The 1153433-nt window shown below is 36.4% G+C and overlaps 1 protein-coding gene and 2 long non-coding RNA genes across 14 annotated transcripts in view; 1 reads left to right on the top strand and 2 right to left on the bottom strand.

The window, feature by feature from the left end:
• TENM2 (teneurin transmembrane protein 2) overlaps positions 1–410414 on the bottom strand; it is a 1291685-nt gene extending 881271 nt beyond the window's left edge. For 6 of the 9 annotated variants that reach the window (XM_060634958.3, XM_078446587.2, XM_078446588.2 and 3 more), the window contains exons 1-3: positions 357980–358472; positions 265089–265202; positions 60870–61169 (exon numbers count right to left, since the gene is read on the bottom strand). In XM_060634958.3, coding sequence (XP_060490941.2) covers positions 60870–61095 — 226 coding nt within the window. In that variant the 5' untranslated portion in view covers positions 61096–61169; positions 265089–265202; positions 357980–358472. Of the gene's footprint in view, positions 1–60869; positions 61170–265088; positions 265203–357979; positions 358473–410274 lie in introns of those variants that run through there. The other 3 variants (XM_078446599.2, XM_078446603.2, XM_060634955.3) reach the window with 2 other exon arrangements.
• LOC132680968 (uncharacterized) lies at positions 15302–62612 on the top strand. Of its 3 annotated transcripts, XR_009610783.2 has the most exons (6): positions 15302–15522; positions 17655–17803; positions 24072–24181; positions 34074–34225; positions 44151–44189; positions 61773–62612. It is a non-coding gene; the product is annotated as an uncharacterized LOC132680968 (long non-coding RNA). The 3 variants fall into 3 exon arrangements; XR_009610782.2 differs by lacking the exon at positions 17655–17803 and having other exon boundaries at positions 15306–15522; XR_009610784.2 differs by lacking the exons at positions 17655–17803; positions 34074–34225 and having other exon boundaries at positions 15310–15522.
• Positions 410415–433788: 23374 nt separating the features above from the next.
• On the bottom strand, positions 433789–1075594 carry LOC144615049 (uncharacterized). 2 transcript variants are annotated; one of them, XR_013553410.2, is made up of 5 exons: positions 1075517–1075594; positions 1037876–1037918; positions 680034–680099; positions 535601–535647; positions 433789–433940 (listed from the first exon to the last, which is right to left on the bottom strand). It is a non-coding gene; the product is annotated as an uncharacterized LOC144615049 (long non-coding RNA). The 2 variants fall into 2 exon arrangements; XR_013553418.2 differs by lacking the exon at positions 1075517–1075594 and adding an exon at positions 1075417–1075503.
• Positions 1075595–1153433: the final 77839 nt, after the last annotated feature.

Here is a 1153433-nt window from a genome sequence, read left to right as displayed (position 1 = left end):
TTAAGGAGAGAGGAGAGGAGATGAAGCTGCCATCTAAGAAGCAAGAGACAAGGCACAGATCAGACAGTATGTACAACTGCAGAGCAGAATTAAGGTACCACCTGAAATTTAATAAACTTCGAAAACTTCGGGAGCAAATTTATTACAGTGCACATGTAACAATGAACTCATCATTCACTAGGGCTGCTTTGATTCATATAAAAAATTAAATTATGGTGACTATATTCAGTCCTTAAAAATGAGAAAATATTAAATGCAATGTAAAAACACTGTTCTTAAAATGAATGGTTCTTACGTGAGGGGGAAAAGTAAAGCAATTAGGGTGATGTGTTATATGCGGACCATATTATCCCTTAAAGGGTAAGTGGTAACTATAAATTCTGAATCCACAGAAATTAATTCATATTATATTGCAAACTTCTACTTTTCATCAGATGGTTGTACCTTTTTTTCTGACAAGAAATCTTTCTCTCAAAACATTGAAATTCACTTTTTTAGATCCATGAATGAATGTAACAAAAAGGCATGTTAATTTCAAACGACCCAGGGCCAGCTTATATAGTAGGCACAGTAGACACAGTCACTAGAGGCCATAATACCTTTAGGGGCCAAAAAAATTGTTTAATTTCTTTTAAAATCAGAAAAAAACAACCTTTAGCTTGCAGAAAATGTTCTTATCTTTAACAGTAATATGTTGGTTTTTATATTACGTAGTTGTAAACTACAATATTAAATATTTTTCAGGGAGGAAGAGGCCAACAAAGGCAGAAATACACAAGGCCCAAGAAAGCCATGGTGCAGCCCTGCCCCCTCCATGAAATCCTTACACATAGGGAAGGCCAATATCACAATGAACCAAAACACCGACCTCCTTAAAGGATTTTAAAAAGAAATGTGGATTGTGCTCTAATAGCGTTATCCTGAAACGCACAAAGAACATCTTCCCGTGCACAGACATCAAATGCTCTGGCCACTTGGCTGTTTTAGAGCCACAGAAAAAGTGCCTGGTCTTCATTTTCAGGTGTTCTGGCAAAGATACACCCAGAGTTAATATCATCCTGCCTCTTGTAATTAGTGGAACAACTGTTTAGCCATTACTGACAATTTCCTTGGCGATCCTCATTTTCCCAAGATGTGTCCCAGAATCCAGTGACTGTACCACGTCTCTCTTCTATTTGGTATTCAGAGAGCACGTTTATTGAAGATTTTCAAAGCTAACTGCCTTAGGATTCCACATCATCCGTGGTAAGTTTGCAAGAATTACCTCCCCTGAGCAGCAGAAAAGCAGGGAGGTTCCTGAGCTTTCCAGAAATCACAAAGTGTATCTCTGACAGAGCCGAAAACTGAGATGCATCTGTCTTGCCTCTCCCTGCCTTTTTGTTTTTTGTTTTTTAAATCAGGGGTCACTCCTGGTAGACTGCTTCCTTTTTACAAAGTCAACTTTTCCCAGCAAAACTGCTACTTCTCTGGAATGATGGGCAATGAAATCCAAAGGGACACTTAATTGTCCTCTATTGAGATGTTTCTCTTTGCTGAGGTTTTTCCAGGTGCTTTATGAAAAACATTTGCACTACCTGGCACTTTGTGAGCCTTCATCTGAAAAAGAACCTTTCCCTTATTAAGACAGCTTCACTTTCAAAGGGGACATCCGTTTTGTTTGCTTGCTCACAGGCCGTGAACAGGCCACCAGGGAAACTGCCGCTTCTCTGGTGGAAGTCCCACATGCCTATGTCACAAGGGGTTAGGAGCCTCATTAATTCCTGGGCTCTCATTTCAGGTTGTTTAGGGATCAGCAGCAGATTATTATTTCAAACACTTATTTCTTGCTTCAATTTCCTCTCTCTTAGAATTGGCTCCAAATCATTTTCTCTTGTGTACAGTGTGCTCAATCTCCATTCGGATAAGAAAATCAAAATAGTCCTTTCAGAAAACCTATCCATCAGCATTATCAGGAACACACCCCACAAAGGCTTTGGTTGACGTGCCTGCATATCTGGCAGGTTTTATGCTTCTTGGTACTTCAGTCTCCCTCAGAATCATTGTCATTATGTGGCTCACACAGACCCAAGGGCACCCAGCGTTTGTGTTTCAAACTGATTAGTTCAATTCAGTTCCACAAAGAGATAAAAGGGTATGCTAGGGACCAACCAAAGATAGAGAGACAGAAAAGCTGTGTCCCTGCTTTTGGGGGATCTCCAATAGGCTAACAAGTAAGACACACACACAATTACAGTATCCTGTTGTGTTCCTGGTAAATTTATTTTTTACTCTACCTACATTGGTGGGTGTGGGAAGGCAGATGCAGCGGGGGAAGTAACTATTTCTTTTTTCTCCAGAAAACCTGATTCTGAGTGGCAAACATATAATCTTGGGTAAGCCCCTTAATCCCTTGACTCCTCAGGTTTTCTTTGAAAATAAAAGGATGGGATCAGAAGGGTTGGCATCCTTCATTCAGTCACTCAACAAACATTTATGGCTTAATATTTACCAAGTGTGTAGTTGGTATTAAGACTGGTTATAAACACATTACATATAAAATCTCATATAATCCTCAGAACAAAGCTAGGAGGAAGGTATTAGGCTCAAAGAAAGAAATAACATTTCTAACTAAGGCCATGTGATGATGAGGTAGAAAAGCCCTGATTTATGCATTTCTATTTTTGGCTCCAAAGCCTGGGTGCTCTCTTACATGTCATGCTTTCTAGTTGAATCTAAAGACTTTCAGCCTTAAATTTCTTTGATGAGGGGCACCTGGGTGGCTCAGTCGGTTGAGCATCTGACTTCAGCTCAGGTCATGATCTCATGGTTCATGTTCCTGAGCTCACTGCTGTCAGTGTGGAGCCCGTTTCATATCCTCTGCACCTCTCTCTCTCTCTCTCTCTCTCTCTCTCTCTCTCTCTCTGCCTCTACCCTGCTCACTCTCTCTCTCAAAAATAAATAAGCATTTAAAGAATTTCTTTGATTATGTAGTATTTCTAGTGAAAGTCTAGTCATCAGTCACTTTTCCAAATTAGGATACTAAGAGGTGGGGAGTGGGAGATGGGGCTCCTGGAAGAATCTGTAGAAAAAAGGCAAAACAGGAAAGTAATTATTTTATAAGAGAATGGCTTATGAATTCCTACAGTTTATGTTCACCCAACTGTTCAGATCAATGAAATACTATATAGATTATAAAAGTGAATTATTTCTTTTAACCCCATTTTGTTGGAAATATATGAGACAGAAGTACAGACATAAGGGATCCAGTGTAAGGAAGTAGAGAATTGAGCATCCCTTGGTCATAGTGAGTGACTGATATGTGACAATAACATTGGCTTGTTGACTTGTCAGCCTCGCTCAACACACCAGATCCTCCTCAGCAACATTGGCTGATGCTTACTACCACAAAGCCAGGATGTAGTGTATTAGCTGCTCAACGAACATTTGTTGAGTTAATGAATTAAATGAAGTTAGAGAGATAAAAGACAGAGAAAATGTACCAGTGTCATTCATTAAGAATGTATATTTTATCTGCAAAAAGTGAAAGCTTGACCTCATCTTTGCCAATTTTGATGCCTTTGATTTCCTTTTTTGTCTGATTGCTGATGCTGGAACTTCCAACACCATGCTGAACAACAGCGGTGAGAGTGGACATCCCTGTCGTATTCCTGATCTCTGGGGGAAAGCTCTCAGTTTTTCCCCACTGAGGATGATATTAGCTGTGGGCTTTTTATAAATGGCTTTTATGATGTTTAAGTATGTTCCTTCTATCCCGACCTTCTTGAGGGTTTTTATTAAGAAAGGATGCTGAATTTTGTCAAATACTTTTTCTGCATCGATTGATAGGATCATATGGTTCTTTTCTTTCATTAATGTGATGTATCACATTGATTGGTTTGCAAATGTTGAACCAGCCCTGCATCCCAGGAATGAATCCCACTTGATCATGGTGATCTTGTACCCCAATGTTTATAGCAGCACTTTCAACAATAGCCAAATTATGGAAAGAGCCTAAATGTCCATCAACTGATGAATAAAGAAATTGTGGTTTATATACACAATAGAATACTACATGGCAATGAGAAAGAATGAAATATGGCCTTTTGTAGCAACGTGGATGGAACTGGAGAGTGTTAGCTAAGTGCAACAAGTCATACAGAGAAAGACAGATACCATGTGTTTTCACTTACGTGGATCCTGAGAATCTTAACAGAAGACCATGGGGGAGGGGAAGGAAAAAAAAAGTTAGAGAGGGAGGGAGCAAAACCATAAGAAACTCTTAAAAACTGAGAATAAACTGAGGGTTGATGGGGGGTGGGAAGGAGGGGAGGGTGGGTAATGGTCACTGAGGAGGGCATCTGTTAGCATGAGAACTGGGTGTTGTATAGAAACCAATTTGACAATAAATTTCATATTTTTTAAAAAAATGTATATTTTATCTTATTCTGTGCACCCCTTTCTTCACTGTCCCTGACATTTCTACCTATTTTATAAATCTTAAAATACATATGGAGCACTAACACAGATAAAATATGTAAAACAGCTTTCTGTTTAATGCTTTCAACATCTTGGCAGTGCTATGTTTATAATCGTTCTGAGAATTATATCTTTATATATATATATAATTATATCTTTATATAAATAAATATATATATACATATGTATATATATATTTACATATATAAACAAAACAACCTAGTCACTGCCATCATGTGGTCACTTAGCCCCAAAGCCTTAGACCTTCTGAGACGTCTATGTAAATATTTGTGTATTTTTATTTCTCTGCATTCTACCAGGTTTTATTTCAAGCAAGAAATTATCCACCCCTCCCTTATTTTTGCACATCACAGAGCCAAGTTTCCTGTGTTACACCGATTTCAAAATGTTCAGCACCATTTATCCCTTTTTTATAGTTCATATAAAGACATGGCTCCAAGACCTCAAATAACAAAAAGTTTATTTATGTATTTATTTTTGCATGGCATGCGCTGATGAGCTAGTCTGCTCAGCAAGCATTTCACAGATTAGACGCATGAGTATGGTTTCAGGCAAGGCTCCCTCATGTTTCTGCGCATTGGCTGATAAACACTTCAAAGTAAACCGCTCATAAATATGAAATGAAAAGCCGAGGAGTCGTTATGCACAGCTTTGAGATACAAATCTCTTTATTCCCTTCTGAAGTGGGGTTTGATTGACATAATGAGTCATAGATCCTGTCCAGGGACACACTGCCTTTTCCCCTTTTCTCTGGAGACAGGGAGACTTTAAAGAAATCCACTTTAGAACTTGGTGATAGACAGCTTACTTGAAAAAATAATAAAGTTGAATCCTATATTAAATAACTTATTATTTTGTGTTAATGCTGACTTTGACAACCATGACATATGTCAAAGTTTCACTACACATCAGAAAGACATTATTAGCTACAACTCTTAAGAAAAAGATTGCCAAATTTGAAAAAAAAAAAAAAAAAAAAAGAAGAAGAAGGAGTGCCATTATGTCTTTTGTCATATATATTGTTGCTATACAGACTCTTTCTCTGGTAAGAGAAAATCACTACTTAAATTAATTCAGAGAAGAAATCTAAAATCCTGTAAGCCGAAAGGCTATGGGGAGTAATGAAGGGGGATAATTATTGTGGAAAATTCATCTTATAAATAAATATCTTCCAAAAAGGAAAGGATCACGCAGTGTAACTTGCTATGAAAAATAGGTTGAAGAACAATTGGAAGTGGAGATTCAATTTAATCTTGCCCACAAGTTCTTAATAATTATCTGTTTGCCTGAAAAAGATAAAAATTTCAACAAGGTCGTACAATTTTCCACTAGATCGTATTTTGTAAATTCAAATGACTTACAGAAGCTAGGTAGTTAACATAAAGGAGCTAAGTCAGCTTATTGGTAAAGGCCAATAAGGAGCAGTGGGGGCCTGCAGAAAAAGAAAGAGGGTTTTGATAAGGTAGCTGTTATTCAGCTCCAGTAGATATCTGCCATTCAAAAAGATAGAACTAATGTTGCCCAATTTTGCATTGTTTTTAGAAAAGCCTGAAATCTAGACTCTATATGATATTTATTTATTTATTTATTTATTTATTTATTTATTTATAAATAATGGCCACAACATGTAATTAAAAAAAAAAAAGTACAATTCAAATAAAGTAGGTCTTGGGCTGCTAGACTTTAGTTTCTGCTCTAGACTTTCTATACTGATTAAAGAAGATTTTATTAAGAAATAAAAGAGGAGGGAAAGAGAATAAAAACCTTAAATCAGAGAATGTTGAGACAGGAAGGGATTCTGAACTAATCTACACCAGTGGTTTTCATCTACCTGTCTAGGATCCCTAGGGATTCTGTTGAGAGCCTGCAGTGAGTGAGAAGGACCTGTTTAGAGCTGTCCCTTCCCCCAAACCCCTTCGAACAGAGCAGTTGAGCTTTTTTATTTAAACCATGATGTGGGCCAGAAAATTTTTGAAAACAGCTAATGGGACCATGCCCTCATTTGAGAGTTACCAAGTTACCTACTATCATTCCCCTACCAACATCTAATTGGCTCAGGGTTCAAGATTCCATTAAGTTTCAGGGTCAGATCTCCTTTAATTATTTGCCTAGAGATTTAGTTTGAGAGTCATAGATTTAGTTTGAGAGTCTACTAAAATTAGGAGACAGTTTTCTTTTTTTTTTTAATTTTTTTTTTTAACGTTTATTTATTGTTGAGACAGAGAGAGACAGAGCATGAACGGGGGAGGATCAGAGAGAGAGGGAGACACAGAATCTGAAATAGACTCCAGGCTCTGAGCTGTCAGCACAGAGCCCGACGCAGGGCTCGAACTCACGGACCGCGAGATCATGACCTGAGCTGAAGTCGGCCGCTTAACCGACTGAGCCACCCAGGCGCCCCGACAGTTTTCTTTTTATGGTAAAGAACCAGATTCTAGAAGGTGGTCGTCCAGCCAGGAACTATCACTGGGCTCCCATGGCATCTAGGTCAGACCATATCTAGTTCTTGTCAACCAAGTGAAGCAGAAGTGATGTGTGTCATTTAACCCTGGAGTTTAAAAAGCAAATGATCCTCCTCCATGTCTTCTTTCCCGTATGATGCAGAAGATCTAGCAATTATAGATTCAAGATGGTAGTGCCACTGATGAAAGACACCTTGTCCCCACAGTCATCACCTGGAGGAGATGAGCCCAGTCATCAGCATTACTGATTTCTGGCTTCACAGGAATGAAAAATAAATTTTGATTGTGGCTAATCCTTTATATACATTTGAATTTCCTTGTCCAAAAATCTATAGATTTAACCAAAATAATGCAGTCAATATTGAATTGTTTGATGTTGTGTTTTATGGGAAACATCCACAACTATGAGATCCAAAAGATAAAATAGCCACTTTCTCATGGGAACTTGTTAATAACAATAAACTACTATTTAGTCAGACCTATTTTGTAGGAGCAGGAAAATGATATGACCTGTTAAAGGACATGGATTTGGGCAGTAGAAAAGCAGGAACTCAGATTCAGATTTTGGCAGTTCACAAAGCTCTCACAGCCCTACCTATGGTAATTTCTGTTGCAATGTCATGAGTTGGTGACTAAGATTTTATTAAAATCCTTACCAGTCCAACATAATAAAATTTAACATCATTCTTACATGTCAGATGTTAAATCTCTAATTATTTGTATTATAAATTTAAAAATAAAACAACTTTGACTAATGTACCTCCAAGTAAACATTTGGAAATAAAGAAATACCTCATCAATATGTAACATTATACTGTATTTCAATACTAGCAATTTATCTTTCAATAACAGCAAAATGTTTCATGAGATGTTTTCATACATATGAGAAAAGGGATAATACAATAACTTTTTAATAGAAAGAAAACAACAATTACATAAGTTAGCATTTTAAAACTGTCAGATATTAAACCCTAATACAAGCCAAAATAAAAAAGGAGATATGCTATACCTATATGTGTACATGTACATATACAGTACATATAGTCATACAAATAATAAGGCAGTTGAGAAATTGGAAACGTTAATATACACATCCACAAGAATAACAAGAATCCTCTTTGATTCATCTCCAACTTCTATTAAGACCCACAACCAGATCATTCTCAAACTAAGAGTGATCATGCAACATAGTGCAAAGGGGCTTTGGAGTCAGACTAAATGAAGTTCAAATCCTCCAGATTTGTAGCTCTGGGACCCTGGGTCAATTTCCTGGCTTCCCTAAATCTATATTTCCTCGTTCATAAAATGAGGATGATAATATCTATCTGTCTTCAAAAATACAGACTAATGCCCACATCTAAGGAAACTAAACCTAGACCTTCAGATGATGAACATAAACCATTATAAAGTTAGATGAAAACTAAACCATTGCTTCCTGGGACTGGAGTGGAGAACAAAAATCCTTTGGAGTTGACAGAAATATTCTAAAGTTGTATTGTGGTGATGGGAGTACAACTGTGTTAATTTACTGAAATTCATGCAACTGTACACTTGAAATGGGAGCATTTGTGATTTGTAAATTATACCTCAATAAAGCTGTTAAAAATTAAACCAGTTGCATGCAAGTATTTCTATGTGTGTAGCTGAAGGTTGCACCTGTCAGACCCAGAAAATAACAATAGAGTCAACACTTGAGATTTACAGAATGTGGAAAGAACTATTTGAAGCTAATCTACTACTCTCATGTGAATTGAAAGGAGGTAGGATCTCTGGCTATGCAAAGAAAGCAAAATTATTGTAACAGGGTGACTTCTATTTTGATTCCATCACAAATTTTAGTGGCTAAAATATTCCTAGAATAATAGTTTACTCATTAACTTTGCTTTGAAAATCATGAAGGCACAGGTCTCCTGAGAGTCAAACACCATGCTAACCGTGAGGGGAAAAGAATAGCCTTCCTAAGAATAAATCTATACCAGAATACTTTTCCATCTTGAGATGTTTTAATCCTCTAGACTGAAAATAGTTTGATTAAAACAGGCTGCACTGGGATCATGCATTCTGTCTCAGTCCAGGAAGAAACAGCTGTCAGTCACATCTCTGTCCTCCTCCTCTAGTCCCTGGAGGACAACGTAAGCAAGCTGTCTCCAGGATAAGCGCTCCTCTGAGAATTGGCAGCTCCTCATGGCCTGCAGCTGAAAAGCAGCCATTCTGCTCATTCGTTCTATTAGCCCTTTGACTTCCCTCCTTCATGCACAAATATAAATATAATGCTTAAGTGAATGATTACTACTGTCCCCAAAGAAATTTCAATTAAACACTTGGAATCCCTAGGAATGGTACCTAGGGAGATTCCCCAAAAGAGCTGCAATTTGTTATGTATTATTAAGTCTGGCTTCGGATTATAAATCTTCTATTTTTTCTTTTCATGTTAGCTGGGGCTTCCAAAGAACCACCTCCCATATGATTTGAACAATTTTCCCCAAACTCTAAGCAGGACAAGCATAATGGAGTTATTCCTGAATAATAAACTCCTGGTCTGTTAAAAAGTTTAAAAGGTGGATGGGAGGATTTCTTTGTCTGCTACTGGAGTATGGGATGAGATAATCTTTCTTCTCTTCTCAAAAAGAGTGGAGGACATTAGGAAATGCATGGTGAGTATTGGGGTGGATTCTTTCAGGGAGTGTTCAGTGTTTCAACCCACTACAATCCTACAGTATTGTATGCATGGGAGCTGATTACTAGAATTTAAGTTCCATGAAGGGAGTATTTTGTGTAAATGACTTTGGTGTTCTCAGTACCTACAACAGTGCTGGCTATACAGACAGATTTTCTACACATAAATCTAAGTGGAAGGAAGGGAGGAGTGGAGGAGGGGAGGAGGGGAGGAAGGGCAGACTTGAATAGAAGTCCCTTGATAACTAGGACAGATGTTTCTGTTCCACGTCTGGCAAAATTTCATAAAACATTCCCTTGGGCCACATTTACTATTGTATTATTTTGGAAGAATTTACCTAAGAACCAGATATTTGATAAAACTTATGTTATGCTATCCTTTTTCTGATTGTTTGTTGTGTTTTATTTACTGTGTTTTGTTCAGCTGAATTAAATGATCAGAGCTAATTAGACTATACTCAGAAGAAAAAATTCGTTTTCCAAAAACAAAAAACAAAAACAAAAACAAACAAAACAAAACTCAACAGAGTCAGTGGATTGTCAAATAACATTCTCTCCTATGATGACATTCTATGATTCATCTTCTTTTGGTGTGTCCAAATACAGTTTCTAAAGAAATCAAGAATATTAGTTCCTTTCCAGTACCGTAGCTTATATCAATTTTTTAAAGTAATATTAAAAAAAATGAGAGGCCACTGAAAAACCTTATTTCTACCAAAGGCAATGTCTGTATTAATATCTCTCTTCAAGTCTTCATTCTCCTACTAAAGAAGCAGTTTCAAATCTTCAGCAAATAATGATTAAAAAAACTTCAGTTGAGACAAAATGTAAATAAATTTTCTCATTTTAATTCCAATTTTCTGTTATCTGCAATTGTTCCTGGTCTCCCAACTCAACATAATGAATACATAAATAATAAATGATTGAAGGTGAGCTTTTTGACATTGTGACTACACTTTTGTCCCCTAACAATGAAAGCTATGTGCTCCCAGCACTTGGTCATGGGCTAACTGATATGTGCAGCCACCAAAGCTGGAAGGGAGGGAGGGTCTGTGAACATTGGTTTCTCACCTAGTAGTGATATCAACACGTGCTACCCTGCAAGCAGACTCTTTACTCAACTCATGGAACCCTTAGTGATGCCTGCTTTTGAACAACTGACTCTAAAGCTAAGAGAAACATCTCTTAGGAATCAAGTTTCTGTGTCCTCTGTAAAATACTCATCAGTAATGTAGCAAGAAAATGCTTAAGATAGCTGAAATTCTCTTTTTACCATCAAAGGAGGCAGATTTCTAGCCCTTCTGTCTCATGGCCTGGGACACCAGGAGGACAAAGGAGACGTGTGACAGGCTGATTTTAGTTCAAAATGGGCATTGTTTACCTACCTTGCACCCTGATATAAAGGCTGCAATGTTCCTTTTCTTTCTTCTAGCTCAGGATTGAGGATTATTACTCCAAGAAATTAGAAAGCAGACATGACATCTTAATCCCCTCCAAGTTTCTGCTGGGCCCAACCTTCCAGGATGTTTTTCCTTGTCACCAATGCCGAAAATCAGCAAGAGGGAAGAGGAAGGAATGAGACACTGAGTTATGAGAGCCAAAGTTCCTGGGCAATTGCCAGGAAGGTTAAGGCAACACAATCATATTAATGACTTTCTTTGGGAAACCTCTATTTTCATTTTTAGTATCACTTGAATGGATATATTCTTGGTGATTCATCCAAAGCTGTGGATTTTATTTTCCTCTAAATAAAGGAATAATCAATCAATAATAAATAATTTCCCTTTGTACATTTGAGTTCCAAGCAGAGATGGATTTCTTTTCAAAATTTCTTGATTCTACCCAGTGAGTCTTAGATTAAAAATAGCAAATGTGGGGCGCCTGGTTGGCTCAGTCAGTTGAGCGACCGACTTGGGGTCAGGTCACGATCTCACGGTCCATGAGTTCAAGCCCCGTGTCGGGCTCTGTGCTGACAGCTCAGAGTCTGGAACCTCCTTCAGATTCTGTGTCTCTCTCTCTCTCTCTGCCCATTCCCTGCTCATGCTCTGTCTCTCTGTCGCTCTGTCTCAAAAATAAATAATAAAACATTATTTTTTTTTTAAATAGCAAATGTAATTTGGATGGCCATGCCCTCAGCCACCAAAATGCTTTACTAAATCAAAGTTTCTTCTCTCTGCAGTTGTATATATACATACATGTATGGTGCGTGTGTGTGTGTGTGTGTGTGTGTGTATATACATACACATATATACATATATACATACACATATATACATATATACATACACATATATTCTTGAAGTAGTTGAATTCTGGTTCTAGTTTTGCAGCTACATAAATAAATAAGGTCAGATAAGTCACTTTACTCAATATTAAGATGATGAACTTAAATAATAGTTTTTAAGATTCCTTTCAGGCCTAAAATTAATATATTTTATGATGAACGTAATTATTACAATAAATATTTGCCTCAGTGATACTGCCATCCCATGCACTCTGCAATATGACATTTCTTACAAAGATCTGCCAAAAGGCAGATCACTGTGACACAAAGTTTAAGAAAAATGAAACCAAAATACAATTATCTCAGACAATTTAATTAATAATGATCTTATTAAGGAACAAATTCCTTTATTAATTCATTTTCTAATTCAACAAATGCATTTAGTTATCAATTCTAGTTTGATTTCTATTTTCCTTACACCCAAGTAAACTGAAAAAGAAGGATTCCTTCTCCTGAACTACAACAGAAGCACAGATTTGTCATAGTTAAATAACTCCAATTCTAGAGGTCCTAGTAGGTAAAGCCAAACATCTGGAAGCAACATATAAAATTCATATAGTTAATAAATGAGAATGAAACAAAGTATGGCATTTCCTTATTGTGTGGAAGAAACATCAAGTTCTCAATGGCCAACCAATACTGTAGCTAAATTAAAACACAGAATGGAGGACTTCAAATCATATCTAGATTTTGCTTTCTAATACTGTTCTCAAACAAACAAAACTAACAATTCCCTTTGCAGAAATGGCTGACTCCAAGGCTGGAGCAGAAAATACACAAAAGCCTGGAGTATCCTGTAATATCAGAAAGTGAGAAAATGCTGAAAACAAAATAAAAACCCACAATGGTGGGTGTATGTCCCAGGGACTCAAGAGCCAACTAAGAACTCTCAGGGGCCAAACTGGAACACTATGGTCAACAAAGTAAATCAAGTAGTACTGACTTATAACCTAAAGTATAAAGTAAGTACCCAGGAGTCTGTATTGACATAAATGAAAAATGAATAAATAAATAAATAAATAAATAAATATAAAGAGAAACAACTCTCTCAAAACAGAAGGATTCCAAGTCATTTATGTGGACACTCTGCACTCAATGAAGTGGAATAGAACTTCTCACTCCCTAAGTGTAAGGTACTTTCTTTGAAACACTTCAAAAGAAATTCGTGTGTAGTACCCTTCTTTTAAAATGTACATTATAGAAAGGAAGACAAAAACAATAATTTTATAGTGAAGTACTTTTAAAAACACTAACTCGGTCAAATAATGATCAGGGTTAATATTAACAGTGATAAGTCATGTTGAAAGAATATGCTCTTGGGGCACCTTGGTGGCTCAGTCTGTTGAGTGTCTGATTTTGGCTCAGCCCATGATCTCACGGTCCATGGGTTCAAGGCCCGCTTCAGTGCTGACAGCTCAGAGCCTGCTTTAGATTCTGTGTCTCCCTCTCTCTCTGCTCCTCCCCTGCTCGTGCTCTCTCTTTCTCTCTCTCAAAAATAAATAAACATGAAAAAAAAGAAAGAATGTGCTTTTGATATGAGATGATGAGAAAGGCACTTTTACCTCTATATCCCTCCTACTAAAATACATTACCACACTCTAATGAGGAGAAAAATATCGGACAAATCTCAACCAGGGCTGTTCTATAAAATACCTGACCAAAACTCCTTAGAACTGCCAAGGTCATCAAACATAAGGAAAGTCTGGAAACTGTCACAACCAAAAGAAGCTAAAGAAGATAGGACTACTAAATATGATGTGGTATTTTGCATAGGATCCTGGACCAGAAAAAGGACATTAGGGGAGAATGGAGAAAATCTGAATTAAGTATGAACTTTAGTTAAAAATAATGTATCAGTATTGGTCCGTTAATTGTAACAATGTGCCATACTACTGCAAGATTTTAATAATAGGAAAAATTAAGTATGGGGTATACAGGAACTCTCTGTACTATCTTTGCAATAATTCTATAAAATAAACATTTTAAAAGCTTAAATCATTTTAAAATAGAAAAGTTTATTTAAACATTTTGCTCCAAATGTGTTCTACTATGTCATTCTATCCAGAAAAAAAAAAAAAAAAAAGAGAGAGACAAATAAAAGTGATAGAAAAGTGGAAAATTATCAGTATTTAGGGAGATGAAGTGGAGATACTATTTGGTTAAACATAAATTTTACTTTGTTTCTTTCATTCTTTCTTTCTTTTTTTAAACCACAGGTAAATTAGCCAAATAATGTCTCAACTGTAACTTAGCCCCCAATCACAGGTGCCACTCTTTGGTTAAGAATAAGAGATCTATAGGTTATCTTAAACAATTACATGATTACTCCTTCATGAAATTTAGGACAGAATGTTCCTTCAATAATCTGAAATGTGAAATACTTCATAAAAGTTCATGTACTATCTTCATATGAATCATTTAACAGGGTAGTAGTAACCAGATGACTGAAATGTTCACAGAAAATTCAAGAAACAACAAAAAAAAGCAGTTAAATTTATTCTTTGCTGAAAGAGGTACATGGTTCAGTTTAAAAATATCAAATAAATAAATCTAGTGATATCGTGACATTTTGAGGGGAAAAAAATACTTCAGCAGGAGCAAGAAAGGAAAGATAATTTACTCTTAGGACAAACCAACAGACTAATTGTTTGACTAATAGATACTGAGCTAAAATGAAATAAAATCCTATTTCTAATTTTAAAACATAAAAATGGAAGGAAAAAAAAAAAAAAAACAAACCATGCAATTAAATTAGAACAACTCAAGGAGGAGCTTGCCATGACCTGTTCAAGAAGAAATGGCACACACCTATCACTTATCTAAAGTTAGACCCAAACAAGATTAGCAGAGACCCAGGAAGCTCACTGACAATATCTTCAGGGATGGCCTCATACTGAATAAGAATCTGTAGTGTGTCAGCAGAACTGCCTCCATTTTGCAAACAGAGAGGGAACAGAGGAAAGATGAGGAGTGACAGATGAGCAGGTTCCCATTTCTACATCCTTCTTACTTGCCTTTTTTAGAACCTTGTTGAAATAATCTTTTTTTCTTAAAAAAGCCTATTCAGGAATATTTTAGGTTATAAATCTTGACAGTATTTACTAACAATTTTTAGAGCACATAAGTTTAATAATTTGCCAATATAATTAATATGGCTTATGCCATTGTAGCACCAATCCACCAACATGCACTACATTATTTCGACAGTGTCATTCTCAAAGTCTATATTCAGTCAAACTTTATCAAAAAATATACTATGTGCTATAGACTGAATTGTGTCCTCCCTCTCAAATTCATATGTTTAAGCCTGGATCCTCCATGGGCTTAAATTAGACACAGGGCATTGAAAGGGATGGCTAAGTTAACATGAGGTCATAAAGGTATGGTCCTGATGCAATAGAACTGGTACCCTTAGAATAAGATGAGACACCAGTGGTCTCTCTCTGCTATGTAAGTACACAGCGAGAAGGTAGCTATCAGAAAGGTGGAAACAAAAGCTCTGAACCAGAACCCAACTCTGCTGGAATGCTTATCTTAGCTTCTGGCCTCCAAAGTCCAAGAAAATAAACAAGTTTCTGCTGTTTAAGCTACCCAATCTATGGCATTTTGTTATGACCATTTAAGGTAACTAATATTATATAGGCAACTTAGAGTGGTCTCTATGTAAGTGGGGTTTTCTTCCTTCTTTTCTGGGGGGGAGGTGGGTTCTCTTCCTTCAAGGTATATGGTAAAATTGTACTTCCTAAACCTCTCTTACAAATAGGAAAAAACACCTGATATATTTCAACCAGTGAAATGTCATCATGACTGACATTTGTTAATTTCAGTGAGCATCTTTAGTAAGAAATCAAGCATGATTATCCATTTTTTTTTTTTTTTGCCTCTGCAAATGCAGTGTTCCAGATGTTCAAGTCTTTATCAGCTATATGAGTGAGGACCATGAGAAGCAAAGTCCCTAGTCAACCCACAATGGACACAGTGTGATTTAGAAATAAACTTGTGGGTTTGTTTTTATGTTTATTTATTTTGAGAGAGTGACAGAGAGTGTGCAAGTGGGGGAGAGGCATGAAGAGGGAGAGAGACAGGGAGAGGGCGAGGGAGAGGGAGAGGGAATCCCAAGAGGCTCTGCACTGTCAGTGCAGAGCCTGATGTGGGGCTTGAACTCACGAACCATGAGCTCATGACCTGAGCCAAAATCAAGAGTCAGATGCTTAACCGACTGAGCCACCCAGACACCCTTAAACATGTGTTGTTTTAAGTCACTGACACGTTCCATTGCTAACTGAAAGCAAACTTAGTTCTGCAGGGGAAAAAAAGTAAAGAAAACAAGCAAGCAAACAAACAAAAAAAACTTAGCCCTATAGGAGGGAAAAAAGAAAAGCAAACAAGGAACTTTGTAATTCTCTCTTGTAGCTCATGGAATAACCACTGCAAGCATATATATTACAGATACAATACTAAATACAAATGATTAACCTTTGTAACAACCTAAAGTGTTTCTAACTATCAACTGATATGATAACCTACTGGGAAAGCACAAAATGTTATTTTTGCATTAACATTTTATTAAAAATATCTATCCAGATCCAAGATAATTTTGGAATAGCATTTCAATTTCATCTCATCTTGTTGAACATTATTTGCAAAGTCTTTATTATTTATAAAGGTAAACAGAAGATTAATCTTACTTGATTTATGATAAAACATCCTGACACGTATTGAGATTGACATTCAAATTGGTCATATTTGGGGGTGCCTGGGTGGTTCAGTTGGGTTCAGCATCCAACTCTTGATTTGGGCTCAAGTCATGATCTCACGGTTTGTGAGTCTGAGCCCTTCATCAAACTTTGCACTGACAGTGGGAAACCTGCTTGGGATTCTATCTCCCTCTCTCTTTATGCCCCTCTCCTGCTTGCACTCTTTCTCTCTCTCTCTCAAAATAAATAAATAAACTTAAAAGAAAAATAAATTGGTCGTATTTTGGTGTGAACCTTTTATATTCCCAAGGTTAACTTAGTCTCCTTCCTCATTGCCACTTTCTGACATCACCTCACCATTGTGAACAACCTACGTCACCCTCAGTGGCCACATTATTTTGTGACATCAATTCTTTACACACTGAGCTTCCTCTGCCTTGAAGTTTTTGTATCCCCCCATTCACAACTGGATGATGACTATTCATTCTATAAGATTCACCCTGCATGTCAACTGCTCTGAAAAATCTTGATCAAAATCTCCACCAAAAATTACCTCTTTCTTTACATTCCCAAATCACTTTGTGGCTACCTTTATTATAGCATGTATTCCCCTTAATTATAATTTACCTGTTAATGTGTCTGTTCATTTTATTTTTAAATTCTAAGTGAGCTGAAAACATCTCTCACTTACTGAATTAATGTAGCTACAATATACTTGTGGAATGATTGGGTGAAAGTGTAAAATTAGAAATTGTTTCTGCCTGAAAATGTTGGATACTGAATAAAGTATACTCATGTTCATAATATTTAGTTTAGTTTCTTTTTTTTCCTTAATTGTCAAAGGGAAACAGGTTGCAAGCTCACCTGCTTTTATTTTTCTTGTTTCTGTTCTGTTATACATGCTTTTATAACACAGGAAGTTTAGGTATACTAGCATTTTAATTTGCTGGACTATGCTTTGTAATCACTGATTAGAAAGAATACAAGGAGACTTAGAAGTCTCTACGGTTCTGTCCAAATTCCCCTTTGCAAACTTCTGATATGATTTATATTCCTCAGGTAATAAAGGAGCTTTCCTCAACTTTCTTCACAGCCAGGCTACTGAACCTCTTCATTCTCCATCTGTACCACTCCTGTGGGCAAAAACAAAAGCAGAAAAAAAAAAAAAGCTGGGGAATAGAGATGCCTTTTCATGCTCTTAATCAAAGGTCTGTAGCTGCCTGAACTTGGCCTACACTCCAACCAGCTCTCCCAAGTAGGGACGGTCCAGATCAGCTGGCTACAGTGGCCAGCAAAAACAGAGGAACTACAAATTACTGCACCCACTCTATATCCTAGTTCTCCACTCTGACAAAACAACAACAACAATGACAACAACAAAAAACAAAAACACACACACAAATCAAAAGGACTGACATCAGATGAGAGGGTGGAGAGACTATTGTGGGTGCAAGTACAAGTTTACATCTGTTGCAGTTTGGGAGTGGGGAGAAATGTATTGAAAACTCTTTAGGGGGCAGCACTGCACAGGTGTTGGCATTGGTAAGATGGGGGTTAAAATTAAACTCCATCACTTGTGAATGTCAAGAAGTTACTTCACCTGATAAGCCTTCATTTCTTCATTTCTGAAGGTGAAGGGATCGTGATAGCTCCCCAGTTATGCTTGAGTTGACTCAGAGAGGTGTTGAACACAGCATGTGGCACACGGATCACACCTCACTCCCATTGAGGTGTATATGTGTTATTTGGCCCCTTAGATGAATATACAGGATCAGAGCCTTTGTTATTAATAACCATTGGCATTAAACTAGCGACTAATAATAGTTTCATTGGTTTGATTTGTAGGGATAATATAGGAAAATAGCTGGGATAGAATTTGGAAGAGGAGAATTTGAGGCATGACTTAACCTCTAAGTAGCTGTATTATGATTCACAAGTCTGTCTTCTAGTTTCAATTTCCTCATCTTTACACTAAAGGGGTTAAAGCAATTGGTCTCATGTATAGCACTAATGTTTGACTCTCTTGGATAAGCCAGATTCTCTTACGTTGCATGCAAAATGAAATAGTGAGAATAATGGAGGTGGAAGGGAGAGGGCATGTTCACAAACAGGTGTCACACAGCAGAAGGGTGCTGGTCAACCAAGTTAAAATAGGCAAGCAGTGTTCACAATAACTTGAGAGGCTCTAATTTGGCAACACACAAGTTGAATTTCTATTCAACAATAGATTTTGTCACCTTTCTCTTCTGTTACATTTTTAACCTCTAAGCCCTGCACAAATTTTGATTTCAAAAGACAAAGAGGGCTTTGGTGACAACTGCAAAATGCTTGCAAATCATTGCAATTCAATTCAGTGCCTTTTTTAAGATATCAGCAGAGATTTCCACTACAAATAACATGCCCATGTATCATAAGAGGAGCCGTTACTATGAAAATGAAATGTACCGACAGCATGTTAACACAGAGTTACAGGGCTAAAAGAGATTATAAGCACAACGGAAGAAAGGAATCAAAAAAAAAAAAAAAAAAAAAAAGGGAAGGGAAGAGGAAAAGGAAAGAAAAAGGAGAGAAGGAAAAGAAAGGAGAGGACAAGTCATTACTGAATGGGAATTCCTAGAACAGTAAATGAATTGTCTGTTTGGCCAAGTCTAAAAAGTGGCACTTAACTCCAACTTTCAGAGAGAGATGGGGCTCACGCATATGCTACTTATTAATTTTATACCATGAAATGTATGTGAAAATAAATTGATTTTATTTTCAAAAGACAAACTTTTAATATTAACATTGAAGGCATATTTTAAAGTTCCTCAAGTACCTTTAAGGAATTTTAAGAAAGTTTCACTGTTCTTAAATAATTCAAATGGTGGCTATTGGTATGTTTAAGGTTAGTTGATGTTTTTAAGTTTGGTTAAGATCATGGGGCCAGAATGTAACTTCTTGGGCTATAATGCAACTCCATTATTTTGTTTGTTTAATTCCAGTAAAGTTAAAATATAGTGCTATATTAGGTTCAGGTGTGCAATAAAGTGAGTCAACAATTCCATACAACATGCAGTGCTCATCACTTAAAATGTACTCTTAATCCCCTTCACCTATCTCTCCTATTCCCCTACTTGCCTCTTCTCTGATAACCACCAGTTGCTCTCTATAATTAATAGTCTGTTTTATTGGTCTCTTTTATTTTTTCATTTGTTTTGTTTGTTAAATTTGACACATGAGTAGAATCATATGGTATTTGTCTTTCTCTGACTTTTTTCATTTAGCATTTTACCCTCTAGATTCAACCATGCTGTTACAAATGGCAAGATTTAATTCTTTTTTATTACCGAGTAATATTCCAAGGTGTGTATGTGTGCGTGCGTGTACACACACACACACACACACACACACACACTACATGTTTTTATCCACTCATCTGTCGATGGACACTTGGGTTACTTCCATATTTTGGCTATTGTAAATAAAGCTGCAGTATACATAGGGGTCCATGTATCTTTTCAAGTTAGTGTTTTCATATTCTTTGGGTAAATACCCAGTAGTGGAATTACCAGACCATATGGTAATTCTATTTTTAATTTTTGAGAAAGATCTACACTGTTTTCCATAGCCAACTCTGCTCTTTTCTGACTGTGCGAACTTCAGCAAGCTTCATCTTAGCTTTCTCATTGTCAAATGGAGATAATCAAAGTATTCCATTCACAGGTTTTGGTGAAGTAATAAATAAAACAATTCATAAAAGCACTTGACATAGTAGGCACATAGTACGTAGTCAATAAATATAAGCTGTAATTATTAGTAGAGCTCAAAACACTTTAAAATGCTATATATTTTGTGATAAAATATGTATGCACATCAACTCATAATCAGATTCAGAAAAGATAAAGTATATCACTGACTTAATAACTTTATTATAACTCCATTGAAACTATTTACTCCAACACAGCCACCATATAGAGTAAAGCCAAGGTAACCATTGGACTACTAAGTCTAGAAGGTGAGGTGTGACACAGATTTTCTAAAGCTCCTTGATTTTTGAAGGGACCAAGTTTATTCCAGCCTTGCTCTTCTGAGTCTTACCTTTTTAAAAAAGTTTATTTATCTGAGTGATACAGTGAGCATGCCCATGTGTGAGCTGGTAGGGGCAGAAGAGGGAAAAAGAGGATCCCAAGCAGGCTCAGCACTATCAGCACAGAGCCTGATATGGGGCTCCAACTCACAAACCTTGAGATCATGACCTGAGCCAAAATCAAGAGTCAGACACTTAACCAAGTGACATCCCCAGGTGCCCCTAGAGTCTAACTTTTAAAGACATTATCTTCCCCACCATGCAAGTGTATCTACATCCCCCACCATGGAGCAAAGGGGCAATAATATCAAATATATCCACACAACCACAAACTAGAAACAGTCTCCCATCTCTTTCCAACCCCACTGGAAGTAGTCTATCCAGTGCTAGCACCACGAAGCAGCCCTGAAAGAATGTGCCTTATATTACCTGGTCCAAGGACACAGAAAATAGTGATAACTCCCAAACTCTTTGCAGTTATTTTTTAGTTAAAAGAATCAAAGAGGTTGGGAGAAAGGATCTCTGGTAAAAAATGTCTAAAATATTTATTTTTCTAATAAAAATAATGATCTTTATATTAATAATAACAACAACAGCTACCACTTAAAATATATACTAGGTATGGGGTGCTTGGGTGGCTCAGTCCATTAAGCTTCTGACTTGGCTCAGGTCATGATCTCACCACTCGTGAGTTTGAGCCTCACGTTGGGCTCTGTGCTGATAGCTTAGAGCCTAGAACCTACTTCAGATTCTGTGTCTTCCTCTGTCTCTGCCCCCAGGTTGCTGTCTGTCTCTCAAAAATAAATCAACATTAAAAAAATTTTTGGGGGGCGCCTGGGTGGCTCAGTTGGTTAAGCGACTGACTTAGGCTCAGGTCATGATCTCACGGTTCGTGAGTTCGAGCCCCACGTCAGGCTCTGTGCTGACAGCTCAGAACCTGGAGCCTGCTTTGATTCTGTGTCTCCTCTCTCTGCCCCTCTGCCTCTGGAGCTCTGTCTCTGTCTCTCTCTCAAAAATAAACATAAATTTTTTTTTCAAGTTAAAAAAAAAACTAGGTGTTTCTTTTAATTTTTTTTTAACGTTTATTTATTTTTGAGACAGAGAGAGACAGAGCATGAACGGGGGAGGGTCAGAGAGAGGGAGACACAGAATCCGAAACAGGCTCCCGGCTCTGAGCTGTCAGCACAGAGCCCGACGCGGGGCTTGAACTCACGGACCGCGAGATCATGACCTGAGCCAAAGTCGGCCGCCCAACCGACTGAGCCACCCAGGCGCCCCAAACTAGGTGTTTCTTTAATGAATTTATCTAAAGGTTACATCATTAAACAACCTTACAGTGCTTGTAGGGGTCCCACAGCTAGAAATTGATGATACCATAGCCCTGAAGCCACTAGGATGTTCCCTGTCCCATTTTCTTTGATTTGCCCTAATAATCCATTAGGAATTCAGCCTAGTTTTCTTGTTCCTCAGCAAAGGCTTTATCCAATTACTTTTCATCTCCTCGTCCATTTTACTTACTGCCTCTATCACTGATACAAGAACTGCCTCTATCACTGATACAAGATTTCTTTTATCTTTGTTAATGACCTATTGCTTCATTTTGGAGTTTCTATTGCATGCACAATTATTTCTGGAGTTTAAATTCACATCCATTTCGTCCAGAGTGTCACATTGCCTTAAAAAAAAATCCTCACCTGGTTTTACACTTGTATTTGCACATAATTCAGAAGATGAGTTTGTCTCCTCAATTTGGGACTCAGCCATGCCTATATGCAGTACCTTCTATTCCTGGCTTCCTTGATAAGTGTGTCTCTATAGAATATTATTATTTTACTGCAATGTGTAGGACATGAAATATACAAGATAACTAACTGAATCAACAACGCTGAAAGACTATTCATAACTACTCAGATGTTCAGTGCTTCCATTTTCACTGTTGAGCTAATTAGTTTTTTGTGTGTGTGTGTGTGATTAGTGTTTATGAACTCAACCCAGTACAAGCAAATAAAATACTGCACAGGATATTTCTGAAGTGATAGGTCACATTAAGAATCCTATGGAATGAATGCAAGCTACTCATGGGGATGGAACTGGGGCAAAGCCAAACGTCCCGTGCCAGATAAAATTCTCCTCTCCCGACCATCTCCCCTGCAATACTGAAGCCTCCGGTTCAGTTGTCACAAAGCTGTTCTCCAGGGAACAAAGCCTGTTTCTGTTGAGGCAGGTGCAGCTACCAGCAACGGAGCCCTCACCATGATTCAAGTGCAGTTTAGACGTGCTAGAGGCAAAGGAAGCAATTTTCACAAAGAATAGCAGGAGCTATCTATACAAATGTAGAACAACATAAAAAAGCATAAAAGGTATTGATAATTAATTTAAAATACCATAAGGAAACCATAGCTAGAGTGAGGGGAAAAATAGAGCCTCAACAAAGACAAACAGAACTGCTGAAGCCATGAAAGAAAGTGCCCCAACACTCTGGACTGCAATTGCAACGCCCAAATTTTTTCCTGTAATTATGGTTCTACTTATCCCATCTTAGATTCATAGAAAAACTTGAGTGGATAGGGAATTATGTCATGCTGGGAATATAGAAATAAGTTTGAACAAATTGCCCATTTGTGATTATTTAAATAAAACATCATAATTGGAATATGTTGGTCGATAAAGGCAATTTTTTTTCCTTCTTTCTCTTTTGTATAAGAACAATACACTAAATGCTATCTTGATTTTTTTTAACTGCATTTCTGTAAATACAGTATTTAATGCCAGGTGCCCCCTCAACTTTACATTGTGATAGGCTACATAAAAGGAGGAGTAAATGCACTCCAAGTTGTTTTCCACACCACTTGGGCTCTGACAAGTCATTAAGAACATTCTCTGCTTGTGTATTGTCTTCCATGATAATTATATGCAGCTTGACTCAGTGGTACTCACATATAATGGGTCTCACTTTTACCACTTTTATTTCAACTATGGTTCACTTGTTACTTATGTTTATATTCGCTGCTTTCACAGACTCTTTAAAAATATATCTCCCAAATGGAAGAGGTTCTCCTTCTCTTTTACCCCAAAACAAATTATACTCCCTTTTGCTCCCAACAAAGAAAAGATAGTTTTTGGTTATCGAATAATGATAGAACTTTCTGTACTGAGTTTTTTCTCAGATGTGCCTAAAGAGGTGTAGATGCCCTGCATCATCACTTCTGCAGGCACACACATGCATCCAGGAAGGTTAAAAGGGCTTGGTCTTATATCCTTAGGCACCATCTGTCTTTCAATCCTGAAAAAGTCCCTAGTTGACAGGATTTTGCAGCTTTTAGATAGATATTTTTGAAATAATTTCTTATTTCAACTAGCATTTGGTAGAATCAAATGAGTTATTTTCTTTTCATAATATCCTTCAACAGATAATAAATGGAAAGCATGATGTAAATGCCCACTGTGAGCAAAGTTTGGGTCTACACACTGGAGGAGACCTGAAGAAGAATGCAGTCGAAACCCTGCCCTCAAAATTAAGGTGAAGACATAGATAAAAACATATGAATGTTAAAAGTGCCAGAAAGATGCTGTGGAGCCTAAATGTTATAGAAACGGTGAGAAAGCAGAAATGATGGTGGGTAGGGGAAACACACGCCACAGCTGACCCTTTGTTCTCAGATTTAGACAGGAGCATGAAGGAATTAAACCACCTAAGCCAGCTACTATTTTAGGTCTTAGATCTTGTTGGCCAATGCTTGGTGAGTGGAAGCAATAGATGTCCATAGATGCCCAGCTTCTGCTTGAATCTCTCCTGTGACAGGGAGATCACTCTGTCACAAACTCTACTTCTCTGCATTTTGAAAGCTATTTCCTATGTGGCATTGGAACTATGTGAATATTCTACTTCTACCCCAGAGGTTACACAGTTTATACCTATGTGGCCAAGAGCATGAGATCTGCAGTAAGAGATAATGGGTTCAAATGCAGACCTTGAAGACAACTCTCTGGTGTCCTCTTTCCATGATGTTCTTGTATACCATAAGGTAATAATAATGTTTAGAGAAGTGACATGCTCAAGATCTCATATCTCATTAATGACAGAAATACAGTAAGAACTGAGATATCTGAAAAATCTGGTGACTTTGTCATTATGAAACAATTCAGGAAAATTCTAAGCTTTTAGCCAGGAAGATAACATGTGTTGTTCCCCCTCCGCCATAACAAGTAGTACCACAGGATTTAAGGTAGATTTTAATATTCCTAATGATTAACTGACTCAAATTCTTGGTTAGAAATTAGGGATATGAAAAACTAAACAAATTGTCTTAATGAGAAAGCAGCTCATTCAAACCAACAGTGATCACTACTCTAAGTAAGAACCCATGATTTCCATTCTCCATATTTATTTTTCTTCTTTCCATTTCCATTTTCAAAACTGAAGTTTGGCCATTGGATATACACCTTCTAGATGGTTTAATTCAGTAATTTCCTGGTAGATTCTTCCTAATTCCAAAGTCTACTCACTCCTACTTCCTCCTTCACACCATTCATCAAACTGTTAACATAAAACACAGAATAGAGTATGATACCTCCCTTCTCATGAACCCCAATTATCTATAGGACCATGTCTAAACCTGTTGGCAAGCTACTCAAGATTTTTTCGAGTAGGCTCAAATCTACTTACCCAAATCCTGCCTCAACTCACACTGAGAGGGGCTATTGTTGCACAAAGTCAATGAACACTTACTCCTTATATTCCAAATGGTCAATGAAGTTTAGCTATCATAACATTTATCCTGGAAGGCAAAAGTTCTTCCACAACAATTGTCATTTATTTATTTAGTCAACCAATGTGCATTGATCATTATTATAGACACTAGGGATATGCTAACAAAAAAATAAAAATAAAAACAGACCTAGTTCTCAATGAATTTCTCTTTTAATGGGGAAACAAACAAATAATAAATAAATAAATAAATAAATAAATAAATAAAATATATACTTTGTTAGATACTGAGAGATACTAAGAAGAAAAATAAAGCAGAAAGAGAAGATACAGTATACTGGAAAGGAGGGTTTGAATATTTAGGTTGACAACTTACCAGATGATCAACCAGGGAAGATCTCAGTGTGAAGGTGATATTTGAGCCAAAAGCCAAAGAAGGTGAAAGACTGCTTCAATTGTTTTTCAAGGGAATTCCAGGTATAGGAAGGGATAGCAAAGGCAAACGCATTGCTGTGTTTTGTATTGTGGAAAGCCAGTATAACTAGTTCAGATTAAGAGGGGAAGACACTAGTAAGAAAATGAGTCCCAGATTCACATCTCTGTGAAGAGCATTTAGGGGTTTGTAGATCATATTGAGGATTTTACGCTTTTCATTGAATGATGTGGAGGACTATTGGAAGGTTTTGAGCAGAAGAATATGTCTGATTTATTTAAAAAAACAGGGTTACACTTGATGCTGAGACAAGAACAACTCCGTTTTTACTTTGAACCTTGGCAGAAAGAAAATATGTCATCCCACTACATCTAGAGACTGTATCTGGAAAACCTTCGGATGCATCCATTTTTATCTATCTACACCCTCACTAGCTTAGCCTAAGCCACCATCATTTTTTATCTAATTTAAAACAGTATCATCATAAATGGTTTTCCATCATTAGCTCTTGTCCCCACTTAATCAATTCATTTTGCAGAAATTAAGATGATCAGTTTAATATATGAGGCCCTGCAATGACTTACCTATTGATTTAGAATATAACTTAATTCCTCATGGCCTGAAATGGCATATTGAATTGCTCTATTTCACCATGTTCTCCCTCTCTAATATCATCTCTGTGGCATTCTGAGGTATTCTAGAATTCTTTCCCATCTCTAGACCTTCACACAGTTGTCCCTCAACCTAGAGACTCCCCTTCCCCTCAGTCTTTTGAAATGATAATGCCTTCACTTTGTCCTAATGAAGTTGAAATGATAGTGTGTCAGGGAGGCTTTTTCTGAACATGCTATCTAAAGTATGTCACTCTGAGGACACCTGGGTGGCTTAGTCAGTTAAACGTCTGACTCTTGATTTCAGCTCAGGTCATGATCTCAGTGTTCTTGGGATCGAACCCCATGGTGAGCTGTGTGCTGACAGAATGGAGCCTGCTTGGGATTCTTTGTCTCCCCTTCTCTTCCTCTCTCCTTTCTCAAATAAACTTAAAAAAAATTAAAGTGTGTCACTCCCTACTGTTCTGTTATAAACCATTCATTCATTCATTCATTCATTCATTCATTCATTCAATTGATATTTATTAAGTGCCTATGTACCAAATACTATCTTATGTACCATTCTTTTCTCTTCATTGCTTTATTCTAATCTGTGACTATATTTCATATTCAATTCCTGCCTTCCCAACTGGACCCCAAACTCCATAAATGTAGGAGCCATGTGTGTTTTGTTCACCATGGCATTTTTTTTGTGATATGTGACAAGTAATCAAAAATATTTGTAGAATACATGAATAATGTTATTCAGAATTTGTTGGTTTCTCCTTTAGGCTTCTGCAGTAGAAATTAATTCATTAAAATTTCATATCTCAGGTAATTATCAATAGCTCTTTCTTCAGTAGGATGTAGCTAATCTGAGATATAAACGATTTCTTTATCATTACTGTTTCTTTCAAAAAGCCTAGCTTAGTAGTTTCATAAGTATAAACACTTCTTGAATTGAAATGATGACTGAGTAGAGCTTTGAGGTTTTCCCCAGTATCTCAACTTGACTTTATTCTGTTTTAAAAGGGTATGTATAAAATTACTAAGATTATTGGTCAGTTCCAGAAGTATAACAACAAACCAGATGCACTTTCCATGCTTCAAGTCTAAGGGCTTCCCATTATAATTTCAAAAAGTACTGAACTATGGCCTCTAAAAGCCTATAAAATATATCCGGCTTTCTTCACCAAATTCATCTCGTAGGATAATTTTCCTCCCTCATTCACAAAGGTCCAGCCACATTGGTCTTTCTCTAATCATGAACTACGCTGAACACCTTCCCTCCTCAGGCTGGTCCACTGACCATTCCTCTACCCAGAATGCTCTTCACCCCGATCTCCACTGCACAGGCTTCTGCTTCTCCTCCAAGTTTCAGTTCAAATGTTACCTTTTCAGACAGGTCTTTGCAGAAAGCTCAGTCCTTTACTTACTCCTCACCATAGTGCTGTTTCTCTATTATTTTTTTTTCCTTAATACCACTGAGATTATCTTATTTATTTGTAAATTCATGGTTGATGTCTCCACCATAGAATATAATGTTCAATGCAGCACAAATCTTGGTTTGTTCACTGTTACTTACCAACTTCTGTGTCTAGATCAATGCCTGGCACATAGTTGAATGTACACAACAAGTATTTGTGGAATGAATGAATTCGTGCATGCATAATGAGCATACTCCATTAGCATTTATTATAAATAGTTGGCCAATGTATAGCTCTTGAACTGTGTGTAAGCCAAAATCCACAAGACATAATTAAGAACAGGAGTAGAACAATTCTCAACTCTAATCTGGAAGTCATATAAGTGTTCCTGGATGAGATGTTACTTAAGGAAGAGTGGAGATTTCCTGAAGTAAAGGATGATGGACTCTAATCTGGGCAATTAGTTACTAGATTTGAAGAATTGGGCTTTTCTCCTCTCTAGGTCTCTAAGAACTAGCACACTTCCTGGCTCAAAGAAAATCTACAATAGATGCTTGTTGAATTGATCTGAAATTAGAACAAAAACCTGCACTAGGACATTTGCTGCTATAAACTCCGGCATCACTCAAACTATATTTAAACCATGTTTACTTATTTATAAGTATCATTTAAATAGATGAATATAAATTCTTGTCAGCTAATTTCCAGTGATTTACTGAAATGCTCTATTTCAAAATGTCAAGTGGCCATTAGCAGTAAACCTCCAAGAATTTATCTGCCATAATATTCCTACTTAAACATTGTCATTGCATTACTTCATTTTATCAGTTTATTTTAAAAAATCTTTCTGAAATCATTGAAAGTTTCTAATAGCAATTCATTTTCAATTTAAGGTGATTAAAATACATAGAGCAGAAATGGAAGGGAAACCCTCTACAGGGATACTAAACATCATTATACCTAATTGCCAGTAGGGGCTGCTAAAGCCAGGCATGTACTTGAATTCATAAGAGTGAAAGGCACAATTTTTGAAATTTGATATCTTATGCCAAATTAGGGAAATTCAGTCCATCTCAACCCTTCTGGAGAGTTAGAGAGAAGTTATTTGGCACCTCACTAAATTCATCTTATTTCCTTTACTCAGTAACTTATTTCAATCATCTTTCTTAAGATATATTTACCTTGTCATTCCAATATGATTAATATCTCAAAGCATTACATATAAAACGACAAACACAGTCATATTTATTATCTTTCTCTTTTATGTTTATTTATATAATTTTCTTTGGTTCTATCCAAACACAGCGTGAGCCAAATAACTGTTAATTCTCCTATTTAGGTCTTTTTAAATGAGCAGATAAAGAAGGATGGAATCCTATACACTCCCATATCTGCAGTTCACACTTTTATGATTAAATTAGAGTTCTCCTGGGAGAATCTCATGTCCGTGATTACGAGCTCAAAATGTATAGGTTAGAGTATTGAGAGAAAATACCTATCCTTCTTTAAGTAGAGACTTAATTGGCAAAGAAGAATCACTGCTTCTGAGGAGTACAGATTGTGAGATAGAAAGTAATCACATATGTGTCTCTGTACTGCTATTTGTAAATTTTAAATCTTAACAACAGTGTGCTCCTCTCCTAGAATGCATACAGCTCTATCACTCAAAACTAAGTTGTACAATTGAAAGGTGAATGAAAGCTACAAAGGACTCATATAATGGCTAACATTGAGTTCCTACCATGGACCAATCACTGTTTTCAGTACTTTCCATAGTCTATGTCTAATCTCCACAACAACACTTCCATGTAAATATTATCTTCACTTCACCATGAAAACCTGGACTTACAGTTGGGTGACCAACTTACTCAAGGTCACAATCTAATAGTATCATAGCTAAGAAGAATTCAAACTTAGATCTCTCAGACCATTATACAAAATGTTCTCTAACTTGATCTTGCATCAGAATAGTCAAGTGGGCCTGTTAAGACCCAAAACACTGGATCTTATCTCCATAGTTTCTGATCAGTTGGCCTTGGGTGGGGCCTGATGATGTGTACTTCTTTCAAGTTCAAAAGTAATGATGTTGCTGATCCCAGACCACATTTGGGGAATTATTGTCCTACATCATGCTCTTGGTTAGAATGTCAAGTCCTGGTAGTAAGATTAACTAAATACTGGTCTTATTCCAGAGTTTTGTATATAGTTAACAGGAAATTTAAAATACATCAACATAACATTTATCAAAATATTTATAGATGTTATTTCTGGAATTTCAGTGAGTTTTAGCTTCGTTATACTCTTGTAAATTATTTGACTTTTAAAAATTGAGCACATATAATTTTTATTATTGGCAAATAGAAATCTGATTGCATTTTGGAAAAAAATAAAACAAACAAACAAAACCCTCAAAAGTGTGACATTTACAGAGGTGGTAGGATCTCAGCACCTTTCCTAGGGAGAATATACATACACACAGACACACATAGTATATACATACACACAATACATACACAAGTAGGAGCGTGCACATGCGCGCGCGCACGCACACACACACCCTAATCTACAAAAAAAAAAAAGATAAAACCTTCAGTTTTCAGCCCAACCTGCTTAGTTGTCCCCAATAAATTCACTGTTTTAAATCTTACTTTCCTTATCTGTAGATTCAGAAGATTGGGCTAGAATCATAGTTAAAGGACTTTTAAAAGACTGGATAGTCTCAAAAGTTTAGTCCAGCTCTATATGCTATACTAATGTAAATCCTCCTTTCAGAATGTGAAGGAGAAAAAGGCCAAATATAAGTCACTTTTCTATGTGAGGGTCATTTAGATGAGACCAGAACAAACTGAAGGGTGTTGGACAAGGTGCTTAAAGTTGCGGGGCCACTTGGTCAAAATGCTTCCGCTACAGTTTTACATTTTTAAATGATATCATATTACATAATGATAGCACATGGCCATTTCTATTCTGCAAATTATGCCAGCTAAAGGAAATACCCTGGTATTTATGAGATGCTTAGTGCATCTGTCACCATGACCTTATGGCCCAAATCAAAGTGATCGGAGCTATTAAAATGATTTCCCTATTTGGCTGAATTTTAAAGACTATAGTTTTGAAGTCAGTGGCAGATGACCTACTAATGGTATTTAATGGTTCTCTCAACAAATTGTGAAGTACCTTAAATGACCCACTAGTTAAGTACATAAAAGGAAAATTCCAGCTTGAAACATCAAATCTTTCATTCCCTCCTGTTTTTCTTTTGGACAACAGCATTTTATTTTCCACCTTCAAGGAGGAATGGGGAGAGTAACAAAGGGAGTAAAAAGGGAATTAAAATTTCTTGAGCACTGATCTAAACATGTAATATGAACCATGGTATCTGATCTTCACAAAACCACAAAAGAAGAAAATTTTATCTTCATTTTGCAAATGAGGAAAAGGTGAAGAGAATTTACATAACTGAGGTCACATAGCCAGAGAGTACTGCTGTGAAATTTGAATGGCATCTATCTGAATCTAGAGTCCAAGTGTTTTCATGATGCTTCCCAGAAAGAGACAAATGCTGACATTATGCCTCCATGATGTAGGTGGGTAAAAGGGACAAGACGGGACCCGGAATCTGCTAAAGCTGGGATGTAACACGTGGTGAGCCCTTTAGACATGCTCTTCGGGTTTCATGTTTGTGTTAGTTTATTTGTTTTTTACAAATGTTTTTCAGCACTTAAATAAATGAGCTCATGAACAAGTAAATCAAAGAGGATCGAGAAGTTATAAAAGCCAAGGCAAGAGATTCAATGTCCAGGCAGACTTTAAGGGGAAATAAACAAATAAAGGGTTAAACAGGAAATGCCACCTTGAGCTGAAATACAAGAAAACCATAACACAAAGAAGGCACAGATAACAGAATAAATTGCCCAAACTAGCCTTAGCTGCCTTTATTTCCTCTACCTTAGCAAACAACCTAATCATGGGCCTGGAAAGGAACAAGCAGTTGTCTGAGGAACCAAAGTCAAGGAAAGTTAGAGCAGACAAATTCCTGCCAAAGAATTTTGTCACCCTGGGAGTTGTGATAAGTCCTACAAGGCTCATGTCTGCAGAAGGGGAAAAAATGTCCCCACTCTACATAACATTAACTTCAGTATAACTTCTGGGTGATCCCTGCCTATCAGCCTCCACATAGAAAACAGGAAAAAGGCAAGAGAGAGAGACAGAGAGAGACAGAGACAGAGAGACAGAGAAGCTTGAAGAATAACTCCCATTTCTTTTCCCATCCTGGTGTGAATGTCCCTAAAATGCCCTATTATTTTTTTTTTTGGCCTGTTTTGATACATTGACCAAATAAATGAGCTTCCATTTTATTGTTGAATTAAATATTTTTCATTTTGTGAATATGGATCACAGCTAGAACTGTAATATAATTTCTGGTGAAGAGCATCAATTTTTTAAAATACAAGTCTTTTTGACTTATATAGCAATTTTCTAGTCTCTTCTCACTTGCAAGAAAGTTCCTTTGAAAATGGAGAATTTATTTCAGAGGACCTAAATAATCAGGAAGTAGGAACTGTTTACCCTAAGGAGGAGAGTTTAAAGAACAAAACAGGGAATCAGCATTGCAGATGGGTTTCAGATGTGTTTTTGTCATTATAGGAAGAGGTCCCTCTGAATATAAAAGGGATACTTGAAAATGAAGGTCTGAACAAACCCCAAAAGAAGTTCTTCCTATAGTGCTACACCCTGAGTGATCTGCCTCTGAGTCCACCCAAAGACAAGGCAAGAACTGGGATGTGTTTTAAGACGGGATTCATCTTCATATTTAAGAATCTGTTGATCCAGGTTTTTTTCCTGAATGAAGTCCGTTTCCTTTTTTGAATCCTAACTATATTTTGATGTTTTGGTTTTTGTACTGCCTAGAGCAGTTTTAATGCATCATTTTTTTCATACATATTTTAGTTCCATTTGACTATAAGCCTATCCATTCAACAAACATTTTATTGAGTATCACCTATGTGCCAGAAGACAAACACTATTAAGATAGAATGAAGACTTGTATCTTACTTGATTTTGATTTTTCTTCATATGATTTATCTTCACATGATAAAAAGAAAATAACTTCTATTTCCTAGAGCTTCTGTTCGAATCAAATTAGATAATACAAGCTTATGGCCTGAAATATAGTAGTGTACAACACATTTTAACTATCATTTTTGCTAGCGGAGAGCCTACATATAATTCTAAATTATTTTCATAGTAAGATTCTGTAAGGCCTTTAAAACATGCAGATGGGTAAGTTGAGTCTGCTTTCGGTTTTCCCTCCATGACTTTCCTAGGCTGTATGGGTAAATGTAAATAACATAATTACATTTATGTAATGATCAATAATGATCATTGCTAACATGGCCTAAGGACTCCTAAATGCCAGGCAACAAGTGCCTCTGCATGTGGTTTTTTCATTTGACACTAACAACAGGCCAATATAAAGTACAGATGGTCCCTGACTTACAAGGGCTTGACTTAATAATTTTTCCACTTTCTGATGGTGAGAAAGCATTCAGTAGAAACCATACTTGAAATTTTGAATTTGGATCTTCTCCAGAGACAGTGACCACGAGGGGTAAAGTGCCAACACACTTATAACCATTCTGTACCCACACAACCACTCTGGTTTTCACTTTCAGTACAGCATTTGAAAAACTGAATGAGAAAGTCAACATTTTATTATACAATAGGCTTTGTGCTAGACGATAGTGCCCCAAACTGTGGGCTAATGTAAGTATTCTGAGGATGTTTAAGGTAGGTTAGGTTAGGCAACGATGGTCAGTGTATTAAGTACATTAAATGTATTTTCAACTTAGTGATATTTTCAACCTAATACGGGTTTATCAGGATGCACCCCCATGGCATCTCCATCCCGTGAGGGAGATCTGTATTATTAATATCTCCATAAAAACAAAAATAAACTGTAACTTATGGAAATTTTCTAACTTGCCTATAGTCTTACAGCTAAAAAGCAAAACTAGGAGATGTGACCTCATGGTAAATACACTTACTACATCATCTTTTACAACAGTGAAACAAAATTCTGCCTGTCCCACAGAAATACTCTAGGTCTAAATCTCCTTTCACTGATTGCTCCTTAATGAAGTCACCACTCTAAATTCACCAACTGTATACAAATTGATAAATACCTATTTTTAAATGTCTAAATGTGTATGGGTTGGCTAGTATGCATGAGTGCACATATGTGTTCCCCACAGGGAGCTGCAGTGTGGGAACTGACATGGATGTGGGAACTGACCTTAATGGACAAGATGACTTTACAAGGCATAGCTAATCATTCTACTGAGAAAATACTTTTTCATTCATTCTCCAGTTGCTCTTTTCTTTTTCAACTTCATGGAAGACAACTGTAAGTAGTCTCAAAAATGCAATTTACAATTTAAAAAAAATTCACTTTCTAAATAAGTCTCACATGTACAGGTCTCACTTGTTAGATTTCAGTCACTTGTTAGAAAGCAGTTGATAAGTTGAGGACACACAGAAGAACACGGGATATCACAAATAGCCAAGGACCTAATTTTCTCAACTGGCGAGTGAGGCTGTGTGGGGAGAGAAGGCGAATGTTCCTTGAAATGAGAAGCCTGTAAACATGATTTCTAAATAGAAATTATTCTTTTAGGTTCAGCTGCCATTGGAAAAATAGTTAGGCCCTATTCTAACAATACATCCGCAGAGGCCTTAAAGTTAATTACAGCCTTATATTTACTCTGGCTCTATTATACAGATGAAAAGAAGATGGTTTAATCACTGAGGAGGTTTTAACGTGCATTTATCTCATTTTCTTCTTGCTGTGGGGAAAAAACATACATTTGTATTTTATAAAAATAATGAACTATTTCATCTACTCTTCAATTATATGGCATACATTAAATGAATCCAAGTTATTATAGTCACCTAATATATGCAGTAAAGCAGTTTTTTGTTTCTCTAATGTGTAACATACCTAAGACTTCTCCATTCTGAAATGGTTAATTTCAAAGTTTCCCAAGGTACTCTCCTCTGAGCCCCATTACCAACATATGATTGTCACTGCAACATGGCTTTACTGACACATTGGTGTTAAAAGGCAGTGACAGAGCCAACAGGAGAGAACCGAAGCCATTTATATATACTGTAGAACTACTCTGACAATCCAAAGGAACACGCCATCTGCATTCTGTGTTGCTGCAACCTACTGAACTGTGGGTTTGCAATTTCAGAATTCAGAATGTCATGCCTGGCTCCACTTTAGGGAGCTCCCACAGCTGCTACTTTTGCTTCCCTGCCTTCAGAATTCTGATGCTGAAGTTAATATGTGAGGACATCCTTGTGTAGTGATGGAGACATGGCAGTAGGGCATGCTAGAGTACCATATATTTTTATGTATTTATTTATTCAAGCTGTGTGGCCTTTTCTTCCCCCCTTTCCCTTTGCAACTTATCAACCTGAGCCCTCAGACGCTCACACCCACACAATGATCTCAGCAGGCAAGAAGCAAAAGCAAAAGCAAATGCACTTTAGGAAAGAACAGGAAACCGACACTGAAATGGCCATTACTGGGCATTTCAATTTTACCTGTGGTTTCAGCTTCTGCTCAAAGTGCATGCAATGAATGTGGCCTGATTACCTTAATTCAGTGATATCGGCAATAATCACAATGACAGGCAGTGCCTAAGAGATTGCCCTTGACAGCAGAGTCACAGAAATGGAGATATGGAAAATTTCCGTTGAGCACAACACACAAAAGGAATAATGGAGAGATGCTCAGGGATCCATTTCCTGGTAGAAGGGTAGATGGTGACAGAGCTGAATTCACTTTGTGATTAACAGTAGGGTTGATGAGTGGATCTTTCACTGGTATCTTCTAGCATTTTCATTCTCAATTCTATGGGAGGATAAAGGAAGAGCTGAGATATAAAACGACCACAGAGACAGTTTTACTGCTGATTTGGCTTAGCATGGGAAAAAGAAACTTCTAAAAAATGAGTAAGAATCAAATACGAAAATAAAATCAACTGATTTTAAAGGCAAAATACCAAGGACTGTTCCTGGAATAAGAATCATGAGCCAAGGGAAAGGATCTTTTCAGGTTACATTGTTGACCACTAAGAGGAAGGAGATTTTCTGCCCTTGATGACCATGCCATTTTAAATTAAGGAAGCCTAGGGATGACTGGGTGCCTCAGTCGGTTAAACCTCTGACTTCCACTCAGGTCATGATTTCAAGGTTTGTGGGTTCGAGGCCCACATCAGACTCTGTGCGGACAATTCAGAGCCGGGAGCCTGCTTTGGATTCTGTGTCCCCATCTCTCTCTGCTCCTCCCCCACTTGCACTCTCTCTCTCTTTCTCTCTCAAAAATAATAAACACTATTTTTTTTTTTAATTAGGGAAATCTACTGAGCTAAGGGGTTTATAGATGAGATAAAAGTCAAGGGTTAAAGATATCCCAAGTCATTGACGTAATGGGAAGAATGGCCTAAAAAAATCACCAATGGATCATGAGAAGACAGATATAAGAAGACATTGATAGTAAGGAGTGTGAAGAAGAAAGGGGGAGGGGATGCATCACCAGATGGCACTCTTTGTTTTAATTGATTAATTTACTGTGGCATTCTCAGAAAGGCATCATTTGCCACAATGAAGCACAACAATTTATAGGCTGCTTTACCTCTGGCCTACACAGGTATGACACATCAGAATTCAGAGTGTGATTAGCACATCAGAATTCAGACTGGATGAAATCCATTTGTTCCAGGCTTTGCTTCATTGCAATATCTCAAAAAATTCTTAAAAAAACTTTTAAAAGATAGGAAACTATTAGCTGAGATTAACTAACTCCACTTAACCTGATACCCCTACAGAACTGACTAGAGTTAACTTAAATAATACACGCAGGAGTGTACATGTGTGTGAGTAGGTGTAAATGTGGAGATATACTTGTAGCTATGTGTATTCATAGACATATACATAAATATATGTGAAGGTGTGTGTATATCCATCTCTAACAGAAAATAATACACAGTGAGAGGTTCTCCAATGTACCTCTGATCCCTTCACAGAAAGAAATGAAGAGACACCTAGTTGTGACTCAGGATCCAATCTTATCTTCCGTTTCATTGGTTGCCTTTAGTCTGCATCATTTGCTGCAGGGTCTTGGTCCTAATACTGCAACTCCTTGTCTGTGACTCTCTACTGGAATGGCCATTTATTTGTATCAGATTTGATATGTCAACTAGAGTTTGGGCAATTCCTCCATCTGTGATTTTCCACAATTCATTCATTCATTCATTCATTCATTCATTCATTCATTCCTTCACTCAGCAAGTATTTATGAAGCCTGCAATAGGTGACAGGCACTGTTCTATCAGGCCCTATGGGCGGAGCAGTGATTAAGAGATAAAAACAAAAACAAAAACAAAATACAACCCCCCACCAAAACCAACAAACAAAACAGAACTGTGCCCTTATGGAGTTTATATTCCTGTGGTATTTTTACAAGTAAAAAGCATGAAGCCTGATAAAGGGGTACAGGGGGTGAGTGGCAAGGGGATCCCATGCAGTTTTTCAGTTTTAAGGAGTAGGCAGGTCTGTACCCAGGGATGGTCTGTTCACTTCAGCTGTGCCCTCTATTTGTTAGGCTCTTTGTCTTTCTCTGTTTTTCCCTCCTCTTTGCTTGGGAACAGGAGGTATCGTATAGCTTGTGCAATACTAATAGGAAGGGTCCATTTTTAAGTTTATTAGTACTTGAAAAAACATCATCCCCACTCTGCCGGTTACTGACTTTGTAACAGTTCTCTAAACAGTTCTGCATTACTCTTAAATGTTCCTTTCAATAGCATATTCATCCCGTGAGGACCTTCATCTGAGCTAAACTTAATCTCAATTCTGTGAAGATCTCAAAAATCTGCTAACAGAAAATTACGGCATCATATGCTGGTCACCTTACACGTTACCACTTGTCAAAGAATGAGACATAGAAAGCCAAATTAATGGAGAAAAATGGTCATGTTCTTTAACTACCTATGAAATTATTGGGGCAGACTGGTTAAAAATAAGTTAACAACCATATGGTACCATCTTACCTATTAATTTTGCAAAAATTATAAAATTGTGATGTAATCTGATGTGGCTCAGCTTGTAGTTGAATTACAACGGTACCTAAATTACGGGTGGTAGTGTAAAATCATAAAAGCCATTTGATCATTCTCTTTCACACATTAATCCATTTCTGGAAACTCATTCTAAATACATATGCAGTTGTTTATTGAATATTATCTATTTTAGTACAAAATGACAATGGTCTAATTACTTACTATGCAATGAATGGTTAAGTAAAATTTCATACATCAATTCAGTGTGTGGCAGTTGGTGATTAAAAAGGAAATCGTTGAGGGTATATAAGTCTGATGGATAATTGGAAAAAAGGATGCAAAAGTATAACTATTCTATGTAAAGATGTACCCACATGGATGAGATGAGACCTAAAATAAAAATGGAAAACTAAAAATTTGATTTGGCAAGATGGGTAATATACAAATGTATATGTTATTAATGTATATTAATATTATACATATAATGTACATAATAATAATTTATGTACCAAAATAATTTCAGGTACTAAAATATTATTATTGCTCTAATATTATCACTACTATTAAAAATATAATTTTAGTGCTTGATGCAAGAAAATTATTGACCAAGCCTATGAAATTGTATTAGATGGCAAATGTCCCACTTTTTGCTAAGTGTGTCATGTCATCTTTAAGATGACATCTATCTCATCTTATGTAAAGATTCCAGGGCTTCTAACTATATTAAATCACATATTAAACATATTTTCTCATTTCTCCAAATTCAAGATTTTAATTCTCTTTAATGCCCTATTTTAATTGGAATGTTGCTAAATCCGTTGACAGTCTTACCAACCATTTTAACAGCCTTTTAATTTGTCGTCTAGAAAATTATAACTCTTCATTAACTTTGGGAGACACAGCATTGCAGTTGTGATATATCATTCCTCATTTTATTAACAATCTACTTAATGAAATTCAGGCTTCGAGCAGATGATGGTGATAATGTAAGCACTTGCCCTGGATTTTTTTTTTCCTTTAACAAAATTAAGAATTTACCGATAAGCATAATAGGAGAACAAACATTCAATTCCTCAGGAGTGCAAGAAGTAAAATCCTAAAGACAGAGATTTTTGAGTCCTCATATGTATAATTAATATCCACAAATTGTTTTCTAAAATGTTCAATGTCTTTACAACGCCCTTTGCCACTGTAAGGTAATACTGAAAGGTTATGTCAGTCCCTCAATATTTATAAACATAAGTCACTTGGCTCAAAAATGGGGGATGACATAATCTGGTAGAGGATCTTAGTGAGCATGAAAATGACAATGAGGGCAGAAAGAAAGTGGAGAAGAAAGGACATTCCTTTGAGGATAAGTCTGGAGGTCTTTACTCTGAATAGCATTCACCTGCCATTGTACACTTAAATATAGTTGTAGTTCTCACTCAACAGATTTCACAAACTGTGGTATTAGTAACGTGAAATTAAAGACTAGATGTATTCAAAGATCTAACAAGTCAAGTGAAGAGCTGGGACTGAGTCCAGTCAGAAGCAGAGATAGACAGGGAGAGTGATCTGAGAGGGATCTTATCTTAACGATCAATGGTCCCTTCCTTGGCCTCATTTTAGGAGAAAACGGAGGCTTACACAGGGTAATTGACATGTCAAGGTGACAAAGTAAATTAGTGTCAGAGTCCAAGTTAGGGTCAAGGCTTCATGAGGACAGTGTTGGCCTCTCACCAGGGTCCTGTCCGGTAGCATATATGCTCATGGCTTAGCTGCTGAACCCTCCACAAATGTCATGCTTTATCCTGCATCACCTTGGCAGCGTCATCCAAAAACTAGAGATGGTTATGAAAGATAGTTTCAGAGGGAAAAAGCATCTCTCATGAGTTTTTTTTTTTTCCTTTTGTTCAGGTTTATGTAGCAAACATTGTAACACACTGAGATTAATTTTCACATAAGACCTATTTTTCCCATGGGAATCAGACATCATTTCATTTTTTGTTCCTTTCTCATATCATGACACTGCCCTCCCTAGGGATGATTTGTTGTATAGGTGGAAAGCTGCCCACAGACACATTCAAAATGAGACAGAAAAATCGAGCAAGTCTTGCCTTTGTCTCTTGACTCCATCTTTTCTGTTCTGGGCATTTGTGTATTTTGGACCGAAATTCAGGAGCTCCTTTTGAAATAAGTCTAAACAATACCTTACAGTTAAGGTAAATGGAGACTAATAGTACAGCAGATTACTAGATGGCCTACAGTATTTATTGTTCATTGTTCTAATAGTCATTTGATTAAAATACACCACAACCAGTCCCAACCAAATCACTTAACTCTATGCACAAACTCTTTAAATAATTTAATGCACATTTAGCATACGTGATTTTTGTATATGTTCATGAACATAAATATATAAACTTATTTATGTATTTATAAATTTATAAATATATAATTTTTATTATTTTTAATATATGCACTTTGTTCTGTGATTTATATAACATACATATTTAATATGTGTATATTTATGCACATATGCATATGTATATAACTACATACATGTGTATGGTCAAGTGAAAAAATTAAGAGTATATTCATGCTACCATTTCAATTATTGTAGGATTTAGTAATTATGATGCCATTGCAAAAAACGTGAAGTCTAAGAGATAGTCATTTGACCTTTTAATCCCTTTTAATTGGACTTTAGAGAAATGAGACATAGGATCCCTACAATCATAACGTTTAAAATTGGTTTAACAAAACATCATTGTAACAATATGGTACACTATATAGCATATGATGTTGGGATAAGATTTGTAAGGGGAATTTTATTTTAAGAAGTATTTGATTTCTGATGCATGCCTAAAACATTTAAAATTGTATTAAATTACAGTTTGTTATTTTTTCTCTTGACATTAGCATAATTTACAAGACTCACAAACTTATTCTGGGGACATTAGTGTCATGCACAAAAATTTATGTAGAATGATGGTTAGTGAAGCACCATAATAACCAAAAATACACAAAAACTAAAATTCTACTGGAAAAAAAAGATTCAGAGGAAAGGATAGTGTGGATATATCCCCGTGACAATGACATACAGTTAATGAAATCTTATTCCAGAAGAATATTTCAAGAAAAAAAGAAAACATTCGTCATGTGATAAGTAAAAAGAACAGAGTACTAAAAGTACACATAATTCCAATTTTGAAAACACATTACATATATGCACAAGGAGTTGAAAGGCCAGAAAATAAACACACTAAAATGATAATAACAACTGCTGTCGAGACATAAGATGATACGTTGTTATAATTTTCTTCTTTATATATTTGTCATTCTCAAATTCTTTACAATAGAAATGAATTGTTTTTATAATAAAAAAGAATGCAATCCGAGTAATTTAAAAAGGCTCTTAAAGGCTGACTCCCAAATTATCCAAAAGCCCAAGTAGCAGCCTGAGCCCTATTCCCCTTCTAAATGAAGCTTGATTATATCACTGTATTCAAAAGTCCAGGGTTCCCCAAAGGCTGGGCCAAACCAGGCACTAATGAATTTGCTATTTTCTAAAAATATAGTGAAATGAAGACAGACTCTAGTAGTGAGCACTATATGTTAAATACTCTAATCATTAACAATACAATTAATTCAATTAAAAGGATACTTAATAAAATAAGAATAAATGGGGTTTAAACTAAGTCCCTCTCTGTCTAAGGTTCATTCAGGTGTCAGAGTAACAATTATTTACATTTAGTTTAAACTAATTTACTGTTATTATCATTTTTATTAATGTCATCAATTTCTCTGATTCACTTTCACACATTCAAGGGGAATCAACAACACTAATTTTCCAGCCTATAATTTGTAAGTAACAACCAAGCCTGGTGTACATCTCTCATATGAATTTAATTTTCTTCTTTTTTTAGTTGTTTTGAGTTCAGTCCTGATCAAATGAAATTCAGAATGCTATTTATTTTTTTCCTAAAACACAAAACCTCCTACTCAAGGGTCACTGCAACTGTATCAAAGGAGAAACTAATTAATGTGTTTATTAAGTTTACTCGGAAATAAACACATGTATGCAAAAGTGAAAATGCTTCTTTCTCTTTTTCTTTTTTTCAAACAAGTGCCAGGTGATAGCAACTATATACACAAACACTGCATACTCTAAGGAGGACTTTCTACAAATATTTTTAAAGGCTCCTTTTGGCTCTGAATAAAGTAATATACTGGGACTGCCACAGGAGCATGAGTCGGGCTGTGAGAAGCCATAATCCGAGTATGCTAAGAAAATGTAAGCAAAAAATTGCAAATAAAACTGCTTATATTCATGTAACTTGTTTGGCGACAGCCATATAGCATAAGGAAAGCTGCTATAACTCATAACAGCATCTTGTAATAAAACAGCTCTATGCATCCCTCTCAAACTGTTCAGTGCTCAGAACTCATCAGATGGCTGAGTAAGCATTACACTTTGGGACAGTAAATCTGTTTCCAATATGGTGTACATTCACAGATAGGCGCTTTAGTATTCATCCTAAGACACTTCCAGCTAAGTACTCATAAAGAAAGGGTAATCATATATTTAAATATCGGGATGCTATTTTCTCTGTCTATTTTAGTAATCTAGTTCACACTAGAGCAAACCTAAATGGATCTTAGGAAACCTTTAGCAAACTCAACCCTGACTCACAGCATAGAATCTCTACCTATAATGGTCTCCAGGAAACCTTCCCTTCTGCTCCCATAATATTCTGTGCTTCTGTGTGCCATGGTAGTTTCTGTGTGCTACTAGCATTATATGGCTGTTTTATCTCTGTGGATTTCCTGAGTGCATGAACTGTACCTTTTCCATGTCTGTATTTCTAGCTCCTAAACAAAACCAGAGACAAAGCCAGACATAGGTAAGGGTTTGATGATTGACTCAGTGATTCCCCATGGTTTAAAGTGACTAGTCTGGTTTGAGGTCCTGAATCCTTTCCACAGTCCGAAGGTTTGCATAGCAGTCAGAATAAAGCAAACAGCACATGAGGTTTTCAAGCTGTTCACAGATGTTCATTTTTCTGAGGGATACATCCTGGTTTGAGCTTTGGAAGAGACTGCTTCTCTTCTGCTATCAGAGATAGGGAGAGTGGCTGTCTTACGTGCCTCAGGTAAGAGACACAAAATGGGAAACTTATTAGGGGAGACAGCAACATTCGCTCAGAAAACTGATTTTTTAATTTAAACCTCCTCCCATACAGATAAAGATTTAAGCCCTACACAGTTAGATCCTTTAGAACTCCAGGCAATTCTAAAGGTAAATTTATTGAGTGGTTAGGTCGATGTCAGATGAGCGTGAGCTCTGTTTAAGCAGGAACGTACACACCTCCCTGCCCCCACTCTCACCTCCATGGTGGTTTCCCTTGATTTTACTTTTGCATGTCTGCTCCCAGGTTGGGAACTGAGAACACTGTGATCTCAACGTTAAGTCTACTCCATGGAAGATTTCTGTCTTAGAAAAGGAACACTGCAGGCAGAGCCTCCTGATGGCATATTTACATGTGGGACTCTGGGAGATGTGGGCCACAGAAAATGCTGCTTTACCATCCAGTGGTAACTGGAATTCAAAGGGGAAGGCATTAACCTTGGATGCACAGAGAATGGCTCCAGTGAAGTGTGAGGAGAGAGGAGACTGGGTGTGCCCTGGTACCTGGAAGATCTCACGGTTTGGAAACTCCTGGGCTCAGTCTCCTGGGCTGGACCATCCCCCAGGAGCTCCCTGTTAACAAATGAATGTGTGTGAGCACATGGCATTGTGAAAGAGAGTTGTGGAGTTTACAAAGTAATTTGTCATAGGTATTTCAGCCACCATGACAGTTTGGTGGTAAGAAATACTGCTTACAAAAATTTTCCTCATTATAAACTTCACCCCACAAATCAAACTTTGGAGTAGGTACTAGAATGCGGACTGTACCCAAGAGTGTACTTCATCCCAGGGGGTCTTGTCTAAGACCTGCCCAGAATCACATGGCTCATCTGTCCAGCAAAGGCTTGAAGCCGTGTCTCCCTGCTTCAAGTTCTGTCCTGAATTGCTGAGCGGTTGGAAAATCTGAGTTGCTGAAAATCTGTGTGAGGGAACAAGGGAAGCAGGAGGCAGGAGGTGAAGAGATGGGTACTTGGCTTTCTCCAGAGGCAGGGAATCTGACTTACCCTGATTCACCCTATCTATTCACACAGGAAACAGCAGGAGAGAAACACAAGGATGAAGAACTTGAGGTAAGGATGGGTGAGGACTTATCAAGGAGGCTGCAGCAGTCAGAGAATGGTCCCGCCCATCACTTAACAGGGGTGAAGAGGTGAGAGCTATCTCCTCTGGGTTCAGAAAAAGGAAAGAAAATAGTAAAAGAGAAAAAAAAAGTGAGGAAGTGAGGAGAGCTAAAACCACGGTTTTGGTGTTTAAATAATACTTGCATGAATACTGCAGAGCAAAGGACAGAGTTTCCACCTCATGTCTTCTACTTTACCCTTGGTAAATATAAACAGACGCTTTGCTCAGTGTAAACTCAACTTCGTGACTTTAGGGGAAAGAACAATTAACTTAACCAGCAGCTGATTTAGCTGGATGTATTCTGAACCAGAATCCTAACTCTAAACCTAGAAGCTTATGTGACCTTGGTGACCTCAGAGGCTCTCTAAGCCTGAGTTTCTTTATCTGTTAAATGAGTGGTTTGAAACAGATGGTCCCTACAGGTCTGTCTGGTTCTGATATTCTATGTTCACAGCACTTTTGAGAGACTTACCATACCCTCATCATCTATGGTTTCCAGAGAAATAGCATCTGTCACATCAATGACACAGCATTTGTATCCCTCCCTTTATTTTTCTTCTGCTAAGGTGTTTTAATCCTGACAGTATAATAGAATAAATCACAGCCATCAGAGATGGGAGTGACACTGGCCACACACATTCGAGATAAACAGTCAAAAATCACTCACCCATGTCTTCCCCTTTGCCCACAGCCTCTGCTGTCTGACAACACTAAGGTTGAACTATGATTTCCATCTGGCTGCTCACATCTGAACACCGAAATAACCCTCTGCATTGTCTTAATAGCTGTAATGATACTCTGCTTTCCAGCAGCCTGTCCAGACCATCTCAATATTTGGATTTGATTTCTTCCCTCCAGCAAGTGTTGAAGGAAGTATGGTTGTTATAGAGTCAATCAACAAACATTACTTAGCACCTACAAATAGCAGCACTAAAGGTAGACTGCTTAGGTTTGATTTTCTTTCCACCACTTATGTACAAGCTGACTGCCCATGGGAAGGGTAACTAACCCTTCAAAACCTTGACTGTCCTTAAGCATAGTGATGACTTTTATTTATGAACCTCATAGGTATGAGACACATAGTAATCGTTCAGTAACTTTAGCGATTAACATTACTGTCACAAGTCCTTTGTCTCTATCTTAGACAAGACAAGGACATTATTACAGTGGTACAGAACTGCAGAAACAGATGAAGGTGATAAAGAGCTTCAAAAAGACAGAGTTCTCAGAATAATTGGCCTGGGGGCTAATAAGTCACATCAATGGATGATTTTCAAAATGAACTCTTACCCCTTCTTTGCTTTGTTTTCACAATATTTAACTTTGGCTGGCATTCCTGCTTCTATCTGGGAAAGCTATCTGTGAATGAGAAGCTATGATAGTCCATACAACCAGCGATAGGTATGTTTGTGTAAGACAGAGGGTATTTTGGTCTTGAAAAAAAATATATTTTTCCCTCTTAAGAAAAAAGGACTGTGACACACCTGAATCAAACCACCTTTAAAAAGCCAAGGAATCACTGTCCATTAAGGATGACTGAAGAGCAAGAAGTCAATAATACTCACTGTGCCTTCCAAGGGAAGTGGCATGGGGTAGGAAGCTAGTGGAGGGTACATGGTCTAAGATAATGGAGAAAAGGATTGGACCCACTGTTCTGGTCGGAAAAGCAAGACTTAAGGATAAGGGCCATGATCTGACTGAAACGTGCTTTCTTCGTGCTCCGCAAGACATCCATTGCTCATATCTGTAACTCTCAGCAAATTCAGTTCAAGGAGTGAGCTTATTGCCTTCAGTGTATAAATGAACTCAGAGACTCCAAGTTTCTGTCAGACACACTTGAACCACCTCTAGGAAGTGGAAGGCTGTTTCCCCTTAAAGTATTCCTGGAGGGCTTTTACCTGTTCTTCCTGCTTACACTCTTCCTTAGGACTTGTTTCTGAGAAGTCAGGGACTTCTTTGTACCTTAGTAACATTCTATTGCTCTCCAGCTGAAAAATCCTCAAATGAATTCCCACTGTCCCCTTAGCTCTGATTATCATGATCTTTGTATTTCAGTCTTTCCATTTTTAAAATGGGGTGATAGTGAATTGATACATCTAAGGTCACTGAAGAATACCCAGTGTTTCAAAAGTATGCAATGAGGGGTGCCTGGGTGGCTCAGTTGGTTAAGTGTCTACTTTTGGCTCAGGTCATGATCTCACAGTTTGTGGGTTCACACCCCACATCGGGTTCTGTGCTGATGGCTTGGAGCCTGGAGCCTGCTTCAGATTTTGTATCTTCCACTCTCTCTCCCTCTGCCCCTCCCCTACTCATGCTCGCTCAGTCTCTCTCTCTCTCTCTCTCTCTCAAAAATAAACATTAAAAAAGTATGCAATGAGAAGTATTATCATTTAAAAAAAAACAACAAAACTCTATGAAAGAAGATTCCTTCTGTTCATTTCATCTCTGACCCAGCCCTTTATAAAATATGCTGAATCCCTGCCTTAGCATGCTGAATCCTTCTAATTCTGTTAAAGACTAAAAGCAAGTAGCTTACAGTATTAAGCTACTACATAATTAAACATTCTATGACAAATCATTTTCTTAAGATGTAAACTGAGGTTGAACAAAAGCAAGTTGTTCACACAGATATTAATTCTAGTTCTTACAGCTTTGAGATCAAGCCATTTGAGTTTCCTGGAAAGGGTTAATAAAAGACTTTATAAAGGTCTCTGAAATCTGAAGCTGAAATTACAGCATGTGCTATTATTACTGTTTTTGTTAGTCACCCAGAAAACAAGTAAGATATGTGCTTAGAGGATATAAAAAAGAAACAAAATGCATGTTGGCTTTCACTCAGAGTTTGGCTAAAAATACATTCTGACATGCAGTGCACAGGCATGTCCTAGAAAGCTCTCATGGTACCGGGGGCGGCCAAGAGGCAGCTCTGGCTTTGTTTGGCAACAAAGATCACTTGATCATGCAGAGAGAGTAGGGGGTCTGGCAAAGTCAGCTTTGAGTATAAAAACTTGCCTTCCAGTGCTCCTTCCCAATCTACTGTAGCCAAACTGAAATAACACAGATGCCCTATGAGGAGGTGGAAAGGGGGTAGGAAAGGGTGTGGGAGAAATTTTGGACCAGATATGATCCCTCCAGATTCTAGTGTATGATGGGAACCTCTGATCAACAAACATGTATTAAATGTCTCTGTGAATGGCACTGTAGCTGGTACAAAAGGGGAAGGAAAGATGAATGAGGCACTGTGTTCATCCTCGAGGAACTTAAAGGGCATATTTACAGCTTGCTATTCTGCACAGAGATCTAATGTGATGGCTTCCAAGGGGGAGAAACCAATATCATGTTTCCTAGGCATGTAGTGAGAAATTGCACATGAACTAAAAGCAACAACAACAAAAACAACCAACCATGGAACTCAATATTTTTGCAACTTTCAGAGAAATCTAAAAGTATTCTAAAATTAAAAGTTTATTAATTAAAAAAAAAACTAACCAGCCAAACAGAAATCATAATGTTTCTTATGTAAAACAAAATAAAAAGCAAATCACAAACATTCTAAAATTTAGTAAATTTAGTAAATCTGTAATGCAAGCTCAGCACCTTCTTGTTAAATCAACCATTTCCCAGTGAAGATGTCCTATGCTGGCAGTTTTGGGAGCTACATCTCCCAGATAGACAGTCTTGATTTGGCCTACATAGTGTACCTCAAAATTATTTAGCTGCCAAAGGTCTTAACACACTGTGCCCTGAGAGCAAAGGCTGAGAAGAATTCTTGTGAATACATACTGTATTTAGGAAGTGATTCAAAAGAGAAGTAAGGGACGGGGTGAAAACAGGACAGGAGGGAGAGCCAATATAAGGAAGAGTGATAGACTTGTCCACCGCTGTGGGTACCTGGTATTGATGGTGCTGGAACCTTCCAAGGAGCCTTCGGCTGTGTTTCTCAGGATGAAGGAGAGAAGCATATATCATCAGCTTCCTATCCATTGACTTCTGAACCCACTGATCAAGGTGGCTCTATGGGTGCTAATTCTGGGATTGCTTATACTTGACTGTCTTCATCCTCAAGGGCATTCAGCAACTTACTGTCAGAAAATTCCAGGGTGAGGAAAAAAGCCAGCATGCTGTGTAGAGCTTACTTAACATGCTCCAAGAGTACATTACAACATTTAAAACCTGAGGATTTTATGGAGAAAAAGATCCAGATTTCTCATTTTCTTGAAAAGTTGTGACATCTAGAACACTAGACTTGAATTCTCCAAAAGCACCAAACTTCCACAGCTGAAAGGCACTGCCTGAACACACACAATCCAAATTGGGACAGTATCCCCCATGATACACAGTTGAAAACACAGCTTGCTTCATTCCTTAACCTTACTGGTGTTCTCTTATGAATGTTGGACTTTTCACACTTACTTGAACTATTCCTAGACTTAACAAATATTCACAGTGAAAAGCAAGTAGGGACCCCCCATTAACATGGTCTTTCCTCACTGGCTTCACTTTCAAAATAAACATACTTTGATGGTGTTTCTTCCAATAGGCTTCAAATCACCATTACTGCTTTGATGGTGAAGATGTTAGATCCATTGATATAATTAATTGATTACATGCTACATGCCAAGCCAGATGCTCGAATTAAATCCTCACTTTTAATGTTTAACCAAATGTCAGATAAGAAGTAGGAAGGCTAGGGGCACCTGGGTGGCTCAGCTGGTTAAGTGTCCGACTTCGGCTCATGTTATGATCTCAATGTTTGTGAGTTCGAGCCCCACATCAGGCTCTGTGCTGACAGCTCAGAACCTGGAGCCTGCTTTGGATTCTGTGTCTCCCTCTCTCTCTGCCTCTTCCCCACTCATGTTCTCTCTCTGTCTCTCAAAAATAAATAAATGTTAAAAAAATTAAAAAAAAAAGAAGTAGGAAGGCTAAAAGAATTGGTCCACTTGCTTCTTCTGACTCAGAACAAAGAGGTGGATGCTGGCAACCGAGGATGTGCAATACTTGGGACACAGTGAGCAGATGCCTGCTCATTCCTGGTTTGGAAATCCTGTGTAATGAGCTCCTCATTACATGGCATTTACTAAGCAAAACCCTCTAAGAATTAGGAAGCTTGACTGAAACTAGAATTATGGGCTTTTGAGTAAAAAGTGAGATTCCAAGTCACTATGCTAAGCATGAGTCCCTGTATGTTTGAAATGCGATCAGTTACCAAGGAAATGGTTATACTCTATATAGAGTTTGTCCAGTTACACTCAATCCCTTGAGATGTTTATATAAAAATATTGATACCCGAGTACAACACCCCAGTGATTCATATTTAATTAGTCCTGGGAAGGGCTTGAGCATGGGAACTTTTCAGAACTCCCCAGAAGCATCTAATGAGGTTCCCCTGATTCAGAGACAGAAATGGCAGGGTGCTGTGGCCACATTCACTGTCCCCTCACTGCTCAGCTAAGACAACTCAGCACTTTGCTGTAGGCTCCCTGCTGTTCAGTCTCTGGGTTTGTGAAGCAGAAAGTGTTAAGTGGGTCATCTCCAGGCAGGGCTTTTGCATCACATACAAATGGGGGTCAGAATATAAACATTCACCGAATTGTCACTGTAAACTAAGAAGAACTTGAACCCAAGGCTGTCAGGTGAACAGAGGTATTTTTAAAGTTGGTAGTGTCACCTGAATTTGCAGTCATTTTGAGAAGACTTTGTTTTGGCTATGGATATTCATCCTGAAGTTGACTGGATTTTTTTTTTTTTTTTGAGGACATTAGAAGTAGTATTTCTCCTTTCTATCAATGTTCCAGCAAACAGATCCATAGAAATATATTTAATCCACTGGAATTACTCTCTAAATAAATTCAACATTTTAGTTCAAAGTGCTACAAGTAAATTCTGTGCTTTAATTCCCATACGTGAAATGGACTTTAACTGTACAAGGACGAACTGAGAAACATGTATTATACAGTCAAGGTGGCTGTAGACGTGGAGGGATTTAAAAGGAAGTGTTTCAAACTATTTTTAAAATAAAATGCATCCCACTGGGATAGCAACTGCCCAATGCCTACTATTCATAAATCAGGGTGAACAAAGAGAAGCTTCACATTTTGTGGTTCTGGCCAAAGAAAAAGACCTAAAAAGGAAGGAGGATAACAGGTTCAGCTGGGAATACAACAGAGCCCATCTGATTTGTTCTCTTTTTTTTTTTTTTTTTTTTTTCTTATTCCCAAAAAGACCATTCTATCTTGGAAAAAAATGCATTAAAGATAATGCTCATTGTAATGTTGGGAAAATACTCCAAATATTATAAAAGACTGTTGGACATTATTAAATAAGTCTGTGTTGCACTTATTTTTAATATCTATGTGCACACTCAGTATTTGTTCTGATGGCTCCCAGCAGAGATTTATTACTAAAGTAGATCTGACTTGAGGTTGAGTGGAAAGGAAAGCAGTCAGTGCAGGAGGAATATTGAGTATCTTGGTACAAGGGAGTTTGGCTGCAGCAGAGAGAGAGAAAGAGGGCTTGTGAGATATGCATGCCAATTAAGGTGCTCAAGAAATGAACACAAATTCATTTTGGGTACACACCAGCCTCCTCCTCTTCATACGTCCCTGGGGATGCTTCTGGAATTGCCAGAGCTGAAAATTAAATTATAAACCTAAAACATGACACTGAAAATGTAATGTCTCCTTTGATAATATCAGTGGGATGATTCATCAGTGGGTGGGGCAGCACCACTCCCAGACCCAGACTGTAAGGCATAGTGAGTCCGACTTTGGCAATTACTCCATTTCTCCCAGCAGTTTCTCTAAAGCTTCCAGTTGGAATTACATCCTGTCACAGATCACACTGCACCAAAGGCCTCCTACACATATGACACAGTAGGTCTCCACAGAGGCATAACCGCAGTATGTGGCACCAGCGTGGAAAATCTGATAGTATTACCGTGATACTCACAAAAAGCAAATGTTCACGCAATTCAATATGTGAGCGTCAGAGTGCATTGCAGAAAACTCTTGCAAGCTGGCATTTCACAATGTGGGATTGGATACTGTCATGATGGACAGACACACAACCCACATGTTTAAGTTCCTTTTCTGAACTGTGCTTTAAATTCTTTTTCTTGGAACAGGAAACAAGCCACTAATAAGAATAAATTCTCTTGTAGTTTCATCCATGAGTCACTGCACAAAACTGCAGAGCACTTTGTTTATCTCTCTAGTCACAGGAGTCAGAAATCCATGGGCTGGGTATGCTGAGTCACCCATACAGAGGATAGTAGTAATAATAACAGCTTGTGAAGGGCCACCAGAGATCAGATGGCAGAGGTTTCACCGAAGAAGTGGTCTATACATTAAGCCTTGTGTGAAGAAAATATTTGGAATGGGCAGATATGTATTCTACAAAGAAGAAATGGACATAGGAAGTACACACTATATTTGCTATCATTAGAGCCTTTGGGGGTCGGGTATGTAAAGTCAATGACTAAAAGGGAGAACTGGTATAAGACAAAAGGCAAGATATGTGGCCTGTGGCAAAGAGGAATGTGAATAGACTGGCTACAGGCACTGGATTCAAAATTTTTAAGGCAATTTATAAGCCCAGCTAAGTATATCTAGGGGCTAAGTATGCCTGTGTGCATTAACTTTGTGATCTCTGATTTAGGGGTTCAAAAGGAGGCCAACTCTGAGTAGGGGAGTGGGAAATAAAACTAGTACTGTTTTATTTATTTATGCCTGGAAGAGTCGGTCAAGTTCAGACTGAGTAGAGGATGCAAAGTAAGTCCCCCCCTCCCCACTCTGTTTGGATGATCTTCTTCTTTTTCCTGTCCATTGATCAGCTGTGCTCCTATGTGGGCTTCTTCTTTCTTTCCTTGCACATTTTTCCTGGATGATCACACTGAGTCCCATGAACATTATTAGCTGTCAACTCCTGAATCTCTATCCAGCACAAATCTCTCAGCAGAATTTAGAACTGTACATTCAACTGCCTATTAAGCATCTACATGTGCATGGCCTAAGGGCACCTCCAACTCAAAAGGTCCACAGTTGCACATACTAACTTTACCCACACATCAGCTCATCCCCTGTTTCAAAACCCCAGTGATTAGTACTAACATTTGGACAGTTGCCATAACCAGAAACTTCAGTCCTTGAATCTTCTTCTCTCCCTCACCTTGCTTGTCTCATCAGTTGCCAGAAAGTTTTGATCCCACATTCTAAACATCCTCAGCTTGGCTAGTCAAGTTATCAATCGGCAGAAATAAAATACACACTCACTTGTACACACACACATATGCCCCCACACACATGCTATGAGCTTTTTTTATTTATTTAGCCAAAGACAGAGAACAAACAAGGTATTGTGATCATGTGGAAAGGAGGTGGGTAGAGCATGATGCTTTTTTTTTTCCTGTATTTTACTTGCCCTGTATCCATAGGAGGTAGTCTGCTGCTGATGCTACTCTTTGCATAAGCAGGCACCTAAAAATGTTGAGGGGAAAAAAAAATCCAAATTCTTGTAACAATGTTACATTTTTATGCTTAGGCTTATGTAACCATTGCAGGAGAATTTGAACTAACAATCTATGCACTTACATCTAAGGGCTTATTTACAGGCCTATGTAACCATTCCAGGAGAATTTGAACTAACAATCTATGCACTTACATTTAAGGGCTTATTTACAAACATTGACCTTTCCTGTATCTTTAAGTAAACTCAACATCAAAAAGGTAATATTCTCTTTGCAGGAGAAGAAAGCAGTCAATGCCCAAGAGTCCCAAAACAATATAGCTGCCTCTAATTTTACAGTGTCCTAAAAAGTCAACAATCTTTGTAGCACAACATTTTTCAAACCATCTCCATTATTCCAGTTCAGACTATTAAACTCTCTTGCCTCAATGAAACACACTCTCCTAATCTACCTCACTGAGCATCTTGTCTCTCTGTAATATGTTCTGGAAACAGAAGCCAGAATTATCTCCTCAAAAAGCCTTCATGACCTGGTTTTACGCTACCACTCTAGCTCATTTGTCCCCACTTCACGTTCAGCTAACCTGAACTTTTAGATTCTTGGAATGACCAAGTTCTGCCATCTTTGGACCTTTGCATATGCCTTATCTTTTGCCTGAAAACTCCTTCTTGCCACTCTGAGCATCCAACTCCTTATCCTTCAAGTGTATGAAAGGACGTCACAATTTCTGAGATTCCTGATGCACAATTCTGAGTTAGATGCCACTTCAGAACCAGACGCTATTTTCTTTTGTGGTGTTTATCAGAAGTACCTAGGTACATGTCTATTATATCTTTCTTCTCCAAGATTGCCAAGCTTTGTGTGCTTACAGACCATGTTTGCATTATTCGTTACTATATTCCATAACCTAACACAGTTGCCTCATGGGTACCACAAAATATATTTAATTAAGGTAAAGGGGCAAAAACAGGGTGATGTTTTAGAAATGCAATACTATCTATGATACAAAAAAAAAAGTATCAGAGAAAGGACTAAGGGAAGGAGGCAATTTAAATGTTGAAGTAGTTTTCCAGTCTTGAAATGCTGGACGCTTAACATGGAATGAGGAAATTAGACAAAAAGATAAGAAAGAATAACCATCATAATCTGGTGAATATCAATATAAAGGAAAAAAAAAAGATAGAGTCTTCTTGGAAGACCAAAATGTAAGAGTTGTGAAACTAGTTACCAAAAGCTAGGATATAAAAATGGAAACAGACTTTGAGGAAAAGACAATTAAGTTTCTTACTGGACTATTTCAAAAGACATACTCCAGGAGCAGTTAGAAAAGTCTAAATGGACCTTGGGAAGACCATTTATCTTAGACTTGAGCATTAGCAGGGTAGGGAGCATTTGTTATGAGGCCAGTTAGTATTCCTTACCCACTCCTGATATCAGAACCCGACTTTCCTATTTGGAATTCATTCCACCAGCTTTAGGAGGCACTTACCACAGCTATCTCCAAGCACAAAGTAGGCTTAAGTCTAAAACATGACCAGGTAAAATCCGAGTGACACATGCCCCATTTCTCTGAATCTGACTCTTTCCAGTGATGTTACAGAGGGCAGAGAATATGGGAGTGGGGTTATCATCAGACATCTTCAAATACATATCTCCAAGGAATAAAGACAATTATAGAGAATGAGAAATAAGAGATGGTATGTGTAAGCATTGTTAGATTCTCCAGTGATATAAGACAAAGCATCATATTTTTTGCATAAGCTCATTTCAGCAGGAATATTGTCTTACATTCACTTGTAACTGAAAAAGCCTTGCAGAGTGGAAACAGTGAATGTTGAAGTTATATGAACTAGAGTGTTACAGAGAAAGTGCCGTGGAAAAGAAAAAGCGGAGGGATAAGGGTGAAAGTGGAGAATTACCACAGAAAAAGAGCAGAAAAAGAAATACAATTGAAAAAAGTTAGATCTACAGTTGAACGCAGAGTTGACAATAGAGAACTGTTTAAAGGACAATAATTGGGCAAACATAAAGAGCAGAGTTTGAAAAATATATATTTAATCCTAGAAGAGCAATAACTACAATAAAGAAAATCCAGAGGAGACTGAATCACTAGGTGACAAGGACATAGAGTGATGACAATGGATTACTTTTCTCTAGAGTTTATATGGATAAAGTCTTCTCTTAATTAAACCCAGCCCTAAAATTCACGTTTATATGCCATAAAATGAACATCATTAAAAAAAAGCTTGTATCCAATGACACTGCCTTAGAGCATCTTTCTTTCTTTCACTTGTAAAATTGTCTGACTAGCAACTCTCTTACAGTATGTTGAAATCAGCTGACAGTTGTTAGATGGTATCTTTCCTTCCTTTCTAAAAATAAGAAAATAATGTATGACTTATGTTCATCTTTGGTAGCAAAAGTTATGGCACATAGGGAGTCAAACACGCTCTATCAATGACTGGAAGAAAACTTCTGGATTTGAAGATGTCAGAGTTTTTACAAGTCATAAGAAACAAATCTGAGGCAAAAAATATTTCTCTTGCATGAAATATTATGAGAGGCGGAGACCAGATGATGACCACTTTTGTTGGCAACAGGCTTAAAATGACAATCATGATAACCACCAGCATTTATTCAGTGCCTATTAAAACACTGGCAGCATCCAAAGAATGATGAATGCATAATCATAATGATCCCAATAACTATAATGGTGGGAACTTTCACGGAGGGGGAAAATAGGATTTAGAGAGTCTATGTTCTAGAAGTGGATCAAGCTCACACTAATGGAACCCATCAGTACTGGAATACAGTTTAGCTGTGGGTCTGCATTCTTAACTGCTCTCCCCTATGCCTATCAAAGGAAGCTAAAAGGATTCAAGTTAGTCAGCAAGGAGACAATGGATCATATTACACTGAACGGTTATAGATTCTCTTTTCCTAAAAAGAAAAAAAAAAAAACAAAAAAACAAAAAACAACTCAACAACACAGCCAAAAAATAAGAAGCAGCATTTTATTCTCAGCTGAGTTTATGAAAAGAAGTTCTGCCTAGATGTGGGAGAATAAATGAATAAATTAAAAGCAATCTTTTCAAGGTACTTTTTAGCCTTCCAAATACTCACCTGACAAACTTTTGAACTTCACTAAAACTTAAAACATGTTCTTTGTAGGTAAAGGTCTAGGGTTTTCAAAACAGAATCTTTCTAACTGTTGCTTTGGGTGCAGTGGAAAAATAACTACTTTAAGACAATGATACAGGCAGAAATGCTCACAGGTTTCCCGAGTATTTCAACAACTCTTCTATACACTGATTGAATGAATTCAGATAACACTTTAGCTTACTAGTGAGTTTTTAACTCATTAACACAGGTTAAATTTATGCTATGCCAAATTACACAGAGTAAAACATATTGCCCGAATTATTTTAAAGACCACAAGAAAGAAAATTGGCTTATAAACTACCAAAACCAAACTTAGCCTAAAATGTATGTGTTTATGTCTTTATGGATTTTTTCAGTGCATCAAAGGGTAGGTGAAAGTGATTTCTGTGCTAGAACCGATTGAGAGAACTGATGGAAGCATATTTTCAAAAATCCAATCTTCCCCCAATTCTTTCTTCAACCTTGACCCAAAGAGACAGCCCGAAATGCAGAGAAAGAATTCAATCTTGGCCCCCTCTCGAGAGACTTGAGAGCTACTAACTGGAAAGAAAGGCTTTTTGAGCCATGAGAAGCCTGGCTGAACTCTCTGGCCCACTGGGCCTTGCCTAGCATAGAAACCAGTCAGTTCTGCTTACCTGAGCAATATCATTTAGATAGCAACACCTTTCTTGGTTAGTGTTCCAGGTTGAGAGGTTGTGCAAAGAGGTGATGACTATAGGCGAGGGCCAAGAATCGGTGCAGACAGCCTAGCACACATTCTGACAGCAGGAACTTTTTCCTACAGCAGTGGTGGAGAGCTAGTATAAGTGGGCAGGCTCGCAGGGAGTCTGGGACAGCCATGGAAATGGAGGCAAATGGGTGAGAATAGGAATATACATCATCAGAGCTGGTGGTCTTGTTCATTGTACATTCAATCAACGTTAGCAGCTGTAGTTCCTATAGTCAGAAATGTTTAAAGGTGTCGATATTTAAAAATTTTATAAACTGAACACCATAGCTTTTGACTTAGGCTTTAATGTCTTATTTTTGTTTATTTATTTACTTATTTGGGAGGTGATCAAACACAGTGGCTCAAGTTCCAAACATAGCTCTTGAATCCAACTTCCTGGATTTAAATGCTATCTTCATCAATTCCTACATTTATGACCTTGGGATGATTTATTTAACCTCTCCATGCCTCAGCTTCCTTATCCATGAAAAAGGGGATACTAATAAAATCCACTTCACAATATTGTTTTGAACATTATCTGAATCAATATAAGCAAAATTCTCATACTGACATCTAACATATAAAAAGTGCTCAGTGAACATCAGCCATTATTCTTTTGTTGTTCTTGTTAATCATGTTTAATACACCTGAAAATGGTGAGACATAGAGTGTGGACCAGAGTCACAGGCACATAAATATGCAAAGCAGAGCTCAGCTCTAACTTTAGGCTCCCAAGCCATGGGAAAATGTCTTGTGTGTCGTGCTGCTCTACACCCTAACGTCAGGGTCCCAAAGAACAAGCTCAGACAATCTGCCTGGGCACTTGGCTGACCTTCATTATTTAAAGTGGCATCTATTTCACAGGTTATCCTGGGGCTAGGTCTAACCAGAGATCAGACCACTGGTCAGTTTTGTCAGGTGCATTAACTCTCAGACTACTAGGGTGCTATTCAGTGCAGAATTAGTCATTTACTAATTACTAATTACTCCAATGGCCATAGACCTAAGGTCAGCATTTTTCACCCTTCACACCAGGAGGATCCAGAATAATAGAGGCCAGACAGGTAATTTGCATTGTCTCTCCTTAGCAGCAGAGGCTGATTCTGTGCTGAAAGCAAGCAAAGAAGATATAATTTGATGAGAGCTTCCATAAGCTTCTCATGGGAACATCTAGCCTATCTCTCCTGCTGGGATCTGGCAGCTTCTTGCCTTTGATACTTGCAGATACTTGCAGGGGAACTGGACAGGGTCTGACCCTGGCCCCACATCACTTTTACTAGCTGGCAATTCTTTTCCACTCTGAGCAACGGAAGAGTCATCCAACTGTGTTTGCCAAACTTGCTTGAATGTGAGAAGCATGTTTGTTTTATGATCAGTGTCTTGGGTTTTAAATAAGAATACCACAGGAGATGATCCCACCATGATCCTTGCTAATGTATCTCTAGGCTAATAAGTTCTGAAATGATCCTGCTCTTTGATTTCATGAATAAGAAAATAAAATGAGAAATGCATGACATTTAAAAATTATTGTTATTGCTGAGAGTAAAATTTATTTTAACCCTCTCTGTAGTAGCTAAGTTTCACGTTGAATGTGATGCTCACCAGATTGTATCTCCTGTTCTTCCTCTCTTTAAATATGTGCTTATTTACTTCCTGAGTTCAATTTTAGAACCCATCAAAGTAGATCCACTCAGACTCTGACTACACTTTCATGCATAAATTCATAGATGTCTTCAGAAGGAATTGCACTTGCATATGCAAATACTTTCCAATGCCTTTTCATTTCTACTTTTGGCCTGCACAGTTTTTAATTCATGCAAACACATTACACAAACAAATATGGGCTCAATAACAACACACGGCATGTGTGAATTGTTAATTGCAAAGCTATGAGTTTGATATGGCCAAGCAACTTCCATTATTATCAATGGAGAGGAACAAGATTAAACAGGAAGAATAAAGGTATATTTGAACATAAAATCCCAAGCATTTGATTTCATTTTATGTAAATATTAATAAGGGAAAAGGTGACAGGACAATCCACAATTCAACAATAATCTAGGATCTACAGCTCACTGCACAATGATCCAGAAACCAGGATGCACCTTTAATGAGACTAAGGAAAAAGGGTCTACATTTCAGCACAGAATCATAAGAAACAAGAGTGTATGCAGTAACACTATAAATAAAACCAAAAATACAGCAGAAAATGAAAGGCTTTCAACCATGCTGAATGTGCATCACCTTTCAGAATATTTGTGTTTTGTATTAGAGATGCTCTTGGAAATAACAAATAAGGGTCCTATTATTCTATACTGGAAATTTGAACACTCCCTTAATTAATTAAGCTGTGATTTTTCATATTTTCCCCCAATTCCCACTCATGCACTTTGGGGTCAGGAGACAACTCAGTGAAATAAAACATTTGTTGAAGTTACTCACAGATCAAAGACATGTGATACAGAGCAATTTTCAAGTAACCCACCCCTTGTTTGAAGTGTGCTTTATTTACATGAAGATAACTCAGAAAATGAGAGTGTAGATTAAATAAAAATTGTATCCTGCAAAGTCTACAATTGCAGTGAAAATACAATTTTAACTGTTTCTATGCTGAATTTTTAAATATTCTGTTAAATATAAAAACTGGAGGTAGGCTATGGGAGCATAGGAGAACATGTGTTTTAGAATAACCACTGGGTTAGGTGTGTGTGTGTGCGCACGCATGCATGTGTGTATGTATGTGTATTTGTGTGATGGTATGTGTGTAACAGAGAGAAAATACACATGCATGGTGTTTTCTACCAGGAATAGAATTTCAAAGCTGCTATGACTAAATGTTTGTGACACACACCCCTTCCAAATTCTTATATTGAAACCTAATCCCCAGTGGTATTTGGAGGTGGGGTTTTGGGGAGGTGATTGAGTCATGAAGATAGACCTTTATGAATGCGTTTAGTGCCCTTATAAAAGATGACCCAGAAAACTCCCCCTGCCCTCTTCAGCTATGTGAAGACACAGGAAAAGACAGCTGTCAATGAACCAGGAAGCTAGCTCTCACCAGACAATTAAATATGCTAGCACATTGGACTTCCTATCCTCCATATACAAAATAAATTTCTATTGTTTATAATCTACCAGTTTATGATCTTTTGTTACAGCAGTCCTAAAGAACTAAGACACAAGTTGAAGTATCTCATGAAGTATCTCATTAGCTGTTATAGTCACTAACAGAACATGAAACAAGAAATAAAGAATCAATGTGATAAACAATGATGCTATAATCTAGCAGGCAGGGCCTCCACCCTTGGTACTGGTCAAGTGAACCTTCCCAGCTCATTCACTGTGTTTTTGTGTATTCACTTGTGATTTTGCTAAGCTGTTAATGTAAATCACACACGACAAGGCTGGTACACAAAGCAAAAGACATGGAGCTAGTGAGTCAACGTAGCCATACTGCCTCTCAGCACTGTTTATGCTTTAGTCTATATATCCATACATTTACAGCAACCCCTGACAAGTGATGACAAACTTCCACATGGATATTGGATATGAAGAGAATGCCAACTGTTAGCACTTGAGAAAAATATTCTCCTCCCTTAAGAAATCAAAATACTGTAAGACAAATAAGATTTGGTGTAAGTAGCAGGGAGAATTATATATGTGGAATTGGTTAAATAACATACATCGGTTCACCTATGCTCTGAAACACCAAAAGACAAATGCATAACTCAAGATTAACACCACATATGAGGTGGAAAGAAATTATATATTACACAGGACAGGGGAGGTTTGAATATGTTATAATCAATTTACCATTTGTTCAAACAGAATCTGAGAAGCTCACCGTGTAAAACAGTAGAAATTTGAACTCTTGGAAGTTTGTATGGGGGCGGGTTCAAGGGAAAGGAAAAAAAAAAAAACAGTTTAAAAACCACAGCTAATTTTCTGTTCCTGAGGACAGGGATTCAGAATGAACTCAGGACTACTCCTTATGGAGCCCAGACTTTGCTGTACCTTATTTCATCTATCAAAACCTGCTACTGTGGGGCTCCAAAGTAACCACCAAATTGTCAAGGGATACAGTGTCCAGGACAAAAAAGGCACTTCTATAATTCCCACAGGATTCTGATACAGGTCAATGAAAGAATTGTTCTCTTACACTAAACTCTAATGGGGAGATGATGCCAGCAGGCTGTGCTTCGGTTTTTACCAACCTCAGTGATCGACGCACAACTGTACAAGTCAAAAATGTAAGGCAGCTCAGAGCAACTCAGTGAAGTCAGCTCTACATACCTTGTCTTGGAAACTCATCTGACTCCCGGTGAACGAGGTCTGTGACTCGGTTTCCATAGTGCATCCTGCTGTCGTGGTCATAGGCCTTCAGAGTCTCACTGGAGCTATAGGACTTTTGCGTGGGCACACGGCAGTCTTCGCTGTCCAGGGAGGAACTTGTGTAGCGGCACTCTTTGCCACACCGTCCCCTGGTCAGAGAGCGATGTCGCCTGTCCTTTACGTCCATTATCCCAGATCTGACAGAGAGCCGATGCTTTCAGAAAAGGGAGGCCAAAGTTTTGGTACTTTTCACTTGGCCACCTAAAAACATCAAAGGAAAACAACAAGACTGTGATTATAAGAAATGCTGCCTTCAGTTTTGACTCATGCTCTGACTCAGATAAAAACATAAAAAGGAAATGTGTTCAGAGCACACAATCTCTTTTTGCAACTTAATATATATTGAAATAATCAGCCTAAATAGAATGACTTGATACAGTAAGTTAATTATTTTGCTGTTTAATAGATTTTGAGAAAAAAGAGTAGTGAAATAATTCATGTTTTGATTTCCCTATGTGAATACAGATGACATGATAAGTCTGTCACTACTGCAAGATTTTACTATGAAGCAGTTCAAAGCAAAACTGATTTTACCCATCTTTAATTATATTCTCTTTTTGCTAGAGAGGGTTTGGGGTAAAGCAAATATCAACATTAAATAAATAGAAGTGAAAGAAAGGTGTATAAGGCATAAATACATGCTACTGAAGCTTTGTGATGGTACCAAGTCATATTTGACTAATATGCAATTACCTAGTTGGGTCTGAAAAAAAGTAACATAAGCCATTCTTCACAGGCAAACAATACTCTTCTGATTTCTTTAATGAACCTTCAGCAAATTCTAATCAGTTTTTTTCTTTGCAGAACTGTGTCTTAAACACACCCGGTCCCTCCCTTCCTTAGTCACCTACCAACAGAGATCATGCTCACAAGAAGTCTAACTGGTACCACCACCCGATCATCAACCTACGCCTGCACATGCTGTTCTCTTCATTGCTGGGATATCTGCTGCTAAGAAGAAAAATGGGGAAGAGCACTGAATGCAATAGATAAGCTGATGAGAAGGAACCTCTTTAACATATGAACTGGCAACCAGAGAGCCCTTCAGTCTGTCACTTGACACCCTTAGCCTGAAAGTGTATGCCAAACATCCTCAGAAAACACTAGCCTTCTGCCTAGCAAATATGACAAAATAGCTTAGATGCCTCTAAGTTTCAAATGATAGGCTCTTACTGATTTCATTGGCCATGCAAAAGAGCATGGACCATAGGGCGAGGGCCTGGACAGAATGGACATACACAAAATTTAATTAAAATGGGAAATACAACCCAGACCCAGCATAATGATTTTTCTCCAGGCTACTGTTGCTCACTACCTCTTCAATACATTAGAAAATATTAGGTGAACAGATTTGTAGCTTAGAACCCTCTGCTCTTCTTTGGCTATTCACCACATTGTAATGGGATGCCTATTTATACCAAAGAAATAGCCTGTATGCATAGTAATGTGCATGGAATCTGTCCCAGGACAGCAGAAGCCAAGTTATCCCTCTCTTGTCTTTATACAGTAAGAGTCCCTTCTGGATCTCATAAACGCTCCTACTTTATATTATTTATATACTTTAGCAAATACTGCCTGTTATTATGGACAATTTTGTTTGAAAATCGGCAATTAAAAAGAGAGTACACCTGCTCTGAACACCAAGCACAGTGGTGTTGCTGCCACAATCACTCATAGGAGAGCGAATCCTTAGTTTCCTGGAGCCTATAGTTCCTGACCCAGGAAGCTGAGAAACATCTTTGAGAGTCACCTATCAAGACCCCAGGACCTGCTTGAAGGACACAAATACTCAATGTTGGAATGGAAGTTTTTGCTGCTATGTAGCCAACCCAAGTACCTTAACATTAATGCAATTTCTAGATGCCAAAAATCACCTTCCCTAGTTTAAAACATGTGATCTCAACACCTTGGAATTCATATTACAGACTGGTTAAGAGCATGACCACTGAAGTCTTGACTGGATGAAAATCTTATCATGGTGACTGATTAGCCAGAGCTTTTATAAAATTACTCATAAACTTTTAAGTTCAATTTCTCAACCAGTTAATATGGAAAATAACAGAATCTGTTTCCTAAAGTTGTCATAAAAATTAAAATAAATACTGTGGTAAACCTAATACACTAACACATGGTAGGGACTCTATAAGAAGTAGTTATTTTTTTCCCCTCTGAATAATTATTTTTTTCTTAGCCAAGTAGTTATAGACTTGCATAAGACAGAGGGTGGCAATAATAATATAAATGCCTAAAATTCAAAGTTCTCATTATAAATATCAATACTTGAACTGCACACAGATTAAAGAAGACCCTCAGCACCTATTAAAAGTATACAAGACTGTGCCTACCAACACTGTGGAGCCAGTGTTTCTTTGGGAAATTGGCTGTTTTGAGTAAATTTTATGATTTCTCTTCTGCTTCACTGTAAATTTTTTCTTTTTACTTTTTAATGTTTTTGGTGTTCCTGACTCAGGAAATCCTATCTCCTCTAATTTGTATTGTGTTTTGGAAAGTGGGCTGACTTTCTATATGTGGTTATGTGATTTTATTTTATATATTAAAAAAAATCATGTTCTAAGTGGAAGCCTAAATGCTTATTATCTATTCATAATGTACAAGAATTTCAGTGGGTGGACATTTTGACATTCGGTTGTCCAGTGATCTTTTCCTGATAAATTCCTCTTTCTTGGGTATTCCCTTGATAGTTAAGTTTGTGAGCAATGCCATCTCTGGACAAATGAAATTTACATATGAGGTAAAAAATCGCAAATCTTAGTGAGAGAAAGTTAATTTCTTAATGAACTGAGCAGAGTACACAGACTGTTGGCCAACAGACATTTTGCACTCAGCCTGCCTGTTATTTAAAATTTTTTTAAATTTTTTGTTTATTTTTGAGAGAGAGACAGAGACAGGGACAGAGTGTGAGCAGAAAGAGGCAGAGAGAAAGGGAGACAGAATCTGAAGTAGATTCCAGGCTCTGATCTCTCAGCACAGTCTTATGTGGGGCTTGAACCCATGAGCTGCGAGATCATGACCTAAAGTCATACATTTAACCAAATGAGCCACCCATGTGCCCTGAGCCTACCTGTTATTTAAAAATTAGTTTTCAAGATTTAAAAAGACAACACAGGAGAATTTATACTAAACTTGGATCTCCTGCTTATCATGAAAATTTGGCAGTCTAGAAATTTCTGCTTCCAGAAAGTTGTAATAAACATATTTTATCTATTCTTCCCACTAGGTACATTGAAAACCCCTGGATATAATATATAAAACAAATATAAGAAGAATATGAGAGGAAAAAGAGAAGGCAGACCAACTAGGGCCTTCAGAACTCATGAATAATACTGTGGCAAGTTCCTGAAATTTCTTTTTGCCCTGTATATCCCAGACTTGGAGCTAAAGATACTGGCAACCCAGAAACATCAATAGGCACAGACAACAAAAGCTCCAACAAAAGCAGGTTGCCTCTCACCAAAGGATTAACAAAGAAAAGTCCAACAAGAAAGAAAATGTTGAGATAGTAACCACTTGCCTCTAGCCAAACAACATGGCAAACACAGTGGTCTGAATCCCACTTTCACCAGCAAAAGCCAGAGAAAGAGCCTAGATTTCCACAATGCTGAGGTGACGAGGCATCCTCATCTCAAACAGTGCTTTCAGAGACAGCTAAGAAGGCAGCCAGGATTTTCATCTCTTCCAAAAAATAATGAGGCCATCCTCTCCTCCTAGGGAGCTTGGCCTTCCATCCCCACTGAGAGTAGTAAGATGCCACTCTCCTCTGCTGGAGTGGCATAGGAGGAGGCCTAGTGGAGAGTTAGGACCTTCACTTTCTCTAGCAGTAATGAGTCCTTCTGCCTCTTGTTGGTAGTTGTTAGTGTCACTTGATATTGGTAACAGTGGGAATAATAAGGAATAATGAGGCACTCCTAACCCTAACACCAAGGGTAGTATCAGTGGGAGCCAGAACTCCTCCACTGCCTCCCCACCCAACAGCTTCTAATAAGGAGCTCCCTGCCCTTGGGTATTGGCAGAGACTGAGTGAGGAACCTGGACTTTTATTCCAATCTAGCAGTAATGAGGTGGGATCTCTCTTCTGACAGAACAGTGTCAGAGGAAACCAACAAAAACAGAAAACTTAAGTAAGACATAGAATCTCATAACATGATGACACCAAATGTGTAGGCTTCAACAAAAAGAAGAAAAAAAATATACCAAGAACTAAAACGATCTTAAGCTGAAGGAAAAAGCAATCAATAGATGCCAACACTGAGATGACAAGACATCGGACTTATTAGACATAGATTTTAAAATAGCCATCATAAAACTCTTCAGTGAGCAATTACAGACACACTTAAATGAAAAATATAGAGACTCATAAAAAAGACAAGAAGTCTCAGGAAATGAATAGAAGATATAAAGAAGACTCTAAAAGAAATTTTTAGAACTAAACAATTCTAAATTGTTTAGAATTATTATTAATTATTATTATTAAATTATCTAAATATATACAGTAGATGGGTTCAAGAGCAGAATGGAGGGATGAAAGAAAGAATGAGGAAATTTGAAAATTGGACAATGGAAATTACTCAAACTATACCACAGATTAAAAAATAGCCTAGGGAAAAAATGCAAAGAGCCTTAGGGAGCTGTAGACCTAATATTTATGTCAGTCTCATTATGAAAGGGGAAAGAGAGAAGGCTGAGAAAGTGCTGAAATAGCAGATAAATACACACAAATTTGCAAAAGACATAAAGCTACACATTCAAGAGGCTGAACAAACACCAAAGAGAATAAATCCAAATGCATCCGTATCAAGACATATCATGGTTAAACTTCAGAAAAGTTAAGACAGAGATAATTTTGAAAGCAGTGAAAGAAAAATTACCTTAATACAGAGCATAGCAATTTGAATGAAAATGGTTTTCTCATCAGAAACCATAAAAATCAGAAAGAAATAGCACAATGTTTTTCAAATGCTGAAAAAAATTGGAAGTTTCAATCCAGAATCTTATAACCAGTAAAGATATCCTTCCAGAATGAAGGATAAAACATGGCATCACAAATAAAGAAAAAAACTAAGATAATTTATCAATATCAAAAATAGACACACAGATCAATAGAAGAGAATAGAAAACCCAGACATAAACTCATAATTACATGGTAAATTAAACTTTGACAAATAAGGCAGGAATATGCACGAGAAAAAGACAGTTTCTTTCTCAACAAACAGTGTTGAGAAAACTAGACAGCTACACACTGGACCACTTTCTTACCCCATATACAAAAATAAACTCAAAATGGATTAAGGAGCTAAATGTGAGACATGAAGCCATAAATATCCTAGAAGAGAGCATAGGCAGTAATTTCTCTGACATTGGCCCCAAAACATCTTTCTAGATATGTCTCCTAAAACAAGGAAAACAAAAGCAAAAATAACATATTGGACTGCATCAAGATAAAAAGCTTCCATACAGCAAAGGAAACAATCAACAAAACTAAAAGACAACCTACAGAATTAAAGAAGATATTTACAACTGACATATTTGACAAATGGTTAGTATCCAAAGTATATAAAAACAGAGACAACTCAACACCAAAAAAGCAAACAATCCAATTAAACATGGGAAGAAGACATGAACAGACATTTCTCCAAAGAAGACATATAGATAGCCAACACAAATGAAAAATGCTCAACATCACTCATCATCAGGGAAATGCAAATCAAAACTACAATGAGATATCATCTCACACCTACCAGAATGGCTAAAATCAAAAACATAAGAAACAAGTGTGGCAAGAATGTGGAGAAAAAGGAATACTCGTGCGCTGTTGGTGAGAATGCAAACTGGTGCAGCCACTGTGGAAAGCAGCATAAAAGTTCTTCAAAAAATTAAAAATAGAACTACCCCAGTAATCCCACTACTGTATATTTACCCAAAGAACACAAAAACACTAATTCAAAGTGATACATGCACCCCATGTTTATTTCAGCATTATCTACAGTAGCCAAATTATGGAAGCAACCTAAGTATCTATTGATAGATTAATGTATAAAGAATATGTGGTATATAGGTATGTATGTATACATATACATATATGTATATACATATACGTATATACATGTATACATGTATACATATATACATGTATGTATACATGTATACATATATACATGTATACATATATGTATATGTACATATACATATATATGTATATATACACATATACATATATATGTACATATACATATATGTGTATATATATATAATGGAATATTATTCAGCCACAACAAGAATGAAATCTTGCCATTCGCAACTATGTGGATGGAACTAGAGGGTATTATACTAAGCGAAATTAGTCAGAGAAAGACAAATATCATAGCATTTCACTTACATGTGGAATTTTAGAAACGAAACAATGATCAAAGGAGACAGAGAGACAGAGAGACAGAGAGAGAGAGAGAGAGAGAGAGAGAGAGAGAGAAAGAGAAAGAAACTGAAAAACAGATTCCTAACTATAGAGAAAAAACAGATGGTTACCAGAGGATAAGTGGGAGGAGCGAAATAGGTCAAAGGGATTAAGAGTACCCTTATCTTGAAGAGTACTAATATATGAAATTGTTGAATCACTATCTTGCACACCTGAAAGGAATTTAATACTACATGTTAACTACATTGGAACTCAAATGAATGAATGGATATATTTTTTTAATTAAATGCCTGGAGAGAAAGACAGATACCATATGTTTTCACTCATGTGGATCCTGAGAAACTTAACAGAAGACCATGGGGGAGGGGAAGTGGGAAAAAAAAAGTTACAGAGAAGGAGTGAGGCAAACTGTAAGAGACTCTTAAATACTAAGAACAATCTGAGGATTGATGGGGGTGCAGGAAAGGGAAAGTGGGTAATGGGCATTGAGAAAGGCACCTGTTGCTATGACTAATGGGTATTGTATGGAAACCAATTTAACAATATATTTAATAAAAAAATAAATGCCTGGAAACATTTAAAAAAAACTAAGATAATTTACCACCAGCAGACTTAATTCTAAAGGAATAAACAGTTCTCTAAAACAGAAAGGAAACAATGAAAAGAGAAATTTTAGAAATAATAAAAGGAGAAATCAGAAAGGAAAAAAAGACATGGTAAGCAAAACTATGAGTAAACCCTGTACATTTTCTACTTTGGAGTGTTCCAAATTATTTTCAAAGGTTAAAGTAAAAATTATAACACTGTATGATGAGGTTCTAAATGCATACAGAGAACATATTTATGAAATTATATGATAAATGGGGACGGTAAAGTGACATAAAGGGAGGAAGGGTTTCCACAATTCACTCAAACTGGTAAAATGATGAAGGTCATTAACTGTGATAAAATATGTAAGTATAATGTAAAAACTAAAAAAGTTATACAAAGAGATGTACTCAAAAACACTTTAGATAAGTCAATATGGAGTTTTAAAAAACATTCAATACTCACAGGAAAGTAGGAAGAAGAGAGAAGTAAAAAATAAAACAAAAGAATAAATAGAAAACAAAACATAAAATGGCACACTTATTCATGAAATAGCAATAATTACATTAAATGGTAAGTAGTCTAAATATACAAATTAAGAGACAGAGATCTGCAGACTAAATTAAAAAAATACGACCTAACTCTATGCTGTCAACAAGGTCACTTTAAATATAATGGTGTAGGCATGTTGAAAGAAAAACTACAGCAAAGATACATAATACAAACATTAAAGAAAACAAGAGGGTTTATATTAATATTATTTAAAGCAGACTTTACAGAAAGGAAAATCAGCGGAGAGAGAAAACAAAATTATGTAATGATGAAAGGACAAATCCTCCAGGAAGAAACAGCAACTCTAAATAGGTATGTACCAAAAACCGAATTGTAAAATATGTGAAGTAAAACATGATAGAACTGAAAAAAAAAATAAATGAATATACAATTACAGTTGGAGATTTCAACACTGGAGTCCCACTGATGGATAAAGCAACTAGACAGAAAATCAAGAAGGAGACAGAAGAATTCCCCATGGCACAAAAAAAGACACTCAGATAAATGGAACAGAATAGAGAACCCAGAAATGGACCCACAAACGTATGGCCAACTAATCTGTGGCAAAGCAAGAAAGAATATCCAATGGAATAAAGACAGTCTCTTCAGCAAGTGGTGCTGGGAAAACTGGACAGCAACACGCAGAAAAATGAACCTGGATCACTTTCTTACATCATACACAAAAGTAAACTCAAAATGGATGGGTGAAACACATAAATGTAAGACAGGAAGCCATCAGAATCCTTGAGGAGAAAGCAGGCAAAAATCTCTTTGATCTTGGCCGCAGCAACTTCTTACTCAACATGTCTCCAGAGGCAAGGGAAACAAAAGCAAAAATGAACTACTGGGACCACATGGAAATAAAAAGCTTCTGCACAGCGAAGGATACAATCAGCAAAACTAAAAGGCAACCAATGGAATGGAAGAAGATATTTGAAAACGACATATCAGATAAAGGGTAGGTATCCAAAATCTATACAAAGAACTTATCAAACTCAACACCCAAAAAACAAATAATCCAGTGAAGAAATGGGCAAAAGACATAAATAGACACCTCTCCAAAGAAGACATCCAGATGGCCAACTGACACATGAAAAAATGTTCAACATCACTCATTATCAGAGAAATACAAATCAAAACCACAATGAGATACCACCTTACACCTGTCAGAATGGCTACCATTAACAACTCGGGCAACAAAAGATGTTGGCAAGGATGTAGAGAAAGAGGATCTCTTTTGCACTGCTGGTGGGAATGCAAACTGGTGCAGCCACTCTGGAAAACAGTATGGAGGTTCCTGAAAAAATTAAAAACAGAACTACCCTATGACCCAGCAATTGCACTACTAGGTATTTATCCAAGGGATAGAGGTATGCTGTTTCAAAGGGGCATATGCACCCCAATGTTTATAGCAGCACTATTAATAACAGCCAAAGTATGGAAAGAGCCCAAATGTCCATCGATGGATGAATGGATAAAGAAGATGTGGTATATACACAATGGAGTATTACTCGGCAATCAAAAAGAATGAAATCTTGCTAGTTCCAACTATGTGGATGGAACTAGAGGGTATTATCCTAAGCGAAATTAGTCAGAGAAAGACAAATATTATATGACCTTACTCATATGAAGACTTTAAGACACAGCACAGATCAGCACAAGGGAAGGGAAGCAAAAATAATATAAAAACAGGGAGAGGAACAAAACATAAGAGACTCTTAAATAGAGAAAACAAGCAGAGGGTTATTAGAGGGATTGTGGGAGGGGGGATGGCATAAAAGAATCTACTCCTAAAGTCATTGTTACACTATATGCTAACTAACTTGGATGTAAATTAAAAAATTAAAATAAAATTAAAAAAAAGAAAAATCCCCCAAAACATTATCAATCAACAGGGTCTACTCAACATTTATGGAATATTCCTTTCAATAACAGCAGAGTATATACCCTTTTAAGTGTCTCTGGAATATGTATCAAGAGAGAACACAGCCTGGGCCATAAACAAAAATTAAAAATTTTAAAAGAATTGAAATCATACAGAGTATGTTCTCTTAGCATAATGGAATCAAACCTGAATCAATAAAAAGAAGAAAATCTCCAAACACTTGAAAGCTAAAAAAACACTTTCCTAAATAATTCATGGGTGAAAGAAAGATCTCAGGTGAGATCAAAACATACATTAAAGTGGAGGAAAATGAAAATATAACATAACAAAACTTGTTAGAAACTGCACAAGCAGCGCTGAGAGGGAAATTTACAGAACTAAACACATCCACTGGAAAACAAGGAAATCCTCAAATCAATAATCTAAGCTTCCATGTCGAGAATCTAAAGAAGAAAAAAATAGACCCAAAATAAGGAGATAATAAAAAGCCACATTCAATGGAATTGAAAACACAAAAACAATACAGAAAAGCAATGAAACAGGTTTGATCATTGAAAAAATCAATAAAATTGGCAAACTTCTTGCAAGACTGACAAAGAAGACACAAATTACCAATATCAGGAATGAAACGGGAGATCACTAGAGACCCTGATGACATGAACAAGATTCTTAAAGAATACCACAAAGAAATCTACAAAAATAAATTTCACAACTAAGATGAAATGGACCAACTCCTCAAATAACTAAGTATCCCAACTCACCCAATATGAAATACATCATTTGAATAACCTTGTAACTAGTAAAGATATTTAATTGTATGGTATATTATGTGTGTGTGTATATATATATATATATATATGGTATAATATATACACCATAAAAAAACAGGGTTTATTTTGGGGATGCAAGGATGGCTCTGTATTTTAAAAACAATAAATGCAATCCACCGTATAAACATATTTCATAAAATGAGATACATCATTTGAATAACCTTGTAACTAGTAAAGATATTTAATTATATGGTATATTATGTGTGTGTATATATATATGGTATATATATATATATATATATATATATATATATCATAACAAAACAGGGTTTATTCTGGGGATGCAAGGATGGCTCAGTATTTTAAAAACAATAAATGCAATCCACTGTATAAACAGGCTAAAGAAGAAAAATCACACAATAATATCAGTTAACGTAGAAAAAGCATAGGGCAAAAATCCATATCTACTAATGATAAAAACTCTCAGAAAAACAGGAATAGAGAAAACTTCTTCAAGTTGACAGAGTTAACAACAAAAAAACCTACAGATAATGTTACACTTAATGGTGAAACACTAAAGTCCTTCCCCTACGAATGAGAACAAGGAAAGAATGTCTGCTCTTATCACGTATTCAAAATAGTGCTGGAACTTCTAGCCAGTGCAATAACTTAGGAAAAAGAAATAAAAGGCATATAGAGCAGACAGAAGGTATATAACTGTCCCTGTTTATAGATGGCATGGTTGCCTATGCAGAAAATCCTAAGAAAACTCCTAAAATAAATTAATTCAGTGAGATAATAGGATATAAGATAAACATACAAAAAAAAAATCAATTGCATTTCAGTTTACTAGCAATGAACACACGGGTACCAGAATGTAAAATATGATACTATCTTTTTTTAAAAAAGAGAGAAATCCTTAGATGTAAGTCTAACAACACATATATAGAAATTAAAGGGTAAAAACAGCACAACAGTGATGAAAGAAATTAAAGATGTAAATAAATGGAGAAACATATTATGTTTATGGATTGGAAGAATCAACATAGCAAAAAAACAAAAAAACAAAAAAACAAAAAAACAATTTTCCTCAAATTGACATACAAACTGAATGTAATTCCTATCAACTCCCAGAAAAAATTTTTGTAAATAGAGACAAGATTATTCTAAAGTTTATATAGAAAGGAAGAAGAACTAGAATGACTAAAAGTTTTGTTTTTTGTTTTTTTTTTTAATAAGAAGAAAGTAGGAGGAATCAGTCTACCCAATTTTAAAACTTTCATACCTGCAGTAATCAATCCTGTGTGACACTGGCAGAGGGACAAACACATAAATTAAAGAGAACACCATAGAGAACCTTGATACAGACCCACCAATAATACACCCAATTGATTCTTTTTTTTTTTTTAATGCAAAAGCAATTCAACAGACATAAGATAACGTTTTCAATAAATGGTGCTGAAATAGTTGGACATCAGTAAGCAAACCCAAAAACAAACAAAGAAAAGAGCCTTGACTTATTTTCCTACTTACAACAAAGATTAACTCAAAGAGGCACCTGGGTGGCTCACTCTGTTAAGTGTCTGACTCAGGTCATGATCCACTCAGGTCATGATCAAGCCCCATGTCAAGCTGCATGCTGGGCGTGGAGCCTGCTTGAAATTCTTTCACTCCTTCTCCCTCTGCCCCTCCCTCACTTGCTCTCTAAAAATAAATAAATAAATTAATTAATTAATTAATAAAAACTCAAAATGGATCTAGTTACTTAGATATAAAGCATAAAACTTTTAGGAAAGGCTTAGAAAAAACTATAAAACTTTGGAAGTAGAAAGGAGGAAATCTTTAGACTTGACACCAAATGCATTATCTATGAAATGAAAAATTAATAAATTGAACTTTATCAAAATGAAACACTTGCTCTGAAAAAGATCCTGTTAAGAGTATTAAAAGACAGTCTACAGACTAAGAGAACCTACATACAAATCATAAAACTGGTAAGAGGTTAAGTATTGAGAATACGTATGTATTTCTCAAAACTGAACTGTAAAAAATCCAGACAATCCAATTAGAAAATAGGCAAAAGACAAGAAGCAACATTTCACCAAATAGGACACACAAATGATAAATAAACACATAAAAGGTGTTCATCATCATTAGCCATTAGAGAAATCCAAGTTAAAGCCACAATGAGATATTACTACAGCCTTGTCAGAATGGCTAAACATTTCTTTCAAATATAAAGTAAATAAAAATAGTGACAACACAAAGTACTGACAAGGATATAGAAAAACTGGATCTTCATGCACTGCTGCCCTAATGTAAAATGGCACAGCCACTTTGGAAAACAATTTAGCTATTTGTTTATTCTCCTATGTGTGTGCACACATCTTCATCCATTCACCTACTGATGGACATTTAGTTTGCTTCCTTATCTTGGCTACTGTATATAATGCTGTGAGAAGCAAGGGTGTGCCTAGGTCTTTTGGAATTAATGTTTTCATTTTGGTGAAGAGATAAACAACTAGAAATGGAATTGATGGATTGTGTGATAGTTCTATTTTTAACTTTTGAGGAACCTCCATATTGCTTTTTGTAGTGGACACACCAATACAATGGTGAATAAGGGTTCCCTTTTCCCCACATCCTTGCCAACACTTGTTACTTCTTGTCTTTTTGATAACAGTCATTCTGACCAGTGTGAGATGATATCTGATCATGGTTTTGATTTTTCTCTGATCGTTAGTGATGATGAGTATTTTTTCATGTGGCTACATGTCTTATTTGGAAAAGTACAGTTTTTAAGAAACACTGAATGTGCAATTGCTATAAAACCCAGCAATTGTCCTGCTGGGCATTTATCACAGAGAAATAAAAATTTGTGTTCACATAAAAACTTGTCCACAAATTTTTATGGAATAATGTTTATTCTTGATAGTCCCAAAGTAGAAGCGACCCAGACGCCTTTCAATGGGAGACTGGTTAAACAAACTCTGGTATATCCATGATATGAAATCTTTCTCTGCAATAAAAAGGAATGAACTATTAATATACATAAAAATGAGGGTGAACCTACAGAGAGTAATGCTGAGTGAAAAAGCCAATCCCAAAGGTTATATACTATATGCTCCATTTATATAACATCCTTGAAATGACAACATTATAGAAATGAGAAGACATCAATGGTCTTCAGGGTTAAAGAGGGTGCCAGGGTGTGAGAGAAGTGGGTGTGGCTATAAACAGATAATAGGAGGAATCCTCTGGTGATGGAAATGTTCTGTGTCTTGCCCTGCCTTAATGGAGTCAATATCCTGGTTGTGATATGGTACTACAATTTGGCAAGATGTTGCTAGTGTTGGAAATTGACTAAAAGGTACTAGGGGATGTCTCTGTACCACTTCTTGAAATTGCACATGATTCTACAGTTGTATCAAACTAAAAAGCTTAATTTCTTAAATTTTAATCAGGCAATTGGGAAAACTTGGGCTCACACTCCATATCATGGAAACAAGTACCTAATCTGTGAGGTTACTCATTATTAGTATTATTAGTACTATTAGTATTATCATTTTACCACTCCTTTTGATTTTATCACCATTGTGCTTCACTTATTTGAACCCCCCCCCCTTTCCTGGAAAATACAGGTTGTTATGTTTACGACTTTTAGTATAAAGAAACACCGTTGTAGCCACTAGGAAGGACCACAAAGAGCCAGTTACACTGTGAGACGAAGCATTTGCTGACATATATTTCTTCTTAACACATTTCTAAAGTAATAGAATATCGGTTTTAATCCAAATATGGCTATATATCCATCCTTTATCTAATAAAATGCATGTATTTCCTACTGTGGACAAGCACTCTGTGTATAGCTGTCCTTGAAAGTGAAGGTCAACAATTCATGTGGGGGAATGCAAGTTTAGAGACTGATTTTAAAAAGTAATTAAAATTGCCTTGAAGCAGTAGGAAAGATGGTAACCAAAATTATAAATCTTTTCCCCAAGCCTCTGCTTTTTCCGGCACTGACAAATGGCAATCATTGGATGGCAATGCCTTTGCCAGCTCGTTACTGCTATGCTGAGGTTTTATTCCGTTACATTCCACATTTCCTCCCTTGAAGAGTGTTCACACTGCTTTTTTCATCAGTTGCCTAAGTGGGTTCCATCACTTTCACAGAACAGACTACAGAGATCTTGCCTGCAAGCCTTTGTCTAATTAACTAATCCTATGAGCTGTAACACAGTTCACTATGAACTTTTCAGATTATCCTTCTACGTAAAAAGGTTGACTTGTTAATCACTGACAGACCATTTGAGATGTGTGCGTGTGGATGTTATTGTATTTGTGTGTGTACCTGTGTATGTATGTATGTATATGTGTGCATGAATGATGGATGCAAAGGTGAATTTTAAGCATGTCCAATGGAGAGCTACTGTGTCCCTGTTATAACTAATACTGTAGGCAGTTGATTAAACTTGCCTCACCCTCATCATCATTGGTCTTGGATCACACCCTGGGCATTGTTTCACTGTGCTTAAACATTTGTATCTCATGAAGTGACTGGAGACCTTTGAGAGGTGTGGTACCAGGAAATGTCCACATGATTTGGAACTCTGTCAATTCTGAATACAGATTAATGTGACCACCTTTCTTTCTCATTTCAAGTTATGATACATCATTGAATAAGTTTGTCTAGGAGGGAGTGGGGGAGTCAGTACATGAACATCAAATAGTCTTGTTTCCTAATTTGAGCTGGTGTCACAGGTATATTAGAAATCCAATAAAAAGTTTCATTATGTGAGCATGTTTGTACTTTAAAAATATATTTTTTAAAAGCCCAATCAGAAAACTCCTGTAGAATGTCTTTCTTCCTTCCGATAACATGTTAATTGGACTGACTACTTGTTTCTTAAATATTGTAGGAGCCATGTTTCTATGTTTAAAAAGATATAATGGATAATGCATGATCCTTTTATCCTTAACTCCTTTGCCAGTTTTGCCTATTACCCAAATCAGAAATGCTAAGTCAACGTAAAAACAGTGCATTCACAGATTACTTTCCTGTGTATTAGAACTCCTTTGTGAAAGTGGTTTATTTTAAAATCTTTAAGGCACCAAATGCAATGTAATATAGAACCTCAAAGATAAAAGAGAGAGAGGCTGACACAGGGGAGGGAGTTAGAGACCCGCTCACTAACCCACACCACCACCCCCAAATAGAACTCCCATGGGCAGAATGTAAAAACCAGAGTGTGTACTCAAATATTTACAGTCTCTGCTCCTAGAAACATTTAAAAACAAGTCTGAACATAGGCATACTCCAACAGTTCTAGAGACAGAATATCCCTGTGACCTCTGGGTGGACTACAGAATATCTAGTTTAAAATCTACAAAAGTAGAAGACAGTGCCCTAGTAATTTAATGCACTAGTAAATAAGAGGTCAAAAGCAATTTGCTTTGTGTTCCCCTGTGCTGTTATATTGATATGTCTGGGGATAAAAAGCCAACTCTGGTTAATGTCCAGAGCAAGAAAGGATAAGCAAATTCACAATTGTGTTTTGCTCTCTAGCTTCAGAGCTACATGTTGCTGCTTTTAGAATCTGTTGGGGTGTCTGGAATCATGTGCACAGGAGATGGTAAGAGAAGTACCAAGATTATCTTCTGTCTATGAATTTTATAAATTGTGAAATGCAAAGACATCGTGGGAGCCAGCATACCCCATGAACAAAAACCATAAAAGGGCAAAAACATACCCTTACAAGTCTAGAGATTTGCCATCATAGCACAAGCTCATGTGTTTATATTCTTACTTGAATAGCAATGAAAAATCAAAAATCTATGTCAGATTGGTATTTAGTCTAATTCCGTGCCTTTTCCCCCTCTCCCCTCCAAACTGTTTAACATTCAAGAAAGTCAGCACAGTTATACCTCCTGCTAAAATTTCAATATGAAATGTGCAAGTTTAGTGAAGTCTTTGCCTCCTCAGCTCCACCTTCCCCACATGCAGACCCCTCTGCTCTCTTCCCATTTTCCTATGTGCCTCCTGAGATCAGAAGTCGAACAGATGGCTGTACCTTAGGCACTGGCTAAGTTACCGTAACCGGAAAGACAGTCCCTCCCCTCTACTCCTCCCTACCATGCAGACAGAGCTCAGAAAGGCAGTAGAGCAGACACATGAGCCTGCAGACTCAAAACCTAATGAAGGAAAGAATTGAACACACTCTTCTCATCCCGTTGAGTGTGCTCTTCTCATGCATGAGACTGAAAGCAGCACCAGATAATCAGAGGGTGCAAAGGATGTTGGGCTGCAGGTTTCTAGGCAAAACACTGAAGTAAAAACATTGTCAACTCACGATCTTATTTAATGAATGCCTACAAAGTGTTAGGGCTTGAGTTAGCTTCCTTATGTAAGTTAGCAATAATTGCACAATCCTGCCATATAGGTTTCCTTATGTGTGTTTTACAGGAGAAATGGGGACTCAGGAGGTTAAGTGACTTGCTGACTCCATTTATCTAATAAGTGTTCATGCTGAGATGGGGGCTGAGAGCTGTCTGACTCTGAGGCCTACCTTCATTAAAAAAATAATAACTCAGAGAAAAGGGCAGTCTTGGGACATTCTGCCATGTCCCTTTTAGATATTGGATTTGTAGTTGTCTGAGAATGCAACGTAATTGTCTCATGAAGGTCACTAAGCATATCATAGTCCTGATGTACTCAATAAGGAAAACATCTGATCAACTGACCAGTATGTTCTTCTATACGATGAGCAATGGAAACAAAGGAGAGAGACATTATGGGAAATCTCATGACAAGCTGTAAGGGACAGACCTCAGTTTCCACATCTGGAAAAGGAAAATAGCATGGCTACTTGGAAGTGTTAATGTGAAAATGTCAAATCGGCACATGTGAATCCCCTAATGAGAGATGCTCAAATTGTGACAGACTTCACCACTGTCACCATCATCCTTACCACTACCCTCGAGCATCAATATTATCTAGCCACTAAAAATTATAGTAACTGTTACTTAGTGATCCCCAAAGTACAAATTAAGTACTACTATTCCAAACAACATCTGTTAGGGTTAGTATCATAGCACTTTCTGAGGACAGACATATAGATACTAATAATCCCATTTGGTAAGCAATCTTTGCTGCATGAAATAGTTTCACTAACACTGAAAATGTGAAACTAAGATGGTCTATTACTACCACCCATTCTTTAGCAAATAAATGCACTTTGCCCCATATTTAATTTTAAATTTAATTTTAATTTTTTAAGGTTTATTTTTGAGAGAGAGAGAGAAAGACAGAGACAGAGACAGAGCATGAGTGGGGGAGGGGCAGAGAGAGAGGGAGACAACAGAATTTGAAGCAGGCTCCAGGCTCTGTGCTGATAGGGCTTGAACTCAGGAACGGTGAGATCATGACCTGAGGTGAAGTTGAATGCTCAACTGACTGAGCCACCCAGGCGCCCCTGCCCCATATTTTAAATAGACCACATTAAGTTCATCACCAAAATGATAATACATATAAGGGGAAAAGGACACACAAAGGACTAGTTGTTTATAATGAACTCATTAGCTGTCCAGAAAAGTAGATTCTGGTAACTGGGAATGTTGTCTGCAAGAACTAAATGTTGGACATAGAGATAGAGGCTCTGAGGAATTGGGATAAGTCTAAAGTATTCTGCCTAATAAAGAGAGATCCAGAAAGTTCTTAAGGGAGTACGTAAGTGCAGGAACTGGACGCAGAGAAATCTAGACATCATGTGAGGAAGGATGTAAAAGAGGCATATTCAGAGAGGGAGAGGAGGATGTGATTCTCCTCTGGGGACTCTCAGAGTAGAATGCTGGGTAACATTAACCCTTTGTGCCCTATGCCCGCACCTAAAAAAAAAAAAGATTAGGGGGAGGGCATTCACAGCACAATCTATAATCACCATTTTTGTTATAAATTTGATTGCACATGTGTGTGAGGATGAAGTCAGTACTTTCTATTATTTTACTATTATGAAGAAGCAGATAGCATTCATTGAGGATTTACTTCAATTACATGGTATGAGAAATGAGGTAAGAAATCCAGAAAAGGATTATAACAAGAACAGTATTTTGGTCTGTATCTGAGATGCTTACTCCTTGAGGGCAAGGACCTTGGCTCCTACCTGTAATCTATCTCCAGGAGCTGGCAGAGAACCACTGTCAAAGAACACTCAAAAAAGCTCTGTTAAAAATAGCTATGCATTTACATAGTATTGGATATAAATAAAAAAAATAGGATAAGTGTTTAAAAGGGCTTTGGCCATTTTGGTCTTTCTTAGTGTTTAAGTGTCCTTAACATATTTTTCAAGTCTATTGTTAATTTGCATGATTTACATGAGAATTTTCATATGAATTTTGTGACATATTCCCTTCTGCTTCATCAAACAAATACAATGTAAGTGTTCTCTTTCAAGATAGCCTCTACTTCCTTAACTAGGAAACAAAATACAAATACTGCTTTGAAAATTTTAAAATAGTACTCAAAGAATAGGAACTAGCCCTATTATGCAGAGAAGTCAGAATCAATGGTCTACCTTTGAAACATTTTTTCTGATTTGGAAAGTATGTGCAGAGTCCTAGCATGACTCTATGTCAGGAGTCAACAAACATTTTCTGTAAAGATCAAAATAGTAAATTATTTTCCTCATCACAGGGTCTGTCACAACTAGTCACTACCACTGTAGCACAAAGGCAGCCTGAGAAAATTCTTAATAGGCATGTTTGTGTTCCAATAAAACTTTATTTCAAAAAACACCCAGTGAGCCTGATTTGACCTTCAGACTGCAGTATGCCAACCCTTGCTAGGTAAACAGAGAGTAACCAAAAGAAAGAAGTCTGGAATTCTGGCCAATTATCAGCTTGAACCTAACCATGTTCACCAAGGATGTCTCAGATGAGGAAGATTTCCTTACCAGAAACTTCCCAACAATGTTGAAATAACAGAACAAGATATTCCTGGTGTGGCAGCAATAACCACTACAATATACCTAGAGAAAAGTGATTTTATTTAGGTTGCTGATTTGAAATTGATACAGCGTCTTAGGCCACAAGCCAAAGCTGGGCATCTCTTGAGAAGATAGTCTTGTAGTTAACTGCTCTCATGACAGAAGTCTGAAATTTGACCTTTTTGCATATGTGTTTAGATCTTGCTTGACTACTCTGGCCAATTATTATTTTGCCAATTATTTTGTGGCATTTAGATTTGTCAGTGAATATGAGACACAGTGAAGATGATATTAAATTATTTCTTATATTACTCTTCCTCTTGTTTTATTGGCCTCTCTTATTCTGCATGTACGAGACGAGACAGAAGATGATAATCAATTTACCAAACGGCCAAAAATACTGAATGTTGAAGTTTCAAGATCCCAAAGAATACAAATCCCCAAAAGAAGCTCATGTTCATTCTGGCTGAAAAGAATATTTATTAAGAAGTAAGGAATGAGAATTTGGGTAATAGCTTAAAAGTTCATTTATACAAACCTCAACTGAAAGGACTCTTTGTAGCCTGTGCTTACTATTGTAGTTGGTTTGTAAATCAATAGGTGACTTGATACAGAAGATTAGAAAATGCAGAGCCCAATATAAAATTTTGTGCAAATTTAAAAATAACTCAGTAACATCAATCTCAAAATTATGTACTTGCATTCCTGCATTTCCTAATGATCCCTCAAGGTATACGATTATATTTTTACAGCCATTAGCACTGCCATTCACCAGAACCATAATGGTATAATCACTCAGAGGTTCAAGGAAATGAAAGTCTCTCACATTTGCCTACTACCCTCTGTTGTCTAATATAGTATCAAATGTTACAACAGTGTAAACTCTTCAATACATGCAGATAAAAGCCTCTGTGGGAGACAGCCGTGATGAACTGCCTAAAATATTGAGGTAGCTTCTGATTTTTGAGAGGTGAATGTTCCCTCCCAAAGCAATTACCAACATCCCTTGTGCTATAAAATGTTTGTGTTCTACTACAACTGCCTAGAAAGTGAGTCTAGCTTCTTCCAGGCCTTTCATTATAAAACTGGAGGGTCAATCTTTTGGAGGAAAGAATAAAGGCACAAAAAAGTCATCGAAACCCCTAGAAAGACATACATTCTTTAAGTCCTGGTAATGAAAAAGAAACCCATGCTTGGTAAGTTAGTATTGGTCCTCAGTGGAGATTATGAGAAACCCTAAGTAGTCAGGATTGTAGGGAACAGCAGCTAAGGACCCAAAGCACAAATGGAAGTGTAAAAAAAAAAAAAAAAAAAAAAGAAGGGCACACACCAGAACTGAATGTCAACAGATTCTATCAAATGCTTTCCTGGATTCACCAGCAGCATGATAAGCTACTTCCTATGGAAACTCAAATACAACTTTCTAAGACTTTATGGAAACAGTAAGATTTTAAAAAGTACCAGGTTGATTTGGCCAACAGGACCATTTGATGACAGAGAGCAGAGACAACTCAAAATAGAGTTAAAGAGGAACAAATACAGCACCATGCATCCTATAAAAACTCAACTGAAGTGACTGCAAATGGGATTAGACTATCCCTACTTATAAAAGGTGACACATGTATCAGGGCACATTCACATTTTTGATTTAACATGAGTTTCGTACCAAATTATCCTTAACCTATGTACCCAGATATCTGAGACCTTTTATTTACAAAAATGAAAATGTCCAAATTACTGCACCATGCTAGGGACTCCATATCCTCTATGTCTTCAAAAACCACAACAACCATTTTATTTAGGTACTCCTATCTTCATTTTATAGATAAGGAATAAAACAAGAACATTAGCTTAAGATTATAGAGCAGAGGCCAGATATGAATCCATTTACTTGGTTTTAAACACAGATTTCACCAACAAATGCCAGATCCTTTTGTTTCTCTTTCATGTATTCCACTATTTTTTTTTTTTTTTTTTGCACCAGGTTAAACTTCTACAATGTGAAAAATGACCCCAAATTTCAAGAACTTAGAAAGTACTACACTGTATACACCTACCTCTCATTCTTATCTAAACTTTGGAAAATTAAATTTTATCTCCAGTAGGAAGACACTTCAAAAATAAATGAATGATTTTCTAACTCTTAATCAAGGTTAAATTCCATGACCTCTCTTTCTATGTTAGCCCCCTTTCCTTTATACCCAAGTGTTTTGTGTGATTTGATAAAAAATTAAATGTGAATTAAAATTCACTCCAGGGGAATTTTGCACCTCTCCTTCAGGTGATTAGTGACAATTTGCAATCTCACAATCATGATAAAGGATCATTGTAATAAGGAGAGCTGAAAGGAGAGGGTCAATTGGTTCAAGCAGGAAAAGAGTCAGACATTCGATAACTGGGACTTCATTTAGTCTCTATGCTTTTTCCTTAGCAAGTACTTACCTGCTCCAAAAATGTATGAACTTTACTGAATGTTGTGGATAAAAAACAAGTAAGAGATGGGCTGTTGCAAGGATCTCACCCACTCTTCAGAAGCCAGGCCCAAGCACAGATCATGGATATAAGTTCCTTGCGACGTCAGTGCCATAGAAAGATAACATAAGGACCACATTATGCAATCCCCATATCTGAAGTTTGACTGGAACAAAAGTGACCATATCGCTCAAACTAGGCTAATCAGAATAGACTATCTTCTCCAGGAATACAGAAATATTTCGAGATAAAGGAGACACTGATTAAAATGGGATGGCTTCAAGTAGTTGTATCTGCAATGTACATACTTAGAAAATGTGAGATCAGAAACCCCTACTCATAAACAGATAAGCAGTTGCAGAAAAAAAAAACAGTTTGCAGAGTGAGAGAAGAATAAAGACGCTTTACAGAGATGTAGGACGGAGAGTCTGCACAATTTTCCAATTCCTTGTTCTAGTATCTTCCAGGCCTGGGTATAATTCTTCACTTGGATTCTCAGAGACATCTGTATACTCTTAGAATAAATCTCCCATTTCAGCTTAAACCAACTTGAATTAGTTTCATTTATTGGGACCCAGAAAATTCAGTTTAAGAAACCAACACCTGGCGGTGCCTGGGTGGCTCAGTTGGTTAAGCATGCAACTTCTGCTCAGTTCATGATCTCAAAGTTCATGGGTTGGTGCCCCATGTAGGGCTCTGTGCTGACAGCTCAGAGCCTGGAGCCTGTTTCGGATTTTGTGTCTCCATCTCTCTGCCTCTCCCCCCACTCATGTTCTGTCTCTCTCTCTCAATAATAAATAAACCTTAATTTTTTTAAAGAAGCCATCACCTGTACTTACATAAAGTAAAATTTTTTGATAATACCATAACACAACTTTCATCTCCAATATGCTAGCACCTTACTAGCAAAAAACATTTAAAATGGCCATGATGCTCACCCTTCCCTTTGTTTATCCATACTCTGTCTTCATCTTGTTGGGAAAGTTTTCACCATCTTCCATTGTACTTGGCTCACATACGAGTTAGCTGTTTGAGATAATAAAATCTTAGGCTGCAAAAGCTATTTAACCCATTTGCTATCTGACCCTGCACATATCTTGGGCATCCAGATGCCTCAGTACAATTTGATGATGCTAACAAGTCTGTCTGCCAGTTTCACTTGCTAAGCAAATGTCAACAACATTAAATGTTCACACTATGTATACCGCTAACGAAATAATATTCAGATGGAAAACAATACATGGCAACACTCTGAATAGGGGAAGACATATAGGAAACATACAGGTAAAAACATCTTGACTTAGTGCTTGTTTGTATCCTTCATAAGGAAGATCCTACAGTGTGGCAATTCCCTACCCAAGACCCCAGTGAGGGCTTGTGTTCCTTTGCAGCTGTTGGGGGAATTGGAGGATGTGACACACAGTCCATGGGAAAACAGCCCAGAGTTTAGGAAAAAACACACACTACTCAACTGTCACATTTCCTAAATCACTCATGAATATATTTCCATATGCACTAACAGTGAGATTATTTCAAGGATGCCCCATCTTGTCTATCACATCAAGATTTACAAAAAAAGAGAAGCTGAGAATGTGGGTGGAGGTGGGAGAGAATGTGTCCCCTGGGCCAGTAGCATGGGTTCACAAGCCTACCATGTTCATGCTAGCCCTAAAGCCAAGGATCAATCTTTCCATTCCTTCTGCAAAAGAAACAACAATATCTAAAATATAAAAACACAGTCTCTTTATTTTCAGACCAATCCTTCAGCAAAATAAGCCTTTGGGAGAACATGAGACCTTCAATTTTGAATCTAAAATAGACATTCAGGCTACTAGGAATTCTGTGTTTGACCTAGTCCCAGCCACCACAGATACAGTACAGACTAAGAAAATAATTTTTATTCTTTACTGCAAAATAATTCCCTAGCATTTCTGAAGTTTTGATAAATCAGGAGAGCAGATACCAGAATGGTGAAGGCTGACACATAAGAGGGTGTTATAGAAATATTCAAGAATTGGTAATATACAATTGATGGAAAATTTACTATTTTATCATATGGGGAATCACCAGAATATATATTAAAATCTAAGTAGGATGTGTAAAAATTGGTGGGTGGGTAGAATCTACAGAATTCTACTCTGAGGTAGAAACACTGAATTGTTTACTTCAATCTGCTCATTTTCCTCCAAGATAATATGCAAGAGTTGAGACTCTGACTCCATACACATGGATTTGAATTCCAGTTTGAATTTCCTTTGTTATCTGTGACCGCTGAGCAAAATTCTTAGTCTGTCTTAGTCTCTCTTTCCTGTTCTGTGAAAAGAGGATGATAATCCTCACTTGACTAGGTAGTATTATAAGGACTTACAGAGACTGTTGCACAAAATACTATACAGTGCCTAACACAGAGTAAGCACTCATACATTCTAGCAAGTCTACATTAATTTGTTCATGTTCTTAAAATGGAAGAGGGAAGTGAAGTGATTTGCCCAAAGTCACAACAGGACTGTGACAGACATTAGCATAATACTATTCAGGAAATCTATAGCCTTGTATTATACTCAGAAATGTCCCCAGAGTATCTTTCATAGTGTATATATGAGACTAGGAAATATATCTCCTTTAACCCCTTTTTTTCACCAACGTTTGCTAAGCAACTATTGTGTCTGCAGCAATTCTGCCCCTTGATCCTCCACCCCTTATCTCTCCTATGCTATCCTTTTCTATTCTCACCCACTACCAGGGTATACACATTTTATCATCTAGGAAAAACAATGGAAAGAGTTGGCATTTACACACCGTTGCCTCTATGGCCTGCCTTGCTGAGTTGCACCATTTTGGAATCTCACAAACCCATGAACAGCACGCTTCTTGAACTCACTGGGTGCCAAAAGAAAGGGGAAACGATGAAAAAAAAAAAGAAAAAAAGAATCATTATTGACAGCTTCTTATCTCTCAGACAATGAGATAGGAGCTTCTTTTGGATTACTTCTTTTTTTAATTTTTATTTATTTATTATTATTATTATTATTATTATTATCATTATTATTATTATTATTTTGGATTCCTTCTTCCAATAACCTCAACAATCCCATCCAAAGATGCCCCTATTTTGAATTTGGAAATTAAATTAAACATCCCAATAATATTTTCTTAAACTTGATTCCATTTTAAAGTTGATGAACCTTGGGCCCCTGGTCCAAAGTCAAACAGCTCATGAGTGGTGGAAACTGGTTTTGAATCCAGTCTAACTCCAGAATAGGAGCTGTTCAACTCTCCCAATGGAGAACATTAAAGAAATTGGAGGTCCAGGGGACTTGGTTGTTTACCCAGGTTGTTTATTCTTGGTTGTTGTGTGTCTTTCAAATTGGAGCAATTACAGGGTAACATTTTAAAAAAAATGAGAATTTATTCAGGACAGGCTATATCCATACATGTTCCAGGAAAGTATACATGCACACACACACACACACATACTCCATGGGGAAGATTAATCAGACAAAGTTTTTGAAGGATATAAATATTGAGGCTTTAATATTTCCATTCATTATTTGTGATCCGCATCTGCCACAAAAGAGAAATCTTCCACCTAGGAAAACTATCTACTCCTTCCTCCTGGACTTAATTCAGGCCGTCTCTCTACCTGAATGGGGATGTCAATGATAACAGTGAAGACAGTGACGGCAATCACTGTAACAAAAGCTACCATTTACTGAAAGCTTACTTTGCATCAGAACCTATGCTAAGAGTTTTATGTGTATGATCTCATGTAATGCTCAATAGCAATGAGGAGTAATAACAACTGTTCTCCCCAGTTTACAGATGACAAATCTGAGATTTAAATAGGATAAGTAACATATTTAAGGCCACACATGCAATAAGGGGCAAAGATAGGACCAACTGCCAGGAATAAAAACCTCTATGTATTGTACGCCACACACTTCACTGTCCTTATCACCCTTTTCACCTAATGCTGGTGTTCTTCAACCTTAGTGAATATCAGAATCACCCAGGCAGCTTGTCAAAACAGACGGCTGTCCCATTCTCCATTTTTCAGTAAGTTTGGGATAGGGAGAGCACAAGAATCTGTATTTCTAACAAGTTCCCAGGAGATGTTGATACTGCTGGTCCTAGGATAATACTTTAAGAACGACTGACCTAATAAAATCTTTTGTCCTTGTACCTATCAATGGGACAATACCAGTACCAAACTCATAGAGATCCCAGGAGGATTTAAGACTTAGTGTATGGAAGGCTCTTAGAGCTAGTGTCCCAGGCAGAGTAAATGATACACACATTATGATGTTGGTCTTTATTGTTGTTTTTATTGTTCAAGGCTAAAGACAAATTTTCTAAACAATCTAATCAGAATAATTTTCCTTTCTATATCTTAATATTGCCTTTGTGCCATTGCACATCAGTGATTATATTTTATTGTATGTTGCATGTATAGATATTTAACTTTGATGATATATTGTCAACACTACAAGTCAGCAAATATGCCAATTTAGACTGTTTTCCTGTCCTCCATAGTGCCTAGCACAGTGCTCCACAAGCATACATTAAATTGTTTGTGGCTTAATAATGAAATAATTCAAAAGCAGAGAGTGAATCTAGAAGCGATTTAAATTATACTATTAGAATCAATTTAGCAGAAGATTTAGTAAGATCCCTTAGGTCTCCTGATTCAGAGTCTAATGCCAGCCCTTAGTTTGTTGCACAGACCTAGATATAGCCATGGAAGAGGAGATAAACAGCCAATGTAATTACAGTGACATAATGGTTACACTTTTATAGCTGAGGGGAGCAGCAAATAGGATTTTAAAAATCAAATTAAAACTGTCATTCCACAACATTAAGTTTCCAGAATTTTCATTTTTTAATATTAATGATTTTTTTCTTCAAAAAGGAACAAACAATGCTAATTCTACTGCTACAATACTGTTAATGAAGAAATAAAGAATAATTTATCATTGCATAATTAACACAGTACAGTTAAGCATGTTTTAATGATTTTGTATAATGGCCTCTCATAACTAGATGATACTTGTTAGTCATAGTGGGGAAGGAAAACTATCCAAGGAATCATTAATGAAGATGGATAAACTGACCAGGTTTTTATTTTACTCTTTTATATAAAGTGTTTACAAGATTTCTTGGTGTATTTTGGCACTGTTTTATTCCTGAGCCTGTAGGTGACCAGATGGTTAATAAAATATTTTAACTGATTCAAGAAATGAAAGGCTAAGGAATAAAAGGCTAAGAATGCAACCCATGCAAGTCAACAGGCTTTCTTCTTTGCTTCCAAATGGTACCAACTCTTAACTTTGCAGGTGCATGAGACTTTGAAGATAGCAGAATACTGTTATCTTTAGCCATCTGTAATACCTTAAAATTATCAGAATTAATGACGAAATTTATCGGAATTTTCTGTTTAAACCATTTTGGGAGTCAGGAAGTATGAAGAGAGGAAAAAATCAAAACATGAGTTAAAGGTGATAATACACATGATCTTATAGCTACTTTCTTTTAATAGTGTTCCCAAAAATAGACTTTTGAGTTATTGACGGTTGTATCTATAGGAAACGCTGCAAAAATTTCAATACCTACAACAAACACCTTTCAACATTCAATCAAAGCAGGTGCATATTCAGGTTTGACTTATTATGTGGTAGGGGATAAATAGTTGTGGTGGACAGTTACCTTTTGCCCATTGGAGAGGTTTTCAATAAGTGATCTACATGGCCACATCCAGCCTGAAGATACATTTATTTGACTCACATATTACTGAAATTCTATTTTAGTGTTCAACATATGCAATTTGAGAAATTACACTTATAAAATATATATTTCCAGCTGCTCTTTAGAAATCAGTTCATTGAGCAACATTGAACCCATTACATACAATCTACAGAGTAGTGTTGAGGGCTGTCCCCTTTCAGCAGGGACTTGTGTCTCCAGATCTCTAGATTTACATATTTTCTGTTGTATGACACTCGACCCTATTTCATCATTTATATTACTGCTTGACCCCTATTGACATTTATATTTGTTATCCTGATCTACTATATCTCTAGCACAGTGGTTCTTATGGTCCCCAAACCAGTGGCATCAGCATCACCTGTGCATTTGTTAGAAATACAAATTCTCAGCTGTATATCAGACCTACTGAATCAGAAACTCTGGAGATAGGATCTACCACTCTGTGTTTAACAAGCCCTTCAGGTGATTCTGAAGTCCATTTAAGTTTGAGAATCATCTCTTGCATATCCAAGCCTTAAGATGCGTATTTATTCTTGGCTTGCTTTCATTTCCAGAAACCCGTGAAGGTTCAAAAATAGTGGGGACATTATTTTTGTTGTTATCATTTGTAGCAAAAATTTCATTGCACAAATTGAAAGAGAGGAACAGAGTCATCTCATGAGTAAAGCCATAGCCTTCTAATGCTTAGGTTTTCTGTATTCTAGCTGAAGTGTGTGTTTTTTTTTTTTTTTAATGTTTATTTACTTTTGAGAGAGAGAGGGAAAGAGGCATTGAGAGAGGGAAACACAGAATCCAAAGCAGGCTCCAGGTTTGAGCTGTCAGCATAGAGTCAGATGCAGGGCTTGACTTATGAACGGTGAGATCATGACCTCAGCCAAAGATGGATGCTTACCAGAATAAGCCACCGAAGCATTCCCAGTTGAAGTTTTATAGAGAGTTAGGAATATCAAGTTTCATCCATGTCTATACATATTCCTAAAAATCTTTTTAATGTTTATTTTTTGAGAGAGAGACAGACTGAGAGCAGGGGAAGGGCAGAGAGAGAGGAATACACAGAATCTGAAGCAGCTCCACACTCCGAGCTGTTAGCACAGAGCCCAATGCGGGGCTCGAACTCACAAACTGCGAGATCATGACCTGAGCCGAAGTCGGCCATTCGGCCATTTGTGCCACCCAGGTGCCCCTATACATATTTCTAAACAGCAAGGTGTTTTTCATGATAGAGAGAAGCTAAGGGAGGAAGGAAGAGCCTGGTTTTGATACCATGCAATTCTAAACTGCAAAGTTCAAGACCAAAATATTTTGTAAAACTTACACCTCACTTCCTCTACCTCCTCAAAAGCTAAGCACAGACCCAAGGGCAGAGGATGACAAAAGAGTATGGACAGCAAAAGGGTGGTTTATTTGGTAGATAGTAATGCAACAGACTACTACAGTATCTGACCACATCTCTGAGCAGCTCAACTGACATCAGCAGCCACTTTTCTCTGGACTTTTTGTTTTATTAGAAAATTTAACCTATATTTTTTAAGGGCCTTTCATTTGAATTTTATTTGCAGCTTAACACATTCCTAACTGGTATGGATACCCCATCCACCATACACATAAAAAAAGATAAAAAACATTCCATACAAAAACATATAAAACATACTCTCTTCAAATTATGGTTAGTAGAAGACTATGGAATTTCTGCCTTTTTTTCTTAAAATTATCAGTATTAAATTTTCAATAGTGTTCTTTGTCTTTTGCTTTATGAAATATGGAAAACAAATGGGTGTGTATCTCCCTTCACCTTAGATTACAATTTCATTAATTTTGACCACATAAGCTCTCAGTTTTCATTTTTCAAAATGTGACAGTATAATCTTGGGAATCCATATAAAAACTTATTCTCTGTTAGCCAACTTGACAATAAATTATATTAAAAATAAATTAATTAAAAATTAAAAATTTAAAAGATTAAAATAAAAAAAACTATTCTCATGGATCTTAACTCTTTCTCTCTCTGGATCTTTTCTAGCTCCTTTTTGTCATTCTTGACAAGTTTTAATTACTACATTACTTTGTACTTCTCTGTATTATATATATTTTCTATTTTAGTTATGACACATTTATATCACACTAGTCCATTTAACTACGGTATAAACTTCAGGAAAGAGGTAATGATTGAGAACCCTTCTTTGACTCATTTTCTAATGTTTTTATGAGTTTTCTTTGCTTAATTTTCATATTTTTCTATAATGAAACTTTTCACTTATTTTAGTTGTGATTTCTTTGCTTTGCCTCAATTAATTTGGCATTTCATCCCCAGAAAATATTAGATACTTACAATTTGATTCTTTTCTTTCCAAATAATTTATTCCTCACCAATTCTTGTCCTAGCAAAACAAATTAGGATATAACCAAGTCTTAGCTACAGAAATAGGTGTTGCAATACTGTTTTTTAATAACCAAATGTTTGGAAACAATCTGCTATCCAAAAATGGGAGAATGAATTAATCAACTGTAGTACCTCAAACAATGCAATATTTTGTAACCTTCAAATGGAATGGAATGATATGTATCTGTATATAAATATAGCTAGTGGAAAAAGCAGGGTACAAGGCATTACATAGGGTCTGATTTTATTTTATGGTGAGGTAATAAAGGAAAGTTGTATTATCTTTTTTGCATATTCTATTTTATCTGTATAACCTAATTTATTGATATAGTGCCTTAAGCTCTTCCATCAAAATCTTGATCTATATGTCTGTCAAATAGAAAGATCCCATCTCAGCATGGTGATATATGAGAAAGAAGCACAATTTTTAACTCTGAGAGTATTGAAGAAAAATGTAGATATCTTTACGGAAATGTTTTCAAAATATATGGAAGGATTAATGGAAAATTGCATGTTACAATATTCAGCAAACTTCCTTATCTTCTCACACAGTAAAACTCCCTAAAAGTTGTTTTACCACTTGATCTCCCCCAAATCTCACACCACATGGTAGCTACTCCACTTCTCTCTTCTTTCTCCTAGAGCCCTCCAAAATGTCTCTCCCTATCTCTGTATTAGTTTTTCTTTTCCTAATGCCCCCTCCCCTTCCTAGCTACTTTTTCACTAAGTAAATCAATCTAAAGATAGTATTCTCTTTCTGTTTTGTGTACTACTATCTCTACAAATTTTGGTACAGAAGCAGTCAAACAAAAGACCTCTCTTAACAATGTGGCAGGAAGGGGATTGGAGAACAAAGAATAAATTGAATTGGTTCTTTAACACCTGTATTATACTTTACTAATGGTCCTTATGTTACATTTTACTTTGAGGTTAATACAGTATTTTCAGACCAAATTACAACTTCTATAAGCATCTATTACCTTTATAATCAGTATTAAAAACAAAACAAAAAAGCAAAAGATAAATGCCAAGAGAAATTACCTACCAGTTTCCATTATTCCCCCTGTTCTATTAAGAGAAGTACTCATCGTCTCCACCCTTTGTTTCTTTGCTTTGGGTGAGTCACTCACAACATAACATGCTTGACCAATAGATTTTATTTCTCAACAACTGGAGACTTGTTTTAACTCTGCAAAGTTTTCAACTCACCCATTGTCAAGGGTCACTGACCCCGAATGCCTATTACATTTGTAGCCAGGGACTACGAGAATACAGAAACCATATACATAGTATCTTGCTCATTCACTTGCATCGCATGCAGTGCAAGTGGGCCTGCTCCAGAAAACATACCCAAAGGCACTTCATCATATACAAGGTGGGCACCACTTAGTGCAGGATCACATCCAAAAACTGAAAACCAAAGCCAAAGCTAAAGCCAAAAGAATGCATAATGCATGGGAATAAAGAGCATTTAACAAAACAGCAATCACAAGCCTCATCAAGTTTCCCAAGACATTTTAGGAACTGCCATCAAAAACTCATTGTTTCTAAACATGTCTTTAATAATCTTGAGTTCGAAATAATTCTGCAGAGAAACAAAATTGTGATAGCATGTGTCCCAATGGCATCACCATATATCTAATGAAGAACAAACAAAGCACAAAGTAAAAATAAAACTTAAATCACACCAAATTTCAACTTTTGAACACATGTACCTCAGAGCTACTATTTCATTTAAATCAACACGACATATTTGCTAGTAGGAGGTTTTATACCTTAACTGAAAGAGCCTATAGTTTCTTGTTCTCTCAAAAAGACATTTACTTCTTGTAAGTGGACAAACATCAAACAAATATAGCTCTAAACATCACAGCACCCAACAATTGAAATCTATTTGAAATAGAAAGAATTTATAAGTGCCAATGGTTTGCATAAAACTCATAGAAAAATATACCAAGAAGAAAAGGGGGGCAGGACTTTATAGTCAGCTTGTCATTCCCAATTAGCACCAATTCCCTTAACCATTTCATTCATTCTTACAAAGATAAGTGCTTTTAAATGGAAAACATGCCCTAAAGAAAGAACATGGCTTTTAGCAATCACCCTTTGGAAATAGGACCTTTATAATGGTGTAATTTTTGATACATTAAATAAAAGTCCTCATTACAATCATCTAGAAATTCTACAGTTATTCTAAATGTGGAAAAGATTACAAAGAAATAAAGTTTGCCATTCGAGAGTTTGCAATTTGCAAGTGTCAATAAGTATTATTAAAATTCTTTTAATGATTCTCCATTTCTTCTGCAATGACAGACTTAGGAACTACAATTTTGAGTGCAGAGCTCAAGACAGCGGAAAAAGAACTTTCCAAAGCACAGAATATTTAACCACATTGAATGAACACAAATAAATAAATTCTTAGTAGGTGCAAATGATTTCTTATCACACAGGAAAAAATCTAAACTCCCTTGTTCCCATTGCCTGGGAGGAACTACTTCATCTGACGTCTGTTCTCGCACCATCAGCCGTACTGGCTCCACTCTGGACACAAGAGTCTTCTTTCTATTCCTTGAACCAGCCAAGGGTATCTTCACACATGTGTATTAGCACTTGCTGCTCCCTCTTTCTAAAGGGGTCTGGACTTAGAGCTGTGTATGGCAAACTGTGACTCCTCACCATTCAGGTCTCAGCTCACATGGCCTCTACACAAAAGGACCTTCCTGGGTTGCCTTATCTGAATTCAACACTCATTCATTACTTCCTTTCAAATAGCCTTTTTTAAAATTATTATTACTTCATCATCAGTAGTCATTACTCTCCCTAATAATCGACCTATTTGTCTTCTATTTATTGTTGAGACCCTCCTTTTCTTTGTAATGTGACTTCCATGAGAGACAGAGACTTACATTTCTTAAGTCCAGTAAATACTTGAAGACTGCACGAGAGAAGGTAGAGAAATTCAAGACAAGGGCTGGTTAAGCAGCTGACCCAGATAGAATCTGTACCCTATCCTGGAAGTAGGATAGCTGGATGAAGGAAAGACTTTGACACAAATGCATAATAGAGAGCTTCCATTTCATCTCCATGTGGAGCACAGCAGGAAGGAGAGCCCTTTCTCTATGCATTCAGCACTAAACATGGTTCTAACACAATTGGCTTTCTTCCTGAGCGTTGTTTGAAGACTTTGAATGAGGCAACTCTTAGGTGGGAAAGATCTGAAGAAGCATATGTTCCTGAAACTGCCCTTTCTCTCTTGTCACCCTTTCTCTCCCTGCTTCTGCACACTTTTACTGTGATCCTTGGAAGCTCCGAAGTTCATGGTCACCATGCCAGCTGATCTCTAGGAGTGTATACCGTTCTCCGGTTAATCCATACTGAAGTGTAGAGCATGTCTTTTCTGTTCCCTATGCGTCAATCAAGCAACTTGTACTAAACATCTCAGAGAAAGGAAAAGCAGGAGATAAAATAATTTGCCAACTTCATTTTAAATTGATTTGGCAGGCAAGCTTTAAATGTGCCTATCATTTTCCCCTTCCAAGTTCCTTTGCCTTGTATATAATCCCATCTGAGGTAGAAAAAGTACACATCATGGTCACAGCAGAAGCTTCAAAATTTTAGCTTGTAATAAATTTAGATTGTTCTTAATTCCAGAATATTGATTTGAGGTCAGGCATTCAACAAGCATTTAAAGAGCACCAATTAACTATGCACTGAATGTGGCCCTAGATACTTCATGATTGGCAGAATTGGGGGGGAGGATATAACTGACTATTAATATATTAATCATCATAATGAGTAGATAAGAAACTATTACTGTCTTCATAAATGCTAAAATATCATTTAAGAAAACTCAATCTCTACTCTTGGTTTAAAAATATATATTATTTGAGAAGTAAGTATCAACAACTATTTCGGCATGAAAAAATTGCTAGGATTTTAACTTTATTGCTTCTACATTTAAAAATAATTTGATTCTCTTGACAATTTTAGGAAGGAGGGTTTTCATTTAGGTTTTTTTTTTGTCATTAAAATGTCAAATCTAAGCCTCAAAGAGGTTAAGACAGTTACCCAGGCATACAAAATTATGAGCCAAGAATAAGAACCCAAACTCACGTTTATCTAATTCCCAAAGACATGGTTTTTGCATTCATCATGTTGCCTCATGGTCACAGTATGAATAAGATTATGTAATACTATAGAGAACTGAACTTCTTCCCAGAGAGCTATGTGAGGTCAGGTTAAGCATCAAACTGAACATTTGTAAAATGCTTGGTAAAAACTGGAATGTTACAAGTGTTGACTTGGCATGACGTATTGTGTTAACTCTACTCCAGCGTGATCTAAAGGCAACAATGAGATTGTGCTGAGGGTCCAAAGAATCTATGCTCAGTTGAATGAATCTAGCAGGGATCACTAGTTGCTGGCCTTTGCCCGAGTTCTCCTTTTCTGCCTCAGTGCACATCTAGATTATCTTTCACAGTCTCCTTTATAATCAGAGGTGACTATATAATTGAGATCTACCAATGGAAAGGAAGCAGAAGTGATGTTGACCATTTCCAGGCAGAAACCACAAAAATCTCTTAGATGCTCCCTTCCCTATATAGATGGACTAAATGGAAGTGATCTTGGAAGATATATATTGAAAATGGTAGAGTTTCTATCAGCCTGGGTCCCGTTGTACCCCAAAACAGTGAGAAAGAAAGCCACCCACTGCTATTCACCTGCCTACTACTGTTACTGAGGAATAAATGATTTCTTTGAGCTATTTTACAAGAGTAGTTGGCCCATCTTCGTAAAAAGAACTAGATTCCATCATACTTGTTGAACTATACTGAAGGCTAATATTTACCCAAGTTTTGGGCTCAGCATTTCCTCCTCCTCAGTACTTTTCTTTATTACCTTTGGCACTTCTATTCTTATAGCTTTCTTAGTTTCTGCAAAGTTTTCCCTAACCTCAAAGAGGATATTTCATAGCCCTCTAAAATTTCCTCCCTTGTGTTTCAGAAGCGGAGAACAAATTAACCTTGTTAACTCTTACTTGAGCAGGTGCCAGGAGAATTCCATATACCAGGTCCCCAGAAAAGACCTGACCTTGGCCCTGGATACATTTTTCTGCCTTGTTTAGTTTTCCTGAGCAATCTAAGCATTTTTTCTGTATTTAAAGTGAGTATAATGCTTTATCTCTTATGATAGTAAACTGATACTTACCTTGGCACATAGTAGGCATTCAAATATTCATCAGATATTATTTATCATTTATGACTTTAAGAAGATTGAGATAAAATTCCAATGTTATAGCTCTGTACATCAAGACAACATCATACTCAAAGTAAAGCTAACAAACAAAATCTCAAAAATCTACACAATGGACAAACTCACTGAACTATGGTCCAAATCAATGTGATTTTCTTAATCAAACTGAAAAATCTCACACTGAGGTCACTGAGGTGTCCTCCACCCTTTACCAAGATGAGATAGGCCCAGACACTTGGCCATGTTTTGGCATCTTTGGGGAATACAAACCAGATATCATAAATTTGCCCAAATTGGTTAATCTGAAAGCACTGAGACAGCCTTACCTCATGTCACTTCCTCACTAGGAAAAACCAAACAAAAAAACTACTCCTTGGTCCCTCCTAATTTCACATGAATGAAGGACAGAATGAAACCATAAAAACATTATCTAAAAGTACAGCAGATAAATAGCATTAGACATTAGCATGCATTTTAATTGTTTTAACCCCATATTATTACTGTTAGTCTTTAGGTTTGTAGATTTCCCTATAGAATAGTGTTATTGCATTGCTTTGTTTTTGTAGCTTTGTGTGCTATCACATTTTGCTAATTTAGTTATTTGTTATTTATTTGAAACCAAAGAGACCCCTCAGCCAAAATCAATTGCAAATACACAGCCAGTTCTCTTGCTTCTATTTGCTCTATAGGCACACACAGCTGGACCTTGGGATTAACTTTTACAACACATTCCCTTTCCTTCCAGATGCCACAATCCTTCTGAATGTATTCAGAATACAGTTTCTAATCATCAGTACTGCTTCCTATTCAAGGATTTAAACACCTATAAGCTAAAGTTGTATCCCTAGAGAATGGTCCCATACTCTACTTCCATTTCTCATAGTTTATTCTTTCTCCGAAGAGAGAACCAATTTGCCTCAGTATATCACCACTTGGTCAAATCAACTCAAAACTGTCCAATCAACATAACCTCTCAAGCAAACAAACTAGGAATTGGGCTCATGAAAGAAATACAGTTAGCATTTACATCCATCACCACACTACTCAGAAGCTGTTCACTACATCTATTCACTCAGCAGCATTCTTAGATGCTACAATTTTTGTATTGAGATGCACAATACGACAATCCCAGAACAGGTCAACACAGTAAGCTTTTACAATGCAATAGCTTTTCAGCAAGACAGACATTTCTCTCTGTATAGGGACTTGCCACAGTTTAGGCAGAAGTGGGATGGAAGGGTCTCCTATTTCAGACTAGAGAGCAAAAGTGTGTAATGCATGTCAGACTCCCATCACGTAATACTTCCATGGAATAGAACCATCTGGATGGTTTACTATGTATCAGTGCTGTGCAAGAGAGTATAATGGGGCACAAATGCAAGTCACACATGTAATGTTACATTTTCTGGTAGCCACATTCAAAATGTAAAAAAAAAGAAACAGGTGAAATTAATTTTAACGACCTATTTGAATTTACCCAACATATCAAAAATACAATAATTCCAACATGTAATCAATATTTTAAAATTTATCAATAAGTTATTTTAGATCACCTGCATGGGTCAGTTGGTTAAGCACCCGACTCTTGGTTTCAGCTCACCGTTCATGGAATTGAGCCCCACGTTGCGCTCTGTACTATAAGTGCACAGCCTGCTTAGGGTTCTGTCTCTCCTCCCTCTCTGCCTCTCCCCTAGTCACATGCATTCTCTCTTTCTCTCTCTCTCTCTCAACATAAATAGACATTAAAAAATAAGTTATTATACATTTTTTATTTATACTGTCTTTAAAACCTGTTGTTTATTTTATAGTTACAGTGTATCTCAACTTGGATGAGCCATATTCCAAATGATAAATAGCCACATGTGGCTACCATATTGGACAACCAGCTTTATGTTTGGGCACAACATCATGTGTTGGGCACAATATCATTTCCTGGAACAATCCCCTGTACCACTTAACTCTCCAGTTAGCTAGCCCTATTCACACTCAAAGCTCAGAATTATTCAACACATATTTATTAAGTGTGTACAATATTCCAGGCAGAGCTCTAGGGTCAAAGGATAAGGAATGGACAAGACAAAGTCTCTGTCTTTCAAAGCATAGCAAGTACAAACATTCACCCAGAGAAGCTTGGTCTGATTCCTTGATAGAATAGGAGAGGACCTGTCGCTCTGTTAAATGCTTTTATAGTACATACTCTTCCTTCAGAGGATGCTTCCTAATTTAAATCATTTGCCAAATATCTACCTTAATAGACTGCAAAGATTCATAAAAGTAAAAATAATATCTCATTCATTGCTGCACCCCAAAGCCTACCCAGCAGTCTGTGCCTGGCACAGAGCAGATGTACAAAATACTAGTTGAACATAAGAAAGGAAGGAGAGAGGAAAGAAGAGAGGAAGGAAGAGAGTGAGGGAGGAAGGAAGAGAGTGAGGGAGGAAGGAAGAGAGTGAGGGAGGGAGGAAAGAGGAGGGAGGCAGGGAAGGTGGGAGGAGGAAAAAGAGGGAGGAAGGTGGGTAGAGAAATATGCAAAGATAGAAGTGAGGCAACTCTAAATATCAGTGAGGTTCATTAGCTAAATGGCATAGCTAGCTGCCTTAATTTACCATTATCTACCTCTTTTATACTGAGCCCTTTCTGAACCCTCCCAAGCTTCATACAATCAGCACTACATACCTTGAATTTCATATACTATTTTCCTGGATTTACTTCAACAATGTTTCAATTCTGGACATGTCCTAAAAATATGTATGAAGGGGCTATATATTTTATAGCCACTCCAGTACATTTTGAAAACTTTTTATCCAGTTTATATTATATCATATGCATTCAAAAGAAGCTGGCTGGCTTTTATCACTGTCATCTTGCCAAGGATCAAAAGAATAGTTGTAAGCTGCCCACACCTAGCTCTAATTACAGAGATTCGCAGATATTTCCTTGTGATGGCCTATTAACTCTTCACCGACTTAGTCAATCACAAGAATTTCTTTTTCAGGCAGTGATTTTTTTTGTTAAAGCTTTTTAGTTTTTGCTAGAGCATACCATATATGCATATTAGACACTTTCAAATTTATGTTTCAGTCAAAACTTCAAAATGTTTTATGACATCTGTTGGGTTTTTTAATCTCTTTACTCTAAATCCATATTTTAATCATTGTCTCATTTATTTCATCTACCTATAGATTCAGCTAAGTTGGTCGACACAGAAACTCTTTGCAGCCCTCCATCCCCACCCTTCCACCAACACACACAGCATCAATTCAGAGTATATTAACGCTGATATTCATGAAGATCCATGGAAGCAATAGGCAAAGATTTGGATCCTCCTTCTCTACGAAGGTAAGTGTGGTCCAAGTACCAGCAGCACAGACATCACCTGGGAACTTGTTAGAAATACATACCTTCAGGCATCTCCCAGGCATACCAAATCAGAGAATCTGGGGATGGGACCCAGCAATCTGTTGTATTATGGAGCCCTGTAGGGGAGTCTCGTGTACAATCTGATGCAGAGTTGAAAAACCCTGCTCTCAGTCAACCTCTTGTTCTGTGCTAGGGTGCAACATTGAGACAAGAGTGAATTATCCCACTGTGGACTTGCTTTTGGAAATGAAATGGGGTACCATGATAGAGAAACATATTTAGAGAGCATATTTAAACTTTGGAATGATAAAAAAAATAAAACTATAAACTTAAATTTACAAAGAATGGCACAAGTATTGGGAAAAAAAACACATACAACCAACTCTTAAATTGAAAATCCATCAAATTTCATTGTAAAGGGGAAAAGAAGTCACTGGGACTATTTTCAAATCTACAACATTTCTGAAGTCAGATTCCAAGTTGTCTTTCAGTTTTTGTTTATAGTATTTTTAGATCTCTCTCTGCATGCTATGTTTTCCTTTAGACACACTGCCAACTTTTTGTATCTGTCATCTGGTTTTGAAAATGAGGTTTCTCATCATTTTTTAAGCATTTCACCATTTCAATTGTCACACTAATGCTTGGTACATCTGGAAGTTCCTATGATAGGATGGATTTAGAATCTACATTTAAAAGCGTGTCAAATAATTACCAATATTTAATTTCATGTTCCTTCAGAAAAAAGAAAAATCCATTAGAGGTTCTACAGTTCTTCTTCCGTGCCATCTCCTAAATTAAACTTCATATTAAAAAAAACTAGATTCTAGGATTTCTCAGGCTTCACATTTTCAAATTTAAATTCAAAAAAGCAGAAAGAAATGATATGGAATGAAGTGATTTATCCTAGGGGTTTGTTCTTTTTAAGTATAAGATAAACCGAGAATCGCAAGGGGAAGAGGAGGGGAGCAATCACATGAGCCGGGCTGGCATCCTCATGTTATTTCTGTATGTGATTACATATTGCTTTGGGGTTTCTATTTCAAGAACTAGTCATTTATTTTTTCCTCCAATACAAATGTATTCTTGATGACTAGGATATCGTTTTAATTATTTTTAATAAAAATCATTTGGCATCTGTGACCTTTTATAGTGTTTCTGCAAAAGGTTCAAAGTATTAAACAAAAGTATCCTTCCATCCCCAAACTGTAATATGACTTCAGAAAGTTAATTAATGTCACATCCTGAAGGATTAGGCTGTGAATGTTGTTTGGGATGGTAGCAAAGAGTATAAACTTGGGAATCAAATTGCACAGGTATGAATTTAGATTTGCCACTTACTTGCTAGATGACCTTGAGCAATTCCTTAAACTCTGCATTTAAAATTTATCATCTAGGGGCTCCCGGGTGGCTCAGTCAGTGATAGGTCAAACTCCTGATGTCAGGTCAGGTCATGATCTCATGATTCCTGAGATCAAGCCCCATATCAGGCTCCATGATGAGCGTGGAACCTACTTGGGATTCTCTCTGTCTCTGTCTCTCTCTCTCTCTTTCTCCCCTTCCCCTCTAATGCACTCTCTCTCAAAATAAATAAATAAACATTAAATAAATAAAATTTATGTATAACAAGTGAATGGAAATGTATTTAGCTCTTGAATTGTTGTTAGCAAAGATCAATAAATCAGCACATGTAAAGGGTCTATCACAATGTCTAATACATAGTTTCAAATATTTATGGACATATTTTACTGATAAAATTTAATAAGACTCTTTGAAAGTATGCTTTGATAAGAAGTTCTTTCAGTTAGGGACAAGTTTATTAATTATTAATACCTTCTGTCCTGGTATTAGCTGATTTTCCATCAATTTGTCAAAATGAATGATGGATAAGTAACTGCACAATTAGTGGGTGTGTCCAAGAAGATCAGATTAAGGGAGCTTTCTTGGGAAATTGGTGATAAGATGTGCCACATTCCCTGTAATCATTCCTTCCTATCCATAGGTGCCATCCACCTGTTCCTCTATTCCATACCCCACATCTCCAACACAAAACTACTGTCCATCATATACACATGAGGAAGCAGAAAGGTTCCCACTGCTCAAGAATCTGTGGGCCACATGCAGTTCTCTCCTGACTACTCTCTCCACCTAATGGACAAACGGTGTCTTGTTATACCACAAAGAATGCTTGCCTTTGCTTGTTTGAAAACATCCCAGAGTTTGAGGCCATGACATGTACCAGTTCAACTTAGTCATTCCACCTTTTACTTTTCTTCTTAAATATATAGATATTTAGATATATGTATTTAATATCATAATATGAAAACAATAAAATATAATATAGTATAAAGGAATACTGACAGCCTTCAACTGATGATGGTTCAACTTACACATTTTTTGACTTTACGACAATGAGAAAGCATTATGTAAGTGTACTTTGAAATTAGATTTTTTTTTCCTGGGCTAGCACTATGCAGTAGGATACTTTCTCCACACGGTGGACAGTAGCAGCAAGCAGCAGCTCCCAATCACACACGCAATCCCCAGGATAAACCACCTATACTCGTACAACCATTCACATTTTACTTTCAGTATAGTATTCAATAGCTGACAAGAAATCTTCAACACTTAGTTATAAAATAGGCTTGGTGCTAGATGACTGTGCCCAAATCTATGGTAATGTAGGTGGTCTGAGTAAATGTGAGTGGGTGAGGTTAAACTATGATGGTGGGTAGGTTAGGGGTATTAAATGTATATATATTCCATAAAACAATGAACACTCATTTTAGAAAACACTGTGCATGAGTATATGGATATTTCCAGCCATTACATATAAATACACACACACAAAATTTTGGTAACCCACGGATATATATTTATTACAGTTTACAGAAGTAGCAATAACAATATTCTCTTCTCCTGAGTCCTAAACAAGACAATTAAGCAGCAGTTAAAAGATGCAGAACAGTAAATGTGAAAGCCTCTGTCCCTACTCCTTTTTAGTCATAGAAAAGAAGAAACTTCTATATCCCAGATAGGAAAGGCATCTGGCTCCAGGAACCAGTGTCACCCCTTCCCAATCCCTTGGTTCCTTGTCCTTAGGAGAGTAAGAGGAACTCATCTAATTGGTGAAAATGGGAAAAGGAAGTAAACAAGGGATCTCTGTTTCCAGTCATGGCTGGGAGGTCTGGCATTGTTCGGGTCTACCTGTGACTGAGTGCTTGGCTTCCATTGGCACAGGGGAAGTTCGACGGATGACAAAGAGTATTATGAAGCTGCTGTTTTGAGCCCCATCATCTGGCTCTTTCTTTGCTGGTTTCTACCTCAGGGAATAGAATGGAGTTATTCTTCGGTCCTTTATATGTCCTTTGTAAGATCCAAATTACTATTCTACAATATGCCTGTCTCTTAATGAGTTGAGAACATTTTCCCCTGTCATTAAATATTCTTTCTTCTATAACACCATCTTTAATTGCTATTCAGCATTTTTATTCTATGATGCTTTATATCTTATTGAGCTAGTCTCCTATTATTAGATAATTGAGATTTAAAAAAATAAAATAAAATAAGTTGCTGTAATTAAGTTTGTAAATAATACAAACATACAGTATTCTTTCTATACCAGTCTGTTCATTTACTGAGAATAAATTCTTAAAAGGACATTGGGTAGGTCAACATAGATGACTATTTGAAATATTTTTTAATGTGCAGTGCAAAGTTATCATCTAGAAAGTTTGGGTCATTTTATGTTTCCCCTACAAGTAAATGAGAATACTTATTTCCTTGAATACTTACTAGTGTTAAGGAATGGGATTAAAACAATATGTCAAATTTCACTTCCTGAGATTTCATATGCTTTAGGTAGTGGAAAAAAGCCAGGGTGCATCCTTTGTTTGGAAGGCACTGTTTAACTACAGTTTGCCCAAGTGTGAAATGCCAGATTTCCTTAAATCAAGTTACCTAATCTCTTGACATTAACAAATATTAGCATTTTAAGACCTGTTTTGAAATTAAGACAAAAGCAAACATCATTGCTAATGTACATCTGAGAGAGGAAGGAGAAAGAAACCATGGAAACCAGCAGAGGAATTAAAATGGCAACTAAGAATTAGACACCAGAATAGAACCAGCAATAGGCCAGATGAGGATTTTAATTAGAACCGATTTGACAAGAATTATAAGGTGTTCCTTTGCAGTTTTCTTTCTTTTTTTTTTTTTTTTTTTCTCTTTTCGTCATGCTTTTTAGGAAGCTTTGATAAATCTTACCTCCACTGTACTTTTGCTTCTCATAAAACTCCTTAAAAATACCACAGGCATTTACTACACACAAACACAGCTCAGTTTTTAGGCCACAGGATGGCACTCTGGGTGCATATAAATGATGAAGTGCCACTCTTCCCCCTGGAAAAAAGGCTCTCTGTCCCTAGGGAGGTTCTGACAGACATGACTCCTGGTCTTAACTCTAAGTCCAGCACCTATCCATGGGAGGAGTTTATAGTGACTAAGATTTCTCCAGAGAAGCCCAAGACTTCTCTCAGGTGTTTGTCTCCATACGTCCAACACTGGCAAAGCACTTTCAAGAACACCTAACCTGTTAGCCTTCTCATTTCCTTGAAGGTTACACTTACAGGGAGAGAATTTTCTTCACAGAAAGCAGCTATATCCCCGAGATGAACACCTCAGGAAATGTAACCACTTCAATGCGTATGGATCACATGGTTAAAATGCATTTCCATATGGTTGACAGTTCCAAGCACCAAAAATAGCAGTGTTGTTTCTCTTTAAATATAATTAATATTCTGTTGTGTGGGAGTGAGGTTAACATGTGTTAAATGCAGTTGCAGGTAAAACATACAGAAATTTTTACCCATATTTGGACAAATGAAGTTGTCCTTATTATTATAGTTATCATCCTTATTATTGTTTATCATTAAAATGTGATGTAAAAAGAAAAGTATCCTTAAGCTTTAAATGTTGGCCTCTGATATAGTCATCAGAACATTAAAAGACATAAAAGATGACATAAGTCCTTGGAAGACAAAGTGCATTTAACCAAATCTTTAGTAAACTATAAATAACGGTAAAAAGATTTAGATTGAAATTACAATAATGATTTACACTGATGGCAAGAAAAAGGAAGGAGTTGCCAGGCAAGCCATGGGACTGGTGAGTGGATGACAAGGAGATACTGTGGGTACAAAGTGAACTCCAGTCAAGGAGTTATCACAAAATAATTCAAAATTTAAAATAAGACAAAATGACAAGAAGCTTTGAAAGCCAAGCTAAGGTTTCTTTAAGACATGATTCAGACACAGAATGGAGGGACATTGTGTGATGGAGATACTGTTTTAAGATCAAGCAGGTATCTGTGCAGAAAAAATTGAATTAGGAAAAAAAAGGTAAAGCATAGAGACTGAAGGCATGGAGGTGTGTTAGAAGGATACTGCAGTTGACTAATGTAACAAGAACTCAGGCAACAGTGGGTCAGAGGAAATGGAGAAAAATCTGCAGGTTAGAGAGATACTGGGAGAAATATGGACTGTCCAGACTAGGTGACTAAGTGACACTGGCAATGCAGCCTTCAAAATCGCAACTTCAGATATCCCAGCATCTGAATGAACATAACCTCCAATCCTGTCAGCCCAGTACAATAATTATCTGAGCTGATCTCCAAGGACTCATTTTTCTTCTTCTGTAGTCCCCTCCAGGCTTCATTCCTTTTCCTGCTCCACCAGAACAATATCCTCAGAAATATCCTCAGTTCCTTTGCCCCTCAATTTAGTTGGCAAAACCCTGGATGAACCCACCAGCCATCAGGTTTTTCCCACCCCTACTGCATCCATGCAGATTGATAATGATGGGTCTTTCCCAATGAGACAGGAGGATATAGGTATAAATCCATGAGACATGGCCTTAAATTATGCAGAAATTTTACTTTGCTATGTTCCACCTCCACCCTCAGCAGCTATGGTAAGCATTTTCACACACCCCTCCTTACTTTCATCTGATAATCTTGCTTCACTCCCTTTAAGAATCTCTGGAAACTGTGAGATGGGAAGTTCATCTCAAATCTAGATATTAACTGGGTCTACACCCATTTTTTTCCTGCTCTTTCATTACGATGGGGAAAATTTTCTTCCTCTCATTAAATGATATAACTACCACATGTGCACAGGATCTGAGTCCTGTTCCTTCTGAAAGATTTCTCTTTTGTATTTTTGGTCTCATATTCTATAACTGATAGTTCTCATTCACACATAAACATAATTTAGAATATCACTCATTTAATTGTCAAAGTTTTTATGAGTATCTACTACGTGTCAGGTGTTCTATGAGTCAGGAATAGATCAATTAAAAAAAAAAAAAAAGACCAAAAGAATTGCATGAAGTTCTAGACTTTGCTAATGCTAATTTGAGTTTCATCTCAAAACAAATAAAACAAAACATAAAAATAAAACAATCTAAGTCCCATTACTACACAGTCATCTTCAGTGACCATTACTCTGTTCCATTTCTAGAAAAACTTCTTCAGAGCTGTGTATATATAATGTCCCCACTTTTTCACTTTGCAATCACTAGCAAACCACTCCAATCTTGCTCCTGTTCCCATCAGTCCACTAAAACTACTCCAGCTGAGGTCTGAAAAGATATCGTGTTGTCAAATCCAACCATTGCTTTTCAGTCCTCATCTCATTTGACCCCTTGGCAGCATTTAATTGTGCCGTCAATGCTTTGTTCTCAAAGTATGCATCTTTTGACTTCTGTTATACCGTACTCTTGCTGGGATTCTTCCAGCTCCTTAATTATGACACTGTATATAATTCTCTCTGTGTGAGCAATGATCATCTTTCTCTTAGTCTGCCTATATGCCTCCACTCTTCAGGACTCAGCTTACATATCACTTCTTCCAAGAAGTCTTTTCTATCCACTGGATAATGTGAACTTCAATTTTTATTTCATGTTACCCTATTTTTTCCTTCCAGAACCTTTGTCACAAATTTGTATATAAGCAAATTATTTACTGTTTGTAAGGGACAAAACTGTAAAAAAAAAAAAATTTAGCATTATATGCCAATCTTATATTGCCAATCTAATAATGGCACTGTATACAATTATATACCTAGTGCCTGATATACAGTAAATAGTAGCAGAATAAATGGACTAGGTACTTTGCTCCCTTTGTATTGAACCATGCTTGAAATTGAATGAGACAGAGTCAAAAGTAACTTCTTGTCTTTTAGAGTGGATAATAATGAAAAGTTAGATGAAGTTCATAGTGCAGGAGAATTTCAAAGTGGACTAGTTCTAGGAGGAAATAATGTGATCCACTGGGGGACATGTTGAAGTTATCATTGGAACATCTAAAGGAAAGATATAGCACACTGATGGAGACACATGACTTCTTCATATCCATTCGACCCCTTTCCCATTGTATAGAAGCCATAATACTTAGTGGTTTGACCTCTCCTCAAGCAGTAAGCAACTTATGTTACTTTCATTCTCCCTTATCAGGGATTTGTTTGTGAGTCCAGATCTAAGCCAATTGGTACAATACATTCAGTGACAATAGGGATTGGTTCAGGAATGAACATGAGGCCCAACCAATATAGAAAGACATGAAGAGGTTTCTTACAATATATGGGAACAGTTTTCTTGTTCAGGGAAAGTAAGAAGAGATGTGTCCTTTATCCCATTGAGCATAAAGGAGGAAGTATGTGGCTCTAACTGCTACTATTGATTATTCCACGTACAGCCAAAGGAAAGCCATGCTTGGGAAAAAGCCAACGTATGGATAGCAAAGCAAAAGATAGAGAAAAACTGGCTTCCTGATTACACCATGAATGGCTGGGTCAACAAACCCAGAAGCTTCCTAGCTCTGCTATTTCCTATTATGACCCCATAAAAGTATGGATAAATTATATACATAATTCTTTATCTTTTTTGGGAGTGAAAACTTCTTACCTGATACACATAAAACAAGGGCTTTGGAAAATGAGTAAGAGTCAACCTAAGAAAATGGACAAGTTCACTGAAAGAGCAACATCACTGTAAAAAAAAAAAAAAAAGGGAGGAATGAAGCAACAAATGTATTATTTGTATTATCTATAAAGAAATGATTAATAATTAGAAAAAATAGTATAAATGTGGACAAATAGGGTAAAAAACAAAAGCCACCTATCAAAGTCACTTAGTTATCTTATCCTGTTCCTTACAGGAGTATTGTTGGTCATATTAATCATATCAGTACAATAATATGTAAGAGAAGCCCCAGTGTCAGGTTTGTGAAAATGTATTTTTAGAGAGAAACTTCAATAAAATTCTAAAAAGGAATATTACAAATGAGTTCATTAATTTACCCCTTAATAAATATGATATAACTTTGCATACAGTTCTCAACTGTTGTACCAGGATCTTCCTAGTACTGGGTCTAAGCAACACATCTGACCTCACATTACTCACAGACTTCTAGTAGAGGAAACAGACTAACAAAAAGTACACCACAGTCTGGTTAATCCTGTTAAATGGAGGCAGGGGTACTGTCACTATGGCAACTACACTACCCAATGTTAATGGAGGTGGGCTAGATGAGGCAACGGCAACGTAGGGAAAGAATGCCTGAACCTTATGTCTAAGGAAGAGTAAGAGTAATCAGGCAAAGGAGAAAGCAAATTCTTGGCAGAAGGAACAAACCTAGAGGATTGAGAAATGCATCATGACATAGCTCTTGAGGATGAAGTGTGACTCTTGCATCCTGACCTGAATTGTACCTCTCTGGTTGAAAACGGTGCTCTTACATAGTGTCCCCTCAGTCTATAAGAGGCCAATCAGCCCATTCCAAATTGGAAAATAAATGGAAAGTGTCTATTAGCCATGATGTTGTACACTACCATTTACAGTTAGATAAATGAACACAAGATACCCTGAAGATACCAGATCTGTTTGTTTTCATTTTGAAAGGCAATGACTCAGATACCACTTTCTCTGGGATTTATCTCATCTGCTTATAGGAAAACCTATAGACTCAGGCGCATAAGGCCATTGCTCTGTTTATGAACCAAGTATGCAAATACTGCTATCTAATTACATTGTATACAACTCAATACAATGTACAATGGGCCCCCAGAAAGGTTTCTCTCAGAATATCTAATCATAAGTAAATAGCAGTCTCTTATTTTCTAAAATAGAAACTGAGCAACAGAAAAGCAACTTTTATCTGTGATCAAGAACATCTTTTCCTGATCAGTGGAGTGAGAATCCAAACAAGTTGACTATTTTGAATTCTTCACAGGCTTCTGATATGTTGATTAAGACAATCTGCTATCCTGATTCTTATTATTTCAGTTGCTCTCTTTCTTGTGCCTAGGGAATCAGGAGGGAAGGCCAGTTTGCCTAGTCGTTTCATGGAAGGAAGTGTCCACTTTACAAAGGTAGCTGTACTATGCATGTAAACATAAGCAGATCCTGGCCATCAGTGGCACAGGAAAAAAATCTCCCTTGCAAATCACAGAGGCTGAATAATTCACAATCTCCCTCAATAGCTAATTCTTGTCTTCAGAGTATTCCAATTTTGGAGAAACTCTCCTTCACGTCTAATCCAAGTCTATCTTCATGGAAAATAACTTCCTATGGTATCAGGGAAGCTAAAGAAAATATTCTGTGTGGTGAGATTCAAGGGCGGGTAACTGAGTTCTTGTTCCCAAAATATCTCTCCTTACTAATAGGACCTCAAATCTATGGATTGTAAGATATACTATTACTTTGCAAATGACTAATAAAAAATGTTGGCAATCAAACTACGGACAAATGCCTTATCATTTAATTTATTAACTTATTGAAAGAGCTCTTAAGACTTATGTAGACATAGATTTTGATTATTATTATTTTGTGGAAAATATAAAACAAATTCCTAACGCTTCTTTATATATGGAATCTCACGCTTCAAATTTTTTTTTTTCTTTTTTTGGTTAGAGTTAAAAATATCTGTGTTTTATCACATGTAGGTATTCTCTATGCTGGAAAGCTGATGATTCAGCATTTCCTAAAACAAAGTTCCACATAGTCTTTGTGATTTTCCTCTAAACTGTTGACAACTATTCTCTAAGTTTTATTGTTGATGCTTTCTTGATCTTAGGTTTAAATGGGAGGTTATTAGGGCTGCCTGGGTGGCTCAGTTGGTTAAGCATCTGACTCTGGATTTAAGTTCAGGTTATGATCTCACGGGTTCATGAGATAGAGCCCCACATCAGACTGCACTGACAGTGCAGAGCCTGCTTGGGATTCTTTCTCTCTGCCCCTCTCTCACTCGTGCTTTCTCTCTTTTTCTCAAAATAAATAAATAAACTTTAAGAAAATGGACTCCATTAAAAAATAGATGAAATAAATGGGAGATTATTAAACAACTAAGACAAATCTTTTTTAAAATGTTCACTAAATGTCAAGTTGCTGCTTTTAAAATACAGATAGCAATTAAACTCAATCTATATTACTGATAATGCACATGACCTGACTGAATTTTGCTCATAATTCAGGTTTATTTAAATTACAGTTAAGAACTTGTAGCATAATATTAGTTTCAGGTGTACAAGACCTGATCGAAGTTTTTACTATGTGTATGCAATGACATTTCCATTATTATGGTCTCTTGCCAAGAGTGACTGAATGCAGTTATCAACTGTTTCAGGGATATTAAAATGCAAAAAATATAAACTTCTTAAAATTGATGAAATACGGACCTCCCAATGGAAGCTATTTATTCATTTATCTATTCACTCAGTCATTAAAAATTATATTTATTGAGCATCTACCATGTGACAGGCACGTGGATAAGGGTCACAAAATGAGGAAGTGAATGGACTGGTTTCTCTAATCAGAAACTGAGAAAATAATGGATCTAAAATTATATACTGTTAGAGTTTATGACCTAATCATAAATGGGAGTTCCTAGTTTCTCACAAGGTATTTGTTAATGAAGAGAAATCCTGGGAATTACAAGAGAAACTTTTGCTATCCTGCCAAGATGCAATTTAACCCTAATGGGAGAAACAATAGATATGTTTCTGGAAATAAATAGATATATTAATCTTAGATAATGTTTACTTAGGGCAGAGAAAGATAAGACCAGACAAAACTAAGTAGGCCAAGGCATTTCTGCACTTGGATTGAGAAAAAGAGTATAAAAGTAGAGGTAGGCTGGGGGAGAGACATGTTAATACCACCCATCTGGGGCTATGGGAAGGGACTGAGGGCATCTTCACTTCTCTCTGGACATTCTTAAAACTTTTGGGGCACCTGGGTGGCTCGGTCGGTTAAGCGTCTGACTTTGGCTCAGGTCATGATCTCACAGTCCGTGAGTTCGAGCCCTGCGTCGGGCTCTGTGCTGACAGCTCAGAGCCTGGAGCCTGTTTCAGATTCTGTGTCTCCCTCTCTCTCTGCCCCTCCCCTATTCATGCTCTGTCTCTGTCTCAAAAATAAATAAACGTTAAAAAAAATTAAAAAAAAAAAAACTTTTGTGAGCTTCCCAAATTCTATAAATTTCTTGCCTAGATATCATATATGGACACTCAATCCCTATCTCATACATATCCCTGGATTTGGCACATCTGCCTGCTTCATGCTGTATTATACTATCACCAAGAATCATCAAATGGAACTCCTCAAAGAATTCTAAAGTGTAATCCAAACATCAGATTGTTTTAGAAATAGGGAAACCAGGGCCCAGAGACAGAATGCAAATAGAAAAAAAAAAAATAGTCCACTGTATTCCTGTCATATATTCTTTTCTGACAACGGAGATATTCAATTTTTACACCTCCAGCATCTTCCAGCCACTGATTCAATGACATCTCTGTGTCAGATTTCTAAGAATGATAGTAAGTTCCCATAGAAGACATAACTTCCACAATTTGTGGTTCAATGAGTTAAACAGCTGAAAATACATACACACTCACATGTGCATACACACATATATCATTCCTATATGTTAAGTACTGCCTTGGAATTAGATGTATGAAAGACATAATAATGATATTCTTCTTCCTCTTACAGATTCCATTCTCCAGAGAGAGAGAAGAACATGCCAAAAGTCCATGTAATCATTACAGTGTGATAAGGTACCATTCAGAGATGATCTCAGAAATTCAGAGATGATCTTAGAGAGGAGGAGATGCCTGAGCAAAGATAATTAAGAGTTTATTCTATAAGAGGGAGAAAGGTTGGTGCAATGAATATCTTGATTTGGCCTAGTGGCCCTTCCTCCTGCATCTGAAACAGCAATTTCAATTTCCTAAGAGACCTCACCACTCCCTCACTTGTATTGCATGTGATTCACCCCACCCTTGATTTGGAGCCACACATATGACCCAGGTTTCACCCATCAGAGTGAGGTCCCAATCAGGTCATTGACTTGACCAGAAGATTGGTTTAGTAATGGATGAAGACTTTAGTCATACAAATGAGACCTGAATCTGGGACTTTTACTAAAATAAGTGAGACTAAAAGCAATCTCTCTTTCAGCTGGTGTTACCAATAGAATAGACTATAATTTGGAGCAGATGGCAGCCATCTTGTAATCATGAGGAAGAGCTTCTCTGAGAATGGAACCATTACAAAGGAAAGCAGAACTGACAGATGGAGAGTGAAGTCAACACCTGATAAAAATTATTACAGTATCTGGATACAGCTGTACTATGTCTGCCTCAAATTTTTCAGCTGTGTGAGTTGTTTCCCTCTCTTACTAAAGCCAGACTGAGTTGCACTCTGTTTTCTGCATACAAAGGACTCCTAATGGTGGGTGTGGGTAGGCAATGCTCTTAAGAAGAGATGGATTTTGGGGGCCAGAGTGTAGAGTGTTATGGGCTGAATTATTTCCCTCAAAATTCATATGTTGAAATCTTAGCTCCCAGTACTTCAGAGTGTGACTATATTTGGAGACAGCGTGTTTAGCTTGGAGATTAAACTTAAATGAAGTCATTGGAGTGGACCCTAATCCAACATGACTGGTGTCTTTATAAGAAGAGGAGATGACGACACAGACATGCACACAGAGAAGGCCATAAAAAGACACAGGGAGAAAGTGGTATCTCTCAGCCAAGGACAGAGGCCCTCCAAGGAAACCAACCATATTGTCACCTTGGACTTCTAGCCTCCAGACTGTGAGGAAATCAATTTCTGTTGTTTAAGCCCCCCAGTATGGAGTACTTTGTTAATGGCACCCTAGCAAACTAATAGAGGCCGGCTCCTGGGAAGAAAGAATGTCAAAGATAAAGGACACGGATTGTCAAAATGGGTACATTTAGAAAGACTGAGGTAGAGAGGAAATAATGTAAAGTATGTCCAAGTGGACACAAAGAGTGAAAGGGGCATATGTCAGCTTCATCACGATTTTGTTCTGTCTCATTCTCTCTTCTTTCACATATAATCTCTTTGTCCATGATGGAGAACAAGCCACACTGCTTAGTCTTTAGACATTGTGACTCAAGTCTTCAAACAGTTAGTTGTTTTGAAATGTTTCATGACCCACTTCTGCTAAATATAATCAGTCCTTCCTGCTAAGTTTATGGAATAAGCCCCTTTCACAAGGCCCCGCGATTGTGATGTGCAGTCTGATAGAAGTCTGGCATTTTCAAGTTGGTCTCTTCAAGTAGCCTGGCTTCTAAGAATTGGGTTATTGTTGATTTTTGCTAAAATGGTTTGTGGCTCTATTTTGTCTGTGCACAACAGAGTACTGATGAAACAAAGTATAGTGTGGCCTTTAAACAATGATGACAAAAAAGCCTCAGTTTTTGAACTTTCAAAAACCTCCCAGCCTCAAAAACATGTTCTTCACTGTTACCATAATGAAGTCCTCTAGCTCCGGGAGTTAGAAGAAGAGTAAAAGTGAAGGGTGATCCAAAAGCTAGAGGAAGAGAAAGAAGAAACTTCCGTTCAAAACAGATTTTTAAAAATTGTATTTGTTTGCCCTTAGCCTGGGTGTGAGGACTCATTATGGACTAAATTCCTCATGTTTCATCTGGATACACAGAGACAGAGCTAGGGCTGTAGCTCGAGGGAACCAGTCTCCTGTGTTATTTCCAGCTCTCCACTTGTTAAAGTTAGGCCAATGCTATTTTCTCGGCACCGAGTTCTATCAGAGACGTTTAAAGTGCTCTTTACTAGCTTGATAGAAAGCATCTGGGCATTCTTGAGTGTTTTCATGGATTTTTACCCATGCTCATAAAAAAACCATAAGGTTCTTTAAAAAAAAACCACCATTTCACTTCCTGATATAATTGTTTATTAATTTTCAGATCACTCTATAAATCATGTCCTTCATATGAGGCTGTCATGCACATTCAAACTTCTACATAGTAAACAAAAACAAAAACAAAATTCCCCCCCCAAAAAAAAACAACTTAGAAATTATGTTTCTGTCTCATAGTCATTGATGCTAGCTTTCAATTTTGCCAGAGATATTTTCTTCTGAGTCACTATAAAAACAACTCCCTCTAAATGCTTTTTATACTTAGGAAAAAATGAAATCAAGTGCGTTCTTATCATAATAAGTGAATGCATTATATGTTAATAAGCATTTTCTCATTTTTATAATGGAAAAAATTGTTAAGCACTATTTCACTCTCCTTAATTGTAATCAAGAAGATTTGCTTTCAGACTGACATACAATAAACTCCCCAGTTAACAGCAGTCAACCCAAGGTGAGGTTGAAATCCCTGGGAACATGCTGACCCTCTCTTCATAAGTGCCTGTCATTCTATAGATAGGTCAGGGCTTTATGGCCTCCCTAAAATATATATTTCCAACTGGTTTCCTGCTTGATAGTTTCAGACACTGAACTATAAATGGAAAAAGAAGAAGAAAGAAGAACAAGAAGGAGGAGGAAGACAACGACGATGAGGGGGACGAGGAAGGGGGGGACATTATTTTGGTAAAATCCACAGTTGCACATACAATGATACAACCTTCTATTTATAAATAAAGTTTCAGTAAATTTGCAGGAGCATGCAGCCAGCTGCAGCTATACCGACTTTTAGAAAAATATTTATCTAATTCCTACACAAACAGCAAGGTCAGGCTTTTTTTTTTCTCTTTCTTTCTTTCTTTTTTTCTTTTCTTTTTTTTTTTTTTTTTTTTTTTTTTTTATGTTCCACCTTCTCTATCAGGCTTCTAACCTCAGAGCCAGCCAATGATGGTCTCTCTCCCCAAGTTCCTGGAGTATTTATTCTTGCCACCACTGGTTGGCACTTAGCATATGCTAACAAACTTTGTTAATTATCTTTTTTACATACATGGCCTGTTTGTCCAAATAGCGGACTCTCCTTGACCGTAAAGGCAGTATCTTAGAATGTTTTCCATCTCCAACACACAGCAACGTGTTTTGCTAGAGTAGTTTCAACATACGTTTTTGGATGATGGTGGTGATGGTGCAGTCAAGGAGAGGCATTATGCAATGTGCCCTGTGACACGAAGACATCTTGAAAATTGCTATAATCTACCATCCAGCTCGGTATGTTGTAGGAAGTTAGCACATGTTTGGTAAATTTTAAGCAATTTTTCTTCAGTCCAGTTAAGTTGGTATTCAGCTATCGAACTAATTCACATTGTATTTCTGTGTAATTTTATTCTTCTAGGATGTTCTTACTCTTTAAACGCTTCTTAGTGGCTCTCCATCCTGGCTTCATATCTGCATTTGCCTCCAAAGCTTTTTAAAATAAAGGTGGCAGAGCCCCACCCAAGATCCAATATACCGAAACAGATGGAGATGGAGATGGGATTCAAAATCTGCATTTAGAAAATACCTCTGCTGATCATTTCGATGTGCAACCAGGTTTGAAAACCATTGAAAAACCCAAACACTATTTCCTTGCCAATATTTGGCCTCTCCTTCCTTTTCTAAACTTTTTTTTTCAGACTTTACACATCAATTAAATCATACATGAAATAATGGTTAATGCAAAAAGAGATTAAATGGCTATAATTTCTATGTGAATAAAATATTTAATTAAATATTTAAATCATTAAATGTGAACGAAGCAATAAAATATGTTAATGCAATATTCCTGCATTTCTCACACTGTTTTACAAAAAGATTTAAGGCAGCTTTCAAAACAATTTAGAATAAAACAAACTTTGAGGGAACTGAAGCTGAAGGAATATAAGGGCAGAAAATAAGCATCTACAGAAAGAAGTGAGGGTAATGTTTGCAAACTGAAATGCATAGTGTCCTGTCAAAGGCATAAGGTAGTCCATAAATTCACTTAAGTCTGTGTTTCCTAGAATCTAAAACAAAGAGAGAAACACAGGTTCTGTATAATCTCCATGAAATAAAAGCAGTTCATTTTTCCAGACACTGACGGATCCCTATCAAAAATGAGAACACTTGTAGCTGTGATTGCACCTCCCACTGAGTCATTCCTACAGACAATAGTGTTTTTTCTCCCACAATTTATTTTTTCAATTTTTAAATGTTTATTTGAGAGAGACAGAGAGAGAGAGAAAGGGGGGCAGAGAGAGTGAGAGAGAATCCAAAGCAGGCTCCACACTGTCAGCCCAAATGCTGACGTGGGGCTTGAACCCACGGACCGTGAGATCATAACCTTGTGACTGTGTTTTTGATATTGATTCATAAAAGTTTAAGACTCTCTTTAAACATGGAGCCTGTTGTGTCAATATTCTCTATGTTTAAGGACATTCACTTGATCATCATCTCTGTAGAGGGATAATTCTGTTCTTTTTATGAAAAATAAAAATTGGGGGCTCCTGAGTGGCTCAGTCAGTTAAGCCTCTCGCTCAGGTCATGATCTTACAGTTTGTGAGTGTGAGCCCTGCATTGGGCTCTGTGCTGACAGCTCAGAGCCTGGAGCCTGTTTCACATTCTGTGTCTCCCTCTCTCTCTGCCCCTCCCTCGCTTGCACTTTGTCTCTGTCTCTCAAAAATGAATAAACGTTAAAGAAATTTTTAAAAAACTAAAACACAAATTGAGACACATGCTGGAGATGCTGAAACTCCATCTCTAGTGGTAATAGGAAAAGAAGTTTCCCTTTGAGTGGGCTAAACTTTTCCTCAGAAAACAGTTCTCAGTCAGCTTTCACACTGGAATAGTGCTTACTGTATAACCTAAAATGCCCTAGAGTTGAGCTATGCACTGCATTTTCCCTTAGATATGAGATTTCAATAAATATTCTACTCTGTTTCCTCTCCTTACTGGCTTTCCAGATAGAAATCTAGAGGTGATGGTCACCTGAAACTAACCTACAATACCTAGTCATGTTGTATATGTCTTTCTTTTTTTTTTTTTAATGTTTATTTTTGAGAAAGAGAGAGAGCACGAGCAGGGGAAGGGCAGAGAGGGAGACACAGAATCCGAAGCAGGTTTCAGGCTCTGAGCTGTCAGCACAGAGCGTGACACGGGGCTCGAACTCACAAACTGCAAGACGATGACCTGAACCAAAGTCGCATGATCAACTGACAGAGCCACCCGGGCGCCCTTGTATATGTCTTTCTTTAGTGAGTACATTTAACTGAGAGATTAATCCAAAATTATAGGATCTGGATACAGAAATGTGAGCAGCTATAGAGCTGAAGATTCCTGAGGAACTGAAGTTCTGCCTCCCACTACGCAATGGTCGCACGGCCTTGAGCAAATCCATTCCTCCCATACGATGTTAGCGTTTAACTCTATTTCACCATTTTTCTTGGCATTGTTGCTAAAATTAAATGTGAGGATGTCATTAAACATTTTTTGTAATGTATAAAATGCTTGCTAATTACAGGTATTAATTTTTCTTTGGATTCTTTATAAACAACACTAGCACAGAGGCTGAAGAGGAAAACCTGATCTGAATCAATGGACAGCAGCCACCTATAAGGTTACACACACACACACACACACACACACACACACACACACACACACACACACGAGACCTGATTTTCTCCTCTTTCCTCAGTTTTGCACATGAGTGCCATGTGGTTCTATTTTCATAGTCCTCATGTTACTAGCTCAGTCCTAGGCCTAAAGTATGAAATATATCACTAACTCCAAAACATTCTTTTCATGGCTTTTCATTTGCGATATCTGGACATTTATTGTGTGCTTATGATTTGCCACATTGCTCACAGGCACTAACCTTCACATTTGACTTCCCACATAGACAGTAAGTCCCAGGAAGACAGAAGTCACCTATGGGGAGTAACTGCCTCCCCAAACCCTTGCAGAGTGTGGGACACAAAGTAGGCATTCAATAAGGAGATGTAACAGGGTTTCTCATGCATTTGTTCATATAACATTAGTATTATCATCATCCCCATCCTTTAGGTGAAGAAATTGAGGCTCCGCGAGCTGGTGTAATTTGGACAAGGTAATGAGGCTAATGTGGCAGAGTTCAGATTTGAACCCACTTCTACAGAGCTCTCATGACCCTATTATGTATTACTTGCCCCTATATGATGTAAACCCTCCAAGAACTCAGGGGCCCCTTATGCAGCTAGGGTTTCATGTGTTATGCATCAATTCTTATTTGTGATGAGATAATCTAGTTGGATTTATATGTATGAGCAGTAAGTAAAATAACCTTATAAAGTGTACAGTCTTTAAAAGAAAAATTTTGTATTGCCTACTGTGTTCTTGTACATATTAGCTGAAATGTTCACAAATCGGCTCTTCACTCCCTTGTTACTAAAAGAAAGAATCTAAAAAAAAAAAAAAAGAAAAAAGAAAAAGCAGGGGGGTGCCTGGGTGGCTCAGTCAGTTAAGCATCTGATTCTGGACTTAGGCTCAGGTCATGATTTCACAGTATGTGAGTTCAAGCCCGGCATTGGGCTCTGCATTGACAGTGCAGAGCCTGGCTGGGATTCTCTTTCTTTTCTCTCTCTGCTCCTCCCCTGCTCTCTCACACACATGTGTGGTGCATGCGCTCTCTCTCTCTCTCTCTCTGTCAAAATAAACTTAAAAAATGGAAAATAAAAGAATCTAACACTATTGGCTATAGGAATTATAGTGTCTATGAGCCACTAAAAATTTACAAACTGAAAGAAAAAACCTTTAGATTTTTAAAAGAAGCATTCATTTTTCAATAGTAAAAATTGAGAGTCTTTTCTCCATGAACTTTACTAAAGAGATATCATCCAAGAGCTCTTCTGTAGCACTGATTTTTGGGGAAACAAACATTGGAGTAAGTGCCAGGATAGTTTGAAGGCCTCAGTAAACTTGTATTTGACCCAAACCCTTGCATTGCAAAGGTCTGGCTTGATTTAGAGGTACAGTTCTCCTCGTATATGCTCAAATCATATCTCCTTTGTGTGGAAAAATAAGATTTCATGCACAATCAAGTTTATCTACCTCAAATCAATAAAAGCATTAAAACAGATATAAAAGAAATACAGTTAACCAATTTAAATATTATTGAAAGTCTTGTAGAACTACAGATATGCTGAATGTGAAATTTCCTAGTTGAAAGGTGTGTTGAAAGCGTTTCAGGCAACACTAGAATGCTTTCAAATGATGCGCAGCCACTTATGAAAACTATTCAGGTGCTTTCCCTAATCTGAAAGGGAGTGCTTTTTCATAGCATTAGTTTTATAATGAGCCTTTTCAGGCAAATTTCAAAGGGTGCATGGTTCACATACTTTAAACTAAATTCACTCATAATTTAGCATCCGACAAAAGCTAATGCTTAATTGTCTCTAAAGAGGCTATAGAAGGAAAACATTTTCCTTATTCACAAACACAGAGCCAAACAGTGGGGCTCCCTCGCATGACCACCCCTCCCTAATTTTCATAGGAACAATGGCACTGTAAAGAGCTGGCCATGAGGAGACAGGGAACACAGATGCCAGGGCGACTCAGGAGGCTGAGACTCACTGGCTTTGCACAATATTGCCTGCCACCCCTGGTCTGAACACCCTTGGGGATAAAGACTTTGGCCTGGAGAGGGGAGGGATCGAGATGTGTAATTTATGTAACATGGGATATCTAACAGTTTACTATTGGCTGACACCTTGAGATAAGTCATTTAAATTTGCTGAGCTCCACCCAGCATCCTGGCTGCAAAATGAGTAGGCTGTGCTTGACAGATGGTCTCAATTATCACAGTGCTTAATAGCACAGACAGACATGAAAGCCAGAGGCTGAGCTTCAGAGTTCTTGCTCTGCCACTCCCTAAGTGACTTTGGACAAGTAAATACAACTTTCTTTGCCTTGACTGCCTCATCTATGAAATAGGATAACAGTACAATCCTCCAAGGCTACAGTGAGTATTAAATGAGTTCATGGACATAAAGAACTCAGAACAATATCTGGTTTGGGTAAGGAAATGCTCTATGCATACATGTTAACTATTATTATTACATTCCTACCACTTTTATATTCTGAGTCTCTTGGAAAAGCAACAAGCCATTCTCTCACTTCTATTCATTTATTTTTCTTTCTCTCTTGTGGGTCTTTGGATTAGTGGCACCCCTTGGTAAAACCTCTGGATGTCCTGTTTTTCCCTTTGTACTAGAACTTTTAGTTTAATATACAAATGCCTTTTGAGGTATAGGGTGCTGGGGAGAGGGAGTTCTTTTAAATGACTGCAGTAAGGAAGATGGCAGCTCCCTTGGAACACGATATGTCAAAATATAATGATTTGACAAAGCCTTCTGTGGAAAAAAAAAAAAAAGCAGCTTTTGAACCTGTCTACTCCTGAGATAACTGTAGAATAAAGCAAATGGGAAAAAAAGTATAAGACAGAAAACATAATATCGCTTTTGTAAATCTTTAAGATCTGGAGTAATTTTCATAATTGTGACACTTGGTACAGTTTGATAGTATCTTATATTGATTCTCAGGTTTTAAGACAATAATCATTACATTATTATCTGCAGCCTAAGCAGTGTAGCATAACCTCCTAATTAGGATAAAAAACAGAGCCAGGAGCGGCCACAGCAAGTCACAACAAGTCAATATTTTTAATAAGGATTAATTAAAAAAAAACTCTACAAGGTTGTATTAGAGGCAGTTCTGGCATGTCTATTGATTAACAGTTGGCATTACATCTCATAAAGGGCTCATTATGTAAAGCATCAATCTAAGTGTGATGTCCCCCCCACCCCTTAAATACTATTGATTTGTTTTGATGTGTCTTTTAAAGCACTGTTTGGGAACCGAGAAGATGGAGAACGGGGTCCTGGATTCACATTGTCCATCACATTGCAAGACACCCAAAAGAAACGGCAAAGGGGATTAATGTCTTCTGTTTCTCCCCTGTAGCCAGCTTCTACGGACTTCTCAGGCTGGCAGAGAAAATCTGCTTCACCACACTGTCAACCAAAGGGATCCAGATTCGAAATAGGCACCATCAACTCCTGAGAAGGTTGTCTGTTAAGGGTGGCATTCTCCTGAAAGAGGATGGAGTTTTTTTCCTCTCCCCATGCCAGAATAATTTTATGTGTTTGTTACCCACTCCCCAATATTTCCTTTATATATTTATTTATATGCAAATAAACAATGGTGCCATTTGGAAACAACCTCCAGTGCTTCTAAAGACAGCAGCACTAGGAATCCACAGGAAGACAGTAGCCACAGGTGCCTGCAACTCATGAATATGCAGCTATGACATTTGAAACTCTTCAGCAGATTTCTCAACTCCTTTCTTCATTGACACCAATTCACTCCCAATCACAAGGGTTTTCAAGTAAACAACATTGGTTGGAAGCTGCTGCAAATACTCCCAGAAGTAATCTCAGTCCCTGCTTCTTAAAAAAAACAAACAAAAAAAAAAACCACCTTTGTGGTTGATGCTAGGTGGCAGTGCTGTGTAATTAAAACTCACAAAGATTCCACTAGACTCGTGAGTCAGGGCACCTCCCCTCTAAACACAATCATAAGGTATAATTATGAGTAAAATACATTAGGAACTCATAGTTCTTTCTTAGAAACTCATTAAGAAGTCATAACAAAGCCTTTGCCACATGAAGGTCAGTATTTTTCAAAAACAACTTAAAACAGGATTAATCTAAGTGTATATGTTATACATTTTTAAAATGACCAAACTAATACCAATAACTTACCACAAAATGTATTATTTAGATAAAACAAACTATATTTTTCTGTTACCTGTGATATCATGCATGTTATTTGAGGAATCTTCCACCAGTAATCTTTTAATGATGGAAAAATCTAGAATACCTGCTGTCTAAATGTCATACTGTAGCATCACTAGGAATCCTTCATTCATTTGTTCCAAAGATTTATCAAGACCTATTATGTAGGCTAAGTATAGCAATAGGCATGATGAAGAAAACAAATATGTATAATTCATGGTCCTCACACTCAAGGATATTACACTCTAAAATGAGAAAACTAAATAGCAGTTCGACAAAGTAGAATATAAGTGAGGCTTGCAAGAGGGCATATAGCAGCTTTGACAAAATGACTCAATAGGCTAGGATAAACCGTTAGTGGAGGTTACAAGACTTTGAGACTTGCCTCTATTCCTTCTTCCTCCCAGTGAAATCCTTTCCCCATAAATGATCTGCAGGGGGGAAACAAATCTATTTACTTTTTGTCTAGACTGAATCCTCTCCCACACAGTGTGGGAAAGGAACACTGGATTAGCTCTGGTTTTGAATGGAGCTTTGGAATATGATCACTTTAGTTTTTCATTCCGGCTCTACCTTTAACTAGACACATGACATTGAGCAAATTGCTTAACCTTTCATGTCTTAGTCCCATCATTAAGCAAAATTATACTAGACTTATCTCCTATGACTGTTATGAGGGTTAATGGGATACCAGTTTTCTTTCTGAGGTGATAAAAACTGTTCTAAAATTAGATTATGATGATTATGCCACTCTATAGATATAACCCATAGATATCACTGGATCATATACTTTTAACAGGTGAAGTTTGTGATAAATTTTCTATTAACAAAGGTGTCAAAAAAAAGATTAAACTATGGTATATCTATACCATAGAATACTACTAAGTAATAAAAAGGAAAGAAGCGTTGATGTATGAAACAAAAACTTAACACATATAAAATGGTTTTGCAAAACCAGTGTATCCATTTAAAAAATATTAACTCATCTTTTGGCCCTACAACCATAGGTCACATGCTCTTGGGAAAGTCATGTAGGACACTGGGAAAACCTCTTGATGCTTCAATCTCTTTCTTTTTAAAGTGAGGCATTGGACTGTATTTCCCTATAAGAAGTTTTAGCTCCAAGATTATTGTAGATCAAGGAAATGGTTTCTGAGTTTTCTCAAGTTCTTATGCCAATGATTTTCCCTTCTCACAGGTAAGGCTCTGTATTATTGCTTCCCAGAAAGTGTCTGCAATCTTCCACTGAATGTATAGATTTTTTTTCCACCTAAAAAAAATCCTTACTTTTATACAGATTTTGGAAGCTGGACTGCTCCAGGAAGAAGCAGAAGGAAGAGGAGGAGGAGGAGGAGGAGGAGGAAGAGGAGGAAGAGGAGGAAGAGGAGGAAGAGGAGGAGGAGGAGGAGGAGGAGGAGGAGGAGGAGGAGGAGAAGGGAGGATAGTATACTGTAGAATAGTTCTCAACTCTGACTACATATTAGGGTCACCACTTTTTAGAAAGCTTTTTAGAAGGTATTTTTAGAAAACATACCTACCACTACCCACACCACACCTTATGCCAATTAATTCTGAATTTTTGGTGGCTCCTAAACAATGATTGTTTTTCAAAAACTCAAGTGATGTCCATGTACAAGGAAGGTTGTGAACCATTGCTAAGTAAGTCTAGAGCAGGGATGAAATTTTGTTCACCTAGAGTGATCATGAAAGAGAAGGCACCATTTGATCTGTGTCCTCAAGGCTGGTAAGAGATAGATGTGGAGATGGGATGCAGGAAGGGAATTTCTAAGGAAGGCAGACCACCCTGTTGCATCTTATTCTAGAAGATGAAGCATTCTTAGAGGTGAACAAATAATCTAAGAAAGAAGCAGAAAGAAATATATTCTGAAGGTCTAATAGGCAGTCGAAATCCAGATCAGGATACTGGCAAGGAAAGGGACTTAAAAAGAAAGGAAGAAGAAAATGGACTCTGTGGTCAGAGAACAGGACGGTATGGAGAAAGCCTCCCAGCTAAGAACTATGTTTGCATGATAAGGTAAATCTGTCTGCTGCTAGCCAACTTCAGGGAATCCATCTTATTTAGTCAATGGGCCCCTTAGTCTTCTTGTGCTGGCTGTGACACCATACCTAATGTCAATCTCCAATTCAACCACCATCATTGCTACTCAAATCAGAATGTCAAATCTATTTAATCGGAAGGCCCATACACAATTTTCTTCTGTTCTTAAAGGAATAAGATAGCTAGAGAATACTGGTTACCTATCCAAAGAGAACACTGTGGCAGAGATACTGATGTATAGACAAAGAACAAAGCAGGCCATAAAGGGAAAATGGGGTTCTATTTTGTGCCTCTGAAATATGAGAAATGGGGGAAGAGTTCTGAATCACAATTTTGCGGTAGCCCACAAAAGGGTTAATTTGTCTCTGGATAATTGAGGATTGACTGTACAGTTTTCTCATGCATCTAGGCCCCTTCAGACACTGGATCGATCTGTTGCAGCCAACTAGAACCAGCTCAGAAATGGTGACTGTTACATTTTCAGGGATTGGGTGACCTAACTGATGTCAGGTTGGTGTCCTGAAGCTGATCATTCTGGGAATATGTGCATGATAAGAATTAGCAAATGCCACAAATCAGGGCTTCCTCACTCCTAGAATCTGTTGCTAAACATTTACCAGCACACCACTGCTTGAGGGCACAGCTCTGTCTAGCATGCCATCTACATAGACTCCAATGTGAACATCTCCCCTTGAAACTACCATGTGAATTTTCCTCCTGAGGTAATCACCATGATGACCTTGCATCCCTTTATTCTGATGTTTCTTTGCTAGAAAAGTAGGCTTATTATTCTATTTCTGTCCAAATAATTAATCCTTGTAAAAATGGCCTACAGTGGCCAACTTGGCAAGACATCGGTTACTAGCTTTGCAGTGGTTTTCAAACTCTACTGCACTAGTAGGTCACTTTTATTCAAACTGCAATTTCTGAAGACCCCATATAATTCAAAACTGGCACAATTTGAGGTAAATTTCCCCATAGGAATATAGATCTGCAACCATTAGTAGCATAATTGGGTTTATTTCCACTTTTAATATTCTCAATATTGCTTCTAATATTCTATGGAGGCCACTATTCCAAATTAATAATATAGGGTTTTAGTGGTTGTTAGATCTTTTTTAAAAAATATCTCTTCTAACTCCGTTTTCAAAATGTGTGCTTAGCGTTTTTAAACATGAGAGCATAAACATTTAATGAATACCTGGATGGCATGATTATAATATAAAAGATACAAAGCGACAGTGAATATGGCAATGATATAGCAGAAATTGCCAACATTATTTGAATGAAAGAAACAATGTGGTTGAACGATACAAAAAAATAGGTATTTGAAATTACCAACTAAACTAGCATTGCTGATGGTAGTTTATAATTCATCTGATCTGCAAGCTTTAAAATTGCAAATCTCAACTGTAATTTTTTATAATTTGAAAGAAACCCATTGTTTCAAATTTTGCCTACAATATGCATTTTGTTTTATTATGTTAAAATCATACTATTTCAAATTCACACAAAATGTGGCATACTAGTCACAAGAATAAACTGGGATACTTGTTAAAAATGGAGATTCCTTGTTTCTACCCCAATGTATATATGGGATAGAGTATATTTTTTGTCAAGCAGCTCAGATAACGTTAGAAAATTCTGGTGTGGGTGGTATAGGTGGTCCAATGAAACACTGATGTAATTCTTCTACTTTTTGAAAATCTAAGCAGAAAAAGCCTTAAATGAAAGGCTTCTGCTTATATAAAATGAAGTAGATTTATTTTTATACAGTTCTTCAAGTTTAACTTTGTATAAAGCAAATATACTTGAAATGCACTTCATCATCTGGGGAATGGTTCAATAAGCCATGGTACATCTATGAGCCAAAGGCCAGCTACCACTTTGTACCTTATCAGTCTTAAAAAGCTCTACAGGGAAAGCATTGTATCTGAAAGATTCATGCCACACCTCATTTTAATCATGGACACAATAACCCCCATCTCTTCAAAGTCATTTAGCTGTGAATTTTCAAGAATACATCAAGAAGATTTTCTATGGGCCCATCTGTGCGGCACATTTATTTTCTGTGACTGTTTTGCTGAGCACAATGAAAACCTTGACTACTAATGAACGAGGGACCCAGAGAATGGCAGGGCTGCTGCCGCCTCTGCGGCTCTTGGTGAGAGAAGAATCCGTTTCACCTGGAGCGGCAGCTGTAGGTTGATCTGTGGAAGCTGTTCAAGGAAAGCCTTTTAGTTGAGATGCTTCTCTTCTCTCTCTTCTACTCTCTGAAGGAATAATTTCTAGATGTTCTTCCAGGCCATAATGCCAAAAAGCTAAAAGCAATCTTCTCTACTGTGTTCATGTCAACAAAACTTGGGGTTCAATGAGACATCAACCTCTGAAACTATTAGAGAGAAGGGAACTGGTGGGTAAGCACTATACATTTAGAAGAATTTGGAATTTGGAGACATATCTTCTATAACCTGCACAGATTTACTGTCTGTAAAAGGAGACTAATAAAATTTACCTTATGGGATTGTTGTGGAGAAAAGGAGATAAAGCATGCACAGTTCTTAGCAAAGTAATGACAACTGAAAAGCATACAATCAGTTAATATATCATATATATGATATACAATATTTGTAATATATATGAATCTGATGTTAATGATCATCAGTATTACTAAGAACAGAAGCAAACTATAATATCAAAACATCACAGCTAGTCAGCCTATGCATAGGACAGCCAATAATAATCTTCTTTCAAGGTACTAAATATGAAACACCCACTGCTCCTGGGATTATAGTCTTGGGGACGTGGGATAATTTATCAGGTTAGCATTGGATGAAAGAAATAGTTACTATTATGTTATCATCCTGCTGAAAGAGTGAGGAAAACACATTCCTGAGCCAATAACACTTCAATACAGCATTGTGAATAATAAATATATTTCTAAGGAAACTCATATTATAGTATGGGCTCCGGCATCTGATATGCCCAACTGCATTAAAAATGATTATTCTCTGAGTCCACATGGATATCTCAATGATAGATGATGATCAAACTATATAATTACATCAACTCTTAGATAAATGTTTATAGTATTTTATAGAATTTTATTCTGAGTTAGACCAATATAGAATTCATAACCCATCACACAAATTTTATCCAGTTGGTTGAAATATAATTTTTAAAATATTCATAAAATCTTAGTAGATTGATTATAGTTCCAATTTAGACACAACAGTTGTTATTTATTTATTTTTTTTTTCAGAAGGGCCTAGGAAACTGGTTTAACCAAAAGCAGAACTGTGAGATAATTTTTTTGAGGAAGACATTAATCAGGGGACAAGAAAATATTTCAAAAGACTGAAATGGAACCTTAAAGTCCTTCAAAGCTCCCAAAGCTTCCGTGGACCTCCCCCAAGTTTGTCCCCTTCACAGAGTTCCCCCAGGTATTTGTGAGTCCAGTAATTACCAGGCTACTTTGTTTTATCATTATTTGCTTATCTGGGTTTATTAGATTGCAATATCCTGAAGGGAAGGTAATACATTCTCATTTCTGTATTTTCTCCCATATTGCCTAATATACAATTTCACTGGTGTTTTCTCCATATACTGTCACAAAACTGAATTGAAGTGTGAACTCTACTGCTCAAGCTTCATAGAAAAACTTGTAAAGGCAGGCATTTAAAAAGGCAATGGAAGTGCAAACAGATTTGGCAGTTCAAGAATGAGTATTAGTTTAAGAAAAGGGAAATTTATTTCTTTTTAGGTTGGATAAATATTTTAATATTCAGAATTGCTTTCTAGAATATGATTACTTCCTTTCATGCATGCGTTCACTAATCTCACCTATCAGGAAGAAGCATAGCAGGCTGAGTAGAAATGGACTCTGCTCTAAATTGTTAGAGTTTCAGCCTTGTGTCAACCACTATTGGCTACTTGATTTCTATTAAGTTATATCACTAAACCGCAGTTTCCTACTATGTAAAATAGGAATAACACCTACAATAATACCTACCTCATGGAGTTCTCATGTGAGATTCATGAAATAATCCATGCAATGCACTAAATAAATTTAGCCATCAATTTTACTTGAACCTATTATATTTATAGCACTGTGCTATTCAATGCATGAAGTTTAAGACATTAAGGCATGATCTACTCCTAGAAGTTTGCAATATACCTGATAAGCAAGGCACAAAGGGACAAGTTTATTGCATATGGCTAATTGTCATATCAATTCAGTGGCCACTGAGAGTTGGTATAGCTGAATAAGGGAAGAAAAGCATATACTTATTGAGCTTTATTAGTATCAGACATTATCCAGAAAACCAGACCTTGCTTTCTCTCTCTCTCTTTCTTTAGCAGTTGGGCTACTTCTGGACCCTGAGAAATGTGTGATTTCAAATTCTGGCACTTCAACAGAATTGAGTGAATTATGTGAGGGAAAAAAGTGGTTTTACAAAAAGCAGGAAATACTATAAAAATAAATCATTAGCTCCCTTAAATTAGAAACCTTAATCGCTCAGTCAATACAACTTAAGGAATAACAATATTACTAAAAATAACTAACACTTAATTGAGTTCTTTCCATATGCCAGGGAAGCTCAAGTGCTTTTCATATGCATTCTCTCATTTATCCCTTATAATAGTGCCATGAAGTAGGTACGATTCTTACTCTCATTTTACAAATAAGAAAAAGGAAACTTGAAGAACTTAAGCAATTTACCCAAAGTGCCAAGATAGTGTGACTGCCTGCCAAGACCCAGCAAGAGAAACATGAGTAGTTCTGAAGCAAGTTGTGTGCAAGGGGCAGAGCTTTCTAATTCTTCCGGTTGACTCCCCTTAGGAAGCTAGAAGCTGCTGTGTTCACTGCTCCCTCCTACCCCAGGCTGAAAGAAATCTCTTCAGAACAACTTTGTTTCCATTCTGACTACAGACTTGAATAGAACAAAAACCAAAGACAAATGGCTTCCAAAATGTAAACTAGAGGTAACATGTTTCAATAGTGTTAGTGTGATCTGAGGTTCATTTATTTGGATATCAGGAGCAACGTTTATGGGGCCCAAAGATCTCACAAGAACATGAACAAACCAAGACATGGAAAAACATAAAGGTCTTCATTAACTTAGCTTAAATTACACTGGTCTTATCAAGAGGAGGAACAGGTAAGTGAGGCTAAGTAAAATCCCTGTACCTTTCCATCTTTTAGAAATGAAAGCCTTTAAAAGAGCTTTAATCCATGCCAATACACCAAAATAAAGCGACTTGCAGTCGAAATCTTAAGGTAATGTACACATTCTCTATGCCTTAAAAAAAACATTAATTATGGGGCTCCTGGGTGGCTCAGTCGGTTGGGCGTCCGACTTGGGCTCAGGTCATGATCTCGCGGTCTGTGAGTTCAAGCCCCGCATCGGGCTCTGGGCTGACAGCTCAGAGCCTGGAGCCTGTTTCGGATTCTGTGTCTCCCTCTCTCTCTGACCCTCCCCTGCTCATGCTCTCTGTCTCAAAACTAAATAAATGTTAAAAAAAACAAACAACAAACAGTAATTATGTCCATGTGGTTCTAGAGTTCTCTGGTACATGCCTGAGTTACTTATGACACTTCTCACTTCCAAGTTAGCAGTTCAAATTTATGAGACCATTCAACTGCTTTCTGCCCAGGATGTGGTACCTCAAAGGGTTTTCCTCTAAATTTCTAAAGGCTCAGTCATCTACTATTAGCTCAGAATGATTAAAAAAAGACATTAAGCTGTGTCAGTTTATCTTAATAATATAATTGCAAAGAATGAATGTTTACTTGTCATAAATATCAGAGACAATATTAAATGTCTAGCGAGAACCAACTAAAAATTTGTATACTGTTCCTCTCTCTCCCCGTTCCTCTCTTCTCTCTTCCTGTCTCTCTCTCTCTCTCTCTCTCTCTCTCTCACACACACACACACACACACACACACACACACACACAGATGCACACACACAAATTTTTCCAATAATGCACATCTTTCTCATGAGTTGATTTCAATTAAAAAAAATTGTATTAGCTATTTGGGGCACCTGGGTAGCTCAGTCAGTTAAACGTCCAACTCTTGATTTCTGCTCAGGTCATGATCTTATGGTTCGTGAGTTCAAGCCCCTCGTTGGGCTCTGGGCTGACAGTGCAGAGGCTACTTGGGATTCTCTCTCTCAATCTCTCTCTCTCTCTCTCCTCCCCTGCTTGCATTCTCTCTCTCAAAATTAATAAATATAAAAATGATAAAAGGTAAAAGAATATTACTTCCTTCCTGAAAGACTTAAATAAGAATATCCCTCTGTAGTACTCATGTAGCCTTTTACACTTTAGAAAGCATGCTTATGTATGCTGTCACATCTTGCTATAAGGAAAGTGAAGCCCCAGGAAGTTGGGTGGCCAGAGTCTGAGAACACATGGCACAGACTGAGCTCTAAGTAACCGCTGGCTCCTATGTGCCTCCAATAGTCTGACCCTACAGTTGACTATAAACTCAAAGCCCATAGGCCTCAATTGACTTACTGATATGTTTTACATGGTCCAAACATAATTTTTAAGTTGACTTCCTTGCCAATATTTAAAAACAGTTCTTTTGTAACATAAATAAAATCTTTATCTCTGGTTAACTTTAAAATCAGAAGATCCAACACCTCTAAGCCAGTATCACTCAAGAGGACAGTGGGCAGGTGCTCAGTCGCTCTGCCTAAGTGTTTTCTGCCTTGCTTTGGCTTTGGCCCATTCATCTGTGTAGCCTTATTGAGGCATCTGAATTTAGACCCTGCTCCTATCATGTGTACTACAGCAAAGATTCCTAATCCATGGAGAAATGTCACTGATGTCCCATCAAGAGAGAATGGAAACAGACTGAAATTTAGGAATCAGAATTTTAGAACTGGAATCAACTTTTATTCAGTCTCAAATTTCACCATCAAGTGTTGTAAGGCTCTGGGGCAATCTTAGAAGACAATTCCTTGAGTTTTTCTAATATTAAAATCTAATTACCCATGCACTAAATTGGCTTCATTTTTCTAACATAAAGTTATCTTATTTAAAACTTGATTCTAATGCTCTTTTTTATATCTTACATCTTCTTTCAAGATGCTCTTCTTTTATGCATTTTTTGATGTAGCAATAATTATTTCAAGTCACAGTAACTAACATTAGTTGAAGTCACTGGTAATCAAATGTTTCAATGATATGTACCTTAAGGTAACATATGATTTTGACAGATAAACATGGGGGGAAATTTATTTACTACTAAATATAATATGGTATTAAAAATATTTCTAAACCTGGGTCTACTGGGAGATTAAAGAGAGAGAGAGAGAAATCTTTGATTAGTGAAAAGATTGGGAAATATCAATTTTTAATACCTTATTTATGGAATACAGAAGAGACAGTTGTAGCCAAAATAAATCAAGGGACTAGATAAGATTACATAATGGCCAAAGCTTAGAACTAAAATTTTAAGTTACATGATCTGCCCAAATTATTTTCCATGAGATTTGGGACATGTTTAATTCTCTCTAGTATAGATTAAAACATTCACTCCCCTAGCATTGTATCAGATACTGTGGCAGGCTTTGGGAATCCCAAAACTAATAGCTCACACTTCCTCTTTCATGGGACCTTTTCCAGTGATGAAGGCAAGCAGAGAAATAATAAAATAAGGTGTCATAGGTAACATGACAAAAAGGGGCAGAAGAAAAAGACAGCACAAACATTTTTGTCCATGTTAGGAATGGTCATGAGTTCAGTATTAAGTGGGATAAAGTCTGAGGGGACTGAAATGTAGTAGGCAGGGCAGGTGGGTATCTGAGTATGGTATGCAGAGTTCTTCTCTCCATCACCCTTAACTACTGGTGTCATATCAATAAATATATTCCACAGCAGAAGGGACTTGGGAGATGTAATTAAGGTTGCTAATTATTTAACCTAGGGAAATTATCTGGGATTACCCCAGGTGGTTCCAATGTAATCACATGAGACTTAGAAGAGCTTTCTTTTGGCTGAGAGAGTAAAAGAAGTCAAAGTAGTGGTAGGAGAGTTGGAAATCTTCCAAGAATGAGAAAGATTCAAGACACCATTGCTGGCTTGAGATGAAGTGAGCCACATGTCAAGGAACTGGGAGGTTCACTCTTAAACCACAAGGAACTAAATTCCCCCAATCACTTGGATGAGCGTGGAAGTAGATTCCTCCTCAGAGTTCCAGAAAGGAATGCAGACTTGCTGACATCTTGATTTCAGCCTTGTGAGACTTTAAACAGAGAACCTTACTTAGATACACTGTGCCCAGACCTCTGACCCATGTACACAGTAAGATAATAAATAAGCATTGTTGGGGCGCCTGGGTGGCTCAGTCGCTTGAGTGTCCGACTTCAGCTCAGGTCATCATGTCGCGGTTTGTGAGTTCGAGCCCCACATCGGGCTCTGTGCTGGCAGCTCAGACCCTGGAGCCTGCTTCATTCTGTGTCTCCCTCTCCCTCTGTCCTTCCCCCTGCTCACGCTCTAACTCTGTCTTTCAATAATAAACGTTAAAAAAAATTTGTTTAAAAATAAGCATTGTTTTCATTTACTAAGTTTAAATTGTTAAGCAGCAGCAGAATACTAATATGGTATCTTAACTAACATTTGGGAGATAATGTAAAGGAAAAAATTCTTCCTCATCCTCTAGCATCTTGCAGTTCAAAAGGATAGTTATCTACATGTAAATCTGATCTTTCAGCTGAAGATTTACATTATTTAAAGTGGGGGTGGATGTTAGAAAGAAAAAGAACTGGTATCAAAGGAAAACAAACATTTAGTGGAAAGAGTCCCTTTACACTTAGTGGGAAGCATCCCCTAAGGTGCTTTGCATTGTTGTTTAATCTTCATACAAAAGTGGTGGAAGGATATATTATTCCTCCCATTTTACAGATGAGAAGACTGGGGTTGATAGGTATGAGTAACAGATCAAAGACCAAGAGCTAATCAGCGGGCAAGTCAGGATAGGATTTCAGATAAATTGGGTCTTCTTGATGAGGAAGCTCTCATGGTTCATTTGTAACATATGCATGAGGTCTGTCTGTTATTCAGACCACAGTTGTGTGTATTTACATGTATACAGCAAAAAGGGTCACTTTAAAAGCCCTGCTTGAAACAATAATTCCTGAGCTTTTGAAGAAAGCTTTTGGCAAATAGGCCTCTAATCTGCAGGAGACGTAGTTCTCCCTGAGTAATTATTTCATTTTCTCTGCCATAATGTCCTCAGACAAGGACACCAGGCTCCCCTGGACCTGGCATCATAGTAAATTTGGCCACTGCAGCATATGGTGCCTGGTGCTAGAAATGTGGCCCCCTCAATTCCAGAATTAAGATTAGCAATCCTAAATGGGATTTCACTGAGGATGTGTATGCATTTCTAATTCCTGTGTTGAGGGGCAAGAATCTTCTGGCATCTGCTTCAGGAAATCTGTGCATGCATTTCATCTGGAAAGCTGAAGGGATTTTCTCACACTCCGGTCCATCTTGCTCCACTGTGGTTTGTCCACATTAATCTTCTCGCTGATTTATCTCTTCTCATTCTGAACAGCTTGGATGCTATTGCTTCAATTGCTTTCTTTGGGAAATTATTCTGTTGTCTAATTGACCTACTATTAATTTTATTTTCTATTATCTAATTTATTCCACCCTCCTCTTTCCCTCCACCCCATAGTTTCAGGCCATTACTTCTTATTTCTTTCAGTTCCATTCAGTTGCCATTTTTTTCTTTCCCAGGCCTTATAATCATCTCTAACATTAGCAAATACTTAACGGGGAACAGAGAACATCAACAGCGAAGACAACACAGAGACGCAAAAACTTTACATTATCCACTCACTCCTTCCACTGTGAATATTAACCTCTCCTCATTATTATTTAAACATGGCAGATTTTCTTCTCCTGGACATTATAACTCCCCACATTTTTATAGCGTTCAAATTATCTCTTCTTTTTCTTCCTTCCAACCCTCCTTTTTTAACTTTCCATTCATTCTGCTTCCTTCTCTCTCTTTTAACTCTCTTTCTGTCTTCCTTTCTTTCCCTCTTTATGAAAGGTGCACTATTCTCATGTGGCCTGCAGAAGCAAAATGTGTATTTGATATATTTTAGAAAATACAAGAAAGTGTAAAAAATAAAATTTGAAAAAAATCCATAATCATAAAGACCAAGATAACAGCCAATAAAATTTTACTAGAGTCCTGTTACAAGTGCATGTCTTATTCTAATCCACTGAGGGCTCTACCAAAATCAATGCTCTCTAACCTTTTGTAAAGAAGAGTCTGTACTGTCCACTGTCTTCAAATGCAGAGGACTTTCCTTCCTACCCAGCCAGAAAGTTATAAATTTCTACAATAGTTCTAGGCAGAAAATTATTGTTTCAGTCTGGAGAGATGAGGGCCTGCTTCAGGAAAGTGGTGATAGGTAAGTGCTACTATCAAGAGGGCGTATGGGGTCAGTTCTTGAACTGTCATTGCAGGTAGGGAATAGGAAAGGTATTTTAGAGAGAAACTGTGGTGTGAGAAACAGAGGGACAGATTTTGACCAGGAGAAACCATATCTAAAGAAAACTGAGTAGCCCTTCCTACGTGGGCAGAAAAAGTAACAGAAGGGATCCAGTGGAAATCTAGACGAGCAACTTCATTAGCCAGAAAGTATAAGGGTGGTGAACGTCAAGGAAACAATGTAGGGAACAGAGAGCCCTTGAATATTTCAAGCAGAGTCAAGACTCCACTATGCAAAATTATTCAATTAGCAGTGAGAAGTGATATTGTATGGTAAAAGGAGTATGTGTTCTGAATCGTACTGGGGCAGGTTCCAATCCCAATTTCTCCCTTGATAAGATGTGTGTGGCATTTGGCAAACTGAATGTAATCACTATACCACATCCCTCATCCATAAGATATGAATAATATCCATAAGATATGAATAATAATACCATACAGAACTTGGTTTGAGTTCCCTGGAAGCAGAGCCTGAGAGGAAGAGTCATGTGTAAGTGACTTATTAAGGAAACTTTTCCAGTAGAGATTTCTCAGGACATCAGAGAGAGGGAAAGGGAACACACCAAGCAAAGTTTCAGACTAAGGCCATAGAGATTAGCTTCAACCTCCTTCTCCCAGGTGATGCTATAATACAAGTTACACCTCAGATATATCCTGACCCAAAGCAAGGGAGCTGTTTTTTGTTTGTTTGTTTGTTTTTTTGCTTTTCTACTCCTAAGTGCCACACCAGTGACCAGGAGAATGGGAAAGTCATTCACTGAAATATGCTTGTCAAGGGGCAGAATTGTGAGGAGGAAAGCAAGGCGATAAATCTCACTGTGGATGTGATTACACAAGCCAGCAAATGAAGAAGATACATTGCTTTCTTCTAAAGGATACCTAAGCATAACTATGTAGTTAATTTTAGCGTGATAAGAAATACAACTGACCATTATTGGTTATTTAAATGCTTTCCACTCCTCCTGCAGAGAAGAATGAATCCTGAGGAAGGTAAGCTCTTTGCTGAGCAAGATGAGGGGGTGGGGATGCAGTATGGATATATTCAGAGAGAGGTAGGCAGACAGAAGAGGTAGGGAACGGCAGATCTAAAGGGAAAAAGTGAGAGATGCTACAGAAAGATCTAGAGGAAGAACCCAAAAGGATAGGAGATATTCTAAGAAAGTCATGACCACCGCATTGAGAAAGGAAATTCGGGGAACCCAAGAAATCTTTACCAGAATGTTCATAGAGTTTTGCTACATGGTATTTCTTCCCATAAAAAGTCAACAAAACTGGGGTGCCTGGGTGGCTCAGTCGGTTAAGCGCCCAACTTCGGCTCAGGTCATGATCTCACAGTTTGTGAGTTTGAGACCCACATCGGGCTCTATGCTGACAGCCTGGAGCCTGCTTCAGATTTTGTGTCTCCCTCTCTCTCTGCCACTCCCCTGCTCGTGCTCTCTCTGTGTCTCTCAGTATCTCACAGAAATAAATAACAATTAAAAAAAAAGTTAACATACATCTTCAACTGGCATCTTTAGGAGTAACTATTGGGGCGTGCATGAATGGGTGTATTGGAGGGAACAATTGGAGGGAACATTGGGTTCCACCTGAGACCTGGGGACCCCTCTTTGTGCTTCTCACAACTGCCTGCCTTGAAGTCAATTATATTTGGGTTATGCAAGAAACCAGTTCACTATAAGAAAATGCTAAACAGCAGCTCTCAAAGCATGGTCTCCAGGCAGTCAGAAACAACCCAGAACAGAGCAGAGAGTGGAAACAGTGGGGAGAGAAAGGAAACTGCATCTGAACTCAATTATATCAGCCAGCCAATCAGTTCTTCAAGGCACTGCATATTATTCCGAGTAAAAGTTAAAACAAAAAAGAAAATAGAGACTAATCATAAAAAAGCCTAATCATGAAAATAGAGCACACGCATCTCTAAACAAAGAGCTCTTAGAGCCAATCACAAGCCCAAAATGAAGAGATATACAGTACAGTTGTAAACTGGCTGAAGCATCAAGAAAAAATCTCAAGTTAATCAGAAGGCATTCTTTCTATACAGTAAGCTCATACCCATTACAATCCAGTGTGTTAATGACCATTACTCAAAATGACAACATCGTAACTAAAATCACCATTTGTTCAAGTTAATTTCTTAAAAATCTCTGATTTTCCTCCATTACATTTAATATTTATGAATCCTAAGTCACTGGAACTTCTCTATTTTCTGCTTATTACCATCATTTTCAGGATGTAAAATGAAGGTCATTAAAGTTGGACTTCTCCTTTTCTTTCTCATTTACCTAGCAGTGCGTCTTTAAAAGGCAATATAATTCCAATCAAGGGTTTGGCATACAATAACAGTTTTACCTTTGCTTGAATATTATGTTATTGGGAACAAAATTCAGGTCCCATTACCTTAATCAGCTACAAACAAATATTTCTCACTTTAAGCACAACCACTTTCTAACAAATCTGGCTAGAAAGTGAATACTTGAGTTAGGTAAATCCTGATTCCACTCTAACTTCTTTCATAACAGAGGGAAAAAATACTCAAAAGAAATTGAAACCCACTGGGGAAGAAGAAATGAAGTTGGTAGGAAGGTTAATGGCATGCTAGACATAATATTCTGTGGTTTTCTTCCTTATCCTTTCCTCTTTCCCTGGAATTTCTCATTGGTATCAGGATTCCTTTGAGATAGAATGTGTTTGGTTCTTGGAAGTCAGGGCCTCCCCACGTTTTCTGGGCATTTAATGTGTAAATGAAGTAGGTTCAATATGCCAATGGGTTCCACAATCAAAGAAGATACTTTACAAATTTAATTTTAATTTTACAAGTCCTAGGATTCTAAAAAGGAAATGTATACCCTACGACAGAAATTACCTAATGGAAAAATCTCCAAAATTTAATCCTGTTGCACTTAAGATTGCCCCATGCACTCATTCACATGCTATTCCTCTCATGGCTTGGCATCACTGGGGAGACAAGTTTTAATTAAACACATTAAATAAAAAGGGAGATTTAAATCTCCATAAGATCCTATATATTGGGGGAAGACTTATTCTTAGACCTTGGTTCTGTGTAACAACTCTCCACTCCCACTCCTTATCCAAATTTAGAAAACACTTTTTGCAGGGAGAAAATTCCAGAAAAGTTTCTCTGGCATTGCCTTTGGACCCCTCCTGTACATAGTTGAGAGAGAGAGAGAGAGAGAGAGAGAGAGAGAGAGAGAGAGAGAGAGAAAAGGAGAGAGGAAGAGGTGGGGGAGAGAAGAGAAGGAGAACTTAATGCAATAAAATGGTGACAAAAATAAGGGCTAACTGAAAAGTAAAAGGCTCCACTCAGACTGAACTAATATGGAATGGTCTCTCACGCTGGGAAAATGAGTTGAAAAGAGCCCATACCGCGAATCAACTCCCACCATCACTGTAAAAAATAAATATGAAAAACAACAACAACAACCAAATGTTTAATGCCAGTTTTTAGTTTCAAACTAAATGCTCTGCCTTTGGAGAATTCACATAGAAGAAAAAAAAAGTTGGGGGGTGGGCTGTTGGAAGGAATTTCCACTTTAAATTAGGGAAAAGAGTCAACCTTTTTCCATGGTTGGCTCATTATCATAGGAGGCAGTGGGTGGTGAGGAAAATAGAGCCTGGTGCACACCAACCTTGCAAAAAAAGTACCTCAAAGTACCAGCACCTTCCAGACCAGTAGTCTATGCCCCTTCCTCCTCAGCCATGTATAAAGGAAACAAAGTTATACCTCAGCCCAAGGACAATTTATATACCAAGGACAAAGTAGGGTGGGGCTATCTCTTGGGCGCCTAAAAGAAATTCCACTGACATTTGAAACAATAAACAGACAAGAAAGAAAAATGCAGTCTCTTTCTCTAGGAGCTCATATTATAATTTAGGGACTTGACAGCCAGTTGAGAATCATGTCAAAGGGAAGTAAGGTAATGCTACCAACCTCAATGAGTTTATTTCACAGCAGGGAGAAGATGCGAAGAGAAAGGATGCAACTTAGAAGGGTCAAGCCAACAGAAATAATAGCAGATACTGAGAAAGATGACACAGAGAAAACCGGAGCTCACTGCTTTCCTGAAAACGGCAGAGTCTCCCGTCAGTTACTGCCATGGCAATGGAAGGCAGATTTGATGCATGGGAGGGGATGGAGGGATATGGCATTAAAAGACTCTTTAAGTGCTGGGCCTGGGAAACTCAATAGATGGTGGTAACTCAAACAGTGGCCCAGAAGTTGATCGTGAATTTGATCCTTCCCTCCAGGGAAAAGATGAGAATGCCAGCTATAAGAAGGTATAAATTGTACCACCAGATAGCAGGCCGATTAAAGCAGAAACATATTACTCTTCGTGCAACTGAAAGTATTCACATGTCTTTATGTTCACAGTCCTTTAAACACAGAGCAACTCAATAAATTCTTATTTATGTGATGCCATCAGCAGCAGTAGTGCCTAGAGAGTCTCCTTCTTTGTTTATAGGCAGAAGGGGACACAATGCAGGGGATTTTTTTTTCCTTTCATATCAGCCAGCCACTGCCCTCCAAGTTGCAACTGTAAGATGGGGATCGAAAGATTTTGACAGTTTTACCATACATCTTTCTATTCACAAAGACTTCTAATCTTGAAACTGGTCCTTTGTTTTAAATCAGGCATCTATTGATTAACCGGGAGACCCAGCGCAGCTCACCAGGGGCTGAGGTGGGGTATACACTATGGAATTAGGACAGTTAAACACTGAAATCGATCCTGCCTTTCTCCTGCCGCTGTTGCTGTAGCAAGCAGTTTCTCTAAGCTATTAATTTTATTATTAGCACACCTGGAGGCATTGCTTCCCTCAGGGAAAAGCAATTCAACTGTGTGTGCTACACGGCTAGTGGCGGATGATCAATGGCATAGCTGGGATGGGACAGGGAGTTGCGTCCTGTCCCCACCTATGTGAAATGTGGGGGTGATCTTTCTTGCAAAGCCGGGGACACAGAATGAGATGTTGTTTCTGATCTCCTGACTCCACTCTTTCAGCAAACTCCGGTTACCCAAAAAAATGTGCTTTGTGTTTGTGAAAAAAGAAAATGTGGAAAGAGAAGTCCTCTAAATTTTAGCTCCAACCCTGCCATTTCACCGTGTGGCTTCCTACAAGCCATTTCCTATCTAGTCTTTATGTAAAATAAAGAACTGGGAGGGATGTGTGTGTGTGTCCCACCCAGATCTGAGTCTGCAAACTGGCAGCTCACAGGCTTAACTGTCTTTTCCAGGGCAATTCTTTTGGCCAGTGTAATGTTGGTCCCCTAAACTGTGTAAAATTTTATGCAATTTTTGAAAACATAAATTACTTACTTTCAGAAAGCAGGATATTTCCTATGAGCATCTGGATATTTGGTTTCTCATTAAAAAATTGGATACATGCACAACACTGGACCTCCGTGGCCTATTGTGCAGAGGAGTAGCTGTCCCTTTTAGAGAATGCATGTGCTCTCTGGTTCCATGTCTTCATTCAGCCCACACCACCCCATAAGGGTATACGTTCAGCCCCTGTACAGTTGAGATTGCCATCTCTTGTGGAGATTACCTCTCTAATAATTTAAATCACCTGAGAATATTCCAATACAAGCAACTTCCTTCTCAGACTATTTCGAGTCTCTGTCTTCTCTCATTCTTTCCTTTTCCCCCTTTCTTTCTCCCTCCCTGCTTTTCTCCCAACCCCTCATAGTCCTTAACACAGGTGCTTAACAAGAGTTCCTTTTATAATAGATAATATAGCGTGGGACTTAGGGTATGTCCAAGCCAATATCACTGTTTTAAAGATATCTAGGTGATTGGGTTGAGGTTTCCTGGTTCATAATCATACGGAGAGATAGTTATTATATGTTCCCATATAATAGTGTACACAGTACTGAACCAAGTGACCAGAGAAAACCCAAAGCACAGTATATTCATTTTTCTTGTCCATGTCCTGGTGTTCTGCACTGGCTGGGGACGTAGAAGTGCACCTTACAATGAGGAGAAGGTTTTGCTCCCAAAGACTCTATCTACTGAATTCTGACAGTACCAGGCAAAAATACGAAGAGCGTCACTGACCCTTGCAATCCAATTTCTGTATCCTCTAAAGACCACGCCTCTCTTTCTTTTAACTGTTTTTTGAGCAAATACTACATGCTGGGTTCTGTTCCAGCAACAAGTAATGTGGATTAGGTGAGATCCCTGCCTGGTTTACCACCACCAGAACTCATGGGAATCCACCTATGGCTTCTAGCAAACCCTGTTGTACACTGTAAAAAGCCCATGCTTTGGAATGAGACAGATGTGAGTCTGAAGCCTGGTCTTGCCACTTATTAATTGTCCCTGTCAGGTCACTTAATTTCTCTGAGCTTACATACTTTGGTTCTTACACAGAACACTAATGGAATTGGTCAAATGATACTCGTCTCTATTAAACAGTAGAAAAAGAAATAAGTGCCCCATTCTTTGGTGAGTCCAGATGGGATCTCACTGAATTTACTGTCCATCTTGGCATTCAGGATCTCAAATCAGGGAACAACTTCATAGGGTGCATGGTAAAACATGTTATAAACATCGGAGTAGTGTGATTACTGTTAAATACAGTCAGAATTTCAGTCAAGAGTTTTGCATCTATATATATGTACATAGTGTATATATGTATATCCATAAAATAAATGACAACAATAAAAGTGTGGAAGGAACGGGTACAAAATGGAGCTATAGATGATATGGTAGAATACTGATAATTATTGAAGTTAAATGATGGGTATACAGAGGTTCATTATTCTATTCAGTTTATTTTGAATTTAAACTTTTTTAATATTAAACTATCCATTATCTTACAAAATGAATATAACAATATCACTAATAACAGCTATCATTTATCAAAAATTTAGTACAGCCTAACTCTGTAACTAATGCATTATCAGAACACATCATTCCTTTATATATTGTCTGTAGCTACTTTCATGCCCCAAATGCAGAGTTGAGTAGTTGTAATAGACATTGTATTGCCCACAAAGCCTACAATATTTGACCTTTTACATAAATAATTTGCCTTTATTCCTGCCATAATATATGCTCATTAAAAGCTTCCACCTTTTCTGTATGAAAGACCAGTTCCCTCAGGTCTCTTGTAGGTGACTGAGAACTAATTGGACACATTAATTTAAGCTATTAATGGCTGATAATGGTTTAATATGTCACCACTCCCAGATAAGACACGAAAAGCCCCCCTTAAAATGCAAATGCTAGCACAAGGACACAGCTAATAAATCAATTCCAGGAAGTGAGATTACAGAGCCCTTTTGTGGTAGTGCACTTTTTTCCCCACTGAGATTGTCTTTACTGACTTCCTCCAATACATCCCACCAGCTGCTCTTGGTGTTTATTCTATTTTTATAATTTCACAGATCAGCATAAATATATCATAAGCCCACATAGGCTAGCTGGAATTCGCTACAAGAGTTAAACCCTTTTAGGAAACAAGCGAAGGGAAGTAGTATAGTTGTTAAGAGCATGATGTTTAGCAACTGACAGACTTCACTCCCTGCTCTGTTAGTAAATAGCTGTATAGCTATTCCCATCTCCAATGTCCGGATGAGGACAGCATTCATCTTCAGGGGCTTTGTAAGGATTAATAGGAAATTGCGAAGGAAGTGCTTATCACAGCTAACATTTATGGAGCATTACTATTTTTACACCTTGTGTTGCAAATGTCAGTACCTCCCAGGGATAATGATCCCTGCTAAATTGGGTTTGTCCAGGGACCAAAAGTTAGTGTGCGTGACCTTCAAGGGCTGCTCCCTGTCCATCCCCCCGTTCTTTCTCACCTTTATGAGTCCTTGACTCAAAACCCAATTTCAGAAGAAGGGGAACAGCTTTCATAAAGTCACAGGTGCCTCACATGGAAATCTCTTCCAAATTTATAATTCAGTTACTCTGCATGCTATCTTAATAGTCTACAGTTCCAGTAATAAAGATAGGTTAATTTTGCATTAGATGAGCTTTAATGTACATTTAGAAATCAGAAACTAGCTTATGTGTTCATTAGTGGAAATCTTGCTTAAAGTGGGTCATGCTGAACTAGAGGAAATTCAGAGGGTTTGGGAAGAGGGAAGGTGTTTTCCTTCATGTGTCATCTTCCATTATTTATGATAAATGGAATGGTTGTGAATCAGAGGAGCCTAATATGTGTCCCAATATGTATCACTGGTGCATAATGGTGTGAGAGATCACCAGGGAAGCAGCGCTTCCCATGACTTGGGTATCCTGTGCCCAACTTCAGCAAAGGGTGTGTGGGGGCTGCTATGGTTTCACCTCCAGTGAGGTAATGCTTGGTAAAACCTTCCCACTTGACACAAAAGCAGTGAGGCATCCTTAGCAGTGATTTGGTCCTATCTGGAGATGTCGTGCAAAGAACTTAGCCTTGAGATAAAACAGATCTGTAGCCGGTTCCTGGCTTCACCAGGAGTAATCTTGGGCAAAGTGCCTCACCTTTGGAAGTCTCAGTTTCCTCATCCAAAAAGACAGAAATAATGTTTGCTAGGACAAAGAATGGTACCTGTAGAGCACAGTGCACAATTTCTGTGAAATAAGCTATAAATAAGCTTATTATGTGTGAAGGTCCTTGAAGAGTACTTCAATACAGTAAACACTCAGTAAAGGGCAGTTAGCATCATCCTCACCACCTTCATTGTCACTGTCGTCATCAAAAGCTGACCGACAAGATCAAAAATTACTTTTATAGACCTCATAGTCTATCACACCTCAAATAGAAACAGTAATAGGCTCAAATGACAGTATGAACTTCACAAGTTAAACCCACACCTACAAATAGCTATTCCTCCCCTGGGTCTATGACTGACTAAGGTTAGAGGGAGTTGCATGTGAAAATGGAGAAGCCCTTCCTAAATGTTGAGAAGAATGTTTTTGTTTTGATTTCCCCCCACCACCTTTTGTCTGATATGACTTGTGCAGTAGAGAGATTTCCCAGGCTGTATACAAAGGAAAGAATTCACAGGCTCCAGTTAAAGTGAGCCAAAACACAAGAAAACAAAGATTTCTTCTGCCTAAGTTTCCCAGGTGTACATAGGGAATCAGATTCACACTTCCACTTAACAGTCACAGGACTTGCACACCTACAGTGATTTCCCAGGGGCTCAATGCTGAAAATGTACCCCAAGGTGTCAGGAACAAATGTGTACAATGACGTCTGTCTTTCCTGACTACAACCGCAGTGTACGAGTCTTAATGGATTTAAAAGAAATGGGAACTGACACTAAAATGACACTTTTTGTGAACAAGATATATTACATGTTCATTCCACACTCCTCCCCCCATAGGCGGCATTTTCTCCTTTGAGAGATAAATGCTCAGTCTGTGCCTTAATACTGTGGTAGCAGCACAGATTCAAATGTGGGTGTTTTCCATTACTGATCTCAACTTTGCCTGAAAGGGAAACTGGATACCACACATAAAACTTCTGTGCTGCCTCCCCCCTCATGTCCACTGCATGTACTTATGTCCTACCATACTGTTTTTCTTTCTTTCTTCAACCTCCCGTAACGTCAGACAGGTGCAAAGAGCATCAGCGCCCATCACCTTCCTGAATAAAACTCCACGTTTGTAAAACTCACAGTGTCAGAAGCCCTCAGTCTTTATCCCACCTCAGCAAAGTGTTCATGTGCTTTGATTTCCCAGCCCTGGTGGCAATGGTCAAAACCAACAGAAGATAACCGGGTTCCTTCTTCATTATCCTCCCTCACTGATGCAGTGAAAGACCACACTTTTCATGTGGTTTGTTCTGACTAGTGTAAGTTGTGTCAGAAGTCTGGAAAGTCCGTTGTCACTCCTGGGTCTGCTGTGGTTAACTGCAGGCATGTGGGGGGACTTCCAAATCTTACCCAGACCTCACTGTCTTCCCACATAGAGTAAGTGGGGATGAGAATTTCTTTTCGTAAAGTTTTCACGTCTTTTACCGACACCAATGCACTGAAAGTCACTGTTTGGATAGCTGTGTCAAATGATGGGTTCCAGGATTGCAACCTGGAACTCAGCAGAAATGCCCTCAAGGTTGAGGGGTATTGCCTGCGCTTAGATGGGGGAAAAGAGGGGGAGCAGAGAGCATCAGCTTTGCTGTACCTAGGTTATACCTGAATGATATATAAACAAAACTTACCATCCAACTTCAGCACCGAGGGCTACTAAAGAATTTCTTGAGAATAAATCATCACTTTCAATCCTGGGAAGCCATGTATGGATGTTACTAATGGATCTGGTAATGTGTCAGCATGTCAACAAGACCACTTCTCTGTCTCTAACACAAAGTCATGTTATTTTTATGCAAAAGAATCAGAATTCAACTATTAAGAGGTAGAATAGTTTTTCACGATTGCTGGGTCTCACCTACTTCAAACCTTTATAAGCACACCTAAACACATTGCCCATTTGATCTCATTGCAAGTGCATTTTTAAGTCCTTAAAATAATTATATTACTTTCATAGTGGCATATATTTCATTTTATATATATATATATATATATATATATATATATATATATATATATGCATATGTAAATGTCATAGACAAATATGCTATGTCTTGCTCTTTGCCTCCTTGCCTACACCATATAGACTTCAGCTACACCCATCTCCCCATTTTCAAAATGACAATTTCCTATTACTAATATGCATTTTCCTCTGTGCAAAGGGGACAATAAAATTAATATGTTGGTGCCCATAATCAAAACCTTATCCTCAAATATTAGTTACTATTAAAAAAATACTGACACAAGAATTCTATTTGAATAAAAAGGTTCCTTTTACTGGACTTCTACCATCCTGTGTGTGGTCTTTGACCCTTCTAAGTACAAAACCCATTAAATTTAGCAAGGAACATTTATGAGTTGGTTCCAGGTATTTGACTGTAATTTTTTATCAAGAAATCACTCAAAGGAGAATGAGGAATGACAACTGTATTAGTTTTCTATGATTGTGTAACAAATTACCACAACTATGGCAGCTTAAAACAAAACATTTACTATTTCACAGTTTCTATGGGGCAAGAGTCTCGGCATCATCACCTGGGTACTCTGCTCAGGGTTTCACAAGGCTAGGGTCAAGGTGATGACTGGACCTGAACTGTCATCCAAGGCTTGAGGTCCTCTCCAAGCTCATAGGTTACTGGCGGCATTCAGTCCCTCGCGGTTGTAGGATTGACGCCCTCAGCTCCTGAAGGCTACCTGCCGTATCTTTCATCCAACCTTTTCCACACCATGACACTTATTCCTTCAAGGCAACAGGAGGATATCTGTTTGCTCTCCTTCTTCCACAAGTTTCACCTAATTAGGTCAGGCCCTCCCTTAAATTTAAAGTTAACATATTAGGGATTTTAATTATGTCTGAAAAAATTCCTCACATTTGCCATAGAAGGTAACTTAAACAAGGGAGTGTAATCCCATTTTATTCACAGGCCCCACTCACACTCAAGGGGAGGGGATTACATAGAATGTGGATACAAGAGGGCAGGAATCTTGGGGACTATCTTAGAAATGTATCTACTCCAAGTATATGCGGAAGCACATGAATTGTCATTCACAGGAAGAAATGGAACAGTAAACAAAGAATTCCAGGAATGACCAGAAATAGAGTTTTCAACATGCAACCAATCTTATTCACAAAATTATATATGTATATTTATTACCTATAAGTATCATATATGTGCATGCATGCATCATGTTATGTATTCCTGGCACCATTTATTCATGTACTAATGAGCCCAAAATACAAAACAAAGGAAAACAGAAAAATAATTACTAGTTATACAATAAAAAAGCAGAGAAGAATTTAAACACATCTATACATGTATAGATTTTAAAAACTGAAGCACAACAAATATTGCATAAATAAATCATATAGAAAGATTCAAGCTTCTAATAATACAAAAGAGACAGTGTTGCCTACTTGTTTAATAAGGAATTTTTTAAAATTCTTTTTAATGTTTACTTATTTTTGAGACAGAGAGAGAAACAGAGCTCGAGTAGGGGCAGAGAGAGAGAGAGAGACACAGAATCTGAAGCAGACTCAAGGCTCCAAGCTGTCAGCAAAGAGCCCAAGGTGGGGCTTGAACTCACGACCCATGAGATAATGACCTGAGCCGAAGTCGGACATTAACCAACTGAGCCACCCAAGAGCCCTTAATTAGCTATTTTTAACAATGAGCCTGCACGGGTCTATATGAGTGGCTGAAATGGGCCCCCCTCAAACACTGATGCTGAGCGTGTAGCAAAAAGGAAGCAAGTGGGCCTTAAAAATATTTATAACCTTTGGGGCACCTGGGTGGCTCAGTTGGCTGAGCATCCGACTTTGGCTCAGGTCATGATCTCACAGTCGTGAGTTCAAGCCCTGTGTCAGGCTCTGTGTTGACAGCTCAGAGCCTGGAGCCTGCTTCAGATTCTGTGTCTCCCTCTCTCTCTGACCCTCCCCGGTTCATGCTCTGTCTCTGTCTCAAAAATAAATAAAAAAACATTTAAAAAAATTTAAAAAAACATTTGTAACCTTTAACAGATGATCATAGGGGAAGGGAAGGAAAAATAAGATAAAAACAGAGAGGGAGGCAAACAATAAGAGACTCTTAAATACAGAAAATAAACTGAGGGTTGCATGGGGCTGGGGTAAATGGGTGATGGGCATTAAGGAGGACACTTGTTGGGATGCGCACGGGGTGTCATATGTAAGTTATGAATCACTGGGTTCTACTCCTGAAGCCAAGACTACACTGTATGTTAACTAACCTGAGAATAAAAAAAACATAAAGCTTTTGACCTAGAAACTGTATTAGGCTATCTGGTTCCTTCTTCCTCTGATGCCATTGTCCTTAGAAACCTGGGGTAAAAGATTAAGGGGAAAAATTTACCTAGATAAATCCTTAAGAGATTTTATTGGGCACACGGCTTAAGTCACACCATGAGCATCAAGCAAAATGCAGATTCCAGCCTGGCCCCACGATAAAGACTTCGGCAAAAACAACAACAAAACAAAGCAAGCAAACAAAACTGCCAAATTTCCAAAAATATATGATTTCTAGAATTAAAAAAAAAACACAGACATAAGAAATAATATTCAGAGCAAGTGTACACTTGGCTTTTCCACCTAAAGATCCCTTCCGGCTGTGCTGAATTATTTTCATCACAAGCAATTGTTTCAAGGCATACAGAACTGGTCATATTGCTTGTCAAAAATTAAAAACCTTGTCAAACTCTTCCCTTTGTAGCATTATAAACAGTCAGTTGTCAAAAGTGAGCTGTTTGCAAAAGCACCATAAAAAGGGGGAAATAATGGTCTATTTCCCTTTTATACTAAGTGAAGGGTTTGCTATAATTTTTAGCAGTCATTAAGATTTACTAATGAAGACTTGAGATGGAGTCTAAAAAAGGAAATATAAAGTTAAGTGGCTCATTTTGTGTTTTGAGAGGTAAAATATTAAGAGGAAAAAGAAGTGCTATCTCATCAATCACAAACCACATAAAGCTGGTAAAGTAATGCGGCCCTTTCCAGCAGTAGCCTCCGCTGAAGAACACCATGGGCCTAGGGAGACTACCTTCTAATAGGTGAGAGGCTATTTCAATCTCCATACCCATTTAATCACAGGGCTGTTTGAGCACCGACTGCCAATTATCCTGAATTATGTGTCATATAGTAGGTTTGTGATCCGAGCTACAGTGCATTAGGGACCCAGCAGAGACCACCATGTTGATTTGACAAGGTTCTTAGAGCCAGGATGAATAAATTAACGCAACAGAATGATTCTGATGAACAGAAGATTGGAGCCAAGCTCCCAGAGATGGAAGATTAGTGACTAATCAGCTCTAACACCTGGTTTCCATAACACTCTAATAACAACTCCTTGCGCTGCTGTAACAAAACACAACAGCCTCTGCCAGGGGGAGAAACGTGAAATAGCCTCAAAAGTTATGGCTTGGGGTGTTTTATTCATGATGGGATGTATTTCACCTGTTCTTGGAAATTAAGAGCAGCAGTAATCCCTCCCCCACCCCACCCCTGCCCTCTTTACAATGGGATGGAGGGCAGGGATGGCTGTGAATTCCAAACAACCAGGTTCCCAGGAGAACAGATTGGATGAGAAATCCACTGCCACTAACTTTTCAATTCAACTTACATCAGCTAAAGGGGGGGAGGTGGAGGGAGAAGGAAAGGAGGGGGGAAGAAGGTGGATGAAGTATTAGGAGAAAGAATCCTAATAGCTAATGCTGATAGGACTGTAGAGTCACATCCTACATTGAAGAGAGACCCCAGGTAACAATCCGGTCTGGCTTCTTACCTTTAAGGTTCAGGGTAAACAGATGCAAAAGCCCCCAGACCAGTACTTTGGTTAATCTGGAGAAAATGCCAAGCTCCTAACATCTGTCATGTATAGCGAAGATGGAAGACAACGGCCAGACATCTCATATAAAAGCAAGCTAAGATCTTCAAATATACTTGGCATTGTTGTTCCTCACCAAACACGTGAGGGAGTGTTGTTTCGGCCAGTGCTGGTAATCAACATCAGAGAAGGCGGACCTCCAAGACCAGGTCGACCCACTGTCAGTCATCCTTTTGGCCACCCCTTTCACTTCTTGAAAGGCAAGTCACTAATTCTGACATGTTTTGTTAAATGGGAAAGCACTTAACCGAGAATAGTTGATTCTCACAGAACATCCAAAATGTATGCTGAAATAGCATTTTGACATCTAGCAGATTTGAGATATCAAAGCATTAGCATGATTCTCTCACGACTGCTTCAAAATTTGTTGGTGCGTCTCTGTACTAACCTCACCGACAAATCTACGAAACTAAGAGAACCCGATTAAATGACAACTACGTGTCTGAAGGCACAGCTGAGGGTGAGGAAACGTAATTCACATTGCAGAAGAAACAAAATATGTTTAGCAGAAGACACATCATTTATTCTCCTCGAATTTTTCAAACACGATTTGCTGCACAAGAAGGAGATCGACACTCAGCCTCTCCAAGAAACGAGGCAGGTCAGACCGCCTTTGTACCTGCCATTCACAACTACAATTTCTATCCACACAACTGGACTTTCTAGTCAGAATCTGTTTAATTCTGTAACTTAATCTCTAGCCAGGGGTCGGAGCATCAATTTAGATTTCGTGTTTCTTTTTTTATTCAGGTTATTTCCTCGCATAGGACACGACGCTGTGCCCCACATTTGGCTTGTCAGCGTGTGAAGACCCACGCTTTTTGCCGTGACTGACAAGAGAAGCCAACCGCACATTGTCCCAAGGGCTGTTTCCAAATTTGGCCTCCCAAAGGGAAGCTCGCTAAACTCCTCTAGGCTTGCTTTAATACCGACCCATATTCACAGCTTCATTTGTTCTAACACCTGATTCCTTCTTTGCCTCAGCAAGCCTCACTGAAGGCGGACTGGAGGAAAGCAGCTGTTGTTTAATCTGTGCTGCGCTAGAAATCATTTCCTTCACCTCTTCTCCAGTTTTTCACCCCTGAACTCGAATTCCAGCCTAAATGTCAAAGGGGAGAGACACCTCCCTCAAATAAAGTGTGTAGCAACCAACCTGTAAGAATTCATAGGTAATATTCTTTTAACTGTTTTATTTTCTTTGTTGAAATATTTCAGTGAGTATTGTTAAATGAAGTAAAGCTTCCTCTTGAAGCAGACGTTCAAAGAGAAACTCGGGGTGGGGAGAAAAAGGAATCTTTAAAAGGGCTGATTGAACTTGTAATCATAAAAGCCACACTATGGGACATTTGCTGAATGCCAGTCTGTTAAATGTTCCATCGTCTTCCCCCAAATTATAAATGCCCTAAACCAGAAAGTAGAAAAAAGGCAGATGTCACCAATGTTCTGCTGAGGAGTTACCCCTGCCACCACCAAAGGGGACCGAAGATATATTCACAGGAGCCAGGGAAGCTTCAGTGGGAATAGTGGGGAGCTATGTCATGCATACAAAGCATAGGTGAGGACACAGGTCTTAGGATAGCAAAATCCTCAAACTCTGAAGAGAGGCCTTGTCCGTGCCCCTAAAAGACACACTGGAGCTCTCTGAGGGGTATGAAAAGAGCATGGAGGTTTGTGGCTAATCTGAAAACATGCCATTTTTCTAAGCAACTGAAGCTCACAAATGATCTTCAAGAGATGGAACCAAATGCTATTCCAGTCTTGTCTTTTATGCAGTTCTACATCATAAAGTTTATGCCACACTGAACAGGCAGGAATTCCATATAAGGGCTTGAAACCTGAGACAGTGACTGCTGGTGGGTCGTGGAGCTTTTGAGAATGTGGAGAAACATATAAAAACCTCACTCCAGAAAATTTCAAGTATTCGCAGACACATAACCATGCATATACTGCTTCAGGGTTTTTGCCAAAGACAAGACTCACCGTAGAAGATAAAAATATATAATTTATTTTGGTCATTTACAATGTCTTAGAAGCACACTAAAATCCCCAAATCAACTGAGTTCTTAGCTTCAAGATGCAGGAGGGAAAATGGTATGTTTGATGGGTTATGGTACACACAAAAAGGAGCCCTAATTATCACCCCTCTCCGCCCAAAGCTTCAATCGTGAAACACTGAAAGGGGAAGGGCAGGGAAGGAGAGAAGTTGCAAAGTGGAATCTATTGCTTTGCTCAATTTGCTATCATAAGAAGGAAGTCAAAGAAATGCTTTCTGATTGTGATCCCTGTATCTGAAAGTTTAAATGATCAATGGGGGCAAAAACATTAAGGCAAGGAGATGCCAAAGGAGGTACCTTTTCCATGGGCACTAGATGGTACTTCATAAAATGGGGAAGATGCAATTCTTTACTTATAAAATCAGCATGTTGAGTGTACCTAACAGGTAGATATGGAAGATTAAATGAGTTAATGTGTCCAAAAAATATTTGCAGACTTTTAGGTACTATACAAATGTCAGCTATTATTTTTACCAAAGGGCTGCAAACTTATAATAATAATCAGATTGGACAAAAACACAGAAGGTGCTGGAATCCCTTCTGCTTGCTCCTACATTAGTCTAATGACCCGCCAGCAGAATATGTGCTCTGAACTCTGGTTAGAGTGCTAAAGAAGTAGACAGTTATTTACCCCAACAAAATTAGTGAAGCGGCCGAAGTTAGGAGTTCAGCCTACAGCCATGTTAAACTAGTAATAACTATGTCACTTACACCTTGGATTTTCCAAATTATTTAAAAGAGGGATCTCCAAAGGAGATGGTGTGCTTCAAGTTTGGTCGTAAGAAAATCATTGGGGTGGAGGGAAGAATATATGAAAACTACTATTCACTTATAATTCTTTCTCTTGTTTTTGAGAAAAATAATCATTTTTATTTAATAATATGCAGAATATATTAGTACAGTTACATACATATTTAATTTGTATATGAATATATATATATATAGATACATACATACACATTAGAGAGTCTGGTTCATTATTCTACTGCTTGGTGTGATGCTCAAAAATTTTTAATATACAAGTTCTTTTACATATGCCACAGTATTTCATCTCCTGGATGTATTAGATCATTATTCCCACTATAGAGTCAAGGAAACCAAGTGTAGGAAAAGTGATTTCTACATCATCTTATCTAGCAACACCAAGATAAAATTCCAGGTTTTAGCTCTAAGACCTACACTTCAGATCTTTACAACTAGACTGCACTCTTCTGAATTCAACTTTTGGCAGAAGTCAACAGATTGGAGCCAGAGGACTGTGAAACAGAGTGGTGTTCTATCAGCATGCAGTGCTCTCCAATCAGTGCAAAATGATCACAACTACTATTACCATGGATAATCCTTTAAGTGCTCCAGATACTCAAATATGGAAAAAGGAGACTTCTCTCAAATCCCTCAACCAAAAAAAAAAAAAAAAAAAAAATTTAAAGAAAATGAAAAAAAAAAAAAACACAAAAGAAACAAAACAAAAAACAAAAGTGAAACAAAAAACCCAAAAACTTGTTACCATCACTATGTTTACGTGTTATTTATAAATGGCATTTTCAGTCTTTCTTGCACTTTCTTATCTTAGTGTAAGGTGCTATATAAATGCTAACTATTGTTTGTATTTAACAAGCCTCATCCAGAGGAAAAATGTATACCTTGATTTCTACAGTAAGGACAAAAAAAAAAAAAAAAAAAAAAAAAAGCTGAAAGGAAATTGCCTATTCTGGGTTACAACACATAAACTTGACTTTCTCAACCTTGCATTCTCCTCCCTGCTTTCTGGTTCAACACTGTTCAGAGCCAAAAATTCATTTTCTTGGATATCTTCAAAAGGTATGTTTCAACAACAGGAACTAGTATAATTCTTGAAAACACCGAGTAATCTGGGTTTTTTTTTTAGTAAGTTTTGTGAGCACAGGTTGAGTGGCCAGAAATGGGTCTAAAAATACCCTATTTTCCTGAACGTGGAGATTTCAAAGGCATATGTGCTTCTGGGAAAAATAAACGTGAGAAAGCTTTGTCCTTTTAGAAGTCAAAAAGAAAATGCAAAATCACCTTTAATGTAAAATGAGATGGGTACTTAATAATTAATTTACTATATTAGTTGTAGTAAATTAATTATATTGGTACATTTCCATTTCTGAAACCTGTGTCTGAAATATGTCTTAAAAATTCAATAACTGGCCATTTTTTGCTTTATGGTTCAGATGGCTCATATTGCTGATTCTGCAACTTAGCGTGCTTGGATATGAGCCACTTACATATAAAATACATATATTACAAAATCATAGAATCTGAAGGCTGGCAAAATCTTTAAAATAAGCTACTGATCCCTTATATTTTGAGAGTAAAGAATGTCCCTTAACTGGAAAACCAAACAGCTGGGTCTATAAATAACAAGAAACCTAAAACGGTGTATTTAATCAACAAATAATTGCTGAGTAAGAAGCACTGGTTTGAGTCTGGGTATAGAGTTGTATTCAAAAACAATAAGACCACATTAATGATCAAAATTAAGAAAGACATTAATTGACAAGGAAGATGTTTAACAACATGTTATTAGGTCTTTACTATGTAAATAAATATTCTCCAAAAGGGCAACTTCAATTTAAACACCTGTTTACTAACAAAAATTATACCTATCAGATTTGCATGCCAGGAAATTGAAGGGAGATGATTTCCTAAAAACTGTATATCAAGTAAGAGGTAGAGTCAGGACCACGATAAATATCAGTTATATGGAGCTGAATGCATCATCAAAACAGCATCATTTTCATGCTTGACCTTTCATACCATCACCTCTAATCATGTGTATGAATGTGAGGTATCAAATAGACAACAATGAGGGATGATTTATAGCACATCACAGTGAAAAATGCCATAATGGGCCTTTAAATGCAACCTTGCCTAAGTTGTATAAATAATGTTAGTTCTCCTTGCTTGAATTTCCAGTAAAGAAAAAAAAGGACAGAAATGAAGACCTAATGGGAGATAAGTTAAAAAAAAAAGGGGGGGGGGGACATTTTGCCATCAGAATCTCTTCCTGAGTTTAAACAAAATGTTAATATTGTCAAAATTAGGTATAAATATTTTAAATGCATCCATATTAATGGAAATACACACATTTCATAATATCTCCCTCAAATAATTTTGACCTCAAAATAGCATAAGGCTGTCATTATTATTATTAAATTTGGGGATGATTTCCTTGTAAAAGCAACAGAGGAAAAATGGAATCATAGATTACCATGTGTCTGAAATATTATGAACATAGGAAATGGGTAGACTTGTATGAAAACTCCTTTTATTTGCATACCTCCACTTAAAAATATAAGAAGATACTTCTCTGACAATTTATTTGGTGACAGAGTAAAAAAGCAAATGGAAAATTAGAAGTTCTGCATTCTTTTAAATTTAGGAATGTTCTAAAGTTGTAAAAACAATAAAGAACATAAAAGTTTAGAAAATATTTTAGAAAGATTTCTAAAGTCTTTTTGTAAAGAACAGGTTTTTTTATTCACTGTTACAAAATAGTGTAGTAGAAAATGGAAGGAAAAAATCAGAATGAAGCTCAAAATTAAAATACAACACAATTCAAAGAGCACTTTTAAAAAGCAACAAGAGTCTTTCAAGAAAATAAGAAAGATTTATGTAATGTTTAATGGATGCATTGAACTGCTGTAGCAGCCTATTTGGAGAATAATTTCACATTCACTCAAATGAATTTAGAAAAAAAAAATCATTATAAATATAGAGATATTAGAAGAATTTTCTCCCATGCAGGAATTCTTTTTTTTTTTTTCCCCAATTTAAATCAACATCACAAGCAATGCTGTTTTCTGGATGGAAAATCTAAGCATCCAAATAGCAAATGCTATAATAATGTTTAACTGAAATGTTTTGCTACTTTATTTAAATTTTGTTAAGAAAGCAAATTGCACCTACATACTAAATTTGATAGGGGTTATTAGTTATCAGAAATTACAGAATCTTCCTTAATTTAACTCACATTAGGAGTGAAATCTCAAGATGTGCTACTTAAAATAACCTTTTTTTTTTTTGGAGAAATATACAGACTACCCATACATAGTACCTAGACATGAAGAGTAAAGAGAAGTGTTTTAATTCTAAGTCCCTTCTAAAGAAATCTAAGATTTCAGGCAAAATGCAGCACTATAGATTTTCTGAATGCATAACAAGACAAAAAACTGCAAGAGATGAAAATTATTATATGTTATATGTTGCTGGTTTGCAATGAAAAATTACTCAGTGTGTTTGTCCATCACTCCACCAAAACCAATGTATCTCACAACTTTTACTATATATAGAATTGACTATATAGGATTTTAATGTTTCCATTAACATATTCATATGCAAAATTAGGAAGGCATTTATATATTTTGTCCCATACAGTAATATTTCTTTCACCCATGTTGAGCCAAAGACACACACAGACCTTTTCTGCTTCACAATATTATATCAGTTACCTATGTTAACCTGAAGGTAGGATATGTGGAACACACACACACACACACACACACACACACACACACATACACTCACACACTTGCACACACACATGCACACATGCACACACAAATTAGCTGCTCCCTAGAAAACCCAGAGAATCGAGAAAAATCAAAGATTTAAAAATACAAATGTCCCTGCTGTTTTGAAAGAAAGAATGAAAGGAAGGAAGGAAAAGGGGAAATTAGGAGGGAGGAAGGAAAATTCATTATGATAAGGAACAGAGAAGAGTAAAGGGCTAACAATAGAGTTGTTTCTAATAACATTGACGGTCTCATGTTAATGAGGGAAAATCAGGCCAACTGGTTAAGCATTTTTAATGTCATAGGTTCTAAAATACTATTGCTGTTGTCCGCAAACTTCCTACAAAATCTTCTAGGAAAACCATTGCTCACATACAGCCCGTGGTTATTTCCAGCCACTCTCTCTGCCGATCTGCTTGAAGACTCTCCTCACGCATCTAAGAAATCCAAAGGTTGAGGAAATGAAACACGTGCTGACAGCAACACTCAACCAGCCTGCAGGTAACTGGGCATGTCGGACTTAGGCGAGTTATTTCTCCAGAGGCCATGAAGAGGAGCCAAGGAAAGGAAGGCGCAGAGGATTTGTAGATAAGCATTTAATCTGAGAAGAGCCACGGAAGAGGGAAAGGTGGGGAGAAACAGTGAAAGCATCCTGTCAAATGGTACCAAAGTTGACAGCATTCTCAACCCTGCCATCTATGAGAATCCCTCACGTCTGCTCTGTTGTCTTGTCCTTCACTCCTGTTCTCCCATCTGGGAAGAATATCATCTTCATTATTTGAAAAACTTCTTCATGAAGCTGCTATCAGGGCATTCAAGCTTCAACTCCGTGCCCCAACCATAGGGGAACCAACTCTCCTGGTCTGTCTGCGACACTGGAGCTGCCTGGCACCTGGGACTCTCAGTGCTGAAGCCAGAAGCGTCATGGAAAAACTGGGTGGCAGGGTGGTCAGCCTACTTAACCATTCATTTCTTCTCTTGTGCTCAGGTCCCAACAGTCACACAGACATTCTTAACTAAATCAGGGCAAGAAGTAAGAAGGAATCAAAAGTGACGTTCTAAGTATATAACCAGAAGTTCAGGGAGGCCTCGGGAAGCCTATGCCATCAATAAGCCTTATTTACTAAAGGGAAAAAAAAAAAAATGCCTGCAGCGTTTAAATCCTATGGTAACTGTTAATCCTCTCCAGAAAAAATAAATAAATAAAATAAAAAAGAATGCAGCTGATAAATTACTTAACCGAAAACGTAATGCTCAAAGCAGTAACCACAATGCAATAATTATTGGACTTGATTAAACATAAAAATAAATCTGTCTTTTACTTCTCTCTCATCCCATTAGTACGTACAATGAAAAGAAAAGCCTTTTTAAAAGGTACCTCATGGCCAATTTTTCCCCTTTAATTCTGCATTGTAACAAACAAAGGTAAAATCAAAAATCATGCAAGCAAAGTATAAGCTTTTCCCCATTATCCTTAGAAAGGTGACAGTGCCGATTGAAAACATGTTCCCATGAAGCTCTCAGCATATGCTTTTTTTTTAACTCCTTGATAGTGGAATGCCTTATTAAGAGAAAAGAATCACAAAGTATATGGCTTATAAATCATCAATATTTCTGGCAAACTCAATCTATTGGTCTCATTTGAAATGTACAGAACCTCTCCCAACCTCATTGACATAATGTTGCCTGTTCAAATGCCTGAGACTAAAATAACCATTTAATATCTAAAAATGAATGCCCACAGCATTGCTTTTCTAAAAGCAACAAGAAAAAGTTAGATTATTCAACAAAACATAGTCAAATTTGAGTTATTTCTGCTCTAAATGGAAAACTGTGGCCATATTTTATACGCATGTGTGCAAGTCTCAATGTGACTTTTTTTCCCTCTGTTGAGATACTTGACTTTGATTTTATTTTTATCATTTACGCTCTGAAATGCCAACACCACGCCATTCCTACAAAACACACTTTTATCCATTTTTTTTTTAAGTCTGCGTTCAAGTTAGAAAGTAAGTCATATCTCCAGATCTCGTTTTGTAAAGGTTGTACTCGCCACAGGCTTAACACAACGGTTGGAGACAGTGTGGAAGGGATCGATAAAGTAGTATTACCCTTTGTGATGGTGAGTCTCTGCAGGACATTCCGGCTTAACTCTGCTGTCTGCGCTAACACTCCATCCTTACCCACTGGGAGAGTGCACTAAAGCACAGCTACGGACCAAGGGCTCCAACGAGGATGAGAAACTCACTTCCTTCCCCTTGTTCTGGAGCTACTTTAATAAAGCTGGAGAAAATCTGGATGCCATAAGAAAGAGTTTCAAATTTGAAAGACAAATGTATAAACACCCTGAAGTCTGAGGGCATAGGCCTTGACATTCAGACAGGTATATGCATCATTCAGGAAGTTTCACTTTGGCAGGAGGCCTATCAATGCAGCAATTCTTCAACCTCAACATGTCACTTGTGATTTGAAAAAGCTAACTACTGTGGTTGCAGGGAGGCAACAGTGCGATGTAATGAGCTTATATTAATTGCCTCCTTCACTTGCCAAGTGGACTTAGGGAAAAATATATTAAATTTTCCTCCAAATGAAATGTTTATAATTTTTCATTTGTCACTGTAAGAGTGAAATTACAACTCTATGGTTATGAATGCTGTAAGGTGTAAGGATATGATCACACTCTTCCCATTCATGTTAACAAAGAGTAGCTACCGCTCTGCAGGCTGGAGACTTGGAGGCTTTCATGCTGTACAACGTAGATCTGCTATAGTTCTTTTTTATTTTTATTTTTTTCCCCTAATAAGTGTTCTGAGAGTTTCATTTAATTCAATAGACCTCACTTTTTTATTCTGGCAAAGTGAGTGATAAGTAATACAAATTCACACGTATGGCCTTGTGACGCTACAACTAACCTCAATCCTTTTCTGTGCCCCAGTGATCTTTCAGGCAACATTTTAACTATTTTCTCTGATACAAATATGGGCAGCTGCCTGTCACGTGTATTCCCTCACATCAAGTACTCCTCCCATCAGACATGAACTGTTCTCTGAGCCTTGATATCCATCCTAGTTCCTAAGATAAAAACCAAGTCTCTTCTCAATCTATTGTACATTTTCATAACTGACCCAAACAATGACAGACACCGTACTCTAGAATGAATGCAAGTGAGTAAAGGAAGTTCTGCAGAGAACTTTACTTCCTGCCTCCTTAAGTAAATTAACTTCAAGGGATTTAAAACCAGCTTAAATATGACATTTTCAAAACCAAACAACTGGAGGAACCCTTCTCCATTCTAGAAGGAGAGAGGTAGGTTTTAGATTTTGGTATAATTACCTATTTCCCGTACTAGTTGGTAGTGGCTCCCTTGTGTTCTAATATTTGATAACTTATATTTACACTTTTCTCAAATGATACTATGATAGATAACTACCAACCATTCAGCATAAAATCCATTCATTAAATCTTATAGGCTGCCAGATGAAAAAAAAAAAAAAACAACAGAGAAAAGAGATCTTTGACTTCATCATGCGGAACAAATTTATTTCCCCTTTGTCTCAACTTCTCCTGCCTGGACTACACCTGGCTGTTACTTTTATAACTTAAAGTGCCATTAACATGATTAATGAGAGAAACAGCTGCCCCGAGCCAACACCCTCAGCAATACTGAGAACTTGCAAAAGCTTGCACACTGCAGTTTCTCTTTACCATGTCCCAGATAAAATTGTGAGGTTGAGCTACCTACAGTCTCCAAAAGTGACAGGGGAAGTATTAAAAATATATTCCCCCTCCAGATCATGCCACAGGGATCACACAGAGACTACTTCCTTTTTCCATTCTGATAGCTATTATTCTCCCCAACTTATTAAATTGATATCTTTTGTATGATTTTCGGAAAATATAAAACTATGTGTAAGGCACCTTACATAGAAGATACAATTGTAAGAGTAAGGCTTGCCCTCAAAGAACATAAAATCTGACGGAGAAGAGAAGTCACACATACGAATGATTATAATTGGTAACTTCAGAGAACAGAGGTTTTGAAGTCAGATAAGCATGGTAACCTGTGCTATTTTGGAAGCATAGGGCTAACTTGGATTTCTGAGTGACAGTGTACTTACCTTTCAAAGCTGGTTGAGGAATAAACGAAATCCAACTGTAAACCCTCTGATCCAGTGCTCCAAAATAATATATATTTAACAAATAGTCCCTATTTTAATAAAGTTATTACAATGCACAGGCCAGTGAGGTAGAATACTAAAATGATAGAAAAAATTTCAAAGATGTTGGGAGGTAGAGGATGGCCCTACCTGGCTGGTAGCTCCAGGAAGATAACACAGAAGGTAAAGGGCTATGTTTAGTCATAAACACATTTGGTAAATAGAATGGGGTGGGGAGAGTCTCAGGGGAGAAAAATAGGCACATTAAAAAATACATGCTTTAGGGGCTCCTGGGTGGCTCAGTCAGTTCAGTGTCCGACTTCGGCCTTGGCCATGATCTCACCGTTCCCGAGTTCAAGCCCTGTGTTGGGCTCTGTGCTGACAGCTCAGAGCCTGGAGCCTGCTTCGGATTCTGTCTGCCTCTCTCTCTGCCCCTCTCTGGCTCATGCTCTGTGTGTCTGTCTCTCTCTCTCACTCTCAAAAATAAATAAACATTAAAAAATTTAAAAATACAATTGCTTTAGGGGCGTCTGGGTGGCTCACGGGGTTAAGCGTATGACTCTTGATTTCTGCTTAGGTCATGATCTCATGGTTCATTTGTTCAAGATCTGTACCAGGCTCTGTGCTGACAGCGTGGAACCTGCTTGGGATTTTCTGTCTCCCTTTCTCTGCCCCTCCCCCACTTGTGATCTCTCTCTCTCTCTTCCCCTCTCTCAAAAAATAAATAAATCTAAAAAAAAAAGTATATTATTCTACATTCTACATCCATGTTGCTTATTTATTTATTTATTTATTTTGAGAGAGAGAGAAACAGAAAGGGAGAATCTTAAACAGATTTTCTGTCTCCCTTTCTCTGCCCCTCCCCCACTTGTGATCTCTCTCTCTCTCTCTCTCTCTCTCTCTCTCTCTCCCCTCCTCCTCTCTCAAAACATAAATTAAAAAAAAAACTATATTATTCTATGTTCTACATCTATGTTGTTTGTTTGTTTATTTATTTATTTATTTTTGAGAGAGAGAGAGAGAGAGAGAGAGAGAGAGAGAAAGAGAAACAGAGAAAGGGAGAATCTTAAACAGATTCCATGCTCCAGTGCAAGGCTTGATCTCACAACCCTAAGATCATGACCTGATCTGAAATCAAGAGTCTGACACTCAACCTACTGAGCTACCCAGGCACCCCTCTACATTTTAGGTTAATGTCAAGTACCCACAAAGAACGTTCTAGAAGATCAGCTTGGGAAAATAGGAGAAAGCCTCATTTAGGGGATATCACTGAAGATTTACTCTTTATTTGAATGAGGATCTCTGAATATTTTAGATATTTACCAGATCTTTAGAAAGTAATATGGTAACTTTGTGCACGAGTTTTGAATTGGGAAAGACCTCAAACAAGGAGGTAGGACCCCAGTGATAGTTTAAGCTTGAGGAAACAGGGGCCTTTAATCAGAATAATGACAGAATAATAAAAAAAAAATGACAGGAGAAACACTTAAGTTGTAGAAAACAAAGGACTTGGCAATTAACTGGATGTGGGATAAAACAGAGGGAAGGAAAATAAAAAGTACATGCATTTCAAGAGGGGACATCTGAGAATGTGACAAAACGTTAAACAGAAAAGAGTCATCAGTGTTGGAGATGTTATTAGCTTTCGGATCACATAGGTTAGCTTTGCTCTCAGGAATTTTGTTACATTGTTGAAAATTTGAAAAGCAAATTATCCTACCACTGGCCCTCTGAAAATTAAATTACTGATAATATGAACTTCCAAATAAGTATAATATCTTTGATAATACGCTTCAGGGTATCTTTAGAATCTAAGACACAGGGAACTATTTTTTAAAAAAATAAACAAAAAAAACCCCCACTTTTTTTTAATTTAAAAAGGATGAATGCATTTATCCTTAAACCCATCTTAAAACAAAGCAACAGGGCATCTGCAATATTTATACTGGGTACAAAATGAAACCTTGTCACATGTTAAGTTTTATTTACTAACCATTTTTCATCAGGATTTCATGAAACAAGGTCTGGATTTAACAGTACTAACAATGTGTCAAAACAGCAGTGTGGGAAGTGAGGGCACTAGGGAGTACCCCAAAACAAATCCACCCGATAAGAGGAAGCATTTGCTTCATGTGACAGAGAAAATTAAATCTTCATGCCTACATAAGTACATAAGAATAAGCCCAAGTTGAAGGTGGCATTAATCTCAATCACTGTTTATTTGTGGGTGTTTAGACATATTACATGCAGGGTATGTTTCCATTATTGTTGTTTTGAATGGAGCATGCAACATTTCATTGTGAGGAAACCAGGGAAAGAATTTTCTCAGTTGCAGAACTCTAGTAACAAAGGAAAGAAAAAAAAAAAAAAAAACCTACAAAACTCAGTTCACTTTATAGCCTTGCATGCTTAGCTCTGTATTTATTTCAAAGGATGGAGAAAAGAAATCAAGAATAAACCATTCCCTCAAAATGTTACTAATAACAGAATTTCTTTACCTTATTATACATTTTATGTTTTAAAAAATCACACATGGATCATTAAAAAAGATTAAGATATGTCTGAAAAGAATTTCAGTGAAAAAGTGGCTAACATTTATCATAGTTTTTCAAAACAAAATTGAATTCTACTTTATCTGAAAACTTTCCAATGCAATATTACTTTTTCTTACATATACAGCCTGCAACTTACCTAGGGCACTATTTATCATTTGGACAACTTAAGTACGCCGCGCACACACACACACACACACACACACACACACACTCACAATCACCTTGAGACAAACGACAAATTCTCTCTTGGGAAACTCAAAACTGTATTAAAATGATAAGTAGAAAGTCTTCACTCTTCCTTCACTAACTTAGGCAGACAAGTGTGATATACACACACCAAAAAAATCAAGGTTCCAACATGCTCCTGGTCATAATAATCATCTTTGCTTCCTCCATTCCACAAAGTTTGTTCATTTTTACAAAGATATTATAAGCTGTGATGGAAAAATCAGTACCCAGAGGAGTCTTCCAATTATCCACACAGGTAGCCTAGCCCATGTGGAACCCCCAATTGGTATGGGTCAGGATTTAAGGATTCAAAATAATCATTGCAAAGGAAGTGCTTGAATGAGTAATTTCTCTTCGGTATTCTATCCACCTATGGTAGTAAACCAGAGAGAAAGGAAGCAGAAATTTGGGTCTTACAAATGTAGCAATAACACTGTAAGTGATAAAATTCAGGTTTGTCAATTGTTTTATGTAGGTGGTACACAGATTCTACAAAAACACTTTCCAAACTACCAGCAATCACACCTCACAAGTATCTCTGTCAAAACAGTATATGTGCCACCTGCTATAAATATTCACACTTCTGAAATCTGGGCCCCACATCATAGACAATAAGCCAAAAAGAAATCTATTTCCATAGGTAACATGTATACTTTAGGTGCCTTTTGTATACAGAGATTGAGGCAAGGGATGTGGTCAGAAGGAGAAATACATCATATCTTTAGATTCTGCTCTAGATTTTGGTTGAATCCAGGAATGAATCCACAAACTATCCATAAGATAAAATCATACAGGAAATGAAAAGAGACTTTCTTAGAAAGAAAGGATTTATCTTAAAAATATCCAAAATTAAAAACTGAAGGCTAGAAACATTAGTAGTTTCTGCCCTCAAACCACCACTGTCCTATCTAGGAGGCAGTCCGAGTTTTAACATTAGTCACGAACTAGTAACTGCACTGTCAGCCCCAGTCTAGGTGTGAGTCCTAGTTCCACTACAGCTAGATGAGTGGTCTTAAGCAAAATTACCCTTCACTGAGCCTCAGGATCCAAACCCGTGAATGCAAAAACAAGGAGTATTGTTGTTAGAAGTTTAAATGAAATACTCTACATTGAACTTAGCACAACCTATATTACATAACATCACATAAATTCCTAGATATAAGGTGCACTTTTCTCAAATGTTCTTAGAAAACATCTCCCCTTTTAATATTTATGTTCTGGTATCTTTTATCAATGCTCTAGATTGGACTATATATTCCAGTATGGTATACTGTTCTCAATTGTTGAGCTACTATGATATTTGAGTGCCTGTTTTGTAATGTTGTTAAATATTTTGAATATCACTCCTGTTGTCTGGAGAAGATATGCTAGCTTGTGACTTCACCCAATGTTCATTTGGATGCTGTGGAGGTTAACTTGTCAAAATGGAGATGACAACATTTAATGATGATTTTGTAATAATTCCCTGGGGTATGACATTACAATTCTAAGTGCTAAATGAAACATGCCCTCTTAAAGATCCTCTGCTAGTTTATCTTTGCTTGTTCCCCATATCCATCTTCTACTTTTCCCTGCTCTGATTTGGAGGCTAGGAAAATAAACTCTAGAACTGCCTACTCCTACCTTATTGATTCAGCCAATGGGAGGCAAGAGTAAGATTTCAGAGGGAAGCCCAGGGTATTATTTCTTCCCATTCTGCCTTCCCTCTCTGTGCTTCCCTTAAGTCTTCATGGTCCTGAAATTGGCTGTGTTCTTCTTCAGCTACACTTCTACTGAGTAGCCCCTCCTTCATAGCTCCAGCTTATAGAGAGGTTCAGATAGCATGGTTTCCCTCACTTGTTCCATGCCTGGGGTAGCAATGACTGCCCCCATAGTTGCACTCCACTGGGTGCTTTACCATTCTGTACCAATTCCCTTAAGCCCACCTAAACCTTCATACATACTTCCTTTATGAACTTTTCCTTACTGAAACCTTTAGAGTGTGCCATCTGTTTCCTATTAGGCTCCTACCTGACAAAATTACTTTAAAAAGCATTAGAGTGACTAGGTATGTTGTGGAGATCATATACATAGGCAGGCCATCGAGGTTCCACTGAGAAAATGACAACTGAGGCTTGAAGGAGGCAAGAGTGAGCCATGCAGCTACTAGAGAGAATAATTGTACAGTAAAACGATGGATTGCAAGTAACTTGTTCTGCAAGTAGTTCACAAGACGAGCAACCATTTCTAATAAAATTTAACTTGATAAACAAGTGATGTCTTGCAATGCATGTAGTACATGATGCCAAATGTCACATGATCACAGCTGTGCCAATGGTTCTTGAAATTTGCTTTGATATGCAAGTGCTTTGGATTACAAGCATGTATCCGGAACAAATTATGCTCTCCAACCAAGGTTTTCCTGTACAGTGATAGTGAATAGCAAGTTCAAACGTTTGGAATTTTCAAGGCAGGGAAGGAAACTGGTGTAACTAGGACAGAGTTGAAGGGGCAACGGCTCTTGGCATGTAAAGAATTAGACACATGGGCTGGCATGAGATCACCCAGATATGGAATGTTAGAAAAAGAAGATAGGAGGGCTCAGGAAGGAGCTACAGAGCTGTAGAGGGGAAGAAATTGACCAGCAACCAGCAAAGGATACTGAGAAGGAGAAACCAAGGTGGTCTAAGTAGAACAAGAAAGAAGAGTATCCAAGAAGTCAAATGAAAAATGAATTTTAAGGAGGTTTAAGTAATTGTATGAAATCCTGGAGTAGATCAAGTAAAATGAGAAGAGACTACTAGGTTTAGCCATTTGGTTCATTGTTGACCTTGACAAAGGCTGCTTTGGGGAAGTGGTTGGAAACACAAATCAAACTGAAGTGGCTCAAAAGAAAACAAAGGAGAGATATGGGTCAATTCTTTGGAGAATAAATTCAAAACGAACAACCAAAAATGGGCCTCATATTATGCCAATGGATTTCTGTGTCTTGGCTTAACATTCCCAGTTAGAGTATCCTATAAAAGCTTAAACACCCTGTGTCTCAACAACTAAGATAGCAAGTAACTTGCCATGCAAAACTGTTAGATACTGAATTTAATCAATATATTAAATATTATAAGGTATATCATTATTCTATAAAGTTTATACACTCAATTTGGCCAAAACAACTGGTTTTGTTGTAAGAAATTTCTCATACACACACTAACACAGAAGTGTGCGTGCATGCGTGCATGCGCGCGCGTGTGCGCGCGCGCACACACACACACACACACACACACACACACACACACAATTATGCCTGGGTAGCATTTATGTAGTAGGGTGCCATGTTGCATCTGAGATTCAAACCAAATTCTATTTTGCAACTGACCTGCAAACCAATGAAACTTTACTAGGTTAAAAGAGTACTAACAACTAGATTGTACATCTTTCCCCTGAGAAGGAATTGAAAAGAATCATATTTGTTAATCCTCCTACAAGGACTTCTACAGTGTCTTTATCCCTCCTTAAAAACAATACAGGCTATTCTCTAGGAAGGGAAAATCAGATTCTATATAAATATTTCAGTCAATATGTACACTCTTTGGATGTGAGCCTCAAGCAAAAGTGCGTGTGAGCCCTGTCATAGGTAGGTGGCATGCACACTGGAGGAGGCATCAAGACCAAGCACACGTAGTGTGGGTCAGCAGTGTCCTGCTGCATTTCCACATACTTTCCATGGTGACAGATGTCCAAATCTACCAAGAACTGTGCTAAGCATCAGATACATATAAGTCACTTAGGCAAGGCTACCCCTTTCAGGGAGTTCATTCCTACAGGTACACAACAGCACAAAACAAACACATGAAGCAACAAATACTTTTCATATTAAGTCTAACACCAGCCCATGTTCCTTTTACTCCGTGGCACCAATAGACAGGAATATGAATCAAAATAGGATTTTCTTTTTGGAAAAATAATGTTTTATTGTATAGAGAATAACATTTCCTCCATAAAAATGTCTGTATGGGCAAGTGAAATTTTTAATTAGCATAGCTGTTACTGTGAACAACAGCAGCTAGTATTTATTGACTATTTAGTATGGTCTATGCACTGAGTATACAAGTGTAATCTGATTTATTACATAGGAGAGTACTTCCTACCCTTTTGTATTTTACAGAGAGAGAAACAGAGGCTCACGGGTTAATATTCATAAGTGGCAGAGTAGGGATGTGAGCACTGGCAGACTGACCTTAGTGTCTACAAGATATAATATCACTAAAATACTGGCTCGTATTTAATGGATACTTACTATGAAGGATAACCTTGACATGGGTTTTATTTCCATATTTTCCTTTCTACAGCTACTATCATCCCATTTTACAGATGAGAAACTTAAGCCATAAAGAGTCAAAGTAGGTTTCCCTGGCTTACAATGCCAACAAGGGAACAGAACTGCAGTTTAAACCCAATTCTTCTGGCTCCAAAGAAAGCACCATATCCCACTGCACAGACACTTCCACTCCAAAGTTTAATTTAATATTATTATGAAACACAAGCATCAGGTTCAACATCAGGAAACATTTACAGCACACTTATTATTGCCAAGGCCTGTGCAAGCTACTACAATTGAATGCAAAGAATTTTGGTTCCATCTATCATTAATTCTTTTTAATTTTTTTTTAATGTTTATTTATTTTTGAGACAGAGAGAGACAGAGCATGAACAGGGGAGGGACAGAGAGAGAGGGAGACACAGAATCTGAAATGGGCTCCAGGCTCCGAGCTGTCAGCACAGAGCCCGACGCGGGGCTCGAACTCACAGACCGTGAGATCATGACCTGAGCCGAAGTCGGACGCCTAACCGACTGAGCCACCCAGGCGCCCCTCATTAATTCTTTTTAATGTTTATTATTTTTTTTTTTTTAATTTATTTTTGGGACAGAGAGAGACAGAGCATGAATGGGGGAAGGGCAGAGAGAGAGGGAGACACAGAATCGGAAACAGGCTCCAGGCTCCGAGCCATCAGCCCAGAGCCTGACGCGGGGCTCGAACTCACGGACCGCAAGATCATGACCTGGCTGAAGTCGGACGCTTAACCGACTGCGCCACCCAGGCGCCCCTAATGTTTATTATTTTTGAAAGAGAAAGAGAGTGTGAACTGGGGCGGGGGGGAGGGGGCACAGAGAGAGGGAGACACAGAATCTGAAGCAGATTCCAGGCTGTCAGCATAGGGCCTGACACAGGCCCACGAACCACAAGATTCGTTGTGACACAGGCCCACGAACCACAAGAACCTGAGCTGAGATCAAATGTTCAACTAACTGAGCCACCGAGGTGCCCTCCCCACCCCATCTGTCATTAATCATAAAATAAAGATAAGAAAACAAAGCACAAAAGCTCATGAAAATATAAGATACATTAAACATGATTCATAATATATTCAAAACATATCAGAAGTAAGCATGTTATTATTTGAATGGAGAAGAAAATTCAGAGGATGAAGCTATCACTGGGGACTTGTACTGCAATTTTCCAAAATGAAGCTTTAATCAATCTTAAAGAAGAGAGATGCACTTTCAAAAATGGACAGGAACAGAATATGGAGAAAGACATGTGGACAGTTTTAGCAAAGACAGCTGGCAAATACGGAGGTACTCAGTGCAAACTCAAGAAGAGTTCAAATGTCAGTGGAGTATGGACCGTATCCCGTAAATGAAGAGATGTCTAACCTCAGGCATGAAATGATATGAAACACCACTTGGAGAAAATAAATTTTCTGTTCTAGGTAAGTACAAACAATTCAAACATATACATAAAAAGTAAAAGAAACTACAACTAACTTGAGGGTTGATGTAAGATTTTTCAGAACACCTAGATGGCATCCCCTGTCAGCATGTTTATGCTTACACTGAAAAACAGGCAGATTGATTTTCCCTGATTAAGGCTGCTTCAGTCTGGTCTGATGAGTAAATACCCAAAGCAGCCACATGCTTAGCTGCCCTCCCTCTGCAATTACCACAAATTTCCTTCCCTCCACCCCATCCGTACTCAAGGTGTGGATCTAAATTTATAATTCTTAATTTTTTCAGAGTAGGCACACATATCTGTCACCTGATGTTGTAATTTCCCTGCTCCTAATAAGAGGGACACTCTTTCATTCGTTCATTGTTTACCAAATACCTACAAAGTACCAGGCCAGGTGGTAGGCTTTAAGAGATGCAAAAATAAAATATCATCTTGGTCTTTAAAGAGCTCACAATTTGCTTGAGGGAAACAAAGAAGTGAGCAGTCACAATATGTTGGCTGAAGTGCTGTAACAGTCCTGCATACAGGGTGCTATCTGATCACACATAAGAAAGCCTTAACTCTGCCTCGTGTGTTCTGGCATGTCTTCCAGAGAAAGAAATTTTTAACTGAGGTGTGAAGAATAAGTAGCCATTCTCCAGGTGGCTTAGAAGGGAAAAGATATTTCTAACAGAAAGTGAAGACTGTCCAAATGCCTAGGAATCTGGGTAACTATCAGAAAGAATGCTCCAGAGCTGAGTTTGAGGTAGGGGAGTGATCAAGAGGGACTTAGATAGCACAGGGTGTTTGAATTTGACTTAGTGGTTACATGTGAGTTTACAAAAATACATGGAAGGAGACCTAAAGAGTGGAGGGAGAGGAAGTGACCAGAATAAAATTCGTGTGCACCTTAAAGTTACGATTAAAAAGATAATCTAATTTTATCATGCGATGTTCTCCCTAGTCCTAAAAAATTGAAGATACCACACCTTGTCAGAATTTGGACATAAAACTTGTTGATTAAAATACAGATAGACAGATAGATAGATAGATAGATAGATATAGATAGATCTATCTCTTTGTATTTCCCAGCTCTAAGTCAATAATGTCAGCTAGAGAACTGCCATTACGCCTCCCTAGGTGTTAACTCTGACAACTTGTCAGCAAAGAATGTTTCTTAAATAGTCATCCAGGTGGCCACAGGTGGAAAATGAAGAAATGATAAGAAAGGTTTGGTCTTGCCAATTTATTGGAATTTTAGGTCAGATTCGTGACCTGGCTTTGTTTAATCTAGACCCTGGGACAGGCTTTTAAACATAAGTCTTGGAGTGCCGGGTGGCTCAGTTCAGTTAATGGTCTGACTCTTTACTTCAGATCATGTCATGATCTCACAGCTTCATGGGTTCAAGCCCTGTATCGGACTCTGCACTGGCAGTGCAAAGCCTGCTTGGGATTCTCTCTCTCTCCCTGTCTTTCTGCCCTTCCCCACTTGCAGTGTCACTGTCTCTCTCAAAATAAATCAATAAACTTTAAAACAACAACAACAACAACAACAACAAAATCCCCACAAGTTTTTGCTGATCCTAGGCTCTGAGGACTGGCCAAACTAAATTTGACACTATTGAGAAATGTGTACTCCTGGACTCCGACTCTCTATGCTCTGCACCTCCAGAAAAATGTCAAATTATTAGAAAGGAACATTATAAGATCATTGAGAACAGGCAACTTGGGTATTTAATGACCAGAAATAAGAAGGTTAACAAAAATAATGTATACTGGATACTGAATACCTTCTCTAGATTTGCTGCTTTAATGTGTTATTTAAAGCAGACTCCATTTTGGCAAAAAATTTATATGGAGGTGTGATTTAAATAACTTTTCATAGCGATGACCAAAATTAACTAGGAAAAGACTTGGAACCTAAAACGGTCAAAATAACAGTAAACCTCCCTTCCACATGTATATTTCTTTACATTTATAGGACATAATCACAAACTTAATTCTGCCTGAATCTCTCAACAATGAGGCAGAAAGGATAGATTTTTCACATCCAGCCTACCTGAGCAGACACAGATAATGGACGGTACTTTCCAAGGACAGGCTGTAACATTGGTACAGGTGCAAAAATTATCACTAATCAGGAAATCAAATATGTAGGCATCTAATGTCAGCTGCATTCTGAGGACCAAAAAAAAAAAAAAAAAAAAAAAAAAAGAACATCTGATTCTTCCCCTCCCATCTGAAAGTGTGTGTGTATGTGTGTAACAAAGTTTTGTCAACATAATTGCTACCTATAACCATGAAATTAAAATAATAACGATAATAAGAAGAGCAACAAGTTTAATTTGATGTATGAGTGACGATTTCCAAAATATTTCTCTATTCACTACCTAATACAAACCTCATTTTCATAACATGAAACATGTAGGCATCATGATGTTTACTTTACAGACCAAAAACGTGAGATTCAGAAATTTCATTCAGGATTTTGCAGCAAGCAAATGCAGAGGCAGCTGGAGTTGTGTAATTGAATCTGCAACCCAATATCAGTAGTATTACAAGAAAATTTCCCAGTTCTCCTAAATTGTTAGAAGTGATCCCTTCCCTAATCTCCCTTAAACTGTATTCATACCCCTCCACAGGCAAAGCTATAGTCTACCTTTTATTAACAGTATGATTATTTCCACACCTTACTTTTCTTATTCTCTACACTAATACCACAGGAAAAGAAAAGAAAACAAAACAAAACAAAAAACTTCTGTTAGGCCCAGTGTAAAGCTTTCATGTATTGTGTTCACCAAACCCCTTTAATTGACTTCAATTTGGTGTCTAAGTCTTGTGGAAGGGACAGTTAATGATCATCAGTATCTGTGTCCTGTCTTCTTGATGGTCACTCAGCCAGACCACCTACTCTTCTTCTCCTGAAGTTCATGTCAGAGATCTAGCCAATGGAAATTGAGTGGAAACGAGGCCTACCATTTCCAGGTTGAGCTAATTAAGAAAACCCCCCATCTATAATCTTCAGTTCTTTTTCTCAGCCACTCATTAAATAAAGAAGACCCCCAATACCTAGAAAGACTGAAACCACAATACAGAAAGAGCTTGGGTCCCTGAATAACATGATGGACACAGTCCATTCCTCTGGCGTCCCCCACTCCATCCCCTGCTTCCACCAACCTGTAGTGGACTGTGTGATGTGAGCAATAAGTAAACTCTTATGATGTTAAGCCAATGAGTTCTGGAGGTTATTTATTATACAGCTGTTAGCCTACCCAGACTAATACAACTCTCCATTATAAAAAGCTAATATCTACAAAGAACTAATATTCAACAGATCCAAAAGAGCATACATTGTGAAGAGATTTTAATAAGCTATTTCATATTGCTGACTGTGAGAATACATTTTTTGGGGGAAGAGGAAGCCCCACAATGCTACCCTTTCAAATAAAAACCTTCCAAATAATCATGACTTTTATGATCAAATTTTCTTATCATAAAAATCTTTAGGTCATGTTACATAAATGCTATGAAGCACACATTGTATTATAAGACTAGTATCAAGATATTCAAGACATACTAATAAGCAAAGCATGGATGGACAAATCTAATTTAAGGCAGTCCTGCTGAGTCATTTGAGATATCTATCTACCCAAAATGAACATAATCCATTAGCATCAAAATAACAAATTCCCCCAAATGCAAAGGGGTCTAGTTCTGTTCATGACTTTTATCAGCACAACATGTGGCTAATATTCATTTATCAAACAGTAAGGGCAGTGTTTTGCACTCAAATAATTATCAGTTAATGAAGCTTAAAAAAAAAGAGTCCCTTACATCTAGATTGAATTATTCTTTCTATGATGCTTACCCTCATATTCCTAAATACTTAAAATGTTCCCATAGCAAACGAGGACAGCTTATGTAAGCTAAAGAGCAATAGAATATTTTAGCCTCAGTGCATAATAGCAAGAATATGAGAACACATTCATTCAATTCCAAAATGGAGTCTATTATTCCATACTTGGGTACATGTCTTTTACGGTTACAAATATAGTGAAGGTACATCATAAAAATACAATCTCTAATGTCCTCATAGAATAAAATTTGAAGGCCCAACAATCCTACTCAATAGAAAAGATAACAAAGAGATAATGTGGTTCACCCAAAGCCACACAAGAACCTCTTCCTGAACTAAGGAAGACATCTTCTGAATCCCATTGTGGTGTCTGTTTGTCCCTGTGCCTTTTTATTCCCACCCTGCTCCAATGACAATTGAGATGACAGTTCTTATTGTAAGCTACGATACTTGCCATACTAGGACACACAGTTTTCTGGTTTGGCAAAAGGGGGGTTACTGTTTCTAGCACTCTTATTGTGACCGCACTTGCACACTAAGGCAAAGGGTGCTGGATGCATAATTGCAAGGAACCCCAAAAGTTGGCAATAGGTTGGAAAGCTCAAGGAGGAAGGCTATGATATGACCATTCCTTTCACAGAGGATTTGGAGTCATAGCTTCCTCTCATATTTCTTTACCTCCAGGTCTCCAGAGGACTTGGCTATGGAGGCTATGTCTACCAAAATCTTTAAATAAAATCAATGTACAGAAATCAGTTGCATTCTTATACACTAACGATGAAGCAACAGAAAGACAAATAAATAAAGAAACTGATCCCATTCACAATTGCACCAAGAAGCATAAAATACCTAGGAATAAATCTAACCAAAGATGTAAAAGATCTGTATGCTGAAAACTATAGAAAGCTTATGAAGGAAATTGAAGAAGATATAAAGAAATGGAAAAACATTCCATGCTCATGGATTGGAAGAATAAATATAGTCAAAATGTCAATACTACCCAAAGCTATCTACACATTCAATGCAATCCCAATCAAAATTGCACCAGCATTCTTCTCGAAACTAGAACAAGCAATCCTAAAATTCATATGGAACCACAAAAGGCCCTGAATAGCCAAAGTAATTTTGAAGAAGAAGACCAAAGCAGGAGGCATCACAATCCCAGACTTTAGCCTCTACTGCAAAGCTGTCATCATCAAGACAGCATGGTATTGGCACAAAAACAGACACATAAACCAATGGAATAGAATAGAAACCCCAGAACTAGACCCACAAACGTATGGTCAACTCATCTTTGACAAAGCAGGAAAGAACATCCAATGGAAAAAAGACTGTCTCTTTAACAAATCGTGCTGGGAGAACTGGACAGCAACATGCAGAAGATTGAAACTAGACCACTTTCTCACACCACTCACAAAAATAAACTCAAAATGGATAAAGGACCTGTATGTGAGACAGGAAACCATCAAAACCCGAGAGGAGAAAGCAGGAAAAGACCTCTCTGACCTCAGTCGTAGTAATTTCTTACTTGACACATCCCCAAAGACAAGGGAATTAAAAGCAAAAATGAACTACTGGGACCTTATGAAGATAAAAAGCTTCTGCACAGCAAAGGAAACAACCAACAAAACTAAAAGGCAACCAACGGAATGGGAAAAGATATTTGCAAATGACATATCGGACAAAGGGCTAGTATCCAAAATCTATAAAGAGCTCACCAAACTCCACACCCGAAAAACAAATAACCCAGTGAAGAGATTGGCAGAAAACATGAATAGACACTTCTCTAAAGAAGACATCCGGATGGCCAACAGGCACATGAAAAGATGCTCAACGTCGCTCCTCATCAGGGAAATACAAATCAAAACCACACTCAGATATCACCTCACGTCAGTCAGAGTGGCCAAAATGAACAAATCAGGAGACTATAGATGCTGGAGAGGATGTAGAGAAACGGGAACCCTCTTGCACTGTTGGTGGGAATGCAAATTGGTGCAGCCGCTCTGGAAAACAGTGTGGAGGTTCCTCAGAAAATTAAAAATAGATCTACCCTATGACCCAGCAATAGCACTGCTAGGAATTTACCCAAGGGATACAGGGGTACTGAGGCATAGGGGCACTTGTACCCCAATGTTTATAGCAGTACTCTCAACAATAGCCAAATTATGGAAGGAGCCTAAATGTGCATCAACTGATGAATAAAGAAATTGTGGTTTATATACACAATGGAGTACTACAGGACAATGAGAAAGAATGAAATATGGCCCTTTGTAGCAAGGTGGATGGAACTGGAGAGTGTGATGCTAAGTGAAATAAGCCATACAGAGAAAGACAGATACCATATGGTTTCACTCTTATGTGGATCCTGAGAAACTTAACAGAAACCCATGGGGGAGGGGAAGGAAAAAGAAAAAGAGGTTAGAGTGGGAGAGAGCCAAAGCATAAGAGACTCTTAAAAACTGAAAACAAACTGAGGGTTGATGGGGGGTGGGAGGGAGGGGAAGGTGGGTAATGGGTATTGAGGAGGGCACCTTTTGGGATGAGCACTGGGTGTGTATGGAAACCAATTTGACAATAAATTTCATATATTGGGAAAAAAAAATTAAAAAAACCAAAAAAAATAGCATTGTCTTATTATAGACACATTAAAATATTCCAGAGACAAGGGACTTGCTGGGAAGCAACAACCAGCTGGAATGAATGAAATAGCCAAATCTTCCTGGTAATGTTGTAGTAGGGAGCATCAGTAGCATAGCCTGTGGTTACCATAATCAGAAATCCCCATGGAAGAGCTGATTTAAAGGAGCTTTCCAAGTTACTAGTGAAACTGTTAAAATCCAATACAGTGGCATTTAACAGGTAAAATAGAAGAGTCCAGATCATTCACAAATAAATTATCTTTTATTTCTTCATCATTACAATTCTCAAGTTTTCTTTTTCTGGAAGAACTTTTTTTAAGTCATGCACATTTCCAGCATGATTTCATTACTAACAGAGGTGTGTGTATTCATATTAGAAGGGCTACCAAAAGTCAATTGTCTTTCATTTGGTGGTCCCACCGAACAAGGGCTATCATTTTTCAAATCCATGTGGGCACCTCTACTTTCAAACTTCCCTCAAGTCTGTGCCCCATGACTAGAAAAGGCCTTTGTAGCATATCGTGCCCATTCAATTGGCAGGCAAGTTCAGCCAGCTTTAGATGAAAACACTTCACTGTAGCTATTATTTTTAAAAATCTTGCCTATCACTCTATGCTGATAGTGTGACGCCTGGAGTCTGCTTCAGATTCTGTCTCCATCTCTTTGCCCCTCCCCTGCTCATGAGCTCTCTCTCTAATATGAAATAAAAAAATTAAAAATCATGCCTATCAACAGATCGTACTATGGCACTGGCAAGATGTAGCTAAAAGCTCTTTTCTCCTCATATAGTTCCACCTGTTTTTTTGAAAGGTGCTCTGCTTTCTTTATGATGAAACTGGTCATGAGTGTCAGTTTCTGGAAATAAACTTTTTTTCCTTCAATTAAAAAAGAAAAAAACATTACTTGCTTTGTTTTGGGCTTGGGGTCCCATCCCCCAGTCGCAGGGAAATATTTCTCATAAAGAAGTAAATGGACTTTCGAGACGTATGAAAGACTCTATTTAAAATTCCAAATAGTGCTATGACTCATCCACCTAGCTCTTGCAAGACTGACCATATGTGAAATTTGAACGTAGATTACAGTATTTAAATTTAACAAGATTAAGGTGTGATTACATTGGTTATTTTGTAATTTCATACTTTCTCCATTAAAGGAAGTCAGCATTTAAGTTCCTCTCAGTCATTTTTAATAGCACGCTGAAGTGAGGAAAAAATGCTTACCATTTTAAGTTACGAGCCACTTAGTTTTTATCTTTTAATCAGTTATTTCTTAAAATACACCTATTTCACATCTTCTTCGCAAATTACAAGCCACTCTACTTTCTTCAATTTCTACTTTCTAATCTTGTTTTCTTAAGATAAATCTCCCCAATATTCACAGTGGAAAAAAAGAGCTGGAAGCCAGAAAAAAAATTAAAAAATATATTGGAATATCTATATTCAATTGATGATAGAAATTTCTATTTAACCATTTCTTAGGGAGGAATAGTATATAATAGAGTGAGTCCCATCCTGGCTTTTGCTGAATACGAGTATCCCACAAGATATTAGTTTAATTCAAAGAAGTAAATCATGGCCGAACCCTAGTGAGAAATGCTGAATACCTGATCAGTTTCTTGGAGAGTCATGATGCATATTTGCATACTAAAGTCTCTTGGATGTCCTCCAGGAAAGAAATATATTGAATTTTCTTTAAATAATTATATCATATCCCAATATATTTGAACGTATATCTTTTTTTTTTTATTCTTGAAGCATCTATTAAGATTTATCAGAACACTAGTGTTTAAGGAACACAGTTTGAAAAACAAATTACAGTTGGAAAAACCATAGGTTTTTGCCTGTGTTTCAAATCTCTAGCCTTGATACATCCAAGCTGTGTGACTCTGGACTTGTTACTAACCCTCTCTAACACTCTTTTCAGTTTTACAGTATTTTTTGAGTATCTATGGTGTTCGGGGGGCCTGAGCTTTCTAGGCACAGAGAACACCACAGTAAACAAAACAGACATACCCCACCCTCAAGGTAATTTGGGGTCACGTAGAAGAGATAGATGTTAAACAAATACATGTATAATTAAGAGTGTTGATAAGTGCCAGAAAGGGGAAAAAAAAAAAAAGTAACTGGAGGAAATAATTACAGGGAAAAGCTAATGTAGATTGAGTGGGCAGGGAAGTTCTGTGAGGAAGTGACAATTAAGTTGAGTCCTGAAAGAGATGTTAAGATCTGGCAGTAAAATGTTTCAGAGAGAGAGAAAAGCAAATGTAAAGGCCTCGAGACTAGTGTTGAATGCTTGCATGCTGACTTTCCTTAAGAGAGAAAATAAACCTACCAAGCCAGAGCTTCCTTAATTTCATTAGGTGAGCTTGTTGTATGTGAGGAGTAGCAAGAAGGCTAGTATGGCTGGGGCCCAGTGCTGGGGGCAGTAGTGGGGGAGCAGTAGGGGCAGTTAGGGGCACTAAAATACACCAGGGTCCGACTTAGGTCCTGTTGATCAGTACTCACATGAAAGAGTGTTAGTTTTACTCTAAGTGCAAAGGACACTGGAGTGGTTTCATCTGATCTAAGTTTTTTAAAAGGTTGTACATGGAAACAAGGATATCTGTTAGAAGATTGTTTCTTGAAAATAATTTCAGCTTCCTCAACAAAATGAGGGTATTAACTCTTAAGTCATATTGTTGTGGGAAAGAATTAAACCCTATCCAAAAGCTTGGCATAGAAAAGGTGCCAAAATAGAGCTTCCTGCTCACATTTCTCTCCTGAGACATGGAGCCAAACCCATCTAGAGACTTCCATAGACTGCATTGACCTGCTCACTCCCAACCCTGTGCATTCCATCCAGCTTTCTGAATTAGAGCCTCCTGAGACTGTGTGCATTTCGAATGGGCCACAAAGAATGCCTTCTCTACTCTCCCACCTCTTCCCAGTGACAGGTGGGAGACAGCAGCATCGACTTTTCCTTATGAATTCAGAATCCCATCATTGGGGAGGGTGTCACCATGGCTATTTGGGGGTTCAAATGTGCTTTACTGTTGAAGCAGAACTAAAATGCAGGGTGTGAGGTAGAGAAAACACCAGAAACGAATCACAAAGCACCTCCTAGAAAATCCCTACGCTGGCCATTTGGATGCTTTGCCTTTTTAAGGTAAAAACTACTGCTTTAAAAACAAATGACCCACTTTTTTTAACAAATAAATTGCAAGGGCAATAAAGGGATTCAGGGAGAAAATATGTATTTAAGAGACTTAAAAACAGTCCCCAGGCAGACAAATCTAAACCCTAGCATCTAGGAATACATCTCTGTATGGTCATGAAAAGCAAGAAAGTGAAAATATAAAGTCAGATTAGTGGTTACTTTCGAGGAATGCCAGGGATTTATGATGTGATGGTATGTCATGTGTAAGACTCAGGTAGGAGTGGCGGGGTGCAGGCCAAATTCTATTTCTTGACCTGAATGGTAGTTACAAGGGTGCTGCCTCTTATTAACTTATTAAGTTATGTATTTGTTTTATTCATTTCTGTATCTGTGTTTTTACCTTAAATGATTAACAAGTGGAGAAGAAATTAAGAGCAAACAAATAATAAATTTTACATGTCACTTATTTCAGTCAAAGCCATGACACATATTTTCAAAGTCAAAAGGAAAACAGAGCCTGAGTTTCACAAAATGACTTGATTTTTCCTGCAATAGGGGGAAAAAAATGAGAGTAATGATAGTGTCATATTTTCTGCAGAATTCTCTCTTTTCTGACTGTACATCATAAATCACTAATTAAACAGTTATTTCATTACAAAGTTTAATTTATATGTCACTTAGCTGCCCCCATATCTTGGTATTGTAAGACACAAGTAAATAATTAAATGAGCAACAGGAAAGCATTCCTGTTGATAAAACTTTTGAGATAGATTATAAAAAATCTTACCTTGCAAACTGGAAGATTATTTTCATAATTCCTCATTTTAATTTCTAAATAGTAATTCTACATTAGAGTTGACAGGCTTTAATATGACAATAAGTAACAACTTTAGCCTTTCAAGTATATATATGACATATCATATATATGTAAAATATATGTACATATATATGATATACATATATATCATATATATGTAAAATAAAAAAAAATAAAAAGGTTTAGAAATACCTCTCTAAACTACCTTTTCCCATCCCAGACATCAAAAGGGAACATATAGAATTGTAAAAGTCCCTAGTGATTGTGAAAGACATTTTACTTGTGGAAAATTTCCAGATTCTTTGATCATGTCATCTTTGGTTATTTGAGCACAAATTCTCTTCATACCCTCATGATATAGCAATTTGGTAGAAATTGGGATGTCTCATATTTGAGTACTCTGTGAACAATATAAATCATTACCTGCTAAGCAGGTAACAGAGCTCACTCTAAATGAGTGGCTTATCAATAAACAAACCACCCTCATTTCACTTTGATTTACTCTATTTTGGAATAGGTGTTATCTTGTTGTCTTCAACAAGGAGAGGACTTTCAAGACCTAAACACTAGAGAACAATAGACGAGGGAAGGCATTCTTTGTACAAGGTAAATGGAACTACTGAGGCTACTGTATAAGATATTTTTCCTACTATAAGTGACTGCCAAATTATCACAGCATCAACAGTATGTGAGTCTACAAAACTGCTTTATTAACTCAGAATGCTGGGATATTATGAATCACACCTGCATGAAAACAAATGGCAATGCTTAGTTCATAAAAAAATATATATATGGAATTTCAGAAGTTAGAAATACTACAGTATTAATATATAAGCAACAGGTTACCCTATTTTACCATTTCTTTTCCCTTCAGTTTTAAACCCCCTTACAATACTACAAACACGCGAACTTAAATATTTCAAAGACAGCAAGAGATGCCAAGTCTAGCCATTCGTACAGAAAATGCTCATAGACCAAGGAATTTTTAGAGTCATTTTACTCTGGATAAGGGCTTGACAGAGCCAGGTGTACAGCCAGGAAAGCATATTTTGCACTCTGAGTCTCTCAGCATGGAAGAGAGATCTGGCATGTGCTCATTTGCATGCCAGTACCCACAATGCTTTTCTAGTCACTTCCCCTCTCTGCATGCCCACCCCCTGCAGTGTGAGGGCCCAACCTCATGTTGTAGTGAAGGGTTTGGATGCACCAGTCACTGAGGGCTACTCTCTGACTTGAAAATCAACAAAGATTGTGATGAGAAATACGATGAGAAATAAAAAGCAGGAAAATTCTCATGGCTTTCCCAGAAAAACTCCATGGGTTAATTTACATTACAGAATAACCACTGGTTAGGACAAATGTTAAAAAAAAAAAAAAAAAAAAAAGTTTGCCTCTTTCCTTCCATCCTATTTGGTTAAAGTGACAATAGTTCAAAATTTGGGAGTCCCATATACAATTCAGTATTTGTAATACCAAAAATGAGGTGAATGGAAGAGCCTTTGCCAGATGTCATTTCTATAATGGCCATCAAACAACCAGGCCTGAAGCTTACCTGAAGTGTATGAGCAGTATTTGTGCATGCTACCTAAACAGTGTGGAGCGGGGGCTATCAATAAATCATTTTATTTGAAAAATCTCAGGTATGTCCAAAACATATGCATATTTTTCTCTGCAGGCACCTCCTTCAGAAATTTATAAATAGATTGTCAGCGAAGTAATAAAGGCACTTGTTATTTTTATTCCTTAGCAACTAGACAAAACCCACTTGTCCCATCACTTCATTTGCCCACTAACAAGACAGCTGAAAGTCATAAAATTAAAGTGCTTTGCTATAGCCATACCCAACAACGCAAGAGTGACAACAGAAGCAGTTAGTAAAATGCAGGGCCCAGGGAATCATTTAGAAAGGAAAGAGCCTGAGAAGTCCAGTGCTGCTCAGACATACTGTCATTTTCCACACATGCTGCGTGACCACAGAAGTGCAGCAAAAGCCCTGTCAGCTTCCCAAAGCTTCCCGCTTCGCACTCGAGGAGTAAATGCAATGAAATGTAAATTAATAACAGTGCCAGAGTTACAGAGATATCTGTGAGTTGGCTCTTTTTATTCTTTTTTTTTTTTTTTTTTTTGTAAATCATTCTAAAATTTCAATCCTTAATTGAGGAAACTTCGTGGTGCAGAACACTGCCAAGGCACAGTGAAATCACTGATGAAGACCTGCATTGAGCCTCTGGTCTGGTCATGGTCATGGTCATGGTCATGGTCATGGTCATGGATTTAGAGTAGCACTTCCCAAATCGTTTTGTTCACTGTCTCAAGCTCAAGATGCTCTCTCCACAGGTTCCCTTCAAAATAGGCTTTGGGGGGAAGTTTGAAAACTGCTACCTCTCCTTCTTGAATTATCTCAGGGCACACTAGCACATTAAAAGGCTCTGAGAATCCTTGAACAACAGGAACTTGCTTAATCCACTTTCTCAACATTATTTGACCATGGGACTCTTGGGGTGGAGGGACTTCTTATTACATTTGGACACAGTATACTATAGAGGATAGTTTGGAAAATGTGGCTCTATAAAGCATGATGATATTTTAGCATGACACGACAGGGTAGGTTCCAAAATAACTAAACATTTTTTGGTTTCATTTCTTATGATAGTCTTCTTGATGGAGCAAAACCTATGTACATTTTCATGAATTCCTAATGTTGGAGGCACAAAATGGACCCTGTTACACAACTGATTCCATCTTTACCACTTCATTAGCAATATCAAAGAAATGATAGGCAAGGGAGGAGCTCTGAGGGGCTGCCGACAAAGGCCTGCCATGCTTGGACAAGTACTCCTTTATAATCGAGGTGGTTATGATGTGATAGGTTCCTCAAATAAGAAACCATGAAAGATTACAAGGCAACATTCATGACCTTTATGCTGTTGTAAGGCAAACAGGATTGGGATATTTAGTAAAAATAGCTTATATCTATTTAGCACTTTCGAGGTGCCCCAAACTCTTATTACATTATATGTAGTATTTCATCTGTCCGTAAGTGGAAAAATGCAAATTAGATTCTAATTTTCCCCCATTTTACAAATAAGGCAATCCAGGAACTGAGAGGTCACACAGCTAGTGAATACCACAATGGAAAAAAGATAATGCGGGACTAGTTGGAACATGGTTATGGATTTGAATTTGCAAGCATTTTAAATCCTAAAGAAATTTCTCTATTTTAGTTTAAGAATCTTCTGTTCTTTCTGGAAGACATCATCTGATTCTGTCATTGTTTTATCAGAGTGAAACATTTTTACTATCAGCTGAGATAATTTCCCAGCTATGTTTTATTGTAATTTTTTTAATTTGTATTTTTCAATAATGGAAACACTGGAATCCTTCATGCTTTCACATGTATTTCCTTCATTCACATGCTCAGATTCATACCAGACTGCATAACTTACCAAGGCAATGGAGAGGTACTGTCTATTCTATAATTACCTGTGTGGTTCATGACCTGCCAGTAAAGTACAAAAATATAAATATTTTCAGCCCATGGAAAGTGCTTGCAAGTTTTTAAATACATGTTCCAAACAAAATCTGTCATTGGTTCATTTGCTTCAATAAGCGTAATTTTCACATACAAAACAAAGGCCCTATTCATCAGCACATAGACACAAGAACAGATCCATTTGTCATCTTTATCATTTAGCTTTAGATCAATTGATTATTGGCAGGCTATCTCTGGTGTGAACAATATAAACAGAAATATTCATCTCTAGAAGAAACTCAGCACTCAGTCTCATTTCATGCACAAAGAGACCTTGCCCTTGTATTTCACTGAGCTGAAAGCAGCTTTTATTGATTTCACGTTGGACTGAATTTGTTACACTTTCTACAGCAATGGCAGAAACACTATTTGGTGATATTATGAACTTAAAAGTGAAACTTAGATTTTAAAACAGAAAGGATGAAAATTAGAAAATGCTATAAATTTCTGGGAAGTCTGATAATTGCATTAATTTCAACAAAGTTCTTTTTTTTCTTAGATCTTTTACAAAAAGGGAAAGAGGATTAAACATTTATTTCATTACCTGATAAATGTCTAATAAACATCAACAAGTAAACCCATCCATCTTCATTCGTGTGTGCCATATATATATATATATATATATATATATATATATATATATAGGCACTTCCAAGTCTGGATACATCAAAATTTGCAATATATATATAATGCAGGTAAAAGGAATATTTGTATGCATTTACTGTGATGTTCATATGATCCAAAATAATTACACTCCAATGTAGTCCAAGTCACTAAATATCCCCAAGAGAAAGCAAACTAAATCTCTGGTAACTAGGACACATTATTTGTGTTGGGGCTTTTTCAGACATGTCTAGAAATGTCTGACACACACATCCTTAACATGGACTATATTTGAGAGCTTTCTCTTCAGTTAAACACTGTATGAACAGCTGAGAAAATTCTGGACTTGAATTAAAACTGTACCCCTGTTTTAAACCTGTAAAACTGAACACTGAAATATGCTTCCCACTTTGAGAGGCAAGAAACTCCCTCTTACTAGCTTTCACATTACTTTTACATAAAGTCTTTCATACCACAAATCTCTGGACAAATTCATAAGCAAGTCTGAACCACACGTGTGTAAATGTACATAAAATTATTATTATAATGACATTTGAAGTTCAGGTAGGCTGTTGCCAAGCCTTTACTTCTTCAGGTCCTTAAAAGTGAATAAACTTCATAATAAAATTTCTGTGCCATTCCATGTAAGTTTCCTTGGAATAAATGAAAAAAAAAATAGAGTGCATGGTACATAAATAAGTAGAAGAAATCAGAACAGCTTGAAAGCATGTATAGTGTCTTGCTTTTCCAATGTGATTATTTCCTCGATAAAAAGTAGCAAATGTTGTATACAAGTGCCTCTGCCCGTGGTTCAAAATTGAGCCCCACACACTACACTGGCTTAACTATTAGGCATCTAAATGGAGCATGCGAAAAAGCCATAGTGCGTGCAATGCCTGGATGGCCGAGGTGTCTTTCTCTTTTACTTGGAGCTGCTGAATGCAAAGAGAGTCAACAGGGATTTATTGACCTCCCACAGAGTGGAAAACCGTGTATTACCAAAGGGTTTGAGGTACATTTTTGAAGAAAAAGAAAAGAGCTGGCTCTTTAGCTATCAGCATGGAGGGTTCTAAGCTAGTGCTACCAAGATGTGAAGATGATCGTTAGGTAGCAGCTTCCACACAAGTGCTCCTCCACTGTTACCCGAATTATCCTCAGAAGTCATAAATGCCAAATGTTGTTGTGCCATTGTGATATATAAAAAGAAATTTATATTTGGTCTTTGTCCTCAGTTCCTGGCAAAGAGCTTTAAAACCCTTGGAATTTCACAAGTGGTAACAGTGAGAGGAGTATCTTTTGCTCATCATAGCAAGCCCTTGCAACCACCAGGGAGTTTATGTTAATGAGGTGATTTTTGGAAAGTCTTTAAGGACTAGGTGGGGCTGGCTGCCAGAGGAGCCAACCACAGGATTCCAGCCCTGTTCTGAACTGGAAGGGAGAAGGGCTGGAAACTGGAGTTCAATCACGTGGTCAGTAATTTAATCAATTGTGTATTTGTAATGGGACCTCCAAACAAACCTTCAACAATAGGGTTTGGAGCACGTCCAGGCTGGCGAAAACACCAAAGTGCTGGGGCAGTGACCACTTGGAAGCTCTGCACCCTCACCCACATACTTGTGCTATACATTTCCTCCATTGGGCTGTTCGTGAGTTGCATCCTTTTTAATAGGCCAGTGATCATAACTGTTTTCCCGAGTTCTTTGAACTATTCTATCAAATTGTCAATCCCAAGGAGGGGGCTGTATGAATCTGTGAATCTCCTAATTAATCACTTGTCAGTCAGAAGTATGGAAGACCCAGAATAGCCCTTGGTGTCTGAAGTGAGGGACAAGCTTGTGGGACTAAAACCTTAACCTATGGGGTCTGTGCTAACTCTAGATGGTTGGTGTCAGAGTTGAATTAAGTTGCAAGACCTCCATTGGCATCCACAGAGAATCAGAGAACAGCCTGGTGTGGAAAACCTACTATTTGGTGACAAAAGTGCTGTGTAGCTAAAAACTAGACTTTAAGAACTAAAGAGTATTACAAGGTCAACTAATTATTTATCTACTTTTACCTTACTTTACTCAAAGGACACCTTGTTGAAAGCATTGTCATAAAACTTCCCTAAATGAAAAATAAAATAATGTTCAGAAATTCCCCTATAGTCCATTTTTAATCGATTCCCTTACTTTCCATTTTAAATGATCCCAAGATTTCCTTTATCATTTCCTGTCTTCTCAGTCTGCTTTCTAGGAATAGACATCTTCCAATACGGAGTAATCCCTGTTGGAGAAGAGGTTCACTAAAATAAACTTTAAATCCACAAATTAGTAAAATAAGCTAGGAAAAACTCCAAGGATATATGTGTTATAGTCCTGGATCAACCACCTGATGTACCTTGAGTTACTCTGACATGAGTTTTGGGGAAGATCATCACCAATCTGCTAAGACTGTTCTGATAATTACATTAAATAATGCAATTTTGTGGCCAGGTTCACCCATCATTTTCTTGAAAATGAAAGTTTAATCATACTATATTGGCTTATTATATTACACATAATTTTACTTACAAACATTGCATTGCCATGAAAGAACTTTTACATTGTCCTGACTGAAGAATAAATTCCTATGAGAGGTGTGTATAGGGTTAGCCTGAAATCAAAGCTGCCCGAGTTAGAATTTTAACAAAAACTCAGATAATACATAGGACCATGGACAAATCATGTAAACTCTATATGCCTCGGTTTCCTCATCTAAAAAAGACAGAAATTATATTTAATTGGGTTGCTGTGACAATTAAATTAGTGGATCATGTTAAGCACTTAGAAGAATTGCCGGCATAGTAAACATTATATAAGAATTGGCTAGGATTGTGAGAGCTTAAAGCAGTCAATTTGTAAAAACTTTCAATTCTAGGACCAGTACACTGTTCTGGTCCTAAGATATGTTTTGAAAACAAGATGATAAGCTAATTAAATTTAATTGATCCCAGGCTTGAATTTTTAAGCTTGTTACAAAGCAATAATTCTTCCCCCCCCATAATGATTATCTTTCTCTGAACTGTCAGAAACAAGCTTATAACAATTCTAATACTAGCAGAAATTAAAACTGCACCACTAGTTTAACAATATAGGTGACCATTAAAGTGCACTGCAATTTTATGGTGAAGGTTGCCCAAGGAAAAGGGGAACAGACACAATCAGAAATGAGCAGGACAAAGAGAAGATAGAAGGAAATAGTGTATTTCATAAAATAATCATAACACCTATAAATAATTTTTTAATCCTATATTTGGTTCCCTCCCTTTTCTAATTTCTAGCTGTTTCCAGTGGAGACTTCTTTATAATAGTCATTGCAGAGTTTTCTTTGAGTGTTTTCTCTTTCTCTCTCCCTTCCTTCCCTTTGCTTCCCATCCTTTCCCCCTCCCTCCCCTCTTCCTTCCTCTCTTCCATATAATAGCTGCCTTGTGCCACACTCCAGTAGGTATTGGAGCTACAGCAGTCAATCAAACACAAACCTGTCTGCAAGATACTCACATTTCTAAGTGGAAGAGATTGGCACACAAGCAGATCATCACAGTCAATGCAATTAGTACACAGATAATCACAGATGGAAGCAAAAAATGTGGAAAGAGTAGAGTGAGGAGGGTTGGAAAGAGAGGTAAGGCAAGTTTTCTGAATGAGGAATTGATCAAGTTGAGCCTTCAAGAATTAGTAGAAAATGACTTGTGGGCACAGAAGAAAAGGAATCAGCATGGTAGATGATCCACACAGAAGGGAAACCTGAAAAAGGCAAGGAGCCATGTGACCTGGGTAGGAAACTGAAAATCAGGTCTATGTTGTTGGACTATCTATACTGTGTGAATGTGTACAAGATTTTATGTAACATGTACTGTCCTTTAAAATTTCCCACACAATATAATATAGAAGTAGGATCTTTATCTAGTCTTCTTGACCATGTACATTTTTCAGAAACACACTAGGTCATATTTCTGATTAAAAAACCTACTAGATAAACAATAAAGACCTAACTTGTGCCAGACTGTTCTGGGCACTAGATATGGGAGTAAACGGGACAGGATTGATGGAGCATATAACCTAGAAGGGGAGAGGGAAAATAAATAGATACAATTCAAATTGTATCTATTTTGTATTTTAAAATAATGAACTTCTTCTAATTTAAACTATCAAGGGGAATTCATGAATTCGCTTAATATTTATCAGGGTCTAAGTTCCTACCTAAGCTTAGTGGTAAGTTTTACTGTTCAGATTTAGTTCAGCTATTCATTCAATCCACCCGTATTCATTGAGCACTTATTATGGTACAGAATATTCAATTAATTAAGCTGCTTGGACTAGATCCACAAACAAATGGGCAAAGAAAAACTTTGAATTCCTTTTTTTCCTCCTTTCGTTCCTCTGACAGTAGCAGCAGAAAAACAATCTTTGATTCCTGTCTCATCATAAAGATTTCATGAATCTAGAAATGTGCGTGAGTATCAGGAAAATAATTGATTAGAAAGCAAGAACGGCAGCAGTTGGGTCATATTCATGATTATTTCTCTTAATAAAATCTACCGGTATTGCATTTTTTTAATGCTTCATTTAAACTATCTAAATAATAATAAAAAAATACATCAATGTGTCTATGTAAACACTTACAGCCCAGTGGCATTTTTAAAGAAATACATAATTCCAACATGGGATCCTTAATGGACACAGAAGTCATGAAACCACAATAAGAAATGTAATGCCAACCACAAGTTATCTAATATTTCAGAGATAACAACATCCTGTAATGTTGTACAATAATTTTAAGGCAGATTGAACATAGTTGCGCAATTATCATAGGGGGAAAAAAAGTCTGCACATTTTTGCGATTTTTCTTTTTTGACACATTAATTGCTCCTCCATACACAAGGAGAACAAAAGCAGCAGCATGCCATATTTATTCAATGAAGGGTGAGCCACAGGGGTTGGGGAACATTTTTTCTCCAACACTAGCCAAATTATCTCAGTGCCCAACTTGTAAGAGGCTGCAATAATACTCGATCATTTCAGAGTGCTGGTAGGGTTATGCATCATTTTAACAGCACGATGGCAGATTGTGATCATCTTCATGTTATAGGAATCTAGGGATAAGTGGCAGGCATGGTGAGTCATTTTCATACATCCTCATTCTGCATGGAAACCTTAAAGAGATAGTCAGAAATTGTTCTCTTCTGGCATGCCATGCTCATTAACTCCAAGAGTAAGGAGGCTTGTGTATACCTGAAGGGTCACTGGCGAAATAATCAAGCCTTTTGGTATTCATTTTAAAGAACAACCCAAGGGAGACCGTATAGTCATTCAATTGATAATGTGTTATCTAGTAAAAATAGGTTTCAGAACAAGGAAACTGAAATAAAATGGATAGGAAGCTCCATCAGGGCAGGAGTAATGTCAGTTGCCTTTAGGGATTTGTAATATTTAGCACCTGGCATGGTACTAGAAACATGTAGGTGTTTAGTAAATATTGTTTACTGGATGGATGAATGAACAAACGGATATATTATAAATGTTCAGTGTGTATGTTAGTGTTAGCTTTGCTCATGGAAACTATTCTCTTTAAGTCTGAGAAGTTGGCTATTTGGCCACTAAAATACATCTTAAAAAGAATTTTTTTTTTACTTGTCATCATAATATATTTGTATGCACTGAACAGCTACTGCTTAACCACTTGAATAAAAAAGATATTCAGCATGTTTATGCCAATTCAACTGCCATCAACATCCGAATACCCACAAAAAATCATCATCAGAGATAATCAGTTCTTTTGGTAAAGGCACAAAGCAGTTTGGAAAAACTTAATTGAAAACTGGACACAACTGGATGATGATTGATGATGAATGCAATGGTGATGAATTAATTTATTTCTTAATGAGCAGGCTCAGCTCCTTCATTTCCTCTAAGAGATTAGCATATTTAAATACAATATGTTATGTTTCCCCTATAAGATCTAATCTTTTAAGCACTAAAGTACTATGCGTAGTTCAAAGACTGTTTTAATAAAAAAGAAAGGGATAAAAATAATGCCGTGTACAAGGAGAGCTGTGGAGGCACATGTTTTAGGAAAAGGTGTGTCTGTAAATAGGTTCTATATTTGAAATACAGATGTTAGATTAGGTTCTGTCAAGCAACTAAATCCAAACATTCAAACTAAAATGATGTATTACTGAAAAGGGGTTCCTCCATTCCCTCTAATGCCACAAACATACCATCTAGCGTCCTAAAAACAATACTCTATATTTTATATTAAATGATGAGCATTCTATTTTTCTGTTTATCTCTTCATTGTGTCTTTTTTTTTTTAACTTTAATTTCTTTTAGGTTTAATTAGTTTCCTTTCTTTTCAGTGTTCTGTGGAGGCATCTTAAAAGCAGAGATGAGGGATTTGATTTAAAATCGGTGTGACACAAAAGTTAGTGAAGGATATCAGAGAATAAAGGAGTCACTTCACTGGAATGGCATTTGAGTCCATTTTCAGGCTTGAGGCAGTCTAGCTGTACTTGGCTGATATTTATTTCTCTATCATCTGCTTTGGTAAATATAGATTTGGGTTGGATTGTTCCCTTATTCAATTATAAGCACTTTACAGAGAGAGCCCAAGTCTTCCATTTCATTTCCACGCCCCACAGTACATGGTAAACTATGTCCATGTTACACTCAGAAGACAGGCCATGCCCAAACTTAAAAACCAAGTCTGCATTACACAGAAGCCACAGAAACTAAAGTTATCAAGAGATCTCCCAAGTCTGGACAGAAAAGAATATTGAAATAGAACTTTCCCCACGGATCTCATCAACTCACTTGGGGCACCAAGGGATCACCTGAGGCGATGTGAATTAACTCTTAGTTAATGGAATTTTTGACCAACCAGAACTCCTGTTGCCTTACCATTCAAGATAGCAAAGCTTTCATTGTAATAGTGGCATTCATAACAAGACAAGTTAGCCCATATTGTCAGCTCCATAAATAATTGGGTCCCAGAAGGACTGGCAGAGAGCTTTGGTGATATATAGCTACCAAGCACACTGACAAATTGTGATCAGGCTGCCTTTGTTCGAAAAGCAGCCCGTCTCAATATAAACTCAGAATGGCAGGGGAATTGTGCAGCATAAAGCAGTCCGATAAATGAAGCTCCCATCTGTCACAGGGAGTTCCACCCCAGGACAGAGGTCACTGGATAATAATAATAATGATGAGAGCAATAATGTGAATAATGACATCATCATAATAATAGGTGAACGAGCTGTAAAGAGTACAAGGGGTGCCTATTGTCAACTCAGTGGCACTGAAGGGGAACTTTGACTGTCTTCCCAGAAGATGGGCAAATCAAATTCAAATGGCTATTGTTCTCAACAGGGGCAGAATCAGTCATAGGATTTTCAGTGCCATTGGCATCCTGTGACACAAGGCAGCTGGGTGACAGAAAGAATCTGTCAAAAATCACTAGTGTGCTTGACCCAGTACTGGGAGGTGCAGTGAGAAAATGCCCTGGTTCATAGTAATACTAACAAAATAAGAATGTCTTAAACCCCCTATGTGCATTAATACTTATGCCTTAAACCCCCTATGGACATTAATATTCTCTAACTATCCAGTGCACTGAAGGAACAATAAAAGACTAGCCATTTCTATTGACTGATAACTTCACCTGGTAGAACCTGTGGAATTTTTCATTCCTTCTCCATTTTGTTCTCAAAAGTGAGGGGGTGAATTAAATTTGTGAAACACCTGCTACATATACCCTCTTGTTTTACATAATCTATGGAGTTGGCAGTATTGACCCATTTTAGGGGTGAGAAACTGGGAGAATTAATAACTTTCCCAAGGATATGTGATAGCAACTGGCCAAGTTAGAATTCACATCCAGATCCAACTCCCTCCAAAGTTCATACTCTGTAGTAAGTAGGCTGGATAATGGTCTCCTGAAAATGTACATTGTCTGAATCGCCCGCACTGTGAATATGCTACATGATAAAAGGACCTTGCAGATATAATTAAGGATCACAAAATAGAGAGAATACCATGGATTATCCCGGTGGGCTCATTATCACAGGAGTCCTTTTAAGAGAGAGGCAGAGGGTGATTCTTGGAAGAGGCAAAATTGTGGCAGAAGCATGGGTGAGAGTGAGGCGGCAAGAGGCAAAGAATGCCCATATCACTTAGAAGTTGAAGAACCAAGGAAGAGATTCTCCCTTGGAAACTCCAGAAGGAAAGAGCCCTGGTGACACGTCAGTTTTGTTTTTTGTTTGTTTTGTTTTTATATTTATTTATTTATTTAGAGAGAGAACAAACAGGAGAAGGACATAGAAAGAGGGACACAGAATCACAAGTAGGGTCCCCGCTGTCAGCAATGAGCCCTAGGCAGGGCTCAAACCCACCAACTGTGAGATGATGACCTGAGGTGAAATCAAGAGCCTGACAGGTAACCGAGCCAGTCAGGCGCCCCCCGCTGGTGACACTTTGAATTGAATTCCCTAAAGACTCTTTGGGCTTCTAACCTCCAGAAATGAAACAGAATTCATTTGTGTTATTTAAATCCACTAAGCTTGTGAAGATTTGTTATAGCAGCAGGAGAAAAGGAATACCCCAAGTAGCAATGCCTTTTTAATAAATGACTGGGCAAATGGACTGCTCTTGCATTAAGACACACAAGTCATCTCTATCTTTTTTCTTTTTTTGAAAAGTTTATTTATTTTGAGAGACAGTGAATGAGTGGGGGAGAGGCAGAGAGAGAGAATCCCAAGCAGACTCTTTATTGTATAGACCAACAAGGGTTGAACTCACCAACCATGAGATGATGACCTGAGCTGAAGTCTGACGCTTAACTGACTGAGCCACCCAGGCACCCCCATCTTCAGTTAACTAATAGCATATAGCTGGGTGGGTGGGCCACTAATAAGCTATTTCCTCACAAAAGTAGAGGGAAAGAGATGAGGTCCTAATGGATCCCGTTGATTTCTTGGTCTATGGAATCTGAGTCACCCTCCTGGGAGTGTCAGCAGTTTCGTAAATCATGGACAGCACATAACTCTAATGAATGGAGGAGAGAAATAAAAATAAATAAATAAATAAATAAATAAATAAATAAATAAATAACTTCAGAGAAAGGAAACTTTCTAGACTTGCCCTTTTTTAGACTAAGCTTGTTGTACTTTGTAACTCAAAGAAAATGAGGAAGGGCGAGAACAAAGCACCTGGGGTTCCTGAGTAGTTTACCTAATTAAAGTTATCAGACAGCTGGAATGTGCACGCCATGTTTCTGAATCTCCTGCCACCTACAGCATGGAGCTTTAGCCCTCAGACTCATGTTTGTAGCAAAAGTACACTCCACGCTAGTGACGAAGTTTAGACGGCTCCCGCAAGCCCACACACAAATGCCAGCCACTGCCACCGCCAGTGTAGTCACTGTCATTTAAATATTTTTTTTCCAAATTAAAAATATTTAATGAGATGTTTACGTCACACCCATTTGGGGAAACTAAGCTTTTATTTTAAGTATGAATAATACAGCTGCGTGGGTTTTAAAAATCTCCTAATTTCAATGTGAATACAGCACAGCTGCCTTGATGAGTGATCACAGAAGGGTGGCGGTGCCATTGGTTCAAAGTTGGAATATGTAATGACGTCTTATCATCAATGGCTCCTTTTTTAAAAATAAACGCTAATCTGCCAGCACTGCATTGGTCCACAAAGGTGTCGGTCAACTGTGGCTCATATATAAGCCAGGCAAAGCAAAGCATGTGCGAAATGTGAAGTGTTGAATATATATGTGGATATATTTGGTTCTTTTAAAAGCACAGTGGTCATCCTTCCTCATATGGCTTTGTAAGAATCGGCTTCGTTAGCATCAGCTGCACAAGTTACTCTTGCATGATGTAAAGCTCCCATCATCTGACATTTTGTTCTAAAAACTATTTTCAAAATGTCAGCAAGTCTCCAGACTTCAACTCACTGGTTAAGGCCTACTCAAAATCTGCTACTAGCAACCACTTCGTGGTCGGTGTGGGTTTTTTTTTCCCCCCTCAGTGAATATTCATACAGGAAAGAGTTCACTGTTAAGACACCAAATGAAGTGAATTTTTTTTTCCTTCCTTTTAATCCCACAACATATAAGATACTGATTTCTAGCTCCAGAAAATATTCACAAAGGCAAATCAGACTGAATGAAATTATAACGGAGGAGATAAAATATGGGCATTCCGACAAATGGCAGTAAAGCATATAAAAACCATTAATGATTTCCCACTACTGCTAATTTTGAATTCTAGGTAAAAGCAAACACAATTAGGAAAATCCATAAATTGTGTTTCTGTTTGCACGTTATTGCCAAGCAAATCATTTTAGAGCCATTGTCTCAATTACCCACATCCATGTCATATCTGAGCCTCATCATATTCATCAGGAAATAAAAGTTCATTCAATGCCTATAAGCACCACAGGACTATACTAATTTGGATTTCCCTAATTCACAATTTGAGGCTAGTTGATACAGATAACAAAGTTTACAATGACAGCAAGCAAACTGATAAAATGGACCATGCTTAAAGGAATAAGTTTCTGGGCTTCTGCCTCTTACACTTGAAATCACACATTGCTGCAGTGTGGGCCACTTAGATTTGCTAGCTTAAAAGTACGGAGAAGAGTTAAGAACAGGACACTCAGAAAGTGTCAGGACATTAAGTAAAATCGAGCAAAAGGTCCTCAGAATGGTGGGTGACTAGTCCTAATGACTTGAACGCAACACACACAGAAAAGGAGGAAGGGCCATTTTCATAGCATAACAGTGAGGGTACACATAGATAGGGCTAGGTGTCTGGGCAGGAGTGACAGCTTAATGAGCAAGGGGGCAAGAGTCCTCCCCCAAAAAGGTCCTACCAAGCTTAGAATGCATGGAAAAAAATCTTTTAGAAACACGTGTATCTATACACCCACAGCAACATTCTCACACGGTTTTCAGTGCTTTTATACTAAGTCTGCTCATGGAGTTCAAATGTGCTAATATATAAGGAACTGTAGGCAGTGTTAACATTGCTTCATTTTTTCCCCCCAGTTTGCCACTTCATGAAGATATTTTAACTACTTGTCATTGATCATGATTACACACAAGTGAGTACTCCTCATTAAAAACCTGGCACTAATACACAAATAATTATTGACACAATTAAGCTTTGACACCGTGCCCGTCAAATTCCTTTTGTCCTCACTATGCATCAGTCCCACACTATTCTTTTTTAAAAAGAAGAAAATTATCTGTTTTAATCAGAGCTAAACTCTCTCAAGTTTGTTCACAGTATAAATATAAGGAAATGCTGAATTACTAAAAATAGCCAGTGCTCTATCCAGTATATTATTAGCATTCATAAAGGGGAAATGAAAAAGCAATGTTCAGACAATGAAGGACAGACATCTAACACAATAAAAAAGAATAATTCAGTATGAGAGTCCCCAAATAAGAGAAGTCTGTCATTGCCAATGACTGCAAAGGCAGTGTGGTGATGGTTATTTAAACAGGCTATATGACTATATGAACGTATAACCGAATATATTATCCACAACCTGTTTAATTTAATTTCCCAACTTCTTAAAGTTGACAGAGTTACATGTTTGCTAATATAGTCAGTGCATAATTACTCTGGTCAGTATGAATATTTAACAAGTGTTGCAAAAGAATGATAACCATTCTTCTTTCTAAAATAAAAAAAAAATGGTGAAAAAATTGTAAAGCCCTACACAATCATTCCCATCAAGAAACATAATACCATCTCCTCTCTTCCAAATATTGTTTAGGCCACATCTGCTTCGAGAGAGCTTGAAATATTATCATAGAAATGTTTGGATAATTAGCAATTAATTTCCGTTGACTGATATACAATAAAAATAGAGCTGTGTATGCATGAAGCAAATCGCAGCGTGTGGTTTCCCTTCCCTCCTGATCACATTTCCACATGGGAAGAATCTGGTAGATACAAATTCTAAAGCCAGTCTGAGTCAACCGAATGGAAAAAATCTACCAACTACATTACACTGAAACTGAAGGAGGCAGAAAACAAAATAGATGTTCCGATATAAATATGGAAGAGGGTACTGCTGCCAAGCTCTACACCCCAGTCCTGCCCTGATGCACTCTGCAATCCACCTGGTTTTAATGGCAGGCAGAGAATAAAGCTTGAACGCTGATTTAAGTGTTTGTCTTTATTCTGCATTAAGCCATTGATAACAAGCATTTTAAAAGAATCCCTATTGCCCATATGTATACTGATCCCATCTGGTGTCACTCTGCCCTTCAGTCACCTGATACCTAAAGAATCAGAGGGCGCCTGGCTGACAAATCAGAAGGCAGAGCCAGAGACACTCACTGTGATTTACAAGCGCCCAACAGCAGTTCTGTCAGCACGCATACCACATACCGCAAGCTATGTAAGATTCCATAAAAAGGGATTTTTTTTTTATTACAAAGCTCCTTAATATTCTCCAATTAATACTATCTGGCATTTATGTCTCAGGCAAAATCTGAGTATTTATTAATATGAAATATTTAGTGCCAGCTTCTAAGAACATACAACTACCTGAGGTAACCATGGTGGTGAGGAGCAAGTATTAGCTATGGAGTGAAGACGGCAAATAAAGAACGAATTAAGAGTAATCAGATATTGTGCAAAGTAGTGTGTGTCAAATGTCAAAGCAGCATTGGAATTAGCATTGTATTCAATTTAGAATTTTGCCACTTTTTAGCTGAGAAACTTGGGGCAAGCCATTCAACCTTTATGAAAATAAATCTCATCACCTGCGAAAAAGAGTGAAATCCTTTTTATGATGTTAGTGTGGTAATGAAATGTAAAAATGTATGTTAAAGTGACAAGCATCTTTCTTTCTAACCAATAATAAAGCTGTGCAGAACCAAGTGTCATGAAAGCAATTAATGGCATTTCCGAGATCATTACAATCTCTGGTTTTGACTTTTCAGTCTTATTTACATTTCTCTCATCCTGAATCTTTTTTTTTTTCATATCTGTATCTTCTGTTGTGTACGTTCAATATGTCAGTTTCATGAAATCTTTTATAGTTTATGTAAAGGATAGACAAATTGTACATAAAGAATTACATTGGGCATTGTAATAAAGTTCTCTGTATGACAAAATAATTTACTAACATTAGCTGGTGATTGACTTCACTCAGGGAAAAGTGTTTCTCATATAAAACTATATATGTCAGAAAGCCTCCTAAAATTTATTTTACCAAGATCATTACAGATAAATAAAGAAGAGCTTATGTCCAGAAGTTTATGAATTTGTTTGAAGTTCAGTGCTTTATGTCCTAAACTCTTTTTGACATTTGGTTATACACCCAAGATGCAAATCTATATAGCATACAATTTGAAGGTTTACAGATCACAGAAAAATAGATTTTCCTTCTTTCAAAACAACTACCATATAGGAAAACTATTTTAATTCTTATTGTCTTCCTCTTTGTATCGGCTGTGGAAATGTTGACACTTAAAGGTAGATCACATAAAGCAGAAGTGATAAAAGGAAAATAGATGTGCACAATAGATCACAGCAACTTGGCCATACAAGTACAGTCATAGATGAAAAAACTGAGGCTCAGCCAGGTTCAATGCCTTGACCAAAATCAGAGTTTGCAAGTGGCAGATGCGATTTATAAGACATTGGTCTACTACTACCTCAAGGTTCTTGCAACCAACCAAGTTGTCCCCTACATAAACATCAAATCATTTCTGGGAAGTCGCTGAACTCCCTGTCCCTCACGCCAGCCCTGGGTCATGGCGGAGCTTCATTAAGAAATGTGTTCTGAGTCAATTTAAAAAAAAAAAAAAAAGATTTTTTTTTCATTATCTTTCAAGTACTATATCTTGCTCTTAGAAACACAAGATATGCCATTTTACCTACAGCCAGATGTCTCTTTGATTCTTTTTTAGGTAAACATTTCTTTGATTCTTTTCTAAATCTTTGGAAGCAAACATTAGAGATCCGAGCAGACAGTAATGAGGCTGATTCTGCTGCTGCTTCCCTATGTCTAACTTTCAAGCAACATTGGCTAAATCACTTTATAATATTACTCTTGAAGTAGTTATTTCAGAATTGATAATATAAATATTTTAAGCTATTAATATGAATAGACTTTTATTTTCTTGATTCTTAGTCTTAGAAAATGGATTAGATGAATTTTCTGGTCAGTTTGCTACCCCATCAAGAATGCAATGGCATCAAATTTTGAAATGTGAAAATGGCTGATTGGTCTTTAATGAAAGACTCTAATTTATACCAGTTTCTTTGAAAACACATGACTAGTTTCTGTTAATAGCCTAAATGATCACAGTTCCACCAATTAAACTTAACAAGCCAGTAGTCATTACAGCTCATATCAAGAAACAAATATATATTACTCACAACTATAAATATGGACTCACAAAGGAAAAGTGATGGAATTAAAATGAATCACAATTCTTCATCTCCCTTACTCTAGATAAGTTCTAAACTAGATTAGGGTCTCTTGTATAGTCATACAGAAATCTCATGGCTTGAGTCAACTATCAAGCTGTAACAGTAACCAAACATCTGGGACACCTGGGGCAATTCCTAAATTTAGAACCTGCACATGTTTTATTTATTCACTAGTGTTCTTCAAGTACAGGATGTAATAGGGTTCATATCTTTTTTTTTTCTGCATAGTTTTATACTTATGAATTCACTTTTTACTTATGACAAATGATACTGATCTACTTATAGTACTAGCATAAAATTTCCTTTTAAAAAGATTTTAAATAAAAAGAAACGAGTCCAATTTTAGTAAAAACACTAAGTAACGTTGAAAAGGAGGGGAGGAGATGGGGTACCTGGGTGGCTCGGTTGGTTAAGCGTCCGACTTCAGCTCAGGTCATGATTTTGTGGTTTGTGAGTTCAAGGCCCACATCGGGCTCTCTGCTGACTGCTCAGAGCCAGGAGTCTGCTTCGGATTCTGTATCCCCTCTCTATCTGCCTCTCTTCCACGGTGTGCTCGCTCTCTCTCTCTCTCTCTCTCTCTCTTTCTCAAAAATAAACAAAAAAATAAAAAGAAATAAAAAAAAAGAAAAGGGTGAAGGAGAGATCAAAGAAAATAGAGGAGGTCTGTTGGTGCTATAGACTGAATTGTGTTCCTCTTCCCAAATTCATATGTTAAAGTCCCAATCTCCAATGCGATGGTATTTGGGGGCAAACCTTTAAGAGGTAATTAGGGTTAGATGAGATCATGAGGGTAGCACCCTCATGATGGAATGGGTGGCTTTATAAGTAGAGGAAGAGAAAGATCCTTTTTGTCTACTATATGTGGGCACAAGTGAGAAGGTGGGAAGGCAGAAGGAGGACCCTCACCAAGAGCCAAATAACCTAGCACCTTGATCTTGCATTTTCCAGCCTCCAAGACTGTCAGAAGTATTTGCTGTTTAACCTACTCCATCTGTAGTATTTTGTCATAGCAGCCTGACAAGACTAATACAGTCATAGAATTTAGAGAAATATATAGACTAGAAACACAACCAGCACTCTGGGATGAAGGACACAATATGAGGAAGAGAATTGCCCACCATGAGGCTGGGATGAGCCACAGATTCAAATGAAATCAAATAGAAGGACTCCCCGAGGCTGCACTGAGCATGTACCACTTTTGGCCATCTTAGTAACAGGACCTATCCCCTTTACAATGTGAAAAAAATAACATAGGAAGGAAGAAAAATAGAAGTGGCACAACATTCTATCTTAATTAGCTCCATCCCAAAGGTAGGTCTGGAGAAATCTGGACAGGTATAAGCAAAAACAAAAGCAAAACAATGAGCAAAAGATTTAACATGGCTACATTCCCAAGAGTTTCTGAACCATCGTGTTCCCCTGTTATTTCATCCACTGGTTTATTCACAACCAGTACCAAGAAACCAACCTAGTGACACTTCTATTGCTTTTCATCCATTCTATTAGTGTCAATACCTAGGAGGGAATTGGGGCTCGCTCTCCTGAGGACCGAGGCTGCGGACTGGAGCAATGACAGCAGTGTGTTGATTAGTTCAACCAGAAAGAGTCAGACCACAGTGAGGAGGAATGAGATAAACCACACGTCAAATAATAAAAGCTCAGTTGGATTGATATGCAGATATGGGAAATATTTAAAGCAATACCTTAAGGGACTAAATTTAGAAAATATTGGTTTAATGGCAAGCTTTTAAAACATAAAATATAATAAATACATTTAAAAGTTAATCACCTTCTTTCATCAAATATAGAGGTCAGAAGTTGTCCATATTTGTGTAATATATTAATAAGTGGGGTGGGACATGAAGTTGGAAGCTACTTTGTAACCTGTCTCATTAAAAATTGAAAATCCGTGGGGCACCTAGCTAACTCAATTGATAGAGCATGCTACTCTTGATCTCAGGGTTGTAAGTTTGAGCCCCACATTAGGTGTAGAGATTACTTAAAAATATTTTTTTTAAAAAGGAAAATCATTATGTACTAACATAATACTAGAAATAAAATTAATTTTTCCTTTTTTTACTTTATGCTTTATACTACTCTCAATGAACCAGGATAAATAACTAAGTTCATTATATACTTCTGTAAGAACTGTGAAAATACATGCCATTTGTTTATCTTTTAAGAACCAAGGATATAAGGATTTACCTAACAGAAGGAAAGAAGGAAGGAAGGAAGGAAGGAACGGAGGAAGGAAAGAAGGAAGGAAGGCAGGCAGAAAACTTCGATACATAAGACAGAATGAAATTTTCTATTTATTGGCAAACATTTGTTCTCAGTGGACCTATAACTCTATGCCAAATTTAAGGAAGTCTGTTAATAGCTTAAAAGTGTATGAGGGTTCTACTCACTTAAAGGTGAAGTGTAGTACTTAAATTATTTGATGAAATAAATTCATATATTGTTCCTGTTTTGAAAGTGTTACAAAATGAGGATCAGTTGTGACAGTCATAGAATGAGATTAATAAATAACAACAATAATAAAAACCAAGCTCTAAACCCCAGAAAACCAATTTTGAAACAATTACAGACAACTATTATGGGGTGCCTCTAAACAGTTTTTGCTAAATTCCCTCAGCACAGCTCTGATGACAATAATGTGCACTGTGTATGCAATTCACTGCACACACTTGAAAATGTACTCTGCTGTATTTTGTATTAATGAATAAAGCTACCAGCTTAATATACCATCGTTAACAATAGAATCGTTCACAAGTGTGAGGGTACAATAATGTTTTTCCTTTGTGACTTCACATCCAGGAGAGAGGTAATTTTTTGTGTGGGTGTTTTAAAGTCATTACTGAGGCCTCTGTGGCTACTGGAGTTACACCATTATGCTTAAATTCAAGCTACCAAAAGCCTAGAATCGGGAGGGGAAATATGTACTTAGAAGATAGTACTTTCTATATCCAAGATGGTAATGGTCCTTGGCAATGAAATCTGTGTTTGGCTACTAAAACAGTAAGAAAGGGGGTCAGAGACAGGTGAATAATGGTAGGTCTCTAACGTCTAAGTCAAAGAAATACTCAGCCTCAGTCAGGTCAGGCTCAGAATCTAATTCTGCTTTGACAGGCATTTTGTAAACTCTCCACTTGCTGAATGAAATCAACATTCGCAACAGAGTCCTCAGAAAAATAAAACAAGTAGAATGTAACAAGTGTAAGTTGTAAAATATCTACTGCTAATAATGAATGCTAGGAACAGTCACCTAGTTAGAGAAGGCATTCACCTTCACTAATTTTTATCATTTCTCCTTTCAATGTTTCATTGGATTTTGTACACATATGCCAAAAAAATCAAAATTCATTAGAAAAAGTGATGTCACCAAGATAATAGTTAGTGAAAAAGCTGTCCAATATCTGTCTATTAATGAGTCTTTGACCACATCAACTGACAGTTTCTTTTTAAGTTTCATATTAAAATGTTTCTGCTGTTAAAGCAATTATTTTTTTCCAAATCAATAACCATTTCTTCTCTTGACTTTCAAGAATCCCAGCTTTGCTGTTATTGTTTATTTTCAAACATGTTATTTAAAATAGCAAAGTTGTCACTATATTTTGTTAAATAGCACTATTATATTTGATAACTATTCGATGGATAAATATTCTGCAAACCACATTTCTGTATAGGATCATGGCTTTCTATCTCTATGGTCTTGTAGTAAACATCCTCAGAGGTTTGGAAGCTCTCAAATGGATATCACAATTTAAAACTTCTGAAATTAAAAAAGCAAAAAAAAAAAAAAGATCTTTGGTTTTAATTAAGTCTTAACTTTTACTGGTTTTGTGGCTTTGGGAAAATACCTAATTTCTGGGCCTTCATTTCTCTTTCTGGAAAATGTGAATAATAGCATGGCTTCCACTGATTATTAGGGGAATTAAATGAAACAACCTATATGTTGAGACTACGGGGGGGGGGGGGGGGGAGGAAGGTCTTTTGGAGGTGACAGGGAAGATAAAACTGAAGTCCTGCAAACCAAATACAACAGAAAAGCTGAAGTGGCTAGCCAGCCAGGTTTATTTTTTGTTTTTATCTCCTTTGTTTTTCCATTTGAGTGCCTTTAAACAATGCACCCACCTTCAAGTTTACACAATCCCTTGCATTTGCAATAAATAATAGTTGGCAGGCTTACCATAATTCTGTCTGCCTTGCCTCCACAGGTATTTGAGTTTCAACTTTGGGCAGCAAGTCCTGCTTGAAAGGATCAGGATTCTCATCCCTTCTCTTCTATGGAGTGGTCAGATATGATTACCAGGTATACATAGGCTAAGCTGCCAGGTAACAAGAGTGAGCACCACCTTTCTGCAAACAAATCCCATGCAGCATACCTCAGTCAGAAGGCACCCCTGGCAGAGCTGGGCAGGGCTGTGTGGCATGGCTCCCTGGATCACAACAGCAGGAGACAGACAAGGATGCATGTGTTTGCCTCAGCTCTGACCTTCAAGTCCTTCGCCCTCCCTTGTTACCTTAGCCATTCACTGTCTTCAGACTTTATGTTCTCTCTCTCATCCTTCCTTTTCCTTCCTTCTTTCCTGGCCAGTGCTCAGCTTACCCACTTGGGGCTGTGCTGTGTATCTGCCTCCTGAACCACATGATTCTCTGATGACTATCTCTCCCTAATGCTGAATCCCTCTCTTCCCTGCATTTCAATCTGCTAGAATTGCCAAGTTCATGCCAGTGCTTTGCTAAAGGTTTCACACTCAGTGTCCTAGGAGAGCTTCTAGACTGTTTCCACTGAAGTTACCCTAGGCAAAGGAATGAACATATACCCCTGGGGGACCTGAGGGCTTAGCCCAAAGCAGCCCAAAGCAAGCCTAAAAGATCTTTAAAGTATTATGTTTTGTTTTAAAAATTCATGTGAATTTTATATTCTGTTCCATAAATATCTCCATATTTGTGTTACTATTAAAATAATACATCTCCCCAATTTGTTGAGTAAAACTGATGCTCCTGGAAGATGTGTTATGTTAATCCTACGATATTTTGTACATATTGTTATAGCATCATCTACCCTCTAGAGATTTACATATCCAAGTATGGGTGCACTTCTTCAGTCTTGGTATTTCTTTCCACATGAAGGGTGATCTATTAACATAATTTCCCTGGCAACTCTGAGTATACCTCCCTCCCCCAGTATCTTCCAACGGGAGGCCAGAAGATTTAGTCTGCTTGGTAAATTTGAAAGGAAGAACTACTCAGCCATCACCCAGTCCCTTTCTCTCTCTTCTACTCACTGTCTGTCTCTCTCCTTCCCTCCCTCCTTCTCCTCCTCTCCCTTTCCCCCTCCATAGGAAGCTTCTCACAAGATACACAATGCTACTTTGTTTCTCTAGATTTTTTTTTTTTTTTTTTTAGCGTTTACTTATTTTTTGAGAGACAGAGCGCAAGTGGGAGAGGGGCAGAGAGAGAAGGAGTCACAGAATCTGAAGTAGGCTCCAGGATCTGAGCTGTCAGCACAGATCCCAACGTGGAGCTCGAACTCATGAACTATGATATCATGACCTGAGCCGAAGTTGGACACAACCAACTGAGCCACCCAGGCACTCCTAGATCATGTTTGAAAGGACCTGTCCAAACTCTACATATGATGATAAAGGTCAGAACAGGGCTTACCTTCAGGAGGGAACCTTCTGGGATGCTGGGCAGTTGCTATATCTAGGTGGTGGCTACACATGTACATACACATCCAAAATATTATCAAGCTGTAGAAGACTTTTTACTTTTTGTAAGTTGTATAACACTGCAAAATTTAAAATTGCAGTAACAACAACAAAAACCTAATTTTTAAAAAAACGAGGGGTTTGATGGGGCGCCAGGGTGGCCCAGCCAGTTAAGCATCCGATTCTGGCTCAGGTCATGATCTCACGGTTCATGAGCTGGAGCCCCACATCAGATTCTGTGCTGACAGCTCAGAGCCTGGAGTCCGTTTCAGATTCTGTCTCCCTCTTTCTCTGCCCCTCCCCTCTACCCCTGTCTCTCTCTCAAAAATAAATAAACATTTTAAAAAAATTTTAAAAAGGGGGGGGGGGTTTGGTACTTCGTCTCCCTGAGGCATTTTTATGAAATTCCAAATTCTGTCTATGTCTAGCAGAGCATGTTTTTCCATTTCTGTTTTCTAATATCAGTTTTATCAGTAAAAAGGGTATTATTTTGATCTAATATTCTCTACCTTTTTATTTGTCTGTTGATTCAGAACTCTGAAATACTGTTAATCAGTGCTACTCTAAAGGGTTTCAGTAACTAGGATGGAGATCCCTTAAGGAAAGAGCTGGCTGGCCCGTACCCTTCCCTATAGTGCAGGGTATGTGAGTTTGTGGCCTAGGACTCACAGTGGTATCTGAGACAAAGCCCAAGTCAGAGCTATATGCTCTGTCATAGGTGCTAGGACACAGGCTCTCAATAAGGACTGTCACCACCAGATAGGTAGGAATTCGATTACCCCGCTCTAAAGTCAGGAAAACAATTAGCCCAAACACAGCTTAGCATGTAGTAGGTATTTCAAGAAGTGTCATTCTCTTCACCTTCTATTCCTTGATTTGAGCTTTTGTATCCCTACGGAAAATAAGTAACCAATGTATTATATAAAAACTACATTTTCAAGAAAAAATAAAAATATCTGCAACATGGTAAGAGAATTTCTAGATATCTAACCCTTCATCAATGTTTTAACCTAACCACACTGAGATATTGCTAAGCCAGGAAGCATTTTGTTCTATGCCATTTTCACAGAGAATATCAACAGAAATTTGGTGACAGCCTACAAAACTACATGCAGACATGGTCAGAGTTCAAGTTATGCTTAATTACGGGCTGTCAGTTACCAAGTGGGAAGTTCAAAATGCAACAGTTAACCAACATACGTGCTAACCTATTCCACAAGAAGAAAAACATTTTTTAAACAGCATTTAACATTTGCTACAAAGCCCTGGAAAGAAGCCAGAGGAAAATAAACAATTAAAAGATCGTTTCAAGTGACAAATCTACTTGTCTGAGCAAATAAAAGGATGGGACTAGCATTTGGAATGTGTGGGTATCCCAGGGAAAGTGGTGATAAACACTCACCACAGAATTTGCTGAATCACTGTCACTATGTGGTGGGAGACAAACAGGGCTGGGTGGTCCCACCCAGCTAACCCAGGCTGTGCTGACAGGATGCAGGCAGAACTTTTCAGATTGGAAACAGAGATTGAAACTGCCAATGACATTTGGCTGAGAGCATAACCTTGGAAGCCATATTGCCCTGGGGTCACACGGGACCTTGTGAATGATCCAACCGCTCTGTGCCTCAGTTACCTCATCCACAAATTAAGAATCATCCCAGTACTACCTCATGCTGTTGTGAGCATTACATGGCTTAATAAATGTAAATGCACTTAGAACTAGGCCTGACACATAGTCATCACCATCTGTGTTAGCTACTATTATTTTTGTCTGCCCAAACTAAGATGTTTAGGAAATCTCTTCATTAGTAGCACCATCTGCAGATTATAAACACACACACATATACACATAATGATCTATATTTCTATGTCTATATAAACCCATTAAAATTCCTGTGTCTTTCTTTGCATGGCCTGACTTGTTGTACACTGGGTTCAAATAACTCAATTATTAACTGTGCCCTAGCCATCTAATTGAATCTACACTCTTTAACCTTAAAAGATAAATGCCTATACCAATATGCTATAATACACAATGAACCTTACATGTAAGAACATTCTACTAAGCTCCCAGATCCTTCCTTTTGTTTCCCATATTTCAACTAATCGTTAAATCTCAGCTCCCCAACTACCGCACAGCTATGGATTATAAATGTTGTCCAAGTTGTCCAACACTGGCCACTATGTTTTATGAACTCCAACCACATTAAAATCTGCACTGGATTATTTCATTGGTAATAAACACTAGACAACCTAGAATGAAAGGATTCTGGGAGTGTGGTCAGCTTTTCCTACCCAACTATTCTCTAAACTCTTTGTGGATAAAGAACAACATCACATACCTTTTGTGTACAGGACATGGCCTGAGCCCAGTAAGCACTGTCAGTTTATCACAAGTACCTCACAGACTTCTATATCTTGCAGACTTTCCATATTCCAAGCACCATGCTAAGTTACAGTTGTCATTTCATTTAATACTTATACTAGTATACTATTTCAATTTTACAGATAAGGAAAACAAGACTCAGGAAGTTAAAGTACAAGATCTGTGGAAAATCAAGCACAAGTCACCCTCATCCCAGAGCCTGAGGCTCAATATTCCTAACTGGTGAATTTAGAGATTCGCTTTCCCATGATTCCTCTCCCAATCAACCTCTCTGCCTTGCTCTTGCACTATCACTTAATTGGGGGTTTCATCCTATCTTGCCTGAGCTATGGTAGTAGCTCTCTAACTGTACTCTCTATATGGCTTGAACAGTTGGTGGAAAGTGGGACCCTGGAAGATATTTGGAAAGGGTCCCAGGAAAGGAGTGGAGAGCTGGGGCTACCAGTGAAGGGTTCGGTCAGCTTCCCAGACTAGGCTGTCCTGGCCTGAAGCGTCCTCTCTCAATATTCCATCATTCCACACACATTTCCCTAAAGTCTCCTGTGTTCCAGCCACTTCACCAGGTTCTGGGGGCAATGAGATCAACAAGGCACAGTTGCAGCCCTAGCAAAACTAATCAAAATGAGGGAGAAAAGAACAAAACTTCTGAAAAATGAGTACCTAGGGGAAGGAATGCCTATTCTAGCAAGTTAGGGAAAGTTGTGTGACTTTAAAAATATGTACTAGCCCAGGGTCTAAAATGACAGATCAGGACTATCAGGCTTGATAAATAACAGCATTTCTGAAGAACAAAACTAGTCTTACAAAGGCAAGAGAATATAAGCCAAGGGCACAAGGTGTAGGTTTCATTTAGGCAATGTTTAGTTAGTAGCTACCATGTAGCAGGTAGCACATATGACCCAAAAAATACAAAGATGAATTTGACATAGTCTCTGCCCTTGGCAAGAGTGCATCATCCAGGTGGCTAGATGAACATGCAACACACAGACTGAATAATTACAATGCAAGGTGATGAGTGCCATAAAAGTGAATGGGAAAAACAGGTACAAAAGTACAAAGCACAGAGCAGCCAATCTCAGCTGGAGGAATTAACAAAGACACAGATGTGATATCTGTGAACAGGATCTTGGTGTCAACTTTCCAGGTGATAGAATGAGGAGTGGCATTTCCTAGAAATGGTAGACTAGACAAGTGGTTCTCAAAATATGGTCCACAAGCCAGAAATATCAATGTCACCTGTGAACTTGTTAGAAGTATACACTTTTGAGCAGCCCCATCATCACATCTCCTGACTCAGAGAGTCTGATTTTGGGGTCCAGCAGTCTGTATTTAATAAGCATTCCAGGAAATCTGTGATGCACACTCAAGTCTAAGACTCTTCTGGGCCAAAACATAAAGAAGCAAGAGATGAAAAGGAAACGGCAAGAAATAACCGTCTATAGTAAACTGGGGCCAGTTCACAGTGAACCTTGTAAGTCGTTCTGGGAAATATCATTCTTAACCTAATCAGAGTCCCCCTTTTCTTATTAAAGATGTCACATGTCAAGGTTTTGCCTAGGTTCTTTTCATTCATGCTTCAAAGTAACTCCTTATACTAGTGCTACGTTTTTGCTCATTTAACATATACGACCTTGGAGGCACAGGAAGGCCATGGAATTTGTTCCAGATTGCGAAAGTAATGTTTACTTAGCATCATACACTGCAGACTTCAGTATTTGCTGCTTTGCTAAAATGCCTTCTCTGGAGAAAGGGCCTGTGCATTGGGTCTCAGGTGAGGGAACTAAGATGCTAGAGTGTTTGAAGTAGATCCATGGTCCTATTAGTGTTTTAGGAAGCTCCTCCAGAAGGATCCTGGATAGCTTAAGTATTTTGATGACAAGGTCAATTGCCAAAGGGGCTCCTCATGGAGGAGTTTAGGATACACCATTGCTTTGTTGTATAAAAAAAACAGCAAAAATGAATATTTTAATGTGTTCACACCATCCAATATTTTATAGCATTAATGCAAGTGAATGCGAGTGGCTCGGAGACCAGAAGCTCATTACAGTAATTATTCATTAGTGGCTTTTTCTTTTTCCTTTTTTTCTTTCTTTTTTCTTAAACTTGGACTCTAAAGGCAGGCCTTTCTTTTTCAAGATCATTCCTTTTCAACCCATTTAATGCTTCCTTGTAGGGTCACAATGTTAATTTTAAGCTTATGTTTTAATGGCTTTCTAAATGACACTTTCATTGTAGTAAAATGAATGCATCAAGTCACTTTTGCCGGTAGAGATGTACTATCAACTCATAGAAGGGTATGAACATTTCTAAACTATTAATTTGAAAATGTATTAATAACCTGCATATTTAAAGAAACAGAATAAAAGCAGTGCTGTTTTCACTAGAGCTATTTAGTATAGGGAAAGGTGCATACAAATTGCTTTTTGAATCCCCTATAGACGATTGCTTTTGCTCATTTTGAAAACCCCTAATTCTCATTGAGAGCTTAGTTTTTAAAAGGGACCTTTCATTCATATAGAAGGTATAAATTTGGGAAATATTTCCGCTTCTGCTAAACTAACCAAGTTCTTATTCTCAGCCTGAATCAAAATTATGAACCTTATTTGGACAAAAATGCCTTCCTGGTAGCTCCATGTCACCCTGCTTGGGAAGCTTCAGGCCATAGGGCAGTTTTCAATTAAATGTTAAGGCAGGTAAAGAAAATCCACCTGTGAATTCATTGCTCTATCTAGTGAATTTATGGTTCCACTATAAATGCACTGATTTAGAGATTATAAAAATAACTACGCATGAAAATGTAAATTCAAATATTAATACACCATTCTGGGCCATACCCATTCACAGAATTTGATCTTACACAATTACCTTAGTACGTTAGAAACTCCATGGAGACTTAGCTGCCTAAAACTTTCCTTCACCACACAACTGAAATTTAAAGTAACAATCTTTAGGGTTTTCCTTAATGCACTGGTTAAGGTTAAATAATATAGATATGTTTTAGCTTAGAAATTAAACCAAAAATATTATAATTTGCAAAGCATTCAAAGCAGTTCCATAAGGTAACATCATTACCATTTAATTTGGTTTTATTATTAATTATTAGGCCATCAGCATTCTTACTCTTAGGAATAAACGAGTTTCCTTTTGTTATTTTCTAGTTTATAACTCTTCTATCTTTAGTTGATAAAGAGGAATTAGCACTTGGGACAATATATACACTGTGTGTTTTTCTAATTTTATTTTTTTAAAGATTGTATTTTTAAGTAATCTCTACACTCAGTGTGGGGCTTGAACTCCCAACCTTGAGATCAAGAGTCACATGCTCTATGCACTGAGCTAGCCAGGCACCCCTCTAATTCTATTTATATAACTTAACATAAAGATAAAATTAATATCAATTAATAACAAAGAGAGGGAGGAAATAATAATAGGGCACGTTGAGGGAAATATGTGAAAATAGAGAGGACACCCTAACCATTTGCCAAGAAATGGAGAAACATTTGGAAGTTGGAGACGGAAGATGTAGGATACATTTTTGCCAGCTGGTAGAGACACCTCCTTCTTCCCCAATGGCTGTGGCCCTGAAATATGCCCGATCATCTATTTATATTGCTCCTCTCCCCAAACCCACGCTCATATCCTCATATCTATGTCCTGGTTTGCCATTTTTCAGAAATGGCTCAAGTTCTATATCTGTAGAAGTTAAAATTCCCAGCTTCTCTGAATGTGCATATGATGTTTTTTGAGGCTTTATGAGGTTGCTTCAGGGGCGCCGGGGTGGCTCCATCGGTTGAGCGTCTGACTTCGACTCAGGTCATGATCTCACAGCTCCTGAGTTCGAGCCCTGCATTGGGCTCTGTGCTGACAGCTCAGAGCCTGGAGCCTGCTTCAGATTCTGTGTCTCCCTCTCTCTCTGCCCCTAACCCACTCGCATTCTGTCTCTCTCTCAAAAATAAATAAACATTAAAAAAAATTATTGAGGTTGCTTCAAATCCAATGAACGATAGCACCTGATATCTTTTCTTCAAGTCATGATAAGTCTGAGACAGGAAAATTACAGGTCAGGAGAAAATACAAATTCATGAGACATGGCTTCCCTTTCTGTGTGCATACTTCCAATTAGAAACATATTCCATCCCATGCATTCTTCACGTAGTGGTTGAAAGAGAGAAATCTAGAACAAGACCACCTGATGGAACCCTGCTATATTACTTACTAGCTATGTGACCTGGGACAGCTGATTTAATCTCACCAAGCCATTTAACTTACCATAAATTGAGTCAACAAGTCCTACTTGAAGAAATGTTGCGAAGGTTAATTTAAAAGTTGTGTGTAGGGGCACCCGGGTGGCTCAGTCAGCTAAGCATACGACTCCTGATTTTGGCTTAGGTCATGATCTCGCAGTTCGTGGGTTCAAGCCCCACAGCAGGCTCCACATTGACAGCTCACAGCCTGAGGCCTGCTTGGGATTCTGTCTCCCTCTCTCTATCCTGCGCCCCGCCCCACTAGCTCTGTCCCTCTCTCGGTCTCTAAAACACATAAACATTAAAAAAAAAAAAAAAAAATTAAACACAGCTGTGTGTAAAGGGGCACCTCGGTGGTTCCATTGGTTAAGTTTGTAACTCTTGATTTCAGCTCAGGTCCCGATCTCACAGTTCATGGAATAGAGCCACACGTTGGGCTCTGTGCTGACAGTGCAGAACCTGTTTGGGACTCTCTATCTCTGTTCCTCCCCTGATTCTGACTGTGTTCCCTCTCTCCCTCTCCCTCTCAAATTAAATAAATAAACATAAGAAAAATAGAAGTTGTGTATAAAGGACCTAGGGCAGGGCCTAGTACACAGTTGGTACCTAACACATATTGTCTGCAAATAGTACAAAGCCAAGTTATGTACTGGATATCATAGCCATCAGTGAATATTTCCATATATATGTGTATCTATACATACCTGTGTAAATAATTATTCGATCAGTTTATGAAAAACCATTCAGAATATGGCCGCTAACTCCAAGAAAAACACAAAATACAGGGAAAAGAACTATACAAAACCATTTTGTTAAACAGACCCCATAACTAATTCTAAGCCGCCTCATAGGATCAAAGGCACAAACTCTGCTCAAACCATTCCTTAGTGGAATGAGTAAAAGTTATACTCCTCAATTCTTCCTGGTCCAGGCCAGATTACACGGGCTCTTTGAGTTCGCAGCATGCATCCGAATTTGTGATTGCATACTTATCTTAGTGATTACTTGCTTTGTCACTAGGCTGCAAACTCGGTGAGAGCAGGGGTTATGAAATTCCTCTCCTTTTAACCCATTTTTCATTTGGCATCTCACTTTCAGATGTTCCTCCTCAAGTAAATCTACCAAGTCTCTACAGACATTCTGGAAAGATGGCTTTCATACTTTAGAGCACATCGGAATCACCCAGAGGACTTCTTTGAACACTGACTGCTGAACTCCACTCCCAGTTTCTGATTCCACTCGGTAAGAAGTTGCATTTCTATTAAGTTTCTAGGTGATGGTGTTAATTACTGTTCTAGAAACCACACTGTACATATACTTGAAGTGGTACAGCTATTTCCTTCCACTGTGAGGAAGTGCCATACAGTTTTCAAAGCACCACCAACCAGTTTTAACCAAATCCAGACACCTATGATGAGGACAAATCAGCACTATCTAATCACTCTAGCATATTCATGTTGTTTTTCACATTTGATTATCTTAGGTTCTATAGAGAATCTTAGGTACTACAAACTGTACTTGCAGCCAATGAAGATACCAGCTGTCATTTATGAAACACTGGCTATTTCTAGGCATTGTGAAGGCCCCTGACACTATTGACTCCCTCATTTGCAGGTTTTCATGTACTACCACTGGATTATGAACTTTCTGGGGTAGGAGATGGGATCTTTATAACCTTCCCAACATCTAGCACGGTGATCTGTTCATAGCAGATGTTCAGGAAAGTTTTACCAAAGGAAGTAGTAAATGCCATATCATAAAAATAAAGCAATGATGCCCGTTTCTATAAGCCACACAAGAACATTATGTGGGAGGTAACCTTCCAGGAGAGATGTGAGTATTGAATGCCTATCAGGGGCAAAGTTTTATGTAAAGTCATATTTTATATCAATTTTCACTTGAAATCTAGGAGGGGAAGGCAAACATATAAATAATTATATCCTAAGATGGTTATAAAATAAAACAATATAGACAAATTGCTATGGGAGTCACAACCTAATATTAGGAAGATGGACCCAGGATGGTACATCACCAAATCTCTTTCTGTCCTTATGGAAACATTTATGTTTTTTGCTTTTATTTCTTGGAATCCTAGAATTTTATTGATGAGAGGCACCCTCAAAATAAACTTTGTATTTAAAAAAATGTTTAATGTTTATTTTTGAGAGAGAGACAGAGAGACAGAGCAAGAGCGAGCACGTGAGTGGTGGAGGGGCAGAGAAAGACACTGAATCTGAAGCAGGCTCCAGGTTCTGAGCTGTCAGCACAGAGCCCGATGCAGGTGTCAAACTCATAAACTGTGAGATCACGACCTGAGCCGAAGTCGGACACTCAATCAACTGAACCACCCAGGAGGACTCAAATAAACTTTTACCAAACCATTTGGTTTATGGATGAGCAATTTGAGGTCCTGTGAAAAGTAAAAAATCACAGATCACAAGGCGAATATTCTTAAACAAATCACGTTGCTTGAATCCTAGACCAGTGTTATTCCTAACCAGATGAAAGTGGTGGCATATGAAACTATTCTCCATACATACACTACTGGTCTAAATTATAGCAGTCCAAGAGATACAGTATTTACATCATTTAAAATTAAAATAAAATCCCTTTAGTAACTCAGGGCTCAAACCAGATTTATTCAGAATAATATGATCTAACAAATCTACTTTTCTCAATAAAATTAGAAAATGCACTGCTGATATCAAAATCTCTGGAATATGGCCTAACTTGTTCTGGATATAAATATAATTTTTCTTTTTCTGTACTTTTGGCAGAATCATTTCCTTTCTGCATATACCTGCATATACCTTTATATAGAAAGCAGATTTAAACTTCATTTATCTTCCTTTAAAGAAGAAAACATTGCACAGGGAGATTATGAAATTCAATATTTTGAGAGCTTAGTTAAATAGATATACTTTTAAAATAGAATGTGAGGTATCCCATTAGGATGAGTTTTCTTATACACATACAATCCTGGATGTGTATATACCAGGGAATATAATGATAAAAAATCTAAAGGTCCATTTATTCTGGACTCATCCCTTATATGTTATATCCCTGGTTTACTGCAACTTGAAATAGTCTTTAAGATCCTGGGTCAATGAGATGAAAGAATGACCAGAATCTGGTCTGTTCATAGAAAGAATATGGTAGGACACAAAAGACGCATTAACAGCACAGTTAGCTTCTAAGAAGTGGAGGAGTAAAGGATTCTGCAGAAGATAATTATATTCTTCCTAAAGTTCACTTCTTCTCTAGATATTACTTTGCAAATCAATATAAAGTTCTGATAATTTGTTGAGAAACATTCTAGGTACAGCTCACACCTTTCTATATCCACATCAGAAAAACCATTTGAGGTTCATGAAATTCTGTATAATGAGACCCACCTTTTAGGAGGAGAGCTGGCTCTGGGAATAGGCCTATCTTGATTATCTGAGGGGGCACACAGAGTCCTTGACTTCCCCCAAATGTATTACTTTCAATTAGCTACAACGCTGACCTCCAAATCTACTTGGCTTCCTAATTCTGCCATTAGTCATCCCTTTGAGTTAGGTATTAACCATCAAAGGTCACCATTAAAGTGTATACATGCTATGCTGAAGGGGAGTGTGGGCCATTAACATCCATTTACACATTTGCCTGGATTTATTAAGCTCATAAGCTGTCACTTGAGAGCACAGCCTATAAGGAACAGAATGCACAGAACAGGGAAATCAGCCTGGGGAGGGGAAGAGTAGGGGAGAGAGGGAGGGAAGGAAAAGGACAATGCAATTAATGATATATATGCAAATTCCAAATGGGGCAGCCTGAAACTTTGACCACTATAAACCCTAGCAGAAAATATTTGGGAACAAGTTGCCCAATAAAATAAATTCAGCAGGCTCAGCACATTGCTCAAGCACACGAATCTTAAAAGATTCACTTCATTGTATTTGTTACTCATAATTAGTAAGGTGAATTTATAAGTCAGGACCTTAGGACTACAAAATCAAAGAGTCTAATGCTTTACCACATTTGGATTTCAACCACAAATTTATTTATAAATTAAGGTGTGTAGAATATACCCGTTAGGTTGAATGCAAGACTATGGAAAGAAATCTGAAATCAAATAATTTAATCTTTCTGCCTCATTTTATCCATCTGAAAAAAAATAGCTATAGCTATTTCCTACCAATTCTCACAGGGTTGGTACAAGATTTAAATGAGCTTCACAATCTTTTTTGAGATTCTGTAGAAGCTGCTTGCAATATATCAAAGTATTTAAACAGTGTTCCCCATTGTATAAATTCAAAGTACTTGTCAGCACCCCATGAATGTTTTACTAAGGTCACCTGAAGGAAACACATTTATTCCAGGTTTCTATTTTCCACTCTAATCTATATAGAGCAAAGTTTTTGATCTTATCAGCTGTTTGATCTTGGCAGTTATAATCAAGGAGTTTCCTATAAAAAGAAAGAAAGGGCTATGCACTCATAGAGACTTTCAAAAACACTGCACTAAGAAACTGGAGACCTACAGTCTAGCCCCTCACTTTTCAACTGCTGGGGCCACTGAGCAGGACCCTAAGACTCCCATCCCCAAAAGATGGTGGTACGTAATCTGGCCCCTGCGTAACTCTCCCGTCTTCGCAGGTACTACTGTCCCACTCACTCACTGTGCCCTGGCCCTGCAGGCCTTCTTTCTGTTCCTCAAACACTCAAGCTACTTTCAGCTTTAGTGTCTTTGCACCTGCTATCTATACCACCTGGTGTATCCCTCTGTCAGATCTTGGCCTCACTGGCTCTTTCTTCTCATTCATGTCTCAGCTAAAAAGTCCTCTTTTCTAAAGCAATTTTCCTGACTGGCTACCCACTGCCATGTTTTATTTGTTTCATGTCACCACACCCAGGCTTTTATTGTTTCCATAATCTTCAACAGCCATCTGATATTATCTTCCTTATTCATTTATTTATTATCCGCCTCCCACTGGAAGATGGGACCATGAAAGCAGGGACCTGGTCTGCATTGCTAAAGGCGGAAAATCAAGCACTAAAAACAAAAACACAAGAAAAAGTGATCTGGGCCCAGTCATCCTTGGCAAATATTTACTGAAGAAATGAAAGAAGTATCTTGGCACTGGGAGCCACGTGACCCGGTTTTCCCTGCAGCTATCTTCCTAACTAAATCCGTGACCTTTGTCAAATCCATTAACACTAAGAGCCCGGATTCTTTATCCAAGAAATGGATACATGAAGCATATGTGCTTCTGCTCCGCCCTGCTGCACCCATGATGGGCATCTTTAGTTGATCTTGTCACTTTTCCACCAAACCATATGGGCCTCACATTCTTTGTCAACACAGCACTCCAAGCAGCCACTATTAAGACTTTGCTGATGGCATGTGAGATAAAAAGTTTTCACCAGATGATCTCCAATGATTCTTTCAGGCTCTGTACAGATATCTACGATTTAAGAAAAGGGCCAAAGAAAATCATACATTAAAGTCCCTTCCCCTTCTGTGTCTAAGTCCAAAGTCATATGTAAAAATTCTCTCAAGTCAAATCAAAAGTGCCAAAAAATTAGGGCCACACACCAGGACTTAGAAAGAGGACGGCAAGAGCTACCAATAAGAAACCTAAGTTCACAATATTATACGATGGCATGAATGTCTCAGAAAGACAACTCCCGATAACAACTAATTATGTATTTTCCTTCTCTTCTAAAGGTCTGAAAAGGCCCCATAAGAGTTTTCAATATTATGAGAAATAGTAATTTCACTTTGATGCTTTTTTCTCAATTCAAATCCCATTCTGGGATAACAGTCAGGATGACTTTGGAGTTTTACTAGGAACTGTTTACCTATCGGTCTCTACTTTCTCACCTCTCTTAAAGCAATGAGGTTCAAGCCTCATCTCTCACCAGAGCTTTACTGATTTGGGCCTTTTCTGGTCTGGCCTTCCCCCAGCCCCTCTCTTCCACATAGCACAAGACTGCAATTTATCAAATAAAACCCTTGCCTCTCTGACCCCATCACTTCCCAACTGAAAATGTTTTGATGTCTTCCTTTCTCTTCCATGGTGATGCCTACACTCTTTACCAACCCCCCCCCCCAAGCCCTTCCCTATGTAGGCATGCCTCAGCACTAAACTCCTTCCCCACTTGCCTCCTCACCATGCTCCAAACCTCACTTATCTCTGCTTGTTCAGAGAGAACCTAACCAGTCTGACTCAGCCAAAAGGACCAGACTCACAGGTTGCTTCCCCTTCAGGTCTTCTCCATCCTCCACCCCATCCTCAGGCAGAGATAGCAGTCTTGCTGTGAAATCATATTAAACTGTGTCTATGCTTATCACTTATCCCATTAACTTACAATTATATTTCATTTTCCCTCCTCCACCAGACAGAGTTCTTAGAGAACAGAAATGTTGACCATTACCTCTGTCTCCTCTGTGGCTAGCACAGTGGCCTTCCTGAAGCACATTTTTTAATTTTAGTTAATTTCTAAAATGTGACCAATTCCCTGCTTTCGAGGTTTGCCTTTCTTTGAAGTTTTTTTTTCTTTTTTGTTGTATTCGCTGAGTATTATACATTGTTATGAATTTTAAACATATTATTTTCATGTAATAAACACAAAATTATCTACCAGGCAAATTTCTACATACTTTTAGGACATTCACTAATTCGATCTGCATTTGGGTGAGGTACAACTAATATCCTCATTTTACAGATGAGAAAACTGAGACAAAGAGACACCAAGTAATTGGCCCAGGTGATACAGTGAAAAGGCAGTGAAGCAGGATGTGACCCAGGTGGCTCTTGGAATGGACGCATGCGTTATATATAGGAATAAAGCAAGGCGGAGTCTTCAGATTACTGTACCAGGCACAACCGATGATCAGAACTAGGCAAGTCCTTGTCAGTTCTTTCTACCTCTACATTCAAAAAGCCTTTCTCAAAATACTCTATCTTCAAGACCTTCTCCAGAATAAAGAGTGAAGGATGAGAGCTCTTTGAGAAAGGCTGAAAGAAGAAAAAGCAAAATACACAGAACTCTGTACTCCCTTGCTAGGCAACATCTGCTCCCTCCCTTCCCTTTCACTTGTGATATATTGGCACATAAGCAGCATTGATACTCATGAGAAAAATTACAGTCATCAAGGTTATCTCCCCAAGAAGCAACTCTCTTTCTTTATTAATATGCTTCAGATTGTTGCAACACTACAAAGCCAAAAATAAGTTTTCTTTGATCAATAAATTGTAGGCTGAGAAAGAAAATACTAATTTTCCATTGAGACCCAGCACTAACATATAACAGAGCTTTCCAAAAGGGTTCACAGAAATCTGATATAGAATTATCTGAAATTACACTCGACCATTCCTACAAGATCAGTCTGTTCTCTGCCACTTTAGAGAGGTGTCTTCTGGACTTGGCGGGCATTTTTTTAAAATAAATCTTTGTGTAAAGATACATTTTTTTTTATTCCAGTGTAAGCTTGGCAAAGAAAACATAATACATTTCCAAGTCAATCCCTGAGAGAACGATTGTTGAACTCTCTCTCCCCTGTCAATTCTGGACTTCAAAACATGCCCCTTTCACCTCCAGAAGGAACTTCATTTTTAATCCAGTACAGAAGGAAATATCAAGCCTTGCCTTTCATGCAATAAAAATGTGTATAACAGCAAACAGCCTACAAAGTGGATGGATGCTATGAATAAATATGAATAGTCATGATGAAATAACAGCAACTATGTTGGAGGCACATTTAATCATATATTGAATCAGAGAAGTGGTGTCAGAGAGTAGAAAAAAGAAGTGGATGGACACTTAGTCCTAGGATTAGAGTTATAGTACTAGTTTGGCCAATCTTTGAAAACAGCCGAGCTCAGCTAGGGAAGATTTTTGTCCCCCAGGGGACATTTAGCAATGCTGGATACGTTTCTAGTGTCACAACTGGAGAACAGGGGGAGGGATGCTACTGGCATCTCAGGGGCAGAGGCCAGGGATGCTGCTAAACATCCTACAAGCCATGGGTGGCTCTCCACAATGAAGAATTATCTGGACCACTTTGGGAAAACCTGCTCTAAAATCAAATAGGATTAAATGAGTTCCAAAGATTCTATCACCTTTGTGATTCTAAGAGGTATGGTCCAAATACCAGGCCCATTCCTTTCTCATTTCCACCAGCATCACAAATTTGGGTTTTCATCATGTTTCCTTCTTTGCTTTTATGTTTGGGTCCTTAATCTCTGTGGAGGAAAAGTCACAGAGATAAACCTAAAAAAAGCAAGACGTTAACTGATTCAGTGAATCACTCAACAGATCTTTATTGAGAACTTGCTGTGTTCGGATCATTTGGTGAGGCCCCATGATACAGTTGTGAACAACTGATGCATCACTTAACAGTATTCCTGAGTCCCAATCTACAATACCTTTAAAACAAGTTTCTGGATCCAGTGGGTTACATTTTTCAGGTTCTATAAGCTGTATATTGAATAGTGAAGGCCAATTCACTATCACACATACTTAAAATAGTTATCAAATAAGACACTGTGGTGGTAAACCTTAAATTCTTAATAATTTCAAAGATAAGAGAGTCTACTTGTTTCCACAGACACATGTTTTCATTTGGAATTAATTATAATAAAGTCTTACAAAGGCTAATCGAAAGGCCAGACTTGAGAAATAAATTTTTGAATTATAAGATATCTAAAGGAATAGTTTTGCGCTATTTTACATTCCCAAAGCGTATTTTGTTAAAAAAAAAAAAAAAAAAAAAAAAAGCTTCTACATGTACTATCTCACATCTTTAAATCCGTCTTGAAATAAGTGTATAATACTTTTTATTTTACCCATTCCATAGGTGATAAAACTGAGGTCCAGAGACAGAGTACCCTGAACCAATGCTGCCAGACAACTGGAGTGACGGGATGCCTTAATCAATCAGTACTAATGATTTATAGCTATGGTACGAAAGTATCGGCTCAAGCATATCTCTGTGGCAATCACAGAAATTAAACACTCACATCTCCTCCTGCAGGTCCCTACATCGCCGGCTATCTCTCTGGATCCACTACCACATTCACAAAGAGCCCTTGCTTCTTTCAGAATGTTCCCTGCCAATGACTGCACAAGCTCACTCAAGTGGGATGAGACTCCTCCAGCAGATGACTTCGCCTCAAGTACTCTGTATCAACCTGTCCCAAGCTTTCTTGGAACTGTGCAGTAGTCTGAGACTTTTTCTACTCAATCTGCCTTCCTTCTTCCCCTTCTTTCATAGGTGTCAGACCTACATTATGGTCTGAAACCTTCCCCTGCTACTCCTGCTTCCTCCCCTTCATCCTTCACAGATGTTCCCCTCAATAAATCTCCTGCATGAATAATCTCCATCTCAGCATCTGTCTCTCCAAGGATCTAAGCTAACACAGGCCTTTTCTGCTACATACATGAACAAGCATTGTCAGAAGGCTTTCTGTGTGCCATGCCATTTGTTAACTGGTTTATAAGTATGTCACTTAATTTTCAAAACAATAATAATGTATTATTATTCCAAGTTTACAAATGAATAACTTTCCTGAGTTCTCCCAGTGATTTACTGACAAGGTTAGGCTTCAGTCTAGGCAGTATGACACAATAGACCCAAGTTCTCTTCACCACTGTTCCATCCCTTTTTCCCACACTTTCCCATCCCATTTTATTTATTATAGGTAAACATTACTATTAAAGCATGGTTAATTCATCCCCTAATCAAAATTCTTTTTTCAACATTGCCTGTGCTATTTTTTCTTGCACTATAATTTGTTTTCTATTTTTAAACTTATTTTTAGATTTCCAAATACATGAATGTGTTCTTATTCTAGCAGAATCAAACAATACAGAGACAAAAATACTGTTTATAACCAATTAACTACTGACCATGGCTTTCGAAAAGGTAAATTTCAACAAGAAGTTCCCTATCTGAATTATTCTTCATTCCAAGAAAGTCAGGTGCAGTGATACCTGAACTTACAGTTTGAATCCTGTGTTCAGCTGTAAATAAATGGTGGGCCATGGGTGCCTTAAATTTTAAGAGAATCAAGGGGGAAATGCAGCCCTTATTAATAAAAATAAATACATATGACTGCAGTGAGGAGTCCATCTTTTAAAGGAGATAAATGTCTATGTAGGTGTTCTCAGATTTTTTTTTTTTAAAGCCGAAGTGTAAGTTGCTCACCTCTCAGAAATCATTTTTATAGACTCTGAGACTAGCCCAGCCTCCTGAGTTAGACTCCCAGAACCAGTCCAGGTAGCCTGACTCCTTCAGTCTCCTTTCTGTGATCTCTCCTTTATTGTGCAAATTCAACTTTGGTCACCCACACACTCTTCTTTAACAAAAGTTACTTATTTTTAAGCCTGTGATCTTGGATCTCAGCTTCAAGGTCTTCCTGGAGTTTAGCCGTATGACTTTGTTATTTGCAAATGCAGGTTGACTCTTGTACTCTCACTTGATGCTAATGCCCTTTACTTCTCATTCAAAGTTTCAGACTATCTTCTCTCAGCAAACAGAGAAGCCACGGATAAGGCAGCATTCCCTTCTCCAGTGCCACATTTCAACTTGATCTTTTCACTCTTTCTGTCAAATTCAAATGTCACTCACTATTCATGTGCATGGGGAGGATTCTAATATACACCTCTTTCAAAATTGCTTCAATTTCTTCAAGTCAAAGGCCTTTTCAACCTTTGGAAATTATCTATGGAATCCATTAACATGACTTAGTGTAAAATACAGATGCTGTTGAGGGTTCAAGAGAAAAGAGAGAAGGTAAAATTAAAAAAAAAAGTAAATAAAGATTTAATTTAAAAAAGCAAAAATAAAATTAGAAACATTTAGATGTGGAATTTTTTCATGAAGAATTTTAACTTATTTGAGTGACCTCTGAATATTGGTTCGTTCCTTCTAGAGGTAAACTGTCACAGTAAAGATCATTTTTTTTTAACGTTTATTTATTTTTGAGAGATAGAGCAAACGAGAGAGGTACAGAGAAAGAACGGGGGTAGAGAATTTGAAGTCGTTCTGTTCCACGCTCACAGCAGAGCCCGACAGAGGGCTCGAACTCACAAACTGATATCATGACTGAGCTAAAGTCAGACGCTCAACCAACTGACTCATCCAGGCGCCCAGTCATGGTCAATTTTAACACGTGTCTTTGCTAGCAAACATTAGTGATTATTTTCCTAATAATACAAATGGAAAGTTCAGTAAATTTAGCCCTCACAACTTGGTAACTGAGTTTTAGATATGAGAATTTTCTAAATTAACTCCTGATTTTTTCCAAGTAAATAAAAATGGAACTGGGTCTACCCATTCCTTTGGAATGGAATGGGTCTACCATTGCCTTTGCAAAATTAACCTAATAATTTAAAATCATGTTTTTGAAGAGTCTTCCCATATTGATGTGGGAAAAACTCAAAGTATTAAATGAATGAAAAGGGCAGAATCCTTTACTGTGTATATACTGTCAGCTCAAACTTGTCAATATGGATGAATGGAAAATAGAATTAAAAAGTTTGACAGAAATATGAAATAAATAAAATGGTCTTTCTGTGAACTGATGTGGCTCTTTCAGTGGTGGTTTAGGGAGGGGGAGAGTCATGAGGTTTTAAGATTGGGGATCATTTTCGGGGGCTAACAAAAGATACAGATCATCATGCCCCTGGTCACATCCCTCTGAGGAGTAGAATGGGGATACAAGTTTGCTCAGATGTATCCTTTGTCTACACTGATTTTCAGAACTCTATTTATGTCTCATAAAGCTTGTAAATAAAACTGGATAGTTGTCTATGAGTTTTATTCCCACCATCTTTCTGCTCATTCCCAGTTTTCCAGGACCAGGTATAAGACAGTTAACCATGGTTATCTTTGGATGGGAAGGGGAAAAAAAAAAAAATATATATATATATAGATATATATATATGTGTGTGTGTGTATACACATACACACCAAATATATATATATATCTATATATATACATACCAAATATATATATATATACCAAATATATATATATATATACCAAATATATATATATATATACACACCAAATATTCCATTATAAGTTTTATAAATTTTCAACAATGAGTATGTATTATTAAAATTAAAATGTCATAAAGTAAGATAAAAGATGACATGAATTTTACATTAGATTCAAGGAAGCTGACACTTCCTATATATTTAACTTCTTAAATGGGTCAATACTCTAAACCTTCATGGCAATCCTAGAGACCGACATGAAATAATGGACCCTGACACTGCCACTGTCTATGTATGTGAGCACCTTTGTGACTCACCCTCTTCTCCCAAATAATTGGATTATACACCATCAAGTTCCCATCTTTGTTAATTCTCCATCCCAATTAAGCCTGAAGGTCCCTGATCAATATTTATCTTCCAGGTAATGGCATGTTTGCCTCGTTGTTTCCCACTCTCTTTGACTCTCATGCACCCTTACCTGAAACTGCGTATTTTGACAATTTATCTAATGCTGCTTCCAAACCCCTCAATGCACATCACTTTCAGAACATGATATGGAGACCATGGAATTAAAATTTTTAAATTTATACTGTTTTCCAAACAGCAACATCTCTCTTTCTTCTACTCCTATTACCATGTGCTAATTTGACTATGTGCATTTGGAAAGAGGCCATTGTCATGATGTTATATCAATTTGGCCCATATCTCTTGAAGCCACACCTCTGCTCTAATTGCTCCATTCATACTGTGAATTTCCCAATCTTCCCTTAGGAAAGCTCCCTGGAATTTCAGAAGAGCAGCATGATGCCAGATTGTATAGATTGGAACATTTTCAATTCGTGAGATTCAACTGGCAATATTAAAGAATTAATTATAATGAAAATGCACAGAAACAGAGTCTTCAGTGAATTCCATCTGGGAACAGTCTTTTCTTAGGCCTCATATAATTTTTTGAACCGACTTAGCCTCCGATTTTCTCTTTGCTTCATGAAATGTGAACTATGGAATCTATGAGATATTGGACCTAAAATTTTGATTGAGGCTATCATCAGATTCCAACTTCTTCTCAAAACAACTTATTACCCCCCCCCCAAGATGTATCTACATTTCTAGCCTAAATTCTGAATGTACATGAACATTTTTTTCCCCAAGGACCTGACTTCTATCTTAACTACTCTGAGATGTTATTACAGACACATAAAAGGACTGAATATGACTCAATAGGAAACTGCCAATGATTTACACATCTTTTATTGAGTTAAAACAGCTATTAATCTAAGTGGGAACAATCTATTTCCATTTACCACAGTGAAGTGAGAAAGAGAAAGACTATGGTATTCATGCCCTGCCAAACAAAATTCTTTGCTTTTTACCTGAATGATTTTTTAGGTACATTGGCTCATCTCTCATGTTTAGAAACAATGATGAAGTTGTTGCCAGGAAAACAGCTTCTGTGTGTCATATATGGATTAGCCTCCTCCTTGCCCTGCAAGTTCACTGTCAATCATTTTAATGTCCCGGCCTAACATACATTTTGCAGTGTGTATTTTGGTGTCAACTCACAATATGGCAGAATAAAGAAAAAAGTGACAAGGGAATTGATATCCAGTTCATGTCAAGGCATCCAAACATATGGCCAAGTGAACAAATCAATAAATCTAATGCAGAAATAAGGGAACACATTACTTACATTAATAATTTGGATAAGGCATAATAAAGGGAACAAAAACAGTAACAAAGGACATGATACAGATAAGTTAACTCAATAATTATATTGTACTAGTGAATAAAACATTCTCATAAAATTATCACACCTCATCCATTTAAATACATTATATTTGAGCATTAAGGTTTACTCAAAATGCCTATGTCTTGTGATTTCTTGACATGAGAAAGAAACTAAAGTATCCAAATCTACATTTGTTGTTTAGAGTGCAGACTGGATATCCATGTTAATACAAACAATAATAAACATGGATACAAAACATAGGCTAGATGACAACCTTGAGCTCAGAGAAAGGACTTAGGGAATCTTTTGTCCATACAAAACAGCTATGAACTCCTACTTGTTTTCTTAGTTCAGTAAGCCCTCACTCTCCACAACACTGATTTTTAAATGAGCTGATGACATGATGTCACTTTGGTTTCTTTTTGCTCTTTGCAACTTAATGAATATGCCAGATTTTTATGTTAATAATAATTATACCTAGAAAGTAAAGAGTTATACCTTGATACAGATTTTAACACAACTACTTACTCATTAGTTAAAACTGGCATCTCTGATACCTTGCTCAAGGTCCAGTGTGTTGTATTTTTCTCTTCTGAGTTATCAAAGAACTACAGGACACAAATTAGTGATACTGTTTATAAATGAGAACAGTGCATATAATTATACCTAAATAAATCAAAATATAGGGGGGATGTTTGTAGAAACATTTCTGCAAAGTTATTTAAAATAATATAATGCATTTTTAAAATTAAATTTAATTTGTTTATTTGAAAAAGAGAGAGAGAGCAAGAAAGGGTCAGAGGGAGAGAGAATCTTAAGCTTAGCAAGGAGACCAATGTGGGGTTCCATCCCATGACCCTGTGATCATGACAGGAGCAAAATTAAGAATCGGGCACTCAACTAACCGAGCCATCCAGGTACCACATAAAATAATATAATTCATTTAAAACATTCTTTGAAAACGTAAGTTCAGAATTTTTGTCAGCCAAATGCTTTGTTTGCTTCCATCTCCCCAAAGAAGGCTATTCAAGGTGTTACTCCTTTTGAGAGACAGAGAGAGTAAGAATATGAAAGAGAGAACTGAGAAAAATCTATGCTAGGACAAAACAACCAATCAAAGGAAAGAATTCATTTGCCTGTCACATTTCTGTCTTTCCTGCGATATTTGTTTTTCTTACAATGAATCCAAGTACACATTCTCAAATACAGGAAAACAGGTGCATGAGAAATGCTTGTACACACATTTTCCTTTGAGTAGAGGTACCTTACCTTTTTCTGAGCCTCTAAAAGCTTTAGTTAAAATCAAATAAGATAGTATAGTTTCAGCTCATAAAAACCTAGATTTAGAAAGTGAAGATCCCAAGCAAGAGAAACATATTAAAGAATGTCCGAGGTAATGAAGCTGGTAAGTAGAACAGGTGGAGCCAAGATCTTCTTCCAATTTATTCTGGAAACTTCATAGATTTGATGTACTGAACTGACCAGTCAATTAACCAGATAATCTAGAAATATATATATTGAAGGCCCACAGTATGTATGTTAGGTCATACTATAATTAAACTGAATGAATTCTAGAACTGATAAAGAATGAGCAGTAAACTCAAAGGGAAGGGGTACTTTTCAAATTGATTCTTTCATTTTCTACTATGGAGTCTCTCAAAATGGGATGGCTTTGATTGGTTAATCACATGTACCTTGGTTATTTTTTTGTTGTTGTTTTTTATTTTTGTTTGTTTGTTTGTTTGTTTGTTTTCTTTATAGCCAAAAATGGATTTAGACTCGTTTGGTGCAAGGAATGTGCCTCAGGTCCTTTCACACTGCCACCTCCCCCCCTCCCCCTGCCTCGCCCCCAGTAAACATGATTAAAGATGAAAAAAGCAAGGAAAGACTGTTTTAGCTTTTCTGATATATCAACTCTAAAATTTGGGATGTTTCAGATTTGTTGCCAGATTCAGTGGTGGGCAATAGGACATATAAAAATACTAGCCAGGGGCGGCTGGGTGGTTCAGTCAGTTAAGCATCTGACTCTTGACTTTGGCTAAGGGTCATGGGATTGAGCTCTGTGTCAAGCTCTATAATGAGAGTAGAGGCTTTTTGAGATTCTCTCTCTCTCTCTCTCTCTCTCTCTCTCTTTCATTCTCCCTCTGCCCCTCTCCCTCCCCCATGCATCCTCTCTCCCTCAAATAAAAAAATTAATTAATTAATTAAAATAAATTACAAAAACTTCTAGCCACAGGGTAACTAGGCTGGATAACAAACTATCTCTCCTTTAGGGGCCTTCAGCTTCCTCACCTCTACCCCTTGGTCCTGCCATACAGTGGTTAGTTATCCAGGTAAAATAAAAGAAGTTGGTGGGAGACAAGTTAGAAAGTTCTTCTAATTCCAGAGTTTATAAAAATTCTTTATTCAAACTGCTTTGAAAGACAAGAAATAAGATTTTTTTCCCAACACTGTGAATGAAGGTATACCATATAGCCAATAAAACTGTCTAATAATCTGCCAGCCAAAAGACTTTGGTCTTCATTTCCTTTGCTCTAAGGCCCTAAGGAACTTACGTGTGGTAGGGTTGGGAACGTAATAGTTACTAACATTTCCAGGGCAAAGTTTGGGAATGCTGGTACCAAAATTAAATATTGAAAAACCAAAGAATGTACGTTCCACTCACTTTAACCATCCGGGTTAAAGTGAGATATTAATTGTATCTAAAGAGTTTAGAAGACTTAGATTGGGCAAACCAACATTCTTAAGTAATACCTATTTTCTGTTGCTCAATGCTCAGGATTGTTCTTTATAGTTTTCTTACAAAATGTCCACTTTTTTTGGTTAATGTACACTAATATGGGGGAACAAATAATAGTTTCAAGAATCTTTTAAGCTGAGTCAAAATTACTGTTTCTTGGTGAACATTTCATTACTCTGCATCCATTTTATCAAATGGGAGCTGTTTAGTTATAATTAGTCCTTGGGGGTTCTGTCCTCTTTACTTAAAAAAAAAAAAAATAAAAGCCTTTAAAAGTGTTCTATTTGCCCACAAGGTTTAGCTGTATTAAATAGATAGTGCCTTACCATTTTCTAATATACAGTAAAAATACCATAAAGTTTTGCTATTAGTTAAAAAGTCAAAAACTCAGCAAGAAGTCCAGTTTTTCCTCTGAACTATCCATTAATGAAGGTTTCAACGTTAATTGCCTTTTCATTAAAAATTCTTTAAAGCCCTTTCTTAACATTCCATACAAAATCAAATTAGCTACTAAGCTTTGGGACAATCTCTGTAATTCTGTTGTGGACTCCTCTGTTCATTATTTGGATTGGTAAGATTAAGGAACAAACGTGTGCCTTTCAGATACTCTAGAAGACTGATTTTAATTTTTTTTTTTTTTTGCATTATTACCAAGCTTCCTTATTCAAGCTTTCCCTGAAATGAGTCATATTAGGCAGAATCCTATTACCATGGACACTGATAAAAAAAAAAAAAAAAAAAAAGAAAGAAAAAGGAAAAAAAAACCCTGCCATATAATGGAACTATACTCATGCCCCCAAAATATTGCCTATGAAAACTGCTTTAGTTATTTGTTCTCACAAAGATGAGAGCCTACTATGTGGAAGGCACTAGTCACCAAGCACTCTTCTTGCTTCGACAGATGTTCATATCCTCATGTATGACTCAATTCTGCGAGTCCTTGGGCATGTTTCTGATTGAGCTACATATTTCTCTTCTAAAAATGGAGATACTTATAGTATAACTTCATTGGATTACAAATGAGGCAACAGAAGTAGAGCACTTAGCACAGCGTAAGGCCCTGTGCTAACTATTGTAGGCAAGGCAAAGATAATGCTTGCATCCAAAATGCCTATAGGCAAGTAGGAATGAAATTATGTGTAGCAATGTCTACAATGAAGGTACAGAAAATGATGGGTTTTAAGATATCCAGAAGGGGCACTAAAAGGCTTAAAAGAGAGAAGAGGATAAGGGTGAAAAGAGAACAGAAATAAATATTGATTGGATGCCTTCTGTAGGTCAAGTCTTCTGCTGGGTAGTTGTGAATAAATTCCCCATCAAATTAGAGATTAGAGTTACTATTATTATAATTACCATATATTATTTATAGCATTTTATTACTGAAGTATATATTTTCTTTTTTTATCTTTTTAAAAATGTTTATTTTGTGAGACAGAAAGAGAGTGAGCGAGTAGATGAGGGGCAGAGAGAGGAAGAGAGAGAGAGAGAGAGACAGAGAGAGACAGAGAGAGAGAATGCCAAGCAAGCTCCACACTGTCAGTGCAGGTCCCTATGCAGAGCTCAGTCTCACAAACCTTGAGATCATGACCTGAGCCTAAATCAAAAGTCAGATGCTTAACCAACTGAGCCACCCAGGCACCCTTGAAGTATACATTTCCATCCAAACAATTATAATGATTTTTTCAGATTCATATAAAAGCAATTTTTAAGTGTATAGCAAATTATTATATTAAAATAAATTTACGTTATCCATGAAAGCCTGATAAGCATCACCAATGAGAACGGGGTAAATTAAAGATGAATCACACTTGAACACTTCCTAATGGGTGTAGTTTATGGACTGTGGAGATAAATAAGGATTAGATTCTTGTTCTACAGGGGGAAATTAATTTCACCTCTCCAGCTTCAGGTTCTTCACTGGTAAAGAGGAATGTTAATACTATGTCTCCAGTTTTCTCCAAGTTTTTTTTTAATTAACTGAGATAACTCATGAGCCTGAGCCTGGCACATTCTCAGGAACTGTTACCTAGTAAAACTGAGAGGAACATCAGGGAGTTGGGCCTTCAAATTTAACTTTCATTCGATACATTACTTTGAATATTAATTGACATTCTCAAAGGCATTTAATTCATATGTCATAGCAATTATAAAAACAAATACAACAATAACATTCCAAATTTTCAATCCTCCTTCCAGCCTCTTTCAGACACAGGATCCATATTTACAACACATCTGTCTATTGATCCTCCAGACATACCCCATGTATTCAAAACCAAATCTACCTGTTTCACCCACATCAATTTATTGTTTTGCTTCTGTTTTGTTTGCATTCTCTATACCAATGGCTTCTTTTCCCATGCAGCTTTGCAGTTATTCCCAAATTCTCCCATACCTGTCTACCACACATGTCCTCCCCTTGAAGAGACCTGAAAAATGTCTCTTAAATCTCTCTTCCACTTTCTTCATCTCTTTTGCCACAGCCCCAGTCGGGCTTTCACTGTCTCTCACCAGGAGTATAGCAGTGATAAACACCCTTTCTGCCCACTAGATTCTTCCCTGCCCTAATCCCTTTCACATGATCAAAGCTAATTTTCTAAAATAGAAGTTGAGTCATGTCAGCCACCTGATTCAGTAGCTTCTTTGTAACCCTAGAATTAAGTCAAAATTCCTTAGCATGTAAGGTACTTTATGACTCCAAATTACTGTTCTAGCCTCATTTTCCAGTAAATTAAGCCCTCTCCCTAGCAATACAGGTTATTGTCAATATACCCAACATGTCACCTACATTTATCATTTCCATGCGATTTCTATCTTCTTATTTCCTTATTTTTCAGGATATAGTTCAGGACAGTCCCTCTCACCCAGCAGTAGAGACTGGTCCCTCTTTTGAGTCCATCACTATACAACCTTCTGAAATTTAGCTTACTTTTCCACAAAATGGAAATAAATGAGTCCCACCCAGAAAAAAGAACAGTTTGAACAATGTTTATTTAATACTGAGAAACTATAAATCAATATAGAAATAGTGCCAGGCATAGAACCAAGAACTTTATAGACATTACCTCATCCAATCCTTAAAGATTAAGCAGATACCACAAGTAAGGAAGTATATTCTCATTAAAACACACACACACGAGAAAAATTTACATCATCACTCATCTATATTATAATGCTTCCCTCTCCTCAAAGCTGCTTCCACACCTATTACTTCTTTGATCAATTCTCCAAAAATTTTATTTTTCCCTACGTTAACAACACTTAATTACTTGACTTTAACTTGTCCACTGTATAGCACCACAAGCTGTTAACCAGAGATCTAAAATTATGTTAAACTAGGTGAGGTGTTACAGTCACGTTTGAAGGGTTAAACTGCATTAATTAATTATGTAAGTTAAGATTTCTCAGGAGCCTTGGGGCAAAGCACCAATTCACAGAGCAGGAGGAGAATGAAACAAAAGAACCTAATTAGGCATGTAATTAACTCTTTCAGTGATATGGTGATAACATGATACAATAAAAGTGTTATGAATATGCTTAAGGACCAGCAGGGTATGCCTGTTTTCAAGAATATAACCAACACTGGGATGAGAACTTAGCCCCTTCAGCCAAAACTTACAGATACATTTAAAGTACATCAATATGTTACCAACATTTACTGACTCTCCACAACTGAACCTCCTTTTTTCTGTAATTAAATATATTTTATCTATATACCTGGAAACACAGTGTCTGACAAAACACATTTTCTCCATAGTTTCTGATAGGCAGCAAATCTAAAAGAATTCAAAGGCAAAATGTGCTTTGTGCAAGTAGCTTATTTCATTTTGAAGACTAAATGCATTTGCAGAAAGGATTACATTTTGTTTGGCAATTTATTTTATTGACAAAACATACTTCATCACATATTCCATCACATTCAGTAGACAAATGCATGTTGTCAAATACCCTATTTCCTGCCTTTGATGAAAAACACATTTTTTTTTAGAATCCATATTTTTTAAATGGTAGAGTTCTACAGATAAGCTCCATTTGCTCTAAATTGGCCAAAGGGTGTCTAGATTTGGATTCTATCCTAAGTATATGGCTTCTTCTTTAAATATAATGCAAATTAACCTCAGAGGGAATATTAATGTCCATCTTCACCACAGAAACATCAAAATTCAGTTTACATTGTAACCATTATGATAGGTTCCTATTGTCTAAACATAAAACTCAAATGGTTCCCATACACTCACCAGATGCTAAAATGCAATTACCCTTTACAAGGTAATGCACATACAAAGTAAATATTTAACCTAACCTATTTGTATATCTGTTTAATGCTGATAATTCATTTATTGTCTTCCTTTTCATATTTGCCCTCATATCTGATATACACATTAAATTATAAATAAGTTCTTGGAGGTCAAGAAGAAGATCTGTATAATTTGTTCTGAGAAGCTCTCAGCACAGTGCTTTATGAAAATAGGTGTTTAATCAGTCCATGGCTCTGACACAATGGTAATGACGTTCCTGGCCAAAAAATCATTTATTACCAAAACACTTTGCTTTTTTTCATGTCAACAATCATTTAGTGAACACCTACAATGTGCCATGCACTATATAAAACTTTCAAGGCTGGGCGGGGGGTGGGGGGGGCGTGCACCTGGGTGGCTAAGTCAGTTAAGAGTCCAACTATTGATTTGCGCTCAGGTCATGATCCTATGGTTCCTAGGACTGAGTCCGCGTGGAGCTCTGCGCGGACAGCATGAAGCCTGCTTGGGATTCTCTCTCTCTTCCCCTCCCCTGAGTGTGCAAGAGAACAAGCACACATGCTCTTTCTCTCCGTCACACACAAAATAAGTAAACATGTTTAAAAATTGCAAGGGATGCAGAGATTGATAATCATGGTCCTTACTTTCAAGCGTTTACAATCTAGGAAGCAGGGTAGGCATGAAGATAAATACAGTACAGGCTGACACAAGCCAAGTGGAGTGTGTGCTGGGTCCAAGCATAGTATAACAGCAGGAAGCTAGTAAATGGTTAAATTGGAGAAAAGCAGGGTGTGTTTGACAAGCCGACATGAGTAGATTTTAACACTGAACAGAAGTTTTCCAGTGGATAACTCCAGCAGAATGAAGAAAGGCATTCCAAGTGCTACAGTACAGGGAAAAGAAGTGTGTGTGTGTGTGTGTGTGTGTGTGTGTGTGTGTGTACGCGCGCATGTTTAAACCCATCATTCTATCAATATTACTGTAGTGTAAAGTATGAGGGGGACCTACCAGAGAAGACAATGAAGTGGTTGACAGGGTCTTGAGGGGACTTCTATGCCAAAGAGCTTGGAAAATCTTATATAAATCTTGGGAAAACCACTGATAATTCAACTGAAGTCAGATTCGCACAGAGAATGGATGGCACAGGTGTGCAGAGCTAATACAGCACAAGTTCAAAGCCTTCTGAGTTACTCCAAGAAACATGGAGAGAGTATAAGCAGAAGTATTAATAATAAGAATGAGAATGCAAAGATTCTAGATATAATTAGGAAGTGAAATGAACTGGGTTCACATAAAGGGTTAAGAAGTAAAGTGTCACCTGGGCTTTTGCTCTTAGTAACCAAAATCCAAAAAATAGATACAGCTTTTTAAAGTCTTGGAACTTCATCTGTAGATGGAATGAGTTCACAAAACCTCCTCACACCTTACTCACTTTTTCATTTACCCACTCATCCAAGTCCACTTATATAATGAGGAATTGTATAAGGCTGATCCTCTAAGTCAGAAACAACATACTGTGAAAGTACAGAATACTGAGAAATATTCATGCTCCAGAGCATCTCCAAATAAAAACAATACCTACCCAAGTCCAAAATCTTTCCAAAAAGGCAGTTTTTGTTTTAAATGGAAAATAACAGTGGACTATACGCCAGAGCACCTGGTCCCAAGACGAGGTCCCATCTATCATGGGGTGTTGAAGCAGGAATTGAACCTCTGTGATACTTAGTTACATCCTCTGCACACGGGATCACCACCTGTCCTACATCTCATAGTCTTGTAGTGAGTATCAAATATGACAGTTGCGGGGCGCCTGGGTGGCGCAGTCAGTTAAGCGTCCGACTTCAGCCAGGTCACGATCTCGCGGTCCGTGAGTTCGAGCCCCGCGTCAGGCTCTGGGCTGATGGCTCGGAGCCTGGAGCCTGTTTCTGATTCTGTGTCTCCCTCTCTCTCTGCCCCTCCCCCGTTCATGCTCTGTCTCTCTCTGTCCCAAAAATAAATAAAAAACGTTGAAAAAATTAAAAAAAAAATATGACAGTTGCATATCACATATAGAAAAGTGAAGAGTCTTCTAGATAGAAGATGATATAAAGTATTATGATATTATTGTGTAAGATTTTTCAACTCTGCAAAAACTGCTCGAGTTTCAAAATTCTAACACTGATGCCTTTACTGGTCTTCAGTAGCATTACTTCTGGCAATATTTGAATGTAAGAGATTTTTTTGTGACACTTCTGACCTCACTGGCTAGAAATTATTGTTGCCACATTCTATTCTTTCAACCCTTATATTCAATCTGTTATTAAGCTGTACCATTGATTTTTTTGAAATTTCTCTAAATTTGCCCTTCATCTTCAATACCACCACCATCTACCTATTCCTGTCTTGGACTAATTAAATAGCATCTGAGCTGTTCTTTTGTCTTTTGGTTGCCCACCCCCTTCAGGTTTGCCTAGTCTCTAAACTGTTATTAGACTAACTTCGTAATGAAGTATTCATCTAGACATGCTCCTCCCAGGTCAAATGCCCCAGATGCTTGCATCTCTCAAGGAGCTATCCAACATCCTATACTATACTTCTTCCCAGCTTCTCTTATTACCTGTTACTCTCCATCTATGCACTCCTGAATTCCTTTCTCACTTCTATCTGTGTTCCCATGGTTACTTCCACATTAAATGCCTGTCTCTCCTCTCCTACTCAGCTTATCTAAACCTTACACACCTGACCAAGCTCTGTATAAATTTTATCTCTTCACAAAACCTCACAAAGTTTAAAACCAGCCCATCTCTGAGTGATAGAATCTTTGAACTCATGCACCAGTGCCAGACTGTACCATATTTAGCCCTTAGATATACCATCTATCCAAGCCGTTAAGCACAAAGGCTTCACATCCTCTTCCTTCACTTACTATGTGAATGTGTTATTTCACCTCCCTGTGCCTTAGTTCCACCATCCAGAAAACGGGAAGTGCAAGAACACCAAATCCAGGATCCATGTGAAGATTATATAAGCATCAGGTCACAAGATCTGGGACACAATAATGAATAGGAACTTTCAGTAGCTGATTATTATTATCAGGCATATCAGTAGCATCTCTTTTATCTATCTCCATTTTGCTCAATACTCTATCATTAGAAATTGGCATAAGTCAGTCAACCTTAGTGGTATAAAAACAACATCAGGTTCTGTGAGTCAAGATTTTAGGCAAGGCACAAGTGATTGGATCACCTCTGTTCCACAATGTCTGGGAAGACTGAAAAATCTGGGGTCTGAAACTATCTTCATATACATCTAATTTGTGGGTAGAGGTGACCCAATGGCTGTAGTCAGAGTACCTTCAGAGGGCCCTTTCATGTGGTCTTATGTCTTACAGTATGGTAGCCAGGGTCCAGGATGCATTCCCTGAGAGGGAGTGTCTGGCAGGCAAGTGTTCCAAAATTTCCAGGTAAAAGTTGCCTGACCTTTTCTGACATAGCCTCAGAAGTCCATTGGTTGTAAGTGCATCCCTAAGACCAGCCCAAATCAAGGTGGTCGAAATATACCCCACCTCTTGAACAGGAAGTGGGCAGGCCATATCACCAAAGAGCACAGGGGAAGGGAGATATTACTAGTGCCTTTATCTTTGGAAAAGACAGTCTCTCACAAGTGACAGTTGTATAAAACTCATTACTTCCTCTACATTCATTTTGTTCATGAATAGTAGTAGTGCCCTGCCTGGAATGTACTTGGTATTCCCTAAGTAATTACTGCATAAGCAAACAATTTCACCTTAGTTTCATATTAGTCCTCTCCTCAGAACTAGAGTCTTCTTGAAGGCAGGAATTATACCATAGAGTCTCTAAACAAAGTCAATAGAAGTTATTAGAATTCAGGTAGATCAATTAGAACACTGTTGATTATTATGGGGACGTAAGAGAAATCATGAATTCATCAACCATAGAACAAGGACATTCAAAACTTTAAGCAAGGAGAGAGAAACTCTGATTTTGGTTACAGGGTCCATAAATTTTAGTTATTTTTATATTCCTGGGACTATATATTTGAGAAATGATGCAAGTGATACCTAAACATATATCCCTAGAACCACAGCATTACTTCTCTCAATATAAACTAATTAAAGATGAATAACTGCAATTACTGCCTTTTTAATCCTTTCCCACTCGTGTTGAATTTGTGTCACCTTGTAGTATTTAGATCGCGTTCTATTTGCTCTGATTCAGATTCTGAGTCATCAAAATGTTGGAAATAGGTCTGAAAATAGCCTGAATTAATTCTCTGGATTGCTGTTTATAAGAGATATACAAGGGAAGCATTTTATAAATGTAAAGGAAAACTTATTTTGTTGCCAAAAAAAGTTGAGAAGTTTCTTCTCAGGCCCTAGGTATGTTAAAATAACATGGCAGAAGCAAAAGAAATGGCAAGACAGAAAGTTGATTTGCATGGGAAAGGGGGAAAATAGTCAACTATTAAAGCAAAAGGATCAGAGCCTTCAATGCATTTATCAAGAGCCATTTGGAGGGCCCTCTCAGTCTTCCAAAGCATGGCCTCAAGAAAAATGAATGTGGTCTAGCAGCAAGGAGAACAATAGAGAAAAATGGTGTCCTTGGAGGCAGTCACAACCAAATTGCAGTAAGCACAGACACAGTGGCCAGTGTGCTCCAAGTAGTCACAGCAGGTCTCCTGGGACCAGAAGAGAAACAGCATCACCAACTCACATCACCCAGGTGCCACTGGCATTGGAACAGCAGGAATCATTCACACACCATCTCCATCTGTGCCTTCCCCCTTTCAAGTGTTTGCTACATGACCAGAGGAAAAACACTGTCATTTGCTCAGACTGTCTGTCTAATAGCTGTAATTAAAGCCCTCTAATCGCCAAAAACCCAGTGTGTGGGAACTTGGCTGAAAATGTACACAGTGAAAGCACAAGGCCATCTTTACAGGGGAAAAGGTGAAGGGCACATTTTACCTTGCCAGAACCGGACAGCCTTCAGTCTGCAGGTGTGAGGGGGTGGAAGGCTGCTCACAGGTTCTGGCCATGGCCACTCTCAAAGGTAAAGTCAATGGAAGATTCAGGGCAGGAAATCTGCCACATCATTCCACCAATGAACAATACAGCAGGGCTTACTCCATGCTGGTCATCCAGCTCTTGAGGCAGCCTTTTACAGGCTATATCCTAGAAGATCTTTCCTGAAAGCCACTGAAAGGAAATGCCGACTGCACAAAACTCATTTGCTTTTATTGTGATTTTTTAAAGTTACTTTTGAGAGAGAGCTACAAAGCTTGGAATATCTTTTTTTTTTTTTCATTTCTTTTAATGCTTATTTTTCAGAGTGAGAGAGACAGGGTACGAGTCAGGGAGGGGCAGAGAGACAGGGAGACACAGAATCTGAAGCAGCTCCCGGCTCTGAGCTGTCAACACAGAGCCCAACATGGGGCTCAGACTCACTAACTGCAAGATCATGACCTGAGCCGAAGTTGGACACTTAACCGACTGAACCACCCAGGTGCCCCAGAAATATCTCTTTTTTAAAGTTTATTTATTTCCAGAAAGAGAGAGTGAGAGAGTGTGTGCGTGCCAGTGGGAGAGGAAGAGAGAGAATCCTAACCAGACTCCACACTGTCAATGTAAAGCCCTACGTGGGTCTTGATCCCACAACATGTGAAATCGTGACCTGAGCTGATTTTAAGTCAGATGCTCAAATGACTGAGCCACCCAAGTGCCCCCAAAGATTGAGATTTCTATGTTTCCAAAATATATGAAGATTTTGGTATTGTTTTACAAGTCTGTCACAAATAAGCTTCCATGTAATGTTTTTACTATTATTGATAAAATGTTAACACCTATACCAGTACAATAATTATAATTAACATTTAACAGCACATTTGATATTTGCCAAGCACTGTGCAAACTGCTTCACGGGTATTGTCTCAAAGTCCCAAAACAACTGGAAGTGATGATACGATTATATCTCCCATTTACAGATGAGAAAATGAGGGGTCAGGTAACCGGACCAAGGTCACATACTCAGTGAGCTGACGGTACAAAGCCAGCTGGTCAGGTTCCACATCCCACACTCTTACAGTTTTACATTAATAAAGTCAAAAGATACCTATTTCTGGCAAAGAAATTTCTCATGCAGAAATTTTAGAAAAGTTGGTGTGAGCCTGGAAGTCTGTAATGTAACAAGCACCCCCCGGCGATGTTAATGCAGAGGGACTACACAGACATGGCTAGAGAATTAGTTAGAGTTTGCTTAGTTGACACAAAATGAAAAAAGTCATGCTTACCAACCCAGTGTTGTTTTCAATTAATTTGCATCACTTTGGTTCATATCTATTGATACAAAAACCTCCCCAAGCATGAAAACTGGGTCTTAGAAACAATTTATTTTAGACAAAATGCTTCCAAAAACTGACCATGCCCTCCTTAAGGGGCTCCCCTTTTCTCAGTGTGTTTTCAAGTTTTCTGTTTTCATCTCAAATAAAGTCTCAGTTGGGTCCTAATATGCATTTAACAGCTGCTAATCTCTTCTTTAATAAGAAAGCAGGCAGAAACAACAGGGATGGCAAGCCCTGAGAAGATGAGAGCAAGGCTGGAGTAATCAATGGAGGCAGGAACCCCAGCTGATGGGCTGCCGGGGGTGTGGTTCACTCTGCAGCCTCAAATCTCAAATTTAAATGCTTTCTTATAAATATTAAGTTTAAAGGCGTGCCTGAGGGACTCACTCGGTTAAGTGTCCGACTTTGGCTCAGGTCATGATCTCCCAGTTCACCAGTTTGAGCCCTGCATCGGGTTCTGTGCTGACAGCTCAGAGCCTGGAGCCTGCTTCAGATTCTGTGTCTTCCTCTCTCTCTGCTCCCCCCAAACCCCGCCCCCCAACCTCCTCCAATTCACTCTCTCTCTCTCTCTCCCTCTCAGAAATGAATAAACATTAAAAAAACTAAGTGAATAAATGTTAAGTTTAAAGAGGCTTAGCTAAGACTTACTGACCATTCAAAACCAGCTCTCCTTTATTATCAGCACATACGTGGAACACAAGAAGCAAAGGAATGAGGATTGTATGGTCAGAACCATTCTCTTCCGTTAACATGTCGTTTGTGTGGTTTGCACTTAAATGCCATAGGGTTCATCAGATCAAATACTCCTACTTCCTTATGTTACTCCTCATGATTCTTGTTAAGTGTTTTAAAAATAATGCATTGGAGCAGAAATAATAGCATAAGCTACCTCTCTATTCATTTCCCAGACGATAACCATATAAAAGTACTATGTTTCAGCATAATTCATTGGCATGGAATATAATTCTAAGACTGAGGGAATTTTTGAAAGGGGGAAAATAGAGGAAAACTTTTGGCATGATATTTTTATAAGTAACATCAGTCAAATAACAACAATGAAAATTACAAAGGATTTGCACAAAGGCTCTCAGAAAAAAAAAGGAATCATCTAGAAAAGCAAGAAAATAGGAGGAATAGTCATGGGCTGCATTTATTGAGCACTTGTTATGTACAGACTCTTTTCTAAGTTTGTTATGTGAGAAACATAAAAAAAACACACCATGAAAAATAACTTTAAGAGTCTTTCCCCACTACCCCCCACCTCTGCCCAGAGATGCAAAAGATAGGAGTTGCATTAGAAATAAATTCAACTCCACTTTAAAGTCAATGTATAAATCTTCAACATTGTTGTGTTGCTGCCAAAAAGCACCATCTAATTCACTGATGTTGGATCTTAAACACATGGAAATGCAAACAACGGACTGTGACTAATGCATCAAAATACACAAAATGGATCATAATAACCACCATTTCTTGTGTATGGTACTTGTAGGTGAATGCCAAAAGATGGTACACTGCTTCCATATCTGACTATCCCTACACTGGTAATTACATTCCAAGAGCAAAGTGAGGCAGCAAGGATTGTACACCTTCATTATCCATTAACAGCATGCTACATTAACCTTTGAATATTTACCTTGATGCCAATTAAATATTTGTGATGGCAGCATCAATAAGGAAGAAAATCTTGGCCAAGGCCCCATTTTCCCTCGGTTTCTCTGCAATTCTTTGTAAATAGCATCCTGAAGTTTTAACCCATCAACCCACACAGACATACTACATTAAATCATTTTTAAAATAAATAAATCCTGAGGATCCATTACCTCAGTAGGCCAAGGGAACAGTGCAGGCAAATACCCACCATTGACAAGCCAATGCCTTGAGCGTTTTACTTTCTAGAAAGAAGGCATTAGTTAGCATTTAGATGGATGACAAGGCAGCAGAGAGTGAAGTCTGAATCCAGCAGAAAGGCATCCAGCGTTCTCTGGAGTGTGTAAGCCTTCATGACTCGCTGACTAGATTGCGGACAAAAACGACTCACAGTGCAAGATAAAGAAAAAAACCAAACCATTTCAGCAGTTTTACAAAACTAAGGCTGCAGTGTGTCTGGACCAAGTCTACACATGTTGCATAAGACTTTCCCTTTAACAATTACAAAGCTGCACTGAGACAGAATTTACCTGCCTTTCCCCTCTATGTTATCATCATTATTATTTTCTCTAAATTATTTACTATATTTATTCCCATTGCAGCCATCTCTTTTTCTATACCCTTCTACTAGATAGTATAAATAAAAACTCAATATGGAATAGCTGAGGAACTTCCTCCGTGTTCAGAGAACACAAACCAGTCTGGAATGGATTAATTATAGGCTTCAGGCTTTATGAAAAGTGAGGATTTGAGCTGAGGCTTATGCCTTACTCGAGTTTAGTCAGGTAGAGACCAAAATCTCACTAGGAAGTGACCTTGAAAATAAAGTACCCAAGAATGCTTGAAAGAGAGTGATCAGAACAGAAGGCCTGTGGCCCATAGGAGCCAGAAACAAAACAAAACAAAACAAACAAACAAACAAACAAAAATGGCGACCCTTAAAAAGCATTACAATTATGGAGAGGAAAATATAGTCAGGTAACAATACGGAGGTGAACCTTCTACCAGAGTTCTCAGTGTTAATCTTTTAAAAAAACAAATCAGGGGTCACCTGGGTATTTAGTCGGTCAAGTGTCCAACTTGGCTCAGGTCATGATCTCACAGTTCATAGGTTGGAGCTCGGGATCAGGCTTTGCACTGATAGCTCAGAGCCTGGAGCCTGCTTCGGATTCTGTGTTTCCCTCTCTCTCTCTGCCCCTCCCTGGCTTGTGCTCTGTCTCTCTGTCTCAAAAATAAATAAACAAACATTAAAAAATAAAAATAAAAGCATACCTGAAAAGGCAACAAGGGAACTTCTCCAAAATTGAATTAAATGTCTTGTATCTCAATAGGGATGGTGGTTATCAGGTAAGTTGAGTTTAACTATCAAAACTCAGTCTGAACACGTAAGATCTGCTCATTTTATTGTATGAATAGGATTTATTTTATTGTGTTACCTTGAACTCACTTATAAAATAAAAATTTAAAGATAGGGGGAAAAACAGGTATTCTCTCCTTTAAATTCCTCGAGGGGCTCCCTGGTTCACCTAATAAAAATTGAAAAACCCAGATCTTGCCCATGGCTGCTAAAGCCCTACAGGATCTCCCCTGCCTATGTCTTCACCTTGACTTCAAGTCACTCTTCACTGATTCACCCCCTCCAGACAAATCCTTCTTCTTCATGTCCAGCTAATCGAGAAGGCCCTGCCCCACAGCAGTCTTTGTGCTTGCAATTCTCCATGCCTCCCCAAACGTTCTTGCCCCAACTCTCCTGCTCCTCAGCGAAACTGTTCATGATTTCTTTCTATAAAATGGCCTTCCTAAATTACTACCCCGTCACCCTGCTTTTTTTCTGTTATAAAATTCCTATAATCTAAAGTAATCCTGTTCACTTATGAGCTTACTTATCAGTTATCTCTTCCACGGGAAATCAAGTTCTGAGATTGAAGGAAAGGAGCCATTTCCACAGGGTCTAACTCAAGACCTGGCATATAATAGATGCTCAGTAAGTAGCTGTTTGTAAATTAACATATACACCTTTTGTAACCATGTACCCTTATTACACTAGAAGTCTCTCCAGATCTGGGACCATCTATTTGTCATCTCTGTATCTCTGCTACCAAGTTCAATACGTGGCACGTATCAGAAGCCCATGAAATATTTGCTAATTTATAAATGTTTAAATTTAGATTTAACATACCTTGCCCAACAAATTCCAAGAATATCTCATTTTGTAAGGAAATTCATTTGTCCCTAAAAATGTACGGACTTAGCTAATTTTATTTTTTATTTATTTAATGTTTATTTATATTTGAGAGAGAGACAGTGCATGAGCCAGGGAGGGGCAGAGAGAGACAGAGACAGAATCTGAAGTGGGCTCCAGATTCTGAGATGTCAGCACAGAGCCTGACGCAGGACTCGAACTCACAAGCTATAAGATCATGACCTGAGCTGAAGTCGGACGCTTAACTGACTTAAGCCACTCAGACGCCCCTCGCTTAGCTAATTTTAAATCACAGCAGCTGAGGTTTACAGAGACTTTCCCCACCTGTGGATTAGATTTGGTTTCCTGACTTAAAAGGATAAGAAAATCAACCTGCAGTGAATTCACTCAGGTTCCTTCCAGGTGACCTATGCAAGGAGTATAATGCTTACTCAAACCATTTCAAATGATCAGTTTTGGAGGAGTTTTTTCATTCAGTCTCAGTGGACTGTATAAATATATTGAAAAAAATAGTGTTAGATTTTAGATAGTGACAAGTGATGTAGCTACCTATTCCCTTTCTTCTGTGAGCATTATGAAGAGCAATGAAAAAGTATGAACTACTGATTCACACAACATTGTAGGCCAAACTCCTCACACAAGAATCCAAATCACACATCCCCCAAAATAGTATATAATGATGGATGATTCCATTCATATAAAATTCTAGAAAATCCATATATATATATATATATATATATACATATATATGGTATATATTGTGTATATGTTTGTATATATACAGTGATAGAAAGCACAACAGTGGTTTCCTGTGAATGGAGGTAGAGGTGGGATGCACAAAGAAAGTTTGAAGCTAATGTAATTGCTTATGGTGAAGGTTTCATGGGAATATACATATGTCAAAACTCATCAAATTGTACACTTTAAATTGTATAATTTATTATCCCTCAATAAAGCTGTATTATATATAAAATTGAAACCGGAAGTCTCCACTTGGAATTTTTTTTAAAACTTTAAATATGCTATCAAATTAGCAGCACTTTAATTTTTGTAATTACTGGCTTTTTGCCAAAATCCTGCTGCAATGCATTATTACCTCCTTTTTGTGTCCTGAATATTTATATTTACCATCTGAAACTCAGCTGAGGCATCACCATTCTCTACTCTTACAAGATGTCATAGGGCATTTCTCATCATCCATGGGGTCAGTAAGCAATTCCTTGACTGTGCTTTCCAAGAAACACTGCCCAGAGATAACACAGCAGTTTGAGGACTATGGATCAATCTCTCCTGTGAGCAAGGACTAGGAAAATCATCTTTTATTCCAGGCTTTCACCAAATATACTGATAAATACACTTCCATTTTGTCTACATGATATCCAAACCCTTTTCCTCCCACTATGGAAACGGAAGGAGTCCACCTGGCCCTTCCTTCTTATACCTGGCTAGTAAGATGAGGCACTTAGTCTATAACTTGGGCAATTCACTATTCCCATCCATGACTGTAAATTTCTACAAAAGACACAAAGGTGAAGGGAGAGGTCAAGAATTGATCAAGGTGGCCACACTCAATAGCATTAATACTAGTGACATTGTCCCAGTTAGCCCAATTCTTTGGTAAGGTCAACCTTATGCCTCTTGTTGCTAAATCTGCTGTTCTTACCTCCTTTATCAACCTTGTTCTCCTGGCTTCCTGATGATTCTAGAAACTACCTGACGTTCTTCCAATATATTCCTTATCTACTTAGATTTCTTAAAATTAGAATCCTAGCTCATACAAAGTCTGGCACAAAAGACAGAACCAGAAAAAGGGGTTAAGTAAAGAAGTGGCCTACAGCCTTTAGAACCTCCCCCATGAGTGCTTGCTTCCGTGGAATCCTGGGTTGTAAGAGTGAATCTGGCTTAAGTGACTTTCCCAGTACCACAGAATCATGTCCCAGATGACCAGTTAAGAGGACCACTCTTTCTCCTCGTCGTAACAACGTTTTGATTTTCCCAGTGAATTCTCTTTCGTAGAAAAGTCCACTAGAGTAACACAGTTCTCCCAATCTTGTGGTAGCCACACAATTATGCTCCAGCCAGCGGAAATGCCAGAATGGTGGCCTGAAGGTTGTGTTTCAGAAACTCTGGAGACCCTGCCAAATCATTAACCATAATTTGTGGGGAAAGGAAATCCAAATCTCGGGTTTCAAGTCCGAAAACCACATAGAGCTTCAATCATTTCACTCACCTCCCTCCCTAAATTAACAGCTATCTAAGAAAGAATTTGTATTTCTTTGTTAAGGAAATGTCTGCTCATTTCCTTTGTGGTTGTCCCCCCCCCCCCCAAAGAAGTGCTTATTTTTTTGGCATTCATCTGTAAGGGATCCTAATTTTAGAGATGACTATAATGCCTTTGTTAAAATATGACTTTTGCCCTCAGACAAACCTAGTTCCAAATCCTAGCTACCTCACATCTTGTTTGTGTGGCTATGTGCAAGCCTTTCCTTTAGGTTTGTTTTCTCATCCATTAAATGGGAATGATTGCAGTATCCACCTGGCAGAGCCGGTGTATAAATTCAGGGGGAAGAGCCACACAAAATATTTAGCACACTCCCTGGGGAAACCAGGTTCTTATAAAATGTTAACTGCATTTATTAGCCGTTAGAACATGTTTTATTAGTCACATTTTGTTGGATTCACTCTGATGCTATAACCTAAATCTAGAGCAGATATCAGCAAACATTTTCTTGAAAGGGCCACAAAATCACTATTTTAGGTTCTGTACCCCCAAGCATTTCTGCCACAACTACTCTGTGGCTGGAGCAAAAGAGAAGCCACATCCTATATGTATACAAGTGGGTGTGCTTTGTCCCAATAAAACCCCACAGAATATTAATTCTGTATAATTTTCACATTTTACAAACTATTTTTCTTCTTTTGATTTTTCCCCCAATGATTGAAAAATATGTAAAAAAATTAATTCTCAGTTCACAGACTGTTTAAAACCAGACAGTGGGTCAAATGTGGTCCATAGGCCACAGCTTCCTAATCTCTCATCTGGAGAAAGAGGTAAGTGCTGTCCATGGCCATTGTGTGAGGCAAATATTCATTTCAAGGCCTCCACCTGCTGTTAAGTGACATGCTGATAGACAATATGCTACAACTTGATCAACAAAGCCAGTACTGTAACTTTGAGATCCTCCAGAGTATGTTATAAATGCTACATCAAGTGCCAAGATTTTCTTTACACTGAATTTTTTAAACTTTTGATAAAAAGTCACCAACAGCTAGTCAAGTCTATTTCTACTTGGTTGTTGGGAAAATTCTTTCTACTTTCATTATATTAAAGGCATCTTGAAAGGAAATTAACAGTTTGTCACCTTAACAGTGCAAAATTATGCAGATGAATACTGTAATTTATACAAGAGAATGTCTTTTATTCATTTATATTCACAAGCATTTACTAGAAATATCTGTATTTAGAGGATTTTTAAAGAAAATACTTCACAAATGATAAAAATATCCCAAAACTAAAAAGATTTGCTTAACTATGTCTACATTTTTATTCCAAGATCTTACCCAATTTCCAACCACCAATGCCTTAATTACTTGTATGATGTACCAAACTATATATACCTACAGTTTGACATGAAATAAATGTCATTGTGAGGTTAAAACCATGTTTTAGTTTCTGTTTCTTATCTGTACTATAAGTACACCACACATCCGCCAATAGAAGCAAAATTTGTATTCATGTTTCTACTAAAATTGATATACATTTAATATCCAGTATACTTTCCTTGATAGTTATCCATGCATATGTAAATTTTATAAACATCCAAATTTTGAAACAAGATTCAGCATTTTTTATACTCTCATTTGTAATCCTCCCTCCCCAACCCCCTTTAAGAAACTAAAATAGGCTTATGGGGCCAATAACACGATGAGCTATTCCACATCTGGTTATCGGAGGCATATTTCCTGATTAAAAAAAAAAATCACAAAAAGCTGTTTTTATACGCTTGGTTTCTCCTTCTGTTATTACCCATTTAACAGTAGTTTCACATACAGCCAGGCATGTGCCAAACACAGGGCCAATAATGAAAAATACTGACTTAATATAATTTGCTTCCTTGGCTGCTGGGAAAGCAGAAAGCGTTGACAAACTGTTTTGTGTTTATTAGCGAAGCTATTGTAGAGGGTGATTGGGGTTTCATTATAAGGGGCCTGCAAACAGTTTTAGCACAAATGCCAATATACATTTTAGAATCGAGAGCAATTTTAAGTATTTTCACTCAAATGGTTTTGCAGAATCTACAACCCAAATAAAAAGTATATTGTGTTTTAACACCACCACCGACTACTATACTATTTGTCGCATTGATCTCCATTGTGAATGCTTCAAACCTTTCTACTTTCATGAAATGTAATGGGCAAATACATTCTCTAGAATCACGAGTTATGATTAGTTACTAAGCAATCAGAAAAATCACAGCAAGGCATACTTCTGAAAGAAATCAGAAAGAGTAAAGATCACTTCTCTATGTGCGTTACATAGTGAATCACACAATACCTCATCGATGGTACTGTATATATTAGCTAACCACCATGGGATAGCTGGAAGCTCATACATCAATGAAAAGATCTTTGTCAATTGCTGTATGCCTCATTATCTCACTAAGATTTCTTGGCAACAATTAACAGTTACCCAATTCATAGAAATTGCCTTTATTATTTTTGAAGCAGCTACTTTCTTTGGCTTTAATGACTAAGAGAATAGAGACAGATGTCTCTGTTGCTACGGAGACTGAATTAAAAAAAAAAAAAAAAAAAACCTTTGAAATGAAGTAAATAAGCAACTACCATCTTTTTTTAAAAAGGAGAATTCTGTTGGTTTTGAATTAACTATTTGTTTTAAAAACAAACCAGCAGTAGCTCCACTTTTTAAAGGAAATACATTAGAATGGTTTATTACCGTTCTTCTCTGACAGTAATAAATCATTAAAAAAAAAAAGAAAAATAGGCCCACCTGTGCACTCAATATCAATTGAGGCTGATTATCAGGAACTGGTACTTTCTTTGTACTGGTACCTGAATTCAACAGGAATTGCCTTTTTATATAATCTGTCAATCCTCTATGACTAAAGAGAAAGCAGCCCCTCCCCTGAGTTAGAAACACAGGGGCTTTGCAGACAAGCTCCTGTGTGGAGTTGAGACAGCTCATGCCTTCTCTTCACCTAGCTCCAATCTCACCTGCAGACCCTTGGCCAGCTGTCCAGACACTGGAAAACAACTGATCCAAACCAAGGTAGTTGGCCACTGGACCTAACCCAAGAAAATTTTTTTCTTTTAAAATCCTTTCCATGTTCATCCCTCCTCCTCTATCTTCAATGTCTGATGCTCCACAATACACCAAATGTACTTCCATTTCCATATGCCCTGGACACGCACATCCTGTTCAAACCCTCCCATAATCTCACTTGTTCTATCACAATGCTTGAAGAGGAATGATACCTTCACACAGAAAGAAAAAAAATAATCCAGTTTGAAATGAAATCACATGTAATAAAAGTAATTGCAATCCACCTAAATTCTTTGAAAGAATCCCTAATCTCCTTTGGCATCCATCTAAAATCACCCAAACATCTTTTTTTACTGTCTCTAATTAAATGATTAACCAGGAATCAGCATTCAATTTAAGTATTAGCTAAAAATTGAGCACTTTTTGAGCCTTTCTTGGTAGTAATATTTTGCTTAAATATTAGCATAACATTAAAACATAGGCAAATTCTTAATGTACTTTTTAAATGTTACATGCTATTGCCATAATTAAAAACCACCCTTGGGGCGCCTGGGTGGCTCAGTCTGTTGGGCATCCAACTTCGGCTCAGGTCATGATATCATGAGTCACAGGTTCAAGCCCCCTGTCAGGCTCTGTGCTGGCAGCTCAGAGTCTGGAGTCTGCTTTGTGGATTCTGTCTCCCTCTCTCCCTGTCCCTGCCCAGCTCATACTCTCTCTCTCTCTCAAAAATAAACAGAAAACATTAAAAAAAAACTTTAATCACCCTTAATATATAAAACAATGTGCGAGATAAAAGTACTTTCTTTTTCTTAAGAAAATATTCCAAGTTTTACAAAGTTTGGACTCAGTGGCCTGGTGATGTCTCCTAACACTCTTCCTTTGTGAAAACCTATTTTGAGCTGCAAATGCTGGACTTCAAAAAATAGAAAGTTTATAAGAATTTGTAATCTGAAATCTTTCTGTACTTTCTATTGAAATTCTAACTTAGTAAAATGCAATTTGTATTGAAGACAGACCATCATCAAGGTCACAAATTGAGCAGTGCAGCATTTTAGGTGACTGTAACAGCTTTGGGGTCCATGATTCTGGGTTCAAATTACATTTCAACCACTTAAATGGGATGAGACTTCTGTGAATTGCTTGGCTTTCCTAAGTCTCAGTTTTGTTGGTGGTAAATTGTGGGTATTAATCACCTCCTAAGTTTGTTGTGAGAGTTAAAATTGTATCACAAATATAAATATGTAGTCCAATGCCCAGCACTGAGATGCACTCAATAAATACTAGAAGTTATCTATTATTATCATCATTAACTGCTTCTCACTTTTCTCAGCATATTAATTAAAATCAAGATACAGCTTTCAAAGTTTTCATGAGAACTAGGGACACTGCAGGCTCTCCACCAGTTATGATAATATCATTTAGAAATATTTGCATTAGATATCAATTGTGATCTATTTCCAAATATTGTGTTCAGTTTGGATGATTATATCAGATCATGAGATCAAGCTAATTTTAATCATCACTTGTTCATCCTTGCCAAGGTAACAAGCTTGCTGTATTCTGAGACGACTTCCTTCAGCATCTAAGAGAGATTATTCCCCTTACAAAGAGCAGCCTTCCAACATCTTGTCAGGACCACTCTCTTTATTTGAAATCCATGCAGAACCTTACCTCAGCCGTTAACATTTCCTGATGAACTTCAACTACCTTACAGCACTGCCTTATAGCAGAGATTCTCAGCTTCATGTACCACACACAGACCATTCATTTAACAAATGTTTACTGGGTGCGAGGTACTATTCTAGGTACCATAAATACAATACTGAACTGAAGGCAGAGAAAGTCCCTGCTCTCTTGGTCCCTACCTTTCAATGATTCAAGATTGATTAAATTAATTAATTAAATAAACAAGTTGGTTTCCTTTAGTAACTTGGAAAGGAAAAAATAAACAAAACCAGTTGATTTGAGAGAAATTGGAGAAAATATTGATAGGAAAGATGGTGCCCCTGTTTATGGCCACTGTCATTCAGCAATGCACAGTTACAGAAAGTCTGCTCATATAGATTCCAAAACAATGACATGGAAGCTGAGAGCTAAATGGCACAAATGAAGTGGCCATGCAAAGATCTAGGTAATGAGCATTTCTGTAGAAGGGAAAAGATACAACAAAGGTTATCAAGAAGGAATGAGCTTTGTATGCTCAAACAGAAAGCAGAACAGTTGACTACAACAAAGGAGTATGGAGGCAGATACCCAGAGATGACCTGGGAAAGGCAGGCCTTGAGATGGTTCTAGGCCCAGTTACATAATATTGCCTGCATAGCTTCTGCCAAATATCAGTATGTAGGTCACACCCCCAACCAATTAAATCACCATCACTAGTGGTAGATACCAGGCTGAGTGTGTGTGTTTCAAAGTTTCCTAGAGGATATGAAAGTATAGCCGGTATTAAAAGCCAATGATAAAGAGTGTTGCAATCCCTGATATGGAGTTAATGTTTTTGGTTACTTTTTAGTACCTCATCTCCCCATTTAAAGTTGTGTTCCAGGCATTTCTGATCATTATATCTTTGCAAAATGCCAAATAGAGAACTATGCATGCAGGAAATGCACAATACAAGGCTGTGATTGTCTTCTGTGTGCCGAAATCTGCTTAGAGTGCACTACAGAAACAGACTCATGGTTCTAGGCATATTCCCAATTACATTTTAAAAAATAAACAAACAGGTGCATGCAAACACCAGCACTTAGCAGCTGGCTCCCATACATTTCCTTCAGGGAAACGAAGATACTGGCTAGAAATCCCTTAAGTATCTGAAAAGGAAACAAAAGAAGGTGTTTTTCTTTGTTTGTTTTGTTTTTGGTTAAAAAGTGAACAATACCAGTACCTGAGGGGCCATAAGGCAGAGGGTCAATGTTCCCAAATGTTAACCAACAATACCTACATAGTAATTTTGCCAGAGTCTCAGCGATTTCTCTAAAAGGAAATAATTCTTCTCCACAATTATTAGAAATTAGAAATTAGAGTAACTGAGGAAAGAACTAGATGATGAAGGTCACATGGAAAGCAAGGGGAAAAGCATAAGCAAAAAATTGTTGTGTTTGAAAATGACTGTTGGCACACAGAGAATTCCAGAGAGTCATTCCAGGATTGTTTGAGGGAGGTCTAGCTGTGACATCTGTCACCACAATGGCAGCCAGGGTTGGTTTTGATAAATGTCTGCTTCATATGTTCAGTTTAAGAGGAAGGCACCGCCTAACTAGAAGAGAATCATCCTCCACTTGTGGCTGATAGAAATTGCCAGACCCAGAAAGACTTCTGGGTAATATGTAATAGGAAAAAAAGTTACCCTCTTGGTAGTTGATTCCTGGAATTATCAAAATGGGGCACACAAGTAATGACAGCTGTGAGTACTCCAGACTCATGCCAGTAGTCTTTCTACCTATATCATCCAAACATTGACCTGTAGGTTTGGCCAGTCATAAACAGAGCTTCTAACATCATAATATTGACATAATGCTTTGTTATGCAGAGTCTAGTTATTTATGGTGGGGTTTGTGAGTTTGAACCTTGGTTTGACTCTTAGATCAGCTACTTGCTACTTATTAGCTGTGTGACCTAGGCAAACCACTAGACAGCAAGCTCCATGAGGATGTTCTTGTTTATCTGTTTTTCAGAGAGAGGGAATATGCACAAGTGGGGAAAAAGAGCAGAGAAAGAGAGAGAGAGAGAGAATGAATCTCCAGCAGGCTCCATACTCAGCCCCAAGCCTGACACAGGGCTCAATCCCACAATCCTGGAATCATGAACTGAGCTGAAATCAAGAGTCAGTGCCCAAGTGACTATTTACCTCATTTTTTCTAAGGAAACCTAACTGAAAAGAAAAAAAAAAAAAAAAAAAAAGATTCAAATCAGATCCAAACCAAAAGTCAAAAGACAGTTTGTTTCACTTGCCTTAGTTTCCACATCTTTAAAATGGGAATGATTATAGTATCTACCACATAGATTTTTTGTATGTATTAAAAGAAATAATGGATGTAACGCACTTTGCACGTTGCATAGGATTAATAAATATTCCAAATGTTTGTTAAAGAAAGGCCAGTGTGAGTATAATGCTTTTTAGCACTATAGTGATATTAACAAGATAACTTTCTAATTACTTACAAATATTGTAACAATAGAATGGGGCTTTCTCAGGCTACTTAACAATAATTATCTTGAGTATCTGATCCCAAGCATGGGTTCAAAATTTCAAGCGAAGCACCATATTTCTAATAAGAGCTACATATTGTATCCAGGTTTTTGGTCCACCTATTTCAGCATCTTTCCTTTGAAAACTCCTCCCCTTTCATTCTGAGCTCAGTCTAGGAAAGAATAAGATCACCATGGTGACAACTACTCCCTCTTTGGAGTGCACTCAAATTTATGTTGAGCTTTTCTTAAATGCTGTTGTGTCTTGTCTTTAAATTGTCTCCTGAAGTCACTCCAAGGTCAGGGAAATGTCTTCATCACTTAAGGTCTCCTTCAATAATACAAAAGAGCAATTGGGAGTTCATGATCTAGAATTGATAAATTTTATAATAAATAAATGTATCATATTTGAGTCAGGCAAATTATCTACTAGGGCCTTTACGTTAAAGAAGTTGTAGGTGATGTGACTAACAGCCCATAAAATAAAAGTGTATGTGTAATACCTTTTTTTCCTCTATAATGTCCTATCAAGACATTCATTGAGTATCACTTATTCAGAAAGTTGCCATACACAATATGGAATATAAGCCTGGGTTCTGATACTGACACAAATTTGGGTCTTTCTGTTTTATACTAAAAATAATGCTACCATGAATTATACTGTGAAATAAGTGCTATTTCAGGACTGGGTCCACCTTCATCAGGAGACGGAAACTGAGGAAAAAATCTAGTTAAGTCTGATTGGTTAAGAAAAGTTTTAGGGAGTACAGAAGGTTTCAGTCTGGAATGTTCCATGCAGTGTTGTGTGAATCAAATGAGATATGTATATGTAATCCTTATCAGAGCTGGCCCATGATATTACGTGGTTGCCATATGTTAGCTATTATTAAGTTTCAGAATTTATTACTACTATTGTTGCTATTACTGAATTTTAACATCTGATCTACAATATATCTACATTTTGGGAACAGTCTCAATCTGTTTTGTATACATAAAGACCTAAAATGGCTCTCTGAAGCAATCCCACAACAGGAGAGCGTATGGGTAGACAGAGGCAAAATCCTGGATGTCACACAAATATACTTCCAAAATATTACTCAGTATAGGCAGAGGGATTTTGTTTGACCAAGTAGTCATGGCAGTTGAAACCTACCACTGTGCAAAGAATTTGGTTAAGTGTGATGTGGCATCTTTCATCACAAAGTATCTATAACCTTCCTCTCCCCCTACAAAAATTCACTACCATTTCTTATACCTGGATTAGGAAACACACCAAAAGCAGAATTACCCTACAAATGGCTAATTTTATATGTCCTTATCTAAATTGATGATCCTTAGTATGTGATTTATGTAAGAGGAAGCTCTAGAGGGATGGACTAGAGCACGGAGGTAACTTTTCTGAAAGAATTTCCCTTGACAGCCTTGACTTGGAACACACATACACATAGTACAAAATTGTTTCGTGAATCATCCTGCTTTGAGTTTTGTTAAAGTAGCACTGTCACCATGTGGGAGCATCATCTTTTTGCTCTCCATTACCCTATTGACATGTTTTTCCACCCCAGTGCTGTTAATCCATGAAAGTTCTTGATGATTAAAACTGATGTGGTCCTTTAAGGAAATTCAGTGGTCAGTAACATTTCCTCTCCCAAAGCCCCTTATATGTCATGCCAGGAGTGACAACTATGTGTGCTTTAGGCCTCTTGAATCGATTTAATATTTCAATTTGTGCTACTGATGTTTCATCTGACAGTGGCAGGTCTCCAAAACACTTCTACAGTGCCACTACTGACCTCACTGAAGGTCAAATAGCAATTAAATTTTGAATTAATTCACTTTTTCTCTCTACACCAATCCCAAAGTTCTTAGATATAGTCACACAAACAAAATGAACTTGGTAAAAGACCCTCAGTGGATAGAATTTACTCAATAACTCAGAAAATATTTCTTGGACACCTATAGCATCCCAAGCAGTTCTTTAGACACTGAGGATTTAAGTAAAAGGAATTCAGACACAGCTGCTGCCCTCCAGGAGATTAGATTCATAATGTGGAAAGCCTGAATAAAATTGGCTATTCCAAAAAGATGTCTTCAATGTAAGTCACAAAGGGAAGTGGTCACTTAGAGCCCTCACATGAGGGCTGTGGTTTAGAAGAGAATCCCCCATGATAGCCTGCAGACCAGTGCTGCCTCATGGACAGCACTCCATAGTGAAATGTTTTTCACATAGTGAAATGAGAAAAATGAGAGCTTTACCAACCTTCTGCCCCACTAATTCCCTATGTAAACCCTCCATTCTGATTACAGTGGTTCCTCCCTGGACTCTGCTCACTCCAGTTTGCCAGCTTCCTATAGAGTAGAATTTTCCACCCTATTTCCATCATTACCTTCCCAATGGCCACCATCTCATACCATTGTCATTATTTCTTAGTATTTTTATTTATCTTAGTGAATTTTAGTTTCCTACACACATTATCTTAAAAGTCAATTATAAAAACCTTAAATACAACAACCCACATATGATTTGCTATGATTAGAGCGTAGCTGTCAAATAAATCTAATTTTTCAAATGCTCCTAATTTCAAACTAGATACTATTAGCTAATGAAAGCTCTGAGTATGAGTTGCCATCTTTTTCCTAGAATAGGGAAATTAGCAAATGTAAAAGAGTGGTTAAGGCCAGAGTAGACATAAACTGAGATGCTCTCCTTGAAGTAATGGATATATGTCAGATAAAGTTGACATGGGAGTAACCTCTCAGTTTTGTTTCACTAGTTATTGAAATGTCCTCCTGTACCACTGGTAATACTCATTTTTGTTTTTTGCCGGGGGGGGGGGGGGGGGTTGGTAACAAAGCTACAATAATAACATAAATAATGATGACAGTGTTGCTGTTGCTGCTGCTAATAATAATCATCTAAAAAGTAGTCATCAAGTACTTACTGTATGCTTGGCCCTGTTTTAAGCACTTTTACACATAACAAGTAATTGAATCTTCCCAAGAGCCCCTGAAGAAAGCACTTTTGCACATGGGATCCCATAGCCCTAAAAAGTTTAGTAACATGCTCAAGCTCATAGAGCATGTTTAAGAGCAGTCACTGATCAAACCTCAGCTCTAACTGAAATCAACCTTGTTCCCAGCACCACCATTTACTTTGCAACCCTGGGAAAGCCACTTTAACACCATTTTTGCAGAAGAAACCAACACTTTGTGATGTCACCACTGAATAACATTCTATGCCTGTCACAAGGACTCCATGAGGAGAAGGAAGAGAAGGGAGGGTAGAGGGAGGAGGGGCAGGAAGAGAATGGTAATTGAATCCTTCCGCCATCATTCTTTAGCTATTTAACCTTAGAAAGGTTGTTTAGTATCTCTGAGTCTTACTTTCCTTCATCTGTAAAATGAGATGATATCAGCTCCTGGATAACACTGTGGTAAATGTTTTGAAGTGGCTACAGTGAAAGTCTAGCTCAGTAGTTGGTATGTAATAGGCCCTCAATAAGTAGTCCGTGTTATTATTCTGCAGTGAGCTTATCAAATCCCTAGCCATTATTCACGGCTCATTCTATGCCATCCATTCTCCGATGCTTTCCCTTATGCGCTCTGCCCACAATGATAACTACAATGATAAGTCTTTCCTCTGAATTTCATATCGCTTATTTCACTTTTTTTTTAAAAAAGCCAGCTTGTTCTTCCAAAGTAATTGAGGCTTTTATAAAACAAGACTTACAAACTTCTTTTTAACACGTACTATTTAATACATCATACTCCCCTAAAATGTAGACCAAAAAGATTTAGTAATTTTTAAAATTAATTTATATGAAACGAGAAATGTTTCATCAACAGAATCTGAAAAGGTAATCTAAATAGTAGTGGAAAAAATAGTGTTTTTTGTTTCTCACGGTAGTTTTCCTCTTCATGTTGACTGTCCATAATTAATGTAAATAGCACCATCTTCCTCTGGAGGATATTAAATCCTCATAAACAATAAGATATTCAAATTTTGAGGGGGTGCCTGGGTGGCTCAGTTGGTTAAGCCTCTGACTCTTGATTTCAGCTCAGGTTATGATCTCATGGTTCATGGATTCAAACCCTGCCTTAGGCTCTGCACTGACATTGCTGAGCCTGCTTGCAGTTCTGTCTCCCTAGCTCTCTGCCCCTCCCCCACTCATTTGTGCATGCACACACACACTCTCTCCCCCCCCTCTCAAAATAAATAAATAAACTTAAAAAAAAGGTATTCACATTTTTGGTAAGAAAAAGATGGCTTAATATCCAAGACAAGCATCTCAATCTGGCCAAAAAAGTATCACATTCTAATTTGCTCAGCTGTTTTCTTCCTTTACTTTCATTGTAAAAGTAATATAAGAGGCACCTGGGTGGCTCAGTTGGTTAAGCACCCACTTCGGCTCAGGTCATGATCTCATGGTTCATGAGTTCGACTCACGAGTCAGGATCTGTGCTGACAGCTCAGAGCCTGAAGCCTGCTTTGGATTCTGTGTCTCCCTCTATCTCTGCCCCTCCCCCACGCATGCTCTGTCTCTCTGTCTCAAAAATAAATAAATATTAAAAAAAATTTAAGTAATATAAAATTATAGTAGAATGTTAGAAAACTATGGAAAAAAAATAAGAAAACACAAATGTTTTGTTATCTGTTTCCCCAGAACTAGTCCCTATTAACATATCCTTGTATGTCACTCTCACCTTTTCCTTAATGTTCTGTGGTACATTAAAAAAAAAAAAATCGGGGCACCTGGGTGGCTCACTTGGTTAGGTATCAGACTCTTGGTCTTGGCTCAGGTCATCATATCCTTGTTCATGAGTTTGAGCCCTACACTGGGCTCTGCACTGACAGCATGGAGCCTGCCTGAGATTCAGTCTCCTCCCCTGTCTCTCCCCCTGACTTGCTCTCTGTATCTTTGTCAAAATAAAATAAGTAAATAAGGCTATATGTACTTTTGAAAAATATTTCCATATTCTTATATGTTCTTTAAAAAGATACAATTTTTAGGGCTATTACTTCAACATTTTGATGTTATTAAACTCTTAAAGGTAAATGACTATTTTCAAATTGCCCTTATTTTAAACGATTCCTTAGATAATATCCTTTGAAATATATCTGGCTGTCCAATGATAATTCTTAGCATAAAATGTTAAATGGGTAAGAAGAGGTTTCGAAGTTTTAAGTCTCTTCAGTTCCTCAGCACTATGCATTCCCATAAGTCAGTGATTGGTGAACCCCTCCCCCACACCACACACTTACCAATACCAAGGAAATGAATGTTTTAAAACCTTTCATAATTTTCCTAGAAGACAAATGCTGGTATAATACACTTTATGGACTTTTAAAAATATCCTGCTTAATTCTGAACAGACAATACCAGTGCTCTAGACATTCTAGTTTCTGCTCAGCTTACAAAAATGACTTCCAAATCAAAAACACTGCACTTGTGGAATAAGGAGGTGCTAAATTCATTACATTAATTAAATAAGTGCTAAATTAATTAAGGAAGACATTTGACTGACATGGCTCTAATGCTATGGTGACTGACATAAGCAAACCAAAGTCAGCCTGTAAATAACTCAACACTACGAAATCAAAATGCTAAGGACAACCAATCACCAACAGCTGATTAGGCTTTCAGCTGTAGCCAATCAATCATTTCCTGACCTTGCTTTAGGCTTTTGTCTGTGAAAGTCTCTCCCTGAACTCCAGCCTATAAAGTTCTCCTAACCACTTCCACTTTGGCACTGCCAATTTAAGTTGATTTTTACTCAAACTCTTACGCCTCAGTTTATTTTTTTAAAGTTCTGATGTCAAAGACAGAATTGAAGGAGACCCCCAACAATCCCCAGGAGCAACAAGAAACGAGAGGTAAGCTACCTGTTCAGCCTCTTGAGTTTGCTGATTTCTCGCTGCTTCGGGCACCTACAGAGGTGATAAGAACATCCCTCTCAGATCCTCCATCTGCAGCTTCTACACTCGGAGCCTCAGGACTTCATTTGGGCATTTCTTCCCCTACGGTGACCCATTGCATTACTTCTGGAAATCAGACCTAATAGACAAGCCCCAACTTAGAAACGCCCAGCAATCCCAGGTCTGACTGGGTCTGACTTAAAAACGGGATTGGGTCTGGGGTTGGGCTGGGGGCGGGACCAGTGGGAGGGCTCAGGTGAATAAAATTTTGTTTTAAAGCTGGACAAGTAGGTAACCTTACCAAAGATAATCTTCAATTACGGTGGCTTCAGTGGAGAATTTTTAACCACCTTAGATAGGATTATCCATTTACGAACTGCCCTAGAGAAAAGGTGGTCTCAGCCAAGCACTCACTATAAAGAAGAGACAGAAAAAAAATTTTTCCTCCTCTGTACTTTCTGGGGACCAGGATGAGAACTCACTGGGGCACCCCACCTGGAACCTGCAGATGACGTTCTGGGAAAACCGGTAGTCTGCAAAGGATAAGAATAAAAAACAAACTCAGCTCTCCCAGATTTCTACTTGTGGTACCCAGTAGAGAGAAGGTAAAATTTCATGTCTCTTCCTTTCCAAATTCAGATTGGCAGGAAAATATTGATTATTGATCATTTCTTGCCCAGGAATAGCTACTGCCTCATTTGTCTAATTTTGTGTCCCAGGAGCTTGGCTTAACAACCAACCATGATGTTGGGGTGGGGGTCCCAAAAATACATCTAGATGGAGATGTGGGTTGCACTACATTTGTAGCTGGGGTCCTAACAAGTGTTGCCAGCTCTCAGGGGAATTGTCTAAGTATTTCTTTTGGTTATCTTTGGAAGTGGCTCTGCATATTGGGAAGGTAGTACCTTCTGCACCTTCTCTGGGTCACCGTAGGGGTGACCTTTCTTAGGTCTTCATGGGGTTGATCAATACAACTAGGAATATTTACTGTTGCTCCTGGCTGGCACCTAACAAGATATTTGAAAGGATTTTTTTTTTCTTTTTTTCTTTTTTTTTTAAGTAGCTCTACAATCAGAAGTGGGCCAGATTGGAAGCTGATATTAAGATCCTGATAGGAACTATTTTTTAGGACTTTTCCTCAAAGCTAAAATGAAAGAAAGTATGTACCCAGAGGAAAAGAAAAACATTCTGAATTCATTGTAGAAGGATTTACCAAACCATTCTGAAGAAACACAGCTCTAAATGTAGAATATAGGGATCTTTTGATTTCAATCTTAGTTGAAGATCTTCTTCTTGATATAAAGAAGCAAAATGAGGATAATGTAGTTTGATAGCTGGGCCAGCTTCTGGATATCATTCCAGTTGCAACCCAGTTCTTTGAGGACTTAAAAAATGTACTTGTCTTACAAATTGAGTCTTTTTAAGAACAGAAATGTGGCTCTAGAAACAATTCAAACACCACCTATCCCTTTTGCCAATCCCCAAACCTCCCCTATTCATCTCAAAAGGTTTGCACATATTGTGAAAGATCTGGATTAAAGAAACAAAAGCCTTTCTTGGAGAAATTTGCATACTTTCCCTGTGCCTTTGAGATAAAAATATTCTACCTGGTCTTCTCTAGGAACCCAGAGCATTCTCTTGATACGCAAACTTCAAGGAGACAATTCTTAGTGTGTGTGATGGGGGGGGGGGGGGGGGGGTAGGGGGAATAAAAAGAGAAAAAGAAAGAAAATAAAGCTATATGGAAATTAGGGGAATAAAAAATTTAAAAGCCTTTCCACAAACATTAGTAAAAGCTTTAGCCATCTGAGCAGGTAACTTTAACTTATTCTATTCGCCAGAAACACAATTTGGATTCAACTCTCCTTTTATAAACTAGTGAGTTTTCCACTATCATACTTTTCTCATTGCTAGTACTTTATTTTTTTTTAATGTTTATTTTTGAGAGAGACAGAGAGGCAGAGCACGAGCAGGGGGAGGGGCAGAGAGAGAGGGAGAGACAGAATCCGAAGCAGGCTCCAGGCTCTGAGCTGTCCGCACAGAGCTGGACGTGGGGCTCAAACTCACGAACCCAAACCATGAGATCGTGACCTGAGCTGAAGTCAGATGCTTAACCTACTGAGCCATCCAGGTGCCCCTCTCATTGCTAGAATTTTAAAATGAAAGCTTTAAGATCTCTGCATGTGTCTATGTTACATGCATCTATGTATGTGTGTTATAGATTTGTGATATTTTTCTACCTCCAGATGGCATTGCCATAATTGATTTGTAAAGACAAACAAGCATTTATATAAATCAAGTATACTCTCATAAATATAGAAACTAACCCAAATGATTTTCAAGTTCGTGTGATCTAGGATAACGTTTGGTAAATAAACGCTGATTTAAGTTTGTTGGCTTAAGTAAAACAGGCATGTCTTTAGAGTTATCAGCATTGGATATAATAATACTCTTATTCTACCTAGATTTACTGAAAGTCAGTCTTATGCTGTCTCAGTTACAGAATTTGTCAACAAGAAAAATAACAGATAACAAGATGAAGGTTAGACATTCAATATCATAAAATTTTCATAAATAATCTAAACATAATTGTTAACAAGTAAGGTATGTAAGTAATGAAAAAGTTTATAAACCTACTTTTCAATAATATTTATGCTTATGGTATGTCTACTTAAAAGTAGTTTCCAAAATCTTTTTGGTAACTGAAAACTTAAAAGTATACTGAGTTAGGTTAAATATTGGATATTCATTGAATATCTAGATTTCCAAATAAGATAAAATACTGAAATATTAATTACTGAACATAGGTTTATCTACTTTTGGCTTCCTTTATTGGTGACTCCTGGTACTTTTACAGTCACACACAAAGCAGTGAAAATTTTGAGTTGCCCAGTACACATGTTCCGGGCTGAGATGTAACAAGGCAATGCCGTGCCTTCTTTTTTCAGTGCTCATATTATAAACAAGTCCTTTTCATGGTCTATTTGGTGCCACACCTTTTACATTTTTGTGGTTTTTTCTTGCTGATTTTGCTGTTTTAAATGACCACCCCAAGCACATAGTTAAGTGCTACCTGGTAATCCCAAGTCTAAGAAGGCTGTTATGTGTCTTATGGAGAGAATACATGTGCTAGGTAAGCTTTGGTCAGGCAGGAGTTACAGTGCTGTCGGCCATGAGTTCAATGTTAATGAATCAACAACATATATTAAATAAGATGTCCTTAAACAGAAACACACATAAAACAAGGTTACATATTGATCTGTTGATTGGCTGATGAAAATGTTGGGACTTGAGGCTTGCACTTATCTAATCCTGTACTTCCCCTAGAGGCAATGGTTCTGTACTTGCTAATTCAGTGTTCCCAGCAACTTCACAGAACATGACTGCCACAAATAAGGAGAATCAACTGTTATAGTTATTTATTTCCCCATGTTCTTGATATTTTATTCTTTGTATGATTATGGCCCTATATTCTTACATTCTTTATTAGGATGCCTACATTTTTTTTTTAAGTTTTTTAAATCTTTATTTTTGAGAGACAGAGAGACAGAGTGCGAGCAGGGGAGGAACAGGGAGAGAGAGAGACACAGAATCCGAAGCAGGATCCAGGCTCTGAGCTGTCAGCACAGAGCCCGATGCGGGGCTTGATACCACAAACCATGAGATCATGACCTGAACCAAAGTCAGACACTTAACTGACTGAGCCATCCAGGTGCCCCTAGGATGCCTACATTTATAACCCATTTTCTATGGAGTTGAATATGGTATGTAGGTACACAACACACACACACACACACACACACACACACACACACACACAAGCAAATATCCATTAAAATACCTCACCTATAATATTTTGACTTATTTAAAATTGATATTATGTATGATGATATTTATATTAAATTGACCTTTTCACAATGTATTTTTAATCTGTTGGTTTTTCAGTCAAATGGGACTCATCATATTATTACTTCCCTTATACAGGGATACCTCATTTTATTGTGCTTCATTTTACTGCACTTCACAGACAATGCATTTTTACGAATTCAAGGTTCATGGCAACCCTGCATTTAGCAAGTCTACTGATGCCATTTTTTCCAGTAGCATTTGTTCATTTCATGTCTCTGTCAAATTGTGGTAATTCTTGCAATATTTCAAACTTTTTCATTATTATTATATTTGAACTGTTTCAGTCTCATGATAAAACTTTAATGGATGATGAGTTGCTTCTTGTGGAGGAGCTAAGAGGCTGGTTTCTTGAGACGGAGTCTACTCCTTGTGAAAATGCTGTAAAGATTGTTGACATGACAAAAAAGCATTGAGATTATTGTATCATTAACTTAGTTGATAAAGTAGTGGTAGTGGTAAGGTTTGAGGGAATTGACTCCAAGTTTGAAAAAAGTTCTACTGGGGGTAAAATGCTGTCAGAGTCACAAGCCACAGAGAAATTGCTCAGGAAAGAAAGAGCGCAGCAAACGGCCTTGTCTTATTTTAAGAAATTGCCACAGCTACCCAACCTTCAGCAACCACCACCTTGATCAGTCAGCAGATATTAACATCAAGGCAAGACCTTCCACCAGCAAAAAGATTATGACCCACTGAAAGCTCAGATGATGGTTAGCATATTTTTTTCGCAATAAAGTATTTTTAAATTAAGATACGTCCTTTTTTTAGACATAAGGCTATTGTACTTTTAATAGACTACTGTATAGTGTAAACATAAAATTTATACGTACTGGGAGCCCAGTAAATTCATTTGACTTGCTTTATTGTTGTATTTACTTTATTGGGGTGGTCTGGAACTAACCCTACAATATCTCCATATTTTCTTAACACCTCATTAAAGTGCTTGTTCTATTTGTTCATCCTGGCTTACATAGTTCTAATGATACAAAAAAACCTCTGCAGACCACTTTTATTATTTTTTTTGTAACTGTTTTGTAATAGTAAACTAAGCTATTCAAAGATATTCCCACTCAATTTTCCAAATGAGCTACTCAAAAATTTAAATAGCATTTTATAATTACTTTTCTTATTCTACGTTACAAATATCTCATTGATTTATGTACTCCAGGACTCGAACACCAAAATCTACATCCAATGATAGTTGGCAAACATTGGTAAGCATGCTATTCACACTTCAGTATAAGTGACAACAGGATTTAACAAAAGTTTCATAATTTAAAATTGATGTAATTAATTTACTAGATCATAGCTTATCATATCATATTCTTCATAATAAAACTTAGACTTTCTCTAGAATAATCCCATACTTTTACTTGTTCAAAATATTTCAATTAGTGGATCAGTATCTGGAATAACAGACTGGACTAAAAATTAAGGCTTGTCTCCTTTTTAGCTATGCAAAGATGAGCAACCTCTTGGGACCTCAGATTTCAGGATTAAGAGGACTTTAGTTTTATGTTAAATAAAATAATTTACATTGAGAAAAAATTTTAAATGTAGTACATGACATGTATTTAATAACTGTTCCTATCTACATTTTTAACCCTTCATAACTGTTTTACTAAAACACCACACACACATTATATATTTGTTCTGGTTACATAAGCTCTATTTTAGTCTTTAAATTTTCAAGGAAATATTTTGTGAAATATATAATGTTGCATGACTATATATTGGAGAATTTGGAATATTTAAAGAAAACCTGTTGTAAATCTCACAACGTTAACAGGCATCTCAGGTATATAGTGTCGAAAACAAATATCTCAAAATGCTCTCATCTTAAAGGTTAGATGTTAAGTATTAAAATCTGTTTCTATGCTGGCAAAAAAGGAAAAGAAAAAAAAAAGCTCTGTGTATTACTTTCATCATAGTGCTAATAGTTTCAGTGCTTACACAGAAGTGCATTTTAAACTAGAGGGGAAAAAAAAGTTAATCTTATTTTTAAAGAGACTAGGTCACTTATATATTCAGTACATACTGATTATTACAAAACCTTTAAATGGGAAGGAAAGTGAAAAATGTCAACTTGTATTCCACTGATAGGGAATTAAATCCACACGTCACCCACTGCAGGATATGTTGCTAAAAACACAGCCTTCGTGTAGATCTGTTAATTATCCCAAAATTTCTACCTAAAGTAGGGTTTCAATTTATTACTATCAAAAACTGAATAACATTGGTTCTACCTAGCCCTTACCAATGGCATTCTTTCAAAAGATCAGGGTTTTTCTCATGATTTTTAAGTTCTTTTATCTTCATTTTGTAAATAGTGAAAAATAGCCAAAAACCCCATATTTTTAGTGACAACAGAATCACATCTTGTATCTCATCCTAGCCTGGTTGAAAGCATATATGAGTGTCTATGAGAACTATGAGAATCTACATTTAAATCTAATGTTTTCTATGAATTCAATAGGGGGTAAAACCATTTTATACACTAATTCCAGTTAAGCAAAAGAAGTTGCATAGAAATTTTTAAGGTACTGATCTACTAACTGAAATATATTGATCAAGCAAAAATATGGCATTATTCTTAAGAAAGCCTATGCTTTAGTATGAAGAATATGATCTCATAAGCTATGATCTAGTAGTTAATTACATTATAATAAATATATGTATTGCCTCTTATGAGGAAGGAGAGTAGTATTTAAAATTTCAGTAATAAGCCTGAGTGAAAAGAAAAAAATTTTAAAAAGCCAGAGAAAGTATGGATGGGAACTAAAAACTTGGGCAAACACTGGTTTATGCTTACAAAGCCCATTGCCTAGTTAGGCTACTCTCATTTATTCTATTAGGGCTGGACATGACACTTTAAATTGAACAGCAGATGGCAGAAGTCTTATGAAGTTCTTTGCTAAGTAGGTAGGTATTTCTTGAAAACAGGTTCAATAGAATGTAAACTACAGTGCCAGACAGTTAGGATGAAGGACTTGAGAAAGTTGACAGCAGTTTTCTGCAAGCCAAGCCCTGTCTCATAGACTGGATTATTTAGCCAGAATTCAAAACATTTGTGGTTGCAAGAGTCAATTATCTTTTTTTTTTTTTAGTTTTTATTAATGTTTTATTTATTTTTGAGAGAGAGAGAGAGAGAGAGAAACAGAGCGGGAGCGGGGGGAAGGGCAGAGAGAAAGAGGAAGACCCAGAATCTGAAGCAGGCTCCAGGCTCCGAGCTGACAGCACAGAGCCCAATGCGGGGCTCAAACTCACGAACTGTGAGATCATGACCTGAACCGAAGTCGATGCTTAACCGACTGAACCACCCAGGCGCCCCAGCAAGAGTCAATTATCTTAACTAAATGATGGCCAGACCTAATGAGAGCACTGAGAAAACTCAATGAGTTTCCAGGCCAGCATGCTAGGCAAATCACTTACATCCTAAGATTTGCTTTTATTATCAACATGGTTCCTAAAATCATGTAGCCTTTTCTCTCTTCCTACATTGATACAATAGTCCTCATTTTCCATTTCCCTGACAACCATGTACCAAAGACCCATCATTTCCAGGAAACTGAGTCAGAATTATATTAGATGATAAGATTAGGAGGATGAGCAAGAAAGAGAAAAAGAGGGAATGATCATTGAATCTAACAAGGTCAAGAAAACCCTCTAGGAACCTGAAATATGGGCCTTACTCTTCATGGTAGGCTCTATTCTTCCAGGTCTGGCTCCATCTAACCTACCTGCAGTGTTCCAATCTATGACTTGCTCTGGAAGAGGATAAATGGGTTACATAGGATATATCAGTCTTAGGTCTGTTTCACCATACCCCTTCCCATTTCTGCCAAAATTGACAACTCTACATATAGAATGGATTTCCTAAGTACTCAGTGATGTCTCCTTAAGAACCAAAACAATGATGGACCCACGTTTCCAAGAAAAAAAGTGGTACTAGGGGATATTTCTAGAAATGGATAGCACCTAATCTATGTGCTAGGGTCCTTAAAGTCAGAGATGTACTCTAATAAATTCAAGCCTTCCTTACACAACCCAGTTTGGATCTGACCTCCAAGACACTAGGAACAATTATGCTTCAGAGATAGTTAAAGTGTGCTGAGCATTGTCCCACTGAGTGCCTTTCTCGCAATCTAAAAATAGTGTAATCCAAAAAGAAGTCACCACTACCCCAATAGAAGATTCCCTCAGCTCAAACCACATAACCAAGAAAACATGTGGGGACAGCAAGAAAAAAATGTGGAAAACTAGTCGTGGTAGAAAGGTAGGTTTCAGACAAATTGCTTGGACTTCAGTTTCTTTACCATCAAAATGGAGCCAAAACTGCAGATAACATTCATTTATCTCTGACTATGTGTCTAAGTACCATGCTAAGTACCTAACTGCATCATCTACTTTACTTCTCACTACAGCCTCATGAGATTCCCATCCAGGCATAATATTATATGCTCTGTAAGTACTTTCCAAACTCACTGTTCCAGCCAGGCTGTCTGATTATTGCATTATGCACATCCTCTTCATCAAAGTATCCACATCATCAACCTTGCCCGTAAACACATTCTCACTTACTTCGCCACCTAAGAACTTCCCTTTACTTTCTGCCTCATTTTCACAGGAAAAAGAAAACTAAACAAAACAAAACAAAACAAAAAACACAAACAATATCTGCTAGAAATAAAAAAAAAAAAAGGATAGAAAGGGAAGAAAGAAGAAGAAGAAAAAAATTAATCCAGATACCTTTTCCTTTTATCCATCTAGTCACTCATAAGTCTCTATCTTAACTGTTCCCCTATCTTATCCTTGGCTATAATATCTGCATGAATACTCAAATTACTAAAATTATTCTATAACTGAGGTTTTAGCTAAGTCAGATGATCCATCTCCAAATTAGAGTTGCAAAATGTATTTTTAATTTTCCCCATAGAACCCTTTAATTTTCTCACCCCCAAAGTGCACTGTCTTGCTGAGGTGTGACCTGTAAAAATATAAAAAGCAAGATCTGAAAAGCAAAAGACTGGAGAAAAATGTATGCAGAATGCCTAAGAAAAAGCCTTAGGAAGCCCTTTGATATATGGTGCTAGATGCTGTAGAAATATATTGAGAATACCAGTTAAGGAGCAATAAAAACACAGAGGATTTTACTAGGAACATCAGAAAGGCTTGCTGGTTTCCTTTTTGCTTGTTGTCTTATTGCATGTATAGATTAACAACATTAAACAGATCAAGGGGGCCAAGTTTTTCTTTCAATGCAATGCTATGTGGCCCAACTGACCACAAACATCACCTTTTATTTCCATGTGTACATAGCAAATATGAAAAGTTTGATGACCAAATTATTTGTAGAAGCCAGGGGATAAGGAGGGGGTACCAGAGGGGACACATCCAGGTAGACAAGAGGCAGATACATGACTGAAGAATTGTAGTCATTCAATTGGGTTGGAAGAGAGAGACAGACAATAGCAGATTTCAGAGAAAGAAAATGACAGGACAAATTACTTTTGTCCCTAAGGAAAAAAAGGAAAAAAAAAAAAAAAAAAAAAAGAAGCCAGGTTTTCTACACGGAGCTGGAAAAGCCCTATTTTGTGCTCTGTATCAAAGCACTTTGGTCAACAATACAAACAACATGAGGCAGAGCAAAACACAAAATTGTAGCTATGATTCCACTCACCAAAAGGGTAGATCTTCAATGTGCAATTCAGCTGGCTTTACAGGACTGCTCCACAGCAAAGCCAAGCAACGAAGCAAGCCCCAGTCTTCTTAGGCAATAAAAAGCTGGATGTAACTGTTAAAAAAAAAAAAAAAAAAAAAAAAAAAAAAAAGAGAGAAAGAAAATAGATAAGTTTCAAATGAGCACATAAAAAAAAGAATAAAAATGCAAATAAATACTATATCTCCTCAAAATGTAGGAAAGTTGGAATTAGGAGATAAATAAGCTAAATTGTACACCTTACCCTTGAGAATATCTTTCAACAGGGAAGTGTAAAATATGGTTATAAAACCTATTAATTAAATCAGTCATTTTGACTATGGCACACCATTATCGTTAAGACAAAATTACCACAATACTATACCCATTCGTTATCCTTTAAATCTGATGCTGTTTATAATATAAACACTGAAATATATAGTATTACAATGGGAGAATAAGCACATCTTTCTAGCAATATACAGATTTGAAGCTTGTTCTTTACATTTACAAATGAATTATTTCATCTTTAAATATACAGTTTACTCATCCATACAATCTAAGCATTATTTTGCCAACCTTTAAATTCAAATACTTGCTAATTAGTACCATGGTCAATAGAATGCAGGAGTAATATTATATCACAGGAAAGTCCCCTGACTCCAATATAACTTGCTTTGGGCAAATAACCTAAGCTTTCATCATCTAAAATGGGGATATAATAGCACCTATTTCATACAAATGTTGTGATGATTAAACATAAAGATCCATCAAAAGCACTTAGTACAGTGCTTGGCACATAGTACCATTTTAATACACATCACCTGTCACTATTGTCATTGTTGTTACCAACACTCCAATGTTATACCTGGAATGTCACCAACAGAGATTTTGAGCTCGCCTTCTAATGATGAACTCTTTTGAAAAATACAAACATGTCCTCTTCCCCCCAAAAAGTCCACATAATTAAATGAATGCACACTAAGATGTTTGCTTTTCATTATGTTCTCTTCTCCCCTGGCCAGTAGAACTGGGGCCATGAGGGAGGCAAAGAGTGATTTCCTAAGTTCACAAAGGGATTGGTGTTAGTGCAAAAAAGAAAGAGAGGTCAACAAAGAAGGAATGACAACAATGGAAAACAAATAGCTTTAATCACTTAGTTTTGCTCAAGTCATTCTGATCTTGGACACTAAATGTGTATCTCTAACTGTAAAACAAAGGAGTCCTTCCTAAACCAGCATTTCTAAGGCAGGGTATTAGATCCTCTGGTGAGCTGGAGCTTCAGTCTGGCTGAGCCTATCTCCAGCTCCCATATAAGGCCACAGCCGGATAACACACTCCTGGACACCCTCCTCACAAGAGCAAACAATACTTTCAGGCTGATGACTCTATCCTTCCTGACCACTCTGAAAATCCTCCTTGTCCTCCTCAAAGACTCTTGGAAATATAGAATCAACATTAGGTGCTACCATACTGATCTTGCAGACAGTTAAGAGGGCTTGTCACAGTATAGTGGAGAGTATGGAATTTAAATCACAGCAGACCTGAGTTTGAACTGTGACTCTGTCACTAATCAATCTCATACCAGGTTCTTCAGACCCCCTGAGCCTCAGTCTTCTTAACTGTAAGATGGGAGCAGAGGAAGAACACCTATTAAATTGAGTAATAAGGAAAGAAAATATTTCTGGCACACAGTAGGCATACAACAAATGTTAATCACAATTTCTGCTTTCCTTGTTGTGCTATCTTCCTTATTTTGGTAGCTTTATAACCTGATTATAAGGGAATGATATAGAATATGTCTAATCAAGACTATGTCTTTAAAAGACAAACTGACAAGACCAGACAGAATTGTAAGACCTTATGTAAACTTGTTTTGTTTTTATTTTCTTTTCTTTTTTCAAGTTTCAATTTGGCAATCAGAGCCCAGCAAAGCAATATGGTTCTTTGATTTCTTTCTTAGAAACTCTACAGCCTTTATTGTCTTTGTATCATACAACTTTAGCACTTAATTATATCCTACCTTGTAATAACTAGGTGTCCTTATAATCAAGTCTGTTTACTCACTTGTGTAGTTCTGATCCTTTAATCTCTCCAGAATATTAGTTTTTAATGGTATAAAAAGCCACAATTTAACAATTTTATTACTAAATAAAATTGTAAGAATATTTTGAAGAAGATTCACCAATGGGTTGAATCTAAAAATTACTTTCATAATTAGGAATGGCACAAAATCATACAAGTAAGCCTCAAAAGTACAAAGGAAGCTTCCATGCCTTTCCATTGACTAGCTGTGCAGCCTTGGGCAAGTCACTGAGCTTCATCTTTGGACCTGTAGATGAACCTACCCTTGAGTCAGATACTTGTCTTAGCTAGCTTAGAAATTTACTGAAGAATTCTCTATAATAACAAGACTATAATAACAGCTATATATTTTAGGCAAGAGATCTGGTAGTTGCTTTGTTATTTTATATCATATTAATTATAAATTCAAAAGCCTGCTGCTGGAAGGTAAAATAAAAACAGGTATAGTCAGTATACATAGTATATTCAGTACAGAGTAATGATAAACTTTCTAGGCTCAACAGTTAAACTGCTTGTGTTTAACTTGTGACGAAAACACTGAATGGCCATGCGGCCCAAGACAAGTTTTAATCTTCTGCATTCTTTAGAGTCTTAGGGATAATAATAATATCTAACTCATAGAGTTATTATAAAGATTACATACATAATTCACTTAATGAATATTCCATACTAAATGTTAGCTATTATTATTATTATTTATTTTTATTTGTAAAATAGAATTATATCAAAATCCACTAATTCGTAACATATGAAACTCACCCCCTATTTTGTTATATGTATTATGGATATTTGTCAAATGGATAAATGGAAATTATTTTTTGATCAGTGTATGCCATTCATCAAATATTCAGTAAAAAATGATGCATGCTTTAAGGCATACATTTATTGCCAATGTTACTATTTATTAGGCTTTCATCTGTATTACAATAGATCTGATAAGACATGTATTGATTGAACTTAAATATGTTATTAAATTATAATAAAACTAACAAACCTAAACTTAATTTTTTCTGAAATGTATATTTCTGTTTGACTTTAAACATGGGATTTTACATAACTACAATGAATCCTATATTTTCAAATATTTTTTTGTTGTATCATTGTAAAAAAATTTGTATAGTTAAATAAAAACAAACAGAAAAATCATTTGAAAGTACACTAGCCAGTGATAACTGCTGCTTACATATTGGTGGCCATCATTCTAGATATCTCTCTATAAATAAATTCACCTGGAATAGACAAAACTATGCATAAATAGGACAATGCCAGCCATCTTTTTTTATGCCAAGCCCTTTCCTACATGAGAAATGCACCTTCTAGATTACTGAGGCAGTTAATCTGTGTCTCCTTTTGATTCAATCAAATCATTTTAACTTTTCATTTAATGTTTATCAAAAATTTGAGAATTTAAAGTGAGCTATTTAAATTAACTAAATGTTCCTGACATCTGAGAAATAATTTAGGAACATCTTACTTTGCATCTTTTAGATGGACTTTTCTATCATTAAACATACATGTCAGAAAAATTAAGCAAATATCAGTCTCCCTATTCCATACAATAGGAAGTGCCACAAAATGAAATGATATAGACAAACCTATAAAAACCAGACAATAGGAATAAAAATTGCAAGATGTTGTTATTTTCATTCAAAGTACCAGTTCTCTTAATGGAAATTAAGTTTATAGGCTTAAAAGAAATGTTAACAATCTTCCCCTTAGATATAAAGAGAGTGATGGTACTGTGTGAGAAATGGGAGATTAGTAAATGCGAATGAACTGACTTCTTTCTAATGAATAAAAATAAAGATTTCAGAGACATAAAAATATGAGCATGTGAGTTCCATTCCACAAAGCAGGAAATGAAATGAGTTAGACCGAATGACTTACAGTATGCTCAAGCCACTCTGATTTTTCTACTGTTCTTGTAACTGCTTAGGAACTGAAGCCTTATTCAAAAAAAGGAATATTCTAAGTCCAAATAAAAGATCTCTCTATTCCTTAATTAGGAAATTTGATAATGGGACATTTAGACCAACAATAAGATAATTTTATAGCACTGAAAATTATGGATTGATCTGGATATACTAAAACCAGTCAGCTAGTATCATTTGCTTATTTATTTGACCAGTATTTAATTGAGTGGTTCCCAAATATCAGAAACTACATCAACCCCTGGGTTTATACTGTCAAATAGGGTAGCCACCAGTTATGTGGCCATTGGCTATTGAGCACTTAAAATGTGGATAGTCTGCCACTAACAATGTGTAAATGTAAAATATGTATGTGATTTCACAGATCTAATATAAAAAAGTAAACTATCCCAGTAATATTTATATATTGGGGTACACACTGAAAAATACTATTTGATATATTGAGTTTAATTAAATATATTAAGAAAATTGAGTTCACCAGCTTCTTTTGACTACTTTTAATGTGCCTACTAGCAAATTTCAAATAACACATGTGGTTTGCATTATATTTCTGTTGGCCCTTCTCTAGCTGATAACAATGGTTAATGAGGAAAACAAGTCTTTGTATTCATGTTTGTATGCTTATAGTCGGGTAATAATTCTGTTCAAGGACCCATGTCACATGCTGAGGAAGGTGCATTAAAGTATAAGGTGCATGCCAACCCCTGAAATTTTGCTATCTAATAACATGTATCAGAAAGACATGAAATGTTACATAATCGCAAAGTTATTAAATCCACTAACCTAAAATATAACACTGCTTTATGCAGAGAAATCTTTCTAATAAAGTTATGGTTGTTCAGTACATCTCATTCCTTTTATCACGAGGGGAGCATTAGGCTGATCTGCTGTTCCAAACCTACTGCTGGGGTTGTGGATGTGTTCCTCGGGCTTCAGGAGAGCAACGAGGAGCTCATATTTTATTTGCTTTTAATGGCAAATTTGTATAGTGGATCAAGAGAGCGGCCTCATCACAAATGCTATTTGAAATTCACTGATATCCCCAAGCTAGCTAAGTTGGATCTTAGGAGGGAGCCAGGAGAAAACATTTCAAAACATCCGGAGGTCCCCAAAGCCTCCCTAAGGATCTGAAGGCCCACTGTGGTTGTGACAAATAGATTACAGAACTGTCAAATATATGTTAGGGATTAATTAGCAGAGTATTATCTTTGGTGGCTCTGACCAACATCACAAAGAAATTATCAGCAGCCATATAGTAACAACAAGGTGTGCTTAGAATAAATTTAAAATAACTTATCTCTCTTTTTACGGTATGTTTTATACCCGCCAAAGCCATTCCAGGCCAAAGAAGTCTTCTTTTCTCACTATACGGAATCTTTGAGTATTCACTCTTTAGGATAACATTTGAATTAATTTAAAACATTGTATCTCTCACACAGAGATTCCCACAATAATCTGTCAAATCCAGGCATAATTTTGCTCAAAATAAATGGTTTCTATCATAGAGATGCACTACACCAATCAAAACACAATCATATTTTCAACATTCAAATGCAGGGTCTGTGGTCCAAAGCTTATGTTTGAAGGTTTCAATAAAAGGAAAAAAATATATAGAAATTTAAAAAGATACTCCATGTAATACCAATTCATTAAGCAATTTTGAAAGGGTCAAATCTTATTTTTCTTAAGGGTTATCTGATACAGAAATTACTGGGGTTTTATAAAATATGCACTCTGTCCCTGCTCATTTTCTGAATGAATAAATATGAGGCCAATTTTATACAGAATCACTTCAACTTGAACTAATAATTGTGTATTACAGCCTAGCATGTTTCAGAGGGAGACATATAAAAAGGAAGGCAAAAGAAAATATTAAATCGGTCACTAATTATAATTAATTCATAGTTGAGGTTTATTTGCTTTGCCTAAAGTAAATAATAGAACTCATATGGAAGCCCAGAGTACAAGCGAAAGAGTACCATATCATATAACGGCTGTTTTTATTTGTTGAATAGCTTTTAGGATACAATAGACTGTTTTCCAGGATAAATTGGTGTAAGCAGAAACTTGTAGATCTCACCAGAAACTGTGAATCTCTTGCTGATTATTTCCTTTACTTTGAGGAATGTACATGGGTCCTTTTGAGAAAAATTTCAACTCATTAAGGAAAAATAAAAACTTGCCGAAAGACATTGCTTGAGATTTGATTTATACTGAAACATTCTGGGACATTGGATTTGCATGGAAACATATAAGGAGATTTGTGAAATTATCGTCATCTCATTTTAGTTATGGAGAGATGGAGAGCTAACCCATGGAATAAGAATGCTTTTGAAATCATAAAGAAGAGTCTGACCTTGGTATATGGTAGCCATCTCTTAACTGACGCTCCAACCTACTCAGTCAGTTTTGTGATATAGTAATTATCATATCTGATCTCTGTTCATGAGTAAACTGTTTAATTGTTCATATCAACTATCACCCACAATACCCTCCAATGGTTACTTGGTTATTCATCCTACTCACTCCCTGCTATGGGGACAGTGGAACCTCTTCCTGCTCACTCATGGTCCTACATCCTCACCACTCAGGGAGGATTACTCAAGGTAGCACATAAACAAGTGATCAAGTGAGCCAAGCACCTAAAACTTTGTATCAACAGTCATCACCGGTGAGAGCATGGTCTGGAATGCTGAATAACCATAGAATACAAATAGCCATAGCATTCCACCAAAAGCTATAAAACTACAAAAGGAACCAAAGGAAAAATCTTGGGGTGTTCGGTTTATAAGGAATTTGGTTGCCAAATACATGGACAATGACCAGTGCTGGTCTATGATAAATTTTCACAGTAAAGACAAGTAGGAATTTGTTTTGCAAGAATCAATACAGCAATCCATCCCACTGGCATACAAACACTTTTGAAGCACTTTATCAGCACTCAGTTTGAAATGATCAGTTTACTAAAACTTATAACTGATTTATATATTTCTATTAAGAATAACTGCCAGTGGACTTCTATTTGTCATCACATTATCAGCCATCACTATCTTTTACTTGGGGTTGGCTGAAAATAAGGAAATTGCATTTCTTTAAAAAATAGTTCATATTTATCCTCTCCACTAACAGTACTTATACAGAGGTGTGTACATATGCACCCTTGTGCACACATACGTACGTACACATCAACTCAGTACAGGTCATTAGAATTGGAAGAGATTTATTCCATATTCAGCACTTCAGAATCAGAGAATGCAAAAGGAGGGAGAGAAACAAGGAAATAACATGTGTTTGCAATATTTTGAAAATTAAAGATCCCATATACCAAAGGTCATACAGAAACAATTGTACTTTTGGATTTCCTAAAAGTACAATCATTAAATAGATGAAGCTGTTAGAATATTAAAATAAAAGGTTATGTGCTAAATTTTTAATACAAGTAATTTTAAATACAAGTAATGCTTGTTTTAATCATAGTGCTGTCAGATCTAATGGCATCAATAAAAATTGAGGATGCATATTATTCACAATCAAGTTCAGAGGTGAAATACTCATTGTATAAGGTGGTAGTAGAATCAATGCCTCTCTTGAGAAAGAAGAAACAAACAAAAAAACCAAAACAAAACAAAAACCAGGTTATTTACCGTGTTAGTATCACCAACCTGAACTCTGCCCGTGAAAATATAATTTTTCCATTAAGTGTAAATATAAACACCCTCCAAACAACAAATCAGCATGATTACTACATTAAAAAACATAGATTTTCCCCAAATAGTTATATTAAGTAGCAAACAAATGTTTTATCCCTTGGCGTTAGCCTCCCCCAATTAATTAAAGATTGGCACAGTCTAAGAACTAAATTTATTTTCAATTAAAATAAGAAGTCCGTATGTCATGATAATTTTTTGTTACTATTTCTAATGTGCAAAACAAAGGTTTGCTGTTAGCATTGAACATAGTAATCAAAACAAATCCTTTAATTTTCAATAACTGTAAGGATACTTGAAGAGTCGTTCTCCTCGCAAGGTACTACCTCAATGGTTAATCCTATTAAGAACTGAGCCATGCACCGCGACTAAATCCTCTGGGGAATTTGAGGCATCAAAGGCTTACTGCACACTTAGAAGGCAAGGACTTTTGTAAAGGGCTCTATTATATGAGGAACAAAAGAATACCACTTGTGTACTTAAATATCATCTGCTTTTCCTTCCAAAATACTCCATTTTTAAGTAAAGATATGTGATTTAAATGTATTTAGAGTTTAGCTTTTGGCACTACTCTCGTTTCTGAGTAGAAGTGCCATCTGTGGGCCCCATGGCTCACGCATAATGATATGCTTACAAGCTGCTTCCCTTTTCTGCACAATGTACCCTTTTCACTTTAACATACATTTTCCATAAATTTTTGAATAACAAATTGGGCTGAGGAAGTTTGTTGAAACGGGACAAGGGAAATGCCTGTAGGCTAGAAAGCGGTGATTTTACTCAAGAAACTGGTGCTATGGAAAATATCTACTCCACCTGCCCCCACCCCGAAACATCTATCTTGAGCTGTGATCCTCTAAAATTGCAAATTAAAAACTTCTCCCCTCGAAATATTAGGTCTGTACATTAACTTGGGCAAAGAGCCCACATGCCTGCCATCCATTACACCTGCTGGGTGACAAACAGATGAGAGTCATCACGCAGACTCCCAACGTTTGATCTCCTGATATCGCCAGATGTCCCCCATTTACATTCAAACATAACCACAGTCAGTAATGCAAGTAGCCCGGCTGGCATTTAATAGGGGGGAAAAGTGAAATTCTAATCTGAAATCCTAACTATCCAAATCTTTCAGTGTGTGAACATATACACTATTAAATATGCTTCAATGTGTCTAACTTACTGGCTATTGAGAGAACTGATCTCATTGTAGGCAGGTGAGCTGGTATGGATGGGCAGATTTTGTACCATGTTTCAAGAGAAGGCCCGCATCTTGCCCCATTTGGCTCCCGAATTTTTAATTTAAACAACAAAATTTACCTTCACATTATCTGCTAAATTCTTAAATGCAGTAAGAAAAATCTTGCTTGTTTGGCTACATTTAGATACACCACTCACTAAAAGGCAAATTAGTAAATTAGGGTAAACAGACAACAAAAGTCAAGGAAGCCATGGAAAGAGTAAATCTTCATTTCTTCCTTGCCTCCTTCCCTAGTCTAATAGTACTAGTGAAACAACTTACTGCTAAAATTCAACTGGAGAAAGTAAAACAAAAATATCATAGGCACAGATGTCATGATACATCTTCTGAATGAGTCTCCAAGGTTGAGACCCAGAAATTTTAATTTTTTTTTAATGTTCACTTTATTTTTGATAGAGAGAGAGAAAGAGAGAGAACAGGAGTGAGGAAGGGGCAGGGAGAGAGGGAGACACAGAATCCGAAGCAGGCTCCAGGCTCTAAGCTGTCAGCACAGAGCCCAATGCGGGGCTCGAACTCACAAACTGCGAGATCATGACCTGAGCCGAAGTCGAACGCTTAACCAACTGAGCCAACCAGGTGCCCCAAGACTCAGGAATTTTAAAACACACTTGCTAATTTTCTTGAAATCCGTTCTAGACCTTCATCATGGTAAATCCTGCCAGTATATTTAGGAACTATTCATGAAAACATGACTTAACAGCTTAACTTTTTGAGACTTTCTTTCCATTCTTTGTTTCACACAGAAAATATTTATAGTGTGTCTACCCTGTGCCTGGCACTGGACATTTGGTGTACAAAGAATCTGTAAGGGACAAGGTTTTGTCTCAGCAGTGTTGATACATGGCTCTAGTACAGACAGCAGGCTCTCTAATATGAGGGCAGAGAGATTCTTACATAGGAACCAAAAGGAATGAAAGAACCCAGGGACACTTTACAGAAAGGTACAACGTGCCCACCGATTGTACACTTCAGGCAGATCTGGGGAGGAAGAAACCACTAGACCTCCTACAAAAGATGTCAGCATCTATGCCCAGGAGGGGTTCTGACTCTTTTTAGGGGAAGGAGTTTGAATTTAAGCATTAAGGAGAAAGCTAGGAAGATTGTAACTTCTTTTTGCATCTTCTCCCTTCTTCTAGCTTCCTCTTCCCCTGTGATGAAAATATTCTGTTCAGCAAGGATGTCATTGAACAGTTGCTTTGGACCCCCGGCACTCTCCCCGGCTCTCTGTTCCATCTTCCCCATCTCCCTTATTGCTATGTGAAATTATTGTGTCCATTTGTTTATCCATCTCTTATCTGTCTCCCTACCTCCATGCAGAGGCCTTGCTTATCATTCACCTGTCCCCAGGACCTAGAGCAACACCCAGCATGAAGTGGGTATCCAAATATGTGTCAAATGAAAGAATTAATGAATAAGATATAGTTATACTTTAAATTTCTTGATCCCTCTGTCACCAGACATGAATTGTTTTTCGATGTATGTTCTTGGATTTATAGTATTAGTGATTTTTTTCATTTGACATCCAACTTGATTCTCTTCTAAGATTATTTTGACCTATCTGCTATCCAGCTTTATTCATTGAGGATGTTTACACTTGGACTCAGTTCAGCAGCAACCCATTTTTATACAAACCTAATACATCTTCAGCCCATCTCTCCTATAATTTATAAAATATCCTATTGCCCCTTAGCAGGGACAGAATTCCAACCCTTATTCAAATCTTACACTACATACTAAAGAAGCACAACCAAAAAAAAAAAAAAAAAAAAAAAATCCCCTCAAAGGAAAAGTACCTGAGGAATTTCTGTCTCAAGGTCAAGGCAATAGAGGATAAACACAGGCCATCAATTCAGAATAAGAGGAATTAAACATTGAAATCATTGATTTAAGGCTTTTGATAACAATGGCAAAATATTAAATCGGGCTTAAAATTACTAAGTACTATTGGGTCGCTTTTACTTTAGTTTTTTCTTGAGCTGCTCAGCACATGTCTGCAATTTCACGGCACCTACTAATAGAAAGTGAGCTCAGAGTCTATTGACAGTTTCATGACAAGTCATACTTCACCTTCCATTGTCCAGTCTTCTTAGCTGTTCATTATCTTGACTGCTGTGCCTACGAGATAATGATACACTCTGCTTCTACCCCTGACTGGAACACATTTTTGCTCCAGGGTTCCTTTTAATTGAAACACACTGTCGGTATTACTGTTTTTGGTGCAAAAGTAAACACATTTAACACAAGAATTCAGTTTGTATTTGCTTCACCAATAGAAACTGTGTAAAAAGTCACCTGCCTCTAGAAAAGTGACTGAGTGATTCTTTGGAGACATTAATATTTTTACTCACTTCTTTTACTTTCATTACCATTTGTCACTCCTGGGGATGTGATAATCAATTATCCCTGCGAGAAAAAATATTATGACCATCCTTACCATTTCTCTGAGTGTCCCAAACCCATCTAGGAAGTATTGAGTAATGTTTCATCAACCCTTAAGCATAAAATTGACTGAAAATGCTTTAACTCTAAAAAAGGGGGTATAATAAATTGTGCCTGTTAAATTATCTGTGTCCATTGTAAATCCCATTAGGTAGCCGCCAACTGACTAGAACAGAATGGCCCAACTTCAGGAGTAGTAGCAGCTGAGCACGGCCAAGATGCTGCTCTTGCTAGCAGACATTCTGGGAATTTGAACTCTTTTGAGAAAACAAATGAATTCTTTCTACCAACCGATACATTTCCAACAATAACTACATGTATAAAGAGGATTAGGGTTTATTTTCTCACCATATGGCATCAAAAAAAGAAAAAAAGGATGACACACTAACCATATAAGAACCATGCCACATTAAACACTGTGCACGTCTTCATTTTTTCCCATTCAACTCCTACAATCATATGTCTGGTGTTAGAACTCTCACCATTCCTACTTCACAGATGGGAACATCTAGGCACAGAATTACTAACCATACTGTCCAAGGACATACCATACAACTGGCCCTTGAATGTGGATCTCATACCAAACCCCAGGTTCTCAGATACCACCGTTCTATAATGCCTATTCTCTCTGAGTTCTCTGTAGTTAAAATATGGAAGCACTCCCAATGAAGTCGTCTAATGACTGTTGTGTATTCTTATATTCAAATTATATGGATTTACATTTTGAAAATATAAAATGGATTCACAAACTACTCAAAATTCAGGTTGACCTAAGATATGTTTGTTAGTATTCCTTCCATTTATACATTGTTACATGACTTGCCTTTTCTTATCACTGTGGTCAACACACTTTTTTTTTTCTTTTTTGCCTCCACATATTTGAGAAGGGGGAGAAGAAAGAAAGAGTATTTACTCTCTCTCCCAGGAGATTAACACAAATGTGTGTGTGTGTGACAGGGGAGGGGTCTCGGCATGTAAGAGAACATGGAAAGGGATTGATAATTTACCACTCTTAGAAGTAAAATGGTTCTCAGGGTGCCTGGGTAGTTCAGTTGGTTAAGCTTCTGACTCTTGGTTTCAGATCAGGTTATGATCTCCCGTTTTTGAGTTTGAGCCCGCATTTGGCTCTGCGCTGGCAGCACGGAGCATGCTTGGGATTGTTTCTCTCTCCCTCTGTCTCTGCCCCTCCCCTGCTTGAGCTCTTTCTCTCTCTCAAAATAAATAAATAAATAAATAAATAAATAAATAAACATTAAAAATTTTGCTTTAAAAAGAAGTAAAATGGTTCAAATATGTTAAAATGCAAATGAATCTGCTGGGAAAATTTAGAATTCTAGATCACGAGGCTCTCCCTAAGAGATTCTGATTCAATAACCATAAGTTAGGTCTAGGGATGTCTGGGTGACTCAGTTTAGTGTCTGACTTCAGCTCAGGTCATGATCTCGCAGTTTGTGAGTTTGAGCACTGTGTTGGGCTCTGTGCTGATAGCTTGGAGCCCAGAGCCTGCTTCGGATCCTGTGTCTCCCTCTCTCTCTGTTCCTTCCCTGGTTGCAGTCTCTCTCAAAAATAAAATAAACATTAAAGAAAATTTTTAAAAAACCCAAAAAACTGTGAGGTAGGTCCAGAAACTGAATTATTAACAAGCAGCGACAAGTGATTCTATTAGATATTTCATACCTATGCTGTCCAATATGGTAGCCATTAAGCTTTCAAAATGCAGCTAGTCCAAAATGATGGGTACTGAATGTAAAAAAAATACACACTGAATTTCAGAGACTCAGTATGAAAACTAAGATATAAAATACTTTATTAATAATTTTTATGTTGATTACATGTTAAATTATAATGTTTTAGATATATTATTTTAATGCAATATATTACTTACAATATTTTACTTGCAATATATTACTTGCAATATTTTAATGCAATAATATTAATATATTAATATATAAGTTTAATGCAATATATTACTAAAATTGATCTCATGTATTTCTTTTTATCCTTTTTTAAAGTGTGGGTACTATACAATTTTAAATTATATACGTAGCCCATATTGATATTTCTTTCAGACATTATATTTCTATGTGGACTTATTTTTCTTTTGGGCAACATTGGTTGATACATTTATTCCCAGGAAAAGGTCATAAAATAATTCTAAGTTAAAACAAGGACCAATGTGCATATGATAAAAATTTTAGTATGTAAGATTTCTTTGAATACTTTTAGAAATCTGATAAACATAATATGCATCAGTCATTCATGAATTTATATATCAAATTTATGTTCTTTGTGAAAAAAATAAACAACAACAACAAAGACACAAAGCGTTCACTACCTTCAACCAGCATTCAACGATTATCAAATCCCATGTGTAGCCAGTGTTTGCTTTCAGTTATCAACTTCCTCAGAGCATGATATATTTATGTTTGTGTATTTGTATGTATGGACACTGTTTATATAGCCCACCACAAAGCATGACCTTTCATTTTCTGCCTCATCTGGCAGTAAAATTGTTAAATATAATCCAGTATTATTGTAACTGGCAATAACTGTATAAAGAGACAAATATATTTGTATGGGTGCGTGGCAACATAATAGTCCTTGTTCAATATTATCTCTATTGACCAACGTATTACTAATTCTAAAGAGCTGACATAAAGTTTCTGAAGTCAACATCTGATGAATTACTACCTATACTCCTAAATTATCCATTATTATTCTACTAAGGTGAGGTCCATATATTTATTCCCACAGCATTTTATATGTTTTAATTATGATAAGCAAATTCCAGTCTTGACTTTCCTGACTGATATGCCATATACTTGTATTCTGATGATAGATTATAGCAGAGGTCCCCAAACATTCTTAGTTCATGGTACCCTTAGTGTCTTGATAATAATTTTATGGTGCCCCTAGGACAAGAGAATTATGTAACAATTTCAGTTATTCAGTAGTTAGGCCCAAACAGCTTAATAGTAGTAGTTTAAGCAGACATTACTGGCTTTCCTTTAAATATTTATAATATCTCATAGTTCCCAAATAAATGTGCTGAAGTTCACACAGTTACCTCAGCCCAGTTTGAAAAGTGTAGGACTACATAGTCTTAAACGGTCTAGAAGGTAAAAGGCAAAATTTTGTACCTTCTAAGGGAAAGAATACACGTAATACTAATAGCTATTTAGAGCTGTGCTTCTTTTAACACATTTTTAATGTTTATTTATTTTGAGAGACAGCATGCTAGAGAGAGAGCGAGCATCAGCAGGGGAGGGGCAGAAAGAGAGGAAGAGAGAGAATCCAAACAGGTTCTGTACTGTCAGTGCAGAGCCAGATGTGGAGTTTGATTTTACAACTGTGAAATCATGACCCAAGCTGAAATCAAAATTTGGACTGAGCCACCCAGGGGCCCCATAACACATTTTAATTACTAGAGTTTATAGAAAAAAATTATGTATTGTACCACTGGATAAGTGACATTTAACATAGGCATTTATCAGTCAATCAGTTGATCAGTCAATAAGTATTTATAGAATACCTATCACATATCTAACTCTTTACTCTCAAATAGCTTACATCCCGTAATGCATCTATAGCTTTGTGTCAAGGTCATGGTTCTCCATATTTTTTAGAAACTGTCCATATGACTCAAATAAAAATCTCAAATGACTAGTATCAACTAAATTCTTGTATTTATTATATTTATTGTGATTATTATTCATTAACCTGTTATTAAAATTACTTGTGATAGCTAAGAAGTTCTATGAAATTCTGAAAATACAATACTTTCAACAAAATATTTCTCTCATTTTAAGAGCACGGATAGAAGTCATATCTCAAACAATGATAGCCTCAACAAAAATTAAAAATTGATTTTCAACTTCCAGTTTCCTTTCTGGTATGTAAGTTCTTTAAAAGTAACCACTCCATTCTAACATCAAGTAAAAATCTGAACAAACTGAAAGAAAGATCACATCTCTTCTTGCATATATCAGAGAGTGAGGTCAAAGGTCAAACCACTGTCCTCAAAAATTAGAAAAACAGACAAGCAGATAAAGAGAATCACAACTTACCAGACCAGAAACCCACAATAAGAAATTTCATGGGAACCAGTGCCAGGATTAGAATATCTGACTGCAATCAACAAATTCCTCAGTGTGGATAAGTCTCAGAGTTGAAAATTTCAGGGCACTCAATCATAAAGAGCCTCACACACCTTTGTGAGGCTTATCTCTAGGAGCTCTATCAGTTCTCACAGTGAATTTAGGAGAAAAATGTCTTTGGCTTCTACCAAGGGAAAATAAAAGGAACCATTTTGAAATATTGCAGGGCATTCTGTACTTCTTAACAAGGCCTGACCTCAAGAGAAAGTATTTTACCAAAGCTTAACCTGGCAGGGGTCTATCAGAGCCAAATTTATCTGTGGGAAGGGAAACAAACCAATTTTAGTCTCCTCTAGCCTCCCATGTAGGGAAAGAGAAATACCCAACTCCAGCCCTCACAGGCTTCCATGTGAACAGAAGGAAATACACACCTCCAGCCCTCTCTAGCCATCCTGTTCCACCTAAGATGGGAAACCTGAGAAGCACTGGTGAAATTCACAGCCTGAGTTTACAAAGACCTAATCACAGAACCATAGAACACTCCCTCTCCCCTAAAACTCTACTACTACACTAGTAAAGATCTATTTACCACAGTCCCTTTTATCCAGTACCTTATGTCTCCCTTCAAAAAAAAAAGACATACTAAAAGGTTAGAAGATATTCAAGAGATTAAATAGACATCAGAACCAGAGTTAGACATGGCAACAATGTTAGAATTATTAAACCACAACTTTTTAAAATTATGACTGACATGCTAAAATTTTTCATGGAAAACATAGACAATATGCAAAAATACATGAATCAGGTATGCAAAAAGGTGGGCATTCTAAGAGAATTAGAATGCAATGTTAGAAATCAAAAACACTAACATAAATGAAGAATGCTATTGACTAGCTCATTAGCACACTGGACCCAACTGAGGAAAGAATTTCTAAACTTGAGGATATGACAATTGAAACTTGAAGATTAAAAAGCACAAAGATAAAAGACTAGGAAAAATGATAAATAAATAAAATAATATCTAAGAACTGGGGGACAATTAAAAAGGCATAACATACGTGTAATGGGAATAACAGAAAAAAAGAGAAAAGAAGAAATACTTGAAGAAACAATAATTAAGAATTTCCCCAAATTAATGTCACATACCAAACCACAGATTCAAGAAACTCAGAAAACACCAAACAGAATAAATGTCCAAAAAACTGCACTTAGACATATAATGTTCAAACTTCAGAAAATCAAAGATAAAGAAAAAATCTTGAAAGAGGATAGAGGGAAGGAAAAAAAAAAAACACTCTATCTATACAGGAGCAATAAGGATTTCATCCAACATCCCCACAGAAACCATTAAAGGATGAATTAGAGTGAAATACTTGATGTTTGAGAAGAAACAAAAAACAATATAGAATTTCATAATCAGCAAAATTATCCTTCAAATATGAAGGAGAACTAAAAACTTTGTCAAACAAAAAGTGAGAGAATTTGCCACCAGTAGACCTGCCTTGTAAGAAATGTTAAAAGAGAGAAACAAATGTTTCAGAGAGAAACAAAAAGATATAGGTTAGACACATGGATCTACATAAGAAGAAAAGAATTAAAGAATGAATAAACGAAAATAAAGTAAAAATTTAATATCCTTATTCTAAATTGATCAATAACAGTTTTTTCAAAATAATAATAGCAAAAATGTACTTATGTATACTTTTATGTATATATGTATATATGTATGTAGATTGTTCCTTATGTATATATACATATATATATACATATGTATGTATTTTGTTCCTTATGTAAGCTTATGTATAAGTAAATGAATGACAACAGTGACATAAGGAACTGGATGAAGGAATTAGAAATCTATATTTTTAAGGTTCTCACAATACTAATAAAAGGACATGGAGTTAATTAAAAGTGGACTTGGATTTTGTAAATGTATACTGCAAACTCTAGGGCAACCACTAAAAAAAATAATGTGAAAAGAAAGTCACAATTAATATGGTAAGAAAGGAAAGGAAAGGAAACTATACATATGTTCAATTAAAACTACAAAATGCAGAAAAATGTGGAAGACAATAATAGAAATAAAGAACAATAGCAACAAATAGAAAATAACAAATAGAATATATATTAATCTGACTATAGTAATTGTTACCTTAAAAGTAATTGGTCTGAATACACAAATTAAAAGACAGAAATGGTCAGAGTGAATCAAAAAATAAAAGCCAACTATATGGTTTTTACAATATGCATATTAAAAATAAACATGTGGAAAGATATACCATGTTAATATGCTAATCACAACAAATTCCCGATAGTAATATGAATTTCAGACAGAGGAAGAGAAGAAACCTCAGAGCAAGGAAGTTGCCAGGGATAAAGAAGGGTATTACATACTAATAAAAGGATCAACATGTGAAGTGTAGAGCAAGAGAGCATCAAAATACATGACAAAAACTGGTTAGAGCTGCAAGGAGATTAATCCACTATTATAGTTGGAGGTTTAACATCCTTCAGAAATGGACAGATCTAGCAGGCAAAAAATCAGCAGGGATATAGTTCAACTCAACAGCACTATCAATCAACTATATATAATGGACATCTATAGACTACTTCACTTAACAGGAGCAGATTACACCTTGCTCTCAAGCTCACATGGAACATTCACAAAGACCACATACTGGGTCACCAGCTAACAAATTTAAAAGAAGAGAAAACATACAATGTCTTTCCCCATACCAAAATAGAATTAAACTTGAAATCAGAACAGAAAGATATCTGGAAAATCCCAAAATACACGGATATTAAATAAGACACTTCTAAATAACACCTGGGTCAAAGAAAAAATATTAAGAGAAATTGAAAAGTACGGTGATCCTTGGACACCACACAGTTAGGGGCACTGGCTCCTCACCCAGTTGAAAATCATTATATAAGTTTTTATACCTTGAAAACTTAACTACTAATAGCCAACTGTTAACTGGAAGCATAACATAACATAACATAACATAACATAACATAACATAACATAACATCATAACATAATGTAATGTAACATAACATAACATAAACAGTTGGTTAACACATACTTTCTGTATTATATCTATTATAATCTGTATTCTTACAATAAAGTAAGCTAGAGAAAATAAAGTGTTATTAAGAAAATCATAAGAAAAAACACATTTGCAATATTGTACTGTATCTGTCAAAAAAACAAAATATCCACATATAAGTGGACCTATGTAGTTCAAACCTGTGTTGTTCCAGGGTCAACTTGATTTTGAATTACATGAAAATGAAAATGCCACTTATCAAAATTTCCAAGGGCAGCAAAAAAATGTTTAAACTAAAATTTGTAACACTGAATGTATATATTAGAAAAGAAGAAAGATCTAAAACCAATAATCTAAGCTTCCTTAGGAAACTATAAAAAGAAGAGCAAATAAAATTATAAGTAAACAGAAATAAATAAATAAAATTAGAGCTTAAATAAATACTGAAAATAGGAAATCAGTAGAGAAAATTGACTAAACCAAAAGCCTGTTTTTTTAAAAAATCAGTAATGTCAGTAAGTCTCTAGCCATGCTAGCTAAGAAAATAAGAGAGAAGACCCAAACTACTAACATTAGAAATGAAAGGGGATATCATTACAGATCCTATGGACATTGAAAAGATAAATAAAGCAATAATATAAATAACAATATGCCCCCAAATATGATAACCTATATGAAATGAACCAATCCTTTGACAGGCACAATCTACCAAAACTCAGACACATATGAAAAATATACAGTCTGAATAGATCTATATTAAAGAAACTGAGTCCATAATTAACAGCCTTCCAACAGAAAACTCCAGGCCCTAATAGATTCACTGTTGAATTCATTAAAACATTTATGAAAGACATTATACTAATTCTCCACAATCTTTTACAGAAAATGTAAGTAGAGTAAGTACTTCCTCACTTACTCTATGAGGCCAATATTACCCCAATACAAATATCAGACAAAGACGTTACAAAAAAGAAAAGTACAGTCCGATATTGCTCATGAGCATAGATGCAAAAATATTCAACAAAATATTGGCAAAATGAATCCACAATATATAAAAAGAATAGTATACCACATGAAATGGGATTCATCCAGGTATGCAAGGATGGTTCAATATTCAAAACCCCATTAGTTTAATCTCTCACACTGATGGATTAAAGAAAAAAAATCACATGATCGTATCAATAAATGCAGATAATGCATTTGACAAAATCCAACATTCATTCATCATAAAATCAGCAAACTAGGAATAAAGGAGAATTTCTTCTACTTGACAAAGAATATCTACAAAAACCCTACAACTAATATCATAATAATGGTGAGAAACTTGAAGCATTCCCACTAAGATCAGGAACAAAGCAAGAACATCCCTTCTGACCATTCCTTTGGAACATCATACTAGAAGTCAGATAATTCAGTAAGACAAGAAAAAAAAAAAGTTCTATAGTTTGGAAAGGAAGAAATAAAACTTTGTTCACTGATGACATGATCATCTATGCAGAAAATACAAATGAATCAACAAAAAAATCCCTAGGACCAATAAATGATTATAGCTAGGTTGCAGAATATAAGATTAATATACAGAAGTCCATCATTTTACTAAATACCAGCAAATAATAACTGAAATTTGCAGTTATTTCAGTGGTATTCAATGGTATTTAATACCATTTACGTTATCACCCCCCAAAAGTTAAATACCATTTTACGTTATCACCATTTACGTTATCACCCCCCAAAAGTTAAATACCATTTTACGTTATCACCATTTACGTTATCACCCCCCAAAAGTTAAATATTTAAGTATAAAGCTAACAAAATATGTATAAGAGCTATATGAGAAAAATTACAAAGTTCTAATTAAAATATATCAGAGAAGACCTAAATGAATGAGGAGATATTCAATGTTCATGGGTAGGAAGACTCAATGCTGTCAAGATGCCATTTCTTCCCAACTTGTTCTAGAGAATCAATGGAATTTCAACCAAAATATTATCTCTAAGTTAAAGTAATCAGAGCACTGTGGCATTGGTGAAAGAACCGACAAACAGATCAGTGGAACAGAATAGAAAACCCAGAAATAGACTCATATAAAATAGCTAATTAATTTTTAACAATGGAGCAAAGACCATCTTTTCAACAAATGGTACTAGAAAAACTGTACCTCACATGCAGTAAAAGAACCTAGACATGGATCTTACTCCCTTCAAAGTTAAATCAAAATGATCATAGAGCTAATGGGAAAACATAAAACTATAAAACTCCTAGGCTTACATAGTATAAACCTAGAAGTACTTAGGTATGGATGTGACTTTTCACATACAACACCAAAGGCGTGATCCATGAAAGAAATAATTAATAAACAGGACTTTATTAAAATTAAAGACATACTCTATGAAAGGCAATGTCAAGAGAATGATTAGACAAGTTACAGACTGGGAAGAAGTATGTGCAAATGACACACCTGATAAAAGACTATTATGCAAAGTATCCAAAGAACTCCTAAAACTCAAGAATAAGAAAATAAACCACTTTATTTTTAAAAAATGGGGAAGGACCTAAACAGACACCTCTCCAAAGAATATATACAGATGGCAAGTAAGTATATGAAAAAATGTTCAACAGCATATGTCATTAGAGAACTGCAAATTAAAACATTGAGTCACTACTACACACCTATTAGAATGGCCAAAATCTAAAACTGTGACACTACCAAACGCTGGTGAGAATATGGAACAATAGGAAATCTAATTCATGGCTGGTGTGAATGTAAAATGGTACAGCCACTTTGGAAGACAGTTTATCAGTTTCTTGCAAAACTAAACATGTACTCACCATACCATCACAACCTGACATTCACACTCCTTCATGTTTACCCCAATGAAACAAAAGCTATGTCCACACAAAAACCTGAAATGAATGTTTACATGAGCTTTAGGTATCATTGTCAAAACTTGGAAGCAACCAAGATGTTCTTCAGTTGGTAAGTGAATAAATGGTGGTTCATCCAGACAATGGAATCTTATTCAGTACTAAAAAGAAAGAAGCTATCAAACCATGGAAAGACATAGAAGAATGTTAAATGGCTAAGTGAAAGAATGCATTCCAGAAAGAATCTGGAAAAGCTTCACACTACATTCTGGAAGAGGCCAAACTATGGAGACAGTAAAAAGATCAGTGATTGTCAGGGATTGGAGAGAGAAGGATGAATAGGCAGGGCACAGAGGATTTTCAGGGCAGTGAAACTATTCTGCATGATGATATTATGGTGGATAAATGTCATTACACATTTGTCAAGACCCGTAGAATGTCTAACACCAAGAGTGAACTCTAATGTGACTTACAGACTTTGTGTGGTAATAGGTCAATCTAGGTTCGTGGGGTTTTAACACATACACTCCTCTGCTGTGGGAAGTTGACAGCAAAGGAGACTATGTATATGTGGGGAGTTTATGGGCTCTCGCTCTGCTGTATACTCAATTTTGTGGTGAACCTGAAATTGCTCTTAAAAATATAGTTAATTAACAACAACAACAAACAACAACAACACTGACTCTCAAAATAAAGTGCTATACTTGGGAATACCTGTGTTACTCATACAACCCTACTCAATGAGGAGGTGGTTAGCATAAAAGTTAAATGTCCTGTTGTTTAAAGTGGATGGAGAAAATTGATACTTCCAACCAATTAGGAATTCCTAATGGTGGATGAGTTCATGGATAGACATGGGTGGTAGTTTACAGCTGATATTTTTGAGGTTATAACCAGTTTAAACTGAGACATTAAGTAAAATGTATTTGAAGGAAGAGGGGTGTGACCATTCAGTCACTCCTAACACATACAAACACCTCCTCCAAAAGTGAATCTATTCATTCTACAAGCATTGACTTAAGTAGCTACTATGTACAAGATACTGTACAAGAGCATCCGGGGATGAGTGAGATGTAGAATCTTTGTGGAAGTCACTAGGGAGTTGTCATGTGTATAAGGAAAAAAAAACACATCTTATAAGTCTAAATGTAAAGGAAAATAAAGTATATGGAAAAGGAAGCCAATGCTGGAAAAAAAAACTGTCTGGGAAAGAGGTAGCATATGGACCAAGTCTTGAAAGATGAAAAAATCACCAGGTGGAAATGGGAGGAGAGGGAGAATTCTACCAGAGGGAACAGCATGAAGCAAAGGGAGTGAGAAAGGGTCCTGTTCGAAGGACTGGAGTTTGGCTGGGATGTAAGGTATGCAAATGAAAGTAGGTAGAAGCCAGACTGCAGAATTGTAAATGACAGTTTAGACTAGATTCAGTCAACACTGGGAAAGGAGGTTTTGAACAATTTTAAACAGAGGAGGATAACATGATTCTCAATGAGCTTTAAAAAGATCTAATCAACAGGATTCTGATGAGATAAAAGAAGAGGGAAGGGGGTGATAAAAACTATCTCCAAGGGTGCCCTGGAGAATTAATAATGCTTACTTAGAAAAAAAGTCAAAAAACTCATGTCTGGACTTAAAATGTATACATTACATACACAGTAACATTAACGTAGCTGCGATTCTGAGAGGAATGAATATTTCAAAGCCTGATAATCTAGTAAGCTAGTATTTTAAATCACCTTAAGTGAATTATAAGGATTTATTTTCTGTAACCGAAATGAGCTACAATTTAAGCAATTCATCATTTCCCAAAGTGTCTTTTAAATGCAGCGTATGTGGTGTATCGTATAGTACAATGCTCTTTCAAAGGAACTTTTTCAAATAAAGCACCACCGACTCCTCTGTATGTGGAGCATTGTTAAATTCCAGCCCTGCTTTGAGCATAATTAAGTACCCATAACACCATAAAACTTTTATTAAATTACAGTGTTGGGAATGAAATGTAAATTTGTCTTCCAATATGATGTTGGCATTTCAACCTTTTTTTTTTTTTTCAGCCTGAATATCATTAATAGTGAAAGTTCAGGGAGTAAGTAAAACTGAAGTATTGGGTGAAATTCAAGGTGTCACATGATCATAAATGTTACTGTAATTCTATTCTTGGGGTATTCTCCATCTCTCATACTCTACTGATTTTCTAAATAACCATCATTGATGCGGTTTATGATTATGAAAGAAACAGTAAGAGTGGGTTAAAATGCAAACATCACCTATAAATGAGTTTTCTCTTTTGTCATAATATATGGAGAACATAAATTGCTTTACCTGTCAATTGTTTATGTGCAAATTATAAGAAAAAATGCAAATATTATGAGCAGAAGATATCCATTCAAGCTCAAAACCACAAAGGAAATGCTCCAAAGAGAATAAGATTTCTATTAACACACAGAGAGAATAGAGTAATTTATTTATGCTTAAAATGAAGTGAAAAAAATAAAAATATTTTTATCTACAATATGGAAGGGACATGGAAAAAAATCAGGGAATTCCACTACATGTAGGGTACAGCTGACTACACTGAGTTAAAAAATAATTGATTTGAGAATGTCCTACCCGAAAGAGATATCTCTCCCTTTTAGAAAAGGGAAAACTGCTTTCATTTCATAAAATCCTCATTGCCCCAGTATAAAAAGGTGCCAATGCAAATATGTTCAGGGACAATATCTGTCTAGAATATGTCATCAGTAAGCAGAAATTCTCTCACCTTCCCTAGGTCCCCTAGAGATTTGATCCAAAGAGAATGTGGATGGAGTTTTCCATTTTGTCTCACATCAGGGTCTCCTGAGAAGCAAAGGCCTGGAAAACTATAGCCACAATATCCAAAGCATGATTCAAGCTGATGTCTTAGTAAAGGAAATGTGTACTCCCAAGACTTTGTTTTTTTTCAACCCACCATTCACTTCAAATGATAAAATCACAGCCTCAAGGAAAATCACACCTTAAAAAAATTGTTTGTGTTGGCTGTTGTTTTAGAGAAGTTGAGTTTTCCTGGAAAGTTAGCATTCCTTGTCAGAGAGCAAATAAAAATAAATGTGGCACAGGCAAAGATGACATTTGAATCCAAACAAAAGTGTGCCTTTTGCTTTTTTATTTTTTTCCCCTTTTTCTCCCGATCATACACTGATGTTGCTAAAGAAAACAGTCCCAATATAGCTTCCCATAAGCCCTTCAGAGTGGTTCACATATACAGTCTCTCCAAGGGGGGTTCACTTGCAAACCTTTGTCAACAAAAGAACAAATATGCCATGTGAAAACTCTGGTTGGTTAGAGGAAATGGATCAACACTGAGACCACAGGGGAAAAAGTGCCAGTGACTTATTTATTGAATGATTCAATGTTTTAGACAAGGAAAGATTGAAGTATGTCTCATGAGCTGAAACCACCTTCAGGCTGACAAACTTCCACCTACAGAACTTATGAACATTCCTGTAGGATACATTACATTCAGGGTCCAATTATAAGCATCTTTGCTAAACCCTGGCCAATTAACAGTTCCAGACTGGTTATTCCAGGGCCACTGGTCTATATCCTTTCTTGCATTTATACTGCACCTAGACAAATGTAGAATATTCACTACAGGCAGTGACACGAAACACTTCAGAATAAAGAACTACATGGACAGAATATCAGAGAAGCCACCAATATCCTAAGTGCCAAATTCTGGGCAACATCACCTTTCCCCAGGATTCCTGCAGTGACCTTAATAATACGTCTTCCAAATGGATGTATTGTCTTATTCTCATGCATTGTCCACATTGTCCACTTCTCCTTCTAGAAGCTTAGATTCTCTAATGATTTTTCAACGACCACAGGATGAAATCAAAACTGCCTACCAGAAAGTTGTTCAAGGCATGGTGTGTGTCTCTGGAGTCTTCTCTCCACAAGCTGACACCCTCAAAACTCAAGTCCCAGACATGGAGGCTTCAAATTTCCCATGCCATTTCACTTTTGTCTCTGGGTATTGGTACCTTGATAACCCCTCAGACTAAACATTCTCCTCCTCCATCACAACCTCACCTTTCCTCTCATGACTATATAACTTTAATTCACTCCCATTTCATCCTATGCTTGCTATTATTTTTATACCGCAGACTGAAGTAACTTGTCACTCTTCTCTCTCATTATAAAAACTAATAGTTGCTAACGACTACTGACTACAGTATCTGGCTCACAGAGAGACTGAAAAAATACTGTGAATGAATAAATGACTGAAAAACAACTCATCTCACTTCTTGGTTAAAATCAAATTGTCACAAATTCAGTATGTTGAAATCTGAATTTGTGTGAACATGAAAAAATTTGGGGTAATTATCATGTCTGAGGGCTTAATAAACATTCAATAAGTGTTAGTAGCCAACATCTATGGTTTAGAAAATTCTTCACAACTATTATTTCTTTTCTACAGCCATTCCATATAGATTATCACTTAAAACTTATTAAAATAAATGTTGTTTGATATATGTACATGTCTTGCCAAAGCAACTTTATTTAAATGAAGGAAACTTGTAAGGACAAGAGGACTCCAAGTTAACAAACCATATGGTTACATACTATTGTAACAACAACAAAAAAATAATTATCATTAAAAGCAGCTCACCTATACCTCTATTTCTGTAGCGAATAGGGAATTTTAGGACAAAAAGCAGCAATGAAATCCCCCAAATGTTCCACAAATAACTTAATGTTAGAAATATACATGCATGTGGTTTATATGTCATTTTAATAAAAGTGCCTAGAGGGCACTGATTTGCCACATTTTTCTGGATCTGTATAGCAAGCGCTGTACATGTGTGGGTATTACTTGTGGGTAAGCACTATTTACTCTACAAATAAATTACTATGTAGCTTACATTGTTAGGGTCGCATGATAGCCCTATAGCTTAAAAGACTGAAATAACCATGCATTTATCTTGTCACTACAGGTACTTACAGTGTAATTACAAGGTCAACAGTTACTATGTAATTACGTAGTTTCAACATTGTGGTTCTTAAAAAAAAAAGTACACTGTTCTCCCAGTACCTGCTGAGAACCCCTATCTCTGCTCCACCATCTTCACTTGCAAATTTTAAATAGCCACAAACAACATTTTAAAAGGAAAACAAATCCACGCATCTTTATTGGAATAACGGGTGTCTTAGAATTATTATACAATGATAGCACTAAGACCTCAGACATCTTCTGGTCCAATGCACTCATTTTCTTGGAAGGATTGTTTTTTTAATTGCTTATAGTTCCTTGTCCTAATTTAGAAAGTAATTCAAGATAAAAAGTACCACAAATGGTAATTTTTGTTCAGCAGCACCATGTTATAATGGTTGCTTGCATATATATAGTAATGACATGTGGCACACTTTCAAAAGGGTCGATTTCCTGGTTTAAACTTAATCAAAAGAAAATAGCACTGAATCTTAACTTACAATAGAACCCTCCTAAAATTTCATGCTTCTGCAGTTTGGATCCTAAGTTCATTTCTGTGGTCTGATTAATACTGGTATCACATTTGTATATAATTTTGTGGTTGGTCCTGTATATGTGCACTGTGCATAAGCCTCTTAGATGTTTCTTTTCCAATGTATGGTAACTCTAAAGTCATGGGTTTCATTAAAGCTTTAAAAAAAACCTTCAAATTCACTCCCCCCTTTATTCATAGAAGCAGAAGGACACTGCTTTGATAGTCAATATTTGAACAACTCATTCCAAATTTATTATAGGTTACTATCATACAGAGAATAATAAAGAATTTTTTTAATTACTTTAGCTCATAAGAATGGGCTGATAGATATTCCATCAATGTTATGATTCCCTTGGATGGAGAAAAGCTAAATGCTAACCCAAACAGATTTTAAAACCATAATTACTTGGTAAACAAGGGAATTATAGCCAAATAATTATTCATGATTACAGATTAAATTCATCTATATTTAAAAAAAAAAATCTTATTGAATTCTTTTAAAATTATTTTATTTTTTATTATTTTTTTAATGTTTATATTTATTTTTGAGACAGAGAGAGACACAGCATGAGCAGGAAAGGGGCAGAGAGAGAGGGAGACACAGAATGTGAAGTAGGCTCCAGGCTCTGAGCTGTCAGCACAGAGCCTGATGCGGGGCTCGAACTCACGAACTGTGAGATCATGACCTGAGCCGAAGTCGGATGCTTAACCGACTGAGCCACCCAGGCGCCCCTCTTATTGAATTCTTCTATCTGTGGCAAAGCCACAGAGCATAGCACCATCCACGTTGTATTGCTTCTTCAATAGGTTCTACACAAAAGGAGCAAACTGTATACAGGTTTTGCTATAGTGTCTTTCTTCTTTCTCTCTCCAGGGATGAAGCACACATGAGTTATCCAACATTAGTGTGTGTGCATCATATTAAAAGGATGCTTGTTGCCTGATACAGTGGCTCATTGGAAAGTAAACTCCAGGCAATCAGGTAAGGAACATCACCCCACAATTAGTTCTTACAACTAAAGTTCTTACAACTAGTTCTTACTATGATGAGAAATCACAAGGAAGGAAATCACACTCTATACAGACAAATGGGGAAAAGTCCTGTTCAACAGAGAATCTCAGGATAGGTGATGGTCAGGATCTCAAGAGAAAATAGAAACTAACCTTTCTCTTACCATCTAATAAAACCAAGAAGTTCATTTAAATAGTTGCAGGATTTACCTTCCTAATACCGACTAATAATTGATTTGTCTATGAAAAGTTTCTTCTTTTCAATAGTTCCCAAACTAATTTGGACACTTCTTTGTAAGTTTCACCTTATAAATTAAGAATGCAAAATACACCATCTCTAGGATACATCAGAGGTTAAAAAATGCAAAGTATGAATGGTTACCTGCAGGAGGATGTTTTTATGCTAAGAACCAAAATGATTACATATATACCAAACTAAGTAGAGAAGCTGACAGAAGACTCGGATGGGGGATGAAGGTCAAAAATGACTTTAGTCTCATCTATGATGTTCCAATATTACTTACAAAAAGAACAGGCTGATATTAAATATATAAATTAAGAATATAAAAGAGAGTAAAGCAAATCAGAATATAGCATTCATAAAGAAAAACAGAGTATTTCTCCATTAGTCTAGAACACAGTTTTCTGCTTTGGTGGCAAGAGGTCTACCAACACAGTTTGTTAGAAATCAAAGGGCAGACAGAGGGGGTATTTTTCAGACTGCTTGGTATAGAGATGCATGGAGAAAACCATAAACAAGGACACTTGGACTGACCTTGTAGTTGCTAGAAGTGAGAAAAATGTATATTATTAGTAGCATACTGACCCATAGGATCTGACCAAGAAATGATTCACACTGTATTTATTCCACACTTTAAGTAAGTATGCATTGCAAAGACTGCTCTCATTCCATTTTTGGTAGTTATTTTCAGTAAGTAAGAAGCACTGTACCTTTAAGTTTTAAATATAAAAAATGACACTGATTAACCTTTAAAATGGTGCCATTTAATCAAAGCAAGTAGATCTTTAATGGGTTTTAAATGGACTAATAAATCACAAGATTTTTTTTTTACCATGGAAATAAACGAAATATTTGAGAAAAAAAAATCTCATTATGCCTCTTGGAGTGTTTGTGTGTGAGAGAACGGGCAAGAGGAGAGGTGACAGGAGTCCACACATGGGTATTTTCCAAGTGATGATGATTTGGAAGGTGACTGCCTTGCCTTATTTCTAGTGAGTTCTGTATTTGTTACCATTTTGCTCTGTGTGCTCATGCACAAGACTTTGAAAGGCTATACTGATATGTTCCAAGGAACTTTGTTAAATTTTGAGACTGGGACTAAGAAAGGTAGGTGAGCATCATGTTGAAGACAATTGATCTTTCACTTTAGAAGAAGCTAATTGAAGAAGATGAGTATGTTTTACTTCTCCCACTCGTTCCCTGCTCTCATGCCCATCACTAATTCTCCTCAGGCACAAGTGAAAAACCAAGCAACCATCAGTCTCAGAAAGTACAGACTGGCCTCCTTATGTCCCATTGGTTTTCCTGCTGATGCAGCATTCTGTATGTTCCCCATGGATGCGCAGGTCTGTCTTAGCACTGCAATATATCTTCACCTGGCTCAGAGTGGTTTAATGCAAATGAGTTGAATGAATGAAGTGGATAAGAAGTGACAGCTTGATAATGATAGACTAGCTGTGCTTTCCCTTTGAACCAGGTACAAACTTAGGTATAGAAGAGCAAGATGCCATTCATAATAAATTGATGTTCAACTCTAAACAGCCAGCAAAGGATCAGCTAAAGCAAGTGCCAGTGTCGGGCCACAAGTTGGAGGATGGAACAAGGGAATGGAGAGAAGTTGCACCTGCAGGAGGATTTTAAAAATCAGACAGAGTGTAGGAATAAAAGCCAGCCTTAATGATAGCCACCACTTTTAAGCACTTATAATGTGTTAGGTACTGAGCTGAAAATTTATAGGCATTATCTCATTTAATTCATATAACTCAATAAGGTCTAGATAATTAATGCCGCAATTTTACAGATGAGAAAACTGAAGATCAGAGAGATAATAAAACTTGCCCAAGGACACACCTGACAAGGCAAGTCAGGATTTATATTCAGAATAATGCAGTTTTGGAGGCTTCCCCCATGTCACTTCTTTCCCATCAAGCAAGTCTGTATCCACACTCTGTCTCTGGGGTCTGAAAGTGTATCTCTGCTTTTCCTTATCCAAGGCAGCTTTCCACCTGTGCCACTGAACACATGGCATCCAAGAATATTCTCCTGTAACTTGTCCCATCACCTATAAGTTGAGTCTCCCCCATCCTTTTATCTTCTTCCCCATCAGTCTCTAAAACTACTCAGATCTGTCTCTTGACCACAACCTCATTCCTTGACCCCTGCATTTTCTCTGAACATCGCCACTTTGTGATGGAATAATTGTCTGAGCTTGTTCTGCCCTTCTCCTCCCTTCCTCTGGTATAGATCTCTGCTGCACCATGCCAGGAACTGCTTCTGCTGAAGGCACTGATACTCTACCCATAGACAAGACAAATGGATACCTCACCATGACCTGAGGCTTCTGGGTCTAATGACTGCTCCTTGAAACATTAATGACCTTCTCTTCTGAACTATCAGCCTGCTGGCTCTCCATTCCTGAGAAGGCTTTTCCACCAGTGGTTCTTCCTTTAAATTTCTTAGAAATGGTGGTGGCATTCCAAGTTCCTTCTTTTCTGCTACTTTCCTAGCAGTGTCTGGATGCTCACAAGCTCTCACAGACTTACACAACATTCCTTCACCTGACTTCTTCACCTATCCCACCAACTGGTATTTCTCATCTGAAAACCAGAGCTGTGAATCCCATTGGGTGTTAGCCACAATGACTTCCCAAATGCATGCAGTAGCCTTAAAGTCAACATACTCAAAACTGAGCTCACTGGGTCCTTACCACACTTCCTCACCCTACAGTTAAACTTTTCATCTTTATTACATTCAAAGAAGCCAAAATCATGGATAACGTATTTGACACTTTAATCTTCATGACACCCTTTTTCCCCCTTCAAAATAGTTCCTCGGTCTACCAAATTCTCTCTCATAAACCATCTCATTTTGTTGTTATTCAGGCCTTGGTCACTCTTGCCTGAGCCAAAGAGATGGCCTGCCTCCTTGAACTCCAGTCCCACTCCTGCCTTGCCCCGTTTAGCCAGTCCTCCTCACTGTCCTTAGAACAGTATTCTAAAACACAAATCAGATAATGCTTTGTATCTGCACAGGATTTGCACCTGTGTAGGATATGGCTGCTGTCTCCCTGTTCAGCCCCATCTCCTATCACAAGCACCACTCCTCCCATATCTTTTGTACAACTGAGTGTTTTGAGTATGCTGTAACTTTTCACATCCCTGGATATTTGCACACTCAGTTTTTTCTTTGTCCACCTTTAATGACCTTATTTTTGCCAGAAAAACACGTATTTTCTCTTCACTATTCAAATAGACAAGAATTACCTTCTTGAAACAGTCTGTGATCTTTCCTAGAGGTAAGCACCCCTTCCCTTGAATGCAGGCACAAATGGCAAAAAGCATCTATCACTGACACTTTATGTTGCTAATTTTATTTTTACCAGAGTCTGTCTACTTCACTAGACTTTAAGATCTGAAGCTACCTTTTCAATCATTTTGGTATTTCCAGTGCCTAGCACAAGGCCTGCCACACACTAGATGCTTAGTAAATGACTATGGAACTCGACTTGACATGTGATGGCCTAAGACCTTCAGTCTCAAACTGAAACAAATAAACAGGCAACCCCAATTGTTTTAAAAAGAATCAATATGCCTTAGAAGCAATTTGGCCATTGAACAAATGAGATTTACTTTGGAAATCAGTAAATTGGAAGTCCAAAACGTATAGCTCCAGAGCCTATCATGTGAGTGGATAAGTAAGTGTAAGTCCTTGGACAACGCAACAAACAAAGCTTAAACTGCTTTGTTTAAGCATTCCACCTGTAAAGTGAGGTGAACAGGATACTTTCTAAAATTTCTATAGCTCTCAAGTATCTATTTTGTTATATGAGGTCATAACCAATCACATAGGGCCAACATTCAAAGAAAAGGACTGAACTGATATTAGAAAACAAAAAAAACAAAACTGCTTGTTGTAAACAACCAAAGATATGTGTTGACTAAAAAGACATAACAAATTACTTCAAATCATCTTCTCAAAAGTACGCATATAACTGAATTTTTTCATACTTAGCTCCAAAAAATCCCCATAAAAATGTCCTGGAAAACAGTCATTTGGCCGGGAAATGTAGGTCTTAATAGATGCATCAAAGGCTTCTTTCTCTCTTTTTCCTCATATTTTCAAATCAAATACACAATCCTATTATCATTTGCAGCTCTAAGTTTCCCCCCAAAATATCAAAATTGTCTTTGATTCCACAGATCCTGAATATTTATATGCCTTTCAAGTCAGTACAGTTTACTGAGGAAAGAACATAGCTCCGTCACATCTATTAAATATTAAGTATTTTGCTGCAAAAGCAGATACAGGTACACAGATGTGTGATCACAGCCTCTAGAGATACAAACATGATGCTTTTCCCCCCATTTGGTTGCAAATGAGGGAAAAAAAAACTGTGCTGAAAGAAAACTTGCTTAAGTAACATGGTGAGCAATAATGTGGTATTAAACTAAAATGTGTTTGAAGTTGCATATTACATCCAAAGGAACACCACCATAATTCATAGTGATTAATGTTAATGTCAAAAATATTAAAGAAAGTAATAATGATTTGTATCTTCATGTAATGGGCTATCCTTTCTTTGATCTTTTATTCCCTTTGATCAATGAAATTAACGGACAATAAATTTCAAACCAATAAAAAGAAATTCATCTTCGCCCAGCACATCGGTCAGCCTGTGGGAATAACTGCCACATGAGGTCAGAGAGACAAATGCGAAGGCTGGTGTTAAAAAAAGATCAGATAATTTTATGACCATTAATAACATTTGTCGTGCTGCAAGCTCACATGAAGATAAGAGTAATCCAGTCCTCCTTTTGGGCTCAGACTAATTACCTCTGGGTCACAAAGACACTGCTGGACCAGCACACAGCCTGGGTCATTTGTGCACTTTCAGAGGGGACTTTACTTCCATTTCAGTGGAGAACACAGTCACATGAAGACCTCTGAAAGGCCCTCAAACCTGAAAAGATTATGGTACTTGCTCCTCAATTTGTAATTAAAAACAAAAACAAAAACAAACCTAAGCCAAAAAACCCTTAATTTCATGCATGTGCTGAAATTAAAGTGTTTTTGGTATTTTTTCCCCCAGGTTCCTTTGGTTGAAAAGTTCAAGTTAAGTGTTTTTGTTTGTTTGTTTGTTTGTTTTTCCAAGCTGAATTGTTTAGAGTATTTTGGTGTCCCTCGCATCCTAGGACCCTGAGCATTTGCCTGTTAGGTAATTGAACACTTGGTGGGCAAAGCAAAGATAAATTATGCTCACAACCAAAAATATCAAAATATATGTGGCTCTCTTTTTCAAAAGCAAAGTATCAGAATCTATTTCAGGAATTCTGCTCCTCTATGCATTTGTGGTGGTTGTGGATTATTAAGACCTTTAGTTAGGGCTGCTTATACAAATTATGGCCTGTTGGAGGTATCTTGCCAACCAAGGTATTCCTTCAGACATCCCATATGTATTATTTCCATACCTCTAATGAGATCCCTATCTGCACTTACATTAGTGCTCAGTGCCAGATAAATGTTGAATACACCCAGGGAATGCATGCAGTCAAGGCTGTCTTATCACAACTTCAATGTCAATTGCTAAGGAAATGCAAAATGGTTACATGGTTCACTATCTACTTGCATGTAGTTATTTGTTTCTTGTGCTCTGCTCCCATTTCACTAGATCCCTGGTGTATCATGGAAAAGAAAAGGTGTCTTATTGGTATCTAATAACCTAAGGGTTACTGAAAACTGACCACCATGTTGCTAAATCATTCCACCCACAGCTCTCAACAGCAGGAAATCATGATTCTCCTAATAGACTTATAATATACAGACACAATTTACTTTCATAAAACTGCAGGGGAATAGCTCTAGTTGGCTTTCATGTGAGAAAATTCATGATCATCAATAATTTATTTCAAAGATTCATTAAAACTCAATGTATTTATAGCCCTCTAACTACAGTAAAGCAGGATTAGAAACTGTCAGTGGGGGAAATATTATTCATATCATTTAACATGTATTAAAATACATTGTATAGAAATCTATTTTTTTTCCTTCAGAGTGTAGGTCATTTAGTCCTCTCCAAGGGAAAAAAATTGATAGAGAAGAAGAAATTTTCAGAACTGAACACAGACATGAAGATTATAAGTTATGGATAAATAAGGTCTTAAATATTCCCCTTAGTTACCCGCTAGTGTTTCTTCTCACAGAACTCAGTTATCTCACTTTGATTCTAACAACTCTTTTATTGGCTTCTGTGTTCCTGACCCTAATTTCATAAATTGACTGCTGTTTACTCTTTTAGTTTAGTGTTTAGGCTTATGAAACCATGTATCTGACCTGGGGACTTCAACTCCAGCCTTGAACCAGCACACTTCTAGATTGCCTAAATTATCAATCTCAGCTTGAAGGTTCATGTCAAGGCCTACCACCCAGGAACCATTACCGATCCTGACTTTGGCAAGAGAGAGATCTGAGATGGTAATATAAATTAGCTCTGATTACCATTTAAAACTATAAGAAAACTTGAGATCACTCCACTAGTGAGTTCAAGAAAGAATGGTAGAAGATGGTATAACATGAGTATAGACTGTTCTTAGAAAGTTCTTCCATAAAGCAGACAAATGAGGGGTGGGTAGCAAGATAGGAATGTGAGACACAGAGTGTTTTGGTTTTTTTAAATATATTAAAATAACAGCATGTTTGCAGGTTTGAAAGTACTTATGGATGAATGAATGAATCCTGTAAGTCCTATTTATGCTTCCAGAGAGAAGGCACAGCCTTCAGAAGATTATTAGAGTCTCAATTTGAGGACTAATTCCCTAAAGAGACATGAAAAATTCAACTATGACTTCAAACATGACTGCCCTCAGGATGTATGTTGGTGGAGCATTAACTGAGGAGGTAAGCATTTGTGCTTTATTTTTGTCTTTTATGGTAATGAAATATTAACTTCTTTATGTAGAAAATTCATTTCAGAACCTTTAGTTATTCTGATTTCAGATATGCTTACAACTTTGGGGCGGCGGGGGGGGGAGTGTTTAAAGTGAAACCTATCATGACATTGACCTAAAACTTTACACATTATACATACACAGATAGTTTTGGTAGCACCAATCAAAATGTGATGTTGCTTCCACCTTCTATTTTTGTAATTGACATTATATTCAATTTATGTTTTGTTTCCACTTGCTACCACAACCAGAAAAAAAAAAATCTGGCTGTACAACTGTGATTAGGGCAGTAGCCATATATTGGTCTTGAGTGAACACACATGTTGCTGCCAATACTATTCCTGTAAGCACAGATTCCTAACCTGCAAATTATAGGGTTATCTGCAGAGCAATGATAGTTTGAGGTTCCCAGCCAGTGCCTCTTCCATTCACCTTATCAACACCTAAAATCTCAGCATTGGTAAGGAAGCCCCTGGTATGAAATTCAAGATTCTTCCCGATGCAGGGGTCCTCTCCACCACCCTTTGGATATAGCTAGTTAGTATCTGCTTCACATATCTAAAGATAGTAGCTCGTTCTTATAGGAACGCCTAGTTTCAGTATTTAAAAACAGTTCTGAATATTTCAAAATTGTAATTCACATTAGCATATAATCTCTCCCCCTAAAATGCCCCTAGTTTGATTCTGTGAAGACATACAGAATTAGAGTCCTTCAGCCATGACATATGAAGACACATACCAAATTCCCTTTACATCTTTCATTTTTTACAGGCTAAATACATGCCTTGCCCGCTATATCTGTTTTTCAGATGGCAAGGATCTCAGATCCTTTATCATCCTGTTACTTTCTCTTGATATTTACATTTCCTACTGAACTTCTCCACAACCAGATTTGGGTTTCATTTCCACAGCAAAAGAGACAAAAAGTAGACACCAAATAAAGCCTGAGAATGCCAACTCCAAGGAGATTCCAAGCTGTTTTGCCGAGAGCAAGTCTCATCACTTATAGTGTCCGTGATCTCTAAAAGCAAAAAAGTAAATGTTAGGGTGAAAGACTAGAACTACACCAGGTAAAGGTGGAAGAATACTATTCTTGACCTCCATCTCTATTCCCATCCATTCTTATGTGGATGGCATTTCTCTCCCCTTAAGGATTACCTACCCAGACCCCACAACTTTTCTCAGACAATGAAAGTCCTTAAGTGACTCTTAGTTAACAAAAATGCTCTTCTTCCATAACTAAAATGGCCAGTCTAAGACACTAGTTAAAACTAATTCATTTAAAGTTCATTTAATCATTACCTTTGTCCTCCCTGTCAGCCCTGCTTTGAGCCCAAACTCCATGTTTGTGGGGAAGAGCTATGGTGCCCTAGATTTCTGTTTACTGCTTTGTATTTCTCCTCACTCCTAGCTCCTCTGCCTTGATTTCTGACCTTTCCAAATTTGTAGCAGAAAAGCCAAGAAGGGGCAAAAGGTATAGGGTACAAAAGAGCTTATTGGACTAGCACTGATATAACCTGGCCTTGGAGTCCTTTGGTCATGAAAGATGTTTGATGCCTGACTGCTCAAGGATTTTCTCCCACACCTGCTGCCATTCTGAGGACAACCAGACCCCTCAGGGAGGTAAATGTCTCCATTGGCTGCTACTAGGCATGCCCCTTAGTCTTCATCTCCCAGTGCATCTTCAGTCTCTTTTTCCTGTGTCTGTCTTGTCTTCCAAGAGGCTTCCTTTGGGAAAGTTTCTCCCACAAAGCCTATGGGGAACACTTACACATCTTTTCCTTCAGTAGAATCTGGGAGCATAGGCCATTCTCAAAGCAGTCCCTCTCCTTGCTCCCAAATCTTAGCCTTCCATGTTCTCTCATTTCCTCCTCCCCAGGAATAGATGCACCAGCATACACTGTGCTTAGGAGATAGGAGGGGATGTGGGTCAATAATTCTCTGAAGACTATCTCTGTTGACTTGAGGGGAGAGACCTACTCCTCACCCTTTCACAAGACCCTGCAACCCCCTCCATAAACTCTCACCCTCTATGCCCAGCTCCTCCTTCAGGTTCTGCAGTCACTTTGATAGAAAGGATGGTGGTCATGTCTGGGTGGCATGTCTGAGTTCCTAGACACCTCTTTTGCAAGTTTGTTTGCTTGAGCTAGTACCATATGTTGCAGTGGAAGTAACTGGGGCCCGAGATGGAACAGGGACAGCCAGAGTCCTGATGTACTTCCCTGCTACACTTACAAACTGCAAATAATCACCAGTGAAGCCTCAAAACATTGTTCTTATTTTAAATACATTAAAAAAGTGTCCAAATGAAGACCTTAAAAACAAAAAAGCTTCAAATCATAACATTTAGTAAAACAATGGTAATAAATACAAGTGATTTATAGAACCTGAGATCAGTCAACAAAATTTTTCTCCTAAAATGATCACTTAAGTGTCTCAAGAAATCAAATTATCAAAACATCACTCAAAAGCTTGAAAGCAATAGTATTGATGGGTTGCTTTTCTAAAGAGAGGAAAATGGCAAAATCTGCAAAATGGTTAGCTAAAATGTTCCTCAAAATGCAATGCAAAAATGTCCTTGCAAGAAATGAAGAAAACAATAAGTCTTTAAATGTATTCTTTCACTGATTTTTTTTTTTTTTTTTTTTTTTTTTTGGAAAATAGAAACTAAGGATTCATACAATCTGGTTTCCAAACCAGATTCAGATCAGGGGAGAGATATTTTGTTGAAATGCAATTGAGGATCCCAAAGCAAAATAGAATTTAAATGGCAAAGTATATTCAGTGTGGGAGGGCCTGCCAGGTCTCACTTAACATCTTCATTAATGGTCCAGACCAGAGAAATAAACAGCAAGTTAATTAAACCTACAGGTAGTCTTAAATCAGTATGAGGGGAAAATACTGGTGAGAGATAATAAGGAGGCTTTAGAGGTTACAAACAGAGCAGCAAATAAAAAAAGAATTTGAGAAAGTGCATATATTTAACAGAATAAGGCCCCTGGAAAACAGGACGGCTTAAACCATATTCAACTGATTATGCAAACAATTAAATAAATCCTAGATTCACTGCCTCAGGAAAATAATCACCAACCTTATTTGGCATTCCCACTCAGAGATATAAAAGAATAGATAGGGGGAGAAAAACTTTATAGAAAGATACCTCAATTCTGGAAAAAAAAAACTGTTTATGTCTAAATGTAATATAAGAATTCAAAACACGGATGCTTCATTGATATAATTTGAGAACCCATGATACAACTTAAATAGAGAAGAAATTAATATTACCATTTGAATGTAATAATTATTTTATTGGTCTACAGAGTAGAAAAATTAAGATTTTGAAGGGTATAATTTGTTTATAAATAAACTATCTTGTTAATGCTTAACAATTATTCAAAACAAAGCAAATGAGTCACAATAAACATGAAATAAAGCCGGGTGTAGTCCAAACTCCATGTACTTGTTGAGCTTTCTCTCTTTCCAGCCTTATTTGTGTGACCTTACAACAACCTCCAGGCTTGGCTCTGCCTGTGGCCTTGTGCTTGCTCTTCCCTCTCCCTACAACACTCCACCTCTCAGACCTTCCCCTAGCTGGTGTCAGGTGAGATGTTCCCTCCTCAGAGATCCTTTTCTGACCATCACACTTAAAGCTGATCTTCTACCAAGTCAGTATCGCATTTTCACCTTGCTTAAGTTTCTTGGCAGGACATACCACTTTTTAAAACTATCCTATAAGCAGTTCATTATTTGCTTGCTTACTTTCTATCTCCCCTTTTCCTCCCCTTGAATATAAACCCTGTGATGGCAATCTCTTCGTCTCCTTCACTACTGTGCCCTCAAAAATAGCTCCTTCCATATATGATCACTGAATAAATGAACATATATAACCAGGCTGATAGGTCATAGATTGCAAAAATATTACCAAGAGTAGAAGAAGTGGATGCAACATAGAAAATGGTGGTAGATGATATGATTATCCATGTGTCCCAGCAAGGAGTCTGAATTTAGATTAAAGTTTTAAAGAGGCAGATGCATTAAAACAAATTCTCCAGCATGGTTAAATTGCCAACTCTATAATTATGCATTTGGTGATATTAGGCCTCAAATAATGAAATTTTGAGGATCACTCATCTGATAGCATCAAACCAGTGTGTATATTTACTCATGAAAATTCACATGAAGTTAACTACCATGTAGTGACTTCCAGTTTTCTTTTTTTTCCAATAGAGTGGAATTAATGTGTGCAACCTAATGAAATATGCTGCAATTAAAGAACTACTATGCATAGTAATATCTCTGCATGTATATGTTTCAAATAAAGTAGAGTCTGTGGTGACATTTCAGGAAAGGAAAGAATGAAAAACAAAATTAAATTGCTATTAGACTTCAAATTACAGCTAGGCACTTGAACGCAAAGTCAATCTATGAAAAGCTGATTGTTTAACATGCCCCACCCATCCTAAAACATTATAATATGGATGTAGGTTTGTTGTATATTCATTAGGAAATATAACTTGGTCCATAAACCAAGAAATGTAAAAGCACTTTCACTTATAACAGAAAATCACCCACACAAAGGTTTTTAACTTACTCTAGAAGAGTATTTTCCCTTTTGAGGAGGAATTTTGGAGCCTTAGAAGAGAGTACTAATTCCTGCTGCAGCAAGGGTCCCTGTGACCCTACGATGTGACTAGAGTAGTCAACCTCAAATCAAATGAAGTAGATTAAATAACCAACCCCTGGCTTTCAGCCTCAAAGGGATTTGGAAATTAATCAACACAGTTCAAGAGCATTTTGGAACAAATACTGGAGGAAAATAATAATAATTCAAATGCATTTTTCTTGACCACTGGTGTAAAACAATTTAACTCTGAAAATAATATCACACCTGCCTCTCTCTTCACTGTTTTTCTTCCTTACTGTCAGAGTAAGTTCCATATTAGGGTATCCATCCAGGATGATCAATTGTCCCATCATCTAATTATTTTTTTAAGTTTATTTATTTATTTTGAGAGAGAGAGAGAGACAGAGAGATAAAGAGTGGGGAAGAGGCAGAGAGAAGGAAAGAGAGAATTGCAAGCAGGCTCTGCACTAACAGCTTGACTTGGGTCTTGAATCCACAAACCGTGAGATCATGACCTGAGTCGATATCAAGAATCAGACGCTTAACCGACAGCCACCCAGCACACCCCCTCCCCATCACCTAATTCTAACATATCTAAGTGAAATGAACCTCTGAAAGAATGAACTAGTTTTTGCTGCTGAACCCTCAAGATTGAGTGAGGCAGCAAGAGTCATTGATTTGGGGGCATGAGGGTTGGTCTGGGGAATAGGAAACCACATAGAAATAGCCAACATTATTTTCCCATTTCCTGGTATGGTCAAAAACTTCTCTAGTCTTCCCCATGGAGTTCAGAGAAGGTTTCCCTCATTTCCCTGTACTTTCTCCCAAGATTCATAAAGCTTCTACCTATGGTACCCAACTCCAGTATTGTATTTTATCAAGGGGCTACTCTCAGACAATGGCAAGTATCTATTTTCATGATAATTGTGAGGATTTAGGAAAGTTAAGGTACATGTATATTCAGAAAGACATGCATATGAACTTAATGAATACACATGAAAAACTGATTCATCCAAGAGATCTTCCTCTTGTTTCTTTCAGTCTTTGTTTTATTTAAAGTGGAAAAAATCATTAAAGAAAACTATAAGTTCTACAACATGATATAAAAACTTTATGTTGTAGCACATTTATTATGTCTAAAAAAACCCAAACCTCATAGCCAACCCCCAAAAATGTATGGAGTTACAAATGTTGAATGACAGTTAGGTGTTTGCTAAAAACAAAAATGTTTCTTGTAATGAGTATCAATGTTACCCAGAATAATATGGTTAAGTTACTTATGTTCCTATGCTTACCTTCTTTCGAATGATGCAATTTTAAAAGTTTCACTGTCATCTCTTTTTAGTATTAGGAAGAAAAGGTCTGTAATATATTTTCATATAAAAGACAGGAATAAAACCTATAAAAATCACCATGAAATAAACTAAAACTGACTAGCTGGCTTTCACTTTTTAAACTGTACCTTCAACAAAAACAAATATCAAGTAAAATTGCAAGCATCTTTCAAAGGTTAGTCATCAGTGTTGAAGACAACAATCAGCTTGTCATAATTAACTTTATAACTAGGAAAGGTGAACACTAGAGACAACGCGATGTCCGCATCTACAGCTTAAAAGATAAAACTCAAGTGGATGAAAATTGAACATGGGCCAACCTGCATTATTCTATTCACCTTGTATAAATCAAGTACGCAGAATGCCTGTACATCAGCAGTGTTGTGTATTAGTTCTGTTTTATTGGACTGAATGCATTATTTCATGAAGTGAACTTTCTCAAAAAATAGCAAGTATAAAGAGATGTGAATTATATATGTGCTTCAGCACAATATACTATTGACTTTAAGTTTAATGCTGTTCCTGCAAATATTACTAACCTGCATCCCAGCCCTTTGATCTAATACTTGTCAGTCAGGAATGTGACACTGAGAAAATTATTCCAGCAAGCAAGCCTAGATGCTTTCTACTTTTAACTTCTGTATCTCACTGAAGTTTTCCCATTGCCTTGCCTACACAGCCCTACTTGCTATGGCTTCCAATAATTACACCTCAATTTTTTTAGCTCAAAAATAAAGGAATTCAGGTGAGAACTTTATCTGTAAGAGCCTTGTATTCACCATGGAGAAACTTTAAAAAAAAAATAGACATAAGATGGAATGATATAAAGGTGACAAAATCCTTCAGCTGAGTTCAAAATAAAGTATGTAAATAGCTCTGTAACACCCCACAATTTCTACAAATATGAAATACAAAAGGGAAAACAAGAATAAAATAACCACAGGTTCAATGAAGATAGACCATGCAGCCCTGGAGTGAGGGGGGAGGAGGTGGATGGGGAGAGGAATCCGATTCAACTTTTTTTCCCCCACAATTCAGGAATAGTTCTCTTGGCCACGTATTTATTAAAACTCCTTACCCAGTCTGCTTATAAACAATTTGAGAACTCATACACTACAATATTCATAGCCATGTTCAAGAAGTGACCTTCTGAGCTGACTTTATTATGAGCTATAAAAAGTGCTAGCTAATAAAACACAAGGGCATTTAGTTGATTTCCAAGACTTTACTTTCTAGGCTTCTCACCCCCTTCACAAAAGCTCTCCCACTAATGATCAGAGCTGTTTTGTGAACCACCCTTGACAATACAGAAACCCAAAAGCAAAGGCAGCAAAAATACATCCCACTGAATCCTAAAGACATTATTCAACCTGAATTCTAATGTGAGACTTACAAATTGTACCACTAAGCATCTCTATTGTGCCTTACTTGTTGTTCAATTACGTTCATGCAGGTTTTTTTTATTTTTTTGGTGGTTTTACCCTTGGGTTTGTATTCTACAAAAGCTCATAAAATTCTTGAAATTAGCTATACCTGTAATCTTATAATATTCCCCAGACTGTGAATGAAATTGTACTTATTCACTTAAAATTAATATCCTTTTCTTGATTCTCCGTGGAATTCTGACAAAACATGGAATTTAACGTTCACGTACCTAGCTGTTTTAATGCAACAGTCATGGCTATCTATCGCCTAACTGTGGCAAAGTAAGATTAGAAAACGTCCTACTGCTCACAGCGTGAACCTGTACGCAGGTCATTTTAGCAGGAAGAGAAACTGAACAATTCACAAGCTTTTCAAGAATTCAAAACAGGAATAAAAAGAAAAAGGGGGAGGAAGAAACCTTTCCAATCCTATGAAAATAAAATCCATTCATTTTATTCTTAAGTTTGATTATACATATCTTTGAGATTGTCCTATTTTGGAACCAACTACTGACTCAAGTACTCAGATGACTGCATGTTTACCAACTGAAGTCATGTCATGTGGGAACGCAGTGCTGCCATTTCTCGAGGAAAGACAAAATAGCTAGAATTTTTTTTTTTTTAATATGAAACTTCTAACATTAAAATTCTCTTTACATTTGGCTTAAATGAAAGCTAGCCTCAATTGCATTATTAAACTGGAAAACAAATAGTCTCTGGTACTTGTGATGAATATTTATAGAGAGAAGAGATCTTGCATCCTGGCCATAAGCACGATTGAGTAGAATTTTGCCCTTTGATTGGGTCTCAGTCTTCCTACCTTCAAAGTGAAGCTTTTATTAGACTCTGGACCAGCCACTCGAAAGACCTGGAAACCACATGTTCTCAGGTCCCATTCCAGTTCTACAGAATCAAAATTGCCAGAAGTAATATTTAAGGAAGCTCCTTAAGCGAGGCCGGGAACTGGTTAGGCAGACTTCGAGGTGACCTTGGATTAAAGCCCTTCAGCTCTAAGGAACAATAACATTGTAAGGAACATCTGCAGAAAGTTACTTCCTGGCCAACAGGAATGAGTGTGGGGGAGGAGTGGTCAATAAAGTGTGTCTGGCAGGCATCAACACTGTTTAAACATAGGATAAGGTTGCCACCAATTTGTGCAGAGAATCTCCCTTCCCTTCTCAAGAGTCTTCTACCCCCTGCTGGTACTACCCAGAATTTTTCACTTCCCTGCTATGTTCCTGTTACTATAGAGACAGAAGCCAGTAGAAGCAGCAATGGTGCAAACACCAGAGCTGGCTCCTGAGAGTGAGGAAAGAAGGAGAAAGGTCAGAACAAAGAGGCCAGCAAATGGGAGTTAAGAGGAAAACAACAAATCCTCATAGGGCAGAGTCCATAAACACATATGACTACAGGGGCTAAGCAAGTAATAAAAATGAAGCTGGGTAAATGGAAAAAAGGGTGTGGGACAGGAGCATGTGACCCATCTAAGAGGGTTACCAGTCAATTGCATTTATGTGGGAATAACAGCCCAGGGCTGCCATATCTACCCATTTTATCAAGAAAAGCCAGAAATCTCAATTTTATCTGAAATTCTTAACATTTAAGTTTTTATAACTAATTAAGATAATTTTTAAAATCCACCAGCCAAACTCATCCTTGGCCTGCATCACTACCCAAGGAGATATGTGAACCGTGAGAAGGCAACCAGTGGAGAGGCAAAGAGCCCAGGAAGGAAAAACATGATGTACAACAGCTGAAAAGGAATTACCCAACAAAGGACCAGGGGATTTTAAAGATTATCCAGGATGTTTGATCGACTCCTGACAATTGGAGATTTGACATGTTTGTTTTTAAGAAGTCACTAACTCTTTTTGCCCGAATCAGAGGAACATCCATGTGGCTGTTAGTCATTCTGAACTTGGTGAGGACCTGAAGCACAGGCTGAAGGGTAAGTCCCAGGTATCAGTGACTGAGGTATTTAGCAAGGTCCAGCAGGACTCTAACAGCACCCACTGCACCTTCCTTATAAGTGGGAACTATTATGTGACCGAATTATATGTTTCATTTTTTTCACCTGTGGAAGATGGTTGTGAAGATAATAAAGTAACATTCACTGAGTACCAAGTGTTGAGTCTGCAAGGGTTGTGAGCAGTGGATAAATGTCAGCCATTATGAACATCTCAATCATCCCTGACAAGTCCAGGAGGAAGGAATTAATGTAATCTTGATTTTAGAGATGAGGAAAGAGATTTAGAGAGATTACTAAATGACTTGCCCATGTACCTAGGAAGCAGTGAATCAGGTTTGGAGGCTTCTAATCACTAGTCTACACTACGAGCACCAAGTGTAGAATGCAGTAGAGAAAGGGCTAGCGTCCAACACACTGGAGTAGGTAAGCTACTTCTCTTCTACTCTTCCAAAATGTTTCAGATAAACCAAATCATTGATTATAGTGTATCTACTGACTCACTGGAGCACAAAAGAGACTGTTTAAAAATTCTAGTAGCTCTTTATTATATTTTATGAAGAAAATGATATCCTTGCTGTATTTATGACTGTTAGAATTCGCAAGGCCAAGGGTCTGTACTATTAGATGGGAAATCAGGGAAGAACAAAGTATTTCAGTTCAGCATCCTACTCTTGGAAGTGACAATGCAACAAAGAGATGTATTCATTGGGGAGCTCATCCTATGATTGCAAATATAAGCCATACAATTAAAATGACCTGGCTGGCTTGGGTACAATGACTAAAATGAAACACAACTCTGCTTAACTGATGAAATTAGACTGCTGAGTTACAATTTTTCATGTCCTGCTATTTAAAAAATCAAGTAATATTTTTCAAAGCTTCGATGGTAACATGGAAAAACCCAATACAATGCAAACAGAGATTCAAAGAATTTTAGACCTGAAAGGGTCCTTATAAATAATTTCATATAATTCTTTCATCTAGTAAGTTAGGAAATTTAGATCTATAAAGTATGACAATATAAGCCTCAAATCACATTGCCTCATTGGTTGTAGAACTTAGCTTGGGAGAGATGCTATTGACTAACTCATAGATAAGATCAACTTAGAGTCTTCTGTTACTTTAATAAGGGGGCCCGCTAAATTTGATTTCATTTGCTAAGGAAAAAAAATACATGAAAGAAAAAGTTAATAAATATGATGACTTCCTACATGTATTTGCTATTTATACATTTATATTATTTGACAGATATACTATATTGAGTTCTCAGACATAAGAAAAATGAAACATCTGCCTACAAAAGTTGGCAAAAGAAATTTAGAAAAGAAACAATAGCAAAACACATGAAACCAAAGGGATACATTTTTTCACTTAGATTGGCAAAGAGTAAAAACATGATAAAAACATTTTTGGTGAAGACACAGGTCAATTGACACAAAACAGACTGTTGACAATTCTGTGGAGAGAATTTTCACAATGTGTTTCAAAATATATAATGTGTATGCATACCCTCAGATTGATTAGGTCTAATACTAGGGATTTATTTTTAAGAAAACAATTTGAGAGTTGATCAAAAGTATGTGAACAAGGATTTTCATTTTAATGTGTCTCATAAAAAATTAGAAACAACTGAAATGTCATATTAGTAAAATAAGTTATAGTATATTTAGCTTATGACATTATTATACCAGCATATTGCTCTGTATTCATGGGCATGATGGTTAAGTTCTTATAACTGAGAGGGCAAAAAAAAAAAAGTTTAAAATATAAATACATGATGACTTTTATGTAAAATTTTACAGGTATGAATAACAAGATGTCTGGGACAATATGTACCAATTAATATTGATAATTTTTGGATATAAGATTTTGGATGATTTGTATATTCTTCTCTATGTCTTACTGAATTATTTAAGTCAAATTTAAATGACAACGCATTATAGTCAGGAAATAAAAAAACAATAAATATATTTTGATTTTGATTTTTTTCTAAAGTAAAAGTACTTAAAACACACACACACACACACACGCGCATACACACACACAAAACAAAAAAGGGCACAAGATGATCTATACCATTACCATAGACTTTCCAAGTAACTTCTAACATTTACCATTTTTGAAAAAGCAAGCAGAATTATCTGTGATCCTAACATAATTCTGCACCTAAAGTAAATGCTAATAGAGACCTAAGTACCTCCAGGACTTTACAGAGAGGATATTTGAATTCAAATAGAGATTTTATTACTATCTAGCTAGGTAAACCAGACTCAGCCAGTGAACATTCCCTAGACCTCATTTTCTAAAACATTAAATGAAAAATGTGAACCTGATGACCCCTGAAGGTATTTACACCAATAATAATAATAATAATAATAATAATAATCCCCAAAACTTGAAAATACAAAATAATTTCTTAGTAGTAATTCATATCCCCTGAAAACGTCCCCCAACCCCTGTCTGAATGCAACTCTTGATTATAGAAGATAAAGTCATATTTCAAAGTTCTTAAGTGGAGCTATGGACATTATTTGAAATTCTTCCAGAAGTCCTTGAAGAGACCCTTAAGAACTAAACAACATATAAACTCCTACTTGGATGGTCTCATGCCAATGATAAAGATTAAAAAGTGATATCTGTTCTTCTGCTTCCTGAGGGCTTTGCTAGGATCGTAGATATAATCACACTGTCACAAAAATGTTGACTAATCTAAAAAAACCAGCAATGGGCTCTGCTTCAAGTAGCTCATTCACTATGTTACTGCCATTCTCCAAAAAATCTCGTTTAGAACTGATGAGAACAGAGCTTGCACTTTAAGCTTGAAGATCACTTGGTGTAGGGTTTTCCTGAAAGTGGAAGCTTTTTGCCTACACACATTTGTAGGGCAAAAGACACACATTTCAGGATACCCACATATCTTGTTTCAAACACAGCACTCAGGTCCTACCTCCAAAAGTCTATATAGTAAGCATTGGGAATCGGAAGAAAGTGACCTAACATCTGTGTATAATAATGACCCTAGCTGCTTTTGGAGGGCCAGGAAGTGTGTGGCATTGAAGAGAGCAGATTTAACATTGAAAGAGATCAGAAGTCATAAATTCATTAGCATACTTTTGGCCACAGAGATCATGGTAACAGTTATAATAAAATTGCAAGTACAAGAGTGATGATAAACAGTAACTGACATTCAGCTTCAGAGTCAGAAACACAAGAGAGCACAGCAGAAACTGGATACCTGAGGAATACATGTTGGCTAAAGGGGAAAGCTTCAACTTGACACTGAAGATTATCTATCATCAGGTGGAAATGCAAGCCTTGTGTTATCCACAGTTTTTTTTTTTTTTCTTTTCTTTTTTTTCATGAGAAGCTGCAAATGTAATTGTTCTGAACAAGTCTAATTGATTCTTACATGCCAACAACCAATTTTTAAATACTATACAGACCAACACTGCTTTGGAAAAAAATAAAACAGTGTTGTGGGTGAGATTTGGCCTGTGGGCTACTACCAGAGAATAACCACTCAGATAAAGAATACACAATCTGGTGGGAAATTATATTCAAAACAGCAACAAAAGTAAAATATCTTCAAATATATACATATATATACATATACATATGATGTATATGTATATATATATCACAACTTGTTTGGTTGGCTTCATGGGCAAGATGACAGTGGAGAAAAAGAAGGAAAAATAGGATAAGGATGAAACTAATTTAGAGGAAAAGGTAAACATAACCAAAGGTTATGAAAGCCTTTGCCTTTTTTATTATTATTTTAATATAAAGATTCAACTGAGCTGAAGGATTATCTTACAGCAGGTACTGTTCTCGGTATTTTATCTATGTTTTCATATTTAATTCTAATGATAATGTGGTAACAATACTATTCTTCCTTTATAGATGTGGAAATGAGGATAGCAGACATTAATCAATCTATAATCCCACAACACATGGCTGCAATTGAAGCCCATTAATGTCTGACTACAAAACCAAATTTTCTACCCAGGACTATGTCAGGCTAGAAAGTAAGTAAGCTGGACTCATAGTCTATAGCTTCCCTGTCCAAGAAGGTAGTCACTAGCCACATATGTCTGCGGAGCACATAAAATACAGCTAATGTGACTAAGGAACTTAGCTGCCAATTTCATTCAAGTTTAATTAGCTTATAACTAATGTTTTTAAAAATGAAACTGAATTCAGTTATTAAAAAAAAAAAAAACCTTTTAAGTATGTGATGAACAAAGTGGGTTTGGCAATCTACCTTTTTAACCATAAGCTTTATAAACAGCAAATATAACTCAAGTATTTCTGATGAACATTTGCCATCAGAATCAAGATATACTCTAAGTGGAAAATAGAACTGGACATAGGATGTAAAAAGAAATTTGACATATTTTTTAATTTTTGTATTGACTACATATTGCAATGGGGATACCTTGGACATACAGGGTTAAACAAATATATTATTAAAATTAACTTTATCTGGTTTGTTTTGTTTTGTTTTAGCTTGTTTATAATGTGGCCACTAGAATATATGTGGCTTATATTATAATTCTGTTGGACTGCACAGACCAAATCAATGTTTCTCAACCTTGGCTGTATATTAGAATCCACTATAAGCTGGATATGAATATCAATGTCCAGTCTGATTGGATTAGTTTAGAGTGGGACCTGAGCACTCACATTTTTAAACATGCCCAGTGCTTCTAATGTGCCTCCAGGATTGAGGTGCCATACTGAAGTGATCAAACTTCACTGTGTAGATCGGGCGGTGGTGGGGGCCGGGGGAGGAGAGGCTGAAAGCTTTTCAAAGAGGAAGTAGTGGAATGATTTCAGCTATTATAGAAAGGTGAATTTGGGAGTCCTGGATGGAAGAGTGTATGCATGGATGTCCCTGCATGGTATAGTCCCTTACCTGTCAGCCTCATCTTCACCATTGTCCCTCTGGCTCACTAGCATCCAGTCACAATGATTTCTTACAGCCCCTTGAGATAGCCACACTAGTACCACCTTACAATTTTTATATTTGCTGTTGCTCTGCCTACAAAGCTCATAGCACAGATCCTTATGTGGATAGCTCTGGTCTGTTGCCCATGTTTTCCTGCCCAAACCTGACTCTATAATATCCAGTAGTCTGGCCAGCCCTGACGCTTACTCTCACTCCCATCTCTGTTTTATTTTCTTCATGACTCCTGACACCTTCTGACAACCTCTTGTTTATTATTTACCTTAGGTATCTCCTACTAGAATGGGAGCTCCAGAAGAGACTTGTGTCTTTGAGCCACTCTCCCATCCAGCAAATAGGGGGACCTCAGTAACTATTCAATGAATAAAAGAATACACATATAGTATTTAACAACAAATTATAACCATGGAGGTTTAATTTTCAAGTAGTCTACCAAGTTTTTAAGATACCTTTTTTCAAAATCTTACAGCTAATGACTAAAACTGAGGGGAAATAATTAGAATACTGATTAATATTCAATTCTGGTAAATCTCTGTTCTTAAGGCTAATTTGATTGCTGGTTCATTTATTTGAATAACCTATTACCTCAGTTAGAAATGTGGATATATTAAAGTTTAAATTAAATGTGCTTTCCTTGAGTGAAATGCAGGACTTGTGAATTTTTTTTTTAAATTCCAATACATAAATATGTATTTGTTTGCTAACGGTATTTCCCATTAGCAAGCCTTCATGAGTAATTTGCTTTTAGAATTGTTGACCAGAGGATAATTCACTAAGGGAATTATGTTTTCCATCCCAAAAGAAGAACAGAAAAATGCAGCTAAGGCTACACTTGTAGACATATGCTAATATGTGGCTCATTTGCTTCCTGATAATAATTTGAAGACCTCTGTGTTGCAATTTCTATTTTGGACGTATAAGGTGCATTCTCATTCTCTTGGGGTGCATAACAGTGAAAAGATAACAGTGGGTGGCTTTCAAAAGAGACTTTTTTAATTCATTAACTCTGATTCTATTGTCATTCTGGTCAACAGTGTAAGAGTAAATAGCCATCCTATAGGGATATAGGGGGAAAATAACATTTTTATTGGATGCATGTTACCTTTAAAAATCATCTACACTTTTACACTCACACAGTTCATAGTACTAACATCACATCTAATTTCTCTGAATCTCAAGAGATATTCAAAGAACGCTGTGATGGTTTGTGTCCTCAAAAACCAATAAAAGAATTACATTCATCCAGGTATGTGCCTTTCTCATCTGTGACAGGTATATGTGAGTAATACTCTTCACATATATAACCAAGCATAATTCAAAATATTACTAATGTAAGTTAATACCCTCCATTTCATTTTAACTACTTCAGAATGCCATGCATTAAAACACAGTAAGCTGAAAATTGCTAATAAAGTTTAGTTGCAAGGTGGTGTAAGAATTCCTGTCATTGTCCTTGGATTGAACCCAGTAGTGAAGAATGTTAGGATTATTATTACTCATCTATCAGTGGCCAGAGTCTCAGAGGCTAAAATTCTCTGAAGGGAGATGGAACATTTAAGAGGGCCAGTATGTAGAAAGTCTTAGAGGATGTGATAAGTATATCATAATTCCAAGGAAAATGCTTTCCTGTGGCTACATGATGTCTTGGAATAGTATCGACAAATATTAGAGTAAACAAATTTGTACTTTTGTCTTTACTAATTTAATGCACTTTTGAATCTTCATTAAAAACCTTCATACTGAAATGAACAAAATATATTAATACTCCAAATGCCTATGTAGCCACTAGAGTGAGGATTCCAAAGCCAAAGCCCTCCAGGAGAGTCATGTAAATTAGGGAAGAGGGGACAGAAGAGAACAATGAGTAATGGACAGGATTGAGGCTACTGGATGGTACATGTCTCAGGTGACGGGAGGAGAAGGTAAGTATTCAGCCTGTTATTGCCACCAAGGTCCAGTTTTACCAAATCTAATTTTTCAGAAGACTTTGAGAATTTACATTTTTTTCTTTCAAATTTTAGAAGCGACTAATACCGACTTTCATAAAGACACAATGTGAATTGAATAGCCAGATTTCTCAAATAAATGTACAAGACATTCAATCTTTTTGAATTCCAGATAAACAATGAATCTTTTGGCATAAGAATGTCCTGAGGATCACGAGGCATAGTTATACCAAAAATGATTGGTTGTTTACTCTAATATTCAAATTTACTGTGCATCCTCTATTGTGTCTGGCAATCACATGTGTGAAGCAAATTTGCAAGACAGATTCATCACTTGGGCCACACCAAAGTTGCAAAATAAATCCTGCCTTGTTGAAAGGCAATGGCCACTTCATTTGGGTATTCAATTCAAACCACCTCGTTGGAGTCTGTTATTCAATTGCTGTGTTTCTGTTTCTTTGGGGTCTTATTTTAACAAATGGGTATCAAGGTTCCTCAAATGCAAGGAACTCCCCTTCATTCTGAAAATAGATCCACAGAGTTAAGTACACTAAGTACGTGCTATGTATCAGGTCTTGTTCTAAGTGTTTTATACACATTAAGTTACTTCACTCTCTCATTTCTATGAATTGTTGGTACTCTGATTATTCTCGTTTTCCAGATGAACTACTGAGGCACAGAGAAGTTAAGTATCTTGCACAGGGTCATGAAGCTAGTAGATGGCAGAATCAGAATTCTAATCCAGATGTTCTGGCCCTAGAGCCTGAGTATCTACTCCATAATCTTTCAAGAAAAAAAAAATCAATGGACAGGAACCTCTGAAAGATAGGCAACTCTAGGAAAAATAGCCATCAGCTTAATAGAAGCTGAGGCAGAGAAATTTGATTCAGGTGTATATTCATGAACAAAGATTTCCCAGACCCCAAAGAGCAACATATGGTATAATCTGTGCTACCACTTGTATGTGAAGACAAAAAAAAATGTTCTTTCTTTCAAAAAAAATACTTTTTTTTAAAAAAAGTAGAACAACATGAAGGTGAGACTATAGCCTCACAGAGGAGTAAAGTATGGCACTGGCTTTATGAGTCGTTCTGTGAATTTTATGTTCTGTGCATTCCACAAAGTAACGGGAAATTAAATTAACACAGTTCTTTATAGCATTTTAAATTTTTACCACAATTAATTTCCTGTACTACTGTATTTTCATTCTGCAGCAATCATTTGAGTAAATTTAACTGAGAGATATAATCCCTTCCCCCAAATCAAAGAAAAAGTCATTCTTTCCTGACTCCCACATGAAAACTCACCTGCCTACCTTATTTTATGTGAAAGGTTATGGGGCATAGTCCACTTTTGCACTTTAAAGTAGAAGTTTAGGTATTCTTTTAAGGGTGCTCTCTATCCCTTTAATACCTCTTTCAAAAAAGACCTCTTTATGCAGCGAATAAGATATACAGCAGACATGAAATATATATAAACTTTCATCTTTTTCTTGGGTGCTTCCCTAGAAGTCAGCCATTAGAAAACGTTGGTAAACAGGGAAGCAATTCACCTTGCCTCAAACTTAAACCAACAAACACCCACATCTCCAAAACGAAGACTCAATCACTTCCTAAAGAGGGCTCTTACAACCCATCTGGTCTACACTCCTTGTTTTTCAGGTAATAAATTGAGGTCCAAAGGAATTAAATGACTGATATAACTTGTTTCTCCCATTTTGGAAAGGTTCCTTAAGATTTCCTTTCTTCTACCTAGTGGGCACCCTTTGCTCATAGTCCTACAACAGGGACAGCTTGGGCAGACCAAGCACAGATATACACAGGTCCTGCACATTTTCAAATCTCTTTCCTCGGCTACAGAATGAGAGAAGAGGAAAAAGTATTGACAAGTTTCATTCTAGCTTTCTTACTACTCTGTAACTTCCAAAATGATTTCCAGTCACTTGAGGCATCAGGCATATAGAATGTTGACTTCTAAAAGGTGCCTTGGGCATGGAGCACAGTTTTTCCTACACCCAATGTTGACTACCTACTCACAGATACATTATGTTCCAGAGTGTTTGTGAGTAAAATCTTACTTGGAATAATTTTCCCATAGAGGATGTATTATATGTGGTTACATGACAGAAGGTGCCAGAAGATAAAGAACTTTAATACTAGGTGACTATTCCTCATTCAGAGTACAGGGCCAAATCTAGGTAAAGTTTAGAAATAGGGAAAATCTTTTTATACTCTCCCATATTTGATTTTTCTTCCTCCATTTCTCATCATTCACTCCCCAGCCCCTCCCCTGACCTATGCCATCTCCCATCTTCAAAGCTCTAGAATTCAGTAAATTACCTACTAGCTCTTGGCCTTACACACAATTCTTTTTTCGTTTTCTTTTTCTTTTTTCCTTAAGAAGAAGCCTTGTTAAATTAGTTTACTCTGGATTTGAGGACTTGAGAACTACAAAATCATCATGCAAGTAGTCTAAATTTGTCGAACCTGTGCTATTTGTTTCTTCCACAAAAAAGCCCAAATTGCTCGGCAGGATCTTTCACAATCTCTCCACAACCAAACATACCTGCCCATTTTGATACACACTCAGTGATCTAACCAAAGCAAATAGCTAGCCAGTCATGTTCTTCTTTGACCTCACCTACATTGATTTCTCCACAAGGCCCTTTCCCATCAGAAAAACATCCATCAGGACTGTTGAATCACCACTACTTTTTGGAGACTCACCCCAACCCCACTAAGTGGCAGAAAATGAATGTTGAGTGAATAAGTGGATGGGTGGATGGATGGATGAATGGATGAATACATAAGAGAGAATACCCCTTAATCTAACCCTGTGATTCATGGAACTTAGGCAAGGTAAATCAAAGGGAAGAGAAAAACAGGAAGAAAATAGTAAGGCAGAACTTGCAGTTAATGTACTGACTAGGCTTCAGAAGGATCTACTTTGGAGAAGCTTTTTAAACCCTTCGTTTCCATACAACCACATTAGATTACAAAACATTTTCATTTGTATTATCTCATTTGATTTTAACAAGCCTCTGAGGCAGCCAGGAAAGGTATTATTTGTCTTATTTTACACACGTGAGGATTGAAGCTACAAGAATGCATTAATTTTTTTCTCAAGAGCAACTAAGTTGTGCATAATCTCCCAGACTTCTATCTCATGGTTGCCCTCTTTAAAACTTCACATCATCCGTAAAGTTTCTTTCACTTTTCTTTGCCTTAGACACTCTATTTTCCCCAAAGTATTTCCACAGCAATGAGTGTGAATAGAGACACAGAGATTAGATTGATGCAGAAATCTCATGTCCTCACATGTTATTTGCAATATTATACATGTAGACACACAAATGAGTGTTTACTGGCATGCTTCCCTATGATGAAAGTCTTTATTTCACATGAATTACTGTTCTTGGTAGAGGCAGAGATACATCAAATACATTATGATGATAATGAACTTTCATTAATTTCTTCATGCAGTGACTCAAAAACGATGTCTGGTTTGTGTTATATATTATTTTAAATGTATTTTTCTTACTTTTATATTAAATATATATATATATATATATATATATATATATATATATATATATTTAAGTGGGATTTAAAAAAATACAGGTGAGATGGCTTTTCAGGTATCAAGTTCTCTGATAATTAGCTTTATTGTTGTCTGTAGTGCTAGGTTGAGCACCTCCTCTTTGTTTTGGGTAGAACGCTGACCCACTTAAATGAAACACTAAAATGAATTTATCTTACTCTTGGAGTAACAAGAATTGTAATATATTATTTCAGTGGAAATTGACTGAACAAGCCTTCTTATATGCAGTGTAGCTCATTTAATGTTAATGAAGGTGATTGAGTGGTTTTTATACCTTTAATCTACTCGCACTTTTTAAAATTAAGAATGTGTTATGAAGAAGATTAAGAAACTTAAAAGACTATTCGATGTTATTTTCTATGAACAATTTTGCTTTTTGTAAAAGATAAACACCGGATAATCATATGTTGATTAACTGTTAAAGGTCTCTCCCACATTTTTGATTTTCCTCGGCCCTTTATCCTACTTTTATTGACATTGACTTGTTGCCATGTTCAACAGGTTAGCATGCCAGTTAAGACAGGAACGTTACTTTCACAAGTTCAACAGATTCCAGGGGAAAAGGCTTCTAGACTGCTGTAGTAACCCAAAATACCACAAATTTTCTGCATGTACTCATATGATTGAAAATAAATTTTAAAATTTTACACTAGGAAATTCACAATATAAAGTTTTAGCAATTATGAAGTTTAATCTCTCTTAGATCTTTGCTCAAATATAGAAATTCAGCTAATATAAACATTTCTGATTAAAAATATATATTAAAATTGCTGCTAATATATAAAATCAGAAACTTGCAACTTTAGAGTTGGGCCTCTAATTCAGGGGTTGGCAAAACAGAATCCACAGGCTATCACCTGTTATTGTAAGGGAAGTTTTCTGGAACATTCCCATTCATTTATATGTCATCTGTGGCTGCTTTCATACTATCTTGGCAGAGTTGAGTAGTTAACTGTGATAAAGACCTCATGGTCCATAAAGCCTAAAATATTTGTTTACTCTCTTTGTGTGTATAGGGAAACTGAGGCCAGGAAAGAATGACTTCCCTGAGGTTGCACAGACTATTTTTGAAGTTTTATTAGAAATATATTCTCAAAAAAAATAAGCCCTGATATTCATCACAAAAGACTGTATAGAAGCCTGGACTTCTGAAATGAAACAGAACTGATTTTAAGTTTAGGGACCACTAGTAAGTAGCTATAAGGCCTTAAGTATTACCTAATCCCTCTGTAGTAAACAGTCATTTTTACCCAGAATCCATTCACACTTTCCTTCTTCTTCTTGGAATCCCAGTTGTGTTCACTTATCACCTTCCCATTGTAATCAAAGAAAGGGGAAAGGAGAGCTGACTCCACCTCCAAGTTCAGGCATGAACTCTGATTTGTATAAACTTATCATAGTAACCCCTTCCCTTTTACCAGTGATTGGTACAGGAATGAGCATGAGACTTGGAACGGCCAATGTGATTTGAATGAAGGCTTGCTATAGAGGTTTCATGGAGAATTCTTCCCTTCTCCAGAGACTAAAAAGGAGCTAGTTGCTCTTTCTACCTCTGGACATAAACAAGAAAGTTATTTTGCTTCAGTCAGTCTTGGCAGCTCTTTTCTAAGCATTAGGGAAAATAGTCCAAGGTTAATGCTGATGCAGAGATTAGGACAGATTGAGAATGACAAAAAAAGTAAGATAGAACTCTAACCAGAACCTGCCTGAGTCTGCTATATCTGGTCAATTACCAGTTACATAAGACAAAATGTCCTTAATGCTTTTACCAATTTCAATCATACCATTCCTTACAGCCAGAAGCATCGCTCCTCTACATTTCAGAATAAGAATATATCTATCTCACAGTGCTGCCCTGAGGATTACATGAAATAATATATCAAGTATCTGGCATACAGTAAGTATTCAATCAATGTTAGTTACTATTATTGATATCCATGAATATTGATTTCCATGGGACAAAATGTCTAGAAAATGAACATAGTTACTAATATTTTATAAAATATGGGCTATGAATCCAGTGTTTATAAATACAGTATACATAATATACATATAGTACATATAGTAATAGAGTAAACAGTATATAACTTCCCTAATGCAATATAAATAATTATATTGCAGGGTTTCCAGATAAGTAACTCATATTTCCCTTGGTGTTCTTCAGCTTTATGGCCAAAGGAGCACAAGAATACTGGATTAGAAATTTGTCATAATTAACCTAGTTGGAATATATTTTTTTCATCTCAGTAGACAGGACAAATCCCACAAGTATAATATTCAAGATGAAGAATTTTTGCTTGTAATAAGACCAGAAGGGAAAGATACCTACCACTCAATCAAATATCTGAAGGAAATACTCATAACGTATATATTTGCTACCTCACAGGGTCAAGGTTGGTGGAGGAGAGAGTGACAAGAAGCTGGGGGACTTCAGTTTGGGGCATGAGTAGGTATCTGGATCTGAGGCATCACTGTCAGGCAGCTAACTGATATCCTGAATAAATATCCATGACAAATAATCTCTTGGAATTGTGGTATCACCAAATGCTATTTTCTCATTAGGTAGTAATCGGGTACGCTTTGGAGTCAATAAAAGTGTCTTGCTCTCATAGGGGTAATCTATTGTGACCTCATTAGGATAAGTGATGATATTACTAAGAATTGAAACCTCTTCCTTTTCCCATCTTCCCAGAACAGTTACAATAACCAGGAGACAGTATATAGCCATAGCAAGTGAATTCACTCGGGTTTCAGGGCATAAGTTTCATCAGACAAGAATTGGCTCAGGTTTATCAATATTTCATTCAACCCAACATTTAGAATAAAAACTATTCTTGCCAGTATAAACTCAATTTAGGTGATTTTTACTTTATCTAAATCATCAAAAATTGTTTTTTTAAAAATGTTGGTCCCATCTCCTTTATAACACACTCAAAAACAGAAATAAAACAGACTATCATGAGACATGGCATTGGTCAATGGACTAACAGAGTGTACTAATGATTCTACACAGAAAGAAAGTAGGCAGGAGGTTTCCATCCCTTCCCTCGCTGGAGCTCTCCTCGCTTTGTATGCCTCCGAGGATTATTCAGGGCAGAAAACAGAAAAGCAAATTGGTACAAGAGACAGAAAAAGAAATGCCTTTAGTATGTTTGGAGTCAATACCATGATGACTCTACATTACAGACTAGTAAATTAATGATAGTCTATTTAAATCCAAGGTAGGTGAGGTGGGGCGGGGGACTTACATCTTTTCCTTCTAGCATAATTACTTGATTTAGCCACTTGGACCATTCTTACCATGAACAGTCCTTGTGAAATGAAAAGATGCCGAACAAATGAACAGACAACAATTTGTAAATACTTTATAGAAGTCATGTATTGTCTTATGAACTAACAAATGTACAAGAGATGGGTAACAATTTTTTCTATTTCATTTTATAAATAATTCAGGACCGTCCAGTATTCCTGGGAAGTATATGAATATATAGTAAAACGTACCACAAAATATATTCTTATGCTCTGATAATGAAGTTCCATATGCTCTTTGCACAAATGCCTATGTTTAAAAAGTGATTTCCAGGCTGGAACCTCAGCCAAACACCTGCATGCTAAAATATCACTGTGCAAATAATTTTTACTATACCTACTTAAATCTAAAAATGATCGTAAATGTTCCCCTCTGCGAACACAGAACTAGAAAGAGTTACTGCATTCCCCATACTTCCATCACATTTTAGAAGAGCATAGTATTTTGAGGGAAAAAAATCATTTTTATTTCAGCCACTGAAATAACCAAAAATATTTAGATTTTTCAAAATATTAACAGGAAACCAGTAAGATAAATGAATCCATTCATTCTTACATTCACTAATTAAAGATATTTATTGAGAGCCTAGTATGTGCTAGAAAAGCATTTAAACCACCTACACTCTTTATATATAAACAGTAAACTATACCCAGGAAAGCCTTGCATTAAAGCTAGAGAAGAGGTTTGTATAACGATGGTTTATATAAAATTTTAAACCCTTACAGTAGACAGCTAAATCATAAAGCAAAGCTACAACAGTTTTTATGTACCCTTTCTAAAAGGGATTAATTTAGGTAGACCCAGCAGAAACTACCCACATTTACAAATGCATTTATTTAGGGGAAAAGGTGAAATGTCACATCTGGGATTGATAATGTTTGGTTTCACCCTGGTCTTCAATGATAACTCTTAGACTCCAAGCAGCACTGTATCTGGAAAGAAGAGTGGGTGTAAGGATACTCAGCGTAATGAAATGGGCCAGGTTTAATTCCCTTAATCGCTTGGTCAGGGCAACTGAATTAACCAGCCACATCTGTTCACTTTGGAGTACCCAGTCTGGGTTCTTTCTCTTTATGTAACAGAGTTCTGTAGGGTTATTACACTCTTTAGTGTATTTGGACTATTTGTACCTTACCTCTCCTCACCAAGCAGGGTGTGAGAGGAGATGGGGATACATTAAAATTCAGGACACAGGCCTGCCCATATTATCACTTTCCCTGAGATAATGTGAATAGGGAACTGATCCTTAAATAGACTCTTAGTGGGCCAGATCTTTTACAATATATTAAGGAAAGGGGAAAGGCGGAGTGAAAGAGTTAAAACCCACTGACTTGAGCTGTTTTTATTCCATTTCCTTCCTCCAAAGCTAAGAGCAGATCACTAAACTCTTCCTTTCTCTTGTTAAACCTAAAGTACTTCATGCCTTATTTTATCTGTCTCCAAAAAACAGCATTAAACACAAATTCTGTGACACTCTGAAACATTAAGTTCCAAAATATCTATGAGAGTCTTACTCTTATAAAGCTCATAATCATTGTAGGGGAAACGATTGGTCATCTTAGATGGCATCAAATGCCAGTAAATAATCCCCAGGTCCTATAGTGTAATACTTGATTTTCACAAAATAAACCTATATAATGCACTTCAATCCTAATTCTTTTAGGTAATTACAATGTACTTGCTCTTGAGATTTCACTAAAGATTTCATGGAATCAGTGTTTCACAATCCCAGGTTCATCACTTTGCCAACCTGCTGTGTTTTCATGAGAAACTTGTCAACATTCCCTTATGAGTGTAATCATATTGGAAAACTTTATCATATACAAGTTATAATTATACCTTATATTAATAATCTTATAATCCAATTCTACCCAGAGTTGGCAATAAAGCACTGAGATTATAGTCAAATCCACCTTTTCCCCACAGACTTGTTTGTACTTTTTAATGTGGATTGGCTTTCCTGAAAACAAATGGCATTCATACATTTCCTTCATTTCCATCAATTTGGAATATCACTGTCAAACAAATGAGCTGTGTGCACAGGCTATAGATGGGAAAGACGGAAAATGCATGCTTTCTGAATATAGAATTCTTATATTTTTATTTTTTTGTCATGAGCCACTGCAAGATTCTAGTCTTGGCCTATTTTGATTATCAGAAGAGGAGACAAGGCCATTGGATAGAATATTGCTCCAGTAAGTTTTCTGTCCTGGTAAGGTTCTCTCTTCCACTTTACATGTCACAGTAATCTTTTTAAAACATAGTTACTATGTTATGGGATATGTTATCATATCCTGGAATAAGTCCTTCCAATAGCCTCTGTGTACTTAGAATACCATCCAAACCCCTTACAAAAGTGCATGTTCTGGTTCCTACCTGCCTCTCTAACTTCACCTTCCACCACTCTATTCTCATTACTTCCTACACTCTACTCCAGCCTTACCTGCTAACAGGCCAACCTTACACACCTAATTAACTCAAGTCCACACTAGCCTATGAAACCATCTACACTAAAAACAAACAAACAACGCACAAAACTCCTGGTGGAAATAATCTCCTTAGGTACTTAGCTTAGCAAAAAGAACAGCTTTTGCGGTTTAAACAAACAAACAAAAACCCCACTAATCTCTGGGAAGATTCAGCCCCATACCTGATAGTATGTTATGTAAGAGAAGCATAAGATTTCAGGCCCTCCTTCTCCCCTTGGCTAGGTGCCTTTGTGCAGTGCACACACTACATAACTTCCCATGGCAGCAGCTTGGAAGCTCTTCCTCCAAATTTCTCACACCTGGTTCCTTCTCATCACTCAAATCTCATGTCAAATATCACCTCCTCTGAGAGTCTCCCCTGACTACAAAAACCTTTTAGCCATCCCGACCATCTCTATGCACACTATGCTTTATTACCTCTGTAGCCTTACTACTATCTGAAGTTATCTTGCTTCCTGGTTGTTTATATGTTGTTATCTGTCTTCCCCTCACTAGAATATGAGCTCCAAGTGCAAGGGGATATGGTTAGTCTAAGTCACTGTGTCTCCAGAACCCATGGCATGCTTGACATGCTGAAAGCATTTGATAAATACATGCTGAAATGATGGTTGGATGCAGGGACTAGAGTTTAATGTGGAAGGAAAATGAGATCAATGGACGGGAAAATTCACAAGTTTAGAGATAATCTTTGTGAATGCTTTTCATTCTGGGTGTGTTTGATCTGGGACAATACAAGACTTCTATAAAGTAAGGAATGGTAAACAGCCAATAAAACCTGTTAAGAAACTGAAAGCCAAATTGTTTTTGTCTTCTTTATTCTGGTTTTTATGGTTACTGAGAGGCCACAACTCCATGAGGAGAAGGATCCTGAGAGCAACAGAGCTATCAGTCAGAAGACAAGACTAAGCTGAAAGATTTCATGGCCATCAACTGCCATGAAAATAAACCTTGGGTAATTCACAGCCAATAGAACACTGCACTTTTACAAGTCCATAACCTTGATCTCCACAACAAAGACATAAGTAATCTAACAAATCACATCCTGTGACATAAGTCTATACGACTAACATTACTTTCCTGAATAGGAAGTGAAATCATAATCTATGTCACCTGCCAAGTGAGTTCACCAAAATAATCAACTCACTGTCTGGCCTCAAATTCTCCCACTAGCAAGGAGAAGAGGGACTCCCAAACCTTGGCTGCCAAGGCAAGTATATACAACAAACAAGAATGACCCCCTCTCACCTGTGCCCTAGCTCCCACTTAGGCTCCTCAAGGGCAAGTTTCGCACCCTCTCTCATTAAGTGACCAAAGAACCCAGAGACTTACTAGTATTTATATGTAAGACTTAATTTTTAAATTCACAGTTTATACCTCTCCATAAATGCTGAAACTGCACTTGTCCATGCTCAGAATAAAACCCAAACATTTAATCATTCACACTGGGAATTGTAGATATTATGACCCATAGCTAGGCTTAAGTTCACCTTTCTGTGATGAAGACAGGGTTTATTAAAAAGAAATAATAGTACAAATTACTACAGACTGTATAATTCCTTACTTAGAAGTTAATGGACTTCACCATTTATTTTTAGTTACAATGGCTCCTGCTCAGGATGAATGCTGTTAACTATTTCCTTGCACAAGAAAAGTGGAGAAAGTAGTGATGAGCAGTTAGAGTTACTACAGGAACCAAAAAGCATTAACTTTCCTTTCCCAAGAATTTATATTTCAGAAGGTCCTAAACTTCTGAACAGGTAATTTAACCTGTTTTTTTTTCCTTAATATCTATAAAATGGATAATTATACTATCTGGTGCACATGGGTGCTTTGAGGAACAAACATTATGATGTTTTATAAAGGGCTGGGCAAAATACCAGTCACATATTCATACCTCACATTTGTTCATCATTTGCTATTGTATAATTTTACTATCATTCATCCAAAAAGCTGTGTCCCTCGTTGTTGTCATATTAAAAAAATAACTCTAGGGGTGACTGGGTGGCTTAGTCGGTTGAGCATCCGACTCCAGCTCAGGTCACGATCTTGCATTTGTGGGTTTGAGCCCTGTGTCGGGCTCTGTGCTGACAGCTCACAGCCTGGAGCCTGCTTCAGATTCTGTGTCTCCCTCTCTCTCTCCCCCTCCCCCGCTCATGCTCTGTTTCTCAAAATAAATAATTAAAAAAATTTAAAACAATAACTTTAGTTTCATAAAAGTGTGCCACACAAAAACAAAAAAAGTCCCACGAAATAGACTAAAAATACATATTCCCATTGAAAACAAACAGAGTGTTTTGGGGAGGGATATAAATTACCATGGTGAAATTTTTAAAGTAAAAACTATTAGCTATAATGAAATAGTAGTTTTGCCCAAATAGCCATAAAGTGGCAGAATAGCTAACTCTATCAGGTACCCAAGCAGGAGATTTTTTTATTCACCTTATGAAAAAATGAATCATTTGCCAAAATGTATCACTCCATATATTCTCACCTAGCACTGCCATCGTCATTCACATATCTACCAAGCTGTCCATTAAAATGCCAAATGGGCAGTATCTTCAGGCAAATGGTTTGACTTCTTTTTTTTTTTTTTTTTTTTTTTTTGGTTTGACTTCTTAAAAGATCTAGTTTCTTTGTAAAATTTTATTGCTGTTCTGACGCCAACTTGCACCACATATTTTACTTCCTATGCTTCATATCCAAACTGAACTAAGAACTGTATCCTAAAACCAATAAAAAATTCAATTACATTTTGGGATAAATTCCAGTGATATCTTTAATACTAACTTACCCATTTAAGAAGTATAGTAGAAGTCTCTATGAAAAATGCTCTTAATTCAGATACTTTTCTGGCTGACATTACCAGCAACCTAAAAACCAGTGTGATGGATGGAAAAAGTTAAAAATATTTCACTATGTGGTTCTAACATTTCAGAAGCACAAGTGCTGGGAACTAGATTTAAGCTTTAATTAGGAAACGTATATATCACAGGCTTGCTCCTTTCCTACGATGCGGGGAAAAAGCGTTTTTATGTGCGTGAATTGAAATGTAGAGATCAATAAAAATCAAGTTTGACAACACCAAGACCAAAGAAGCTTTGAGGAATTTGGAGATTGAAAAGATTACCTCCATAAATGTGGGACCACACCACTTAATTATTCTATCATTGGGGCTACAAACTAGAAACAGAAATCCTTAACTTAAATATTAGTAGACATTTTAACACTTTATTCTAAAGACAAAGGGTACTTCACAAAACATCTGTTAATTATATAGCCATTTATTTGTTTTGAACATTATATATCTTTATACTTCTAATTATTGAAAGTAAGAAGAAAGGCACAGTCATACAGAAAGATTAACGAATGGGTTGGAAAGGAAAGGAAAGGTGAACAGCGCAAGGGAGCAAGAAGTGTAGGAAAGAATGTTTCTATTTCTTTGCTCAGATTAGCCACAGGAGAGAATGGGATAGAGTGGGATGGGTGGGTGGGCATGTGTGCGTGTGTGTGTGTGTGTGTGTGCATGTGAGCACCTGATCATTTAATCAATATAAGCCATCACAACAGACAATTCAAGCCTAAAATTTAACTTTGGAGCTCACGTCTCTTTTGAAGGGTGTAAATGAGTTGATCTGAATGGCACAATGGAGTTGATCCTCTCACGTTTTCTGGTGGAAGCTCATTTTCTTACAAGTGCTTGATAACCACACACTTGAACAGCCAGGCCTCTGATCCGTTTCCTGTCATGTCTCGATGTGAAGCACAAAGCTGGAAGTGGGACAGCCTGCAGGACCGATGCTAAAAGCTTTGTTGTGGGAATTCCTAAAGCGTATTCCTATAAATAGGACGGTCTGCATTTACTCGAGTTGTGCACAATGACCCAAATAGGGATGATGCATATGATTCACAAATGTGTACGTCAATACGCTGGGAATCGAAGGGGCAGGCACCGTTCCCAAACGTGGATGTTTCCTTAGAAACATCCTCCGTATTTTGATCTTCTAAATGAATTTTGAGACAAAGTCTAAACAAATAGCTACAAGAAAATAGTTTTAACATATATGTATACAAAGAGTTAAGATATCCCAATACAAACATATCCTGAAAATTGTTAGGAAAAAGGTAGCACACCAAATATGAAATATACTGCCAATTCACAAAGATAATGCAAATGGAAAAACAGAGCACTACAAACAAAACCCACATATGAGAGCAAGCCCGACTTCTCTAGTAATCACGTAAGCGGAAATTATAACAAAAACCATTTCAGACTAATTAGATTAGGGGCAATTTTTAAAAACTGTTAATACTCAGTGTGATTAAGGGTATAGGAAAAGGGTACAGGCAGGCACACTCATCCGTTGCTGGAAGGAGTATGAATTACTGCCAACATTTTTATGTGTTTTCTTCTGGCTCTATTTTTTTTTAAGCTTATTTATTTATTTTGAGAGAGACAGAAAGAGAACAAGCTGAGGAGGGGCAGAGGGAGAGGGGGACAAGAGGACCTGAAGTGGGCTCTGTGCTAATGGCAGAGAGCCCGATGCAGGGCTCAAACCCACAAACTGTGAGATTATGAACTGAGCCAAAGTCAAATGCCTAAGCAACTGAGCTACCCAGGGACCCCTCTTCTGTATCTGTCTATTAAAATTTAAAAGCGACAACAGCTCAATGTTAGGAAGCTTCTATCCTACAGCAACAACAAAAGCAGCAAAAACAGCTGCATGTCAGGATGTTTATAGAAGTTTGAAAATTGAAGGAAAGGTTGCAAAAGCCAAAACTATAAATTAGTTAAATGTCCATTAACATGGAAGAAATCATAATGCACACTAGATGTCTCAGATTGAATTCCCTAGAAACAGACCCTGAAACGGGATTCATGTAAACTGACTTATCTGGATGTGCTTTAGGAAAAGCAGGTAAGGAAGGGGGACACAGAAGGAAGGGAGGCCAGTGTGCAGTCTCAAGCAGTGACCCATAGTAGCTAACTGGCTGAGTTATACAAACAGATTATGGAGGCCACTGGGGTCATCGTCAGCCTAGACAGACCCCTGCACCTGTCAGTTCCAGGCTCCACCAATGGGATATAAATCAGATTCTGGCATCTGGAGCCAAGTCCTTCAGAGAGCAGATGTTGGCTGGTGGGAGTGAAAGTGCACCAGGAGCCAGTGGGCATAAAATAGAAAGATTGAACCTTACCTGCTACTCATGGGTATTATGTGCTATAAAAAAGAATGAATTAGAGACATACATTTAACTATAGAGTTGACCATGATATATGAGTAGAGTAGGGGAGAATGTATAATACGAATAAGACACCAGATTTTCTTTTCTGCAAGTGGGAAGCCTTATTTAATTCTTTATTTATATAAGACTATTGTAGAGTATGAAATGATAAGCATCAAGATATTAAAATAAAAGCTACTATGGGATGGTGGGGAAAGAGTAGACTGAAGGAATAGCAAACAAAACTAGCACTTATCTATCTTTCTGTCTATCCGCTTTTATACTTTTGTTTTGCCTTTGCATGAATTGCGTCCATAAATTAACAGACAAATAAGGTAAAAGATCAAACATGCTGCATCAAAATTAACTTCTATAAGCTCTTTTCCTTTAATTGAAAAATTCTCAGATTAAAATATTTTCTCAGAGTTAATAGGCTTGCCCTTTTAACTGCATGCTGAGAAATGCCTTTGGGATTTAAGTCTACATATGCGATCCTGAAATTAACAGACAAGTACACACAGTCATTCTGGGCAATGGGGGAATAAGGCAGAAAGAAATGGAAATATGTATGTTAAAGCATTGCAATAATATTCAAAATGCAAGCATCTCCATTAATTATAAAGCTCTAAGGAATCAATAGCAGGAGAACGGGTAAACGAATGAAAATGCATTAAACAGAATCATGTACTACGCAGGCATTAAATTATGTTTTTGAAGAATTTTTACTGGCTTAAAAAACATGATATAATGTGAGGTTTAAAAAAGGAATGTGTAGTACTGTATAAATGATTCTTATTACGTACTTAAATGTATCAGATACCTGATACATTTCTGTAGTACACATATACATACATGTAAATAAGAATGCATTTCTTTAGAAGAACACATACCATCTACATTTTAATAGTGGTTTTACTTAGGTTATGGGAATATGGCTGATTTTAGAAGTTTTTCTTTCTTTAATTTTTGCATTTTCTTTCAATGTCATGCTTTATTAGCATTTTCAAATAAAACCAAATCAAGTGATAAAACAACTTGCTTCTTTAAAAAAAAAAAAACTTGGAGTGATTTTTTTTAAGCTTTATTTTATGTATTTTGAGAGAGAGACAGTGAGAGAGACAGAGAGTGCACCTGAGTGGGGGGAGGGGCAGAGAGTGAGGAGAGAGAATCCCAAGCAGGCTCCACACTGTCAGCACAGAGCCTGATGAGGGGCTTGAACTCACCAACTGTGAGATCATGACCTGAGCCGAAATCAAGATTTGGACATTTAACAAACTGAGCCACCCAGGTGCTCCAAAACAACTTGTTTATTAAAAACTACTTACTGTAAAGAAATAAGTTCCCATATACTTAGCAATTTTAACAGATCAATAGTGGAAAAGGGGTGTATGCATATCCTCTTCTCTTGTTGAACTGACCAAAAACTCCCTAAAAAATATCTGGTGTCTGGCCATTCTTATATTTTACAAACCTCATGGTAAACATAGTAATATGGTTGGCTAACCACAGAGTACTTGGGATCTGAGTGCACAATTTCAGGACTCCTAGGTTGGCTTCAAATAAGTGGGAGGGAACCTCCAAACTGCAGGTCCTTAAGAATGAGGAACGCTAACCTAGACTCAAAGGGCTGTATTTGCCGCCTCTCTATTATGTCCTATTACAATTAAATTAGACTTCAGCAGTTAGAACAAAAATGAGCATTGACTATCCATAAGTACATCTACATATATCAAAAGAAGTGAAGATTCCTTAAAAAATTAAACATATTGGAAACATGCCATGGAGTTAAAAGTTTGGTATAGTACATATTGTTTATGGCAAGAGATCATCTTGTCTTCTGCACTCTTAGAAGGCAAGGAAGCCATTTTTAAAAGTCTAAAATGGTGGGAAAAGAGCAGCCTTCTATCATTATTATTAAATACCATGGTGTTCTTAAAGAATGTTCTGCAGGTTTCAATCAGAAACTGACATTCTGTTGACTGACACACTAATGAAATGCATATACCTGATACCCAGGGAGAGGTGACAAATCTTTACATCTTTTAAATGTTCCTACCCCCCAACAGACTATTTGTAACATTCAAGAGATCTTCCTGGGGGCACCTGGGTGGCTCAGTGGGTTAAGCATCAGCTCAGGTCATGATCTTAAGGTGTGTGAGTGAGTCCTGCGTGGGCTCTGTGCTAACAGCTGAGAGCTTGGAGCCTGCTTCGGATTCTATGTCTCCCTCTCTCTCAGCCCCCACCCCGCTCGTTCTGTCTCTGTCTCTCAAAAATAAGCAAACATTGAAAAAAAATAAAAATAAAAAGATCTTCCTGTAAATTTATACATACGACATGCAGAAACATAAACGCCACTACAGAAGAAAGCCCTTGAATCCATCCCTACCGCATCACCTTGGAAACAGTGAGGCAGCACATAGACTCACGGAATTCCAATAAAAAGAAAAACCAAACCAAAACAGATTCCTTCCCAGACTTTGTTTTTTAAAAAATTCCCTGATAAAATGGTTCTTAATAACTTGCATTGTAGAAGTTTTCTGGACCTTTTAAATTTTGTAAATGGATGGCTGAATTAATTTATTTTTCCTAACTCAGCATTCCAATCATATTAGGAAAACAGCTGGAAAGAAAGGTCAGTTCCAAAGTGAGGTCTAGGTGAATAATATGATTTGACTAAGTTCTTTTTACTTAATTTTAAAGTACATCTGCCAGGCTTCCTTTCCACATTCCTATCACTCAAGCAGGCTGCATGGTAGAAGGAAAGTGCTTCTTTGACATTCAATAGTGAAGGCCTGCTAACCCAGGGGAGCACAGAGCCTAAAATGAACACATACCACCAACTGGAAAACTATTTAAAATATTTTTACGATATCAAGTTTTATTTCCCTACTAATGTACCTACTCATAACAAAACAATAAGCCACATACTAATTCAAAGAGTAATAATATTTCCCATCTTTGATTTTAAACATGATGATGTCTTAAAACGCAAATCCAAAGGATCTGGCAAAATACAGTATAGAATATTCTTGTTACTATCTTCTTTTCAGCTGTTCTTTTTCCTGCTTAAAATAAAAAAAAAAGGACCAGATTACATAATACTGCCACAAATAAATAACTTTTATAAGTGATGGCTTCTCTATATACTAGAGAATATACTGTAAAATGATACTTTATTCAAGGGCAGCAAATAGCCAGCTTAAGGTAAACATGGTATAGTTTATATGAAACATGATTTTTGTTACAGATAAAAAAAAAAGAAGCCGAACTTTTCTTTTGCCAAGATATAACAGGATTTCTCATTTTTCAAATGAGACACAAAACCAAGTATTTTCTTCATCAGTAAAAACTAGAATTAAATGTGTTCTTGAAATATCTTTCAGTGACTAAGTTTTAAATCATCCTTCAATACATCAAACTCAATCTATCCTAATGGAGAAATACAGCACTGTGAATTACCCGTTATGTTGGAGAATCCAGAAGTCGTTTTAATTGGTTTTGAATGAAAGCATTATTCTGCATTTCTAATCATGTTTCTACCCCTAAGGCTAATATTAAAAATGAATTACAATTCCTGAGCAAAGGAACTGACTCGGAATCATGGCTGGGATTAACATTTTGTTGCAGATAATCCATAAACTAGAGAGTCCAAAAGCCTGTAACTGAAAGTTGAGTGTATTTTCTAAGTAAGAAGCTAACACGCTCATTAGACACACTCCTTGTTAATAATGAACAATCTGAAAATGTAAAGTGCTGTACATTCTATTGTACAATACGGGTCTCTCTTCCAAGATTACCAGTCTAAGTATTTATTCACTGAATTTTCTATTTCTAAAAAGGAGACACTTACAGGGTTAACTGTCTTGCCCTGAAATGATGTAGATCTTCAAAATGCCTTTATGATTTCAAGATATAAAACAAGTTCTACCTTACCAACCACGCAACAAATGGTGATTGTCAATCACAAATACACATTATAGAGAGTTTAAAGTAAATTTGAACTTGTGGTCACAGTGAATTAAATTATGCTATAAGACAGAAGCTTATCATTTGTGTCATGAAGTGATTTCAACTAAAACTTCAAATATTTATGAGGAATGATATACTGACCTATTCACTGACAATTAAGCAACTCTGAGGTGAGCACTAGAACGTATTTGCGTAATGAAAATACCCTTCCCCCAATTATCCAAATTACAGTTTAAAAGGAAAAGAACACTCTAGAAGAGGTTTTTTGTTTGTAGGAACATTTTAATGAGGTGATAGGTATCTTAATAAGTGTTCTTGGGTGAAGACACCTGGATTATTAAACGGCAGTTCTTCTGTATCCTATATTAATTCATAGAAAGATTCTATCATGTCTGTTTAATTTATTAGAGACTTGAAGTACTTAGTATCACTTGCATGGTTTAAAGTAAACCAATTTAAACAAAAGATGAAATAAATGGTAAGTTTGGATGATTTGGATTTTTCTGCTCTTTTTTTCTTTTAGTTTAACAATAATTCACTACAACTACAAATCAGGATGATCTGCATGAAATTAACTTCAAAGCAGCTTTGCAAATGAGTCCTAGAGGGTTTTATGAAAAAATGTCACCAGGCAAAAAGAATTTTAAATATATTAATTATATTTAATTATATTTTATGTGGAGGATCTTTAAATTAAAGGGAAAAATCCATATCACTGCAAAATGACCTCTTGAGTATCTATTACTTTTTAAGAAGAAACCCTTACCTAATTAAATAAATAATTAGGGATAATTAAAAGACTATTATCATTATTATATTATCATTATTTACTGATTAACAAATTTTGAATGCTTATAAATTATTTTACTCTAGACTGCTTTAACTGATAGTTATAATTCTTTTCTCAAGATGAGATTTTAAATATAGTGTTAATCTTTTATTTTAAAGATAAAGAACTAGCATGCAATTTAATATCTTATGATTACTTTCATTTAGACAGTACAACAAGTTTTACAGATGTTTTTACAAGTTGTTTCCTTGCTTTTTGGTCCAAATTTACCCTTTTAGGAGGTTAAACTAAATGTTCTCCTAAGTGATTTACAGATCCAAAATGCCTCTGCTCTTCCAGTGATATTTTTCCGAAAAAGATCGTTCTTTCATAGTTCTTTTTCATACGAACTACAGAGTCTGTCCAAAAATATCCCTTGTCATTTTACTGTTACAGGAAGGGAAAAATATTATTGTGAATAGAATCAATTTGATTTAAATGCAAAAAGAATTTTTATGATGAATTAAATGAACCTGAGCAAGTAACTCTTTCCGTAAGAAACTCACTGAATACGTAACAAGCAAGAGCAACATAAAGCAAAATAAAATAAGCAATTGGAGACTCCAAAGACATTTGTCTATTAAAAAAGAGATGGGGGGCAGGGGGAGAGAACTGGAAGGGTAGTCAAATTCCAGCTATCAACAAGTTTGTACTATGTGCTTTTCTGTATGAAACAATCACTGTCACCCATACAGTGATTATTATTTCTTTTGATCCAATGGGCTGTTCTCATAGATATGGTAGAAAGCAACATTTGCAAAAAATGTGACAAGGCAGGTTTTTGCAGCCAGCTTTGGAGAGCATGAAATTTGATTGAATCTAATAGTCAAGGACCATGCAAAAGTAAGAGACATTTAACTTGCATTTGTTATTATTGTTACTGTTCAGATTTTTGGTTTTTATTCCACTTTGGATAGGTCTTGTTGGACAGTGCTCTTTTCATGAGATGAAGTATAACGGCAGATGTCCACGCATACCATAACTTCTCCAACCCCATAAATCAGGTTAGTACTGGTGTATAGAGAAAGAAATCAAGATTCAAGATATAAGATTACTGCCTACACTCTGGAGAATAAGAAACGTGAAATATGAATGCCTTGAGAATGGTTTTTCCATAAGCCTGAAGAAAATGAGAGTAACTCATGATGCTGTTAGTGTTAGGAGATGATTTCCTTTCCATTATCTAACTTCAGTACCTTTAACCAAGGCTTATGCGTGAAGGTTATAAGGCCAAACTTTTTCCTTGAAACTGTAAACCTATAAAGTGAAAACTTGAGTTTCTTATCAAATCAAAACAATGTCTTAATTTGGAAATGTGGAACTTTTGGATTTAGACCAATTTCAGGTAGTTTTCACACCAGCCTACATTTTCATCTCCAAATCTCCACGTGACAAGCTGATTAACTAATTGGCTAATGGACTAAACTGTCATTTTGTATCAAGCAAAGTAGAAATCCAGGAAATAACAGCAACAACACAAATAAAATTTTAATACACATGATAATCAGCTTACTTTTCCTCAAGAAGGTCTGAGGATTAGAGAGCTTTTACCTGAGTAAATTGTAAAATATTTTAAAACCACCTAATTAGGGGCACCTGGATGGCTCACTCAGTTAAGCATCCAACTTTGGCCCAGGTCATCATCTCCCAGTGAGTTCGAGCCCCACATTAGGCTCTGTGCTGACAGCTCAGAGCTTGGAGCCTGCTTTGGATTCTGGGTCTCCCTCTCTCTCTGTGCCCCTCCCCAACTTGTGTGTGCACTCTTTCTACCTCTCTCAAAAATAAAAATAAAACATTGAAAACAAAAACACCCAATTAAATTTCGGAAGGAAAATATTTCTATGAAGAAAGCAAGAGAGTTCCAACAAGCCTATCTAGACACACAACCATTTATTTATACATTTACTTATAGCATTTATAATAAATTTAACCATTTATTCATTCCAAAAACTAGTTCTATGTAAGATACTGGGATATCATGATTAAATTTTAAAAATATAAAATTTAAAAAACAGGATATTAAAAAATATCCTGTTTTTAAAATTTTCCAATCTATTTTCTCTGTTCTATTCAATAAGTGGTCCCTAATCAAGCATCAGACCAAGTGCATAATGATATACCCCAAAAATCTATAACATGACTCAAACATCTATTATTTTTGGCAAAGAGAATTATTTATCAGCTACATTTTTGGTGGACTTTTCTTTAAGCAACAAATACACAAATGAATTTAGTAGTTAGAGATTACTTTGGAATTATAAAAGTCTGCCTGCAGATTGATTTCCAATATGTTTCCAATCACAAACTTGTAAATGTAATTTACAAAATAAAATCCTCATCTGAACCATCCAATGTCATAAAGAAAATTAAAATAAATTTCCTGATTATTAATGGTGATAGAGGAAATGTCTAACGATTCAGATAGGTTTTGGCATCTATAACTTGATACTTGATAGAAATGTTTCCTTTCTTTTTGATCTTCCTGATCTCTATTTGGTTTTCACTTAAATTTTGGCTGGTTTAGGTCTGAAGTCTCATTAACTGACTGACCCAACGTAGCCCTGCCTTCCACTGCCTGTGATTTTTGCTAAAATTTAACAGTGGCTTCTTCATGACCAAGTCCAATGATACTTTCCAATCCAAATCTTACAGACCCCACTATCATGCATGATGCCAACTGTAGTGTCCTGTTTCTTGAAACTCTTTTCCACCTCGGTGTACATTACTCTCTCAGAGTCCTGCTCTTGTATCACTTTTCAATCTGGTATGCCTCAGCTGGAAGTATTGGTGCTTCCCAGACCTCTGCTCTCCTCTTCTTTTAAATATGTGAGCCATTCTGCTCACACTGACACTACCAGAGGGCTCTTGTCCATATTTCTCCTTTGAGCTTCAGGCCTTCATGTCTAACCATACAGGACATCCCTATTAAAGGCATCTCAAAATCAGGTGGCCAAAACTGGGCTTCTAACTTTTTCCTACAAAACTTGTTTCTGCCCTAATTAAAACTGCTCACCACCTACCATATGCTCACCACCAACCTGAAAGCACTGTAAGATTTCCCTCTCCCTTCCTTCCTACCTCCAGCGAAGTCATATTGATTCCTCTTCCTAAATATGTTACAGATCCCTTGCCTTCTCTCCATTCTGACTTCTATTACTTCAGTCAATGCACTCAGCATTGCTCACCTGAATCACCACAGGGGCCTCCCACTTCAGACTCCCTGACTCTAAGCTTCAACCCCCTAATCTGTTCTTACTCCTAACACCAATCTGTCTTTGGGGGACCCCCATTATTTTCAGGTGTGGTTTTGGCATGTGTCCCCCAAAAGATGTTCTTTTTATGTAAATGGGGCAGCCATTTACTCAATGCCCAAACCAGAACCCTACATGTCGTCCTTGGTTCTCACCATTTCCTTTCTTTTTGCACCCAATTCAACAGCAAAAGTTGTCAACTCCACCTTGGAAATACACCCCATACCTGTCTGTATCTTACTCCAGATACCACTTTCACCTATGTTAATCATTGCTTGGCTGGAAAACTGAGTTTCAGAACAAAGTTAGAGGTGTGCTGGGTATATCCCCATCATGTCCATTTAAATGTATTCCTCTTTCCTTCTCTTTCCTATAAACGAATTATTGGAACTACACGTTTAACTATTTTCAAGTCAGATGTACTGAAGCATAATTTAGGTACAGTAACACTCAGGAAGGGTGATTTTTCTTTAAAAAATATATGAATATGATCACAGCACTCCTTTGCTTAAAATCATCCAATAAATTCTTATTTCAGAGAGAATAAAATCTGAAGATTCCTCACCATGGCTACAGAATCCTTCACAGTCTAGTCACTGACCATCTTTCTGATCTCACCATGGAGCACTCTCTTCCTCCTTAACCTTGTTGTAACCACATCTGGTCTCTTCATCTTGCCAACGCTCCCCTTTCATTTCTACCTCAGGGCCTTGGCATTTACTGTTCCTTTTACCTGAAAGAATCCCACACTTATTCAAATGCCTGATTCCTTCCTGCTAGTGAAGTCTCAGCTCAAATACCATGCCTTCAGAGAAGCCCACTCTGTCCACCTTTTCTATTAACTGGTTCATGTGGCACATACATGTATGTTTATGTACATAAATAGCACTCCCTCTTGTCTTCCAAGTCATTATCATTTTCTAAAATTATTTTGACCTTTATTTGTTTACTTATTTTTTTTTTCTATCTTATCCCAATAGACCATAGAATACATGTGTATTTACCACCCTGGTGCTGAAATATGTGCCTGGTACTTAACATAATCTCAATAAGTGTTTGCCGAACAAATCAATGATTCATGAATTATCTGACTCCTACAATTTCTAGCACTCTCCTTCACTAATGCTGTAATTCAGATCAAGTGAATGAAGACATCTGTTATCCCCAAATCCATCACTTTCTCTCTGGGCTCCACACCTTGGTATGTGATTTCTGGTGTGCCTTCTTTTGTCTTGATTTTTCTGCCTTGCTCACTCAGACTCATTCATTGTGTTTTAGTTAAAAACAAAAAGCCAGGGACACCTGGATTGTTGGTTGAGCATCCAACTCTTGACTTCAGTTCAGGTCATTATCTCAGGGCCATGAGATTGAGCCCTACATAGGACTCTGTGCTGAGTGTGGATCCTGTTTAAGATTCCGTCTCTCTCTCCCTCTGCCCCTCCCCCACTGCTCTCCTGCTCTTTCTCTTAAAAAAAAAAAAGCTTATTCATTGATGGCACATCCTGTATATATAAAATATGGTGTTTGAACTTCAGGGAGAGCCCTGCAGAATAGTGATCTAGAGTAAGGTTCTGGAATAACATGGCCTAGAGTCTAATCTCTACTCCATCACTGAAGTATTCAGGTGGATTCCATAAAATCTTTTTGCCTCAATTTCTTTCTTTTACAAAGAATGGGACTCTTTTGAGGATTACATTATATATATAAAGTGCTTAGAACATCTGATCAATAAATAGCATCTGTTTTTAAATAGCTATTATGTACTTTATTTAACATTTCATACTAAAATAATTTGTCTCTGCTTATTACTACTGGCAGGTCTTCGACGGCATGTTGAGACAGACTTCTCTCTCTTTCCCTCCCTTCCTTTCCATCTTTCACTCTTCCTTCCTTCCATCCTTCCTTCCTCCCTCCTTCCTTCCCTTCCTTTTTTTTCTTTCTTTCTTCTGATCCTGGGGCTAGGCACAAGTCCTGACACATCATAATACTACTCTATATACTTCTTAAATGACAGTAAGTTCATCTGGTGTAGAGGTGAGGTCCAAATGCATGTGAATAAAAACCAGTAATACATGCCCCCAGTAATTGTACAGATAAAAAACAAAGCAGCCAGGAATAACTGCTGTGTGGGTGTGTAAAGATGGGGATCAAACTGGCTTGAAAAGGATCATCAACACGAAAGAATAGAAAGTTCAAATTTTGGGGTAAAGCCTTGTCCTTTGAACACATCTCTTCCTTATCTCACAGGGAAATATTGTCTATTCTGTTCTAAAACCGGGAGCTAACATTAGAAATAGCATCATTTTATTCAGGCACAAAATCTTCCTTTGGCTCACATATTCAATCACCTATCAACTCAAAAATCCCAAAGCAGGTCAAACCCAATAATATATATGAACCCATAGAAAAAGAGCGCCAGTTTTGTTGCACTGCCTTTGAAGCACTGCCAACCAACATTAGATAAGGGCCAGCAAACTTTTTCTGTGAAGGGACACATAGTACACAGTTAGGCCTGTGGGCCATACTAATCAACGCTGTTATAGTACAAAAGCAGTCATCAAAAACATGCAGTCGAATGGGCATGGCTGTGTCCTAATAAAACTTTATCTACGGACATAGACATTTTAATTTGATATCATTTTAAGTACCCTTAAAATTATTCCCCTTTTCATTTTTTTCAACCTCTTGACAATATAAAAACAATTCTTGGCTTATGGGTATATAAAAGCAGGGACTTGGTCAAAATTAACCCATAATTTATAGTTTGCTGAGCCCTATGTTATAGTGATTACATTAGCTCTTTTCTTAACTTCAAGCAAAACGTGATGTAACTGGCTTTTCTTCATATACTGGAAGTAGTAATGGTGCATCTTCTCGTGCCAGAAAAGATGACTACTTTTGTAACTCCTATATAGTAACCCCTATAGCATGTTTTAATTAACAGGAAGGATAAAAAGAAAAAAAAATGATTTAAAATACCTTCATATTAATCATTTGATGGACAGCTAATTCAAGATGCTATTCATCCTAATTGTGCCACAAACTTATTGTTCAATACGTTAATATGCCCTTCATTCTTATTTGTGTCAATTTCTGTACTGATAAGAGAAAAGAAAGTATAATGATAAAACATTATTATATATCCATGAGACCAAGATAACTCATTCAGCCAGTCATTGTTAAACAGAAAAAAAAAATCACATAGTACATTCTTCCCATATTTTCAAAGGAAAAGAAATCGACATTGCTTTGTTGCTTTTACTCAACAGATATTTATCGAGAACATACTATGTGTAAGGCGATGTGAAATACAGCAACCTCTCTGGCATGTGTACAAGAATGATTCAGCTTTTTGTGCATTCACATGTAAGTGTCTGAAACAGTTAAATGAAAAATGTCATCATTCTTTTGCTAAACCTCAGAAGAAATGCAAGCACTTTCACTCAAGGATCAATATGACCCAGGGCCTTCGAGACCCCAGGTTCTCCAGAGAGTGCTACAGATTGACAGGATCGTCTCTTAGTGCTTGATTTGACATGAGATACAGTGAAAGACACGTAAACCCTGAGGTGAAGAGCCTCATCTCAGACAGTTCCATATTGGCCAGACAGGCATGGGGGCTCAAGAAGGCAGCCTACCTCTTCCATAAGTCACTTGTGAATTACTTTCTCTAAATTGGCTCCACAGCTGTGATTTCCAGTGCCTAGAGTACCCTCCAAATAGCTGGTTATGGGGACAAAATAAAAGCCTGCTTTTTCCTCAAACACACACCTTTTGGCAATCTGCCATTCCAACTCATGAAGGACATGCAGATCTGAAAAGGGACACTTCTGAAAATGGTAGATCAAAAGTTTGGCAGAAGGGCTGCTGTCAGGGACTCAAACACATAGCTTATTCCAGTTTTGGAGACCTACAGAGTAGATCTAGGAGTGAAACTTGGCTCAAAGGGAGACTCAATTCCTCAGACCCAAACATGTGACAATGAGGGAAACTGTACCAAACTCTTGTTTCTTTTCAAAGGAAACGAGAAAAGTTTAAAAAAGGAAACCAGAGGGGTATCTAGGTGGTTCAGTTGGTTTAGCATCCAACTATTGATCTTAGTTCAGGGCATGATCTAACAGTTCATGAGATCTAGCCCCTCCTAGGGTTCTGGGCTGACAGGGCAGAACCTGCATGGGCTTCTCTGTCTCCGTCTCTCTCTGTCCCTCCCCTGCTCCTGCGTGCTCTCTCTCAAAATAAATAAATAAACATTAAAAAAAAGTAAAATAGAAGAAAAGCTAAAACCACTACCTACAGTATTAACCCTTTCTGGGAATCTGTAGGAAACTCACAATCTGGCTAGAGACGTGAGTTACAAAAACTGAGTTTCCCTGTCTTTCAGACAGTAGATATTCTGCTTTGATCTAACCAGCTGCTTGTGGTGGAGAGTTAGGAGATCTGAAAGTGATTGACAAATGTACATGAAAGCTGGTATTTCAAGGTACACCAGCAACCTGGGCTTAATGTACCACCTCTGTGTAGGGAAGTTATTTGTACACACACACATACACACACACACATCATATCACATCACATACGTACTGAAAGAGGTACAAAGGAAGGAGAAGAATAATGAGGAAAAGATTATCTTTCACAAACATACCTTTTATACATAAATACACACACATACAGAAACAGTGAACAGAGAACCAACTTATCTCTCATGGAAAAGTGATTCAAGTCTTTTCAATCCTTCGAAAGCATGCTTTCTTTGAGCCTGGATTATGAGATAATTCCTGCATTACTATTTTCCACAGGTATCCTTCTGAAACTGTGTCAGCCATTTAATCTGCAGGTTAAATTAGACGCCTTTATCACCTGGCATAACTTTCAAACCCTGCAACTGTCTTACAGCCCTTCTGGTTTCATGGAAAGTTCACCAGGTTGACATTTAGTTACATGACTGAATTCTAAATAGGGATTAATAAAATGATTAATTTACTCTTCTCTTCTCCTCTCTCTCTCTCTCTGGTTTCCCCCATGAGTCATGGTTGGCCATCTACAAGAACACAATATCTAACTGAGGAAAACTGTCTTCCAACCGCAGCATCTGTCTCCCTGGCAAGCTCTGCTGACAGTTGGGCCCTGGCTGTGGAACTGTTCAAGAATCTTTTTCGGGCTGAGCTATTAGTGGGCTCTCATCCTTCTAGGTGCGGCTTCCTACTGATTCCACTCAATTTGAAAGATGGATTTGTATATATTTATCCTTCTGAGAATCTGCTATTGTGCAAATACCTCAAATTGAGACCCCCCATGGGAGGCCATGAATGACACAGGAGTACTTGGTGTTCCTTTTCCTGCAAAACATCTATAAAATAGTTCGGTGGTTCCCAAGGGTCTGCTTCTGGGTATTATATAAGCAGCTTCTCCTTCAGAAAAGGGAAAGGGATGCTTCAAGACACAGAAATAAAAATGCTCACATTTCTCTAAGGGAATTTCAAAATAGCAAGTTGCTTAAATACCAAGGAAAGCACCTGGTTTCTCTCCAAGCCTAAAGATAGCCTTTGATAGTTTAAGAAATGGAAGCAGGGGTGGGGGAAAGGAGAGGCGAGTGAGGAGGTCATGAACAGCACCGGAGAGATTGTAGAACACACAGATCATCTGGCAGTGCGCATCTGAGTAAGTTCTGTCATTTTTGCAATTCTATAAAAAGAACTTAGTTAAGAAGTTTAGTGTTTTGTTTTTTGAAAAGTGGTTAAGGTGGAGGCATATTTTGTGGACACAATATTCCAGTAACAGCACATCTGTCTTGTTCTAATTCAGAGCCTAAAATACTGCTGTCAGGCTCTCCCTTTCTTTCTTAAAAATTTCTTCCCAAATCTACTTTATCTACTTTTTTTTTTCAAATAATTACTCAACCCTGAGACCCCCTGGAGGCTTCTGATTTTTAAAAGAATTAGAAAAGGTCTACAGTTATTATTAGATTCCATTTTAGAGAAGAAAGCAGAAAGTGAGCAAGATAGGCACGCCTTTATGTTGCCTGAGTTACTTTTGAAATTTGCTTCATTCAAAGGCCAGGATAGCATGGAGCACCTTCAAACTATAAAGTAAGAATTCCACTGGACCAATTATTTGTAACCTCTCACTGGAAGTAAAAATGATTTAACACCCCCCCCCCCATCAAAGACCTAAAGGCCTTTAAGAGAATCCAAGAAGCTTCATACATTTAATATTTTCTAAGAATAAGTATGGAGAAAAAGATTAAGCCTTCACATATCCAACTTACGTAAGTCTGACAACAAGAAAAAAATACACAGTGGAAAGGATTAATCTCAAACAAAACTCAGAAAAGAGGTTTTTGCAGAGTAGTAGTCCACTGGCTAGATCTCTTTTGTTTACAATATGAAGTAAAATTTGGACCTATTATATATTCTTTCTTATGGTCCCCCTTGTGAATTGAGGTTGTTAAAGTAACATTGTAATTATCTTTTATCTATAGCATGATTTGTTTATAATATGAAACTCCCTTTTACATTTTTAGATTCTTAATACGTGAAGGCTCTCCTCAACAGTCAGAAAAAAAACTAACATTGACGTATGAAACAAATATTTATTTCACCATCCATTTTTTTTCCGGAAAATTACGAATGGGACTCCCATAAAAACACTGCTACACATCTCGTTTTAAACATTTAAAAATGTTTTTCAGTTTTAAAGGTCATATTTAGAACTGAACCAACTATGAATATGAATAAGTTGTAAGCCCTGCCTAACACGGGTGTCTTTTCAAGTAAAAGACAAGACTTACTAATAGTCCCATTTGTTGTCCATTAAAAATCTACTCATTGTGTTCACAGCAATCCACACGCCACTCTGAGAGCCTGCTTGGACAAAGCCTTTGCTTTGTGTGTATCAGATGCAAAATTTACTTAAATTCCAGATAATTGCACGTACATCTGCTAGGCTTTGTCACTGGTCTATATGAACATTTCCACAGTGTATACAAAGAGCAATTATCTAACAACTAAAGAAAAAGAAACAGTCATTTCGGCAAATTACAGCCAGCTCCTTTATCAAGGAGTAAGTTTGCTAAAAGAATGCTACCCCAAAACACTTTTTAAAAATAAAATGTATTCACTCACACCACATACATTAACTACACAGAACAAAAAAAAGAGCTTTTTCAACTGTCAAATTACTAGGTCTGAAACAAGGATAACTGCAATTTCAATAAAATCATCTCACAGAACACTGAAGTTCCCCTCTGGAGAAGAGATTAAAAAAAACAAAACAAAAAAACCCCAAAAAACAAAAAACCCTCACACCCAATTTAAACCAATTTGATGCACTGGTATAAATTCCTATTGTGTATTCATAACAAAATATTTCAATAATAGTCACTTACCCTGTTTATCATCTCAGTTCACTAATTTGAGACAGAAGAGCCAGAATCAAGATCACGAAGGAAAGTCAAAACAAGGAATATTAAAAAAACAAAAAAACAAACAAAAACAAAAAAAACCTTGAGACAAAAATCTTAATTAACAAGTTTTCACTTCAATCCTTAGTTGATTGCAAACAGCCCTAAGGCTCTCCAGTGGGGCTATTTGGTCAATGTTTCTCCTCTCTTTCACTGTCCCCCCCCCACCCCCCCACCACTTTTCCCTCTCTTTTGTTTTTTTTCTTTTTTTTTAACTTCGTGAACAATCCTATTTCAAACTGTCACACTCAACATGGCCAACCTTCCTTCAAAGCCCAATCCAATTTTCAGACCTTAACACCTCATGCCAACTAAACAACATCAGCGGTTTTCCACTTCCATGGCCTAATAGGGTAAATCTGTTCTTTTAACAAATTCTCAAACTATCTGCAATGATCACAGTGGTATCATTAGAATAGAGAAAAAAACTATGTAATACAAAGACTAAAAAATTTTGTGACATTTGACCTGTTTGAAATCTATCAATTCAGTGGCCATTTATTTCTTGCTTCACTTTCATTTAAATATCTTCATTATCATTTTGTAAAATGCATTATAGTACCAGCCAAAGCTATTAGAAAAAAAAAAAAAAATCAGCCTATTCCCCAAACTGGAGAACCATCATTATCATTAATATTTCATGGAACTGCATTAAATGAGACAATATTCAATATTTAACTATCTAATCCTATAGTAATTTATATTAGAAAATACCAACCATGTGAGAATTCAGCCAGTTGGATTATTTTATTGGATGAACCTTTGTCATTATTAATAACACTTCAGTATCTCATATTTTTTCAGCACAGAATGTAACATCCAAGGGCTAAAAGTGATTTTGTTTCTAATTAATTCTCAAAATCCTTGGGAGACAGTGATGGGAGGATAAATATTAATTTGGAATTGAAGAATAAAAGACTGAGCCTTTAGATGCCAAAGTTTTACTAGAGATGTGGATTACTTGCCTGGGCCATATATGTCACTAGGTTTACTAATAATTTAGTGAGGAAGACCTATTTAAGCCTTGGAAAGTCTAAATTATGGTGGGGGGGTCGGGAGGATGCAGTTTTACTTCTTTCAAGTACCACAATTATTACCAATTTATAAGTAGAAAGTTGGTCTGATCTATTCTCCAGAATTCCTATTAATTTGCTTACAAGTAATCACACAGACATCCAGATGTTCTCCATATGTACTTCAAGAAAATCCCATTTACCTATTTCTCAGACCATTGGTCAACTTTACATATTTATACATAGGCAAACCAGCTCATTTGAGGTAAATTATCTTTAACTTCATCAGGAGCAGAATTCAAATGGATAACTGTTTAATATGAGGCTTGGTGATAAAGCTCTACGTAACAAGCATTTGAAATTGGTGTATGCCAAAATCTAAAGAGTTATGCTTAATACTAAACAGAAATGTCCACCAATTGATTTTAAGCAAGAGAGAAGTTCTCACTGCTAGTCGTCTTTCAAGTTTATACACCAAGCCACTTGTCATCCCTCCCTTAAAACCCTAAAGTCACTCATGGGATAATGGTAAATATTTGCTGGGGGCTCTTCATTTATCTGTTTTGTTGACAGCTCCCCCTCCTGGTTGGTTATTGATTGATTGATTGATTGATTGATTGTTTTTATTTTGAGGAAATTCCACTTATATCTTGCTGGAAATCGAAATCTTCTTATCTCATTATAGAACATGAAAGGGTCAGAGTATGGATTTCCCAGACTTCCTAGTTACAGGGGTATGAAGACTTTATCAAGATGCAGCCAATTGAAGGGATGCACCAGCCCAGAACTTTGAAACGAGAGCTAGGGACTCCCAAAAGAAAGGACAGGGGTTCCTTCCAGGCCTGGTATCAACAGCCATATCCAGGGCAGTAGTGCTGGTTGATACTAATGGCAGTGGCAGAGCCCAGTGTCAGGGATGTGGAGGGCTCCAGCTGGGCACCCAGTATGCAGTGGCAGAAGAAGTGCCAGGTTCCACATCTTTCCTGGTGATTGCATAATTCCCAATATCCTAATGTTCCTTTTCTGTTTACATTAACCAGAATTAGTCTGTGCAGATTACAAGCAAGACTATAACCTGATCCCACAATCAAAAATAATAATTCCAATTGTGCTCTTATTCTGTGTTGGTTAATTTTATAAACTGCTGAAAAATAAATTAAGAGCTCCTGCAATATTGTGAGTTGTAAAGAACATTCGTTTTCACAGAGACTAGGAAGCCTCCCATCCAGAAGGACCCCAGCAGCAAATGGTAAGTGATCTCATAAATCCTTGGAAATTCATGTACCCAACAGGAAGAGTCAACAATCAAAGTTTAAATGAGGAATACATCAGTGAAGACCCTTCCTATTTTTCTCAGCCATGGCTTCTCTGATTCAGATCAACAAGGAACAGAAGATGGAAAAGAAATTTTGATGTATCTATGATTTGCTGGAAATGAGATATGCACATCTTGAAAATCACAGAAAAAAATGAGCATTAATCAAGAGCCTGACCAGTGATATCAAAAGTCAGAGCTGACTGCCTGAAGTCTGGAAGCTATTACCTAGGGCTGTGGAAAGGGTCAGTGTCTCTACGTACTCCTCCGATGCCTTCTACTTTCAGAGCTATTCACCTGGTACTTTTCAAGACTATTACCCTTCCCACAAATGACTGATAAAAGATGAATCTAAGAGAGTGAACAAGTTTTGAAAATTAACTCTCTGAACCTCCATATTCACTATGCTTTCAAGTTCAACAGGGAAAATATTCCGTTAGAGAGCATTTTTCATCTACGGTATTTTGGGAACACTTGAAAATTTTCTTTCCGTCCCAATTCCTATAATCTTCCAAAAGTCACTCATAAAAGAAAGGTATATGATAAATTGATTCATTGGTCATGAAGAATATAAATTGACGGCTGTGGGGTATGGAGTCATTCAGGCATTCACTGGCTGAATTTACACAGGTAACAGGCACATCCTAAAAATGACCAGCATCAAAATTTGTCCTTAACTCTCAAACCTAGATGTTAACCATGATCTGATTCCTCGTGGCAAAGATCCATATTTTAATACTTGTCCTTTGGTTTTACTCTTTATTTAAATATGTCTGTTATTAGATATCCAAAGAAAAATAAAAATAAAAACAAAAACAAAAAATGAAAGAAAGAAAAGAAAGCTCAGAAGTTATGTCCCTAACCTCACCTGAAGCTATGCTTTCCTCAAAGTAAATACATTTGGAGTTCAAAGGCAATGCTAGTCAAAACAAAACAAAACAAAACAAAAGAAAAGGCAAGAAAAAAACCAACTTCTGTAATTAAAATGTTACTTTACACACACACACACGCACGCACGCACGCACACACGCATCACGGTACTTTTGCCTATATAATGTAAGCTTCTAGACCAGAGATCAATCATATACACACACAACACCTAAACTGTGTACGACTCTGCATACACCCCATGGGGGATTAATAAACAGTTATGAATTGACTGACAAGAGAAAAACCAAGAAATGACAACCTTCAGGGTAGCCGTAACACAATTTTAACTTGAAAATTGCCCAGGAATAGACTTCACAATCTATGGGAACATACACAAATCATATAAAAAGAAGTGCGGCCCCTCATATACCTAGAGTGGCCTTAGGGAATAGCTTAGTGAAAAATCACTGTTGCAGAAAGTGGAGTTCAGTCTCTCTAGCTACTGTTTGGCTTCTGCAGTGAATCCAGGTGAGAGCAACTTTTATTCTGTAATAAATCTATTACAGAATAACTTTTAAAACATAGATTAGAATAGATGCAAAATTTAGCTCACCTCTAGAATTTTCTTGCTATGTCAACAGGTATAAAACTCCCTCTCCCTCTCAATTCTCAAGACTCAACGTGCCAATTTAATTTCTCTGCATTCAAATGTGACAAAAGCATCATCTACAATGCTTAAATAGTTTCTTCAACAGAAGCAGCCCCAAATAAATGTTAATTAACAATAAATCATAATTTACTCATTGTCTTCTTTAAATGATACATTAATGGCGTGCTGTAATTCTTAAAACACAATTCATTCAGTATCGCCTTGCAGACAATCTCCAAATGCCGCAAGTTCAAAAGTGGCTTATTTTCTTCCTTTTAAGTTTGTATACACGTTCTACCTTGGGGGTGTGGATAGGACAGATTTATAAAAATTCAGAGGTCTCTGAAATTGAAGAATTACAGAAATAAGATGATACTTCTGTTAACAATTAGGCTTGCCACATTTACTTGAAATAATGGCTATTGCAGTTGCTATCTATTTTAAAAAGCTACTTCCACAATGATAAATTTCCAAAAATGTATTATGAGAGCAAGTGGGGAAAAAATAAGACATAAGCTGTGAAGATCGATCCTCTTAAAAGTAGAGGGGGGTTAAAAAAAAAAGAGAGAGAGAGAGAAGAAAACCAGATTGGATTGAGGTAAGGAATTCTTTTAAACAAAAACATAAGAGATAAAGATAAAAGTCTGTGTATGTTTTTACCATCAAAGACCAAACACAAAATCTATTTTAACTCACTGCCTTAGGAGTGCTGTCTTAGCATTCCCTCGGTAGAGTAGCATGTACTGGTCAATAACTTTGCAAACACCACCCTGCCTATCACCTTATCCGATCCCAGCCCACCATACTTCCTCAGATTCCCACGCTCCGTCACACAGCCAACGCGTGGGCTCGGTCATCTGCCTTGTCGAATCATTCAAGCCAGATTTCCAACACACACCTTGGAACATCTAAATCATTATTTGTTTCAAAGTGTTACAGAACTCCTTACTTTTCTTTCTAACATTATCATCAAGTGGTTCGGAAAAAGTCTGCTAGTGATAACTCCCAATGTTTTACAGATTTTCCTATGTCAGGCCAAATACATTTGGGGGTGACTCTTCTCAGTTTTAGTTCCCTACATTGAAGCAATGAGAAAGGATAGTTTTTTATGCTGTGTTTTTTTTTTTTTTTTTTTTTTTTTTTTTTTTTTTTTCTTGTTTTGTTGGCAGTCTCCTCTGGACTGTGGAAGTGATGATTGATCATTTTTCCACACTCATCCACAGCCCTCTCTGTGGCCACATGTAAATTCGCCAATGGATAATTAAGCAACAGATACATCCAATAAATATAATAAATAAATTTGATTTCCCCCCCTTAGTAATTGGTTTCATCTGACTGAGTCTGATTATGTGTGGGGATATATAAACAGGATTAGAGAGGAGAAAAATTAGATGCTGGGTCACACAAATTGCAGAGTCCTAACCACTGTGAAATGTTTTTGTAATAATTACATTATTATTCCTAGGGTTAAAATATAGAGAAGCAGTTTGTGTCTTCTCAAGAAGTTAGGTCAGGCTAAAAATAAAACTGATGGCATGATTATTACCATGAGGAAATAGTAGCCACCTACAGAATACATTTCCCCCTGGTCTGCATTCCCTTCCCGCCATTCACATTGCCCTTCCCCACACTTCCATCAAATCCATGCACGTAGTGCTAAACTTGAACTCGCATCTCCAATTTCAGGCGTCATACCACACCAAACTACATGAGTGAAAATGAGCTGGGCATAGATGGTGGAGAATGAGCAGATGTTTGTATACAATTATTGCCTGAACAAATCCTAAGGCAAAATTAAATTAAGTCACCTTTCTGATATATTCTTGAGGATTACAAAGAACAAAGTTTTATCTTGTAGTTTAAAATAAGCACGCTCCCCTATATCCATTTACTTTCTTAGACATACTTTTGGCATCAAATTACTCTTACCATAAGATTTAGCTCTTATATGAGCACAGTACCTGACCTGTCTTAGGAATCCAAAAATGGTTTATTGAAAGAAAAAAAAAAAAAGACTGAAAGACTGAAATACTTTCCTGCAGCTTTAATTTGCCCATGTTCTTTGTAAGTAATATCTACTGAAATGTGTAGTATATAACCATATACTCTTACATTTGAAATGGTTCAGAAAAATTATCACAGCTAAGATCACAAAGTCTGTTGCAATGAGTTCTCCAATAATAACTATGATTTTAGCTATGTAGATGTCTACTATTTAGCCATATGCATGGACATAACTATCTTCTCTAATAGTTCAGTTTCATTCTTAGAAATCATCTAAGAACCCAACTTGACTATTTCTAACATTCAAAATGCAATTTTCAAGTGGCACTTTAAAAAAAATGTGTCACAAATATAGCAAGCAGCTTATACAAATTTGTAAAATGGTTATTTTACATTATGGGATTTTTTTTAACCTTTGCCAAAATCATTTCTACTTAATGATATATTTCTTTTCTCCACAGATACCCTTATTCCTGTAATTAAAGTAGGAGAAATGTCAAAACACTGAGTATCAGTTAAATCCTAAGCAATAATAAAAATGACATTTAAACATAAGCTTTTCCCAAAAGAATCCTCTGTAGAACTGTCCTCTCTAAAGATTTAAAATCAGTATGTTATTGTTAGTATCGGTCTGATCTTCATCATATGAATTCTATTCTCCAATGTTAACCCTTGCCTCCTTCAATGGAAGTTTGGGGGAACCTAAATAAACAAAAGAAATGATTTATTCTTTTGAACCAAATTCATAAATAAGTCCTTTATTTTACAGAGTCCACAACTCCCTTTTATAGAAGTTAAAAACAAGCACTTTACCAAAGCCATATGAACAGAAATGGATCATAGAAAATTTCTAATATTTTTTTTTTTTAACAGGCTTGAGCCTATCTAGTCAAATCATTTAGTCATCAGAACAATTAAGCAGAATGTCTTCTGGAAAACCGAGTTCCAAACTTTTACATATCTGCATCACATTTCAGAAATCACCAACTAATACAATAATAAGGACAGCCAAACTGAGAAATCTAGCATCCTGTTTGTATTACAATAACCCGCGGCTGAACTACATTAATGAAAGGGGGAGCTGGGGGGGGGGGGCGGGTAGTCTTCACAGGTGATCTAAATAAATAGCAAGAAGCACAAAGCCTCCTCCAGAAGGACTGCAGCCAAGGCCCGAGAAGTGGCAACTTTTAAAGAAATCACCTCTCTCCTCCCAAACCAAGCACTCACACTTTCCCCAGACAGATGCGGTATCGTTAGCACCCATCACCAATATTCTGGTGGGAGCCACAGAGCAGTGATGAGATGAGGAACACAGGAAAACTGTTCCACCAGAGTCAAAGGTCAATTCATATTGTCCGGGGAGAGGCGTGGGGAGTCTTTACTTGGGAAAATAGATTTCATTTTAACATACAACTGTATTATTCACTCTCTAGATCTATTCACTAAACTTACATGAAAAGAGTTGAAACGCCTGCTCTCTTTTCATGCACACTGCTGCCGAACAGCACAGAACTGTACTTTTTTTTTTTTTTTCCCCCTGATAATCCTTTCGGTCTAAAAGGCTTCTAATTCTACATTTAGGGGAGGTGGGCCAATTAAAGTCCTTCAGCAAAAATGAAGGAACTTTATTTACAAACTATTTCTCAAGGTGTGCCATTTTTTTCTTAATTAGAATTCAGAAGAAAAGGTTGCAATATTTCAAGTGCAAAATCACACTGTAGTACATAGTATACTAAATAGACTGGGGCACTGAGTAACATGAATTTTATAGAAAAGATTTTATACCTCTTCAACTTTATGAAATCTTTCAGAAACAAGAGTAGGGTACTCTTAACACAGCTAAAATTATTACCTTAAGTCAAAAAAAAAAAGTATTTTATCTTAGTTAGGTAGAGAAAATAATCCAAATGAATTTAAAAAAATATGTTACCAATACAACAAAGTCTTGAACAATGTGAATGTTCCTTTTATAAAGCAAAATAGGAACGTAGCACAAAGAGATACTTTGAAACAGCTACTATTTGCTCTCACCACAAAAGACTTCTAAGATTTCTGTTGGGTTCACAAATTTTAAATGAGGTATTATCTAATTAGATACTATAGCACATTTTATGAAACACTGCTATGTCCCTTTCTATTTGGAACATATCAAAAGACACCCACCTGCCTCCTAACCCCCTGCAAAAAAAAAAAAAAAACAAAAAACAAAAACAAAAAACAAAAAAACGTTCTTGCCATCTCCCCTGAAGGTTGTCAATTTGGTGTGTGCACTGTAAGGGCAGAATGGAGGTTTCTGACCGTGAGTAGATCAGCACTACTAACAACAAAACTTTTGCTTTACCCAAAGTGATGAGAGACAAAACATATACTTTTTCACATAGCCCCATTTGAGGTAGTAGCTTGATGTAAGTTTTGTCTCTTTAAATCTGACTTTGAATTTAAGTTTGAGTTCTTAAGTAGGGAGGGATAAAGGCCCTTGCCAATGACCTTGACCATATTTCACCAAAAATCACTTCTCAAAATTAGTCTACAGAGAATAGAAAACAAAGGAAAAGCGTGCCAATACAGGTTTTCCTTAAGAACACACAAGTAGTTCAAAGTTCCATTCAATTACACAATGAAAAGGATAGCAATTACTTTTAAGAAACATTCAGTAGCTCTAGCATAATAAACACCTCATACATGCAGAGAAACCTCCACTCTTATCAAAATGAAAATAGGAACCCTCATAATAGAGGCAAATGTGACTGTCAAGTTCCATAAGCCAACAGTCTCTTTCTATATATAGCCTTCTCCCCCAAACTAAGTTACCTTCTCTCCATGATGTTTGGAAATGCAGAAATTCAACACAAACACCAACTGAAAGTAAACTCGCTCATTTATCAACAAGCATGATAAAAATATGGAATTACTTTGATACATAACCTGAGATCAATACAAGGCACAGAAAATTAAAATGAGCTTAGTTAAGATTCAATGGAAAAATGTAATACTACTAATAATAAAACCACTGACAGGCCACAAACACTATACCACACAGACCCATAGAAGAGTAATTACAAATCCCACTGGTTGAACAGTCATCTAACCAGGCACTACACCCAAAATGTAGGTATGTTTAATATTTTAACATAAATTCTCCAAGCTTTTCAGAAGTTGCCAGGAAACTGGAAGCACAAAGAGGGGTGGGTGGGTAAAAACCCACCTCAGTAGGAAAGAGTATGTTCCTTAAATCCATGAACTCTCTCGGTCTTCACAGCTAGTGAAGATGCTGGTACTGAAGCTAACTGTGATGTTTCCTAAGTGGATTCATGCTCTGAATACATTACATAACAATTAGAAATCTTGCCCCATAGGCTGCATAAAATGAGTCCTTAGCCTGGGCAGTTAGGTGTTTGTGCCCATGTGTGTAGAATATGCCAAAGAAATAATACAGCTGCTCATCATGGGGTAAACTGCTCTCTGGTTTGGGTCCTAGAATGAGAAAATCATGATGCTTTAGAAGACTTGGCTTCTCAGGATCATAGTTTACTATATGTATTCATTTTTCTTTGGTACCCAGACAAAACAAATGCTCACTCAAAGACAGCTGTGATCCTAATTAATGGAAGTTGAGTCCTACCCCCTCTTCCCCAAACTTGATCAAAATGGTAAATTCAAGCGAGGGTCCTTGAAAATATTTTAGAACAGCAATTTTGCCATCTCAAAGGACCTATGAGTAAGCTGAGCTTTCATTCTAAATAAAATGCCTTATTACCATCAGCAAACTACAAAAGTAGAAATAAGCTTCAGATCTCAGGAATCCTGTCCACAGTTTCAAGAAAAGCCTTTGTCAACACAGGCAACCCAGAACAGGTGAATTTGCATGGTGTCTTGGATTTCCTCTATGAAAAAGAGGGTCTGACCAGTTGAGTGAATTTACAGTTTGTTTCAGTCCTGAACAGGCTGCATGCACTGTTTTATGCTGTTCTTCCAACAGCAGCTAAGTTTACATTAAAACAAAGTTTAACAGTATTACTGCAAACATATTCTTTGTACACAGGTAACCCGCTGTTCCGTGATGTGGCAACCACAAAGCAAAAACAGGCTTCCTTAAATAACAGTACTTTCCCTTTATAAAATCTGTGAGCCTCAGAGTACCCCTGAACTGGATATTCTCATCTCAGTCTAGAGTTCAGAGCTCCTCAAGATAATAATATACATATCAAAAATACAACCTGGTCTATCCCAGACTTCCCTCCCTACATTTATGTTGTCATTATTGTAGCTCATTTTCCCATGGCTTAGCAGAAATTTTACAACTATAAACTGATTTCTTTTTAAACTGCTGATTTGCCTTTACTTACTGACCCATCAGTTTCTCTACTGAACTGCAACTGAAAACTTAGGGGGGGAAAGAGCAAAACAAATTAAACATGGTAACAGCTAAGAACCCTCCAAAGAACTTAAATGATAGCAACACATTAAAGAACTGTTGTATATTAATTTTTAAATAATACTTAAAACAGATCCTGGAAGCAAGAGTTACAGAGTCAGTTCTATTTTTCAGAAAAGAGTTAGAGTTCAATTTGCATGCATTATGCTGGCTATTTTAAATAATTTTACTCCATGTGTATGGTAGAAACTGCCCTTCCCCTCCCCAATTGACATGATGCCACTTCAAGTAAGATCTAAGAGAGGGCTGGTTTGGCGTTAGATACTGCTATACACATCTCACAATTTTGAATAAAACCATACCAGCAATCTCTCTTCTTCTCCACAGCCCTAAATTTATTATTAAGTAAATTTCGCAATAGCTCAATCACTGGAGAACAGGACAGTATGTGATACACTAAACCACTTACATGTTTATTATCTTCGCAAGCAACATTAAGTAGTGGTGTCTATTATATTGCCTCCTGCAAATCTGCACCAATGTGATGCAAACCAGCATTTTTAAGAAATTCTCTTTTGGAATGCAAATGATCCTTCCCCCAATTTTGAATATTTTAGCCAGCATGTACCATACAGTAGTCCTGGAATCACTGGCATCTGTCATGCTGTCAAAACTGAGTCAAAATGCATTGTAATCCTGAAGAAGGATAACCTTAAACATCAATGCAACGTTAAAATGCATCCTAAAAAAAAAAAATCCCTATAATTGCGATGAACATTAGAGAGAAACCGGCAGTCCTTCTGCAGAGAAATAACAGTCTGCTCTACCAATCTTTCCCCTCCCCCCTGAAACTCATGCAACTAATGATGACCTCCCGAAGTGCCGATTTTAAATGTTCCAGCATTCATCTGAGGATGAAGGAGAAAAAAAAATACACAGAAAACCACGAAACAAGTTGCAAACTGCACAAACGTAAGGAGAGAGGGAAAAGAGAACTGCAGCTGATTCAGGAGCGATTGCAGAATGAGGAGCAACAGAAAGGAAACAAGGAAGAAAGAAAAGGGGGGGAAAAAAGCCTTCAGCATTAAAGAGTAAGAAGTGAAAAACATTTACCAGCGGCTCGGTCAGTAGCTTCGCTCCCTGACACCATCTACATAGAGAGATAACTTAGCCTAGAGTCTTCGGTCCCAGCTCGCTTTGGAACAAAATTCCTTCACTTCGAGGGGGCAACACACACCCTCAGGAAAGAGGGAAAGAAGGGGAAAAATAATCCCAAAGACCAAGACAGGCTTTCCCCCTCCTCCCTCTTACCCGCCCCCCGGACTCCCCAAACGGTGCTCGCTTCTGCACAGTTCTTCCCGCTGTGCAGCTAAGCTGCTGCTGCCGCTGCCGCCTCGGCTGCTGCTGCTGCTGCTGCTGCTGCTGGTGCTGCTACTTCGGAAACGATTAGGAGGAGGACGCCCAAGCACGACCTGAGCCTGCGAGCCACCCAGGACCAATGTGCAACCTGCTCTGGAATCAAACCCATAACACACGCACGCACACCCAGTGGCTCCTGCACGCGAGTCCTTGCGCGCACACACGAGCCCGCCCGCGCGCCGCACAGACACACGCGCACACACACATGCACACACGCACGCGCGCGCGCACCGTCGCCCCCCACCCCCCTGCCTCTACACACACAAACACACACACGGAGCCGCCGCTCACCGCCCGCCAGCCAGCCAGCGCAGCCCCCGAATGGGGGGTGTGAGCCATTCCCCGGGCCCCGAGTGCGCGCACAGGCCGCGGCCGCCGGGGCTGTAGCTGCTGGGGCTGCGGAGCCCAGGACCAGGGAGGGGTTCACGCCTACGAGAGAGGGGCGTTGGGGCACGTGCACCCCTTTGTCTGCAGAGAGAACCCCGACCGGGCGTTTCCGAGACCAGACACTGAGTGCGCAAACCCCGGGCGGTGCAGAGTTCAGCTCCGCTCTGGGGTTGGCCAGGAGCGGCTCGGTTCCCTGCCTGCACGCACCAAGGATTCAGTTCTTCGAAACCTGACGCACCGAAGCTGCACCCGGGTCCCTGCACTCAGGGGGGAATAGCAAGCCGGCGCGTCCTGCGGACGACCCAAGCCAGCCTTGACTTGCGAGCATGCCCAGTGCTGGGCTGGAACCCAGAACACGCCTTCCAGGGTTAGGAGCGCGGAGAGGGGGCAGAGCCAAGTTGGGCGGCTTCTTGAGAAAAAAAGCGGAGGTTCCAGTGCCTTTAGTCCCTGCTAACCTGCCTCACCTGGACTGCTCCGTGGCCCTGAACCTGCCCGAGAGGGCGTGGCGCTGGGAAGCTAGGCATACAGACCTCAGAGAGGATTTGCTTTTCTTCCCCTCATAAAGGAAATTCCAAAAGGAAGTAATTCCCGGCCCAGGAAAAGCTCATTCAGTTACAAGGTAGTTGCCAGAAAATCCAGAGGGCCTGTCAGTGGTAATAGTAACGGCTAACACATACTGGTTACTTATCCTGTGCAGGCTCTGTGCTACCTGATGCTCATGAAATACCTGATTTTATCCTTCCCAAACACTATATGAGCAACCCTAGGCGGAAACTGAGGTCCCAGTATATTTTACCAACTGCCAGTGAATGACAACCAGTGGATCCGGGAATCCAAACCTGGTGCTCTGACTCAGACACTAGAGACGGAACACAGTGCACTGATGAGCTGTAGACACTTCCAGCAAGAGAAACGGCCCGGTGGATGTTTGGGTGATAACACCCTCTGGCTTTCAAGCTGTACCTGGCCTGTCTTCAGCAACCTACAAATCTTTGAAAAGCTGCATGCCTGCAATTTGCCATTGTCCAACACAATGGCAAACCCTTTTATTAGGTGTTACATACTTACCAGTATAATCTTTAAAATAACCTTGTAGGGGTGGCTGGGTGACTCAATAGGTTAAGCATTGGACTCTTGGTTTCTGCTCAGGTCATGATCTCAGGGTTGATGGGTTTGAGCCCAGTATTGGGCTCTGCACTGACAATGCAGAGCCTGCTTAGGATTCTCTCTCTCCTCCTCTCTGTCTCTACCCCTCCCCCACTCACGTGCATGCTCTCTCTCTCTCAAAATAAATAAGTAAACTTCAAAATAACCCTGTAAAGAAGCTATGCTTATTCTCATTTTACAGGAGGAGACGGAAACAGAGATGTCCTGTTACTTCCCCAAGGTGAAAGGGTCTGAATGATGGGGTGTAGTTTGTTTGACTCCAAGCTACATGTTGTCTTTACTAAATTATGTGTCTTCCTTAACTGCAATCCAAATAAAGCCATGAGATGAGGGCATAGCAGTTACTTTTTATTTCATTCAACAAACATGTATTGATTTCCTACTAACATCCACTCGTTCAACAAATATTTATATTTACTAAGCATTTACTTCCTTCAAGGCGCTGTCTTAGAGGTGACAGAAGATGACAAAGACACATGCCAGTACTCTGAGTTTAGAGTCTAGCAAGATGATGCTCATATGCTAATGATGCTGAGTGAGAGCTTCCCAGGAAGATAGCTTCCTTCCACATTCATCTAACAAACTCCTACTTGTCCTTCAGCTTTCTGTTCCACTGTCACCTCTTCAGGGAAGCCATCTGTGACCTTTCTGGTTGAGTCAAATCCCCCTTACCATGGGCTTTCATGGCATCATGGCATCATATAACTCTTTTTTTTTTCCTTTTCTGCTAGGATTTTGATAGTATATGTCTCCTCAGTGCAGTCAACCCCCTAGACTGTAACCTCCAAGAGGACGGAAATTTGTCTATTGTAATTTCCCATCAACCTTATAGAGCCTGGCAGATGCTAAACTTTCTCTTGATCCATCTCCTTCTTTCACACACATATGTACATGCACACACACACACACACACACACACACACACACACACACAAACTACTCTTGGAATAGGAATAATCATTCTTAGGGTAGGAACTGTTTTCCTTTCCATTTAACAGACGAGTCAAAATGAGGCTGACAGAGGTTAAGTAGCTTGCCCAAGGTCACACATCTGGATAAGTGGCAGAGAAGGACTCCAACACAGGTCTGTCTGACTGAAGCCCACAGCCCAGACCTCAGGCTCTACTGCTTGTCTAGTGTTATCCAGCAGCCACAGACCACATGAAAGCAGCTCATGGGAAATAAAGTAGACAGATTGCTGGGGATGGCATGAAGGAAGATACAGACAATTCAAAATTGCAAAAACAGAGAAGGCATACACTAGGATTTCATAACCTACTACTGAGCACCCCCCCTCCATATGTCAGGCACCTTGCTCAGAACTTTTCTTATGTTAACTTTAACAACACTTACTCTGGCAAAGTGTTGTTATTCCCATTTTTCAGATAAGGAAACTAAGCCAATAAAAACAAATCCACCTGACTGTAAACTACAGGGACAAAGTTATATACCCATTTTTTATTTTACATTTTATTCAATAGTACCTGTCAGACATTAAACTCCCTCTCTCTTCCACACACATACACACAAGCAACTTGCGCTATGTTTTATGGCTAGAAAGTCACAGAGCTAGGATTTTCACCTAGGTTGACTTAAGAAATTCAGGGGAAATTAGGATTGGGGTGGTCACTGGGGGATTCACAGTTGAGCCATGCTACAGTGCTGGAAGCTTTATCTGGAACTGTCCAAGGGAGAGCCACTGCTGTGCCTTTTCTATCTCTCATCAAATATTACAAGGATTATGAGATTCAGAGACTGAAAGTTACTTGCTCAAGGTCACAGCCAGTGTCATAATGCAGAGGTAGATTTTAAACCCAGGACTTCCTCACTGCAAACTCATGGTATAGAATGTCATGAGTGGCAGACAAGAGTATCCAAGATCTTCAGAGGTTTCTGGCTGGGAGGACCAGGGAAGTCCTCACTCAGCAAGGAGCAGCTTCAGTGAAACCAGCAAAGCTTATGGCGCCACCCTTCCTACCTGTTACCATTCCTCTGGGCTCCACCTCCCTTCAGGCCCCTGTTCCTCTGCCTGTACAGGCCTCATCTTGAACCCAATGCCTCAGCCTGCCTGCCTGCTAATTTTCAGCAGCAGCAGTGGTTACAAACCAGAGCAAAGTAAAAACTGCATTTTGTACAATTCTGCTTTCAGACTACTGGGCATGCTCAGTGACAAGGAGAGACTTTGATTACAAACAGGAAGCTTTTGTTAACTATTTTTCCATTTTGGAGTATTACTGCAAAATGGGATATCTATAGGTAGCCTTCTGCAGAGATTCCCAGCCTATGAGAATTCTTAGTAGTCTAGAAGAATGAGATGCTTAGATATGGAAAAATATCTCAATTCCATGCATTTTCTACCCTGTTTCTAGTATTCATCTCTCTGTTCTGTCCTCTCTGTAGGTGCACACAAAAAACATCCAGAAATTGTACTCATCTATTTACATACCTGGCAGCTATAGACACATACACCAGCTGTAACTACACACCAGTCCTTGACTATGGATTTGTCTCCTGTATTTGTTTGGCTATTAACTTGCCCTGCACTGAAATCTGATGAATAAAATGAGTGAGGGATTGTTAAGAAGATGTTAAATACTACCCCCTCCTTCCTTCACTCTAAGAATAAATTTATTCCCTAGAGAATGTTTCAGGAGGCAGAAAGCTCTCTGGGATTCTCCGTAACCCCTTCCTACATATACATTAGTTTGATTTTTCTCATGAGAGCAGCAGAATCTTTAACTCGTGATGAGAATAACCCATTAAGAAAGTCATGAAGGGCAATCTTCAAGGAAAACTGTGCTGAAAACTTGGAATGTTGGCGGACATTCTACTCTGGCCCTGGGATGTGAACTTGAAAGCTTTTTGAGAAGTCCCCTAATAATTGAAATGTTGACTGCTTTCATGGAGATTGCTGCTGTTATCGCCCATCGCAATTCTCTGAAGAAGGTACAGTCATGATTCCCATTTTATGGATGAAGAAACAGAAGCTCTTGAAAGGCAAGCCACTTACGGCAAAGGCATACAACCAGGGAGTAATAGGGCTAGGGTGCAAGTCCAGGTCTGTCTGATGCCAAAACCTGTGTGGTGAACTCTACGTTCTGCTGCCTTGAACTTCTGACATTCCTCTGCACATGGAACTGGAAGTGGGGAGAGGTGGGGTGAGGGAGGAGGCTTCTTTGCACTTGGTGTGCACAACACTCTGTGTATAGTGATACTGCTATCCTCCTAGGAAACTAAACTCATGTAAGACAGCCTTTCTAAAGGAACATGATTTAGTTTATTCTGCAAATTGGAAAAGTGATGCATATGGAGCCTAGTGGGAGGAACCCATCCAAAAGGGTGTCATTGGAGCTATGGATTCTGCATCTCCTTTGATATGCCTTATTCCTTTTGCCGGTAAGTAGCACTGCAAGGAACTTGTCAACCATTTCCCAGATCATTCTCTCTCGACAGATATTCCCTTCGATTTCCTAGAAACCTTTACAGGGTATACACTTTGGAAGATTCTTACTTTCTTAAAGATGGGAAACTTAGAAGGAGAGACAAAACGCGCATTTTAAAGTCACTGCAGTTTGCCATGTTTGTTTCCAGGATCTGTCAACATCCTTTTGAAGATTCAGTCGAAGCTATGATTTTCTGCTTTTAAGAGAGGACAGGAAAGACCCTTCAAAATGTGATCTCAACCAGCTAGATTAAGCTCGTGCCGAGTAGTTCACACATGTGCCAGCATTTGCATTTTTGCATAAGATCTTCTATAGAAAAGGATAAGGAATGGTAGTCTTGGTTCTGTAACTTAAGTGTGGAGATTGCATCTTGTAGAGTAATCATTCATCTTTCCAGAAATCAGTCAGATAAAAAGAAATGATGTCTGAACAGCTCACATAGATGGAATAGCATTGGAATTTCAATCCTGAAAACCCCTCACACAGTTGCTCAGAGCCGATGTGCTTGAGTTTTATGTAGTATTCTAACAGGTCTGGATTTACAAACCCATAGAGAATCAGAAAATAACAGGCAAGCTGCTCTTGTTAGAAAATAATAACGTGAAGCAGAAACTGATAACCAGATAATTAAAAAACAGGAGACAAAATGTGAATTTTATACAAAATATGTTGAAGTCTTAATTTAATACATGGGTAAGTCTCCAAATACCCACATTTCAACAGAACTTCGAGTATCTTCAGAGGACAATAATGTAGACCAGCAAATGTTATTAATGATGTTGATTCTGAATCCATGCTTGATTATTATCTGATGCCGAAAAAGTAAAGGCTAGAGTTTTCAGTTTATCAGTTTCAAATCTCCATGTTGTGGGGGCTCCTGGGTGGCTCAGTCACTTGAGTGTCCGACTCTTGGTTCGGCTCAGGTAATGACCCCACTGGGTTCATTAGGTCCTGGGTTTGAACCTCATGTCCCACTCTGTGCTAGCAGTGTGGAGCCTGCTTGGGATTCTCTCTCTCCCTCTCTCTGCCCCTCCCCACCAGTAGTCTCTATCTCTCAAAATAAATAAACATTAAAAAAGAAGAGAAAAGAAAAGATTAAAAAAGAAGAGAAAAGAAAAGAAAAGAAAAGAAAAGAAAAGAAAAGAAAAGAACGGCTCTCCATGTTGTGGTTCAGAAGTGGCATGTGTTTTTCCTCTCCTGAACGAATGCATTTTGATTCATTTGATTAGCAGTGACTACTGGACGGGGTCTCAAGAGGGCTTTGGAGGCCACATCCACAGGATCTACATTATGCTGAGTGCTGAGATTGATTAATAATGGCTATTGCTGATGGAGACACAATAGAGTGCTGTACATGCCATGCATTTTCCAAACAGAGCCAAACCTCACTTCCCAGATTACGCCCTCTAACATTCTCCCAGCACCTCAGCTCTAAGTCAAAATCAGTGACTCCCATCCAAGTAGATTTTCCTTTCTCCATGGTTTCCCTTCTTAGTTTCATTCTGTCTGGAACAATACCTCCTCCTTCCTCATTTCCATAGGCCAGTTCCTCTTTCAGACCCCCATCAGGTGTCACCTCCTTCCAAAATTCCTCCCTGAATGCCCCAGCCAGAACTCTTCTCCCATCTTTCTAAAGGAACCTCGTTGAAGGTGTACATCGTGTCCCCCTTATATTAAGATTATTTATGTTCTTGCCTTATTTTTCCTGCTGGACAACAAACTCCTTGAATGCAATAACCCTGTCTGGATCATCTTTGAATCCATCACCATGATTCACACAAAGACTTGCAATGAAAAAGTGTATGCTATAGGAATATATAAATAAATGAATGTCAGATGCTCAATATCTGCTGAATTAATGAACATAAGATTATTATTACTACTCTCCTGCTATGTCACAAAGAGATTAAGTTACATTTTGTAGGCTAGAGAATAGGGCTAAGGTTGGGGAAGCACTAACAGTAGCTAGACTCTAAGAATATGGCAACAAAGTTGCAGCTTTTAGGGGGCTCCCAGGTGGGGGGGGGGGAGGGAAGACAGGAAAATACAAAGATGTAATAGGTCACGTTGATACTTGACACTCAACAGAAATTCTAGTCTTGACTTTACTGTCAGGTCAATAAAAAGCTGGTCAGCAGAGTAGATTAAAGAATCTTATATAATATTTTAATGTGTTTAATGTCAAGGGGTTTGGTTCTAAAAGAAAATTTTGTGTCTGTGTGTATGTTCCCATGCTCATGCTTTCTGGGATGCGAAGAGGGAGATAATTGTGCAGAGATTCTGCAAAATCTCCTGAAATGTCTCTCTCTCAGAAAGAAAAGAAAGAAAGAAAGAAAGAAAGAAAGAAAGAAAGAAAGAAAGAAAAGCTGAAGAGATAACATCATTGAATAAATAATACTTTTTAAGAGGCTTAAAAACATTGTAAGGAGCGTTTTCACTGATTGGTAGAAATTCTTTTTGATTAATTAATTAGTTAATGTTTTCAAAGCACTTTCAAGATGAGAAACATTTGGTGAGGGCTACATAATTGTTATTTTTCCTTGTCCCTCAGTTTTCCACATTACCAGGTTTGTTATTCTCCCAGGTTGCTCAGCAGCTCACGTGCCCTCACAGAGACATGGTGTGGGGACTATTTTTAGAGAAAAAAGAGAGACAGGATGCCACTAAGCATGGAATAAGAAACAAAGTCCCTGAAAACAAATATAAAATTATATTTTAAACATAATCATACAAGAGAGGGGCATCATGATGAAAATTAGTGATATCTTCTACCGGGGAAATTCCATTTGCTTCGTAGCAAAGGACCCTGAGCTCCTTGCAACAGGTCTAGATTGACGCCTATTGGTTTGAGGAATAACACGGACTTTCACTAAGAGCTTGCTATAGTCTAGGTATTGTGAAACTACTTTGTACACATTAAGTCATTTTCTCCTCAAAACAACTGTTTGAGAGACCATTGCTATAAACACTTTGTAAAGAAACTAAAGTCTGGAAAGGTTAAATGACCACCCAAGGTCATTAGACAGCTTGTAATTGACGCTGTCTAATTTGGCCATGATGCTGGGAGCAAGGATAGGGGGAAAGAGCAAAGAGGACAATAAGGGGAAGTAAGAGAGAGAAATTCCAGCTAAATCTTACCCTTATATGTCTGGTAACTCTCTAATAGATTAATAAGTAGAAAGCAAATGAGCCAACATGTCCTATTGGTTAAACTAATTCACATAGCAAGGGTGATTTAGTTTCATTTCCAAAGTGAAGATCTATATTTAATACTCACAGGATCACCTGACATTCTGTCCACAGACCCAGGCCCCTAAAATCCTCATTACTATCAAATGACATGGCACCATTGTGAGAATGAAGTCCTGGGTCATGAACCTCCAATTTCCCTTTGGCTAAAAGCAACTGTCATATTATTTCTTTAAAAGCCTCTTGATAGAATGAAAGAGCAAGGGCTTCAGATGATAGTTTCAGATCATGTCAGCCCCTTACTAACTGTGTGACCTTGGTCCTTATTATTTAACATCTCTGAACCTCAATCGTTGAATTTATCAAATGGGGGCAAAGAAAAAAATCTCTTCGAGATTTGCTGTGAGCATTATTTGTAACCATACATAGAAGACAACTAACAGTACCCAGAATATAGTAGGTGCTTCATTAAAAAAAATCAAATATTCTTTCTTCTTCCTTCTCTTTCTTCTCTTCTTCCTCTCTCTCAAAGTTACATATCCCAGCCTGTTGAAAGCCATGTCAAAAAATTCCCAAGTAGCAGGTTCCTGATTGCCAAACATCATGGGTGGAGCAAAGTAATGCCATTGAAACTCACTGCATGCTTCAGCTGTGTCCCCTCCCCCACCCAGTAATTAAAATGTCAATGAGATAAACGAAATGTGTAGTTTCTGAAATGGGCAAGCTTATTCTGAGAATAGGTATCTGGTACAGGGATTAGAATCCAGTTAGGCAGGTGTACACAGTTTATTGTGTTCCTTGGGTGTCTGGGTGACTCAGTCCATTGAGTAGCTGACTTTGGCTCAGATCATGATCTCAAAGTTCATGAGTTCTAGCCTGATGTGAGGCTCTTTGCTGTCAGTGCAGAGCCCACTTTGGATCCTTGGTCCTCCTCTCTCTCTGCCTCTCCCCTAGTTTCTCCCTCCGTCTCTCAAAAATAAACATTAAAGAAATAAAATAAAATAAAAAATGAAAAAAAAAATTATTGTCTTCCTGGTTGCAGGTTTCTCAGTAGTGCTGATATAATTAAAATAAGTAAGTAAGTAAGTAAATAAATAAATAAGTAAATACTCCTTGCAAATAGGAGCTACAAGGATGCCAAAGTCACAGAGACAAGGGAGGAATGCAGAAGAGCATATCTGACCCTCCCCATCCACTGACTCAGTGATTTCAGGCAAGTTATGGGACCTCCTTAAGCCTCAGTTTTTCCTCAAAGAAATGGCACTAACACTTCATCAGGGTTGTTGTGACAGGAAATGAACTAACCCATGGAAAGGGCATGCATCAGGACCTAAGTGCTACCAGTGGTTTCCAAGGTGGTTTAAGCGTCCGCCCTCTCCAGCAGAAAAGATGGTGCTTAAAGTAAGCTGTTCATGGTGGAGTTGGGAGGAGGGAAGAAGGAGTAGAGGGATGGCAGCAGTATCACGAAAGATCTTTCTCAAGGTGTGCAATTCTGTTAAGGAGCAGCAAAAAGGTTCAGAAGTTGCTCTCATTTGTACGTGCTTTCAAGAGGCCTCAGGAACCTTCGCTGCCGTGGTCCCCTCACACACTCCATGTTCTGAGAGGCAGAATGTACAGTGAGCCGGCTCAAATAGAAGGTAGTAAATGGGTTGGAATTCAGCTTTCTATTTTTCTTTGTTTTTCTTCCGCGAAGACTTTGAACAGTTCACAGCCATCAACAAACATGCTCAGAGAAGTAACAGGTTAAGAGCAGGTTAGTGCTTCACCCAGAAACCTGTGAGGATGTGAGTTATAAAAAGAATGGAGGGCTCACTACATTTCCCCAACAGTATTTCTCTGGTAAGGAGACAACCTCCACCATCGGGCTTCCAAAAGCACTCGGAAGTTCCATGTGATTATGTTATAGTGACTGAGAGGGTCAGAATGCCTTCCATGGTGCAACGAAGTTTAAGAAATAAGGTAGTCAGAAGAGAGATTAAAAGGCCTGTGTCCTTTCCTGCCAGCCTAAATTCCACCCCCCACCCGCAACCAGGAACACTTCAAAGATATTCTAATAGGAAAGGTTGCCAACTAATTGTCAGAGAGGATTAGTATTATCAGTGAGCCTTTGGTCTTCTGGCAAGCCAGGTGGAGAGAGGAGCCAGTTCCACAAAGCAGTTTCTATGGAAAACAGAGAAGTAGCCTTTATCCTAGGGTACGCAGACTTAGGCAACATTTAACACCCGCTATGAGCAGACCACCTATTCTTAGAACAGACCAGACATAGGGTACATGGCCCTCACTTCCATTTTATGAAAAAGACCAAACAGTCAAGGTAAGGGCAAGTAATAAACAAAGTAGCCGTTAAAGGATTTAGATTAGGAAATGTAATTATCCCATTCCTCCCCCAAACTCAGATCAAATGGGTTGCAAACCTTTATGGAGAGCTCTGACAGCCCAGGACAGAGCCGTTGGTCATTGGAAGAAAAAAGAGAAGAGGGGAAGAAAGCCTATAATATATTCCAATCCACATTTCAGCTAGAGAGAAGGTATTGAGGAAGAAATATGACAGTGGCTCTTACAAGGAAGCTTGTGTCACTCCATTCCCCGAATGTTAAGGGAAATGGTAAGAGACTGCAGCACAAATTGATTTGATAACCTAGCAGGGGGAAAAACAGAAGAAGTAGGAGACTACTGGAAAATTCTTGTTGAGAACATTTCCTCACAAGGATATCCTTAAGACAAGTGTTTCTTCCTGATAAGACAAAATTGCATCCATGAACTTATTTCTTAAACTCTCTTTACCTTATAAATTTTCTCATGCCATCTCTTTCTTAAAAACCTTTAGTTGCTGCTTCCTCTTGCATGAAAAATGAGGTTTAAACCAAACAGGGCATACCTTGCTCTTGACCATCTATTTTTAATCTACTATCAGGTACTATCTTCCTCCTCTTCCCAACCATGGACCCCCAAGTTTGATCACACAGACTATCTTTTTAAAAATGAATCATGTTCTGTACCTTTGCATGTCTTTTTTTCATTCACTTTCAATATTCTCTTTCTTCTCCACATCTGGTGAACTATTTATCCTTCCAACTTTTGCATAATAGAAAAACACTGTTCTAAAATATTCTTACACTCCACCAGGAAGAATTCAGCATGGTCTCTTAGTGCTTCTTTACCAGTTCTTAAGTTTAACAATTCTTTTACTATGTAATTTCTGATATCCTTGCTAGGATGTTGACTTATTTCAGGGTTTAAGCCCAGGTTATATTCTTACTTATACTGGGAATGTCTGCCAACAATGAAGCAATCCATTAGTTTGTTTTCCACAAATGAAAAAAGGCTTAGGTTTTCATGGTTTGAATATCAGTTCACCTAATTTGTAAGTGGCTGATCATGTGATCATGACTAAAGCAAACACCACCATCTAGTGGCAGCATACACAAATTGCAGTATCAAGTCTTAAGACACGGATATATTTTTGAAGTTTCTACCTGCAAGCTTGAATTTAAAAATATGACTACACAAAGAGTTACCACCATATGATCATTTAAGTAATATATTCTTAATTTATTATTAATAGATAACTTCAAAGATACTTGTAATGCATTTGATTATTCAGTTTCTCCAGTTATTTTCAATTTAAAGTCTATTTATATACTTTAAATGTATGCAGTTGATTTTACATAAATTATATCTTTATAAAGTTGATTTTTAAAAGTCTATTCATAACACAGTATCTTTTCATGCCAAGTCTGCATTTGTTCCTTTGACAAATGAACCAACTACATGTAAAGTAATAGATACTACGTAATGAAAAGTTTTCTCTTACATTAAAAGATTATAATGCATGTGCCCAGGACTTGGAAAACCAATGATTTTTTTTTCTATAAGTTAGTTCATTTATATGTAAAAAAATGATCACTGACCCTTTTAATGGTGATCCTTAGACACTAGTTGCTATTGACCCCAAAGAGTCTCATAATCATCAACCACAAAATTTACATACAATATACTCAGGATTAAGTATTTTCAGCTGGTGTAACATTTAAGATACTTTCCCAATAATTCTTTTTTTTTTTAATGTTTATTTAGTTTTGAGAGAGAGAGAGAGAGAGAGAGAAAGCCAAGAAGGGGCAGAGAGAGAGAGGGAGGCACAGAATCTGAAGCAGGCTCCAGGCTCTGAGCTGTCAGCACAGAGCCCGATGCAGAGCTTGAACCCAAGAACTGAGGGGTCATTGCCTGAGCCGAAGTCTGGCGCTTAACCGACTGAGCCGCCCTGGCGCCCCTCCCAAGAATTCTTAGTAACCCTCCTCAGTCAGAATAGTTTATCAAATACAATAAATACTCTGTTTCATGATCACATAGAAAATTGATGGTACAATAGTTATCATACTGTTGCTGAGCAAACATCCATGTCTTTTTTGTACCACTGGAATTCTGTTCTTTTTCCTCTATAGTCCTCTAATATTGGGGGGTGGTGTGTATTATGAAAGAAATAACAAAGGTGTTCTAAACACACTGGTTGCCACTCAGAGTAAGATGTAGCTTATATCTCTATTCAAATACATAATGTAGCTCCAAAGTCAGGCTGCTAGAGGAGATAAGAATTCTTCAAGGTAAAACAATGTGTTTTGAAGATAAGAACTTGCCTACTGAATTGCACCCTGGTCTCAGTTTCACTCTTTGTATATTTGGGAATTGAGAATTCACATGGAGGCCTGAGTACCTGTTCACCTCCGGCCTTGTCCCTCTTCCTAATCTGTCTTGCAAATCATCACCAGATTATTATCCTAAACCATCCATGCACACATCACTTTAATTTGGAAGTTTTACAACTTCCAACCATCTACAGAACAAATTTTAACTGCTTATGTTAGCAATCAAAGCACCTGGCTGTTTTGGCCTCCACTTTGTCACATCTCCCCAACAAATGCACTATACTCTCTACTCCATCTATTGACCCTTGCTTGGTACAATCGGCCAATCCCTAAATATGTTGTATGGTTCCCCCTATTTTTCTATGCCAGTGCTTTTCAAACTATAATGTACATACCAATTGCCTGGGCATGCATATTCTGATTCATGGGAAAGCCTGAGTCTGGGAAAGCCTCAGATGCCACATTTCTAACACGGGTGGTGCCAATGCTACTGGTCCCAGACCACGTTTTGCACAACAAGGATATATTCCATATCACAACATATTTATCCAGTCCCATTTGCACTCCTGACATTTCCAAATTTTAAAATAGTTACTTGTGTTTTAGCAAATCAACTCTGAACCCCTCCTCTTTCTAACATTTTCCCTAGTCCCTCTAGTCCAGGGTTTTCAAATTGGCTGCACATTAGAATCACCTGGGGAATTCAAAAAATTCAGCTGCACAAGCACATGCCAGGTCAATTAAGTGAGGGTCTCTGGGGTTGGGGCCCAGGCATCAGTATTTTTTTTTTAATCCTTAGGTGATTGCAACCTGCAGCCAAAGTTGAAAACTACTGCTTTTGGGTGGAAGGGACGTTTTTCTTTCAATATCTGTGACTTTGTACTTGTTTTTGTATTTGAATTAGCTGTGAACTGTTCTGTATAAATGTCCTACTTCCCTTACCAGCATACAGACTTCTTGAGGACAGAATGTTTACCATCTTTTGGCAGGCTGAATATCTTACCACCTAAGCAAAGGCTGTTGAAACAGTCCTTCAGTTCAATTTCCAGATCTATCACGTACCATCTTGAGATTATGTTTAAGCTCTTCTTGTCTCACTTTTCTTCTCCATAATAATAAGAGCAGCTGTATTGTCAGGTATTTTTTTAATAAGTGAGATAAAACATATGAAGCACTAAGTGAGTGCTTGCTCACAGTATCTACTAAACAAAAGCTAGCCATTATTATTAATTAGCCTTCTTTGCCTCACATTGTATAACATAGCAGTAAGCATTCAATAATCATTTGCTGGATGAATAAGTCAATAAATGATGGAGAATAAATCATATGTAATTGCTCTAAAATAAACCCACAGCACCAGCCTTCTACTAAAAGTTCAAGTTAATGAATGTTAACTTTTCACTGCCTGTGACTATGCTGCCATTGGCCTGGTGACTTCTGATCTAAGAAAAGGTGTATGGTCTCTTCATAATGGAAGAGACTGGACAAAAGATAGGATAAAAATAACTTCACCTTTTTAAAAACATCATCAGTATTTGCCCACTAAAATTCACTAGACTTATTAACATAAATTAATACGTTCAACTGAAAACATTGTTTTTTGCAGGACACCTTTGAAACCCAATCCAAATCTCACCAAGCACCCAATTTCAAAACCTTTAACATATGTGAATTATTTGTCCTTTTGTAATGAACAGTCTTTCACCCTCAATTGGAAGGACCACGTCTTGGCCACCAGGAGTGTAAACAGCCCAGCTTTGTAATAATTCTTATGCCAACAGAGCATGTCACCATCATTGAGCAGTAAAGTACGTAGGTGACTGAAGACACTAGACATAATACATAATGTGATGGAACAAGTAAAGTCTGTCTATTACCCGTGTGAATAGAGTCCTTTTGTTGGAATCCATCCTGGTGGAATGAATAGCCTCTGCTATGTTTATTGATTACACCCTAACTATTGAGGCAGAGGTGGCTAGAGCTGCCCAGAAAAATAGTCAGATGCCATTGTCCGCCTTTCATTTTGGCAGGACCAGATAATCAGTCAGAAATTCACTTTTAAAGTCTAAACAAAATGTTCAATATTCTTACATCCCACAAGAAAAAAAAATCAAGCAGAAAAAGAAATGTCTTAAGTAACTCGTACCTGAGCAATTTTCACTATCTCTGTGGTGGCCATGCAGATCCACCACACCATGACCTTTGCCTATCTGGTCTCCTGCGTCCACTTTCTTCCTACACAGTCAATATAATATTAAAAACCCTATCTGACCCCGGCACTGTCCCACCCTCCAATGTCAAACCCTCTAATGACCGCCAGTCGTACTTCAAATACACTTTCGATTCCTTGATGGTCATACTAGACCTCAGATGGTCTAACCTTGCCTATTCGTCTGACCTCCTCCCATTCTGTGGGAGTCACCACACCGTAGCTGCACAGGCTGTCTTCTGCCCCGAGTGACCTCAAAGTCACTCCTCTTATCTGCTTACCTTTTCCTTTTGCACATAACTGAAGCTCTCTTCCCTTGGATTTTACAGACCTTTTCCCTTATTTAGTCCCCGCTCAAATGCTCACTATCCCATTACCCTCTTTTATTTTCTTCATAGCAGTTATCACCATCTGCAAGCACTTTATTAATTTGTTTACTTGTTTAGCATCTGTTTTCACAGAAGCTTGTTCACCATTAAAGACCCTTGGCCTCAAGTAGCACTTGGCACATTGTAGGGGTTTAATACATAGCTGTGCTTAAACAAATGAATGAGCTTAGCAACCTTTTTACTTTCATAAAAATTATTTTTGTACATAACATCCAGTAATATTGCTGTCTTGCCCAAATTCATTGACATCTCCCCTGCAATGAAAAAAACTTGTTTTCAGAGAAAACTTCTCTGAAAACTTCACAGGAAATTTCTGAAATTGAAATGACTTTTTTTTTCCTTTTGTAACATTATTAAATATTATTCATGGTATCTTCTGGGTACTGAGAAACAGTGACTTGTAATTGACAAAAAAAGTTGAAAACACAGAAGCGTTATGTCTATCCTTCATTATTATACATTTGGTAAATCAATATGGAATCATATGATATGTGGTCTTTTGTGACTGGCTTTTTCATTTACCATAACGTTTTCAAGATTAATCTGTGTTATCACATGTATTAATATTTCACTTTTTATTGCCAAATAATATTCCACTGAATGGATATACCACATTTTATTTATACATCCATCAGTTGATGGATATTTGTATTGTTTATACTCTTTGGCTATTATCAGTAATGCTGTGATAAACATGCACACATGAGTTTTGTACATTTACATATAAGATTTGTGTAGATGTATGTTTCTACTCATCTTGGCTATACAACTTGGGTCATATAATAACTCTATGTTTATCTTTTTGAAGAACTGGCAAACTGTTTTATAAAGAGAGTACACAAATTAGATTCCCACCAGCAATGTACAAGAGTTCTAATTTGTCAACATCCTCCTTAGTATTTATTGTCTGTCTTTTTAAATATATCCATGCTAGAAGGTATGAAGTGGTAATTCATTGTGGTTTTGATTTGCATTACCCTAGTTACTACTGATGTTGAGTATCTTTAATGCACCTACTGGCCATTTGTCCATATTATTTAAATAAATATCTATTATGATCCTTTGCCCAACCTATAATGGGATTGTTTTTATTTTTATTGAATTTTAAAAGTTCCTTATATATTCTGGATATAAGTCACTAGGTATATGATTCACAAATATGTCTCCTACTCAATGGGTTTTTTTTTTCACTTCCTCACTTGTGTCTTCTGAGGCACAAATTTTTAAAATTTTGATGATGTCTAATTTGTTTACTTGCTATTGTTTATCAAACCTTAAAAAAAAAAAAAAAAAAACAAAAAAAAGGCCTAACCCAAGGTCACAAAGATTTACTTCTACATTTCTCCTAGAAATGTTTACAATTTGTCTTACTTCTAGGTTTATTATTCGGTTTAATTTCTGCATATGCTTTGTGGTAGGGGCTTAACTTGATTCTCTTGCATGAGGATATCCCATTGTTCTAGCACCACTTTTTAAAAAGACCACTCTTCCCCCATAAAACTGGCTTGCTCCCCTTATAGAAAATCAACTAACTATAAATGTAAGGGTTATTTCTGGAAATGCAATTCTATTCCATTGATCTATATGTCTGGCCTCATGCCAGTACCACACTGTTTTGAGTATTAGACTTTTGTGTTAAGCTTTGAAATCAGGAAGTGTGAATTTTTTGATTTTGTTCTTTTACAAAATTGTTTTGTATATTTCTGGGTCCCTTGCAGGTCCAGATGAATTTTTGGATCAGTTTGTCGATTTCTGCAAAAAAGAGTAGCCACGATTTGACAGGATTTGTGTCGAATCTATAGATCAATTTGAGGATTATTGCCATCTTAACAATATTAGTTCTTCTGATCCATGATAATTGAGTGCCTCTCTGTTTATTTAGATCTTCTTTAACTTCTTTCAACAATTTTGTGGTTTTTACTGTACACATTTTATACTTCCTTTGATATGTTTATTCCTAACTATTTTATTTTTCTTGATGCTCTGATAAGTGGAGCTGTTCTTAGTTTCATTTTCATAGATATATACAAAATGTAACGCATTAAATATAAATGACTTAGGCAACTGTCTTGCAAGGAAACATGTCACATAGCTGATTTAGTGCAAATTTGTATAACGCCAAGGACAGTTTTCATTTTTAACTTCTACCACTGTACTCCTGTTGCGATATAAGAAAATTAGGCAACAACAACTGAAGAAGTTAAATTAGGAATATTTCTCCCATAGGCAGTAAAATGCCAAATGTTTAAAGATGCTGCTAAAAATGATCAGGGTTAAATGCTCTTCTCCTTTTTTTTTTTTTTTTTTTTTTTTAGGGACATCTATCTCTCAAAGCAAGCTCTTCTATTAGGTCTTGACCTGCCTAATTTTACTTATAGGATTTCTGAATTAGAAAAGGAAAGAAATATTTAAAATGGGAGAAAATACTATAAAATGCAAAAATAAATTTAACCTTGGAGTATAAATCAAGGCAGATCTATGGACAGCATATTTTGAAATACAACACATTATTATTCATACTATGTTCAGTGACATTATTCATTATAATAGTTGTGTTTAATAGCCTTATTTCCCAGAAATGTATTTTACATATTTTACTGACTGAAGTAATATACCCCTATAGCCTTAAAAGATTACAACAATCAACTCAAGATTTTTATTTTCCATTTTAATTGACAATTTAGCCTTAACACTTTTTTGGGGGGAGAGAAGGAGTGGATTCATTTTATTTATTTTTGGTTCAGGGTAGCCTTAATGCTCTATAACATTCAAGTGAAAATATCCGTGAAAACGAGGCTTCTGGCAGTGGTCTGCCCTTTCTGGTCATTGCTTCACACCTTTCTTCCTTACGTTATGAAAGGAGAGCCAGGTGTGTTGGGGATATACAGCTGTGTTATTTCTTGAAACAGCTGGTGCCAACTTGTCAAAGGAAAAGCTTTCCTTTCCAAATATGTGGAAACCCTGTGTAAGTAGATATAATGTAAGCTGCATCCCCACCATTATTGATTCTACTCATTGACAGCTGAGGTGTTTAATATATCCATCCTCTTTGTAATGTCATCTTAAAACTCTTTGAGGATTAGTAAGTTTGTTTGTCTCAAAGGTATTCCTCAGAGAGCAAAGGCCAACTAGCCCTGTAGTCATGAGGGCTCTGAAAGAAACCTAAGTGAGGAAAATGGAGCAGAGAAGCCAGCAGATATGTTCCAACCTGCCACAAATAATGATTTTTAAAAAGCCCCAGAAGAATGCGCTTTGCTACTTTACATAATGCTATAATGCATTAACTCATGTAATATGACTAGTGAAAGTTTATTTATTCATTTATTTCTGCCTCAGGCAAATACTGGATAAATGCTTACAATAGCAGGTTAGCAGGTGTTTCAGCTACAGCCATTAGTACCTCCTTGATGTACAGTAACTGTTCGACTGCTTGCTTCGTTCTAGCCCACGTGGAAATTGTCAAAGCCTTTAGTGATTTGCAGGAAAGAAAATAAGATTTTTAAGCTGTAGTATTTAGATCAGTAGAGGATTTGGTACATTCATGCTTGGATAATTCATTTCCCATAGATTATACCATATGCATAGTATATGTAATCTATATGTCAAGACCTTCTTAATCATTTTCACTACCCACTCATCTTCTCATTTATTTGTTTGGAAAAATAATCTGAGATGATGCTCAACGGCCTCACTAACTGCACCCTATGCTAATAAATTTTAGATACTTCTTCAGCAGTTCATTTTTATTATTTTGTATAATATACCTTCAGGCTACTGAGTGCATCTATAGGTTTCCTTCCCTCCATGATATGTCCTCCGGAGTGCTTAGCAGATCACTGAACTGAACTGATGTAAATGAGGCTTGAAATGTTAAACACAACTTGTAATATCAAAGGTTTTCATATCAAATAATTTTGTTCCTAGAGAATCCTAGGGAGATTAAGGATGCACATGGTGTCTAAAATGTCCACCAGTTACATGAAATATCCCAGCAGTAGATGCATAATTACCAGCTCACACTAGGAATACAAAGAAAACACAGCCAGTTTATCCAGCCCGTGTAAACAGACTGGGGAGTTTTTCTGGGAATTAGGTCCATATAAAACTTATTGAATCCAGAACCAAAAATAACTGCAGACATCTGTCTGATAGAAGCTTTTATGATCGGGCCTTGAGGTGGTATTTTCCTTACAACTACAGTCGCAACAATTTTCTAAGCCCAGCTGAGAAGCAAAATGTGTAAGGCTGAGCTTTCAAACTAGCCTCTGTCAACTTATCTCAAAACCCCGTGAAATAAGTTTTTCATAACCTGTAATGCTAAACTGATTTTCAGGGTATGTTTATACTGCTGTTTTGCACTCAGTGTGGAAGAATTCCTGACTTGAGGTTATTGGGGGGAGGTAGTGGGGCAATATGTCATCTAAACAGACTTGAAAAGAAGGTTTCCTAAACCAGGACACTGGGGTTTCCCAGTTAATGAGAATCAAACGGAAACAATGCACTTGAAGTTCATTGCCACAGGAGGCGCTGTGGAGAAATAGGTAGAGTTAAGATACAGAATAAGAATGGCTAGCCACTGGCAAATCCAGAACAATGGTTCTGAACTGGGGGCATTTTTGCTCCTCAGAAAAGATCTGGCAATGTCTGGAGATATTTTTGCTTGTCACAGCTTGGGGTTGTTGGTGAGTGGGTCAGTGGCACCTGGCAGACTGAAGCCAAGCACGCTGCTGAATATCCTTCAATACACAGGACAGCTCCAACAACCAAGAGTTTTCCAGGCCTGTCAATATTGCTAAGTTTGAAAAACCTTGATACAGAATATTGAGGCAACTACCTCAGTGACTCAGAATAAGTGGAGCTTTAAGGATTGAATTGTTGAAATAATTATCTTAAAGTCTCTACTTGGCTATGTCAGTGGGGGACTGGTCTGTGACCAGAAATAAAGACACCTTTGTTTGAGCTAATCAAAATAAACATTCAAAGTCTATGGAGGCTCCTCAAGAGTGCAGGCCAAGATGGGCCAATCAGTTGTATCTGGTGTTAATCCATCACAAGAGGCAATCATTCCCACAGGAACAGACACAGTGAGGTGACATTTCTGAGAACTAAAGTTACACCAAAGGCCATGATAATTCATTGCTGTTGTAACCTCATTCTGGCAAGTACCATTATTTAGTTAAGGTGTATGAAGTGTTGTGAGGACAGAAAATGCTATATAAATGCTAAGGATCATCATTACTGTTATCATCTTTCTGAGGAACTGCTTCTGTGAGTGATGTTACAGCACAAAAACACACACAGACATCACTTCATACCCATTTGTAGTTGTGAGGAGAGGTTACTATAATGAGTAATTCACATTGTGTCATCTCCTTTGCACTCCGAGTTAAAACAAATTAAATAAAGCTCAATTAGACAGTGTTTTATGCACTACAAAAATGCAGCTGATTTATATTCTGAGTAAATACAGGTTAGTTACTGGAGAAAGAACACTGAATAGGCTCCAGAATTATAAAATCAAAACTGAATTTCCATCACATTAAACACATGGATGTAAAGGATAAAATCCTTCTATATATTTAAATTTTTTCAATTGGTTTTTTTTTTTGGTATTGCATTTAAAACATAATAAATTTTAACATGTCTCCATTTTAGTGAATGGCTGTCATCTTATTATTTTCATGTTGCTAGAATTTCTTTTTAATTTTAATTGTGCAGAGAAGGATCTCTTAACACACTGTGGGAAAAAAATAAAAGAACAGCCGATAACGGAAGAAAAACCTTCTTAAAAAGGCCTAATAAAATCTAATTGTAAATCAATTGCTTATTTTGTAACTGCTGATATATTTGTAAATTGTTCTTAGGTCTAATTTTGCCATGGTAGTTACTTTCTAAAATGGCAAACTTGTCTTAGGATTTTGATTCAGGTGGAAACTGTCAAACTGTCAATGGATATCGTAGTAACATTTTGACTGTCATGCCCAAGGCAGTGTGGAAGGTACCTATACACTGTGGCACTGCTAATGATTCAATCATTGTGAGAACACAGGCAGACATGGTTTATGCTTGCACGTGTACACTGATTGTGTTTTTCTATTAGTTTTTTTCATTTTTTATAGGACGATGGAGGAACACCAGGTTGATCAACTGAATAAATTCCTGCTACTTTTTGCCCACGTTAAGTCAAACTCTTTGACCTACTCGCTCATGATTGCTTAAGGCACCTTTTCCACTGCTAGAGACAGGGAGATTTAAGTAAGGAATTTATGGCAGAAGCAAATTAATTTCTAAAAAGAAAGAAAATGTCTTCTATGTAAATGCTAAAAACACAGCATAGTTACACTCTTGTATTTCTATACATGCTGATTTTTCTACTCAGAGCCAACGTGCTCAGCATCTGCCTTCTCCTACTTTCCATGCTGGGTCACCCAACAGGCAGACGGAATATTACTTAGGGTACTGGCATCATTGCAGAGTACGCCATCTGAGTGGGGGGAAAAAAGTGGTGGGAGAAGAGGAGAGAGAAGGCAGTTCTGATGAACTTATATAGAGTTTTGCAATCGAAAAAGCTGGAAAGCTATTTTAATTTCCACCTACATGTAAGTTCCGAGTTTAGGTTTTGTTTTCTCTTATTTTGAATTATGTATAGCTGTTGGCAACATAGTCGTTCCCTGATTAGAACCACTAAGGTCTGAATCTGTTCCTGCCTCCATCTTCCAACACTCAAACATGACCAAGGAAAAAATAGAGACCAAGTGACAGGTAGGGATGGAGATCAAAACTGAAGTGGATGATCAAGTCAGGAAGACCTGGAAACAATGAACTACAATTCTTCAGCATTCACATTGGCCCATTATTTAATTGCTATACCTAACCCGAAAATTCCGAAGTCCTTGGAGAGGGTCCCATCTTTCCAAAGAAGAGATCTAGAAAAGGAATGTTTGGAGCTAGTGTGGACCTGTACACTTTTTGACCTATATTTGAAAACATGTAATGTTTGCTTATATTTACTAATTTGGTTGTACCTACCTACCTATCTAAACATGTACCTAAAGATTACATGTTTTAAAATAGTTTATTTAGGTATATTTGCATACTGTATCATTCACCTTTTTACAATGTATAATGAATGGTTTTTAGTATATTCAGAATTTCAGTAAGAAACTTGCGGCCTTTGGCTATCGCCTCTACTGCCCATCACCACCTCTAGCCCCAGGCAATAGGTTTTCTGTCCCTATAGATTACCCTGTTCTGGTTATTTTACATGCATAGAATCATACACTATGTGGTCTTTTGTGACTGGTTTATTGCACCTAGCATGACATTTTCAAAGTTCAGCTATATTAATAGTACTCTGTTCCTTTTTACGGCTTAGTAACATTCCATTGTATGGATATGGCACTTTTGATTATCCGTTACTCAGTTGATGGACATTTGTATTGTTTCCACCTTCTTGCTATTACGCATACTGCTGTTTAAACATTCATGTAAAGTTTTTGTGTGAACACATACCTACAATTAGATATTTTTTTAAAATATTAATTTAGTAATTTTCCATACTTTGACATTTCCTGAAACATCCTCATTCAGTTCTTTCCAAGTATCTTCAACAGTAATAAAGTCACCTTTGGACTTGCTTAACAGTTTTCCAGAACCCACTGTTTTTGCTTCATTCTAATCTCTTGGAAATTAAGAGCTTTTATGTATAATGCTTTTTGTATAATGTATCTTATATAATGATCTCGGTAATTTTATTGCAGTCCACAAGAGCTCTTTCACATAACTTCTTTGCTTGTTTTCCCATTCATACAGAAAGGTCATATATATGATCTCCAAGATGTAGCCATTTACTCTATTGCTGTTGAAAGGAAATTTAAAAGATTCACTTACAATGGAATGTAACACAGGTGTGAGGCCAGACCACAAGATTACTAATTTTGCGTTAAATTATTATTTCATTATTTCCCTGGTCTCCTCTTTGATTTCTGTAAGAATCTGAAAGTTCCTTTGATTGAGATCATACCTGGAGAGTGTGTTTTACATTTCCTTTTTACACTTGCTGTTTTTCTGACTGTGGTGCTTAATATCTCCAGATATCCACATGGTTGGATCCCTCACTCACTGAACTTTCATTTTATTTTACAGAGGTCATCACATCTAAAATTGTAACTACATACTTCTTAAAATAAAATAAAATAAAATAAAATAAAATAAAATAAAATAAAATAAATCTTGTTTTTCTTTTTCTAAATTCTTTTTTAAGTAATCTCTACACCCAAAATCGGGTTCAAACTCATGATCCTGAGATCAAGAGTCACCTGTTCTCCAACTGAGCTGAGCCAGACAGAAGACTCTGCTGTTTCTGTTTTATTTTTATCCTTAGAATTTGTGATAATCTAGCTGATATATTTTCTGATTTGGTTTAGTTATTATTTATCTTGACCACCAGACTATAAGCTCCTTGAGAAGCAAAGATTTTTAGATTGTGTTCATGGCTAAAACACAACATCTAGAAATTATGCCTTGCACTTAATAGGCACTCAATATTAGCTGAATGAATAAAATAGTTGTTGAGTAAATTATCCTACTGCTCAAAAATTAACTGATAGAGACAGCTACCCATGATGTGAGAGTATAACAAATCAGATTTGTTGATTCCCTCTTTGGTAATAATTTGGGGGGATAATATGCCCTTTTTAATTTGGCATATATTAGTTTTTAAAGTGTATCATCTTATTTAACCTTTTATTACTGTAAAATATTCACCTTTGGACAACAAAATAAAAATATAAAGCTCAGTGATCCATCACAAAGTGAATACTGATAGAACTGTCTCCCTGGTGAAGCAATACTACATTTCCTGGAAGGCCCCCTATGCTTTCTTTCAATCATATGCCCTTCCTCCCGGTTCAAAGATAATCAATCTCCAGACATTTTTAGTACTCATATCCTTGCTTTCATTTATGGTTTTCCCACCAATCATTCTCTGAGCACTATGATTTTGCCTCTTTTAATTTTTTATTAGTGAAATAATAAAGAATGCATTCTTTTATATCCATCTTACTCTGTGTAGCTGTAGTGCATTTATTTTCATTACTGTATTATACCACATTGGGAGAATTTACCACTATTTATCCACTCTACTGCTGTTTGACATTTTTGTCACTTTCAGTCTGGAACCATTACAAATAATACTGCTATGAACCTTCTTATACATCTTTTCTATGTATATCTGTATTCATTTCAGCTGGGTATGTCAACTTGGATATTTCTGATCGGATCATATAAAATTGCCATGTGTAAGGAATTATTGTCAATTTTATGTGGTTTAAGCTAATATCTAAGAGTGACATTTCAAGCAGTCCGTGTTTCCAACTCTAGTTTCTCAAAGGTGTGCTAACCTATGTATGTGCAGCACACCTATGTGTAGGGAAGCCATACATGGCCGTGTATGAGAAGTTCCAGGTGCTACACATCCTCACCAGTACTTGGTATCCTCAGCCTTTTATTTTTAGGCATTATGCTGGGTGTGTAGTCATATCACTTTGTGGTTTTCATTTGTATAACCCTGATAACTAAGGATCCTGTATGCAATTTACATATGCGTATTAGGCATTTGGTTGTCTTTTTGTGTGTGTGTGTGAAGTGACTGTTCAAGTACTTATCTTTTGTTTTTCTATTGTATTATCTCTCTTTTCCCATTTGTAGGAATTCTTTGTATATGCCACTCTGTGGCTTCAGTTTTCACAGGTTTAATTCTGTGATTTAATATACCAGTGTTCCTAATGTACATGCTATCTAATTACCGATGTTCTTCATATTTATGCCTAGAGTGTCTCTTAAATTCTTTTTTTCCCTACACCAAATTTTATATTCTAGAAACATTATTGTTTTGTCTTTCTTTTTTATTGTTTTATCTTTCATAATTGAAGCTGCAATTCATCTGGGATTACTTTCTGTGTATGATATGATGTGGGGTCACTTTTTCGTTTTCTTATGTGCATTTCCAATCGAGTCAGCAACATTTATTGAAAGACTGTACATATCCCACTCTGCAGTACCAATCTTGTCATAGATCAGAAATTATGGGTGAAACTGTGGAATTTGTGTTTCATGTCTCAGTTTGATTATGTTTACAGAAACACCGTTCTGTCTTAATTATTATGTCTTTATAATAAAGTCTTGATATTGGGTGGAGTAAATACTCCAGATTTTTCTTTTCCAAATTGTACTGGTTATTCTTGGCCCCCAGCTTTTCCACATGCATTTACTATCAATATGTAAAGTTGCACCATCTGCAAAAGAAAAATTTTAAAACCTCCATTCATTTATTTAGGTCATCTCTAACTTCTCTCAATAATATTTTAGTTTCATTTGTAGGGTTATGCACAGCTTTCATCAGTTTTATTCTTAGGTGGTTTGCTTTTCTGATACATTCATAAATGGTGTGATTCTATAAAATTCATTGTCCAATTTCCTGTTTAATATAATTGATAGTTAATTTTATATTGACCTTATCAATTCTAGCATTTTCAATGCAACTCTTTTGCACTTCTCATATAGATAATCATATTGTCTGCAAATAGTTTTATTTCTTGGTTCCTCGGCATTACTTCATTCTCTTTCTTTTTTTCCTGGATTTATTATATTAGCTATAACCTTCAGTGCAAAATTGAACAGAAGTTATTTTATTAGGCATACTTGTCTTGCACTCAATCTCAAAGGGAAACCATGTAATATTTTACATTAAAAGTGATGTTGGGGGGCACCTGGGTGGCTCAGTCGGTTAAGCATCTGGACTTTGGCTCGGCTCATGATCTCGCAGTTTGTGGATTCAAGCCCCATGGCTCCGTGCTGACAGCTCAGATCCTGGAGCCTGTTTCAGATTTTGTGTCTCCCTCTCTCTCTGCCCCTTCCCTGCTCTCACTCTGTCTCTCTCTGTCTCAAAAATAAATAAACGTTTAAAAAAATGATGATGGTTGTGATTTATTTTATTTTTTGGGGAGTAACTTTTAGAAAATCAGGGAAATCCTTTTTTTCTTCCTAGTTTGCTTATCTTTTTATCAATAAAGAATAGTATATTTTATGAAAATTTTTCAGCATCTTTAGGAAAATTACATAATAGTTTTCCTTTTTTCTGTTAGTATGTTGTATTACACTAATTTTCAAATATCAAACAAATCCTGCATTTATGGCATAAGCCTATTTAGGATGCATTATTAGTTTTTAAATTCTGGGATTTGGTTTATTAATAATATGGTTTGGATATTTTCATCTAAGTTCGTAAGTTATATTGGCCATTAATTTTTTCTTATAATGATATTTTCAGGTTTTTGGTTTCAAGATTATTTGTGCTGGACACATAAAATTGCTCCTTTTTTAGGAAAGATTTTGTGTTAGACTGGCATCATTTCTTTTTGCAATGTTTGCTAGAACTTCCTGGGCCTGATGTTGTATTTTTTGGCAAGGTTTTAATTTATGAATTGATTTTTTTTTTTTTTTTACTAATTACAGGTATGCTTAGATTTTTAATTTATTCTTATGTAATTCTTTTGTGGATTTGTCTAATCTAAACATTTATATTTATTGGCATAAAATTATCGTAATCTCTAGTTATCTTCTCAATATCTGTAGCTATGCAGTATTGACTCAGGTTTTTTTTCTCCTGAAATTGTTTATTTGTGTGTCTTTTTTGTCTTTTTTTTTTCTTTTTAGTTAGTCCAAGAAGTTTATCAATTTTATGACTCCTTCCAAAGATAGAGCTTTCAGCATTGTTTATTTTCTATTTAATTTGATTTTATTCTTTTTTCCCCCTCATTGTCCTATTGTATAGTCAATTTGTTGTTACTTTTTAAATCCTGGGAAAGCTCTTTTCAGCATGTTTTCTTTTCTAATAAATACACTTAATGGCACAAATTACCATCTAAGAATGGTCTTTGCTGCAGTTTATACATTTTTTTAAATAGAATTTTCGTTATCAGTCAATTCAAAATATCTTAATTCTGTTACTGATTTCTTCTTTGACCCAAATAGATTGTCATAAGGATATATTTAAAACTTCCAACTTATGTGAACATTTTTCTAGTTGAATTTTTGCAATCTTTTATAGCTAATTTCTTCATGGTCAAAGAACACATTCTGCATGATTTCAGTTGTTTTGTTGAGATTTTCTTGGTGACCCAGCAAACAGTCCATTTGTAAATGTTTGACATGCATTGAAAAGAACATACAGTAGTAGTATACTACTGGGAGTAGTATACTATATATATATATATATATATATATATATATATATATATATATATACTTATTAGATCATTTGCTCATCATGTTCTTCAAACTTTTTATATTCCTATTGATTTTTAATATCCACCTTCAATATTTAGGTTTAAATATAAAATTATGTTAAGTATTTTGTTCTACTATTTTATTCTCATGTGTCCTTTTTTTCCTGGCTCGTTTTCAATTTATTGGAAATTTTGGATTATTTCATTCCATTCTATTATTTGTGAAACTATATACCCTTTTATAATTCTTTTACTGGTTACCCTAGAAACTGTAACTTCTATGTTTCATTTACCAAAGTCTAAAATTAATCACTTGTTGCCTTATTCTTTAACTCCATTTATTGTTTAACACCATTTCATTTTATGTGTATGTATGTGTTTAAACACAATGAGACATGACATATTACTATTATTTTATTATTTTTAGTCTTTGGTGTTTTATTATTAAGTAGCATTATTATTATTATATAGTCAGTATACATTAACCTTTACCCTCGTATTTGTCATTCTATTGCTCTTATTTTTTCTACATATTGGGGGGGGATCATTTTTATTTGGAGTTACTTTTACTTGGCATGAAGAATACCCTGTAAGATTTCCTTTAGCATGGGAATGTTGGTGACAAATTCCCTCAATTTTCATTTGTCTGAAAATATCTATTTCTGTTATATAATCTTGAAGGATATTTTTTTTTCTTTCTATAGAACTCTAGTTTGATAATTATTTTCTCTTGACACTTTATAGTATATCTTCTAGCCATACCATAATGTTGAAAAGTCAGATGTGAGTCTTATTTGCTTCTCTGAAGGGGATCTGTCTTTTTTATGTGGCTGCTTTACTCTTTTTCTTTGTTTTTAGTTTGCAACAGTTTTATGTTATGTGCCTAGGCATGGATTAGTTTTTGTGTATTTTTCTTGACATTCATAGAAATTTTTAAATCTGAGGCTTGATGTCTTTCATCAATTTTGAAAATTTCTCATTATCTCCTTACATACATACTATTTCTCTGCTAATCCTTTGTTTCTTTTCTTGTTGGGACTCAAACTGCATGCATTCATGTTAGGCCTTCACATCATATCCTCTATCTTTGACACTTCCTTGTAATTCTCCAAACTCTTCTCTGTTTGTGGCTTACTCTGGACATTTTCTTATACATTCTTAGTTGATTAAGTCTCTTTTTGTCTGTGTCTAATCTGCTGATAAACTTACCCAATGAGTACTTAATAATCGTTATTGTATTTTTAAAGTATCATTTTTTCTTCATTTCCATAATTTTAGCATTTTTAAAAAATTTATTCATCACAGAAAAAAGGTTAATTTAAATCTACATCACATAACTTCAGTCTCTGCAGTTGCAATGAAACTGTTTTTATTATCTTTGTGTTGACTGTTATTAATATTTTAAGTTATTTATGCTAGTTTTATTTATGTTATCTTATAACTTTGTGTGCCATTTTTAAACACATATACTGAATGAGGGCCTGGTGGCTCGGTCGGTTCAGCGTCAGAGTCTTGGTTACGGCTCAGGTCATAATCTCCTGATACATGAATTTAGCAAAGTTGCAGGATACAAAATCAATGTACAGAAATCAGTTGCATTCTTATACACTAGCAATGAAGCAACAGAAAGACAAATAAAGAAACTGATCCCATTCACAATTGCACCAAGAAGCATAAAATACCTAGGAATAAATCTAACCAAAGATGTAAAAGATCTGTATGCTGAAAACTATAGAAAGCTTATGAAGGAAATTGAAGAAGATATAAAGAAATGGAAAGACATTCCCTGCTCATGGATTGGAAGAATAAATGTTGTCAAAATGTCAATACTACCCAAAGCTATCTACACATTCAATGCAATCCCAATCAAAATTGCACCAGCATTCTTCTCAAAACTAGAACAAGCAATCCTAAAATTCATATGGAACCACAAAAGGCCCCGAATAGCCAAAGTAATTTTGAAGAAGACCAAGCAGGAGGCATCACAATCCCAGACTTTAGCCTCTACTACAAAGCTGTCATCATGAAGACAGCATGGTATTGGCACAAAAACAGACACATAGACCAATGGAATAGAATAGAAACCCCAGAACTAGATCCACAAATGTATGGTCAACTAATCTTTGACAAAGCAGGAAAGAATATCCAAGGGAAAAAAGACAGTCTGTTTAACAAATGGTGCTGGGAGAACTGGACAGCAACATGCAGAAGGTTGAAACTAGACCACTTTCTCACACCATTCACAAAAATAAACTCAAAATGGATAAAGGACCTGAATGTGAGACAGGAAACCATCAAAACCCTAGAGGAGAAAGCAGGAAAAGACCTCTCTGACCTCAGCTGTAGCAATTTCTTACTTGACACATCCCCAAAGGCAAGGGAATTAAAAGCAAAAATGAACTACTGGGACCTTATGAAGATAAAAGCTTCTGCACAGCAAAGGAAACAACCAACAAAACTAAAAGGCAACCAACGGAATGGGAAAAGATATTTGCAAATGACATATCGGACAAAGGGCTAGTATCCAAAATCTATAAAGAGCTCACCAAACTCCACACCCGAAAAACAAATAACCCAGTGAAGAAATGGGCAGAAAACATGAATAGACACTTCTCTAAAGAAGACATCCGGATGGCCAACAGGCACATGAAAAGATGTTCAACGTCGCTCCTCATCAGGGAAATACAAATCAAAACCACATTCAAATATCACCTCACGCCAGTCAGAGTGGCCAAAATGAACAAATCAGGAGACTATAGATGCTGGCGAGGATGTGGAGAAACGGGAACCCTCTTGCATTGTTGGTAGGAATGCAAATTGGTGCAGCCACTCTGGAAAACAGTGTGGAGGTTCCTCAAAAAATTAAAAATAGACCTACCCTATGACCGAGCAATAGCACTGCTAGGAATTTACCCAAGGGATACAGGAGTACTGATGCATAGGGGCAATTGTACCCCAATGTTTATAGCAGCACTCTCAACAATAGCCAAATCATGGAAAGAGCCTAAATGTCCATCAACTGATGAATGGATAAAAAAATTGTGGTTTATATACACAATGGAGTACTACATGGCAATGAGAAAGAATGAAATATGGCCCTTTGTAGCAACAAGGATGGAACTGGAGAGTGTGATGCTAAGTGAAATAAGCCATACAGAGAAAGACAGATACCATATGGTTTCACTTTTATGTGGATCCTAAGAAACTTAACAGAAACCCATGGGGGAGGGGAAGGGGAAAAAAAAAAGAGGTTAGAGTGGGAGAGAGCCAAAGCATAAGAGACTCTTAAAAACTGAAAACAAACTGAGGGTTGATGGGGGGTGGGAGGGAGGGGAGGGTGGGTGATGGGTATTGAGGAGGGCACCTTTTGGGATGAGCACTGGGTGTTGTATGGAAACCAATTTGACAATAAACTTCATATATTGAAAAAAACTGATTAAATAGCTAATCTTAGCAGTTAGGCAAGACAGAAAAGCAGTATGGTTCATATGTCTGCTGATTAAGAAAATACATACACAGAGACACACATACATCACATATATACATATAAAATACATATACTTGAAATCAAATAAGATTTTTGTTTTGTAACATGTAATACTATATATTTTCCTATTAAATTTTATTATTTAATTACAAATTTACAAGCAGATGCTGAAAGGTGCATAAATCATGCACAGTATTGATTGCATTTTCAGTGCTTTTTTCTCTTCTGTTGTATTAAACCAGAAAGCAGTTTATTACTTCTATCCACAATTAAAATGTAATTATCTTTTGGGTAACTGGCAATAAAGCTATATACTCATTTGCTAAAAGATAAAATTCTAGCAGATATTTTTGCATTTCCCCCCTTTTTCCAGTGACCCAACCTAATCCTCCCAAATATTACTAAAAACTTGCATTATTTTCAAGCCTCTTATTCAAAACCTCATAAAACAGTGGGAAATGGAATTGAGGCAGGGGTGGAATGATGTACGGTAAAATTCAGGTATCATAAGTATTGCTTTATGGTGGTAACAATAGACAATCAAGTTTAAAATTAATTTAAGCATATATAATTTATCTGGATTGAAATAAACCTATAGAAGGAGGTCTTCCAAAGAGCTTTATGAGGCTGAGAGAAATCAGTGCATCTTTAAAGCTTTGACAGGGACCTATTTTTCCCTTTTATTACTTTTTAGCTATGTAACCTGTTAGAAGCTACTCATTTCTTTGTCTGTCTGTAAAGTAATGATAATAACAATTCTACTTCTCGGTGTTGTTATCTGAGGATTGACTCACAACATATAAAAGCTTAGAAGAGCAAAGAGAACATAGTACATGCTGAGTAATGTTGCATAGCATCACCATCATCACTAAAATGCAGACAACATGAAGATTTCACCATGGCTTCAGAAAGCCTGAGAAGATCAGAAACATCAGAGGACTCTGTTTTATATGAATATTATACTATATATAAAATAATGGATATCAAAAGTCTCCTTCCTGCTATCCATTGTGAAGAAGTCATTTTTGTGATCTCTACAGAATTCCTTTGAAACAAGGTAGACATGTTACACTGCTCACTCCCAGTGAGTCTGCTGGCTTCATGGGGATGAAATACTCTACAGGATTTGTTTTGATCTTCTCTAAGTAACTTCAGGATCCACAGAAGTTCTTGAAAGATGAAGGAGGATAATGCTTTAAATATTCATTGTCTGGCCTATAAACACAATTTGTACTATATTGTAGGTTAGTAAGTCATATTATGAGTTAATGAATATGACTCAGTGAGGAGTAAGTGACTTACAAATGAATTTTGTATCATATCTTACTCAGAAATTAGGTACTCCCCATATAAGTATAAATTTAAATTTACTTCTTTTTCATATTTGGTTGCCTCCTTTTTGCCTACATGAATGTAGTCTGACTTGTGTCAGGGACTCAACATGTCACTTTTAATAGAAAAATAATTGACAAATGTTTTCTATAAAGAGTCAGATAATGAACATGTTCACTTTTATGGGCCAGAGGATCTCTGCCAAAACTATTCAAGTCTAATCTTGAGGCACAAAAGTGGTTATAGATAATATGTAAACAAATAGGCACGTCAATGTTACAATAAATCCTTACTTATGAAAACAGGTGGGTGCCTAGATTTGACCCAAGGACCATAGTTTGCCAACCCCTGAAAAGAAACATAAGGTCAAGCTTTTCTAGCATGGCCTAGAAACTTCTTTGGCTTTAATATTGTTCTGATTTACAGCAGTGATTTGGGAAAAATGAAAATTTCTTTAGTTTATATAATGGGAGGCCTGTATCTCAGTCACTCCTACAAAGGGAATGCCTTCCTTTCGATTAACCATAGTTTGAAGCCTTCATGTGGGTTTCTTTTATGGCTAGCACTGTGAGATATTTATTATTTATTTAAAGAATGCAATCTTGTGACTAAAGAATGTATGCATTATTCAAACTGTAATAATTTTTTTTAAGTCTCTGGTATATAAAGATACCTTGAGTGTAAGTGTATTTGAAAAGAATTCTTTCTCTCACATTGTTATGCAGACATCCTTGAGCTGTAACACGATTTGCACATCTGATTCTTTTCAGTATTTTCTCACCAACGCTTTTATGAAAAATACTCTGTTATTTTACAGATAATTTGAAAACTACCATACTTCATATTGTAGGGACTACAGTGTGACATTATCAGGACTATAAAGCAATTTTATCAAGAGGGATAAAGGAAAAGAACTACTCTGTTTTTTTTCTTTCTTTCCCTTTACTTTTTTTCCCCCCAATAGCAAAGCAGAGAGGAAATTCTGAAAAAATGAAATTATCCTTTCAACTTTGGCTCTTGAGCTTAATTTTTTTTTTCTTTCTCTTGAAAGACATGATTTCATACCATTTGATAATACTGAGATACGTATGTTTTACTTAATAATGGGGACAAAGGACTGAAGCTCAAATCCTACGCATAATTTAAATTTTGACATTGACTTTCCATCTGGACTGGGAAAAAAATTAGCTTCTCCCTTAACTTGTACTTACCTATCTTGTTACAATATAATGAAAAGTAATTAGTCAGTGTAAGCAAAACACTTGGAAGATGAGAATGCCTTGTAAGTGCTAGATAATATTAAAGATGTCACTGTTGGAATGAGTGACTCCTGCCAAAATACTTTTAGGAAGAATATTACCTTGTATTTAAAGCCCTAATTTAATTTTCACTAAAATGTTATTGCTTTTTTTGTTAAATAGATTGAATAACCATAAAGTCTTTGATCAAATTAACGCTACCATGGATGGATTATTATCACATTTTGGTTGGAACATACACTATGTATTGATCTTAGTGATGTTTTATTCATGTTAGAATTTATGTCAATACAAGCCATTTGGACAGATGGCGAGTCATATACTTAACTACAGAATTTAACTACCTGTCCTTGTTTCCTTAATTTCTGCATTTCATTAAAGAACCTTTTTTATTAGTAAATCTAAGAATTAATGAGCTTGATGCTCACTTACATCACTGGGCTTTCCAGTGACACTTTCTATATCACCTGCAGATTAGCCTTCTGGGCACACAGAGTCATTCTCCTCTCCCCAGAATCTTTACATGAAACGTGCTTTGACATTAGTCATAGCAGACCAGAATTTAATGATTTTCAAGTACTGGTAAATAAAACTGCATAGATTGGCTCAAATTTGTGAATAGTGCAAAAACAAACATTAATATAATTAATGGTGAGTAGTTTTTCTACCTTTCTTGCAGATAAATCCTGCCTCATATCTGTTTAAAATAAAGATATGTTAATTGGTATGTTGTAACTGACTTTCACTTCTTTTAATATGCAGTGATATAACAAACTCTCTATGAACTTAACTATCTGTAGGTTGGGTTTTGTGTTTCTTCAATCATCTAAAAATTAGTGGATAAAATCAAGAATATGCCCCCTCACCCCCTAATGAAGTATAGAGAATATAAATAGCTTCTTTGGGTCTGGTAGCATTCAGTATATACTGTTTTTTAAATGCTGCCTTAATCCAATTGTGAGGCTGGCTAGAGACCTGGCAATTCTTCTTGAGCAGCTAGGTTCATACCCCAGCTGCCTCCCTTATCAGGCTCTCACAGCCTTGGCCATTATACATCCACCCAGAACCAGGTACCCGATAACCACAGACAACCCTTACATGCTGGACCTCGCTGAAATTATTCAAATTAGCCAATCAAAGTCCTGCTTACCCTGCTGTGTCATTCTTTGCCCTGGAAACCACAGTAAAGATGCTTGCCCACAGTTCCTCCTTCCTCTGTCTGTAACGGAACCCAGGGATCCTCTGTCTGCCACCTACCACCCACAGGTGTGGCCTGTATGCTCAACCTTGGGAACTATGAGTAGAATTAACTACCTTTTCAATGGCAGTCATTTCCTGATCTATGTATGAGCCTTGCCATTCCTACATAATAAGCCTATTAAAACAAACTGGAATTATTTTGTTTTGCTTTTTCATTGTATCTTTCTCTCTCTCCATCCTTCTCTCCTTCCTTCCTCCCTCCCTCTTTTCCTGTTCCTTTCTATTTCTCTCCCTCTCTCCATCCCTTCATTCTTCCTTTCCTTCTTCCCTCCCTACCATTCTTCCTTCCAACAAGTACACATCTGTGCTCTCTGACTTAAAGATGCTTTCTTATAATTTGTACTTGACAACTCTGATATTTGCTACATTTTAAAACTAAGACCAGAGTAATAACAGAAATATCAAGCAGTAGGCCACATGGAGGATTCATCAGGCATTTTTATGATACCAAGAATAGGGCCATGTAGAAGAGATATTTCATCTAAGTAGGCAGTGAAGGGCTGGCCAGCCCACTGAAGCCAACTCAAGTAGATTCATGAATGTTGTTGATGACCTGCCTTCTGTTTTCAAGGTGCTTCCTGATGCCTCCCATGCCACCATGCCCCTGGCTCCCAGTCACTCCTGTCATGGAGCACACAAACTGTAATTATGTCATTGTGATAAGTGGGTCTCATTCATGCAAAATGAGAAAATAGATAAGATGCTAATGTTACAAAAGGAATTCAGTTTATGGAGGTAGACTCGGCCTTTAGTGCTTATCTTAGTTGTTATTTTCTCTGAAAGACCTTCCCCAACTTCTCCTGCTGTTATGTATAGAATAGACTGAGTAGATTATTAGAGATTGCTGTTAATGGTTTTGGGGGAAGAGCCACCGAGCAAAGCACCATTTTGATTAGATCATACCAATGATGGCTTATCACTGGTGATACTGAATTTGATCACCTGGCTGAAGTAGGATTTGCTAGGTTTCTCTACTGTGAAATTGCTCTTATTTTCCTTCTTTCCAGACTGTATTCTTTGGAAAGAAGTCACTATACAGAGTCTACACGTTAGGAACAGGGAGTTATGGTCCAATGCCTTGAGAGTGGAATATCGACATAAATTGTTTATAATTATTATGAATGAGAGATTTGTCTCTTTTCCCCATTTATTTATTTATTCAATAACTTATATCAGCACAAACTTATGTAAATTTACGGATATTTTATACTTTAGGTCAGATTCTAATTTATGCTTTATCTTATCTTATTACTCAAATAGTTTCAGCTTTGGCCACTGAATGTTATTTCATTTGACTGCTATGTCCCTTTAATGTACCTCCTTCATTGTGGGAGCTGTTTTGTTTTGGTTTTATTTTCAGTTTGGTTTTTAGCACTATCTTACCATCTTACATCACAGGGTGCTCCAAGCTCATCTTGTACATTTTTTGACCCAGTCCTAGAATCAGTCTTTCTCCATGGAGGCCTCATTCTTTTTACTGGAGAATAGTATTTGAAATCAAGACCTTGATACTAGTGTGTTCATTGCTACTGAGGTGTCATTGCTTCTAAGCTTGACAAAACAATGAAGTATATGTGAGTATACTAACAAGAGTATATAGACATATTTATAAGTATTTCCATATTTAACCATCTGTAATTATATTAACCTAAACATAAATTCATATTAATATCTCCAAGTGTAATCCATTACTATCTAGGTCATTTTAGACTTCTCGCTTTGCTTATCTGTAACTTCCCATTTCAACAGTGAGAAACCTGACTCTCACCATTTGCCATCCACTTTCTCAATTGTTCCATTTCAGGATTCATGGGTAATAGCTTCAGAATCACTGAGTCATAAATCTGAGGGAATCAAGCTTACCAACTAGAGTACAGTGCTTATGTAGTTCATTTTGACATTAATCTTACAGACTCCACTCATTCCCAGTGTTACTTAGGTCAGCACCTTTTCTCCCACAGTCTTCAGTGAGATTATTTTATAGGCTTGTAAATACACTTACATTGTTTTATCACATTTTGATTTCCACCCTGGAATCCCTTGCACACCTAAATGATTTTTTTAAAAAACTGCGAATGTGCCACTCCTCAGGCTATTATGTTCTATGAGTTTTGACTGATGCGGTGTCATATATATATAGAGAGAGTATCTTATAGATACCATACTTAGAGTATCATACTGTCCTAAAAATTCCCTTGTGCTTCACCTATTCAACAAACCCCCACACCTTGAGTCTCTAGCAATCGCAGACCTTTGTACCATTGCTCTAGTTTTATCTTTTTCAGAATGTCATACAGTTAGGACCATGTAATTTGTAGAATTTTCAGATTGTCTTCTTTCACTTAGAACCATTAAAAATGAAAATAACCAATAAAAATAAAATAACAGTCTTCTTTTCTTTATTAGATCCAAGCTTCTTACCTTTAATATTTTCCTTCTGCCTGAAAAAAAAAAAAAAAAAAAAAAAAACTTCTTTTAAGATTTCCTACAGAGCAAGTCTGTTAGAGATGGATTCTCTCAATTTTTGTTTGTCCAAGAAAGTGTTTACCCTTTACTTTTGAAGGACAATTTTGTTGGATATAAAATTCCAGATTGGTGGTTTCTTTCTTTTAATACTTTAAATATTTCACTCTATTGTCTCTTTCTTTGCATGCTTCTAATGAGAAGTCTATTAAATCCTCTGTAGGTAAATTATCTGTAAGATACTTAGCCTCCCCTGGCATCCTTCAAAATTGTCTCCTTTTTCTCTTTGTCTTTGGTTTTCTGAAATTTGAATATAATATTCCTAAATGTAAATGTCTGGGTATTTATTCTGCTTGATTTGTGAGCTTCCTTCATCTGTGCTTTGGTGTCTTGCATTGATTTTGGAAAATTCTTAACCATAATTTCTTCAAATACTTCTTCTGTTCTGTTCTCTCTTCTCCCTGGTATTCCAACTATATGTATGCTCATCTTGTGAAGTTTTCCAACAGTTCTTGGACTCCTGTTTTATTTTTTATTATTATTATTTTTCTCTTTCCATTTGAAAACTTTCTTATTTATCTTCAAACTTATGGATTGTTTCCCTGATCATGTGTAGTCCACTGATGAGACATGTTTTTACATGTTGTCTACTTTTCCATTAGAGTTATTAATATATTGATCATAGCTACTTTAAATTCTCTGTCTGATAATATCAAAATTTTTATCATATCTGAGTTTTGTTCTCATGTTTTGTCTCTTCAGACTGTGTTTTTTCTTACCTTTTAGCATACCTTTTAAGTAATTGGAATTGAGATAAATATATTCTTACTGTTAGGTTTTATATTAATCTGAATAGGAGTTGGCCTGTGCTTTATGTTTGTTGCAACTATAGGTGCCAGAGGCTTTAAATTTCTCTGGAGGACTTGTCTTTCACTCCCATGTTGTCTTTGGATTTCCCTAAGAACTTTTCCTTGGATAAAGTCTGTGTCCTACAGCTCTTTCAGCTTTAATTCACTGTTATTACCCTGGAGCTTTGTTCATGTGGTGATAAGGTATAGGAGAAGGGAAGCATTCCATAATTTATGAATCTCAATTTTCTAATGGTCATGTGTCCCTGGGCTGTGACCTTCACAAAGTATTTTTAGATCCCTAACTCAACCCCTCCAGGGGTTTGATTTGGAGAAGTGTTATTCCCTACTTTGGATAAGGTTCTAGTAAAGTATTTTCTCTGGATGGTAGACCTTTATTATGGAGAATGATCTGGGTATATTTCCCAATGGATACTCTTCCCTTTCCCAGCCAGACTCATGAGGGAATCTTTCTTGGCTCTTCAACATGAGAACCTGGTGGGGTTCCTGGAGATAAAGCCCATGAATGAGTGGAGAGTCTCTGAATGTGGCCTCCAGGATTTTCTCACTGTCAAGTGCATCCATGCTTAGCCTCCAAAAGTTTCTTACAATTACCATTTAAGAATTCTTGCTAGTTTATGGATCCAGCAGCTTCTGCTCCAGTTATAGATCCTGGTTATGACTTTAGGGATTTTCCTTTCTTTGTATATATTGCCATGGGGGTTTGCCTTGGAACCTCAGTTCTAATGGATACAAGAAAAAACAATGGTTTACAGTTTATTCAGCTTTTCTTTTTTGTTTGTTTTAATAATGGCAGTGATAACTTCCAAGGTCTTTACATGTCACAGCTAGAACTTGAATTTGAATAATATTTTTATGATATACTGTTAAGTGAAAGAGAAGCATGTTATGAAACATGATATAAAGTGTAAGTTTTTAGTATTTACATGCATGCATATATAATGAAAAAAAAAACACCAAAATATTAACAATTCTTATTTCAGAATTTGGGGAAGAAAGGTTATTTTATGTTATTTTCATCTCCTTCTTTCACTGAGTTATCTCAAGTTTCTACAACAAATTATATCATTTTGACAACATATTATTTTTATCTTTTTATTATGAAATATTTTAAACATTATAAAGAAAGTAATAGACAGCTAATTATCCTTTTTTTTAACGTTTATTTATTTTTGAGACAGAGACAGAGCATGAGCGGGGGAGGGGTAGAGACAGAGGGAGACACAGAATCCAAAGGAGGCTCCAGGCTCTGAGCTGTCAGCACCAGAGCTCGACACGGGGCTCGAACTCACAGACTGTGAGATCATGACCTGAGCTGAAGTCGGATGCTTAACCAACTGAGCCACCCAGGTGCCCCTAATTATCCTTCTTTAGAGGAAGTGTTTGTCCTGGTTTGTGTTTTAAAAATTTACAAATATGGTATTTAGTATATGTATTGTTCTACAACTCACAAATTCCAGTTTAAGATCTGGATCCCTATGATCCAGGAATTTCTCTTCTACATATTCTTGAGCTATTCCCCTATGATAATAAAGCAGGTTTAAAAATAAAATTTATTTTGTAGTATAACAGGGCAAAAAATAAAAATTGAAAACAGCCTAAATTTCCACCAATTAGAGAATAGGGAACAAATTAGCACATTCATACAAATTCTGTAGAAAAATTCTGTAGAAAAATTAAAATAGATGCATTAGATCTACATGTTATCAACATAACTAAATCTCCCATAACATTATAGTGAATAAACAATTTATAAATATTAAAATGAAAATAGCATTCACTCTTCACCCTGTTTCCTAAATTAATAGTAATATTCTCTTGCTAATAGTTGAACAGCTGTCCTGGAGATCTTCCATTTCACCTATTCCATCCTCCTCAGCTGCTCCAATTCCAACATTTATACTTAAGATATCATCCAGTACTACTTGGATTTCACATGACTCTTCTACATTTTAATGATCATTTTCACTCATTTTGCACATCTTTAAACACTTTTTTATTTTATCCTGAACGAAGGAGTGTCTAAGATGTCATTCTCCGAAATTCGAGAGTACCATCACCTTCTTTCTTTCGTTTTTCCTGTCAATGCAGTCTTGCTGAAAATGTTCCTTTGTCCTCATGAAAATCTTCATATCTTCAGCTTTTCACTATTTCCTCATTTCATGAGATTTTTGTAGGTATCCCTTGTCTCTTCCCAGCCTTGATAACAGATTAAGCTATTTCACTGACACTCTCATTAATGCCATAGATTCATGGCTTCCTTTTTTTTTTTTTTTTTTAATTTTAGAATTCTGTCAATTTTCAACACTGAGTCTGTCCTTCCTCCAACTTGAGGTCCATTTTCTCTATTCCTTGGCTTCTGAATGTTGCTGGGGGAAGTTACAAAATCCATACCACATAAAACTCACTAATTTCTAACACAATTAGATTTATAGAGCTGCTTGGTAACAACTATCTACATACTGTTTTTTTATTATGTACATGAGGAGGTTTCATATCTTCTCTGGTCTCCTCAAAATCTTTGATTATTTTACTGGCTGGAAATAATCTTGATATCTATCCCATTGTCTTCACTTCTGACAATGTTAAGTTTGTTTAAGTTCCTTTATCTTTCTCTTCCGTATCTCAATATTGTTGTGTATGTTGAGCCAGTATTTCCTGCCTCCTTCTGCTTGTAGAAGAGATATGACTCTTTCCTGTCAAAACTGAGAGCTACCTGTATGCTTTTGTTTTGACATCCTACACATGTCATGATGATTTTACTCTTTTACCTTTCCACTTGTATTGTCTATTTCTTCTTTCTTTAGGGCCCCTTCTCTCCTGCTTACAAATATACTTAGACCTCCTGAATCCCAACAGAATTTTATATTTTTCTTGCTGTTACCTTAGGTTATCATCCAATCTCTCTTTTAATCTCTCTTTTACTCTTACTTGCCAAAATGTTACTTTCATATTTAAAATTTACAATTCCATGAAAGACTACCACAATATCAAAGTCTACCACAATTGAGGTTACGTATGTATTAATATTTATCATACTTACTTAAAAATATTTTTAACAGAAACTAATAAAACATAACTCTAAAAGCACTACTATCTAAGCCCTTCCCCAAAGGCCGTCACTCCCTTGAAGCAGACATTGCCATTCCCATGCATTGTTTGTATTTTGTATTTTTTACATTCTCTATATACAAAACACCTGCACTATTATTTTTTGTCTTTAAAAAGTTCACAAAGGGTTACATTCTTCAATTTGTTTTCACCTCACTTTAGGCTTTTTGTTTTTAATGTTTGTTTGTTTGTTTGTTTATATTTTGGCGGGGAGGGGACAAATGTGATTGAAGGAAGGGCAGAGACAGAGGGAGACAGAAAATACCAAGCAGGCTCTGCACTGTTAGCACAGAGCCCAACACAGGGCTTGAACTCATGAACCATGAGATCATGACTAGAGGGGAAATCAAGAGTGGGACACTTAACTGACTGAGCTGCCTAGGCACTCCTCACCCCACATTAGGTTTTAAAAATTAATGTCAATACATATAATTCTGTTTTATTAATTTTAACAATTGTATAAATGTGCACTGTATGAATAAACCACAATTTATTTATCTCTTTTCCTTTTGAAGGATTTATATCATTTTCCTTTCTCTACTATTACAAGCAGCATTGCCAATATCTCCTTGTCCATGTGGCAGAGTGTATTTGGAGAATGCTGTGAGAAGAGGAGATGCTGGGTTGAAGAGTATGAATAATTTTATTCAGCATTATTAAACTGAACTTCAAGGGGCACCTGGGTGTCTCAGTCAGTTAAGTCTCAGACTTTGGTTCAGATCATGATTTCATAGCTCGTGAGTTCGAACCCCATGTGGGGATCTGTGCTGACAGCTCAGAACCTGGAGCCTGCTTTGGATTCTTTGTCCCCCCCGCCCCTCTCTGCCCCATCCCTGCTTGTGCTCTATCTCTCTCTGTCTTTCAGAGATGAATTAGCATTTAAAAAAATCTAAATTGAACTTTAAAATGATTGTTCAAATTTACATTCAAACAACACTTTGTATTACTGCTTGTTTCCACAAACCTTCACCCACACTTTTTATTATAAGACTTACTTTGTTTTGCCAGTGAGATGAAAATAAAATTTTATCTTTGTGTAGTTTTTCATTTTATTGATTATTACAGCACAGAGCTGCTTTTCCTATGGGTATTGTTCATTTGAGTGTTCTTCTCAATGAATTGGCCATTTAGTAGACTTTCCCACTTTTTATTTTTATTTTTTATTATTGATTCACATTCACTTATTTATTTAACAACTACTTAGTAAACATCCACTGTTATAGGCACTCTTTTAGGAGCAGGAGAAACTTCAATGAACAAAACAAAATGGCTGCCCTTGTGGAGCTGACATTTCTGAAGGAGTGTAGATAAAGAATGGAATGAAATTAGTAAAATATATAGTCTGATGCAAGGTGACAGGCAAAATGAAAATAAAAATGATGCACAGTGAAGGGAACTGTGCAGGTTACATTGTGAAGTACTGTGATCGGGGTAGTGCTTACCGAGGGGAGATTCAAGCAGACTGGATATTGGTAAGGGAGTTAGCCAAATAGTTTCTCACAGAAAAAGGCATTTCAGACAAAGGAACCAGCTAGGCCAAAGTCTGTAAGGTAGATGCATGCCTGTCATGTCTTAAGATCAGAAAGGAGACTAGCCTGTGGCTGGACCAGAGTGATTAAGGGAGGAAGAAGTTGCAGGGGAGATGAGAAAGCCACTGTAGTGTTCTGAGCAGAAATCTGCTCTAAGGTTTTAACTGATCATGTGGGTTCTGTGTAGGAATACAATAGCAGCAGAGAGACCAGTGAGGAGGCAATTGTAACACTGGCAAAAGATGATGACGGCTTGAACCAGAATGGTAGTAACATACATGATGTAAAGTGCACAGATTCTGGATATACTTTGAAAATAAACAGGGACAGGATGTGAATTGTGTGTGTGAGAAAAGAGGTGTCAAGAACTGCTCCAGGAGCGGCACCTGGGTGGCTCAGTAGGTTAAGCATTGGACTTAGGCTCAGGTCATGATCTCCTGATTCATGAGTTTGAGCCCCCCATTGGGCTCTGTGCTGGAGCCTGCTTCAGATTCTGTCTTCCTCTTTCTCTGTCCCTCCCCCACTCACTGTCTCTCTCTGTCCCTCGAAAATGAATACATGTTAAAAAACTGAAGAAAAAAAAATAAACAACTGCTCCAGGCTAGAGTTTGTCTTGCAACACTGGAAGGAGGGTGGTGCATCAATTGAGGTGGGAAGGCTGGGGGTGGATCACAGTTTGAGATGCCTATTAGTCATCAAAAGCAGAACTGAGTCTGGATGGGTAAAATCAGCAAGGGTGTAAGTTAGAAAGAGAAGAGTACCAAGGATTGGGATCTATGGTAGTCTAACTTTAAAGTACTGTATGAGTTCTTGATATAATACATAGGTAATTACATGGGCAGCAAAATTCTCTCAGTCTGAGACTTCTCCCTTATGTTCATGGCATATACTTTAATACTTAAGTTTTAAAATTTAATGTAATTAAATTTATGACTATCATCTGAGTTTTGAGTGCTTTATGTTTTTTTCATAAAATTTAAGCTTTTATTATATTTATTCCTAAGTATCTCACTGGTTTAAATGGTATCTTCTCCAGAGTTATGTTCCTAATTGTTATGTTGTAGGTGCATAGGATATTATTAGATTTTGTACATAGCTCTTTTAAGTTCTAATAATTTGCTTTTGATGTTTTTAGGAATAATGAATGTACTTTTTTTCTTTTCCGCTCCCTATACACAATTTTTTCTTTCTTTTTTTAAAAATATATTGTCACGTTAGCTAATATACAGTGTATAGAGTGCACTCTTGGCTTCAGGGATAGATTCCTGTGATTCATCACATACATACAATACCCAGTGCTCATCCCAGCAAGCACCCTCCTCAATGCTCATCACCCTATGCACATTTTTTAAAAATCTTTTTCCATTACTTAAGACCATTATACAATGTAGAACAGAAAAGACAACAAAAGACATTGTTGACTTTTTCCTGACTTTGGAATGAATATTTTGGTTTCAGCTAATGCTATAGTGGTAATCATATTGCAGTACATAAGTGTAGTAAATCATCACAGTGGGGACCTTAAGTTTACACAATATTGTATGTCAATTATATGCCAATTTAAGAAAATCTAATGTAAAAAAATATTTCTACCTTTTAACATTAAGATGATGGCTTTAAATTTTTGGTATATACCCTCATCATATTATGGATGTCTTTCTTCTTAGATTTCCTGAACCTAACATTTTTAATGAGGAAAGGGTGTTTAATTTTGTCATATTATTTTTTTTGTATCCTTTATGATAACCATGTAACCATGTAATCCTTCCTCCTTTAATCTGTTGGAATATTTAATTACATTAGTAGTTTTTCTAATGCTAAACCACCCATGAATTCAGGAAGGAAATCCTTTCTGGTCACGAAGTATTTGTTATACTTTTCTTTATTGGGCATGCTAATAATAGTCTACCTAGTATTTTTGCATATAGAATTTTAATTGATATAGGCTATATATATATATATATATATATATATATATATATATTACTTTCCTTGTTTTGCTTCAGTATCAAGGTTATACTACCTTTAAATTAAATTTGCAAACTATTCTCCCGTTTTATCTCTTGTTGAACAGTATGTAAAACCAAAGATTTCATGCTTGTGGAAGATTTGCTTAAAGTCACCTTTAAAACAATCAGGACCCATCAGGTCCATTCTATTCACATATATTTTATATTTTTACTGCATACGTGCTGAACACCTATAGGAGCCTCTAATTGCTCTCTTAACATCCTACATTGCTAGGATGATCTTTGTAAACTTTAAATCAGATCAAGTCACTTTCTAATGGTTTCTTATGGCCCATAAGGCCCTGAGTGATCTGGCCTTGACTGCCTTTCTGACCTCATCCACTGCCATTCTCTCCCTAACCGGATATGTTTCAAGATTAGCAGCCCTTGTTCTGTTCTTCAAACTCACCAAGCTCATTCCCACTCAAGGGACCTTGCACTATGTTGTGGCCTCTGCTTGGAATGTTCTTTCCTTAGATCTAAGTTTGGCTGGCTTAATTGCATCATTCATATCTCAGTTCAAAAGTACCTTTCACAAAGGCTTCACCTGGTTTCTCTATTTAAGACATTAATCCCTCCTCCAGTCTCTCTCTACCCATTACCTTGTTCGGTTTTTGTCTGGTTGGTTGGTTTACTAACAGTTACCAATAACTGTAACTTATCTTTTTCTAACACAAACCAATATCTGAAGTTAATGTTTTTATTGTTTTTTGTTTGTTTTTATCCCTCCTAACATAATGTAAGCTCCTACAACATAATGTAGGAATTATTTCTCTATTATCCATTAAAATGTCTCCATGTCCTAGAACAGTGTGAAAACCTAGCAAACAGGTTCTCAAAAATATGTACTGAATGCCTAAATTAGTGAATGAATAAAAGGATCAATCTCATTCTTCACAAATATTAAAGGCCATAAGTCCTAATCCTCACTAACCATTCATTCAGCATATATTTATGAATCATCTACTTTGTGTTGGATACTGCGAGACTCTTGATAGACAGTGGTGAACAAAACAAGCCCCCTGCTCTCACTGAACTTATACACTGGTAGTGGACAGCAGTAAAAATGAAAACAAGTAAAATGTATTTATTATACCTTATGGTATTCTGGTAAACCAACTCTCTAAAAAATAAAAGCTCTGATTCATAGAATTTTGCCAATTTCCATGGTGTAAATACTCCCATCAGAGTCAGTTGCAAGCGTTCAATGTTTTAATGATTGTCAAAATACTTTCAGTGTTTTAACAATATTTTAACAAAAATTAACAAGACCTAACAAAACTTTTGAAAATTTAATAATTGGCTCTCATGAACATGTATTGTTGACTATGTCAGACAGCATTAAGTGATATGGAGAAATATAAAACCTGGATGGATATGAGGGAATTTTGAGAAAAGCAATGTTAGTCTGTAGAGAATGGCGAAGTGACATTTGATCTGAGACCTGAAGGAACTGGGGGACCAATCTTGCAAGCATTTGAAGGAAAGGCATTTGAGACAGAAGAAACAGAAAATACAAAAAGGCCTGAGGGCAGGAGCATGCATGGAACAACAGGAAGGGTGGTATGGTTGTGGCAGAATGAGCAAGTGGAGAGGAGGGGTGAGATCAGAGGGCCTTAGAGCCCACTTCAAGGACTTCCATTTTTATTGTGAATGAGATGGGACAGAACTTTTGGATTGTAGCAGAGGAATAACAACATTAACAATACATAGTCATTTTAAATTATTAAGAAATGTTGTCATATTCTGCCTCCAAATTAAATAAGAAACCCAACAATATAGTATAGACATCCTACTTAAGTCATTATCAACTCAAGAGTGTATGTAGCAAAATCTTTTCATAAATCTGAAGAGGGATTTTACCCTTACAAATGTAGGTTACAGATATGTGAGCAGCAAATTTCTTGTGGATAACTTGAATCACTTGTTTATAGTTCTGTCAATAACATGTAAATCTGGCAAACACAAATGAATGTTTGGCAATTGTTGGCCTTACTTAGGGTAAACATTATTCCATTATGTCATACTACAAATTTCCTTGGGAGATTATTTTATGATAGTCATTTTGGTTTTTAAGGGGACATCCCTGCATTGGCTTAGTAACACATGAAGGATATTCACAGATTTTTATAAAACACTGATTTTTAATGCTAAGACTAGTTTTGATGTGAGTGACTTTTGTGCTAATAGCTTTTTAAAGTGCCACTTAACTGAATATTATAGCTAAAGAAGAATGTGAGTAACACTGCAAGAAATAATTTTTCATTTTGTATCCATAAAACTTTGGTCTTGGTTTGTGAATTGCACTAATGAGGTCTATATAGTTAATACCCACTCGGCCTTCTTACAAATGCATACCCTGACAAGAAGAGGGCTGTGTAAGAGAGTGTGAATGGTTCTGCACAAACTCATAAGAAGCATCAGGGGGAAAAAATGAAATAGTTGCCTCTTATTGAGCACTTACTATTTGCCCAGCATAATGCTAAGCTCTTTGCTTATATTATTTTCATAATTTCTTTTGAGCTAAGTACTATTTATAGGTCAGGTTCAAAGAATTTAAGTGAGTCATATAAAGTCATGTAAGTTGCTAAGTGTCAGGGTTAGGACTTGACCCAACAGCTTGTGTTCCCACCTGCCAGGATTTTTCATGTACAGTTAAAGGGTCAGAAGTAACACCACCACATATAAAAAGACTATATTATGCCAAAAATGTTTCTCCTTTAAAAAATATTATAAATTAAGTCCTTAGAGGTTATGAAAGCTTTATCTACACATAGGAACTTTACTTTTCTACCTATCATGAACCACTTAAATTTCTTTAGTTGACATTCCCAAAATATATTCCATAGACAACTAATTCCATGGGCTTTTTATGGTGTCATAAGTTAAATTATTAAATTATAGTGGCCAAATTAGTTTGAGATATACTGGGTGAACAAAGCTATAGAGGTTATTGTTGTTGCTATTGTTTGTTTTTTAGGACTTCTTTGATTCTTTAATAATGGTCTTTGTGAATTTCTAAGAGATCAGAAAATTCACTTTATTTCCTAAATATATTTGATTAAGGAATATTTTCTTCTCACATGGTAATCCATGGATTAAGTGCTTTGCAAGAGCATTATTTTGGGCAGTCTCTAACTTATCCTTATGTTCAAGTTTATAATACAAATTGAAGCATCATATCTTAGAAGAGCGTCTATCCAAGAGTATTTCAGTATTATGTCTGAAAAGAATCAGAGCCACACACTGTTTGTTTCTGTTTTAAAGACTCTGGCACTTGTTCAGCTTCTGACAGAGATGTGTAGATCTCGCTAAAATCAAAGAACAAAATTGTATTCCTTGAAGATAACTCTTATCACATTCTTAGACACCACAGGGGTATTTTCTTTGTAACTGGTAAGATATTGAACATCACCCAAAAACAAGCTTGCTTGGTTATAGACACTGACTGGAGGCGAAGCCTAGATGCTTTTGTGTTTCATATGGCTATTTCCCATTTACAGTGTGTGTGTGCATGTGTGTGTGTGTGTGTGTGTGCACATACGTGCATGCATGCACACATGTGTGTGAGTGTCTGTTTCTGGGAAACACCTTTGGGCAGGTTTTCCTTTTATCAAAATAACATAATTATCAGACTTTAGTCATCTAATCAGCCTGATTTTGCCAGGAGATAAAGCAAATTGTTCCCCAGAACCAGAAAACAGAAGGGGAGGGAATCTTCTAACTAACTGAAAACTTTGCTTCACTGGGTGTGTTTCTTTTTTGCCTTTGAATAAACTTTTCTCTGAGCCTAGCTCAGAAAATCAAACCAATTACATACTACATGAGGAAGGCATTGTTATATAGAGAGTGGGTTTTGAAGTCTTAAAGGCTGAATTCAGTTTGACCCACTATCTTCCAAGCCACGTGACCATTATTATTTTATTTTATTATTTTATTTTATTTTATTTTATTTTATTTTATTTTTTGAATCAATCATGCATTTATCCAGAAAGTAGTTATTGATTGTCTTTTATGTTTTTAGACCTGTTCTCATTTCTGGTCTACAAAATGGAACAAGGCAGGTAAGTCTGAGCTTTACTTTCTTCATATATAAATTAGGAATGTATAGGATCATTAGTGAGAATTAAATGCAAATATGTATATAAAGTAGCTAATATAGTGTCTGGCACTCAAAAGGGGATTAATAAATCATAATGATCATAAAACCAAGTATGACAATAATAGTTAATGGTCTGAAGATTTCATATAATCAAGGATATTTCTTTGCATGGGGGGAAAAAGCAGCTGCTTAAATGTGTTTTTTTTTTTTTTTCTAGTAAATAGCTATCATTTCCAGTCTTTACTCCTTGAAGTCTAGATAATACAAGATGTTTTAAAGAAAAAAAATTTCTATCTTAGAGGAGCATCATTTTAAGCTGAAGTTACTACGAATGCTCTAATTCATACTGATTTATCAGATTAGTTTACAAATTACCTGGCATGACCTGAAAGAGAAGGAAGCTGAAAGGTACATTTTATTAAAAGAAATATAAAAGATCCTAGGCAAGGGAGCTATCATGAGAGTTATAATTGTAAAAGATTCTAAAAACAAAAACAAAAACAAAAACAAGGGAAAAGAATCAAAGAGAGAAGAAAGAGGACAGATAGCTACTAAAACTATGCAGTGGGTTCCTATCAGATTGAAAAGAGTTCCTATTAAGTTTCTAGAATCTGCATAAGCAGGAAACCCGTCTCACTCTCTTGCCTTATATTGTTCTCTCTTTGTTCATTATACTCAGTCATACAGATCTTCTTCTTATCTATCAAAGTCCAAGCAAGCCCCCTGTCTCACTTACATGGCCTTGAGGTTTTTGCATTTGCCAGAATTCTTCTGTTTATAATGGTGTACCCCAACATTTTCCCATGGTTGGATCAAAGGCATCGGCTCATTAGAGAGGTCTTCCTTTACCACTTGACTTAAGACAGCCCTAGATACTCTCTAACATACCATGCTATTTTATTATTTACATACAATATAATTGCCATTGTATTTACTATAATCCAAAATTTTCTTTTTTGTTAACTTATTTTTTAATTGTCTGAGTCCATCTTAATTTCTGTAATGTAATCTCTATACACACAGGGTGGTTGACTATCTTTTTCACTGCTCTACCTCTAGCACTGAGGATTGTGCCTGCCATCTAGTAGGCTCTCAATAAAAAATTATTGAATGAATAAATGATTGAGTGCCAGCAAAGGAAAAAATCCTTCAAAGGGATGTTGAGAAATGGCAAAGAATAACTTTACCAAATTGACAATTTTGCCTAGGGCCAAAGCTGAACATAACATGAATAATGTTCATTGATATTTTCTGGACTAATTTTGACATCTCTAATGAAAGAACTGCTCTTTCATGCATGCAATTTTGGGAAATCGGTTATTATTCTAATCAATGTCTTACTAATTTGAGCAGTGGTTATTTTAAATCATCATAAAGGTGTTTTTGACCATGTGTCACATACAGAATTTTTACATTTCTATTTATTATAAAGGAGCGGTGACTTTTTAATTTATATAGGGAGGATTAGAATTATGTAGCTACTTGTTGCATATTACATACTATCAGGAAGAACAACAGATTTATTTAAATGGATGTTTGGCAAAATATCATTACGTTTATTGTATCCCTCAAAAACATATAACCAATTCCTTACCTTGTTTCATTTTCTTAATGACAAACTTCATTAGTTTAAGACATTTAAAAATTTTTTAATGTTTATTTATTTTAGAGAGAGAGAAAGAGAGAGAGAGAGAGAGTCAGAGTGCAAGCAAAGGAGGGGCAGAGAGAGAGAGATACACAGAATCCGAAACAAGCTCCAGTCTCTGAGCTGTCAGCGCAGAGCCCGACACAGGGCTTGAAACCACAAGCTGTGAGATCATGCTTGAGCCGCAGTCAGACCCTTAACCAACTGAGCCACCCAGGTGCCCAGTTTAAGACATTTTTTTAAATCCCACAATTTCCCTCTTTGCTATCACAATACTTCTAAGAATGTCAAGTTTCTGCTAACCCACAAATAAGATATTCAATGCCAGTATGTCAAACTCAGGTTCTTATCCAGAGCTCAAAAACATCTTGTGCTACAAACAGAATGGCAATTACTGATGCAAAAAACGTATAGCTCCCTCAAGGCTTTTCAGAAATCTTGATTATTTAATCAGTGTTCTTGATTTGTAAGGCTAGGTAGTTGATGGCTCCCAAAATGTGTCACATTGGACATTATCCAGATGGAGTGCCAGTTTTCATTTAAGATTCAAGAGGTAAAACCCAACAAAAAAGGTTTTCCACCATCTCGGACTATAGCTCAACTTATATCAGATGACAAATAAAACCTGGCAGTCTGCTTTGCCCATGATTTTAAAACAGAAACTTCATTGAACTGTCAGTTACCAAATGAGGTGATTAACTCTGATGTTGATTAAAGTTTTATACCATGTTTTTATTACTGACAAGTTTCTTCTCTCTTTTTTGGGGGTCTAGTTCTTTCAGTATAATTCTCACTTTATTCCTAAGATTTCATTATGTCATTTATGTTTTGATATATATACTTACTGGTGCTACTTTCAAGGACTTTCTATTGTATGCTTGCAAAATTAATGTATAATATGAATGCATAGGAGGAATCTAAGTCATGCATATTCCTTTAAAAATTATAAATAGGAGGACCATAGTGATGTTCAACTTAACTCTTCCCAGATATGCCTCTCTTTTGTAGTCCTTCCATTTGATGTGTACAAAGTTTCACTTTTTAAAAACTCTGCTCTTGATTTGCAACAATATCATCCCTTAGGTTGATAGCTCTCCTAAGAACAGGTGATAGCTACAAGGAAAGTCAGACAGGGATTGGACAACAGCAAGAAGTCAGACAAGAAAATCAATAAATAATGTTCATTAGTAATGATACTAAGAAACTCACATGAGGTTAAAGGTCCAGGAGACTGAAGTCCAAGAGTTGTAGAAGCAATCACTTCAGATTTTCAGGATGGAGAGGAGTCAAGATCCCAGGCTGTGAGGTGCATTAAATGAAGGGCACCAATGGTCAGTCAGGTCAAGAAGCTAGCCGGATCAAAATACAGGATTACATTTGTTGGATGCACTCTCTTATACGGCATTTCCCCTTTCTTTAGCTTTAATCATATGAAAATTATTTCAATTTCCTTAATAGATCTTGCTCACTCTCATTGTGGGTCATTTATAATATTTTGTCTTTTTCCTAGAGCATTCTTCCCTCTTCTCTACCCTTTCCACATTTTTCCCTGAAGTTGTCTCTCTCTCAGTTTTCATTTCCATATCAGTTCTAGCAGAAACATTTTACTGACTGTGCATGTGCATATTGTGTATCCTTAGGGCCCCGTATATTTTCCATCAGAACACTTGGGCTGTAATAGGACTGCTAGTTACCAGTCTGGGTCAGTTACCAGGTACTAAATACCTCGAAGGTAAGTGCCATATTGATTTTTATGCGTCCCTGTATCTCTAGGATCCAGCACAGCACCTTCCAACTGTTCGATAAAATATTTGCTTATGGGTGTGGGTGGCTGTGGACGCTTGGGTATAAACAAGAAATTGATTGTTCCTTGTTGAACAGTGAGCATTAGTAGCAGTAGAAAAACTGATATCTGCAGGGGCAGGGCTAAAGGAACTGAGATTCCTGACAATGATATAGGATGAGGGTATTACTCTGTGGTACTCCATTCAGCAGCCCCTGGCATGCTGGTTTAGATATTAAGAAAGCAGCTAATAAGTAATAATGCTTTCCAATCTCACTGCACTTCTACCCAAAGGATTTATTGAGTTTTATAAACACTGATCAGTCATCCTTGCCCCAATGAGGTGGGTAAGAGTTATTATGCTCATATTATGAAGAGGAAAACCAAGGCAGAGAGAGATTAAGTGGTTAACCCAAGGTCAGGCAGTGAGTCATGGAGACCTGGCACTTGGACATGGAGTTTTAAACTTGCAGCTCTCTGGGGGCGCCTGAGTGGCTCAACTGGTTGAGCATCCGACTCTGTCTCAGGTCAGGATCTCACAGTTTGTGAGTTCGAGCCCTGTGTCAGGCTTTGTGGTGACAGCTCCGAACCTGAAGCCAGCTTCAGATCCTGTGTCTCCCTCTCTCTCTGCCCCTTCCCTGCTGACCCTTGGTCCCTCTCTCTCTCTCTCTCTCTCTCAAAAATAAATAAACTTAAGAAAATAAAATAAACTTGCAGTTCTCTGCTTAGTCTATTTAGCACTGAACTAGAAGCTGGATGCCTTCCTGAACCCCCTAGGAAGGATGAGTAGCTCCTCTTTCCATGCTTTCCCATTGCCATTGGCATCACCATTGCCACATCTTACTGTATGTCAGGCATTATGCCTAGCACTTTCTATATATTAAGTCACTGAATCCTGGAACAACAACAACAACAACAAAAATGAAATAAGTTTTATTTTCACTTTAAAGATAAGAAAAATTGGGTCTCAGAAATATAATTAACTATTAACTCCAAGTAGGAGACTTGGAATCCAGACCCTTGATTATCAGAATTGAAAGCCTATGCCATATTCCAACATCCTACAACTTAAATGCTTGTGTACATGTTAGTACAAGTTGGGATCAGATATATGGTATGAGGAAGTGATATAATTCACAAAGGGTAGCACAGCACTGGAATATAATTAATTACCAATAGATGTTTGTAGAATAAATAACAGAAAGAAGCTGAAATTCCTCCCAAGATCATAGGAAACTGGAGCTAGGGTCCAACATTTGAATGGCTCACAGTCACAGAGGATGGGTTGATACCAAGTTCATTGCTTTCACTCATGGATACAGACACTACTAGGCGTGTCTGTATGTCCTCTCATGAAAGGGAAGTTGAGACATAATCAAGAGCCATCTCAACTACACCTTCACATCTCCTCCATCCCAGCAAGACATAAGAATCTACCTTTATCTTTTCTCATTTAATCCTGTATAAAGAGTATAGGCAAAGGTTAACATATCAAGAAAGTCATTGCAATTCTGCTCAAATTAAGGAAAAATCTAGATACTACCAAAATATCCAACAAGTGAGTATTAATTCAATTTACCAATATCTTACAACTCCTTACAGGTTGCACCATTAAAATGCTTAAAAGTGATTTTTAATATGTCATCAGTACTAGCACCTGGTTAAAAAAAAAGGGCAGGTTGCAGAATAATAAATAGGTATGGTCTTGTTTTGTGAAAGAAAATAAACACATAAAACTCTGGCAGGATATACCCAGAGAGTTAATAGCTGTTAACTCTAGAAAGCAGGATTGTGGGCATCTTTCTTTGGTTTATCTATATTTTTTCAATCTTCTGAAATGATTATGTATTGCTCTTGTAATGAGAACAACAGAAGTTATTTTTAATTTTGAAAAAATAAAATAAAACAGATGCCTTAGGGAAGAATGGGTTTTGAACCACTGGAATCCTAAACCAGGCTCCAGCTGCCACCTGAAAATCTAGGCTTTAAAATAAGCCACAGCCTCCTGAACATACCCAAGCATGTGATCCCCCTCCCATGCCACACATACTGTTCTCTGATATAAGAAATCAAATGATTCATTCTGTTCCCTTCCACCTTACCCTGACATAGCAAAGACGGAATGTGCACTATTTCCAAATCAAAATAGGCACACTGCAGCAAGAGGCACTTCCAAATGATGGAATTAGATTAGAAGTTAAGACAAAATATGTTTAACTGGCTTTTAAAGAAATTTGGTGGAACACATTACTATAAACAGTACATTTGGGCAGCCAAACAAACTTTGCCTAGAGAAAATCAATTTTGCTCCCCAAACAATGAGAAAAATTACTTTAGATTCGACATTAAACATTGTCGTAAGTATTTTTTAAGAAGCATTTCTATAACTCTGTGTAGAAATAGGAGTCAAAGGATGCCTTTGTTACTATGGTAACAGTCTCCCCGGGAAGAGCCAAGGATGAAGTAGCATACATCCGCCCTGCATATATTTGGCCAATCAATAAACAAAAGACTTAATCTGCATGCATCACATTAGGAAAGTGGTCAAGGTGTACATGATTAGTAAAAGGGTAGGGGGTATTCAGGTATTCTGGGTTCAATCAGCCAGCCTAATTTTCAGCTGAGCTTTGTTAACACTTTCTTCATTTAGAAACCCATTATGAAGATAAATTATTGCTAAAATGCCTGTAGATACTTGAAAAATGGAAATCTTCATCACAGAATTTTAACATAACAGTATAACATGCAAGGTGGTAAACTATGATTAGGAGTATAGAAAAAATGTGTACTATAGTGAGAAACACACACACACCCAGGAACCCAGGAGTAATGATAACACTAATAACAACTAATATTTCCTGAACATTTACTACGGGCCAAGCATGAGCAAAATGTTTTCCATGATTTTTCCTCTGACTCTTTTAAACAACCTTAACAGTTACTACTATGAGTTCTCATTACCATTTTTCAAATGATGTGAGAACTACTTTTTTTAAGTCTTTATTTATTTTTGAGAGAGAGGCAGAGACAGAGTGTGATCCAGGGAGGGTCAGAGAGAGAGGGGGAGACACAGAATCCGAAGCAGGCTCCAGGCTCTGAGCTGTCAGCACAAAGCCCGATGAGAGGCTCGAACTCACCAACTATGAAATCATGACCTGAGCTGAAGTCGGACGCCCAACCAACTGAGCCACCCAGGCACCCCGATGTGAGAACTATTTTTAATCTTGTTTTACTGATGAGGGAACTCACACTCCAAGATTCAAGTTAGGAGCCCAAGGTTCCATCTTGGGAGTGTTGGAGCCTAGGGTTTAAACCAGAGCAGTAAACTATCGTGATGTCCTCTATCCACTACACCCACTGAACTTCCAGCTTTGCCAGTGATCAACAGCATGGCTTTACGAAAGCAATTTGACTTTCTGAGTCTCAGACTCAGGCTTTTGTGAGGTTATAATTACATAATGTATTTTAAGAGAAAGCACATAATAGGCCCTTGGTACATATTCCTTCCTTCCTCTTGAAACCCTTCAGTTCCTCAGAATCAATATAGGTTATTGTGAATGTTAACAGGTCTTGACTTAAGCAGCATAAAAGAGAGTTGAGAATTATTGGAATAGTAACTTCTCATTTTACTTTCTGGGTATAACTTCCTCCTCCTTGAACACATGAACAGAATTTCCAACAAATATCTCTCTCTCTCTCTCTCTCTCTCTCTCTCTCTCACACACACACACACACACACACACACACCATGGGTTTCATCTCATATTTTCTTACCCCTATCATATGATATGACCCCAACAAATATGGCAACAGAGTAAAAGAGGGAGGCACTTTAGAGGATCAATTGTTTGGAACCGAATTATGGAATCATTTCTCTTCCAGACTTTAATATTAAGTGAAATGTTTCTGTCACCTTTAGCCGTGTTCATTTCAAGTAGTTTCATGAGGCATTTTTCATTAGTACCATTTACACAGGGAAGAGTACTTAGCATCTGTTTTTTATGCAATATATTTCCTTAGGTAAAATCATAAATATAGTCCCTGAATTTCATACCTACCTGAGCATAACATCAAGCTCATATTTAAGCCATCTATAGGAAATGTTTTCTTGCAAACTCGACATGTAAGTACACGGAGCCTCTCTTTGGTCACGTGAAGATGGGAGTTTTATGCCTTAAAAGGCACAACCAAAAGTTGTCAATTGTCTGGCTCCTTAAGAGGCAGGCCCATTGTTGTCTCAAATACCAGCTGCAGTCTGAATTCACCTGGAATGGTGTTTCAGAGAAATCCTTCTAAAGCAGAATTTGCAAACTGCTGGCCCATGGGTTATCCCCAGAAGGGATTATATAGGCTGCAGTGGGGGCTGAATAGTGTTTTACATTTGAATTAATTGTCAATGTTTAAAAATCATTAGATTTCACTGCTTCTCTTGAAAAAGCTGGCAACGCTGGACCTGCATTCCCACATGGCGACCATCTGCTGAATCTGGGTAGGGGCTGCTCATATTTACAGTGGCATGTGCTATCCAGTGCCCCACTGTCCCCACCACTCCTGAGTGTTTACTCTTCGGTGAGGCTCAATGTCATCATCCGTATAACATCTTCCACCTGGGCCATTTCACCATTTACTTTATCTAGACAGATAAATATTTAACAGCAGGTATAGCTTGGGCCCCAACCAATTAGAATTCTTGCAGGCCCTGGAAGCAGTGTCTGGGGCTCCCTGCAAGGCTGTGAGTTAACCCTTTTGTTGTGGACCACATGCATAGAGGTGTGAGGTGGCCTAGGAAACAGGTCAGGACCCCTGGGGCAGCTTGCACTTCCGGGTGGAGCTTGCAGCAGAGGCTGTTCTTGAACTATTGCAAAAACAGTGGTACCTGTATCAGCCTTGCTTTAGGAAGTTAAGCTTGTGACCCTGGCTTTAAGTTAAATTCACTTTTCAGAGCAGACAGATAGAAATGGACCACACAAGCTGTCACTCCCAAATAGAAGAGTATGCCAATGTATGTATTCCATTTTCCCTAGTATTACAACTTCAACTTGGGTTTTTGTAAAGCAGTTTCCCAGGAAAAATGCTAAATGCCACATTAATGACTTCAAATAGAATTGGTCTTACAGACAGTGAAAAACATGCTCATTGGTAGAGAATATGGGGTAACAGAAACATTATATTCCTACCTTCCATTTGAGTGCCACAGAGTGCTTCATTCATGATCTGCCCCATTTGGTTATGTTTTAAGTTAAAATATTAAACAATTTTCTTTAAGTTATGACAGCACTTTCTCAGAGCCTAAGAAGCTTCAGACATGCTATACATCAGAATTTCTCAACCTCAGCACTGATGACATTTGGGACTAGATCATTTTTTGGTGATTGTGGGAAGGGACTGTCCTGTGCATTGTACATTTTGGCAACATCCTTGGTCTCTACCACCTAGATGCCAGCAACAATCCCTAGTCATGACAACCAAACACTGCCAAATGTTTCCTCTAGGGCAAATGATTCTTGGTCTAGAGTCACTGGTCTATATTCCTACAACCCAAAAGGGTCATGTTTCCGATAACTGCTTACAACCCCAAGTGAAAGATCAGAATATATTGTTAGGAATATAACAACAACTTATTTCTATATTACTACAAATAAAGATTTGAATATTTGTGATGTTGCTTTAACATGATCTTTTAATTGCCTTTTCTTTTGGGAACATTTGAAAAAGGACAGTTTTAGATAGTCATTTGTTTTCTCCAAACTTTTTAAGGGGCTGACAAAAAGCACAGATAGCTTTGTCCCATGTTCCCTAACTCACTAAAAGCCTCAATAACTTTTAGATTTTTCTGGAACATTTGAGATTATTTGAAGGTCTTCTCTCCAGAATATTCACTGTGCCTGATTTTTAAAGCACATTAGTGCTTAATTACTAATTTTCCTAGTTGGAAAATACTGGACTATAAAGAAGAATCAGACTGAGGGAAGTTAAGTGACTTCTCCATAGCCAAAAACTGCTTACAGATGTGATGTTTATACTTGATCTCTTCAGAGTAAAGAATTTTGTGTGTTATTTGCAGAGATGGTACATTAAATAATTTTTCTTATTCTGTTAGTGTATTTTCCACATTAGAATCAACTGCTGCTCAAATAATTGACAGGGAATATTACTTAATACTGAAAATGCTTTTGAAACTAGCAAAGTGATTAAATTAAGGGTGGTTTTAATATTTAATAATAGCAGAATTCACCTCGTTGGAGGTTTTAGAGCTCTACATGATGTCTCCCTTTCATCACATACCTTTAACAAGCCCTGTGGAAACTTGAAGTTTTGAAGAATTCCCTCACATCTACCACTCCAAGCTTGCCTAGACCCTCATTATCTTCACCCTTGACTAGCACAACGCCCTACAATTATAGTCTTGCTTTCTCAAATCGCCTACCATTATGATTCCATAATTACTGTATGTAAAACTCAAATCTGATTTTATGTCTTTTAAAGCAAACCAAAGACCAAATTATTTGTGAAACATACATATACATGCATACACATACATATATCTTTCCACCCTCAAATGCTTCTACTTCTCACTATGTGATAATTATTAAGCTCACAGGCTATCCAAAAAAGAACCTACTATGTGCTGTCCCATTTCTGTGTGTCTCCTTGGTCTGTGACATTCATACTTGGAAAAGTTCCACTTGTTTTAAACTCACCTAGAATGCCACCTTCCCCGTAGTTTTTACTATCTCCTGGAACACTTAACCTTCCTTGCTGTGCCAAATCATCTACAGAAACATTTTATAATGTGGTCTTGGAATCATTTGCACATCTGTTTCATGAACTACAGTGTAAGCTCCTATAAGGTGGAAAACTGTTGGACTATTTTTTAACATGTATATCTTTCACTTGGTAAAGGGTCCACCATACAGAAAAAATTTTTTTTTAGTTTTTCAAATATTTATTTTATTCACTTTAAAACAGGTCTATCACATGGAAAGCCTCAGTAGATATTCCCCCAAAACAGCCTTATTTAAAAACTTATAATATGTTTAAATAATTTGTTCAACAAATATTTACTGAATGCTTTCTGTGCTCTAGCTCATGTTCTAAGTAATTTAAATCAATAATATGCATTCATTTGATAGAAAATAAAAGAATGCATAAAGTTTCCTAGTGTTTATAAAGAGAAGAGGTTACTTAGAGACAGAATCAGAGAGGTTATTTTGCAGTTATTTTAATCCATACAGAGATCCAAGTCAGATTTTTATTACATAAAATACATAACACTTATAGCACAGTATCTAGCACTTAGTAAAAGCTAAATATATGTTGGTTAATGTTACTATTATTGTCACTATTACTCTCTATTAGAGGAAATACCTCAAAATGAAAAAATCCAAATAATGTGAGATGACAAAGAAGCTGCAGAAATAAAAATCTATAATCTCTTAATGAAATATTTTTACAGTTCAATTTATTTTTTTAACTCAAAAAATATTTATTGAGTCCAGTTAAACCAGAAAAAAATGGGATTGGCTAAAGTAGAATATGCTATGAAAAGACGGGCATGTCACTGTCTCTAAAACTCAAAGATTTCCATTTAAATATTAATAAAGTTAAGAAATAATAAAAGCTTCATTTTAAATGGTATGTTTATACCTAGTATAGTTAGTATCTTTCTTTGATTAGAATATCTGATCCACGAGACTGTCTATCACTAACCATGGAGCTGAGAGTCTTGTCATTTACTACTTATCATTTACAGTGGGGAAGTTTTTGTTTCCACACTTGGGTCTTCTCATTTTATGCCACAGAGTGGCACATTCATTTATTTAATAGTGATTGTTCTTATAAGAAATCATATTCATTCAGAGAAATTCTATGACCTATGGACAATCCAATTTTCATTATTTATTTTTTGGATAGTCATCTTGGGTTTTAAAATCAATGAAAACTTAGACATTGGGTAAATTTTTGTTTAAAAAATTATTCTAGGGGCACCTAGGTGGCTCAGTCAGTTAAGTGTCAGACTTCTGTTCAGGTCATGATCTCATGGTTTGTGGGTTCAAGCCCAGCTTTGGATTCTGTGCTCACAGCTTGGAGCCTGGAGCGTGCTTCAGATTCTGTGTCTCCCTCTTTCTCTGCCCCTCCCCTGCTCATGCATGGGATTCTTCTCTCTCTTTCTCTCTCTCTCTCTCTCAAAAATAAATAAAGATTTAAAAATTTATTCTAAATTGAAAAATATTTAAGAGCTACACTTGTATTTGTTCTTACACTAACATTTGAATTATACTGTCCAATATGGTAGCTGCTAACGACATGTGGCTTTTGAACCCATCTAAATTGAAGTGTGCTCTAAAATCTCAAAGATTTAGCACAAACAATAATATAAAATAGGTCATATATATATATATATATATCATGTAACTATATGTGCATGTATATATATGTATATATAAAATACATACATATATGTGTATAGGTAAGATTACATGTTGCAATAATATTCTTATGCTCTAGGTTAGATAAAATATTATAATTCCATCTTTTTTGTTTTAAAATATGGCTATTAGAGAATTTTAAATTGCATATACAGATCACCTTATATTTCTCTAGCACAGTACTGGTTTAGACACTTTGTTCCAAGAATGAATCGTATCTTTGGTTTCCATTATCCTGTGTTAAATATTATTGACAGAGAATTACAGGACAATTGCTCTAGTAATCAAGTTTCACAGATGAGGAAATGGAGGTTCAAAAACACTCCTTTTGTCTACAGTCATAAGGCTAACTAGAGACATAAGAGAACTGGAAAGTGTATCTCTAGACTTCCAGTCCCAAGCTAAGTTACTGGCAAAGTAGCAGATAATAATGAACAGCTGTTGGAAGAAAAAATGGATAGATATCATTTCCATGCTGTGTGGCATTCATCTATATGATTCTGACATGAATCTTCCTTGTATGCAATGGGGAAAAAGGCAAAGCCATTGTGCTCAATAATAAAAATGATGGAGTTAACTTTGTAAAAACAAACAAAAAAAACAAAAAAAAAAACCCTCAAAAAACTAATAAATTCCAAAATGGTATCATTAAATAGTAAGAGATATGACTGATGCAATGAACCTGTTAAAATATCTCTGACCATCTATTATACTTTGGTGACTTTGTTTACAAAGTAGCAAGAATGAGACTGTCAATGAATGAGAAACAAAACCTACATTTCTTGGGAAAGAGGCATCCGTCTTTTTCTGTTTGTAAATGCTGACGAGCAGAGTTTAAGGAGGGCTAATGTCACCCATTCATCTTAATTAAAGAGTTAATTGCTCGTGTATCCTGATTTAGTTAACCGAACCTGGTAGCGTGGGAAGCCCTTCCCTCTATGTATTTTATTGACCAGTGTAATGACATCATCAGTAAGTCTCGGGATTTATTCATGCTTCAGCCTATCCTCATAATGTTAATAGCCTGTACATGATAAAACTTTCAAGAGGAATGGAGTCCTCGCGCCTGGCACAGAATACAAAAAGCACGGTGGCTGCTGAATGTCTCGCTTCAGCTGTCATTGAAGAATTCCTTCGAAGTCTAGAGTCATGAAAATAGTAAAAAGTAATTTTAAATGCTAGTTTTCAGAAAATGTTTACATGTGGAATCATGTAGCAGTTTTTATAACTACACATTAAATATCTGAAAGTTAGCAATATTCCCTTAATATTATCAAACCAAAGGCAAGTGAGCATGCATTACAGGGAGAGGAAGATCCTGTTGGCAAAGAATATTTTTAAAACATACACACACACATACACTCAGAAAAAAATTTAGGCCAAATAATTACCCCTGAACTGGATGAGCAGATTCCTAAAAACAAGGTTTTTCAACCTTTAAAATATAATTTTCCTCAAAATTCTCTACCATTTCCCCAGAAATAATGTGTTTAGATGAACTAAAAAGCTACAGTGATACATGGCTAATTTTAGACTCACACCATTCACTAATACATTTTTTAAAAAAATGGGGAAAGAGGCAAAAATCAAAGAACAGCAGGGAAAAAGTACTATCTTGAGGGCATACAGAGGCAAAAACATGGAAATGATGTTCAGAGTTAATGGGCCTTTTTGTGTCTCTTCTCACATGTAGTTATAAGCAGTCCTAGTTAAAGTTAATTAAAGTTAGTTCCTTGCTTCTGCAGACAAAACTGGTTCAAGAATCATCCCCCGTGTTTGAGCTACCGATTACATATTAAATGCCATGTTATGGCCAAGGTAAGCACATTGTGGTTATAATAGGAAAAATACAGAAAAACAAAAGGCTAGATGTGAAAGTATTATATATGGGTATCTATAAAATTTGTTTATAAATATATAAATATAAGGTATATTTATACATCTCCACTGTGTATCTTATAGGCTGCAGCATCCCAAATAGTCTTAGGTTGATCACTTAATTCATCTGCTTTGAAACGGTGACAATTATGGTACTTCTCCCATGGAGTCATTGTGAGTGTGAATGAATCCATGTATATCGCACTTAGAACACTGCCTGGCATGAGTTAATAAGCATCTCACAGGTGTGAACCATAATTATTATTCTTATGACTAAATCTGCCCTTTTAAGATAATGATTCACTATAGTCTCTTTAATATAGAGTTTCACTTTTAGTCATAGAAATGTCATTTTTTTTCCTTTTTTTCTTAAACTTTTTATTGTTTTTATATGTAAGAAAACTAATTTTGTTGAAATTATATATGTACAGAGTGGCAGCACCGTGTTGTAATTAATATGGAAGACGTGTGAAGTGAAGCAAATGTTGGCTCATACCCACTTTCTACCCCTTTGTCAAAGCTCCGTGACCTTGGGAAACTGGCCTGAGAGTTCTAAGCTTTGGGTTTCTTTTCTATCAAATGAGGTTATGAAAATAAGATACTCCTACAGTAGTCATAAAGATTATGTAATACAATGGTTGTAAAATCCTAAAATAGTATCTGACACATAGTAAAATAGTGATAGAATTTCTATGATGCATAAGGAGAACAAAGCCAGAAAAGCCTATTATCGACTATTGATAGGAGTGAAACAATGAGCCACTTATTTCTTTTTCTTGGTTTTCTGCACTGCTCACTTTTCACAGTGAATATGGCAGAGCTAGGGAGGAACGTGTGCTGATACAAGGCCCATAGCACAGAGGAAGGAGACCCTATTCCCAGCAGTGGGTGATTAAGTCAGTTATTAGACAGGTAGAAATTCTCGAGGTGGAAATAGGGGAAGATTATTACATATAAAGGGGACTGGGCCAAGTTTTCAAAGCAGAAGCACAGTCTGTAATAGGGAAAAATGAGCAAGCCTGATGTGATGCTCTTAATGGTGTGTAGAAGAATAAAAGCAGAAGTTGAAGACTTAGGTAAGAGATTAAAGAACTTGAAATTTATTCTGTAGTTAGTAAATAGCCACCTAAGTAGGTGAGAAATGGGACCATGGAGTCCCAAATTAAGCATTCCTTATAAAGTAGCTTGTAAGGCAAAAATCAGAGAGGCAAAATTAGCCATGAAAATCATTTAAATTTCTCATAATCTACAGCATGGGGGAGATGCATCTCATGTGGTGGTTGTATATACAACCATAAAGAATAAATTCCTTACCAGACAAAATTTTTAGAACTACAGTTAGAGTAAGGAAGGAACAAAAGAAAATTGATGTATAGGTGTCTGTGGGCTTCCAAAATATTTCACCTTTAGGGAAAATGTTTAATGAGTTCCTAGGAGTAAAAGAAGGGGGGGATATTATGCCTTTGTACACTGGCTTGATTTATGCCATTATATGCTAATATTATGCAACATTTTAATAATATTTATGATTTATAATAATACAATATAATATTAATAGCCTTTTTCATCATGCTAATAGATTTGTTTGTGATTTTCATCATTAGGTCAGATACTTCATCTGAAAGCACTTACCAGAGTTTTGTTTTGTTTTGTTTTCAGTACTAAAGCAAGAAGAATATCAAATGCCCAGGAGAGACTATCAGTGAAGGTTCTAAAGTCAAGGGAATCGGGGGTACCCAAGTGGCTCAGTCAGTTAAGAGTCAGACTCTTGATTTTGGCTCGGGTCATGATCTCAAAGTTCTTGAGTTGGAGCTCCACATATCTGACTCTGTGCTGACAGTACAGAGCCTGCTGTGATGAGCTCTCTCTCCCTCTCTCTCTGCCCCTCCCTCGCTCTCTCAAAAAAAAAAAAAAAAAAAAAGAAAGAAAGAAAGAAAGGAAAAGAAAAGAAAAGAAATCAAAGGAATTAGAATACAAGGTCAGACAAGGTCTGAATGACAGAGTCAAGGGTGACTTAAAGGACTCACTACAATGATACGACCATTGGCACACATTGGCAAATGTGGGATTGCTTTGCTAGGCAGGTGGTCAGAAAATGCAAGGATGTTTTGACTTGCTGAAACTGAGGTGAGAGCATATACCACATTCAAGTCACACAGTAGAACAGCAGCTCTCAAGAGGGAAGGCAGGCCAGCTGAGAAAGGTTTTGGATGGAGATGGAGTTGACCGGGAAGGCAAATACTTTCAGAGTCAGAATTTAATTCCCTGTGTAAAACCTTGACTTAGGAGAATGGGACTCTTACTTGTATATACTCTTAATTAGCTAATTTTATTTATTTATTTATTTATTTATTTATTAAAATGTTGATTATTTTTGAGAGAGAGAGAACCTGTGAGCGGGGGCGGGAGGAGCACAAAAAGGCGGGGGTGGGGGTGGAGAAGATCGGAAGCTGTCTCTGTACTGACAGCAACAAGCCTGATGTGAGGCTCCAAGTCAAGAACCCAAACTCAGGAACCCTGAGATCATGACCTGAGCTGAAGTCAGATGCTCAACCGACAGCCATCCAGACACACCCATAACTAGCTAATTTTAAACAAAGTTACTGAGGATACTATCTGCAGAGGGCTCCTGTAAGAACTAAGGAAATGTGTCTTCATCATTAAGAATTCCATAACCTCCTGCTTCGTTAGATTTCTTATATCAGTTCTTAAGGCACCTCATTCTAAAAGTTTTATTCAGACTCCCCTTAATTATAATTTTCCTACTTTGTGATGATATAATCAAGAAGTATTTAACCATTTTTAAGGTGTCTTTTTTCCCCCTAAGGCAACATCTACTTGATACTTATAGCTATCAAATTTCTCTAGGTTGCCATGTATTTTTTTTTTCCCTATCAGGACAACTATACATTCAAACTATAATGATAAAATAATAAATTCTTAATAGGAAGAAGACAAATGCTCTCAAACTGAAGAGATGAAAGAAAGGTCATGGCTACTTTTGGCAATAATCTCACACTTAAAAGAAAATACTAGAAATGTTGACATTTTATATAAAATAAAAACAGTGGCTACAAGTTACTGAGCACCTACAGTATTTTAGCCTCTGAATTAAAATACTTAAAAATGGCATCACGTCAAAACTTCCAACTATCCATGGAGCAGATACAATAACCCCAATTTTAAGAAAAATGAGAAACTTGGAGCTGAGAAAAATTAATTTTGCTGAAGGCTGCACATTGTAAGGAGGTGAAACCGGGATTCAAACTCAAATCTGTTCAACTCCAGAGTTCAACTCTGTCTACTACACCCAAGTGCTGCCCCAACCTTATCAATCTCATTCAAAACATTTAAGTTTACACTGTAAAATGTTTCTTGTGTGAAGCTGTTGTACTTTTCATTTTCGAAACATTAATCAAAACTTAAAATAACTCAATATGCAGTGATAACTCAGAAAAGTATTTCTTGTGGGTTACCAAGACCACTTGAACACTTGAATACCAGTAAGTTTTTACAAAACTAAATCTTATTTTGAGATATACTTTCTTTTAGATTGAAGTACTTTTTTAAAATAAATATAACTCTGGACAAGCCTCGTATAAGAATGGAACCTCTTCCAATACTATCCACTTACTAATAAACATGTGCAGAGAGCGGAACAGAGCAGAGGACTTATAATTCTTTGACCGTACCTAGTAGCAGAGATTTCTGATATCATCGTGTAAAAAAACTGAAGAATAAAACCTCCCTAGAAGCTGATGTAGGAAAACAGGACAAACTAAAAGATAGTGGAGAACAGGCTATGAAGAACTTTCACAACACAGAACCACAGAGACAAGAAGGAAAATAAAAATGCCTGAGAGAAAATGTTCAAGAGACTTTGGAGCCAAAAAAATAAAGATGTTAATCTCGTGATAAACATAACATGTTGAGGGAGAAAAAGCAAGCAAAATCTCATTCCGCTGAACTGAAGTGATTCAGTTGGGAGAAATAAATTTTTAAAAGAGTCAAAAGGAAAGAGACGAGAGAAATAAAGTGAAAGACAATCCAATACAAAAATAAATGACAAAGGAGGCAGAGAAATATTTTATTGACGAAAGAGATTGATTCTCCATATCAGAATGACAGAACCTGAGGAAGGAACAGAGGGTTCCTTATTTCCAAACAAGAGTGGTTGGGGTGGGGGGGGGGGGGGGGTAAGCAATTAATAATTAAAAAGAAATAAAGTGAAAAGTGAAAATTATTAGAACTAGAGCAATTCTGTGATAGTAGGGGAAAATACTATCACAATCAGGAGTTGAGTTGAGCAGAAATGGATAAAGAAGTATCATTAGAATGTCCAAAAATACCCAATTTCACAATGAATAAATATAGGAGTTTAATACATTCACATATATGTATGACTGAAGGCAATCAATAACTTGTAAAAAAATTTGCAAAAGGATAGAGATATTTTCATTAGAATCATCATTAGTTTTGCTAAACTTAGTTCCAAGAGATGTTGAGAAAGTTCAGATTCACATTTAGCGCCCTGGGAGCCAAATCTCAGGTCAGCTTTATAGGTTGTTGAGCTGGGCTAGATCATTTAGCTCCAGTTTTCCTTTCTATTAAGCAGAAATAAACCATCAGTCCAGGCTACCTCACAGCGTTCTGAAAAGAATTTGCAGCCTTTTCTGAAACACTGCACCTACTTGTTGCTTTAAAAAGGCAGTCTGGCACTGGGTGTTGTATGGAAACCAATTTGATAATAAATTTCCTATATTAAAAAATAAATAAATAAACAAAAAAATAAAAACATAAAAAGGCAGTCTGGTAAAATGGGAAAAGCGGTTTTGGTATGAGACTAATCTGGATGGGAATCCAGACTCTAGTGCTCATCATTTGTAGGACCTAGAAGAATTAACGAACATTTCTGACCCTCTGTTTCTTTGTCTGGAAAGTGAGAACACCAGAGCACCTTTCACCAAAGTGGTGTGAGGATTACATGAGCTAATGATCTGCCACAAGGTAGGCATTCATCAAAAAGGATTTCCCTTAGTATCATTATAACCATCACCATTCATACTCTGTTGCTAAAGGTGACATACTGATAACAGGTTTTTTAATGGTTGTGTAATTATAGTTCTTATTTCTGCTTATGTAGCATTCAAACCTGGTCCTCTAATTCTCAAAGAAAAAAAAAATCTGTGAGTGCCCCAACTTCTTTTGAGTAAATTTCCTTTTTTTTTTTTTTTTGTTGCTTAAAATAACCAGACACTTGCTCTTGTTCCAACTAAAAACCTAGATCTACACAAAGAGTAAGAAACACAAGGCCTCTGATGTGTTTCCTTCCTAGCTTCCTTCTGTTGCACACATCCATTCATTCGTACACAGAAAATTTAAAATTATCAACTATGAACTAATATCTACCAGTCCCTCACTAACCCCATGGAGATTTCATCCAGTACCATGACTTAGGATTCAATCTTTACAGTGATAACACCATATCCTATCTCAAGCCCTGAACCTTCCTACGGCTCCAGATGACCTGAATATATCCAATCACCAGACTCATATCTCAGGTAAGGTGTTTAATAGGCATCTCAAATTTAGATGTCTAACACCCAGCTCCAAACCTTCCCCCCAGAACATGCTACCTTGCAAGAGAGTACCTATTTATTGATTTTCTACATCAGAATGACAGAACCTGAGGAAGTAACAGAGGTTTCCTTATTTCTAAACAAGAGTGGTTGAGAATGGGGGGAAACAATTAGTAATTTTTTAAAAAACAAGCAAAGAGTGAAAATTATGAGAATCCAGAGAAATTCTGTGATGGGAAAATAGTATCCCAATTAGGATTTAAGCTAAGCAGAAATGCATAATAAGGTACCATTAGAGGTACCATCTTTCCAGTTGCTCAGGCAAAAACCTTTGAGATCACCCTTGACTTTGTCTTTTTCACTCACATTCCATATCTATGGTGTCAGACTTACCTTCAAGGAATATATCCATAATCACCCCACTACGCACCACCTTACTGCCACACACCCCCCCGTCAGTTTAAGCCAGATGTGATTATGTTTCCCTGAATTATTTTAATACTTTCTAAACATCCCCCTGCTTCCATTCTTGACCTCTGTTGGTCTGTTCTCAACACAGCAATCTGTGATCATCCTAGGAAGAGGTAAATCAGGTCACACCAAGCCTATTACTCAAATGTCTCACTCTTAGTAAACTGCCTACAAGAACCTGGAAGTTTTTACCCTCCTCTACCTGTCTGACCTGGTATCATGCTGTTCTCCTTCTCATCCCTTCCTCTCAGCCATATTGGACTCCTTGCTGCATGCAGACATATTAGGCTCATTTCTGCTACACACCAAGGAACTGGCTATTTTCTCTGCCTTGAACACTCTTCCCTTTGATCCTTTTGATCCTTTGTCTCCTTAGGTCTTGGTTCAAATATTCTTTTCTCTGGAAAGACTTCCCTGACCACTCCTTCTCTAGTCCACTGCCCTGCTTTATTATTTTTCATCATGCGTTTCTCCATTTCACATTCTATATATTTTACATAATTTTTATGCTCATCCTTGTCTCCCTACACTGGAATGTCAGCTTTTTAAGGACAGAGAGTATGGTTTGTTTTTATTAATTATCTCTATAGTGCATGGCATATATTTGGCATATAATATTTGTTGAAGAAAGTTAATGAATGCATTAAATTCTCAGGTCTAATAATGAATAAAATAAACAAAATCTCAGTTCCCCATGGGGCTTAAATTTCAGGGCTGGGAAAGAGGAAGAGTAAGCCAGGATACCTGTCTCCAATTCCGACGGGAAAGAAAGGCTTCCTAGAAGAAAATGCACTGGAAAGCCACTGAACCTCTCTGAATTTTAGTTTCCTTATCTGGAAACTGCAGATAACCAATCTACCCCTAAGGAGGAAAACTAATGAGATCAGGGATATAACAGACATGCCAGAGAAACTGACACCTCAAAGACACACAAAATGTCTTCAGCTCCATTGTCACCCTCCCTAAAATGCTCTGATTTTGTATCTTCATTTTGTTCTATTCCAGCAGTTTTCTACCCCTCAATCTTTATGTTAAATATTGAAGGCAGTAAGCAGTAGAATTCTATTGGCTACTGCACGTCCAAATCAACAATCACATTTTGTAGAATCTGTTGAAGAATCATTGCTTGTATATTTGCCTTAATCAACTGATTACTGAAAAGTAACCAGAATCAATGCAAAATGGTCCAGGAGTTAAGAATTTGACTATCTCAAAAGATATTATTAAAATGATGTTAGCAGGATCTGTCATTGCTCTAAATCCCTGGTTGTGGTGGGCTCTAAAAAGTCCCTTCTGAGGAACCCTTAGTAGAGGCCAGTGGCTATCCAGCTTTTGGAGTTATTATTAGCTTTGCACTCAGATGATATCAAAGTCCAGGAAGTCCAGCTGAGGGGTGATTACTGACGATCCTGGGACAATTAACTCGGATATTTCTTTCCTCTTCCCTACATACATTCTCATAAAAAGATTAGAGCTAAGCTATCAATGCTGCCTGATGCAATGAGCGTTTGCACACCCACAGGCAACATTTAGCAAATAGGACACACAGAGAGACTCATATTTAGCAAACAGGAGACACACACACACAGACACACAACTGAGATCTATCTGTCATCTATTATCTATCACCTATCATAATTGGATAATTGTACATAGTTATATAAATATATAAATGTGTGATAATGCTTTGGTCAAGTAAGTTATTTTACGCTAGCTTATGTAAGTACAAATGCAAATTAAAGTGCTCTCTATATATTATTTATATAGTATATATTGATTGTTTAGGACAAAAACATATACATAACTTTAGTTATTCTATAAACATGTACTTATAAATTTGCATTCTAAAAGGCATTACTAAATGCAAGATCACACTATTTCCCATGGAAAATTTCTAAGGAAAAATTAATAAAAGCATGAGTTAGGATTTCCTCCAAATGCTTCCTTGCTAGCCATCTTCTCCTTCGACACTGATCCTTACCCTTAAGGAGGCAACGTGAGACTGTTTCTGTTCCTTGAAAAGGATTAAATTAATTTCACTTTGACTTGAAAAGGAGTTATTGAGTGCTCTTATGAATGTCCAACAAATTGAGATAATAAGAAAAAATAGGAAATAATCTGTCTTTAAGGAGATCAATGAACGAAGACTACATAGACTAAAATTCACATCAGGTAAGATTAAAAACCGTAAGAAATATACATGATTATGCAGAATAAGAAGTGAAAATGCAGGCAAAACTTACTGAGGCATATTCTAAAACACTAATGCAATTTAATTAAGGAACATTTTCATTTACTTATATTCATGTATCCGTTTAAGTGCCCTGTGGACTAAAGCATTACATTAAGACCCCAAGTTTAATTTTTGGAAGTCCTAGATAGTATAGAGTTACAATGTTAGAATCAAATATAGGATGCTTGAAATTGATGAAAAAAAGAAAAATAGAACCCTAGACCCTCCTTGAGCTAAAACAGATGATATTTGCTCAAAGTTCCCCAAATGGAAAACTCAGGCTTTCTCTTCACATGTTTGACATGTGACAAAAACACTGAATGAAATTGTACAAAATAATTATCACTCAAGGCCTCCTTTACTTCTAGAAGTACATCCAGCTTTGTTTTCATTTTTAGATCAGTGAGGCTAATTTCTGAGAATTTTCCTTTTTTCACAATAGCCAAATTGATATTTAAGGGTCATAGTCTTTTGCAAAAAATATTAATGTAGAAAAGAAAATCCATTAAGGTAAGGAAACGAACAAAACAGAATCTTATGCTTGGGGACAAGAATAATTTATTTGTGGATGTGGGACAATGAGTTATTTGGTCTTTCTTCACAAATGAGATAACTGTCATATCCCATCATATCCCACTACCATGAATTATATATAACAACATTTGGTGAAATATGAAATTCTAAAAATACACTGAAAGGCTGGAGTCATCTTAATGGTTTATTATGATAGGTGTTCCTGGTTTTGAAATATCTTCTTTCATAGAAGACAAATGGGGGCGACATTATTTTAGAAAGTCCACATCTTTTAAAAAGATGGATTAAAAGCTCTTTGAGACAGCTGTGCTGTTTTATTAGAAGAACAACATTTTGTTCCTAAATAATCCTTGAGGGCAATTGCATGAAATAATCAAGGGATGCTTTGGGCCCTATTCAAAATTAAAGCTCAAGGAATATTGCATAGGAGAAGACGGCAGGATAATCACTTTGGCTGTGAATGTAAACATGCGAATAAGGACAACAAAGGAAATCAGACTTAAATCAAAATAGTGATGATATACTTTCACATCCACAAGACCCATCCTTTCTGTAGCACTGCTTCATTGTGGGTAACACCTGGGCTTTGAAATCAGAGGAAAGTATATTTGAGCACCTTCTCTGTTCTGTAATGTCATATGACCTTGATCAAGTTGATCAAACTCATGTAATATCTGTATCTTCCTCTGTGAAACCAGGACAGTATTTTGTACTTATCTTGGTTGTGAAGATTAAATGAGATAATACAGGTAATGGGTTTATCACAGTGCACCTTGGACAGGTGAACAAACCTGCTATTGTGAAAACCATACAGCTTAGGTAAGTTCATGAGCTCTGATAGTAGATACACAAGTCTACTCTCTCATTTCCTGTAGTAATTGTGAGAGATTGAATCCATCTCTCAAAATGACAGTTGACTCATCTAAAAAACAGAGGTGATGTAAGTACCCACCTGTAAAATTGTGAAGGTTGATCACAAAATGTAAAGTGCTTAGTACAGGGCCTGGCACATAATTATAAGAAGAGCTTACAGTGACAGGCTTAAATGTGACCTTAAATAACAATAGTTAATATACACATGATAGAATACTCACAACTTCTAAGGTTTTATTAATTTTTTTTTCTATTTTAAAGGTCTTTTGGTTTTGTTCCTTGTCTATTTTCATATCTGTGAAGTGCCTCAGGGGAAAAATCCTAAATATATAACAGATACACAAGGGCAGTGTGGAACATGGGCACTGCAGCTGTCATCATGTCACTCATAATCACTTTTCTCTGCTCAAATGTACACACCTGGGGAAGGTTGAAAACTCAGTCTCCTATATTATCCCCCATTACAGTTGGGTAGGGAACATCTGGTCAATTAATTTTCAGTAGTCTAGGAGGCTGGATCACCAATTACAGCATTCAAGGGTTCCTGTTTTTATTACCTTCCTAACATCAGCACACACTGTACTTGGGGAGCTGCTTGCTATGAGAGCTTGTATTGCTAGCTAACATTCTAGAGAAGGATACAAACAGGGAACTACAAATCACACAAGGCAGAATTGTAATTGGATATGATGCTCACTTCAGATTTTTCTTACAAATACAGAGTGCCTGTACATAAGCCAAGTTAGCCAAGCTATGAATCTAATTACTTTGCCAAAAATAGTAATGCATTTCCATTTGAACTAACCATGAGGTCAGGCAACAGTCTTAAAAACATTCTCACCCATTCTGTTTCTTAATAAAGAAAAAAAGTACCCATCTTCCTCAACTTATGATGGGGTTACATCCTCATAAACCCATCATAAGTTGAAAATATCCTAAGTCAAAAATGCATTTAATACTCCTAGCCTACTAAAGATCATAGCTTGGCCTCACCTACCTTAAACGTGCTCAGAACATGTATACTGGCCTACACGTGGGCAAAATCACCTAACACATAGCCTATTTAATAATAAAGTACTGACTATCTTATGTAATTTATTACATACCGTATTGAAAGCAATAAACACAATGTTTGTATGCGTACAGAATGGTTGTAAATGTGTTAGTTGTTTACCTCCGTGACTGAGTTGCTGACCAGGAGTTGCAGCTTGGTGCCATGATAAAGTATCACATACATATTGCCAACCAAAAGAAAGATCAAAATTCAAAATTCAAAGCATGGTTTCTACTAAATATGTATCACCTTCATGCCAGGTAAAGTCAAGAAAATTGTTAGTTGGGGACCAGTCTGTATCGTCTTTAGGATAAATATCAAGAGTCCCCAACATTTATGCTGAAAAGAGTGGTTCATTCATAAATAATAAGCTATCTCTTCCTATTATAAACAGATAAAGTTTCAATTGTAATAACGCTCACTAAAAGTCTCAGTTTGGCCTATTATTAAGGGAGAAATGTAGGGGTAGGAGATGTGTATGTAGCTGGTTTATCTTCTAGGACTCTGTGTTCTTGGTAATTATCATTTGTCCAATAAATACAAGTCTCTGACAGTTCTATGGTGAACTAAGCAAGGTCCAGGCCATTATTTAGGGTTTTTGTTTTTTTAAAGAATAAATATCAAATTATCTGGAAAGGCATCTCAAAGGGTGAAAATGCAGCCTTTTTTAAAAAATAGTTTCTGGCTGCAGGAAATCAAAGAGGAATTTTCTTCCTCTGGAAGGCAGACTTCCACTCTGGCTATTGGAGAACATGCACTTTAACAATGTCTGATGTGGCACAAAGTTTCAACATGCCTGTTCAACACCTATAATTATCCTGAAGTAGGCAGGGAATACTGGTACTGGAATACTGGGAAAAATTTTGGTAATTACCATTTAGTAACAATATATGTCTACATATGTATGTATAGATTACATGTTATGTGTGTATTTACACACATACATAGAGTTTTAGAGTAGGTCAAAGATTGAATCGGCATCTAGAATTTTTTACTTGATGAAGTATTTCTCTCTGACTACAGATAATGCTGGTGGAACTGAAGTTATCTCACCTCCCCTGTCAGTGGGTGGGCATATGAAATCAACCCTCACTGATCAGATCCTCTTTCCTTGAAGAGACCTTCCAATAGTTTCTGCTACCTAAATTTCAGAGCTTCTCTAGTTTCTGTCCTTTTGTGAGGCTTTATTGCTGAGCCATCCGTTTGATTCTGTGAGAAAGCCAATATGCTTTCAATTTATTCTTTTGTTTTTCTCCTTAGGTTAGTCAGTATTGGTCTCTGTTGCACGCAACCAGTGGCTTTTGATTTGTGATGTATGCACCTTCCCATGCTTCCTGAAACTTCCTATTTTAGAAAATTGGACACAGGATATGTATCTGCTCTTGCCCACACAAAAAGCAAGACCTCTTTGAATTTAATCTTTAAAACATCCTCACATTCAATTACATTAATAAAATACTCCTTTAAGAGCAATGAAAGAGATTTAATTATGTATTTTGTTTTATTTTTTATTTTCCTGCAGACTAAAAACTTAAAAATAACTTCATTGATTTTGAAACATTAATCTTCTCTCAGCAGATGGACAGAGCCCGACTAAATGCAAATAGGTTAGTTTCTGTATTTGGACATCAGTAGCAATATTTTTCCAAGTTTTAAATCATCCGCATAGCATGTTAAATTATAGTGCCTCTCTTTCTTCTCTGACAGATTCCAACCTTTTGATTCTCTGCCTTCTTTCTTTGCTACAGTAAATTGATCCTTTAAAACATCCAGGTGCAAATGAATTAATGGTCTTCTATTGTGAGCGAGAGTGATTGGAGTCCCTCCCCCCTCCTTTTCTACATTGAGGTCCTTTCCCCTTCTGAGAAACCCACATATCAATTAAACTCACCTGCTAATTAAAAGCTTGTTTGGAAAAATCCTTGCTAGTTAGAAGCAAAAGAAAGTGTAAAGGTGTCTAAAAATAGAGGCTTTGAATGTCAATTACTTCCTTCCTCCTCAGTTCCTGGTTCCTTGGGTTGAATTGAACGCTGATAAAGAGCTAGGAAAGGGGAAAAAAAAAAAGAAAAAAAATAGTAAGTATCTTTTTCACCTATATTTTCCTGGGAGTATATCATTGGCTTAGTAACTTCAGCTCTTTGTCAGCAACATCAAGATACACAGTTTTTATTCATGAGACAGAAACACCATTTCTCACTCCTTATACAGCCACACTGATTTCCTGTATAAAGGCAGTAGAAACCCCAGTTCTTACACAGTGACTGTCAACAATCCAGCCGGAGCTTTTGTGAGCTGAAATATCAGAGGAATGAAAGTGAATGTAGAAATGATGCCCTGTTCTCTTTCTTAATGACACATGCCTGCTCTTAGATCCTCAACCACTATTCACTCCTGCTTGCTTTTCCTGAGAAATGGGTCCTAAGGGCAGATTTATACCAATACTAGATTGTCTTTTCTTTCTTTTCTACCTCAGACTTAAAAGCTATGTTGCTCTAAAGTAACATGCTAAGAATCAAACTATACAAAATACAATTATAAAAATAGAACTTAGGAGACCGGGAAAATCACATGTATGAACAAAGCCCCCACCCCACCCCCTTTTTTTTTAATGTACCAGGCCATGAGAACAAATTAAATTATGATCTGCCTTAGAAAATGACAGCTAATTTATCAATTTATTCATTCACTTGACAGATTTTTGTTAAAAGTCCACTCTTTGGTAGTCATAGAGTTAGGAGGTGGAGTTAGAAATGTAATTAAGATCTAGTCCCAGCCCATGGGGAGTTTATAGTCTAGAAAAATAAACTGGGAGTAAATAGAAATTACAATAATATGTGATAAAACTGGCAATAGGAGAAACCTAGGCAGCTAACCCAATATGGAAGGTCAAACAAAGGCTTTTAGAAATGGTCAAAGTTAAGCTAAATCCCATAGGTTGAAAATAAATTACATAGGAAGGAGAATGAGAAGAGAGATAGACATTCCAATGTTGTTGAATGGGCAACATAAAATTGAATAGGACACTTTTGAGGAACTGTCCACAGTTCATAGAAAGTGAAGGGAAAGCCCAGAGAAAAATCAAAATGTGGTGGTATTTTAAACTGGCTTCTGTAATAATCAGAAACTTTTTTTAATAATAGGACTTTTTTTTTTAAATAATAGGATGTAGAGCTGGAAATAGGAAAGGACAAATTTCCTCCATGTTACTTCCTTTATGATGTGTGAAAACAAACTAGAACATGTTTAGGTGGCTATGAAATACATGTTTACAAAAAACATTGGGGGTTAACTGACTTCACATAATTTACATCCAAAATAGGTATAACCCATACAGATTTACATTCACAAGTCTAAGGTAGACTGCATGACACTAAATGAGGATAATATAGTGACTGATACAGCAAAGGCCTATAAAAACATAAAGCCTTCTTGGAAAAAAAAATGATTTCCCAATATGGTTATGTTCAAAAATAGGATATGGTTTTGAAAAAAAAAAAAAAAAAGATAACATTCACACAATGGCACACAATGGAAAACTGTGTATCAGTGAGATTAAAGCCAACATGATAATCTTTAATTCAGTTTAGTTAAGGATATTGAGTACCTACTATGTGTCAAGCATTTTTAATATGTTCAAGATCAATCATAATTGATGAATAATGCAGTCAAGTCCTGAAGCTTTATGACTAACAAGGAATATAGATTATTAAAAAGAACCATCAATATGTACTCAGTGTTACAAGTACTCAGGGTTCCTTCTGCTCTCTCATCCAAAATATAAGGCAATAAGATGTTCTCTTTTAAAAAAAATATTTATTTTGAGAGAGAGAGAGAGAGCTCAAGCAGGTCAGGGAGACAGGGAGAGAGAGAATCCCAAGCAGACTCCCTGCTGTCACCACAGAGCCCTATGCGGGGTTCCATCTCACAAATCTTAACATCATGACCTAAGCCAAAATCAAGAGTTGGATGCTTAACTGACTGAGCCACCCAGGCGCCCCAAGGCAAGAAACTTTTCTGATTCAGAGCTATATCCCTGATACCTAAAATAGTGCCTGCCACTGTGATTAAGTAAAATGTATAAACTGTAGCTCAATGAGTGGTCTCTGAATATGAGGGCTTAAGCTCTGGTTTCAATATAGCACTATGGCTAGAGACCCCTTAATCTTTTTCCATATATTATTTTTGTTGGAGGCAGACAGAAATGGAACTCCTAGCTATAAAATCCAAACTTCTTTGATAAATCATATAGCCCCAAATTAATCCTCCAAACTGTAAATCACCCTCCAATGATTTCTTATTGCAATAAAAGAAAATCTCAATTCTGACCGAGACCTACTTCATCTCAACATTCATCTGACATTTTCCATTCTATAGGCATACTGGCTTACTTTCTGTTCCTTAAACATACCACATGTGTTTTCATTTTATGGCTTCCACCCCCTTTTTCTCTGAGTGGAATGCTTTTGCCCCAGAACATTTTCATGGCTCACTCTTATAAAGTTCTCAGAATGAATGTCACATCTTCAATGAGGTCTTCTCTGACAACCCTTTTAAAATAGCCACATTCACCCATCAGTATCATTTTATCATGTCATCCTGCTTTATTGTCTTCATGGCAGTTCTTATTATTTGAAAATTTTTATATTGTGTGTGTTTCATCCCACCCTCTACAACAAGACTGTTAGCTCCATAAAGAGAAGAAAATTATATTATTTATCATTAAATGAGTGCCTTGTATACAGTAAGTATTCAGTAAATATTTGTTTATTACATATGTGCATAAATTATCCAATGATAAGCAGTTTAGGAAACTGTAAACATTGTTACCTCTAACAAAAATCCAGGGCACCAGCTCTATTACAACTTAACCAACTTTTAGTACTGTAGACCTAATTATAAGCCTACAATTCAGATCCATTCTTAAAAGTTACTTAAAAACTATAGAAACTTTTTGTCCCCACCCCCCAAAGAAAATGCTTACTTTTCTCATTTTTTTAATTTTTTAAATGTGTATTGATTTTTGAGACAGAGAGAGAGAGAGAGAGAGCAGGGGAGAGGCAGAGAGAGAGGGAGGCACAGAATTTGAAGCAGGCTCCAGGCTCCAAGCTGTCAGCATGGAGCTAGTCACGGGGCTCAAACTCATGAACCATGAGATCATGACATGAGCTGAGGTTGGGTGCTTGACCAAATGAGCCACCCAGGCATCCCAAAAATGCTTACTTTTAAGATGAATTTTATTCTGAAAAAAATGTTTTGGTGTGACAAGAAACCCAATGGGCATAAAGCTATGGAGGCTAAAAACTTCCACTGTAATCCCCTTCAAAGTTTTAAACTTCAAATATCTTTTCCTAATTGAACATAAAATACCTTTACTCATACTGGCTATTAAGAAAAATACAGCGTGAAGAATGTCATCCTGCAGGATCCTTGAATTACTCTCTTGTTTTTTTATAAGGACAAAAGCCTAGTTTGCGCCAGTGACTAGATCATTGTAGGAAAAACAATGCACAGAACACAGGAAAATATACGATTATTTTTGCTACATTAGCATTATGACCTGGGGCAAACAGTATCTGAAGTGGACAAAAAGAAAGACATCTAAGCCACTTCTCCAAAGTTTAATATCATATATTATTATGAGCAATACATTATGAGTGGCCATAATCTTTGTAAATGTAATTCACTTGAGCAGATTTTAGTTGGCTCTTCACTTCATTTCCGTGGAAAAGGTGAAATTTAAATTAGGGAGATAGTATAGGGTAGTAGTTAAAAATATGGGTACTGGAGGCAGAAACTCCTGGATTCACAAGTATATATGATCCTACTATATGTAAGATCTTGGGCCACTTTACTACATATTTGTGAATTATAGTTTCCTCATCTGTACAAGACAGATAGCAGTTCTTACTTTCCTGGAGTAGTGAGGTCAAATGGGATAATGCATGTGTTTAACATAGTGTCTGACTCATAGTGAAAACTCAATAAATGTTAGTTATTATTATTAGCCTCATTGTTTTAGGAAAAAAATTAAAAAGTGACATTGTAAAACGTGTGAAATTAACCCTTAAATGGAAACATTTTAATTGAATTTTGAAATTTAGATATTTGAAAACAAGGGATTTTTGTTATATTTTCCCTATGGTAATATTGCTTTAATTTTTAAAGCAACAACTTGTCTACTTCATGTCTCTGCTTTGATATTTGCCCATATTGCACAGTGATTTGCCTATGCTTCTTTAGTGCCATAGTAAAATGAGACTTCATTTTATTTTTCATTTCATGTGCAGAGGATATACTCCCAAAATTTCTCTAGTATTTCCATAGTGCCCTCTCGATCTTAAGTCTCTGTTAGAAGGTTCCCAACATGTTTTTACAGCTATTTATCAAGAGTTTAAGTAATTTTTGTTGATGTAATCATTCTTTTCAGTTAGCAATTTTTAACTTCACCTAGGTAGCATGCCAGCATGGTAACTTATACCTGGTGAGCAATGGCTATTTTACACCTTCAGAAAGCAATAGGTGAGGCATATTTAGTTACAAAACTTGCATATAATGTTGTTTTAATCCTATTTCCCCCCCTTTTTTTTCATTCATCTGGTGCAGTCCTAAAATGCCCACATCAGGATATATGCAGCACTTAACAACAATATTCAAAACTTCTTTTGTCTCTCACTAGGTTAATATTTTATTCTCTTTGAAACACAGAATCCACCTTTCTTCTCCTGGAGAGTAAGAATAGTTCTGTTTTTGCAGAAATCTGTACTGTCTTTTCACCCTTAAAGCCTATATAGTATATGGGGGTGGGGGGAAGGATGATTTTTATGTCATACAATACATTTTTTTAAATCCACAATCAGCTGGGTTTCTAGAGATCTGAATTATGTGCTAACTACTCTGGTTAATTAGAGTGCTATTTAATTTTTGTAATTCAGCCTGAGCCTGAATAGTGCAAAATCCATTTGACCTGTATCTTACAGTTATCCATTTGCCACAAATCTCAGACCTTTTTAATGATGAACTGCTCTGACTGGTAATCACCTTTGGGCCTCCTGTTCTTTCTCTTTACAAATTAAAAAGAAGCCTGAAAAAACATCCTGGTGCAAGGTGCACAGGCAATAAGGTGAGGTTACAAGAGTAGAAAACTAACAGCAATCCTGAATACTGATGACTAAAAAATGTACTGGAACCATCTCCAATCTTCTACTATTTGACAAAGAAGCACATTGAGCTAGATTAACAGGGGATGAACTGGAGAAGGAGTTGTGGGTCACACCCTAAATAGGATGTGCTTATGACAGAGAGAGGGTTGGATGATCAGATTGTAGTTTTAAAAGATCCTAGGTAGAGAATGAATTAGAAAGGGTGGCTGTCGGGGCGCCTGGGTGGCTCAGTCGGTTGGGCGGCCGACTTCGGCTCAGGTCATGATCTCGCAGTCCGTGAGTTCGAGCCCCGCGTCGGACTCTGTGCTGACAGCTCAGAGCCTGGAGGCTGCTTCAGATTCTGTGTCTCCCTCTCTCTGACCCTCCCCTGTTCATGCTCTGTCTCTCTCTGTCTCAAAAATAAATAAATGTTAAAAAAAAAATTAAAAAAAAAAAAAAAAAAAAAAGAAAGGGTGGCTGTTAAAATAATATAAATTATAAGCTAGTTTGTTGTATTCCAAACAAGAAAAGATAGTGAGTTGGATATAGAATGGTGGTATTAGAGACTCATTCAAACACTATTTATTGTGCAGCTACTATGTGTTAGGCCCTATTTTAGATGTTGGGAAAAACATTTTTATTTATATGTATGTATGTATGTATGTATGTATTTTTTTAAATTTACATCCAAGCTAGTTAGCACATAGTGCAATAATGATTTCAGAAGTAGAATTTAGTGATTCATCCCCTACATATAACACCCAGTGCTCATCCCAACAAGCGTCCTCCGTAATGCCCCTTGCTCATTTAGCCCATTCCTCACCCAAAACCCCTCCAGGAACTCTCAGTTTGTTCCCTGTATTCAAGAGCCTTTCATTTCCACCCCCCTCCCTTATTTTTGCTTCCCTTCCCTATGTTCATCTGTTTTGTATCTTAAATTCCACATATGAGTGAAGTCATATGATATTTGTCTTTCTCTGACTGATTAATTTTGCTTAGTATAACACACTCTGGTTCCATCTGCGTTGTGGCAAATGACAAGATTCCTTTTTTTTTGATTGCTGAGTAATATTCATATATATATATATATATATATATAATATATATACCACATAGTATATATATAATATATATATATATATATATATATACACACACACCACATAGTATATATATAATATTATATATATACTATGTGGTGTGTGTGTGTGTGTGTGTGTATATATATATATATTATATATATACACCACATAGTATATATATAATATATATATATACACATACACACACACACCATATATATATATATATATATATATATATATATATATATATGTATACATACTCTCTCTCTCTCTCTATATATATATATATATATATATACACACCACATATTCTTTATCCATTCAATAGTGCTGCTATAAACATTGGGGTGCATGTGCCCCTTCAAAACAGAATACCTGTATCTTTTGCATAAACACCTAGTAGTGCAATTGTTGGGTCATAGGATAGTTCTATTTTAAATTTTTTGAGGAACCTCCACATTGTTTTCCAGAGTGGCTGCACTAGTTTGCATTCCCACCAGCAATGCAAAAGGGGTCCTCTTTCTCTACATCCTCACCAACATCTGTTGTTGCCTGAGTTGTTAATTGTAGCCATTCTGACAGGTGTGAGGTGGTATCTCATTGTGGTTTTGATTTGTATTTCCCTGATGATGAGTGATGTTGAGCATTTTTTCATGTGTCTGTTAACCATCTGGATGTCTTCTTTGGAAAAGTGTCTATTCATGTCTTTTGCCCATTTCTTCACTGGATTATTTGTTTTTTTGTTGTTGAGTTTGTTAAGTTCTTTATAGATTCTGGATACTAACTCTTTATCTGGTATGTAATTTGAAAATACTTTCTCCCGTCCCATAGATTGCCTTCTAGTTTTGTTGTTTCCTTCACTGTGCAGAAGTTTTTTATCTTAAACAAATCCCAATAGTTCATTTTTGATTTGTTTCCCTTCCCTCTGGAGACATGTTGAGTAAGAAGTTGTTGTGGCCGAGGTCAAAGAGGTTTTTGCATGCTTTCTTCTCTAGGATTTTGATGGCTTCTTGTCTTATATTTAGGTCTTTCATCCATTTGGAGTTTATTTTTGAGTATGCTGTAAGAAAGTGGTCCAGGTTCATTCTTCCGCATGTCGCTGTCCTGTTTTCCCAGCACCATTTTTTTGAAGAGACTGTCTTTATTCCATTGGATATTCTTTCCTGCTTTGTCAAAGATTAGTTGGCCATACATTTGTGGATCCATTTCTGGGTTCTCTATTCTGTTCTACTGATCTATGTGTTTGCTTTTATGCCAGTACCATACTGTCTTGATGGTTATAGCTTTGTAATACATCTTGAAGTCGGGACTTGTGATGTCTCCAGCCTTGGTTTTCTTTTTCAGGATTGCTTTGGCTATTCATGGTCTTTTCTAGTTCCATACAAATTTTAGGATTGTGTTTTTTAGTTCTGTGAAGAATGCTGGTATTACTTTGATATGGATTGCATTGAATGTGTAGATTGCTTTGGGTAGTATTGACATTTTAACAATATTTGTTCTTCCTATCCAGGAGCATCGAATCTTCTTCCATTTTGTTGTGTCTTCTTTAACTTCTTTTATAAGCTTTCTTTAGTTTTTAGTGTATAGATTTTTAACCCCTTTGGTTAGGTTTATTCCTAAGTATTTTATGGTTTTTGATGCAATTGTAAATGGGATCAATTACTTGATTTCTCTTTCTGCTGCTTCATTATTGATGTATAGAAATGCAACCGATTTCTGTGCATTGATTTTATATCCTGCAACTCTGTTGAATTCATGGATCAGTTCTAGAAGTTTTTTGGTGGAATCTTTTGGGTTTTCCATTTAAAGTATCATGTCGTTTTCAAAGCGTGAAAGTTTGACTTCCTCCTTGCCAATTTGGGTGGCTTTTACTTCATTTTGTTGTATGATTGCTGAGGCTAGGACTTCTGATACTGTGTTGAATAATAGCTGTAAGAGTGGATATCCTTGTCATGTTCCTGACCTTAGTGGGGAAAGTTCTCAGTTTCCCCCATTGAGGATAATATTAGGGGTGGGTCTTTCATATATGGCTTTTATGATCATGAGGCATGATCCTTCTATCCCTACTTTCTGGAGGGTTTTATAAGAAAGGATGATGTATTGTGTCCATTCCTTTCTCTGCATCTATTGGAGGATCATGTGGTTCTTACTTTTTTTTTTATTAATGTGATGTATCACACTGATTGATTTGTCGATATTGAACCAGCCCTGTATCCCAGGTATAAATTCCACTTGATTGTGGCGAATAATTCTTTTAGTGTATTGTTGGAACTGGTTGGCTAGTATCTTGTTGAGAATTTTTGCATTCATATTCATCAGGGAAATTGGTCTTTAGTTCTCCTTTTTAGTGGGGTCTTTGTCTGGTTTGGAATCAAGGTAATGCTGGCCTCATAAAAGGAGTTTGGAAGTTTGGGAAAAGCATTTTAAATACAAATGACAAGATTCCTGCTCTAGTAAAGCTTACTTTCTTGTTGGAGGGAGCTGAGAGGGAGAATGAATAAATAAATAATAATGAAATTACTCTAGGGTGATGTGATTCAGGGGGAGTTGGAGAGGATTTCAGGAGGTTAGGAAAGAGGTGTTCTCTGAAGAGAGGACATCAAATCAAAGCAGTGACTGTTGAAAAAAAAAAAAAAGTCACAAAGCATAGTAAGCAGAACCAAGCTTTATATGTTCAAGGAAAAGAAAAAGTTGGTGTATCTGGAGCAGAGTAGGAGAGAGGAAAATGTGATCAATTCAGAGAAATAAGACTTTTTAAGTTGAGTAAGAGTTTAGATATTAAGCAAAGACTTTTATGAAAGAAAATAGCACAATTGAAATTGTATTTTTAACAGATAACTCTAGTTCCTGAGTAGGTCATGGATTATAGAGGTCAAAAAGAGACAAAGCTAGGTCAGTTCTTAAGTTTTTACCCCAGCACAAGTTACAGTGTTGGATCTAGGGTGAAAAGTAGAGATGGAGAGTAGAGGCAAAATTTGAGAGATTTTGGAGGTAATGTTGACAGCTCCTACTGATGAACTGAATACAGAGGTTTGACAAAAGAAACAAAATTAAGGAAAAATTCTATATTTTGGGCGCCAGTAATTAAGTGGATATGGTACCATTTATGAGATGTAGAAACTCATAGGAAAGCACGTTCAAAGGGGAAGATGTTCATGTTAACATGCCTATTACAACATCCATTGGGATATATCAGCTTGGAAGGTATGGGCATGAGTCTGAAGTTTGGAATAAGTTAAAAAAAAAAGGTGGGGGGAGATATAAATGTGGCATTCACTAGGAAATAGATGGTGTTTTAAAGTATGAAATTAGATGAATGTATAGATAGAAAGGGCCAAGGTTGGAGCCTTTTTTGGTCAAGCAGAATAGCAGACATCTGGAAAAGTGAGAAGGGGAATCCATTGGGTTGGAGGAAAACCAGAGTGTGTCATGAGAGTCAAAAGGAGAAAGAAGTTCAAGAAACAGAGAGGGGATCCACCTTGAGTAATGCTGCTAAGGGTTCAAATGAGGTAAGAGGGGAAAAAAGCGGGTGAGTTCCAAGATTGATGTTGAAGGACTATTCAATCACAGAACTTGAATTGATGTGGTACCTAGATCAAGAGTGTCCCTTAGCCCTTCCCCATGTCACTCCCACCTCTTTCCAATTTCCCTGCCTCCCTCATAACTCTAGTCTATAATCTCACAAAAACAATCGACAAAAAGTAACAATTTCTATTTTGCTAACCTCTCCATGCCTCTAATTTTTCTCCTATATTTCTTATATATCTCTACTTTTCTACTTTTTTCACATTATTGCCAGAGCTAACTTCCTAAAACACACATCGGATTCTCCCTTCAAAAATCTTAAGCAGCCACTCCTTTGTCTGGCATTACACTAAAAATTTTACCTTCAAATCTTGGCTTGAATGTATGTGGCCCACCAAATGGTCTCTGTTCCTGAAGAATCATTCTTTCTTCTGCTCTTTCCATAATACAGTGCTTGTACCTATATATAGAACTTTGTAAATTTGACCTTGGGCTGTCTACATTTCTGTTTTCGCTATTACAACGAAAATACCTTAAGAGAAATTGCTAAAAATTTGGATTGAAGCAACAACAGCAACAGAAACAACAACAAAACACAAAACAACAGTAGCAGGAGCACCAGGTCAAAAACAATCATTGATATGTGAGTGCTTACTATGTGCCAGGCACAAAAGCACAAAATGGATCACTTAATATTTATTGACTTTTGGGGGCAAGTACTAGTATTATTCTAACTTTACATAGGAGGAAACTGAGGCAGAGAATGATAAGTGGCATGTCCAATGTCAAATGACTATCGTGTATAGAGCATGTGCACATAGAGTAGGATTTGAAGTTTATCTTCTCCCCAAGTTTATGGGGTCTTCTCCAACAGAATGGGTAGAAATGACCACTGAACTAAGAACCAAAAAACCTCATTTCAGAAAGACAAGAGTCATTTAACTTCATTATCATACATTTCTGGTTAAGGGATTCTTTAGCTTCCAAATCAATCAAAAGCTGCACCTGTAATCTGTATCCTAGAGAGTGCATATGTGGGCACGGGTGGTGGGTTCTTCAATTTGTCATGACCCACACAAACATTCAACTGAGGTCTGCTTATGAGGATAGTTCATTTAATTACCAGAATCCAACCTACATGTGTGCCCACGGCATGGTGAATGAGGCTAAAGCTAGCAGCCTGATAATGGGGAACAAAATAAAAGCATCCACCAGGCCACTGAGCAACAGGAGAATGAACTTACAGAATACTTACCTTAAGGAACCCCGAACACAGCATAGTATGCAAAGCTTCTGGGTTTGGCCAATTTCCTATTGCTCAATGAAGGAAAATTTCATTTCTAATTATGGGTGAACTATTTTTGTCATATTCCCCTATAGGGTCACTACTTCCAATACTGAAATTATTAATTTGGGAAACATTTTGGAAAAGAGTTGAGATTAAGACTGATGGGTGCTATTTTAAAACTATACTCCAAAGAGAGAAGCTGAAATAAGTAAGTCAGTGCATCCTTTGGTAAGGTGACAGGCAGTGAATTGTAGCAAAAAGAATCAAGTTCCAGGCCAAAATTAAGTCCTATAATAGCTTTATAATCATTTCTATGGCTGCAAAACCTGGTTCTGTTAGCACAAGGACATTTAGTTTCTATAGGAATTTTGTTTGAATGCCTCTGAACTAGGATAACATTCAAGGAAGAGCTGTGATAGCTTGTCTGTTTTCATAAAAACATTTAGACTTGCATTTTCCTTTCTTTCCTCTGGATCTTCATTGCCTCATACCTAAGTTATAATAGTCTTTGAACTAGCCTCTTTGACAATCATTCCTAGATCTACCCGATTCTGTAAGCTGTGACCAATTTATCCTTTCTAAAAACATCACTTGTACCATGCCAGTCACTATCCTCTGTTGCTTAAGAATCTACAATGTTTCTCTGCTGTCCACTGAGTAAATTCCATATAATTCAACTTGACATTGAACTGGCCCCACCCTGTATTTTCAAAGTGAAAGTAAATCCTCTCAGTCCTACTGATTCCAAATTCCTTCTCATCACATAGACATACATATTTGGCTTTTCCTCTTATTCTCTCTCAATCCATTCTTATTGTTTTTCAATGACTAGCACAAAATCACTTCCTTAATGAACTTCTTCCAGATAACTCCATACTCCTTTATTTAGCTATCTATTAATTCAACACCTGTTTTCAATGTAGCACAGAATATATGTTTCTAACAACCTTAACTAATTGCCTTACAATTGCACTCATTTTCTTTTCATGTACATGTATTGTCTTCTCAATTAAATAATAAATTCCATCAGGGAACACAAGGATTTTTGGTTTGTTGTTGTTGTTGTTGATACATGCTTCCCCACACCCTAACACTGTGTTAGGCAAGCAGAAGGAATGTAATAAATATGTTTCAGATGAAGTGAAACATTTTCTACATGGCAGAGTGGAAAGTAGACCAAACTAAGAAGCTGAAAAATAGGTTGTGGTCATGATTCTAGGTAGCAGTTACCAGCTGTGAGGTGTTGAACAAATCACTTAACTCCTCTAAGACCTAGTTTACAGATTTGCAAGCTAAGGGTAATAACAGTATTTTCCTTGCCTATTACAAAAACATTCCATGAAAGATGGAATGAAATAATATATGTAAAAGTATTTTATTTTCCAAAAAAAGACCACTCTATATTTTAATATATTTCCACATACAGTGTGGAAACCTATCTTCCTCCATCATGGAGATATTTTTTAAAATTGAATTTCAGTTGGCTGATAATAGTGAGCAAGTGCAAGCAAATGATGTAAAGCAATATGAAAAACGAATTACAATATGACCAAACAAAAGCCTATACACAATGGTTCATAGTAGTTTTATTCATAATAGCTCAAAGCTGAAAATAAACCAAACATCTATCAGTAGGTTAATCACAAGCAAATTGTAGCATATTCATTCAATGGAATACTACTTAGGAATAAAAAAGAATAGTGAGTTAGGGGGAATGAATCACAAAAATATCACACCAAGCAAAAGAAGCCAGACTTCAAAAAAATACATGTTGTTTGCTTCCATTTAGATAAAATTCATTCTAGAAAAGACAAATTTAACTATACTATCAGGTGAGCAGATTGGTGGTTACCTGGTACCAAGGGTGGGAATAGAGATTGACTGGGATGGGGCATGAGAACTTTCTGAAGTGACTGAGATGTTCTATATCTTGATTGCCATGGTGATACCATGGGTGTATATATTTGTCAAAAGTTACTGATATACATCTTAAATTGATGCATTTTATTGTGTGTAAATTTTACCTTAATAAAATTTTAAAAAAACATTCATTTGAAATTGATGTGTAACTTCACTGTAGTTCCTGCAGAGAAACAGAGATTGATATGAGGATGAAATATAACCTTATTTTACAAATGGGAGAAAGAATGAATTGCTTCCTTTTTCGAGGAGCACTAAGGATTTTAGCCAATAGGTCGCTACTTTGGCAGCAAAAAAAGCACAATGAGATGGAATTTGTTCATGGGCCTTTGAGATCTTATACATCTGCCAGAATTAGATGCATTACTTTTTTTTTCTTGTTGATAGACTAAAATTCCCCCTTTTTCAGGGTTAAAAGAGGAATATTATTATCTCATTGAAAAAAGGAGTATCTAAGGTCTGATTTCCAGTCCACAAAATGACCAACCCCCACACTGCAGAATTTACATTTCTAGACTCTCAAAAAATCAGCAAAAGCTGATAACTGTACAGCTTCTGTACTCTCCAATTATCTCCTTTCAGAGCCAGAACACACAAACAGTTTTTTGCATTTAATTAAGTATTGCAATTCCAGATTATCTTTGATTAATGAAGAGCAATACAGCGTATAGCTAGAATTATGTGATTATTTCACAATTGATCTTTAATTATTCCATCTGATAATAATTTCACTAATTTTTCATAATGTTCTCATCTAGCTTCTTATAAATGAGCTATAACAATTAATAATTTTCATTAATTTTCCTTGTAAATGATGTGAAGTTTCAGATAGAACTCTTAACCTTCAAAACTGTTTTTAAATTTTTAATTAAAGGATAAGCTCAACTATCACATGGGAAAAATGCATGATTTCTTCATATATAGCAAGTCAAGTAAACACTCAAGCATTTACTCTTTTTGTTAAGTTTGGAAGTTGGTACCTGGGTGATTGGTACTAAATCACCTGTTTTCTATTCTCTCCTTTCTGTAAATTTCATAACATGGATTTCAGTGTCAGACAGATGTTGGTTTTATGCCAATTTGATCCTTCTTATATGATTTGGGTGAATTTACTTAACCTCTCTAAATTACTGCAGCAGACCATTAGGTTGGAAGTTAGAACTTTCAATGGGAATGAGGTAGTATTTTAAGATATGAGATCAGATGAGGTCACCAAGTGCGAGTGTGTAGACAGAGGGAAGGACCAAGGTCAGAACCTTCAGGCACACCACTCCCAGTCAAGCAGAGCAGGAAACTGAGAAGGAGCAAACTGTGGGGTTGGAAGACAAACAAAAGGTTGTCAGAGGTTCAAGAAGCCTATAATGTACTAAAGACCCTTAACATTCATTATTCCACTTAACCCCCACACAGTACATATATTATATGTCACATATAATATGTACATATTATTATATGTCATATATAATATGTATGTATTATTATAAGTCATCCACATTTTTTGAGGAAAAGAAAGTATTGCAAGGTTATCCGGCAAATGTGAGCAGAGCTAAGACCTCAACCTAAAGCTATCTAATTTAGAACCCATTATCATAAATACCATCATATTAATCAAATCGTGCACCCATAACATTCATCCTGCTGCCTGACTCCTAGTATTTGTTCATTAAATAGAGACTATCTATTGCTTATTCACTGGTTATAAACACATTAAGTTTCTCCTGCTATCATCTCTTGCTATATAGACAGACCCTGTGTGCATGGCTCTGACATAGCTTAGGCAGGGAACAATAACGTGACCTGGAGACCATTTGACTACAGAATCTGATCTTCTGGCTGTTGGGGCTTGGGGAACCTGTTTGAACTGCTGGAGCTCAAGAAAGGACACAGTAGGACTAATGACTATTGATGAACCTATATCTTTGTGCTGAGAATTTCATCCTAATTATATTTAGAGGGTATGACTTCCAAGTTGTTGGAAAATGTATTGCCATTAATTAATGTTTAGAAACCTATGCATTGATTCCAAACAATGTAAAGTAGAATATTTAAAGTAAAAATATCTGCTATTTATTAAGGATGTCCAGTGTGCCAGGAATTGTGGTGAATATTGAATGTACTTTGATATGAGCATTATTAACCCCATTTTCTACATGAGAAAACTGAGATTTCAAGAGTTTGAGTAACTTGCTGATGGTCACAACAACTAGGGAATGGGAAAACCGGGACTGAAACTCTGAAACTTACTTCAGACTTAATTCTATACAGTATGTCCAAAATTGATTGTTGGGTTGAGAAGCAATAGACTGGCTTGTTGGACATTGAAATTTCCTTGTAGATAAGTGAATTTCCCCCAAGTAGTTAATATAATACTTCAGGAAACTAAAATTTAAAATTGTTATTTTTGGGGGAGTAGAACTTTTTCTAAAATTATTACATGCCTTTCTGCAATCTTTAGTAGAGAACACTAGATAAGGGTTTACATTTCCTTGACAGCAGAAAACATTCATTATAATCATCAGTCACGGTACTGTTTCACAGGTGTGAGACCCAGTGGGTTGCAGAGTTAAATGAATGAAACCCATATACTAAGAATCTATTTTCTTCAAAAAATCCTTCAGTGGTAGCTGACTTTACTTAGGACATTTGCATCTTTCTTTAAAAAATAGGAAAAAAAAAAGATTATCATATATCAGATCTCTGGAAAGACATAACACAGCCAAGTCTATACAAACTATATTAGGAAATCAAAACTCAAAATATCAGTCTCCCAAGCAATTTCCTCCTCCTCTAGAAAATGATCTTGTTTCATGGTGCTCCCCTTTCCTTTTGTCTTGTCAACAACAAGAGGCAGAGTGTACTGTAGGATCTCTGCATTAGCAACACAAGGAATAAAATCCTCTTCTTATAGGTCTATACTTACAGGTCTTTCTGACTCACTCATACAGAACTCGCTGATGGGGATGGAGTGTCAAAAATCCAGCACCACTGAAGAGAGTTTTAAAGAAAGGATACTTCAAAACCTGCATATTGTTTATAACCAAAAGTTGGTAACACAGAGCTAGACTGCATGTTCAAAATTAAAAAAAAAAAAAAAGAAAAGAAAAGAAAAAAAAGACTCTTGAATATCCAAAGAGATTATGTATTTTATACATAATCATTTGACCTATAAATTACAATGGGCTTCAACATTCTCTCAATACAGTACTTTAATATTCTGACCAAGATTAGATCAAGTGTATAGCAATATCAATACCCATAAAGAAGGCTTAAAAAATGGGGCACTTTGGTGGCTCAGGTGGTTGAGCATCTGACTCTTGATCTTGGCTCAAGTCATGATTCCAGGATTGTGGGAATGAGCCCCATGTCCAGCTCCACACTTAGCATGGAGCCTGCTTAAGATTCTTTCTTTCTCCCTCTGCCCCTCTCCCCTGCATGTGCACGTGCGCTCTCTCTCTCTCTCTCTCTCTCTCTCTCTCAGTTTAAAAAAAAAAAGTGCAGGACATCATCTCTTCTCCCTCATGGTAAACTCTACTTTGTATGACAGCAGATTAGTTGTATGACCATTCTGAAAGGATCATTCATCAAAGGTACCAAAAGATCAATGAATTGGACAGAAAAGTATATTCTTTGTTAAATATTTGGCATATTAAAAAGCTCAGGAATAATAATAACTCCCAATTGCTTAACATTTTCATGAAAATCTAGGGTTTATGGAAGATAAACTGAGGTTCAATTTGACTAGTTCAAAATAAACTAGATAGGTTTAATCAATCTTTTAAAACTGTTCAAAAATAAATAAATAAAAATAAATAAAACATGCAAGTGTTTAATTTTATTCAGGTCTTTGCTCTGAAACACCCATTAAGTGGGTTTTTTGCTGTATGAGTTGTTGGCTTATTTCTCCTGGTTGAATTTAGATTTCTATCATGTCTCACTTAAAAACACCAACATTATAGGAATACAGTGCTCACCTACCTAGTTTTTATACACATATCCTTCTTTCCTCTCCTAGCCTCTTCCTTCCTTGCCGTCTCTCTTTCTACCTTCTCTTCCTCTTATTTTCTCCATCTTTGTCTCTCTTACTGAGAGTCAATTACATACCAGGCACTCTGCCTGGGCTTGCTCAAAGATACAATTAAAATTAATTTCCTTAGAGGGATACTCTATGATTTTCCTTCAAGTTTGGACTACATACTTGGGGATGTATTTTAAACTACATATTTTATGTTGTATGTCATAAATTATAACTTATATGTTCTACTATAACATAGATTAGCTTTCCACTGCAGTAAACTGAATGACTTCATGTCATTCTCAGTTAACCCTTCCCATCATCTGTCCTGATTAGCACAAAGTTAGATTAGGTGAAAATGATGATTCATACTCTCAGAAGCTAAGGCAGAAAGCAGGACCTGTCTGATCCTTTTACTAAGTGCCCTGGTGCTCACTCCCATTGTAGAGCTGTCCAATGATGGATGTGTCTCTAATGCAGCACCTCAGTGCCCTAGTGGGATATGGAGATGTAAGCAGCTTATTAAAGAGTTGTCCATCTTCTCTTCTCTTTCCTGCCAGTTAGCATTCTTCTTTACTCTTCAGACTGGAAATTTCCTTGGCTTCTCCATGGATGCTTGTGTTACCTGTAGTTTCTCTTTTCTATTCCTCTTTGGCCTTCCCCATTTTGTGGTATTTCCTTGATTCACCCATGATTCTTAACTTTCTGGCTGAACAACTCGATTTTTAGCAGCTAGTGTAGTAGCTAGTATGGAGGGTCCCTCCATGCTTTCCTCTTAGTCATGTAAGCAACAGCATTTTACTTCTAACAGTTGGATACTTGGACCTCTGACCTGTTGGTTCACCCAATCAGGAAGCCATGTCACACAGTGATAAAGAAGTCAACCTATGGAATCATATTAAATCTTGACTCTACCATTTCTAGATGGATGACCTAGGATGAGTTTCTTAATGTCTCAGAGACTCAGTTTTTTCATATGAGAAATGGGAATAGAAATACTCTCCCCTATTTCCTATGGTTGATTAAATGCAATAATATAAAGCATTTAAAAGAGTGACTGTGACACAGTAAGCACTTAACTATTTTGAAAAATTTATTGTTGTATGTTGCTCAAGACTTGTCCTTAACTTTTTTTTCCGTGCAAGGAATAAGTTTAAAAAGACAACAATTTGTAGGTTCTGATTTTCTGATGATACCTGATATCACATCTTCAGATGCTCTGAGTATCTACTGTAATAATACAGAATGATTTTTTTAGTATGTATTCTAATCTATAGATGCCCTTAAAGAATAATGAGCTTTCACACACAACACACACCCACACACATGCATACCCACACACACTCGTCTGTTGGTTGTTCTAGGTCAGCAGATATTACCTTGTTACTTTAAGTTAGAATGGGCACATGTATCTGTCAAAATGATAAGGCAGTTGATATAAAAAGAAAGAGATCTATTCAGATTAATGTTTAGAAGCACAGTAAACTTCATTTTTTCATTCCCATGCCATAAAAACTTTCATCTGTCATTTAATAATATTGAGGAATTTGATCACAACGTACACTTGGTGCAGATGAATGCTAATAAAAAGCATACAATCCTTTATAAGTGCTAAAAATGAACTAAGGGCAAAGACATATCAGGAAAAGAAAGCAGCATGGGGGTAATTCTGTTAAGAGCAGCTTAAAAGCCTGTATTGTACTACTGCCATGTAAGAAGGGAGAGGCTGGTGCCAAACACATTGCTGAAATGAGAATTGTTTAAACTACAAAAAGCACGGCAGCTCCATGTGAATATCTTAAAGTCCCAAGGTCACTTACAAAGGAGAACCAGGTGGTGAAACTTTGGAGAGGCAAAAATTATAGCCAAAGGTTGACTCTCATTACCCTTTGTTTTAAAAACAGAGATTTTCTTCTGCATCCGGATTAATGCAAAAATTTAAAAACCAGAAGGTTGTTCTGTTGGCTACTATGTCTTTTTCTACCCTGATTATCTTTCTGGTGTCTTGCATTAGAATAACCTCTGCAGTGGAATAACTCATAATCCAAGACTCCAAATAAATAAATATTAGAGAATCAGGATCTTCATAAGATGGGCCCTTCTTTGTCCAGTTTTAAGATCTTCCTCGGGTTTTTGTAACAGGCACCTCTGTTGAGAGTCACTAGTCTAATCACATCAGTTATACAGATGAGGTAAATAAAGGCCCAGCAAATTGGGGGCAAGGAGAATTAAAATTCTTCTGTCATCTACATGCCACATGTATAGCCAAAATGGAGTACTGATTAAAAGCATGGGGGCAAATCCTGCTGCCATGAATTACTCCCTTTGTTTGCTTGGTAAAGTTAAACTTGTTTTCCCTTAGTTTCCCCATTTGAGCAAAATTAGCAGGTAAAACTATTATGACAATCAGCTGAGTTATGACATATCAAACACACAAAGAAACAGAGTCTAGCAAAGAGAGGGTACTCTACACAGTAGCTGTTTGCTAACATTTTACATGTTATACTGTTTAATCCTCAAATCAACCCTGAGTTTAGGGCCATATTATTCCCATTTTACAGATGGAAAAATAGATTCAGAAATGTTGAATACCCTACCAGAGACTACCCATCAGTGAGCAATTGTGTAGCCATTCAAAACAATTTTTCATTAACTCTAAAAAGCCAATTCCATGACACAAGAGTCAGTTATCTCCTGGATCCCTGGAAAATTTCAATAAATTTAATTTTTTTTGGCACTTGAAGAAATGAAAATGAACCAAAGCCTTTAAAAAGTTACAGTGTAACTTACCTTTTCTGCAAACTAGAGTGAAGGATTTTATATATTTGCATTCTGTTTCTAAAGTAATAATACTGAGGTGAGTGTATCTTAAAGGAGCACACTCTCTTGGGCATATATAAATGTCCCTGGCACAAATTGCATGTGTAGCTATGATTGTTTTGGAGAAGAGGAAGAGAAAAAAACCCACAAGTGTAAAGAAGTGTTGCCATCTGCCTTTAGGTGAAATTCTGTAAGATTATTTTGAGCTTCCAATGGATGCTGGTTTCTGTATGTACTGAGAAAACTGCCAGACCACCTGTCACCCATCCAAACTAGAAGTGACCAGGATGGCTGGTGAAGCTTTGTTCCTTTGCATAAGTGCTACTTGACTGGGTTTCTACGAGGTTACTTTCTTCTTACCCATCAAAAACTCCAAAGACAAAGGTCCATAGGTGAAACAGCATGAGAATTATATCAAAAAGAAGTAAAGACTAGTAGTGCATGAATTTCTTCAATCCAAACCCAAGTCCAAAGGGAGACTTCATCCAGTAGAAATAAGCCACCCATGCAAACCATCTGTAGAATAACCACACGACAAACCCAGTGGTGATTTCATAGTTGCCAATAAAACAAGCTTAGGAGCCTCCCAAGGAGACAAACGGTTTTGAAAAATATCTTCCACCACTTAGCATATGGGTCTGTGATTGCTGCCCAAACAAAAGGATAAAGCAAGGTAAGAAAGAGCTGTAACTGAAAAATATTTTTCCTTCTTGCTTTTGTTATAATAAAGAGATGGTTGCATTTTCCATTCTTTTTCCTTTTCAGAGCTCACAGAAAGAGGCCCAGTCTTTTCTGACCAATGTTGGGGTTTAATGCCATTCTCTCTGGCGCTCTGGGGAACTGGGTTTATTAAGAGCATGCAGGTCTTGATTTTTCCTATCATTTTAAATTTAAGCAGCTTGAAATCATCTCATGCTGAAGGAGATAGGAGTAGGCCAGTAGAGGGGCTGGCAAATAATATTTTCATTTAAGTCTCTTCCCATTCTCTCTACTCTATAACTCGATACCAAGGCAGCTTTCCCTCTGTTCTTTGCATGGGGCTTTGGAATTGTGAAACCAGAAGGTCTAGTCTGCGGGCAGAGCAGCATCATGCATTACCCTGCCGTGCACCCTGTGGCTACTGGGGTAGAGGAAATCACAAGCTTGGAAGGGCATCTGACTGGAACCTCCTTGGCTAGAGGAATTGAAATGAAGGGATGCCTCACTGGCAGAAAGTAACAATGTCATCATATTCCTATCTTCCTTCCAGGCCCCACCCTTTGTTTTCCTCTTCTCTTCCTTAAAGAAAAAAAAATGCACATACAATATTTGAGAAAAAATGCAGGGTGAGGAAAAGAAAATTTAATTCCCCCTAATCTCTAGTGCAACAAAAGACAGTGAGTCCAGAAGTGCACAATCTCTTTTTCAATGACCTCATCTAGTCTTGCCAAATGCTACCCAATGAATCACAATTAACTGGGTGCCTAATTAACTCCAGTGGAAAAAAAATCAGGCATCGTATGTGCATAATTCAAATCCACATGAAATACTCAAAAGGGAACCCCAAGACTCAACATTTTTAAAAGGATACATTTCTACTTAGGTCTTATGTTAAAGATTTGCTTAAAAATTTGAACAAATAAACTGATATCAAGAGTAAAATGTGTCTCTGTCACCAGAAGCAGCAGGAAAGCAGAACTCAAACAGTGATATTACAGGTAAGTAAGCATCAGGGAAAATAGGCTGTGTATTACAACCTCCAGTGGACAAAGAATATTCCATGGTATGGAATTCCTTAGTAGAGGATCAGGATCAGTATAGGATCCTGGAATAGTATAGATTTACTCTACTTAAGTGACCACTTCAGTCATCAGATAGATAGATGTTCAAAGTGACGTCAGGTATTTTAAGGAGAAGAGGGACCCAGAACAAGTAGATCTCACCATTCTTTCCTTTACAGGTGATCACAATGTGGTTCCTGTAAGATTTATAATTATGAGATAAGAAAATGAAACAAATACATACAATTAGGTGCAAAATTCTATTAAACTCTACAAAAGTGTTACTGGTATTAAAAGTGAAGAAAAAAAATCAGTAAGGTCTACAATTCTTGGGGGAGACGCAATAGAAGTGGAAATTGAGAAGAATCTGGAAATTCTAACAGTATATTATTGAGGAAAATTTGGGCCAAAGATTTTCATGTATGAGAAAGCTCATGAGCAAGGACATATAAATGGGAATGAGCAAGTTATAAGTAGGATACGGTAAAAAACAGGCACGCAGGAAGGAGAATTTTGTAATATTAGGATAAGCCAGTCAATGAGACAGTTGGAATAAAGTTCTCTAATTTACACTTTATTCAGTGGGTTCTCTGAGGCCATTTACTAATACTAGCAATATTAGTACTAATAACAAGTTTTTATTTATTGAGTAATCCTTAAAGGGTAGTAGGCACTGTCTAAGCATTTTATATGCATTACTTCCTAAAATTTTCACAGCAACTCATATGGCAGGGATCATTATTGTTTCCATATTAAGATGAAGCATTAAAAAGTCAAAGAATTTCAGATATACAGACGGCTAACAGACACATGAAAAGATGCTCAACATCACTCATCATCAGGGAAATACATATCAAAACCACCATGAGATTCTACCTCACACCAGTCAGAATGGCTCACATTAACAACTCAGGCAACAACAGATGTTGTGAAGATACAGGTAAGGGGGGACCCACTTACACTGTTCATGGGAATGCAAACTGGTACAGCAACTCTGGAAAATAGTATGGGGTTTCCTCAAAAAGTTAAAAACAACTATACTATGACAAGGAATTGCACTACGAGGTATTTACTGAAAGGATACAAAAATACTGATGCACCCCAATGTTTATAGCAGCATTATCAACAACAGCCAAATTATGGAAAAAGCCTAAAATTCCACTGACAGAGAAATGGATACAGAAGATGTAGTACACACACACACACACACACACACACACACACACACGGAATATTACTTGGTGATCAAAAAGAATGAAACCTTGCCATTTGAGACAAGGCGGATGGGGCCAGAGAGTATTACACTAAGTGAAATAAGTCAGTCAGAGAAAGACATATACCATATGATTTCACTCATATGTGGAATTTAAGAAAGAAAACAGATGAACACATGGAGAAGGTAAAAGGAGAAAGAGAGAGAAGCAAAACCATGAGACTTTTTTTGAGTTTATTTTTTTCTGAGAGAAAGACTCAGAGAACACAAGTGGTGGAAGGACAGACAGAGGGAGAGAGTGAATCCCGAGTAGGTTCTGCTCTGCTGGTACAGAACCCAATGCAGGGCTTGAACTCACCAACTGTGAGATCATGACCTGAGCTGAAACCAAGAGTTGAGATGTTTAACCAACTGAGCCACCCAGGTGCTCCAAGAGACTCTTAACTGTAGAGAACAAACTGAAGGTTGTTGGAGGGGAGTTTTTTGGGGAGGATGGGCTAAATGGGTGACAGGCATTAAGGAGGGCACTTATTGTGATGGGCACTGGGGGTTATAGGTAAGTGACAAATCACTAAATTCTGTTCTTGAAACCAGTATTGCACTATATGTTAACTAGAATTTAAATAAAAACTTTTTTTAAAAGCCCAAGAATTTCAGAAAATTCTCTACGTCCATGCAGTGGAATTTGAATCAAAGATATTTCACCCTACAACCTAGGAGAGTGGAGAGATGAAATCTTGTGTTTTCCACATCAGCAGTAATTACTGAGTGCATATTAGATGCTCTTGCTCTTAAGGTTACATATGAGAGACGCGTTATTGGATTTCCCAGGGCAGAGATATGCCACAATTCTTGAGTCCCTACAAGATTAAGACCATGCCAGTTGTTTCACTCATGATAACTCATCAAATATTATAGACGCTTGCAAGTAGACACCCCCAACACACACACTTCACTAATTAATCTAATATACAGAAAAGCTAGATAGCCTGTATCTAAGTTGATATACACGGCAGAGCTTGGATTCATATCCAGATCAATCTCTTTCCTAAACAAAGGGTTGGCAAACTGTAGCCTGCAAGCCAAATCTGGCCCACAGCCTGCATCTGTATGGCTCATGAGCTAAGAATGATTTTTACATTTTTAAATGGTCAAAAAAATCAAAAGAAGAATATCTCATGAGACATGAACATTATATAAAATTCTAATTACTGTGTCCCTAAATAAAATTTTACTGGAACACCGTGCACATTTGCTTAGGTAGTGTGTATGGCTGCTCTCATACTACAATAGCAGACTTATGTCGTTGTGACAGACTATCTGGCCTGCAGAGCCTAAAATATCTACTATCTGGTTCTGTACAGATCAATTTTTCTCACCCTGTCCTGTAGTATGATCTTTCTACTCTATCTCCTTGTCTCTCATTGTGTTGTGCTATCCCTAAAGCACACACATCTGACAGAGTGAACAAGAATACCACAAAAAGTAGGGAACATTTCTCCATTATTTTTAATTTCAGATTTGTAATAACTGGCATATTGAAGGCTATTTATTTTCTTCTAGGCTGTAAAGCTGCAATGCAAATGCAGAGTGACAGAAAAAAAGGTGCTATAGGAGTATTTTATGAAGATTTTTCTGGGAGAAAAAAAGTAAAGTGGATCTGAGACAAGAAGACAACTTGGACGATACTTGCAGTGATTCAGGCATCAGGTGTCTAAGTCTCCAGCTGCTGGGATATTTGTGGAATGATCAGTATATCCCTAATCTGAGTCATGAAACCAACTACTTCTCTAGAAGGATATTTGAGAAAAATAAAAATAAGTGGCCTGTTATTTTAAGTGTTCATTATCACTGAGAACTATGTACTTGCCTATCCAGGTTTCAAACAACTGGCCATTTACAAAGATATTTTAACCTGAACATGACAGTGCTTCAGCTATTTACATGAAGCCAGACATGAAGGGGACCATTCTCTGAAACCCTTCAAAGTCATGTGCTGCACCTCTTCTGACAGACGACTCAAACTATGCACTACAAAAGTCTCCATTCAAGTAGTCTATACCTTGGTGTTTAGAAACCACCTCTGCCTAGATTTCAAACATGAGCAATGTGGAGATATTGGAAACATTTATCAGATTTGTTTCCACTGTGTCTCATAGTCTCAAAAATTAAGGGAAAGATGGGACAAAGCTTGTATCTCATTGACACAAGGGAATCAAAAAGCAAGGTTTGACATCTCAGGTACTAATTACCAACAGAGAGTCACAGAGTATCAGACTATGGCCTACAGCCTTTTAGGGGCAGCAACTTCTAACAACAGCGTCAACAATGTACTCAAAGAAAAACACTACTGCCTGGTATTTGAGGATCTGACTCTGAAAATCTGTTTATTTGTTTGAGTTAATGTGTCACACTGTCAAGTTTGTGTCAACCATAAAGGTGATATGCCCCAAAGACAATCAGTTTACTAAAGTGAAAATAAATGTTTTCCCCTCAATTGCAGTTTGCTTAATCTCATTTTAAATTGCCTACAGCAGACAGGAAAATGTGGGGTATAACCAGTTGTCCAGACTTGAGGACCACTATCTAAAAAATTGCACAGCCGAAGCTTTTAAGGAGGTGCTCTGTAATGTTGTGTGTGTGTGTGTGTGTGTGTGTGTGTGTGTGTGTGTGTGTGTTTTATTATGGGCAGTCTGTCTGGTAATTATCACCTGAGAGTAGTGGGACTGTAGTTTCTCTTTCTTTCTGTGCTAAGGAAAGTCAAGGGAAGTGTCCCATGCCCAACCCCACTTTCTGGTTCTAAGTGAAGTTTTTCTGGTGTCAGCTTATACCCTAGTATCTTTGTGGGTTTGAGAGCCCAAATGTCCTTCCCCACCAGGTCATCAGTTTTCATTTCAAGGCTCCTATTGAGCAGAGTCAAAAGAGCAACCTCCATAGAGGTTGACAGGAAGAAGTGAAAGGGATTTTAGAAGAAAGGGACCATGGGGTCTTACATTTATTTGAACAAGGACAGGGATAAAATGTTAGGTAGCATCAAACAAATACACTTTAACAGGACTTCACCATCTGGCCCACTTATCCTTGGGGGCAGATTGAAAGGGATTTGGGAAGTCACCTTTGCCTAAATTTATACACAGATTGAATAAGTAATATTTCCTATATATAGGTAGGATATTTTGTCAAATATTTACAGATGCTATGATTAATAAAAAAGAATTTTATTTAAAAAGGTTAATAATTTTTGTCTTCATATGTTTTTCTTTTTTTAACAAACAGTAACTAATGAAGGGTGACCATAGGACTTTGGAGGTCTGAGATAAGTTTTGGTATTTTAAAAAGGTACTTATACTAAAAAACCTTGAGAATCATGTGCCTGAGACTTTAGGGGAAAAAAATATTGCAAAGATCAGAGGAAAAAAAATATTATTCCATGGTTAGTGATGCAAAGAGCATATGGAATTTGTCATCTAAACTAGTTAAGCTTCTATAGTGCATTATTAACCAGATGGTTTCAGAAAAGAGATGATCAGTGTGAACCAGCATAAATTTACTACAAACAAACAAATCTGATTTCCCTTGACAAAAGGTTACTACACTGGTTGGCCAATAAAGTGTTGTAGATGTTCTTTATCTAGATTTCAATAAAACAGATGACAAAGACTCCCATGATATTTCTGTGGGCAAAAGGATAATGTGGACTAGATAGTAATATGGGGTATCAGTTGGAACACTTGGCGAATGAGAGAAATGTAATGCCAATTGGCTAAAGCTGAAGAGTTCATGTTATGGCTTATGCAACAGAAAAGTCTAGACCTGGCTTTGAATCTAGAACAGCTGGGTGAGGGTTTGGTCTCTTCCTCTTTATCTCTTGGCTCCACTTTCATCTGTCACTTGAATGCTTAGCTAGGCCCTCTCTCCATATGGTGACTCCTAGCAATTCCAATCTTAAGTCCTCCCAATTTCAATTTCAGCAAGAGAGTCTATTTTTTCCAACAATTCCACAAAAGGTCAAGAATTTAATCTCACTAGAATGACTTAGATTATGTGCCCAATTCTGTAGGCAGCGGTAGTCAATATTCTCACTGACCAAATTTGGTCATAGGATACTCTGGGAACCAAGGATAGACTGAGCTCAACATTTATATCAAAATCATAGGAAGTGAGAATGGCAGAAGAATGTTTCCTCAAGAAACATATATTTCCAGAGGAAGGAGAAATAAATGTTATATAGTACAAACAACAAATGTCTACTACTTATGGTTATATATTAAAAGATTTTATAAATGTATCAGTGTATCAACTTAGAGTGTATCAACTTAGAGAAGTCTTTGATGTACTCCTTGGGCCTTTATGTTTGGTCTTACACTTTACTGAAGTCACTGAATGATATTTATGATATTTGCAGCTGATACAAAAGTTTACTTATTATGTCGCATGCCTTAATTATGATTCAAAAATGACCTTGATATATTAGAACCATGGACTAAAAACCAAGATGATGGAATTTTACATTCGTAAGTGAAAGGTTCTGTGTTGATGTTTAAAAATGGCTTATGTATCTTGGCCTTTTGGCTAAGATCAAGTGTAAAAATGACTTATGTAAGTTCAGGGTATGGAAAGTTAATGTGACAGAAGTTCATTTGAGAAAAAACCCCACAAGTTGCCACAAGCTTAAAGGGAGCCAGCTAAAGCAATATTGTGGCTGCAGTATCATGTAGTATTCAGATCAAGATCAGTAATGGTTTCTCTTTTTGCTCAGGTCAGTCAGATCCAAAATGTATGTAGCATCCTGGATATTCTGTTTTGGTTTGGGGTGATTTCCTTTTTCATGCTTAACACAATTCAAAATTATGCATTTGTGCTGTTTTTTGATTCATGTTTACCTCCCTCTTCTTAAAAATATTTTTTTAAGGGCAGAGTCAAGTGATGTGTGTGTGTGTGTATGTGTGTGTGTGTGTGTGTGTGTGTGTGTGTTACCAATGACTCACTATATGGTAGCATCAATAAATATGTTTTCTAAGAAAAAAAGAAACTTGAAACTGTCCTGAAGAAGATGAGGAAAATGGAAGATAATTTGAGAAGTCGCTCATGAAAAAAAAAAGAGAGAGAGGGAGATGAAGGAACAGACATGCTGAGCTTGAAGAAGGATACTGATATATTATGGTGCCTGTCTTCAAAGTTTTGGAAGGCCTGTAGATGAGCAAGTGGTGCTCATAGAACAGTGCCCCTCTTTTTCTTTAACCATTCAAACTGAACTTAGATGAACATCTCTTCAGAATATCGTACAAGGAGTTTCAATTGGGTTGGAGGAGAAATGACTTAGCTTGTAAGGTTCCTTGCAATTTTGATATGATAAGATAGTCTATTTCTGCAAATACTACCAAATTCCTGGGAACTTCATTCAGTGCCTTGTCCAGTCATTTCAAATTAGTACCATTCTTGGGAGACAGGGCTGTACTGAACCACACAGAAATCATCAACTCATATCTGACTGTGACTAAGTCTTTAAATGAGGGCAGGTTTGCCTGCAACAATATACAATAGAGCTTTATTCTCTTAAATACGTAGGAATGAGGCAATCACAACTTGGGCCCATATGGAAAAGAAGCATCAGGTTGATATATAGTGCATACAAGTCAAATTCCTGCTTCATTTTTCTTCCTCTCTCTGTCTTTCCGAAGAACAGAGTTTTGAAACACCTTTTGAAATAAGTGAGCCACTTTCTGGCATTTGGAGAACTTTTTCATGTATCTATATATTTTTAAATTACGTGGCTTGAAGTAATTATTTATATAACTAGTTTTATATTTGCATATGGACTGAAGTATATGTAAGTGTATATGTAAATGTAAATGTTAAATTGTTTATACTGTGAAAAGAACTAGACTTTCATGTGTTCTATATTTTCTAACGAAGATAAATGATCTTTCATTCAAATTTCTCTCACATTTGAAGGGCTACATATTTTCTTCTTTAAAAATCCAGATTAAGTACCTCCTACTCACATCAAGGCTGATCACATTTAGGTTTCTAACTCAATTTTACTGTACTGTGTTATTATTATTTTTTGAAAATGTAAATCCAGTTTCCTGGGTAGCATTATGTGCCCAACGCTGTGCTATAATTGTTGAAAGTGACAGTAGAAATTCCATTTGGCCACAAGCAATGACAGGCAACTAGTGTGCTGTCCTCCTGCGTAAACCCATGGAGAGTGCAACACAGTCCTGAGCACATAATGGTTGTTTAATACTTAAAATCAAACAAGCTTTTGGGGGGAAAAATGATCCTCTTTTCCTGATAATTTTCATCATTTCTTCAAATGCATCTGTGGGAGCCCCTGGGGTTTGAAGTCAGTGCTTAGATTTTTTAAAAAGTGTTTTTACAAAGGAATTCATCTATAATCAAAGCAGCAATAATGAGTCAACCTGGGAAACATGATAATTTCTCCTAAGGGTTAAATTGTTTCAAATCAGAAGTCAAAATTATATTTATACTAATGACAACCTTAAAAATGTAACACAGCATCCAATTTTTGCATAAAAATTACACATTTTAAATACCAAAAGCTTGATGTGAATTTTACACTCTGTTTATGTTAAACCAAAAAAGTGAACTTAAAAGTAATCATGTAAATTGAATGATAATAAGAGTTCCTTTATATTTTTAGACTACTTCAAATGAATAATTTAAAAGGCATCAAGCAAAATATTTTATTAACATAAAGTTAATGGTATATTTTTATAGTACCTGATTTTCAAAAATTTGCACTAAGACATTATCATAATCAGCTCATGTCAGTTGTGTGCCATTTTACATACACTATTTTTGAATAAAGTTAATGCACTCATTGGCACAGAGGCTCAGTTTAAATCTCATTCCTGAACTATCACTGCTAGCCTTATTAAAATACTTTTAATTTGCCAACTTCTATGTAAATCTGAGGTGAAGATGGCTTTACCCATTGAAATGTAATTTCTATCAGCAGTGTTTCTGACTGTATAACAAGGTCACATAAAAAAAATCGAGTCGTTTTTGTTAAAATAGGAGGGAAATCATAAGAATCAGCAGGTTACCCACCATGAAATGGAGCAGAAAGTATTTTTACTCAGAAATTACATCATGATACAAATAAAACTTTATGGCGGTTACTCTCCTATAAATTAGGTATTTATTCCTTTCCCATTAATGTGCTTTTTCTCAATATGTTGGATTATATTGGAATATAAATCTGTAAATTACATGTGCCAAAGAAAATTGGCCTATTTTCAAATTTGAATTTTCATATATAACAATTTTATAGTAGATTATATTTTTCATACAAATTGCTCAGTAATTTCTCTTTTATATATTAAAAAAGAGTGGAATAAATAGCCTTTGACACTGCAAACTTTTCTGCCCTCCTAATTGACATTTGACATATACTACTATAATTTTACTCATCTTATGGTAAAAGAAAAAAGATGCTTAAGGTATAAAGTCAGTTTGGAATTTAATTTATGACATTAGTCCCTTTCTCTTTAAATTAGTTAGCTTGGCAAGTTTCACCATCAAACAATTCATTTCCTAAGTGTATCTCATAAAGATATCACAATCCTCACCTATCTCACTGGATAAGCACCAGGTCTATTTGAGTACCCAGGTAAAAAAGGACTGTCTTACTGGAGAATTCTAAACATCCTTGGGGTCAACTGGTACTTAAATTATACACACACACACACACACACACACATATGTAAATATACATATGTATATATATACACATATATATGTGTGTGTGTGTGTGTGTGTGTATATATACACACACACACACACACATATATATACACACACACACTTATATATATATATATACACACATATATATGTATATATATATATATACACATATATACATGTATATGTATATATATATATATACACACATATATACATGTATATGTGTATATATATATATATATATATATATATACATATTTGTTTTTTCCTTTCTTTTATATCTTATATTCAGTGCTAGATTAAGTGTCATATTTCATCCGTGATTTACCACAGCAAGTCTCAGTGGTATTTTGTATCTGAATCAAAGGCCTAGAATAGTCCTTTAGAAGCTTTTAAATAAATAAACGGACATGGGGAAAAGATATATTTTTTTAATTGCTCCTGAGAATTTCCTTAAACTCCCGTTGGTTGTCCATCAACAAAGAACATTTTTTTCTGTTTCTCTTGATGTTTTAAACTTTCTGTGTTCTTAGTTTTGTGTGTGTGTGTGTGTGTGTGTTTCCCCTCCAGTGTATGTGTTTTAGTCTAATGGTGCTTTTGAGTGTCCAGGTACTGCTGTGATAAGTGCCACAGAAATACTTATGTAGAAAGACAGATTACTCCAAACTGGCTTCCATTCTCCTTTTTCCAAACAAAACTTCTAGTGATGGGGAAAAAATGCCACTAGTTTATAAAAATCAATGGTGTTTTTGTCTGTATAAGGGTATAGGATTATGTCAAAAGGACTGATATAATCAATACCCGACTCCTAAAAGATGGAGTCTTTTCTTTAGAAGAAAAACTTGTTGTTGTTTTTTTTGTTTGTTTTTTCAAATGCCTCAGAAGCATGGTATGTCTTTGGGAATTTCACCTACATAAGTTGTAAGTGATTGGGTCCTTTTACTAGGTTTAGAGCTAAGCTTCCAAGGAATTAAAAGTGAATAAATTTCTCAAACACTATAAAAATAATACATACACAGCAATAAATAAAGTAACATAACCAGTGGATGAGTGACTACAGGCTCAGGGTTGTAGGAACAAACTTGGCATGTTTAATTACCCTTATCAAAAGACTTGGATCTTTGATAATATACTTTGTAAAATTGCTGTAACATTTGAGAATATTCTGAATTAAAAATTCCAATTGATGATGTGTCAAAATAAAATCTAAAAAACTGATGAGGGTGAATATGGTGTCCCGGGAGCTTTCCTTCAGTACTTCAGTGTGTTTATAATCACCCAGTAAACATCTGAAGACCCAACATGTTCAAATGATTTATTTAAAAAAAGAAACAAAGCAAGAGAAATGTAGTATGTTCAGTCCACTGGCCTACTTCAAAGATTCCATGACAAGGGAACACTTTGTGATGGAAATTCTTTTCCTCTGGGATTTCCCATTGCCACTCGATATTCAAGACACTTTTCTCAGATTTTTTCCTGGCACAGTATAGCTTTCTCTTGTAAAAAGACCAGACAATTGTTGAAAAAAGAGAGAAGATGATCGAAATCATTACCGAGTTTTAGTTTTGCAGGAACCATGTCACCTTGGGAAGCAAATGCTCTATGTTGTAGTGATCCACATAGTAGTCAGTTGCTTTGCATGTTTGTGTGCTTTGAACCAAAGAGGGGGACTTTAATTAATATCAGGTTCTATCTTGCTTATTTCTATTAACCACAGACTATTTCTGAAACTGCTGAAAAGCCAACTTGTCCCTGGAATACATCTAGTCTTCCCAACTGGATTTTAACTGGACTATATCCAAACTTACTTTCCTGACTCTCAGTGTGTTTTCATCACTTCATTATTCTGCTGATGTATTCAGACCATGTGACAGTCATTTGTTACCTGCCCTGACTCTTCTATTAGACTATGAGCCTTGAATTACTGTAGTCTTCTTCTGTTGTACACCTTGTTACTCTGAACCACTCACTGACCTCATTGGTTATTTTTATCACGGTAGGATTTGAAGATGCTATCCTTTTTCCTCAGAGCCATTTTCCTCCCTTATTCACCTGGAAGTTCCAATTACTTCCTCTAAGAATTTGCCCCAGTCCCACCCCAACCTAGACAATATAGCAAGATGTGATGTTTCCTGGTGTGTGCCATGGCAGCACTTTGTACATCTATTCAGCAAACATCACATAATAATCTGAATTGTTCTCTCTCCTCCATTCCTTAAGCATGATGTTTCCACATCGTTGTGACCCAAATATTTAGCAGAGTTCTTGGCATAAAAATACCACTTGATAAGTGCTTGTTGCTTGCAATTGTATCTTTTACATTGCCTCCCACAAATTATTTGTTTTGAACAGATACTAAATGAGACCGGCTAAACAGAATGATATACTTTTCTAAGATTATCTCTCCAGTTGTAGAGTAAACATCATGGAATAAATATATTGGGTGTCTGTCCAATTTATAACAATCTCTCCTTCTCTGTTCTGCCCTTGGCCTTATATGATGGACTCAAGGTAAGGTATGTAGCCCAAGCTGGATCAATAAGAATTTCATTTCCAAAAATGAGGATGGGGAAAGAGAAATTAGAAGTTTTCATTGAGATTCTGCCTTTGGGTGACTGGACTTGAAGCATATAACTCTGATCCACCAACAACTATATTCAGGCAGACTGAGGAGAATATGGGAGCTATTTCAGAGAGACATTTAAAGAAGAAGGGAAAAGAAATGTGAAGGGAAAAATCTAGATAGCCTTCCTGCTCATGGTTCTGGACCTATTTTAGGGGATTGGTAACACTGGTTTCCTTGAGTGTTGTGAGATATCCCTGTATCGTTATAATGAACTCTCTCTGTCCTATCTAGTTCAATTTGATTTGTTACTTATGACAAAAATATTACTAAACATTTCAGGAGAAAAAAAAGGTGTTTTTGTGCATACAGAGTATTTTGGGGAAGACGATTGTCAGTGTAATGCTTTTTACACCTTTCACTGCCTGTTTTAGTGGTCTATAGCTGCTGTTCATTATCTTATATTTCTGGAGGTCAAACATCTGACACAGGTCTCAATGGGCTAAAATCATGGTATTACTGAGGCTCTACTCCTTTCTGGAGACTCCAGGGAAGAAGACTTTAACTTGTCTTTTACAGCTCCTAAAGAGTGCCCACATTCCTTGGCTGATAGTTTCCCTCCTCCATCTTCAAAGGCAGCAACAATAGGTTGAGTCCTACTCATATCACATCACATCACTTTGTTTTCTTCTTCTGCCCCCATCTTCCTTTTTTGATGACTATGTCTTAACACTGGGCCAACCCAGAGAACTCAGAATAATCTCCCTATCTCAAAGTCCTTAACTTAAAAAACCTGCCGAGTTCCTTTTGCTATGTAAGGGAATATAGTCACAGGTTCTGGGGATTAGAATATGGGCTTTTTCTTTTTCTCCCTCCCTACCTTTTTTTAGGGGGAGACATTATCCTACATACCACACTTCCTCTTAATCCCCAAAGTATTTGATGGTGTATGATGTTACTATTTGCATTGCTGTATACCCCCAACTCCTCTCCCTGAAAAATAAAATAAAATAAAATATAAAATAACCCAACTAGAATGTGAGTTTCATAAAAGCTTGAAATTTGTCTATTTACTGCCATTTCCCCCAGTGCCTATAATAAGGCCTGGTACAGTGTAGGTATTCTATATATACCTGACACAAAATGAATTTAATCAGCCTCTCCATAAACCCTGGTACTTTCCCCATCATTGAGTAGGAAATAAAACAATAGCATATCAGTACATGATTTCCTACTACTTAAGATTTCACCTTGTCAGAAGCTTATAATGTCTATGGCATTACTTTTGGGTCAGGCAGACCTAGGTTTAAATTCTGTCTCCATGGACTATTTCCTTGCATGAGGCAGAAAATGAAAAATCCCCGGTACAATTTTCCAAGTGCCAGACATTAGAACAATCACTTCACATGTATGTTCTCGTTTTATTATCATAAAGCACTAGAATACCTACAATGTGGAATCATGGAAGGCTTCCCATTGGAAGTGAAATAGAATATGAGCATGTCTTTTTTCTTAGTCTGTGGTAGGCAGAATAAAGCCTGACTCCAAAGATGCCAATGCCCTAATCCCCAAATATTTCCTGAGAATACGCTAGGTTAAATGGCAAAAGGGAATTAAGGTTGTAGATGTAATTAAGGGTCTTAAACAGCTGACCTTCAGAGAAGGAGATTATTCTGGATTACCCAGGTGGGACTGATATAATCACAAAAGTCCTTAAAGGTACAAGAGGAAAGCCAAAAAAGAAAGAGAGAGAGAGAGAGAGAGAGAGACAGAGAGAGATACAAAGATGTTACAGTAAAGGAAAGTAGGAGAAATGCAACATTGCTGACTTTGAAGATCGAGGAAGGAGACCAAAAGTGAAGAGACTGTGTAGAGTTTCTTTAAGATGGAAAAGGAAAGGCAATGGATTCACACCCTAGAGGTTCTAGAAAGGAAAGTAGTCTTGCCAACACCTGATTTTACCTCAGTGAGACCCACACTGGGACTTCTAACCTACATATCTGTTAGAGAATAAATTTAAGTCACTAAGTTTGTGGTAACTTGTTACAGCAGCAAAGAGAGAACTAATACTAGCGATTTCTAATTTCCCCTTGAGCACATCTCACTACATTATGCACCTTAAAAAGGTAACTCCTTTTATTTTAGGGAAAATCAAACTCTAATATAATTTTCTTTGGAACAACCATTGCTAGACTCCCCTTCTCTCCTTTTTCGTGACTCATAAGATAAGGAGTAGTTAGAATGTAACTTTTTCATCACCAGCCTCTCCTCTATGAATTAAAAACCTACTCTTCTAATATTTTGGCTTCACAGTTCTCTCAAAATTCATAATATATATTATTTCAATTCCTTTCTCTTCCAGGAACTAATACAAAGGTCTCAGTTTAGTCTCATAACATTAAATACAGTGTAGCAGAAGGTGGGGTAGGGGTTGCTAGAATATTGATTGCATAAAGCTATATGCTACCTATATATCTTCCCCTTATCATGCTTCTTTCCTGGGAAAATGAGGAAAAGTGTCTCTCTTCTCCCTAAAAGTTCCTTAGTGTTAATATCTATAATAGTAGTCTTTGACAATTTATTTCCTCTTATTTATCTGAATCTGCTATCTCTCTCTGTCTCCTTTTTTTCCCCACTATTACTGTTAGCCTCTTCCTACTCCAGGCTTGGGTACCCAACCTCCCTGGTAAAGTGAAGAACAACCTTGCCTGAAAAGTCACTGATGTTTCAGAACTATGGACAGTGGTATCCTTTTCTCAGGAAACCAAAACTATTATTTTTAAAAACTATTTCGAGATTAATTTCTAAATTCTAATTCTTTTCTTCAAACTTCCTTTTTTTATAAGTGTCCTGATCCCTCAAACTGGCCCATCTGTGGCTTTAACACCTTCATTACTAATTGATCAATTGTTTGAAGATTCTCATTAGCACAACATTGTTTAATCCTTAATATTTTGATTTGTCCTCCTGTCAGGCTTATTTCCTAATATCTTTTTTTCTGCACTTCTTCACTGCTTTGTCCTCAAAGAATTACAGAGAGTATGTGTGGAGTGCAAATTCACGCTATTCAGTCTCAGTTCAGCCACATCTGTAGTCATTTGTATCATTTTGTTAAAACATATGAAATTTTTACACATCAAAATAAAGTGTATACATACACATAAACACACACATGTACACACACAAAATGGTCAAATTATAAGCATCGCATAAAGTTTGACAAAACTGATTTTTTAATTTCAAATAATATTTCCAGTAGAGTTTTAAAAAAATCTTTCCATTGCCCTCAAATTAGCAACCTGACATTTGTATTACCTCCATGCATAAGTTATTTGATTTCTATCTACTGGATAAGTTAGGTGATCACAAGGAAGGAATTCATTCAATTTTTCTTCTTACTCCTTTATGGTTTCTCTATTTTTCTTCTCATATCCACTTTTTTTGTGTGTGTGATCTCAGAAAATTTCACTAGCTTCAAATCCAACAAGGCCTATCTACACCTTTGATTCTAAAGCCCTAAAATCTCATCTGGGATGTTGGTCTTCATTATTCTTCATATCCACCTTCACTTCTTGACTAAGCCCTTGATTTCTGCCTTCAAAACTACACGGATCTTCCTTTAAAAAAAATAACATTGCTCTTAACACTGTTATTGCATACTAAACTATCTGCCAACTTGAGGGGAAACTAATTCTATCTTCTCTTTTCTTAATCCCGCCTAAGAGGGTTTCAGCCCTCAAATCTTAACAACAACAACAACAACAACAAAAACATTATCTGAAAGTTATTGGACCTTCTTTAATCAACAGATTTGATGGCATTTTTCCTTTCAGAGTCATCCCTACCCTTGCCACTTCCACAGCAGTTTTCAATGCATATCCATTCCACAGTCCTATCTATTTTCTCTTTTTCCTCTCTACTCTTTGACTCCTCTAGCTGAGAAGGCACTCAGTTTGATCTCCCAGGTGAGATGGTCTCCACATCTTTGTTCTTCTGTTATTACAGTGCTTTCTTTGTGTCTATTCTTAGCCTTTCTTCATAGCTCCATACTAATTTTCCCTTTCAAATTTCTGTGTTTTCTCAGTGTGGAGTTGAAAATTTAGAGTTTACTTTTGTCTATAAGATCATTTATCCATTATATTTTATCTCTGAAATGTTTCTTATGCCTCTCCTCTCTTTTAAAATATTAAAATAATGGGTGGAATAGGCCTGTCAAAAGTGTACTCAAGAATTGATACTTTTATATCAGACATTGTTATCTTGTTGGGACTCTACTTTGCATATTAGCATATTAAAGGTTTTGGAAAGACCTTCATTTAATACACCTGTTTAAAAAAGTTTAAACCAATGTTCCCATATTGATTTGATCTTCTAAACATTTTGTTCACCATTTTTAATAACATTCTCTTGAACACACAGGGAAATGTCTCCTTAACAGAACAGGCATTTCCTTCAGAGTCTGACAAACATGTTCAAATCCTGATTTTACTGCTTGTTAGCTCTGTAGGCAAGCTACTTACCCTCTCTGAGCTTCAACTTCTTCAGAATTAATAACTATTTTGAAGCTATATTTTGACGATTAGAGAATGTATATAATAAATTTCACATGATATCTAGCACATTATAAGTGCACCATAAATGTTAGTAACATCAATGCCACTATTATCATTGTTTTATAGTCATTTATATATGAACCCTATATACGCTGCATTACAACACACTCTGAAGTCTCAATTACTAATATTACTGGTGGAATGTCTCATACATAGTTGTGATATACAGGAAAACAACAAGCTATTTAAACTATTCTCTGCTATGTCATATCATATAATGACCTAATCTGAATTGAGAAGGTGAAATTTCTCTGCCAACAAATTAAAATTCAAGCCTGTGTATAAAAACCACACTGATTTTTCAGTGGAAGAACTCCCATAGTTAATAGATGGTTTATAACTAGTTGGGGGAAAATGCAAATTTTAAAATTATTATTTCATTTTATTTATTATTATTATTATTATTATTATTTTCACCGTTAACTGCTATTTTCAAAATAGTTATTTAAATTAATTGTCCTCTCTTTTATTGTATACTACTGTGTTTGATATTATTAAACTGGTATGCATCCATGGACACAGAAGCATGGAGTGTCTTCTATGCCATCTAACAACACTTAAGACATTGTGATAGTGTAATGATGCAAACATCTCCAACACAAACATAGACATTCTGAGTTCTTTTTGATTCCTATGTTGGTTTAGCTAATAGAACCTCTATTGTTATCTATAATATAAACTAAAGGTAGTAAAGGAGTACCACATTCTAGAAGCAAACAGTACAATAAGTAACAACATAGTAAACATAGCAACATACTAAAATAAATTAGCTAACAGAAAGCATCATCATATCCAAGTCTGAATTCAAATGGTCAAATTTGTTTGAACAAAAATGGTCAAGCAAGTTTTTCTGACGGTAATTGAAAATAATAGTTTACACTAATATATCATTTTTCAATGTGCCAGTATATCAGCCCCTAACTTTCATCTTTTTTTTTTTTAACTTATAAAAAGTTTATTGACTTAGTGGGCTGACATAGGCTGACACACTGGTTATGATGACAGCCCAACCAGCTTCCTCTTCTTAATGAAACTCCCTCAGCAGTAATCACTAGGTCAAGGAAGCAATAATCAGGCCATTACCTATGCCCCAGCAAGACTGCCTCAAGATAAAATAAACACACACACACACACACACACACACACACACACACCTTAGCTCTATTGTTCTTTCTGCTTGGAATGCTCTTTTCTGAGAGGCATCATAGTTTTGATTAAAAGCTGAGATTTGAGTTCAAATTCTGACATTTACAAGCTCTGACCATGAACAAATGACTTAATCTTACTTAATCTCTGTATGTTTCAGATTCTTGTTCTGTAAAACTAATTAATAATACTCCATACCTCACAAAGTGACTTTAAAGATTAAGTGAATTGGTATATGTAATGCCTTTAGAGCAATAGCTACATAGGGCAGCACCATATGTGTTTGCTCCTATCATCATACTTATTATCATCATCATCATCATCAACATCATCTTTGCAGGATGAGCTCTTTCACATCCTGCAGGTCTTGGTTCAAATTTTTCTTCCCCAGAGAGACCTATCAAAAGAAGTCCCCAAACCATTTTCTTTCTATTATTTAAATCACTTTTAAAATTTATTCCTTCTCCTGTCTTCATAGAGCAGGGTCTTATTGCTTTCCCCAATGTTAAATTTCTAGTGCCTAATGGAGAACCTTGCACATTGTAGGTACCCAGTAAATACTGAACTCGTGACCATTGGTATGGCCTTGTGTAAAGGCCTCTACCTAATAGTGTCTAAACCAGTGCAAGTGGCTCTTTTTAAGATTTGATCTAAATAATATACAGGTTAATATACTCATTGCTTATGAGTGACAGAAAAATTCATCAAACAATAAAACAAAATCAAGATGTGATAAACTAGATCCTCATAAAATCTAAGCTTTTAAGTTACGTGAACCCTATAAGTATACCCATACAATAAATTCCCATTTAAGTTCAGTTGTCTGGATTGGGTCCTTGTTCCTATCAAAGATGCTTAAATAATACAAGTGGAAGTTCTTTGTTCCAGAATTCTATTTCAACTCATACTGAATTAGTGTATGCTGAGAAAAAATAAAATAAAATAAAATAAAATAAAATAAAATAAAATAAAATAAAATAAAATAAAATACATAACATGTTCTACTCAGCCAAACAAGGAAGTCAGTTTAGAAAACTGAAATTTGTAACCAGCATGGGTAAACAACTAAAAATGGAAGAGGAGTCAACAAGTTTCCATGGTCTCATGGGGCCTTAAATTTGTCAGTTAATTAAAATGACCTGAAGTGCTGAACTTTCTTTCTCTAGGGGATATTAAAAATTTTGTATATTTCCCAAAGGAATAGCCATATTGTTTTACTCTCATTTTTGATGGGAAAATAAGGATACAAGCAAGGCAATTAGCATTTCTGGGTTCAGAGCTTTTGAATTTTAAAGCAGACTGTCCTCCCACCAATTTCATTTTGAAGGTGAAGAAAATGAGATACAGAAAAAAAATGCCTTGCCCAAATTTACACATAACTAGTTTAGGTCTTTCTCCTGTAAATACTGTATTATCTTTCACTACAAGTTCAAAAAGTAAGCTCATGATAAGATTCAGTTCAAAGTCACTAACTTAGAATGTTGTTACACCAGTTGATAAAAACAAAAACTAGTAATGGTCCAGGCACTATGATTAATCCTTTGTGAATATTCAAATAAGGACACCTCATAAAGTAGTTATCATTATTGCTCTTCTGTAGATGGGGAAAGTGAGGCTTAGAGGGGTTGTGTTGAAAGTGATCACTCACTCCCAACTGTGTGGCAAACTATAATAGCCCCAAGAGCCAATTCTGGCCCACTGCCTACTTTTGTATAGCCAGAGTTAAGAACAGTTTTTACATTTTAAATTGGAAAATATATATATCATTTTATGACACTTGAAATTATATGAAATTCAAATTTCAGTGTCCATAACTAAAGTTTTATTGGAACAAAGCCAGACTCCTTTGTTTAGATTTTTCTGTGGCTGCTTTCATGCTACCATAGTAGCATTGAGTAGTTACCACAGAGACCACATTGACTGCAAAGCCTAAAGTGTTGATGATCTGGCCCTTTACAGAAAGAGTTTGTAGGTCTCTGTTCTTAATCATTAGGTTACGTTGCCTGCCAAAATTAAAAATGAGAAAGAAAACAGCAAAAAGCAATTGGGGTAAAAAAAAGTAGCAATAGGAGGAAGACAAACACACGCCCCTCCAAAACATGGACAATTTCATTTATGAGTGAGAATCATGTTCAAGAGCAACAATCTGGCACAAAGGGAACAATCTGGAGCAAAGAAAGGAAACTCTCCACTATATTCCAGTCAAGATATCCATGTTATCCTTAAATAGGTCATAGACATTCTGTTAGGAAGTGTTTTCTCACACAGGACATCTAACAAAAGCACAAAATATTCACTTCTAATCTACATCAATGACTTACAAAGTGTGCTCTAAGGCCTCCTGGAAATACCCAAAGCCCATTCAGGGGTCTGTGAGATCAAAACTATTTTAATAATGTTATAAAGCCATTATTATCCTTTTTAAATCTCATTCACTCGTAAATTTACAGTAAAGTTTTCTAGAGGCTGCATGACAAATGATATCACAATAGACTGAATGCAGAAGTAGATATTAGAATCCAGCTATCTTCTATCCAGCCACATATTAAACGAATTGCAAAAATGTCAAGCAATGACATCTTTTTGCTAATTTTTTCTGGTATAAAAACAGTGATAAAACTGTTATTTATGCCAACATATAATAGTTAATTATTTTTATATATTAATAGCTATTTTTAAATGTCTTAATTTTAAACTCTAGTAACACAAATATTGTTAGATAAAACCCAGATACATAAAAGCTCTTAACCATCTTCAAAGAGGTTGTAAGATCAAAAAATTTTAGAATCGCTAATATCCAAATTTCCTCCACCCTTCATTGTTCAACTCAAGCATGACCATATGAATATGTCTTTCCAACTATTCTTGACCACTGTAATAGGAGTTCCCAAACCTGAATCCACATCGAAAACATCTGGAAAGCTTAATAATATCACTTTTTTGTGCTCCCACCTCTCTAGGAGTAGGATGCAGATTTTTTTTTTTCGCTCAGATGATTCTGGTCTATCTAGTCTTGGGCCAGTACCAGGGATACTGCAGGAGATAATATTGATGACTTCTATTATGGGCTGAATTGTGTCTCTCCAAATTAACCTGCTGACGTCCTTATCCTCCAGTACCTCAGAATGTTGTGGCTTTCAAGATAGGTTTTGACTATATTTAAAGAAGTAACTGAATTAAAATGGGGTTATTAAAATGAGCCCTAACCCAATATGACTGATGTCCTCATAAGAAGAGCATATTTGGACACAAACACACAAATGGAAAAGACCATCTGATGACTCTAAAGAGGGTAAACATCTACAATTCAAGAAGAGAAGCTTCAAAAGGATCAACCCTGAGAATACCTTGATCTTAGACTTCTACCCTCTAAAACTGTAGGAAATAAATTTCTGTTGTTTAAAGCATCAAGTCTGTGGTATTTTGTTATGGCAACCCTAGAAAAGTAACAGACCCTCCTTCTCTGAAATCCTACTCTTCGAGTCTCTACTCTATTTCCTGCATAATGGTTTCTGCAAACTTTATCTTGTTATGCATTTTTCTCATTTTCTCCACTATAGTATAAGCTCCATAAGGATTGAAAGTACATCTGTTTCATCCATCACAGTACTGTTAATTCCTAATATAGTGCTTGGACATGGTAGACACTCAATACATATTTGGTAACTAAATCTATGAATGAATATTAACATTTGCAGATTTATTTACTTAACTACTTTAGTGTTTCTAGTATGTGTGGCTCCTTTATTCAAAGAGATTACAAACTTCTGGATTGCAGAGACAGTGGCTTATCTTTCTTCTCTATTCCTTCTGTAAACTTTATAGGTTATGTTTCTAAAGAAAACTGCTAAATGAATGACTATATGGTTGGAAAGCTAACTTTAAAGTATTTCCTGGGTGAAGGGTAATAGATAAAATGAATGTTTAATATGTTTACTATCACTATTTGTGTATACCTGGTCTGACTGAACTTAAAAATAATTTAGATTTATCTGAAAAAGTCTACTGATGACTATTTGGTACCTCACGGATCTGTAGGATCTATTTGCATGTATTAATTTGCCTAAGGGTTCTTGTTTTTTAGCCTGAATGCTAAGTGAGAAGGTCTGCGCATATGTACACACTCTGGAGAACTTAGGGAACCAGTGAAGAGATAGGAAGAACATCTTCATCTTGTGCATATTCTTGAATTGGTTTTAAACACCGGTACTGAGGCTTAAATGGATTAGGAAATGGTTTGGGGAAGAAAGCTCAAGGGACAGTTTTCATAAGACTTTCTTATAATGATGTTAGGCTGCCTTAAATCTGATGCATCATATTGGAGACCAAGTTATGATAGAGATGCCAACTGCACTCGAAGAGACTTATATTTCCTAGAGGATTGGTGGCTGCAGGAGAAAATCTAGAGACAGTGCCCTTGGCACCATTGGTGGCATGCTTGTGATGATGCTGTATCCACTTGGGGTTTTCCTCAAGGATTTCTATGAATATAGGTCACTCATTAGGAAGTGGTAGAACAAAGAGGAGGAAAGCAGGGGTAGGTATACCTGAATAGGAAGATCCATGAAGTCATGTGAAGAATAACTGCAGAATCCCTTAAATGTAAATGGAAGAGTGGTAACTTTGTGAAAGGTTGAAAAGACTTTGAATTAGCAATGAAGGCAAGGACACAGGAAATATGGATTGTTGATCACATTTATGGACAGTCTCTGGAATTGTGGGGATATTTTGTTCCTTGTGATTTATCTCATGTAATTCTCACATCAAGCCTACATAAGTAGGTATAATGATCCAATTTCCTGTGTGTGTGTGTGTGTGTGTGTGTGTGTGTGTGTGTGATATAGAAAAGTTCAATTGCTTAAGAAGTGGCATTATAATAAAAAGTTAGTGGCTTGACATGGGGTTAAATGTGAGTACCAGATTCAGTTCCAGCTTTGCTACTTATTAGCTGAGCTACTTGTATACTCTGTGCTTTATTTCTTCATTTACAAATGTGGATGATAACATTAGTAATACTAAAACACATATCACATAGAATTGTTGTGAATATTAAATAAGCTTATATGTGTAAATCCCTCAAACAGCTCCTGGCAAAGTATTTTTTCATTTGTTTTAATCAGTCCACATAACAAGAAAGTGGCATATTTAGGATACAAAATTCTTATCTGTCTGACCCCAGTCTGTGTTCCTAAGAATTATGATACAATGTCAGAAACAACTTCAACAAGAATTTCTTCTACCTCTTCTTCCTCCCTTCCTCCTTCTCCTTTTTTCTATTTGTATATTTCTTTTATATTCACCTACATAGTGCTTGGCAGTAAGGTCAATGACGGCCGTGAGTTCATTGCAAAGCCATGCTTTGCTGACTAATGGAGAGCTTTTCCATTTATTTCATTCATTTATTCACTTCTCAAAAATGCAAGACACTGAGCTACCAAAAGAAATAAGTTGCAATCATTATTTTGGAACACAGTTAGTCTTCAGAAAACTCTTTTTAACACACATAAAAACAGCAGGGGCCCCTCCCTTGCCTTCTATATATTCTTTATACCTAATGGGACGAAACACCTGACAAGACGATTTTCAGGTAATCTCTAGCTTCAATGCAATAAATGTGTAGGTACTGAACTTGAAAGCTTGTGACATTTGACAGAATATCAATGAAATAGTTATGCACAGCTACGGTTCAGACTATGTAAAATTACATCACAGAAGATGAATGGCAGCATTTCAACAGCTATGAAATGATAACCTTGTTGCCTATGTTTAAGTTTGCAAGACAGAGAAAAGTAGAAAATGCCTCTTGGAACCACTTAGAAATGCAGGCAAGTTGTATTTGCAATTGCATGGATGTGACTTCCAATGAAACAGTATTAAAATAAAATAATAAGAGTAAGTAGTAAAGTGATACAAATAGTAAGAGAATGGAATAAAATATAAGACACAACAGTTTCTCAATTTGTTAGCTTGCATGATAATCACGTTGTTACTCTTCATTGTCATATAATTCATCACTATAAAGGGTAACCTTATGCTTGGCTGGATCAGTTAGTAGAGCATGCAACTCTTGACTTTGAGGTTGTGAGTTCAAGCCCCATATTGGGTGTATAGATTACTTAAAAATTAAAAAAAAAATCTTTTTAAAAAAGGGAACCCCTAAAAATTGTACAATCTCAAATCTTAAAAGTGGTATAGGAAGAATATAAGCACATGAAGTTGACAGACCACGTTCCTTTAAATATTTTTTAGGTACTCAAAAAATAAATAAATATGAAAATAAGGGGGAAAACAGCCAGTAAATTTTCACCTAATTTTCCAAAGTTAGTAATATCAACACAAACTGTTCCCAAAATCCCTAGAATACTTCTTTGGATAAGTATCCTTGACTAATCATAAGTCTTTTTACTGCCATAATTGACCACATATAGACCTTAGTTCTTCCGAAACAGTGTCAAACCAAAAAATACGTATTTCTGGAAATGTGTGCAAGAAAGCCAACTGTCATGACTTGAGAGGGCTCTGCTGTACACTCTGTGAAAAAGGCAGAGTTCACCACGCATAACTGGCAGGAAGGTCACTCCTAAAGAACATCAACACATAAAGTAATCATTAGGAAGTGAAAAGGTTACTGGAGGAAGATTGGCCTTGAAACTAGGGAAGATGGGCCAATGAATCTCTGCCCTAGACTATGACACTCTTCTTTCTATGTGAAATTGAGCATATTAATTCAAATAGGAATTTGAGTGTGTGTGCATGTTGTCTACTTTGTGAATCATGTGGAACAATACACTGAGAAGAGGACCATCCATGATCATCTTATTTTAGGAAGTGCCTATAAACTTTACTGTAAGCAAATATGAGGGAGGAAAATGTTTTTTTCACCAAGCCATCACAGCTTCGGAAAAAACACAACCCCCTTTTGTTTTTGTTTTGTTTTGTTTTGTTTGAAAAGGTATTTTTAAGCACGACAAAATGATTGTAGGAAAAATTAAAGATTCAAATGTATAATGTGTAATTCACTTTTGTGGGGGAAGGAACATGTGGGGATGATTACATTTCAGGATTCTTTTTATGACAATAGAGCTGTAATGAATTCTGGCCTCTACATATAGGAAAAAAGTTCAAGTTACTGGGAATTTAGCAGAAATCAAATTCTCCTTAAAAAATATGGATACTAAGGGGGCAACCAGGTGGCTCAGTCAGTTAAGTGTCCAAGTCTTGATTTAGGCTCAGGTCATGATCTCAAGGTTTGTGAGATTGAGCCCCACATCAGGCTCTGGGTTGACAACATGGAGCATGCTTGGAATTCTCCCTCTCTTTCTTTCTCTTTCACACACTCTCTCTCTCTGCCCCTCCCCCACTTGTGCATGTGCTCTCACCCCCCCAAATAAACAAATAAACATTTTAAAAAATATGGATACTAAGAAAACAAAATTATGCAATTTCCTTGGTATTAGCCTAGAGACATTCAATGAGTCCCTGACACTAATATCTATTGTAGGGTGTTATGACTGAGTTATCTTTCTCTCTCTTTGGTTAGTGTTTTGTGGCTGTTGTTTTGAACTTTAGGTCTTTCGCTTCACCACTGCCCTGTAAACAGCTCTTGTCATGGCATTGTGAGATATGTTTACCCTTCCTGGAATAAGTACTCATAAGTATATCTCTCAGATAAAGTACATAGAGGCTTATATTCACTAGTTGCTGCTGGCTTACTCCATCCAGAATTTGTTGACATACATAAAATATGGGAGATTAAAGTTTCTGACAGGATCCTCTCCAACACTTGATATCAACCTTCTAACTTTTACAAATCTGGTGGATGTAAAAGAGAGTTCATTTTTGTTTTAATTTGCAGCTTCTGATAGTTAATGCTTTTGAGAATTTCTCCACAAATTTGAGTATGATTTCCTCATTTGTGAATTGTGTCTTTATATTCTTTGTTCATTCTTTGATTGGTTTTATTTTCCTTGTTAGTTCTCAATAATATTTCTGTAGGTACCCAGTTACTAATATAAATATATATGAGCCAAAAGAAATCAAAATTGTTAAATCAATATTTTTGTTATTGAATAAGAATTCAGAAAGCTAAACCTTTCTCACAGAAGCCATAGAGGGCATAAGGACAGCTAGCTGTATATTTTATACCATGCAACAAGAAATTTTTTTCTGTAAAGGTCCAGTAAGGAAATATTTTAAGCTTTGTAGGCTATGATCTCTATCACAACTACTCAACTCTGCTGTTGTAACATGAAAACAGTCATTCACAATGTACAAAGGAATGGGTATGGTGGTGTTACAATTAATCTTTATTTACATGAACAATAAGTGGATCAGATTTGCCCATAGGCTATTGTTTCCAACATATATACCTGTGTATATAATTCTATATTCTTCTTCTTTTTTAGAGTCATGTAGAATATGCTGACTTATACCATCATAACTGAACTATCAGCACTCACTCTGTTTTATTTGGTAGTTTAAATGGAGTTTATCTGGCCATATATCTCTTCCCTTTTTTGTCTAATGGTACCCATGTGGTCACATTGCTATGATTAAAACTTAATGTTCCTTTTAATTTCGAATTTTATGTAGTTTTGCCCCAAAGTCAAAAATTAATATGTTCAAACCAGTACAATAAATATTCACCATTTTAGAGGGTATGACTAATGACTGCAAGCTTAAAGTTTTTACTTTCCATGATGCAATGACTTGATATTTATTATAGCTCTATTTTTTCAATAATTACTTATTATTACTGAGTTATATCAAGCATTATAATGTATTTGTTTAGTATTCCTAAGATTAAAATTCTGTATGTGCTTAAAGGACCCAAAGCTTATTAAAAATTTAAATATAAATTGCTAAGAGACACATTTATATATTCTCCTTTTATTTGGTGAATAACATGAAATTAGTTTATCAATAATTATTTCTAATACTATATTAGTAGGAATTTCCATTATTCTTATAATTATACATTTTAAGGCATAATGAATCATTATCAAATTTCCAAATAAAAGAAAGAAACTCATCCACATTTCCCTCTAGACTCCTAATTTTATGTCATTTGTCCATGTCTCTCCTACTAGAGTATAAAACCTTGAGGATGGACAGAGTTAAGGTGGTGGAGTAGTATGGGGACCCTCAGCTTGACTCATCCCTGAAATGCAGCTAGATCAGCATCAAACCATTTTGAACACCTAGGAAATTGATGTGAGGAACAATCTGCATAATTTGAGCCAGAGAACTTGGCAGGTAGGCTGTGTGGAGAGGTGATTTGGGGTAGAAAAAAAAAACACAGAGCCATAGAGGGTATGGAACTGTTTTCACAAAGAGAAAAGGAGAAAGGGGTAGAGTGCAGCTCATCAGGATCACACAAGAAAAGCTCTCCCACTGAAAGTGGCTGGAGAGAAAGAGAGAGAAGGAGTGAAAACACTCACTGGACAAGAAATCTGTTCCCCAAAACCATTGACAGGGAGAAAGGAGGGGGTTTCAATAGTGCCAGAATTCTAGAAACAGGAATGCAGCAGAGTCTGAAGTTTTGTTGCCCAGTGCATGGTGGTGCTCTGGTAAGAAAGTAAGGGTGAGTCCACAGGAGCAGCAGGCAGTGAGGTCTGAGGGTCCATGTGCCACACAGGGGGAAGTGGTTTCCCTGCTTGGAGTGCATTTGGTAGAAGCCATATGGGGTCCCCACAGACAAAAGTCCTGGTGGACCCCAGAGAGCTGCCATAATTACTGATATTGAAACAAAAATGCCAGAGTGTGGTGAAACCTGGTTCTGGCTATGTGTTTTGATTTACCATAAACTCTGAGCCTCTAATGCTATGCAATTGTGGGAACATTTTCTGAGAGAAGCTGGCACCCAGCCATTGCTTGGTAAGACCCCCCTCAGAGAGTTGGCCCTGGTCTGTGCCCCAGAGGTCTCTGATGGGTGAGGTTTTGAAAACACAGCCCCATATGAGATAAAACTCTGGAGGGAGGTGCTACCTGGCAGACAGACAGCTTGGACACAGACAGGGTAAAGGCAGGGAGCAGATAGAAGACTGACACAAAGGAGAGGCTCTTGACTGCATGTCTGTGAAGGGATGAAATTCCCGAACCAGTGACTAGAGAGCCAGGTGAAGATATTTTCACCTCTAGCATGCCTGCACATGCATGCACACATGGATTGAGCCCAGTGAGCTAAACAGTGCCACCAAGTGGAGAATTCAGTCATTACACCAAGCCCCGCCTACCTGAGCCCTCCAGGGACCAGAAGACCCTCCAGAAGACCAGCACAAATCCCTTCCACCTGCTTAGTCTAGAAACCATAATGTGCTGCTACGTTTTTTTTCTAAGGGAAACTGGGTATAATTTCATTCAAGGTTTCATTCTGTTTGGTTACTCATTTGTTCATTTTCTTTGCTTCTGTTCTTGCTTATGTTGTTTTCGTTTTTCTTTCTTAAAACTTCAAAGTTTTAATTTTAATTTTTTTAACTTTTTTTCCTTTCTTTCTTTTATCTATCAAACTTCTCTCAACAAGCAGACTGAAACACAGCTAGGATCTAGCTTCCTTTATTTGATCTTGTTTTGTTTTTAACTTTATTTTATTAATTTTTTTCTTCTTTCAAAAGGACAAGATGGAGGAATTTGCCCCAAAATAAACAAGGAGAAATGGTGGCCAGGGATTTAATCAACACAGATATAACTAAGATGTATGAACTAGAATTTAAAACACGATTATAGGAATACTACCTATAATAAAAAAATAAAAACATAGAAGACACCAGAGAATCCCTACCTGCAGAGATAAGAGTGAAAATCTAGTCCACTGAAATTAAAAATGCTATAACCAAATGAAAGCTCGAAGGGATACCATGATAGCAAGCATGGATGAAGCATAGCATTGAATCAGTGATATAGAAGATAATTATGGAAAATAATGAAGTATTGGGGAAAAAAAAGAGAGAGAGTGAACCAAGGCAAAAGAACATGATACAAGACTTATAGAACTCAGTGACTTATTAAAGAAGAATACCAACCCTATCATAGGAGTCCAGAATAGGAAGAGAGAGAAAAAAGGACAGGTTTATGTGAGCAAATTGTAGCTGAAAACTTTCCTAATCTGGGGAAGGACAAAGAAATCAAAATCCAAGAAGCACAGAGAACTCCCATTTGATTCAACAAATAAAGACCATCACCAAGGCATATCATAGTCAAATTCACAAAATACACTGAGAAGGAAAGAATCACTTTTGCACTATTGGTGGAAATGCAAACTGGTATAGCCACTCTGGAAAACAGTATGAAGGTTCCCCAAAAAATTAGAAATAGAAGTACCCTATGACCTAGCAATTGCACTACTAGCCATTTATGCAAAGTATGCAAAAAGGTTGATTTCTTGAAGGGGCACATGCACCCCAATGTTTACAGGAACACTGTCAACAATAGCCAATAGTTATAAAAAAGGTCCAAATGTCCTTTGACTGATGAACGGATAAAGAAAATGTGTGTGTGTGTGTGTGTGTGTGTGTGTGTGTGTGTGTAATGGAATATTACTCAGTGATCAAAAAGAATGAAATCTTGCCACTTGCAAGAGTGTGGATGGAACTAGAGTGTATTATGCTAAGCAAAATAAGTCAGTCAAAGACAAGTGTCATATGATTTCACTCACGTGTGAAATTTAAGAAGCAAAACAGACAAACATAGGGGAAGGGAAAGAAAAATAAGATAAAATCAGAAAAGGAGGAAAACAATAACGGACTCTGTTTTTTAATTGTTTTAATATTTTTAATTTATTTTTGAGAGAGAGAGAGAAAGAGAAAGAGCAAGAGTGGGGGAGGAGTGGAGAAGAGGGAGACACAGAATCCAAAGCAGGCTCCAGGCTCTGAGCTGTCAGCACAGTGCCCAATGCAGGGCCCAGACCTATGAACTGCAAGATTGTGACCTGAACCAAAGTCGGGAACGTAACTAACTGAGCCACCAGACACCCCAAGAGACTCTTAAATACAAAGAACAAACTGAGTGTTGCTGGAGGGGTGCTGGGTGGGGGGATGGCCTAAATGGTGATGAGCATTAAGGAGTACACTTGTTATGATGAGCTTATATGTAAGTGATGGATCACTAAGTTCTAGTCCTGAAATCATTATTACACTATATGTTAACTAACTTGGATTTGAATAAAATAAAATAAAATAAAATAAAATAAAATAAAATAAAATAAAATAATATAAAATCTTGAGGCCAGGAGCTTTAATTGACTAGTAATTAGGAAGTATTCTATAAGAATCTGAAATGATTGACTAAAACAAGCAATTCTGTCTACTCGTGTGTCCTCATATACTAGAATTATATAGCTCTATGAACATAAATCAAGAAGCAGAGTGTCTGGGTGGATCAGTCGGTTAAGCATCTGACTCTTGATTTCGGCTCATGTTATGATCTCAAGGGCATGAGATCAAGCGCCATCTTGGGCCCTCAGCTGGGCATAGAGCCTACTTAAGATTCTCTCACTCTCCCTCTGCCCCTCCCTCACTCTCTCTCTCTCAGAATCAATCAATCAATCAAACAAGAAGAAAGTCCTGATACAGGCATCTACTCTGATAATGTCCAACTAGGTAAACTGTTGTATCTTTAATTACCATTCAAAATGTATATGTTGAAGAAGAGAGACACATGTAACATCTATTTGTCTGCATTTCTCTTTACTTAGAATAGGAATGGGTCTATAATTTTTCTATGTAAATATAAAAAGAAATAAAAGGAGGCTAATACCCTCACTCCAGTGAATATTGGCTCTTGTGTTGGCCACACAACAAAAGTGCTAATGGACATGACATCTAGGGCTTCTCCTTTCAAATTTAAGTAATGTTCATTACTTAAAGCTAAAATCCGTTCACTCACATCCTAATAACTGTGAATTTGACCAAAATCTATAATACTTTATAAGTTCATACATACTTCATATGTGGCATACTTCATACGTCTCATAACATAAGTACTTTCCATGTTAACCTGGAGTACTTGACATAAAAGACCAATGAGCCTAAAGCTTAGGGAAATAGACGTACTTAGAAAGAGAGGGAGGGCATTTCTGTTCTACTTCCTGCTCACAAAATGAAAATGATGTGGAAAACATGCCCTTCAAGGGAATTCATCTTATCTTCTCCACCAGATAGATGTTTCAGATAGACTAAATTAGGTATTGTCCATTATCATACAGATAATGTTCATGGCATCCCCCAGTTCCTGTATTTCTATGAAAAACAATAAAACAACTGGCAGGGATTTTTTTTAATTGGCTAAACAATGGGGAGATATGTATAAACAAAATCCTCTTACTAAGCAGTTAATTTTAAAATATCAGTATTGTATGGAGTATATCCAGATCTTTAGCTTTATTTTCTGTCCTCTCATAAATGTTCTTTTTCCTCTAAACCCAGCGTTGACAAACTTTTTTCCCAAAAATGCCAGGTAGCAAATATTTTAGGCTTTGCAATTCATAGATCTCTGTCTCAGTTACTCAATTTTGCCACTGTAGCATGAAAACAAAGACAATAGATACATAAGATAGCATAGTGGACACTGAAATTCCATGTAATTGCCATGAGTCAAAAATTTTTTTCTTTTAATTTTTTTCCAAACATTTAAAAATGTAAAAATATTCTTAGTTCATGGGCTATACAAAAAATAGGTAAAAAGCCAGATTTGGCCTATGGAATGTTTGCCATCCTCTGTTCTAGATTGTACTCTCTGTGTGTTTTACCATATGATTCTTTTATTTTAGTTAACTGCTGCTGCCAGTCTCCGTTCTAATCCTGAAGATAATAAATGCTTTCCCTTCTCTTCTTTCTCTCTCTCGCCTTTTCTGTTTTTTTTCTCTCTCTCCAGTACTTCCTTCCTTCTCTTTCACCCTCCCACCTACTCTCCCTCCCTCTGAATTGTTGGCTACTGTGGCAATACCAACCTACACCATGTTCCATTGCCCCATAGTCTATTTCTTTTCCTGACTCTCTCCAAATAGTGCAAAAAACTATTCATTTACAGTCAGGAAATCAACATTTTGGAGGGAAAGTCTAACTTCCAAGCAGTATTTCCAGAATACAAACCTCCAGGGAAAAGTGTGTTCCCTCTATAGTGCTTTCTGCTCCTTTGATTTAAAACATCTCCAGCCACACATAGGCAATACTTCAAACAGAATCTGCTGGATCTCGTACACTTTCATATCTAACCCTGCACAGTCCACTTCATGTAGGTTACACAAGGTTACATAGGAGAAGATAGGAAAGCTGATGGAGAATTAAAGATGATGGCAACTTTCACATGACAGGGAATTTTAAAAATCACAACCTCTTCTAAAATTACCAATATGGACATTGGGATCTGATTAATTCCACAAACAAAAATTAGTCAGAGAACCATGCAGGAAATATATGCAGCTCAACTCACCAATCTGCAGATGAGAGTCCACAGGCACTTCCATTTGTATGAAAGAACTGGTTCTCTTTAAAACCTTAGAATAAAAGTTTCTTTTTCTTTTCCTTCTCTACCTTGACAACTTCTGTGTGGCATTGGAAGCATGTGCCTTATTGAGCTGAAATGGCGAGAATTAGCTTAACTATTAGAAGTTGCATAGACTTTATGTTTTTGAAGTTAAAACATGATTTAAAAATTAAATCTTTAGATCTTATATTTAAAATAGTTTCTCAAATTTCTTACTAATTGACAAACAAGTTGTTTTATCTTCTTGCACTCCCACTTTACCATTTCCTACCTTTTTTGAATAATATGTTTAACTTCTAAAATATCACACATCAAAGCTGCAGTCTTTTTTTTTCTTCTTTCCTTTATTTCTCTTTTTTGGGGGGTAGGAGGAGATGGGCAGAAAATCCTCTGTGATTTCTTGTAATTTATTCACAGGCCATTTTAGGATCTTCTGAGTAGCCAGGGTACAGTTCTTTAAACGTTTTTTACAAAAAGTTCATAGAAAATGACATGCTTTTCATTGTTTGATTTTTATATCCACCTAAATCTCCACATTTCATAAAGTTCACCAGTTTAAAAGTTGTGCTAACACTGTGTACAAGGGGTTAAATTGATAATAAATGCACCTCATATACATCTGTTATTTGTGTTGTTTAGTCACCATTCACTCTAATTCAGGAAATAATCTCTCATCATCATTAAGGGATCTTCTCATCTAGCACTTTCAGTCTCTGCTAGTTCTGAGGGAACTCCAGGAGTGGAATATGCTATTTAGACCCAAGCCTACTAGTGAATTCCATTCCCCTAGTCACAACCATTGGTTTAGGGATGGTCATATGACCAAAATTGTCCAATGAGAGGGAATCTCAAGACATTGGGGTATATCATCAGAAAAGAGAATTTCACGTTTCTTCTGTACAAAAACATGCCAAGGATAGCTAATAACCATCTATATAACCATGAGGGAAAAACCTATCTGCAAATGAAGCCAATTCATTGAGGAAGATGGGGCCAAGAGATGAGAAATCAAAAGACACCATACCTTAACATGATAGCCTGGAGCTCTTGAAGCCAAACATCAAGTTAGACTTTTCAATTGACTTAGTCAGTAAAATCTGTTTGCCTGTTTGTTTGTCAGTTTAAGTTGGGTTTTTCCTTACTTTCAATAACTATTACCAACATGCTTCATTTTCATTACTAGAATCTTTAGTTATAATCTTATGTTTATCTACTATGTTATTGACCAGGCAAAAGTATTTCAGATCATTTCAGAGCCCTTTTAAGAGTGTAATATTCTGAAAGCTATATTCTGGGGAGACTACTCTCGCAGATATGTGCAGACTAGGAGAGGGCAGACAAGGCAGAACACAGTTGCAACGATCTAAATGGGACTTGATGAAGGTCTGGCCTTAGGGGAGAGAGGAGACATGAATGTTATCCCTCTCAGCTCAGAGAAAGAAATCCAGGACATTGCCTGAGGATACATAGCCATACAAAACTGAAAAAAAGAGCACAAAGGAATCCTACCCATTTTCTTTGTGACCTTCCAATGTTTTTCTTGGGATAACAAACATTTACAGAGCACCCACTAAGGACCTCAGTAGTATGTGTGACACTGCAGGCTGAAGGAGTTACATTTAAAATGTGTCTTCCATTTCCAAACTTGTACATGTCCATTCTTCCAATTTAATACGTTCAGCTAATATTCAGAAGACACAAAGAAACTAGAGAATTATTTCAAATTTTATTCTAAAGATAATCATGTATCCTGACCTAGTTGCACAGTTTATAGGACACTTTCAGTTTCTTTACAGTAGCTAAATTATGAGTTTTCTGTTATTCAATTAGTTCGCACTGACTCCTGGAAGCCAGAGTTCAGAGCTGAAAGCATGGTCAAACTCATGAGATATTTACATATATTCATCACAGCACACCCTTTACGATGACATTAATTAGAGTAAAATATATGAATTTCACTGTGTTATGATTAGATACCACAATAATGTAGACTCTGCCACAAGGGTGGAGATATCTATAGCAAGATAATGTTCTGAGCACTTAGAGATGGCAATGGTAGGCTCCTTGAGAGGAGCATTAAAAACTGATGACTTTTTCTTTTCTCTGAGGCTATACATAGGTCATCATCCTTCCTATTAATATTAACTGCAGTGTCCCCAATGTGGTGCTTACTGAGAACCCATTGTCTGAGTGTCTGAAAAAGATGGAATATAATAAAGATCATTCCTGTCTATGCTTGTGTGACTTGTGTATGAGAACTCAGAATTTCTGGTAACTGGAAAAAAGTTTTTAAAAATGACTTCAAGTATACTGCTGTTTGTCTGGTTAATTATTATTAAGTAGTAAATATAACAAGATTTTCATTGAGTCCATAAACTACGCATATACAAGTATGAAAGAAATGCTTCTATTATCCTTATTAGCTTTATTTTAAAGGTGAGAAAACGAAATCTTACAGGGGTTAAATAACCTGCCTAAATTTACAGAGCAAGTAGGTGGTAGATCTAGGAATTACCCAGGCAAATCAATTTTCAAGCCTATACTCAGTCAATGTCTGAAGTTAGTGCATGGTTGTAGCCCCACATGGAGCAACCATACTGGTCCACACTTCCAGTAGCAGTTAGACTGGGAAGCCTGTGAAGACAGAAACCATTTCTTAGCCATCCTTTGTTATTGTTGTTTTTCCCACTCTTGTAACATAGTTGGGGATCTTGGGAAAAGGTATATGTGCAACTGGTTAGTCATCACTATATGACAATCATGGTGTCTTCCCTATTCTTCACAACCACCTCATAAAGTAGATGCTAGTATTCACATGGGGCAGGGGGAATAATACTGATCAAAGGAGCTGACAAATTTGTGATGGTCACACAGCTAATGTTTGAAGAGAGTATTTGAATTCAGGATGGTAATACTCCAAAGCCAAGGTCTTCACTCCAGTAGATGCATTTGCGAAGGAATCTTTGACCGAATGATTCTGACTTGTATCATATCCACTGCTTGGCTTCTCAAAGTCTGGTTTCTTTTGTTCACAAAAGAAACACACACACATATAATTTGTGTTTGTTCATTTACAATGCATCAAATTTCAAATATGATTCTAACTGGAAATGCAAATTACATTACATAAACTAGACGTTTTCTTGTGTTCCTCATGGTCCTGAAAATATCTTTACCTAAAATGTTGATAAGCCATGAAACAAAGAAGTCTTCAATGATTGGGATCTTCAAAATGAGATCTTTTAAAATTTAAAATTAACATCCTATTGGTTTGTTATGCATAAAAGTAGTTGAATAATGCTTCATCAGCTGAAATGGGAGAAAATTCTGAGCTTAGCTTTTGCCAGTTTCAAATTATGTGTGATGATTAAGCATACTCCAGTTTTGCTGAAAATTAAATATTGAAATAAACTGTGGCTTTTGATTTGTTAACTGAATGATGAATTGTTATAATAAAACAGGAAATGATAATAATCAGAGTCAACATTAAGGATTCTCTCCATTCTAGATATACATGTTTTCTCATCCTTACCATTGTACAAAGTTAGCAGTATGCTCATTATACAAATAAGGAAGCTGAGGCTCCTCATGGTAAGTAACCTGCCCCAGCCTACAAAGCTAGTAAGGGAAAGATTGGGTAATATGAACCCAGGTCTTTTTGTGTGCAAAGCCCTTTTCTTCTTTTTTTATGATTACCCTTCACTGGACAGTATATTTTGGTAAAGTTGGTAAAAATGCTTTCTTCTTTCCTTTCAAACAAAACAAAACAAAATTTAAAAAAAAAAGAAGCAGTGGGGAGAAAGCAACAATCCTTTGGTCTAGGAGAGGGAAATTAGTGATCACATGAGGAGACGAAAGAAGAAAAGAAAGGACAGATTTCCTCCTAGTTACCTGGAAAATAGAGACTTGGTTAAAAGCCAGGAAACTAGATTTTAGGGATATAAGCAGCTAAATACTAACAAATCAGTAAATGATAATATATCATCAAATAAATGAATACCGATACATCAACTAATAAATAGCAAATCAATAGTAAAAGGCTACAACGTACAAAATGAATCATTGGACATTGAAACTCAGGTGTAAATACAGTAGATGCCTCCTGAAACAGTTGAAAAAGGCTGATAAAATTAAAGAATTAGAACTAAATGATATACCAGGTTATAATAATCTCATAATAATATTAATATTATTATTAATAATAAATAACATGTATTGAGCACTTTCCATGTGCCTAGTTCATGCTAGAACTTCATACTAATTAGTGCATTAGTATCCAATAATCATAACGAGGAAGTAATGGCACTTTCCCAATTTTATACATAGAAGCTCGCTCAGGATTACAGAATTACTGGTAGAGTTGCAATTTGAACCCAGTTACACGTTCTCTACCACTCTAATGTACCCTTGCATATGCAGTAGTCTTTACCATTAAGATGTATGCCTATCAAATTAAAAAAAAAATTCTCTGTGTCCTACATTGCGGTCATTGCTTAATGATGGTGATCTCACACTTCAAACAAAACACTCTACTTTTCTCTGCTCTTATTTATTGGGCTCCTTTACAAATGAAAAACTTGCTCACAGTAGAAATCTTTTCTCAAAAAAAGTCTAAAAATGAATAGAATAGACAATTTTTAGGTTGTTTACTCATATGAAGGGTGCTTTATACACTTCACAAATCCCTGCCTTAGAAGTACAATAGAAAATGTATTTTCATTTAAAATGCTAAGTCTTTGATCTATGATCTAAATCACATTAATTCAAACTCTGTCAATTTGAAATTCATTGACTTATAGAATTTTAAAAATGAGCAAATTAGAAGGATAAGTAGGAGTTCAGTGGGAATATTTATCCTCCTTAGGAAAACACATTTGGGGCACGTAAAAAAATACCGAAATCTTGTAGCTGTTTATAAACAGTATGCCAATCCTAAGTGATATTTATATCATTATTAAAAGTAGACAAGTGGCACCTCTTTTTCTCATTGTATTTGGTCTCACATGCACCCAAGAACGATAAACATATGTTTTATCATTAGTCTGCTTTGCCTTAGACATTTGTATTCAAAAATTTGCCTTAGACCGGTGAGATTGGAATGTATTTTAAATAACTTAAAATAAGTATTTTAAAATCTATTGCATTCTATACACTAATAATAAACTAACAGAAAGAGAAATCAAGAAAATAATTCCATTTAAAATTATATCAAAAAGAATAAAATACCTAGGAATAAATTTAACTAAGGAGGTGAAAGACCTATATACTGAAAACTCAAAGTCACTGATGGAAAGAAACTGAAGAAGACACAAATAAATGGAAGGACATTTTGTGCTCATGGAATGGAAGAAGTAATATTGTTAAAAATGCCCATATCAGCCAAAGCAATCTACAGATTCAATGCAATTCCTTTCAAAATCCCGTTGCATTTTCATAGAACAAAAACAAATATTTCTAAAATTTGTATGGAACCATAAAGACCCCAAGTAGCCAAAGAAATCTCAAGTGAAAAAAAAAAAGCCAGATGTATGCTCCATTTTCATACTATACTACAAAGCTACAGTAATCAAACAGTAAAATAGTATCATAAAAAGAGACACACAGATCAACGGAACAGAAAAAGAGCCCAGGAATAAACCTAAACATATGGTCAATTAATTTATGACAACGGAACCAAGAATATACAATAAAAAAAGACAATTTCCACAATAAATAGTATTGGAAAAAATGTTCATCTACATAAAAAAGAATGAAACTAGACCACTATCTTACACCATAAACCCAAAATGGATTAAAAGACTTGAATGTGAGATCTGAAACCATTAAAGTCATAAATAACATAGATGGTAAGTTCTTTGATAATGGTCTTAGTGAAGAATTTTTGGATCTGACTCCAAAGGCAATGGCAACAAAAGCAAAAATAAACAAATAGAACTACATCAAACTAAAAAGCATCTGTACAGTGAAGAAAATTATTAACAAAATGAACAGGCAACCTACTGAATGAGAGAAGATATTTGCAACCAATATATTCAATAAGGGGATGATATCCAAAATATATAAAGAAATTAGTTCAATAACAATAACAACAACCAAACTCACAAACAGTCTGATTTTAAAATAAGCAGAGGATCTGAAAAGAAAAAAAAACAGTTTTTTCCAAAGAGGACATGAAGATGGCCAAGAGGCACATAAAAAAATGCTCAACCTAACTAATCATCAGGGAAATGCAAATCAAAACCACAATGAGATATCTCCTCACCTCACACCTGTTCAAGTGACTATCATCAAAAAGATGATAAATAAAATAAAAAGTGTTGGCATAGATATGGATAAAATGGAACCCTCAGGCACTGTTGGTGAGAATGTAAACTGGGGCAAACACTATAGAAAACAGTATGGAGGTTCCTCAAAAAATAAAAAAAATAGAACTACCATATATATGATCCAGCAATTCCACTTCTGGGTATCTGTTCTAAGAAAATAAAAACACTAAAATGAAAAGATATATACACCCCTAGGTTCATTGCAGTATTATTTGCAATACCCAAGATATGAAAACAACCTAAGTGTCTACTGATAGATGAATGGATAAATAAGATGTGATATATATATCTATATATATCTATATATATCTATATATATCTATATATATATCTCTGTATCCTATTATTTAAATAATACATATTATTTACAATATACACATAATATATATATTATAGATATATATCTGTGTTCTATTATATATATTATATCTAATATGTTATATCAGATATATTTATATATACTACTTATATATAAATATATATTATGTATGTGTATATATATATACATATATATTAGAATATTACTCAGCCATAAAATAAAAGAGAATGAGATATTCTCATTTGTGACAACATGGATAGATCTTGAGGGTCACATGCCAAGTACAATAAATTAGACAGAAAGACAAATAACATGTGATTCCACTCATATGTAGAATCAAAAAACAAGACAAAACAAAACAAAACCCAGACTCATAGATACCAACAAACTGGCAGTTGACAGAGGGGCAAGGAATTGGAAGAAAAGAGGGAGGGGGACGAAGTGGGTAAAGGTGATCAAAAGGTGCATATTTCCAGTTATAAAATAAATAAGTCATGGGGATGTAATATACAGCATGAAGGATATAGTCAATACTATTGTGTCAGCTTTATATGGTGATGGATGGCAATTAGACTTACTGTGGTGATCAGTTTACAATGCATACAAAATTCTAATCAGTATGTTGGACACATGAAACTAATAGACTATTATATGTAAATTATACTTCAATTTAAAAATTAAAAAAAAAACACACAAAATAAGTAATTTAATTAAATCAGAGTGCACAAGACCATATAAGTCCTATGAAGCACAGTTGCAAGCAGTCTCAACAATATTAGCCCTGGGTAGTCTCAGAAATTCTTCCTCTGACTTAGGACAATGTTTCTCAAGCTAGTTTTCTGCAATAAATAAATACATATTCTTTGTAAAGTATTCTGTGTCATAGCTAAGTCTGGGCCCAACATCAGTGATCATCAGGGAAATACAAATCCAGACTACAATGAGCTATCACCTCACACCTGTCAGCATGGCTAAAATCAACAATACAAGAAACAACAGGAGCTGGCAAGTCTGTGGAGAAAGGGGAACCTTCTGTTCCCTACTGTTGGTGGGAATGCAGACTGGTGCAGTCACTCTGGAAAACAGTATGCAGATTCCTCAAAAAGTTAAAAACAGAACTCCCCTATAATCCACACTCCTAGGTATTTATCCAAAGAATACAAAAATACAAATTCAAAGGGATACACGGACTCCAATGTTTATAGTAAAATTATCAAAAATAGCCAAATTACGGAAACATCCCAAATGTCCACCAACTGGTAAATGGATATGTGGTATGCATACACAATGTAATACTGTTCGGCCATAAAAAAAATAATGAAATCTTGCCATTTGCAATGACATGGATGGAGCTAGAGAGTAGTATGCTAAGTGAAATAAATTAGAGAAGGACAAATACCATATGATTTCACTCATATGTGGAATTTAAGAAACAAAACAAATAAGCAAAGGAGAAAAAAAAGAGAGAGAGGCAAATCAAGAAATAGACTCTTAACTGTAGAGAAAAACCTGGTTACCTGATGGTTACCAGAGGGGAGCTGGGTGGAGATGAATTAAATAGGTGATGGGGATTAAAGAGTGCACTTGTTGTGATGATCACTAGGTATTGTATGGAAGTGTTGGATTACTGTATTGTACACCAGAAACTAATATTAGACTGTATGTTAACTATTTTATTTAAATAAAAACTTTAAAAAAACATGAGAGTAAAAAAAGCTAAACAACTTTCTTTCTTGTTGGAGTTCTCTGATCATCCAGTATGCTAAAATATGTGGTGAATATCCAAGAAGTAGATATTACAGGCAATGTTTTCCAAGCTTAAATGTCATTGTGCTCATCTATTCTTGTAATTTGAAATTGTTTTGTACAAAATATCTTAGAAAAGGTTCTTCTAAGTTAACCATGAATTGAGAGAAAATCCTGTCATGTATGTAGTCTTCTATTTCTTTTCACTTCTCCCAGCTTTCTGGAGAAGCAAGTATTTCCCACCAAATCACTGAGTTGCTTGAAATAACCTCATTCCAAGTGGCCAGTCTGCAGCTGGACATTGGCCATCACTGATTTTGTAAGAAAAGATATTTACAACATTTAATTAGGCTTTGAACATTGTGGGAATTTCTTGTTTCAGATTCTAGAGTTTGGGAGGAGTCTATAGATTAATATTTTAATCATATATTATTTTTAACCTTTCTTTGCCTTTCAGACACTCTACAATAGAAGCTCTATCTAACTTTCCATCCTTGTTTCCAAATATCTGCTGTATGAATCCACTCCACCAAAGACTATTCTGTTGATTGCATTCTGTTCATTTATTCATTTGTTCATTAAAAATATTCACCTGTGCCCACATTTTCCCAAGCACTGAGTTAGGCCCTAATGATATGAGTGATGAATATGACAGACACAAATTTAAATGGGGGAAAACAGATAATTTAAATGAGGTATATAAGAAATCAACATAATGCTAGTTACAAATAGAAGGGGCTAACTCAGCTTCGGTGACTTAGGGAAGGCTTTTTAATAAGAATGACTTTCAAAACTGGGCACATGATGAGGACCTCAATAGGCATTTCTTAGTCAAGTAAAGATTGTATATTTTAGGGAAAGAGGATTAGGTAGTGTGGGGATGTCCAGGCATAGAGCAGAGTAAATAACATAAGCAGAGATAGCAGAGAGCTTGCTGTGTTCAAGGAATTAAAAGACATTCCCTAGATGGGGTAGAGATCAAGAGGGAAAATAAAAATAGATGCGTTCAGAGTAGTAAACAGGGACAGATCTTGACCCAAAATGTTTTAATCACAATTTCCTTCTTTTTTTTCTGATTTGCAGAGTATATTATAATTACCTTGCCCACTCTTCTAGTGTTTTATTCCTAAAATGTTTTACCTAAATTCTATCCATTCATGACCATACAAAAATCAACCATCTCACAGAAATCTTGCATTTCACAGAACTGCAATAAGAGTTTCTACCAGCCTGATCCATTAGTAATAGCCCATGGCAACTTGTACATAGAAATACAAACAACAATGCGTGTTCTTTCCCTTTGACCAACCTGGAAAGTCTGAGGGTAAAGTTTGCACTACAGAATCTTTGAAGAGAAAAGGAAAGCCATCTCCCCCCAAAACCATAAATATTCTGCACAAAATAATTAAAAATAAAAGAGGGTGCTGGCATAGTTCAGGAAAATTTTATATCTTACCAATAAATTATTTTAAGAATGTCTCCAGATTCTAGGAATTTATTTAAAGAAAATAATAAGGCAAATGCACAATGATGTTCATTACCGTTGGCTTATTATAGTAAAAAAGTTGGAGACAGTTTCAAGGTCCTTCAAAAAGGGATCAGTGCTAAAAACTGATGGTTTATCCACACAAAGGAATACCATGCAGCCATTAAAAATAATGATGTAGATCTAATGTTGATATCAAAAGGATTCCATGACATATCATTAAATGACAAAAGCAGGCTGCCAATAGCTGATATGGTGTGATCTCAATTCAGTAAAATTTTATAAATACTTTGTCACAGAAAGATGTTGAAAATAATAGTCACAAAAAGAATAATAATAGTTAATTCAGGATGGGACATTTTCAGGTGATTTTTGTTTTTTTCTTTATATTCAGCTCTATTGTTTGATTTCTTTGAAGTCATAGACAATAGTTTCATCGGGAGAAAAATTTGAAAACCTAGTTCAATTCTGATTTTAAAAGAAGAAAACTCCATTTTCAATGGACAGGATAGTCTAGTGCCAATTTTAACCTGCAGCTCATTAGGCAAGCGGTTCTCAGATGTTTTTCTTCTTGGATATGGCCAATGGCTACCTCATTTGGGACTTCCACAGACATGAGACAATCTGTAGCTCCTGGGCTTTGTCAGGAGGAAGCTGGCTGTTATTCCACTTCTCACTCTCCCAATGATCTTGGATATGAACTGTTATATTAGACTATTGGTCTGACATGCCCATAGGGAATGAAATATGTTCTACAAGATATCTGAGTCCTCAGATTTGGAAACGTTGGTAAGAACACAGTGTCAGATTTTGACTGGTATTAAAGGGAATAATAAGGGGATTTTTTCTCTATTCAGGAAATAAGAGCTTAAACCTCATAAGAATTTGGTTTAACAGGTGCTTTAGTAAATGTTTCTCATACCAATGACAGTATTTTATACATCAAACTGAGTTCCATGAAGGCAGACCTGAAAAGAATCAAGTAAATATAACCCATTATCTTTTCATTTATATCCCACCCATTTGTATCTGACTGACATCCTAGGTCTATATGCTTAATTTTCTTCTTTGAAATAATGTCTTCCATCTTCCAGAAAATCCATGACCTTTATTTCCTTTACAATCAGGTACCAAATCTTCTCAATCAGAAAACCTTCCTTCATGACTCCTCTTAGCTCAGAGTGTGACCTTATACTGGATCTCTTCAGCACTTACCTATTGAGTCTACTCTCAACTCATTTGTTTTTTAATTTTATTTTTTTAATGTTTTATTTATTTTTGAGACAGAGAGAGACAGAGCATGAGCAGGGCAGGGGCAGAGAGAGAGGGAGACACAGAATCCAAAGCAGGCTCCAGGCTCTGAGCTGTCAGCACAGAGCCTGACGCTGGGCTCGAACTCACCAACCCTGAGATCATGACCTGAGCCGCAGTCCGACGCCCACCCGACTGAGCCGCCCAGGTGCCCCAACTCTCATCTCATTTGTACATCTAGGTAATGTTGTACTGTGGGGTTTCCAAGTCTACTCCACTTCCTGAACCTTCAACTTCCATGACAGTTGCATATTTGCAGCTTGTTGAACATATCCTCTGCTTTCTAATATGCCACTTTTCCTTATTATCCTCTTCTAAAATACATAGCAGTGATTGCTATGGGCTTAACTGTGTCCCCTTCAAAATTTATATGTTGAAGACCTAACCACTGGTACCTTTCAATGTGACTATATCTAGAGATAGGGTCTTTAAAAGTGATTAAGTTAAGATGAGGCTGTTAGGAGGGGCCCTAATCCAATCTAACTGATGTCCTCATAAGAAGAGGAAATGTGAACACACAGAGAGATACCAGGGGTATGCAAGCACTGACAAAAGACCATGGGAGGACACAGTAAAAAAGTAGCCATCTGCAAGCCAAGGAAAGAGGCCTCAGAAGAAACCAAACCTGCTGATACTTTGCCTTGGCCCTTCAGTTTCCAGAACTATGAGAAAATAAATTTCTATTCTTTAAGTCATTCAGTCTCTGGCATTTTGTTAGGGTATAGCCCTAGCATATATCTATATATAGTAATCTAAATCCCAATCCTCCATTAACACTGAAATTTAAGCTCAAAGGGAGAATACTATCTTTAAATAAACTATTTCAAACTTCTTCATTAAGCAATCTATTTTGATTTGTCCTCCATAGGGACAAATTTTTAGGGAAAAAAAATTGCTCCTTGGTATTTCGTGTAAGTTAAAAGGAAGGTGGAGTTGGAATCACAATGGACCTATTATTTCTGTCCTGGTGAAAATAATTAAAATGAGGCAGGACTCCTCTTGGTCAGAAGTGTACTTCTCCAAAAAGAGAGAAAAAAATTAAAGGATCAAACTAAAGGACAGATTCTCAATAATGTAATATGTAGCCATCTGAGGGCAAATTAAAGGGTTGGAGATAGTAGTAATAAGGTCTGATATTAAAAATAAAAATGGGTACTGGCAATGAAACTAACTACTTTGGGAATAACATCCATGTGCAAACTTTTACAGGTCTTTAATACTTGGTACTTCAAAACAGCTATCTCAAAAGAATCAGAATATCATCTAGACTACTTAAATGAACAAAAATTTAATTTCATAAACACGCATAAAAGGCACATTTTTTTTTCAATTGGAACTCAGTAAAATTAAGAATTTCTTTTCAAGCTACCACTGAGAGAATTAAAAAAGCAAGTTATGGACAGATAGAAGTCTATCTACTCATACATCTAAAATCTAAGGAAGCAAATCCATAAGAAAAAGAAAATTAACCAAATAATTTTAAAAATGGGCAGGGCACTTAAACTATTATTTCAGAGAAAGAGAGAGAGAATATCCAAATGACCCCGACCATTATACTATTCTTAGATATAAAACAAATCAAAGTCACAAATGGATACTAACATATCCTCCTCCGGATGTCTAAATTTAAAAACTGAGAATATCAAGTATTAGTGATGATATAAAGGAATGAGAATTCTCTCATTTGTTACTAATGGATGACTATCACAGAAGAAAGGTTGAGTGAAGGAAGCCAGATGACGGAGAGTACATAGAGCACAATTCTATTTATGTGGGGTTAAGAATAGGAAAAACTAGTCTATGGTGATTAAAAGTAGTACAGTTAATTGGGGATGGAGTATTAATTAGGGGTGGTATACAGGGGTTATAGACAGGAAAGGGAGAAAAATGAAATTTCTAGTGTGAGAGAAATATTCTGTATCTTCAGTGGTGGTAGTTACATGGGTGTATACGTATGAAAAAAAATCCATTGGGGTGTACGCTTAAGGTTCATGCATTTTACCATACATATGCTAAACCTTAATCAATAATTTTTAAGTATATGTAATTTGACAAACCTTAGTACTCCATACAGCAATCTCGAGCAGTGTCTCTGTTACCATCATTTATGGTAGATGTTATTGACTTGAGACATCTTGTTATTGACTTGAGAAATCTTGTTATTATATTCCACAGGTAGCAAAGGAATTGCTGTTTAAATTGTTATATAATATACATTTTATCCATAATTAGATTATAAATTACCGGAAGGCAAGCAATGGTTCATATATCTGCCTTTTCAAAGTATTTACCATAAGCTAGGGATTGCATGTGAATTGCTGAACAAACAGTATTTCTTTTTATCCTCAGCTATTTGAAAAAGAGGTATCTATCCTTTTTTCTTTTTCTTTTTTTCCCCCACAGGTAAGCATAAAAGCAACTAGCTGGTTGGTAGAGGAATAAGACTCAAAGACCTGTTTTTTTGTTTTTGTTTCTTATTTGTTTGTTTTTGCAAGACAATATTTTCCAGCAATACTATACTGTATACATTATATGGAATACTAGATATATAAGCTATATACTATACTAGAGGACATTATACCATAATATTATAGGGGATATTTTACATTGTATTGTTCAATCTTTTGCTTCTCTACTGGATTTTAAGCTCCTAAAGGGCCACAATTATATCTTCTATTTTATTCTGTCTTATTCCTTGACTTTTTTTTTGAATAGGGAATTAAATGTAATGGGCTCTAAGTTAATGAGGCAGACAATGAAAGACAAGAAACCAGTACCTGTGGTATGGCCAGTTTCTGCAGTGATGGGAGCTTCTCGATATACTACAAAAGTATAGTTCATGGCCAAAATCAAAGGCAAACATTCTGCAAATATATGACAAGGCTATTATCAATGACAAGAGCAGCAAGCTTAGGCAGAACAAAAATGTGCTCAGCAGTGGTACAAACAGAGAATTCTCAATTTCCCCAAACGTCTTACAGATTAAAAAGCACTGAGGTACTTGGGTCTCTAAGAAACAAACATGAGATAGATGGAGGTAAATGGAAAACAACACTGTATTTCTACACAGGAGTTTTTTTGTTTTGTTTTGTTTTGTTTTTGTTTTCTAAGTAGGAGATTTTAAAACTAACTGACACATACCTATGTTGACTGGAAAATAGTATTTTAAATTTTACTTATTCATCTTTCCTGAGAACTCTTTGAAATATTCCCCTTGACTCTCCCTTCATGATCACTCAAAAATAGCCTCTCACTTCCTCTAGTTCCATATGACCAGTTCCTCTAGTTCCATAGTTCCTTATGACCAGTTTTAGCTAAAATGGTAGAGGAAGCAGATCTTGCCTCTGGCTCCTGCCCACCTCTCCTTTTATCTTACCTCCCCCAGATGTTCTCCATTCCCCCTAAGTCCTTTCTCTAGTGACACTTGGTGATAAGAGTGTTGTTAGGAGCTATGCATTCTAGGGGGATTTGCATTTTAATAGGCCTCTCTCCCACTTAGAGGCCCCTGCACGAGATCATCTGTGTGCAGTTAGGGAATGTTTAGCCTGCCCAGTGTTCAAAAGACAAGTAATAACTACAAAAACTATTGAGGAAATGTGTAAAAACAAAACAAAACACTTTTTTTTTAAGTTTCCAGGTTGTTATGAAAAAGAAAAAAAAGTTGGCAACACTAGGCTTATATTCTCAAATGCAACCATCAACCGGAGGTGTGCAGAGGCTGTCTGCTCTACAAGGTTATGGGGTCTCCAGGATGCCACAGTTCCTACCACTCACTATCATATCCTTAACACAGAGGAGTAGTCAAGTGCCATTTATCAGCGTTTGAGTTGTTATTTTACTGGGAATACAGGAATATTTCTCAGCATCCAGATAATCTATCCAAAGTGAGAACGTAACAGGTAGATCAAGAAGACATTTCTTTTTTCTTACATCAAAGGTGCTTTACTCATTTACATGACTTGACTGAACTATGTAGACACTAAGTCTGTGGCTCAACTTTAGCCCCTAATTTTAGATTGTAAGTGTAATAATAGGAAGTAGAAAGCTCCATTCTGGCTAGGATTCAGTCAGTCAGTCATCACATATTTACTGTCTGCCATTGGTCAGACACTGGGACAGGTACCACAAAAGATAGTGATGATGCTAAAAATTATTAATAGTTCCAGAAATCCAAATACTGTCCTAATCATGGTCTCATCTTATCCTCACAACAACCTAAGAAGCAGATTCTATTATTACCAACTCACAGAGGAGAAAACAAAGGATCAGAGAAGCAAAGTGATTTACCCAAGACCTGCTAAGAAGTGATCTGGTTGGGTTATGAATCCACCAATCTAACTGCAGAGTACAGCAGTCTTTTTTTTTTTAATGAAGTGTATTTATTTTGATTGAGAGAGAGAAAGCACGTGTGTGCACACACATGAGAAGGAGAGGGGCAGAGAGAGGAGTAGAGAGATTCCCAAGCAGTCTCCACACTGACAGCACACACCCTGACATGGGCCTCAATCCCACCAACTGTGAGATCGTGACTTGAGTGGAAACTAAGTGTTGGCCGCTTAACCGGCTGAGCCACCCAGGTATCCCCGGAGTACAGCAGTCTCAACCATTATACTGATGTCATAGACACACAGTGATGGCACCTTGGCCTCCTGAGGCTTTGTAAGAGCTCCTTTCCATGTTCTCATAAGGAGACTATAGAGATAAAGAGACTTTTTGCCTCACCATGTTTTTAAATTTTATGTTTGTTCTCTGAATTTCCCCCATGTTTGTTCAGTTTTAATCTGGATCATTTACCAAATCCCTAGTTTTCCAATATTTTAATTAATTTCTTTTCAGATCAGACACTGCTGTATCCCTCCTTTTATCCGTGGCTGAATTTATAAATCCCAATAAGGAAATGCAAACAAACAAACAAATAGAACCCCCACTAATCCTCTCTGGCGATTCCTGTGTTTTCTCTAATGAGCTCTAATATATTAGGATAAACAACCATTCCCAACTATTTGGTCAGAATTTAGAGAATCAATTTTTTTAAGCATTTGGGTAATTTTCTTTTTTTTTCAGTCAGTTCAGGACTAAATAAGCTGCAAGGGCAAACTCTTTTCGCTTGATTTTTTTCAACTATCCTAAGAGCGGACTCTCTTGGAAAGTTCTATATGGGAGGGAGTTTACAAAGCTTCATTGGATCACCTCACTTCTTTGAAACAAAAGGCCAACCAAGCATTTCCAGGCATTTTGGAGGATGTTAACTCATGCAGAACCCTAAGAAAACTTGGTATAGTCTTACAATTATACTGTTTATTTAGTTCAAGTTCCAACTTGTTATCAATGTGGATGGGAAAACTCTTGCTTAGCTTTCAGATTCTCCACCTTGCTCCCATTCTCTAATTTCCCTGCCTCCCATTTTGAACTTTAACACTGAAATAATTATATCTTAAAATAGACTATTTTCTCCTTCTTCTCTACATTTGAAAGACTATTACCAAGTGAAATGATTTTGTGGGCTCTTCTCTCCTACATTCTTTTTCATTTTTTTTTTTTCAACGTTTTTTATTTATTTTTGGGACAGAGAGAGACAGAGCATGAACGGGGGAGGGGCAGAGAGAGAGGGAGACACAGAATCGGAAACAGGCTCCAGGCTCCGAGCCATCAGCCCAGAGCCTGACGCGGGGCTCGAACTCACGGACCGCGAGATCGTGACCTGGCTGAAGTCGGACGCTTAACCGACTGCGCCACCCAGGCGCCCCTCCTACATTCTTTTTCAATAGTAACTTTCTTAAGAAAGAGAAATTTATGAAATAACATCAACATTTCACTTCATTTAACCTGAAACAAACTCTGCTGTTTACCACCAAAGAATCATATAAGATATAAGAGGAATGGGAACAATAAGCAATCATATTTAGCGTCCTTATTACCTTCTTCAGCAGTCACAAAGAACTGAAGTCAGGGAGAGTCACAGGTGGTGAAGAATCCTTAGCTCACCCAAGTCCCAAGGAGCTCTTTGAAATATTGAGTCCTATAATTCAATTATTATTCCGTGATGAATTTGATCCTGCAGTCTATTGCTTCCCAGGTCTCTACCTCCATAATTTAGGGGATTTCCATTTACCAATCAAGGTTAGGCTTTCCTAGATAGGTGTATTTTATATCTTATTAAACACTTTCCACATCAAGTTCAGGCCAACTCTTCCTAGGCTACATCAAACGCATTCCCTGCTTCTTCTCTTTCATATTCTTAAAATATGGTTAAATATAGTCTCAATATTTTCTTCAAATATTCACTCTGACTCATTTATCTAACACATTTTTATTGAGCACTTATTTTGTGTCAGCCTCTGTTTTCCATGATGTGTTTGAGTGACTGGCTGACAAATAAAAGTCCCTGGCCCTATGTGGCTCATGTATTATGATGGATAAAGTATTGAACAAACAAGAGCAGATTTTGCAATAATAAGTACCATGAGGAAAATAAAAGAGGTTAATATGATGGAGATGATTAGAGAAGGGAGTTACTTTATTTATTTATTTATTTATTTATTTATTTAAAATTTATTTATTTAAATTCAAGTTATTTAGCATACAGTGTACCATTGGTTTCAGGAGTAGAACCCAGTGATTCCTTACTTACATATAACACCCAGTGCTCATCCCAACAAGTACCCTCCTTAATACCTATCACCCATTTAGTCCATCTACCCACCCACCTCCTCTCCAACAACTCTCAGTTTCTTCTCTGTATTTAAGAGTCTCTTATCGTTTGCCTTCCTCTCTGTTTTTATCTTATTTTTCCTTCCCTTCTCCTATGTTCATCTGTTGTGTTTCTTAAATTCCACATGGGTGAAATCATACATTTGTCTTTCTCTGACTAATTTTGCTTACCATGATACACTCTAGTTCCATCTACATTGTTGCAAATGGCAAGATTTCATGATTTTGATCACCAAGTAGTATTCCATTGTGTGTGTGTGTGTGTGTGTGTGTGTGTGTGTGTATACATATACCACATCTTTACCTATTCATCAGTTGAAGGACAATGGAGTCCTTTAAGGAAGTTCTGTTTTTAGGCAGGTAAGGGATTTCAGGAACTCAGATGCCTTCAGCTCAAAATAATTTAAGTGCCACAGTGGCTTATTCTCGATGCTTTCATTTTACTATTTAGGAGTTTCTTTTTTTTCCTTTCTGACCTCAGCCACAGCAACTTGTTACTCAGCACATCGCCAGAGGCAAGGGAAACAAAAGCAAAAATGAACTATTGAGACCTCATCAAGATAAAAACCTTCGGCATAGCAAAGGAAACAATCAGCAAAACTAAAAGGCAACCAACAGAACAGGAGAAGATATTTGCAAATGACATATCAGATAAAGGGTTAGTATCCAAAACCTATAAAGAGCTTATCATATTCAATACACACACACACACACACACACACACACACACACACACACACACAAATAATTCAGTGAAGAAATGGACAAAAGACATGAATAGACACTTTTCCAAAGATGACATCCAGATGGCTAACAGACACATGAAAAAAAGCTCAACATCACTCATTACAAATACAAATCAAAACCACAATGAGATAGCACATCACACCAGCCAAAATGGCTACAATTAACAACTCAGGCAACAACAGATGTTGGCAAGGATGCAGAGAAAGAGGATCTCTTTTGCACTGTTGGTGGGAATGCAAACTGGTGCAGCCACAATGGAAACCAGTATGGTGGTTCCTCAAAAACTTAAAAATAGAACTACCCTATGACCCAGAAATTGCATTATTAGATATTTATACAAAGGATACAGGTGTGTTGCTCTGAAGGGGCACAGGCACCCCAATGCTGATAGCAGCACTATTGATGATAGCCAAAGTATGGAAAGAGCCCAAATGTTCACTGACAGAAGAATTGAAAAAGAAGACATGGTATAAATGTACAATTCAGTATTACTCAGCAATCAAAAAGAATGAAATCTTACCATTTGCAACAACATATATGGACCTAGAGGGTATTATGCCAAGTGAAATTAGTCAGAGAAAGACAAAAATCATATGACTTCACTCATATGTGGGATTTAAGATACAAAACAGATGAACATAAGGGAAGGGGAGCAAAATTAATATAAAAACAGAGAGAGGGACAAAACATAAGAGACTCTTAAATATAGAGAACAAAATGAGCATTCTTAGAGGGGTTGTGGGGAGGGGGTGGGCTAAATGGATAAGGGGCATTAGGCAAAACACTTGATGGGATGAGCACTGGGTGTTATACATAGAGGATGAACCACTGGAAACTATTCCTGTCATCATTATTGTACTATATGCTAACTAACTTGGATGTAAATTAAAAAATGAAAAATAAATTTAAATAAAGGGGGAGTTACTTTAAATTGTGTGGAAAGGAAAGGCCACTCTGGTGAAGTGTGGGGTGTGGGTCTTCTTTCTTTCTTTGAAAATCACACATCCTGCTCAATTCTTTCTGGAAGTAATTCCTTTTCTCATACTTTGGAACGAGGAGTCTTCTAGCACATTTATTTGCCACAGCCATTTCCTGATTATTTCACCATTCTTTTCATTGAACAACTCCAGCTCTTTATGCAGCCCGCACTGTTTAACTTTCTTTCTTTCTTTTTTTATATTTGGCCATCAAATTTTGCCTACTTCCATGACATTTCTCTTACATTCTTTGACATCTTAATTCCCTAAATCTTAGATTCTCCATTTTGTACCTTATCTTCCACCTTTAACTTGAATGGATAAATTATTCACACTCATCAAGCAAACAACACCCTTATGTATCAGTCCTTTGTTCTTCTCTACTCCAGTGACCTTCAGCTCTACACCACTTGGACATACCATTTGCACACCCATACTACACTTCATTAGTACTCTACATTGGTAACATTCCACTTGACATTAACCATACTCTTCACTTGGATCTACATAATCATTCATCTCTAAGTCTACTTTTACTCCTCTGATTTGTCTCTGAGTACCAGCTATGTACAGGACAGATGTGAGTTTGAAAACCCCACCTCCATTTACAGCTGAAGGACTTTAGGAAAAAGTTACTTAACTTACCCTAAGATTCCCTTTGCTTTTTGGTAAAACAAGGCTAATATCACATGACTGTGTGTGTGTGTGTGTGTGTATGCGTGTGTGTGTGTGTGTGTGTGTGTACATATATATAAAGACCTTAGCAATGTGTGTGTGTGTGTGTGTGTGTGTGTATATATATATATATATATATATATATATATATATATATATATATAAAGACCGTAGCAATTCCTTGGCACATGAGAAGTGCTTAATGAATGGTTAGGTCATTATTATTATTCCTGTTCTACCTAGTTTGGTTTCTCTGGTAGGTTTTAACTGTTGATTAGTACCATCTTATGCTGCAAAACATTCTACCAGTAATTGTCACTGGAAATAAAACTCTCTTCCTTTTTCTCTTTAGCTTCCATGTTACTGATTTACAATAACAAAATTCCCTAACTGTGTTGATGGGCTATAGTTCATACTGACATTAACAAACCTCTCAAATGTTATTTACTGAATCCTTTCCTCATTTCTGACAGTCTACCTCATTTATTGGAGTCCCTATTTCTCTTTTATTAATCACAAAAATTTCTAAATCTCCCTGTTCATTCTCAATAAATGATCTAATCACCCATTTTAGTAATGTATCAGGATGTTAAATTCAACTCTTCCTGTTGACTTGAATTTTCTGCACAGGTCCTTGGCTGAGAACAACACAATAATTGCCAAATATTCCCCCATTCTAAAGAGAGTTACTAAACCAGCTACACAGAACTTGCAAAAGAGAAGGCTCAAAACCAATTCTGCCAGTAAATCTGAATGCATAAGACAATGAGGTTTAAGAACCATGGGGAAATTTCACTGAGAATAACTGAAATACTATTACATCCTGTCTTTGCTCCTCACATTACACCAAGTAAAAAAAAAGACTTTTCAAAATGACCTCAAGGACACTTTAACATATGTCCCAGGGATTCCTGGATATAACAACCTAGTATATAACATATGTCCCTGGAAATATGGAATATATCAAACTAAGGTTAAGCATCTAATTCTTGCTGGGAAAAGTCTGAAAGGAAGAGTTGGTGCATGGAGTGACCTTCACCAGGAACAGAGTGTCCCTCTACCAACAGCTGGAAAAGATATACACTTCCTGGGAAACTAAATGACCCTGAAGATAGAGTGTCAGCCTGAGTTAATCTTAAGAACTTCATGGAGGGATGAAGTAACCCATTAGAGAGACAGACAATCAGAAGGCCAAAGGATAAGGGTGAAATTCAAGGCAGCCAGCCAGATTAAAAGATTTGCCTGGAGTGTAGAAGTTGCAGTTGGTACCTCCCCATGGGACTTTGGGGAACTCGACAAAAAATTCTCTGTTGAGAAACTTGACAAAAGAGACATCGAGCCTGAAATTATACATCCATCTCAACAGGATAATGACAACTGTTCCAACTACACTAACTAGTTCCTGGAAGAGTAAAAAAATAAATAGGGATTAGGGGAACAGGTGAATAAAGGAGAAGATGAATCCATGTGTCCTCTCCCCTGTAAGCTTCTAAGTCTAAAGTAAGCCTGAGCTAAGAGAGTAGAGGCAATTTCAAATTGAATGTCTTTGGAGATTCAATACTACATTGGTTGGGACTATTCAATTAGCAAAATAAGGCTGTGCTTGGGAACTAAAGAGACCAGAATAGCTGTTGTACTGGACTGAAATTTCATCCAGATTATGAAAGAATGAGTTTAGGGATCCAGTTTAAGAGGCAGTGAGGGAAAGAATAAACTCATTACCTGACTTAAATCAGATCCAGATCATTCAATAAAATGATAACACTAAGACCCTTTAATACGAACCTCTTCAACTTCTCTCCTATTCTCCTTAAAATTTTACTATTTGTTCACTTGTCCTTTCCTTATTTTCTCATGACCTATAAGAAAACTCCTTTCTCCAGTAAGAAAATTAATTTTCACTAACTTCCTCCTCATGGTCCTTGTTTATTCTCCATTTTATTTTTCTTTTGAACTTGATACTCCCATATTTTCCATGATACTGCACTCCCTTCACTGCCCAGTGTCATAATTTCATAATCTCCATTGCTGCTTGTGTTTTGTTTTCCTCCCCATTCTTCATGATGTTTTGTTTTCTTTCCTTCTTTCCTTGTGTGTTCTCTCTCTCCCCCCCATATAATATATATAATATAGTACATATAATATATAATACATATAATACAGTATATATTATATATTATAATATATATTATATATGTACATATATTATATACATTATATGTGTATATATAACATATATTATATATATTATATTGATTACATATATATCAATCAATTGATTATATATATTAATATAATATATTCAATTCAATATATGACTCCATATAACATTATTATTCTTACAACTTCCATATCTACATTTTAAGCATTGGTGTTTTGCTCAAGTCTAAGATGCAGAGTTTCAAAGGCCTGAAAGATATTTCCATATTTTTATTTCTAGAGTATTTTGCTTACTTTGTGTTTCTTTAATGATCCTATTTAAGAGCAGCTCAAATGTCACTTGCTTTGTTAATTTTTCTTCCCTTAAAAGGAAGGAGCACACAAAATTTCATTCTTCCTTATACATAAAAAAGAAGGGCTAATTTTTATTTGATTCTCCCATGTGCTAGGATCTCTATGGATACCCACGGTGTATGTATTTTTTATCTCCCAGAGCACATAAAAATACCCTTCTACAATGAAAACTTTCTTGATCACTGCTAAATTGACTGAAATAAAGATTTTGGTAGGACAAGGATGCCTGGGTGGCTCAATCAGTTAAGCATCTAATTCTTGATTTCGACTCAGGTCACGATCTCACAGTTGTGAGATCTAGCCCTGTGTCAGGCTCCACATCATGGGTTGGGATTCTCTTACTCTCTGTCTCTCTGCTCCTCCCCAACTCTCTCTTTCTCTCTCAAAATAAATAAACATTAAAAAAAAAAGATTTAGGTAAAACAAATGAAGATGACACCTTTGAAAGTAGTCTATCAAATCACTTTAAGTTAAAAATGTGAAGGAAGTAGAGCCAGAATACATAGAAAGGCAGATACAGGACCTGGGGAAACTTAATTATTCCTTCTATATATCCTTATCTGTTTTCTTGAATATTTACTTTTGAATATTTTTTTTTCCTTCCTCAGAAAAACTGGAAACTCTTTGAGAGTAGAAATTTTACAAATTAAGGAAGCAAAGTTGAACATAAACAATCCCTGAGTTGGGTTTTGGTCTCAATAACCAGGGTAGTAGGAAAATTCTAAACTTAACTAAGGCAGTAAGGTATGATAATTACCATACCTAAAATGCACAAATAACATGTAACATGCACACAGATATCAAGTATATACACATATATGTGTTTGTATTTAGACACTTATAGGACTTATTTGCTTAATGAATTTGATTTGGAATCACAAAATGAAAATATTGATAGATATTCCTCCCCAAGTGACTTATTGTAACGAAAAAAACCCAAAACCTTTTGTATTGTGAAAATGAGCCATGGTCAGCTACCTGCACTCTCCTGAGTTCTGATTCCTGATTCGTGATTGCTTCCATGACAACCATATTATGTCACCACCAGAATATCTCATAAACAGTTAAGATGAATGGAAATATATGCATGCTCCCCTGAAGTTAATTGTTAAAAAATAAAGGAGAAATAGGGAACTAAAGTTATTACTTTGGTAAGCAAAAATTCTATATGGATAAAGAAGACTTTCCTAAGTCCTCTCCACATGGATCAAATTTTATATGCTATTTATTCTTACTTAGAGGTTGCCTGTAAGCATTCTCTAGTTGTTATGTAAATGGATGTCTTGCTTCTTTCAGTAGAGTATGATGTCTCACAGTCCTAACACTGTATTTCTTTCTTTGGTTTACTGAGTTCTTTCATTTTTACAAAAATCATTTTAAGATGAGGAGACTGAGGCATCAAGCAGTTAAAAAATTAATTCACATTTGATAAGAGAAGTGATTCTCACCATGCCTTACTTTTCTCCTTCTTAGATGTCTCTTTAAAAATTTACTATTCTTTTATTCCTTGTGGTAAACTTTATTATTGTTGTCAATTCATTACCCTTTCCTGTATCCATGTCTTTTGCTGTGTGACTTTGTAGTTCATCTTTTGGAGGCTCAGTCTTATTTTCTTGCCCCATTTACATTGAGCTTGACTGCGTGACTTACTTTGCAAATGGAATATGGGATAAGTGACAAATGTTTCCAGAGCCCAGTCTTTAAGAAGCACTGGAAGTTTTTACTTGTCCCATCATGTCATTCTGCCATCGCCATGAGAATGGCATGTTCTAGCTAGCATACTGAATCAAAGAGGGTGAGAGACACTTACAGCTAATCTTGATGCAGTCAATCACTTTGTACCAAGCCAAACAATGAGAAAGTTAGGTGAGACAACATCTGCCTATGTAACCCACAAACAAGTAAGCAAGAATAAACTATTAGTGTTATATGTCACTGATTTTTGGCATGGTTTGGTATGCAGCAATGCTGTGGCAATAGCAACTGATACACTTAATGATTGTTCTTTGCACTCATACCTAATTGCCTTCAGCAGATTATATATTCTAGAGTTGTTTAAAGCCCTTGTAAAACATTTTGTAACCCTCCAAAGTAACTAATACAATGTCTTACAGGGTGTTAGCGTCCAAACACTGTTGAATGAATAAATGTATGTCTTCTTTCCTATTTCCCCAAATGTGCTGCTATGTGAGGCTTGCAAAATATGTAAAATTACATAAATCTCCTGTAATCAAAGGCTTATAAGATAAAATAATTTGTACTGGGTTTTCTATTTGTGGTACTTGTCATAGGAAGTTCCTAAAGTTTCCCTATTTAAAAGGTCACTTTTCCAAGAATTGAATTCTTTAAAACACTAGTGTGACCTCTTTAGAAAGGAAATTTTGTATAGTGCAAAGAACCCAGCTTTGGTGTTATATATCAGTTTTGTTACTTTTTGGGAATGCCAATATGGGGAAAATCCACTGACCTTTCCAAGCCCAAGTTTCTCATAAAGTAGGGTACTAGCATTATTCCTCATGGACTTTTTTTAATGCAGATTAGAATAAATGATACAGATAAATGTCTACCTTTAATAAAAAAAATACTACTTATTGCAAACCTACTATGTGTAATAGGTCTTTTACTTAAAGCCAACACAGTATAAACAGGGAACATTATTCCAAAACATCAATTTTACTTGATCTCACATAATGTATAATATTTTCATGAACTTTACAAAAAAACCTGCAAGTAGATTTTTTACATACAGGTGTATTTGTGCTTGGTTTTCTGACCTTCAGAATTTTGAGTTCCCTTTTATACTTTGTGAGTAATTGGGCTTTGTGAATAATTAGTCTGCAGGATGCCATAACAAATTACTACAGACTGGTTGGATTAAAGAACAGAAATTTATTTTCTCGCATTTCCAAAAGTTAGAAGTCCAAGATGAAGGTACTAGTAGGGTTGCTTTATGGTGGCACCACTCTCCTAGGCTTTTTGATGTGTCCTCACATGGTCTTTTCTTTGTGTGTGCATGTGTGTACATCGACATCCAGAGAGAGAGAAAGAAAAAGAGAGAAAGATGGTGTTTCTTTCTCTCTCTCTCTCTTTTTAAAAAATTATTTTAATGTTTATTTTTGAGAGAGAGAGAGAGCGAGCATGAGCTGGGTAGGGGCAGAGGTAGAGGAAGACACAGAATCCAAAACCAGGCTCCGAGCTGCCGGAACAGAGCCCAACGCAGAGCTTGAACTCATGAATTGTAAGACCATGACGTGAGCCAAAGTCGAACACTTAACTGACTGAGCAACCCAGGTGCCCCTATTTCTCTTCTTATAAGAACATCATTTCTAACGGATTAAGTCCCAATCTTATGACTTCATTTAAACTTAATTACTTCTTTAAAGACCTTATCCCCAAATACAGTCCTATTGGGGGTTAGGGCTTCAAAATAATACCTTATGAGGTGACACAAGTCAGTCCACAAGAGTAGGGAAAGGTGGTTTTTCAAATAAGTCCAGAAATCCTTTGATATTCTCTTTTCAAGAGGTAGAGTTTGGATCTTCTCATCCTGAATGTAGGCTAGATTTATAACTTACTTCTAATGAATAAAATATGGCAGAAGTAATGGTATGTCATTCCAAGATTACAAAAAGGTTGCAGCTTCAACTTGCATGCTCTATCTCATTTTCATATTATACATATCACCCTCTTGGATCATTTGATCCAAGAAGAAGCCAACTGCCATGGAGAGACCCACATAAAGAACAGTTGGCCTTTAACCAAGACCCAGTGAGGAACTGAAACAATATGAGTGAACTTGAAAGTGGATTCTCCAACCCCAGTCAAACCTTCAGATGACTACAGCCATAGGGAGAGTTGACAACAACCTAATAATTTCTAAGAGTTGATTCAATCACTTCCTGGTTTCTTCTCGTTCCTTACAATAAAATGTCTAAGAAGAAAAATAAAGAGAAAACTATTAAACTCGAAGGAACCCGGATTTGATTGTTTTGAAAATTCTCAGACATTCCAGATGGCTAACAATTATAAAATTAAGAAATGACTTCTCATCAAAGAGCAAATACAAACTGTTGTAAGAAAAAAACTATTCTAGATACACAGCCAAATGAGTGACTGTACAGTTATTTTATAAGGCCTCAGAAAAAGTTATAGCAGTACATCTAAGTTTCTGTTGGTCAGATAGATAAGAGACCCACTAAAGATATCAATTGTCTCAGAGACCCTCTCAATTAAACAATAGTTGTGCTGGGATCCTAAGAGCATTGCCCATTAGTAGTCTCAGTAGGATCCTGAGGTAGAGAGGGGCTTATTGTGAAGTAATTCGGGTGCTGCATTTGTTTACTAGTGTGACCCTCAGGAAGATTCACACCAATAAGATTTTTAAAAGAATTATATATGCAGAAACATTGCCAGCTTGAAATGAAAGGACAGAGAATATATAAAATGAAAAGAGGGCTTCCAAATGAAATAAATGAAAGGAAGTCTGTCGGACCTCCAAAATTCTACTGTCAGAAAGGAGGATGAGAAAACTACCCAACGACAAACATTCTACATGTCTTGAAAAAGGAAGGAGGAAAGAGAACAAGGAGACCAGATGGTGGAGTTGAAAGCCATGGACAATTATTTCCAAACCTTGAGAACTTATTAGTGAATCTCTAACATTTGCCTAGCTGGATTTCACAATAGCCATGGACCAGTGACATTTTGTGCCTCTTATTTTCACCCATTTGGGTCACATATGCATATACTGGTTATCCTAAGCCTGCCTCATCATTATATGCATCTATGTGTACTATGTGTGTTGGGTGTAGATAGCATATGCCTTTAGTGTTATAAGTAGAACAAAACTACTCAAGCAGCCTGTACTTAAGGAACTAAATCCTAAGAGTCTTATCCACACTTGGACTCAATTTAGATGATAAGATTCTGGATTTAGCAGAGGCTGCAGTGGCATGAGATTTCTGGAGGCCTTGAGAGGGCATGTATATTTTATATGTGATAGGAATACAAATTGCAGACTAAGGAAGACTTGGTGGTTTTACAAATATATCCACAAATTCTTTGATACTCATCTCTTCAAAAAAAAAAAAAAAAAGGAACTTAATTCCTTTTTCCTGGAGTGTGGGCTTATTGGGCTCCTTGAATGTCAGTAGTTTGTTTCTAATAAATAAAATACAGCAAGAGTAACAGGTTGTCATTTCCGAGGTTAGGTTATAAAAAGAGCTGTGTCTTCTGTGTTGGATGTTTTTTCTTGTTCTTCTGCTCTGACACTTTTTTCTCAGATCATTCATTCTGGGGGAAGCCAACCACTATGAAGAGACTCACATGATGAGACTTAGTGGCCTCAAGGCCAACAGCCACCATGGAGTTGAAGCTTTGCAACAACCTCACCTCAGCTCAGAAGCAGGATCTTTAGTCTCAGTAGCATCTCAGTGGCTGATGTCTGACTACAATCTCATGAGACATTCTAAGCCAGAGTCACCCAGCTAAGCTCTTCTGGATTCCTGACCCTCAGAAACCATGAGATAATAAATGTCTGCTATTTTAAGCTGCTAAATGTTGGATGTCATTTGTTATGCTTCAAAAGATGACTGATACAGAGGAAACCCTTAAAGAATCATGTATAGCTAAATCTTACTATACTCTTTCTGTACATAAAAAAGCTGAAGTATCAAAATGTGAATGTATTCTCCCTATCCACATAGCTAATAAATATCAGGATAAAGGTCTAAATTCACATCGTTGTGACTTAGAAAGAAACAAAAAAGATAAATTTTGTATAAACAAAAATAAAAATAAACTGAAGCCACAATCCTTTCTAACAATAATGTTTGGGCTGACACAGAAAGTCCAATAATGACATATAAGACTACCATCTGCTTAAGGGGTGGCTAAGGTGGTGGGCAGGCAGGGGAATGTGTAAATCTATATACCACAGGGGCCAGGACATCTGGTAAAAAAAGAGAAGAGCCTTTCCTTCTCTAGTCCAGCTTTCCCAATTATGTTAATTGTAACAGAACTTGGCTTCCTGGAAATGCAGACCTAGTGAGGCATTTGACACACTGTAAAATTTAAGTTCAAAAGTAAAATTGTTTAATGAATGCACACCCTACTCCTTATTCATTATGCAAAGTCGGGTTGTAGAGTTTTTCAATATGTACTCTAATTCCCTTTAAGAAATGTGATTCCACATTCCTCATATGAGCACAAAGTGGGGGGGAAGACATTCTGGTGGAAGAGGCTTTGGGGTCAGTTAGAAATTCTCAGTTCTGTTTTTAAAAGGAAAATATAATCCCCTTTTCTCAGCTGTTGTGTTTTATTCTGTTGAGGGTTGATGGCTGTAAAACACTATACCTCCCCTTCAACTTTTCCAAATAACTTGATTAGACAGAAATAATCTCTTATGCTTTCATGCACAAATTTAGGAGTGACCCAGAACAAACGAGTTTCCTTCCATCACCATAGCAACCAGGACTATGGAAAAATGCCATACTAGGCTATGCAAGTCAGATTTTATTCCTTTGATGTTAATTAACAAATTGCTTTCAGAAAATCAATGAGTTCCCCTGCTCCCCTTTAAATATTTGTGATATATTTTTTAATACTTCCTAAATTGGCAGAGATACAGATGGGAGAGACAGTGAACATGACAGAGCACTACCTTTTCCTGGTGTAACACAAAGATGATTAAGAATGCAAGAGTGCACTTGGCCAAGAGTAGAATCCACTTGGGCCTCTTGGGTATTGAGATGCAAACTTAAATTCATGTTTTCCTACTATACAAGTTTCCTTCTGCTCAGAAAGTGGCGGCTGTTCCCTTTTCAGAAAGAAGAAATATAGAAAAGTTAAACAAAAGAGCTATTGCAAAGAAAAATTGTTGCAGAAACCTGTATTTAGATTCCTCTATTCTCCTCATCTGCTCCTGGAAATGTAAAATTTCTCAAGGGCAATTTAGTGACTTTCATCAAGTCTTTACACACCCTTTCACTCAGAAATTCAACTCCTAGAGGATTGAAGGAGATACTCCAAGAAAGTTACATAAGTAAATGTACATGCATATTCTTAACAGTGATGTTTATAAGACATTTTTAAAGTTGAAAAATATTCTGAATGACAATGAGGGATTAAAGTAATTGAAGTGTGTTTTTAGAGAAAATAGGCATTATTAAAGTTTAAGCGGAAAAAGCACGTTAAAAAAATATTATTGAGGGGCGCCTGGTGGCTCAGTCGGTTGAGCGTCCGACATCAGCTCAGGTCGCTATCTCACTGTCTGTGAGTTTGAGCCCCACATCAGGCTCTGTGCTGACAGCTCAGAGCCTGGAGCCTGCTTTGGATTCTGTGTCTCCCTCTCTCTGTCCCTCCCCTGCTCACACACACTTTCTTTCTCTCTCTCAAAATAAATAAAATATTTAAAAAAAGATTATTGAGATGATACATTTAAAAGACATTTAGTCTCTAAGCCAAAGTTCTAGAAGTTTGCAAACAAATAAACAAAAAACATCCAGTGAGCGGTTTTCTCTTTGTATGTTTTCTGAGGTTTGTGTCTGTGTTACTGTGTATATGTGGTAGGATATAAAATGATTTTGTAGAAATATACGAAAGACGTAGTTACATGTAATAAGTGTTTTAATTAATATACACCTATCTTTTTTACTAGATAACAAAAGTTTATTCAAATATGTAATATCACTGATCCCAAGAAGTTTCTCCAATCTATTCATTGTAATGAGATGTGATACAATTCAAAAAGTGTATAGTTCAAATTGGCTTATTAAGTTATTGATAAAGTTATTAAAAACTATCATTTTCAAACATACTGAATCTTACAGAAAAATTTTATCTGTTTATAAGTAACAAAAATAATTCCTTGATAAGATGATGTAAGGGTCAGGAAAAATGCATAAATGTGAAGAGAGTATCTATTTAGCTCCAATATGAAAACTGAAAAATTGTATAAACAAAATCCATGAGGAACAACTATTTTCAAGTTAATTCTGACCAGCATAACCACTTCATTTAAAGGCATCCTGTGAGAAAGACCAATATACAAAACTAATTGAAATACAGGTGGTCCAGTTGAACAGCTGACTGATCCAATAGAAGCCTGCTCACTTTCCTCTATGAACAAAGTTTGAAAACCACTTTGGTAGAAAAGAGCCTCTACATTCAGATGGCTAACAGATACACGAAAAGATGCTCAACATCACTCATCACCAGGGAAATACAAATCAAAACCACCATGAGATACCATCTCACCCCTGTCAGAAAGGCTAAAATTAACAACACAGGAAACAATGGATGTGGAGAACATGGAGAAAGGGAAACCTTCTTACATTGTTGGTGGGAATACAAACTGGTACAGCCACTCTGGAAGACAGTATGGAGGTTCCTCAAAAAAGTAAAAAATAGAATTTCCCTACCACCCAGCAACGGCACTACTAGGTACTTACCCAAACGACACAAAAATACTGATTTGAAAGGGCACATGCACTCCAATGTTTATAGCAGCATTATCAACAACAGCCAAATTATGGAAAGAGCCTAAACTTTCATCGACTGATGAATGGACAAAGAAGATGTGGTATACATATACAATGGAATTACTCAGCCATCAGAAAGAATGAAATCTTATCATTTGCAATGATGTGGATCGAGCTAGAGTGTATTATGCTAAGCGAAATAAATCAGAGAAAGACAAATATCATATGATTTCACTCACATGTGGAATTTAAGAACCAAAACAAATGAACACAGGGTAAGGGGGAAAGAAAGAGAAGGAGGCAAACCATAAAAGACTCTTAATGATAGAGAACAAACTGAAGGTTGGGGGAGGAAGGTGGGGAATGGGTATTAAGGAAAGTACTTGTGATGAGCACTGGGTGTTGTATGTAAGTGATGAATCACTAAATTCTAGACTTGCAACAAATATTACAGTATGTTAACCAGAATTTAAACAAAAACTTAAAAAAAAAGCTTCTATATTTCCACCCCTGTTCATTCCTGCCTTATTCTTATCAGAGAGTTTCGAACTATGTCAGGCTATCGAGGCTCTTGCAACAATAGCAGCAGTCTCTACTGCACTCCACACATAATTAACCACTTTGCACCTGAGTTTCCTTGGCTATAGAAATGAATGGTTGAACTAGATAATTTCTATATATGGCAGGCATTCTCTGAAGTGAGCCCCAGTGAACTACCTCTTGGTTTCCATGTGCTTTGTAAATCCCTCTCTTTGGTTCCAGCTCTTTGAGTGTAGGCTGGACCTAGCAATGTAATGAAAAGAGAAATGAGAAAGATAGGTGGTACTTCTGAGACTATGGTACAAAGGCTGTGATCTCTCTTTCTCTCTCTCTCTCTCATTCATATTCTCTCTTTCTCATTCATATTCTCTCTCTCTCTCTCTCTCTCTCTCTCTCTCTCTCTCTCTCTCCCCTTCATGCTTTTACTGACTTAAAAGGAATCTTCCAAGTTGTGAATAGCCCTAGGGAGAAGTCCATATGGCAAAGAACTGATTTTTCTGGCTAAGAGCCAGCAAGAACCAGAGTCCTGCCAACGGCAATGTGAGTGAACATGGAAGGGATGCTTCCTCCCCTGAAATGACTGAATTCCCAGTCAACACTTTGTAGCCTTCTGAGAGACTGTGAGGAGAGGACCAGCTAAAAGTGCCTGAATTCTCAACCCACAAAAACTTAAACTAATAAATGCTTGTTGTTTTAAGCAGTACAGTTTGGGGGGAATTTATTACATGGCCATAGATAACTACACATAACAAATAATCGTTCCTTTTATTTCTAAGTTCTTTAAAAAAACAGGTATTTAATGAGCATTTGTGGTTGTCTATGAATGCAAAGGAAAGCTCAATAATTTAAGGAAAAATTTACTCTGATTTTGAATTTTAATTACCCTTTGGAAAATCCATTATTCTTGGTTTTAATCCTAATCCTTTAGATACTGGAATGAACTATAGATACTGAGCCTGCCTCCGAATCAGACATTCCCCTCTCCTTCTGTCCTTTACAGTATCTGATACAGAAGATGCTCACATTTTGTATTAGGGATCCCATTGCTACTACTGCTGGTGAACAGCTGAATTCAGCTTGGAGCAGAAACCATTCTCTTCTCTCGAAAAGTATAAACACAGAGGCCCTTTAAGAATGAAAGTGAAATGACTGAGGATATTTTGGCCAAATCAAATTGTGTGAATGTAAAGAGAAGCCATGTTCATCCTACTACTTTGTGTGGCCTAAGCTCATAGTTTGGGCCCAGTGACCATGATTGATTTTGGGTCTTTGTGAACTATCAGTCAAAATAAATTCTGTTAATAGGCTATTTTTATATAGTCTCTGATTGTTAGGAGATATTTTATTTTGTAGCCCATTAATTAGATTAATTATTATATGTTCCTCCTTCAAGTCCCCACCATCACATTGTATAATCTCCTTGAAGAAAAATGCAATACTTTCTCTACCTTTACAAAATGAAACAATAAGCATTAAAGAGGTATTTAAACTGCAAGTGCTATATGAAAGAATAGGATTATTATTTTGTATATTTCCTAGTGCCAATTACTTTGTTACCCTAAGAAGCATTCCGTTATTATTTGTTGAATGAAATAATATTCTAATATAAAACACACTATTCTCTCTTCCAAAAATTTCAGTCTCACTTCCACCTGCAAATAAAGTATAACTGTTTCCACCAGTTTTTTTTTTCTTTAGAAATCCTAGTTAGAACAACCAACTCTAACATCAAAACAACTCTAGTACATGAGACAAATTTCCTAATAAAACATGTAATAAACAATATCAATTTAACCACACAAAAAATCCGATCTTCTTTTGTGATGTTCCTCTGAGCGCTTTTTCTGTGGACCACACATATAGCTCTACCTGTCCATTTCATATTAATATTCACATCTGGGGAAAGATGAAAATTCCTTCTATGTAGTTTAATGTGGAACTAGAGGTACCTGTGCAAAGTCAGTTGTCTTTGCTTTTTATCTGTAAGTTTGGAAGATATGAAGACAATTTCCTGGCTTCTGGCTGATAGGCCTGCTCTTTGGAAAAACTGCATGGTGGAAGAGAGTTATGAAGGCTCTTGACATCATATGATGGTGTCAGAAAAACAGAAAGTCACATTAGTAGGTGATTATGCTGACAATCAACCAGAGTAACCTAGCACCCACTTTTGATTAGATATTAGATGATGGAATTGACAGACTCAAGATGGATTATGAAGATGTGCAACAGAGTGGCACCACAAATGAGCGAAACTGACATGAATTTCCCTTCTGGAGTGTATTCAGGGATGCCTAATTTTTCTAAAGCTGAAAAGCAAAACCCAGGTATACTACTTAGCAGAGCTTCTTCACTATGATAACCTATTTTCTTATAAGAGAAAACATTAGAGTTTCTAAAAGCAGATACTTAATGAAACAATACATCCTAATACCAAATATGAGATGGGATTTAGAAGATTACTATTTAATTCTCCTTACTTTGTTTGGGAGCTTTTTAAATATATATATATGTGTGTGTGTGTGTGTGTGTGTGTGTGTGTGTGTGTGTGTGTATATATATATATACACACACATATATATATATACACATATATATACATATATATATACACACACATATATATATACACATATATATACATATATATATGTGTATATATATGTATAATTCTTAATCTGTAAGCTGCTATAACAGTTGTTTACAAATCACTTAACTTACTCACATAGGAAGCCAAATATTAAAATGCGTCAAAAAAGAGCAGCCACCAGTCTTTGCTGCACATTAATTCACCTGGGGAAAATTTTCAGAATAGAGATTCCACAGACCATATTGAATGAGAAACTCCAGGGATGAGAGCCAGAAATGTGTATTTCTAAAAGTTGAAGAATTCATTAAAATATATACCTGGGCATCTTGATGGAACAAAAAGGGAATTCAATGCTTGAATCTACGCTTCTGTCCAGAAAACTACTACCTCATTCCTGCCTTCTCTAAAGCCAGTGATTTTTTTTTCTCGAAACTATATCTCCATCTTGTAATACACCACCCGCCATCCTCACTTTCTGGAGCATACAATGCTCAAAATGATGCTTCCTTCCAAGCACCAGAAAGACTCTGGTTCCTATGGGTTTCTGAGTAATACATGCTGCCAGATATCTGAGACTTGTCTGGATTTGTCTCTGGGAAGGTTCTCTTCTCTTCTGCTAGTATCTTAAAGGAAGAAGTGAAAGGAACTTTTAGGTGAATGGAATCTGCTCCCCAAGCTTATCTGTGATCCATCTGTCATTTGCATCAATTTAGCCTTCTCTGGGGGCTGTTAATCAACAGGCCTGAAAAAAATATTACTTTTTGTCAACAAAAAGTTGTCTCTTTTGTTGAGAGACAATTCTGTTTCTGCACGTTTCCTATCAATTTTTGTTCTATCGTTTTCAAGGATGTTTATGTAGCAAAGAAAATTAGAAGAAAGAGATGCTGTCTCTCTCTGGGGCAGAAGGCAGATTTGTTTCCTGACTAGGATAATGAAGATAACATCTTCCTTTGGGCAAAGGTTGAGAAGGCTCAGCGCTTTATAAAACTGGGGGTTTTCTAAGCTTTGGACTCCTCAGCTGTGGTAAAGTCCACTGTGTGGGCAACATCCACCCGGGCCACTCCACACTGCCCTTGGGGCCAAGGGGACCCAGTGAGAATATCAAATTCAGGATTCTTGCTGTATCCCATGAGTAATGCACCTTTTTTTTTTTTTCCTGAGCCATAAGTCTTGTGTGACAGTACCCATGGAATAGTAGCTGACTAACTTGTTAATAAATTAGGACTAAATTATAAGCCCTTCACACTCGTTTAGAATACCAACTAAGTCCCTGGACTCTACTGGATACCATGTCACTGAGTCCCAGTTCTACCCCTTACTAACTATATATCTTACTAACTACACTGCATACTAGCTAAGTCACTAACATTGGGACTTACTAGCTATGCCACTGACTAGCTAAGGGAGTTTGGCGGTAACCATAGCAATGATAATAACAAACACAATTATAACAGTGACATTAATAATAGTTAATATTTGTTAATTTTATTCTAGATACTATGTGCAGTATTTTAAAGATCTTAGCTCATTCAATCACCGATGCCATGTGAAAAAAGGAATATCAATTGCTATCACAATTCTTTCTCACAGCATTATTGTGAAGATCAAAAGGAAATATTGATAGTAAAACACATTGGGAGCTGTAAACACAAATTCAAAAGTAAATCTATTTTCTTCTCTTTATTCACCTGGATCTCATGCTGGGCCCTTTTATCTCCTTCTTTGCACTTACCCTGTCGTCTGTCTGTAATGCTTTTCCCTTCTTCTTCTGCAGGCTCTTCTTCACCCTTCATGATTCAGCTCAAAAAAAGGATTTTAAGGGGAACAGATTTTCTCCTTTAAACATGTTTCGTTCTTAAGCCAAAATATAACTCCTTTTGGCTTCTTGGGTGAGGAAAGTGTTCACCCTTCTTTCCAACCCCATTTCTCACTTATGTTCATGGGAGGCAGAGTGACAAGTTTTGCGGTAAGAGGAAAAGCGCTCTTGCACATTCGTTTTCCTCTTTGAGGCTCTCTCTGAAACTAGCCGTCTGGAGGCCCACACAAATTTGAGACATCCAGGGAGCTCTACCCTAGCTGAGGGAGCTGCCAGTGGCCTGGCTCCTCTGCCAAAGACCAGGGGAATAAGCAGATCATCTGGGCTTGCCAGGGGGGCTGAGGGACTGCAAAGAGCCCATGGCTGGCCTCTGTCTTAGTCACATCTCCAATCCCGCTTTCCTGTAATGAAGCTGGCTATTTTATTGCTGTTGCACTCTTATACTCATTTGTCAATTGCTTTGGAAGCCAAAGGGGAGGAGGCAGTGAATAATAGGCATGTCCTGAAAAAATGCACACCAGCCTCCCTTACCTCTTCCAGCAATATTCTTAGAGAGCAATAGGGCACTGATTTTCCTGTTTACCTGCTGTTTTGTGGTACAACTGAGCCAGAAATGGAACCAATTAGTGCCTGTATCTTTGTATCTAGCAGTGTTTGTTACACAGTACACAGTACTGTGTATTGAGTACTTTGTATTGAGCATGTAGCAGGCACTCGGTAAAGGGAAGAATGCAACAAACTCCCAGAGGTTCTCTGAGCATCTTCTTGGTTTGCCATTGCAGCACTAACATTTAAATCTTTGCCCCATTCCAGAGAACATATAATACTTGATAGATCTGCACCAAAAACAGAGCAAGAAGATCACATTTCACTGGGGAGATTCAATGTTTTTTTTCCCTGTGTTCCTCTTCTACAAATGGCAAGTTATCAGTGTGAGATTTCAGAATGTCAAACAGTCATTGGCTTCTAAGCCATGCCAGAATATTCTAAAAAATGAAAACCAATTTCTTACCAGTGATATTTCACTTTATGATACCAAAAGATTTCTTAGTCAAAAAAAAAAAAAAAAAAAACAACAAAAAACAAAAAAAACATATGGCAATGAAGAGTAATTCTTATCTCTCCAAGAATACCATTGCCTATTAAAACAATGAAGAGATAGACAAAAGAGGGCACACTTCAAAATTCTCCTGACTCTTTGTGTCGATTACATGCTCTGCCTTTCTGGACTCTACCCTGTAAGACTAGATCTACATCCTTACATATGTTACTGAAAATATGGAAGTGGGTGCTGGTGTGCTCAGGGCTTAACACTAAGCATTTGTCCTTGAATGTGGAAACTTAAAACTGAGCCCTTAAGTCCTAAGGCAATCTGAGATTACAGTTTCCAAAATACACTTTGAGAGTGGAAATCTTAATTTTTAACTACTGTTTATTGAATGTTACTACATGGTAGGTGTTTTATGCATAATATCTCATTTAACCTTCATAACCACCCTATGAGGGCAATAATATTATTACCAGTTTACAGATGGAGAAACGGAGTTTTGATAACTGGCTCAAGTAAAAAGGTCCACAGAAGGACCAGGATTAAAACCTTTATCTTGTTGATCCCCATGGTCAACCTTCCTCTCTCTGGCTAATTTCTTAAGAATGATCTATCTCATGTGCAACTTTTCAAGAATTCATATTGGTAAATGCCTTGAACTAGTTAGTTGAGAAACTGAAATTCAACTAATAGTTCAAGTTGCACCAGTAATTTGTACTTTGTATCCACAGAAGGGAGATCCCATAGGACAGCAGATAAATGTATAGATTCTGTGAATTTACAGCCCTGGGTTTGAATGGTGTAGAGCAAGTAACTTTCTCTCAAGAAACTGTAAATGACAACAGTATTTTATTTTTAGGGTTTTTGTGACTATCAATGGCAATGAAGTGTTTAGAAAAATGATTGGCCCTCAGAAAGTTGTCAGTATATGTTAGAAATTAAACTGTATGGTTTAAATGGAGAAATCCCATTGTAATTCTGATGGGTTTTTAGATGAACTCTCCTATGGATGCATTTTTTTTAAACAATATCTCACCCGGTAAAATACATTATACTGAAAGTTATAAAAGAGAAACCAAGAGCTTTACGGAAATTTATATAGACCAGAAGTCCTTTTTAAGCATATCTATTTTCCTGAATGCTACACTGATACATAGAGAAACTATAATGTCCAAGCTCATGACTTCCCAAATGGTGGCATTGGAATATTCGTATGAACTCTAGAAAGTGTAACTAGAATTGTAACTTGAAGACAGATCAGCTCCTAACCTTGTTGATCAGCTGCTACTGAGGTTTGAAAGTGGCCGTGGAGAAGGAGAAAAATATCTCTTAAGGTCTCAAAAAAAAATCCTAACACATGGAGACTAGCACACTTGTTATTCCACCAGATTTCTCCACACCTGCATGCATATAACACATCATTTTAAAAATTCACTAACAACATTTGAAATTGGATTCATTTTAACTTGGAAAAAAAATACCAAGAAAACTGCTAGTTATCAGTAGCCAAAAAGGAAGACTCTTCCATACAAGGAACAATTTCTGGATTTCTGTAAAAGCTAATTTTGTCCTTCTTCTTCTTTTATTTATATTACAGATATTTTGCAAGTTCCATAAGATTCCATCCCACACAAGACAGTGAATCTATGTGTCACAGAAGACTGAATTTCCTTGGTATTTCACAGTTACCGAAACACCTGTGCTAAATACTTTTCTGTGTATCAGCTGTGAAAACTCACTGTTTCAATAGCCCTCCAAATTTTTCATTTATTCCCCATGGTGGGGGATTCTGGGTGTCTCATAATGGGTTATTGTTAAATGCTTGGAAGAATAGTGGTTCAAGGGCTTTATAATGGATTTTTTATTAAGCACTAGCAAATTTCACCTACACTCCTTATAGACACTCACTTCTACCTCTTCTGAGATGCCGCCTTATCTGGAAATTAATTAAGCAGAAACTAGATGGGCACAAATACCATAGCATTCTGAAGCTTAATTAGCAAATGCTTTTTAACTTCACAACAGGTCTTAGCCTTGTTGGCTACTTTGTTTCTTAAGAGAGGAGAAAGCCAAGCGGTATTATTCTTTGCTTCCTTTCAGAGAGGAAACAAGCATGAAAATTTAAAAATAGATCAAGGGACGCTCAGAGGGCAGCTCCCTAGCAACCCGGCTGCTTTGCTGGTATGCTAAGCAAGTGGCCTGCATTCTGCTAGTCGTGTCAGCAAGCCACTCCCACTGGTAGCAAAACCAGGGAGGGAAGGGGTGGGGTACAGGCAGGGAGGGGACACACACAGGTACAAGAAAGGAACACACATATTTTACCCAGTCGCCTGCAGTCTGATGAATGGGGAGGCCAGTGACTGTGCTCAGCAAGTTTCTCAACTGTACTCCCTAGAAGAGCTTCCCACCCACCCATTCCCTGGGGGTCAAGCATAGAGGCTGGAGGTGGGAGAGCTGTTGGTCATCAAAGACCCATGAGAAGAGAAATAATTTCTGAAATGTTTGCTGTTGGACAAACATCACAGTTCTGCCTTTTCTTTATTAGATCCCAAAGAAAAAAAAATGAAAAGATGGAATGTTTATTGAGAGTCTTTGTGCCTGGTGCCGTGGAGCTTGTTTTTAAGGCTCTGATGCGGAAGGGGAAAAATCCTGCATGTCATATAGCTGCAGAGTACAGGCGCCCTGGTGCACACTGTGAAAATATCATAGAAAAATATGACATCAAATTGTCTGCCTACAATGATACCATCTCTTATTAAAATAAAAAGAAGAAAGGTAGAGAGACTAACAATGTATTTCCTTTTCTCGCTTAGACTTCACACAAGGAGTTACCTGGATGTTCAAGATATTAAAACATGTCCGCGTGTCAAAAGTGGAATAATTAAGCATTCAATGCCAGCCCATTAACCAGATGTGTTCCCTCTCCCAACCTTTATTTATTTATTTATTTTGGCTTGCTTATTCAAGAAGTCTTTTGAAGGAAAATGTCAAATAAATTACTCATACTCAACATATTTTTCCTTCCTCTGTCCCTCAGTCTGCCCTCTCCCCTTCCCCCACACTTCCTTTCTTCCTTGGTTCCAAGACAGCAGCCTCAAATGGTTAGCCATTCACTACTTTTCAGACAAATATTTTTCCTTGACTTTTTTTTTAAATAGTGAAAAATATGGCAATAAAAAAGTAAAACAAAGAATATAATGAATATTCATGTTTCCAATAAGTCAGTTTAAGGAATAAAATCTTACAACTGCTACTGAATTGCACGCTTTTATTTCTTAACTGCATTTCATTTTCATGCAATTAAAGGTAACCCTTCTCCAGAACTTGGGTACATATGATCCCCAAGCATCTCTTTACATTTTCATTCTACATGTATCTGTAAACAATATTGTTTTTCATGTTTTCAAACTTATGTGTTGCTATACTGTACAACTCCCTTATTTTATTCTGCAACTTGCTTTTTTTTAACTCAGAATTGTGTTTTTGAGATTTATCCATGTTAGCACATTTGTTTTCAGTTCATATACTGTCTGCTTGAATAAATATAACACAATTTAATTACATACTCATTTTAAATATCTAAGTCCTAATTTCCATTTTTGGTACAATCATAAACAATGCTGGTGTTATCATTCTTGTTCAGGTATAAATTCTTATCTGCATGGAACAAATATGTCCAATATAGAGGTTGTCGCCTCCCTACACCTTCTATGACAACCTATTGTGTCATTTTTTTTTAAATTTAAATGTATCACACTCTTCTTAGGTACTATTACTGTGCTCTATGTTGATATAACATACTTCCCATTGTAATCGTCTGAAGTAGACTCCATCATAAGAAAGAAGAAACTGGAGTTGTGAGAACTCAATGAACTGCCAACTATAGAAAACACAGATCTAAGTGCAAAATCTATGTTCTAAACCACCATTTTCTACTGCTGCCCATAGACAGAAAACTCATTCCACTGGCCTTCCAATGTTTTACGCTGAGCACTCTTGTGTCAAGGTGTCTCAGTGGGTTTAGAGGGCGACTCAATTTTGGCTCAGGTCATGACCTCAGAGGTGTGAAAGGTCATGAGATCAAGCCTGGAGCTCCATCTGGGCATAGAGCTTGCTTAAGACTCTTTCTCTCCCTCGCCCTCTGCCTCTCCCCTGCATGCTCTCTTTCTAAACACACACACAAACAAACAAAAAACCCAGAGCACTCTTCCAGGTGGAAACCCATTGAGTATGAGTCTAATAACTTCGTACATGTACATGATATGCATTTAACACTGAACCAATTAAATTATATCATAAAAGTTTTGGGAAATAGAGATTTAAAAGAATGAGGTAAGTATAAAACATTATATTATTTAATTGATTATGGCAATTAAAATTAGTTAAAATTGTAATTATTTATTAATGGTCCAAAACATCATGATCTTTCTAACATATATTAATAACTTTTACTAATGCCATTTATACTGCAGATAGTAGCATTATTTTGACAGTCATCCTACTGCTTTTGTGGTTGTTTAGTAGAAGTTTAAGAATGAAGTAATGGCTGTATTTGGATATTAGGAAAATAAAAATATATTGTGGGTTGATTAATTCTGTATCTATTCTTTATGGTGTACGTTCCTATATTTCAGGGTCTAGAATATCATCATCATCATCATCGTTATCATTATCATCTTTAATATATTTTAATGAAGGCAATGTGACTTAATATTCTCTTTGTGTTACGGTGATTCACAGGTCTGGTTCCTAATTTTTTGTTGTTGTTTTTTAAAGTCATGTGTTTTCAATCATTGTCGTTGGTAAAAAGGAAACTGCACAAATCATGGACTATGCTTACTAAATCATGATGTACATTTTCAATCCCACCCACCAATTATGGAAGAGTATTTTTGCTTAAATGTAGCTCATAAATTTTAATATTCTTTAATATCATTCTGTTATTCTTACAAACTATTCATAAAGTGTTACCAATATTTTATTTGTAAAAGATTAGTTCAAAACCCAAATGAAAGTATTATTTTGAAGATTGTTAAGTAGATTTGAAGATATCATATCCAAATTTTTTAGTGCTCTGACGTGAATTTCTTTTTTTTAATGTGACATTGTTTTGAAAAGCAGCTAAACGGACTTTCAGTGTAGACATTTAAAAATACCGTATTTCAAAATGCATTCCCAGAGCAAGAGTTTTTAAAAATATGTACTTCTTTCATACCTATTGTGAAAATATCACCAAAGAGACTCTTCGAGTGTGCCTTTAAAAATATATGTCTACTAGGTAACACACTAACAGAGAACTCATCTTTCAATTCAATAACACTTTTAAGAACTTTGCTAAAAGAGAATCTGAGAATCTCTCTGAGGAACAAAAGTCCTTATAATCAATCTCCATTTCATTACATAGTGTGTAAAGACTCTTCTATATTTTAATGGTCTTGCTTTTATAAAATTAGCCACATTGTTGATAATCTATATTCATATGTGCATTTGTAGTTTATCCCTGGATGAGCTGGTGAATAAACTTTTTGTCTGGTGACTTTTCTATAACCTTAATCCTGAATAGTTTTTTATTTTAGTCAACGAAGCTTTGTCATCAGAAATTCCACCTACTGATATAATCCCACACTTTTCCATAAAACATAGTTTGTATTAGAAGAGCTGTGCAATAGTGAAAAATAACTCCTTGGGAACATCTTTCTTCAATGGCTAAAAAAAATGTAATTTTTGTAAAAGAGTGTTGAATAAATATTAGCAAATACCGTAAATTGGGGCAAATTATAGTATCTTTACTTTCATTACACTGCATAAATCAGTTCCACAGTTCATAATTCAAAATGATGGTTATTTATTCTAATATTTATTGATATTTTAAAGTATGTATTGACAAGTATATTTTAGTTTCTACTCCATATTATTTTTTTATATTATTTCAGTTACTGTTTGCAGTAGCTGGAAGAACAGGTTTGTGGCTTTTTTAAAAATTTCTTGCTTTTAAGAAACTTCAAAATAGTCTTTTTGACATTAATCATTAAGTACAATAAAATTTTATAAGGTGCTGGAATGAGCATTGTATATCTTTTAATATCCCTGAAATAACTCTAGAGTTTGCCTTCAAGCAACTCTAAAGTTTGCCTTCATGTTCCAGATGGTTAATTTCTAAATGTCTCACTAATTGTGATGTCCTCACTCTACTAACATTAGCTCATGTCTCAAGGCACAACACACACAGTGCAAAGTTGATCCTTGGCAATAGTAAATATATATCTATATCAGATATTCTTCTTGACAAATTAAATTTGTGGACCCTAACTTTTCACTTAGTCAAATGTTATTAGATAATCATTATTTGTTTGCTTGTGTTATACCTGGTATTGTGGCTTCTGAAGATCTCATTCTAGTACGAGAAGTGTCCTTTCAATTTCAACTGCTCATTTCTGCTTCTGCTATTAGTATTTTATCATCTTCAATCTACAGTTTCTTCACAAGAATCCATTTACGCGATTTGCCCTTTTTAGTTTAGTTAAAACTTGTCGATATACACTGCAAATCCATTTAGCAGAGCATATGTAAATTGCAATATGTCTCAATGTGTTAAATGAAGAAGACAAAGGAGTGAGTGGGCCTCTTCAACACTCCTATCACATGGATTTCCCACTCTTCCCCAAGGATGCTTCAGATTAACTTGTATACAAAATGTTATTAAAGCTAATTCCATTCTCTATATTTATTAAATAGTAAACACAAGTATAATTTCTAATATTTGCATCCTATGCCTTGGGGTATATGCAGCTGCCTTTATCCTAATCTAATATTTGCATCCTATGCCTAATTTAAGAGTCTCAAACCCAGGTTGAAATTTATTCATGCGTTCAACAAGTGTTTGTTCAATGCTCATCACATGCCAGGCATAGTGGCAATTGTTAGGAACACTCCCAAAAGTAAAAAAGGGAAGGATCCATTTTCATGGAATTTGCCATCTAGTGGAAGAAAAGACAACTAAGTTAAAGCAAAAAAAGAATTATATTTATTATATATATTATATAATAATTATATAATTATAATTATATAATTATAATTATATAAACAGTGACCTGATGGAAATGAACATGAGTCAGAGTATAGATAAAGTTTAGGTAATATGATCAAAGAAGATTTCTTTGAAGAGACTTGCAAGATGAGAGGAAGATGGCATTGTGAAGAGCTGGAAAACAGGACTCCAAGCAATAGAGAATACAGTTAGATCAGAGTGGGAAAGAGTCAATACCAATCTCTCTAAAGATACATTTTAGGTGTAGTGAGGTGTTAGGACAATGGAACTTCTGGAATCCAGTGAGGGTAGCCCTATGGGCAGTGGAGACGCTCTTTCTTGTAGCCCCATGGTAACCAGAAAGGAAGGTAAGACCTGGAAGGCATGTAATTGCTACAAAAACTGCTTCAGGAGCCCTAGAAGAAAAGCCTGGGAACTTCTTTTTATTTTTTTTTTTTATTTTTTTTTATTTTTGAGAGAGAGAGAGAGAGAGAGAGAGAGAACACACAAGTGGGGAAGGGCAGAAAGAGAGGGAAAGACAGATTCTAGTGGGACTAGAACTCATGAACTGTGAGATCATGACCTGACCTGAAATCAAGAGTGGGACACTTAATCAACTGAGTCACCCAGCACCCCATGCCTGGGAACTTGTAAAACACTTGGTGTTTGGTGGGGGATAAGGGAGGTCTAATGAGACAGCAAAAGTGGGTGAGGATTAATAGAAAAAATAAAAAGTAAAGTAAAAGGTTATGAGCAACAGCTGCTTCCTATTTATTTACAGCAGACTGGATAAGACACTGGCTTTGATGTTAGAAAAATCTAGGTTTAAATGCCAGCTCTGCCATTTGCCACCTGAATTATCCTGAGATAATTTATTTCACCTTTCCAACTGTCAGTTTAATATATCTATAAAATATGAACAAAAACAGTATCTGCCCACATAGGCTGCATGGTAAATATCTGATTAGTTAATACGTGTACCGTGTTTAACACAGTTTCAGGCACATAAAAGTACCTGATGAATTTTAGCTATTAGTATCATTAAGTCACAGGTAGCATAAAATACTTACTGTCTCTTGGAAACCTAAGAGAGAGCAAACCTCTAAGTGAAGGGATGGGTTCTTTCAATGTTAGCAATCTTATTCTGCAAGTAAGAAGACATTGTTTTATAGACTGAGTCATCCCTTTTGGAAGTAGAATACTGTCATCGCAGAACAAAAAGCACCAAGTCACTGAGAAAGAAAGAACACCCACAGATACCATTTACAGTTTGCTGAAAGAAGTGCTGCCCTCATTTACTAAAACACTAATAAGTGGTTTTTAAATTACTCTTTCATATGGTGATACTGTATATCATTCACCTTTTCCAGCTCTATGAATGACAGTACTTCAAACAATGTGTTTCAAAGACAGTAAAGAGGCATAGGATGGACATAAGGTTATAAATGAGCATTTACACATATGGTTTAATTTTAAAGGAATGGGGTCACCCTTAACTCAGAATTTTTCTCTCTTGCCAGCTACCATGACTGAAATTCTACCATTGGATTTCATTTTGTCCTTCTATCCTTTGTTTAACAATTTACCATCATAAAAGATACAACTTTTTAGCCAAAACTTTACTAAATAGCCCATCTAAAAATAGAATTTTTAGCCAAAACTTTACTAAATAGCCCATCACCTTGTCTTAGGAAAAGATGACGTGACCCTTAAATAAATGGGAAAGAAGAGTTGGGTGGGGGTGTTGCAGAAAAGGCAAACAATACTACAAGGGACCATAATTCCAATTGCATCTACACAGGAAAAAATAAGACAGCTGCCAGTAATGCCTTGAATCTTGGATACCCAATACCCTTTGCTTCAGTTTTTTTCTTAAGAAGAAATCTTAGCTAAAACATCTATTAAAATGGACCATGATCCCCAGAGGTCCAAAGGTACTCTGCATTCTCTGACACAAAGCAATTTAAAATTTTATTACACATGCATTTGTATAGAATCCAGATAACATGAAGCAGTTTTACATAATGATTTTTGGGGGAGACACATATAGATCCTCCCTTCCCTCTTTTTATCAAGGTGGATATTACATTATAGTTTTGTTTAAAAGTAATATTATTCAGTTCACAAAAAATGATGAGCCAGAAGTACTAAAATTACTTATTGCAGCAGCTTTGAAGTTTCACTTAAGACAATCTGTGGGCTCGAAGAAGGGATAATCTTTTGTGATTGCTACTTACTCCAAGGACGACATTCAAAAAACCAAACCAAACCAAACCAAAGTAGTTTTTAAATTCACTGATTTATACTTGTAGTCTTTTCTTTTAGTATCAATACCAAAGCTGAATTAGGGGCACTAACATTATAAATTCCAAGGACTTTGTTAAGTATTTTAAAAGCTTTATGTGAAGGGATGACTGAGTGGCTTAGTTGATTAAGTATCAACTCTTGATTTGGGCTCATGATCTCAGGGTTCATGAGTCTGAGCACCAGGTAGAGGCCTGCACAGAGTCCCACGTCACCAGCATGGAGCCTGCTTGGGATTCTGTCTCCCTCTCTTTTTGCCCCTCCTTTGCTTGCATGCTCATTTTCTCTCTCTCTCTCTCTCTCTCTCTCTCTCTCTCTCTCTCTCATAAATAAAGAAGCAAGAAAACAAACAAACAAATAAATAAATAAAAGCTTTACATGAGACTGGCCACATTATTACTTATACTTTAACACTAAGCAAACTGGTTTTAGGGCCACATTAAATGGAATAAGTCTGCTCCACCCTCACATGGTAAACAGCTGTAAAACCTGAACAGAATGAATGAAGCAACTATTTGAGGACTCTGAAAAATAAAGAGTAGCAAGCTGATTTGGGAAAGCCAAGAATTCACAGTACCACTGAATTGGCAATGAGCTTACCAATGTTTTTCTTGTTTCCCTCCATTTAATCTCAAAGTAACCTGACACCCAAAAGGGGCCACTGAGGTACAGACAGAGAGGGCTCCCTCTGATTCTGCCTGGAAGAGAGGAAAGAACTTTCAACACTTAGAGATAGGGCAGAAATCCCCATTTTTCTTTTGTTCATTATTTTCTCCATTTTCTCACATTCCAGCCCCTAAGGAATTCTGTGATATAGCAGCCATGGCAGAATGGGAGCCCGCAGGAGCCAAAAATCCGAGGGAAGAATACCTTCCTCTCTATTTGGTGGAGCTATGGTTCTCTGAGTATGGGGAGAACATTGGTATTTTTTTGTTGTTCTGTTTTGTTTTGTTTTGTTTTATTTGGTCTCTCTGTGCTCATGCAGCATGCCCTGGGATGCAGACATAATCACAGTAGTAGACAGCAGAGTTGGGGGTTGGGTACTAAAGCTCTAACACTTTGAATAGAAAACTACAGAGTTACTTCAAGAAGAGGGGAAATAGTAAGGAGACTTTACAGAAGAAGTTAGAGACAATAACACTATAAACTTCTTTATAAAAAGACTCAGGTATGCATGCATCTGATTCTCATCAGTATATTAAACAATTTGAGAGCTGAACCAACAGACCACTACCCAGCACCCAAAATGGCCACTGCGTGGCACACAGGTAGAACAGATCTGAACAGCACTACAGACAATATGAATGCTGAAGGGACATTGAGGCCTCAGCCCAAAGAAGGCACATAGTAACTTGTAGCTTGACTACAAGTTATTTATTTATTAACTATTTACTATTTATTACTATTTACTATTAACTATTTAATATTTATTAAATAAATATTATTTATTATTATTTAACTACACACACAAAAAATGTGAACATTCTCCTTAGGATTTAATAAGACTCAAAATCTCATAATTTTGAAAATGTCCAGGACTTAGCCCCAAATTATCAGATATACCAAGAGCAAGGAAAAAATAATTTGTCTTTATGTGGGAAAAGACAATTAACAGACATTAGTGCCCAGATGACAGAAATTGGAATTATTTGATGAGGAATTTAAAGCATTAAAATGCTTCAACAAATTGTTGCAAATAGACTTGAAGCAAATGGAAAAGAGAAAGTCTCCTCAAAGAAAATAATGATAAAGAATTAATTGGATTAATGAACTGAAAAAATACAATAAATGAAATTTAAAACTCACCAGATGGGCTCAGTAGCAGATAGGAGAAGACAGAGGAAACATTGAGTCTGCAGATAGAACAATAGAAAAGATTCAATCTGGAAAAAAAAGATAAAATAAATTTTAAAAAATGAACAGAGTCTCGGGGAATTATGAGACAATAACAGAATGTCTACAATTGTTTCAAAGAGAGGGGAAAGAGTACGGTACTAAAAAGATTTTGAATAATGGCAGAAAACTTCTCAAGTTTGGTGAAAGACATAAACATATAGCTCAAGAAAACTCAGCAAATCCCCAAAAGGAAAAAAAAAAACAAACAAAGAAACCCATGCTTCAAAACATAATTAAATGCTAAAATCAAAAGGCAAAGAAAAAAACAAAAACTTGAAAAACAGTATGTACCTATAGGAGAATAATGATAGGAATGACTGAGGATTTCTTTTCAGAAACCAATGGAGCCAAAAGGAAGTGTCACCATATGTTTAAAGTTTTGGAAGAAAAATACAGTCAACCTAGAATTTTATACTAGTGAAAATGTCCTTCAGGAGTGAAGGAAAACAAAACAAACCAAAATTAAAAAAAAAAAAATTACTACCCAAAGAAAAATTAAAAGAAGTCATTGCCAGTAAATCTGCCCTGAAGTTAGCCCGATGTATTAGAAAGACAAAACGACTTGTTTTTGATGACTGGATGATTCTCTTTCCTTCTTCCTCAGTTATTTTTCACCTGGTCTATAAAAATAATTTATAAATTTCTTTGGAGCCCAGAGACAGGTTATGATACAGTATGATATGGTAAAAAGCCTGATATTATAAAAGACAGAAATGTGCGGGGTGCCTGGGTGGCTCAGTCGGTTAAGTGTCAGACTTTGGCTCAGGTCTATCTCACAGTTGGGGGTTCAAGCCCTATGTTGGGGTCTGTACTAACAGCTCAGAGCCTGGAGCCTGCTTCAGATTCTGTGTCTCCCTCTCTCTTTGCCCCTCCCCTGCTCGTGCTGTTTCTCCTCAGTCTCTCAAAAATAAATAAACATTAAAAAAAAAGAATGTGTATTTATTCCTCAGGTGGAAATTTTAGCTGATAACAAGTCTAAATCCCTTTCTTTTTATATAGGCATGTAAAGTGAATGATGTTTTTTATGGTGCTCAGTTTCGAGTTTCTTACTATAATAACAAAAAAAAATAGAGAAGATTATTGAGTAACTGTAGTAGAAAATGATCTGAATACATTTAGGAGAATATAAGAAAAGTAGTACTTTTGAGGAAATCATAAGGAAAGAGAGATGTGAATTTATCCTCATAAAATTTCAAAGTTTGTGCATACCTTCTGAAACTAACTTATGTATGTTGTTCCTCCATTAGACTAACATTTCTAGGGAGTTGAAGTGCCCTACCAAAAAATAAACTTCGACAAGAACACTCTTCTTGATAAATCCTCATACTGCTTTGGGTGGCTTTATTCTTTCTCAAAGTATACCATGTCTGAAAATATCTTATTTTTTTATTCACTTATAGTCAGCTTAAGAATTCCTTCCCCATCTGCTTTTATTCCCTGTTTTAATTTAAAAGGAAGAGCTGCCTAAACTGAGTAAATCAATACACAGCAGCATACACTAATGCATTTATTAGGATGTTAAAATCTTGTTTTCTGTTAGTCAGTATGGCTCACCTATACTTTCAGGTTGGCTGTGAGGACATTTTTATAAATGATCTTTCTCTGAAATGTTTTACTTGTTGAGGATTTTGCATTGATGAAGGTGCAGGAAGTTACTTGACCATTTACCACAAAAGTTCCAGAGCTATTGCTTTTGTTCTCACCCACAGGGCAGGCTAAACAATTTAACAATACATAAACATCTCCTTGAATATTAAGTGCTTAATCAAATATTCTCTGTTTCAGCACAGACCTCTCAGCCAAATGGGGCAATGTGGAATGAACATATGAGTGGATATTGAGATTGCACTGCTTTCTAACAAAACTGAAGGGTTGGCTCTTCTACTTCATGAGGTTTATAAATGACCGAGACCTTTTGGAGTGATTTACAACTATTTATTGTAATTCCACTGATGAGAGCTGCTTTCCTTCTAAGCAGTATAACAAAATGCGCTGCACTCTCAATGATGTGTCAGAAAGGGGGACCCAGGAAGGAAAGTTGAGCACAGACTGTGCTGCTTGAGCAGGAAGCTAGCTCCCAATGGTGACAATGTCTTTTTAGCCCTATTCTCATATCAAGTGGGAAATTACAAACACATTAATGTCCTCCAGTCAAATACTTGCCAAAACAACAGATGGCCGTACCACTAAGCAACCTTGACCTTGCAGTTACCTGCCCTGTCAATCAGACACGGGATCTCTTCTCTGGGGAAAACACTGTCTTCTGCGCAACACAGCATATTCAACCATTGTTGCAGATTTAATAAAACACATACTTCATACAGCAAACATGGACACATTGTCTTTCCTCACATGAACTAAAGTACTGGTATGCTACATCAATTCCCTGAAGCCTTCAAATGCTTCCACAAAAACACTAGACAGAAATGGAACACTGCTGAGCCAGAATCAACAGTTATATTTCAACATTTGAAATCAAAAAGCTCCATTTGGGGGCTGACAGAACACTAGAGTGTCACATACCACACAAGGAAGAGCTTACGTAAATCACAGGGAATAGTCATTGTCTACAGATCAAATATATGTTGTTAACCAATGTGCTGACGGATGCATTAGGTGTAAAAATCCTCCAAATAGTTCAGAGAGCATATAGCATTTGGTGGTAAAAGAAAGAATGCTCTTACAAATGTTAAAACTCAATAAAACAAATGCTGACATCAAAATATCTAAATAGATGCATGGATGCTGACATTCAGAGTCCAGCCATGCAACTCAATCACAAGGTCACTGGAAACCTAGCGTGGCTTTTGTTTCTGCAACCAAGAGGCATTCTTTGTGAGATGAGCTATACACCTATGAGGTATATATCTGGGGATTGAGTAGGCTAAGTGATAGTATCACAAAGATTTAATGAACTCAAATTCACCTACTCATAGCCTTAATGGTAATTGGCTACTGTTACAATAAGTAATTTAGCATAATGAGCAAGAATTTGGGTTCTTGATCTAAGACGAGCGTGTGCTTGAGCCCCAAGACTGGCCCTCGCTACCTCCACCCTTTGGACATATTATATAAACCCTCTGCCTCAGTTTCTTTATCAGTCAAATGAGTAATACTTTTTTCTCAGATATCCCTGTGATCATTAAATGCAATAAAGTGTATTAAACCCTTAGCATACTGCCTTGTACAGATCAAGAGCCATTAAATGTTAGTTATTATTAATAAATGTTCATCACTGCTATTAATAGTTTAGTAAATCTTGGGGAAATGACTTATGCACTCAGCCTATTTTCTCATCTGCAGAAAGAGAAATTGGAATAGATTATTATGATAAAATGCTTCCAGCTCTAGCATTCCATAGATTTGTAACTCCAATTTATTGCTGGTAAATATAGATGCCTCCTACAGACATATAATAGGGCACTAATGCATTTTTAGAGCATAAAATGTTTAAGCTGGCATTTTATTTACTAAAAGGTCCAAGGCAGTACATCATTAAATCCTCACCACAATTCTGGAAACCATTAAGAGATGAGGAAACTGAGGCCAAAGGAGTTAAGGGCCTGCCTATGGTCACACAACTTCTAGGACTAACAACTGAGGTAGTTGATCAATAGGATGGAGAAAGGAGAGTGGAAGCACAAGTTCCCACAGGCAAACTTGTCAAGGAAACAGAAAGGGCAGGCAACCATTACGATGCTGCGGCCTGGCACCTAGAAGGTGGGATGACTAAAGCTAGGGCTCTGTGGGATGACTAAAGCTAGGGCTCTGCAGCCAAGGGGAAGAAGAGAAGTGATGGCGGGCTAATTTATTTAACATAAATAATGTATCCCTTAATTATCTGCCACATGATTAAGTAATTGTAATGTAAATAATTTAAATCAAGGGAAGGGGAAGACATCAAGCATAGGGAGCTCTTTAAAAAAAAATGTACTTGTGAGGTGGAGGTCAATTTGGATTTCAAATAAAGACCTCATGAGATAATTTATTCATTGATATTATGGCGTGCTGCTGTGTGCCAGGCATTGTGCAAGGCTCTGGGAACATACCGATGAATTATGGGAGCTTAGAGCGACACAGAGTCTAATGAGGAAGACAGCTGTATAACCAAGAAATTGTATTATAACTGTCACCAGTCTTATGGAAGAATATAGGAGGGGGCAACCAACTGCCGGCAACTTCACTAAGGATAGACTCCAGGTGGGGCTAAAGATAGAGCAAATAGAAGAACCAGATGCCTGGGAGACAGAGTGGGAAGTGAGCTTGCCTCAGTACCTTCTAAACTGGGTACTATTTTTATTATTATTGTTTTTTAAGGAGAATGTTATCCTACTGTTAAAGGAAAATTTAATGGGGCTTGTTCTTTATTCTTATGAAAGAAAGGAGTGTATTGTTTTTTAAGTTTATTTATTTATTTTGAGAGAGAAAGTGCATCAACACTTGTGCAGGGGAGAGGCAGAGAGAGAGGGAGACAGAGAATCCTGAGCAGGTCCCATGCTATCAGCGCAGAGCTCAACGCCGAGCTCTGTCTCACAAACCATGATGTCATGACCTGAGCCGAAAGCAAGAGTCAGACACTTAATGGACTAAGTTACCCAGATACTCCTGTTCTTGGTAACTTTTAACACAACACTTTAAGGAATGACAACTCAAAGATGAAGCCCACCAAGCAAAAATAAAGTTCAAGTTGGGAAGGTAGGACTGTGTTGTGAGGAGGGTCAGTCTTCGGAGAGAAATTTCCTGTGTCTGCATCCTGTCCCCACTTTGCTGTAACTGGGAGACTTTGGGCAGATCACCTCCACTTTCGTAAGCTTGTTTCTTCCTCTATGAAAGGAAGAGAACAGTAATAGTAATTGCCACTCTGAAAGGTTGTTGTGAAGATTAGATGAAATAATCCATATACTGAGGTTAATACAGAGACCGAGAAATCACAAGTGATCTGTAATGTGTGACTATTATTAGCAGCATCACTATTAATATTACTACTTCTAAATGCCTTTCTAGAGGGGCATTTAAGGCTCAGAACCTCTGGGGCTCTGAGAAAAACTGACAACCTTTCTGAGACTGAAATAATCTTCCAACAATGGAGAGAAATCCCAATATACAATGCCTTCTATACAATATGATACACATAAGCTATAGTGTCATTTATAAAACTTATAGAACATGCAATTTATTTTAAATTATAGAAAGTATATAAATTGTGATGGTCAAGAACAAAAGCTTGATTAGGCTTTCCTACTTACTGGTTTTATAATTTTAGTAAGTCAATTATCAAAGAAACAAAACTTTCTCATCTGAAAAATGGGCTCATTTTCTCTAACCCATTAAAAGAAAAAAAAGTTCTGAAAAATAATATTAATAAAAAAACAACAAGTATGAGTCTCAGGGTATGCCATTGTATATCCAAATCATAGCAAAAGTCCCTGTGCTAATGTCCTTCACAAAAAAAGGTGATTATTCTTTCTACTAAGATCTTTAAAACTCTTTTTATTTAATTTTATTTTTTTAATTTTCATCCAAATTAGTCAGCATATGGTGCAACAATGATTTCAGGAGTAGATTCCTTAATGCTCTTTACCCATTTAGTCCATTCCCTCTCCCACAACCCCTCCAGTAACCCTCTGTTGGTTCTCCATATTTAAGAGTCTCTTATGTTTTGTCCCCCTCCCTGTTTTTATATTATTTTTGCTTATTTTCCCTTATGTTCAGCTATTCTGTGTCTTGAAGTCCTAATATGAGTGAACTTATATGATATTTGTCTTTCTCTAATTTCACTTAATATAATACCCTCTAGTTCCATCCATGTAGTGTAAATGGCAAGATTTTATTCTTTTTGATTGCTGAGTAACAGTCCGTTGTATATATATACCACATCTTCTTTATCCATTCATTCATCGATAGACATTTGGGCTCTTTCCATACTTTGGCTATTGTCAATAGTGCTGCTATGAACATTGGGGTGCATATGCCCCTTTGAAACAGCATATCTGTATCCCTTGGATAAATACCTAGTAGTGCAATTGCTGGATTGTAGGATAGTTCTATTTTTAATTTTTTGAGGAACCTCCATACTGTTTTCCAGCGTGGCTGCACCAGTTTGCATTCCCACCAACAGTGCAAAAGAGATGCTCTTTCTCCGCACCCTCGCCCACATCGTTTGTTGCCTGAGTTGTTAATGTTAGCCATTCTGACAGTTGTGAGGTGGTATCTCGTCATGGTTTTGATTTGTATTTCCCTGATGATGAGTGATATTGAGAATTTTTTCATGTGTCTGTTGGCCATCTGGATGTCTTCTTTGGAGAAGTGTCTATTCATGTCTAAAACTACTCTTATGAATCCTCCCATTTATATAAAATACGTGGAGATCTGAGAGATATTCTTTCTCATCTGGCTTCTTTACACCCTGGAGTCCAGTCCATGGCTAAAATCTACTGTTATCTTTGGCACACAAAGTCCTACTGAAGAGCGTATTAGCATCTGGAATATTGGTGTGTTTTCCCTTTTTCTTTTTTGCTGCTTCACTGGAATAGCTAAACTGGACTACTTGCTCATAAAATTTACCATGCTTTTACTTCCTCCCATGTATCCGGAATGTCAAATTTAATCAGTTAAATAGGATAACAGCAGTTGCCTTGATGATGAAGATCCTGGTGAAAAGTACAAAATCACCCTAGGGGCACCTGAGTGGCTCAGTCAGTAAAGCGGCGACTCTTTGATTTCGGCTCAGGTCATGATCTCATGGTTTGTGGGTTTGAATCCTCACGCTGGGCTCTGTGCTGACAGCATGGAACCTGCCTGGGATCCTGCTCAATCGCTCGTTCTCAAAATAAGCTAACTTAAAAAATAAAAAAAATAAATAAAAAAAAAGACAAAAAACAAAATCCAAAATCCAACCCTGGTATGTGGGTCATTGTGCTTCCCAAATCATACTTAATTGTAAAATAGAAAACTGCAAAATACATGATCTAGCGATATATAGTGTCGCATGCCCCATTTAGCATGAATATCAGTTAAGGTTTGGTTACAAGTCAGAAACGAAATCTGGCTAACAGAAGCTAATTTTTCAATATCTGAGTACAAGGAAAATCTGAGCAATCAGGCATCTGAAAAGATGGAAACTGGGCAGCTCTGAGCATGCAAATTACAAGAAGCAAAGGAGTATCTCTTCATGGTGCTACAGTTGAGATGGATCCCTGCCAGCTATTTCCTACCCATATATCATTCATGAAAGATTCAGACATCCATAGGAGAGTCTGGCTGGCCTACTGGGGTCAGGTGCCTACCCTTTGGCCAGAGGAGAGCAAGACACCTTGAATGAATATTACACAAAGATTACACATGGTGGGCAAAGTGTACTTTTTCAAAGGAAAATTAAAATGCTGTTACCAAAAGAGGGGGAATGGATGCTGGGCAGGCACAAACAACAGATGTCCACTGCAGCAGGCCTATTTGGTATATCTTTGATGAGCCAAAAGACCAGAAACCATGCAAAGACACATGCAGCACACACACACACACACACACACACACACACACACACACACAATTTTGTGTTAATTCCCAGAGAACATCCACCTTACATTTAACTGACTAGGTTCCCCTTTTGATTCTTTTCTTGACTTTCAAAAAATGCTTCCCTCTTTCCAATCTCATTCCCTTTTTCCAGTTTTCCACATAACATTTTTTTTGCTACAGCTAGGGTATTTTCAATAAATAAAGTCAGCTAAGAATGCAATCCTCCCTTATTGCTGTTATTGAATAAATATCAAACAGTGCCAAAGACAAAAGTATGATATTTTTTTTATAAAAGTCATTCTAAATTACCTTGCATTATTTTTAGTTGGGAAAAAAAAAGAAAGTATTCCTGTGAAGTGATGATCTACTTTTATTGTCATATTCCACCCTAAAGATGTATCATATATCTTTCCTCTAATGAAGTGTTTTCTAGAAAGTAGAATATAGTCCTCTGTTTCCAATCTTTAGATGACACACATTGCTATGGTAACCTTGGGTTTCTTGATTTATAAATTTCTTCCTTTGTGAAAGAAGTAATTTCAGTTTAATTTACTAATGGAGTTTTCCTCAATCTAGAATAGCAAAAAAAGTCTAACCACACCCCTTTTTATTAACAATCTGTAATCAGAATTTTACAAATGAAAAGGTGTCTCTCGGAGACCCTGAAATGTAATATACAGTAAGAAAAATAAGAAAATATGAGTAAAGCAACATATCAAAGCCAAAATATAGTAGCAACCTCAACGATGATTTCTTTTTTAAAAAATACCATTTATCTTAGATCAAAAGATAAGCTTGGTATTAATAGTAATCAGGATACCAAAAAATCACAATAATGAAACTCCCAAATTCATAAAGCATTGTGATCAAGAATACATGTATTTATTTCTTCTTTGTTGTGAAAAAGTCTGGAAGGTAGATTCAAATAGACAAATGGAATGGTATTTTGACGCATAAGAACAAGGCTAACTGTGCCCTAGTTTTACTTCAGTTACTGTTATATTGGATTCAGTGTAGAATCCAAAAAAATATAGAAAACTTTAACTTGCTACAAAGTGAAAACATCCAAATAAATCCAGTTGTTTATCATCTGGCTCTAAGTTTAACCCCTTTGAAAACTGACAGGAAGTTTTAATGGGAAGAGAATTGGGCCAAGAATCTGAAGACTTCAATTTCTATTGTAAGTTCTACCATCTGTGTGCTTTGTGTCCTTAGGCAAGTCATGTAACCATTCTGAGTTATGTTTTAAGAGACCCTGCCCAGCCTACATCAAATGGTGTTGTTAGAATTAAATGTGATAAAGTACCCAAGGCTTTGAAATTTTTAAAGTTGGACTCAGATATAGAATATCAAAGTGAAAAGAGCCAAATCATGACATCAGTTTCCTAAGGAGGATGGTAGAGATATTCTGAGATTCTGGTCCCTCACAGAGCCTTATACATCTCATGACTTTTCCATATGATCCCAGGAAAGGAAAAAGAGATGAAAGGGTGGAAGTTCTACAATTTGAGCACAATGTAAGAACTTTGTGGGAGTAAATATTAACAAAACAAAGCATGGACTCTCTGGTAAGATGATGAGGATTCGTCCTCATGATTTATTTTCTAAGGTTTACTTCATAAATTTCTATGTCCTTTTATCTGCCTCAGATAGAACAAAAATATATGGCATTTGTGTTCTCCAAAGAAAGAATAATTAAGCCTTTGTATTGTATAGTTGCCTAGTTTTTAGACAAAAACTCTTCCTCCTTCCCAAACTATAAACATCTTTAAATTTCAACTTGTGAAGCACACCTCTTTGGATTGATCTGTTAAAATCAAAGTGCTCCTTGCATACGTCTTAATTTATACCACTGTCTAAACCAAGGCGTAGTAAATTTACAATCCTCTCTAGGATGGTTCTACCTAGAGACCTGAGTGGATAGTGGGCTGTCGAGCACAGCTCCAGGTTTGCTCAGAGGGAAGCAGTGAAGAGGAGAAGGAACATGGGGCTTGGAGCTAGAAGGCCTCACTTGGAGTTTACGTCCGGCCACTTGTCAGCTGTTGGACCTTAACTGGAAGTTTCCAGCCTCATAGACCAAAAAGCTACTACTATCACTTTTCAAGGTCATAGGCCTATGTTCAAGGAGCATTTGCTAAATAAATTAATAAATTAAATTTTCTTGACTGAGAGTAAATAATAACTGATGGTGTTAGCATTTCAATTTTTTTTAATGTTTACTTTTGAGGGAGACCAAGTGCAAGCAGGAGAGGGGCAGAGAGAGAAGGAGACAGAGGGTCAGTGGGCTCTACACTGGGAGCAGAGAGCCTCATGCGGTGCTCAAACCCATGAACCATGAGATCATGACCTGAGCCGAAACCAAGAGTCAGATACTTATCCCACTAAACCACCCAGATGCCCTATGGCATGTAAATGTTTAATTTGTTTCTTCACCTTGCATAAAAAATATCTCATTTTTCTGATTTTAAAATAACGTATGTCAACCATGGAAAATTTAGAAAATATGGAAAGTACAAAGAAAAAGTAAAAATCTTTCTTATTTCATTCCCCATATATGATTGGCAACATTTTCTATTACTTCTTGTGTGTGTGTGTGTGTGTGTGTGTGTGTGTGTGTGTGTCTGTGTATGATACAATATGTTCTGTATTTTATACATTTTTATATATATTTTATATATATGTTTTATATATTCTGAATTTTTTATTAACATGATTTACATAATTAACATTTTTAATATATGTTACTATTCTTCTATTAATATATCAGACATATTTTTTATGTGTTCCTATTCTTAAAAATCATGAATTTAATAGCTTCTTAAAATTCCATCCTATGACTCTGCCAAGTTTGTTTTTCCCTGCCCTGAATTTTGTATTCTTAAATAAATTAATTTAGACATAAAATCTAAGTTTTAAAAAATGAAGCAAAACACAAGTTTAAAGAAAATGAGGGAAAGTTCTATTTACTCCTCTCTGACTGCTGTCCTACTCAGAGCTATGTTCTGTAGCACTTGTCTCTGTATCCTTCCACAACTTTTTCAGTGTTCACAAAGATAATTTCTATATTTTCGCTACTGCAAATACATAACAGCAGTGTTCCCTGGGAGCATGTTGGAAGGACAAAATCTCAGGTCTCATCCCAGAACTTCTAAATGGAATCTGCATTTTTACAGGATCTCAGATAATTTGTACACATACTAAAGTTTGAGAAATTGGTCTAGATAGGGATCTTTGGGGCAAAATCCAGTCTGCTGCTTGTTTTGAATGGCATGCCAAATATGAATTGTTATCACATTAAAAAAATTTACTTATTTTGAGAGAGAGAGAGAGAGAGAGAGAGAGAGAGAGAGACAGAGCGAGCGCACAAGTGGGGGAGGGGCAGAGAGAAAGGGAGAGAGAAAATGACAAGCAGGTTCCATGCTGTCAGTGTGGACCCTGACACAGGACTGACATGTGAGATCATGACCCGAGCCAAAATCAAGTGTCAAACACTTAACCGACTGAGCCACCTGGGCACCTCAAATTGTTACCACATTTTTAAATGGTTGAAAACAAGTCAAAAGAAGATTAATATTTAGTGACACATGAAAATTATTTGAAATTCAAAGTTCAGTGTCCATAAATAAAGTTTTAATTGAACACAGCCATGCTTATTTGTTGATGTATCATTTATGGCTGCTTTTGCCCTGCAATGGCAGAATTGAGCAGACAGAACAGAGACTTTATGGCCTGCAGAGCCTAAAATACATATTATCTGTCCCTTTACAGAAAAAGTTTACCAGGACTGGTTTATCTGGTAGAGTACCTAGGAGAGTAAATGTAATTCAATTTATTTAAAAAAAAATATGTATGATTAAGTGAACTAAAAAAACAAGCCAAATATTTTTGAAATTGTAAATTCATTATATTTCGTAATGAGTCATCTATTTGTTGATATTTACCCTGTTTAACATTTGCCTATTTGCTTATTATCTGTCCCCCCACACTAGACTATAATTTCTAAGAGACCATCTTGTTTACTGAAGCACACATTACACTCAAAAATATTTGTTGAATTTTTAATGTCCATGATAATATCATCAGGTAGGTACAATTATTATTCATACATATATGAATATATATGAATATAAACAGGAAATTATCTCGCAAGACCACAAGCTAATTAAATGACATAGACCTCAAATATTTCTGCTAGAAATGGGTTTGCTGCTCAGCTTTTTCTCTGAAGAACTTTTTTATCTTTTATTTTAGACAGAGAGTGCATGCAAGCTGGGGGGAGGGGCAGAGAGAGAGAGAGAGAGAGAGAGAGAGAATCCCAAACAGGCTACATGCTCAGCACAGAGTCCAATGTGAGGCTCAGTCCCACAGCCCTGGGATCATGACCTGAGCCAAAATCAAGAGTTGGACACTCAACCAACTGAGCTACCCAGGTACCCCTGAAGAACTTTAACGGGAAAGTTAGAAAAGAAATAGCAACACACATTCCTTTATTTGCATTAATATATAAAGATTGTATTTGATTGGTACATTAGAAAATGCAGCTTAGGGGCGCCTGGGTGGCTCAGTCAGTTAAGCGTGTGATTTCAGCTCAGGTCATGATCTCATGGTCTGTGAGTTCGAGCATCGTCAGGCTCTGTGCTGACAGCTCAGAGTCTGGAGCCTGCTCTGGATTCTGTGTCTCCCTCTCTCTCTGCTCCTTCCCCTCTCACACTCTGTCTCTCAAAAATGAATAAACGTTTAAAAAAAGAAAAAAGAAAAGAAAATGCAGCTTAGAGAAGTTGAGACTTGGCATATATACATAGCCATTGCCCACCAGAATTTGGATTTCAAAGCACTCAGTATAATAACTTCAGATCCCACACGATAGCTACTAGTCTGTAGGTGACAGATACAAGCCAAATCACAGAAGTCTGTTTATTATGAAATTATGAAATTGGGTTAAAGATCTTTGTTCTCAGAAATTAACTGCTACTTTATGTCAGCTGCTTAGTTGAGAACTTGAGTGATAAATTCATGAACACAAACTGGAGAAATAGAGTTATAGGAAACAGACTTTGCCAGAGGTGGGAATACAGGTAAACCATGAGGAACCAGTGCAACTGCATCCTAAACAGAAAGAGAACAGTGAGGCAACTTTGGCTGATCTGCATTTGGAAAGCAACCAGATAGAAAGTGAAGAAAAGTTAGTATGATAAAGAAAAACCAAAAGGAAACATGTTCCCTGTGCACGATCATGAGGGATTTAGAGGGACTGGGTTTTTAGGTCTATGGATTTTTCCCTCATTTCTATCCGATGCCAACAACTCAAATTGTTGCAAATGAGAGGAGAATTTCCACACCAGATACTGTTTTAATTAAGAAAAGAAGAATCCAGCCAGGAATTCTGCAATTTGCTCACCTGGATATCCCCAAGAGTGAACTCACTTGTTTGAATTCAGCTGCTTGTAAGAGCTTGCTAATCCAACATTTTGATTTGCACATTGTTTCCGATTTGCATGGTACAAAATATCAGTGTTTTGATTGCTATGGTGGGCCTCAGGAAACTATTTATGTTTGTCTCAGGACCAATAAGATAGTAAGGATGGCTTTGCTGCTAAAATACTTAGGCTTATGATAGGTTTGGGGCTTCAGGATACAAGAGTCTTGTTTATCTTGGCTAAGGGTATTTTCTTTAAGTGGCAATTGCACTGCTCAAGTAATTATTTTGTATACGGTTTTACCTGTGTGTGTTAAAACCTGGTGTGGCATTTCAAAATACGTTTTATCATGCAATAACCCTGAGCTTACCATTTTAATGCACTGAACACTCATTAAACATTTTTATTAACTAATGATGAAAATTTTGAAAAGTGTGGAAATAGGTATTTTGCCTAGCTAAAAATAGTTATTCTGACAGCCAAGCATTTTTTTTTTTTAATTTATCAGGGAATCTCACAAGTCAGTTCCACACTGTGATTGCCACATCTCTTGTACAATAAAACTTCTATAAATCACGAAAGAAGATTCCTTTTTTCTCCATGAGTTATTGTGCTTTCATTTTCTTCTTTTTTCTTTTTAGAATCAGCTAGTTAATTATGTTCAGAGCATGGCACTTCATCTTCATCAATCTATACATGTCCTCTTTTGTTTTTATTCGTTTTGGTTGTCCATTTTATTCTACTTTATCTGCATTTTCCCAAACCTATTCCTCTCCCTACCCTCAAAAGGCAACCATTCTCATGTGTTTATATCTTTTGTTTGGTGTTGGGTGGGTAGATACAGTACAGAGTTCCCAGTGATATTTGAATTCCATATACACTACAAAAAGCTTTTGGTACATCTCAAGTATCATCTGGGACATACTCATACTAAACTTATAGCACATACACTAAAAAAAAAAAAAAAATTCAAAGTTTACCTGAAATTCAAGTTTAACTCTATTTATTTATTTATTTACCGACTCTGGCGATCACAGTTTGGTGTAATATGTACAGTATGTGTTTGTTACTTTGCTGCATGTATCTTAGCGTATTTTAACTCATGTCATGGCGCACCCAAAATTCTGTGTGAAATATGTAATTAGAAGGGCTGAAGGGCCTGTATGGTATACGTCCAGGTGAGCAGAAGGAGATGGAAGGGGAAAAGCTCCTAAGCACAGAACTCCAGAACCAATAGAAAGATGGCTAAACATTCCCATTTATTTCCAATTCATTTGGCAACTCTTTTGATCATTGTTTCACCTTTAAACACTTAGGAAGCAGCAGTGCTAAGATGAGCCAGGGCCCTTGAGTTCTAATATTGTATTAGTGGGGGGGAGGAATGGGGAGGTGAATGCCTGAGCATGTCTGGCCATCCTGCACATTTTATCCGGTCACGTGAATATGGCTCTGACATACTGCTGATCTGATCCCTGTTCTTAGTGTACCCTGGAGACCTGGAGTACCATGTCCAATTTCTGCAGTAAAAGAGCAGGAACAACACTTCATAGAACCGTACAAGCTGTGCCCTCAAGTCTACTTCCTTTTGGCCTCTGCTTCATACTTGAAACATCACCTACCCCAAACACCCAGAGAGCCAAGGCAGACCTGACTCCTCAGAGGTCCTCCGGTTTTTGTTTCTCATTCCTCAAATCCATGCTTTCCTCTAGCTTTTAGTTTTCTTAGGGGTGACTTTGGGGGAGGAATCAACATTCGAGGCCAGTTTCCTGCCCCCACAAGAACCCATTATTCAGTGTTCTAAGCTGCATTTTCCTGCAACTCAAGTCTGTATCATTAACTAACTGCAGAGTCTTCTTCTAATCTGTGGAGTAAATATTTCCCAGGTCTCCGATTGATTAAATGTTTTAAATTCATTCTCTCATTTATTCTTCCAACAAATATTATTGAGCATTAAGACATGCTGGCATTCTGATAGGTTCCAGGGACACAAAATGAATTAAAGCATGATATAGACCTTGAAGCATTTAGCCTACCAGTGTAAAAGAACTTTTTACGAACACACAATAAAATTCCTTTGAAACTACCATATTAGTTATCTGAATTACAGTGGCGATTAGAATGTATTTTCTCCCATCCCACATAACTCAAAAAGATTATTTTTAATGAGCTATTATTTCATTTTCCAGGCTTTATTTCTCATTGTTTAATTCTTTCAAAATAGCATTTCACATTACTGAGGGGAGGGTTAGTTCATCTGCTGATTGCTATACCTTCTGGGATCCCTTCTGTTCCCTAAGGCTGAGGCAAAACCCAAATTTACTAATGAACTGCCAAAAATTTCATTTCACAAATTCCTACTCATGTGCCATTACTATAAAGGCTTTGTAGTTATTACAGTGATGAGTTTATAGCCTGGAAACTAGGACATTGCTGTTTCAACTAATTCATTACCTATACTTCACACATTTTAAAGAGAAAAGGAAAGAAAACATGTGAAAGAGACAGAAACACAGAGATTGTGTGTGCTTTCTCATTTGACTTTGGACTCCATTGTGCAGCACAATAAAGGACTGATTAAACATTTATTTCATCCTTGCTCTTTGCACTCATGTCAGCCTTTGGTAAGCCCTCCCCCTTCCTTAGGTCATTTATTTATTTATTTTCTCTGTAAATGTTAGTTTAGTGCCTACTCTGTGCTAGGCATTCTGAAGGTGCTGAAGGTATAGCTATTGTGGTGGCTTTGTAAGGTAGCAACTTAGCTAAGCAGAACAGCATTTCCCAGAATTCCCTTTTCTGTTATTTCTGCTTAGAGTGGGCCACAGGAAACATTTACTTGGGGAAGATTTGTAAGATGCATCTGAAACCAGAACCATTTTGAATTTCACATTGTCAATGATCTGCTGGCTCACTTTATTGATGTGATTTACCAGCTGGGCTTATAATACTTCACCTTCCCTGGAACTTCCTTAAACTTGAGTCTTGGGCCAGGAATATGTGTTTATTTCCATCAAAATGGAGGGTTGCTACAGGACATCCATATCACCATTGTCAGAAGACACAAAAAACAAAAACTCACACGGGTTTCAGTCCATGAGGGTTCCAGCCCACTTTTTTTTTTTTTTTTTTTTTGTCTATTTACTTTGAGAGGGGTGGAGAGTAGAGGGGCAGAGAGAAAGGAAAGAGAGAATCCCAAGCAGGCTCCGTGTTGTCAGTGCTGAGCTCGATCTCATGAACCAAACCCTGAGATCATGACTTGAGCCCACGTCAAGAGCTAGACTCTTAACTGAATGAGCCACCCAGGTTCTAATGCATTCTTAATCTCCTCAACTTTACACCCACCTTATCCTCTTATCTGTGTGCTTGTGGACTTTAATCATCAGCATGTGACATGAAGACAGCAGCCTTACAGCAGCATCATCAACTCACACACTGCGTAAGGTCAAATGTCTATAGCAAAACACTTGATATTACATGTATGTATCTGCTAGTGCTTCTGCTTCTCTGACTAAACTCTGAACCCTGACAGCTATAAATAAGATAATTATAGTTTTTTACCTTCATGGAGATTACAATTTATATGCAGAGGAATATATTTTCAAAATATGACTTCACCATTAATTCATAACATCTATGGAAAGTCCTGTGAACAAACTTTGGAGAGGTAGGAGGCCTTCTAAGCAGGGGTCTTCTGGAGAGATTCTCAGAAGGCCTACAAAGCAGAGAATGTGTTCTATTCCACCCAGATGCCCTTATATTCCATTTTATCTCTTTCATAAATGTCCCAGCTTCAGGGTACTTTTGTCTTCAGAAACAGCAAATCTTATTTGGAGGACTGGTCTTGGGCTACTGAAATCTGTTTTGTCTCCACGAGGAGAAACTGACGTTTAATCTACAAGACATGTTGGTTTCTAAACTTATTTGCTTCTATGGTCCAAAAAACGATCTCCCCTAACTGTCCCTTATCTATTAGCTTTCCTTGTTCAGTGACTCTTGGGGACAGAATTAAAGCAGATGATGATAAGCCATTTTTTTTCACTTAGAATTGAGCATTCAGAAGCTATTAATTAAGTATATGTTTAATGCTTTAATAAAGGCCTAATCAATTTTAGAAGTGCTTATTCCATTCAACATTCTCACAAGCAATCTTATTATCTTATCCTTTTCCAAAGCTATACTGCCAACCAAAAAGAAAGGGCTTCTCCTCTTTATCTGAGCAAATGGCACTTTAATTGACACAGTTGCCAACCTAAGCATTCCCTTAGCCTTTTTATTTCTCACCCCTCACATCACATTAGTTTCCCAGTCATTTACAATATGCTTCCTTTTCTTTCTCTCCGGTTTATTCCCTCCATCATCCGTTTGTTTCATTCCTTTTACTACTAACCTAGTTGAGAGCCATATCATCTCTTATCTAGACTATTCCAGTTTTTTTTTTCTCCCTTCAGTTTGCTGCCTTCAATTCATCTTCTACTTCCCCTCAGAAGGAACTTCTGTGCCAATATGACCATGTAAGCATGCAGCTCAAAATTCTTTAAGTTTTTCTAATCATCAAGCATCAATATATTTCAACTATAATAGAATTCAATTGAAAAACATGTTAAAATGCAGATTAATGTTCCTCTACAAGTCCTCTGTATAAAATATCCCAATTTCTTAACATAAAGTTTAGGATTTTGTTTGGTTAGTGCTCAGCTGCCCAGCCCTCCCTCATACTCTCTTCTACTTGTACAAGACATTAGCCACTTACTGAGCATTTTGTTTATTTGCCTCCTGTCTTCCGAATACACTGTAAATCCTTAGGAATAAGAAACTGTCTTTTTAATTTTTTAATTCACCAACATATCAGAGATGATTAAAATATATTTGATGAATGAACAAAAATAGGTAATGGGTACAAATCCCTGAAGAAGTCAGTGTGTTCCAGAAATGACTTCTGCTCTACTGTAAGGTGTGGACCAAATAGGAAATTCTCTCTCTGTTGTGCCAAGAGACTTAGCTCTGCCCTTCTCCATTCCCCTATACTCTCATCACCCACTCAACAAAACAAAGTCCCATCAGTTAACCAGATTCTCCTTTTTGGAAAAGAACTGACATTTCTAAAGCATTTACTCAGGCGATATTATCTGATCCAACCCTCAAACCCCAAACAGTGAATCATGTTCATCTTTTCAATCAAAGAAAAGTTCTGGAAAAATACAACTTCCTCTATCTCATTATACTTGCAGCAATACCCCTGGACCCTTTAGTATCCCTTACAGAGAGGTGCTCTGGAGGACTGCCTAAGTAGTTTGCATCTGAAGCTGACCCTGAATCTGATGTCTTCAAATTTTAAAAATAGATTTCCATCAAAAATACTCTTCAATGTGTTCAAGAAGTTTGAGCAACAGGGCAAAACATACCTGAGCAAACCCTTCAATCACATCTGATCCAGAAGCAATAATATCAATGAGATTGTGGTTAACTGTAACATGGGTGGCATTATGATGGAGATCATGAATTTTCTTTGACCCTAAGCCAGTGTTTCTCAAACTGTGGACTTCAGACCACCTGCATCTGAATCACAAAGATGTTTGCTAAAATACACATTCCTTAATCCCACCTATTAGATATTTTATTAGAATCTCTAGAAACAGGACTCAGAAATCCCAACTGGTTTGTTATTTTGTAGTTTTCATCCTGTTTGCAAATTTATGAACAAAGCTAGTGCTCAAGGCACTACAAACTGAACAAAAGTTTTATTTGGAGTCCGTTTACCTTTCTAGATACCTACCCACTGCCCTGGTCTTCTTACTGCACAATCTTTTTGAAGAATTCTGATATTGTAATCAAAATTATTTTGCAACAAGAATTTCAGATGTCAGCTAGAAAAAAGTCTTTTCAACTTTCTTTTGAGTCTAATAAGAGACTCACTATTATTAAAAATAGTCAATTGACCTTATTAGGTGAATAAAAATGATACCAAGTACCTGAAATCATCCTATCATAGAGGTAAAATTATTATCATTATTTTTTTAAAAGGAGCCAAGGCAATGTTGTGTGTCTTAAGTGTCAAGTATCACGGAGCAAGGCACTGTTACTTAGAGAATTTGAATACTACAGAGTGAAAAAAATCTGATTAATATTATAGTTTCTCTTTTCCTCCAAAAAAGAATCACATTGAATAACCCATGTAATTTCATTATCCATTCCTTTACTTCTTTTCCTTTATAGACAAAAAAAAAAAAAAAAAAGAAAGAAAAAGAAAAAAAAAATCCTTGAGGCTAAAACCAATTTCCATATTTCTTTTGTACAATTTGCATATCCTAGCTGGGGACTTTGCATCTTTAGACGTACCAGCTGACAAACACACCAAGTCTTATATTATTAAACAAAAGCTGAATAGGCAGTATTCTAAGAAATCAAAATGTTTCCAAATGTCCACTATTTATCTGAATATCTCCAATTTAATGGTTTTTTTTTTTCACTAATTCTCCAGAGAATAGTAGTAAATTTATGAATTAGGGTCTTAGTTACAGGTCTGAAATGAACAATGTTCACTTACCTCCGTAAGTGGTTATGTTTCATTGCAACTACCATTATGTAGAAATTTTGAGTAAAAGTGGCCCTTCTAATCAAAATGGTTAAATAGCAAACACAGTGGTTGTATATGTGTGTTCTCTTTAAAGAAAGAGTGACTAAAAAGGAACCAAGAAGTCTTCAAAACAAAGAAGCTAATGCTAATAAACATTAAAAAAAAAAAAAGATACCATGACCTCATTCTAATTAATGACTTTGACAATCATTACTTGCTGTCAAAGGGCATTAGTCAAGGTTCAGCCTTTAGCCCAGGCATTTACCACTCAATATAATATAGTGAAAGTGAAGAACTCCTCTATGCCAATTATCTATTACGAACAAACTATCAAGTCACTTTGAAAGAGTTAAACAAATCTACACGTTGATATTTGCTGGTATCTTTTTGATGCTACATTGAACTGACTTGAGGTTTATGCAGTATAAACTTCTGTGCAGTTATTTCTGAGATCTTAAAATTGGGGAACTCTCAAAGGAGATAAAGATTCTGATGTACTGCAGAAATGTTGGGTATTCCTATCAAAACAGTGAAAAACAGAGAAGCGTATTTCCAGTCCCCAAATTAAGGATGCTTTTTAAACCTTCCTTTTCATTAAATTGCATGGCTGGATAGGAGAGTCTTGCTAAAATATTGTGATTAACACAAAGGAAGCTTAACAGACAATGCTATTATAGGTGAAAGACTGCTAATTGCCATCTTCCCAATAACTTATTGATTTTAATCAAATCTTCCTAGAGCAGCATGCCAGCAGCAAATGGATAACTAGATAGAGGGAAAACACAACAATGGAAGGAGTAATATGGAAAAAATTATTCATGTTTGATCTGTATAAAATTGAACAAATATTCTTGATCAGCATTTATACAAATATAGATTCGTTGGGAAGGTGCTATCTAAATTGCTTCTCTCACAGTGTATTGAAAATTACCATAACTGTTAGCATTTTTAATTATTTTGATCTGCTGAAAATAGATTAAACTGAATGGGAAATTGGCTTATTAAGGCTTATATATTTGAGTTAATATGAAATGTTCTCAGCCACTGTGCCTTTAGAATCTTTTACTCTAAAAGACATTCACTGCCTCTGGTTGACAAAGGAAGGGTGGGGGTGGATTTAATCCTCAGAAAGTAAAGTTTTGTTTGGGGGTGGTATAAGCAAAACCTTCTCATTCCCATCACTTCATTAGGGAAAACTTAACCACATCTGGTAATGGAAAAATTTCATAAATAAAGAACCGGTCTGCTTAGGAGATAGCACTGAGTTTTCACAGGGAAAAAAAAAAATCTTGCTAGACTAAACTTAACACTTAAAAAAAAAATGGAGAACCCTTGAAATCCATCTTGTATTACAAGAGCAGTTTCTCAGTGTGAGATTCAACACAGTGCGAAACATTGAAGAACTCACACTTTGCTCATTCACTGATGATGAAAAAGAACTACAATGCTGAGTTTCAATTGTATTCTGTAGGCAGGACCCACGGCATCCTACTGAACGTTTGTCTTTGGGGAATGTCTTATTCATCAAATTGGTAACACCAGACCAAAGGTAGATTGCAAATATGAGGATAACAACACTTTTCTTTAAAAAAGAGTGTTCACTCATATATGGAATTTAAGACACAAAACAAATGAACAAAGCAAAAAAGAGAGAGACAGAGAGAGAGAGAGAGAGAGAGAGAGAGAGAAAGAGACTCTAAAATATAGAGAACTGATGGGTGCCAGAGGAGAGCTGGGTGGGGGGATGGGGGAAATAGATAAAGGGGATTAAGAGTAAACTTATCTTGGTGAGCACTAAGAAATGTGTAGAATTGTTGAATCATTACATTTTATAGATGAAACTAATAGAGCACTGCATGTTAATTATACTCAAATAAAAATCAATCAATCAAATCAGGAAGTATGGGGTCTCCTAGTTATCTGGTATCTCCTCCTCTCTTCTGTTATTTTCACCTATACAAAAAATAAATTAAAATAGAGTGTTTAATAATAAAGAGTATTTAATAGTTTTTAGTATCAATCAAATTAACAGCTTAAAGATTTCAGTTACAAAATTATTCCCTTCACCATCGATGCTAAAACTCAGTGTTTTAATAGCTTAGTGCAGGATTTGTCAACTTCAACACTATTGGCATTTGGTTCTAGATAATTGTTGTAGGATGCTGTCTTGTATATTGTAGGATGTTTATCCCCACCAACTAGATGCCAGTGGTACTTCCTCCCCACATGGAAGAACCAAAAATGTCTCCAGACATTGCCAAATGTCCCCTAGTAGGTAAAACTGCTCCTGATTGAGAACCAGTAGATTAGTAGAAATGAAGGCTTTAGCTTTCTTGGTAATGATGCATTTCAAATCATTTTTTGAAAATTTCTGTTTCATTACAAAAATGCGAATGTATTGCATCCACAAAACACCTGCATCTAGGTCAGTATTTTAATTTTTTTTTAACGTTTTTATTTATTTTTGAGACAGAGAGAGACAGAGCATGAATGGGGGAGGGGCAGAGAGAGAGGGAGACACAGAATCGGAAGCAGGCTCCAGGCTCTGAGCCATCAGCCCAGAGCCCGACTTGGGGCTCGAACTCACAGACTGTGAGATCGTGACCTGAGCCCAAGTTGGACGCTTAACCGACTGAGCCACCCAGGCGCCCCTAGGTCAGTATTTTAAAGGCATGAGATTAATCGACCGTCTGAAACAGGTAATAGAAATTAATCACAGTGGTAGTTTGAAAGGCAAGAAAATGTTATGATTATAAGATGCTACCTCTGTTTAAGGATTTAGGAAAACAGTCTAGTTTAACAATGACAGTAGTTTGGAAATAGTTACCAATGGATTGGCAGTGACTGGTTGGAGCCCTGTATTGAGAAGGAATCTGCATCCAGGCTCAGAAGAAAAGAGAGCTGTGACGGATTAGTGGTGTCTGCCTTGGTCACAGCAAGGGGAGTAATGGGACATATTTCACACATTGGCCCATTCCTTCCAAGTCATCTTAACTGACTTGCTCTCCAGATTATTTTAAGCACCTAATAAGACTGTGCTATGCTGCTTTCTGTGTTGCGCAAAGAAATACATAGAAGAAAAAAAAAATGAATGAAATAAAGGTCACTTCTAAGTGTTGCTGAAGCATCTCCTCTTCCCAAGGCATCATTTTAGGCTCCACAGACATGCTACTGAATTAAAACAAAACACATAATCTTTTGCATCAAAATAAATGACCTTAGTGGTCTAGTTTCCAGTGAAATTAAAACAAGCCATTCCCCTATTTTAAAAAATAGTCAACAAGTACTGACTTCCTAGGACCATACAGTTTCTGAAATCCATATAATTCTTTTCTAGTGTTTTTCTAGTACTTCTTTTACTTTCTCAGTTGCCAAGAACAAAGATTGGGCCAATTCCCTTGGCATTTAGAAGGTTGTACAGATCTAGTCTTTAGAAATATTTTGAAAAGATTGAAGACAAGGCAGGTGGAGTCCTTCTTTAGGGCTAAGGATGGCTGTATAGATAATGTTTATAGAATGTAATTAGAAGTAGCCAGTCATATACAAGACATGCCAATGATGGTTTAGAAAGTTCCCCTTCAGATGGCATTGTAGTTATTATCTCTCCCACAAAACTAAGTTATAACCAAATAATTACAAACAACTCCTTTAGATAAATCCTGAATATTAATAACTATTATACTAATTTACAAAATAATTTTGTACTTATGAACCATCCCTTCTCCTAATCCTCCACATTTCCATGCTTAGGACTAGTAGTTGTTAGGCTTGTAGCCAGTGTTCATTAAAAAAAAAAAAAAAAAATTAAAGTTCTCCTCATTTTTCCTTAGCTTCTGCACAAATAATGAGAATCAAATTAATGAGCTCTTCTGAAATGAGGGTTCCAGGTTCCCTGCTGAATGGAATGACTCTAAGGTAACTAAGCTTTGAAGGGCATAATCAAATTTGTATCTTGGCACAAAAATTACAAATGATATGTGAATAACTAAAACTACACATATTAAACCATAACTAGTGAAAGTCTGCTCTAGATAAGGCTGGCATAAAACTTTGTGGACTTGGTTTACTTGTTCAGCATTAATTCAATTTCCCTGGTAAAAGTAAAATAATAACGGAAATATACTGAATGTGAACCTGAGGAGTTTACTGTCCCCAAGGCTAGGAAAACCTATGCCAAAACAGAGATTAGTTTTTATGGGTTGGGGATTTCAGACTGTTCAAGTGATATTAATTCAGAGAAGAATAAGGACTTGCATATGGATATCAAAGGGCAGGAATAACCCCTTGGGATGGTGGCCTCCCAAATCAAAGGGAGGAAAGGACTTCTAAAAACAATGGCCACAAAAGTTCACTAGGAAACATGATTGGCCAATTTCAACAAGTCATTGGCTTAAAGACAATTGACTTGGCTCTAGAGTTCATCAGCTATGGAGGAGCTCAACACAGACCAATTACTGACCTCAAGTCTATTGGCTGAGTAGTCCACCATTCACAATCAAACTGCTACCCACTCTGACCAGTTTTCTAAGAAGTGTCTGTTCTGCTTCCTCCTTGTCGTGTCCTGATCATGTTCTATATTACACGTTCAAGGCTCAAGGTCATGGAAAGATCAAATTCTCCTGCACAAGTTCAAGAAGGTTTGGAATTATCCTTTATCATCCTCATATACATTTGACATCTGCAGCAGCTTCAAAAGAAAGAATATGCTTTACAGAGAAATTTTTAAAAAATGTACTTTACACTTAGTGGAAAAAACATTGGAAATAAATAATTTCCTTTATTCGAAGCATGCTGAGAAGTTGCTTAAGTATCTAGAAAAGAGAGTCAGGTTTAAACCCACAGAAACAACCAAGCTCACTCAAGACAACCACATGGGTTCTTGGTCAAACATTTTATGGTACATAATGGGGTCCTCTGAAACGCAGAGTTGAAAATTAATCAGGAAATAAAATCAAGGACAGAGCCATCAAGGGGATTTTAAAAGTATATTTAAGATGCACACTGTAACTGAACTACTAGTTGGGTAAATGAGGGAGTAAAATAAATTACATGATTCGTTATCAGCTCAGAAGATTTGGAGAGAAAAGCTCCCGTTTGAAAGAACACTTTGGGGCTTTCCCTTCCACAAGAAACATGTTTCATGTCATCCAGACACTAAGTAGATTTCTTTCACAAAAACTGTTACATTATCTGGGTAAACATGTCAATCAAAGACTACAACTAGCAATTTACAGCAATGATGCTAGATTTAACATCTACAGAGCAAGATTCCAGTGGGAAATAGTGTTTTTATTTACCTCTTTGTTACTTTAAAAACGTTTTTATATAAGGAGCTTTGAAAAGCAAGTATTTATGTTATAACCAAAACAAATCTTTAAAACTTTGAGGTTTTATTATTGGATTGCTTTCTCTTTCAAGTTAAGAAAGGATTTCTCCAAAACATTATTTACAAAATTTTTGAGGGTCTCTCGGAACACTTTTTCTTATAATAAAGCTTTAGGAGAGCGGTGGCATGGTATCTTATTCAGCTTGCATGTTAGAAGTTTAATCATTACTTATTAATTTTCCTATTTTCATGAGATTTTCTCAAAATTAATATTCTATTAAGGTAGCATCTGTTAGAGGAATTATCTTGGTTTTTTAAAGCAAATTTTAGCTGATTACCATGAATCTACATAATTAGAATTAGGTCTAATTATGTAGTGTAAATACATGTAATATATTTATAACATATAATGACATAATTATGATTCACAATAATGTTGAAAAACTCCTCCTTAAAATTAGTAAGAAAAATATGCTGCACAACCCTTCTACAATTTATTAGTAATTTTACAATGTATGTTTTTCTGTAGCTTCTAAAATGGAGCATGGTAAGAAAATATGATTAAAAATAAATATATTTTAAAGCTATTATCCCAAAATAGCACCAAACTTTCATTAGATTTCTAAACTATAAATATTTTGCAACCTATTTAAGAAGAGTACAAGTTAAAATGTTAATCCTAATAGGCAAACATTTTCAATGCAGCCTGAGCCAAATTCTAATGTTTAGAATGTTTAGTTAAGAGTGAATGCAAGTTAGTTCTAACTTTGGCTTATAAATCATTCATCAAAATAACAAAAAAATATAAAAAGTATGATGAATTGTACCTATACACTAACTGGAAATATAATAAGAAAAGTTGGAATTATATTTATGTAATTTATGCACTGTATTAACATATTTTAAAATTATAGGACACAGCTATTCCTTTAATCCATAAAGTTGATGGTATATTTGATATACAATAGGAGGATTGACAGTTTCTTTTTTTCTGTGAAGGATCAGATAGTAAATATTTTAAGCTAAGAGGGACATATTATTTCTGTCACAAGTATTCAACTCTGCTGTTTTAGCTCTCAAGCAGCCATACTTAAAGGAATATTTAAAGGAATAGACAATACTTAAAGGAATAGACAAGGAATAGACCATGGCTCTGTTTCAATAAAACTTTATTTACAAAAACAGGCAGTTGCTGGATTTGGCCTGAAAGGGGCACATATTTTGCTGACCCCAGGGTTGTACCTTAGTGGCTGAAAGAATAGCTTCTGGAATTTGTCCCTTCTAGCCTCTTTTCACCCCTCAATAACTTTGTAACCTCAGTTAACTCACTTTAGGTTTCCCATTTGTAAAATAGCAGTTAAAAATCATTTCCTATCTCATAAGGTTGTTGTGAGGATAAAAATGAAGTAATTTATGTAAAGCACTTGCTATAATAGGGTATGTATTCTTCATAGGAGGAATAAATTGGTGTTTATAGATGTATAGTGTATATATGCAAAATATTTGGTATTCAATATTAGTTTTAAAATTTTGATAGCATAATTTTACACACTGAAGTTTAAGAAGCATTGGCTAAGTTGTTGAAACAAAAATATCTATACTGATAAATTATTTTTCCAAAATAGAAAAGAACACAATGGCCTAATGAATCTGATCTTATAGATAAGTAATACACTATATAAATAAAATGAATAAATTATGTCTACTTAGATAATATATATTTTTTATATACAGCAAATATATACATATGTAAAAAACATTGTTAAATGACTAATATGCATAGTCATTGTCTTACACAATAGTTAACCTTTGCTTCTTTGCTTTTTTTTTCTTAATATGATGAGTGATACAAATAGACAATTAAAACTCACTGTAATGAACTATTCTCATAGGGTGCACATGTTATATTTTTTCATAATATTTTATTAGAAACCCTATATAATTGTTCTGGGCAAATCATTGAGTATTTCTTAAAAGATTTTCATGAATATGTTTCATCACTAAAAATGCAAGCCTCTTAAGGACAGGGTCTGTGTTAACCTATATAGCATTTCTTAGGATACTTCTTGTGTTACTATGCACACCCCATTTGTCAAATAAACATTTTGGATAAATTGATCTTGCTATTAAGTGGGTAAGGCAGTAACAATTAATTCATCAAGCTTTACATGAGATCATATTATCAATAGTGCAGGCACTGTTATGAGGATAAGTAAGCACTTTTCCAAAATGTCATGATAACTAACTACATAATATTAAAAAAGATGACCTTATAAATAATTGGCAAACGGCCCATACAATGCCATTGAGTTTCTAAAAAAATGCTTTCATGAACTGAAGAGTAAAGATTGGAGTAGAGTGATAGGAGCCTTAGGGTTAGGAGGTCTCATTTTGAAGACCAACTATGGAAAAATGATTCAGCTAAGTTTTGGCAAGTCAGTTGTCCCTATACCTTGGGTTTCCCATGTGTACAATAAGTAAGCTTTATGAATCCCCAAAACAATGGGATGTATCAGACATCAGACTCCTCAGCTTCCTCCGTGAGATTCTGTTATGCTAGCCTGGGGGTTGGGTACTGGAAGGAGGCAGAAGGCATAATGTGGTGCCCACAGTTTCAAAGTAACTCTGGTAAGTATGCCTTAGGAACACGGGATCAGAAATGTGAGAAGCAAAAAGGAGATCATCCCTCATATCCTTTCAGTGTGAAGTGGAGTAAATTCTAGTGTCTTTCCTTACCCACTTCCTCTGGACTTTTTTCTCTGCATCTTGCTCTCTCAGCTCTGGGTCTGGAATCCCTTTGTGTATCCACTGCTATTCCAGCAGTTTCAATCCAGCCTTTAGCTGCCTTAGGCAGCTTCTATGACCTAAACATTTGTGATCCTTTATCTACTTAACAAACTCCCCCTCTTCTTTATCCTATTCTTTCATGTTTACTTATGAAGCTATTCCAACCCAGAGTGTAATATTAAGGTTTAGCATAAAGTGTTAACCAACTCAGATAATCTACTTGTATTGTCATAGTAGCTTTCACACTATAAAAATGCATAACAGACAAATGGGGGAATTTATTTATACCTTACTCTTGGGGAAGAAAGTTGGCAAGATTTGTTAAGGAAGATAATTTATCTGTTCAAAATTTACACTTTGAAATTCCTCTAGAAGAAATATTTTCGTCTAGAATGTTGGGTTTCTCAACCAACATGGATGCTGTTCAGAAACCTGTGAAAGTATCGTCAGACCTTGCCACTCAAGAATTTGTACTGGTAACAGGCACCAGTGACAGTGTTAGAACTGCAAACTGCACTCTCACCCAGTATACCACTCCTACTAAACCAGAATCTGCATTGTAACAAGAATGCTTGGTGATGATTCTTCGGAATGTTGAAATTTGAGAACAGGTGATACATCAGATAGGAGAAAGCATTAGTATTAGTGTCTTTCCAAAGAAGATGATGAGGTAGATAATGACTAATCACAATGAGTTCAATTTCATGGATGGATACATTATCACTTCAGTCAACTGTAGATCTCTTGGCCTTTGGGAGAATTCTTTACCATCCATATACCATTAGGACAATGGAATATACGAAGAATACATACAGTTTTTACCTGTACCTCGCTGTTTATACACTAAATATAATTCTACTCCTTGACATGGTCTATTTACTTTCATATTTATGTTTCCTAGATACATTTTAAGCCACTTTGGGGTGATGAAACTTGATGTTATCCATTTTCCTTTCTTCCCATTCCCAAACTACCCCCCCAAGCCCCTGACACCTAGTACTAATACAGTGTAATCCACATACTTTGTGCTAAAGAAATGTTTGTTAAACTGTTAATAAGGAATCATGAAAGGTCTATTATAAAAGATGCTTCTTTTAACTCACATGAAACAGCAAGAAAAAGACATACATTCCACTGATACAGAGGAGGATGTGGCAAACTAAGCCCTCCACCTGCTTCTGTAGATCAAGTTTTATTGGCACATAGTGATATTCATTTGTTTGCATATTGTCTATAGTTGCTTTTGCGCTACCGTGGTGCACTTGAGTACTTGGGACAGAGAGCAGATGGCCCCAGTGAGTAAAATGTGTACTATCTGATCATTTACAGAAAGTTTGCCAACCCCTGTGATAAAATTTGGGCTTGGGTCCCTAAAGTCATCCTATACTCATTTCTGTATGGTATCACCGCTAATCTCCCTGGGCTAGTTAGCTCAGCAAGAATGGCCTAAATTCAACAAGACCAGGATTGACTTGAGGAATGAAAAGGCCTTTCAGGAGAAGCAAAAGTAACCAGCAGTGAGTCTCCTTCCTGGTTTTTCAAGCCAGATTCCTTTTCATAGAACATGTAATACAATTTTGACTAGGACCAAAGTTTAACTTGTACTTTGATGATCAAAATGCATTGTCCTCCCCCTTCTCATTTAAACTGTATGTAATTGAGTAAATTTTGGGAAAGCATTCATGCATGTTGCTCTGTGAACCTTAAAATTCCCTGATCTCCTCACTCCTCTGTCTTTCCATGTGTGCCACGTATCTTCTGAATCTCCAGAGGAAGGGAAGTATTCTCTGTGGGGCCTCTCGCTCAAGCTCTGCTTAAATTAGACTTCCGTATTCTCAACAGTCATTTAAAGTACCTTGTACCATCTCACAAGGCAAAACCTCCTAATGTTTTACTGAAATACGAGAACTTTGTTCCCTAACACATAATGAAAACGTATTTCACATTTTCTTACCTTTGTACATATTATTCCATATATCACCCCATTTATCACTAAAGGTTTGATCAGAAAAATGTATACCCAATACCTAATTTTTACTAAAATGTTAGTAATGTTTCACCTTATATTTTTGTAGTTAGGTTACCATCATCATCATCATTACTATTATTGATTTACTTAGAATACTATAGCCTTCCCAATATATACTTCCCCAGATAAAAGTTTTCATTAAAGGAGAAATTTACTATTTTTCAATTGAATTGAGATGGTAGGACAAGTTGGTGCCAAGCTCACTCCTTTCTCCTCTGGGAGCTTGAATGAGGATCATGGTTGCTGGTTCGACAGCATATCTTCAACCCTAGGGGGACACATAACTAGTATAATCAGGCCAGAGCCAGCTCTTGGCCCTTTCTGCTTCTCCCTGTTTGTATTTGAAATGTCCTGGGAAGAGACATCCTCAATGTAAACTTTTAGTCTGTTGCATATCATTTACTTTTCTGTGTCAAGGGCTTGTAAAGAGAGCAGAAGCATTACATGGATATAGATTCCAATCAATATGGCTGGTGTTGGTTATGTAATTCTTTGTGAGTCACTTTCACTATTTTAGCTATTGTGGACAGATCGAATATAAAGATGGCAGTGAATCTGAACCCAGGCATTTCCTGTTGCCTGCAGATCTGAGATAATTTTGTTATTCACCATGGTTAGAGTTAGATGTGAGTTATAGACCTACTTCTTACACACTCAAACAGGTTACAATGAAAACATGTGTCAGGGAAATTTAGTCCCAAATACAAGCATTTATTAGCATGCAGGAACAGGACAATCATATATCCAAATGCCAGGCCTCCACCCCTTTTTATGCTCTGAGACTACCTTACATAACATGTATCACTAAGGCAGGTGCTTTCTGTAGGATTTGGCAAACCATGGAGTTAGAAGACCTAATTAATCAGTAGCCTAGTAATCTGGGAATAGAGTCTACTGTTTTCTCTCAATTGTTTCCTGAAAAAGCAGAGCCAACCTCTACAATATTCCATCACTACACGTCTTGAACACCATAGATTTCCCAATCACATCTTTTTACTAACATTTCTTTTGTTACTTAACAAAACCCCATTGTTGTCCATAAACAATAGCTATCTTTATAGCTGTTCCTGCAATAGCTGCCTCCGCCTTTTGTGCGGTATATGTACACCTGACTAGGACAACTAACCATCCTGAGGTCCTATATATTAAAAGGAACACAAACATAAATATCACACTATTAGTTATAGACTAGATAATATTTCCAGCATTCTTACCTCCACTGATTTGATATCTATGTGTTTGTTCAGTCAAAGAAACATCCATTAGGCTTACTCACACATGGGGTTACAAAATGAATGACAGAGACTTGTCCTTCAAGTGTCCCACAGTAAGACTTCACTACTCGAACTGGGGTCCACAGACCAGCAGCATCAACACATCTGAGACCTTGAAATGCAGAACTTCGGGGCCCAGCTCAGATCTCAGTTGCATCTTAACTAGTTGCCAGGTGCCTCTATGCATGTGAATGTTTCCGATGCATGGTCTAGAGTAATAGAGGTCCTCAAATATTGGAGTGCATCTAAATTACCTGGGGGGTACTCATTTAAAATTGCATATTTCAAGAACCTTCTCTTTAGGGCAGGATAGGGCCCAGGAGCCTGCAACTTAACAAGCAGGCAATTGTTCTGCATGTGGTCCTAAGAAATCTTTGAGAAATCTCAAAGAAACACTTTGAGATATCTTTGAGATGGTTGGAGGGTAACAAGAGCAATTTTGGGGTAAGGGGTGGTAAGGGAGACTATATAAGTCAATACTGAAATGAGAGTATCTTGAGTTTGAAACTACTGTGCTTTGGGCTGCTGGCATTGAATACTTTCTTTTTTGGGTCTGAATGGAACAGATAGCTCATGTAATTGCTGCTGCAGCTCAGAAGGGTCACAGACTTAAATATCTAGTGCTGCAAGAGGTCTTTTTCATAGCTAATGCGTATCAAATAATTTAGGCCATTTCCGTGTCTGATGAAATGGATTTTTGACAGAAACAGGGAGGTCTAAACATTAGTCATTAAAGAGTGCTAATCACAGAGTATTAAGATACTTGTTTATTATTATTAAGTATCTCATTCACTTAGCTTTTTTCTAAAGTAAACTGCTTTCATTTGTGTGAAGGGAGGGCGACAGACTGGGTCTGCCCTAACAAGGCCTGTGAGCCCATCCGCTAAAACCTAACATATGAATTGTACCACTATTTTTTTTAACAGATAAACCAAAGAGGAAAAGTTAATGATATACCCAAGAGCACCTTTATATAACCAGGGCTGAGCTACTGCCTTCCGATTCTATCTCTAGTCCTAGGTTTTGGAGCCAAGCTAACAAGGGAAAGGTTTTCAGGTAACCTCGATTGCTGCTTTTATAAGCTCTTGTTACGGCTGTAGTGATATAAAAGGAAGTGCCGGGTGGGAGGAACACATTATCACCCATAAAAATGAGCAAAAAAGGAATCATTTTATGCTTGCATGCTGGATCAGAAGTGAAAAGCCCCAACAGAAGTGCAGTTCTAGAAATTTGCTAATTTGGGGGCCATTACATAGAGAGGGAGTTCTCACTAGAAGACAAGATGTGATTTGAGGTGGTTGCCTAGGTGACCCTGCATCTTAAGTAGTACTGAAAAGGATCTTGGGCCCTTGCCTCAACGATTCCTTTTCAAATAATTTATCCTGTAAAATTACACAGTCAAGAGTATAAAAATGTGTCTAGAAGGGTGTTTACTCCTGTTTTATTTTCACTGGTGAATAATTGGAAGCCACACAAATATAGACTGGTAAAAGTTTGGGTAAATAGGTTATGAAATAGCCATACAATGGAATACTATACAGCCATTAAAAATAAAAAGAAATCTAGCTTATTGACAGGAAAGTACATCCAATTACTATGCGAAAGAAAAAACAGTATATATGAATCATGTAAAAATGTCAATATGTGAAGAGCAAATAAAATCTCAAAGAATGTACAATAAAATATTGGTAAGAGTTATTTTTGAGTAAGCCATAACTATGGGTATGGTAATTTTTACATTTGAATTTATATTTTTATGTTAACTTATTTAATAATCATGTATTATTTTTAACATGAGAAAAATCATTTTGTAAAAGTTCCTGAGAGATTATCACTCCTATAGTATTTATTCCAATCTTGCATTTTCTCTTTTTACAGATGATCAATCCAGGGTCTGGAATTGACTGAATTCTATAAGTGAGTTAACTATTCAGAAAGCCACATACATAGCCAAGACCCACTGGAAACTTCAAAAGAGCAAAAGCCTGCCTGGCTGTTTTCTGCTTTCTGACTCTCTCCTGGCAAGGACTTTCAGAGACTCCAGTGTTATGATAGGAGCAAAAGGAAACAGGGAGAGCAGCAGCAACAGATTGGAAAGCTCAGCCAGGGATCTAGAGGGGCTAAACTACACCGTGCGCATTCCTTTCAAATTAATAATCTGGCAGCTAATTTTTGAACTAACTATAATTTGTATGTGGCACCTTCTGTCAAAGCTGTCAACATGAAGTTGCTTTTATTTCACACTGGCTTGCTAGCTGGAAGGGCTGGCGTTGTTCCAGGTGTTCACCCTGCTAGCATAGGCTGCCATAAACTTATGCTCTTTGGCTGAAACCATTGGGTAATTTCATGAGCAAATGCAGGTGACTATTTATAAATGCCATTTCAATTTAAAGAGACCACAACCCCCCCCACACACCCAACACTCCACCCCTACCCTTATACCCCTCATCCAAAAGATATAACCAAAGTTCAAAGTCTCAGAAAAGAATACACTGGGAACATGGGAAAGGGGATGGTTCTAGAAGTTAGGCCATCTAGATTTTGTAATTCTGTACTATCAGCTTGTTACGGGATTTTGAGCAAAGCACTGGACGTGTTGCCTCAGCTTCCTCACCTCTCAAATGTCAGTAAAACTATTTACTTGAGTTGCCTTGTAAACATGACATGAAATATTAGGTTGTCACATAGGGCTTCCATGTTTGAGTATTGAGATTTTGTGTGACATAATTGAAAATTCCAACACTCCATCCCCAATTCCCTTCCCTCAGACACAACTCACACAAAGAACAGCCCAAGCAATAGCCTTTGTCCTTCCTTGGTAATAGAACCCTGTTATTTTGCCTTATCCTCACGGTGGCCATATCTTCATGGAGGCAGGCCTAACTCCAGAGGATAGTAGTGATTAGTCTGATCTAATTGGCCCCTCCTTGCTAATAATTCCTTTAAATATAAGTACCATTTCTTCTAGCCTGATGAGACCTGATGGGAATTCTTGTCAAGGATTCTAGGAAAAGTTTTCTTTGTCTTTCTGTAACCAGCTGTTGTCAAATGGAAATGCTGTGTGTTTGCCTGGAATCATTACAAGTATGAGGAAAGAACTGAGAGAAAGTGATGAGGAGCTGTGACAATGGTACCACTGGCCTGGGACATGATATCTTAAAAGCTTGACAAAATTCTCTAATTTTCTTCTAAGACCATGTACTCGACCAAGTCACTAGCCATGGTATTTTATTTATTTTTTTTTAAGTTTATTCATTTATTTTGAGAGAGAGAGAGAGCAGGGGAAGGTCAGGGAGAGAGGGAGAGAGAGAATCCCAAGCAGACTCTGCACTATTAGCACAGAGACCCAATGTGGGGCTTGAACTCACAAACCATGAGATCATGGCCTGAGCCAAAACCAAGAATCTGCCGCTTAACAAACCAAGCCACCCAGGCACCCCAGTTGCTAGCCATGGTTTTGATGAAAGCCGTTCTTACCGTCTTTTTGCCTTTTTTTCATTACTTATACATAATGAATAAATGAAGTGGAAGAATTCAGTGAAAAATATTTCCTGGATTGAGAACTCATAGGAAGTTCATATTTTTAGGGGTGCCTGGGTGGCTCCATTGGTTAAGTATCCAACTTTTGATTTCAGTTCAGGTCATGATCTCGTGGCTCATGACATGGAGATCCACATCAGGCTCTGCACTGATAGCAAGGAACCTGCTTGGGATTCTCTCTCCCTATTTGTCTTTCTCTTTCTCTCTCCCTGAAAATACATAAATATTTTTTTAATTTCATATTTTAGCACCAAGAATCATAGGTGAAACTAGAAATCCAATCAGTGAATACTTTGCCCTATTCCAAGAACCTAAAGGGTGGTCCTATTTCTCAAAATACATTCCATTGTACACATATCTTATGAGATGTTAGCAAGTTTCAAACAGATTAAAATAGGTACATTTGGAAAAGGTAGGTTAAAAAAATTTAAACAGGTCATTTTTTTTCATTTTTCTGTTACTGTTGATTTTATTGATTATGCATCAATTGTTAGAACATTGAAAATGGCAATGTAATCTCCAATTAGGGGGAGTGAAATATTTAATGTTTTCTAATTACTCTGATTATATCATTATACATAGTGGGCAATTCTCACTAGAATATAAATAAATAAATAAATAAATAAATAAATAAATAAATCCACAAATCAGTAAAAAAAAAAAAAAAAGTAAAAAAAAAAACAACAAAAAAAACAAAAAAAACAAAACTTTGCAAATTTGGGAATCACTATTTCCTTGAAGTGGGGATAACATGATTTATCCTGTTCAGGCATATTTTTGAGCAAACATGACTAGTAGATTTCTGCATTATTCTGTCTGTGGTTTCTCTAGAATGTTTCTGCCTTAAGTCTCAAAAAGACTAATTTCCTTGTGAACATTGAGACAGAGCAAAAACCATGACCACCATCATTAGCACCATCTTTAAAATCAATCATATTCATTCAACACGTATTTATTGAGTACCTACTGCATGCACAACATTACTGTAGGTATATGAAATAGAACAACATTCCTATTCTCCTTAGGCTTACAGTCTACTTAGAGCAGTTAGACTGTAATATTTCCCAACAACCTGAATACCATTAGGACATACTTTCTCTCTGAGTGTGTAGCATTCTCATATGCTCAGTAATTCTTATATGCACACATCTTCTTAGGAATGGTTGTACAAGCAGGTAGCCCTGGAAAGAAAGCGAGAAAGACTGCCTAAGGAACATGTGTATTTAGATTTTCTCAAAGATTTAGAGACACAAGATGTCTCCCCTTGAAGATATTTTCTTACAATCCCTGATAACAAAAATAATATCTTTCTTTGGAGGGAAAATGGGTAGATTTGCAAGCAACCCTTCTATAAGAATCTGGTCTCCTAATTAGATCAGAGTCTCTTTCAAGGTACCCTACTACATGTATAGGTTCCATTTGGCTCTCAGTGCATTACCCTGAGGGATTGGGTCTCAGGGACCTGGTGCTATAATGGTACCCTGAATACTGCTTTTGTTGTGAATAATAAAGTTTGTCTCTGATCCAAGGGTCTTCTAGTTTCTTAGACTCTTCACACTTCTGACTTAATACACATGAGAAATAAGTTGGTACATTTTGGACTGAGTGGACAAAAAAGATATGGCCATGTTGAAAAGCATCATGGTTTCAGTTTTTTTAAGCTTATGTATGACAGAGACTCTGTAAGGTTCTTTCTTTAACCATCATGTGGTGATAATGTAGTGATGTAATGTCACTAGACTAACAGCTTCATGAGGGTGGGGATTTTTATCTGTTTCATATTCACTGCTGTATCCCCAATGCCTAGAGCTGTGCCTGGTACATAATAAGTACTCAATACATTTTCAATGAGCCAATGAAATGATGGGTACAGGTACTCTTTCTCTGCCCTGCCTCAATTCACAGAACACCACCTGGAAACCAAGAAAAGAAATATATATATTCCTGATGGGTAATGGTGACAAATTTGAGAAGAAAAACTGCCTTACTGCCTATGGGTGAAAAAAGAAAAGAAAAAAGAGAAAAGAGAAAAGAGAAGAGAAGAGAAGAGAAGAGAAGAGAAGAGAAAAGAAAAGGGAGATTCTTAACACCTGGGTTACGAGTCTGTATTAAAAATAATTTTCTTTAGATATTTGGTTTCATTTAGAGCCATCATACAAAATACAGTAAATTAATTAAGCTAAAAAAATAAGTTCCAAACCACGTAAGTGTATATATACCTACAGGCATTCCAACTGGATTTTTTAAAACTCAAAAACTAATGCCATTATTTATTACCGGAAATAGCGAGCTGTGAAGAGACCGTGGAATTCATGTGTACTATTAATGAGTCATTTTTTCTTGCTAAAAACGAATATATCAGAAAAGTAGCCAAGAATAAAAGAAAAACATTAGAAATATTGAGATTAATAACTATTATGGTCATGTAGAAGCAGGGAAACAGATACATTGATAAGTAAAAATCTGCATCAAGTGTCACTTTGTGCTCAGATTCTAAAAATTATCCTAAATTATATTAATATATTTATGTATTGCATTTTTGCTTGAACATATTAAACATGTGCTGGCTACTAGCAGGATTTATGAAACGTGAGATTTAAAAGGAATGGTAACTTTTTACCAGACCCAAAGGTGCTAATGCTATGATTGTTTTTTAAGGTTTATGATCATGATGAAACACGTAAAAAAAATGTATTAATTTTCCAGGAATAAAACAATTCCATTCATTTCATTTTCCATATTTCTGTAAGAGTCTACCTTTTGGGATTTTTAAGGGCAGGAATGAGATTCATGAATTCTTTTAAGCAGTTCGGGTGACAGCAAAAACAAAGTAACATTTAACATTTACTGAGCACCTACCCTATCCCAAGAGATATGCTAAGAACTTGATTAATTCTCACACAACCCTATAGGATAATAACTGGGACATATGCCCATTTTCCAAAAGAAAGATCTGAGGTTTAAAGAGATCAAATAGCTTGCACATGGTGATGAAACTTGTATCAGAGAAATTAGGATCCAAATCTAAGCAATCAAACCCCAGTATCTGTAGCTGTAATCACTACACCATTCAGTTTCAGGAAAAGCTTGTCAAGCAATGAGTGAGCATGTTGGAGGATGTCTGCTGAGTGACCTAGGCCCACTGGAATCATAGGCAGTCCATCCTGAACCAGACTCCAGCATGGTTGAAATCAGCATTGGTGGCATAAAAGTTGAAGATGATTAATGTCAAAGAAAGATCTAAGATCTCCTTTATGAATCAATCTGCACTCAAAATCTTGTATGATCTGCTGTGTGTCTTCCTTTTTGTCCTATATTCAGGTCTTTTGATTCCTGTTCGGAAAACCCACAACTGAGTGATATTTAGGGAAACAAAAATTGAGCTTCGTTTCACATCATTTTTTGGAGGTCTGATTGGTTTTCTCTTTCAATAACAGCAGTGAAAACTGGGAGTCGGTTATGCACGGGCACTAAAAACATAGTGAGATGTCTGGATACTTTTCAATGCCATACTTAGCATTCACATATTTAGAAATATTATGACATTAAGACTTCACCTATTTAACTCCAATCTGGCTTCCTACCTTTCTTTGTCTTTGAATCCCAAATGAACACTTGAATCATATCAGAAAAGGGTTTCTCCTTACCTAGACGTCTCTGATGCTTGATTCAGTGCCTTTACTCAAAATTCATCCCCTCCAAGGTCTTCTCCTCCTCCTTCTCACTACTAATCCCAAACTAAATAACTTTTAGCCCGAGCTCACATCTGAATTCCTCTAAAATGAACTCCTCTGATTATCCACATCCAGAGAGATCCTACTTTTCCTCTCAACCCTGCAATACATATTGACAGACCACATATGGATGGTGTATATTATATAAAATGTGACTGTTAAAATCTCCCCAACTGCAAGGAAAATAGAGAAGTATGGCCATTAAGGAACTTCTAATAAAGTTTATCCTAAGGGGCGCCTGGGTGCTCAGTCGGTTAAGCGTCCAGCTTCAGCTCATGATCTCACAGTTCGTGAGTTCAAGCTCCACGTTGGGCTCTGTGCTGACAGCTCAGAGCCTGGAGCCTGCCTCAGATTCCATGTCTCCATCTTTCTCTGCCCTTCCCCTACTCTCACTTTGTGTCTCTCTCTCAAAAAAAAACATCAAAAAAAAAAATTAAGTTTATACTGAACCACATTTTGAACAATGAAAAACCTTTCTTGTTTGTTTATTTTGTGAGAGGGAGAGAGTGCACGTGCCAGCAGGGGAGAGGGGCATAGAGACAGAGAGAAAAGGTGAGGGAGAGGGAGAGGGAGAGAATCTTAGGTAGGCTTTGTGCTGGGTGTAGGTGTGGGGCTTGATCCTACAACAATGAAATCATGACCTAAGCAGAAATCAAGAGTTGGAAGCTCAACCAACTGGGCCACCCAGGCACCCCCTCAAAACCATCTTTATGCAATATATCAGTATGTGCTATAAGGGTTCTGACAAAGAAAAGGAGTACCTTGTTACCTGAAAGATTGAATTCCATGATTCATGTACCTTCTAGTAAACACCAGTGAAACCCAAAATAAAAGACATGCAGTTAGATTAGATTTTTCCCAAATTACATCATCTTTTGGAATGTCACAATGCATAGCATAGGAAAGGTCTGAGAAGAAGTTCTTCAGTAAAAAAAAAAAAAAAAAAAAAAAAAAATAATAATAATAATAATAAGCCTAGTTAACTTTTTTTACTCCCCATTTCCACACCAGATTTTACCATAGAAACCTCCTTCACAGAAAACTGATTTAAAGCACATGGAATAAAGTTTTAGCATCATATGCACTACTAAGCCATAGTCCCTGGGAAAAGATGCTGAGAAAAACAGAACCTTAAAAAAAATCTCTGTTCTATTTATGAACTTTCTGCATAAATTTGAAAGTTAAGGGGTGAGGCCACTGCTCTCAACAACCTGTGGGTAGGTGAGGACTCTAATGGTCTAAAATAATGACTGTGCTGCCCCAAACATAATTTATTTAAAGTTTTCATCTGGCTTTGAAGTTGGAATAAAACTAGAAAGGGTACTATTTTCAATAAGTATTTGGTCACCCAAAACACTGATCATTGGTCATCTTTCCTACAATATCCACTCACCTCTTAAATAACATGTTCAGTTGAATACACCACCTACTTTAAAACAACTGTAATGTGGTTTGAATCCTTTCTTGGTGAAGTAATCATGTGTTTAGGGAGTTTGCAGAGCTGAGGGCCAGAACTGAGTATACAGTTCTCAAAGAACTTCCCACAGAAGGGATTCTTAGGAAGAAGTTAAGGGTTCATGCTCTTTGTTTGGTTATACTACTGAGGACTACAGATTTGTTTTGGAGGATGTTAGAGTCCCAAACTAATGATTAAAATGATCTGCACAAGAAGATACAACCTTCAGCATTCGCCCAGGGTAGTACAAAGGTTAAACATGGCCTACAAGTCAGATAAACTTGGCTCAAAATCCCAGCCCTGTTGTTACTGCTTTGTCACTTGGCTAATTTTTTCACTTCTAAGCAATATTTTTTAAAGAAAGGTGGTTGTAAGGTTTAAATGAGATAGTATCTGTAACACTTAATAAATATTAGTATGATTTTTATGGTTATATCTGCTACTTTTAGTACTGCTATTTATTTTAATTTTTTTATATTTATTTATTTTTTTAGAGACATAGAGAGACAGAGCACAAGTTGGGGAGGGGTAGAGAGAGAAGGAGACACAGAATCCGAAGCAGGCTCCAGGCTCTGAGCTGTCAGCACAGAGCCTGACGCGGGGCTCGAACCCACAAACCGTGAGATCATGACGTGAGCCTAAGTTGGATGCTTAACCGACTGAGCCACCCAGGCACCCCAGTGCTGCTATTTATTTAAATTTCCAGACTAAAGGGAATCATTTGTTAAACACAATGATAACTGTTAATCTGTTAGGTGCCAGGGCTATGCTAAATTTGCAAGATACAGCAATGAACAAGATATAGTCGCTACATGTAAGAGTGCACGGTCTTGTCAGGAAGGCAAATAAGGAAACCCAAAATTAAAACACACTCTGGTAAGTACTCTAAATGAGCTGTTCCCAGGATATCATGGGAACAGAGAAGAAACCAGCTCAGCCAAGCTGGAATGAGGATAGTACTCTACAAGGTAGAGGCCGTTGAGGTAACAATAAAGGTAATGAGGAATTAGCCATCTGGGCAAAGCTAGAGATTGGTGGGTGGAGTAGAGGAAAAACAAAGCATTTCAGGCTGGCTGAGGGAGCTTGGAGCATTTTAGAAATTTGCAAGTCATTTTTTTAAAACACAGCTGCCCCATAGGTATCATCTGTAAAGTAAATCAGGAGAAATATGTGTGTTCACAAATAATTGGGCTCATTTATCCTAAGAAGGTGTCTATACTGTATCATGCAGGCAGAGAGGAACACTCTATTGTATAGTTTTAATCCAAAGAATGACAATTTGATTTGGACAGATGAAGAGAACAGTGATGGGGAAGGAGACCTAGTAGCCAACTTCTGGAATCATTAAGGTTAGTGATATTCACCATGTTATCTGCAGTTCACTTATCCTGGGGAAAGTGATCAAGTAATCAAAATTCGGTATAAAATGGACGGCAATTAGTCGTACAGTAAGAATTCAAATGGAGAAAGTAATGATGTCCATTTTTTCCCCTTGGTTACAGGTGCACTACAAGGGAATAAAATCTCTCCACTCCCCCAGAGCAGCCTTGAAAGTCTAGGCTCTCTCATTCCTAGAGGAGAAAATACGATCTTTTTTCTTTTACTTTCCTTTTGTTTTATAAGCCCAGGCTTTCGAATGGAAGGGTGGATTTGGATTATTTTCAAGAGGGAGGACTCTTGGTTTATGGAGAACAGCCAGACTCCAGAGAACTTCTGAATTATTTCTATACAGGCCAGACCTGTGTCCATGTGAGGTAAATGCCTAGGCACCAAAAAATAATCCCTGAAACCTTGGGTTACCAACAAAAATCATGGAGCCAAATGTAGCATGGGTAAATAGCTAAGTTTCCCACTTTGTACCAGACCCATGTGATTTAGGGCTGAAAATCTCAGAGGTTACCATTTAAAACTAAAGAACAGAAGCCCCTCCCAAGTCTGAGTTCTTAAAGAGGAGCTCTCACCCCCCAAGGAGAATTTATATTTTTTACCAATCACAGGTGGAGACGGAGAGGTTGGAAAGGGTGGGGAAGTCAGTTTTAACTTGTGTAATAAATTAACTTAAGGCTTAACAAAATCTGCTATTTGTTAGCTAAAATTAGCAGGTTAATAGATTCTATGGAAAACTCTGGTGTTAAGTTGGGCTCCCACAGAGGCCTTGCCAGTGTTGCAAAAACACACCACATTTGTTGAAAGACTTATTTATGGTTGGAATTTTCAGGTAGGGCATCTTATTTGCCATGAATTATCAGAGCTGATTTGATTTGATTGTGCTTTTCATTTGCTCTCGTTCTTTTTAAAAATTATAAATTACTGTTTAGTTTCATCATTGTTGATTTAGTTTGTTGTGTGTTGATCTGTTAACCCTAAAGTCTATAGGTTACATTACCAGTGGTTTTCATCTGTAAGTCTTTAATAATCAGACTTGGTTCAAAGTACACATTCAAAGATGAACCACTCATATTCCTATTGCTAAAGCATTTGTGTTACAGTAGTGATGTATTTGTAACATTTTTGTGACACTTAAGTAGCTTGTGAAATATTGTTAAGAGTGCATATTTTGAATTTATAGAACATTGGTTTATACTTGCTGTATAAACTTAAACTCCTAAGACACTGCCTTTGTAAATAAGCTTGCTCTTTTTTTTAATCAAATAAATGATACCCAATTCTCTATCACTGTCAAACCGTGTTGCCACTGTTTATTTTGTCTCTTTGAACTAATTGTTCATCAACAAATTTATTTTCCATTCAGAAGTACCCTTGGGTGGGAGTGGAGAGAGTTGGCTCACGAGGTTCTTTGCCTTGTCTAAAAATGGACTGTGATCTAAAAAGTTTGAGAATTGCTAGTGTGAATATGAAGCGAGGACAGCTTAAAGAGAAGCAGAAACTCCTCTTAGGAAGAGGTGGTAAATTTTATCATCACCCGGGGCCCACAAGCTGTCAGCAATTATATTAACCTTTCAGGTTAACCTGCAGCCTAGGCAGAAATGAAGAATGTAGAAAAGAACTGTATAAGCTACTCACAAACACACATTTAGCTTCCCAACCTTTTCTGTGTCTGGATTTAATGGATAAAATCCTTGCCAATTTGCACCCTGCTTCCCAATATGCAACTACTTGGATTGCAATCAATATTCTAAGTAAAGCCCCTTTTATTTTCCCTTAAAAATCTAAACATGATTCAAATGCCAATAATAATAATAATTTATAGATCAGAAATGTCAGAAACCAAAAAATCATGCCTAGATATAGTAGATATTAAGTATGTTATTATGTGCCTAGAAAATTTGATCTGGAGAGATATAAAGCAAATTATTAACAGTGGGTGATTCTTGCAGGGGAATTATTGGAAACTTTAATTTTCTGTAGTATATATTTTAACTCTATGTTTTATATTTCATATTTGATTTTTGAAATAGAGACCATTCATTGCTTTATAATAAAGATATACATGAAGTGTGTTTCTTTTGGTTTTAAGATAGATATAGCCCTCATTAATGAGAAATACAAGGAGAGAGATTGAACTAGAATCTGTGTTTTGTAGGTTAGACTCACTCACAAACCACCTTAATGTTTCCTAACGTATTACTAGCATTTGCACAATTGTTTACTTAATACTTTAGCTTCATTCCAAGCCATATAACCTGGAAATCATGTGTTTGATATGCTGGTTATATGAAAAGAGTTCTTTTTATATTAAACCTGTTCTTCCAGGTACCTGCTGCAATTATGTTGCACAATCTCATATGGGGCTACATTTTGGAAATCTCTGATGGGAGGACCCCCAAGATTCCTTTCGATCCCAAGATTTCGATTCCCAAGAAAATGCTGGCTGCCCTGGTCCTTTGTATTGCACTATTTTTTAACTTCCTTAGTTTTCCAGGTAGCACTTAATAATTCAGGACTGTGCGATTTTCCAGACTCCTTTCTTGATTACTGAATATTGCACAGTGCAGGGGCAACACATTTTTTTTTTTCTGTCAAGGGCCAGACAGTAAATATTTAAAGCCTTGGGGACCATATACTGTTTCTATCACTCTCCTCTCCCCTTCCCTCCTTTATCTTCAACAGCTTCTACAATGCTTTTTAAAGGTAAAAGCCATTCTTAGCTCCTAAGCAGTGTAAAAAAAAGGCTATAATCTAGATTTGACCCACAGGCCATAGTTGCTGACCCCTGGGATGCTGCAATGGTTTGTCCTGCAGAGTTTGGTAAAAATATAGTACTTTGGGCATGGTGGCTATGCAGTGGATATTTGCTGGTTTGATTTGGGAAGTACTGGTATTCATAAGTCTATTTTCTTCTCCTTGTCACTGGTTTTAGTAAGAGTTTGGGTAGTGAGGAATATCTAATATGAAATGGCAGTTTTCTGTGGATTTTAATTATCCAGGTCATTTCTGTACGCCCACCCCACCCCTACCAGTATGACAGGTACCTCAAAACTCTTTGTGGTTCATTCCTTCTGCTGGTACCCAGAAGTTCAGAATCCCTTCCTGAGTTCCAGTGGGGAAATGGAGGAGACGCACCTTTACAGAGGCCAGAGCTGGCTTTTAAAATACATTTGAGTTTTAACAATTTCACATTCATTTCTGCTAATGATTGGGGAAGTGAAGCTTTCCTTTGAGTCACCTTTCCTCTTCTAAAAGAGTGTCTGCATTTCACCTTTATAGGAAGCTCTGGGCTCAGTGCTTCATCCCACATCAAAACTCACCCCTGGGATTTCCACCTTCAAACAAGTGAAACAAATGCGTTCCTGCAGGGGGGCATGCTGCCAAAGAGGAGAGAAGTTATCCAGATATCAGAACTATTCAGATAGGATTGCCCACTTAGAGGAAATCAGGGGCTAATAGAGAACACTTCCAGTGGGGGACCACTTAGCACTCAGTCCCACAGGCGTCCAATCTCTTTAGAGCTGGCCAGGAAAAAAAGCCCCTCCACGTTTACGTGAGCCAAGAAAGTGTGTAATAGACTATACAACACAGCATGCGCTAAGTAATAGTTTTTGATTACCTTTATCTTAACTTTCCCAATTAATGAACACTTTCCCACAACTAAGTCACATTTCCTAGAGATATTTGCTTGAACAAAGCCTTCTTTCTCTCTAAATCTTTTGCATTTTACCATTTACCTAAAAGAAAAGATGGATAAGGATAGATGTTTCATGTTGAAAGAAAGAAAGAAAGAAAGAAAGAAAGAAAGAAAGAAAGAAAGAAAAGAAAAGAAAAAAGAAAAAAAAAGAAAAAAGAAAAAGAAAAAAATAGTTCCATTAGCAACTTTGGTAAGAAATTGCTCCACATTGTTCCTCTGACAAGTAATTTTTCCCAGCATGTGTGCATCTTAAAAGTATTGCAAAACAATATCTTAAAATGAACTGATTAGTATGCATGCTCTGTGGTCACATTTAAGTTCTATTTATAAAATCTATTCTGTTCCAGGCTCAGACAAACAAAACTGAAATGCAGCTGTGTAACACATTGATAATTTTCATTAGTTCTAAAAGCCTCAATAGAATTTGCAATTTTATTCATTACATCTAAATAATCCTGGAAAACCCGTTGTGAAGGTGACCTTTCACTTTTTCCCCCTTTCACTTTTTCTTTGTGATTTGCCGGAGTATGTATTTGTGTGTGTGCGTGCTCATGCCTGTGTGCATGCGTGCGCTCCCGTGTGCGTGAGAGAGAATCAGGAAGGGCTGGGCAGGGGAAGGAGATTTTTACAGGAGTGAAGCACAAAACAGAACAAGAAATCAAGTCAGGCAAAGATGAAAAATGAGGCACAGGGAATCAAAATCCCCTACGTATATTCTGAAAGCCCTTCTAACGAGGGGCATTCTGCCATCATTACCCAGATGTGAACAAGCCCAGATTTCTGAAGTCGCTCTGTGTTACTGTGGGCAAATGTGGATTATATTCTAATTCCTTGGGAGTCAGTGCTCTTTTTTGATCTGAAGAGATGAGGATTTTCCCAGAAAGTGAGCCAAAGGACAGACCCACGAGAAATAACAGTGCTACTTCATCCAACTCAAATTTGCTCTTGCAAAATAAAACAATGCCAACTTTGAAGACGGCTCCTCTTAGCGTGAACGTTTTTTGTGTGTGGATCTTTGAAAAATACTTTTAAAACATACGTTTACCAGAATGCTGGAAGCCAGCCATGAAACCCCAAGGAAGTCTTTAGAAAATTAAGAGCACACACACACACACACACACACACACACACACACACACAATAGAGTAAGAACGTATTATGACAGGTGAGAAATAAAGACAAATACTTGCAAGTTAGTGGCTCCTGAGAGGATGTTCCAACAATGACCAGGTAATTAAAGGGATAAAACCTTGCATGTAAAGAATGTGAGGCACGTGACAGATAAATATATAGGTGTGGATACAAATACACTCAAGGGTTTATCTGATAATCGCTAATTTGAGACTAAAGATAATGATAGTTACATCTTCCTAACCAAAGCCTCAGCAAGGATTATTTTATTTCAGTGTCTCCAAAAGTATGATATTAAAAACAACAAGAACCAAAGGTGGTGGATATGGATAGTGGCTAGTTGAAATTCTGGGAATTATTTAGCTTAAGCTAAGTTGGACAGCTTCCACTGTGCTCAGAACTTTTAACACGAGAATGTCAAATTTTAATCTCCACAAGAGAAGATGCAGTATAAGACATTTCCATACTGATGGAACCACAAAACACCTTTTTTTTCTGCAGACTATCCTGCAGAATTAGGGTTCTGGGGACAAGTTTTGGGCAATGCCTGTTTATGTGAACAATTGCTTTAGTCAACTAATAGAAATCATGGTTCAGATGAAAGAACACTGTAGCATGACTCATGCTGAATGAAGAGGGAGAGAATCAAAGCATGGAGTTTTCTGCAAGCCTACTAGGTTCCCATGAGAGCGAGCGAGCAAGCTGGGCTTTTAGAAGACTCAGGGAAACATGAGATAGGAGAAAGAAAGACAAAAGTGGGAAAAATGCCCTTCACCAAAATTTACAATTTGCCCAATTTTAAGCCTTTGACACTCTAATTGAAGACACAAATTTGAAACCAACAATCTTGAAAGCTTCTGGAGGTTTCCTTGTCAACTGTTAGATAAATAAGCATCTTTTCACGATACAAGTTCACTAAAAATGTGGCTATAAAATTACATGAAATTCCACCTCATTTCAAAATTACTAAACCCAAGGACTCTCAGAAGATAGGCAGTCTACACTGTTTGGAGAGTTTTAGGCAAGAGATGGTACCAAAGGAGTCTCTGGTCAATATTTGAGGAGTATGGAAAGAACACTAGAAAGGAATGCATCCAGAGCTATAGAACTTGAGTGTGAAGAGCCATAGAACGCAGTCACTACAAGGAAGGTTCACAGAGTCACCTGCATATCACTGCAGAAGTTGAGAGATTTTTCAACTGCTTTACCTCCTGAAGATTCATAGGATAGGAAACTTCATGCAGTGAGGCCCGTGTTCTGAACATAGCTAGGGCAACAGACACATTTATGAACGTTATAAAAGAATTAAGCCCTAGCAATTGCTGGCACATTAACATTATGGTAAGGCTTTACTAGTTCAGAGCCTTTATGAGAGTCAATTACAGACAACAAGACCATGTGGGCCTACAATTATGTAACAGTTTTCGGTAGTCATGGTACTAACTGGGCTTGTTGGAGCTATTAGAGTTTGATAACTTTTTCTAAATATTGAACAAAATACCTATTTTAAATACATTATATACATAAATTTTGAAATAAATTAATATTCTATCCCCCATTTTCTTTTTTTTTATAAATTGTCAATCATCACATTGCTTTAAAATTTTAGGTCAAGTGGATTATAAATTATGTTAATGCAATTGACTTGAGTTGCCTCCACTTTGGCTGATAAAGGGAAATACCCACTATTCTTTTTCAACATCAGGTGAACCAAGCTGTTACAATGGAACTTCTGAGTGACCTAGCAACTTATCGCATTATTATTTTAGCATGCATTCTTATTGTAACTTTAAATCTGCTTTAATAATGTCAGGAAGTATTCATTTACTGGGAATAATAGTGTTTCAGCTGAAAAGTAGGAACTTGGGAAAGAATTTAGGTGTGCTGAAAACTATGAAGGCCAGACAACTACCACGACAAACGCTGTGAATTTAGGACAGGATACCATGCACATTATTGGAGACAATGCTGACCAAATAGAAAGCAACTCTAATCTAGCTACACTTTGAGTTTGCAAAAATCGTCTTATATAACAAGGTAAATAAAGTGGAAAAAATGCCAGTGACATGGCCACAGAATCGATCCTCAGCTATAATGATTACAGTTGTAAGCACCTTGAGAATTCACTCCAATTACTTTCTATTTGTCACTAGGGCAAAATTAATGTTGAATTATGCCAGTTTTTAATTATGAGACCTTTTCAAGAATATGCCTTTAGCATAAAATGAGACTATCTTGCACCAACATGTCATTTCTTCTGAAAGTCATTCATTACCAAGCCAACCCAACAAAGATATACTTGAGTGCTACTCTATCAAAAAGAACACAATTAAGAATACCTGACACCTACTGCTTATTATGTACTTAGCATATGGCCAAGACTTCATATTTACTGTTTCATATAATTCGTAACAGCCATACACTGATTTGTCTACTCGTCCTATGAATATTTTACAGTGAGTTTTCTGAAGTTTAGAGAGTTGATGTACCGGCCCAAGATGACACAGTTTCAAACACACTCTGCAAGTCCAGAGCCTCCACTCTTAACCACACACTATATTAAGGCAAAGTTAAAATGCAAGAACCTGAAAATTCACCTATGTTGCCTCCTTCTTGGACTTGCCTTGATTCAACAAAGCTTGTTTTTGATGTGTTTATAAAGCCAAGAAAAATGGTCAATTACTGTGCACAGTGTTATTTCTTTAATTCCATAAGAGGAAGATAATAAGGATAATGAGGACGGTTCCTTTGTAATTCCAGTGTGATATTTTTGTGGGTGGTTTTCAAAGCACATGGTATGCAATTAGAGATAATGTGGATGGCTCCTTGTTTTCCAGGCATGTGCCATCCACTGGGCATTTGCTGAGAGTGCTTGATGTGTATGCCTCAGGAATTGATGTGAACATTTCATTTGCCTCTCAAGTTTGAGAGCTCTCAGGATTCTGGCAGTGGCACATGCCCTCACATGACTTGTAATGGAGATCAACAAGGAGGAGTCTCTATTATATTTTAAATATAGAGTTTTGCTTCTGACAGTATTTCCTCCTTTAAAAAAAAAAAACAAATTTCTTCTCTGTACTTAAAATTGCCACAGTAATCAGCAAAGTGACTTGAAACTGTGGCCTACTAGCTTTCCTTATTTATTCTCTTGCTATGACTTTCATCATAACTTTTCGGAAGGCACACACCAAAAGAGAACTATTCTCCCTGCCAAGGCATTTAAGCTCAGCAGAAGCAGATGTCCAGCAGTGTAATTTCTGCCCAAGTGTCACTGATATATTATTGAGGAAACATCAAATCAGATGAGTACTGGAAAAATTAAAGCTTATTCCCACAGTCTCTCTGCTTGACCTATACTCCTGAAGTTAGATTTACATTAACCTTCCAGCCTCATATTCCCTAACCTTTACCTTACCCATGCATTATAGAAAAAAAAAAAAAAACTTCTTTTTCGGTGAGTGCTTTTCAACAGTGCTTTTGCTTTCAGGCATCTTTTTTTAACTGTTTTATTTGTCTGCTTTTCTTGTTTTTCCCAGATGATGTCCTAGCCACTGTCCTTGCCAAAGTAACCTGACACACATCTTTCCATATTTTTCTATATAGGTAAAGTCAGTCATTGTTTACCCACCCTCCAAAAAAAGAAAATATAATATTTTACAGCCTGCTCTGCATCTTGCCTTTCTCACAAGCTTTTACTACTTATTAAGTAATTCTCATCTCAATTGTTCTTTGGCTCTTTTTCATAGATGTTCATTGCCTTGATAGGTAATGAACTCTGATGGCAACATTCCATATAACAGGGTTTATTCATGACATGCCACTAGCTATCCTGGTCCATTTTCAACTAATGCTGAGTGGGAAGAAGTAGATGCACAGGTAATATATCTGCTCTTAAAGCACATATAATTTAATAGTTAACTTATTTAACCATCCATTCATTCAATGTCTACACGTTCCTAGTACTTTTCTGCAGTTACAAATTAGAAAAAGAATCTGCTTTTATGGGACTCACTTTCTGGTAATGTTGCCAGAAAGCTGATCATAAACAAGTAAACAAATAAATAAGAGTGTCAGAGAGTACTACATACTCTTAAAAACATAATAATAGGATAAAGAGCAAATGGCGTAGTCAGAGGAGATAACAATTTGAACTATGATCTGAGTGATGAAAAGAATCAGCTATGCTGAAGTCTACACTGGTGGAGGAGCATTAGAGGCACAGAGGCCCTGGGTCAGAAATGAGCTGAGAGCGTATGAGAAGCCAACAGAGGCCAGAATGTAAAAGCATAATAGGAAAGGGGGAGTTGAAGGTATAAAACTGTTGAGATGGTCAAGACCCATCTCATGACAATTTACCAAAGAAATAGCTCAAACAACTAGTGGCTGTTAAATACTGTGAGGATAATTCAAAATGCTATGGAGAGAAGAGTGTGTGTGTGTTTGTGTGTGTGCTTGTGTATGCACATGTGTGCACATGTGTATATGAATAATATCCATGTGCATGGAGGAGGTCATAATTGAGATGTGCTTTAAATGAGAGTAGGATTTAGATAAATGAAAAATAGGAGGGGGGTGGATGAAATGGTACAACAGCTAGTGGGAACAGCCTGTGCAAGGGAAAACAGGTGGGGGTGTATAAGGGAGTTCTATAACTAACAAGTGGTCCTTTACAAATAGGTGAGCAAGAGTTGGGGGATAAAAAGCTTGTGAAGATTAAGAAGGGGACTGAATGTCAGAATAAGAAAACTATTGAATAATTAATCTGGAAGGCTAAACCATTGAAGGTTTGAGCATGGAAATAATCAGAGCTGAGATTTGAAAGGTTATCTCTGACACTTGACAGTTGTTCTTGACAGTTCAACTTGACAGTTGAATTGGATGAAGTTGGTAAGGCTGGTGGTGAAGAGGCTAGTTAAGAGGTGTTTTATACAGTTATTCAGAGTGGGCATAATTAACACAGAGACAACTGTAGAGAATGTAAAACTGAATATAGTTGAGGAAAATAGTAGTCATAGACTCCACCCTAGATCCAACGCAGAATTTGCTCTTCCATCATGCTTATCAGTCTCTCTCATCTAGTTCTAGTCTGGGAAAACATCACTCCCTGGGAAAACCAGTTGTGTGTTGTATGACTCTGTTTAAGTACTTTCTCAGGTTAAATTGGAATCTGCCTCGCTGTGTGTAAAACCCACAGAGGCTAGTTTTACCTTCTGTAGCAAAGCAGACTATAGAGCCTCCTTCTATAACATGTCAAGGATTCATATATTTGAAAGCAACTATCATTTTTTATCTTTTGTAATATCCAGGTTAGCCCTCCCCCAGTTCCTTTGACCATGTATTTTACATGGTTGGATAAAATGTGTATTGTAGCTAATTAACATGTAATGATTCTTTACATACTATTAACAGTGAGAACATATTTTTCCTGAAGGCTTTTTTTCTTGTTTGGAAAAATTTATTTTGTTTAACCTTCTCCTGTACAAATGCTAGGCATTTATTATACAAGTGTGGGATAATAAAATGGAAGTTCCCTACCCTATACAACATTATTCTAGGCCAGGGGTTAGCAAACTATGCCTGCGAGCTAAGAATGGTTTTCACAGTTTTAAATGGTTGGAAGAAACCAAAAGAAGAAGAATATTTTGAGATACATAATAATTTTATGAAAGTCTAATTTTAGTGCCCATAAATAAAGTTTTACGAGAATGTGCCCATCCATTTATGTATTGTCTATGTCTCCTTTCATGTTTCGACAGAGACTGAATGGCTGGCAAAGTCTAAAATATTTACTATCTGGTCCTTTACAGAAAAAGTTGGCTAATATCAATTCTCAGGCCCTGGTGTGTAGTCTGTTGACTGACAGATTCTGCTTCATCTGGGAACTTGTTAGAAATGTAGACTCTCAGACTTCACCCAAGACCCACAGAATGAGAATCTACATTTTAACTGACCCCAAGGTGGTGTGGTTGTTCCTTCAAGGGTAAGAAACAGTACTAGTGCTGGAGTGGTGCTTTTCAACTCTGGCATGCTTAAGCACCACCCAATTTGTGGGTTTCACACCCAGGAAGCAGATTGGGGTGGAGCATGAGAGTCTGCATTGCTAATAAGCCCCCCAGAGATGCTGACACTGCTCTTTCCTGTTCATACTTGGAAAAGCACCAGGGGACTCTCTTCTACCCATGTTTAAATCCTTTCTCCTTTGCAAGATTTTCAATGACCATTCCAGCCACAACAAACTCTCGTCTTTGAGCTCTTATACAACAAACAGTATCAGTTTACATTTATATAATAGCATTTGGCATTAATGCATAGCTCAAGTGGGAAGAACTTTGTGTTTTACTAACTCAATGGCCTCTTGCTGTTTCCCAAGACTTCCAAGCACATTCCCACATCAGAGCTCTTGCATTCTGTTTCTGCTGCCTGGCCTGGCCAGCAGTTAGGTCACTCCACGCTCTCCTTAAACATCCCTCTTCAGCAATGCATCCTCTGACCTCACTGTCTAAAACTACTTCCTATACCTACTCGATCACTTTCATCTCATCTTGCTTTATTTTTCCTCATTGAACTTAACAGCACTTTGCATTATGTATTTATTCAATGCATCTTTCCTCCAACTAGATTCTAGGTTCTGTGATATCAGGGAGTTGTTTTTATTCACTCAACATTGATTGATTGACCATCTACTACACACTGGGTACTATTCTTAGAGGACACATGAGTTTACTTAGGAAAATGGCTATCATTTACTAGGTATTCAATGAATATAGGTTGAATAAATAAATGAATGAATTCCCTTTTAAGCCTCTTGGAGCAGAATTATGGTTGCTAATTTATAAAGTGTCCATAGCCCTTATTGTTCAGCATAGTAAGTTACAACAACATCTAATAAAAGCTAATATTCACTGGGTAATTACCATGTGGCAGGCACTTGAAGTACTTACAACTTTTATTCTCATGTTTTAAACTTAGAAAATGTGAGAACTAAGGAGGTTATATAACTTTCAACAGGTTAAACACATGCCTAAATACAGGTTGTCTGACTCCACCCCTGAAAGGGTAACCACAACATATTCTCCTCCCTCATAATGAAACACACTGATAGGTTGACAGGATTGTGTGGCAAATGATTGACACCATGAGATTTATCTGTAAAAATGTAAAACCTCACTCACTACTTGCAGCATTCCACACAAACATACACACACACACACACACACACACACACACACACACACACCCCTACCTGAAGGTAGTTCTAACAAAGATACACACACAAAATATATTTAACAGAAATGGAAGTAAATAGTTGGGTCTATGTAAAATATAACTAAGAACTAGTAATACGAATGAAGAAAAAAACACAGCTATGGAAATCATAGCTGTTTTCACTGACCTTGTTATTGAGGTCTCAACTTCATGGTATCTGATATGGTTTGAATTGTATCTCCCCTGCAAAAAAGGTTGAAATCCTAACTTCCTGTACCTCAAAATGTGACCTTCTTTGGGGCACCTAGGTGAGTCAGTTGGTGAGCATCCGACTTCAGCTCAGGTAATGATCTCACGGTTCTGTTCATGAGTTCAAACCCTGCCTCAGGCTCTCCCTGCTGTTAGAGCAGAGTCTGCTCAGGATCCTCTGTCCCGGTCTCTCTCTGCCTCTCCCCCGTTTGTGCACTCTCTTTCAAAAATAAATAAAAATTAAAAAAATATGACTTTCTTTGGAAATACTGTCTTTGCAGGTATAATTAATTGAGACAAAGTCATACTTGAGTAGAGTGAACTCTAATCTGACTAGTATTCTTATAAGCAGACAGCTATGTGAAGACAGGAGACACACAGAGAGTACCTTGCAAAGACAGTGACAGAGTGGACTGATGCATCTGCAGGCCAAGGAATACCAAGAACTGAGGACCGACACTGGAGGCTCGGAAAATGCAAGGACATTCTATTTTTCTGCAAGTTTCCGAAAGACCATGGCCCCAATGACATCTTGATTTTAAATTTCTAGCCTCCAGAACTGTGAGACAATTTGTTATTTTAAGCCACTTAGTGTGTGGTACATTGTTTGTTTTATTTTGTTTTGTTCTGTTTTTGAGAGAGAGAGAGAGAATGAGCACGTGAGCCGGGGAGAGGGGCAGAGGGAGAGAGAGAGAGAATCCCAACCCAAGCAGGCTCCATGCTCAGCATGTGGCTCTATCCCACAACCTGGGTATCATGACCTGAGCTGAAATCAGGAGGCAGATGCTCAACAGACTGAGCCACACAGGAGCCCCAGTTTGTGGTAAATTGTTGAGGCAGCCCTTGGGAAAGAAAAGAAAATGATGTCTGGAAGAGCACAATACAAGAGGTATACGTATTTTAAGAATGAAATCTTTACATCTTGTATTTAGCAGATTCCTACAGAAAGAAAATTAATTGGCAGTTGATTTGGAAGAAGAGAGACACTCTGATAGCACAAATACCTAACAGACACAAGAAGCCATATTCAGTTCTAGTGAAGGCTGGTATTATGGGCATGTGACCTGTTCTTGGAAGGACCCTGTGTTTGGCCTAAGGCTCTGCTATCAGCGTTGTGAAATTCTTAATAGTGTTTGAACAAGGTCTCCACGTGTTCATTTCACTCTGGGCCTTCAAATTAGGTAGGCAGTATGGGCTCTAGTAATAAAACAGTTTTGGTATTAGTACAGGGATTAATGAATACACTAATAAAACAGTATATAGGACCTAAAAATATGACAGAGATAGTATTTCAGATTAGTGAGGAAAGAATGGACGTTTCCATAAATGTTGCTGAGACAGTTGGTTATCCATATGGAAAAGAGAAATAATTTGGAACCCAAATTCATACCACAGTTAAAAAATCAATTCCAAGGACTTTAAAAGACATAAATGTGAAGGCAGGAAAATATAACATTTAGAAGACAATATGTGAGAATATCCTAGTGTTCTTGGGTATAAGAGATTTCTTGAGTGAGTTGTAAAAAAACCAGAAACCATAAAAAATAGTTTGATAAATTCATCTACATTAAAATTAAGTGCTTCTTCTCCATATACTCTTTCTCCTTTGTGAGGATGTGAAATTTCAAATAGTACCTGTGAATGTCAAGGATATGGCCTTGGGTTAGCCTCCCAAATGGGGAGGGCTCATGTCCAGAGCTGAGTTTTCTGACTTGTTTTCCCTTCTTTTTTTTAAAAAAGTTTATTTATTTATTTTGAGAGAGAGGAGAGCGAGAGAGAGAGGGAGCACAAGTGCTAGCAGAGGAAGGGCAAAGAGAGGAGAGGAGACAGATTATCCCAAGCAGGCTCTGCTCTGACAACTTCATCTCACAAACCATGAGATCATGACCTGACCCAAAATCCAGAGTTTGACACTTAAAGACTGAGCCACCCAGGCACCCTGTGTTTTCCCTTATTATTGCTTTCCCTTCTTTTGTGTAACTTTTGGTTGGCATGCCTCAAAGGAGTGGGGACCAGTGGAGGAGAATGGTCAGTGTGCTACAATTCCCCTTTGGGCTGACTCATCTACAAGTTTGGCTATATACAATGGTGATTGATCTAATCAGTAAATAGACTAAGGGTAACGGGAGCCAGATTTCTCACTGCTGGAGAAAGGAGTTAGGAATGTGGAACTGGGAAGACTAAACTCTGTGATGTTCAATTAGCATCTGAAAATATCAGTGTAAACTCTTGATTTTTAACTTGTCTACCTACCTACATAGGCGGTGTGTGTGTGTGTGTGTGTGTGTGTGTGTGTGTGTGTGTGTTTGTATGTGTGTGTGTGTGTGTGTGTGTGTATGTGTTCATGTATGTTCAACACATACAGACTTATATTTCCTTGTGTGTTTACTAAGAACCTAGAGGCAATGATACCTCAGTAGCAGTGAACCTACTACTGAATACTCAGATCTTGGTTTCTCAATACCATTTTTCACTAAAAGAACTTGGACTCCATAGAGAAATGGCTGACTTGACAGAGATAATGTAAGATGAAGCTACAACAAGTAGTTGAGCCAGAAATTAACGAAGTGCTCAAAGAATGACAAGGACATGTCAAAGGTCACAGAAACCAGTTTGAAGGAGTTTCCATCAGTCACATCTTGGGTAATTTTACCATGAAATTTAATAGTGGTAGTAAGGGATTGGAAACCTTTGACTAAAATAAGAATGCAAAGTCTATACTGATATAAGTAGATAAATACATTAATTAATTAAGTGGAAGTGAGGGAAAAACTATATCTTGCAGTAACATGCTAACTAGTAAATTTATATTGAATCAGAAAATCACTATTTGGCAAGCACCAGTATCATAATTAAGTCAGGAAAGAATCATTAATGGACCCTAAATCTCATAGGTGAATGAGGAGCAGGGTTTGTATGTAATTTCAAATAATGTCCTCTTAATATACTCATAAATGACTTATCAATTTAAGTACAGCATTGTAAATAATTAATTTCAGGGGAGTAGTTTTCTGCCATTCAACATCCTAACCAAATGATAAAAGTTAACATTACCAGTCATGGGACAAATCAATGTAGTGTGCCTCTCGGCAAGATGCATTGAGAATAACACAAAATGAATTCTGTGGAATTTGAAGCAAAAAACATGAACAACAAGAAAATATCACATTCCAAATTAAGGAACAGTCTACAAAGTAACTTGTCTGTATTCCTTAGAAACGTCAAGATATGAAGAGAAACAAAGACACTTGACCTGTTCTGGGTTGTGGAAGACTAAAGAGACATAGAACCAAATGTGCTCCTCGACTGGATCCTGTGTCTATAAAGAACATTATTAATGACATAAAAACTTGAATGGTATCTTTGGACTACAGGAATTATTAGATCAATGTTAACTTCTTAATGTTGATGAATGTACTATGATTGTTCTTTTACATAAGAAATACACACTGAAGGATTAAAAGGTAATGGGGCATCACGTCCCAACTTCCTATCAAACATCTTAGAAAAATGAATTCTAAATGAAGAGTATATTGGATCTCTGTATATAGGTCTACAACTTTTAAGTATAAATCTAAACCTATTTCAAAATAATTAAAAAACTTCAACTTCTCTTAAGACATTCTGCAGCTACAATTTGGGAGAAGACATTTGCAGCACAAAACTAAAAACGGATTAACAAGCAGAGAAGAAATGCCTAGGAGTTAGTAAGAAAACGAATGATCCAATCCAATAGAAAAATAGGCAAAATGATCATTAACTTCACAGAATTTTTGAATGCCCTATATTTGAGAAGATGCTCAACCTCATTAATAATCAGAGAAATGCAAATTAAAACAACAATGGGACATCACTTATCCCCATTAAGACTGACAAAGATTTAAAAGTCAGATAATATGGAGCAGTGGTGAAGATACAAACAACAGAATTCTGATTCTTTTGGTAGAAGTGAAATTGCATGCAACTACTCTGAATACAGCTTGACATCACTAGTAAAATATAAGTTAAATACAGACTGGTTTGGTAGACTGTATATTACTATCACCAATGTACCAGCACATTTCTCTGCAGTGCCCCTCCATACATTTTACATCTGACCCTGTTGAATTTAGACTTGCCACATGACTTACTTTAATATATAAAATATGAATGGAAGTGTTGTATATAGTGTTGTCTAAAAGTAGAAGCTTTTACTTGCAAGTTGTTGTATGCTGCATTCTTTTCCCTCTGGCACAATCATGGCAATGTTATCATTTGAGGCTTCTCTTTCAGACTGGTCCTGGGCTGTAGAAAACGTGGAACAGATCCCAGCCCACAAATAATGCACATGTAACAGGAAACAGCAATAAACCTCCATTACTATAAATGACTGAAAATTGGTGGTGTTGATATTTAATTACATATCCAGCATATTGTGACTTACAAATATGTACATTCTACAACCTTACAATGCCATTAACAAACATGAATACTAGAGAAACTTGCAAATGTATACCAGGATGTTTTTTTTTTCAAAATATTGATAGCCTCACTATTCCTAAAAGGAAAAAAGAAACAACTTCGATTTTCATCAAGAGTGAAATGAATAAATAAGTTGTGGTATAGTCACACAATGAGAAAAATGACCCACAGTTATATATCTCAACAATGACAGGTCTCAGAGATATCACATTGGGAGAAAGAATTAAGACAGAAGAAAATATACTGTATGGTTTCATATTTTTAAAAAGGGGGTAAAACTAAACAACATATTGTTTATTGAAGTATATATGGGGTAAACATTACAAATAAAAGCACAGAATAAGCACAAAACTCAGGATAGCCACTACCAAAAGAGTCAGAGGAGAAGAAAGAGGTGAATTTAATAAGCACAAAACAACTCTTAAAAATGATAATGTCCTGGGGCCACTGCGTGGCTCAGTCAGTTGAGCATCTGACTCAGGTCATGATCTCATGGTTTGTGAGTTCTAGCCACCAACTGGGATTGCTGTTGTCAGTGCAGACCTGGCTTCACATTCTCTGCTCCTCCCCCATGCTCACTTGCTCTCTTTCTCTCTTAAAAATAAAAATAAACATTAAAAAAATTATGATGTCCTATTTCTTAGCCTTGTGTAGACACATGCGATCATTTTATTTTTCTCTTTGATTAATATACATATATTTTTATGCAACAATTCATGTATAGCATATCTCACGATAAAAAAGGAGGGGACACTAAAGGTTGCTGGGTGAGGGGAGTGTAAATTTTCCTAGGTATCTAAACATCAATGTTTTCCTTCATCTTATCTCTAAATATTTATTGTCAATGCAATGAATTTATGTTTCCTCAATCTAGACATAGGATCCCTTGAAGGAGAGTTTTCCCCAGCATTTTTACTTAGTAGCAAAAACTTCAAGCTACTTGCATCATTCCTGATGATTTATTTAATTCCAGGGAAAGTAGATGTGTGTGTGTGTGTGTGTGTGTGTGTGTGTGTGTGTGTGTGCATAAACATTTTATTTTAATTTAAAGTTTAGGGGCGCCTGGGTGGCTCAGTCGGTTAAGCAGCCGACTTCGGCTCAGGTCACGATCTCGCGGTCTGTGCGTTCGAGCCCCGTGTCAGGCTCTGTGCTGACAGCGCCCTGTTTCAGATTCTGTGTCTCCCTCTCTCTGACCCTCCCCCGTTCATGCTCTGTCTCTCTCTGTCTCAAAAATAAATAAACATTAAAAAAATTAAAAAAAAATAAAGTTTAAATCTAAAAATAAATAATGATATTTTTTGTTGTTTTACATAGTAGAACCAACCTAAAAGGAAGGGTAGCAACTCACATATTGTATAGTGTCATAGTGTTCACTGACCAGAGCCAGTTCATAATGTAGTGAAGATGTGCACAGATGGAAACCACTTCAGAAGCCTGTCAGAGAAATCACATGCGACTCACATACTATTTTACTTAAAATCCGCAGGGCACTTGCTGTAGCAAATACAGAAATAATACAACTGGAAAAAGATGGTATAAAGACTTCACAAAATGTGGATAGCTTTTGTTTGAGGGACTTTCTCAGACTAAGTGGAGAAATATTTTCTAATCTCTAGAAATGCTTGATTATTTAAAAAAAATCACAAACAAAAACACAAGACAGATGACTGAAAGATAAGTCAGTGAGACTGACCAAAAGAAAATGCATTTATTTTCTCCTTCAGAGATCATGACCATGGGCTACTGCCTAGGAAAAATCCAGAAAGGAGACTCTCTGGAGGATTTTTTTAAGTGAGAGTCACATCAGACTCTTCAACAGCCTCGAAAATTAATGCAGTTATAAGAAGTATTACAACAGTAATACAGATGATCAAATAGGGGAAACACATGATCAGCACAAAGAGAGAGCATACAAATGACCCAGTTACCAAACAATCAGAAAAGGGCTAGTGATATTTGCTGAGAATGAATGTCTCAAGATCTGTGGTCAAGTACATGCTCAAAATAAGAGCTGGTCAGGTCAACATCTTGGTTGGTGGCTTGATTACTCAATAATTCAGATAATAAATAGCAATTCTGACTTGGAAAGGAAATGCTGCCAAGATTTTAAAGGGCTGGAAAATGGTCCCAGTTTGATAGATTGATTCATCCATCTGCCTGCCCATACATCTATCCACCCATCCATTCATCCATCCATCCATTCATCCATCCACCAACCAGTAATTTATTCATTAAATTATTCATTTATCAAACATTATCTGAACATAGATAGGATAAACCTTAGGTTGAACTATGGTAATTCAAAAAATTGTCAGTGAATAGAGACATTCCCTGCCTTCAAAGAGTTCAGAGTCTAGTGTAGAGTTTTTCAAACCCCTCCCCAATTGTAACAATCAAAAATGTCCCCAGACATTGTCAAAGGTCCCTGGGGGTGGGAAGCAATCCTGGTTGAGAATCACTGGTTTAACAGAGGAAGCGAATACATTCACAAATATTGCAATTTGGTCTAAAAATTCTGATAACTAAGAAATATTAAACAAATGATGATAAGACAATGGAGACACACAGAGTGAGAGTGATGGAACGAGGGAACAGTGTGGAAAGAGAGAGGGGAGAGAGAGGAAAGATGGGGCGGTGGGGGGGGAGAGAGAAAACAAAAACAAAAACAAAAACAAAAACAAAAACAACTCAAGCTCCTGAACACTTCTGCCTCCAGGAATTTAATAAGGGTACACAGAGGGCACCCTTGTGCTGGGGCTTAGAGAAAGAGCAGACTTTATCATTTTCAGAAGAAAGAGCTCTGCAAATAGGTGAAAATGTAAAGAATGCATTATGTACTCCAAGGTAACACATTCCTAGTTTTCTTTAACCTCTGATTGTAAGGACCCTAATGCATTTGAATATTTTCCAGCAGGTAGTAATGTGTCACTGAAATGTTTTCAGCTAGAAAGTGACAACCATCACTCATTCATTCATTCATTGAGCAAACAGTTACCAAGTACTGTTTCAGATATGGAGCTAGGTTTCTGAGGACATGAGATGAAAAAGATACAACGACTGCACTTGAGGATATAAAAAGTCTAATGGAGAACAATTTAGTCAAAAAATATTTTCTAATTCTTTATAAACTAGCTTTCTTTCTAAGTAACATACAACTTTAGAAAGTGCTTTGGTGGTGGTATATAAAACCTGTTGGGACTCTGAGAAAAAGTCAATCATCTTTGGGGATCTGGAAGGCTTTTGTGAAGTCCTAACATTTAAACTGCCCTTAAAAGATAAGAAGAAGAGGTTCATTATTTGGAAAAGGAGTAACCAGTAGATGGAAGAACAAAATAAAAAGATACATAAGGAGTTAAAATGCTTAGGAAACAGTAAGCATTCACTATTGACCTATGACCAGAGTGATACAATTATTAAGATGACTCATATTCTAATGTTCTGTTAATGCCTGGGAGCAGATAGCTCAGTGCAATAGATAAACAACAACACTGGTGAAGTGCAAAGACCTCCCTCCCCAGCACACACAAATGCACACATACCCATGGACAAAGAAATGCCACTAAGAATACACTTTTCTCAAATATTCTGGACGACCACAATAACTATGTCAGGTCTTTCTACATAAACTAGGAACCTCATTTAGTCAGAGCTCCTAATGCCACTATAACCACCAATTCTGACACTGATTTTGAAAGGCTCTTTGCCAACTCCGACTGGCAAAAAAACAGGTGGATAGACGGAACTTCTAATTCAATTCTCTTCTACTACATTTTATTATTTTAAAATAAAAAATGTTTATTTTTGAAAAAGAGAGAGAGAGGGAGAGAGAGATGAGTGGGGGAGGGACAGAGAGAGAAGGAGACAGGATCTGAAGTGGGCTCTGTGCCAACTGGAGACAGCCTGATGCGGGGCTCGAACCCACAACCATGAGATCATAACCTGAGTCAAAGTCCGATGACTGAGCCACCCAGATGTCCCTCTTCTACTACATTTTACTCTGGACCACAGAACACACACAACAAAAACAATAGTACTGAGATCAAAGATGGTGCGTGGCTCACTTTAACACAGCAAACATCTTGGGCTGGGGGATATGTGAAGATTTGCTGATACTCCCCATGCAGAGGGCTTCAAGGAAATGAATGACATTGGTATGGCCACACAGCATCCTCTGTGACTCATTGGTCTCTACCGCAGTTGTCTGCTTCTTGTTGCACTGTCACCAGAACAATCAGATCCCACAACTTATGTACTGAAGGGACTAATTAACAAGCATTCAGCATACCACAGTGCGCATCACAGGAGCAAAGAAAGACTCCCAGCACAGTTGTGCACATTCACAATCAGAAGCCCGAGTGGCTAAGTGTTGCTGCTGGTCTCACCCCTCACCTTCATGCTCCCCTCCACCCAAGAACTTGTGGATGCTCTCAGCTCCCAGAGGTTTCCAGAGCCAACATCTTTAGAATCCCACAAGTATTTGCCTGTTAACAAAACTGATGGACAAGAAAGCAACCAGAGCTGGTCTTTTAAAATGCATAACTCTGAGCAGGCTGAGGGAGGGAAAAAAGAGAGGAGCTGCTGCTAAAGGCCAAGGATTCAAGGTTAGAGTCATCCTTGACTATGCTGACTTTATTAAAGAAAAGAACATAGTTCTCCGATGTGAAGAAACATCTATGAGTTATGGATTGGACTAGCCCTTGTTCACCAGCCTAAGAATTGCAGGAGGAGCCCAGTCTTATGTTTATTCATCACTGACAGATGCTAATACATTTCTGGATCGACATTTGGCAGAAATATGAATAAACACAGAGAATTCACAATCAGATATCAGAGCTAGAAAGCTGAATACTACTGATGGATTGATTATGTTTTTGAGCTATTTAGATAATTGGACATACTAAGTACAGAGCTTTCTGCAATGATAATGGACCTGCCCCGTTGTGGTCTATTTAACAAACACTTGGACTATTTTTTTTTAAAGCTTGTTTACATTCCTGTACATCCTGGCTTTATTGATATTCTGTTCTTTGAATTACAGTGTCACCCTAGCAACGCTCCAGAGAAAGTTGAGGAGGGCATTATCATTGTTAACCCACGTTTTCAAAGCAAAAGAAAGCAAACCCCTTCCAGGCTGAATCAGGAGCTGGTCTTTCTTATCACATTACCCCTAAATATGCACCCACATTTGCTTGTTGGTCAAAGATGGGAGTAGCAAGGAGAGGGATGTCTGTATCTCCAGTTTTTAAACAAAAGTAGCTTTCTCTGTAAATATTGTACTACAGATCACTGCCTGACAAGCTCTTCCTCAGGTCTTTCCATGCCTCACATCCTGTAATCCAGGTCTCAGCCCAAATGCCCCCTCTCAGAAAGTTATCACTCTACCTCAAGTAGATTCCCAGTGAATATGCTTTATTTGGTTCTCCTCGTAACACTTACTGTCTGAATTATTATGTCTTTGTTGTCCCCCATGGCTATCTTCCACAACATTCTGTCCTTCCAGTCTAATACTGTGCCTGGGAAGTGGTTGGTATATAATAATTAACACACATTTCATGCACTTTTAGGAATGCAGACTCTTAAACAGAACCAGTCCTTTGCTGCAGAACATGCATGGCCAAGTGGCATATAGGTACTCAATTTAGTGGGTGATTTTGATTCTCTTTGCAACATGAAATCTAGTGCTTTAAGCAGCATGATTGTGTTGGGCCATGTTATTTGGACAGTCCATTTCTTTTTAGAAATGTATGCCTGGCTCTGAGTAGATTTTTATGGTCCTGTTAAAAAATTCTATAGCTCTTCTAACTTTCTAAGATCTCCCTGTTGACCACTTCAGTACATCTTGTCTGAGAAAGGAACGCTGGCATTGGCAACCAAAGTTCTTATAGTGCAGTGCAACCTACAGATGATGTTTTTTATACTCACTTTAACATTCCCATAGATTCATGTGTGTCAGTTCTTAACTTAGTAAAACATTCTCCTTGAAATATATCACAGGTAAAACACTTTTGGCCCTGAAATGGTATCCATGTACCCCATGCACTGTGGAGATACGTATATGGGTTTTGTATGAAGAACAGTTAAAATGCTGGATTGGGGATATATAAATAGTATTATTTACTTCACAGGTATAGAGCTTGATATTCCCAATCTTTATGGAAGTGAAGGATCCCTTTGGTTATCAGATAGCCCCAGGCAATTTTGTCCCCTGGGTATAAGCATAAGAGTCAAATTCAAATTCTACTTTCATACCATTTCCCTGCAATTCATAAGCCACTTTATGGACTTGTTAATAATTTACAGTTTATATTTTTGAAATTATAAACAATAGAATGGTGAGATTATTCAGTCTTGATTTCTTGATTTATTTAGAACATATCTTTGGTCTTTCATGTCATGAAACTTTTAGGTAGCTCTTCCTCCCAAGTAGCAGCACCATTAGCAACTTCCTTAAACAGCAGAGATGGAGGGGGTGGCCTCTCTGAATCAGTTGTATTTTCAATCTTTGGCCCTTAGGCGTTTTTGGAATTCAGTTTATTTTTCAATTTCACATATAAAAATAAAATAGTGGGAGAAGGCAGGAAGCTACGAATGTTGTTTGAAGTAATCTGACAGATTCCCTGAACATTTGTTTTGTTTTTACATAATCAATTTATAAAAAAATTGTCAGTGGTTTGGAGTTGTGGGGTAGCACTCTCTTAATCCCTGTGCTCCTTAGAACTCTAACGGAATGCCACAGTTCAGGTCAATCTTTATTATGGTGTTAGAGGTGAGTTTCAGAATTTTGATGTCTCTTTTGTTCTCAGAAGAAAGAAAAAAAAAACTAAAATTCTTACTGGTTATTAAAAAAAAAAAAAAAAAAGACACATAGAAGTTGACCCTGTGGAAGATATGAACTTGTAGGTTGCCTTGGTAATGAGAAACCATTAGACCAATTCTTTTTCAGTGTTAGCTTCACACTTTGAATATGGGAATGGAGGAAATGGAAGTCAGTTGTAAATTGGAGGAGTGGGTAGATGGGAGCCACAAGTAGTGTCTGTGTTTGAAAATAATGCATGCAGAGAGAACATGGCTGCTTTCACTTAGATTATATATTTGTTTGAGATGGTTTGTTATAAGCTTCTTTGGGGACTGAACTGATGGAGTCTAATGGCAAGAAGTCTGTACTAAAATGTAGATCACAGTCCCAGTGCAAACCTTAATTTCTTTACATATAAAATGAAGATGATATATATATTTGTCTCCTAATATTGATGTGAGGATGAAATGACTTAATATATGGAAAGTCCTTAGTGCCTGGCACAGTTAAGAACTATTACCTGTTATAATCACTATATTATGAAAGCCCCATCAACAACCCACACCCTAACATTTAAGATTACTCCTGCTCATATGCTCAATTAGGTTACCACTGCTTTATGATGAAATTTATTTATTTTTTTGTATTGAATATGGGTAAATTATCCCATATTAAATGAAAATGGAATTCCTCAAAGAATTTACAGATTTAATAATTGTGCCATTTTCCTTGAAAAGATGTATTACCCAAAGAAACAACAACAAAAACTCAAAGCCATATACCAAAGACTCTTAAATGACAATATCGGAATTGAACTTTGAGGAATCATCCTGACTTATTTTATTCAATCACCTTTTTTTCTGTCTCTTTTCCCTAAACATCTGAACTTTACATTGGGTTTAAATATGAATCAATAGAAGATGAATGAAATATTAGTTTCATCTTTTGACCAAACTTTCTCATTTAACAGTATTTTCAAAGAATCATTTTTAAAATTACATTTTAAGGCAATTTTCCCACTTGTATTATGTTTTTGAAGTTCATTGTTCTTGGGAGGTGAAAGATTCCAAATGCTATAAAGCAAAATGTCACACTGCAAGTTGTAGCAAGGGTAATAAACTTGACTTTTTCTTGTAGTGCATTTCAATTAGGTACCTCGCTACCTGGGGCATAAGGATTACTGCATTTCCTTTTGCCAGTGAATGGTACAACTGTTGAATCATGTGCATATAAGTATCAATTAATGACACAAATAAACAAAGGCAAAAGTGTGGTCTTCAAGAAAACAAATTATATGGATGAATAAATTTTTAACTTAGATTCTGGCAGTCTTATGAAAAATCCAAAATATTTAATTTTCCCCAGATAAGTTTCCTCCATCTTCATTGTGGAAATTAAATCTGCTTTATTCTGCTCTTAAAATACAAGTGAGAAACAAGGCCCCTATTGTGGAACACTTGTGTTAGCAAAGTTATTGGCTGACACAAAACATTTTTATGTAAGTTAATGGGGGCTTATAAGTAATATTTACTTATTTAGTGACAAATTTGCTTTCAGACCAAAATATATCTAATTGCCAAAGGTCAGAATAATCCATTAGCATGTAATAAGGTCAGGAGAGAAAGGATTGACAGAACCTGCAAGACTTCCCAGTGGAATGATGGCTCAATGTATCCTGGACAAAGAATGTGAATTCCCTAACTGACAAAAATAAATTGTATAGAAACTAACTTGTAAAGCACAAAAGTCAACGAGCAAAGCAGCTTTAGTGGAAAATGAAAAAAAAAAAAGATTATTTTATGATTTGCATGATGGATTAATAATAAAAAAACTCTTTCCAAAAGATGAGGCATCTGATGTAATTTTGTATCTCAGGATTAAAAGATAAAATACACAACTAAAATTCATCTAAAAATTTGCTTACATAAGGTGATTCACAATCATGTAATCCTTTTCAACCCATATAATTGCAACATTGGAAATATTAAGCTTACAAATCTCAAATATTAAAATTATGGAAGATTCAGGCACCTACTATATATCTAATAAATTATAGAAGAAAAACTAAAACTACCAAAACATTAGAAAATATACATTACTGTGTGCAAATGAAAATATTAACTTATTTCTCTGACTAAGCCAAATAACAAATAGTCTACTCTATGTATACAGAGAGGCCAAAATTTTCCATCACTTGCTCTTGCCTTTAAGTGTATAAACATAAATGTTTATCAGTTTCCAAACCTCTGTCCTCCGATCAGAGAAGTAGACTCATGATAATTTAGGTGAGTTAGATTTACATAGCACTTTCTCAGTTTGTAAAATAGGTTTAATTTTCAATACAATTTGATTTCATATTTAAAACAACCTTATAAAATAGCTGGCATCAGTATTAGCAGCACCATTTAAATGACAGAAGGAAATGAACTTGGATGATGCACAGTGATTTGTCCAAGGTTCTGAAACTAGGAAGAGTCAGGATTTCTCACGCCGGATTTTCATGTGGTTTTATTGAGCTAGACACATAAATATAGACATATACACACAGGTAATTAAATAAGATGTATGAAATTCTGATTTGAGCTGCTTCTTCCTTTTTCTGAGCTTCCATTTGGAATGGTGTTGCATTGATATACAGGGGCATTTTAAAATGCTTGATTTTTATACTAAATTAATTTCTTTTTTTTGTAAAGCTTTCAATGAATATTGTATGAACCTGAGGCGAAGATACAGAATCAGTTTTAAGATTATTTTGCATAACACATTTGCACAATGTAAGTAATACTACCCAGAAGGGAAAAGAGCATTTGATAACATGGTGTGCTACCTTTCAAGATTTCAGCTTTGGTCTGCTCTTGGTGTCATGTATAACCAGCAAGGCCATTTTCTAAAACTGAAATGTCTTACACACATTAGCTGAGGGAATGATGAATTCCATTTTGAAAAAGGTACAGTGGGTTTCAAATGCCACTTCTGAACCATTCCTTAATTGCCTATCTAAGAAAAGATTCAATTGGAAAAAAAAAAGGATAAATTTAAAATTGAATAGCTGGAGAATACTTAGATATGTAGGTGATACTGAACATCTTTTAAAAATCTTTAAAAAAATATAAATGTGCCTAATTGTGTTAACCATGAATTTATATGAGAAAAGAAGAAAAAAAAGCTTATCAATTTTTGGCATCAAGAGAAAAAATTCTGCCTTGGGGCAGAGTCTGCCTTTCTTATGCAAAATAGGAGGGCTAGAGGGAGTACGTAGGAGGTAGGTTTTTCCTGTCTGAGCCAGTTCATCAGTCATTCTTTTCCTCTGCCTAAAGAACTATGCTCTTTATTTGGATGCCTCTATTGTCCTTACTAACAGGAGGGGTAAGCAGTTGAATACTCTGTGACTAGCACCCCTACTTTTCCCTCCTGTCTTGGAAATTTCTAAACACAATTTCCATGACATAATTAATTGTTAATCCATCTGTTTCCAGATGGGATGTATGTCACACCACTGTAGCCTGAGTAAAAGAAGGCACTCAAATATCTATCTGTTCAATGAATGTTGTGAATCATCATAATAGATACTTACACAACATCTGCTTTCTACTTTTTAAAAATTTTATTATTTTATTTTTTTATCGAAACTTCTGTTTAACTTTTAACTCTCTTCTCCCTATCACCATCATCACTAGCTGACTGCATTCTCCCTATCTTACTCATTTTATCCTGGCCCATGGTAAATCATCATAAACATGGCATGAATGACCATTCTTCCAGTTGTGTAGATGGGCTCTAAATGTTCCTTATGGGTCCTTAAAAGTGTGTTTAAAAGTTTCAAACTATCCTCCTCAAGAGTAGGGTTGATATTTTTTAATCCTCAATTGTGTCAAATACTGGTCTGAATTTAGCACCTTAGCTCCCTCAATACAGACCTGGTCTTAAAATATTCTCAGGTGTCATCAGCATAGCCAAAAATACTGTTTAAAATCAGTTCACACCCCCTATAACATGGTCTAGGGGGAATCTTAGCTCCTAATTCCCATTCAGCACATTCTACATCACATAGTCAAAACTAGGCCTGGAGTAAATTGTGCACAAAGGAGACCTAAAGAGGTGATTATTTCATTTTATGCACTTTTCCAATTACTGTCTTCCCCACACAGTCAGGGGTACAGTTCTCTGAAGTGAAAATGGCAATGTCTGTACTTCTATGATTTAGAAACCTGTTTGACCTTCATGCTGGTTTGCATCAACTCTCTGATTCCAGAGGAAACTCATTCTTTACCAGCTGGTTTAGCCTCACAGTAAGTGAGATTGTCGAAAGTGAGAATTATCTTTCTACCTTTACCTTACACTTTACTTTCCCGTAGCACTTACTCTACGAAAAGGGACCTCAAAGCTGTTTGCAATTAGAAAGTTACTTGGAACAGTATCCTGGAAGTTCAGAAATTTGGTTAAACACATGACCATTATTATTCAATGTTATTAATAACCTAGATATTGAGCTCCTACTGTGACCACTGACACTATATATGTAAAAGCTCGTTTAACTTAACTTTATTTTTTAAATTGTTTTTAAATGTTTATTTTTGAGAGAGAGAGCACGTGCACTCAAAGTTGGGAATGGGCAGAGAGAGACACAGAATGCAAAGCAGGCTCCAGGCTCTGAGCTGTTGGCACAGAGCCCAAAGAGGGGCTTGCGTGAGATTGTGACCTGAGTTCAAAGTCAGATGCTCAACTCAGGTGCCCCTTAGTTTAACCCTTTAAAACAAGCTTAAGAGGGAACATTATAAGACTGGGGAAGTTAAGTACATTTCCAGAGCCCACACAAATAGAAAATGTCAGTGGCAAGAGAGCAAGGCTTAGAACCTACATCTGAGTTCCTCCAAAGCTTTTATATATTCCTACTTCACGCCAGTGCTTCATCCCCAATAGCAGTTATTTCCATAGATATACTCCCTACAACCACATGCCTGATTTAATAAGCATGAGTGACAATAACTGCTACTTAATTCCCACAAACCAGGACTCTGTAAACTAGATTTCACTTTGTGAATCCTTAGAGTCAAGGAGAGGATTTTGTCAGGAGGATGAGAAGTGCCCACAGGTGGGAACTAGGTAGGTTGTACAATACTGATGGTTCATGATAATAACAATCACTAGCATTTCTTGAGTACGTGCTGTGTATCCAACACCAATATAAATGCTTTCTGCACACTATTTCAATTAATTTGTAATATACATTTATGAGATGTCAATTCCTTCTTTCACTTATTCCTTAACTGAACAAATATTTATTAAGCAAGAGCCTAGTATGTTCCAGGTACTCCTCTAAGTATCCAGGAAACAGGACTGAACAAGGCAGAGAAGGTTTTTGCTTACCTTCCATTTGGGAGAGACAGAAAATAAACAAACGAATGAGCCGGATAATTTAAATCAGTGATCTATGCTCTGGGAAAAACTAAACAAGGTCACGTGCCAGACAGTAAATGGGAGGGAACTCTTTAGATGGGTGGTCTGAGAAAGCCATGGTGGCATCTGAGCTCAAGTATGAAAGTTTTAAGGAGCCAGCCACAGGAAGAAGAGAAAAGAGGGATTTGGGCACAAACACATGTGGGGAAAATAAGTGTCACATGTTAGAAGACAGAAAGAAATCCAGTACAGTTGGAGCAGGGTCACAGAGGGGACAGAGCCAAATCATCCATAGTCTTACAGACTTGGTTGGGGATTTAGTTTATTCTGAGTAAATGAGAAATCATTAGAAAGTCCCGTGTAAAGGAGTAACGTTATTTACCATTTCAAAAGATCACCTGGCTATTCAGTAGGGACCAGTGCTAGAAGGGGCAAGGAGGGCTGCAAAAAATGAAAACAGGGTATAGCACAGGGCACAAAAAGCATGGATTTCCATGAGATGGTGATAACTTGTTTTGGGGCAACACTTTGAAAATAGATATTGTTATTCTCTTGCTTTATAAGAGAGGAAATTGAGACTTCAAGTGATACCAGGATTTGCTCAAATTTCTACATCAAGTGTGGAGGTTGAGATCACAGCCTCATTAGTCTGACTCCAGAACCCCCATTCTTACATACTATACTGCTTCCCATAGTGGAACAGGAGAGAGCCATTTCTGCTTCCTGGCTTCCCTTGTGTGCTGAGTATTCCATCAAACCGCAGAAAGAGTGTGGCCATTGTGATAGTGTTTGCATATATCGGGTGAAAGAAGTTAACAGTACTATTAGAACATTATCTCCATTTATTGGTTAATAAGTCAACCTAAAACAACTTCCATTGCACAGAATTTGCTTTTCTTATCTATTCTCCTCTCACAGAAGTTTTTCTTAATCAGAGACAAAGAGTACCCTGATCTTTTACATCAGCAGACATATTTGTTCTTCAGATACATTGTCCATTATGACAACTAGAATGCAGGGTGCTGCACATGTACCTCCAGCACAACAACAGAGAAAGTTCAATAAAGCTGACTCTGAAAAGTCTTATGTGTATAGAGAAAGAAATGAATTGAGTCTGAAAAAAAGCACCTCTTCCCATATGACCCAACTCTCATCATTTACACTGATGAAGGCTTATAACCTCTAGATTCATATTCTTCATTTCCTGTGCAGTGGTCCTTCAATTTCCTAGCCTGTAGGTCTTCTGGGTCACACCCTTTTAAACCTCAGTACCCAGAGCTGGCTGCACAAGCCATTGACCTCTACAGTTCTCTTAACCAATCTCTCCATCATTCTCCTAAGTGAATAATTCTTTCCTGCAAGTGCAGTGCTTTCTTTAAGCCTCCAAGAAACAGTTAATGCTGGTGATTAATTCCCCTTTCCTATATACTCACTTCAAAGACACTCGCCCTTAGTGGGTTCCATAGTTTATTATCTCTTCTTTGAAGCCAGCAAAGTTTAGTTTGCTTTAAGATAATAGTTCTCTCTCTTGAATATTAATGAAGAAGCTCAAGTTTGAAACACATTAGGGTAAGTATCATAAAAAGCAATTGAGGCTGCATAATATGCCAACTTTATTCCAACACATTGTTTGAACCAAGAAGTATTCATTGAGTGCCTACTGTATGCTACCCGCTATGAAGTATGTTTTTAAGACTTCATTTAGAGTTAAGAATTAGGATACATATTTTAATTGGTAATTAAATGCATAGCACAGTAAGTGCCAAATGAAGGATATAAACTATTACTGAAATTATCAAGGAGAACTCTTAATGGAGTTAAGACCAGATTAGGATCGTCAAGGTGGTCAGGGGACATGCAGGCACTATTAACTGCTCCCTGGATCCAATCTCTCTCTGTTCTGTTTAGAAATAAAACTCCCAGTTAGAGACAGTCCCAGTTAGAGACCTTATCTCCATTTATTGGTTAATAAGTCAACCTAAAAATGTGACTATATTTTGGTCACTGAGATGTGTATGACTTTTAAAGGATGTTGTTTGTTTTCTACATTCTCTCTTTCTCAATCCAAAAGGCTGGACTGTGGTCATAGAAAGCTGATTAGCTAGTTTGACCAAGCATAAAGACAACACCTCTAGAAGGTTGTATAACAGTCAGATGGGAGGATACCAGGAGGATACCTGAATGAATGATCTTACAGAATCACAACTTACTGAATTATCCACCTACCTTCAGATTGCTATAGGAGTGATAAATGTAACTTCTGTATTGTTAGAGCCATTGCATTTGCACTCCTCTGGTTTATATTGACCCAGATTCTACCATAACAGATAAAGGGATGAGGAGATGAAGCATTCAGCTAATGCTTACTGGATTGTATTTAGATAAGAGGAAGGAGGAGTTAGCAGAGAATTAGGAATATTCAAGCTAAGATACGAACCCAACAGCCTAGAAGCTATTTTTTTTATATTTTTTTTTATAATTTTTTTTAACGTTTATTTATTTTTGAGACAGAGAGAGACAGAGCATGAACGGGGGAGGGGCAGAGAGAGAGGGAGACACAGAATCGGAAGCAGGCTCCAGGCTCTGAGCCATCAGCCCAGAGCCCGACGCGGGGCTCGAACTCACGGACCGCAAGATCGTGACCTGAGTTGAAGTCGGACGCTTAACCGACTGAGCCACCCAGGCGCCCCAGTAAGAAGCTCTTAAATAAGACAGATTAACTGGCCAGAGGATCTATGGACTTTTATCTTCAAAGAAGAAAAAGCAAGAGGGAGAATACAAAAGAAGAGAAAATGAAGGAGAAGAGAAGGAAGAAGAACAAAAGGAAGAGAGGTGTCAGAGAATTATTTGTAAGATCACTGTGTACAATCTACCGTGTTTATAGGATGAGCTTGCAGTGGGGGAATTACTAAATTCTGGACCAAACAGTAGACCATAAAATCATTCTTACCAGGTAGTTCTCTAAGGAACTTCTACAATCAGATTCTACAATGCAGTGTGTTCAAATCCTGAGTAGAAAGGATTTCTTGCAAACAGAAGCATCTCATTCCTGTTTGGTTTGGGCAGTGAAATAATGGTTAAAGAACTCAAGGGAAATGATAGGAGATGAGTTTGCAAAGAGATTTGGATGTCAGAATTGGCCTCTGCAAGAAATGAAAAGCTCTGGAATAGTTTCTTGGTTTAGAACTGGCAGAATCAGAGCAATTTCTTAGAGTGGTTTATTAATCTAACAAATCTTTATTGGAGTTTTACTACATGGCAAGCATGTTGAGATTAATTTGATTGTGGTCACACAGAATAGATACAGACTTCTCCAATAAAAGCATCCTCATGTCAGAAGGCAGTGAATGGGCATTCTGGGTAATTAAAAATTTTGTAGCCCTAGTCATTAAAAATTAAAATTAAGTACTTAAAAAGTAGTCATTTTTAGGGCGCCTGGGTGACTCAGTCAGTTGAGCATCTGACTTCGGCTCAGGTCATGATCTCGCAATTCATGAGTTTGAGCCCTGCGTCGGGCTCTTGGCTGACAGCTCAGAGCCTGAAGCCTGCTTCAGACTCTGTGTCACCCTCTCTCTCTGCCCCTTCCGTGCTCATGCTCTGTCTCTCTCTGTCTCTCAAAAATGAATAAACATTTAAAAAAAATTTTAAGTCATTTTTGTTTTAACCTAAAATATTATTTTCGATAACCACTGATGCTACAACATATGTCATATTTTAACAGCAGTTTCCAGTCCCTAGTTGGCATATTTTCTTGTGCCCTGGGTCACAATGAGGCCAATTTCTATGTTGGGGTCAAGTATGAAGTCACCTTTTATTTGGGATATATAGGAGCCTCTACAAAGAATGCAGGAAGAGACTACTTTGTCTCTGTGTCTCTTAGTCTTATTTTCACAATGTTTATTCTACACACTTTTGCTATGGTCTCCACAACTATCATGTCATCATATACCTTTAATTGAAAAAATAGACCACTGCTCCTGCTGTTTTCCTCATTAATGCTAGTGATCCCAGCTGGCCACTTGGAGAAAAAAATGGTGGGATGAAATAGTGAGTTGAAGTGCTTTTCTAGAATTCAAATCTATTCAGAACCTCAGAATGTGACCTGATTAGAAAATAATATCTTTAAAGATATAATTAGTTAGTTAAGATTAGGTCATACTGGATTAGGGGAGACCCTGAATCCAATGACTGATGTCTAAGAAGACACACAGGGAAACACAGAGACACAGAAGAGGCAAAAGACACAAAGAAGACATGAAGATGGAGGCAGAGACTGGAGTGATGCATGTACAAACCAAGGAACAACAAGAAATGCTGGGAGGCACCAGAAGAAACACATAGGCAATGAAGGGTTCCTCCTCAGAGCCCTCAGAGGGAATGTGGCCCTGCTGACACTATTTCAAACTTCCAAACTCCAGAATTATAAGAGAATACATTTCTGTGGTTTTAAGCAACGCAGTTGTGATAATCTGTATGGCAGCTCAAGGAGACCAATATAGAGCAGGAGAAAGAAGGATGGGCATGGATGCTCCCAAGAAAAATGAGTCCTTAGCTAAAGATGCTTCAGTTGTGAGGCTATAGGGGCTTGGACGCTGTAACAGAATGCAAATAAAGGGGTTAAATTCAGGTAGATTCAATGTATTTATTTTATTTTATTTTTTAATGTTTATTCATTTTTGAGAGAGAGAGAGGGAGAGACATAGCATGAGTGGGGGAGGGGTAGGTTGAGAGAGAGACACAGAATCCAAATCAGGATCCAGGCTCCCAGCTGTCAGCACAGAGCCCAACACAGGGCCCACAAGGCATGAGATCATGACCTGAGCTGAAGTCAGATGCCCAACCGACTGAGTCACCCAGGCACCTGGAATCAATGTATTTTTAATTAAAAAAAAAATTAAAAGATTGCTGACTTTTTAACTATTGGGAGAAGGAAAAAGTAAAAACATAATGGATGGGAACTGGAATGTAGAATTCTGAGCTGAGGTTTAAAAAGTCTTTCTAAAGATGTGGACCTCCTTTGAGAGAGATTGTAGATGGAGTACACTGAGTAAGAGAAGAGAGAGATGTACTTATTCAGAGATTTGAGGTTCAAGATCTTTTAAGGCACTCAAGTATATTAAAATTCAAAAAATAAAAAATAATAATTTTTAAAAGTGTTTGCTTTTTAATATTTTATTTAACAGACTGTGTATTTGTACTGTTGCATTTGAAAATAGCATCATACTTCTCAATACGTTTTAAAGAATGTTACCTCCAGGTTAAATAACTCTCCGGCTGTGGGCCTCAGCTCCACCTATCCTCCCCCTACCACAGTCCTGTCAATGACCTTTCTCCTCAAGTCAAGGTCAGAATCAGGGTGTCGTATCTCTTGGTGCTCACTACTATCCTTCTTTTAATCACGCACCCAAGTGAGAGTGGATAATAAAGAGAGAACATGGCTATTACTTACATATCTAAAAATGGCTCATTCTTCTAGGTCACCTTTCCAGAACTGGAACCTTAGTTGGCATTTCGAGGCCAAGCCACAATAACCTTAAATAAGGATTATTCTCTTAATAGCTCAACTTGATCAAACACCAAAAATTGTTATGGTGCCAAAAGTGACAGCAATGTTTTCCCAGGATAAAAATGTGTTGTTAGCCAACAGCTGAATGGGAACTTGCATTAGCAGATAAAGTACTAATCATCTCAACTCCAGGACAGCTGTTCTTGTCAAAGACATATTCCTAAATAAACAGAGTTCAGTGGTGTACTCACAAATAGTTCTATTCATATGAGAAAACTAATCACAAGAGATCATTCAGGAAAATTGGCAGTGTCTGGCTAAGCGAGTTCCAGGCCTCTGCCTACCTGCAGAATGAATCATTTGTTATACCCTGAGAAGGTACAATCTCCAGCTCAGGGCAGGGGTCAATAGCAATGCCGTGTGATGGAGGTACACGTTTATGGCCATATGCACTCTCTACCTGGTCTATGAATAAAAAGGCAGAGCTACCTCAGCATTATCATTCCCCTGACCTTCATGAGTGGAGCTGTCCCAGCAGGGGAAAAAAAAAACAGCAGGGGAAGAAGAGGGAAAATTAAAATGTTAAAAACTATATTATAGCTCGTTTGTGACCTTTAAAAAAATAGACGAGAATATTAGGCTGGAGTGGATACAACAACGTGTGACAGCTGTAAAGTTATAGATTTTTTTTTCTTTTTCTGAGTGGCTTTCTACCAAAATCTTAAACAATAAGCAGACCCTGCATGTTTCTTGCTGGCTGGCAGCCAGAGAAAATTCAGAATTTTGATCAGTGCTTAACTATTAAAGAAATTCGCCTTGAATTTCAGAGCATTCCTCTATTCTATAAGCTACTTGCAGGGTTTGTCAAAGAGTCAGTTCCTATTAATAAGGCAACGCAAAATGTTGCAGATTCAAAGTTATGCAACGATATTCTTTTCCCCTAAACTTCCATGTTGGTTTGCTAAGTGAATTCAGCATGACAAGCAAACATTTGAAGCCACCTGTGTTAGTACAAGAATACTTCAAGAATATCTGTGTTAGAAATGATGGCAAGTGTCAATATATTCCAACTACCTAGAACATTCAAATTTAAAAACCAAAATATGATTGCCGTTAGAGCAACGTGCTGAAGCCTGAAGATATACTGTTACTATGTATAGGATGAAAGAATTTTATTGTCCTTAAGAAAAGGAGTCCCGAGGTATCCTAGGTGACTTCATCTTTGAAAACAAGCAAGCAAGCAAACAAACAAACAAGTCCACCCAGGATTAAGAAATTAAGTATTTATTTTGCTCTAAACAAAACAATCTTCTATTTGGTGGAGGGGGGAGAATACAATATAGGGTTTTTAATGTTCCCACTTTCTTTGACATCTTTGGGTAATTAACGTTTGGCTCATGCTGCTTACTTTAATTCTCAAACATTTTATTATCTCTCTTTACTCTCTAAAGGGCGTTTTATTGGGTTACTGATATTTTTAAATGGTCATTTAATTTCCACCTTTTTTATGGGCTGGATAATCACAAACAAATCTATTTAACTTCTAGGCTTCAACTCAGGGTAAAGGTAATTTAAAATACTATTTTTGGATGATGGACTGACCACACATAAGAAACATCATTACAGGTCAGTCAAAATTAATATGGAGATTATCAGACATCAAAAGTTATCTTGTAGAAGCTGCAGAATACGTTTGCAATCTGACTTTGTGGAATATCTATTACAAATGAGAAAAAAACCTCAGTGGTTTTTGCAGAATCCCATTTTCTTAATAGGAAATTGATGAATGACAGCATCTGGCAGGAAGAAAAAAGCATATGGCCTAACTAACTCTTTCTATAGAGGTTAAAAACAGCTTTGGAATTTCTCTGGTTGCCATTATGATTGACAGACCATCAAATAAATCATTCACTTTTCCTCCCCCCCTCCATTGGTCCCATGTACTGACAAAGACACAGGGGGGAAATCGGCAGTATGGTGCATGAGAAATTAGACATGCAATGCCCATTGCCCATTAACATAAATGGATTTTTTTGCACCTAATTCCCTACACACCATGCAAAAATCTACCCGCAGGACATGGAGTATGCATGTTTTCTTGTTCTTTCTATTTATAATTTTTAATTATTAATTTCATATATAATTGGTTTCTTTAGAGAATGAAATGCCTAGTAGGCTATCTAAAACACTGTTTCAGAGTCTTGGGGCTTGATGCTGCAAAAAGATGGGCTAATACTGAAAGATGTTATGGTATGTAATACAAACAATGACAATTAGGCTGAGAGGTCTTGAATGGAGTTAGGCTAATTAAACAATTCTCAGTGTTTAAGTTCTTGCTTCCTTCTCCAGGGTATACTGCCAATCATGTCATCTTGGGGGATCTCTCTTGTCTGCCCTCACCTCCAGGCTCACTTAATAAATGCAACCCTCAAATAACTTATCAAATATTTTTACTATAAAATGAAAACTGTTTTGGTGTTTTCAACTCAATCTCTTTCTCTCTTCTTTTTTTCCAAGTCACTTTAAATACTCATAGAACAGTGATAGAAGTGAGACGCTTGTCTAATTATCACATGTTCTATAACTTCCTCTTCATTTGCCCAATTCCAGCCCAAGCTTTGTTTGTGTACCTCCAGTGACCAGAAACTTATCATCTCATGAAACAGTTTATTCTGTCATCAGTCAGTTCTGTATGGTGGCTGACCTCCAACGTGGCATCCAATAATGCTCACCTCCTCAGATTTCTCTTCTTGCCTGGTAGTCTCTGCCTCCTGACATCGAAGAGGCCCTACCTCTATGAATGCTGGGACATTGTGGAAGTGATGGTGTGTGACTTCCAAGACTGACTCCTAAGAGATATAACTGTTCCAACTTGCTATCTCATGGATCACTATTTAGAGAAGCCAGCTTCCATAGCCTGAGGACACTCAAAAGCCTTGCAGGGAGATCCACATGTAGGGGGAGAGGCACATGTGAACAAACAACTAAGTCTCCTGCCAACAATCACCAGCCACCTGGAAGCCACGTGAAGTGGCCACTTTGGTAGTAGGTCATTCAGCCTTAGTCAAACCCTAAGAAAACTACAGCCTTGTCAACAACTACAACCTCTTGAAAGATCCCAAGCCAGAACCACCCAGCTAAGCCACTCCTGATTCTCTGACTCACAGAAACTGAGATAACAAATGTTTACTGTTTTTTTAGGCTATTTAGTTTGGAATTTTGCTTTTCTTATTGTTGTTGTTTCAAATTTTTATTTAAATTCTAGTTAGTTAACATATAGTGTGATATTGGTTTCAGGTGTAGAATTTAGTGATTCATCACTTACATACAGTACCCAGTGCTCATCATAACAAGTGCCCTCCTTAATGCCCATCACCCATTTAGCCCATCTCCCCTCCCACCTTCCTTCCATCAATCCTCAGTTTGTTTACTATAGTTAGGGGTTACTTATGGTTTGTTTCCCTTTCTTTTTTTTCCCCTTTCCTATATATCCATCTGTTTTGTTTCTTCTTCAAATAAATGTTTATTCATTTTGAGAGAGAGAGAGAAAGAGAGAGACCAAGTGAGCAGGGAGGGGCAGAGAGAGGGTGAGAGAGAGAATCCCAAGCAGGCTCTGGGCTGCAGTGCAGAGGCCTATGTGGGGCTGCATCTCATTAAGCATGAGATCATGACCTTAGCCAGAATCAATCAGACTCTTAGTCAAGAGTCAGGTGCTTAACAAACGAAGCCACCTACCTAGGTGGCCCCATCTGTTTTGTTTCTTAAATTTCACATATGAGTGAAATCATATGGTATTTGTCTTTCTCTGACTGACTTACTTCTCTTAGCATAGTTTGGGATTATTTTTATACAGAATATGTAAATGAATAATGTATAGAGTGTATCAAAGTCTTTTTATTATTCCTAGATCACCTATTGAGGACTTAAGAAATCAGTGAAATCCCCTTTTCATACAATAGCAAGTACCAGATGATCATAAATCTTTCTGATTCTTGTCTTCCCTGGGTAAAACATACTCAGTGTCTTCAGTATTTTGGTCCTCTGCTCTAATTTCTCACTCTAGGTCTTCTTTCTGAGTCATCTCACTCACCTCTATCACCCTGAGCTCCTTCACACTGTTACACAAGTATTTCTGATTGTCTCTTATTCAGACTTCACTAATGGTTTAAAAGTACCTCAAACTCACAAGATCAGAGTTCAACACCTCATTTAACATTTTCATCCAAATTTTTTCTCTAAAAATGTTTGGTCTATCTTGTCTAACTGCAATGCTAGCCACCCATATTTCCAAATGATAAACCCAATATATTTTATGCTCCTCTTTATAACAGAGAATTCTGAACACATCACTCTCTTGCTTAAGATTCCTTTGGAACTCTCTGCTGCCTTCAGGATAGAATGGATCTAAACTTATAAGCACTACAATCAAAGACTTTATAATCTAGCCAGTGCTAGCCTTTTCTATCACTTTCCATAACTCACCCCAGTCATACTGAACTATCTGCAAGCTGTTTCATATGCTAGGGACTTTGCATATGCCATTCTCTATGCTTTGAGTGGCTTTTTCTCACACCGACTTATTACCCCCTCGGCACTTCTACCAACTAAAAGAAAAGGAATAGTGACTCTTGAAAACTTGCCTTCAAAGTAAATCTTTCCCTGCTTCCCTCTACCCTGCATCATTTCCTCTCTGTAACACTTCAGCTATTATACCATGTTTTATACTGTGTTTGTTCATGAAGGTATACTCTACTAATCACTGATTTTCTAGAGAGTGCATGTCGTATTCATATGTAGCATTACTGAATCATGCAGCTATCCAAAAGCATTTACTGAGTAATTTTTCTACTGTATACCAGTGACTTTTACAGATTCTGGTAATACCATAGTTAACAATACAGATAAAATCCCTGTCCTGAAGAATCTTATATCTTAGGGGGCACCTGGGTGGCTCAGTAGGTCAAGCATGTCTTGACTCTTGATTTCAGCTCAGGTTATTATCTCATGGTTCATGGGGTCAAGCCCTCCATTGGGCTCCATACTGACAGCACAGAACCTGTTTGGGATTCTTTCTCTACCTCTCTCTCTGCTTCTCCTCTGCTCACTCTCTCTTCCTCTCTCAAATAAATAAACTTAAAATTTTTTTAAGTTTATCTTTTAGTTAAAGGTATAAACAGACAACAATAAACATATAGTATGTCAGATGGTAATAAAAGTAATAAAGTGGGATGCGTTTAGAAAGTACGCTTGTCAGTGCAGGTGGATGTTGGAATTTTATATATGGTGATCAGGGAAGGCCTTTCTGATAAGGTGACTTTTACACAGATACCTGAAGGAAAGGAGGGGAGCAAGCTCTTGATAACTGGGGCAAGAACATCCCAAGCAAAAGGAAGAATGTGATGGTCCTGAGGCTAGAAAATACTGGAGGTGCTTAAGGAATTTCTAGAAGCCCTATGTGGCTGGTAAGGTGAGGAAAAAAGAGTGGGAAAGGCCATGAGGTCAGAGAGAAGTCATGGGAGGGATACTGCAGGCTCTTGTAGCCATGGTATGGGATTTGAATGCTAAAGGTGTATAAAGCGGAAGTCAAACGGAGGTTGTGCAAAAAGGTGTTAAGACTAGACTGTAGGAACAAAGGTGGTGTCTTATTACCTTCAATATATTTCCTAAATAACCGCCTTATCATAGTTGTCATAAATCAAGGTTGTCATATATCAAGGTTGTCATAAATATAAGATATATGATTACCATTATCAAGGTCCTTGGGCCAATCTAAGCACCATTCTCAGGGCATAGATTAGTTTATGTCCGTTTTTAATTGCCATAATCAAAAACTAGACAAAGGCACACAAGTTTAATCTGACAAGCAAAGTGAAGAGACGTGTATTCCATAATATTTCAATCCGTAAATTCCATAGATATTTTCTTTGTGGCAGACAAAAGACACTATTGAGTCATCTATATTAGAGTTAATGAGTACTTGTTCTCAACAGTCTCTAGCCACTCAGTCTAGGGAGAATCCAAGTAAAGGAGCGTGCATTTACCTTCACCAAATTTATCTTATTTAAAAATATCATTAGGAATTGAAGATATATAATGCTGTAGCTCAGTTTAACAAATACTTAATGAACATCTAATATAAGCTGGTTCTTTCCTATTGGGCACCAGATAAGTTTAGCATAGTATTCCACATCTCTTACAAAGATGGTTTTCTTTTTGTTTCTCATCTTGCGAATTTTTAAAACATTTCTTGAGTTTTTGTAAAACAACTAGTTGACTGACTTATGTTTTGTAGTTTACATGGATGCTCTCACATACTCTGGACTATTGTACTTTGTGTTCAAGGCGGTTAGAATTGTCCTCTCTGGGACACAAAAATGTTGAATTGGTGTCACAGACACTGTCCATCCTCTATGTATATCTCCTCTTCCCTTTACCATATTCCTGCAAAAATATTCAGAGTGTACTTTTACTCCCAACAGTCTATACCTGTATCTGTTGCAGAAAGTGCCCAGAAATTCACATCCCACCTCCTCCCCCAACTACACTAGCTGGTTTAACGAAGGACCAATGAAACCAGAATAGCTGGCTTAATTAAAATAGAATGGCTCTTTTGCCCAGGTAGGAAAAGTTCTGAGTATGATCTACACAGTCTCCAAAGATCCTCTGTGAAACTAAGCCAAAGTACTCCAAAGTACTTTGCTTGATACCTTATCTGTGGTTGACCTCCTTCCCTTCTTAGCCCCACTTGTTCGTTTCTCAGGAAATCTTCCTGAAGGCTTCCCAAGTTGATGTACGTGTGACAGACAACCATGCATTCTTCCTACCTCTCCCAATGTTTTTTCTCATTGACTTACTGTGGAGATTTACTTTATTAACCTTTTTCTGATGAAGCCATATTTTAATCTATCCTATACGTGATCTTTATCTCTCTATCTATTCCTCAGGAATGCCAAAGGGAATTCACATTATCATTCTTGTTATTCTAAAAAAGAAGTTTGTTTTAGTTTGATGTTAAAAACCTCTTAGTGAGACAACGTTGAGCTTAAGTTATTCTCACTACCTTTTCTAAGTGCTCAAATAATCCTTCCAGAATTTTGGACCTCAAATCCAGTGATATGAAGCTAGTGTACAGAAATCCTTTTCCATCAGTGAAAGCCAAGATTACATTTTTCTCCTACACTGTGCTTTAGAAATTCTTGCTCTCTCCACAATCTCTATTCTCTTGAGATTTAACTAATGATAGAATACTCAAGAGAGAATGAATAGATCTGGACCCTGTCCTCTAACATGCCCACAGTGTGTAATATTAGACAAAAGATATACTCTCTCTGGATCCCAATACTACATTAAAAAAAATGAAAAGAAAAAGAAAGAAAATAAAAAAGAAAAGAAAACAAAAGAAAGAGAAAAGAGAAGAAAAAAGGAAAATTGGGCCACATGCCCAAATGTCCAAGAGTAAGTGGATGGGTTAGAGGAATATACTACTTTGTTCACTCAGTGGAGAACTATTCAAATCTAATTTTGGTTGTTACTACTTACTTCCAGTCTAGTTACAAATATGTTTTAAGCTATGTAAAAATAGTTATTCATAATAAACAATATGGGAGTATTTATAATATAGGCAACATAAATTGGTACATTTATTTTATTGTAATTATACACTATTGATTAATCACTTTAAACAGATCATTTGGATGGAAGCATAGTGAGTCATATTTTTACTCTTAATAAGTTTCAGTAAACTTTTTATAATGTTTTTGTATCACAAATAATATATTATTTATTTTTATAAAAAAATTAGAAGTCTCCTTTCAACTGTCAAGTCTTACCACTTTGGTTCAAAGGTAAGCCATACCTTCATCTCAGTGTATGTCCTTCTAGACCATTTTCTATACCTTCATATACATGTAGGTGCATATGGAGGTATGCTGCTATCACTGCTATTACTTTCCATTTTTAAACAAAAATGGGAACACATTTGTATGTACTGCTTTCTGCTATCCTTTGTCAATATGTAGTACCCATTATTTTCAATGTCAGCTGAAGATTCTACACTACGGATATTCTATAAACTATTCAATTATCCTCTAATCCATTAAGACTTTATATGCTTTTAACCTTTTGTATTTCTTTTTCTGTAAATTGCATGTTCACATCCTTTGCCCAGTTTTTTTTTATTGGTTTGCCTTTTTCTTACTGGAACTAATTGATGAATTCTGGATATTACTCTTTTGTCTATCATATATTTTCAAATATCTTCAGTGTGTTTCTCACCTTGTAAGTTCTTTATATTATATTCCATCATATAGACATTTAAAAAATCTATAAAGCCAGAGTGATTTCAGTGACAATGGCATTGCAGATAGCACCAAGATCCCATTTCTCCATAGATACACCAACAAATGAAGCAAAAATTGTCAGGATCTACTATGTCAGAAGTCTGTAAAGAAGTAAAAAATTTGTAGTAGCCAAATGGAACTTTTATCTGGCCCTGCCCCACATCCTTGTTTGGCTTATTGATGGTACTGAAGATGGCCACAGACATACCCAGTGTGGGAATCTATCTCTGGTTCCAGAAGAAGCAGAGCACTTCTCTTCTCATTCACAAAGAACTGTATTGATTCTGTCAGGAGACTACTTACAGGACTGATGCAAGGTGCTTGTTTTTGTGTCACCTAAATCATAATTCACTCAAGGTTGCAAATTAGCAGGCATTCTTCCAAAACATGTAGGGCAAATGAAATAACCCATTATTTCCTGACGTAAAGGACTGGTTGAGGTGTATGACAGAGGACTGAAAACTTGGGAGGAAAATCGGCAAAGAGAATTTCTTTGAGAAATTAGGGTATTCAAAAGCTTCCTGTATATACTTTAGAATTTAGAAAGCCATGCCATAAGAGACTCTTAAATACACGAACAAACTGAGCGTTGATGAGGGTTGGAGGTGGGTGGGTTAGATGGGTGATGGGCATTAAAGAGGGCACTTTTCAGGATGAGCACTGGGTGTCATATGTAAGAGATCAATCACTGGATTCTACTCCTGAAACCAAGACTACACTGTATGTTAACTAACCTGAGAATGAATGAATGAATGAATGGGAGAAGGAGAAGGAGAAGGAGGAGGAGGAGGAGGAGGAGGAGGAGGAGGAGGAACAGAAAAGGAAGCCATATACACGCCCAGGGCAGAAGGCATGCTCAGAAAAGACCTGAGTAGACCCCAAGCTTTCAGCTCTAGTTTACATCTAGGCCCAGCGCAAGCAGAAAGTTAAGGCTAAGGCAGAGTTAGAAATGGGATGGTTAAACATTAAAGGAGTGCTATCACAGAGTCAACCTGCAAAGACTGGAAGAGTTTTCCTTTCTTTTTATTCTCTCTCCCTCTCTCCCTCTCTCTCCCCTCTGCCCTTCTGGCCTCCAAGAAAATCTGTCAAACCAATGTAACAACAAGGTAAAGGAATGTTGTATGGTGACAGATGGTAACTACACTTAGTGTGGTGAGCATAGCATAATGTATAGTATTGTCAAATCACTATATTATATACCTGAAACTAATATAACATTGTACATCAAGCATTCTTCAGTTTAAAAAAGGAACAAATATTTTATATAGAGAATGCAGGCTTTACAAAATATTTTAGAGATTACAGATAACAAATACAGATTTAACAAAATACAAAAGGCATTAAACAAACAGCTACAGCCTACATCTATAAAAACAAAACAAACCCTGAGAAGGGAGAAGAATGTGATTTCCAGAGTTATTACATTATAATATTCACAATGCCCAGTTTTCAGGAAAAAAAAAATAAAGAAAAATAAAATGAAAGCTAAGAATCATTAATAAAAACTGTCCCTGAGGTAGCACAGACATTGGACTCACTAGACAAAGATTTTAACTCAAATGTCTCAAATATGTTCAATGAGCTAAGGAAAAAGAAAAAGAATTACAAAACACACACACACACACACACACACACACACACACACACACACACACAAAACAAAAAACAAAATCAAGACCCCCAAAGAGGAGAATAATGTATGAATAAACAGAGAATATCAATAAAGAGGTAAAAATTATAAAGTGGGGGCACGTGGGTGGCTCAGTTGGTTAAGGGTGAAACTTCAGCTCAGGTCATGATCTCATGGTTCAAGAGTCTGAGCCCCACACTGGGCTCTCTGTTGGCAGTGCAGAGCCTACTTGGGATTCTTGCTCTCTCCTTTCTCTCTCTGCTCCTCCCTCGTTCATGCTTTCTCTCTCTCAAAATAAATAAATAAACTTAAATATATATATAAAATGGAGTCAAACAGAAATGCTGGATCTGAAAAGCAGAGGAACTAAAGTGAAAAATTCTTGAGATGATTTCAAACACCAGAACTGAGCAGACAAAAGAAAGGATCTGGAGAATTAATGGTGGGTCAGTTGAAATCATCCAATCTGAATAACAGCAAGAAATCTGAAAGAACAAAATGAACAAGGCCTAAGAGACCTGTGAGATGCCATTAAAAATACTATAACATACTTTGAATAGGAATCCCAGAAAAGGAGAAGTAAAATGATATAGAGAGACTATTTGAAGAAATAATGGCCCCAAATTCCCCCAATTAAATAAAAGTACAAATCTACACATCCAAGAAATTCCATGAACTCTGAGAAGGATAAATGTGAAGAGACACACATAAAGACACATTACAGTCAATTTACTGAAAGCCAAGGATAAACAATCTTGAAAACAGCAAAAGAGAAGTAACTCAACATATACAAGTTATCCTCAACAAAATTAACAGCAGAATTCTTATCAGAAACCATAAAGGCTGGATGAGAATATCCAGCAAAACTATCTTTCAAAAAATAAAGGAGGAATGAAAACATTCCCAGATAAACAAAAGCTGAAGGGGATTCACTGCTAGTAAACCTTCCCTTTAAGAAATGCTAGTTCTTTAGGCTGGAATGAAAAGACCCTAAACAGTAACTCAAAGCTATATGAAGATATAAAGAATTCTGACAAAGGTAAGAGAACCCAAAATTCTTGGAAAAATGTCTAGGTAGATGATAATGAAGATATCCAACATATTGGAGTTCTAATATTTTTTTTCTGCCAGTTAATTATAGAAAGTAGAAATTTCTATGTTTCACATCAACAATTAGCTACTTTTCTTTATTACGGTGGATATAATTATATTTGATCAAATAGGATAAATATACAAGTCATCTCTATATAAAGTAGTTAAAAAAATAGCATAATGCAATCAATGTGATCATTGTAAATACATAGTATTATGCACAGTAATGATATTTTGTTAAAAATAATAAATCTTATCATGGAAATATATAGTCAAATTTATCAGTTTTTCTTTACTAGATGTGATATGCATAGCAGTCTTCTGTATGTCAAATTATAAAAATATGCTAAATTTTCTTCTGATTATCTTCATGGTTTTCTACTTTTTATGCTTAGGTTTCTTAATTCATAAAGAGTTTGGCTTTACATCTTGTAAGAAAATGAACATTTTCCCCCAATATTATGGCTATTTAACAAATGCTATTTATTGAAGAATTCACCATTCCCTTTTCCTACTAGTGTAAATGCTTTAAAATGCCACATTATTTGTTAGACTTTCAAAATCATACAGGAATCTCTGAGCTCTGTCTTCCATTACTGTTATCTATTTGTCTGCTATTATGCCAGGTCAGCAATGTTTTAACTACTATAGTTTTTACAGCATGTTTTGCTATCTTGTAAATCAAGTTTCACCATTTCCTTCCTTAATTGTTTTCTATTCTTGTACATCTTTTTTGATAAATTCTAAGGTCATCTTGTTAAGTTCCATTGAAATATTAATATAATTGGTAGATAGATTGGGAATGCATTGAATTCATAGATTTCTATTAATACTGAGTCTTCATAACCAGGAATATAATGTCTCTTCATTTATTTAAAGTATAGTGGTAAAGAATGCAAGTTCTCTTTCTTCCTGTGTGATTCTGAGAAATTTACTTAAGTACTCTATGGAGTAAAGATTCAGTAATCTAATCCATATAAAGCTTTTAGGAAAACGCCTAGCACATTGTAAATACCTTATTAAAGTCCCTTTAAATTTTACTTTAGGATAAAATTATGTAGTATTTGTTTACAGAAAATAAAACAGGGAGAAAAATCTAGCTAGTAACCAATTATTTTCTCCATTAAGCCCTTCAGTGTGCATTTGTGGAATGGTGCTGGCAGGTCTCCTGTTTCCTAGGCTTTGTTTGCATGCTATGTTGGAGAAAGAGATGTGCTCAGACATCAGCTAGGTCTCAATTTGAGTTGCAGCCCTGCTCTACGTCTTAATTAATTCATCGAATCCTCTAATAGTATCTACCTTGCAATGTTTCTGTGACAGTTAAAACTATTATCATAGCATAATAATATTTATCAAGAACTTAGCACATGCCAGACACTTTACACCTTATCATTTATTACCCCAACAATCCAAACTGTTAATATTCCCATTTAGAGTTGAGGAAACTGAGGCACAGAGTGGTTATGCAACATTCTTTAGATAATAAAACCAATAAATACTCTCAATCACTATGCTGTATAACTTTTCATTTCTCCACAGACACCAAGTGACACCAAGTAGGTGACAGATCTTTATTTTTGACTTTGTTATTGTTATTTTTTCTTATTATTGGGGTATGACCTCAAACAACACACACACACACACACACACACACACACACACACACACACACCAAAGAGCAATAGAAATTGCTATAAAAATAAAATGAAGGGAAGATTCTGCTTTGTCTCTGGTCATGTACATGCTTCCCAGATTGCTATATCTTTTTCAATGATTTTAAGACTAAGACAACATTAACTGGATAAAATGTCCAAACTGGGTAATTCCTAACTCATTAGGCTTATGAACTCTGGTGCTTTGGCCTTGTCTTAAAGATGTATTTATGGTTATTGCCAGTAGACACTAGTATCTTTAATCTATGATCTCATCCATTAATAAGTTTGAAAAACATGAAAAAAAATTCAACTCTACAACATAGGTCTGTTATTTAGTTGGGTATTTTGAGTTCCATGTTCCCATAGTAGCTATACATGAAAGTAAGGACATAGACTGAGACATCAGTGTTACCTACTATCTACCATAAATGTAACATTTGATTATATCTAGAATTATATCAACTTGCATAATTATTAATCTTGTTAGTGGTCTTAGAATTATACTCTCGTTAAAAATAAAACAACATAATTTATCACGTTGACCTCTAACAATACATAATTTATTACTCATGAAAAAGCCCCAGAATGACACCTAGTAATGGTGAAGTCATTTTATTTAATAGCAGAGCAAGGCTGGGGGTGCTTAATGTCAAATATGCAAATGAAGTCAGAGAAATTCATTCAATTATCTGAATGTCATCTTGACAAACCCTTCAGATGTTCAAAATTTTTACCAGTTTGTCTTGATACTTGCACACCATTTAGACATGTATCTGAGAGTAGGGACTATTCAAAATTAAATCCAAAACTTTTAAACCTTTAAATGACTCCGGAAATACTAGTGAACTAGATTTTAATTTGAACTAAGGGCGAAGAGACACACCCAAATGTGGGAATATAAAATTGAAATAACTCAAAATGGTGACTAAAATAATATAAATCTTTAAAAAAATTTTTTTAATGTTTATTTATTTTTGAGAGAGAGAGAGAGTGAGCAAGGGAGGGGCAGAGAAAGACAGAGACACAGAATCCAAAGTAGGCTCCAGGCTCTGACCGTCAGCACACAGCCCCATGTGGGGCTCGAACTCAGGGAACGTGAAATCATGACCCGAGCTGAAGTTGGACGTTTAACAGACTGAGCCACCCAGGTGCCCCACTAATATAAATCTTAAAAGAGAAAAAGAAGAATGCAACCCATAAGACAAAATATGAAATAGTAATAGTGAAAGAAACCTCCAACTAAGATATATAAAATAAGGATAATCATTCTAATAGTATTTCTGGCCTGAGAAGTGAAACACAGGTAAACATTAATGGACCTCTTTTACATGTAAACTTGGAATTTCTGGCTAGAAAAATTAAAGCCTCAAAAGATATAAATCTATGTTTTAATGTAAGCATTCAAGTTATTTTTTTAAATATGATAGAGCAGTCTCTTTCTACAAGCTAAGAGAATTTGACCAATATATTATAATTTGCCAAGGTTACATACCAGAGGCAAATTCTAAAGTTTTTCTTTTACCTAAAAAATTATGTGGTTATAAAAACTATACATCTTAGACAACTATAAGCTGAAGAAACTAAAATGGGATATCCTATTCCAGATACTGCAGTTTGCCATTGTTTAATTAGGTCATTAATTTATAATATTTTAAGTATTTTCTATCTCTTTCTTAATGCACCTAGCATCTTATTTCTGGCTTTAACTGCTGACATGTACTGGGCATAAAGTCCAAAGAGCTCATGATAGACAGGATGACTCCTCAACATTTTTCCTCAAAGGAGCTTCAAAATCAGAGCCCATCAGGACACAGAAGGGTTTCAAGACTGTTTTTGCCAATATCCATTATTTTGCACATTATTCTAGGTCATATTTCATGTACTATCCAATTCCCTAAAGTGTTTACATCCACTTGGATCTTATCCAGAATTCCAAGTTTCCATCAACCAAAATAATTTAGTAGTATGTGCCAAAATCATCTGCTAGTTCCTCCTGGCCTCTATCAAGAAAGCAATGACTAAGGAAGAGAAAACTCATTCCAGTCTCTTCACTCAGCCCCACTCTTTCCTCCTCCCCCACCTTTCCAGGATTTACTCAGTTCAAATAATTTCATTTTTAAATATTTAGAGAAAATATTAGAAATTTCTTTATGCTTGAGAACTAACCTAAATTAACAATTACTCACCTACACATTTGAAAACTTCATACAGATTATAGGTATATTCTATTAAGCCCTCTGCATAAGCATATTGTGCCAGGTTTATGGTTCATTTTATCCCCTCCCCCAACATGTGGGGCTGATAATCATTCACAGAACCTAGTATATATTATTTTTCAACAAATGTCACCATATTTAGTGTGTAGATTTTAGATCATCAGAAAGCTTCACTTTGAGTCCTGAATCTGCTACTGTTAGGGCAAATTATTTAATTTCCCTAAGCCTCAGTTCTCTTGACTACAAAATTGGAAAAAAAAAAATAATAACCTAAAAGGTTATTAGGAAGATTAAGTGACATATCTATGTACAAAACTTAGCATCTGGAACAGAGCTAGAGGTATCAGCTAATTATTTTTATCATTTACAAAAATTTCAGAAAAATATCACATTTATGTCAACATATTAAAAACTGGATGAATGCCTATACTAGATCTATAGTTTAGACTCAGTATCAAACGTAGTCTGGGTTACATGAATAATATGAGAATATGGTTTCCTTGAAAGGAGGATAACAGCTCATTCATGTCTAGCACCCTTACAGCCTACAACAAACAGGCTAAATCCAGTCCTAGATAAAATGCTCACATGAAATGATAGTTTCTCTTTACAATAAAATGAATTCTAAATTTTTAATATGGCATTCGAGGCCCTTGCTGCCAAGACTCTGGAGAGCATATGATTCTTGCTATAGCAGCATTTTAGCTTATCTTCCCAACTATAGAGCACCCTGGCCATTTAGCAGGCTGACTCCACCCAGAACTCAAGTGGAAAGGCCTTGGACAATCAGTGTAATTCTACCTCCCTTAAGACAGCTTTGGGTTAAGGATCGGAGTATCATTCAGACTAAGCCAAGAAGAATGGAATTCCCAAGGTACAATGCTAGTTTCAGTAATGAGTATGTGATATAGGAGCTAAACCACGATAAAATGCATAACTTTGTTTGATCATTGATTTATGAAGATCTCTCTCTTTCTCAGGAGGCAACAATGAGAAAGCATGGAAGCTTGTTGCTCTTGACAGCCATTCTTTGACCAAAAGGAGAGCCTACTACAGCAAACTGACACCCTAGAAGGCAGAGCACCGAGATATAAACTGTAAGAAGCTGATTTTGTTGTTGTTGTTGTTGTTTTAGTTGATATTGTCAAATCATTGGATCAATCCTTATCTGTAGTGTAATTAACCAATACATTTCTTTTAGTCTGCCTGAGAATTCTTTTACTCGCAGTCAAAAAACGGTGAACTCATATGTGCACCAATTAGTTTTCTTGAATAATCTCTTATCAAAACTTTCACAAACATCATGGTCCAGCTATACTTGGTGGCTTCCCAATCCCCAAAGCCCTCCCACACATTGCTGCCTCTGTGTGCTTTTAGAAATAGTTTCCTGCATCAAAAATGCTTTCCTCCTTTATTCTACTCATTCTTGCAATTCTAGCTCACGTATAAGCCCACTTGTAAATCTTTTAATAAACTCCTGCATTATGCCGAAACTATAATGATTTTTATTTCTCTCCATCTCTCCTTCTCCCCACCTGAAGTCTGTTAGTCACTTACAGGTAGAGCTGACGCCATCTTGGTATTTGTATCTCTATACTACATCTACCACTCTATCTATTATATCTACCATAAGATTCAGTAATCTTACTGATTTGGTTTGACTTTAATCAAACCAGATATTTGGGGAACATGTTTAGAGAAAAATATATTAACAGTATATCTAATTATTAAAGCTAAGGAATTAACATTCTTGGACATCTAGGTGTTTGGCACTATGTTATAGCGTTTTACATACTTGAATATCAATTTTCATCACAGACTTATAATTCCTACCCTTATTTTACAGGTCAGGAAATTGGGACTCAGATAAGTATCTCACCTTGCAAATCACCAAGTTTGCAAGCAAAGAAGCCAGAATTAGAATTAAGGGTCAAAGTATGCAATGGTATAAGATCACTTAGCGGGTATACATACACCATAGAAATTCTAGACCTGGCTAAACTGGTCCACTTAGTTCAAAGGTTAGTGCAAAACAAAGCTTAACTTTACGTAGTCCTCTATAGGTTAACTGAGACTACTTAAAAAAATGAAACTTCAAGAGAGGGGATTCATTGGAGCAATTGTGTTAACTGTCCTAAAGGAAAAATACAGTCTGAACTCCCATAGTTCTTTCATTTACTAAACAAATATTTATTAAGTGTCTTTAAGGGCTGTGCTGCATTCCAGGTGCTTCAATATATCATATGTATATGCACATAATATATATAAGCAATAATAAATATATACAATATTTTCCAATGTAAATTTGATCAATATAGGCAGGATTATTGGAGATTTCTCCACACATTAAAAGCTAGTACATCAAAGTTAAATGATAGCAACATACTTTAAAATGTGAATATAATTTTTTTTTAATTTTGTGGCATCTTATTATTTGGCTAAAACATAAATACCAACAAATAAGAGGCATTTTTGTTTAAAAATTCCTTACAGAAGTTTTGGAGAAGAAATTCAGAGATTAGAGGTAGAATTACTTACCATTTTCCTTTCCTACCTGCTAGAAGGAGTCAAATACTAGAGTTATCTATGGAGGAGGCTTTTCAGTCATGTCAACCATAGATTAAGAGAAAATTTCAATCTAATAGTCAAAGCAAAAGATCAAGATCTATAAACATCACTTTGATCCCTACCTGGGGAAAGGTCTAGGCTGATTGCTTCTGTCACACTCCCTTTCTTTTTTCCCTAAGATTTCTAAGAAGGGCAAGATAAAGAATTAACATCTTCTCAAATTCTCTTTCCTCAGATAACTTAGTATCTGGACCCTTTTCTTTGAAAATTAGTTTAAAAGTTACAAGGAAAGGATTGATAAATGAAAAATTTAGGACATAATTTAATCTCATATGGAGGAAGAGGAAGTGAGGAAGAAATATACTTAAGAATTGAAATATAATATTGAGAGATATAGACAAAAGAAAGTTTTTTAAGAAACAAAATTCTATTAATACCCCAAAACATTAATTCATTGTCAATATATATTTCTCTTTCTCTTAGATTTAACAGGAGTGCTAAGCTTTTATTTTGAATGTTCCTGATTACAAACCAGCTGTTTGATTTAATCATTTCCTCTGGAAAGATGCCACTTACTTAACAAGGGTCAAAGTGTGATAGAGGAAAGCAGAAGGCAAATCTAGCCAGAAAATAGATGCCAGTCACACATTGCAATTGAGTTTTATGTGCACAGATTTAAAATTGAACAAAATTGCTGTATCTCAAAACTACATTTGTGGAAACAATTTCCTTTCAGTAAGAGCCCAAGGTCTGATAGTCAGACTCCTTTTGAGGATAATGTCCAAGATACTATAGATTCATTAGTCACATCTAAACAGTATTCCCCAGAGGTAGAAATTATCAAACAACCTTAACATCATATCTTCATGCTTAAATACACCATTTTCTTGTGGGAAATTTCATCCATGTTGTAATGAACTAATTACTAAAGAGAATGAGTTTGAAATTTAACATGAAACAATTAGAAAGAATGCAAAAGCACAGTGTTGGTGAGATGGGAGAGAAATAGGTGTTCTCAGAAATAATTAGAAGTTTAACTCAAATACAATAGTGAGAGGACAAGTTTTTAATACATCTCAAAAGTCTTTAAAATAGGCCTGTCTTTGCCCTAACAATCTCACTTCTGGAGATTTATCCTAAAGAAAAAAAAAACAAAACAAAACAGACTAGTGTCCAAACATGTATATATTTCCATCCAATAGAATACTATACAGCAGTGAACCATAAACCAACTATTGCTACATACATTAACATGGATGAATCTAGGACACACTACTGAGTAAGAAGCAGGTCATAGAAGAATACATACAGAGTGTATGTATGTATTCATTTCTCTGTAAAATTCAAAAGCAGGCAAAACCAAACCATTTATCAGTTAGGAATGACTAGATGGCAAAATTATAAAAAGAAGCAAAGGATCATTTAAAACAGTATTGAAGACGGGCAGCTGGATGGCTCAGCTGGTTAAGCCTCCAACTATTGATTTTGGCTCAGGTCATAATCCTGCAGTTTGTGAGATCAGTCATTTGGTGAGATAGAAGCCCAAGTATAGGTCTGTGCTGACAGCATGGAGCCTACTTGGGTTTCTCTCTCTCTGTCTCTCTGTCTCTCTCTCTCTCTGCCCCCCACCTTGATTATGCACAGCATGCATGCCTATGTACTCTCTCTCTCTCTCAAAATAAATAAACGTAAAAGAAAAAAAAAAACATTGAAAATAATTAAATCTTAGGAGAAGCATAGGTACCTAAGGAAGAAATATCTACACAGCTAGGACTTAGGATGCAAATAGAACTACATCTAAATTACTAACCCCTCTTCCATACATGATATCATAGCCCTCATATGACATATGCACTCAGTAAAGTGGTTTTGAAAACCAACCTCATTGTCTCAAGGTTTTAGGAAAAGGAGATCCTGCCTATTGAAACATTTAATAGTTATTTTTGTAAATACTCATTAGAAAAAAATATCTATTGATGCTACAAATGTTAATTCTTCCTCAACAGGTTTACTCTGATAGCTTGTTACAGAAATGCTAAGTTGTTCAGGGAATTATTCTTGTTATAGGCAAAGGAATCAGAAGATACATATAAAACATAATGGGACATACAATAGAAGGGGCTATTTAGTGGGTAAATTTTAAACGACACTGGTAGTATAAATAGTGCATATGTCTTAATCGTTTCATAATGTATATATAAAAAATCTACACAGATGAAAACTTAAAATATGTCTATTCTTATTAATATTATATGTCATTTGAAAGAGAGCAACAGATGGAATCAAAGTAGGAAAATTTGAAACAACATTAAGATCAGAGGCTAAGTGCTACATGTTAAACAAAAGAAGAGATATAAATAAAATATAAATGAAATGAGAGTTGTAAGGGCAGTAAAATTAGTTTAAAATAGTCTTAGAAAAAATATTAAGATAATATGAAATAGTAAGTTACAATATAAATAAAATATAAAGAGATAAAATTTGATTTTAAGATATACGTGGAGAATTAAAGTGCAAGTAAGTGAAGTTACAATGACTATTAAGTATAATTCTATAAAAATTCTAAATTATAATTGTAGTAAGTAACGTGGCAGCATAACTCATATCAAGAACAAAGAAGAAGGTGAAAAGAGGTAACAAAAACTTGTACAATGGTGAAAATGTCCATGTAATTTTGGAATGGTGTAAGATGAAAAGCTGAAATAGAACAGGAATAGATAAAGGAAAGTAAATAATGACAAAAAGAAAAGGGACCTAAGAAGAGTCACAACTTCAGTGTAGCATGAAATTGAAACATGGCAAAAGGATAATATGAAATTCTGAAAAGGCAAATGACAAAAGTACAAAACCCCCAAAATGGTTAAAAAACAAGGCAAAGATGAAAAGATTCTGGTGATTCTGAAGAATTAAGTTAACAATTCACTGTTATAAGTTGAAACATACAAATGAGAACAAATGATTGAACTCTGCAAAGAAAATGAATAATGAAAAGCTTCAGGAAGACTTTCTTTCTTTCTTTCTTTCTTTCTTTTTAAGCTGAATAAGGTGAGATACACATCTCACTCAAAAACCAAAAAGAAACACATGGAAGCAAATGCTTGCTTTAATGGTAAGTCAAAGAGCAATAGGGAAATTGCAGAAATGCTTTTGAAAAGATAAAAGGCCAACAGAAAGCTGAAAAGGACTAAGGGGAAAAAAAAACTTACTAAGAGAAAGAACTGCTGAGAAGGGCACCTTTCTCAATTATTTATTTGCTTTCCGAAGTAAATTGTTATGGGATGCTGGTACAAAGAATGCTACTAAATTGGAAACAATATAAAACATGATTTAAATGTTTAAGGATTATAAAAATATGAGCAATAAACAAATTCAAAGAGCATCAGATGCTAAAGAGAATAAAATCCTACAAATATGGATGACTGAAATATTATTAAGAATCACAATTAGAGACAAGTAGAAATTTGGGCCAACCAGTCACAAGCAGTATCCGGTACCTCTGTATACACTGAATATTGGGCTTTGAAGTGGCTCAGTCAGTTAAGCATCCGATTCTTGATTTGGGTTCAGGTCATGATCTCGTGGTTCATGAGTTTGAACCCTGTGTGGGGCTATGTGCTGATGCTGTGAAGCCTGCTTGGGATTCTCAATATCTCTCTCTCTCCCTCCCTCTCTCAAAAATAAACAAATAAACTTAATTTTTAAAAAATCCAGTAACATTAAAAAAATAAAATATAAAACACCACCAACTGTTGCTACTATTAAACATGGAGCCCCCTACCCTGTCCACGTGACTGGACTTTAAATTCCTATATTGTTATAATTATATTTTGAGGTGTTCTACGGATGGTAAAACATAGAAAATTTATTTAGTAAACAAAAATGGACAACATAGAAAAGCATACTGGGAATCTAAAGAAATGAACACACAAATACTTTCTTTTTATTTGATGAACGGTTCATGAAAAAGTATTAGTGAATAAGAGGAGAAAATAAACCTAAGAGATAATTTTGTGGGAAAAAAAATGAAAAACAGCAGAGTAGAAAAGCATACGCTTCACATCGTGTTAATTTTTTTTTTTTTAAATCAAAATGTGTTAACAAATTTGTTAAAGTCAAGGCAGAGTTCTTTAAACATAGACTAGAAAACAACAAGGTCAGTTTGGAGAGTTAACATTTTTGAGATCCTGGAAATCAATTGAAAAAATTGCCTAAGGAAAGATGACACAAAATTAGAAGGAAAAGAAATGCAGAAGATGGAAAGAAATATCATATATTTAAGATATATCATATCTTAAAGAGTTTGCACTTGCAGTATTTTAAAAGAATATAGAATTGCCCTAAGTAGGTACTTGATTTAAATCTTCATTACTAAGAATTGCATTCATATACAGTATCTGGAACATAACCATTTTTCTTTTTCTTGGTCAAGAAACTAAAATCCCAGGTTGGCCTAATTATTGATCACTGGATGTTCCTATTCTCTGAACTCAGTTCTAGGTCTTTATGCCTTACATTGCCATATAAGCTCTCACTCACATCCTTTACATTTGGTATACAACACCATGCTCTTGAAAGCAATTTTCTTATAGCACAAAGGATTTCTTAAAATGTTACAGTATAATCTAACAACTTTACGCACTGTTTAAGAAATACAGAAAAGGGCAACTTGCTCTCATTTGCTTCTCAAATGCCAAACCCATATACGGTAATATAGTTTTACGGAGTACAGGGTTGTTCTTTTTTTCCCCTCTCTTCCTAGCATTAGACATTACATTACTTTTCAGTGGCATAAATTGAAAACAAAATCACATTACCTGACAAATTTTCAGCAATTTGCCAATACTAAATGTTACTGAGTCCATTAATACTTGTATATTGAGTTTGTTTTATATGAGTTTTTCCCTCCCCTATAGCCATTGGTAGAAAAGAAATGCAAAGTGAAAGAAAAATTAGTTTCATCAGCATAGAATGTAGCTTTCAGTGTAAAAAAGAAAACCTAGCTCTACATTAGTAATTTTGTAAAAATCTCCTAGTACATGTTTAGGAACAGGTTCCTAAATTATTTCTCTGGACATTTGGAGGATTTCCAGAGAGCTAAATGAACACAGAAGTTTTTGTTGTTGTTGTTGTTGTTTGTTTTTTGGAGACTTTCCTTAGACGAGAATCCTATATTCTTTTTTTCTTCTTCTTACTTGAACACAGACTTCATTTTCACATGCTGGACTAAAGAATTATCAAGGACACTTGTAAGTCAAGAACGTGTATACTCCAGTGGAATCGTGGCATCATTAAAAGAAACAGTTTAAAATTATATTTGGATTAGGACAGAATAGGGAAACTGATATTTTAAGTGTCAGATAATGGGGCCTGCAGAATATAGGGAAAATGGAAAATGTGGACCATGTATTTCCACTGGGTTTTGCTTATGACTGATAATTGGCTAGGTAGGACAGGAGATACTCAATGTCTGTTGTGCGAGTGAATGAAGAGAGAAATATGTCAAGACATTCAAAATGGCGAATTCTAATGGGAAGGGAGAGAAGGAAATAAACTAAGGACTTAATTTTTTCATATTTGTTATGATGCTAGGCAGAAGTTTTAGGAATGATCCACTGCAGTCTTAAAGTAAACCTCAGAGACCATACCAAGAAGTAGGTGAATAGGATAGTTATGACAATGACAAGCAAGCATTTTCACTAGATGTAAATCAAATTATTTAACCTCTATTATTTACCAAGGCCTAGAACCAGTCTTGGAGAGACAAAGCTAGGTATTTTAATGGAGGAACTATGAAAAATTTCCTCCAAATATAGGACAGGTTCATTGTATATTCTCATTGTGTTCCATAGAGAAAAATAATGTTAAAAAAATCTTAGGAGAAAAGAGTTCCAGTAGAATATATGTATCAAAAAGATCCACAGGTATCTTCTAAGATCACATTTTCTTTGGATTGGGAGAGAGCTATTTTTTATATGTGCTTTTAATAACATAATTCCAAAAGTATGTTTTTTAAATACCTTTTATTATACAAATTAAAAAAAAACACAGACATGAAATTTTTAGATAAGATTTTTCACTTTTCCAGAAGAAAATGGTATTTATATCTTTATATAATCAGTGAGTAAGTGAGCAAACTAGATATCGGCACAGGTCTAATGTTTAGGAAGGGGTACTAAGATGCTGTGATATTTTAATAATCTAATAGAGTACATGGCTTATTATTACAGCTCTATATCAGAAACCTAAAAATAAACACACACAATAAACAAAATCTCCCTGGAATAGAATGTGTAAGTTAATCTGTCCACTAAGCCTATTGCTATAAAGATTTAAAGTATAATTTTAAAAACTGTTTTAAACAATCTCATCTGTATATTTGCTTTACAAAAATGTCAAATGAGACAAACCAATTATAGGATTGTTTATTGTTGTTGTTCCTGTTTTTCTCTGTACTCAAGGAGTTACTTTCTTCACTTAAGGGAGATATTCTTTTTTTTTTTTTTTTTTTTTTTTTTTTTTTTTTAATTTCCACTTCCCAAACTGGTTGTTGAATCCAAAAGGTGACAGATTAGAAATCACAGCAAATTCTCAGAAAGTTCTGCCAGGTGTTAGGTGTGTGTGGGGGGGAGGGGTGTGAGGGAGAAAGCTGGCTCATGTTTCGGGAGGTGGTTTTCCTTCTAACAAGGTTATCATGGACATGGCTAAGTAATTCAGGTTAGGGGAGATGTATAAATGTTAGCTTATTCAAAGATCATCCTGTTGAGGGCACAGGGTTGCAAAACATGCTTGAAGGTGAAAGTTTTCTCCTGAAAGAGAAAAATCTCCCACCATCAGTCACCTTGGGAAAAGTTTAAAACCCAACTGAAACCAATGACAAGATGCTAGACATAAAACAAGCAGTAGGGAAAAAGTCAGCCAGACCAGCAAATCAGAATCTTGGGGGAGTCCAGGTTTAAACAAGTTCCCTGGGCCATTTTTATGCACACCCAAGTGTGAGAAGCACTGCCTTAGAACTGAGAATCTTGTGGTGGTTTTAAAGGAAGATCACTGAAGCAAGACTGCCTGTTTTTGAATCCTAGCTCTACTACTTGTCAGCTATGTGACCTTCCGCCAAGTTACTTAACCTCTCTGTGCCTCAGTTTGCTCATTTGGGGGCAGAAAGGGTGGGGAAAACAGTAACAGTACCTATGTACCTATCTCAACATTGTTGTTCTGAAAGTTATTTTAGGAAATAAATAAAATATTTGTGAAGCGCTCAAAACAGAACTTGGCACATAAGAAACACAAATAATAACTCAACAACTATGCAAAGAATTGTTTCCAATTTCCAAAGTACCCATTCTCATTACCTTAGCACCCCAAAGAACTCATTTAACTGAAATAAACAGTTATTTCTACCCAGTCTTTGTTATGACTGGAGAGAAGTGGACATTTAATTTTACTTGAAATAAATAATATTGTCTTGGATTTCCTCCTTATATTAGATATTCTCAGTTTTTATGATTTTTCAGCTGATTTTAAAACTCTGAGATATCAATAAAGATATTTAGAATATAGATATTTATTCATAAGGAAATATCTATTCTTGGAAAACTATACATATATATGTATAAACATACATATGTATATATATACATATGTATAAACATACATATGTATAGGAATAGAATGTTTTGAATTTTTAAATAAAATTTTTGAATATATATAACATATACACACCCACACACCTTTATATACCCTGAAGGAAAAAAAAAAGATTTAAAGTGTACCCTGACTCCTTCGTATTACCTTTTTTGTCATCTCCAGGGCTATCTATTCAGAGTCATAAAATGCCATTCTCTGTGGTGAGACTAAAGTATTAAGGAATGCCTCATCTATACAAGAGTCTTACTCACAAAGTTGCATTTGAGATTTGTACTCCTGGAGACATTCGTTTGAATACAGACACTGCTTCTAAGAAATTCTTAGAAAAATGTTAATATGTTACCCATTATTTAAAAAAAAACATAATTAGGGAGTATCTGATCAAATAAAACACTGACTACCTGGCATAGATTTAAGATGTTAAAGGAAGAGGATATAACAGAGATGTTTCACTTGTAAAGTGGGCAGGACATTATATATGTTCATAGTGGGCAAGAAAGCATGAATACTCCCCAGGAAAGCTGAGATGGAATATTTCAGTTTGTACATGTTGTGATGCAATTTTGTCTATAGACAAATCTGACTACTAACACTGGAAAGAACCCCTTCTAACTATCTCTTTCCCCAAATCCCGCCCCCTCCCTTGCTGGATGGGTATTACTTAAAAGCAAGCAGAGAAAAATCTCACTTTCTCTCTGCTTGTATACCTTATGACAAGGCATCTGCCAGCACTTGTGGAATAGCTATTGTTACTTGGACCCAAAGCTTTAATACAATTATGGATTTCAACCCATTCTTTACAGTTTCCCAGGGAAGTTAAATATGATTCAAGAATATTAAGTGGCTCTAAAAAAATAAGATGAATTGTGGAAAAAGAATCACAGTTTCAAAAAATAAAATGCACTTCTAAAAATATTTCTGAAAGCACAACCTTCATTGATTTTTAAGCAGCTTTCTTCAAAAATGCTAGGGAAAAAGTCAATTGGTTTTCTCTGTTTTATTTTACTTTGCAAAATAATGCTGATTTGAAAAAAGTCATCACAATTGCCTAAAGTTCTGTGAAATAATGATGTGGTGTGGCTTCTAGCTAATGGTCCCAGTATATTTGTAAATCAGAAGATTTATTCTAGAAGTTGTTACATAAATATCAGCAGGGTAGATTTCTTTCATTTATTTTGCATAATTACATTCAAAATGGATAGTTCTAGCATTTTAAAACCAATGCAACTGCCTGGAGGAGAATGTCTTTTTATATTCATGGAAACATCAGCATATTGTGAAGACATGTCTTGTTGGTCAAAATTATTTTGAATATCGACTTACCATCACAAATGAGAATTAAGGGGGGAAAATGCCCTGCATGGATAGCAAATCAAAATGGCACTTGAGTAATAGAGAGTATCTATCCTCTAAAGGAAGTTCTTGTTTCTGCATGTGTTCATTACCCATCTTCTCAGGAACCCGAAGATTCATCCTTTGGAAGATATTTACCAGGACATTTAAAGAGAAAAAAGTACAGATCCTTACAACCCCCCAAAAAAGTAAAACAACAACAACAACAACAACAACAACAACAATTTCCTATTTTTCAGCTAACTCCACCCATAAGCTCTCACTCTCATAGACATGTAGACCCTTCACAGTCTGACCCTAGCAATCCATCTTATAATTAATTTATAACAAAAATACTGTCAACCTATATGGGCAAGATCAATTTTAAGTCAATCAACAATCCTCCCCTAAGTGAGGTTTTCCTGAAATTTCTCTTGAAAGGTGAAACCAAGTTTTCAGTCTGTTTCTTAAGATTTATAAATATGACTGTAATTCTACAGGGAAATTCATATGAGCCAAGATTCCACTTAGTTTGTGTTAATTTTCCTCTCAATATTTTTTCAGAGATTGTAAACCACAGAACCTAATCTGAGGTCATTCGTGAAAAGAAAGCATAACATGTCTCTAATCGTCTAATTAATTCTGTCTTAAATAAGTTCCATTTTCCCTACAAAATTTGCTGGCAGGGGTAACTTTCACTAGTTGATGTCAGTATTTGCATCACTGATTTGCTGGTGACAGAGACTATCATATATTTATTTCTCAAGTCATTCATATCCCTTCCTGATTTATAATAATTTTCAGAATTTTTTTTTCTTCATCAACTTGTCTAATAATTTATCCATAACTTTTGATGAGCTTATTTTCAATTCTTAGACTGAAATGTATTTACGTACCAAGGATACTGTGCTCGGGTCCTATGGATGCAGGCTCTCTGAAGAGAGTATCTATTACTGGATATTGGGAAACAGCTGAATGTTTTTCTACTGCTTAATGCCAAAGATATATCTCAGAAAGTGGGAAGCCAGATTTTTAATAAAAATTCCCCACTAAATTAAAGTTAATGAAAAAATAAATCGTGTTTTCAATTATTCCAAGGAAAATACCTGAAACGAAGACCCTATAGTCTCACAGTTCAACAGATTCTCTCCCTGGATTGTTTCCTAGCCAAGTTCATTGCTGTCTGAAACGTTTCTATGGATATATACATGCAATACCTTGCCATCATAAAATACTGAAGATGCAGAAGTCAAGAGCCTTGGGGGAAAAGAAAGATCTGAGGGAGGATTCGTTAATTATTACTGAATATAAATGTTTGGTTTACATTGCATAGTAGAATAAGCTCACCCAAGCCTGCTTCTAAAAGCTTCTATTTAATCAAATTTGCTAGTGTTGATGAATTTCCCGGCATTCTACAGATGATATTTGAGTCTTAGTTGGTATAAAGTATGTTAAAATTTGTCTTTCTGAATTTTATTCAAAATGAGAGATTATTTTATATTACAAACAGATACCGGAAATGTGAGTGTATTTGATACTTTCTGGGTTGGCTATTTTTCCCTTTGGTTGAATTAGAGATGGACATTCTGCCATCTAGAACTCTGAAAAAATAGCAATATAAATATCAGAATGGCAGCTGCATACACAAATCCAAGTAATTTTGCTTCAAGTATCTACTGTTCTCACAAGTTTCCACTATGATGGTTAGTACGTGCACACAGAATTGTTTCAGAATACTTCTTGCATCAATAAATGGGGCATCAAATTTTCTTTTGAGTAATGCAGGTGACTTAATTTTACAAAAGAGTACTAATAATGCCTTTTGTTAGCTTTTAGTTATTTTTTATAATTTAAAATTCTGGAAATATGAAGAAATTGACAACTGCTCTGATTGTGTGCTAAAACACATTTTCATAATACTTCCTGATGGGGATACATCTTCAGTGAAATTCTTATCTACGGAAATTTAGACAGGATATTGACAGAGAGCAATTGGTCCATGCAGAGAAGAAAAAGAGTTAACTCAACATTTTAGACAAATTTCCATTAAGGCAGCCCTAGTGTAACAAACTAAAGAGGGAAGTTTCAACATATACAGTATAGGTTCCCTGAATTTTCCATGCTAATTCTGTAGCTCAAAGGTTTATGCATCTCACATCAGCTTCCAAACAAAAGATCTTTTTGATGATTTTGCAACTAGCTTCTTCATAAGCAGCACTAGGAAATGCCAAAAAAAAGGGGGGGGGGGAGCACACAATGCATGTAGATCAGGCAGAAGAGCTAAAGTTTAATATGTCCTCATTAAGAGGATATGATCTATTTACCCACATCTGCCATTGCTAGGAAAACTCAATGTTTAAAATGCAGACTGTTGGTTTATTTCATTCTGTGCCCATAGGAAGCATTACTGCAGCATGTCCAATAAATTGCAACAACCCTATTTTGCTCAGATTATTATCTATATTACTGTTGGTAATACACTGAAAGAGCAAATGGGTCTATTCTGATCTTTTTGTGTTCGTTATTCCATGATTAGCAATCAGAGTAACAGATGCAAGTAAAGACATGGTCCCTGAGGGTGTTGTCCATACAACAGTTGAGATAAGTTAATAATACTAATAAAAAAGACTCCTTGGGTAACAGTTCCAGAAGGATCTGTAGCAGTATTATGGATTCTTGTTGACATGTTTTGTCCGTATTATGGTCAATAATGTCTGGTTCTCCACACTTAAACTGAAAAGAAATATGGTCTGGATTCACCTCACACACCCTAAAAAGTTAGGAAACTCTGCTTTCATTATATTACTACTCACTTTGTTCCTACAAGCTTCCTTTCTGGTGAATTCACAATATAATTTTATCTAATTCTATTTCCCCTGGCAAAATATGTAAAGGGTTATATACAGAAATCCACCCACTTACAGGCCAGCTCTCTCAAAGTGGAGAGAATTGTTTGTGATATCAGCTCTTAGCACAAAACTGTAAGGAATGGAGTATTTACATCATTGGCACACAAACCTGAGAAGGTAAATGTTCTCATTTGGTCTCTTAAGACATTGACATGGAGGATTCATACTTCTATTTTGTAATAAGTTAATTACATATAATCATCAGCTTATAATGAATAGTTATTATTTAGACTGCCAATTCAGTTGAGTAGTTCAAAAGTAGTAATTGTCACCTTATCCTTATATATTTATTAATAATAATAGTAAACCAACTAAAAACATATAGTAGATTCTATTACTCAAGTAGATATTTTCATGCCAGACCTGAAAGGGGCAAGCATTATTTATTTTTTTACACACATTATAATATAAACCAAGAACAATTATTTATGGAAGGCAATCTTTCAGTTTTAATCAGAGTAAAACTGTATACACTCTCTATTTTCTAAAAGTCTAATTCATGGAAATATTTAAAGAGCTTTGTAAAGATATATGAACAAGAATACATCAAAACATCAGTTGAAAAGTAGAAGAAATAGGGACTCATAAGTGTCATCATTAAAATATTTTGAAATAAATGATGGGTCATCTAGACTATCCAATACCATGAGGAAATGTGGGGTGAATAGGTGGAGGTAGCATACTCTAAAATTTAAACACTAATCTATTTGTTCTTAACAATAAGCTGGCAGGGGTCCACGCCGAGATGGTGGCATAGGAGGACGCTGGGCTCACCGCGCGTCCTGCTGATCACTTAGATTCCAACTACACCTGCCTAAATAACCCAGAAATCCACCAGAGGATTAGCAGAACAGAGACTCCGGAGCCAAGCTCAGACGAGAGTCCCACGGAAGAGGGTAGGAAGGGCGGAGAGGCGGTGTGCGCTCCATGGACTGGTGGGAGGGAGCCGGGGCGGAGGGTCGGCCTGCCGGCCAAGCAGAGACCCCGAGTCTGGCTTGCAAAAGAGGAGGGGCCGGATGGAGTGTGTTCCGACAGCAATCTGGACTTAGCATCTGGGAGGTCATAAGTTAACAGCTCTGCTCTGAAAGCGGGAAGGCTGGAGGACAAAAGGAGGAAGAGTTGCTGAGCCCCGGGACAACAGACCTCAGTTTGGCGGGGAACAAAGGCACTCACCAGTGCCATCTCCCTCGCCCATCCCCCAGCCAAAATCCCAAAGGGAACCAGTTCCTGCCAGGGAACTTGCTTGCTCTGCGCAAACACCCAACACTGTGCTTCTGCGGAGCCACCCCTCTGGCAGCAGGTCTGACTCTCTCCCGTTGTCACAGGGCCCCTCCTGAAGTGGATCACCTAAGGAGAAGCGAGCTAAGCCTGCCCCTCCTGCCCCCGTGCACCTTGCCTACCCACTCCAGCTAATACGCCAGATCCCCAGCACCACAAGCCTGGCAGCGTGCAAGTAGCCCAGACCGGCCACACAACCCCACAGTGAATCCTGGGCCTAGGAGAGGGGAAGAGAAGGCACACACCAGTCTGACTGTGGCCCCAGCGGTGGGCTGGGGGCAGACATAAGGTCTGACTGCGGCCCCACCCACCAACTCCAGTTATACACCACAGCACAGGGGAAGTGCCCTGCAGGTCCGCACCACTCCAGGGACTATCCAAAATGACCAAACAGAAGAATTCCCCTCAAAAGAATCTCCAGGAAATAACAACAGCTAATGAACTGATCAAAAAGGATTTAAATAATATAACAGAAAGTGAATTTAGACTAATAGTCATAAAATTAATCGCTAGGCTTGAAAAGAGTATAGAGGACAGCAGAGAATCTCTTGCTACAGAGATCAAGGGACTAAGGAACAGTCAGGAGGAGCTGAAAAACGCTTTAAACAAGTTGCAAAATAAAATGGAAACGACCACGGCTCGGATGGAAGAGGCAGAGGAGAGAATAGGTGAACTAGAAGATAAAATTATGGAAAAAGAGGAAGCTGAGAAAAAGAGAGATAAAAAAAATCCAGGAGTATGAGGGGAAAATTAGAGAACTAAGTGATACACTAAAAAGAAATAATATACGCATAATTGGTATCCCAGAGGAGGAAGAGAGAGGGAAAGGGGCTGAAGGTGTACTTGAAGAAATAATAGCTGAGAACTTCCCTGAACTGGGGAAGGAAAAAGGCATTGAAATCCAAGAGGCACAGAGAACTCCCTTCAGACGTAACTTGAATCGATCTTCTGCATGACATATCATAGTGAAACTGGCAAAGTACAAGGATAAAGAGAAAATTCTGATAGCAGCTAGGGATAAACGTGCCTTAACATATAAAGGGAAACCTATAAGACTCATGACTGATCTCTCTTTTGAAACTTGGCAGGCCAGAAAGGATTGGCAGGAGATCTTCAATGTGATGAACAGAAAAAAATATGCAGCCGAGAATCCTTTATCCAGCAAGCCTGTCATTTAGAATAGAAGGAGAGATAAAGGTCTTCCCAAACAAACAAAAACTGAAGGAATTTGTCACCACGAAACCAGCCCTACAAGAGATCCTAAGGGGGATCCTGTGAGACAAAGTACCAGAGACATCACTACAAGCATAAAACATACAGACATCACAATGACTCTAAACCTGTATCTTTATATAATAATACTGAATGTAAATGGATTAAATGCGCCAACCAAAAGCCATAGGGTATCATAATGGATAAAAAAACAAGACCCATCTATTTGCTGTCTACAAGAGACTCATTTTAGATCTGAGGACACCTTTAGATTGAGAGTGAGGGCATGGAGAACTATTTATCATGCTACTGCAAGCCAAAAGAAAGCTGGAGTAGCCATACTTATATCAGACAAACTAGACTTTAAATTAAAGGCTGTAACAAGAGATGAAGAAGGGCATTATATGATAATTACAGGGTCTATCCATCAGGAAGAGCTAACAGTTATGAATGTCTATGTGCCGAATATGGGAGCCCCCAAATATATAAAACAATTACTCATAAATATAAGCAACCTTATTGACAAGAATGTGGTAATTGCAGGGGACTTTAACACTCCACTTACAGAAATGGATAGATCATCTAGACATATGGTCAATGAAGAAACAAGGGCCCTGAATGATACTTTGGATCAGATGGACTTGACAGATATATTTAGAACTCTGCATCCCAAAGCAACAGAATATACTTTCTTCTCGAGTGCACATGGAACATTCTCCAAGATAGATCATATACTGGGTCACAAAACAGCCCTTCATAAGTATACAAGAATTGAAATTATACCATGCATACTTTCAGACCACATGCTATGAAGCTTGAAATCAACTACAGGAAAAAGTCTGGAAAACCTCCAAAAGCATGAAGGTTAAAGAACACCCTACTAAAGAGTGAGTGGGTCAACCAGGCAATTAGAGAAGAAATTAAAAAATATATGGAAACAAATGAAATTGAAAAATACAACAATCCAAATGCTTTGGGATGCAGCAAAGGCAGTCCTGAGAGGAAAATACATTGGAATCCAGGCCTATATCAAGAAACAAGAAAAATCCCAAATACAAAATCTAACAGCACACCTAAAGGAAATAGAAGCAGAACAGCAAAGGCAGCCTAAACCCAGCAGAAGAAGAGAAATAATAAAGATCAGAGCAGAAATAAACAATATAGAATCTAAAAAAACTGTAGAGCAGATCAACGAAACCAAGAGTTGGTTTTTTGAAAAAATAAACAAAATTGACAAACCTCTAGCCAGGCTTCTCAAAAAGAAAAGGGAGATGACCCAAATAGATAAAATCATGAATGAAAATGGAATTATTACAACCAATCCCTCAGAGATACAAACAATCATCAGGGAATACTATGAAAAATTATATGCCAACAAATTGGACAACCTGGAAGAAATGGACAAATTCCTAAACACCTACACTCTTCCAAAACTCAATCAGGAGGAAATAGAAAGCTTGAACAGACCCATAACTAGCGAAGAAATTGAATCGGTTATCAAAAATCTTCCAACAAATAAGAGTCCAGGACCAGATGGCTTCCCAGGAGAGTTCTACCAGACCTTTAAAGCAGAGATAATACCTATCCTTCTCAAGCTATTCCAAGAAATAGAAAGGGAAGGAAAACTTCCAGACTCATTCTATGAAGCCAGTATTACTTTAATTCCTAAACCAGACAGAGACCCAGTAAAAAAAGAGAACTACAGGCCAATATCCCTGATGAATATGGATGCAAAAATTCTCAATAAGATACTAGCAAATCGAATTCAACAGCATATAAAAAGAATTATTCACCATGATCAAGTGGGATTCATTTTTGGGATGCAGGGCTGGTTCAACATTCGCAAATCAATCAACTTGATACATCACACTAATAAAAGAAAAGATAAGAACCATATGATCCTGTCAATCGATGCAGAAAAGGCCTTTGACAAAATTCAGCACACTTTCTTAATAAAAACCCTTGAGAAAGTCGGGATAGAAGGAACATACTTAAAGATCATAAAAGCCATTTATGAAAAGCCCACAGCTAACATCATCCTCAATGGGGAAAAACTGAGAGCTTTTTCCCTGAGATCAGGAACACGACAAGGATGCCCACTCTCACCGCTGTTGTTTAACATAGTGTTGGAAGTTCTAGCATCAGCAATCAGACAACAAAAGGAAATCAAAGGCATCAAAATTGGCAAAGATGAAGTCAAGCTTTCACTTTTTGCAGATGACATGATACTATACATGGAAAATCCGATAGACTCCACCAAAAGTCTGCTAGAAGTGATACATGAATTCAGCAAAGTTGCAGGATACAAAATCAATGTACAGAAATCAGTTGCATTCTTATACACGAACAATCAAGCAACAGAAAGACAAATAAAGAAACTGATCCCATTCATAATTGCACCAAGAAGCATAAAATTCCTAGGAATAAATCTAACCAAAGATGTAAAAGATCTGTATGCTGAAAACTATAGAAAGCTTATGAAGGAAATTGAAGAAGATATAAAGAAATGGAAAAACATTCCATTCTCATGGGTTGGAAGAATAAATATTGCCAAAATGTCAATACTACCCAAAGCTATCTACGCATTCAATGCAATCCCAATCAAAATTGCACCAGCATTCTTCTCAAAACTAGAACAAGCAATCCTAAAATTCATATGGAACCACAAAAGGCCCCGAATAGCCAAAGTAATTTTGAAGAAGAAGACCAAAGCAGGAGGCATCACAATCCCAGACTTTAGCCTCTACTACAAAGCTGTAATCATCAAGACAGCATGGTATTGGCACAAAAACAGACACATAGACCAATGGAATAGGATAGAAACCCCAGAACTAGACCCACAAACGTATGGCCAACTCATCTTTGACAAAGCAGGAAAGAACATCCAATGGAAAAAAGACAGTCTCTTTAACAAATGGTGCTGGGAGAACTGGACAGCAACATGCAGAAGGTTGAAACTAGACCACTTTCTCACACCATTCACAAAAATAAACTCAAAATGGATAAAGGACCTGAATGTGAGACAGGAAACCATCAAAACCCTAGAGGAGAAAGCAGGAAAAGACCTCTCTGACCTCAGCCGTAGCAATCTCTTACTCGACACATCCCCAAAGGCAAGGGAATTAAAAGCAAAAATGAACTACTGGGACCTTATGAAGATAAAAAGCTTCTGCACAGCAAAGGAAACAACCAACAAAACTAAAAGGCAACCAACGGAATGGGAAAAGATATTTGCAAATGACGTATCGGACAAAGGGCTAGTGTCCAATATCTATAAAGAGCTCGAGCTCACCAAACTCCACACCCAAAAAACAAATAACCCAGTGAAGAAATGGGCAGAAAACATGAATAGACACTTCTCTAAAGAAGACATCCGGATGGCCAACAGGCACATGAAAAGATGCTCAACGTCGCTCCTCATCAGGGAAATACAAATCAAAACCACACTCAGATATCACCTCACACCAGTCAGAGTGGCCAAAATGAACAAATCAGGAGACTATAGATGCTGGCGAGGATGTGGAGAAACGGGAACCCTCTTGCACTGTTGGTGGGAATGCAAATTGGTGCAGCCACTCTGGAAAACAGTGTGGAAGTTCCTCAGAAAATTAAAAATAGACCTACCCTATGACCCAGCAATAGCACTGCTAGGAATTTATCCAAGGGATACACGAGTACTGATGCATAGGGGCACTTGTACCCCAATGTTTATAGCAGCACTCTCAACGATAGCCAAATTATGGAAGGAGCCTAAATGTCCATCAACTGATGAATGGATAAAGAAATTGTGGTTTATATACACAATGGAGTACTACGTGGCAATGAGAAAGAATGAAATATGGCCCTTTGTAGCAACGTGGATGGAACTGGAGAGTATGATGCTAAGTGAAATAAGCCATACAGAGAAAGACAGATACCATATGTTTTCACTCTTATGTGGATCCTGAGAAACTTACCAGAAACCCATGGTGGAGGGGAAGGAAAAAAAAAGAGGTTAGAGTGGGAGAGAGCCAAAGCGTAAGAGACTCTTAAAAACTGAGAACAAACTGAGGGTTGATGGGGGGTGGGAGGGAGGGGAGGATGGGTGATGGGTATTGAGGAGGGTACCTTTTGGGATGAGCACTGGGTGTTGTATGGAAACCAATTTGACAATAAATTTCATATACTGAAAAAAAAAAAAAGAAAGACAACAACACCCCCCCAAAAAAAAAACAAAACAATAAGCTGGCCAGCCATATATATATAAAATTTCCCCCAAGAAAATGATATATACACATATGCATATATGTGTACACAAGATTATTATATATATATGTATAAAATATACATACATGTATATATATACATATATATATATATATATATATGTATATATAAACATATATATCCAGATATAAACATAAATCATTAAGACTATGGTCAATTTTACCCCAAGTCCTTAGTTTAAAATGTATATATTTAAGTCAATATATTCAAATAAAACAAATAAGGTATTTCTGTTAAATTTTTAAAATGAAGTTTCTGGCTATTTTTAATTTAACCTTTTTCTTAATTTTCTATTTTTCTTTAATGAAATAAATTCTTTGATCCTCTACACTTTCACCTTCTAAAATCAAGAAATAATGTTTCTATTTTGTCAGTATTCTGCTGGTACCTAGAAGTATGTGAGACCATAATAACCCCCCCCCCCATATATGTACCATACATATCTTGAATGAATCATATGAGAAGTTAGAAGACAACTCAACCAATTACAGAAATCAGCAGGGTATAGTGCAAAACAACAGTAAAGTTCTGGCTAAGGTTGCCAAAATGTGTGCTATTTCGGTAAGAAGCAAGCTCACACAAGCCACCAAATACTGTGCTACTGATATCTTCTTGAGAGGCTATCTGAATAATGAGATCTCCTTCTGCAAGGACACTTGTCTTGAGAAACTGAAAAGGGGAATACTCTCTGTCCTCCAAGGAAAGATAAAAGTGCATCCTATTATGCCCTGGGAGTAAATTTGTTCTGGTATTTAAAACTTACCCTTAAAGAATGTTTGTTTCTAACCAAGATGGAATAATAGAGACCAGAATTACTCTCCTGTAGAAACATCAAAAAAAGAAAAAGAAAAAAAAAATGAAACAATTATTTTGAAGACACTGGATACCAGGTAATGATGGCTACAGCTTCCTCAAGGCAAGGTGAGACTGACAATTGCTCCAGTTTACTGCCTTGAAAAAGTGACCAGATTATAGCACAAGGAGAAGGAAATCCATGAGTTAAGGATTGTTCTGAGAGTTCAAGGAGACTAAGGAAGACAGAGTTTGTAAGACAGAGTATTTCAGGGGAGAGAGCTGCACATAGAGAAAAAACACCATGTATCTGTAGCAGGTACCCCTCAAGTATTTAGCAGTAATGTGTGTGCAAGAAAACTATCTGTGGCCAGGAAAAGGATTTGATAAAAGAGTACCCAGGGCTCAGACAGAAACAAAAAAGTGCCTGTTCCCAAATGGCAAACTGGAAAAAGCTCAAAATTCACAAGGAATTATACAGAATACTCACAAGGATTTTCCTCTGTAGTGGAGAATAATTAGCTTTAGGCTAACAAATCTATAGCCTTGATAATCTGCTTAACAAATCTTAAAAACAAGACCTGAAAGGATCAAACTGTTTCTGGGTAACTGATATACATCTCAGAACAAACCTCAAGAATATTTATAGGAATACAAAAATATCCAGCACTCAACATGGTAAAACATGTTTGAGATCCAATTAAAAAGTAATAAACATGAAAAGAAGTGTAAAATGACCGAAAGTGAAGAGAAAAATTATTCAATTGAAACTGCCCCAGAACAGACACAAATGTTAGTATTAGCAGAGGAGGACATTAAAATAGTTATTATACATTATCTGTCAAAAAAGCAGAGATGTGAAAGATGTAAAAGTCAATCTGTATCAAAATTTTAGAGATGAAAACTGGTTTCTGAGATCAAAGATACACCAGATGGTCCCTGATAGCACATTGGTTATTGGAGAAGAAATAATTAGTGAACTTGAAAACAGAGAGATAAGTTACAAAAATCTATAGATTTAAATAAATTTAAGTGAACCAAAAATCAATGAACTATAAGATAACTTTAAGTGAACCAATATACATGCAATTAGGGTCCCTAAAAGAGGAGAGGACAGAAAAATATCTGTAGAAATGTCTATATTTGAAGAAAACTATGAGCCTGTAGATCTAAGAAGCTCAACAAATTCCAAATACAAGAAATATGAAGAAAGTTATGTCAAGATAAGTCATAATAACATCACCAACATCCAGTAATAAAGAGAAACTCTTAAAACCAGCAGATATAAAAGATACTACCTACAAAAGAACAAAGATAAGAAGGACAGAAGATTTTTTCTGCAAGAAGACAGTGGAACAAAATCTTTAAAATAGTAAAAAATCAATGTCAACCTGGAATCTTATACCCAGTAAACATACCTCACAAAGATGAATAAGACTTTTATGCAACTGCTACTGAAATAATTCGTCAGCAGCAGACCCACACTACAAAAATATTAAAGAAAGTCCTTAGGCAGAAGAGAAAAAAACAAATGAAAATACAGATCTACACAAAGGAATGAAGACTATTTCATATGCCTTATATAATAAACTGTACCATTCTTTTACAAGTTAGGGAACTATGGTTTAGAGAGGTTCAGTGGCTATTATAAACAGCGCAGTTGCTATGAGAACTGATACAGCTTTTGCAAGACACAGAAGCAGGTCCGTGGATTTTTCTAAGTGTGTATCAGGTTGCTCTCCTTCAATTAACCAATGCAGAAAAATTGTTTTCTGTATTTTTATCCTTTAAATGATAATTTCTCCAAACCAATCCCATTGTGGAAGATAATTCTCTGAAGTATATCCAATTAAAAACTATTTGAATCACTTATTTAATACAGCTCTAGTGTCTTTATAAGAAAGTACATTTCTCCTGCAAATATAAAGTTCCATTTTGTAACCCTGACCATACCTAGCACAACATGGAATATATATATATATGTGTGTGTATATGTACATATATGTATGTATATGTATATGTATATATATATATATATATATATATATATGTATACATATATACATACATACATATGCTAGTCATTGAATATATTTCTCCATTAGTCTGTGAACTACTTGAAAGCAGCACCATGTGTATGCATCCTTTTATTCCTAATGCAATGCTTGGAACATAGCTAGCACTCCACAAATATTCACTGACCAAATCAGTGAATTAAATGAAATTAGTAGAATGGAACTGCTAGAAAAATAGTTTTTTATTCTTCTTAGTAGATTCAGTAGTTAATATAATTACTTTTCATTAGTGCCCTTCATTCTTCCTCAGTTTATTTTTCTCACCTGTCTTCCTTCCTTTTTTTCTTTCCCTTTTTCTTGAATTAAAAAACCAAACAAACAAACAAACAGATTTTTAAACTCTTTCATCTGAGTCTTGTCTCAAGAACATTGGACAGTAAAATTTTCTTTGGCTTTGATAACTGAACAAGGAATGTACCATATGACCTGATTATTGTAGTTCATATAAAATTTTAACTGAGAGTAAATTAACAAATTGTTTTTCATGTTTCCAAACAATAGTAATAAATAACCTTTAAGTCTTAAATTATTTTAAGGTAGAAGTACAGCTAATTTTTCAGAACTTACAGTAGAGCTATTGATATTGTAAAAGTTTATCCCAGGACCCTTGTGGTTGGGATGATGTTAAAGCAAAGAAAAGGGTAGAGATTTAAAAGGTAAATGAGGAGAGCCTGAGTGGTTCTGCCAGTTGAGTGTCAGACTCTCGATTTTGGGTCAGGTCATGACAGAGATGAACCGACAGAGCAGAGCCTGCTTGAAATTCTCTCTCTCGCTCTCTCTTTGCCCCTCCCCACTCCTCTCTCTCAAAATAAATACATATTTATGTAAAAATTAAAAAAAATAAAGGTAAATGATTAAGGAATATAAATTCAAGTTGTTTTTCATTTTGGGTTTGATATTGGTCTAAAATATTCTCTCAGCAGAGCCTTTGGACAATTTTGAAAAAGAAAATAGGTAATCATTATATTAGCTTTTCCAGTATGTTGTATGTAGACTATCCACACTAGAATAATTGAAGATGCTTATTAAAAATCTAGAATCCAGTGTGTTTCTCTCTTCCTCTCTCCCCTCCCAAATGAACCAAAGTCTCTGTTTGGGGACTGAGAATCTATGTTTTAAATCTCTTTGAGGGCCTCTTACTGATGTTACAAGCCTTTGGAACCCATGGGAAACTACTTAATACTCATTTATCAGTATGGATTCCTTTTCCCATAAGCAACAGAAAACCCAAAATTATTGGCTCATATAATTGAAAATTCAAGACTGATGTCTTGAATCTCCTCCAGACTGATGTTATTCTTACTAAGCAAAGTGGTTAAAAATATGTGGAGTTAGTAGATTTTGATGTTGTACCTGGCCAGGCTGAATCACCTGTCTAGTCTTTCAGGGACAGATGGGTATATCTTCACTGTAGCACATGATACAGAGGATGGTTTTAAGATTATACAATATTTCATCTCTGTCTCTCTCTCATATATTTATATGTGTGTATACACACACACATACACACACACACATATATAACAAAGAGACAGAAACACACAAAGAATGACAAAGAGAGAAACTGCAGATTCCTAGGATAATAAATATATAAGATTCCATGCTAAATTATTTCCCTAGAGAAAGGATTGAATGCACATTTCATGCCATATCCTCTTTAGGAGGTCAAAAATGATTTCAGCATTTCCTTAGGAATTCGTTTCGGACTGTGAAGCACTGCCAGTGTCCCAGGTTTAACTGAGAACCTTTTATTTTGGAACAATATAAATTCCTCAGAGGATGGATTGTTTTGGGGGACTTCCCTGAATATTGTAGAAATGGAGAAAGCTAAGGAAAAAATTGATAACCCATGAAGAATTGAAAAATGGAAAATAGAGCTCTAATATACTATATAACAAAAGATGCATTATCATAATATTTTCTTCTCCACAATCTAATTACAACTCCCAACTGTTTTCCCTGCTAATATCAATACAATCCTTTCTTTGAAACTAAAACTTATTTTGTCAACTGAACCAAAGCAATAATAGACCATTTTGAGAAAAGAGATCCATGGAATTAGTTTACTTAATCTCAGTTGTTCCAGTTACCAGAACATTTTGGTTTCTCTAGGTGGCCTCCAAGAGACTTCTGGTCAAAATTTCCTTTGTGTTCAAATAGTTCATGGCCACTATTCTTTTGAAATCTGTGTCTATCTTTTATCATTTAAAAACTATATACTTTGTCAATTATATTTAACTATGAAAGCTACCAAGTGTGTCCAGTGAGCAACTTGAAGTCTTAAACTGAAAAATAGCTAAAATATTAAAATAATGGGGTTAATTTTAAATAGTTGATACATATTCTCCAATTTTATAATTCACAATTCACATAAATGAGTAATAAATGGGTTTATTTTCCACAGACAGACTTCTGAGGCTCTCCTGAAATTTCCGAAGGCTATTAACATAATTCATGCCTTATTATGAAGGCATTAAAGATATATTTGGCCTGAATTCTGAAATTTTAGACATGACTAAGACCTAGAGTCTTGGCATTAGGGAGTTCAGCTTGGTTGATTAGACAGATAAGCAATCAAACAGTGAAATAACTGTCATGATGGAGGTATGTATAGTGTTGCAGGAGTACAAGATTAGGGCCATGATGTTCTTCTAGGGCTGGGAGACTGCTCTCCAAGAACTTAATATGAACAAAGAAGGGCATCAGAAATTAAATTATTTTGACAAGGAAAAAAAGGTATTAAACTCAAAGAGAACAGCATGTGCAAGGGCATAGAGAGCTGAGTAACCATGGTTCATTCAGGGAAAAGGGTCTCTATCTCTGAAGCCCAAAGTTCCAAAGATCCTAGGAGAAAGATGTGACTGGAGAGGGACACAATGGCTAGATTACAAAAAGCCTTGATTACCATGTTGGATTCTCCTGAGATGGAGAAAAGGAGATGAAATACATTCATACATACATACATACATACATACATACATACATACATAACAAAGCACATAGCAATACTGCTGACCATTCACTATTACCTGGTATTGTTCTCAATGTTATTTAATCTTCACAGCTTTACTCTGAAAGAAACAGACACAAAGGCTAAATGACATTGTCTCATGATTCTCAGCCTGCAAATGTCATGCTTGATATTGAATGCATTACATCACTCCATGGAACTGAAACCATACTGGCCCAATGTACTACAAAGGATTGATTATATTTAGGTCAACGTATTATTACGGTAGATTTGTGAAAGATGTATTGAGAAGTAGGAAACATCAGAGATAAGAATATTGCAAGAATAGAGGCTAGAGATAAGAAGAAATTAAATGGAGGGAGTTGTTTGTGGTTACCATAGAGCAGAATGGATGAATTCTATAAATATGGAAGCCAGGAAATTGGGCAAGAAAATTTGGGAAAAGGCAGATTCTAGAGGACTATCAGAGTTATAGTTTCAGCAACCAGGAGGGAGTGTCAATGGGGGAATAAGCATGCCATTTATTAAAAGTAAAATTCAAAAACAGGGTCAATGTTTGAGGAAGGGAACTTTAAGAGTTCAATTTTTGAAATAATGAATTTCACTCATCTGTAGATATCAAGGAAGTTAGGCTAGCAACAGGTTTTTAATGACTAAGTGATGTCTTTTACATGAAAGAATGTATGAGAATTTTTCTTTCATCTATTCTCTTTCCAATTCATGTTGTAACCAAAATCAATCTATTATGACCTGTACCTAAATCCCCATGCCTGCCCTTTTCTCAACTTGGCTTATCACAAAAAGATATATCTTCTCACTTCTATTCTTGAAGGAAGCATGAATCATTCTCAGTGGGAAAAACACAGCATTGGGAGTTTTAAAATATTGGGTTCCTCATCTCTCCCACATCTGTAATTCAGTGACCTGCTCCCACTCGAAAAATATTTACAAACATAAGAAGACGTCCTCTTAGTCCTTTTATTTGGAAACTCCAGCTATTTATTTTAAAAGGTTTTGTGGTATTTACTGTATTTCAAAAACTAGATAACAGTAGTATACAAATCTCTTTTTATAATTTTGGTCCCTCCTTAAGAAAAAAAAATCAGTGTTTCCTCCACCTTAAACAAAATAGTTGCTTTTAAGTTAATTTATCATAAGCCTTGACAAATGTTTTAGGTTTATTTGTAGCTCCTGGTGGCAGTTATTATTTTCTTGCTACAAAACCTGTCCCTATATAGTTCTTTTTCAGTATATTTCTAAACCACAAATATAATCAACCTTTTCTTTGCAATTTAATAGTCTTTGATAGTGCCACATTCCTATTAAATAAAGTGCAAAATACTTAAGTATGGCATCAAAGTCTTTATAAATTTGCCCCCTATACCTTTCTAATTCTATCTTCCGCTATACTCCGAAATATACTACATGTTGCTTCCTCAGATGTACCACATTCTGTCTCATGCCTTGGTCTTTGCTAAAGTTACTCTGTTGGAATTTGTTTCTCTGGCAACACACACACATTTACCCCATTGGCATTTCATACTCAGCTAACAAGGTCCAATTTAAATGTTAATTGACACTTTCTCTCTGAAGCCTTCCTTGATGCCCTTTAGCAGAGTAAATTATCCTCTCATATCCCAATATCACTTTGTATATATTTCTAGTATACCTCTTCTCACATTGTTTTAACTTAGGTTTTCCCAAACTGGGGTTCCCCTTGTATTCTCAGAGGGTGCCTTTGAATTATTTTTGAAAATGTTTTAAGTTTGTTTTTGTTTCATTAATAATCTAAAATATTTTATGTATGTATTTTTAGATCATCTAGTTGAGTATTTATAACTAAGTACTCTGGTACTATTTAAACGTTGAGGTTTGCATTTACATTTTTAATCATGTGGACATATTGTACTATTTTTATTGTTGTGTGCTAAAGAAAATAACATGGGGAAAACAATTTAAAAATGATGTCTTCCAAGTGAAGACCTAACAAATGTCTCTACATTGCCATACAAAAAAGCATTCACATATTTAAAGGAAATAAAAGTAATAGAAGAATAGTGTCATTTATAATTTTGCTTTCTTTATAATTGTCCAAAAGTGAAGTAATATTTGTTCAGTCAGGTTTTACTAATGTACATATTTGATTAAAATTATACAAAATTAATTTATGTCAAACTTTTCATTTCTTTTTAATGTAATGGGTTTTAAATTACTGAAGTTTGAGAAATATATATGTATACATATATGTGTTCATATATATGTATGCATATGTGTGTGTTTGTGTATATAATTTTTTTCTTTCCCACTATAATGGAAAAAGTGGTATGAATACAAGACAAAAACTATGTTCATCAAAGTATTTCTATATATGGCACAATCCTAGGAACAGATTAAGGGCCCAAAAACTTAACCTTTTATCCATTAATAGACATTTGGGTTGCTTCCACCTCTTGCCTATTTTGAATATTATTGCTATGAACACATGTGTGCCAATATCTCTTTAAGATTCTGTTTTCAATTCTGAACACATGCATTTTATGATAAGAGGCAGGTAGAAAATATCTTCATTTGCTGAGAGCCAAGAGGGCCACTTAGATGTTAGATCTCCATTCCTTAGATCTTCAAGTTGCTTTTATTTTTGGAGGCACTTTCTGATTTCATATTAAAAATGTTAACATACATGTGTGTTTGACATTAAAATGATTTTAAATTAGTGAAGAGTTATTATTTGTTTTGGAAACTATTTGGTTATGTGTCACTGCCTTAATTTATAATTGGCAGTGATTCCTCAACAGTCATGGTACACACCAGAAATTCTTATAAAGCAAGGCTATCTAATTTGCAAATTGATTTAAATGTTTGGAAACTTTGTTGATATTAAACTTAACAACTAATAGAATTTATATGCTATGTTGTGAACACTGAATTAAACATGCATTGATCTCAAATTCAGTGTTTTTTTTTCTTTTCCCTATTGAAGACATATATATATATATATATATATATATACACACACATATGAAGACATATATATACATATATATATATATATATATATATATATATATATATGTATATATATATATATGTTCTAAGCATTTTTTAAGTCACTCAATAAGGTCACAGGCCCTAAAAACCCCGGAATTAATGGATAAAACACACCTGAGGACCAAATATTCCACTTTTAAAACTATATAAAAATGAAGCCCCATAGTTACAGTTTGGTATATAAGAAAATAAATCTAATTAGAGATGGTCCTTTCTGAGTGCTGTGTATCTACAGTGTTACCTTGAGGAATAGAGATATTTTAAAGTTAAAATATGTGCTGGGGTCAGAAAATGAACAGAGAAACTATTTTTTTAAATAAATTGAAACCATTCTTCAAGTTAGGAGAATCGGAGTACAGAAAAGACAATGTGCGTGGCTATGGGACTAAAAACTTCGTAAAAGTCATTCCAATTTAGAGTAGTTTCACAGACATTTGTATGCCAAGATTTCACAAGGATTCCTCTTGCCCTTAATTTATTTGCCCTCCAAACCCCAAATTTCATAACTCATTCTTTAGCAAGAGAAGAGGATATCTTTATCTCAAACCAAGAGAAAAACAGGAACACTGCTCTATGGAATTGTAATTAAATATACGTCTTCAGAAGACACTTAACTTTTGAAACACCCTGACTCATGTAGATATTTGTTTAATGTGTCAGGAAAACATGACCTGATCTTCATATCCTGAAAGAATGGCTGTCCAGTAATTAGTGCTATAACTGCTACTTGCTACTGTTCTCAATAGATAACTGTGAGGCTTGTATGTAAACTAAACTCACTTTCAATGGGAGTCCTTTAAAAACATATAGCAAGCAAACACACCGAAATATTAATTTGCACTCACTTGATGCCACTAGACACTCCAATTATCTCTTGCTGTTTAAGCCAGAAGACTTTTCCAGGCTTAAAACTAGTCTCTGAAGAGATTTAATTCAATATTACTTACCCAAAAGCAGCGAGCATGTTCTTTTTTTGACCTTCAGGTCAATGAGAGTGACCCAACTGAGACCCAATCAAATCTGAATATGTACCCCCCTAAAGAACTATTCACAAGGTTAATTGTGTCTTGCTTCTATTTGCTGAATAAGGAATCAATTAAAGAGAATAGCAAAAGAAGCCATAAATGGCTACATGAACTATGTAGAAGTGAGCCATATAGAGAAACAGACTTCCCTTTGCCTCTAACCTACATACATCTCTGCACAGAAGGACATAAAGCAATGGCAGAGGCATTCTTGTGCTTCCTATCATTATTGTAATCAATACCTACTCTACTCTTGCATTGAATTATGTCATTTGAGAATTCACAGAGGCCAAAACAGATACCTAAGACAATTTTGTTATTGGTCATATGGAAAAATTTGTTGGACTTAAACGCTATCATGATGCATTAATTTACTCATTTGTAGGGAGACATAATAATAACAGGTCTCATTGTAACAACCTGGTATGGGGGGGGTGGGAAGAGGTTTTAGCAAAAAGACTACTGTGTATTAACTTCCAGGGTTTATGTGTGGGCAATGAAAAAAATATATGTGTGTCAAAAGAGCACAATTTATAAAGAAAGATAACAGAAAGAAGAAAAAAAAAAACTTTTCTACAGGAAACACAAAATGGGCGGGAACACCTGAGTCCTTAACATTATACTCAATTATAGAATAATGCAAGAGAGGGAAAATATTCTTTAAACCTTAAAACAATGACAATAAACATTTGCGGGCTTACTATTGCTAAACATCCCAAGAGTTTTGGAAGTATCTTTCCATTCCTCACCACAATCCCTGAGGCTCAGAGAACTTAAACAAAGCAAGGAAAATGCCAAGCGTGAATCTGAAATACTGCAGCCAGTTCTTTATATTTAACTGTACCTTCTATGCACCGATTATCAAAGACAAGACATGCAGACATAACAACAATTCAGTGTAAAAACAATGATTATGAAAGCTTGCAGTAACGCGGTAGCTGGTGTGAAGTAGGCACCAATTGAGGTTTCTGTGGAGGATGAGTACTGGACTTTAGAAAGAGAGTCAGCAGTAAGCCAGAGCCAACTGTTAAGGCCTTAGTCAACTGAATGCCTCTAAGAGTTTGCAGTTAGAGCCAAGTTTCTCCATGCAGTTGATGTGTGTTTATTATCCAGAGTTTCCAGTATTAACAGTTCCTTGGCTCACTCTGGACAAAGCAAATGTGACATTTCACCGAGATGCCTGGGAAGAGATGAGGTTGGAGACTTTTGGCATGAATCTTGGTTTCCTGCATATGGCTACAATAATGAAATGCAGCTTTGATTTTCATATCTAAATGTAACAATAATAGTATTTTAGGGTCAGAAATTGTGTTCACTCATTCTATTATGAGGGCCTTCCTTCACCTCTGTGCTTATCAATTCATCTATCCTTCTTTTAGTCAATGCTTTATGGAGCTGAGCCCTGTAGTGAGGCCCTAAACTTGAGTATAACTTGTGTGTTGGCAGAATACTAATAAACCTTAACTTGTTAGTTGTAAACCTCATTCTGATAATCTTATAATTTGAAAACCCTATCAAGAATTCTCCCTAAATCCTTTGCTGTTGATTAGTTCAGACATTTAGTTCCTTCTGAATGTATAAATGCCATGTTCAATCCAATCTTTTCACTGGAAAGACTTGGAGCAGTTTACCCATTTCTGTCAACAATAGGCTCTCCTTTCCTTCCTACTCACTTTCCCTCCCCAGATCCCATTGTGTTTGGATTAAGTGAGACCAAAACATCTGTTCTTCTATTCTGTGGCACCTCTGATTTAGTCTGTCTCACAGTGGTTCTATTGCTTTTCCCATTCAGCAGCTACTACTCACATGCATGTTAAGCTGAGACTTGAACTATCAGGATCAACATTTGAATCAGGATTAGCTATCAAAGGAAGGCAACAATTTACTAGGCCTCAGGAGGGGAATTGGCTTTTCAGAACAATTCTTCCCTCAAAAAAGCTTGACTAACACACTGAGAAGAAAAACAAAGAGGCATAGAGCATGTAAGACATGTTAAATAATGGTGGTAAGCTGTGATCACTACTATGGGAAGGCAGGACAAAAAGAGGCGGTAATGCAGTGTTAAGTGACAGAGAATGAAGCAAGAACACACCTGTTCATCACTGTGACACAGTCCCTTGAACTCTGAGCATCCAACTAAAGCTACAGCACTTCCTTTATGACATAACACGCCTACTTTTAGCTTTTTGCTTTCTTAAATCTCCCGGGTAAGATCTAATGAGGTCTGAAAGATAATTCATTATGTTCTCTGAAAGTGCTCAATGTAAAAATATAGGTTAAATTTACAGAAGGACTTAGTCCAGTAAGTGCTCCTCAAATGTGACATATACCCAAGTTGTATGTATATTACCACATCTTTTGACTGTATACTGCTGAGGCAAGCAAGAGTGAGAGGAGGCTTACAGCTCTTAGCACCAAAAAAAAAAACCCAAACAAAACAAAACAAAACAACAAAAAAAAACACCTGTTAACGTATGTGCTCTCCCTGGTACAGATGCCCTTCTCATCACAGAGTTGTTGCTAAGTACCAATTGTACATGACTATGGTTGGGGCCAAGCAGAAAGTCCGTAAACTTTACCTTCTTGAGCTTAAGAGGCTCCTCAAAAACGTCCCTCATTTGTTGTTCCTCTTATGAACTATGTGTTCCCAGGAAGTAGTTAGCAGAAAGCAGCTGGTATTAATGGATTCTCTGAAGGACTTTCCTGGAAGCTGGCTTCCTGCTGAGGCAAGTGATTTTTCCAAAGGGAATTGAGCAAAACCTGAACCTGGCTTCCAAGTTCCTTATTGTATCTGTAAACATGTCTGAATTAAAACAAGTCATATACACCTGGACAGATGGTATGGTGTTGCTTCAGTTCATAAGTAATGGAGCATAATTAAGAGTACACTCTACTGGTTCAGTCTGATCCCCATGAAGTCCTCTTCCAACTCTTGACAAATTTGACAAAGCAGGCATTTCTGATTGTTAATGGATTTCTCTTCTGCTGGGTGATCTGAAGCCATGGAAAGAACTTACTCTAAGTGCAATAAAATAATCATTAGACTGGGGCACCTGGCTTAGTCGGTTAGGCATTCGATTTCAGCTCAGATCATGATCTCACGGCTTGGGGGTTCAAGTCCTGCATCAGGTTCTGTGTTGACAGCTCAGAGCCTGGAGCCTGCTTCAGATTCCGTGTCTCCCTCTCTCTCTACCCCTCCCCCCGCTTTCACGCTCTCTTTAAAAAAAAAAATCATAGACAATTTTTTTCCAGAGGACCAACGTAATCTGAGTTTAATTTTTAATACAATCACTATATAGTATATAGTATATAGTATATAGTATATAGTATATAGTATATAGTATACAGTATATAGATATAATACTATATCTCATTTGGGGGAAGTGGGTCTCGCTTTCTACTTCTCCCACTGAAATCCTAATTTAAACTAACATCATCTGATGCTTGATCACTCCATGATTCTAATTCTTCCATCTCAATAGCCATATTGACTTTTTTCTCAGCATTTGATCATGAAAGTTTGCAAATATATAGAAAAGGTGAAGACACTCTATGGTAAAAACCTATATACTCACCATCTAGATTCTATAATTAATATTCATTCTGACTGAAAATCTGTAAGTTAGGTCATTCGCACTATTCCCTAAATAAACACATTCGTACTGTACTCAGAATAACATAGAAAATCTTTGCCATAGTTTACCAGGTCCAGCCTGATCTCATTCACAACTTCTGTATGACCTCATTTTTTACCCCTCCTCTCTTCTATTATTGATATCCAGGGACAGTGCCATTCTTGTTCAAATATAACAAGTTTTTCCCTGACTCAGGGCCTTTACTTTTGCTCTTCTATTAGACCTACCCCTGACCATCTCCTTCTCTTCCTTCTGGTCTCAGCTTAAACATACCTCTTCAGAGACCCTTTCCTTGACCTTCCCATCTGAAGCAATTTCTGGTCCCCAGTTACTCTCTACCACAGTACCATACTTGATTGCATTTACAGGCCATTCTCTGAAATTCCCTTACATGTTTTTGTGTTCATTTCCTCTCTATTTCATTTCATTAAAATGTTAGTGCTTTTTTGAAAGCAAAGACCTTGTCTATATTATTCATATCCAAATCTCAGTGGCTTGAGTAGTACCTACTTCATAGAAGTTGAATAAATATGTGCTGAGTATATTTATGAGTATCATGAGAAGGCAATCCTTATTTTTCACACTAAGTATATGTAATCTACTATATTGTGTAAAACAAACAAAATATGAACAGAAAAATCCTAAGACCACTTAGAACTCAGAGCCACTCAAGTAGTAATTCTCTTCAGCAGATCATGGGGGCACTTCCTAAGGTAGATCAAAAGGGTCACCAGTTAAATCAAGATGATTCATTGAAAATGTGGCACCCTAATCAGTGAAGACATATTTGCATCTAGGACACTTAATAATGCTAAGGGAGGCGCTAGACATACAGATAGGAAGGTACTTAACTTTTCTTTATTGCAAGAACTACCCCCCCCAAAACCCCCCAAAAAACCCATGAAATATGCAGATGCTGAATTGGTAGCATTGCATTCTCTATAATATATTTCTAACCTATTGCAACTATTTTGAATATATCCTTTTACATTCAATATGACATTTCTTCTAAATATTTTGGAGGTTTTTTTTTTTGTTTTTTTTTTTTTTTTTATTCTTCATAACCTTCTTCCTAGCACCATGGAAAGCTTCAGGATAAAAAGAGAACTGTGGTGATTTTCCTACTAATTAGTTGCTCTTATTAAAAAGAGCAAGATAATTGATTTTAGGATGCACTACCCCTTATTAAGACCTAATTAAGCTGTATATCAAAGACTAATTAAATGGCATTATTCCATCTCACTGATGAGTCTTGATGCTTGGTGAATAGATTTGGGTGGTAGATGAATACTCTTGGAATAGATTTCACAGCCAGACAGATAAATATAGACTAAGAAGCTGAGTAAAGGGAATTTTCGATTATCTAAACCTAACACACTTATTGGTATTTCTTCAGCCTGACAGTTTGAAATGCACAAAATGAAACATTTAAATACAAACTCAGCACTGTGGTAGGATGGAGAACAATGAAAGGGCTTCTTCAGAAAACTGAAAATTTAAATATGACATTAATTCTTCCAGTGAAATGGTGGACTGGGGAACTGGAGGCATTTGATTTTTTTCTTTTTTAACTCTTTTGATGAGTTAGGCTACTCAGTCTTGATGAACCTCAGACAAGAGCTCAGTTACACTAGAAAAGAATATCTGAAAGCCTGATATCACTTTTAAAGTTGCTAATCACCATCTTTGCTAAGTTATTCTCTGGATCTCAGGGAGAAGAAATGAGGAGTAGTAAGAGAATATGATCATCATAAGGAATTTGAATACAGTAGGAGCCCAGATATTGCCGCAAGTGTGGTCCAGCCAAAGAGAAACTGCCATTAAAAAATATTTGGAGAGTAAGAGCTATTAATAAGATAAATGTTTTTCAAAATTTTATTCTACACCAGAAATGAATGTTTTCAACAGCAAATCCATCTCTGCTAAATCAATATTTTACTTGACAAAGAAGATCATATACCAAACGTTTCAAATGTTATGTAAATCCATTCATTGCTTTAATCCCATCAAGCTAACCTTGTACTGCCAAGGCTGTTTCTTCAAGGCAGCGTCATTGTGACAACAGAAACTCATCATTCCATTTAATCTATCAGGTCACAACCTTCTTGGATTATGGTGGGTAGTCTCTCAAATTCTTTGGTGCTTCATAATGCAAAAGCTTTTGAATAAATCACAAGATATTTGCAGAAAGTAATGATTTCACTATACAGTTGTGCTATATTTGATTATCTTTAATAGTTACCTTCACTAGCAGTATAATAATTTGCAAACAATAACATCAGTCATATGTCACTTTTGCACTCATTACTGGCCAAGGTATAACCCCCAGGACCAATAATCTATACTACTGAACATCTAAATTAAATGTCATTCTGTGCTAAGTGCAGGTTATTCAATTGAAACTGAACTTTTGCTACTATAACGTGTATTTTGAATTATCTGAAGGACATCTACCCTTGAACTCTTTTTGCATTAATACACACAGAAGTGGAAATAGCTGCAACATCACTAAGAAAGCTGTGCAAATAGAGAACTGAAATCTCGATTACAGGAAAATGAGTAAACAATTTATTTTTAGCTATCTTTACAGAACTCATGGACAGGAGATAAAGGGTTTGACTCAAGTACTTCAAGGTTGTCATTCTAGGTACTTTGTTAGATTTAATAGAGTTTATAGTGTTTAGATTACCTTCTAGATGGAGCTTCACTTTCTTTTTCACTTCATATAAAATTATGGATTTTAACATAATTTTGATAATTATACACTGCACATGAATGCTGAAAAACAATCAATTAATGACAACTATAATTTTTTCTTTTGTTTTGCATTCCATGCTTATTTTTTCTAATAGAGTTGGAACGTGAAGGAAGAATGAGGATGGGGGGGGGGTTAATTTATCTCTTGGGCTTTGTGTCTCACTGAGAACAAATCTTTCATGAGCCCAAATTATGAATCCATAAATCCATAAATCTAATCAACATTAATAAAAGAGTAATGAGACACATTCATTAAGTTCTTTGAGATCTTTACAAGAACAATACTATCGATATTAAGGAAGAAATATTAAAGGATCATGGAAGACAATGGCCTAGACAGAAATTTTAAGGCAATAAAGAAATAGAGGGTACTTTATGACAATTGTGGACAGCCAGTCCTCTGACAATTGGTTCACAATCATTAAACTGAATATATCCTCATCTAACTGCCCAGGAAATTATTCTTGTGGGTTAACCTTGAATCTGAGTTCATTTGGAAACAGAAAGTCTCAAGATACTAAGGAAGAACATTTCTTTGCACAGCCCACAATACCTATACCTCAATGTTAGAAACAGAGAAACCCTTTTCATAGATGTATATTAGAAAATGAGACAGAGGCTTTAAAATTTTGACCTAGGCTTTAAAGTACAATGGTATTCCAGTGAATTAACAATGGATAGTGTGTTGCAATAAAATTAGCTAATCAAAATATGCTTTCGTTTAGGAGAATTGACATTCATTTATGAGCAATTTGGAAAGTCTGCAGGTCCAAATAACAATCAAAGCGTAATGTGTATGATCTCCTCATTGCCACTGGCTTCTGCTTGGTGGCAGAGACAGATGAGAGCAGGGTTTGTGCTTGATTTGGGGGTTTTCACAGCTTGTGCCAAACCAAATGTGAACTCAGCAAATGAAAAGACTCACAAGCCTTATCAACGGTAATCTGAATGGGTGCTCTCTCACTCCATTCCTGAGACTTGAAGGGACTTGAGGCGAGTAATAAAACTATAAAAAATATAAGATACGATATTAGAAGTGTTCTTTAATTTCTTTATTTTAATTGCTGAGTAGAATTATATTATTTCTTTAAAATACGTGAGAATCCTATTTCATATCTAGGCTCCTTTATAAGTTCTTCTTTAATCTTTTCCTTTCTTCTCTTTTTAATTACTTGTCTTATTTCTCTTTATTATTGAGCTATGAAGTTGAGTTTTAGAAAACGGGAAAAGAAACATTGTCCTTCAGCATACATAATAATACTAAAACTTCTTCAAAATATAAACTTTTACCTTTGTTTTCAAAATTCTCTAACAGTTTTCCCCCCACTTCCTATCTGGTATTACATTGGTCTTTTATTTACGTATACATAGTATCTTCCATCATGACTGCTAATCTCAAGGCATTTATGGTCTTTGTTTCTTAATGCAAAGATGCGTTAATAATGAGATAATAGTCAATAATGATTGATTAATTGAATGAATGGATGAAAAAATTACAATAGTCAGTAATGAATAGCAAAAAAAGGATTTCTAAAGCTGTTTAGCATTGTTTATGGTTGGAGTAATCATTTCCTTACTTTTGGGAATATGAGAAGCATTGTAAATTTATCCTATAGCCAGTGATTTTCAAATTTTTTGGATGTGACCCATTGCAAAATGGATTTTGCATTATGACCCACTATCTTCACAGACATACACATATCTAAACAATAAGCCTGTACATGTAAAAACACACATATTATTAAAGCAATATGACAGGCAAAATTCTGAAATGACTTCAATGAGTCATGGTCTTATGTAATCCCCTGCCCTCAGTAGGGGCAATGCCTGTGGATAAGATGCAACTCCTTGATTAGGTTCCAGTATATGAAAAGGTAAAGACATTTCTCAGCTGTACTAAAAGTGTCTTGTCCCTAATCAGCTGAATTTAAGTTAATCAGAAGGGAGATTATGCTGGGTGAGCCTGACTTAATCAGATGATTGCTTTAAAAGAGGGTCAAGAAGTCAGAGACTTGGGAAAGTAGAGGATGTTGGAACATAAAAGGTTCTGGTAATAATTCCAGCATGAGATGGGAAAGTTTCTCCCACATCACCAAACAATTCTCTGGACACTAGCTACCTGCCCCACAATTTAACTCAATTATCACACTGTCTACCTGGAGATAGCATCAGATTCCACAGGTTAAGGGTTTAGTCCTACAAGACTGCCTCCCCACCCTGTCCTCACACACACTTCAGATGCAAACTGGAAACCCAGTAATCACTTGTGCTTCTGACTAACCCGCTAGAAACTGGAGATTCCCACAATCCCCTCTGTGGGCTGCAGATACCAGTCACAACTCCAAGATGTTACCTGTATTTCTGACTGACTGGCTTTAAAGGTGAGTTTCCCACAGTCCCTTCCGTGGGTTTAATTAATTTGCTAGAGCTGTTCACAGAACTCAAGAAACTTGTTTTTTCACTAATTATCAGTTACCATAAAAAGATATAATTCAGAAATAGATAAGATGCACAGGGCAAGGTATAGGGAAAGGGTGCAGAGCTTCCATAACCCTTTGCAGGTATACCATACCACTCCTTGAGAATCTCAACATATTCACCAACCCAGAAGATCCCTGAACCGAGACCTTTGGGGTTTTATAGAGGCTTCATTACACAGACATGATTGATAAATGATTGGCAAGTGGCAACTGATTCAACCTCTAACCTCTCTTTCATCCTCAGGGGTCAGGCAGTTCTAACTGCCCAAGGCTGAAAGTTCTAACTTGGTTCTACTGGCAACCAGCCCCCACTCTTAGGTGCAGTCCAAAAACTCATCCATTAACATAACAAAAACTACCTGTGTGTTCTCATCACTTAGGGAATTCCAAGAGTTTCAGGAACTCTACCAGAAATCAAACAGAGACCACATATGTATTTCTTATTACAAATCACAATATCACAAAAGAGAATCCTGAGACTAGTCCCCACACACAGTTACAGTAAGACCCAGTCCCCACACACAGTTACAGCAGCCTGTGAGACCCTGAGCAGAGGTTCCAGCTAACCTGCACCCCAATACCCAATCTGCTGCGATATAATAAATTAATGTTGTTTTAAGCTGCTAAATTTGTAATCTGTTATGCAGCAGTAGAAAACTCATACAATCCAATGTCAGTTTTCTTTGTCTGAAGTGGTGGTTACAGTCAACTAAATTGATAGCATATAAAGTAAATATGAGCCACAACCCACATTTTGAAAATTACAGCTATATCTTAAAACCATCTTTTTCATGACACCAAAATATTTATCGGTAGAAGTTCTTTCTTTTGAGTTAAAGAATTTGATGTTCACAAACTCTTAAACATCAAAAGCCATTATCAGGCTTTGGTTCACAGTGGTGAACACAATATATATATGGATTCTGACCCCTAAGAACCTAGTCTAAGGGCTGGAGAGAGATATAAAAACAAATGAACAAAACCAAACATACACTTAGACTCAGTAACTATTTAAGCACTATTTCCACTAATAAACATGTATTTACTTGGGACAATCATGAGAGATAAGAATGAACATTATGTAATCCATACTCTGAAGGGTTGCACAATATCTAGTAGGAAACATACAATCCATAAATAAGTAAGTATTCCATGATAATTCCATCCTTAGCATACAGAGAACAAAAGATATGGCGTGGAGTGGCAAATTCTACCCAGGAACACCAGGAAGGTCTTCAGAAAAGATGTGACATTTTATGTGGCACCTGTGGGTGGGAGGGCCTGCAGAACATCTCCAGTGTGAAAGCACTTTCCATGTACTATGTGAAACTGTTTTAGAAGATCATGCTAAAAAATTTGGGCTTTGAGGCAATTCAAATCATTCAAGTTTTTTGTTTGTTTGTTTGTTTGTTTGTTTGTTTAAATAGGATTTGAACATAAAATTATATCCCTGAAACCCAAATTAAATTATATGAAGTTGGCACTACCAGCACAGACAGAATATACATCAGTGATAAGTCCATCAAATTGTGCAGGAGCAGATAAAGGAATAGAGGGTGAATTAGTACAGATATTTTGGGTGTTTTGGTTATTCTATAAGGGGGGCCTGAAATAGAAAATTTTAACTAATGAAATGGATTGAAATGATAATTATCTGGGTAGGAAGAGTCCAAGCAAGGCTTTAGGAATTGTCCTAAGTCAAGCACTAACACTCAACTTTATAAAACATGCTGCTCTGAAGCCCAATCTGGATGGTTCATTACTGTTAAGAATAACACCCTTCTCCTATACACTACTATTTATCACTTAGCAAATGTCTCTGAATGAAGAATAACCACAGAAACAAGGCCAAAATAATTATCACAATTTATGCTGTGTTTATGGTGTCTGTTTCTTAGGTCTTTTTTTACACCCTATTTATCCTTGTTTAAAACACAGTTCTAACCAGCTTTTTTATTCCCTTTGCTAACCTAGAGAATGTTAGAAGCACTGCACTGTGCCTTTCAAACAATGCCACTAACAGTTTTCAAAGGCTTTACATTTTATTCTGTAAGAAAGAATAAAACATCTTTGATGTGGGGAGAAATTAACTTTATCTGTGCTCCAGAGAAAAATTCTTAAATGAAAAAAAAAATCAATGTTTCTTCTGGAATTAATTTAATGACTGATTTCCAATACATAGAAAAAAATATTAACTAGTTCTGTATGTGGCTAAGAGTATGGTTTTCTGGTAGTACTCCACTCCTTTGCAACAGAAAATAGGGTCTCACAAAAAACTGTAATCATAATCACTTTTAGCAATGATAATTGATATTACCAGTATGTTTTCTTCAGGTTTTAATAGTGTTTACAGGAGTTTCCATTTCCATTGTATTCATTTTTTTAAAGGGACTATTTTTTTTAGAGAAGGGGGAAGAACACCATTTCAGAAAGAATCACTGTGTAAATGAGTCACATCATAAAAATAACCCTGTTAAAAGCCTAACTTAGGCTCCTGTTTATCCTCTGTAGATCAAAGGCAGTTCTAAAAAAAGAAGAGCTCTAGATGCTTATTGGTTCCAAGTATAATGATTGCTAACATTCAAACATGTTAGAAACCATGGACAGCTGAATTAGACCTCTAACATCCCAATGTTCAAAATTTTGACCTCTATCAAGAGATGTATAGCTAAGCCTGAAATTTGCTTTTAAAATAATCCCCCATTGCTCATGGCCTGAGGATCATGATTCATTTGATTTTTTTAAGCAGATTTTCACTATTAAGAAATGCAAATATTGACTATGAAGAAATGAAAGCATTAATATCATTTAAATTTGCACAGTGTTCCGGCCATATGAAATTACTCATTCAGACCATCTTATTCTATGCCACCATATTATTTTCATAATAAATGTTAAAATTCCTGTATCTTATTCTGAATCCAAATAAATGTAGGCTGTGTAAAAATGGTCACAGAACCCACAGAACCTTCTTCATCTTCTTCTCTCCCCCACCCCACTTTTTTTAGCATAAGTTCATGGACCAAGGCAAAACAGGATACCTCTGGACCCAGAGACTTAATTATAACTCAATGAGAAGCTAGTGTAATCTTGTTTTAGTGAAAGAAAATATAAGAACTTTAGCTCATAAGAGGTGTTTTGTATACCTCAATGAAGTCTGTTTTCATCATTTAAATTATTTATAACATTTATTCATTTACCAAGCACCCAAATTTACCAAGCACACAAAGTTTAGGTGAAAACAAACAAAAAAAATGCAAAGAAAAACTTGAGAAGTGGGCAGTAGATCTCTCCAAGAGAATTTATGGTCTGCCCTTATTTTACTTTTATACCAATGGATTACTTTTATGCCAATGATAATGTGTGAATTCTTTACAATGATGAGGTTCAAACTGAATTAATTATTTCACTTTATGGTTGCTTTGATTTAATTTTTGCTACAGTATTTCTGACAAATGTATTTTTTTTTTCCTTTTGGAAAATTTACTTTAAGAGAGTTGGCAAAAATCATGCCCCATGTGTCTGTATCATGTTAGTCCTGCCCTCATTTGCACTTATGGGTCTACTATTCAGATTAGGTATCAAGTAAAGTTTGTATGAATTTGTCCAGTAATTAAATTTCTCTGTGCCATAATTCTCTCATCTGTGAAATGAGGACTCTGTTATTTACTTAAGATCACTGTTTTGAGAATGAAGCAGAACAGTGTTTGTACTGCATTGAATACAGAATCTGGCACATAGTAAGTTCTTTATAAATATTGCTCATTAGTGGTAGTACTTTTTATGATAATAAGACACCTGGCCTCAAGTAGCTCACGCTAAGGAAACCAGACATGCAGGTATTGAAGTAGCAGCACTCATACATTTAATGAAAATGAATCCAAACATCTAACAAAGGGAAAAAAAAGTATATCTTTTATCTTTTTTTGATTCCATCACCTCCCCAGCTTTCTCCTTTAAATTAGATTTTATTCTCTATTTTCTCATAAAAGAAAGTCATAAGTGAAATATAAATAATAACAAGAGAAGTTAATTTTTCACTTTAAAACTATCAAGGACTTTTGTCTAAGTGACTTAAATACACTCCTTTGCCATATGACTTACTTTTCACTCTTCCAGTTAAAAGAGCATATTCTTCTACCCCTAGCAATGGGTCCAGCCATGAGATAAGCTGTGGCCAACAGAACGAGGCAGAAATGGCAGTGTGATAGTTCTAAGCCTAATGCCTTAAGAGGCTCCTTTGTTCTATTTGCCCTTTTATGGTTCTGGCAAACCCATGAGAAGATCACGCTTAGGCTTCTGGTCTTAAGAGAAGGATGAGAGAGATACATGGAGTCGAGTCACCACACCTGAGTCAGTGTAGCTTAGAACAGTCAATGATCATCCAACCTAACCTTAAGGTTTATGCTTGTTTGATTTGTAGTTTCAAAGTAGAAAAGCCAACCAATACAAATAGTTTCAACCTGTTGGGGTATTAATTTTTAGTTTTTAAAATAACTTTTTATTTTTTCAGATCACTGCCTTTTACCATACTGCCAATGCCCTCTTCCCATTATCCCATTGCATTTCAGGCATCTTGGGTAAATTACATAACTGTTCTTTTTAGTTGTATACTAAACAGTAAATACAAAATAGTGTGGTACTGGCATAAAGACTGATATGTAGACCAGTGGAATAGAATTGAGAGTTCAGAAATAAATCCTCACATTTATGGTTACCTGATTTTCAACAAGGGTGCCAAGACCATTCAATAGGGAAAAGATAGCCTTTCAACAAACAATGTTGGGAAGCTGCATATACATAAGCAAAGATATAAAGTTGGATCTTTATCTTATACCATATACAAATATTAACTAAAAATGGATGAAAGGCCTAAATATAAAAGCAAACTATTAATATCTTAGAAACCTAAGGGGAAAATTTCATGACACTAGATTTGGAAATGGTTTCATGGGTATGATACCAACAGCATAAGCAACAACAACAACAAAATTTAGGCAATTTGGATTTCATCAAAATTAAAGACTTTTGTGTAGAAAAGGACACTATCAGCAAAATGAAAAGACAATCCACAGAATGGTAGAAAATGTTGCAAATCATATATCCATAAAGGGATTAAAACCCAGACTACGTGAAGAAGTCTTGGAACTCAACAACAAAAAAATCAAATTTAAAAAAAAAAAAAAAAGGGCAAAGTACTTAAATGGCCACTTCCCTAAAGAAGATACAGAAATAGCTAATGAACACACAAAAAGATGGTCAACATCATTGATCAGTAGGAAAATGCAAGTCAAAACCACAATGAGATATCAATTTAGACCCACTGGGATGGCTACTGTCAAAACAGAAACAAAAACAAACAAAAACAGCATACACACACACACACACACACACACACACACACACACAGACACACACACATGCACGTACACGCAGAATATAGTAAGTGTTGACAAGAACGTGAAGAAGTTGGAACTCATCCCGTACTTTGGTGTTGGGAATGTAAAATAGAGCAGCCTCTGTGGAAAACAGATGCTTTGAAATTCTTCAAAGCAATTCTTAAAAAAAATTTAAATAAAATTACTTTATAATCCAGCAATTCCACTTTGAAGTATGGACTGAAAAGAACTGAAATCAGGGACCCAATCAGATATTTATACATCCATGTTTACAGCAGCATTAAACACAATAGCCAAAATGTGGAAACAATTCAAGTATCCATAAACAGATGACTGGATAAACACAATGTGGTACACACACACACACACAGAAACATGGAATATTATACAAAAGAAAGGAAATTCTGACCCATGCTACAACATGTATTGACCTCGAAGACGTAGCGCTAAGTGAAATAAGCCAGACATAAAGGGACAAATACTGTTTGATTGCACTTACATGAGGTACTTAGTCAAATTCATAGTGACAGAAAATAGATGAGGGTAATGAGTAGTTAGTATTTAATGAGCACACAGTTTGTTTGGAAAGATGAGAAAGTTCTGGAGATGGCTGGTGGTGGTGACTGCACAACAATGGAAATCTATTCACAGCCATTGAACTATACACTTTAAAATGGTTAAAGTGGTAAATTTCTTGTTACGTATATTTTATGCATATTTCAGTACAACAGAATAAACACCTTAAAGTTCACAGGCTTATTTCAGACCAGTTTATATCCGTGGTCTCATCCAGTTGAACCCTGATCTCCTTCTCTCTGTCACCAAGCAAACCTCAAACTTAGCGTCCTGAAGCAGGGTCAGGTTGGAAGAAGAAGGCAAATTGTGTTTGTTGTGGGTTGTGTATTTTTGCTTTGGCTCTCCTCCTATCCTCTTCTATTTCTAGCTGCACAGGGTTAAAGTTAAGAAGGGAGGAAAGAGATATCAGGGTGGATTTTAGTGGACTAAGCCAGTTGAATCAGGTAGGGAGATGTTTCATATCCTATTCTGGTTTGTTCTCCTGTGACTGCTGTTGGTAGCCCTTACTAGTACATGGTTTTCACACGTGGTGTGCTCTCCCAGATCTTGCTCGCTCCTCTTGGCGCTGCTCCCGTTGCAGCCCTGTGGCAAGACTGCTGATTCTGTAACTCAGCAAGTATTCATGCAGGGAGCAAGATGACAATCTTTCTTTTATGTTATCTGTAATTTATTTTAAAATACTTCAGTAGAGACAGTGGGATATAATGGCCTCTGCACTGAATTAACTCTCTTGGAAACATTAGTGTACATTTGATCTCCTCTAATCAGAAATGCATAGTCCAATGGAGGCTAGATAGCATTTGAAAATTTCAGTCAGAGATCTACAGGTGGCTAAGACACATATTTTAAATATTCCAGTCTAAATCTTCACTAAAGGATTTGTTAACTGGAATTAACTGTATAAAAATATATTTTTCACTAATGAAAAAAGTTTAAAATATATGGGTGGCTAAATGTCTGCCCTTGCCTAAACAGGGTAAAAAAGAGAGAATCTGGTCAAACTCCTAGCTGATACATTTAGAGAAATATATTTAGTCCATGACACCTTACATTCTCTCTTGCCTTTCTCTCCATTTCAAACTTACTGAAAGTTTCTGTTACTTGATTCAATTAGAAAATAAGGCAATCCTGGCATCAGAATGTTGTTGCAAACTTTCATGCAGCCAACTTATCAAAGTACCTAATAGCCAGAGTGGGGATTCTTCCAGTTAACAGGAAGAGGTGGAATCGCTGTCTTTGTATCTGCTTGCTATAGAATGTCTGCATCGGTTGCTAAATTTGTTCAAGGTGCAAAGTAGGTGTTCAGTAATGTTTGTGAAATAAATAAATTGCATAAGAGCCTAAAAAACAAACAAACAAACAATCGTTTACAAAAGACAAAATAAGGCTGGATTGGGGATTGAGCAATCAAGAAAATTTACAAGTGGGAATCTAATACAAAGGAGAAAAAAATGGCTATAGAAAGCTGAATAAGGAGATAGAGACATGAACAGTTCCATTGTTGCTTATGTCAGTTGTAATGGTTAAAGGGCTCATCTACTATTCTCCAGATTCTTAACCTCTTCTTGAAGTTGGGAATAAATGCACTTTCTTTGTAGCACATTCCAGGGGACACCAAGTTAAGTATCTTCCTTGAGCCCAATTACACCCTCTTCCAAATAGGAGTCCTGTTACTCTCATGAAGTCAGAGAATCTCAGAGGAGTAGCAGCTGCAGCAGCAGCTGTAATGCTGAATAGAACCTTAAGTAAATAGCCTAGAAGGCCAGTGAACAATGAATTATAATAAACCAACTATAATTAGTAATAAAAGCCTTAAAATAACTGTACTCATGAGATAGTATTGGACATATCCTTGCTGTGTTCAGGAAATAATAGAATCGTTTTTTCACCAATGTATCTACAATGGTAATTAAAAGCTGATTTAGGATCAAAGACAACCTCAAGGTTATAAATGTAAGTAGCTGGCTCTGAAAGTGTAAGTATTTTCCTCATTTCACGTCTTCAGTGCTTTTTAAAAAGTAGGGAGGAGCTTTTGGAGACTTTTTTTTTTTAAAGTGAGCAAAATCAGCTGATAAGTGAAGCAAATCATTCCGCCAATACAAAAAGATGTTTTATGCTTACAACAGTTGGGAGAGAAAAGACGCAGGCAGCCTGAGAAAGAAAATGGCTGTTCACACTGGATTTGCTAAGTGGATAGGGAAAATTTTAATTGCCAATCTCCATAACATAAGATGTGAAAGACACCTGGAACAGGAAGTGAATAATGCAGGCGAAAGTAGTTGGATGATGCTAAATGAAAGAGGTGATGATGGGGAGCCTGGGTGGCTCAGTCGGTTGAGCGTCCGACTTCGGCTCAGGTCATGAATTCATGGCTCGTGAGTTCGAGCCCTGTGTCGGGCTCTGTGCTGCCAGCTCAGAGCCTGGAGCCTGCTTTGCATTCTGTGTCTCCCTCTCTCTCTGCCCCTAACCCACTCGCATTCCGTCTCTGTCTCTCTCAAAAATAAACATTAAAAAAAAAAAAAAAAGTCTAGAAAGAGATGATGTTGGTTAGGCCCAGAAAGTTTCTACTTGTTGCCATGTGATATAATATCTATTTATTGTTGTAGTTTTCCCAGTTTCATAATTATTTACTGTTGTGCTCTAAAAAAAAACTTTAATGTCTATTGATTTTTGAGAGAGACAGAGTGTGAGCGGAGGAGGGACAGAGAGAGAGTGAGACACAGAATCCGAAGCAGTCTCCAGACTCTGAGCTGTCAGCACAGAGCTCGATGTGGGGCCCGAACCCACAAACCACAAGATCATGACTTGTGCTGCAGTCAGACACTTAACTGACTGAGCTACCCAGTCGCCTCAACTGTTGTGCATTTTAAAATTGCTTACTTGATAAAATCATCATCTTGAGAGACAAGCACAAAGCCACAGCAGTGAGAATGTAACAAAATCATTAAAGGAAATGTTAAAAAAAAAATATGTCTTATTAGATTTAGTGCTTTGGAATTAGCATATTATATCAACAGGGAACTTCTAAGAAAACCACAGTGTAATCCCATGTAATTGGTATTGAGAATAGCAAGCAAAACAAAGACAGACTTGTCCTCATGGAGTTCACAGTCCAGCTGGAGAGACAGACATTAATCCACTAATGACATTAATCCATTACAATGACAATAGTGCTAAGTGCTAAAAAGTGAATTCTAGAGAGCTACCAGAAGTGCAGGGCAGAAGAATTAGTCCGGTCTGGGGAGGATAGAGAGATAATCAGAGGATGAAGCTTTGAAGAACAGCCAGTGGCTGAAACATGAAGGATGGACCACCAGTTAAAGGAGCCACCAGGAGAGAGCAGAAGGGGAGAGGGGTGGAGGTGGGGAAGCAGAGTGATTTGTCTATGTAAAAAAGTCCTATGGCTAACACGTGGGATAGCACCTAAGAGAGACTTACAGAAAGCCATTTTTCCCCACAAGAACAGTATTTTGAAAATGTGCCTGTTCTGTTAGTTAAGCAAAAATGGCAAATGTATGATATGAGTATTTCTTCTTCCTTCTTCTGTGTTGCTGTCATCCTTTCATGAGTTGAGACACAGCTTTCAAATGTGTCTACACATAGCACTCCAGGAATTCACCAAGGCAAGGAGGAACAACATATGTGTTAGCCCTATCATAGAGGGAAGGAAACAAGCCTTTATTAATCTGTTTGTCCCCAAGTTTTAAGTTCCTTTCAAGTGGTAAGTCCTCAATAAACACTGTATAACTCAAAGCACGAAGAAAGATTATCAACTATGGTAGTGACAACATAATAAGTCTATAATGTACTCGTTTATTTCTTTAAAAAAAAAATCATTGAGCCCCTACCAACTGCTAAGCATTTCTTTCTGGTTCTGGGAGACAGAGTCACAATCACAACAGAAAAAAAGCCTTTAATCTTATGAAGTATACATGCTATGGGGGTCAAAGGAAACCATAATAATGTAATTTAATCATTAAATAAAAATAATAGATTGTGATAAACGTTGCAAAGACAACAATGGAGCAATGACAGAATAACACAAGTTGGTTAAAAAAAAAAAGCCCTCTCTAAAATTGGGCAATATCTGAGCTGAAACATGAAGAAAAGATAAGAACAAGTACACTTTGGAAAGCATAGTTAAGAGTAGCCAAACACAGAGATCTCAGGCTAAGGAAGGGCTTGGATGCTCCAGGAAGAATGCGAGGCTCCTGTTGATTGGAGAGGGGTGAGCAAGCAAGAGAGAAGTACATCATGGGGCCTGAGAGTTAAGCATGAAAAAGTATACAGGGCCGTTTAGGTCTAGATAAAGAGTTTACAACGTCTTCCTACTCCATAGGAAGTGCATAAAGGATCTAAAGCACAGGAATGACATCTTTGGGTGCATGTTTTACAAAGACCTTTCTGAATGTTTGGTGGAAACAGACTGCATTGCAAAGCGACAAGTATAATAGCATGAAAATGCACACAATACCAATGATCACATGGCTCTGTAAATAGAGAAAGTGTCTCTTTGTTTTGGCTGCAAGGGGAAAATGAAATAAAGCAGAACAAACATGTCCACATACTGAGGTAAAAGAGAAATATTTGCCAGATAAAGATTATGGCACCATCATGTTTTCTAACAAACAAACAAATGAATGAATCAAACCCAAACATGAACTGAGGCATTTGTTTGTATATGGCTTACAAGCATCATGGGTAGACCAAAGAATACCTATTTTTAAACAGGATCCTCTGATTTGATCTATATCTTGTAACAATCCTATCCCTAATTCCCATTCCATCAGGCAAATATTTTCATTTTATATAGGCATACTGTTTTGAAAGCAATATTCTTCTATTATCTGGTATCAAAAAAATATTATGCTTTAATTTTTTTGCCTCAACTCCAGAGGAAAATCTTCTAATGCTATTCTGATTGATGTCAAGGAATGAACTGCTCTAATTCAATCCAGATATGAAAATTTGTGCTCATTTCTCTTCTCCAAGTGAGTACATCTTCTGCTTGTGTCCACCTGATTCTCTACACTGGGTTATCCACTCTCAGGATGTAACCTGGATCCCTGATTTTTGACCTTGACCTCTTGACCTCTCCCATTTCTCACCATGAGTGTGTACTCTCTTTGGCTTCTGACCTAAACTTTTCTCATTAGCAGGCACTAATGAGCACTTCGGTCAAAGCAGGACGAAGACCTTGTCACACCTCTCCCTCTCTTGGAAGTTATGTACTGACACGCCTGATTTCCAACCCAAAGAAAAATGGGATCAAAATATATTTACACATTTGCCATGACAAAAAAGATTTTACTTTGGAGATATTTTACTAACTGTGAAGGGACCATAGCATTTGAGTCAAACAAATTTCTACCTTATTTCACTGTATCCATAGAGCTACTGGAATAAAATGAATATCCAGCATACTTAGGACATTTATTATATTTCAGACACTGTTCCATGTTTTCCAATTTAATCTTGGTAACAAGCTCATAGATGGATTCTTTTATAATTCCCATTTTACAGACTGGGAAACTATAATTTGAAGATGTTAAAGAGGTTTCCAGGATTTTACATTTAGAGAAATTGTAAAGACAATTCATCTCAAGCCGGTATTATTCTACAACCCTCCCCCTTAACTTAGAAGAAAGTAAAACATTTATTCATCTATGCTGCCTGCTGTGCTTTTATCTTATGTTTAAAAAAGATTTAATTCATGTCATAATACAAAAAAATACAATGTTTTAAGGAAAAAGCTTCATGTATGAGTTGAAAATTTAATTATTATTAGACCAGCTTATGTAGATAAAAAAAGATTTTAAAATATTAACAAAAACATTAACTTTCCCCACAGATTTTTCTGAGATAAACATAATAACAGCAGGCCAACTGTTCAAATTCTAAATCACCAATCCTTAAGTGTCTAAAACCCAAGATACACCTAAATACAATCAACTGAATTTTAATGTCATGGTTAACTTTTCTCACTCCTGAGTGAATTTTCTTTCTGTCTGTCTCTAAACATGAGGGGAAATGTATATTTCCAAACAAAATGTTATAAAATTTGCAGAATATTAAAAATTCTGCTTCAAGGCTAGAAAACTCAGTTTCTTTAATAATTCAAACCTCTGTCTTCCTAGGTGGGCTTAACAATTGCAATGAAAAGTTAGGAAGCATGAAACTGCCTGCCTTCCCTAGGAAGCAAACTCTTCTTAGCATACCGATCAGAACATTTTCCTCTTTGTCTTCAATAGATCAATAATACCCAGACAGCCCAAGTACCTAACCAACTGAAGACTCTACTTCAGAATACACCCATGAAATGTCTTAAACACAGCAACCGATTTTGTCTGTGGGTCATCAATTTCTTAGCTCCTTTGACCATAGTTTACATGAACCTAATATTAAGAGTTCTTATTCCGAGTCTTACATTATAGCAATTTTCTTTGGGATTATACCTCAGAAAGTAAAATGCTCTTTGGGAACTATTTAATTTTCCTCAGCTTGTTCTTTTTCCACCCCCCCCCCCCCGCCAAATCCCACAGACTTTTCGTTTTTAGAGTTGATGTATCAGCTTTATCATAAAGTTTATTCTCTATAAGCATGAACAAGCAAAACCAAAGTGAAAGGAATAAACTGAAAAGCAAAAAAAAAAAAAAAACACTCAAAAAACTGCAAATCTCTAGAAAGCATACAAACATACAACCCACCTTGTATTAAAAGAAAAAAAAAACAACAACAGAAAAGCCCATCAAAACTCCACAAAAAAATACCGAAATGTCTCATGTCACAAGTTCAAAAGTCAGACATACCCATGTGTTTTTTCAAAAGTAAATGCATGATAATAAAAATGATAAATTCCATTTAGTTGTAGGAGTCTTTGTTGTTTTTAGAGCACTGTTACATATGTTATCTCACTGCCTTTTTAAACCTTTGCATAAATTAATGCAATGTGCATTTTGCCTCAGTACTATATTGTGTTTCTATTTTTGGAAGAAAACTGTAAGTAAGATTAGATGTGCAAAAAAGCAAAACAAGCCACTTACTAAATAGAGAGAAGGCACCCATGAAGACAGTAAAGTCAAGTTTTGAAAAAAGCACATAATTAACTGCAGCTTGGAACTTTTCCAAAATCTCATTCACCAACTGGCTAACACTTAGACGGAGTCACACCGGGTGACAAGAAGAGCTCTTAGGGTGAGAACCACCAGCTTGGAGACAGTGAGCCTCATTAGAACACATCAAATCTTCCTCTAGCATGGACATTTTTTTTTCTCCAGTGTGAAGGTGTAACACGCCCAACCAAGGAAAATAGCACAATTCCATGTGTTCATTTAATAGAATAGCCAAGTCAGGACAGTTACTTAGATTGAAAAGTGAGACCACACTAGTGAAAAATATGAATACACAAAACTGAAACATGATGGAGTTGTAGAGGATAGATTTTTTTTTACCTACATCTATGTATGGATATAGGTACAATTTTTTAAAAGTTTTCTGTTATCATGACCTCATTCAATCATTTAAATAACTTTCTTGAAGCACCTACACTCCAGGTCTTGGGGTTAAAAATGGTTATCGTCTTTACCACCAAAAAGCTTTTGTCCTAGAGATGAAACCCACAAGTAGGGGAATTATGTTATGTGGTAAATGAGAGTGTAATGAGGGCCCTAGACAACTAACCCAGCCTCAAAGGACAGAGGCGCAGGGATTTTTGTTTTTGTTTCTGTTTTTTTCTGTTTTGTTTTGTTTTTTGATAAACGCGTGCATTTTTCTTTTGCATGTACATGAACAACAGGAAAGGTTAGAATCTGACTAAGAGCAAGAAAAATATCAAATGAAGCTACTGTTGATTTGCATATTCACTTAGGAACCAGAATTCACAGATGCTTTGATGGGGTGAACAGAGTAGCAACTCTTTTGGTATGTGACACATGTGTTGTCATTCCTAGGGATTACCTACAGAAGAGCTTCAACAGGGGCTGCTCTCAAAACACCACACAGAGCCGTCTGGATGTCTTCGTTGAATCTGGAAGACAAGAAAAGCATCGGTTAAAGCTATCAGCTTATGACACAAAGGTAGCGCTGAGAATAAGTGATAGGGAATATCCACACCAAAAAGATCTGCCCACTGAACACAGAGAATGCCAAGGACAGAGGTGGATTAGTGGGTTTATCTCACAAGTGACAGGTTTCTGCATTTCAGAAGCATCATGCTGGAGTGGGTGATGGAAGAGCTTTATGTGAATAAAACCAAGATCCCCATTCACTGGGAAATCTTGGGTTTCTTTTTTGATCTAAACTCCGTTTGGAAATCCTAGATTAACCTGATAGAACCAGTTTTTCTTCAGTCTCAGTTGCTGCTTCCACGAGGATTTGAGTAGATTCTGAAATGCAATGCCTGTCACTATAACCATTAACAAACATGATATGGAAAGTAAAAAACAAACAAAAAATTCAAATAAATGTTTTAAAATAAAGGCAAAACTTATAGGAAAAAAAAAGAACTCTAGCTTTTAATATTTTTGCTTTCTTCCCAAAGGTCACATGAACTATTTGTCTTTCTGTTGGGTTATTGTATTTATTACATTTATTTATAGAGTTTATTAGAAGGTCATTATTTGTCTTAGGTTTGGACTTAATTCAGCTCAGGGAAACGACATGGGAAAGCATTATGAAAGTTACAAAACAGGACATCTTATATTGTATAGCTATCCCATGAGTGTGTCTTTATATTAGGTTCATTCTTCCATGAGAATCTTAGAGAATTTACAACAAACAACAATAACACACATGCAAATCTCCTTTAATGCTGGTAGCACAAGTTAAAAACAGTAACCGCAATAAAATTGCATTTGGGCCTCCTCCAAGCGTAAGCATGAGAATGAAGGTGACAAGGCAATATTTAGGAATACGTACAAGTGTAGAGAAACCTGATGATTTGATCAGCCTTTTGCATTGCTTTGGGACTTTTCTCTGAGTTCTGATAGGCAATCAGATGAAAACTGTCATTTGTGATAATTGGAAAATACTTACTTAGCAAAATCTGATATTGAAGCTCTAACCTGTTTCTCACTACATTAGAATTTCTGGAACTACAATCATAAGATAAACACAGTGGAAATGTAGAGGCAGACGTTTTGGCCTCTATTTACAAGGTAACTATATTAACTGCTAACTTTTTTTTTTTTTTTTTAAATTTTTTTATTTTTTGGACAGAGAGAGACAGAGCATGAACGGGGGAGGGGCAGAGAGAGAGGGAGACACAGAATCGGAAACAGGCTCCAGGCTCCGAGCCATCAGCCCAGAGCCTGACGCGGGGCTCGAACTCACGGACCGCGAGATCGTGACCTGGCTGAAGTCGGACGCTTAACCGACTGCGCCACCCAGGCGCCCCTAACTGCTAACTTTTAGTACATGTTTCTTGAGCCTAGTTTTTAAGAAGGAAACTAAAACCTCTGCATTAAACTCTGTTTTGATGGACAGGATAGTTCTCTCTGCCTTTGAAAAGAAAATACAAATAATTAAGTATTTAAATCTTCCATAGATGGTTATTTTTTTTCTTCCTATGTTAAAAAAAAGATCAGTCTCTTTCTAAACAGGACCTAATTGATGTTACTAGTTACATCATAACTATCAACCTCTCAGGACAAATGTTATACTCATGATGTACAATCTGCATAAAATTCCCTATGTCTTGACTATCCAGCAAATTACTGGCCACCAAAGTTTACCAGATAGTACTGTAAAGAAATATACCTATTAGAATGACAGGTCTCATTTACCAGAAGATATTAAAATCCTGTCAATGTGATTTCCATCAAGAAGGTTTTCAGTGAAATTATAAAAAATGAATGAAGGAAATCAAATGTAGTCATCTAGTTAAATATTCATTTTCTCATCTTTAGGGAGCTGTTTATTATACTTTGAACACTTGGCCTTTCGTAGAACGCTGTCTGGTTTTAAACTTGTTCTCATGCCACAGCAAATTCCAAGAGAGCTAGAAGTTAAACCCATTATTATGAAAAAGCCAAAATAACAAAGTGTCTTCTTTCTCAATGCAGGAATAGTTTAAGGAAATGGGTGATTCTAAGAATATCTAGATACTCCTAGAGCTCTGGCTTAGGTAAAGGAGGTGAAGCTCCAATGATGCCAGTTTTAAATAGATATCACTTAGAGGTGTTGAGTCTACACCTGTGCGAAACTAAGATAAAGGGCCTCCTTAAATTTTGCACCCCAGGCACCACATTTGCTTCACCATGGTCCTGGCCCTGAGTCCTCTGGCACTTGTGATAATGTTACTTAATTTTAAAGTTTTATTGATAAACATGAAAGAAACAACAATAAAATATTTTTTACATGTTTAACAGAACTGTAAGAGAATATTCTCCACAGTTGCAATGTAACAAAACATGTATTTTGACATATATAATAGGGAAAATCAATGCAAAGATCTAAAGCAAGCAGAAGAGGTAAGACATGAGGCAAGTGTGAAAAGGGAATGCTTTACAGCTTATTTCTTAACTTCATCTGTCCCCCAGGAGGGACACTGCACAGAAACAAAGTCACTGGTGCTAAGAAAACAAAAAACAACAGTGGAATGGAGGAATAAAAAACAGAAAGAAACAAAGCATGTGTAAAGCAAAGACTTTAATCAAGTAGGCGCAGGATTCAGTAAAACAAAATAAAACAACACAACACAAAACAAAACAATCAAAATGCCTTGGTGGAAGGTGGAAATAAAATGGTTAAAGTAGGCTTTCAGTCCTTGATTCAAATCTGAGCCTTGTCATATTAGGTGAACTCTTTGAAACAAGTTAATTCCTGTGAAATAGGTCCCTTATCTATCAACTAAGAATGACAGAAATAGCAATACATCAAAATCACAGCGATGGTGGCCCTATTGAAGGACTACCTGTGTGCCAAGCACTTTGAACAAATGTTACCTAGGTGTTATGACAACAGTCCTGGGAGATTGGTATTGTTTCTATTTTACCAAAAAGATATTTGGATGATAACATAAGGCATTAAATTACACACACACACACACACACACATACACACACACACACACACAGCATAATAATAACATCATACATTGTTACATATAAAGCTCTTAGTAGGGCATGGAGTTATGGAAGCTTAAGCAAGGTAGATATTATTATGGTATATTAAAAAGCTGGTAACTAAATGCTGTTTTAATGTAAGTAGAAGTTTTTTTAATTTTTTAAATTTGCATCATCTTAACCTAATTAGTTTATCTTTTACAAGTTACCTTTCCGTTAATGTTTTTAAGAGGAAGTAAAAGAGGAGTCAACCAGCATTATCACAAATCTCATCCAAAAAGCAAGGACCAGATTCAGAGCTTTGGAAGTCCCAGCCAACTTATTAATACTTATAAAAGTGGAACATCACTGGAGTGTTAGATACAAAGGGTGAGGAGGGGCAACATTAGAGGCCATGGATTTTCCTAACAATACAAATGAAATGCTAAGAAGCTTAGCATGGATAGGAGCTGTCATATTGATAGAACCAGGGCACTAACTTCTACTGGTGGCAAAATCCAGATTCCAGGGACAGAGTTAGAAAACAGACTGAAGAGTTAGGATGTACACCAGGATGCACCTGGGCTAGATAACCGTCTTGTCAGAACCAACAAATTTCTTAGGAGTTTGTGAACTGACAAATAGAAACAAAGTCCCTTAAATTGTGTTAGTGGTTATACAACATAGATATTTCAGCTTATAGTTAATACTTTTGAATTATAGAAGCTTCAGGTTTTAGCTTTAAGTGTACAGCTAGATATTGCTTAGAAATTTTTTCTTTCATTTTTTGTTCACTCTTTAGCTTTGCTAAATAACACAGGATGATTTGTCTGCTCAAAACAAAAGTTTATAGCCACAGATCTGTTATCTATACGTAGAGGCCAGGAACACCAAGAAATGGAAGGGAAGGGAAGGGAAGGGAAAGGAAGGGGAAGGAAGGGAAAAGAGGAGAAAGGAGGAGAAGAGGGGGAAAGGGTGGGGAGGGGAGGTGAGGGGAAGGGAAAGGAAAGGAAGAAAATAAAGAAAGATAACAAGCAAACAAACAAAAAAGACATAGTTTGAAACAGAAAACATTATGGCTGAAAAATTTTAACTTGCCCTCTCCTTCTAGGAATATGCTACAGAAAACTCATCACCATTCAGGGTACTGAGTCACAACAGTAAACAGGATGTCAAGGGAAATTAGTTGATTGAAAGTTATATATCTTTATTTTGTATTAGCAATCATTTCAAAAAAATAACATCAGTGCCAAAATGTCAGAGCAAATGCTGGTTTATCCCAGTCTTATTCCCAGTATGTCGAAGTCACTGTATTAGAAAATCCAAAAGGTAGAGTCTAAAGAACCCAGCAAATTCTTAATGGGTCAAAGATGTGTCTTTAAAGGGAACTCCTGGCTCTTTGAGGAAATTTATTCTTCTCTGTTTTATGCAGTGAGAATATGTATTTGTTTTGATAGAACATGTTACATCTGAACCTCACCAATCACAGCTAAGAAGGCAGATGGTTGTGAGTCTGAAGACAATTAGGGAACAAAGTTCCTGAAACCCTAAGTCTCCTGACTCAAAGGCTCTGGGTGAAGAAGGACCAATGGTAGGTGCAGACGTACGGGTAGCAGGGATATTAGGGAAAAGGCTGATCTTGACTTTAAAGACACAGATTATCGGGGGTCCTGGGTCGCTCAGTCGGTTGAGCATCCGGCTGTTAGTTTTGGCTCACGCCATGCTCTCATGGTTTAGCTTGTGATTTTAAGCCCCACATCAGTCTTCCCAGTGACACCGGAGAGCCTGCTTGGGATTCTCTCTCTCTGCCCCTCCCCCACTCACACTCTCTTTCCAAATAAATAAACAAACTTAAAAAAAAACAAAGACACAGATTATCTCGTTTGGGAGAAGACTAGGAGTGGACAAATAGGGGAAATATTTTGGAGAACCAATCAATCTCATTTTGGAAATCCCTGTAACATTTGGTTTTCTACCATCACCCTAACTAGTATCGAAGCCTAAACCCAATATATTCTAACACATTACTCTGATTCTATCTTCTTAGCCTTTATCGATTATGAAAAGACCTTGTTGGCATCCTCATTGTTTTTGTCTCACACTAGAATATAACTTCTTAGAGAAGAGAATTCTGGATTTTCCACCCCTATGACGCTAGTACAAAGAACAGTGCTCAGTACTATTAAGCAATTAGCAAACCATGGAAAAACGATATGGCAACAACTATATCTTCAATGGTATACCATATTTGAGTTAAAAGCTTACTACAATATCTGTTAAACAATATTGTATTAATAAATTAATTTTAACTAATATATTACACATTAAAGTATGTATAATATATACATGGCTGAACAATAATAAAATGAAAATCCATACGACTACAGCTGTTTTAAGAAATAAAACACTGGGGCGCCTGGATGACTCTGTTGAGCCTCTGACTTGATTTCGGCTTGGATAATGATCCTGAGATCCCGGAATTGAGCCCCACTGTGGGGCTCCAAGCTGAGCATGGAGGCTGCTTAAGATTGTCTTTTTCTCTTTCCCTCTGCCCCTCCCTGTCCCATTCACACTTGCTGTCTCTAAAATAATAATAATAAAAGAAATAAAGCATTGGTGTTATCTGTGAAGTTGTCTTCCACAAAGGCAAACTCAGCCCATAAAAGCAACATAGGTCCCTCCTTTTCTCTGACTATAGTTTTTTTCCTTTTTTGTTTTTTTGTTTTTTTCTTCTCACTTGGCCAGATTTCCAAAAGATAAAAAGTATTAAATAATGTGGTACACTGGTTGGAGTTGTAGATCTTAACTTTTCTGATTATATTTCCCATCAATAGCTATTTTTATATGATTCTGTAAATATCTTTGAATTATATATATACTATGCAATATATTTATACATTATAAAACCTATAAAATGAAATAAAGTGTATTTTTAGGAAAAGATGAAATCAAAGTATTTCATAAATTATATTTATATATTCATTATACACAGTTTATTCCCCCCCAATAATTTATTTTTCCCTATTAAATACAATACAATTGCATAATTATTAGCATTATATTCCATTAAATGTAAGATGTTCTATAATTTCAGGTATCACTAAAATGGGAAAATACTGACAATTTAACTATCATAGGCCCATCAAATGCAAGGTACACCTCTAACTTCAGAGACGTTAAAATGGACATTTTATAACCAATATAATAAAGCAATACCTTTTTTTTTTTTTAATTTTTTTTTCAACGTTTTTTATTTATTTTTGGGACAGAGAGAGACAGAGCATGAACGGGGGAGGGGCAGAGAGAGAGGGAGACACAGAATCGGAAACAGGCTCCAGGCTCCGAGCCATCAGCCCAGAGCCTGACGCGGGGCTCGAACTCACGGACCGCGAGATCGTGACCTGGCTGAAGTCGGAAGCTTAACCGACTGCGCCACCCAGGCGCCCCTAAAGCAATACCTTTTTTAAGGGAGAATCCAATTGAATATTTTTGTTACCTTTGAAGATTATGTTTTGAAAGTATAATACACCACTTTAACTATCTGGTTATATTTTTTAATTCTAATTTTAGGTTCCATAACTGTCATAGCTAGGAGAAAGATAATTAAAAAATATGTATGTATATACAGACATACGTGTGTATATTAGTACATATACTACACAGTTATTATATACTTTTATTTTTTATATCACATATTTGTATTTATATATATATATATAGAGAGAGAGAGAGAGAGAGAGAGAGAGAGAGAGATCCAAATGTCAGAAATAAAACTATGGATCATTTTTTCAATAATAAAATCTTTTTAATCCAATCTGCCATTTAAAGAAAGGTTTTGCTATCACATTACAAATTCTCAGGAAGGAATGCATTTTATTTTTTATTTAAAAAATTTTTTTTTAATGTTTATTTATTTTTGAGACAGAGACAGACAGAGCATGGATGGGGGAGGGTCAGAGAGAGAGGGAAACACAGAATCCAAAGCAGGCTCCAGGCTCTGAGCTGTCAGCACAGAGCCCGACGCGGGGCTTGAACTCATGAACCATGAAATCATGACCTGAGCCCAAGTCTGAGGCTCAACTGACTGAGCCACCCAGGCGCCCCAAGGAATGCATTTTAAAAGTTTATAAATGACTTAAAAAATGCACCGAAGCTTCCTATTTGGGAGACCCTTAAGACAGCCTGAATGATTCTGCAGCTAAGGTTGTTACGTGTACACATATATGTGTCAAAAAGATTGATTTTAGACATTTTTCTTATAGGTGACACACTGTAGTTTTCAAAATGGAATACAAGGGCTTTTAAGCATCCATTTTCAAAATGTTTTCTTCATAACACAACAACAGTCACTTTCACACTGAATGTTAAATGTCACCTTTATTTTGAAAAATTCATTTTTAGTCAACAACTTATCAGACCTTATCAGATCATAATGGTTTTAGCTCATAACATGGCTGATAAAGACTATAATGGGGTAGGAGTACAGCCATTCTGTCGTGTTCACTTGTATTCATACTATTAATGTTATTTATTACCTCTATTTCTTTACAGGCATCTTCTAATGCCAGCTGTGCATTGCCTAAAAGTTTTTCAAACAATTCTTACTTTTTTCTTTTCTTTTTTTTTTTTTTTTTTTGAGATAGAAAGAGTGCCAACAGGGAGAGGCAGAGAGAGAGAGAGAGAAGAGAGAGAGAATCCCAAGCAGGCTCTGCACTGTCAGCATAGAGCCCAACACAGGGCTCAAACTCCTAACCCATGAAATCATGACCTGAGACAAAATCAAGAGTCAGATGCTTAACCGACTAAGCCACCCAGGCGCTTATTTTTAATGATTCTTATTTTTAATAAAACCCTAAGATCATACCATGTTCAAAGTACCCAAAAAAGTTGGTGCTACTGTCCATTGTTCCATGATGTGGAAAGTAAGCCATTCTCCAAAAACCCCATGAGGTAAAACACATCATTATCTGATACATGCAATGAAAATGGGCACCATGACAATGGGTATATTAAATCTTAGAAAAGCACAATTTCTTTCTCTTAAGGTAGAAATAATTTTAAGCAGAATATCTGACGTCACTTTCTGAAACTTAGTCAATGGTCCTGTGTGTCCCTGGCTGAGCATACCCTTTGATGGATATAATTGGACCAAGACTGGATTTTGAAATAGGTCCTAGAGGTTGCAAACTTAAAAAGCCTATGGGTGTGGGGTGCCTGGGGGGCTCAGTCAGTTAAGTGTCTGACTCTTGATTTCAGCTCAGTTTATCATCTCCTGATTCACAAGATTGAGCCCCACATCAGACTCTGTGCTGACAGCCTGGAGCCTACTTGAGATTCTCTCTCTCACTCTCTCTACCCCTCCTTCCCCCAAAACAAATAAATAAACATTAAAAAAAATAAAATATAGGGGCATTTGGTGGTTCAGTTGGTTGAGTGTTTGACTTCAGCTCAGGTCATGATCTCACAACTTGTGAGTTCGAGCCCCATATCGGTTTCTTTGCTGACAGCTCAGAGCCTGGAGCCTGCTTTGCATTCTGTGTCTCCCTCTCTCTCTGCCCCTTGCCCACTCACGCTCTGTCTCTGTCTCTCTCAAAAATAAACAAACATTAAAATTTTTGTTAAGAATAAAAAAAAAAAGTCTATGGATGACAGTTTTACCATGTAAATAAGAAAAATGGGCTGGATTTTGGCTAACCAGACAGTGTATGGCTCATCTAAGGAGGCAACTCCTACAGGCCTGTATTCCCAGAAATGAATTTTAATGAGAAACTGGATAGCCATGTGTTTATATGAAACCTGCCTGTGTTAAAAGCTGAAAATAAATTCAAAGTTTTTAAAAATGCTAATGGACCAAACCAAAAGCATTTGTGAGCTGGATTTATCCATGAAGCTGCCAGTTCATTTTTCATAACTAGAAATAAAACAGAACATATAGAAAAGGAGAAAGAACAAAAGAACCTGAAAAAGAAGAAGAGAGATAAGACAAAGAAATATATTCCAAGGAGAGTACTAAATCAATTATCTTGACATCTTGAAATAAATATCAGTGTGAAAAGGTTTTTTTTTTTCTGTTCTAATTAAGAAATTCCACTTACGAAAATAAAATTAAGGGGAAATTTCAAGAGGCTGTTAGAGAACATTCTCTTATCTTGAACGGCATTTTATTGAAAGCCAATCCAGGATATATAAAACCATTCCTAGGAATGCTGCCTAAGAACAAATTTAACTCTGCAATATTAACCATATATTAGAAGAGTTAACAAAATTCCTTCCTTCATCCCATCTCTCCATAGTTCTCTCCTTACTTGCCTGAGTGTCCTCTTCTTTCTGTTTCTAGTGAGTGGGAAAAGTTGTCTCTTAAAAGTTAAGATTACATACAATGAGTTTGCTCATAGAGTTTCTTGAGTTGGTTTCTAAAACATTAGTATATTGAAGGTAAAATCATGTAAAAAGAAAATACAAGGAACTATTGTGGTCATGCAAACTACTATTATTATACACCAGGCAATCAATCAGGTTTCAAATCATGTACTCCTTTTTGGTACTAATACTGTAAATTGCTGCTGTATAAAAAAGCACTCTAGCCAATAAATAATTTATTCATATTTTAATGTTGTTGTCTTTGCAACACATTCATCATAACAGATTTGTTTTTTTGCCAATGTGTATTGGAACATTGCCAATAAGAACTGTTCGTAAAAATATGACCTTCCTCATTTTTTCCCAATGAGATGATGTAAAGAGAGGAACCCAAATAATCTAAACAATGTTTAACACCTTTAGCATCTGTTGGAAAGCAAAAATGAAGACTAATGTTCTCCTAGATAGCTCATTCAATGTTTATCTTGATGACTAGAAAACAAGCAGCCCAACAGCCATTGAACTGAATTACAATAAAATATACGTTTTTCAGAGAGAGGAGCACAAAATCAGTTTTCATTTGGCATGCTAAGTATGCTATATTTGAACAGAATGTTACATATTCATTTCATTCATCATTTAAAGGCAGATAATCAGGAAGTCATTACGTGGCCTGCATTGGGCAGCTATTCAATTAGAGAATAATTGAGCACTCTGTAATTCAGCCAAAGCTGACAGGTTGGGAATGCATAATATCCATCTGAGGTATTTTGAATGTGGGAAGAAGTAAGGGGTACACGTTTCTCTGGTCAAAACAGGGCCCTGGGATAAAAGACTTAAAATACACACAAACGCACACACACACGCACACACACACAAAGTTTTTAATTTATTGTCTGTTGTTGTTCTGTTTAGATAGTTTTGCAAATCAGCAATATAGCAGTTTTGGTAAGTTATTTAAGAAAGAAATCTCTCTGGTCTCAGAAGACCTGATGTGACATTTTGGGTCACACTTGCCATCTTTCTATAGTATTCCAGACTGACTGCTGACTGTTCAAAGACTCTTAGACATAAAGGTGGTCAATTAAGGCAAAACAAACACGCAAACAAACAAAAACCACAAGCCCGATTTTATCCAGGATTTTGTGGGAAGCTGGGATTGGAAGTTCAGAAGTGGATGAAGTAGACCAAAAACTAGCTCTGAAGGCAAACTACAGGTATTTTTACAATGGCTGTGGTTACTGATGGCAGGACATCATAATAAAAATGCCAGGGCATTTTCACCCTGGCATTTCTATCACGATAAATAGATACTGTCAGCACACTTACTTCTTTTAAGCACTGCCAACACATGGCAGACATGGCTTTCCACTAGTCTCCTCACTGTGTCCTGCTTGTCAAGTTCCCCCTCCTACCTTTGGCCTTTCTATCCAAATCCAAAGCGAAGTCTCAATCAGAAGGAAAATCTATTGCACTGCAGTAAATAACTTTATTAGACCTGTAAATAAAGTGTATTTGGCCGAACAATTTGTAAATATTTACTAATATTTACTATTTTGTTTTGTGATGCAAGTAACTAGTGATTTTAAGAGACAGAGGAGGAGTACTTTATCATTAGTATTTGTGTTAGTTTCCTAGTGCTGTCATATGAAAGTACCACAAATTGGGTGGATTAAAACAACAGAAATTTATTTTCTCTCAGCTTTGGAGGCTAAAATCTGAAATAAAGGTGTTGGCAGGATTGATTCCTTCTGAGTATTCTGAGGAAGAATCAGTTCCATGCTTCTTTCCCAGCTTTTAGTGAAGAAACACCTTCCATGTTGTTGTTCCTTGGCTTATCAATGCATTACTACAATCTCTGCCTACATCTTCACATGGTATTTTCCCCCGGTTTTGTGTCTCCTAAAAGGACCTCAGTCATATTGGATTAGGGCCCACCCTATTCCAGTATGACAGTACCTTAACTTAATTACCTACAGCTGAAACAATCCTATTTCCAATTAAAGTCACATTCTGAGGCATGGAGGATTAGGGCTTCAACATACCTTTTTGAGTGGGGTGGAGGGGAGGGAGAATACAATTCAACAACAAATAACAGCACTATTTAGAATTATTGGTGCATAGTAATACTAAAAAGCAGATTGACTTTCAGTTGGTCTTATTTGTTTTTAAATTCTCTATGAAAAATGTACCCTATTATTGTCTGTACCTGCGGAAGATCACTTCTGCTAGATCATGATTCCCACTGCCTTGACTTGGTCAAAACATAGTAAGATACAGGAAATATGAGGATAGGGGGTGTAAAGAAACTAAATTTCTGTGATTATAAGAATAGACTCAGTCAAGAAAAGAATAAGGATCTCAATTTAGAAAGAAGGGGGCCTCCCTGTTGTCCTTTATTAAAGGACTCTCTGTCCAAGATATTATAAGGCAAATATATATAAGGCAAGTATCCACATTCAAATCAATATTAATAGATTCTAGCTCAAGATGGCATGTTACAGGATCCTGAACTTACCTTTTCCATGAATATCCTGCATCTATAGCTCCATATGAAACAACTTGCTGGGGGGGTGGGAGGCGGGGAGGGAGGTGGGTGCTGGAAACTGGCTGACTGATTCTAATTAATGGAGAAAGGAGAAAAAACTCACAAGAAAGTGAGTAGGAGAGGCTGGGACACAAGCCAGCCTGAGGCTATAACCCCCACTCCTGCTGGTGACTGCCCGTAGTCATGAGGGCACTCAAAACTTGGAGCTTCTCCCTGAGAAGCAAAGCATTTGTGCCCCACTTTGGGTAGCTCTGACTTTAAAGACTGTCACCTGAGAGCACCCAAAACATCTAGCTCCTGTCCAGGAGACCCACAAGGTAATACAGCAATGTGAGAAAAGAGTTCCAGCAGAGGACTCACCTGCCTCAGGGCCCAGCAGAGAAGCAGACGAGGGAGGAACGCCACAACTTTGACTTTGTGCAGAAGCCCATTTGCTTGTTCTGGAGCATCAGGCTGAGGGGCAGGCACCTGGTTTGACACACATGTGCTGCCTGCTGGGATACTCTCAGGGAGGGAGGCCAGTGTATGCCATCTTTGGGCTCTCCCTCTGTCACAAGAGACATGCGCTCTTGTGAGCTCTCCCTTAAAGGGAGAAATGGGGCAGATTTTGAGGGAAGTTTGAATTCGCAGCAAAGCATGAAATCACGTGGAGAAGTTGAAGATGGAATAGAAAACGGACACGCTGAGACTACAAGCTGAATAACTACTTGGCCGCTGTCCCTGTGTCTTCTTTTCCCACTGTTACAGCTTCTATAGCACAGAGTCTATAGCAGTATAACAGGATATTAAGGTGGAAGTTTCCACCAAGAAGTAAGGAAAATCAATAGCAAATCACCAAGTGAGATATTAAACAAAGATATGTATTTTTTAGAGTAAATTTGTGTGAATATGTGATATCAGCCTGAATTTCCTTATCTGTATGAAGGATCTGAAGGTGCCAGAGAAGTATGCGTGACCTGAGTTATGGTCTGTGATGAGTCCCACTTTGAAATGACTCCCACTTAAAGCTTGGTTGGGAGATGCTTCAGGTGAGATCATTTCAGGGAGTTTGGTATGTACCTCTATGCTTAGGTTGGGTGAGGCCTGGGGTCAGACTTGCACCTGAGGTCAAGGAATGTGATAGCTGCTGCTGAATGATGGGTCAGGGACAGGTGATGGCTTAGGAAAACTTGCCTCTCCAGTCTATTGGAGCAAAGATTATGCCATTTGTCCTTTAGATCAAAGGTAACTTAAAACTGAGAGAACCAGCATGGGTATTCTTGAGTCTTGACCAAATACATCTGGAGTAGCACGTGCTGCTCAAATGATAGAAGCTATGGGGATCACCCCTGCCCCCTGCCCCTTGCCCCAGAGGTTGAGGAAGAAATAAACAAAAAACAAAAAAACAAACAACCAAAAAACCCTGGCATTTCCAGCACCAAGAGATCTGCAGGTGACAGAAGCCAGTGGTGGGGAAGAGCAGAGTTTATATGAGGAGTCCACAAAAGCATCTCATAAAAGGAAAAGACAATTTTAAAATTTAAATGTGAAGCCCCCTCCCAAATTTATTAGTAAAGTAAGAATTGTCTTCTCTGCTAGCTCCCCTCCTACCCCTTTCCATCCCCCACAACATCTCTTACTGGAGGTGTTTCTACCCATCGAAAACAGCCTGGAGGAGGGGAAAAAGATTTAACTTTAATCAAACGTAGTGATTTTGTTATTATAAGAGGATATACATTCTCATTTCCAAATGAAAATTGTTTTTGTAACTTTAAGGGACCATAGCTTTGTTTTGTTTTGTCTTTTCATTAACCCAGAATCAGCAGAAAAGTCAAGAGGACTGCCTAAGTTTTCATACAGGGGTAGGGAAAGAAGCTGACCCATGGAGCAGATTTAGAAAAAGTGAGGCTGAAAAATAAAGTTACAAATCCTGTTTGTTCAATGATGTGGTTACATTTAGGTTTACAAATGTATTATACTTCACCTTTCCTACTTGTTGCCACTGTTCCATGGAAGAGGCTGTGGACTAAAAGTTGGTGGAGCTCCTTTTCATAGACACTTTTGTAAGCAGTGGTTGGTTGTTAATAAGTGAGGCAGGTACAACAGGTGTAATAGATGGGAGAGAGGGCTCATTTCACTGACTTTTGACTTTCTTTCTATTTAATATCAATAACATTCACTTGGAGGAGTGCTTACAAAGGGCATGATCAGAATTTGATTAAGATTTGCTGAATATCCAACTTACAGAATAAGAAGATTTTAAAATCTGCCTCGATTATTCTCTTCGTGTTCTAGCCACAAGCCACCATGATCATTAATGCTTTCTTTACAACAGTTCTCCTATTTTTTATGTGCATAATTTTATGATGGACACCATCTCAAAAAAAAAAAAAACATTTCAGCAGTTTGACTTCTTGCTTAGTGTTTTTCTGTTTTTGTTTTGCTTATGGGTTTTAAAGATGAAGTATGGTTAACACATTATTACATAAAGTACAGATAAATACATTAAATGTATCTCTCTTACTTGTTATGTATCATTTACCTAATTTAATATTTTTACAAATACATGATGGTTCTGGGGCAAGGACACCTTGAATTTTAGTTCCATAGCAAGTGCCAAGAAAGTAGAACCTGGAGGAATCTAGAACATTTTTAGCCTAATTGGTAGTATAGTAAATCAAATATACCAAAGACCATGAGAAAATTATAGTTCTGAACACTTATTTTGGAAGATGGTTGTTATGAGTTGAATTGTAGTCCTTCCAAAATGATACATCAACGTCCTAACGCCCATTATCTCCAAATCTGACTTTATTTGGAAATAGGTTCTTTACAGAAGCAATCAAGTGAAAATGAGGTCATTAGGTTGGGCCTAATCCAATATGACTGGTGTCTGTATAAAAAGGGGAAATCTGAACACAGAGACAGAAATTTGGACATTCCTTCATGAAGGGAAAATACAAAGTGAAGACACATGACACAAGATAGTCCATGTAGTTGAAATGATGTGTCTACAAGCCGAAAAATAGCAAGAATTGCCAGCAAAGACCAGAGGCTACAAGAGACAAAGAAGCCTTCTTCCCTATTACTATTGTAAGACAAAATGTCCCTGTTGACACCTTGATTTCAGACTTCTATCTTTCAAACTCTGAGAGGAGAGATTTCCATCGTTTTAAGCTACCCATTTGTGGGTTTTTTTTTTTGTACTTTACTACGGCAGTCCTAGCAAAATAATACAATGGATAATAATACAACCGAATTGAAGGTGTGGTTCAGAGATGCAATAACTTTGGAAAAAGCATGGTTTTATAAACGTGGGGGAAAGTTTACTTTTTGAGTAGAGCCAGGAGAAGCACAACATGTATTCAATAAAAGAGCCTAAGATGCTCTGCACTACATGGGTTTCTTTATGCTCAGTATTATCTGTGGGCTTTAAAGGTCATACCTACAAAAGTGGGGTTTGATGGAGAAGCAAAGTTGAATGGTGAGGGGACATTAAGTTCTTGCGCAGTTCTTGTGAAATATCACCTATTTTTATATTTTATTACTGTTACCTCTATTTGTACATTTTGCCTCTTCAATTTGATTCAAATTGATTATGGATTTTTGGAGTCAAAGAACAAACATACTCTACACTTTGTAAAATCCTCTAAAAAATAGAAAATTTCCTTGCACACAGTAATCATGAATTCAGAGTAAAGTAAGGATATCAGAGTGGTTTAATATTAAATTTTTGGCTCACACATGCTTAAATCCTTCTGTATAGGCAGCTACATACTTTCCATTACAAAAGAGCAACTTGGTACTATTTTTTTGTAATTCACTGCATTTTAATTAGTTTTGACTAACAGTGCAAAGAGCTAAAAGAAAACAGGATCCATTTCTTTCGTTCTTTCTTTCTTTCTCTCCTATTCTTTTTTTTTTTTTTTTTTTTTTTTTTTTTTGACAACATGCAGGGGATTTACATTGACTAGTCTAAATCTCTCAACATAACACCAGCAGAATTGGGCCCCAAGCAATTTATTCATTTGCAGCCATAATAAATGACTCCGGGGATTGAAATGGTGAAAGAGTCTGTCATTTGAAGATTTGTAGTGATTGGTTACAATAGGAAAATGAATTCCACAAAGCCAACTAGAGTATGTATAATGAATTCATTGCTTCAGTTACCACAAAAACGAAATAACAAAATGTTTATTTCCCACATATAAAACAAAAATCACTAGTAATATCATGTAGAAAGCAAAACTGTTGGGACAACTGAATCCAGTGATAGCTACATCTGTAAAACAATACAAGCTCTTAGGCAGCCAGAAAGAGTCCATACAACTCCTGAAGATTCTTTTCAATTCCAGACATTGTCTGTTGTCCCTCAGCTTCACAGGTACCTTTGGTGCTATTCTTTCTATCCCCAGGATTGGAAGCCAGAAAACTGTTTTAAGGTCTTCTTGAAATATTTGGGTTTCCCATTAGATTTTGCCAACAGATTGTGCCATTTGGAAATTAGAAGACTACTGCAAAAGAGAAGGGGTTTTATCTTTTTTCCTTCCTTCCTCCCTCCCTCCCTTTCTTCCTCCCTCCCTCCCTTTCTTCCTTCCTCCCTCCCTTTCTTCCTTCCTTCCTCCCTCCCTTCCTTCCTTTCTTCCTCCCTTCCTCCCTCCCTTCCTTCCTTCCTCCCTCCCTTCCTTCCTTTCTTCCTCCCTCCTTCCCTGCATTCTTTCCCCTTCCTTCCTTCTTATTTCAGTGCCTCTAGCAGTAAAGCAGAAGCAGTGAGCAAATAAGTGTGACCACAGGCAGCTACATAGATGTCAGGTTCAGCAGCATCAAGTCGTGTAGGTTCTCTCAGCAGCGATGGCATGGCTCCAAAAGCACCATCAGCAGCATCAGAGCAGCAATTACAGGCAGATAAGGAAAGCTCCTTGAACTTTAAGCAATATCAACTCCTTTGCTTCTTCAACTCTCCTTTCTTTTCTCTATTGCTTTTCTAGCTCCTCACCTCCAACTCTTTGTATTAAACCTCTCACTTCTTAAACTGTCTAAAATGGATACTGTTTTCCTTACTGGACACTAATTGATGCAGCATTATACCAGGAATGTTCCCAGAAACAAACACACAAAAATCTGGAATTGGTTATGTAATGTGATTGAGCCTAAATGCAGTTGTAATCTTATTACTAGCAGAAAATGGGAAATGGGTAATCCATTCCATAAAGGGACAATGCAGTAACTAAATTATTCCCTCTCATCTTGTGGAATGATCTGCTTATTAAAGCTGGGCTTGAAGATGCTGAGTGACTGCTTCATGGTGAGCATGATTACAAGGACTGAGGGGAAGGGGCTCTGACTATACTGGAGAACTTAAAGAAAGAATATGATGATCTCCTGGTTGTAAATTCTCAGCTCAAAATATGAACAGTGAAGTTCTGTGATAATCCTAATAAAGCTCTAATGAGGTCACAGAACTAAGCATCAAAACTCAACTCCAAAATTTGATCCCAAAAGCTGGAGAATAACAACCTAAGTTGAATTCACAACTTCTGCAAGTCTCTTATATAAATGCCTGAGCCCTGGTTAACAAGCACTAGAAAACTGAAAATGGCAGTGAAGATCTGTGAGTTCAGATATATCTGAAAGCTTTGAAACTCTAAATCCCTCTGAGCATCCTTTTCCAGAAGTAATTCTTCTTGCCCAGCGAAGAGGAAACCAGCCTTTCCTTGCTTGAAGAACCTATAGTAAACTCAACTGAAGAGTTACTTGATAAAATGATGCCAGTTATTTTCAAGATACACACTCATCCCAACTTATTGCCTTCATGCCCCAACCTAGAGTCAGATCTCCGTAGGCCCAGAATTATAAGAGCAAATTTTGGCCTAAGAGATAACTTATATACTGAAGGAATTGTAAGACTTCATTAACTTATATTGGTAGAACCTGGGTAACACGTACAGGACAGGATTCTGATTGTTAGGCCAAGGAAGACCGTACACAACAAATGGATTCCATGTGTTAGATTGACGTGGCTCTAATAGGTTGCTTGATTGGTTGACTGAAACGTTGATTCAAGAATGATAAATATTTAATGAGGTTGTAATGAGAGAGTGTCCATGGAATAAATGTTCAAGAAGAAATCCAAAGATTAGGAGATAGGGATGCTGTAGTGAATTTATTATGTGCTACCCACTTCCTTGTTCACTGCCTTCTATGTTTCCTGGTAGAATCTGGACAATTCTTCATTCATTGAGAAAGCCTGAATAGGAGGACTACTAGGATCTTTTAAAAGTTTTGTGATGGCTGACCTCTGCAGGTGATTATTATGGGAGGTGACATCATTGAAGGAACTCCCTGATTTCAGTGGCAATAATAAAGTGGCTGAGGTGTAAAGGAAAAGAGAGTATAGTTACAATAATGGACAGCAGGACTGGAGTGGCTTTTAGACAATTTTTAAAGGGATTTTAGGTGTTAGCTAATAAATCAAAGTTCCTTTGGAAGGAATTCAATTACAGATTGGAAAACTATGGCCCATGGGTCAAATCTGGCATGTCAGCCATTTTCAAAATAGTTTTATTAGAACACTGTCTTGTCCTTTCATGTGTATTTTCCATTGTTTCTTTCATACTACAATGGCAACAGAGATCATTTGGCCTGAAATGTCTAAGATAATTACTATCTGGCTTATTCTAGAAAAAATATTTGCTGCCTATGAATTAGATAGCTAACTGACTATTGTATTGATTTATATACATAATCAGTTAAACATCTAGGTCTGCTATAAGAGACTTTTCTTGAGTCACCATAATGGAGACTAACAGCCTGTTTCCCACTTCTTAGACCTGAATAGCTTAGCTGGTGTGGAACCCTTTGAATAAAGGAAGCCTGGGTTTTTGCAGAAAGAACCCCCTACTCCTAGTGATCCTGCCATAGTATATATATACTGAAAATACCCTCTAGCCTTTTTGTAAAATGGCCTGCATCTACTTTGCCAGATTACTATGTACAAGGAAAAGAGAAACTCAAATCTTTGGGTAATTACTAGATATGGGCTCTGAGTTCTTAAGGACCCAAAAGGCCATAATCACCAACAAGAGAAGTTAGATGATAAATGGAGTTCAGCATGTCTCTATTTTGTAGTTAGCCACTTGGGACCAGAGATCACCCTAGGAATGTTTCCCCAGTTCTTGGATCCTGGTTAGAATAGATATACCAAATAACTTCTGGGGGTCCTTACTTTGACCCTCTGACTCCTGGAGGGAGTGTGCTAGTTTTGGCCATGGAATGAGAGCAACTTCCTCACCATTCTTTAATAACCTTCCTCGCCTCTTTGCTCCCTTTACACCTCTTTCCTTAGTTCCTTTATACTTTCTGCCTTTCCCATACTTTTGTGTTTTTTCCTTGGTTTTAATTCCTCTCTGCTTGAAATACATTAGGGATAAACTTGCTGACAATCAGCTTGGAGCTTACACACTGAGAGAAGAAATTAGACTCAGATCATAATGGCACATGTTCCTCAATTCCCTCATGTGTAACATGAAGATGTTATATCAAGAGAGACCGAAGAAGTTGCTCAGGGCATATATCTAGATAGTTGCCAAATGTGAGTAGTAAGAATTCCTGGATCCTGATCCAGTAGGCTAGAGATTCCAAAATCATATCTTAATGGCTCTTACATAGTTTTTAAAAATGCATAGAATCCTTGGTCAACTGAGATCTCATAAAGTTGAATCTCTGGGGAAGGATCCTAGGGATACGTCTTTTTCTAAATCCCTACCGTTCCTAGAAGAGCATTTGAGAACTATAGCACTATATTTAAAATATATATGTAGAGGGATTGCATTGTGAGTGCATTTATCTATGGCAATTCAAGTTTATGTGAATAAGAAAGGTGAGGAAATAAAACACAAAATAAAATAAAATAAAATAAAATAAAAACTATAAAGCAGGTGATTTTGTTTTTCATCCCTTCAATAAATGTGCACCCCACTACCCAAAGTAATTATGAAAAAAAAAATTGGATGTGTCTTTGTTTAGCCTTAGTTTCACACAACTCTCATAGTGAGAATGGCTTATCTGTCTTTGGTAAGACTGTAAAGATATGTGACCCTCAGAGTCAGTCAGGAGTTTTTATAGTATCTTTAAAAGTTATGTAGTCCTACCAGACTACAGAGCAATATCTCTGTGCAAGCTTCCATCATTCCAAATGTATTTTTGCAACTCTACAGAAAAACATTTCAAAAATCTTAGGAGGCATAAAGGTGCAAATTCAATGAAGTGATGTGGTAGTCTGGGTGGGAAGAGCAGATTTCTGTGAGATGGTTGTGTTAAATTAGGTAGTAATATGTCTCACACTGAAGGAAGTGAAGTTTGGGATCATTTTCTTTTGTGAGTTATAGTGTCGAAGCTATAGTGACTATAGGAATGGGCTCAGTCTAGCAACTGGGGTCAGGACAAAGGACCATAGATGTCCTCACATCTGGATAGCTCTATTGCTTGGTATCCTTTTCATTATTTGATTTCAACTGGCTAAGAAGATAGCCCCTAAACTGCATAAAATGACATACTTATCTTCTTAGTGGGTAATATTTTAACCCTAGGTATATTTATAATGAGATACAGAAAAAATACTTAAGAGAATAAAACTATACTACATATTAAAATTTTTTTGTGTTAAGGAAATTATATGTATGTGACTTTTTCATGTATTTACAAGGTATACAATAGTTCAACCTAATAAATTAACTGGACAGTTTTGCAATTCCAATTTAAAAAGTAAAATTAATTTATATGTGTTTTAAGCTGAAATCTTATTGTGCTTATATACATTATTGGAACATAAAAGGGAACTTAAAATAGCTATATTTGTAAGTTTTGTTTGTCAAACATGTGAATATTATATAACTTCTGAGGCTCACCAAACAATTGAAGTAATTAAAAAGAAAACAAATATATTAAATTTATTCATGCAATTTAAAAGTTTGAAGTTGTTTCATTAACTAAATTTGTAAATGGGATCACACAGTAATCAAAGACTTCCTTAAAGGTAATTGCTAAAATTTGTTACACTTATAAATAGAATAGTAACTTTTGTATACTGAACTGAAAAGCTTAAGGAAGAACCTGGTTTATGAATTTGTTATTAGTGCACTGAAGTTTAATTTAAATAAAGTGAACACCTGAATAATATTTTGTATGGTCCGAATCTGCATAGCACACAGCAACAACAAAAAAAAATGATACTTCTGGACAAAGTGTACAAGGATTAGCATTTTTTCACACAAGGCCCTTAAACACAAGCCAACTGTTCCAACTTGTGTTTAGCCTTTAGACAAACAAAAAACTAAAAAATCTAACATCAAAGAAAAATTCATGTTGAGATGATATAAAAATGATAGATGTTCAATTAGTCTCCAACATGGGATTTTCAAGGTTAATTTCGACTCTAAGTCATTTTTTGCTCTATGTAAAAGTCCTTATGTAAAAGTAACCCTACAAGAAGACAGTTTCAGCCTTGAAAAGAATCTCAACCCTCATCAATTCCAACGCCTCATTTTGTGACAAGGGAATGGAACCTCAGAGATGTCAAATACCTATGGGCGCAGAGACCGATTGTGCAAGAAAGGAGACTGGGAGTCAAATCTCCTGGGTACCAGTGCCAATCGTCATCTCTAATTCACAGCACTTAACCGTCAAGTCTTTCAACATGTGACCCCTGAGCCAGGTTAACATTTTACCCTCCACTTTTGAAATGGGGATCAGGAAATTAATGCCACATTATACAGTGAGATCATCATCATCAGAACCAAATCCTAGAGCTCTGTTTTTTCACAAGGCCCCGAAGCTTTTCATTTTTCAACGTGGCACCTTCTGTTGCCACTAAGTATTCACTTGGAGTTCTTTTTAAAGGAAAGTTTCACACACTTCCTATGGCCTCTACTCTCTTATAGAAGGAGTGACATTTGAGAATTCTGACAGTAAGACATCTCTGACTTCAATCACAGAGTGCGAAAATGAATATTTTCTGCATGCATCTTTGAAGGTTGGTGCTCTTTTAACATAGCCTTTCAGTTTTACTTGAGATTGACTGCAGGGGAATTGGATGGTAGTTCAAGAAGCACAACAGAGGATGTTTGATAATCAGTGCCCAGTCTAAGAGGAAGGATGATGAGGCCTCTGTTGCACCAAGGCAAGGCAAAGCCTGTGGCTCAGGGAGAGATAATTGATCCAAAGAAATTTAGTGCTTCCACAGAAGACGTCTATAGAGAATTCTGTGCGTTCAAACTCTGCTCTTTAGCTGGTGTTGATGTTGCCTCCATACTTTTTTTTTTCCAAATTCCTATTGATCAGAGAATTTTGTACAATATTGGTTGGTACCCACTCATAGAATATATATGTATGTCTGTATACATATATTTCTAGTATGTAACATATATGATTATATAATTATGTAGAGAATTTAAGAAAATAACAATTTTTTTAAAAGGAAATAAAGAAGTTAAAGATGAATACTTATTTTCTTCTTGCTTAATTTGGAAGAAGAAATTCTCACTTGATATATACTCAGTAGTCCTTTAGAGTTTGCAAAAATATTTTCTTATATTACTACCATGGTTGGGTATTAAAGGCATTAACCACCTTGATGTTAGATAATGCTTTCTGTGCTTGTTTCTATATGTGTTATAAACCCCACAATGCCTTGTTATCATTTTTACTTTAGTAGAAGCAGTATTTTAGACCTACCCACAGATTTACTGTTTCTGATGTTTTCATTGATTTCTGTAGATCTGGGGCTCCATTTCCATTTGCTATCATTTCACTTCAGCCTGAAGAATTTATTTTAGCATTTCTGGTAGTGCAGGTTTCTAGAGACAAATTATTCCACACTTTGATGTCCAATAGAGGTTGTATTTCATCTTCAGTTTTAAAAGATAATTCTCCTGAATATGGGATCCTAAGTTGACAGCCCCCCATCCCTTTTCAACCCTTTAACGATATTGTTTCATTGTCTCCCGGTCTTCCATTAGGATGAGAATTTAGCCATCATATGTCACACTTAAAAATGTTCCCCTTCATCTAATGTATCTTCCACACTTTCGATGTTTTTAAAATTTTTCTCTTTATTCTTTTATTTTTGATAGTTTCACTATGATGTGTCTGGGTGTATTTATCCATCTAGGAGATTCTCTACACTTGTATCTTTATGTTGATGTCTTTCATTAATTGTAGAAAATTTCCTCCATCATCTCTTGAAATATTTCTTCTGTACCACTATATATCTCCACTCTTCTAGGATTGTAATTACGTGTATATTAGATTATTTGATATTTTCCCCACATGTCTGTTACAGGCTGAATTATGTTCCTCCAAAATTCACATGTTGCAGTCCTAACCCACAGTAACTCAGAACGAGACTGTATTTGTAGATAGGGACTTAAAGAGATAATTAAGTTAAAATGAGATCATTAGAGTAGGTCCTAATCCCATTTGACTGATATCCTTACGAGAAGAGGAAATTTGCATAGAGACATGTACAGAGATGTCTACAGACATGTATGATCGTGTGAGGATACAGGGAAAAAATGATCATCAACAAGCCAAAGAGTGAAGCCTCAGAAGAAACCAACCCTCCTGACACTTTGGTCTCAGACTTACAGCCTCCAGAATTGCAGGAAAATAAATTTCTGTTGTTTCAGACTCCCAATCTGTGGGACTTTGTTATGACAGCCATAGCAAATAAATACAGTGTCTCTATCTGTTTTCAGTTTAGATAATTTATACTGATCTATCTACTAGTTCACTGAATCATTTTAATTCTATGTACAGTCTGCTCCATCTGTCAAAATTTTTCTTTTCCATATTGTATTTTTCATTTGTTGCATTTCCATATTGTTCTTCATTACAGTTTTTGTCTCTCTGCTGAAGTTTCCCATTTTTAAATGCATGTTGTCTACTCTTTCCACTAAATCCTTTAACATATTTATCATCACGAGATCCTTTAACGTATTAATCATAGAGATTGTAAAGTCCTCATGTGGTAATCTAGGCCATTTCTGGATCTGCTTCTATTGAGCGTTTCCTCTTTTGACTATCAGTCACATTTTCTCGTTTCTTCACGTTTCACAATTTGGGGTTTATATGCTATACATTGTATATACACAGGCAGTAGAGATTGAAATAAACAATATTTACCCCTAATGCATGTGCATGGCATGTCTCATCTTTTGTCAGGTGATAGTGTTAGGGAGAGGGAGGGTTAATCAATCTAAACATTAGGGGAACTGTGCCTAGATTTTGTTGCAGCTTTAAACCGATTCAGTTCACTATTGGTATCAAATGTTTTGAGGATCACTAGAGAGTTACTACTCTTTCCCCTGGACTCCCACTCCCAGATTTTTGTGCCTGGGGAAACTTCTTGTTACCCTATCCCTTGCAAAGCCCTTAATGAAGACCAAGAGCACCTTAGTGGGATTTCTGTCAGTCCTCTTTTCCCATCTCCAGTGTTTGGAAACCACTGGATCACTCTGCGTAAAAACCCAGAGGTTCTAAGAAGTTTCTTCTCAGTTCTCATGCCTTGCCCCAGCTTCCAGTCAGTTGCTGTCTTGCACTCCAAGAAGGCCGAGGATCCTCCAGCAGCTTCTCTTTCAGCCATGAGTCCTTCCCTCTCAGGAAAGACTCATCACTGTTCAGATTTTAGTTCATTTAAATATCTTTGTTTCCTCTGCTCTCAGATATGCTTTTAAAGCTCTAGGATTCTGTAACTCATCTGGATAGTTATTCTTAAGGTGAGTATTATCATATCATTAAGCTTTCTACATACTACATAAAATGGCAGTCTCTCCTTCTTATAAACTCTTAAGTAAGAAATTCAACCATGCTTGAGGAAAAAATTCAACTACGTATGAAGGGGAATAAAGAGAGCACACACAGGTGACAAAATATGCAGCATGTACGGAGAATGTCAACTAAGTCAGTTTGGTTACAGTATCTGATACACAAAAGTTAGTTGTAGAAAATGAGCAGATTGGTTTTGACAAAAAAAAATTGTTTTCTATAATCTAAATATACTTAATATGTGTGGCCTGTCCTCAAGTGAATTACACTCTAGGGAAATAAGATTAATAAATGAATTAATACAATAAAAATAAATGATACCTCATAGTAGTTGTCACAGATTGAAATACATTCTCATTTTTAAATATAGTTAACATATGTCTCTCTGATCACAAACTCTGAGCATAGGAGGCATGTCTATTATCTTTACCATTGTTCCCCAGTCCCTAATTTAGTGCCTGATGTATAAATATGATCAGCATTCAATAAATATTTGGGAAGTGAATACATAAATGAAAGGCACGACTCAATTTTAAAGTAGAGTGAGATCACTTTTAGATGGAATGATTAAGGAAGGCTTTTGGCAGAAGTGTTCCACCTGAGATTGAGTTTGAGGCAGGCAAGCCACATAAACAAGAGCACCCCAGTGCCAAAATATTCAGCATGTGTGAAGAAAGTCAAATAGCTCAGTTTGGTCGGAGTATTTGATATATGAAGGTGAATTATGGAAAATGAGGTTGGAAACGAGGTTTGGGACCAGAGGGCCTTTTATTTCAATCTAAGAAGTTTTACTTTTATTTTGTAGACAATGGGGAGTCAGTGAAGGATGGTGCCCTGGGAAATGAACAGGATGATGAATCTGGGAGATGTCTGCAGACTGGATTCAAATATGGAGAGACTGGAGAGAAAGGGACAAGTTAGCTATAAATTGCAAGTGAATAACAATGAAGTCTGAAAACAGTGCAGAGGAAGTGAGAATGGAGATATAGTGACATATAGTAATTATTCTTACTATTCACAATTATTACAGCCACAACAATCATTTATTGTTCCAGGCACTCTACTAAGAGCCCTAATGCATCCTTTTATTATTTCCACAAGGCAACCCTATCAGGTGTATAATATTAACTCTATTTCACACTTGAGAACATTAGATACCCAGGTCACACCTAGCAATTAGTAGAGCCAGGATGTGAACTAGATAATGTGACTCCTGAACCTAAGCTGAGAGCAACTCCTAGATATGTAAAAGTTAAACCTAAAGTCCAAGTAATTCTCTAGATGTGGAGTAAAAAGGGAGAGGGTTTCCTACTATTTTACTTGTAGGATTTCAAATCTATAATAGTAATCAAAGAAAAGTTTATATTTAGATTTAGAATATATTTAGTCTATGATGCCTCCAGGATATCTAAATGGAGAATTCCAGCAGGCAACTTGAAATGTAAGACTAAAGTTCAAAAGACAGTCTAGAGATGGAAACCTAGAAAGTGTGAGCACAGCGGAAATATTTGAGATCACACTATTGCCAAGACAGAGAGTACAGAAAATCAGAACAGAGGGCCAAGGACCAATCCTTTGAGAATGCTTTCATAGAATATCAGGAGAAAAGGCAAGCAGAGAACGAAACTAAGGAGTATCTCTAAGAGTCAGAAAGTGTTATGAGCTGAATTGTGTTCCCATAAAAAAGATATGTTAAAGTCCTACATCCTAGTACCTCAGAATGAGACTTTATTTGGAAATGGGTCTTTACAGATTTCATCAGGCTAAGATGAGGCCATTAAGTTGGCCCTAATCCAGTATGACTGATGTCCTTATCAAAAGGAGAAATCTGGACACGGACATGCACAGACAGAAGACACACAGGGTAAAGACAGTTGTATGACTGGACGTGAGGCATCTACAAATCAAAGGATGCCAAAGATTGAGAACAAATACCAGAAGCTAAAAGAGACAAGGAAGGGTTCTTCCTTGCCGTTGTAAGAGACAGTCCTGCCAACATCTTGATTTCATACTTCTAACCTCCAGAACTATGAGAATTTCTGTTGTTGTAAGCCACCTCCTTTTCCATACTTTTTTACAGTAGTCCTAGGAAAGTAATACAAGGAAGCAAATCAAGAGACTTTTATTGGAAAACACACATGCATACACATAAGCACACACACATTCACAAACAAGCAAGATAAGGCTGTTTCAAAAAGATGTGTAGGAATGATCAACAGTGCTAAATGCTATAGAGATATACTTGAACATAAAAACAGAGAAAGTTCTCTTTTATTTGATAATTAGGTACTAATTAGTGACCAGTGAGGGATCAGTTTTAGCAAGGTGGTAAGAGAATAAACCTATTTAAATTCAAATGCCTACAGATACCAGACAGGAAACTAACATATGTAAAATAATGGATTATAAAATAAGAACAAGTGGTGATGACTGATAAGCAGAAGGCAACATGCTCCATAAGGCATTCCATTTTTTTTTTTAATTACCAGGATGTCAGTGTAAAGCACATTTACAGTCCATGAATGTCTGTCCTTTGAATCAATGAACAAGTATGCTGTCACTACTTCTCCAAGTCTGATGGTATGAGGGAAAGCAGAGAAAGAAGTTTAAAGAGGTTACAGGACCAAAGGAAAGAGGACATTTTTTAAAAGAATATGGTAGAAAATATCTGCAGGTTGAAGCTGAACATTCCATGCACAAAGAATATGGTATATGTTTGGGGTACCTGGGAGGTTTATTTCATTGGGCATCTGACTTCGGCTCAGGTCATGATCTCGCAGTCCATGGGTTTGAGCCACGCGTCGGGCTCTGTGCTGACAGCTCAGAGCCTGGAGCCTGCTTCAATTCTGTGTCTCCCTCTCTCTCTCTGTCCCTCCCCTGCCCGCACTCTGTCTCTGTCTCTCTCTTTCTCTCAGAAATGAATAAACATTGAAAAAAAAAGAAAATGGCACATGTTTTTTGACTATATAATTATGAGTAATTTTGATTAAATAGAACAATGTCCTGCCCCTTAAACTAATCGTATTGAAAAGCTGTGTTCTTTCTTAGATGATGCTATTGTTCAAAATGTTTTTGAAATAATTTGTTTTCAATTGAAAATCAATAATCACTTTTTAATCTCATAAGACATTCAATATAATTATTTAATAGGCATCATGCCATTTTAAGATAAATGTTTTTACTAAATAATTATCCTGATTCTTCTGATTTGCTTTTGGAAAACAATCAAATCTTATCTTCAAGATGAATATTAGCCATGGCTGAGGAGAGTCTTGAATCACTTTGGTAAAGTGTATTTTTCAAAGAATTTGTCCGTTTCATCTACTTTGTCAAATTTATGGACATGGAGTTGATCACAATACTCTTTTTCCCTTAATGTTTGTAGAATGTATAGTTTCCTTTTCATGCCTGAAATTTGTTATTTGTGATTTTTGTCCTTTCCTGAAAACTTTTGCTAGGGACTTACCAACTTTATAAATATTTTCAAATAACCCAATTTGGCTTGGTCAGTTTGTTTGTCTTTTATTTCATTAATATCCAATCTTATCTTCTTTTATTATTTCCCAAATTCTACTTAGCTTGCTCTTTTTTTTCCCTAACTTCTTGAGATGAAAACTTACTCATTGATTTTATACCTTTATTATTTCCTAACCTAGATATTTAAAACTATATGTTTTATACCTTTATTATTTAGATATTTAGAACGATATGCTTCCTTTTATGCACTGCTTTAACTTTATCTCACAAGTTTTGATATGTGGTGTTTTCATTGATATTAAGTCCAAATATTTTCTAATTTGAAAAGTTTCTTTGACCCACAGGTTATTTAAAAATAAATCAGCTGATTTTAAAATATCTGGGTGGTTTTTGTTGCTACCATACTATTGCTGATTGTTGATTTGTGTTATGATCAAAAAATGTACTTAGTAAAATTTCATTTACTTTTTAAAAATTTTTTTTAATGTTTTATTTATTTTTGAGAGAAAGAGAGAGAGAGTGAGTGGGGATGGGAAGAGAGAGAGAGGGAGACACAAAGTCCAAAGCAGGCTCCAGGCTCTGAGCTGTCAGCATAGAGCCTGACATGGGGTTCGAACTCACAAACCATGAGATCATGACCTGAGCTGAAGTTGGACACTTAACCAACTCAGCCACCCAGGCACCCCAAATTTCATTTACTTTTGAAAGTTATTGAGACTTATGAGGCAGCATGTAGGCAATCTTGGTGAAGTCTTTATATAAAGTCTTTCTATTGAAAATAAAGTATGCTGTGTAGTTTTGAGGCTTAATGTGGGTTAATATGTGTTTGGGGATTTATAAATGTCAATTAGATCCAGTTAACTGATAGTGTTGTTAATCTGTATCCCAAAGATTTTTTTTTGTCTTCTTATTTTATCAATTACTGAGAAATAGATACTATCATCTCTGATTGCAATTTTTTCTACTTCTATCGGCTCTATCACTTTTGTTTCTTGAATTTTACTGTTCACTTATTAGATGAATATATTGAGAACTGCTATGTCTTTCAAATGAAATGTTTCCTTTATCATTATTTAATATCCCCCTTTATATCTTATAATAATCTTTTTTTTGAAAATTTAAATTGTTTTTATTTTATTTTTTAAAATTTACATCCAAATTAGTTAGCTTATAGTGCAACAATGATTTCAGGAGTAAATTCCTTAATGCCCCTTATCCATTTAGCCCATCCCCCCTCTGACACCCCCTCCAGAAACCCTCTGTTCTCCATATTTATGAGTCTCTTCTGTTTTGTCCCCCTCCCTGTTTTTATATTATTTTTGTTTCCCTTCCCTTATATTCATTTGTTTTGTCTCTTAAAGTCCTCATATGAGTGAGGTCATATGATATTTGTCTTTCTCTGACTAATTTCATTTAGCATAATACTCTCCAGTTCCATCCATGTAGTTGCAAAAGGTAAGATTTCATTCTTTTTGATTACCGAGTAACACTCCATTGAATATGTATATCTTATAATATTCTTTGCTTTGAAATTTACTTCATTGGATATTAATTTAGGTGGGCCAGCTTTCTTATGTTTACTGTTTGTATAATATAATTTTTCCATTACTTTACTTTCAATCTACCTATATCTTTCTGTTTAAAATACATAAATTCTAGACAATATATAGTTGGGTTTTGATTTTTTTATCACTGTGAATATCTTTCACTTTAAATGAAATATTTAGTTCATTTACCATTTCCATGGACATTCAAAAGAAGGTGAGAAGGCATTAGAAACAATTAAAAACATTTTTCTGATGTATGTCAGCAACAGTAACTTCGCTGGAATAAACATGAGTATTTTGAAGAATACAACAGTGGTATATTAAGTTCATTTAAATGGACCAGATAGCTTAGAACAAGCATCCTCATTTATTATGCAGTGTATTCATGGAATTTTTTGACCCTTGGTTATTTTTACTTGTTTTTTCATAACTTTTGGTTATACCCTATTTCTTCACTGTCTTTTCATGGTTTCCAGTTTATGTTGGAGAATGCCCCCCCACACACACACATCCATTTCCTATCACATATTTGATTATATCTAAGTTTCTAGAGATCAGATGGCAGCTTTTAGTTTATGAGAAGCCAAGAAAAGGCACATTTCTCATATTTTTATTCAATTAATTTTGGCAGGGTTGCATTTTGCCAGCTTATTCACTTCACATGTGACAAAAAAAGAAAACAATAAATATTTTTAAAAATAACAGTCTCCATGGAGTCACATTACATTTGGCTTCTGTGGAACACATCTGAGTGTAGATTTGACAGATGTAAATTAATATGGTAGTACCAATGAACTCATTTAACAACATATTTTTCTCTTAAGTGTTTTTATTTTAGTAGCATTTATTCTTAGTACACTGAAAGTTTTTGAATAGTTGTACTTGCCACTCTAACATTAAATAGCTCTAAATTGCCCTGCTATTCAACTGTAGATGGAAGTGGGTAGGGCCATAATATTTGAGTTATGCTATTTTTTTCTGTGCAGAAAATGTAACAATTGATCTCTAATGGGAAGACTATCATAAACAGGGAAAACACAATGTAAGAATTCATAAATCTGGTAACTTAGTGGATATTTACAAACTATTCTTGTTCTTATACATTCGGTCAAGATCATGTAGCTATCCACCAGAGCCAGAAGTAAAAACCAAAACATCTGGCAGTAATTGTAATGTTCTTCCTATTACAACAAATTCAATGAGTTTTATCTTTAGAATATTTTTTTTCCTTCTTTTTGTTAGTATGTAGGTCAGCCTTTACCATTCCTGGCTATAAAAATGCAAGTGTCCTATTTTGCTTCCCTACCTGTAGTGTCTTCTGACTGTAATTAATCTGAAATAATTTTGGTGGACTGTTTTTTTCTTGGAATGTGTTGGCAACTTGGATTATGTTGGCAACTCTCCATTGTCCAATTAGTCTAGGATGTTTTAAATATTTGTATCATGCCTACATTCAATACTGTCACTATCTAAAATCATAATAGTCAGCAACAGTATTCTGGCTTAGAATCCTTCCAGGTTTTGTATTATTTTGTTACATTCTCAATAGTGTCCTTTGTTAATGCAGAAATAAAATTTAAACATCGGTTCCTGTCAGGTCTCATCTTTTTTGGTTTCTGTCTTTGGGTCCATCATCATCATTTTTCCTCATTTGAGGAAAATTTAACTCTTGTTTCTAAACTTGTGACTACTTTTTTCCTATTGCTCCCTCATACAATAGTACAGGGGCTTTCAATTTATTCTAGTTTAAGAAAATTACAACAAGGCTCTCAATATTATAGCAGAGAATTGAACTTCACCATTATATGATTCCCATTAAGACTGACTCTAAAGTCAAAGTGCAAGGACCCAACCTGAAGGAAGATATAATGTCTTTTTATTTTGAAACTATATATGTATTAGAAATAATTTGGGTGGGAGAAGGTTACAGATGGCAGAAATAATTCAAACAGGGTAAAGTACAAAAGATAATTATTTCAAATATATTTTTTAATAAAAGGAAGCCCATATTTAAAGCTGGCCTCAGGCCTGGCTGTATTTATTATTATTATTATTTATTTAATGTTTATTTATTTTTGAGAAAGAAAGAGCATGAGTGGGGGAGGAGCACAGAGAGACAGGGAAACCCAAGAATCTGAAGCAGGTTCCAGGCTGTGAACTGCCAACACAGAGCCTGATGAAGGGCTCCAATCCATGAATGGTGAGATCATGGCCTGAGCCAAAGTCGGAGGCTTAACTGACCGAGCCACCCAGGCACCCCAGACCTGGCTGTATTCAGAACTCAATTGACATTGACATGAATCTCCCCTTGCTTTATCTGTTGGTAGTATCTGCTTTGCTTTATTCATAATGGGGTTAGATAGAAAATTTACAGATCAAAATGTTTCCCCATAGAAAAAGCCCAAGGCTGACTTCCATTTGGAATACTTTGGACCAAAATCTCATTATTGATTTCTGATGTGAGATGAAATTCACTTAATAATTTTTCTTCTCCTATATGTAGAACACTGGTAGTTATCTAACTAAAATTTATTCCTTTCAACTGCCCAAGTAGGTGAACGTTGATTTTGCTAAAATATTAATTCTTCCTCCATGTGATTCAAGGGACAGGGATCCTATTCATCATCCAGGAGTAAATCCTGACATTTCCAGGCCAAATATTATAATCCCTTTTGTTTGAAAGTTTTAGGAACAGACACGTAAACTAACTTTGGCCAATGAAACATCAAGTATAGTCATCTGGGAGTGGAAATGGTGTCTTAGAAAAGGCTTTCTGCTATTGAGAAGCATAAACAAGTAGAAAAAGTAACTTTTATTCTCCTATAGACATTCTTATGCCTGAATGTGAGTAATGTAGTACAGAGGCAGTCATGTAATGACCTAAGCATGATGCCATCACAAGGAGGAGAACAAAGTCAACAAAAATCACAGGGAAGGACCGCTTAAAGGCTGAGGAACTGTATCTACAGCCAACACTGCTTCTTTCCTTCCACATATTCAGGCCATAAACACCTTTATTGTTTAATCCAGTTTGAGTTGATTTTTTTTTTTTTGCAAGCAAAAGCATCTTAATTGACATACATGAGGTGCTTTAAAGGCAAGTGTGTGTGTGTGTGTGTGTGTGTGTGTGTGTGTGTGTGTTTAAGGATGTATGGCTCTGAAAATTAAGCTGGAAACATGTGAGATGCCCATATTAGTGACTTAAAGTTGACTCCAACAATTGATTCTATAAAGGGCAATAACTATGAGCTCCCATTAAAATATGTGCTTTGCCCAACAAATCATTTATTGGATATAAAAACATGGTTATGAAAAATCTAAAAACCTGAATCTCATAAAACACAGAAATAGAGAAGAAAAATATATTGTACAAGTATTATTTAGCAATAATAGATACAGATTCATGTTCAAGTTTCATCCTCTAGAAAGAGAATAAATTGAGAGGAGTTGTATTTAAGTATTTATTTCAAAGAAAAGGCAATTTTTTTAATGGAATTCTCTTTTGGATATTAGTAATTTAACTATATCTTTAAGAGTCACAATATCTTATTGGAAGGAAGTCAAATAATTAAAACAAATTATAGACTGTGGTTAAAAAATAAAAAGATATCCATTGAGTTAAAAGGTGAAAAACTATTCAAAATTCAAAGACCCTGAATAAGAACAAATCTGACCCTAAAATCTCAAAAATTCACAAACTGTTACTTATTTCAATTTATGAAAGTGTGATACTGTCAGAAGAGAGGGCCATTAAGAAGACCAAAAAAGTGAAGAGAAGCAAAGCAAGCCAAAAGAAAGGAAAAAAACCATAAATGTGTTTGTTTATTTTCTAAAGGATGTAAAGGGCTAGGTACCATATCAGTTGTATTCAACACAAACTGGAGGCTGACTGGTAAGAACACAACTGGGCACCTGGGTTGCTCAGTCAGTTGACCAACCCACTTTGGCTCAGGTCATGATCTCACGGTTTGTGAGTTTGAGCCCCGCATCGTGGTCTGTGCTGACAGCTGAGAGCCTGGAGCCTGCTTCAGATTCTGTGTCTCCCTCTCTCTCTGCCCCTCCCCCACCCACACTCTCTTAAAAAATAAATAAAACATAAAAACATAGTGGTAAGAAGACTAACAGAGATGATAGGTATCTAGATAGATAGATGACAGAAAGCTGATAGGAGTGTATGTGTGTGTGAGAGAGAGAGAGAACGAAAGAGGTGAGAGAGAGAAAGAGATAGAGATTTTTTTCCCCTGTAATAGCGCAGCTTTCCCTGGTATACAGTATTCAGTCAGGCAGTGATGTTTCCCTGTGAACTCCATCTCCAAACCCCTCCCTACTTCCCTTTTTGAATGGCATGCTCTGTCTTGAAATGTCAAGTCTCACTGTGCAATTATGTAATTCAACCTACACTAATCAGGTGATTATGCAATTAGGAAAATCCTAAGGTTTTAGCTATTTGTTCCTTAATCTTTTCCTTGATGGCCCTGGCTGTGTAACTCTGCACAAAGCTCTCTTTCCAGAACTGGATGGAGTCTCATGGAGACTCTCTTCTCTAGTCAATCACCTCTGAAATCTCTTTTAGACCCTGTTTCTTTGGACTGTGAAGATTAACAAACCATTATCACAATGGGACGTTGGCTTAATCATATGCCAACACAAGTTTTCCCTACAAATAAGCTTCTTGGTCACTTTCTTCTCTCAGGAATGGCTTTTGCATTGTTCCTGCTCCTATTATTTCAGGACTATTACCTGACACTTTATATTGGAGCTAATAAGGTAAATGAACTTTATTTACAGAGAAAAGAATGGTGTGCTCTCACAGGAATCTATGGCCTTCAAAGGCTTAATCCTCCAGAAAAAAAAGAGGTGTGCTTGTCATTCAGATGTACAGGATTTAAAGGGTGACATCTTCATGTATCTTAGCTTTCACATATGTAAACCCCCTTCTTATTTACTTTATATTTTTAGTTTCAAACTAAAGAGTTTAGTTTGCTGCTGATACATAATTTCTACTCAACCTAAGCTTCCAAAGTGGCTGTCTGTGCCAGTATTGAAATTCAGGGAAAAAAAATGCAGTGATGCTAACACATTGAGTTAGTGTCTACAGCAGAGAGAGGTTAGTATCAGCTGATTTTTTTTCTTTAGGAACACCATAGCATTCTCATTTGATGAAGTTTGTACCATTTCTACTCCAGGCTTAGTCCATGAACCAAGATGTTTGCTACTAGTCTACAGTAAGAGATGTAAAGAAATTGAAAATGAAAGTTCAGAGACATATAGACATAAAGATAGTACTAGTAATACTAATAGAGCATGTTGAGAGGGAATAAGAAAAGAATGGTGGGGAAAAAGAAAGCTGCCATTTAGTAGACAAAATGGTAAAGGTAGCCAATTTCCATATCTGGGAAATCAATCAAATAGACATTACATGTGGGGACTGGTGATATTTTGTATACAATAAAATGGACAAAATAATAATTCAAGTCCTTGAATTGAACAAACAATTTTTGGGACATTTGAGCATAATAATCAGCTAGAGAAAGAAAATGTGATAGTGTTATATGTTTTAACTATTCCCCCCACTTTCTTTTATGGATCACATTGTCCTGCCTTTTTGAATGTCTGGTGATTTTTTATTAACTGCTAGGCAGTTGAAAGCTATACTGTTGAGAGTCTAGATTGAGTGGTATTTAGTTTTGAGTTTTATTCAAGTAGCCAGTTAATTTATTGATGATTCTGCTTGATTCTGTTGAGGCTTGGTTTTATGTTTTGTTAGGGAGGGTTTAGAATAATCTTTATTCTGGATCTATAGTTCCACTACAACTAAGGCAAGCCAAGTTGAGGGTCTTAGGTCAGCAGGGTTAATGACCTGGCTTAAATGACCTGGGTGATCAGCAGAATATCTGTTTTGGTTGGTTAGAACTTCAAAGTCTCCAAGCACTACGAAGTTCTTGGAATATTTGTTCAACTCAGAGCTATTCAGTCTCTCTTGTTTGACAGATTTCTTACTGTCTTGCCTGAGCATATACAGTTTAATTTTTGGGCAACAAAACCAAATGCTGTAATGCAGATATTTGGTGTTTATTCTCTATACAGCTTCTTTCTCTCTTGTGCTCTTCCATAATCTCCAGTAACTTCAGCAGTCCTGAAGTCATCTCTACCTCTTCAGTTCAGTGAGGACTGCCATGGGCATTACCTGCCTCTCCTCAGTATAAAAATTGTCTCTAGTCAGGGGCGCCTGGGTGGCTCAGTTGGTTAAGAGGTCAACTTCGGCTTAGGTAGTGATCTCACAGTTTGTGAGTTTGAGTCCCACATCAGCCTCTGTGCTGACAGCTCAAAGGCCTGGATCCTGCTTCGGATTCTGTCTCCCTCTCTCTCTGACCATCCCTCACTCACACTCTGTCTCTCTCTCTCTCTCTCAAAAATAAATAAACATTAATTTTTTTTTTTTAAAAAATTGACTCTAGTCAGAAATCTGGGGCAACAGTGGGGCTGACCTCATGTCTTCCTGCTCTAAGAAATTAGAGTCCTGGATTTTTATGGTCTAAATTTGAAAACACTTGCTGTATATACTTTGTCCATTTTTAGAGTTGCTTATGGCCTGAGAGCTAGTCCAATAACAGTTATTCTATCATGGCTGGAAGTGAAACTTCATTAAAAATATTTAAATGAGTATTTTGCATTATAATGATACACACAGGAATTACATCTAAGGTAGCCTGCCAAGGTTTCCAAAGTCTGCTTTAAAGCTGGCTTTAAGACATTTTTTTTTTATAAGAAATTATAAGATAGTCCTACATTTATAATTTCTGGGGTGCCTGGGTGGCTCAGTCGGTTGAACTTCTGACTTCAGCTCAGGTCATGATCTCACAACTTGTGAGTTCAAGCCCCGTATCGGGCTCTGTGCTGACAGCTCAAAGCCTGGAGCCTCTTCAGATTCTGTGTCTTTCTCTCTCTCTCTGCCCCTCCCGTGCTCACACTCTGTCTCTCTCTGTCTCTCAAAAATAAATAAACATTAAAAAAAATTATATTTTTCTGAGTAGCATTAACATTTGTTAGGACTTCCCTAGACAACTTGGATATTTTACTTATATTATTAAATAACCCTCTTTCAATATATTAGACTAATGATTAAAATTAAAAAAAAATATTGGGGCACTTGGGTGGCTTATTTGGTTAAGCATCCTACTTCACCTCACGTTGTGATCTCACAGTTCTTCATTTGAGCCCCACACGGTACTCTCTGCTCTCAGTGCAGAGCCTGCTTCTGATCCTCTGTCTTCCTCTCTCTCTCCCCCTCCCCCACTTGCTCTCTCTCTCTCTCTCAAAAGCAAATAAACATTTTTTAAAAATAGAATAAAAAGGGGCATCTGGGTGGCTCAGTCGGTTGAGCATCCAACCCTTGATTTTGGCTCAAGTATGTTCATACGGTTCATGGGATTGAGCCCTGTGTCAGGCTCTGTGCTGGCAGCATAGAACCTGCTTGCGATTCTCTCTCATTCTCTCTCGGCTCCTTCCTGCTCTCACTCTCTCCCTCTCTCTCTCAAAATAAATAAACACACACAAACACACACACATATATAATCCAAATTATCTTCAAATTGTGTTTGTGTATGTGTACCTCCAGACTATATATATTTTTTATGCTGCAGCAAGATACTTGAAAACAGAAGCAATGTAATTTTTCCATTGAGATTGAGATTTTGGTATTTTAAGGTAACAAAATATGGTTTGACTGATATTTTGTGGTTTTCACTCTATAGACATCCTTTAAAGCAGCGTTTCTCAAGTGTGCTCCATGAAAATGGGGCTCTAGTATGAAATAAATTTGGAACACCCTATACTACATTTTCCTATATATATTATATATTTTTATCTTGGAGATTTATAGTTCACATCAGCATAATAAACCCACTGAGAAGCCCTCATAAAAAGACATGAATGGCTTTATTTATTTTTTCCCAAGTTTATTTGACTGAGGACCCCCTTGTATGCCTCACTCATTACTATTTTGAGGTTTGGAAAATAATTATTTAAGCATGTGTACTAGCAGTAGTATAATAGAGGGCAAAGTTTTTCTCTAACTTTGCAGGATACCTACAGAAGTTGACATTGCATGAAATGATTATGTAAAAGATAGTAGAGAGTTTTTTCCTGGTTAGAAGTGAGACTCTGGAGGTAGCCACTCAGGTCAAGACTGAGATGCAAGTGATGAGTGAGAAAAATTAAAAACTGAGCAAAGTATGCGCACACTCTTATCTCTCTTGCCAGTTTGTTTTGTATCCAAATCCCTGGGTTCTCCGTTGTCTCAGGAGAATGAAACATTGGTGTGATCAGTACCAAGACAGAGGAGATAAAAATCGGACTCAGCCTTTTTCCCCTCATGTCTCTTTTTTTTTAATTTTTAAAAAATGTTTATTTATTATTGAGAGACAGAGCATGAGCATGGGAGGGGCAGAGAGAGGGAGACACAGAATGTGAAGCAGGTTCCAGGCTCCAAGCTGTCAGCACACAGCCCAACGCGGGGCTCCAACCCCCGCGAGATCATGCGAGATCATGACCTGAGCCGAAGTCAGATGTTTAACTGACTGAGCCACCCAGGTGCCCCACTTTTTTTTTTTATTTTTATTTTTTAAAGTTTCTTGATTTCTGAGACAGAGAGAGAGAGAGAGACAGCATGAGCAGAGGAGGGGCAGAGAGAGGAGACACAGAATCCGAAGCAGGCTCCAGGCTCCAAGCTATCAGCACAGAGCCTGATGCCAGCCCGAACTCACAAACCAGGAGATCATGACCTGAGCTGAGGTCGGAGGCTTAACCGACTGAGCAACCCAGGCACCCCTCTCCTCGTGCCTTTTTCATACTAAGAGTATTGCCGGATGAACTGCAGAGAATTCCAAGGATCTTCAAAGTTTGAAGAGCCCTGCAGTGGTTCCAAATGAAAAAAAAAAAAAAAAAAAAAAAAAAAAAAACAAACCACAAGAGTGGGCTTCATGCACATGCAACGGGACAAAGAGGTATTTTTTTGTTTCTTTGATGACAGCCTTCCCAAAACATTTCTCAAATCCCATCACACAATTAACCACTTCTAATGCAGTTGCCAGTAAGTGCGGTAAGTGAAGGACGTACTCTGGCCTTGTGGAAAATATAATGTATTTGGATGCAGAAGACCTGGACTGAGGTTTCTGCTTCACCAATTAATGCTACAGGAACTGAAATAATTTACTTAGTCTATTGGACTCTGTTTGTTCATCTGGAAAATAGGATTAGGAAAATCTAGCTCGGAGGTATATTGTCAAAGAAATGTAAAATGTAAATATGCTCTCAAAACCATGAATTTTTAAAGCAATATAATGAAATAATTGTATTATTTTCTGTAAAATGTAAACTATAGGTGTTGGGAGATAATTCTTCATGGATCTGTCATATTGTATCATGTCTTGGGACACGCTTTTGTTTTGGAATACCTTTTCACGCATGTTTGTATACTATACAGCCTTGGAGTGTGGAAGCGATGTTTTCTGGTACAGCAAAGGGAAGGATTTCCTTAGAACTTCGGAAGATAGAGATGGCATCTCCCTTTATAGTAAAGGATAGGCTAACTCTTTTTTAACTAAAAAAAAAAAAAAGAAAAAAAAAGGGTTCCACGAGACCTTGCAATACAAGTCACTGTGTATGCACGTGTGACCTAGTATCACCTTATGGAAACTGGAGCTCTAATAACTGGTGTAAAAACACTCTGGATACCACTATTTCTATAATAAATAAAATTCTTTTTCTCTGATCCAGAAGTTTTACATAAAGTGTAAAGTGCCATTTTTATTTGACAAGAGGCATGTACCTTTTTGAAATAATTTGTGTTTTGCCTAAAGACAGAAAGCTGGCATTCACATGTCCTCAAATATTTTATTGATATAATTAAATTATCACCTCCCAATATATTGGAGTCTTGTGATTTAAAGACAAATATATTGAAGATTCTGATTTGGATATGCTTTGTATTTATTTACTAACCAAAAAAAAAAAAAAAAAAAAAAAAAAAGATTAAGAGACAATGAAGAGAATGCTATAACTAAACCCAAACATTTTGAAAACATACTCTAAAAACATTCTGTCTTTACAAAGTAAAAAGAACTTTTGACCTCTTGCTACTACATCATTCATGTAAATAAAAATGAGCACATCCTTAAATTAGTATTTATTTATTTATTTATTAAAGGTTATTTATTTTGAGAGAGAAAAAAAATATGAGTGGGGAGAGGCAGAGAGAGAGGGAGAGGGAGAGGGAGAGAGGGAGAGAGAGAAGAGAGAGAGAGGATCCCAAGCAGGCTCCACACTGCCAGTGCAGAGCCGGATGCAGGGCTTGAACTCACAAACTGCGAGATCATGACCGGAGGTGAAATCAAGAGTTGGACGCTTAAACAACTGAGCCACCCAGGTGCCCCAGTATTTATTTTTAAATAAACAAATATGAAACAAAAATAAAGCAGTGAATGACCTTAAAATTAATTCACATTTCTTTGGAGATCCTAATGTTTCCGCTTAAATATTTTCCATTCTGGCTGAAAACAAAACGACAGTATATATATATATATATATATATATATATATATATCCTATCTAGTTTTACAAACTATCAGTTCATGAGATTCTTGTTAGAGTTCCCAAATCCAGAATGCTGAGATGTACTTAATTAATTAGTGAGCTCATTTAAGGGTGCCCTTAGAGACAATTTTCCCTTGTTTTTTACTTTACCTAAAAGGCCTCAAGACATTTAACTAATATCTAGTGCAGTCATTCTTTACAGTAAAAGATAAGAAGGCAGTCATAATCCTAGGAATGGGAGCATCTGGTAGGCACACGCACATTTCTTCACCCTAGAGTAGATTTAATTTGTTGCAAATAAAAACAAATAGAGAGGACATCACCTCTCAAATTATTCTCAATGGTCTTTGAGCTATCAATTCCCTTATGCCTGGAGCTATCAATCTCCCACAAGCCCAAAGACTATCGCTTTACTCCAATTAAATGAGATCCAAATGATCTCTGTTTGGATCTAGAGACTGAATTTCAGGTCAGCTTCTCATATAGGGAAACTAAAGTAAGAGAATAAATTGCAATTTTATTTTAGAAATTCTAATCAGATGATCTCTTATTTTCTATAATTTCTTTACATAAATGGAGCACAGAGTGTGGCAGAAACTTGCCCAAGCTTATGATGGTGGGGCCACTATGGGAACTTTCCAGATAGGAAAACAATAAACATCTTGGAAGCCTAACTGTGTGACATGTAAAATCAATACATTTATGTTTCTTTCATGTCTGTATCTTTTAAAAGGCTCAATTTTTATACAGGATTTAAAGACTTGGGAAGGGGATTGGATTTTAAAAATTGTTTTATAACCAAAAGTCCAATGTGTTCTATTTAAAGGAATAAATTGAGAAGCTGTAATTTAAGTCAGATTTGTGAGTGCTCCAATATGAAGCTTTATTGGATTTTCAATTATAATTAACAGAATAATAACTAAAGATGTAAACAGAAACAGAAATGATTGTACTATCAAACACCTGCTTCATAATTATTTGAACAACAAAATGTTTTTGAGTCTCCCACTTATTTATAATTCTGGCATGTTTTTTTAAATGCCTGTCTATGTATCAATCTGTTTAATTATTTTACAGCTCTCCAGAGCTGTAAGAGACAAAAACTGCTAACAAAAAATAAAACAAAAAACAAAAAACATAATCTGATTCAGGTGACAAAGTAGAGGCAATAAGACTAGTACTGGGAGGTTAGTTTATGCAGGTAAAACCGAAAGCCTAGGCAAATGCGAAAGTATTTTGCAAGTTCTTGTGAATTAAATCCTTACTCAAAAGGTATCACAATGACCTCAAAATGTCAATTTAGGACTTAGATTCAGTGGATTTGTAGTGATCATAACCAAAAGGTGGGAAGAATTTGGAAACTATCTTTGGGGAGCTGTTGCTGAATACAAACAGGCCTCTGCCATTCTCCCATAAAGGAGACTCTGTACAATTTTCATCTGGCATCCTAACAATCTTATATTTGGTTTGAGCAGTACATTTTCGTTTCATTCATCATTTAAAGACAGATAATCAGAAAGTCATTACATCGGCCGACACCAGACCCTTCGCTCGATTGTATCGTAATTGAGCACTGCAGAGCGTGTGCCAGATCTAATGGATAATGAATATATTATGTCAGGAGAACCGCCTCAGTGAAGCTCCAAGGGAATAGACAAGGGGCTTGTGGTGGTGACACATAGGGTCACAGATGTTGTGCTGATTTACTGATGGAGTGATTCTGTAATTCGTTAATCAATGATGGGCACTGCACTGCTTGTGCGCACCCCACTCTGCAAATGGAGGAGTGTATGAGGGGACAAGTCACCATTTATTCAACATAGTTCTAGAGGGTCTACATTTAGCCTAAGATTGAGCCTGTCATTTTTACAGACTGTCGCAGCGTAAACATCTTATTGTAGTAAGATTAGGGTGTAGACATGAGCCTGGTTATATTATAATGAGAATATATAGCATACCTCTTCCATTATTTTTTATCACACTTTTGTCAGGGTCCTTTTTCTTTCTTTAGAATAATGCAATCAATTCAGAAATATATAGATAATCTCATTCCACGATGATCTTCTTTTCTTTTAGAATTAACTATATTCAAGAATTATCAGGCCTAAAAAACACTTATGCACAAAATAATAACAATAATAATATTGATGATACTAGCAATATTTTATGAAACTATTGATTTATGAGATGTCAGCATATTCTAATTGCTTTATATCAATTATCTCATTTATTCAAACAACCCAAGTATATAGATTATTATTATTATCCCCACTATACAGATTTAGAAACTAAAGCATACATTAATAACTAGCCAAGACCGCAATGTATTAAACGGTGAAAGCTGTGCTCAAAATTGATTTCATAACTCAAAAATCTATACTTATAAACATATTGCTTCAATATCTTCTTAGCCTGACTCAAATTCATCAATTTATTATTGTTATATTATTTTCTCTTGTAACGTCATCATCTCACACATTTATGAAAGATATGCTAGAAAATATACAATTTTATGGATTAAAAAAGAAAACTAAATTATATATTATGTTCAAGGATACAAACAATGGATGTAAGCCAATGATGCAGATCTTTTCATGCATGTCATTTTTTTCTACTACAGTGGATAATTTGATGAAACAATTTAGAACATTTAACAATTTTTATGGGTCATGAATCTAGACAAGCATTAGCTGGATGTTTTTGTTCCAAGGTGTCTAGTTAGATTTCAGTCACACTAACAACTAGGGCTACAGTCTCATCTGAAAGTTTGACTAGGAGAGGATCTGCTTTTTTTTTGTTTGTTTAACATTTATTCATTTTTTTTTTTTTTTTTGAGAGACAGAGACAGTGTGAGTGGGGGAAAGACAGAGAGAGAAGGAGACACAGAATCCAAAGCAGGCTCCAGTCTCTGAGCTGTTAGCACAAAGCCCATTGTAGGGCTCAAACCCACGAACTGTGAGATCCTGACCTGAATAGAAGTCAGATGCCAACCAAATGAGCAACCCAGGTGCCCCAAGGATCTGCTTCTAAGTATGGTTGTTGGCAGGATTCCATCCCTCCTGGGCTCTTAGATGAAAAAGCTTAGTTTTTTTTCAGTTGTTGGCTGCATATTATTCAGTTCCTTGCCACATGAGCCTCTCCATAGAACAACTCATAACTCATAGCATGGCAGCTGGCTTCCTTAAAGAAGCAAAAGGGAGAGGGAGGGAGGGAGGGGGAGAGAGAGAGAGAGAGAGAGAGAGAGAGAGAGAGAGAGAAGGAGGAGAAAGGAGACTAAGACCAAAGCCACAGTCTATTTTTAATTTAATCTGCAAAGTGACCTGCCACTATTTTGAGTGGCAATTCTAGTCAGAGAAGCAAGTCACTGTGTCTTACCCACACTCAAAGGGAGGGGGTTGCATAAGATCATGAATACCAAAGGAAGGTATCATTAGAAGCCCTCTTAGAGACTGCCCACCAGACAGAATGAAGCATAAGTAGTATTTGAAGAGATACCAGGGGAAAGGGGCATGAGGATATGAACAGACATGAATTGTGATCTAATAGGTCCTCTTTCTTCTTCTGGATCCTTTTTATTTTCTCTCAAAAACATTTCCCCTAATAAATTTCTCATACATAATATCATCTTAGTGTTTGCTTCTTAAGACCTAAACTGACATATATATTGGCTAAAATTATTCCAACATTAATATACCTAAAGCCATAGTTTGAAAAAGACCAGTAAAGGCTAAGCAGAATTAAACACACAAACAAACAAGCAAACACACAAACAAACCTGATATCTAATACAAAGAAAAAAATACTTAAAACATTCATGGGGAAAAAAAAAAAGATCTATTACTTTCAAAGAAAGAAATAAGCCTTATGGGTGACTTTCCCAAAGAAACTGAAAACTAACAATGGAATGCTAATAGAAATATCTGCTGCATTAGTATTTTGTAACAAACAAAAATATTCTTCAATAATTATGGTAAAATACAAAGATTTTCACACACACAAATAAAAATGAGAATTTGTCACCAATAGAACCACCTTCAAAAATGACTTGTTATTTATTCTGGCAGAAGAAACATTGTCCCAGATGGAAACAGTATTTCAGAAAGAAATAAGGAGCCCTGAAGAGGATATTTATGTGTTAAATATAAATTAATATTGACCTCTTAAAGCAACAATAAGATCTTGTGTGTTTAAAACATGTATTACTAAAATACATGACAAAGCAGCACAAAAGGAATTGGGGATATGAATGGAGTTAAAATATTATAAGGATTTTAAAGTATAGGGAATTATAAAGTTACTTTAAGGTAGATGCTACTAATTCTAGAGTTCATGTTGTGGAGTTTCCAGGTGGGTGAACTCAGGAAAATGTAGAGTGAGGAGCATGCTTAGAGATGGCAAGGAAGATCTGTACGCTTTCCCTATACCTTGCCCGCTGCATCACTTCATCTGGCTATTACTTTATATCATTTACCGTATCATTCAATAAACTGGTAAATGTAAAAAAATAAGAATAACAAACAAGAATGTATGTCGTGATTTCTAGGTTAATCATCTACCAATTTTAAAATAAAATGAACTAATAAAAATGTTTGCTTATCCTAAGAGAAAAGAAAGATGAAGAAAAAAATGAAAAAGCCAGGAAAAAATAGAAAATATTGGATTTAAGGACAAATATATCAGTAATTATAGTAAATATAAGTGAACTAATATACAAGTTAAAAAACAAGATTTTCAGATGGGGAAAAAATAAAATATAACTAATTGGTCTGGAGTGTATAATACAGTTAATTAATGTTCATAGAATGAAACATTTGCATTTGACACAAACACTCCTTTCTAGGTCTTCACTGAACTGTAGCAGGAAATGATTACATACCACATGCCCAACAGGCAAGAAACAAATGCTACCTAACTCCATGTTACATGTTCTGAGTTTTGAGATACTATTAACTTCTTATGGCAAAATAAACATTCTATGCTATTAAAGGACAGTAGCATTTTTATACTAGCATTGTGACAGAGTTCAGACACTGTTGTAATTCAGTCCTATTTTGTGTTCTTTGCAAAGCAATTGTGAGAAGTGATATCTGAGACTTAACTCAAAGGTAGACCACCTATTCTGGATGAAGAATCACAGGAGAAAGCTTGATTTAAGTGAGGAAGAATACTCTACTTTTGAAAATCCCAAATAGAAATTTATGTGGCAGAATGTAATAATTGACCAGGAACTAGTTAAGATTTAAGAAGTGATAATCTCAGTTGCAGCTATTTCATAACATCATGGGACTGTTCCACAGTCATCAAATTCCAATTTTCTCTAGAGTTAGTTAAGACAATGAAATCTCTTCCCTTTATCATTGCTACCTCCTTTATTGTAATTTTTACATACAAAAAACATAAATAACCTCCTCCTTTCACCTCCTTAATCCTCACTCTTTTTTGAGCATGGGGTTAGAGGAATTTTCCAATGTAACTCCAGCCAGGGGGCAGGGGAGTTGGGGGAGGGCAGACAATTTAGCAAAATAAGATATAGGAGAAATTCTAGCCTATTGTTAACCCTCATAATAAGAAAAATCTAATTGTCTTCAGACTCTTCATGACAGTGGCCTCTGATCCTACCCCTCTTCATCCTGAAGAATCAAATGATTTTTTTCATCACCTAAATGTTATTTTTTTATGCCTCAACACTTATGCTACCTATGTTATGCAATCTGGTAGTTTCTAGTAAGTTGGAATCAATCCAGTCATTCTCTGTGCTATGAACATGTCGTGATTTTCCTGGCCATCTATATTGTGATCCTCCTATTTGTATTAGGATATTTTGGTTCTGATGAAAGGTCACTGGCAAAAAGGATCCGAGAGAACTTTATTTTTTTTTAATCTACTTATAAATGTAACAGAGATCAAATGTCTATCTTGCCCAAAAGCAGTAATTTCAGGGGAAGAACATAAAATAACTGAACTTCTAAATGTGTTCAAGACACCTGAAATAAAGTAAAACAATGTTCTTACATGATTTGGACAAGGAAAACAGAGGTTTTAAATCTTCCAGGAGCAAATATTCCTTTTATGACATGGAACCTGTACTGAACTACTCCTTTCCTCATTTTCCATTTCCTAAACAGCATTGCCCTGGTAGCCAAGTTGACTACATGTTATAGCCAAATGTGTAATAGGAGTGATTTTTTAATGGGATTTTTGATTGCTAAGGAAGCAGTGACACCCCAGTCATAGCACCAGGCCTTATTCTCAGAATGAGCTGTCATTTCATTCATATCAGTCAAAGAACTACTTTTCTTCTCCATGTACAGCAAAACTTTCAGTGTTCTCATAATTTGAGAACTAAAATATTGCCAACAACAAAAGGCCTCTGACAGCTTTATTGTCTGTCATAAATCAATCTGGCAAGACTCAGCGACAAAATATAAAATGTCAAATCTATACTTCTATCTGCTAAAATGGTAATATTAACTACCTGACGTACCTACGTATTTATTCTAACGTACCAATAAGCCATACTTCTTGGTGCTTGATGGGGAAACAGTCACATTGCACAAATAAAGCAGAAAATACAATTTAAAACACGTGGCTTTATCATTTTTTACAAAATCAAGCTTTTTTAACAATATCAATACATACAATAATCACACTAAGCAACAGATCTGAATATCACTAGTGTATTATGAGGCTTTGAATAAGGTTGATCTGTATGAAATGTCCACATTTTAAAGTCAAAATGACTGAATAGTAGCATTTCAAATGATTCATCATAATTATGAGTATAATCTCATTAACACTCATAGTTTTCCTATGATAAAGATTGGGGGCATTTTTGAGGAAATGAATTTGTAATATCTGAGACTTTAGATGCTGACAAAGTGACATCCAGTATGCATTCATGATCATTCTTAAAGGACATTGTCAGAGGGGACAGCTATCACCTTCCCATATGAAATGCTCAAGAATAGAAAGGGTGAATGGACAGACTTTATCATGTTTTTATTAAAGTGAAGATGATTAGGGAAAATGAGGAGAAGAATAAGAGACTTCCCCCCTCTCATATTATGGCAGAGTAAATTGCCAAGTCTCTGTCTATGCACTCACCTAAAACTTTGTTATTTCCGCTGAAAAGAATCACTGCCTCTTCCCCCTTAAAATCTTGAAATAGGTGGTCAGGAATCATTTTATTCACTGATAATCTCCTGCTTTATTTCTCTCTTTAGTGTTTGTCACCTCTGACAAACAAGATCTTATAATTCTTTATGAGTTTATTATCTATCATCAGTCTACATTGTAAGCTCTCAGAAGGCAATAGCGTCCACTGCTATTTTCCCAACATACAAGAGAGTGCTTAGCATTCACCTAGCACTTAATAAATCACTTCAGATGAATGAATGAACATATGAAAAATGAAACCAATGAAAGGAAAAGAGAATTAAAAATGAGGAAAAACTAGCATAAAATTTTATGGTTAAAATAACCTTTACAAGTAATCATAGTAACTATAAATGGAATTTAAATCATCTAGCTAAAATATAGATGTTGTCAAAATGCACTAAAATAAACACACAGACAAAAACTGTATGTAGTATCCAATTTGTATAAGCTGAATAGAAATATGAAAAGATTTAAAAAAAACAAAGAGATTTACAAATATTAGTCAAAAAGAAACTTTGTAAATATTTTAACACCAGACCAATAGGCCATAAGGTTAAAAACGTTATTAGAGATAAAGAAGGTTACTGTCTAATGATAAAATATTCAATTCATTAGGAAGGTAAAAGAATTCAAACGTGTATAAGCCTAACGATGTAACATCAAAATATAAACAAAAATGTATAGATTTTGATGAATCCACAATCATATTGGGGTATTTTAACACATCTTTTTTATTAAGTCATTTATAAAACAGAACAAAAAAACTTAAAAAAACAAAAAGTATAGTAAGAAAAGATAAGATTTCAACACCTTATTCACCCAGCTCAGTTAAATGGACATATATTAGACTATTTCCTCAACAATTATATAACAAACATTCTGCTCAAATATGCACAGAATATGTAGAAAAGCAAATGCATCTTGAGCTAGAAAACTAATTTCAGCTTATTTAAAAGTATCAGAATCACACAAAAATCTTTAATTGAATGAAATGTAGGTAGAAAAAAAAAAAGAAAAGAAAAAAGAAAAGGGACACCTGGGTGGTTCAGTTGGTGAAGGCATCTGACTCTTTCTTGATTTTTGGCTGGGTTCATGATCTCATGGTTCAATTCCTGAGATCCAGCCCCATGTCAGGCTCTGTGCTGACCTCTCAGAGCCTGCTTGGGACTCTCTGTCTCCCTGTCTCCATCTCTTTCTGTCCCTCACCCCCCCCCCCAAAAAAAAAAAAAAACAAGTAAACAAACATTAAAACAAAAAAGAACCAAGTTTCCAAAAACATTATTTTAAATACATAATGCGTTAAGAGGGAAATCAAAACAAAAACTGTAAAATAGTTAGAAATAACTATTAACAAAAATGTAAATAATTGTGGGATGAAGCTAAGTAGGAATCAGAAAAAAAACAGGACCTTAACGCTTACCTTAAGAATGAGAAAAATGCTCACAATTAAAAATGGTCTAAGCATTTATCCAACTCAAGAAAGTAGAAAAAAAAAAAAAAAAACAAAACAACAACAGGATAAATCCAAAGGAAAATGAAAGAAGGCAAATGTAGAAAAAATAGCAAAAAATAATAAAAGATAAATGAAAGCTAAACTAACAATGACCAACCAAACCAAAAGCTGATTCTTTGTAAAGACTAATACAATACACTCTAACAGAGCTTGCAAATAAATAACAAAAAAGATAAAATGAATAATATTAGGTATGAAAGATAGCAGAGCAGAAATTAACAAGATAAAAAGAGAATGACATTTTAGGAAACAGACAAAAAGAAAATGTTCCTATGATAATTCAACTTCCCAAAAGTGACTGAGAAGAAAAAGAAAGCATCAAAAGACCACTATTAACTCTAAAAGAAATGTATTTAGCAAATCAAATTTATACCAAGAAAAGATACACAGGGCCCAGATAACAATTTCTAACAAATAATCAAGGAACAGTTCATAATTGAAATACAAACTTTTTCAAGAGATAGCAAAAGAATAGATATTTTCAAGCTCTGTCATATATCAAGCAAACGCTTCCAAGTCAGCACAACTCTTAAAGATAAGATAAAGAAGGGTAGTTTGATAAAGGATAAATATGGGCCAGTCTTATTTTTAGTCATAGAAAAAAAAAATTCCTAAACAAAATGTTAGAAGACCAAATCCAACAATTTAACAATGCCAACAATAATAATAATGCAGGATCAGTTGGATACTTTTAGGTACCTAAAAACATTTTAATATCATGATACTTACTATCAATTTACCATATTAACTGGAATAATGAAACAATATTATAACATAGTTATAAAAAAGTAATTTGACAAAATTTAAGAGTAATTTATAATTAAGTAAAACTGTCATGAACAGTAGGAATAAAAAATGTTCTTAACCTTATAAAAACTTATCTACTAAAAAAACAACATGGGATTTTAGCACTATCATTCCTATAAAATCTAATCCAAATGGTACTAAAAATCTCTACTAAAATCAATAAAAATGAAATAAAGTTTATAAAAATTGAAATAAAATATTAAAAAATTATCCTTATTCACAAATATTAAGATTGTCTATTCAGAAAACTTAAGAGATTTTATAGAATGAAAAAGGTTTAGTAATTCAGTGAGAATGCTAGATAAAGGCTCAATATATATAAAGTAATGATATTGCCATACTCAAACTATAAACAGGTGAAGTAAAAGAAAAGTACAATTTAGAATAGTAACAAAAATTTTAAAGTGCTTATAATTAAAGCTTTTCAAAATGTACATATTTGTAGAGAAAACTTTAAATTAAAAAAAATTCTAAATTAATGAGAAAGTATATCCTATTTAAGACTGGAAATACAATAACATAAAGATATAAAGTGTCACCAGATTTCTATATAAACTCAATGAAATTCTAATCAAATTCCCTAGAACTGATACTGAAAATTACATTGAGAAACAAAAATTCAAGTATAGGAAAGAAGCCTCCAAAAAATAAGAATAAGAAAAAGTGACCCACCCTAGAATACTAAGATTATAGAGACACCATACAAATTAAGATACTGTGGCACTGGGGCAGTGACAGGCAGGAGTAGAAGGAGGTGAATTAATCCTACCAGAGCACCTAATACTTTAATAGCACTTTCCAATAAAGTGTCCAATTCCACTTTCTATGATAATGGAAATATTCTGTATTTGCAATGTCCAATAAAGTAGTGAGTAGTCACATATCACTAGTGAGAACTTGAAATGTGTCTAGTGTAACTAAAAAAAACTAAATTTCTAAATTCTGCTTAATTTTAATTACATTTAAATGGAAATAGCTACTGTACCAGTAGACTCCCACATTAGGGCACAGCTCTAGAAGCATATACATATAGAAACTTAATATGTAACACAGGTCACTGCAAAAGAGCAAGATAGGTGCTATAGTTAGCATTGTTAGCAGGTGCTAACAATATGGGATAGCCATATGGGAAAAGCATGGATCCCTACCTCACAAAATACACAGCCCAAACTCCACATGGCTTGATTAAATTTTTAACATAGGAAAAACAAAACTTTATTACATACAAAAAAGACTCTAATATTGTGACTTTATTATCTCCAGACTAGGAAAGTCTTTCTAAATTGAGACATAGAAAGACAAATCATACATAATTAAAATTCAAATTTTGTGTGTGTCAAAAGCAAATATAGCAAAGTAAACAACATAAACTGTAGACAAAAAGGTGGTACTTGTAATGCATATAACCAAGGAAATTTTTGTGGCCAAAATAGAAACACTCCTAAAGTCCATTTAAGAAAATTAAAAAAAAAAAGGGTGGGGGGCACCTGGGTGGCTCAGTCGGTTAAGCATCTAACTCTTGATTTTGGCTCAAGTCATGATCTCACACTTCATGAGATTGATCCCCGCATTGGGCTCTGCACTGACCACATGGATCCTGCTTGGGATTCTCTCTCTCTCCCTCCCTCTCTCTCTCTCTCTCTCTCTCTCTCTCTCTGCCCCTCCCCCACTCATGTGCTCTATGGCTCTGAAAATAAATAAACATTAAAAAAATAAAAAAATAAATAAAAAACAAAAATGAAAAAAGATAATAATAGGAAATTCACAGATTGTACATAAAGTATCAATATGCATACAAAAGGTGTAGAATCTCACTAATCATCAGGAAATACAAAATCAAATTGGAATTTCCTATCCATCAAATAGACAAAGCTGAAAATGGCAATTTCAGCAACTGGCAAAAATACAGATCTATAGGAATTCTTATGCACTGCTGGTAGAGAAGTAAATTGGTATAATCACTTTGGAGAGAAATTCAGCAAAATATAGTCAAGTCAAAAGTGCATACAGTTTGTCACCTACCAATTCCATTCTTTGCCTAAAGAAATACTTTTACAGTCATAGATGGGAGAAGCATTGCCTGTAATAGTGAAAAAGTGAAAACAATCTAAATGTTATAACAAAAGAATAAAATGTGGACATTCTTACCATGATACATTATACAGCCATGAAAATAAACAAATTATAGCAACATCTATTAACATTGATGTTTTTTATAGCTATGCTAAAAAGAAAAGAACATCTGTAGGAAAACAATGCAGTGATTTCATTTTAGAGTATTCTATTTTGTTGGACTGTGTGTATGTGTCTGTGCCTGTATGTATATGAAATATTATATATTATATGTATTAAAAGTATAAAGAGGTCTTTGCAAATGATGAACACACATCTCAAGATAGTTGTTAGTTCTCAGAAGGAAGAGGATGTACTTACATAGTGGTACACACACAAACACACTCATAAAATAATAATATGTTTGAAGTTAGAATGAGGCGATAATTTCTGAATTTTTGTTTTTGTTAAATCTCCAAATTATACTAATTTTCCCTCTGTTGCAGTTCATTTGTTCCCAAGAGCCTACTAGAAAGATTAGAATGCCATTCATCTCTCAAAATACCTTTGTTTAAATTGACAATGAACCATTAACAAAGTGAAGGAATGAAGAAAAGAAGAGAGACAGGGAGGGAGGGAGGCAGCAGAGAGGGAGACAATGAGAAGGGAAGGAGAGAGGAAGAGAAACTATGCGGTATCTTGCACAATTTCCATCTATCATTATGATTATTTTAAATCTCAGATCTATCCATTTAATATTATTTATTGACTAGTAGAAGTATAGTTTTAGATTTTTAACTATCTGCCTAATATCCCTCTCATTTGAATTTTAGTGTATTTTCAAGAGTCTTCATTTTTTTTTTAAAGTTGATGTGAAGATTCTATCAAGCCTTACTGAATTCATTCTATTAGTCCAAGAAGTCAAAGGTAAAGTATCATTTGGTGAGTGGAAAACCGACTATACTCAAGGAGTCTTTAAAACATTTCTCGCTATCCTTTTCAGAGAAGACAGGAAAAAAAAAAAAAAAGAAAGGAAGGAAGGAAGAAAAAGAAAAACCACCATGCCTCCAATTGCTGCATTACATTCTTAATTTCAGTATTACATGGCCGTCTAAAAGCATTTCACAGGTGTTTGCTGGAACTCATTAGACTATTTGGAACTCCTTCATGCTCCCTAAAAGGCAATTAAAATGTGTCTGCAAATTACCTCATGTGGGCCAAAGCACAGCTGCCTCTTCCCCCAGTTACTACAGAGTGTTTCCAAACACCAGAAAACTGCTTGGAAACCATCAGTTTGCAAAGGCAAAAAAGGGCCTTTGGGTGGCTTCCTTTCTTCTCATCCCCAGATAGGCCCATTCACTTGGGGTCTGTTGCCAAAACACAAAACAAGGCAGTTAAATGATGGAAGTGGCTGATTACAAAGAGAGCTTTAAGGGTCTATGGATATAATAGAAACTTAACTGATCCAGTGAACTGGTATATTCTGCTATTAAAATCCTTTTCTTCTATAATAAAAGTCACACAGAGTGACTAGGAGATTACTGAACTGGAAATTCTCTGACTTTACGGGTGGAGCACTGGCTTTTATGGGTGGCTAATCACAGTGTCTTAAGTATTACCAGCTACTTCTCTAAGTAACAACTCCATGAGAGGTATATGCTACCAAGATATATTCTGCATATGCAATCCTATATCTGGAATAAGGTCTTCCCTATTCTGGAGAATTTTACTTCTGTAAGAATAAAAGAAACATTTATTCCATGAACATCCCTGCAGCAATTATTTGCATTAACTACTCTATTTAATCCCACTGTACCGATCCCAACACTGAGGTTTAGAAAGGGTACAACCAAAGAGTCAACGGGCACCTGGAAAGGGAAATTCAAGTACACTGATTTTTAATCATAGGAACTCAATCAAATGTACACCCAAGGTAACACAAAATAAGTCTCTAATAATTCCACTTATATTTATACCAAGCTTTTTCCTCGTCCAATTTTTTTTTTTTTTTTTTTTTTTTCGGACAGAGAGAGACAGAGCATGAACGGGGGAGGGGCAGGGGGCAGAGAGAGAGGGAGACACAGAATCGGAAACAGGCTCCAGGCTCCGAGCCATCAGCCCAGAGCCTGACGCGGGGCTCGAACTCAGGGACCGCGAGATCGTGACCTGGCTGAAGTCGGACGCTTAACCGACTGCGCCACCCAGGCGCCCCAAGTCCAATTTTTAATTAGAATTATTTCTCTTGAACCTGAAGTACATCAGCTGGTTTTACCTTATAGCTGGGTTTCTTGATTTCAAATAAAACATGATAAATTATTTATTTTGAAATGGCATAACTAAAAGTAAAAACCAAAAATAAGGAATAGGAAACTGATACTCATTTTCCCAAAATGTTGTGCCATCAAATCAGTATGTATAGTTATACTAGTGTCTAAATGTTGAACACCACCAAAATACATTATCTTAATATTGTAAAAAGTTCTGTTTCTTTAATGAGAGACTAAGCTAGAAGCTGGTATTTTTGCAGCAAGATTTTCACATTCAAATAGGAGATGGTAGGTATAAAGCAAGTGAAGTGAGATAGAAAGGTACTCATTGAAAAAGGCAAAATAGTATTGAAGAAATTTAATTTTTTTGCAATCACACACAAAGCATGGATTTCCAATAACTCATTCGGAATGGTGTTAGACATATCTAAATGATGACTGGAAGCTATTTTGTAATTATGAAGTGCTAAACAATAAAAGTTGGCTAATTACCATTAAAAAAATATGTGGATGATTGTTGGAAATGGAAGAATGAGATGGCAGGGATGTGTTTAATGTCTAAATTAGTAATCATCTGGGAACTATTTTATTGTCAGCCAATTAGTGAGAAAAATGAGATTTTAGACAAAATGTACATGTACTTTGCTATACCTCAGTTGGCAACACAAAATTCCATATGGCAGAAATGGAGGTAGACAAAAGCAACTTGCTATAACTCAAAGCTTTAAAGATAGTAATACGTAGTGGCTCATATTGTGATGTTTTGGTCTTCAAAAAAATGTAATCTTAGCTCTCTATCGAAGTACCTTTTTTAAAAAACTTTTTATTTGTATCAAGCATTCCTTCCTCAAGAAGTCCTTCCTGCTACAACATCTCCCAATGGCCTTTCTTTGTGTTGGGATAAATATACACTTTATCCTGAATTTTTTCCCTTTTTTTTTTTTTTTTTTTTTTGCTTCACTATGTCTACACTACAACATAAGCTCCTTGAAGACAGGGATTTGGTTTCTTTTCTCCTACTGTTGTCTAGGACTGGCTTGAATAGGTCCTCAATGATTTTTTTTAGACCGGTAAGGAAATCAGGGCATTCCTTGTAAGTTTCCAAAAAAATTACTAATAGAAATTGTTTATACTTATCATATTATAAAATCAGTCCTTATTCTTTGGCAAGTCCAGAAAATGAGTCATCTCAATGGAGCTATAATTAACCAAAGAGAAATGACTCTTATTAATTAAAATTCTAAGATACAAATGTATCAAAGAGTATGGCAAAGATTGAGATGGCAAAGTGGCAACTAAGTTAAAGCATCATATGGACACTTGTATTTATAAGTCCAGGAATCAGACTGGGATGGAGATAACATATAGGGGACCGTTAGCATATAGATGGTATTTAAGGCCACTACTGAACTCTTACCTAAATATTTTGTATTTATATACCTTCACAACTATATTTTAAATTCCACCCTGGTCACAATATCTTGTTTGTTTCTTTGGTTATTTTAGATATGCTGAGAGTTTGCCTGCAGGTGGATTTCTGCATGCAAACAATGATATCTTGCCTTAATTTCTCCCTTCTTTGCCTAGTCGTATCTTCTAGGCAATACACATTTCCTATCTTATCTCTTGATTTGTCTTAACACATTTTATTTTCTTGTTTATTTCCTCATTTGTTCTCCTCACCTCACCTACCCTGAAGGAATATAAGCCCATGAACTTGGGTGACTCTAACTTGTTGTTAAATTTTGGAATTATCTAGCACAAAACAAAACTTTGTGAAATGACTGAATATTGTTTTACCATTAGTATATTTTCTAAAATCAGGATAATAATAATACAGGCTTTAAAGAGAGCAGACTAAATGTTGGTAAAGCACTGAGAACATAGGTTCTCAATAACATGTATACTAATTATTAGCATCAAATACTAAATGATTTACATGTATTTCTTCAGATCATTTTGATGAAGAATGTAACTATAGCCAAGTGTTACGTAAAGTGTTTTTCCAAAGCCTCATCTGAAATATGCCACAGCAGCTTAAAATAAACATTGTTTTAAGCATACAAGAAAAACCTCCCTTTTGAGCTTTTCATTTCAAGTGGTGTTTTGTAAAATATATTCATCATTTTGAAATATTGATTAATTGCCCCGATTTCTTAACTTCCTAATTTAGTGTTTTGAAAAATGGTTTCCATTTTTGGCATTTATTTTGCAATATTTTATCTTCAACTGAACTTTACTTAGGTTGTCGTCAGAAGTTTTATGTGATGGAGTTAGCAAGCAAAGTCAATATTTGGCAACACTAGTATGCACTACTTATAAATACACTCTCCAACATCATTTCAGCAATCTATAACAAAAGATGGATGGCGCCAAACTCTGTTGTTTTATTACTCTCACATCAGCGTGGTGGGCTTTAATAGAAGAAATACATACAGGTAATGCCTTAAACCAAAGCTAAAGTAAGTATCTCCAGTAAAGCCCACTGATGTCATTCAGCATGTGTCAAAGAATGATACAAAGGAAGAAGGTAAAGCAACTTGAAATCCTCTCATTCACTCTCTGGATGAGATTTAAAATTGATTCTCTGTCAGGTAAAACACCCTGATCTGATAACATACATAAAGATAATTTGATATCCCCAACATTGCCTTCTTGAGTTCTAAAACCAAAAAGCTAAAATTATCCATTGCTCATTCAGAGTTTCAGCAGTAGTTTCTGGTATCTCAGTTAGGATTGTTATCACCTAATCCTAACCAGGTATTTGATATAAATGTATACATATCACATCGACTATAAAAAGCTTGTGGGTGTGGTTATTTTCCTTCTTGCATCATTTTCGTCCTGGTGGAAACTATAAAGCTTGATCAGAATGTGCTAAAGGTAAGATACCCGAAATAACTCATAGGATTATGTCCCCAGATTTGCAACAATTAAATTAGATGTAATATTCAGAGCTGATCCTTAATATGTGTTCGCTTGGCCATGTAGGGTAAAACATTATTTCTGGGTACATCTATGAGGGTGTTTCAAGAAGAGGTTGGAAATTTTATCAGTATACTGAGTAAAGATTGCCCTTACCAGTGTGGGTGGACATCATCCAAAATGTTAAGGGCCTAAATAGGGGGGGAAAAAAAGAAAAGGCAGAGGAAGAGCAAATTTCTTCTCTTTGCTTGAGCTAGGATATCTATCTTCTCCAGCCTTTGACATTGGTGCTTCTGGTTCTTTGGCCTTCAAACTGGGACTGAATTACGCTGCCAGCCTTCCTGGTTCCCCAGCTTGCAGAAAGCACATCATAGGACCTCTCAGCCTCCATAATACTTGTGAACCAATTTTTATAATAAACCTCCTTTTATATATATCCTATTTGTTCTGTTTCTCTAGAGAACCCTAATATAGAGCCCTATGTTACATATTAAATTACCTTTGAAACACTGAACTATACATTTTGGGCATAACCCTGCTTTGATGGATATCTTGGCAGAATATCTAAAAATCTCTGTTAAAATTGTTGATACAAACTTAAAAATAATCTTCCCTTGGGACACTGAGATGGCTCAATCGGTTAAACTCCCAACTTCGGCTCAGGTCATGATCTCACAGTTCATGAGTTTGAGCCCCACATCAGGCTCTGTGCTAACAGCTCAGAGCCTGGAGCCTGCTTTGGATTCTGTGTCTCCCTCTCTTTCTGCCCCTCCCTCTTTCTCTCTCTCTCTCAAAAATAAATAAACATTAAAAAAACATTTTTAAAAATCTTGCCTCGGGGTGCCTGGGTGGCTCAGTCGGTTGAGTGACCGACTTCGGCTCAGGTCATGACCTCACAGTTTGTGAGTTTGAGCCCCGCGTCAGGCTCTGTGCTGACAGCTCGGAGACTGGAGCCTGCTTCAGATTCTGTGTCTCCCTCTCTCTCTGCCCCTCCCCTGCTCATGTTCTGTTTCCCTCTGTCTCAAAAATAAATAAAAACATTAAAACAAAATTTTTTTAAGGAGTGCCTGGGTGGCTCAGTCGATTGAGCTTCCGACTTCAGTTCAGGTCATGATCCCACAGTCTGTGAGTTTGAGCCCCGCGTCGGGCTCTGTGCTGATGGCTCGGAGCCTGGAGCCTGCTTCCGATTCTGTGTCTCCCTCTCTCTCTGCCCCTCTCCCTCTCATGCTCTGTCTCTCTCTGTCTCAGGAATAAATAAACATAAAAAAAAAAAATTAAAAAAAAATCTTGCCTCATTGAGCCAATTATCTATGAGTTCCTTATGCTCACATCCCAGTGGGAGCATTTTGAATGTATCCATTAAATAATCTATTCCCTTCTCTGTCCTTGAAAGCCGGTTATCTTAGGCCAGTGGTTCAAATGTCAGAATGGGAATCAGTTTCACTTCAGAGAGCTTTAAAATATCCTGAGTTCCAAGACCCTTCCTTTTCCTATTGAATCAGAACTCTGAGGTTTAAGTACAGAAAGTAGATATTTAAAACAAACAAATAAACAAACCAATTAACAATGATAGGTATAGAAACTTCCCATGTGAATTCAAAACTACCATACGGTACTTACATACTAACCAGAGTGGCTTAAATGAAAGAGGTTTAAAAACGACAAGTGCTGACAAGGACGTGGAGCATATAGAACACTCACACTGCTAGAGGGAAATCTGATAAAATCACTCTGGAAAACTATTTGATTGTGTCTGCTAACACTGATCTTATGCATACTCTGTGACCCAGTAATTCTACTCTTGGTCACATATTCAACTAAAAGACATGTTAATAGAATGCTCATAGTGGCACTCTCTATAATATTTTAAAATAAGAAACTACTAAAATACCCATCCATACCCATCCATGAACAAACACTTCATAGCATATTTCACCAAACAGGTAGCATGCCTGAAGAAGAATGAAAGAACTACTACATCAACAATATGGATGAATTAAATAAAACGTGGACTGAAATAAGCCAATTACAAAATAATTCATTCCGTGTGATTACATCTACATTAAAGTTCAAAAAAATACAAAATTAATCTCTGGTGTTAGAAGTCAGGATAGTGCTTACCCTGGGCCAGGGGGAAAGTTATGAAAGGAAGGGAGACATAGAGGCTTCTCGAATGTTGGAAATGCTCTGATTCTCCATCTGATTGCTGATTGCACCAGTATGTGAGATTTATGCTTACAATATGTTTGATATGTTAGATTGCACGCCTACAATATATAAACTTTTCTGTATATATGTTAAATTTCAACAAACAGCTTAACAAAGGGCAAAAACATCCCCATATCCCCATGTAATTCTGCAGATCAATCAATATATTTGTCTAACTTTTACATTTTTTTCAGGTTCACCCCCACTGATCCAGACCACTTTTCCACTGTAGAGTATAAACCCTCTCTGCCACATATGAAGATCTACTTGGAACAGAGATTGTATGGGAATGGGGTAAGAGAGCTGATATAATCCTTATTTTGAGATCATGCTAAGATTGTATGTACTAGATTTGGGATTATTACTATTACCCAATTTTCTCAAACTTAGTGTAAATAATAGGTTTGGAGTGAGTTCCAAGAACTGCATGTTTGCAAACACTTAAGATGATTCTGATGCAGGTAATCTATATATAGTTTGCATTTCCAGAAAAACTGACTTTAAGTGATACAGACAATCCAGATATGATAATGAACAGACACAGGGCACACTGTCATAATAGAAGTCTTTCATCTGACATCCCTGAAATCCTAGACGGTAAGTGTCTCCCTCTGTGTAAACCTGAGCCTGTGCTTTGAGAATAATGTTTGAATTGATTATACTTCCGAAATCATGGGGTAGGAGCAGGTAAGGTTCTAATAAGTTAGAAAGAATTGGTCTAGATTCAAACATTGTCCAATTTGGGGGGCACCTGTGTGGCTCAGTTGGTTAAGCATCTGACTTCAGCTCAGGTCATGATCTCACAGTTCATGAGTTTGAGCCACACATAGGACTCTGTGCTGTTAGCACAGAACCTGCTTCGGAACCTCTGTCCCCACTTCTCTCTCTCTCTCTCTCTCTCTCTCGCTCGCTCTGTTCTTCCCCTGCTGTGCTCTCTGTCTCTCTCAAAAATAAATAAACTTTAAAAAAAAAGTAAAATAAACAGCAACAACAAAATAACACTGTCCAATTTTATTAACAATGCAAAGATTTACAAACATTCATTATGAGCCTCCTAGGTACCAAGCATGCTTTGTAAGTGCAAAACATGTATCATGTATAATATACAGTTCCTGTTCCCATGAATGTACAGGGAAATCTCTTCGAGTCCATTTTATCTGAGTCACAGCTACTCACTTGTTGAAACCTGGGCTAACAGTCAATCACGTGTCATCTTCTCACACACTCAGATCATGGCTCCAGGTGTGTTTTCTTTCATGCCAGTCAGAGTTACTCAGGGAATTAGAGAAAGCAAACTACACTTACTGCGAAACTGGAACAAATTAAGACAATATATGTCATGAAGTCGTCTGAATACATGTTCTCACACACACACCCTCACACTGAATTATTCCCTCTTTTCAAAGATCTATGCTAATGATAGATCTTCCATACTTAAAAATTCTTGGCTCTTTAAAAATCCAGATACAGAAGAGGACAGTTGATAAGCAGGAAATTCTGTCAAAAGTGACCTCCTCAGCTTCACAAAAGCATTCCTGCTGATTATAAAGACTTCCTTTTTTTCCTTCCTTTCTCCCTCCGTTTCTCCCTTCCTTCCTTCTTCATTTAAAAATGTACTATCAAAGGCGGCTCAGTGGCTCAGTTGGTTAAGTGTCAGACTCTTGATTTCGGCTCGGGTCATGATCTCACAGTTTGTGGAACTGAGCCCCAGTGTCGGGCTGTGCAGTTGAAGTGCAGAACCTGCTTGGGATTCTCTCTCTCTCCCTCTGTCTCTGCCCTTTCCCTGCTCATGCTCTCTGTCTCTCTCAAAATAAATAAATAAACTTAAAAAAAATTTTTCACTGTAATAAAAATTATGCATATTTATTACAGAAATTTTGGAAAATATGGAAAAACACAGAAGAAAAAAATCATCAGTAATGCAACCAACTACAGATAGTGTTTTTTTAACTCTTTTAATCTTTTTTAGTTACACGTGTGCACACATACACATGCATTTACACACATATATACTCTATATAGTTACAACTCTGTCTTTTATAACAAAACGTAATTGCCCAAGTAATATTGTTTTGTCATCTGATTTTCAACATCATTATATGTAATTGAGTAAATTGTGAGCCCAATTTCAAATAAATGGCTCTCCTACATCACCTTAAATTCCTTACTGTCTTTGCTCCATATTATACAACTGCCCCATATGCTGCACTCACACATGAAAACTTATAAGAAATAGAGAGAGAAAGAAAAGGAAGAAAGGAAGGAGGGAAGAAGAGAGGGAAGAAAAGAAGGTAGGAAAGGAGGAAGGTCACATGCAATTGGAAAAGATTTTACTACAATTCAGTAGTTTTCAAAATAACTCATTTGACTGAGTTCTAAGTTTTAAAGCATTTTCACACATTGTATTGCAATGCTTCAAAATTATACCTTTTCTATAATATCGTTCATCTGTCTCCAAAGAGAACTAAATTAATATTCAAAATTGAAAAAATGTTAATTAATAATGAGTGTTCACAATTTCTTAATCTCCATATTGAACACTCAGCTGGATTTATGAGGTTTTACAAGCATTCTTATTCATTCTTTGGTTTAAGAACATTTGTCTCCACTGGTCACAATCTCCTAGTTGGATACATATTTTAATATTTACATGTTATATATGTATATATTTTGACTTTTAAAATAATCTACAGAGAGGCCTGGGTGGCTCAGTCAATTGAAAGTCTGACTTCACTCAGGTCATGATCTCACAGCTTGTGAGTTCGAGCCTCACGTCAGGCTCTGTGCTGACAGCTCACAGCCTGGAGACTGCTTGAATCTGAAGCCTCCCTCTGTGCCTCCCTCTTTCTCTGCCCCATCCCACTCGCATTCTGTCTCTGTCTCTCTCAAAAATAAATAAACATTAAAAAAAAAATTTTAAATAAAAAATAATAATCTACAGAGAATTTCCTGCTTTGTGAGCAGAATAGAGGTTTCTAAAGAAAATTAATTTTACAGATATCCACCAAATTCCATTTCCAAATAAATAATACGAATGGGAAAATGAATGTGTACAAAACAGTTTGCCAAGAGCAGTAAAACTTCAAAAGTTAGTGATTTAATCAAAATACATATTAATTAAATGTTTGAAACTAAAGAACTATTTTAATAATATTTTTATCTTAATTTGTACTAAGAAAAACATATTTAAGGATAAGATGTTTATGCCATAGTTATAAAAGGAATATGAAATAGTTTTTAACATGAAAGAATATACTTAATTTGATTGGACTACAGCAATGCCTGTGTGTGTGTTCATGCATGCATATAAAGAATATGCAATCTGGGTCACCTGGGTGGCTCAGTTGTTTGAGCGAGGGTCTCTGGATTTTGGTTCTAGTCATGATCTCATGGTTCATGATCTCGAGCCCTGTGTTGGGCTCTGTGCTGACAGCGCTGAGCCTGCTTGGGATTCTCTCTCTCTCCCTCTCTCTCCCTCTCTTTTTCCTCCTTTCTCACATGCACAAGCTCTCTTTCAAAATAAATAAATAAACTTTAAAATAAATGGTTACAAAAATATATGTATGCAATGTAACAACTCATTTAATTACATCAATTTATGATTTGCAGATAACTAACCCAGGAAATATGGTAATATTTTCAGGACATGAATTCTCTCTTTCTTTGTCGCAGAAGGAAATCCTTTCTGAAATGCCTCAGCTGTGAAAGCTCTTCCCCCTCCAAGGGGGGTAGTTCTCATTCTACCTAATTCAGTGAGTCTATCTTATTCCATTCACACCTAAATTGGTTTTCTTAAAAAACAACAAAAACAACAAATTTTTTTAGAATGCTGGGTATTCAAGCCTTTTTATGAGTATGTGTTTAGTCTGTTTACAAGAATGAAACATAGTATGCAACCCTTTTATTAAGTCTAAACACTGATTATTGGAGTGCGTGTGAATGTGCATATGTATTTACATGCATTTTTTAAAAAGGTGGATGGTTGGTAGGATTTAGAAACACAGAAACAGATATAACAACAGTGACAATTAGTTGTTTTTCACACACACACACACACATGCACATTTGATACCATTATGAGCTTCCCAAAATGCATATTTTAGTTTTCATTCATAAACAAATGCGATAAATCATTTACATGGCACCAAAGCACCTAGCATATTTAATTGGGATATAGTAAGTCCAAATAGGCCTATGATAATAACCTATTGAATTTTCCTTGTATTTTAAATATAAATGGAAAAATAATTTTCTGAACTGAAAGTAGAAAAAGATGCCCTGAGATGAAATAAGTCACAACCTGAAGCAAATGTGAGGAACACGAAATAAGACTCCGGAAAAAATCACGAGCGAAAAGCCATAAAGAGAAGGGAGAGGGAAACCTCACACAGAATGGAAAGTAAAATGAGTTTGATGGCTTTAATTAAATGTAAAGGAAATAGTGGGGGGGGGGAAGGAAAACTTCAATAGTGCAAGCTTAAGACTGTCTCAGAAGGTGACAGAACTTAATCCTATCAACATCTCATTTGCATATCCATAGTAAAAAATAACAATGGTATTTTTGTGACCAAAAATATATGCAAAGCAGTCATTGTGATAGTTCAGTAGCTATTTTTGAAATGGAAATTTCCTTACAATTTGAAACAGCTCCTTCTTCAAAACACCAAAAGGCATCAGTGCTACTTTAGACTAGAATCTTTTTTCAATGCGATATGCTGGATTTAACGATAGTATATTCCCCTAAGAGGCAAAATTTACTCCTGTCTGTAAAAAATTGATAGATTTTTTTTCTATCAATGGTTTTCTTTTTTATTTTCTATATGTATTCGAGATTTTTTATAAACATCTGAAATGACTAAAAAAAAAAAAAAAACTATCAGTGCACTGAAGTGATATAGTCAGTTTGCTAATTATTGCAATAAAAAAAAATTAAATCTCTGGAAAAAACACCACAAAATTATATCTCAACTAGAAAAGCTTAGTAATTTTATCATCAATACCATGCGCACAAACCCCCCTCTGTTTATTAGTTGTGACCCCCTTCGCTGATGGCTCTATAAACTCATATTTCTGCCACTGATTGTGAGCTTCTATTCAGCACTAACATTTTAATAAGAAAAAAATGTTAAATATCAAAGTAATAGATGAGCATTCCTCTAAAAGCCAATTTCATTAAATACCATCGGTATTAATCTTTCTAAATCTTAATTACAGCCTTTTGACATATTACCCCCCATTTGACCTTTTCTGCTCAATTCCAGTAAAGAACTGTAGGACAGACAGGGATACCAGCCCATGTATACCTATAGGAATGCATCATTTTAATACCACTGAGCAAATGGGGATGGTGACCCAAATTATATTTTACTCAGGAGTCACTGAGACCACATTTTTCTAAGTGATCAACCAAGTTCAAGCTGTTTCAAGATTAAGACATCCAAAATTAGATGCTCATAAGCCCAAGCAGATAAAGTTCTAAAAACTAAGGCCTTAAAAAAAAAAATCTATTGCTGAAGAACAAAACTTCCTGAACTAGATATGTCCTATGAAATTTAAAAACAATTAGTAATGGCAGCCTGTAATCGAACAACTTGAAGTTCAGTTGAAAATAGTAGGGGCTGGCAGTTCCAAGATTAAAAAAGTAATGATTCTGCTATTAAGCCACATTTGCACCAATCAATAGCTCAAAAGCATCCTTATTTTGTTAAGATCCCCTGAATAAGCACAAGCAAAATCTTTTAGGAAAAGGGGTTTAAGAAACTTTTTCCAGGACCATGGAAAGGAGCTTTACTACCAGGCACCAGAAATTTGAATGGCAATTTATTTAGTAGATTTTTTCTCCCACATTTTTGATGGGGTTTTAGAGTGGTGAAGGGTTCAGAGCAGACAGCCAAGAAAGAATTCTTGCAGTCTCTAAGACATCTTTGGTGCAAAAAAGGTGAATGTATTAAGGCACAGGGTGGGGCCAGCCAGGGGTGGGGGAGGGGGTGTGGGGGGGGAGTGGTGGGTGGTGGGACAGGACCTGTGGGCAGAAAGAGCTGCACTGGGGTCGTGAAGAATGACTGGTTATATACTATGGAATTGGGGAGGTAATGGCAGAAGGACTTTGATGTGCTAAAGAGGACTCCTAAGGTAACTGAGGCCTTACTATTGTCAAGCTAAGGTTGTTTTTCTTCTAGTTAGGCATTAATATTAGGACAGTAGGGGGTTCCTGAAGAAATGTTATACTCTGTATTTGACTCAAATATTTGTCAGTGGGCTGCAGATTATAAAGAAATTCAATTTTATTTGCCATTTCCTTCTTGCCTTTGTTCCCTACATCACTGCAGAGGGGAGGGTGATATTAGGGGCTGCAGCAAACTGAATCTATAGGTTTCTTGAGATTAGGCTATTGATAAGATTGCCTTTTTCTTGTAATTTACTGAAATTTGTAAACTGATGGAGACTCATGTCCTGCATGACTGTGATCTCTAACAGTTAACCATTTGTTTTCCTTCCTTTCCTTTGCTCTTGGGCAGCCAGGAATGCCTGAAGAATATCACACATATCCCACCTGGGTGGAAGGGGGGAGGTGTGTGTACTAGCTTGTGCTTTGCCCTCAGCTTGCCTTATGCTCCCTCATCATTTTCTCCTCCTTTTTCTTGGTATCTTGGTCCCTTTTATTTCCTGTATACCTCAATTTAGCTTATTGCTTTTTCTTTTTAATATCTTTGATTGTTTTCCTCTTTTCTTGCCCCCCTCTTTTCTGTTACATCTTCATGTCCTTTGATCTACTGGTCCATCTTTCCCTTCATTATTTTTCAGCAGTAAACTGATAAGAAAATGGGGAGAATACAGAAAGCCCAGTAGTTAACTGTATAAGTAATTTTGCAATTAACCTGCACAATGCTTCTTCTAAGATTTATCTACTTTAAACTTTTAAATATGGGGTAGATAGCCTAAAGCAGGTTGGGGGGTGCCGGGAAGATGGTGGAGTAGGAGGACACTAAGCCCATCCAGACCCATGTTTACAATTAGATATCCCTCACATCCAAGTCAATAAACCAGAGAGGGAAGACTGGCAGAATAAGCTCCACAGGTACATGTAGAGAAGAAGCCATGTGGGAAAGATTAGGAAGGGCAGAAAACAGTAGTCAGGAGCTGTCCTCAGGAGGGAAGGAGTGGACAGAGGAAAGCACCAGGGAGCCCACACAGGGAAAACCAGTCCCCAAAAAGTGTGGTCTTAAAAACCAGAGGGGCTGAATTCTGTGAGTTTGTACAACCAACCAGTGGGACTTGAACCCTGGAGCTTTAAACGTCAGCTGACCCAGCACCTGGAGGTGGTAAGTGATAGCCCAGTCCCTGCCCATAAAGAGACAATAGCCAAAGGAGAGGCAACATAGAAAGGACAGCTTGTGCAACAGGAGGGAGATCTGCTTATACTGATTTCAGAGCTTACTGGGGACTTATCTGGGAACAGAAGAGCTGGTAGTTGCCATTTTCCTCCCCCACCTTCCAGCATGAACACAGAGCCACCTGTGGGCAGTGGCACTGCGTGACACTTGCTACTTAACTTGCTAATAGTGAGCGCCACCCACAGGTTCTCTTGACTTGCTTATTCCAACCCTGCTGGCTTTGGTCCTAGGCTCAGTGCAATTTTTGTTAATACTGCATGCACCCAACCCAGCTGCTGCCTCTGAGGGCCATGCCCTTGTGCTTTCAGAAATCTGGCCTAGGACTAGTGTCTCAGCACAAATTTTGCTTACGCTGCACACATCCTGCCCAGCCGCTACATGCACAGACTTTGTATGCCTCAGCCACCATGCTCAATACCCAGCTGCCCTCGCACAGATGCCATGTTCCCTTGGCCACCACCACATTTCCAGGGAGCTCAGGATTAGTTACTCAATGCAAATTTTGCTAACGTCCTGTGCACTCTTACCCAGCCACTGTGTGCACAGATGCCATGTACCCCAACCACCACTCCTGTCCGCTATACCCTGGTGGCTACCCACTAGTAGGGTACCCAGACTCAGACCAATGTCTCAGTGCAAATTTTACTAACACTACTGCACTGCCCTTGAGCCTTTCTCCTGTAATGCTTCCTCAGAACTGGCTTGCCTGGATGTCACTAACATCACTGAGAACAAGCATAGTCTACAACAAGCAAAGAGTCAGTGCAGATGTCTGGACTGAAAGGAAAAGCAACTCAGACACAATAGCAGGACACAACCAATACATATTGGAGACTCCCCTGAAGCGCTAGGTTCTGGCGAACAGGGGACACTGCACGGCAGGGCACTGAAGGACCTCTTCTTCATAAAGCCACTACTTTCAAGAGCAGAAGATGTAGGTGACTTTCCTAATACAGAGAAACAGACACAGGGAGGAAGACAAAAGGGGGAGACAGAGAAATATATCCCAAATGAAAGAACATGACAAAATCACAGCAGGAGACCTAAGCAAAAGAAAAATCAGTAATATGCCTGATACAGAAGTTAAAGTAATGATCATAAGGATACTCACTAGAGTTCAGAAAAAAAGTGTAGGACATCTGTGAGACCCTCAACAAAGAGATAAAAAATAACAAATCAGAGATAAAGAACTCAAGAAGTGAAATTAAAAATATAATTGATGGAATAAATAGTAGGCTACAGGAAGCTAAGGAATGTATCAGTGACTTGGTGGAAAAAGTAATGGAAAGCAATCAAGCTTAGCAGGTAAGAGACAAATAAATACTGCATAATGAGAACAGAACAGACTTAGATAACTCAGTGACTCCAGCAAACATAATAATGTCTGCATGATAGGGATCTCAAAAGGAGAAGAGAGTGGAAGGGGGGCAGAAAATGTATTTGAAGAAATAATAGCTGAAAACTTCCCAAATCTGGGGAAGGAAACAGATATCCCCCAACAAATTGAACCCAAGGAGGTCCACACCAAGACACATAGTAATTAAAATAGCAAAAAAAAAAAAAAAAAAAAAAAAAAAAAAAATATATATATATATATATCACTATATACATATGTGTGTGTATATATATGTATATAGTGATATATATATATATACACGATGTATATATATATGTATATATACACACACATATATGTATATAGTAATAAAAAAAAGAGTTTTAAAGATTGCAAGAGAAAAGAAGAGAGCTACATAAAAAAGAAACCTAATAAGGCTATTAATTGGTTTTTCAACAGAAACTTTATAGGCCAGAAGAGTGTGCATAATGTATTCAAAGTACTGAAAGGGAAAACTCTGCAGCCAAGAATACTTTACCCAAGAAGTTTATCATTCAAAATAGGAGGGATAAAGAGTTTCCCAGACAAACAAAAGTTAAAAGATTTCATGACCACTAACCCAGCCCTACAAGAAATGTTAAGGGGGACCCTGTGAGTGGAAAGCAAAAACCATAAGTAAGAGTAAGAAAAATAGGAAGCATAAAATAGAAGGATGTAAAAGATGACACAAATATCTGAAACACAGAGGGGAGAGGAGTAAAGAATGAGTTCAAATGATGGATTGCTATATGCAGAGGATGTTATGTGTAAACAAGATGATAACTACAAATCAAAAACAAATGTTAATAGATACTCAAAATATAGAGTAAGAAACCCAAATATACTACTAAAGAAAACCAGCAAACCAGGAAAGAAAGAGAAGAAAGGATCAGAGAAAAACTACAAAACCAACCACAAACCAAATAACAAAATGGAAATAAATACATATCTATCAATAATTGCTTTGAATGTAAATGGACTAAATGCCCCAATCAAAAGACATAGGGCGACAGATCATATAAGAAAATAAGACCCATCTATATGCTGCCTACAAGAGACTCATTTTAAGCCTAAAGAGATGAAGCCACAATGATATATCACCTCACACTTGACAGAATGGCTAAAATCAAAAACACAAAAAACAACGTGCTGGCAAGGCTATAGAGAAAAAGGAAACTTCTTGCACTGTTGGTAAAAACGTAAACTGGTGCAGCCACTATGGAAAACAGTATGGAGATTCCTCTAAAAGTTAAAGATATAACTACTCTAAGATCCAGTAATTGCCCTACTGGGCATTTACCACAGAAATACAAAATCACTAATTCAAAGGGATACATGCACCCTTATGTTTATGACAGTGTTACTTACAATACCCAAATTATAGAAGCAGCCCAAGTATCCATCGATAAATTAAAGAAGATGTGGTATATATACACAATGGAATATGATTCAGCTATAAAAAATCTTGCCTTTTGTGATGACATGGATGGATCTAGAGAGTATAATGGTAAGTGAAATAAGTCAGTCAGAGAACAACAAATAGCATATGATTTTATTCATATGTGGAATTTAAGAAACAAACAAACAAAAAAATGAGCAAAATAAAGAAAAAGAGAGAGAAACCAAGAAACAGACTCCTCACTGTAGAGAACAAACTCATGGTTACCAGAGGGGAGGTGGGTAGGGGAATGGGTGAAGTAGGTAATGGGGATTAAGGAGTGCACTTGTGATGAGTACAGCGTGATGTATGGAAGTGTTGAATCCCTATATTGTACACCTGAAACTAACATAACACTGTACGTTAACTATACTAGAATTTAAAATAAAATAAAATAAAATATAAAAAAAGAAAAAAAGATGACCTTACAATAAAAACTTAAAAAGTTAAACAAGGCACCAAAAATATATATATGTAATAGATTACCACTATTGTGAAGATTACCAGTTTCACAATTTCAGAGCATATCAGTAAAAACATTAAAAAAAAATTGCACAGAATCTAGACTACCTGGGAGGAAGCCTATAAATCCAGGTGTCTAAAACTGAGTATACAATTGGGATATTTAAAAGATGCTTACCATAGTATCTTTTAAATAAGTGTGATTAATGACCTTCTTGCTTTCATATGGAAAATGGACAAAGAAGATTTGCCAAGAAAGAGAAAAAAATCTATAGCCTCTGGAATTTGAAACTTACAAGGTTGCTTCTGTCGGCATGCCCTAAGGAGACCAAATGTAGTGATAGTCCTGTGTTGGAGAAATGTTTTCTTCACTTTGCAATATCAACTCAGTCTTCAATTCTCATCTACTATAACCTTAGAAGCTGATGTGCTAAGGTATATAAGAGAATGAGGAGGTAGTTCACAGTCTGCTTTCTGTAGCCTGAAAAATCACCCCCTATCCCAATGTTAAAAATAGGGGTGGGAACGCCTGGGTGGCTTAGTCAGTTAAACATCAAACTTCGGCTCAAGTCATGATCTTGCGGTTCATGGGTTTGAGCTCCACATTAGGCTATGTGCTGACAGCTCAGACACTGGAGCCTGTTTTGGATTCTGTGTCCCTGTCTCTCTCTCTGCCCCTCCCCTGCTCATGCTCTGTCTCTCTCTCTCTTTTTCAAAAATAAATTAACATTAAAAAATTAAAAAAACAAATGGGGTGGAGTCCCCAGCGTATGAATTCTGTCATTTAGATTCATTTATTAGGCTGCTTCTCTAAGTTAACTGCTAAGTTAAAATAAAACTGTTATTTTCTTTTAAAAGAAGACATTCTGTTGGTAATACTTTATATGTCATAAATTTTGGTGTAAATTTTTATTGCTGATAAATGTATTAGCTATTATTTACTGAGCCTTATTTTGTGTTAGACATACATTGTATTAACACTTTACAAATATTATCTAATTTAATTTCACAGCAAACCTAAGAAGAGGAAAGGAGAATTTTACTACTAACTTTTCTACTTACATGGTAATGCTTAGACAGCATGTATTAATCCCTCATGTCACACAGTTATTACGGGACAGAGTTGGAATCTGAGCTCAAGTCTGCAGGGCTCCACAATCCATGCGATTAAGCTAACCACTGTACTCTACTGACTTTCCTATTATTTTAGGTTGATTTCATCCTGGCCTGGAGACCTAGTCCCTATGAAACATTTATTTGGGGTCACTGAACTGTTGATCTGGTTGCCATGTCTGTTTGACATCTGGGGTATTTTGGAAGGAGGTCATTTCAGAAGGGATTGTTTTCAGAGGAAGGGATTACTGAAGAAGCAAGCAGAGCCTTAAAATCAGAAAACTCCCGAGATTCGCTGGATGGAAAACACAGGATGAAATTTTCAATGTACACATGCAGTCCAAATTCTTCTTGTTAGGTCTGACATGGAGCACTATTTCCATACTGTACATTAATAAGGCAATTTTCTTGGAAAAAATAAATGGGGATGCTTGCATGGCTTATTCAACTCAATTTCTATGGGAATACAGCAGTTTGGTGCACTAGGAAGAAGGATGGAACCCTTCCGCAGCAGGGCTCTTAACTTGGAGGTTCACTGCTGACCTTTAACATATATTTTTTATAACTTCCCTTAAATCCACAGTGTGGTGAAAACAACCTTCCTGCTATTCAGTTCTCTAGGGCTTCTGTGCTCATGTTGCGCTAGTCATGTTGCATTAGATGTCCTAACTAAGAGGAATTTAGGTGATGCATCATAATGAGAAACCCTAGGAGGAGAATTCAAAAGGAGGAAATGACAGGTGGAATGCAAAGAACTCTGCACGTGGAAATTACAGACAAATGATTCTCATGGAGACGCCTTCCCATTGCTTCATGATGCTGAAAGCACACAGTTTTGATTTAATTCTAAACATGTTTCCTGGCTATCTGAAAGGCACTCTATTAAGCATAGAGTGTGTATAAAGATGAACTCAACATGATCCTTGCCTCTGAGGGCTGATAATCAAGTGCAGGAGAAAGACATGCCCACAAAGGGGCAGTAATTATCATATAGTGGTTCAGAGGATGGATTGGGGTTCAAATGGACTCTGAGTTGTATCCTGGCTCTGCCATTTATTAGCTACTAGTTCTTGACCAAGTTGTTTGTCTTTGCTAAGCACCAGTTCCCTTATCCATAAGATGGCAAAAATTTTACTTATTATAGGGTTGTTTGGACAAGGACTATGCATAGTGTCTGATTCATAGCAATCACTCTGTAAACTTGTAATCTATTGTTGGAAGTAACATCAGTAATAATAATCAAGGGTTGTCTGAGTTAAGTAGATTAAATGAAGGCAGTATAAGGTACTGTGACTATAGAGAGGAGGAAGGAGCAATTCTTAATTAGATTAGGGAAGTCTTTATGAGTTAAAAGATGGCACCTAAAATACGAGTGGGGAGGATGTGAACAGGAATGAATAATATTGATGATGAAAATATCAGAGAAAATAAAAGTCATAGAAGTAAAAATGAAGGATGTGTTCTTAGAAGAGTGAGGTAGTCTGATCTGGGGAGGGCAAAGGACCATAGGGTAGGCTGTGACTGTAGGTATTGACCAAAGACTGGAACACTACGGTGCTCAGTTGGTTAAGTGTCCAACTCTTGATTTCAGCTCAGGTCATGGTCTCATGGTTTGTGAGGTCGAGCCTGTGTTAGGCTCTGCCTAACAGATCTCTGATTAATAGAGAAAACAGGGGAGCCCACACTGAAGTGCCATTTCATCTAAGACTCAAAAAAGATAAAGGTACAGATATGCTTGGATGTCAGATGGTAGCGATTTGAGTTTTTCCTCTCAGTTCCCAGTTCATCCATCATGAGACTCTGTTGAATTCTTGACCTCAGTTGCCATGAGATACCTTTGAAGCCCTCTAGTAATTTCTCTTTTTGTGATCCATCTGATTTGAATCAGTTTTGTTTCTAGTATTATACCCTAGCCTATTCTTTATTTCTTGCAAATGAAGAACCGTGACTACCACTAGAAAACTGGATTGGAGATATTCTAATATCTACCACAATGTTATGATTGTGTGTGTGTGTGTGTGTGTGTGTGTGTGTATGAGAATATTGTGTCTTGATATTGGTTACTGAAAAACAAAACATGATACTGGAGCTGGGACTGAGACTGAAGCTTTTTGTTTCCTGTGATTTACCGTCATCTACACATGAAACCTTCCTTTAAAAAAGAAATTTCAAATGAGAGAAGAAAGATCTTTAACTGGAGAAAAATAACACTGTGAACACAGATGCGGATATTTAGTCTTAATGTGAAATGACCACTAAAAGCTAAAGGTCTCTTTTCATAATGTATCCCTCATTGACAGGCAGCAGTGTGAAAGCAAAGCTTGTTTTAATGTAAGCGGAGTGTCTCACACTCTGCAGACACTCAATCAATAATTGTGGAATGAATGTTGAAAGCCTATTTTTCTGCAGCTACTGGTATACAAGTGTTCTTGCTTTTATTTTGTTTCCTATTTATTTGGCGGTTGTTTATTTTTCCTGCCCTACATCCAATTTCCCCTCTTTTAATAAGAGTATACAGATTTTTCTAGGGGAATTGCTTTTCTAAGTGTTGTTGCTCTTGACACTGAAGAGCCCTGACCTAACCAGGACAGAGGATATGTGACCCCAGACCAGTCACACTGTGTCTCCTGGACATGCGAATTCTGAGTGTGATAATGCAGAAGAAGGAAATTGTAGGAATTGATTCTCTCATGTGCTATTCCCCTGTTGTGGCAACCCATCAAATCCCATTTTCTAGATACATCAGTGTCACCCTGGTTCCTGTATTTCCCAGTGTTCAGTTGCTTGGCATTTCCCAGCTCTTCTTTTAATTCTACCCCATAGTTACCAACCAAAAAAACAACAACAACAAATCCTCATTATTTTATTGTCAATTTTTGTACAAATGAAAGAAATCTAACAGATGGACTTTTGAAGAAGAGCAACTTGGGATATCTCAGAGACTATGACACATGTGAGGGCCATCCTTTACCACTCAAGCCAGAATTCTATACTTCTCTCACTCGGGATCCCTGAAACTTCTAAACCTAATCCTCCTCAATACCACTGGGCCATTCTCTCAGGGGGTTTTGGGCTTTGCCAGTACTTTGCCATGTCTGCCTCTCTGTAATTTAGGTTTTCTGTTACTGAGTGCCCATATTGTATTTTAGGTGCAGACATCTTCAATAAACTAACTGAAATAACATTCTAATACTTAATTATTAAGACACTGCATGGCTTTCTCTGATTAGAGGGTTACAGAGTGATGCTGGGAAATTGCTAAGCCCTGTTTCTGAGAACTAGGGAAGGTCAGAGACAGTTGCTTACACATCCCTTAAAATGTAACAAATCCCTGCTCCTATCTGCTGCTATCCCCTTTCCAAAGAAGGGGAATGAGATCTGGATTGGTTTACAAAATGAAGCACAAATGGTTATCCTTAAAATCATTTCTGTTTTCTTTTTTCTCTAGCTTTTCAGTGAAGAGAGTGGAAAGAGATACATGGGCTACTTTAACCAAAAGGTGGACACAGAAACATCTTCATTTTTCACTTTAGCAAGTATTGGGAGAGGTAAGTGCAGGTAATACAGAACATGCCTCAGAGCTCTCAGTCCGATACCCTTATCCCTGAGATAGTTACTAGAACAATACAATGATAGCAGCTGATGCTTTCAGCAGCCTTAAGGATTGCGCCACATTTCACCAACACCTTCTGCATCCTGCCTCTCAAATGGTCAGCATATCAGTCATCCCACCTCTTCTTGCTTTTCTCCAGTGGTGGGATCATCCATCTATAGCAGGCAGCTCATTTTGCTTTTAGATAAGTCCATTTTTTTAAATGTTCTATTTTAATGTATAAGCTCCTTATAATTTTTACTCAATGGTCTTGGATCTACTCTCGCAAGTAACACAGAACTCCCTGTATCACTGAAACATATTTGAAGTTAGACTCAGACAAAAATCTAGCTTCTCCTGAAAGCCTAAATGGTAAGTTCCTAATAGCCCAAACAAACTAATTAGGAATTGCAATTTAATTACACATTAATTACACACCATTTTCTCTTTAATTAGTGTCACTTAAGGTGAACTGTGACTACAAATTTGTTTCTATTGATTGTGATGGTAATAAAGCCCGACTTAGAGTAATACCTTTTTTCTTTCTTACTTTCTTTCTTTCTTTCTTTCTTTCTTTCTTTCTTTCTTCTTTCTTTTATTTTTTTTTTTAAACATTGTTCAATGGATTAGCGTGGTTTTACATTCCTTGCCTCCTTTCCTAGGGTATTGTACCAAGTGGATTAGAACTTCAAATGTTACAAAGATACAAAAGCGCTTTACTGTAAAATCCAAGACACGGGTAATTATCACCCAGGTTTTTCAATGATTTTTTTGATGTTTAGGTGGAGCTTTGACCAATATTTTTTTTTTAAAAGAGAGAATGAAAAAAAAATATTTTCAGTGGGTAGATAATAGTCTTCAATGTCTCATCTATTGATTTTCTTCAGATGTTTAAAACCTCGGTATGACTTAAATTTTATGAAATGGGGTCACTGACATCTGAAAAAGTACAACAAAAATATATACTGAATATCCTGTGGCCTGAAACACATAATTGCCTAATGAAAAGGTTATCCACTGTGTTAAGTCCATCACTGGCAGAAAATTTCTATTACTTCTAACAGAACAGATTTGGCTGTATCTTCAAAGCGTTCAAATTTTATGTTGACTGGAATTTGTCCATGGGTATTACTATGTTCTATTACCAGCTTATGGTATCTAATTTATAAAGTCAATTTACATGTAAAGCTTTTTGTATTCTTTGTACTACTTAAATTCATCATAATATATTTATATTTCCTTTGTGAAATCACTTCCTGACTCCCAGCTATTCAACACATAACTTTTTAAACAAAAGAATCTAATTTAAATGTTTTTTTCCAATAAACCAATTCTAATTCAGCAACTCAGTCCATAAAACCTTATAAACATATTTCTCTTTAGTAGGATATATTCACAGGTTGGGAAAGATCATTCATTCAAGACCACTCTCAGCATAGTGAATAATATTTTCTGGTGTTGTTAATAGCTAATACCAAAGCTCTCCATAATGGATTGAGGGGCCTGAGAGAAATGAGACAGAGCAAACTGACATGAATTTTTAAAGTAGGAGGAAAGGGGGTTGGGAATAAAATTAGTAGTACCTAGAAAAAATTCTCACCCTTAACTTTGGTGCTGCTGTGAAGGAGTGGTTTTATGTCTCATGGGTGGATGTATGCATATAACCTCTTCCCCACCCCCCACCCCCGCCCGAATTTCTTCCCCTACGTCTGACAGAACGGCCACCATTTTTTTCTTCTTCTTCTTCTTCTTCTTCTTCTTCTTCTTCTTCTTCTTCATATGTTTATTTATTTTTGAGACAGAAAGAGAGACAGATGTGAACAAGGGAGGGGGCAGAGAGAGAGGAAGACATGGAATCTGAGCAGGCTCCAGGCCCTGAGTTGTCAGCACAGAGCCCAAAGTGGGGTTTGAACCCACGAACTGCAAGATCGTGACATGAGCCCAAGTCAGGCTCTTAACCGACTGAGTTCAGAATGGCCATCTTCTTACAGAATGGCTATAAAGTTGTTGCACTTGTGTAGTATAAGCCTGATGTATCAAAATATAGCAAATCATATTTCAATAAAGATAATTCTGGTTACCAATACAAAAGCCATCTATTCTTAAGATGGGGTTTTATTAGATATAATTTAAAATAAAACCATACTGAGAATGATTTTCAGAAGGCCCTGTAGAACATTTTTTTCAAGTTCTGCTTTTCATCACTATGAATAACTGACGACTTTATAAGGAGCTACTTAGAATATTGTGAGTCTGTAGTTAATTTGAGAAGTAGAATTACCCAAAACTGGCAGACACTTTCTTCCTGCTATAATGCATTACATATAATACCAAGTGCAATGTATTTTAATGTACTGTAAATACCAAGACAACTCAGGAAGTAGAATCAATCCATCTCAACGGATATTGTGTGTGTGTGTATTATTTTATTGAAGAGCCTCATTAATTCATGGGCACTAGGCCAAAATTCCTACCTCCCAGTAAAGGTTTCTCTTTCTCTTACCTACATAAAGTTTCAGATGCTGACAAGTTAGATGGTATATAACTGAGATCTTAACTGGAGTAAAAAAACAATAAACAAGTTTTCAATGTCAACTGACAATTATATTGTTGAGTAGGAAGTTATTTAATCCATTTCTTTAGAATATTTTTTGTAAGTAGAATGTCAATGAAAAATTGTCCATTTGGAAACTACTTTCTTCAAATTTCTGATTTTATAACTTTAGGACCAAAACATCATTCGTTTTTAAGATGCTTTTCAATTGTCTGATATTCCTCACAAACTGAAAACAATTTTTAAAACCCAGCTATGATTAATAATAATAATTTTTTTTAAAACCTTCTTACATATATTCTATTTTCAGTTTGGAAATTATTCTTAGAACCCATACTAAAGAACAAGATTTTTCATAAATTGTATTTTTTTTTTCAAAATAAAGCCAAACCTGTATTGATTTATTTGATGAGTTTAGAAGTACAAAGATTCAAAAGCAGAAGGATGGGGAAGGTTAAAGAATGAATTGTTTCTTTTAAAGTGCACTGGTAGTAGTACAAAGACAGATTGAGTTTCAGACTCTGAATATGCAATCTCTACAGGAATTGTGTGAAATCGTTTCTGCTGCTTCTTTTGTTTAATTATCTACAGTCTGAAAATGAGAATTGGGAATGACAGTTTGGTTTCTCTCTGAACAATTCACATAACATGCCTGCAAAATGGGAAAACAACTCTACTTTCAGATTATTTGATATGCCCGGTTTAGACCTTATCAAAATAAAATGGGTATGAAACTGAAGAGAACTGAAATTAATCAGAAACCTAACTCAGTCATTTGGTAAAACATGCATTAGGTTCTTTGATCCCTGAAAGATATTTTTTCATGGACTAAAGGTTGACAGGAGACATTCAGGGTTGTTTTAGAAAGTATAGCTCTCTTAATGTCCTGTGATTAAAATCTTCTCAGATACTTCCTGTCTATTTTTCCACTTCTCCCACCTGGGATCCCTGAAACCTCTAAATCAAATCCTCCCCAAGACTATCAGGCCATTCTGTCTTACGAGTTCTGGGCTTTGCCAACACTTTTGCACACCTGCCTCTCTGTAAGTTAGGTCTTCTGTTACTGAGTGTCCATACTGCATTTTCAGAACAGCTCTATAGTCATAAAGTAATGAAGCCTAAATACACTTGCAACTTGGCACAAAGTTCAGTGCAAGGAACTCTTTGCTTTTATATTTTACTAGAAAACATCTTTTACTGGTGTTGAGTAACATTGAATTAACAAGATAGAGAGAGTTGTCGGTAGTCACAGCACAAGGAAACGCATCAGGAATTTATTAGATTTGAATTTATCAGTGCATAGAAATTCATGATGTTTAACTTAAAGGCAAAAGGAGCAGAACACTTTGAATAACAGCTTGAAGTGGATGATTAGCTAAGGGGATGCAACATTTAATAGCCAAAATAAATTACTATAATTATTTTATTACCTATGCTAACTGATTCCATTGTTTTTATTGAAATAACAGCTCCCTGAGGAAGGGAACGGTTCTTCAATGAATTTCAGCTGTAGGCTTGTGTGTTCTTCCACAGCAATCAAAAACAATGAAAAATAGCCTTCATTGATAGTATTCTTCATATTTTCATTTTAGCACTTGAAGAAAATATCCTATCCAGTGCAAATACCTGGAAATATTTGAAGGCTTCAGGACAGAAGAAAAAGTCTGTTGAACACAATTTGGTCATTTTTAGAGCTTTAGTTCCCCATAACTGTGCTCATTGACTGGCTCACACCCTCACCATAGAAGTCTTTATTCTTTGCCATATATTTTCTAAGAAAGTCTTTTTTGAGATTCTGACATACTCTCTCTAGCAAAAATGTACGCATGTCCTTGTATTCTTGTACTTATGTTTTTCAAAGTAGTAGAAAGAAGACAGGATGTGTCAGGATGCCAGAGGATGTGTGAAGCCATGGAATAAAATATGGCACATTCCTAGAAGGTTCATTTTCCTTGAAGATTTGAGAAAAAAATATTTTTATTAAAAGAAAAATGGATCCACATGGATTCTATAAACCTTTCCACACACATGGAAAGGGGACTCCAAAATAAATTGTGAACATGCAGAAGACCGTACCCCTCTTCTTATCCCCCTTGATCTTCCCTTCATCTTTCAACTCTCATGAAAAAGACTCATAAATATTCCTAACCTACTTCTTTAGTTGTTTCCAATGTTCTACTCCTTCAGATGAGCACTTAAAACACCTTTTGCCAATGTAAGATATAAGATCCCAGAAAGTCAGAGAGAAAACAGAAACTTCTTCACTTTAGGAAAAGTGGGAGATCCATTATAGAGCAATACTTTTAATCCATATTTCAAAGTTTTTAACCAAACTCTTCTCCTATCTTTCTTCCTTTCTTTCTTCCTTTCTTTCTTCCTTACTTTCTTTTTCTTTCTCTTCCTTCCTTCCTTCCTTCATCCTCTCCTCTCCTTCCCTTTCCTAACTTTTCTTTTTTCTTCTCTTTTCTTCTTTCTTTTCTTTTCTTTTCTTTTCTTTTTTTTCTTTCTTTATTTCTTAACAAAGTAAGGTCAATGTTTAAGTTTTTTTCAATTTAATATGCCATGCTTTTTATGTAGTTATTTTCTTTGATTTGGTTTCAGGAAATATTCTGAGATTTAGATTCTTAGAAGGGTTTTCTCCAAGCCCTTGCAAAAGGCTACTAGTTCAGCATTTACTCATTTACTCATGAATTAATTTTTTTCCAATATATGAAATTTATTGTCAAATTGGTTTCCATACAACACCCAGTGCTCATCCCAAAAGGTACCCTCCTCAATATCCATCACCCACCCTCCTCTCCCTCCCACCCCCCATCAACCCTCAGTTTGTTCTCAGTTTTTAAGAGTCTCTTATGCTTTGGCTCTCTCCCACTCTAACCTCTTTTTTCCTTTTTTTTCCTTCCCCTCCCCCATGGGTTTCTGTTAAGTTTCTCAGGATCCACATAAGAGTGAAACCATATGGTATCTGTCCTTCTCTGTATGGCTTATTTCACTTAGCACCACACTCTCCAGTTCCATCCACGTTGCTACAAAGGGCCATATTTCATTCTTTCTCATTGCCACGTAGTACTCCATTGTGTATATAAACCACAATTTCTTTATCCACTCATCAGTTGATGGATATTTAGGCTCCTTCCATAATTTGGCTATTGTTGAGAGTACTGCTATAAACATTGGGGTACAAGTGCCCCTATGCATCAGTACTCCTGTATCCCTTGGGTAAATTCCTAGCAGTGCTATTGCTGGGTCATAGGGTAGATCTATTTTTAATTTTTTGAGGAACCTCCACACTGTTTTCCAGAGCGGCTGCACCAATTTGCATTCCCACCAACAGTGCAAGAGGGTTCCCGTTTCTCCACATCCTCTCCAGCATCTATAGTCTCCTGATTTGTTCATTTTGGCCACTCTGACTGACGTGAGGTGATATCTGAGTGTGGTTTTGATTTGTATTTCCCTGATGAGGAGCGACGTTGAGCATCTTTTCATGTGCCTGTTGGCCATCCGGATGTCTTCTTTAGAGAACTCATGAATTGATTATCAAACATCTACTATATCCCATTGTAATGCAGACATCGTGATAGGCTTTAGAGATACAAAATTGGCATAATGGCTGTCTGAGAGGAGCTCACAATCTATAGGGAGCAAATTACTTATGCAACTACCAAGGTGATGTTTCATAAACTATAATGTTGAATAGGTCAGATATTTAGGATGTTCTGAGTATCGCTGGCATCTGTCTTGGTAGGGTTGTTGGAATGAAACGGGGAAGCATTACTTCCATAAATAAACAAACAAACAAAAACCCTGTCCAAGGAATACCTACTATCTGTTTGTCAAAGGGTCTACAATTCACCCAAGAATCATTGTATCAAATAATAACATTAGATGACATGCATTTTTTAGGTATATTAACTGTAGCACAAATATGTCACATAATAGAACTCTGGCTCTCAAGTTATCATGTTAAGTAACATCTAGCAAGATTTTGAGGCAAAGGGGCATAGCACAGTCTTGGAGGGAGCTTGAACTTTTCAGATGTTTTTATTTAACTTGAAATACTCTTGCACTTTTCTTCCCTGAATCTCATCCCAACGCACATATACACACATGCCACCACCACTACAATTATTATGTTTTTAGTGGAGTCTTGCCTGACAACTCTATTTAACATATGCCCCTTTTATTCTCTGTTTCACCTGTATTTCCTTCATAACAATACATCCATTTATAATTAATTTTACTTATTTCCTTGTATTTTTTAAAGCTTATTTATTTATTTTGAGAGAGAGAGAGAGAAAAAGAGCGAGGGAGGACCAGAGGGAGAAGGAGAGGGAGAGAATCCCAAGCAGGCTCCACACTGCCAAAGCAGAGCCTGATGTGGGGCTTGAACCCATGAACCCTGAGATTACGGCCTGAGCTGAAATCAAGAGTCAGACACTTAACTGACTGAGCCACCCAGGAGCACCTTATTTCCTTGTTTATGAGTTCCTCACTAGATTTTAAATGCCATATTCACATGACCATTTTTTAAAATCATTGTTATACACAGAATCTCTATGTACTCAATAAACAATTGTTGAGTGAAGAAATACATACATAGAAAGATGGATAAACGAACAGAATCCCAAGTTGGAGATATGATGGCCCAAGTGACGTTAGTGCTCAAGTGGTTTAAAACAAAAATTAATGAATTAGAATTGCGAATGGCTTCTGGACTCGTCCACTCACTAAAGTAGCAAGTGTGTGAATTCAAAGCTATTCTACTTAAATATTTGTACTTCATGCTCTTGTAGACTCCTGTATTTCCTTGTGGATTAAGGAATTGTAGTAGAATATTTTGGAACACCTTTGCACTAAGATATTTGGTCTGTTCTTTTTCTCTACATTAGCAGTATTGCTGCCATTAAACTATCCTTTTAATCTCTTCATGCTAAATTCAACTGTGAATGTGCTCAACTAAATGTGTCAAGGTACTGAAAAAAGTAGAGTTCCTTAGGACAAGCATCACTGAATAAAGATCTTAGAGGCAAACTCACTTCTATCACTTCTACTGATAGTGTCTTCTCCCAATGCACACACAGAAAACAGGTGTTTTTATTTTAACTTTTTTTTAAGTTTATTTTTAATTTGAGAGAGCAGGGGAGGGGCAGAGAAAGATAGAGAGAGCAGGGGAGGGGCAGAGAGAGAGAGAGAGAGAGAGAGAGACAGACAGACAGAGGATCCTAAGCAGGCTCTGTGCTGCCAATGCAGAGCTCATGCTGGGCTTGATTTCACCACCCTCACATTATGACTTGAGCCACAACCAAGAATCGGATGATTAACTGACTGAGCCACCCAGGTGTGCCAGAAAATCGGTTTGATGACGTTGAGAAAGGAAAAACACCAGAGTCTTTGAAATGAGAAGATTTTTTTTTCTTTTTCTTTTATCTCCCTTTTCAGAATGGGCCTAGTTTATTCTGGTAGTCCCATCACTAAAATTTGCTAAATGTTCATTAGCTCAAAACTCCCAAGGACCAGAGCCACTAAAAGGAAAAGGGCTGTCCTTTCATTAAAGTAAACTACTGAATTTTAGATGGTGATAGACATATTTAAAAAAAAAATTCTATGAAATTATAATAATCATGTTAATTTGGAGGTTTCAGTAAAAAATAAGTTAAACATAAAAAAGGAAGTACAAAAATGTCATTGGAAAACCATGCTTGTGAGTATTTTTGTTTTGTTTTGTTTTGTTTTGTAATGGAGATGACTTTGAGTGAACCTAACTTTGGATAGTTAGAACCCATGATTGAAGCATAATGCATGTACATGATACTCATAAATTCTGCTAAATCAATAGCTACCATTTGTTAACCATGTGGCTAGGAGCATGTTATATTATTGTTCATTTCCATTCATAGAACAGCCCTATTTCATGGAAAAGTTAACTGGGACGCAGAAACATTAGTGAGTTATAGAAATAAACAGCTTCAAAAGATGCAGATGGGATTGAACTCAAATCTTGCTAATTGTCAGATCTATTCTCTTCCCTGTATAGTTTCTCCTCACTCCTTTTGGGACTTTAGTGGAGACTGCATGACACACCCTGAGCTCATTCTAATTCTGAGGGAGACAAATAAGGGTGAAGTGAATCAATAAATCATAATTTCTGTCAATTAAGCTACCCATCCAAGGGGATCCTTGTGAGGCTCTGAAAACCAGGCACTGACTAAAAGAGGCAAGCTCCGATTCGTGTGTGTATCTACTGGTAAAAGGTGAGTTAGTAGACAGGTCATGTTGATGGTACCGATACCCAGAGAATGGGCCATGAGGTGAGGGATCTTGGACACAGAGGAAACACTCTAGGGGCATTATGATACAAAAGATGTAAGTGACACGAAAGCTTGGAAGGGAAAATAATATAACAATAATAATAATAGTCATAAGAAGAATCAGTTATAGTCCTGTCAAAAATCCTACAAGGTAGGAATTGTTATTCTTATTTTATACCAGGGGAAACTAGGGCACAGAGAGGTTAAGTGGCCTGTCTAAAGGGAATATAGGATTAGAAGGGAAGTAGAAGAGTTAGAATGTTAAAGCAGTTTTATCTACCTCCAAAGTCTGGGTGCTTTTCATTTTGCCACCTCATAATTTTTGGTGTGTATTTCATTGGGTTCAAACTTTCTTTTTTTTTTTTTTTTTTTTTTTTTTTTTTTTTTTTAAATGTTTTCAACGTTTTTTATTTTTATTTTTGGGACAGAGAGAGACAGAGCACGAACGGGGGAGGGGCAGAGAGAGAGGGAGACACAGAATCGGAAACAGGCTCCAGGCTCCGAGCCATCAGCCCAGAGCCTGACGCGGGGCTCGAACTCACGGACCGCGAGATCGTGACCTGGCTGAAGTCGGACGCTTAACCGACTGCGCCACCCAGGCGCCCCACATTGGGTTCAAACTTTCAATTTGGTATTCTTAAATCAGCATTTTACTCTGGTATATGTAAGGAAAATAGGAAAGGGAGGAAACATTGACATAATTTTTAAGGTGGGGCTTTTCAATATTGGCATTATTGACATTTCAGGTGGGATCATTGTTGGGGTAGGGACTGTCTTGTCACTTTAGGATGTTAAGCAGCGTCCCTGGTCCTTACTGACTAGATGACAGTTCACCACATTGCCAGCTTTGACAACCACTAATGTATCCAGATATTGCCAAATGCTTCCTGTGAGGCTAAATACCTCCTCCTCCTTTTAAAAGTCACTGCTTTAAAACACACACACACACACACACACACACACACACACGCCACTGCTTTATAGGGGCCAAGGGTTAAAGACACCCTCAAGACACCCATAATTCAGTCCTGCTTCATCATTGGTTACTACCTCTGTGAACTTAAGAAATGCTTGAACTTCTCTAAGACTCATAGATTTTAGCTATAAAAACTGAGAAAATTATGAACATTTTACTTATTTTACACAATAACTAGAATGCTCCAAAATAAATGTGAGATTGATGTGGAAATCATTTAGATATATAAAAGTACTATCCAATGTAAAGGGGCCATATTATTACCCTTTTGTGGAAAAAATAAAGAGCAAAAGAAAAATTAGAGGACAGAAATTTGGATCGTTTTAATGAATAAACTTGATTCCTGAAAAGTACTAGAAATAATGGCTATAGGATTGCTAACCCATAACAACTGAGGAGATAGTTTATAGCTGCCATACAAGAAAATCTGGTAACTGTAATGGAGTTGTTTTGATAATCTAAAGATTTATGTATTTACTTTTTATTTATTTTTTCTTATTTTAGAGGGAGTGAGAGAGTACAAGTCGGAGAAAGGGGCAGAGAGGGATTGAGAGAGAGAGAGAGAGAGAGAGAGAGAGAGAATCTCAAGCAGGCTCCACATTCAGCACTGAGCCTGATACAGGGCTCGATCCCACGACCCTGGGATCATGACCTGAACCGAAATCAAGAGTCAAATGTTCAACTGACTGAGCCATCCAGGTGCCCCTCAAAGTTAATGAATTTTAGTCTCTATCCAATAAGGGAGACTTGAAAGTCCATTCCACTTTCATTCAATCTGATGTAGAACAGTAGAGAAAGCCTTGTTCTTCTGGAAAAGTAAAATAAACACTGGGCTCACCTGAGTTCATTTCTAATTTCAGATCTGTCAGGATTTACCTTAGTGACCCTAAGCAAGTCACTTGATCTTTGTGAATTTCATTTTTCCTTTTGTTCAGTGGTAAGTAAATTCATTTAATTAATTTGCAGTCTAGTTGGGAACAGTCAATGAGATAATATATGTGAAATGTGAGGAGTAACACTTAAAAGTATAAAGTGCAACACCACAGCAAGTCATATGGTTAGAACTGTTTTTCAAAGTAAAAAAGCAAGGATATTCAGACACAGCTGCTTCAAACAAGGTATTTATATGTTTTCCAAAATTAAAACAAAACAAAACAAAACAAAAACCAGTGCACTCCACCTGAGCTCAACAAGACTGGGTTTAAGGAGAAAAGGGATGAATTGAATCAATTCACAAATAAGATACCCATGTCCAAAATTTTCACATTACCCAAATCATATCCCCAAACACCTAAAATCTCCAGGAATTTGCAATTATAAAGACTTTTATTGTCACTGATCTGCATTTCTTTTGTGAAGTGAAAGTTATAAACCAGAAAGAAATATCTTCACTCAAACCCACCTTGAGTTGTAAATTTAATTCAATATATTAGTCAAGCTTCTAAGCTCCACAAGCATAAGCAGATTGTCAATAGAGGAGACCATGCTTATTAAAATTACTAGAGAGAAAAGCACCTGTGACAATCAGAAATATGATAAAAATGTCAAAATGTACATGAAGTTAACTGTGCCCAGTTTGGAATGTACATAAATTTTTACTACAATATGACAATTGAGAATATATTTTCAGTAAATGGAAGACAAAATAAAAAAAAACAACTAGGAGTATTCAAGTAGCACTTCAATGATATATTTTTGCGTAGAGAAAATGTCTTTCTCTGTTTTCTAGAACTTTCTTTTAAAACAATATTATGTTAAACTCTCTGCCTTTCTTGAGCCACCTCAGTTTGGTAAAGAAGATTGTTTCCCCAAGACTGAATGCTTGAATATCACTTTAAAAGGAAAATGTTTTTACCGTTTTCTCTTCTCAGAAGTTGTGCCTTTCCAGGGGCCTCATTCATTTGTCTAGTTTTTGACGTCCTCCCTTCCATATGTCTACTACTTTTTGATTCATTTGGTTCAGAATTCTGAAGATGTTAGACAGCTCTCATGGGCCAAAGTTAGAAGAATAAAAACTGCCATGGACTGCAAAAATGATGCTGCGGACTTTGGGAATGTTGCTGCACCATGGACAGCAACACCAGATCGGCTGCTCTGCCTGGGCCTCGCATGGCTTTGCGTTTTATGATTTTAAGCCCACAAATAAGGATCTGCAGGATGTACACTCACAATCAGTAATTTGTTTGCCAATTTTGGCCGGATAATGCTCCTGATTCACTTGCTGGTGGAGGTTCCTTATGCAGTTTTAAGAAAGAATGTAAGACTGACAAATAAAAAACAAAACAAAAATCTTTCTCAGTGAACCATAGGGGAAAGTAAGACTTGGCTAACAAAATAGAGTCTTGGTAAAGAAAGGAAATGGAGGCTGGGCCAGTGAAAATCTCAGAGCACCCTAGACTAGAGTCCTATGGCTTTTAAAAAGCCCTCGACTTCAAATGCTTGAGTACAGAATATATATATTTTCTGAATCATAATGTGATGATAATATCTCTTATTTCACTTCTTACATCTTTCTTCTGTGAGTCAGAAATCTCTTTGGGCTTCATTCACATTTGCAGTAGTGTATTTGTTTTTTGCAAGAAATCTTTACCTGGATTTAGAAACTAAGAAACAAATTGTGCCAGTCCTATGTAGGTTGTAGACTCAGCAATGCTTCTGACAGATTTCTACCAGATCTGAAGGGCCTTCAATATAATCTTCTAAATGTTTATTGAAGGTTAGTACACACATTTTTCCTTTTCATTGTAGAAAGGATAAAACCTGTACACCAATTGTATTTTACAACAGCCTCTTTTCAGTGTCATAAAACTGAAGTTGTAATTTAGGATTGATAGCTACAGAAGAGAACAGGAGTTCAGGATTTTTCAAGTTTAAGACAAACACTTTGCACATGTGCTGGTTAAAGCTCCAGCACTTACAATCCTGTGAAGTAAATTCAGGCCCTGGGGCTTGATGGGATAAGCACTACAGGTACTTTATAACAGCAAGTGAAATCATCAATTTAACACATTTGATACATGTGCTGTTCAGTTTTTGAAAAGTAAAAAGAAAGCTGAAGGAAATGAACATGGCATATGACTTGATGCTAAGCATTTTGAAAATACACATCTGGAATTGAAACATAATTTATCTTGCAGTTACATGAGCATTCTAGAGGCCTCTATGCAGAGTCAGCAAAGTGCCATGCACTGGCAATCAGCCTGGAAGGAGGTGAGGTCACTGACCAGCTTGTAGAAGGGAGACCTTACATTTTTGCAAAGATTTTGGTCAATAATATGAAGCTGGTGTGTCCTACCTTGACTAAATTCTGGCATTTGGAGGATTAGAATATTGTATTAAACCTAACTTTGTGCCCCCTGAAAAACTGGCTAATGCCTCTTTCTCCTGGTTAGGACAGTATTTCCAGCTTACCTGATTTTAAGAGCAAAAGCACACCATATTTAATGCAAGATAGCAAGAGAAATCAAGAATCAATCTTGGCTAAGAATTTTGTTTTGAACATCAGTAGCTGAGTTGAAAGTATATGACATTTGTAGTAAGGAAAAATAAGAAATGATCAACTCAAGTGTCTAAATATCTTGGAATAGCAGCACCCACAACATACAACAAGTATAGGACAGCATTGTTTTTAGCTTTATCCATGAGTGTGCACCATGTGTCAAAGATTATGCAAGGTACTTGGGGTATAAAATGAGGACAGTCCTTTCCTGCATGTTATTTATTATTATTTTTTGGTTTGATAGGGAAAACAAATCAATTTTATGGTAGCATACATAATAGTACAAAAATGTATAAACTTGAAGGAGTTATCAGAGAGGACAGTATGATTAATATCTGTTGGGCCTAACCTTTGGGGTAAATAATAGTGTTAAAAACAAGAATATATAAAGAAATAAGCTGGAACCTAAAAGGTATGACTGTGTTGAGGCAGGGTAAATCAAGAGATATGGACTAAATGTGAAAGCAGGAACTTGATGGAGAAAAACAAACCAACTTGGATGTGATATAACATTGAAATTTTGAAACAAAAAAATTATGATTCAATTTTAATAATTTTTAAATGCTTATTTATTTTTAGAGAGAGAAAAACAGAGCACAAGCTGGGGAGGGGCAGAGAGAGGGGGAGACACAGAATCTGAAGCAGGCTCCAGGCTCTGAGCTGTCAGCACAGAGCCCAATGCAGGGCTGGAGCCCACGAACTATGAAATCACAACCTGAGCTGAAGTCAGATTCCTTTTTTTTTAAATTTTTTTTTAACATTTATTCATTTTTTGAGAGACAGAGAGAGACAGAGTGTGAGTGGGGAGGGGCAGAGATAGAGGGAGACACAGAATCCGATGCAGGCTCCAGGCTCTGAACTGATAGCACAGAGCCCGACATGGGGCTTGAACTCACGGACCATGAGATCTTGACCTGAGCTGAAGTCAGATTCTTAACCAACTGAGCCACTCAGGAGCCCCAATAAGCATAAATCTTATAGAAGTGGTACAGATTATCTGATGTTGACCATCAAATTCATGGTGAGGTTGTCTGTGGATTTGGTTCAAGTGTCACTGGCTGAAAGTAGTTGAACCAGCTAAGTGACTACTGTGTAGGATGGGTGAGAGATGAGTCTGAACCAAAGGCATGGCATAAAATAACAGGAAAGGAAAGGATTTGAGAGAAATTAAGAAGTAAAAACTAGTAACCATAACTATAATAATCAATATTCAATGCAAAGATCAAAATTCATCTACTCGATAATTATTGGGGCAATTATCCTTGTGGAAGATAATTTTAAGTCCCATCATGAAAAGTATCAGCTTCCAAGTAGATGTAAAAATCAACAAGAACAAAAATCATGTATTCATAAAAATACAGGCAGAAGATACCATGTTAAAATGATACTCGGTTTCCACAAAAGCTGAAGAGAAACTGCCTGCACTCATTAAATTGTATGCCTGCCCAACAAAAATGTGTAGTCATCGAATATCTCATATCCTATATCTATTGAATATCCTATATCTCATAGGAACATATAGAGAAATCTTGTAAGCGTAACACTGAATTAAAGAAGCCAGGGACAAAAGAGTATAATCTATATGCATTCCACTGACTTAAAGTAGAAAACAATTTTGTAATGTTAGAAATCAGTATAGTTACTTTGGGGGAGATGGTGACTAGAAGAAAACATAAGAGTAATTATGGGGTTCTGGTAATGTTCCATGACCTGTGTGAGAGTTACCTGAGTGGAATCAGTTTGAGAAATCCATCCGCTCTCCCTTTATGATACTTAAGTGGGACACATTTCTGTATTTATATTATACTTGAATAAGAAAGTTTAAAAAATATACTTAGTGGAGAAGAAAAGAAATAGTCATAAGGAAGTGGGTTGTTGCTGAGCCAAGGCAATTGGACCTCTCAGATAGGCCTACTCTAAGCCTATATATGTGTAACATTATATATCCTAAGACAAAGAAACAAATGGGCTCTTTTAGGGTGAACTGCATCACTGGTTTTAAATGATTCCTCAAATATATATTCTTTTGACTTTCCAGTCACCTGCATGCTTTCAAGAGTCTAGGCTTAGAAAAATTGTATCAAAAATTTGTCCACTGGTTGCTTTTTTGTGTGTATAATCATTCCAAGGTCTTGTGTGGGCTGTCCATGGAAACTCACAAATGGTCATGGATTGGAACAATGCACTACTTTATCCTCTGGAAATAATGGCTTCCAGCCAACTCAGGAGAGGAATGAAACTGCGTTGTATCAGACTCCCCGCTGTTCATTAGCATTTCAGTTATAGCTGCTACCTTGTTATAACACACGCATTTCTTTACTCACAAGGCCAACTTCACAGAAAAAATGCCCTGTATTCATTGTCTAATTATCAACTTCATATACCTCGGAAAAATACTATAGCTCAAACGTGTATCATTCAAAACATTATTGTAAGGTTAAAATCTTGAACAATAAAAAATTTCCAGGCACTGTTAACAGGTTCATATAACAAAAATAATGATGATATAAAATTAGCATTTAAAAAAATCAACTTTCTAATGGACAGATTTATTAGTAGAAATATGAAATGATTTAGATAAATGGAGGGGGGAAAAGTCTAACATGGAACAAGGTGGGCCAAGAACTCGTTCAGAACATTGGCAGCCTGCCGAGCATACCTCTGGAAGGGGACATGCAACTTTAATCTTGATTATGGAGTAATCCTAAGTGGACTGATTCTGAATGCCATCTGCTCTCAATGAAGCATCGGAGTTACAGCCTGCTCACTGGTATGTCCTTCATCCCTGCTTTCCAATTTCACCCTAAGTCCCATTCGAAAGGTTGAGTTTTAAAGTTTATTATAATTAACATTCTCTACAACAACCATTTATTTCTAAGGAGTAGCGGAGTGGGCAGCAGAGGTTCCCTCTTTAACTCTGAAAAGTAAGCCCAATGGGTGGAAATATTATCTAACTGGGGATCTCTGATCAGGCGAGAGGCAGAGAACTTTCAGTTGGGTGCTCAGATGAAGGTTAGGCACTACATCAACTCTGGAACCTTGTTTTGCATTGTAGATACTCAGTTTACAGAGATAGGTGTCCTGTCCTTAACATAAAATTAAAAAAAAAAAAAAAAAGTTGTGCATCCTGATTTCTAATATTATAATATCCTAAATTAAACAATGCATCCCAAATTTCATTTGTTTTATTGTGTGCTGTTGCATATAGTGCTTTACTGAATAGAGTACTTCATCTCAAATTACTTAGTTTCTGTGGGACCCTAGAATAACACAGTGTTGGATTATAGGACTCACCTGGCCATAGATGAATGTGACTGTCTTGCAATATAGGGGGTTTTATGTGGATTGAAGAGTGCCCCCCCCCCCAAAATGCATATCTGAGTCCTAATCCTTGGTGTTCGTAAATGTGGCCTTATTTGGAAATTGTGTCTTTGCAGATATAATTAAGGATCTCAAGATAAGAACACACTAGATTTAAGACGGACCTTGAATCCAGTGAATCATGTCCTATAAGAGAAAGAAGATTTGCGACACAGAGGCAGAGAGAGAAGGCATTTGAAGATGGAAGCAGAGGTTACAATGATGCATTTTACAAACCAAGGATTACTGGGAATTGCTGGCAAACATCAGACACTGGTTAAGAGACATGGAACAGGTTCTTATTCAGAGCATCCAGAAAGAACCAACCCATCACACACCATGGTTTTGACCTCCATCCAGAACTGTGAAAGAATACATTTCTGTTGTCTTAAACCACCCAGTTTGTGGTAATTTGTTATGACAGCCCTAGAAAACCACTTCAGGGATAATTGCTGTTAATTTAAATTTTCTTAGAAAACTTGTGAGTTGAGGAAAAGAGATTCATTGGCATCCAGAAAACACTGGCTGTTAAACAAACCTTACTGGCCTTGCCCTCCTTTCTTATATTTTACATTTTTTACTCATTTACTCCTTCCCTGCCTTTGCCAAGATGTGTCAGAGAGAATGCTTAGAAGCCAAAGGAACTGTTTTTGAGGGCCATATTCAAAATAACATGATAAAAATGAGAGATTTCAAAACATTTATGGGAGTTATTTCAGCAGAGTCTTTAGAAGGTCCGTGGACAACATGATAAAAGTGTAAAGATGTCACTGCATTTCATATATACTAAAACACTAGGGGGACAAATGTTCTCCTGTGGATATGTTAGCACCGTGGCTTACTCTGATTATGGAAATGCAACACATTTCGCCCAAAGACAATGCACATTTACACATGAAATCAGTCTGCCTTTGTGTTTTCCTGATTAGTGTCACTATAGTATCTGTTAACTTTCCTAAGGCAAGCTCCTACCAGCCAAATAACATATGTTACCATTTCCTGGAACTTCTATTCCTAGGGCCTCTCTGAAAGGATACACTAAATTACTGTCAAAATGCATACTTATGGCTCAGCATAACTCAATTACTCTGACAGCATTTTTTATATTTATCTTTTGCTACTTAAAGATTTATTGTTCTGTTCCTTAAATAAAACTGTGGAGCAAATCAAAAAGAATCCATTCCTAATTTGCAAAGGCAGTAACAAATAACCTCAATCTCTTCAAAATGATATTACTAAAGATAACGTTCTAAGAATCTCTTTGTCATCAAACAGAATTCTTAAACAGGGTTATGTTTTAAGATTAAGCACCTTTAAGACTATTCCTTATCTTGTGAAGTTGTCCTTGTGAATGATTCACAATGACAAAATATCAGTCTTTGGGCAGAGAGGGGATAACAGAAAGGATTTCAATATTAACAAATATCTTGAAGTTTTCTTTTCATTGACCATATTGACATATGCATGAAGGGAAATGAACACAAATTGTTTTACAATAATAGGTGCACTGCAATGAAAGCCATAATATAGATATAGAAAACACTTTAATACAATGAAATAAATGTGTTACACACACACTGAAACAAAACACCACAGAACTTCCAGCATTTCTCATGGGAATTACAGGCATTTAACAGCTATTTGATAATCAGTAAGTCATACTAGAAGTATGGTGGACGTACCTAGGTAACAAATCTATTCTGAATATTTTGTAACTCTTAGCTGTCAACTTATGTTACCTATAATAACGCAGGAGGGAGGGAAATGGTTTCTATTTCTATCTTCATTTTCCAGGCTGTCATAACAAGTGACCACACATTTAGTGGATTAAAACAACAGAAATATATTCTTTGACAGTTATAGCAGCTACAAGTCCAAAGTCAAGGTGTCATCAGAGCTATGCTCCCTCTGAAACTTTAGGGAAGAATTTTTCCTTGCCTCTTCATAGCTTCCCTGGCACTCCTTGATGTTCCTTGGCTTGTAAACACATCATTCCAACCTTTACTGCTTTCTTCTCTGTCTCCTCTGAGTCTGTGAGCCTCTCCATATGCCCTCTTTTCTTCTCATAAAGATACTAATCAATGTATATAGAATCTATCCTAATCCTTTGTGACCTCACCGTAACTAATTACATTTGCAAAGACCCTATTCCCAAATAAGACATTTATTTCGATGGATGCAAATTTTGGTAGGGGCAGGGTACTTCAGGAGGAGTGTTGGACCAACTATAGCTTCCGAAGCTATAATCTTTATATTCCACCCCCCATCTTGTTCTTTTACTTTCTTACAAACTAAAGAGGAGAAAAATAAGCAATAGTATATCTTAATTCTTCATTAACCCTTACCTAAGGAAGGAAAAATTAAATTAATTGACCTGTGGTTATCTGAGGGTTTGTCTCTACAGTAAGGAGGGCTATTACTACAGTAACTCAGGTAACTAGAGTATGATGTTGGAAACCAAATTGGCTTCAGTCTTTCACAATACCATGAACTCTGGGCGGTCACAGACAAAGTGCCAGCCCTTAGAAACAGTGGGAAATGAATAAATTGAAACCTATCACCACTAACTGAAAGAATAATCCAACAACATCTGCTACAGACGGGTGAATGAAGTTGCCTTTATAAATACCAGTAGCTCTTCCAAATAACCAGGACCATCTGTAAACTATCTGTTTTCCATTTCTGTTACCATGAACCATTGTCACTAAGCATAAATATAAACAATTGATATCCCTAAAGAAATGTGGTAGTCTTCTTCCATTTAGGAAAGGTCACAAATATCTATTCTTTCCAGGCAATTTTCTATTCACAACCTTTTGCTTCTGCAGTCCCAGTATTGTGGCAAAAAAACTTCCACATGAATTATACTGTGTGACAGAAATATACTGATTGTACAGAACTAACATAAACTCTGAATATTTTACATGCATTAACTCATTTGATGGAAAGAACCTGCTGAATTACAGACTTTAATTCTCCCCATTCTGCAGATGAGAAAATTGATAGTAAGAAGATGAATTCTCCAATGTCACAAACCTAGAGAGTGAAGGACCTGAGATACAAAACCAGTTTGAGTCCAAAGTCTGTGTACTTAACCATTTTGCCGTACTTTATCTTACATTCTCTTGCATCTCAAATTTGCACACAAGCTCCCAAGAACTCCAAGTCTTAAACTTCCCTGGTCTTAAACCTTTCAGGGGTTTTCTCTACCCTTGACCTTTTGCATGCTATTCTACCCCAATTATCCAACCAGATTTATTTTCCTTTTATAATACACACACACACACACACACACACACACACACACACATATATAAATTTATATTTATATTTTATCTATTTATTTTGGGAGAGACAGAGATAGTGCAAGCAGAGGAGGGACAAAGAGAGAGGGAGAGAGAGAGAATGCCAAGCAGGCTCTGCACTGCCAGCACAGACCCTGATGTTGGGCTTTAACTCACAAAACAGTGAGATCATGACCTGAGCCAAAATCAAGAGTCAGATGCTTAACCAAATGAGCCACCCAGGTGCCCCCAGATTTCTTTCCCCTTTAAAGCCAGCTATCCTGTGCTATATCTCTTCCAGGACACTAGTCAATGGATTCCTAAACCCCCTTCTCCCCCAAGTAATTTCTTTGCCAACTGCCTTCATTCATGTTGCTATTACTAAATATCACAGGATAGGTAACTCAGACAGCAGACATTTATTTCTTACAGTTCTGGAGGAAGCAGAGTTCAAAATTAAAGTGCTTGCAAATTCAAGAGAGCTCTCTTCTTGGCTTATAGACAGTTATATTTTCACTGCGTCCTCACAGTGGAAGTAGCAGTTGGAAGTTTCTTCCCCTTCTTATGAGAACACTGATCATATTGTGGGGGCCCCACCCTCATGATCTCATCTAAACTCAATTATTTCCCAAAGGTCTCCTAATACCACCACATTGTGGGGTAGGAATTCAACACATGCATTTGGGGGATATACATACACTTAGTCCATAACATCAACTAAATGAAAAATACAAGAGTGCATTTCGTTGTTATCAGGGTTTTGCTACTCTTCTCAGAATGTGGAAACAGAACAGTGACAAAAATATCTGTAACAATTTCATGAATGCTTATCCCTTTTTATCTGGATTTTTCTTCATAGAAATCTTAAGTAGTACCTATAAATCATTCAATTTAAAGGACTGCTTGAACTGGTTTCCCAGAACTGCAATACCCAGAGACTAAACTGAGTTAAATTAATTTATATGTGAAAATATTTTGCTTATTTATTTCTTCCTTTGAGGATCTGATCATTAAAATTTGTGAAAGGCTCAAAGCCAGAGCATTGTTTTAAGATCTCCAGAGTAAGCCTTGGAATCTGTCTGCCATCTTCTTCACTGAAACCTAGGAAAGAAGTGCATCATCTGCATGTTTCCTCTTGCTTCAGGGAAGCCATAGGTCAGTTCTCCTCCTGTCATGACCTCAAGAATTGTCCACAGTTGAGTTAGCTACAGCCTTAGGCTTATTTTATTCCACCTTCCTAAATTTCACCTTTTAACTCTATTCTCTTGAAGTACTACTAAATTACTGATATTCCTGCTTTTACTATACTCTGCTTAATAGTTTCTTTAGAGGAGGAAGAACCCAAGGGAGGCTGATGGCCCCAAACCAAGGAGAGATTGGTTTCTTGAAAATGGACTGAGGAGAAATGTATCTTAGTGACAGCACATTTTTTCCAGTACAGTGTTTCTGAAAAGGTGATAAGCACAAAATAGTAAAAATGTTTTGAGTCATGCATGGATGAAGATAACAGAAGTTTAAGTTGTGCATTTATTATAATATATAGCACAGAAAACTCAACTACTCTACTTTATTTGTGTTTGGCTATTACTTTTTAAAACAAGTCGAAGTTGGGGCACCTGGATGGCTTAGTGGGTTAAGTGTCCAACTTTGGCTTAGGGCATGATCTCACCACTCGTGGGTTTGAGCCCCACATTGGGCTCTATGGTGGCAGCTCAGAGCCTGGTGCCTGCTTCAGATTCTGTGTCTTCCTCTCTCTGTCTGTCCCTCCCCCACTTGTGCTCTATCTCTCTCAAAGTAAATAAATAAACATTAATAATAAAAAAAAAAGGCCAAGTCGTAGTTAACAAAGTAAGTAGATCTAAAGTCAACTTAAAAGTGGAAAAATATTAAATAACTGTATAAGTGGTATATAGCAGTGGTAAAACATGACGGTACCATGCAGATGACAGAAGTCTAGAAAATATTGTCTTAAAAGATCAAGATATTCATTAAAAGCAGGACACAGATAGACACATCCAAGATACGAGATTACTCATCATCTGGGTTCCTTGGGACAAAATTAGTTAATTTCTGTGGCCTTGCTCAGTTTCTTAATTCAAAAGTAAGGAATGCTTTTCAGAAAGTACACTTCCATAAACATGACTATATTATAGGGCCCATAGTAGGTAGCTAATACATCTTAGCTCCTTTTCTTCATTCTACACCCATCTGATAAAATAATAAACATAGTAAATAACATTTATGGATAGATTCAGGTCTACAAATGTTTTCCTTTCTCCTTACTCTTACTTCTTTTTTGACCCAAAAATGACCTCTATTAGAACTCAAAAACAGGATTTATTCTCAGAAGACTTCTGAATTCATATTATGATGGGGGAAAAAAAATCCAAAAACCTTAAAATCTTTTAAAATCTATTCTAAGCTGTTTTGTTTCTTTTGAAAGATGGGAATTGACCACTCTTATTTTCCAATAGTTGTTTAGAAGATGGGTCACAAGAGGTTAACTTCTTAAAGAAATGAAAAACATGTTGCCTTTTTTAGAGAAAAAAAAATCTGTCAGTGAGAATAGAGCAATGTTCCAGTAATACTGAATAGTTCTCTAGCAAATTTTTAATACTCATCAGTGATAAATTTTTTATAAGGGATGTAATTCAGTGGTTCCAAAATTTACATATACTTTTTGAACTATCTGTATAAGTAAAAAATAGATTTTTATGAGAATATAGAATTATTTGGCTTAAAACTATGTGATAATTGAGTGAAGCAGCAATCATTTCAATACAGGGACATTTGCATAGTTTATAATGATTCCCTACATCAAGTATGTGGATTTCTTAAAATTTGTATTTTTATATTTAACCAAAGGCTTGTTTGCAAAACACTTTAAGTCAGTTAGCTTTCCTATTTAAAAAAAAATATGGTTAATAATTACATATAGAAATTTCTGTGTACCATAGGTTTTTAAACACAGTCATCAGGTACAAAATAAATTAATCTTATGACTCTGACCTTTTAAAATGTTTTTAATCTATCATTTTGAAAGGATATTTACCTACTGGAAGTAAAAACAAAAAACAAAAACAAAAACAAAACAAAACAAAAACAAGTCAAAGATACCACAAATACTCATGAGAGAAGTAGTCATTAAGAAAGCTTAGAGAAGATTTCTCCTGGAGGAGATAACCCACGTATACTGGGCCTTTGAGTTGAAAATCCTTTAGCGAACCCTTTAGAAAACCCCAATAGAACTATTGCAAGGTAGGAGATATTTCAAAGGCAAGTGCGAGTTGTTTGAGACTCATCATGGGAAAAAAACCATGACTCCACACTTTTAGGAAGACAATATCACAAGTCTTATCCACTAGCTTGGATAATTTATCTCTTTATAAATTTAAATCTAGAGCATGAACTGAGAGAGCTCTTTTTAAAAAAAAAAAACAATCAGAAAAAGATTTACAAATATATGACTTAACAAAAGTAAGTTGATTAAGCATTCCAGGTAAATTTAATTTTGCAATCTTCAAAACAAAACAAAACAACAACACGCAAACACACACACACACACACACACACACACACACACACACACACACAGAAAACAGTGAACAAGAAACAAGAGTAAAAGAAATAATCCTTTGGCCATGAATATAGGCAACCAACTTCAATTTGCATGCGGGTGGGGGAAAAATATCCAAAAACAAGTAGATATCCATGTTAAGGGATCTGATGTGATAAATCACATTATCATTTCCACATAGACAGGAAAAAAACAACAACAACAACAACTCTAAAAAGTACTTAATAGAAGAGGAATTTATGGATGCTTCCATAACACATCTACATTTATGTAAATCTATTCATATCTATCAATCATCTATTTATCTACATGGACAAATTGATCAATAGATACTTCACGTGAAAGCCAACATCTTACTTAATGGGGAAACAATGGCTGATGTCCTACTAGAGTCGGGAACATTACAAAAATCCCCACTCTCTCCACCCTTATTTAGTATTTGGTTGGAGATGTTATCAATGTGACCAGACCTAAGAACACAATTAGAGGCATACATTGAAAAGAATAAGTAAAATTATCTCTATGTCGAAATCATAAGATCATATACCTGAACAATCCAAAAATATTTATTTTAAAATACTACATTTAATATGAATTCACTAAAGTAACAGAATGTACACTAACATAAAATATTGATAGACTTCATATTGTTTCAAACAATAGAGTTAGAAGAGATAATGAAAAAGAAAAAAAATTTCTAGTAGCTACAAATAAAGTTGATAAAAATGAGCAAAGCCTATATAAAGACAATTTTTAAATTTCCTGAAAGATCAAGAGTAGAATTGGACAAATGTGAATGAGGCAAACCCTATTCTTAGATAGGATAATTTAGTATCATAAAATGGCAATGATCTCCAAGTTACTAAATTTAATAAAATCAAAATAAATATAGCAATTTATTATCTGGAGCCTTATTGAAAAAACAGTATACCAAATGAGGATGACAGGGAAAAACCTGAAAAAGACAAGCAACTGGGTCAGGAGATGCAAGGGGTGGGTGGAAGGACAAACTTATCAGAAATGGAAACATCAAAAAACCCGCTATGACCTGTACTTCTTTTCAAAATGTGTAGGTATTAGTGCATGAATAGTTATGTAGCAATATCTTACAAAAGCCCAGAATCTTGATGTATGTTTTCAGTAACATCTTAAATCACTAGGTGAAGTAAACTTCTTAATTGGTAATGTTGGGGCAACTGGATAGTCATTTAGGAAATGATAAAACTGAACCTAGATCCCACTGATTTACAACAGACTCTTTCCAAATAGATGAAAGATTTTTAAAACTACCAGTAGAAATAAAAACATAAATGGATTACTTTGTAATCAATGAATGGAGATTGGCTTTTAGCAATCCAGAAGCAAAGAAGATAACATTGATATATTATGTTTTAAAAGAAAAATAAACCACCATTAGTAATTTATAAATTAAACTACAAAGAAAGGCAATTTCTCACCCATTAAGTTGACAAAAATGGAAAAGATTTACAATGTGCTCTATTAGCAATGCATGGAGAAAGAGGCCTTCTGCAATGTTGCTGGGGTGATGGGGAAATGGCATAACTCCTATAGAGAAGGATTTGGCAATAACAAACAGAATGTCATAGCATTATCTCCTTGACTCAGCAATCTGACTGTTAAGGATTTCCTTCGGGAGAGAAAGAAAGCCATCCCAAGTATGACATATCAAAGCTAATGGTTATTCATAGCCAAATTATATGAAACAACAAAAGGTTGGAGACGACACAAATATTCAGCATAAAAGGACGGGTCTAATGAAGAATGAACAACAAACACCAGTATTTATGTACTGGTGACAAATGATCTCCAGGTTACATTAAATGAAAATTTTAAAGAAGTGGAAATAAGAATATACCTATATAAGTACTTGCTTATTTTTATATTAAAAAATAAACACTGGATTGGGGCGCCTGGGTGGCTCAGTCAGTTAAGCGGCCGACTTCAGCTCAGGTCATGATCTCGTGGTCAGTGAGTTCAAGCCCCACATCGGGCTCTGTGCTGACAGCTCAGAGCCTGGAGCCTGTTTCAGATTCTCTGTCTCCCTCTCTCTGACCCTCCCCTGTTCATGCTCTGTCTCTCCCTATCTCAAAAATAAATAAAACGTTAAAAAAATTAAAAAAAAATAAACACTGGAAAAGAACCAAGAGATTATAAATGTTTACTTAAAATGGGAATGAAAATTAGGACAAAAACAAGATTTTTCTGAGAATTTTAAATGTTTTTCTCTTTTGAATGATTTTATTTTATTTATGTATTAAAATGTAAATGAATCATTAGAACTAATTCCAAAACTCAAAATGTCACACAACCAACAAATAAGGGTTCTAAATATATCCAAATTAAAATTTTGTTGTTCTAATTATTACAATGTGTTGTTATGGTTGCTTGTTTCAAGTTGAAACTGTATTCTTCCATATTTTAGGGTCTATGATTTCCCCAGTAGGATAGTTAATACCTCTTTATCTTGAGTTTGAATGAATCAGTTTTATACTGTTTGCTTCAAATTCCTTACCTCTAAAATACATGGCTTAGTCAAATATGTGGCTTAGTCAATTTTGAGGAACACTCCTATGTTTCTACAACTTGTTCTTTAGTCTATAGGTTATCAGAAGCATTGCGTATAAAAGTATAGCAATAGCAAATCCAATCTGCTAATCTTTTTGTGGTAGGGTCCCCTCCTAAGGAAAGAAAAAAATAAAAACAACCCTCAGAGCAACCTGGCTATATGGGTAAGTGAAAACATCTCTCACAAACTGGTAACATGAGACCACTTAATCAGACTACATGTTTGTGTGTTACCATACACGGGAGACAAAGAAGTACAAAATATATTTAGAAATTATGACACATGGTGTTCAGGGCTCAGTTCTTTGGGTACAAACCCAGCTGAGTGGTGCCAGCAGGAATAAAGTTGCTTCCTGGAAAGAAAATCCTTGGTGTCACAACTCTCTGTGCAAGAACCCTGCTACATTACTTGGGGGCTTGTCCGGGATTCGGAGATGGTGCATTTCCATCTGCTTTGCCACCTGGGATGTGAACCTCAGGGCGGTGAGAGAGGTGGCCTCACCTGGTGCCAGTGGACCACTTGATCTGCAGGAGACTAGCCCTCCCGGGGCAGGTGAGGACCCCATGTACTCTAATGGAACCCGTGAGGCCCAGGAACCAGCTGAGGGAGCGCCCATCAGACTGGTAAGAACCCAGGTTCATTTTGGCAGACCTGCCCCTAAAAGGCAGAAGGGGAGCCTGATCACCTCCCAGAGTTGCACTAGTAATTCCACAAGGGACGAGGAATGAAGCTGCAACTCTAAGGTGCTGGGCACTGGACGCTGGGCGGGAGGTTAGAGTCTCTGTGTGACTGTGTATGGGGACTTGTCTCTCCTTCATTTCCTGGGTCAGTGACTATGATAATTAGAGCCAACTGTCTCTGGTTATTCTACCTCAGAACGGAGACTTTAAGGAATATTCCCAAACAGCTGCTGAAACTCCTTTTGTTTAGGGGAAATTTCCTTTCTTCTCTGGACTGACATGGACTGCTGAATTCCAAAGGTGGAAAACAAAACAAAAGAAATCTGGAGTCTGCCCCTCTGTCTGAGCTGACAAGATTTAAAGTTGGGAATTCTCTTTCTCTGCCTTTTGCTGGCACCTAGTCTCTTCTGCCTTCCCTTCCCCCCACCCTCCTCTTCTGCACCACCTGGGGTGTGGCCTGCATAACTGGCACCTCAATGCCTTAGGCACCATCTGCTCCTCCTCCCATCCTAGATGTCAAGGAGTTAAGACCACAGTGTCAGATTTCCCCACCAATGTTCCAGGTAAAAATTAACCATGGGGAACTGTGTGGACTCAAGTAAAACATATCCAGTGTTTAAGCTACTTTAAGTTTGTTGGTTTGAGATAGACAATGTTTATTAACATTAAAAAAACAAAAACAATCTATTCTAGCTAGATTTGCTGAAGGTCAAATAAGCTCATGTTATCTCTGTTCCAATTTGTTAACAAAAGGATGATTTAAAGTGATGGTTAATTTTGTCTGTCTTAAAGTTTTTATGGGTAATTGTTAAGATAGCTTTCAAAGTCCTTGGTAACCTAATAAGGATATTTGGAACTGTTGGAAAACATGCTTTGTGCTTAATGGATTAGTAAGTTTGCCATTTAAAAAAATTTAATGTAAAATAAAGTTCACAATTGGTTATACTTAGTTTTCACAGGAGATTAAGGTTTCTAAGAGTTAAAATTCTGCTAAATGTAGTTAAAACTGATAAAAAATAAGAAAAACAACTCTGGATGTAAAAAAGTAGGAGATATGAAAGAAAGATATAAGAAATGTAAATATATTTTTGTTGAAAGTAAAAGAAAGTAATTTTAGCCTAAATGAGACTACTTATTTGGAGAGAAATGACTTGGGACAAAATCTAAATGCAAAGAAAAGTTGTAGAAGGTTCGTGAAGGAAAATCTTTAAAAAGAAATTTTATGTGTGGTCAGGACGGACTAAGGTTAAAATAAATGGATTTTAAAAGTACACAGGATTAAGATTAAAATTCCTCCTCTGATCCAAAGCCTGGGAAAATGATGGCAATACCTTTGGTCCCAGCCTCCAAATCCTCCACATTTGTGTTGTTCCTGTTTAGCACAGGGATGGATGCCTCTGCCATATGAAGGATGAATGATATATAAAGTGCTTTTACTAAGATACATGGGAGCCATTTTACTAAACTTAGTCCACTGTATGCCAAAAATGGATGTCCACATGGCTGAAAGATATTTATGCAGGCATTGTTGAAAAAGGCAGGGGAAAAGACCTTGACTTTGGGTCTTTAACTCCTTCCCTCAATGGGCAATGATCAATATGTAAGTTACTGTTGGACCAAAATAAAATTAGTACATCCTATGACAACCAGGAAAATCTTGCTTGGTCACAGTCCATAACCGCAATGCCCTACAGGCCAGAAATGGGGTGGTAAGAAAAAAAAAAAAAAAACAAAAAAAAACCAAGAAAGTCCAGGCCAGCTCTTGGAGGTAGAGTCAAGCCTGGGTAAGAATGACTACTCCCAGCACGTGGGGAGACTGATAGGGCTTTTGGCTGCCAGTTGCATAGCCAGCCAAAATGATGGGCCAGGAGATGAGGTTTCTCCTGGCCAGCTACAGGAAATTAAGATAAGGGACAACTTTCTTGCTTTTTCCTATAGATGGGTAATTGGCCAACCAAGGCCATTAATCCTTTGGAATGCATTATAATTAATTTACTTTTGCCCAAAGGCTTGGCCCCAATACAAGTTGGAAGAGGGAACCTGGCCACCAGAGGAAATTATCAATGACAATACTATCCTACAATTGGATGTGTTTTGCAAATATGAAGGGAAATGGGGAGAATTGCCCTATGTTCATTGTTTTTGGGCCTTAAGAAAAAAAACATCGAGATATATGTAAGCAATGTAAGGTAGATCCTAATTTAATGGCAACCCTTTCTAAAGTCCAGCAATCAGGAGGGAAAACAATTGAGGGCCCCTTACCTGTATCCAAAACAGACCTAGAGAAGGAGGAAGGGAAGTCTTCCACCTCAATCCCCTCCTCCTCAGATCCTCAATCTATATATTAAAAATAATGATAATAATAATAATAATTAGGAAATCTAAGATTTAGCCCTTAAATTTTGCTAAATTAGCCACTATTTTACAAACACAAAATGGGATCCCAATGGCCTTCCTGGAGAGGTTAAGGGAGGCTCTCATTAAATATATGGCTATGCCCCCTGACACCCCTAAGACTGAGATAATTTTAAAGGACAAATTTGTCACTCAATCAGCCCTAGATATTCAGAGAAAATGCAAAAATTGGCTATTGACCTTGAAGGGACCCTGGAAGAGCTCTTACAAGCTGCCATTTGGGTATACTACAAACAAAACAGTAAAGGAAGCCTAAAAAAAAAAAAAAAAAATCTGAGGCCTTAGTTGTGGCCTTAACATACTATGTCAGACTAGACTTCCCGAGGTCCTGGCACCAAGTGCCATTTATATGGCCATTCAGAGCACTAAAACAAGAATGTCCCCAGAGAAGACAGCCAAAATGAAAACCCGGAAAGTCATGCCCCTTATGTGGACACAATCACTGGGGATCTCAATGCCCTCAGGGACCTCTATTTGTGAGGGCTCAGATGACCAGTGTCCCTGGAAGGCACTGATGGGACCTGGGGCTCTTCATGGTGGTTCCCCTAAACCAACTATATATCAGAAACCCAGAACCTCAGATAACTCTAAATACAGAGTTGATTTCCTTCTTAACACCAGAGCTACCTTTTCTGTCCTCCTTTCCAGCCAACTATCCAAATGCAGCATAACGATTCATCTTCAAAAAACTTCTAACTGAATTTTTCTCTCAGCCCCTGGGATGTATATGGGGAAACCTAATTTTTTTCTCATTCTTTACTGATAATGCCAGAGGGCCTTACCCCCTTGCTAGAAAGGAACATTACAACTAAATTAGAGACTATGGTGCTACTAACTCCAGGACAGATAAACAATTATGTACGTTTTTGAAAAATTACTGGATATTGTAGGCTATAGATACCAGGGTTCAGGAAAATAGTTTGCTGCTATATAAATTATGAAAGGAGACTCAATCTCACCTACTATCTCCCCAAAATAAAGTAGGGTCTGACTTCTAGACAGTCTCCAGTCCTTGGAATAGTTATAAACAGAGCAAGGCAATTACTGTTACCAAGGTCACAGAGCTAGAAGATTATTAAAACACAACATCAGGCCTTTCATTTAGGGGGGACAAAACTTATCAAATGGCCCAGGCTGTGAAGTATGTCTTAAAAACATCCTTTCAACCACAAACTTGCTCTTCCAGACAATCAAGGAACTGGAGGCCTTCCAGGAAAGACTGACAACTAGGTCTCACTCAGACGCCAAGGTAAAAAAAAAAAAAAAAAAAAATCCAACATGTGTTTGTATGGGTTAATACTTTTACTAATTGGATAAAGGCCTTCCCCTACAAGACAGAAAAGGCACAAAAAGTAATAAAAATTCTGCTTTCCAAAATAATATCCAGGTTTGGCTTACCTAAAAATTTACCTAAAATTTTACACGTCAAAATAAAGACTGTCTGCTTATACTCAAAGAAACTCTAAATACACCTCACAAGCATTAGACGCTTAAAAAAATTTTTTTTTTAAATTAAGTTAGGGCCAAGCTCTTGGCAATAGAGCCACCACTGATTACTTACTGTTCCTCCTCCTCCATCACCTGGGTTGTGAGAGGTTCCCTGACACATGTTGTTTACAAAGTCAGGGTCTCTCCTAGAGAGAGACCTGTTTGACAGGTTTGGGAGCTGGGGTCATTATCTTAAGATGCCATCTTGTTGGTCAATATAATCTTTACTTTGTGTCTTTCTCCTTGTGTTTGCTAATGTTTATGCTGCCTCATGCCTGCCAGCCTTCCTGTAGAACCATACTGTGGGCCACTCGACAGACCCTTGGGTACACTCAAACTGCTGTACCTCTGTATCGTCCCTTATCAGTTTGAAGAAGCCAGAACAGTCGTCATCCCTGTTCCCTAATGGGAGTTAGGGGCCCTATTCCAGGGGGAGAAGTGATAAGGGAAAGGGTTAACATTAGGCAGGGAGAGATAGGAACCTTCATAGAGGCAGCTGTAAGTGGGAGGCTAAAGAACAGATGGGGTTCTCCCTTTATAAAATCTTTATGGGCACCCTTCCCCCATTATTAAGGGCCTAAGGGGATATCTAAATGAGATAGGCAATAAGATAACAGAGGTGGGCCCTTGGCTTTACCTTAACCACCTTATACCCCTGGGTCAGGGAGCGATTACCTGTGAGTCTGACCACAGACATTCACCCCTTTAAACCAGGAGATGCAATATAAATAAAGGAATGAAATGTCCAACTCCTAAAGCCCCACTGGAGGGGCCTGTTCACTGTCATTTTGGCCACCCCTACTGCAGTTTAGCCGAAGTGGGTCCCTGGATTCATTACATCAGAGTGAAGCTAGCATCTCGAAACTGGGAGTGCATTCCTGATCCATCAACACCATGTAAGCTGACCATACTGAAGAAGCAATCTGCAACTCCAGAGGCTCTGGGAGACTGCAGCCCTGCTTTAGTCACTCCGGAAGCTGACTAATCTACGTGTGGCAGAAGCTTGAAGAATCGACAGTCCGGCAAAACAAAAGACGGTCCTTGTTTTCTATATCTGTTTCCTTACTGTGATGCACTATCACACCTTGTTTCTCACTATTATCATGATTCTTGCTCTTCTCTTTGCCATAGGATTGGCTGAAGCTGCCCAGGCCAGCTAGAAAAGTGGTGAGAGGTTTCTGTTAGCACTCACCTTCCTTTTGTGGATAGGATACTTCGTTGGTACCAACATGGGGAAACAATGGCCATAAGAGACTAGAAAATTAGATCCCCACAAATTTTCTAGTAAAACAAAATACCCCAGTCCTACTACTGGGGTTTGGGTTCTCAAAAGCTCAATTATTGGGAAAAACTGTCTTGCCTGGTGGGGTAAAAGTTCATCGTTGTCTCTGTTAAAAACTTAACATGCCTAGGCCAAAGATTTTATGAATGAATTGCTCGGAAAACCCAATGGTGGGGGACCCCAAATAACCTTGAGCCAGATCCCCACCCCTTTTCTAACTTCTCTCATCTCTGGGAGGACTGGGACAATGTCAACACAGCCATGAAATGGTGGGCCCCAGGTGGACTATACCAGATATGTGGAAGGACAGCCTATATGGTACTTCCTCAGTCTGGTCAGGGTCATATGTGCTGGAAACTATTGGTCCATCTTTCTTCCCACTCCCACTTGCCAGAGGGAAACATTTGGGAGTCCGAGTGTATGGGGACTGGGAGACTCAAAGAAAGCAGCGTGCCTTACAAATTAACAATTAAAAAGATAATAAATGACCTCCCGTGCGTATAATCCAATATTATGGCCCTGTCACCTGGGCAGAGGATGGGTATTGGGGCTACCACACTCCCATTTACATGCTAAACTGCATAATTAGACTGCAAGCAATTATAAAAATTATAACCAATGAAACTGCCAGAGCTCTTAACTTACTAGCCAAGCAACAAACCAAAATGTACAATGCTATCTATCAAAATTGCTTTGCCTTAGATTACATGCTTGCTTCTGAGAGGGGTGTTCGTAAAAAATTTAACCTGAGCAACTACTGCCTACAGACAGATGATGAGGAAAAACTCATAGAGAAGATTGGAATTCAAATAAAAAAAAGGTTTCTCATGTCCCAGTCCAGATCTGAATGGTTAAAACCCCAGGGAGTTATTTGGAGGATGGTTTTCAACTCTCGGGGGATTCAGAACCCCCATGGAAATTATCCTACTAATTCTAAGAGGGTGCTTAATCTTACCCTGCTTAGCTCCCCTGGTTATATGGTCTGCCTCCAGTCTTACTGAGGCCATAATTTCAAAAAAAGATGGCCACTCATGTAATGATGTTATAAAAATATAAACTGTTAAACCAAGATGACGCTCTTTGACCCGAAATAGAGGGATCTGAGCATCAAAGGGGGGAATGTGGTAGGGTCCCCTCCCTAAGGAAAGAAAAAGAAATTAAGGCAACCTGGCTATACACATACATGACAACATTCCTCACGACCTTGTAACATGAGACCACTTAATCGGACTACATGTTTGTGTGTTACCATACATGGGAGACAACGAAGTAAAAAATAAAGAAAAAAACTATGCCACGTGGCACTCAGGGCTCAGTTCTGTGGGTGCTATGAATACAACTGAGTGGTGCCAGCAGGAATAAAGTTGCTCCCTGGAAAGAAAAGCCTCCGTGTCACAACTCTCTGTGCGAGAATCCTGCTACATTTTCGTCTCTGGCCAATAAAAGCAGCTTCTCCGAACTAAATCCAGGTCTAAGTTTATTCTGCCTCTTGCTTGCTGTCACTCCTTTCTCCTTCCAACTTTGACTTTTTGTTTTTTAAGTTTATATATTTATTTTTATGGGGTGCTTGGGTGGCTCAGTCAGTTAAGCATCAGACTGGCTCAGGTTGTGATCTCCCGGTTCGTGAGTTCAAGCCCCACTCAGGCTTTGTGCTGACAGCTCGGAGCCTGGAACCTGCTTCAGATTCTGTCTCTCTCTCTCTCTCTCTCTCTCTCTCTCTCTGCCTTTCCCGCATTCCTGCTCTTTCTCTTTCTTTCAAATATAAATAAACATTAAAATACAATTATTTATTTATTTTTGAGGGAGATAGAGACAGCGCAGGTGGGGGAGGGCAGAGAAAGTGCTGCACCATCAGCACTGAGCCCGATTTAGGGCTTGAAACTGTGTGACCTGAGCCAAAACCAAGAGTCAGACGCTTAACCGACTGAGCCACCTAGGTGTTCCCCATCTTTGACTTTCATAAACTTTCTCCTTAAAATTTATTTTATCTTACTTTATCTTACTTTACCTTAATTTAGTTTAAGTTTAGTTTTATTTTATTATTATTTTAATTTTTTACTATTCCTGCCCCTTTCCCGGTCACTGATTTGCAAAAAGTCAAGGAGACCTGCCAAAGAATTATTCTGTAAGTCAGCGTTACTATTTGTCAACTTTTTCAGCAAAGGAAGGCTCAATACTATTAGAGAAGGTATTGGCTCCTCCTAGGAACTATTTCCTTATGGAATGGTTTTAAGACTAAAAAGTTCTCCTAAATACTTTCCTCACGTTCTGCCATGATACCTGAAATATTTGCTATTGGAGTATTCCTTTACATGAAGATACTGAGGTTCTAGTAGGCTTCCTCTAAAATGCATGTATGCTAAGTGAATGAAAGGCAAGGGAACAGGATGTGAAGGAATACGGGAGTATGTTAGAATCACTTATTAAGTTATTGAAATGATTTCAGTTAAATAACCACTTTACACAATCATGGAGATCCTAGGGGAACAGGGCACTGGCCAGGTAAATTTTGAGTGTTAAGGCTGGAGAGACTGCCTGATGAAATGAGGGATGGAATAACTCTGGGGAGGCAGGGAACAGCCTGAGGGCATTCTGGTGAAATGACAAATGGAACTGGGAATTTTGCCTACTTAACAATTTAGCCCAAGGCCAGCCTATCTATGGAGGTCATCTTCTCCAACCCCAGGCCTGCAGTCTTGATTGCATCGAAACCGCACAGGACAGTTGGGTTCCTTTCCAATACCTAAATATCTCCAGTGAAGGAGTTCCAATAACCTTGGCCCAGAGAGAATTTATCACAAACTGTTTACTCCACATTTTTGAAAGCATAAATACCCAAAGCCAGGCAATAATGACAACTCTTTATAAACTACGCCACTGCCACTCTCTGAGATGACCCCGAGCTGCACAAGTAATAAAACTACAATACACTTGCTCTCTTGTAAAATAAGCTGTGAAGATCTGCCTCAAACCTTCTACAGAGAGTTTTCAATGAAAGAGAAGTGTCTGCATATTCAGCCCAGTAGTATGCTCTCAGCACCAAGATTTCTAACTACCAAACCTGTTCTTACTAAAATAACCCACAGGCACATGTCCACAGCAGAAACCCCCACTGATAACTGGATTTCAGCTTTTTTTCCAGAGGACAAGACCTTGGAAGAGGCATTAGGTGATGACTGATAAGAGTTTAGAGAAATATGCACAGGACAAGTGCATATGCCTCTGTATCTCTGAATTTTCTAATGGCGGTACTGTCAGAATGTCTAACTACTGAGACGAAAATAGTGCCTAAGAAACAAGAATGGGGAAGGATTACAATTTATTATGCCCACCATTTCATCCTACCAAGATGCATAAACTATTCCTAAAAGGCAGAATACAGTACAAAAATACATCATCGAGAAACTTGTTCTCCTGCCTTTGACAATGCTTGCTGGCTGGGGCTCACCTAACAGCAGTCTTGTTTATTAGAAACTACTTGATTTCTGCATGAGGGGCAATAATGTTAACATGGGTGGCAAGATACTAAACTTAAAATATGCACTGGCATGCAGAATTAAAGCAGAGATGCAAGTGCTCATTGCTTTATTCACCTATGGAGGAAAATATTAGCACACTGCTTTAATTGGCTTTTTCTATGATCAATTTTTGAAAGTAAATCATGCAACTCTATAATATCACCATAGGAAGTCAAGTTATATGCATGACGCATTAGAAATCCTTTAATGTTCTTTTATGGTTAAAGAGAGGGATATAGATTACTTGATTTTCATTTGTCAGATTTTTTTTTTCTTTCTAAATAGACATGGGAGTCAATCATTCTAAGGTGATTCCCTTTTTAAACCTAATCCCACATTCATACAGCAAGCCTTAATGAGTCCACTAGGAGTAAACAAATTAGTCTCCAGGATGTATTATGCATTAATTAATCAAACTAATAGTATTGTGTAATGTGCAATAGATGAAAATTAGTTCTAAGTACAATAGTCACATACAAGAAGAGAACTAGAGGAAAAATATGGAGTAATAAAGAAAAATCAGTTTCTATAAATTTAAGAGAAGCAGCTGTGAATTCCCTGCACACATTTCAGGCAATTCAATGGCAAAGAGAACATTCGAAGATGGCCTTTCCAGCTGAGATATCTGTGTGATAGAGAAGCCGCAATGGGAAAGAAAGCAGCTTCAAGTATTGATACCAGCAGGTCTAGAGGACAGGCTAGCAAACGATGGACTGAAATCTGTTTTTGTACGACTCAGGAGCAAATAACTGGTTTTACATTTTAAATGGTTGAAAAATAGCAGCAGAAGAATAATATTTTGTGACTTGTGAAAATTACACAAAATTCAAATTTCAATGTCCTTAAATAAAGTTGTATTGAAACACAGCCACACATGTTCATTATACACTGACTATGGTTACTTCTTTGCTATAAAAGCAGGTTGAGTAGTGTGACAGAGACCTGGCCTGCAAAGTCAAAACTATTTACTCTCTGGCTCCTCACAGGAAAAAAAGAAATGCCAACCCTAGTCTCAAGGAAACAAAAATCCTCTGCAATGATAGCACCAGTGCATGTAAGGTATAGGGATATATCTTAAAAATGAGAGGAGAAGGCAGACACCATCTCATATAATGGACTAGAAAGAACACATCATTTCTTTCTCTTTCTGCAAATTCCTCAGAATAAGTTTAAGCAAAAATCAGAGAACTCAAATGGAGAGACCATATACAAAAGTACCTAACTATAATTAAAAAAAAAAAAAAAAAAAAAGACAAGGTCATGATAGACAAAGTCAGAATGAAAAACTGGTTCAGGGTAAAGAAGACTAGAGAGACATGATGACTAAATTCAACATGTGATCCTGGAATAGAACGTGGACCAGACCTTTTTACTTTTTAATATTTTTGGCCATGAAGACATTGTTGTAATAATTGGGTAAAATTAAGTAAATTGCTGAGATTAGGCAATAGTATTGCATCAAAACTAGTTTTCTGTTTCTGATCATGTGGGTTCCCATGTGTTCCTCATTTCTCCATACCCAGAACACCTCCATGACTGTCTCTACCAGTTCCTAGAGTTGTATAATGTCTAATCCCTATTTCAAAATACCTTATTGTACATCACTTACAGTGGCTCTGCTTCTCCCATCAAACCTTGACTCATACTCTTGCTTTTCTGAAATACAAAGGCCATTTAGAAAGCACTTGACTTGTTCACCTCAACTCAAGTCCCACACAATTACGTGATCCTCTGAAAACATCTCACTATCTAGAACTGCTAGGGGAGTATACTGAGAACTACATAATAATAAAAATGAATGAAATCACCCTTGACTGAGTGCCTAATATGTGAAAACTCCTAAGACATGTGTTATCTCTAAAATTAACCACCAGCCCACAAGCTAGTTACCATATCTTAAGTCACTTGCCCAACATGTCACACGTGAAGAGTGGTAAAGCAGGAACTCAACTGCAGTTCTGTTCAAATCTCAAGTTTATATTTTTTCATTGTACCATGCTGTCATCTTTGGAAAAAGAAATAGCCATCTCACCCTCCAGAAAATACTTGCCTTATGACTGTCCAGAAATTTATTGAATCTCAATATTTCATTCTGGCTTATTCATGTCATGGAGTTATTATATATTTGAGGAACTACAAGAAGTGGATATATATTATCATCTTACTGTAGTATTTATGTCCTAGTAAACAAAATAACAATAATTGTTGATGTACACAGACAGAAATATCACAAAGCCCTGAATTGAAGAACTCTTTAGTTAGTCTCCACATATGGACAGTTTAACATAACTTTCTTTGATCTGCAGACTATTTCACCATACTACTTAAAATTATATTTCCTAATACTTCTTTTGATGCACTTCTACATCAATGATCTAACTTAAGCTTTACCATAGTGAACCAAGGAAATATGTAGAGCTCATTTATTAATATTTGTTTTACAGATACAAAGAATGAATCCTAACAGATTACCCAAATCATCTTAAATGGAATCAGTTTTGATCTATCTAGTTTCCTTTCTTCTTTTCCCAAGATTTTGCTTGGAGATCCCCTTCCCAATTTTCAGTCCCTATGGTTTGTCTGGAGGTGGCTCTACCCATCAGAACTCACAGTGGGTATATTTTGCAGACGTGGAAATATACCACGGACTTGATCACAGTGATGTGCTCAAAATGGGTACGCAACCCATGTGAATTTATTAAGGACTAATATGAGAAGGAAGACCATGGAAAAAGTACTTTCTTCTTCTCAAACATGGAACTAAAGAATATAAGGCTTTAGTTGCAAAGCTCAGTGAACATGAAAAGTTAGAAAAGGTAAAATATGGAGAGACAGTTTCATGTTACTTGAGCTCCTGGATCCATCTACACTTAAACACAACTACCTTAGAATTTTTCAGCTACTTTAAAATTACTTTTCTCTCTCTCCACCCCCTTTTCTTTCCTCTATCTGGCTCTAACTAAAATTTCTAGTAAAATTCTTTAACAATAATAATAATGATAATAATAATAATAAATAGTAAATTATAGCTGCCCAAGTGTGCAAGTCTTAAATACAAGTCTGGAACTTAGGTTTACTGATAATTAGTATATAAAATTTCTTTTTATTTAAGTTTATTTATTGATTTAGGGTGGTAGAGAGGGAATCTGAAGCAGGCTCCACACTGTTAGTGCAGAGTTCGGTGTGTGGCTCGAACTCACAAACCATGAGATCATGACCTGAGCTGAAGTCAATGCTTAACCACCTGAGTCACCGAGGTGCCCCAAAATATAAAATTTCTTAATTAGCCAAATACCTCCTTAGAAATTGTATTTGTTTTCCCTTTGGATAGATATACTTCTAATCCAAACATTCATTCCAATTTTGCTTCTCTAGAGAATTTTCTCTTTTGAATATCCATTGGAAGAATAAATGCTTATAGAATGTGACATTTTTCTAAGCTGTATATTTGTATATATAGTATTAAGGATACCAGAAAGGCAAGATTTATTCGAGTGCTATTTTTGTGTTGAAGAAATCCAGTTGGCTTACATTATAATCAAAGCCCAGAGAGTGAATTATAACATCAATCATCAATGTCTACCTTAATCAATTATTTTTACTGTTTAGGAAAGATTTATAACCAAAGAAGAAGAAGAAGAAGAAGAAGAAGAAGAAGAAGAAGAAGAAGAAGAAGGAGGAGGAGGAGGAGGGGGAGGAGGGGGAGGAGGGGGAGGAGGAGGAGGAGGAGGAGGAAAGCATTTCTGAATTGTTTCTCTGTGTAGTTTTCTCTTCTTTTCTTGTTCCTTTAAACTAGAGACTGATAAATCCTGTACAACAGTACAGCAAGATTTCACTATATTATGATGAAAGAGAATCGAGAGCATTTTTGTCTGAGTGATGAAGGAGCAGGCAATGTGTAATTTATAGCAAAATAAAAGTGATACTGTATTATACTATAAAGCTGTCAATTGGATTATCACTGAATAAGCTGTTCAATGTTTACTTGTACGTAGCTGATATGTTGAACAAGCAGGACTTGTAGAGTGTAATCAGAAAACAACTTTATTTTTTCTCCTCACTGCTTCTTCAAATCCCTTTCAGGCAACCAGTTCTTCTGCACATAGAAGAAATCTTGGGCAGATCTCAGAGCTTAGCCCCTTCCTTTGACCCAATAAACCATTTTTCATTCAATCTCAGCCATAAAAATAGTCCTCCATTTAGTAATGCTTTGTCCACTCTGTTGTATTCATCACACAAACTCAAAAGGTCATTCAAAGTTAAAAGTTTCTCCAAGTGGACCCTCCCATACTAGCTCCTACCTTCGTCTGCCTGTCTCCTATACTGAGATGGGGTCATGTGACTGGCTTCTCAATTCTTCTGCCCTGACTACTGCTCCTCTTCCCTCATTCTCTAGTCTGCATATGGCTTCTCCTGGGTTGAAACAGAGGGAGGAGAGGATGATGACAAAAAAAAAAAAAAAAAAAAAAAAAAAAAAAAATCTTTCTGGGTTGACATTGTATAATGAGATGCTAGTTTATCTAGAGGTGGCAGATATTTAAAGGTAATTTTTTCCCCCATGTATGCCCCTTTTCCCTCCTGGGAGATGTCCTCAACATTCCTCTTACTTGGATGGTACCTCTCCTTCAGTTGGTCATTTACCATTTCTCCTCAGTTCTGCACCTCATTATGTACATTCAGCTTCTTCTACTGAGGTCAGTTGTTACTGGGAACAAGCTCTCTAGGAAAGCAGCCTTAAGGCAATATTCCCACCATGGGTGATGTCATGTAGTTACCTTTGACCAGCATTTAGGGACAGAGTGGTTCTTCCAAATGCAGTTCTGTTCTCTACTGCCGTAAGACAGTTCAGGCCTCTGTGGTAGCCTTTTTGTTCAGGAGCTAATCAGACACTATCTACCATTCCCACTGAACTTCAAGAGCCACATCTATAGGATCTCCCTGGGGTCTCTATATGGCCATTTTAACTAGGTTTGAGAGAAAGTTAAAACCACCAATCCATTATCCACCATGAGTAAACCTTTCAAGAAACTGTTTTTATTTCCAACCCATTGGCCCTCCAAATTAAAACTTTTTATAAGATTGGCAAAACTAGTTTTTAGCCTGTCTTTTTCTTTGTAAGTCCTGCTTGTATAGTCTAGCCCCTCCCTTTGGAATACAGACAGTTGGCACTTACTTTCTTAGAGCTGTGTTTAAATCTGCATCACATTCAGCAGTCTATTGATGTGAATCTCTTCCACTCAAAACAGTTTCACCAAATGTCATAGCATTTTTCACTTTAAAAATTATATTCTATAGCCAAGTTAGTTATAGTTGTCTATACAGGTGATAGTTAGGCATAAGTAAGTAGTTAATTTTATCCTGATTGTATACATTTAATGTTTAGATTTAATTTTTCAGTCAACTAATCTGCTTGACAGCTGCCTGCTGAGTACAATTACATATCTCTGAAAGAATAAATGAACTAAGTAAATGTAGACTGTGAGGAAATTTCCCAAAGGAAAAGTCCCCATGAAATAGGTGCCTCCCAGTGTGAGACACTCAGTCACTAACCCCAGGACAATAGATCTTGAAAACGCTATTTTGTTCTGGCCTGACTAAATTTAAGTGGAGAAGTTTGCTAAGAATTTAGCTCCAGGAATAAGCAAAACCAAGTGGACTACTGATTACTATATCAGAAAGAAAGTTAACACAACTCGTTCCAATAGTACAGTGTTCCTCAATCCAGGATGATTTTGTCCCGTAGGTGATATTCTGGCACTGTCTAGAGACATTTTTTAAATGTCATAACCACAAGGGGTGTGTGGCTGTATCTAGTAGGTACAGGCTGGGATGCTGCTAAATATACTACAATGCACAGGACAGCTCTCACAACAAAGAACTACCTGTTCTAAAATGTCAATAATGTTGAGGTGGAGAAGCCCTCCTTTACATGAAGAACACCACAAACTATGAACAAAGTGTAATGAATATAAAAACATAGTAAATTTCAAACCTTTAACACCCTCCTTTCTTTCACTTATTCCACTAGGAAAGAACCTAACAGAATGTGTGTTGATCTCCTGGTAAGTGCAAAAGTAAATTCAAGGGAGCCTTGAGCCCCTGCTTCCCCTCTTTAATCAGTGGAAGAACCCAAGCACAGTGAGTTTCAAAATGGTAGTTTGAGTATTCTCCAAAAGAGTTTTGGAAAACATCTTCACACATTTTTAAATTGATATCTAAATTTTTAATTGTCATTGTTTAGAGTTACACATTATGCACTTTCCAGAAGTGAGGCATATTACATATGTGCTTTAAATATCTATGTGTCAAAAGGTTTACAGCTTCAGATTTAGTTCAATCAACTTAATAATCTAATTAGCAAAGTATATTCTCATTGTCAAACTAGTCCTTCACACTCAATGTACTTTCAATCAGAAAAAAAAAAAGTCTGACTTTAGTTTTTAATTACAAAAATTATAATATGTATTCTAGTGCTAATTTTTTCACCTATTTTTAAAGCTTATTTTATTTATTTATTTATTTATTTATTTATTTATTTATTTATGTTTTGAGAGAGGGAGAGAGAGGGAGAGAATGCTCACCAGGGGCACAGAGATGGAGAGAGAGAGAATCCCAAGCAGGCTCTGTGCTGTCAGTGCAGAGTCAGATGTGAGGCTCAAACCCACAATCTATGAGATCATGACCTGAGCTGAAATCAAGATTCAGATGCTTAACCAACTGAGCCACCCAAGTGCCCCCAATTTTTTCACTTATTATTACGTTAGATAAATTGAAAAAAAGAAAGAAGAAAAAGATGAAAGGAAGGAAGAAAGTTAGTTTGCTACTAGAATGTAAGTTCCAAAAGGGCAGGAATCTTTTACTGTTCCTTACTGATATATTTGTTGAACAATAAGCAAAATGGGTGCTTTAAAGTTTTAACACTTAATGGAAAGAGAGAGTATAGATAGAAAAAGAATTGATAGATGATAGTTAGATCAATAGATAGATAGAAAATGGATAGGTAGATGATAGAGACAGAAAGACAAAGACAAGGAGAGAGAGAGAGAGGAGAAAGAGAGGAGGAGAGAAAGAGATGTAGAGATAGGCACTGAGCTCCACCAAGAGTTCATAGGATAAAATAAAATCCCTGATTCACATCACAGAATCTCTGCATTTTCAAATTATCCCTGGAAGTATTTATTACCTGGGCCAATACCTCATACCGAGCTTTGGACAGGGTGAGAGTTCACCTTCTTTAGCACAGAAAGAAATAAGCACTATGCATGGGGAGATGTAGAAAAGAACTGATGACCATAGACAGTTTCTCTCATGGTTAAGAAAGTGAATTGCTTTAAAGCTATCCATGCACATGTCAGCTAAAGAGTGGGGATGGCATGTTAATGATGAAAGTGAGGCATGCCAATAGGCCTGTAGAGCAAAATGGGGGAGTTGGGAATCCAGGACTTGGTCACATCAGTGACCTAAAGCCAGGGCAATGTGTAGTTCTAGAGGAACAAAGAGGCATGTCCAGAGAGCATAGAGCCTAATGTAATTGTACAGAGCAGAAGACCAGACAAAGTGGGGTATAAAGTAGCTCCTTGTTTCTTTTGCATATGATTTATTTTTCCTTATAGAAGTTGTCTGTCCTTGACATGATATTAAATATTTATTTGTTTAATTGTTTTCTACCAGTAAACGATGTGAAGGTGGGCTGTTTCTCTCTCTCTCTTTTTTTTTTTTTTTTCTTGTTTTTCTTTTTTATAGCTATATCCTAAGTGCGTGGGATAGCATCAAGCAAATAGAAGGTGCTTAAACAGTATGTTTTGGATAAACGCTGGACATGATACTTTGGAAATAGTTGTACCCAGGTTTAAAGAAGCAAAATGGGCCTCTGTCTTGTCCTCCAGTGATCTTGGGTTTGTTATTGAGCCACCCTGGGTTCTTGATTTCTTCTAGATAAGGAGGTGGAGGTAGACTTTCACTATGATCTCTTCCAGTTATGTTTTCTGATTCTATCACAGATAGTTTTCTGAAAATTTTCATAGATATTCATGGTCGTATGTGTGTATATATGTGTTTTCTGAAGAGTAAAATTCAGAAAACAGTAATGTAATGCCTTTTAAAAATTATTTATTTTTGAGACAGTGTAAGTGGGGGAGGGGCAGATAGAGGGAGACAGTGGATCCGAAGCAGGCTGGGCGCTGACAGGCTGACAGCAGCAATCTCAAACACAAACCACTAGATCATGGCCTGAACTGAAGTTGGACGCTCAAGTGACAGCCACCCAGGTACCCCAGTAAGGCCATACATTTAAAAAAAAATTTTTTTAATGTTTACTTTTGAGAGAGAGAGAGACAGAGCATGACATGAGCGGGGGAGGAGCAGAGAGAGTGAGGGAGACACAGAATCCCAAGCAGGCTCCAGGCTCTGAGCTGTCAGCACAGAGCCCAATGTGGGGCTTGAACTCACTAAACTGCAAGATAATGACCTGAGCGAAAGTCAGACACTTAACAGACTGAGCCACCTAGGTGTCCCAGTAATGCTATGCATTTTTTAAATGAGGAAAGCACTGTAGCCTCAGGGCACCTGGGTAGCTTAGTCAGTTGCGAATTCACCTCTTGATCATGGGATCAAGCCCCAAAGCTCTGTGCTGAATGTGGAGCCTGCTTGGGATTCTCTCTCCCTCTGCCCCTCTCCTGACTCTTGCACTCTCTCTCTCAAAAGTAAACATAAAAGAGAAAAAAAATAGAAAAAAATATCTTTAAGAAATGAGGAAAGCATTATAGGCTGAAGGGATAGAAGGCAGAAGGCATAAAGAAAGATTGTAGGTAAAATATTGGACTTCATTCAGTGGAGGAATGAGTTCTTGCCATAAACAAAGCTTAAATAAGAGACAAATATTAGGACAGATTTTGTAAAAATGGTAGCTTCTATGTGGTGAGTACATGGAGAACTTTCATATTCTACAGCTTTTCTATTATTAGTATTGCTATTTTGAGCATATGATTATCCTCTAACAATAACAACACTTAAAATATTGAAGCCAAAAGGCCTTGTTTTCAGAGATATATAAATAATTGGTAACCTCACTAATATCAAGCAGATAAGCAATTTTTGAGGTAAATTATCAAATATAAAAACAGGTTTGTTTAAACTTAAGTTTTGAAAGGAAATAATTTTGGGGGGGAGACATTTCTTAAGAACAGAAATGATCAATTAATCCAAAATCTTCAAGAATCCCAGCAATTCTCTGGGTATATACATAGAGAACAGGTGCCATACATATACAAGTAAAAAGAGTACTTACAATACTTAGTACATATAAAACTAAAGTACTCAGTAGTAGTTATGTTTCAGTGAGATAAACATCATTTCACTTAATTCTTTTAACAAATCCATGACAGAAACACTATTAGTTTCCCCATTAAGCAGATGTAGAAACCAAGGTTGAGGAAAACGTCCATAACAATCTCAAGGTCACACGTTTAGTAGCAAAAAAGCTGGAGCACTTGAGTGACATTTTTTATACGACACTCTGTCTAAAAGCTTACCAAATTGACTAGAATGTGTCGTAAGTTTTGCTGTCTGGACAAGGTAGGCTTCCTCTTAGGAAGACTTATCCGAGGTGCCAAAACACCTAGAGTGGTTTAAGCCAGGCAAACTCTTTGATTGATAGGAAATCACAACCATTGTTTGCCAGCTTACTTTACTTTTAATGTACATTTGTGCAAGAGTGCAGAAATGAAAGCCTCGCCAGGCATAGGTATGCTTCAAAATCAATGCAAAAGCAAAAGGGGTTTGAAAAAGATTCTATAGTGGCAACAGGAGCTAGTGCCCTGTCTACCTTCCATTCTACTGTTTATAAAAGTGGCTTGTTAACTGTGTTTTTTTTTAATATACGATTTGAACGTGTTTGTCATTTCTAAATAACATGATTGGAGTCGATGTTTTCTCTTATTGAGATGTCAGTTGGAAAACAAAAATTGAGATGTCAGTAAGAAATAATCAATAAAATTAATCATTATGACATTTACTAACATTTAGATATCATCATCTATTCTTTTTAATTGTGCTAACATTTTATTAATTAAAGGACACACATAAGCATAATTGTTAACAGAACTTTAGTAATGGTTTATCTTATTAATTTTTAAAAATTTTGTTTTATTTTTGAGAGAGAGAGAGAGACAGGCATGAGTGGGGGAGGGGCAGAGAGAGAGGGAGACACAGAATCCGAAGCAGGCTCCAGGCTCCGAGCTGTCAGCAGAGAGCCCGACATGGGGCTCGAACTCAGGAATCACGAGTTCATGACCTGAGCCGAAGCTGGACACTTAACCGACTCAGCCACCCAGGCGCCCCAATTATGTTTTATTTTTGATTACTAAACATCATCCATTCTGTTCCATGATTTTATCTGCTTTTCCCTAACATGAAGAAGAACTTCATTTGTGTGGTCTTCTGTCTGTAGTTAATAGAAGTGAAACATTAAATATTACATAGAGAAGAATATATATTTTCCACAGAACTCTAAAAATGCATGAGGCTTCTACGCATTGCAACCTAAATGTGGAAACTCATGTGATTTAATCTCCCATTGGAGCTCACTCTGTCCACCAGATAGCACCTAAAAAGGAACTCTAACTTTCCTTTGCTTCTCTCAAAGAATACTGAAGTTTCCATACCAGTTCCTCTAGAAACACTTCCCTCCAGTGTCTCAGTCTTTCATACCTCGTACCTATTCTAAAGTCCTTCAGATTCTGAAATATCAAACTCTCTTAACTCAAGTCCAGTCTACTAGTAATTTTTCTCCTTTTTTTCTCCTCTCCACTGCAGTTAGAATTAATCTTTACAGAAGCATTTTCCCCCTCTCTCCTCATACTTCTGAAAGTTCTTCCTATCTCCCCCCATTCTCCTAATTTTGAATCACAAAAGGTTTTGGAACTGCATAGACAAATATCTTGCTTTAGTGGGGAGGGGTGCAGCAAGAGGAAAGGGGAAGATTGTTACTACTCAAATAATAATATATCCTATTTCTTTCCATGAGTAATAAGGGCTGGGGTCCCAGACTTTCTTGGTAAATTATTCTTGGCCTTGCAGTAACAATTAGTTCCCAGCTTCCTGTTTCTTACAAAGCAATATGAATCAATCTCACCATGTCCTCAGGGATACTAGCCCCATTTGGGCACTGTTCATTCTTCCTCTAAGGCTTGACTCTGAGCTCTATGAGACCCCAAGGAAAGAGCAGCAGGGGTGGGCAGAAGTGGGCAGAACTACCCCACATGTGTCTGAGTCCCAGTTTTGCAGTCTTGTTTCCAATTTTTCCAGTTCTGATACACCCAACTAACTACTTTCTTTGTTCCATCAACTCATGAGATGGTAGCTACATCTTGTACTTAGGATCTCTGGATTACCTCAGTGGTCCTTTTGTGTTGACTTAGTCCTCTAACATCTGCATAGATTGAACTAATTCTTTCTATTAAATTCCCCTCATAGAAATATCTAGTGTGGTTTCTGGCTTCTTCACTGGAGCTTGTTGGAAACAGGGCTGGAGGATGGTAAAAGTATTAATCACTGGACTATTACAGGAAAAGCTTCACACTCTATATGTGAAGGAGAAACACTACATATTTCAAACTGATATTCAAGGCAGAATCTTGATAATTACTATTGAAAACAGCTACACAATGTTGAATTCAGATTAAGATATTTTAAGTGAAAAATATCACTTTACTATATATTTCTAATTTTAAGAATGCTTTAAAAGTTAATACTGTTGGGATGCCTGGATGACTGTTGGTTAAGTGTCTGACTTTGGCTCAGGTCATGATCTCACATTCGTGGGTTTGAGCCCTGTGTCAGGCTCTGTGCTCAGAGCTCAGAGCCTGGAGCCTACTTTGGATTCTGTGTCTCCCTCTCTGTAGGCCCCTCCCCTGCTTGCTCTCTCTCTCTCTTTCTCTCTCTCTCTCAAAAATAAATAAACACTAAAAAAATGTTAATATTGTACTGTTGTTCATTATATAACTACATGTTCTTGAAATATATCCAATTTTATGCAAAAACCTTATAACTTGTATATAGATTCCCATAATTGAGTCCCAGAGACTCCTCAGAGAGAAACCAAAGGTAAACCATTTCTTCATATTTTTGCATCTCTTTGAGGATCAGTAATTTTTTAGGTCTTCTGAAAATTTAATTAGACAGTTAATAGCAACTAAAACTATATTGTTTTGCCCCTTACCTGCACAAAACCAAATAATGTGTAGCAAATGATTCCCCTTTTATAAGTGTTTAATTAAAATGATCCTTTCACTTTATGTTGAATAGAATTTTATTATGCACCAAGTACTTTTGTATCTCTTACTACCCATATTCTTATCCAAGACTATAAATTGGATATTTCCTACATTTTCCTTCAGAAAATCTTAAACTCAGAAGGATTTAAGAATTTACCCAATGATCTCAAGTAAAAGGTGGCACCTGATCTTACACTTACCTCTCAGAACTTTCTATCTACGTACTACTTTGCTCTGTTCCATTGTTGACTTGATTCTTCCACAGAAAGTATGTTGAACATAGGAATCTCAGGATGGCTCAACTTTGTTGAAAATCCAAAAATTAACAATGTTGAAAAACACATAACTCGCAATGATTGTGCGGTTTGTGTGTGGGTGTGTGTGCATGTGTGTGTTTTCCTCTGTTTTACAGAAGGTTTATCAGAGACAGGGCTCTAAGAAACCAAATGGAAGGTATAATTACCTTCGGGGATATTTTATTATTAAAAGGTATAATGAGAGGTACTATAAGAGTAGATTAAACTATTAGGGAACCTGCCACAAGTGACTTTGTAATTTGAAAGATCATTTATCATTTTCAATCATGACTTTCAGTTCATTTCTCTCAGTGATTTTTCAAAATACTCTAAAAATTCTCATTTTTTAGATTGCTAAATAGATAAATTGCTATTGTTTTTAGCAGAGAAAACAAAGGTACATTCTGTAAATAATCTAGTTATATATGTACCATTTGAATTTACAACGTCCTTAAAATTTATCTTTATAAGAAGTTATTGGATACTCACTTCTTCTTACTTTAGAAATCTATTTTTGCGGCCTGAATTTACTTAAACTCATGGTTTTTTAAAATTTTCCAGAAAAATAGATATAAACCATTGATAGTTCTTGATTAAAAAGTAAACCAAAAATTAGCAAATAATTTTGACCTATTGATAAATATTTAAATGTATTTATCTTCACATATGTGCACATGCAATGTTTTGACAGAAGCTGGTAATTTCCTACTCAAAGGCAACTTATCACTACTTCCTTATTAGAGAGTACCCTATATTGCTGACAGTAGCAATATATCTAGCTAAAAATTATATTTCCAACTCTTTTTACACATGGGATGGACAATAACGTGCAAACAACAACCATTTGTTGAAGCTTCCTAAAATCACCTCTTTTATGACAGCTTACTTAAATGGCTGGTTTTTAAAATTTTACACATCTGTTTTCCTCCTTTTATTCTGACTCATTGATGTGGATGGAGATGTGATGACTGGTGCTACAGTATCCACATTGTGTGTGTATAGTAAGCTTAAGGAAGAAAGCCATATTCTAAAAAGAGCAAAGCAGATTAACAGAAGGATCTTAGGCCACTGATTATACAAGGAGCTGCCATAATCCCCTTAACTGCCTGTCGGGCATTTTTGTTGTTTGTTAGAGAAGCCCTATAATTTTCGGATATTTTACTAGCAACCACACACAATTCGCTGATTAACATACAAAGGTTCTAAGACAAAGAGTGCTCTTTTGCATTTCTGGTGAGACTTACAGTGCTGTACAGGTTGAAGGATAAATTCACATGCAGCATCAGAAGTTATAAATATGTACACATTTTGATTTAGAAATTTCACATCTAGTAATTCATCTAAAAGAAATAAAATTGAGTGTAATATGGTACCTAGAGTGGTACTCAACCCAATATTACTAACATTTGTTGGAATACTTGAACCAGTGTAAATGCTCAATAAAAATTACAATAATTACGGAAATTATATAAAATTGTACACTATTTAGACACTAAAATGATTTGTGTAATATTTATAACATTGTGGACATTCACATTACATCCTACATCTAATTAAAATACTTCAAGTGTACAAGCTGTACATTATGATACTGACAATGTGATCCATAAAAAGTCACACATATGCAGAGAAAGCTATCTACCTGGACATATGCCCCCAAACTGACAGTAGTTATCTATGGGTGTTTCGGTATTGAGTAATTTATATGTAAATTTACCTTAAAAATTATAACAAACATCTATCCTTTATTTATTAAGAAACACTATGTTAGGAAAATGAATTAAAAAGTTTGGTGTTGCTGAAGTTGAAGCATGACTAGAAAGAGGTAGGTTAGAGAATTGAAGTCACTATAATTCTTCTGAAGATTTCTAATAAATATGTAAGCTGCCTCAGTTTTTGTCAGTATAAATTCAGAGGAGATGTGTGAAAATTTCCAGGTGGAACGAAGACAAATTTCTTTGACTTCTTTTCAGCAGGGATTTATACAGCACAACTATACTAACTTACCATTACAGGTAGACAGCATGTGGAAATAGTAGATATATTCTTTTTTTCTTATTGAAAATTATGGTGCCTCAACTCTATGAAACCCTTGAGGAAATAATTTGTGTCTCACTCAGTCTTTATCCCCACTGTCTGGCACACAATACTCTTTGGATACATGAGAGTTGATTGTGTATGTAATTGTGCCCACCTTCGTTTGGTCCCAGAGTGTTGTTAGCATCTTTCTTTGATATATACTTTTAAGGAAAATTACCTTATTGCTCAGCCACACCATAGCAACTTTGGTAGACATAAAACATAAGCAGAAAAATTATACATCTGAACCATGGAGCTATTTATATAGAAAGTTAGTGAAATATTATGTTAAACATTAATGCAGTCTAACAAGTATGTCTGGCTCTTAACCACTTCTAGATGTATGATAGGAAAGCATATATTTGACCCTGTGTTGTTGGGTAGGGCCATAAGATTAAGTCCAGCTAATGAGTAGTGAACTAAAGTGATTTGCTAAGCATTTACTTTCTTCCCAAAGTCTCTTGAAAGCCCTCTCTCTCTATATTCACTTTGGGATGTCAACCAACAGCTTTCAAGATACTAGTTGCTCAGTCACTTAGAGCCCTAAGTGATTGCAGTGAGCAGATCTTCAACAAATGTATAGCGTGATCAAGAAATAAATCTTTGTTATTTTTAAAGTTTATTTATTTAATTTTAGAGAGTGCAAGAGAAAGTGTGCAAGAGGGGAAGGGGCAGAGAGGGAGAGAGATAGAACCTTAAGTAGGCTCAACACTCAGTGCAGAGCCTGAGGCAGGTCTTCATCTCATGACTGCAAGATTAGGACCTGAGCTGATACTGATATCAAGAGTTGGACGTTCAAATGACTGAGCCACCCACACACCCCTAAATCTTTGTTATTTTAAGTTACTGATATTTTGGAGTAATTTGCATCTGTAGGATAAATTAGACTGTTTTGAGATATATATGGAATACTTCTAAATTATATCTTTGGATTTAGTAGTGACAGGGAATTCCATTATATTATTATAAAATGGCTTTATTTTTGAAGGAAAAACTATATGTACACATGTATATATACATATACATATATATCATATTGGAATAAATTCAGACAGTATCTAAAAGCATGTGTGTGCAAATACACACACATATACTCAGACACACAATTTTTTAAAATAATCAACTTGGATCCCACCATCCAGGAACAGTTTATACTAGTTTTATGTAACTGCAGTTTGAAGTATCCCTTTGTTCATAATTACAAATGGAAAGATTAACAGGTAGACAGTAACATATAGACACAAATAATTTCAAAAATGAAATTACAGAAAGTATTGTATGAGTTTACTTGAATACAAAAAGAAAAAACATGAAATAAGATTTTAAAAAGTGTTGACTTTTAGGAAAAGTGTTTCTTTTTAAACCAGAGATTCTATTTCCCTTTTGAATGCATTGAATATATTTGATGATATTAAAGAAAGACTAATTTTTAGTTATGCATGGTACATATGGTTATGCTAACAAAAAGGGTTTTTAATTTTAGACTTACATATTGAAATTATTAATAGTTAAATTAAGTCAAGTCTGCCATTATCCAAATTAATTTGAAAAAGGATATGAATGGAGTACATGGGGGTGAAATTGCTTATAGGTGGATGAACTTGGCACTGAGTAAAGGGCATAGGTAGATTCATTATAGTCGTCTACTTTTTTTTTTTTTCCTAAGACTTTCTTTTCAGAGCAGTTTTAGGTTCACAACAAAATTGAAAGGTGCAAAGATTTCCCATATACCCCCAACCCCAAACATACGGGCTATCTACTTTTATTTAAATATGCAATTCCCTGTAACATAAAATTACATTTAAAAAAGAAATTCTAGATTCTAGAATGTAAGCTTTTTCAAACAAGTTGGCACCCACTAAAGGGCCTCTCTTGAACACATGCTTGACAGGTAGCTCAAAAGTAAGGTGAATAAAGCCTTTGTGGAAGTGGACAGATGTCCATTATGAATTGGTATAGCGGGTGTTGAAACCAGACTCATTTGTGCCCACAGCCCTCCAAGTTCCATAAGCAAGTAATAATACTCCAAACCCAATTATCATGCCTTCTGTCCTGCTGGCTGACCATTGGATTGATATTAGAGCAAAGGTATCAAAATTAAACAAAACAGGGATTTCATGTAAAAGGGATTTCACTCCATCTTTGTGATAAGGTATATTATCATCATTATAAAAGGTTTTAACTAAGTGAGGCATTTTATATTACCTGTAAAATACATTTTAAAGTGTTAACCTTGAGAAGAATAACCCTGATTAATTATAGTTCCCAATAATTAATTCAGTCTTTTAAATTTTTTATCCAATTATAATTCTTCTTCCTTGCTGGTTTCCACTGTAATCACTCATGTTCTATAAGAATAAAATACTCAGAAATGGACCTAATTCGGCAACCTGAATATAGAAGCACTAATTATAAAAGTAAACTGTATAGAATGTCAAAAATAATTTGACAGATTTTTTTTTCCTGTGACAACTTAAGAAATTAATAGGTTCAACTCAAATGTATCCCTTTTAAAGATACTCTCATTTTTGCATACATCTCTTCAGAGCTGCGAGGAGATAAGCTCTTTGATGCTGTTAGGTTTTTTTCTTTCATAATCCCCCAAGTAATAAACACTAAAAAACAAACAAACAAACCAAACCAAACCAAAAACTGCACATTCATGCACAACCAAAACAAAGAAAATAATAAAGAAAATAAATATTTTATAATTATATATGTATGTTTATATGTTATATATTTTATATGTTGTATATATTATATATAATATACTGTATATCATGTATACTGTAATTTGTATACTATATATTGTATATAGTATATATTATATATCACACACAGTATATGATATATATTGTATATTATATTCAGTGTGTGTGTGTGTGTGTGTGTGTGTGTGTGTGTGTATATCTTTGTTGGCTGAAAAGAGTCAATCCTTCTGCCAAGAGTTCAGGTAGGAATTTTCTTATAGGAACACTGAAGGCTAAACTTTGCCTTCAGGATTTTTCTGATTAGATTAGTACAAGCCCATAGGGAATAAGAAAAGACACCTAGCAACACATCTTAACAGTTAAATTGTTATTGCAATGGGAGAGATGAGGAAAGCTTAATTTTTTCTCTATAGTGAAAACTATGAATTCAAGCTGAACAGGTTTTCATTAAGAAATATGAAAAAAGACTTGTATTAGAAGACTGGGAATTGTGTCAGAAATTGTTTGTTACATAGTTTTGGCACTAAAAGTGTCATACATTAAAGAAAATAATTAAAGGGATCTGGAGAAGAATTCCAATCCTTTGGTGGTCCACGAGAGAAACAAACTCATTACCATACGGAATCTGAGAGATCGGTGACAATGTGTTACTATCAGGAGCTAAAGAGTTAGATCCCAGAGGAGTTCAGGATCTATGTAGGATGCTGTTCTGCAGAATGATCAAATTTTTCACCAAAAGGTTGGACGTGTGGACTAACACAGGTCAGCTTAGCTGTCTTGAGATCCAATCTGCAGGGACCATTCCTAACTGTAGGTACTAGAAGTTATTAAGGAGCTCATCAGTTGCCCAGTTCTGAAAACTGAACTTCGTTTTAGGCTAACACGAAAATTATGTATGTTTATCAAACTAGCCCACCTGAAGTTGAAATGATGAGAAGTAACTAAAAGCCAGAAACTCTATAAATGGAACCTAAGCAAAGTGGTCTGTAATGAGACATGTAGAAAATTAGAGAGAGGAATCTGGATTCATAAGATTATGTACATTCACCAGATAATAGATATTTTTTAATACATCCTCTGTTTTTCAGCACTTATTCCTTTGAAAAATATGATCTCGGTTTCCGGGAGCTAGGAGTAAAATAGGTGAGTCTACACCTTTTAAATACAGAAAAGATTGGGATTGAGTTATCTCTAGAGAAACATGTGGTGCCCCAGTTTGGTGACTGAGATGGATACCCTTAGATAGCCTGGTCAGAGAAGAATGAATAAAAATGAGGCATAAAAATGAAGCCCATTAGTTCTTTTCTAACAAGGCCATTCCTCTTACTAAATAATGTTTATAATATGCAGAAAAAAATATTTATTTCTTGGTATGTCACCTTTTGTTCAATTCACCCTAGAGCAGAGGTATTTTCAATCTGAGATTACAAAGGTGACAAGACACATCTAGATTGAGAGAAAGAATACTGTAATGTACAAGGATCTTTCCCCTAAAGAACAACAGCAAGATATATATATATATATATATATATATATATATATATATATATAGTGCCTTCTCATCCAAAGTTCAAGTTATTTTGAGATAAGAAATATACAAACACAGAGATGCACACAGAAACATCAATATCACATATATTTATGCCTTTTTATTCTTACAGATATTAGAATATTATGCCATCATGGAGGGATATGATCATGTATAATTTTTGTACCAATAAAAGTTTTATAATACGGTCATTATTATCCTGTTAGTTATTGAGGGATTCAGTTCTTACTGCCTGCTCTGACGTTGCTAAATCTGAAACTCTCTCCTTTAATCTTCTTGCTCTTTGGACTTTCCATACAATAGGAACTGACTCTTAATTGAACTCTTGGCTAAAAATATTGGCATTCTGTTTGTCGTTTTAAAAGGCTCTTCTGAATATGGACCTGCCTTCTCATTCATGGCTTTGGTTAATCACTCTTTAAATCCACTTTCCTGTTCTGACCAGTATTCACACAAGACTGTGAGTCTCTTCAGTTCCTGAATACTAACTCTCCCTTGACTGACTAATTCCATTGCTATCTGAGTCTTGTTCCAGGGAAATGAAGAGAAAAGGAGAAATGATTATTACATCCAGGTAAATACTTTCTTTCTGTATCTATCTTGAGACAAATCAATAGTGAAAAAAAAATAAGCACTGCTAGAATGCCTAAACTCTCTTCAGACGCATTTGGTTCTGAGTTGTCCAGTGGCCAGGTGATAACCAAGCTATGCACAGAGTACAGCTGAAATGATTGTTTACACTTCAAATTGATGTTTCCATTCTCTGTGGTACTTTTGAAAAAACAGAAGTGTTTCATACTTATTTCTTTACTTTACATTAAAGAAAAAAATATGAGGTGGCTATCTGAGATAGTTTTAATTGATAACCTAAACTCTTAGAAATTAAGAGATTCTAAACACTCTTTGCTTTGGTGTATTTGTGTGGGTGTATACATATTCTGTAGTAGAGAACTAATTTGAACCTCAGAATTCTGTGGCTTCAATGACTATATCTTTTGCATTTTTTTTGTTTATTTTTTTATTGTTTATTTTTGAGAGAGTGAGACAGAGCACAAGCAGGAGCATGGCAGAGAGAGGTAGACATAGAATTGGAAGCAGTCTCCAGACTCTGAGCTATCAGCACAGAGCCTGTCACAGGGCTCAAACTCATGAGTGGTGAGGTCATGACCTGAGTTGAAGTTGGACACTTAACTGACTGAGCCACCCACTCATCTTCTCCCCCTTTTCATTTGGCCATTCCTTGGTTTTCAAGGAATAAAACAATCAGAAGTTATTCCTTCGAGTAAGAATAATTAAGTTCAGGTATGTGGGGTTGTGCTATATAAAACAAAATTGTGTCCTTTGAAATTATACTTCATATATGGAAGATTAAAAATATTTATTTCACTATGCAAAGGACATGTGATGGTCAAACTTATTACCACAGGAATGAGAGATGGACTCAGGAAGTATAAACAGGAAAAATCTACAATGAGTTTTTGTTTTACTCTGTTGAGACACTGGACTAAACTATGATGTTGGCCTGGGAGATGAGGGTAAATGTGAAGCCAATGTTTGATGGAAATAATTTAAGCAACAAACAGAAACGATCAGAGTAGGAAGAACTGTTGGGTGAACTACCAACTGAAAGCATTCTTTATGGAAAATATACACAAAGTCCCTAACCCCTAACACAATATTGATGGGCACAGGATGAACCACCACTCAGCAGGCAACAAATCCATTTCACTAATTCCCCTGGTCAGAAGAAAAGACACTAACCCAGAATGGAGCCAATCAGCAAAGCCAAGGTGTGCTATGCTAGCTACACAACAGCAAATCCATAAATCTATTGTAATTGAAGCCCTCTCTTTAGAGAAGAAGAACCATTTTGAAAAGTTCCATTCTCTAGTAAAGAACTACAGAGATTATAAAAAACCTAATTATCTAGAACTAATCTATTTTAAATGAAATTATCCAAATTGTAAAGTTATTAATAGCAATGATAACAAATATTAGCTACTGAGTATTCATAGTATTTATATAAAATTTATATAAATACTTTATTTAATGTAATTATTTTTAAATCTTACACTAAATCTCTAAATTGGGTATAATAATAGCCATTTAATAAATGAAATAACTGAAGCTCAGAGAATATAGTGACATATCCAGCTTCCCATCACTGGAACCAGAGATAGACTCAGTTGGTCAAATAACAAGTCCTCCTTCAAAATCAAGGAGGATGTGGATGAAAGAAACTGAGACACAGTTTAATACTTTCCCCTTACATCAAATTCATAGGATAATTTAGAGAACTAAGTTGTGACAGTTAACCCATGTTTTCTGATGATCCAACTTTCACCATTTATTTATTTATTTATTTACTTACTTATTTATTTATTCCAAGAGTGAGAGAGAAAGCACATGCACACACAACGAGTGTTGGAAGGGCAGAGACAGAGGGAGAGAGAATCCCTAGCAGACCCCACACTGTTAGCACAGAGCCCCATGTGGGGCTTGATCTCATGAACACATGAGATCATTACCTGAGCCAAAATCAAGAGTCAGATGCTTAACTGACTGAGCCACCCAGGCACCCCTCACCTTTTATTTTTGAAAAGATAATAATTATACCAAACAAACATGAGGGCAAGTAGTAAGGCACCCAAAGAGAAAAGCCATTTATTTTAATGTTTATTCATTTAGTGATTCACTTATTCCAAAAAGTACTCATTATTGTAAAGCATTGTGGTATCTATTTTTTTTTCTAAACTGTAACAGAGACATTCTATTTCATTTTTTCTCCCATAAGAAAAAGATATAGTCACTGCAAAATTAACTCTGGTTTCCTTCTCCTGACGTGAATTATGGGTATCATGGTAACCTATATAATATTCAGACTTTTAAGAGGACCCCAGTATTGAAGGAAAGCAGAAAGACTCAATTTAGTATGAAAAGGAAATGGACAATTAGCCCATTAACTCTTTATTAGATAAATAGCAGAAGGTTAATTGATAACTCAATAGTTTTAACTGTAGCCATGGTACTCTGTTGGCTCAGAATACAGGAAGAACAAGACCATTTGCTTACAAAAACTTACAGTTAAGTCACTTCTAAAAGTCACTAGTTGTAATTAAAGAAAATCTATAGACATCATGATTTGAGGGCTTCTAGACAACCTATAAGACCCTGGGGCAGTCCATGATGACTGATCCCTGCCAAAGCATGAAATAAAGACCCAAATAGGGGAATCTGTAACACTGAAGTTTCTACCATTGTGTGGTCATAAATAAGGCACCCAATAGATAGAGTATTACTTTGACTTAGAGATGTTTTAACACCTATATTCTCTTTATCCTTATAAAAGCCACCTGATCCTTGAGAAAACTCTTTTGCTCTTTATTTTATGAAAAGCTTAAAAAAATTATTGTTCCAGTCGAGAATGATGCTATATTTCCAGATATTATACACAGTTAGTTCTGTAACAATCATGTGCTAAGTTCACTTTCTTAGCCAATCAAAACTAAAATACGATTCTGGTGGAAGCCCGGGGAGTATCCTTAGAAGACTCTAATATATGTAATATCTATGGCAGGGCACTGAGCAACAGTTTGTAATTTAAATGAAAAGTGCGTGGTCTTTGTCAGTCACTGCATTACAATCTGTGACCTTTGAAAAAGGACAAAAATAACTTCAAGGAAAGAGTAATATCTTTAAAAGTTCCAGTCTCAGTGTTCTTATCCATGTGGTTAATTATTTAACCAATTCATTTATTCATTCATGTAATAATATAAGGGCTAATCATCCAGTGTGTACCAAGAACGGAGTTAGGTGGTATGAAAATAACAGTTAACAGGACATAGTTCCTTCCCTCAGGGACTTTACAGTGGAGTGGGGTAAGCAAGCCCATGATTACAATGTTGTGATACAAGTAACAGGTAAAGGACAGTTTTTGCTAAGGCAAAAAAAATGAAGTCTAATGTTGCTGGTGATAGGAGTTGGATAATACCAATTTTAAGATGCACATTGACTTATGTCTATTTTCACTGATATGACCATTACCTCTCATGTACTTTATTCAATAAAAATAGGGATGAGTGGGGAAAAAATGAAGATCTGAAACATTTCTGATTGAAAAGTTAACAAGATAGGACAAAAGGGTCTCTAAAGAGGAAGAGAATATAAAGGAGTATGGAATCTGAATATTTGCTCCCATTTGAGCACCAAGGTCTCATAGACCAATTCTTGGTCTCTTGGCAACTCTTGGCACCATGTAGAACCATCTGAATGCACCTGAGCCTTTTCCAATTAGATTTTTTCTTACCATGGAGAAAATGACTATAGCATGTGTGTGTATGTGTGTGTACATACTACTAAGAGATATAACCTTCTGGAGCCCAGGTAAGTTTGCTTAGTCTAGGTATTTACTTCATAGGGATACTTCTACCTGAGAGACTTGCAGATGCTTGTGCTGTGATCCAAGGGGGTAGGGAGTTTTACCAGCAATACTAATTATCTCCACAGGTTTTTTGACCACAAAGATAATGGTCTGAGCCACAGTGGCAGTGAGGATGGAGAAAAATACATAGCTTCCAGAGGGGTGTATTAGTTATCTATTGCTGCATAACAAATTGCCCCCAAATTTAGTAGCTTAAATTCACATTTATTATCTCACACAGCTCTGCTATCTCATATAGGCCACAGAAATCTGGAATTACCATAGCTGAGTGGTTCTGGCTTAGGCTCTCTCAAAGGTTGAATCATGATGTTGACCAATAATACAGTCAACCTGAAGACTTGAATAGGGCTGGAGAATTTGTTTCCACAGTAGCTTACTGGCATACCTTACAATTTAGTACTTGTTGTTAGCATCTCCTTGCCATGGCCAAGTATACTTCACTATAAGATTACTTGAGTGTCTTTATGACAGTCTTTATGTAGTTTTCCCCAGAACAAGTAATCCAAGAGAGAAAAGGGGACCCAGCTGTAGATGTCACAAACCATAATTTCTCTAATATCTGAGGTTCATAGAAGCTTCCCAATTCAGTGTTAGGAGATTACACAGAGATATAAAAACCAGGAGACAAAAATCATTGGGGAACATTTTAGCGTCTGGCTATGACAGAAAAAAAGACAAAGAATTTTATTTATTGACAGTTTGGATATGAGAATGAATGGGGAAATCAAATATGAAACTCAGGAGTCTGGTTTTTGACAGTGTCATTGCTTTTGTTTAGAAGTATTTTGCATTTGCACTTTCCTGCTGAGTATTTGTTAACATGTGTACATGACAACTATTATTTCTCTAGGGAAAGTCACTGGTATGATTTGTTAGATCACAGAGAGGTTGCTAATTTGTATCATCTTTTGGAGAAAGGTAAGGAAAAGTATCCTAGGGACTGTGATAAAACCAACTATTTCAACAACTTAATGAAACTAGAATGTCTATATCTCTAAGGTATACCAAAAGTGTAGAAGTTAAGAATTGGTTAGAAGTTATTAGAACTAGAGAAAAAAGTTTAGAGATACATATATACATATATATATATACATATATATGTGTATATGTACACACCTTCCCTCCAATGTGAAAGCAATACAATTCTAGACATCATCTAATGTCTCCTCAAAGTGGTAGAGTGTGTGGGATGGGTAATACACAGAGAGAATAAAATCACCCTTGGTTGAGAACCACGGGTCTAAACATTTTTAGCTAGCCTTTTTTTTCTTGTTTTAACTATAGTTAAAGGCTTTGCAAAAATTATGTAAAATTAAAATCTGACTTTGGTGAAATCTGATTAACCTTACCTGCTCAAAAGGCAGTGCTTGTCATGAAAAAAAAAAAAAAATCTCTAATTCAATTGAAAATACAGAGCAGGAAATGCATCCAGATAAAAATGAAAATAAAATTTCACATCCAGCTAGCCTTCAAAAATTGAATGCCCGTAGTCTAAGCTTTCTAATAATTTGGACTTTTTGGATTGGAAAAGGCACATTCTGACCTCCTTATTATCAAACTGAAGTAAACCTGAAATTGCATGATAGATAGAATAGAGACCATATCCTGAGGACTTTGCCTAGGAGTAGTAGTATTTAAAAACAAAAACAAAAACAAAAATAAAAAAAAAATTATGGAAAAGTCAAGTGTCCTTCATAAACATGACTTTATAAAGCAACCCAAGTCTTACTGTCGTTCCCACGAAAGTCCCACGGTTATTCTACATCAGGTTGAAATGCATGATGCTTGAGAAGCGATAAGAATTCATTCCTACCCTTACTTACAGAAGGTATAACAAAGACATTATTTCCTGCTACAATGAGTAAGGTCGATTGGACAATAGCTAGTTGATTTCTTCCAAAATGTATAGCAGTAAGATTATTTTACACATTGCTAAAATTCATTATTGATAAGTATAGCACAGAATGACCTTAAGAATGGAAGAACAAGAAACAGTGCAGACCATCCTCCCAGCAAAAGAGCCAAAACTAGTGAAAACTACTGAAAACATCAAAAACAACAACCGTATAGCCTGCGAAAATTTTCTAAGGGCATACAGCAAACAAAAACATTATTAAAAAAATAAATTTAGTAAATCTTGTTAAGAACAACAAGAGTGTGTCACATTTGAACCAAGAATCTTCCCCCAACTCCAGCTAGCCTAATGGAAGAAGCCCTACCCAGGGTATGTGCAGCCAAGAACATAGAACATCCTTTCTCTTTAGCAGCCAGTCAAGAATTATGGCTTCCCTGTGAGAGAATTAGGCCACTATCATTTTTCACCATTTCCTGCCCTGTGTTGCAAAAGCTCTATTTCAAGCAACAGTAGCTGAGAAATCTGGGGCTCTCCTCCTCTACCCAGCTTCAGAAACTACTATAGGAGAGGTGCACTGAGAATACTAGAGAACCACCTGCCCTCACCACAGCTCACTAGTAGGGGGTAAGTTCTATGCTAGAAGAGGCAAAATAAATATACCAGTAACTATCACCCTCACTTAGTGTCCCACTCCTAAAGCACAAAGTCATGTTGAGGGAAGAAAGCTACTTTTCCCTTCCACAGGTATAGAGCAATGGTACAGAGATTTTGTCTAGGGGCAGAAGCAGATTGTGAGAACAGACAACTTCATTGTTCTTTCCAAGAAGACTATTATTTAGAGTAGTACGTGTGTGTGTGTGTGTGTGGTGATGGCAGAGGTGTGGGGGGAGAGTTCTAGCCTGAGTGTTCTCAAAAAAAAAAAAAAAAATAGAGATTTTAGTGATAAGCAATTAGGAGGAGGCAGAACAAGCTAAATTGAGAGGAACAAGCTAAATTGTAGATGAAGTAGAAGTTTACATGGACGGGGAGGGGGGTGGAGGGGGGTGGAGGGGCAGGAAAAGAGGCAGCTAAGAATTTTCTTGGGATTGCCTCAAAGTCTTACCCAAACACTACCCAACCACCCTACCTCCAGGACTAAATTCCACTGAATCAGACTCTAGGGCAATTTATACCCTGAGGCATTGTTGAAAACAATAGATAAATCAACTGGCAAATACTGGAGGCTTGTTAGCTAGGTGTGATAACAACAAAGGCAGATCACTTACTGGAGAAACCTGGAAAAAAACAGGAGAGTCCTGTTAAAACCACAGCTCTCCCAGAGCGATTGTGTTCACACCAAGGCTACACTATAGAGGAAATAAACTTCACTAAAATCATCCAGCCATTTCACTAAACAAATAATTAAGCAAACAACAACAAAACAAGACTCAAAGATAGATGTTAATATCCAGAGATTTTATAGATATAATATGTATGCGACAATAGCAAAAACTGGGAAAAAGAACAGTTATAGAGGAACAACATTTCCATATCTCATTGGAACTCAGCATAAATCTGAACTATTGTCTCATAATTTAAGATGTATATTTGGTAAGGCTTGGAACAACCACTCTGAAAATAACCAAAAAAAAAAAAAAAAAGTAAAAGTCATTAGGAGACTTAAAATGTTATCCTAGAAAATATTCACTTAATTCCAAAAAAAAAAAAAAAAAGCAGTAATGAAAGAATTAAGGAAAAAAGAAAACAGGAGATATATAGAAAATGAAAATTAAAAAGTCAGATATCAAGCTATATCAATAATAACATTAAATGTGAGTAAATTCAATCAAAAGGCAGAAATTGCCAGACGAGAGAAAAGAAAAAAAAAATTTAAAAAAAGAAAGAAAAGGAAAGAAAAGAAAATGAAAAAAAAATCTAACTATATGCTGTCTAAAGGAGATATGCTTTACATCTGAAGATAAACATAGGTTAAAAGGAAAAGGAGAAAAAAAAAATGATATGTAAACAGAAACAATAAGAGTGCTAGAGTGGCAATAGTGTTATCAGTTCAGATAGACTCTAAGAGAAATAGGGAATTCAGTAATACTAGTTATACTCTTTGATACCCCACTTTAAATGATGGTCAGAATAATTAGGCTAGGCAGAAAATAAACAAGGAAACAGAAGACTAGAGCAACATTATAAACCAACTAGACCTAGCAGGCTCCTATTGAACATTCTACCCAACTACAACAGGATACATATTCTCTCAAGTACACATGAAATATTCTTTAGGATAGGCTGTATGCCACAGTGTAAAAGAAGTCTCAATAAAAATTTAAAAATTAAACCATGCAAAGTATGTTTCCAACCAAAATGGAATGAAATAGGAAATCGATAATAGAAATACATTTGGGAAATTCCCAAATAATGTTTTCAGTAAACAATTCACTCCAACATAAGCAATGAGTCAAAGAAGTCACAAAGAAAGTAAAAAAATATTTTAAGATGATTTGAAGTGGACATACAAAACACCAAAATTTATGGGATGCAATTAAGTTAGTGGTTAGAGAGAAATTTATAGCTGTTACTATATAACATATAAGTGTTACTTATATTTAAAAAAAGAAGAAAAATCTCAAGTCAATAGCCCATCTCCATCTTAAGACACTGAAAAAAAAAAGAGCACACTAAACATAAAAGCAGATCTAGGAAACAATGAAGATTACAGTGGGAATTAATGAAATAGAAAATCAGGAAAGAAAATCAACAAAAGCAAAAGCAGGTTCTTTGAAAAAGGGAACAAAATCCTAAAACCTTTACAGTGAACAAGAAAAAAAGAGATAAGGCTCAAATTAATACAATTAAGAATGAATGCAGGGTCATCCCTGTGGGGCTTCTAGAAATCAAAAGGATCGTAAGAGAATACTATAAACAACTGTATGCTGAAATATTAGATAAATGAGGCTAAATAGACACTTTCTTAGAAATATAAAAACTATTGAAACTGAGCTGAAATGGAAATAAAAAATCTGAATAGATTGATAAAGTGTAAATAGATTGAATTAGTCATTTAAAATGTTCCACACAAAAAAATAAAAAAGCCAAGAGCTAGATGGCTTCACTGGTGAATGTGACCAAACATTAAAATGAAATTAATACCAAACTATATGAAGTCCTTCAAAAACTAGAAGAGGAAGTAACACTCCCCAGTTTATCCTATGAGGCCAGGATTATTTTCATACCAAAACCAGACAAAAACTTCACAAGAAAAATAAAGCTACAAATGTTTACCTCCTATGAACATGGATGTAAGCCTTCTCAAGAAAACACTAACAAACTGAATTTAGTATCATTTATAAAAAAATATACAACGTGTTCAAGTGGGATTTATTCCACACACTCAAGGGTGGTTGACTTCTGAAAGTCAACTTGTGTCATACACCATATCATGGTATGAATGGAAAAAAAAAATACTACGTGATAATCTCAACAGATGCATGAAAAACATTTGACAAAATCCAGCACGTGTTCACGAAAAAGCAACAAAACTAGGAATCAAAGGGAAATTCCTGTCTGATAAAAAGCATCAATCAAAACAGCCACAGCTTACATCAGACTGAAGACCATGATGAAGAAAGGACCATATGCTTTTCCCCATGATTAGGAACAAGACAAGGATGTCCATTTGCACTAATTCAATGCACACTGTACTGTTAGTTCCAGCTAGAGAGATTAGGCAAGGAAGTGAAATAAATGAAATCTTGCACATAGATGATAGATACAGAGAATTCCAAGAAATCCTCTAAAAAAGTATTGTAACTAGTGAATGAGTTTGGCAACTCTGCAGACAGGATAAATAAACATCTATTTTATCTGTATACACTAGCCATGAACAATGTAAACATGAATAAATAATCCTATTTATAAAGTCATCAAAAATTATAAAATAACTAGGAACGAATTTAACAAAATAAGTCAAAACAATGCAACATTGTTGAAAAATTTTAAAAGAAGCATTAGTAAATGACAAGATATCCCATGTTTGTGGACAGGAAAACAACATTGCTAAGATGGTAATACTCCACAAATTTAGCTACAGATTCAATACAATCCATGTCAAAATCCCAGCTTGCATCTTTGGCAGAAATTAAAGGCTGATCCTAAAATCCTTATGGAAATATAAGAGACCCGGAATAGTCAAAACAATATTGAAAAGAAAATTGGGAGACCACACAATTCCATACTTGATACACAGCTACAGTAATCAGGACAATGTAATATTGGAACAAGAATAGATGTATTGATCAATGAAATAAAATTGAGAATCCACATATAAACCCTTATGTTTATGGTTAATTGATTTTCACCAAGATAATTCAATGGGGAAAAGGATAGTATTTTTAACAGATGATACTTTGATAACTGATTATCCACATGCAAAGAATAAATTTGGAGCATTTCTTGACATCATAAACAAAGAGTTAATTCAAAGTGAATCAAAGACCTGAATATAAGTGCTAAAACCCTCATAGAAGAAGGGTATGTAAAATGGTATATACTTTTTCCATAGAAGAAAATATATAAGGAAATTTTCATGCTCTTGGGCTTGAAATCTTCTTACATATGCCACCAACACAAAAGCAACAAAAGAAAAACATATATTTAATTAAAAATAAAATCTTGTGTGCTTCCAAGGAATTGAAGGTCAGGATATTAAAGATAGATCACAGAATGGGAGAAAATATTTTCAAGTCATAGGCCTTATAAGATACTTGATTACAGAATAGATAACTCATATGTCAATATTATGACAAATAACCCAATTTAAAAATAGACAAAGGATAGAGGCACCTGGATGTCTCAGTGGGTTAAGTTCTGACTTCTGCTCAGGTCATGATCTTATGCTTCCTGGATTGCAGCCCCACGTTGGGCTCTGTGCTAACAGCTCAGAGCCTGAAGCCGGCTTCAGATTCTGTGTCTCCCTCTCTGCCCCTCCCCCCACTTGTGCTCTGACTCTGTCTCTCTCAAAAATAAATAAAACATTAGAAACAACTTTAAAAAAATAAACATTAAAAAAGGTAGATAAAGGATCTAAATAGGCAATTATCCAAAGAAGATAAATAAATGGTTACCCAACCCAATGACAGACTTAAAAAACATCACATTTTACATACCAAATTGGTGTATTTATGGTGTTGAATTATATCTCAATATGGCTGATAAAAAAGAAAATAAAAGTTAAAATATTTAACCAGAATTATTGTTTGTTGTGTACATAATGTAAATTATCTTCATGAATATATGGCACTACTATCAAATATAGCACTTTTGAAAACTATCCTGGTGAAGCTACACTTTACATCAACAATCACATCTATGATATCCAGTATTCTTTGTGTGCTAACTTTGTGCTGAGCACTGTCACAAATATTTTCCATTTTTCTTATTTTTATTTTATTTTATTTTATTTTATTTTATTTTATTTTATTTTATTTTTTTTGCAACAACACTACTGGGTAGGTGATATCATTATCTCCATCCTCACATGAAACATTTAAATCAAATAGAGGCTAGCAAACTTGCTCAAGGTCACAAATAAAAGCTTGAAAACCTGAATTTGGCTTATTATCCATTTTCATCAAGCTATTTTTCATTAAGGGATTTAACTGTGGTGTTTCTAAGGAGAAGAGAGTGTAGTTATATGTAGAAAGTATTTTCTTTTTCTTCCTCTTGATTAACCTTAAATAAATTTTGGTCCCGTATAATTTATTACTATTTAGGAAGTGTACAGTGCCATATGGCTAGATCAATCTAGTTTCTCTTAAACTCCTCTTTTAGGCTGTGAGTTCCTGGAGAGCACAAACGACACCCTATATATTGCTTAGTTTCCAACTCACTGTAAATGGCATAGATATGTTATGTAGATATTTGATAGAAGTATAAGGCATTCATTAAACCAGAAAACTACATAATGTGGAAAATTTCAGTTGCTGCAATTTGTTGGAAATCTCCATTTTCTCTATTTTCATCACTTTAAGTAGAATGTTCTAACCACTCAAAGGCCATTGCAACACGTGGACTCATCTTTCTGAATTTTCTTTGGGGCAGATTCTGCAAACTGAAATTAATTGTAACTGTGCAGTGTGTGGGAAATGTAGGAGTTAAACTATGCCAATGGACATTAAACATTTTCTGACATGACAGAAATTCTTTAAGAGGTTTCAGTTTTAATATTCTGAAATTTTAACATTTTTTTTAAAGAAGCAATTTTATCATTCTCAGAAATCAAATACTTCATTTCAAAATTTCTGGACTAAACATTCTGATAATGTGTTCATCTTTCTGCATCAAAAGGATGATGGCTTATTGTATACCAAAGCTGGGCTCACATTCTTTAAAAATTGTCAGAATGTGACTTCTCAAACTTGAAGTTTAAATATCAATTTTTCATGCAAAAAACTTTCATTCAAAATGTAAATATACACTGCCCTCTTTATGTCTTTTAACTTCTTGCTTAAAGTGTTTTATTTAAAACTGAGAATCGTTTTTAGCATGCCCATTTAACAGTGAGCAATATTTTTACAGGGTAATAACTCTTTATGACATCTCTACATGTTTTGTAACAGTTTTTGTCTCAGACTATCTTTTCAAGAATATTTATACAGCAGAACAACTTTGGAAGATAGAGATAGTGTCTCCCTCTGGGGCAAAGGGTACCTTCCCCCCCCCCCCACCGAAGAATATAATAAAGATAATTACTCCCTTGGGGGCAAAGACTAGGTAGGTTTGCTTAGAAGTGCCTTTATTTATTTTTTAATTTTTCTTAAATGCTGTGTCTTCCCCATAACACATTTTTTTAAGTTTATTTACTTTGAGAGAGAGAGAGAGAATACAAGTGAGGGAGGGGCAGAGAAGGAGAGAGAGAGAGGGGGAGAGGGAGAGAGAGAGAGAGAGTGGGAGAGAGAGAGAGATTACTCAGCAGGCTCCATGGATGCAGGGCTCAAACTATGAACTGTGAGATCATGACCTGAGCCAAAATCAAGAGTCAGACGTTTAACTGACTGAGCCACTCCGTTGCTCCAACACATACATACAAATATACATACATACATACTTTATTTTATTCATTCATTCATTCATTCATTCATTCATTCATAGGCTTCACGCCCAGTGGAGAGCCCAACATAGGGCTTGAAATCACAACCCTGAGATCAAGACCTGAGCTAGATCAAGAGACAGATGCTTAACTGAGCTACCCAGGTGCCCCACTAGCTGTGCCATTAAATAATTGGGATTTCCTAAGGTCAATGTTCTTCAGAATGACATAGCTCTACTGTGAGTGTGGCATCTACTTGGGGCCATCATGCCATTGCCCTCTGGGACTTGAAGGTCAAGAGGAACTAATGCAAACAAAGTTATACTGCTTGTAGTGCTATGAGTAATAAAGCCATGTGTCTCTAATCCAGAAGTCTCACGTTTCTGCTAGCATCTATGAAACTGTGGCAAGCTACCTTGTTAATCTGAAAGTAAGGTAAAATCTCACATCCTTTACAGTTATTGACAGGATTATCTTGTAAACATGCAATCGACTTATACCATGTGTGACTCACACTTTGTGGATAATCTAAACATAATATGCAAATACTGATTAAAAATACATGGTGAAGTCCACATACCCAACCTTCATGATAATGATTGTAATAGATCAATAAGATCTGCTGTTCATCCTGATCATCCATGGTCACCATTTTTGACATTTATAAATCATAAAGTTTTCTTACATGCTTTCTATATTTTGTAAAAAAAAAAATAGTTTCGGCATATTAAAAATTGCAGTTTTATTTTTATATTAAATTTAAATATATACTCTTAGACTTTATTATTATAGAAAAAAGTTAGCAAACAAAAACCTAACTACATCATATGTATAAATGCTTTTACCAATGGTTTCTTGTCTGATTTGTTGGCCTCTCTATGATTATCAAGCTCAAAGCTTTCATGCTGGTAAAACCCCATGAACAACACATTTTTGTCAGCTTCAGCCCTAATCCAAGAAAAATTTCAGTCTTAAAACAAAATAAAAAACAAACAAAACAAAACAAACAAACAAACAAACAAACAAAAACAGTGACAAGGCCAGGGTAGTATCAGACATACTTTTCAACAAATAAAATCTGATTGTGTTAGTTGAGTAGATTTTTGTTTTTCTTTTTGTTCACATTCTAGTTTAAAAAGAATAAGGTGAAAAGGCAAGGGCTATTTCTCCGTGTGTTCTATACCATCAACAAATAGTGTCTACAACAATAAATGTGAAACGAATGAGTGAACTTTGTATATTAAAAGCTCCTACTGCTATGCTTTAGGAGTGCTCAACTACTAAAAAATGGCTTGGTTTTTTCACATTCAGATGGTGAGTCCACCTGATATCATGAGAGTAATTAGTATTATAAAAGCTGTTTGAGAAAATGTATGTAGGAAGCTCTGGCCAATTCTATTCAAGGTCATCTAACTAATGTGAAACATCATTGGTTCAGGTCAAGTTTATCATATATAATTCCTGAACTTCCCTGCACTGACTTAAAAAATTTACTACCAACCAGTCAGTGTTTATAAAATACCCAAACTTCATTAGGTGACACCTCCAATAATAATCATGGACAAGACCCTGCCTGTATAAGGGCTCAAGAGCCGAAAGTGACAGGAAGGCAGTCAAAACATAAACAACTGAATTGCAAAAGCAAATGACTCCAACCATCTGCTTAGCTTGTTTCTGCTCTCATTTTGCCAGGAGCCCCCTGAGAAGACACGGAACCATGCTGGTGCCCTCCATCGTATGTTATCTCTCCTTCCCATCTGCAATGCCCTCTCCTATGCTCAATGACATTACTTTGGCTTTGTCTTTCCCTGTGGAAATACAGAAGATAAAGGAAGAGAAAGGAAGGTGTTCCATGAGTCCACAAAAATGTTGAAGATGAGGATAGGATGGGATGTTAAGTTCCGCTCTTTAGGGGGCCAAATAAGGAAGAACATTAAAGTAAGGTCTAAAATAAAATAAGCCACATGGAAACATTTACTTAATCAATAAATATTTACTAAATATGGGATATATGGCAGGTACTGTGGTAGGATCTGCAGATAACAGGGAGAAAAAAGGGGAATGGGGGAAAAAAGACCTAATTCTTGAGTTCAAGAAGTTTATAGTTTAGAGGAGGCAGAAAACAAATATTCAAAATAATTACAAATGATTGTACCTATTTACCTGTAAGGAATAAGCTAAAAGCTTAGATATAAAATAACAGGGAGTGGTGGAAACTACTGCAGATAAATTGGTTAAAAAAGACTTCAACTGAAGAACTTATACGACTCAACACCAGAAAAACCACATTATCCAATTAACAACAGATAGAAGGCATGGATATCTATTTTTCTAAAGAAGATGTACAGATGGCCAACAAACACATGAAAGAATGCTCAATATCACTCATCATCAGGGAAATGAAAATCAAAACCATAATAAGATTTCACCTCATACCTGTCAGAATGGCTAATATGAAAAACACAAGGAATTACAAGTGTTGGTGAAGATGGAAGAAAAGGGAAACCTTGTGCACTGTTGGTGGGAATGTAAATTGGTACAACCACTGTAGAAAAAAGTATGGAATTTCCTCAAAAAAATTAAAAGTAGAAATAGCATATGATTCGTATTTCCACTACTGAATATCTATCTCCCCCAACGAAAGCAGGAGTTAGAAAAGATATATGCACCCCCATGTGTATGGCAGCATTATTCATAAAAGAATGGAAGCAACTAAAATGTCCATTGATAGATGAATAGATAAAGAAGATGTGCTATATACAATGAAATATGACTCAGTCATAAAAATGAACAAGATCTTGCCATCTGGGACGATCGAACTAGAGGGTATTATGCTGAATAAATAAGTCAGACAGAGAAGGACAGATGCCAAATGATTTCACTTATATGTGTAATCTAAAAACCAAAACAAATGAACAAAGAAAAAAACCAAAACAGGAACAGAATCATAAATACATAGAACATAAATAAAAAATTGGTGGTTTCCAGAGGGGAGAGGCTTAGAGGGATGGACAAAATAGGTGAAAAGGATAAAGAGGTACAAAATTCCAGTTATAGAATGGAGAAGTCACAGGTATGAAAGGTGCAGCTTAGGGAATATAGTCGATAATGCTGTAGTGGTGTTGTGTAGGGACAGGTGGTCACTGCCCCGATTGTGATGAGCACAGCTTACTGTATGGGGCTGTTGGGTCACTATGCTATGCACCTGAAATTAATAAAGGATTGTGAAAAGAAAAAAAAGAAAAAAAAAAAGACTCCAACTGGACAGTAACATTTAAGCTGAGACCTGAGTGGGGAGAAGAAATAATTAGTTTAAGGAAGTAACTAAGTCATTTAAGAAATTAATTAGTGTAAGTAAAAGTAGGGAGAGGGGGCATCTGAGGAAAGGTTTGGGAAAGAAGAAACTCTGTGTGTCCCAGAAGGAAGAAAGCCGCTCACTGTTCCTGGAGTATAAAGAGGGAGAAGAAGTACGTTATGATGGGTAAGTAATTAAGAGGAAAGCACAGATTGTGCCTAGTCTTGGCCTCTGCTGAAGAGTTCTGATTTTTTTCTAAGGATTATGGGAGTGATTGGACATTTTTTGTTAAGGAGGTGACATAATCAACTTGGCTTTTAAGATCACTCAGTTGTGTCCACAGTGGATTAAAGCAAAGCAAGTAAAGTCCAGTGAAAATGACATGAGGTAGGGGAGGGACTTTGAAGAAGAGAAGTCAGGATGGTGACAGAATTCAAAGAAGAAAGTAAGAACAAAAAGTAGAGGTGTCATCACGGTCACCTTTGGCAATGTCACAGTGCCAACAGTGGAGGAGGATGACTGAGTTTGGATGGGGAATGCATTTTCTTTATGACAACATATTTATGACTCCCCTGGGGGTTATGGGCTACTTGTGTCTTTTCCGTGTGACCTGAATTCCCCAGTCAGATTTTCATATTTATATTTCTTGACAAATATTTGCCCACTTCTAAACAGGAAACATGGAATACATCTAGAAGATCACGATAGTGGCCAGGACGGGCAGCTTTGGGGTCCTGATTATTTGCTATCACTGTTTCTGATGCTATCGTCATAAGGTCAAATATGCTGGAAGGATATTGCGGCTCTCACACAGCCGCGCCAGAGTGTTGCAGTCATTCGCCTTTCCTTAAGATAACAAGTGTAGGCTCTCGGTTCAATGAGACCGACCACGGCATTACAAATGGCACCAGTTTAAATGCCTTGTACAACATTGCAGGGGGAAAGCTACAGATTTTTCAGAGCTGAGAAGGAGCACTGTGTATCTGCTCATTACTAAAAAGGAAGAGTGTGTTTCACAAAATATGGCCTTGTGGGCTAAAGCTGTCTTTCTTTGTTCCTTGGAACAGCCGAGTGTGGCTTTACATCTCAGGCCAATTATCCTCCACCGTTTTTCAGCAACTGACAAAACCTGTAAAATGAGCAATGATATGAAGACAGCATACCATTCTGCAGTTTACTCTGTATCCTGCATTTGCATCTGATTTTGGTGTGTATCTTCTTTGGGGGAGGGGTTCTCACCGCAGGGACAAGATTTCCTAACATGAGAACAACATACAAAACAAATAGCTGCTAATGCCTGCTGCCTCTAATCCCCTCTCTGGACAGCTCTCCCAGGAAGGGGACCTCTTCTATCAATACCCAACATTATTATTTTTTTTTCCTGAGATAATGGGATTAGCCAGGAGGGAAGCTGCACATCCTGCTGCCCTTAAAGAGAGCCCTCACTCTAGCTTGGGTTTGTGGGAGGTAACCTTCGTTTTGACTGAGAACTGCTGGAGCTTGATGTGCAAAACAAACCACCGGGGCACGTGGAGTGATTTCATACAGACTTGCTCTCACAGGAGAAGAGCAAAGAGTCAGAGGAAGAAATTAATTGTGACTCTCCATCAACAAGGCACTGAGCTCCCTTCCGGTTAATGCTTGTGTTGGCCCCCAGAAATCCCAGGAAGCCCAGAGACACTGTCCTGCAGGCTCCTGTTGGCAGCCCTTCCCATGGGGAAGACAATACAGGAAGTGCAGGTTAAAAATCAAAATGGGACTGAATAAAGTCTATGAACACTTTCTGATTTTTTCTTCATTTCCACAACACACATGAAATTCACTCAGAATATACCCATAATAAAAAGGGAAATGATCAGAGGGATGTAGAATAGACCCTGCTGAAAGCTGATTTTCAGATACTCCATAATGTTCTGCAAGAGAAAACATTGTGTCAAATGTGAATTAAATTTGAACAACAGCCTTTCAAATGCAAATCCTTCGGAAGGGATGTCATTGATATACAACCTCTAAAAACCTTTCAAAAGAAATAAAATGGATAAATGTGATAATTAAGATCTCTATTTATAGGAAAATGATCAGATCACATTTGTTCTGAAATGTTTTTGTACCTGCAACATGGAGGGCAGATATAAAAAGTAAGGATCAGTGTTGAAATTTGCAGGTTGGAGGTGAAAATGGAATGATAGCTTGTCTGACAGAGGCGAAGGTTCTCCTGTAGTATGCTAAGACCCATTATTATGCACCCATAATTGCCAGGGCCCCCACTGACCTCCATTCACTCTTCCTCACACAGTCTCCCCTTCAGCTCCCCCTACAACATCCTTCTTTTCCTAATGCAAGATGTAAGCCACTCTGCTATCTGCAGCAGGATTCTACTAAACAGTAGTATTTATGAGAAGCTGACTGGCCTACTTGAGAATGTAAGGAGAAATACTGTTTTGCATTGAGTATTTCTGGAAACAGAGAGTTATTCGCACAAGGGTTATTAGAGAGTGATCTCAGGAGACACAACTGTAAGCACGTGAGGAAGGCAGGATGAGGCAGTAGGAGATGAATGATAAGTGACTGTGACCAAAGCTGTAGGTGATCCTAAAAACAAGGCGGTGATCTGGAGCTAGGCTGGTTCTTCAGGGTTGTTTCAAATTAGGGTTTATTATGGGGGAAGGGGTGAAAGACTCTCCATTCCTGTATCTGCCCATCTTTGGTCACAGCTGTCCCTGGAAGAGTGAGAGCATATTCTTGGGTGAAGCCAGTCTGAGGTCAAGGGCATTTGCCAGTGAGAGATGTACCTGTGATCTCTCAGCAGGTACATAATTCCAGAAGTTGGGGGGAGGGTGAAAGGATCCACATAGGACAACATTATCCACTACAGCTGTATAAATGAAGGATGTTAAGGATTCCCTCTTCTAAGGATTCCCCCTCACCACTGGATATTATTTTTATTAGAAAATTATTCTCATGAAAGGGAATTTACCTCAGCAGAGAAAACACATAAAGCTATTCTCTCACACACATATCTGACTATAAATTGTTTTGCCCTGTTCTTTCCAACTACAATGCTAGGAGGATACTTATGACTAAATAAGAAGAAAAGACCAGGATACAGAAGGTGAGAGAAATCCATGGTTGAGAAATCCTGGGTAGTCACAGTAGAGAAAGAACTTACAAAGAATCTAGAAGTGTGTCGTATTATGGATGGTAAAGAGAGGATGCTAAGAGAAGAAATTCTGTTAAGATTTGCCCATGGTCAGTCCTATATCTTCGCAGGAGAGGTGATGGCAATCAAGGTGAAGGCATAAAAATGGGCTAGGCGGTTATGAAAATTTAGATTCTCTCTTTCCTCATGGACTGATTTTTCCAGAATTGTTCTTCCTCAGCTTCTATTCTAGGAGTAGAAAAGTCAGGAAACATGGAAGACAGACTTTGCTTTGGAAGACAATGCTGCTGTCCCAAATCTTGAGCATTCCATGGCTCTACAGTTTGTTTTCTAATCTCAATAACCTGTGACTCTGTAAGGCCTTCTAGTTTTTTGTTTCTTGATGAGATTTCTTTTAAATGTTATGGACACCATTCGTGCCTCCATTCATAATCTCACTGTCTTTGGGCAAACAAACAGTAGCTAAAACCAGGGAAAGCTGCCTTGCAGGACATTTAAAGGACACTTTTCCATGTCATTTGCCTAGACTTCCCTAAGTTGCTGATGGTATTTTTCTGGCCAGAATTTTTAGTCAAGTGGCCAAACGTTTTGAGAACCATTTTGCTCTTGCAAGATTTCTTTCAGCCGGTTCTCTGCATTGATGAGGTTCAGAGGGTTTAGAAAACCATCTGAACTCTTGGGATTTTATTTGAACCAAACCCAAACTTTGAACCTTTTATGGTTTTACACATCACAAGTAAATGTGTCTCCTGCCTTGATATTATTCCCTCTGGTTCCCTCCTGACTCTTTGTCCCTTGAATAAAACTGAACAGTGAGTTGGAGATCAAAACTCGATCCAAGGGTCACCTCCGATTGATGACCTTCTCTCTACAACAACCACTTTAATTAAAGACCACATCTACGAGCAACCACTTTTCCATAGGCTCTTGGATATGTTCTCAAGACAGATTTTTCTGTTAACAGCAGCATCCCCTTGCTCTGAAGAGTGGCAAGTCCCAGTGGATCACAGATCTTAACCCCATGACAGGCCAACCTATTTATGCTGGCTACTAATAATGACTTATGTTTATAATGGCACTATTCATCCTAGAGGCTCACTCACAGCACTCCACTGACCACATGTGTGCTCTTTATACAGGCATGTGTCTATATACACCCACATATCACAACTGCACAAAGGTCTTGACTGCTGTGGCTTTAATCAGCCCTTTCTTCCTTTTGCTTAGCTTCAGGTTCTGATCCCTGGGATTAGGGGAACCGGTGCACCCTTCTCTTTATCACTGGGGGAAAAAAAACAGATTGAACAATTGGGACTCCAGCTCCCTATTCACTTTGCTGCTTATTAGGGTCTGTGTATATCAGCCGTGATGCTGCAAAGCAAGTTGAGAGAGACCTTGTGCAATACATATTTAATAGTGGGAACTCTCCTCCCATTTTATCTCTTCCCCTTCTCTCCTTCCATTTAATGAACCAATTATTCTGACAAGGAGGAGAATGCTCTCTTCCTAGCTCCCTCTCACTTTGAGCCTTTATTCCCTGCTTCTCTAAAGTGCTGCCTAATTTGGCATAAGACCCTATTGTAGGTTATTTTTACATTCACCATGAATTGTGTAAAATTATTTCAGCACTTTGGAAATTTTTCTTTTAAAGCAGGAGATATTATTTTATCCCCACGTGAATGACAGATAAGATGTGATGGTAAGAGAATGTCCAAACCTGGATAGATATTCAATTGCCTTCATTTTATTTAACAATATCACAGTTTGTTTTCTGTGACAGATTAAACACAAAGAAAAACACCTAGACTACATATTAATGAATTCCCCCTTTTGTTTTTGTTGAAATGCTTAAAATGCAGCAAATCTAGTTTTTTCATTGAAGACTCCACAGCTATTCATTATTCATGATGAAACATGATACAATTTTATTAATTTGCACGTTTACTTTATTTACATGCATAAAAATCTACAGAACTACTACTGATCACGAAATGTTTTGAGGACAGAATTGAAGTAGATTTCAACAGCACTACCCACACTGTTTTTCTTAAGCATTTGATCCTATCGGGTAGAATGTTAATTATTGATCTATTTTGCATGATGTACTCTGAATTAGGTGATAGTTGCTCTTTGTCATATATAGTTTTAAAGTGTTTGATTTACTTTATAAATAAACTGACCCAAATGACATGGGATATCTTTAATCAGAGAAACTGTGACCAATTCAATTTTTAATCGGTAGTAAGTGCCAGGCACTCTGATAGATGATAGTTTCAATAAAATTTACAAGAAACAGCCTTTGGCCTCTAGAAGTTTCTGGACCAGTGGGGAGGCAGACTTTCTAAACTCTTAAATGTCATTAGAGAAACATGAAAGATACACCTAATATTTTTGCAGTCTCAACATCCCTTCTTTTGGTAACAACATACAGATTGACTCCTAAAGATTTACTGGCTCCTCTGATGTCAATCCATATAGGGAGGAATTGTTTCTACCCACGTCTTTCAAGAGTCAGCACGTGACCCAGTCCGAAATGACGCTCAGTCCATCCTTCTATCCACAACAATGGATAAGGATCACAACCACTTATCAGAGTGTTTCCTGGAAATTTTTCTAGAGCTAGTGGGAAAGAGCATTCCCTTTCCCCTGAGTTTACTAGGCTTACAGACCATAAATCTAAATTTCTTGGTGTCCACATTTGGAAATTAAACCACTATGGCAAAAGCAGAGTTAAGAGTTGGAGAGAATACTAATGATATCACTTGAACATTTGAATCCAGTCATTAAGAAATCCAGAAATTCCACGAACTTTTTATTAGGGCAGTAAAAGCTTGATTATCTGCCTGTATGTATGCATGTATTTTGTTTGTGGTAGTTTGGACTGGTACCCCTATACTGCAAACAAAAAATTCTAAGAACATGAGCCCAAAGAGGAGGCATTAAAAGATTTCCAGAAGTGATTTCATATAAAATGTTTATAACCTACCAAAAGCAAAAGTCAGATGTTGATTTCATTAAAATCTACTGACGAAAACAAAACAAAACAAAACCAACAAACAAAAAATTGAAGAACCAGGTTACTTACCATGAGCATATATTTAAACTAAAGATAACAGACACTTCTGTTAGAAAATGTGTATGCAACATTCCTGTTTATTTATGCCTGCTTCCTATTTATTGAGTTCTTGGCCATAGGACAATCTTATCCATAAATAAGAATTTGATGAGCCCAGAGCTACTAGATTACCCTTAGTAGATACAAGAACTAAGTTTCTGAATTCATCCTGTGGCTCCAGCAGTCAGGACTGATACCCTATCCAAGAAAGTATGTAAACCTTTCTTTCAACAAGTATTTGTATCAATTGACTATATTCAAATGTCAAGACAATAAAATATGTTGCGAATTAATGCTTCAGGGCAGCAGATGGACTAAGTGACATTTCATGATCCCTCCATCTCTACAATTCCATGAGTCTATCAAGCTGTGTTCCTTTCCCCAGGACATTTCTAACTAATTTTACCACAGGACCAGCTAGGTCTGAGTTGAGGGAAGGAAGCCATGCTCCAAACTTGAAAGTGCCTACTATTCTACACCTAGAGATTTTTTTCCCGCTGTGCTGCACATGCTTCTCTACCTGTCAGAAACACAGAATAAAGAGTAAAATTGGAAGGCATAATAAGCCTTGGAAATGAACCTCTTACATTCTACCACAAATCCTCACTCATGCTGCACAGTGACCAGTTGAGCAGGTTTTGGCCAGCTGTGGGCAGATACAACCACAGGGGGCTTTGCTCTGAGCTCACATGGGTATTCCTCATGCTTCTTGTCCTGGGGCTTCTCTGAATGCAAAGTTTAGAGCCTGTGGGAATTATCTCAGGGGTGATAGTTGTGCAGACAGAAAGTGCAGGAAACTTGACAATAGGAGACAAATGCAGGGGAACAAATACTTCTCCCGTCTTGCCCCAGGTGAATAGTTCTGAGAAGCATTTCATTTGGCTATTCAGAAGGTCAGAGGGGAGATTAAATTCAGTCTCTATAGCCATTGAGCTCTGTGGCCAACTTGACAGGCATCCTGGTGTTTTTTGTTTTTTTTTTTTTTTTTTTTCCTTCTCTCTCTGTTCCACCACTCCATCCTTCACAAATCTGTTCTTTCCAAATAAACTAAACTACCCATGAATAAACCTTTGCCTCATTTTCTGCTTTGGGAGATGGGGAAAACTCAGACTAAACAGTACTAACAATGTATACATATATATATATTTTTTTCCTTAGAAGGCACCTAAAGACACCAGGATTCTGATTTTCAAATGGCAGCATTCTTACAACTCTGCCATGCTGCAATCAATAAAAGCTAAACAAAGGGGAGAAATTGGGAGAGAAATATACGCCTTTGAAACACTATTTGAACAACAACAAACACTTCAATTTAAAAATTTTAGTGGCAATGAAGATATCATGCTAATTTAAAAAACTATACGAATTATTCTCAGCACTGTATCCTAGTGAAATTCATTTTACAAGAAACCTAAAATTCATAGAATCTTAGAAGTCATATCCATACTCTTCAGCACTTGCATATTTCTTTGAAAGATGACTCTCATCTCTGTTTGAACACTTCTAGTGACCTGCTGATTATTGGTGGGTTCTACAAGGTAAAAATATGGAGACATGAATAAAAGAGTGTCATTTACTGATATAACCACCCTTGAGAAAGAAATTGACTTTGGGGATCTTATACAAGATCATATTTTAAACATGATACCAAGGGTTCCATTGTTAGACTGCCCAGGTCTGAATTTCTGCTTTAACTCTTACTAGCTTTGTGACCTTGGATATGATACTTAACTTTTCTAAACCTCAGGTTTCTCTTTTGACAAACTGTTACTGGAAAACTTAATTTGTAGGGTTCTAGAGTGTTCTAAATAAAAATATTTCGGGAAAACACTTGAACTGTGCCTGATCCGTAGTAGACACTAAATACAAGTGAGGTATTTGAAGACAAGGAATAATTTTATTATCTAAATTTATAATAATAAATTGCACTTCTGCAAAATGGGAAAATAAATGAAAAATTACATAAAAGGTGCCAGACAGTTTTACTATGCAACTGAAATGCTATGACTTTAGAAGGGTGATATTTAAGTAAAGTGAATTTAGGTGTTCCAAATAATTGAAATTCTTTTAACTGACCTAATATAAGCATTATATTACTAAAATATATGTCTTATCCCAGATGCCCTGAAAATGTTACAGCATTTCCCTTCCCTCTGCACTGCATATACACAATCTAAGAACTAGTTTTAAAATGTTTTACAGAGAGATATATATCCAATATAATCTCCTATTAAACAACATATATATCCAAATTATAAAATTTCAGTAATAGAAATAAAATATAAGCAAACTTAAAAGTGGACAAGGGAAAGGGCGTCTGCGTAGCTCAGTTGGTTGGTTAAATGGCCGACTTCAGCTCAGGTCATGATCTCATGGTCTGTCTGTGAGTTCAAGCTCTATATCTGGCTCTGTGCTGACAGTTCAGAGCCTGGAGCCTGCTTCAGATTCTGTGTCTCCCTCTCTTTCTGCCCCTTCCCTGCTTGCGCTCTTTCTCAAAAATAAATAAACTTAATTTTTTTTTTTTAAGTGGACAAGGGAAAATATTTAAATCATAGTAGCCAGAACCCTGGACTAGACGTTGCAGTAGAAGATTCACTGGTTATTCTAAAGCCTGCCATTAATGTGGTTAGGTCACTTAATTTCTCTCTAGGGTTCAATTTCCTCTAGATCAAATCTATTCTAAAACACATGGAATGGGATTGATTATCTCTGAGGACCTTTGCAATTCTAAAATGTCACAATTCTATACTTTTAAGTTCCCTTTTTGCAGCATAGATCAAAACATAAATAGACTGGTAAACTTTTCTTTGCACACAAGTGTGATTATGCAGCAAAATCATTTGTTCTTGACCTTGGTCTTGACATAAATAAAAATTCCATCACAGAAACCATAGAAAATCAGAAGGAGTCCAGTTCACTATGAAGCATGCTGTGTTTCTTTTGAAAAAGACACATGACATTTGGTTTACGTGTTCTAAAGCTGTGATAACATCAAAACCCATAGAAGAACTTCACTAATGAGGCTTTAAGAGTTGCGAAAGGAGGAAATACGCCAGACAAAAAAGATTTGTAATTAGCACATCAATTATTTGTGCATTAAGTAGGTGATCCTGAAGTGCTATAAGGAGCTTAAAAACAAATATTTCCATAAATACTTCAAGCATTTTCTTGCTTCTGGTTTATACTTTTAATTCATACCAACACTGAAGAAAAAGATCACTATGTAAAAACAAATAGTCTTCAAATCTTCTCAATTTTTGTTTACTCTGGTTTTGTGGACATTTAACTGAATGGGTTTGGGCTGTAATGTTAAAATGCTGTTTAGCAGTATATTCATAATTTAATAAATAGCAAAACTGAGGGGAAAGTGCTTATGTTTTAGAAAACACACACATAAGGCCTCTATTTTTTTCTCGGAAAAAAAAAAAATCAACCTTTGCAGTAAAACAAAGAGAGACAATAAAATGTGAGATGGCTTTCCCAATGACAAAATGCTTTCATGCCACCCTGGATAGAAAACTTATTCAACAGATTTAGGATCTCTGGATCAGATTTTTTTTTTCTAGATTTTTAATTATGACCTGTGTAATTTTATATAAAGTAACTTTGAAAAAGGTGGCAAAGTCTCTTATGGAATAATAACGGCAAATGAACTTCAAGGTCAAGGAAGGAACAGATGCCACCTATTGTTTGATTAATTGGACAAATTAAATTCATGAATTAGAGGAAAGAGACCTTCTAACCTTTCACATGCCCATCCTCAGAAGATGAGTTCCAGTATCATAATGGGGCCAAGAATTAATTGGAAATTACTGAAACAAATTTTTTTTCCTTCGCTTTTTTTTTATTGAGGCATAATTGACATATAACATTATATTAATTTCAGGTGTACAACATAATTATTTGTGTATGCTTGCATATATTGCAAAATGATCACTGAAATATATCTAGTTAACATCTGTTACCATACATAGCTATACAATTTCTTTTTTCTTGTGATAAGAACTTTTAACATCTCCTCTCTTAGCACCTTTCAAATAAGCAATACAGTATTATTAACTATAGTTGTAATGCTTTACAGAACATCCTCATGACTTGCTTATTTTATAACTAGAAGTTTGTACCTTTTGATTCCCTTCACCCTTTCCTTCCACCCCATTCCCTGCCTCTTGCAACCGCCAATCTAGTGTCTGTATTTATGAGGTTTTTTTTTCCTCCAAATTATACTTATAGTGAGATCATATTGTACTTGTCTTTTCTGTCTGATTTATCAAATTTTGACAATTAAGAATTAATGTGTTCATAATGCCATGGTTGGTTATTTTATGGTATCAGGAAAATTAAAGACAAAACTTTCAAAAAAATGTTGCACAAAAGAAAGTATGTGCACTATGAAAAGCATATGTGATGTTACCTCTCTCAAGTCCCATAATTGGAACTCTGATCTTGGTATATCATCATACAAGTGGAGATGCTTTTAATAAAGCTGTTTCAACTTAATAGCATCTCATAAATCACAATCACCATTTCTTTAATAAAATGTAAATAATCACTTCAAAGGCAATGGGTATTTCATACAGAACCCCAAAACAGAATTTGCATTAAACTGAAAATTGATCTGTGCTTCACCACACAGTAATTTGACCTAAAGATAACATTCTTATTCCCACAGCTACAAGATGTGAGTTTCAGGCAATGGAATCATTTAAGAAGCACAAGGGGGAGTATATTTTATAATGTAAATATGTCTCTGTCAAGTTCTAATGTAACAAAATACAGAAATCCATGGGCTTAGCAGTGTTTATGTAGGCTTTCACCACATGAACTATGACAATAGGAATGGTAAACAAAAACTTCTAGGAAATCAACGTTTCTCATTTCACTTCATGCTTCATTTCATGCTAAGTAATTTGTGGAATTACTGAGTTTAAGAGAAGAGGGACTTTGAAATGAACGTCCAAACATGGTGGTCCCATAAGGCATTTCTTCTACTATTGGCTATGGACCAACACTGTTTGAAATGTGTACTTGAGTGCTGCAGGGACAACAGACTGCCCTTGCTACTGGTGTGGAGAGGATGTAGTCATTGAAAAGACAAGGGGTAGACATTCCCTTTGGTTTTCTTAAGGGAAGTGCAATCTGTAAGGTAGAGTGAAACACATGGGAAAGGAAAGAAATTATGGAAAGTCCAATGAATTGAGAGCTTTTAAGGGAATCAACATGTTATAGAACTAGCTTTTATTTACCATTCACAATACTGAAGTCAGCAACTAGTCCTCAACACTGGTTTCTTTGACTGTATCATGCAACAAAGCACAAAGCCTGCTGTCCATAAAAATCAAAAGAGAGTCATACCTTATGAAAATGATAAGTCCTGATCAATCTAGCCTCCCTTTACTGCCTGGTAATGAGAGAATCTGACACCACCTGACACTGTGCACTCATATAAAACTTCAGACATATCATGCAAGAGATTCACAGATCAATCCCCACCCCCGAGAAACCAATGGAGAGAGAAAAGCCATTTTCAATGGGTCCAGTGAAGCAGAACCCAACTAACTATAATTCCTCCCCCACCCCGACCTATACTGGAGTTGGTGTCTAATGAAAAATGTTAGATGGTTAGTAGTAACATTGAATATAGTGGCTCTGACATGGCACTGTCACTCAGTACATTTTCTCATCCACTTACATGTAACACCAATAAGCATCATGTTAGAGTTGATCTTGATTAACAACACTGAACTTCACCTACAAAATCTTGTACCGTGATATAGGGCTATGGCTGCATATAGTCCATTAAAAACAAATCACTTATTCAATATTAAGTTCATAATGTTTTATCTGGTGCTACAAAATTCAATTTGTTGTCACTTATTTTAGGTGTAGTTCAAAGAAATTTTAGGAAAAAGAAAATAGTATTGTTGTGACTGTAGGGTATATAATCCTACAATTAAACACAATACTTCAAAAAAAAAAAAAACCTCTATTGTCCTGTGACATTATTAAAAAATACTTTGTTAGGCTTTCCTCTGACAGCAAATGTACCAATATTTTCCCAAGACATGAATTCTGGAACCCATTAATAGGTTTATTAGTTGTAAACAAATTGTTTTAAAGTAATATTCTGAATGGTAGCATTGGCTGGAATAGTTTGAATATTCATATTAGTGAGTTTAGTTACAAGAATGTTTATTACTGGATGATCTATTAACACAGGTGTTGAGACTGCTATTTGGAAATACAAAAAGGAATGATTTCTATGTTTATATAATTTGAATTATATTGGTTGTATATTTCAGCTGGGTAAAAACTGGAAAAAAAAAAAAAACTTTCCCTAATTCCCAGTTGCAGCATCTATCTCTAAGGAAGAAGGATTTTGTAGTATCCCAAAGTAACACTCACCACAAAAGATGGGGTTACTTTGCTGTAAACAGAACCATATACAGATCCATTAAAGCTCATTACAGGTTTTTATTTCTTAATAGGAGTGTGCTGCTGCTATAGGAATCCATACATCTTCACCCATTAGAGAATGACTCATGACTGGTGACTGGCGTCTAATTGGATGCTTTATTGTCTCTGAACATATCATCTGCTCCTACATTTATGTTCCCTGTAAGGTCTCTCAGGAACTTAATCAGAGCTCTATGTTTCCTAGGGGGAGTACAACTGAACTTCTGGTTACTTTGGGAATAGGGTAGTAGTTGTGAGCAGGAATTCAAAAGAGTATCTAGATCTGAATCCTCATTTTGAAAAAAATCTTCACGTGCAAGACTCTGTTGTCTTTGTGCAAGAGTTTCGCAAAAGTATACACCAAGTGGTAGTGTAGCATTTCTTGGCTGAGGACATGCAAATGTTCAACTTGCCTAATTGATGCTATTGTACCAACTTCCAAAGTGGTCGTATCAGTAGATATGCACATCACTATTGGATGAGAGTACCCACTGTCCCATATCTTTGACAACCCTTGATGTTACCTGAGTTAACACTTATCTGGAAGAAATTATGATTATAATATAATATGGTTAATATGGTTGAACACCTTTTCATATGTTTATGAGCTATCTGCCTTTCCTTTTTTGTGTGTGTATTGCTACTCATTTCTTTTCCCCATTTTTTCTATTTCATTGCTTGCCTTATCTCATTGAATCATTTGAGTTCTTTATACATTGGGTTATTCACTCAAACTTCCAGAAGCTCAGTATCCTTGCATTAACATGAAGATAATATTAGGATTTAATTGTTGGTTATGAAGGATACATGAGATAATAGATTTTAAAATGCTTAAAATATTGTCTGGCATAAGCTGAGATCTAGTTAGTATATTACTAATAAGTAAATGTTTGCTATGACTAATTGTCTTCTATAGCCATATTAGATAAAAAAGCAATTAGTGGCTAGAATGAAGTTGTATGAGAATTCCAATATACTAGCCTATCTTTCCATGTAGAGTACAGAAAGTCACAGGAGAATGTTGCTCCCACCCAAGCAATAACAATAAACTAAATAACCTACATAATCCCAGTTTATTAAAGCCTATTAGAAAGCAGAAGTCACAAAGAAACTACATAAAGTAAAAAATCCAAAAAAATGTCAGACTGCTTCTAAGACAAAAGAGCGTTGTTACTGTTTTCCTCCTTGAAAGAGAAAGAGGAAGAGGGGGAAGTCTCCATAGATGTGGGTAAAATCACCTGAACTTATCAGAAATTTAAAGTCTGAATGTATACTGTATGGCAGCTTACAATCCAGGAACTCTAGAAATAAGAGAAATGTGTGCCCACACTCGATAGGCCTTCGCAAAATGTTAATGAGAAAAACTGGGGGCAGTGTAGGTCAGCTGAAAGAGGCACTTTCTGAGGCACAGTCATAAGTGGATCTCTAATATTTGAAAGTGGAGTTGAGGACTTGGAGAAACTCCGCAGATAATTTGGTTCTTACACTGAGGAACTGGAAGCAGCTGGCTACCCCTGGGGGAAGGGTAGGAGAACTGAAAGTGCCCCTCTACCTCTGAAACAGGGTCACAAAACCTGCTGAACGGTGAGGGTAGGGATTGAGAACTGGGAGAAACCTTAGCGATACTCTGAGCCTCATCCATTGAGTATGAAGCAGGGGCTATCCATGGCTGTATAGCTGGAGGTGGGGCAGGAAAGCCAAAAGGGACCTTCCTGAGGCAGAGACACATAGGACCCATTGAAGTGGGAAGGCAAAGCAGGATGAAAGAAGTCTGAGAGATGTCTCACAGGCAGTTGAGGCCTTTCACTGTGTACTAGGCAAGAGCTACCTACAACGAGGAGAGGCAGGATTAAAAAAAGGGGGGGGAAGGGTCACTCTAGACATTCAGATTCTATATCAACAAATTTTAAGCTTGTGGTGAAATGAATCTAACTAAAGCAACACAAAGTCCAGATTTATTTCAAATATGGATTAGACTGGAACTAGATTGTCAACCCACATACTAATGGTTGGGTGGAATTATTTACTTCAATCTTTATTTATGTTAGAAATTCAATAAAAATATGAAATATACAAATTAGCAAGAAAATGTGATCCATCATAAAGAAAGGAAACAAATTAGATAAGATATAGTCCAGATGTTAGAATTTTTAGAGAGTAGCTTTAAAACAACTATGATGAATATACTGGAAAAGGTTCACAACATGAGAAAGCAGATGGAGAGATGAAAACCATAAAAGGACCTCAATGGCAATGCTAGAAATAAAGGGGAAAAATGATAAAGATAAAAGTCCTTTGGTGTATTTATCAGCAGACAGAGAACAGCACTGGATGAGATCAGTAAATGTGAAGACAGATCATTACAAGCAAAAAGATGAACAATAAAACAGGACACAAGAACTGAAAGATAATATCAAGTAGTCTAATATATATGTATTTGGCATCATAGATGGAGAAGGGGGAGAAAATAGGACAGAAGAAATATTGAAGAGATAGTGGCCATGAATTTCTCTAACATTTATGAAAGAAACCACTCCACAGGTTTAATAAGTTAAGTAAACTACAAACAGGATAAATACAAAGAAACTCAAATCAAGGACACCATAGTTATACTACTGAAAAGCAAAGATAAACAGGAAATATCAAAATCAGCCAGGGGGAGAAGACACATTACATAGGAAAAAATGATGAGACCGGCAGCTGATTCCTTACCAGCAAAAAAATGACATTCTTTAAAAAACCAAAAAAAAAGGGGGGGGTTCTATATTCAGCACAAATAATCCTTAAAATAAAAAGCAAAATAAGACATTTCAGAGACAAAACATGGAAGAAATTTCTCCAATAGATATGTTCTACAAGAAACTTTAAAAAATGCTCTAGCCTGAAGGACTATGATATGCAATAGAAAATCAATTCTTCAGGATGGAATGACAAACATCAAGGGCAAATGTGTCAATAAATATAAAGGAACTTGGGATACATGATAAAAATATAGATGGATAGATAGATAGATAGATAGATAGATATTTTAAATCTCTTTTAAAGACTATTGACTGCATAAGTGTTGACAATGTGATATGTATTTATAGCATATATTAAGGTAAACTCCATGGAAACAAGAGAACAAAAGGCAGGAAGGTAATAAGTAAATGTACATCATTGTAAGAGTGTTACTAATTGGCAAAATAAAAATTTTTGAAGTTACATTGATAACTTAAAGAAGTACATTACAATATGTATAATACTAATAAAAATAATATAAAAATCCATGATAAACAATCAACAGAAGAATAAAATGGAATACACAATCTATTCTATTCAATAAAATAAGCAAGAAAGGAGAAATGGAGTGATAAAAAGCATAGAGAAAAAATAGAAATCAAATATGATATTAGATTCAAACCCAAATGTATTATAGTGAGTGTAAATAAAGCAAGCCCAAATTAAAAAAGAGATATTGTCAAACTGGATAAAAAAGACTCAACTGTATGTTTTTTAGAAGGAGCACAATTTAAACATAAAGATACAAATATGTTGAAACTAAAAGGAAAGGAAAAGTTATGTTATGCAAAAATTATTTTAAAAGCTGATGTGGCTGGGGTGCCTGGGTGGCTCAGTGTGTTAAGCGTCCAACTGCAGCTCCGGTCATAACCTCACAGTTCTTGAGTTTGAGCCCGGCTTCGGGCTCTGTGCTGATAGCTCAGAGCTTGGAGACCGCTTCGAATTCTGTGTCTCTCACTCTCTCTGCCCCTCCCCTGCTCATGTTCTGTCTCTCTCTTTCAAAAAATAAACATTAAAAAAAATATTAAAAAGGAGACTTCAGGATGGAGATTATTATTAGTGAAAAAGAGAAGCATTTCAAATTATGAGTTAAATAATCCAGAAGACATAACAATCTTAAATAATAATAATCTTAAGTGTTTCTACCTAATACCACAGCTTCCAAATACATGAAGCAGAAATTGACTGAATTGAAGGGCTAAACTGAAAAAACTGTCCAGTTTCAGAAAGTCTTAATAAAAAAAAAAAAGGATTATAAACCTACAGAATAAATTTGCTAAAAACAATGGTGTCAAATTTGAAGCATAATAGGAAGTCATTTGAACTATTTAAGAATAATCTGAAGAAATAACAAATTTTGAAATAACCAATGGGCCAAAGAAGAAATCACAAAGGATGGTCTTAAAAAACCTGAACTGATGGACACTGCCAACAATACAACATATCAAAAGCTATAGGATGTAGCTAACATACTCTTTAAAGGCAACTCTGTAAAAGGGTAAATCAATAGATCAAATCAGCAAAGACAAAATTTGGTTCTTAGAAATGTTTAATAAAATTTATAATCCTTAGACTGATAGAAAAAAAGAAAAAACAGAAACTACAAATATCAGGAATTTTAAAAAAGATATAATACAGATGCTATGGATATTAAAAGAATAGTTTACTTATGCCAATAAATTTGATAACCTAATAAAATGGAAAATTTCTTATAAAATACAGCCTATCGTAACTGAAACAAGTAGAAAATGAACAAGTTCTCTACCCGTTAATTTTTTTAATTTATAAACTTCTAATATATTTATGATACAGCCACCTAAAAATTAGGATCATATAATAAGGTAAGCTATACATTGGAATGTGTAAAACTTGCATATGGCAAGAGGGAACTTAAAAATGATGAAACAACCATGAAATTTACATGTATCTATATCTAGGTGCATATACCACATGGTGTATTTTACTCTACTAACGTAGAACTGTTGGGTAAGACAAGGGGAAAGAGGAAATTAAAAGTCATTTGATATGTTTAGTACACTAGACTCTGTGGTATAAATTTTTAATTAGGAGAGCAAATGATTTCTATAAGGAAATAGATTCTTCTCTGTTTTTCATGAAACTTGAGATCTTGAAAATCTAATTCAGCTTAATACATGGGAAGACAACATGAAATTTTGAAGATAGGTGATGAATGTCTGAGCACCTGCCACTCTTAAAGCTCAAAGAGACCCAATAATTTAGATGAGGATTTAGAGCCACCTACTCAGGGTAAATGGAAGATTTAGACCTAAGTCTACCTGATTCAAAAGCTTGTGTTCTCTTCAATAATGCCAATACTATAGCTTGTTTGGCAACTACTGATGATAAGCATAACTATCTGATCTACCTTCTGATTTTCAGACTTCCTCATAATTTTATTGTCATTAAAGGCAACTGTCTAGTTTAGGTAATAGTGTAGACCAAGCTACTAATTTACTACTTGATTCATCTTACTACAGAAAATATGAAACAAACAGCATCAAATATTATATGTAGTTTACATGGAGAGTGAATTATTAAGTTTTGGAAAAAAAGAAAAAGAACAGAACCACACTAGAAATAAGGAGACCTATGTTTTTTATGTTATCTTTGACATTTATAAAGAAATCTCTCAGACTGAATCTCTTCATCTATACTTCATCCATGGTTTTCAACTCTTGAGGGTAAGGAACTGAGACACCCTGAAGTCTGTGTTTGTTTCCATTTGGGAAATCATGTTCTTAAAATATTCAACAAATAGGGGTGCCGGGGTGGCTCAGTCGTTTAAGTGTCCCATCATGATCTCACAGCCCGCGGGTTTGAGCCCCGTGTCAGGCTCTGTGCTGACAGCTCAGACCCTGGAGCCTGTTTTGGATCCCGTGTCTTCCTCTCTGTCTGCTCCTCCCCCACTCACACTCTGTCTCTGTCTCTCAAAAATAAATAAACATTAAGAAAAAAAATTTTTTTAAAAATTCAACAAATAAATACAATGCCACCAATGACAACAAAATGTTAAAAAATCACAAGAGTTAGGGTGCTCATGTGGCTCAGTCAGTTAGGCATCTGACTCTTGATTTCAGCTTGGGTCATGATCTCACAGTTCATGAGTTCAAGCCCCACATTGGGCTCTGTGCTGACAGTGTGGAGCCTGCTTGGGATTCTCTCTTTCTTTCTGTCTCTGCCCCTCCCGTGCTTGTGCGGTCTCTCTCTCTCCAAGTAAATAAATAAACTTAAAAAAAAAATTCACAATAAGCTCAAGGTCTTCTTTGGTTCAGGAATGACAGTAGAATATAGAGATTGAAATTCATCAGTCCACAAATACTTCCTGAGTGTCTACTGTGTGAAAATGGTAAACAACAGCAACAATAAACAAAAATAGCTAATGCATACACAGGCTAGATCATTCACTGGTCTACCTTTTTGCACACATTAACTCATTTAATCATCCCAACTGTCCCATGGTATAGGTACTATTATCCCCATTTTACAGATAAGAAAACTGAGACTCAGAAATGTTAAGTAACTTGTTCAAAATTACATTCTAAGTGGCAGAGCTGGAAATCAAACTGAGGCTGTCTGGCTCAGGCAGAGTATGTGTTCTTATCACAATGTTGTAGAAAGACATTTTGTTTCTATTCTAAAGAAACCTCAATAATAACATAAAAATAGAAACAAATATTAAAAGTACATACTTGTTAAAATGATTTGGTAAATGTTTCATAATCTTAAAGAAGAAGATCGGTGAGGGCTGAAACTTTTAAAAGTGACACTATAGGGGCACCTGGGTGGCTCAGTCGGTTAAGCGTCTGACTTTAGCTCAGGTCATGACCTCACAGCTGGTGGGTTCGAGCCCTGCATCCACCTCTGTGCTGACAGCTCAGAGCCTGGAGCCTGCTTCAGCTTCTGTGTCTCCCTCTCTCTCTGCCCCTCCCCTGCTCGTGCTCTGTCTCTCTCTCTCAAAAATAAATAAACATTAAAAAAAAATTAAAAGTGACAGTATAAAGAAGAAATACTTCATTTGGGCCACTAGCAATGAGTAAGACTCGGATAGAGGGTCAACATTCTAAACAGCTAAAATTTTAAAAATACTTTAGCTTCTATTCATTCTACTTGAGCTTGACTGAAGTTCAGATGACTGAATGTGTATTTCAGGATAGGAAAATGAATAAAATTACTCTTCTAAGAAAGGGTGGGTATTTATAAGGATGAAATTTCCTCAGTTTTTTTTTTAACTGTAGTTCTTTCTCTCCCTTGTGTGTTTTAATAAATGATTTGAAGAATAGTAGTTGAAGTAGAGTTTCAAGGAAATAACCCTCCTGCCTCAAATATCTTGGCCTTCAAATGTTGGGGTTCCAAGCAATGCATGAAGCTTCCAGTATAGAAAGGAAGGTTTTCCCCTTTAGTAACCCCATTGAAGTGAAATGTTCACTATTAAGAACTACTCACTTCCTTACTCATTGGTGGTAGGTTTGGCTAATGGGTATGAGGTTAAAAAAAAAAAAAAAATTGTCCCCATCAAAGGATCTATGAAACATCTTTACATTATTTTCCTTCAGTATCAAATGCAAATACTATAGGAGAGGTTTTACATTTAATAATGTTTAGCAAAAATAATTTTTTTTTAGTTTGGTTTAGCAAAAATAGTTTTTCCAGGCCACTTTTCTCTGGACCCCAGAAACATGAAAAAAATAAGTGTCCTGGGCTGAGTGCCAGGTCTGCTCCTATGTTGTAAGGATCAAACCAGTTAATGACTGCAAAAGTGCCTTGTACACTGTGAGGTCTATATCACTGATTATTAACCTTTGGGGAGCATGAATCCCTTTGTAATTGTGACAAAGCCACAGATTATTTATGTGAGAAGAATGTATACATATACATATCATCACCACAAGCAGCCACAGGATTATGCATATGATTTCAGGGCATCTGTGGGCCTCTCCACAATAGCTAGATGTTCCATGGACCCTAAGTCAACAACCTCAGGCCCATGGTGATAGGAGATTATTCTTTTGAATTATAAAGAAAAATCTTCCAAAAAGGCAGCACAGGATTCCATTCTCTATTCAACTTCCTCTTTCTCCATTTTTGGGTATCTAATAACATGCCAATTTTCTTTTCCTTTTTTAGTATTACTTCAATAATAACTTTATAATAACTTTTACAGTAATTAAATTACTAAATTTAATTTTATATTATTGCTATTTAATATCAATATTACTTTCAATATTGATATATTAATACTGATATATTGCTTAAATGAATGTCAGATTGGGTTGACATTTAATTTTTATTTCTGTTATCATCCTTACCACCACTGAATCATTTGCAAGAATTTTTATTATTTATTTATTTTAGGTTTATTTATTTATTTATTTTTTTACGTTTTATTTATTTTTGAGAGAGAGAGACAGAGTATGAGTGGGGGAGGGACAGATAGAGAGGGAGACACAGAATCTGAAACAGGCTCCAGGCTCTGAGATGTCAGAACAGAGCCCAACCTGGGGCTCGAACCCACGAACCATGAGATCATGACCTTAGCCGAAGTCGAACACTTAACCAGCTGAGCCACCCAGGCACCCCAAGGTCTATTTATTTATTTAAGCAATCTCTACACCCAACTTGGGGCTTGAACTCATGACCCTGACATCAAGAGTTGGATGCTCTTCTGATTGAGCCAGCCAGGTGTCTTCATTTTTGCAAGAATTTTAAGATAAATATCCAAATTTAGAAGCTTGAATTAGTTGATTTAACATTTCAATAACTCAAACATTGTTTTCCATTCTTATCTATAATTATACCTGTGGAAAATATTTTCATTGATGGTTATTAAAAAAAACTGGAAATACGAGTCTTCATTAAAACAGATTATACTTTTGGGGCACCTGGGTGTTTCTCTTGGTTAAACATCTCACTCTTGAGATGATCTCAAGAGTCATGGTCTCAGGTCATGATCTCACCGTTCTTAAGATCTAGCCCCATGTGCAGCTTTATGCTGACAGCACGGAACCTGCTTGGTATTCTCTCTGTCCCTCTCTCTCTGCCCCTCCCCTGTTTACACTTTCTCTCTCTCTTAAATGAACTTTAAAAAATATTAAAAAGACATTATATGTTAACTATTCCTCTCCCTTTCTGTCTTTCTTAGCCCTACTTCCACCTACCCTGATAACCTATCTCTTCCTTTCCAGCACACCAACTTTTTAAAGCATTAATGGAATCAGACACTTCTTGTGTTGAAAAAATATATATTTTGATAGCTTTTTAAATGTAATTTGAGAACTTTACTAAGAGTTCTCAGTAGACATTTCTGCACTTCATCTTTTAGTTTAAAACATCCAACTAACCTGTCTAGCTTGGTTGTCGACCCAATTTAAGTTAAGATTCCTATCATAAACCTCTGACTGTCTGTCCACTCTGGCATTTTGATTTTATTTGAAACTCAGAATCAAAGTGTTACAATAACTTATTACATGTCATTGTGATTACGGGCTAAGCACTTGGAAATAATAAAAAAATATATATATGGAAGTCTACCAGCACAATACCAATTCCTCGAGTTGTAGGTGGGTTGAAAAATCTAAGTGAAAAAAAAAATAATAAAATAAAATAGATTTTATGAGGATTTTTGGGGCAGAGAAAGATGGGCTTTGTAAACTTGAGGTTTAAGTAATTAAACTTGAGGTCTAAGTAATATTGTTAATTGTGAAAAGGAAATTGTAAAATCTCAGTAAGATAATATACATATATTTAAGTGGGTATAAGAAAAAAGTATGGGGAGAATAGTATCAAACTCTTAAAAATGAGATGGGTGTTGGCATGGACGACAACAGACATTTATAACACATGCGATGCATCTCTACACTGTTTGCCTTTGTTACAGTAGTTACAATAGTGTTATTACTATTTGTAATTAGTAAAAGCTGGTAACAATAACAAAGGAGCAGAAGTTACTCCTTCTTTATCATGACTACTTTTGTTCAATTTTACAAAGTAAGTAATAAAAAAGTTCTCAAATATATGTTAACCTTTCAGTGCAATGCTTCTCACGTTTTGACGTGAGAATAAGCAGCTTGCCTGACATTATGAGATTACGAAATACATAGAACAGTGTATATAATGGCACCCAGTGAGATGTCATTAGCTAGAAGGAAAGACATATGTCATAGGCTGTCAACTATATACACACTATTTTCAAGGGGGGAGGTACCAATTTTATATATGCAAGCCAGCATTATAGATGATGTGATTGAAGAAATCTAAAACAGTCTCATAAAGGGACAAAAGGAACTTGAATTTCATCCCAGAATTTTAAATGAAGGATTTTAATTACACTGTCATTATGTCATTGTAAGAAATTCATTTCCACGGAATTAAAGATTTCTGACTCTAGATATACATTGTCATATATCTAAATGATACCTGTGCTATTGAAAAGCATAGGCATAAATCAAATGAAATGCAGTTTGTTAAAGTATTCTAAAAAGAATGAATCCTGATAAAATATTTATGGATTTATAAGTTTTTGAATCCATTAAACAAAATAATATCCTAAATAATTTGATTGCTGATGGCATATACTTGATCTGTCCAGACTATTGAGAATAGATTGGCTGGTAAGTATATTTATATAAATCAATCCCAAATGTCTGTCCCACATTAAAATTGATGAACATGGCATTCAGGCAAATGCAACCAGCCATTGGGGAAGAGCGTATCTTGGCTTCTATTGCAATACGGAGAAACTGGACTATGCTGTGTCCAAGTCATGAGCCTTTTGGCAGTGACAATTGCACACACACACACACACACACACACACACACACAAATTGTCCTGCGGAAATAATTCTAGTTCTTTTTTCTCCTTCATGAACTAAGTAAATTCATGAACTAGACAAATGGATAGACAAATTCATGAACTAAGTAAAATGTCAGATTGTTTACTCCCATTGAAAATGCTATCTAGATAGGTACCCACCTAGTTAACTATGTATTGTGTAAGACTTAAATGCACTTGGAAACTCTGTACATGAACTCCCAGAACTATACAGGACACCTGTTTTCATACATCCAGTCTCTTAAGGCTTCAAACCAGCAACTTCAAGATTGTCGTACATTTTGGATAAGGTCCAGGCAAAACATCACTCAGCCAACATACTAATCTGATATAGATAAAAAGCTGTAGCTTTGGTAATGTTGGGGGGCGGGAGGTGGGGTAATTTCAGCAGGAGGAAGATTGGACTTAACTAAATGTTTGTGATTGTGTTGCCTTAATTGAGAATATAAAAGACATTCTCAATATTTTGCCAAAATTCAGAATACCTGCGAGAATTCTTGACTCAATACTCTTAATGAGTACAGAAAAAAAACACTGGAACTCCAGAGAAGAACAGTAATGAGACTGGTTCATTCCTCTGAGCAAGGATGGATTTTGCATGAACTGTGTATGCACTTGGTGGTCACAGAAACACACTGGACCCCTCCTAATTACCTTAAGTTTGTTTGACCCTGTACATTCATGTTCTTTGTCCTTCAAAGACGTGGAAATACCAAATTTACTATAATTTACAGTTAGAAATATGTTCAGGGTGGGTAACATGTAATCTTGCTACAGATAATGTAGCTAATATGTAACATGTAGTAGGTATAAATAAGCTTTAAACTTTCAACCCTTTGTTCTGGCTGTAAAATGTCAGTTGGACCCATTTTGGTGCTTTTTATTACTGCATCAAAACCATGCTGTGAATTTGTAGCTGCCATAAATGCTTAATGTAAGAGCTCATTGTGCAATAAAGTGTCAGAACACTGTTTTTAAACACGTTTTTAAAGCAACATTTTACAGCTTACATTTTTTCCCACTGCGTACTATAAAAAGTACAGATTTTCAATGTCACATTCATAAGAAATGCATAATCGTTCCTGTGAAAGCCAAGTATGGTGAGAATTAAATGGTTCCTCCTCAACCTTTTTATAAACCCTGCTTTTCCTACCCCTTTTGGCAGACCACTCTGTCTTCCTCAAAGGAGAAAACTGCAAACTTGGATGAACATAGAGTATTCAGAGACGAATGTGGGGGCTTTGATCCTCAAGTGATTTAAACCTTTAAACATGAATATGAACACAAAGAAAAACAGAAAGATGTGGATCTCCCAATTTTCATCTCAGATTACCTTGCAATATCATAAAATCACTTTATTGTAAGTTACCACCCCAAATATTCAAACCCTCTTTGTTGTTGTTGTTGTTGAAAGACACTATTTTTCTTCCTTATTTCAGCTGGACTTTTATTTTAATCTGAAATCTCTCTTCCTGCCATCTTACCAACATTGTCATTCTCTTACAGTTAAAAGAATTACTTTATTTCATGTAGTGGTCAACTTGAGTATCAATACAACCTTGTGATTTTTTTTTCTTATTTTTCTTGTTATCTTGAATTTTTCTTATTATCTTGAATTAACTGTCAGTCCTTGTGGCCACAGTCTTCTAGGAGGCAAACTAAAGTTCTGTTAGGAAGAATTTTCACTGTAAACCTCAACCACCTTTTGTCAGGCATAACTTTGTTAATCCTAAACTGAAAAGTATCACAGGATTTATATCTGGAACTTCTGTTTCCACCTATGATTGGCAATGTCCTGTAACTATGAGTACAACCAAATTCTCTCCATTTTTTATTTATTTTTACTTTTTTTAAAAGTTTACTTATTTATTTGAGAGAAACAGAGACAGGATGAATGGGGGAAGGGCAGAGAGTGGGGAGAGAGAGAACACTACCAGCGCAGAACCTGACAAGGGGCTCAAACTCACCAAACTGCGGTTCATAACCTGAGTCGAAATCAAGAGTCAGACACTTAACCATCTGAGCCACCCAGGCACTCTCTGCTTTTTAAAATTTACTTGGATGCAGTCAGGGAATTGTTCCTATAACTAATTTTTTATATCTCCATGGTCTGATCAGAACCTTTTGGAGGGCTGGCAGATGAGAACATATTTTTCTTGTGGTATGGTTTCCTCCTGAAAACAATTCACTATGAATCTACAGGTATGAGAGAAGAAACTTTGTTATTATTCACCATTATATCACCATTATGTTACAGTTTGGCACAAGTCTGAGTATACTGTAGGCACTCAGTAAGTACCTGCTGAACACGTGAAATGAGTCAATTTGAATAAATGAGTAAAATAAAATACATTCATACAATCATTACTTTTTTATTATTGTCCAAAGATGAGAACCAGGTATTGTATGGAAGTGATGAATCACTGTATTGTACACCTGAAACTCATATTGCACTGTATGTTAACTAACTGGAATTTAAATAAAAACCTAAAAAAAAACTAAAAAGAAGTTTGATTTTAGATCTGTAAGTTACCACATTAGCATGATCACAGTAGCATGAAATAACGACAAATTTGCCTCAAGATCAAACTTAAATGTAATCTGCAAAGTGCACTGAAATTGTGAGTCCAGAAAAATGGCTCAACTCCTAAGAGCCTGAGAATATTTTTTTTTATTCACTTGAGTCTTCTCTTTGTCCCTAACTCAAGCATGAAGTTACTTTTTCCCTAACTCAAAAACAAGGTGTCATAAAACAGATGAAAGGTACTTTTGGAGTCAACTGAGCAACCAATTAACTTCCTTGAACATAAACCTAACTAGAAAAAAAAAAAAAAAAAGGAAAATTCAAATCTTGTAATGACTTTCACAAGGAACTGGGTCCTTTGAAACAACTGCCATGGAGAATAACAACACTTACTTTTGAGCTACTCTTGGTAAACATGGAAATAAGTTGGTGATTCATTCTTATTCAGAGGAAAGCATTTAATTTTTTTTTTAAACCCAAAGAAAAGTGCCAACTATAAAATGCCAAAGAGATTAAAAGGGAGTGCAGACATACATGAGTAGCCTTTAAAAAAGTTACTTTTACATTCCAACCAATTTTCTTTCTTTTTTTTTTTTTCTTTTTTTTTCTTTTGGCCACATGGCATGTATCTGTTTAACATGCATGAAGTTGGCACAAACGTTTTTTTCCTACTAGCTAGTGACAACCTAAGCATTTGTAATGCACAACATTTTTCTGTGTTCTAAGGTATTACAATTTACTACTCATTTAATTTTTCAGAATGTGTTCTAACTATAGAGGTTGAATCTTTAAGCCATCCCGATCATTGCGTGAAGTTTGTCATTTATAATTTATTAGAAGTAGTGATACCAATGAAAACTACAACATACTAGGGATTAGGAGAGACCAAAATATTAAAACTCTCATTAGTTGCTTTAGCTTCCATTAGTTTTTATTTGGCTTCTTTTTGATGCTAAGTATATGAGTGAGTGTGCATTTAATAGAGCACTAATTTTTCCAAAAATAATTTTGAAAATTTAAATAATTGTGTAAGATAATAAATCCTACCTGCGGTGTCAACCCTGGATTTGCTCTTTCTCCTCTTAAGCTAGTTTTACTCTACCATTTTATGCCCTTTGACCTTCATTGTGTTGAAATTCCTAATTACTTTCATTGAAGCATCTCTGGGTTGATAAGTTGTTCAATCCATGAAATTCTATTTAGGGATTTAAGGTATTAAAATGATCAGAAAAAAGAATATTAGCCTCTGAGAATTAAATCCTCCAAGCCTTCCATTCTGAAGTGCTAAACAGATAAAATTCCGTTAAGAGAGTGAAGGTAGATTGACAACAATGTTCTAAATTATTATATTCTATTTGGTGATAAATGGCATGTAATATCATAGTCTGCACAAGCATCCCACTTCAAGTCTCAGCAGCACATAAGAAAAGACAAAGGAGAAACATGGTGGTAATTGGAAGAACACTGCTCAGGGCAAAGCTTCTGGAGAACAACAAGAAAAAGACCTTGATGTCATAACATTAATACCAGTCAATAAGGTCCCTGTTGTTCAAATACCAAGCATGCTATAAGAGGCCTTGGGAGATTGCTTCATTCTGTACTGATACCGAAAAGTAGACAAATTGCCTTGTGTTAAACTATCCAATACCTTAAGTGGATTACATTTCATATGATCACAAAACCTCTGTGACTACTACTTTCTCATTTGGTGGAGTTCATAAATGACTATGTGCTTTTCCTTGCAGAGACAAAGGTTAGGATGCCCTTAGCAGAGAAACTGGTATGTATGTTTATTTATTTGTTTGTTTATTTATAGTTTTTAATTAATGTTTGTTTTTGAGAGAGAGAGCACAAGCGGGGGAGGAGCAGAGAGAGAGAGGCACAGAAAGTGAAGCAGGTTCTAAGTTCTGAACTGTCAACACAGAGCCTGTCACTGGGCTCGAATCCACAAACTGTGAGATCATGACCTGAGCTGAAGTCAGACACTTAACTGACTGAGCCATCTAGGCCCCCCCCACCCCTAAATTGGTATGCATTTTAAACAAAAATTTTACTAAAAGCTTTCAACATGGTTTTTAAAAAGTATGTAATTTTCACACCTTAATTTTCCATGTTCCTATACTTTCAAGATGGAAAGAAAGCCCAATATCAAGATAGGTAGCTGGTATAGGTAAAATTATAGCTCATTCATTTCTTATTTTTTTCCCACTATTTAACAAGTATTATTAAGCACCAGGGATTTAGCAGAAAGCAAAACAGATAAACCTAGAAAATAAGTAATGAAACAAAAAAATGAAGTATAGATCAAATTGTTGTAACTGAAATAAAAAAAAAACTACATAAAGTTTAGATAGTAGAGAGAGAAGGAGTACAAGAGTCTTATTATCGAGGGAATGGTGGAATATTCAAAAATCTTAACTGAGTGAGAAAGAAAGCCACAGGGCTACTTAGATGGGGGGAAATAGGTTCTACTTACATAAGTGGTTTAGAAAAAAAAGTTTACGGCAGAAAGCCGCCACCATGGGGCGAAAATGCCCGAAGTTAGCTAGTGAGATATTGTAACAGGATCACCAGTAACTTGTTATGTCACCTGCAGGAAACTACTTTCCATCTGATGCTAATATACCTTGATCACAAACACCACTTGCTCCCCAGACCCTTTACTTCTTACACAAGTTAACAATTGCTTTCTGATTGTTTCCTTCATGTTCACCTTCACATTCACCACATGTAAGATCTTGTTTTCTTCATGTTCACCACATATCTTGAGTGCTCAATAAATGTGGAGACAAAACCCCTATTTGGGGCTCTTGTCTCCTCCCAGACATTAGCCTCTCTCATATTCAGTTCTGCGTCCACTCTCTTGCTGGACAAGACAGAACTCCAGACTCACAGTCTGCGACATTTAGAGGGCAAAGTTCTTTAGGCAGGGGGACTGGTGAAGAACTGATGTGCTTTTTCACCCACACTAAAGGGCTCCCATCTCCATTACATATAAAATGCATTATCCTGAACACAGCTGTTCTCTTCTAGGTATCTAACATGGATATACTTCTATCTCCATGTATTTTCATTGCAACATGTTAATTGCTATTGTTAATGTTGAAAAACACCTAAATCTCTATCAACATCAATAAATTATGACTCATCTACACTATGAAAAACTCAGTGGCAACTGAAAAAAAAGCAAGTCAATCTACAGGAATTGACATGAGAAGATCTCCAAAAATATTACTTTGTGAAAAAATTAGTTACCAAAAATATATATAGAACGTGATTTTATTCATGTTAAAAATTTACCAAAACAACTCCACAACTAACAGACACACTTTATATATATCAAACTTAAAAAATTACTGTATATTTATAAAAATTATAAAAATAATCATCTCTGTGGATGAGTTAAGAGCAAAGAGAACTGCTTTTTTTCTGATATTCTGAAACTTTAAATATAACTATAAAAATCCAGGTATTAATTTTCATGCAAAATAATCAAAACAAAAAAGGTCCTTTCTAAAAATATGTAACTGGTGCCATTCTTTGTGTTGAACTTTTTAAAAAATGTTTATTTATTTACATATGGGGGGGGGTAGAACGAGCATGCACTGGGAAGGGGAAGAGAGAGAGAAAGAGAATCCCAAGTAGGATCCCCGCTGTCAGCCCAGAGCCTAACGCACATCTCCATCTCACAAATGGGGAGATCATGACCTGAGCTGAAATCAAGAGTCAGACACTTAACTGACTGAGCCACCCAGGTGCCTCTGTGTTAGACTTCTTAAGAGAAAAGTGTTCTTGAAAAATGTTTAAATATAAATATATATTAAATAATCTCACCATAGGAATATTCCTACCAACATATTTGTGGTTAAACCATATATATACATGTGTACATATATACATATATATAGACATGATTCTGCATATCCACAGTACCTTTAATGTAAAATGTCTTAAAACTTTTAAAAGGAATAAACAACTACACGAAGAAAATACATTTTAGAATTTGAAGAGTATATTTTAGAATTTAGAAGGCAGGAATTTTACACACTTCTTGAAAAATATTTTTACTTTTTTAATATTTAAATAATGTTATACATTTTTATCTTAGGTCTAGTATACTATTAACTACTGATATTATTAACTGCTGGCATTGCTACATAGAGCCCAATAATAAAAAGTAGAAAGAAAAATGGGGAAGTTAACTCATGTAAGCCAAATGCAGGTTTGGTTTAAGCCTGCTTGCTGGCGCCCTTTAACTTCATATGATAATTAGTTCTAATTAGTGTTTTAGCGAATTTATAATTTCACCACAATGTCAAGAGTTAGAACCCTTAATTTTCTATAAAAAATAAATCATATTCACTTGAGGCTTTTGTTTGCTAACCAAACATTAAAGGAATCCTTGAAATTTCTTTAGAAATTGGCCCTTTTTGGGGTTTTAAAAAATCTGCAGCTGCCAAGTTTTACCTTTTCCCATAAACCGCTTTATGTGGGTGGGTTAACACAAATGTAGTACGAGCCTAAAAAAGCTGATGTTCTTTCATAAAACGTGGACTGGGGCAAGAGTATCGCAAAACCACTCCAAAGTAAATAGAACAGCTAACGTTGGTTTTGATTAAACATCTTAGGATAGTTGCCGGAGAACATAAACTAAATGAATGATCAGGACTTTTGCGAAGCAATGGTATAAATAATTTCTCTCAAGCATTCTGACTTATTATTCTATTAGTGCAGCGTGGTTTCACTCAGATTTGATTTGCTCTCAGCCAATCAGCAGTCTCATGTTCGGTATTCCAATCAGCTATAATTCAGCCAGCATCATGACAGTTTAAGAACCAGCTTTAGAGCTTACTATGCCAGTGTTTCCGTCGCACGCATCAGTAAAAGCTGGTGTCCTAATCCGCGGATGGACCTGCTCAACTGCATTGCGAGACACCAATACACCACGCAGGTGGCTGTAGTCTTAATTAAGTGAAGAACATCCTCCCTAAGGGGCTGGGATCAGTTAGATCAGGCTGTCTCTTACCACTGCAGCCCCCTGCCCCCCCGCCCCCCCCCCCCCCCCCCATGGAGACTGATTGAGTCTCTGACGGTGCGGGTGGATGCAGTTCTAGCTCTCAGCAATTTCTACGAAGTGAGCTGTTCCAGTACTATGTTTTCTGAATTCCTTTTAGAATTGTGTATGCATGCACATGCACGTGTATGTGTTTACTGTTTAAGGGGAAAATGCCAGAGCGGGGTGCTAGAGCGCCCTGTAAACGCATGGCGTGTTTTTAGCGTCCGGTACACACAGCAATCTAAACACAGATGGTTCTGGAATATCATTTTGTGATGTGAAAGAGGATCATGAGACTTTTTTTGTCAGAGGGGCTGATGTTAGAAAGTTATAAAAAAAAAAAAAACACTCACTGAAACCTAAAGATATAAGAACTCTGAGATTCATAGCCTGCCATAGCCACTTGTGGTATTTAAGTTACATATGTGGGTATTTTGCCACTGGTTGGAGATTTTTAAGTGGTAGATAGACACCTTAGAAAAGATAGAAGTAAAGGAGATTCTTCTCCTTTATAGAAAGCAGGCTTAAACCAAACTTGCATTTTTTTTTTTACATGATTTAACTGTTCCCTATTTTTTCCTGCTTTTTATAGAGGACTAAGAAGAGGAAGAAAGAAGAATAAAAAAAGAAAAAAAAAAACAAAGTAGAAGTGGCAGCAACAAAGGCCTTCACCTGCTGCTTCTCCTTCTTTTGAAATATCTTTCCCCTCTTGCCTGTCTCTTGAGTTTGATTGGCAGGTTCATCAGGATGAGAGGAAAATCACCTGAGAAATTAAGGCACTGGGTTCCTTATCAATCATAGTGACAGATGGAATTGACTATGGCTTTTGTTTGTGGGTTGGTTTGGCAAGACTTCCCTGGGTCAATTCCATCTCGGTATTTGCAATTAAATGTCAAATGTGATAGGAAAAAGAAATTGCAAATGGGCATGTAGATGGATTGACCACCATATTATTTTTCTGCTTTCATAAATTATTTGAAAATGATGCTCTCAGGAATGAAAAGCTAAGGGAGCACACTGCATGCATTGGAATAGATCAGACAGGAAAAGAAAAATATATGTACAGATACTGAAAAGAAGCTTTACATAACTTTGTAAACCAAACGATACTCTAACATTGTACAAGGTGACCTGTGATACACAGGAAAGATTTATCCCTCAGTGGTTAAAATTCATGTCAGCCCTGGTAGGAGAGTTCATGTCCACGCTGGATCTGGGTTCAGCTGGGTGCAAGTGACATGGATTTTACTAGAATAACTTACAAAAAGCAAAATGGAAAGCTTCCATTTCTAGTGTCATCACTAATATAAAATCTACACAAGTAAATAGCTCCAATACTGAGACAAATTCAATTTTGCTTTTGCCATTCATCATGTTAGAGTACCCAGGAAAGTACACTATTTTCTTTACAGGAAGTATTTCTCAGTTTTGACATGGGCTCTTTAAAATTGGCTCAGAAAACATTTTTTAAAGCCACCTTTCTTCCCTCCTCTCCATATTATAAAGGGTTTTATAAATATGTTATACAATGATAAACTCATTGACTATTTGATATCCTGTCAGTAGCATGGATCTGACATCTTTCAGAAGTAATAGCCTGATTGGCTGATGTTTTTCGATGTAATTAAAACTGTAGCCTCCCAACTGAAAATTGTTTGATAAATGTGTGTTTTCCCATTTTGCTTAAAAGGAACCTATTATGTGAGCAGCTGCCTTTTGACTGATATTAATGCTAAAGTGAAGTTTATTATATTACAAATAAAATGAAGCCAGCTTTAATATTAGGCTGAAAAGTATTGTTATGCAGCATGAGAAGTGAACTTTGACTCCAGCAAGAAAACTGATTTATAGAATAAAATGCAGAGACACAGTCTTTAAAAATGCCAACACACACACACACACACACACACACACACACACACACATTCTCTCTCTTTTTTTTTTCCAAGTGCTGAAAGCCAGAAAGAATTATATATGTAGTTATAATATAAAAGTACCCCAAGGAGTAATACCCTCCAAGGAGTCATCCCAGTAAGTGCTTCAACTTTCCTTAAAGTTGGGCAAAAAGGCCAAATCCACAGGTGGAAAAGGCATATTCCATCAAGGAGCTTGGGCCAGAACCCATCTCAATTATTTAGTGTGAGCACCAGAGATACCCAGGCAAAATTAAATGGGATCATCACACTTGGTGACCAGGTTGCCTTGGTGGAAACATAGGACACATGCTCATTTGGTTTAGGATGGATTGTGGTGTGGGGAGATTTTGCTGATATCCAAACAGAATTTTAATGTGTGTTGGAGCAAAGAAGAACTTGGTGGGAGGAGGGAGGAGACTCACTCTATAATAGGTTAGGATTTGCTTTGTACTGATCTACCTTTCCATCAAACTTTCATATCTGACCGCCAAATAATATATACAGCGGTCAGGTGCTGTGCAGCCAAGCCCAAAGATAATGTTTTGTCAATTTATCTCTGGATATGTTTTCACTGCCCAGTGCAAGAAAGGAGGTGTGCCATGTGCAAACATCTTTCTATTCAACAGGGTTACATCAGTATCGTAAAGATGGGCTACCATTGGGAAAAACTCATTGTGAAAGAAAGGGAAATGAGAGTAATTTTTTAATACTCCAAAGCAAAAAGTGTAGTGCTGGTAATGGATTTTTTCAAAATGTATTTGAGTCAATTTAAATATCGTGTTCTCTTAAATATACAATACAATTTTCACATATATGCTGTTGACAATCCTCTAAATTGAAGCGAATGTGGATAAAATGAGAGCCACTTGAATTTGCATTGCTTATCAAACAGAGTGAGATAGGCACTATTGCTTTCAAAATTTTACAGTGGAAAAATGTTTATCTCTGGCTTTGGACTTGGTTGCCCTAAGACTAGCAACAAATGTTGCCAAATTCTACTCTCAGAACTTGCTTTGTGCACAATTCTACAGAGCAATGACAAAGCCAAAGATCAAAGCTTGGAGCCTTCAAGGAATGTATTAAAATATATTATAAACTCTTGATTTATAAAATACGCAGGATTAAAACCCCCAAAAAGAGTTTCTACTCCTTATTTTATGATGTTCTAAGTATCCTCAGAAGCTTAGTACTGATTTGATTTTACAATTTTGAATTTCCCCAAATAAATATCTGACCATAATTACTGCCAATTGCTAAAGTTGTAACATTGTCATGAGAGAATACCCAAATCTATGTCAAAATCTAGTACCAATACATTTTGCTTTGTCATAGTGCCCTACAATCTTTGAATGTCCTCTAAGTCAGGTGATGTGAGAGGGAATCCGGGCCATAAAAGTTTTCTCTGCCAAAGGCCTGTGTTCTCTTGGTGCCGTTCATAATTTTTGAAGAAAGAGATGTGTATAACAATGGAGAAACTGACTAGTGAGGCCAATTCTGGCACATGGCTTATTTTATCTTTACGTCAACTTCTTGGCTTTGAGTGAACATTCTTTCTGTCCTTGCTAAGTATCCAATATCTCTTGAAAGACATAATTATTAAATGAGAGTCATATGTAAACTGCTTAACATCTAGTAATTATGGACTTAGCAGAGTGTAGTTACTTTTCTTTGCAATTAAGAGACAGGCTGTGCTATTTGACTTTCCCTATATCTGAAGATTCTGGAATAGATTTTCCAGAAGGACAAAAAAAATGCCATTTGGGTTGTTGTTGCTATTTTTAAACCATATGTTTGTGTGTTTAAGAAAGATGATTTTTTTTTTTTTTTTTACCACTTCTGCTCTGGAGCAATGAAAAGACATCAAATCTTGTGAAACATTCCTGAACTCAAGCCACTAACTTCACTGCTGAGTCAGAGCTAGTTTGCGTGTCTTATATTTACATCACAAATATGCATCCCTGCAGAGCTTGAAATCTTTGTTACTGGCTTCAGACATTCAAATACAGATTCTGTTTGGTGATCAACTTGTCCCTGTTGAGAAAGTAGACTCTCAAACATGCCTTGCTTTCTTAATTCTGGAATTAGTCTCCCCACACCCCAATTTCTCTGATTCAAGTTCAGTTTTGATTTTCTCTGCCACCCTCCACCCCATGATATCTCATCAGTTCTCAGGGTCCAGGTAAAGTAAATAAGCATGTATTAAGTGAAATCATTATCATTTCATACAACGTAACTCTAATAGATTGAACAATTCTCTGCATTTGACCCTCAGGCCGGTTCAGTACATTTGGTTCTGCATGGCTTTTGTCCTCACCTGTAAAATGAGTCACTTGGGTGAGATATTCTCAAAGATCAAGGGCTGGAATCCCATGATTCAGAGACATGCAATCCTCTGCTTTGCACCAACAGCTATATATATAGCTTTCTATAATATATATATATATATATATATATATATATATATATATATATATATATATATAGTGTGCACATGAAAAATGAATAACTTTTCTGAGAAAAACTGTTTCTGCATAAACCCAGGTTTCTCTGTCTCACCCAGATGTCAGCAGGGCTTGTCTTCCCAATCACTTGTATAGATAAGATATACTTTCTTTGGCAGGGGCAGGGGAGAATCCAATTTCCTCAGATGTCTGTATATTCCTACAGGGCTGACATCCTCAACTCCTTTGGTACCAGCGCCTTGCTCTAAGTTCAATTTATGGATCACCCAAATGCCGTTCACAGGCCACCTTTATTCTATGACGCTGGCCCAAGTGTGGAACACAGTTGTCTTCGGGACTACCATCAACAGTGATCCTTATACAAGGATCCTTTTTCTAGAGAGCAGCTTTACTGAGGGTTTAAGAAAGATGGTGGAGGCATTGTATTGGAGCAACAAAAACAACTGGTAATCATATACAGAACATCACCTTTTAAAGATGTATTTGGATATATTTCTTTGCCATCCCCTTTCCCCTCCTTGTGTCTACTGGGTCATATAAAACAGAGCCATTTAGCTATCACTTTATTATCTTATCTCCTATCCAATTGCTGAGTAGGTGAGACTAGTTTAAGAGGCTTCTCAAGGTATTTCCTTAAACACAATTTGCTCTCTAAGGGGAATTCTGGTAGAAGCATGTCAAATATCTTTCCCTCATGACAGATACATTCTAACACTCTTCCCTCTCTATTTTTTTGGTTGTTCTAATGAAGCAGTCATAAAAGACATCAATTACTAGCAATGATTGCATTTTTTTTTTTAATTTGGCTTACTCTAGTCTCTCTTATAGGAAGAAAAGAACAGGCTAGAAGTATATCCATAAAAAACAAAGTAAAAGGGGACAAATAGGGGAGCAATATTAATCCCTTCTTCTAACACTTCCGTGTGTGTGTGGGGGGGGGGGAGGGCTTGTGTGTTTTCTCCCAGTAACAGCTCTTGATCTGAAAAAACCAGTTAATTACTTTGTTTTCCTTATAATTTTCTTCTTTTGCAGGCATGACTGCTACCCTTTTTCAGTCAGAGAATCTTTATCTAAGGGCACACAAGCACCAGCATATCTCATCACACTGTCATTCGTTTCCAGAAAAGTTGTAGAGGCATTCTGTTTTGGTTTTCGATTATTGTTTTGGCAAATAGAACCCCATTTGACTGTTGACTCACATTAGTGTCTCTAAGACGATTTATTTTCACTTATGCTTGAACAACTACTCCCAAGAGCACCTCTCTTTTATGTCTGGATCCTGTGTCTCCTTTCTTCTTGCCTTCCTGGAGAGTAGTTAAGGATCAGTAATAAACGTTTAAAGTCACCAGGGGACCTGGCTACTTAAAAAAAGTGGAAAAGAAGTATACCTTTATTTTCAAAACATGGGTCTTGAACAATTAGAATAATTCCGGCTATTTAAATTTTCTGTAAGACTAAGAAAATCACCAAGACTGATGTTTACTTGGCTTTTTGCGGAGAAGTGACAAGCATCCACTTGCTGGTTGTATCACCAATAGGATTCTGTCTACACCAAGGTTTAGAAAAAACAAAGGGAACTTTTTCTTTGACTTCTAGAGACTTCCCCTGCTCCCCCAAGAAGGAGAAAGATTTACATTAAGAGATTTAGTTCTGACTAGTGTGCTGGGTCTGGTGGTGTGTGCTCTTTTACTGTGAGGCAAGTATAAGGAGAGAGTACGCCTGGGTCTGAGGACAGATGTGTCACATTATTGCCAAAGGTAACAATGGTTTAGTATTCACTGATATTTACTGCTCCAAAAGATTGTTTTGTACCTGGGACACCTGGGTGGCTCAGTTGGTTAAATGTCCAACTTCAGTTCAGGTCATGATCTCATGAAACCTGCATGATCTCGTGGGTTTGAGCCCCGCATCAGGCTCTGTGCTGACAGCTCGGAGCCTAGAGCCTGCCTCGGATTCTGTGGCTCCCTCTCTCAGTACCCTTCTCCTGCTCATGATCTGCCTGTATCTCAAAAATAAATAAACATTAAAAAAAAAGATTGTTTTGTATCTTTGAAAATCCTAAATGTCAGACTAGGGAGATAAAATGGATGCGGAAAGTCCCAGCTCTTCTCTTCTACCCTCAAGTGAGCCTAGAAACGTTGTCAAAGCTACCTTGCATGGGTCTGCTCAAGTCAAGTCCATAGCCCCTGAGTCTAAAGCGGCTCTTTTGTTGTTCCATTAATACAAAAGTCAGGGCTTAAAGTCATATAATACACTTAACCAATCAATATTTGCCCCAAATTTACAAGGTGGCAAATTCTTCCTTCTATTCTTTCTCAAGATTCTAATGTGAAACATCATGCCTTGAAAAAAAGCTAATATTGGAATCTCTTTTCCTATCTTTCTCTCTTTTATAGCATTTAGAATTTTCATTTTTTTTTGCTTAGATTTCTTTCTCTGTCTATTCGATTTTTTCTGTCTTACAAAAATAGAAATGAGCGGAAACAAAAATATGTTTATCACAAGGAGAAATCAGAGAATAAGAAAAAAAGAGAAAATTGCCATTTTATATTTCTATATATGCTTAATATGTTTATGACTTCTGTGTGTGTGTGTGTGTGTGTGTGTGTGTGTGTGTGGTGTAGGGTTATGGTATTTTCTGTTGCGTTCTAATTTTAAACAATTTTAACAATAGATCTCCTTTGAAATCAGTAGGTATACGGTCTTGTTTAATATCAATGAAATTTATGCAAGGTAAGCAGGGAACATGCTTCTCCCCTCACTCATCTTGGAACTAAAGGAACCACAATAGAGAGAGATGAAGCAGTTTGCCTGAAGCCATGCAGCCAGTTAGAGGCACGCTGTAACTAACACCTAAGTCTGATCACACCGTGCCCACATCTTGCTGTCACAGATCATGTTTTCTAAGGAATCCAGGTCAGATCCTGCATTCTCTGTGGCTCAGTGTCTCCTTAAACCAGACCCAGACTGTTCTCAGCCCCACTGGACATCCAAATTGTCTGATGCCTTTCTGCCTCATGCATATATTACTTTGGATGTGTCCATAATAAATTTCGTGTTGTCCTTCTCTGACTCCGTGTTTGTCATCGTTCAGGTGATTTCAATCATTTTTAGCTGTGAGTCATGTACGCAAGCTCTCCCTGTGTTACACTTAGTCCTAAGTTTCATCAATATGTTTAAAGCAGCACCACCTCTCAGATACAAAGGTATTTGCTTTATTTGGTGTTTGAGAGGAGTGGTGGATTTTCTTTTTGATACTCAGATTATCTAACAGGAAAATAGCTGGACTACAAAAGAAGCTACTTCCTCACTCATTTGGAGCCTTGCTTTCCTCTGCCATTTATGGCAGGTAATGATGGGGTTGTAGTCACAGGCTTCTCCACAGTCCAGGACACAAACAATCTAAGGGGACAGTGTCACCTGAACCTCAGAGATTATTTTTAAAAGACAGTTTATGGCAAAAACTTCACTTGAATGAAGGAAAGGGATGTTGAGAGCATTGACTGGTTTTATTTTTGTGGTTGTTAACTGCCACAGTAAGTGAAGAAAGTACTGACTTACACGGGTATTACAAAGGCTTTACCAGGGATGGCTGAAGACAGCTTTCTCTCTCTCTTTCTCTTTCCCCCCCCAAAAAAAGGATATATGATACTTGTCCATTAAAAAATGGATAATGTGCTAAAATTGCACATTCCTTTTGTTTCAAACACTTATTAACATAGGACGTGCAAATATATCCAAGTGGAATCGGAGTATGGGCCATGCAGCATATTATTCAGTTTCAATTAAACATACTAGCTCCACGACTTAGGGCCAGGCCTTCTTTCCTCAGTAAGAAAGGAGAATAATAAAATACTGTAAAACATAACAAGCTTTTTGAGATTTTTGTGAGATAAATGAGATGATAATATTTGCAAAGCATTTAACATAGTGTGTAGCACATACGAAGCAATTATGCTCTTTATAAGCAGACCCTGTCAGCAATGATTACCCTCATTCAACTCTGCAAACTGAAACCATCCACAGTCTTCCTTTGTGCATCCAGAAGCCCATATATGTGGGCTTGCGCTTGTTCATAGGAACTACTCACATAGCTTCAAAGCAAGCACATGATAGCAGTTCTTATTGTTCCTAATAGAACATAACTGGTTCATTAAACAAATATTAAGTGCCCACTTTTTTCCCAGCACACTTTTAAAGGTTTGGGACACATCAGAGAATAAAACAACGAACATGTCCTTGTTGAACTTATCTTCTAACACTGGTGAGACTTATAATAAACATAATAAAAAAAACTAAATTATGTGGCACAGAACAGGGCAAGATAGATCATGAATATCCAGAAAGGAGAGAATGCGAGTGTATATTATGATAATAATTGTAGTTGTAGTAATGATAATATCAACAAGTAGTCTGAGTGGCCAAATTGCTCATCTTGCAACTAGTCCCATGGAACCAGTTCTACGAATCAGCAGTGGTAGAGGAAGAATGGGCAATGTACTACAAAATCCTTTTTTCATTATTATCAGCACCTGCACATTTTTAATAAAAACCCTATAGTACTTGTAAAATACTTAGAACTATCAACAGAAATATTTTTCTTTGTGGGACCTGGAGCACATCATGGCTAGCACACAGGAAGCTTTGAATGATAGATGGATGACTGGACTGATATACGGTTGGGTGGATGGATATCATTGCTTTGCTAGGATAAAAGCAAATCATCTCCTCAGTCACAGTCTCTAAGGAAGGGTAGTTCTAGGAATAAACAAAATTAATACAGCCAGGTCTCTGATATATGCACCAACTGATAGGCTTAAGAATCAAGTATAGGTCTAATAAACAAATTGCAAACAATTACTTCTCATTTGGCTTTCTATTTGGTCTTCCATGTCTTCTAAGTGTGATGAGTTTTCCTTTCTGTTTATGTGTTTTACTGGTTCTGACACCAGCCTTCATTTCCTCAATCCAGCCTACATAATAAAGTGGTAAAGTGGCAGAGGGTGTTAAAGCAGATCAAAAGTCAGTCATTGATAGAATTGTGAGGGTTAATTGTGTTTCTAAAATTAATGTAGGGCAAGAGAGTCCTTATGACATTATAAACCGTTGTTTTTGTTTGTTTGTTTCTTTTTATTTTAGAGAGAGAGTGTGTGTGTACATGTGAGGAGGGGAGAGGGATAGAGAGAGGGAAAGAGTCTCAAGCAGGGTCCACACTCAGCACAGAGCCTAACGTGGAGCTCGATCCCATGATGCCAGGATCATGATCTGAGCCAAAATCAAGAGTTGGACACTCAACTGACTGAGCCACCCAGGTACCCCTGAACTGTTTTTTTTTTTTTTGTAATAGTAATACTCTACTGAGAAGTATATTCAGGTTACCAAATATCAAAAATTTGCTCATTAAAGAAATAATAAGAGGAGAAGGAATATTGTAAACCTGTGATCTAAATCAAAAGAAGAAAGTTGAATAACTGAAGTTCAATTCTCACCAATTTTAAAGGATATATTCTCCAGTAGAGAGGGAATTTTTCACGGCTGACATTTATTCTTTATGTAGATTACTGTATGCAGGGCCAGATTTTGCTCATTTGTTTAGTAGACTATTAGATGTTTGGTCTTCATGCATGATCTCATGGACTGAAAAGCATACATTAATCAGTCCATAATTAATTTAATCTAGTATTCAGGATTTATAGTTTATGTATTTCTCCTCGTACCTACAAATAATAAAATAATGAATGACGTGTGTAAGACCTACTTTATTTTTCCTTTAATTGTAGACTCTGGGCCAACATTTCTAACCAGAGGTTGCCCTTAATCCAACTAACTCTTCCTGGGCACAAAGTAGTTTTTTCCACTTCTCTTGGAAAGAATGAAAATGGTCTTAGATATGATTTACAAGTATAAAATTTTGTCTTTAAATGTACAACATCTCACATTTAAAGAAGACAACTAAAAACAAGACATAATTATCTCCTGGTATAACTTCTTGTTTAGAAACAACTCTGAGGTAAACATTTCCAAGGTAGGCTTTCAACTTCCTCATTTGAGTACAATGTTGGGAAGAAACTTGTTAAAAGATAACTCCATATTATTTATCAGGCACCCATTGGAATATCACTTTGTAGTAGGCAATATTATAGGAACCAATAAGTATTTGTTTTTTTTTTTATATCATATATTTCTTCTTCCACTAAGAAGATTTCCTGTGCCCTGAAGGCATCATTTTTATGAATTTATTTGATCAATGAAGGAGAACTCTAGGTGTGTTCTATTTATTCTTAGCCTTTTAAAATATGTTATGGTTCAAGCAAGGATTAAGTAGCTTTTTGCTGCAATGCTGTTGATTGGTGGTGGTTTTTATTTTCTTTTAATTTATTGAGTTTTGAAATTGTCTGCTCTGTAGGGGTCAAATATTTGAGAAGTAGTAGTAATAGAAATACTAGGATGAAAAAGACCATGAGAAGAAAAATGAAAAGTATTGAAAGAGATGCTCTGTGTTTATGAGGGTTGTGCTATCTCTACTTATCATCTTATGGAAGAGAAGCTTGAGAATGGCTGGGTCCAATGAATGTGCTGAATGGCTGTGCTAACCAAGCATTACCAGGAAAAATAGTGTCATGAAAAAATAAATTTTACAAATAATTGATGCTTAAATTTGTAATACAAGCCTTTAAAAAAAAAAAAAGAGGGGCGCCTGGGTGGCTCAGTCGGTTAAGCATCTGACTTCGGCTCAGGTCATGATCTTGCGGTCTGTGGGTTCCAGCCCCGCGTCGGGCTCTGTGCTGACAGCTCAGAGCCTGGAGCCTGCTTCCGATTCTGTGTCTCCCTCTCTCTCTGACCCTCCCCCATTCAGGCTCTGTCTCTCTCTGTCTCAAAAATAAATTAACATTAAAAAAAAATTAAAAAAAAAGATTTCAAATATTTTGACTCTAAGTATCTCTGAATGCATTCCATTCTTCTCTGCTTTTGTCCAGAATGTACTTAATATAATTTTATTATAGAATATGCTGGAATTTTTATTGATAAAGTTGGATCAATATTACAAATATTACATTTGTATTCCAATTAGTATTTTTTTAATTAGGATTCCAAATATTAATTAATTAATTCATGCCCGATTAAGGTACTCTAAATTACTTATTAATGTTAACATGGATGACTGTGTATTTAACATAGCTGTCCTTTCACTATATGGTTCTGTAAACATGTTTTTATAGTTTTATAATTAATATAGATTTTGTCTTTTTTACAGCCAGCTGCCACACCCCATGGTTGTTTATTCTAACTTCTTGTTTTCCTACCTATAATTAATATCACTAACAATTAAAAACCTGTCAATGCTTTATAGTTTCATGTAACACTTCTATAACCGTTTTCACATATAATCACACCAATGTTAGAAGAAAAAGTAATAATCACATACATTAAGTGACTTGCTTGCATCTCTTATTCCCTCTCTAGAGGAAGAAAAAGGACCAACAATTTGAATTTGGGGGTGGGGGAAGAAAACTCCGGCTGAATATAAAGAATGCATTTCTAAAATTAGAAAATGTACAACAGGGACATCTCGGTGGCTCAGCTGGTCAAGCATCCAATTCTTGATTTTGGCTCAAGTCATCATCTCATTGTTCATGAGCTCAAGACCCACAACTCTGTTCTTAACTCTGTTCAGGCTCTGCGCTGACAGTGTGGAGCCTGCTTTGGATTCTTCCTCTCCCTCTCTCTGCCTCTCTCTCTCTCAAATTAAATAACAAGCATTTTTAAAATATAAAAAAAAAAAGAATAAAATATACAACAATGAACTTTACCATCATAGCCTTCCCAATTCTATTGGAAATGATGATCTTCAACAATTAAAACCAACTGGAATTGAGATATTAAAGCATTTCACTTGCTAAGGGGAAAAAATTAAGTCTTCAAAAGCTTCTAAAGCAACAGGCCCAGAACAGAAAAAGAGAACACAGAGAATATTACCCTAGAAAGCCAATCTATGGATTCTGGGAGATGATGTACTTGTCATGTTATAATATTATAAGTAGACAAAATTAGGACAGTAGGAAAAAGAGATCATCTCCTGGTATAGATGAGTGGCAAATAGATGGATAAAGAAGTCTGGTTGAGGTTTGCAATGAGGGTATCTTACAGGGAGGAAGATGGGAGATGACACAATTTCTGGCATCAAACTTGGGAGCCCAGGTCTATCTGGTTGATACAGCACACTCCCAGCCTCTCTGGCATGACTTGTGAGAAACTAGAGATTCATTCAACATAGTACAGATTCTACTCAAATTGGCTTATATTTTCAGTACTTCGGACTCTAAAATAAGCTAACATCCAGTCTTTTATGTAAAATGAATAACCTTTATAAAGTTTATTTATTAAAAAAAAAACCTCCTCTGGGGCGCCTGGGTGGCTCAGTCAGTTAAGCGTCCGACTTTAGCTCAGGTCACGATCTCGCGGTCCGTGAGTTCGAGTCCCATGTCGGGCTCTGGGCTGATGGCTCAGAGCCTGGAGCCTGCTTCCGATTCTGTGTCTCTCTCTCTCTCTCTGCCCCTCCCCCATTCATGCTCTGTCTCTGTCTCAAAAATAAACATTTAAAAAAAATTAAAAAAAGAAAACCTCTCTGTCCATAAAACATTAGCTAATTAAAGCATATACTGAGGTTTCATTTCTAATTCCAACTACCATCAAAACCTTTCACAGGCGAATCCTTTAATCTTTGCTTGTTCCATAAACCACCTGCTCAATGGAATTAGGTAGATTCTCCCTTCTTTTGGAACCTATTGTTCAAATTTAATTATTAAGGTTTTCTTGCTACTTCATTGAACTGGTAGCCTCGATCACCTAAACGGGATCTTCTTCTTCCTTAATTCTCTTATCAGTACCACACTAATTGCTGAGAACTTTCTCTGAGTCCCTTTTACCAGTCTTTCCAGCCTTTTTCTTGGTAACTGTTCAATTCTGTACAGACAGTCTCATTATGTATCTATCACTAGCTTGAAACTTTCTTCCTGACACCAGATATGCATGCTTATTGGACATTTACAACTTAATATATTATAATCACATCAAACTCATAATCTTTACCCTTACTTTATCATTTTTATGTCCCAATTTCTATTAATGACACTAGTTCCTGTGTCCTCTAACTCACATTTTTTGAGAGAGAAAGAAACAAAAGTAACACTGTATAAACAATGACTCTCTTACCTCACTATCTTCACATCTATAACTCTCATTTTTACAGATTACATCCTACCTTATTATTTCATCATTGGTAGAATGAATAGCTGTGGTTCTTTATCTCTGTTGTTTTGTTTTCCCCAATCCTTCTTACACATGGCTGCCAAAATAATCTTCCAAAATACATGGCTCTGATTGTGTTATTCCTCTACTCAAAAACATTCACCAGTACAAATCCACTTAATCACAAACTCCTCAGTCTGTTGTTCATGGTTCTTTATACTCTAGCCTTAAACCACCTTCTGAATCTAAATTCCCAATTTTTCCATCACATGAGGCAATACCCAGATTCTGCTGATAATTTTACTTTTCTTTGCATATGTTCTAAACATTCGTACTTTATTTTTGCCTTCTGCCTGAGATACCAGCTCACATATACGCCTTGTGAATGTGTTCTTATTTTGCAAATATACTTCCTCCAACCTATGTGACATCTGTCTACTTTGAACCCTCCCAGAAATGAGCCAAGGGCCTTACACATAGGTTCCCAATAAATACTTATCAAATTCAACTGGATTAAATAGAGTTTCTTTCATAATTAAAAAAAAAGTTAACTACAACGGTCTTTATTTTCTTTTTAAAATTGGTGTTTAGTATTCTTCCTCTCCACCCCTACACTTTCTTTTTTTTTAATGTTGCAAAAGCATCAACTGAAAAGAAGTTACAAAGACACATGGGAACATCTGCTCTCAGAAGCCACTTGAAAAATAAGTATGCCACAGAATGGAGAAAACATCTGTGCAGTGTTCATGAGATTATTAGTAGTGCTGTTGCAAAGTAGCAGAGAGAAATAATACACACACACACACACACACACACATACATACATACACCCCAAAATCTGGAAATGAGTCTTAGCAAGAGATGATGGAATATCCAGTTGAAGACCACAGTGCTTCCTCAAACTTATAACTGTTTCTTCAAAAGGCGAAGACACGGTTTGCTCATCAATTTGTACTTCTGAATCAAAAATATTCACAACTGTAATGTCAGCTGATTAGTCCAAATGAATTATAAGTTTCAAAATGCCAACATATTATCTCAAATGGTACAAATAATTGTATAATGAAGAATAATGAATTTTATAGAGATTCCAGGCAGCTGCCTATTACTGTAATAGAAAAAGCTAAATTCACATTAGAAGACTTGAGTTCTGTACCTGGATTGATATTTTATTGGCTGCTTTAAAATGAGATATTTTTTATTTGTTTTATTGAATTTTATTAAGTTTAGTAAGTCTGTGCCTCTTATATCTTAATCAAGATTTCATCTACATAAGGAGAGCTACTGTTCAGACCTGGCCTTGCTCAAACTATGGCACTCTTAGAGACTACACCGAACATTTAGTCTACAAATAACTTAAGTCCAGTCCTTATAGAAGATAAAATTAAAAATGTCACTTGCCTTTCTCTCCCCCAAACAACAAACGATATAGACTGTTCACTAACATATTAAGATATGTTATCTTAAACAAACCAGACTAGGATTTTACAGCCTTCACAGATCCAAAAATCTGCTTAATTGGCTTTGTCACAGATTTGCTTAAAATTCCAGGAAATTTATGAAACTGGGGTATTTTCTGTTACTCACTTTTGCACTTGTGAGGGCTCCAAGATCCTAGTATAATTTGTTCAGGGCATTCATCTTCAGCTCCCTATATGGTCTAGAATTTACCTGAAATGTGTGGATTAAAACTACCAACTGCCAACAGAGTTTCAAGAGAGCAGTGAGCCTAATACTGTTTTTTCTTTATAAAATATATGGTGAGAACAGGACATTTAGAACTGGGAGACATGATCATTATCTAATCCAGTCTTCTTAGTTTACAAATACTATTCAAAAAGTAATTCATAAGGAAAAGAAATGTGTTCAAGGCAACACAGAAATGACTGGATTTTGTAGGTCTTCTCTCTGCCTCATGCTAAAAGACTTTTATATCACCTACCACTTCTCTTAAAGACTTTTGATGTGTGTCTGACTTAGTTATCTTTTCTAAACTTTAATTCGGAAGTAAACAGATTCACCTTATTTTTGTTCTTCGGAAACATATTATATTGAAAAAGAGGTGAATTTAAAGAATGATGAAGTTGCTCTCCTCAGATATGAAAATGACCGTCCAAAGAAGAAATCGCTTTAATCTGTGTTGCCCTTCGGGGTAAAACTAGGGCAAGTGATAGGCAGGTGGTAGTTTATCAAAATGAAGAATGTTTAAACATGAACATTAAGAATGGTTTACTAATTAATATAATTCCTTGTAAAGGAGAGAATGCTAATCCCTGGAAGTCTGTGTTCAGAGGCAAGGGGACAGATGTCAGGAATATTCTAGAGAAGATTCTAGCACTAAGGTTGTACAAAATTACTTCTTTATTAAGGAAAAGTTCTTTATTTACTCATTTAGGGTTGAAAGTGACAAGGGTGAGCACACTGATGTAGTTAACAACTCTCCCTCTAGGGAAAGAAAGGAGCAGCCCTTTTGGGATGGTGTGTCAATAAGAATGAGAATGTGGCAGACAGAACTTGGAAAGACCTGAAGGAACAGGGATAAATTTCATAGGCTTTTTCATACTTTACTCTGGAAAATGGGAAAGACTTTAATACATCCCTTGTCAGAGGTTTGGCTCAAATGTAATAAGAGCTAATGGGTTCATGATTTTCCTTCAAAGCCTTGCCCTCTTGAACTGTCAAGGAGAGAGGAAGGAGACTGGTATTCATTCTCATTTGAATATTAGAGAAGTGATTCATGTTAAGTAAGTCACTTTCCTTTATTTAGTCTGTTTTCTCATCTCAGTAGTTGATTATTTGAGAAACACTGTACTGTCCATTTTAAAATTACAAGTTTTTGGCTATAAATCTGTCTTTTTACTATCACCCAGAGTACAGTCAATGTTGAAAAATGGCTAGCACACATGTCCTTAATTAATTATCACCCTCCCCCCCACAAAAAGCCATGAAGAAATATCATTAGGACTAAGAAAAGTGAACCTTGAGAATTCTATAAAAGGAGGAAATGTCTTAGCAGAATTTCCATATTTATATACTCTCAGTGTTTTTACTTAAATTATTTACAGACCATGAAATGGGGCCCCAGGGACTTCAAAGCTATATGATCAGAATGACTACATATGTTTCACTTCATCTCAGGTCCCAGAAAGATAAATATTCTTACACAGTCTGGCACTAAAGGGTAATGAAACTATTTCCCTATGGCCTCCTGATGGGTCAGCATGCTCCTGAAAATACTCTTTGTACAAGGTGGGAAAAAAAGCTCCTATACGTGAAATACTTTGAGCTTTTTAGAAGAAAAATACAAAATAAATTTTAGCTGTTATTATCATTATTATCGCTCACTCAATCAACATAATCTGACACATTATGTCCCCTTTAGGCCCATGGAACCTCTTTTCAGAATGTCGGTTCATAAAAATTTCATATAATAAAAAAATTCTGTGTGCCTGGAAATTCAGTGAACCCCATGTTTTATGGGAAAGCTGTTCCTTCTGATCATTAAAAAATCTATTTTTCCTTGGATGTTTGCATTTCCATCAAAAGAGCATTCTATCAAAAACAATCCAAGTTACAGAAAAAAAGGTTAGTGGAATAGAAATAAGATCGCAGAACACGATCTGTTTCTATAAACCAATCTTGCGTTTCAAAATGTCTTGCAGAGGAATTAATTTCTCTATATTCTCTTCACAGAACTGAAATTGGTCTTTTACTTTTTTTCTTTTTCTTTTTTTTAACGGTATGAATCTTTTCAAGGGGTGTCATTTAAACATTGAGAGCATCAAATTCAAACATGAGGAATCCTTGCAAGGATTTCATAATGCCTTAGTTTCAATTCATTGCAAAGACTAAAATGAATTGTGTATGATTCTTCCAAAGTGGTACTTATTAGTATATTGTAAAGGAACAGAAATTGCAAAATAAGTGAGAGTCTTTTCAGTTATGTAAGTCATTTCTGGGAATTAGATGCTTAGGGATACCCCTTTATCACAATGGAGTTTTTAACCTCAGCATTGCACTAAACTAGAGAATAGCTAATACTTGTGTCTCTATTTTAACTAAGGGATGATAGAGCTTGGGTATCATCCAACTTAAAAATTCCAATTTCTTCACTATATCTTTACTATGTGTGGAAAATCAACTTCTCTAGTCACACCTTCTGGAACTTAAAAGCTGGTTCATCTAACAAAATTTCCAAATAATTAATGGTTGCATAACTGCAACCAAAGCACCTTTTCAGCATTGGAGAAACAGGAAAAAATAAGACATATTCTCTCATGGTCTGAAACCACAGACCCGGGAAAGAAAAACAGACGTACAGAATAAGCTATCCAGATGTCAGCTGTCCCCACATGCTGTGTCCAAATTTATTCTGTTTCAAATTCCATATAGTACTAAAACATCTTTTGGTATTTGCCAGAAAGAGTTTCTTCTCTCACCAAAAGTATAAATGAAGTCTATAGTTTTTGCTTAAAATTAGGTGGTAGAAATGGAGAAGGGGTTTAATCCCACACCTTACTCCTCAAAACTTACAGGCCTCCATCAGATATCATGTAATCCTGACTCTTTCTGTCCCCCTGGGTGGGGTAGGAGCATTAGAAGTGAGGGTCAGTCAGGTTTTCTCTTCGTTTCCTTCAGCATAAGGCCTTCTGGGTCTGATTTCCTCAAATCTGTGTACTCCCGCTGATTTCCACCTTTCTTTACTATTTGTGCAAACTAATTCATCCCTCTCATGGCTTCTACCTTCAGACTTATGCACACACACCCATTATCAAGCTCCAAAGAGTGAAGGAATATCTATCACCCCTTAAAGCCATGTCAATCATTAAAAAACAAAAAACAAAAACAAAAGAAAACCACAAATAATTATGACAAAAGCCAAAGACACAGATATCTTACAACATAGATACAGATAAATGACTATGAAGGCCAGAGAGAGAACCTAATTTACCTGGTGGGGTACATGTGAACACAATTTAGAAACCTGTATCACTAGCATCTGTAGCTCTCACTAGCATTATCATTTTTGAGGATGTGTCATCCTCAGTAGGGAAGAAGGTGAGGGAGATGTTATGAGTCTTTTTAGATGTTATTTATGGCAAGTTGGCACAATAAATGCAACTTCATATTCCTGTGTGTGTGTGTGTATGTGTGTGTGTGTGCGCGCATATCTGTATATTTGCAAGGATGTTCCAGAAAATGATAGCAGTGGTTGGCTTTGGGGAAGATATCTCAGAAACAGAGGGACAAGCCCAGTTCCTATATTGGCAGGCCGGGGGGGGGGGGGGGGGGTGGGGGAAGAGTACAAATGAAGTCCACATATTATTTGTGTACATGTTTAAAAGTTATAAATCAAGCTAACAAAATTGTTAAATAATCTATCCTCTCATTTGACAAATGTAACTCTGTAATTACAAAGTTGAAAAACAGCTACGGTTTATGACTAAAGGTGGACAAAATATCAAAGATGACTGTCTCCTTAAAGCACTCTCTACATCAGAGGCTGAAAGACATTTTCTGTAAAAACACAAATTGTAAATACTTTAAGCTTTGAGGGACATTTGGTCTCTGAAGCAACCACTCAACTCTTGCCTTTGTAGTGCAAACGCATCCATAGACATTATCTAAATGTATCCGCAGAGCCACTTACGTTGCATATTTCACAGTTTCTTTTTATTTATGAATTTTTTTAAGTTAAAGGAATAAAACTGTTTTAACAAGTGATATTGCCAAACTTAAATCTATTTAGGCTTTCTTGCAAATCTTTTGCTAGCACTATTCATAATCATCAAAAAGTGTGGAGAGTGGTGATTCCATATTCATTTCTTTCTACCGAATATCCTGATAAACCATTTAAAGATATTCTGTTATGGGGCTCAGTCAATTAAGCGTCTGACTCTTGATTTTGGCTCGGGTCATGATCTCCAGGGCATGAGATCGAGCCCCCCACGTTGGTTTCTAGGCTGGGCGTGGAACTTGCATGTTTTATGTTTTGTCTAAATTAACTGTTAATACTTTAACATAATTTAGCTTCACCAATTGTCCAGGAGTTTCAGTAAGGTTAAATTTGAAAAATGATCCATCAGGATTTTCTATCTTATTGCTGATCCAGAAAATGTCATATTTACTATTTGAATTGCTTCCAAAGTTATTCACAGTTAAGGCCATGTGTCTTGATAATCATTTAGAAGCATGTCCCATGCCTAGCACAAAGAATGGCTCTAGACATTAAGTCAAAACTCTGGATGTTATGCCTCTTTCTTAAGTGGCTATGTTAGTTCCCTTTCAAAAGCATTAGACAATATTTTTTAATTTTTTTTTTAATTTTATGTTTATTTATTTTTTAAATATACTTTATTGTCAAATTGGTTTTATACAACACCCAGGGCTCATCCCAAATATTTTTTTTAATGTTTATTTATTTTTGAGAGAGAGAGAGAGAGAGAGAGAGAGCTAGCAGGAGAAGGGCAGAGAGAGAGGGAGACACAGAATCCGAAGCGGGCTCCAGGCTCTGAGCTGTCAGCACAGAGCCTGACGCAAGGCTTGAACTCACCAATGGTGAGATCATGACCTGAGCTGAAGTCAGACATTTAACTGACTGAGCCACCCAGGTGCCCTGACAATTTTTTAAGTCAATGCCAAAAATTAAAAACCCTCTTTTCAGAACTTTACTTAAGTCAAAACATGTACTTCTTAAGAAGAACAGGTGTCAACCTAGTGAAATTATTTCTATTTTTCTGTTTTCTTCTTTGGAAACCTCCATAATATCTATCCCTAAGGAATACTAGATATTTAACATGACTTCTCTTCATGATAAAATCTCCTTGAATAATGTTTATTTCTGATTAAAATTTTGTTGTATGACATATTCTCTCATTTCATTATCCTTTAAGTTAATGTTCACATTTTGAATTGACTATTCTAGATCATAATATTTTTAAAATCATTTTACATGTTTGGTTATGCTAGCATTACACTTCAAAATACTTCTATTAAGTATACATATTTTTCATCATTTCCACTGATGTTTATTTTGTGTAAAGTTTCCTTATGCTTGGCTAAATATTGGACATATGATATTCTTTTAACCAAGCACACAAATGTTTTGTATCAGACAAAGGTTTCCTTGTCTTTGCTAAATACTATTCATTATTCATTAAGGATTCATGCAATATATGTGTATGTATGTGTCTTCAAGTGATATTTTATGTTCTTTTAATTGAAAGCTTAAATGCTTCTAATTACAAATACAATTTTTTGTGAAAGCTAATCTTTGGCAAAATATTTTGTCTTTGAAATTAGAATATAAAAGCTACTTTCTAAAGTTGCATTATTCATTTTAAATAATTTGGGGTAAAATTAAAAAATCCTCTGCCATCTGAAATCAATGGAAAATTGTAATCATTAATTTGAACTTTGTTTTTACTAGAAAACTTTCTCTGCATCATCAGAGAAATATGACGATTGTGTTCTAGAACTATCATTCCAGTTTATTTGATACTCCTAGAACATAACTCCAGTTTATTTGATACTTCTTGTCCAATTTGATAATTTTGTAGTTATAATTTCCTTTAGCTTCTAATGTGAAGAAAGAGATACAATTCTTGCTTACGAACTGTGAATTTCCTGTGGATAATATTTTTTTCATTCTCATTGTACTTATAAACATTTAAGTTTTACTTAGTAAAGCATAGGAAAATTCAGGTACTTACCCAACCTATTCACGATGCTCAATGGATAATTTTCTTTTCATTTACCTTGTTTTGAGCGGTAATTAAATATTTATTAAGTAAAGAATGTGTAATGTCCTTTTCATGAATTTTTGGGTTATTTACTTATTTATTTATTTGAGAGAGAAAGAGAACATGAGCAGGGACAGGGAGAGACAGAGGGAGAGTATCTTAAGCAGGCTCCATGCTTGACACAGGGCTCAACAAGGGGCTCAATAAGGGGCTCCATGTGGCAGGGTTTGATCTCAGAACTGTGAGATCATGACCTGAGCTGAAATCAAGTTGGTCGTTTAACCAACTGAGCTGCCCAGGTGCCCTAATTCTTGGGTCATGTTTGAGAGAATCTACTTACTTTCACCTTTTAAGACTTAAAAAAATTAACTAGATTACCTCACTGGAAATTTGCCTTTCTTTTAACTTTCTGCCATTTTTTTCCCTGAGTGCCAATCTAATTTTTATTTCATCCCAATATTGACTTGTATATAATTTCAATTGTAACTCAATTCTTCATTAAAAATTAAAAAGCAAAAATAAACTGGAAGTAAGAAATGCCATAATTTGGAGGCACTTGAGTGGCTCAGTTGATTAGGTGGCAAACTTCTGATTTCAGCTCAGGTCATGATCTTATGGTTTGGGAGATCGAGCCCCATATCAGGTTCCATGCTGACAGTGCTTGGATCCTGCTTCAGATTCTCTCCCTCCCTCCCTCTGCCCCTCCCCCACTCATGCTTGCTTTCTCACAAAATAAATAAATAAGCTTTAAAAAAATCATAATTTTAAACAATGATAGTCAAATAAAACTGAAATACTTACTTTTTTGAAATTTAACTTAAAGTTTTAAGATATATTTATAAAAAGAAAATATAACTTCAGCAATGTTTCGCTAGTAGATGATGCAAAACATTTATATCAGACTTGCTTATACTTCAAATATATATTTGCATAGGTTTGTATAATATATACACATTTAATAATAATCTAAATTATTAATAATTCAAAAATTCTTTACTTTCTATGTGTAACTGTGGTGAACACCATACTAACTTGTGAATACCTCAGGACCACAAATTAGAACAGGGGGAGAATAAGCAATGGATATTTAGCACTACTGGGAAATAATATTTCATCATTCAGGAATCTATTACATTTATGCTGAGAGAAAGGATTCGACAAGTTAATTAATTTTTCTTTTACTTAAGTGTTTCATGCTCAAAACTTCCCTGTCCTATGAAGCAGTGTCCATTTGCAACATTGACTATAGCAAAACCCACAACCTTCAGAGCATTTGAAGGTAATTGCCTTTTATTTCAAGACATCAGGCAGGGGACATGAACAAGTACTTCCCTGGGGTCTGAACTATGAATTTAAGGGTGTTCCCTGTGCCAGCATTAAATGTCAGAACCTGAGAGTAAAAACATCTCATCATTTTAATAAACTTATTTTGTGTGTGTGTGTTTAAGAAACACAACTCTCGTGAAAGCATGCGGAACATGACGAAGATTCCTCTTGCCCATACCTACAAGTGTTTTATTGTTGGGGGACCAGGGAGGGTATTATGGAGAATTACTTTATGTTATGTGTTCTATCCTATGAATCTTTGAACTGCATGGCTATGTAAGCAAATAAAAAAAAAAAAAAAAAAAAAAAAGCAGGACTCATGTTGGGCTTTCCTAGAAGCAGATCCTAAAACAAGACTTATTTTTTATACAGGCTATTGAGACAGGATTGCAGGAATCATTGGCAGAGAAGTAGGAAAGTAAGACAGGAAAGGGCAGGAAGCCAATGAGTCTACTAGACAGACGGCCACTGTGAGCAAAAGGAGCGCAATCCCATGGGACACTATAGAAAACAGTGCAGAACACATGCCTCAGAGTCCTTTCTCTGGAAGGACAACTGAGGAGAGCTATCTGTCAATCAGCTCCATTCACTCATTCATGGAGCACTGCTTCCCTAAAGCATTAGTGCCCTGGCACTTGCAGCCTGCCTTACATGCAGGCAGAGCTGGACTTCGGAGTACAGAGATCTTTCAGGCCAAGAGTCTTTGGTACTGATAGGTGTAACTCCAGTTCACATGCTCCAAATGTCCTGAGGGGTGGGAGGAGGTAAGCAAGGCACTGAGAGAGTGTGCTTCAATTTAGAAAACTCAGATTCCTTAAAGATTAAGAAAAGAAACACTTGCATACTTAGTGAATGCCAAATTAAAAATGAAGTCAGAGTTTCTCTTATTCCAAAGGTCACATGAGTCAGATACAGCTTTTTTGTGGTGAAGTAACATGCATTAATACTTGCAAATATTAACAGCTCTTAGATCCATTCAATGTCACTGGGGCTAAACATATATATTTTTTACAAAATAAAAACAGAACTTATCATTGTACAATAAATAGGAACACTTGTGATCTTGGGTACTATTAGTGGCTATTTTTATAAATTCAGCAGTATCTTTTCAGTATGTTTTCCCAACATACTCCAAGGGTCTTTATAAACACTTTGTATACATTTGCTTACAAAATCCTTTAAAACCAAATCAATGCTTTATCTTTCCCATGCCTCAGGTCAGGAAAAACCTGCAAATCTCTGATATTATACAGAAGTACACCTATTCTCAGTGGACCTAAACAGCTTCTCTCTTTCTTTCTCTCTCTCTTTTTTTTTTCTCTATCTCTCTTTTTATGAAATCTTTAAGACAGATACAGATATATACATATATACACATACATCTATATATATATATACATCTAACATCTATTTTTTATTGTTATCAGAAGTATACCATCCATGAAATTACTTAATGTTTTAAAAACAATTGGCTTTTTTAAGAAAAGGAAATCATTTGTTTGAAAATAACTGGCTGGTTTTCTTTTAAAACACTCCCTTCAACTTTTTTTTTTTTTTTTTTTTTTTTTTTTTTAAAGAAGAAACAGATATATCCTGCAAACTCTAAGCATCTAGCAATAGGAAAAGTAATCTGGTTGTCTCCTCACAATGCAAAATGCTTTCATTAGAAATGTAATTTACTGAATATTTTGGCTACTCTAGAGTTTATGTTGTGTCTCTATGAGAAATTTCTCCCTTGCAATAAGATACTCTTTAAAACCTAGAAAAGAAGGAAAATGTAATGTGGGATGGACAACATCCTGTTTTTTTCCCCCAAATATCTACCAGCACAGACTTCAAAATAATTATATATATATATATATATATATATATATAATGAAAAAATAAACCGTAAATATACAATTGCCACATACGAGGAATACACAAATGTGTCTGTTAACATGTAGAACAATTCTTCTCCCTTTGTGTCAGAGCACATAGTTTAGAAACAAACATGATGTCTATGCCTATTTGACATTTCTAATTTCCCTTTCATATTACCACAAGTGTCCTCAACTTGTGATTATTCTTCTACCAACTATAATAATCCTTTGTAGCATGTTGCATGGTTACCACAGGACTATGGGGATGCTATCAACAGAGGACATGAATTCAAGAGCACATAAATATCAGGAGCCAATGGGGCTAAAATTTATTAATAAATGAATCCCATTCTTTAAAGCCAAATGCCACAAATATTTTTGAGAAAACTGGATACTAAAATATAATTTTTCTAAGTGTTTCTGTAAGATTTATTTTGGCTTTGCTAACCATTAAAAAATATCCCCATAAAGATGTAAGAACTCACAAGTATGGTCACAACTGATCTTTAGCTATCCAATAATCAAATCACCAGCATTAAGACAGGAAATTAAGAAATAAATAGTTCACTGGGTGGTTGGCGATATTTAAGCCAAAAACAAACCACTGCAAAACAACAACTGTGATTTTCCTACTTGATCCATAGGAACTTTTCAAGGAGCATCAGCTTTAAAATTTTCTTTAAGATGCTAATACAAAGCACAAAGTTGGATTCTGATGTTGCTGAACTTTTCTAGAGAAACATGTGCTTGCTGATTAAAAAAAAAAAATATTCCAACAGAGTAATATGGAAACCATTTTTTTTCTTTTCCTCATTGTAAATGTTAGTGCTATCACAATTGGCTTTGAGTTGTACTGGCTCATTTGATGTCCAGTTTCAAGATAACTGAGAAACATTTAGGTGATATCTCCCAAGGTGAAGTGAGATAGAGAGCCAAAAATAATCTAGCCACTCTGGCTTTTTCAGGTCCAAGAGAAATACTCTCTTCCCCACTGGATGGCAGAGCTCCCTACCTATGTCTCTACCTACATCAGCTCAGTTACCTTCCTAATGGCTCTAACTACTTCACTTTATTAATATAACATTAACATCCACATGAATACCTCATAACACCCTCTAGATTCTTTTGGATGTCCATAATGCTAATTTACGTGCCTTCAATGCTTGGTTTTGAGAAAATAAAACATTTACTTTACCAAAGTCCATTTAATGCAAAAAAAGGTTAAAAATAAATATGCTTTTGCCTCAAATAGCCAAAACACATAGGATTCCCAATTGTAACCCTTGTAAAAAAGTGCAATGAAAATATTAAATATCTCCATTAGCTCTTTTAAGAAACAGAAGTGAAGCAGGATTCAAGCCATTACATTACTGAGAAACCAGTCCTCAAATGCTTATCAAGATGGTATCGCTCAGAGAGCTTCAATTAGATTAAAAAAGAACACAAACAAATATGGGTACTTAATTTATTAATAGCTTGATTGTTACGAGGATTTTGAAAATGTGGGCTCTGTGGCAGAGAGACAGGCACACACAGTTCTAATTAACACCAATCACAAACGCTAATGGTAGAACCTACTGCTTAAGTAAATGAACATCCTTACCCCTGCTGCTTTGAAGAGCCTGATAGGCATGCACTTTATTGACAAAGTAAGCTAATTTACAGAGTGATTGTCCAAGAGGGAACTGCTGTTTATTTGCAGAGTTTTTCCCATTGAACTCACAGGGCAAACATTGCACTTATATTGTTAATTAAAATATCAACAGATAAAAATGTAAACATTGGGTTTTCTTCAGGGCAGAGTGACATGTATTCATTCAGAACCAAATCCTGATGTTCTCCTGATCATTGATTTCTGGGGAATGGAGAGTCAGTTCTCTGAAAAGGTTAGGCGCCGAGCTTTATTTGTAAGCAAAGAAGAATTCTTAGGGCTAAAACAACAAACACAGGGAGTAGCTAAAAACCTAAGGAGGTCTCTCCACTTTCTCTCTGCCTTCAGTGATAGCCATCTGTGGTTACCAGATGTGACCATCCTAAACCTGAAGAGTTGGAGGATGAAGTGAAAGCAGGCTGGCCATGGTGTGTTTTTCTCAAGAATCGTAGTAAAGACAAGGAGAAAAAAAGAGGCTCAGTGTCCACTTGGGTGCAAAAGAAAAATGTGTCTCAAATTTGAAACAAAAAAGCATTTGGCCTTTCCTGAAAATATAAAAGTTAATTCTGGAAACCAAGACAGTATTACTGTGAACTTTTGAAGTAAGTGGATAAAGTACTGTTAATTTGACTAGTTTTGGTTGATTTGTCTCTTAATGCATTTTATCTTCCCTGTCTCCTAAGCCACATGACCAAGAAAGATCTTTACAATCTTGATTCTTTTCTCAGAATGAAGGTGTATCCTTGCTATTCTAAATCAAGTTTTGGATTAGTTCTGAAAATGCACCTGGTGATACAGAAAGTATCACCTTCAGTGCTTTAAAAGCAAGTACTGTTCCTGAAAAGGACCTCTCTGGGACTCACTTTCCTTTCTAAACTGCAAATCCAGAGTTGCCTTAGAAGTTGAAGAAGGGAGTAGAGGGAGTAAGATTTCAGGATATCTCTTTCCTTGCATCCACCAGCACTTCAGAGTTTTATCTGCATCGGGTGCTGGCACTCTCTCTGAAAGCTAGTTTGAAGAAAGGACTCCATGGCTGGGGGAAGGTAGTAGGGTGGTGGGGCAGAGGGGAAGCAGCTTTTGGACTAGAAGACTTCAAATTTCCCATCAGCTATAAAATTCATACTCTGTATTTTTATTTAAATTTTTTTTTTACATTTATTCATTTTTGAGCGACAGAGAGAGACAGAGCACAAGCAGGGGAGGGGCAGAGAGAGAGGGAGACACAGAATCTGAAGCAGGCTCCAGGCTCCCAGCTATGAGCACAGAGCCGGACGCGGGGCCTGAACTCACAAACCACGAGATCATGACCTGAGCAGAAGTTGGATGCACAACCGACTGAGCCACCCAGGCACACCCCCTTTTTTTTAAAAACTTTTTTCATACTCTGTATTTTTAAATGACTATTTTAAATGAAAGAGGATTCTTTCAAAGTGGTGTGTGTGTGTGTGTGTGTGTGTGTGTGTGTGTAAGAAAGATACATACATTTATGTGTTGTAAAAGAGAGATTTGGAGAGAGGTTGACTATTTGAACTAATGAATTTCCTTGTTTACATGCATGTTCCTTATCACATGGAAGATATGGACAGAAAGTAACATGCCAAGTGACTGGATGGTGCATAGTTCCCATTTCCACATGGTATTTAAGTACTAAAACAAGTACTTGACTGAACAAACAAAACAAATAAAATAAGTTATCTAATGCTTTTCAGTAAACTCGGGAAGTGAGCTGATGGGCCATGTATTCTGGTTTTCTCATTTGTAAAATGCCATCCTCACCAGACAGAATTGTTAAAATGTAATAAAATACTTATAAAATGGCAGCATCTGAGGTATCTTGGTGCTTATCTACTTGAAGCTTTTAATCTACTGCCGGAGGGCAATAGAACTATAATTGGAAGCCACAAATGTAAACAACACAGTGTAATTTAAAATTTCCTAGTAATTCCCAGTTAAAAACGTTAAAAAAAGATGGATTTTTTTTTTAACATTTATTTATTTTTGAGAGACAGAGAGAGAGAGTGAGTGGTAGAGGGTCAGACAGACAGGGAGACACAGAATCTGAAGCAGTCTCCAGGCTCTGAGGTGTCAGCACAGAGCCCGACACAGGGCTTGAACTCACGGACTGAGAGATCATGACCTGAGCTGAAGTCGGATGCTTAACCAACTGAGCCAAAGTGCCCCCAAATGGAATTAATTTTAATAATATATTTTAATTAGCCAAATTCAAAAATATTATCATTTCAACACGTAAGGAATATAAAAATTATTTAGTGGTATGTGTGTGTGTGTGTATTTGTGTGTGTGTGTGTGTGTGTATTCCCTATACATACATTTTCAAAATTTGGAGTGTATTTTATAGTTAAAACATACTGCAATTTGCACTTAGTCAAACTTCACGTGTCCTTGGCCTAGTAGTACTGTAATATTGCGACTCAGCCTTGATGAGTATTCTGCATATAGATAAGGTGTATCGAAACTGGATTCATTTCATTTCTTTCTAATAATAACTATAAGGAATGTAGGATCACTGTAGATATTCTAGCAATGTCAGGGCTTAATCAAGGCCCATACTAATTCCCACACACTTGGAAGTATCTCCACTTGCCCAAGATCACTGGTTGTTCTCCAGCCTTGATGGAACCTGTCCAGGAATGAAGAACTACAGCTGAAGAAATGGATTTGCCCAGAGGTAGAATGGCTCTGGGCAAAGTGTCAGTTCACAAGGAATGGCTTCAGAAAGGTCTACTTAAAACTCAAACCTCTTCGTGACAAGAAATCTTGTAGTTTACTTATAGCAGTTTTTAAGTTTTTCTTGTTTGCTTTTTAGGAAATCTAAAGTAAAATTAAAATTATGTCCCTTTTCTCTGTGAGTTCTCATGACTGTCTACATACCCTCCTATGATAGCATTTATAATGACATAATTATTTAATTTGTATACCTAATTTCCCTGTAAATATGATGAGGACAAGAGGCTATGTTATATTTATCTTTTTATCTACAGTTCCAAGCACAATGCCTGACAATATTAGGTGCTTAATAAATGTCAAAAAAATGGCCACTTAAAATTGGTATCTTTAAATGTCAAGGTGAAAAATTGATACCAAGCATTGTTTCTATAACTTTTTTTATTAAAAATGTAACACAGGGGCTCCTGGGTGGCTCAGTCAGTTAAGCATCCAACTTCTGCTCAGGTCATGATCTCATGTTTCATGAGTTCAAGCCCCATGTCGGGCTCTGTGCTGTCAGCTCAGAGCCTGGAGCCTGCTTCGGATTCTGTGTCTCCCTCTCTCTCTGCTCTGCTCTGTCTCTCTCTGTCTCTCAAAAATAAATAAAGATTTAAAAAAAGATTTAAAAAATGTAACATGTATTGGGGTGTATTCAGATTCTGTGTCTTCCACTCTCTGCCCCTTCCCTGCTCATGCTCTATCTCTCTTGCTCTCGAAAATAAATTTAAAAATGTATTAAAAGGGAGTGCCGGAAGATGGCGGCGTAGGAGGACGCGGGGCTCACAGCGCGTCCTGCCGATCACTTAGATTCCACCTACACCTGCCTAAAGAACCCAGAAAACCGCCAGAGGATTAGCAGAAGGGAGTCTCCGGAGTCAAGCGCAGACGAGAGGCCCACGGAAGAGGGTAGGAAGGGCGGCGAGGCGGTGCGCGCTCCACGGACTGGCGGGAGGGAGCCGGGGCTGAGGGGCGGCTCGCCGGCCAAGCAGAGCCCCCGAGTCTGGCTGGCAAAAGCGGAGGGGCCGGACAGACTGTGTTCCGACAGCAAGCGCGACTTAGCGTCTGGGAGGTCATAAGTTAACAGCTCTGCTCGGAAAGCGGGAAGGCTGGAGGACAAAGGGAGGGAGAGCTGCTGAGCCCCCGGACGGCAGAGCTCAGCTTGGCGGGGAACAAAGGCGCCAGCGCCATCTCCCCCACATATCCCCCAGCCAAAATCCCAAAGGGAACCAGTTCCTGCAAGAGAACTTGCTCGCTCCGCGCAAACACCCAACTCTGTGCTTCTGCGGAGCCAAACCTCCGGCAGCGGATCTGACTCCCTCCCGCTGCCACAGGGCTCCTCCTGAAGTGGATCACCTAAGGAGAAGCGAGCTAAGCCTGCCCCTCCAGCCCCCGTGCACCTTGCCTACCCACCCCAGCTAATACGCCAGATCCCCAGCAACACAAGCCTGGCAGTGTGCAAGTAGCCCAGATGGGACACGCCACCCCACAGTGAATCCCACCCCTAGGAGAGGGGAAGAGAAGGCACACACCAGTCTGACTGTGGCCCCAGCAGTGGGCTGGGGGCAGACATCGGGTTGGACTGCGGCCCTGCCCACTAACTCCAGTTATACACCACAGCACAGGGGAAGTGCCCTGCAGGTCCTCACCACGCCAGGGACTCTCCAAAATGACCAAACGGAAGAATTCCCCTCAGAAGAATCTCCAGGAAATAACAACAGCTAATGAACTGATCAAAAAGGATTTAAATAATATAACAGAAAGTGAATTTAGAATAATAGTCATAAAATTAATCGCTGGGCTTGAAAACAGTATACAGGACAGCAGAGAATCTCTTGCCACAAAGATCGAGGGACTAAGGAACAGTCACGAGGAGTTGAAAAACGCTTTAAACGAATTGCAAAACAAAATGGAATCCACGATGGCTCGGCTTGAAGAGGCAGAGGAGAGAATAGGTGAACTAGAAGATAAAGTTATGGAGAAAGAGGAAGCTGAAAGAAAGAGAGATAAAAAAATCCAGGAGTATGAGGGGAAAATTAGAGAACTAAGTGATACACTAAAAAAAAATAATATACGCATAATTGGTATCCCAGAGGAGGAAGAGAGAGGGAAGGGTGCTGAAGGGGTACTTGAACAAATTATAGCTGAGAACTTCCCTGAACTGGGGAAGGAAAAAGGCATTGAAATCCAAGAGGCACAGAGAACTCCCTTCAGACGTAACTTGAATCGATCTTCTGCACGACATATCATAGTGAAACTGGCAAAATACAAGGATAAAGAGAAAATTCTGAAAGCAGCAAGGGATAAACGTGCCCTCACATATAAAGGGAGACCTATAAGACTCGTGACTGATCTCTCCTTTGAAACTTGGCAGGCCAGAAAGGCTTGGCACGATATCTACAGTGTGCTAAACAGAAAAAATATGCAGCCGAGAATCCTTTATCCAGCAAGTCTGTCATTTAGAATAGAAGGAGAGATAAAGGTCTTCCCAAACAAACAAAAACTGAAGGAATTTGTCACCACGAAACCAGCCCTACAAGAGATCCTAAGGGGGATCCTGTGAGACAAAGTACCAGAGACATCACTACAAGCATAAAACCTAGAGACATCACAATGACTCTAAACCCATATCTTTCTATAATAACACTGAATGTAAATGGATTAAATGCGCCAACCAAAAGACATAGGGTATCAGAATGGATAAAAAAACAAGACCCATCTATTTGCTGTCTACAAGAGACTCATTTTAGATCTGAGGACACCTTTAGATTGAGAGTGAGGGGATGGAGAACTATTTATCATGCTCCTGGAAGCCAAAAGAAAGCTGGAGTAGCCATACTTATATCAGACAAACTAGACTTTAAATTAAAGGCTGTAACAAGAGATGAAGAAGGGCATTATATAATAATCACAGGGTCTATCCACCAGGAAGAGCTAACTATTATAAATGTCTATGCGCCAAATACCCGAGCCCCCAGATATATAAAACAATTACTCATAAACATAAGCAACCTTATTGATAAGAATGTGGTCATTGCAGGGGACTTTAACACCCCACTTACAGAAATGGATAGATCATCTAGACACACAGTCAATAAAGAAACAAGGGCCCTGAATGATACATTGGATCAGATGGACTTGACAGATATATTTAGAACTCTGCATCCCAAAGCAACAGAATATACTTTCTTCTCGAGTGCACATGGAACATTCTCCAAGATAGATCATATACTGGGTCACAAAACAGCCCTTCATAAGTTTACAAGAATTGAAATTATACCATGCATACTTTCAGACCACAATGCTATGAAGCTTGAAATCAACCACAGGAAAAAGTCTGGAAAACCTCCAAAAGCATGGAGGTTAAAGAACACCCTACTAACGAATGAGTGGGTCAACCAGGCAATTAGAGAAGAAATTAAAACATATATGGAAACAAACGAAAATGAAAATACAACAATCCAAACGCTCTGGGATGCAGCGAAGGCAGTCCTGAGAGGAAAATACATTGCAATCCAGGCCTATCTCAAGAAACAAGAAAAATCCCAAATACAAAATCTAACAGCACACCTAAAGGAAATAGAAGCAGAACAGCAAAGGCAGCCTAAACCCAGCAGAAGAAGAGAAATAATAAAGATCAGAGCAGAAATAAACAATATAGAATCTAAAAAAACTGTAGAGCAGATCAACGAAACCAAGAGTTGGTTTTTTGAAAAAATAAACAAAATTGACAAACCTCTAGCCAGGCTTCTCAAAAAGAAAAGGGAGATGACCCAAATAGATAAAATCATGAATGAAAATGGAATGATTACAACCAATCCCTCAGAGATACAAACAATTATCAGGGAATACTATGAAAAATTATATGCCAGCAAATTGGACAACCTGGAAGAAATGGACAAATTTCTAAACACCCACACTCTTCCAAAACTCAATCAGGAGGAAATAGAAAGCTTGAACAGACCCATAACCAGCGAAGAAATTGAATCGGTTATCAAAAATCTCCCAACAAATAAGAGTCCAGGACCAGATGGCTTCCCAGGGGAGTTCTACCAGACGTTGAAAGCAGAGATAATACCTATCCTTCTCAAGCTATTCCAAGAAATAGAAAGGGAAGGAAAACTTCCAGACTCATTCTATGAAGCCAGTATTACTTTGATTCCTAAACCAGACAGAGACCCAGTAAAAAAAGAGAACTACAGGCCAATATCCCTGATGAATATGGATGCAAAAATTCTTAATAAGATACTAGCAAATCGAATTCAACAGCATATAAAAAGAATTATTCACCATGATCAAGTGGGATTCATTCCTGGGATGCAGGGCTGGTTCAACATTCGCAAATCGATCAACGTGATACATCACATTAACAAAAAAAAAGAGAAGAACCATATGATCCTGTCAATCAATGCAGAAAAGGCCTTTGACAAAATCCAGCACCCTTTCTTAATAAAAACCCTTGAGAAAGTCGGGATAGAAGGAACATACTTAAAGATCATAAAGGCCATTTATGAAAAGCCCACAGCTAACATCATCCTCAACGGGGAAAAACTGAGAGCTTTTTCCCTGAGATCAGGAACACGACAGGGATGCCCACTGTCACCGCTGCTGTTTAATATAGTGCTGGAAGTTCTAGCATCAGCAATCAGACAACAAAAGGAAATCAAAGGCATCAAAATTGGCAAAGATGAAGTCAAGCTTTCGCTTTTTGCAGATGACATGATATTATACATGGAAAATCCGATAGACTCCACCAAAAGTCTGCTAGAACTGATACATGAATTCAGCAAAGTTGCAGGATACAAAATCAATGTGCAGAAATCAGTTGCATTCTTATACACTAACAATGAAGCAACAGAAAGACAAATGAAGAAACTGATCCCATTCACAATTGCACCAAGAAGCATAAAATACCTAGGAATAAATCTAACCAAAGATGTAAAAGATCTGTATGCTGAAAACTATAGAAAGCTTATGCAGGTAATTGAAGAAGATATAAAGAGATGGAAAGACATTCCCTGCTCATGGATTGGAAGAATAAATATTGTCAAAATGTCAATACTACCCAAAGCTATCTACACATTCAATGCAATCCCAATCAAAATTGCACCAGCATTCTTCTCGAAACTAGAACAAGCAATCCTAAAATTCATATGGAACCACAAAAGGCCCCGAATAGCCAAAGTAATTTTGAAGAAGAAGACCAAAGCAGGAGGCATCACAATCCCAGACTTTAGCCTCTACTACAAAGCTGTCATCATCAAGACAGCATGGTATTGGCATAAAAACAGACACATAGACCAATGGAATAGAATAGAAACCCCAGAACTAGACCCACAAACGTATGGCCAACTCATCTTTGACAAAGCAGGAAAGAACATCCAATGGAAAAAAGACAGTCTCTTTAACAAATGGTGCTGGGAGAACTGGACAGCAACATGCAGAAGGTTGAAACTAGACCACTTTCTCACACCATTCACAAAAATAAACTCAAAATGGATAAAGGACCTGAATGTGAGACAGGAAACCATCAAAACCCTAGAGGAGAAAGCAGGAAAAGACCTCTCTGACCTCAGCCGTAGCAATCTCTTACTCGACACATCCCCAAAGGCAAGGGAATTAAAAGCAAAAGTGAATTACTGGGACCTTATGAAGATAAAAAGCTTCTGCACAGCAAAGGAAACAACCAACAAAACTAAAAGGCAACCAACGGAATGGGAAAAGATATTTGCAAATGACACATCGGACAAAGGGCTAGTATCCAAAATCTATAAAGAGCTCATCAAACTCCACACCCGAAAAACAAATAACCCAGTGAAGAAATGGGCAGAAAACATGAATAGACACTTCTCTAAAGAAGACATCCGGATGGCCAACAGGCACATGAAAAGATGTTCAACGTCGCTCCTTATCAGGGAAATACAAATCAAAACCACACTCAGATACCACCTCACGCCAGTCAGAGTGGCCAAAATGAACAAATCAGAAGACTATAGATGCTGGAGAGGATGTGGAGAAACAGGAACCCTCTTGCACTGTTGGTGGGAATGCAAATTGGTGCAGCCGCTCTGGAAAGCAGTGTGGAGGTTCCTCAGAAAATTAAAAATAGACCTACCCTATGACCCAGCAATAGCACTGCTAGGAATTTATCCAAGGGATACAGGAGTACTGATGCATAGGGGCACCTGTACCCCAATGTTTATAGCAGCACTCTCAACAATAGCCAAATTATGGAAAGAGCCTAAATGTCCATCAACTGATGAATGGATAAAGAAATTGTGGTTTATATACACAATGGAATACTACGTGGCAATGAGAAAAAATGAAATATGGCCTTTTGTAGCAACATGGATGGAACTGGAGAGTGTGATGCTAAGTGAAATAAGCCATACAGAGAAAGACAGATACCATATGGTTTCACTCTTATGTGGATCCTGAGAAACATAACCGAAACCCATGGGGGAGGGGAAGGAAAAAAAAAAAAAAAAAAGAGGTTAGAGTGGGAGAGAGCCAAAGCATTAGAGACTGTTAAAAACTGAGAACAAACTGAGGGTTGATGGGGGGTGGGAGGGAGGGCAGGGTGGGTGATGGGTATTGAGGAGGGCACTTTTTGGGATGAGCACTGGGTGTTGTATGGAAACCAATTTGACAGTAAATTTCATATATTAAAAAATAAAAAAAAAAAAAAGAAAAAAAAATGTATTAAAAAAATTAAAAATGTAACGTGTTTTTTGAAGATAGATTATTAAAAAAAAATTTGTAACCCTAATACTGCTGCTATGATATTTTATCATATGAGGTGTTTTTTTCCCCGATACAGGCCACAAAGATTGGCCATTTTCACTCTAAAATTTCAGATTTGATCAATGTAAGTTTCTTTAGCTTATTTCTTTAAATATATTAAAAATCTTTCCCATGTCATTACGTATTACCCTACCACAGACATTTAAAAATTAACTTATGTATGAAAAAATTTAAACATACAAAAAAGGAGAGGAAGTAATATTATGAGCCCGACTGTAACCCAGACCCAAGTTCAGCAATATAAATGTTTTGCCATTCTTGGTTCAAGGAGTTCCCCATATTTATATTTTTTTACGACATTACTATGGACTGAATATATCTCCCTCCTCCAATTTATATATCTGAAGTCCTAACCCCCCAGGGTGAAGGTTTTAGGAGGTTACGTGATGTCATGAGGTTAGAGTCCTCAGAATTAATGCCCTGATAACAAGAGGAAGACACACTGGAGCCTGTCTCTCCTCAGCATGAGGACTCAGCGAGAAGGCAGCCATATGCAAGCCAGGAGGAAGAGAGCTCTCACCAGAATTTGACCATGCTGGCTCCCTGATCTTAGATATGTATCCTCCAGTTAATATGAAAATAAACAATATTAGAATTAAATTTTTGTTCCTGTCGATATTTGTCTCTTCCTCTGATCAGTTCTTAAAAGTAGAACTGTTAGATCAAAGGTCTTATAAAATTGTGCTTTTGCTCTTTATTGCCAATAGTCCTCCAAAATTATTTTGACTATCTATGACCTATTTATAATTTAATATTTTTGCCAAGCTGATAAAAATGCATTTCATCATTACCTTAATTTACGTTTCATTACTTGCATTTTTTTATGTTTAATAAATATATTTTTTCTTTGAGAATTCCATATCAGTATCTATTGACCGTTTCTTTACTGACATATTTGTCCTTTGCTTACTGATTTATGACTTATTTATATGCCAAATATATTAACATTTTATAATATAAATTGCAAATATTTTTACCCATTTTTGATTTGTCACTAATTTTGTCCTCTGATAACTGAATTATTATATGTTATATGTATCAAAATGTTCCTTTATGGTTTCTGTCTGATTTCATGAAAGCAAATTTTCTCCAAATATATTATATGTATTTATATTTTACTACTTTTTCTCAAATATTCTTACCTTTTTTCTTTTATATGTATATCTCTATTTCACTTGGAAATTATTTTTGTGTGACAAATTAGAGATATAATGTTATTATTTGCTAATTGTCCCAATGCCATTTGCCAAGGCATTCATTATTTATCCTTACCACATATTAAATATTAATATGTTGGGACAGACTGTTAGATATTGTGTTTGCGTCACTGATCTTTCTCAGATGTTCTTTTGCCAGTACTATGTCATATTATTATCACTGTTATTATCATTGTGGTGATGATTGTGAGTTTATGTTATAATATCTGGCTAGGCATTTTCTCATCCATTAGGCCTTTTAAGATTTTCTTGTGCTATCTTCTTGTATTTAGAGTTCAGATAACTTTTAGTGTTATTTTCTTTTTTTTAATTTTTTTTATTTTAAAAAATGTTTTTAACATTTAGTCATTTTTGAAAGGCAGAGAGAGACAGAAAGTGAATGGGGGAGGGGCAGAGAGAGAGGAAAACACAGAAACAGAGGCAGGCTCTAGGCTCTGAGGTGTCAGCACAGAGCCCGACGCAGGGCTTGAACTCACGGACCGCAAGATCATGACCTAAGCCGAAGTTGGCTGCCCAACCAACTGAGCCACCCAGGCGCCCCGACTTTTAGTATTATTTTCAATAATATCATCTCAGTTCTTTTCTTAAAGTTTTGCATTACTTGGAGGAATATCTTGTCTCCTTCGTCTCTGTACCTCATCTCCATATGATATATTCAAGTTCAGGTGACCCATTTTTGTGAAGAAGGTAGAACTATTTCTAGTCATTCCCTGCTATTCATGCTTCTGTCCCTCTCTGTCATCCCAGATGCTTCATGGTTTTGCCTACCTGAGATATGACCTCTCAGAAGTCATACCTAACAACATGTTGACTTCTTAGTATGTTAATATACTAATCAGATAATTAAGGGATTAGATATCATCTCAATAACTTACCTGCATTTATGAAATGGGCTCCTTTTAGAGGCATAATAATTTAACCCAGTTTGCTTTAAATTTCAGTTATTTATATAGTGCTTCCATATTTTTTGCCACTTCTATTAATTGCTTAATAGATTTTTAATTAACTAACTTTTAAAAAATGTAAATGCATAATTTAGCTTTGTCCTAAGGAATATGCATCATAAAAAGGGTTTGGTTTATTAATACATTTAAAAAATATATACATTAAAACAAATACCTAACTGTTGAAACTAAAAGTGTCCTTCTAGTATAGAAAGCCATCTCTTATTTCATATGACAAGCATGGGTCAATGTAGGAATATTGTCTTAATTCATAGATTCATACCAGCGATCCCAAAACTTATCTGCACTTTTAATTACTTGGCAATCTTTAAAAATCCCCATCCTCCAAACTACTCACAAGACCAATAAAATCAAGTATATGAGAGTGGGACACAGACATCCATATTTTTGAAACTCCCAAGTTGATTTCAATGTGTAGCCAATGTTGGAAAGCACTATTTTATACTGTTTAAACCATATTCCTCTATGGTTGTCTATTGTGACTGTGTTGGGAATCTTCTCATACAAAATGTTTAGTGCAGAAGAAAAAAAGGACAGCGGTCAAAGCATTCAAGATGTCTGGCTTTCTGACCTTAAGTTAGTTTCTCTGATCCTTAGTTTCTTCACACATACAAAAAAAAATCATAATAACATGCTTTGCCTTCAAGTAGCATTTCTTGAAACTTCTTTGAGCTCTACATACATCAGATTGACCTGAAGACGTTTATTAAGATACAGAGTACACATTGTCCCTCTTTCCCCTCTTCATCTACTGACACTAATCTCCGGGGGAGGGGGTCAGGGATCTGCATATAAATACCTACACATGCCCCAAGTGATGTTTATCCACAGTAAATTTTGTTATTGTGAGTCTTAAGGAGTTGAAGTATATGAAGTATGTGAAAGAATATCACAAGCTGACATATCCCCCATTGAAATGGAGTGTGATTAAAAAGTCTGAAATAAAATGCTATATTGCTTATATCTTTTCTTGCCTCCATCCATTTTCCCATACCTTCTCTGATGTTGATATTTTATTTTGTATTGAAATGCACAATCTCTTACTTGGGCGAAGAAGGGCTAGAGGGAATATTGCTTAATTTGCTGGCTAGCAGTATTTATCCTTCTTGGTAGTTAAACACAAATAAACCTCTCGCTGGGAACTCTTTTCAGAAATGGGTTGTTGTTCCTAACCCCCTACCATTTTGCAAGCGAATGGAGAGTGAATCTATTGTAAAGATAAAGCTCTCTTCTAATTAAGGCATCAGAAATATGAATTAGAAGTCTGCCTGTCTTACAAGGAAACCAAGGTCTGAATGAGAAGCCCTTGCTAGATTTCACACACTTAGGTGCAAATCCAAAAGAATTTGCTTTTGTCCTAAACTTTATTAATCATTTTGTCACTGATGAAACTATGCCAGCGATTAATCACACACATAATCTACAACAGCTCTTCTGTTGGACTCCTAGTCCTGGTATAAATGATCATGTCAAGGATTATCCATTTTATTTGCCTTAATCCTCCATTTTCATTCTCTTTCTCTTTCCCCCCAACTGCACCCTGTTTACTCAGCTTTTGTGCAGAAGGGTTCCAATTGTCTGTTTGACAATTGGAATCTGAATGATTAATAACAGTCACAGAAACTTGACCAAGGGTTCAACAAACCATGAATAAATACATTGAGCCCAAGGTCAGCACTGGTTACATTTGTGCCCCATCCTCAAAAAGAAAAAGGGGTGGAGTGGGGGGTAAGGGAAAAAAGCAGTTTCTTTGGGCATATAAGGCCTTCTCACTGGGGATAATCTGGATAGAGCACGTCTGGCTATTTCCTCCCAAATAGACGCCTTCTGTTATTAGAGTTGCTGTGTAGGCCCCCAGCCTGGTGGAACGGCCCACTTCAGCAATTTCAAATCACAGTTAAATGCTGATGCCTCCAGGGCTTTGACTACTGCAAACAAAGTGAGCTGGCAAGTTGCAGAAGCTTCCCTAAAGTGTGATATAGGATCGTAAATTTCCCGCATGATGGCTATTAAGCGGCATAAGTTGTAGTCAGAACATCTTCGAATCAACACTCCTCCGGGCCTTCCCGTCAGGGCTGAGAAGACAACCAGCCCAAATCGACGAGTAGCACTGTTCGGTATTGATTAATTAGGGGCCAGCCAATGCTGGTTTTGAAATTTCCATGCATTTCTGATGGAGGATTGTGTCTAATGTGAACGATAAACTCTTACATTTCGGGAGGAATATTTTAAACAGAGGGACCGGTGCAAAGCCACACGCTAGCAAATGCTCAATAAATATCAATTAATGATGAGGGCCTCAGAGGGCAGCTCTGGTAAGTGGAAAAATGAAACTTGGCCACTGTATTGGAAAATCAGATACCAATGAGCATAAAATAAACATGTGGCACAATTTAAAAAAAAAACGAGAGTCATTATGTGAAGCGTAGTATGATTTTGCTCCATTAGGAAATCCGTTTTGGCCCAACACAAGTGAATACAATAAAATACTGGCTCTTTCAACTAACATATTTGTTAAGACTTGGCTTTGTGGCAAATACCAGGAGCCCATAGTAAAGAAGATGTACGTGTTGTCTGCCCTAAACAAACCCATGTGTGACAAGACAGACACTCAAACGGCAATAATCAACTCCTCCAGCTCATTAAAAAGAGATCATATGTATCAGATCTACTTTCACTGAGGAAAGAAGGGCAGAGAAGAAGTGGAGAAAGTGAAAAGAAGTGGCAAGTAAGTCTTCTGAGGCCTGCCCTTTTTTGCTTGTCAGTGAGTGTAAAAAAAAAAAAGCATCTTATACATCCTAGAAAGTAAGCATTTGCTGATCATGTGACAGACACAGTGGTATTTTGAGCTTAATAGTTGAGAAGTTGACAAAATGAAATAAAACAGTATATTTTGTGATCAAAATAGGCTCAGGCAGAATTTTAATAAGATAAAAATTAAAGATAAAATGAATAAAGTATTCAAGGCAAAAACTACCTTTACTTTGAATTCATTGAATTACAAACACATTTCTGAGACATTAATAATGATGACATGGTATTTTCTTATTTTGTTAGTTAGGATTTTCAACATCTACATTCAAGTTCATGGAAATACTTTCAGTGATAATTGCTAAACATGCCAAGTGCATTTATAAAAGCCAGCATATATGTTGATAGTAGCAAATGTCTATATTTGGTATGTTTTATATAAACATAGATTTTCAGTAATTATCACAGTTGCTGTTCATTTCACTGGGGGGAGACAGCACAAATGCAAGACCGATCATCTCACTTATAAGACAGAAAGTATGCTTTTTGGATCACAATCCAAGCTTTCCACATAAATTCGCAGTCACTTCTATTTCTTTAAACAAAAAATATATTAAAACACACACATGTATGCAAAGACCTATAAGTAGAGATACCTTAAAATAGTTTATCTCAGGAAGAGATACCATATATATGTATGTATGTATATATATATATATATATATATATGCATATGTATATATATATATATATATATATATAATTTAAAAGACTATTTCATTGAGTCAAATTACACAAATGCATTACTCAGGGATGATGAGAGTGCGGAGAGTTCACTGTTTAAACACAGCATTGATCAATATCGTCACTTTAATTCTACCCTCTAGGGAAACAAAACAAAACAAAACAAAACAAAACACTGGATGGAAGGTAAGGATTTAAATCACTTTGGATCTGTATCCTGTAGTCAATAATTAAAAAATAATAATAAGGCTGCCAATTCCATAACAAATATAATGACACTGATAAGAGCAACAGCAATGATAGTGACTTTCATTAAACATAATTTTATGAGATGCTAACACATGATGTTCAAGTTAAACAGTTAACTCTATGAGATCCCGGGACCAGAATGGAAGCACATGTTCTAAAATGAGATACTTTTCTCAGTATGGCTCCCACAGATTATATCTATGTTTCCTATTTTATCTTCTTGGACTTTATCTTCATTTCCGTTTCCACTTCTTTCCAATAAATATCCCTTGCAAAATTGTGAAGGGCTCCCTGAATGACTATTTCCAATGACCCCTTACAGAATCCTTCTAAACAGAATCCTTCTAAGAGTGGGGCAAGAAAAAAAAAATTATATATATATATATATATATATATATATATATATATATATATGGAGGAGAATAAGATGTTAAATAATTAGCAAGTTTCAAAAGATACTCTGATATTGATTGCTGAATTATATAATATCAGTCACTGCTATTATAGGATTTTGGAGGAGAGGAAGTGTCATGAGATAACCAAAGTAAAGGAAATATGGGGGTGTTTGTGGCCCAGCTACTGATGACCTGAAAGTCAGACTAAGCCTAGGTTGAAGACTAAGGATTAGAGGACACTGAAGATGTATAGCACTGAAGATTGAAGTAGTGTTAAAATGTGCCCTGAGGCTTGAAAGTAAAGCTTTTCCCTCCAGATCTCCTAATTTTGACACTTGTCTGTGGCTATACATCAAATAAAATTATGTATATCTGCCACAATCATCCCAACCTCAAATGCTATATAAAATGACAGTTTACTTGAAATGAGAATTACTGCACATGTCATAATGAAACAGTTGCCATTGTCCATCCCACATGTCTATATTAACTGTTCATAAATTCTCTGTGTTGTTTTGTGTGGTTAATTACTATATCAAAATGCATGATATGATAAGGACAAGTTTCTTAGCAAATCTGTGAATGGAATACATAAGTATGCAGCATCTGTCAAGTTTGACTTTCCAAAAGCTATGGGGTCTAAGCAAATGTTTTTAAGAATGAATCACAGGTTATATTTACCAAACAAGAAAAGCAAAATCTATGTAGACTTCTAGATGTTGAATGTCTCTTCATAACTCTATTAAATAACTTTCTTTTGGCATTGTTGTCTGGGTGCTTTCTTTTTTTATAATGAGAAAGACCATTTTTTCTGTTACTTGTAAGTCCAGAACATGGGGTAGAGCCAAGTCTTCAAGTAGCATATACAACTCACTTGAAACCCCCATTTTGGAAATTAGGAAGGGCTGACATAGGACAGAGGACAGCAAATAAGCTCCAGTTTTGCGGTGTGGGAGGAGGGGACAGCCAAGGCCCACCAGGTTGATACAGCTGTATATTCATTAGTTGACAGTCGGGAGAATTTGCCAGAACACAAAGTAGCATCAACATCTGAGTATCTTTTGTATGGATCTAATGGTCTGTTGAGCAGGCTGGCATTCGGCTTTTATATTGTTAACACCAAAGGCTTTCTAATATCATCTCAACGACTATCATGAGAATGTGTTAAAAGTCACCATTTTGAACAAGTGTTTGCTTTCCCAGCTCCATCCCAGGTATGTTTCACGAATTAAAGACATGTAGAGAGTAGGTGAGCGGTAGTTTTCAGACTATGTTCCTGTGAGTCCACAGAAGTCTCTTTGGCCAGCATAAAGAAGGAGTCTGGGGTGATGAAGCAAGATGGATACCAGGAGACAGGCTTTCAGATATTCCACATCTTCATTAAATAGAGTAATTCTCCTTTTTGCTTTAAACATTCAGAGTCAATAGAAGATTTGGTTAAAACTAAAATGACGGGAGAGTGTCACCCTTTCACAAAAACAAAAAAGAAAAACAACAAAGTAAAAAGAAAGACAAGAAACACATTTGTAATGGAGGATTTTCAGGGCAGTGAAACTACTCTGTAGGATTTTATAACGGTGGATAAATATTATATGCTTGTCCAAGTCCATACGATGTAAAAAACCAAGAGTGAACCCTAATATAAATTAAGAACTTTGGTTGATAATAATATGTAGGTTTATCGCTTGTAACAAATGCACCACTCTAGTGGGGGATGTTGATAATGGGGAAGGCTATGCATGTGTAGGAGCAGGGGATATAGGGAAAATCTCTGTATCTTCCCTGTAATTTCGCTGTGAACCTAAAACTGCTCTACAACATAAAGTCTACTTAAAAAAAAAAAAAAAAAAAGAAAGAAAGAAATACATTAGTAAAACCATTGGTTTGATGTAAAGAAAGAGACAATCCTGGAGAGTATTAATTCCTTACCTTAGGTCATAACTGATGAGATTCTTGAGATTGTGATTATAATATTTTTTCAAAACACAATCCCATTTTCCAAGATGGCAAAAGCAGAAATCTTCTTGTTTTGTGAAATGTTTCTAAACCTCACATAAAACATGCATATAGGAGCAGCACCTGGGTGACTTAGTCATTTGAGCATCTGACAGTTGATTTGGGCTCAGGCCATGATCTCACAGTTCATGAGTTCAAACCCTGTGTCGGACTCTGCACTGACAGCGTAGAGACTGGTTAGGATTCTCTTTCTCCCTCTCTCTCTGCCCCTCCCCCACCTGCACATTCTCTCTCTCTCTCTCTCTCTCTCTCTCTCTCTCTTTCTCTCTCAAAATAAATAGATAAACTTTTAAAAAGATGCACACAGGAAATGAGTCTCCTCCTCTAGTACTTTTTCCATTGCACCTCATTGCTACTTGAACAGCCATGCCTTAAGGTTGAAAATGAAGTTTCAGGAGATTCCTATTAAATTGCAAGTATGTTGCATGATTGGAACAAAACATCAATCGTGTGGTGACATAAGCACTGGTAGGGCTGGGAAGGGGAGAAGAGAACAAAGTGTAAGCAAGGGTTGGGAGAATAGCGGTAGGAACAGCTAAGCCTAGAGAGTGTAAATAGGTTCAAGAAAGAGTTCAGAGGTTGGGGAGCACTGAAAGATCCTACAGAAATGGAGGGTGCACGTGTGCACACATACTTCAGGGTAGGAGTCCTGACGACATTCTTAATGCCAACAAATAAATAAATAGTAATTGCTTGGGACCAACCTTGCTATTAGAAGATTAAAAAAATATGGTTGTAGACTTTTAATTTTACAAGTATTTTCTGTTAAATCATAGTTGCATTTTTTAGTAGATACCTTTCATTATATTGACAAAGGCCTTACACAAATATAGCACATATGAACAGGAACCCTTTCTAGAGTATGAACGGATTGTATATGAAAAAGCAGAATGATAAAAACTTTTTTTTTTGTTTTTGTTTTTAAATTTGGGATTTTCTTTATTTGCCAAATAAGAGGCCCCGGTGCAGCTATAACAAATCAACCACTGAGGACAAGTAATGGATAATTAGTTTTTGTATATATTTTAAAACTCTTAGATTTTATTTTTTCTTTTTAGATAGATTTTCATTAAATTATTATGCATTGATTTCATGGACCAATTTCTCAGGACCTGCTAGAGTTTAAAGCCAATACATTTTACTACTGGAAAATGACAACATCACATTTCATTTTACAAGGTGGCAGTAGAAATAATATTTTTGTTGTGTGAAATATTTCTGAAACTCGCACAAAACATGCACATAGGAAAGCAGACCATGTCTGTTCGCTGTTTCTGTGATTAAAGTTAGTATCATTCAACTTAATAAACATTTTTGAGAGGGCATATCACAATGCTTTGAGGTTTTAGCTCTGAGTATTTTAAGAAGAATGCACACACAAAAATATTAGGAACAAAAATGCACTCACATATCATGAATGCTTTAGAGGAGATGGTTGGGACTGACAGAAGGAGAGTCCCACACATCCCCTATCTAATGTAATGAGCAGCCCCAGGAGGAATGGCCTCAAACTGAGTTTTTAATAATGAGAACCATAGATTCTGGCAGATAGGGAGAAAGAGTCGGTCCTGGGCATGAAAATTCCCAAGAGCAAATTCAAATGACTTTATGATGAGTAAAGGCAGGGAAGGCAGGCAATTTAGCCTGACTATAATTGAAAGCCGAGGTCTGGTGGGGTGAGCGATACAAAGGAAGGGGAATATGGTAAAGTGTTCTGCATTCTTGGAACAAGGAAGATGTCCAAATAGTTAATTCTGTTTATTTTTTATTTTTTTTTTTGATTGAACACAATTGTTTCTTGAAACTAGCAGATTTTTTTCCACCTGCAGAAGTGTGTGGGCGTGGTACAGGGGTATTGTATAATTAGGACCTGACAGAATGTGCTGGACTACCTTTTCTCCACCGCCCCCCCCCCCCCCCAAAACTATCCTTGCTTACTTAATTACTTGAAAAGTTACTTAGAAACCAATTCTCTATGACTGTGCTTATAGGAAATGTAACTCAGACCTAGTTCTGAGCAAAATGGATCATGCCACTCCTGTGGTCTCTTCTTAGGAATTTTTAGAAAAACCTGAGCTCTTTAGCTAGATTTTCAAGCTCCTACATCATCTGCTCCTGCTTATCTGCCCTGATAGTTTTCCATTTCTTTATCTGAATAACTTTTACTTATCATTGTAGATGTGGTTGAGAGGTTGACTCCTTTGGGAAGCCATTTATGATTGCCACTCACTCCTAACAGGGCTTTGTTTCTCCTCGGTATTCTCATAATAATTTGTAGATTATCATCCATGGATAGCTTTGAGTTTTTCACTCTTTTGAGGCTATCACCCTTATGTAATAATGATATTTTACCAAGTAGAAAAATTACACTCTTACGCTTTTGGGATTAAGTTAGATCAAGCTATTTTTATACGGTTAAATATAATATTATTTAATTGTATGATTTTTCCCCATTCTACATTTAGAAAAGCAACCTGTGGAATGTTTTAGAAATATTATCTTTTAAATGTATGTAGTAAGTCCTTAGAGAATTGTCTCCCAAGCACTTGTAACTGGAGATAGCCCCTAAACATTTACTCCATCTATGTGATTATTTTAAGAACAGTTAGGTTAGTTCCCAGGGAAACCCCATCTAACTACAGTTGATCAGTTAAATGTAGGCACCCAACCTGGCCTGGAACTAGGAGTCCCTCTCTAGGAATTCTGGAACTGAAACAGGAAAAAGTCTCTTTTGAAGAGCCTAGAATGTTAGATGCAATTCTTGACAATCAGGTTTTCTTCCACAAGGACTAAGGGAACATAGAAAATCTTATTACAGAGTGAAAGAAAAGAAAGGCTTATGAGTACAGAGAAGACACAAAGTATGGAAAGTAAGTCCTAAATGTGTTTGAGTTTGTTATTTCAATAAGTCTTCAGGCCCAGTCATATTCTTATTCTTGGTTTTCATGAGTGACTTAAAGATTATTATAATAAATCTACACTTTTGCTTAAGTTAGTTTGAATCTGATCCCTCTCACTTGCTATAAATACTCAAATTATTACAATGTACAAGACAGGAAACACATTCTTTCTCAAATTATGCATTTCAATTATTTTTCTGATACATGACACATTTTCTTAAAATATTTCAATTGGGTAATCACAAACTTAATTCTGACAACTAATTAGTAGAAAAGCAGGGTCTGTGAAAAACAACCATTTCTACATTGCATGTGTAAAGAAGGAAATTATAGGCAATTTCGAATTGTAGAGAATAGAATGAATGAAGTCCAAATCCTTAATTTTAATGTTCTTTTTGTTCTAAAAACTCATCTAAAATATTAGACCCCCAGTGGCAACTAACATTAAAAGGAAAAAAAAAATGTGCTCTAATTAAAGAAAAAAAATGTATTTGGAAATTTTGGTTCCTAATTTGCATAGGATTTTTTCCATCATCTCTTCATCTTGTTTGGGTGATGATTAGAGATTTTTGTAAAGACTAATTCCAGTAATAATCATTTCTCTCTGCCTCTGGAGAGTACTTCCCTCCCCAATGCACCTCACAAACATTTCTTGATTAAACCTTCCAACAATTCTTGGAAGGAAATTGGGTGATATTTTCCGTGACTGCATGGTCTCTGAGGAGGCTATCTATTGGGATAAACCAATTATGAGGACAGCAAGTGTATCTATCAGCAAAAGCATAGAATTCACAACATCCTGAAAGTCTTACTCTCTACTATTCAAATAGGAAGTCACTGCCAAATGAACATTTAGCTAAGTCCCTAATGAAGCTCTGACTGCGATTGTAGGATGATAGCAACAAAGTCATACAAGTATATCCAATATTTTTTTTCATGTGTTTTTGTGGTTGTATGTTCAACCACTTTTAATTTTCTGAAGATACTGATTTATACAAACTTTGCTTTAGGTTGAATCCAGCTGCCAACCAACCATATATAAATTAAGCTCTGCATGTGTCTGTGTGCATGCACAAGAGAGAGAGACAGAAATGGAGACTGAGATGGAGGAAGAGGAAGAGGAGGAGGAAATATCAGAGCCATATTGTATTTATTTTTTGATGACTGTATATCAGTCTAGGCTAGGTGATAATGGCAAACATTATTTTATTATCTAATAATGGTAATGCATTAGTGTTATATATTGTTCATTCATATTGCATTGTTGCTCAATATAATATTCCTTTATGTAGCTGGAGGTCATATACATAGAGATGAATTATAGAATTATATAAATTTGGCATTAAGCATAATCAGTAAATAGTTATTTTATAAATAAATGTAAGTTTTTATCCATACATATATACATATAAAATGGTAACAAAAATAGCATCATTTTATGAATGAGAATACTGAGCCACATCTATTAGCTCATGTAATTATTCAAAATCTTATTTTGAACGATCTGAAACATTTCAGGCTTTGAGTTTGGATATGGTAACTCCATATTAAGCAAAAAGAAAACAAATATACAAAAGTGAATGCATCCATCTAGTAAGATCAGGTAAAGCGACTTACCCTGGACTTTTTCAGCTACATTAAAATATTGTTAGAGAGACACATCATCATTCAAGTAGAGACTAAAACAGTCACTGAAGAAATAATAATATTTTCAGCTTTATTACAGATTTTTAGGGCTTGAGTAAGTAAAATAGAGTTTAAGAATATTTGGAGGAAACCATATTCAAGAGTTAGGAAGACCACAACAGCTCTTCTCCAACCTACACTGAAGGATGAGTTTACTAGCAGTCAGAAGTGTTCCCTCTGAGTTACATGATTCTCCCTTTATTATATGTCCAGGCCTGCTGGCAACATACGAGGTTCTCCATATGCTTATTAGGTAGAAGGGCACATACTCAAACTCTGACAACTCTGGCCAAGTTGTCTGCTAACTCAATGCTCAGAAGATGTTGGTTTGATCCCTGCTTTAGAAGTGGTGAGTACATTTCACTGTTGGGTAATCTGTTGCTTGTCTAAATGTTCACATTTGTTTATGTCACATGAAAACATTCACGGCTGATAGCAAAGCTCAGGATTCAAGTACATAAATTAAAGGTAAGCTGTAGATATAGAATACATAACAAGGTATTAACAAATGCAAGTCAAAGGATTTGGGCACTGTGTTGTCAGCAGTATGTTGGCAATCAGCCCTAGAGAGTGCTTGGTGTAGTGTTCTACCAAGGCCCAAGGTGGTTAAGAGTCTAGGAAAGTCACTTATTGCTAATATTTATCCACGCCAGATTAGATGATATTTTGTACACAAATCTCTGTAGCACCATCTAACCTCTTCTTTATTCATTGTTGCATTTATGAAGAGTTGAATGGATTGATTGATTTGTTCTTTTAGTTATATATGCAAGCACTATCTATTCAATACCTGCTATAATATGTCAGACACTGTACCAAGTTTTGAGAAAAAAAATTAATACAACATGATATTTATCCATAATTTGTTCACGGTTTAGCAGACACCCCAAAGTGCAATAATATTGATGTGTGAAGGTTATTAAAGAGGTTCATCAAAAGGCTTAGATGTTAGAGGTTCAATGTGGGCCTGAAAACATGTTGTGATTTAAGAATCTTACACCTCTCAGAGTAGTGATGAGTTTACAAACACACTGTTTTCTCATTGTGAAGAAACATATTCAAAGTCTTTGAGATTTAATAGGTAATTAGTAACAGTCTTTGGATATTAAAGAAACAAGAGTATGGAGTTGCATGGGCCATCTTGGACTGGTGTCTTTATCATTTTAGTCTCAGCTTCTGTACATTTAAAACAGAGATAATAATAATTGCCTGGTTAATGTTTCTTGAGAATTATATATGAATGATTATCAAGTGCTCATCTCATTTCACAATACGTAGTGGAAGCTCAATATGCTATCACTAATATTATTTCCAACATTTGCTGCAGCTGAAGAAAAATCTTTATAAAAAATTTGGGGCTCAATACCAAGTTTACAGAGAAGACTGGACTTCATTGTTCTCCCTTGATTCATAATCCAATTCAGAGGGTAGGACACACATTCAAAAAATAATTAAAAGGGCAACATAGTATTTGTGTTCCACATTACTAGCTACATATGCTTGGGAAAGGAAAAGTTAAGCCAAATGGGGAAGGATGTAGTATTAGACACATAGAAAGGAAAGTGGTTAGTTCTGTTCAAGAGTATCTCAAACCAAAGAAAAATCACAACTATTTAAAACACATAAAATCTTAGAATGAAATCTTTCACACAAAGACAAAAAATAAATCCTTTTTGAGGTAATTCTTGATGACTATTTAATGTTGGAATTAATAACTCTAAATGAAGATGTAATTGGTATTTTGACAAGACAGTAAAAATAAATTTTAGCATCATACTTCCTAATTTCAAACTATATTGAAAAGTTACAGTAATCAAAACACTTGATACTAGCATGAAGAGACATACAGGTTAACAAAACAAAATAGAGAGCCCAGAAATGAACTCATGTCTATGCAGTCAACTGATTCATGAAAAAGGAGCCAAGAATATACAGTAGAAACAATGTCTTCAATAAATGGTACTGGGAAAACCAGAAAGTCAAAAGCAAAAGAATTAACCTTGACTCCTATATCATACCCAAAAATCTACTTAAAATGGACTAAAGAGTATATAAGACATGAAATGATCAAAATCCTAAAAGAAGACATAGGGAGTAGGTTCTTTGACATTGATCTTGGCAATGATGTTTTTTGGATCTGACACCAAGAGCAAAGGAAAGTTGGGCTGTTTGTTAAAGGAAGAATGGTATTTTAGACATATGGAAAGGAAGGTGGTAAGTTTTGTTTATGGCTGTTTCCCTCCAAAGAAATCCATAACTTTTGAAATCTAGAAAAATCTACATCAGACTGAAAAACTTCTGCACAACAGAGAAAGTCATTAAGAAAAGGTAAAGGCAGTCTATGGAATGGGAGAAATATTTGCAAATCATATTTCTGATACGGGGTTAATATCCAAAATACATAAAGAACTCGCACAATTCAATAGGAAAAACAAACAAACAAACTAGCGATCAGTTTAAAAATGGGCAGAAGAACTGATAAGATGTATTTCCAGAGAAGACAAACATCCAAAAAGAAAAATGTACCCAGTTAAAAGATACACACAGAGTTGCTCAACATCATTAATCATGAGAGAAATGCAAATCAAAACTACAATGAGATATCACTTTATACTTGTTAGGATGGCTATCATCAAAAAGAAAGAAGTGTTGGTGAGTATATGGAGAAAAAGGAACACTTGTACACTGTTGGTGTGAATGTAAATTGGTGCAGCCACTACGGAAAACAAAGTGGAGATTCTTCAAAAATTAAAAATCAAACTACTATATGATCTAGCAATCCCAGTACTAGGTATAAAAAGGTGAAATCAAGGTATAAAACAGATATCAGCACTCCCATGTTCACTGTAACATTATTCACAATACTAAAGGTATGGAAACAACCTAAGTGTTTGTGAAAAGAATGAATGGATAAAGAAAATGTGACATGTGTGCATGTGTGTATGTGTGTCTATGTCTATGTGTGTATACAAGAAAGTATTATTCAGCCATGAGAAGGAAGGAAATCCTGCTGTTTATGACAACATGGATGGACCTTGAGGGCATTATGCTAAATGACATAAGACAGACAGATATGGACAAATACTTCCTGGTATTACTTATGTGTAGAATCTAAAATAGAGTAAAATTAATAGAGAAAGTAAGAACCTGACTTCCAAGGGCTGGAGGTGGGAGAAATAGGTAGAGGTTAATAAGGGGTACAAACTTTTGTCTATAAGATTAATAAAATCTGAGGATCTAATTTGTAAGGTCATAACTAGAGTTGATAACATTGTGTTGTATAATTCAAATTTGATAAGAAAGTAGAGCTTAAATGGTTTCATATATGTAAACTGGATGGAAGGAATGCTTTCACAGTGTACACATATGTCAAATCATCAGGATGTACACTTTAAATATAATTTTTAAAAAGTATCTTATAATTTTGTCAGTTATACCTTAATAAAGCTGAAATTATACACACACACACACACACACACACATACATACATATCTTCTGAGAAGTTTGTATTGGAGGTAGATACAGATGAAACAGTGTTCTCTGTCCAGAACCATTTCTCTTTCTTTTTTTGGAAGTGTGCTTTCAACCAATCCCCCGTGATTACCAAGGGGACAGTAGATCGATGCAATGTCCCTTTTCTGGGACTACATTTATTTGTCCTGGGATATGCAACTGATCCATCCTGGACCGGTAAATCCCTACCCCAGGATTTTATTTTGGAAATTAAGGAAAGTCAAGGAGGTACTCACTGTACACTTGTTAATTTGAACTGAAATGTATGCTGAACTTTAATGTTCAGAAAAGGTGGTGACTGGGTTTAAACACTAAGTATATTTTTACTAATCAGGTTGCTATTTTGCAATGATGAAGAAGTTGTGAATTTTAGCATTTATAATCCAATCACATCATTTGGGGATTGGTAATAAAGCATGGCTTATATGATGTATCCAATCAGAGATAAAGACAGGGAACATGATTGTCTTCTATAATTTTGTTATAAATCACAAAATGTATAATTTTCATGCAGATGTGTCATGAAAACTTAAGAGAGATGTATGTGCTAGGTTGGGGTTCACTCTGTTTTCTAGGAGACAACCTATAAGGTGTGACGCAACAGTTTTCTGTGGTTGCTGCTCCAAGACTGGGAGACTTGACAATGGGAGGAAATAACCTTTAACACCAGAACCTGGATTTTACAAAAGATTAGATGATTTCTAAGCCAGCAGTAATGTGTACAGTATTGTGTAGGCAATTTTAAATATACTTAGATGTGATATTTAGATGAGATCCAGGATATCTCTTTTGAGGAGCTTGACTTCCAGGAATTACATGTTAAGCTACTATCAGATTTTCTCTACTCAATTCCTTCTGGAAGGGTCTTCTATAGGAGTTCTTGCCATAGGCCAGATCTAGCAGTAAATGATTTACAGATAGGATGGTGATGATGGTGGTAATGGTAAAGAAAAAAAAGAAATAAAAATAAAAATGAGGGACAAGAGGAAGAGAAAAGGAGAGAAAGAAGAGAAGAAAGAATTGGAAAAGCCAATTAAACTAGATACTATGCTTGTATTTCACATACTATTTGGATTCTCACAACTCTGTGAAGTAGTTATTAATGATGTTCAGAGAGATGAAGAGATAACCCAAGTTGTATTGGACTTTTGTTGTTTCTGATGCTCAGAATTAATTCCTCCACCCCCCTCCCACTTTTCTTTCCCAATAAGAACAATCCAATATTCCACTGGTGCACCATTCACATCGTCTCTTATTATAGGTATTTCAGTTGGAGCTCTAGGAAAGAGCATGTGACCCAGACTTATACTGTCAAATCAATGCATTGCATTCCCCTGGCTTCAGTTACTAGCTCCAAGATGCATCTATGAGGCTTAAGATTTTTTTTTTTTTTTCGAACTAGTGGGCTGAGGTGTGTGTTTGTTTTTTCCTACTGAGCTTGAACCTGGGAACATTTAGGACTGGGATTCCTAACCTCCATCAGGTCACCAAGTGAAGCCTAATAATGAAGTCAACAAGAAGGAGAAGAGAGGGGTGCTTGGGTGACTCAGTCGGTTAAGCATCTAACTTTGGTTCAGGTCATGATCTCGCAGTCTGAGGTACAGCCCTGCATCGGGCTCTATGCTGATAGTTCAGAGCCTGGAGCCTCCTTCAGATTCTGTGTCTCCCTCTCTCTCTCTCTCTGCCCCTCCCCTGTTCATGCTCTGTTTCTCTCTCTCAAAAATAAATAAACATTAAAATAAACTTGAAAAAAAAAAACAAGAAGGAGAAGAGAGCTGGAATATAAATAGAGACTGGGTCTTGGTGATACTGTTGAAATCTTGAAGCTAATCATGCCTGAAAACTGCATTACTTTGGCAATTTCTGTTCTATGAGGAATAAATTTTTCTTCTCCCAATATTTCTTTGTGTGCAAGCCTGTGTGACTCTGTAACTGGCAACAGAAAAGATTCTGAATGTTACCTAAGATCAATTAAAGAGTTAGTGGCAAAGAGGGTATTCAAACTAAGGTTCTCTGACTCCACCACTTATGCTTATAAATAACATACTGTGCAACTCTCCAACTTAAAAGGAAAATTTGTAATGCAAAGTGAATGACTTAACAAGGGGACTTGTCCTAATTTTGATGTAGCATGGTACAGTACCAATTTCTTCTTCTGTTGAAAAACCAAGACAATAATATTACCTATCTCAGTAGGTAGTTGTAACTACTCAAAGAGATAATTCGTGCAAAATGCCTTAGATAATTACTAGCACATGGTAAATACTCAATTTATGTTATCAATTGCTATTATTCAAAATTCTTATAGAGTCAAGTGTGCCGAGGAACAACTGTAACTGTTTTTATAGTTTCTCTCTTTTAGATGATGAGCCATTTAGGGTACCATTTACCTGCATCTCCACTTTTACCAGTTCTAGTCAAATCAAATCAAAGAGGAAGAAAAGAAATGCTGAATACAAATGCTTTGTACCTTACACTTCTGTGTGAAAGTTCTCTCTGGACCATTCTGTTAAGGGAATTTCTTTCACCAAATCAGCCCACAACTTTGGTGTTTTGGCATCTATAGGGTCAAGAAAGCCACCAGAAGAAATTTCTTTGGGTGTTGACATAGTGACGTGAGAACTGGATAACTTTTGCAACTCCAAGGATTTATTTGGATCATTATACACTACATACAGATGCATCCTTCCCTTCTGGTGGTCATGCTAAATTTATAGTTTTTGTTTGAAATTAAGGTACATAGAAAAGGAAAGTAGAAACTGAGTTGTTTCAGGGATAGAAGCAACAACAGATAAATGCAAAACCAGACCATCTGAAAATAAAGTCACAGTTATGCCAAGCACACAGCATAATCTGACTCTGGTTGTTCACAGGGTGAATCAAGGTGAAGAATATGAACTACAAGCTGCTAGTAACTCCCATTGGACAGGGACCGCGACATGTCAAAAGGTCCATGTAAATTCAAAACTCTAAGCCCTAGAGGTGTATCAAGAAATACTCTGGTAATATTTTTCAAGTCTTCCCTTGAATATCACTGACATTCTGCCAGGGGAAAGTAGTACAAAAAAGCTCTACTTAATATCTCCCAAAAGCCACAGGTGCAAGCTGATTTCTAGAGCCAGCCTCTAGAGACAAGCAAACATTATATTACAACGGATGTCATTAGACATACAGAAGGTAGCATAAAATGCCTAATTTATTCACAAAGTGACATTTTATTTAGTGCAAATAGGCAATTTGGGCATTTACCGGAGGCACTTTCAGTAATAAAGGGGTGTTACTAAAATAGGTTGGAACACCTGACATTGTTGTCTTTATAACACAAGTTGCTGTTCTTGGGCTGTGGCAGAATTTAACCATAAAATAGAAGATGTCTAGTGTTCAATAACCTTCCTAATGAACATATGCTCCTCCCTAGTTCAACACTACAGGATACCTCCCCTAGCCATAAGCTTTGGGAGGTCAAGTCACTGTTAGACTTTTATTATTATGCATCAGTGTTTCCAGAGTGATTTTTGCCTAGGAGTGTTTTTTGGAGATCTGCATTAATTTACTACTACAGTCAAAGGTTAACTACTAGAGTGAATGCTGTGCTTAGTTGAACACAGGGTCACTGTGTACTTTTGCTGCTCTGACAATTTATATCTGTTTATGGTACCTGGCAATATGGCTTGATAGTGGGTCATCCTTCAACATTAGGTATTTTATATATTCCATCAGCCCTCTAAACATTAAATAACTGCTATATAACTCTGAGTGTTTTTTTTTCTCATCCCTTTATTCTTTTTAGGCCTAAGCTTATTACTGAATGTACATAAAGCATATTAGGAATCAAATGACATATGACAAGCAGCTGTCAAGGGCACAATTTAAGTAAATGTAACTGAATCTGTCTCTTGTTAAAATTGTGAGGGAAGTTAAACCTGTTTTCTCTTCACTCTTGTTTCCAAACATGTACCTTGTTCCCAACCTAGTCCCAAGATCCAGCCTAAACTTTAGGTCGGCTGCTTGAAAGGGAAGTGAGTCTCTATCCACTCCTTGCATTACTGGGGCCCAGCAGAGTTTCTGATACCCAAGAGATGCTCAGTACATGTTACTGAACTGAACTAAGGAACAACTTTATTGTTTACCCATTTCTGGTACCTTTTTATTTTAATAAATAAATCTTAAGGGTGTAGACATCTGCATATACTGAAAATCAATCTCTAATTGTGGATTTCAGATATTGATGAGGAGAGACATTTTGAGGTAGGAAATATTGGTGCATTCCTTTCAATACATCTTGGACCAAATCCTGCTGGTAAAACTGGATCATAATGATAGCTAACATGAAAATAAGATAAAACTAAACCCTGACATCCCATGACTATGTAAACTACCCACGTGACATGCTTTCATGCTGAGAGAAATAACAAATCTTAAAAAAACAAAAAAACAAAAAAACAAACCAAAAAACTTCAAATGGTTGTAAAAAATATAAGCTTCATAATTAGGAAGCTGAGAGAAAAATCTGCCAAGCATTTCATTATTATGACTTCTGGTGTGTTCCATTACAACTGTGGCGGATGGCTTTAGGGGCCACACGTGGCTTTTCCATGCGAGCTTTTCAGGGCACACCACTGCCTCTAAAGAGAACACAATTATTGCTCCCATGCAGGTTTTCTGAACACCACCTATGAATGTGGAACACAACCATTCAAAGAAAGTTTGAGGCGCTTCTCCACCAGATTTGTGAGCTGCTTAGTATAATAGAGCCACCTGCCAAAGGTGAAGGCCTACTTTCCAATGAAAAGATAGTCTACAAATGATGGCTACCCAGGAGCTGTGTTCGGCATGCAGCCGGAGCACAAACTGCCCGCCCAAGACACCGCCCCCTGTCATCTTCTTTCTCCTGAGTCAGCAGGGACCAGAATGCACAGGGATCCTGTATGTGCCAATTATCAAAGAGCACAGATTTGTCGATGCTACTTCCTACCGGCTCACAAAAAAGGAGCTCTCAACAAGAGGGACAGGGAAAGGTATATTTTGAAGCCCTTTTTCCTGGAGGACTTCAGAACACATCCCAGCACTGTGAATAAATTCTAAGGCGCTAAGGTACTAACAATAGCCTCTGTTGGGTAAACTTAGGACAGCAATCAGAAGAAAAAAAAAATCCTAAATCCTACCTTCATCTATGATTAATATGAGTTACTGGCAGCTGATTGGCAATGACAAATCAAGACAAGTACCCGGGAGATGATATAACCCTGTATTACACACTCACTGACTTTCTTTTAATTTTCTGAAAGTAGTATGACATTTTATCATTTCACTCTGTTTTTGATGTTGATGGGATGTGCATGTTTTATATGCCTCATGTCTTCCTATGGAACCACCAATTTTATCAGTCAATTGGTAATGCATGAGTTATCACAAGTGGAATCTGGAAATAATTCCATCATTATCTTGAAACACTTGCATTTCAGGAAAAAAAAAATGATATAACAGCAGTTATAATACTGAACTTAATATCCAAACAAATATAAAATGTGAAGATGTCTTAGAACACACTCCTTCATTGAATCTTGCCTTTTCCCACCCTTCAGAAAAATCTGCTGAGAACACATTAGGAATCTCTAGGAACTCATTCTATTGTGATGTCAGTCAATGCTACAGTTAGACTATTATGTTGTAATTTTACTGGACACAAAATCAAACATGATTAAATACACTTTTGAGTTTTTTGTAATGATGATTAGCATTATGATTGTGGCCGATCTGAATGGTATCCGCTAGAGTCATGCAGTGAGATATCTTAGCTATCCATGTCACTTACTCTCGGGTGAGCCTGTAGGTATTAGCCAGTACTCCTCCTCAACACATTTCAGCTGTTTTGAATTGCGGCAAAACCAAGACTCTTTAGGGCTCCTATTAAAATAAATGCTGCTAGAGATAGCAATTATTGGGGTCTATGTGTCTGTGTGTCTGTGTGCGTACATTCATTCCCCTACTGAGTTATAAAACCATAATTCTTTGCATTAATACTGAGTTTTTAGAACCTCAGTAATATATCCATTGCTAAGACAGCACACAATGGGAGTCTTATATGTGAGTAAAAAATGTTGAATAAAGATTAGCCTTGCTTTAAGCAGCATTACAAATATCTGATTCTGCATTTATTTTTCAATGGTTTATAGTTACTCTTTTATTCTGTACTCTGCATGAGACTTCTATTTGACCCTAGATTGCTCATTATTACAAGAAACACAACATAAAAGCCTACATTTTGGATTCTAATATCCACCAGTAAAACCCTGGAGTTTTATAGAAATAGATACAGGTATTGATTTCTCTCCATAAAGATCATAGGGAATTCATGACTTCTTGGGCACTTTTAATTAGCATAAAACATGCTTTGTTGAGTGAAATGCTGGGTCTCTGAATCTTTAAAGAGAAATTATTATAGCCATACTAGAAATATAATAATCCAGGGAGCCTAGGTGTAACTTTCTTCTCTTAAAAAAAATATGCTCCTGAACTCTTTATGCTGAAGTTAGGCTGCAAAATACTTTTCATTTTTTTCCCATGGTATTGCATTTAGTTTTTCTGTACATTTAAACCATGTCTACAATTGATTGAATGGTTCAAAGCAATACAATGTTATTATAAAGCTTTTGCAAGGCTGTGGTGATGTTTTGTTCTGCCCTTGTACATTACTTGTCAGTGTGGAAAATGTACCAGTATAAACACTGAGATCTTAGCAGAATAGAGAGGTTGTTTCCAAATGTGTGCCCAGCACAAAGAAAGATTTCACACTGAATTTGAAACTATAAGTCTCATTTTGATAAGAAGGCTCCCTATTTTATGGTAGCAAACACACCAATACAAGTCACTTGTCACTCATGACCACTGGTTACTTTGAAATTCCATATATATGTCAAGGAAGCATCATCTTTGAGAAGTGACTAAAAATTTTCCTCTGATACAATTAATTAAGGTAGACACACTTCCCTCAGATTTATAACCTTAACTCTATTAGCAATTACTGCAGGCCTTAAGTGACAAGCAGTCTTAGTTGAACAGCACAGTGTTTTCCAAAGACTCAACTGGAAGATTAATTTTAGTTAGTAATAACATTTGAGACACATTGCATGCAGAACATTCCCTTTTCTAGTCTTTCAAGGCTTCACAGTACATCAAAGAGGAAAAAACTTTGTTTGGAGCCATATATCTTTAACATGTCTTTAATACTTCACACTCTCTCTGTTTAACAAAGAAAAGGCCTTAGGCTCAGAATTTTTAGCAGAGAACAGTATCTAACTAGAATTTAATAATGCCAGTTTGTTTTTGGTTTTTGATCGGGGGGAGATATACTTAAAGTTATCTTCTAGTCATAACAACTGATATATTTTAAGATAAAATTAAGTTTTCTAACATATTAAATTAAAAAAATATATAAACAGGTAAGAAAGTTTAAGAATATCTTGTAAATATTACAAAACAGGTAGCATGCTCTGATATGATACCTTTTTGGAGGTTGTATGTAGTGGAAACCAGATATGCTAAAGTCAAGAAAGTGGTACAATTATGCCTGCTACATGGAGAAAACATGGTGTAAACAGTGTCACATATTTAAATGCCAAATGAATCAATTGTCTTCTCTGTATCGTAAGGATGAATTTGGACAGCGGTTGATAACCTTTTGTGAGCTTGCAGAGAGACCAGCTGAAGCTGATCCAGAAGGCTTTATGGAATGTGGAAGTGAGAATAAGTTTTAGATATACAGGGGAAATCTGGTGCCATAGAGTAGTGCTCTGCAAATTTAATATGCATTTAATGTAAATCTCCTGGGGATCTTGTTAATATGCAGATTTCAATTTAGTAGGTCTAGGATGATGCCGGAGATTCTGCATTTCTAATAGGATCTGAGAAGAGGTCCCTGCTTCTGGTCTAGAGTAGCAAGGAACACAGAGTTTAACCCTGAATTCCTGGTAATTTTTATCGGAAAGCAGTTGAGAACATAAAAGAGTTTGTTTGTTTTTGGTTTTTTTGCTTTTGCTTCTGTTTTTGTTTTTGTTTTTGATACATGCATTGGAGATAGGCCAGCAAGAATGGGGTGAGTTTGTAACGACTACCTGGATTTTGTGGACTAGACCTCTATATTATAATTCAATGGAAGGGTATCACAACATTGTAATAGAAGGTTATATCCACCCCTAAAGAAACAGACTGCTTAGACAGGAGGCAGAGGAGGGGTAAATGTCATGAAGATATACATTCATATGGAAATCCCCAGACCTGAGGGCAGGAGCATATGGATTAGGACAAATGAAGAACACAGAAGTGCTATCTTTATGAGAGTACACTGGGACACACGGAGGAAATGTATGGTGTATTACCAGACACAGATTGTAAAATCAGTGCAGAGAAAAGACAGAGTAGTGATGGGGATTTCAACTCTCCAGACATCTGCTGGAAGTCTCATTTGGTTAACAGCAGAATGTCTAACAGGTCCTTGTCTTGCTTTGCTAACAGCTTCATTTCCCAGAGGAGAAAATTTCCTGGGGGAACTGCCATCCTGTACTCATTTCTGGCCAACCAGGAAGAATTAGTTGGCATTTCAACAGTGCTAAGTAATTTCGGAGTGAGACATCATATCATTTCAGAGTTCATGATAGGTTGGGAGAGAAAAGATAGTCGTATATATTATAATTTATTCAATTGGATTCCAAACAATTTGGAGATACTTGACATGAGATCTTTGGAAGGAAAATTATACCAGCTCTTAAAACTTCAGTTTGGGCTGTGTAATACCAAATGATATAGAGGAGAATGAAAAGGAGGAGGTACCCAGAAATCATTGTGAATACCTAGGGAACACTTTAGTGGCGAAAGATAGACTTGTATTGTATAAGAAGTCATTGCTCATTACTGGAAATAGTCTCTTTGTAGAGGGAATTTAACACACCAATGCAGTTGAATGACCTGAGCTTACCATCTCTGGTCTAGCTTCACTGAAATAGTTTTGTACCTCCATAGCACCATGCTCTCTCCAACCTCCAGAGTCTCCTGCATGCTGTTACCTCTTTTGAAAACACCCCTACTTGTTGAATGGTTAATTTCAACTCATCATTTGGTGTCAGCTTAAGAATAAGTGTTGGTGTTCCAAATAGCTTAGATTCCCCCAAATGGCCCACATTTCCACATGGAAATTTTATATGTCACATCTTCTCTAGCTATTTTATATGTCACATCTTCTCTAGCTATTGTTGGGTTCAGGGATTTTGTCTAATTTGTTCCCAGTGAATTCCTAGCATCTAATCAATGTCTGTCATATATAGGTATTCAATAAGTGTTTGTTTTATGAATGAATAAGATTAAGTATATATTACTCTAACCCCTGAAGATCAAGCCCTATATCTTATTCGCATTGGCATTCCTCTTGGGATTTAACACTGTTTCTTATACATAGAATATTTTCATTATTATTTTTTTTGAGAGAGAGAGTGTGCATGAAAGAAGGGAGAGAGGCAGAAGGAGAGAGAAAGAATCTTAAGCAGGCTCCAAGGTCCATATAGAGCCTAATTTAGGGCTTGATCCTACAACCCTGGGATCATGACCTGAGCTGAAATCAAGAGTCAGATGCTCAAGTGACTGAGCCACCCAGACTCCTCAGAATATTTTAATTTTTATTTTTTGAGTTGACTTATCCTATTCCTTCAGCTCCCTAATGTTTCCCCTTTTCCCCTTTTTACTTATTCCCTTAAAAGGAAATAAGATGACAGATGAACATATTAGTTTATTCCTTAACTCCTCCTCCTTTCATCACAAATATAAGATTATTAAATAAAATATAAATAAGAAAAAGTAAAAAGACATAACCAAGGCCCAAAGATGAACAATTTGAAGACTGGACATAAAACAAAAAACTCAGTGTTAACTCAGACTGACTTCTCCCAAAGTCTCCTGGGTTTTGGGTCTCAGAAGAGAAGAGGTAAAGAGCATGTATATGGTGAGATAGTGGGGGTTAAAATTTCCTCATACTTCATACAGACTGAACCCAGGTTCATTTTTAAAGACCACAGGCTGAAGCACCCCTTTTGTGCCTGGAAAATAAAATGTGATTGAGTGATGCCCGCAGGTTAAAGGTTTATATGAGGCTAAATTAAAAGGATAACAACAGGCACAGTCTGTTGGTCTGTCTGTCTGTCTCTCTCTCAGTCAAACCTGGGCAGGCTACTCACCAGTTTGATAATTGGATTTGAATCCCACAGGATAGGAATCCTAAGCTACAACTATGAGAGTATAAGGACTTGGTTTGGGACCATGTGGTTCATGGAGTCTATCTGAGGGCTGAATGCTGTAAAGAGGTTTCCACTGAAGAGAAACTTAAAGCCAAAATTCTGAAACTTATTGGGAAATGTAGCAACATGCAGTATCACAAAATTGACAATGAGGTGATTCATTCACCTCATGTAAATGGAAATGACTGAACAGTCTACAAAAAGTGACTTCAAACTGAATGTGTTTACGATCTTTCAAGATAAATGAAGAAATGACTCCCAAAATATGGAACAGAATTTTTTTTAATTTAATGTGCAGAGGAAATAAAAACAGGTGGGAATTTTAAAAAGTACCATCTAGTGTTATTGAAATGAAAAAAAACAGTCATTGGGGTGCCTGGGTGGCTCAGTCAAATACCCAACTCCTGACTTCTCAGGTCATGATCGAGCCCTGCATCAGGCTCCATGCTGGGTGGCTGGGTGTGGATCCTACCCAAGATTCTCTCTCTCTCTCTCTCTCTCTCTCTCTCTGCCCCCACCCCATACTTGCACTTGCACCCATGCATGCCCATGAAACCCCCCAACCTCCAAAAAAAAAAAAAAAGAAAAGAAAAGAAAAAACACAGTCATTGATTTCAAACAAGGAAAACACCTATCTAGTGGGGGAGCTGAAACAATAAACAGGTAATTATACAACTAGGTGGTAAATGCAGTTATGGAGATAAGTGAACAGCATGACCAATGCCTTAACACAGCAGCCCTAATTTGCCTGATCCTTGGATGGAAAGGAGATCAGAAAAGCAGATGTGGTTGAACTGAGTCTTTAAGGAAGAAGAGAAAATAGCAGATAAAGATATTTTTTGCCAGAGATAGAATAAGCAAGGCCAGAAACGGTGTATAGAGGAACTAAAATCAGTTCAGTGCTATTGGAGCAAAAAGTTTAAGTGAGGAGGGTGACAAATAGTGCTGTGGAGACCAAATTATGAAAGACCTTTGATGCTATGTTTGAAAGCCCAGATTTTATCTTGTGGTAGACAGAGCAGTCATTGGAGGGTTTAAATGTAAGGTCTAACATGCTCTGATTTATTTTTGAGAGGGGTTGCTTTTAATGGCTGGGTGGAGGATAAATCAGAAGGGACCAGTAAAATCAGGGTCAGGGAAATTAGACAGAAGCCTGCTCTAATAGCCCAGTTTAGAAGTGATGATGAGAAGAACCTTTTCTTATTCACCTTTGCACTCCCAGCACTCAGCCCAGAGCCTGGCACAAAGTAGGTGCTTAAATCATGTCTGAATAAGTGATTTTGTTCAGCTTGAAATCAAATAATTTCCCAAAATAATAAAGATGAAGTCATCATTACTCATAGATCCATAGTCAGAAGCAGCGTGCCTATAGATGGATCAGCAGGAATCCTGACCAACGTAAACCCTTTGCATGGGTTTCAGAAAGATAGCTGGATGATATCTTGTTCTAAATGATTCATTTTAATCACATAGTCCTGGAGATAAACTGGCCATTGGCAAAGGCTTGCAATGATATTTGTCATGACAGGATCTGAGCTGTGTCCAGAATTTCTGTGTGATTAGACAAATCCCATGCCAAAGGATCAGAGGAGCATCCCAATCCTCATTATAACACTAGTGTGAGGAAATTAGTGGGAGGAAAACACATTTGATTTAGAGGGCAGTGAAAAAGCTTACAACAAGATAAATATGTATAGTGATATAAACACTCTGCATGTACAGCACATGTTCCTGCTTTTGGAATTACATGGGTTTCTTTACTGCACCTAACTGGTGGCATGCAGCAAATATAAAATATTCGCAATAAAAACCACATTCTGCATGTGCTTAATGTCTATCAATAAGGCTATGACTCTTAAATTCCCTTAAGCTTTTTTCCATTAGAAGCAGTAAATTAAATATATATATTCAAACAAATTAAATGCTGCTAACAGCTTTTCTAATTTGTAAACACTTGCATAAACATGAGCTTTATCAAATGCTTAACTAATCTGAAATGCCAACTTAAAAAGTGAAGTAATGAACAATAAGCATATTATCACCTTAGGATGTTATTCCATCTGGGTGCTTTTTACAAGAAATTTAAAGGTATGTTTTCCATTTAAACTAGCTCAAGTTGTAAGAAATCAATCAGCTCTCAGGAATTAAGAATAGTTTGGAGTTGACCAAGGTTGGTTAGTTTTCCGAATAAAGTATTTAATGAAAAAGAAAATCGCATAGGCTTTTAATAAGCAAGTAGCTTTTAAGTCAATGAAAGCAAGGTCTAGATTTTATGCTTTTGAGTTTTCATTTATTGCAAAAACCATTTTGCTATAATTTGAGTAGCAAACAATTAATTTGCATGACTCTATAATTTTTTAAACTTAGGGTTTATATCAGTCCTTGTTTTAAATCTATTAGCAAATACTCCATTTTAATATTCTTCTGTAATTATTGCTTTTCAAGAAACTCTTTGATGTCATGTATGATACATAAAAGGTGAGAGTTGCTGCTTTTGATAATCGATCCTTCATTTCCTATCATTGGACACATATCCAGCACTCAAAAAACACTCAAATTAAGTACTAGGCAAGTGAATAACTACATAGATATGAGAGTTACCAGAAAAGGGAAACCCATCCTGTATAACTGTTTTTGTTAAATGGAAGTTGTAAATAATATTGCAATGGCCAACATATCTACGAGAACCTTCAACTTTATTACCCAAGTCATGAGGAAATCCGCAAAATACTATTAAGCAAAGGATTATACAAGTTTAAAGCTTAAATGGACCTTAGAAATATCTGCTCTAAATTCACCCATCTTACAGATTGTGAAACTGAGCTCCAGAGAATGGAATCAGGCTACTCAAAGATACAATGATTAATGATAGAGGTAGGCTTGAGACAGACTCCCCCCTTTGCTAAATCATCCATTGTTCTTTCCTAACGTACTGGGCACTACAATGCCCTACCATTCCTTGAACCATGGTTCTATCCTGAGATGCAGATAACCATCTTTCTGGGGCAGTCTTTTGGCATTTGTGCTCCTTCCTAATAGCAGTACAGCATAGACCAATCTCCCCAGCCCACTGACAAGAATGCTATGTAGGACATAATCAGAAGTCTCAATGAAATCGAGGTAGATTACATCTATTACTTCCCCTTTATCTCAAGGCCTGCCACTCTATCATAGAAGAAAATTAAGTTGGTTTGGCATGATTCACTCTTCACAAAACCTTGGTTGCTTCTCAGAACTCTGTTCCTCTCTAGGGGCTCAAAATATGATTTTCTGGGGGGGGGGGGGGAGAAGGTAATTTCTTTTAGTATCTTCTTGATTGTTACCACTAAGCTGGGCAATCTGTAATTAGCTGGGTGCCTCCTTTCCAAACACCTATTTTTTAAGGCAAGGCCTAAATGTAGTCTTTTCTTTTGGAATTATCTTTGCCTTTTAAAAGTTCTAGCAATTAATAGGAGGATATTCTGCAACACTATTCATCAGTTTCTGAACATGTAGAATCCATGTCATCAGACCCTACTGATTTTAAATATGCAATGAGTTGTAAAGTATCTTCAAATGTTGTCTGTCTTTATATCCTATGGCTTCTTCATTTTTCTTTCATTTTGACTTTCTTGGCAGCACTTTTCTGATTTTCTGCCTCAAAATTTTTTTTTTTTTCTTAAAGACAGACATGAAAATCCAAAACAAAACAATGGAACCTCTGTGGTTTTTGTTTTAGTTTTCTTTTTTTTTTCCCCTCATTTGTCATCAAATTTATCTCCCTTCCTGTTAGCACCTGATGTTTTGCTTGAGTCTGTTTGCTTTGTAGAACTGAGGAATCCTCTAGCATCTCTTCTACTTTTTTTTTTTTTTAATTTATTCTTATGTGTGGAGAATCTCACCTCCCATTGCTGAAGAACGAACAGTCTCAGCACGCCCCTCTTTCTCCCAGGATACCATTTGCCTGACCATATGGCTCCACAGGCACAAAGAAGGAGCCAAGACCAATTCCTTCACTCATTCATTTACTCAGTGAGCATAACAGAGCACTTACTGGCATGCACCAGGCTCTGCTGTAGGCACAGGGGATATGGCTGTGAAATGGACAAGGTTGCTTCTCTCATAGAGTTTATTTTCTACCGGAAAATATAGGCAAATCCAGCAATAAACAAATACTAGAATTACACTTAGTGTAATCCCCATGAAATAATTAAGACAGAGTAATAAGAGTGAATGGAGATGTGGTGTGTGATCAAATACATTTGGAGAGACTTCAAAGCTAAGAAGGAGCTAGCTATGTGAAGAAGGTACAAGAGCGTCTTAAGCAACAGAAACCAGCAGGCACAAAGCCTTGAGGCAGACAAGAACAGACAGTGTGCGTCTTTGGTTCAGAGTCCAAATCAAGGATGACCTTTGTCATTATAATAATGAGACACTTCTCATCCTTACAGCCATTTCAGAGTACCCTCATGGGGTTCCCTCTATTCTGACTACCCTCTCTTCTGGGTGACCCAGGTCTCAGGCAAATCCATCTGGAAATTCTTTTTGTGGTACCCAGTGAGAAGTGTTGGTTTACCTCTACTTGAAGCAAGAAATAACTGGTAGAATGAATAGTTTGGGAAATTTGGTGCTCCCTTCCACCTTTTATTTTTTCCTCTTTCTTGTAACCTCAGAAAAATCACTTCGCAAAATATAATTCCAAAATTTATTATTATCATCATCATCATCATCATCATCATCATCATCATTATTACTTTACTTTCAGTTAGCAGAGTATTTCTCAACCTCAGTTCTATTGATACTCTGAGTTGCAAATTTTTTTTGGGGGGGGGCGGGTATCCAGCATCTTGCAGGATGGTTAGGGATGAGGGAGAGGGAGGGAGGGAGGGAGGAGGAAGGGAGGAAGAGAACAAAGAGACAGCTGCTGATGTTAGAACCTAGCCTGATACTTAGACCTAGACCATGTTATTCTCTTAGACATAAAACTCTCACAGAATACCAACCTCAAAACAGGTTACTCTGAGACCAAGACAAAGTTAGACAAAGCAAGGCCACTTCTTAATTTTGTCTAAGAACAGACAAAAACAAGTTCCCTTTATCATCTACAAAATACCAAATGCCTACTCTCTTGGACAAAATGCATGACGGCTACTTCTTTACCAACTGCAGATTTATCCTTCTGCTAGTCTCCCCTCCTCTATATAATCATATGTGGAATTTAAGAAACAAAACAAATGAACATATGGGAGGGGGAAAAGAAGAAAAGAAAAAGAAAAATGAGACAAGGAAACAAACCATAAGAAACTCTTAATGATAGAGAATAAACTGAGGGTTGCTAGAATTAGGTGGGTGGGACATGAACTAGACAGGTGATGGGTATTAAGGAGGGCCCTTGTCCTGTTGAGCACTGGGTGTTATATGTAAGTGATGAATCACTGAATTCTACCCCTGAAATCAATATTGCACTATTGCATTTAACTAAAAAGAATTTAACTAAAAAATGAAAAGAAAAAAAAAATCAAATTATACAAATTAAAAAAAAAAAGATTTATTGAGATACCCAATCTTAGAACTGCCTCCACCTTCTGACAGCATCTAATCTAGAGCCAATACCTCCTTCTTAGGCCTTTCTTACATCACCCAACCAAGACCTAAATCCTACACAGGTCCAAAATAGAGCATTCCTATAAACAAATTTTTTAAGGCAAAAGAACATGAAACGATGAAGCATTTACCAATAATTTATATGGCAAAATTTTGAGTGTTCCTAGACACCCCAAAACAGCTTCTCTTAGGCTTTTCCGATACCTTAGGACACATCTTGCTAACAGATGCACAAAATAAATCAAGGTAAACCACAGATGCTCACGGACACAGTTCAAAGCTATGGTGACTTGATGTTTCGAGGCAAAGTGTAGCTCCTGGGGAAGGAGCGTGACAGGGCCACTCACTGCTCAGGGTGCAAACTGTCTCTGAAACAGCTCACTGTAAAACAAACACTGAACGTTCTTTTTGCTTTTCACCTTTTTCTGTAAAAGTGAAAATCCTCTGGGGATTTCATTGGGCTAGCAAAACCAGGTACTGATGTGGGTCTTTTATAAAAGTGAAGTAGCATAACACAAACTTTCGAAAAGTGAGAGATACTTGCGATTGGTTCTTTTTAACACCCTCTTACTAACGCAGCCATTTATCATGGTTGAACATTTTGTGTAGCATTTAAAGGAATTTCATTACAGTTTACTTAGCAAAAACCACATGTTAAAAAAAAGGCCAACTTTTAGTTTTATTGTTTAATAAAATCTGTTTTGTATGGATTTTAAGCCCTCAAGGCACCCTAGAATTCCATAGTTGTTTTCTTATTTATACTCAGTGGAGAATCTCAAAAGCCAGGGAGGTTTCCAGAGACTGCTGTGAGAAGTTAGTCTTGTGTTTATTAATTTTTGTACACATCCCCATAGGCCTTGGGGCAATGAGTTCACTTAAACAAATAGAAATAATACATAAATAACCACATTGTCCCCTAATTCATCTTTATGATTAGTTCCCATGGAACAACAATGCAGTTTTGTAATTCTACATGTGTGCTGTTAGAAGAGTATGAAATTCCATTTACTATCTAGAGTGTTTATAATATTTAAGCACAGTGGTATAAAATAAATCGTATTTATTCACTTGGAGGGTGATTCTAATCATCCTCAGTCTTCCTTGTTTTTTGTCTTTTCTTGTACCATTAAGATTATTTTGTTGTAAGCCAAGGAAATTGACCCTAGCTAAATTAAGGAAAAGAAGAATTCACTGGAAAGATATGGGAGCTCACCGAAGTAAATGAAGAATAAAGAATAAAGCAAGGAAACTAATAAACAACAGGGGGCAGTAGCTTCAGAGAATCTTTGTAAGAGAACTCAGGTTCTACCACTGAAACTAATATGCTCCAACTTTCTCAGTCTATGATCATTTTTCTCAGTATAAATTTGTAGAATAAAGCACAAATAGCTTTTCCTCGGTTACATGACAGCTCTTAGACTAGGGAGGACAGGACATCTTGATTAAAGTCCCCATGAGGCTGTATTCAGGGGAAGAGATTTAATTATTGTGGTAGGTAGAATAATGATCCTTCAAGATTCCCAAGCCCTAATCCCAGGAACCGTGAGTGTCTGAGGTTACACGGCAAAGCAAAACTAAAATTGTAAAATTAAGTTTGCTAATCGCTGACCTTAAAATAGGGAGATTATCCTGAATTATCTCCATGGACCCAATGTAATCAGGAGGGTCCTTAAAAGTGGAAGGAGGCAGAGGAGACAATCAGTCAAGAGGAAATGTGTCTATGAAAGAAAGATACAGAGAAGTGAAACACTGCTTTCTTTGAAGACGGAAGAAAGGGGCAGGAAGCCAGGAATAGGGGTGGCTTCTAGAAACTGGACAGGACAAGGAGACAGACTGGTCCCCTAAAGCCCCCAGAAAGGAATACAGCGTTGCCAATACCTAGGTTTTAACTCACTGGGACTATTTGGATTTCTGACCTCCAGATGTGAGAGATAATACATTTATGCCATTTAAATCATAATTTGTTCAAGTAGCAATAGTAGATTATAAGAAAAAAAATCATTAAATTTTGTAATAAATGTTTGAAGGTTGAAGTATCAAAACCAATTTAAATAAAACATAAATTTAATTAATAAATTATCAGAATCAATATCATAACCAAAATCTCTATATAGATATATAGATGATGATATATAGATATAGACAATATAGATATAGGTGTATATATCTATAGATAGATATCTATCTATATCTATATATCTATAGATAGATATCTATCTATATCTATATATCTATATATCTATATATCTATATATCTATCTCTATCTATAGATATATATCTATATATCTATATATATATCTCTCTCTCTATATATATAGATATATATATATAGATATAGACAATATAGATATAGGTATATATCTAGATATAGGTATATAGATATACACACACACACACACACACACACATATATATAATGGCACTTATTCCACCAAAACAAAATAAATAAAAACAAAATTCATGATTTTGTATTATGCTTTTTAGTTCATACTATTTTTCTATTCAGAAGGCATAAAGATGACGCAAGAAATGTACCACTGACTAGGATTAATGTAAAAAGCCAATCACAGTAGTGGAGAACCACCCATTATTCCCAAGACAATGACTTAATAGAAAGATACTATGTGAGTTATTTCACAAAATCCCTTAATTCTTCAGCTTCTCTCTGAATCAAACCACTCAAAATGTTATTTTACATACAGTGAGCATAGGTGACACAAAAACTACCTTGTATGGAGACTTCTTTCTTCATTTTCTGTTGTTGAATTAAAACCATTCTGCAATCTACAATATTTCACTGGTCGAGAACATGGAAAATAAAGACAGTCTAAGAAATTCTGTGTGTGATAGTTACTTTTACATGCTAACATGACTGAGCCATAAAGTGCTCATATATGTGGTGAAACATTATTTTGGGTGTTTCTGTTAGGTGTCTTTGAATGAGTTTAACATTTAAATCAGTAGACTGGGTAAAACAGATTGTCCTCCATAATGTGGGTGGGCCTCATTCAATCAGCTGAAGGTCCGACTAGAACAAGATAGACCTTCCCAAGAGTAAGGAGGAATTCCTCTCGCCTGACGGTCTTCAATCTGGAATATCAGTTTTATCCTCTCTTTGGACTTAAACTGAAACATCATCTCTTCTTGAGTCTCAAGACTGCCAGCCTTCAGACTAGAACTAAAACTATTGGATCTCCTGGTTCTCAGGCCATCACACTTGGACTGGAGTTTGAAGTGCACCATCAGCTTCCCTGGCTCTCCAGCTTGCTGGCTGCAGATCCTGGGACTTAGCAGCCTCCATAATTATGGTGTAAGTCAATTCCTTATAATCGTTTGCTCCCTCTTCTTCTCCCTCTCTTTCTTCTCCCCTTCCTCTCTTGCTCCCCCTCCCCTTTCTCTCTGTCTCTGTCTCTCTTCTGTTTCTCTCGAGAACCCTGACCAAAAACACATTGTGTAAGAAAAGTTTATCTTCTGTGATAATGAGAAATTCTAATACTATTAGACATATTTACTTAAAGAGAAAAAAGGATAAAAAGGATAAAAAGGAAAAAAAAAGATAATCCAGGATTATACAAGTGACACATGTTCATTATAAAAACAAAACACACAAAAAACAAAAAAGTCTAAAAGTCACACATCTTGCATATCAACTATAACTACTATTTACACATATATATTTGTATATGCATTTACACTGCTTTATATCCTACCTTCACTGTTAATGATATATTTTGAGTATCCTTCATTTCAATAAATGTACTTGTACAACACTTCCATCACTACATGCCAATTTCCTATGGTTCAACATTTAAAATATTTCTAATCTTTTATATAATAGGCAACATGAAAAGGGACATCCCCAGGACACATCATGACAAGTACTTGGGGGTGGAATTTCTGGGTAAAAATATTGTTGAAAAATACCAAATCGTACTATTCTTCTGGAGCCATTACCACATCATCACTAAGTAACGTTGAAACGAGGTAATGATTTGTAGTACTGTCTTCTTAGAAGGCAAAAGAAGGTCACAAAGTGGGCAGTGTGTTCAAGATTATTGCCATTTGTCTTGAGAAAAAAGTCAGGAGACATTTTAGGAAATGGAGGGAAAGATATAAAAACCACCTCCACTATGCCAGCAACTGGTTGCAGGGTACAGTTGCCAGTCATTTAAAGGTGACCAGATTGTCTCCTGTTTGCTGCTGAGGAGACAGTCTGGGTGCATTTTGGCTTTTGCACCAGCCAATTCTGAATCACTCTTCCTGGCTCATGCTGCTTCTCTCTTTGTCCAGTCCCCTTCATACATCATACATCATGTGTTGGAACAAAATGCTAGCCAGTTTCTGGGAGGAAAGAGGCATTTAAAAATCAAATCACTAATTTTTCTGTGGCTTGTCATTAATTTTCAAGTGTTTAAAATGTCTCCATGAAAATATATCTTTTGAGTCAGTAAAGCATATTTAATGGATTAAGAATGTATGTGTGTTTTATATTTGTATACATATAAAAGATAGATGATAGATAGATAGATAGATAGAGTTATCTTTATACAGGAGTGATTATTTTTCAGTCCTCCCTAACGGGGAAATCCAAAGACATTTAATCTATATTCTCTATTTTTCACATGAATAAATTTGCCAATCTCTAGCAAGTGCCAAATGCAAATTTATTATAATTTTAAATTGGCTCTATAATGGGCTCAGTGACAAAACATATGATTTAATATTCTTCATTATGGTATTGTTTATGTTCTATTGGAAAGTTCTTTTATTACTATTTAACTACATTAAATTTCCCTGAGGAGTCTGATTATCCATTAATGCTTTAAATAGATGTGTCACCCTGGACTGACTAAAGAACTGAGCTTAATCTTTGATAGCGACCAGATGATGTCTTAGGAGGAGGAAAGGAGGAAATATCCACTCTGTGTAATAAAGAACCCTGGAATGGAAGGTAAGGAGTGAGACATGCAGATACTAAGTTAAGATTTTGCCTTGACTTAACCAAAAAGTGTGTTATGATTTCAGGTAACAGGGTTAAATAATTCTTAACATTTCCTTCTTCACTAGCCTTTGGGGAGATACTTACATACTTCAGTATTTTTATGTTCATCACAACAGTACTAGTCTATTCTAAAGGAGGACCTCTTTTCAAGTCATGTAAAACTTTGTTTTCATTGCTAAAGAAGCTAAGCTCCAGATACAAAATGCAGCAAAGTCATGAAGATTTATGTTGAACATTATAGAGACACTGTATAAAGTCACCATAGAAGTTGGAGTGGGGATTTATTTAGATTTCAAGATATTTTATTTGGCAAATTTAAAAAAAAAATAAGAGCAAAGGAAACATCGTCTTTTAAAATATTCATTTCCAGAAAAAAAATTCAATAATTTTTTCTAAGTAGAATACATTCCCTTTGCTTTATACTCTTTATTTCATTATTTTCCCACACAATTTTATTTCATTTATTTCATTATTTTCCCACACAATGCATAGTATTTTTATCAGTCTAGAAGCTGGGTCAGAAATCTAAGCCCTTGAAAATCCTGCCAATAACATCATTCCAGATTTCCTACTCATTCTCCAGTTATACATAAGGAACAAAGAGCATTTATATAAATGTCACAATTTCATTTAGGCATTCATTCAACAAATATTCAACAGGCACCTGGAAGGCATGGAACCTTCATGAGATAATAAATATATACCCTTTCTCTTAGGAGAAATTGCAGACACTGTAATAAGCTATCTCTTTATTCAGCCTTATTTCACACCTTTTCTCTATTATTCCCTGACTCTAGTCCCATGGGCCTTTCTAGTTCCTCCAATCCACTGTCTTGTCATTGGCCCTTGGTATCTCTGTCCTTGTTGTGTGGGTTATTCTTACTACCCTCCTCAAATAGGTAACTCTTCACCAGACAACTCCTTTCCCATATTTTCTTCAAGTAAGCTCTCCCTGAGTCTCAAGCTCAGATTATTTTGTTATATGTTCCTTCTGCAAATTAAAATCATGTAAACATTAGAGTGATCATTTCTTTGACATCTATGTTGTCTACCTCCCTCTCAACTCATAAGCTTCATGAAGAAAGGACCATCTTTCTTTCCTATTTTAGCCAGGGGGTCATGTGTGTTGCCTAGAAAACGAACAACATGCCAAAAGGAATACTCACAGAAGAGTCAATGAATTAAAAATGTAAGCAATTGCTTGAATGTACAACATCACTGGGGAGACAAGGCTTAAACACACATACCAAAAGAAAAAGAAAAGCAAAGTAACAATCCAAGTGAATGTGACATGTATGATGAGTGATGTGAGTAATACAGGCTAATATGATTTCAAAGATGGCAGGGTGCTGTGGGCCAAGAGCAGGAAAGAGATGGGGTTAGAGTCTTACAAGATGTGGCAGATTTGGATAAGTGGTAAAGAGAAAAGAATTCTGGATTCTTCCTAGTGTGTTACAAAACTCCACCCCACCATTTGGAAGAAAGCTTTGAAGAGAGACACAAGAAGCCAGAAGATCAGTTAAGGAGGGGTAACAGTAGGATAGGCATGAGCAATACGAGCTTGGACCAGGTTGCTAAGTGGTCCAAATGGAGGAGCCAGAGGAGTGATTGATTTGGGAGGTTTCACTGGCAGAAGCAGGAGGCAGCAGCACAGACTCACAGGGTGGATTTTATGACAGATTAGAGGGCAAACGAAAAGAAAAGTCAAAGTCAAAGATAACTCCAAGATTTCACTTTAATGTGATTGCTATATTTCATTAAATGATGGATTAAATCTGTCTATAAATACCATATATTAACTATGAATCGCTATGCACAATTACGGACGAGCGTTATTTTCTTTTGGCTTCACAGCAACATAGAGGAGACAGCATTTTTCCCTAGGGTGTTGAGGCATTTGCTGAGAGTCATACCATAAGTAAGGAACAGAATCAGCACTTGTGCCCAGTTTCTCTATCTCAAAAGCCCTAGACAGAGCTTCGGTAAACTGCCTCATTTTGCACTTCCTCTTTTAAAGGTGGGTCTACTGCGTGATGTGGCATTAACTTCAAATGAATCCAATGTTACCTTCATACTAGAAGAAACAATAATGGGGCATGTTTCAACTGAAACAAAATGGTGAAGCAGGTAAAGTTTGCTTTAGGCTTCATTTGTACAACTCTCTCCACTCTCACCCTCTACTGCCTCTGGCTCACTCTGACAGCTCCCTCAGGCACCTTGGGACTGGGTTCTGCACTAACTTAATTCAGACTAAAGTGTTAATGCTTGTTAGTCAGCCTTCCCCCAAATCTGTATTTTAATGTTAAACAATACTTTCATCTAACAAGTTTCCATATCTGCAGGCACTGGAATGTCCTCATCAAAAATAGATAAAAATACATGCTGCTTGGGTTAAGAAGATGGTAGTGACCAGTGCCTTCAACCCCATCTACTGAAAGATATTTGGTGAGTCAAATGGGAAAATAATTCTAGTTTTCTGAGTAATCCATTCTAAAATCTATTCTGATCCATGGGGATAATTAACAGACTAGTTTTAGACATGGGTGAGTAGGGATAAATAGATGGGAGAATAGGAGAATTCCTTGACTCCTTTTAAAAATCAAACCATATAGACAACCACTTACTCCTCCCAGACATGAGATAAAGTTATCTCTGGCTTGAATGAGTCCAAAGTATTGGTCCTCAGGCAGTTTAATCAAGAATTCATTAGACACAAGTTATTTGCTTGGTCTCAGACCTATGGTAGCCTTGAATAGCCTCCTTGAATTTGGATGATCAAAGGACAAAATAGAGATTGATGACCTCTCCTTGGAAGTAGTTGGTTTAATCGCAGTGTGGTCGTGTCTCCTGGTGCCACCTGGACTTGAAGTGGCCTACGCTGAGCACCAGTGAAAAATGGCCTTTTCATTTGGCTCAGGATTCCCTCCTGGTCCTTAATGCCTTCCATAATTAAGGAGTAACTACCAAGGCGTGGGGCATTTCTAGGGGATTAACGGCCAGCTGGGAGAGTTGATGGCCCAGAGCGGAGTGGGGACTCATTAACCTCAGCTGGTGATTAATTCCTTAGGAGCTGCCTGGGGGTGGGGAGGGGAGAGGGTGTTCTGGGGGGGGGGGGGGTGGTGGTGTACAACTCATTTTGATTGTATTTCCCGGAAAAGCAAAAAGTTAACTTTTAAATAATCAGAGGCACAGTATACCTCCTTTGGCATTACAGAATTCTGTCTCTAGCATTTCAACTGAGCTGTACTGTCAGGTCCTCCCAGCTCGTGGAGTCTTTTTTCCATGGGTGCTAATGTTAGAGAGAGCAGAGATAAATGAGACAGGCTCTGAAGTGGCAACCGAGGTGAAAAGCCTGGAATATGCTAAATGATGAAGTTAAAAGGGTTATATTTCAGACCAACCGAGCCTCTCCCTTTCCGAATCACAGCCCTAATACAGGCAATTAGGGCAACACTAGTCTATTTAATCTTCTGTTATTCTTCTCTGCCCCCCACACTCCCTCCCTTTCTTCAGAATATTCACAAGAATGTAGAAGACGTTTGAAAATACCATGTGCTTCTGAGGGTGGTGGAAATAGGTCTTCTTTTATGTGGTGAGTGGGAGTAAATATTGGAACAACCAATTAGGAAAGCAATTGGATGCCAGTGATTGAAATTTGAAACCTGCATGTCCCATGATCCAGAATCTCACTCCTCCATATCATTCCTAGAAGAAACTTTGTATAAATGGATGAGGATCTAATGGACAAGCATGTGCTGGGCAAGAATACTCACTGCAACTCCATTTATAATAGTAAAAGACTGTGATCAGCCCAAATATTCATCAGTGAGACAATGGCTAGATTATAGCATATTCAAATTACAGAAGGCCAGACAGTACTTAAAAGAATGAGGTAAAAACTATATATGTGAAAAGTGTCTTTTAAAAAAAAATAATGCTTATTTATTTTTTGAGAGAGAGAGAGAGAGCATGAGTGGGGACAGGTAGAGAGCTAGGGAGACACAGAATCCAAAGCAGGTTCCAGGCTCTGAGTTGTCAGCACAGACATGCGCAAGATCATGACCTGAGCTGAAGTCAGACGCTTAATCGACTGAGCCACCCAGGATCCCCAAAATACACGTAAAGATTTCTTAACACATTTACTTAAGAATAGGAAAAAATATACACATGATAAAGATGTATATTCTATGATACAACTTATGTGAAAATCACAACAAACAATACTGTATATTTTCTATGGATACATAGATTCATGTAAATGAGTAGAAAATGGTCTAGGAAAAATAAAACACACACACACACACACACACACACACACACACACACACACATCCTGGCATAAAAATATTACCTTTGGAAGAATGAAATTACAGGATGTCAATCTTAAAGTGTTTTTTTTTTTTTTTGTACCAGATGGTATTTTCATTTAGTCCTTGATTATTTAAAAATCAAATATTTTAAAAAAGCAATACAATTGTTATAAGTTGGAGCTAGGTATGTTAAAAGTAAGAAGTCAGGTTTTGTAGGGCTTTTAAGTGTTTTGGTCATGGTATGGTAGGCAGAAGGTTAAGAGCCTACTTTTTGGAACTGACTTCACAGAAGGAATACAGGGAATACGAGAGAACATTCCCCACCAAGTTAGGAGTACCTGAAGCTGTTTGCTTGGAGATCAGGAAATAAAAACTCTTACATGCAAATACTGCCTGCAAATGATGTTAGGAAGCAATAACAACATCTTATTAACCCCCTAGCAGGAATTCACTTAATGAGAGGAGTTAATGCCTCCCTGAGTATCTGACAGTGGGAGGGAGAGACAGGGGATAATGCCCCAAGTGACTTAAAGGGAACTTTAAAGCTTAGGTTCTTGGAGGTGCAGATGATCATTATCAGCTGATACTTGTTCTGTAACGAGGTCTGTCTCTAGGAATTAGATATTCTTTTAAAATACAACTGGAGAGTGTTATGCTAAGTGAAATAAGCCATACAGAGAAGGATAAATTCCATATGTTTTCACTATTATGTGGATCCTGAGAAACTTAACAGAAGACCATGGGGGAGGGGAAGGAAAAAAAAAAGAGAGGGAGGGAGCCAAACCATAAGAGACTCTTGAAAACTGAGAATAAACTGAGGGCTGATGGGGGGTGGGAGGGAGCGGAAAGTGGGTGATGGCCATTGAAGAGGGCACCTGCTGGGATGAGCACTGGGTGTTGTATGGAAACCAATTTGAAAATAAACTTCATATAAAAAAAGAAACAGTTATTAAAAAAATAAAAAGTCTATTCCAATTATGAGTACAAAAAATATAAAATAAAATAAAATACATCCAAGATGGTTGAGAACAGACACATAAGAACTCCAAAGTTCACAAAACTAAAATGAGCCTGTGTATAATGCCAGATCTGCCATTTATTAGTTATATAACTTTGGGAAAATTACTTAAATTCTTTGAGCATCATTTTCTCATCTATAATATGAGGAAACAAATAATAATACTCAACTCCTACACTGTCAGGATTAAGTAATTCATGTAAAAGAGTTAGTTCATAGTAAGTACTCTAGAGAAGTTATTGTCATTATTATTATTATACTATAATTATTACAGCTAATTATCATTGAACAGGGGCTGAGAATCAGAACTGGCTTCAAATAATGACTATGCCACCAATGGACAAGGTGACCTATGTAAATTAAGTTACTCTCTGGGATTAAATTTCATTATTTGGTAAATCAGTTTAAAAATAAATTGAGATGATGTATGTCAGAATTAGAAAAATTTGTATAAAAATAAGTTTTATTTCTTCTTCTTGTTTTTGTTCTTCTTGTTCTTTTGTTCTTCTCCTTCTCGTTCTTCTTGTTCTTCTTTATGCCTCCTCCCTCTCTTCTTACTTCACTCCAGTAAATATGGATTTAATTTATACGGTCTGGTGTTAGAGGTAGAGTGATAGAGTATTATTTGTCAGTGACTACTCTTCCCATTTTGATGCCAAACTTGTTTTCTCATTCTATGTTCAACTCGCAATTTTCATTAGTGGCCAAGAAAAGAAGTTGATTCCTTTAACTTTCCTGCCTAGCTAAGGTGTTAATTGCATTCATGGGTACTTTCTGGCAGGATATGATATTCTCCAGTTCCAATCAGAAGCATGGATCACATAAACAGTCATTATAATAAGATATGACTCCTAATATTGTTGCTCTAACTCCACTTTCATGCAGTAGTAAGACAGATACTCCAGATAATGAGAACACCCTTTGAAATACTTGTTAATAAGTTTCCCATGAAACGCTGGCCATCGTTTTGCATTAAGAGCATTAGAATCGAATTCATAATTTGATTTATCGGATTTATTTACAATTTGATTTACAATGTGATTTATTTACAATAGATAGCCAGGGTATAGAAACAGTGGATAAATGGATAAAGAAAATGTGGTGTGTGTGTGTGTGTGTGTGTGTGTGTGTGTGTATACACACATATATATAATTTATATACAATTAAATAAATAGTAAATAAACAAATATTAAATAAATATTAATAAATTAAATAATTAATTAAGGAAAAAGTAACTAAGTATTTATATTATATATATGACATATGTAAAATGGAATATTACTGAGCCATAATAAATAATGGAATCTTGGCATTTGTGATAACATGGATAAATGGAGAAGGCATTATGCTAAATGAAATAAGTCAGACAGAGAAAGACAAATACTGGATGATCTCACTTAAATATGGAATCTAAAAACTAAACAGAAACAGAGAGAAGGTTTGTGGGTGCCAGAGGCAAGGAGTGGGAGATGAGAGAAACAGATGAAGGTGGTCAAATGTATAAACTTTCAGTTATAAGATTAATCAGTTTGGGAGATGTAATGTATAGCATAAGTGAGTATTGTTAACAATATTTGAAAGTTGTTAAGATAATAGATCTTAAAAGGTCTCATCACAGAGGGAAAAAAACTGTATGAGGAGACTAATTTGATTGTGGTGATCATTTCACAATATATACATATATCAAATCATTATGTTGTACACCTTAAACTAATATAATGTTATATGCTAATTATATCTCAGTAAAACTGAAAAACAAAACATATTAGATTCAAATCTACCCTTCCAAGCTTGGGCAATGCAGATGAGCTGAGGTGAGTCCATAAAGATGACCCAATTCATTCTACAAGTCCATCTTTCTGTCATGTACATCACATTTTGACACATCCTGCTCACCTTGGCTATCTCAGTCTCTTAGTGGCTTAAGACTATCAGTCTAGTCTGTCAACCCCATTTTGCTTGCTCTTAGCTGCTCTTTCTAGCTGAGTTTTATTTATTTATTTATTTTCTGGAAAAGGGAGATGAATCATACTAGTGGTCCTAATATAATTAGAGATAGCATACTCGACATAGCAATAAATAACAGCAAATTACATAATGAAAAATTCTCCCTTTCCCTGTTTTCTTTCAACATCAAAATGAACATTTCCATGTCTTGCTAGAATGTCTTTTACATCATCCTAGCGTTGGCTAATCTCCCTTTTTTCACTAAGAAAGCCCCAGGCACAGACCTTTCTGCAGGTCAAAGCCAGAATTTAACAGACTTGTCTTGTTGTAGATGTCTTTACTTATTTTTGGTTACCATCTATTCATGGGAAGTTGCACTGTTTTAACTTTTGTGGTAAGGATATAATGATCACCTTTAGAATAGATTTAACACATTTTTAAAGTGAAGGAATTAAAAGAAAAATACATGAAGACAGTATGTAGATTAGTCAAGTTTGATCACTGTATCCCCATTTTTTTGGTGCCATAATGATTCTATTGATTTGAGGCACCTGAATTTATTGGCTTCCTTTTGCAGGATGGCAGTGCTTTCTTTCAGTAAGGTCCTTAATCACACTGCAGACTGTCAACAGTCACTTTTGTAACTCCAGGACCTTAGCTTAATGGCTAGGTCCGGGATGTTGTCAAATGCATGTTGACTAAGTGAATGACTAAAAACACAAATAAAAAGAAAACCGTAGAACATAACAAGAATGGCAAGGTAATTTGCTGGTTGTTTCTGCCAAGCAGTTGACCTGCTTATGTCTGCCTATGTGTGTGGAAAGGTTAGGATGTGGGTTAGAGGGTGGGAAGAGTTAGGACCAGCTGTATGTATCTCTACCTGAGAAGTTACCTGATTTTGACCATATTCAAGAACAATGATCTCAAAGGAGGGTCCTTGGACTAGCACAATCTGAATCAACTTTTATGTGTTAGAAATGCAAACTGTTAGATCCACTGAAGTAGAAATTCTGGGAGCAGGGCCTCAAACCTTTTTCTTTTCTTTTCTTTTCTTTTCTTTTCTTTTCTTTTCTTTTCTCTTCTCTTCTCTTCTCTTCTCTTCTCTTCTCTTCCCTTCCTTTCCTTTCCTTTCCTTTCCTTTCCTTTCCTTTCCTTTCCTTTCATGTGATTTGGATGCATGCTGAATTTTGAAGGCTTCTGCCACTTTGGCAATGACACATGGCCAAATCATCACATGGATGATCCTCAATGGAATTTGGGGACCATGGAGTTAAGTACTTCTAGTTAACAAATAGCATGTTGGTTTAAAAGAAGTTGAGAAACACTCTTATTTTGTAACTCCATGCATGTTATACCTGAATATAAAAATAACATAATATTATCATTTTCACTGTTTTAAATAAATGCCAAACTCCTTTTCTAAGGCACAGGAAAATAGGCTTGAGCCTTTCTGGATTTGAAGTTCTAGCTCATGGTTTCTAAATTAGCAAAACTAAACTACAAATCAAAGCAGCAAAACATTAATTCCACCGAGTTAAAGAGACTGTATGTATGATTACGGTTCTTATTGGACCTTTCCCTAGGTTTTTGTTTGCTTGCTTGGTTGTTTTTTGTTTTTATTTTTCTGTCTATAGGAATTACCTGAAATAACTTAGACTGGATGAACAAGTACTGCTTTTTAGATTATTCAGGGAAAGCTTGATGGAGTTTTCTCTTTCACCATCCTAGAAAAAGCACAGAAGGCAAAAATAAAGGAATAGGGTGCAGCTTGTGGGGGTGGAGTGAGTGAAGAAGCCATTTCAAGAGCCTTTATAAGCCTATTTAAAACATTTTCTTCAAAGGAGTTCCTGCAACAATTATTACAGCTCATTTGCCTGCAAATGTGCTCTCTGTTGTTAATCAGTCACTCATTAACCTCGGCAATATCAATGTGTTGTCACCACGCATTTCAAAGAGGTGGATGGAGATGGGCGGTCTTTAAGAGCTGTTTAAACTGAAAGAGCCCATTACATTATTTACTCTTCCAAGGTAAACTAACTCTCAAAGATTTTTATCTTGGGCGCTCATCACTCTCTCCTAGGTTTTCCTAGAGTGTCTTATTTAGGTTCATGCCCATGTTTACTCTGATTGCCAAGGAAATGGTCTCAGGGAAGAAATAACACACTAGGAAAAATTGGCGGATTTAAGACAGAGATGAAATTCAGTCTACAGTCTACAGTTTGGAGGTCTTATAAAGCAATTGTTCTTGCTTTCCTCGCCAAAAGAAAACTCAGGCCTTAAAGAAAGAAGCCACAAGAGGCCAAAGCAGGGTGGGGGACGGGTCATTAATTATACAGAGAATAGACTCTAATATCCTTAGATCGTAGTTTTTCTTCCAAAGCGGCCATTTAGAAATCCTTGTGGGTCCTATGCCTAGACCTAGGCTTAGGTCCTAGTCTGTTTTCCTCACAACCCTCCCTTCGGCCAGCTAATCACCCATACATCATTTCATTCTCTGCTGTCTGCCTTTCTATACAGTCTCATACAACGCATGAAGATTGTTAAGAGACAGTGGATAAATTATATGATGCTCATCAGAAAGTGGTAAACACCCTATATTTATAGGCAAAATTTTATATCACTGTAAATTTTTCTAAGGAGAAATCCATAGCTTTCATCAAATTCATGATCATAGAAAAACAATCCCAAGTTTTAGTTTTAATGAATATATATAAACTGAAATTACATTTATTTTTATATACAGCATATTGAATCACAGAGAATGACAATTTTATAAGTCAAACACAGCTGAATACCATAAATTTCAGTTGGTTTAATTTAAAAAATAAATATTTTATTATATATTTACCAAATAAATAAGTATATATTAAGTAAGTTTTGTGTGACTTAAAGTAACATTTTAATATAACTTATACAAGTAGTATGTTTAATAGGCTAATACTTAAATATTAATGGATAAATATATGGTAAATATGTTTGTACATGGCTGTGTTTTATATAAATATAAACTTATTAGAACTTTACAATAATACATACGCAGGTGTCTACAGGATAATAAAAAAAATTTGGTGGCATTATGTATCCTACCATTGGTCTCTCGACTGATTGGATGAGAATTTTTTTATTTTCCCAAATCTGATTTTTAAAGGTCATTAGTGTACCAAATTAATAAATCTCTGAATAATGAACAGGTCTCATCCTCCTAAGATGGTGGCTAGATTAGCTGCTAAACGCTTAAAGACCTTGTCTCCATACAGATCCCCCTGTTAAAAATTACAAGGCCACAGACTCGCCTCAGAAACCCCAGTAGCATACAGATCTGCTTAATAAAAGGGCATTATAGGACAAGGACAGACTGCCTGCACTTCCCCCCACCCCATCTTGCATATTCCCTTCTTCTGTTATGGCAATTTACATACATAAAGCTATCAAATTAGTTAATTAGGCTTTAAAACCGCTATTTAAATAAGGATGAAACTTTTTCTCCAATAAAACGATGCGACTAAATTATTGCTGTTGTCATAGATTGCCTAGCTGCTACTTTGCTAGAAAGCTTCAAAGTGTAACTTTGATGTGAAAGACTCTTAGTTAGGGAATATGCATATGAGAAATGATTTTGAAAAGGGAAGCTTTAACACAAAGTCTCAGAAAAATATAAAAATACAGTGAACCAGAACCCTATCTGTATTGGGTAGCCACTTAAGAAATTTAAAGAAGCACAATTTTCCCTTTAGATAAAAATTATAGTGATAAAAAAAAGTTTTCCTTTATTTTTTGTTCTCAAATTTTCCGATCTGCATTTTTTCCGAATGTCGAGGTATACAAAATGTTTTGATTCTCCGTGGAAGCTGAGAGGGTGTGGATAAAAAAAAAAGGGGGGGGGGGTGGTGGGTGGGAAAGGAGCTAAAGCAAACCTTGTGGAAGATAACGTGATCCTTCAGGGGGTCCGATTGGATTTACGGTGTTTGTTTCTGGTCGAGAATTGATCAATCAGTCAAGAGAATTAAATGTTCTGAGTTAAGACATCAGAAGAAGAAAAATATTCTTTTCGATGGATTCAACCCACTGTTCTCAATCGCCACATCTGACATAGGAAGCCAGGTCACAAAGTTCAGGTGTGGGAAGTGTCTAGGGGAAGGAGAGCAATGGATTTGGCAGAGCTAGCATGAAAATGTCGCCGCCGCTTTATCCCTGTGTGGGTGGAACAAAATGTCCATTTGCAGATCTAACGCTTTTTTTCCCCCTTAACTAAACATTATAGGATTAATGTGGTGACTTCAATTAATGATGAATGAATTGGTCTAAGATTATTTTTTTTTCTCTTCGATTCCTTTTTAAAGCAGAAGATAATTTCAAGCAAAAAGAATGAAAATTTGACTATTAACACAGTTCTCTTGCAGGAAGCCACTTCAACAAAGGTACTATCAGAAGAACATGTTTTTCTTTAAGTGTGTACTTTAGTCCTGATGAAGACTTACAATCTGTCATCAAGAGGCAGCCTCAGATTTCTCCTGTAAAGCAGTGTCTGATAAACACCTTCCACTGCCAACAGGAAGGCAGAGGTGATCATTAATAAACACAGTTTTTAAAAAGCTCAGGATAACTTCATAGGGTAAGGCACTCTTAAATGAGAAAGCCTTTTGTGGGAACTGAGATGTAGACACCACATGGTTCCCACCAAATTAAAATGCTAATAGAGAGGGGGGCAGGCTGCTGTAGCTCCGATCAAGTTTGAGTTTTCTCTGGTTTTACTTTCTGTCAGTGTTATTCTATCATAATGTATCAGGGAAAGCATTGCACTCACATCAAATCAAATCGTTAATGGAAAGGGTGGCAGCCTAAAGTACTCTTGATCAACTGCTAATTTTGTTTTATTCTTCTTCCTTTTGCAGCTATTCTCTGAAATGAATAACTCTGCATTCAAAAGAGGTTTTTGAGAGAAGCTAGGCACTAAAACAGATTAAGAGGAACCAAAGACACAGAAAACCATTATGTTCACAGAATAAACAGTTTTAGCCATTTGATGTTATAATAAAGTATTCGGCTGTGACGTGCTGTTTCACCACTGAAAGGCCTTCTGTTAAATATGTATGCATCTCCATATTGGGCCACTGATACCAGCAGGACAGCCAGAGGTGACAGTCCCACTGTCAGTCTTGGATTTGTGATTCTGAGGAGCCGACAACTGTTATAAACGTCCCTCTATTCAAAATGGGGAGGAAGTGAATTTAGTATTGCTGAGAAGTGTCAGATTTACTGCTTTAAGGATCAAAGTAATGAATTTATCCAGAGGATCAGGGAAACAGCAAGAGCGGCAGATTCTGCCCCATCACTGGCCCTGCCTTTGATGGCCAGAGCTCTGGGTAACAAAGTTTTGTCAGCTTTTTTGCCATACCCAATCCTTGGAGATCTGTGCTAATACTGAAAACTCAGAGCCCTGGCTGCCCTATTGGAAAATGAGGCAGATGCATATCCAGCCCGGATGTGAGGCGGGCCATCAATTGCCATCCAAGTGTTCATTTAGTCTCTCAAATATAAAACTTTCCTTCAAACACAGTGTAAAGAAAAAAACGAAACTAACCAAAACAAAAATGCTTCTTGATAAGCTGCTGACAAAGTGGATTTGACTGGTGTTTTATTTACTTTGGAGACTGGCTTTGCAGATCATAAGACATTTGCTACGTGACTATGTAATGTGCTGGCCATTTACCTTCAGAAAGAAGTTCAAGGAAATAAAGCAATGGAAAGGAAAATAAGTGAAAACTATTGTAACACTCCTCTGCCTAACAACATAACCATAATAGGCCTACCCAAGACACCAGTAACAACTTAGAAATCACCAGACTCTACTGTTCTTGAGTTTCACGGATAAACAAAATTCCACACAGATGGTACAAAAATAAATCTAAAAATAATTCTGGCTCTCTCTCCATAATATGTGTCTTAAAAGAGTCTCTTTTGTGCCTCTATTTCTCTCTCCAATTAATAATCTCGCCTTAATTATTATAAACAATTCTTGCCATGAGAACTTGTTACTGAGCTGTGATTTCACTCTGCTGTGGTTCAAATGTTGATTTTACATCTTTACGATCTCCAAAATAATCATGGTATTTTCAGTTTCTTTGTTTGAACAAATAACTTTGGTCCCCAATTTTCAATAATATTTAATAAAAAAACATACCCATTTCAACCTAGTGATTGGATCTGATAAGCCAAAATACACAACAAATAAAACCAAATAACAACAATAAAACCCTTAAAGGTAAATTTAAATGTGTGTGTGTGTGTGTGTGTGTGTGTGTGTGTGTGTGTGTGTGTTTTCCTTCCCAAATAAGTGGAATGTATGGAAACTGGGAATGATAAAATACTGCCAGAGAAAATCTGTGATACCTGAAACCAAAATAATAACTATATTATTTGCAATTTGTGTATGGACATATAACATAGGCACAGAAGTAATATAGAATTTTAATGTGGATTATCTGATGGGAAAAGTAATGATGTTGTAAGTTATTAAGTGCAGAATTCACAATTACAGGTAATGCTATGACTAAGTGCTATGTAGTTCTGGGCAGAAAGATTTCCAGGGACAGTGAAATAGGTGACTTTGCAGGAAGAGATTCAGACCTCTGTCAATATTCAAGTCCATTCAACCCACCCAGCTCTGATCTCTCCTCCTCCCAGCAATCTGGCTCCTGGTGGGTTTGTTCTCCAGAATCTCATTGAAGCTTCAGACTTCTTCCCTAATGAAATGCTTGTCAGTTGCTACACAGGAGATGTCCCCTCAGAATCTTGATTAACCTTTGCAGTCAATGAGCCTCTGTGATTTTTTTTTTCCCTACACAGATGAGGTTCATGGTGAGTTTGTTTATTTCTGGAGTTTATTCCTGATCTGGTGTATGCATCTATCCATAGATTTATGTATCTATTTTTCTATCTATCTAAGTTTTCCAATAAAGGATAGAAATGTCTGCCTGATTTTAAGTGTTCATGTATGAAATAACTCTAAACCACTTCTAGCTAAAGCCTTTTTTTTTTCTGGATGGTGGGGAAAGCTGCTTTGAAATATAGGTTTTGATCAATTTTATATTATCCCTTTTTCAGGTCTCTAATGTCTATTTCAAGGGATGTTTTAACACTGTAAGTTTTACAGCAAACTCATAACTGATAATGAAGACTTTCCCAGTTCTCTTTCTCCTTTGACACCTGAATTCCAAACTGAGATTTAAATATATAGTAATTATGAATGATATCACAGACGAATATTAGATTACAGTACAGAGTATATAAAACATCACAAATTCCTTTGTTAATGCTAAATTCCCAACCAAGGGAAGCTCAAAAAGGCATCAGTAGACAGTAGAAATAGAGGTTCTTTTTTTTATGCTCAGTGGATTTCGCATAGGCTTTTTTTAAAAGGGAAAACCCAAAGAGAAGATGTCAGCATCAAATAAAATTGCTACTTTGTATCCTATGGATTTGGATTATCTGGCACAGTGGCTATAGAATATTTGAATATTTTCAAGGAAGAATATTCACTAGAGAATAACTTTTGATTGGTAAATAATACCAAACTTTAATCATTCTAGTGTTCCAATTTAAAAACAAGTTCAGAGATAACTCTATTCTGTTCACCAAGGAAAAACAGTAATTTTAAATAAAAAAGCATACAGAAAATCTTTTATCTATAGTCTCAGATTGGCTAGGCAGTCTATGGAATGTGTAGCTGATAAAATGTCTTCAAAAGGTGGCAGGAGATTTTTATATAAATCAACTGAAACTTTCAATATGCATCTATTTTGTCCAAAGCACTGATCTAGGCATTGTGAGGTTTTAGAGATGAATATAATAGAGTCCCTATTCTGAGGAAACAGGATATTTTGATGTTTTGAAAAAAAAAAAAAAACAGCTAATTTGGAAGCAGACTGCATATGCAGTGAAATTGTATCTTCAAATACAAGAGCTAGGTTCTCAATTCAACAAGGCAAATTAAGGTAAACATCACTGATTGTCAAAATTATCCTTGAAACTTCTTTAAATCTGGAGGACCTGGGCTCGGTAAGCTCAAAAGCTAAGAATTAACTACAGTACTTTTGTTTCACTTTGCCCTGAGGCTTTCCTATCCCTGAGGATGGTGGAGACCTGGGTCTACTTTGAAATGGAAAGGAGAAGGGAGAGGACAGGAAGAGATGGGGGTGAGGAGGAGGAGGGGGAATTTGATATGGGGAAGGGAGGGGCTAAACAGATTTTTCTTTTTCTCCCATATTTCTCCCCCAAATGTGGTGTTTTAATTCTCGTAAGTAGGGGTGTTGAAGATCTCTCTTACGTCTTTGTGATGGTTCTAATGCTTGCTGAAAATGAAACTAAGTCTGAGCTTCAGGTGTTATCTTGGGAGATATGGACTACAAGTTGGCCATGTCCTTGCATTCATGATGAGAAACCCCCATGAGAAGGTAACTGCTGCTGTAGTGGCTCGTTCTTAGTCTGAAAGGGAGAAACTTCAGGACCACAGCATATATTTCCAGAGGTTGGAAGATATTAATTGGTTCTACCTTTTGGGTCTTTGCTTCATACCCATCTCTGACTCCTATCTTCACCCTTCCAAGATTGTGGATTTATTACCGAATAAAGCTATTCTTTTGGAAGCAGTGGACAACCATATTTCATCACCACTACCATTTAACAGACCATACAATTTCTGAGGATATCATTAACCCAGGCTTCAATGCACAGAACATGCAGAGAAAGTGAAATAGCAAATGTATTTGTAAGACCTCTATTCCCCTACACAGTAATGGCTTAACACTTTGGCATTAATTCCATTTGTCAAGCTGTAAGATAAATACATGCACATCAGACACTTTCCCAGCATTTATTCAAAGGGCAGACAGTGAAGACCACTGTTTAAATGGGAAATGTGTCCATTTGTTTTTGAAAACAAAGCAGAGATTCACGATTTGCAAAGCATGTCAATCTTTTTAAAGAGATAGTGCTATTTTCAGAACAATATGACTGCTGGCTATGCTTAATCTCCCTGTAGGAATAATAATAGTATTAAGAGAATTTTGAAATCCTAAAGCAAAGTTAATACATCAGATTGTTGGGTAATCAAAAGTTAAAACTCTAAGTACATAAAACCCCTACCAATAATATTTTTATTAGGATTTCCATGAACTTCTTTTAGGACTTTCATCTAATGCAATTCCACAGTCTCTAACCTTGGGCAAACTGCATTAAGTTTTCCATCCAATGAAGCTTTTTGCATGCAATGATATTCACACATGGATATATTATCACATCTTGAAAGAGATTTCCAGATTTCTCCTTATGTCTCTTGCCTAAATTGGTCTCTATTTATATTGCAATGCCAGGTTGACTCTTATCTTTAAGATGATTATGAGTTGGTTTATTTTTTTTTTCAGCTTTCTAATTGGTCTAAAGCATTAAGTTTGGATATATGGCCTCAATCAAATATTTTTCTACAGTTAAATGAGAATCACAAGAAATGGGTCAAAAAACAGAAACATCCAGAATGGATCAAAGAATATAGAATGTCTATGCCTAGACACCATTAGCCTGTGTATAGAAATATGTGATTTTTTTTTTCTTGGAAGGAACACCTGTAACACTATTCAGATTGTCAGTTCCCTGCTGTAGTTAAATGGTCAAGAAAAACAAGTCCAATCCAGTTCTGTAGTCTCCTTCCCACTGCATTCCTTCTGACAGCAGCAAACAGTCATCTCACCAGTCTGCTGAAAGCTCTCCGGGTGACTTCTCATTTCACCCAGAAAAAATGCAAAGTTGCTATTTCGACTTTTAAGAACACCCCTACCTCATCCCTCTGGCCTCAGGGCCTTTACACTTCTTGTGCCTTCAGCCTGGAAAGTTTTTCCACTACTTTACCTCCTGGTTTCCTTTGTTCTCTCTTCCTACACCATCTTCTCAGGGAAGTTGTTCCTGACAACCCAAATCCAAAAACACAGCCCCCTTCACAACCACCACTTCTTTGCTTTTCCCTTCTCCATTCCGTAGAACTCTTTTACCCCTCAGACATACTATAACTAATTATTTACTGACTCAGCTAATTTCCCAGCTCTTAAAACAGTATATGGCATAGAATAGGCATTAAGCAAGTACTTGTTAAAGATCTTTTTTTCATTTTTCTTTTTCCTTTCTTCCTTGTTTTCTTCTTCTCCTTCTCTTTTTCCTTCTCTCCCTCCCTCTACTCCTCCTCTTCCTCCTCTTCCTCCTCCTCCTCCTCCTCCTCATTCTTCTTCTTTTTCATGAAGTGTAACCTTGCATGGAAACAACTAAGGAAACTGAAACTTATAGAAGCTAAGTGTTTTTATTTTCCAGTTGTCATTCAAAATTGGTCTAAGTTGAAATGAGAATGGAGGTAATCATTATACTCTAGTAGGTAACTGTCCTATTACATCATCTCCTTAATAGAGTTTATCTGAAGCTGTAGACAGGAAAACAAGAATGAGTTGAACAAATGGCATTCTATCTTTAAGTTGCTGTTTGATCAGTAATGAACACTATTAGGTATAGCAGAAATCGAGCTACTAAATCTGGAATGACTAAGAATAAAGAAATAGGTCTGAAAGGTACCAACTGAAATAAATAAGACTCTAATAGTTGTCCATTCAGATGACTTTCTGTATTTGGAGTTATTTTCAGCTTTATGTCTCCCCTGCTTTAAGGCTCATAAGGTCAAGGACGTTGTTTTGTTTATCTCTGATTCCCCAGCACTTAGAACAACGTGCTTGCCAGGTAGCACATATTCAGTAAACATGTTGGGTTGAATTAAAGCATATATCGTGGCAACCAAGCTCTGTACTGAGCAATATATCATCTCATTTTCCTCACAAAAATCCATCAGGAAGTTCCTACTGTTATCCCCATTTTATGAATGAGAAATTCATAAACTCAAAAACTCAAAAACCTTGAAAGGAGAGCTTTTAAGAACTTCCAAACTCACCTTTCCTACCCTCACCAATTTTATCTATTTGTCTAACCCTGCAATCAGATAAGAAAATGTCCTAATTTATTACATACAACCTCAAAAGGATTGTTCATTTACTCATATTATCTCATGTGAAATGTAGGAGCAATTGTGTGGGTAAGAGATACAGGTGTCCTCTTACATGGATACACACTACAAAATAGTCTAATGATGAGATTTCTTACTTTGGTGCCCAGGGGTCAACAGTCAACCTGCTTTTCATTCCCTATTTAAATACTGGTAGTCGAAAAAGATTGCAACCTAAGCCAAATTGTTACACACCAAAACAACTAAAAAATGAACTGCTGGAGCTAAAACAATCTAACATATTTAAAGCATTATACTGTCAACTCCAAATCAGTATTTATTTCTAGGGTTGCAATACAAAAATCAATATTGGAACAAACATCTAAATTGAAAGTTAGAGGCTCCTGAGTATATATACTAGATAAGAAATTATCATTTTAATCTATGCTATGTATGATAAAAATCTCAATTGAAAACTTTCAAATTTATTATTATATATAGCACACATGAAATGCCACGGACATAGACTTAACCTATCAGTACTATTATAACACCCCAAAGTAAATAGTGATGAAATGTATGAACCAACACATATAATTTTTAAAAATCCAATTATTAATATCTGAGTCCTGTCCTTGCTTCTGTAGATAGTATAAAAGCATGTATTGTGTCACAGTAACATTAACAATATTATATCCTCCTCTCTAAATTCTAAAGTACTGTAATTTTTATGAAATTTATTACTTCACACCTTAAATTGGAGTATTTTCATGCATGTTTTAAGCAGTCTACTAAGTTGTAACTGGATAATCATGGTCTCTCACATACCATGCATTGTACAGAGCAGGTGCTTAATAAGTGTTTTTGTTTTTTTTTTTGAGTAAAGAAAAGAATGCATACAAGAAATACCTAAAGTGAAAATAACATATATATAAAGTGATATACATAGTGATAAGAGTTGAAACACATAGTGACGAGACTCTTGGATGCTTGTCAACTTCACTGATAATCTGAAAGGTTTCCACTGGCTTCTGATTACAAATCAAATGAGGTCCAACTAGATAGCCAAAGCCTCCATGATCCCAGTGGAAGTATCTTGACTACATAACCAGGTGCCAATCTAAAGTAGCTAAACCATCCCAACACTTTTTCTGAAAACATGATTTTTAACCCTTAGCATCAGAGTAACATGGAGTGTTCGTTGGACAAAACGAAACAACACAAACAAACAAAAAGAGTGTCGGGTCCTGTTCCAGACGTGTTGAATCAGAAGTGCTCTTGTGGGACAAAAGAACAACACCATCAACAACAAAACTGTACCTAAGGTAAATCTAGGCCCTCTAAGGTTGAGACTCACTATTATAGCCACTGTCATCAATGTTTCTATTAGGGCACCTTTGAGCAATCTAGGTAAAGCAAAAACAAAAATAGAAACACAAAAACAAAAACATTCCCTGTGGGGCTTCTCCTTGGCACAGAAGATTAGAAAGAGATGCCTCTTGGGGGTAGAACTAACATGCTGGTAGGTGTTGAGTTTAGACAGGAGTGCATATGAATCTAATCCCACTACCACCATTCTACTTGCTGCTTTTGTACAGTGCATAAATTATGTAGCTGGATATGGTGACTCTGGATATGCTGTTAAGGACCAAAATATATGGTGCCCGTCTTCCAAATGGGAGAACAAATCCCAAGACTCACTATGCAGCTTAAGCCCTCAACCTTAAAGAAGCCTTTCTTTTCTCCACCAGAATTCTGGAAAAATAAAACAAAGCAACAACAACAACAGAAAAAGAAAAACAACCAAACAAATAAAAAACAAAAACAAACAACAACAACAAAAGAAACAAAACAAAAACAAGAAAAAATTAGATTTCAGATGTGTAGAAGCATTTCTTGATGGAGAGGTTATTAAATACCACAGTAGGCAGGTAATAATGCCTAAATGTTGGGGATGGGATAAACAACCTCCTTACCAAAAGCTAGGCTGGGGAGTTTGGGACAGGATAATGTCTCAAATTCCCCTATAGCCACGGGGGTTCACAATTTTATTACCTAAGGATGCAAAAGCATTTTGGCACATGCTGGGCGTAGGCAATTTCACTATAGCCTAAGCAGCCTTTAAGATGAAGAAACCTTTGTTAAATCCTATTCTATGAACATTTAATATTTGAAATTATTTGAGATGAAAGCATAATACCCAATTGTTACAGCTTCATGAGTGACTCTCTTACTTGCCTAATTATGGCAAGTGATGCTGTCAATACTAAAACATTTTCAAGAGATTAACTTTGCACAATAAGACCTTCTGTGCCAGCCAGAAAATCCTTTAAAGTATTTCACGTATTTTGCAACACTGAGGGGCCAACAACTCATTTTAATATTTAGAGACAAAATGATATTTGGATAAAGTAAAGGTCAGATTCAAAAAGAACAAAACAAGGCAGAATGACATTCTAAACGAAGTTCCAGGTTGTGGGTCTCAACTTGACAGCCAATATGTGGTGAGACCAAAAGGAAATAAATTTTATTGTGTCCTCTTGTTAAGTACCACCAAAACTTACACTGTTTCTAAGATCACTTTAAGAGCCCTGAGAAATCCTTTGAACACATTGAGAAGTCTTACAAGTTTCATTCTAATAATGTTTGTTTCAAAGCACAAATATATCCTTTCTGCTTTGGTTAATTTCACATTTGGTACCAGGACCTTATATAGTGTATAGTGATGATTGGTAATTACAATTCCTTGTTCTAAGCACAAGAATGTCCTTTCCACTAATGATGAGAAACATGACAAAGGAACATGAAAGACTGGTATCTCCACATAGCTGGTATGATTCCAAATCTGGCTGACTATGGGATATCCAGGGATGCATTCTGAAACTATAGTTTCACTCTCAGTGATTTTAATTTGGTAGTTTTTTTATAGTACCCCAAGGGAATTCAGTAGTTTTTATATAGCACCCCAAGGGGATTCCAATCAACCAAGTTTAGGAATCCCTAGTACATGTGATGACTTATACATTATAAATGCAGGACTCCTGAAGGTCTTTTTATGTCTGACATAGCTTTAACAACCGACTCACTAAATATGGAATTCCATTAACAGAAAATTATAACCTTTCATTCTATAGTTAGAAATGCAAACACTATTAGAATAGGAGACATTAATTAACATAATTCATGATGATCACTGACAACATTTTTCAAGGTCTAATTGAACCAGGCCTTTCTAGACCATAGAGTAATAACAGGTATGAGGCAAGCTTTGTAAGACTAGCAGAGAACAACAGTATAGAGTGGTAATTAAACATTGCTCAGATCTATAATCAGTTGTGGGTTTGCATCAAGCTTTCACTGTTGACCTATGTGACTTTAAGCAGTTTACTGAACCTTTCTAAACCTCTTTTGTAAAAAAAAAAAAAAAAAAAAAAAAAAAAAAAAAAGATCATATATTCTTCATAATATTTTGGTGAAGAGACACATGTAAAGTACTTGGGACAGTTCCTGATACATAGTAAATGTTCATTACACATTATCTAGTGTAAGTCATGTTAATAATGCTGTTCATAATTTAGTTGAACAATTCCTAACCTTGTAAAGTCTTGGAATGGCCTAATGAGTAGTTTAACAAATTACTAACACCTTGGTCTGCCATAAAGAAATCCATTAAGTCTAGGTGGGCCAGAGAATCTGTATTTTAAAAGGCTTGCAGGTGTACAAATCAAAACCGCAATGAGATATCACCTCACACTGGTCAGAATAGCTAAAATTAATAACTCAGGAAAAAAACAGATGTTGGCAAGGATGCAGACAAAGGCAGACCCTTTTGCACTGTTGGTGGGAATGCAAACTGGTACAGTCACTATGGAAAACAGTATGGAGTTTCTTCAAAAATTTACAAATAGAACTACCCTACAACCTAGCAATTATATTACTAGGCATTTATCCAAAGGATATAAAAATGTTGAGTGGAAGGGGCACATGCACCCCAATGTTTATAGCAGCACTATTAACAATAGCCAAATTATGGGAAGAGCCCAAATGTCCATCAACTGGTGAATGGATAAAGAAGATGTGGTATATATATCTAATGGGATACGACTCAGAGATCAAAAAGAATGGAATCTTGTCATTTGCAAAAATATGGATACAACTAGAGTGTTTTATGCTAAGTGAAACAAGTCAATCGAAGAAAGAAAAATATCATATGATTTCACTCATACGTGGAATTTAAGAAACACAACACATGAACATAGGGGAAGTGAAAGCAAAATAAAATACAGAGAGGAAGGCAAACCATAAGAGACTCTTAAATTCAGAGAACAAAGTTAGGGTTATGGGAGGGGAGGTGGGTAGGGGAATGATGGGCTAAAATGGGTGATGGGTGTTAAAGAGAGTACTTGTCGTGATGAGCATTGGGTGTTGTATGTAACTGATGAATCACTGGGTTCTACTCCTGAAACCAATACTACACTGTATGTTAACTAACTTGAATTTAAATAAACTTAAAAAAAAAACCTTCAGGTGATTCCTACCTACAATCAGCAGAGTGCAGGGAGAGCTAGAGTAGTTGGACTAACCAAGGCAAAGCAAAACAAAGCCATTGAGTAGGAAAAGGAGTGTAACCTCTGCAAACACATTTATTTCCCAAGTCAAATTTACATGTTTGTAATGTTAAAAATTCCCTAGTTTTACAAGGCTTGTGCATTCCATCCCATTCCTTCCTTGATTCCTATTTCCAAAGAGTACAATTTTCCATGTTTCACTCTATTTTTCTTTTTTTTTTTTTTTAATTTTTTTTTCAACGTTTTTTATTTATTTTTGGGACAGAGAGAGACAGAGCATGAACGGGGGAGGAGCAGAGAGAGGGAGACACAGAATCGGAAACAGGCTCCAGGCTCCGAGCCATCAGCCCAGAGCCTGACGCGGGGCTCGAACTCACGAACCGCGAGATCGTGACCTGGCTGAAGTCGGATGCTTAACCGACTGCGCCACCCAGGCGCCCCAACTATTTTTCAAGTTACATTCACCTTACCTTACCTTACTTACCTTACATTTACTTTCCTTTTTCTATATAAAATGCTCATACTGTGGTTTTACGTATAATTTTTCAGTCTTAAATATTTCCTAAGTAGACCCTACTTTGGAAGATAAGGATGCAGCTTTTTAAAACACTCTCTCAACACACCTTCCCAGACTCTTTTTTTTTTAATTTTTTTTAATGTTTATTTATTTTTGAGACAGAGAGAGATGGGGGCAGAGAGAGAGGGAGACACAGAATCTGAAATAGGCTCCAGGCTCTGAGCTGTCAGCAAGAGCCCGACGCGGGGCTCGAACCCACGGACCGTGAGATCATGACCTGAGCTGAAGTCGGACGCTTAACCGTCCAAGCCACCCAGGCGCCCCTTCCCAGACTCTTTTTAAAAAATTTTTTTAATGTTTATTTTTGAGAGAGAATGAGAGAAGCAGAGTGCATTGGGGGAGGGGCAGAGAGAGAGGGAGACACATAATTTGAAGAAGGCTCCAGGCTTCAGCACAGAGCCTGATGTGGGGCTCGAACTCACGAACCATGAAATCATGACCTGAGCAGAAGTCAGACGCTTAACCAACTGAGCCACCCAGGTGCCCCCGCAGACTTTTAATATAATTGTGTAATATTTTTTATTAGATTTTTTAAAAAAACTATGTCACATTTGTTACGTAACTATTAACCATAATAGAACCATGCTGTATGATGTAAATGTATTTCTTCTTTCATACAATACTTTGTCTTCTTTCAAATTAATTTGTCTCATTTTTCATGTGCCCAGTTTTCTAAGTTCCAATCACTATTTCATACACAAAGACTAGGTAACTAATAATTCCATTTCTTTCTTCCTTCACTGTGGTCTAGCTGATTTCTAGGACTTCTGTACACTTACCTTTTTGGTACCCCCATCAGTACCACCCTGGGAGTTCCCATGGCCTCATTTCATGATGAATGCTCTGTTTCATGGATAATGCTCTTGATTATTTCCTTTAATTGATAGAGAGTATTCTTCAATAGCTTGGGGGATGTAACATTAAGACCCACATCTGAAAATGTGTATGTTGTAATTTTCATTCTTTTTTTTAATGCTTATTTATATATTTTTTGTGAGAAAGAAAGAGAGACAGAGGAGGCACAGAATGAGAGGGAGAGAAAGTCCCAAGCAGGGCTCGAACCCATGAACCACAAGATTATGACGTTAGTAGAAATCAAGAGTTGGACGCTTAACCAACTGAGCCCCGCAGGGGCCCTATAGTGTTCCTTCTTACTTGATACTTTGGATAAGTGAGGAATTCTAGATTGCAAACAAATTTCCCTTGGTTCTAAATTTTTTTCTGATCTATTAAATCAGTCACCTTCCACTTCCTGCTTTTCAATAATACAATTAAAAATACCTATATTGTGATTTTTAATACATGTTTCAGAAAGAAGAAAGGTAAACAAGTATGCTTATATCACTCATGCCACTAATAGCTGCATTAGTTAATAGACTCTCAAAATTTAGTAGCATAAGTTATGTTTGTAAGTTTGTTTCTCTCTAACATAAATTGCAACTGATGGTGTCTTCTGTTTGCTCCCATGGAGAAGTTCTGCTCATGTAGTACCCAGGGGTCTAGGATCTATCTTTAGTATATGGATGGGTGCTAATTTCCAACTAGCAGATCAGGAAAGAGACAGAAGTTAGTATGGTGAAGAGGTTTTTATGTGTCAAGCCTCAGTGGCATATGTCACTTTTTAAACCACATTTCATTTGCTAGAACTCAGTCAAATGGCTATAACTAATATCAAAAGAGGACTGCAATTATACTCTAGTGTGTACCTAGGCACAAATAGAAACTTCTGTAGCTGGTACACTGCTATTGAAGAAAAGTCTAATTGTTCCAGTAACCATAATTTGACATAATTGTTTAAGGGGTTACATCATAGTAGCATTACAGTAAATTAGGTAATATCCCATCAAATTGAAAACACACCCGTGGCTATGACTTTGAAAGAGAAATGTCACCTCTATTTCATTCTCTGCCACAGTGTTCAATTTGTCAGGTTTATCCAGAAAAACTAAATTCATTGAATTACCATAAAAACTCTGGCAATAATGATGATGATGATAATAGTGACAATAATAGATGACATTTATTGTGTTCTAAATCAGTATCTGACACTATGCTGAGCTCTTTATGGGCTGTTCTACTGTGGTTTATACAATAAAACATGAGATAGGTAATATTTTTATCTCTATTTCACAGATGAGGCACAGAATCTTAGAATTTGATCATAGTCCTACAGTTAGGATATACTGGTTTCAAGCCTAGGCCTGCGTTATTCAAAACGATAATGGTCTTTCCACTATGCCATGCTGTTCTGCATTATGCCATAGAAATTTAAACAGAGCCTAAAAAAATGTTCAAGGTATGATGTGCCTTTCTAATTCTCCATCATTAACATGTCTTCTTTAATTCAATAAAAAATTGGGGTTTGAGTTACAAGAAAAAATTGAATAGTTTCAGTATTTCTGAATTTTGCTTTTCATAAAAATCTTGGGTATTTGTTCTTTATGGTCAAACTGCTAAAATTCATAAGTGGCATAAATAATTTGACAATAGCAAGCCTGTTGTGTTTAATGCATGGTCGGTGCTGTAATTCAGTCTCAAAAATTGTCCTCTCCGGTAAAGCTGCCAAGCCAAAACAATGAAGGGTTTTAGCTGCAAAGTGAAGTTTTCTGGAATTATAATATTCCTTTTGACCTCTGGGATGACTAAATGCTATTTAATTCCTTCCCTTTATTCACTACAGTGAAAAAGACTTGGGAAACATGCTGGAGCAAAGGTAGCATTTACTTTCAAAGCTATAGTCAGACATTAGTTCTCCCGAGAGAGGAAGAAATGCTTGCAAGTTGGTGGTGAAAAACCTTATTTACTGTAATGCTACAAATGTCCTTCTTACTTGTTGGTATTGCAAAAGCTATGATGTAACACCAAAGTCAATTATTTCAAATTATAGTGACTGAAACAATTAGACTTTTTATCCCATAGCAGTGTACTAAGAATTTAACCTGAGCTGAAATGGAACTAGTTTATAACTGGTAGCTCCTTTTTTAAGAGGTTTAGCTTTTAGGTACTGTTACTACTAATTACATGAAAAACACTATAGCTGTCAAATTTCACAATCAACTCTGGCTTTAAAACAGCTAAAATAGAAATGGTTGAGTAGTTAGGTTCTGTTTCTTTCTCTTACTATTTCATAGAGGTGTTAAATACAAAAAAACTATACTCAGGATCTTTGTGTTCAATCCTCTCTTCTGGCTGATTCAATAGCATTTGATCCGGCATGAAAATTTTTGGCTTCCTCAGTATACTTAGCCCCAGCATGATCAATATTGAAACACATCTCCAATCTGGGCTACTTTACATCCTATTTGCCTAAAGAGTTTAGATAATGAAATTCACAAGCAGCAAAATCTATAAATGAGTTACTGACAAAGAGGTATGTCACCCAGAGATGAGATTCTAAGGAGAGGTAATACCTGAAGCTGACTGATAAGGTTTTAAAACCACGTGTCTGTATCAGCAGCACAGCCAGCCCTTGGCAAGACCAAGAAGCCAGAGCTATCCCCGGCATCCTCCTGGACTGTTCACTCCATATTTTTGGTGGCATCTGCCAGGCCCTTCTCTCCTCGGCCCTTATAAGGCAGCCTCTCGATTCACACTCCCCCCTCTAAACCCTATTCTCAATGCTTGTTTCCTAATTCTTCATTTACACTAAGAGCACAAATGAGAGATTAACACTGTAAGTGTTATTACACTTAAGAAGAAATGTTGCATTTTCATAAGGAACCACTCTAGGTGAAGAAAAATATTGAAATTGCATTTTAAACCAAAAGGCTTGGGAAACATATGAGATCTTTTTGGCACCTATAAAATTCATACAATGTGGTAAGTCCGTTCATTTCCCTATGGGTACAATAAACGCAGGTATACGATGACATTGAAAGTGAAGGGAGCCAGGACTAGAGGACTTATTTAAGCCAATGTTTCCCTTTTAAAAATGAAGTATATGAAATAACCATACCAGGTTAGCAACATTGAAAGTGCTTGGTTAGAAAGCCAACAAATGCAGGAAATCATATGAATTCTTGGGCCTTGATCAAATAGCCTCGAGTTGCTGGTGATAAGACCTTGGAATCTGTATTTAGATAAGCATCCCCAGGTGTTCTTATGACTAGCATAATGGTTATAGATTCTGGAGTCAACCTGTCATTTGCTATGCACAAATTATTTAGATTTGTGCTTCAGTTTCTTCATCTGAAAAATGGGGATATTAATGGAACCTACCTCACAGGACTGTTATGAAGGTTAAATGAGTTAACAAGTATAATACAGTTAGAATAGTGTCTGGCACTATGCAGAAGTTTGCTAAGTAAAAATTAAATACACTCAGCTTTAAGAAATACAGATCTAAATGGTAATGAGTTTAAAATCATTGTCACAGGGCACCTGACTGGATCAGTTGGTTAAGCATCTGACTCTTGATTTGGGCTCAGGGTATAATCTCATGCTTCATGGGATTGAGTCCCACATCAGGCTCTCCACTGACAGCACAGAGCCTGCTTGGGATTCTCTCTGTCTGTCTGCCTGTCTCTCTCTCTGCCCCTTCCCTGAGTTCTCTCTTTCTCTCAAAATAACTAAATCAACATTAAAAAAATAAAATAAAACTTGTTGGAATTTCAGATAATCAGTCTAAAAGATAAGGGTTTCCAAACTGATGTTAATGAGCATGCCAGATTAATGGGATCAAAGCCTTACTTATAATAAGTATTGCATTATATGTGGCTGAGTAGAAAGCATTGCATCTGTGTTCACTGCATTAAAAGGGAGGACAAAGAACATAGACTTGAGATAGAGACGTGATCCTGGTTTTGATGTAGCTTCTTTGTCTAGGCATCAATTTATTCAGAAATATATCAACTTGGGAGAAATATTTACAAAAAAAAAATTACGTAATGCAGGCATTTTGAAACATTCGTGAAAACATGGATAAGCCAGTGGGATGAAAGAAATACCCTAATATCCAAAGAAGCCAACTATGCAGTGTGTATTAAGAAAGGAGATTTTATGAATGAAATGCCCATCAAATGTGTTATATCATGCCCAAACATGGTTGGCATGATATATGTAAGAGTCATCCACAGAAACCTTATGCAATGAGGTGAAAAGAGAGTAGTTTGATTTTCTTTGAAGTGTTTTCTTATAACAAGAGATAAAAGCAGACATCTATTTTCTTTGATGTTTTTATCCTAAATTTTGTGTTTGATTTTCCTATCGACACTATAGATTTTCTTCTTTTCAATTCACTAGACCATATCCATATTTTCAAAGAAGCAAAAAGTTATGGGAATGGCAAGTCCCTTGTAGGCATCAACAGGGATGAGTTTTCTTGTTGGCAGGGTTGTGAGTTTCACTTTTACTTTTCTGTTTTAATCCATTATGCAAACTAATGTATCCACCTTAAACCAAATGTTCTGTACTTCAGTTCTTTGCATGCTGTTTACTTCTCAGAAGAGAAAGAAAAGGGTGTTAAACCTCAGATAAGCAGGGCACACATCTATGCACCACAGTGATATCATTCAATGCCATGTTTATACCTAGTTAGAAATAAGTGAACATCTGCTGATTGAAAAATAGAACTGTAATAGTGGCCAGCAGGGAATAAACCACTTTATTGAGCTTTGTTATGTGGATGGAAATGTGCTGTGCAGAAAGTGCTTTATTTGCAAATAAAACAACTAACTGCTGGTGGTAGAAATATATGCACAAAGTAGATTCTGAACTAATTTTGAGAAACGATTTGTTTTAATGTGAGCATCAGCTGATGCTTCTGCCTTCCTTCAAATTTATATTGATCACTCTCAAGTTTAATTTTGACTACTGGGACGAAGTCTTGCATGGCTCACAAAATCTTGCCAACCAGGTATCAGCTCACACTCTATCTACTGTTATAATTTTGGTGGCCTTTTCCTCAAGTTCTTCCAAAATGTCTTTAATCTTTTTCACTGACTTATTCAAGAAATAACTAAGACCCTAGTATATCTAGTTCAATGACTAATATATCCCATCTTGTTTTTTTTTTTTTTTTAAATGGCATGTGGAAGGAAAACTTGGAACACACTATGAACAAAAGATGTGTGATTGTTTTAACCTTGATTCTCAATTTGCCTCATATACCCCCTCTGGAAATGGGCTTCCTAGGTCACCCAGGACTTTCCAAATTCCAGACCCCAAATTTCGTTTTCAGGCTGATCCATTTGTGCAGACTTCTATAGCTTGAATAGCACTTTCTTATAAATATTGCCCGGTTAAAACAATTGCAACACTAAACTTGTGAGATTCTTCCTCAGTACTTCTCAATATTCCTTCTTTAGTTACTACTTGTTCTCCTACCTCATAAGGAGTGATAATGCACAAAGGTCTGTTCTTAGATCATTTCTTCCACCAATCTCATGTTGGCATTATCAAAATCCTCTTCCTCTCTTAAAATTAGCAGTACTGTCTCTTTTACCTTTATCTCTTCCTCCCAGTTTTATAGTTTTGCCACCTAGTGTTCATCCCTAGCCAACATAGTTGGGTCTAGCTTAATTTTTTTCTTAAAGTAGATGCATCTAATAAGCCTCTTTTAAATTATATAGATTTCCCCATCCTTCCTTTACTTTATATTTGTTAAAAGACCTGAGATATTTAAAATAGAGATTTTTTTAGTCTATATTTTGCTGATTGCATAAACATGGTACACTTGAACAGTTGTAATCCTCTATCTTCTGTCTTCCCTGTAAATTGGCAGCTGGATTCAGAGGATTCATCGGACTCAGATTTGATCCTTTAGCAAGATTAGTGGTAGTTTTGTGTACTTACATTAGGAGTCACATTATGTCTGATTGTGCCTCTTTTTGTGATACTGATAATTATTTATACCTACTCATTCATTAGGGATTGCAAAATAGTGATATTTTAATGTTATACTTTCATTTCTTAACAGAAATATTTTATAAAGGAACACTTCTCATCTACTATTTGGTTGCCCAGTGGTATAGTTCAGATAAGAAAGCTGGGATAGATACCAGATTCTTTACCAATAATATGCTAGTTTTTAAGGTAACAAATTGTTGCCCTATCGTTTTCCAAAGATAACAAATCAGGGTTTCTTTTCTCTTTTCTTTCTTTCTTTCTTTCTTTCTTTCTTTCTTTCTTTCTTTCTTTCTTTCTTTCTTTTCAATATTATGATGGTTTAGCCACTTTGGAAAATTGGCTTGGTGATTTCTTGTAAACATAAGCATTCACTTACTATATAAGTTAGCAACCCCCCTGCTATGTATTTCCCTAAGACAAATGAAAACTTTTGTTCACAATAAAACTATAAATGAATACTTACAGTGGTTTTCTTCATAATAACTCAAAATAACCCAAATATCCTGTAACTGGTGAATAGATAAGCTCTGGTATAACCATACAATCCTACTTAGTAAGGATAGGAGACAGATTCCTCAAACACACAGTGTGAATCAGTCTCAAATGAATTATGTTATATGAAAGAATCCAGACTTAAATGACTACATACTATATAATTCCATTTACATGATTCTAAAATAGTCAAAATAGTAGGGATTGAGAACAGATAGGTGGTTGCTGAGGGTACGGCAAAGAGGAACGTCAATGAGCAAATACTTTGGGTTGATGCAACTGTCCCATATCTTGATGATGACAGTACTTGCATGAGTGAATGCATTTGTCAAAACTGCATACCCAAAAGAACGAATTTCATTTTACACATATTTAAAATAAACAAATATAAAGATGAAAAATAAAAGTTATTGGTGGGTCAATAACTATCTTTGAGGAAGGCAATGTATATAGACATCAGGGTGGTGTGGCCACAGACTTCTGTGTAAGGAAGGTAATGTATATAGAGAGACTGCTCTTTATTCTCTGCTCCTTTTGGGGGGAGAAAGACTGGGACAAATTGATTGAAAAAATACCATTTTCAACTCATGGATTTAAACAATATTTGTTAGATTTTGATCTATTGCAATTATTATTTCAATAAAGTTCAAATAGACTCATCTTTGGCCAATGTCTATTTGGACTGGTTACGACATTATTTCAACATGACCCCAAAGTAGTCTTGGATAGGTTTCTTGGTGTATGGAATCACAAAATATCCCAGGCTTAACTTGTATATTTCCTACCCCCCACCCTCGATCTAAAATGAGCTGTGCAAGAAGCCCTGGTTTAATTCAATGGAAAAAGTTATCTAAAGATTATAATCTGTTCACTGTATTTTGGAGATCAGGGTACACTCTGTCACCTAATTTTATGATAAATACTGTCCATTGATTTTGGGTTTTACTCTCTACTGTTTTGTCTGTTTTTATGTGGTGATCCATGAGATTTAAAATCACTGCTATTTTCACTGCCAATGTATTTCCAGAATCCTTAGAGAATAACTTTTTAAAAATCAAAATATATTTTACCAATAGCAAATTGCTAATGAATTGAATGTGGAATATGAAGGAAAGAAATTAACCCACTTTGACTATGAAATTTCTGATGTGGGTAGCTGAGTTAATGTAGAAGTATTTTCTGTGATAGGGAAAACTAGGAGAGGTACAGGTTGGGGGCAGAGAGGATATACAGAACAAATTCAGAGGTCTTACTTAAATATATTGAGTTTAAGAATCCTGTAAGACATGTAGGTGGATTTCTCAGTTAAATGAGTCAAGAGCTTAAATAAAAGGCAAGAGCTGAAGATAGGATTTAGGGAATCATGAACACAAGGATAATATTTATTTTTTTAATAGTTTTTTTTAAATTTATTTTGAGATAGAGATATATAAAGAGAGAATGAGCATGGGAGGGGCAGAAAGAGTGGGAGGCAGAGAATCCCAAGCAGGCACCACACTATCAGTGTAGCCTGATGTGGGCTTGATTTCATGAACTCTGAGATCATGACCTGAACTTAAGTCAGACACTTTACCAACTAAGCCACCTAGGCTCTCCAACACTGGATAAATAATGAAAGCAATGAGAGTGATGAGAATGTAGCCAAAGGAAAGACAGTGACACAGAATAGAGATTTAGGGAACTCAGAGAAAAAGCCAAAGAGACTGAGAAAGAGCTCCAGGTGAGGTATGAGGAAGACCACATAAATAGTGGTGACAAGGGACAAGATTCGTGGCTGATAATTTCAGTGTGATTACTCCTGGTGGAGTAATAAAGATAATGTTTTTGATTTTCCAAGATACCCTCTTTCCTTCACTCTATGTCTGAAATGTATCTTGGTTTTCTATTTGCTTTTTGTTCTACTATCTATAAACCTTCACTGACATGATTCCACTCACCTAGAGTCCCCCAACTCCCACATGTCTAAATCAGGACACAGCACTAAAGATGTCAAATGAAAGGCCCCAGCCACTGAGAACCCTGGTTTTATGATTATTCTGAATCCAATGCAATGACTTAAGAAGGTAAGTAAGGACAAAAGAACTGCCAATACTCCAAGAAGGGAATCCGTGTAAAAATTCTATAAGAAAAATAATCATGACATTTTTCTCCAAGTCTGGCAGAACTTTAGCAACTGATTATTAGAACAACAACAACAACAACAACAACAAAAAGCTACCATATCAGAGACAGATAAAACATGAACTGAATGAAGCTTAAGGTCCAAGCTTAAGTACTCACACAAGCCTCTCTAACTCTGTATCTTATTTTGTACTGGCAATGATGTGTTGTTTGTTTGTTTGTTGGTTGGTTTAGGAAAGAGAGCCCTGGAAACTGTATAAGCTTAGAGACTCATAATATTCATTATTGCTTATTATAGTGCAAAAAATAAGAATGAAAGTATTGTGGATTTAGTAATTGACCACTTATACTGTACCATGATCAAGTTATCCAACTTTCTTCTGCTCTAGTTGTTCATCTGTAAAATAGGGATAACATCACCTTCTCTACCTATGTTAAAGACTTTTGGTGAGGATCAGACAAGAGCCTTTAATCATTCAACAGATGTTTATCAAAAACCTACAATGTGCCAGGGTGAATGCCATTTTTGGGGGACTTACTGATGAATAAAGACATGGTCCATTCTCCTGTGTTAATAGCTTAGTATGACACAGATATTAATAAAAAAAGACCTTCCAAACAAATGTAATACATGTAAGAGAATTTAATAGACTATAAGGTGATAACTTTAATGCCACAAATATACATTAAAAACACTTCCAATGTCTAGATTGTCTCTATACATCTGTGTTTTTAATCATCAATATATCCAGATGGGATTAGTTCCTTGGAGGGGGAAAACAACCATCCCAAGGTATCCCAAAACCAAAATTAATTGGTACAGGCAAGTCAAATAATGGGTAATAGAAAATATAATGGCCATGGAGCCAAATATTAAAATAGCTGGTCAGCAAATTCTTTCCCAAGAGAGAGGCCTACTTAAATAAAGATCAGAAATTTGCTCAGTGAATATATAAAATGAAAACAGGTAATAACTATGAAGTTAAATCTACACAGGCTAACAACAGTAGCATCATCTTAACTTGGTGTCCTCCTTCTAAGTAATCCTGGAAGAATATGCTGTACAAATGTGTCACACTGAACAGACACAGACCCTGCCACACTTCTCTCCACTATCTCTTCTCATGCAATATTCCAAAATGGTCAGTGTTAAGGAGTGCATTATATAGTGGTTGAAAACATGAACTGTAAAGCAGATACACCTAGTGATGAGAAGCTCAACTCCTCAGGATTTTCACAAGACTCTGAACACATTTATGCAACACCATACGAGACACACAAATCAGGGAACAGAGCTTCACTTTTGGAGTGAGAGAAACTTATATTCGAATCCCTCCTCAAATACATGTTACCTATGTGACCTTAAGCAAATTATTTCTCTTTCCCTCCAGTTCCTCCTCTGTTGAATGTGAGTAATAATAGTCTCTCAGCAGATAGTTATAGTCAACAAGAGAATTCACATAAGCCTCTTAGAACAGTGCCTTCCATGTAGTAAACACTCAATAAAAATTTACTCCTGCTACTACCACTTACTATTACTACCACTAACACTACTACTCTCCTATCACTACCAATGCCATTATGTCTCGTAATACCACAATTGCTGCTGCTGTTACTATTCTAGGCCTCATTTGTCTCAAAATCATTTCCAGTGTTTAGGAAACTTTCACTTCATTCTATATGAACTCAGTGAGGAGGGTGTGGGTCTACTGGTGGCAGATTTTACCAAGACAGAACCAGGCAGTTGGCTTAATCATTGTTAGACTATTCTGCAATTCTTGATGCATGCTAATTAGCCCTGTGCCTGGCCCCCTCTTGGCACTGGAGAAGCCTGTTCAAGAGGAAAGCCCCCAAGATCAGCTCTGCAGTCTTAAAAAGTGGGGGACAAGGGAGGGTCCAATGAGTTGCAGGTGAAGTCATCCTCACTACAGCCCTCTCCAGACTTACCATCTGCCCAAACCCACTGCTCCTTTCCCTTTCACCCAGACATCAGCTACCATGAGAATGCAAACTGCTTCAATCAGATAAATTCACTTGTGGGAGAATGACAGAAACATGCCCTCTCCCTCATGAAATGGTCAAAGCGAGGGGGGAAAAAAAGGAAAGAAAAGAAGAAGTCAAGTTTTCTTCGGCTACCTTAAAAGTGAGAGAAGTTGCTGAAAAGAAAGGCCCTGATAGAGAAAGAACTACAACAAATGCTACAAATGGAAACACAGGACGCAGGATGGGAAATGGAGAATACACGAGCATATATACATATATATCCTCCAGCCAAGGAAATAAGGAGAAGAATGTTGATTTTATTCAGTATTAATAACGGGAGAGAGTTGTTTGACATGGCAACAACCACTTAATGCCCTGCAGAATCCCGAATGTACACCATCCATCTCCTCTGACAAGGGGATTATTCCAATCTCTGTGCTGGAGTGAAGAAAAAGAACACAAAATGTTGTTTTCTGTGAACTAGGTTTTTTTTGTTTTTTTTTTAAACCTCCTTGATAAATCTTCTGCATTTTGGTTCTTTCTGTTCCAATTAAAATAGTTGCCTGAGTTCAATTCGTGGGTATAATAACTAGGATTTCTTTCAGAGCTCCTTTCCTAATTAAAAGCAGCATTTACAGAGAAAGGGTTTTACATACTTATGTATTACCTTATTCAATCCAGGCAAATTGCTTCCCTATGTAAACTCCTGAATAGTTTCATTTCTTCAAACATTGAAAGCCATTCTAATGTAGATTTTGCATTAATTTGGGGAAAGAAAATGCAGCATAGTCTAGGTGGAGTTACTATTTCTAAACTTAATTCTTGACTTTATGAATTGATATAAACACACATGTGTGTACAAATGTGTATTTCTATGTCCATAAGCCAAGTAAGGTCTGAACATTTGATTACTCAGGAAATTTATGCACACAATTTTCTTCTGAAATATTTTTTCTTTCTGAGAAAAAGGGAAAGAATTGGGGAGGAAATTGGGTATAATGACAACTTGAGTGGTATGTACCAGGTTATTTATATACACTAATGTAATTCTAACACTGTTATTTTTCCCATTGTACAGATAAGGAAGTTGCTGCACAGAGAGGCTAATCAATTGCCTAGAGTCACAAACTTACATGGGAAAGGGTGGGATTCAAACCTAGGTAGCCAGGCTCGCCACTTTGCTCTCCTACATCATCCTGCTTCATGGCATGGTCTAATGGGAGAGGTTGTCAGTAGAGACAAGGTAAATCAGAGCCGAGAATCTAACATCGTCTCTTGCTGACTGTTTAATATGGGGCCAACCCCTTGGCCTCTCTGCTCTTGAGGTTTTCTCTACCTGATAAAATGGGGCAATCATGCCTGCAACTGTGGGTCTACGAAGGAGGTCAAATTTAAGTTAACCTCTGTGAAGAATCTTTCTTCTTTTTCTTACTCAGTTTGGCTCAAGAGATTTAATTAAACTCAATTTATAATTAGCCTTCTCTCTTCCTCCTCTAAGCAGTCTCAGGCTAGATGATGACTCATAGTGACCATGGGTATAATGAACACTTTAACAGTCAGACTTGTTTCTGCATATCACATGGGGCCCAGTCCACTCATGTGTCTTATTACAGTGAACCTACCTGAGGCCTTCACAACTAGAATTTCTCACAGAATTGGTTGAAAAAAATAAAACATAGCCTTTCATATATATAATCATATTTGTTTTGTTTTCTTAAAAATACATATATTGTCACTAGAGGTTTTAGGAGATTCTGCATCTGTATCTAGCTGGGAGTTGACAGTATTGGACACCAGCCCAGACTGCTGTTCAGAGGTGATCCCAGGGTGCCCTTTGATTCTGGAGGTGGGAAGAGAGTCATTCCACAATTGTTCCTGCAGGTCTAATTCTTGACATTCCTTTCCTATCTTGCCATTGCATATTGTCTAGTGTTAATGGATGGATGAAGCTTTTATAAAGCAATGTTACCCTCTCTGATCTCAAAGCTTATAGGGGAATCTAGAAACGAGCATTTGTGTCAATTACTAATATAAACCATCAATCTAGTAAGCAGCTTATACAAATTCAGTCCATATACTCTGATAATGTTTGATAAAAATGTCACAAATGGGGTTTTGATGATGAATTTAAGTAAAATAAATTTAAAGGAAGATGTAGTGTGTCCATCCAGCCTTGACGAATGTCATAATAATAGAAAGCTTCAGAAATTACTGGTATTTCTAAAATAGTTTATTAGAGATGGGAACAATTAAATGTGGGTTTAAGACAACACATGAGATAACGGAAGTTTTAGTTACATAAATGAATATCAGAAAGGCGAAGATAGAAATGTAAGCTTAATGTTTTTAGAGGCTCACTCTCTGGAAAAAACAAAGTCTCAAATTAGAAAGTTTCTGAAGGACCATGAACATTAGGTTAGATGGCTTCAAAGACTTGTTCCCCCAATATCTACCCATGTCTCTATGATCACAACTAGTAAAACTTTTCCTGGTGTATAACTTAAGTATAACAATTACATTGTGAAGAGTGATCGTCCATTAGCTTGCATTTGAGATTCTTTTAAATATCTAAAAATAGGCAAACAAAATTATTTCACAGATGCCGATCAACTTCAAAAAGTCTATTTCAATACTAAAAAAAAAGCCCTTTCTTTCATTACACATTAAAACTCCTTTATACTTACGTACGGTGGATTTGTTCTTTCATATATCAATCAACAATTAACATTGCCAGTAATTGCATAGAGGCTCTCGTTTGTAAGACTTTTGTTCAGTTTCAATGTTATTACCCTTTGTGTTTGTGCAAAAATATCTATGTAATCATGTGAATGCTTTATTATTTTTGTCCTTAATATGTGATAATATGATAGTGATAATATGATATGCCTCCTATATTTAGTACCAGTAAGAAAAACAGAGCAATCATAGTTTATGCTGAGAGTATACTTAGATGGCCAATTGTGTGCATTTGTGACAGAAACAAACAAAACAAAAATAAAAGTTCACTTATGAAATATTGAATATGTATCATCATTGACTCTCTTCAAAGGGTAAGGTGCAATGAAGCATTATAAAACTTTATTTCTCAGGACACAGAACTCTCCTTTTATAATCTATGAATCTATTGTTAGACTTTTACACATTGAGTTTTGGACTCATTTGCAGGAGGCATCATGGATGTTTATGGCTAGCAGAAAACAACTAGCTTACAGTGTTCTTCCTGATTTCTTTGCTTCCCTTCCTTCTTTTCAGCTCTTTATGGCCCCTTTATTCAGCTGTAAATATTTTTCCTTTTTTTTCTTTTTTTTTTTTTTTGTTTTTTTTTTTGTTTTTTTTTTTTTCAGAAAGAGCAGAAGAGAGGCAGAAGGAGAGGAAGAGAGACATTCCTAACCAGGCTTCATGACCTGTGCAGACCCCAACGCAGGGCTCACTTCCACAACTGTGAGATCATGACCTGAGACTAAATTATGAGTCCCACACTCAAGTGACTGAGCCCCCAGATGCCCCCACCCAGCTGTATATCCTAAGCCAGGCTTGCATCAGGATCAGTCATGTGATAGTAGGATTTTGTGAGACTTCCTGCTTAAATATCAATTTCAAAATCTTATTGTTATTTGCATGAATTTTGGTTTTCTGATGAATTACTTCAATGTTTGGTATTTTATTTAATAGCTATTCCTTGATTTCTTGGGCCATGTCCCCCCAAGAAGCTCCCTGAATTTTACAGGATCAGCAAGCTTTCTGGGAAGGACCAGGTTGCCAATACTTTCATTTTTATGGGCCACAAGGTCTCTATTGCAACCACTCAACTCAGCTTGGCAGTTGTAGCATAAATGTAGTCAGAGACATGATGAAATTGAATAGACATGCTATGCTCCAAAATAAAATTATTTATAAAACAGGTGGCCAATGGTAGGTAGAACTTGTCGCACAGTCAGAACCCTGTTAATGGTAATGTTTGTTAACTTTTACTCTCTTCCCCTTTGAAATGTTCGAGAGACACATTCTGTCAAAGCCTAGCCTCTCTTGAGCACCAGACATCCCAGCCTCTCATACTTGCTTCTGCTGTTGGTAAAATTGCAATGTTCTGTGCCAGGCATACAACAAATGAGAGAAAAGTGCCTGGGAGTGAGCAAGGTGAAATCCTTTAAGATGTTTAATGACAACAGTAACAAATAGAGGCAATGACTGTTTTTTTTTGCACCCTCTATGTGCCCTACCATCATTTGACCTGCCCAACATTCTTCAGAAATAGATATTATTAGAGCCTCACTTTATAGATGAGGCATCTGAGGCTTTGTAAAAGTTACAGTTAGGGGCGCCTGGGTGGGTCAGTCAGGTGAGCATCCGAATCTTGATTTCCACTCAGCCCATGATCCCAGGGTAGTGGGGTTGAGCCCTGCATAGGTCTCTGTGCTGAGCATGGAAACTGCTTAAGATTCTCCCTCTCTCTCTCTCTCTCTCTGTCTCTCTGTCTCTCTCTCCCTCTGCCCCTCTCCCCCACTCATGCGCTCTCTCTCTCTCTCTCTCTCTGTCTCACTCTAAAATTAAAAAAAAAAAAGTTATGGTTAGAAAAGCAGTCATAGGTAGGAATAGATTTCATGCCTTGGGGCCCCAGCAAGACTACGATCCATTTTTTTCTGGTCCATCTTCATAATACTTTTGCCACAATGGTTCCATTTCAATTAACACTCACAGTTCTAAAGAAATTGCTTGAGATGTGGGTTTTCACTTGATTCTTATAGAAATCCATGGGTAGACAACAGAAGAAGATTCATGACCCTTCCTTTGAGATGAGGAATGAGAATTCTAAAATGTTTACTATCTTGCTTAAGGCCAAAGAGCCAGTACCCTCCTGGATTGTCACCCATCTCTAACTTTTGTTCCCAACTTAAGTTTAAATCTCCCTTTCCTTGCTGCCACACCTAGGCTTTAGAGAGAAGAGCACCATGCAAAGGATAAGATACATTATTTAAAAAAATATTAACGTTTATTTATTTTTCAGATACGGAGAGACAGAAAGAGACAGAGTGCAGAGAGGGAGAGGGGCAGAGAGAGAGGGACACATAGAATCTGAAGCAGATTCAGAGCCAGACATGGGGCTCAAACTCACAGACCTTGAGATCATGACCTGAGCCGAAGTTGGTTGCTTAACCGACTGAGCCACCTAGGCACCCCTAAGATGTATTATATAATTCTTGCTCCCTTGCATTCAACCAGGCTATTCATTCTCATCTATGTCCACAGATAGAGACTAACAAGAGAGCTCTTGAGTTTATGCAGGCAAATAAAACCTATGAGCTCCACAACTAAGGAAAGCCACATTTCTGTTTTGAAGCCAAATGACCAGCCATCCAGCCAAGCTTTGCTTCTGAGAATGGAAGGCTATTGCCCTCATCACTGAATATACTGAGGCATAAAGCATGATTGTGGCTTTAATTCTAAGCAAATCATGAGCTTTCAAAGAGCAATAATATTGTCCTCTGATTACATGGCTCTTTGAATGTAAAATTGGGATTTGTGTAAAAGAAAGGAGAAGGCACACGACACTGCATATTAAGCACTACTTAATATCTACAAGGTTTGGTTATCAGTTCCACTAACTAGTACCAGACTCTCCCATTTGAATATAAAACACACAGATGTGTTCTTTTATTATAAATATCATAATTGTTCTTTGGTATCTTCAAATTCATGTTTGACGGAAATTTTACATAGTCAAGGACATCTCTTTGCTTTTTGCATTTTTGCTTTCTCAGCACATAAAAGCCCAGCAGAAAATGGGCCTTAATCCCTGATGAGCCTCCCTGGATGCCTTGGGGAGGACATCTAGGTTTTTTCACTATATGATAATATTTACTCATCATACTTATTTTCATCAATATCAATTGATTATTTCTTACAAAGTGAGGTGAAGTCCTCCAATAAAATTTAATCTACATGCTTTTAAGCTACTTTTTATTCCCCTTTAAAATTCAGGTTTCTGAGTAACAAAGCAGAAATTGTTTCAAAGAAGCAGTATTCAGCACATTTTAGTCTAAGGAGACACATAATTAATAAAATTTGCACACACCATTTTAAAAGGTGATCAGACCTTTTCTCTCTGGTGAGTGCCAGAGAGAACATATTTGACCAGTTCACAGACCAGTTATAGAATTTGAATAATTAAGAAAAAATTATTGCAAAAATGCACATGACTTGTTTATTATTATAAATGCAACCTCTAATACCTTCCAATTCACCAGGGTGTATTCACTTAAAGATGAATTTATATGCTATTTAAGTACCATTGATATTATCAAATGATGTCAGATTTAATTAGTAAAAAGCAGATTTTACAAACATTGACCTTGGTTCAAGGGGGAAAAAAAAAGGACCTGAAGATAAGGAGATAACAATTGATGGATGGAACATTATTCTATTTGAGAAAACGAAAAATGGTAAAGCATTTAGAAATTGAATTCATGACCTGCAAAACAAGATCAAATTAAAAACTGTCAGACTGCTGAAAAATCCCTAAATGTGTGAAGGCAGAGCATTCTAGTTCTGAAATGTAAATGAGGATAGTTAGAAATGTGAACTGAAAGCTGGTTTTCTTATTGTGAGAAAGAGGGGGAAAAAGATTTAAGGGAGAGAAAAAGTAGGTAAATATATCTGGGCTCTGAATTGGTGGTAATATTGGAATGGCGATAAAGCGCTAACAATGGCATGTACTAGATTAATTATGTATTCACAAGGAAAAAGATTCTCTACCTGTAGAAAGGCTAGAAATCCCTACCTAAGGAGTTTTAAGATGTTTTAACTTGTGATGATGCGAGTGCAATATAACCAGCAACATGCATTGAACCTTGTTTTGGATGTGCTTGACACTCAGTCATAATTTATTGAAGAAATGTAGTGGTAGTGAAACAAATTTGAAAAATGACCAAGCATAATAAAAGGTAGTAATAACTTATTTCCAATAATTGTGTGAGAACAAGTTGGGTGATATTTTTGACATTTGAGAGAAAAATGGGAAAATACTACTGATAATACTGTGGATTTTTATACTTACAGGAAATCCTGAGCTATTATTTGCCTCTGTGCACTCTGATGATAATAAAGAAGGAGGATTATTAAAAATATCGTAAAGAAATCCTAAGGATATAAACCACAACTAAGAGGGCAAATGATCTTAACTTACCAGTTCTAAAGAGACATCAACATAAAATCAATAGATTCTTAACACTAGTGAATTTTAAAGGATGGGCAAAATTGGACTGAATTTTGAATGAGTATGAGATAGTAACTACAACAATGCACATGTTTATAAAATGCAACCATCATTTTAAACAACTCCCATTTATAATTTATCAGAGATAGGGTAGATATTAATCCATTTGATGAATGAGGATACTTATCCTTAGCAAATTGCATTCAGTCACTCAACTGACTAATGTTTATTGAACACTTACTATGTGCCAGGTTTCTGCCAGAAGTTGGAGATATAAAAGTGAGCCTCTGATCTCAGAGAATGTACAGTGCAGGTGAAGCAGACATTAATGAAATAATCATACAATGTCCATACAATTTCAATTTTAGAAGAGTATACAGATAAGGAAAATATCAGTATGAAAATTTTTCTTTGAATAGAAAACTAATTCAATTTGCAGGGCCATAGAGTCTTCCCTAAGAAAGGAATGGTAGAGCTTTCTAGTACGTAAAGGATGAGCCATACCTGTAAGGAAAAAGGAGGCTGGTAGAATGACAGGGAATAGCTTTCCAGGCAGATGAAAAAGCATGTGCATAGTCCCTGTGGTGGGAGTGACAGAGCTGTCTTAGAAAGCTCCTGCTCATCTACCAAGGCTTTTGTCAGCTCCCCCAAGTAGCCCAGGTAAACATATATGATCTCCTGCGTGTTGTCTCAAATCATTATGGTCACAGTATTATAGCCCTTACCAACCTCTAGCAAAATTATTGTTTTAGTTATTAATTTTCTCCTAAAATCATAAATTCAACCTGATATGAGAAGCTTGCTCCCAGCTTTACTTCTCATTGTTCATTCCAGCAGTGCCTAACATAACTTGTAGCAAAGATAGGAATCCGAATAAATACTTAGAAGTATCAGTGAACATACAAATGAATCTGGGAACCATATGAGAGGCCATCTTCATTTAAAATACCAAATTAGTAAATATCAAAAGGAACTTTTTTTTCTAACAAAATTTTAAGAAAGAATAGAAATGTTTTTAAGCAAATTAAAAACACAGGTGTTTAGAGCATAAGTACATAATATGGTAAATTGTTCGAAGGAAATAACCAAAGCAAGTGGAATTTTGGCAATGATTGTTATATACCACTGAAAGGCAAAAACAAATCTGTCCTGAAATCTTGAGAAATATATTTAAATATAACTTTAAAATCCAAGGACTGGGTTATTATATTCCTCTTCAGGACTGAGAGCAATTAATAAATGTTATAGTAGGGCTTGCAAAATATGTTGATTTATCATCTTTGTTAATAATATACTGCGGGGTATGATGCATCTTTCTTTCTCTCCTAAACACTACTGTTCTGGTTTTCGTTTTCTTGATAACAAGGCTCTTTGTACCCAAAGTGGTAGAGAAAAATGTCCCAGAAGATTGGAACACAGCTATCTTCTATTTGTCCACCAAGGCTCCGTTGGATATTGATTTTAGGATGGTTGGAGCAGTATTCTTTTTCTAACTATTGCTGCTTCCTTCATTTTTGTTTTAGAAAACAGGTCAATATTTCACAATTTAGATATATCCTGCAAAATAGTTACCTTATGAGGTAGAAATAATGGAGTTCTGAGCTCCCAAAAGTATTCTGGAAATCTGATTAGTAAGGACTACTTGAGTTACTTACTAGGATCTGAAGCTCTGATGTATTTAAATAAGATCTAATGGTCTCCAGGTAGTGCTGGAGAACACATAACCTGTCTGGTATAACTTCCAATCAGTGTTTTACTTAGGAGGAAAATAACTTGTTATGTGGGAGGCAAAAGAATGTGTGTATGCACATTACATATGCATATGTAGTGTGCATGTGTATATGTCTATGTACATGTACATGTACTCTGAGAGAGTATATTCAATATTATGAGAAATTTTGTGTTAAACATTTTGAAGTCATCTTATTTTCTCTTTACAAATCACTTATAAATAAAATCGAACAAAAATATTTTTGGCCAGTAGGGATCATGATTGAAATAATGTTGAAACCACTGGTCTTACCTATGATTGGCAATCACCAATCAAGAAATAATGCAAATGCCCATATAATTTCAATCTTAGAAGATTATAAAACTCCTTCCTTTCTAGACGATTTTTACCTTTTTTTGGCAGCTAATTTTAATAAGTGAGGCAGAAATGAAAGTAGAAAGAATTATATTTTGAGTATCTTTGTTAGTACATTTGCAATAAAAATGTTTAAAATTCAGACAGATATCCCCTGCTTTTCTAAAGTTCATGTCACGCCACTTAGCTTTTATGAAAGACCTACATTAGTACCTGTTTTTCCTAACTGAAACAAATTCAAAGAGGATTTTTGCTTTTATATTAAAAAAAAAAAACAGCAAAAAGCAAATAAAGCATTCAGCATTTGTTTTGCAGAGACGTTAAAGGCAGCAGTACCCTGAGCTGCAAGAAAGGCCCCGCCCAGCTCCTTCCCGGGAACCACACTAAGCATCTCAGCATCAAGCTGCCATAGCTTTGAACTGTGTCTGTGAGCATCTATGCTTTATCTCAATTATTTCGTGAATCCATTAGCAAGATGCATCTTAAGAGATCAGAAAAGCCTAAGAGAGGTTAGTTTTGGGGTCTGAGAATTCTGGAAAATATTGCCATGTAAATTAATGGTAATTGCTTATTTACTTCACGCCGTTTCAACTGACAAATGTTTTCATAGGAACCCTCTACTTTCAGATAATGGGGGAAACCTGTATATGAAATGATAGCCCAGAATAAACAAATATGCAAACAAATGAAAACAAAAACATGCCCACATACAATGAAAACAAATGAAAGGAATAACCTAGAATGTCCCAGGATCAAACAATGGGTCTGCAAATGGCAAAAAAGCACTACTATATCAAATGACAGAGTTCCAGGTCAAAGTAGCTTAGAAAAAGTCAGTCTTCACAGATTGAAATAGTTGGGAAAGGAAGAGGAGTGGCTGGAGGAGGGGAGCAGAGTTGTCACCCCACAATATGCCTCTTTGGCATAAATATTATTTGCGGCTGATTGTTTTTGAGAGGCTGCAGGCACAGGAGAAGCTCTGAAAACAGAGTAGAAGTTAGCGCTTCAAAATAGACATTTACACTTGGGTCCCTAGGTGGCTCAGTTGGTTAAGCAACTGACTGTTGATATTGGCTCAGGTCATGATCTCATGGTCCTGAGATCAAGCCCCATGTTGGGCTCTGTGCTGAGTAAGGGGTCTGCTTAAGTATCTCCTTCTCCCTCTATAGCTCTCCCCTGCTTGCTCTCTCTTCCTCAAAATAAATAAATAAACTTTTTTTTTAAAAAAAGAGGGAGACTGTGTTGTCTGGGTGGCTCAGTCAGTTATGTGTCTGACTTCTACTCAGGTCATGGTCTCAGGGTTCGTGAGTTTCAGCTCACATTGGGCTCTGCACTGTCAGTGACGATCCTGCTTCAGATCCCCCACCCCCTTCTCTCTCTGCCCTTCCACAGCGCTTGCTCTCTCTCTCTCAAAAATAAACATAAAAATTAATTAATTAATTTAAAAAGAGAGACATTTACCCTTATAAGGGAAATCTCTTGTAAGAGTGTCTTCTTCTTTACCAAAAGCAGTGTGACATCTCTAAAAATTCTTATTAATAAAGAATGTCAACTTATGTCTGCATAACAATCATATTTTTGTTTACTGGGCTTTTCTGGTAAGAGCCCATTATTGACCATCGTCCTCCATTTCCCAACATCTTTCTTTTGTCTTTAGCTGGTGATTATATTTAAGGTGATGGCTTGGGCCATCTTGGAGATTTACTCAGTTTTCCTGGCTATCTCCCGTGTAAACAATGGGTATACAAGTTATTAAACTTTTGTTCTTGTTAATTTGTCTTTTTATTAAGGGGGTGGCAGGGTCTCAGCCAAGAACTTAGAAGGAGAAGTACCTTTTCATCTGTACTTTAGAAATCAAGTATTGCCAATAATGCCTCTTATTCTGCCCCCTCACCCTGGCTCCCCTGCTTCTTTCTGGATGTTAAATTCAGTCTCTTCTTTATAAAATATGGAGCCAGCTGGGGAGATGGATTGGCTGCCATCACTAGGGATATGAAATAGAGGGAACAAACAGATACATACTCCACAACTTATAGGAGTCTGATTGGATGCCCTTTTAATTATAGGAAATATGCAGATACATTTATTATATAAATGTGATATTAAACATATTGTTCTAATATATGCTTTTAATCCTTAACTATCATTCATGCCAAGACATAAATGTTAAGCCTATATTTTTCTCAGTGATTTCATTATATGAATTCATATGTTGAAATTTCCTACTTACTGGTTTTGTAACTTTGATCTAGTATTTAACATCTCCATAGATCACTTCTTCATCCAAAAAATGGGGATAATTATATTATTAGGTTTTAGAGAAAATTAAATTATATAACAAGTGTAAAGTCCTTAATATATTGCTGACACATAGTAAAAACTCAGTAAAGGTGATCTATTATTATTATTTTATTAGTATTGTTTTATCAATTACATGTGAACAAATAGATTCATTTTTCATCAGTGTAAACAACACCTAGAATAGGCTTTTCTTTAATTAATTAATTAATTAATGCATTCATTCATTTATCTGAGAGATAGCACGAGCAGGGGAGGGACAGAAAGAGGGGGGACAGAGGATCCGAAGAGGGCTTTGTGCTGACCGGCTGATACCACTGAGCGCAATGTGGGGCTCAAACTCACAAAGTGTTGAGAATGTGACCTGAGCTGATATTGGACAATTGATTGAGCCACCCAGGTCCCCCTAGATATTCTTATATTTATTGTTGTATACAAATATTTTCTTCCCATTCTTTAGATTCATTTCAAGAAATGGAATTAGTAGATAAAAAGGTCTACACATTTAAAATACTGAGATACTGCTAGGTGGTTCTCCTGAAAGGTTGTGTCAATTCATACACCTATCTCTAGGGGCATTTCTCCACATTCTTAACAGTATTAAATTTTTAGATGATTACAAGTGAGTGTATTCCAAATTCTACCTTTGGGTTAAAAATAAAAAAATCCTAATGGCCTGCTATCCCAAAATGTTACAAATACTTAAAATAGGGATAAAAAGAAAGTAAAACAGTGTTTAGGGACCATAAAAAAAAAAAAAAAGAATTTTCCAACTACTAATCCTACTACTGTTGATTAACAGGGTATCCGGGGAAGAGTTAAATAATACTTTTGGGGTAAGCAGCCTTAGTTGCTAAGTAGAAAATTCAGGAAAAGAGCCAAGTGTGTTTAATTTCCCACAACATATCACTTCAACCATCTGTGAGAAAGATCATGCTCTCTTGGGGAACTGGGTGTCTCAGTTTGTTAAGCCTCTGACTTTGGCTCAGGTCATGATCTTGTAGTTGGTGAGTTCGAGCCCCACATCAGGCTCTCCGCTGTCAGTGCAGACATCACTTCAGATTCTCTGCCTTGCTGTCTCTGGCCCTCCCCTCCTGGTGCTCCAGCACGCTCTCTCCTTCTCTCAAAATAAATAAAAACATTAAAAAAAAAAAAGAAAGATAATTTTCTCTTAAAAGGAGAAACAATTACTGAGAAAGGGGGTTTAGGGGAATAACTTGATACTTATTTCATGTTCTTAAATTAACTCTTTGTTAATGGGTTGCTAAGACATATAAAATAATTAATATCAAAACACTAAAGCTGCAGAAATAAAGATCTAAGACCTAAATTGAAATCATATTCCCAGTTAAAACTATAATATAACTTTATTTGTATACATGATAAAGTTAAAATATGACCTCCATCTTCTTCATGGATGGATACATGGATATATGGATAGATAGATTTAAACAATCATATCAGTTGACTTAATAAAATATTATTATCACTTAGATGATAGAATAAAAAGAATGGCTTCTCCAATAGAATGCTTTTTTTTTAATTTTTTTTTAATGTTTATTTATTTTTGAGACAGAGAGAGACAGAGCATGAACAGGGGAGGGGCAGAGAGAGAGGGAAACACAGAATCGGAAGCAGGCTCCAGGCTCTGAGCCATCAGCCCAGAGCCCGACGCGGGGCTCAAACTCACGGACCGCGAGATCATGACCTGAGCTGAAGTAGGACGCTTAACCGACTGAGCCACCCAGGCGCCCCTCCAATAGAATGCTTTTAAGTAGGATCATTTCCAGAATATGTGTTATGGACACGTATTGCTCTTTTCCATTTCATTTCCTTATAGATGAATATGCTTTCAATTTTTTGACATTTTTTTCTCTCTAGTTTATATCTTTATTTGTGTGTGTGTGTGTGTGTGTGTGTGTGAGAGAGAGAGAGAGAGAGAGAGAGAGAGAGAGAGAGAGGGAGAGAGAGAGAGAGAGCGCACATGCCAGTAGGAGAGAGGGGCAGAATGAAGGAGAGAGAGAGGATCTTAAGCAGACTCCAGTATCAGCAAGAAGCCTGACATGGGACTCGATCCCATGACCCTGCAATCAAGGCCTGAGCTGAAATCAAGAGTCAGATGCTCAACCAACTGAGCCACCCAGGCTCCCCACTCTCCAGTTTATATCTAATAAATCTCTAGATTCTATTATATATGACAAATATTTAGGTTCCATTACCCACTTTATGGAAGTAGAAAAATTTCCCAAAAAAGCAGCCTCCGTGGCAGAAAGAGTCAACTACAAAAAGAATACCATAAATTACAGGATCAAATAGCTCAGTGAATATGTGCTCCAACTGTACATTAAAATTCATCTCTGTAGTGGTGTTACAAGCAACATTCTTGGAAAAAATCACATGAAACTTCAAATTATGTGAAGCATTTGGTTTGCAAGGACAGGCATTTTTTTTTTTTTTTAAATCCTGTGTAAAATTCCTAGAAACACAATTTATGTCCTAACATGCTTAAAGGCTAGGGTTGTCCCAGGCAACAGCAGCTTTTGTTCAGCATATCTGGCTTTGGGTGGATTCATGGACCGTTTGCAATCAGTGTTAAAATGCAGGCTCCAGTGAAAAGTGTGAGAAGCTGAGAAATGTTACATGCATAATTCATAGTTCCCTCATCACTGGATGCATGCATGTGAGGATTCAGTGTTACACTACTATCCTAGTTCACTGAAAGTATAAATTTGAATGTATTCTACATTCTCTTACTCATTTTTTTCAGTCTCATATCTTTCATTAGGAGGAAGATTTTCGGGGAAGGTATTCTCACTTTTACAGTTGCAACTTCCCACAATGAACAACACAGCCCTAGATTATCTGGTTTTTATTTACTGCAACAATCTCATTACATATTCTTGTCTTCCTCCTCCATTTTTTTTAAGTTTTATTTATTTTGAGAGAGAGAGAGAGAGAGAGAGAGATCAAGCAAGCATGGGGGAAGGGCAGAAAGACGGAGAGAGAAAATCCCAAGCAGGTTCCACACTGTCAGCACAGAGCCCGACATGGGGCTTGATCTCATAAACCATGAGATCACAACCTGAGCCAAAATCAAGAGTCTAACACTTAACTGGCTGAGCTACCAGGCACCACAACCTCCTCCATGTTAAACTACATTGGTCTTTTGACAAATTTCTTTCTTTCTTTCTTTCTTTCTTTCTTTCTTTCTTTCTTTCTTTCTTTTTCTTTCTTCCATTCTTTCATATGAAATTTATTGTCAAATTGGTTTCCATACAACACCCAGTGCTCATCCTGACAGGTGCCCTCCTCAGTACCCATCACCCACCCTCCCCTCCCTCCCACCCCCCCATCAACCCTCAGTTTGTTCTCAGTTTTTTAAGAGTCTCTTATGTTTTGTCTCCCTCCCTCTCTAACCTTTTTTTTTTCCTTCCCCTCCCCCAGGGTCTTCTGTTAACTTTCTCAGGATCCACATAATAGTGCATTCCAAGCTATTTCCTCACTCAAGACTTCTGGCACCATAGTGTGTTTTCTCATCTATGTAGGCAGATTCTAAGATGGCCTCCAATGATCCCTAACTCCTGATATTCACATCCTTGTTTAGTTCTTTCTTCTGAGTATGGGCTAGATCCAGTAATCAGCTTCTAATGAAGAGAATGTAGCAAAGTAATAGAATGTCACTTCAGTGATTAGGTATAAAAGACTGCGTGCTCTTTCTTGTTTTCTCTAAGAGAAACCAGCTGCAGTGTTGTGAGCTGCCCTATGGAGAGGGCCATGTGGCAGGGCACCGAGGGAAGTCTTTGACCAAAAGGAAACCAAAGAACTGAAGTCTTCAGTCCAATAGCTGGTGAGGAACTAATTCTGACTACATCCATGTGAGTGAGCTTAGAAGCAAATCCTGCTCTAGTAGAGCCTTCAGAAACCACAGGCCAGACCAACAACATAACTGCAAACTCCTAAGAGACAATGAATCAGAGGTACCCAGCAAAGCTATGCCTAGTTTCATGACCTGCAGAAACCATGAGTAGTAAATGTGTAGTTTTAAACCAATAAGTTTTGAAGGAGTTTGTTATGCAGCAATGGATAATTAATGTGCCACCCAAGCTACTCTTCTCTTGCTCTTTGCTTTTCCCCTACCTTACTTCTCAGGTTCAAATAACTCCTTCAAAGAAGCTTTCTTTTATCAGTCCAAGTGAAGTAGATTGCTCCTTACCCTTTATTCCCTATTTGAAACTTTGTTGGATTTCTTATTAGATTACAAAATAGTGTAAGTTTTCTACTTGTTCACAGTAAAATCTAAAATTAACGTGGGGGGCTATACTTTTCTTGCTCATAGTATCTATCACAGTGCCTCATACTTACTAAGAGCTCAGTGAACACTTGCTATATAAATTATTAACAAAATAAAGAGTATATATAATCCATGAGAGTTCAGTTCTTTTAAAAAAGTGGTAAGTATTTTATGATTGTTATTATTGGTAGTATATTTAGGTTATGAAAATGACTATGTAAAAACAAAAATTAATAGATAAGTCATAAACATGTTATGAACTTCATTCAAACATCTATTTCAAATTTGACTTTAAAATTTTTTTTAAGTTTATTTATTTTGAGAGACAGAGAAAGCAGAAGAGGGGCAGAGAGAGAGAGAGAGAGAATCCCAGGGAGGCTCCACAATAGCATGGAGACCGATGCAGTGTTGAACCAAGGAACCATGAGATTGTGACCTGAACTGAAACCAAGAGCCAGTCGCTTAACTGACTAAGCCACCCAGATGTTCCTCAAATTTGTCTTTAAATGATTTTGTATCTGTTTAAGATTTATGGGGGCTGAGTTTATCTAAAAGATAGTGATGTCACCTTACATATATTCAAGAAACAAAAGAGAAAAGAAGATTCTAGAGTTTCTAAAATGTCTCACGTCTTCTCCAACTTTAGGGTTGTTACATAATAGTATTAATGATTAGAATACAAAACACAGATGTCATAAAATTTCCTACTATCATTTAAAAAGCTGAAGAGTTCCTCAAAGTCAAAAAATGTTAAATTTTGACTATGTGAAGAAACATCAACAATATTGAAATGAGTTAGAGTTATAGATTGTGAATTTAAGAATTAAGCAATGGTGTTAAAATGAAAAATATATATTCTAAAACTTTTGTAAAATATAACATTGTAAATATTATTTATTCCATTTATGACAATACCATCAGTTAATAATAAAATAATCTATAGTTTATAACTTGTTTAAATAGAGTTGAAGAAAGGGTCAAATAACCACAACACAAATGTTGGTTAAAGACAAAAAACAACAAAAATTCAGGATGAGATCCTTCTGAAGAATACACCAGAAATGCTGAAATAGGCTATAAATCTTAGATGTATTTTATGGGAGATAAAGGATGATTTAAATTATAAAGCTGACTATCTAGCATAGGGGGAGTCACTTCTCTTAACATGAAAATTAAATCCATGGTGTAGTCAAACAGGCTGACTTGGGCTTTTATCCTTGCTCTGCCATTTATTCACTCTATGATTTCAACCAGTTACTAAATGTCCTTGAGCCACTATCTGTGAAATGAAAGAAATAGCAGAACTTTCCCCTGGGTTGACATGAAGGCTAAGTGAGTTTCGGCATGTAATGGTTAATACTTAGCACAGGACCCAGGATAAAACCAAAGCTCAATAATACCAGCTATACAATTAACAGGAATTGTTATTACCATTACCTTGTTATTATTATTACCTACTACCACTCCAAAAATAGGGAAAGAAGAGATAATTGTATCATATCTGTCTATGGCAGTGGTAAAGACAAATGAGAATTATATTAGCATGTTGAAAAGTGCCATTGGTAGTTACCTGTGAACAGCAATAAGGTTAAAATTTTTGGAATACCCTCTGTGAAACATAAGATATATGTTCATATCAAGAGATATTTCTACAATTCATCACTTATAATAAAATGTACCAATCTAACATTATTTGGTTGCACAGAGTATATATTTATGGAAATATTAGAAAAAAGTAAACAATTGTGTTTATGATCTTTACAGTTAAATCTAACTTCTAAATACTGTAGGGAACAAATAAACATGTCTGGAGACATGTCAAAAGAGCATTATGTTTTGTCCTTTAAGTTAAAATTCAAGACTTCCAAGGTAAACTTAAATTTTTCATTGTACATTACAATTGTGATGTGATTATGGATTTGATTGCAGATCTAGCTACACAGATTTTAATTTCTTTTTTTTTTAAGTTTATTTATTTATATTGAGAGAGAGAGAGAGAGAGAGCGAGCGAGCATGAGTGGGAGAAGGGCAGAGAGAGAAGAGAGAAAGAATCCCAAGCAGGTTCCACACTCACAGTGTGCAGGACTCAATCCCACGAACCACGAGATCATGACCTGAGCCGAAATCATGAGTCTGACACTCATTCTGGGTGAATGAATCACCCAGAAGCCCTTAGAATTCATTTTTAATACTCATGTCTGCCAATGTTACTGTAAGTTCCAACATCTTCTCTTTGGCCTCTTCTACACTTAAAGACACATAGAGTTTCTTCTAATTATTTCCTAGAGCTATCTTGAATAGAAAGGCCCCTGCTGCTTTATGTTGTGTATCTGTGTTAGATCACAAGGCAACATGATTTGAAATTATTACTGGTTTCTACAGGTGACAAATTCTTTAACAAGGTATTTAACACTCTTTGCTAATATACCTCTCTCCCTTTGCAAATTCACATCTGCCCCTCTTTTTTTTGTAGCTTTAACGGACTATTGGAAATAATCTGAGCATGGCTTGCATTCTGACCAATGCATGCTTTTTTTATAAAATGCCACATCTCAAATATCACTACTCCCAATTTCTCTGGTCTTCTATCTTCTTCAAGTCCCAGACTTATTGTCATCATCTCCATGAAATCCCCACTTTGTTCCTTGCCTATCTTCCACTTCTAGAAAAAATTAATGACTCCTTTTTGTGTGTGCATTTAATTTTTATCACCAGCAGAGCACTACAGTTGGCATTTGGCATTTGACTCTTGAAATGTTTTTTCCCAAGATATTGTGATTCCTTTGACAAAGACCTTATACTTTATTCCTCTTTCTTACTTCAGGGCTAGCACATAGTTTGAAAACCAGGATGGGTACATCCTAGTTGATATATTCAAGTAGAACAAATTGCATTATTACCTTCAAACTTAGTTATTAGGTATTTTTTTTAAAGCTAGCACAGTGGATAATACATAGCAGGACGCAAAAATATTAATGAACAGATGAATGAGTAACTCTTATTCTTGTGGGAAGTAAAGCATAGAGTTATGAAAAGTTCCTTGCCTTGACCTCCACCACAGGTATGCATACGTGAATAGGTACATCTTTTTTGAGAACTGATGATTGCCACAGGAAATGTCTGACTTACAGTTAATAGAATTGTGATTATGTTCCATTCTGATTTTATAGCTTTTCTTATTTTAAATAAGACATCAACATCAACAGTCCAAACACATTTATGGCTATAAATTCATGACTGATAGGCTCTTATTGGCGAATCTGTGGAGAGCTAAATTGACTTATTTGATTAGATGCAGTTACTCTTAAAACAGCTACCAGATTCTTGTAGATTTTCTTAAAATTTGGAATTCCTTCTTACTTTACACTGTATGTTAAAAAAATCAATTTAATGCAAAGAATGTCAACAGAGTATCATGAAAGTATAACATTTAGGAAACAATCATCCTATTTTAAGGCAAAAGTGTTTAGGAATGAGAGACTCCAAGTTTAAATCGTTGGTTTCTACTATAAACACAATTTTAAAGACCAAGGTAAAATTTACAGAGAAAGTGGAGAGTGCCAGAGGGACACAATCAGTAGTGATGATATTTGTTTACAAATGTATGAAGTTATATCTATACTCATGTGCATACATATGTATGTGTATATGTGTGTGTGTGTATATGTGTGTGTGTGTGTGTGTGTGTGTATATATATACATACATATATATATATACACATATATATATGTATGTATATATATATATATATACATATATATATATACACACATATATATATGTATATATATATATATATATACATATATATATATATAAAATGGGATGAATGGTGAGGAAAGGAAACTTTTGATTGCATGATGGACACTTAGATTCCACACACCTATATTCTTCTGAGCCAAGGGAAGCTGTTGATAAAGGCATTAACTTTTCAAAAACTTAAGAACTGGTGTCTCAAGAGTAAGAAGAACTATTTTGTTTGTTGTTATTGCTGCTGTTTTTGACTCAAATGAGAATGGTATTATTCTTCAGGAAGTATCAGCTGGATATAATCACAAGACAGAGAAAATATGCAAATATCAAGATTTGCTGAAGAATGTTTCAGAAAAGTCAGCTGAACTTGCTGACTAGGAAGGCTTTTGCATATAACACATGCTTATTTTAAAATATCATTTTTGAAAATTTGTGGATCTTCAATAGCTACATTGCAAAGGAAGAAAAATAAGAACCTAGCTATAAAGCAAGCAAATAAATGATTAGAGTCTCATGTAATGCTCAGCAATAAAAAGTATTATTGATTTGGAAGAACAGAGAATAACTGAAGAAAAAGGAGTCCAAATGGAAAACTTACTCCCCCAGCATTTACCACAGAAAAACTCAGAAATCGGCAAACTAAATGCTACTGAAAACGTTTGAGATGGATAGACTCAGCCTTGAATGTTCTTTGTTGGTGTTTCAGCTGGGTATCTTGTCCCAGACTCTGCCTGCCCATTTGTCACATGTATTATTAAAAACTTTCTCCTACCCTGTGACTATATACTAGTCACTATATTCAAGGAATAACTAATATTCTTGCAATGGTCAGTTCTAGGATTAGAATCCACAAAAATTATAACTACTATTATTCTAGATTTTGTCTAGAGGATCTGGATGCCATTTGCCAATTTCCATGTAACATGGCTCTGATTTATCCTTTATAAAGACATATACTATATTTCTTATTGATAAAGCAAAAATAATAGAAATGAATACCTCTACATATTTATAAATGGGATAATCTTACTCTAAGATTGTGACATTCCTTGAATAAATTTCTTTACTTCCATTGTATCTAGAAAGAATTCAATGATAAGGATGAGGTATGATCCCCAGAAGAAAGAGGTCCTTAACATAATACTGTCAACATTTTTAAAGACTGTAGAGTTATACAAGAAAAGTTTATTTGCATATACTCAATTAGCCCAGAAGAGACAAAGAATAAAGGAAGAATCATTTCTTTTGGAAAGTGTGTAATACTGAGGTGATGCATACCTCATTTTTCTATCTCAGCTGGCTAGACACCAGTTTTTTTCAAAGTAAGAAACAGAGAGAAAATTCTACTCACTGAAAGGAACGATAAGTTTTTCAAGTTCATATTATACCCATTGCTCTAACTTACTGAAGACAGTGAGGCACCAAACCTTTTCTTGTCCTGCTATCACTCAAAAAATTGTTCAGGATTCATAATGGGAATAATTAGTAATGATTTCAACTGAATACCTTTTGTTATCATGGTTTAAAACTAATGTAAGATACAAGTGCCAAGAGGGAAAAGAACAAAAAACAACTTCCAAAAGATTTGGTTTCAAAACAGTCTGATTCTTTGTAATATCTCAAAGATAACAAGTGTCCAACAAGTGGATACTAAACTTGGCAAATGAATCATTTTATAAAGAGACATTATTATGTAAAGTACAAGTAGACACAGATAGATATTTGATATTCTCTAAAATGTGAACTTAACTGCTGTTTAGATATAGGATGACTTTAGGATCAAATCATTTACACTTCTTGTTTACATTTTCTTATTCTCTACTTCTGAAGATTTCCTTTTTGAAGTCATTTCCTATTTATCTACCTCCATATTAATAGGATTATAGTGATAAACAAGGAACAATTTTTCTCTGTCAGTGCCTCTGAAACCTTAATGTGTATAAGAATCCCCTAGTGTTTTGTTAAAATGGAGATTCTGATTCAGCATGTCTGGCTGGGGATACTGATTCTGCATGGCTAGCAATTTTCCAGTTGATGCTGATGCTGCTTGTCTGTGGACCACACTTTGAGTAGCATGGCTCTGTGTGATTTGGAGTAGGAAAAATGCAGTGTTATACAGGGTTGGACAGATAATCACTAGCCTTACCAGTTACTGTAATTAAAGTCTTAAACCATGGGAACTTCAGTTATTATGATTCACAAACCCCTGAGAAGAAAGGAATGATAGGGAATTGGACAACAAACATCGCATTTCTAGTTTGATGCATGACAACAAAATTCATTTCTTCAAATATATTTTTATTATCTGTATGATGGGAATAAAAATACCTACTTTATAATATCATGAGAAGATTATATAAGATCCTTATCACAGTTCCTTGAACACAATAAGGGCTTAATAATAGACATTACTCATTTACTATTGACATTATTATCACTATCTCACCATCATCAAAATAGTATATTGAAGACCACTGGGAGAATCCAGACTGGTGTATTTATTCATTAAATAGGTGAGGAAACTGAAGCCTAGCAGTGGAAATGACCTGTCCAAGATTATATAACAAATCAGTAGTGGAGCTGAGGTAGGAATTTTATCTTTTTCAATACTAGTAATTCATTCATTCACTCATTCATTCCTTCAAACATTTGAGTGTTAACTATCTGTAGTTACTGTGCTATGAATACAAAATAAGAATATACGATGCCCTGCTTTCAAGAAACATTGAGAAACTGTTTTCCACTAGAGAGTCATTTTAAAAATTATACACAAAAACTGCTTTCACAAAGGAATAGTTGCTATAATTAAGGTTCATCAAAAATACAAATGGAGGCTTTCATAAAAATATTTTTAAAAATCCGGAGTTTTCTAAATATGAAAGAGGAAGATATTTTAAGCCAAAGGGGCCAACATGAGCAAAGGCTAAACAGGCGGCAATAGTGGCAGGATCTGGGTATACATATGGTACAAAATTAGATGAGATTGTATTGTGAAGCAGAAGGATTGAGTTGGCCACTAGGAGACCCAGTCCTCTGGTCAACGTTTTACAACTTGTGAGTTTGTTGTCAACATTTAACATTTGGGAATTTTCACACGAATAGTCAACTTTTCAGCTTCCTTTTTAAACTCAGAAGAACTTCTCATACAGAAGAACTTATCATAGTAGATAGTCTCCTGCATGTAGCAAAGCTTAATTAGAACTAGGTGATGGGTGTCCCTTTTAAATGGCTTATCTGTTTTTCAGACTCAAATTCTTTATTGAGGTATATAGGAATCCTTTAGGACTTTGAAATCTATGACCAAGGCAACTCATATATGTTTTCTTCTTTTAACATTGAGCAGCTTTGAGCTGCTTAGAACCTGAAATTCTTGGCTAGTGGATGATATACCAAAGTGACAGATTTTCTAAACACTTCTTTTTTTTTTAACTTTTTAAATGTTTATTTATTTTTGAGAGAGAGAGACAGAGACAAAGTGCGAGTGGGGGAGGGGTAGAGAGAGGAGACACAGAATCTGAAGCAGGCTCCAGGTTCTGAGGTGTCAGCACAGTGGGGCTCGACCCACTAACTATGAGATTATGACCTGAGCCGAAATCAGAGGCTCAACCAACTGAGCTACCCAGGTGCCCCTCTAAATACTTCTTGCTCTGAGCAAGTCAGTCATTGATACCAACAAGGTGCATTTTGATGTGAGGGCTTCTTTTTTCATTTTAAGAAGGAAACTTTTTTTTTAAGTTTATTTATTTTGATGGGGTTGGGGAGAGGGCAGAGAGAGGGAAAGACAGAATCCCAAGCAGACTCCGTGCTATCACTGCAGAGCCCAACACGGGGCTCAGATTCACAAACTGTGAAATTATGACCCGAGCTGAGGTCAAGAGTGGAATGCTTAACCTCAGTGGCCCAGCTGAGCCACCCAGGCACCCCTGATGTGAGGACTTCTGTCGACTATTAAATATTAACTAAAAGGTCAAAGTCACAATTTTATCTCCTTGAATACAAGTTAGTTTACTTGATCCATGGCTATCATTACCATTAATGTATCATTTAAAACTTTTAAAATACATAAATTTCAAAATGAAATACTCAGGCAAGTCAAGTGCTTATTATCGATATTAATATTCGATTTCTACACAAATACTAAGAAAGTAAACAGAAAATATATAGATGAACCCAGAATAAAACTCATACTTAAGAATGGGTATAGAAAGGGGCTCCAAATGGGCACAGATGTGACAAAGATAGATTTGTAAAAAGATAGTTCCATATACTAAATGCTGAAACATATTTGCAGAAAGAAAAAAAATTCTTTCAAATATTTATGTAACTCTATCCATAATCTTGAATACAATTCCCTAAAGTAGTTCATTTTTATGAAATCATCAAATTCTACTAAGATATTTAAAACCAGAAGGGAAATTTTACTGGTGTTACTTATTTGAATGTAGAAACTGCACTTATTTATTCATTTGGTATTTTAGAAGACATCACCTGCTAGTGTGGTTTTCTGAAGGAATAATACATGTTTATTCAACTCAGGTTTTAGAGAAGTAATATGAAAAAGTATTAATGGGACTATTTCTAGTATTTGCTGGCGTAGAATAAATGAGGATAATATTTATGCGTTTAGGGAGCAGAGTAACAGGTTTTTGAAATTCAATGTTAGGGAGAACTGTCAGCATTCTTTTTTTAATTGGTTTTTGCTTGCATTAGAGTAGATAAATTCTCTACTACTTCCTATTGTTTACCACATATATTTTAAAGGCCTTATCGTTTTTGGTGGTAGTTTTTGGTGGACATTTTCGATGCTACCGCCATGGTAAAAAGTGATGACCTTAAAAGACAGCATACGGTGCTTAATAGTACATAGACCTAAGTATTACATGCTTATTTATTTATTTATTTATTTATATTTTAAAAATAATCTTATTGAGATATAATTTATGTGGCATAAAATTATGCATTTTAACTATACAATACAAAGATATTTGGCAAACTCTTGCAGCTATCACCATGATCTAATTTTAGAACATTTTCACCACACCAAATGGATTCTTGTGTCCCTTTATATTTAATCCCCACACACATGCCCAGCCGACACAACCACCAATCTACGTTCTATACTACACATTAGCCTTTTCTTGAGATTTCATATAGATGGACCCATAGTTCTATATGATCTTTTGTGTCTGGCTTCCCCACTCTGCATAATGTTTCTGAGGTTTATTCATTTGTATCATATATTAATATATATTTTTTTACCATATAGATATGGCATATTTTGTTTACTTCTTCATCAGTCTAAGCATCTATCCTTTTGCATTTCATCCACAATATTTAAAGGACTATTTTGTCGGTTCTATTTAAAATACTTCATTTCTTGGGGCGCCTGGGTAGCTCAGTCTGTTAAGCATCCGACTTGGCTCAGGTCATGATCTGACAGTGTATGAGTTGGAGCCCCATGTCGGGCTCTGTGCTGACAGCTTGGAGCCTGGAGCCTCCTTCGGATTCTGTGTCTCCCTCTCTTTCTCGGCCCTTCCCCATTTGTGCTCTGTTTCTCTCTCTCTCAAAAATATATAAACATTAAGAAAAATAAAAATAAAATTAAAAATAAAATAAAATGCTTCATATCTTTTTTTTTTTAAAGGTTTATTTATTTTTGAGACAGAGAGAGACAGAGCATGAACGGGGGAGGGTCAGAGAGAGGGAGACACAGAATCTGAAACAGGCTCCAGGCTCTGAGCTGTCAGCACAGAGCCCGACGCGGGGCTCGAACTCACGGACCGCAAGATCATGACCTGAGCCGAAGTCGGCCACTTAACCGACTGAGCCACCCAGGCGCCCCTAAAATGCTTCATATCTTAATGACAATCTTAATATTTCCCTGTTATTTGAGAGGAATATAAGACAAAATCTGGATCCTATTTTAACTATAAGTTGGTCAGACTCTGATGATTTTATGTTAATAGACTAATTACCTAATAAAACTATTTACTAATTAACAAAATATAGTATAATTTAATTATGACCGCAAATTTTATTGAAGTGAAATTTTTTCCTTGAAACAATCACTTTTCTAGACATTGTTACACAAGCATGGCCAACAGCATGAGCCGTGGGGAAGAGGTTTGGGGAAGAATTACAAATGGAAAAATCCATTAATAATAAGAGCATGCTTAAAGATATTCCATTTTTCTAGCAGAGGTCAGAAGGAACTGTTTTGTTCAGCAAAGCTTTAATGCTTCATGAACACACAGAAAAGCTAATCCCAGTCTAGTTAAAAATGCCAAGTTCATGCAATGGCAAAAGAAATGTTACACCGCTTATGGATTTGTAGAGAGAAAAAAAAGACAGAAAATATTACCAAATATGTTGTTCTATATGCTAACAGGCTTCAGAAGAAGTTTCATTCTGTTTATAATCAAAATGCTGATATTGGCTGACATAGAATGTGTAAACAGAGAACAGGAAAGCAAAAGAAGGTGTAGAAGATTAAGCAGAGTATTGTATAATTTATGAATCCTTGGAAAATGATAGAGTATAACAGAAAACAACAGAGACTCATTATCTGTGTACTACATAGAAAAAAGAAACTATCTGAGTAGCCCTCAAATACGTTTTTCTTGTAAGGCCAGTATACTTAATTTGCAATTAGTTTTTTATAGTCATCTATTTTGATTTTAAAATTAAGAAAAATATTTTCTACACATTCTTTTTATATTTATTTGAAAGCAAAGGAAATCCTGGTATAAAGAAATGAACACAAAAGACTTGATTCTTCTTTGACATATTGTTCAATGAAGTATCATGTCAATAGTTTTATTTTCTCCGGATCAAGTCTAAGTTCCTAACATTTGTAAGCAGTAAAACATTTGCGTCATTAAACAAAGTCCTTAGAACGCAAAATATCCCTATACAATAGGTCAAGGGCAGTACTTTCACTGTTTCACTCTACTGAATTGCTAGAGAGAGAAATGGTGTCTTGTGGAAGGAAAATACAGCATCACTAATGAAATATTTTATTTCTCATAGCAGTTACTTTGTTTTGGGATCAAGAGTTTTGAAATTGTATTTCTAAAGGTGTATAAACCATTCTTTTGTATTTGGGGGAAAATATGTAATTATATTACCTGGAAAGCTTCTTATTAGTTTTGGATATTTTTATTCCAGAATTCTTTTTTTTTTTAAATCTTATACAATACATTTAATTTTTTTTTTTTTGGTTTGAACTTTGAAGAATTGATAGTCTATATATAGTCTTTGAGGCTTGCTTTTTTTTTTTTTTTTTTATTCTCAAGTTAGTTAACATATGGTGTAGTCTTGGCTTCAGGCATAGAACCCAGTGATTCATCTCTAAAATATGACATCCAGTGCTCAAACTGAAGAGTGCCCTCCTTAATGCCTGTCACCCATTTAACTCACCCCCCCCACATCCCCACCCCTATCAAACCTCATCAGTTTGTTTTCTGTATTTAAGAGTTTCTTATGGTTTGCCTCCAAATGGTTGCTAGATTTTGTTGAACTACTCTAGAGCTTCTTAGTACGAAAATGTCTTAGTATATCTCTCAAAAATGGCCCCTCAAGATCTGGGAAATGAGTCCCTGGGAGTGATAGTGTATATAATTGCTAAATGGTATATACCTTTATTCAGACACCTTGGAACTAATTAATTCAGAGATTCATTCCACAAATATGTATTGAACATTTACTATGTTTCAGGAGTACAACCAACAACCTGTTACAGGTAGATAAAATATATAGAAGAGTAACTAATGATAAGAGAAAGAAATATATTAGCAAAAAGGAATATAAAATGTGGGTAAAGGTGAAAGGTAAGATAGGAAGGCCTTTGGAGGGCTTTAGAAGGTAAGAGAGTTTGCCTGCGGGGGGGTGGGAATCTGCTGGGAATGCATTAAATCAGGGGGACAATGCAAAGTCTGAAGCAGAAATATATTTTATAAATTCAAACTATATCCATAATCCAATCAGCACAGCAAACATCTTTCTACCACTCTATTTCAGTCGGCAACCTCACTCTCCTGGCTTACTGCTAAAACCCCAACCTGGTCTTCTTACTTACTCAATACTGAGATCCCTTGGCTTGCAGAGGTCAAGGGTAGAAATAAATGGACTAGACAGGACCTAGAACATAGAACAATCCACTTGATAGGATAAAAAGGGGCAAGTGGAAATGGAAGAAGAAATTCAGCTTTGGAAAAAACTCAGATAAGTATCTGGATGCCCATTAGATATCCAGATAAAGACTCTAGTCAGCAATTGGATATATGTCTGGAGTTCAGTGCAGAAGTCTTGGCAGGAAATATGATGTTGAGAATTATCAGTTTATAGGTGGTATGTGAAGCTGTGAAAATGGATGGATTATATTTGTAGTGAGTAGAGACAGAAAAGAATAAAGGTCCAGGGGTGGAGCTCTACAAAATGTGGAGGTCAAATGTATGAAAAGAAACCCACAATGAAACTGACAAGGTGCTCTGAGAAAAGCTAAGAGAAAAGCCAGACAAGTGTGGTGCACTGGAATCCATAAGGAGACAACCTTGTAGGTTTGTTTTCTAATTATGATTCAACCCTCCTCTGCACTCCATTCCACAATGAGGCTAAGCCCAGGGACCAGCACCATCTTACCCCTGGCTGCCCAAGTCAACGGTATGAGACTGTTCTTAACTCTTAATTGCCCACTTTTTTTTAATGTTTATTTATTTATTCTCAGAGAGAGAGATAGAAAGATGGGGAGAGGCAGAAAAAGAGGGAGAGAGAGAATCCCAAGCAGTCCCCATGTTGCCAGTTCAGAGCCTGATGCGGGGCTCCATCCCATGAACTGTGAGATCATGGTCTGAGCTGAAATCAAGAGCCGGATGCTTACCTGACTAAGCCACTCAGGTGTCCCAGTTGCCCAATTTATAATCAATTACTATATTCCTTCTCTTTGACTGCTTAAATGTTTCTCAAATCTGTACCATTTCTTCATTTCCTGCTTATCCTAGTTCAGGCCATAATCATCTAGGTCCAGGATAATAAGAGAACCTCTCACTCTTACCAGTGCCTGCTCCCTACAGTCTTTCATCCCTTAGATCCATCCTCCATATGATAATCACAGTAATTTTTTCCCCTAGTTTCAAGCTCTCATTAAAAATGAGTTAGTAAAAATACAATGAAATATTAATTTCAGGAGTAGAATTTAGTGATTCATCACTTACATACAACACCCAGGGTTGATCACAAGTGTCCTGTTTAATACCCATCAACCATCTAGCCCATCCCCCACCCACCTCCCCTCCAGCAACCCTCAGTTTGTTTTCTATAGTTAAGAATCTGTTTATGGTTTGCCTGTATCTTCCCCCCAACCATGTTCATCTGTTGTGTTTCTTAAATTCCACATATGAGCGAAATCATATAGTATTTGCATTTCTCTGACTTATTTCACTTAGCATATTTATACTCTCTAGCTCTATCCACATTGCGGCATATGAGAAGATTTCATTCAATTTTATGGCTGATATTCCATTATCTATACCTATATCTATTATCATCTATATCTATATCTATCTATCTATCTATCTATATCTATCTATGTATAGATAGATAGCTATCTATACATAATACAACTTATTTTTTTAAAGGTTTATTTATTTATTTTGAGAGAAAGACAGAGGGTTCATAGGATGGGCAGAAAGAAAGGGAGAGAGAGAGAATCCCAAAAAGGTTTGCACTGTCAGTGCAGAGCCTCATGAGGGGCTCAAATTCACAAACTGGAAAATCATGACCTGAGCCAAAATCAAGAGTTGGATGCTCAACCAGCTGAGCCACTTGGGTGTCCCACCACAACTTCTTTATCTATTCATCAGTTGATGGACATTTGGGCTCTTTCCATAATTTGGTTATTATTGATAAAACACTGGGGTACATGTATCAATTCAAATCATTATATTTATATCTTATGGGTAAATACCTAGTAGTTCAATTTCTGGGCCATAGGGTAGTTCTATTTTGAACTTTTTGAGGAATCCCCATATTGTTTTCCAGAGTGGCTGCACCAGTTTTTATCCCCGCCAACGGTGTAAAGAGGGTTCCCCTTTCTTTGGATCCTTGCTAACATCTGTTGTTTCCTGTGTTAATTTTAGCTATTCTTACTGGTGTGAGGTGGTATCTCATTGTGGTTTTGATTTGTATTTCCCTGATTATGGGTGACTCTGAGCATCTTTTCATGTGTCAATTACAGTAATCTTTTAAAATTTAAATATAATTAATGAGAACTCAATTACTTTCTATTGCCCTCAAGATCAAGTCTAAACTCAAGGTCCTTCACAATCTATATTCTCCAGCCTCCTGTCTCCCTTTACTGACCTCAAACACTTCAGCCATTTAATCCAGCTTTTGATTCTTTCAAAGCATCAGCTCTAGACTCTATACAAGCTGTTCCCATGTATGGAACTCCCTTCTTCACAGATTTTTACATGGATTATTTCTACCAATATTTTAGGTCTAATTAAATATTATTTCACTCAGAAATCTATCAATGGTACTCCTTATTTGGGTTTTTTGGCTCTATTTGGGGCTTCTTACTTTAGCAATGACAATTCTGATTCTTTCTTTCTTTTTATGAAGGTATAATTGAAATACAAAATTATAAGATATTTATAATATATCATGTGATTTGATATATGTACATATTGTGAGAGGATTCCCCCATCTAGCTAAATAATACATCTATCACTGCACATATTTACCTTTTTTTAATGAGCACATTTATGTTCTACTCTCTAAGCAAACTTCAATTATGAAATACAGTGTTATCAACTATGGTCACCATGTTTTACATTGATTACATCCTCAGACCATAGTCATCTTACAGCTGAAATTTTATACTCTTCTTCCAGCCTCTATTTCCCCCACACCCATCCCCTGACAACCACTTTTCTACTCTGTTTCTATGGGTTTGACAAGTTTTGTTGTTGCTAATTCCACAACTGATACCATACAACATTTGTCTTTTTCTGTCTGGCTTATTTCACTTAGCATAATTCCCTCAAGTTCCATGTACGTTGTTGTTCAATGACAGAATTTCATTCTTTCTTGTGGCTGAATATTTCATTGTGTGTATATGTGTATGCATACAAAACATATATAAATCATACATATAACACAATATATACATACAGCACATCTTCTTTATCCATTCATCTGTTAATGGTCACTTAGGTTTCTCTGTCTTGGCTATTGTGAAACATACTTCAATGAACATGGAGTACAGATATCTATTTAAGATCCTATTTTCATTCTCTTTGGGCATATACCAAAGAGTGAGATTTCTAGGTCAGAAATATTTTTGTTTTTAATTTTTTGAGGAATCTCCATATAATTTTCCATAGTGGCTATGCTAATTTACATTCTCTTCTAAAGTGTACAAGGGTTCCTTTTTCCCCACATCCTCACATTATCTCTCATCTTTTTGATGATAGCCATTCTAACAGGTATGAGGAAATATCTCATTTTGGTTTTGGTTTGCATTTTCCTGATGATTACTGGTGTTGAGCACTTTTTTCATGTTCCTATTGATCAGGTGTATGCATTCTTTGAAAAAAAATGCTCAGTTCCTCTGTCCATCTCTAGTAGGATTACTTATCCATTTTGCTACTGAGTTGTATAAATTCTTTATATCACCATTTATTTATTAATTGATGTGTATCTCCACTGTACTAACCATTAACATTGTCTTGCTCCATCACTGTGTTTGCTCTAATTCCCAGAATAATTTCAGAAGCATTTCAAGTATACAGAAATTAATTGCTAAATAAATGAACAGATGAAATTTTATCTGTTCTTGTCCTCACCTGAACAACACAGAATTTCTATCCCCTTGCAAAATCATCTTTCCTTCATCCCCACTCAGGTCCTTCTGGAGGCCTTACAAGGGTATTTCTCATGCACAAACAAAAAAGTCTATTCCCACTAGCCATTTGCAATATTTTATCCGGTACCAAACGTCTGACCAAATGCCTGACCAAAGCCCACATCCCTCCCTTGCCACAAGCATCTGCCATTTTATACTAGCATCTCATCCCTACCAGTGCCCTGAGGTGATTTCTCCATAATCAGGCAATGACAGAGATGTTATAGAATTACAGTGGTTCCAGAAAACTCTATGTGTCCAGCTCAAGTGAGTAAAATGCTCATCTCTTCCCACTCTGGGATACAGGTTATCCTAACAACAGCTAAGTAAAATTATATTGTCCTGTATTTCTTGAACATCGTTGTATAAACAGTTCTTTCTGTTTCCGCATAAAGCCTTTCTTTTAAAGGGTTCAAATCATTCTTAGGGCCCAAGCTGGGGAAAAAACTTCATACCATTCTTTTCACTTCCCCCTTTTTTTTTTCATCTAAGACTCTAGGCTCCTTGAAGTAAAAACTTCCATTCATAAGCTCCTTATCCTATGTCTTCCCAAACCCCACCCTATGAAAATCAAATCATATATACTGAGGTCTAGGTGACTGCTGACTATTCTAAAACTAAGATCAGACTTAACCAGGAAATTATTTCAACTACTCCTTCACTATAAATCTCCAGAACTGTATAATTAGATTAAATGGGATATTATGGATACAATGTTTAGCTTGGGGTTAAGCACAGAACAAGCACTGAATAATTGTTAACTTTTTACTGTGAAAGCATATTTTAGATGCAAAATGTTCAAATATTAAGAATGCTGATCATACTCTTCTACTAGTACTCAACTCCATCCAGACCATGTTCTTGAAAATATTTCTCACAATGAGTCATATCTAACATTAATTTGTCATCACTCCATTTTTGTCTATTTCACCTAATTCCCTAAACTTGGAACCAAACATACTTGTTTTCTTCTTGATTACAAGCCAATATCAAGCCTAACTAAAAGCTCTATCAGAAAATATTTCTCTAGCTTTTTAATTTTCATTTATTCTTTTCTTATATGTGAAATTATAGATTTTCACCATTCCACATTGGTCTCCTTTCCTCTAATGGCAAGAAATTGTAGAGAAGTATACTAATTAGTATACCCTAAATACTACTAAGGGTCTCCTTACCATATTTGCCATATAGTATAATTTTTAAAGTGTTTTGGCCTGTGCTGTTCTTTTATTGAGCTGTTCCCATCTACTCCTTTGAAAATTTAATTCTTTAATTTCCTTTTATAGAATTTTCCTGAATATTTTCTTGATTACCTTTAGCTCATTATGATCTTTACTTCTCTAAATTATTTTCTTATCTGGAATACTAAAGAATCTACCATTTGGTTGTAAGTTAGATATTAATGCTTCCGCTCCCAATGTATTGACTGTTTGCCTTTTAAACTTTATTAGAACTGAATCAAAAGGAGGGGCCCTTTTATTTATGGAGGCCCCACCACAGGCTCTAGCAGATTGTTAAGCACACTATCTGCTTAATATCTGTGTATTAATATATTGAAGAACAAAAAGAAAATCTAGCGATGACCTAAACATGTTCATCTTTATTAAGCAAAGTGATATGCTCTTAAGAAACTACATACCTCTTTAGTTCATGCTTGACTTTCCAGACTTAGATGCAATTTATTTTCTAAAAGTATTTCATATGGCATGCAAGTCAGGAAAAATAATTTCCAAATTTCCCCATGAGTAAATGTAATTTTCAGAGAGCTGGCTTGGTCATTAACATCATATTTCTTATCGGATCCAATTTGTGATCACCTTTAAATGCATTTTATTTTAGTTATCATGATGAAAATTTCCTAAATAATCTAATTTTTTTAGTGAAAATTTTGACTACTGTAACATTTATAATATATGCTCAGAGAATATAGAAACTCAGGCCTAATAAATAAATTGCGACTTAATACCAGCTTCTAAAGGCCATTTTGGCTTATTCCAAATCTCTGACACTTTTTAAAATCTAGACATAAAGGCAAGTTCCTGATTTGTTCTAAAATGTTTCTGGAGGTGGCAGAATGGCCCTTCAGGGAGGAGGCACTAGGACCTGTCAATCTTCCAGTGGGTCTCAAGAGCCTAGTGAAGTACTGGCTTACAGCTTTGAACATAATGTTTATTATCACGGAGTGTCCTCTAACTGCACTTCAACTCTAATAGTATATAATGCTCAGTCTCCACTGCAAGTCAGTTTACTGATATCATACCTTGAACATTTGAATATTTCCATTTGATTGGCTAATAGAAGATGTACAGGAACAGTCAATTTCCAGATAAACCTTGGGTTTTTCCCCAACCCGGGCAATAATTAAAAGTCATTTGTATCTCATTCATTTATTGCACACTCTTTATTCTGTTTATTGACAACGGCAAATTGTTTTTGGTTATTGTTTTGAACCTATTCTGATTATTCACACCACTTCTTTTTCATGGTGACAAAGATTTAATTGCTTTTCCAGAACCTCTGATATTTTGAGACTCCTTATGATAGGCAAGTTCTTATGAATAGAAAGATTTAGGACATTTACTTTGGATGTATCCATACGCTGACCTACAGTAATGGACAACAAGAAAATGGAGTGCAATGTAGAAAAAATACAAAGTAGTGCTAAGTACTATTTAGGTTCTATTTTAAGAAACACAAAGTATTAACTAACATGCAGTTGTGTGCTTATTATTAAGTATGTGTATTTGTATGTGTGTATACATGCATATGTCTGTGTGTATATAGTTTTTTCTTAACATGTGATTTGAATTTCTCAGTTCATCCTTTATCTCAGAATAGGAACCAAACATCCTTATTACATTATACTTTAATAAGCATTACCCTACTTACTCAGGGTTAAAACTTTGGCCTCTATTTCTGGAATTCTGTGAAGATATATTGCTTTGAGAATACTATTCATAGGGGTTCTAAGTGTTTAGAATGCCTTCCTGATTGACTAAGTCAGTGACACACAAAATTTGACCAGACATCAAAAAGTTACATGGATGACAAAAGACATTTAGACTGAAATCCCAATGCTGCCACCAGTCTTAATAGTCCCTATATCTATGGCAAGAGTTTTCTGCTAGCTTAGCTGTTGGGTTTTGCCATTTTTAGGGCTCTTCTCTTACACCTAAGTCTAACAGGCATAATATGTTTTAGAGTGAAGAGACTGTGATAGGTCTTGGAATATGTGTGCTGACATGAAATGTGAAGACTGGTAGGCACTTAAATGATTCAAAGCATGTTTATTTTTATTTAATAGAGCCTAGAAGCATTCTTACAGTTTTATAATCCACCCTTCAAATTGGGTGTATTTATGGAAAATAAGTGGTGACTTTTCTCATATCTGTCCCTGTGATACTGTGATGTGCAATGCCAAGTCTCCAGGATGTCCTAGACAAGAAACCAGTGTCTGCTTCCTTAGTGTGCTTTTCTCTGCATTGCTGCACAGAAACAGACTCCCTTTTCAATCCCTTACCTCTTATATGCCAAGCCTGTTCCTGTTAATCTCTCTTCTTGGTCTTTTTGCCTCCCCACTTATGACTGTCAATCCTGACCCCAGGTCTGGACGCTACTCTGTGGTTTTCAGATTCAGGTAAGGTAGGATGAGAAATGGATGCTAAATAAATGACTCACAAAGGATGAATGCCATTCCATTATTCACTCTTGCAATTCTTTATACCTTTCTAGTGGTAGGATTATTATCATTATTTTCAAGAATCAGCCAGTAATTTACTATTTTATGGTCAGCCTTTTCTTTTTTCTTTTCTTTGAATTTAAATTCAAGTTAGTTAACATATAGTGTAGTATTGGTTTCAGGAGTAGAATCCAGTGATTCATCAGTTCCGTATAACAGCCAGTGCTCATCCCAACAAGTCCCCTCCTAGATGCCCATCACCCATTTAGCCTATCGCTCTCCCAACTCCCCTCCAGCAACCCTTCATCTGCTCTCTGTATTTAAGAATCTCTTATGGTTGCTTTCCTAACACTTTTGCACTATTGGTGGGAATGCAAACTGGTGCAGCTCCTCTGGAGAACATTATAGAGGTGCAAAAAATAAAAAATAGGGGAGCATGGGTGGTTCAGTATGTTAAGCGTCCGACCTCAGCCCTGGTCATGATCTTATGGTTCATAGGTTTGAGTCACGCATTGGGCTCTGTGCTGACAGCTCAGAGCCTAGAGCCTGCTTCAGATTCTATGTCTCCCTTTTTCTCTGCCCTTCCCTTGTTCGTGCTCTGTCTCTCAAAACTAAAAAAAATAAACATTAAAAAATAAAAAAAAAAGAACTACCCTATGACCCAGCAACTACACTACTAGGCAATTTATCTAAAGGATGCAAAAATGCTGATTTGAAGGGGCACATGTACCCCAACATTTATAGCAGTGCTATAGAGAATAACCAAATTGTGGAAAGAGCCCGAATGTCCATCGACTGATGAATGGATAAAGAAGATGTGGTATATGTATACAATGGAATATTACCCAGTAATCAAAAAGAATGAAATCTTACCATTTGCAACAACGTGGATGGAACTAGAGTGTATTATGCTAAGCGGAAGAAGTCAGTCAGAGAAAGAAAAATGCCGTATGATTTCGTTCTTATGCGGAGTTGAAGAAACAGAACAGATGAACATAGGGAACGGAAGGAAAAATAAGATAAAAACAGGATTTATTTTTAAAACTTTATAGCGCAAGATAATATTTGATATGTATATTTTCTCTGATTCCATGTGGCCATTTTCCCATGTTGTCAGCTCTATATTTAACATTACTTGTTTAACTGACAGAACTACCTCAGGAAGGCCATCTTCCACTTCAGAGAGTGAGATGAGAGCTAAGAGGCAATTCTTGTCCTTTGAGTTTCAAGTCCTAGACCTTAGTTTCATGTTCTGGAATGAAATGCAGGACATAAGCAATACATTCAAGACACTACCTAAAATGAAACAGTGACCTATATTTCTCAAAAGTAGGAGGAAATGGAGAGAAGCAGAGGATGCTAAGAGTAAATGGATATGGGTCCCTGAGAAAGGGGGCGTGTTCCCTGCTCTATAGACCAAGCTCCAAATTGAGGAGGGATGAGAATAATATCCTTGAGACATCTGTGGGATCTGCTACTAAAGGAAACCTGTGCTTTAGAACCCAGAGTTAATGAGATGCCAGAAATTATAAGGCAGGAGATGATGTTGAGATAAAGGGAGTCTGAAAGAGGTTCACTCACTTCCTCTGTGCCAGTGTAGTAGAAGACCAGCATTAATATGACTATGAAGGATCTAACCCAGAAAATCTGTGAAGTCAGAACTGAAAGCTGACTCAGCATGGAGAATTGATGTGTAAGCTGGATGAATGACAGACATATAGCAATAGTTGAAGTGGCAAGTCCTTGCTCATAGTACCAAAAAGTCCCTCCACCATCACCGAAACTCCAGCCAACTCACATACCTACATAAACATCCAGGTATTTATACCTAGACCATGGTGGGGGGAGGTGGAAGAAAATCAAGAGTCAACTCAGTTTGAAAGTACATAAGAACCCATATTAGAAGTTAAGCTAGGTTCTCAAAAATTAAGTAATATCTGTCACCTATCTGAGGAGTTAGGTTGGAGTCCTTATCGGCTACATATACAAGAGAATATTTTTTTAAATATCACATTTCTGTAGGATGCAGTGTCCTTATATAGATGATATTTACACATGAAAAATAAAATAAAAGAATAAAAACCCATAAAATTAATTATTGGCTAGCTGTCATGTGTGTGCTAGGTAGTTCACAAATACTTTGTGTTTCCGTAAACACAGTATAATAAATAATATTACCCCATTTCACAGAATAGAAAACAAAGGCAGAGGGAAGTCAACTCACTTCTCAGGGTGATTAAAAAATGACCAAGGCAGAATTTAGTGCTATGCTCATGTACATTCAAACCGTCTTTTATGTTTCCCACTTAACAAAGAAAGGTTAATTGAAATTACTAGATAATGGAAGAAAAAACAACACTAGATTTTTCTCCTGAATTATGAAGAAAATAACCTACATTTCTCACTTAACTTTATATATGAACATAAAATATATTGATATCTAAATTTAAAAAATATTTCTCCATTATCATATTAAGAAACCCATTAAGCATACCATTAAATCTTGCCTATGAAAACCGACCACAAATTTTTCACTCTAAATATATTTAATAAGATTAAATAATGACCAGAACAGTAAAAAAAAAAACAAAACAAAAAAAAAAAAAAAAAAACAAAACTACCTAGCCAGAAATCAATTACAGACATGGTTCATTATGTACACCTTGATTATTATGAAAGTGTTATAAGAGACAAATAGAACACAAAGAGGGATATGAAAACGAGAATTTAATTATTTTGACTTTATTTTACTACCGCATTATAAATACAAAGTGTTTGTAAAGGGCTATCTGATCATTAGCATGAAGGTGATATATATTTTCTCCAGAGCTGATAAATTCTAGTTAATAATTAATAAAATAACTGAAAATAATGAAGGAGCTGGAAATCTCAGAAACCATTGACACTTTGAAAATCTTGTTTACCAGAAATAGCACTAGATCTAATGAAAACAAATTTGTTATTTACATAATCCAGAAGTGACGTATAACAACATGCAATTGTGAGTCAAGTAAGAAAAATTGTTACTTTAATCCAAAACATTCCACAAATCAATCAACACAACAAATTATCAGTGTGATAATATATTCAACACATTTGACATTTACATTAATTGGAGGTAATGAAGAAAATATTTTTTGTTGTTTGTTGGATGAAGTTAAATGGGCTGGAAATACATATGAATAAAACATCATTATTACTCTCACTGTACACCTGTTCAAATTTCTATTGACAATTTGATATTTTTATTAGAACCCACACGGAAAGGCGACAAGCACAAACAACAATTTTTTACACTCACAGGATAAAAGTAAACAAGCAGTGTTTTGTGCCCAGCTCTCTTAAACCACGGCACTATGACAAGTGCTTAACTAGCCCCCGAACACTGCCACTTAGTCATGACTTCTGGTTTTATAAATTATTTACAGTTTGCTAGGTATGAGGCTGGTGGAAAATGCCTTTCTTAGCTGCCTGATTGACAGTATAATTATACTGTGTTTTTGTTTTAAGCACTGTTATGCAGAATCATAATGCCATAAAAAGTAAATAGGAATTTTATGAGCTTTTAACTTTGACAAGGTCATGCTGAAGCGTACCAAAGAGATGTCATGAAAAGCCATAGCCGTTATTAGCTGTGTCCTGTAAGTGCCACTGCACCTCAAAGCTCCATTTGGGTTATAACATGTATTCGCTATTCTCTACCTCAGCACAGGAAGTAAGGGGATGATGGAAACCACACAAGCAGTGGGCACATTTAGTCTTTTAAAGTTTCCTTCACTTTTCTTCTTAAGTGCAGCCTGGTTAACGAGCTGAATTTTTAAAGATAATAAAATGATATACAAAGCTATATGAATAGTTTTGTGTTTGATCTTAATTTCGGTCATGTCTTATAATATATAGGAGGGCTTATTCTCTTTTTCTCCTACCTCTTGCCTTTGATATTTTTCTCCTTTTAATATTTACGCATGCTAACCAAGACAGAGGTGGTGATGGCGGTAATGGTGAATGGTATTAATCATTGTTATAAAGCGAGTGTTGCTGGGGCTATGGCTATCAGCCTTGAGTTCTCATGTGGTACCCCGATTTTGCCTCAGAATAAATGCCTCCTTTTAAAAACTGCACTGGGATCTTTAGAATAAATAGAACAGATGGGGTTTTAAGGTCTTTCCCAAAAGGCCTGTGTTCCATGCCAAACTCAATTTATCTAACTTGGCAGAAAGAGAGTGCAGCACCAACCCATTTGGGATTTGAACCCTTGGTTCTAGCTGATTGCTGATCCAAAAGTTGTTCTTCATGTAGAATGGGGACTGAAGTTTAGCTTGGAGGAGGTCTTTTATAAAATTATCTACTTTTTCTCAGCAATTTTGGCTTTGATCTTGTTGTCTTTAACCTCCTAATATTGTGACATGTCCCAAGTCTTCAGAATCAGTTCCTTTTTTCATTGCTCTAACAGAATAAATACATTAGTATTTGTCTTGTGCATCCTGTTCCAGCTTTGGTGCTCCGACAACATATTTTTTTTTTTCATTTCTCTCGAGTCATTTATTCTTTGTGCTCAGTCTCCATGACTGCTATAAGAAAATGAGAAAGGAGCACCGCATGATGATGGTGGCATTGGCAGGGCACAAATGTCACTTCAGACTTTCTTGTCAACCCTTATTCCAAATGCTGCCCATCTTGGCTGAGAATGAGTGATTGCTCAGCAGTGATTCCTTTGATCCATCATATAGGAGTAAATTGTTCTGAATAATGACCTATTCCATCTTTCCTACTTGGAATATATAAGATGCCTAGAAAAATACTATTTCAACTCAGTTGTTTACCATAAATGCAAGGTGGAAGTCTTAGCGTCTTGGGCCCCTTAAATGTGAAACATGCTTATGATTCAGATTTAAGCTTCTGACAATTATCTGGGTCCATTTGCTTTCAAAATTCTGCTGGAAAGTGAAGTTGTAGAGTAATTGCTATGGAAATTGCATGAGCAATCATTATATATATGTTTGTGTTGTGTAGGGACAGAGTAGGTGAGGGGAGAATTTCCATTTTGCCATATTTCAGTTTGAAAACAGAAACAGAATTTTTTTTTGTGGTGCAGCAGCTTAAGACACAGTATAATAATCTGATTGCTTTAGTTGTAAAACTGAATTTTCCCCTCCTCATATGCTTGAGTGGACTGATTTAAGTTCCTTATCTCTGCAGCAGAAAGAAGAGGAGACAAATTGCTATCTTCTCTCATGTGGTACTACCAGGAGTATTCAAGTCTCATCTGGTATTACTAACTTATCTGGGAAAATGTTTACAAAGGAATCCCTTGGATACAGTGCCAAACTCCTACAGAAAGATAAAAGGTTTCTAGCTTTGTGATTTTACCTGTCCCAAGAGCTATGGTGTCAGTTTTTAGACATCTCCCTTGATACCAGGGCAGGTTCAACTCTCTTGCTTTATATAAAATATTATGTACGTACACACACACACACACACACACACACATCGTTATATGTCATTATATGTATTGTATGTATCTTGTGGTTGGACATAAGTATATATAATTCACACTTGCTGATGTTGTATTATATGAGATGGATTATTTTTAAAGTTTCTAATGTTATCGTTTCTGAAAAGTTGTCAATTATTCAAAATGTACCTATAGTGTAAAAATATGTTCCAAAATTTCTGATTTTCAAGGAGAGGGACATCTCTAAAATAATAATCTTCATTCCTCTCTTGTATCTAAAGAGAGCATATACATTTATCCTGTAGAATACTACACATTACTTAAATTACTTACTTTTCTCCTAGTGAATAAATGTGTACAGGAAAATTCTGTCAACGAAGTATTATCAAATATTTTAAGTATATATTGAATGTGGGAAATGTAGTATTTAGTTCACACCTGGACAAATCAGTACATTTTTTAGGTCAGGATCATAAATCTGTTTTTTCTACATATTTTTATTATTATTTTTTTAAATTATTAAGTTAACTTAAAGCTCTTTAGTCAAAAAAATCAGTCATTTTTTGGTTAACTGATTCAGTCTTCAGTAAATGTAACAAAGATTATAAAGAACAATTCATAAGTCACTTTGACAAGAGTTAAGTACTCACCATCTGCATTTTAGGTTTTATCTCTAAGTTCCCTTGATACATTCCCTTCCCAGCGGGTTTTGACTAATTCAAATTTGTTTTCAAAAAAGAAAATAAAATCACTGACTCTGGATATACTGCAATGTCATCAAACTCTTCCATGTCAAGTATATTCCATACATTCTATATAAATATATCTTTTGTGTGAAAACCGGAATACCCTCACTTAACAAGATTGTTAATTTAATCAACATATACCTACTGAACACTTACTTTGCCAGATCTCTATATGAATACCATAGAGAAAGATAAGTATGATTCCTCCCTCATGAAGTTTTAATAATGTACCACAAATAACAATGAGCATTTCAAACTTCTAATGAAACATAATTCAATATCTTCCATAAAATTCTGATGTTATATAGTAACAGAGATGCTCAGACTTTTAAAAATACATTTCAAAATCAACTAGTGTTCTCTGAGAAATACAGAAGCCTGGGTCTCTAATCCAGAGCTTCTAATTAGGGTAGTTCTGGGGCAAATCCTGAGCATCTACACTTTTAATAAGCCCTCCAGGTAATCTTTACATAAAACAGAGTTTGCAAATTAGTGGTCCAAAATGCAATTTTTAATCTTATTTTTTTTTGTTTGTTTTGATCCCATGTATGTTAAGAAGGTCAATGTATCATGTAAATATTAAACATAATATGTAAATTAGTAAATTAATAAAGAGGATGATAAAATATTTGACTAAAAGCCTACAGTCTGGGATTGTAGCTAATTTTCTGATTATTATAGTCTCTTATTGGCACTCAATATTTTTTTAACAGTTATTATCATTATCTTAGCTTTTAGATGGTATATCAGAGATGTTTTTAGAAAAGAATTTATTAGCTCATATGCTTGAGAAGTTACATGGTAGTAATATTGACTTCAGGTATAGTTCAATCTAGAGGTTTATATTATCTCTTCATGTGCTAACTCTATGTTCAGATTCATTTTCAATTCCATCAGCCATCTCTGTACCAGTTTCACGTTATGTTCTTAAACTATATCACACAGAAAAGGACTTCCTTTTACCTTCCGAATTAACTAAAATTTCTGTTATTTTACTCTAATAAAATTAACGTAGGTAATATGCCCATTTTATTTTTTAAATTTTTTTAATGTTTATTTATTTTTGACAGAGAGACAGAGCATGAGTGGGGGAGGGGCAGAGAGAGAGGGAGACACAGAATCTGAAACAGGCTCCAGGCTCTGAGCTGTCAGCACAGAGCCCGACGTGGGGCTCGAACTCACGGAGTGTGAGATCATGACCTAAGCTGAAGTCAGATGCTCAACCGACTGAGCCACCTAGGTGTCCCGATAATATGCCCATTTTAAAACCAATGTCTGAGAAAGAGAGATGAGGCTGTACTGATCAACTTATACCAATCAGGGTCCATATGGAGCCAGAGTTGTGGCCCAGTACACTACAAACCAAGGCTGTACACAATAGAGCAGTGATACAATGGATTCTGGGAACACATCCTCAAAGTCCAATACTGAAGAATATGGTATGAGATAGAAATTTAAATCATCTCTCTGAAGTATAAGATAGTCTCAACTCTAAATTTGCCAAGATGTGTCTATTCTTTCTCTTGTATAATTTTTCTTCAAATTGTATAAATCAAGCAAAAACTATCACAAAGTTAGGAAGAATAAATAAGGTGTTCCAATTTCTCTCTTATAAGCTGTGAGCCGTGTAATTTCATTGTGGGATCCTAAAGTGGTAGGGCAAGTGGATAGTAAATGCTATTATATTTACTGGAAAAGAACATGCATAATCATAAGATAAGTCTACTTGTCTTATAACCCAAAATGCAGGTAACAACATTATTAGTTTTTTAAAAGTAAGCATGAGGAACAGAGAAGAGAATTTAACTATTTGCAGTCCACACAGTAGCACAGAATGTGATGCTAATTTAAAGGAAATAATGATGAGATCCAAGCTAGAGGCAGTTTGATGATGAGCCATACAGAGGTGATTAGTGTAGGTTTAAGAACAATATGTCAGGAACATTCTATGAATTTCACTTTACTGCCTTTGGTTTCTGTAAGAGACAGTGTGAGGTGTGAGAATGCAGGCAAACCCAGGGTTTAATATATTTCTGTCCATACATGCAGATGCTCAGGGGATTAGAGAGAATATTGTACCTATGTTCTACTTAAGGGAAAGAAAGCAAGAATCCAGAAGAAAGCAATTCCAGTCTGTGTGGATCACTGCAGTGTTTTAGATAAGGTAGAAACTCGTCAGCATGATGGTTCAGGGCTTAGGTTTTAGAGTTGGCTCTCACACCAACAACTGAACTCCTAATCTGTATACTAATAGAATTTACACCCAATTATTGCTACAAGAGACAAGGTAATGCTTATGTTGTAGTTGTTATCAGACCAAATTTTAAGAAGCAATAATTACTTTAAACTAATTTTAATATCGGGACTGCCTCCATCTGGTTAGTGTATCATTTCTACTATCAAAAGTAGGATAGCATCTATAGTGAATGTCACGCTAGGGTGGGCCTGCCAAAAGTTCCTTGTTCACCCCTGACCCCACTCCTCAATCTCAATCAGGTTTTAAACAATTGTTATGGCGCTGAGTGTTATATGAAAGGATTAATGCCCGCCGCCCCTCAGAGGACACAAAAACCCTCAGACCTACTACAACCAGACAGGTACAGTAAATGAATCATCCTGTTTACACTGTGGTAACTGGGAGAATGTGTGCACCATCTAAAGGTAGACAAGCTTTAGCAAGTCCTATCTGCCTTTGCCATTTTGAGAATGTGGGCCCAGCCAGAATTGCTATATCTTCCAATTTTTCAAGACAAGCTAGAGATTCGTTTTTACATGTGCAATGCCCCCTATTTCAATAAATTAATAAGATAAGAGGCTATATAATTCAAGTAACAAAAGTGTGTCAGCCAGATGTGGGTTGTGGGAATCCAGGTTCCTCTGTCTGACCTTTGGGAACCACACAATAGTAGGATAAGATCTATCTCATCACTTTACTTATGATTCTAAAGCTCAACCTGCTCCTCTGGACTTGCAAGTTTTTGGTCATCAGAATAGTCGTGTCTTTCAATAACTTTCCAATTTATAACTCCTAATTGTTGTCTGACAATAAGAGTCACAAACTCAAACACTTCCAGAAGCAAGGCATTTAAAGCTAATATTTCAAGTGGATTGGACATAAAAGGCCAGGGAGAGACTGTGAGGCATGTGGCAGTGTGCAACTCCCCTTAGAAGAGAGTGATAAATTTATCTTTCAGGTCAGAACACTACGAAAATGGAAAAGGGTGCTGTTAATAATTACACTAGATTAATAGGTGCAAAAGGGGACAAAGTAGAATATATGGCCATCTCTAAGAGGTAATGAATGCTCAGATTTCAGCAATGCTCACATTGGATCTTCAAGAACTTGTGATTCGTGAGGAGAAGATACACATGGGCATTTAGTGGTATATCTCCTAATTTTTAAACCTATTGATAATTTAATTTTAATTCTTATTTAAAACAAAAAACAAATCCACCACTGAGCCATATATGTCAACCAGATCCTCCCCTCTGCAGACTTACTATATGGCTTTGTATTAGATCTTCCTCTTTTTCTAAGTATGTATCTCTGGTCAATTGTTTTCTTTGTCTCTTGTCTGTTTTGATGCCATAATTTAACTCTGGTACATATGAACATGACTTATAACCATTCCACTTCTTAAATTCCATCCTTGGAGATGGAAAGCCTTCCACCGTTTCTCAGTTTCACTTTGTGGATCCACTTATGGGCTCCTGCTTAGGGCAAGTCATACTCCTACCCATTCCAAATGAGGCACCCTCAGCCTCTCACCTTTACAATCCTAGACCTAAGGTCTCATTATCAATGACAGGTCCTTAGGAAAGAAGCTGTTCACAACTGATATTTCTATTCTCTGGCAGAAAGTTACCTTTGTCAAATTTACTAACGATATGACTATTGGCAAAAAGGAATTACAGTCCTATATCAGTAAACATAAAATTGGTAAACAATTTCATCAATAAATATGGCCCTCATAAATCTACCACAGATCTCAAAGCTGCATATAAAATGTACTGGCAATGGTAATATAAGAGTAGTGAAATTTTCATAATTGTGCTATTTTGTTAGGAAATTAAGGAATTTTCAAAGTGAAACTCTCTAAATGTTATATTTAATACATGCATACTTAAAAAAAAACCCTCAGCAAATGAATAAATGCATCAGGGAAAGCAATACATCTTCCAGAGTTAAATTTGTGCTTCTATGATGTACAGTGATTTCACTTGCATGTACATATTTAATAGGTGTGTAATCTCCTAGTTTGAATGAGAGTCATCATATATGCAGGCACCAAGAATTGGCAAAGAAAATAAACATTAAATTGAGTTTAAATGTTCTTCAAAATTGATTATAGCAAATTACCCAAACTAAAGCTATATTTAGAAATAAACCTAGGAAATCTTGTTTTGGCAGATGATATAGGTCTCCTGACTAAGATGTACAAATTCATCCCAAGGGGTTAGAAGCACTCTTCTAAGCCAAGGGGCAGAGCTATGCAGACTCTTTTTGATTCAATGTCACAGTCAAAGATATACACCAATAAATCTTGCATTTTGATCTAAAAGCTCAGTTTCAAGTAAGTGACATTTTCCACAATTCCAAAGCTAATCAACATATTTTTATGACTATGTACCTGATCATAATTGGACACAATGAAATCTTTCCCTGGTAAGCATAGTTTTAAATATCTGAACTTCAAATAGTTTGATTTCTCTTTATACTTCTTATATCCCCTCACCACACTTCTGTTCTACATATATTCATAGAAAATGTCAGTATTTCCTGAGTCAATTTATTTTGTTTTCTAGATCTAATTGGTCTTCAAGTGGCCTTGAGTTTGCAGTTTTAATATATAGTATGTATTTTAAATATATTTAGAATTAATTTCATTCTTATATTTTATGTCAATATATAAAATTCCTTTCAGAGAGAGAGAAAGAGAGATAGAGACTGTTAAGAGACAGTGTTCTAGATTCTGTGAACAGAAAAGTAAATATAAATAGTTCTATCCCTTAAGTAGTCATGACCTGGCAAGACAAGGTACATGGAATTAATTGTAAGTTAATAACACAATAACCACCACTTCCACCATTATCAGCAAAATTTGTTAGCAAAATTTCTAACAATATCTAATTGCTGCTAACTGATTACTATGTGGCATTATCCTGTTCAACAAATAACCTAAATCATAGATTCATTATTTAGAGATGAGGAAACTGAGTATTAGGATTTCAAAAAGTTATTTATTAGTAAATAAAAGATTAGTAATTTGAGTCCAGAAATATAAGTTTAAATTCTTGGTACTTAGATGCTATGGAACTTAGACAAAGGATAAACTAATTATGAATGCTAGGAGGAAAAAAATATATAGAAAGAATTTTTTTATTTATTTTATAATATTTATTAGATATTTAATATTAGATTAGTAATATGCTAAATGTTAAAAAGTTCACAGTCTGGTAGAGAAGACAGCCTCGAAAAATGATTAATGGGGAGATAAGGGCAGCAATAGACATATGGAATGGGGGCAACAGGGAGCCAGGCACCTGCTTGGGTAGGTGAGGAACGGCTTCACAAGGAAAAGACAAGTCTTACTGAGACCTGAAGAACAAGAAGGAATTGCCAGATGGCCAGAGTGAAGTTCATTTGTGGCTCAGCATGCAAAAAAGCAAGGAGGCTTAAAATATCATTGCATGTATGGGAATGTTGAAGCTGGAGATGCAGTGGAAGTGATGAGAGTCTCGTGAATCTAGTCAGGCCACGGCAACATAGCCTTTGGGTAAGAAGCACAACAACATGTCACCCTTATTATTAGTCTTTTCTACTAAGGACTCTAAAATTTTACCCTATTCAGTATGTGGAGCCATGGAGAAATTAAACCGGGAAGGTAATGTAACTTGGTGTGTGATTTTAAAGTAGGCAGGAGTGCAAAGAATGAGTAGGCTTTTCCTAAGTACTAGAGGAAGGAGAAGGCACAACATAATGACATCATATGGTTGATGTCCTTAAGGGAAAATGATAATGCAAAGTGGGAAAGGCAGGGCTGCAATCAAAAGGTTGATTAGGGTAGATTTTAAAGGGCCTTCAATCCCATGGTGAAGAGCTCTTTTGTTCCACAAAAGAAGGGGGACAAGGAGTAATCTGGATTTTAGAAAGGTAAATCTAGTGGAAATCAAGAAGGATGATTGTCCACAGACAGCCCAGGAAGTAAGTTTTGTGATGGTCTATGTATGAGTGGGGAAAGAAGCTGGAAATGAAGTAGCAAACAGAAAGGAAAAATGGACAGTGAATTTATAAGAATCCTATGTAAGAACAGCATGACTTGGTAAGGAAAAAGATGTACATACTGAGAGGGCAGAATTAAAGATTGTTCTGAGGTTTGCTGATGTGTTCTTGTCATGGATTGTCTTGTGTTATAATGTCTGTAATGTGTAGATGATCTTTCTTCTCAAATAACATATATATGTGTGTGTGTGTGTGTGTGTGTGTGTGTGTGTAGTACCAGGCAGTTCCATGATCACGAGGAAAAGGAACAAAAAAATTAGTTATTGGTTATAAGGTTAGAATGGAATCAGTAGCATCGTTCACTTGATAGTGAATTGGCAAATCCTTGCCTGTGGCTCCTTGTATTTGTTCCCAAACAAGTTGGGTTCCAGAGTCTGCAGAAAGCTAAATCCAGAAGTATAATTCATATCTCTACAGGTTGAGGGAGATGCAGAATTTTAGGCAAGGCACTGCATGATCAGAAGGTTTTGAAGGGAAGAAAGGTAACTACTATCGACTGAGCTTCTGTTTCTATGTTAGGTACTGTGGCAACAATACTAAGACATAGATGTTATTATTCCCATTTTACACACTTGGGACACTAATATTCTTATGGTGACTTGTCTCAAATCACAGAGCTAATAAGTGGATAAGCTGGGTCTGTCTGTTTAACTGCAAAGCCAAAACAAATTCTTCTGTCTCATACTTGTTCCCTGGAGTAGTCCACAAGGCCCACTTCAAATGCTTAGTGTGTGCTCACACACACAAACACAAGTACCTGGCAGCTGATATTCTAAATGCCTCCTAATTGATAAAGCGGTTCTATTTCTCTGTCCATAGAGACTAAAGAGATATTCTCTCAGCAAAGGATAAAAACAGAAATGCGTTGTTCTGCTAAGCTTCTCTCTACCCTAGTAACCTTTACTCCCTTGGCCCCCTGCCCTCTATGACACAATGTTCTAAATGAAGGAATCACTGTCAGATATGACTTTCACTGCTGATCGAAGGCCACCATACTGCTAACTTCTTCATGTCTTTGCTTGCAGTTGGAGGAGCAATTGTAAAACATGATTGGATTCTTCTAGGCCATGTAAGGAACCAAGGGGCCATTTGAACGACAGCCTGCCAGTCCCATAGCAACTCTGTGTCTGACCTAATCAATCAATCAATTAGAGGCATTAGGTCAGAATGTGACACCCTTTGTCACCTTACTATTGGAGTTCCAGTCTCTGAAATACTTTTTAGAGCTTCCTTCTGGAAGTCTGATAAAGATGGTACAGGAAATGGTGCAACCAGAATGATAGAAAGTGGGACAGTGAACATCTGCTGAAAAAAGCACAAGGTGGGATTCATTTCTGTTGAGTCTATAATCCTCCTACAAGGACTACCCTTTACCTTAAGACAAATTCATTTGGTTTTGCAATGTTGATGTGTTTCTTACAAAGTCATAACAAAAAGTTAAAACTGGTTTAATACTAAGATTTACAATTAACTTCCTAGTAGCCAGGCCTTGCACATTCACTTAAAAAAGACTATTATTATTATTATTATTCCTTTATTACTTTAAACTTGGTAGAAAATTATTTTTTCAAGTTTTTAAGTTTATTTATTTTGAGAAAGAGACAGAGGGAGCGAGCAGGGGAGGGCAGAGACAGAGAGGGAGACAGAGAAAATTCTAAGCAGGCTCCACACTGTCAGCACAGAGCCCACTGCGGGACTCGAACTCACAAACCACAAGTTCATAACCTGAGCCGAAACCAAGAGCCTGTTGCTCAACTGACTGAGCCACCAGGTGCCCCTAAACTTGGCACACAATTAATAAATATTTTCTGATTAATTCATAAGGACTCTGAGTATCATACTAATAATTATATGGTTTTCCTATATTCCTTATGTATTTTATTTTATACAGTTGTGCTTTCTTATCCCTGGGTTGGATGTAGCATGATTTATTAAGCACTTTATTGTAGCTTTTTGATAAACTATAAACTGTCTCACATAAAAGATGAGCTTTATTTTTTAAAGACACAGACTTATTTGTACTTGATTGTGAAGGAATCCTAAGTCACCAAGAGTCATGATGCTGAGAGCCCAGGATGAGGTGGTTTATTTTGCTCTCATTAAAGATTCTCTAGATGGCTTGCTTACAGGGTGAGGCTTTCTTTTCCAACATCAAAAATAACTCTTAGCTTCCACTGTACTATTTCACCCCCAAAAAACACTGAAGAAAAAAGAATGCATACGTTTTTGGAATAGATTTCAGAAGAACATGTGGTTAGGGATCGACTGATATCACAGTTTATACTTTTAATTTTTAATAATAACCTCACATAGTTTGAAGTATAACAAATCCAACCATCCCACAAATGTTTGGTCAAAGTCTACAAAGACACTTTGCTGAATGGTTGAAGATGTAAAGATGCGGAAAACATGTTCTAATTTCAAGGACTAACTAGAATGTAATCCTTTCTCACATTTATCTCAAACATACAGAAAATGAAGAAGAAAGCAGAATATTTCACACACTATTAGAAAAACACCAAATGTGAGTCAATACAACACACACACACACACACACACACCCCAAATCCAGGTATTTTACCTACATTTCACCATTAACCTTGAATCCCCTGAAACTAATAAATGTTTTAAACTCTTGACACTTCCCGCTGCCCCCATTTATACCTTTGTTTAAAGGTAGAAAGGGAAAAATAGGTATAAAGATGCCTTAGATCTCTGGGCAACAAGAAAGAGAAATATATAAATATTAGATATATAAATATATATATATAGAGAGAGAGATAGATATATAGAGAGATAGATATAAATATATAAATACATATTAGAAATATATAAATAAGGACTGAAAAATCAGAATTCAGTCTTAGAAATAACTGGACCCTTAACACATGTCTGTTCAACCACTCAGTTAACACGTTAATCCTAAAGTAGATTAATCAAGGCAAAGGTAAGTATGGAGAAAAAAGATAAGGTATAAAGCAGGTATGCATGCATGGTATATGTGTTTAAGTTGAAATAAAATAATGTGGTTTATCTAGCTATACTTTTTTTTAAAGATACACTATTTTTTTTCCCAAGAAGGTGGAATTTATGGTTATGCTAATAACATGAGTTCATCTCAAATAGTATGGTAGGATCATGCTCATTTCCTACATGGTAGTAGTTGTGGGGATAAGGGCAGGTAAGGCAAAATAGCTAGTAATAAAATATCAATGTTTTGAAGTCCAGCAGATTTGGAACTAAATTCCAACCCTATTACTTTCCAGGCCTCTGACCTTAGAAAGTCATTTGACTTCTCTGAACTTATGTGCTGTCATCTGTAAAATGAGAAAAATGATCTTCTCACAAGATTTATGAGTCAATATGTGTTAAACTTAGGACAGTGTCTGGAAGATAGTAAGAGCTCAGTAAATGATGGAAGCAGGGTAGTAAGACTAGTGGTAATAATATGGGTCATTGGAATTGTGGATTGTTAAACTGATTTGGGATAATGACTAATGACATAAGAATTGATTTCAGTTTCTACAGGACTTTTTATGGATTTACATTAAATTCAGAAAGATGCTGGCAAGTGGGGGAAAACAACCTATTTCAAATCATTCTAGGAAAAAAAATCATTGTTGATATTGTCACTTTGCCCCACATTACCTCCTTCCTTCTACGTCTTTCTGGTCATTGTCCCCACGTACTGACTCAGCTCCATTTCTGGTCTTCCTGAGAATCCCTGCCTTGGAAATCCTATGGATCAAATATGTTTCATTGAACAATGCCTCTTCATAGTTTTGTGGTTCTCAACAATCTGGGGTTAATACCACCCAATTTTAGAATACAATCGAGAGCAGATATCACTGTGGCTGTTAGGCTGTACCTGATTTGAAGATGCCATTTCTTTGTCTGTACATTTATTTTTAAACATAGAAGTAATTCTCAAAACATTAAAATTTGCAGTTTTTATTGGAAAAGGAAACCAAAATATCTTACCCCTGAGTCCCTAAGAATAATAATTGGCTGGGCCTGAGTAAGGGTATAGGAGATACCATGGACCAGCATCCATTCCCTCCTCTCTCTTTCCTGATAGAACTATATTGGTTCAGATGTACAAATGCACATAACTTTTTTTAATGTTTACTTATTTGAGAGAGAGAGAGAGAGAGAGAGAGAATCCCAAGTAGGCTTCATACTGTCAGCACAGAGCCTGACACACGACTATGAGATCATGACCTGAGCCAAAATCAAGAGTTGGATACTCAACACACTGAGCTACCCAGACACCCCACAACTGCACATGACTTTTTTAACTCCAGGAAAAGTGACTCTCTCGCAATTTCTGAATTTTCCTTTTTTTTACCCATAAATGTGTTTCTTCAAGGATCTGTGACCAAATATGGACTAATGAGATCTTAGGAGTCATTTTCTGGGACTTCTGGAAAAGTTTATTTCTCCTAAATCTTCTGTGAACTTCCCAAACCATCCCTGTCCTTTCTTTTGGATGCTATGTATTCATGATTATGAGGCTTGGAATGGCTGAAGCTATCTTGTTACCATCTTGAAGATAAAGCCCTACAAAAGGAAAATAAAGCTATGGGTATTGGATGAAGAAAAAGAAAAGAGTCCTGAAAATAAATCAATTCAAAATCCCACATTACCTCTGGACTTCCTGTATGCAAGCCAATAGTTCCTTTACTTCATCCATTCTTTGTTAATTGAAATGTAACTAGCATGTTACATTGGTATCAGGTGTACAACATAATGATTCAACAATTCTTGTACACTACTCGGTGCTTGGGAGGATAAATGCAGATCCCAGCTTTCACCAAACAACACTGTTACAATCTTATTGACTATATTCACTATGCTGTACTTTTCATCCTGATGACTTATTTATTTTATAACTTGAATTTCCGTTTATCTATTTCACCCAACTACTCACCCACCTCCCCTCTGGCAACCACCAGAGTATGGTTTTTGTGTCTTGTTTCTTTGTCTGTTTGTCTCTTTTGTTTCTTAGATCCCAAACACGAGTTAAATCATATGGTATTTAACTTTCTCTGACTTATTTCACCTAACATTATGCCCTCTAGGTCCATCCATGTTGCTGCAAAAGCCAAGATCTCATTTTTTTTTATGGCTAAGTAATATTCACATCACATCTTCTTGAGATGTATCACATCTTCTTTATTCATTCATATATCAATGAACACAAGTTATTTCCGTATCTTTACTACTGTAAATAATGCTGGAACAAATGCAGGGATATATATATCTTTTTGAATTAGTGTTTTTATTTTCTTTGTGTAAATAACCAGTAATGGAATTAGTTGATTACTATGGTATTTCTATTTTTAATTGTTTGAGGAACCTACAGACTGTTTGCCATAGTGGCTGCACTAATTTACATTCCCACCAGCAGTGCACAAGGGTTCTCTTTTCTCTATACCCTTGCTAACACTCGTTATGTCTTGTTTTGGTTTTTTGTTTGTTTTTTGTTTTGTTTTGTTGGGTTTGTGGGGTTTTTTTATTCTCCCTATTCTTACAGGTGCAAGGTGCTATCTCATTGTGGTAAAGACTCCACCAAAAACTGCTAAAACTAATAAAGTAATTCAATAAAGTCAAAGGATAAAAAAATAATATACAGAAATATGTTGCATTTCCTTTTTTTTTAATGTTTATTTATCTTTGAGAGACAGAGAATAAGTGGAAGAGGGGAAGAGAGAGAGGGAGACATAGAATCTGGACCAGGATCCAGGCTCTGACCTGTCAGCACAGAGTCTGGTGCAGGGCTTGCACTCATGAACCATGAGATCATGACCTGAGCCAAGGTGGGACGCTTAACTGACTGAGCCACTCAGGAGCCCCAAAATATATTGCATTTCTAGATACAAATAATTAAATATCAAAAAGAGAAATTAAGAAAACAATCTCATTTAAAATGGGACAAAAAATAATAAAATACCTAGTAGTAAATGTAACTAGGGAGATTAAACACCTGAACTATGAAAACTATAAAACACTGATGAAAGAAATTGAAGACAACACAAATGGAAAGACATTCCATGCTCATGGACTGGAAGAAATAATATTATTAAAATGTCCATATTACCCAAAGCAATTTATAGGTTTAATGCACTTTCTATCAAAATACCAACAGCATTTATCACAGGACAGAACAAATAATCCTAAAATTTATATGGAACCACAAAAGACCCAAAGCAATCTTGAGAAAGAACAAAAATCTAGAAGTAACACAACCCCATATTTCAAGATATACTACAAAGCTGTACTAATCAAAACATATTGGTACCGGCACAAAAATAGACACGTAAATTAATGGAACAGAAAAGAGAACCCAGAAATAAACCTACACTTACATGTCAGTTAATCTTTAAGAAAGAAGGCAAAAATATACAACAAGGAGAAGACAGTCTCTTCAATAAATGGTGCTGGGAAAGCTAGACAGCTACATGCAAGAATGAAAATGAAGTATTTTCTTATACCATACACAAAAAAATAAGTACAAAATGGATTACAGACCTAAATGTGAGACCTGAAACCGTAAAACTCCTGGAAGAAAACATAGGCAGTAATCTCTCTGACATTGGCCATAGATACATTTTTCTAGATACATTTCCTAAGGCAATGGAAACAAAAGCAAAAAAAAATTATTGACACTACATCAAAACAAAACAAAACAAAACAAAAACTTCTGCACAAAGAAATCATGAACAAAATGAGAAGGCAATCTATTGAACAGGAGAAGATGCTTGTGAATGATATATCTGATAAGGGGTTAATGTCCAAAATGTATAAAGAACTTATACAACTCAACACCAAAAAACAAATAATCTACTTAAAAACGGACAGAACTTGAACAGACATGTTTTTCCTGAAGAAGGCCTACAGATAGATGGTCAACAGATATGAAAAGATGCTTAATATCACTAATCATATTACCCATTTTGAGTGGTTGCTGCCAGTCTCTGAATTAACAAAAGTGACTAAGGGAGTGGATGTATCCTGTGCATGGCTACATCTCCATAGCGACATCACTTCATATATGTGCTCTGGCCTGCTTACTGCTATTAATTACTTATCAAGCCCAGGTCAGCATTTAAATTTGTGCTTCTTATTACAGACATGTATTGAAACAAATCCTGACCAGAAAAATATCAGGGTTCATGGTATTTTAGGAGTCAGAGTGAAATGTGCTAACTGGTGACTTCTTTTAAAATAGGTGTGATGGAAAAAGATTATCCCAGGAAATACTTCCTACTTTTCTAGGTATATACAATGTTTCTTCTCAGGAAAAGTATAAAATAGCACTTCTAGACAAGGGCTCTGAGATCAAACCACTTAGATATAAATCCCAATCCTTCAGCTTACCATCTGTTTAACTTGCAGTAAATGGCAACTTTTTAAACCCTCAATTTCTTATGTGAAATAGTGGAATAGTAACTGTACTAAAATTATTGGACAGTTGTAAGAAGAAAGACAGTATACGTAAAGAAGTCGACTTCCTAATTCACATGGAACATGCAACACATTAGTTTTTAAAAACACAAAAAATGACAAATTGACACAAGACAATCAATTAAATGGTTTGTAGCCAACACATCTCAACAAGCAAATGGCTCTTTAAGATTCAATTTAAATCGGGGCACCTAGGTGGCTCAATTGGGTTAAGCTTCGACTTTGGCTCAGGTTATGATCTCACTGTTTATGAGTTCAAGGCCCACATCAGGCTCTGTTCTGACAGCTCAGAGCCTAGAGCCTGCTTTGGATTCTGTGTCTCCCTCTCTCTCTGCCCCTCTGCAGATTATGTTCTGTCTCTGTCAAAAATAAATATTATTTTTTTTACTATTCAATTTAAATAACGGTGTATAGAACAAATAGCTACTGAAATGTAAGTGCATATTTTTCTTTAGATTTTTTAACCTAATGCCTTTGACCAACATTATTAGAACTAACTTTTTGTATGAAAAAAAAAAGAAAACACAGAGCATTTATATATCTTCATCTTTGTGTGCAAGTATTATATTTATTATGTTGCAGAAACAGCCATTTATGAGCTCGTCTGCTATGCATCAGAATATATATTCAAGATTTTTATCTGAGATTGGATACCTTGGACAGGTCTTGTATGTATTATATATTTCCTAGAGTGGCATTTCTTTTTTTTTTTTTTAACGTTTATTTATTTCTGAGACAGAGAGAGACAGAGCATGAACGGGGGAGGGGCAGAGAGAGAGGGAGACACAGAATCGGAAGCAGGGTCCAGGCTCTGAGCCATCAGCCCAGAGCCCAACGTGGGGCTCAAATTCACCGCGAGATGGTGACCTAAGCTGAAGTCGGACACTTAACCGACTGAGCTACCCAGGCGCCCCCCTAGAATTACATTTCAACTAGAATAAACACATAAAAATTAAACATATATGGGATTTTGATTCAAGTAATTAAAAAGAATGATATTCTTTCCAAAAGGCAGGTAATAAATTGTTAGTCACCACTAATCCACTGAACTTTGTTGCTGTGATCATTCAAGACTTAGCATAGGGAATTTTGCATACTTTTACTCAATAAAATTTCTTCAGACATTAAATTAATGTACAGACCTTGAGCAGAATATAAATTAAATTAACCTTTTTTGACACTGCTGCATTTGTTCTCAAAGTTTTAACAAAGAAGAGATGTGGATTGAGTCAGACCAAAGGAGCACTTCTAGGGGCACCTGGGTTGTTCAATCAGCTAAGCGTCTGACTTTGGCTGAGATAGCGATCTCATGGTTTGTGGGTTCAAGCCCTGCGTCGGGGCTCTGGACTGACAGCTCGGAGCCGGTAGCCTGCTTCAGATTTTGGGTCTCCCTCTCTCTCTGCCCCTCTCCTGCTTATGCGTTGTCTCTCTCTCTCTCTCAAAAATAAACATTAATTTTTTTAAAAAAAAGAATCATTTATAAAGAGCACTTCTGTACATTCCTACTGTTTACTCGTACATGAAGTATATACATTTTAGCAGATTCAGTTTAAAGTGTAAATCAGAGATCTAGGAATTATAATTTAATCTCTAGTTCTGTTAGAAATGTATGATATAAACAATCATATCTGGCTCTTTTAAGATAGTTTCTTGCATAAATATAGAGATAATGCTCATGACGTCTTAACCACCAGATAAAATGATACAGTAGATGGGATTATGCTATTAAAAAAAGGAATTAGAGGAAGACAAATTACGATGACTAAAAATTAGCTGTTAATAAGTCATTATTTTGTCTAAAGCACTTGGTTATTTTTTATTTAGGTATAATTTACACAGAATAAATTCATAAACCTTAAGAATACAGCTCAATCAGTTTTAACCAATATATACATTTAGTAAACTACATGCCACTCAAGATATACAGCAGTCCTGTCATCCTAATAAGATACCTCATGCTCTTTCCCAGTCAGTCTCCTCCACTTACTCAAACCAACCACTGTTTTTTGTTAATTTTTAATTTTTTAATTTTTTTAAAGTTTACAGAGGTAAAACTGATATACAAAGAATGGCTCATAATGTGCATGATTTGATGTTTGAACATACGCAACTGCCCATAAGACCATCACCACAATCAAAGGAGGAGACATATCCTACACTTCCCAGAGTTTCCTTGTGTCCCTTTTTGTTTTGTTTTGTTTTGTTTTGTTTTGTTTTGTAATAAGAACATTTAACCTAAGATATACTCTCTCAACAATTTTGAAAGTACAAAATACCATATTGTTTAGCTACAGGCACTATCATGTAGAGCAGATATCTAGAATTTATTCATTTAATATAACTAAAACTTTATAGCTGTTGAAAGCAACTACCCACCCTCATTTGGCCCCTGGAAACTACCACTGTATTCTCTGCTTCAGTGGGTTTGGTTATATCAGGTACTTCACATAAGTGGAATCATGTAGTATTTGTCCTTCTGTGACAAATGTCATCTAGGTTCATCCATGTTGTCACAAGTGGCAGTATTTACTTCTTTTTTAGGGCTAACATTCCCTTTTATGTATTACTACACTTCTTTTATCCATTCATCTGTGAATAAACAGTTGTTTTTATACCTTAGCTATTATGCCTAATATTGCAATGTAGATGGTGGTATCGATATCTCTTCAAGGTCCTGATTTCAATTTTTTTGGATATATATCCAGAAGTGATATTTCTGGATCCTGTGGTAAAGTTTTATTTTAAATTTTTAGATGTGTCTCCACACTGTTTTTCATAGGTGTTGCACTATTTTATATTCCCACCAAGAGTATACAAGCGTACACAATGTACATGTCTTCACATTTTTTGCCAACACTTATTTTTTTTTATAATAGCCATACTACCAACTGTGAAGTGATATCTCATTATAACTTAGACTTGCACTTCCCTGACTAATTATTAATTATTTTGAGCATCTTTTTATATACCTGCTGGCCATTTGCCTTCTTTGGAGAACGTCTGTTCAAATCTTTTGCCTATCCAGGGAAGTTAGGCAAGAAAAAGAAATAAAAGGAAACCAAATAAAAAAGGAAGAAATAAATTTATATTTGTTTTAAAATGACATAATCCTATATATAGAAAAACATAAAGAGTCTACACACACATACGCACACACACACACACTCACACAAGCCTGTTAGAACTAATAAATTCAGTAAAGGTAGAGGATACAAAATCAGAATACAAAATTCAATTTTGTTTCTAACATTAACAATGAACCATCTTAAAATAATATTAATAAAATAATCTGTTTTATGATAGCATAAAAAATAATAAAATACTTAGTAATAAACTTAACCAAGGAGGTAAAACACTATACATTGAAAACCATAAGACCATGAAAGAAAGGAGACACAAATAAATCAAAAGACATCCCATGTTCATATATTAGAAGAATTAATATTGCTAAAATGTCCATACTACAGAAAGCAACCTACAGACTCAATGTTATTCTCATCAAAATCCCAATGGCATAGTTTACATAAATTTTTAAAATCCTGAGGTGCCTGGATGGCTCAATTGATTAAGCATCCAACTTTGGCTCAGGTCATGATCTCATGGTTTGTGGGTTTGAGCCCCACGTTGGGCTCAGTGCTGACAGCTCAGAGCTTGGAGCCTGCTTCGGATTCTGTGTCTCCCTCTCTCTCGGTCCCTCCCATGCTCATGCTCTGTCTCTGTTTCTCAGTAATAAATAATGTTAAAAAAATTTTTTTTTTAATTCTAAAATTTATGTGTAAGCACAAATGTTCCAGAATAACCAAGGTAATCTTGAGAAGGAAGAACAAAGCATTGCACTTTCTGATTTCAAGACATATTACAAAGCTACAGTGATTAAAGTAGTATGGTAACGACATAAAGACAGACATACAGATGAATGGAATAGGATAGAAGGCCCAGAAGTAACTCAACACACTACGATCAACAGATCTTTGACAAAGATGCCAAGAACACAGAATGGAGAAATGCTGGTCTTGTCAACAGTGATTTGGAAAACTGGATATCCACATACTTAAAAAAAAGGAATTTTCCCTTACCTTACACTATATACAAAAATCAATTCAAAATGGATAGAAGACCTAAATTTATGACCTTAAACTGTAAAATTCCTCAAAGGAAACAGGGGAAAAAGCTTCATTTGTCTTTACAGGGATTTCTTTGATACGACACCAAAACACAGACAACTAATGCAAACATAGACAAGCAGGGCTAAATCAAAATAAACAGCTCTTGAATAGAGGAGGGAACAATCGACAGAATAAAAAGGTAAATTATGGAATGGGAGACACTGTTTAGAAATCATGCATCTGCTAAGAGATATATGTGAAATTTTAATATGAAAAATAAAGAAGAAACTCCTACAACTCAATAATAAAAACAAGAAACAGATAAAGTAACCATTCTTGTGATTTCCATTACCAGAGATTTGCTCTGCTTGTGTTATAACTTTGTAGTAATGGAAACATAAAATACATAGCATTTTAGGTCTGAATTCCTTCACATAATGTTTCGGAAGTTAACCCATATAATCTGTTCCTTTTTTATTCCCAAGTAGTATTTCATTGTATAAAAATACTATAGTTAGACAGAAGTATTGTTTACAAATTTTGGCTTTCATGAGTAAAGCTACTACGAATATCTTTGTACAAGATTTTGTTGACATGTGTTTTCATTTCTCTTGGATAAGGTACTAGGAGTACCATGCTAGTTTTTAATAATCTAATTTGAACATAGACCCCCAAGAGTCATGGGTATTTTAGTACCCACTTAGAGAAATTTAAATATTATTTTCTAAAACCCTTCATTCCACATTGAAGATAGCTTCTTCTGCCAAAGGGGAACATATGTCAAAGGACATGAGTATAAGCTTCATTCAGTAGCAGCTTTCCTTCCTCTGAGCTCCCTCCACATGAGGAAAACAATGGGAAAGGGCCTGTAGGTCATGACCAGCACATTGAATGGATAGTACACTCCAAACATGAGCAGAATATAGACCTGACAGAGTTGATTAAAATATATCTTCAGAGCCAAGGGTGAAAATGGGTATGTGTTTGTATGTATGTGTTTATGTATGTACATAATTTCCCATTTATTTACTTCTATAAATCCTCAAATTAATGGAAATTAAACCATGGAAACAAATTTGATGCTCTCCCTTAAATACCACTATTGAATTTCAGTCTATAAAAAACACAGTAACACAAGTTATCCATGATATAAAAGTACCATCACTTTTATTCCTACTTTGGCTTAAAAATAGACAAAAAATACGCAACTGGACTTTTCCCTAATCATTTTATTCAGCAACTTTTCAAGTGGTCTGTGATATCCAGTTAACAATTCTGGAAAATAATGTCTTTCTCAGCTTCATTTTCCAGATCACGGGTTTGACTGTGCAACTTGTTGGCAGAGTATATTATTTTTGTTTCTCTAATTAGCACTTTTCTTATTAATTTTCAAGTTAAAATCACATTGTCAAATGTTAAGTATAAGGTATATACTTTTATTTACCCCAGGAGATAGAGCATTTTCATTTTGTGCATCACAATGTTTACAGGGGATATGATTTCATACCAAGTATTTCTGACTAACTTGGTCCTGATAGCTAGGGCTTTCCTACTGCTATTAATGAACAACAAGAAGATCAACATACAGCACAAGACAGGGGTCTCTCATTTTGAAGACAGTGCAGACTGTCTGTTATAGGTAACATTTATGCAAACGCAAGTGTTCCAATAAATGCTCAAACTAAGCTGGGAGGACAACCTGGAAGATGATGACAATGAACACATAATAATTTTGGTTAAGTACAGGAATGGAGAAAAAGGACGAGTGTCCAAATACTTAGTATACCAAAAGGCTTTCCTATAAGGAGATAAACCATAGATTTGAATCCCCCATGACTGCTGGCAGAATATGAAATAGTGCTCTTGACCTTGTGGAGTAAGAAAGAAACCAGAAATCTGTCAGACGAATGTACAGTCAGCAAATATCAATTTCTCTCACTACTGCACAGAAAGGGACACAAAGGTGAGAGGAAGGTCTTGCATCCTTTAATTAATAATAAAGAACTTTAATTTTTACTCAACTGACCTTCAGATCTAATGCATTTTTATGGTTAACGTGATCCTATTAGTAAACATATCCTCCCATTACTAAATGTTTAGCAGCTGACTTTTCAGGCTTACTATAATAAGACACAGAATGTACATTACTTTGGCATAGGAGGGGACAGTTGCAACACACAGTACTACTGGGGCACCTGGGTGGCTCAGTTGGTTAAGTGACCAACTTCAGCTCAGGTCATGATCTCACGGTCTGTGAGTTCAAGACCCACGTCAGGCTCTGTGCTGACAGTTCAGAGTCTGGAGCCTGCTTCAGATTCTGTGTCTCCCATTCTCTCTGTCCCTCCCCAGCTCATTCTCTCTCTCTCTGTCTCTCTCTCTCTCTGTCTCTCTCTGTCTCTCAAAAATAAACATTAATTTAAAAAAAAACAGTACTACTAAAATTAAGTGATAACATATGGACATATGAAATATAAGTTACTAAGATGCAGGATACTGAGCCACAATTTGGAGAAAACATGATTTGGAAATACATAATATAATTACGCAATGAATAATTTATATTAGAAATTTCTAAACTTCTTTTTATTTTCTAAGTGAAGGCTGATAATGGACCCCACCTCATTTCTTCTGCCTCATTTTGCCGTTCAAGACTGAGCCAACTGATACTCACACCCATCGTTCAGTCCCATACAGTAACTGACTGGACTGGACTGTTCCAGTCTTGACTGGAACAAAGCATACATCAGAAGTTGAGGCAACGCTATCAGGAGGATTTCAAAATCAAATCTCATCCATCAGGCCCAGGCCTTGAGCTCTCTTAAGTTCATTTCAGGCAAATCAAATATTTTTGGATCTTAACTTTTGCTAAAGTTTCAACAGCAAGATTTAACTCATTCATTTCCTGAAATCTCTCCATACTGTGTCCCACTTTTATAAACTAGCTTTCTGGAAACATGGAAGGATGTAAACAAACCTAGGCTCTGAATCTACTCTCTACCCCAGAGGAGGATGTAGCCTTGCCATTACTGTTTGTTTGTTTGTTTGTTTGTTTGTTTGTCTTTAAAGAATGATGTACTGAAACAGACCCAAGCTGGCCCCTGATTTTGTTAAATTTTCAGAAATTTCATGAAATTTTTCTTGAACAAAGCCATCATTAATAATTGAGCTATATAAATGTACAATAAAGTTGATTCTATGAAAAACAAAGATAGTAAATACTCAAAACTTCGCACTTCTGTATTAGTGTCTGAGACTGGCCATAACAAATTACCACAAAGTTACCATAATTTCTGGAGGCTAGCAGCCTAAAGTCAAGTTATTCTCATGCTCACTGTGAAAGTTCAGGGGAAGACTCCTTCCTTGCTTTTTCTAAATTCTAGTGGCCATTGGTAACTTGTGTTCCTTGGTTTGTGGGTGCATAAGTAGTCTCTGCCTCCATCATCACAGGGCCTTCTTCTCTGTGTTCCCTCTATGTCTTCATGTTTGTCTCTCCTCATAGGAACATGAGTCATCAGATTTTAGGGCCCATCCTAATTTAGCATGGCCTTGTTTTAAATGCAAACACCCTACTTCCAAAAAAGGGTACATCCATAGGAACCAGGGATTTTAGAACTTCAACATATCTTTCCTTGGGGACACAATTCAACCCACAACTTCCTAATTACAACATTTTACTGGTATATTACTGGGCTTAAAATGTACATGTTTACTTGGTAGCATACACTATAATAAATTGGTAAACACTACAAATCAGGGCTTGATTTAACATTTCTTTACTGCAAATGTTTTCTCTACAGGGCTAGACAGTAAATACTTAAGCTTTGTACACACTATACATTCTTTGTAGCAACCATTTAACTCTGCTATTATACTGTGAAAGCAGATATAGGCAATATATGAACAAATAGGTTTGATAGTGTTACAAGCAAACTTTATTTATAAAGTAGGAAGTGGGCCAGATTTATCCTGTGGGCGATAGTTGGCTGAACCCTAACTTAGACTTAAGAAAGTAATTATAAAATATTAATAATGCAGACAAATTTCAAAGTATGTCACATCTGTGGCTATTACCTTATTAATAGCACACAAAAAACTGAGGAAATATTACCTTAGTGTTTGAAAACTAATATTCAATTCTGTAAAGAAATTGCCTACATCATTAGTGACTGAATGAAGTTCCAAAATACATGTTTTTTGTCTTACTCGTTAATGTAAGTAAGAATGAAAACCAATACTCGAGTCAGAGCTACTACATTAATCAATTGATTACAACCATTTGATAGAACAGTTAGGTAGTTATAAGTTAGTTAAAGAGTTTGGCAAAAATCAGGGGAAGAATTTTCAAGAATCAATTGGCCATGTGGAATTTACAATAATGAGTATTGCATTTTTTTTGTTTTTGGTAAATTGGGCCCTACATATTATTAAAACTTATAATAAACTTATATAGGCATATATATGCATACCTTTTTTTTTTCTGGAGAGCCAGCTGTTAAACTTTTGCCAATATACCACTATCCAAACACCTAAGGTTTGTAAATACTCCTGCAAATGGCAGTATATATATTGGAAATGTAAGCCCTGATAGCATGGTGATGTAACTAAAAATATACAGAGAATAGAGTAGTAAAAAACTTTACTACTTCCTAAGATTGGTCATAACTATACTACTCATAGTTCCATTAGCATAAATGTACATGATTAAGAAACTAGAGCCCCATAGAAAGCTACACAAAAGAATAAATCTGCATTGCTTTACTGATTAAAATTAGGACTCCCGTTAGATTGCTTATCTCTTTCTGCAGATTTTTATAAGACATACTACACTACCCAAGAGAAATGACTTAAAGTGTAGTGACTATCTGAATCATACCTTAACTTGCGACATCTTTGGTATACAATGACTTGGACCTCTTGAAACCGGATCCTCTTTCTTTATCTGCTGTTCACTGGGTATCGATTCATTTGTATAGTTAGCCTTTCTAAGTTTCATTTCCTCTTTAAAGATTATTGACATACCACCGCACTGTCAATGCTCTGAGAATTAAAGGAGGTGAAACACAAAAAGTGCTCTTCACAAAAAATGAGCACCAAATAAATGCATGTTACACTCATTGCTCCCACTAATTCTGCTATTAGTAATACAATTATTAATTTTTACAGTGGGTCTTAATTTTCTGAGAATGCAGGTAGCCTTTGTCAGACTCCAGAGATGGATATAAATGATGTCTATAAAATAAAATATATATAACTCAATTTCTGTTCATTTTTTCCTAAAGTAATTTTTAGTGTATGAGCAAAAGGGCTGGCCCTTATCGTTTGATGGCATAAAATACCTCATGGCAGAAAATGTTTTGGTCTCAAATAATTGCATCTATGAATTCAGGCAGCTACTCCAGCTAATGCCAGTGGATGGAAATGCATGTTGAATTCTATCTAATGTCGAACACTGCATGTAAAATCAAGCCATCAACTAAGAAGTGGTTATGGCATGATCATTTCTATATTGTGTGACATGTTCCTGTTGTACTGTCAACAAACATAAACTTTAATCTCCACAAAGAGAGTTTCTGTAAACTGTATGTCACACTAATGCTTTTATTTTGCATGCCACTTTTCCCCAGAGAAATTCCTTTTACCTTGATTTCTTTAGCACAATTGTAATTCATTTTTGACTGACATGCTGACAAATCTATCCAATTTCTTTATATTATTGTACAGCCATTGATTATTTCAACATATTTTTGCTCTCTCTTTTTCCTTTTTAAAATAAATACTTTTCCTATTTTCTGCACAGATAGCTTTGAAAATATGTTCAAGTTCAAGGGGGGAAGTACATGTCCTCAATATTAGGCTTGCCATGTCTAATTTGAAATTCTGTGCCTTGACTTTGGACAGCAGATTGAAATCATTTCCTCATCACCAAAAATGTCCTTTAGAATTTAAAATCTATCAGAATCAATATAGCGTGGTTTAAAAAACTGATGTGGCCTGTCTGTCTATACATAATAAATGAGCAAAATATTGAGATAACAATGGAGTTTTAAATTCAATTTTATGTCAAATTAGGCCAATCCCAAAATGGTGAAATAGGAATTGATATTTTACTAGACATTTGGATAACATGCTACTCCCTTTCTATTCCCTTCCCTAACACGCTATTCCCTTTCTCCAAATACTTTTTCCCCCTCCTGAAGACATTCCGCACCATGTTCCTCAAGGCCACATTATAGTTCTCTGTTCATCTTGACTTCTGATTAATTTATTAGCATCGTTCTCTATACCACTTGCCTGTCTGCAGGCATTCATATTATAACCCATCAATGCTTAGCTTCCCTTCCTTTTTAAATGGGATCATAAAGAGTAGGGAGACATGGGTACTTTTAGAAATGCTTTCCATTTGGAACAATAGGTCTGTCTCTTTCTTGTTACCCTTGAAGGCAAGGACCTTAGTCACCTAAGTCTCTGCACAGTTCTATGCACATAATTTCTACAAAATGTATATTTGTTGGCTGACAAAATTAATAAAATCTCATGAAGATGTTGATTTATACTCTGGTTTCTTATGTTCTATCACACTGATTAAAAGAATGTTCTTGAGAAGATCAACTTGGTTCCTATTTTACAAAGACCCTATATTTGTCCCTACATTTTCTCCTAAAATTGATTCTTTTGTTGAAGTGTTACCCATTGTGATTATAAGCCTCCATATAGGTCATCCGTAGATGATCATTTTTAATACTGAAAAAGTGAGAGCTCTTATTCAGGCCATCACTTCACCAGTGCATTAAAACTCCCAAGTCAGTATTTATTTAAAATAAAATGAAAGTAAAATAATTTAAATAGCCCTTGTTTTATACACATATTAAAGTCAGGTTTGATAAAACAAAGATACTTTTATAGTAAGTCTCACAAATTAAATTTTTAAAAAATTGCCCGGATTTGACTCATTCTATTCTGGTATTTTTAAATTGAGATCATTTCTCACTTATTGTGAATTTGATATCAACTCATGAGAAAAGTGATATGCTGTCTATTACATTTATAATTTTAGAGCCCTGAAAAATAGACATATTTTCGTTGAGTTCAAAAATAAAATGGTTTATTGATTTCAACTATCCAGAGATGTTTTTGATTGTCAGGTACTCACAATTTGGTGGTAGATGTGTTGCTCCTTTTCTATGCATTTGAAATCTTAGATCAAAACTACAAAGTATCATGAAAAGGCAATAAAACACAATGGACAATTGTGCTGATGACCATTCTATGGCTGAAGAAATAAAGTATTACAGCACTAAGCTATAACTTCTAACATGATGCTTAGTTACATCTAGGCGTAACAATGTCTTTTATGTTTTTTTTTCCTTGTGTGGCAGAAAGGGAAACAAATACAAACATTCTAGATTTAGTAGTCACATATGCTGCTCTCTTCCTCTTCATTTTCCCTTCCTTAATAAAACTTAAGATCAAGAGTTAAAGTTATATTAACAACTTTCTGGCAATCCAACAAATTCTAATTTTCTTTTTTACTCAGATTCCTTTAATTAAAAAAAAATAGTCATTGAATTATTAGCTCATCTTTTTGTTACTGTCATTTTGTTTTATCTTTCAGGGCTGACTTCTCTTGAAAACCAACAACTTTTAGCTAAGATGATAGAGGTACTACAAAACAGATATTTTATTTTGGCTGGAATCCACTAATGTTGCAAATTATTTTCCAAATTAGGGCATAGGTAAGCTTGCCATTCATATTTTACAATATCATAAGGTAGCATCATATTTGTTGAGTCTTTAATGTCTTATGACTCTACGGTAAACTAATGGAGATTCTCTTCTCGGAAACTGAGTGGGGAAGTCATTCCTGTAGAGTATACCATTTCCAGACAATGTTCTCTTAATTTTTTAATGTAACTATTATCGTGATTTATAATTGCATTGAACGTTCTCTGTAATATTTTTCAGTATATGTTCATTGTTATTAGGGAAATTCTTAACTCTTTGGATAGGAGCATTCATGAACCTATTTAATAATGTAATACTTTCTTGAAAAAGGGTGCAAGCCTAACTTTTTTTAATGGATCAGATTTATACCTGCAAATATTGAAAAGCCTCCTATGTCTAAATAACTCTAACTCAGAGGGGTGTCAAATTTGAGAACAGCTTTTCATCACTTGGCTTAGGAAGAAATACAAAGTACCTATTAATTTTATATGTCATAATTTTTAACTGTTTTCTATTTTAGAATATCCACAGTTAATGTCTGCAGTGTGACTTAAAAACATTTGTAAAAAGTTCAAGTTCTTTCTTTTATAATTGTAATTAGATTAAAAATTCTGCTAATTGGTGGATTCTAACAGAGTAGTCAGAAAGCCAAAATAAGTCAGTCAGAAATGACTGAGCAGAGGAGAGCAGGTCAAAATGTGTTTTCTATACTTACTGCACTGGCTTGACTTAATAGTGACTAGTAGACTTTTTTTTTTTTTTTTCTTCAAATGAGAAAAATGTGTTGAAGCTGCACTGGAGCACTAGCATTTCAAAATCTTTTCTACTGAGAATTCAAGAGAAGTGGGATCACTATTGGGCTATGTCTATCGTATCTATTACCCTTTATACTGGAGGGAGGTTGCTATAAATATGTTTCAGTCTTGTATTGCGAAGCATGAGCATAGGTGAATAGTGGCGCTCCAGCATATGAGTTATATATGCCTCTTGATAATGTATTAACACAGTAATTGCAAGACAGAATTTTAATAAATTCTTCCCCTTATTCTTTATCAAATGTCTCAAAATCAGGTTTGATTATAGTCAAGTTTTGGACATCATTTCCCATTTATCCAAATAGTTAAGGAGAAAAGAACAATCTAATGCTAGGAAATACATTTACAAAAGTTAAATGTTAGTTTGGAATTAAATATTAATTTCCTTATCTTTTTAATTTATTACATACTGGAGGTATCTAATAAAAAAGTTTAATTAGAAATTACAATCTGCCTCTCTTACCAATATTTATTCAATATATACAAAATAAATTAAAAAATAACATGAAAGTCAACAATGGGGGGGAAGTCTACTGAATTACTTATAGAATAATACAAAGAAAAAGTAGAGGGATCAAACTAGATAACTGTCATTGGGCATAGAGTTGTTATAATTTGGGGGCAACATAATTATGCATTTTTTAAATGAAACATGTGAGAGTTATCCTTATGGTAATAGAAATTCAAAAGATGGGGCAATGAATCCAGGTGAACTAATCAAACACATCAATTATTAAGGAACCTTTCAGACACTAGTTTACATTCATTTTGTTATAGGAAAGTGATAACAGGGCAAACAAGTTTTTTCAAGATGTTTAGTGCTAGAAGCAATACCAGAAATGTTGATGGTTGAACACAATTTCTAATTTTACCACGAGTCAGCAATGTATTCATTTCAGGTAAGTGTGAAATAACAACACACTACTTGTGCCCACAACCTAGCAAAAAGTCATTTTGGCAAAGCAAAAATGTCTACAGGAGATGAAAAATTATCTTTTGATGAAAGAATATAAAAAAAAATCCAGTACACAGCAGCAAGTTTTTGTTTTTGTTTTTAAAGACAGAGTGAGAATTAATCATGGAATTTTGAAAGGCAGGAGGAAGGAAAGTAGAAAGAAAGGTAGGAGGCAGGAAAGGAAAGAAAACATCAACATGAGCTATGATGTATGTCATAACTTCTGAAGGCTTAGTTACCCTCTCAAATTTGCTATGAGATTGATAGATTTGTAGGATGGGCTCTGTCTTCAGTTGCTAATTTGGGGGTCATACTAAAAAAAACTATGATATATACTAATTAGATATTTTATAAAACTGCTATGAAATTCAGAAGATAGATTAAAACACCAGGAAATTTATATTCTAGTAAACTATTAATTGTCTTTAGACAATAGGATGCAAATTTTCAGGTTCAACACATGAATTTGAACTATAAAAATATACTTAAAAAAAACCTCTTCCTCTCATCTCTGGCCCCTAAAGTTTCTGAATTGAGATTGTCGATGCACTTAGTGTTTACTCCAGGTTAATTATGTGTGGTGGCCATGCCTCATTTTGGCATTGCATGCTACATAATTTATAATACATTACTTAATTTACAATCTGGCTAGATTGTTTTGTTCTGTAGGGAGGCTCAAATGGAACATATTTCATTATCTTAGCTCCTAGAAGAACACTGTGGAGAATGAAATGGGCTTAAATTGGCATTCCTCACATTATGCTAGGTTTCAGAAAGACAGAGTCCAGTTGCTTTTAGCTAAATCAGACAAATGGTCTTTCCAAAATCCACCAGTATAAAACCCCTGGCCTACACATAGATATCATTATATACAAAGGCTGCCTTCATTGCTGGTAAAAAAATGAACATTTTTTAGTGATGCAAATTAATAAGTCACAATCATTGCTACAAATACAGAATTAAAAAAAATTATCTGCAAAATGTCACAAGTTGAAATATTCAGGTCTAACATTCATTTCTGTATTCCTCATGTTTCAAATTCTCTCCTACATAGCATGCTTCTAGGATCTATGTCTTCTTCAGATGTTTCGTGATTTTCCTTTACAGAAACACCAAAGGGAAAAGAGAACAACCACCTGTGGCTCCCTGTATGTGGCCATGCCTTTTCTGACTCTCCTTAGTGTGTAAGTTGAGGTTTCTCCTGTGTGGGTCCCCTTAGCAGGGATTCAAAACTTTCTTCAAATTTCACCACACATGATGGTGGCTGTTGACATACATAATCTGTAAGTAGAACTGTCACATAGTAAAGGCAAGCTATGGCTTTGTGTTTTATGGGGTAAAGAGAGAGAGAGAGAGAAAAACACATGTATCATCTGAAGAGCTGCTTCCAGTATTCATCAGAGAAGGCCTCATTTTGCTTGGAGAACATGAATAAATGCACAGAATGATAACAATCACATCAAACTTGATATTTGGAAATAGAATATGAAACTCTGAGAACCCTAGGGCTGATGGTGAGAGGAAGGAAAAACCACTCCATATGGTTGAAAGGCCTGAAGAAAAGTGTGTGTGTGTGTGTGTGTGTGTGTGTGTGTGTGTGTCTATATGCACTTTTTTTTTTTAAGATGGAGAAGGCACATGAGAGAGTGAAAGGAAGAGAAAAGAGGAGCAGAGAGAGAGAGAAGACAGGGGAGACTACAGAACTTTTATGGCAAGGGTGCCAACCATGAAGCCCTTTAGGGCAACAAAAAAAGTTTTTGGAGAACTTTAAAGTCTAACATGATAATAATTTGTTATGTAGGACCTAATGTGATACTTCTCTTATTAGCAACACTGTTCTAAAGATGACTGTGCTTGTATGAGTGGGCTGATTTGTGGAAATGAGTTTCATGTCTGTGTCAACATGGTAAAGAACACAGACCGAATGAAGACATATCCTGAAAACCTTGATCTTGTTGGAGATTTGCAGAAATTACATTGAGGAATTTGGTATTTCGGAGAATGTGGAATTGCAGTTAGGGTCATATCACTTCTTTCTGGCATGCAGTGTAAAGCATGCATTTCCAAGAAGTCCACCTGGCATCTGACCTATGGTGTACAATTCCTTACTTGCAGGGCTCAGTGGATTGAGTGAAATGAGGTATGGAGGAGATATAAGGGGATGATAGGGACTGAGGGGACTCTGCTGTTTCCAACTCTGCTGTTTCTGCGGCTCTTTAGTTTCACAGTATGTGGGCCATGTGAGAACATGGGCTCAGTGTTCCTAGAGTTACCTTTTGTTTTTCAAGAGAAGACCCAATTCTAAATATTTAGGTAAAATATCTACACCCTTTTTATCCAATAATGTCTTTGAGTCACACTGATGTGAGGGCTACCAGTTTGCAAACCCTGCATACATATTCGCCGAAATCTCGCTCCTTTATGAAACCAATTAATACTGGTGATGTTAGTTCTTTTTCAGCTTATAAAAATACAAACCCAAATATTCATCTATCCCCTCCCAAATGGATGGCTCACATTTAACAGTCCAAGACTGATTTCCAAATATCACATCCACATTTCATGAAGCAATGGGAAGAAACTTGACAATGTCAGAGACAGTGTGGTATTCTCTACATTGTACCTAGAACTTTCTTCTCGCCAAGGGCAAAATAATGAAGCAGCCATCTCTTGAGGAAGAATTCCATAAGCTATCACTCGATATTCCAAATATAGACCACTGGCTTAAGCTCAGTCACATGGGTAAACGTGCCTTGGAAATGTAGTCCTTTTCTGACTGCTCACTTCCATCTAAAAATTCTATTCACTTGAAATAAGAGTGGAGAATAAATTAGGAGATGTCCAGGACAAACAGACAGCCAACCTCTATTAGCTGGTGCAAGAGGGAAACTATAATATCAACACTTTCCCATCTCTGTCACATACACTAAGACTTCTCATTATAAGGAAAGCAATCTACTTGGTTAAAATGTTGATAATTTCATTCAGTCTCAGTTAACATGCTGGTGACATGACAGAGCAATTAAGTTCAAAGACATTTTTTTGAACGTGTGCAGATATTTCAAAAAATAATGTTTTGAATTGTTAATGTTTAATTTAAAAACATCTCAAAAACAGAGAAAAGCAAAATAATCAATGTTATAGACACTCAGGTCCCCACCAGCTAGATTTAACTGATATCAGCATACTGCCATGTAAGTTCTCTCTTTCTTAAAACACATTTTTATAGAAAATCACAATATGCAAAGCCCATGTGGAACTGAATTATCTGAAAATGAAGGAAGGCTCAGAATTCCACCCTTTGTACAACTCCCATTATCCCCAAACCTTTAGTGTTCTGCTGAATATTGAATCGGCAAGATTTAACAAGGCACTGACAATCAAAGATAAATGAGTACCATTATCAGATTTAGACTTCTGAATATACAACTAGGAAAAATTAATCTACAATACAACCATACTTTTCTTCCTTCCCTCCCTCTCTCCTTTCTTCCCTTCCCTGCCCTTTCTCTCCCCTGCTTTCTCTTTTTTTTCCATTTCTTTCTTCCTTTTTCTCTTTTCTTCCTCTTTCCTTTCAAAGGAGATCTTGGTTTTATTGTTATTTATTATACATGAAAATGCTATTTGTTCTGACTTTGTTATTCATTTACATTCTGAATAACTTCAGGAAATTTCTCAAGACATTTTGTTCTAATTCTCTACTTGAAGAAAATGATTTTTTGCAGATCTATTACACACTAGAAGTGAAGTAAATCATATAAGTCATCGGTAAGAAGTCCATGGCTTTCGATTTTACATGATTATTTATAACACAACAAATGCTTTATCCTTTCATAAAGTCAAATACATTTAAACTTCATAGAAAAACAACTAAGTGGTACTAAAAAGACTAAACAGATACTAACAGAAACATGATTATGTTATAATCAACTCCAGTCTGTGACCTTCTGCACTTGGACTTCAACATGGGTCACATTTGGAAGCCTAGCTTAGTACTGCCCTGCGATTTTAAGCACTATCTATGCCATACCAGACTAACAGAGAACAAAACAAAACAAAGAAGCTACACAGAGAGATGAGACTCACAATTCTAAAATGGGAATTCATCCAGAGATTCTTTTGCCACTTTGGCCATGATACACTTAACAATGTGGAACAGTAAGATGGCTGGCATGCAGAAAGCAGGGTCTCAAAATGTCAGGGATAAGTGGCATATTTCTGTGTAGCATAGCTATAGCAAACATCTCATTTCCCCTGAAAAACTCAATTTGTCTAATTTATCTGAGACACGAGCCCCTGAGAGTTCCTGAACAAGTTTTACACAATGTATTCTTTACACTTCAAAAGTAAGAAATAAATATGATATGACTTACCCTGACCTCCCTTCCAGTAATTTCTGCCTTCATGCACTCATTTCTAAAGAAAAAAATAAAAAAAAGGCAAGAAGCACTTACCGTTAGTGTGCCTAGTAGTTATATAATTTAATCCAGAATATAATTCAGAAATTAAACTACTGAAAGGCAGCTTTGCTTTTTTATTTTTGACAAGTTGATGAAACTGTTTTTATATAAAAAAAACCTTATTGAGGTATGATTGACATACAAAATGCTATATTTGTTTAATGTGTACAACTTGATGAGTTTGAAGAGAAGCATGTACCTGTGAAGTCATCACCAAAATCTATATCATAAGCTCATCTATCACTTCTAAAGTTGCTTGTGAAAATTGTTTTAACATTTTCTATCATTAACTATCCACTTTACTTGTTATAAGCCAAAGTACATCAGTACACATCTGTTCAGGAAACCCAGATTGCTCCCTTTTTCTTTCAGAATTCATCTGTCTTTAAACTTTTTAGTTAAATGTAGCTCTCTGATCTACACTTCACTTTGGAATTAAAAAAAATTCTTTAACTACATTGGAAAGAGAATACATGAACAATTTGTCCCTTTCCTGTTATTTACTTAGGTCAACACTCCTCTCCCATTTACGCTTAGTTTTGTAATTATCTCATCTCTGAATATGTCTGCATTAATTTAGAAGAAACAATCAGGCAGTCAAATTCAATATGCATTAAGAAAAATGAGATTATGAGAATTTCACACGTTTACTATATATTCTGAATTTTCAAAATTAAGGGATGAGGTGGATACAAAAGAGAAATAATGCATAAATGCTCAGATTGTGAAAAGTTAATTTTCAAAATTTAAGCTTTTATATTTGATAAGTGGCTTGTATTAATTTTAAATATCAAAATTAAGCAGAAAAAATGATTGCTACCTAGTGCAGTTTGATATAAGCCTGAGAAACAAGTAAAGATCAAGATTGGTTAAAAACTGGAGAGTCACCTCTTTTTCTAATTTCAATTTTATTTAAGCCAAAGTAGAGCACCCCCATGGGTCCCCACTGTTGTTGGAATACCAAGTTATGGCTGGCATAGACACACTAGCTCTTGAGCCATTGGGCGCAACTGGCAACAAAATAGTATAATAAGTTGGCACAACCACGTCCTTCTATCATATGGTGACAGGGAAAAGTAATGAAACCCACACCAACAACTATACTTAAGACGAAAATGCATTTACACAAAATATTTTATTTTTTTAAGGTTTTCATTTACAGCAGCTGTTACCTGAGTGGTGCCAACAGTCCAGATCCTCACTGAGGAAAATGAGAATTCACCTCCTGTTTCTTGGGAATTTCAGTTTTCTAATCATTTTGAAATGGTGGGTGACAAGCATAGTCACCTCCCCACTCTGTAATACACCAGCAGCCCATCTTAGAAACAGGCTCTGAGGAACCGAACATCTCTACCCTCCATGGTAATGGATTTCATTTTGTACTTCCCCCACCACTCTGGCCAGGGTTCTTTTAAGGTGACTTGGCTCTGAACTTTTAGAAAGATGTGTTGTTTTACATTAACACCAGAAGCTCTATACATCAAGGAAAAAACTTCAAGTGATGGGAGCTTCAAACAGATTTCTAATCTTTACAGTCCTTCAGTACTTGTATTTTAAGAATGAAGGCATAATTTATTGGGGATGAAACCGAATTGCTCAGCTCTCTGCTAATAGGATCCTCAGGGCAAAAAGGGTAGAGAAAGCATCATCATAAAAAGCAGAAAGCTTCACAATATTTTAAAATTTAAGCTAGAAACAATAAATTAATAATTATGTTTGCCATGATTATTGCCCATTAATGATAAATTGTTCTCATTGAGTAAATGGCACGATGAACTCAAGTGGCCCAGAGGATTAATAAAAGACTGCTTATATTGGCCTATGAAGCATTGGTGATTGTTTCTATTTTGTTAAGAAAGCCATCAAGCCTTTTGCAGGGACCCTCTTGTCCTTAAGCTTTTCTCTTCCTAGATTCAAGTCAATTGTGAAGATCTTTCTGTGTTTGCTACAAAACTGTAGTGGAGTCCCCATCTGGTAAAGTGAAACACTTTTTTTTTTGTAGCCCAATCATGAAGATTTATTTTTCAATCAGGCCACATAATCACAGAAATGCTTAAACACCTTATACTGTCATTGTGGAGGGACGGAACAGCATTCTACAAAAGAATCATCACTGAAGCAATGGAGAGCCATCTGCCTAATTAGCCAGTGACGAAGATCGCCTTTGGTAAGCACAATATTAAAACTGTTTTCGGTTCTTCAAAGTGTGCTGTCCCGTCATCTTCCCTTGAAAATAATGAAGGGGAAGATACAATAACAGAGCACTAAAGTGGATGACATGTAGCAAGGGCTCCAGGCAAGCATTGTGTTTCCTCCTGTGAAAAGTACCACCATTTATTATCACTCATTAAAATTTAATTTCATATGCCATCTTTAAAAGGTCATTTTTTAAATTGGAATTTTGTAGGCAACGTTACTGACTGGTTAACTACTGTGAAAAAACAAACCTTCATAGATTTATTGTTTTAAGCTATTATTAAAGAGGCACCTTAAAAAAAAAACAAATTATTTCCCTCTCACAGACAAGATTATTCCACTTTCTCAGTAATTTCGTTTACATGGTATTTTCAGTTGGTTTTTGCACTAGAAGCACCTTGGAAACCTAATTAGCAAAGAACAATCATTAGCATCTAAAAGGTTTAAACCTATAACTTAAATATGACAAATTTAAACCAAGACGAAGATGGTTAAGATAGAAAAAGCACTAAAATGGAAAGTGGAGTTTAACATGTCCTTTATTTGCATTTACTGCAATTAAAATCTATTTTTCTTCTACTGGACTTTATTTTATTACAGACTATGATTATTTTGACTCCTGATATAAAATGGTTTTATGTAGTTGTAAAGTTGTAATAAGTGTTAATATGTATAATACCAATATAAGATAATATCTTTATTCTCCAAAAGGAAAGCATAACAAGTTTTTATGGAGCACCAACAACTGCAAACATGTATATACATTTTATTATTTAACCCTGTAAGAACACATCAGGATAGGCACTGGGCCCATTTTGGAGTCAAGGAAACTGATACACAGGAAAGATAAGTGGCATGCTAAAACCACACAAGACAGTGGTAGAATGGGAAAATTGGAATACTAATCCAGGTTTCCCTGATTCCAATGGATTTCCTATAACCTAGGCTATCGCCTGAATAAATAGATAGTATGTCTACCTGCAACAGAACAGGGGTCAGCAAACTTGCCTTGAAGAGTGCTTTGTAGGGCATATGATCTCTTTAAAACTTTTTTTTTTTAACGTTTTTTTATTTATTTTTGAGACAGAGAGAGACAGAGCATGAACGGGGGAGGGGCAGAGAGAGAGGGAGACACAGAATCGGAAGCAGGCTCCAGGCTCTGAGCCATCAGCCCAGAGCCCAACGCCGGGCTCGAACCCACGGTCTGTGGGATCGTGACCTGAGCTGAAGTCGGACACTTAACCGACTGAGCCACCCAGGCGCCCCCTTTTTTTTTTAAACTTTTTTTTTTCGATCTCTTTAACAACTATTCAGTGTCGCTGTTGCAGCATGAAGCAACTTTAGACAAATAATAAAGAAATGAGCTAGCTATATTCCAATAAAACTTTATTAATGCTTATGTATTTATTTTTGAGAGAGAGAATGTGTGTGCACACCAGCAGGGAAGGGAGAGAGAAAGAGGAAGAGAGAGAGAATCCCAAGCAGGCTCATGCTCTCAGCACAGAGCCCTACATGGGGGTTGATCTCACAAATGGTGAGACCATGACCAGAGCTGTAATCAAGAGCCAGACCCTCAACCTATTGAGCCGCCCAGGCACGTCTCCAATAAAACATGATGTACAAAACTGGTGAGTGAGCCAAATTTAGTCACAGTTTTCCCTGTACTTGAATGTAAACTATGTGAAGACATACACTGTATTTTGTTCAACATTATGTAATACAATGTACAAAAAAAGTAATGATTAATTAATGATGTTGTTTAAAATAATGCTAGCTAATAATTGTATGGAGTTTGTTATGTGTTAGTCACTTCTGCATGTAATAACTCATTATATAAATTAGTTACTGTTTTTACCCATTTCAGGAGATAAAGAAACTGAGAAATGATTAATTTATTTGTCACAGCAACTCAGCAAGTAAATGGGGGATCTGAGGTTCAGACTATAAAAGTCCAAAATACACAATAAGTTAGTTAAATGAATAAATGATTAAATGAATGAATAAAGGAAAGATTGAATAAATCAATATATACAGTTAGTCCTGGGTATTTTAAGACAGAATCATTTATCTTGCTCATCCACACACTATCTCTCTTCCAAAATGTCTAAGTTACAAAGCCAAATTTGAGACTGAGTGACAGAGAGAGAGAGAGAGAAAGAGAAAAAAAAAGGAAATGAAAATCTGCTATTGGGTATATGTTTCTTTATCTGAATTAAACTAGTTGTCTCACTCTTAAATAAGAATAAACTTTATAAGTAGGTAGGGATTTTTAGTTTTAACTGGAAAGTCCATGTTTTCCATGAAGGAATGAAGAGAAGTAAAAAATAAAGGAAAGAAGAAGGAAAGGATAAAGAGAGAAAAGGACAGAGTTAGGAATCAATCTGAGAGAAGTAGCAAAAGGAGATGGAAACTAGAAAAAAAAATATCTAGTAAGAAGAATACTTGTAAGGAATACCTTTTATTCAACAGATATTTACTAAGGGCCTAATATGTATTAGGCTCTGAGTTGCACCCTGGTTGATATAATCATTTAAAAAAGAAAGGAACACTATCAAGGATACTGCACTCATAAGGCTTACAGTATATTAAGGAGATAACATGAAATAACATTCATATAAAAGCAGAATTATGACTCAAGGTAACTGCTACAAAGAATTGCATAAATGCTCTGAGAGCATACCAGTGGGATTGAGGGGTCTGGGAAGGTCTCTGAGCAAAGGACATTTAAATTAAGAGTGGTAGATCAGGGGCACCTGGGTGTCTCAGTTCATTAAGTGTTTGACTCTCGGTTTTGGCTCAGGTCATGATCTTTCTGTTTGTGAGTTACAGCCCCATGTTGAGCCCTGTCCTGACAGTGAGGAGCCTGCTTGGGATTCTCTCTGTCCCTCTCTGTGCCCCTCCCCCACTCATGCTTTCTCTTTCTCTCTCTGTGTCTCTCTCTTTCTCTCTCTCTGTCTCTCTCAAATAAATAAACAAACTTAAAAAAAAAAAAAAAAAGACCTGCAGATAAATAGGAATTCTCTGTAATAAAGAGTGGGGAGAACAGCATTTCAGGAAGATGACTAAAAGGGGTAAAGTTTCAGAGACAACAATGATGATGAATCAGACAAGGGAATGAACAGTGTAGCTGAGGATGCATGGATAGGGTGGAGATAGATGTTGGCATGAATTTGTGGGTCAGTTATAGCAGACGAGAGAGAGAAAACATCAGGTGTTGAAGTGAGAAGGTGAGAATTCAGGAGTAGAATTTTGGACATTTCAAGTTAGAGATACCTGAGAGCTATTCAAGTAGAGTTCCCCAGAAGACAATGAATCCATAAACCTATCTGTTAGATGAGAGGCATGGATGCATGATAGGAAGTAGTGAATATTAGCATTTGAATCATATGTGTGTAAGATCACTCAGGGAAAGACAGTAGAGGAAGAAGAGTAGAACTTTAATGTTTAGGAGTGAGACAAAGACAGTACCTTGTAAAGGAGACTGAAAAGGAGTGTTCAGGGAGGAAGGCACAAAGCCACAGAATGTCAGTAGTTTGGAAGCCAAAAGAAAAGAACCTTCAAGAAGGAAGCACATCAATTGTGTGAAATGTAGTGAGTGGTTAAGTAAGGTGGGGACTGAGAAGTGTTCTTTCGATTTCGAACATGGATATTACTGATGTCCTTAGCAAGGCTGTTTGTGAGTCATGGGTATAAAATAAGACAAGAGTAGTAAGGTAATTATGACAGTAAAAGTGTGACAGCCTTTATAGACAACCTTTTTTAAAAGCTTCATGGCAGATTAGAACAAACAGTATCTGGAGAGGAATGAAAAGACAGGAGTGGTGTCTTAATTATTCATGTTTGAATGCTGATCAGAATATTCAGTAAGAAGGAGAGGTGAGAAAAGAGGAATAAGAGTGGCTCTGTGGAAAGATGCAAAGGAAAAGAAAGCAAAAGCAAAGTACATTTGAGAAAGTAACAGCATGAGACTTAAAAAAAAAAAAAAAAAGAACAAGTGAGTACAACTGAGAATGGACAGGGGCACCTGGGTGGATCAGTCGGTTGAGCAGCCGACTTCGGCTCAGGTCATGATCTCACGGTCCGTGAGTTCGAGCCCCGCGTCGGGCTCTGTGCTGACAGTTCAGAGCCTGGAGCCTGCTTCCGATTCTGTGTCTCCCTCTCTCTCTGACCCTCCCCCGTTCATGCTCTGTCTCTCTCTGTCTCAAAAATAAAATAAACGTTAAAAAAAAAAAAAAAAAAAAAAAAAAAAAAAAAAAAAAACCTTAGAATGGACAGGGAAATCTAAAATCCAAATACCTCATGGCTTACCCTCCAAGAGATTCTCCAGGAAGCCTACAAGTTGGTACCACATGATAATTTAAGAGTAGTATAGATTACACACTCTCACTTTCTCCCACTAGTTATGGGTGCAGTCAATTAAGCTTAGCAACATTACACAGTAGTAGCAGAGCTATTGCGTTTCCCATCCTGTGGGGCTGTCAGTGCGTAGAGTCATTTTCCAACTGTCAGGGCAGAGGATTCGGTCTCTGGGTAGTGATTACAATCCTTTGAATGTTTATGTAGAAACTCTTACTACCCAGAAGAGAAACTATTACAACAAGCGCTATCAGCAAATGATACACTGCTTCCTTTTGCATTCCTAACACAAGCATGACTAAGCTACCAAATAAATCAGAGAAGCATAGATATTCCCTAGGAATTATTTTCTTGAATTTAAATAGTAATTGATTGGTAGGGACCAGGTCTCTACTTCTATCTTTTTTTTTGTTTGTTTAATTTTAATCAAATTAAGGCTTTAATCAAAGCCCTGGGTTTTACTATTTACTAATTTATTCAAAAAATTATAAAGCACTTACTATTTATCAAAAAACTAGAAATAGTGAATGAACAAGATTGCTCCAGCTTTCATGGAGCTTATGCCCTAGTGAAGGAGACAAGGTTTATATTTATTTTGTAGCTGTATTTTGTTGTTGTTGTTGTTGTCGTTGCAGATGATTTGAAACAGCAATATTGAGACTTGAGAGGAAGACAGAGTAAATACTCTTCATCTAATTTTAAAGGTAAGCTGAAAGGACTTGGGGAAGATATTAAAAAAGATAATGGCAAAGCATAATGGTTCTCAAGGTGTGGTCCCCCACCAGCATCAACTAGGTACTTGCTAGAAATACAAATTTGTTGGCCCCAATCCAGACTTGGTAAATAGAAAACAGACAAGCAAACAACTCTGGGGTAGGGGCTAACGATCTGTTTACCAAGATCTCCAGGTATCTCTGAGACACACTCAAGAATGGGAAACACTGTGTAAGAGAAAGATACTGAATTGAATTAAAAGACTGGGCTTTGAGTAACATGACTTTGGGAAGATTACTTAACTATTTGCCCTCAATTTTCTAGAAATAAATCCTATCTTGCTTGTGGCTATAAATAAATCTATGCCAGGGGTCATAAACACAAGTCTCTTCAGAGATCGAGCAGGCAGCAGAGTGAATGAAGATGGACAAACATAAGAGAAAACAATAGCATAAGTAAGCTGATAAATAGCATCTAGGTGTTAGGAGAAAAGAGTAGTAGGAACTGTATCAAACTTGTATAAACAAAACTCTTTTAGAAAAATTTCTTAAGAAAATAGAAACCCAAATTTGGATGTGTACATAGTAAATTATTAAATATGAACAAACACCATAATTTAAAATTCTATGTGTGTAAAAAATAAAATAGAAACGGATGGATGCAGGGAGGCAGAAAGAACAAGAGAGACAGGGAAAAAGAGGTTGATTTTGAGGCTGGAGGGCTAAATATTGTGTGAAGACTATCAGAATGAACTATGCTATGTTTTAGAGGTCCACACAAGAAAAGCAATATCTCTCGGGGCGAAGGTAAGAAAGGTAAGGGTTGTGGGGGAAAAGGATTGATTAGATGGCAAGATATAAACAGTAGACTTCCATAATGGACTCCTGCCATGATGATCTTAATCAAGGTCATATAGCTGGTAATTAGTGGAATCATATGTCTGACTGTCAATTAAGATATCCAATTAAGACTGTGAAGAAATGGTAGACAGTCGAAGTTTCAGTGCTCTTGAATTGACCTGCTTGGTCCCAAGTGTCAAAGAGACAGAGTTGACCAGGTAAGGCCAGGTCTGGAACTCTGGTTAAAAGAGAGGTTTCACAATTTAACCGGGCAAATGTTACATATTAAAATGACAAGGGACATTTTAAATACTGGATAAATACAATATACAGGTATAGGAAGATAAGATTAAAAAGAAGGAAATGTGCTTATTGTAAATATAGGTAAGAGGACAGTATTTAATCAGGAAGGCAAAATTAACTAGCAAAAAAGGCCCAATGAAGTCCAGGGTCATTTCTTCTTGCCCTTTAAAAATATACAGCCTAATAACTTTCTTCTTTGGCCAACCAAGACAATAAGCGCCAGTAAGTGAAGAAAGGAGACACACAGGCAATTCTCATCCTTCTCCTAGGAAGTGGACAAGATAACAGACAAAATCATGGCTATAACCCTCTACTTCTTTTTTTAGTGGAAACATAACAATATGACAGAGAATACGGAGAATTTTAAGGGGATCTTTTACTATGAGAACTTGAATTCTCAATTGGAATATAAATGAGTTCTTGAAGACTACTTAGGAAGCTCCCATAAACAATATCTCCAATGAAATAAATGCCTTGTTTAAGAGCAAGAAAGAGTGTGTTCCTTTCCATTTCCCTCCCTAAAACACAAACTATACAATGACACGAGATACAGTTCAAAGCAAAATTGGCAAATCTGCAAATACCACCTACTTACACATGCTTCAAGATATCATTACCTGTGTCAATTGTAACAAATTTTATAAACATTATTACACAATGAACTCAACCAAGATAAGAATGACCACTTTTCTGAAAGAAAGGTTTATTAGTAGGGACAATTTTTTTATATCCAGTTCAGGTTCTGTTCTATTCTACTTGACTTATTTCATAGCCTTATTTAGGGTACAGATAGGAGGAGACAGTTTCTACTAAAATAACTCCCCATGACTGTGTTTTAAATCATATCTCAATTACAGGTTACCATCAGCAGGCATCATGTGGGGAATGCCTCAGTGAATTTGCAAAGGTCCTTTTTCCTTGGTACATCTTCCATTTTTCTCTGTAGGAGGCAGACTTCTGCTTATACTTCAAGATCCAGCACAAGTACACCTGCTCTGTGGAGCCTTTCTGGACTACTAGTGACAAAGCTGATTGCTTTCTTCCAGCTTCCATAGTGGTCTGTTTTGATATTTTTTCATCATTATAACTTGTTTATAGGGGTATCTTCTTTAGACTATGAGTTTCTCAACAGTTGTGCCCTTGCCCCATCAATCTCCTAATCTTTGGTATGTATCAGAACATCTGGCCTGTAAAATACTCACTAAATAAGCACAGATTTGAAAGAATGAGTAGATGCATGCATGAAAGTAGGATATGAAAGGCAGTATCCATTTCATAAGGTCAAGGCCATCTTCCCTATGTCATGTGAATGATTTGGGCAGGTGGTAGTAATTTCCAATTGAGCTTTTTAGCTCATGGACCAGTCTACATTAGGTATATCCCAATACGCTAAAATTCCCATGGTTTATGTATGCAAAGAGAAACAGACAGGAAGTGTGTGAATTATTTCTACATAATAATGGAAAAGCAGTCAAGTCAGAAGATTCATTCTGCTTCCTAGTATGCCTTGGATTTCTACAATCATAATCAGATTTTTCAGAAACAAATATGATAGCTTTTTTATTATTTATTTTTTTAAGTTTTTTTTTTTATTTTATTTTAAGAGAGACAGAGACAGTGTGAATGGGGGAGGGGCAGAGAGAGAGGAGAGAGAAAATCTCAAGTAGGCCCCACACTGCCAGCATAGAGCCTGATGAGGGGCTTGAACCCAGGAAGCTGTGAAATCACGACCTGAGCTGAAACCAAGAGTTGGACACTTAACTGACTGAGCTACTCAGGTGCCTCTTTATGTATGTATGTATGTGTGTATTTTTCACAGCTTTTAAAAAAATGATCCTATGAATTCTAGCCCTTAAATTTGTATCTGGTTTTCCACTAGGAGTACAAGAACAGATTTAATGTATTCTTGTCCTGAGAAGTAAGGAAAGTGATGGGATACTATGGTCTTACATTCACCATATTTTGATAAATCTAATTCTATTTTACAGCAACTCTACCTTTGATGGGCAAGGATGGGAAACTGAGGAACTCTTTCTCTTATGAAAGTTATTGATCCTGTTTTTATACTTATCAAAATTCATTTTTAAGATCATACACATTGTTCCTTCTGTTAAACTTGGTATAAAGTACATTTTGTTAAGATAATGTTCATATTTTTCTCCTGTCTGTGTGTATACATAAGTGTACACGTATTTATATGTATATAAAACAGTAAATGCCTGAGAGACTAGAAAATGACCCACAATTTGGGCCAAGGGGTGAGAAATTGCAAGTGTATGTCATTTCGTGTAAGGGAAAATAAAGAAAATTGTTTGAAAAACACAGAAAAGTTGCAGGGAAATGTTCAGCTATTGTACAAGGATAGCTACTTCATTGGACATTTTTCCCTATTACTTTTATCTTCAGATAGAATATGAAGTGTTTTGTTTATGTACAAGTTTATGTCTCAGCTTTGATCTCTGATCCTCATTTGGACCCAGCCATTGACACAGCTATACAGATGCTCTTGGGCAGACTCAAGGAGGGATGCAGCATACCGAACTCAGTACCTGCAAGGGAGTACAGAGCCTGGATGTGAACAATCCATTTCTGTCTCTCAAAGACTGAAACACTGGTATAATTCCTCCTGCACTCTTCTGCATCACTCATTCCATAAGCTTAAGAAGCTTTAAGAGAAACATATACAAGATAATGCTTTTTGTATGAAGTAAAAGGAAATCTTTATTTTCCCTGGTTTAATTTTCTAGATTTACTACCTTTCTATTTTTTATAAATATCTTTCAGTTTTTATTGTTCAAGGCCAGTCACATTTACTTCATGTTTCATTTTCTGATAACTAAATTCTCTCTGGTGCTTCCTCTAATGACAAGCACAGTCTTCTACTGGTATACAATTTTGTTTGTGTGGCTAATTTCTTAATCCTCTTGTCCATATCCTCTTTCTTTATTGCAAAGTATCGCTTGAGTCTAAGTGAGTTTTATTTATTTATTTTTTTAAGCCTTCACCTTTCCTGCTGCTCGATTTCCAGCTGAAGTTATAATCTTCTGTTTGGGATACGACAGTTGATTACTCTAGAAATGGCTGTAATATTATCTGCATTTGTTGGAATGGCAGAAGAAAACTGTGATTAGATAAAAATTGGCTTGGATTTTGCCTCAAACTTCTACTACATTAATTTAAGGGCTTAATCAAAATTTTGCTGTTGGTGTTTCTAAATGTTTTTCTCTATCACTTGCTTGGGTAGTACAAATGTGATAGACTGAATAATTGACTCCATTATTTACCAAAATTCATGCCCTTTTTCATAGAACTTTGCAGTTATTCCTACTGGAGATGGAGTGTACAACTTCTACTACGACTTGCTTTAGCCAATAAGGCTTGTGATGTGCTTATCCTCCTTCCTGCCATCTTTGTAAAAAGAGCCTGCCACATCAAACATGCTGGCCCAAGAAAGATGAGAGAGAGATACAGAAATGTGTTTGAATTGAACCACTACCCCGGGGCCCACGGCAGCTGAGAAAGTCAACTCTGTGCCTACCTACACACAACAAACCAGGAATAAATGGTTATCTTAAATCATTGAACTTTGGGAATTTTTATTATGTTAATGGCTGACTAATACAACTACCCACTTTTATGACTCTGAGGAAAAAATACATTATTACCTTCAGTCATATCATCAATTAACATTCATATAGTACTCATTGTGCACAGAAATATGAATTCTGAGAGCCATATAAGATATAGAGATTTTAGACATTGTTCTGGAAGGTTCAGGGGGAAGGGCATGACATTCATCCCATTCACTACTTTAATACCATTTACTGAGAGCTTCCTCTGTGCCAGAAACACTGTGCTACAGCCTGGAAGAAAAAAATAAACAAGATGGACACCTGACCTCAATAAACATGAGGCCTAGTGGGAGGAGACAGATTTTCAAACAAAGGAGTGCTTTATGAAATTATACACATTTACTGAATTTGAATTGTACATAGTGCATCAACTGAAGTCCAGCATATTGTGTCATCATGCTTGGGTCAGAATCTAGGCTCAACCTCTGTCTTACCTTTATAGACCTCAGTTACCTCATTTTTAAAAGGAAGTGAACTAGCCATTAGGCCCCTGCCTAATATGTAACATAAACTCAATTCTAGTTATTATTATCACTATTATCGTTATTATCAATATGAGCAGTATCTTTAATATTATTCTTTATTAACAGTCAACATTTTCCTGAGCAGAGCTTGCCTAGAGACATGGAAGGTGCTGTGCCAAAGGCTAAGAAAGACTTGAAGAGTAATGAAGCAAACTTCCACTCTCAAGGAGCTCACCAGGAAAATCCCCAAGAAAAGGCCAGTAGTTATAGTGAGTAAAAAATATACTCACTAGAAGAATCATGTAATATATACCTTGTCAAGTCAAAAAAATTAACACAAATTATTTTATGTTCATATAAGCAGTCAGACCTAACCAGTTAAGAGTTTTCACCTGTATTATGAATTTGTTCAACCTTGCTGAGGATAACCCTACGTAAACTTTTGAGTGTTACAATTAAAATCAAATAGTAAGAATTTGTATTTCTTCCTTGATAAATTGACTCAGTCTAACCTGCATTCTCAGAAACAGGGCCTCAGACAATAAATCCCTATATAATTCTATTCAAGTTGTATAAACAGGTATATAGCCACAACTCTGCCATTAGCAAAGAAAAAAAATATAAAATATAATCTGGATTCCTGAGCTGGTCTTACTTACCACACTTCTAATTCAGACTAAGAGGCCATAAAACAGCCTTTACATTGATCCAAATTTCCAGATTAACCACAATATCTAATTTCTATCCAAAATATACATGCAGAAAAAAAAAAAAACAAATAAGCTTGTTATTAAAGTTTAGTATAAAAGATAAAAATAATCCTAAAAAGATAACACGTTGATGAAGGCTATATGTGACTGGAACAAAGGGAAAGCCAGTTTCCTGGATTTTGCCTAGGTCATAGATACGGTGGTTGATGGAAGGTGCAGAGCTGGGATGGGAAATGGGTAATGGCTTGGTTTTAATTAATTGATTAATTAACCAATATATACATATAAATAAAAGATTCAGATATATTCCCTTCCAAAACGATACATTTTGTTGATTATAAAACTTTAAAAACGCGCAAACACATACACAGACACACACACACACACACACACACACACACACACACACACACCATTCACAAAACAATAAGAGATATCTTTATAAAAATAGGCAAATGGTTAACAAATGTAGTTCATGGTAAAGAAAATATAAAGAGTTAACACATAAAAATATGTTTGACCTTCCCAGTAACTACAGAACTTAAAATAAAATTAAAACGATATTAAACCAGTTTACACTTATTTGATTACATTTTAAAATATTACATATTAACAATAGTTGATAAGCAAATGAGGAAGATGTTCTTTCATATACACAATTTTGTTGTGAAGGATCCTAGAGGGCAACTTGACACTATCAAATTTTAAAAGGTGCTTACCCTTAGCTTAGATATTCTATTTGTATTATCTGTCTTAGAGAAATGTTTGTACAACTGCATAAAGAGGAGTATATAAGGCTGTTCATCTCACCTATCATTTCAGTAGAGAAAAAATGAAAAAAAATATCCTAATCAATACAGAAATGATTAAACACACTATTTTACCAATACTGAATAAATTGAAAAGAATGAGTGAGACTTCTATGTATGGGGATGGAAATGTCTCACATCATTGCATGAAAATAGTAGGTTTCTGAACAATATGAAAGATGTGGCATCATTTGTTTGGAAAATGCACACATGAAATATATTATGCTATGTGAAGATATATACGTATAAATGTATGGAAAATAGTCTTGAAAGATACTCACAAAACAGTGGTTATGTCTCAGAAAGGGACTGACATTGCAGACAACTAAAGGGAGACTTCTATATTAATCCACACTATTTTAATTTTTACAAAAAATTCCTCATAGTTTACTATGTAATTACAAATAAATAGAATTTTCACTTCTGAGCAAGATGGAATAACAAGGAATAACAATCTTTACTGAAACAACCAAAAATGGACAAAATATGGGAAACAAAAAGTTTTAAGACACTAGAAATCAGGCAATCAAGGTGAGTAATCGTTGAGAGATGGTAAACAAATGAGGTGAGGCTTGTGACTAATGTCTTAACCTTTAAGACTGCTCTAACCAAATATTATAGACTGGGAAGTTTATAAACAACAGAAATTTATTTTTCACGGTTTTGGAGGCTAAAAGTCCAAGATCAGGATGCCAGCCATGGTCAGGTGAAGACCCTATTCTGTTTAGCAGATTTTTCATTATACTCTCACATGGCGGAAGGGACAAGAGAACTCTCTTGAGCCTCTTGTACGAGACGCTAATCAGATTCATGAAGGCTCTGTCCTCATGACCTAATCACCTCTCAAAGGCCCACTTCTTAATACTATCAATTTGGGCATTAAGATTTTAACATAAATTTTGGAGGATACCAACATCCTCAAAAGCCTAAGTCTATTAACTTGAGAGAATTTCTGGGATGCAGTAGAAGGAGTGGGAATCCAGTAAATGCTCAGAGGACTTTCTGACTTGGATAGAGAGCTAAGATTCTAGGAGAGGCAAGATGGTGACTTGGATTCACAAGACAGTGTAACAGACAGAGGTCAACACAATGAAAACTCCAGAAATCTAGAGTTCCTTTCAAGTATTCAGTTGAGTACTGATCAGTGAATTCAGGAGAGGAAACTACTTGAAGCTGTAGAAAGAACCATCTGAAAGGAATCATCACACAGGACTAGGAGTAGTGCTGTTTCCATAATTCATGGGGTATCAAGTAGAGCAAGAAGAATGATCTTGCCACAGTAGTGCAGAATAATTACCACAAGGATGAGCACTGCTGTGGTCTATCTAAAGAATCTTAAAACCGGGGCACCTGGGTGGCTCAGTCCTTTAAGCATCCAACTTCAGTTCATGTCATTGTCTGGCAGTTCATGAGTTTGAGCCCCACATAGGGCTGTGTGCTGACAGCTCAGAGACTGAAGCCTGCTTCAAATTCCATGTCTCATTCTCTCTCTTTGCCCCTCCTAGCTTGTGTTCTCTATATCTAAAAACTAAATAAATAAACATTTTTCAAATCACTTTATGAAGCCATCATTACTTTGATATCAAAACTGGACAAAGGCACTACAAGAAAAGACAACTACAGACCCATATCACTAATAATTATAGGTGAAAAAATCATTAATAGAATTTTATAATATCAAATCCAAAAATTTTTACAAGGATTTATTCCAGAAAAACAAGCCTGATAAAAAGGACCGTACTATATATAAAATCTCACTAGATGTAGAAAAAGCATTTGACAAAATCCAACATCCATTCTTAATAATAACTCTTACTGGGGCGCCTGGGTGGCTCAGTCAGTTAAGTGTCCGACTTCGGCTCAGGTCATGATCTCACGGTCCATGGGTTCAAGCCCCACATCGGGCTCTGTGCTGACAGCTCAAAGTCTGGATCCTGTTTCAGATTCTGTGTCTCCCTCTTTCTCTGACCCTCCCCTGTTCATGCTCTCTCTCTCTCTGTCTCAAAAATAAATAAATGTTAAAAAAATTTTAAAAATAATAATAACTCTTACTAAATCAGAAATAGCAGGAAATTTCCTCAACCTGGAAAAGTATTTCTATGAAAAACACATAGTTAATACAATAGTAATGATGGAAGACTGAATGCTTCCAACCTAAGATCAGTAACAAGACAAAGGTGTCCAATCTCACCATCTCCATTAAATATTTCACTAGAAGCTCTAGGCAGAATTATGAAACAGAAAAAAAATTAAGTAAAAACAATTTTTATTTTCATATATGGTAATTTATTTGAAAATTTGATAGAAAAAAGTTAAAGAATGTATAAGTGATTTTGGCAATATTTCAGGATACAAAATCAATATCTTTAAAAAACCACAGTGCTATGCACCAGCAAAAATAAAAACTGAAATAAAAAATACATTTGCATTACCATAAAAACATGAAATTCTTATGGGTAAATCTGACAAAAGAAACAAAAGATTTGCACAGAGAAAACTAAAAACTATATTGCTATAAGAAATGAAAGAAGAACTAAATAATGAGAATGATATTTATGTTCATCTTTTGAAGATTCAATATTGTTAAGATGTCAATTATTCCCTTTTTGACCTATAGATTCAACACATACCAAACAAAATGTCATCAGGATTTTCTCACAGAAACTTACAACTTATTCCAAAATTCACTGGGAAAGGCAAAGGACCTAGAATAACCAAAACAACTTAAAAAAAGAAAAGAAAAAGAATTGTAGTGCTAACATTCTTTGATTTCAAGATTTAGTACAGAACAAAACACCCAACAATCTATGTTTTATACTATATATAAAAAATAAGTCAAAAAGTATTATAAACATAAATGTAAAATCTAAAACTATAAATTTGTTAAAGAGAAAATTTTCTGTGGGCGCCTGTGTGTCTCAGTCGGTTTACCATCTGACTCTTGGTTTCTGCTCAGGTCATTATCTCATTGTTCGTGAGTTTGAGTCCTACATCAGGCTCTGGGCTGACGGCATGGAATCTGCTTGGGATTCTCTGTCTCCCTCTTTCTCTTTACCCCTCCCCTGCTTGCACTTTCTCTCTCTAAAAATAAATAAATAAACATTTAAAAATTTTTTTTTCTGGATGCAGCTTAGGCAAAGGTCTCCTGAGTATGATATCAACAGCAAAAAATAATATAAAAATTAATTATACTTCACAAACAACAAAAAATTCTGTTCCTCAAAAGACACTGATAAGAGAATGCAAAGATAAATTTCATCTTGGAAGAAAATATGGCAAGTTATATTTTTGATAAATGACTTATATCTGGAATATATAGTTTTCAATACTCACTGGCCAAAAACCAAATAGCCCAATACTAAAATAGACAAAAAGATACACATAACACATAGAATACACACACACGCACACACACACACACACACACACACACATATACCACATATGACAAAGAGGCATATGGAAATAGTAAATACCATTTCATTGCAGAAATGTAAAACTATAATGTGGTTGAGGTACAAACTTCCAGTTATAAAATACATCAGTCATGAGGATGAGAAGTACAGCTAAGAGAATATAGTCATAATATTATAATACTGCATGGTGACAGATGTTAACTACACTTGTGGTGGGCACTGCATAGTGTATACATTGTAAACTTACTATATTGTACTCCTAAAACTAATATAACATCATATGTCAACTATACTTTAATAATAAAATTTAATAAAAAAACTACCATATGACCCACTACGTACCTATTAGAATGGTTCATATAAACAAAAACTGACAAGACTTAGTACTGTGAGGATATGTGTGAATTACCATAGAAAATATTCACTTTATGCAGAGGAAGGCAGTAAAGGAAAAATAGAGGAATCACAGGAGGCACAAAAAATAATACCAATATTGTGGAAATCTTTCTATATAAATGGATGAGGTATTAGCTACCCTTTTCCTTTTGCATGCCTGTATCATATTCTTTTAATGTTGTTTCACACTTTAATTTACTACCAGTTATGATTCTTTAGATGGGATACATGTCATTGGAATGATAAATACTGCTATAACAAACATCCATACAGATGTGCCTTTGCAATTCTGAGCTTGGCTGTTTGTTTTAAAGCACCAGATGGCATACATTTTCTTCTCTCACAGAGCAGTGGCTAGCTATGGAAGAACAGTGTGGAGTGATCACAATATACAATTATGGTACTGTTCCATACTTTCAAAACCACTCAGGTTCCTTCCAAATATGAGCTAATCAAAAAAAAATTACTTGGGTAGCATTGGCAATATAGATGATCCTTCTGTTCAGGATTAAATTGTGGTAAAGTTCATGTAAGCCTCAGATGTGTTGTGTTAGAGAAAATTTCTTAGCCTCAACTACTATGCATGGTGTTCATACAAGAGCTCTATGCAATAACACAAACCACCGCCAATATCATAAAAAAATGCTTTCAATACCGCCATTTATTCTGGGCTTATACACTTAATAGTGAAATATGAACTAAGCACTTCCTATCATCTCACTATGTCCTCAAGGTAGTAAATGAGAAAGACATTATTGTTACATTCTAATAGATCACCGAAGATCTGCCTAAGTTGTGTAAGGAATCTCGTCCAGTCATACAGGTGGCAAGGAAAGGGGTCATAGATTCAAATATAGACCTTTCTGACAGAAAAGTCACACTCTTAGTTACAACTTTACTGCTATACTTTACATAAAAAATAATGTGGTGGGGCGCCTGGCTGACGGTTGGTTAAGCATTTGATTCTTGATTTCGGCTCAGGTCATGATCTCGCAATTCATGAGTTTGAGCCCCGTGTTGGGCTCCACACTGGCAATACAGAGCCTGCTTGGGATTCTCTCTTTCCCTCTTTCTCTGACCCTCTCCTGTGGTCTCTGTCTCAAAATAAATAAATAAACTTTTTTTTTAATGTGGAATTTCAATTTACAAAAGTAGAAAAATACTTTGTGTAAAGGGTACAATATTTACATGATGAAATATTCTGCACACATTGGAAACATATATTCATAATTCATTAATTCAAATAAAGCTAAACTGTAAAACATAATGATTCAAATTTTGTCCAAAACTGGGAGTGTGGGAGGAGACAGAAACAAGTCTGTATTGTTCCAAATCTTTATTTCATTTTACTTCTCCTGGGCACTTAGAAAGACTATATCTGTCAATTTATTTTGCAGTAAATTTGAGACCATGTGGCAGAAGTAATATAAACCACTTATATGCCTGGATCTTATAAACATCCTGCATGAGCCTTCTCTTAATCAACCACAGCAAACTTGTAGGCCATGTGTTTCAAATACTTTAGCTACACTATACTGGAGGCTCCAACAGACTGGGACTCAGAGTGACTCTGGGAAGCAGAAGGCCTGCCAACCTGCATTAGACATATGATGCGAATTAGAAACAGACCTTTGTTCTGTTCAGCCCTTGAAATTTGGGAATTTGTCACTGCCATGTAACCTAGACAATCTGACTAATAATTTCTCTGTGTTTGCAAACTATACAAAACTCTCAGGGAAGTATGTAACCATATTTTTCTCATTTGAGAGTATGTTGTTTCTTCTTTGTCTTTTTTCTGTATTTTATACTTTCCTTTTAAAAATACCTATTTATGGAGTTCCTGGGTGGGTCAGTCAGTTAAGCATCCAATTCGATCTCAGCTCAGGTCTTGATCTCAGGGACTTGAATTCAAGCCCCATGTTGGGCTCCATGCTGAGGATAAAGCCTAGTTAAAAAAAAGAGTCGGGGAGGGGGGCGCCTGGTTGGCTCAGTTGGTTGGGCATCTGACTTCGGCCCAGGTCATGATCTCACGGTTCATGGGTTCCATCGGTTCGAGTCCTGCATCAGGCTCTGTGCTGACAGCTCAGAGCCTGCCTTGAATTCTGTGTCTCCCTCCCTCTCTGCCCCTTCCCTGCTCACACTCTGTCTCTTTCTGTCTCTCAAAAATAAATAATACTTTGAAAAAAACTTTTAAAAAAAGTTGGGGGGTGCCTGGGTGGTTAATTTGGTTAAGTGTCTGACTCTCCATTTCAGCTCAAGTCATGATCCCACCGTTCATGAGTTTGAGCCCTAAACTGGGCTCCATGCTGATGGTGTGGCACCTGCTTGGGATTCTCTTTCTCTTGCTCTCCCTTTGCCTCTCCCACACTCACTTTCCTTCTTTCTCTCTCTCTCTCTGTCTTTCCCCACACCCCCAAAATATAAATAAACTTTAAAGAACAAAACCAAAAAACTATTTATTATGTAACTAAATTATTTTTTAAAATTGCCTAGATATCTTTTCAGTTATTAATCAAGATGGACTCACTTGTTCAGACACACTTTCTTTATTGCTTTTTGGGAAATATTTCAAATTTATTTCTCTCTTGCAGCTTAGCATATGTTTTAATCTCAGCTCATTTGTCTTATATATTTGAAGTCTTTTAAAACTATACTAACCTTTTTTTCAAAGTCACCTCCACACCCAACATGGTGCTCAAACTCATGACTCCAAGATCAAGAGTCACATGTTCTCCAACTTAGCCAGTCAGGTGCCTGCTGACTCAGTTGGGAGAGCATACAGTTCTGGGTTTTGAGGTTCTAAGTTAGAGCCCTGTCTTGGATATAGAGATTACTTAAAAAATAAAATCTTTAAAAAAGTGAATAAACTCTACTAATCTTCATTTATATCTATGTTCTTGGAACAAATAATTTTCCACTAAATTCCATGCTACTTTACTGTTTTCCCTATATGTTTCAGAATATTTTTATTTCATATTTTGTTTGAAAACTCTGCATTTTTTCAGTGCTTTTAGCTCCATATAGAGCTTTTAGATTACAGGAAGAAACCTTTCTTAATTTTTGTGTTATTTCACCTAAGCCCAGGTATAGCTGTGACACTAAAAATATTCACAATTTATACCTATGAACATAGAAATGCGCATTATAATTCTCACATTCTATTTAATTAAGGAAGTCTGTAAGTACTATATATTTACATTCTAACCAAGAGGGACCAAATGAGGAGGGAGGAAGTGATGGTTGACAAGAAGGTGAGTCAATGTCAAATCAAACAGTGGCTTCCAAGAGACTCTCAGATTTGTACATTGATTATTGATATCTTTCTGAATCAATAAGCTGATCAATTGTGAGGACTTCTCAAAAAATAACCCTTAAATAATTTACCTCACTGGTCCACAAAGCAGCTGTTCCAATTGTTTCCTGTGGGTTTCTTTGTTTGTTTTTTGCTTGTTTGTTTGCATACATGTGTTCATATATCTGTGCTCATGGAAGGTGGCAACATCAGGAAGGAAAGAAGCAAAAAGGAGGAAAGGAGCTCACAAACAACCAGATCAAGAAGTCACGTGCCAGCTGGATTTCTTTTCTCAAGAGCAGCCACAGAAAAAAACAACTCATCTGATATAATCCTGCATTCAACGAAAAGAAACACCAGCTGAAAAACATCATCAAAACTCAAACAGCAGCAGAAATTATGGCCTCTTCCTTTACCTACATTAATCTGTTGCCATCAGAACACAAAACACTTTTGGGCAGAGTTCTTCAAAAAACCATTGTTACCAAATTTGCAAAAATTCCCATTGTTTTGCAATTAGGAAATATAACGTGTTAGAGGAAACAACTAATGGTGAACTCTTTCAAAAGTGGGCTGCCTTTTAAGCAAGAGCTATTTGAAGCCATGGGTCAGGAAGAGGGATGCCCAGTGCTGATTGACTTTTTAGTCATTTTTTTTTTTTTTGAGAAAGAGAGAGAAAGAGAGAGAAGGAGCACCTGCAGGAAAGGGGCAGAGGGAGAAGGAGAAAGAGAATCTCAAGCAGGCTCCATGCTCAGCACAGAGCCTGATGTAGGGCTGGATCTCAGGACTGTGAGATCGTGACCTGAGACAAAATCAAGAGTCGGACGCTTAACCAAATGAGCTACTCAGATGCCCTGACTTTTTAGTAATATTTAACCGCAAGGTTTCTATGCCGAGTAAATATTCCTTGCTTCAAAATGGGCAGCTGTTCTCACCCTCAGAATCATTTGCACAGTTTTACGAAATTGAAAATCAACATGGAACATGTGGCATTTTATATCCCCTAGTCCCAGAATGCCATGGTCACTTTATTTGCAATATCCTCGTTTTAAAACCTTTGATTATCTCTGTTCTGCACCTTCTCCATTTTTAATGTGTGCTCCTCTACAGGTAGCCATGCACATCACCAAAGCCCTTAAGTGGAATGCTAGAAATGACAAGACAGAAACAAAATGTCCTTTAAGATGTAGTTTGCAAACTCTTCCTTGTTTGCTGCCTACTGTCTGTTTTTAAATAATGCACAAATCAACTTCAGTACCATGGAAATAATCAACACAGGATCAAAACCTGGAGTTTCTAGTAGAGCACAAATCAAAAGCTGTAGGAATCCAACAGCTGGAGCCTGTCTCATTATTTCCCTGTTCTTTGATGTGCTTTTCAGGAAAGTATCTTTGCAGATATGTCTATCTACAAATTCTACATTGCTTACATATTATAGTTTCCAACAGAGATAAATACTGTAACTGAGTTCTCATTTTCAAAATAGAACCCCCCTCTTTTTTTATCTTCTATTATGCATACAATCTTGTAAATGGCAGTACTGAAAATCAGCTGCATCTAATAAGAGAATCAAGTTTGTTATTGACTCTGAGATGCTAGTTTCCATTAGATCATCCATCATAGCTTTATTATGTGATCAACTGCCTAATTAATTTTGTACTGGGGTATTTAGACAGAACACTGAACGTTTCACTGGGGTTTTGCTATAATCCTGCACCTGCGGCCTCAGAGATTTAGATATCCTCCTATCATAAGTTTATACTGTGCCTATAATCACTTCTGCTTCACTAGGATTCCAGCAATTCAGTCCAGTGAAATTCAGCAATATTAATTTCAGAAACACCAGAACATTTGCATTTGTGGTTATGTTTCTTTGGATTTTAATCAGATCAAAGTCACCGCAAGATATTAAGAGCGCTAGATACAATATTTTGTTCAGACAGTTTTAGTGGTTAAATCAGACACTGTTTTGATTTTCTGTGCTTATCTGTTAATATGAACAGATGCAATCATGCTATTGTATAATGACTCTTGATTGCCAGCAGTATTTGATTTTTCAACCATTCGGCAATGATAATTAAAGATAACGGGATATCCTATACAGTAATAATTAAAGATAGCTTTGTGGGCTTTATCACATGAATAAATGCCATAGAGGAAGAATTGGTTTCTGACATTCATTATTTGGTGAATATTTTTGGAAGTCCAAGTTTGAAATGTCTCAAAAAGAGACATTTAGGTGCAATAGATTTGGTTACATTTTAGCTGATATGAAACTGTTCACTTGTCCTGGGTGCCATACATTGAGGGTTTGTTCTGTATTTGTTCAGGAAAACACCAGCATGATTGTGCTGCTCATAAGATAGAAACATAGAAGAGTCAAATAATATGGAATCTTTTATTTCCCATATAAATAGGGATTCATAAAGGTACTCATAAAGAACCTTTGAATATATATTCAATTTGAGAAGAGGAAATAAAAGCTCTTAAAGCCCTGCCTTTAGCTACTCTGTGAAAACGAGGCAAGAATTTAAGATGCTGACAACCCTTTTGATAGGATATTATGAGTCCTAAGTGGCTGAGGCTGAAGCAAAAATTTTACTATTTTTTTTCAATTAATTTAAAGAAATGACCATGGATTATCAAAAAAGGCAATCTTTAAAGCAAGGTTGTCTGAGGGCCTTGCTGAGAACACCTGCCTCTTGGAATATATTGCTTATAAGCATAGGGATGCCACATAAACTACAGGATCCCCAATTAAATTTGAATTTGAGATTTAAAAAGTGAATTATTTAGTATAAGTATGCCCTATGAAATATTTGGAATATACTTATAACCTAAAAGGTTGTGTATCTAAAATTCATATTTAACTCTATGTCCTATATTTTTATTTACAAAATCTGGTAACCATATATAAACATCTATATTTTCTGACAAACACTCTCAGAGCACCTGCTGTGTTCTTCCAAGTGATATTTGATGGGTGGAGAAAGAGTTAGAATAACAGCTGACATGAAGCCTTAAAAAGAGCAAAATAAGTCCTCATAGCTGGCAATTAGCAGTAGCCAGGTAACTTCCTGGGCAGAGAACCAACTTTTCCTCTGGCCAAATCTACAATTGCTTTCCTCCCTCCTGCCACCCCTCAGTGCTTAAGCAGACAACACTTGAAGATAATACTGTTGCATGAAGGAGGGAAACGGGGGATACATTATTTTAAGGGGCTTTAATCAAGTGTCTATTGCATTTGCCAGAAGAGAGAGTTCATAGTTTTTATCAGCTTCTTAAAGGATGGGTAGCAAGTAAAGATCCCTTATTTGACCACAACTTTACCAATCTGGAAGAGAATATATATTTTGCAACGCTCTTCCCACTCCACACCCATGCTAATTAGGTTCTTGACCCAGGGGACATCTTTTCCCTTGAATTAAAGGAACAGAAAAGATTAAGCATCTCTACATTCAGTCTCCTAAGTTCTCTGATAAGGCAAACTAAAACCACGCCAAAGATGTAAGGGTAATACATTTGTTAATAGGCATAATGCTCTACTATAAAGAACTTATCAGTCAACAGAATGGAAATTTTATAGGCCCTTTCTCTCAAATCTCCATGCCAAGAACTTAAAAATTACCTCTGAGTGGTTCTAAAGAACCTGAATCAGAATACTAAAGTAATTAGCCTTGCACTTATCTGCTATATGAACTTCAAGAAATTGCTTACCCACTCTACGCTATAGTCACCAGTTCTATAAATGAGTATATTAGCAAACCAACAAAACAAACATGGGGGCTCTAAGTGAACAACATATGATATGAGGCAGTTAGAATTTGTAGCATTGTTCCTGGCCCATAGTATGTATTTAATTAAAATTAACTCTTTTCTTTATTCCTTGATGATTAAGAGATTCCTATTTGAAAAAAAAAAATCTTTAGAAAGTAATTTTGTAAAGATTTGACAAAGATTGTTATCCTTCAAATAGAACAGATTGAAAGTGGATTTGAGAAAGCCAAAAGTACAAAATACCCCAAATCTTTGCCTCGTAAAGATGTTCAGCATAAGGAAAATTGTGTTCAATACTGTATTTCTGAATATTCAAATTTTGTCATGACAGGTTTATGACATAATGGGCATATACTTTATAACTAAAATTTGCACAGATTCCAATTGAGTCAGCTGTGCTATAATGCTTGTGTTTTTTTTTTAATTTTTTAAAATTTAATGTTTGTTTATTTTTGAGAGAGACAGAGAGAGAGAGAGAACACAAGAGGCGGAGGGGCAGAGAGAGAGGGAGACACAGAATCTGAAACAGGATTCAGGCTCCGAGCTGACAGCATAAAGCCTGACACAGGGCTTGAACCCATGAACCATGAGATCATGACCTGAGCTGAAGTCAGACACTTAACTGACTGGGCCACTCAGGTGCCCCTATAACTCTTGTTTTAAATACATAAATTTGGCCCAATGCAATTGTTATACTAGGTAATAATGAGTGTAATGTGAATTGTGTTTACCTACATGCTATTTCATTTGGGTGACATGCTAAGTGAACACCGAAAAACTGCACCCAGATGACCCATGTTGCACTGGAATACAGAAGATACACACCCAAACATCTACCAGTTACCATAGCTCATTGCCTGTGTTGTGAGACGCACCCATCCCTATATAGCATTATAGCTTTCCTTGTGAGATAACCCTCCTTTCAAATAAACTGAAGTTTTCTGATAGCCACTTCTACAAGCAGGTTTTTTCAAGTATCACACTTCTTGTAGTCTTTATGTATTCCTTAACCATTTAATATATGTAAAACTGTGCTACCATTTTTATTTGGTTCCTATTTTTTAATGTTAATCACAATCATACTTATAAAATGATGTCAATAATAAAGTTATTGAGTGCTGTACCCTAACCACATTTACCCTATAAGTTCCCTATTTTACTGGGTGGTTTTGCACAGCAGAGTAATTTTTAGAAATGTATATGTTGCATTACAGCAGAACTGACTGTACAGTGAAAGCACACATTTCCCATTTTGAACTAACTTTATGCTTACAAAAAAAAGATAAATTAATTATTTTGTTTCTGATGTGTAATTTGTAGCATAAGCATTTAATTTATTGTCAAGTATATAACTTATACGTTGATTTAAGATTGGAGGATGAAAGGGTAGAGCAGAAGGTTAGTTTAAATTCCTTCCCTGTTACTGGTTTAACACCTCATTTTTATTAATTACCCAAATCTCGCCTAACATACACAGTAGGCTGCCGTCTAAATGTCTCTATGGATACTTGAGAAGTTGAACCAAATGTAGGCAAGTATTTATAATCAGTAAACTCATGGTTGACAATTTCACTTTCTTCTTTCAAACAGGAACAACTTAAACCATTTAATTTCAATAATACGATTTAACAATTTCTAAAGCGACTTCAGTTTTAACACTCATTTTCTTCATCATTTAATCACATATATACTTATTCTACTTTCAGACGAAAACAGTTCCTATCTTAGTGCTGTTATACATCAATGCTGATGGGCTCATGGTATTAAGCAGATGCTGCCATTTTCAATGTGGCATTCGAACGCTTGTCACTAAATCCCAGACTGCATGATTAATTTTGATCATGGTTCAGGATCCAGCTTAGCCAGCATCCCAGTTAGTCCACTGGTATTTCATCTGAGAAGTGATAACAAATAAAATAAAAGGCACTTGCATATAGGAGCTTTATTCTGTTTAAGTAGTGATGTGTGTCATGTATCCAAAAAGGGCAGTTAAAGCATTTCTTTGGTTTCTTGAAGCTGCTGACTGTATACTACAATGTGGCTGTTTTTAAAAATCATATATGTCCTCCTGTTATTCTTACCCATCAGGCCTGAGAAATGTCTGTGTATACTTCCTATAAGAAAGTACATAGATAATGGTGGTTTAGGTGTCCTGTTCTTCGTTTTGGTCCTGTGTCTTAGGAAGAGATCAGTTCCTTTAAGGAAAAGAACTCTAGAAGCATTTGTGCTGACATTGTGCTAATACCTTTTTATTCCAACTTACACATAACAGGGTGAAACAATTTTATGACTCCATGTGTGCCCTATTGGGGTGACAGTATAAGCCTTGATTAGCTCATCAGAGATCAAACTCTTTAGCAAGTTACCGACAGATGCAGTTTTAAATCTAGGAAGTAGGTCAGGTTTATTACCTACATCAATCCTTTTATATAGTAGGACAGAGACATAAAGGGGAAGAAAGAGCATTTGTGTGCAAGAACAAGTTGACAGATACAATACAAAAATAAGTCTTATCCTTCAGAACATCACTCATTTTTTTTAATTGAACACATCTCAAGTCAGGCACTGTGCACATGCCAGGCTGCCCAGTGTAAATGTGATTGTGTCGCTTCTCATGATTATAAAGACAATTTCGCAGGACACATGGTTGGAAACCTTAAACGTCATTCTTTTTATGCTAATATAGTCCTGATAACTAAGTAAATACCAGTGTGAAATGGATTTTTAATATGGCCTGTGATTTATAATACACATATATTTGCCAGCTGAAAGGTAGGAACATCACAGTAATATGTAAACCAAAATCATTCTTAGAAGTTCCCACAGGTTTTGATGCCTGTCTAAAATTCTCAAGTGAGTATTTCTGTTAGATCATCACTTCCAGATTCAATCTCCCTCTCTCAGACCCTTTTAGCACTTTGTTTTCCACTGCTGTTAGTGAAAACAAATTTAGTCCCCAAATAAAACTTAGCAAAATTAACAACAATAACAACAACAACAAAATCCTCTAACTTTCATTTTTAAAGTATATTTGCTTGGATTTTGGAAGAAAGACAATTACAACTCAGTCTCTGTCCCTTACTGGTTAAATAATTGGTGGTAGAAATAAAATATATAGTGATTATTTCCATCAAAAATCAGGAGTTTGCTATTTATTTTGATAAATTGTGTGACACAACCACAAAACCTTTTTTTCTCAATCCCCTTTTGCATTTAATTTATGATAAACCCCTAAAAATATTTAAAAAAATAATAAAATAAATTGCTCCAGATTAAAACACCTGATATCTAAATGTGCTAATCATTAGAGTTTTAAAGAACTAAAATAATAAGCAGAGCTAAAACTGAGACCCATGGAGAATCACATTTCATAACTAAAACATATGCTAATATGCTTTCTTGGCCAATCATGTCATTTCTATGGATATATCATAAGGGGCACCTGGGTGGCTCAGTTGGTTAAGCATCTGATTTTGGCTCAGGTCATGGCTTCACAGTTCATGAGTTTGAGCACCATTTCAGGCTCCATGCTGACAGCACAGAGCCTGCTTGAGATTCTCTTTCTCTCCCTCTCTCTCTACCCCTCCCCCACGTGCACTCTCTCTCTCTCTCTTTCTCTCTCTCTCTCTCTCAAAATAAATAAAAACAAATCAGAGCACACCCACATACTCCAATTAATGTTTCCATAATAGCCAACTTGGTGGATCCAGAAAGCCAGAATATGCTAACAACTTCACATATATAGCATATGAGTTGGGCCCATATTTTAACATGTTACTCTTTCCAAATACTGACACATGTTTCTAATTCAAAATGACAGGTATAGTCTGAATGTAATGCTATAAAAATCTGGGGGAAAAAGATAGCAAAAATGGCATTGCATATTCATACTTGTAATTGTAAATACTTTTTCTTTTTAGGTGTATGGGTTGTATTATGTTAGCCCATACTTACAAAAGCTTGTGTATTTTTTGTTCTGGCCAAATGAGTCCCATCAAGGTCATGAACTTGAGAAGACATCTGTTAAAAAGTACTGACATGCCCCATTACAAACAAATCAAAAGACATTTTCAAAGCACTAAATAAAGCTATTTATTTGGTTAGACAATATTTCTGAAATAAATTAATAAATTCCTTTGAGTCGATCAAAATCTCAATATTTCATCCATCTAGTCCACAAACAATTTCATGGTCTGTCAAATCCCAGTTGCCAGATTATAATCTTTGTTAGGTATCATCATTTAGAAGAATGGCAGGCAGACAATAGGGAGAAAGGAATTATTAGAAGAAAAACATTTGTAGGGATTGGGGTAGATTTTAGCCCAGAGAAATACCTTTCAGGATAACATATGTTCTTAATTTAAGTTTGTGTCTCCTTCTGACTTGTTGTTTTTCTTAAGTAATATTTAATTGGTTTCTAAGGCAATTGATAAATTCTCTTCCACCACTACTATTGCCTGGTATTTATGCCCCTTTGGTTTCTGGTAGATATGGAAAGATGTAGTTTCATTTTACTCACTATGTCAAATGTATAGAGTTGAGATAGCTCTATTCAGCTTTCTAGAGCTTAGCATCTTGTTACTTAGGCTTTACCTTTGTGCCCAATAGTTTGCATATTTTTAGGCCAATGGCTGATGGAAACTGGAGCCTACTAATACAATCTCTTAAAAATTTTTTTCTTGAAACAAAATTACATAAGGCACTTAATAAAATGCTTATTCCTGGGCTCCGACACTGCCCTACTGAACCAGATACTTAGGGTCAGAAATCTGTAATGTTAACAATTTTTTGAGTTGATTCTTATGTCTACTGCTGTTTGGAGATGATCACTTTCAACATTTTCACAGCTCAATAACATCTCCACTACAGTCTAACAAGCAAAACCCAAATGGAGAGAATAAAGCATCATTCTATTTGTTAGTCACACTTTAGTGGAAGCAAGATAAAATACCAACTAAATGAGGTTTTGGAATTGTGCCTGGCTTTTATTAATTCCTGCCATTTTCCCCTACTATCATGAAAAATGAAAATGTGATGACCTGAACTTTGGGTCCATTATATAAACTGAATTTCTGAAGCCATTTGTGGAAAACTATTTCATAACTAGTGAAATAGAGACACATTATATGTATTCATGCATTCATTTATGCATTTACTCTTGTATCAATCACATATTAATTGTACACGGATGACATATTATGAATACATCAATTATTATTTTAAATTCTGGGCAAAAAAAGATAAACTAAAGATGATCTCTTCCTCCAGGAAGAAAAACATGTGACCAGTAATTTAGAAAACAAATGACTATAATTGATGTATGGACAAAGTGAGGTATAGACAGAATAAGCAGGAATGATGTATTAAGTCAGTTTTTGTGGGCCATAAACAATCAATGGAATATCTTTGAGGCATGAGATTTAGGCAAAGAGATTATTATGAGCAAAAGCATGAAGGTAGGAGGTATGGAAGTAGGGTAGTTTCAGGAAACAGGTTAGTGTGGTTTACTGAGAAACTACATGAGAAATCATGTTAGAAAGTGAGGAGGGAATGATCAGTTCTGCAGTGTTTTTGTGTCCATGTTTGAGATGGGTTTAGCACCTTCATTCACATAAGAGCTGACATTAAAGCTGTCTAGAAAGATGAATAGGATTTTACCACCAAACATTGAAAGCATACTCTGACAGTAGAAACAGCTTAAGAAAAGGCATAAGAACATTAGATTGTCCCCTGTCACTGGGGAACAATGTAGTTTCATAGCCTTAGAATAATAATGCATGTGGTAGGGATGACATTATATAAAGTTGGAAGATAAGATTAAAGTTACATTACAGAAAGCTACAAATTATGAGCTAAGGTGTTTAAACGCTATCCTCAATGGAATGGAATGGAATAGAATGGAATGGATGAAATGAAAGGTCTGTTCTAAAATTATAATTATAGTAGCAGTATAAAAAATGAATTGAACCAAATAAGGAATTTACACTTTCAGAAATGACATATTACTTTGGAGAAGTCCTCCACTGAAGTAAAAAAACTACACATATATTTATAATATTTAACATCTGTGTGTATATTTAAAAACTGCTCAAGCAAATGAAAGGCCTAATAAAATAATAAAGAATTACTGGGCCAGGAAGATAAAGGTTCAGGGAGGTTAGGTTGGAATTTGAGGCCACCTTTTTTTTTTTTTTCTAACTTGTTTGCTGATCATTGTTTTTGCAGCCTTGTTGGGTTAAGTGGATGGATGGATATTAATATCTAAGCTGCCAGGTAAAGGAAACCTAAGGAATCTCCCTTGTTTTGAGGAGGATACTGAAATACTACATCTTGGGAATAGGTTTAAAAGAGAAATAGGCAGGGATACCTGGGTAGTTCAGTTGTTTGAGCGTCCGACTCTTGGTTTCGGCTCAGGTCATGATCTCACAGTTTTGTGGGTTCGAGCCCCACATCTGGCTCTGTGTTGGCAGTGTGGAGTCTGCTTGGGATTCTCTCTTTCTCTCTCTCTCTCTCTCTCCCCCCCCCCCACCTTTCTGCACCTCCCTCTGCTTGTGCCATCTTAGTCTGTCTCAAAATAAATTAATAAACTTAATAAAAAATTGACCGTTTCAGGGACTTGTAACTCATCTCCAAATAAGCTAAAGCCAACATTTCCCAGGTTAGGAAGAAAATCTATATCCTATCTGAAAGAAGATAATATCAGAGACCTCAAATTATTTCTACAAATAATTTTATAAAAACAATGCTCAATAAAATAAAAAAAAATAACCAGGTACATGATCCAAAATTACATGATCCAAATCAGCAGAAATATTAAAAAATAAAAGCAGATCTACTCATGGTCCAGATACTAGAGTAGCCACTCAGAATTTAAAAGTAACCACTCTGTATGTTCAAACAGAATAAAAGACTATGAGCAGAATATTGACATAGATAGAAATTTAAAAAAATAGTGGAAATTTTAGAACATAAAAATAAAATAATTGAAATTAAGAACTCAGCAGATGGGATTAGCACAGGCTAAACATAAGTGACAAAAGAATTAGTGAAATGAATGATAACTCAGAATAATGAATGAAGCAGAGAGACAAAGAAGGAAAGTACAAAGAGGAGAACAACAACCATGAAATTTACAGTAAGAACATCTAGAAAAATAAGAACGAGAAAAAGACAGCCATCATATTTGAGCAGATAATAGCTTTGAACCTTCCAAAAATAATGAAAATTATCAACCAAAGACATAGGAAATTAGACTTGAACTGGCATTTCACAAAAGAGGATATAAAAGTGGGAATAAACTTAAAAAAAAAGGTACTCAACCTCTTATTAATTAGGGAGGTGCAAATTAAAATCGCAATGAAAAAACACTTCACAAGCATAAAAATAGCTAAAATTAAAAATACTATATGCAAGTGTCAAATAAGCATACCAATGAAAACTCTCATTCAGTGATGGTTGGAGTATAACTTGCTAAAATATCTTTAGAAAATATGTTATCTCCTAAAGTTGAACATACATGCAACATACATATAACCCATAGTTATATAGTTTTAACCCATAGTCATATGTTATATGGAAATCCACCCTTTAAAAATTTCCCAGTAGAAATGCAAGTACATGAGCTTAAAAGAAACATGTATGTGGATGTTGATAGTACTATGATTTAGAGTCAATAGGGTAAACAGCTCCAACACCCATTAATATAATAATAGATAAATTTCAGCATATCCATGATGTAATACTATACTGCACCTGAATTGATTGAGATACAGCTTCCCACAACAACACAGATGTATCTCACAATGATAACCTTAAGTGAAAGAAGTCAAGCACAGTAAAAGACTTTCCATATATTTTTGTTAGTACAAAACCCCCCAAAAAATAGGCAAAAATAAGTTATGACTACATGAAAAAACATGGTACAACCAAAGGAGTGATTACAATAAATGTCAGGATGATGTCTCCCTTGGAGATGAGGAAGAAGAAGGTAGAAAGAGCTTCCAGGGTACAGCTCATGACCTGTTTGTTGATCTGAGTGATAGTCACATGGATGTTGGTTTTATAATAATTCATTGTTTTGTTTTTTCTGTGGGTTTTTTCTGCATATTTCATACACATGCATTTTTTTAAACGTATTGGTGAGAGGCTTCGAGATCAGATGTATGCTTTAATTTTAAAAACTTTCCTTTCAGATGCCTGGGTGGCTCAGTTGGTTAAGTGTCTGACTCCATTTCAGCTCGGGTCATGATCTAATGATTCGTAAGTTTGAGCCCCACATTGGACTCTGTGCTGACAGTGAAGAACCTGTTTGGGAATCTCTCTCTCTCTCTCTCTCTCTCTCTCTCTCTCTCTCTCTGCTCCTCTCCCACTCAGGCTGCCTCTGTCTCTCTCAAAATAAATAATCTTAAAATAAATAAATAAATGAATAAATATCTTTTCAACATTCCAACACAGTCAGTTATAAGCTCAATTTAAAATTGTTTCAAATAATCAAAATAAATTTACTTTTGCTTATTAGGCAGTTTTTAATTTAAGTGATAAATATCCTCTTAGAGAATTTGTTAAAGTTTCTTGCTGTTTTTTTTTCATTTTCACTAGCATTGCTTTTCCTAAATGAATTTTCCTTACCCCAGATAAAACTTGTACCTAATATGTTAGATCTGGATTTCCCTTCATTGACTGGCCTTGGGCTTTAACTAGTAAACCCAAGTAGTTTTCTTGCTGTAAAGGTCAGCATTTCACAAACCTGTCTTAAAACGTATAAGTAAAGAATAATTTAGATATTCTATTTCATTTTTGACTACACAAATGTCATTTTTTTAATTGATCCTAAAATGTTTTTTATTATGTCTTCCTTCTGCTCAGAAACTTCCAACATTTCACGATGGCTTAAAGAATAAAAATACATAGTTACAGGGGTGCCTGGGTGGCTCAGTAGGTTGAGCGTCTGACTTCAGCCCAGGTCATGATCTCCTGGTTGGTGAGTTCGAGCCCCGTGTCGGGCTCTGTGCTGACAGCTCAGAGCCTGGAGCCTGTTTCAGATTCTGTGTCTCCCTCTCTCTCTGACCCTCCCCTATTCATGCTCTCTCTCTGTCTCAAAAATAAATAAACACTAAAAAAAATAAAAAAGTACATAGTTACACAATTATAGAGCTAAACAGAATCTTCAGATAACCCAGCCCATTTCCATGACCTCAGAGATAAGTGAAACTCACAGATATCATGGTATAACGCCATAGATGTCATGGACACAGTCTAGAAATTGGGTTTTCCCTTTTCTCTGTTCTTTTGTACTATATCACAGCAAATTACAGAGTCTAGAATTTAAGGTTTCCCAAATTCAAGGTCCACACTAATTGTTTTCAATGCCCCAAGCCCCCCAATACATGCTATTCCCTTATAACATAATCAGATATATTTGCTATATTCTTAATGTCTTTGGCCAAGTAATTATTTCTTTAGCTTATCTGGTTGAATGAAGGTTTTGATATCATAGTATCAGTTCATGTTCTTAGACTACAACCCAAAGAATTACTTTTGCTTAAACATGAATGTATTATAAAGAAATAGAATAGCTTCCAAAATGAAGGAATCCATTACAACCAGATCTTAGTAAGTACAGGTTACATACAGGGCAGCTTCAGTAATGTGAGGAAGAAGAAACTAATAGGAATTATTTAATTTTCTATATAGGGATGAATCAGAGACAACCATTTTCCCTCTCTTATACATCCCTTATAAATATAGATGTAAGAGAATAATTTCTTGGTGTAATTTGGGTCACATGTTTATCCACCCTTCGCTCTGGAAGGTGAGTTATCTCCACTGACAATTCTACAAAACTGCACACAAGTGGGAATGAGGAAAGGATGTAATTGCCTAAAGGAAAATCAAATTGAAGAACTCCTACAAGAAGGAAGCAATGCTTGGGACCTCTGGGTGGCTCAGTCAGTTAAGAGTCTAACTTTATCTCAGGTCATCATCTCATGGTTCATGGGTTGAGCCCCATGTTGGACTCTGTGCTGACAGCTCGGAGCCAGGGTCCTGCTTTGGATTCATTCTCTCTCTCTCTCTCTCTCTCTCTCTCTCCCACTCCCTTGCTTGCTTTGTCTCTCTTTCTTTCAAAAATAAATAAACATTAAAAAAATTAAAAAGAAGGAAGCAATGCTGGGAGTCAAAGACAATAGAAGTGTACAAAGTAATCTAATCCAAACTAATTAATGAGTGCTTTTCACCATATCTTTCTTCCTTAAAAATTCCAAGTTTTGAAATTATAATTTGTCAAGCCCTCTAATTTATACCTTTAGGAGTCTTATTATGAGTAAAGTGCACAGTCTGTATATGTAATGGAGTTACAGAAACGAGGTAAAGAAAGGGAAAAGTTAATTAAAAAATAAGTTCCTAAGTGATAATATATGTTCTCATAGTCTAATAAAGATGTAAGCTTTAAAAAAAAAATGTAAAAGAGAAAGAAAAGAAACCCTTAACTTTTCAGGGTAACAGAACAAGGGAGATTCTTCTCAGGTTATTCGTTCCCAAAGTTTCTCTTTAAATTTTCACTGCAAGTACTTGATTAATTCCTTCAAGTCTTGTTTGGTGGATGAGAATCCCACATAAATCAAAACTGTCTTGTCCAGCCCCTTCTGCTTTCGACACTGGGTTTTGAACACTATGCTGTGCAGTCCACAACTCTCTGGATAGGTCTGGGAACTCTGCCATGAGCCTCACTCACTAACCCAATCTTATTTTATGGCTTTAGGTTGGAGAATTATACAGCACTATAGAGCCTAGATGACATTTTTCAGTCACAATACTACTGACATATGGCATTGTCTTCATAACCCTTCCATTTGTGACAAAATAATTTTCTACTTATTTTCTTAAAACATGGGGGTTGAGTGGCTGTTGCAGCTTCTGAAATGGACACTCAACACTAATGAGCACTAGCCTATGGTGACCTATTCAGAATGGAAGACTCACAGTGTGACATTCTATTTAAGTGGGCTAAATGATTGGACATCAGTCACAGGAGTTTAAAGGTCTGGAGAGATGGCAAAATATTATTAATTCAATATCTCTTTAATGCTAAAAAAAAACTATGGCCAGAGGGACCTTTGGACAATTTCTTGGGCTATCAGAATACCTAATTGAAGATTAATCTCTAATAACCTCTCAATGCCATTCAGAAGTTTAAATAAAGCCCAAACAAGGAAGAAATTGTCAGTTCAGTAGTGTCGTTTACAGCTAATGCTATGGAAAACTATTTAATTCATTACAGAGGCAGAGAGGCCCATTTCAATTTTTGCCCTATTTCTATCTGGCCAATTAAATATAATGCTGGATAACCACTAAAATTAGAAAATGGAAACTTCTGCACCCAGCATTAACTTCTTCAAAGACTTTCTGAGCTGGTACTTTGGGTTTCAGGCTAACCATCAATCCCAAGGGCGGCCTTCCTTTGCACTCAGGCTAGGTTAGGCACTCAATATCCTTCACAGAACTTAATAGGTCTGAAGTTGTAGGTTTTGTTTTGTTGTTGTTTTTTGTTTGTTTTGTTTTGTTTTTCTTTTTTAAAAAGAAGTTGTGTCACCACCCATAAAAAACAAACTCTATAAGGACAGTTGATTTCTCTGGCTTACTAACAGACCCCGGCACCTGAAAAAGGACTTGGTTTGATACATAGATAGGAACTTACTCATTGAAAAAAAGAAGGAAGGAAAAGAAAAAAGAAAAACATACTTGGAGGCCTGAATTTGAAATCTATTGTAATGTTTATATTTGTTTCTGTCCTACAAATATTATCACTCTATTAGCAAAATCTTAGAAGAATAATCTTAGAATAAAAGAAATTTTTATACTCTACAATTTCTAGCCCTTTAGAAAATATATATTGGAGGGTCACAAGGTTCTAGCATGCCACTGCTCTTATACGAAAGAAGGAACCAGACCTTGGCATTCTTAATTTTTGTTTCCCTATTTGGTTTAGTCAGCCTGCTCTCTTAGCAATTTTTGCTTTATCTTCATTTGTTCTGGGAGGAAGCTGCCTTTGGTTGCTAGAGTTAGGGGAACCAGGGCATTCTCATACAGCAGGGAAAGACCAGTGCAGTAGAGTTTGAACCCATTTTTTGATGTTGAATCACTAACATCTTATAAGCCTTAGTTTCTCCTTCCCTCCTAGCCTCAGATCTAACGTTTATTTATTTTTGAGACAGAGAGAGACAGAGCATGAACGGGGGAGGGGCAGAGAGAGAGGGAGACACAGAATCGGAAGCAGGCTCCAGGCTGTGAGCCATCAGCCCAGAGCCCTACGCGGGGCTCGAACCCACGGACCACCAGATCGTGACCTGAGCTGAAGTCGGACGCTTAACCGACTGAGCCACCCAGACGCCCCAAGCCTCGGATCTAAACAAGCTGATAGGAAAGCTGGTGCATGCCCCTTCCTTTGGCCCCTGTGGAACATTAAAAGAGACCTTGAAAATTGCCAACCTAAGTCTAGCAAATTCCCTAGTCTTACAACAAAGGTGCAACCCACTCCTTCTACCATAGTCACCACATCCCAGGTCTATTTGTGCCAATTCTATTCTTCACAGGAATCCCTTGTCTGAGTAATGAACTTTCTTTCAAATTCTCCCAAATTCTCTTCATCTTACCTGTTAATTGTGACATGGCCCAACCCACATCCATGGGAGTGATCACACAGTAGCCAGCCTGACACAAATAGTTTTCACCACTGACTTGCTTTGTACCTCAAAATAACTTGGGTACATTTGTGATAAGAGTTTATTTTTAGAGGACCTTGCTGAAATCTACATTTGACTCATGGCTATAAATTGGTTGGCCCTACAGAGAATGATTCTAAAGAACAAGGTTTTCAACAGTAAGATCTTAAAACAACACAAGGGTTAAAATCATCTGAAGCTGGAACTAAACACATGGGACACTGTGCAAAAAAGGAAGTGTGTTTTTAAGAAAGAAGTAGAGATAGGAGACATCTTCCTCTATTTTTTTTACCCTGGCTATCCCCAAATTTAATGATGTTTTGGGGGGATGGGGTTTATGTTAAAGTCTTTGTAAAAAGGTCTATTTTTTATCACAAGTGAATGTTATTCCCTCCTTCCTTCCTCCCTTTTCATAAGCTTTCATCAATAAATTCCTAATTTCTAAGTTACATTTAGTCTCAAGTTTTACAATGACAAAGAAAGTATATAATAACAACACAATGTGAAGTGGTGGCCAAGTTGCTATTGGCCTTTTGGCATCAGCAAAAGGCCTAAACCTTCAGAAGGCTATATCAATCCCCCAAAAGAAGTTTCTGTGGTGGGGCCAGAAAAAAATAGTGTCAGTTTGTGATTTATTAGTGTACAAAGGCTGAAATCCAGGCAGCACAAAGAAAAAGAAAAAAAAAAAAAACTTGTGAAAATATTTGCCAAGATGGTTACCTCAGCTATGACTCCTCTAAGACAGTAGGATCACTGACACTAGGCAGGATCTGGGCCTATATGCCCTAGTAGGCACCCAACCCTGCTGTGAGTTTTTAGAACCAAGATAGTTTGGGAGGATAGAGCATGCCTAAACAAATTAGCCCCAGCCCATGTAACATGGCAGGGGGGCTGCTATTTGTTTTCTTCTGGAACCAAACATGGTGACACTGTGACACTAAGAGCTGGAAGATAGGGAGCAATTTCAGATGTGATGCTAAGATGCCAAAAAAGACAACAATATGTCACTGTGAATAGAACATAGGTTGAAACAAGGAGGCTGAGCAAATACTGATATGATTCCAGAAAATCAGGTGCATCTAGAGGCAATGCTGGTAAGAGTAGAGCACAGTAAATACAGTATTTATTAGTTTAATTCTAAAATAGCTTGAGGCAACATGGAGCACACTAATACTATATATGTTTGACCATCAAGAAGAATGGAAGCTCAAGATAGAAAGTCATAGAAAACAAGAATTACATTATTTTCCTGCATATCTAAGTTAGTGGCTGAGAAATATCACCTCCAATATTTTCAATTAACATATTATGTTAAAAGCTAGCTTGTTAACTTTGTCTTAGAGAACTCTTTCAACTAAGAATTTGCTGAAATATCACTGACTATTTTACTAACTAATAATCTGAAAGCAAAATGAGCAAGTCACCAAGGACAAATCTTGTCCTCTGGTAGATTCTGCATAAATGATTTTTGTTAGCTTTCTTTCATCAAGATTTTTGCCAATTAATTCATAAATATTAGCATTTCATTAATTGCACCAATATTAACATTTCATGTCAGTGGGGATTTTTAAGCAAATTTCTAATTACTTTAAAAAGTAAAACAAGGGAAAGGTTTTCTAATAATGCTGGTATTAGCAAGCACTAGAATTAGTTTTGTCTTGAGTACACATACATTCTAGTATGAAATTCTATTGCTCTGAGTTTTAATGATCAATTTTATGGGTATATTATGTATAACACATACTGAATGTCATTAATGGGCTAATGAATTTCAATGCTTACGATGAATTTAAGAACCAGTCCATGAATCTTAAGAATCTCTCTCTCTCCTTTCTTTTCTTTCTTTTTTTTTTTTTTTTAGATCAACAGAAAATCAATTCCCAGGAAGCAAAATATTTTCTACATGCTTATTTAAGTATTGGTATTTCAAATGAATGATAAACATAATATATTTTTGTTTTAATCATTTTTTTTCAAGAAGAAAATTGTTTCCATGGTATGGTATAATAAAATGAAGCATGGAAGTTCTTTGAGGAAGTCATCTTATTCATCTTATTCTTGATTTTAATAATAATCCAGAGACACTTCCATTATTCTGAGATTTGCTGGCTATTAAAATACTAAACCTTATGCTAATTTACCATAACTTATTTTGCTTTACATATAAGCTGTTTTCACATCAGCAATGTGCTACAGGAACTAAAATAACAATTCATTTGTTTAATAATCCCTTTATAGAAATTCCTGAGGTCTAATGAGGTGGGAATCTGAGAAACAATGACTTAGGGGCTTAAACTGGCATAAATCATTTTGTTTGTTTTATCCCTTGTCAGGCTCATTTTAATTTCTATAGGGAATCCTCAATTAACTTAAGGGAAAATTTGATGATGAATAACAAACATAAAGGTAACCTGTGGATTATATCTGCATTTGACCTAAATCCTCATTAATGCTTAAGAATACTTAGTTCTTTTTGTATCAAATTGTCCTGAACTCTGTAGCTTTTCCCCCTAAATTTTAAAATAATTTATTGGGAAGTAATTAGAAGCTCTTTCTCTTAAAACATTTAGAGAGCGTGATATCCTTCTGAAACCCCACTCCCACAGTATGCTATAGCAATTTGAACCTTTCATCCAGGCTTTGGGTTTTCTGAGGTCTTTCCCACCTTAAGCCCTTTGTACAAGCTATTCCTTTTCTCCAGCTAATTCCTAATTTTAAAAATATCATTGGAAAAACTTTACTTCCTCAGAACCTTTCCCTAACTCTTTAACCTAATTAGATAACTCTGCTCCTCTCTATAATGACATCCTGTTCTTTATCTTCTTGGCATTTATTATATTTGAATTACATATTTTTTGCATGTATTTATTCTATCTATACCCACTTCAGTCTAGACTAAATTCAAGAAGACAAAGATAGTGTCTATTTTGGTTTATTGATGTTTATTGAACATAGCATTTGGCAAATAATTGGAACTTGATAACCATATGTAGAGATTTAATTAATTAAAGATAGAAAGAAATTAATTTGCCTATAGGAAGACCTGACTTACTACATTATATAGAATCCAACACAGCATCACTATCCCATAACACAATAATGTATATTTATAATGATGTTCTGAGCTCTCTAGAATAAGGTTAAATTATGTTCAATGTATTATGTTTAAAAAGGCAGGAAATATATAATATATCTGGAATAATTCCCACAAAAAATTTTAAAAGAGCAATGAAAGGGAAGATCCCAGTTATGCGGAAATGTACATATTATAATATAAAATACTTATTTTTAAATAGTCCCATATGCATTTAACATTATTAGAGTCATTTTCCCTCTCAAAATCTAAATACTACCTCCTTAAGAAGATGCAGTTAACAGTGTACAGTTTGAAAAGCTCTTCCAGAACTTTAAATTTTAGCAGCAGTTTTATTTTAATATAGATATAACAGCTAGAGAGAAGGCTAGAAATTTACAAATGTTAATTGAAACTCATAGCCCGGCCAAATACTTCAAACCTAATGCTTTTCAGTAGTTTCCAATTAATTATTCCAGCTTTCTTATGTAGGAAGAAAAAAAGATGCCAAATGTGGAAATTCCGTGCAGTGACTGCCTCCTTTGGATCAGTGTGTTGGTAACTGCCATACTGATTGACTGAGAGCAACAGAAAACCCCTGAGGCCTTCTGGTTCAGTTGGGATTGTAATGATAGACTAGCAAGATAAAAGTCTGACAGAACATTAGCTTCAACTGTATGACAATGCCCTCCCCAAGAAGATATGATGCTGTGTGGATGAATATAGATTGAAAATGTGGATCCTGTCAGCAGCACTGATTTCACTCAGAAAACCTATATGCTGGGAGAATGCTGTGTCTGCTCAGGGTTAGGATTCCAGCAATGTGTGAAAAATTCGTTTTCTCAGCTGGAAACACTCATGTGTCTAGTCGTACAAGTACTAAGTTTGGGGTCCATATTGACATTGAAGCCGAGAGAAAGGAGAGAGAGAGAAAGGAGAGAGAGAGAGAGAGGTGTGCGGATGTTTGCCCCTATTAGGAATGAGTGGGTACTTTTTGGCCTCATGTTGGGCCATGAGAGAGGATCCCACATTGCTCAGAAATAAAGCTTCTTCCTAGGATTACTCAAAGTCCTACTTTCCAAATGCACCCTGATGCCATGAAGTGATTCATTTTCCTCTCCTCCATAGAACTGGCACAGTTGTCATCATTTTTATTATTTCTCTGACTGATTCTCTCCTTCTGACTCCACAGAGCAGAAAATTTACCCTCCAGAGGTGCAGAGGGGATAGATTTTCCTCTTTTTTATTATTTCTCCAAATAGGAGAAGTGAAAGAAAAAGATGAAGATAAATTTCTATCCCTTTAAGTTGGAGTGGTTAATAACATTGACTTTGGAATTAGCCAGCAATCCTGAGTAGGATTTCTCTAACTATGAGAACTTAAGAAAGCCACTATAACTTTCAAAATGCCATAGGACTGTTGTATGAATTTGATGAAATAATGATCATGATGTGAGGTACAGAGAAGTTCTCTATAAGTGTTATCTGATGGCATTATTATAACCTAAACACAATGGAGAAACCACCATCTTTCCATCATGCTTATGGATATTTTATGCTGTGAATTTAGCTGAGAATCAGGCTAAAGTATGGTGTTAATTATCTCCCCCCTCCACACTTTTGACAGAGCTATCAGTGGTATAAAATGTCACTTGAAAATTCTTTCTTGGTCAAAGTAGAATGCATGAATTTGGATCTTCACCGAAGAGAAATGGTGAGGAAAATTCCTTTGTGTGACATGATTATCAAGATGTTCTGACATTTGAGATAAAATGAAGTATTTTTACTAAAAATTTAACTGTCATCAGACTCAGTACCTATGGGATATGTGCAATTCAATACTAGCAATTCAATACTAATTTATAGTCTTTACATAATATAAATCAAACCCTTTGCATTTACTCCTCTCATCTAACAGCTTGTTTTCTGGGTGCCTGGGAGTAACTGAATAAAAACATAACTTTTATTTTTAGTTTTTGTTGATGGATATGTTTTGATAGGATAAAAATACTGTTGATATTCTGAAATCATACAACAGGCATTTGCAAAATCCATTGCATTTTATATTCCTCCCTGTAAATGAATTGATGTATTAGCTGCATAAAGGAAAAGGTGTTTAAGTGTTGACGTCAAAAATTATTTAAGATGAAAGATCATAAATAATCATCTTTCTTCTAAGAAATTAATATATGTTATCCCCATTTATTTTTATTATTTTTATTATAATTATTAATTTTTCTGCCATTTATTCTTTTCTTTCCATAATAACTCAGTCTGTACCTTCCAAGCCACATGGAATTAAGAACTGAGTAGTGCAACACCATTTTAGTTTTATGTAAGATGTCTTTATTTAAAAAAATATTATAGTAATTAGTATTATAAGATAAAAATTATTTGATCACCTCTCCATTAACTGAAATATAGAAATAAAAGAAGGGAAAGATAATGAGTTTATTTTTGAACGTATTGTGTTTTACATACCTACTTAAATATCAGCCATCTGGGGATATTCAACACGCTGAGATATAAATCTGGACCACATTATAATGGCATGTACTAAATATGTAAGAACTATCAGCAGAGGAGACAGTTGAAACCATAGATATAAGTTACAATACTACTTCTCAAGCTTTAATATGTGTATATAGGAATCACCTGGGGATCTTGTTAAAATGCAGATTTGATGTAGTGGGTCAGGTGTAGAGGTTCTGCAAGTCTAAAGAGCTCACAGATGCTGGTGCAGCAGGTTGACAGATCACACTGTGAGTAGCAAGAATTTGGACCACTGAGGGAAAAAAAAAATTAGACTGGCTTCTTTTTCCCAAAAAGTAAAATTATAATAATAAAAAAGATCTTGGATAACACATCAGAAGAAAATTCCAAAAGAAGCAGTTAAAATGACCAAAATAGATGAAGTAGTGAGAACAAAATGAACAAATAAGGAAAACAACAACCAAGATGAATAAATTTTCAAGAAGTGGGTGGTCAAACCAGACCAAATGATGTGAAAAAATAAGCCATAAAAGAAATGAAAAACCCATATATTTAATAATTAAAAGATCATTAGTTATTTATATATTCTTCCTACAAGAACTTGTCAGATATATGCATTGTGAATATTTTCTCTCAGTCTGTGGTTTGCCTATTCATTTTCTTAATGGTGACTATTGATGAGCATAAGGTTTTAATTTTTATGAAATCTAATATAGCAATATTTTATTATATGGATAGTTCTTTCTCTGTCCCTTCTAAGAAATCTCTGCCTATGTTGTGAAGCTCCTTCCCTAAGCTTTCTTCCAAAAGTTTGCAGTTTGGGGAACTTGGATGTTTCACTTTACACTCCATTGTGGTTTAATTTATGTATGTGGTATGAGGTAGGGGTTTCCTACAAGCAAATAATAATAATAATAATAATAATAATAATAATAATAAGTCAACTCAATAAAAATGGGAAAATACTTGAATAAACACTTCACAATTGAACAATAAAATCAAGAAAAAAGGGCTCAACATCCTTAGTCATTAGGAAAATGCCAATTAAAATCACATGGAGATATTATACCTACATGCTAGAAGAGTCAAAATTACAAAGACTGAAAATGCCTAATGTTAGTAAGTATATGGAGTAAGTAGGCTTTTATTCATTGTTGGTAGGAATGTAAAATGTACATGTACTTGGAAAATTGGAGGTTTCTCATAAAATTAAACATAGATTTACCCTATGAATTAGCAATCCTGCTTCTAGGCATTTCACCAAGAGAAATGAAAACATGTTCACAAATAAATGTGCAAGAATGCTCAAAACAACTTTACTCATAATGGGCCCAAACTGGAAAAAATCCAAATATACAAAAACAAGGGAATGGATTTTGAGGTATGCTCATTTGATAAAAAGAACCTAATAGTAAAACAGAATGAACTTCTGCTGCCACTTTAATTCCAAAATATTTTTAAATGAAAGAAACCAGATACAAAAGAGTACACACTGTATGATCCCATTTATTTTAAGTTCTATAACAGGAAAAAGTAATCTATAGTGAAAGAAATTAAAATTCATTGTTTATCCCCCCAGAGAGAATAACCATTCTGATTTATTTCATTGCATCTGTAAGGTGGTATAGGGAATGTTCTGGAATTATGCACGTTTACTATATCTATATAGATCTGTGATTTATATATTGTACACATTTTTAAAAATATTTAGATGTCTCTGCTTTTTCACTCAAATAAATTATATCTCAATTTAGGAAAAATAAAAGGCAAAAAAAGGAATCACTAATTGTATTTGCAAGAGATATTTCAGTTGAGTGATAGGGTAGACCTCTATACCAGGGACTAAAGGAATGTATTGCAAATAGGAAATGCAGACCCTTTTCTTGAGAATTTTAGTTTTGAAGGGAGAAAGACTCTACAGTTACATGGAATGAGACATGGTAGTTTTATTGTTACAGTTAAATTTAGGAAAGATCTGATGAACTTTTTAGTTATGAGACAGAAGTAATAAACAGGATGGAGAAACAAGAAGAATGAGATCAAGAAAGATCTAAAAACTGATAGTAGTGCTTGTGAATAAGTTTCAATCACCCTAGGCCTTTCACATTTGAATCTCTATCAGTTGAAGGAAAACATACTTTGGACCCTTACATTCTGTTTAGTCTTTTTTCTTTCCTTATATTAATTCTAGCCTACATTATTACAGTTAAAAGTTAAATGTATATCTGCTCAAAATCATTTTAGGATTTTAGAAAATCATGTGCAAATAGAGCATTTAAAAAAATGTGTTGTGTTCTCCATTCCTATTTGTTTATTTGGTGAACCACTTGTTAGGAGTTGAGAAGACTTGAAGAAAAATTGTTATTCAAGCTCAAGGAACAAAGATATCATGCAAGCTTACATTTAGTAAGAAAAGAAGCTACTTAAATGTCCTTGGCATTTTGCTCTCCTGTTCTTAAACTAGTAGTCTCATTTCCTTTGGATTTTCAGAATAATCGCATAGCAGAAGTTTCCTATGCCAGTTGGTTTTCATCTCCTCCAATCTGAAACAAAAGGTGCTCTAGTATTGTATTTTAAAATAAATATCTGTATTTTAAAATAAAATATCACCAGGGCACCTGGGTGTCTCAGTCGGTTGAGTGTCCGACTTCAGCTCAGGTCATGATCTCACACTCTGTGAGTTCGAGCCCCGCATTGGGCTCTGTGCTGACAGCTCAGAGCCTAGAGCCCGCTTCAGATTCTGTGTCTCCCCCTCTCTCTGTCCCTCCCCTGCTCATTCTCTGTCTCACTCTGTCTCAAAAATAAATAAAAGCATTTTAAAAATTTAAAATAAATATCACCTAAAATAATTCACAATCAAGAATTTTTTGAAGGCTCCTTGGATAAAGAGATAGCTTGGGTGTGACAAAGACACAGAAAATAGAAAGATAAGGGATCTTTGCATAGTAAGAAACACCTGTGATATTGCTACAATTGGGATAGACAATAGGAAAGCTACTTAAGGTCTTCATTTAGCTACAATTTATTTGGATATGAAACTGGTGAATTTAGGCTGCTATAGCTACTTTGGGGCCTTCCGTAATGAAGCTAAGATATTTGCAAATATTTTCTAGAAGCTCAAACTTTATTACATGGTCTATTTACCAGTTTTACTCTGTTCTTTCATGGGGGCTGAGTGGATTCATAATATTGTTTCTAATCTCTTAATATTTAATCTAGAATTTTAGATATTAAATCTATTATACTTGACACAACGTCATTTTATTCATCCTAATCTACTGATTCATATAGTGAATTTCAGCAGAATGCAAGCTGTACACAGAAAATGATATATGGGATCACAGAAATACAAAAGAAATAAGTGTTCTCTAACCTTCATAAAAATATAGGAGGATTCCCTGATGGGAGTGTTTTTTTTGAGCGTGGAAATCTGGATTTTGAAAGGCATTTATGCATAGTGCTTACAGTACTGGCTTTGAAGCCAGACTATCTGTTTTCAGAAGCTACTTAGTCTCTGCCTCAATTTATTCATCTGTGGAATGGAATTTGTAACAATTATAACACTTACCTCACAGAGCTGCTGTGAGGAATCGAGAGAATGTAAGCAATGTTGAGAATAGTACCTTGCTATGGTAGGCACTCAATTAATATTGACCATTATTATTGGAGTGAAAATACACACCTTCTTGCTTCCAGTAGTTGCTCTACCTTGTTGTATACATGCATATATAATACACAGAACAGAACAATGGACTTACATTCCAAAATATGTTTGAGTCCACACAACCGCTGCTCTGGACTCATGACCTTTCCGCATATAATTTTAACTAAATGTCACTATATCTTCTTTAATAACCAACTTAGAGTTCATTTATCAAATGCCTGCCAGAATTTCTGTATGGTCCAATTAAATTTTCAAATTTTGAAGCACACACCACACATACCCATCCCTATCTGTTCTCCATGGATACTTTCAAACCTATCTTATTTCCTGAGATACTAGATACTATTTCTTTATTAAAAACCTTGGTTCCTATTTTCTTCTTTATAATATGGCTGTACTCATTATTTCCAGGATGTCCCCAGTTCTCCATTTGCTGCAGAGATATCCTGCCCTGAAATCTTTAATTACTGATCATACCATCCTCCTAATCTCCTTTCCTCCTTGGTCTATTCACCCAAAGTTGATTTGTGTCTTCTGTCAAAGTCCCTATAGATGAAACTGCTTCTCAATTAATGTGCGTCCTTTACCCCCACCCACTGATTTATTAAAAAAAAAAAAAAAAAACAAGAAAAAAATCCCTCCTATTCTACAAAGAATGCCACTTAGAAAGGTTGTTAATCACCACATGCTTGTTCTGAATTGTATTGTTCTGCATTGTATCATGCTGCTCGATTGTAAGCTCCACAGGGCAGAGTCTTTGTTTGCCATGCCCTGACTATTGTTCAGTGCAGTGCACATTGATGGCACTATAGAAAAAACAAACAATGGCTTTTTCCACATTTTTCCATTTTAATTGTCAAATGGGATGGTATAAAAGCACAATTCACATAAGAAGTTGAGTACACAGCCTCTGAAATTGCTAAAATAAACCACGTGAGCTTACAGGCTAAGTCTGTCTTTTTAAAGAATAACTCAACACTGTCCATTTGCCATTATTTCTCCCTAAAAATTACCTGAAATTCAAATGTGTCTATTTAAATGATTGCAGATACCCTTAATTCATTTGACTTAGAGGAGAACTCTCTGGGTGTTGAATCTAGTATCTTAAAATGCCTGGCACTGCCATAATTATAGTGATTAAAAGCAGTATCTGTTAAAGGCTTTTCACAAGCTGACTCTATGCAAGGTGCCATTCCCCAGCGAAGTTCTCAATTAGCACCATGGACAGCAGTCGACAATTTTTTTTTTAACCTTTTTTTTTTTTTTTTTTTGAGGAAGTGATTAAAAAAAAAAAATATCTTGCCAAAGCACACTTTGTCTTATCTCTAGGAATTTCATGCATGGCAAGCACAGCAGTTCAGTCAGTTGCCAAGTATTTTAACTGCTTCTGCCTGACGTTAGATCCTAAAGCACATCTTAGTTGGAATTGTTTCATTGCACCTTTGGATTCAATATCTTACTAAATAGAATGTTGATTGAATGGTCAAAGTTCTAAACAGACTCTAAGAAATAACAATATTATGGAAGACAGATGTGTAAATACCATATATATAAAAGCATATTGCAAGAAAATTGTCTTATAAATAGACACCACACAGGTCTAAATGTATAGCTTCCCCCCAAAATAAATTCATAATGATATATTCTAGAAATTTTTATAGAGGTTTAAATGATAAGTATTAGCTTTTGATCTTTAAAGGCAAAATTATATGGTACAAAGCTCCATTGGATTATTTAGCTGCTGCCAAATACCTTCTTGTGGGCCTTGGGTCAATTGTTTTAGCATTCTGAACCTGTTTCTTTCTCAAATATAAAAGGAAGGGTCTAAAGTGGGTACTGTCTAAAATACATTTTTATTTCAACATTCATTCTATGTTTGCAGTTAAGGAGATGAGCTGGTTCATATTGTTTTCTGATTCATCTTTATATATCTGAGAGATTAAGTGAGCTTGCTAAGAACAAAGTACATTTGCTTTGTTGTTTCTCTTGATACATATAACTCAAGGCTAATTTCCCTACTGCGTATCAATGCATTAATACTAATACAGAAAAAGGATTCCTTGAGAAATTTGGATTGTTGGGTGTTTGGAAGGGGATAAGCAGTAAGTAAAAATGTTTGATACAAAGATTAAATTAGGTTTTAGAAGGCTCTTAGAACATTCTTTAAACATCTTTTTATAATATGGCCACAAGCCCCTGGAGGGTCAAATAAATTATTCTTAAGATCCTTTCGTAAGATAATGGAGGCTAATTTGAAGAAGTAAATAGTAATTGCAATATTAAGCAGTTCAAACTACCTTTAAAAACTATTTCTGGAACTCCCCATGCTGACAGATTTATTTGATGTTAAGTCCTTTTCCCTCATCTTTAAAAAAAAGCATTTTACATAATCCAGCATTACCTATTTTACATATGTGGCATTTTGCTTAGCATTAAAGTAGTTTATTTGGAGAAGATCTTTTACAGACTATTCTAGGGAACAGCCTGCTACCCTCTTCAAGTAGCATCAAAAGATTCAGGGATGCTTGTTTAAATGTGGCTTCTCTTAACAGCTTGTTGAGATAGGGAGCAGAACAAGAGTGTAAACATTATTAAAATACTCTATAGTGCCAAATGCAAAAAAACAAATGCCAACAATTTTCCAAAAGTAGCATGGAATTGACAAAGAATGCATACTCCAGTATTTACACTCTTGCTTTACTACGACTTACCAAGGTTCATGCACCAGACACATGTTCTAATCAGTAAGCTCCGGCTGTACACCTTCTCTTCCCAACAGCTCTGCAGAGAAAACAACAGGTGTTTCCAGTCAAATAAACCAGTGGAACACAGTCAGTAAAGACCCAGATGGGCCCAGTAACCCACAGATTTGCTTTCAGATTTTCTTTTAATAGTCTCCTTTGCTTTTCAGGTCTTTGGGACACATGCACACGCGCACGCACACACACGCAGAGTTGTTTGTAAAAACCCATTTCCCATTGTTTAACAGAATTCAACAGTGTTCCCAACCTGACAACAAAGGCTTAAGGTAAAAAAGAATGTAACAGAAACATTTTGTGGCTCCCATAAAAAGGATATAAACAAGGATTTCTGATAATGCCAAGTACTTTAAATGGAACCACCCTGCCCTTTGTAAAACACTAGCTGCTCTATGCTTGTACATGAATGGAGTTCAAATGCAGAGCTGAGACAATAGCTTAGTCCTTGGGATCCTCTTTTGAATACCGTGTACAAGAGTAGAGTGAGGAGGGTAGAAGCTATTTCTGCTAGGCATGAATTTTAATCTGTACCCTCTGGCCTCTTGGAGGTCTGAAGGTTTTGTATGGACGAGGCAGGAATTTACCCGTGCCCTGAAAAAAAGATGATGTTATAGGCTGTTTTCCTTGGCAACAAGATATGTATGTGGTCCCTCCAAGGAGACTAACCCTGCCTGACAGCTGGTGAGTCTTGTGTTACTTGAATTGGTTTTCTCGCAGTTAATTCAGTTCCAGGCATTAATTGACAGTGGCTGGACGTGACAGAGCTATTTTAGTTTTTGCTTTTTTTACTATAGAATCTGGAAGATAAAAGGAAATTCCTGAGGTTGCAGGTTACAAGTTTGGATAGCTCATTATGAAATCTCCATTGAGATATAGGAAATCTTGTTCTCTGCAATTCTTTTATATCACTACCTCATTTTTAATACTAAAGTCTTGGCTGTTCTAATTTGCCACATGCTTATCCATCATATCCCTCTGTCACTTGTGGAAATATTGTTATCTAGTGAAAATACCTTAAACAGATTTTAAGCTCCTAGAAGTTAAGTTAGATCTACCATATTTCTGGACACATAGCTGACATGTTGAATGAATAAATAAATAAAGATAATGCAAATAATACCAATGACAAATATTTTTGAAAACTTATTATGTGCCAGATACTACTACATATCTTATTTGCATCATTTTATCTAAACCTCAAAACAATCCTATAGGTTAAATATTGTTTCACAAAAAAATAACAGAATAAGTAATTTGTTCAAGATCTTATATCAGTAAGTAGACAGAAAGCTAATCATGCTCTACTACATAATCATTTGGAATCCCTTATAAAGGACTTATAACTAATAAAACTTATGTGAATGTGTAGATGGAATATAGTATGTTAACATGGGTAGATGGAAGATATTTTAGCATTTTATTTTATAGCACAAGGTTCAATAGATGAGAAAAATACAGAATAATAGTTATACAATTCTCAAACATATATATATGTAACTTTACATGTGCCCGTATTCATGCATGCAGATTATAAGCACAACTTCCCTCCTATTGGTGAAACTGCAATTGATTGTTTTTATTTGTTTTGTTTGTCTCTATTTTATTTCTCAAATTTATACTTCAAAAATTTTTAACTGTATATTAACTACTTTTAAAAACATTTAGAAAATTAGAGCTCTGAAATCAGTAATTAATAGAGTATAATATGGGCAGGACTTGATGAAGGAAGACAACTGAGCTATTGTGAAGAATTTGTCAGATTTAGGCAAATGGAGAAGATGGATAAAGGCATTTAGAAAGAGGAGAAAATCTTTCAGCAAAGCCAGAGGCAAGAAAATAACAGAGCATGTTCCAAGGATAGCACAGGCCAATTTTCCCTGCCAGATACATGTCAGTATATAAAAAAGAATGAGCCATATGAGGAGAGGTATCCCCACATCCCAATCTTCAGAATGATTATATTCAGCCTTTTCCATATCATTCCCATAAAGAAGTATGGACATACATGAAGCTACACTAAAAACTACTTCTGAATTCATTTTCCAAATAGCATGTCAGTCACTTCAGTCAAGATCTACCATTACCTTCTGCCTTTTTTTTTCAATTCTTACATGGCACAAAGGTCCTAATAATTTAGATATATAAGCCAAGCTGCATGAGGGCGTCAAAGACTTCAGTAACAATACTGTCCCTAGCAAAACTGGCCTTACAGTAGTTCCAACTGTCTAGTGTCATGATGAGAAATACAAAGACTATTGCATGTCAAAAACTAGCACAATGCCAGGCACATTCCATAAATGACGGTTATTAATTATAGTTCTGTACGTAACTAATGGGAATAATCATTGACAAAAGCGCTTGGTGAGGTGTTGAAAGCCCTCTTGCAAGGGAATATTTTCCCCGTCACATTCATATAATCTACATACAACCTACAATTTCTCCCATTAGTCATCCTCTTGACATAACAAACAAAGGTTCCTGCTTTGATGAAATAGGCTTATGTAAGAAACAGAAAAGAAGAAAGGAATTAAACATTCACCAACAAACTGACATTTCCCCAAGCACTGTGCTAAGGACTTTATACACAAATCTGTATATAGGCCTGCCCCCTTCTTTCTCTCTTTCTCTCACTCTCTCACTCTCTCTATCTCTCTCTCTCTTTCTCTCTCTCTCTCTCTCTCTCTCTCACACACACACACACACACACACACACACACACACACGATTTCTGTTTTTATTATTAAAAAAAAGAAAATAGGGGCTCAAAAGAATACCTAATTTGCTCATAATTGTTTGGTTGAACATGGGAAAAATGGAATTCCAACCTACTTTGCTATGATTCTGAAATCCCTGGTCTTTCCATGACAAGTCCTGCTTCATTAGAAAAAAGTCAGAATTATATGGTGTAGTAGCAACAGCACAAGAAAGCATGAGTTCCGATCCCACTAACCATCTCTTTACCCTTGGCCAGATCATTTAATCCTCTGTAGGTATGCATATTGACTGTTAAAGGAAGGGATTAAATTCTGTCAGTGTTTCAGTACCTTTTCTCTTCTAAAATCTATCCAGTCTAATTATTTAATGCCACTGACAATGGACAATTTTAATAAGAGCTAAGGCTTATACAGTCCTTAAGTATGTATCAGGAGCTGTTCTAAGCACTTTACATATATTAGCTCACTGAATTCTCCCAATAACCTATGACAGTGTTATTATTATTAGATACTATTATTACTGACATTTTACATAGGAAGAAATTGAGGCACACAGATGTTAAACAACATGTCCAAGGTCGTATAAAAGACAAAAGAAGGTCCTTAACCCAAGAACTCTAGATCTGTTCTGTGACTTTAATAGTTATTCAGTCATCAGATCTTCAGGTCAGGATCTTCTGAAAAAAGGGAAAAAAAGAATATGTTTTGATTTATAACAGTAAAGATCTGCTTGAAGGTAAGCAACTTTGTGAACTCAGAAAAGAATCGTGAGGTTACTGAGCAGATGAAATAGAAGGGGTCACAGAGAAGGGAAAAGGACTGAAATGAGAGCAGTTATCATGGACTTCCTAAATTTGTACAGTCAGAATTAGTTCTATGGTTTTAGCTAGCTTGGAATCCAGTCCCTATCTTTAGGTCACATCACTCAGATTTTTCATGAAAAACTATCTTTCAAATTCTCAAAGGCAGTGGTTCTCCAAAAAACTTGTTATAACTGCAACCTTGACCTGCTGAATGAGACACACTCTGGAGAGTATGAGCCAGCATCTGCGTACTAACAGAACCTCCAAAGGAGTCTAATGTGTGCAAAAATCTGAGAACCACTGGTTTAAGGCCTGTGGTTTGGATACACTTAATATAGATATGACTTTTGAAGTGGACTTTTTAATCAGATATGGACAATCAAAACATTGCCAACCTGTGAGTAAAGTGCTTGATTTACCCAAATAAAATCCATGAGACACAATTCTGAGATTTTTATTGGAAATGTTGAGAGAACAACATGTGAGATCGAGATTGGAACTGTTTGTTACTAATAGAGGAGAGCCTGCCTGAAAATGGCGTCAACACAGAGAAATGTAGAGGACACTGAGTTGGGTCTTCTGCTAATATCTCTCTGCGTCTCTGAAATCTGGGCAACACAAACCATCTATCATGTGTTATTTATTCATGTTGTTTCTGTGCTTGCAATGCTTTTCCCACTTATTTACTTTCCTCAGGAAGAATTAACCATGTCCTGTTCTCATTCACACATCAATCTTTTCTTACACTGTAGATAGCCCTAATTGCCCTCCACTATAGTTTGTTATTTTTGTGTTTCCTCCCCACACCTTTCAGAAGAGGATCTCCCTGAGGGTGGGGGAGTGAAATTGCTGCTTATTTTTACATTTGTATCCCAAGCACTCAGCATCATAATAGATGCTTAAAATATGTTTGTTAAATAAATAACTTTCGTACATTCCTCATGGGATTATTGCAAGGATCAAATGAGGATAAGACTTAGAATAGGCTTAGTAAAATATAAAACCCTGTACAAACATGAGTCATATTTATAATTATTGTTCTTTTCTTTTGTGGCCTCATCTTTTCCACAAATGTATCATCACAAGGAATGACTGGGGAATAAGACTGGTAAACCCTCTAAATCTGTGATAAATTGATTAGAAAAATGGCTGCAATTATTTTCTACTCCCTCTATGAAATCAGCACATAAACACATAGAAAACTGACCACTGTCATAGGAATATAAGAAGAGAGATTGAGGTTCCTTGAGTACTTATTATCTAGAGATTTGACTCTGTCTGAGTGATTAAGTATAAGCAAAGCACAAGGGAGTAAATAGAATGCGACTTTCAGGAAAAGGCAATAGCATGTGCAAAGGTACTGTGGCAGTAGCCACCTGGTGTGAGGGGGACTGGAGAAGTAGAAAAGACAGTACTGGGCACGAGGCTATTTTAGGAAGTTGTATTTGTTTGTTTGTTTGTTCATTTGTTTGTTTTAACTGAGAGTAATGAGGAACCATGAAAGGATGTTCAGTAGAGGAATGACATTGTTAGATTGGTATTTTACAATATTACCCCAGCAATATTGTGGCCTTTACATAGATATCCCACCCTTATGTTTTGTTGTTTTTATTACATCTGAATTGTGAGGTTAAAAATGTAATATAGTTAATCCTTGAACAACAGAGGTTTGAAGTGTGTGAGTCCACTCATATGTGGATTCTTTACAATAAATAGAGTACAGTAGTGTAATGTGTCAATGTATTTTCTCTTCCTTGTGATTTACTTAATATTGTCTTTTGCTCTAGCTTACTTTATTGAAAGAATATAGTACGTAATACATACAACAAATAAAATATGTGGTAATCGACTGTTTATGTTATCAGTAAGTCTTCTGGTCAACAGTAGGCCATAGTAATTAAGTTTTGGTGGAGTCAAATTTATATAGGTATTTTTGGTTGCATGGGAGGTGGTCTCTTTAGCCCCATTTTGCTCAAGGTTCAACTGTAATTGTTTTTAAACTTTCAAAATTTATACTTATATTTCCTAACTTTCATATGAGCTATGAAATTTGCTAAATACTAACACCTTTTGATCTGGGACTCTTGTTACCTATGCATTGTGAAAAATAAAGTTTGAATTTAATAGATTCTAGAAATCATCATTTAAGGAAGTGCTTCATTCAAAATTAAAATATACTCATAAAAAATTAATATACACATATCTGATTTTTGCATACATTATTAGGATGTATTTACTAATTTCAAATGTTTATATTTAAAATGAATTTGGAATGCTTAAGTAAATTAACACGAATCACTTGTAATTTTTTTAAATTATAAAACTGCCAAATTTTACACATAAAACACTACAGAAGCATTTGTTCTTATTCAATCTTGAAATTACAAATTATAAATAACATGAGCACTCCCAGCCACTAATATTACTTGGCAACTAATTAAGGTACTATTGCAATAAAAATAAATACAGAAGTCTCTAAGGAAATTGAGGAGATTGTATATAGAAGCTCATAGCACAATCAATAACATTTATTGACTATATAAGCCCTCATTTTAGTCTACATAATAGTTTCTTACATTAATGTTTTAGAGATTCTACATATTAAGCTAACTTTATGTTCTTTTAAAAAACTGGTTTTGCTTAATTTGGATGTTCTAGCAATATTCTTTGCAGATGTTTGACACTATCCCGCCTCAGTCACAGATTTGACACTCCCATATAATCTTCATGTTTCTCCACAGTACTTTAGAAATCCACGATTGCTATTGTCAGCTACAATTACCACCCACTGCAGAGGTTTGCTTAAGCTGATTAACTAGAGAAGGTATATATGTTCCAGCAGCTTTGAAAATAAGCAAACTCTATATGCAGTTCACTATATGATGTTTACTTTGTATTCCAGTATAAAGGAAGGAAGCAAAGGCAAAAGATACAGACAACCATGTAACAAAGAGCTTTAAAGACAGGAACTCACTGTTGGCACCTTGTGCCAGCAATTGCCCCTATTCCAACTAGCCAGCATGCTGTATGTGAGGGGTTTCCAAATTCAACTCTATTGATGTTAGCAGCATTCCTGGTCTCTACCCACTACCCCCAGTTGTGGCAAGCAATAATGTCTCCAGACATTGCCGAATATCCTATGGAAAGCAAAATCACCCCAAGTTGAGAACCATTGCTGTAGGCCCCACTAATTTGGAGCCATGATACCTGCTTGCTTTTTACTTTCTTTCCGAAGTTGATATCTCCTGGAAATTATCTACTTGTGCTACTGTTCACTAGGCCCTGCTTTGCCTACCCACAAATTGACTTATTTAATAATAAATCTAGAAATAACCCTTAGCAAATGAATCATAGCTATTATTATGAATTATTTGTAATGTGCCAGGTCTTGTTTCTAAGCAAATTATATACACATATATCATATAATCTTTATAAAGACCTTATAAGTTAGATAACATTATCTTCATTTAAGCTGAATGAATTGGCATTTAGAAAGGTTAAGCAATGTTCTTAGGAAAAATGTCTAAAATCCTGACATTCCTCTCAAGCCCCTTCAGGATCTAGCCACAGTTGACCTCTCCAGGCAACCCACTGCCCCCCTCCCCCACCCACACACACACACACAATACCACCAACATGATGTAGGCCAACCAGGCTTCATTTCAATTCCTCAAATGAACAAGTCAGTCTGTGGGAACCCACACTTACTGTGCCTGTTCATGGTGCTCTGCTCTTAGTTCCCTGAAATCCATTTCCAAATGGGCCTATTCATTTTTTGGCTTCAGCTTGGACATCACCTGTATTTAGACATGCTTCATCTAACTGTACACATTTAGGTTTTCCATTTGGAGATTCACTGTAGCTAATATTTGTTATGTGTCCTTGTTTGTTTTTTCACACCTTGCCTAGTCTATTGCTATCTCCCCAGGGCCCAGAATGGTGTTGACCTCAACGTTACCACCATATAGCTGTTATTCACTGACTGATAGAATGAGGGAATAGTGAATTAATATTCTCCAAACCACTGAGAAGCAACCGAGTAGGGATTTTAACTTGAGTCTGATTTTAAAGCCAATTCCCAGTCTTTTAGGCCTATGAGACCATACCCGTGTGAAAAGTTTCTCTGTGCAGCTGGCTTCATTTTGGCCCTTTCCAGCTACCAACCATGACTTTGCATGAAGACAACTTGAGATATATAAGTATTACAAGATCTGATCTCAGAAATAGTAATGACCAAAATTATTATTTGTGATTCCATAGAACAGACATCTAAAAAAGGAAGGAAACAATAGTTTGCTTGACACTGAAAAATCAACATTGGATGACTTTAATAAAAATCACAACCAACAATGAGACATTTTTAAAAAATCCTCTACTACTTATTATCAATTCACATGATAATGAGTTTAATACTGTGCTGGAGTTTCAAATGCCAAGTATCACGCTCTGTGACTGTTAGCAAATGGAGTTGCACCATGTGTGACAATTTCATGATGATACAATCTGTGCTTCCCCACATATTTCAATAGATAGCAAGTGGTTTTGGTTAAGACTTATCTAACCAGTCCTCAGATTTCATTGAACTTCATTATGATCGGATGACCTCCTCAAATCCAATAACAAATAGTGGCACAATTCTCTGCAAATGAATGAATGGATATGTTTAGAATATCTAAAATGCCTTGTGAAATATGTTTAATTATGCATAGGTTAACAGCTGTTTGTTTAGTGTGCTGTATATAGGATGAGACATTCAAGTCAGAAATAATATATAACCTATTGGAAAAGGATATTAAAGACAGCTACTGTGTAAACATCCACTTTGGAGCTGTATGTCAAATGTCAACATTCCAAATTTTTGAGTAACTGCATTTTCTTATCTTTCCTACTGCTTGTGGTTTTGTAATTAGTCCACTGGGCAATGGCAATATTACAAAGAGGCTATTAATCTAAATTCATAATTTAATTCTACATTGAAAAAAAAAACAAACCTCTTAGCTAGTAGCTAAAGCTTAAATTCTGAGCCCAGTCTAAACACAAATGAATGACTTAACATGAAACAAAGACAAGCTGACCCCCACTCCCATGCACAACAACAACAAAGTCTCTGGAAGGGCAGTTTCCTTAACCCTTAAACTTGGGGAATCCAAAGTAATAAATGGCAGAGTAAAAATGACTATAGTTCTTTCAGACTAACAGAAATGACTTGCATCTCTACAACTGAATTATATACTGTCATATGTAAAGGTTTTTGTACTGATCTCTCAAATTACTCATGTCACCTGCCATTGCTTGGATCTCCTTTGGAAGCAAAGTTGATATATCATATTTTTTTTTCTGCTAAAGTATATATTTATATATATATGATTAGTGAAGAAAATGTCTGATAAAAATATCTTTTTTTCACTTTTATTTTTTTATTTATTTTTTTTCAATATATGAAATTTATTGTCAAATTGGTTTCCATACAACACCCAGTGCTCATCCCAAAAGGTGCCCTCCTCAATACCCATCACCCACCCTCCCCTCCCTCCCAGCCTTCATCAACCCTCAGTTTGTTCTCAGTTTTTAACAGTCTCTTATGCTTTGGCTCTCTCCCACTCTAACCTCTTTTTTTTTTTTTTTTCCTTCCCCTCCCCCATGGGTTTCTGTTAAGTTTCTCAGGATCCACATAAGAGTGAAAACATATGGTATCTGTCTTTCTCTGTATGGCTTATTTCACTTAGCATCACACTCTCCAGTTCCATCCACGTTGCTACAAAGGGCTATATTTCATTCTTTCTCATTGCCACATAGTACTCCATTGTGTATATAAACCACAATTTCTTTATCCATTCATCAGTTGATGGACATTTAGGCTCTTTCCATAATTTGGCTATCGTTGAGAGTGCTGCTATAAACATTGGGGTACAAGTGCCCCTATGCGTCAGTACTCCTGTATCCCTTGGGTAAATTCCTAGAAGTGCTATTGCTGGGTCATAGGGTAGGTCTATTTTTAATTTTCTGAGGAACCTCCACACTGCTTTCCAGAGCGGCTGCACCAATTTGCATTCCTACCAACAGTGCAAGAGGGTTCCCGTTTCTCCACATCCTCTCCAGCATCTGTAGTCTCCTGATTTGTTCATTTTGGCCACTCTGACTGGCGTGAGGTGATATCTGAGTGTGGTTTTGATTTATATTTCCCTGATGAGGAGCGACGTTGAACATCTTTTCATGTGCCTGTTGGCCATCCGGATGTCTTCTTTAGAGAAGTGTCTATTCATGTTTTCTGCCCATTTCTTCACTGGGTTATTTGTTTTTTGGGTGTGGAGTTTGGTGAGCTCTTTATAGATTTTGGATACTAGCCCTTTGTCTGATATGTCATTTGCAAATATCTTTTCCCATTCCGTTGGTTGCCTTTTAGTTTTGTTGGTTGTTTCCTTTGCTGTGCAGAAGCTTTTTATCTTCATAAGGTCCCAGTAATTCATTTTTGCTTTTAATTCCCTTGCCTTTGGGGATGTGTCAAGTAAGAGATTGCTACGGCTGAGGTCAGAGAGGTCTTTTCCTGCTTTCTCCTCTAGGGTTTTGATGGTTTCCTGTCTCACATTCAGGTCCTTTATCCATTTTGAGTTTATTTTTGTGAATGGTGTGAGAAAGTGGTCTAGTTTCAACCTTCTGCATGTTGCTGTCCAGTTCTCCCAGCACCATTTGTTAAAGAGACTGTCTTTTTTCCATTGGATGTTCTTTCCTGCTTTGTCAAAAATGAGTTGGCCAGGGGCGCCTGGGTGGCTCAGTCGGTTAAGTGGCCGACTTGGGCTCAGGTCATGATCTCGCGGTCTGTGAGTTCGAGCCCCGCGTCGGGCTCTGTGCTGACAGCTCAGAGCCTGGAGCCTGTCTCAGATTCTGTGTTTCCCTCTCTCTCTGCTCCTCCCCCGTTCATGCTCTGTCTCTCTCTGTCTCAAAAATAAAATAAAACGTTAAAAAAAAAATTAAAAAAAAAAATGAGTTGGCCATACATTTGTGGGTCTAGTTCTGGGGTTTCTATTCTATTCCATTGGTCTGTGTGTCTGTTTTTGTGCCAATACCAAGCTGACTTGATGATGACAGCTTTGTAGTAGAGGCTAAAGTCTGGGATTGTGATGCCTCCTGCCTTGGTCTTCTTCTTCAAAATTACTTTGGCTATTCGGGGCCTTTTGTGGTTCCATATGAATTTTAGGATTGCTTGTTCTAGTTTCGAGAAGAATGCTGGTGCAATTTTGATTGGGATTGCATTGAATGTGTAGATTGCTTTGGGTAGTATTGACATTTTGACAATATTTATTCTTCCAATCCATGAGCAGGGAATGTCTTTCCATTTCTTTATATCTTCTTCAATTACCTGCATAAGCTTTCTATAGTTTTCAGCATACAGATCTTTTATATCTTTGGTTAGATTTATTCCTAGATATTTTATGCTTCTTGGTGCAAATGTGAATGGGGTCAGTTTCTTTATTTGTCTTTCTGTTGCTTCATTGTTCGTGTATAAGAATGCAACTGATTTCTGTACATTGATTTTGTATCCTGCAACTTTGCTGAATTCATGTATCACTTCTAGCAGACTTTTGGTGGAGTCTATCGGATTTTCCACGTATAATATCATGTCATCTGCAAAAGTGACAGCTTGACTTCATCTTTGCCAATTTTGATGCCTTTGATTTCCTTTTGTTGTCTGATTGCTGATGCTAGAACTTCCAACACTATATTAAACAAGAGCGGTGAGAGTGGGCATCCTTGTCGTGTTCCTGATCTCAGGGAAAAAGCTCTCAGTTTTTCTCCATTGAGGATGATGTTAGCTGTGGGCTTTTCATAAATGGCTTTTATGATCTTTAAATATGTTCCTTCTATCCCGACTTTCTCAAGGGTTTTTATTAAGAAAGGGTGCTGGATTTTGTCAAAGGCCTTTTCTGCATCGATTGACAGGATCATATGGTTCTTCTCTTTTTTTTTTTTGTTAATGTGATGTATCACGTTGATTGATTTGCGAATGTTGAACCAGCCCTGCATCCCAGGAATGTATCCCACTTGATCATGGTGAATAATTCTTTTTATATGCTGTTGAATTCGATTTACTAGTAACTTATTGAGAATTTTTGCATCCATATTCATCAGGGATATTGGCCTGTAGTTCTCTTTTTTTACTGGGTCTCTGTCTGGTTTAGGAACCAAAGTAATACTGGCTTCATAGAATGAGTCTGGAAGTTTTCCTTCCCTTTCTATTTCTTGGAATAGCTTGAGAAGGATAGGTATTATCTCTGCTTTAAATGTCTGGTAGAACTCCCCTGGGAAGCCATCTGGTCCTGGACTCTTCTTTGTTGGGAGATTTTTGATAACCGATTCAATTTCTTCGCTGGTTATGGGTCTGTTCAAGCTTTCTATTTCCTCCTCATTGAGTTTTGGAAGAGTGTGGGTGTTTAGGAATTTGTCCATTTCTTCCAGGTTGTCCAGTTGGTTGGCATATAATTTTTCATAGTATTCCCTGATAATTGTTTGTATCTCTGAGGGATTGGTTGTAATAATTCCATTTTCATTCATGATTTTATCTATTTGGGTCATCTCCCTTTTCTTTTTGAGAAGCCTGGCTAGAGGTTTGTCAATTTTGTTTATTTTTTCAAAAAACAAACTCTTGGTTTCGTTGATCTGCTCTACCGTTTTTTTAGGTTCTATATTGTTTATTTCTGCTCTGATCTTTATTATTTCTCTTCTTCTGCTGGGTATAGGCTGCCTTTGCTGTTCTGCTTCTATTTCCTTTAGGTGTGCTGTTAGATTTTGTATTTGGGATTTTTCTTGTTTCTTGAGATAGGCCTGGATTGCAATGTATTTTCCTCTCAGGACTGCCTTCGCTGCGTCCCAAAGCGCTTGGATTGTTGTATTTTCATTTTCGTTTGTTTCCATATATTTTTTAATTTCTTCTATAGTTGCCTGGTTGACCCACTCATTCTTTAGTAAGGTGTTCTTTAACCTGCATGCTTTTGGAGGTTTTCCAGACTTTTTCCTGTGGTTGATTTCAAGCTTCATAGCATTGTGGTCTGAAAGTATGCATGGTATGATTTCAATTCTTGTAAACTTACGAAGGGCTGTTTTGTGACCCATTATATGATCTATCTTGGAGAATGTTCCATGTGCACTCGAGAAGAAAGTATATTCTGTTGCTTTGGGATGCAGAGTTCTAAATATATCTGTCAAGTCCATCTGATCCAATGTATCATTCAGGGCCCTTGTTTCTTTATTGACCGTGTGTCTAGATGATCTATCCATTTCTGTAAGTGGGGTGTTAAAGTCCCCTTCAATTACCACATTCTTATCAATAAGGTTGCTTATGTTTGTGAGTAATTGTTTTATATATTTGGGGGCTCCAGTATTCGACACATAGACATTTATAATTGTTAGCTCTTCCTGATGGATAGACCCTGTAATTATTATATAATGCCCTTCTTCATCTCTTGTTACAGCCTTTAATTTAAAGTCTAGTTTGTCTGATATAAGTATGGCTACTCCAGGTTTCTTTTGGCTTCCAGTAGCATGATAAATAGTTCTCCATCCCCTCACTCTCAATCTATAGGTGTCCTCAGGTCTAAAATGAGTCTCTTGTAGACAGCAAATAAATGGGTCTTGTTTTTTTATCCATTCTGATACCCTATGGCTTTTGGTTGGCACATTTAATCCATTTACATTCAGTGTTATTATAGAAAGATACGGGTTTAGAGTCATTGTGATGTCTGTATGTTTTATGCTTGTAGTGATGTCTCTGGTACTTTGTCTCACAGGATCCCCCTTAGGATCTCTTGTAGGGCTGGTATGGTGGTGACAAATTCCTTCAGTTTTTGTTTGTTTGGGAAGACCTTAATCTCTCCTTCTATTCTAAATGACAGACTTGCTGGATAAAGGATTCTTGGCTGCATATTTTTTTCTGTTTAGCACACTGAAGATATCGTGCCAATCCTTTCTGGCCTGCCAAGTTTCAAAAGAGAGATCAGTTACGAGTCTCATAGGTCTCCCTTTATATGTGAGGGCATGTTTATCCCTTGCTGCTTTCAGAATTTTCTCTTTATCCTTGTATTTTGCCAGTTTCACTATGATATGTCGTGCAGAAGATCGATTCAAGTTACGTCTGAAGGGAGTTCTCTGTGCCTCTTGGATTTCAATGCCTTTTTCCTTCCCCAGTTCAGGGAAGTTCTCAGCTATTATTTCTTCAAGTACCCCTTCAGCACCTTTCCCTCTATCTTCCTTCTCTGGGATACCAATTATGCGTATATTATTTCTTTTTAGTGTATCACTTAGTTCTCTAATTTTCCCCTCATACTCCTGGATTTTTTTATCTCTCTTTCTCTCAGCTTCCTCTTTTTCCATAACTTTATCTTCTAGTTCACCTATTCTCTCCTCCGCCTCTTCAATCCGAGCCGTCGTCGTTTCCATTTTGTTTTGCATTTCGTTTAAAGCGTTTTTCAGCTCCTCGTGACTGTTCCTTAGTCCCTTGATCTCTGTAGCAAGATTCTCTGCTGTCCTCTATACTGTTTTCAAGCCCAGCGATTAATTTTATGACTATTATTCTAAATTCACTTTCTGTTATATTATTTAAATCCTTTTTGATCAGTTCATTGGCTGTTGTTATTTCCTGGAGATTCTTCTGAGGGGAATTCTTCTGTTTGGTCATTTTGGATAGTCCCTGGAGTGGTGAGGACCTGCAGGGCACTTCCCCTGTGCTGTGGTGTATAACTGGAGTTGGTGGGAGGGGCCGCAGTCAGACCTGATGTCTGCCCCCAGCCCACCGCTGGGGCCACAGTCAGACTGGTGTGTGCCTTCTCTTCCCCTCTCCTAGGGGCGGGATTCACTGTGGGGTGGCGTGGCCCGTCTGGGCTACTTGCACACTGCCAGGCTTGTGGTGCTGGGGATCTGGCGTATTAGCTGGGGTGGGTAGGCAAGGTGCATGGGGGCAGGAGCGTCAGGCTTAGCTTGCTTCTCCTTAGGTGATCCACTTCAGGAGGGGCCCCTCTTCCGTGGGCCTCTCGTCTGCGCTTGGCTCTGGAGACTCCATTCTGCTAATCCTCTGGCAGTTTTCTGGGTTATTTAGGCAGGTGTACGTGGAATCTAAGTGATCAGCAGGATGCGCGGTGAGCCCAGCGTCCTCCTATGCCGCCATCTTCCAACCTCCTCCATTCACTTTTCAAAAATATCTTTTAAAAATTAATTCCCATGGCCAACTCCCTATTGCCTGTGGATGGGAGGAAAATATCCACATCCTCTGTCAACTTATCTTTGGATTTTAAACTTCTATTTCATTCCAACAGGAAATTACTTAAATATAAAAACATAAATGTGCTAAAGTGTTTGCAAGGACAATGTAATGGCTTATAGAGGACTACTAAATGATTAGTAGAAAAAAGAGAAATAAGAAATACATTTTAATTTTATTGACAACTTACTATAAGACGATCACAGGGACATGCTTTTTAAAAATGATGCATGATAGAGAGCCTGGGTGGCTCAGTCAGTTAAGTGTTAGACTTTCGATTTCTGCTCAGGTCATGATCTTGTGGTTTATGAGACTGAGCCCCATGTCAGGCTCTGTGCAGACAATGCAGAATCTGCTTGGGATTCTCATTCTCTCTCTCCATCTGCCCATCCCTCGTTCATGTGCACACGTTCTCTCTCTCTCAAAATAAATAAACATGAAAAAAGAAAACACGGCACTGAAGAAAACATCCAGATTCTTCATTAAAAAACAAATGGTGTATGGGGCACCTGTGTGACTCGGTTAAGTGTCCAGCTTCGGTTCAGGTCATGATCTCACAATTCGTGGGTTCAAGTCCCGTGTCGGGTTCTGTGCTGACAGCTTAGAGCCTGGAGCCTGTTTCAGATTCTGTGTCTCCCTCTCTTTCTCTGCTCCTCCCTTGCTTGTATTCTATCTCTCTCTCCCTCTTAAAAATAAATATTTAAAAAAAATAAAAAAACAAAAACAAATGGTGTACCATATAATCATTACTAAAGTTCCATATGATAAATTATGTTAGTTTTGCTTTCCTTATAATTCAGCAGTTATGCATCATACCCATAATTATCAACTAGATATTATAAAGATCAAAAATTTAATTCCATGTCTATTTTATTTTGAAATCTATGCTCTTGTTATGTATTTTGGATCACATAAGCAATATTTGTTAAATATCTCCTATTCACACCAGGTGCTATGCTTATTCTCATAGCTCTGCAAAAACTCATAGCTTAAACGAGAATATAAATTAATAAGTACACAATTACAATAGATTAAAAAAAGAAAAGATTACACAATGATACAGATGAACTCAGGGAAATGGATTCTTTTATCAGGATGTTCAATATGTTACCTTAAATTAGAATGTGTTGCTATTTTCAAATATACAGAAGTATATAAGAAAATTAAGGTGGCCCATTATGATATCAACCAAATACCAATGACATTATAAATTACTAGATCAAGAGGTACTGAATATAATGTGAAAACCCCTCTTATCCCAAACACCTGTCCTTAGAGCTATTTTGCTAAATGTTTCCTTTATATGTGCACATACACATACTTGTGTATGACTTACTGGATCACTGTGTGGACATTATTGCATCTTGCATTTTTTAGAATGATATAACTTGTGATGATTTCTGTGTTAATACATTAATGTCTATCACACTTATTTTAATAGATCAGCAGTTTTTTTACTGTATAGAGGTACCAGAATTGATCTAATTAATCTCTACTGGTCAACACTTCAGTTGTTTTCAGTATTTGTTATTAAAAATGATGCATTGAACATCCTATGCATGTGTGTTTAAATGTGAAATTTTTGTGTATATTGGTGAATTCCTAACAATAAGATTGCTAAACCACATATTGACTTATAACTGACAAATGTGTATATTGTTAAGTAGAATCCCTATTCTCTAAATAAATAAGAAAATAATATTTGAAAATTAGGACTAATTTAAGGGTTTTAGTCCCAAATAAGCTTAGACATCAATCCAGAATTATTATATTCCCTGATAAATAATCAAGGCAGTTGATCCAAAGTATAGAAAAAAAGATTACAGACTTTACATTTTATGCTATTTAAAACAGTTCTCAAAAAGGGAATGAGAATATATATAAACTCTGTGGTTTGTTTTGGTTTCCTTTTAAATTGAGTTATAATACAGAAGTCCATCAGAACCATCTGGTTTCCTTTATAGTTCCATGTTAAGAAAGATTTTTACGTGGTCATGTGTCTCATATTACTTTTCCAAGTAAAAAATATATATATATTCATCTACAGTTTCTGTTGAACCATGCATCACTTTCTGGTTGAACAACATTTTTCAAAAAAAGCAAATAATACAAAATGGGTAGCTAACAATAATTGAATATTTGCCAGGTACCAGGCACTGTTATATATAATTAAATGCTTTAATTCATTTAGCCCTCAAACAATCCATGAAGAAATTTTATGAACTGGAAATCTGAATCCAGGATAAACCCAAGTAGTCCCTCACCACAGTTGATGTTCTTACCCATGACCCTCTAGTTTTCTTAAGGATAAAATGTGTTCATATCATGAAACTGTGCTAAAAATTTATAATATTAGGATTCTTTATCCTGGCTTGGTGAGAAGTTGATGCAAATACATATTTAACTACAATTTAACTCTCTTTCTCATGACAACTTCCAGCAATGACTGATCAAAGGCCAATGAACACTAAAAGAATAATTATAAATTTACCTAATAGATTCTCTCTATATCTCAATTGTCCCCTCCTTTTTAGATTAATGTACTCATTCTGATGGACTTTCTTATCCATTGGAAGCCAAGTTAGTAATAGATTTTTGTCCATTAAAACAATGAAGAAAGCAAGATGCATCCTGACACACCTGAAGTTTACTAGAGAAAAAGATTTCAATATTTTTTGTCAATATTGACAGAAAATTCCAAACATCTGAAAACTGTAATTTTTAATCATTAAAATGACACATTGATTATTCGTATTATTTAAGCATTTAGTGATCCACAGAGAATTAATCAGCAGATTATTATTAACATAGAGTATTTCATAATAACTTTAGACTCTATGTTTAGTTAGCTTAGCTGGTTTCCGATAGTACCAATAAGACTGAGGTAGATCTCTACTTAGACAACAAGTTTTCCATAACTCTTACACAAAAGACAAATACCTTGCCCTACCTAATTCTCAAGGGGTAATGGACACAGAAAGCATAACATGATTACTACAGAAAGCATCTTCAGGAAAAGTGATGTTAACACAGCGTTTAAGTATGGTGGGTTAATAACACTGCTTTCATCTGTGGATGATTATCAACATCCACAAATTTGTAACATTTTTGTTACATTTGTAACAAATTTGTGTAGCATTTGTAACAAATTTGTATAAATACAAATTTATAACTGACAAATTTGTATATTGTTAAGTAGAATCCCTATTCTCTAAATAAATAAGAAAATAATATTTGAAAATTAGGACTAATTTAAGGGTTTTAGTCCCAAATAAGCTTAGACATCAATCCAGAATTATTATTCTGGGCATATAATTTTACTGGGCATTTAATATGCCAGGTATTGTCTTAAACCCTTACACATATTATTTAATTTATTCTTCAAAGTAACTCTCTGAAGTAGGTATTTTATCATAAATATTTACAGATAGGGAAACTGAGGCAAAGTGATGTTAAATTGCTTGCCCAAATTGAAATACCTTGTGGCAAAGCCAGGATTCAAATCTGGACAAAAGTTACTAACTCTGGCTCTTGGAAAGACTCAAGTATATGAAATGAGAATGAGAGATGCAATTGTCATTAAGTATATACATGCTCCCTGGGAAATATGCAAATAGCATATTCAGATATTTATGTCCCTTATGTTTAACTACTTTGAAATTCCACATAATTTTAATTCCACATAATGCTAGCCTAAAATGGGATTTTGAAAAATACAGATAATTTCAAAAATTGTTTTTTATTTTGATATCTTTTTTCTTTCTTACATACTTAATTTTTCCTGCTATTAGATCTTTATCATTGATTATTTTTATTTTAAAAAAATTTTAATGTTGATTTATTTTTGAAGGAGAGAGAGACACATACACACAGAATACGAGCATGGGAAGGAACAGAGAGAGGAAGACACAGAATCCAAAGCAGTCTACAGACTCTATGCTGTCAGCACCAAGACCGCTGGGGGGCTCGAACTCACAAATGGTGAGATCATGACCTAAGCCCAAGTCAGATGCTTAACCGACTGAGCCACCCAGGCACTCATTTTTATTGTTTTCTAATTGACATGAATGTCGTATAATATAAAATTAACCATTTTAAAGTGAACAATTCAGTAGCATGTACTACATTCACAATGCTGTTCAACTATAAACTATCTAGTTCCAAAATCTAGCAAGTTCTAAAACATTTTCATCATCTCGAAAGGAAACCTCTTACTCATTAATCAGCTGTTCCTCATTCCACCTTCCCACAGTCCATGGCAATCGTCGATTTGCATTTTGCCTCTATGGATTTACCTATTCTGAATATTTCATATAGAATGAGTCATACAACATGTAATCTTTTGTGTCTGGTTTCTTTCACTTACTCACTTATGTTTTAGAAGTTCATTCATGTTGTAGCATGACAAGTTCTTCATCAGTTTTATGGCTGAAAAATCACCCATCATATCTGTATATCACCATGTTTTTATTCATTCACGTATTCATGAACATTTGGGGTATTTCTATCTGTTGGCTATTGTGAATAGTGCTTCGATGAACATGCATGTACATAAATTTGTGTGAGTACCAATTTTCAATTATTTTAGGTATATAACTAGGAGTAGAATTATTGTTTTTTATATTGTTTTCTTTTTTTTAAACAACAGTCAAGCCATTCACCTTAAACTAACTTTACTCAATCAGTCAAGCATTACTAGCTACAACTCAATCTATTTCCCCCACTTGGTATGACAACTTCTAGGGACAATCGTCTATATTTCTTGCTTCCATTTACTCACTCTTCACTTTTTCCTTAATTCATTCCATTTTAGCTTCTGCCTTTCTTTATTCTGCACCAAAACATACTTCACTGGAGTCACTGAAAATTTCCAGGTTTCTATTAAAGTCTCTTGTTGCCTCAACAGCATTCAGCACCGTTAATCAATTCCTTCTTCTGGAAACACTATATTCCCTTGGATTCTCTAGTCCCTTGGACATTACATTTCCTGGTAATCTGTCTGGATCTTCCTTATCATTTGCAAGACTAACCTCTATCGAGACTTTAGGCACTGGCATGTCTTAGGGCAACTCGGAGTACATACTTCTTTTTTGTCCGTATAGTCTCCCTAAGTGATCACAAAATCTCCCATAATTTTAAGTAGACTCTGAGGAGCCTCCCCGTTGCATTTCCAGTTGCACATTCTCCCCCTTGTTCTTTTTACACTAGTCTCACTGCTTCTAGTCTCAGTCAGCTGCTTATGCCTGTTATAGCCCCTCCTGGCAGGGGTACTTTGCACATGTTCTTTCTTTAGTCTAGACTTCTAGCTTTCACCTCAACTTACTCATCCTGATCTCTGCTCAGCTGATACACTGGATTTTCTAGTTTTCAGATTATGAGGCAAATTGCAGCCGGGAATTCTGCCCACTTGGATTGAGTATAATCCCAGGAGTTCTTCATTGTTTTAGGCTGGAAGAATCCCAGAGCAGAGAGAATGATATTTTGTTAATTGTGAGAAAGGTCGTATACCTTTATGATCTGGATTTCACAAAGAAATGTTATTTTATTTTTGTGCCCTCGAAATGTGAAACAAAGTAAACTAGTTATATGATGGGAACATTAAAAATTTAGGTAGAAACATTTATAAGCTTGGATTAATATTTAAACTGCTTGCAAAATGTTTTTATATCACATACTGGAAGCATATGCAGAAGTACCCCCAGGACGTCTGTTTGAAGGTGATAGGACCATATTTATAGAAAAATGCAATACAGTGATTTGCAGGCCAGGATCCACCTTCCCAGTGATACTGTACTGAGATATTCTCAAGTTATTCTCTATGGATTTCGCTCAATGTATATGTGTGGACAGGTGCATTTTTTCATGTGCAAGTACCCACATTCATGTCAGGTTGTACACACATACATTTTATGGAGTCACTGAAGAAGCCAAAAAAGGATTACCACTGGAACCAAATGGAGTTTCTCAAGCATTTTAATGAGTGGCATTTGACTGATACCTGTTACTCCTTAATGAAATCACCATCAAAACTATATGTGACAATGCCTTGCTTGGAATGAATTTTACTGATTACGATCAAGACTTATATCAATAATTCTCATAATGGTCAGAATGGAAATTAATTATGCTAATGATAGAAGACTAAACTTAACAGTCCCCTTAAACATTTTTTTATGAATAGACTAGGATAAAATATCTTTTTGGGGCACCTGGGTGGCTCAGTCGGTTAAGCATCCGACTTCGGCTCAGGTCATGATCTCATGGTCCGTGAGTTCGAGCCCCGCATTGGGCTCTGTGCTGACCACTCAGAGCCTGGAGCCTATTTCAGATTCTGTTTCTCCCTCTCTCTCTGACCCTCCCCCGTTCATGCTCTGTCTCTGTCTCAAAAATAAATAAACGTTAAAAAAAATTTTTTTTTAAAAAATATCTTTTTAAAAAAACGTGCTTGGCCTGTTAAAAAAAAATCAAAAAAGGCTCTGATTTTTTTCTTATTTTGTAATTAGAAAATTATTTTTTAAGTGATTCACTCTTTATAGGAATCCAACCATTGAGCAACAAATACATGTAGAGCTTCTAAACACCTATACTAATATATTTTCCAAATCAATTTTCTGTTAATTTTACAAATATTACACTAATAAAGGTGACAAGAAGACACTAAACACTCCTCTCGTGTCTTCTGAAACACTTCTTGCAAAATAAGCCCCACTCCTTAGCATCGTATATAAGGCTCTCCAGCACTTCTGAAGGGCTATTTGCTCTGACTCTGCATATACCCCTTTATCCTTGATCCCAGGTAGTCCCCCTTGTTATATTTACCTGGGAGCTTTTGCTCACATCAACTTAACAGTCATTCTAATAATTCATTTTTTAAATGGGAATATACTACTCAGTATTACTTCTGAGAAGGCTTCCTTTCCTTTTCTCTCCTTTTATTCATTCCAGAGATTAATCAACACAAGGTGCAATGCAACATGAAAAATGTTGACATGAGTTTTCTGTGATAGGCAGCCTGTAAGGTGGCCCACAGATCCCCACTTCCTGGTATTCACCCCCTAGCCTGAGGGCTGAAACACTTAGTATCTCACTTCTGATAAGTGGGAGCCAGAAAAAAGTACTGGGCTGCCACTTTCAAGAATAAGCAATGAGAGACTCTGGCTTCCAGTTACACACCCTTCTTTTTGCCCAGTCTATAGGCAATGGGCTGCCATGCTGTGTTCTCAATAGGTGGAGACACCAATGGAAGTAATGGAGGAAAGTCTCCAGCCAACAGCCCATTAGGAGACTTGCCAAGAGCTACATGAGTGGTTTGGAATGAGATCTACCTCCAGTTTAGCCTTTAAATGACTGCAACTTCAACAGACACATCCACTGTAATCCTATAAAGACCCAGAACCAGAGGTTTCCAGCTAAGCTGTACCAAAGTTCCTGATCTTTAGAAACTATGAGAGAATACATATCTGTTGTGTAAGCTTCAAGGGCTTGGGGTAATTTGTTAAGCAGAAATAGGTAACTAATATAGTTGCTAACAGAAATACATAACTAATGTTGTTGATTCTTTTTGGAAAAGATACATTTTACCCTAAGATCATGCCTTTCCTACATTTTTAGTGTTAAAAATTGCCTATATTTTATGATTTTATTGTGATAGTTTTTTTTTTTCTCCTAAGCATATAGCTAGCAAAATAAGTCTATCTGAGCGCATAGAATTTCTACTTAAGTTTTCTGATTAATGAAATAAAAAAGTTTGGGAACTTGGGCTCCAAACAATTTTCTTATCATTTACATTCTTCTATTATTACTATTTTGTGTAAAATAGCATAAATATTTATTTGCATCTAAATAAATATAAACACATTTAAATTTATCTAAATAAACTGTGAATATCAAAAGTGTGAGGACTATGTTATTTAAGCTTACCAGCACCGAGTGGGGCGTCTGGCACAGAGTGCAGATTACACAACTGTTTATTGAATGAGTGAATAAATGCAACTACAAATGAATAAAAGCATTGCTTACCCATGTCAGCAATTCTCCCACAATATTTGGGCATCATAATGTATATCACTATAGTGTGAAAATTCCAGATATAATAGTAAACATTTTAGACAGCCTCTGGATACCTTCTGATATATCGTTTCCTCTAACTAGAAAGTTCAGTTAATCAGAATGCCCATTCTGTTTTCCAAATCACAGTTATTTTCATGCCTATACTCTATATGTGACACAGGTGAATGCTGATTCAAATTTTAAGTTTTCTATTTCTATCATCAAAAAGGAATAGTACATGTAAATTACTTATTTATATACTAGATCACTTGTGATCACAGTCATGGGACTAATTAGAAATAACCACCGAAATACAAAATTCTTAGATTTACGCATCCCAAGGCAGACAATGATTCAGGAAACATAGACACACACTCACATACACATCCACTTTCTGTGATCAGATATAAAAGAAATAAATTTAAGAGTAACTGAATGGGGCGCCTGGGTGGCTCCATCGGTTAAGCATCCAGCTTGGGCTCAGGTCATGATCTTGCAGTTCACAAGTTCGAGCCCCGCATCAGGCTCTGTGCTGACAGCTCAGAGCCTGGAGCCTGCTTCAGATTCTGTGTTTCCCTCTCTCTCTCTGACCCTCCCCTGCTTGTGCTCTGTCTCTCTCTCTCTCAAAAATAAAAATAAATAAACACATTGAAACAAAAATTAAAAAAAAGAGTAACTGAGAATCGTCATATTAAGATAATATCCTTAAAAAAGAATAGAAAAGGAAAAGACTGGTTACTTGGTGCATGAAAAATACATGGACATTCTTCTGTCAGAAGATGTCCAATTGCTTAGCAAAAATGTGAGCCCACAAGTCACTGGCATTCCCAAAGAATTAAGTTAACTGCATTCAAATATTCCCTCAGAGAGAACAGTGACTGAACAGCTGATTGTCAGTGAAGACCCTGTACAGTATGGCACCATAAGAAAATAGGACTATCACCTCTAGCATGTCTAAATCACATTGTATCCTGGTCACTGGGCTATGTAACACCACAAGCTTTAAAGGAACATACTGCTGCGTAACTAAAAGTGACAACGAGATGATTTCAATGAGAAATGTATGTGAAGTTTCTTTTCAGAAGCATAGAACTGCTACCGTATAAAACGCAGAAATGTGATGACATTGTAAAGTGAACGCTATGTTATTTCCTGCCTTACTGTTGTCAATGTTTGGTGATTAAGCTCCTGTATAACAATAAATGAACAAAAAAAGTGGTCAAGCCCACTGTGGAAATCAGATTCTGACCTGACTCCTGGTCATGAGCTTGTGGAATCCCCTAATCTTGAGGGTGAGCCAGGCAATAGGACTTGCAAACAATATGCAAATGTGATGGGACGTCACTTCCAAGCTTAGCTTGTAAAGGATTGCGAATTCTATTCTGTTCATACTCTTTCTTTCTTTCTCTCCCTCTCTTGCTTGCCTACTCTGATGAAGCCAGGTGTCATATGGAGAAGCCTACAAGTCACAGAACTGAAGATAGCTTCCAGCCAATAGCCAGTGAGAAACTTGTCCCTCAGTCCAATATGACTTGAGGAATTGAATCATGCTGACAACCACATAAGTGAGTTTGGAAGTAGATCCTTGCCCACTTTAGCCTTGAGGTGAGGCCACAGACACTGATGGCATGTTTTGTGGGGTTTTATTTAAATTTATTTATTTATCTTTCAGAGAGAAAGAGAGAGAGAGAGAGAGAGAGAGAGAGAGAGATGGAGAAATAGAGCGAGAGGCAGAGAAGCCTCTGCCTCTGGGATTCTAAAAATCTGGGATTCTAAAGAGAGAATCCCAGACAGGCTCCATGCTGTCAGCGTGGAGTTCAATGTGGGGCTCTATCTCATGAATCATGAGATCAGGACCTGAGCTTAAATCAATTGTTGGATGCTTAACTGACTGAGCCATTCAGGTGCCCAAAAACACATTGATTGCCTTCCTCAAAAGACTCTGAAACAGACGACCCAACTAAGATGCATCTGTATTCCACACCTGCAGAAACTGAGAAGATGTGTTGTTGTTCAAGTCACTGAGTTTTAGGGTAATTTGTTATCTAGCAATAGATAACTAATGTACTTCTCAGTGACATACAAGGCTAGGTAGTAATAAGGAGATTGTTGCTATAGTTCCATTAGGAAGGAAAAAAAAAACACTTGTTTTCTGTGATCAAATTTCTCTAACAAATACTAAATATTTCTATTATAATAAAAGCCATCATGGATAAAAAAATAATATGGAATTTTACTTTAATATTTACTTTGGCAATTGGGAAGATTTTGGACAAAGGAAGCAGGGACTGAGCCAGGATCAGACAAATCATTTCAAGTAATTGTGAATCATATCACGACTATGAACTAATAAAACAGTGCTCAGGGAAAGCATGATCTGGGCTGATACCTGAAGTACAGAGGGTGGTGTGGATGGATACAAAGTGGATACAGTGACTGGCTTATATGGTCAGCTATGAGGACCATGGGAGTGGCCAGGCTGATAATGGATGTTCCTGGCCTAAATGGGAGAAGCACAGAACTCAATGGGACTTAGACTCAATGAGAGTCCTGTGGGCCATACAGGTGTTACAATTTCTTGATTTTATAGTGCATATTTATTCATTTTCTAAAATTATGGTATATATCAGTTTCAGTTATTCAGTTGCAAGTAACAAAACCCAGCAAAGGCCTTGGGAAGGACAGAAACTAGGATAGTCTGGAATATTTAATCCAAGAACTAATGACTATGTGACAATTGTTTTGGTCTTGGCCATTCTATTAAATTTTCTGGGGAAGAAGTCTGATTGGACTAACTTGATTCCCATACTTGTCTCTGAATTTATTGTTGTGGTCAGTGGAGATGGATCCCTATTTGGCCATGTATATACTTCATGTCCACCTTTGGGGCAATGACTCAACTCTTCTCCACTGCATGGATGAAATGAAAAAGTGTCATTATCTGAAGGGAAATAAGGATGCTGTTCCAAAAAAAAAAAAAAAAAAAAAAAAAAGGACATAAGGTTGCTGTGTGAGTTAAAACAGCATGCACCAGTATAGAAGCCACCTTACAATCAGTGGAGCTGTCTCAGAATCAAACTAATGTAATTCCTTTAACAGGCATCACCTCTAACAGCCTTGATGCATGTACTGACTGGTGCCTTAAAGGCACCATCTGACACTTGAAATACATTTGATGCTAGGGATAGAAGAAATTACCCTTCTAGTGAAGGTGTGCTCCACAGCTGCAACTTCATATCCTCTTTAAGCTGCAGAGAAAAATTCAACTGGCTCTTCAGATCAGTGTGCCCAAAGGCCAGAACTGAAGCAATTCATCCCATCTGGCATTTCCTGATACTTAAGACTAGAGATGTTCAATGATGTTACCAATTCATATAGAAGTTCAAGCAATTGCCCAACTTTTAAGGTGCTATCTCAATTTATAATTACTAAGTCATTTATTGTTCCATTTATGTATGATAGAACAAGGTATAACGCAATTAAGTGGCCTATCCAAATTCATACAATATATGGCATAGTTGAAATCACAATCCAGATTTCCAAGACCTTGCCAGATAATACATTTTACTACAGTTGCTACCTTAAATACCTCATCACTACCTGATGGCATGTGATCAGATTTACAAATTGACATGAACCTTAAGGGATAAGCTCCAGATAAGTTTATTGAGTCAGAATTCAGACACGCCATATTAGACTGCAGTGCTGAGTCACGTCATGAATTCATTCAGGATAAATGTCAAGTCCTGTACAAAGTAATAGTGGAAAAGTATAGATGGGTTGAGATATAACCTAACAGCAAAGGTTTAAAAGACCTAAATTTTAGTAAGATATAATAAACACAAGGGCAAAAAAAAAAAAAAAGTGACCTACTTGCCAACAATATCAGTCTATTCTTGGAATGCATTCAGAGAGTTTTGTGTTGAAGTTCTTTCCTTTTTGGAGTTTACCAAGCTAGGTTCATAAAAGTTAACACACTATTTCTGGATACTTAGTCTCCCCTGAATCCTCCTGTAAACTGATCCAGACAAGAAAGAAAAGTTAAAGATTCTCTTTCACTTTTTCAAGAGCTTAATATATGTTTTAAACAACCCAGCTGTTACTTTTGTAGCCTCAGTGTCCAACATAGGTAACTCCTACAGAAAATATTTTAGTTTGTTTTCTCAAACTCCAGGAAATTTGAAGTTTAAGTTTGCCCCTCTCTGTTGCAGACATTTGGAGGATTGCCTGTCCTGGTCTAGAACCATCTACTTTCTCCTGGAATTGCCTGATCTTGATCTACAGATATTAATCTCCAGACTTGATATTGAATAACATCATTACATGACCTCAGCCCCTTAGCTCCATCTGGGTAGGGGACAGAGAGTGTCTGCCCTGAACTGAGTTGGGGCAAATGGCTTATCTCTTGTAGGATTTGGGAATGTAACAGAAGACAGTTGATTGGCTTAAGATAAACTTAATGTAAAATCGACAGCCAGGAATGCTGCACAAGCCAGTCTGTATAGACAGGAAAGGGATAAAGCAAACTCTGAAGACATGTAGAAGAAATAAGATGGGTACTAAGAAAGAGAGAGAAACAAAAACAGAAGAAAAAAGCTCTATAGATCTTTGTTCCGCTTCCTTTTTGAAGCTGGGCTACATTCCTAAACTTCAGTTCCATGAGACACTTCTGAATTTTTATAATTTCTATAATATAAAACTCCTGTTTGGTTTAAGCAAAAACATTTATCAACAACTCAAGATCTTAAGGAACTCTGTAGACCCTTCAGGCTCAAAGCACCAGCCAAAGCCCACCACCCACAAATATCTCTTACTCTTTCATTTTATAGTTTCTTCCCACTTTCATCTAACATGAAAGCACAAATGGTTGCAGTCAATGTTAGTAAGTAAAGACAGTGGCATTGGCAATATCCATAAGTTTAGACAAAATCTAAAATAACTCAAAACAGCAATGCACTAGGAACTACAGAAAATTCTGAGGATTGTGAGTGTAGCAAAGAGATGACTAGGATAGGTAAATGTACTATCTGCAAAATATATAAAGAAACATTTAACTTAATTTTTATGTAAGATTTTTTTTTCTTTTTTTCTTAAGTTTACTTATTTATTTTGAGAGACAGAGAAGGCATGGGTGAGGAAGGGGCAGAGAGAGAGGGAGAGAGAAAGAATCCCAAGCACACTCCACACGGTCAATGCAGAGCCCAGAGTGGGGCTCAAACTCACAAACCGTGAGATCATGACCTGAGCTGAAACCAAGAGTCAGATGCTAAACTGACTAAGCCACCCAGGTGCAGTTTTTTTTTTTTTTTTTTTTACTTAATTCAGAACCATTAAAATGAAACAGGGTCTTCTGAAAGTAGTGAGTTCCCTGAAATTGGAGGCATTTTAACAAACTTTAGATGGCTACTTAGCAAAGTATTTGTAGAACATCTATTCAAGTATGAAATCAAATGGGCGATTATATTAACTTACTTCTACATGCTTTGTAGATGATTCTTTGATTCATCTATTTTGAATGCCCACAGGATATACTGTAAAATGTAATGTTGATCTCTACATGACTAATAATAACATCTTGTTTGAATCACAACATGCAGTACTATGCCAACCTTTGTGATGGACAGGCATTATGAAAATATACAAGGCAGTAATATTTACCGATTGTATGATCTTATCCCCAAAGGAGAAAGCCCTTTACAATGATATTTAAAGGTAGGCTTTTGTTTAAGATCAACTGTGTAAAACAACAGCAATAAGTACAAGGTGGCTCAAACATATGTTTGTCTTGATGACACCTTATCTGAATGGTGTCTTCAGTTGAAACACCAAGTCCGGAATACTGTGATCTCACCCTTCTAGAAAGCTTCATAATCACATTTTGTTATTATTGCCAAAGCCACAAAGAAAGCGCATTACAAGCTTAAAGTTTTTCAAGTGCCTTGTTCTTCTTTTTCAAAATTGTTTACTGTATAATTTAGACGTCCTCAGATGGGTTCTTTATATATATATATATATATATATATATATATATATATATATAAATTTATAACATGGTTACTTCTGTTAGGGCACATTAAAACAAAAAAGATTAAGCCAGTTACAACAAAGAAACAATTATTAAATGTTATTCAGCCAGATGTGCTGACAGTATCCAGTACTCTTTCATTCTAGACAATGGTGAGAGTGAAAGCCCATATCCTATATTCACTTTCCTCATCATATCATAAGATTGTCCATGTGTAGTGGGCTCAGTGGTAGTTCCCAAAAACAAATGTCCATGTCTTAATCCCTGAAAATTGTGACTATTACCTTACATAGCAAAGGAACAAAAGAACAAATGTTTCCTTGTATGGCAAAAGATACAGTTTAAGGATCTTAAGAGGAGATGATTATCCTGGGTAATCCAGGTGTCTCCTAAATGCCATCACAATCGTCCTTATAAAAGAGAGGCAGGAGATCAGACAGGCATAGAGAAGAGAAGAAGATATTATGTAGATAGTGTCCCGATGATATTCTGATTTCTGACTTCTGGTTCATTAAATGTTTACTTATTTTCTATTACTGTCCTTCAGTTGGGATGAAAGCACTCCTAAATCAACATTATGATATTTTTAAGGACATGCTTTGAACAGACAACTCATAAAAAGAAATATAAAAATTTCCTCTAAACATATAGATACTCATCTTCATTCTCTTAAGAGAAATGTAATTAAACTATTGAGGCAACATCTATAAACCACTCAACTGGCAATTCAAAAGCTTGACAATCCACTCAGCTGGAAAGTCTGTGCAGAAAGAGGGTCTCTCTGACATGCCTAATGGGAATAAAAAATGGCGCAACCCTTATGAAGAGGAATTTGAAAATATTTTACCAAACTCCATGTGCAGTGCTACTTCCAGAAATTTACCCTGAAGATATACCACCAAAAATATGTAAATTCATTTGCTGTATGCAAATTAACAAGGTTATTCACTGAAGTATTATTTGTAATTGCAAAATATTGGAATCCATGTAACTCTCCAAGTATAAAAAAGTAGGTAAAAGTAATGGAGTGCTACACTTCTATAAAGAAAATGAGGAAGGACTCTATTAACAAGACATACTGTTAAGTGAAAATGCAAAGTATGAAAGAACATACATGTGATACTATATATTGTATGAGAACAGAAACTAAGAAAATATACATACACTTGCTCGCCATTTAAAAAAGCAACACAGGACTCATAAACTGGAAAAATTAAAAAAAGAAATTAACTACATGTGGTGAGGTGGAAGAATGGACTGAAAGGGATATGAGAAAGATTGATATTTCTCTGAGTATACTTTTATGTATACTTTGGAATTTTTAAGCATGTTAATATACCACATATCTAAAAATATTAATTAAATCAACATGAATGGGAAGGGGAAATAACTGCAAGCAATCTGAAATAAATGAGCCTTCATCATATTTCAAGAGAACACCATAACCCCACGGAAAGGATTAAAAATAAAGAACTAATCTAAGTACTCAGTTATATATATTCAGTCTTGGGCAGAGTAGGCTGTATGGTGGAGTGGTAGAACAGCCAAAAATCCTAAATTATTTTTAGTTTTGTTTGTTATAATCAAATGAGTGAGGAAGGGGAGTGGGAGAAAGAAAAGAAGAAGCAACAACTCTACAATGGAGAAAGGGGAAATGGGTAACACCTTGATCAGATGTTAAAATTAACACCACCAATGAGGACAGATGAACATAATGTGGCTGGTTTAAGAGGCATTTTAAGGACAAAATTCCTCCTATGCAACATTCCAGTGAGAAGACATAAACACAATCTAGTCAACAAAGAAATATAAAACCAAACACACAATAAGAAATGTTCTATTTTTGAAAAGATGGGAGAATATATTTTCAAAAATGTCAATGTCTTTAAAGACAAAGAAAGGCTATGGAAAAGACTGAGATTAAAGAAACGTTAAAGATGCTAAAAAGTCAGGACAACTAAAGGCAATACCAGCCTGTAAACTGGATTCTGAACTGGAAGAGAAAAAAATAAATTGTTTAAAAGGATACTGTTGAATAAACTGACCAAGTTGAATGTGGATGGTAGTTTAGACAAAGGTATTGTATATATGTAAACTTATGAAGTTGACAAGAGCAATGTGATTATGTTAGAGAATATACCTATTCTTTGGAAGTCCTATGCTTAAAGAATTTATGGTTTAAAGGCCATGGGATATGAAATTTACCTTCAAATGGTACTGAAAAAAATTACATCTATACATATATGTAGAGAGAGCATGAGAGAGATTGAGAGGACCTAAATTATAAGACAAATAAAGTAAAATATTAATAGGTAAATTTAGATAAAAATATGTTATTTGTACCATGAGACAATGTTTTATAAGTTCAAAATCATTCCAAACAAAATATATCCAAAAATAGAAATTATTTCAATCTTAAAATTGCTCAATGACAAAAAACAAAACAAAAACAAAAACAAAAAACCAAAAAAACCCAACTTGTTTCTATTTAATATCTCTAATAATCAAGATAAATAGACCCCCTATGTGCTCCCCTCTCCCATCTACACAAAACAAACACCACATCTCAAATCTCAAAGAGCTTTTACTCTAATCAATGTACTGAAATATGTCAGTTAAGAATAATATTAAAACTACAGGTCTCAAATAAACGCTAAATGAAAGACACATGTAATAGCCAGTACAGACATTTTTTTTCTTACCTAATTGAGACTTTTTATAATTTCTCTTCTTTCTTATTTTACACAAGTGAGTTGAAAAACCAATTACCCTTTGATAAATAACCTCACATTTACTTGAAAACCACTCTTGAAATATCCTGCCTCCCTTCCTCAGCTTGAAGAACTCTATTTCCTCAATTTTGTCTATCTTTCTCATATTAATTCTCTCCTCCAAGAGTAAAATATGCTGATCAGCTGCCGTTTATGCAGGCCTTAAAACTAGCACAAGATGCTTTACCAGCATCCTTCTGTGTCTGTGTTAGCATTCCTGTGATAGGCTCCAAATCATGAATTTGGGGATAGGTTGATTAGATTTTTCATCAAATTACAGGATCTTTTCCCCAATGTTAAACATAGAAATTTTCCCCACGGTAGAGCAGACAACTTGGTGACATGAGCTCAGGAAATTTTATTTATGTATTGATTATGCTCCTATACTCACTGTGTAGATTTTTGTTATACTAATGAAACACTATCTGGATTTTTGAATTCCCCATCCTCAGACACACTGAAAACTCATCTGTCAAGTTAAAATTTGACCCTCAAAGTATTTGAGCATAAAATTTGCATTAATTTCCTGCATTAATAAAATGGAATATATATATATATATGTATATATATATATATACATATATATATATATATTTACATTAACGCTTATTTATTTTGAGAGAGAACGAGAGAGTAAATAGGGGAGGGGAAGAAAGAGAGGAAGAGATAGTCCCAGGCAGGGCCGTGGTGCCAGCACAGAGCCTGCTGTGGGGCTAGATCTTACCAACTGTGATATCATGATCTGAGTCAGTGTCAAGATTTGGGCGCTTAACTGACTGAGCCACGCAGGTGCCCCAAATGGAATTTTTTTTTTTTAATTAGAGGTTTGTAGAGCACCTGGGTGGCTCAGTGGGTTAAGCATCCAACTCTTGATTTCCACTCAGGTCGTGACCCCAGGGTTGTGGGATACAGCCCCTCCATGTTCAGTGTGGAGCCTGCTTAAGATTCTCTTTCCCTTGCCCCTCCCCGACTCATGTGCTCATGCTCTCAGTCTCACTAAAATTAAGAAAGAAAGAAAGAAAGAAAGAAAGAAAGAAAGAAAGAAAGAAAGAAAGAAAGGAAGGAAGGAAGGAAGAAATGTAGAGGGTTTTTTTTTTTTTTTTGGTTTTGCAAAATATGGTGTGTTTGGTTTTGTAATTAGGATACTAGGAAAATAACAGTACTTTTAGAGATAGCTTGCTCAAGAAGCATATCGGATGTTAGGATCGAAATCAACGATCTTTTCAAATAAATTCATAGGTACTAATGAGAAATCCAAAAGAAGTTTAAATTCTTTTCATTAAAGCCATGTCAAGGTTGTAACCTTGAAGGTCTAACACCCCTACAATCATTTGACACAAGTTCTGATATTTGTAGGCAAAATATGTGAAGTTTTCTAATATACCAAATATTGCATGAGTGTACAAGAATCCTTATTTTTATATTTCTATTTGTGGAACTTTCAGAATCTTATAGACTTTTTTTTTCTTCATGAATTCTTTATTCCTTCCTCCCTCTCTTCATTCCTCCATTCCTTTTTCCTTCTTTTCTGGTGGAAGCAGCCAGTAATAATTTTTGATTGACTGTCCACTATGCCTTAAATAAATATAGAAATCTGAAGTTCCAGTTCCATCTTTGTGTGTCTGCTTCTGTTGGCCAATTGCCACTCATTCCTCCTTATAACTATATTATCACCTTTCTTTGTTCTCTTTTTTTAAATAATAAAGATGGGCAATGAAGTGTATTTTTTTTGCTCATCTATCCATTAATTTATTTACTAATGAATGCATGCAATTTCTGTGTTAATTCATTTATTCATTTCCTCATGCTTCAGACACAATTAACGGCTGACATAAAATCATAAAAAGAAGTATGTTTCTTTATTTTTTATTTATTTATTTTTTCAGTACCCTACCTGAATCTCCCAATTAGAGGCAGCATCTGCTTTTAGATTTCAGGTTTGTAACCAGCCAGAATAAGCTGTTTAAGAGGTACAAAGGGATGAACTGGAAAGAACAATTAAACATGTTCATTGCTAATGAATGATTTTCATGCTGGGTGAGCCCATAAAAAAGTAATGAGAGTTATACAATGAGCTGATCTTAGGCACTCTATAGTTCCCTAATTCATGTTCACCCACTGGCTGAAAATGGATTCAAATGGATTCATCAGTATACAGTCTACGAGCTAGCATTTGCCAGGTAGGAGAGCTTTTCACTGTCAAGTCTAATGAGTTATTACTAATGGCAGGTAGTTCCTGGCAACAGCTGGTAGCATTTATCCAGAATAAGAAAGGTATAAATGAGTTCCATGACAACCCGACCTGGCAGCAGGGGAAGATAAAGGAGAATGCCAAAGAGATAGACCACCTGAAGGTGTAGGGAGAGATGCAGTGAGAGCTGGTTTAAAGGTTCAAGAAGACAAACTTTCTATCACACACTTGCCTTGGGTCACCTGGAACAGAAAGAGGAATTTTCTCTAGATCTTTAGATAAAGATGGAGAGGAATGTGTTTCCTGCTTAAAAAAAAAAAAAAAAAAAAAAAGGAACTTTTCCAGGAACATTCTAGAATATCCAGTTAAAAGTATATTCTCACTGCATATTTTATAGCCCCATTCCACAGCTGAGTATTTTAGTTTATGTTCTGTAAAATTTTCACTTGAAGTACGGAGATCAGCAGCTTTTAAATACTTAAAGATTACCAGTTTTCTACAGTAAAGTGTGTCTTCTGTGGCCTCTTATTTTGATTTCTTCAATAGAGTGCAATGTCCTTCATACTGCTTTTTACTCATATTTGCTTCCTAAGGACCCAAGTGTTCTATCAGCTTGACTGATATTACCCATATCAATCATTAGTTGATTGTTCTGTTGTCAATCACTGCTCTACTTCTAATGGTAATTTTTTAACCAATTATTAAAGTAATCTGGTAATCAAAAGGACCAAGTTTAGTGTTTCAAAGGATATTAGTGGTAATATTTCTCTTCACAAGACTGCACCATTTAACTCCTGCTGAGGAAAGTGGTATGATGGTTAATTTTATGTGTGAACTTGACCAAGCCACAAGGTGACCAGACCTTTGTTAAAACATTATTTTGGTTGTGTCTCTGAGGGTGTTTTAAGAGGACTTAAACATTTAACTCAATAGACTGAGTAAAGCAGTTTGTCTTCTCTAATGTGGGTTGGGCCCATCCAATTAGTTGAGGGCCTAAATAAAACAAAAAGGTTGACATTCCCAGGAGTAAGAAGAAATTTCTCCTCCCTTACTGCCTTCAAGCTGGGACATAAGTTTTTCCTACCTTTGTAGATGTAGTGAAACTTTAGCTCTTCCTTGACCTCAAGACTACTGGCCTTTGGACTAAAACTACACCATCAGCTCCCCTGGCTCTCAGCTCTTCAGACTCAGACTGGAGCTATACCCATAGGCTCTTCTAGGCCACCAGCCTCCTGACCGCAGACCTTTGAACTTGTCAACCTCAGAAATCATGTGAACCTACCCATTATCATAAATATCATAAATATCTCCTACTCTGTTTCTCTGGAGAACTTTAACACATGTGGAAACTTCCAGAAATAAAAGAATTAGATTGAATTGAGTGTCTAAATGCCTGTGTGCCTTCATGTTGACTAATTTTTTTAATAAATCACAAAATCTGGCACATAGCTAGTGTCTAATAAATATTTATTAAATGAATGGGTAAGCTAATTTGTCAATTATGTACACTGTTGTTAGTGTATTAATCATGTTAATTACATATATAAAGAAGTATATATACAGTTAATTATATTAATTACGTGTACAAGAAAACTGTATTCAAGTTGTTGTAAAAGTGATATATCTGCTGGAAACTGGAGAACTAATTGAGCTCTCTCTTGAAGAGTCATTCCCCCCCAATAATCAGTAAAAAATAATAATAATAACATGTCTTCTACTAACTTACAGTGTGATTTTAAGCAACTCATGAATACAATATCTCAGTTTCCTTATTTACCAAAAGAAAAAGTGGGAAATTTTTCACTCTTACAATTAAATAATTAGAATCCATGTCAGTACAATACTGAATGATCATAGTAATAGAAAGGGGAAAGAGAAAGAAAAGTGAAATAAATGCACTAATAATATTCAATCCTAATTTTATTATATCTTTTGTATGTCTTATCTGTTGAAAGATTTGGTTCATTCCAAAGGTTGGTTTAGAACTGATAACACTGAATACTCTATATCTCTTGGCAAATTGAAGAGTAAGTAATAGAATATTTAATTATATATTAATGCTGTATCACTATTTTATTATTACTTTTTTTTTCCACAGATGGTAGCGATATTTTTATTTGTGCTGAGCAGAGGCAGCATTTACTGCTGACATCTGGGCCACAGCTGCCCTGTGGCTCCCCTTGAGTCACACTGGATACTCAGCTCCAGCTGAAGGAACAAGCAAGGTCACCAGTAAAGGGGTAAATCTCACCCCTCACTCACTGCGAGGTCTCCAGCAAGCCCTTCTCAGGAGAGAGCTCTGACAGCAACATGTTTTCAAGAAGTCCAGCCAGAGATGGGACTTGAGGTCAAGGTCAGGGGCAGACTTCCTTTCAGTCATAGGCTCACAGTCTTTCTGGGGTGAGAGCCAATTGTATGGGATGCGGGGTATTGTCTATGAATGTGATCACTTCCAGGCCCCCCATGGGGCCTTTTACCACCACTGAGGTAAGGATCACACCCTTCCCTCAGCTTTCTCACAGCACTTAGCCCTGTTTGTGCAGCAATGCTAGCAACTCTCCTGGCATTCCGGGACCTCTCTGCGCCTCAGGAAGTGCCAGCAAGGAACTGGCACATGGCAGAGGCCACCTGCATCTTCATGTTTTTATAGGATGCTTTGATGTATGCAATGGAGATCTCCTCGAATTTCTTTCATGCCCACGTTAGAGAACATTCCAACTCTGGGCGTTGGTGGCCAAGCCCATGACCACAAGGGCAAGAGCCCGTCCTTCCTACCACCTGCATGGCTTGAATTGACCTCCATCAGAACCTGTCCTATATCACTATTTTATTTTATTTATTTATTTATTTAATTTATTTTTTAAGGTTTTAATTTAGTTTCGAGAGAGAGAGAGAGAAAGAGGGGGGGGAGGGGCAGAGAGAGAGAGAGAGAGAGGGAGAGAGAGAATCCCAAGCAGGCTCCATGCTGTCAGCGCAGAGCTGGGACTTGGGCTTGAACTCAATGACCTGACCGGAAACCAAGAGTCAGAGGCTTAAGCAAGTGAGCCGTCCCAGTGCCCCCACTATTTTAAATTTTATATTACTAGTGTTAATTTTATTCTATATTTTAACTGTGTATATTTCTCTATTTTTTTTCACTGTGAATCTCTTTAGGACAATCTTTCTTACTGTTTTTATGTCCTTGCTAATACTAGTAACACTTCTTAATGAAAGAAGATACCAGATTTTCTAAGATTATTATATACATTTTACTTCTTTTTTTAACGTTTTATTTTATTTTTTGAGAGACAGATACAGAGAACTAGTTGGGGAGGGGCAGAGACAGGGATACACAGAATCTGAAACACGCTCCAGGCTCTGAGCTGTCAGCACAGAGCCTGAGGTGGGGCTCGAACCCACAAACTGTGAGATCATGACCTGCGCTGAAGTCAGACGCTTAACTGACTGAGCCACCCCGGCACCCCTATATCTTTTACTTCTAATATCATAATTGTATTTTGGATTAAGAAAATTGAGAAGTACCCTTTTTAATATTAAAAGTAATTTGTTTCCTCTTTTATTAGATAAGGACCATAAAAGAGGGTACCTTGAGATTATTTGTTTCTGAGATTGGAAATAAATACAATTCAATTTTATAGGGAATATGTCTATTATAAGATGAGGCCACCATAATATGTTAAATTAACATATTTTTCTCAGTTTCTGCTCTATTTTGCTTTCTTCTGAAACTGTCGTAATGAGGGCAGAAAAAGAGACAAGCAATAAGCAAAGGCAGAAGTACTGGAAGGAAGGAGACATGAAGACATTCTGTATCTATAAAGCTATCTCTTTCTGTCTATACATACCGCAAAAACAAAAATATGCACAGCTTGCATCCAACCAAAATAGGTAGAACTGACTCTGAAAAAAAAAATTAAAGAAGTCTTTATACTAATAACTCACTGATATTATAAAATTAACTTTTTTTTTAATCTGGCAAGTTAACTGAAACAAAATTAGAATATGAGAAAAATACTCATAAAATACTTAATAATAGTACACTACCTTAACAGGAAACAAATACCTCAAGAGAAAAATGGGTACAACAATTTATAACATAAATATAAGTGGCGTGTAAAATATAAACATTAATAAATCATAACAAAATAAGTATGAATATAAACAGTGAGATCGGATCATAAATCAGTGGGGCAGTGTGATTTGAATCAACTTTCCTAGTATATGATAGGTCAATATCTATCAAAACCATAACAATGTACATGACTTAGACCTTAGCCTTAGTAATTTCACCTATAATAAAGGAATCTAAGGTGGAAAAGAGCAAAGCTATATAGAAAGACATAATTTTATAGGGAAAATATTCAAACATTATATACAATAGCAAAATAGACAAAAGATAAAAGTATTAAAATATGTCATTTAAAAAATAAAATTCCAGGGGCACTTGGGTATCTCAGTTGGTTGAGTGTCCATGACTTCAACTCAGGTCATGATCTCATGATTCATGATTTTAAGCCCCACATTGGGCTCGCTGCTGTTAGCTCAGAGGCTGCTTCATATCCTCTGTTTCCCTCTCTCTGCCCATATCCTGCTTGCACTCTCTCAAAGATAAAATAAAGTTTAAAAAAATTTAAAAATAAAATAAAATTCCAAACATTACACCACCATGTAAAATGTATTTTTTATAATAAAATATCTGATGACATATAGAAATGCATAAGATATTTTAAATATAAAAATAGGGTTCAAAATATGCATCTGTAATCTGTGGTCTTCAAAAATGCAATCCAATATCTTACACACACATACACACATATACAAACAAGTATAAATACATACATATCTATGTGAAAATTAAAAAGCTAGAAATATTTTACAAATGTCAACATTGATAAGATTATAGGTATTTTTTATAAGTTTTTCAGTATTTTCTTCATTAAAATCTACTACTTTTTAATCAGAAAAACAATATTATTTTTAAAAAAAAGAGCTTGTTGTAGATAACTCTTAATGTCATTCCTCAGTTTAAATCCTTCATTTTTCACTATATTATGGTGAGCAGCATTAGCTTTTTATGGTATAGAAAATTGCCTATTCTGTAATATAGAATAATTGGGGCATCTGAGAGTGTTTGGGATTTTACAAACAATAAAGTTCAATTGCTTACTAGTTTTCCTTTTTGAAACCAGATCAAATCGTAATTGGCTACTAATAATACTATCTGACTCAACTATAAGAAACTTTGAAAAAAAGCCTCATGAGTGAAACTACAACTTATGCCATTTTGAAAAAGTACTTAACCCATTTAACTTTAAATAATAATTACCTATAAGATAAAAGCTTAAAAGAGAAGTTAGGGGAGATACCGTGTTTTAACATTTGCATCCTCCTGAGACCTTAATGTGCTAAGAAAGAAGGAAGAAAATCATACAGAAGCTTTTGGAATTCAATATTACTTAGTCACTGAGATGGCATCGTTAAAATGTTCTGTCTTGTAAAATAATTATCCTTTCCAAATGGCAGTGAAAGGAGACTGCCTGACTTTTACCAGGATGTTGTCACATGGGACTAAAAGTCTTGAGGCAAAAAAAGAAAGTTGGAAAAGACCATGGTACTAAATCAATCTGGTAAATATATACAGAACATATTTCCATTTATGTTTTCAGCTAATTCGTGTATTTTTCTCTAGTAGAGAATGAAAACAATGTGTTTGGTATCTTAGACTTCCCAAATAAACTATTTCTTACTGAAAAAAAAAAACACTGATTAATAGTAATTTATAGGTGAAAAAATGAAATTTGGGAGGGCCGAAGGAATTTGGTTACTTTCAGTTGAATTTTTCAAGGACAGAATGAAGGAGGAAGGTTAAAATGTGGGTGTAGGAGCACTCTTCCCAGAAGAAAGTTAAGTGACCATAAAGTCATTTTATTTATCATTCAATTAATTTAGAACTTGTTTGGGTATCATGAAGTATTTGCCAGAAGGGCAACACAGACACACAGACACAAGCACACACACGTGCACACACACACACACACACACACACACACACACACACACACTAAAAAAACCCATAAACCTAAAGAGTGATAGAGTTTGGAAACAGAGATAAATTTCCCATTATAACAGAATCTAAATCAGTGCTTTGAATAAAACATCAAGAAATAGGAAAGCTGGCATACATAGCCCTAATGAGAAAAAAATAAAGCTTTATAGAGAAATCCACATCTTATAGAAAGTCTTAGGTCACATAGTTTCATTATACTTGTATAAGTACCAAATAATTTTATTTATTTTGAAACAACACTGACACTTGCAATTTTAAAGAATACATTTGAAGGACTGAGAAAAATGTTAAATTTTCCCTAAAAATGTTAACCAATTTAAACTTCTTTCCTTCTCAACTAAAGTAAAATTATCCCCTATCTACTAAGTACCTAATGTGGAGTCTGCTAACACTCTAGAGGATGTAAGAGAAATACAAGATATCCCCTATGAGTTTCTTAGATAGTTTGCTTAAGAGATGGAACTGACACAAAATGAAAAGATAATGGCACTGGCAGAATAGAATCAATGATCAAATTATGCAGTACAGGGGAAAAGCACTTTGATTCTACAAATTGCTGTGAAAACATCATAAGCTGTGAGAAAAGGAAAAAAAAAAAAGATCGAGGCAGAGTAGAGGGTGGGGCAGTGAGAAAACCTATCCCTCTTTTTTTTAAAAATATTTTTTAACATTTATTTGTTTTTGAGACAGAGAGAGACAGAGCATGAATGGGGGAGGGACAGAGAGAGAGGGAGACACAGAATCGGAAGCAGGCTCCAGGCTCCGAGCCATCAGCCCAGAGCCTGACGCGGGGCTTGAACTCACGGACCGCGAGATCATGACCTGAGCTGAAGTCGGACGCTCAACCGACTGAGCCACCCAAGCGCCCCGAAAACCTATCCCTCTTATGGGGCGGTGGGAGAACCTATCCCTCTTACACACAGACCTAGGGACAGTGTTCTACTTCCAAACGGCTATTTTCTTCCTTCTAACACCTTGGGTCACTTTAGGACCTGAGATGTTTTTGAGCATTTGGAAAAAGAGAAAAGAAATGGTGAGGGGTGCATTTGAAAATCATTTTAGAGTAGGTGTTTATTTTAGGGAAGATTCTCAGAAAATTTCTGGCTTGTCTAGGTGCCTTGGGTTCTGTTCTGGAATCACTTTTTGCTCTTTAAATGCTGTTTAGGAGCAAGTCCTCACATGCCACTGGACACTCTTCCTGTTGACAATTTTGACCTTTATTAATTCAGGTCTGCTCAATCTCCACTACTGATCTGTCAATGCTGACACCTTGTCACACTCTGATTTTGCAGAGAGAATGCTGAAAGAGTTCACAGGCCATCACACTGGTTGACTTGATACCAGAAAGAAAATAATAATAATAATAAACCCAGAAACAACCTCATTTGCTTTCTATATTTAAACACAGGCTAAATCGAAGTTGCACCAAGGATTATTCATGTGTCCCCAAGAGTTCTAAAGATGAATACCAGACATACTAGGGGAATAGTTATACTATTCATATGCTTATATAAATTGGTTTTCATGAGTAAATTTCCTGGTTTGCCCTTTTCTGCTGAGATATGTCCCTTGTTGTAGGAAAATGCAATAAAGCAATGCAGTGTGTTTTTTAATCTGTGGAAAGTTGAAAAGGTTACATGCTGTGTGCGAGTTTTCTATTCTCAGAATATACATACACATCCCATGAAACAAAAAGAAACCAGCATAATATGTCTTTGTTATCCCTACACTGTAGCTTTCTGGCAGAGAATGTGTAAGAGTAACTTTGCAGAGAAACAGCTGTTTGTTTTTGTAAATTTCCATTGGCAATCCTGACCCTAAGTCTTTTCTGTGCAAGGAAACTAAAAATGAGAGGTGTGCACCCTTTAAGATTAAGTTATTATACTTCGCCATTTAGGCTCGGTGCTGTTTAACCAATAAAATAAACTACAATTTGCTGACATTTACTTAAAACTTAGATACTTTTGTTTCACCAATCTTTCATCAGATTAGCCACAGTATGATTGTTATTAACTAGGAATCCCTTACTGGTTAAACTGTCATTAAGATTAAGTATTATTAATTTTTTTATAATATTAATGTTAAATTTGAATAATCTATTGATATTAGTCACTTTCCTTAAAAGTAGCCAACAGAGGGAAAACAGGATGTGGAATGTTAAAGTTTCTCTGGAAAGGGCTAACTGGGTTTTAGAGGGATTGTATCATCAAATTTAAGAATTGGAATTTGAAGAAACTGGATCTTAGATACTTTCCATCATTCAGCAGATGCAAATATCAGCGGAATTCTGTGAGTCATGTGGGTTGCTCAGCAGGAGAAAAGTATAGCCCAAATCTCAAGGTCTCCAATGTCCTTCCTTCCCTTTTCTATGCTGCTGCTTGTAACAGTAATTTGGAGTTAGGTACAGATGCAAAATGTGCAAAAGAAAGAAGCCCAAACTTCATGCATCTCAAGTTTTACAAGTATTTCCAACAATGAGTTAAATCTTGTTGTTTTTTTTTTTTTTTTAAGTTTTAGTGAAATAAGATAGAAGTGCAAATCTTTTAAATGACAATAAAAATCTTCAAACTTTAAAGCTGAGGGATGGAGACAAGAAAAGGCCACCCTAGGTTTTTTGTAATTTCTTTTCCCTTCAACGCTGCATATAGGCAAAAGAAAACTGGGCCAAGGGGAAGGTGAGTGGACAATTGCATTAACAGCCAAGTTGATGAAGGTGAACCATGTGTCAGACGCTGTGCTAGGAAGAACTTAACACTCCTCTCACTGAGTCTTGACCCAGTGAGAAATTATTCAGACAGCATGTCTGAGCAAAAGAGACCTAACATGTAAACTCAAGTTCAGTGATGAAAAAGTTTTTTCATAAATAATATCTGCCTTAAAATAATATAAATGATTGTATATAAATTATGGGTTACTTTAAAAAGTAAGTCTTCTGCTTTTTTTTTTCCATTGTATTTCATTGTATTTTAAGGGCCTTGAAAACAAAAGTACTGAAGTGCACCTTGTGAATAATGCATGTAAGAGAGCAGGTGACCTAAGAATGCACATACTAGGTTAGAGAAAAGCATCTGGTATCTTTGAAGTAAATAAAAATTTTATATCCTGTATATATTCTTTCTCCTGAAGGACACTCAACCTTTCTTTGGTACCCTTTTAAGGGAACACGAATGCCTTAAAATTTCCAACATATGTATATATGTATACACACACACACACACACACACACACACACACACACGTATATGCAATTTTTTCCAGAGATGGTATTATTACAAGAATATAGAGAAAAAATGCAAAGAAAGGGGTCTATTTTCAATATTCTTCATCTGCCAATGGACAAGCATAATATTTGAATTGTTAATCCCAAACCATTATTATCTTTTCACTAAAGCAATCTTCTAAATATGTAAATTTGACAACCTATTTCTTATATGAATTAAAGGCAATCAATTATTTATTTGGTGTATTATTTATGTATATTAATTTAACCTAATTATTTATTCACATGCAGACCAACCTCCATCATGCTTTCACTGGATTGGTCAAATACTTTATGATGCATATGAGAATGAAAAATTAGGTGCAGTAGATTTCATTAACCAGTCCCTGACAGCACCTTTACCATTAGCAAACTTAGTTTATCAGATTGGTGTTAGCGTCTGAAGGAGTAGTCACTAATTCCATCTACATTAACACTGTTTTGTCTGTTGTTATCAACAAAGGTTTTATATTCTTAGTTGATCTTTAGTACAGAAACAATGCACAATAACATATGATATACCAGCATGATCATACCTATAAGCTTATTTTAAATATATCCATTCTCTGAAAGTTCTTTTCAGGTTAAGAAGTGTGGCACATTTCTGTTGTATGAATCACTTAACATAGGACACCCAACATGTGTCCCAAGAAAAGCAGGCCCACTTGATCCTCTAATACAAATAGTGTAATATGATTCACCTAGGTTTGTGAAATATCCCTGTTGTAAACTCAGTATGTATTGCTATATTTTAAAGACACTTAGATGTTCTAGAATAAGAAATGTTTACCTGGACCTAAACATTTTTCCTCAAACTTATTTGAACTCAGAGCCTTTTTGTTGTTCTGAGTTAGGGTATCATAGAAAATACTTTGGAAAACTCTGTCCTGGCACAACAGGGCATAGTTAAATAATAAAAAGAATTAGGGAATACACCTATGTGGTTCTAGGAATTCTGGGGAGGAGGTTTTCAAATAGACATAAAGAAAGGTCATGACACTCTTTAAATTATGCGATCCGCTAACCTTCTGCAACCTTACAGAGATTTCCCACCACTGTGGAAAAATAACAAACAACAAGGAAGTAAGAAATAAATCGAATCCATGTATGTTTTCTCTTATTCATTATCTGTTAATTATTGTATGCAATACGGTAAGAAGTGAAAATTTTCTTTAAGTAATTTATGAAAGCTCTCCATATATCATCAAAGTCATCAGTCCTGCCCTCAGTTCTATACTCTGCCCTTTAGTATGCAGCTGAAGATGGCATTAATAATAATGTCTAATTAATGGATACCTATCCATTTCTCTGAAGAAAGTTGCATGGCACATTTCCAGAGTCACAGGAATGCCCTTTTAGAACACTGAAAACTGGACTGAATTTTTCAATGCCAAAGTCAAAGATGTTTGCAGTAGTATCATACTGTGCTCAGCTGAAATTTCACATGTGAAACTTCTCACCAAATCAGAAACAGCATTTGGAGCATGGATGCAAATAAACTGAAGAAAATCTCATCTTGGACTTCTGGGAAGTCATTAAAGAATGTTTTAGTCTACATTAAATAAATATTACTGTCAAACTATCACCCATTATCTTCATAGATCTTCAATGTATGATAATCAGGTGTTAATATTAATATGATTCATTGGGGAAGATGAGGAAAATAATGAAGTCGCATGGAGGCAACTGACATTGCTGAAGAGATGAAGAAATTCACAAAATGAGATCTGTGGCCATTTTATCACAAAACTTTCACTCAGAAACAGCCTATGTATAGGCTTCTTTTTCTTTAAAATAACCAGTTCTATTCCTTCTACAAAAAAATAAACAAATTATGTTTTTGTTAAGTCTAAAAAAAATATGAGTTTCAACTTAAAAACACTTAATATTTAATTTTAAGTTTCATTTTGTAAACTTTTGTTAATTGGGCATCTTAAAATACTCCGTTTATACTTTAATGGTGATGTATTTTAAAGATAGCTTCTGTAAAACAGCTAGACCCCATTTGGTCCAAATAGGAATATCAAGACTTACAGAATTTCTAAAGAATATGGTACAATACCCTTATTTTAACAGTTGGCAAAATTAGATAGAGGGATGTAATGTGACTTTTACAGACTGATATAACTTTTTTATTTTAAGGCAACACTGAGACAATTTTGAACTGAAAAAGCACAAAGATATATTTTTGAGATAAAATATATAAATATCTAGAACTTGTTTAACAGGGAGAACTATTATTTGTCATCTATCGAAAGACATAGAAAAGTCCTTTGTAAGGGCTGAGTGTTTCTGTCTCCCTAAAATGTATGTGTTTAAACCCTAACCCTCAGTGTAATGGTAATAGGAGGTGTGCCCTTAGGGAGGTGGTTAGGTTATGAGGATTAAGTCCTCATGAATGGGGTTAGTGCCCTGATAAAAGAGACCCCAAAAAGCTCCTTTACTCTTTCCATCATATGAGGACACAGTGAGAAGATGGCCATTCTATAAACCATGAAGAAATCTCTCACCAGAGACTGAATCACCCTTTATCTTGTGTTCTCTGGCTTCCAGAACTATGAGAAATAAATGCTTGTTTAAGTCACCCAGTATATGGTACTTATGTTATAGCAGCTTGAATGAACTAAGACAGAAATTGGTACAAGCTGACATAAATATATATATACGCACACACATATATGCTGATACTGAGACAACTTGTTGTGAACTGAAAAAGGACATATATTTTAGAAATAAAATCATGTGTCACTTTTTTTTAACCAGAAGAATAGTAATCAATTATCTATTCAAAAACAAATTGAAGTGTCTTCAAATGCATATAAGCAACCTGGACCCCAATGAAATTAGATGTTTGGCTTAATGTCACATAGCTGGTTAACTACAGAGATTTACACAAACCACCATGTTTCCTGACATCCTATATTTAACTATCCATTATCTATAAACTTTTATTGATTCTGGACAAGTGAGAGTCATTATATGAACTATGAATTACAATTCTTCAGAAAATATACTTAAACACTGCTGCTATATGTAAGAATAAAGCAATGCATAAATGTAACTAACACAGATTTTATAGAGAGAAGGAAAAGACTCAGGTCATGGTTCTAAAATTTATTATCTATGTACTGAGTCTCAGTTTTCTCATCTGTAAATTAAAGGTGATAATAAACCCTGTAGCAGAGAGATTCATGAGGATTAAATAAGAAAACTGACAAAACACAATTTTGGCATGCTGTAAATACAAAGAGTTATAGAAAGATCAATGATCTCTATTAGACTATTTAGGGGTAATTTTAAGGTGATAAGTTGCCCAACTGAATCACCAATGATAAGTTCTGAGTGCGTTTACTAAATGCTGCAGAAGGAATCCTATTTCAACTGTTCCCTTAAAACAATAAATCCCTGACTTGCCCCCTTTGGTCAGTTTCATAAGTATACCATATAGGATATGGAAAGGAAAAGATCCCAGTTAAAATATGGGTTTTCTGGTTTACCAGTTTTCATGCGACTGAGAGTAAGGAACCACTAAAGTCATGTGGCCAGTGCTTCAAACCAAGGTTTGTGGAGTGTTCTGGTGGCTTCTGACCCTATGATTTTTTCAAACCTTAGTGGACATAAACTTGAGAGTGGGGAGAGTGAAAATGACCTATAAAAACAGGAGAGTGATTTCTAACTCTCAAGTGTCAGAAATTTCAATGCCATATTTCTTTAGGTAGAATTCTCTTTTGTTCTGTGAAAACCATCTAAACTGAGCTTTTTAGTTATGCAAATGAAAAGCAAATAACTTTCCTCTGAAATGGAGATGGAGTTCTAAAGATCAAAAAACTATTTCTTGGGTAAGAATGTAAAAATTGTCTACGTCGGTTGTTTTAGGAGAAAATGCCTTATTAAGAAGGAATTTGTTTCACCTCCTTGAACGAGAAGCGTAGACACAGAAAACTCTTCATAAAACAATATGTGATATCCTGGGCCCACATGAAAATTGCCTGAGATCCCATAAAATGAAGTATGGCCCAGAGTTTCTCCCAATCTCTATACAGAAACCTGCCTCGTTCTTATACATATTACTGTTATTATTTTGTTGTTTCATTTTCTGAGCCACTTTTGTAACTGTAAGAATTGTCTCTTCATTTCTAAATTACTTTTGGTTCTTTTTTCAGATCTTTCTGCTCTTTTTCACAGCATCTTCTTGGTTGTTCATTTTGTGACTCCACCTTATATTTTACATATTTACATATTTTATGTATGTATGCAATCATTTTCTATTCTCTATTTCCTAAGTGTGAGTTCTGAAGTACTCGGGGGTCTAAATCTTTTATCTAGTGTTTCTGCCAACTCTCAAGCCACTCCTTTTCTGACACATTTCGGGATATTTGAATGGAAGTTCATATTTGTTCTTTTCTGGGGAGTATTTAAATGCTTTAATTCATGGTGTTTTTCTTCAGATATTCTCCCTCATTCAAGAGTAGCTCTTTCCATAAGCCAAAGATCACTATTGACTTTGGTCTACTCCTGTCACATTCTGGCTTCATCCTAAAAATTTATGATAGGTAGGCCAAAGGTTTATATCCTCCCAGAAGGACCAATATATGTGCTCACAGCTCATAGCTTTGATCTCTGTTCATTGTTTAATTTCTGTTCCTCTTCTCCTTAGCCTTTGGCAATTTCCTTCATGTCCTTTATCCCAGCAACACAATAATAATATTATTTTATGCTTACATTGATTGTTGAAGGAGGGTCTTTCAGATATTGGCTTTGCCTTATCGCTATAAGAGGAAGATCAACTTTCTTCATTGGTAAAATTGTTATTTGGCCTCTCTCCCTTGTTCCAGTTAGATGTGAACATGTATGCAAAAAGCCAATGGTAAGGGAGTAGAACTGATGTGTGTACATTCTGGGTCACTTTAAAGACAAGTTGCTTGTCTTTGACTTACTACTCAGTCCCTAACCCCCTTCCTACTGTCTGAAAAACACTAACAAATACCATAGCTGTGTATCAGTGAAGGAAGCCACACATTGAGAAGGTCAAAGCCTACTGGCCAGCCTGAATCCCTACATGACTGCATGGATGAGAGATTCTTACCTGGCCTGAATGCTGAATGAAAAGAAAGACCAAAACAAACTCCTCTATTGTTTGAATCTCTATAGTGTGGCCTTCTAAAGCAACCAACCTCTATCTTAACAGATGTACTTCCTTTTTAGGGGATAACATGAATAGATAACCTAAAAACTCGAAGGCAAGGAAATGTCAACTTTTACAAACAAGTTCTCTAATCTTTTAACCGAAGATTGCAACTGAAATTAAAATAAAGCAACCAATACCTAGGGGAAGAAAAAAAAAAAAAAAAAAAAAAGAACACAGAGAGAAGGAGGCATAAAGAGTTTAAATGTGACAGAAAACTGGAAAAAGTCTCTCTTATCTTATGCTGGTATGGGGGGGGGGGGGAGTTGTAATTACCCAGTAAGATAAAAGCTGTTGAATTTGTGGCAATGGAAATATTAAGACAAATTAAATACCAAGCTTATCTCTCCTCTGTGCTATCAATATTTTATACCAAACATCTGTTCCTTGTATCTCATCTCAGAAACACTTTTACACTTTATCAGCACAAGCACAGATTTTCAAAGCAAATTAAGCTAAATCGTTTTCACTTAATCACCAATTGATCACAACATACAGAAATGCCACATATTGATCTCTAAGAGCCCCATTTTCCCCAATTCAGAAAAGCATATTGGAGGAAACACTTGATTTACAATGAGAGTGCACTGGTTAGGCTTCTGACATATTTTAAGCAGGAAGCATTTCAGTGATTAAAAGAATAAAATAACAAGTATTTTCAACGAGAGGTGAAAAATAGGCAATTTCCACCTTTTAGTTAACAGTCTTAGAGTAACAGGAGATCCTTCCAGATCCTTCAAGCTTTTTTAAGTCTCATTGGAGAATGCCAAGGAGAAGATGGCCATTTTTGTGTTGTAGGCCACTGTAATTTTAATATATAGGCACACCTAAGAATTAGAAGCAATCCTTCTTCCTGAAATTGGCTGAAGGGCTATTAGTCAATGCTAGGCAGGCCACATGCAGATTTGTTGCTACTCACTGACCTGGTCCAGCAACTGCATGTTCCAATGCCCATGGGAGCTGAGCGGCTAACATAAATGAGTGAAGATACACATTCTGCCCATATTGTATGGGTAGATGATGCTCAATTCCAGATAACTACTGTTGCCTGGTACACATGCAGACCCAACCTTATAATATCTCCTTACTTTTCAAGACAACAACAGTAAAATGAAAACCAAGATATATATGCAAAATTTCACACTTCATGGTATGGCCTGAACAAAACAGATCTGTGGATTGGATTTGGCCTCTTTTGAGGCCGAATATGACCTATTTAATAGCTTCTGATCCAGTCTAACCCACTTAATATAGAAAAAAAAGAAAGGGAAGGCCAATCATGAAGAGGCACAAGAAATGGTGCTAGAATCTAAACTTTCAGACCAGGATGATCAACTGTCCTTATTTTTCAGAAACTTACAGTTTTAGCACTGAGGATCCACATACCAAAAAATCATTCAGATCTGGGAAAACTGGAACCATTTGGCACTGTATTCTAGACTTTGGTAAGTGATTTATTTTTTACCACATCCTGATGCATCTTTCTTTATTCCTATCATAAGAACATGTAATGAATTTGCAGCCTTCATAAGTTTATGTAGAGATGGGGAGACCAAGGCCCCAAAGATGGCTACTGATCACATCAGCTGTGGCATTGCTCACCAAGCCAGAGATAGGACTAAATGGGGATCAGCAGTCAGATAGACTGAATGATTATTTCTGGCACAGAAATTTAGCTTCTGTGATCCTTTAACTGATCACTTTCTCAAAATTGTCACATATTGTGGGATACTGTAGATGGTTATTTGGTTATATTTGGTTTATTATAGTTATTTTGTTTTTTTTTTCTCTCTTTCTCTGAGATAGATAGATAGATAGGGATAGAGACAGATATAGCATAGATACCAGTCTATAGTCTCAATCTGTCTAAAAAGATAACTTGAAAAAAAATTGAACTTTAGTTTTAGTTAAATGTTCTCTCCCTCACTATGTCTGTCTTTGTCTCTCTCTTGATAGATAAATACACACACACACACACACACACACACACACACATATATATATATATATATATATATATATACATACACACAGAGATTTATGTGTATGTGTAATTAATTTCGGTTTTGTACATATACATTTTATTGTTCACCCAAATGCCTCTCATTTAACTCATTCGTATAGCAGGTCAAACTTCAGAAATTGTACAATTCCAGTCATTTCCAGAACATGATGAGGACCACAGGGAAAGAGAGAGAAAAAGTGAGCAAGCCTTACGAACTGTGAGGTTACAGATCTATTACTCATTTTACTCCAAGACCCAGGGAATCTATCTGTGCTCAGAGTTCCAGCCAACTTCAAAGGGAGACTTATGATCACAGAAGCTCGATGAAATAATGGAACAAGAATAAAATTGGCCCTGTGTGAATTAGATTGCAAAGGCAGGAACCTAGCTTCATTTACCTAAGAAGCTAATGTTTAAATTAAAACCTTTATATGCCCTCTATAGTTTTCTAAGAGTCCAGATTTGGTACAGGTGACTAGCACAGAGAAACTAACAAAGAAATTAAGGTGGGATAAAACAAAAATGAGCAGTTTTTCCTTTATTCTTTTCAAATGATTGCCCTTACATATGCACTTTTTTTTTTTTTCCAGAGCCAGCATAGATGTGACAATTAGAGGATGATTTTTTTTTTCCCTGTGGCCCTGAAGGGATCTAGCGAGAGACTTTAGTAGTTTTCTCTTTGTAAAATAAAGTCTGGCTTTGAAGCCAGGATCTCTGAAATGAGGCATTGCAAACGTTCTTTGATGAATCAGTCTGTGTGAAGGAGAAAGGAAGAAGGAGAAGGGAGCAGCAGATTGATTGCAGCTAATGTTCCTCTCATGCCATGCCATTTTAATCTTCCTGGAATGGCCATGGATAATCAAGAGGTCAATCATGAATCCATCAAGGGGTCCTTGTCTCAAGGCAGTTTCCAAACTGTTGAAGCCCTCACTCAAATAAGCCATTTAAAACAGTTAGCGGAATAGGGTGAAACTGGGGCATGGTGGGTGGCACTGGAGAACGTTAACTTCAGGGGGTTATCTTTCAGCCAAGTGTGAGAGCTTCTCCAGGGAGGAGCATTTGAACAGGGTGTGCAGAAATGACTTTACCATGAACTTCACTCGTAAAAAAGACAAATGAAAACTTCACTATGTCACAGGACGTGGTGGGCATGCAAGATATTCTGGGTAAAATTAAAAAGTAATCCCCAGAAGAAGACAAAGAGAGAGTAGAAAACTCAATTGCAGTTAAGAAACAGAGGAGTTACAAGTTGTAACCTCTGTCGACTGACACTCCAGCGGCACTTATCCAAGTTGTGCTAAATATCCCCTGAGGGATTCGGTGCCTCTGGGGGCCCTCTGTCTAAAAGAGAGAGGGAAAAAATGAGTTTAAGGGCTGAGAAAGAATTGCTTACATTAGGAAGCCATAATATCTGTGAAGTTTGCTCATGTAGGACTGCCAGTTTGCTGCCCTCAGTAGAAGCACTTGGCAGCTTCCATTCCTGCTAGCCCATAAAGAAATAGCCTTTTCCTTTCCTCCAAGAACATCTCTGACTTCAGATGGCAGCCCCTTTTAAATTTTGGATGAGGTGTCAAATGAAATTTGACAGCTAACTGATAGGTTCAAATTCTCACAGGGCAGTCTATCCCTGAGGACACAGAAAAACTAATTCACTGCCAGGCCGGCAAATTTTCAGCGATCCCTATCATTCCACATTCGGTTTGATGTGCAACCAACTGCTTTTTCTGGTGGGAACACGGTGCCTCTCATTAGATGGGTCCTTCTGTGACAAAGGACAATGATTTTAGAAGCACATGTCACCCCCCCAGAGTTCTCTGATATTCCAGAATTTATTTATTGACAAAATTAAGAATTGCCTCTGTTAGTGAAATCACTGACCCCAAATGCTATCTGTGAAAAATGTTGTTTTTTGTTTTTTGTTTTTAATACTTATTTATTTTTGAGACAGAGAGAGACAGAGCATGAACAGGGGAGGGCCAGAGAGAGAGGGAGACACAGAATCTGAAACAGGCTCCAGGCTCTGAGCTGTCAGCAGAGAGCCCGATGTGGGGCTCGAACTCACGGACCGTGAGATCATGACCTGAGCCGAAGTCGGCCACCTAACCGACTGAGCCACCCAGGCGCCCCAAAAATGTTGTTTTTAATATCACTTGGGTCTAGTATCATTTCATGACTAGTCTCTCAATCAAAATCTTATTAAAAATGCAAAACTCCACAGCCTGGGAGGAATTAAAAACTAAAGATTTTTATCACCATCCCACCTGATTTGTAACTCTACTTACACTAGCTTGATCTTATGATATGTGTTTGTATCATCCTATGTATAAGTTTGATCCTCTCTCAATTCTCAAATGAATAGAAACTTGAAACTAGAAATAATTAAGCAGCCTTAACCACACTCTTCTTTTTAATCGTGGGGAGGGCATTGTTGCAGAGTGATTTGTGTTCAGATTTAGGCTTAACTTACCACTGTTACAGTGTAACAACTCACAAATAACTAAATTCTTTGGATCTCCTTTTTCTCATCTGTAAAATGAGGATAATAGTAGTACCTAAGGCACAGGTATTGAGAGCAGTAAGGCAACCAACACGTGACACAGAGTAAGGGCTCAATCAATAGTAGCTTAAGGGAAATAAAGATCAGTCTACTAGCAGCTGAGAACACTGTGCAGTATGATAGGCACCATACATCCTGCATCCTATAACTTAAGTTTTCGTATATGATCTGGAAAACCATGCTTTAGTATTACTAAGGTCACTGGATTTTACCACGATCTCCTGAGCTTCAGCTTAGTTTTTCACCATTATTCTGAAATGACATCAAGAAATGTAGTCTTGAATTTACTGAGTTCCTCCTATGTCAAAAAAGACTGAATTTGTGCTTTAGTCCCTACTTATATGACTCATTTCCTCCAACCCATTGCCTCATTCCTGTGAAAGATTGTTATGCTATTTAAGTTACATCAATCCATGGAAGAGGGACAACGGAGTGAGCTATGTGTATGCCATTCTTGGCTTATAGTGAAAGGAGAAGAGAACCAGGAGAATTGCAGTTGAGTTCCATCATTAATGACTAATAGAAAATTGTTCATCTTTTTGTGCCATAATGTCCTCACCTATGGATAAAGCAATTAGAGTATATAATCTCAAAGATCCCATCTATATGGATAGTCTATAAGGTGAGTCAAAGAAGCCCTGGATCAATGAGAGATTTCAAAACAAAGTGTATTATATGGGAGGTAAAAAAATCTTAACCAAAAGACTGAAAACAAGAGAAAATTAAGGTGTTTTAATCCAAGAAAACATAAACTGGCTTATAAAATAAGGCATAATTGTTCTAAGAAAAACTGAATACTATTCAACTTACTGAGTGGCAAAGAATATAAATACCCTATGGTTACAAAGCAAATAAATCAAACCAACACAAGTAGAATGTGCAACAGTACAGAGCACCAGTGTAAGGAAGTGTTCATAGATTCAACAAATATTTATTGATCTCCTGCTATATGCCAAATGATGCCTTAGACTATCTGGGGCACATCAGTGAGCAAACCAAACAAAGATTCCTGACCTTGGGAAATTTATATTCTAGAGTTAAAAAGAGTAGATAAATAATAATCTAAACAAATAAGTAAAATATTTGATACTTAAGAGGATAGCAAATGTTATGGAAAAAATATAAAATAGACAATAATAAACATACAAGTAGAGGAACAGAGACAACTGGCAGGTGAGACAAAAAGAATGGTCGGATTAGATGGTAGTTGAGAAGTCACATTTGAAGAAATATTTGGAAGAAGTGAGGGAATTTACCATGTAGCCATCCAGGTGAAGGTATTCCAGATAGAGAGGCCATCTAAGGCATAAGCTCTAAATGGGAGAGTCAGGGTGCATACAAGATGAGGTCAGAAAATGAAGCAGTCATTTGGGCCATTTAACAATGAAAGCATTTAAACAAAATAAGAAATCATTGCAGGGTATTAGACAGAGGAGTGACATGATGAGAATTGAATTGTAATGGGCTTTGTCTGAGAACAGTGGGGAGAGAGTGGACACGGAGCAGGCAAAAACAGAAGAAAGGAGAAGTGCTAAGAGGCTTTTGCAGTAATTCATATTAGAGATATTGGTGGTGGTGGCTAGGGCCAAGGTGGTTAGAAATGATGGGATACTAGACATATTTTGGAGGTAGAAACTTGAAGTTTTCTGATGAACTGGATGTGAACATATGAATAAAAGAGACGACAGAATGGGGAAGGCAGCCGTGGGATCTAACATCCAAGAGAGGGAATGGCTTCCTAGGAGGCTATGGTAACAGGATAAAGAATAAAGGGAGTAAATGTTACTAGGTGGGTAAATGAGGTAGAGGGAGTATATGGAAAGACTTGTTTTCGAATTTAATTTTGTCAGTAAGATAAGAAGCAGTATCTTCAGCTGGGAATGTGTATGGAAAAGGAATACTTGGGAATTCAAGAGAGAAGCTGTGTAATTGCTAAGAAAATGGTACCATCACTAGACTAGGAAGTTAAAACCTGAATGTCTGGCACCATTAGAGTCTCAACTGAGAGTTTTGTTTGTGGAGCTTAAATGAGACCAGTCAGAGAAGTCACATGCTTTTCTCTATTGCATTTAAGTTGCACATGGGCAAGCACAGAATAAGCAGCAGGTTTGCTTTTAAAGGATTTTGGTTTTACCAATTGAGTCCAAAGTGAAGGAGGAGTAAAAGTCAATATGGGCAAGGGAGTGATTCTAACAACTGACCATAACATTTAAATGTGGAGTTCAGGGGTGGGGGGTGCAATGACATTAAATGATGAAGAACAGTGAGAAGATGATAGAAGGCATTGATTGGTGGTGCTAGTGTTACGAAAGGTAGCTGAGCACTAGAGGGAGATTGAAGGTGGAAGTCAGTGCACATAATTGTTATTATTGAAGGGTAGCAGTTATTGGTGTTGATTAGGCATGATTAGGACATAGTCACAAGGTCTGACCTTGGGAATGAGTAACTGAAGTCCGGTGAAGATACAAATCTTTGAAGAAGATTAGTTAAAAAAAAATGGGGACCTAAGGTGTTAGAAGGAACAGCTATCATCACGAGTTAAGACACAAGTAGTATTGGACAGAGTGATGCTGAAGAAGTCATCTTAAAAGTGGGAAGAACTGACCTTGGGTTCTATAAGTGACAATAATAAGAAGAAATACTGATAAAGCAATCTGATTGTTTGAGTTTAAAAATTGGGATTTTTAGGAAAATGTGAGAAAGACTAATTGGAAAAACATGAGGGACATCTGTCTCATGTGTGAGATGAGACGTATGAGAGAAACTGCAACCATGAGGGGACATAGTGCCCTCAAGAGAGAGGTCATAAAAGAAGGTAATGGAATCATCTAAAGAAGAAAGAAAAAAAATTCTTGTTGGTGGATTTTGAACACTATGACCCAAACACGGTGTGCATTACAGTTATTATCCTCCCTGTGTTACTCCTCTTTACATTAATTCCTATTTCATTGATGGATTAATTTCAGTCTTAATTTTTAAACAAAAGAGCAATAGAGTCAGATCCTAGACTGATTGTAATACTTAATTCTCAATAACACATCAAAAAAGGTCAATACACCTCAGGTAAAATAGTTGTATCATTTAAAATGGGTCTTCTGTCTTTGATTTTTCTCTACTATGGATGGATGACAAAAGAATGCAATGGAAGGTGTCCTTGTTACAAGAAAGAAGTGACTCCATATACAGTTATTTTCAAGTTTGATCAATCATTTCCAACTCATTTCTTACTTTTCCTTTTAAAACACCTACCCCACCAAGAATTTCAATAACAGTGAGAAAATAATTTAGGCAACTGACAGGCAATTCAATTTCCTGGCAGATTTTTAGATAATCAGACACCTAGGAGAAACTTGTACATTTGTTTTATTCATGGTCAATTTGCTATGGCACATTTTTCTCTACCAGCTCAACTCAACTTTTACTCAACAGAGAAGTGGTGCATTATTATGTAGCAACACAACTGGCTTAGGTGGTTAACCAGGCACAGATCATCATTTCTGCAAACAAGCCCTCTCTTTGCTTCCTGCCAATGAATTTCACTTAGGTCTTTGTTCATTCATTAGGAAGCTTGTGCCAGACTCTTGTGGTTCAAATACACATGGGAAATAGTCATGATTACTCTGACTCTTTGTGTTTCCTGGAGTCAGTGGACTCTGAAGCAATTGCCAGAAGATCAAGAGAACAGCTGATCCATGGGTCAAGAGCTAGAGAGTTAAGGTAGGGCCAAATGTGGACACTTTGATTGACATATATAATTATATTTGTGCTATGACAAATAGCTGGGCTGGGAATGAGCATATATGTGAGAAAAGATATCCAATCTCTTCCAATGAAGAAGAAGCTAAGTGTAATATTTTCTCTTGTTTAGGAGTGTCTACAGACACCCACAGACCAGCAATAATATGTACAAGGAGAACGGGCAACAGTGGAAGCAAGGTGTCCTTCTAGTGATAGTAGAGGAAAGGCCAGATGTAGATTCTGGAGAAGGGAAGCAACTTCAGTAACTTGAAAGAATGCTGCCCATGAAAAATCACCTGCCACATGACCCCCACAGAGGTGAACCACTAAAAGCCAGTGGTTTAGAGAGAGTTGTAAGAGGCCAAATGGAGGAGAAAGCCTAAGCCAGGGCACATAGAGTTCTCCAGTGGCTAAGTCTCCAAAGAAATACAGGACATAAAGGCATACCTCCCCAGGGGAAAGATGGGGAGAGAAAAAGATTGTCCTTGGAATATCTGCCTCACTCACAGTCATCAATGTCACACTACAATTCTGCCACCTGACTTGCCTATGTTGGGAGGAATGGTATTATCCAGTTGTTAGTATGTAGAAAAAATGTTTTCCAATTAAAAGAAAAAACTGGGTCTTAATTCTACAAATGGTTTTACTCTTAAATTGAGAATACAACTTAACAATTTTTATTAATTGCATAGTAATTTAAATATGCCTACAGATTAGATATGGCTCATGAGGAACATTTTGTGCCCTCTGGTATCAGTAATACCACAACCAGTAAGGTCCCTTATATTCATATTTTACCTATGTTCTTTGTTAGCAATATCTGCTGTGATGTAAGCCTTTCCCCCCAACCCTGGTCTAAATCTTTTGCACTTTGTAATATAAAATTATTGTTTGGTACTCTCCACAGTATGCTTTTTAGGTCATTATCCAGTCACTTGCCTAGTCAATAATCTTTGCACACTATTTAATGCCCAGGCATTTTATGATCTAGGTGCTTGCAAGTGATTGTCAATTCTATATTTATGTCTGCCTAAAAGTGACAGTATCATTTTTTGAGCATCTTATTTTCATCTTCACTTCGCATCTTGTCTTGCTTATTTTTTTTTCAGTTACGAAAACATTAAACATAAAATTTTAAGAAATATAGGTAAGTAGAATCAAAATTTTATAAATCCTACAGTTACAGTGGCATTATATCCATTGCAATCATTTTGGTTTGAAGAATTTCTCTCTCCATCCCAGTCTTTCTCTCTCTTTCAGACTAAAACCAAACAAACAAACACTCCATCTTTTTTGGCAAAGGGAAAAACTAACATTTCTATTGCCTTTTTCTTCCCCTTTCTTCTTTTATACCCTCAGACGAAAGCACTTTGGTTTTGAACCTAGCATAAGAATTTGATTTGAGGCATGTGAAAGAAATATACCTAGGAAACTTTTGTTGGTCTTTCAAATGTGAAAAGAGGCCCCAAAGCCCTTTTGTTTAGGACACTTCTTATTTGAATATGCCCAGATAAGTCCTAAGGTTTAGCCAAGCTTGGAAAGGTTGAAACCAAGAAAGGGCAATTTGCTTTGCATAATAATGCAATGGGAATTTTCTACTTTTCCTTGGAGGTTTGAGAGGGATATGTTGGGAGAAGGAGGAGGCTGGGGATTCAAAGAAGCCAGACAATGAAGGATGTTTTGGGGAGGGCGGGGTGCTGTTGGGTGGGTGTTGAACAATGCAGTAGCAGATGGGGGTCTAACATAATAGAGCCCCTGAGAAGTTCCCCAGAAAGGATAATGAGCATGTAACTTCAAAAGTACTGCTGTCTGACATTCAATTGTAGCTTGTTCCCTCTCCTTCCATATGCTGCAATTCCCTGTCTTTCCAGGCAGGTCTTCCAGGAGAGGCACATACACCAGCACTGTGCATTATTGCTGCTCTGGAGAATGTTGAGAGGAGAGACCAGAGTGAGCTGTATAGCAGCATGCAGGGGCAAGAATACAATTGGAAAAACACAGTAGCAGGACTGTGAGGCAACAGTGATAAATTTTCATTTGCAGAGAGAATGATTACAGACCAAGAGCATTTTAACATTCCCCTCAGCATGATTAAATGTTAGACAGGTTTCTTTCCGACTCTAGGTTTCTGACCTCTCTTTCCGTAGAGCATTTACTTGAAAAAAAAAAATCAAGTACAAATTATCCCCTGTCCCTTTTAGATCTAAATCTTCTCCCAACTTCTGGCTAGCTTCACACAGGTATGTCTTTCTCAGCACCTGGGATCTGTTCTTAAGACAGAGCCCCTAGCTCCCAGGCTCTGTGGAAGGGTAGGAACCTAACTTCAAGGAGCACCAATTAACAAACACAGATGGCCTAATCACATTGACTAACCACCCACCTAAAACTCTTTATTAGCTTACCTCCTGCTTAAAAACTCATCTGCTTTTTGTTTCAGCGGAGTTGATTCCAATCTCTTTCTCCTACTGCAATAGTCCTGAATAAAATCGTCCTCGCCATTTTCAACAAGCATCCAGTGTAACTCTTATGCTATCTCCACCACAGGAACTGCTGGAAAACTGAGGAGACCTTTGGACTGGTCACAGCCGTGTGGTATGGTAGACCCCAGTTGGCAGTGCCTGCCCAGCATTGATTTACTCTTTTTCTGGAACCACCACCAGGATTTAACTTTAAGAAGCCATCCCTCCCTACTTTGTCTGGCTTTGTGGAAACTGCCATTAATGTGCATTGCCTCCCCTTTCCCATTCCCTACCAAATGACGGACCTGTGACCTGGGAGGAGCTGGATCTATCAAACACTCAAGAGTATTTGCATCTTTAATTGAATGGCTCAGGAGAGAAAACAGTGGAAGCAAATTCATCCCAATGTCAGCAGCCTGGAGAGACTGTTCATTAGTCTTCACTTGCCAGAGTCCAGGAGCTCTTTCTGCTCCAGATGCATAAGGGGCTATAGTTCCTGAGTTAGTCCTTCTGTATGCTCAATTATCAGGATACTAACCTTTCCCTCATCACTTCCTTTATTTTTTCTTACATTACCCTTTACCCAATTTTTGCTGCTTGCAATATAAGAATGATAACAGGTAAATATAAGATTGGAACTCAGCTAATTTTTAGATGTATAATGAAGGACAGGGAAAGCGTAGACGTGCACTCCATTGTATCCTTTCCTATCATTTCTGACCCCCCCTCCCCTTTTTCATTTTATTTTTCTTTTATCTCTTAACTCGTTATCTACTTATTTGTTGGGTCAGTACATACAGATTTCAATATTTTAATAGAGCCTTCTTGTGTTCTTTCTATTAACCTTTATTTCTTCTCTTTTACTCTTTTCTTTTTCTCTATGTTCCCTGACACAATTCCTGGCCACACCTTTGGCCCACCAGTGACTTGTCAACAGGATATCTGCATTTAGTAAGCCAAGTTTTGCTACCCAAAGCTCCAGGGAATGTTAAGTACATGGAGCCCTTGTAGTGCAGCCAGCATAACCTGCTAGTCCTGGTCCCTAAGAGTTAGGTCTTTGCTGAGCGTTGTTCAGTGGTTGTGAATCCTAGAGACAATACTGATCTCTTTCAGATCTATCACTGAGATTACAATATACATTTTCATTCCTTTCTTCTCCTCTCTGATGTTTTCCAAGTCATATACAAATTGCTAATTTGAATTCAAGGCTGCATTACTTCACAGTCTAAGATTAATTTACACTTGCAAGGATTAAAACCTTTACATAAAGAGAGTTGGTGTGGGGAAAGAAGGGCATAGATGTGTTTTCAAATGCATCTACTCTGTATCAGGAAGGACATGGGTTAATGCAAAAAGAAAGCACATAAACTTGAAGTTAATCAGACCTCTGTTAGCATCCTGACTTTAACATTCAAAAACATTTCAGCTTGGTTTCTATTCTTGCTACTGTTGTTTTAATATTGGGCACATTTCCTCAGTTTCTTCATCTATGACAGAGAGATTACAATTCCTATATGAGAGTTGCTATGAAATTATGTACATGAAACTCTCGAGTGCCTAATACATAATGCACACTATATAAATAAAGGTAATGAGAATGATGTTGATTAATTACTGTTATTTCTATTATTATGATGAGAGCAATCCCTAATGATGGTACATTACATCGGTGGGGGAAAAATCCATTATCAGTAAATATCAGTGCACCATGTGTGAGCGTTAGTAACAAAAGTAAATGCTTTTGCAAAGGTGAGGGACAAAGTTCTTTTAATAATGCTAGGACCATGTTTGACAGCAAAAGAGTGATCACAGGGATCCTGTTGGGAAAACACAGAAAATTTCAGGACATAGAAACCTTTTGTTTCTCTAAATGTGGAGAGAGATTCCCTACCAAATAGGGTTTTGGTAAGTGCTTACAACTCCAATATAAATAGACAGAAAAGACTTAAAATCAGTAAACACAATCAAGATATAGATATTACAACCTCATCTTTTATGTCACTTAAATAATTAAAACACTTCTTATTGAATAATGAAGTTATTTAAGGAGAAACATCAGGAGAGCATCCAGCCGGCAGATCTAACTGCTTTTGCCTCGAGTGACATGTTCCCAGCAGTGGGTTATATTATGCCTTCATAAAACGTGTTCTGTCATTTTTTTCAGTGCTGTTATTTTTGGAGGATAGTAAGAAAAAGTATCTATCTATGTTGTATGAAAGCTCTAGATGAAAATAAGTGAGAGATTCCTAACGCAGGTGAAGGCCTCCAACAATTTAATGCCAAACCTTTCCAAACCACAGGGGTGAAAGTGACATTCATTTATAGCAATATACAAATGCAGGGATAGCAACACTGTAATGCCAGGGGGTTTGCTTCATCACATAAGTTATAAGATAAATTGCAACTACATGAACGGCGTAATATTGAATAAAATTGTTGGTCTAGATTAGCATTTTTAAACATGTTTATTCATTTTTGAGAGAGAGAGAGAGAGAGAGAGAGAGTAGGGGAGGGGCAGAGACAAGGGGGAACAGAAGATCTGAAGTGGGCTCTGCCTGACAGCAGTGAGCCTGCTGCAGGGCTTGAACTCATGAACCACAAGTTCATGACCTGAGCCGAAGTTGGACACCAAACACAATGAGCCAGCCAGGCGTCCCTAAATTAACATTTCTTTAAAAAGTGTTTTAACAGGCGTCTTCTAAAAGGTGAGCTAAATTTGGAAAACACTAGCTTAACAAAGTTAAGCAGATTTTACCTCATTTCCCATCTGAACTCTCTACTACCCAATGGTATATAGCTCCTACTAACCACAATCTGTCTTTTCTTATTAGTTGGAAATAAGGCTCAAGTTATGCCCCATTTCCCAACCTTTCTTGCAGTTAGGTGTGGCCATATGACTAAGTTCTCCCCCAATGAAATGTGAGTCAATGTGATATGTATTAGTTAACGGTCTGACCCATGACACCTCTCCCGAGCACTCCTCCATAAGCTCTCATGCTACCAGCTGACTATGTGACAATTATACTAGACTTATCTGAGAAGTCTTCATCTGAAAATGGCAGAATTGTTATCATCTTGGGTCCTAGAATGAGTCTATAGAGTGGAGACCAGAACTCTCTCTGCTAAATTAAAACAGCCTCCTGAATTATCTTTCATTATGCTTATCTGTTTTCCCTCTACTATACACCCAATTTGTTAAAAATCTAAGTAATGTTACTCATCTAAAACTTTTTTTAAAATGTTGTTTCTTCATTTATTTCAAGAAGGCAGGGGGAGGGGGAGGGACAGATATACAGAGAGAAACAGAGAATCCCAAGAAGGGTTCATGCTGCCAGTGCAGAGCCCAATGCGTGGCTTGATCTCAAGAATGTGAAATCATGACTAGAGCCAAAATCCAGATTCAGATGCTTAACTGACTGAGCCACCCAGGCACTCCTCAACTAAAACTTTTTTTTAAGTTACAATCTTGGCATTATGCAGGCACCTTTCTGACTTATGCCTACTGCAGTTTGCTATTTGTTTGGACATCCTATGTACTGAAATTCTGGAAAACGTCCACCTCCAATCACCATTGTTTTTTTGCCACTTTCACACTCATTGAGATATTACATGGATACAACTTTTCTTGGGTTGTATATAACTTGACTGCCAGTCACAGTAATAAACTTCAAAGAAACTGATTTGAGATGAACATTAAAATGGGGCCTCTACTTCAGACTGGTGAAAGCACATTCAATCCTAACACATAATACCCTTACATGCTTCTACTGACTTCCACATGTTTAAACTTCTTACAGTTCTTGCCAGAGGGGTAGACACAAAGTTGGGTTCGCAAGTAGCTACAACTTTTTGAAGAACAATGGATTTAAACAACACTTATCTGAAAACCATTAAACACTGTAATCCTAACACCAATCACTGGTTCTCAGGCTAAAACTGTTAATTAGCAAGCATTAAATTTATTGATTCATAGATAGGCATCTCTTTGATAAGATTTTTAACTACCCAAAAAAAGATGTACTAATAACTCCAAGTACTAGAGTTCTGAAGGAAAATAAGTTGCATTAAAACAAAACAAAACAAAAACAAACAAAACTTCCCATCATGTATTTCGCTGTGAGTATCTATCAAGTTCCAAGATCACTGGGCATTTATTTCTTCCATTTGGAAATCCAGACTTAAGTATTTGAATATTTACTTTTTTTTTTACTACTGTAAATTTTTGATGTGGATCACAAAACAGTGCAAAAATGAAGTGCTTTCTTATAGACAGTAAGAGAAGACAAATTTCTTACTATAAGAAAACTATCTTTACGTGTTAGTTTAGATTTGCCAAATATTTTCATATCCAGTACTAAATTCAAGAGGCTTATAGGGGCTAATGTGCCGACAAAGAGTTTGAAGTTGAGTCCTGGCTCAGTAGAAGCAGTGTTGTCACTGACTAGTGATGGTGGTTGTAAGTCCTGGCACCATGATTGACAGCATTAACGGATCTACTTTTCCTATAAATAGTAAACTAAATTCTGATTGAGGTAAGGGAGCTCTGCTCTTCGGTGAATGACATAGTCATTCTGACATCTAGTTATGTAAGATATAAGTCCATTTTTCTCTGACAGTGTGCCAAAACATTATATTTAAAGTATATGGAAGACCTCAATTACCAACTTTTTACTGGTAGCCAGATACTATTTTGGAATACAAATGATGTAATCTCTTCTTTCCCTTCTTTCCTTTATATGAACATTTTCCCTCTGTGGTCATAATCATCTCTTGCCACAGAGAAGAATGGGATTGACATAAGAGGAGAGCAAAGACAAAGATGGGACAGTAAGAAGGTTTTGGCTTCTAAAAGTAGTCCCTGTAAGTCTGTATCAGGGAAAACACCTGTGAAAACCTGAATATATTATTTTTGAAAGAACTTGTATGTAATTTAGGGAGCAGGATAATGGTAGTTGGGATCTTATTCTAAAAGAATAAGGCAAAAACTTAACTATAAATTTTAACTGGTAAGAGACTAAATGGTTGTGACAGAGGAAGACAGAGGGGGGCATGAGATGGCAGGCCAGTGTAGCCACTTACCTTTGGAATGACAATAATGGAGCTACCTTTGAGAGACTGTCCAGCCCCTGCCTCAATGGGAACTCTTCAGAGTCACAAACAGGAAACTACAAAGAAACCTGTCCAATGCCTAGAGTGAGTCCTTTACCATTTAAGGACTGATGCCATTTTGCCTGTGCTCAGAATCATAGTAGTCGTCCATCCCCTGTGTATCCTGTAGGAGCATTCTCCACAGCAGCCTATGTTCTGCCATGGCATTTTTGTGAGGAGTATCCCTGTCAGATTTTCTCTTATGTCTTCTGCTTGTTGTATGAGGGCAAAGTTTCAGGAATCTTGCAAGCCACTTGCTGTCAGTCATGGTAGAGTATTTACACTATAAACACTGGAAAATGCCACAAATATCCCTGCCTGTAATCTCTCCAGTATAGGTGGCAGGGCCATGGCCAAAGAGGAGGGCATAGAATAGAGAGAAAGTCCCTTACTACTGTGTTTAGTTAGGAAGAAACTAAACAGAAGTAGTTGAAGATATCTCTCACACTATTTTTTCATCAGTACTGATTGTTTATTGAAAGTTTATGATATATTACACCCTATGATTATGAATAAATTCTAGCATAATTTAAAAAATAATTACCTAGAGATGCTTTTCACCACTAAATACCTCAGGGAAGAAATAATTTGAAAATGGTAGTTTCAAATAAAATGGAAACACAATAAGAAAATAAAATAATCTATTCCAAAATATCATGAAGCCCAATTAAAAAATATGAAGAATAAACCCACATAGATTGGACACACAGAAAACCTGATTCCCATACTGCACAAGTGCCCTCACCAAGAAATCAGGATTTTCTTTCCCGTCTGTCTTTTGGAATTATCCAAGCAAAAGACTACTAACAGCCTGATGATTCTGCAAAACATGTTTACCTCAGGAAAATTGCGGGGCACTATGGAAACCCCCGGAGTGGGTTAAGCTGCCTACTCAAATGCTCTATGCTGTCTCCAATTTAAGGTTTGATGAATCAGAGCTCAACAATGTGACCTCCCCACCCCCCCCCCCCCAACACACACCTGTTTCTATGAGGAAGTCAAATATCAAAAAGTCTGTGAACATCATTTCCCTAGTTTCTTATTAATAACCTGACACTACTGTGAATTTTGGAAGTTGTGGTCCCCACGACCTCCCAAAGGTCGTTTGTAACTACATCTCCTAAGAGCTACCAGCCCTTGCCATCCACGGAATAAAGTTGATCGGCTGACAGTAATGAGACAAATATGTATTAGCTTCATGCCTCGGAAACTGTAATGCCCCTAGTGAATCCTTGACATTTACTCTGCGCAATTTCCCCTGGTGTAAAATGCAGTTTAAAAAACAACTGGAACGTTTGAACATGCCGGCAATGACTGTGCCAGCCAGGAACTTGATTCGTTTAAACGACGTTATAACCTGTTCCTTGAGTATTGATTAAAGCGTGTGAATAAAATAGCTGCAGATACTTGGAAGGGATTTTTAATAACAAATCATTCTTTTACAACAGTTTCTTTTTATGTGAATCAGGACTTCACCATTACAAAAATAAATAAATAAATAAATCTAGCTCTTAGGAATGTGAATTTTTTACACAGCGAGGCTTAATAACGTAAATCTGATACCATCACTTCCCAAAGCACTTAGAATAAAATTCAAAATCTAAACTCTTATAGCTCTGCAATCTCTCTATGAAACTGTCT

Source organism: Panthera onca, chromosome A1 (genome assembly GCF_046562875.1).
Source record: "Panthera onca isolate mPanOnc1 chromosome A1, mPanOnc1 haplotype 2, whole genome shotgun sequence".
NCBI classification, from domain to species: domain Eukaryota; kingdom Metazoa; phylum Chordata; class Mammalia; order Carnivora; family Felidae; genus Panthera; species Panthera onca.
Note: the sequence above shows the minus strand (reverse complement) of the source record. Positions and strands in the feature narration are given on the sequence as shown.